Here is a 979,086-nt window from a genome sequence, read left to right on the forward strand (position 1 = left end):
GAAGGCAATGTCACAAGCACATAGCAAAAACAAAAGAAGACTGCTGGGACATGTTTCTACTGCAATTAGACAAAGCAAGGAATGATTGCTAGAAAAGTACCACTTACAATTCTCCTTGTGGCTTCCCCTACCCTTGGCAAAAAGCTCAGGTTAGCAATTTCCTGAGTTTCAACAGTCCTACCTGCAGAATTTGAATAGTTATCAAACTTAATTCAGGAAGCGTATTTCCTCCTGTCCCCCATCTCTGACAGAGGGGCTTTGCCTCAAGCAAAGCTCCCAAATTTCCAGCCCCAGAAAACTGTGTCCCCTCCTCCCAGGGCCCTATTAGCATCTTTCCTTTGCTTTTATAAAATAACAAATCGATTCAGTATATTCTTGAACCATTACCATTATCCTAAAATGTTTTATTTTGTTAAAAAGTCGGATTGGTTTTAAACACAAAAGAATCAGGAGGCATCTTCTCTAACGAGAGATTAGCGGTCTACTCTTGGATTACTTCGATACTTCCAACGTGATCCTCGAGTCCCACGCGGAGCATTTTACAATATTCTACGGATTAAATCAGAGAAGCGGCGCTGCCTTAAACCGAACAGCTAAGGCGCTTTTCCTATCTCTATGGCAACGACGCAGCTCGACTGTGCCCCCTAGCGTTAATTGTCCATTATTATTTTTTCTGCAGTTGTCGGCTCAGAGCGAAGCAGTTGTGAGAGCGCGACTGGCATGCGGTTAGATCCCACAGGGACGGCAGAAGGCGCTCGCTGACTATTTTTTGCACTGGTTTTTATTATCCTTTAGATAGATAGATAGATAGATAGATAGATAGATAGATAGATAGATAGATAGATAGATAGATAGATAGATAGATAGATAGATAGATGGATAGATGATAGACAGACAGACATTGCTGCTGTTGTGTTCCCAGCATTTTAAGATAACATTTTTTATTATCGATTAAGAAGAAAAATAGGCATTGCGTTCAGCCTGACATTTATATATGCGAAACTGCAACAATTCGTAATATTTGCTTCTGTGGGAAACAACCCCACTTTAACCCTACTTGCTGTTAGAAAAATGCATCAAGTCTAGCAACTATCAATGTTATGTTGCAAAGTTGAATCACATTTTTTTCCAGAGATATCAAACATAAATGAAACCAAATATCTGTAGCCCAGAAGCAGCAAATGATTGTACTATGAAATTTGGATTTATTTATTTTTTTAAAAAGCCAGTTCGATTCATTTAAAAGTGCAAGATCCTAGAGATACTGATGCAGAAAAGTTGTTATTAGTATTGAAATTTTGATGTGTTTGTTTTTGGTTGTTTATATTGTGTGTGTGTGTGTTTCTTGCTTTTTTTGTGTGTATTATGCTTCTTTTTGTACTGTGTGTTAAAATCTTTGGAAATTTAATAAATATTAATTTTTTTTAAAAAAAGTGCAAGATCCAATGTGCAGAAAGAAGCATCTATCTGAGTTCCAGCCAAAATGATAAAAATGACATTACAAAAAACAAGAAGCAAGACATCACCAAACAAAGACTAATATTTCAACTGCAAAGTTTGCAGTTCATCTTGGGCTTCAAGAGCAACTGTAGAGTATATAGGTCAGTGCTGATGGTTCAAAAGGAAAGCACCCTTCTCTCTGAATCCACTTTCAAAGTTCCACCCCCCACGCATACATTCACCCCCCCCACGCATGCGCGACCACCCTTACACATGTGCCCCGTGTCCCCTGCGCATGCACCTTGCCCCCCCAGCGCCCTGTTTTGGCTTCCAGGTGGTGCAGGAGGCTTTCCAGGCCCAAAACGGGTCAAATGGGGCCATGCGAGCCCCCCCCCATGCCCCGTTTTGGGCCTGGAAAGCCGCCTGCACCAACATGGAAGACAAAATGTGCTGGTGCGCAGCGCAAGGCCTCCCATGCCCCATTTTAGGCCTGGAAAACCTCCTGCAACAACTTGCACCCCTGCGCATGTGCCCCTCCCCTCTGCGCATGTGTGCGTGCGTCCCACACATCCGCCCCCCCCCCGCACATGTGTGGCAGAGACCCGAAGACCAGCTAGCGCACACACACACATGCATGGTGGAGCTGGTCTGGGGCAATGGCTGGCGTTCCCACGGAGAGGGCTCTACAGGTTTGCCATCATGGTCTTAGGGTATCTACCATGGATTAAGCAGTTTACAGCTCATTAAAGCACCATTCACCAGTCTAATGGCAGAAAATTACTGTATACCAGTAGAAAATTTCCTTCACCCTGCCTCACCTATCAGTATCCTGCCTCTGAATTGTGAGTGTCCTTATTTACCATGAACAGGGCAAGTTAAGGAGAGTAATTAATAGATTCTCCTATTTTCTCCCCCCCTCTCCCCCCACTATCTTCTTCCACCAGAAATCACTGCCAGCAGAAAAATATGCAGCAATCATTCCTTATCTGGCAGAGGGTAGGATTGGGAAGCAATCCTAGTTTGGATAGATTGTTCACCCAGCTGGTTTAGCTATCTTCAAATGTTATTCCAGACTTGCAGAAACTCCTAATAACTGACTATAGACACTAGGAGAGATGGCAGAATAAAAGGCCTAACTTCTCTTCCTCCTTCTATCTCCTAAACTGCTTTGTCCCCCAGCTACTATCAGTGCAACTGCCCCTGAGTATCCATCAACTCATAAGCTATTTTAAGCAGCTTTAGTATAATTTTGAAAAGGCAAGAAGAAACCCAAATTCCACAATAGCCCACCACTGAGAGACAGGGTGGAGTGATTGCACCATGAAGCATTAGAGGGAAAGCTGTCTCTCTTTTGCTTCATTCCAAGGCCTCATCACTTAATCAAGGACTATTTGAGGTGATCTAGATTTCTGGGCTATAAAATCAACTTGGCAATCTGGCAAATACTGGGCAGATCCCAGTTTTTAAAAAATTGAATTTTCCTCCTGCTCAGAGATGAATAGTTCTGAGGAAATTGCACAAAAACTAGGGGGAAACGGTGTTAAGAGTACACCATACAACTCCTAGAGTTAAGGGTACAACTGGATTATAAATCTGGAACAGTTATGGAAATTTTAAGCTATGTCAGATAAAAAATGACGGCGAAGTCATGAGAATATGGCAAAAAACATAAGAGGTTGCAGTTCCATGTTGGTACTATGGTTAGCTGTAAGTGAAGAAAGGTCCCTTTACAGACTTAAAATGGTCCCTCTTAGACTTAAATTTTTGTATCTAAATTTCCACAGAAAAAAAAAGGGACCACCTTGTTTCATCTTGACCATTCATTTTGTACTTATAATGCTGCTGACAGGGAGCAGTTACAGAAAACAGAACCAATAGAAGCTTCAATGAAGAAAACATCCAGTTCAAAACACCAATATCATTGCCAATACTCATGTCAAAGTACAGAGTTACAACCACAGGAGAGCAGAAGTTCTAGACTGAGGAAAGTTAAATATTATTTAAATGACATTTTTTAAAATGAAGTTTGCCAAAGTAGCATATACGGTATTTAAAAAGTTTTAAAATGCTCAAAGCCATGACAGCAGCACATTAATACTAGGAACTTTAGAACATTCATAATAAGTCAACCAACTAAAATCAACTCGTTCAAAAGACTAATTCGAAGAGACGTTTAAAATCTCATCTACAAAGCCAAACATTCATTTTAAGACAGGAAATTCAATAAGTAATTGGCCACCTTTGAAAAGGTATAATTGTGCTCATCGGTCCAATTGCTGCAAGTCAGACCCACATCACACGTTTGAGCTTTGGTAAGAAATGTAGATTGAAGGAAGGATGTGCAAATACAAGACATCTTAGATGTTGGGGAAAGTTTTATAGAGAAATACAGGAGAATGCTAGCGTTGTTAGCAAAGGCTGAAAGGAAAGCTAAAAGTGTGTAAATGAAAAACTGATGTTATAGAAGTGGAGAAGTATGTATTTCAGAACCTTGTCAGTATAATTATTTATTTAATCACCTTTATTATTTTTATAAACAACTCAAGATGGCAAACCTATCTAACACTCCTCCTCTTATTTTCCCCACAATGACCTCCCTGTGAGCTGGTTAGGCTGAGAGAGAGTAATTGACCCAAAGTCACTTAGCCAACTTTCTTGGCTAAGAAGGGAACTAGAACTCAAGGTCTCCATCTTTCTAGCCCGGTGCCTTAACCACTAGACCAAAATTGCTGGAAATAATTTAACAAATTTTAGGATTAAACTTTGTAATTTTCACAATTGCAGCAAATTGAAATGAATATGATGTCAATTAGACTACCCCCACAACTCTGTTACTGAATTGATTAGCAGTGATAAATGTGATGTATTTGTTTCATTAGAACTGTTATCTTGATGAACCTATTTCTTCTTTATGTCTATGGAGATTCTCAATCATCCAGGTCATGGTTGTCCTCAAGGTGCTTTTTTTCAAGAGACAACTGGACTTTCTTGTTTTCTTTGAAGATGTTTCAGTTCTCATCCAAGAAGCTTCTTCAGCTCTGAAGCCATTTCTTCTTTAGAAAAGTTTCCCTTAAAAATAATAAGTCTTAGAAAAGAAAGACAGCCACCTTCTTCAAAAATAGTCTTCATGTGTTGAAAATGTAGCATCCTGAAAACAACAAGGAAAATAAAGGTAAACAATTATGAGAGCTGGTTATATGTGCAACCTAGAGATACAGTAAGAGGTTGCTCTGTTTAGTTTAAATTGAAGCAGTTAAAGTGCTGTGTTGTTTCTTTGATTGTGTCCCATGATGTCACTGTTATATTATTGGTATCCTGCAGGATAATCCACTTGACAGGCCTCTGTGAGGTCATTGCCTGTGTGACCACTGATAACATTTCAACAAGATGAGTTGTTCTCTTCTAATTCTTCTCCACTGAACTGTGTTTTCTTTTTCATCTCTTTCCAAGCAAGCCTACCAAGCCAAATGGCAGGTTGAGCCATGTTTTCTATTTATTTTAACTATGCTATTCCAAAGAAGTTAGGTTTCATTATCGTTTAAATTCAAAACTGGTGTGATTTTTGCTTCTGAACCTGTGCAATCATAAATATACAAATACAAAGTATTCCTAATGTAGCTTATTTAATAATGCACACTTAATTATTGCAACACAGAAAAAAAACTATAGTCAAGAAGGGGGACTTTAAAAGAAAGTAGGAGAAAGACCAAAAGAAAACAGAAGAAAAATAAGAGAACCTCTGGTATTATTTTCATAGTATAAAAATCTAAAGGGCATATAAAATGTACTTCTGATCAGGAAATTCTTTTTTTCTCTCCAGTGTCAGGTATATATGTGAAATGTGGGTCCTACTGAACACCAGAGTCTATGGTTTGAAGACAGCTATTGACAACTGATGCAACTGGGTCCCTTAGGAATATCAAAGTTGGCCACTGAGGGTAGAAGATTGGTGTTGGAACATATCCAGATGGAATAAATAAGAAAACACAGGTAAAATAAATTCTTCATGTTCTTAAATTATTCCAGATTGGCATTTCTCTGTGAACAATATAATAGAAGTTATATTATGCATCCTCTTATGAAAGGCCGCTACATTTTACTTTTGTGATAATATTGGCAATTTCTATTTCTTAACCACAATTAAAATATGTTCAGTGTTTTTATTTTACCACTCCTTATTAACAGCATACTCATGTCTTACTTTCTGATATTTTCTGGTAGTACAATATTCGTGTATTTCTTTCTTCAGATCTGAGATCAGTTTTATATTTAACTTATCATATAAACTAGATCTTTCAGTACCTTTCAATACTGTTGACCACAGTTTTCTTCTAGACCAGTTGGGAAGCATGGTGTCCAGGGGTTTTGCACGTTTCATAGTGGGCAGGTTTCAGAAGGTGGTTGTTGTGGGTGGAGGGAGATCAGACCCCTGACCACTTCATGATGAAATACTTCAGGGTTGAGACCATTTTCCTATCCTGTTTAACGTCTACATAAAACTTCTAGGAGAAGTCATTTGCCAGTTTGGGGTAAAATCTCATCATGGTGGCATAGTGGTTAGAATGCAGTATTGCAGGCTAACTCTGCTTACTGCCAGAATCTGTTTTTAACTTATTTATATATTATCATTACTAAGGATTAAGTAGTGAGCTACTCAAATATTGGGATAATACTAAATTTCTGTGGGTGACAAAAATCAAAGGTAATTGTGAAGGTCATCAGATTGATCTTTTAAACTGGATAAATTACAACTAATGTCAAATATTGTGCAATTTAATTAAGAAGCACATCACCATTTTTTTCCATATACATTGATTGAGTCTGAGCTATCTGTAACTGAGAAAAAGATCTTGCAATCACGGTTTCTACTTCTTTGAAGACATCAATTCAATCAATGGCAGCTGAAAAAGGGCAAATTACATGCTAGGGATTGAAAATAGAACATCAGAAATTGTAATCCCCTTTATGCAGCTCTGTATATATCTACAAATGTACTTTATATAATTCTGGTATATTTGAAAAAAGTACAGAAGAAGGTCATCAAAATTATTGGGGGTGTGGGGAGGTGTGAAAGGGCGTTGCATCCTCTCATTAAAAAAGCTAGAACATTTAGGACTGTTTTGCTTGAAGAAAAGTCTCCTGAGGACAGAAGGCATGACTGAGGGGTATAATATTACTTGTGGCAGGGAGGAAGTCTTTCTCCCTGTCTCAGAACACTGTGCCCAATGAAGCTGTCTGGAAGAAGTTTTAGAATAGGTAACAGTAAGCATTTCTTTACATAGAATATATTAACCTGTGAAATTCATTACCACAAAATGTGATACTTGCAATTAATTTGAATTGCTTAAAAGGGAATAGGATAGATTCGCGTAAGACAATAGCAAGAGCACTTAGACTTACATACAATCCCATAGTGCTTCACAGCACTCTCTGGGAAGTTTCAATGTCAGCACTTTGCCATCAACAATCTGGGTCCTCATTTTATCTACCTCGGAAGAATGGAAATCTAGGTCAGCTTTGAGCCCTGTCAGGGTCAAACTCCAGGCTGTGGGCTGAGTTTGCCTGCAATACTACATTGTAACCACTGTGTCATCAAGGCTCTTTGACATGTCAAGAATTAGTCTTGTTGGCAATCTCATCCCTGCAAATTCCAGATTCAAAGGAACAAAGACAAGAGAGAGGGAATATTTCCTACGTGCAAGGTCCTCAAAGCATCCAGTTGGCCACTCTGGAGAAAAAGATGGGTTTGGCCTGATCGAAGAGGCCTATTCATATTTTTTAGCCATTCAAATAAAATATATTGTAGTAGCTCCAAGTATGGAAATACATCAGAAATATTTTAAGTATGGCCTAGTCATCATAAAATATATATTGCCCTTGGTTTCATAAAATTAAGCAATTGATTTTCTTCCATTAAATATTGTTTTAATTTGAATTTCAGTGTGACATATCCTTTTATGGAAATGCAGTCCATTTTTTGTGGATCAAGGCCTGAGGAGAAGCTAGTCAAGGCCAGCCGCGATATGTATGACTGTGTCTACATTTTTGTTTCTTCTACCAACACTGCAATCCGAATGCTCAACCAATTTCTTGGAAGTAAATTAGCCATAATTACAGTACGGGAAAACCTTAGCATCAAGGAAAATCTTCAGCTTCTACAGAGTGGTCTGAAAGAGATGCAGATGCTAATAGAGTTGAAAGACAAAGATTTCCAGGAAAAAATTGGAGTTCCTTTGTATTCTCAACTTATTCTGCCAACCCTTTCCACTAATGAAAAAATCAGGCTTGTAAAAGATATATATTCTCAATACAATGGTGTTTTTGAAAATATCTGTGGTCCCATTTGTGCTGTTATAATTAAGCATGGTAATCTGCCTGAAATGCTTGAGATTGCTATTCGGAATGTAGTGAGTACGCCAGTGCTCTCTCTTCAAGTGAGTGAACTTCTCATGACCAAAGAAGAAATTGCTAACGCACTTCCAGACTCCAATCCCTGTTCATCTCAAACTTCACCACCAGTCAAAAAGAAAACCCACAGTTTTTCTGTTGTGCCCAGTTCTTTTTCACTTACTAAATTCATGCGGATAATTCATTGTAAACAAAAATCTAAGGATTCAGTTCAGTTGGCTGCAGAAATCATGGCAGAAACTGTTCAGACTTTGAAACCATCTTGTGAACATTTCCAAAGATCTATTAAGATGGCTGAAGAGTATGTCACATTGATCATTGACAGAAGGCAATAAACCAGAAGAAAATTGCTCAGCTTTTAGAAATATACTTCAGTTTACCCAGCAAGAAAGTTGCAAATAAAAAAAGAGAAAACTTCTGATTGCAGTATTTGTATTCCCATCTACAGTTCGATTATGTTAATATTTTTTATATAATATCAGTGTCAACAAAGGCATATGTATATGGTTTGGCTGCTATTCAAAATTCCCCTTAATAACTTTGAAGAGTTTTTTTATCAATTCCCTTTAAATGGCCTTATCCTCCTTTACTAATTCTTCCCTGTGCTGCTACTTCTCTTCTACTGCTTAATTATTTTTATTGTATATTTGTGGTCTTCATTTCTTCATGACATTTCCTTTTTTCTCCTTTTAATAATTATCCTCATTTTTCAATTCCACTTAATTCAACCTTACTCTATCTGTCTGTCTGTCTGTCTGTCTGTCTATCTATCTATCTATCTATCTATCTATCTATCTATCTATCTATCTCTCTATCTCTCTATCTCTCTATCTAAATGGCTCTGTTTGTGTGTGTGTGTGTGTGTGTGTGTGTGTGTGTGTGTGTTCCAGCATAACTCTGGAACGCCTCGAGCAATTTCAACCAAACTTGGTACACAGATGACTTACTCTCTGGAAAAAAAATACCGTGGGGGTAAGACACAGTGGTGGGATTGAAAAATTTAACAGCTGGCATGGCCATGGGGGCGTGGTCTACTCTGCCTCCTGCACCACGGCGGAGGGGGGCGTTTTTGCCCTCCCGAGGTTCCAGAGGCTTTCCTTGAGCCTCCAGGAGGGTGAACATCCTCCCCTGGACACCAGAGGCCCTCCAGAGGCTGGAAACAGCCCCATTTCTGGACTTCCAGTACTTCCGGTAGGCCCGTTTTTCACCCTCTGAGGATCCAGAGGCTTTCCTTGAGCCTCCAGGAGGGTGAAAATGGCCTCCCTGGGCACCAGAGGCCCTCCAGAGGCCGGAAACAGGCCCGTTTCTGGACTTCCGGTAGGCCCATTTTTCACCCTCCCAGAGTCTCCATGTGGACCATGCACTTACCTCAACAAAAACGGACCACGTGGAGACTCCTGGGAGGGGCGGGGCGGGGTGGGTGGGATCAGCCAGTCCTTGGAACAACCAATTTGGCAAACCAGATTAAAATTAACATCCAGTACTCCCAAACTGGCCTGAACTGGCTGAATCCCACCCCTGATAAGACACTCCTAACACTCCTCAGGGTGTGTGTTCTGTTAAGATACAGCCTGTTGTGCCTTAAAATGGCTTCTACTGTACTGCCTTAAAATGGCTTCTACTGTACACCACAGTAGAGTTGCCATGGTAACGGCTTCACAGTACTCCACAAGGGGGCTCCCTCTGGTAAGGGGGAAAATCCAACATTAGAAATTATGTTTGGTCCGGACATTTTCAACAAGGCTTTGATTATTCCTGAGGACAAATGTATGGCCATGATCAATAAAACATTACTGCAACTCGACCTGCCTGCACCACTACAAGACCGACACAATGTACTTCACGCAGATTACATACAAGAAAAGAACTACAACGTTGAACAGCTTAGTGCATATAGCATGGACGAGAAGCCATTTCTAAATCAAGATCAGAAAAAAGCATACCAAATGATCATGGATCAGCTAGCAAAACAACAAGGTGGTATCATTTTACTTGATGCTTCTGGGGGCACAGGGAAAACATTTTAACTAATTTAATTCTCACTGAAATCAGGGCTCAGGGAGAAGTTGCTCTTGCCATCACCTCTTCCTGAAGTCAAGACATGTAAATTAAATGAATGCACCATGGCTCACATGAAAGCTCTCGAGGCCCTTAACATCACTATGAGAGGACAACTTTATGTTGCTTGCTCAAGGATGGGTTCACCCGTGAATTTATTTATTCTTGCTCCTGGAGGTGAAACTAAAAATGTTGTTTATAATCAAGTTTTTAAATGAATCTTATAGTGAATTTGTGAAACATTTTACTTTATAATTTACTTTATAACTGTACCTATACTTTTTAGAGGCCTGTAAATAAAATTACTTTGATTTGACACTATATATATAATTCATTCCTTTTCCTGTCTAATACAGGATTGGGATAAATAAATGCCCGGGCAACATCAGGTTATCAGCTAGTTATAAATAATAATTTGACAAAGGAAGTCCACTTAACCTCTTCTTCCTTCTCACTCCATGTTTTTTTTTCCAAAATACACATACTCAGTATCTTGATTCCATAGCATTTGTTTTTGCCTGGGAATTCCCATCGTTCCCATATATTTGAATTGTCTGACAAATAATTCCCTCTCCAGTTGTAGCCAGAATAGAAGTAAATATCACAGCAACAAGACACAAAATGAAAACTGATTTTACTCTTCAAAGCAAGTTCAAGTGAATGATTCAAGAAGATAGGCTGAATCCTTTTTGTTCATCTCTCCTTGGTAAACCCCAATTTTGGTATGTACCATATGTGTATATGAGCAAAATCAGGATGGGCCCCTAGCTGACTCACAAAAATTGAATGTGGGCATTCAGTTTCTTGCATCTGATTGCTTAGGACAAACCTAGACAAATGGCATATTTATATATTTGTATCTTTCTCATTTTTGTGTTTATACCATAGACCGTTCAAATATTTAAGCATAGGGTAGGAACATAGCTGTAGAAGTTTTTGAATGGAAGAGATTGTATGATAGGGTTATTTGTGTTTCAAAAGTAATTTGGAAATATGTTCTGGGACTTCTATTAAGACAGAAAAACAACAGGCTGCTTTAATGAATAGCAGTAAGATGTTAAATCTAGAACTTGAAAACAAACACAGAAAAAAACCCTCAGATGCTAGGTTGATGTGAAATACAAGAAAGCTACTCCAGAAGATTTTGTTTCATGGGCAATTTTTTCAGGAAAGAAACAATTGTTTAAGAAATATAGTCTTTGGTCTTTTAGTCTTAACAAGTACACCAGAACTTGGAGTTCAGGAAAAAATAGTTGTGGTTAGGAGGTAACTAGCAGATACATTTCTAATTCAACCCAATGAAGAGAGGATTTATTGGCAGTTGGCTACAACATTCCCTACCAATAATTGAAGTTGCTGAATTTGTTTTCATAAAAACCTACAGCACATTAAACTAAGGAAAGCTTCATTATAGCAAAATCTTCCTCCCCTCCTTTTCCTATCAATATATAACTCATCTCATTTAAATCCTTCTTACTCCTTTATGCCAGTTGTATTTCCATGAGAATTTTTTTAATTTATTTTTATTTATTTAAATTTGATTTATATGCCGCCCTTCTCCGGAGACTCAGGGCGGCTTACAATGCGTTAAGCAATAGCCTTCATACTTTTGTATATTTATACAAAGTCAGCTTATTGCCCCCACAAACTGGGTCCTCATTTAACCTACCTTAGAAAGGATGGAAGGCTGAGTCAACCTTGAGCCTGGTGAGATTCAAACTTACAGTAATTGGAGACAGCTGGTGTTAATCACAATGCTTTTAGTCTGCTAAGCTATCAGGCCCGGTATTATTCTCTACTTTATTTATTTTCTCTATTTTATTCTCTACTTATTGGTCATTGCTCAAGGTTGTTTTTCACCAACTTCCAACTGTGTTTCATTAAGGGAAATTGATAAATTGGATGGATGAAGACAAACTATTAGAAATGTAATTGAGTTAAGTGGTTCTTCCTCATTAATCTGTTGTCCTTATTTCAGTGTATTTTAAAGCAGATGCTTGTTGCAATCCTATGCAGTGTTTCCTAGTGGGTATTCTGCTGGACGTAATTCTTAATAAACATCTGTGTACTGGGCAGGTCAAAGATACCACATGATTAAGAACATTCCGCCCTGAGTCTTCGGGGAGGGGTGGCATATAAATTGAATTAATTAAATTAAATTCTAGATGCTTTCCCCCCCCATATACTTAGATGAGTGCAATAACTATGACCACATATCTTCTAAATTAAAAATATTAAGAAGAATATTTTAAATTAAATCCATATTTCAGCATCCTTCCTTAGTCGTTAAATGAAATAATCATATGTTGTCAGCAAAATAGCAGTAATAAAGAGAACAAAAAACCAAAACAAGCTTTTACATTTGCATCACTATATTCTAGGTCCTAGTCAGGAACATGTTTAATTCCATTAATCCCAGCATAGTTGAGGAATATGTTTCTTTGAAATGCTTGCATTGTACATGAGAATTTTCTATTTTTTTTTTATTTCAAATGCTTCTGTGACCAGGACAAAAACATAAGTGTGCATTGATAATTGATATAAAAATGTATGAATTGATATAAGAAAAACCTTGTCAACAATACCCTCCACCGTTATAGAAATTCCTTCTATCACATCGCAGTTTGAAATGTGAGAACATTTAGCATAGCATCTCTTTATAGAATTACAAATTTTACCATTAGATTGCCCCAGAAGTGACCCTCAACTTCCAATTACCTTAATAAATTTTTGCCTTCCCTTTCCATGAAATGTCACTCCTGTTTCAAGAAATACTGGAATTTATAGAATTACTAACAAGGTCTGCTAGAAATTAGTTGGTTCTCAGATAATAAGTTGGTCCAGTGGTGAAATGTAAAATTTGTTACTATCGGTTCTGAGGGCGTGGCTTGGTGGGGGGGTTAATGTGACTGGGTGGGCATGGCCAACTTTTTTTTTTTTACTTTTAAAAGCATTTTTTCTACAACCTTAAGAGGTTGCAGAAAAAATGCTTTTAAAAGCCTCTGGCCATCAGGCAACTCAGCTGGGATCATCAGAGGCTTTTAAAAGCATTTTTTCTACTACCTCTTTGGCCGAAGAGATTGCAGAAAAAATGCTTTTAAAAGCCTCTGACGATCCCAGCTGAGCCGCACAATCATCAGAAACTTTTTTTTTCACTTTTAAAGCGTTTTTTCAGCTGAAGAGGTTGTAGAAAAAATGCTTTTAAAAGTAAAAAAACCAGCCTCTGATGATCGCGCAGCTCAGCTGGGCATGAGTGGGGGCACAGGGATTTTTGCTACCCGTTCTCCGAACCACCCGCCGCAATTACTAGCAGATCGGGCAATCCGGTCCGAACCGGAAGCATTTGACCTCTGAGTTGGTCCTACTAATTTCTTGCCATTAAAGCAAATATGCTGCTGTTAGTGAAATAGAAACAAGATGCTATTTTTGTTTTTCTTAAGCTGCCCTGCACCAGTCACTCTTTGTCCTTGCAGATGTCCCAGTTGGATGAGAAATGACTATATTCAGATGCTCCCAAAGTAATGGCGATATGCTGTAGGAAATCCCACTATTTCAGAGTAGTAGTTACAGGGTGCATAATGTTCACACTGTTCTTGCTTCATCTCCATCGGGGACTTGAACATTTCGTAGTACCTGAAGAAAAGGGACAAGATCAGAGGAAGAAGCAGCAATACTGTGAAACTACGTTGGAGGCTTGACTTCATAGGCTTGCACTGTATCCCTTCCTTAAATCTTAATGTGAATGATGCCATTTCCTTTAAAATGAGGTAAGCCAATCTTTCTATATTTGTGCCATCTCATTTTGCTGAGCAGGCTGGGAGAAGAGATCAGGCAGGAACCTGTTAAGCCTTTATACATTTCCCCATTAGTGTAGCATCATGAATCCAGCTCCTGGGTTATCCCAATTCCAGGCTTCCCAATTTATTTAGTTATATTCAGAGATAAACTATTGATGGGTAGATCACCTGCTGCCACTAAATGGGTTTTAGTAATAAACACATTACTGCGTTTGTTTTGCCCGTATTTGCCAATAATTTACAAAGAAATTATTGTAATATATGCAATTTTATCTCAGTAACTGTTTCTTAAAAACAATAACACCTTTAACTTAGAATGTTATTCCATGGAGAAACAAAGGAGAGTTTAACTTTATTCCTGCCAATCATTTTTACTTTTAAACTACAACAACTCTCTATTAGATTTTAGCCACATATTTATAAGCATGTAACTAAAGTTAGTATAGATGGGGAATCAGCTTGAGAGTAAGTTATAGGTTTTGGGTTTTTTTTAAAAAAAGTTGATGGATGAGAGCCTTAATGGGTCTTTATTATACCTGGAGTTGGGCTTAAATAAGTTTAATTTATGTTTTAATAAATTTCAAAACAATACCTTAAAATTAGCCACCAAATTTATGGTCAAGGAAAAGAAATTTAAGAGAAATTCTTCAAGAACTCCGCAGGGAGTTGACATAGTACCACTGCTGAAAAAGCCTAATGGGGCAAAAATGTACTGGCTGTCTTCTTCTGGGAAAATGTGAGAAGTTGAGGATTTTGGAATTACTGGAGAGAGATTTGCACAGTAAAAAATAAAATATTCCCACACAGCCTTCAATGCTTCCGAATTAAGTAAGTGCAAGAACACAGAACTCTTACCTAGGAGAATTGCTTCAAAATTATTTTCTCCTTTGAAATAATTTCTAAAGCAAATTTTCTTTCAGCAAATTGAAAATTGGCAGAAAAAAAATCTTTTCCTGGTAACAATTAACACCAATTTGCAGTTTATTTTTTCTTAACTCTCTAAGGCTGATTCAGTGTTATGATGCCACTGAGAAAATGATTGAATACTATAAGGTGGAAAAAGAAATCCATGTAAATTAGAACAAACAGGGATTAGGAACAGAATGGCCAGAGAATTAGTGGTTAGCCCAAAAGTAGAACCTTGAGATCCCAAAAATAAGAGAACCCAGGTAAGCCTAAGTGATGGATATTGGAGGAAGAACATGAGTTTCTGTAACTTGGGCAAAAGTGAAGAGCAAAATATGCAGATCAAAACTGCAAAAGGAGTGGTATTCATCCCCAGAACCATGGCAGAAACAAGATGTTACAATGCTACAGGAGATACAGGATCATAGCACTCTAGATCTGAGTGGCTAGAACAGCCATGGGAAGGAACATGAGGTTTGTTGGTTGATGAAAAGAACCTTAATCCTTAATTTACTTAATAAAAGAAGCAAGTTTTTTATTGGCATCATTGTGAGCCATTTCAGTAGTACCAGAAGCCAGAATATGTATAACTTTCTCCAGCAATTACAGAGACAAAACCATAGCATATGATAATCATAACATTTAAACATTCTTGCCCTTTATTTATTTCATACATTCAGCACCTTCATGAGACTGTAATAGCTGTATGCCATCTGCTAAAATGAATGCAATGTGTCAACTTGCATTTATACCGCTACACGCCAAATAAGCACTTCTGAAATACTACATCAGTTACACTGGATATCACCTTAAAAAGCACTTTCTCCTCCCTGCAATAATATTTAAATTAGCCTTGTTAAAGCGAAGAAAAATTGACTGGCATTTCAATGCTTTTCATAATCTTTGCATTCCTCTTTTCTGAGTTACATTGATAATGAATAATTACACATCTCTGCATTACCTTTCAGAATATGGGTAAGCCCTCTTCTGTCTTCTCATAAAGGTATTTGCTTTTTCCTGGCCAATTTTAATCCCTGTTGTAAATAAAATACATTTAAAAAATGAGAAAACAGCCTTAAATGCAAAAGCACAAAATAATTTCTGAAGTTAGAATTCCTATCATGCTCTAGTTTGGGGTAGCAAACCTGTAGACCTAGAAATTCCAGTTGCTTTTTGTGCGAGGACACACAGCCAGTGGCAAAAACCGTCTGCCCAATTGTACCTTTTTGGACCCATCCTTACCCACCTTTTAGAAAAGTGCTACATAAATAACACATTGGCATTTGCAGGCAATAGCAGATAAATGTCAGCAGTAGCCAGGGTATCAGGAGTGGTGCAACCAGCAGCATGGCAACTAGAAGAGTGAGCTGTGGCCGCAACAACAGGGCAATGGCATCTGGGCAAGATTGTTGCTGATAAGACATTCAAGGAAGCCAAGATACTACCATCCAAACCTCTCAGGTGAGTCAGAGCAGTGGCATTTAGGAGGTCTGTATTAGGTCAGAGGGCCAGCTATGCTCCAATGAAGCTGGGACATCCACAATCATATGGAGTATGCTGACAACAAAGGCCCAGATGATGGACATCCACAATGGCACTGTAAGCCTAACCCACGTCACAAGTTTGTTGTTGTGGGGAAACCAGGAGGAGGAAAGTGCATTGGACATGTTTGCCACCTTTTGTAAAATATGTTATTTGTAAAAACACGGCAGGATAGATAGATAGATAGCAAGAAAGCAAGCCCAGAATGCTGCCAAGAACAGCAGCTGAAGAGGGACTTGTTGGCACAAAGCAAAGCACAGAAAAAAAGAATTGCTGATCTCTCAAGGCTTCTACCCAGGAGCAAAGTCTAACATCATTATCCCTTAGAAGCTCAGAGCAGCAATGAGAAATCTGCCTGAATCTCTCCCAATAATAGAGCCAACATATCAAGAACCAGGTAAGTGACTTTGGACAGAGTTGTGTGGTGTGGGAAACAGTTGTATGTGGCCATGTAAAGAACCATAAAGGATATTAGACTATAGGAATAGGACAATGAAAGATAGTAGTCTTGTATCAAGCTAGGGCATACAAAAAGAAATAGAAAAGGAACACAGAAGCATAGCATAAATAAAAAAATAAAAATAAAACACTAGAGAAAACAAATTATTGACACAAGTGATAGGATACTAAAAATTAAATGCTAAGTAGAGTGGGAAATAAGGAACAAACAAGGTGAACACAAGTGTAAATTTTTGCACTTTGTAAATGTTTGATAATTAAAAATTCTTGTTTACAGGAATTGTCTCACCTTCTATTTAATTTGGAACCTCCTCTAAACTGAAGGTATAAAACCATGAGTTCCCTTTTTCTAGCTTGCTGCTGAAAACTAAAGATAGATTCCTGTCTGTTTGAAGTAGGAAGCAGGTGAAAGCTACAGTTTAAACTGTAAAATAGAAGTAGCAATTAAAAAATAAAACTCCTCAAACATCTCCAATACAACTCTGCTTACATGAATGTTGTGGTCCTTAGCTCCCCTCAGAGTACAAAGTATGTTCCTCTGCAAGCAAACATTAGGGTTGCCAAAGCCTGCCTCAGATGGAGTGTTTGGTCACAGGACATTGACTGAAAGAAAGCCCTGTTGTTCTGATCAAAACCCCAACTTCTCACAGTCCAACTATCTATCCAGGGATATGATTATGATAGAATACCATTTCTACATTCAGGAAGCAGGAATTATCTGAAAACCTATGAAGAATTTATTAGTATGATAAATAGCTTCAAGACTGATTGTTTGGTGACCAGACCAGTACGCTCCCATAGAGAGGGGCTCCTCCGGGTGTCGTCGGCCAAACAATGTCGACTGGCGGCCCCCAGGGGGAGAGCCTTCTCTGTGGGGGCACCCGCCATCTGGAACGAGCTCCCCCCGGAGATACGGAGGATCCTGGACCTGCGCGCTTTCCACCGTGCCATCAAAATATTTCTTTTCCAGCAGACCGGCCTGGCCTAACCTCTCTTTTAAACTTTTTTAAAAATTTTAAAATTTTAAAATTTTAAATTTGTCTTATGAATTTGAGGTGTTTTAAATTTCATTTTCCAGGCCAATTATTTAATTGTATTTTAATGGTTTTTTAACATTTGTATTATATGTATTTTATTTGGCTGTTCACCGCCCTGAGTCCTTCGGGAGTAGGGCGGTATACAAATTCAATTAATAATAATAATAATAATAATAATAATAATAATAATAATAATAATAATAATATGGAGCTTCTACAATGTCCAGATATAAAGGATTGTCAAGTGGTAGTGATTTAAGGGCTCAATATGACCCATTTATTGGGTAACATCATGTCTTCTCCAAAAGGAAATGTGGTTCTGTCTAGCAGTCATAATTGTGAAAATATTCCCTGAACCAGAGAATTCAAAAATTACACTAACATGCCATGTCATATTAGTGCACAGTGTTGCGCACTGTCCTCAACTTACCACTATTCATTTAATGACCGTTCAAAGTTACAGTGGCACTGAAAAATGTGATTTACAATCAGCCCCCCACTTAGAATCAACATAGCATCCCCACAGCACATGATCTAAATCTGGTTGCTTGACATTCGGCATGTATTTACAATGGTGCAATGTCCTGAGGTCATGCAATCACCATTTAGGACAGTGTTTCTCAACCTTGGAAGCTTGAAGATGGGTGGACTTCAACTCCCAGAATCCCCCAGCCAGCAGCGCTGGCTGGGGGATTCTGGGAGTTGAAGTCCACCCATCTTCAAGCTACCAAGGTTGAGAAACACTGATTTAGGACCTTCTGACAAGCAAAGACAATGGGAAAATCCATATTTGCTTAAAGACCATATGATTCACTTAACAATTGCAGTGGTTCTCTTAACCATTGCAAAAAAAGATTCTAAAATTGGGAGCAACTCACGTAACAATAGCCTTGTTTAACAATGGAAAATCGGGACTCAATTGTGGTGAGGAGGACTCCCTATATCTTGTGTCATACATGAAATATCAGGAATCATTGAGTATTACAGATAAATGTCTAATATTCTGAATAGTCAATGAATTGCTGAGACCTTTCAATAGAAAAAAAAATGCCAGGGGTATTTTGGAGGAGAAAAATCATTTAAAATGTGTTGAATGGCCAAAGAAAATATATGCCAGACACATCTTTTTTTTTTCTTTTTAAAGATGGAGACGTCTTGTGAGACCTTGTATGATAGCTTTAGATCTGCCTTCATCAAATAGTATTTGAGGAAGCAACTCTAATCCACAAAGTTTATGCTACAATAAATCAGGTAGGTGCCAGGAGAGTTATTTTTCTGCAACAGACCATCAGATTGATTTGGCCACCACGTTCTGAGAACTTTTCTTAGTTTTTGCCAGACTATCTGGCAAGAATATTCCTATGTGTCTAGCCAATAGGACATTTATTCATCAGGGGACTAATAGGCAAACTGAGTTTGTGCCAGGTCTCTTTTAACACCTAAAAGAGATGTGTGTTAAGTTAGCTACCAGGGACCACAAAGTTTCTCCATGTTATTTGGCTCTCTGAAAATTCAAAAATTACAAACAGTAGTAATATTTGACACCATAATTGGTCTACACATGGAAAATCAAGGAACCCTTAACTTTCCCCCATCTAGTTCAAGGGGTTGCTAACATATTGGAAGAAGGGAAACCTTCTTCCCCCAACTGAGTTCCAGGCAGCTGCATTGTCACCCCTTTCCCAATAAGTTTCCAGTATCTTTTCTAAAGAGGTGGATAAAAACCAGATATCAAATGAACAATAAATAAACAAATATATACAGAGATGCTTATCTATCTATCTATCTATCTATCTATCTATCTATCTATCTATCTATCTATCTATCATCTCTATCTTCTACCCATACACACACCAGATCTATTAGGATCTGTAATGGGGAATTACTTATCTTCACCCAAAACGTTGGATGAAGCTTTAAAAAAAGATAACATAGTATGAAATATCTGCTATAACTCAGAGACTTTGTATCCCCACTCATTTAGGCACAATATACAAAACACAAGAATACTTGTTTTTACAGTAAGAAGTATTTATTGGCCAATCAGTGTTTAAACAATTTTTAAATGATTTTAAAAAAAAGACTCAGAAAAACTTTTAGTAGTTTACTAAAATAAGCCTATTTGTGTAAGTTATATGAGATGCTAGCTTTCTTCTGTATTCCAAATTTTAAAGCTGAAGAATTATGAAAAAAAACATGAAAAAGAAATTATTTTCTTTTATACATTGCCACAAAAATTCTATTCAATCTATCAAACAAACACATTTTTTAAAATTTTCTCTATTTTAAAATCTCAGAAAGAAGGGATTTGGATATAAATTCATTGTGAATATTATCTTGACACTAAATAATCTGAACATATTGTTCTTTTATCTCATACATAAGAGAAAGAGACTGCTCAAATGTTGATGGGCTGTATGTTCATTCATCATTTGTACTGAGGTGTCTGTATCGCTTTTCTTAAGTCAAGGCTTCTTTCAGACTTATTGGAGCAGATCTCATATTAAGGATCCAACTGCTAATATCTAGATACATATGGAGAAATACTGTAAGTCTGAGGCATGTCACAGAATTGGAGAAGATCACAGCCTATATGTCATATTCCCTTACCTCCTTCACAACAGCAGGGGACTGTCAGCAGTAAGGCAAACAGCAGAAGCATCAGGAGATTCATCGTATTCTCCTTTTCCTAATAATTTTTCTCTGTTGCTTGAGCTTCTTTTGAAAGGTCCAGTAACTTCTTACAAGCTTTTGCCTTTCAGCCACCGCTTATATTCTGTGACTACATACAACAGGCCCACAGCCAAGACATCTCTGGTCCTCTCTTTCTTGAGTCCTGGTTCTAATTCAAAATTTTTCATTGGACTAAAAAGCCCACATCTGGTTCTAGCAGTCATTTGCACATTTGCCTTAAGCCAAAAGCTCCTGTCATTTTCAAAGAATTTCAAGGACTCCCACAAATGTATTTCAAACAAAAAGCAAATGACAAACTTGTTGCTGGAAAATAACAATTCATTCCAAATGGGCGGAAGATAAATAGTTGAAGATCCAAAGCTTCCTGGGGTTCGTGGGATATAAGAAAGTTTGCAGTAACAAAATGTTCAATCCCTTTACATGGGATTACAATGCCCTCTACATGGGGCTGCCCTTGGGGTGTACCCGGAGGCTCCAACTGGTTCAGAATGCGGCTGCGTGAGTAGTTACGGGTGCGTCTCGCTACTCCCATATAACACCACTATTGCCCGAGCTGCACTGGTTGCCGGTGGTCCTCCGGGTCCGCTTCAAGGTGCTGGTACTCACCTATAAAGCCCTTCATGGCACAGGCCCGGGGTATTTGCAGGATCACCTCCTACTGGCCTCCCACCGCCCAGTGCGCATACATAAGGCTGCCCTTCTCCGAGTCCCCTCAGCTAGACAGTGTCGGCTAGCAGTCCCCAGAATGAGGGCATTCTCTGTGGCCGCACCGACCCTCTGGAATGGGTTGCCCACCAAGCTCCGGATGGCCCCCGACCTCCGCACCTTCCGTGCCGATGTAAAGACATGGCTCTTCCACCAACTTCCCTGATCTGCCGCGGATTTTAACTTGGGGACTTGGGGATTTTAAATTGGTTTTAATATTATTTAATTTTCACTTATTGTCGGGTTGTTCTATTGCTGTGAGCCGCCCCGAGTCCTACGGGAGAAGAGCGGCATATAAATTTGATTAAAATAAATTGTAATTGTAAAAAAGAGAGAGGGGGGGGGAGAAGTGAGAAGCATATAGAAAATAATCTGGAAATACCTTCAGAGCTGCCATTACCTCATGAGCCTAGGAGTCTGCTATTCTAAGCCAAGCCTTTGCTTCCTTCAGCTCAACAGAGGAAACCATGGAGAAAATCTTACAGCAGCATGGTTTGTTTGTATAATATGATACACCAAAAAGCCCAAGTACACAGCATCATTTTATATACACAACTTTGGTCATCTTTAATTTTGTTAAGTGTAACTCTTAACCAAGTTCAACTCCACTAATTTGCTCTTACAGAAAACAAATGTGGAACTTGCCTTAGGATTGGAAATGCTGATTTCCCTACATTAAAAACTGTGGCTTTTTTAGGGTGGCAGAAATGTTAACATAAGACTCTGGTTAAAGGCGCACAAGCAGCATCAGTTGGGTAGATGGCAGAAAGTGCATGCTCCTCTGATATTCAGATTTGGATGTTGTTTGGATATTGCCTAAGTATCATGATGCACTGGGATTTAACTCAACTGCTAAGCATTACAGTGCACCTGTATTAGCTAGACTGTTCAAGAAGGCACATTAATGAAACTGAAGAGAATGCTTTATATTTTTAAAAAAACGGTAGATATACTTTTAAGTCCACTGAAACTGATTCACAAGCAGGGATGTAGAGAGTTGGCAGCTTTAATGTTCTAATCTTCTTTTTAAAAGTACAATCATATTTATTACTCTAGAGATAAAAATAAAAAACCTTAGCACTATTCTCCAAAGTTAGTTTTATATGCAATAAAAATGCATTCCAGCCTTGAATGGAAAAAATTGCTGTAGTTAACATTTCCTTGGAAATGATCACATATAATGCAACCAATTCCAATATTGTGGTGTTTTTTTTAACTAATTCAGGATGTCTAACCTTTGTTCTTTCAGTGACTCTTTTTTTGGACAGTAGACACTGTAAGAATATAATCTGAAACAATAAGCAGATCCACAGTTTTTCCTTGGCTCATCGACAGTACACCTATTCACCACTTCTTGCATGTCGAAATGGATGATACATCTTCATCCCACTCCCAATCTATTAAAAATACACTATGAAAATACACCCAGTGCCTGTGTTTTCCAGCTTTGTTTCAAAACTAATGTTTTCTAATGTTGCCTTTCAGAGTGAAAGGGTCTCCAGCAGTTTATTTTATTCCAGTAGTTGCTCTGGCTCCAGTTGGCTGCAGGATGTTGCATATCCCTTTTCTTCCAGGGACTGGTTGAACATAGCAATGAAAGAATACCTATTCCCTCTTGTTTTGATTGTAGTAGCATCTGAATTACAATGGCACTACAGAACCATCAAAGGAAAAAATAAATAAAAAGTGCATATGTTAGAAAAAGGAGATAAGGCTGGAGGGGAGAGGGAAAACATTTATGTGAACATCTGGGAAATCAAGGGATTATTTGATTGTGCCATCAAATTGATGTTGACTCTTAGCAACCACATAGATTAATTTTTCTCCAGGACCGAAGGAAGGAAGGAAGGAAAGAAGAAAGAAAGAAAGAAAGAAAGAAAGAAAGAAAGAAAGAAAGAAAGAAAGAAAGAAAGAAAGAAAGAAAGAAGAAAGATACTAAATGATACAATATATTTCAGTAAAATTATTCTCATTCATGCATGGCTGAGAAGGGCAAGAAGTAAGATCTATCTTACTATCTATCTATCTATCTTAATCTATCAAGTCTTACATAAACTGCATTGAGCACCCAGTCTGTTGCTAACCCACTGCCACCCAGCCAGAAATTTCTGAAGTTGATTTAAGAAACAGATTGGAACAGATAGGAGAGAAGCAATCTAAACTACAATGTGGATTGCTCAGAGATGGTTAACTGGTTGACTGTTGGGTAAAATATTTTTCCTAAGAAATGTTATATGGCTCAGACAGCTTTTCCAAAATTTTATCAGAACATGGTTTTTTAAAAATTGCTTATAGTTTTAACACTTCAAGAAAAGGAAAAATAAGGTGAACAAGAATAATTTTACTGAAATATATTGTATCATTTAGTATTATTTAGTATTATTGGGAGTGGGGAGTCACCATACTATATCGTTGGTAAGGATTAGGAAACCAAGAACGGTTTGAGGGGTCCTGAGAGTTGGAGATCTTTTTCAAATAGTTCCAATTAGAAAGCTTCTATGAAGTATGTGCTTCTGCGTAGCTTCCAGTTCAGAAGAAACAGAGAAAATATTGAGAATTTTCTGAAAGAGCTAAGGAAGAGGACAAGTCAAGAGCCTTGGTAGTACAGTGGTCTAAGGCAACCTGTTATTAAGCTGGTTATTAAGTCCAGCTGCCTGCAATTACTGCAGGTTCGAATCTCGCCAAGGCTCAAGGTTGACTCAGCCTTCCATCCTTTCTAAGGTAGGTGAAATGAGGACCCAGTTTGTGGGGGCAATAAGCTGACTTTGTATAAATATACAAAAGGATGAAGGCTATTGCTGAGCACATTGTAAGCCGCCCTGAGTCTTCGGAGAAGGGCGGCATATAAATCAAATTTTAAAAAAAAGTTTCCTTTTGGAAATCTGAGATGAGAGAGATCATATTGGTGTGTTCTGTAGTTTTATTTAGATTCACATAAGTAAAAATAAAAACATAATTGAAAAGACAGTTTTTCACAGCTGTTATATAAAGGAAACCAACCCTAAAACTAAGAACTTAACTATAACACAGGGTGGCGCTATTTGCATTATACATTTAACTATATAATGGATTCCACTTGATAAAAAGCATCCACAAAAGAGGCCTAAAACAAGATGGAGCAATGACATCAGCAAGTATTGTGGGCCCGATTTACAAAAGAAAGCTTAACTGTATTGGTTGGAAACGTGGAAGAGGCCTTCATCCTTTGGTGGATAGACAATGGCTACAATGATGCTGATGCTGATGATATTTTACTAAATCATCAATTAAAACCATTATCATCTTTACTGTAGGTGTGGCAGCACATAATCACACTAATTGGTTCCAAACCAAATGTTTTGAGGAATACAGTTTTCACCTATCTCCTTCATGGTATCTTTGATATTCCAGGAATACTTGCACCAGAAGAGTATTGACAAGGCTTCCTTCCATCACTAGCATTTCTTCATTTTATCTGGCACAAGCATTGGACTTGGCTTAGATTGGTGTTTTGATTTAATTTGATTTGGTTTGATGAGTGCCACCCATCTCATCTCATGCTGGATGGGGAGTCCCAAATGTAAGTTTATAAAGCACTGGCTTAAATGGGGCACCCACTCAGAATTTGGGGCTGCCAGGATTCTGCCTGTAATGAGCTAATTTCTCCCTTTTGTCCCATAACTGATGAGAAAGGGCTTAGAAGAACTAGCAAAGATAGTTTAACACAAAATATATTGTTAAGGATATTGTTGTGTTACCAACCAGCAGAGTAAGTGCACAGAGAAACGGTACTGAGAGCAATGAATACAATACATACAAACTGGTTTAACAAAGCTTTTACTTTGTAGTGAAAAACAATTGCATAGTCTTTTAGTCAATCCAAGTCTTTAGCCATTCAAATCAATCCAAAGTTACAGATATCTTCTTACCAGACAAACAGCAATTCAACGCTGGTAACAAATCACGATGGTAGCATATCCATCCACGTCAAGCAGCAAGTCAAGCAATGATGAGAGCAGGTCCAACAATGACTATAGCTTGGCTTCCTTCTTATATACAGTTTACACTAGTAATTATCCACTTAAGATAAGTGAAGTCAGCAGTGCAATGACTCATCAGTACAATTATGATAATTGCAGTCAGCATTCAGTCAGCAGTCATTAGTCATTACAATGACTCAGCAGTACAATTACTCAGCATTACATTTAAAGTTACAGAATACATTTAAAGTTATAGAACACATATATTGCCTGGACAACTTGTTAGGTTTACACCATATCCTAACATATATATATATTGAACTGAAACTGATCCTTACCGTTGATCAGCAAATTGTGTAAAATCCAACCAATGGCCCTCAAGAATTACAAATAATTTTAATCCAGCCCCACTGGTGTTGGGTTCCAAATCATAATGTGTTTACTTTTGTGTCAGCCAATTTTGTGAACCCAGACACAATTGAGTCTTACTTGAGTCTAAAGAATTGAGAATAATTAAGTAAAACAAATCATTGATTCATGAATTGTACTAAGTCATAATTCATAATAATCTTATTCATCTGAACAGTTTAGCCTCCTGTGTGAAGGCACCTATTTTAGTTGGCCAGCAATGGTTTATAAATTAGCACAATTTATGTTAGGCAAACCAAAGCTAAAGTAAGTTGTGAAATCATATGAACCAGCCAATGAGGCCTGATGATATTTTGGAACAATTCTTCATTTCCTGTTGATAAATTCACATTCCTAAAATTCAATTATTTTGAAACAATTTGCAGATCATACAACTATAAACATTTTAGTTTCTTTGTTACTTTGGGCTTTGAGTAGTTTTTCCAAGAAGACATAAGGATTTTAACAAATTTTTTCATGTTGAGAAATGTTCTATTAAGTGTTGGATTTCAGTACATTCAACAATAACAGCATTAATAACAGCTCAGCATTTGCTGGCTCAAGGAATCTTTGGCCACTTTAGAAAAGTTTGTTCAGCTAATCGCTTAATCTTACCCAACTATTAAGGCTGATGGATTGGATAGAACCCTGTATGGAACTGAGCACAGAGATGAGAAAATGCTGGGCATTTGGGGTTTCCAGTCATCTTGAGACAAAAATTGAAGGGTTTCCCAGGCTGATGCTTTCCAGATGTGTTAGGCTGCAATTCCCATATTTCTCAGATAGGGTAGCAGGTTAAAGAAAGCCACTCTGGTATATTATAATCCACAAACATGTATACAAGACATGCATACAACATCTTTCACATTTTGCAACATATTTAATTCCCTAAATCCGGGTTGGTGAACCTATGGCACACGTGCCGGAAGTGGCACGCAGAGCCATGTCGCCCGGCATGCGTGGCATCGCCCATTTTTCTTACGGGTTTCCAGGGCACGCATGCGCACCAGCCAACTAGTCTGCTGGTTACTGGTGCGCATGCGTGTGCAACGATCAGCTGGCCTTAATGTCTTAGTGTGCGTGAGCACCGGCCATGCTGTCATTGCCCACATGCAGCCTTGGGACTCCGCCCTTTGCCAGCCAGGAATGCCGCCACCAGTCGCTCCTGTGCACCCGGCTGCCTGTCTGCCTCGTCACCGCCACCATGAGGAAAGACCCCGAAGTTGCGCTGCCTGCAATCCACGTGGTCTGCCGCAGGGGGAGGCCAGGTATGGCTGGCTGGACGCTGCCTGGAGCTGAGCTCGAGGCTGGCAGGAGGAAGAACGTTGCCTCTTAGCCAGCTCGAACTGCTGCCATAGCCTGCCGCCATCCCCTCTCCCCTGCCAGCTCCTCCTGCCACTGCCAGGGAAGCGGCTGTGCGAGAACCGCTGCTGCCAAGGGCGAGGGGGCGGTGGTGGCAAGGATGGGCAGTCGGGTCTTCCCTGTCTCCCCGCCCAAGCAGACTTCTAGCATAGCCCCAGGCCTGCAGAGGGAGGGAGGGAGGGAGGGAGGGAAGCCCCCACCTGCTGCTCCTGCCACCGCCACCTCCTTGCCCCCAGAAAGAGCAATTGTTATGCTGCCGCTTCACCGGCAGCACCAGGAGTAACTGCCGGGGCAGAGAGGGCGGGGGCAGGCTGTGGTGGCAGGCCGTTCTCGCTGGGTAACAGACAGGCTGCTCCTGGAGCAGGCAGGGGAAGGAGAAGCCACCAGCGGGGAGGCAAGCTGCCCCAGGAGGACTGGAGGAGAGCGCAGCTCCTCACTCATGGAGATCCACTGCTGGGGAAATGGTCACGGAAAGCGGTAAGAAATGTGCGAGCCAGGAAGCGGTCATGCTCCCTGGCAGGAGAGGGTTGCACGTTCACTCCAGCAAAGATTTGTGCAACCCTCTCTGGCCAGGGAGCATGACCGCTTCCTGGTCAGCGCACCTCTTACTGAAGCAAACTGCAGCGCTATTATGCAGGGCTCCAAGTGGCTGGAGAAGCGGCAGAAATAGCAGTCAGGGCTGGGCTTTCAGTGGGTAAGCAACGCTGCCTCTTCCGTGGGCAACTTTGGAGAGGGCGGGAGCAGGCTGTGCAAGCAGCCTGTCTCTTAGCTGGCGAGAATGGCTACAGCCTGCCCCCAGCCTCTGTCTCCAAAGTTCCTCACAGCAGAGGCAGCGTTGCTTACCTGCTGAAAGCCCGGGTATAATGAAGTGCTTTGCCAAGGAAAGCAGAGTCTCTTGGGCGAGTGGGAGGCGAGATCTGGCATCGCAGGCATGGGAGACTGACAGCCTTGCAAGCCCATTCTCTCTTGGCTGCTTGGAGAAAACAGCAGAAAGCAGAGGATGAGGAAGTTGGGAAGCCATTAAATGGGATTGAGGGAAGGGAGGGAATGGATAATTCAAGCAGTATATTGGTCTTTCCATACAACGGAAGGAGCAGCAGACTGGGGCTTCAATCCCTTCCCCCAGAGGTCTGGGCCATGCCAGAAGCCCACTCAGGTGGGGAGACAGGGAAGGCCTGGACCGCCTATCCTTGCTGTTTGGACTCCCCCCCATTCCTCCCTCTTCTCCTCCTTGAGTTGGAGCCTCGCGGTGTGGCCGAGATTGAGAAGGGGTGGGATAGAAGCTGCACGGATCCCGCGGCACCGCATGTGTTCCCTGTGCTGCAATGATGAAGTGCTTTGCCAAGGAAAGCTGAGTCTCAGGCTTCTCCTGGAGTAGCAAGGAGAAGGAGAAGCTGCCAGCGGGGAGGCGAGTTGCCCCAGGAGGACTGGAGGAGAGCGCAGCTTCTCACTCATGGAGATCTACCGGTTGGGAAGTGGGCGTGGTAAGAGGTGCGCTGACCAGGAAGCGGTCATGCTCCCTGGCCAGAGAGGGTTGCACAAACCTTTGCTGGAGTGAACGTGCAACCCTCTCCAGCCAGGGAGCATGACCGCTTCCTGGCTCGCGCATTTCTTACCGCTTTCCGCAACCATTTCCCCAGCAGTGGATCTCCATGAGTGAGGAGCTGCGTTCTCCTCCAGTCCTCCTGAGGCAGTATGAGAACCACTCTTGCTAGGGGCAAGGGGGTGGCGGTGGCAGGAGCAGCAGGCCGGGGCTTTCCTCCGGAGGCCTGGGGCTATACCAGAAGTCTTATCGGGTGGGGAGACAGGGAAGCCCTAGACTGCCCTCAAAATAACGACTTTCCAGGCCCAAAACGGGGTGGAGGAGTGCCCGAAGTGCATGTGCAGGGCGCGCATGCGCAATGTGGGGCACATGTGCGGGGGGTCATGTGCGCATGCCCATGTGGGAGGGTTCGCATTGTGTTATGGGTCCTGGCACGCACACGAGCTGTTGCGCGCACACATACACACTTCCAGCACGCAACGAGAAAAAGGTTCGCCATCACTGCCCTAAATGATATTATCTTTTAAAGAAAAGGAAATTGATTTGTGAAACTTGAAAAATGAATTCCAAATATTCTAATAATTTTTCTAATCTTGTTCTATTTCAATTTGTTTATCCTCATTTAACCCATTACCAACATTGGGCAAAAAAAGAGTATTGATGAGATAGTTAGCATTAGAGTTAGCTATCACTGGCATATTGGTAGTCTCTTCACCAAAACTCTGGACAAACTACCTCAACAGTTTTATGCATAAGTATGTATGTGAAGCAATAGAGAAGATAAGGTAGGATGCTATGAGGATACTATAAGTCAAAAATATTCCATCAGCATCAGTTTCTAGGTTGGTCAAAGAAGAGAGAAATAGTCCTTCCATTTGGAAGTATGGGCCCCCATACTTTCGAAAAGCCTAGCTATATACCCCAGTACCAAATGTTTCTACGAGGCCAAGAAATTGATCAGGATTGCATTTCCTCAATCTAATTTTCAGCACAGGTCATCTCGGTATTATACCTTAGAAGATATCCCAAACTTTGTCTAAAAGAGCAGTCCCCCATCTTTTTTTGGCATGAAGGACTGTTTTCATGGAAGACAATTTTTCCATGGACCCCTGGTCCATTTTGCTTGCTCACCCACCAATCACCTCCAGATGTGTAGCCCAGTTCTTAACAGGCCATGGACCAGTATTGATCTGTGGTCCAGGGCAGTGGTGGGTTGCTTCCGGTTCTGTCCAGTTCTATAGAACCAGTAGTAAAATTGGTGGGAGGCTCCACCACCCACCCGGATGCTATAAATGACGATCTGTGCGCACGTCCCCATTGTAAACCAGTAGTAAAGGTAAGTATAACTCACCCCTGGTCCAGGGGTGGAGGACCCTTGATTTAAACATACCTAATACACCTCTCTTCTCTCTGTCATGTCCTCCCAATACATATCAAATCAGTACTGAGCCTGGATAGCTGAGCAGACTAATGCATTGTAATTTAACTCCAGCTGTCTGCAATTAGTAAGTTCGAATCTTGCCAGGCTCAAGGTTGACTCAGCCTTCCATCCTTTCTAAGGTAGGTAAATTGAGGTCCCAGTTTGTGGGGGCAATAAGCTGACTTTGTATAAAATATACAAAAGTATGAAGGCTATTGCTTAACGCATTGTAAGCCGCCCTGAGTCTCCGGAGAAGGGCGGCATATAAATCAAATTTAAAAAAAAAACAAACTTCCATCTAGCATTAAATCCTTGAAAATATCAGCAACTGACCTTCCATTAAAAAGCAAGACTCTTGGACTGAGTCTCCACCTTCACTTCCACCTCCCTTAGGTTACAATCTGAAAGGAAGTGAGGTCCATCAAAAGCCTACCTCTTTCTCCAGCAATACTCAGACAATAGTCTCTCATTGTAGCCACTCCATCAGTTAATGTAGTATTTCCTTTCAGACTATTCCCCATTTCACACACTTCTATATGTTATTTTTTCCCCCAAAGGATTCCCAACGATATTAGGTGACATTAAGAGAAGAGGACGTAGTATGTTATGGGAATATCAAAAGATATTTAATTTAAAACAGGTTCATATACAGGTTTAAACTAGTTGTACTCAGTAATGCATGTTATAGGAACCCCCTAAATACAATTAACTTTCTACTTTATATATTCAGTCTTCGAGGAAAAGTACTAGAGACAAAGAGATGCTGAGTACAGAACTTGCAGCGAAGGTGAACTATGTATAGTCTGAAAACGATTCACATTTATAGTGTCTGAAACAGGCAGAAGTCAAAAAGACCAATTGTGCATCATAATATTGTGATGCAAGCTGTACCCTTAATGCTTGCATGTGATATCACATATTAAAAGGACTGGAGTTTGCATTGTGACATGTCATCGTTTTCCCATTTCTGTCTCCTTGCATACAGCCATGATCAAAAGTAGCACTTCACACTGTTCGGGAACAGAGCTGATATGATATTCATTAAAAAGTATATTTGAAGGTACATAAAATACAAACAGTATTTTGAAGATCTCAAAAAGAGTACTAACTCAAGGCTATGCCTTGACTGTGTTGGGTAGATTTTCCTAAGGGCAGGAAACCAAAAACAGAAGAAAGTTGTTACATTTGTACTGCTACGAATTCTGATGACATGGACAGAAATCATGCTTCACAGTATTTTCCTACTGTGTCAGTTAGTTCAGATTTAGGGTGCTGTATCCACCAGATTCAAATAAGTTTATCCAGAAGGTCTGTTGAACATCTTAATTAAATTGATTTTCAGAGCACAGAATATTCTAGTCTGTTCCTTAAGACCAAAATGGAACCTAAAGTGAAGTTAGATGGAAAGGGACCAAAATACATGTGGACAGAGAAACAAGAAGTTGGATTTCTCTTGTAATATAATCTTCCTGTGGAATCATTTTAGTAGGTGGAGATGGCTCATGTAGACAAGGGATGAGGAACCAATGGCCATCTATATGTTGCTGAATTACAAATGATAGCATTCCTCATTGTTGGCCATGCATACTATAGGTTCCCTGCTCCTGATGTAGTTCACAAGTTTTGAAAAGTTTTGAATATATGCTTCTTTGCTGACACGGTATATTCACAGTGCAGAACTGTAATCCCCTTATGGAATTGGCATCATGCCCTTTTTACAGCTGCTTTTCTTCTGATAAGTCCGTGAAGATTGCTGAAAGATCTCAGTTCATGTTGCATACATACCATACATTTTTCAAAAGATATACTAGTGCCATATCATCATACAAGGATTTAATGATTTCTCTGAGGGCAAAGTATAAAAATATTTTGCTCCAAATGTATTCAACAACTGTATTGCTGGAATGTTGGCCACAACACAACCCATATTCTATTCATAATATTTACATCAATTGCAAATCTTCTAATCTCTTCTATTGGTGCCAAATACATGGTATGTTATGATAGTATGTGGACAGATTGCAGTTGCTTTTCATGTCAACCATTAGCCAGTCTGCATGAGCTATCTTATAATAATAATATGCTTTTTCATATTATTAGATATTTACAGAACAGTCTGCACAAAACATTTTGAATAAGTATGTTTTATTAAGTGCTGCAAAACCCTACCTGCTTATGAACAGTTTCTGCCAGTCCTACCAATGATGAATGAGCAGTTTGATAAAATTTGGCATTTAGCCTTCATGGCTAGCTTTACAGTTTGTACACACACTTTGCATGATGAAAAGCAATGTCCTAAAAAATGGATTCTCTGAACTTCATTCTTATTCTGCATCAGCCTTCTAAGGAATGCAGTGAATAAATAGTATATTGTTCTACCATAATGGACCCCACCCCCCAGCTTTATGTTTCACCCCCTGGGGAGGATACACATAAATTTATCAGTGGCTCCCCAGATACCTTGTAATGTCTCAAACTCAAACTATATCAACTAGAGAGAAGTATGATAAAAGTGGAGTCAAATCAGTGGTGGGTTGCCCCCGGTTCGGACCGGTTCTATAGAACCAGTAGTAAAACCATTGGGAGGCTCCACCTACCGACCTCAATGTCATCAGGAAGCTTCTGCACATGTGAGCACGTGCACGTGGCCCCATTGCGAACCAGTAGTAAAGGTAAGTAGAACCCACCCCTGAGTCAAATATGTGGATAACGTCTGTGAACCTTTGATTAAAGCTTAACTTCTATCCTCAAGACTTAACACCACTGATTCTTCACAACAATCTTCAATCCATGTGGATCAAGGTTATTGAATCTAATCTTTTAAATCTAGGCTACTCTGCTTCCTTAGTTTTTAAAATGGAATACGATCAGGTGAAACAAGGAAAGGATAAAGTATCTGTTTAATTCATACTTGTAGGTGGATTGTCGGGTTTTTTGACAAATAGGAAGCAACAAGTGAAGCTAGGGAAATTTACATCTACTGGGCAAATGACCACAGGCACTCCTCAGTGTATGTGCTCAGTGTGCACACTTTCCATTGCTCTTCTCTCTATATACGAATGACTGCACCTCGATGGGAACTCTCTGTTAAAGTTTGCAGACAATACAACAGTCATTGGCTTCATTCGAGATGGTGATGAGTCTCCATATAGACGGGAGGTTGAACAACTGGCCCTGTGGAACAACCATAACAATCTGGAGCTGAACATGCTTAAAACTGTAGCTATGAGAATGGATTTTAGGAGGCACTCCTTTATTTTACTACCTCTTACTATATTCGACAGCACAATATCAGCAATAGAGTCCTTCAGGTTTCGGGGTTCTATAATTTCCCAGGACTTGAAATGGACACTTAACATTAAAACCATCAGTGAAAAGATACAACAAAGAATGTTCTTCCTGCATCACTTCAGGAAGTTCAGACTGCCCCAGCAGCTGTTGATACCGTTTTATTGAGTCTGTCATTTGTACTTCTGTAACTGTCTGGTAAGAAACAGGACAGGTACAGATTCCAACGGATAGTTAAGACTACAGAAAGAAGAATTACAACCAGTCTGCCTTCCTTAGAAGACCTGTATATTGTGTGGGGCAGAAGGAGGGCTGAAAAGATATCTGCAGACCCATCACATCTGGGACATAAACTGTTTCAATTCCTCCCCTTGGGATGGCACTATAGGACATTGCAGGGTTAGGGTTAGGGTTAGGGTTAGGGTTAGGGTTAGGGTTAGGGTTAGGGTTAGGGAGACATGGGGAGTTTTTTCCCTTGGGCCATCACTCTGCTGAACACATAATTTCACAGTGCTGTCTAATGTCATATTACCCATTTAATATGACTGTAATATTATTATTTATCCTTCTATTATCTTCTTTACTCCCCCCTCTTATTGGTATTTGTAGAAATGTTTTTCTTCATTGCTCCTTTTATGGGCACATCAGAACCAGATTCATACTACCTGTTTAGTAAATATTGTAGCTGCCCAGATTTTACCTATGCGCAGATGCTGCTTGTAAACTATTTGTTACAGCACATGTTGTGCAGCAGCACAGAAGAGCCATCACACCCCGATGAGCCAATCTTCCACGATGCATTCTTTGTAACTAGTGGTATAATTCATTTAAATTTTAGATATCACTTTGTTGACACCAATAGTTTTAGATACCAATTTTACATGTTATAGTATTTAATATATTATTAGTTTTTTCATTATAATTTAATATAGGCTGCATCTTATAAATGTAGTTATATAGACCTCACTTATAGATGTTAGTTGGATTTTTTACAAATATATTTTAACACCTATCTTAAACTTTATTTTATCACTTATACTAGTCTATGATCGCAGTATAGTGGTTATAGTGGTCTCTGACCAAAATCAGTTCAACTTTCCTTCAGAGTTGAATTGAAGGAAAGAATTCAGATTGTAGTGGACAGTATATATTACCTAATGACATGACTGACTCCAGTTTTGGTGCTGTACCCATTTCTTTAACGCTAATAAACATACCACATCAGCATGCTATGATATAATTGAATGTGTCCCTGGGTGTTTTATGTAATCTTAACGATGGGGGATGACTAATCTTATTGCTTGATTTGGAATATGAAACAAACAACATTATGTCTCTTCGGTCATACGCATCTGGATACTTTCAAGAACTAATGGATTTAATTTCAGGGGGCTGCCTTTTAATACCATACTGAAAGCTAAGGGCTCTTAAACACTAGACCTACTGAAGTGCCTGGATGAAGTTGTAAAAATCAGTACCTATTAGTATTAGTGTATAATAGGATCAGCAACTTTTCAGGATAGACAAATAATAATAAAAATCTAGAATTCCTAAAACTGCAGGGACCAGTCAAAGCAGTTGTCAGGAATCAACACCAACTCAAAGGCATAGCCAAAAAACAAAACAATTTCACCAGAGATCATCAATCCTGTGAGATTTTGACAATCTTGTCCCATTCTAAATCCTTGCACAGTCTCATGTAAGAACCACAAAAGAAGAAGATTTGGTTATCTTTTGAGATTTCATCTACTTTTACACTTTAAAAAATATATTTAAAATTTAGAGACTGTCCTAGATATAGGGCATCATGAGGATACAGTGCTGTTGACTCCTTTATTTCATTCATAAATATTCTAAAGTTACAACCAACACAAAGTATTTTATTAGATATATTAAATTCTAAGGAAGTGTGTACAAATATGCACTTTCATGTCTGACAAAATAGCACACAAAAAATATATTATGAATAAACCATAATGTTTATTTCATAAGAAAACCTCTGCCCAACCATCATTACATCAGCATTGTGCTAATTAACAGATACTAGAAATCACTGGCTACAAAAGAATGAAGCGACAGGTGGAATAATATGCAGTTAAGAAGCAACAATACATTTCAAAGGTGTCACTCTTTGTAACTACAAAATCCAGGCTCTAGGCACTGGGAATATAATGTCTTCACTCTCCTCTTCTCTGCCCAAAGAACCGTTTGTAGGCAGCAAGGTAGCCGTGGCGCATAGCGTAACGTTCACATGGATTATAATCTTCACATTCCTCCCGCTGAAGTTCCTGGGTAGTCTTCCTGCGCTCTCGGATCCTGTCAACATAAGCAGGAGAAGATTATGAAAGAGAAGATTGGGGGCAGGGTGGAGGGAATTACCTGTGAACCTTTGGTAAGCTATTAAGTACCATCTTACTCTACTTTTCTTCCTGTGCCATGTTTTAAATGACTTCCAGTTCTGTTCCACATATTTTGCCATAGAAAGTCTTTGAATAATCTTTTCAGGATTCTCAAATAGCGCAGATGTTTCCCAAAGTAACAGCTAAAATCTCTGTGAGTAGAATCTACCCATTAAAAACAAACTTGTGAATTTGCTTTAGAGCAAGGGGAGAAATCCATGCTCTCTAAACGTTGAAGCCATGAACCCCACCTAAATAGCCAACAGCCAGGATAGCCTGATATTCAACAACATCTGGAAGGTGTCAAATTTTCCATGTCTAAATTAGAATTGAGTGGGTAGTCACAGCCAATAAGTTACATCAAAGACAGTCTGTGTGTCTTCTGGAACTCTTAAGTTGTCAACATCTGACAGAAAACCAGAGAAGAAGGTATCTATGGGAACAAATCTTTCCCAATTGTGTGAGATGACCATAGCATTGACCTCCGTCAAGCCAAAATAAAATAAATAGTGTTGATCTCCATTAAAAAAAAAATTAAAAAATGTATAGCCTCTAACCAGCAATTGGCTGTCTAGACCTTAGGTCATTTCCCCTCAGGAGAATTTTCTAGAATCATCTTACTATTTTTGTGCCAAAATATCAGTAATCAGGACAGGCTTTTTATCACTTTAATAGTGGCTGGGGGATATGGTTAAAAAGCTGTATGAAGAAATGGCACTAGGGAGAAGAGGGCTAAATGCAATGATGAGAAATAATAGGATTATTGGGAAATTGCAGAACTGATTGACTATGCCAACCTGTGACACACACATCCTCTCCCCAAACATTGTACATTGCAGTTGTTGTACCTTGGCTGTTAGTGATTCTCAGCTATGCACAGGATACATGGGTATCAAAAATAAACCTTTCTGGATATTTTCTTCCTATGATTTGTTCCAAATGCAAGTCAGCATTTTTTGAGGAAGAAAGGCTTTTCCTCAAAGCAAGTCTTATATAATCTCTTATCTTTCAGATAATTTGAGTTCAGCTCCCATAATTGATTTGGACAGTAAAAGTTGGGAACCAGCAGCAAGACACCAGGATGATGAACTTTCCCATTGGTTCTGAATGATCCTGAAGTCTGATGAAGCATACCTTTCCTGCCAATAATAGTTTCTCCTGTTCTCTGGTTGGGGTCTCATAAAGATGTTGGCATACCTTCTGTTAAGGAAAGGACCTGATGGGAAAGAGATAAATAGTTAATAATTGCTGATACATATCATAATCATAATATATGAATCAAAAGATGTGTCGTCCCCCTCCATCCTGTGCTCATGTCCTTTTGACATTGGTTTCCCCATATGAGATAGCCAGACCTATTATTTTGTTCTGTTCAATGCAGGCCTTCTGTTATTAATAAAAACGAATGGCTTTTCTGTTGCATAATTTTCCATGGGAGCTTCCAACTCATTCACCCCACCTACACAAAGTATCTGAGAGAGGATTGTTTATTTTAGTGCAAATCCTGTTACATAAGAATGCAAGAGTCCAGATGAATGAGAGCAAGGATCTATCTAGTCCAACTTTTTGATACCTTGGGAAGCCAATAAACAGAACACAAGGACAAGAAAACCTTTCAATTTTTGACCCAGCATTTGAGTGTTATCCACTACGCATATAAACTAGCTGTTGTGTTTTGGGTTTTTTTTTTTCTCAGTAATTTGCTATCTCCAGAATGTGAAAGCACAATTATTTATTTATTTTTCATATTTCTTAACCTCCCATCTCTCCCAGATTACTTTTTTACATTTTCATCTCCAACTTTTTGAAATAGTTCCAGTATTTAAGGCATTTCAGTAACAATTAGAGCTCTCTCCAGTCTCATGGAGAGATCAGCAATCACCAGTCTATTATGACAACAGGGTGAAAGACTTTTGATTAAACTAATGGTAGTAAGATTCTGAATGAGAATATTGACAAATAAATTGCTTTGGGATCTAAACTGAATTTACTACAGTACCATTTACTGTATTTCATGGCAAGCTTAAAAGAAACAGAAAATCAGGAAGAAGCCAGTTGCAAAAGAGGCCAGAATTTTTAATAGAATAGTGTTGTTGTATAGTTGACGCCATAGAACTTAGAAGAAAAATGTGTCTTCTGTTTTCCTTTCACCTTCAGTAGCCCTTCCTCATTGCCTAAAGGAAAAATTGGGAATCAGGGATCCCCAATCATCTTCCATTCTTAACTATTATTTGTGCAGACAAAGGTAGAGAATGATTGCTTTGTACCTCCCTTGGCACAGAAAAATCCACTTTTCAGCTTAAAGAAGGGATTCCAGGGGACAAAAAAGCGTTTGGGGGAAGAAAACCACCCCTTAATCTAATTCAGTTTTACCATAATATTAATTTGTTCCAAGGAGGTGACTGGGAGGCCAATGGATTGTTAAACTTGCGAGGTCCCTAAGTCATCCTAAAGATTGGTGTGTAATTTTAAAAACTGAAAATAAGTTTTATGTTGCTGTAAAAGTAGCTTCCTTTATGGATAAAAATGAGGTGTGGATCTAAAGAGGTTTACAAAAGTTTAGCTGATTTTCAACAAAGATCTCTTTTTTTTTACCCTTTGACAAAGTTGCTTGTAAAAATATATTGCAGGTTGAATATTTTTGTTATATGATTAAAACATCACCATTTTAAAAATATTCTCCCTGTTCATAATTCTTACAATGAATCTACCTTCCCCACATCTCCTAATGGATATGAATTGAATAGTCCAATCTTAAAAATGCTTCCTTGAATACAGTCCTGAGAGAACTGTGAGAACTCTGTATATTATTTTCCGTCTTTACAACTAGGCCTTTTTTCAGGCATAGATAAGGAGGGCTTCGTGAAGTGTTTTCCCATTGGGGATGACAGGTCAGACTTGGCTTTCACTGTGTGGACTGGAAAAGCTATTTTCTTTATTTTATTTCTTGCCACCCTTTCTATGACAGATGTTATTCTTAGCTTGTTCTCTAACACAATGTTTAGTGATGTTAACTTGCAAACACTTGACTCCCTGAGAGTATCACAAGCTTGGATGATAAGAGAACAGTTGTACCCAAATGGGAAAACAAAGCATAGGGGAATCTGAGCAGGCTGTTTGGATAGACTGAAGTCGGGCGAACCAGTAGTGGCGGCAGTGGGAGGCTCCGCCCACCCACCCGGATGTCATCACGGACGCTTCTGTGTATGCGCACAAGCGCTGCGCACAAGCGAAGCGAGCACGCGCACATCTGCGCTCAGAGTTCCAAACCAGTAGCAAAGGTAAGTGGAAACCACTACTGCCATATACCATAATTTCTTACTTGTAAATTCATGTGATTCGATGCTCTCGTGAGACTCTGTAAGAAAATAGAGAGAAAGTGGCTTATTCAATCACAACACTATAAGAATGCAAACATTTAAACCAGGCTAGTGAGCCAGATCAAAAATCTTTTTAGTCTCCAAAATCTGTTTCTAAAGATGTTTAATTAACATATCCTCTCAGGTTAGTCAATACAGAAGTTTCATTCCCAGCTTTGGGCAATTAATAGATTGAGTCACTTGTACAATCAACTATTATTTTTTAAATCTATTTATATTAGTGGAAGGTGTAATAACATAAATACAGGTACAATTAATTTATCAATCATGCATTGATAAAGCGTTCTATAGTGTGTAATTGTGACATGATATTGGAGTCATAAGAACATCTGAATTTGGCTCATAATTAAGACGTATTAGCATATACATATAGTCCACTAAAAAGCAAACTCATGCTTTAATTTACCTACAAGGCCTAAAAGGTTAGCTTCTATTTTGGGGTTCCTAAATATATACAATTACATTAAAAGATTACAGTATCTTTTTTCAGATAGTTCAAATGGAAAAATGTTTTACGAATTACATTATTTTTATAAAATGCACCATCATTCCAAGAATAAATATACCCTGATAACACAAACCAAGTACTATTATTTCCACATTAGGCAATTTTATAAAATCTTGTCCAGCATTAATAAAGCATCAAGAACGTGGTAGGCATGAAAGACACCAAAAAAGGTAATGTTGCCCAAACTGAAATCAATCATATCTAATTATTACTCATAGCTTGACCATTTTACAGAATTTTATGCATCATGTTTCATATCAGGTTAGATCATGTTATTCTTGTGGCACAAGAATAATGGGTGAAGGGAGACACTCTACATTAGCAACAAAAGGTCAACAGAGCAAAACATATTTTAGCAAGATAAATATAAACCACTTGAAAGAACTTGTATTTCTTTAGACACTGCAGGTAAGTGGAGCCAACAACCAAAAAATTACATTGTCTAATAAAAACCTATTCATTAGTATCTAAAATTATCTAAATATCTACCTATTTAATTGATATCTCTTTATTGGATATTCTGGCCATCTCTAAAACTTCAGAAGGACACATTTGAAATATCTCTGCAGGATAGGTTTTTCTTCAAACACTGTATTACTAGAATATGCTTATCAATCTCTCCAAATTAAAATCTAGGACTCTCTTCATCAGCTGAAATTCAGCTAAACCAAAAAAAACCCCACACCTTATGTATTTTCTGCAAATTGCATTCTGCAATCTTACAAGCATACAGTTTATAAATTGAACTGCTTCTTAGTAAAACAATTAACTTGGCTGAAAACACACATGGGTTACTAGAGAATAAGGGACAGAATGGGATGGTTGTAGTAAATGGACAGACAACAACTGAGCACACTAGACAGGAAGTATCTAGCCTGAAGTACTGAAAACAGAGTGCTAAGAAAGAAAGATACAACATAGAGATAATAGCAGTAAAGAGAAAATAAAATTAGATGAGAATGTGTGCAGAATATCAACTTTCTATAATAGACTACTGCTACCCCAAACCCCAAAAATAAGTATTGGGAGACTTAAGACTCACTTACCATAGCAGAAAGCTGTCACCATGAGAACAGCCAAGAGTGCAAGAATGATGAGGGTCCGCATTTTTACGTCTATCTCTTGATTTCTGCTCTTGCCTTACTCTCTGTCTGTATGGAATCTGGCCCCAAGCTCCAAGCAAGCTGCAAAATTTAATGCACAATTAAATGTGTATGTTTAAAAGCAGCAGTGGGAAAATAAGAGTCAGCTGAATGGTGTGCCTGACACTTGGTCTCTCAAAGGCTGTTATAAAATATGTTCCTAAAGAATTTAATCATCCTCTAGTGGGAGTGGGCTTCTTTTCTTTCCCTCCCTTTCTAAAGTGGGAGGGCTTCACATTTCAAATGAAGGTGAGATATTAACTCTGCATGTTCAAAAATATTGGATATGGGATAGAATTCCAGAGTTTAACCCAGGCCCATGGGGACAGGATTAGTTTTCTCCAAAAGAGAATGCTTAATTTTCTGAGTCAGAAGGTCACAACTGAAGGCTCCAAGGCCTTGTCTCTCCTGTGAAGACCTAGAAAGCAGTCCACGGAAGAAATCCCTCCCCCCAAGATTGCTATCATATTATAATGTAACATTACAGAAGCTGAATATTATTAAATGCATGACTGAAGAATAACCATATAACTTAATACATTTCAGTGTAAATGTAGATGAAATCAAATCAAGTTTATATTTTTGCCCAAGTTTATATTTTTGCCCTGGTCCAATTTACCACTTTTTGGAATACTTCCTTCAACAAATCAGACAAAATGCCAGACAAAGCCCTACATCAAGAAACTATTGTGGACTGCTGATTTTTCCTGTCCTTGCCACTTTTCATTAGTAACTGTTTTCCTTAGTTGACCCCCTCCAGAAATGTGGGATTGCAGTTCCCCCAATCCCAAGGAACATATTTCCATACATTCGTTCTCTCAAAATTAATAGGGTTTACCATATCATCTTGTTACTTTCAACTGTTGACTTTTCTTCATACTTTTCTAAACCTCATTTATCTATTAAGTCAATCAAGCAGGGTTTGGAATATGCCCAAGAAGGCAAATGAAGCACTTTTTAATATTATAAGGCTTTTACAACAAGGGATCTGGCACAATAAAAACATTGATGAACACCAACAACTGATTAAGAATAGGCTCAGTTGACTCACTGAGGCAGATTGGAAGCTACATCCAGTACTGCCCCACCTCTTTTATTTTTATATAATAACAACTTAATTTCTCATTGTCCCCAAAGTGAATCTTAAAATTTCAATGTCTTCCATTTTATATTGTTATGTAATCACTAAATTGATAAACTTATATCTTCTCCCCAACACTACTGGCAGTGTGGAGGCCAAAAGAAAATTCCCCTCCCTCTAGGAAAATTAGTTCCTAAGAAAAAGTTTTACTGTAATGTTCAGTCTAATAGATTTGTTTTATGTTCTGAGGAGGTTTGTTTGTGTGTCTGTGTGTGTGCAGTCAGTCAAGGATGTGACTTTCCATTTTAGTAAGTCCAAACAGTTTTACTATATCTTGCAGAGCCAATCTAAATATCACAAAAGCAACCATTACTGTTGTTCATATAATGTATTCAAAATACAAGTGCAGGGAGGGATCTTCTTTTGGTAACAAAGAGGGTTCACTTAAGGGCACAAATCCTTTCTGCTTTTCATTTGCTGGCTAAAACATAAACATTTATTTTAGCTTCTTTTCCATCCTAAAAAAAATTCCATAGGTGAAAAGCCATCACAGGTCCAGGGCTCCATATCTTAGAGGCAGGTTCTACTCTGTACAGTCTCTGTAGCAACAAAGCTTTTCTCTACTATGCAACCAAAGTCTTTAATAATTAAAGGAACAAAAGTAATGGGAGATAAAAAGATGGCAAGCAAAATGGGACTAGAAATCCGAGGAGGAGATACACTGGGGAGTGTGTAGTGCTGCAGATTATGTGTACATAGAAATAAACAGACTGCTATGGAAGATGTGGATTATACTACAGAGGGAAAGGTTTAGCACCAGAGATCTTGGTTGGGCAGAATTACTATGCAACAGAATATCTTTCTTTTGTTCATTATGCCATCATGGTTTGTGAACCAGGATCTCTGACTGATTTCCTTTTTAAAAACCAGAGAAAAGCATCAAGGTTTGTTTTTGCAATCAGAGTCCTGATATATTTCAGGGGGAAAAATTAGAATTCCGGTCCACACTTCATAGTAAATAAATTATTCAGGGAATGTTATGATTTCTTTAATTGCTATCTTTGGTAAGACAAGCCAGTGGCTTGCCACACTATAAAAATATGACCAATAATGAGTCATACAGATTTCTGCAATAAGCACAATCAAATAGCGTTTAACCATTTGCTAAATCTTGATTCCTGGCATCAATTCAAAATCATAGTTTCTCAATCCCTTGCCTAACCAAAATCTTAATGATTTTGTAGACAGTGAGACACTATAACAGAACTATCAGAAGAAAGGTTTCTACATAAGGTGAATATGGCATCATGTCTCCATCATATTAATAATGAATTTTCAACCAGGTTTCAGTCACTTGTACTTCTACCCATTTCTATTTCTGGTTTCCTATTTGTGAGGAGTTTCACATCATCTTGGTTCTTGCAACCCTCTTCCAACAAAGATCATCTGCTGTAGCATTTTGCCAAGCCACTGTTATTTCACAGCTCTTTAAAAATGCAATAAAAGCGACTTGGCAGCTACTTCCTCATAATCATTATTGTGAGTAGTAGTGAGGTATGCAATATAAAATAAATTCATGAATAGAGCTGGACTAGGCATTCCCTGCCCAGAGTTTGTTAGGAGTAGGGCAGCCTAGAAAAGCTGTAAAATAAAAGAGCAAGGAAATGAAACAACAGGCCAATTGTGCCTTAATTAGCTAGAAAGTATTCTCAGAGTTTTCAAAGTCAGTGGCAACGAAGGCTTCCAAACTGTGTGTGCATAAAAACGAATGTGTGCATATGTCCAGAATACTGTATAACATATCCATATGCAATATGCTTTTCCCCAAATGGCATTCCTTCAAGGCCATTTTCCCCCTTGAGATGACTAGGGATGTGTATGAAGAAAGGTGTACAGAATTCCGGTATCAGGGATTCTGGATACATAACATCCAAAATTCCTAATAAATAAGAATAGAAGAATATTGCTTATCTTTTCCCCAAACTATTAAAAATTTCAAACCACTTATAAAATCACACTGTGACCAGAAATCTCTTGCTTGCTTGCTGAGCAACTCAGACAGCCAACCAGAGGATCATGGTAGCCATTAGTCCATGATACCCTACGGTCCTCTAAGTTTCTGCAGCGGAAATGGTGGGGGGGGGAGAAACAGAGGCAAACAGAGTTATTGGAAGAGTGCTGAATGGGAAAATTCAGGAGGCTCAGCATGGTGGAGGGTTCTTTGCAAACAGGAGAGTTATTCAGATCTTTGCTTTCAGAGGAAGCTATCAGGACATGCTTGGAGAGAAAATAGTGGCTCACCACAACACCATCTGTGGTTTATCTGATCTTTTCTTCCTCTCAGATTGTCCATCCATCCATCCATCCATCCATGCATCCATCCATCCATCCATTATCATGCTTACTGTGAAATGTATAGAAATATGGATGGGCTTTTAAACACCATATTTTTATTTTAAGCATCTTTCTCACAGCATGCCTAATACTTCTCAAAGCAAATAATGTAAAGTTTACTAAAGCAGGATAAATTTTCAGAGAAAAATCTGTTTTGATCCACATGGGCTTGTATCATCATTTTCATTGACTTTGATAAGCAATGCTTTGGGATTGTATTGGTTCTGGTTTATAATTATTATTATTTACAAAATTCTTTGCCAAATGATACTATTTTCAAGTTTGACTCATAATTAATGGAATTATATCTTAATAGTGTTCATTAAAATTAACTGGCTAATTATAGGCAACTTACTATGTTGCTAAAATCAGAGGTTAAAGATGATTTGGGAAATATGGAATATCCAGCAACATTTTAATGCAAATTTAATTTTATGTTCTTTTTAAAAAGTGAAGAACATTTTATGTGCTAATATTAAACCATTTTAAGTAAGTTATATAACTTACCTTCTTTCTTGCTGCTGAATTACACTTCTCATCCAACCTACTCAGCATGCTTCAAATATTAGGTATCCTGGGAATTGTAGTTTAGCTACAATATTAGAGTCATATGTTCCTTATCCCAATTCTAAGCAATATATCATTTAATTCTGAGGCTCAAATAAAAGCCAGGAAATTTTATTTGAAAATGAAAAGTTGTACTATCACAGAGATCATGTAACTATGCACATTTAAAACATTCAGATCCACTCTCATTTCATATCATTTTCTCTCCTATTACAATTATAAACCAATATTTCTAGTATTAATTCCAGCACTTATTTTCACTAACAATCCTGCATTTTAAAAGAGCAAAGGGGAGTCCTTTGGAATTTATCCTGTTAAAATTATTCATGATCACAAATATTGTGCTATATACACCTTTTTCTTTCTTTGTTGCTATTGCATTTGCAATTGACTGGTGCACAGATGTTAGGCTCTGCATACTCACTGTAATATAATGATCTGTGCTGTCTTCTGTTATGTAGGGCTTTTTCTGATGTGGCAGGTTCTCTTCTCCCAATATTCCTAGACTCCACTGGTAAAGTGGAGACCTTTTTATTTATGATAAGTGACCCCTCCCTCCCATTCTCCATGCAGCCTCCTCCTTCAGACTGCCACCCTCTTTCTGAATATTTCCATCCCTCACTCAGGAAATCAGAAACCTCAGGAAATGAAACCAGGAGAGTGAGTGGGTGGGACAACAGATGCTAGTAGCTGATGGGAGTCAAAGCCACATCTTGGGGGCAGTGTGGCTGCATCTAAACTACACAGGGTCCTTGAATAGAGTCTTGAAAGCAAATCACACTTTTATACAGGAACTCTCTGATAGCTGTGGTACTCATTCTAGCCTTCAGTAATCATGCTCTGAAGCACAGTAGTCCTTTAAATACTTAGAGCTTAACTTGAGTCCTGGAGAGGGAGGAAAAAAATAGGAGCGGGAAAAAAAAAGTCTGAGTTTCTGCTTTTCCCAACCTGATTTCTCCACCTAAAAAGAGATGTTCAGGATGGAATTAGAAAATGTGGAATCATGTATTTGAACTGAGTGGGAGTTTGGCATCCGTAGGAAGCAACTTCTAAATTAGTTGCAGATGAATTAATGTTTAAAGAAATCCATTACGCATGTAATGACAGAATGAACAATCCATGACATTTGGACAAGCATAACAAATGGAACAATTGGACTCCTCATCCAAATATCATTAAAAAGAAAGGGGAAAAATCTTCTCTCTATGCTCAGAGTTAAATGTCTGAGCTCGTGGAAAGAAACCACCTGGCTAGATATTTAAAAGTACACCTGGAGGCTATTTTCAATCTAATAGCATTTTTATATTAGTAATAAACAGCCTTCGGATGTATTTGTTCAATATAACAAATATTGAACCAATCAAAACTTTGGCATGTGTACTTTCTTTTCATAAGAAGAACATCCAGACCATGTTTTGCCTTACTTCTGAATGGGTACCAATTTGGACACATTAGATGTTTCCCAGAGGTTTGCATAGGCTACCTGGTGCCCATCAAATTAAAATAAAAAGGAAATTTGTATCCTGATTTGTTCACAATAAATGTTTAAAAATTACTGATTTCTTTTTTTAAAATAATTATTAAGTTTCAGTGAAAAATAAAGTACAAAAAAAAGTGGTTAGGGAATGGGGAGGTTAAAGAAAAGGCAAAGTCAAGAGTGCAAGGGGAAATAAAAAGGAAAGGGGGAAAAAAACTTCCAACTTTCTTTAGTGGAGATACAAATGTAAAATACGTTAACTTCTCACTCTAAAATCACCAAAAATACACAGCGTTTCTATAATCATAAACAGTTCTAATCATCAAATTCCAAAATTAAATTTTCATTTTCTTTCTGTTTCTAGCAAGAAATCCAGAAGTGATTTCTAAGTAAAAACAAAGTTAGCCAAAGTCTTTTCTTTAATTAGAATGGTCAATCTCTGATTAATCCCAGCCATCTCAGCCAATTCTATTAGCTTCATCATCCATTCTTCCATTGTAGGAATTTGTAAGTCCTTTTATCTCTGTGCATACCAGAGTCTCACTGCCATCCTCAAGCATAGAAACAAAGTTCCATATTTCCTTCAATCTTTTTAACCATCAAACCTTGAGGAAAAATCTTTGGGTTCAATTGAATATTTAATTTAAGAATTCTCTGGATTAAAATACATATCTGATGCCAGTATTTTTTAGTTTTGTACATGTCCAGAGTATGGAAAAACTCAATGAATAGTGCAAGATAGGAAGATGTGAAGAGACCTGGCCAACAAAATCACCATAAATTGGACTTGACTGAATGGATAACATCATCGTCACATGTCCACCAAAATGGTAAAAATTACCTTCCCATTGATTGCATTTCCAAAATCTATTTGGCACTCCCCTTACACATGTTTGATAGTTTATCAGACATTAAATACCAACAGTACATCATTTTAAAAAGAATCTCTTCCAAATTATACCCAATTATATATCCAGACTTTTTGCCCATTTCATAAAGTTAAGTCTTTAACATATTCATCTTCTATATTCATTTTCAGTGAAAGCTTATACATCTTAGCAATAACATGCTTATTATTGGTATACAGAATCAATTCAAAGACAGTACATGTAAATCTCAGTGTCAACCACAAGCAGAATGCTCCAAATGTCTTCTTCTGGACACCATCATTTAAGGAGGATGAAGGTAAGGTCCTTCGATGAATGGTACTGGAAATATTTAGCCCAGGATAAGGAAGACTAAGAGGGGGCATGGTGGCACTTTTTAGGGCTAGCCTTACATTCAACTGAAACCTTAGCTGAACCAGGTAGCAAATGACAGCAGTGTAACAGTAATAGCAAGTACTGGAAAATAGAGCTTGCTTTTAACTTGCTTTTAACTCTAAACTATCAACTATTTTACAATTTAATGGCAAGGGTTAATATCAAAGTAAGATTCAACTGCAGTCCAATTGATTTCTGCACATGCTACTGCAGGGATGATACCATCTTGCCATTTGCATTATGCAACAATTCTTTGGCAGACCTATTCTTCAAATATCTGAAGGATTGTTATCAAAGGAGTTCCACATAACAAGCAAGCTTCCCCTTTTTTAAAAAAAAAATGATTTATATGCCGCCCTTCTCCGGAGGCTCATGGAAGGCTGAGTCAACCTTGAGCCTGGTGAGATTCGAATTTATAGTAATTGCAGACAGCTGGTGTTAATCACAATGCTATCAGTCTGCTGAGCCACCAGCCTTTGTGCTCTGCCATAATTTTACTGCATCATACAAGTATCTTTATTACTGAACTGAGAGGTGGGAAGGATGAAAAGGCCACCGGCTGACCAGAAAGTGGAAAAATCAGGGCTACAAACAGGGCTTCTACTTTCTTTCTCTGTCCTCCCTTGATTGCACAATAGTGAGGGGAGGACCACAAATGACTGCATAGGAATTGTGAAAAAGCTGCTCCTCTAATTACACCCAAACATAGGGATGATGGGAAGAGAATACAATGGTCTGATTTCCAGAGAATCTCAGAATGTAGAACAGAGGATAGATTCCCTTCAATAGACAATTGCCCACCACAGAGCTCTAGATGAAGTATTGTAAAACTGTTTTTGCAGTGGCTCCTCTGTAGCAAGAATTAAGTTTCCCATGCCCAACCTCTGTTGTATGGCATTGTATGGATATAAGAGTATGACACAGATTTCAGATAGACACAGCCTTATGCAGGAAAATAATCTTAGGAAAGTTAAAATTAAATTTGTTTCTCTCATGTTTCAGAAGATAGGCTTAGAACAAAAGGGTGTAAATTATGGCAGGATTATATTTGGTTGACAATTAGAAGAAATGTTTTGATGACACAGCAGTATTACAAAGAAATGAATTATCTTAAAGAAAATCCCATATAGGGACAAGATACAGGAGAAATTCAACAGTAAATAAACTAGATGACCCAAAAAAACAACTTTATCTATTATTGAGAGCTGGTTTGGTCTAGTGGTTAAGGCACCAGGCTAGAAAACAGGTGATCTTATGTTCAAATCCCATTTTAGCCATGAAAGCCAGCTGGGTGATCATGGGCCAGTAATTCTCTTAGTCCAGTCTAACTCACAGGGTTGCTGTTGTTGTGAGGAAGATAGGAAGAGAAGGTGTGTTGAATATGTTCGCCACCTTGAGTTATTTGTAAAAATAATAAAGGTAGGATACAAAATAAATAAATTATACACTTATTCTTTTTTACAATAGACGCTCACAGGTAGAACAAAGTCTGAGACTCAAACTCACAGATAAATGATCCATTTAGGAAAGCATCCCCAGTTCTTAGTTTCCATTAGGACATGAATCTGGTAGGAATACAAACCAAGAGCAGATGAGGGACTTGTCATCCAAGAGAAAGCATGTAACTACCCTGTTTTCCCCAAAATAAGACATCCCCTGATAATAAGCCCAATTGGGCTTTTGAGCACATGGCAATAAGGCAAAGCACTTATTTCAGGGTTCAAAAAAATATAAGACGGTCTTATTTTCGGGAAAACATGGGTATAAATTCTTTTCTTAGCTTCCCTTCAATTACTCTTCATAGTCCTCTTCTGGTTTAATGAAGCTATTATTTCTACAGTCTGGGAATGAAGGAAGGCAGGCTGGAAAGGGGGTTTATTATTTTTTTTATAAAATCTCTCTATGTTATTTTTATACTTTTAACATTTGATGAGTACTCTGACAAGGGTCACATGTAACTAATCAGATGCTCTAAATGCAAGAAGAACTAGGTGAAAATTCAAATTGGAACATGAATCAGAAGTCTTTTGCATTTTTCCTTTCATCCCCTTGTTTAACCTAATGACATGACTCCTTCTCTGCAGCCAGATGTGATTTAAACAACTTTCCTGTCCAGATCTGAGCGATAAGAACTGCATTGGACTGCCTGACACGCTATGCCAGAAAAAATAAACCTGTCTTTCATCTTTCTTACAAAACAGCTCTATTGGCAGCCTTAGGCCAAAGCCCTGCCTGAGATCCAAAACCTTCATATGTTTCTTATAAAGTATTGGATTTGATCCATGCTTATGAAACAAACATCTCCATGAGACATCATAAAAATATTCCCTTGCATTTTCTACTTTAAAACTAAACTCTCTTTTTATTTTTGTTAAAATGCTTTCTTGCTCTTGTCTTATATTCCAAAGAACATCAGACTATGTTGGTCTCACCAAAAGTGTAACAGCAGCATCTGAAAAGATTTGCATATATGTACAGACAGAGATGTATATTTATCTACCATACTGGAGAAAGAATATGTATGTTTCTGCCTTTTCATCTGCTGCTGGGTGCCTCTTGTTGTCAGGAAATTCCTAGACCCAATGCTCCCTTTTGGTTTTCTCTCATTAAACCATTCTTTAGAAGAAAACTTTTTTATATAATTTATTAAAGGTTACATAGTGCAGATAAAACTGATACAAAGTATTAAAAAGGTGCAAAGAAAAAAACTAAAATGAGAAAGAAACAAAATAAATAACTTCCCCCTTCATCCCAGCAACTATAAATAATTTTAACATCTTATCACTGTCTGTGAGGTTCTTGGTGCTCTCTCAGCTTGGTTGCTTTCCTGCAGATGTTTCATTATCAAACTAGATAACATCATCAGTGCTAGAAAGGAATGGGGTTTCCTTTCATTTTATACATTAATAGCTTGCCCTGTCAGTGTTAGTGAGAGTGGTCTTGGGGGTAATTTAAAGTCATAGCCATTAAATTAAAGTAGTATAGGTTTAGCTTGGCAAGATTCTGTCTATACAGTGTAAGCAAATAAAGAACTGAAGTTTGGCTGGATTGTGTTGTCATTCTTGGGATCTGCAATCTTAAACACTCAAGGAGCCATTTGGACCCATTTCCCACAGAAAAGAAGACACCGGAAGCCACAAAACCCTTCCCGTGCCTGACTATTTCTTGAGCAGCCACAAAAATAGCATATGTAGTTGAATTAAACATTCTGTTTTCTTCTGAAACTTTTCTTTTCTTAGATTTATCCATGGTTGGCCTATCCGGGGTTGAAAAGCTCAATAAATCTCATGCCGGTGGGTGTCACACATTGGTGGTTGTGACGCATATTTTGAGTGACAGGAAGCTGCAGCAGAAGGGTGAAAGAGCCACATGCGGCTACAGAGCCGCAGGTTGCTGATCCCTGGACTAAGCCTAAAATGGAATCCCTCAACTCCCAGCTGCTCATCACAAAAACATTGGTTCCTGCTGTCTGTTCACAAAATGCCACTGTCCAGAATATGTTTGAGTGAGCTCATGGTTTCTCATTTTGTTGACTCAGATCTTGCATCCAGCCACAATTTCACCCATAATATCTCGGCTTCTTTGTAGATGTCTTCAGTTCGCCATGTCCTCATTGGAAGTCCTAAACCTAGAAGAAGACTTTTAGACAAGTTCATACATCTAAATATAAAATATCAGGGCTGGAGACAAGAATGGGATGGTGAAAAACAATCTCCAAAGAAGACAGTGGCCACTGCTTTAAAATCAACTTTTAGTATTTCTAACGAGGAAACATCATGTAAATGAGGTCAACAAAAGCTTAACTTGATTTGAAAGAAACTTCATCAGACTAAGCTATAATGTGCGGTATTAGTTTGGTTATTGTTTAAAATCAATCATTAAGTTTTATAATATTTTGCAACATATTATGTAAACCTAGTCAAGTATAATATGTATGATATGGTCTTCCTACCATTTCCTCTATTTTTTTTCTTTTTTCAGAAAATTTGCTAAGGAAAAAATGCTTTAAAAAAGTAGTTGCCAATGTCTTTTTATTAGCAGGACATGACTCATTTGTCTGAAATTAGCCTTAGAAGGCGGGAACTTTCCAGAGAGAACAATTTCAAACAAAGGTTTTCCACTTATAGCCTTTCAAAATACAAATTGCAGACACAAAGGTTGAACCTTAGTTGAAGATAATATAAGCAAACCCATATTTCATCAGTATATCAAACTATTGATCTTGGAAAGAACATTAGATGGAATAAGTACTTCTAGTCCCTTCACCTGACAAATGGAATTAATTTATATCAGTTTAAAATCAGATGCATGCTTAGGCATGAAAGCAGAATGTACCACATTTGGAATATGTGGTGATGATGAATGTATTTACTATGTAGGGTGCTTTAGGGTAGTCATATCTTTCTACAGATCAAGAATATAGAACAGAAGGTGGGGTAATATAATCCATAAAATGCACTTAATCAATTCTGCATTTTTTTTAAGTGTGAGAAGCATAACATCCCTGGGTCCTGAATTTCGGTTAACTTATCTTCCTATGTATTACTGCAGATGATAATAAAAATTAAAACTCTAAACAAAGTGTTTGGTTATTTTCTTCAGACAACTATTTTTGCTTGCCATGCAACAAATAATTCTTATTTGTATTCAATTTACTAATCCTCATTAGAGCTCCCACATCTGGGTTGCAAAAGTCCAGACTACTGATTTTCTGTATCTGTTTGCCTCCATCTAATGGCCATCCAAATGCTTAAAGCCTACATGTGGTAGCCTTACTGTAACAAAAATTCTGACAATGTGGCAAAGATAAGTCATATGACTGTTTGGTATAGTGATTAAGGACTATGGCTTAGGTCCAAATCTATCTTTAACTATGGAAATTCAGTGGATAACATTTGGCCAGTTACTGTCTCTCAGCCTAACTTCTTTCACAGGGTTGCTGTTGTGGGTTTAAAATAAAGTAAGATCCACTTGCAAGAATTCCTTAAACTGGTGAAGGAACAGAGGATACATAAGTAATATATGCACACATATTGCCAAATAGTGGTTTAAAGCTGTGAGCAGTTTTAATTTGTAGCAGTAGCATTGTATCTGTGGATGGAGAAACAGCATTTCAAGGCAATGAATGCTGCTTCAGAAATAGCAGCATACTTCTTCTCACGTTTGAAAGGACAGCCTGTGCTCTTCCTGGACAGAGTTCCTGGAAGTCCATCAAAACATCATGATAGAACAGTTGAAAGAGCCCAAATGCTGGATTGAGTTTGGAAGGCAATAGAAGTTTGTCACCATAAGGAAAACAGAGAAATGCCAGCAATTGGCTGACAGGTCTCAGTGCTCAGCAGTTGCCAGAAAGGGACATTGTGATTAGCTGATAATTCTGTTTTCTCAAGTGTATAAACATTCCAGTGTAGGTAGCATATTGATCTCCAGATAAATCTGAACATAGTCAATACATCCAGAACAGACTTGATTCTGGATTCTAGGTAGATTCTAGCTAAAAATGGGGGTTGGGGGGTTGGGACTGAATCATCTGGAAGAGCTACTGTATATCTGGGAAGACTCTGTCATTCACTAATTACAGTATGTCAACAGCCAACTGCTACTTTGCACCAATTCTGAAAATTACAAAGAAAGGTGAAAAGTGGGAAAAAGAACTGTTGGGTTTCAATTTCATTACATATAGAAGGGCACCACAATCCCTCAATGACAGAAGAAATGAGCTACATAAGTGGCTTCATTCTAGCATGCATTAAAGATTCTTATCTAACAGTGCTATGCTCTGTTGAGCTTCTAAGTAGCTTTTGTTCAGGTAAGCTGTGAATCCTGAGTAATATGACAAGTTGGCAGACAAGTTGTATATGTGCCCTGAGCAATATATGCACCCTGTTTATATATCCTTAAGCTAGCCAGCTGCCTTCAGGTAGGGAGCAGCCAGCCAATGGTTGAAGGCAGACTCAACAGCCTGTCTGGCCAACTTCTAAATGAGGGAGGGTAGTGCTTTTTCTATTTGCTTTAGGCAGCAAAACACTTTTTTTTAGCCTAAGCCATGAAGAGGAAAACAAGCAAGAACAAGCCATCAGCTGCCTGAGGTAGAGCAGCAAATTCACATCTTCTGACTTGCCCAGCTTCAGGGCAAAGTAACCAAGGCCACCCAAGCTCTGGCAGCTAAGACGGAACATTTCAAGTTTATTTCTCTCCTCCCTCCCTGATGGTAAGAATGTATTGGTATATAACAAGTAACAGTTTGTTGTCTTTCCATGGCACCCCAAAACTGATAACGCTCACTTAGGGCACACCCAGATGACCAGTTTGTTATCTTCCAGTCCACAAGGCACAAAGTATGGCAGCACAAAATTGTTCTGTTTACATAGCTGATTTCTACCCTATTATGGACCCTGGTCACTGCCTCATCAATGAAGCTGATAAGTGATATTGTTCTACCACTTTGCTATGGGGCAAATTAAGGTACAATGATTGATGGTTTTTCTAGGGCTGGAAAAATATCTAGCAATTGCTCTATCTACCAATTGCTCTCCTTAATATCGCTAGAGAGTGAGGCTGGGAGAAGTGAAAATTGGTAGACAGCTGGAGCACTGCAAAGGGATGGGATGGCAGAAGCTTAACCGGCTTCACTCAATAACATAACCAACTGTGAGTTCATGGCCTTTGGCCTGAACTACTCTGCAAAGCAAACCTGTCAGTCAAGGATCACTCTGGAGGATAATGCAAGCTCAAGTGTCTGCACCACCCTACTGTGTAAATGATCAGCAATGTGAAATGCTGAACGGCACGGGCCCTTCGATCTGCTACATCCCATTAAATGATCTGATGGTCAGTTGGAGCACTTCTTTCTAATCAGCCGGTGTAGGAAAAAAACTGCTTTTAGAGCCCCATCTTTCTCTCTGGCAAAAGCAACCAAAAATCCAAAGAAAAATATGCATTCATTTCTTCTTTTTCTTTGTTCCCATCTGAGTTTGTTATCTCTGACTTCCTTGTTCCTTTTTTATTTTGTGTGGTTTTCTTGTTTTTAACATTTTTAATCATTTGTGAACTACCTACGATCACTAAGAGTTGAACAGCATATAAATGTTATTATTATTATTATTATTATTATTATTATTATTATTATTATTATTCATTAGATTTATATGCCCTTCATCCAAAATGGTATTCAAAATATGTAGGAAATTTTTGATTTTTCCTTTAATAGACTGAGAGCATTTTGTCTCATCTAGATTAAGAATCAATGTACTTTCTTCAATACAGGATATTATTGATATCAGATACCTCTTTTCAAACTTTCTTGGATAAATCTGTCATTCCCAGAACAAGCATGTAGATTTAAGAATATCTGAATGAAGGGAATTAAATTTAAAGGAATGTAAAAATTGCAAATTTTTTAGATGTTGGGAAAAAAGTGGCTTCTCATTGATTTATATCTCAACCACAGGAAAAAGACATTGCACAAAAAGCATTTCTTGCTACTCTTTACAAGATAGCCAGCATCCTTTTCAAGAAAAAGACACCTATAATAGTGATGGGTTTCAAAAATTTTTACTACCAGTTCTGTGGGCGTGGCTTGGGGGGTGTTGTGTGGCTTGGTGGGTGTGGCAGGGAAAGGATACTGTAAAATCTCCATTCCCTCCCCACTCCAGGGAAAGTTTACTGCAAAATCCCCATTTCCTCCCGATCAGCTGGGACTTGGGAAGCAGAGAATAGATGAGGGCGGGGCCAGTCAGAATTTTTACTACCAGTTCTCTGAACTACTCAAAATTTCCACTACCAGTTCTCCAGAACTGGTCAGAACCTGCTGAAACCCACCTCTGACCTATAGCAACTCTCCTTTATGTACAGAAATTTCCAGAATTCTTTTCCAGCCTCTTCAGATACGGCCAAGAAACATTCCCATTTGCTACCCTGAGCTGCCAGGGAGTTTCTGTGTCTCATCTGAATTAGTAGGAAGGAAAAGGAAAACTCACAAGGCAGCTACAGCTTTTTCTTTGTTGCAAGAATGTCACAAGTGTGGTACATCAAGGGTCAGATTTGAGGAATTTTTTAAAATTGTTCCCAGGTCATTTTTGCTTCACGGAACAAAACATCCAGTGCCACTGCTGAGCCTTTTATGATCTTAATCTCTATTGCAGAATTTCTCAGCCTGGGTGACTTTAAAATGACAACTCAACTCCTCAAATTCCTCAGCCAGTTTACCACTGTACTAAACCGCACAATGATATCGACATTGACACTGACTAGATTGATCCTCTGTTAATCAGCCACATTAAATGTGAGATTATCAAGATGAAAAGACAATCAGATTGGTCTTTTCTAACCAGGCTTGTACCATTACAGCTGAAAAAAGGCAGTCCTGTGATTTGAATATATAACAGGATTTGTGCATGCTGCATTGACATGATTTGCGAGTCACACTTGCATCAATGCCCTTTTGCATAAAGTATATTCTGTATGCAATTGGCCTCACCCTGTAGTGAGTATGTTCAGAAAAGAATCCCAGATGATACTGATTTTTTCTAATGTATTCCTTGAACAGGAAAGGTTATATGCATCCCAGTCCCAGAAAAGTTTCCAGATTGCTTAACCTTTAAGTTCCATGGTCGACAGAAAAAAAATCACAGGCATGTCAAAACAAGGCATGGATCTTATTTATCAGCGAATACTGACATGTATGCAGAATGAGGGTGAAATTATGCCACCCTGAGGCCAAGTAAGAAAGGATGGAAAGAAAACAACGTTTCTCAGCTTCTGCTCTGCTTTTTATCTGCTCATACAGATTTCGGTAATATTTTGGCTTCACTTTTCCCCCCATCTTCTTAGCTCATTCAGCAATAAGGTATGAAAATTGTTTGCCAGATGCTCCTGAAAAAATGTAACCCAGGGAGTGACAAGAATTTGTACTATTTCTTTTCTGGGTTGCTGATTATGAAATAATTCTTATCTCCTTTTGATTCCTTGCACTTGGGAATGGGGAACTATAGGTAGTCCTTGATTTACAGTCGTTTGTGTAGTTCAAAGTTACCATAGCACTGAAAAAAGTGAGCTATGATTGTTTTTTACACCTACAACCATTGCAGCATCCCCATGGTCACATGATCAAAATTCAGATGCTTGGAAACTGATTCATATGTTTGACGGCTGCAATGTATTGGGGTCATGTGATCACCTTCTGCAACTTTCTCAGAAGCAAAGACATTGGGGAAGCCAGATTCACTTAACAACCCTGTTACTAATTTAACAACTACAGTGATTCACTTATCTGTGGCAAAAATAGAGACCTTCAAGTTTCTAGGTTCTATCATATCTCAAGACTGAAAATGGACACCTAAAATCAAAAATGTCATCAAAAAAGCACAACAAAGAATGTTCTTTTTGCGCCAAGTCAGACTGCCCAAAGAGCTGCTAATACAGTTCTACAAAGGAATTATTGAGTCTGTCATCTGCACCTCTATAACTGTCTGGTTTGGCTCTGCAACCAAACAAGACAGACACAGACTTCAGATAATTAGAACTGCAGAAAAAACAATTGCTACCAACCTGCCTTCCATTGAGGACCTGTATACTGCACGAGTCAAAAAGAGGGCTGAGAAAATATCTACAGACCCCTCACATCCTGGACATAAATTGTTTCAACTTCTACTCTCAAAATGACGCTATAGGGCCATGATGGCGAATTTATGGCTCGCGTCCACAGGTGGCACACAGAGCCCTCTCTGTGGGCACGTGAGCAGTCGCCCCACAGCATGCCTCCCGCCAGCCAGCTAATTTTTGGATCTCTGCCGTGGGGAGGGGCAGGGGCAGGGGCACATATGCGGGGAGCCGAGGCGGGGCGCATGCAGGAGATGCTGGAGGATGTGCGGGAGGCAGGGCGCCGGGGGCAGGGTGTATATCTGAGTGTACATGCCTCCTGAAATGTATTTTGGATTAGAACAGTCTTTCAGAAAAAGGAATCAAGGTCTGAAAAGAAAAGAATTTGTACACACAATCTAAAACTCTTCAACTAAATCAATAGGAGAACATACAATTTTTATTTATAATAATAAATGTATTTACAGCCAAAGGATCCATGTAGGAAATTACAAATATAATCTAAAGTTTGGCATTAGATAAAACAGTTTAACAAAAAATGAGAAACACTACATGTTATGTATTTTATATAGCCGTGATGGCGAACCTATGGCATGCGGAGCCATATTGGTGGGCACACGAGCATTGCCCTAGCTCAGCTGCAGCGCACATGAGCGTGCAGGCCAACTGATTTTCAGGCCTTCCGGGCACACTAGAAGTTGGCAAACGGGCCGTTTCCGGCCTCCAGAGGGCCTCCAGGGGGGTGGGGAAGGCTGTTTTCACTCCTAGAAAGCACAGGGTGGTTGCACGTGCATGCGTGGGGAGGTGGGGCGCATTGAATTGTGGGTGTGGGCACGCACGTGTGTGACCCCCCCGCGCTCCCACTGCTTTTGGCACGTGATGGCAAAAAGGTTATCCATCACTGGTATATAATGTATAGTTTTCAGTTGAAGTTCTCATTCTAGCCCTCTGTTGGAGCGGGAAAATACTCTCTCCTAATTGGTTGTTTGGCTGATCAGTTTCATATAAAAGGAGCTGTGTCAGCCAGGGAGTCGTCGTTGCCTCACATGCAATATTGACTAAAGAACTGTTATAAATCACTCCACCCAGAACATAACACTACAGAAAACATCTAAAACTCTAGCTTATTGAGATGTTATCAAAGACCTTGTTTTTATAGCTATAGTTAAAAATCTGTTGCCTCTATAATTATAGGAATTTCATTTGAGAGCAAAATTTTAACATACTGAGAAATATCTCTTCTTGTCCTGATTTTAAAATAGACCAGATAATACCCTGCCAAAACTCTTGTAAAATTCACAGCACAATGAAGTACTGTTTCAAGTACTTATTTTTTGAAATACTGTTTCAAGATGAATACCACAAAGGGGACAATATCTTTGACAGATAGGGATCTTTTGAAATCTATCATGTACCATTTTTTAAGATTTATTGTGTCCTGCCTTTATTATTTTTATAAATAACAACTCAAGGAGGTAAATATACTTAATACTTCTTCCTCTTCCTATTTTCCTCACAACAAAACCTGTGTGAGGTAGGTTAAGCTTAAAGAGAGTAACTGGCTTTCTTGGCTATGGCAAGACTAGAACTCAAAGTCTCCTGATTTCCAGCCTGGTGTTTTAACCCCTAGACCAAACTGGCACTATTTATCTATTTGATGGCTTTTGATCTTTGATTATTTAATCTGGCTTTTGGAAAGGCTCTTCTGTATTTAATTACATGTGAAATAAAGATAAATATGGAGCTGAACAATATATTTGCAATTCCAAAAGTAGATAAGACGGCAATTTGGTTGCAATATCAGCACCTGATTGAGTGCCAGTGTTAATTTTTATTTATTATTTGTTCTCTTTTATTAAGGAATCTTCATGCTTCACTTAATATCCTTTGTACTAATAAATGTTAGATTTTATATTTTCAAAAATATGCATCAACATTGCTTACTTGTTTCCAAACCTCCTGAAAATGTTTTACCGAGCCAGTTTTCAGCATCTCTATCCTTTCTCATATTCTATAAATAAGTGTAGACTATATGACTTCAGCAGCATCATTTGGTTATTTGTTATTGGGTTTTTTTAACCAACTTATCTGATTGAGATTTCTGGGAAATCTGGAAGTTTCCATACTTTATCTTGCTCTTTGAGTTGCTAAGCAGCTGGCTTCAAAATAGTTCTTGGATAAGAAGTTATCCAGAAATCTGAGAACCGTAGACTAGATTGGAAAATTGAAAAACAAGAAGAAGGCAAGGGTGAACCATTTCTGATTTATTGCCAAGAAAAAAAATGTGTTCCTGTAATCATTAGGAGCTCAATTCCAAGGAGTCTTTATATTAATAGCATAGTCTAATACAGAATAAACACAACAAACTTTGCTTACTTAAACTAATTTAAAATTAAGGGACTTGTATTTTCAGATAGTAAAGCCAAAATGAGGACTTCATGATTACTCTGAACTTCCTAAAGATATCTGTGCTAATGGGACAGTTTGTTCTGTGAATAAAAAATATTTTATCACCTCTTTTGGCTAGGATGTAGCAGCAACTGAATTTGCCTTCTAATCTTTTAATGTATACAGATAACACTGTATACATTGGTGTTAGAAAATACATGTCAATAGAACAATGGAAAATGTATGGTGATGAGTTGCATCCCCTAATAAGGCTGTCACTCCAATAATAATCAATAAGTCATATTTTAATATTATGCTGTAACTTAACTGCAAACCAGCATGGGGAAACATTGGAAATGCTTCATTAAAGAGAGGCCCAAGTGGGACAAATACAGTATATGAGGTCTTTCATTGATAATGGTTTGAGGTCCTAGAAATCAAGTGATGCATTGGTGGCTATATTTGAAAGCATGAACAGGACAAAACAAAAACTAAATTTAATATAATTTAAATTTCTTGTACTTATCTATTCCTAGAATTTAATAATTTCTCCCTTCTATAACATTAAAAGTTACAGTTCACTAACAATTTTGAGCTATAATCACAAAACTGTTTTGTTTGGTCTTATTCCTAGATTCAAGCTATTATGCCAACCCAGAAATCTACTCAGTTTCCAAGACCAACAATTGGGTCAGTTGTTCATTAAACTACTTTCTCCCAGTTAGAGTTGTAAAAACTAGAAATCCAAATACTTCTAATCCACTGGCCTTCCACTGCCAGTTAAGAAAAGAGGCCCTAGGTAAAAAGCAGCTGAAATTTTGTAGTCATGCCATTACATAATGTATTACAAAGGCTAAAGAGCCATAGAAATGTTTCCTAAACATTGACTGGTTGCAGCTTTCAAACTATTCTCACTACTCCCAGAGGTGTTTTTTCAAAAGGCAACTGGTCTTCCTTTGTTTTTCCTTGAAGATGGTTCACTTCTCATCCAAGAAGCTTTTTCAGTTCTGACTGTCAGAATAGAAGCTTCTTGAATGAGAAATGAAATGTCTTCAAGGAAAAATAAAGAAAGTCCAGTTGTCTTTTGAAAAAGCACCTTTGGGACAACCATGACCTAGGTGACCGAGAATCTCCATAGACATTCTCACTACTGGCTGCCTGGCTGATTTGGAAGGGTGTGTTGATAAAATGAAAGCCTACTTGTACTCTCTGGCACAAAAGCTTGTAGGATACCAGGCAGGACTATTTCCCAAAATTGTAATCTTTGAGGCAGTCTACATTATTGTGTGCTTCTAGAGCCAACATAAAGGCATTTACACTGAGTAAATAGCTATGGGTTAAGCATATTGTGTGTTTGTGTGTGTGTGGTCTTAGATTAATTTTTGAAACTGTACCCAAGCTCTGCAGTTCGATATTATGCACCCTTATATAAGAATATTTTATTCCCTATAGAGTTAAGATCAGAAATATTGAGAAAATACTTAACAGATAGGAATATACATTTGTATGGTTGCTGCTGCAGTACTTTAAAACGACCTGTTGCATCACCAATGCCAGCTGTGTTTGCACAAAAGGTGGGGGTGGAAAGGTGGAAAACAACAAGAAGTTGTGGTCCTGCTATTTGACAGCAAACCAAAACAAGTGAGTCAAAAGATATATACGGAAATAAGGCAGGTTGAATTTTATGAGCAACTTCCTCCAAGTCTGGCATCAACATTGCTCATTCTCAGCAGGGTTCAGTTAGGCAGAGCATATACTTCATGTTGTATTATGCATAAATATGTGCTTATTTTGAAAAGCACACAGCTGGATTAAAATGTAAAATTGGATTAGATTTGCCTGTTTCCAGGCAAATTTTTCCATTTTTGTGTTTTCAAATGTTTAAGAAAACATGAGCTCCTCAAATACGTTTATAGTCATCAGCATTGCATTCTGTATTTGTAACTGATTTAGTGAAGAAATAATGTGTTGGATATTTTAAACCGAGGTAGTTTTAAACTATAGGCTAAAGCAAAAATATAAATCAAGTTGATAATATGAACCAGCTGGTTTCTGTGAGAATTTGTGGCAGAATGGGGACAGAGAGCAACAAATATAGCAACTTCAGTCCACCTGTTTTTTCCATCCTTTGCACTGCATATTAAATATAAGGGGAACACTTTCCTTTGCAGATCTAAATTGACATTTATAGCTTATAGAGCATGTCATCTAACATGTCTTTGGTCTTGCTACTTTCAAACTGCTCAGTAGGAAAGCCCCCTTTCTTCTAATCTGCAGATCCTGCCCACTGGGCATTTGAACTTTTTACAAGGTACTAAACTAGCAAAAATCCGTTAATTCTCTCTCCATGAAAATAAAACAATTTGGTTTTTCCTCTCCCTTTTAACTGTTAATCCATGTATTCGTATGGAGCTACTTTGTTTGCTTGCAAAAGGGAAGAAAAGAAAAGCCTTCTGAGAGGCTGTTGATGGAGAAGGAAAATAAATAATTATAACATGTAAACAAATACCTGTGGATGGAGCAGCAGTGGGGCAATACAGTATATGAAACCTTCCTGGAGAAGCCTTCCTAAATAGCAACAAATATGATATGGCAGCAGCAAGAAAGCTGCATTCAGAAGCCCTCCCAAACCTGATGGTATTGCTTTACGCTCAATACAAAAATCTTTCTGTACCATTTAGAGAGATCAGTGAAAAGTAATGAATTCACACATACCAATATATGGCTGCTCCATGAATGAGGAAGTAGATGCAATACTTTTACAGGTCCGGGAAGAAAAAATTGATTGCATATCTGTAACCTTCAGGTTACAGATGGAAATAAAATTCTGAAGCTCTGTACAGACATGGGGAGATATGGTTTTAAGGATGGCCAATAGGATCAGACCCATTTGAACATAAGGGGGAATGATTTTTCCATAGGGCTGCACCAGAGGTGGGTTTCAGCAGGTTCTGACCAGTTCTGGACAACCAATAGAGGAAATTTTGAGTAGTTCGGAGAACCGGTAATAAAAATTCTTACTGGCCCCGCCCCCATCTATTCTCTGCCTCCCAAGTCCCAGCTTATTGGGAGGAAAAGGGGATTTTGCAGTAACCTTCCCTGGAGTGGGGTGGGAATGGAGATTTTACAGTATCCTTCTCCTGCCACGCCCACCAAGCCATGCCCACCAATCCATGCCATGCCCACCAAGCCACACCCACAGAACCGGTAGTAAAAAAAATTGAAACCCACCACTGGACTGCACTCCAACTGTGAAGGCAGATGGGCAATTTTAGACCCCCTCTACAAAATAATGTCATCTGGCAGGACTCATGTAAAGAGCATTATGGTGGTTCAAATGGAAATGAGTGATTGTGGACAGGACTCCTTTATCTGGGTACAAATACAATTGGTGCTTAAGGTGGATCTATGCAAAACTCTTCCCTTCAGCAGCAGCCAAAAATTCAAGAAAACCCCTAAATAGCATACCAGTCCAGTCTGAGGGAGTGCAGTCCCATTCAGAATTAAAGGAGGAGATTCCTCTGAATAAGGCATCATGAAGTCGACAGCCACCTGATCTTTTCTATGCTTGTCTACAAATGCTAACAATTTGTATGATCATTTAAACATTCGTTTGGAAATTCTGTTTTGTATACTAAAAGGGTATGTGTTTGGAAGTATCTACATATAAGTATCTATGAATGATGTATATATCCATATAAAATGGCAAGTATGTATGCTAGAGTTATCAAAACTAGGCTGCAGAAATCTGGATGACCTGCATATGGGAGTAATGATATCGAGTTTTCTGTATCTCTTTGTTACTGTCTCACGAACATCTGGATTTTTGCAGCCCTAATGTATACCATAGGAACTTCCCTCAAAAGATTTTCAATGTATCTCCTGTGCTCATGATTTATAAGTTCAAAATTTTTAAAGATGTAGATTAAATGAGGGCTGAAGTGAAATGCATAATATCTAAGAGAGAGGAAGGATTATAAAATTGTAATTATCTGTTGAAGAGAAAGTCAGCAGTCATTATTTTTCATAACTTTAGTTTCCTTCCTTCCATTCATTTTTTATTTTCAATAAATGCAAATAAATAAATAAATAAATAAAGACTGCATGAGTCAAACTGCTAAGACACAATGGGAGTTTAATCTGCCGATCTTAAAGGCAACCAGTTACGGAATATCACCTTATGGATTTTGTTAAGATTTATGACAGATTGGAATCTTTATCTTGAAATGTTAATCCCCCAAAACATTCACAGCACGCAAGTCTTAAGGCATAATAACATTACATGGTCTGGACTCTAAATTTGTTTTTCAGTCACGGTAAATTCTCTGACACGGCATTAATGCATTTAAGGGGAAAAAAAGCATGGGTTGAGATTTGACTTTTACCACTAGAAATAGAAGCTCTCTTTTTCTCAGTTTGGGGTTTTGGATGTTCTGATTTATTAAAGCAGAGGAGGGAAAAGATTAAATACAGTTTATATTAAACAGCATACACCCACATTTTTTAGAACAGGGTAAGTTTTCAAAATATTGAGCTTCCAGGACATATGACTAATATCAACTGATATTTTTCAGTGCTTTCATTAGGAGATCATTTCCTCCCAAGTTTGGTTCAAGAAAACACATTGGAGGGTTCTTTTAATAAATCTAATAAAGTTTGTGTGCGTACCATTGGGGTACCATTCAGAGGTGACATTTATGACTTACTCTGAATGGCCCCTTCATACTCTATTATGACATGATTTAGGGAAGAGTATGATGGCAGATTTCTATATGGTTTCTTGGAAGGCTAGAATTGTGTATATCTTTGACATGCACACTTATATATTTGCCAGAAATGTTAGTCCTGTTTTCTTTTTATTATTTTAGGTTGTTTTTGCTTTTAAAGGAAGGTATGCCTTTATGGATTATGTGTCATCAAGTTGGTATCCACTAAAAAATAGATTTTCTCCATGACAATTTGTCCCTAACCTGGTCCTTCAGGTTTTCCAAAAGTGATGATTATCCTCTTCTTCTCTAGATATTTGCATAATATGCCTGAAGTAAGATCATTTGAACCTGGTTATTTGGGCCTCAAGTGAAAATTCTGTATTACTCTGTTTTATGATCTGTTTGTTTCTTTTTCTTAGCTATTGATGGTATTCTCAGGAATTTTCTCCCTCAAAGTTCAAAAGTGTCAATCTGTATTGTATCCTGCTTCTTTAAAGTCCCACTTTTGCTTCTACTATATCACAAAGAATATCACTGTCTGTTTTTCATATGCATAGAAACATCATGGCCCCTGAATATCTTTTTCAAGAACTTTATGGCTACTCTACCACATTCTAGTCTGTGGCTTATTTCTTGACTGCTTGTTCCATTACTGATCTGCAAGTCAGTGTTGACTCCTGATTACTCCTTGGATTAGTCCCTGTAATTTTCATGGCAACATTTTTGGGAGTGAATTGACCTTGCCTCCTTCCTTAGGCTGTGAGAGAGTGACTGGCTGAAGATTACAAGGCTGTTTTATGCCTTAAGTAGAATTCACAGCTTAATGGTTCCTAGATTGATGTTGTAACTACTACACCAAACTGGCTGGTGGTTGATCCTAAAAGGCAGAAGCTATCTATCACTTCAATATCTCTGTTGCCACTTCTAAGGCTGGTTTTTGTGCCTATTATCATTAGTTTGGTCTTCTTTATATTAATTTTAGTCCTGTTTCTTTACTGGGCTCCTTGACTTATTTCTAGAATTTGCAGATCCTTTGCATTTTTTGACTATCGGTGTAGTGTTATCAGCATAATGCAAATTATTGATGTTTCTTCTATTAATTTTAAACCACATCCCTCTTCTTTCAATCCAGCTTTCCTTCATTAATTAATTAACTATATGGGCTGAATAAATAAGAGGAGAGTATGCAGCTTGTCACATTCCTTTTTCAGTCTACAGCCATGTTCTGTTCATACTGTGACTTCTTGACCTGTAGATTTAAGTGTCCCATGAGGGCAATGTGATCTTCTAGGATTCCCATTTTTCTAAGCACTTTTCACAGCTTGATATAATCAACACAATCAAACACTTTTCTCTTTTCTACTGAGTCCTTTTTTATATTCTTTGGCTTTCCCAACTATCCCGCATGCGTCAGCAATAATATCTTCTGTTGCTCTGCCTTTTTTTAAAGCCAGTTTGAACTTCTGACATCCCCTTTTCTGTGTAGAGCTCTAATCTGTATTGCATGATCCTAAGAATTAGTATGTGAGCATGTAAAAATAAGTTTACCAAGTGACAGTTTGCATACACTGTTAAATCTCCTTTTCCTATATTGGAATTTGACTCCTTCCAGTCTGTTGGCTATTGTGTCATTCCTCAGATTTGCTGTCATAGCTTGATTAAAATCTTTACTGCCTCTTGGCTTTGTTGCTTGCCATGCTTCTGTGGATATTCCATCAGTTCCTGTAGCCTTCATATTTGGTAATGACTGGAGAATTAATCTAACTTCATCCTCTAGTACTAGAGGTTCTTGTAAGTAGGGAATATTTTTGGAACTATATCAAATATTGACAAATATTGATATTGATATCAAGTATTTCAGTATACTCCTTTTCCAAAGCACCAGAGGGCAGAACAAGAAATAATGGATGGAAACTAATCAAGGAGAGAAGCAACCTGGAATTAAGGATAAACTTCCTAACAGTGAGGACAATTAACCGGTGGAATAGCTTGCTTCAGACGTTGTGGGTGCTTCATTACTGGGGGTTTTTAAGAAGAAACTGGACAGTCACTTGTCCAAAATGGTATAGGATCTCCTGCTTAAACGGGGGTGGACTAGAAGACCTCCAAGATCCCTTACAGCTTTATCCTGATGAAATTAGTTAGTATTTGTCCATTGATATCCTTCAGTATACCAATTCAAGGTTGGAAACTTCTTCTGAGTTCCGATATCTTTGGAAGGCTTTCTTTGTTTTTCTATTATATCTTCTATGTCAGTGATGGCTAACCTTTTTGCCATCGCATGCCAGGAGAGGGGGGGCGGGAGAAGGTCACGCATGCACATGCCCATGTGCATGCGCACGCAACCCCCCCTCCGCTCCTGGCATATGATGGCCTGGTAGGCCCGTTTTTCTTTCTTACCTGGTTCCAGATCCTCTCTATTTATCTGGGAAGGGCGAAAACAGCCTTTCTCACTCTCTCGGAGGCTCTCCAAAGGCCTGAAACGGCCCATTTCCCAACTCCCGGTGGGACAGGAAGTGACATTTTTTGCTGTCCCCAGCCTCCAGAACCTCTCTAGGAGACTCTAGGAGCCCCTCTAGGAGTCTCTGGAGGCTGGGGACAGCAAAAAAGTCACTTCCTGTCCCACTGGGAGTCAGGAAATGGGCCCTTTCAGCCTCCGTAGGCTGTTTTTGCCCTTCCCAGATAAATAGAGAGGATCTGGAGACAGGTAAGAAAGAAAAACAGGCCTTCCCCACCCCCCCAGGCCCTCCAGAGGTAGGAAACAGCCTGTTTCCCTACTTCTGGTGGGCCCAGAAGGCCCAAAAATCAGCTGGCCAGTGTGCGCATGCGCCCCAGAGGTGAGCTGGCATGCCCACTAATATGGCTCCACGTGCCATCTGTGGCACACGTGCCATAGGTTCGCCATCACAGTTCTATGTCTTTACACATGTTATTGTAATACTACTACTTGTTTCTTCTAACTGGCCTCAGAAACTCATTGTTAAGAATAGAATAGAATAGAATAGAATAGAATAGAATAGAATAGAATAGAATAGAATAGAATAGAATAGAATAGAATAGAATAGAATAGAATAGAATAGAACAGAACAGAACAGAACAGAACAGAATAATAGAGTTGGAAGGGACCTTGGAGGTCTTCTAGTCCAACCCTCTGCTTAGGCAGGAAACCCTACACCACTTCAGACAAATGGTTATCCAACATCTTCTTAAAAACTTCCAGTGTTGGAGCATTCCAACAAAGTATCTTCTTGAGATTTTTGTCTTTCTCGGCTTTGGTTTCTATTCCCTTCTTAACAATTACTATGGTTTGTTCAGACATCAGTTTGATTTCTTCTGTTTTTCATTTTTAGTATTTTCTTTTCACTTTAATGCTTGATAGCATCTTTAAATTCAACCCACCATTCCTCTCATTCTCTATTAATGAGGTTAAGGACATCAAAGTGATTCATGATGTTCTCCTTGAAAGGGTAGGCATATGCTCAAGATCATATTGTGGAAACTGGTTGGCTTTCTTCTGCTTTAGCTTAACTTGGAATTTGCATATAAGCAGTTCATGACCTGTTCCATAATCAGCATCTGGTCATGTCTTTGATGTTATAACTGAGTTCCTCTATCTTGTTTTAGCAATAATGTAGTCAATTAGATATCTATCTACCCAGTACAATCACCATTTTGGTTGTTTGAAGACAGTGTTAGCAATGAGTGCAACACTAGAGTGGCTGAAATTGATAAGTCATTCTCCTGCTTCATTTTGGTTTCCTACACTACATAGTCCAACATTTTTCTCCTTAATATTTCCAGTCACCATTCACAAGTGGCATATGTTGTTTGCATATTATGCCAATTTTAGATTGAACCTGGTCGTAAAACTCATCCACCTCCATCTGCATCAGTGGTCCCAATTCACTGAGATGTCAATTTGTAGTCATTTTACTTCATCTTTCATCGTGTTGGATTTTCCTGCATTCCTACATCTTATATTCCATATTCCCATTGAGTTTGTCTTTGCAACTTTATATTTTTCCCCTTTATTTATTTATTTATTTTTATTTGTTTGTATGTCAACAAGTACAAGGAAACAAGTATCAGTATAGACATAGACATGGACACATGAAAAAAATGGCACAAATAAATGGATATAAATAGGCAAAATATAGCCATAAACACATAAAATTATTACATATAAATGGGGATAGTAGGACAGGGATGGTAGGCAGGCTGGTGCACTTATGCACGCCTCCTTAAGGACCTCTTAAGAAACGTGTAAGGTCCATGGTAGACAGTTTAAGGTAAAAGGTATGGGGGTTAGAGAAACTAACAACAGGTTCAGGTAGAGTGTTCCAGACATTTACTACTCTATTGTTGAAGTCGTATTTTCTGCAATCAAGATTACAGCAAATTACATTTAGTTTGTATCTATTAATAGCCCTTGTGTTATTGTGGTTGAAGTTAAAGAAGTCATTAACAGGTAGGACGAGTGGTGGGATTCAATCTTTTTAACAACTGGTTCTGTGGGTGTGGCTTAGTTGGGGGTGTGGCTTGATGGTCATGTGACTGGCTGGGCATAGCTAGCTGGTCATGTGACTGGGTGGGAGTGACTAGCTGGTCATGTGACCGGGTGGGCGTGGCTATGTGCATAGGGACTACTCAGAGGGCTGAAAAAAGTCATTTCTGACTGGTCCTTGCACTTTTGACCGGTCCTCACACACACAAAAAAAACCCTGAACCGTTTGTTAAATTGCTGGCTCGCCCACCCCTCACCCACCACTATTTATTGGCAATAAATAGTGGTGCAATGGGGCGGGGCAAGGGGCGGGGCAAGCCAGCAATTTAACAAACGGTTCGGCCGAAATGCCTAGATCTGGCAGAATCCCACCACTGGGTAGGACATTAAGGTAAATAATCTTGTGTACTAAGCTTAGGTCGGAACGTAGACGGCGTAGTTCAAGGTTATCCAGGCCTAAAATTTCAAGCCTGGTGGTATAAGGAATTTCATTGTGAGCAGAGGAGTTTAGTACTCTTCTTGTAAAATACATCTGGACTCTCTAATGTATTAATGTCCGAAATACAGTGTGGGTTCCAGGCAGGTGAGCAGTATTCAAGGATAGGTCTGGCAAAAGTTTTGTATGCCCTAGTTAGAAGTATAGCGTTACCAGAGAGAAAACTTCGTAAAATAAGGTTGATAGCTCGTAATGCCTTTTTAGCAATGTTGTTACAGTGAGCTCTGGGGATTAGATCTTTTGAAATGAGTACTCCTAGGTCCTTGACAGAGTGTGGGTCATCTTTTAGATCATTTCCACCCAGCTTGTTCTGACTTTTATTGCCAATGTGCAGGACTGAGCATTTGTTAGCAGAGATTTGGAGTTGCCAATTGTTTGACCATTCAGATACATGTAAAGTAGTAGAATTGTCTGTGGTGTTAAATAGTTTTACATTGTCGGCAAAGAGGATGCAGCTGCTTGTAATATGACCACAAAAGTCATTAATATAAAGCAGAAAGAGTGTTGGTCCTAGAACGCTGCCTTGGGAAACACCACTGTTAACTGGTGCAGGGTTAATGGAACATCATCAACATGTTGTCCAAAAGACTTTAACTTAGCCACATCATTAGTACTCCAAAATATTCTCAGCTCTTCCTCAGAAGGATTTTGAGTGCCATCTACCTGAGGAATCCTCATGTGGCACTATATTGCCAGCTATTTTATGTTTTCTATCCAGGTGGTTTTCTTGGTAAAAATATAGTAGTGGTTTACTATTGCCTTATTCCATACAAGCAAATAAACAAATGTTGTGTCTCACAGTGGGTTCCTCCTGTCACAAAACGTCTTCAAAAAGGAGAAGCGTGGGATGATGAGGCTTTGGCATTTAACCAAAGTGACCCCATGCACAAGCTAATGCATTAGGAAACACTCTCTTGAGTCTACGTCACTTTTTCCCTTAAAAATAATTGCTATGTAGCTAAGGTTTTATTTTTACTTGCTGGTGCAGAATAAGGATCTGTTATAGAGCAGCATAATGACACTTAGGAAATGTTTCTTCCTGTATCTCTGTGAGATTCTGGATGTCACTGAATGTCCCCAAGAACATGTCAATATTGCATCTTTTATGCTTTATGTTTATGTTACTTGTTTCATTTTTATATTCAACAATTATCCCTTGCTCACAATTCATTTTCAAGTAATTTAGTTAATGTTCATGCATCCTTGAGTTAATAGAGTAGTAGAATATACTACCTTTTGTTTTAGTACAGTTTCCAGAATTATCAGTGAATCAATCAATCACTTTTTTGACATAAGAAAATAATCATGAACAATCATTCAATTTATTCAATGTCCTTTTTATTACTCATCAACTGAAAACCACTAGAACATGGGACATTTTAGAATAGTTTTCAATGGCAACTAAAGTAGTGGCCAAAATTGTGGAAACTTTTTGGGAAAAGTGTATTTTCTAAAACTAACTAATAACACCACTTTTTTGGGGGGGAGTAGTACCATAAAATTTATTTATTTATTTGTTTATTTGTTTATTTATTTATTTAATTTGATTTGTATGCCACCCTATCTCCATAGGACTCAGGGTGGCTCACAACAATTATATATATATATATAGTTTTATATATATATATATATATATATATATATATATATATATATATATATATATAGTTATAGTTATAGTTATAGTTATAGTTATAGTTATAGTTATAGTTATAGTTATAGTTATATATATAGTTAGATATAGTTAGATATAGTTAGATATAGTTATATATAGTTATATATAGTTATATAGTTATATATAGTTATATAGTTATATATATAGTTATATATATAGTTATATATATAGTTATATATAAATTATATAACAATGGAAAGATAATTTAATCAAGAATGTAATGCAATAACTTTTATGAAGGATTTGCTATTAGAATAGCAGTTAAAGTATAAAGAAGAAAAGTGAAACACGTAAAAAAACCAAGATATACAAAAATTATCACATCCGTTAATACTTAGTTGGGTACCTTTAGCATGAATTGCCATGGAGTGAACCAAGTTCTGCAGCTGTTATAATGCGAAACCAAGATTGAATGATTGCTTCTATTAACTGGGTTTTATTGCTGGGTCACTTCTGACTAACAAGTTTCTTTAGTCAGCTCCATAGATTTTCAATTGGGTTAAGGTCTCGGCTATTCCCAGGCCATTCCAGCAGTGGAATATGATTATCTTGAAATTCCAAAAAAAAAAAGTGGTGTTATTAGCCATCAAACCTCAAAAATACACTTTTCCCAAAAGGTTCCACAATTTTGGCCGCTACTGTATAATGTATAAACCTGCAAATGTAAAGATTTTCAAAATCCAAGATATGGACAGAAACAATCCAGCATGCTTTCCCTCTGGACATAAGCATTCTCTTCTTGTTGCAATCATGAAATCTAGAGTGACAGATCAATGTATATTTCAGCCAACATTTCTCCTATTGAGGAGACAGCAACTTCCTTTTTGACTTCTATTTCTTAAGAGGTTGTTAACAGTTTCAGGGCAAATGACTCAGGTTTGATTCGAATTCTAAAATTCTGTTTAGAAATCTCACATCATAAGAACCATATCTATAGGGATTTATAGTCTAGTATATTTCAGAATCATAAATGGTGGCTAGTCTTGGACACTGGAAAAGCAAAAGAACCAGTCTGTTTATTAATAAATGTAAGTAGAATTATCTAAATGAGATTACAGGGACCATATTCTAGTTTTCTAAGAAACACTAGGAACATTAGTAAAGATTGACTTATATCTGCAAAATTAGATGCAAACACATTTCATCAGGCATAAGAATAAATTTCTATTTCCAGCTTTCAGGGGTTCTTGTTGGACTGTAAGATCTTCCCTTGAACAAGATGAAAACTAAAATGCATAGAAAATTATAATTCTTTGCTGCCATCTTGGTGTTTGGTTTGTTTCAAAGTCCAGATCCAGTAGTCCTTGTGTTCAGATATTTGGGGGCTGGATTTTGGATCTCCTGCAAGTCATAAGTAAATTGTTCCTGTTGATTGTACCAAAAATTAGACAAATTAAAAAATAATGCAAGTTAAATCAGGTATGCACTGTACAGCTCTTACTTTTTTTTTCTATGCATGGAAATTTTAATAAGCAAATTCCTTAAAACAGAGCATTTCTCTTTTTTCAGTCTCATCCAGAAGCCTGAAAAAAGGTTAGGTTCCTTTGACAAATAACAGAGAGATGCTATGCTTGCACAACATCTTCATCACTTATCTGATTTTTGAAGGATGCAAAGCCCAAGTGCCTAGACATGTTGATTCCATATCTCAAAAATGCAGTTTTGAAATTCTTAAGGAAGTCACTATCTTCTAGCTGAAATCTTCATAACCATTCCAGTAGCTGAAGGACATCTGAGGACATCATATTATAGGTTTCAATGTTTTAGTATTAGTTGGGTATGACAACTGTGGGAGGATTGGGGCCTTCTTAGAAAGATTGTGGTTCAAGGGTTTACTGTTTGAGATGTGTTTATCTATACAAAAAATAAGGGGGATTAAATTTACCAGTGTGCAGAACAAGCTTCTTTAAAAAGTTGTCTATAATTATCAGTGTAGACGTGCAAAACAGTACTGTGTATAATTCTTCTTCCAAGGACATAAGCATAGCCACAAGACCCTGTTACCTTCTGTTTTATTTTTCCACTAGTTTGCATGTGTAAAAGTTATTTTCATTATTACATGTGAGAGGCTGATTGGTGAAGCTGTTCTACCCCCTTCTTTTGTTAGGATGTAGCTCTTCTCTGCTCCTTACACGGTACTTTTGGCCAAGCCATTTCCCTATTTATAAATATTGCAAGTATTTCAGGCAACTCTGAAATATTTAAGATTCTTTCAACACCTAGTGCTCAAATCAAGGAAACAATTTTAGCTTCAATGTGGAGACACCATTATATTAGTGAAAGAATTCACCACACTGTTGGATTAATTTTGCATACACTTTTTGGCCCTTTTTTTCAGGTGATTGTGGTTGAACTGGGTTTGAAATTTTTCCAGGGAAAGGAAAAATTCTTTAACAATTTCTTAAGAGTAGGATTCCCTATAGCACCACTGCTGAAGGAATTTAGTTAAATGAATTCCTTCTTAATCTCTTTCATGGGATTTAATGGACATGAAGAAAGGATTATACAGTAAAAGTCAGGCCATTCAAACATAGCCTTCAACTACCTGATAACAAATAATGTAGAACAGGGCTGTCAAACTCATGGCCTGTGGGCCAGATGCATCGTGCACTGGCCACACCCATGCCAGGGGGGGAAAAGTCACGATATGTCACATGACAATGCCGTGATGACACGGGTTTGACACCCCTGATGTAGAAGAACTCACAATCCATCATAAAAATTTCTCCTTTGATAGAATTTCTAAAGCAAATTTCCTTTCCTCTAATTCAGTGGTTCTCAACCTGTGGGTCGCGACCCCTTTGGGGGTCGAACGATCCTTTCACAGGGGTCGCCTAAGACCATCAGAAAACACATATTTTCAATGGGTTTAGGAATAATTTTATGGTTGGGGGTCACCACAACATGAGGAATTGTATTAAAGGGTTGTGGCATTAGGAAGGTTGAGAACCACTGCTCTAATTGAATGATAATTTGTAGGGAAAAGAAGGAGCATCATTTATCTGCAAAATGCTATTCTGCAGGAACACGAAGACTTCAGTTGCATGGTAATATGTGTCGTGTGAAAGCCTAACTTGTAATAGCAGGCATCATAGCAACCCTAATATTAATTTGGCTTTAATCAAGTCACATCTGAAAGGCATTGGGGGAAGTGATCAATTTAAACAGAACAGCCAATCCAACACCAATATACACAATATAGCTCTCTGTATGAGCCCTCCATCTGTCTCTGTAGTTCTTTTGAAAGTTGACTTACTACTTTTTAAATAAACTTAAAACTGATGTGAAAATTGTACTATTGGAATCAAAACTTTCTGAGTGTGGAGTATTTTAAACACTAGATCCATGCAAAAAGCAGGGGGGAAATCCTGCCAGATCAAAATTACTATTGCTTCCCCATGAGGAGAAGAGTTATTTTATTACTCTTCAAAAACTGAGCCTTGGAAATCTTTACTGTTTTGTTACTCAAAATTCTACTAATAGATCCTGATCAATCTCCCAATCAATCTTGGTGCTTATTAGTAAGTTATTACAGTAGAAACAAATAACACCCATTGGTTAAAAGATGGAGATATTTTCTATCTTTTATTTATTCATTTGGGAACCAGATTTGCATGTGGTGTGTGTGACAGTGCATGCAACTGATATGTGTGCCTATGTGTATTGCTGGGTGTTTTTCAGATTGGATGCTCAGCATATTACAAGAGATTTGCTTTGGCAGGTCTCAGGATTGAACAATCCAATCCTCAACTGTACCATTTTGATTCATGCAGCTCTGGCAAAATAGCATGATTTTGGTTTAACAATTCTGGTGTGTTAATTAGTTCAAATAAGAGTAGAAAAGTGAAGTTTTGGGATGAAAAACATTAACAAGAGATAAAAATGAGACACCAAATGCATAAAAGATTACTTTTGTGATCCCTCATTTTCTTTTTTTCATCCTAGAACTTCATATGGTAAGACAGAGATTTCCTAAAGAACCATTTTCCTTATCTGGATTATTACCATACATTGATTTTGGAAACTTCAGGCTTAAAAGATGGTGACTTGAAGAAGATAAAGAAAAAAAACCCTGTTTTTTATTCTCAGCTCTGCTCTTTGGACCAATCTCACACAGGAGCTGTTTTGTGATTTCTGCATTTGGCCATTCTTAAAGCTGAACACTTTTCAAAGAGACGGTGTGGTGACTGTTTGATGGCAGTAGCAAACATTCGGGCTAGAAAGGGCTAACCATTCATGAGGGAAGCACCTTGGCACAGCTTCAATGGAATGAATCAATGTAAAGGAACAGAACTGGCTACTTAATGTGCCCATGACAAATTTTTCTGGCAAAGGGCTTTCCCTTAACAACAAAACATTTTTTAAAAAGGTGCTTTTATGGGACTCTGATTTCCTTTGTTCTAAGAGCAATGTATGAAAATAACAACACCTCCTTTCATGGTGGATATGAGAGAACAAAAACCTGTTACCCATTTTTTATTTTTCTATTTAATATTTTTAATTATATCTTCAACTTTTTCATTCTGATAATGAAAAGGTTCTCAATGGCCTTCCTTATGTTAGCCTTTTTTCATATTTCTCATCCCCACATTCTTTATCTTTTGTACTTCATATTCATTTGGTTGAAATGTCTTTCTTTGATTCATTTATTTCATGTTAACTCGGAAAAAGGCTTTAAAGATTCCTCATCATGAAAAGTTTCCATAAAAGTTCCTCATTTTCTTAAAAAGGAGACTGCTGAACCTACACCTATTCCCCAATAATTTTAGGACATTTTAAACAGTTTGTGAGAAGGACAATTTCCCGTCATATAGGCATATTAATTGATTCTGCTGCTATCACAGTCCAGAGACGTTTATGACATAAAGCAAAATCTGAAAAATTTCCTTATCAGAGGCAAATAAAATTGAGATACAAGATATGCAGAAATCCTTGTTCAATCTATATTCAATACTGTGTAAACAGCTATGGTCTGTTTCTACCATTCCATATGAACATTTCTCCAATATAGTATGTATTCCTTGAATAGGACTTTTGTTTAATATACAAACTCACAACTTTATTTATTCAGCCATATAATATAATTTATTCAGAGTATAATGCAAAAAGTATGTAATGTCTCCAAAATTAAAATGAACAAACACAGGGTTTGAGAATGAGTTAACACTTGTCTGGAAATTGATTCCAGATCTAAATGACAACCTCATAGAGAGAAGACATTTTTCTAGGTTGCTGTTGATTACAGTAATTGCAGTTGTCATATTTCTGTTATGGAGCTGAAAAAAATTCAGAGTTCCTCTCTGAAAAGGTTGTCCTCTGGTTTAGACGTTTTTTTCTGAAACAAAGCAGAATAAAGAGAAACACATCATATCATGAAGGGAAATATATGTAGCTTAACAAAAAGAGTTAAGCTTAAGCCCTTCTGCCTCCAATTTATTTTTCAATTTTAGCTCAGTGTCATTTGCACAAATCAGAAACATGTAACCCTAAAAATAAAACTACCTTACCACAAAAATGAATTCCTGATCACTTCTTGTAGCTTAATGGCAAAACAGATGTTATGTATTTCAAAAGCCCTAGATTCAGTTTCTATTATTACCAGGTAGGATTGGGAAAGTCTCATCTCTAAAAACTTGTAGAACTTTATCCACTATTCTTCATTAGCTGGACCAATGGCCTCCTTCAGGAACAAAGCATTTTCCTCATTTCTTGAGTAATACATAAATGGGATATTGAAACTCAGTTCTAATACTTTAAAACGGGGGTCCCCAGGACCCGGGCCATGGTAGGCAGCAGCCCATTTGGAACTGGGTTGTGTAAGTGGAGCTGTGCACATGAAATGGAGTTGAGCACACACACCTGCCACTTACACAGAACCATTTCCTCTCTCCCCCCACCCACCCACCCCCAGCCACGCTGTGCCTTAACCCTAACCCTAACCCTAACCCTAACCCTAACCCTGCTGGTACTCAATTACCATATCATAATCACTCAGTTATATATTCCTTGATAAAAAGCAATTTCTTCCATTGTCTTCATGATGTTGTTCTCATCTCTAAGTGTTCAGATATTAAAGTAGTTCCCCCTCCCCCTTTATTTCAATACCATCTAACAACAGATGGCAGGTAAGTAAAATCTGGTATGTTTTGCCACTTATTCAAGGAGAATGTATTCAGCTGAAGAAAAGTGGGTATGAGCTTGTCCAGCTGCCATTCTGTAACTTAAAGAGTTATATATACTGGCATGTGCAATCTCAAAAAAACACAAAGAATCGAACAGTGATAGACAAAGCAGACTCAGGAAAACAGAGCCTTGAAATCAGACCCTCCCCATTTCTTCTCATTGGTGGGTGTTTTTCTTGCTAGCTGGTATAAAATGAGGATGGAGGACGACACAGCCAGAGGATTAAACTAGTTACTTTGCATAACAAAAGTGTTATGCAAAAAATTAGGATAACATCATTGGCAATGGTGGCAAACACAGATGGAACAGAGTGTGGCAACAGGAACTGTATATTGCATGCCAATATTGTTTTCTGACAACTGAAAAATTTGTGGAGAACAGTACTTTTGTTTAATAATGGAGAAAGGTCCTAAGGTGTTTAATTAGCAGTTTGTGGCCCTTTTTGGCTAATAGCCTAAGAATCTGTGCAATGACTGCATTCAAATGACACATGTCATCTGATGTGCTGAACTACTAGTACTCATGAATTAACTGTCAGGATCCAAAAGCAGGTTTGAAAAGAACAAGCTAGTTATTGCTCAAAGACTAAGTATTTTACAAAAGTCTTTAAAGAAAAGACTTTAAATATAGATATCTTAAAGCAGGTGGGTCTCTAAGTGTTCCTGTTGTTTATAATAGAGACATTGTAATAGAAATGTGCAATATATGTATTTTTCCTCTAACAGAACACAGTTCCTTGGTGGGAGACACTGGTAGGCAACCTGGTAATTTGGGGAACAGAGAGCATCAGGGCTTTTGACAACACATTGTATGCCATTTCTGATTACCAGTATTTACATTACAAGAATGGGTCTTCCTTTTTAACAACATCACTAAGGTTTATAATTAATTCTTAAGATTGCTTCTGTCAAAGAAGTGAATCAATTTTATGCCTATTAATTCCCAAACCTTACCCAAGGTCTGAAGTATCTGTACACACAAAGTTTACCACAGTTCTCTATTTTTCCATGAGTCTAAAGCTTCCTTTCTCTAATCCCTAGAAACACATAAATAAACATAAACCCAGAATTTCCAGTGGTTGGAAAAACAAATTGTGCAAAGGAGAAAACATAAGACACTGAATGTAATCATTCAAACTAGTCCAATTTGTATTACCTATTCCAATTCTAGAGTTTCAGGTTTAAAGATTAATAACTAATAGAACATTTCTAAATGTTATGGAATTGCACAGCTTTTCAAAAGGAGAAAGTTCTTTGGTAAGACATTAGCTAAATGAAATAACATTTTCATGTTAACATCTTTCTGAGGAAAAGCATGAACTCCAAATACACTTAGAAACACTAGGTTGGACAAAGCTGATAGGGGATAGGAAGAAATGTTTTGAAACCCTACAGTTTTTTTCAGACATAAACTTGGAAATGATGTTGACAGGGAGAGAAAAGCTAGCACCAAATTTCCAGGATGATGTCAAGGAAACAGCAAGCTGTTGACTAGTCAAGGAATCATGTGTGCAAAAACTCATTCTCACTTCATACTCACTTCTTCCTTTCTCTCCAAGAAGGCATTACAAAAATCAGTTATTCTCTCCACAGAGACTTCATCCAGAAGCAGCACATCCTGCTCCTCATCTGCAGTGTAGTAGGCAGCCAGGGCAGGTAGCTGGGACTTCTTTAAGTGGAAATAAGACAGAACCCGATCATTACCCTCGATGCTGATGTCCACCAGGATAAATAGAGCCTTCAAAGAAAGAACAAAAACATAATTTTAAAAAGTTCATGGAGCAAATAAATATAACACATATTTATAATGATGAGGAATTAAAGGATGATAAGGTTTCGCCAGAGTTGTCTTTGTAAATCCAATCTTTAAGGCTTCTAAATTTATCCAAACAAGTGTAAACCGGTTGGTTTAAACTACTGTTTTGTGCCACACAGGCCTCTTAGCTTCCCTGTTCATTCTATTTAAATACAGTTTTACTACTCTTTCAACAGCATGAAGACTATATTAAAACTGTAACCATTTTGGATCCTGGCAATAAAGCAAAGTGATGCCTCCCGCATCCCAAACCAAACTGACCATGGAAGACTGTGCTAATAATGAGAGAGTGCTCCTATATTAAATGATTATGGAATCACCAGTATATTTTCCAAGGGCCAAGTAGTATTTAGGAAAATAACTTAAACAGAAATAACAAACATTTCATCCTCATAAATCCAGAAAAACTGATTTAGTGTCCTCAGTGCCCTGTTCATTTGGCAAGATTCATGGACAAGAGTGCCATTATTCTTGGAAGAAATTCTAAAGGTAGCTGAATTTTCAAAGGCCCTGGAAAAAGGTAGATGGAGCACTAGTTCTACTGACTTCTCCAAATTCTTTTCTGCAATTAAAGGGTGCCCCAGATACTATATAATAGAAAAGCTAAAGAAATAGAAACTGCAAAATATACCCTGAAGGTGCTATAAAATATGCAATATTTTTACAGCCGCAGTTAACTACCAATATTAAACAAAAATGATCCAATTAACTTTTCTTTCTGCTGACAAAATAATTATCATTGTAGCATGGTGCCAGTAAATGGGTGGTATAATAAATATTGAGCCTTCTTCATTTCATCAGCTTTCCTCTAGAGAATGTATGTGAATGGAGCATATGTTCCAAATCCGTGTTTACAAAAATTTGGTTTCTGTTTGCTAACCTAGTTTTAAGTCTCACACACATACACACACACACATATATTGAAAATACAAAGAATCTTATAATTTGAATTAATAATATGAAATTATAGAGGGAAAGAAAAGATTAAAAAATCTTAGGTGATTTTTCTAATCAGAAATGTGCATGGAGTTGGGTCCTTCCAACTCCATGTATTTATTATATATAAAATTAAAAGTTTGTTGTGTCATTCTTAATTTGAGCAGGGAAGTTGTGGGGTTTTGTGCAGTATCACACTCATGCTTAATCATCCTGCTTTCCCCATTTGTATTTTAATATATGAAATATTATGTAAACAGAACTAGCACTTCGAAAAAATCTTTTGTGACATTGAAAAGGAATATTTCAGACTTACCTTGCCTTGAAAGGCTACTGCTGCTTCACGGTACTTGTTAATCCTCTCAGTATGTAGTGGGGAAGTCTTGTCACTGAACAGAAGAAGATGGGTCTGAACTGCACTATCAAAGAGGCCGACTGCAATCTGTCATGATTAACAGAACAGATGAAGTAATATGTTGATTAGAGAATGTAAGCATTAATCTTCACATGTTCCAAAAAACCCTCAGCCATGAGATAAATTTATAGTCAAGGGTTGGAAGAGAATGCGTTGAAGGGCTAGAGAAACAACAAAGGAAGATGATGCTCAATAGCACAGGTAGGCATTATAGAAGTCACAAACACCTGTTTTGGTATATACAAAGCTTCACTTTTTTTTACTGTCCTTTAAATCACATTTACTTTTTTTAAAGTGGGAAATTGATATATTCTAGTTGACCTGAAACTGTAAATAGAAAATTAAAATGGTGACTTTCTTTTTAAATCATTTGCTAGTGGCATTGCTGACATAAACACAATTTCCAAATGATGTATTTAAGGCTATTGAACCAAGATATAGGCCTGGTTTCAAGGAAATAAATATGGAGAGGAGGAAAGTATGACTAATGTTGGCACATCTTCTACTGAGTAATCTGTATACCTCATCCCCTATATTTGTACAGCAAACATGATTGATAAAATGACATGAAAGAAGTTATGTCAAAGGCTAAATCTCCAACCTAGGGCTTGCTGCAATCCACACCAGAAGTGGCAAATTTTCTTTAATGTTCATTTTAATGTTGATTTTTGTGTTTGACATGGTTGTTGCTGTTGTACATCTAAATACTTATTTGGAGATTTCCACCCCACCCTTCATTTCACCTCACTTTACTTTACTTTAATACCTCAGTACTCATCCTTACTTGGTTCCAGGAGGCGCAAAGAGTACCAAAAACAAGGACTTCCAAACCATTTTTTCCATAAGGAATAATGTAATGAGTCACAAAACAGCTGACACTGACATATTCTAGCTTGTGTGTTGAGTACCAAATAAATGATGAGTACCAGGACAAAATTTTCATGTCAAAATGCATTGGATACCAAATTTGATGAATTTCAAAACAGTTGAATACCAAGGGCCACTGTACTTTAATTTAATTTACTTTATTTTACCTTACCTTACTTTACTTTACTTTACCTTGCAATTCAATAGAAGGAAGTTTCACTGAGTTCAGTGCTTCATTTTTTCAGTTGCAGTCTTCTTTGTTTCTTACTTATTTAAATATTTAAATAACTTGAAATTTCATGTCCCAGTAATTTTTAATAAATGGATTGTTTACTTTCATCATGAATTTAATTAAATTGGCTGTATGGCATAGTGTGCTCTTCTAAGTCAGAACAGAGTGAAAGCAAACCTGCTGAAAATACTGAAATGGCCACATATGTATTCTCTCTAATATTACAATGATTAAATTATAAAAACATAGCAGAAACCTGGAAAACATCATCTGGAACTGGAAGCCACAAAGCTGGGGCAGGTTGGAAGAGAACACTAAAAGAAGGCACACATCACCTGGGGGTGGCATGATGGAGCAGCACACACTAGGTCTCTGTGAGCATCCTCCAATCCCCTGGCATTTACTGCATAGTCTCTAGGTGGTAGACAATTTGTCATCTGACTTTTCCTTTCCCCTTTCTCCCCCTGACACTTCCTGGACTGCAGCTGCTGCTCCCACAAGCCAAACAGAGAACTGGAGAGTCTGCAGCTGACCTGCTGCTCCTTCATGTGCCTCATAGAACCACAGTGAGAGAAAGACCTCTATGTCAGACCTTGCCAGCTTTTCCATTAAAAAAGAGGAATATGTGAGAGGATTCCAGAATTAATAAGAAAAGGTCAGTGAGTGCACTTCTTGAAGAACCTTCCAGCTCTGACCACTGGGACTCTACGTTGTGGGAGGTCCAGAATATTCTGGCCTTCAGTTTCAAAGCTCCATTTCTCTTTCCATGAAAATAGCTAGACTACAAAACTCAAGAAAAGACCAAGTCAGACATGGGCAATGTTCTGACTATTAACCCACAACAGGGACAAAAAAGAAATCTCAGCAAGAGATGTATTCCTCACAGGCACAGTTCAAATGCAAATATCTATTATAAACCTTAAATTACACCTGTGCAACTTTTTCCAGAGCAAGGACTGCAACTTGCTTTTGAAAAGCATTGCTTGCAGGTCATATTTCAAAAAGAAGACATTAGGGCAAGAAGCAAAAGAAAATACAATGTTTATATTTATGTTTACATTTAATCACAATTAAATATACTTAATGCAGTTATTTCTCTTTTTTAGAATTACAATTGGTGCTCAACTGCTTTGAAATTCATTAACTTTGATATTCAAGGCATTTTGACATGAACATTTTGTCCCAGTACTAATCATTTGGTACCCAATGCACAAGCTAGAACTTGTCAGTATCAGCTGCCTGGTGACTCACTACATTATCCTTATGGAAAAAAATTGTTTGCTACTCATCATTTTTGGTACTCATTACGCCTACAAAAACCAATTAACAATGAGTACCAAGGTACCACTGTATAAATCATTAATTTTGGAGGTCTCTGGAAGCCACATGCAACCTAACTCTGGGGTCAACCTAACTCTGAGGTTTGCCCTTTCTGCTCACATGACATGCACCAAGCATATGCCAATGTGAATTATTTAGGGTAACAGATAATCTGACATTAAAACTTTCCTCCTAATATATCAATTCTTTTCCTTATAAGAATAAATTAAACCTATTATTATAAACTAAACCGAAATCATTATAAACTCAGCAGTCAAATCAACTGTACTAGTTAGGTTGTAGAAAAATTCCTTTGTTACCATGGGGTTGTACTCAGTCACCCAACGGAGTTCATTCATCCGGACAAAGCGACTCAACTTTGCAACATCAACTTTGTTACCGTCTTGGATTTCCAAATCTTGCCTTTTGTTATCCACCTGAAGTAAAGCAAATAATCTTGCTATCACCACTGCACTTCAGCCACTGTTCTTTAAAACACTTGCAGAAAGCCTCTCTCCAAACAAATTTCTTATTCCATTCATTTCATTTCCCATCAATGCTTTTGCTTAAGATTTTCATAGTACTGACTATCCTAGAAAATTAAAACAATAGTCTTCGCTTTTTTGATTTAGCTAGAGAAATAGTTAACATAAATTTCTGAACTATTAGCAGTTGAATTAAACCATCCTGGATTCTAAAAAACAAGGTGGATTATTAAGTGTTTGTGGGGCTTTAGGAATGAGATCTTAAAAAAAAAACAAACCTAATTTCTACTTTTTGCAAAAGTTCATCTGCTAATTGCATTACTTCTAAGCTTAATAAACACTGGCAAAAGCATATATGGATTTCCTGGAAACATTGTGCAAGCAAGAACCCTCTCCAATAAATACAGGCATTTTTCCAGAAGATCAAGGAAAAATATTCAGACTCCAAAAACTCCATTTTGGGGAACAGATCTTCCACTAACATTTTCCGGGATCTTGTTGACAGTCCCTTAACAGACAGGCAAGTAAAACAGCAAATTCCAGAGGATTAAGTCAGTACTCAGTTAAATTTCCTTATTGATATATGCATGGCTCTATAGAGTATAAGTGAATGATTTGCACCAGAGAGGGAGGGAGAGGGAGATCCTGGGTAATGCACATCTCTGTATTCTGTTATATCCACCAAGCAAATGTGTTTTTTCCCCAGAAATATCTGTCCCAGTCTTTTTTATATATAGAAAGTCTTTTGACTTTGTTATTACTATATGCCTTAAAATATCTATGCAGCCATTAATGTCAATTATTCTTTGACTGGTGGGAAGAAACTAAACCAAAAGTAACTCATAGAAAATAAGGAGTGTTAAACTGGTACAAAACAAATGAGAGCCAGAACACATAAACTCTTGAGATACTCTTCCAGTGACCATCGGAGTCAATGGAAAAAGCATTTACTAGAGCAGCGGTTCTCAACCTGGGGGTCGCGACCCCTTTGGGGGTCGAACGGCCATTTCACAGGGGTCACCAAAGCCCTCTCTCCCCCCACCCCATGCTTTCATTCACCCTCACTCTCTGCCTCTGTTGGATCGCCGGCTGTTTGCTTACCCCGCCCCTACCAATCTATTGCTGCCTCCTGAGTCCCAGCTGATGGCTAGAGGGAAAAAAACTGTTTAAATTCTTGCCGCGGGGCTTCAAAGGGCCACCCTACAGCTGATCAGTGTTAAAAGAAAACAAATGAGTAGACCGGTGCCTGCAAAAATAAAAAAAACAGCCCCTTTCAGCTTCAGGATAGGTTAATTAGTACAAATTGATTAGATCAGCCTCGACTCTCAGCTGATTTGCTCTCAGCTGTTTTGCGGAGGGCTCTGTTGCTAGCTGCAAAAAAATCTCGAGCAGATTTTTTTTCCCCTAGCTATGCTGAAAAAACAAAACTGAAAGTAAAGCAGGGTCTTTGCTGCAACGTGACAAAATGAGGCAGAGAGAGATTTCTTTTTCTTTTTCCTCACCAAAAAAAGGTAGGTGCAAAACTGCAAATAATGGGAAATTTAGGGCAAAAAAGGAGGTTCAAGATTTTAAAACACAAAAGAAAAAAAGCTCTATTTAACTAGGGAATTGTAATAATTGAGATACTATTAATTGTATATTGTGTTGAAAGCAGAAATGGTTAAGTTGTGGTTTGGATGAATATATGGGGGAAATTATTTGGTTTATTATTATTGGTAAATATAATTAATTGATTTGTAAGAAATTGGATTGTATGGAAATAATTGGAATATTCATGTTCATATTGATTAATCTACAAAAAAGATAGTTATATAACTAATTGATTTATATTAAAATGTTGAATTTGTATTAAACAACTGTATTACATAATTACATAATTAACCAATGTGAGGATGGATATAAAAATAGATGACAATGCGAAGGGGTATAATATAGAATAGAAGGGAAAAATTGAATTTGATTAAGATTAGAGATGAGGATGAAGGCTAATATTTTTTTTAAAAAAAAATAGATGAGGAATAAATATGGCAAAAAGGAAATATAGAAATTGTAAATTTAATTGAAATGACTAAACACTGTTTGTGAACCGGCCAAATACTCTGTTCAAAGAAAATACATTGTATGTTTATATGTGTGTTTCTAATTACTGCTATTTATTCATATTTGTTCTCTTTTATTCTTTAAAGTTTAACAATTCATTCTTTATCTTAATATCTTTATATTTGTTTGGGGTTGGCTTTCTTCCCTTTCATCTTTTTTATTGTACAGCAATCTTTCTTCTCAAACCTACCACCTCTGTCTTTTCTTTCTTACTTACTTTCTCTTCCCCCCCCCTCTTCTTCTTCTCCCTACTTCCTCTTTGTCCTTATCCTCCTCTCTTTCTCCCTCTCTTACCTTCACTCCTATTCTAATTTCCCTTCCCTTCCTTCATCCCTCTCTATTGTTGTATCCTTTTATGCATATGGACTACTCAGAGGGCTGAAAAAGTTATTTTTGACTGGTCCTCGCACTTTTGACCAGTCCTCAAACTTACGACTGTCCTCACATTTTATGTTTTTGCCCTATCTTGTCACCATGGTGAAGAGAAGCAGTTGTGAAATGAGTGACATGGTTGTTAAGAATGCTACAATGGGCATAAATGATGACCAGTCATAAGTGTGAAGACTGGTCAAAAGTGCGAGGACCTATCAAAAATCACTTTTTTCAGCCTTCTGGGTAGTCCTTTTGTGCGCATGGACTACTCAGAGGGCTGAAAAAGTTATTTTTGACTGGTCCTCACACTTTTGACCAGTTCTCGAATTTACGACTGTCCTCACATTTTACATTTTTTGCCCTATCTTATCACCATGGTGAAAAGAAGCAGTTGTGAAATGAGTAACATGGTTGTTAAGAATGCTGCACGGGCATAAATGTGAGGATGGTCATAAGTGTGAGGACCAGTCAAAAGTGCGAAGACCTGTCAGAAATGACTTTTTTCAGTCCTCTTAGTAGTCCCTATATACATAGCCATGGCCACCCAGTCACATGACCAGCTAGCCACGCCCCCCCAGTCACATGACCTCCAAGCCACGCCCACAGAACCAGTAGTAAAAAAAATTAGAATCCACCCCTGGTTGGAGGTCACCACAACATGAGGAACTGTATTAAAGGGTCGCGGCATTAGGAAGGTTGAGAACCACTGTACTAGAGACTACAGACTCTGTAAAAACAAATCAGCCCTATTCCAATGCTGTACATATTTTGTTGTTGCATAAAGAATCTCCTATATCAGAGAAACAACATATATATGTATGTTCAAGCAGACCTTCTTCATGAAATTATTTGGGGAGGGTAGGTAACTCATCCAATGCCATTGGATTAGGCCTGGATTAGTGTGGTTAGTTTTTGATTGCAAAACTCTGATAGTTCCATGTCATCTTAATATATCCAGAAACCCCAAAGAATGTCAAGTATTGAACATAAACCCATCAAAAATATTTAATAATCTACCCAGCTATTCCCAGTTTAATATAGCACTGTAATTCCTGTTGCCTTCAGTTTACATGTTAGCCTTGAAGATGTAGTCCAATACAGCAGTTAGCTAGTTAGTTATACCCTCCATCTCTACATAACAAGGGAAGTCCTCATTTAGTGACTGCACTTGAGATCCATTATTAAGCACAATAGTCACTAAGCAGAAAATCATGCAACCGTAATGGACTTACCACATCATTTCCTATTTGGTCATTAAGTGAGCCATCTCAAGGCTGTGACTTATAATTTTACTTCCATATTTATCTGCTTGTCACAAGTCATTTGGGAAGTACACAAATGTCAATCATGAGATTCGAGGATGCTACAACAGTCATAAATGCATTTTTGTTGTGAAGTGCCTAAATGACAATCATGTGATTGTGAGACACTACAACCATCATGTATGTAAGGATTGATTGCAAGCTATTATTATTATTATTATTATTATTATTATTATTATTATTATTATTATTATTTACTTTATTCATGAAACATGAAACTCAGTCAACTGAACATATAAAAATGCATCACAAATACCACTGACTGGCGTTGATGGTTGATACGGGTTGCTGCCAGCATCCTAGGTATCAACCAAGTATCTTCTTAAAGTTGTTTATTTATTATTTACTTTATTCATTAAACATGAAACTCAGTCAACTGAACATTCAAAAATGCATCACAAATACTATTGACTGGTGCTAATGGTTGATACGGGTTGCATCCTAGATATCAACCAAGTCATTATTCATCATCAACCTATTATTATTGTTGTTGTTGTTGCTGCTGCTGTTGCTGCTGCTGTTGTTAATTATTAATTATTAATGTAAATTCAGATGGTTAGGAACAAAGCAATCAGAAAGCAAGGACTAATTGTAATAGACTGGGGTGAGCAGATCCTCTTCAATAGTGGAAGGGGAAAAGAGGCCTTCAAGTGAATCTTGATTCCTGGCAATTACTGTACATGGATAGGTCCATGCAGTGTTCTTAGCAACAATTTTGGAAGTGACTCGCCACTGTTTTTTTCCTTAGGCTGAGAGAAAGTGTCTGGCCCAATGTCACCCAGCTGGCCCATTCCAGCATCTTAACTAGTATGCCACATTGAATGTCAATAAAAGTATTAATTGGATGTCTAATGGGAATGGATTTTTTAAATGAAGCAGATACATTCTGTGGTAGTTTAAGATGTTAAAAAGACATCATACTAACTGTCCAAGGAAACCTGCTACCAGTATCTCTACTCAAAGTAACTTAAAGAATTTTCTGTACAAATCAGTCAACTGCAAGTTCAACTTAGTAAGTGGGGACTGTATTTGTAATGCCTACCCTGTTCCTCAATAAGGACATTGTTAGTTTAGCTACCTCTCAAGAAGGAAAAAAAAATCTTCCTGACCATACTTAATTTGCAGACATGATTTATTTTTGGTCTCTACCTCTTAATATTAAGGTTAAAAACAAGAAAAAAAATCAAGATTTATAATAGAGAAACAAAATAAGGTGAAGGTCCTAAAACACAGATGTCAAACTCGATCACATCACGTGATGAATCGCGATGTATAGTGATGTTTTTTGTCTTTGTGGAGCCAGGGTGGGCGTGGCCTGCACGTGACGCATCCGGCCCATGGGCCACCAGTTTGACACCCCTGCCCCAAAATATACAAATGGAAAAATACCATTATAAATCATATTAGATAATACCGTTTCCCCCAAAATAAGACATCCCCTGATAATAAGCCCAATTGGGCTTTTGAGCGCATGGCAATAAGGCCAAGCGCTTATTTCAGGGTTCAAAAAAATATAAGACAGGGTTTTATTTTGGGGGAAACACGGTAAATATGCATAGCTATCAAGTAGGTATATGCAAATGTTTCATGGTGAAAACTCTGGAATCCAACCCAACCAGACATATACCGATTTTCAGTTCAACTGCCTCAATATTTTTTCCAATATTGTTGGAATGGTCTATTTTGAGGCTGAAATGTTGATACTAAAGTCAGAATAATGTTGGAACACTTCTGATAAAGCAGAAGCAGCCAGTTGGAATAGGACTTTTTAGAACTGGGTCATTCCAACCACAAAATCTTTTAAAGCAGTAACAGACAGTGCCAGCTGGTGTCTTTTCAGATTGCAGAAAAGCAACTGATTTACTTAATGCTTCTGCATGTTTAGACATACATAGATATGTAAATACAGAAGCAATCCATGCCAAACCTATCAAAAAAGATGTTTTATAATATAGAAGTATGCTAGAATACTAGTGCAATAAATAACTAAATGTTATATTAGCACTGTAATTCAGCCAATCATTCAACAATCTTACTATTTCTCTCCCTTTCACATTTCAAATTCTGAAGGAGAACATTTGGGGGAAAAAAGGTATCATATGCTACTTTGGGTTTCATGGGCCCAAGTTGGATAAAGCAGCTCATTTATTTCTTCATAAAGTATATAATGCCCATACAGTTTGTACAATTCTCCTGGGCTGAAACTAAACACAAATTCTCCAAGGTAAAATGGGGATGCATGGATTTTGGGGCAGCAAGCATATTACAGAGAATAAGCACAGCAGAAATGCTACTATTTAACTGGGGGGGGGAATATAAATTATCCAAATTTATAAAAATGTATACTGATTAATATCATTTGATCTTGCTTTTTTTAAATGCTGGAGTCATTCCAAAATCTTCCACTGACTTTGAGGAGAGAAGTTCTTTTTTAAAAAAAGAAGGATCCCCGTTGGATAACTTTCCTATGCAATATATTCATAATTTGTTTCTACTGCTCCTTGAACTATCACTTCATACCTCTATCTCTGCCTTCATCCAGATGATGTTTTAATGAGGTAATTGCTTTGCCATATTTGTAGTATCTTAAACCAGACTCAACAATGCTGTTATCCTTTAGCTGTACGCTCCCATTTTCCTAATGCATCATTTGCCATTTTTTCCTACCAAGGAGGAGGAAAGTATGGGATAGTTATAGAATATTTTGATTGCTTGCACTTTAAGAGTTTTCCCCCTGGAAACTTGTTTGATAATTGCTATTTAGGTAAATGAAGAGTTCATACCAAATATGTTCAGTCCTGCTTTTATCCCATAAGTCCTTGTGGCAGGAGAATACTGGTAAATTTTTGTTCTGTAAATAGTGCCTGCTCAATTGATAATATTGTTGTTTTTAACATTTGCTCTACTTCATTGTACAGTTTACTTGTTTTGTATTTGAGCTCTCTAGTTCTAGATAGCATAGTACTCAAAAGGTTTTGTTTTTCAGCTACTTGTTATAGTGTCTAATGCTACTTTGGGGACTTGATTGGCCCATAGACATCCAGCTGGTGTCCATGCAAAAGGGAGGACTAGAACATGGACTTCCCTAGTCTTAGCCCAGCATTCTAACCATTATGTCATGCTGGCTTTCATTCCCTACTGACAAGATATAAACCATCAATATTGAGAAGGCATGTTCCATGGTTAAGAGGATATAACAACAAGTTTTGTAATGAAGCATCTTGTGGTTTGGGCAACTCTTCACTCAGCTTCATCACTTTACCTTTGAGGACTGCCTGAGCAGGATGCTCAACAGTCCATTAAGTTTTTGAATTCATACAGCACAACTGAATCTAAGGGAAGTAAGATAAATCAAAAGTTGTCCTAATATAGTTTGGGGTTAAAACTAATTTGTTCTTACTCCAAAGTTGGTTGGGTTAGTAAGCTGCAAAACACTATCCTTGCGACTGACTCACTTAAGCTTGTTTTATGAACCAAACTTTAGAATACCATAGATTCCTACATACCATAAATATGGCTGAAGAAAAGTCCCTGCTTATACCTATTAGCTGTAGCATTTAGATATTATTCAAGGAAGAAGCAGAACTGCAAAACAAAACCTACCATACGAAAGAGGGAGATGGTATTTTGGGTGATATTATAATGAGAAAGAACTTGAGAACTGGTGCAGATTCCAAATGGTACATCTGGTATATGTTTTACCATGGTAAGGAACTCTAAGACTTCTGGTTTTTCTAAATCCTGAAAAAATAATGAACAAATTGAGAAAGATTTTGTGACACTATGATGTACATAGAAATTGGTTTTTGTCCCCAGAGCTATTCCATTCATAGTTCTAGGAACAGGAAAGGGTATAAAAATTCTCTTAGAGCTTTTTCCGCAGTGCAATTTTACCATCATGGAGCAGATCCCACTTCAGAAATTTAACTTAATGCATTATTTAAATAAAGGTTTATCTGCCACTATCATTCAATACTGAAGCTTCCAGAGCAACAAGCAAATTAGACAAAAGTATATTTGAGGCTTTGCCAATTTTTTAATTTATTTTAGGTACAAAGATAGATGAGGAGGATGAAAATACAGGAGAAAGAGGGGGGAAAGAGAGAGGGAGAAAGTGGGGGGGGGAGATAAAAAGAAAACAATGAAAGAAAATGTCCCTGCATCCTGCATCACATCAAAGTTACCCTGATTATTGCCAATTAGACAATCTGTGTCCCCTTGGGTCATCATTCCAGAGATACTTTATTATCAGATTCCTCCATGCCTTCAACAGTAGCAGAGCTTCTAATGTACTGCCTTCACTGGAAAATTTCTTTACAATTCAGGGAAATTTTTAGACATGTAGCTGTCTTGAAAATAGCCTATGTTGAGCTATATAGCACAGTCAAACATCTGCAGTTTACCACAGGAAATGTTTTGTGATCATTTTTATGTCATAAAATGTTTTATCAAATTTACAAAATTTCAACTCTCCAGGAGCCATGGGTCCAGAATTTTGGATACATTCTGTAAGTTAGTCGTTTGATATACCTTGGTTCAAAAAGTATTGCCTTATGATGCACCATTTCACCCAGTTAAAGGTTACAAAGTTTAAATTTTGTGTGTGTGTGTGTGTGTGCGCGTGCGTGCGTGCGTGCACATATACACACACAGAGCTTGCAGGGAATGGTGTAAAGAGTCATCAACCTGCAACAGCCTTCCCAATATGGGGTTCTTCAGAGGGCCAGTTAGGAGACAAGAGAGTTACAAGCCAGCTCTTGACTGTACTTGTAAAAAAGGTTGCCCTATGGCAGCAAACAGGTCATCTGTGATGACTCAAATGTTGGTGAATTAGAACTCCCAGCATCTTCTTTACTAGTGATTGTTATGGTAGAATTTGGCAATTGTAGTTCAATAATGTCTAAACAGCTACAGTTTCCCTACAGCTATTCTTTTATAGAGATGTAGTGGGAGGAAAAAGGTAGAAAAAACAAAAAGAGGACAGGAATATGAAGGTGATACAGAGGAAAGGCAAAATGGTGAGGACCAGAATTTTTTTTAAAAAAAATATAACATACAATGAAAGCAAGACATATTCTAAATGAAAATTATAATTCACTAAGAATTTCTTCCAATTTGACTGTCTTTTACACTTAGCAGAAATTTAAGGGGAGAATGCTGACATCTGGTGGCTATTTTCACAGACTCGGTTGAAGATGCATTTTAAGATCATTTAAAATATACAAAACCTCAGAAAGGTCTTTTATGTTTATAATTTTTTGCAATCTTTAATAATAATGAATCAGCATGATTTAGAGAGTTAAAAGTGGTATATTGGTTTATTACAAAGTGTTTATTGTTGCTGTTGTATTTTTATTCTTGGAGAGAAGCATTCTTGGAATATTTTATCACTAGTGTCAACAATATTTAGCTATGTTCAGATATAATATCCTTGGTACAGGAAAGGGAATTCCTGTTCCCCTCAAATAGCAAAATGTTTTAGACTATCTTTATGGAAAGTTTAAAAATGCCCTTTTAAAACCATAGTAGAAAAGTATCTAATTTTTGTAGGTAGGTACATTTTTGTAGGTAGAATTTACATGGGCCTTCCTTAACTTCACACCTGTTTGATAAATTGGACTATAATTCTCATAATTCCCGAACAATGTGGATCAAGATTGTGAGTTGTAGATCAATCATGTTTAATAGGACTTATTGATGCCCTTTGAGGAGAGACCCTTTGTAGCTCTGGCAGCTGCAGGAAAGTATCATGTGCTCAGCTGGCTCTGATTATGAGAAACAACCTTCAGAAAACATGTTGAGAAAATAGACAAACATATTATGTGCCCTTGAGGTTAATTTGGCACTGATTCAATAACGCAGCCGTCCCTAACCTGATGCCCTCCACATGTTTTTGACCCAGCACATCCTGGAGGGTAGCAGGTTTGAAAATACGGCTGTCATGATTTTTAACTCAGATTTGTCTTGTGTCCCTGTAATAGGCAGATTAATCTTTCCTGGATTAGTTGATATCTCAGTATTTTATAACATGCTAATTATACCTTTCCAACTTCCCACAATAAATTCCTCAATTAACAAAAAGTTGTTAGTTTAAAAAACTTCTATGGCATTTTTTAAAACCCTTTAAAATAGTATAGCATAGAGAAATAATATAAAACATTAATAAACTGTTTTCAAAACAATGTTAAAGTAGCAAGGACTGTTTAAAAGTTTGAATTAAAAAGACAATCTTGATTCTTTTTGAGAGCAATGAGGAAAAAGTATTTTCTGTGGGATTGAAAAGTGAAATTGGCCACAAGAAAGATGGTCCCCTAGGTCAGTGTTTCTCAACCCAGCAAGTTTAAGATGCATATTCTTCAATATATTATATATTATTATAGGAGACTTATAATATATGCAAAATAAACTATCTCTGGGGGGTGATACGGTATGCTAAATATGGTTCCCTTAAATATAGTTTATGAAATCAAACACATTTTTCATAGTTGACACAATGTGCTAAGCTATAAATCATAGGTAATAAGCATAATGCCTAGGTTCCACAAGTACTAAGCCCAAAGCAGGCAAACCATAGTGCACTTTCTGTAAAACCAATCACTCGGTATCTTGTTGCATTTCAACAGACCTCAAAGAATCCAACAACTGCCACCTCAGCTCCATCAATGAAGGCTGCTGTACTTGGGACATCTTCCAGAAGCACAGGCTTCCTTTCCTCTTTGATAGTATCTGGAGGTAATAGAAGGAAGGTACTGTTTAGCCAGCATCTTTTTATGGCCAATTTCTACCGATTGTCATAAAGATCCGCTTTGAATTTTCATATTAGCAAATCTTCACCTGGACAAATAGTTCTTTCACATTTTGACTTTAAACAATGCCTGGGAATAACATAAAAAAATGTCCTTTCCTGGTTTTGGTGCCAACCTGCCATGAAGCAAGATCTGTTGTAGCATGGAGCATTCTTGGATGAGGTACCTAATGTTTAAAATTCCACTTCTCAAGTAAGGCCTAACGCCACCTGATTTTTCAGATGGGGAAATCTGCTTGTTCCATTTGATTTTTAAGCGATAGATGGAGCTAAAGGATGACTAACTGCATTTAGGCTTCAAGTCTTATTCATGACAGATGTATTTCCTCTTAGTGTTTCTTTTCTGCAGCTGAATTTTATTCTTCTTTGTGATTATTTTTTTCAAATAAAAACCTAACTAAAGCATGAATTGCTTTACTATGATCCATGGCTTTATTTCCCATCATGAAGAATTGAGACTGCTGTTTGAGTGATGTCATAATACACAGGAATTTGGAATGAAATAAGTAGCAATTTGGTTTACGGTGATCCCAGTTGATTATCCCGATGAAGGGGACCAGTCTGTGCTGCAATCTCTCTTTTCAAGGTTTCCTAGGAAAATCATGAATCTGATTGTCCCTGAGTTTTTCCTAAACCATTTTGGGTATTGAGAATTGTGTTCTAGCTAGGAGTTGAGCATGCTGCCTACTAAAACAGCATCACCACAATACCCCTCAGAAGGATTACTCTTCCTTAATCCAAACTACACTAGTGTAGCCGTGCTTACTGCCAAGTGATGAGGGCAGGAATCCAGTACCTTTGAAGAGTACCAGTTTCTGAAAGCTGATTTAAATGTTGCTCTCCTTGTCTATTGATATATTTCTTGGTCTGTTCATTATCCCTTTTTCTAAATTTGAGACAGGCTTTCTTACCTTCAGATGAAGAGTTTTTCTCTCCAGATCCAAAAAGGAGCACACCACTGAGGAAAACTAAAAGAAACGTATGCAAGAGGGAGTTTTCCATTGCTCTGACTTCTTTTCTGCTTCTCAGTTCTTCTGTTTCAGGCAGAAAAAACACCTTTGAGAACTGTCACTTAATCAGACGTGACAGCTCCAAAACTTGTGGGAGTGAAACAGTTGGGAATGGCCACCTGTACCTTTTTTTCTTCTGATAAGAAACTAGTGGGGATATGAACTCCCAAGTATTTCTCTGATGTGATAAATCTAATTATTCTATTGTAAGACAAGCTCCATTTTCACAGCTTAGCAAATAAAAAACAAAATATTGAAGTTTAGGTAAGTTAACATAGACAGAACTCTGCTTATTTCTGTACAACCAGGCTAGCATTACAACAGTTTTTAAGAGTTCGTTTAATTTTTTAAAAATCACTATAGATTTTGAATTGATTAAATCTTCATATTGTCATGAATTCCAACCCCCTCCTTGGTGTCTGATGAGACACAGAGGAAAGAGAAAGAGAAAAAAACCTTCCCAGAGAAGTTTGCATAGAAAGAGATACTAGCATGTTGTCAAACACCTTTGAAACTAGATAGCAATATTTTAATTATAAAAATTAAATCGCCAATTTCATTACATACATATTTTCAATTGAAACAAATATTTTCAATTGGTTAAATATTGCAGTTCTATTTTCATAGATGTTATTTGTACTTGTTTGTTGGCCTTTACTAATATCACCCAGAAATCTTATGGACTGAAATTTAGAGTCTGAAAAATCTTTTTTCTGAAAATTTGTTTTGTGGCTGTTTCATTTAACCTCTCTTATCTCATGCACATTTTGCCTGCACCACCTCCTACCGTTGTATTTTAGGTTTCTATGAAATGAGCAGTGCTTTCTCTTACAGAACCCAAGTAATTTCTGCCTATTACACAGAATAGCATTTGTAAAGGGAACATTCTTCAAGTTATTTGCTTATTCATTTTGTCCCTTAATGCTGTGATTCTGAATGTAGCCTTAAATCATCAACTAGTTCTTGTTTCACCCCATCCCATTTCCTGATTTTGCAGGCCTCCCAGACACAGCTAAGATCAAACTTCAAAATCCAGAGCAAATTGTTTTTGTGGCAAAACAGTTTATATTTTAGAGGCGAGACTGTGACACAGAAGCATTAGCCTTCTGCAAAGAAAACTTCCAACCAAACATTTCAGCCCTACAGGTTCAGAGTCATCATTGGCCATTTTAAAAAAGGGTGCTCCCCCGAGCAATATGTACTGCCTACACCTATCTTTAGCAAAAGAATAAAAATAGACCCATATGCTGGTGACAAACCATATTCTTCCTCTGTACAATCAATCTACTTCTCATGATACCCTGAGAGTGATCCAGTGGCAATGCCCATTATGTTCTCTACAATCCTAATCATTAAGTGTTCTGCTTATGCCTTAAACTGTTAAAATGATGCAAGAAGACTAAAGTGCCTGGATCTGGGGGCAGGAGAGATGTGAGGCAAGAACTGAAGTTTGATATCCCTAGTGTGTAAAGGGAAAAATACTTAAATCTATATATTGTAAGAAACACAAGAAGCTCACTCTGAAGCAAAGGACAAAATTGGCTTTATTTTCAAAGACACTGCTATAGTTACAGGCCAGGTCAGGAATCATATCCTATATTACTAGACAAGGCAACTCCAAATGCAATTCTGGGAACCAAATTTAAACAAGACACTATCCGCTGACAGAACTTTTCATATAAGGCAGGGGGGAAAGAGAAATTCCAAAGCCAACTCTCTTTCAGTCAACTGATGTGCCATGATAGCAATAGGTTTAAGTTGGTGACTATGTATCTTCTGACCAAAGGCACTTCAAGAATTGATCCTGTGCAACCAGAGAAATGTTTTGTCCCTGTTGATTTTTGTGAGATTATTTTTAAGGTAGCAGGAGGAGAAACAGAATCTCTCCAATAGCCTATACTGGCTAAATTTCTTTTGACAATAAAAGGGTTGGGTTATGTGGAAGAAGCATGGCATGCATGTGCCAGCAACTGACACATTTGGAATAAGCACAAGCAGCAGAAGAAGGAAAAAGAGAAAACTGGGTAAAATTCATTCTGTCCATTCCTTTTTAATAGCCAAGTTCCATTCCCAGGTGAGATGGTTGTGCTTATCATCATCAGTGAAGAGAGACTTATTGCAGTAGTTTCCTCGGGCCACCAGGCCCTTTGGTGCTTCCTCAATAGGTGTCATGAATTCATACTCTTCTGGCCGTGGCCCATAGCTGCCCACCATGAATACAGCCTTATCCACTAGGAGAGAACAAGCCACAGAAAGACAATGCATCAGAAGGTAGGACAAAAATAGAATGGAACACAAAACACAAATGATTTTAAAATGCAATACAAACATTTAATATAATAATGATTGCAGTTTTCCATCGCCTGGATTGAATTCAGATTATATCATCCTTTAGTAGATTTATCAGCAGTTGCTACTGCAACTAATGCTCAGAAACCATCCCAGAAAGGAATTTGGAACAAACGTTAATTAATTTATATGATAGAAAAGTTAATTTAATTTAGATAGTTAATTTCTCTATATGATAGAAAATAACAACAATAGCATCCTCCAAACTTCCAAAATACAGTTTATAAAAAATGCCCCAAATCCTCCAAGATTATTAAATGTTTCCATATTTCAGTGTTCTCACATAGGTTTTCAACCTTCCTTAATTTCCCTAGCAATCAGATCATCGTTTCTTCAGAATGTCATTAAAACTTGACAGTTTCAAAGGGTCATGAGAATGGACTTGCTGTGAGTGGAGAATTTCTGGTTTTGAGAATCTGTTTTCTGCTTGATTATTTCTTTGGCGTGAAGGTTTATTAAAACAGTTTTACATTTTTTCTTTTATGTGATTTTTTTTTTGTTGATACAATTTATTGTTTTAAATCTTATTGTAAGCTATCTAAGCCTCTTAACAGATTTTTCTGAAGCTTGTATACAGGGAGGGAAGGAACGAGGGAGGGAGGGAGGGAAGACGGACTTGGGGCAATTAAAATTAGGATAGAAGAGACAGCCCAAGTTAGCTCAAGTCCTCTGATGTTATACATATAAGAGAATTTTCTCTCTGGTGTCTGAGCATACCATATAAATATCTATAAATAAGGGGGGTTTCAGGCATCTAGCTATATGCCCAGTGTTTACCATGCAAATAGAAATATCAACAGAATAATTTCTGCTCCTGTGGATTGCGGTCTCTGTATTACAGTTTAGAGGCAAAGGCTTTCTGCCATATTTGCACTGTACAAAAAGGGAAAGGACTGCTTTATCTACAAAGTGTGAAAGGTGAGTTATGCAGCGCAACCACATCAAGGTGATTTTTGAAAGAACATGCAAGCAAGGCTATGTTTATAGCAGTATCATCTACAGATATTGAAGAGAAGAAAAAAATGATTTCACATATTCACCTTTCACTCCTTTCCGGTAAGTGTTCTGGAGATATTTCAAACCAGATACAATCTCTTTGTTTACCTGCAAGAGAAAAACTGCCCATTGAGTGGGGTAATTCAGTTCAAATTATCAATACCCTTACTTTGGGATATGGTAGGGAGAAAACACCATTCTGTAACTAAACTAAACAATTTATTCATTTATTTTTTCAGTTTATGAGGCTCCTGTGATTAGGAGTCTAATCATCAAAACCTAAATTGAAGGTAAGTTTAACAGCCCAAATCTTCATACACTCAACCATAGTAGTTCAATTTAAGATTCCTCACAGCAGCTTGAATAAGTCATATCAGATCTTCAGCTAGTTTTTATGTTGTGCCAACAAATGAAACTGCCACTATCTCTTTATGAGACATTTAGAATTTGAATTAATGTAAGCATCAGTGGAAATGAAACGCTAAATCCAGCACAATTACTAGCTATGTTTGTCCAATTCTGGTTTGCTCTTCTTTAAGAGGAGGAGGAAATAAAGCAGTTTTCAGCAATGTAGCCTATCAGTGTGACCACTTCTGCATTTTGCCCAGATGACACTTTCCGTTAAGGGGCCATTTTACATTATAATGATCAAATAAAGTTTAGGAAAAGGGGAAATTTCTGAACAAATTTTTAAAGACCAGCAATTGGATATATTTAGGATTAAATATATTTGGGGGGAAAAAACCTAATATATTTTGGGACAATACACTTCTTAATGATATTTGTTGCTGATGCACTGTTCTGAAATATAGTAATAGATCTGTAACCTAAACAATGATAAATATTAAGCTAAAACAATAAAAGCCAATTTAAGAAAAGTAATTGAGTTCATGTTTCTTTTTTCTGCTTCTAATTAAGTTGGACAAGGAAAAAAATAAAAACTTTTTATCCGTTTTGTTGTATCATAATGTAAGAATAATGTATAGTTTCATTTAAATTTATTTTGTCTTTAGTAGAATACAAATAATTAGTCCAGTAAAAAGAATTAAAGAATACAAGATTCACTGGAAATACTTTCCTTTCTGCCTGTAGACAATGCAAATTTCTTATTTTGGTTAATGCTTTATTATTTAAATTGACAGCTGTGACATTTATGAACCAGCAATGTACACATTTGCACTACAAGAGGCTGTAGTGAAGATATGCAGAATGGAATAGAATCCAGCTCCAGAAAATTTCTACAGGAAAGTCACTTACTTTGAAGTGGATCTTGACTCTATATTCAGCTCCTTCTTTTAATACAAAGGTGTCTTTCTTCAGAGCCTCAAGGTCCCCTGGAACAGGGAAAATGCCTTAATCAATCAGGTTAAAAGATGTGGAAGAAAACAGCTTTCTTCCCATGGATTCATTTGATTGCTGTATATTGGAGTACCATCTATATATATGCATAAGCAGTGATGTGCTAATACACATTTAATGAAAGGCTCTGCTGACTCCATTGCTACCACGCAGCTAGTTACCAAATAGCTGATAGGCGCGCTAGGCGTGGTAGCTCAGCTCTGCTCTCAATCAGCTGGCAAAATTTCAGAAAATCAGCTCTTACAGCTCTAGCACTTTGTTGTGTATAAACATATCTGGGTTGCAAACATGTTAGTATTGTGCTTGTTTTAACCAGCATGTGGCAGTTTAAAAATAAACAAACAATCAAGAAAATAAATTCTCTCAAAGAATTCTAGAAATTACATGAAAAGAGGAGGCGGTTTCTTAGTTCTATCTCCCTACTCTTCCACTGCAACATAATGTTTTTCCAAGGAAACAGAAGCCACCCTTTTATGTTTAATGTATTAAATATGTTGTTTAGATGTACCAAATAAGCATGCAGTAAGTATCTTGCCAATGAACATGAAATGTGAAAGTGCATGCATTAATAAACCAGAAATGTCTGTGCTGTGAATTTGTGCATATGAGCACACTTACATCATTCCAATTAACTAAAAAAACCTATTCACTGGAATCATTCATGCATAGCTATCAAAATGCATATTTATGTAAGTAAAAGCTAGAAGCATTTTCACACAGATTGTATAATGCATTTATCAACAATCCATTTGTGGACTTGCTTCCCCTGGAGATTTCAGCTACAGAGGAAGCATCTGTGCTTTGCTAAGCCATGACTTCCTCTCTTATCAAGCAAGAACCCATATAAGGCAAACTGTGACTATTTCTTGCTGATGTTAAACTCCTGGGAACACAGACTGTTACTTAAGTATGCAGAAGAAATTATTGCACTGGTGCTGTGCCAACAATGAAGAAATCTAAGCAGGCAGCCTTCTGGCTGTACTTGGAACACACTAAAAACTTGATCTGTGAGAAGATTGACTATATCCACTACCACTATATTTTAGTTATTTAGTTCATTTAAATTATGTATTCTCTCAACATACAACTCAGGACAGTGTATAAGTAAAACAACAATAATGCTATAAAATATTTATTAGGCCAGAGGCAATTAAACAATCAAAGATAAACTCTCCAGACAGATTCACAAAACCACCTAATTCAGTGCCTGGAAGAAAAGCTAGATCTTCAAAAGGCAGGAAGGATCAGAGCTATCCAGTTTTCATAACATTAGAGATATGGAGCATGTCAACTCTGTTAGAGCTCATCAGAAAAGGCAGAGATAATCAGAGACAAGTGGTTCCACAAATGACTAGGCCCCATTCCATTAAGAGCTTTACCAGTGTTAACCAGCACATTGAGATTTGTCCAGAAGCCAATTGACAACCAATGCAGGTCAAAAAATAACAGCATAATGTAGGTATACAAAGATGAGCCCGTAATTATCCATGCCATTACATTCTGGACCAACTGTTACCTTCAGAGTGGATTTCAAGGGCAGCCATACACACTAATCCAAAGAAGAGGTGATGAAGGCATGAGTGACTATGAGCTGGAAAATATAGATTTCTGCAAAGGGCCTCTCAATCATGATTTCCACCTTCCACCCAAATCAATCATGATTTCCACCTTCTCTTAGAGGTTCCTAGCCTGAACACTGGGTCTGCCTGGCAGAAAGCAACCCAATTCAGAACTAAAAGTGGAAGATCTCCAGGTTCATCAGGCCTCAAAATCTTCAACCACATGGACTTGTTTAGGATTAAGATTGAATCTGTTCCTCCCCATACAGACCCCAGAACCTCCAGACATTGAGTCAATGACTTGAAAATATTGCATGAGCAACTAGAGGCTAAGAAGTGTAATTTAATATCATACGTATATGGGCAGTACCTAACCCTATGCCAAAGGATGACATAACCCTCATGGAAAATGTCATACAGGAGCAGGGAGAGAATTGAGCCATGAAGCACCTCATCCCAAACAGAGATGGAATTCTTCCCCCACCCCCCACCCCCCACATCAACACTAACTGGAACTGGCCCTGGAGGATGGAGGGAAATCATTGCATAATAGTTTTTCTCCCAATCCCAGCCCTCTGAGCCAGTCTAGAATTATACTTTGATCCATAATGCCAAAGCTGCTGAGAAATTAGGGATAGCCAGAATGGATGCACCATCCCCACCATGCCCATTCTGGTCTCACCATAGGTCATCCACAAGCAACCCAGGGCTAATCCAGACAGAAAGGTGATCCATTTCTTCCTCTGAAGTTGCAGTCAAATACCTACTCCCCAAGCTCACCAAAGAAGATTTGGAAATAGGTCAAAAAATACCCAACACTGTAAAGCAATAATTTTTTGAGGAAGGGCAGATTATTGTTTCCTTAAGAGCAGAGGGACAACCCCTCTCTCAAGTATTAATCACCCTGAACCCAGCCATATGACATCTCCCAAGAAACTTTGACAAGAATAGATCTAATATGCATGTGGTTGCACTAAGAGCTCCAAGAACCCTGTCCTCTTCGGATTAACAGGTTCAAACTCTTTTGCCATTTTATCCTCCAGAGTTCCTCTGAAAACCTGGTGACCCTCCAGGATTCATGTACAGAGAGAGGCCACGTGTACACATAAAAACCAATCCAATGCTGAAGCCATCCTCTCATTCCAAGAGGAGACTGTTGAATTGGGTATCAGAGCCTTAAGAAGTTCTCCAAGCATTGTCTAAAACCCAGTGAGGTCCATCAGATGCCTGAGGTAGACCAGTGGGTTTTGGAGAGTGCCTGGAGAAGTTCCTAAGGTGGCCTTGAGCTCCTAAACCACTTCAGTCTCTGCAACCAGGGAAGTTAGAGCGCAGTCTTCCAGTACCATAGATTTAGAAAATTCCAAACCCAGTCAAAGCAACACAGCCACAACAAAGCCACAACACAGGAAAGAGGCTGGCAACAGCAATAGCAATAACACTTACACTTATATACCGCTTCACAGTGCTTTACAGACCTCTCTAAGCAGTTTACAGAGTCAGCATATTGCCCCCAACAATTTGGGTCCTCATTTTACCCACCTCGGAAGGATGGAAGGCTGAGTCAACCTTGAGCCTGGTGAGATTTGAACGGCCAAATTGCAGGCAGCCGGCAGTCAGGAGAAGTAGCCTGCAGTACTGCATTCTAGCCACTGTGCCACTCATTGCCAGCAGCAATCCCATCTGTTCTCTGGAACCCAGCTACACAAACAGGGTTTCACATCTAGTCGTCTGTGGAAAACTACTTCTGAAAGCCACAAGAGATTTCCAGACAGCAGTATCCATCCTCCTATCCCTACCTAGGAGATATAGCCAGTGCCACACCCCAGGCCCAATTGATAATATTTCTAAGAGCCCCATTCTCACCCACTAAGTCTCAGTAATACACAGCAGGTTGGCTCTCAGAAGAGCCTTCATTTCAGGCAGACCTGGCATTAAGCTGCTATAGCTTAAGCTAAGGACTATTGAGCACGTAATATCCAGGCATGGGAGCTAAGCCAAGAAGGCTAAAAAGCAACATTGGTACTAGCCACTAAGTGAACTTTCCCAGAGAGTGGTCCACCCTGCTTCAAGTTGTTCAAACCTTTATTGTCAACGCACAACATGTGTACAATGAGATTGGCTGAGCCTCCCTTAGTGCACCCCCCCAACACAATACATCTCAATAACTCAGTTAAAGAAAGAAAATCCCTAACTCAGTAAATCATACTAACAAACACACAATCCTCTATACATATATGTACATAACACTACATTATAATATATTGCGCCAATATGAGCATGTTGCACGTTGCACGGATAAAAGCTGTTCTTCAGCCTGTTCGTACGACTGGCTATGCTTCTATATCTCCTGCCCGATGGTAGGAGAATAAAGAGGTGCTGACCAGGGTGTGAGTCATCCCTGAAGATTTTCCTCACTCTTCTAAGGCAGCTACCTTATCTCCCTCTACCCTTTCCTACTGAGATGTTGCTGTCTGCACCCACACTCCAATCAAGTCAGCATAATCCAAACCTTCTCTCTTTTTCCCAGTATATGACCTCATCCCATCCAACAACGATGTGTCATCAACTAATTCCAACTAATCCCATTCTAGCTGGTCAACCAACATAGACGCAACACCCATTATAGAATTCTAAAGTTAGAAAGAGCCACGAAAATGCAGCTTTAGAATCTCTAACAGATGGCCATCCAGCCTCTACTTAGATACCTCCTACACTTTGTTAGTTCTTTTTAAATTTTACTTTTAAATCTTTTTTTAAAAATAGGAAATAACTCATGGTGGCCAGAGGAAATAAGAATATTAGGACATTAGATAGGTTAAAAGTCAGAAATCCCCTGTTCAAAATCTCTCCTACCTGAAATCTCAGCAAACAGGCAATAAGCTGTTTCTAAGATTCATCGCACTCTGCTCCCAACCCATCTGCAACTGACATAAATGCTTAAAACACCTTCCTTATAAGGAAAAAATGGAAGAATTAGTGTTTTTAATTAGTTGTGAGGAAATGCATACAGAGGCATCTGCTAGAAGTTTATATAATTACATAAACTAGACAAACAGAAAGGCTTACTTTTCTCTCGTAATTAGACCAACATAATTAAACTGGTTGATAATGGATTCAAGTCACTGCCACAAGAGTTGTTCCCTCTTGATGATTTATGGCATTGGACTAATTGATTTTCTGAAATTCACAAGTTCAGTTTTGGACTATTTTTAGACAGTAGTTTAAGGGGAAGAATGATACAGGCCAGGAGGCTACCCACTCCTACTCCTACCTTAAATTCTTTCCCTCCAACTGTCCAAGAACCTCACATTCCTTCACGTTACATAACTGAATCAACAGTTGACCTTAAGTAGTCTTCCAGAAGGATGAGGACTGAGTTGCACTATCTAATACCCTGTTTCCCCCAAAATAAGACATCCCCTGATAATAAGCCCAATCGGGCTTTTGAGCGCATGGCAATAAGGCCAAGCGCTTATTTCAGGGTTCAAAAAAATATAAGGCAGGGTCTTATTTTGGGGGAAATACGGTACCTCAGAGGTTATCCATCCTAATCCTACTTAACTCAACATTCACAAAATCAACTTCAAAATGAAGCAAGGCCTAGGAATTCCATTCAACCTGCTATATAATAAGGAGAGAATGTTTCCTACCAGTGAGGTCCATGGTGATTGGTCCTGGAGCAGTGTCACATACAAGAGTAAGTCGAGTGACGGTCACATTCGGAAGTGTTGGGTCTGTGGTGTCAGGAAAAGGATAAAAGGTTTATTAACCAAACATTGAGAAACCTGAGGTGCTTCCTTTTTTTTAATGCAAAATTTATCTTCCTACAGCCTTCATGTGCACAGGAAATTAGCATGTCACTTAATAGCTAATATAAACCTTTTTTCTGACATATTATTAGTTTCAGTCATGCAGGGAAATTCAATCCGATCTCACTGTTCCCACTCACACCCTCCGTAGAGGGACAGTAACATTACCTCTCTTCTAATTTGTTTCTTTAATAAATTTACAAAGCTGTCTTATCTCTGGCTAACAATTAAAACAGAATAAAAGCACAACCAATAATTAAAAACATAAATAATATGACACAGCATAAAATAGCTGCCAAGAATAATCAAATACCTTCCAAGAATAAATGTAATAAAATATGTAGCAGTCAATATAACCAAAAGGTTATATTAATTACATGAATTATCTTTGTTGAAATATATACCAGGGGCAGTAAATTAATGCTTCAGGTTTTGTTGCTAACTTCAAATATTAATAATATAAATACGCCTCAACTAATTCCTTCATATGCTAAGAAATACACCAATAAGTGTCTGCCTAGTACTGTTGTCAACTTGACTGGAAACTTTACTTCAGAACTTGGCTAGAAGACTCTCTCAGCATTGCTGATTTGATCCTTTTAAACTATGTTCTGGTTCCTATGCTGAATAGCAAAATCCTCCACCCAGCTAGGAGGACAGAAATAGACTTGCATACTGAAAATAGAATCCATGTCACCCAGTGCTGAAATCCAATTTTTTTACTACCGGTTCTGTGAACGTGGCTTGATGGGCATGGTGTGGCTTGGTGGACGTGGCAGGGGAAGGATACTGCAAAATCCCCATTCCCTCCCCGCTCCTGGGGGAAGGATATTGCAAAATCTCCATTCCCACCCCACTCTGGGGCCAGCCAGAGGTGGTATTTGCCGGTTCTCCGAACTACTCAAAATTTCCGCTACTGGTTTTCCAGAACCTGTCAGAACCTGTTGAATAGCACCCCTGATGTCACCTTAAAAGTAACACTGAAAGTTGATCTTCAATTATGGTAAAATATTCTCAGATCAACATAATACAGTCACCTGGAGTCGCTTTACCAGTGAGATGGCAACACAGAAATTAAATAAATAAATAATCACTTCTCTTTCATTTTTAGGATCAAATTTAATGTTCTCCATCACTGACAATATTAATTTCATCACACAGCAAATACAAATACTGCCTTCTTTTTCTACCCCAAAACATGATTCTTCCAAAGGACCTTTTTCCAGCTGTACCTGCAACCACTGGTACCTCCCCCAGCAAAGACTTCTTGTACTTTGCAAGGCTTTCATCATCTTTGTCCAGCTCCTGTAATTCCTGAAGTGTCTTTTGAGGTGGAGGCTTGTAGTTTAGTTTACCATCTAGCTCATCGTCATCTTCTTCCACATGTACCTCAGGGTCTTTCTCAGTCATGACTGTTGGCTACAGGAAAAAAAAAAGTCAGTTACTGTAAGGACACTAAGTAAGGTACTGATTACAACATTTGTAAATCCTTGGCTTCCTACAATAAAGAGAACAATTGTGGGAGTGAAGGTCACAGGCACAGCCATTTAAATACTTTTATAAGCAAAAGGATCAAAGACATTTAACCTGGCAATAGATATTTTGTCAAATTCAGTTATCCAGTAGCTGGACTGCTTTTTTCTGTAAAGGAGAGATGCCATTTCTAGATAGAAGGATATAATCGCTCTTAACTAATAGACCAAAAAGAGCCCCTTCGCTGAATATTCTTCTCACTTGTAATTTGCTCATCCCAGATTCATGACATTGGCTGTATAAAAGAACACGAACTGACCCCCAGAATTTGTCAATCATTCCAGCTCTCAAACACTTTAATGGTGGGGGAGATAGCAAAAAAGAAAGCACCTGATCTGGCCACTGAAACAGCCACTGATATTCCTGTCTTCCCAAAATAGATGTAATCAATAACTACAGCAAGATAATTTTTAAACGATATCCTCTCTCTTTCTGTTTACACACACATGCATACATGCACACATATATGTAAAATGCTATACATGCTGAGTTCTCTTAACAAAGCCAATATGAGCTATAAAATATAACCATTTTAAGAGGTGTGGACTCTAATTCCCAGAATTCCCTAGCCAGCATTTTCCAGGTTGAGAAATACTATACTAGATTCACGCATCAAGGTCAGCTCATAAGGTAAGACTCCCTCTAACCTCTGGACCCTCATCACCAGCTCTTTCTCTTTACCATTCACACCAACATATATCAATAGAAACAGCAGCAGAATCTCGCTGCTGTAAAAGCTTGATAATATTTCTTGACATCCATATTTCTGCTACAGTAACCCTGCTCTCTGTGAAAGTACAGATTCTGGAATATGAGCTATTCACCCTCATCTTGCACAGCAAACCTGAATGCATACTGAGGCACCTTTCCCAATCTGGTATCTGCAGATGTGTAGAATTTCAATTCCTATATTCCTGGAATTTCATATTGGCTGAGAACTCTGGAGAAGGATGCTAATGTGAGTTTGTACTGATATACTTCCCACAATATACTCACCTTCTATGACATAAATCTAAACAGAGTCATACATGAGGATTCACCTTGTGTGTAACAACCGAGAGCTGTAATTAACAAGCCAAACATTTACAGGCTAAGGACTGCAACTAGACTCAGTCACATTTTTAAAATATATGCTGGTATGCTGGGCTTGAAGTTCTTGAGCACAAAAATAAGTACGTAACCTTATTATTTGTATCCGTAACAAAATACTTCACACTGATTCCACAATGACCAGCAAATCCTCCAACTAAAGAACCTCTTTGTGTCACGTTGACAAAGACAAATAGACCTTCAGAAGCCATAGCAGCCACATTACTACGCAATAGTTATTTCAAATCTTCATTGACATGACAGCAATAGAAATAAATTGAATAGTTCATGCAATACCATACAGAGATTTACATCAAAAGCAGACAATGAAGGAAAATACCTGAATGGAGCTTATTAACAATTTTTTTTAAGCTGATCAGTCCAACTGCATAAATATCATGTAATTTCCCAACTGCACAACATTTAAAATAGCTGTTGTCTGTGTGGTGACCAGGTCCCCTTCTTATGCAGGAAGGAAACATGTGCCTTGTTCCTATGACAACCCATGCCCTGGCTACAGACTCCAAGGATCTACCACATTCTGTAACACTGAAACTTCTCTGAAATTGGGGGAAGCAAGACAAAATTCAGTAAGCAACATGCTCAAGAAGGACTTAAAATGAAACTCCCTTTTTAGCACCAGAAGAATCAGTCTGCTGTTAGGTTCTTGGCCAAGGAAGGATAAACAAAATACACAGTAAAGAACATAAAAAGCAGAGTAGAAAATTATTGCTAATCCATGGCACACAGTATCATGTTGCTCTTGTTTTTAATCTGAGTTCTTGAACAACTACAATGGAAGAGACATATGAACATCAAGAACAGATGTTCTGTTCTAATATCCCCCAACCTCACACATTCCAGATGCATCAGGGTTGCCAAAATTCATGTGTGCTATGATAAAGAATGGCATAAATTTTTGCTAACCTTTCATGCCCTAGCATGGATAACAGAAATAATAAATAAAGGCACAATATGGCAGGCAGCCTATTTTGCTCAGAAGAACAAAATATATTTATTTGAATTTGAATTTGCGCAAGCAGTGGGCGCGCATGTGCGTGAAACCATCCCACCCCAGTGATGAAATCCAAAATTTTTTACTACCAGTTCTGTGGATGTGGCTTGGTGGGCGTGGTGTGGCTTGGTGGGCATGGCTTGGTGGGCAAAGGATACTGCAAAATCTCCATTCCCACCCCACTCCAGGGGAAGGATACTGCAAAGTCTCCATTCCCACCCCACTCCAGGGGAAGGATATTGCAAAATCTCCATTCCCACCCCACTCTGGGGCCAACCAGAGGTGATATTTGCCAATTCTCCGAACTACTCAAAATTTCCACTACCGATTCTCCAGAACCTGTCAGAACCTGCTGGATTTCACCCCTGCCTTCCCCCCACTCCCTCCCACCGGCTGCTGCCAGTCAGCAAACCTTTTGGCTCTATTGCAGTGGTCTCCAACCTTTCTGGCTTTACAATCCAGGGTTGGGACCCCCTGCTCTATTGGATGCTTGGATGTGGATATTTTTCAGTGCAGATCATAACTTGCTAGTTTAATGCAAGGGTTATTCATGAACCATACTAAGAAGTTGGTTTATCTGAATCCTTAATTTGTCATATTCGAGCAATACAAACTAACTAATCTAAGCTAGAAGTAAAATTCTCAAACCTGCAGGTAAATACAAATTCAGCAAACTACAGGATGCTGAAAGTTGTAATTCAATAGCAACCGTTTGGACCTCAGATTCTTTACCTGCATATGATAGTAGCTAACTTAGCATAAGACTTCAACCATTATAATCCTCCAGCTTCACCTTAAATGAACATCACAGCAATAAGATACTTTTTTTTTCATTCAAATAGGCCTAATATGGCGTTATGGCTTGCTCAACATCACAGAATGATGCCTAGCCAGGTTCTGAAGAACCTGTTCTGGTCTCATAAAAATATAAATCTGAGATCTCACATAGGTCAATTTTTCATTACAGTCCGAAGTCAGTTTATTAAAAAATCATTTTTTAATTGTAAGAACAAGATAAAAGGATTGACTCGTGGTTCAGAAGATATGCAAATGAAGTTCCTGTTAATCTGAAGCAGATACTCACTGAAGAGAGAGAGGAGATTGTGCAATGATAGATAGTCAATATAATGTAAAAAATGACAAGAAATATTAAGAAATTAATTGTGCCTCAGATAATGCAGATAGCTGCTGACCCCCCAGTGATCTCATTTCAATTATGGAGGATTTTGGGACAGCTGGTACAAACAGGGTACCCTGGGATCTCTTTGGGTCAGACTGTATCCAAGCATGGCTAAGTACCAATAGGGTTTAGGATTTAAGTTATGATATGGATTGTTCATAGCCAATTATTATGAAGGAAACAATATCTTAAATTAGAAAGCCTGGAGTAACATGCAAGCTAATTAGCATTTGGAAACTAAAGAGTAAACAAAGATAAACCTGAAAGTTTATAGATTTTCAGTAACTGTTGGTTACAAAAATTATTTTGAATTATTTTAAATTATTTAGGACATGACAAAAATCTAAATTACAAGTAAAAATATATGCATATGTTTAAATACTATGAAACTTTAACTGCAGATAAATTATTCACAAGTTACTTTTCTGCCTTTTAGTTTTATTTTAAAATGTTTTATACAAATAAGCAAATATTTTCTTTCTTTCACATATTATTTCATTGTATTTGCTACATATCTGTTGTAGTGGTTCTGTGTTTATACCCTGTATTTTAAATTCTGTACATAATATCACTGTGCTTTGATGTTCCCAGATTTTTTTAAAAAATCTAGAACAGTTACTGCAAAAAAGGAGGAGCATGGAGCTAAACAGGAAGCAGTTTCACAGGTAACAGTTTCTCAAAAGGGTGAATTCATCCTTTCCCTTTAATTAGAATTCCATAAATTAAAAGCACAACAAAAGAACAGTGAAATTCTCATTCTTCTTGTCATTGCTATATAATTAGCAATATTATGTAAAAAGAACTACCCTATGTCCCAGAAATGCCATTTTACACCTCTGCTACTTATCTGATTTAGGACTCATCAAGCAATTATTGTATCTAGAAAGCTCTTGAAGGTTTCTATTTATGTAAAGTATCAGGTTGCTTAATACAAGAATATATTTTAGTATTATTTCCTGTGCACCCAGCCATTAATGCACTTGCTTATTATCTACAAAGCATATGCAAATTCTGGAGCTGATAAAATTACTTCTTCCTGCCAGGAAACTAGACCACATCTTGCATATGTCAGCAGTACTTTTTAAAATAAGGAACATAATCTTTCCAGGTGAGATACTTGGGTTATGGGACTTTTCATTAGCAGGTTGATGAGCTTTTATAATCATCCTTTGGTCTAAACTAGAGCCCTACCACTTCCTACCTCTGTTAAGAGCTTCCCGATTATGCTTTTCTTGCATTTCTGTTTTAAATACTACATTCTGGAATTCATTAAGCCAAGAGGAGGGAAACAAGAATTTATATAAATTAATTAAATATATATGGCGTTTCTCTTGACCAATTATTCTTAATGGTGAATATCTAAATTCCTCATTCTGTATTGTGAGGACCTTGGATAGAATACATGTTCTTAGAAGAGTTACAAATCAATCCAAAATCCACATACTTGTCCTGTAACTAACATCTGTGAACTGTTAGGAGTCAGCACATCTCCTAAGCTACAGAAGTTAAAATGTTCCACAGAAGACAGTGTCTTTACTGTCAGTCAATAAGGCCAGTTAAGGAGCTTGCACCATCACCTTCCTCCTGATTACATGCTCTTAAGCTTACTATGTCATCAGAGCTTATATTAGTTGCCATGTGGAGCTTCTCAGACATAGAATTAATCACTGTTGGCGGTCATAAATTATGGTACACCTTATCCAAAACTGCAATTGCTTCAGATTTGGTTATCACTGTATGCCAGGCATGAAGGGAAGGAAAGATGAGAAGGCAGCAGGCACTTGCTAACCAGACATGTTGGTTAAGAATACCATAGGAAGTCAGCCGCACCCTTAACCCTTTGCAGCCAACAAGCAGCCACTGCTTCCTGCCTGAAATTGAGCTAAGAATGGGCAATAAATTGTCAAGTTTCTCAGCCCCTATAACTCTAGGTTATTTGTTCTGGTGCTTCCTGGGACCTAGGTGACTGCAGGATTAATGGCAGTTGCGGTCCCAAATACCCAAAGGTCACCAGGCCACCTAACATTACCCACGCTAACGTTTACTGAATATCTATAAAATAATAGGGGTGGGGGAGAAGAAACATTCAGTCTATAGGTATGACGGAACAGGATGCGCAATGGATTTTACCGCGGGCAAGGATTGCCCCTTTTCCCTCCCCTCACCCTCAAATTGTGGAGCGGGCAAAATTCCTCAGTTTTTTGCAGCAAAGACGCCAAGCAGAACCTCTTGCAATCTTCCTTCGGCCGTCTCTCCAAGAAGTGACCCACCCACCCCCCACGCAGCGGATTGTGCTGAAGCTTTCCCTGCATTGCAGAGCCATCGCCCTGAAGACGCTGCTCCTCCTAACCTCCCCCCTCCCCTTTGCTCTAGATTAGAGCCACCTTTTCTGCTCTGTTTCCCCGGTTTAAGGGAACCCTTCCAGGGGGTCTTCAAGAGCCTCTCCCCATCGGCAGCGCTGGGCCGCCCCGCTTTTCGCTTTCTTCTCCCACTTGCCCTGCTCGCACTTACTTACTTGCTGGCGGCTGCGTCCGGGGTTCCTTTCTGTCTCAGCGTTTGGCAGTTAAAAGCAGGAAGGAAGTTGGTTAAAAAAAAAATAATAATCATTTGCAAAAAATCCGACTCGAAGAGGAAGCTGTGGCGTTGCTGGTTCTTTTATCGCGCAGAGTTTATTTAGAGCCCCTCTGTTCTGGGCACACATACACACAAAATACAATAAAGCATAAAAGATGATTAGCTGTATGTGTGAACTCCTTAAATATCCTCGCTTGTGGTCCTTAGGAATTCGTGCGTTATTTCCTCTTGCTTATATGTATGCATTTCTCCGATATGTAGATCTTGGAAACTGTCCAAGCAATGATAGGTGCCTTGGATGATATTCATGTTTGGCTGTGATGTTACCGAGGTTTCTAAAGGACGCTATTTCTGGGGAGAGAGTAGTTACTAGAGTAGGAAAAAAAATCACAGGGCTCATTTTCCACCCTCTCCATTTAAAAAGCCAGCTAGTGTTTCATTTTTATGCTATCTGAATGTTCTGCCTTGTCTATAATCACACACTTGAATCAGAAGCGTTAGGTATTTGGGGAGGAGAGCTTTTTTTTTAAATTAAATCCTAAGGTAATAGGAAAATTATTTTATTTGTATATGTATCTATATGCAGCCTACTGTCAGGTTCATGAATTTGTTTTGCAAAAATCTATAGAATCTTAACTATTTTATTTCAGCAATGCCCAGTCATGTGTGCTTTCATTCTGAATAAAATTTGAAAGCAGGAAAATTATTGCTGAAGGACCTGCTAAATACATCGCCAAAAAGTAAATCTATTAATTGCAGTGAGACAGAAACTTTTCATTGAGATCAATTGACACCAGAAATTCCATATACAGGTGAGTCCAACTTTTTTCCTTAAGAAAGAAAAATGGACATCTGTAATGCTGTACAGTTTAACAATCTGGGTTTTGATTCATAAGTCCTATTTCTTGGATCTTATTGAGAAGAATAAATTTATCATGTACAGATTACAGCCATGATGGAATACTTCCATTTCTTGACTGAAACAAATTTAGATTGTTTTTTATCGTATCAGTATTAAAGTAATGTTTCTACCCCAAGCCAATAGCATCCAATGGCAGCCAAGAAATGTATAAACTTAAGATTTGTCACCCATGCTGAAACAGAAATCAGGGGAGCAGCAGTGTGTGATAGCAGAGCTGGGCCTAATGGCTGCTTCAAGCTAATGTGGACATGCCCTTCCCCTCAGGTTCCTAGTCAGCCTCATCTGCCAACATTCTCTTGTCTCCTAACAGAGATGGACACAGCAAGCTCAGGCCAATGGTCTGTCATAATGTGCATTAGCAATTGATTGCTCAACCAGCAGTACTGCACATGCTCTAGTTCTGTGGCCCCAAGTGGTTAGCTCAAGGCGGAAACAGTGCAATAAAAGAATGTGGAAACCAGCATTTGTTGCATATAGGATGTGGATGGAGGATCCTAAATAGCCTTTTAACTCAATTCCTTTATTTCTCTAATCTTTTGGGGGGTTATGATGGCTTGGAACTTAAGCACCTAGAGATGAGTTACAGAACTCTACAGCCAGAATCTTTCCATTCCTGCCAAAGCACTGTGATGGGAAGATTTTCCCCATTCATTGTTCATACATAGAAGAGGGAAGACAACAAAGCAGAGGGAATCAAACAATTGCTTTGCTTATCATAGGCTGCACATACCAAACCAAGACAAAACCATTCAATAGCGAGCCCAAAATTCATTAACAGGCAAGGTGTTGCTAATAGGCACAGCAAATTTCATATGCATATGCATATAATTTTTGGTTGACTCAATGAGGGATGGATAACATTCAGAAGTCTCTCCTTTTTTTAATTGATATATTCAAACAAAAATAAGGGCACGATTATAATATTTCTGGTTTTCCAGCCTCCTGAACAGTAAAAACATCTGTAGTGGCCTTTGAGTCTGTTGGTGTGGATTCACAGCATTCATTATTTGGTTTCATCTATGAATTAAAGTGAATAGATGTACAGTAAGAGACACCAGGGCTCTTGCATATTTAATATCTTCTGCTATAGAGAAGATATTTCAGTTAGTGTAGGTTATCATACAAGCTTTTCTATAAAGAGAATTTATAAAATTTAAAGGTGCAGCAGACAATGATAGCCTAAAAACAGACTTTTAAAAGTAACTTCAAAGAATTATGACTGTTATTAATGTAAATTCCTTGACCTTGAAAAAATTAGTTATGCAGTTGTTTTGGAATGTTAACAATTTCCCCCCAAAAAAGCCTCAAGTTCATAGGCAATTTCATGGTCATTCTCAATTTCAAAAATAGCCAATATTATATGTGTAGTTTTTACACTTGCCAAATGAGACTTTGGTGGTATGTCTATCTTTTCATCACTAGAATAACTCTCTGGAAACTAAACAGAAGTGAACTAAATTTGGTGTGGAGAAGAGAAATTGGCAAAGGAAAAATCAAGTTCAAATATGGGGAGAATCAGCAAGTCTGCAGAGGGGAAATGGGGCAGAGCTTGTTGCTGATTCCTTCATTCTAAGCCCCTTCCTTCCCACTCACATGACCCAGAATGGAGCTATTTATTATTAAGAGGTCGGAAGACTTCCAGAAGTCATACCCTAACACTTTTCTTCCTCGTTTGCAAAACACTTGTTTCTAATGTTAACTATTATGATTGCCTCACATTGAGATTTCTCTTGAGTTCTTTGAAATGTAGTTCATTTTCAGTTGATATGCATCAGTGTGCAAGCTTCTCTTATTGCTAGTTTCCTGTTGGCAAACTGTACAAATGATTTGTAAAATACAACAAGCCTATTCAACTCTTGGGAGGTCTTTTTGAATACATGTACATTTAATCCACATTAAAAGCCATACAAGAATCCCTTATGTATGTCTTTTGAAAGGCAATTGGTGTTTCAAATTGTTTTCTAGTCACTTAGCAGTTGATAACTATGTATCTTATTTAATTACCAGTTTAATAGTATTCAATACTTAGGATATAGCAGGAATTGTGTCCAAATGAAGATTGGTACAGTGATGAAATTGGTGCTAATACATGTATAATAGATACATGCTTAAATAAACCCATATAAAACAATAAAGACTTTTGAATACATTCCTGTTAGCTACATTTTACATGTAGCTCATTTAATAATTTGATAAATTGCTTTATTATTTCAAGACTGCTGGGCTATCTTGCTCAGTTTAATTTTTCCTGAATGCTCACAATGCATTGAACTACATCTGAACCCTAATATACATTTCCTTTATGGTTTAGTGAGTCATGCAAACTTTTAAAAAGGATTAATTCAATAAACAACAGTTCATTTCACAATGAGTTAGCAAATTGACAAACACCAACAACGTATCAATCTATAATATTCTTTGTACATTATGGGATGCACACAGGATGGTGTGACCTTTTTAACAAATAATGATTTATCCAGTATACGAACCATGATACTGACTCTGGTCTGCAGACTTTAAGAAAAAAGATGGTTTTAGCTTTACTCTAAAATGTTTCAAATAAAATATCCAAGTTCAACAACGTATTTTTCTCAGTCATGCACTGTAGATCTGGCAATTGAAAGAGGAGTCATCTACCAAGAAGTCTCTCCCAAACATCTAACTTAATTACTTTTGGCTAACTGAAAAACAAGATATTGTAACAGAATTTTTGTTACAGAGGAAGCTGTTCTATTTTGGTGACAATCTTTGATTTCACCTCTTAATTGCAGATGTTTAGCCTCTGATTCATGCCAATGCAAAGCAGCTGCTTAATTCATGTCCCTAATTTAAAACTCAGTAAAATTCATAAGGTAAGTGACTATCCTTGAGTATGCTGATTAATTTACCCAACAAAGATTTTGGTGAGCATCCTTTTTGAAAAGTTGTTTGGTTCATTGAATGAAAAGCATTATGGAGGGTAAGAATCACACTGCAGTCTTTTACCTCTCTAAATAAAGTGGAAAGATCTATTGATTTTAATAGAACATACTTTCAAATAGACATATATAGAACTTCAATTTATTATCTTTTCTTGCTGTATACAGTATTTTAATCTTATTCTCTTCCTATTAAATCTTGTATGGAAAATATTTCTTGTTTCTTAATTCCTTCATATTGCTTCAGTAATTTCCTTTCAATTCTTTGCATTTTAAAATTATTTTGAATACTATGTTATCTTAAAATTTAGTGCCTGTAATTGCAATATGAGGTTTGCATTTTCTTCTAATTTGAATTACTGGCCAGTAAAACTCATGTACATTGTCTTCGTAAAATACATTAATAAACAAAACTGGGACGAAGATTGATAAATAAAGAAGACAAATATGGAATACATAGCATTATAAATTATGTTGATTTGTTAAGACTATTTTTATTAATGAACATTTTTAGATTTTACAACTTCAGTAAGAAACAATAGGTACTTTTTAAAAAAAAAATGTCATGTGTACCATGTGTGTTTACCATGTGAGCTACTCAGACTGCTACCTGGAGAAAACTCTGGGTATGGGAACAACCATCTAACTAAGTAAAACTCAGATTTTGAACAACAACTATTTTAAGCTTCCTTTCTCCCATATAATTAATCATCAGCAAGCTCCTTGTCTTGCAAACTGCCATTTTATTACAGCAGATTTCAGCTTCTGTATAAATCAATCTAACCTACATTATTATCTAAAAATACTGGTAACATGCTGCTGTTGCTAGTATTAAATGCCAGACTGGTATATAATAAGAATCCTACATCCATGATTTGATAGCGTGGTTAAGGCCAACTTGGCATGGATAAATGAAATATGGTTGGGCATAGAGGGAGATGGTAATATGAAGCTTTACATCTCTACCCTGGGCTGGTGCCTGGTGAGGTCTTTTCCAAGTTATCTGGAGGGAGGAGAGGTTTAGATGGGAAAGAACAAGCTTTGATCAACCAATGGAGGACCTAGTAACTGTGGATTTTAGGGCATTCCCCCAGAATGTGAAGACTTCCACTCAAAGGAGATTGTTTCCCCTAATTTAACTGGTACACAATTTAGGATTTTTCTTCAATTCCCACCTTCTGATTGAAGGGCAGGTGGTAGCCATGGCTAAAGGGCCTTGGAATAAGTCCATTATGTACCTGAATTGCACCTACTTCCTGGATCTGCATTCGGATGGTTACAATCTGCTGGCCTTCTCCAAATAAATATCTGATGTTTCCACAGCTTTGACTTATGCTCAGTTGTACCCTCTCCTGGACTGGGGGCCTTGCTAATGGTCACTCAAGCCCTCTAGACCTCCAGGTTGAACAATTGCAACATGCCATGCATGTGGCTGCCTTAAAGAGTGTTTGGGAGCTTCAGCTGGTGCAGAATGCAGCAGTGCAAGCAGTTAATGGCAATATACTGTATGACACCACTATTCCATGAACTGCATTGGCTTTCTGCTGGGGGCAATCGCAAGTGCTGGTAGTACCTTTAAAATCCTTCAGGGCTAAAGACTGGGTAACTATGAGACCATTTCTCTCCAATTGTTTTTACCTGTCCCATCTGGTCCAGCAGGCAGAGCATGTTCCGGGTGCCATTAGCTAAGGAATGTCAGCTGGCAGGGCTTAAAATGAGGGCCCTTTCTGCAATGATGCCCACCCTGTTTAACACCATTCCTTTTGAGATTAGGTTAGTCCTGGCCCTGCTGACTTTTCAGAAGGCCCTAAAAATTTGGTTTTCTGCCTAACAGAGGCCCAGGGGTGGGACAGAGCCCATCTCTTGACTTTGTTCATAGTTATTTTATGAAGCTCAGCTGCCATGTGTTTTTATTTTATATTATGTATTTTATTTATTTTCATCTATTTTATTGGAGCCTGTATGAGTCACATATGTGAGACACATGATTATATAAATTAAATAATTCCCCTTCCAACTCAAATGTTCTGATGAGTTTATCAGTTATCTATCAGGGATGCTTTAAATTCCTGGATAGAACAGGATGAACTAAATCCACCTTTTCAAATGAAAAATTCCATGAGCTTGATTTTAGTTTCAGTCATCAGAACGTATTAGGCTGTCCCTGAAGAAAGCAAATTTGTAGGTGGTAAAAGACAATAACTGTGTAATTTCTTAATAATTGAAACAGACTCTTACAGTACATATCTGCCAATATCATGGTCTTAATAATTGTTTTGGTCACACAGCAGTGAGACACTTCCAGTGCTTGCTATATACAAGCACACACTTACAAAGAAACTGCAATTTCTTCATCCTCCATAAATGCTATAAATATTAGGTTGACTCTCAAAAATGTAACTAATGAAGAGGGAAGAAATGATAGCCAGAATTTATATCACAGAAAAGTTAATTTTGTCCTTGCTGCTTAGCTTGAACAAAATGGCTTATAGACTGTTTGAATATTGTTAAATTCTTTATTACAGTGAAATTTGACAAAGATAAAATAAAACTGGAAGATATTTTGCAAATAACAGCCCACTCCTACCTCAGGTGAAGTCTACACTGGCTTCCAGATTCTTCCTGGGTGCAATTCAAGGTGTAGGTCATCACCTTTAAAGTCCTGTATATGGCACAGGGCCAAGCTATCTGCAGGATTGCCTTTCCCTAAGGACACCTATCTGTCCTATCAGACCAGATATAGTGGGCATACTCCTAGTCCCTTCCCCTAAATATTGCCATCTGATGAGAGCTAGGAAGCATGCCTTTTCTGTGGAAACCCTTGCCCTGTAAAACACTCTTGCCCCCTAAAATTTGGCAGCGTCTACTCTCCTAGCCTTCCTTAAAGCTTTGAAGACCTGGCTTTTTCCCCAGGTGCTGGAATAAGATAGAATAATTGCATATTGGAAGGTTGACATGGCTCCAGATCTTTGTTGTTTTTCTGTTTGATATGTTGTCTTAACTTTTAATTGAGAGATGCCCAGAATTAGTTAGAAGATGGGTGGCTATGTTATTTATTCTAAATAAATAAATCTCAAATACAGCTTGCAAATTTTCTTTAAACTGGACTATTCGACAAATAGGCATGAAAAAAATGATGAGAAAATCAATCAAAGCTAACACAGATCAAACAATCCAAGCAAGGAATTTGAATGTTAGTCCTAATATAGTCCACCTGAAAGGATTCAAAAGTTAATCCTTTAGTGTATGGGGGGGGGGGTTCAGTCCAGTGCCTAAGAAAAGAAAAGTATGGTAGGTGTTGTAACATGCATATTAGTAGCTCAGTATATGTAGCAGTTTTAGTCACGTCGCTCACCTTTTGGATGTGGAACATATTATTTGACAATAGGAAAACTCTCTAACACGTAAGCATGTATTTTTCTCTAAATGGTTCTTAGATATGATTTTCCATTAGTTTTGTTGTTTGCTTTTGCTCTTTTAGCCAAATAAAAACTTTCCTCAATCTTGTGGTTCTTTAGAAAGCTAAACAGCAACACTTGAAATGATCAAGAGCTGGTCAAAATAATTATTAATGTCATTGTTACAGCTTTTTATTTCTTTAGTTATTACGCTTTTGAAAAACTGTGTCTTTCGGGCAGCCTATGAAGATTTTAAAATTCCCAAATGTCTTGGGCTTTGAAATATAAGTTCTCTCAAGGTTTTTCCATTGTGTAGCTTTATGACTCCTGGCTAAAAACTGGTGGGAAATGAATCCAGCTTAAAAATTGCCTTTCATTTTCAGCCCGTTTCTCTACTCCAATTATAATGATCACCCACTATTGTCTCTGGACCAGCTGACCACAGTTGATGATACCTGATTCTTTATCCCTCCTACCCATGCCAGGAGAGCAAATAACAATTGCTTTCTTTTCTGTCCTTTCCATAGATAGAACATTTGTATGCACGCCTTTAGGTGACTCCCCTTCATCCCTGTCTACTCTAGGGCATCTACAAATAGACCCATAAAAAGAAAATATCAGCCTTTTATTATTTTTTTGGTACAGTACTTGAGTTAAAAGAGGAAGCTAGCAAAACCCTTGTTAATTTCAAGGAAGAAATGTATGAACTTGTGGAAAAAAATTCAGAAACTCACTCGTCAAATCAGTTTTGAAGTCTAAATTTCAAGAAACATGTGGCACAAATCATACTACATTGGGCAAGCATAAGCCTTGCATCTGATGTAGTAATTTGGGAATACTTTAAAAAGACATAAGCTTCCATAGTTAAGTAGCAGTTGCTCTTTCCCTTATGGACTTTTTCATGAAAATGGATAAAAATGAACTGGTGATTTCTGAATTTACCATGGCTGTGTATGGGAAGAAAGGAACTATATTATGTAATTTATGTAATTACATAATTTATGAAGAAGTGATATCACCTATAACTGCTGTAAAGAAGTTTGGAAATCCCTTCTTTAAGTATTTTTTTCTTTTTCTTTGCTCTATTGTTTTCAACACTTTTTATCTTTCCTATGTTTCTTCTAATTTTTTTTTCATGTTTATCTTTATTTCTTTAATAAAAATTATGTAAGAAAATAATACCAGTTGATCTTTCCATGAACCAGCAAAATGTTCCTATTGAATTGGGGGGCTGGATGAGCAGTTTTTACAAGGCAATAAATAAAAAAAGATCAGAAGTATCTGTAAAGTGTTTTTTCTAGCCTTGTTAAATCTATTAGCCCAAGCATCTATTTTGCCTTTCCTAAGGGATCAGAGATTAAAGCTGAAAAAGGAATGGATCAGGAAGAAACTAAATCCAATTAATATAGAAGCATTCCTGTTTACAAGTCAACAAATAGGAGGAAAGAAGGACAGAGATTAACATAGAAGTAGGTTGCCATCTGATAGCATCATGATAAGAACCTTCTAGGGACAGATTAAACTAGATAAAATTAGCCATCAACGCAAACAAGATGGATTGACTCCTATGCTAAACAAGGATATGTCAGAGGCAATTACATTGAGTTTCATGTTGAGAAGGGCAGAGAAAAGTGGGAAAGAAAGAACATCATTTGCACAGTAGTCTTTGTTTTACTTCACTGCTATTGCCTACACTGATTTGGTCATCATAGGATTACTTTTCCCAAGAACTGTGAGCAATTTTATTAGAAGAATCACTTTGGACATTTCTTGAGTAAGGTAAGATAGTAAATAATTTTTTGGTTAAGACATTGAGAGAAAAAAATCCAAACATAAATTGGTAGGCAAGTGGAGAAAATGTTCAGTTAGTGTTAGGCACCGGATGTATTACTGCAATGTTGAACTCCTAAATAATTTATTTGAAGTATATAAAAAAAGTGTAGTCTGATTTGATGAAAGCCATCTAGAAACAAATTCATTGACTTATAATTACGCAAGGTCATTATAGAGAACTCATTGATGTTTCTGGTTTTAGTAGGATATGATTGTTATATGACTTGAAGTAGAATGTGAGAACCTTTTGTTAAGGATGAAGTTTTTTCTTACCCACTGTTTTTCATGTGAAGACAAGCAAAATAAGTTCACTTTAATTGTTCCCATTTTTTGCCATTTCTTTAAACAGCATGTTCACATACAAAGAAAAAATTGTGTAGATCTTGAGATCAGTTTGTGCTTATACAATTGGTCCTATAAAGGCAGTCAGGAAATCAGGAGTTTAACCAAATTTCTGCTATAAATGTCACTGTCAGCCTGGTTAATGATTTCTCCTCACCCTCCTGTTTGCAAGAATTACATATTCCTTAAATCAGGAATGGGTTCTTAAAGCAAAATATAATATATAACTAAAATGTTCCTGGGAGGAAAAGTAATTGCTAGTCCAACACGCAACAATGATCCAATGTCTATTTACTCACACAAATATGCATACATATTTACACTCACACTGCTTTTAATGGGACTTCCAAAGAAAATATAATATTACTTCCTGATTAAATCCCCATTGAATTCAATATAACTTTTTTCTGAGTGAACAAACTTAGAATTTTATACAAATGATATGTCTACATGCAAAATGTAATTCCAAATATGGCTCTTCAGCTTATAGTTATAGGAGATGTAAACCTAAATTGTATGAAGTTTGCTGCATTTTCATGGTATTACTTTGGCCTATGTATTGATAAAATCTATGCTGTGTCAATCAAAATACACAAATGGGTATGGAGATTATATGTTGAAATAAATGCTCTCACTTGACAAACAATTGCTAGAATATCTGATTTGTCCAACTGTGACACTCTTCTTCTTCCCCTTCTACATGTCAGTTAATAAGAAGAAGAAAAAGAAGAAGAAAAAATAAACATGGGAAGATAAAATATTACATGGCCAGTACATTAAAAAATTAGTTAGTTAGTTAGTTTACTTTATTGTCATTGCCTTCTTCAGCGTACATTATAATTATAAAAATAAAATGCAAACACACATCCTTCACATTCTATACAAGTGAATTGAAAACCAATTTTGCATTAATATTGCACTATACAGTAGAATTCAGTATAGTTACTGCCCTGGGATAGAAGCTGTTTTTCAGCCTATTTGTCCTTGTTTTTATTATCCTGTACCATCTGCCAGATGGTAATTGTTCAAAAAAAGGGTGCCCAGGATGAGATGGATCTTTAAGAATGTTTTGAACTTTCTTAAGGCAGCTCTTCCAAAGAGGGGAGAGGGCAAGCAATGATCCTCTGGGCAATGATATTAACCCTCTGGAGTGCTGTCTTATCTGCCACTGTGCAATTGGCAAACCAGGCTAAATAAATAGCAATTAGCTGGCAAAGCAGATAATAACAAGACCTGGCTATGGTTTAGAGTAGGAAAGTTGAAGAAAGAGAAAGAGGGACCAATTCTGGTGGGCAAAGACCAAACATTAAGAACAAATGCATACAAAACCAGAATTGAGAAGACAGCAACAGAGAGAAAGTACCACTTTTGGATAGAAGCTGAAGAAACCAAACCACCTGGTTAGCTGCTGCAAGAAGATTACACAGACTGACCATAAAACAACAAGTAGCAACAATAGTGCATTGGGAGAGCTGCCAGAAATATTATTTGCCTACAAGCAACAACTGGTGGGACCATAAAATATAGAAAGTAATAGAAACTGAAGAAGCTAAAGTCCTCTTGGACTTTAGAATTCAAACAGACAAGCACTTGCTGCATAACACACCAGACTTAACTATTGTCAATAAGAATGACAAAATAAAGTCTGGATAGTGGATGCAGCAGTACCTGAAGACAGCAGAATAGATGAGAAAGAACTAGAAAAGATATCAAAATACAAAGATCTGCAAATGGAAATAGAATGACTGTGGCAAAAAAACAAAACAAAGGCAGTATCAATAGTAATAGGCACCTTGGGTACAATCCCAAAACTGGAGCATTATTTGAATACTGTTGGCACTGACAAAACAACCATTGGTCCATTGCAAAAGGCAATTGGAACAACTTACATTCTGCCACAATAACTTTAGCACCATAAAACATCAGTATCTGCCTATCTCAAGCCCTTGAAAAGGATTTGATAGTTTGCCAAATTGAACCTAAACATCTGGCTGAGTGTGTGATGAACCAATAATATGCTATTAAATATATATGCAAACGAATTCCCACCATGTGAAAGACCTAGCTACTAAGATGTGCCCCTGTGGTTTTGTAGATGTAATTTTTATTTATGAATATTATCAGTGCTCTGAATGATGATTTTTTTTTAATTGATCATGTGAAAAGAACTCAAGACTTTATTAAGAATATACTGTTATGGTCTGATAATAAGCATTCATTTTTTTAAAAAAATAGCACTCCCTCTCATATTTGTAGTCTATGTTTTTATTTGGCTGTACACCGCCCTGAGTCCTCAGGGAGAAGGGCGGTATATAAATTTGATATAAAATAAAATAAAATAAAAAATATCTCTATGAGTACATGCAAAAAACAAATAAGAAGTATAGAAGTCAAAATACTTATAAGGACCAGAAATTAGCAGCGTGTGACTTTCCATATATGAGAGAGAAAAAGTTAAAGTCAAGCACTGGTCTTATTCTGATGTGAAATAATAAAAGAATCAGATATGGAGGAAGAGGATGGGATTAAATTCATGTAAGCATAAAACCTGTAGATTGCATAGGAACAGATTGTTATCTGAGCTAAAGAACTCTAATTAGTACATTTATCTGTATTTAGTAAATAGACTTACATAAATTCACTGAAGATAATTTAAACCCATTGCAGCATTATTTTATGAGAATGTTTTTAAATATTGAAAAAATAAATTGGAGATGAAAAAGATAAATAGATATAACTTCTCTTTTTGTCTGAATGTATTTCTTTTGAATGTATTTCTTTTGTATCTTTCTTTTGAATGTATTTCTATGACCACATTCATCACCATGGCATAAGCTATCCATATTGGATATCCATATTGACTGCTCTAAAATTTTAACCATTTTTTAATTCAGGGGTCATTTTATCACTGATAAAGAAGAAATACAGATGTATACATGAAACCAAAAAAAAAAGGAAAACCAAATCCTCTGTTTCAAGTGGGTGGGAGGAAAGAGAGAAATAGCATTATGTAACAGTATTAATTAGTCTATCTAGCTTGAAGTGCATAATGACTCTGGACTAGTTAGAATTTTCAATCTTTGTGGCATCAAGTGTTATATAAGACCCTCTCCTCTACATTATAAACGACATTATTTTCTCTTTTAGAAAGAAGAATCTGAAAAAGCCAAGTATCTCACTGTAACTCAAGATGTCTGATAATGCTGCAGCTGCTAACCTGAATGCAAAAGAGTCAACAGGGCCAACTACCCCACGCAAGGGGCCTCCTAAATTCAAGCAAAGACAAACAAGACAATTCAAGAGCAAGCCTCCTAAGAAAGGAGTAAAAGGGTAGGCGTTATTATCCATAAATCAAATGATTACGTATCTGAAGATTCTGCAACAGCCTTCTCCAACTTGTTCCTTCCAGAAGACTTAATTTGTAGCTTTCTTAACTCTCAACTGGTCTAGTCATTGGCTTTTTCAAAGACTTCAGGGCTGTCTGGCATCTTGATAATGTCCAATTACACTTAGTAGAGTATAAGAATTTAGTAATAACAATTACTAGAGGCATGAACCTAATATTCTCCATTCTCCACTATAAATGATCCTGTACATACCTCCTTAGAAGTAAGGTTTTTGAGTCCAGTGGAAGTTTCAGATAAATATGAATAGCACTAAAAATACACATTCTTAGTAGGACGGGGAATATGCATGTAAATGAATATATTTGTGTGAGAATGTGTGGGTGTGTATTCTTCCTTCATTTACTGCTGCCATTAATTCTTTCTTCATCTTCTTTGTGTTAATTCTCATTTTTAAGTGAATATATATATAGATAATACATAGAAAGTATACTATATTTCAAACCATAATATAAGTTACTAGTGCTGCAGCTACCTTGGTGTAATCTTAATGAAGTGCAAGGGAATAAGCCCCATGATACATAATGGGATTTATTTCTAAGCATGTATACATAGGATTGTATTGTAAATGGAATAGATAAGTGTACTGTAGTTGGTAAGAGCTAGTCAACATAGTACCCCTTTCAGAACTAAAGATATAATATTCTTGGACTACTTATAAAATGGAATGATGAAATTTTCTGAACTATCAAATTGAATAACTACTGTACTTGCCAAAACCAGTACCTCTATGAATATTGGTTTACATATTAAATGTGTACATATATAATTATATTTAAATGGGACATATTTCTGTTTGATTATTTTATATTTTAGGCCTTAGATAAGACACCTGTGATATGTGCATAGATGTCTATGTTAATAAAGTCAATCAGGGTGGCATGATGTCAGAAATATTTTCAAAGGGCTACAAGAATTGTGTTTATTTGCTTTGGTCTTTGGTTTTTTTTTAATTGAAATAGCATTTTCTATTCTGTTCTGTTATTTCCTAAGGCAGGCAACTTGGGACACTGAAAGTTCACTAGACATTTTAAGGAAGCTTTCATTCCTCTGACCTAAACCATTAGCATATAATTTATTTCAAGAAATAGATTACATCTTAATTTACATTGTCCTTCTATTTGTCCAGACAATCTATATTTTAGATCAGAACACTGAATGGCAAAACATGATAATTCAAATGTAACACAGTAACGAAAACCACATTCAAGTCCTAGAGTTGAAAGAGTTCTTACATATTCATTTTTTGTCATTTTGCTCTTAGATTAGGAAAAAAGTATTGTTGTATATATATTTTTCTCCCACCCTCCCTACCTCTCATTCATCTTCTTTCTCTGCTTTCTTTGTTCAAAGTTTTGGAGATGATATTCCAGGAATGGAAGGACTTGGAACAGGTAAATAATATAGGAAAATTGTGTTATTAAATATTCTGACTATTTAATACAGAGAATAATGACTTGGTTCATTCACCTAATTAATCTCCTACATATAATTAGTAAATTTTGCACCAGGAATCTTTATGAGAAATTAACCAGTTGGCTAGTGCAGGTCACTGTATAGGCCAGAAACAAACTGGCAGTTTGATCAATCCTTTATCAATGTACATGTCACCTCTTTGAAAAGTCTCTGATTTAAAAACAGTATTTCACTCAATTCTTATTTATACCATTATCAGCACATATATGGAATACTGCAGTGCACTATACATAGGCTGTTTTTCCAGTCAGAAGATACAAAATGTTGTAGTCTATTTCCTATAGGTACTAATGCCCAATAGTGTATTAAACTTGTGCTTAAGGCCTAGATTGGATGTCAATAAGCTTCTGAATGCAATTTAAAACACTAGTTTTGACATATGTAACCTTCTAAATTTGGCATCAATGCATCTGCGGTATCACTTTCTTGAGAATCTATCCACACAATATAATCTAAATTATTAAGGATTTTGTTAAATTTCATGTTCTTCATGTTCTTCTTGTTCTTCAATGTATCTCGTTCTTTATTTCATTTGAAATCTAGACTACCCTTTCTAGAATCATACATGTAGTTCACTTATTTCAAATTCTGGCTACAGTGTTTTAATCGATGGTCTCAAATCCTTTGGGGAGCTTTCCATTATTCTAGAAGCTACTGAATCTGATTTAATATATTATGAAATCACAGTGCAAAATTTCATCACACATAGTTTTGAAAAAATTAAAATGTAACCAAGGTATATATTCCACACTGTTTACCTGAAAGTACAACACTCACCTATTAAGGAGGTGATCGATCTGGAAGAGTTTTTATTTCAGCCAATTATAACCTGCCTTACTGGCAAGCTTTTTGTTTGACCAGATTAATGTTCTCAGTCCATATTAATGAAAGGGAAATAAAATAAAAGCCTGATGAAAGTTTGTTTATCCACACTTGCTAGGAAAAACCGAGACCTTTATGTATGTATTCTAAATGGCCTAATAGTGCACAAAGTTAATGATATTCCTTTATTTAATAATTTGGTAGGGCAATAAAGGAGAACACTTGTTTTACTGCATTTGTCTGTGGAAAAAATTTGGGGAGCTGTATCAGTTGTTACAAATAAATAAATAAATTATTATAATGAGTCACTAAGACCTGATTATTGGTACCATATTTGGTATACTATCAGATGAGATATATACAATGCAAAAATTGGCATAATTCACTAGAGCTGGATTTATGACTCTAACAGAACATCTGCATACTACAAAAAGATTTTTGTAGTATAAAAAGATAGGATACAGAAATGCCTTTAGCTATTTTTCCTAATTGCCTTCTTTTATGAGACACCATAATAAAAAAAGAAATACCGTAGCTGATATCTACAAAAAGAAAATAAATGGACTTGTAATTGGCAAATAATTTATAATGGTTTTAGAAATGAAATTTCAGACCAGAAATAAAACAAAATAGCCATCAATTCCTAATCTGACTGATAGCATGTGTTAGATTAAGGGCTGCTTCCTTGCATTTCATATCCTCCATTTTCTGTGTAAATGTACACTTTAAAGTCACTTTAAAAAAATCAATCCGAGATGAAGCCTATAAAAAATCTAGAGAAGAAACGGTGATCTATAATGAAAAAGAAATTATAATTTTAAAACAGATACCCCGAAGAGTAAGAAATCACTCTGAAAAAATGCTTAAGAAGAAATTACACTCTTTTTGTGTATATGTTGTATAAATGTTTGTTGTGTATATGTTATGTATGTCTTTTTTAATATTTATATTCAATAAAAATTTATAAAAAAAATAAATAAAGTCACTTTAGAAATGTCTTCCAAGAGAACAGCTAAATTCTTCTTGAATGCTATTACTGTTTGCCACAAAATTGATTAGTTTTCCTTGTTTAGAAAGTTATAGATCCTCAGAGCACAATTTTAAGACTGTCATTTTCTGATTGCACAATATTGAGTAAAAGTCAGTGATAATTCACAAATTTATATTCATTTATTCATATCAATCATCCAAGAACTATCATTTCAGTAGCCAACAATTTTAATTACATTTGAATTAAGTCTCTTACTGATCTTTCTTCTAATAATTGACAATTTGTTTTAGTAAGTAAATTAGCTTAGAGCAATCTTTTGCTTTACTTGTTATATAATACTCCATTTTATTTTTATTTTTATTGTGTTGAAGTTATACTGTTTTAGTCACAGACTATAATAATTAAGTTAACTACATTTTAAGAAAAAATGTTAACATGAGATGTTTTGCATGAAGTTTCAACTCACAGATACCCTTCTTATATGACCTTGTTATAGTTTGATCAGTTGCAGAAATTTCTTTGTCTCATTTGCAGATATCACTGTGATCTGCCCCTGGGAAGCTTTCAGCCATCTGGAACTTCATGAATTGGCACAGTTTGGAATAATATAATCAACAAAAATTCCTGCTTGGCTCTGATGGCATCTGAAGCTCCTATCTTCGTTACATACAATTCTCGTTTTCATCCTTCCATCTAACATTTTACACAACAGATGGTTTTGTAAATAAGGGTCAGCTTTCACCAAAGGGTGAAACTTTGGTTTTGGATTCATTTTTCAGAAAATTATGAAAGTCTCCTGAAGTATTCACCTGGTTAATCAGCTATGAACCTCGAAAGCTTCTGTTTCCTATGAAATAGCTTGCATTTCTTTCTAAAATAAAATTGTTAATATCTAGAATTTTGTAATCTAGAATTCCTCAAGCATGGATTCATATTTCCTAATTTTGTACATTTTGTGTTTATATATTGTGTATATGTACATATACATATACACAATCCTTGACCTGAACCCATGAATTAAACTCCCCCATGCATGTAGGCAAATTTGATATGCTAATCTCATAATCACTCCCTTGTGCTGTTGTATCACCAAGTATAGGTGGAAATTTCCAAAGAATTATAAAACTTGTTTTATAATTATAAAACAGGTTTTATTTTGGAAAAAGAATTTGTAACTGTTCTATGAATCACAGCACCAGAAAAAAAACAAGGGCTTGATAATACTGTAAAATTATTGGCCTGATTTAGACATAATATGGTTTGGTTTTGCCTTAGTTTTTCTTGTGAAAGGGGATTTCTGGCAAGTTATATATGTGTGCTATGTAAACACATTCTTGCTTTCATGAATGGAATATTTCAAAGAGAACTAGTTCAACTATTAAGAAAACTGAAGTGGCCACTTCGGGCTTCAGATATTGGAGGACACAGAGTGGCAGTAATTTAGATTACACAATCTGTCCTACTTACCTTAACTTTCCTTTTATCTTTAGTATAGAAGAGGCAACCTGCATTTAAGTGAGAGTCAGCTGATAGTTTAGTCAGTTTTTGTAGATTGAATGGTAGTGGGATAGGGACCCATCTTAATTTTTCCTGATTTCAAAATCATCCTGATGCTTCCATTTATAAATTAAACTAACTAGTTTCAGATATCATGAATTAAAAATGAATTAATAGTTTTCTGCACTTTTTCATTCCATAATAGGATGAATTTTCAGTAAAAACTAAGCTTCTTTCAAAAATATCTAGTTTTCCAGTAAAGACTATAACTTTCATAGCTATTTTATGAATAATGTTTTCCAATACTTGATTTTAGAGATAAAATCTTTTTGCCCTTTCAATAGTGATGAAATAGTGATGACCACTTAAGTTTCCTTACTTTACCACACCTATTCAGCATGAAATACAATTTTGCATGGTTCTGATTTATGGGTATGTTTTCCCTCCTTATACAGCTCAAGAAAACTTTATTGTGAACCAGCTAAGCTGTACTGTAGCACATAGATTCCAATGGTTTCAAGTTTTTTATTGGTGCTTCCAGACACAGCATTTACTCTCAAATGGCTGATTATATTCACATGTTTTGGTGGATCTATAATCTATTGTTTTTAACTCTCCATTATTTGTACATCTTCTTCCATCTTTTTCCTTGCCAGAAAATGTCATTAAGAAAAGGAAAAGCAGAATAGTGGTGCAGTGCCTTTTTATTGATAGTATAAGACCTATCCATTTGGACACTCCATTTATTTATGGAAGAATAATTATTACCCACCGTTTCCTTTAGTTTATCTTTGATATCTCATAGCTGCTTATATTATTACTGCTGTTGCTTATCAACTCCACTTTCCCCTTGCTATAGTGGTACACAATTCCAGTAAATATTACTATTTATCTGATGATGATTATATATTCCCCCAATTCTATTCTACCACTAAGTCTTACTGTGTTATTGTTTTTTTTATATTTCGTTGAACTCACTTGGAATAGGCCCAGAAAATTTTAGGATGAATCTTTGCCTTAGGGGCAAAGTTGAAAATGTTGCTGATTTAGAACTCCCAGAATCCCTCACCATCATCTATGCTGATAGAAGCTCTGGGGAGTTGCACTTTAGCAATATTTGAAGGACAGCAAGTTCATATATATCTTATTTTATTAATGAAAACAAATAAAGGGTGAATCAGAAGAAAGAGCCAGCCAATCCTCTATATCTTATATGCTGGATCTGGAAACGCTCTGCTGTCCTATTAGTAAGGTGACCAATTTTTTTACAATGAGAAGGAGGACACATGTGTGTGTGCCGTGTCATGTTTCGGTAAGAAGCAAACAAAGCCACTTGCGCACGGCACACTCTTGCGCACAGCGCACTCTCTCAAAACAATTCTCCTGTGCGGAGTGCATGCGTCTCATAATCGCGTCTTGCCGCACTGTACTGAGCCTTGATGAATCGTCATGTCAAATACAAATACGTCACATCACACGCAACGGATCGGCTTGGCATCGATCGAATATGGAGATTTACAGATTAGTCTTCAAATATCGAAAAGGAGGGCATGTAGGAGGACACTTTTTGAGAGAGGAAGAACTTACAAAAGAAGGACTGTCCTCCCTAAAGGAGGACGATTGGTCACCTTACTATTAGCAGCATGGCCACAAAATTCTGTAACCATTGAACTGACAGATTTCTGTATAGTGTAGGAGTTCATCTTAAATGTCTTCTATACGATATTATATTTTACTGTCTCATATTTTGGGGTTATTCATTTTTCCCTTTTACTATTGATTTTGATTAGTACCTTTTAAAGAAGGATAGGGGTTGTCAGAGACTATTTTATTTACTTATTTATTCATCAAATTTCTACACTGTTCATCTCATCTAAGTTTACAAATAGCAAGCCATTAATTTGCATCTGAACATGCATCCGTGATTCAGCTACTAATTGGCTTCTAGGTAAAATTTTCTTGCATTTTTAATTTTTTTTTTTCTAATTATACTTTTAATTCTGTTTTCCCCTGAAATTCCTGGTTTCTCTGCTCCATGAATCCCCTATTTCCTAATACATTTTTATATTGCAACCCAGACACACATTGAAATGAATTGGAAATAAATCACATATGTTGGAAAATGGAGTTTTTTCACATAAATGTGTTTAGGATTATAATTTAAATCATATTTCTCTGCAAAAAAAAATAATAAATAAAATCCCTTTCTTAATTCTTGTTCTCAATTACCTAAGAAGTAATAGTGTCTCAGTCATGGCTTCATCTTCTAATATTTATAAATTATTTAAGAATCTAAATATGCCTTCATTCTTTTACTATAAACCTGTTTTTAAAATTGTAGTAATACTTGGATTGAATTCTCTTTTTAAAACTGATACATGCTTCATATCAATATCATTCCTCATGTAAAGTAATTAATTCACAAAAGATAGTTCGGATAGGAATGAAGGGGAGTGGAGTCAGAAATCTGGCTGCAGGTATCCTAACATATATAGTAGGTGTTTAATATGCTTTACCATTAACTTCCATTACAAGCATCTTATGAAAGCTCACTCAGAAATTTGACACAATTTCAACAGAGATCTTCCAAATGAATCAATGAATGCTATCCTATTTATCTATTAGTGTATATAAAATGGATATCAAATCACAAGTTCAGTATAAACCAATATGAGTATTTGTACACAAAGAGATACAATGCATTGTCAGGCTCCCTGGAGTATCTTATTCCATTAGTATAAGTGTATCACCATGGAAACCACCAGTGTTAATGTAAATAATTTATAAAACTTCATCCTTAACTTCTTTTGTATTGTATATATATTATCCAACAGTATGTACGCTAAAGAACTACTGAAATTGTTTTCAGCCTTCCTAAATTTGAGTTCTCTGGACATGCTTGACTACATTTCCCATAATTCAGTGGTTATTATGAGAATAATAATTCAACGTATCTAGAGAATGCCAGAAAAAAAAGAAATATATATTATAATGGCACAGGCAAAAATATCTTCACTGAGCTGGTCCCTGAACTATATCCTATGATAAGAAAGCAATACGTCATCGACAATGCATCCTAAACTGACATCAAGTCACAAATTCTGCTAGATTCCAAGAGACAGAATCATTCAGAATCACAAATGAGCAAATTAAACACTTGTGTTTGCATAGGGAACCAAAGTGTGTATTTGGTTTTACTGTTTATATATGATCAATGTTAAAGCTGTGCAATTAATGATTACATTTTAATAATCTTATATAAATTGAATGTGAACTTGTAAGCAACTATTCTCAAAATGTTCATGAGCAGAATAAGACAGCTCCCATTTCTTTTCATTTACTGAAAGCCATGGATTACTGATTCACATTTCCCATGGATTGTCTTCTGCCCATGGAAGGGAAGCTTGGTAAATTCTAAATTTCGTAATTTGTATTTATTCCTTTGGCAGGCTATGTATAAGAACAAGCTGCAAAGATCTTTAAAAACACTTTTCCAATGATACATAAAAATATGATTTATACTATTATAACTCATTTGTATTATTTATTCATTTGCTAATTTTTTCTTATCCATGCTTCTCATGCCACATTTACATTTTTGAATCATAAGCATTAAATCTTTGTTCTTTTCAATGATGCATACTAATGCTTTAGAAACATGATGCCAGGTTTGCTACAGTAAGCAATCAAATCACAAAGCTGAATTTAACATTATTTGTTAAAGATATTTACTATATTTCAAGAATTAGGATTCTTTCAGTCACAATCTTATTCCTATTCAATTTAGCCAATTTTAAAAATGGGATGTAAAATTATAAGCACATAAAAAGACAACAGCAGAAACAGCAGCAAATTTACTCAACGGTTCTATGCTTAGCAACATTTCCATTTAATCAAATCCCTTGCTCTTCCCAAATCTATTTCAGTGTTTACTTTCTATGTTTACACAAACAATGGAAAATGACAGTTTGTGGGCTGGTTCAAATTTCTTACATATTCCAAAAAATATGTCACATGTGATGTACTTTATACCTATATAATTGACAGTACAATTGGCAGTGCAGAAATGCTAAATGCTTCCAAAGTCAGAACCAAAATACATATATACACAAATTTTTTTCTCTCCCATAAATTTTCTGTCAATGTACCTGTTCAAATATAAAAGCATGGTAGGCTCTGTATTTGTACAGGTAGCCGATTATGTCAGTGTGCAGAAATGTGGACAACTACTACAGGCAGAAGTTGCAAGCCCTCTGCTTTTCACTGCATGGGGATTCAGAGCTGAGATGAACTTTCGTCAACCTCTGCCGGATCTTTCCAGGATAGGAAGGCTGGGAGGGGAAACTCACAATCTTCACAAGGCTACCATGCAGGTAAGCGCATTTTTCGGCAATCTTTCCCCCTTTTTGTGCTTCTCACCAACTCTCTCTCTCTCTCTCAATAAGTAGCAGAGTTGCGAACAGGGCGAAGTGCAACCAAAGAGTGTAAGCCAGTTAAGAAAAAGATAAGTCAAATATTTCCCACTTTTCTCCTTCGAGTCCTACGCCCGCTTTCGAGGGGAAAGCGGAGGCAACTTATTTCTGGCCTCTCCTGCCGCGAAAGCGGGGCTGCCTTTCCAAATCAAGGCGCCTCCCGGGAGAAGGAGCGGAAAAGGCGAACGATTCTAGGAAAGAACCGGCTCGCTCGGAGTCGCTATAGCAACGCTCTCCTCGTTGGAATTCACGGCCGCCGCCGCCGCCGCCATCACAGGCCACGAGAGGGTGCCGAGGCCACGCCCTGGCAGCGCAGCGGTTTGACATTGCTGCGGGCTGGATGCTGAGGTCGAAACTGAAATTTAGCCATGCGGGGTTAGGGATTCCTCTTCTTTGCCCGGCACTCGGGAATCAGCAGTCACGCGTTGTACAAAGGTGAGGGAAGAGAACACAGTGGAAGTGTGCATCGCTGAGCTTAAATGATTCTAAGTGTGCGGGAGGTAACGGAAAAGCATCGCAGGCACTGAAATGATATAGGGCAGTGTTTCTCCACCTTGGCAACTTTGAAGATGTGTGGACTTCAATTCCCAGAATTCCCCAGCCAGCACTTGCTGGCTGGGGAATTCTGGGAGTTGAAGTCCACACATCTTCAAAGTTGCCAAGGTGGAGAAACACTGGTATAGGGTCTCTTGCTTGAGTAGGGGGCTGGACTAGAAGACTTCCAAGGTCCCTTCCAGCTCTATTCTGAAATGAATTGAAAATTGGATTGGATTCCAACCCCCCAACCCCCCCACCCCACGTTAAGGCGACAGCTTTATGGAGCCAAAGCAGATTGTCGACTAATAGCATGCAAGATTTTGAATTCTTCATAATGCAAGTGAGATGGGGAGGGAGGATCTGATTGATGGATTATGATCTGACATAATTTCCAGACTCATCTACTGAATCTTGAGCCATATAATCTTCCACGTTCAACCAAATAGGACTTGCGATGCCTTCAAGTTGCACTTTGGACTTTCTCTAGGGCTCCTGAAATAATTACAGTGCACAGTTCTTGACCTGCTTCAAAATGCCGCATTTTGATGTAATAAATGCATCTGTTTAATTGGATCAGTCTCCATCCAGGATAAACTACCTAGAAATTATTTAACTAGTGTTTCTGCAGAGTTGATGATTTATTAAAGAGGAAAACTTTAGAGCAGTGTTGCTCAGTCTTGCAACTTTAAATGTGAACTTTCAACTCCCAGAATTTTCTGGAGAACTCTGGGAGTTGAAGTCCACATATCTTAAAGTTACTTAGATTGAGAAACATTTCCTTAAAGTATGCATCTGCATATTGCTTTCGATAGAAAAGAATATTCGTAGCTCACGTTTGAATTGTGATGACCTTGGTGCCCCTCTGAGCTTGGTTATTTTCCTGCAGATGTTTCATTACCCAACTAGGAACTACTAACTGATAAACAGGCTAACAGTAAACAAAAGTCTAATGAAGGAACCATCAAGAACACTTCCACCAACACTGACAGGGCAAGCCACTAGTATATAAATAGAGAAAATCCCACTCCCTTCTAGCACTGAAAATGTTACCTTTTTGGGTAATGAAAGAAAACAACCAAGCTCAAGAGAGCAATAATTAAAACCACATATTGTTTTAATGTGCACTAGGAACAGATTTGCAATCTATGCTGACTTTTTAGCTTGAATCACAGCTTTTATCAGCTACCACAAGCTGAGAAATTAAACTAAGAATTATATTTCAGATGGGAGAATTATATACCTATCCTTGTGCCAAAATACTTTTTTTTTCCAAGCAGAATAATTGCTTGCAGATACAATCATGTATTTTAGGCTGAAAAACACAGCTCTTTAAAGCTGGAATGCTCTTTTAAAAAGTACCCACCTTTCTCAGATGCTTCTCTGCCTGCCTTCTTCTAATTGTAGCTTAAGCAAAGTCCATCTTTAAAGTACCCAAGACTCTGTTGGGCTTAGCTGTCACAGGGCCTTTCCCAAAATTGCACCTACATTAAAACAACAACCTTTTTTGTCTTGTCTTTATGACAGTGTCTTTATTTCACCCTCAACCAGTATAAATATATGAGGTAAACACAAGACGAGCAGCCCTAAGTTCTTAGACTTTCTAGTCAATTGCACCTTCAATGGATAGTTATTCTTGATTTATGTTTTGCTGTTGAAGGATAACATTACGGGGAGGCAACGGAAATTACTAGCTTTTTCTTTACAAATATAGTTAGAAGTTAAGTTTTTATAGCATTATATAGTAGATTTTAAGAAATTTTACCAGACAGCAAAATTGGTACAGAAGAGGCAGTCACTGTGTCATACTTTCTGTTTCTATGGATACGTTTTAGTACACCTCACATGGCATAAAATAATAATTTAATAATAATAATTTATTACCTGTATGCACTGGCTGACTCCCAGCAACTCTGAGCAATTTACAAATTATTTAAAACATTAAAAATAAGAAAACAAAAAGTGTAAAGATGGCAGGATGACAAAAAGATAAAGATAAATTATAATTAAAACACGGTCAAATGAGACCTCAATCAATAAATGAAAAATGTGGAGAGATATTTATCCTTTCCTCAATTATAAACCCATTAATATAGTAATAATGAAATACTTAAATAAAATGAGAATATTACATAGGTGTCAGGGGAAACGTATATGATTTTAAGGATAGAACTGAGACTATAAGTGCAAGTGACTGAAAATTATTAATATTTTTGGTGGGGAGTATTGCAGATAACTCATAAGGAGTTACAAGATTACAAGATTGTTCATGGGGCTATCTAGATATTTATGCAAAATATTTAGGTTGATACAAAATAAGACAGCTAGAATACCAAGTGGAATTGTGTGTTATCATGGTAATGACAGTACATATTTTACTTATTGGTTCCCAGTTTTCTTCCAGTATAATTATGTCATGGGGCTGCACTATGTGGAAGAACATCTGCAACATGTATTCCTTTTTAAGTCCTGAGATCATAGAGTAAGGCCCTACTCCCAGTGTTTTAGGTGCCTATTCGGGTGGGTCATTTGAAGTAGGTACTCCAAGATAAGAAGTACTGTTTCCAGAAGTGTCCATGTAGCTACCTGTTGAGTTACTGTTTCACCCTAGAGCTTTTTAATTTCCTAGAAATTCGTCTGAAATATAGTGCTTTTAATTAGTCTGTTTCAGTGGTATTTTAATGGTTGTTCTTTAAACTGTACTTTTAGTCTTTGATTTTTAATCTTTTATTTGTGTTTTTACAGTATGTTATACTGCTATACTGAAAGCTTTCAATAGCTTGACTAACATGTTTTTAGAAATATTAACAAAGGAAGCTGTATATTTACAGTGTTCAATATAATAGATTTTGATTATGTTTCAGTCTGTGGAGGAAAAATAAAGGGCCTGGTTTCAGAAGATTATGTCCGAAGATTCAAATAAGGACAAGCAGTACATAGAACAATTAACCAGTGAAAATTACAACTCAGTATGTTTAACCTTTAGTTTTGTATATTCTTCTAACATTTAATTAATTAATTACTGGGCTTGTATGCACTTCAAACATAGCTGATTCTAAGCTATATAGTCCATTTATTTGTTAAAGGGAATATACAGTAGATAACTATTCCTCTCCTATTTGCATATTTCCTCATACACATTTAAATTGTATTTGCCTAGGCAGTAGATACCATAACAATTATTTAAAATGTACAGTGTGCACTTCCTTGCGTTATCTGTGCAGTATTTTCTCCACATTACATTTTTTTACATCCAATATTTTTTTAAAAAATGTGCCGTTTATAAAATCCAAACCTGCTAATCCCAAAATTGTACTGCCTCTTACAGAAATGTATTACATTTAAACTATTATAGAATATCTGTAGCCATTCTCCTATCAAATGCCACATATCCAGACACAGAATAGTTATCCATAAATAATTAACACATTTCCTTGTACTTAATAACTTTAGTAGAAAATAGAATGTATTCATATATAATTAATTCTTTACTACCATCATTTTTATGGTATCTCCATCAATGTCTCAAGGCAGCTCATGTTCTAATAGAAAGAACGAAATAATAAAGCAATGATCTAACAATCACAATACAAATGTATAAAAATATATTTCTGTCATTCCTTAGCAGACCAGACCTGAGCACTTGTTTGGAATCTTCTATTCCAAATACTAAACAAGACAGGATCATCTTTATAGCCTCATTAATAGGCCATAATGTCAATAGTCTTCTTCAGCCCAAGTGATAAAATGTTCCAGGGGAAGGAGCTGGCACTGAGAAGGTCTGCTTCTAGACCAGGAGCATCAAACTTGCGTTATCACAGCAGCGTCATGTGATGTATCAGGACTTTTCTCCTTCGCAAAACTGGGCGTGGCCAGCGTGTGATGCATCTGGCCCATGGGCCACAAGTTTCACAGCCCTATTCTAGACCTTCAACCTCCTGACATCTAAGAAAATAACCTCAACAAGTCCTCTCAGCCTGTTCGTACCAGATGGGCAAAATCTACCAGATATGCAAAATCAAATACAGTACTTCAGAGGCAGAAATCTTAATTCATAGTAATCTTGCCTTACCAAATAATATAAGGTGTTGAATTACAGTTCCTCCCCCTCCCACACCTATGAGATGCTGAGAATACTGTGATATGAATTGTAATCTATTGTATACAACTAAAAGATATGCATAGTTTTGCTTAAGTGCCGTATTACTCTCTGCTTTGACCTCTAGCAATCCATGTTGTGTTCTTTACCAAATGTACACTGGGATTAACCCAGGGGTGCTATTCAGCAGGTTCTGACAGGTTCTGGAGAACTGGTAGTGGAAATTTTGAGTAGTTCAGAGAACTGGCAAATACTACCTTTGGCTGGCCCCAGAGTGGGGTGGGAATGGAGTTTTTTTTTTTAATTTGATTTATATGCCGCCCTTCTCCGGAGACTCAGGGCGGTTTACAGTGCATTAAGCAATAGCCTTCATACTTTTGTATATTTTATACAAAGTCAGCTTATTGCCCCCACAAACTGGGTCCTCAATTTACCTACCTTAGAAAGGATGGAAGGCTGAGTCAACCTTGAGCCTGGCAAGATTCGAACTTACTTTAATTGCAGACAGCTGGTGTTAAATTACAGTGTCTTGTCCGCAGAGCTATCCAGCTCCTTTTGCAATATCCTTCCCCCAGGAGTGGGGAAGGAATGGGAATTTTGCAGTTTCCTTCCCCTGGGGTGGGGTGGAAATGGAGATTTTGCAGTATTCTTCCCCTGCCACACCCACCAAGCCATCCCCACAGAACCGGTAGTAAAAGAATTTGAATTCCACAACTGGATTAATCTGTATTTATTTATTTAGAAAACTTATTATAGAAACCTCTATAACTGTCTGGTTTGGTTCTGTAACCCAACAAGACAGATACAGACTTCAGAGGATAATTAGAACTGCAGAAAAAACAATTACTACTAACCTGCCTTCCATTGAGGACCTGTATACTGCACGAATCAAAAAGAGGGCTGTGAAAATATTTACAGACCCCTTGTATCCTGGACATAAATTGTTTCAACTCCTACCCTCAAAACAACACTATAGAGCACTGCACACCATAACAACTAGACACAAGAACAGTTTTTTCCCAAACGTCATCACTCTGCTAAACAAATAATTCCCTCAATACTGTCAAACTATTCACTAAGTCTGCATTACTATTACTATTAATCTCATCATTCCTATCACCCATCTCCTCCCACTTATGACTGTATGACTGTAACTTGTTGCTTGTATCCTTATGATTTATATTGATTGTTTCCTAGTATGATTTGATTGCTTATTGTACCCTATGACTATCATTAAGTGTTGTACCTTATGATTCTTGTGAATGTATCTCTTCTTTTTATGTACACTGAGAGCATATGCACCAAAGACAAATACTTTGTGTGTCCAATCACACTTGGCCAATAAAGAATTCTATCTTCTATCTATCTATCTTATATGACCACTTTATACATGATAATCCCAGGCAGCTCACAATAATACTCAATAGATATATAGCTAATAGAGCAATACATTTCTATAAGAGTCCCACAACATATTTATATGCCACAACATCCAAACAACTTTACATTTATAACTAGAATAGCTGGTCTCACTTCCATCCTAGCCCAATGCCTGGGAAAAGAACCAAATCTTCACTGCTGTCTAGAAAGCTAATAAGGTGGGAGCCCTCTGAATCTCAAAGGGGAGATTTTTCAAAAGGGTTGGGACTAACATGAAAACATGTCTGAAATCCCACCAGATGGCAACATTTAAGAGAAAGGACTGGAGCACATTCACCTTATTTGATGCCATAGGACAGGTCATCCTGATAGATCAAGATGCCTAATAATATGCACATTTTCCATATTGTATTCCAAAGATCTGAATCTATTTTTCTTTTTACCTCATTTTTTTTAGTTTTGTCCTACAAAATTAATAATTAAGCATGAATTTTCTATTAATAGTTATTTTTACCAAATAACTATTAAATAATAGTTATTGCTAATTTTCATTTTGCAGGAAAGAATCACATTTTCTCTTTTATTTTATTTGTATTTTAGGATGAGGATTCCTTTATCCCATACGTAGCAGAAGATCTTGAGCAGTGTGCATTTGTTGCAGGTCTGAATAGTTCTATTTCTTGCAAATTGAGGGAACATATACAGTATATGGGTAATATTAAAAATGAATTGCCATGTAGCTGTAACAAAAGGTTGGCATACATAATGCCTTCTAAATATATTGGAACACATCTGAAGAAATTGTGTTCACTTTTTTGTTGATGAATTATCTCTTATACTAAGAAATAACATCCTGAAAAACATACCTATATGCTCATCATAACTAGAATTTTAATTAGGAATTAAGAAAGTGTAATCTACATAAGTTAAAACCACAAGATGATAAGAAAATATATCTAATTCTAGTTTACACAACAATATTTACTGTCTTGCCATACTTTTCAACCCTTACAAGGTATTCTTGTTTTGACCATGTCCATCCTCTTCTTCATGCATTGCCTTTTCTTCATTAAATTTCTTCCCTCTCAGTTTTTCAGGAAGTTATCAACCCCATTTAATTATGAAAGTCCTTGGTCGTCCCCTTCTCTTAACTCATTAACTCTGTAAATATTTGTTTTCTAACTTGGTTTATTCTCTCTTTATGACCAAACTATCTCAGCATAATTATTTCATACTCGTTACGTATTCATTTAGCTTCCATTCACCCCTGAGTCTATCTGTTGTTGTTTTATTATTTATACTTGTTAAGTACACCGTTCCTATTGCATTTTTCTGACATATCTAATTTCCAGTGGACTGGGAGTGGAAGTTTGTTCTACTTCATTCAGCAAGCATTTATTCCTTGCAAAAAACCATGTACCGGTAATTCCTGCTTTCTTCCAGCATTTGTACATCTTCAGACTTCCCCAATTGTTTTTTTACCTTAATCAAACATTTCAGCAAGGTGTACACATTCATCTATTTCGTCTAGTTTTAGCCATTTATGTAGCATATGGAACCATTTACTACATTTTCCCTGACAAAAACTAATTACAATAGTCTTTGATACATTTAATTTTCAGAATTAAATGTCTTGTTATAAATTGATATCATCCAAGTTCTGAAAAACATAATATCATCTGCATTAAGAGATACATGTATATTCACATTTCCAACCAATACACCTCTAATGTGTCAGACTCCAAAAGTCAAGAAAGGCACACACAAGTTCTTCCAAGCAGTTTCTTTTAGCATTCTCCTCCTATAGACAGAAATCTTGCCAAATTAAAGCAGACTACTTGCACCATTAAAATATACGCTGAAAACTCCTAGGGAGGAATTGTTTTAATTCTCTCTCTCCCACAAAAACTTAGTTTTCTTTTGCTCCTCTGGAATGCACTCCCTCCCTCGTGGGAATCTGGGCTACATTCCACCACAAATGTCACCAAAAGCATTCTGTTTATATTTGTTTATAAATAGATTAAAAACTATCATGTATCACACTCACTATATTCAGTTACCTTCACCTCCATTGTTACACAAAACATTCCAAAATTCAACCTTATTATTATCACATATTTTATTTGAGTAAATACATGCACAATTAATTTCCTTTCTCACATTGCTACATTTCTCAGTGACTTGCTGAAAAATAAAAAACATGGCTTGTACACACACCCCGTCCCCCATAAAATGTTCTTTCCAACATTCCATCATTTCAGTTTATCACTTTTAATTCCATTCACTCTGCTCATGGTTCCTAATTTAAGATTTCTTTTCCATACTTCAATTTTGATTTAATTTCCATCAGAATAGTTCTAAATTTTCTATGCCCCTTCATTTTACCTATTTTTGTTCTTTTTATTGCATTCTTAGCAATCTTTTTTTCTGTACACTATAAATATGTTTCTACCATCCAGTATAATTCCATCATATGCTTTGCCTGTTTCATCATTCTGTCAGGTTTCCTTTTTCATACTTCCCATAGAACACTGTGGAAGAATAACTCCACAATCTTCTATAGCACTCTGTAACATTTTTTTTCATTCTTTTTTAACTTTTCACAGTTTCTTAGTACACTTTCATTCATTCTGTTGGGAGATTAATCTATATTCTAATAGCTTTTCATACTTTCATGTTTTATTCCTGTCGTTTCCACTTTTTTCCTTCAAATTCATTTTTCTCAAGTTCTTGGCACTACCAAAACTGGTCTGTTCCACATTCAGAACTATTCTTGTTTGGATCTTTAAATGTTCCAAATAATAGTAAAAAAAATCTGCATTAGATTCATTTATTCATGTTACATTGCAGAATATTTTCTCCTAGTTGTATTGATTCAGAATGTTGCAAATCAGTCATCTTTATTTTTCCATTGCCACTGGGCAATTCTTGCCAAACTATGGATTCTTTCAAATATACCCCCATCAAACTAGATTATACCGTATAAATGTCTAACCCTTCACTCAAAGTCAAATCTTATAAATTCTGCATTTGTTTTGTGGAACAGTTTCTGTTGCTATTTTGGCTAATTTGCCGCTTTTGCAAAGTTTGCAGTATGCCACAGTCATAAATAATATTTTTATTTGGGATATAGAGATGACAAGATTCTTGATTTGTTTGAGCAATATAATTCCAAGATTAAAAAACTCTTAAAACTAACAAAAGAAGAATTTATTACTGTTTAAGATCAGATCCTAAAAATCAAATGCAGTCTGCCACAACATCACAGTGAATAACTTACTTCTTTTGTCAGATATGAATGTAGAGGAGGTTTATAGCATTTAACAATCATATAAGTGATTTCGGGGCACTTAAGTTTTAGGAAAAAGATTTAAATTCTATTAATCAGATCAATTTATTTCTACTTATTCATAAGTCTATGTATTAAGTGCTGGGTTAAGTGTGAGAACACAATTCTTTGAAAAATTTGTATTTCAGAAAAATGGGTAGTTGTTTAAATCTACTACCCATGATTGCAGAGGGAAGAGTATTGAAGCATCAAGCTCAAAATTGATCAGTGATCAACACATGCACATATTTGTCTTACAGATTCTTTTTGTGATCAACTTTTGCCACGGACCACACAGATTTTATTGGAATATAACTCTGGAAAATGGGTGCCACGACTTCGTGAACCACGAGATTTATATGGCCTTTCTTCTACAGGAGATCTGCACTTAGTACGCTGGCCACATCAGTATGAAGTTATCAGAGAAAAAATTAAGCATATTGGTAAATAATAATTTAACCTTTTCTAATGTGACGTGTATTGATAGGTCACAAAGAAATAATATTCCCAATAAAGCACTTTCTGACTTGCTGCAACCACTTACTGTAAATATTTTTTCTTGATTCATCACTTTGCATTGATGCAGTTAATTCATCTTTCAAATTTAAATGTAAAGAAATGCAAAACTCCCTTATAGGAGATTGGACATATTAAAAGAAATGAACAATTTTAAGAATTGACTATTCAACTACATCAAGCCTAAAGATTCTCAAAAATTGTATATATTTTTCTTGTCAGCGGAGCAATCCCATCTCGGTTACAGTTCTATAGTGGTTGGAAGAGGATAGGATTGCAATTGTGCCAATTTGGATAATCCAATGATATATTAATGAATGTGTTTTTGCTCTGTGATTTGATCAACTTAACATTTATTTGAATTAATTTGCAATGGCAGTGAAACACTGAAGTTAGACATGCGGATGGGTTTAAAGCATTGCAGTAGATAACAACAGAGATTTCATGATGACACAAGCATTTTCTGTGATCACCAACTCTAATTTCCAAGCTCTGAGGACTTTTTAAAGAGTGAAGCATTTGCTCCAAAGGATGACAGAGATAAGGAGAGACATCCAGAGAGACAGAATGTAATGCCATGGTTTTTGCCTTATGATCTCAGGCAGCAGGCCTCCTCTACAAAGGGAACTGACCTTGGCAAAATAGAATACTATATGAATACTTTGTTTTGGATATATTCTTTTAATTTAATTTCAGATACAGCAAGTGGGGGAAATCAAAATTAATTTAATACTCTTAAGATGACAAGCCTGATCTTTTATTTTGAAGACTTGTCTGCTTTTGTGAATCTCCATTTTTGATTATAGATAGACTACAGCTAGTAGTTTTTAGCCAACCTTGATAACTGATCTTGAGAAGCTACAAAAAGCCAGAATCTGTTGAATATTTTGATTGTGAACACCAGGAAATTTCACAACTGTAGATGGGGAAATTTTCTACATTGAAGCAATTAGTGGCACATTGGTTCCTTATTATTGCCAACTAAACAATATGAAAATGTCTATCTACTTACTAGAAATTGTATTGGAAAGAAATTTCTATTTGTTTCAGGTTGTATAGGACTTTAGCAAAAAGAATTGTGCAGGATTTTTTTTCTGCTAGTCTTGAGTTCCTGTGATGACACGTTCTGGCAAAAGCAGTCTTCTGCTATTTAAAATAAAATTGAATAACTTGAAGGTAGGATACATAGACCTACAAATTGTGGCAAACCTCACATATAACAAAGGAAGCATGTATATAAATTTTTATGCTAACATATTTTTATTGAAATGAAGTCACTCATTTCAATAAAGCTCTTGTGGCATGATAGAATATTCTACCAGTACAAATACACTTGATTTTTTAACTAGTCACCCTCTTCCTATATCTTTTTTTCTTTTTACGGCCTTGTAATCCCTTGATTCTGAATAGAGTCAGGGCGGCTCACCTGGTTCCTATAATTAGTTTTATAAATTTTCTTCCTATTCCTAATAAAGTGTCAACATTGATGTTACTGTATAACTAGTTAACAATATAAGGAAGAATCTTACCTAATTTAAGAATTTTATCATAACTGCTCACTAAAATTCTGTGGCTCAGGTTATAAAGTATATTTCCATTTTTGTAGCACAAGAAGAAACACAGTTCTTGAATAGTTGATTAAAAAGTGGTGTTAATTTAATAAAACATAACAAAAATTTTAAAGGAAAAAAGAAAATATAACAATGAAATGTAAATGTTCTGTACAAAATTTTATACAAGTATATAATTACTATATATTTTAATATATAATTACTATATTTTGTTATGGTTTTAAAAATTTCTACAGATTCTGTTAAAAAATCTGAACGGGAATATAATTAAAATAATTGATTAACATATATTAAAGCTACTTATAAAATGCAGATGAAAGTAATAATGAAACCATAATAAAAAGTAAATACAACAAGGTCGTAGTTGCAGAGCTGTACACACCCGTGTTTCCCTGAAAATAAGACTGGGTCTTATTTTCTTTTGGGCCCCAAAATAAGTATTAGGGCTTATTTAGGTGTCTTTTTCCACCCCACCCTCCCCATGTACAGGAGGCCCACTTCTACTTGCTCGTGGTGAGGCAGGAGGCTGCGTGGTATGCTAGTGCCGCTGCCGCCGTGAGGCAAAGAGGTGGAGCTGGCCCATGTGACCAGCACCACCTTACCTCAGGGTTCCCGCAGCCAGGCCACCCACACCCCGACACCTGTCTTGCTTTGTGATGGGGGCTCCAGCAGCCTCGTCCAGCAGAACCCCATGTGGCCACTGGCCCACTTCTTCTGCTTGCTCGTGGCCACAACAGACCAGAAGGCTGAGCAGCATGCCAGTACCATGGCCACAAGGTGTGGTGGGGGGCTGGAACTGCCCCATGCACCCCACACCAACTTTCCTCAGGGCCCCTGTAGCCAGGCCATGCACACCCTGACACCTGCCTCTCGGCCATGGCACCAGCACACCACTCAGCCTCCTGCTTTGTTGCAGACACAAGCAAGCAGAAGAATTAGGCCGGCGGCCATGTGGGCTCCTGCTGCACATGGCTGCTGGTGCTGCCGCTGTGAGGCAGGTATCAGGGCATGGATGCCCTGGCTGAGGGGGCCCTGAGGTAAGCCAGTGCTGGGCACTTGGGGCAGCTCGATCACCCCCCATCTTGCCTCGTGGCCATTGCACCACGCGCAACCAGACGGAATGGGTGGGCAGCCAGCTGCGCAGGTTCTTAAGTAGGGTTTATTTTGGGGGTAGGGCTTGCTAGGTCTCATTTTCGGGATAGGCCTTATTTTTGGGAAACAGGATTTTAGTTCTTTGGATTCCAAGAATAGTATAGGAGTGGTTATCTACTGCAGAAAAGAAATAATAAAATAGCGGCTACTGCACATATTTCAGCGTTGAAGGCTTATGTTTGAATTATTGGCAATACTAAGAATCTCACTATGGAGCAAAAATTACCAATTTATTTTATGTTTTTGAAAAGATAAAATGAAGGGCCATCAATATGTCTTTTTTTAAATAGTTGTTATTAAGCATTTTTCACCTTTAAAAACAGAAATAACAGAAATAACAATAAAAAACAAGACAAACATAACAATGTATCGTATTTTTACAGCCTTCCGCGTCAGCAGCATCAATATGTCTTTTTTATTTTAAAAAAAACTAAGCTAATCATCTTCTTATAAGCAGGAATAAAAATATACTGTCCTTTGCACCTGAAAATATGTTTTTGTTTTTTAACACATCATTTTAAAGCTATTTTCTTTCTTTTTCTTTCCAGAATGGATTCCATCTCATCCGGAGCCTCTCTATAATCCCACAGGTTTAGAGATCGAGCCTCCGTGTCTAGATCCAGGGGAAGGTGCTGTCGTGTATTTAGCAGATGAAGGTTTGACCAGATTTTATTGAAAACACACATATAACTTAATTATTTACATCTTTCTTGTACAAAGTAATTTTAAAATAGAATTCTACATGCAAATTCTAATACAAAAGACAAAAAAAAAAGCTCTAGAATTTAGAATCCTAAATTTTAGCAGCATAATCTTTGTAACACTAAATGTACAATTCACAGCATTTTCCATAATCCACGCCACAATTCTTTTGAAGTATATCAGTTTTCATAAATTAATTTTATTTCTGCCAGAATTGGTTCTTTTCTTTGGTTATCCTTTTAGTTAATGTACCAGATTATTAATTTTAAAAAGATGTAATTGTGCCAAGTAATAGGATCAGTGTTTTTGAAGATAATTCATACCCTGTTATCTCCTTAAATCCGATCAGAACTGTGGCTCTATTCCCTTTCCTTCCCTCCTCTCCCTTCTCTTCATCTCCCCCTTCCCATTTTTAAGCATCCTCAGGATAATGCTCTTATATATGTCTCTTGGCTGCATTTACCTTTCTGTCATTGTTCTTATTGCTGCTCTGAACTGATTTTAAATTTTAGATTTTTGAAGGATGAGAGAATAAAAGAGTAATGATGAAGATATGCCTTACACAATTATGGCTAAGGATGCTAATCAGTTTGATAAACAACCACATTCTGCTTTAATCATTCAAATATTTTGTTTTTAAGCACTTGGCTTGAATAGAAAAATTGCATTTTCAGTTGAATGCAGTGAAATATCTCCTTAGCTTTTCCTGTCTGTCTTCTACTTCCCCTTGAATTACTGTATGTCTAGAGCCCAATTTCTTGAAGTTCTTTTTTTTTTCCTTGCAGGACCTTTATTAATCTAGAAGGCTTTCCTTGTCATCATATTTCCAACTAATACAGTCCTGAGATTTCTTATGCCAAATGGGCCCACAATATTTGCTGATGTCGTCAAGCCATCTTGTTTTAGGTCTTTTTCGTGGATAATTTTTATCAAAGTGGAAGCCATTTTATGACTGCCTTGATCCACCTGGCATCAGTTCTTCTTGCTATGTGATCAGTCCATTGCAATTTGTGATTTCCATTGCAATTCTTTTACTCTCTGGATGATACCACATCAGGGGTGAAATGCTCCCAGTTCGGACCAGATCGCCAATCCGATAGCGATGGAGGCGGGTGGTTCGGAGAACCGGTAGCAAAAATCCCTGCCCTCCCATGCCCAGCTGAGCCGCACGATTATCGGAGGCTTTTTTTCTTTTAAATGCCTCTGATGATCCAAGCTGAGTTGCCTGATCATCAGAGGCATTTAAAAGAAAAAAAGCCTCTGCTGATCAGGCAACTCAGCTAGGATCAGCAGAGCCTTTTGAAAGCATTTTTTTTACAACCTCTTCGCCGAAGAGGTTGTAGAAAAAATGGTTTTAAAAGTTAAAAAAAATTGGCCACGCCCACCCAGTCACATTACCCCACCATCACCAAGCCACGCCCACAGAACCGGTAGTAACAAATTTTAGATTTCACCACTGTACTACATACTTTCATTTGTTCTTTAATCCATGTGAAGGTCTTTCTATCTTGTCTTGTAATGCCAAGCATGTATCTTTTCATGGTTCTTTGCACCACTTGTAGCTTTTGTATCAATTGTCAGGTTAGTGTCCATGTTTCACTGGCATATGTTAGAGCAGGTAGCACACACTGATTGAAAACTTTTCTCTTCAGGAATAGGGGAAGGTTGTTCTTGAAAACTATGCTTAGCTTGTTGAATGTCTGCCGACTACATTTAACTTGCCATTCAATTTCCTTTATTGTATCACCTTCTATTGAGATTCATATATGTAGTGGTCTACACTACATTAGACCAATGTAGTGGTCTAATTCTTCTCCAGATATAATTTTTTTTTCTTTCTTTGGTGAATTTATTAAACATAACCTGGCTCTTTTTCAACTTTATTTTAAGTCAGATGGTTTTCCTGCTTCATGCAGCTCTTGTTATGTGTGTTTGTAGCTCTTCTGGGTCTTTTGAGAAGAGAACAACATCATCTGCAAATCTTAAGTTATTTAAATAGGAGCCATTGATTTTTATTCCATCTTTTTCCCAGTCTAGTTTGCGAAATACTTCTTCAAAGGCAGGCTGAGAAAAGGATAGGTGATGTTGTATCGCCATGTCGTTCTATGTTGGTTTCCACTTTAAAATCATTAAGGGAAATTGTTGCCATTGTTTTTTCATATATTGATTGTAGTAATTTTATGTAAGCAATGTCTTGGTTGAGCAATGCATTAATTATTGCTTGCTGAAATACTGATGGTTTTTTGTAGTCAATGATATATTAAGAAAATGTTTCTTTAACAATAATTTGCAACTGAAGATTAAGTATATTCTGTTCCCCTCAACAGCCAATAAGGACCCCAACTTTAGATATTCTCGAATAGGGGGAAGTTTCCCTTCAAAGCAAGTGCTTCCTCAATCATGGAATGACTGGGATAATACTTTGATCTTTGAAGCACGATTTGAAAGTGGAAATCTGCAAAAAGTGGTCAAAATGTAAGTTGCTTCCCACTTTTCTTTTAATTTGCAAAATAGTCCATTTTCTGAGGCATTAAGATAATCCCTGGTAGACCTTGAATTTAGACAGCATGAAATGAGATGCAAAGTCTAGTTCACTGTTTTAAGAAAATAGTCATTATTAATAAATTTTACTTCATATTTTCTTCAATGATCTTTGCTGATTTCCTGGCTGTGACAAATGAAGCAAAAATTATACCTGCAATCCAGTAGTGGGTTACAAATCCTGGCGCTACCGGTTTGCTATCAGTAGCATGCGGGCATGCACACTTGCTTCGGGAGCGCACGGCGCTTCTGCACATGTGCAGAGTGTTTTTGATGATGTCTGGGTGGGTGGGCAGAGCCTCCCGCCGCCGCCACTAACGGTTTGCCCGAATCGGGGTGAACTGGGAGCAACCACCACTGCTGCAATCTAGATATGCATTTATAAGTTGTAAGTTGAGGTAGTCTTCAACTTATAACAGTTCATTTAGTGACCATTCAAAGTTACAGCAGCACTGGAAAAAGTGACTTATGACCATTTTTCACACTTATAACCATTGTAGCATTCCCATGGTCACATGATCAAAATTCAGATGCTTGGCAACTGGTTCATACTTATGACCGTTGCTATGTCCCAAGGTCACGTGACCACCTTTTACAACCTTCTGACAAGCAAAGTCAATGGGGAAGCCAGATTCATTTAACAACTATGGCAAGAAAGGTCGTAAAATCAGGCAAAACTCATTTAACAAATGCAATACAATACAATACAAACAATAGAAATTGCTTAATAATAGAAATTTTGGGCTCAATTCTGGTTGTAAGTTGAGGACTATCTGTATTTTAGATTTTTTTATTTCATATTTTATATTTTTATCTCTTGTGCTTTTTAATCAAAATGTGATGTGAATCATTTGTGTTAGCTGGTATGCTTGTTTTCCTCTGTAAAGCCCTTCATGGCATAAGATCTAGCCAGCTGAAGCACTATAATTTCTGCTCATACTGTATGGTTTGACAGGCATATTTTGTGCCTTCTGCCTATTACACCTGTTATACTGCACCCTCGTCTTTCTCCACTTTTCTCTCTGCATTCACTCTCGCAACAGTTTAAGGGAATGACAGACACCCCGTTTCTTTCCTCTTTGAACTTGACTGCATCCATCCATAACTGTAAAAGACAGACTAGATCCATCAACTGCATCCATCCATAACTGTAAAAAACAGACTAGAAATAAAAATTAAGATAAGCAAGAAAATGGTAAGAGAACACCTGTCTGACCTTGATGAATATAAATCACCGGGACCTGATGGATTACATCCCAGAGTTCTGAAAGAGCTAGTAGATGTTATCTCAGAACCACTGTATCATATGTTTAAAAAATCTTGGAGCACTGGGGAACTACCAGAGGATTGGAAAAGAGCTGATGTGGTTCCCATCTTCAAAAAAGGGGGAAAAAAGAGACCCAGGAAACTACAGACCAATCAGCCTAACATCAATACCTGGGAAGATACTGGGGGGAAAAAACAGATCTGTAAACATCTAGAAACAAATAAAGTTATAACTAGTAGCCAGGTTTGTTAAAAACAGATTATGCCAAACCAATCTTGACAGATTTGAACAATGGGCCCTATCCAACAAAATTAAATTTAATGTGGAGAAAAGCAAAGTTTTATACCTAGGCCAAAAAAACCAAAGGTACAAGTACAGATTAGGAGAAACCTAGCTCCAAAACAGTAACTGTGAGAGGGACCTTGGAGTCTTAGTGGATGATCACTTAAACATGAATCAGCAGTGTGCAGCAGCAGCCAAAAAAGCTAATACAATCCTTGGTTGTATAAACAGAGGCATAGAATCAAAAATCACGCCAAGTATTAGTACCACTTTATAAAGCCTTGGTAAGACCACATTTGGAATACTGCATCCAGTTTCGGTCACCAGATCACAAAAAATATGTTGAGACTTGGAAAAAGTGCAAAGTAGAGAAACTTAAGATGATTAAAGGCCTGCAGGCTAAAACATAGAACAATTGGAGGGTTTGGGTTTGGCTAGTCTAGAGAAAAGAAGGACTAGGGAGGATATGACAGCAGTATTCCAATATTTGAGAGGCTGCCACAAAGAAGAGGGGGTCAATTTATTTTCCAAAGCACTAGAGGGCAGGACAAGAAACTATGGATGGAAACTAATCAAGGAGAGAAGCAACCTGGAATTGAGGAAAAACTTCCTAACAGTTAGGACAATTAACCAATGGGACGGCTTGCCTTCAGACATGGGTGCTTCATCACTGGAGGTTTTTAAGAAGAAACTGGACAGTGACTTGTCTGAAATGGTATAGGATCTCCTGCTTGAGCAGGGAGCTGGACTAGAAGCCTTCCTAGGTTCCTTTCAGCTCTATTCTGATTCTGACTCATCCAGTAATTGCTTTGGCAAAGTCAGTATGAGCAATTCATTCATCTACACATGAGAATGCAATCCATTACAGCCCCCCCCAACCTTCCTCACCCCCTATATACTGCTCTTATTTAAGTAAAAAATAAGTTTCCCCACGATTATTATTCAGGGGGGAGGGGGTACCCTACTACAACCCTTCATAATATCAACATTTCTCCCAGTCTGATCCCACAAACTCCAGTTCAGCCATCAGACCCTCTTCAATTCTGTATTTTCTCCTCCCAACAAACAAATCCGTTACCTTAGATTTTGAGTGACCTGTAAAATGAATTCTTATCCACTTCTCCTTGCTTCTATTTCTGGAGTACAGGGAACTGCCCACCTAATTCCTTGACTACAGTTACTCCCTTTACTGAATGTCTTCCTGTAAGTAACCAAGGAGTTGCCAATGCCGAACATAAATGTCAGATTCTAAGAAGACCTTTTAAGAGCTTTGGGAATCAGCTGATGTGCATGCAGTAAAATGTTGGCAATGGTAGCAGCAGCAATTCACAAACAGCCCCACTAGACTCCAAATTGCATTAATAACATCAGCAATCTTTTTTCTTCTCTAAGACCACCGCTGGCACAGTTTCAAACAAAGGATTGTCCTTTTGAATCTCTTCAGTCACTTTATACTGCATGCCCTCATACAAGCCGCCTTGCTGGATGTTCTTCTACATCCAGTTTCCCTTCCTTATTCTTTTTTTCCATTTCTTCATCTCCAGAATCTGCTCTCCATACTCCTCGTTTCTGCATGGACCCTTTCATTTTTCTTGCCTTTACGTTCTCTGCATTTATAATTGCCCAATCTGCTTTCTTCCACAAAATTTTCTTATCTCTGTTTCAGTCCAAACCATTTTATTAATTGTATTCGATTACTTTAAGCTTTATCATGAGCAGCTTAGTTTTAAAAATATTTTTCTTCTGCAATAGGGGACTTATTGAGCTGTTAAAATGTCAGTTCCTTTGATAGTGACTGCCAATCAGTCTATTTATATACTTTATAAGACAAAGACTTAGTTGTCAGGAAAATAATGTTGTTTTCTCAAGTACAGTATAATAGTTTTCCTCCTCCTATTTTCCCCACAACAAGCTTGTGAGGTGGGTTGGTCTGAGAAAAAGTGACTGGCCTACTATCACCCAGCTGACTTTCATGGCTAAGGCAGGACTTGAATTCACAGTCTCTTGTTTTCTAGCCTGATGCCTTAGTCACTAGACCAAACTCACTTATGGAACCATGTAGATCTGTAAATCACATTTGGAGGGTACAAAATAAAAAACTGTTATTTTTCAAGTACACTGTTAAAATGATATCTACCCTGGATTTCCACATGTATCCAAATTCTAATATTAAAGCAATTTCTAGACATTTGTTATATAATAGAATTAAAAATGCCATTCCTGGGAAATTTAATGCACACTTATGTATGGTTTTACATCTGTAGCCTGTTTTACTTCCAATAAATGCAAAATCAGCAAACTTGATTTTCTTTTTCCATTTATCCTGATATCTCTGCAAAGTAGATTAATCTGATACATTGCAATGGGTCCCAGATTACTAATGAATTTTGTACCTCAATACCACTCAATTTGTTTGTAACTCGGTATTAATGTTAGTGTTTATTTTTAAATGTTAAAATATGTCCATAAAAAAGTTCCATTCAAAGCTGATATCAATAATTGATATTAGGATCTCTAAATATAATCTCAGATAAATTTGGCTTTAAGAAAATATGTGTTGTTAACAGGCATGAAGGAAATATGAATGGTCAAATATGAATAAATGACACAACATAAATTACATTCTATGTATAATTTATATTAAAAACATTTTTCTCCTTTTTCCCTTGCTAGTAATGATTTTGAATACCAGTTGACACTGCGTACTGATCTCTACACAAACAAGCACACCCAATGGTACTACTTCCAGGTTACCAACACCCAAGCAGGAATGCCTTATCGATTCACCATTGTGAACTTCACCAAGCCAACAAGCTTGTACAATCGTGGCATGCGCCCATTATTATATTCAGAAGCAGAAGCAAAGATCCACAAGGTGGGGTGGCAAAGGACAGGAGATCAAATCAAGTATTATAAAAACAATTTCAGCAATGATGGGCACCAATATTTTTCATTGACATGGACTTTCCAGTTTCCACATGACAGGGATACTTGCTATTTTGCCCACTGCTATCCATACACTTACAGCAACCTGCAAGACTACTTGTCAGCCATCGCCAGAGACCCAAGGCGCTCCAAATTCTGCAAAATCCGTATATTATGTCATTCTCTGGCTAGGAATATAGTCTATATTTTAACTATTACCAATCCCTTGCAAGATTTTAATAAGGAAAAATGCAAGTCAGCAGTCATTTTGACAGCAAGGGTGCATCCTGGTGAAACAAACAGTTCATGGATGATGAAGGGCTTTCTGGATTACCTTCTGGGGGATTCAGATAATGCCCAATTGCTCCGAGACACTTTTATTTTTAAAGTGGTACCGATGTTGAATCCAGATGGTGTGATTGTGGGCAATTATCGCTGCTCTTTAGCCGGCAAGGACTTGAATCGCAATTATAGATCAGATCTTAAAGACTCTTTCCCTTCTATTTGGTATACCCGCAGCATGATCAAAAGGTAAAAAGGTAACACAATCACTTCTATCTGCTTAATACATTTATTCTCTGTTTAATATTAGTTCACTGTTAATGAATGCATGATTTTATTATCCAACTTGTTCCACTTTATTTATTTTTAGTTCAGAAGATTACTGGGTTTTTCTATATACTACTTTAATTTTTATTGTAACTATTCTTTTTTTGTAATTGACATGTGAAATGAAAAGATCAATTTCCGGAGGGGAAGAAAAGAATAGGTACTATATATAACAATAAAAGTCATACTCTGTATTTTAATTAAGTTATATAAAATGATAAAGCCCATACATATGATTTAATTTTAAAATATTAACCTACTATGGAGAGAGCATTTTAATATTGTATATTTAATATTTCCCAAAATTAAGGGAGATGGGACAAGGAGATGAAGCTGAATCTCCAGTGTATTCAATGGAATAGCTTCTATTGAAACTGGATCACTACTAGTGGCTGTCATGCCTTCATATAATGGGTAACTTAAAATCTAAGCTATCTAACGTAAACAAAAACCCCAATCAGAGTACCTAAGTTTCAATAACCAAAGCTCTCATAATGTGATCTTGTCTCTTGTAACAGAATAATGGAAGAGCGAAATGTTCTTCTATACTGTGACCTTCATGGTCATAGCAGGAAAGAAAATGTCTTCATGTATGGCTGTGAAAAAAAAGAACAAGATGAAAGGGCATGCTTACTCCAGCGCATTTTTCCTTTCATTATGAGCAAAAGTTGTCCAGATAAAGTAAGCCAACTTTGAATATTATATCTCAGATAATTAATCAAAACTGGAATCCCTTTGCATGTTCGTTTGATATTATACTGTAATGATCGTAAACTCAGAATCAGTCTGTCCCTCACTCTAATAAATATCAGATATATCATGTTAACTATTAATTCTATTAAGATATAAATGCATATTTATTTTCAGGTTTGGCTTGGCACAATACTTAGTCTTTGAGTGTACTGTACTGGGCGGTAGTAGGATAAGGAGAAAAACTATTTAAAATTTAATAAATTAAACACCATCATTGTATATTCCAGGTATTTAATAATTTTTTTATTTTATTTTTATTTATTTTATTTCATCAAGCATGTATTTTATGACAGATACAAGTGTAAACATAATTATAAATACATGAAAAGTATACGAATAAAAGAAAACATTAGGACAGGGACGGTAGGCACGCTGCTGCACTTATGCCAACTTTTATACCAACTTTTGAACAAATATGTTCAACATTTGAACAATGTGCCCAAACCTTTGAGTAGAACTTTAGGTTGTGCATGTCTATACTAACGACAGTTTCCTAGATCTACCTCTAGAAGTTTGATCAGATTTTTGCAATTGCAGTGGGATTTTTAGTTCATATAAAACAATAATTACTGCAACTGTACATTATTTTCTCCCATAACTTAAAACCATTTTATTGTGGCTATGCTCTGCTGTTCACATTATTTTTATGCGTTACTCCAGTTTTTTATACAGGATTATACAGGAGCAGAATGTCACATCATATATTTCCCTTTTTTTCTTTCAGAAATGATGTGAATTATGCAAAGGAACCACATGAATTGATAGTTTGATGTTATAGCTTGCATGTTGAAGGGAGAGCATTATCTCATGTCTGCATATCTGCTCTGTAATGAATAATTTGTCTCTTTAGCAGGAATTGCTAAACTTTATTTCATTTCTTATCCTATTAAGTTCTCATTCCAAGATTGCAATTTTAAAATGCAGAAAGGCAAAGAAGGAACAGGTCGAGTAGCTATGTGGAAAATGGGTGTCAACAACAGCTATACCTTGGAAGTAACCTTCTGTGGCTCTAAACTGGGTAAAGGAATATTACTCCAGAATTAATAATTAATGCATTCAATAACATTGTAGAGATAATTGCTAAATAAAGATAATATAATCAATTCCTGGTGTTCAGATAGACATGTTCACTCTTGGCAAACCATGAAAGTGGTGTTGCCTTCTTTGAATATTTTTTTTTCTTAAATTGCCAACCTAGACTCTACTAAGCTGTTCGAATCTTCCTCAAAACTGGCTAGGTTGAAATTAGCTGTTTACAAAAGTGTCTTAGAATTTCATTTAACTAAAGAAAAAGTAGTTATGAATATCAATTATCACAGATGAGCAACTATGTTTCAATTACTATATGCTACTTTTAGCCGTATGGGTAAAATGGGGAAGCTAGCAGTTCCTAACAAAATTCCTAATTGCCAGAAAGTTTGGAGTAGAGTTTTGAGGTAACCATCGTGCCAAACAAACAATGTAAAGACACTTTAAAATATAGCTAATTCTTCAAGGATAGTTTCAGCACTTTGTATAGTTTGTACAAATTCAGCCATCCATCAATGATTTATAAAATGTATAAGAATGCTTTCATAAGAATTTTACTTGATAAATTCGTAAAACAGTAGTCAGAATTCAGTTTTCTTATATTCTCCAGAGCAGGGGTACTTAAATCTGGCTCGTGGAGGAGAATTAAAATGCTGATCTGGCCCTCGAAGAAATCCAGTTTGACACCCCTACTCCAGAGTATATAAAATTATTGCTGGACAATTCTTTTTTCCAATATGGTTTCCCTTTTGTATTATAGGAAATAGAAATGCTACCCACTTCAGTACTAAAGATTTGGAGTCCATTGGATACAATTTCTGTGATTCATTATTGGCATTTTGTACTGAAAAGAAAAGCAAGGTAATACAGAGGAACATTTTTTTCCATACAGAACTGAATAATAATAGGCACTGACTTTCACTGCTGACCCTGTGATCTTTCCTAGTACAATGAATGCCTGAAAGAATTGGAGGAACTAATAAAACAGGATGATCCAGCTGCCTCTTTCAATGATACAGGAGACAGAGGAGATTCTAGGTAAATGGATTGTTTCTCCAAAAATATTTCTACCCGTATTAAAAAGTGAAATCATTAGCTATGATGTGTTTCCCAGTTCTGTTATCTGATAAGGTAATTATGTAGTTGAGTATCTTATTGTTCACAATCCTGTAAATCAAAACAACATACTTGTTTTCTTTTGCAGTTCAGACAGTTCGGACTCTAATGAGTTTACTGATAAAACAGAAGCCCAGGTATAGTAAAATTATCATTCAACTATTAACATCACTTTTATACTTGAAATGTATTTTCTTGGCATTTAATATAGAGATAAACAAGATGGTTGGGATATATCAAAACATTATAATCTCCCCTCATTTAATTTAGAAACAATGTCAAAATAAAGTATATGAGACAAAGTGTGTGTTAAAAATAATTTCAAACATTTATATACTTCCTACATCCCTAGGATTGAAGCTGAAAGATATCAGTGATTTGATTTGCCTTGTTTGATTATTAATTATTGGCATAAGATTAAGAATTCTATGTTATCATTCTTTTTTTTTTTGCAAAACAATGTAAGGGAAAGCAATACTTAAGATAAACTGTTGCATGATAAACTATGATAAACAATTGCATTGACCTAATTTGACAAAAAAAAATTATGTTCAACCATAATGACACTAAATTCGATAAACCAGTTTCCAAATCCAAGCTAAGAGAAATCTTTTGATCTTCACAAAAGGCACAGATGATAATTCCCATTCTTCTAACATGGAAGTAGCCATAACTGAATAAATTACCTTTTAAAAATATCTTTAAAATGAAGGGACCTTTTAAAGGCCTTGGAAAGCCATAAAGAACAATAGGATCTGAAAAGATCCATTGGTGAAATGCAGCTTCCATATTGTCTCTTTGGCCTGGTATAACAGAATAACAAAGTTGGAAGGGACCCACTGCTCAACAGGAACTCTATACCATTTCAGACAAATATTTGTCCAATCTCTTCTTTAAAAGTATCACACAGGAAAATAGATATTTTAGTTATGGCAGACAGACTCTCTGAGCAAGTTACAAGTAGCTAATTTACTGTACATTAGACTTTACTCCAGATACCTTGCTATCCAGCAACAAGTTTGTCTTTTGAAAGGCACTGCTATCATTTCAATTGAGAGATTGAGAAGAAGAAATATCTGCTGCGGGCCAGTAATCATTGTTATTATCCCATATTATGCACCCATTTCATGTTAGTTGCAAACAGGCCAGAATACAAATTTAGTAAGAGGAAAGTAGCTGCAGAAGCCAAGAAAAAGAGATTCCCAAGTGCCAGTAAAAATGATTTTATTAAAGCCGAATGCATATCAGAAATATAATCCTTTCTCAAGGATACTCTAAAAGCATAAACATTGTCAGAAGGAATAGGCATTCTGTTAATTAGTGAGTAAATGAAACACAAAGTTCACTTTGTACTTTAAAGAGGGAAGATATATCAAGCTCTGGGTCTATGTACATAGTTATGTATTGATAGACACTCTTGGGAAGGAACAGAAGGGAGCAGTCAGTAACAAGCAAGCCCTGTCCTAACGAGTGTTGCAAAGAAAGAGCAGGTCTTATCACAAATGTCTGCTACACACAGAGGGAGCTGATGAAGTAGGCAAACCGCATCTCTCCTAACTGCAGTAATAAAATCAGAAAAGTTGGGTGATCAACCTTATTAGCAAAAGCAATGGAAAACCTATAAAAGTAGTCATTGGTGACAGAAGCAGCAATAAATAAGTTAGCAGATCCTGACTCCTTTTCCTGCCTTAAATCAACCTGTGCTAGTGCCCTTTTAAAAGTGCATTTGACTCATTAGAAAGCATAATGTCAGTCATTTGCAATGAGATGACACTGCAGTAATCAGATGCCCAATTTCTTCTAGAAGCAAAACCAAACTACCCAATACCATGGAGGCAGGTGCCAAAAACCAAAGCAAAAGAGGGCATACCTCAAGTCTAAAACAGTCATTAGAAACTAGGCAGATCCCAACTCTTGCTCATATCAGCCACCTTTGAAAAATGGATTGAGAAAAGAGTGAAAACACAACATTGAGTTGCTTCAGTTATGGGTGGATATGAGAGCATTGAAAAAACTTACCTGGGCATGTCAGAATAATTATAACAATTTGGAAATTGTAGGAGTTGACAGAGACGTGTCATATTTCTTATAACCTTTGTATTTGCCTTTAAATATTTTGGAGAGAGTGAGGGATGGTTTAGTTTAATAATTAAAATAGACAAGTAAATATTCTACTATCTTTATCTTTAATCCTGTTAAGCTTAACTAATTTAATTTTCTCTTTCTTGGCAGACAAAATCAAAGAAAAAATATTTGAAAGTAAAGAAGGAAAGAAGTTTTGTTTTGGAATCCTCAGGAAGAAGATATTCTAAACATTTACAAGAACCAGTGGTAGATTATAATTATTGTATAGTAACTACTCAGTACAGTTTGTTGATTCTTAACAGATGTTCACTACATACCAGTTATGCTATTTCCTTTTGGGATAAGAAATGTTATGTAGAAAAGAAGTAAGAAATAATAAGGCAAAAAAAGAAATCTTGAAATAAGGAAAAGTAAAGAAAAAGTGCAGAACATCATTTACTATAACTTTCCCTATCTTCCATCAAAGCACTGTTGCTTCCACTAGATCTGTTTTCTTTTTCATAAATGTATTCTTTAAATTTCTCATGTCTCTTTTTTTAAAGATCTCCTCAGTTCAACCGCAGCTCTCTTGGTCTTTTTAAATGTTTATTATTTTTTCCCCTACATAATATAGATATTCGCATTTCTGTATTATATTTAAAAATGGAAAGAAATTGGAAGAATAAACAATATGTGCTGTAGTTTAAAAAAAACTATAAGATTGGTTCAGACTATATATTAGCCCAGTAAATGAACCATTTCATGAAGATATATTAGTGCTGTTGTTGGGACTATGCTTTTGTTATTTCGCCTACAAAATTCTCTCCATCATAACATCAGAAGAGGTCTTAATCAGGGGCAATTTACCTTACAGAATATTTAAGAAAAAACATACTTAGAAAATTAAATACAATATTTTCCTATTATGGGATATACAGTAATTCAGAAAGATTGTATCCTGAGTGTTTTGTTGTTCTGTGGAAATAGAATTAGAAAAGAAACATAAAATCTTGAAAATCTGGAAACAGTTCTATAATATCTTGAGTGATTGTTCCTTGTAGTGATTACCTTGTAGTGATTAGTTTTTTCTTATTTAGAATGAATCCAAAAAACCAGAAGACACTTCTCACAGAATTTCCAAGACTCAAGAACAAATAATTAAAAATGTAAATATTTTATTGTATCATTAAATTCTAATATAAAACTCAGTGATTTGGTACAGTGATCTGGTACTGATTCTACAGAAAATAATGAATAATTGACTTAAAGGAAACCTTACGTTTACAATAAGTCATCCTAGCTAGTCACATTTGTTTATTTTATTTTGCTGCACATATCTGTCCATGCATAACAATATCAAATGAAAACTTATTTTCATTGATTTTTTTCTGAAATGTTTTCAACTGTCCTTCAAGAGTTAGACCAATGAGAAATATAACTGGTAATTTATCCAACCATCATTGTGACAGCATGACCATAATGAGGTAACCTTGACATAATTTCAGAACTGCCTGAGTAATTTTATGAAGTTTCTACAAGTCACTAATACAGAAATGAACTATTTCTGAATAAGTTAATTACTGTTAGGAGAAATGCTGTGTATATTTTTATAATTATAAAATACAGATTCTTCACTGCAGCTAAAGCAGTGGTAGGTTGCCCCTGGTTCGCACTGGTTCTATAGAACTGGTAGTAAAACCAGCAGGAGGCTCCGCCCACTGACTTCAATGTCATCAAAACGCTTCTGCACATGTGCAGAAGCTTCTGCGCATGTGCAGAAGAGTGCAAGTGAAGTGAGTAAGTGCACAAGGCCCCACTGCGAACCGGTAGTAAAGGTAAGTATAACCCACCCCTGAGCTAAAGACATTACCATTGACGATGTAGATGTGCATCTTTTTCCATATCAACATTACAATGTTCCTATCTACTGAACTTGTTTGATGCCACTTCCAATGCAGTGGAACACTTATCAAGACACACAATTACAACTGAATAAGAATTGCTTATCATAAACTAGCCTTCCCTAGTGGGTGCTTTCCAGCTGTGTTTGATTGTAATTTCATAGTTTCCAACAAACATGGCATGTAGGTACAATTTATAGATGTTGTAGTCTAAATTTCTGGAGGCATTAGTTTTAAATCTTGACAGTCAATTACCCCAAAAGCAAGATTCTCACAGAAGTCTCTTTAATCAGATTTATTGAAATGGAAAAGGGATTAAATTACAAAAATCTCAACAACTGGATTGTTTTCATTTTCAGAATTCATTTTATTTCCCAGACTTCTAAGGCAGAAATCTCCGTCTCTTAACTACGGCCTCTAAGTGAACTGGCACAAAGGCATTTTTAAAAAAAAAAAATTGTAAGAGAAGAATATCCAGGTGTCCAAAAGGGAATCTGTTTGAGGCACTGAACATAACATTACATCCAGATTGAATATTGTCTGTCATATGTAAAGTAATTTTTTTACCTCAAGCTTTCTTTCTGTTATCAAGGTATGTGTTTAGTTCTGTTACATTAAGTATATTTGTTACCCATTTATTTTTCTCCACAGGCCCAGGTTTTTCAGAAATTAAAACTGATGGAATTACAAAACGTGGAAAGAGAAAAATATGAAATTACCAAGCAGAATGTAGAGACTTTTTCTAGAACAACAAATGCAAAAAAGGTTTGGCTGTCATCTTAGTAGAATAAATTTTGCAACATAAATAAGAGAATGCTGACTTTTTTTTCTACATACTTTTAAATCTTATTGCTATACAGTTGCCATTTGCAAATATATTCATGCAGTGCATCATTTAAATTATTGCTGATGCTTAAATATATATTTAAATTACTGAAATGGAATTATATTGTAGAGCCATTTCTGCATTTCCCATTTCTTGCTTTTCCCATTCCTGACATCATAAATGAAGTTGCTATAGGAATTGTCTAGTGTGTGTGTGTGTGTGTGTGTGCGCGCGCGCATGCGTGCAAATGTTGCATTTCTGTTAATTGGAATAGTACCTTTATTGTTCCTCTCTACAAAGATAAAAATAAAAAAGATTAAATGCAAAAACTAGGGGGTCACATTGGTAAGTATGGGAATGCTGAAAGCTTGGGATAACCATATAAGGAATGGCTAAGGTGACTTAAATGGGATTGGTTGTGGGTTTGAATGTATATGTTTGTGGATGATGGCTAACAGTCTGAATCATTTGCAGTGAATATTGATTATATGGTTCTGAAACTTAATGTATCAAATTAGTAGATTTAACAGCAATTGCAAGTTATACATAGTGAAAAGCAGATATGAATAATATGAATATATGTTGCTTTATAGAATTTCACTAATATGTAAACTAAAGTTGAGGAACTAAGTGGAGAACTGTAAAGATGTGCAAACACTGGTAGAAGACACTGCTACAATAGTATACTGGCTATTGCAAGGAAATATAGTATGTACCTAGCATATAGGCAGTTGTGTGTTTTATTGCAAGTAATGTTGTCCACAATACTGCAAAAGAAGGTGACATTTTTATGCTTCTGCCTGTTTTGTTACACAAAATGAAAGCTGGTTATGGTGGGAAGAAAAGTAAATTGAATGCATTGGAAATGAAGTATTTAACATGTAGGTATGGTAAAAACAGAAGAGATGAGTTCAAGAAAGATGGGAGCTAAGTGAATTAATGTGGATCTCATTCAAAAATGACCAATGTGCAAAAAGTGTGTTCAGGTAATTTGATCATATACCAACCATGTATGACAATCAAATTGCAAAACAAATATATAAAGAAGAGTGACTTTATGGAGGACTTTACAAGAATAGAGAGATCTGATGGCATTGCTGTAAACTAGACTTAGTGTATACTGTTGTTATAAACGAGATTTGGCTTTTTTCCCCTTTGCTCATGCCTTATGGTCGTTTGCCTTAATATTTCCTACTCCTTTTCTATTCTTTTCTATTATTGTTCTTCATTCCAAAAGAGCGTGGTATGTGCATGCGCATGTACTATTTTTATAATTTTGTGTCTGATTAAATTATGTCTGATTAAAAATAAAATAGATGTGTTTATGCTTTAAAATGTTGACTTTACATGCAGAAAGAATATTTCATCTATAAGCATTCCCTTCTTTAAACCAGTCTTCCTCAGTCTGGTACCCTTCAAATGCATTAGTCTTCACTTTCTTTCATTCTCTCAATTTAGACTACAGCATCTACCTACATAATTCATTGGAATTATGACCAAATGTAATGAGGAAAGATGCAGCAGTATTTAGCATACCCAGACTACTTCTAGTCTGTGCCATAAAACTATTTATCACATATTTTAATTAGTCTTTACATACAAAGAAAGAAATGAGGGAGTTCAGAAATATGGAAGAATAGTAATCATACATTTGTCTCTGTTTTCTCTAATAGTTAAAGACTTTAGCAGGGGTTCATGAATTGTTTAAAGAAACTAGTTCCATTTTAAAAAGTAAACCAGATCAAATGGCTTTCCCCTCTAAAAAAGGTAAGAACATTTTTATCAGCTTGTACATTTTGTTAGTTAAATGGTGCACTATAACTAGGGTATGTTCTACATTTTATATAATCTTCCCAGTCCTGTATAATGTCCTTATAACTTCCATGGTCTGTTTTAGCTATGAAGTAGCAAGTACCTGCACTAGTGACCAACTTTCCCCTTAAAAATTATTAAAGATTAGATTAAAGTGACTTAGGTTAGATGACTGGAGTAGAAGTGTGATGAATAAAATAAAATGCATACATGAAATAATTATATTTTGAGGGACGGAGTTCCACTGGTAGTTACAACTGAATGAATGAGTGAGTGTAAGTCAAGCATATTAAAAATAACATCTATAATAAACTGTTTACTCATTTTATGACATTAAACATTACAACATTAAAAATTCAAAATACAAACCAGGAATTGTTAAATGCCAATTTTAAAAAATGATTTTTAAAATCTTTTTAGAGCCCTATCTTGCTTGCAGATTTAATGCTACTGTGAGAGGACAGAGGAAAATGTATTTTGGTGATAAAATATCTGTAAGATATTTGATCATGTGCTCTAACACTATACTTGCATTGGACAATTTAAAAAAAAATAGCATGGAAGGAGCTGGTCTTTCATTCCCTTTGGATATTTGACTCTCTCTTTAAATTCCCATCCAACATAATTGCAAGCAAAGATTACAGAAGAACTGGAATTTATTCTCAGATTAGATATTTCTTCCAGAATCTGAACAAAGACATCTTATATTTTATATTGTTCACTTAGTACATCTACTGGACATTTTCTGTGTTCCCAATTGTGTATTTTAATAGGAAATTAAGTGTGGAAACTTTATGTAAAAAAAATACATGATTCTTCCAACCTGCCATATAATTTCCTGATAAACTCATGGTGCATATAGACATGCTAGACATTCCCGATACATTCCAGTTCTATAAAACACAAGATGAGCATGTCTTCAGGTCTGTAATTTCATTTATTCTTTAGTGAGCCTTAGTGTGAGTATCAGTGGTGGGATTCTGCCGGTTCTAGGCGGTTCGGCCGAACCATTTGTTAAATTGCTGGCTCGCCCTGCCCCTTGCCCCGCCCCTCCGCTCCACTGGGCGATGGGTGGGTGAGCCAGCAATTTAACAAATGGTTCGGTGTTTTTTTATAATTTTATTGGCCTCGCAGCTGCCGCGGGGCTTCAAAGAGCCGCCCTACAGCTGATCAGTGTTAAAAGAAAAGAAATGAGTAGACCGACGCCTGCAAAAATAAATGGGTAGACCCAGTGGTGGGATTCTACTTCGGTAGAACTGGTTGTTAAGTAGTTAAGTAGTTAAGCCAGTGGTTGCCAAAGTGGGCGGTACCGCCCCTGGGGGGCGGTGGAATGCCTTAGGGGGCAGTAAGAGGCAAGGGGGGTGGCAGGAGGGGCTAAATGGCAAGGAGGGTGGCCTCCACCCTTTGCCCTGTGCCTCGCAGCACTTACCTCCTTGGAAGCAAACAGCAAGAAAAAACAGCCGCTTCAGCATCGGTTAATTAGCACAAGTTGATTAGATCGGCCTCCCGCTCTCAGCTGATTTGCTGTCAGGTGTTTTGTCAGGGCTCTATTGCGCTCTGCAAAGAGTGCTCGAGCAGATTTTTTTTCCCCCTAGCCTAGCTATGCTGAAAAAGCGAAACCGAAACTAAAGCAGGGTCTTTGCTGCAACGTGACAAAATGAGGCAGAAAGAGATTTCTTTTCTTTTTCCTCACCAAAAAAGGTAGGTGCAAACAATGGGAAATTTAGGGCAAAAGAGGAGAGTTCAAGATTTTAAAACAAAAGAAAAAAAGCTCTATTTAACTAGGGAATTGTAATTGAGATACTATTAATTGTATATTGTGTTGAAAGCAGAAATGGTTAAATTGTGGTTTGGAGGAATATATGGGGGAAATTATTTGGTTTATTATTATTGGTAAATATAATTAATTGATTTGTAAGAAATTGGATTGCATGAAAATAATTGGAATATTCATGTTCATATTGATTAATATACAAAAAAGATAGTTATATAACTAATTGATTTCTATTAAAATATTGAATTTGTATTAAACAACTGTAATATTACATAATTAACCAATGTGAAGATGGATATAAAAATAGATGACAATGGGAAGGGGTATAATCTCAAGGTTGACTCAGCCTTCCATCCTTCCGAGGTAGGTAAAATGAGGACCCGGATTGTGGGGGCAATAAGCTGACTTTGTATAAAATAGAACACTGCTTAGGGGGGGGGCAAAACCAAAGTATGAAGGCTATTGCTTAAAAGCATTGTAAGCCGCCCTGAGTCTCCAGAGAAGGGCAGCATATAAATCAAATCAAACCAATAATATAAAATAGGGAAAAATTGAATTTGATTAAGATTAGAGATGAGGATGAAGGGTAATATTGGTTTTTTAAAAAAATAGATGAGGAATAAATATGGCAAAAAGGAAATATAGAAATTGTAAATTTAATTGAAATGACTAAACACTGTTTAAATTTGTGAACTGGCCAAATACTCTGTTCAAAGAAAATACATTGTATGTTTGTATGTGTGTTTCTAATCATTGCTATTTATTCATATTTGTTCTCTTTTATTCTTTAAAGTTTAACAATTCATTCTTTATCTTAATATCTTTATATTTGTTTGGGGTTGGCTTTCTTCCCTTTCATCTTTTTTATTGTACAGCAATCTTTCTCCTCAAACCTACCACCTCTCTCTTTTCTTTCCTTCTTACTTTCTCTTCCTCTTCTCTTCTTCTCCTCCCCACTTCCTCTTCCTTTCTCCTTCTCCTCCTCTCTTCCTTCCTCTCTTACCCTCACTCCTACTCTAATTTCCCTTCCCTTCTTTCATCCCTCTCTATTGCTGTATCCTTTTATGCATATGGACTACTCAGAGGGCTGAAAAAGTTATTTTTGACTGGTCCTCGCACTTTTGACCAGTCCTCGAACTTACGACTGTCCTAACATTTTATGTTTTTGCCCTATCTTGTCACCATGGTGAAGAGAAGCAGTTGTGAAATGAGTGACACGGTTGTTAAGAATGCTACAATGGGCATAAATGATGACCAGTCATAAGTGTGAAGACCGGTCAAAAGTGCAAGGACCTGTCAGAAATGACTTTTTTCAGCCTTCTGGGTAGTCCTTTTGTGCATATGGACTATTCAGAGGGCTGAAAAAGTTATTTTTGATTGGTCCTCACACTTTTGACCAGTCTTTGAACTTATGACTGTCCTCATATTTTACGTTTTTGCTCTATCTTGTCACCATGATGAAGAGAAGCAGTTGTGAAATGAGTGACACGGTTGTTAAGAATGCCGCAACGAGCATAAATGTGAAGATGGTCATAAGTGCGAGGACCGGTCATAAGTGCGAGGACCAGTCAGAAATGACTTTTTTCAGCTCTGAGTAGTCCCTATGCAGATAGCCACGCCCACCCGGTCACATGACCAGCTAGCCACGCCCACCCAGTCACATGACCAGCTAGCCACGCCCACCCAGTCACATGACCACCAAGCCACACCCCCAACTAAGCCACGCCCACAGAACCAGTTGTTAAAAAAATTGAATCCCACCACTGGTGAGTATGTATGTATGCATCTACCACTTTCTTGAACTTTTTATATTTTATACAATAGACTCTTTTTCAGAAAAATGTACTATAAGAAAATATTTTAAAAATTAGGATTAGGGTTATTTCTGGTCCCATAGATATTTCACCAAGGTGTATGCATTTTAGAGAGAGTTAGAATGTGAAACCTTGAATCTAAAATTCTGTTAAATCACAAAATCTATCATATGTCTTAGGCTAATCAGTTACCCATCTTAGATTATTGAACTGCCACATCAGTCCTTACTTTTCCTCTTTTTACTATATCATAACTAACTCTCAAATTATTTTGTTAAATGTTGATTGTCTTTGCATTCAAATATGGAAATTATTATTACAAAATTTTTAAACTGTGTGTGTGTGTGTGTGTGTATACCCTGTTTCCCCGAAAATAAGACATCCCCTGATAATAAGACCAATTTGGCTTTTGAGCACATGCACTAAAATTAGGCTTCCCCCCGAAAATAATCCCTCTCCAAAAATATTTAAATGCAGAGCTGGAAATCAGGTAAGACGGCAAGAGGAGCCCCATCTTGCTCCATGCACCCCAAAATAATAAGACCTCCCCGAAAATAAGGCCAAGCTCTTATTTCGGGGTTCAAAAAAATATAAGAGGGTCTTATTTTTGGGAAAACATGGTATTTATTATTTATTATTTATTTATTATAAAAATATTTATTATAAAAATAATAAATTATATTATGTTACAGCACAGTGCTGTTCACATGTATACAGTATACTTTGAGATGAGGAGAATGGGAAGGAGCAATGCAAGGATAGTAAGCAAACACATAAGCCTATTGCTTGTGTTTATTTATTTATCAAAATAAGCCATTTTTTTCATAGGTATACTAATTAACATTAATTATGTGAACTTATATAAGAACTATCCCAGATATCTCTGTTTATCTCTTGGAAAGCAAAGCAAAATAGACATACTTTTAAACAAACTTTTCTGGAGGATTTATATTTTATGTGTATCATCATCATTATCTATTAAATTTATATGGAGCCCAACTCTGGGCCATTACCAAATTTTATGGTACTTTAAAAGCTAACGGATAACAAATACCTTATCATATACAGTAAACCTTAATAAACTATGGTATAATTCAGACGCATGAAGTTATGTTTGAGGGAGTGTAAACTGGGAAAGGTTGAGGATACTTACTGATTGCTGCGCATAAACAACCCAGCAAGATAAACACTATCATATAATAAAGGATACATCCACTGGTCTCTGTCATATATCCTACTCTATAAGCATTAGTCACCTTTGCCAGTGAACAAGGTGGCATTTTGTTCATTTATCTATGTTTTATCAATACAGATCAAAGCAACAGCCATAGGCTTCTGTGATGATGAGGAAAGGAATAAAATATGTCTAATGACATCCCAACACAAACTTCGTGAATCATATTTTTCCTCCAATATTGGGATACAAGTACAAGAGATAGGATAGCATTTTTTATCATCATGAATGTCTATGGCCACAATAAATCTGTTACTGTATCACCTTTCATATCTTTAATTTCTTTTTCTCAGATGCTATACCGAATGTGCCAAGTAAATATACTCTTCAGTATCTGAGTCATTATTTCCCTGAGCAAGGATTAAGTGAGTTTATTTATAAGTATGATTAAGATAGAAATGCATGTATAAACAGTACATTTACAGGCAGCACAGTATAGTGAAATTATGATTATGAAATACATATTTGTAGCCAAGCTGTTTCAACAGTGCTTGTTCCCAGGCCTACTCAAAGTTTGCAAGAATACATTCTTTAATTCTGCATTTTATTACAGTGGAAGTGGACTATGCTTCTTGATTTCCATAGGCAAATTAAGAATTAGATTCCAGTGTGACAAATTGATACTATAAAAAAACTACTGAAGAGTAAATACTGTTACAGAATGTAAACAGAACATAAATGTTCAAATGAAATCTAATCCCTAAAATGCTGACACTAAAATGTTCCTAACAGTGTTTGGGGTAAAAATTATCTTGTCTAAGGGTGGAAGTGGAATGTGGTGTGAAAGAAGTGGAAAGTGTTAAGTGTTTGATACAATTTCTATGGGCCAAAGACAGACTTACAAAATCAAGTTGACATTTGCCATAATTCTTTTTGCAAATTTGCAATTCTTGATAAAATAATTACTCTTCCAGGTTTTACGATTATGAGGGAAAACTAAAAACAAAATATGATTATAGTAGTAGTGTTTTACAAAATAAATTCATTAATGTGATTTGCATTTTTCTTAATTTTCAAGCTTAGTTACATATGTTAGTAAACTTAATTGTATATAAATGTGCACACATTCAGCATTTTGTAGTTAATAAGATTGTGTGTGTGTGTATACATACACACAGTATGAGAGAGCAAATCTAGGCACTTAAGAGCTAGCTAGATTCCTTAACGATATTTGATACAGTCAATTTTTATCATGTCAAGATTGTATTACAGTACTATGTCTGGATTTGGTCTTTTATTTAAACAGATTTTGGATGGGACTTATCCCACCCTTTTAAGCACGTTGTTTCCCAGAGACTTTTCCTACCTCCCACTGCCCATAACCAAGTGGGCAATACACCAAAGAAAAATAGTGCACTTCTGGGTTGCCGACTTCCTAGAGTGGAAAATATGAAGAGGGAAGTAAGCATCCATCAAAAAAGTTAAGTATTGTAGCACAATATTATGAGATGGGGGAGGGGGAGGCAATACATAGTAAGAAGTGATCAACCATGCAGATATAGTAAATATATGGTAATTTCCTTTCATAGACAAATGTGATGGGAATTATAGACAGTTTTAGAAGCCTTCTGTAACCTGACAACCTTCAGTTGTGTTAGGGTAGGGGTGTCAAACTGGCAGCCCACGAGCCAGATGCATCATGTGGAGGCCACGCCCACCCCAGTTCTGTGAAGGGAAAAAAGTTGCAATATATCACATGATGGCAATGTGACGCTGCAACTTTGACACCAATGTGTTAGGGCTATGACTCTGTTTACTGGTTCTCAGGACACCCAAAAGGTGACAGACTGGGAAGACTAAGTCATTTTACTCAAAATCATGTATATATTAGAAAAAATGTAGATATTAGGAACCATCAAACATCATAGAGGTGCTTAGAAATTTTCTCATTTTTATCTAGACCAGTGGTGTCAAACTCAAGGCCCGGGAAATGCTTAGATCTGGCCACGAGGCCAGCCTGGAAACAGCAAAGGAGCAGCCCACAGGGCCTCTGCTAGTTAAAATGGAGCTTGGGTGGGCTGCATGTTTTCACTGGCAGAGGGCTATCAAAACAAACTAAAAACAAAACAAAAGGAGAAATGTTTTCCCTTTTGCATTTGAGCATCCAAGAAGGGACAGGAAAGGAGAAAGGAGAAGAGGAAAGACAGAAAAAGAAGGAAATATTGGAAGAGAGCAAGGAAGGAAAAAGAAGGGAAGAAGGGAAGGAAAAAGAAAAGAGAATGAAGAGGGAAAGAAAAAGAAGGGAAGGAAGGAACGAATGAACAAACGAACAAAGATTATAATGAGAGTGAGGGTGGGTCTCAGGACCACCACAGGTGCCCCCAACACAAGTTCTGTGTCACACCCACCATGGCCATGGCCACGCCCCACGCTCCCCCCCCGCCTGGCCCTCCGAGATCAAACACAACCCTGATGCAGCCTCAATGAAATCGAGTTTGACACCCCAATCTAGACATCTATCCAATAAAGTGTGCTAAATTACAACTTGCCCAAGCCCCAGTATAGAGTTTAATGGCAAAATGGAGGTTTGAATTTTCATCTTATTTCATCAAATATAAGAGGCTTAACAGCAAAATCATTGCCAGTTGTTAATAACTGGCAATGGTTAGGGTTGGAGTTACACCATACAAAAACAAAAGGTTATCCTTTCTTGAATAGTACATACTATATCATTCTAGAATAGTTAAATATACATGACCTCAAGTACAAAAACAAATGTGCTTAATTTCTTGAGTTCTTCAACAATAATCTAAAATATCACAACAATAATTTTGATGTTCATAATTTTTGTGAGTCATGTTTTCATAAATTCTATATTTTTATATAATCATAGAGTTGGAAGGAACTATTTAGGCCAAATCCAATTTTGTTTTGTTATAAATCATTAATAAATCAAAATGATTTTTTTAATGATAGAAGCTAAAATTTTGTGTTAAAAGTTGATTTACAATATCTTGAAAATATTTAAAACAAGAGGCCATGCCATCTGCTTAATTTTAAGTGTCCAAATGAACGAACATAAGCAGAATTAATTTCTTGTACAAAAACTACATTAGTAATCGAAAATATTAATGTGGTTCTCTACTAGGGAAGAGAATAATGAGAAAGGGTTAAATTCCATGTAATAAATAAGGACCTTTATTTTTAATTATGCCGTATGTCATCTTTGTATCTCTTATTTGTAGCATCTCTCATACAACTGGACAATCACCCAAGGTAGGAAAACTGTGTATTTGTTATTAGCGATTTCTGAAAGCCTCATATTAAACCTTAGGAAAAATCTCACAGAATCTAATTTAATTTAATATGGATCAGTATAAGACTGCACATGTGCTTTATAAATTATTTTCTCTAATCTTTATTTTAATTAATATTTTTAAATCTTACAATAAATTTTACATTGCAAGTTTGGGTACAAGTACTATTTAGTGGATTTACTCTAAAGTTCACTCTAATTAACTGAGCAATAAAGTTCATATAACTTATATTAGAAGTAATTATTAAAGAAAATCTGCAAAGGGTAAAACATCATTCTAAGATAATTTCTTCTCTTTCATATTAAAGGTTGGAGTGCTCTCTTCTGGGATAAAGCTTGCCATGACACTTACATATAATCTAAAGAGAGAGAAGAACACTTCTTATTTTAGAAATGATATTTTATTAGTGCAGATATAAGCAGTAGGTTATTCAGAAGTCATAATTTCACATTTTAAATGGATTGTAGCCCAAGTGGTAATATCTAGATCTTAATTTATTCAGCATTTTAATAAGTTTTATGATTCTGCCTCAACAGTAAGTTTTCTAACCCGAAAAATACTGAATGCTATAAAGTCATATTACTGTTTATCAATACTTTAAGAATCCACTTATTTAAAGTGAATTATGGAAAAATTGCTTACAAAAAATAGAAAAGAAACATTTGCCAGGAGTTCCTGAAAGCTCAGAAACAAGTCAAAATTTTCATATCCAAATATAGCATAAATGCAAGCATAAGTACTATTTCACAAAATTGTTGAGTTGACTGTACTGTATATTTCAGAAGTCACAATATTTTTGAAGTGTATCCTTTTTGTATAAGATCTAAGAATTGGTTCATTTTGCATGTTATTTTCTTCTGAGTTTTGAGATGCTTAATCTTAATCTGTTTCAGCCCTTTATATCTGTCTCAGCCAGAAGCAGAAAATCACTCTGAAAGGGGCTGTGTCACACTACAGTTAGAAGAAAAAGAACTACAAAATATTGCTCTAGCTCAAGAAATCCATTTAAATGCTCCATATAACAAAGCTGCAACCTGGAGATTAGAAAAGTATCAAGCTGGAAAGACCAATAGTTGCAGAGAGAAGGCATCTCCAGATATCAAAGGTTTTTTCTCATATTGGAAATTAAATCTTTACCAATTACAATGGGTTTTATACTCTCATCAAAATTTCTAAAATATATTGACTAGTTTACTTGTATATTAAAAGGGGCTGGACCTTATAGTCTTTGAAGTCTCGATGAGCAACTTGTTACATAAAATATTTTAGTCGATTCATTATCTTTCTTAGGAAAAGGAACATTAACTTTAACTTGAGGATTTCTTAATTGATGAAGAATATTCTGATAAATTAATCAACTACAGAATCAATAATAGCAAAAAGTAGAACAGTAAAACATATTTGGATCACATATGCTCATGAGCAGCCATTTTAACCTGCCTGTCAAGCTGCCAAATCAGAGAGATAAAGCAAATTTTAGGGTTGGGTGGGTTACCATTTGTTACAAAAATAAAATGTTTTTCACATTGTATTTTCTCTTTCTCATTTATTCCTTCTCAGAGGAGAGGAATAACTGGAAATAATGCTTGAACTACAAATTTGTATTCTGGTGGGAAAAGCTAGTGTTTAGAAGCTGAAGAACGTTTAATAAAATATAATTTCCAAAGCTACTTAATGAAATGTACATCCAGTACTGCTCAAAAGAGGATATGGAGAATGAATTAGCCTCACATACATAAACCATATATATATACATAATGCCTTCTGTGAAAAGACTGATACAGAGTATCAGTTAAATTTAACAATATTTAAAATGTATTTTTTTTATTGAAAAAGTTTTTCAAATACAAATTTTCCCCCTTTTTTCCCCCCTCCTCCCTAACTCCCCCTCCCCTCCCCTCCCCCTGTGGCTTCTACAAAATAAAACCCAAATTCATAACAGATTATATAATACTTTACCATCCCTTTGCTCCACCCCCCATACACTGACCCTTTCTTTCTAATAATATTATTATATCCCCCTTATACTATACATTTCAAGATAACATTCAACTATAACATTATATAATAACTCCTAATTTAGCATAATAATATTATATCCCCCAGTTTAGCAATTTCTACTCATAATCTACCCTTTTCCTCCTCCCCCATACATATATCTCTTAATTCAAATCTTTTATATATATTAATATAACATTTCAAAGCAATCTTCAACTATAAAACTATATAATAAATCCTAATTTGACATTTATTCAACTCATAGTCTGCCCATTTCCTCCACCCCCATACATATATCTCTTAACTCAAATCTTTTACATGTATTCATATCTAAACATAATATCCCTTTTCTTAAACTAAACAATCAATAAGCTAACCTATCTCCACCCACTTTCCTACAGGACTACCATACATAATAATTTTTAATATCTTTATTCTTCTGCCCACACCACTAAGAAGTATTCCCTTAAAATAAAATCCTCAAATGACTTTAAGCTTGTAATCCATATGATATCTTCTGTAATGTCTTTCAGATGGATTGTTAACTCCATCACCCATGTTAGGGTAACATCACATCCTAATTCCAACAGTATGTTCGGTATCTTCAATTACCATCTGCCCCCATCAATAGTAGATGTCTTCATATATATAAAAAAACCACCCGAGTGACTTTATATTTGTATTCCATATAGTGTCTTATTGTAATGTCTTTCATCTAAATTATTAATTCCAACCACCGTAATAGGGTAACAACCAGATCTTCTGCGTGCCCCAATCCCATAACTCTCTTGCCTTGTAGCTCAGCATAAACATAATACATTTATCAAAGAATCCAAAATAGATAGTTCCAATCCATTCAGTTTAAGGCCATTTTCACATCCCAAAAGTACAGCACTACAGAGGTCTGTCACTCTCCTCAAGATAATATAAACCAATACTTTGCCTCAGCTATATTTTCATGTATTCAGTCATCTCTTAGATAACTGGCATTACACTGTTGTTTAGTCTAAAAGTTTTTATTTTTGTAGGACCTGCTTCTTTTCTTGACTTTTTGTGGGTTAGATCTCCATCCTGGTTTCCTTTCTATAAGTTGTATATCAACTGTTTGGTTTCCATGCTGATCTATAACTTGATCTTGTTGGTTTTGCTTTTGTGGCTTAAATCTCCATTCTGGTTTCTTTCCTATGAGTTGTGTATCAACTCATTGATTTCCATGCTGGTCTGTAACTTGATAAGTCATCACATTAGAATCCAAAGCCGCCTCTCTTGTATTTATAAATAGTCCAGCTGAGACCTCTGAAGGAGAATCCAGAAGCGGCTCATCTACAAAGACCTCTGTAACTTGTTGTTTTTCCATTACTTCCACCTCCATCTGCTTATCCTGAATTTCTATTTCTTGTTGATTTTGCTTTTCTTTATTCCACTCATATATTATACATGGAGTTGTTGAACCCATTTTGAAAATCTTGTAGTAAAATTCTTCCGCTTTTTCAACAGTATTTAGTTGATATCTTTCTCCTTGATATCTCAATATTATACCAACTGGAGCATCCCACCTGAATGAGATGTTTTGTTTCTTTAGCTCAGTCACCAAAAATCCAAATTTCTTTCTCTTTTAACATCTTGGGCGGCAACTCTTTATATATCCAGATCTTTCTTCCATTCAGTTGTAGAGTAGAATTAAAGGATTTTTGCACAATATCATTTCTTATTCCTTTATCTGTAAAGTAAATCACCACATCTCTAGGCAACTGCCTTTGCTTTGCAATTCAAGAATTTACTCTATAGGCCTTGTCAATCTTACAAGATACCTCAGGATGAACCTTTAAAATCCCAGCCAGAACTTCAGCAGATATTTTTCTTAAATCATCTCTATTATTTTCCTGTAACCCTCTCATTCTAACCGCAAATTCCGTGAGCCTGTATTGCATCATTGTAACTTCTTTTTCAATCCCTTGTTTTATATTTTCTGCATTGTAAGTCTCGTGATCAGCTTCCTTCTTAGACTTTACTTCTGAGCTATTATCTTGAATATTTATCAAATCATTTTCAATTCTTTGTATTTTATTATCCATATTATAAATCTTATCATTAACTTCCTCCATTTTAGACTCTAATAACTTGATATTTTTATCCATCTTTATAACTATTTCTGAAAAAGCATTAGTCACTGTTACAATCTTTCGTTGCAAATTATCATATTTTAGTTGTATCAATTCTTTAATTTCCTGCCTAAATTTTTCAAGATTCTGGTTCACAATCTCATCATATCTTGCCATCTCCTCCAGAACAAATTCTTTTAGGTTAAAGCCATTCTTCTGAGTCTGCAAGTTCGAAACTTGTTCACATAGTTTGTAAATGGGGGAAACCCCACCCCCCGCTGCTAGTTTGTCTGGCTTTGTTAGTTTTGACGCCATCCTGCCACACAGACAAACTCTTTTTAAAGAAAGAAAACTTCTCTCCAAACAAAGTCAATATCAAATCTCCAAGAGGAAAGAAACATAAAATAGAAATTTTTCTTCTCAATTCTAGCCAGCACTGTTTATTCTGCTACTTTGTAGCTTGTTAAATTATTCAGACAGAAGGACTTCTTCTTCTCAAGCCTCAGCGGTCGCCATTTTAAACTTTTTTTTTCCTTCACTTTTAAAATCGCTTATAAATCATTAAAAATACTTGCGATTTAGGGTCCCAAGTCCAGATCTCATCCTCTTTAATTAAACAATCTGTTGATTTTCATTGAAAGGCTTGGTCTCGTCGCCTGGCTCTGCAAAAAGCAGAGTTCTCCCGAAGCCTGGACAGCGGCGAAGAAAATAGGGAGCCTCATCCTGCTTCGTCCCCAAGAGTAAAACAAAAACTCTGGAGACTTCGCAGAGGGCTCTACCTGCCCTCGCCTGCTCTATCTCACATTTCCTTATGGAAATGGAGTTTTTCGAGCCGCCTTTCAGCTGTGAAGGCGGCTCTTTACGGGCGACGGGGCTGGTGGTCCCAAGGGACCATCTGACAGCGACGGAAGCCAAACCGGAAGCCAATATTTAAAATGTATTTTTAATAATTCACATTGTTATATCATTACTTATTTTAAAGTAAGATTTTGAAATATGCTTTTGATGTTGAGTGAACCGCTTCTGTGGTAGTGCAACTAGTTCTTATATTTCCTCACAAAACTGTAGAGTGGACGTCTGAAAATAGATTACAATGGAAGTCAGTTTTTAAGACTTAAATATATATTGAGTTGAGATTTTAGAATCCCATTTTTAATTATTAATTTATTATACTTTTATATCACCTTCTATTTGGGTTGTGCATGAAAGAATTTTGGGAAAAACACATTGGAGTTTTCAGTGGAACTCTCTGCTATGTGGTTCATTAAATTATGAAACTAAACAAGCTGAACTTGCAAACTGTACAGCCTTCCTTCCTTCCTTCCTTCCTTCCTTCCTTCCTTCCTTCCTTCCTTCCTTCCTTCCTTCCTTCCTTCCTTCCCATCCAACTTAAATAACAGGGTTGGTAGCAAGAATATACAAACAATATAATGACAGAACAAAAAATACAATTTAAAACAATCATAATACATTAGAAGAGTTGAGGCATCATACTTAATCCCCAAAATGTGTGTATCAGAATCCAATAGCAGCCTGGCCCTAATGCCTGAAGGAAAAGCCAGGTCTTCTGGCTTTCTGGAAGGTTGGGGTCATGTGGATTTCGAGGTGGATGTTCCATAGCACAGGTATCACTACAGAGAAGATATGTCTCTTGTCTTGGGTTCCAGAATATAGTTTCAAATAAGAAGCCTGAAGCACACAGCACTATTGGATGTAGTGGGATGGACAAAAACTACTGGAGACAGGTGATCCTCAATTAAGATGGCCCTATAGGGTTTTAAAGGTATAACCAGTACTTTGAATTGCACCTGGAAGCCTACTGGAAACCAGTGGGGGCCATGCAACAGTTGTGTCATAGTGATGAACCTAATGCATCCAGTACTGGCCATTGCTGCACTCTGGACCATTTGAAACTTCCAAATGCTTTTCAAGGGCTGCCCCATGCAGAGTATGCTGAAATCCAAATGGGAAGTGACTAAGGCATGATTGACTACAAGAAGAGCCTCCTAATCCAGGAACAGGTAAAACTTGCATACATGATGGATTTGTTGAAAGGTCAAGGTCACAGATTTCACACCAATTCTGTCTGGGGGAGAGATATCCCAAACAGAGTTATCAACTGAAAAGCTTTACTTCGAAAGAATTAAAAATTAATCTGGGACAGAATAATAGTTGGCTGAAATCCTTTGCTGAAGTTTAAAATGGGAAGCAAAAAAAAATCCCTCAGCAATGACATGTCACTTCCATATTACTGCCAAATAAACTTATTTACTTTCCTTCCTTCCTTTCCTCCCTCTTTCTCTCAGACATGCACACATTCTCTGCAGAGCACAGAATCCTTTTATTCATAAGAGACGGGGATTTGGGAAAATTTTAAAATATCAGCTTGAATTATCATAAATGAACATAATTATTTATGACACAAAGGCCAACTTGAAATACATTTTTTCCTAATTGAGTATAAGAAGATAAATGCTCACATGACTACAAGATCTGAAAGAAGGATACTGCGGGGTGGGAGATTATTTTTCTTCTGTAGGATAGGCTAAAGTGAATTTATTAATATGTCACAGAAAAAAATCATGTAAAGGGGGTTAAGACTAAATTGTTGAATTGTAGGTTAAATTGATCTTTGGAAAGATTGTCTCAAATTTACTTGTTTTTCATTACAGCTTTCCTTGAGACACAAAAAAGTACTTTACCTGGAACCAAAGAGAAAGTAAAGGGATTGTCACCATCAAGGAATGCTAAAACTAACAAAATTGGTGGCGGGAACTGCGAAGAAGGTCTTAAACTGAACAGGTCTTCTATTAATCAAGATTTACTGCTCTCCCTTCCTTTGATGTCTGAAGAAAAATACAGTCAACCCACCGAAAAATATTTGAGGAGTGAACGACATCTAAAATCCTTGGGCCGACACCGGTAAGTAAAATGTAGCATCTATTCAGTCTGACTTAATGCTTCCATCCAAAATTGTTTTGTGATTTCTGTTTTTAATGAGAAAATCAAGTTTGTGTAACAAAACAGAAGTACAATTCCAGATCAAGAAATACTTCACTGAAACACTTCACTTTAAATAATTTAAAGTATTTAAGAGATACTTTAAATTATTTTGCAAATAATATAAAGAAGCATTCTGAATAAAGAATGTGGTCACAGGAAGAAAAATATACTTAGCCTTATATATATTTAGCCTTATATAAATATATTTAGCCTTATATATAACATTTTGTACTTTTTCAAAATAAGCAGCTTCCAGTTATCTATTGTTTTACATCCTGATTCACTGATTCTTAAAAAAACATGGCCTCTGTTCTGGTGGGCAGCCTGGATTATCAACAAGCTTGTTATGAACCATATATATATAACTAGCTGAATACTCATACTCCACTACAAAACTATGTGATCGGCCTTGATAAATCAACACTTACAGAAAACTAATGAGTAGTTACGATTGGCTCTCCTCTCCCCTTCTCTCCCGCAGCCTTGCCCCACAGAAGCCTCCCCTATCCTATCCCCTTCTCTCCCTCAGCCTTGCCCCACAAAAGCCTCCCCTATCCTATCCCCTGCTTGCTGCTGTGAAAGTAAAATTGAAACTGAAACTCCTCTCCTCTGCTTCTGTTTTGCATTTGGAACAGATTTCTTTTCAGGTGGGGAGGGGGAGTAAAACTCCTTAGCATCAGAGCATGTTAATAATAATATCGGAAATACTAATGCTCTGATGGTCATTTGGAAAAATCCTTTCTTAGTGAGCACCTAGAAGCCAAGAGGAACATATGTGGCAAAATTCAAGCTTGTAGGCTTTACAGTTCTGGGGATTTTGTGATGATGCGTGAGTGGTATGTTGCTTTTATATATATATAGATTAGCAAAACAATTTTAAGATATAGCTGTTTAAAATTACTTTGTTTTGCTTATTTGTGCAGACCACGCCTGGCTACTTTACTGACTACAAAAGGGCCCAACAAAACAATTTTAGTGAAACATTCTGAAGACGATGAAACATCCAGGTCTCTATTACAAAACAGGCCAAAAATGCCATCAAGAAATCTGCTTTGCCAGAGTGAAAGCAAATTTTTTCCTAAGAGATGTAAAAGTGACAGACCTTCAGTGCAAGATCTTCCAAACACAACTGAGAGGATTTCTTTTCATGCGTAACTTGAGATGCAGTTTCTTTTGTACCATTTCAGACTACCCAGCAGTGATATCATCCAAGCATACTGCTTTATCTCTTTAGACATCATACTGGGAAGATGTTGCATGCAGAGCAGTTGCACTTTCTCAAGATTGGAATATTGGATACAAACTAGAACATCTGGGAGGGAGGTGGCTGTGAATAATATAAAGAAAACTAAAATATGATCTGATTTATTTATTTATTTTTATTGTTAGCCAATTGCACAGGGAAGCAAGTTGAATCATTTCATTTCTAAATATAATATTTCAAGAAAATGATCTGGAAAAAAATGAGATGGGAATTGGATTTCTCAGTGCTGAATCATATTAAACACTAGTAGGATTTTCATTCCATAAGGTGTTGAACCTAAAAAGCAAAAAACTATAAACTTGAATGGTTTCTCTTTGGGGTTTGTCTTAAGAATGTAATAGAGGAAATAAGGTCACTTTTCCAATTTGGGGTGCTGTCATTAACTCCATGTTTCTTACGAAGAGGCAAAATATACATCGCTGTATATAAATGTCTTGGACAATCCTTATAATTAACTATTTCCAATTTCCAATGAACTCCAGCTTAATTATGTCAAATCTACAAATAACTGCCATGTGACCAATTTTGTATTGGAAGACACCAGTTTTTGCTGATCTGTGGCAAATTCCAAATATCAGTAATTATGTGTACCTGCCAGCTGATGGATCCAGTGAACTGAAATCCCATCCAAGAAAACTTATGTTCTAATACATATAGTTGCTTTTAAATCACATTCTTAATTTTTGTCACTTGCTAAGGCAATGCTGATGATAATGTTATCCATTCAGTCAAGTCCGACTCTTGGCGATTCTATGGGCCAGGTCTCTCTACATCTTCCAATCTTGCACTATTTTCTTGAGTTGTTCTATGTTGTGGCTGGTGTCATGTTCGATGGTATCCAACCACTGTTATTTGGCAGCTTGGTTTTCTTTTTACTGCTAAATCTTCCAAACAATTGCTATCACCAATGAACATGTTAAGGCCGTGATGGTGAACCTATGGCACGTGTGCCACAGGGGGCATGCAGAGCCCTCTGTGCGGGCACACAAATCGTCGCCCGAGCTCAACTCCACCGTGCATGCGCACGCACCTCCCGCCAGCCAGCTATTCTCTGCTGTGCATGCAGGGATAAATGCACGCATGCACAGGGTGGTCACACGTGCATACGAAGGGGGCAGGGCACACATGGGGTCACACACACATTGCATTATGGGATATAAGTGCAGGGAGATCTACTAGGCCCAAAACAGGGCGCAGGGGGGTGACGCACCTCCCTCTGCGGCCCATTTTTGCTCCCAGGAGAGGCAGGGAGGCCTACTAGACTCAAAACGGGACACAGGTGTGTGGTGCGGCCCCCCGCGGCCCGTTTTTGCTCTCAGGAGGCTGCAGGGAAGCCTACTAGGCCCAAAATGGAGCACGGGGGGTCACATGCGCATGACTTTTTTAGATAAGATAGGAGGGAAAATCAAAATTAAATGTATCTCATTTCCATTTCTATACCCACACACAACACTCAAAGTGAACTTGCTCATATTCAGATATAAGAGTATAAAGAACACTAAGATTTCATCTTAGCAGGTGGCTTCTACGCTGGGTAGACATTATACCTGTAACAAGAAAGGAGTCCTTGCTTACTGGCCACTTGTTCAGAGACTATTCAGTTACCCAAAGTGCTGAAAAAGATTTCCAACCAGTTGTCAAAGTTGTCCCCATGGTCACATGATCACCATTTGCAATCTTCACAGCAGGCTTTGGAAAAACAAAGTCAGTGGGGAAGCCAGCACGAAAATACAAGCTGCAGTCCAGTGACATGCTTAACAACTGCAGCTGGAACTGGTGTCCTATAATCATAATTATCACATGATGTTTCACTCTATGATCTGTCACTTAGCCAAGGAGTTGCCAGCTCCACTTGTAAATGAGGACCAGCTGTACAGATAAATTAGGCTGCATGAATGGATCACTTTTAGATTTTAGTAAGCTTTTTCGGATCTTATGTGAAAAGATCCTGAGCAATAAGACAGCAATGAAATATTCGCCTATGAAAGCATTAAAAAAAAATTTGCTTGTTCAAATTGGGCTACTTAAGAAGAAAAACCCTGATAAGCCAAGCAACAAAATCCCAACCCTGCAAAAACAAAAAAACAGGAAGGAAGCCCACAATTACAACAGAGTTATAATAATAACTGCCTAGAAACAATGTACCTTATGCATTTTGTGGCTTGTGTCACATTGATGCATATGTGCACGAAGGCACAACACTTTTTCATGAAGGTTTTTGCTCTCTGGCTATTGGCGTTTGCAGGCAGGTGGCTTGTTCTGCTTCTAAGAGGAAATCTTTTAAGACAGAGGTCTTCAAACTTGGCAGCTTTGAGACTTGTGGACTTCAACTCCCAGAATTCTCCAGCCAGCTATGCTGGCTGGAGAATTCTGGGAGTTGAAGTCCACAAGTCTCAAAGCTGCCAAGTTTGAAGACCTCTGTTTTAAGAAGCGCGGTGTGTTAGGAGCGATTGCGCAACGCACCCCAATCGCTACCATCTCTCTCCTGGAAAGAGCGTGGAAATACCGGAGTGCCTTACTTAGCGGGGCCATTTTAAAAAGACCGGGTTTCTCCATTGGAACAACTTTTGAGATTCGTGAACGTCAACTTGATACGGGCTGAGGAACGTTGGGAGTGGAAGCTCGCAGTCTTAAAATCGCTGAGGTCGAGAAGCGCTGGCCGAGACCTCCGCCCTACGACAAATGATTTCTGCTATCCTCTCTCTATTTACAGAAACGCTTATTAGGCCAGCTCTGAAATTTGGAGTCGTTGGGCCTTTTGTTTCGCGAAAGCCAGGAAGGCCGAAACAAAAGCGCCTAAAAACAGGGGTGGGCAATTGTGGCTCTTTTACAACCTGTGGACTTCAACTCCCAGAATTCCTGAGACAGCCAAGCTGTCTCAGGAATTCTGGGAGTTGAAGTCCACAGGTTGTAAAAGAACCAATCTTGACATTTCTGCTTTGTCACCGAGCTTTCGCGCTCTAACGACGTATTTCTCACAATTACAACATTCATAATTCTGTGAGCTTTACAGAGGCGTGCCTAAACTGCGACGTGATTATTTAAAAAGCAGAAACACAAGAAAATGTCAAACAGTACTTTCTGAAAGATGACTGGATTCCCGTGAGGGGAGGGGGGGGGAATGCAAGAAAACAACCACGAGACAACAGACACACACACACACACCCTCTGGTAGGAAAGCACCCGATTGCGGAGAAACGAACACAAACGAAACCGAAAGGGAAATCGGCTGACTTTAGCACGTGATCCGAAAAGTAAAAACAGACCGAGCAGTAAACAAGACTGAAAGTGAGAGAGCCTGAGCTCTAAGCAGGATCCCTTCCAGCAGTGGGACTTGAATGCCTGTGGATTCGCCGGCAAGTATTCTAACCTTTTTAAAATTATTACTACTCCTGGCTACTACTTTAAGCGTTCACGAGGTGTAGGGCCATTGTAATACGGAATTAAGAGCTAGGCAAGAGCACTCTTTAATTCTTCTCGGTTATTTTGCAATGGTCTTGGAATATTTGGCAGCCCCTGTTTTCGACCTCGCCTCCTGACTGGGCCGAGAGAACGGAGGCCCCTGCGGGTTTGCCAATTGAATTGGCTTCAACGGCGGGCACCCCAAACGAAAGCAAGCGGTCTGGGTGCCCCCCCCCTTTCTTTCTTTCTTTCTTTCTTTCTTCTGGTGCTAAGTCAGAAGATCGCGAACGAGGTCTTTAACCCAGCCTTCCTCATCCTAATGCTCCGCGGTTGGGATAGATTGCACGTTGCCTGCGATTTTGAATATGTTCATCCTACTTTTCAAACGGTAGATTTGTTTCTCTTTTAGTGCATATGAATGAACTTGCATTTTTAATGCAGGCTTAGTTCACCTTTAGATCTTATCCTCAACCTAAAGAGCATTCTTTGCCTACTGAATTTGAAGGACAAGGGTGTAGTAAGTATTGTACACATGCTTCTTCTACCTTGTAAAGGAAGCATGTCTTTAGTCAATATCCAAATATAAGACCCACCATGAATCACAGGAGAAGAAAGCCAATGATTATGTTCTGATTTGCTTCAGCTGCTCCTGGTGTAAGGGACCTATTGCCTATGAAACTGGAGGTAAGATATAACTACATATTGTTAGAACTATTATCTAGGAACTTGTATAATTCCCCCTTTAAAATGTTAACTAGGCTAGGAGCTAGACTTGGTCTTTGAAAGTTCTGTTGGAAGCATCTCCAAGCAAATTAAAAACATTCAAATTCATTCCATTTCTACAGTATGAAATTCTTTTTATCATTTACACCAGGGGTCTCCAAACTTGGCCACTTTAAGACTTGTGGACTTCAACTCCCAGAATTCCTCAGCCAGCTGAGCTCAGCCAGTTCAGCCAGCTGAGGAATTCCACAAGTCCACAAGTCTTAAAGTGGCCAAGTTTGGAGACCCCTGATTTACACATTACAATTTGTAATAACTTTTGGAAATCTCAGTGGCTGCACCCAAACCTTTCCAGGAGTGTGAATGATCTTGTGTTTGATGTATATCTACCAACTGTAGATTGTAAACCATCATGTATGGCTTGATATTGTGTGAACTAGGCAATTGTAATTTATTAAAAACACTGTTGATAATAGAAACGTGGTTAGCATCACATTGTTATAACATTGTATAAAACTGGTCCCTAAGACAGTTGGGAAGTATGTGAGAAAGTGGAGACATAGTTCCTAGAAGCCAACCTGTTTACTTTCTTCTGCTAGGTATTCAGGTGAAAAATGCAGCTGAAGATCCAAAAAACCATTGTTGAATTCATTAAAGGGTTAAGAGAGACAACCTACAGTTCCTGCCTCTTGTACCTGAGTCATTTCTCCCTTGCTATTGGTTATAATGCTTTGCTATTATATGCCCTTGTCTTGGAAGCTGGGAATATCGTCAATCTTCCCACCAAAAGAATTGGCTTCTACAATTTCTGTTTGTGGAATCAGAAAGGAGAACTGGATTGCCTTATGATCGAAGAAATAGAGAAACTGGGAATCAGCAAGGTTGCACTGGTGCTATCAAGACTCTGTGTATATATCAGCCCGGTTTTGTGTCTCTTCAGTGCCAGTACAATCATGCAGCAGGCCCTGTGTTTCAGAGACAGAGATGGGTGGAAACTGGCTCAGATTCTTCTGTCCGTTAGCAGTGTGAGTTTGCCTGTTGGTCTCATTTTGTTTATCTTTCCCAGTCAGAAATGGATTCAAGTCTCTGAACTCAGTGAGGGATTTGCAGCCCTATGTGGAGCTTACGTTTTACTTCTCCACCACCTGCTCATAATTACCTTGCAAAGTACAGACACTCTTCATAAGAGACCTCTCACTGCTGCCAAGAGACTTCCATGAGTTTTTGTTCAATTGACACACTGAACTGCAAAATAGACTACAAGAATTTGTCATGCAACACCATCCTCTGTTTATTTATGGTTCAGTGAACTGAGCGTGAACCCAGAAAATTGAGTTCAATAAATCTTAGTTGGATATGGAATAATTTGTGTGACAAATGTGAGGCAACATCTGAATCTAACACACACTGTAGTGAGTTGAGTGGCGGAGAATGCTTTCCAACATAAGTGAACTGGAAGGGAGGTAACACTCTTAACACATACACTTAATGCATAGCTTCCCCTATTTCAAAGGCTGGAAGATCAACTAAAGTGCTCTCAAGAGGAACCACACCTAGATTTAAGAATGTACTAAGTTTGAGAAAAGGATTAAGGTAAAAAGGAGTAAAGCATTAAAGCTCCATAAAATCCTCCCACAAACTGTTTTTAGTCTTCTATTTTTGGAGCATAGTCCTTGCCATACGAAGCATGGTATGGCCTATAAACTCAGAGAGGGAGAGGGAGCGGGAGAGAGAGAGAGAGGGAGAGAAAGAGAGAATTTCCATTGCTGAAAACGATTATTAGTTGAATCCTACCACATAACTGAAGACTTATTCAGTCTCCACAAGTATTATAGGTATATCTCTCTTAATATTTGGTTATTGTGCAAATAATATTTGGTTATTGTGCAAATAAAATGGTGGTAAGATTATCTACATACCAATGTATAGCCGTTAAGCCTTAAATGGGAAATGTTTCTTTCCCCAGGGTTCTAATTGTATGTGAAAAATGCTGAGCTTTCGATTAAAACTGAATTATTTGTATTTTTATATTAGTATATGCTAAGTCCATCTTTCTGTCAACTGACTTTCTGATAGAAACAAAATAATTCGTAAATAAAACAATCTTAATTATTAATAGATATGTCAGAGTTGCATTTGTAAATAGCAATAGCATTTAGACTTACATACCGCTTCATAGGGCTTTACAGCCCTCTCTAAGTGGTTTAGAGAGTCAGCATATTGCCCACAACAATCTGGGTCCTCATTTTACCGACTGAGTCAATCTTGAGCCTGATGAGATTCGAACTGCCAAATTACAGGCAGCCGGCAGTCAGAAGTAGCCTACAGTACTGCATTCTAACCACTGCGCCACCACGGCAGCATGTCAAGGACATTTTTTTCTATATAGCATTTTTATATCTTTCCCGGTCTGACAGACATTAACACAATACTTTTTTTAAAAAGAACCACATGTCCCAGATCCGTGGTTTAAAGTTACCACATGAGTAATAAATGCATTGAGATAAATTCTTGGTTCTTAGTCATAACCTGGCTAATTGTCAAATGATCTGAACATTAGTGGAGAAGAGACACTTATTTAATGAAGACAAATGAAGAACCTGATCCAAAAATGCACATCTTTAGGGTACTTGAGCACTTTAGCAGATTTTTTCCCTATTATTGTATTAAATTCTTGCATCATAGGAATTTAATCATAAATTAAAATATAGGTAATTCTCATTTCCTGACCACTCATTCAGCTACTATTCAAAGTTGCAATGGTGCTAAAAGAGGGGAACTTAAAACTGGTCCTCATAGTTCTGGCTATCACAATGCCTCCATGATCACATGATCACAATTCAGGTGCTTGGCAGCCACCTTGCACTTACAATGGCTGTAAGCATCACAGGGCCACATGATCACCATTTGCAACCACCCATGCGAGCTCCCCACAAGCAGCCAATGAGGAAGCCGCCTACCCAGGTTGTGTGGCTCCTGGTGTTTTCTGTGGGAAACAGGTAACTCTGTCTCTTTCTCTCTCTCTCTCGCCTCTCATCTCTCTCTCTCTAATCTGTCTCTTTTCTCTCTCATCTCTCTTTCCCGTCTGTCTGTCTGTCTCTCTTTTGTGTGTGTGTGTGTTTTCCCTCTTGAACCATTTCCAAAAACAGGCAAGGGTTGGTTGGTTTTTTTGCTGATGTTTTTTCTTCTTTGGGTGCTTTTTACCATGATTTAAATCAAGAGTAATTTCAGGTTCCCAGATAAATGAAGCTCTTTTGTATCCCTGCTGTAGCTCTCTGTCATCTGAACTGGCTGGCCCTACCCCGCCCCTCACCCTCCCCTCCCCTCCCTGCCTGGCCTGAGAAGGTAAGGACGACAGCGGGAGATGGAGACTCACTCCATGTTCCAGAGCAGGAGCGAAGCGCCCCTGTATTTACCTCATCTCGCAAGGTGCTTCTTCCAGCCCTTGTTGGTGCTGTGCACACCTTGGTCATTCAGGGAGTCAGACGACTTGCTGTCCGCCCCGAGACACTGCCCAGCCCAGCTGTGGCCGATGCTCTGCATCGTAATGAGCTCCAGGATGAGGAGGCGGTAACGTCTCCCCCATTGTGAAGTGCACTAAATTTAACTGTGCTGTGTAAGGCGCTGCGAGAGCAGTGGGCAGGCCATGGGGGTGGTGAGAGCAGCAGCGTTGGACGCAGCCAGGTTGGGCCAGGCCAGTGTCTCAGGGCAGAGAGCAAGTCGCGCATCTCCCCAAGCGACCGAGGTGTGCACAACACCAACAAGGACTGGAAAAAGCACCCACGAGATGAGGCAAATACAGGGGCACTTCATTCCTGCTCTGGAATATGGAGCGAGTCTCCATCTCCCGCAGTCTTTATCTTCCCAGACCAGGCAAGGAGTGACTGGGAAGGGGGGGGCAGGGAGGGGCCAGCCAGTGGTGGGTTCAGCTGACAGGGAGCCATAGCAAGGAGAGGAAAGAGCCACATGCGGCTCCGGAGCCGCAAGTTGCTGACACCCGCACAGTCATTTGCATTCCTGAAGCCTTTTTCTACCAGAAATCTCATACTTTGTAGCATGTGCCCACAACACCCCCTCCCTGGCACCAGGTCCCTTGTGCACCCTGCCTCATCCAGCAGAAGTCACACACTCACACCACAGCAGCCACTTGTTCAACTGTTGGCCTGTTTGCAAGTTACCTGGGACTTCCCAGTGACTTTGTTGAAAACTGACAATAAGTTGTGAGGGCCTCAACAACAGCAAAGGGGACTGTTAGGATTGCCATCACCAAGCGATGCAGTCATGTGTTGTTGCATTTTATGACTGCATTACTTAGCGCTGGAAATTCCAGTCCTAATTACTGTTGTTAAGCAAGAACTACCTGTTTACAAAATGTAACAGAACTAAAGATTGCATATTTTGCTTCTGGGAGCCCAAAATTAGAGAAATAATTCTCTGAGTCAGGAATCAATTAAGTCAGATACTTCAGGAAGCTGGAACACTACTTTTTCTATGACTGGATTCACACAATTTGCTAAGCCAAAATGTTTGCTTGTTTGTAAGTATAAACTTACAAACTAGTAAAACCTTAGGCACATATACACTGAACTGTTATTAAACAAACTGTAGCTCTTAATTTAGTATGAAAATGACCAGTGTAAAGAGAAGTCAGAACTACTTTCATTTATTCTTTAAATACAAAATTCAAGTCTTCAAAGTCAAGCAAAACAAAAGTGCTTATCAAACCAGGGAACCCAGCAGGATATTCCTCCATTCTTTCCCCAATGCATCCCATTAAATCTCCAATTATAAAAATAGATTTCCAAAGTCTCTCCTCCTGATCAGTTTATTTCATGAAGTCCTACCATTGTGATTTTCCATTACTTCACCTCTGGCATACAAGCCACCACTATCCTAGCTGTATCTCCTATTTATCAATTTAAAAAACCTAGATGTTACTTATAAATGTTAAAATTATGTAAAGAAAATCTCCCTGACATATTTTAAGGCATCATCATCTTCCTCCAGTTTGGTCTCCTCACTGCTACTTAAAGAAGCTGACTGATCTGGAGGTGTGGATGGTACAGGAGGATCCTTGGCAATGTTGAGAGCAGTCCTTGGAAGATGACCATCTATCAATTCCTGTTGACACTCTTGAACCTTATCTTCTGATGAAATCTCATCAACTTCTATAGTCTTGCAATTCTAAAAAGGAAGCAATCATATTTTCTTTCATTTTGGGATGAAGCCACAAGTTTCTCTTTGTGCTCTCTAAATCAGGATAAGTGAGATGCTCAATGCCTGCTCAATGATTGTAGAATATCTACAATCATGCCTGGTTGATAAATATATAAAGATGGTCAAAAGAAATGTGCCCAAGTGTCCTTGAACTTATCAGTGAGTTTGATCACCCAGTACAATTGGCTGTATTTAGGCCCAATTCTTTTTTCCAATTCTCAGAGAGCAAGATGTTCAGGCAAAATTAACTGAAATATGGAAAAAGGAAGAAGCTGCCACCTGGGCAACATCTTTACATTGCTCACCTCAGCTAAAATACAAAGAGCCATATCGACCAACTCTGCTTCATTCATACAATATACAGTTTCAGTCCTACAAAAGAAAATCATATTGTAAAGTATGTACAGTAAAAAGGAAGACCAACCCTCCCTTCAGTAAATATCAATTTATAGACAATCAGCAGATATCAGAAAATGCACATTAAATCTTGTCAAATTCTCTGTAGCCTTATTCAGTATATCTTATTTATTTCAGTCTAACTATATATATTTTAGCCCTGGTGTCAGGAAAAATAGCAAAGACCAACTCATACATCAATCAATTTAAAAAAAAAAAAAAAAAGCATTAAAACAGTAACAAAATAAAAATAAAACCTGACAAAATAATATATTACAATTAGTGGTAATTACCAGCGGGCAGTTACTGTCTACCTAATGTTGCATACATTATAACAAAATTTGGCGAAATTCAAAGAAACTACTTCATACTCAACTGATAACAGCAGTTGTAGATAAGAGTTCAGTTTGTCCACAGGGCAACCATCTCAAATATTTTAAAGCTCTTTCCTATATCTCAAACAGCTCTTCGCCGTAATCTCCCTTTAATTTTGGGTAATCTGTCTTCCACAATCACTGTACTGTATAACAAAATTGTGGCTGTTGTTTAAAAATGTTTCCTACTCTTCAAACTGTAAAGGGAAAGTTTTTTAACATTTAATCCTAATTTAACCTCAACTGAATCTAAAATATTTATTTATTTATTTCATGTATTTATATGCCGCCCTTCTCCAGAAGGACTCAGGGCGGTGAACACAAGTTAAAAACATGTACAACAAAATCCCATTTTAAACCAAATTAACTAATAAATAATACATAATAAAACCCAGAATCAGAGTCGGCCTATTTGCTTGAACAGCCAAGTCTTCAGGTCCCGACGGAAGGAGCGGAGATCAGGAGCTGTCCAGAGCTCAGTAGGCAACTCATTCCAGAGGGTGGGAGCACCCACAGAGAACACCCTATCTCTGGGCGCCACCAGACGACATTGGCTCGCCGTCGGAACCCTGAGGAGAGCAGCCCTATGTGAGCAAACAGGACGGTGAGAGGCAGGCAGAAGGCCCTGCAAATATCCCGGACCTAAGTCATGTAGGGCCTTATATAAAATATAAGTCAAACTTTCAAGATCACCCAGTACAATTGGCTGTATTTAGGCCCAGAGTTTAGCTATTTAGGATGACATATTCTGTAAACAGTAAAACCATAGCAAATACCTTTTTAATTAGTCACAAACTGATTCCATGGACTATATTGGATGTGTGTGAGTATACATGTGCGTGACTATTTAAGGATATAAAAAACAAAAAGATAAAGCTGAAATCAAAGAATGTGATAGTTCTACAATTCTGGAAAAAATCTATTGATGTAACCACTAAGGGTCCACACTGATTGGATGTCCCCTAGTCTATCAACAGTTCTACACACACATCACACCACACACACACCCAACCCTCCTCCCAATTTGGCGTTTGAGGGTAGAAAAGGAAGTTTTAGAACAACCCATTCTTCTCTGATTTTTAAGAAACAGGTAGGCAGCAAACCTTGCTAAAGCTGTCTTTTTTTTTCTCTTTGACCTCATTTTTGCCCATTCTTCTGGTTCAGCTATATTCTTGGTCATCCATGCTGGGAGGATCCTCTTCTTTGCTGCCTCAGGGGAACTCATTTCTGTTAATTCAAGAAGAAAGAGAACAATTTGTGCAACAAGAACACTTGAAATTAAACTTTAGCAATTGAATTAAGGGTTCCATGCAGCCTACTGTTCCTCTCCAAGACAATGTTTACAAATATCTCAGTCATTTGGTGGTAACCATAGGCAATAACTGAACTGGCAGCAAACAGAGCAATTGAAACTACTTTTGGTGTGTCAATCAAAAAACAAACTGGCTCATCTTTGCCATAGCTGACCAGCTAACCCTTTATTTTATAAATATATTAAAAAATAAATAAAACTATGCAATTACATTCAGAGTCACCAGAGATTGTGGGGAGGAAAGTTAAGTATCGTCCACTCCATTTGTGTTCCCTTTTCAATAACTTGCAGGGACAAGCATATATGTAGAAAAAATAACAGATGGAGCTCGACAGTTTAAAATATTCTAAATAAAGGGCAGGTACTGAAGTTTTTATGTTGCTTCAATTTGCTCCCACTCAGCCCTCCCCCCCCTCCAATGTTCATCCCTGGACCAAAAGGTTTTCTGCTTCTGGCTTCTACACAACAAGCTCCCGAGTCTCTTGCATTAAGAGTTAAGGAGGCAATCTTTATAACTCAGAGGTCTTCAAACTTGGCAGTTTTAAGACTTGTGGACTTCAACTCCCAGAATTCTCCAGCCAAGTCTTAAAGCTGCCAAGTTTGAAGACCTCTGCTATAACTCCTTACCTGTAACAATCTGAATTTGGGGATTTATAGACACTTGTGGGACATACACTTCCTAAATTGGGACAAATCCACCCAGTGTTGGAACTTGTCCAATAATAAGGGCCTCTCCACTCTCTCCCATGGTATTATGCTGCAAATCTAAATAGAAAGGGGAAAAAAAGTGGGAGTTCTGGATGAGAACCAGCATTAAATTGTTCAGGCATCGAATATTTCAGAGATTTACCGACATCACTAATCACAACAGGCAATGTTAACTCGTTTGCATTATGTACTCGGGAGCCATAACGACCAGGCACAAGAATGATACAAAGCCCCCACCACAAAATTACCACTGGTGCACATATAAAAAAGAAAAGGCACGAATAGTGCTGTGCACTTAATTCAACCTATATTAGTCAGGTTCACTATGCTCCGTGACCGCTTCTTCTTCCCAAACCACCACACAAGACCGCAGGCTGAATCCAATTGCTCCCGGTTCCTCGGGCGAGAAGCTGTGCAGTTATTCTTTTAAATATCTCAAGCTGGGATCCGTAAGACCCAATAAAGCCCAGTTTTTAAAAGAAAAAAGACCGCCCTGCGAGTGAAGATGCTTCGCGTCGCTTGGATAGAATGGAAAGCCGGAGCAAGGGCGGGGGCTTTCCTCGAAAAGTGCTCATAGAAGGGGGGGGAGAGAAAAACAACCCCCCCCCATCGCACCTCCAAACACAAAGCAACGGCATAAACAACCTTTCTGCTGGCAGCCGGGGAGGGGGGGAGGGAGGGGCGGAGGGATGAGCAGCGCCGGAAACGAGGATTGACTCCGTCACGTGAGTTGCACAACAGGAACTCCTGGGACTTGAATTTTAAGGAGACACCCGGAAGCAGAATGAGACGTGTGTTGCGTCCACTAGATTACGCAGGGGTCTCCAACCTTGGCCGCTTTAAGACCTGTGGACTTCAATTCCCAGAATTCCTCAGCCAGCAAAGTTGAGCAAAGCTGGCTGAGGAATTCTGGGAATTAAAGTCCACATGTCTTAAAGCGGCCAAGGTTGGAGACCCCTGGATTAAAGCTCTTCGCCAGAAGGGAAAAAAATGATCAAAACCAGGTGTTTTTTTTTCAAACTCGGCACCTTTAAGATGTGTGGACTTCAATTCCCCAAATCCCCTCAAGGGAGGGGATACCTTAAAGATACAGTTTGAAAACTCACTGATCCAAATATCTTGTGGTAACCCCCCACTCCTCCCTCCTTTGAATAATTGCCAGTTCCTTTAGTATCATTTTTATAGGTTGATCTCGGAAATGTCCACATTTCTCATTTATCACAATTAGGTACTTTTTAAGGTGATAAAAAGGGTTTTTAGGTGGAGTTTTTAAATATACTTGATTTTTTCCTCTAAGAAATCTGACACACATTTATTCTTCCCCTTAATTTCCTATGCTGTTTACACAAGATATTGAAATATACAATATCTGTACAGGTAATCCTCAATTTACAACAGTTCATTTAGTGACCGTTCAAAGTTACAACGGCAATGAAAAAGGTGACATGTTCACTCTTACGATCTTTGCAGCATCCCCATGATCATGTGTTAAAATTTCAGATGCTTGACAAGTGGTTCATACTCATGACCATTGCTATGTCCCAAGGTCATGTGATCACCTTTTGTGACCTTCTGGCAAGCAATGTCAATGGAAAGCTGGATTCCCTTAACAACCAGGTTACTAACTTATCAACTGCAGTGATTCACTTAACAACTGTAACAAGAAAGGTCGTAAAATGGGGCAAAACTCACTTAACAAATGTTTCACTTAGCAACATAAATTTTGGGGTCAATTGTGGTTGTAACTCAAGGACTACCTGTATTTTAGACTAGGGTTTTGTTTTAATGAAATTAACGTAGTTAGTTCATGATTTGGTGTGCAATGTCAAGCCATTAATAAACCTTAATTGTTAACCATAAAACTTGTCATAGGAATGCAGCCACATTTGAACTCCACATATTAGTTTCTATTTACAGGAATGCTTAAGTATGGAAATTGCATATCCAACTCAGATTTCAAACTGTTGCAGTGTGGGTTGCTGCCATTTGAAATTCTATCTGCTCAATGCTTTTCCTCTAGTGAAAAAGACCTTACCAATAATGACAATATTCAGCTTTAAGAGGATCATTCTGGGCTCCCCTCCCCCACTTTTTAATCGGTCTATATTGCACTTCCATAAGCATGCTATGGTTGCAACGGTGCCATTTCATCTATCTCCACCCTAACAAAAATAGAATGACCCTAAATTATTATAGGCTGTAGACCTGAACTTTTCTCCATTTCTTTTAACCATCTTCAGTACTAGCCAAACCACATTTATTTTTTTATAAGACACCTTATGCTTGGAATTCTGTTGTATTCAACCTGTTACAGCTGAAGGCCATAGCTGTGCCTCCTTAGATGTATTTCTGAGTGTAACTGCATTTGGTGAACTCAGGCTGATGACCAAGAATACTATTCACATTATAAGTACACCTAAAAAATTATGGATTGACATAAAAACAATTCCAAGGTATCATATGCTGGTGTGTGTTTCATTGTGTACAGCATATTCTTATCCTCTCCAAACATGCAAATTTCTAGAAATATAGAAGAAAGCAAACGAGAGTTCTATAAAACTCTCGGCTTGCTTGCTTTCGTAACAGAACTTAATTACGATGAACTGATTAGTAATGAACAAATGCCATTTCATAACATTTTACTATCATATGCTTTTTGTAGTCTATATCAATGTCCAAAACTCAAAAGGAAAATAAACACTATGAATGATATAATATTTTTTTCTTCTAGAAGCATAGCACGGAATGTTCTTCAAACAATCAAAGCAACATAATGTAAAGGCAATCAAGTTTTCTTCTAGTACAAATGCAGTCAATACTGTTAGAGTTTTGAACAAGACTTCCCACTCCATCTCCCACCTGCTACATCCACAACAAATCTGTACTCCATTTTGGGACTAACCCAGAGAATTATGGCTCTATGCTAATGAAGACCAAGGGGAAAAATGGGTTGATCCTTACTGAAAGAAACTTGATGATCGGGGAATGTTTAATATTTGTTGAAATGAACTGTTAGAATGTACTCTTCTAAGTGGCAGTAGTTTGGCAATTAAACTTAACTCCTAATTTAAAAAGAGATGATGACATTAAGACAAATGATTAAACCTTCCCTCCCTACAAAAGTTTGAATATAATAGTTAATACTGATCATTCATTCTTCTGTAAAAAAAAAATTGTTCACATCTTGGAGCACAGTTTCATTTAAGACTTCTGTGCAAGTAGAGTAGTTAGTTTGATCTTCCCATCCATGGATGCAGTGAGGCAGGTCCCACAGTCCATGGCTGTGCACCAGTCCACAGTGACCACCGGAGCCCTATGTCCTCCAAGGGAAAGACAGCTCTCTAGTGCTTTGTCATTGCTATTTAGCTGAAATAGAGAAAAGATAAATCAAAGATTAGCAAGGTTTTATGGTAGAAACCACTTACCAATCTGGAATCTAAAATTCTAGGACAACTCTGGTCCTTTAAAAAAATTAGAATATTACCCTGGACTTTAAGCCATAGAGCAGAGCTAAGACAAATAATGCCAGAATGATTATTAAAGTACAATATATACTAATGTCAACACAGGCTACGTGGATCATAAAATAGACCAAAATTTCATCACTCTATTTCTCAAAATATGCTGCATTTACTCTGTCTCCACTCATGAGTTTCCCAGACACTTTAACTTTAACAAGATATATGACCATAGGAAAGACCTATCTGATGTAGTTAGCTGTTTTCAATATCTATCCAGATGGCTACAAGAACCCTTCTGACCTTCTTTGGTAAATTCCACCCAGAGGCACTGTATGTAGTCAGATTAACATATAATACTACATTTCAATGTGGCTACTTGGCTTTGGCTTAGACATGTGATTTCTAAACCATTTATGCTTTTGCAAGTTATGCAAGTCCATCAGATTGATGCTTATTCATAAATCATAGCTGAAGGCCTGGTTTAGAATGAAAAAAATCAGTTCTTGTTAGAGACAGCATGTAATTATCTTAACCGATAGCTAATACCTTGTAGATAACACCTCCAGTGGAAGAACAGGTTAACATGTAGTTTCCTTCAGAATCAAATGCAAAGAGCCTTCCACGTGGAAATTGGACTTGTTTGTATCCGCTATAGCCAGACAACACGAAGGGCCCAGTGGCATCTTTAGGGAGACTAAATTCAGAAATTTTGCATCCGCTTTTATGGATATTCCATTGAATAAACTACAATGGTAGAACAGATCCCAGTAAGATATACAATACACATGCATTCTTTACTTTGCAATAGCACCTACAGATACAGAGAAAAAAAATCACTGATACCAGAAGAAACATAACCAATGGGGTTCCTACAAATTAGGACATCTGCTAGTTTTCAAAATGATTTATAGATTCACTGGATTAACAGCTTTCAGATGAAACTTCTAAAGATACAGAGGGTTGCATCGTCTTTTCCAGATAAGGTGACGTTCATCAGATATAGTTACCAGCTATTTTGAGGGCCAAATATATCTCCAAAGAAAGACATATAAATACTGATATAAATAAATGTGTTGCTGTCATATATGTCAGTTTGGCCACAATTTTTTAAAACCTACCTTTCCATCTTCACCTATGCTGTAAACAGCATTCTCGTCATAGCTGAATTCAACAGAATAAACCTCTCCATCGTGGGCCTTCCAGCTCATAGCACACTCATGCTGCTGCATATCTGGAAGACAGAAAGGAAAAAAGTGCAGATGGATTACCTTTACAGGCTTCTAAGTCATTTTTTGAACTTGGTGTCTCTCTTGCCAGCCCTGTTGATATTCTGACAAGAAACACTTGTGCTGGCTGGTATTATAACAGGATGATTTCTCTAGAGGAAGGAAACAATAAAGGAGGAAAATAATTATCTTTATAACAGTTACAATGGTGTTCAACATGACTAATTCCACTAACCCTCCATCTCCATTTTATGGCTATAGATGTTCTGAAGCTTGGAAGACAGCAATTTGGTAACCTCCATTGATTTTGGGCACAATATGTATTTGTGGATTTCATCACTGGCTTTGTTTTGGGAGAAAATGGGAGTTAGAACTTCATTCTTGGGGGAGTGGGGGAAAGAAATGGTCCTCAACCCTAATTGAAGCTACGTGCAGCAACAACAACAAAAAGACAAATTTTGAAATGTTAACAATCTCTACCAAAACACAAACAATTGTTAGTTCTGTTTATTCCAGTATGAGGTATGAAAGCAGAGAGAAAAGAGTGAGCCAATTTGATCTAGTGGTTAAAGCACCAGTCTAGAAAGCAGGAGGCTGTGAATTCAAGTCCCACCTTAGCTATGAAAGCTAGCTGGGTAACCTTGGGCCAATCACTCTCTCTCAGCCCAATTCACCTCACAGGATGTTGTCAGGAGGAAAATAGGAGGAAGAAGGTGTGCTGGATATGTTTACTGCCTTGAATCATTTGTAAAAATAATAAAGGTGGGATACAAATAAATAACTACCAAGTCTAACATGGAACCTGATATAGAGACCCTCACCCAATGTTATACATATACAGAATAATAACAACCTCTCTGAATGTTGTATCCTAGCTGAGAATTATAGGCAAAATATACATAAAGTGCACTGCATTCTATGTATTAAAATGGGGGAATCTAATAAAAAGTAAAGGATTAAATGAGAATAACATAACTGGTTAACTTTTGTCAGTGTACCAGCCTTTGGCCCATTTTCCTATTCCTGCTCCACAACAAAGTGTCTGCTCAGTAACTGAAAATCCTAGGACCTACAGAATTTAAAATGGGGGGGGGGGGGGAAAGGAACAAAGCCATTTACCAAAGAGGCGAATTATGCCATCTGCTGCTCCAGTGACCAGGAGATTCCCATTATGGTTGAAGGCTGTGCAGTTTATAGCAATGGGCTCCGGTTCAAGAGAAAATTGGAGCTGAAACAGCAAACAAAAAATAGGGAACACAGAATATAAATTGTTTGTTCTTTCCCAAAGGAGCAGTTACTCTGAGATATCCATCTGAGAATCAGGTTGAAATGAGATAGGCGGCAAATAATTCAAGTAAGTAAGTAAGTAAATAAATAAATAAATCATCCAGTTGTTCAACCAAACTTACATCTGAGATTTTTCATCTCCCACTGTATTCTGTAAATACTAAATGGACACAAGGAGCTTTTCATATACTAACCTATTTTTCCTGAAAGCAGAAACCAGCTATTTATAAAATGAAAAAAATCCCACCAAGAGAAGTCTAAATATAACTTCAGATTAGAGAGGAAGGCTATCCTCCTGCAGATTCGTTGGAGGAGACATACTTTTCTTTAACATGTTTTCTTTGTCGTTAAAAGTGGTTCAGCTTAGAATGATTCAGTGCTTACTACAACTGTATCTTTTCCAGGAAGGATGTAAGCCCTGTGTCATTCAAACTGAACAAAAGTATATCTGGCCACAACAGCCAACACAGCTGCCTGCAATTTACTGCTGGTTCGAATCTCTCCAAGGCTCAAGGTTGACTCAGCCTTCCATCCTTTCTAAGGTAGGTGAAATGAGGACCCAGTTTGTGGGGGCAATAAGTTGACTTTGTATAAATATACAAAAGTATGAAGGCTATTGCTTAACACATTGTAAGCCGCCCTGAGTCTCCAGAGAAGGGCGGCATATAAATCAAATTAAAAAAAACAAAAAACAAAACTAGGCATCCTTGAGTAACATTGAATCTAGAAGGTGACAGTAAGCAAACATAAATTGGTCAACTTAGCATTAGCTCACATCAACATTAAAGTTGCTGTGATGACAATTATTCAAACGCTTTAAGCAACCATAATATTAAGGAGAAACATATGAAGGATCTGTTAAAAACATTAGTTAAGTACCTTCTTTTTTTGAGCTACAGATTAAGAAAACTTTATTTTTATCAAACAAGCTCAAGGGTGGGGGAAAAACACATACTATACCTGCTGCTTCATAGTTTTGGTATCCCACAAAAGCAATTTTCCAGGAACTTGATTGATGCCCTTTCCTCCAGAATCTGATGTAGCATAATCTAGCTGATTGACAAGGCCAGATGCTGCAGCTGAACAGACAAAGGAAGCACCACTTGGACTACATGCAAGGGACAAGATCCTAAAATAAAGAGACACAAAATTTACTGTGGCTTTCCACATAGATAGTCCAGAGAACCAAGAGGGACACCAATTACTCTTGGCGCTGATCAGAATTCTACATTGTCTTTTTTTGTAACTCAAAAACATGCATTTATACTCACTAATACTCACTAATACTATCTTCTTCATTGTCTCCTCCTCCAATCTCCGAAGATCTCTTAAATAAATGTAAATGAGTAAGAACAGCTATGGGTGACTATGACCAAATATCTGCAGAATAAAGGCTGTGTTTCAGCTCATGCTGCACATCTACAAGAAGCCCAGGAAAATCCTTCCCTTCCCTTCCCTCTGCAAGTTGGCTTAGCCTGTGCCTGACCATCGCACCACCCTAGAATTCTGACGATATAACAGCATTGTACTTCATCCTTCCTCTTTAACTTGGGTGCTTTTCTTACAACCCAAAATGGAGAAGGAGGTTTGTCCCACTTACCAGAAGTGGTAAGTAAAATTATTAAAATCTTATGTGACTTTTATGTCACAGAATTTTCTGATGCAGAGAAGTCACAGTATCTAAAACACCCCAAATACAGCATTAACAACTCCTCCCCGAGACTTTTGAAATGGCACAGAAGTGACAGAAGCAAAGCCAAAAATACACTCATGATTTCAATAAAGAAGAATATTTGTAGCTCAAAGTTGAAATGAGGGGTCCTTGTTGCTTTCTTGGTTGTTTTCTAACAGATGTTTCATTACCCAGCTAGGTAACATCATCAAACTTTACCCTAGGTTGGCTGCAAGAAAACAGACAAATTCAAGAGAGCACTAAGGACTCCATAGCCATGATTCCAATTCACAAATAAGCAATCAGCTTAAGCAATAATCAATATGTCGTGGAGAAATAAATGCAGATCTCAAATAGATGCCACAAATACTGTCCTTATTCTTCACAAAAATCATCATCACTCGAGATGAAATATAAAGGCTAAAGATCAGGCTTATACCTGGGCATATCTTCATCAATGCTAATTTCACAAAGATTCTTCTTGGCTTCAGTGTCATAGAGACGAACAGTACCAACTCCACTGCCAAGCAACAACTTCAAAGAAGCAACAGAGGAAAAACAGAGATGAAGGATACGATTGGTATTCCTCTGAAAATTAAGAAATTCTCTCTCTCTCCCTCCCTCTCTCTCTCTCTCTCTCTCTCTCTCTCTCTCTCTCTGTGTGTGTGTGTGTGTGTGTGTGTGTGTTGGTGGTTTTATTATTCAGTTTTGGCCATCTACAGCTTGCTAGATAGTATGCCTTCTTAAAGTTGGGTTACATATATTTTTAAAGAGGCCTGAAAGAAAGCAATGCTGTGACTTGGAGGCTAGGGCAAGACCAGATCCTAGCATAGTAAATAAATAAATCAAACCTTGTCTTTGTTCTAATCAATTCTTCTTTAACTAATCTTGTCCACAACCTAACCTGCAACTGTGAGATACTTCCTGATAAAAAGGAAATTACCATTGTCTGAAGGGTAGCCTTTTAAAATCTTGCAAACATAAGGAAAATGGGAGAAATTCAAGGAGGGAGGGAGGGAGGGAGGGAGGGAGGGAGGGAGGGAGGGAGGGAAGGAAGGAAGGAAGGAAGGAAGGAAGGAAGGAAGGAAGGAAGGAATCTGAGTATTTCCGGATTCTCCTGGTATATTATTGTAAGGCTGTAAGCCATCTAGAGTCACCTCCAGGAAAGACAGGCAGCATATTAAGTTTAATAAAATAAATAAAAAATTATTGCAGACTTTCCCCTGTTCTTGTATGCAAGGTATTTTTATTCCAAGAATTCTATAATAGCTCCTATGGTAATCTTATTAACTATATATTTAACACAAGGCCTCTTATTTATTATTTATGTTTTTATTATTTATTTATTTATTTATTTTATTTATTATGTCTTATCAATGTTATTGTAATTTGTTTGATTGCTGTGAGGTGCCCATGGTGGTTGCCATGTAAACTTAATTTATTATTATTATTATGGATGGTCACATAGTCAGCAAGATATTTAAAGAGGATTTGCATTTTTATCCACCTGAGTCCTTCCCAAATAAGCAAATGTTGTTTGATGGTGTGAAAGGTCTCACAGGATGTAAAGCTGCCTTTTGAAATTGATGGGGATTTTGTCAATGCCAATGGTGTTTAAGTGGCGCTCCAGATGTTTGGGAATTATTATTATAGAATCAATTTAATGATTTGAGATGGCACACATTTAAAATAAATCACAGCATCAGCCAAGGAATATAAACAAGCTGTAAGAAACGATCAATTGGATAATCAAAATAGTTTTTAGCCACCGAATATTCCCAGTTCAGAGATCCTTATGCAGAGATCCTTATGCAGAAGAAACACAAAATTGCTCAGCAACAATGAGCTGATACCTGTTAAACTGATGGAAGACATTGGAAGAATGCTTGTTGACCTAATATCCAAGCTACAATCTTTTAGTTTCACTTTCTGAATTTGTTTTCCAGAAAGCACCCAACACATAAAATTTGGATTCTGCAACATTTTTCTATTAATTTTGCATAACCCTAGTAGCTTCATCAGTGGACATGAAGATTATGCATGTCTACTGCGATGCCCTAAAACCGTAAGTGTCATCAGAGCCAGGTATCTTAAGGTACTTTATGCCTAGGAACATCCAAGCAAAAAGGAAGATAGCTTTAGTACAACTTCAATATGGTTCCCTCCTCATGCACTGGACTAAAAATCATCCCTGGCCAAAATTGTAGTCCCAGTAATTCACCCACCCACCCACCGCACAGCTACTCACCAGCCTGTCCCGTTTGGTTGCCCATTCCAGAGAAAGCAGTGGAGACTTGGAAATTGAAGATGCTTTCGTCTGCATGATAGGATTGAAAGACCACACCTTGATGACTCCATCCACATCTAAACTGGCCACTCTTCGGCCAGAGCAATCCACCCTGCGCACAGAAAGAAGATATGCTTTTGCATTGAGTAAGTTCACAAAGATTTGGATTCCACTCTACTGAGATGATATTGACAAATATGACATTCAGTTTTCTAATCATTAGCCAATTCTTACCGGCAATGCATGATGGACGAGTGGTGTTCTCCATATTCCTCTTGACTCAGAACAATGAAGGGCTGCTCATGCCTGATGCCTCCAGCATCCATGCCAGTTCCAAATATTTTTGTCTGGTTTTCCAATTGTTCAGCATGAAGCTCAGGGAATGGCTCTGTTTCAATGGCAGTAATCTCTACTTTCTTCTCAGCAGTCTGTCCCTAAAAAGACACAGCCAGCTAGGGAAATCAATTAAAGTATTCAAACCTGTCTTGCCCTAAGGTAGGTTTTAGGGAACTAAGGCTACAGATTTGTATCCTATCAGCAACAACACAAATATTATTGTGAAAGTTACATAGGGCTGGTTATACACATTTTATGGTGGAGATGTAAAAAAAAAAAATCAAAGGTAAATTGTATCACATGACTTTGCTGTATCTTCTGATTAAATATTCATTTTTATTAAGGATTCAAATTTCAAATGTGTAAATATATTATTATATTACATTTACATTTCTAAAAATTTAGAAATAATCTATTTAGGATCCATCATGCTTGGATGGTAACAAAAGTTATTAAGTGTCTTAGGAAAGATACATATATATCAGGGACCAAAAAACTGGCTAGATTAAATGTGTGCACTCTCACTTTTCAAAATATTTCCTTAGCGATACAATAAAAGGATTGGACAATATGTTTGCCTGTGGTCAAGATTTAATTTGTTTAAAAAAAATAGGTATTATTTATTTCACTTTCCTTTTTGTACTTTATATGTTTTCTGCTTCTTTTCTATTCTATTAAACCATTTTTAAAAAATAAAAAGCAGTAAATATTAAATGGAGGAAAAAATGGCTAAATATTAAATACTCTTCTATAAAGTATATTGCCATTCCTAAAATGTAAACTTTCTAAACAGCAAATACAGCAAATGGTCCCATGCAGCCTTTAGGGAAACAGAAACGGGAACTTGCAAAAAAAATCACTTCTGCATAATGTTAGCTCCATGTCACAGAAGCATAATGATTTTAATCAGTAATCACATAGATTGCGATCATGTTGCATCCTCATATTTATGTTTGTATACAACTGTAGTCTGAAAAGATTCCCAATAGTGTACACTATAACAATGTGGACAGACAAATCAGCATCTCCCAGAGACATGAATAGTCTATAGACATTTCTACCCTTTTTCAATATGTCCTTACCATCTATTTTGTTTTTAGAATATGATTTTATACTATAGAATATTTTGCATATCTACAAATCTTACCAACAGTACCCTGGACAATGAATTCTTAATGCAACAATTGCCAAACAGAACATATTTTGTTGGTTTAGAGAAGGTGATTACTGCCAAATTGAACTTGACATTCAGACACAGTTCTCTAAATTAATAGCATTAAGCAGGATTAGGCAGGAATATTTAGTATTTGCCACTTCCTCACTGAAAAATGGAACCACTGAACAATTTTGACACAAACAGAAGATAACATACTGTACAAAAAGAGGAAAAATATAAAGCACAAGCAGACACATTTTTTTCAACCATCACTCACCAAACAAAAATGAACCAATTAACCTTTTTTGTTGAAACAGTTAAAAATCAGAAAACAGAGGGCAAGATTAAAGGAACAGTTTTCAATATGAAAGAAACCAGGCTCTGAGTTCCACATTAAAAAATATTCTACACAAGGATATTTAATTTAGGTTGAGGAAACCAAGGCTTCTTCCAATATTGTAATACTCTCTGAGGATTATAACAGCAAGAATAAAAAAGTCCAAAAAAAGTATTTGGCACTTTTGTTTGGTTGATAAAGCTAATTCATTTCATATGTACATGCACACACAAACACATTCAGCAACAAATTCAAAAGTTAAGAATTGATTCTTAACAGGAACCTTAATTTCCTGAAGAGAGATCTCAGAGATCCAACAAAAAGCAAACAAACACAAAAAACTAAAAACTAATGAGACAAGTTTAGAATTACAAACATTTAGGAAAAAGATTGAGAACACCAAGTATCATAATGTTGTAATCTACACTGAAAATATTGTCAAGATTCTAATTGCCCAAATTAACAAAATATTGAAGGGCAATGGAGAAACTATATTCTAAGTTTATTTCTAAGGGTTCAATTTGAAGGACATTTTGTTTCTAAAATCTGTGCTGCTAAAACATCCTCTCTGTACATGTACCATGTCTTAGTAACATGTTATTTGCCATTAGAAAGGTAACTGTAAAAAAAGACATCATAGCCCACAGTCAGTTCTAATAGAAGAGGCAACTGATAGCAACTTTCTACCATTCTAAAAATAAATAACTGAGGGCTTATCAGAATCCACAAGAAGTGTTCATATAAAATGCAATTATATTTTCTGACTCACATATCACATTGCATCTTTTGGTCTTTCGTAATCAAAAATTTTAAAGAGGGGAAACTGCTGCTTATCTCTTTTCTATCAAGTTTCAAAAGCTGAGAAGGCTTGCACAACTTCTTCCCCTACGTAATATTGCAGAACAAATAGGCAACTGACTAGTCATAAGGCAAAAGGCCCACATAAACTTCTGCTGCTCAAACAATTTTAGGGAAAATTGTTTGGGATATTTGTCCCTTTTGTGATTCATAAGAGAATATCAGCTGGCCGAAGAAATAACACTGATGCTTCACTTCCCCAGTTCAAATAGGTGACTCATTTATAAAAAAAAACAAACCAAACAAACAAGTAACTGCTCAGAAGCCAAGGGTCGTTTTTCCTTACACCAATCAGCTGATTATGAGCAGAAAGCCACATAATTCACTTTACTCAGAAATACTCAGGAAAAGGAAAACTTGCCCTATCCACACAAGACACTAGCTGCACTACCTGGAAAGTTATTTTAGTTCCAAACTCTTTCTTTTCCTTTCCGTGATCCTGTAAACGTCTCTGATTCTGTTGTATTGAGGTAGGCTCCATGGAAACCACACCACTGACATGACTTTTTGATTCCTTGCTTCCAATTGCTGCCTCTTTCCCTCTGGGCACCTAGAAAACAAAGGGAAGATTTGACATGTTTTTATTCTCCAAAGCCCCATGCTAACTAAATTAATAGTTCAGGTACAAAACAGAATAGCAGATACAGAAACATTACTGTATTGTGTACTCTGATTCTTACATATCACACAGGGAGAGAAACCACAATTATTTCTCCTCACCTGATGGTTTGGCAGCTCTTTTTTGCTTCCCTGTGTGGTTCCTGTCTGTGCTGAGGTGGCTGCTGTTGGCTGAGTTGCTCTTGCAGGGCCCTTCTTGCTCTGAGGTAGCAAGGAAGACAGAAATCCTCCTCGGGCCTGTAGAGAATGTGCAGTGCTTCTCTGGCTGCATATCAAGTCACTAAATGAGATGCAGGGAGTAGTGGTAGGGAGGCAAATTAATGGTGGTGAACCCTAAATCTCCATAACTGACAGAAATCCCGCTTTCCAAAAGAATTTTCATTTATGTCACACAATGTTCATTTTCAGACAAAGTCCTGAACTAGACTTCTCCAACCTGCCTTGTTCAGAAATATTATAGGGTTCCAATTTTCAGGTTTCCTACTCTTGCATAGCCAGCTAGCTGACAATTTATAACAATATAATCCCAAAATTCTTCAAGGCACCCAGTTGGGGATGCTTTCTTACATGAAGTGTATTTAACAACTCATGAAGATTTTTTTGTAAAAAAGGGATACCTAACCATCAGTTCTACAAGAACGTGGAACGCCACAGAGAGGGAGAAGATGCAAGACAAGCAATAATTTTCAAATGTCTCCTTATCTTTCTCTTCCATAGTACTGGTATCTATTTATGTCTCTAGGAAAGCTGACTATGTAAATCATGCAAACACTTCTAAAAGGTCCAAGATTTCTCTGGGTAATCTAATTGACTGGCCTCTCACATACACTCACAGCTCTGAGTCTCCCAGATGGTCCATGTTAACTACATATGAAGGAAGCTTATGTTGAAGCATCAAATCCTCCTCCTGCTCCTGTAGTTCCTCTTTTTTTATATGGGAGTATTCTGCTTGTAAAGCAAACAACTAGAAAAAAATGGGAGAAAAAATAAAAAATTGAATTGCTTTCCCTCTGAATGAATGCAAGCCATAGATATGGAAATTAATTGGTCATTAATTTCAAAACAGCAATTATATTAGCACAACTTATTAGGCAGGAATCTTAGTTTATCAAACTACATCATGAATGGGCAGCATGCAGAAGCATGCTTGCAAGCCACAAAGAAACATTTTTATATGACTCACTCAAGCATTTCAGGATAGTCCAACATACATTGCTTGAAATTTGGTTTATAAATCCTGACTTGTTTGATTCTTAATTCAAGTTCATATTATGAAGAACTATTCTTGCATGGTTTTTCTAACTACATATAGTGAAAGATTGAACAATATATTTCAGTGCCAGAACTGGGACACAAATCTTAATATACAGGTGCCAGTCTTACCTTTTGACAAAGGATTTCATTTTTTTCTTGCAGAACATTGTTCCGCTGACATTCTGCCTCGAAGTTCAGAATCACTGGCATAGGTAACAAAGGTTAAGGATAAAGAAACTTAAGCTATTTACAGGTCTCTTCCCTTTGCATATGCACCAAACTTTTAAGTACTTTCTAAGAACTTTAAATTTTTTGGGAAATAACTTTGCCTTCCCTGATGCTGTTCTTGCCCTATGAAATATTACACACATACCCAGGTCCAACATTAAAAACTTGACTTTGTGAGTCCTTTTGTGCCAGGGCAATATGTGATCCCACTTGAATGCTATAATTTATAACAAGAATATCTTTCCCAGTAAACCACACAGCTATTTCTGAAGTTTAGCCAAAATTACATTTAGTTGGGTTTCTAGCATACAGTTCTAGCATGGCAGAGTGATGAATGATTATTTGAATGATGAGAGAATATTTTAATTCATTAGTTATAGAAGCAGTTGTGCTAGAATGCAAAGATGATTCCTACTGCCCTCATAAAATAATTATTACTTTCTAATGAAAAAGAAGTGAAAGAAAACGCACACAGAAAAGCAGTTGATTCAGGCTTACAATATTCTTCCATATGGAAAAGGATATGCATGCACTGAAATAAAACACTGAGAAAGTTATGTAGAGAAACAATGAAAATATCTATCCACCGACGGGAAAAATACATGGCAAAGTTAGGGTTTGCATCTGGATTTGGGATAAAAGGCAAAACAAACCAGTCCTTCCATTCAGTCTGATTTTGAAGTTCAGAGGCTTGCTTGAGAAAGAATTCCTGTATCTTATCATTTCTGTTTGCCTAAAATGTACAAAAAAGAGCTTCAGATATCACTTTTTTCCCCACAGCAGCAGCTGTTCAATCTTCAGCAGCTGAAAATCCAATTTTACAGCTCTCTAACAGAATAACAAGAATATATTTCCCACTAAACCATGCAGATATTTTCTGGAGAATTGTGTCAATCGTGTTTTGACAGAATGCAGGTAGTCCTTGACATGCAATCACAATTGAGCCCAAAATTTATGTGAGACAACTATGTGAGTTTTGCCTCATTTTACAACCTTTCTTACCACAGTTGTTAAGTGAATCCCTGCAGTTGTTAAGTTAATCACATAGTTGCTAAATGAATCTGGTTTCCCCATTGACTTTGCTTGTTAGAGGGTCACAAAAGGTGATCATACAATCTTGGGCCACTGCAACTGTCATAAATATGAGTCCGTTGCCAAGCATCTGAATTTTGATCACACGGCCACGGGGCTGCTGCAACCGTCATAAGTGTGAAAAATGGTCATGTCACTTTTTTCAGTGCCTTTGTAACTTCGAACAGTCATTAAATGAACTGTTGTAAATCAAGGACTACCTGTAACTATTTTTAACTATCCTTATTCTGAAGACTTATTAAGTCGATACAAACCTGCACAGCATGAATGAGATAATAGCGGTATAAACTGATTTTCAGCTTGTTCACTGTAGGCCGATACATATCTTCCAGTCGACTGAAAAGGCGTCTGTCAAGATAACTCCAGTACTCCCGAAGGGCAGCTAGATCATAGTTGTGAACATACTGCAGAAGCTGGTCCACTATCTTGTCCACCTAATTAGAAACCCACCAAAGTAAGTTATGTAACCAATAACTTCAGCCATCAAGAAAAATCACAGCAATAATTAGAGGGTACAATTATCTGTCACAGGATAAAGGAGAGAAGGAAAAAATCAAAATCATGTATCTTGACCATGATTTTCCATGCAAATGCTTGCCTCCTTTATAGAAACAAGATTCAAATATATATATAATTAAAGTACATTTGACAGGATTTAATAGTCCACGGAAGGACAATAATCCATATTAAAGGGGAAGTATAGTAGTACATGTGGGGCTGTCTCTGTTACCCAATTTCACGTGGGCAATTTTTCCCGATTTCCCTACTTCCTCTCCAAAAATATTGAGGGTCTGACAGTTAGCCTGGCTAAGGACAAAATTTTATGAAACACATGTGCAACATTAAATAAATGGTTAATGGAGACTAACATCCCTTGGTTAGCTCCTTTCTATTTAAGTTTTTGATGATTCCTATCCAATATATTAGCCTACTCAAAAACCAAGACAATTGTCCTGAGAATCTACAATAAAGATTACTTCCAATTTCTTTGTTCCAGGATGAAATATAACCATGCAGTAGTATAAACAATGCAACTGAAAAGATGTCTCTCCAATTCCAAATGAAGCAAATATTTGAGGTAACAAGATACAATGGGAACATATCTGGGGTCCAGGATGCAGTTCTTAAAATGTTTGAAGAACTCCTAGCAATCTGAAATCTTTATAGCAATAGACCTGAGAGTCACATAGCATTTGCCTAATTGTTTTAACTTTGAAAAAATCAATGGCAAATGGCAAGTAACTGGTACAGGTATTAAGTACAGGTAGGGAAGCTTAGAATAGTTCTGGAATGACTTTGGTTACTAACTGGAACAATCCTTATTTGCTCCCTTCAAACACTGAAAAGTACCTCTAAATTCCACCTATCTTTAACTCTATTATTGAGAAGACCATAACTTTTGTTTTGGTATACAGGTAGTCTTTGACTTACAACCATTCGTTTAATGGCCACTTAAAGTTACAACAACACTGAAAATGGTGGCTTACGACAAGCTGTTTGTCTTACAACTGCAGCAGCATCCCATGATCATGGTCACATGATCAAAATTCAAGTGCTTGGCAACCAGTATGTATTTATAACATTTGCACAATCCCAGGGTCACATGATCACCATTTGAGACTTTCCCAGCTGGCTCCCAATAAGCAATGTCAATAGGTGAAGCTGGAGTCACTTAATGGCCACGTGATTTGCTTGACAACCATAGGAAAAAAGGTTGTAAAACTGGATGCACTTAACTATTGCCTTGCTTGGCAATGGAAATTTTGGTTCTAATTGTTATTGTAAGTCAAACACTATCTGTAATTTATAGCCAATTTTTCTTCTTTATAATCCTCTGTCTCAAATCAATTTCAGCTATAAAGGGAATTCAGGTTACTGGCCTGTGAATAGAGTAATATACAGGTATTGTCTGCTAAAACCAACAGAAATAGGAAAGAATAGGTCATTTCAAAAGGAACTTGAAACAGAACATATAAAGAAAAACGAGGGAATATAGAAACATTTATTATAATATGTACAGTAACTTTCCAAACAAGAGTTGCATCTAGCCTTCAAATGTTGGGTCAAGATGCTGCAATCCAAATTATTAGTTAGTAGGATCAGGAGAAAAATATTTTATTTCATTTACTTTTGCCATTCTAGATTACTTTATGTTTCATAAGTTTCCCCTTCTACCATATTTTAAAAATTACAATTTGGTAACAAGTGTTCTGCATATTGATGAAGAGCTGGCTGGGACAATAAGGTCGGAGTCCAGGAATTGAAGAGACCAATAGGTACGTACAGTTATGAGTTGGGTGTATGGTTTTTCTTAATTTTATTTTATTATTTCATTCTTTTTTCTCATATTGGTTTTATTGTTTGTATTTTTAGTCATTGTTGTTAACCAACCAGAGTTGTGGGCCACAAGGTAGATAGCTATACAGAGCTTTTAAACAAAATAATTTTAAAATATCTATCATGACTGCACCCTGGCTTTAAAAGCCTTTATTTCAGAAATTACATGGATTCCTTGAGGCTCCCGATTATGTATCTCTGTCCGATGAACTATTAAATCGACTTAATAGCTGTTAAAACTTTTTTATATGAGATATGTGCTAATTGTTTTATTTTGCATGAGATATGTGCTAATTGTTTTATTTTGATTGATAATCTATTGGGCAGATTCAATAATGGAAAAATATGTTTTATATATAAGGGAAATGTCAGCATCTAAACCTAAACTAGATGCCGGAGCGATAATCCACGATGCCTGTGGACTATCGCAGTCACTGACTCAGTTTTGAAAGGGATGCACTCTACACATGCTCTTCGTCTCCCCGTTCGCTGGGAAGACTGGTTCTAAAGAAGAGCTGCAAGGGACTGGTTGCCTTCTAACTAACGTATCGGAAGCAAATCCCAAAATCATTTCAAACCAGCCCCTGCTGAAAGGCAGGCCCGTCCAGCCAGAAACCCCTGTTCCGGCAAAGCCGCTCAGAATTCCGGAGCACAACAATGCTTTCCCTGTTCCTGTTTTTGGCGGCGGCAAGTCAGCATGAAAAGGCAGACCGGGGAAGGGGCGTTCTGCCTGGACTAAATGCCCTCCCCATCACCTAAGCCTCCTCAACCCACCCCAGGCCTTTCCTCCCTGCCATCCTCACCCGGAAGCCTTTCTCCTTGTCTGCCTTGATCTCCGCATCTAGTTGTTTCAGCGTGGCCGTGAAGCCACGGAACAGCAAGTATTCCCGCACCAATTCGTCAACACGCTCCGCCGCAGCCGCCATCGCGCCCCCGGCTCGCCGACAAGACGAAGAGACGCCCGGAGTTCCATGCGCCGCCCTACGCTCGCTCGCTGCCCCAATCCTCCTCCTCGCTCCGCCCCTGGGTGGTGTTTTTTTTTCCCTTCGCCCCCCCCAACTTTTTTTTTATTACAAATGAATATTGACATGTGTTTACAACTTGTGATTTTTGTTTTGCTTAGAAAACTGGGTCTGAGCCTTAAAGCATTGATATCCTCCAAAGACGTTCGTTCCTTTGACTGATTGCTGGTTGAAATGTTAATTTATATTGCTAGTCCATGTATGCCATATGCTAAATAAATAAATCCTTTGAGAATTGGCAGCGCCGTTTAGTAAAGAAAATTCATGATTTTGGCACAACCCTCCGTATTACAGGTTTTAAAGAACCTAGATGTCTCTTTACTAGCTTACCTAAATTATGAATTTCCCTTAGCACACACAGAGTATGCAAATAATAAATCCTTCATGTGGATGGAACCACCAATTTTATTTGTCCTGTACATTAATGCTGTTAATCCTGTTATATATATACCGTGTTTCCCCGAAAATAAGACCCTGTCTTATATTTTTTTGAACCCTGAAATAAGCGCTTGGCCTTATTGCCATGCTTTCAAAAGCCCGATTGGTCTTATTATCAGGGGGATATCTTATTTTGGGGAAAACAGGGTATATATTAACATGCACATGCAAGGCCTTTTTAAAGCAATTGCCCCAGAGAAGGGGTTGGGGATTATTCTTTGCATCTCAATATTGACAATGGATTAATATTTTTCATTCAAAACAACAAAACTAAATTATAAAATATAATAAGAAATAATTCACTTGTTTTCCCTCTCATTACTGGACTATTGATGTAACTGACACAAACCAGTGGACAAAAAAGGAATAGGATGCAGCAAAAAATTGGGCATGATACTTTCAGCTTTCAACTTCTGGGCTTCTCAATCTTAAAAAGGTTCTGGTATTGCTATGTGAATATATTAACATCTAAATCAAGTTTTTAACAGAGCAGACTTCAGGATTTATTGGATTATGGTTACAAAAAGCTGCTGTAGACCATGTTCTCCATCCAGTTAAGGAGGACTTATGGAAATGGAAAATGAACCATCAGTACAATTTCAAGAGAGGTAGTCATATTGTACATATACTGATGAACATAGCTCAACATTAAGTTAATTACAGAGTTTCAATCTATAACATATCTATAACAACCAGTCATTAGTTTGTTACCGGCACCAGGGTTTCAAGTCAATTCCTCTGGCTAGAGCAAAATTTATCCTACCCTTAAATTGAAATTCTTCTTTAAAAAAAAGAACTCTTAAATAATGGCATTATTATAAGTGTTCTTAGAATCTGTATGCTAAATTCAAAACTTTCAGTACCTCTTTAAAAAATGAACTACCATCACTTGGGGAAGATATAAGTATGGTGTATTTATCCAGACTATTAGTAATTTGTCGTAGGCAAATTTGTTAAAGAAATAGGTGAGAGTAAAAGTAAATGCCTGCTTCAATCTGAGAACTGGATATGTTTTTAGGCACCTGATATTTATATGAAATAGATTATCAGTTGCTTTGGTACTACAAGCAAGTAGATCCAGATTAAATTAAATACGGAGAGCGCAACAGCCTTATTTGATAATCTGTACAGTACACACTGCAAACACCGTCCTAGAAATCTCCAGGAGCTTAAAAGTACGATGTGAAAACAACCCCATATCCTAATATATACCTAATATATAATAAACAATACTCAAATCAGAACTGTTTCTTTTCCAGGACTCTGAAATCCCCACTTTCTCTGAACTACTCGCTTCGCCTCGTCTTATCTTTCCCGCGTTTTTGTTACCATTTCCGGCATCGCTTCGGTCAGAATCTCTTGCTTAACATTCGCGTCTTCCTATTGGCAGTTGGCGAATTCTCCTGCGATGTGATTGGTCATGTTATGCGCCGCTAAATTAATGCTATGGTGAGAGCGGGTGCAGGATGATAGGTGGGCGAGTGGAATGTCTGCAAGGTGGAATGAGCGGTAGGGCTTTTGGGGGTAACGAAGGAGTCACGTAACCCTGAAAAGTGTAGCTTTTGTCTCTCGTATTCCAGGGTCGAGTCTGTAAAGACGTCCCGCGTGGAGTGAGGAACTGGGAGCGTAACGTGGGGAAAGCATTGCACTCCTAAGGAAGGTTAGTCAGGCACGTTAGAAAAAGATGGTGAAAAGAAAGGGAGTGTCTACAGAAGGGGACGGGACAACCCCGGAGAATAGCTGTAAGCAGACGGTGGTAGATACATAGAGTAGCTGATTGGCTGTATAGTTGATAGAAAAAGTAGTACGTTTCAACCTCTTTTATCTTTTGAAGTCAGGTGGGACAATGTTACTTGTAGTTTGAAAATTCTGGGAAAAACAAGCTGAGAAAATGATAAACGCTGCTATTTCAAATACCAGAGATATTCACGGAATGCAATGTCAGTCCTTCTGACAGTCCTTCCAACTTGTCTATGCAGTAGCAGTAACGCTCTGGGATTCAAGAGAAGAAAATTTAGCTCTTTTGCATGCAAAGTCTGTGGCTGACCAAATATATAAGCTATTAACCCCCCACTTTTTAAAATGCCCAAAACACATATATAGTCAGAAACAAGGAATATTTCTCTTTCAATAAGACGACATCAGTGAGAGAAAGAAAAAAGGAATGGACCCAACTGAAACTGCAAGGTGTTTTCTGTTGCCAACCAAATTACAATTGGAAGCCCATTAGCAAGAGAGGAACACTGCTGTATTGCCTTATTTCAATGCTGAAAGTAATATTTTGCTATTTTAACTAGTAGCCATAAATAGCTTTATTATCACATCCTGTGCTAAGCACATTGAGCTACAAGCATATTCCACAGTTTTTGGAGTCTGAATAAATAGCCTTATTCTCCATTAATTTATCTAAATCATCTTTACATCATTCATTTGAACTAATATTCAATATATATTCATTGAATATGTAAGGAGGAGGATTTTTGTAGTCTTCCTCACTGGAGTAAATAATTTCTGTTAAAGAATTTATATGCAGAGATACAGAGAGAAGCCTTAAAGTATAAAGGGACCTAATTCTGAAATACCATCTATGTACTTTTCAAGTTTCAATATCTCTCTTTTCATAAATAATAAAAGTATTACATGCATTTCAAATTGGCAGAACTAGGAGACATATACAGTGTTCCCACTTTTATTGTATTAAAAATGATATACATTTATTACTGTATATAATAAGGCACTTCTGACATTTTCATATGGACAAGTCCTATTCATAGTTGAACAGATAGGCCATATTTACATAAAAGAATTGCAGGTATAAATTTTGTGAGGTCAAATAAAGATAAATTTGAGAATTAAGGAAAAACATTGACCAGCTCTATCTGGTTTTCTTCTAAGAGCTCACTGGTTTCATATTGTAATAAGACATGACCAACATTTCTCCATATAAATTGATAGCAAACCATAAACTGATTCACTGTATAGTTGTAAGCAAATTAACTTAGACCTGAATATGTCTCTCTGTCTCTCAGTTCCATCAGATTTCCACCTCAGGCATACAGAATTGCTGTCAAATGTGTTGAACAGAAATTTCATGTAGGACTATAGGCTTCAGGCTGGGACCATTTGTTTTCACATTTTACTTCAACAGCAAACATATTTCTTGTTACCTCTGGGTCAACAGTATATCCTGAGAGCAGGATTATCATGATTAGAATGAAGCCTAGGTTTGCCTATATTCAAATCCATTTACTGAGTTATATTATCCAATTAATGTCTATTTGCCTAATTTTTCTAATGAAATTGTGTGTATAAATTCTGGTGTGTCATCTTGAGCCTGCTAACAGAAATACTGAATTTAAATACAATTTCATTCAAAGACAGCAGCAGATGTTCCTTTACCGTGTCATGCTATAGATGGAAGTTTATATGGTGAATGTTTCTTCATAAAAATAATGAAAATTTAATAAATAATAATTTAACTAATAGTACTATGAATAATAATTCTTTAAAGCATTGGAGTCAATATTATTTGGCATTAAGATATGACAAGTGAAATGAAAAAATATTAAGATGGGGTAAAGGTCAGCACTTTAACCTTTATAACAGTGAAAATGTTGAACATGCATATTATTATTATTATTTAATTATTATAATTTATTTTATATACCGCCCTTCTCCCGAAGGACTCGGGGCTGTGAACAGCCAGCAGATAAAATACAGAAAATACAAAAATTAAAACAATATTAAAAACCAATTAAATTAATTTGACCCACAGTTAAAACACCCCCATATTAAAAAACCGATAATTTAGCAATTTAAAATTAAAACAATTTTAAAAATATGGTCAGGTCAGCCCAGCTTGATGAAACAAAAACATCTTTAAGGCACGGTGGAAAGTGCACAGATCCGGGATCCGCCGTATCTCCGGGGGCAACTCGTTCCAGAGGGTCTTCCCCTGGGGGCCGCCAGCCGACATTGTTTGGCCGACGGAACCCTGAGGAGCCCCTCTCTGTGGGAGTGTACTGGTCGGTGGGAGGCTACTGGCGGCAGAAGGCGGTCTCGTAAATACCCGGACCCTAAGCCATGGAGCGCTCTAAAGGTGGTAACCAATACCTTGAAGCGCACCCGGAAGACCACTGGGAGCCAGTGCAGCTCGTGCAGGAGAGGTGTTACATGGAAGCGTCGAGTTGCGCCCATCACCACCCGCGTGGCTGCATTCTGGACCAGTTGGAGCCTCCGGGTGTTCCTCAAGGGAGCCCCATGTAGACAGCATTACAGTAGTCCAAGCGGGACGTGACGAGGGCATGAGTGACCGTGTGTAAGGCATCCCAATCCAGAAAGGGACGCAACTGGTGGATCAGGCGAACCTGATAAAAAGCCCCCCTGACCACGGCCGTCATATGCTCTTCCAAAGACAGCCGTGTATCCAGGAGGACACCCAAGTTGCGAGCCTCTCTGGGGGGGCCAATGACTCGCCCTCAAAAGTCAGCGATGGTACCAATTGACTGTATCGGGATGCCGGAAGCCACAGCCACTTGGTCTTCGACAGGTTGAGCCTGAGCCTGTTTCTCCCCATCCAGATCCGCACGGCCTCCAGGCACCGGAACATCACATCAAGGGCATCGTTGGGGTGGTCCGGGGTGGAGATGTACAGCTGAATATCATCAGCGTACAGATGACACTTCACCCCGAAACCACGGATGATCTCACCCAGCGGCTTCATATAAATGTTGAACAGAAGGGGCGAGAGAACCGACGCTTGCAGCACCCCACACACAAGGCGCCTCGAGGTCGATCTCTGCCCCCCTGTCAACACAAACTGTGACCGGTCGGAGAGGAAGGAGGAGAACCACCGCAACACGGTGCCCCCTATCCTCAACCCCTCCAGTCGGCGCAGCATGATACCATGGTCGATGGTATCAAAAGCCGCCGAGAGATCTAATAGGACCAGGACAGATGAACAACCCCTGTCCCGAGCCCTCTAGAGATCATCCACCAATGCGACCAATGCCGTTTCCGTGCTGTGCCCAGGCCTGAAACCCGCCTGGAAGGGATCTAGATAAACCATTTCCTCCAGGAACCGGGGAAACTGTCGCACCACCACACTCTCAACAACCTTCGCCACAAAGCAAAGGTTGGAGACAGGATGATAATTTGCTAATACAGCCAGGTCCAGGGAAGACTTCTTGAGGAGGGGCCTCACCACCGCCTCCTTCAAGACATATATTTTCATCTATTTTTGGCCATCTTATTTGTCCTTATTGCATAAATATAAGCAATTAAAATGAATTTTGATCTTATTCACTCATAATGATGGGATAACATTAATACAGTAAGAAACAATAGGCTTCACATTATGCATGTTTAACTCAGGTATTATCTTTCAGCTTTTGATGGAGATATCTGGAGACTGCAGCACCCCATATGCCAGAGTGACTCCTAAATACCATACTCGTCTGCAAGGGATAGAGCCACAAGTGGGCAAAAGACGCTTATCTCAGGCACGTCATAGAGCTACTTTGGCAGGACTGTTCAACAGCTTACGAGAAACTGTATTTTCGCAGCAAGAAAATTCTGTCTCAAAGGTACAGGAATAAGTATGCAAATCTCTAAACATGGAAAAAAAATACAATAAGAATAATACTTAGTAATAAATAGTAATAAATATTCTTGCTGTATTTATATGTTGTTACAATTGCTGTTTTTAAATTTTATTTCTGAAATTAAAGCCGTCATGGAAGTTTGATTTAGTGCTTGTTCCAATTTTGTCTGTAAATGTAGGGATTTGTCCTCTGGGTGCTAGAATTATATCTCTGAGTAAGAGCAGGCAGCCTTTTTAATAAAGAAGTCAATACCATGAGAGTGTGCCAACTCACAAAAAACCTGCCATGACACATAGCAATCCATTTATTTTTAAATTATTTTTTATTTATTAAATTCATTTGCCACCCATCTCATTTCAAAACAACTCTGGGATTTACCACTACTAACTAGCCATTTAGCTAAAGGAATCCCAAAGTTTCAGTGTCAAACTGCAAATAAATAATATTACAAATAAATGCTTTGCTTTATTTTGTAACATGCTTGCTTCTTATTTTACTTAGTAAAATAATCTTTCTTAAAGTCAGATATCAGCATGTTGGTGGACACCAAGAGTCCTTCTTTTGGCTTAGAGCTTTGAGCGAGCAAGGTGTGATGTAGAATGTGATATGGAAATAAGGATTTATAAATTGGTTTCTTTCTGGTCAATGACATTTTGGTATTATCTTAATTTATAAGTCTGTTTCATACTATTTCATTTTAAAAATGAAAGACTGATTTAACCAGTGCTCTTAACACAATAAAAAACATGTTAGGAAAACAAATATATACCCAGGCATAAATATACATTTTAATCTATTGTTGAGATTATTGAGGTATGTGCAAAGTCAAAGCAAAAACTTCAGCCTGTGAAAAATAGCTACTTCAGAGAACTCACCTCTATACTGAAAGAATAATTAAGGTTTAATGAAGACACTATTTTTTTCTGATAAAAGTATCTTCCCATAGAATTAGATTTCCTGGAAAAATTAAATACATATTAAAGCAGCTCAGGCCTTTTCTACAGGTATGCTATAAATACAGAGAGTCCTTGGCTTATAACAGTTCAATTAACTGTTTGAAGTTACAACGGCACAGAAAAAAGGACATGACCATTTTTCGCACTTATGACCTTTGTAGCATCTCCACGATCACATGATCAAAATTCAGACACTTGGCAGCTGGTTCATACTTATGACCATTGTTGTGTCCCAGGGTCATTAGATCCTCTTTTACAACCTTCTGACAAGCAAATCAATGAGGAAGCCAGATTCACTTAACAACCATGTTACTAATTTATCAACTGCAGGGATTCACAGGGACACTTAACAACAGTTGTCAAGAAAGGTTGTAAAATGGGGCAGAACTCAATTAACAAATGTCTCACTTAACAACAGAAAGTTTGGGCTCAATTGTGGTCATGAATCGAGGACTACCTGTAGTCTATCCTCTCAAGCTGTTTTCAAGGTTCTTGCTTCTCAAGTGGTAATCTCCTTCCTGATTGACTTATTTAGTGTAGGTGGATGACAATACAGGTAGTCCTTAACTTGCAACCATTTGTGAATGTTCCACATTACAATGGCATTGAAAAAAGTGAATTATGGCCATTTTTCAATTTACAGCTATTGCAGCATCCCCACAGTCAGGTGATCAAAATGTGCACACTTGGCAACTGGCATGTATTTATGAGGGTTGCAGTTGATCACTTTTACAATCTTCTGACAAGCAAAGTCAATAGGGAAGCCAGATTCACTTAACAACCATTGCTAACATTACAGTGATTCACTTAACTGTGGCAAGAAAGTTCATAAAATGGACAAAAGACTGTACATTTAAATATGTTGATAAAAAATAAAAATAAAAAACTTTGCCAAATAAAATAAAATAAAATAAAATGGGGCAAAACTCACTTAGCAACAGAAATTTTGGGCTCAATTGTGTCGTAATTTGAGGACTACCTGCACGGATTGCCATAAGATATTTTACTCTTTCCCCACATGGATTTTGATTGCATGTTTCATGCTTTTCATATGGAAGATCCTTTAATGCCATGATATTATCACATGTTATTTGATATATGGAAAATATGAATCCAGACCACAATAATCGGTCAATATAATCTGAAAACCTGTACAGCAGCACTGGTTTCCCTCTTTTAACTTTTTTTTTTCTTTTCTCCTCATAACTTGATATATTAAATTCTTTCAGAGTAGCCCTCCAGATCCCCAACTGACTGTAGCCAATGTGAAGGACTATTGGGAGCTGTAATTTAGCAGTTTCCATAGGCCATGAGTTCCCCATCAGACAGGAGCAATAGGTTGACTAGGGTGTTATTCAGGGTGATGTTTATCACCTATAAATCCCTTCATGGTATAGGACCTGGTTATTTGAGAGACTGAAAAAAGCTACAGAAAGCTCTCTCTCTCTGATAGCTATTTGCCTGCTCAGTAGGATTGGGTAGAGTGGACATGCTCCAAGTCCTTTTAATTAAATGTTGTCACCTGTTGGGCTTAGGAAGCATGCCTTCTCTGACATGAGGTCTGTCCACTGGAACACCTTGCCCTCAGACATCTGTACAGCTCTCCCTTGCAGTTATTCTATATTTCTTTCAAAATTTTGTTGTTTCTTACCTTTGGGATGGAAACCATTCAGAACTGTTTAGAAGTTGGCCTCGAAATCCAGTTAATTAATTAGCTAACCAATTAAATGAACACATGAATATTAGCCTGTTCAGAATGCATACGAGTAGCTCTTTGGGTTTTTTTGTTTGTTTAGTCTCAGGTCTTATGCCAAGCTAAGAATTATATCCTGGAACTGGAGCAAACTTTGGAAAATCTGTTGAAGATGAAAGGTACTATATGGAAGTGCTTGCTAAATCTTTTTCCTCTGCTACGTCCTTGTTTCTTCTTTTAAAAAATTAGATTAGTGGCAAAGTTATAGAATCAGTATAAGGCTGGAACATAAGAAGATGAAACTTTTCCATCTCATATTTACTAGCACAAGAGATCATTATGAAGGAAATCCCAACAATAGAAGGTGGGGAGGATGTGCTTAATCTCTTAAGTGTTTTCATGTAGATTTCTTTCCATGTTTGATATTCAGTGAGCATTCATAAAAGTGAAAGACTCTTTGACTTGATCTCACTGTGGGGAGCTTTACAGACATACCTATTGAGTTTTTCTTGGCAGCATTATGAAAGTGATTTGGCACTACTTTCTTCCAGAAATACCTTGAATTCCTGATCTAGTTCTCTCAAGACCTGGCTTTGTCATCAGGCTTGGGGGTCTCGGACAGATAAAATCTTGAGGCTGCTCCATTGCTGATTGAATCTCGTGTGTGTGCTTATATGACTGACATACTTTTTATACTTTTTTTCCACATGGCCAGAGCCCTTTCTTGTGACATGGCTGGCCATATAAATTAAATAAATTAATCTATGGCCTTGAGATTTTTTGGGTGGTCTCCTACCCAAATACTAATCTGAAGAACCCTGTTTAGTCTTTTTTGGATCAACTAAAATTAAATAGGTGCTGAACTTAATATAAATGTATATTTAACCAAGCCAAAAAAAGGAAGCATCAAAATATCTGTTCAGAGGAATGGACAATTCTGGAGGGCAATGTCATTCACTCAGTCAGTCAGTCAGTCAGTCTATTTCTATCACAGCCTATCTCAGTCAATGACTCTGAGCAGCTTGCAATTAAAAAATATTTTACAATTAAAATACTAAAAACATTTAAAAACTATCCTATATTTGTTATCTGTAGCTGTTATCCTATATTTGTTAAAATGTTCCCCATTTAACAAATATACTGTAGGATCAGACACATGTTTCTCTTCTTTTATATGATTCAAATCCAGACAATATTATAAGGTGGCAAAATTTGTCTTTGTCAAAATCTGTGCTTATCAAGAAAGGAAGGGTGATATAAAAGTTGATCTATAGATTAAGTCCAATTTTGCTGCTCTGTTTTAAATCTTACATTTTTTGTGCATTTTGTTGTTTGTTGTGTGTTTTTTTTTTATTTGATTTATATCCCGCCTTTCAGAGACTCAGGGCGGCTTACAGTGCGTTAAGCAATAGCCTTCATACTTTTGTATATTTTTATACAAAGTCAGCTTATTGCCCCCACAAACTGGGTCCTCAATTTACCTACCTTAGAAAGGATGGAAGGCTGAGTCAACCTTGAGCCTGGCAAGATTCGAACTTACTTTAATTGCAGACAGCTGGTGTTAAATTACAGTGCCTTGTCTGCAGAGCTATCCAGGCTCCTATCCAGGTTTGTTGATGTGTTTGTAATGGTTTCTTTTTATATTCCTAGTTTTGGGCTGAAATAAAATATCTATTTCTCCCATTGTCAAATAAGTTTTATTAAATACAACTGTATTGTTATATTTGGATGAGAGAACTCTATTCACTTCCTTTTTCCATTATGACATTCAATTCATTGCTCATCTCATCATTTTCCAGCCTAATTTTCTAATTCTTCAAGCTGCTATTTATGAGTGATTTGTTTATCTATTCAAGCATCACACGCTGTGATTGGCTTTTGCCAATCATCTGTTACTAGGTGGTCTTAGCTGAAAATATGGGGAACTGAAACTTCTTCAGAGAACATCTGTGCTCCATCAATGAGCTATAGCCCCTCCGAAAATAGAGCTAGGTGAACTATCATTATCCATAGAACTTTCTGTCTTGTTGCTTATATAATGTTTGTTGCCATTATATTATCTGTTTTCGTTTTCTTGTATCGGTTGAAATTATAAGTTTGGATTATTTTATTGACAGATACTTCATGTACTGTATATTGTTTGGGCAGCAACACAATATTAATATCAATAGAGATAACAGTACAAATAACCAATAATAAAGATAATAATCTGTTTTTTAAAAACATTTTCCTACAATACTTTCTTCAAATGCATTTGATTATATTCAAATTTCAAAATATCCCTATTAGTAACAGATGTTCTTTCTGTTGCCAACAGAAGTTTTAAATCTGGAAGACGGCAATCCATCCAGTTTGGAAGATGTAAAGGAGGAATATGTCAAGATGTATTTCAACAATCATAGGTTACAAAATTTAAACTTTCTGAAAGCATCCCTTTTAAATTTCCCAAATAAGCCTGTAATTATTCAGAAAATAATTACATTCCTATCCTATGAAATTTGCATGGACTTGCAATCTTTACTGAGTTGCAGAAACAACAAGGAAAATTAGTGTGAAATAGAGATTTTGAAAGTGGGATTTTTAACACGATGAATCTTAATCCCACTTTTTTATCCTTGTTTCTCTTTATTCTCTTTGTTTATATTGCTTCCCCATATGGTTTCTGTAGCCTAGTGTATTTCTTGAAGAATAATTAATGCCAAACAAAATTTGTTGACTTCCCAATACATGTTCATGACAAAAAAAAATGGATTTCGGTAATCCCTCCATTTATTTTGTAGGATCGTACACTCTTCAGATGTTTTGAGTCAAAATGGCACCACGGTCTGGTACGTGATCCAAGAACATGAGAAACCAATTGTAGAAGAAGATGTAAGTCAAAGGCTAACACAGTCATCAACTACCTCTTCTCCTGATCTCATGGAGTTTGAACGGTACATGAAGAAATATGATATTTCTCCTTTTGAATTGATTCAACTAATAAAGTTATATAGGGTTAAACTGCTCGAGTTAGTCTATATCTGAATGAATGAAGACATTTAATAGTTTTTAGTAACTGCAGGATAGAAGAAAGAAAGTGGATGTTACATTTCACATCACAGCCTTTAAATAATGGAAGAATATTGTCCTATAAGAAATTACCTTATATTTTGTTTCTTGTGTAGCAGGGGAAGAGTACACCGACTGCACAATTGCACCGATCAGTGCAATATAGTATATTTTGTCTGTAGCTATAGTATAGCTTAGTGAAAAGGTTCATTTGTGTCACGTTATTCAAGAATCCTGGTCAACAAAGTGACATTTGCTTTAATTTTTTATATATAAAAGTTTTAATTCAGAATAAAAACAAATAAGAACCAATATTGAAGGGAAAAAGAGAAAAAAATGAGGGAAGAAAAAAAGCAGAAACAAATGTGCAGAAATCAAAGAAAAGAAAGATGCAACAATAGCTCCAAATAAGCTGGAAATAAGTGCTTATTGATACAAATTGCAAATCACTACTTAACCTGAACTGCTTCTGAAAAACACATGTTCTGTTTCTGCTGTTCTTAAATGTACCTATCACATAGTATGACCCTGTGTACCTATTACATGGCATAGTATGTTTTACAGCAAGCTACTTTTTTCTGAGAAGTAGGGGCAGCATTGTAAGAATAACTATGGAATATGACCAGCAGGTGGTGCAAATGTATTTCAGTTACACAACGTGAGGCATTTCTTAAATAACCTATCTATTTTTTCAGAGATGGCAAAAATCAGTACAAGGTTTTGTTTTTTAATACATGACCTATAAAATTATTTTGTGATTTCTTGTCTCATTCCTTCCCTCTTACAATGATAGTTTCAAAGCAATTATGATCACCGTTTTTATAATAATGCAAATTATTCATATTCTTCAAGATTTTAGTGTGAATTTGCTTGTATTTAATTTCTAATTCTACCGTTAGTCTCCTGATTAATGTAAGAAATTAATTCCTGTTTTTTTTAGGTTAAACTTAATCAAATAAACTCAAATGCCATCCTACAAATCATAATTAGCTTAATAATATAACAGAAAGCAAAGTAAGAATCATGTCAGAAAGTTCATATAAAAGGAGTTCATATAAAAGGAATTCCTTTACCTCATTTGGTAAAGGTCCATTAACTCAAAGATCTTATCTTCAATTTTCAGATGATTTTGTGTACATATATATATATGTATATATATGTGTGTGTGTGTGTATATGTGTGTATATATGTATATATATATGACCAAACAGTCCATCCATCGTGATGTTGGTCAGTCTTTTCTTTTTCTTTTCCATTTGTTCTTCAAGTGAGAACTGTGGATTGTACTATTATGCATTTATTTGTTTTCCCAGCTATCCATGGTATTATTAAGTTTTTTCCAATATCAGAAGCACCAATATTTTTTATTCTGGGTCAGTACAAATTTGGCATACATAAGAGTATCACAAGAAAAACTATTGTCATTATAATTCTAATCTTTATAGGTCATAGTAAATGTAAACGTTGGGGAAGAAGGAGGCCTCTGAATATCATTTCCAGACTTTCATTGTTGCCTTGTCAGGTGCCACTTACTGTAATATATTTCTAGTTGTTTTACTGTTAGTAGTTAATCCCAAAAAACAGAAGCTATCTACCACTTCAATTTTATTGTCAATTGGTAGCTGTGTTGTCATTAGTTTGGTCATTTTTTTGTATTTAATCTTAGTCTATTATCATTTGCTTTTGGGTTGGCCAAGTGAGAGTTTCAAGGTTATGTGCCAGTACCTGGAGGCTGTCTGTGTTTGGATGGGGAAGAACCATCTCCAAATCAGGTCTACAAAGACTGAATGGGGGTGGGGTGGGGATCTTTGAGCAGCCCAGATCTTGAATATTCTATCTATGACCTTGGCTGGATTAGATGTAATTGTATGTGACAGGCAGGGAAAAGAGATGCATCCTAGGGAACAATCAGACACGAGAGCAAAAAAACCCTTAGTTAATTAGAGAAAGAAACAAGGAGGACCCACCCTAAGTGATCAGGCTGCAAAATGATCGTGGAAGATTTGTGCTTTCAGATTTGCAAGATTCTGTTAGTGTAGCCTTACAATAAAGTAGAATTAGTTTATGAGGTCATGTTTCCTGACTGGTTTTTCTGACAGAACTGACAAATGGTAAGCAATTTGGGGATATTCCTGAAGTCACAGCTTCTGTTAGCCTTTTCCTAGATCAGGGCCTCTTCAGACAATCACCTATTCTCACAATTTAACTGCAATATATTCTACGTTGGGATGCCCTTAAAGGCCACCCAAAAGTTTCAGTTGGTACAGAATGCAGTGGTGTAGGCAGTGCTAGTCATACCTTGTTATGCCATGCAACACTTCTGCTTTGTGTGCTGCACTGCTTGCCAGTTTACTTCTGGCTGTGATTCATTGTGCTGGTCACTATCTATAAAACCCTACCTAGCATAAGGTCTGATAACTTGAGGGAGTGCTTGCTACCCATAGTATCTGCCCAGTTGATTTGATCTGGCTTGGTTGGCTTTCTCTGTTTAGCGTGTTTTTTAAACAAGACCATCTGTTGGGATCCAGAAGCATGACTCCTCCATAGCAATGCCCACCTTCTGGGATATGATTCCTCTCAAGATCCAAACAGACTACACCCTGATGATGTTTCAAAGGGCCTTGAAGCTCTAGGCCTTTAGCAAGGATGAATGAAGCTTCGTTGCATTATGTGGGTTTGTTTCCTTCTGTTCCTGTCTGGTTCTTGTCACATTTACCATTTTCACTGTTCATTTGTATCTCTTGTCTTTCTCTTGTTTTTAATGTTTCATTTGAATACCCCCTCCAAAGCTTCTGGGAGTCTAGTGGCATATAAATGTAATAAATTATTATTATCCCCATTGTTGTACTGTGCTCCTTTATCATCATTACTAAATGTTGCAGATCATTTACATTTTCAGCTATCAGTTTGAAATACTTTAGAATTTTATGAAAAATAAATGCTGGCAGTTCTGGATTTTATTTTGGATATATTCATTTTGTGAGGTCTCATCATAATTACATTATATTCCGTATAAATCGTGGTTGTAAGGTATGTGTGTTTAACATTTTGAGTTTGATTTTATGTGGCAAGCTGGTTGTTTCCATGAATAGCAAATATAAAAAATGGCATACAAACTTTGTGTTTAAAACAGGAACTCAATTTACAGCAAGAGTTATCTTGATTTTCTCCTTCCATGAAATGTTTTAGAAAGCAACCTCTTGAATGTCGATTATGATAAAAGCAGACAGTACCATTTTCTTGTCCTTTTATTCCTTTGCTGCGGAACATTAGCAACAGATAATGTTAACATAGAATATTAAGTAGTTTAATTAAGGATGTGATTATTGGGTAACAATTTTCTGCAGATATTGCCTTGTCAGGCACCCTAGATAGAAAATTAATTTTCCAAATTATTTGATCATTATCATCAGTTTTGTTCTCTTACACTTTATTTTCTGTAGTTAAGCTATTAAGTTCTGTGCCCTTGCAATTATTTTAGAACTGCAGTTGAAGTAGCGATCTTCTTTGTCAAGCCTCTAGTATTTGTGACCTCTAGTATTTGGGTTGAAACATTGAAGATAATTGATTATTAATCAACATATAGGCATATTCATTTTATACTATCTTTTTCCCATTATGTAAGCCACCCAGAGTCGCTGTGACAGTGAAATAGGCGGCATATAAATTTAATAAATATCAGAGTAGTCACTTCAGTATAGTGCAGGTTATTTCTTCAATTTTAAAACTGCACACATCTTCTAATGCAGCGTCTCTCATTATATTTTCAGATAAGGAGATAATATACTGTATAGCCTTATCTTATTCTTTTGCCAACTAGAGCCAGTCTGTTTCATAATTTTCTGTGGCATCCTGATCTGTGCATAAATTTTGCATGAGGATAGTGAGATGTTCTGTCAATCCCATTTTTCTAAAGACAATTAACAGGTTGATATGGTTGACACAGTCAAAAGTCTTCTATAGTCAATGAACTGTACATTGTGGGGGTATTCTTTATTCTTCTTTTTCTAAAATACATCTACAATAATATCTCCCTCTTCTAAAACCAATTTGAACAACTGAGTAAGGCTCTAATTCGTGTTGGATGATCCTAAGTTTTATTTTGCTAGCATATCAAATTACAGTTACTTATTGTGTAGCAGTTGTACAATCTCTTAAGGATCTTTTATTTGGTACTGATATGTAGCCTGATATCTTCCTACCAGTTGGCCATTGTGTTCGCCACATTTCTAGCATAGTTCAATTAGAACTTTTACTGATTCTTCTTCATTGCTTGCCATATTTTTGAAGATATTCCATCAATTCTTATGGCTTTCCTACTTAGTAATAAGAGTGTTGATTTAACTTGGTATTCTAGTATTAAAAGGTTATGTAAGTAGGGAATATCTTCTAAGCTGTGTTGGATGTTGACATCTGTACTGTACAGAATTTCAACATACTCCTTCCTTATATGTTTGATTTCTTTGAATCTGTCAGTTGACATCTGTAGTAAATCAATTAGACGTTAGACCCTCTTTCTAGTTTAATAAATCTTTTGGAAGACTTTCTTTGGTTTTCCATGTCTGTTTCCATCTTTGATGTCTTTATAAATATTATAATACTATTCCTTCTCTAGGCCATGGAAATTTTTAATTAGAGCCTTCCAGAAAGTTTTGTCTTTCTTGGTTGTTGCCTTCTCTTTTCAACAATTTCTACTGTCGGTTTCAACATCCAGTTCGGTTTCTTCTATTTCTTAATCATAGACATTCTCTTTTCACACTTTTTATTAACAACTTATTTGATGTCATTCCACAGTTCCTCTGGCTCCCATCAATAAGGTTCAGGACTTCAAAGTTCTCCTTGAAAATGGTGGGTATACAGTGCTCCATATTGTATTGTAGAAACTGGTTGGTTTTCTTCTGTTTTAGCCCTGTCTTAGAACTTGCACATGAGCAAAGAGTCTTATATTAACCACACCTTTGTTGTCGTAACTGAACTCTTTCATCTATTTATGCCAATAGTGTAGCAAATATTTGATCTGGTGATGTTCCCTAGGCCATATAGTCCAACTAAATGTCCTCCTTACTGTTTCCAGCTTTAGAATTCCACTTTTCAATCATAAGCAGCCTATTCTGTCAATTTCAGATAGAATTTGACCATAAAATTTGTCAACTTCTTCTGTATCAGTAGTTGGGCCAAAATTAGAATAACCCTCATACTAGAGAGTTCATGAAATCTATTTACCTGCATTGTATCAAAGTATTGTCTTTGTACACTCTTAATGACAATAAAAACAATGGCATTCGTTTTTCATGTTCTGAGCAGCAAACGGTATGATCTTTTGAATGAATGTGCCCAATTCCGATTCATTTCAATTCACTGATGCCCCACTGTGTAGTCTGCTTATTGCTCTGTGCCTGTTAGATGCCATCCAGAAGATATTATGAGAGATGTCTCCTTTCCTGTTTCATTCCAGATACTTGTATTTTTACAAGCAGACTGTAGACTTGCTGGTTGATAATGCAGTTGTAAGCCCAGAAGAAGTTATGCTCCCTGTGGTCTCCACAGCTGTTTCCCATCTGTGGCAGGGACTCCCAGAAGACAGGAAGGACAGTGTTTTGCAGTACTGTAGTCAAAGACAGAATTTCATCTCTGAGATCAAGACAGCTTCTCAAGAACCTGCCTGTACTAATGAGAGCAGTGTGAGGGACAGTGGAACCAATAGTCAGGAAGCCAGCGGTTCAGTAGCATCCACACCGGAGGAGGTGAGAATTGGTGTCTTCTACGATTATAGTTGAACAGTTAGTTAAGTGTATAGTTCTAACATTTAAAATTGCTGAGTCTCTGTATTTCTTCAGTAATAAAAGGGAGGACAGTATAATCATTAATAAAAACACTAGGAAATACTATGGCTAAATTAGCAATACGTATAGATCTTGACAATGTTCAGAAATTGTTCAAAAAATAGCTCCAATTTTTTAAAAAAGGATTCCTCTAAATAAAAGTGTAGCCAAAATAACCTATATAATATAATAATCTTAATTACAGCACAATCACATTTGGTATTTTCAGAATGTAAGCTCATGCCACGTCATTGCTTTATTCATCACTTAGCTCATATTAGTGATAACCAAAACATGTTGTTAGGTTCCAGATGAGATATGTGATTGGTAGATTAGGTGGAAAAACTACAAAGCCTCCTTTATCAACTAGTATTTATGTGGGTTTCTCCACTAAATCCATGGTAGATAATAGGCATTGGGGAAGGATATGATTATTTTTAATTCAATAGGTTCCAGAGAAACTAATTCCTGTCCTAATGTCTTAAGCCCTAAGATGTTTTGACAGTGCCTTTTCCTGTTACACTAGCAAAGCAGCACTTGTGGGGTTTCACTATAAACAGCAGTTTCAGAAAAAGAACAACATCTAATAAGGAGGCTGAGAGTAATTTAGTTATTCCCTTACACTGTTAGATTATTCTTGGACAATCTTAATTACAACCAAGCTCAGTGAGAACATAAAATAGAGATTAATAAATTGTAGCCTCCTTAATAATTAGAAATCATTCTAAAATATAAACCATAAAAATAAATGGTCTTGGCTAAAAGAGTTATTAACTGTTTTTTTAAACTTGGGTGCTGAAAAATTAGTGGATAACAAATATGCACTCCAACCAGTTTCATCTTAGAATAACCAAGTGCCGCACTCCTTACTTATTTAGGAATCACTAGAATAAATGCTAATCAACAGCAGGAATTTAAAAAGAGATTTCTTGGATGATGCTTTTGGATGTAATGTCCAGAATGCTTTCTCTTTCAGATCCTCTTTGAAGATGCTTTTGATGTGGCCACTAGTTTCCTTGATAGAAATGAAGTACAAGAAATATCCAGTCAAAGGTAATGGTTTTAACTAGATAAATTGCTGCGTTGTTATATCAGGCAGACTAGAAGAGAAAGAACAGTAACAAGTTACTTTTCTGGAACAATAATACAGTAATTAGTGCCTAAAGCATTTGCCTGTTTACCTATCAGGTTGAAATTCAAGCACTGTCTAATCAAGTGACCATAAGTGAGAGAATGATACATAAGGGCCTGGTGGCTCAGCAGACTGATAGCATTGTGATTAACACCAGCTGTCTGCAATTACTGTAAGTTCGAATCTCACCAGGCTCAAGGTTGACTCAGTTTTCCATCCTTTCTAAGGTAGGTAAATTGAGGACCCAGTTTGTGGGGGCAATAAGCTGACTTTGTATAAATATACAAAAGTATGAAGGCTATTGCTTAACGCATTGTAAGCTGCCCTGAGTCTCCAGAGAAGGGCGGCATATAAATCAAATTTTAAAAAAAAAAAAATCTAGGAGATGTGTTTTTATAGAATGGGGCTAATGTGAAAGTTATAATTTTATAGAATTGGTTTGGAAACAAGTAGTGTGACTAACTAAAAAACGGGCAGCCTTTTGCAAAATACTGTAAGTGTTCACTGACTTCCTCTTAAATGTCATTGTTGAGGTGCAAGAATAGATGTTTCTTATGAGACCATAACTAGCCCAAGATCACCAGTACAGTGATGGGTTGCCCCCAGTTCGGACCTGTTCTATAGAACCGGTAGTAAAACCGGCAGGAGGCTCTGCCCACCAACCCTGACGTCATCAGAAGCCTCTTTGCATGCGCAGAAGAGCGCACGCATAAAGAAACTGAGCATACGCGCACGGCCCCATTGCAAACCGGTAGAACTCCCCCCGCACCAGTACTATGTTTGGTATGTAAAAGTTCAGTGCTTTGGACATATACAAGCAGTACACACAAGGGGCTCTGATTTGGAGAATATTGCATTACTGGGATAGAGATGACAGGAAGAACTACAGTGGAAAAAGATGCACTAAAGGGAAGAAGGAGATTTGGAATCTTTAACTAGGTCAGAATAATTATTTGTCCCTATATGTCTGGGCTATTCATTGCCTTGGTCAACTTCAGGCCATATTCACATAGTCTCCTTACCCTGCCACAATCACTTCCTGGTCCCAGTTGTCATGTTCTTATACTTTTGCCTGTTTTTCAAGGCAGCCTATAGCTAGGGTACCTGTAAGAGGTTTTCTGGTGTTCTATTGTAGAAGTTATGCTATGTAATATTCTGCCTCAAAGACTCTACATGCAGACAATATATGGCACATGAATGCTCATGGGGAAGGCAGCCTAAAATCACATGTTCCAGCTGGTTCCACAAGTTTCCTTTGTGGCGCTGTGGTTAGAATAAAGTATTGCAGACTGATTCTGCCCACTGCCAGGGGTTCAGTCCTGACTGGCTCAAGGTTGACTTAGCCTACCATCCTTCCAAGGTCGGTAAAATGAGGACCCAAATTGTTGGGAGCAATACGATGACTCTGTAAACTGCTTAGAGAGGCTATAAAGCACTGTGAAATGGTATATAAGTCTAAGTGCTATTGCTAGTGGTATTGCTATTTCCTATGCTATTTCCTCTCTGCCCCTCAGTCCTCTTTTTGCTGTGAAGGTAATTAATCCTCCAGCTCCAACAACCAGTTTTTATTTCCTTTAATGGATAAACTGCTTGACCAGTTGCCGACATCCCCCAACGGTGTTGGAGTGTCAAAGGTGAGCTGATATACAGAGGTTATCCTTATGAATATCGATTTGATTATCCTTATGAAGAGACAAAAAGCCACAAATTACTGAGCTAGCAACATGTTGATTGTGGCTTTTGTCTGCCATCAGTTGTGAACTCTGCCATGGCAGGCTGAGGGAGCAGTGATGCAGACCTGCTCAGGTGGCACCACAAAGGAACTCTTTGGGAGCAGCCCAATTTCAGGAGTCAGTTTTCCATTAGTACTGGCACCGCAATGAAAGCAAAACTAGAAAACTGTGTGAATTTCCTTTCAGTCAAACCTGTAATCATACAGGCCTTTATATGCATTTTCTTAAGGCAAAGGCTTGCTTTCTCTTCCACACAATTGATGGGGAACCTCAATATAGATTATTTTGTTTGCAGCTCAGCATTCACAGTCTGTGCTTCAGATAGTCAAGAGGATAACCATCGTCTCTACTTGCAGATCATCAGCTTCTTGAAAAACCTGTTTTTTGCTAGCACACAACCATCACAGGTAGGATTTTGCAACGTGCTTGAAACAAGCTTTGTTAGGACCATTTCTTATGTTGTGGAAGAAGTACAAGCTGTCACAAAGACATTGAAGCAGTTGGGAAAAGTTGAAAGTGACTAATTCACAGTGATGATAAATCACTTTAAATCTACTTTCAGAGTCCCATAATTATGTCATTTCTCAGCTACTCATGTGGTAACCATTTTCAACCGAAACTGCCCTTGAGTTAGGATTAGGTTTGGAAATTACATGTATGTGGCTATGCAGTTTTCTTGGCAATAGTAATGAAATGATTTACTATCATTTTCTGGGATTTCCCCCACCCCCACCCCCCCACTTTAGCCTACAACCTTGAAATCTCCTGGTAATCTCTCACCCAAGTACTAACCACCATCAAACCTGCTTATCTTCCAAACCTAAAAAACATCAGCCACATTCTTTCATCATCTACAGCAACATTTATTTTTTTCTCAGTATTCCTTTCTCAGTAAATTGAGACCTTTCTTAAATCTCTGGAGAACTGTAGCATAATTAAACTGAGCATTTGAGGGGAAATGGGGTTTCCTTAAGTAGCATAAAAAGCTGAAATTTGCTTGTAGTTGTTTAAGATCATGTCACATATGTATTTCATTGATAAAATACTCAATCCCTGGATCTTTTAAGGCAGGGCTGTCAAACTCCCAGCCCGCAGGCCTGATGCGTCATGCGCTGGCCATGCCCACACCTAGTTTAGCGAAGGGGAAAAAAGTCCCGATACATCATGTGACGCTACTGTGACAACGTGAATTTGACACCCCTGTTTTAAGGCACCCTGTTCATGTGGAAAACCACAAGAAATGAAGGGAAGCAAAATTGTGTAAATGAAGGTATTTAGTAAGGGGAAAAAGTAGAGGTACAATAGTGTGGTTTACAGCAATTGGCACTTGATGCCTAAATATGTGGCCATTTGATTAGGTCTTATGGTCCTCTGACACACCTGGGACTCCTAAGATGACATTATTTAAGGAAGGGATCCTGTATGTGTGCATTTTATTCAAGTTGTGGAATGGATAGATATTTTTTGGGAACAGACATCCCACAAACTACCCAATCCTATGTCCTAAAAAGGCTTCATAGGTGATAATCAGGCACTCTGAACTGCAACCAAAAACTTATTGGAAACCATGCAGCTGGTAAGGCAGAAATATCACATGACCACAATAAACTTATATCTACCCATGGTACTGCATTCTGAATCATTTATGATTTCTGGGTGGTCTTCAAAGGCAGCTTCACGTAGAGCAGTAATGAGCAATTATTAGCAATAAATAGAGAGTGTAGGAGCACAAAGTAAACACAATTTTATTTATAAAAAACAAATGGTACAGCAATATTATTTAATTTCTTGTCTCTTTTACCTAAAAAAATTAATCAGTGCTATTTCTAACCAAGTGAATTTACCCCCCATAATAACTCTGAGCTTCATATCCAATAAGTGTGTTTAATATTGCCAGACTCTTACATACTTTAAATACCATTTTGTTCATTAATAATCTGCTGAAGTATTTTTATTTTGCACAGCTAAAAGCTAGTTATCCAGGACCAACACCTGTTTTCTCTCTTTTAAATGTAATTTATTATCATATGCAAATAAATTGCTTTTCTCTGTCTGTGTCTGATTGCTATCAAATGCTACCTAATTTCTACCTTCCCATAAGAATTATGTAGATAGATTTCAAAACAGGGTGAATCACAAAATAACCACCTATTTTGCTTGTGCCCTCTAGTTTCAGGATCGAGCATTTCGTCTTCCTTTAATGAGGTGGAAGAGAAATACCACAATAAAGGGATGGCCTTCACACTTCTAGATTTTTTTACAGCTTTTCTAGATTCTTGATGCAAAACATTTGGCACACATTTTGTTAATGTTGAAACAAGAAATCTAAACAGCTCATTTCACTGGCATACTCTCTGTAAGACAATTCTAATGTTTCACAGATTTGAAACATATTGGGTAAATGTAATGGTTAATCTTATTATTTTATTATTTCTTACCATCTGGAACATTCAGAAAATGATTTAGAGCATAATTTTTGGATAATGAAAAAAAGGTAACTGTCATGAAGAGTCACAGATTTATAAAATCAGAAATGGCATGAAAAGTATTAAAGCAGGTACGTTAACTTTCAAAGTGAAATTGACCTAGCTTTTCATTTTTAAAAAATATAAATTTCTTTATCCACATACTAATGTGCAATTAGTGTTAAGTATAGGTAATGATTTTCATGAAGGCTGGCTGTGGTATTTGATAAGCATGTATTTTAGAACCCAGTTGGAGCTTCTTGTTTTGTACAAACATAACTAACTGGAGTGGGGAGAGCAAATCCATTCATAAATATGTTGAAAATTAATACTGATTTATTACATTCATTAAGTCAGTATTAGCTCACACTGAATACTGAATATAAAGGTAGATCTTCTCCAGGATAATCTGTCCCTAGACTGGTCCTTTACACCATTACTTCTCTAGGAAATTAATGTAGAAAGTTTTTTTAAAAAAAAACAAAAATAGAACAAGATTTGTGTATCTGTTGGATTAAATTTATGAACTTCCAAAGGTATTGGCTAATAGATACTAGATTGAATGGATATTTAGGGTGCTTCCACATCATTGCTTATTATATGTTATGTTGGGTTTGACTTTGGCTTGACTGTTCTCACAATATTGATTGAGGAAATTGATATGTTCGTTGTCTGTGTTTCTTTTAATCTCTGGGAAACTACAAATTTTTGGTAATCGTTTTATTAGTGGGGAAACGTGCCTTACTCAGCCATGGGTTTAAGGCAAGACAGCCATTAATCTTCTTTGTATCATCCCAAAGTTCTACATCTTATTCCTAGACCTTTTCTCTAGCTGTATATTCTGTTTGGGACGTATCTTTTCCTTGTTCCAATTAAAGTTGTAGAAACATGCAACATTCTCATAACTATTGGGCAAAGTGACTGATTTCAAATTTGCCAACATGCTATTTCCTTTTGTGTGTAGCAAGGGTGTGGGAATTTGTATTGCTCCATGACTAATAAAAATGTTCTTTAAAGTCTCTTTTTGTTAGATGTAGGGGAAGCACTAATCAGCTTGTGGGACTCTCTTTGTGTTCTCAGTGTTTTAAGACTGAAAGATTTGAAGTTATTTGTGCTTAGTTTCAAACTGATTTATGAGGAATGACAATGTGGGTGCTGTGGAAATGCTCATACTGTAAGCCTGTAAATTAAAATAATGCCTATAATGGTTTAGGTGGAATAAATGATGCATATCAATCTAATTTTATGTAATCTGCTTGTAAAAGAATGTGAGACTGTTGAGCAATTTTATTATGGTGGCATCCCACAAAGTGATATATCCTGATATGCTGGCATTGCAGCTCCTCAATTACCAATTAGTTTGTAGAGAATAACATCTGCATTATGGAAAAACAATTAAAAATCTTTCCAGATCCTAGTATGGAAACATGAATTTAAAGAGGAGAAGAATAGCACCCGAGGAAGGGGAATTGCTTAGGAGAATGATTTTAAAAAATCAACTAATAAATCTCCAATGCAGGAAATTCCAGTCAGTGACCTGCAGGTGCTTCCTATTCTAATTCCTACTATCTCTATCCCATGCAGCTTATTTATAGGTTGCCATACAACCCTAGGTTATGAACCTTATCCAAAATTAATCACCTACAAATTTTTCTTGATATCAGATGAAATGTAGATGTTTCTATTGTTTAAAAAAGTATATTGAATCAAAATCAATCCAGTAGTTTGTTTGAGAGGAGCTAATATATCGTACTTTATTACAACAGATAGTTTGCAACTTACCCTATCTTACTCCTCATCTGTTCCTTCTGAATTTGACAGTGTTGTGGTGATAAACTAAGCTTGATGGATGGCAATAAATGTTTATGTATATGTTTCACCACAAATCTTACAAGCTCAGTAAACACATGTGATCATATTAATCAATATCTTTAGTACCATGTTTCCCCGAAAATAAGACAGGGTCCTATTTTCTTTTGACCCCCGAAATATGGCCTTGGTCTTATCTTCTTATCTCTGAAGTGGGATAGGCATGGCCGGTTCTTGCCCGCAGCATTGCCAGTGAGGATTGGTTCACAAAAAACCCCCCGAAGTTCTTGTCGGCAAATCAGGTGCAAAGGAGAACTCACCACAGGGAGCGAGAAGAGCCAAGTGACAGCTTCCCAGCGGGTCTTAATGAAACCCTGCAAGAAAGGTGGCCACACCCAGAGGACTTGAAACAAGGAGCGACCGGACCCCTCCTCTACTTTGGAACACTTAGGGTGTCAGGGCAGCTTCTCTCCTCCACCCCCGGGATGCTGCTGGGGCTCCTCTCAGTCTGGCTGCTGAGCTGTTAGATCAGCTTGTGCCACAGCTATTTCGACGGCCCGCTTTATCTAGAGATGTCCAACGGGATGTTGCATCATTATTTCGTGCCCGCCAACTTGAAATCACTGGGGGAACTGGAAAACAAGGTTTGGCAGGGAATGCTGGTGCATCCACGGGCCCTCCTCAAGAAGACGCTGACCATCTTGGCCGGCCTGCGAGACAAGTACAAGCTGCTTGCGCTCACCATCTAGAGCCACGGCACCCGCCTCAGCCACCTCAAGATAGAGTATCTCAAGGACTGAGCGGGAGCGGGTGCCTCACTGGGCTCCGAGGGACCGTCTTTTTTCCGCTCCCCCACTCAGTGGCCGGCCATGCTGGTGGGACACTTGCCGGCCACGCTTCCTCATGGACAGACAGACTTTCCTCCATCGCATGCCGACCAGGCATGGCAGGAGCTGGAAGTCAGGCAAGACACGCATCTCGTTTCTCCGCCGTGTTTTACCTGACTTCCAGCTCCTGCCATGCCCGGCAAGGGAGGGGGGAGAAGAGATGGCACGGGGAGCCCCATCTCGCTCCATGCATCTCACTTCTCCGCTGCCTCCCCTCCCACCTGCCATTCCCTCTCACCGGCTGAGATCGGCAAGCCAGATTCGGGGAGCTGAACGTGCTGCCATCGCCCGGGAGGAGAAGAACGTCAGAAATGGGCGCTCTCGCAGCAGCACCTCCTCTCTCTCTTCTTCTCCCGAGTGGTAGTGGTGCGTCTGGCTCACCGAATCTGGCCTGCTGATCTCGGGCGGCAGCGGCTTTGATATTCCCCTTTCCTTTCCTCCCTGCACATGTGTCTAAGTATTGGGGAGGCTTATTTTCAGGGAAGGGCTTATTTTAGCGGATGCGCTCAAAAGCCCAATTGGGCTTATTATCGGGACATGTCTTAGTTTCGGGGAAACATGGTATCTTTTCTAAATTCTTTTAAAATATTTTTAGAATGCTAATATATGAGTTTCCCATTAACTGAGTTCTAGAAATCTGAACACTGCACTTAGCAAAACAAAAAGCAAAAACCAGAAATTACATCAGATACCAAGAGCCATATTCAAAAGAAAGTGCCTAAGAAAATCAGTTCTCTGTAAGTTTGACTGTGTTTGTGTATTTGCTTTCTGATCCATAAATCAAAACTTCTGCAACAGGGAGAAGTTGGTTTTTCAAACTAAACTTTCTTTAACGTTCTTACTAAATATTCTTTCTTTAATTTTCACCTATTTAAAAAATACACTTTTGGATTAGAGCTGCTCTCTAATGTGAGGTACAGAGTTAGACTGGGATTTTGTGTTCAAAATAGTATTTGGATAACTTTTTTTATCATGTTATTATTGCGCAATGTTTTTTCTACATCTTGATTTAAATTTAGTAAACTTGACTTGCTGTATTTTTGAGCTATGAGATAGCCAGCTCACTTGGTAAGGAAACCAGCTGAAGGGACAGCATTCACATCCATAAATCAGCAGACTCTGATTAGCATCCGTCACAATGTCATGCTGCATTTATGTAAAAACACAAGTAAGCTCAGTATATTGAGAATCTGGCTGCCAAAAAATTGTTCTGTAGGTCATTTAAACTTGCTATGGGATGTTTATTCATTAATTCCCAAAATAGTCCAGCTCCTAACAGAACTTTAATTATTCTTCTCCTCACCTTTATTTTTGGCAGGAAGAAATTCTTCAGTTAGACTACGAGACTGTGATGTTGAGATGCACGGAGACATTTGATGATGATTTGTAACTGAACATGTTTGCATTAAGTGCAGAAATTTAGCTGCTGTTTAACATTTTCCCACTTTCCTTAAAAAAGGAAAAAGAAGCATTACCACGGGAGTTGTTACTACAATTTTTCATCATACATCATGTTACAAACAGTTCTGTTTATGTTGGCTTTGCAGTTTCTCAGCAGTTATTTTACGTGTATCAAAGTTTAATATTCATAAAGTTCTTTTTTAAATATATGTCTTCAGTGTTGCCAAGTGTCAAGTCACAGTCTTCTCACATCTTATAGTTAAAGTTAAAAACTAAGGGCAAACTACTTGTGATACCAATTGTTTCATTAATGAAAACAGCTTTCTCTCAAGCTGGTGCCTTTAGATATGTTAGAACACATTCCCAGAATTTCCGGCAAGCAAGGCCCCAGATTACTGAAAGTCCCTTTAAAATTTAGATGCTTTCTGTACTTGTGCCATCATCTCAAGGAAAAATCACAATAAAACCAGTGTAGTATAATGGTTAAAATACTGGAATAGGGCCAGGATAATGCAGTACCCTTATCAACTGCTGTTCCATGCAACAGTTAAAGCACCTGGTCAAATTGTATCTTTCAGTTAATCACTAGGTGGAGAATACAGATACAATCTGCACAAAACTGAAGCTAAATCAAAACTGAAGCTAAATGAAGAAGCTTCTTGCATGAGAAGCAAAACATTTTCAAAGAAAAGAAAAGAAAATTCTTTCAGAAAAAGCACCCTTGGGACAACCATGACCCAAATGATTGAGAATCTCCATAGACAAAAAAATTAAAACACATCTTTCTGAACATTTGAAAACATAATGCAAATAGGCTTCAAGACCCTGGGAAAGAGAGTGGTGATTTGAAAAATATTATAAATGCTAAATTTCTGTACATTCTTCCTTTATCAAGAAAAAGGCAAAAACACCACTAACCCATCTCCACCCTAACAAACTTAAAATATAAATTGGGTACTAAAGTCAGTGTACTCCGTTGCTAAATTTTCTGTAACCTAATTCCTTTTTTTCAATGAATCTAACTATGCCTGCCTATGAAAACCTTGCTTTTTGGTTATAAACTAAGAGACAATCACCAATCACTTTTTATGTGCAACTATTTGCACTTAATAGAGAAGGTATCCACATCAGAGCTTCCCTTGTACAGCAATGATCTGCATGGAAGAGTTACTGTAAGGAAAACTCATCTCCAAACCCTTGTCCAAAGTATGAACTTCAGTAAGCCTGAAAAGTTTTGCAACAAACGTTGAACTGTCTGGTTACACAATCACACAAGATGCATTTGGAAAAAAGGGAGTGAAGCATGTGAAGAAATGGACACCTTGCTAACCATGAAGCACAGAGGTCTCTTATATTTTCAGGTTAGATGGCAATCAGTGGCACATGCAATATTGTGCAGGTGGAATGAAGAATGGTTTCAACTATATATAAACATCTAGAAGTTAATGTCAGAAAAGAAACTGAAACGGGACCACCTATCTTGGCAAGGCAATCTAAACTACCTCCAAATTAATTATGAAGCATGTACAGGAAAGAAAGCTAAACATTCTGGTATGGCTTTCACAGTCTTCAGAATTAAATATCGACAATGAGGGACCTGAGAATATTTGTGAACTAGAGGAGTTATGCAAGAAAGAATGAGGAAAATTTCCAAAAGCAGGAATGGAAAGATTCTTAACTGGTTAGAGCAGGGCTGTCAAACTCCCGGCCCGCGGGCCAGATGCGTCACACACTGGCCACAGCCATGGCCGGTTTAGCGGAGGGGGGAGTCCCAATATCTGACGCCACCATGACGACTTGAGTTTGACACCCCTTGGTTAGAGGAAATGTTGGGAGGCTATTTATGCAAAATGTGGAATTAAAAAAGTACTAACTGAAAAAAGTATTCAAAATTATCCCATATTCAGTTTCCTTACTTTGAGTCTATAAACAGCTACACATATTTACTAAGTATGTATGTATGTATGTAGAAGAAAATATTTGTAGCTCAGAGTTGAACTGGGGCACCCTTGATACCTTCGTAGTTTTCTTGCAGGCTATTCATTACCAAATTAGGTAACATACCTCATGCAATGGTCATGTTATCTAGTGAGGATGTTACCTAGTTTAGTAGTGAAATGTCTGCAAGAAAACTACCAAGATGTTGTGTTTAACTTCGTAGCACGTAAAGGCTGTGTCAACTTCCATTCATGTGGAGATTCACCAAAAACCACTATTTAGCTAGAGGGTGCCTAAATCTTTTCTTGCACTTGTAAGGAAGTTCCCTGGAGAACTTTATGCTAGTTGTCAACTCTCTGGATTCTTATGGGGCAAAATTGGAGACAGGAATGCATGTGTAGCATCCTAAGCTTCTGGAAAAAGTTGGGATGTAAATCTAACAGGTAAATAGTAAGTAATACAACTGTATTCTGGATAAAGAATATGGCAATTTATTAAACTTTTTTCAGATGTCAAGGATGGACATTTCTAGAATAGGTCCAAAATACAGTAGTCTGGTAATTCGTTGTCTCTATAGTACTTTTTTATAGCTTCTGTAAATAAACTGGAGAAGGGTATCTATTACTTGCAATCATGCAGTAGTGTTATGCTGCAAGGAAAGAAAGCAATTAAGGGCAGCTATTAACAATCTTCCCTTATTCAGCAGAGTTATCATTATATGGATATTTTTAGAAGTGAGACAGTACCATCTGAAACTGTTATGCGTAAATGATAATTTATTCAGTTATTAATGATATTCAATCCTAACAAATATATCACCAGTGTATTTGTTTCTGTTCTATTCTTCCAAATTATGATATACTCAAGACAGTTTACAAAGCTGCCACAATACTGAAAAATGATTAAACCTATTACTTAGCCCTAGATATAAAAAGGGGGGTTACAATCTCACATATGCTGAATGCCATATAAAATACAGCTTCTGATAGCTTTTCTGAACTAGTTTCTGAATTTCCCATCTGCATGTTTCTTCTTCATTTGGAGCATGCTAATCAATTATAGAAAACGGAAGGTAAGTGAAAGCCAGTTTCTCTGGAGAGATTAGTGGAGACACTAATTTACCAGATACTTTGGAATACAGTTTTGTCATATTAAAAATTAAGACTGGTCACACCCGCTCATTGACCCAGGAAATCTGCCAGAGTGACTCCATTACAAATTGATACTAAACTAGCCAGAACTAGCCAAATTTCCTGCTACTGAAATCATTTGTCTTGTTTCTCTATACAGAATAATTATTTCAACCATTGAACCATTAGTTCAACCAAAGAATTACTTCAAGATTTGAAATGTTAGGCTCAGCTGCCAATTGCTTGCCAGCCTGCAGATCAGCAAGTCCTTTTGCTTTTAGTTAGAGCCTTCTTGCCAAATTTAAGTTAGTGATGATGCTACAAGTACAGAAGGTGGCATTCATTTTAAGCACGTTCTGGATTAGACTAGATCAGATCAGATCAGATTAGATTAGATCTGGATCCACCACAAGAATGACACAAATGTTCTTTTGCAATAACCCCATGCAGCTCTAAGCTCTGGATTCAAAAGACTCATGGGATTCTATTAAAGTGAACTAATGGGATTTTAGGTTTCATTCCAATGTTGTTAATCATGAAAGGGACACAACAACTGTTGTGCATGTGTCTAGCTACTTTGATTTATTCCAAATATCTATGCAAACTATTCAGATATATATGCGAGAGCTATGATGAGAAGCAGTGTTTGAAGGCTTCCATTCATATTTACTAATAACCATGTAGAGAGAGAAGGATGCAATTGCTAGGTTGAGAAGTAGTGTATGTAACTTATCCTTTTGCTTAATTCAGAGTAATGATACTCAAAGTGTAAAACCAGTATTAAATCTGAAATGAACACTGAAGAGTGCACATACAGGTCTGAAAAAAAGGAAATACAACATAGAAATAGAAATAGAATATTTTATTTGGCCACATGTGATTAGACACATTTAACCATATAACAGGAAACTGAAATGGGCAGAAAGGACCTGATTTGGCCCTTCTATAATGCCCTATGATTAATCAGATGAAAATCCCTTTTTTCAGAATTTTAGAAAATATTGATTTGCAATGCAAACCCTAAATGTAATATGATGCAAACAAACGAACAAGTCATCAGTGCAAATCCTCCCGAAATCAGAACATAGGAAATAACTGTCAGCATGAAATAGGGCTTATTAGTAAACCAAAATGGCCTACCCCCAAGGGAATGATCAAAAGCATTTCCTCATGCATATCATATTACTAATATTTTTCTTTCGGTACAGTTTAAAATAAGGCACAACATTATACAAACATATATTTATCTGGGTAAAGTACAGATAGCCCTCAACTTATGATTGGTCACTTAGCAAATGTTTGACGTTACAAGGGACACCCCCCCCCAAAAAAAAGGTACATATGACCCAGATTCAAAATTCTGATGGCCACCCCACCTCCACCCCCCACAATCACATGGATTCATTTTGGGTGCTTGGCAATCAGCCCTGATTTATGGCCATATGCAGCATCATGTGACAATTTACATTTTTACTATCTTCCAGAGCTTTTATAAACTTAACCATTCTGATGATTAAAAAAATAGGGGGACACCAAAAGTACAAAGCATGCAAACTTAGGGTTTGATCAATTGTATCCAATCAGTTCAGCTGAGATAAAGTTTGAGGCTGTATTTATTGAAACCTTAGCCTGATGCTTTAGGAATAGAACAGGAACAGGAATTGAATTGAATTGAATTGAATTGAATTGAATTGAATTGAATTCTTTATTGGCCAAGTGTGATTGGACACACGAGGAATTAGTCTTTGGTACATATGCTGTCAGTGTACATAGAAGGAGAAAAAAGAAAAAATACATTCATCAAGAATCATAAGATGCAACACTTAGTGATAGTCATAGGTTACTAATAAGCAATCAAATCATACTAGGAAACAGAACAACATAAATCGTAAAAATACAAGCAATCATAAGTGGGAGGAGAGAGGTAATAGGAAGGATGAGAAGAAGAATAGTAATACAGTCTTAATAAATAGTTTGACAGTGGTGTGGGAATTAGTTGTTTAGCAGAGTGATGGCATTCAGGAAAAAACTGTCCTTTTGTCTAGTTGTTCTGGTGTGCAGAGTCCTCTCTGTGGACATGTGCATCAGCCAACTGCTCTCTTCTGGGATGTGGCGTGTACATGTGCACCGGCCAGCTGGCATGAAGACCAGCTGTCTGGTGTGCATGTGCACGCCAGAACCCAGAAGAGAGCAGCTGGCCGGTGCCCATGTGCGCCAGACCAGCTGTCACGCCATGCACGTGATGGAACCCGGAAAAACAGCTGGCCACCGCGTGCATGTGCACCGGCCAGCTGCTCTCTTTTGGGTTCCGGAGCTCCAGCGCTCCGGTGCACATGCTCTAGTTTTGGCACTCAGTGCTGAAAAGTTTAGCCATCACTGGGGTAGAAGTTGAAACAATTAATGTCCAGGATGTAAGGAGTCTGTAGATATTTTCTCAGCCCTCTTTTTGACTCGTGCAGTATACAGGTCCTCAATGGAAGGCAATGGTAGCAATTGTTTTTTCTGCAGTTCTAATTATCCTCTGAAGTCTGTGTCTGTCTTGTTGGGTTGCAGAACCAAACCAGACAGTTATAGAGGTGCAGATGACAGACTCAATAATTCCTCTGTAGAACTGAATCAGCGGCTCTTTGGGCAGTTTGAGCTTTCTGAGTTGGCGCAGAAAGAACATTCTTTGTTGTGCTTTGATGATGTTTTTGATGTTAGGTGTCCATTTAAAGTCTTGAGATATGATAGAACCTAGAAACGTGAAGATCTCTACTGTTGATACTGTGTTGTCTAGTATTGTAAGAGGTGGAGAATAGGAGGGTTTCTCTTAAAATCTATCACCATTTCTATGGTTTTCAGTGTGTTTATTTCAAGATTGTTCCGGTTGCACAAGGCTAGTTGAGTCATCTTCCCAAGATTTTCTGGGCAACACTTTTCCATCATGGAAAAAAAAAAATCTTTCTCATGACCCACACCTGTACTTTCCACTCCTTAACTAAATGATTTTCTTCTTTTTTTAACTTCTATTGTTAAAGTAAATGATTTTCTGAAATGATTCTATAAAGAAATTGACATTCAGGATTCTGAATGGGCAGTCAGAGGCAGAGGGTAGATGGGAGAGAAAATAATGGAACTGTTTTTTGGACATTAGTCTTGAGCCACACACAACTCAAGGGCTACGAAACCCACAAAAAGGAAGATGATTTTTCAGAAGCTTAGGGAACCGGGGTTTCCCCCCCCCCTTTCTGCTGCAGATTTAAACTTTTGTGTTAATATCATTATCAGAGTTCCTTTCAAAATCAACTTTGTTACTCTTCTGTTCCTTTGCACCTTGGGTAGCCAGCGGCTTAGGGCACACTGGAAGATATTTAAACCAGTTAGCAACACAGAATTTGGAACCTATTCCAAATGGAAGATCATAGATGTGCAGGTTATTCACAGCGCCATCAGACTCTTCATTATAATCTTTTCTCCAAGCGAGGAGTCCTCGTTCTTCTTGGCTTCCTGCAAAACAGAAGTAACATGGTGAATAGCAAGGCCCCTCAACCAAGTTATATTATGGTTAGGAAAGTATTTGCTGTTACTGGTAAATACCAGTACTAGTATCAGAAATACTAGTATCAGAATGTGTGATTTTGGAAAAGCCCACACAAAAGGTCAGGGAAAGTAGACAGAAAATTTGACCATCTACCCACCCCAATTCTGTAGCAGAAGGAATTTTCCTTGTACTCTTTCTCCTCAGTACAATAGTTTCTGCTCCCAACTATTCAGATAATTTAGGATACACGCAGTATTGCTTTGAGGAAAGTAATAATTTGCACCACTTTTCTCCAACATGATAGATTATCTGGCACTCCTTCAACTAGCTGACCACATGTTACCACAATTAGGAAGGGAGCTTCTATGCAAAAGCATCTGATTAGGAGGCTTCTAGTATTGGGGGGGGGAGGACGACAGCGTGCAACATCTAACAGCTGCAAGCCTACCTGTCCTTCAGGATGAGAAGATTACAATAAATATTTCCCATAATGTACTTGATCAGTGATAACAAGATTATAAGTGACAGAAATATGTTTCTCACATTTTTTCTTTCCAAAATATGTAACATGAGACATGCACAAATCCACAAGACCAGTTCTAAATAGAAATATCTGTGATCCCACTCAACAATGCAACACTCCTGCTTTCCTCAGGTGACAACACCAAGAACACTAAGTGGTTTTACCAAGTGGGTAAGGCCAAATCACAGGATTCTTTCCTAAGGAATTGGAATGAATATTCCTGTAGGCGCTGACTCTGTGCTCAGGGTGTATGCATGAATGTAATTATTTATTTTATTTTATTTTATTTAAATTTGTATACCGCCCTTCTCCTAGTGGACTTATATCATTTACATTGCACCAAGTTCTGACACGGCTGGGTAGCATCTCAGTCTTATCTTCAGGGGCAGCAATTAGAAAAGTATAAATGGTTTTCTATTTTTATGTCAGATAGTACTGAACTGCTTGTGGAAAATGTTTTGTACTGTTCCTGATAATGGGATCTAGCCAGTTCCAAAACTAAGCATTTTACACAAAACAAAAATTAAATTCTGCATAATTTCTCTGACTTTACTTACAATTAAATAAAATTTTAATTAAGCTCTGTTGTGTTTTAAAGCAAGTGGCCATATAAATCTCTCAAATAAAATAACTAAATTAATATTTGGTGGGGTGATTGTTGCTTACTTTTTTATTACTTCTCCCATTTAAACATCATAATCTCTTGGCAACTTTTACAAGTGGCGTATCATTGAGGGGGACCACTAGGTAGCCCTGGAGTAAGAAATTTTGTATCCATAGACAAATTCTCAAAATGCAAGTGTAGCCTTTACTCTTACTGCTGCACTACAACCATAGATGCTATCATAAATTCAACGAAGATGAACCATGATCAATAATTACCTGGAATAGTGTTATCAAGAAAAAAGCCCAGGAATCCGCCAACAAACATGCCAGTAGTTAGCAGTACCTGGATCACTTGGTCTAGCTGTACAGTTCCTAGAAAGAGAATCCATTGCGTATCAGAGCAAATCACAACCTCCTAATCCTTTCCTAATCCTTGGGAAGTAAGGCGAGTCATTTGAAATGTTCTTTTTTCTTTCAATAATCAGGCCATGGCATTTACTTTACACTAAAAATATTTGTAGTCCATGTGGAATGCTCATTTTGTTTCTGTCTTCTACACAGAAACCCTGGTATGAGTACTTCCCAAATTACTGCATAAATGTACCCCTGTGATAAACAAACAAGGAATATAAGAGTGTAGGATTCAGTTTTGCAATTTCACCTCAATAGATCGTTGACTTCAGCATCGTGACTGGGACGCTTTCTGAAGGACTCAATTTTCAATACTCCAATTCCTTAATTAGCTCTCATCCAGCAACTGGTAATTTGATTGCTATGCTTCAACCAGTTGCTGATTCAGTCCTTCAATGCATCCTTTTTATGTTAATGATCTACTAGATTTATCTAACAGGAAATCATCCAAGTCTGAGCAATGCTTTAGAATGCTGTATTGTACAAGATATGTGCAACAATCTAATTATAGTACTCAGTAAATTACCCAAAATGTTGTCACGAAGGTTCAATTGTAGCTGTAGTTTTGCAACTTGAATTCACTGAAGCCAAATTTCAGATCTGATACATACTGGCAGTTCAAATATATAGAGTGTATATATTTCCCAAAGAAAGTTGAATAATATCATACAGTAGAATAAATAAATAAAGGATGTATAAATCAGAGCTGGAAAACCTTAAACTATGTTAGATGCTGATAGTATCACTTAATATTCCGCATATTTAGCTAGACTAGCTGGGATTTACAATATTAGTAATAGCCTCCTCACTTCTGAACTAAATCATAGCATTTGCAGTCATATTCTACTCATTATATAAGCCACATTAAACAATATTTTTGCATATCCAAAATATCTTTTAGAATAAATAGACAAGCATGGTAGAGTAAGAAACCTACAGTGTAGAAGACTAATATATGATAATACCTCCCCATTTTTGTTGTACTTCTAATTATTGCTCTGACTTAAACCTTACTTTAGATGAAAGGCGACAATAAAAGCTGTAATCCTATGTACCTGTTTTTAGTTTTTCTGCATTATTCTCCACCCAGTGTGGAATGGTCAAGCCAGCAAATATAGAAAAGCCAAAGATGAATATGTTTCTTGAAGAATTCATGTCTGTGTACTGACCAAGAGATATAATTGAAAGAAAAGATATTAACTTACGCCAATGATTTTACATGTAAACAGAACAGCATTATTATATCATACTAGGTACTCTGAGCCTTACCTAGCCAAACTTTGATTCTCCCAGTATTACTCAGGGTTAGCATTGATTGATACTAAGAAGGGAAACCTGCTGGAAATTCCCAGGTTGTTGACTAGATTGAGAAGTTATGAAAAGTCTCCTTGAAAAAGATACAGGTAGTCCTCGATTTACAACCTCAATTGAGACCAAAATTGCTAAGTAAGATGGTTGTTAAATGAGTTTTGCACATTTTCCGATCTGTCTTGCCACAGTTGTTAAGTGATTCACAGCAGTTGTTAAGTTAGTAATACGGTTGTTAAGTAAATCTGGCTTCCCCATTGACTTTGCTTATCAGAAGGTCACAAAAGGTGATCATATGACCCCAAGGACACTGCAATCATCATAAATACTTGTCAGTTGCCAAGCATCTGAATTTTGGTCATGTGACCATGGGGATGCTGCAACAGTCATGAGTGTGACACAAAGTCATAAATCTCCTTTTTCACTGCTGTTGTAACTTCAAATAGTTACTAAAAGAATGGTGTTAAGTTGAGGACTCTCTGTAGTAGCAAATCAGTTCCATAATGCTGCCAAGAAAAAAATGCATGAATGCTGTTTCCTGGAGTCTAATTCAATTCAAGGACACTTTTGCTTAACTTTACATACTCAGAGTGCAACAGGACAAGTTCCTGAGCCCAAGAACATAGATTTTAAATCTAACACTGGGGAAGAAAGAGCCAGGAGAGACAGAAGTAAAGAAGAGAAGCAACATAGGCTTTAGTAAAGCCTATATTGTAAATGAAGCATATATTGTAAATATTCTCTTCTACTAGTAAAGCATACTTATAGTAAAGCATATGACAGGACATAAGAATTTGGAAGCTAAAGTAAAGGCTTCATAGGAAAGACTGAAAAAGAGAGGTAGTTGATAGTCCCACAATAAAATAGGAAAAGAGAAGGGTTGGGGGGGGTGTTAGGAGAGAAGACCTTCAGACAGGAAGGATGGTAGGAGTGAATAGTTGTGGAGAAGAACTGATTCTAATGACACTTTCTAAAACAACTAAAGGAATAAAATACCCAATGCAAAAAAATGGATGTCAATACATGTAAATGAATCAGATTGTTACAATAATATTACAATAATAATATTACAATATTACAATAAACACTTTTTTTCTAGATCCAATTCCATTCAAGGTTTGCTTCCAGGTCAGTTCAAAGTGTTGGTTATTATTTTTAAAGTCCTATATGACATAGGGCCAGGTTACCTAAGGAATCATCCCATCCCCATCACCTCAGCCCATCTCACCTGGTCAGGTGGAAAGGTATTTTATAGATCCATCAGTTAAAGAATTTTGACTGGTGGGGTCCAGGAAGAGGACATTCTCTGCCATTGTCCTTGTCCTATGGAATACCTTTCCTCCAGAGGTGAAGCAGCCCCGGCCCCCAGCCTCTTGAAGAAGTCTGAAGCCCTGACTGCCAATTCGCTTGGGGCTCACTAAGCAGCATGCAACCTTGAGGGTCTTGAGGTTTGATGGCCATGTCCCCGCCTTTTAATTTCTAACTTATTTTATTATTGTTTTAGCTGCATCTTTTATTGATATATTGTATTTTTATATGGTCTTTATGTTTCCTAATTTCATACTGCTCAGAATCACTCTGAGCGAGAGTCTGGTATCTAAATTCAACAAATAAATTGGACTAAATTCTTATATGTGGGTAGATTCTCAATACAAGATTCCTACAGGTCAATACAACTAGAATTAGCATGGCCTTATAAAAGCACATAAAACATAACAAAAAGAATCAATTGAACGTATTAACAAACTGAAAATTGGTGGTGATCATCCTTTTAATTTGGCACATGGAAATACCAAATGATATTAAGCACATCTCAATTTGGAAATCATCGTACAAGAAATTTGCCCATGGCTCTGGCTTATCCATGCAAAATTATCCTAGTGTTGTGGTCCGCCAGCAGTCTGCGGAGCTGGCAGCAGAGTCGGACAGTGAGGAGGCAGGGGAGGACAATGGGCCAGTCCTGGAGTCAGGGGAAGGCCTGGACGAGGGCTCTGTATCGGAGGCAGAGATGGGGCCAGGGCCATCTGGGAGTGATGCGCGGACTCGAGCCTCCAGAGGTGGATAACAGAGAGGCAGAGGAACAGGAGGAGCCTGTTCCTAGTGCACGCGTGCAAAGAGCTGCCAGAAGGTAAGAGCAGCTAAAGCAAAAAGGACGATTTGGGAGTAAGGCCAGGAAATTATTGGTCCCTCCCAGAAGGCTTAAAAGAGCAGCAATGGCTCTTGGGATCTTTGTAGGAAAGCAACGTTGCTACATTTGTTTCTTGTCAGCATCTCTTGCTTCTAAACTTTTGCCAAGAAAAGTCTTTGGCAGAGTGCCAAAGAAGACAAAGGTTGGTGATAAAGCCGAAGAACTGTTTTTTTAAAAAAAGTTTTATTCTTTTATTAATACACATTATGATAAACACATAACATACAACATATAAATATATTCTCTTTTTAACAAGCGGTTCTTCATAAGCCGAAGAACTATTTATGAAGAATTTGTTTTGGACTTAATTTGGACTAAGCTGAGAATGAAGTAATTCTCAGCTGTTCTAATAAAATAAGTTTGTTTAGGACTGATTGTGTCTGGTAATAACTACTTGGGCCTACGTCACAACACCTAGAGAAAAATCCACCTACCTGTAAATTAGAAACCCCCACAGCCGTGATGATACCAAACATCACAAGAAACATTCCTCCGATGATGGGTGTTGGAATGCTGGCAAACACAGCCCCAATCTTGCCAAACATGCCAGTCAAAAGCAGAACAAGGCCCCCAGCTACAATGACCATTCTACTACCTACCTGTGGAGAGAGAGAGAAAGTAATTACAAGCAACAAAAAGAGGAGAAACCTGATCTGTGACAATTATCAACTTTGATAGGATTAGAAGTAAAATTTCAAAATTCTTTAGCTGAGTCAAATATCCTTTACCTGATAGTATGTCCATTTAACAATTATCAAGCTAAAGGTGTCCCCTTAAAATCATTTTAAATAGTTATTGTAAAACATACCAAATAATGCTATTTTTGTAAGAGAGCAATACAATACACTTCTAAAATATAATATAATGGATCATATTATGATACAGTTAGCATTAATATGTAAAGCTATAATATAACTAGGAATACTGATATGTTATTGCAATTTATTAAAAAATGGAAAGTAAATCCTCTGAGTGCTAAGATCAATTTAAAGCTCCAACTTGCTCAGAGAATGTCTAAATCCCTTCACCAAGTGTTTGTTATTTTTAAAATCTGGAAGCTTATCAAACTCTGTGGTGTGCTTTGAATATAGGAGAGCAGAAGGGCATGTTTGTAATCGGTTGCTATTTTTAGAAGGCTGAAGAAGCACCCACTTTCGTCCTCAACTGTTGTGTGTCAGCCAGAATCACGCTTTTATGAAATAGGTGGCCACATAAATATGATGCGCATATTTTAGTTAAAACTATACCAAAACAGCGTTGTTGGTTTCTGAGTTTATAAAACTCAGGATTCCCTTTGCAGTGACCTTCCTTGCAGCGTGCAAAACCAGAAGAATATTAGGGAATTTAAATCATGGTCTCAGATCAGATACAAAAATGTCAATGCCTTATAACTGAAGCATATGCATCCTAAAAATGCCCCCAAGTTATCTCCAGAGCAGAAAATGCACAGGCTTTTCTTCAATTATTCCTGGTCACACATGGCCACTTTTGGTTTTGATCATTCAGAATCAGACTTACCCGAGTGATCCCCAAAGCTCCAACGTTTTCACTGTAAGAAGTGGTACCATTTCCTGTTCCCCAGGCTCCAGCCAGAAGGCAGCCAATCCCTTCTACTCCAATTCCACGATTGATTGCGTGCTTGGGAGGGGGTGGAGCACCAGACAAACGAGCACAGGCATAGTAATCTCCCACTGACTCCACCATGGAGGAGATCACTCCAGCTATGATGCCAAATACACCAGCCAAACTAATTGTGGGCACTCCCCACTGGCCTAAATAGAAGAAACAAGCATGCTAAAATTGAAGATCTGAAACTGGTAAATTTACCTGCAAAATTTTGATTTACAAAATTCAGAAAAGCTGTCTTGTAAAATCTTATATCAATATTGTACCCTAGTCTCATGTATGTTCATGCATTTAAATAAAAAGATAAGAGATCGTTCCAACAGTTTATCTAAATACTTTTTGGAAAAACTCTATAAATCATCACAATCATATTTTTGAACGCCCAAAGCAAAGGCAGATCCAGAAAGATATTAGAAAAGTGGTGGAGTCCCTTTGTTTTTTATTTGCTTCTGCACTGGGATTTTTCATTGTTCAGGTTGCTTACTTAGAGTAAGTAGTACTGATCAAAAATTACTCCCAAGGAATTCAGACTTTTAAAAAGGCCAAACAGCTTGGACATAAGTGATGAAGAAATTGGATAAAATGGGGAGCTCCAGATCTAATGGGCCACAATATAAACACATTTTTGCATAGAAGAAACTGAGAATTTCTTCCATTATTTTTTTTTTGCTATGCTAAACAGGAAAGAGCATCAGCATAGGAATACCTGGGTAAGGAAATCGAAACCAGGGTGCCTTGCTTATGACATCACCTTTGCTGTCAGTCCGAGCTAAATAACCATAAGTTCTTGTATCTGAAGGGAGAACGTTGGTGATGGTCAGTACAAAACATAATAGCCACGTAATTGTGAGAGCAAACAGCACCTATGTAGTTACAAATGACAAGGAATCTTTGTTAGTACAAAACATAATAGCCACATAATTGTGAGAGGTAATAAAGGAATCTATCTGTTAGCAGGTAATTTAGACTTCAAAGCAGGAAGTTCAATGGAAAGTACATAAAGGCACATATTATACTTCAGAGGTGCATTAAAATATGTAATTATCACACATAATTCTTCTCATTTATTCCTTTAAGTTATGTCAAATTTACAGTAGAGCCATTGAAATTGTCCCAAAAATGCTTCTTCAAGAGGCAACTGGACTTTCTGCTTTTTCTTTGAAGACGTTTCGCTTCTCATCCAAGAAGCTTCTTTAGCTCTGAGATGTACTTGATTAGTCAAATATCATTAGAGTTTACTCACTGGAAAGATCTGGAAGAGGTAGATCTTGGAGAAATGGCATTTTTTGCTTTTTTTGTAAGATGGTAGTGGAACAGGCACATTTTTCAGATACTGAGAGAATAAAACTATGAAGAAAATCGTTCTAAAGAGAAAAGGGGTTTCCATTAATAACATTCTGATTCAGAAATCAATGTAATACCTTTACAATTAATAATTTCATTGCTGATGTTTGCAAATATTAACGTATCAAATACTTAGTTAAAAACAGAACATCCATTGTCTACATAACGGACTTTCTTTATTTAGTTCATCTTTCTCGTAATATGCACAATATGATGGAATATAGTCCAGAGCCACAGGAGGGGGGGGGGCTCTTTCCCAGGGAGTAAAGAGACAACATAGCTTGGAATTATTAGTATGCAAGAAAAGGATGTAGTCATACCCAGCCCTCCACATATCTAATAGTTATTGCAAATAAGTGCTTTAGATCGGCAAGATTCCTGTCTATAGGAGAGCAACAAAAAAGAAACTATTCTGAAGCAACTCCTCCTGTCAGTCTTGATTCCTTGGTTCCATTGATTTTGCCAGATTAAAGCATTTATCCGTAATAACTATCTGCACTGGAGACAAATTCCTTGCCCAAATAAAGTACTCTATATACCTGGGATGGCGAACCTATGGCACGCATGCTGGAAGTGGCACACAGAGCCATCTCTCCGGGCATGCGAGCCATCACTCATTGCTCTTCTAGGTTCTGGCGCACTGGCCAGCTGGTCTTCATGTGCACGGGAGCGCCGGAAACCAGAAGAGCAGCCACCTGGTGCACATGCACACGCCCGGCAACTGCTCTTCCAGTTTCCAGCATGCACATGTGCTCCGGCCACCTGGTCTTCCAGTTTCTGGTTCTTATGCATACGCAAAGACCAACTGGCTGGAGTGCATGCACATTCTGGAAACCGGAAGATCATCTTCCCGGTGTGCGCATGCACTCCAGGCAGCTGCTCTTCTGGTTTCCGGCACGCACATGCTCCCATTTTGGCACTCGGTGCTGAAAAGGTTCGCCAACACTGCTTTATACCCTGTGAACTGTTGGGGGGGAAGGGGTTTCACCTTCACCCTTTTCCTGTATATCAAAGATTCCAAGCTATTGTCTCCTTGCTCCCTGGGGAAAGAGCCCTTTCCTTCTTGTAATTCTGGACTGCATTCTACCTCACATTTATTTAGCACATTAGATGTATAAACATACAAAAGCTAAGAAGTTTCTTTTTTAATTAATCCGTAAAAGAAAAAGAAAAAAAGCATTATATTCTCAGTTTACATTACATCATTTTGGTCATTAAAGGAACACAAAACTTACATGGCTGCTATCCCCCAGTGTTCTCCAGCATCTTTTCCTGCAGAGCTAAAGAGAGGCAGCGCCACCAAAGCTATGGTTGGAGCAATAGTCAGAGGGCCAATGAACCGCATCAGGAATCCAATGAGACCCGAAAAGCCAACAAAAATTTGGAAGCAAGATGCTACCATAATTGCTCCCTGCAACTGAAACAACAAAGGCTGTAAATGATTTTTATTCCAATGGAAATCCTTGTATTTAAGTTGCAAGAGGTGATGTGTGATTGGCAGTGGTTGGTAGTTGATCAGGAGATAGTTAATGGAATTGGACGTCATTTTAGTAATCCTAGAAAACTTGCCATATGCTTTATATTTAGTAGGAAAACTAATTGATTGCTTTTATTAATTTGTCTTCTGAATGGTTAACAAATACTGGAAAGAAAATATCTTTTTGATAATGTTTCTGATTTGGAAGAAATTAAAGTTAAAGATAGAAAGCACAAAGTGGAAGCAGTGAGTTCCATTTTGTTCATGATCCATAAATATTTCTTGGGGCCATGATAGATCCTCTTAAACTTAAGAGAAGGGCAACCATCATGTCACTTTTATTTGACAGGCTGCTGTTCTGGAGGACATTTAGCTACTATTCTCAACAGCATTTAGGAAACCTAAAAATTAATAACAGTTAATTCATCCTGAAAGAAAATAAAATCTTCTCTCCATGAAGTTGATCAAAAACTATTCTAAAGGCAAAGTGACGTCACTCTCCTACTAACATGTCTTTTGAAGAAAGAGAAGTTACACAGTTTTGTCAGGTGTGCCACAAAAACAAAAAAATTCCACAAAATAATACATTTATACAAATACCCTCAGAGGATTACCTCTCTCATTCGAACCTGCCATAACTCAATGAAATTTGGGGAAGTAGGATCCACCATACTGGCATTATTGGTCCAATCAGGGCACTTCCAGTAGGGCAAACTGAGCATGGCTAGTGAAGGAGTTAAAAATGCAAAGGTTCCTCCTTGTAGAATAGGTAGCCTGTAATGAGGAGAGAGATGGAAATGGAGCAATGCATACAAAATACATCATCTACTTGTATACACACTAGATGGCACTGCAGTTTACTCACACAATTTAGTATGAGTCTGTTTTCCAAAGGCTTGCTAGAATAACCAGGTTTTGACAGTCTAGGAAGATCGTAAGGAAATAGGTTACCCTTACCTCTGACAGCAAACTGTTCTGAGAAGGGCATTCCTGTATATAATTACTATTCTATTCCCCCCCCTTCCATTAAACAACTCAATAGGAGTTCAATCAGCATGCAGTGGGTGGTTATAATCAATTTAGATTCAGAAAAGAGAGTTTTGAAGATACCAGGCCTCAAGCCATGTAAGGATTTACAGGCAATAACCAGGACCTTGAAATGTACTTGGAACCAGATAAGTTGCCAATGCAACCTCACATTATTGGTGTTATGAGACAAAACTGTCTGTCTTCCTTTATCAGTTTATTAGTTTATTGGTTTGTTACTTCATCTTACGCACCATTCCATTTCCTAAGATTCCGAGGGGTACCCATTTATGCCCCACCATTGCATTCTGTATCCATTGAAGTTTCCAAATGCTCTTCAAGGGCAGCTCCTTTCACAGCATGTTGCAGTAGTTCAAATGAGAAACTATGGAAGCACAATGATGTGAGTAGGGCTCCTCAGTGTAGGAATGGGTGCAATTGAAACACAACAAGAAGCTTTGCAAAAGTCCTCCTAGCCGTGTGTGCCACTTGCTTTTTGAGCAGGAGCTCTGAAACCAATCTTGGACAACCTGTCCATTTCACCTCACCCTCTTCCTTTGTCCCAAGATGGTAGGTTGGAAACTGGATGGAAATTGTCCAAAATGGTCAGGTGCAGCAATGGCCTCTTGAGGAAGAATGTACCACTGGGCCCTTAAATTATGTCAACATCCAAAATACCCTGTTTCCCCAAAATAAGACATCCCCTGAGCTTTTGAGCACATGGCAATAAGGCCAAGCGCTTATTTCAGGGTTCAAAAAAATATAAGACAGGGTCTTATTTTCAGGGAAACATGGTAGCTTAGAGGATATTCTATACTTATAAGAACCTCTAGCACTAATTGCTGAAGTTAGGCCAACTTTGATGATTACCAAGACAGAATGCTACAGGAATTGTCAAAATATCTGTGAAAATATGGGGAGGAACAGAAGAAGGATCAATAAAGATTTAAAGGTAGTAAGTAAAGGTAAAACTAAGCTATGCCAGCAAATCTGGAGAAAAACAAAGTGGCCAACGGATTCGAAGAGATCAGTCTATATGCCAACACACAAAAAAGGAACACTTAATAGAGTCTATGAACTATGATTACAATATCCTTAATTTCACATATTAGAAAATAATGCTTAGGCTCATCCAGGGCAAATTAGAGTTCCATGTGGAAAATGAAATGTCAGATGTTCAAGATAGCTTTAGAAAAGAATGACAGTATCATAGGGTTGGAAGGGACTTTGGAGGTCTTCTAGTCCAATACCCTGCCCATAGAAGGAGCCCTTTCCATCCAGGACAAATGGTTGTCCAATCTTTTCTTAAAAACCTCCAGCAATAGAACCCTCACAACTCCAGGAGGCAAGCTGTTCCACTGACTAATTGTTCTGTCAGGAAAATTCTCCTTAGCTCCAGGTTGAATCGCCCTCTGACAAGTTTCCAAGCCATTGCTTCTTGTTCTGCCTTCAGGTGCTTTGGAGAATAAACCAAACCCTTCTTCCTTATGACAGCCTTTAAAGTATTGGAACACGGCTATTATGTAAGCCTTCTCTTTGTTAGACTAAACATTCCTACCAGTAGTTCCCTTAGCCATTTATCATATGGTTTAGCCTCCAGACCCCTTATCATCCTTGTTGCTCTTCCCTGAAAAAAATGGATATCAGCATATTTTTTGTATCATGGTAACTAGAACTGGATGCAGTAATCCAAGCATAACCTTACTAGTGCAATATAGAAGGGTACTATCACTTTTCACAATCTTGATGCTATCCACCTGTTGATGCAGCCTAGGACTGCATTGGTTTTTTTGGCAGCTGCAGCACATGCTGGCTCATACTTAAGCGGTGGTCCATTTGGACATCTCTGTCATACACACAGGTTCTACGGTTGAGCCAGGTACTGCCAATTCTGTACCTGTATGTGTGGTTTTTCATGCCTAAGTGCAGGACCTTACTTTTCTCACCACTGAACTGCATTTTGTTGGATAGGGCCCAATATTTAAGTCTGTCAAGACCTTTCTGAATCTTGACTCTGTCTTCCAAAATGTTAGTAACTCTGCCCAACTTAGTGTCATCCACAAATTGGATGAGCACCCTTTCAATATCCTCATCTAGATCATTTATGAAGATATTGAAGAGTATTGGCCCAAGACAGAACCATAAGGTATCCTACTGCATGATACACTCCATATAGATGTAGTTCCATTGAGGACTGCATACTGATTATCATAGAGAAAATCTATCTGCAACTAGTCCTCACTAAATGATTGGTTACTTAGTGACCATTTGACATCCCAACAGACCTCCAAAAAGGTACTTATGACCCAATTTTGTAGTTTTGATGATCTCATACACACACACCTGCAGTCATATACTGTATTTTTCGGAGTATATGACACACTTTTTTCCCTCCTAAAAGAGGCTGAAAATTTGGGTACATTTTATACTCCGAATGTAACCCCACCCACACACAGGCCCCCATCCTTTGGCCTCTACGCATCCTCTTCCTGGCTGCAGAGATTGCCACCGACAAGGGCTTGTGTTTTTGGGCTCCGTGCGTCGCATTTTCAGCCTCCAAACACTCCATCTGAGAGCTCTTTCAGCCCTTAGAGGCTGAAAATGGAACACAAAGTGCCCAAAATGGCTACCTAGAACAGCTGCTGCCTTCTCTTACCCCTTCTGCGCTTCACCTGCTTTAGTCACTGGAGCGCCCTCCGACAATCAGCTGTGCTTTTGAAGCTGTTTTTCAGCCCCAACGTGGCACTTGCGAGTGAAGTGATGTGATTTGTCTCAGGGGTGAAATCTAAAAATTTTCGCTACCGGTTCTGTGGCCGTGGCTTGATTAGTGGGTGGGGCTTGTTGATCAGGTGACTGGGTGGGCGTGGCTTGTTGGTGAGGTGGGCATGGCCAAGTCAACATCACTTCTTTGCCCTTTTTTAACCTACAAAACACAACACAACACAACTGGCTCACCCATAATGTAAAAGCAGAGGCAAAATGGCTCCTGCAACAAGCAGGAACGTCACACAGCCACAAAAAGTCCAAAAAAACCAACTTTCACACTTTACACACACAAAATTCCACATACAGTTTTGTGAGATTTTGTGTGTTTTAGTTAGAGTGAAACACTACAGAAATACACAAAATCTCACAAAGCTGCACAAATATTATTTTATTTTATTTTTATATAAAAGCAGCTAAATTTAAAACTTCCTAAACTTTAAATGGCAAGGTCTAAAAAAAGAACAACTAAAAAAAACCCCAATTAACTATTTTTTTTAAAGCTCCCAAAGGAGAAAAAAACTTACAGGCAGGCAGGCAGGCAGGCAGGCAGGCAGGCAGATAGAGCTGCTCACTGATGAGCTTGATTGCAGGCAGGGAGATTCAGTTGTTTGCTGATGCAATGGATTGCAGGGATTACAGCAAGCGAAGCAAGGCAGGCGTGCGAACATAAGCAAGCTGGAGGCTGGGGGGAAGGGATTTTTGCTATTGGTTCTCTGAACTGCCCGCCGCCATCGCTACCTACTCGCCCGAACCGGGAGGATTTCACCCCTGCTTTGCCTGCTTTTCTAATTGCTGCTCCCTCCAACGATCATCTGTGCTTTAGAAGCTGTTTTTTAGCCCCAACCAGCCCCAACCTCAAAACCAGAGAGCAAACTAATGTGCTGAAGCTGACCAGGCTAAGGATGCTAGCCAGATGAATACCTGGTAGGCAGATTTTTTTTTTCCTATTTTCCTCCCCAAAAACTAAGGTGCGTCTTGTACTCCGGTGTGTCTTATACTCCAAAAAATACGGGTAATTGCATTTTGGGTACTTAGCAATTCGCTTCCATTTACAGTCATTTGCAGTGTTCTGCAGTCACCAAGAAAAAAATGACCAAGATTTTTGTGATTTTTTTTACAGGTTTCCAGGATGTACTTCTGGTTTCTAGCAAAAAAATGCCCATTGTGTTTGATGGATTTAGTTAATACCGTGGTGTTTGCTTAATGAACAGTGCACGAAAGATTGTAAACTTGGGTGTGGTCACATGGTGGCTCATTTATTGACTGCCACAAACGTCTGGGTTCAACTACAGTTAATGCACCAACCTTCTCCTTTTAGTATTTTTTCCTGAAATAGTTGTTACTAAGGCTAAATGTTATATCACACAAACATTTACATAAAAAAACCTCAAGAAAATAAATAAATTTTAAGGATTTTTTTTCTTTAAATAGACTAACATGTGAAGAGTTTAACCATCCTCTTTCTTCTCTGAAGCACAAGATCTATTTCTTAGGGCAAGTTGGAAAAACATAGCCTTGTTAGACTTGGTTAAATAACAGGACTAAAGTACACTGTGTACTTTAGTGTACTTTAGAGTCAAGCTGAAATAAAACTTGTAAATTTGCTCCACAACACAAAAAGCTCATTTTTTCTTCCTTCCAAGAAGTCTTTTGATCTTAGTTCTCAAAGAATATTCTGCAGAAATAAGGACATCATTGGAATGTGAAGTATATTCAAGTACTCTCTGTTTTTTATGCCCCGGGAGACACATTGTGCTATCATACAGTGCAGAGGTGGGTTTCAGCAGGTTCTGAAAAGTTCTGGAGAACCGGTAGCGGAAATTTTGAATAGTTCAGAGAACCGGTAATAAAAATTCTGACTAGCCCTGCCCACATCTATTCTCTGCCTCCCAAGTCCAAGTTGAACGGGAGGAAATGGGGATTTTGCAGTATCCTTCCCCTGGATTGGGGAGGGAATGGAGATTTTACAGTCTCCTTCCCCTGCAGTGGAGTGAGAATGGAGATTTTATAGTATCCTTCCTCTGCCACGCCCACTAAGCCATGCCCACTGAGCCACACCCACAGAACCGGTAGTAAAATTTTTTGAAACCCACCACTGATACTGTGACAAGAAGAGAACACGGATCTCTCACAGAGGGATATGTAGGCTATGTAATTAAACTGGAATGTTGTCATGAACATGTCCAGCAGTCCCACACTGAATGGGCTCACAAAGCACACTGATCTGGAGTCTGTAATGCAGTTCCATAGATCCCTGCCCAGTACTTCAGATGTTGCAAAAAAACCTGCAGCAAAGACATACAAGGGCCTCTAAACACTACATGTAAGGAAAAGTTTTTACATACCAGATCCATATACTAAGGATAAGTGCCTGCCCATGCAGATTTTTCTAAATGCTCCTTTATCCCACATTGTTTTCTTGTACTCTTTTTTTTTTTTTACTTCTCCAACAATGAATTGCTTGAATACATAAGTTCTCTTAACGATGTCGATCACTTCTCCTTCATGGTTTCAGAATTTAAAGGGTTGATTAATATAAAACTTTGAACATTTTTTTGATTTTATAAATCAGGACTCAGTCATTCTATTTTAAGAAATGCATTGAATCTTAAGGCATTTATTAGAATCTTCCAACTCACAGAAAACTAAACAAGTAAGTATTAGGCAATATCAGATTACATCTGGGGCATTCATTAAAATGTCCCGGGTGTGGAGGAAATAGGATTCCTGAAAATATTAGCATTTTCATCTGTTCTCTTTCACTTCACAGTACGGTGTTGCTATTTTCTCAGGAGATTGAGAGAACTGTAGAACAAAATAGTTTTAGCACAACAGAATTCCTCTTTATTTGTAAGTTTATGTCATAGCTTCATAATCTGCTGTAGATCAACTAAAACTGCATTTCACAGTAAAAGCCACAGCTTGGACTTTCACTGATATTAAAAAGAATTCCAATAAGTATTTTACTGATTACCAACAGAGATTAAGGCAGTGGTGGGATTCAGCCAGTTCTCACCACTTCAGGAGAACCGGTTGTTAACTTTCTGAGCAGTTTGGCAAACTGGTTGTTGGAAGAAATCATTAGGGCAGAGAACCAGTTGTTAAATTACTTGAATCCCACCACTGGATTACTTTACAACGGAACTATTAGCTCATCTGTCGTGGAGGTTCTGTAGACAGTAACCTTATCCACTTACAAATGCACCAAACAGACGAGCCAGAGGAGTTTAAAACAAACTAGTTTAATAAAACAAACAAAACAAAATCTACAAAAGAATATCAGTAGTCATCTCCCTTTCAGCAATGTTCATTCAGCTCTTTTGGAGTCGCTCCATGCGGTTGGAGCGCGGGTCTTCCTTCCTCAGAAGGAGGCTTCAGTGACTTCAGCTCTTTGTCTCTGACCCAGGCAAGATGCTAATCGCTAGGTAGTTTTCCCGCTGGAGAGCAGTTCCTTATATACTGAGTGAGTGTCAGTTTCAAAGCCCGGGAAACTCAAAGTCAATAGCTACGCGCTGATTGGCCCATTCAAACCAGAAGCCAATCAATAGGCCCAGCAAACCATGAGAGAAGTTTTCTCTCACATCATCCAACAGGATTGCTTTTTGCATACTTAATTCCCACTCAGACTTCCGGTTTTCCAATATGTAGGTCACTTATTATACCAACACATGAAAGAAAATACATTTAAAAGTGCAAACTTCACCAAGAAAAAAAATGAATTTACAACAGCAATATTTATCCTTAGAGAGAAAATCCCTCATTTTTACCTCAAGGTTTTGGCACTGTGCTTTAAGTGCAGCAGGAGAATCACCGTTACATATCTGGAGTGTGATCACTATTCATGAGTCAGACCCATGATGATCTGGGATAGGCCCATGGCCCTACAGTGGTCATGAACTCCTGGGCTGCTTCTGAGGCCGAAGGGATGCCAATGGAAGTCCCTCAGAACCATTAAGTTGTGGACTGCCCTGAGACAGTCTCCAGGAGCTTAGGCAGAGAGGTTGCCATGCAGTAGAGAGGCTGTACGCTAGCAACAATTCCAATTGAACCGATAAACCCAACTTCATTACTATTTTATATAGATATATATATCAAATTTATATTTTGCTGATAAAGAAATAAAGGGAGACTAGTATAGATCTATTTCAAGCTTTTTAGTTCTCATCAGCGAGCCATACCCTTACTTGGATTCGAACTTCGGCTGCCTGCATGTTAGGCAGTTGTATTAACCACTGAGACACAAGTTCTCCTCCCTTCATCAGCTTGAGCCAGGGGAAAGATTAATTGTTTACCAAGACACCTGGTCTATCCCAACATGTGAGAGGGGGCATTCTACTCCCTTTCGCCTTTCAGCTCCAATCCAGGAGCCCTCAAGCAGTCGCATTCACTCCTGCGAGCTCCAGAACTTAAAAGTTTAAAATTTTAAAATAATTAAAATTTTATTTTACTAAGCTTTCATCAGCCATCTGCTGACATCGTCAGAGTATTAAACTACCATTACGGAGATCTCTGCCTTTATATGCCATTAATCAATTTGGCCCTTGCGCGTGTAATAGGCCCTTTCAGCTGTCTCCCACTTGTAATCAGCTGTGTTGTTTTTGCTGTTGTCATGCTGGATGATGGAGGCTTAATTCCTACTGTTTCCTCCCTCCTAGCTTGCTTATCAGTGGGGGATGATGTTAGCCTGTCAACCATTGTGATTTGCTGCCTTGTCCTTGACCTCGTGGTCGGCCAGGTTTGTTTCTCATTAAACCGATCTGTTACAGTTTGAGATAGCCCTGTCAGGTTGCTCTGTGTTTGGTCAGGACTAACTATGCCTTCACAGGCTGAGTCTGCATGCTCAGAGGTGAGGGGTGGGTGCTTTTGGTTTCTGCTCATTGATGGAAAGCCGTCTCTGCTCCTCCTGCAGGGTCTTTCCTGGTGTCTCAAAGCCTGATAGGCCAGTGGCAGTTCAATATGCCTGTTGATGGAATTGTTATTGGAGAACCAGGCTTCTTTTAGTAGGCGTCCTCCTTTAGTCCTATCATGGGTAATAACCTCAGCTTCTTGAAAATCAAATGTGTGGTTGTGCTCCTTCATATGCGTCCAGATCTGGGAGCGCTGTTCCTTGTGTCGGACAGCCAGTTCGTGTTCATGTACTCTGGTCTGTAACTGCTTGGCCGTTTCCCTTACGTAATTGCTTGCACAATTACTACAGTTGATGCGGTAAACTATTGAAGATGTATTGAAGCTTAGTAAAATAAAATTTTAATTATTTTAAAATTTTAAATTTTTAAGTTCTGGAGCTTGCAGGATATCTGCTTCTTTCTTTACTAATATACCTGAAACTCATATTTTTAGAATAGTTTGTAATATATATATGCATACACACACATAGTCTGCATTACTATTACTACTACTATTAATCTTTTTTTTTTTTTAATTTGATTTATATGCCGCCCTTCTCTGGAGACTCAGGGCAGCTTACAATGCGTTAAGCAATAGCCTTCATTCTTTTGTATATTTTATACAAAGTCAGCTTATTGCCCCCACAAACTGGGTCCTCATTTCACCTACCTTAGAAAGGATGGAAGGCTGAGTCAACCTTGAGCCTTGGAGAGATTCGAACTAGCAGAAATTGCAGGCAGCTGTGTTAATGACAGGGTGCACTAAACCACTGTACTATCAAGGCTCTTCATTGTTTTTCATTCATCTTTTCATTGTTTCTATCACCCGTCTCCTTCTACTTATGACTGCATGACTGTAACTTTGTAGCTTGTATTCTTACGATTTATATTGATCGTTTCCTAGTATGATTTGATTGCTTATTTCTACCCTAGGACTATCATTAAGTATTGTACCTTATGATTCTCAATGAATGTATCTTGTCTTCTTATGTACTCTGAGAGCATATGCACCAAAGACAAATTCCTTGTGTGTCCAATCACAAAGAATTCTATTCTATTCTATTCTATTCTATTCTATTCTATTCTATTCTATTCTATTCTATTCTATTCTATTCTATTCTTCAGAAATCGGGTCTCAATATTTTCTCTTTCATATTTTTCTTCAAATGCACAGATTGAATTAATGGTCAGGCCCTGAAGGGTTAATTCCTTTCGGAGATGGACCCTGAAGGAAATGGCAATAGCAATAGCACTTAGACTTATATACCACTTCATCATGTGTTACAGCATTCTCTAAGCAATTTACAAAAGCCAGTTTATTGCCCCCAACAATTTGGGTCCTCATTTTACCGACCTTGGAAAGATGGAAGGCTGAGACAACTTTGAGCTAGTGAGAATTGAGTTCCTGGCAGTGAGCTGAATTAGCCTGCAATACTGCAATCTAACCACTGCCCCACTATACATTCATATGCAAATCTAGACTTCCAAATCAAGATCAATCTAAACAGGGATGTCAAACTCCATTTCATTGAGGATTGCATCAGGGTTGTGTTTGACCTTGGGGGGCTGGGGTGGGCATGGCCAGGGTGGATATGGCCAGCTCAACATCACTTGTGTCGGGGATGCTCTGCCAGTGAAAATGGGTTCCCAAACTCCATTTTGGCTGCAACGGCCTTCTGCAACCCTCTGCCAGCAAAAACGGAGCTTGGAGTGCCGCACGCAGCCCTCGCAAGCTCTGTTTTTGGCTGTGATGGCCTCTTGCAACCCTCTGCCAGCAAAAATGGAGCTTGGGAGTGCTGCACGCAGCTCTCACAAGCTCCATTTTTGGCTGTGATGGCCTCCTGCAACCCTCTGCCAGCAAAAACAGAGCTTGGGAGTGCCGCACACAGCCCTCCCGCCTCCATTTTTGCTGGCAGAGGGACTGCGGGCAGGAGCATCAATGTTTCCAGGGCAGCCCCATGGGCCAGATCTAAACACCCCGTGGGCCAGATCCTGCCCCCGGGCCTTGAGTTTGACACCCCTGCTCTAAAGCAAAATATGAAGGTATATGTTTGAAATCCCATTTACCACTTATCAAAGTTTATCTCAGCTCTCTCTGAGGAGATAAGATAAGATAAGATAAGCTTTATTATCATTTTTTACTGCACACTGGCACACATTAAAAATATTCCACACCCTTTTATTATTTGGCCATCAAGAAGTTTGTTTTCTCTGTATGACCTGAATGATTGAGAAACCGAATGTGAGACGCTTATATTGATAACATTTTCAAAATGCATTTATTTATTTAAAACATTTTGTAGCTGCCCATTTTATAGCCAAGTCTGAGGGGTTCCCAATCAAAAGTAAAAACAACATAAAAATTACAGTAGAGCTATAGAACTAAACATACTAAAAATTAAAAACAACAAAAACCTGGCACCAAGTCAATAATTCTTATCTCAGTGCCTGGGGGAAAAGATCTTCAAAGTTGTGGAAGGCTAGGCTGGTAGAGGCCTGCCAAACTTCAGGGGGCAGAGTGTTCCGTAGCTCAGGGACTGCCATGGAAAACATGTGCTTTCTAGTTCCCATCAAGTGACAATATGTAGGGGAAGGGACTATGAGTGTGCCTATCCTATCTGACCTGGAGGATGGGTAGATTCTTTAGGGAGAGGCAGTCCCACAGGTAAGCTGGTACTATGCCATATGCAGCTTTAAAGGTGATGACTAGCACCTCGAATTGTACCCAGAAAGAAACTAGTTTGCACAAACAAAATTATGTTACCCCAATGCTGGACAGTCCTAGGATCATCTAAGAAGACTATACTGTAGGTACCTTGATTCAAAATTGTTGCAGTATAATGCATCATTTGGGATAACTTGAGGATATAAACAGACAAACAGATAACACAAAAAAGAATTTTAGTAGTATGTGAATTGAAAGTCTCTCCTAATTGTTGGGTGGTGTTCACCAACTTTGTTCCTCATTCTACAGCAGAGGCCAAGCCTCTTGTAAAATACCATATATTCTTTGCAGCTAAGTAAGCACTTGGCAAAACAGATTTAATTTAGTAGCTGTGGAAGTGGTTTGCAATTTCTAGCAGAATCAAAGGGGTTATTGTGAAACTGAAAATCTCCTGAGAGAGTGAGGAAGGGAAAGGAGTCTTAAATAAATTAGAATCTTTATTCTAAACAAAGGGCATTTGTTGCCCAGTTCTGAAAGTTTCATTGTTGGGTAGAGAAAAAACTGTTTCAGAGAATTACTCTGCTGTGTTTCTTCTCTTTCACTCTCAAAAAAAATAAAGATGCATACAGAGCAACACATGTCCCTTTCAAAAAAGTCTCATGATACTCTCTAAAAGTTGTCCAAAGGGAACTCTGAAGCTGCTTCATTTTGGCTAACCGATCTGCTCTAATACTACTTGTCAAACTCCTAATATTTCATTTGAATTTGCCTTTCCTTGACTGAACTGCTCTTCCTCTATAGGCATGTTTTTTTTCTCCCAAGACAGCCAACTATTTTGTTTTTCAATATAGAATCCTTCAAAGCATTTTATATCAAGAGCATTTATGACTCAGTTTACTGAGTGTCAGCCCTGAAGCCATTTCAGGAGCATCTTCAGGGCTGCCACAGCAAGGCCGGGTAGAGCTGTGGGAACATGAGGGGGGAGGTAGAGATAGCTGGGGGATGTGGAACCAAAATAGCATTCTTTCCCATGGGAGCCAAGGACGCTTTACCAGGTATTGGAAGGGCATGGACCAAAGCCAGCCAGAGTTGGGATTGCGACCTGATTGGACCATGTGATGGCCTGGGGGCAAGAACTTTGGGTTTTGATTTGGATGGGGAAAACCCTGGGTCCTTCAGAGTCGGGTTTTCATCAGCTGTGCCAATATGACATCCCAAATAAAATTATGTATCAGGGAATGTAAATTTAATAGCTGTAAACTGATGGAAAGTTGTAAGCGGAAGTAACTGAAAGCTGATGCAATGGGAGTGAGGAAGCAGGGTTGCTGCCACTTTAAGAAGCTGCGTAAAAAGCTGCCTATATAAGGGAAGCCATTAGGGGGCATCTCCCTTCTCCTCATGTTCTCTCTCTTCGTGTATCTCATTGCTCTCCGTGTCTAAAGGCTCTGTGTGCTGTATTTTGCTCCTGGATTTATCTCATAATATTAGTTATGCTGCCTAAACTCTGACATTATGCTTTGAGGAAACGCCCTCAGAGTTTTAATTGCTTTGGGGTTGTTACTTGGAACTCTGATATTGAGATTACATTGATATTTTTGTAGTAGATGCTTGATATGAAATTGCTCAAGCTGGGCTGGCTTGAGTTAAATTTTAAATTGATTTTAAATTGGGTTGTTTTAATTTACAGCCAAAATATTTAATTATTTTAATACTGTTTTTTAAATTTTGTATGCTCTGTTTTTTACTTTGGCTGTTCACCGCCCTGAGTCCCATTTGGAGAAGGCGGTATAGAAATGGAAACAAACAAACAAACAAACAAACAAATAAATAAATAAATAAATAAATAAATAAATAAGATATATCAAAGAATCTATAGAGTTGAAAATATACGTAGTCTTGACTTATGATCAGTTACTTAGTGACCATCTGAAGTTACCACCCCAAAAGGTACTTATCGGGGTAAAATGCTCTGAAGTCTGCTACCGGTTCGCATCACTACTGGTTCACTGCGTGTGCGCATGTGTGGTGCATGCCAAACAAGCGCTTTTCACGCAGGTGCAACACAGGCACTACTGCGCAGGTCTGAAAAAGGAGGATTAAGAAGCCTTTTCTAAGGTAAGTAGAACAGCGAGGGGGAGAACAGCTGTGCTGAGCGATTTAGATTTGCTAGAAAGCAGGATTTCCTGCTTTCTAGCAAATATAAATTGTGTGGCACAGCTGATTGTCGGAAATACCAGTTCGTCTGAACCAGTAGCATTTTTTTTACTATCGGTTTGCTTGAACCGGTAGCTTTTATTACTACTGATTTGGGCGAACTGGTCCAAACCGATAGCATTTCACTCTGGTACTTATGATCCAGATTCAAAATTCCAATGGAAGGCTCCCTCCATAGTCACTTGATTGCATTTTGGGTGCTCGAATTTATGGCCATTTGCCACATCCCATGGTCATATTGCCACAATTTAAGACATTTTTTTTTGTTGGAAATTAGTGTTTATTTTCAGTTTCCAGCGAAAAACTCCCATTGTGGATGATGAGTTTGTTTAATGATCACGGTGTTCACTTAATGACTTCTGCAAAAAAGGTTGTAAAATCAGGTCAGTCACGTGGATGCCTTGGCTCATGGCCATCATGATGTACAACAGTAATGCTGGGTTTCATTATTGTCATAAATCAAGGACTACCTTTAGCCATTTAGGCCTTTGAGTCTAATCCCAGTTTTGTGCATACTGCATATCCAAATTAAAGTTCTATCTCTAACCTTTTATTTCAATGCAGCTACAGTATATAATTTTCTGATTTGTTAGCTAGAGTCAAGACACTGAGATAGAACTTTTTGCTTCATTTGGCACAGCAAGATTTAGGAAGATCTCCATAATAGCATCCAAGCAGAAGTCCAGATTATTTATTTCAAAGTATTCCTCAATTAAATGAACTGGAAACGTCTCCTCAATCCCAAGAGCCTATTCATCTCAGGTATAAATACATAGTTTAGTTAGGCTGTCTGCACTGATTTTGTTTAGAACTGTGTGAGTGATTGTTGCCTTCCATTCTTTTCTTTTGATTCTAGTTCCCAGTAAATTTTGTGGTTGTATCTACAGATTTAGTTTCATTCATTTAAAAAAGGAAATTTTCATTAAAAATTTATTCGCAGATGGTTGCCCAGCTGCCCTTATGTTTCTTAAGTTTGTTTTTGCTTTTCGCTACAAGGTCCAAAGTACTTTCCTTTATATTTTCCTAAGGCTGGACTGAAGGCAGAAACTCATGCTAGAATGACTAAAACCGAATCATCCAGATGAACTAAGGCGTGTCAGGATTTTCAGCCTGATTTGGACTCTATTTAACTCACCTGATCCTATATATTTCTTTGTTTTTATTTTTAAAAAGTTCATTTAATCTGGAGAAAAGGCATTTGAGAAGAAGACAGCTCAGGGCTTTAAACTGGAATAGTTCTTAACCTGGATTATAATCTGGAACAAATTTTCCTGCAGAAAATCTCTCCTTCACTCCCAATTCATTATTTATTCTGTATTGCAAACAAAAAAAATCACTCCCAAATCATTATTTATTCTGTATTGCAAACAAACAAAAAAATCACTCCAAAATCATTATTTATTCTGTATTGCAAACAAAAATGTGTGTTTGTGGATATGTGTGATTTTTATTGCAGAAAAATTAAGCCTGGAAAGGTGATCCATATAAAGCACGTCTCAGATTAATGAGCTAAATTTTTCATCCAAAAAAATAAAAGACCAGGTTATGCATGTCCTTTAACACTCAAGAGGCAAATATAAGGAAGGTTATATGTCAAAGAAATAGGGTGGATCATTTTGGAATACAAGTAGCCACTGCATTCCAACAGCACATGTTTAAATTCCCTCCATGATCATATGAATGGATAAATGGACCTTAACGTTCTTCTAAACTGGTGACATTCCTTGTAAGGTCATGTAAGGAAGAAGATAAAACCCTACCTCTGCTTTAAAATTCCTCATCGTTATATTGCTTTAAGAGCCCCATATAAGATTTTGTTAATTCCTATTGGAAACAGTGGATAAAAAGTTTCTATAATAATAATAATAATAATAATAATAATAATAATAATAATAATAATAATAATAATAATAATAATAATATAACAACAACAACAACAACAACAAAACCTTATTGTCATTGTACGTGTATACACAGTATACCCATACAACGAAATTCACTTAACACCCAAAGACCAGGTCCAACACACATAACAATCCCCAAACATACTCCCACCCATCACAATTCCCCACCCTTAAACCACCCAAACATCCACACAACAGACCAAGTAATTTAAATAAGTATTGTTAAAAATATGCCACTTAGCAGAAATATATCTTAATATTGTGCTATCCAGCCCCACAACTGGCCCCAAAGTATACCAGTGCAGTCAATGGTATTGAAAGCCACCAAGAGAGCAAGGATTGTATACACTACCTTCATCCCTCCCTTGTCAGAGATTATCTACAAACGCAACCAGTGCTGTTTTTGTCCTTGAAAATGTGACTCTGGGTGACATACAATCACAATCACAATTAGAACAATATAACAATCTTAATGTCTATGGAGATTCTCAGTCATCCAGGTCATGGAAATGACTAAAAATGAAAGCATAAAAAAAATCCAAGATAGGAGGAGAATAACAATCACCCAACATCATATAACCACCATGCAGGCTTCCAAACATCCTCAAAAGTTGCTAGGAAAACCAGATTTTAAGGACTTTCTTGAATGCTAAAAGAAATGGGATTAACCTCACCTTGGGGGTGGGGTGGAAATGAAGTTCTAGACCCGTGATGGCAAATCTATGGCATGCGTGCCCGAAGTGGCACGTGGAGCCATGTCGCTTGGCATGCCAGCCGTTGCCCCAGCCCAGCTCCACCATGCATGCGAGCGCACCTCCCACCGGCCAGCTGGTCTTCAGGTCTCTGCCACGCATGCATGGGAGGGTGGAGGGCATGCATGGGGGGCACTCAGATTGTATTTTGGAGTTCGTACATGCGCACAGCCCCCCCCCTGCACCCCATTTTGGACCTGAAAGGCCTCCTGCACCAACCTGGAAGCCAAAACGGGGCATGGGAGTGTTGTACGAGACCCCCCTGCACCTTGTTTTGGGCCTGGAAAGCCTCCTGCACCAACCTGGAAACCAAAACGGGGGGGCGAGGTGCATGCACGGGGGGGCACTTGCATTGCATTTTGGGGGCCGGGCACGCACACATGCGTTCACACGTGCATGTGCGTGCTTTGGGCAGTTGGCACCAAAAAGGTTAACCATCACTGTTCTAGTAAGAGTCAGAGCAGAAAAGGCACAATTTCTGGGTCCCGCCAGATGGAATTCCTTAACAGGTGGGACCTGCGCATGCCCTTCCTGCTGAATCTGATGGGATGGGTAGATGTAATCAAAAAGAGACATCATGCTGTAGATATATATGACTACCTTACTCCAAAGATAACTTGAAGAAGAGTGCAGATCCCTGAGACGAAAAATATGGTGCTGATCAGGTGACTTTGTGTCAGAGTGTCATGCTCCAGACAAAGTGATTTGGAAAGGATGAGAGGAATTGCGACGAGACCTCCAAGTGCAGTCAGGTAATGCTAAGAAACAGAGAAGAGGGAAGAAATGCAATTAAGAGAAAAAGAGTCCTGCTTACCAATTGTAATGGTGAGTGCATAAAACAATACTTTTTGTGTGGTGGTGCCTATATTATAAAAGACCATCTTAAAATATTATAAGCTCCTCCCCTTTTAAGCCTCAGATATGGTACCACCAAACTTTTGATGTGATTTTTTTTTTAAAAAAAAATTCTTTGTACTTTAGCCTGTTCTTGTTTTTATGATCAAATTTACTGTTTAAATTAGTTTACTGCTTTTGCAAGTCTCAGTGCATTTCACTATAAAGGAAAGTGAAGTTTAAATGCCTACAATTAGAAAAAAAAAATAGAAGAGAAAACTTAAACTATCATAGAACCCAAGGCCACAGTGATAGCTAGCATTCATTCTGCTGACCTTCCTTTTCTATTAAATTTCCTCAATTTGACAAATCTATGTGTTGTTGCAGTAACTGATGACAATGAAATCAGGAAATACCAGAAATCCTATTTGCAGAGAGATCAAAATTCACATTTTTGTATCTCCATTTCCCATCCAAACTATGCAATGGACTGAATGGTCTGTGACTTTTGGGTGGCATCTGTCTTATCTTATCAAAGGACAGAACTGACCATCTGCCAGAAGTCCTCTGACCATATAAAAACTAACTCAAATAAATTTTAGCTAAGAAACTGATACCGTATTTCAACTCAAATGGCAGAAAGTACTTTGAAGGATGATGGGATTTCTCATATAAGATTTTGAATCACATGTAGATGTCAAACTATTAATTATACCGTACAAAAGATTCCCTAGACTAGCATGGTACTTTGCATTAGGTTAAATTCTGAAGTATCTCCCAACTGGAAGGTGATTCCTTGCAGAAATCTCTACATTGTGGATTTTGAGTTTATGAGCAGCTTTGTGAGCTTTTGAGCAGCTCACAAGGAATTAAGTTTAAACTAGGCCATACTGTGAAACAATAGATGTTTTTCTTTTCATGTACATTCCTGTGAATTGCTTCATAAGTTATTCGTAGCATTTAAATTAGGTAATCACTTGTGGAGTCCTTGGTGGAACCTCTATTTGATTTTTGAAATATATTTACCCAGTTGAAACAATACATTTACCCAGTTGAAACCAGAATTGATTTAATTCCTTTGATAAGTTGAATTGCTTACATTTAATCTATCCAAACAATTTAGTGCATTTTAGTATGATTCCTTCTCCATAAGTACACATTCTAAACCTGCTTAGGGTGTGATTAGCTATATGGGTGATGACTAGTAGCACTCTATCTCCAGAATGAGGAAGGTGTAGAATGGTAGAAACTCTCATCATGAATCCCCTATGTCCCAGTTTCAGTTTTCACACTCAGGTTAGTGTGAAGAAGTGACTTATAACCAAAAACTGCTTCTTCAAAGAACTGGCTAATAATGCTTTGCCAGTATGCTGGATCTAGTAACATTTTCTACGTAAACAAGACGAGACAGGTGAAGTATTGTCAAAGACCTCAGGCGATAGAAAGAGAGAACAGAAATCCCTATGGTCAGTTATGCAAGCCATGGCAGTTGCGTTGTCATACTTCATTGACTTAGACAAAACTAGGAATTAATTTCTCTTCTGATGAAGATACACGGTCAAAAAGAAGGGGACAACAATAAATTAGAAGCAGCCTCAGAAATACAAAAATATTTATTTTCTAAAATTTATTCATTAAATGTATAAGTTGCCCAGCTTACTCTTGAAGTGACTGATAGGATTTTGCACTAAGTTGACAGGAAAATCTCTGCTGCTATAAATTTAATACTTTGTAAAGACAAATAAAAGACTCCCAGGTTCTTTTATTTATTTATGTTTATATTTAAATATTTGGGGTAGAGGTTAAAGGCTGTGGACTGGAAACCAGGAGACCATGAGTTTTAGTCCCATCTCCAGCATGATGCCAGCTGGGTGACTTTGAACTAGTCCTTTATCTCAGCCCTAGGAAAAGGAAAATGGCAATCCACTCCTGAAAATCTTGCCAAGAAAACTGCAGGAAAGATGATAGATAGATAGATAGATAGATAGATAGATAGATAGATAGATAGATAGATAGATAGATAGATATGATAGATAGATAGATAGATAGATAGATAGATAGATAGATAGATAAATAGATGATAGATAGATAGATAGATAGATGATAGATAGATAGATAGATAGATAGATAGATATGATAGATAGATAGATAGATAGATAGATAAATAGATGATAGATAGATAGATAGATAGATAGATGATAGATAGATAGATAGATAGATATGATAGATAGATAGATAGATAGATAGATAGATAAATAGATGATAGATAGATAGATAGATAGATAGATAGATAGATAGATAGATAAATAGATGATAGATAGATAGATAGATAGATAGATAGATAGATAGATAGATATGAGAGATAGATAGATAGATAGATAGATAGATAAATAGATGATAGATAGATAGATGATAGATAGATAGATAGATAGATAGATAGATAGATAGATAGATTATTGATAGATGAGAGAAAGAGAGATTATAGTAGGCAGCAGGCAGACACAGTCTGTCTGCCTGACAGACATCCTTATATTGTGTTAGCTGACTCACATTTTTATTCACCTTTTTGCACAACATACCCCTGCCAAGAATTCCCAGCTAACTTGTTCTTTGAAGATTTACCTGAATTCCCAGGAAGATGCAAAGATGCCATGGAGGTATATCTGTGACAGTGTATGCCAGTTTGTTACCACCTTGCCTGCTGAAGTCTTCTGGTTTTTCTTCATAGTCTAGAACTGTAGCACCATCTTCAGTGAAGTTACAATGTTTACCATCATCAGTCTGCAGAAACAATGAATCTTCTCATACCAAGAGAATATATGCAGCTCAGGGTTCAACTGACACTAACCAAGTGCTTCATTACCACATTAACAAACCAACCTCCCACAAGAGGAGCTGTATATAAACAGTATTACAACGAACACAAACCCACTATAGCAACCCAGAACATCAGGAAGAGGAACAGACCATCTATACAACATCTTCCAATAAAATGGATACCCGGGCAACTTTATCAAAAAATGCCTGACCATTCAAACAACTACCAGACAACTAATATAAGCTTTAAAAAAGATAACACTATCATACATCAAAAACATTTTGAAAACAACTAATACAAAGACACAACAGCACTGTAGCACACACACCAACTAAAGCCCTCCAAAACATCTTAAGGAAATCAAAAGACAAGGAAAAGAAAAAAGAAAAATTGGGCGTCATCTACAACATAGAGTGTAAAGTCTGTAACAGCCACTATGTAGACAGACAGGCAGAAGACTAGCAGGGCATATCCATGAACACCAACTAGCAGTCAGAAGACAAGATGAAAACTCCTTACCCTCTTAACACATGAGTAGACGCAACAACAATTTTAACTGGGAAACTGAGAGTATCCTGGACCAAGACAAATCAAAACTGTTAGAGAATTCCTGGGAGCTTAGCATTCCAATAAATCAGCTATCAATAGACACATAGAAATGAACCACATTGACAGATAATGTAAAAGAGACAACAAAAATTTAAGGAGAAAATAAAAATGAAGGAAATAATTAAATTCAGAGAACTACAAATTTCAAAATATAACTAAATGGCTATAAATGTATTACATAAATGGCATGCAGGAGTAGGAGAAGGAAGAAAGAAAGAACGTGCAAAAGGCTTTAAAACTGTTTCAAGATTTTTTTTATGAGAAATTGTATTTTTAAAAAACTCCAAACATATAATGTGAGAGAAATTGTAACATTATATTTGTCACAGTTTGTTCTATTTTAGGTAGACTGTGAATAGCAAGAAATAATACATTATCTTTTTCTAAAAACCGAGAAGGAAATTACAATATCTGATTCATAGTGAATTAATAACCTGACAAAAATAGGAGGAAGGACACATATTAAAATGAATACCAGTCCTTTCTCCTACTTTTTTCCAGACTAAAAAAAGGGAAATACAAGCAGTAAATGTTACAGCTTAGATCTGAATGTGCCAAATGCCGTTCTGTTAGATCTCAGGAGGAAAAGCATACTTTTTACAATAAACCGATCGAGTGATGGCATATGACACCAACTATTGCCCACATCATTCTTGCTCTTTATTTTATGTGATTGAAACTCTTTTATATAGTTATTTAATTTAAAATGAAAATATAAACTTACAATAAAAGTGGGATTGTCTACTCCATTTGCTTCTTTTTCTGCGTGGGTCATCTCCATTTCATGGGACGTCCTTGAATAAAGCAGAGAAAAAGCGGAGATAAGGCACCAATCAAACCTCATGTTTGGCACCCTGAACAACAACGAGTTTCAGGAATCCAAATTTCATTTCCAGGCATTCATGTGAGAGTAACTATAGAGTAATTCCTGCTTCCCCAGCCTGCTGAAATCATTTACTCATGTTCAGCTCAATTATACAGCAACATAAGGCTTTGAAAATGTTTTATTAAAAGATTATCCTGCTTGAGCAATAATGGATCTGTAACTGAAAGGAGGATTCTTTCTGACAATATCATGGATTTCCAATAGCAGATCTATTGAGCATTCTTTTCCTATACAAAAAATAATGTTTCGTACTGAATAGCAAAATTTGTCTGCTTCTTAGACTATATAGAATAGAATAGAATAGAATTTTTTATTGGCCAAGTGTGATTGGACACACAAGGAATTTGTCTTGGTGCATACACTCTCAGTGTACATAAAAGAAAAGATCCATTCTTATACAAAAAGATATATGTTATTATTACATGTAGTCCTTGATTTACAACCATTTTTAGTGACTGTTCAAAATTACTATGGTACTGAAAAAAGATGATTCACAACCAGTCCTCGCATTACATCCATTCTACCATTCCCTTGATCACAGGATCAGAGTTTGGATGCTTGACAACAGAGATGTATTAGTGATGGTGGTAGCATCTCAGGGTCACAGGATTGCCGTTTGAGAACTTCCCAGACAGCTTCTGACAAGGACTTTGTCAATGCAGGAAACTGATAAGCTTAATGACCGTGATGTGATTCATTTCACAGCTGCAGTGATTCATTTAACAACTGTGGCAGAAAAGGTCATAAAATTAGGCCCAACTCATTTGTTTAACAACAGAAATTCTGGTTCCGATTGTGGTTGTAACTTGAGAACTACCTGTACAACTATGATGATTATTTTAAAAAGCACATTTGCTTAAATGAAAAAAAGGAAAGAAGTGTTAAAACTTGCTTCCTTAATTAAATCATATCTTTGCTGTACTAGAAATAATATTATATTATCAGGCAGTAAAGCTTCATTTTTACTGTTAATGCCTTTTTATTGGCCTTCTATATGCTTATTAAATACTAATCTCTTTCTTCCTCCATACCAAAAACCATATCAATCCAAGTCTGTTTTACCAATTAAAAATATATACCTATGGATATAATGAGTAATGTAGTTGTAATTGTAATGTAATGATTTTAATGTAAATGTAATTGTAATTGTACTATTTTGTTCTGAGGTTTTAACAATGCAAATGAATGTTTTATAGATAAATTAGAAGTAATTGTATTAGATGAATGGAAGAAAGTGTTATTTTAATTCATTTATTAAATTTATTTGCACCCCATCTCACCATAGGGTTACTCTGGGCAGCTTAAAACAGTAAAATGTAAAATTATAACAATTGAAAATTTAAAACATAGTATAAAACAATGAAAATAAAAAACAATGAAAGTACAGCAATATGAATTAAAAGATGGTGAAGAGGGTCTGCTATTAGTCAATAACCACCTCCATGTGGTGCTCTCTTTTCTGACCCAATACTGTGTCGATATTTAGGACTAGAATTCCTATCAATAGCTATAGTGATTAAAATTTAGGCCAAACACATTCATAAGGAGCTAAATTGGAAACTCAATACACATTACATTAATCCTGCAAATATTTTTTTTCTCCAAACTCTAATAGTTGACTGTAGACTTCCAAAGATCCAAAAGCTCTCTATAACAATCAAAATCAAGCTATCTGATACCCTCCAGATGCTTTTGTCTTTACCACCTGTCAGTCCCCAATCTGCATGGACCAAAATAAGCAACTGTCATGGGCCAAAACACCTGGATAGCACAAGATTACTGGAACCTAATATAAAGTAGTGTTAGATTTGTTCAATAATATAAAAAATCAGAATTCTGCACTTAAAAAGCTCTCACCTGTGTTCTGAAACAAGTTAAACATAGTTTTGGCTAATAATGACAGGGATACTAAATCTTATATATAGCAATTGAAAGCATATTCAGCTAGTCACCTTTCTGATGTTTAACCACAGTTATGAAGACTCTACCTTGTGTATGAATCCACAATCACTTCTTCCATCTGCAAAGTTAAATATCACTCCTTCCCTGTTTTTACAGGTTTATGGCAAGACTTCAGTACACATTTTCTTTAAGCACACTATTCATTAACCATGAATAATTCACTGTGTAACAAACATTTTTGATCAATAATTCTCTCAAGGATGGTATATTGTGTCTCTACAATTATTAATGGAATTCCCTGCCTGGAATTACTGTCTTGCCATTTTGCTCTGCATTAACTCAAGAACTTCTTTTTAGTTACTGTGTTCAGGCATCACATTAATCATGGGTTATTGTAACACAAACTAGCTTAGCTTCTCCCACCACTCCAGCACAGCTGCATATCAAAATTATTTGCTTGCCACTGGTTGTACCTTGCTATTCATTTCATGTACAGCCAGCAAACTGATTACTTGAAAAATAGAGATGATGTAAAAAACAGAGATTGTAGATTGTACAATAGATTGTAAGAACGGAATTAAGTAATGAATGTTGCCTAGAGGCAGAAACCAACAACAGATCAAATAATTTTGCACCTGAAGTCTTACCCAAGTAATCAATAGTCAAACCAGCCAGACAAGTTGTAAGCCCCAGCAGTAGCAATCTCAGAATAAATACTCCACTCAGATATTTATATTATATAACTGCTATTTGCCATTATTTCTGAGAAAAATCACAGAAGATGAACAGAAGAAAAAGCAGGAAAAGGAAAGGATGAGTAAGAGAGTGAATTCAGTTTGTGTACTTTGACCACATGGCCATGTCACCCCAGTTTATTATGAGGAAACCAAAAAGGGCATCCCATGGTTCTAAGGTTCTAAGAAGATGATAATCACGTAAGACGATATGAGATTCAGTAGTTTCACTTCCAGACCTTTTTAGACCTATCTTTTAAAACCTGGGCAACTTGAGATACAGAGATTTCATGCTATTCTCAAAAACAGCAATAAAGACTGGAAGTTTGGGAGGTTGAATCCCTCATGACTGGAAGTTTAGGAAAAGAAGTGCTAGACAATGACAGTTCATCTCCATAACAAGGCCATTTATTTTGGACTACTACTGATTTCTCTGATAGATTATGAAAATTACTTCTACTGATAGTACTACTGGATAGTTTTAGGAGAAAATCTGTCTTAGAAAGAAATGAATAGAATATAAACAGAATTTTAATTTTCTATTATTTTAAGGATTTGTTAATTTTATTTTTATGGTTTATGTGAAACCATCATTTATGTCAGGTACATTGAGTACATTTCTAGAAGTAGTACATCAAGCAATCTTAATATGAAGATAATAATAATCAATACCCTGGCTATTACATATTGGCAAATATGTATATATAAAGATCTGTGTTTTTATTTATTTAATGTATTTATTAGTTTGTCAAACTAATGACAAGTATGAAGCAGGTATGAATATGAACATGGACATGAACGAGGGAAATGAATACAAATAAATGGGGACAGAAGGACAGGGACGGTAGGCATGCTGGTACACTTATACATGCCCCCTTTACGGACCACTTAGGAATGGGGTGAGATCCACGGTAGACAGTTTAAGGTTGAAGCTGTGAGGGTTTGAGGATGTAATAATGGAGTCGGGTAGAGCATTCCAGGCATTGACCACTCTGTTGCTGAAGTCTTATTTTCTGCAATCGAATTTGGAGCGATTTATCTTGAGTCTGTATTGATTGTTTACCTGTGTATTATTGAGGTTGAAGCTGAAGTAGTCATTGATAGGTAAGATGTTGTAGCAGACAATTTTGTGAACTATGCTTAGATCAGACCACAGGCAGCACAGTTCCAGATTGTCCAAGCCCAAAATTTCAAGTCTGGTGGCATAAGGGATTCTATTGTGAGTAGAGGAGTGGAGTACTCTTCTTGTGAAATACCTCTGGACCCGCTCAATTGTATTAACCTCTGATACACAGTGTGGATTCCAGGCAGATGAGCTGTATTCGAGAATTGGTCTGGCAAAGGTTTTGTATGCCCTAGTTAGCAATAGAGTGTTACCAGAGAAGAAGCTTCTCAAAATTAGGTTAACAATTCTTAATGCCTTTTTGGCAATGCTGTTACAGTGAGCAACAGTTCTCTGATAAGCAACAGACCTTGAGCTTTTCAGTTATTTTCCAGTTATTGAGAAAGCAATTACAATACTTAAAAGAAACCATTACAACATCCCTGTGGAAGATGAAGAAGCCACAAGTGGCCAATATAATTATAACTAAGTAATTTATTGGGCCTTGCCCAATAGTTACCAACTGATAATTGCTTGGTTATGGATGAAGGTCCACTTAATCTCAAAGTACGTGGTTGGCTTACCATTTTCTTACCAAAGGAAAAGAAAAAAAATAGTCATAATATTGATACAATGAGAAAATTATGGGTGCAATCTTGAGTGAAGTGACAAAATGTGTCTAGGGAACATTAGGAAAAATCACAACATAGAAAACACAAAGGAAGAGAGTGTATGAAAAATAACAAGTTTCTAATACGATGGGAATGGACACTTGTAACGGCTCTTGGGAGTATTAAAATTAGTTTCCTTATCTAAGACTAGCCTGTAGAGCAGGGGTCTCCAAACTTGGGAACTTTAAGACTTCTGGACTTAAACTCCCAGAATTTCTCAGCCAGCCATGCTTCAGCCAAGAAGCCATGTTGGTTGAGGAATTCTGGGAGTTGAAGTCCACAAATCTTTTTTTTTTAAATATACTTTATTGAATTTTTCCATAATAAAAAGAAAATATACAATCTCTATCTCCTTCAGAGGTACAGTGTTTATACAATTTGGTGAATCATACGTTAAATAAACTTCATCCTTGGCTATACAATATTCTATGCATTATAACTCGAATTCGAATACAAAACAGGTCATATCCTAAAATCATGTTTTTATCTTGTTCTTCAACCAATTATACCAGTTTCCCCATACTTCATAATATTTAGATTTTCCTCATTATTTAACTCACTCGTCAATTTTGCCATTTCTGCGCACTCTAGGATTTTGTTTATTAATATTTCTTCTGAGGGTATAGATTTATTTTTCCAGTATTTCGCAAAGGCTAGTCTAGCCGCGGTTGTAATCTGGATTATGAGTTGCGTTTTGTTGTTATTAAGGCCATCTTCAGTTATACCCAGGAGGAAGGATTCTGGGGCTAGGACTATCTCCTGTCCCGTTATTTCACAGAGCCAGTGTCGAATTTTTGACCAAAACTTTTTGGTCTCAGGACAGGTCCACCATAGATGATAGAAGGTGCCGACCGTTTTTCCACATTTCCAACATGTGGCTGAGAGATTTGGAAACATTTTCGCTAACCTAGCCAGGGCTAGGTACCACCTGTGTAGCATTTTATAATAGTTTTCTCTAAATGTTGCCGATTTCGTTAATTTATAGTTCCTATTCCAGGCCATCTCCCAGTCGTTAAAATTTAGTCTATATCCCAGGTTTTTTTCCCAAATATTTAGCTGATTTTTTGCTATGATCTCTGCCCTATCCTCATCTAATAGGAAGTTATAGATTTTTGTTAGCATTTTCTTGTCTATTCTTCAAATAATTTTATCAAAATTTCCATATTTAGCTTCTATACCAAATTTGTCTCTATCTTTTTGGAATCTTGAATTAATCTGTAGATAGTTCCACCAATCCAAGTTGAAACCCTGGTCCCTCAATAAATCCAGAGGTTTGAGCTTCCCTTCTTCATCAAGAATGTCCTTATATGTGCCCAATTTATAATCGTCTCTCCTGTTTGGGGCCGCCAACGCTTCCATAATAGAAAGCCAGTTGGGTACCTTAGTATAAATCCTCTGTCTAATTTCCTTCCATGTGCGAATAAGAGTCTCCCTAATTTTGTGTTTATGAAAGTAGGATTTTTTCTTGTTCTTTGTATCCCACAGGTGAGCATGCCATCCTTCTAGAAGGTCGTGTCCTTCTAATGTCAAGATTCTCCTATCTTGTAGCTTGATCCACTCCTTGATCCAAATTATTTTCGCCGCCTTTTGATATATTTCCCAATCAGGGAGCCCAAATCCTCCCAAATTTCTTTTGCCTTGGAGTATCTTAAAGGAGATCCTCGATTTCTTACCCTCCCATAGAAAGTTTCTAATGTGTTTATTCAGGTCCAGAAAGAATTTTTTATCTAAGGTTATTGGGATGTTTTGAGATAGGAACAGAATTTTAGGTAAGATGTTCATTTTAATCGCTGCTATTTTACCAATCAGCGACAATTTTAGCCTTTTCCATCTTTCAAGGTCTTGATATATTTTCTGCCGTAGGGGGATATAATTATCATCTTTTAGTGAGGAGAATCTCGCAGTAATCCATATTCCCAAATATTTTATTTTCTTAACTGCCTGGAGGCCTAATAAGTCTTCCAATTCCTTCTTTTGTGGATCTGTCATGTTTTTCACTATTATTTTAGTTTTTTTCCTATTCAGTTTAAGGCCCGCCACTTCTCCATAATCCTGTATTTCCTGCATTAGTTTTAAACTGGTTTCTAATGGATCTTCTATTATGAGGGCTACGTCGTCTGCAAAAGCTTGGGTTTTGAATGTTTCCTTCCTGATCTTTAATCCTTTAATTTCTTTATTGGCTCTAATCTTTCTAAGTAGCACCTCTAACGCCAAAATATAAAGTAGGGGGGATAGGGGGCATCCCTGCCTCACTCCTTTTTGGATCTGAAATACCTGAGTTTTGTCTCCATTCACTAATATGTTTGCCCTCTGTTTGTGATAGATATTCTCGATCATCTTCCTAAAATTGGTCCCGAATCCCATTAGGTCAATTTGATTAATCATAAAAGTCCAATTCAAATTGTCGAACGCCTTTTGGGCATTGACAAACATTAGGGCCAGCTGTTTTTCAGGATGTTGTTCATAAAATTCTATGGTGTTCAAAACAATTCTCAAGTTGTCTCTGATCTGTCTCCCTGGTAGAAAACCGTTTTGATCTTTGTGGATCCACCGATTTAAAAAAATTTTAAGCCTCTCTGCAATTATATTCATGAACAGTTTGTAATCTGCAATGAGATAGGTCTATAATTAGATATCTGCTTCGGGTCGGCACCTTCTTTCAGTATGAGCATCAAATACGCTTCCCTCCAAGTATCTGGAATTGTTATACCAGCTAGGGCCTCATTAAGTATTTCTAGTAATTCTAATTTCAGGGCTTCATCAAATCTTTGATATATTTCCCCAGGGAGACCATCTGGGCCTGGGGTTTTGTTCTTCTTTATTTTAGAGAGGGCAGTTTTTAATTCCTCTATAGTGATCTTTTCGTTCAACATTTCCTTTTCTTCTTCAGTGATTAGAGGTAAGCTGGCTTCCAACAAATACTGTTCTACCTTGTTTGACTCAATTCCTTCGTTTTTGTATAGGCATTCGTAGAATTTTCTTATGCTTTCTAATTTATCTTCTTCCTTCGTCAGAAGGTTACCCTGAGAGTCTTCTAGTACTAGAAGTCCACAAATCTTAAAGTTCCCAAGTTTGGAGACCTGTGCTGTAGAGTGTGCTCTGATCAAGTAAAACTGCTGATCATAAATATCTTGGCCTTTTACATTTTAGTGGCAACTATTCCCTGATGTAGCAAATATTGGTAGTCGTGTAAAAAAAGAATAATACTTAATTATTATGAAAGTTTATGAAACTTGTAAGGTGGAACTTGGTTTAACCTAGGTAAAGATAATCAGAATAATGACCGTAGCAGTCATGAAAAATGGTGAGGAGCCTTTCCTTGTTTGAGAAAGGTACATAGAATACTAAAATAGTCCAAGTCAATACATCACTAATTCAATGGTTGTTCATGTATATTTAATGAAACATCACCAAAGAAACTGGAGATACAATTTAGTTACTAACAGAAGGCAACTATGCATTATTAGCTATATATTTTTATTTTAAAACTTGTGCTAAGCTTTCGTCGGCCCCTACCGACTTTGTCAGAGTATAAAATCCCCATTGAGGAGCTGCTTGCTTTTATGTAATGCTGATCAATTTAGTCATTGTGCGCATAACAGGCCCACACCCTTGCGTTCCCCCTGTAATTAACTTTTTTTCTGCCTTAGTCATGCTAACAGATGACGATGCACTTCCCCCTGCCTCCTTCCCATTGTGTGTTGCCTCTTTCTCTCCCTGGGTGGTAACGCAGGGTTATCAGGCATGGCTTTGAAGGTATTTCTCCCGGCTCTCTCTCCCTCATTGTTATGCCTTTCCCATTTAGGCATACACGTTGCCTCCCATGATCTTGTGATGGATCTGCGTTGTTCTTCCTTACCCCCCCTATCTTCCTCATTCTGCTGTTTCCCTAACCTACTCTCTTGCCTTCTATCAGGGTTTATCACACCTTCATTGGGCCACTCTCCATGCCTAAAGGAGGAAATTTGTCCCCGATCTCCATTCAATCTTAGTGATCGGTCCTCCTTAAGTCTTTCCTGGTGCCGTAAAGCCTGGTATGCCGGTGGTATGTCAATATGTCTATTGAGGGAGTTGTTGTTAGAGAACCAGGCTTCTTTCAGGAGGCGCCCTCCTTTTGTTTCGTCGTGGGCAATGACTTCGGTCTCTTGGAAGTTGAACTCGTGACCATGATCTTCCATATGCATCCAAATCTGGGAGCGCTGTTCCTTACGTCTGACCGCTAGTTTGTGCACATGCACCCTCGTTTTCAGTCATTTTGATGTTTCTCCTATGTAAGGACCTGCGCAATTGCTGCAATTAATACGGTAGATTATTGAGGAAGTCTCCTCCTTTGGCAAAGCTTCTTTCGGGCGCATTACTCTCTTCCTCAGTGTTTGGTCAGGTCTGTGTGCCACTTTAACCCCATGTGGTGCAAGGAAGAACAACACAGACCCATCACAAGATCATGAGCAAAATAAATGGGTTTAAAGGAGGCAACGTGTATGCCTAAATGGGAAAGGCATAACAATGAGGGAGAGAGAGCCGGGAGAAATACCTTCAAAGCAATGCCTGATAACCCTGCATTACCCACCCCCCCCAGGGAGAGAAAGAGGCAACACACAATGGGGAACGAGGCAGGGGGAAGTGCATCGTCATCTGTTAGCATGACTAAAGCAGAAAAAAAGTTAATTTCAGGGGGAACGCAAGGGTGTGGGCCTGTTACGCGCGCAATGACTAAATTGATCAGCATTACATAAAAGCAAGCAGCTCCTCAATGGGGATTTTATACTCTGACGAAGTCGGTAGGGGCCGACGAAAGCTTAGCACAAGTTTTAAAATAAAAATTTTTAAACTTTTAAACGTTCCGGAGATCGTGATGTCTATCGTCTCTTCTATAACTATACCTGGAACTCGCATTTTTAGGACAATTCTTTATATATATATATGTTTTCTCAGGTTTTCGCGGGTGTTTGTATGTAGGTCTTTGGTTATTGGGGTCTTCTCCCACGTAAAATTGGAAGTGTCTTGGCGACGTTTCGACGAAGTCTCATTCGTCATCTTCAGGCTGGTGTTCTCGGCTTCGTGCTTCCAGGAGCAATGTGAGATTGCAGCTGTCTCTTCCTTTTAACTGCTAGTGGGGGTGTGAGCTGATTGGGTGGGGGCTTGGTTGTGCTCAGCTTAGTCTGAGTTGCAGGGGGATTTGAGCTGGTGAGCTGCGTTGTTGTTGTTTGGCTTCGTGTTTGTGGCCGTGTGAGCTCTTCATGGTGGGTGTCAGTCTGCTTCATGTATGGATTGGAGGGGTTTAAAGTGGCTAATGATGCAGCTGCGGTCTGGCTTCTGGTCCTTGGTCGTGGCTCATTATCAGTGTGGGTTTGAGTCTGCTTTCTGCGTGGGTGTGTGGTGGTGACATCCTGTGTGGCTCTCGTGAGTGTGGGTCTGGTGTCATTCGTCGTGTTAGGGACTCATTTGTCAATAAGGGCGGGTTTCCAAATGGCTGGTAGGCGGGAGGTATCGTCTCGTTTGTTCATGCTGTGTGGGCGTTTTTCTATCTCGATGGCTTCTCTGATTATTCTTCTTTGAACACTTTAACAACAGAATAATCCCCAATAACCAAAGACCTACATATATATATATATATATATATATATATATATGTATATATATATATATATATATATATATATATATGTATATATATATGTATATATATATATATATATATATATATATATATATATATATATATATATATGTTTTCTCAGGTTTTCGCAGGTGTTTGTATGTAGGTCTTTGGTTATTCGGGTCTTCTTCCACGTAAAATTGGAAGTGTCTTGGCGACGTTTCGACGAAGTCTCATTCGTCATCTTCAGGCTGGTGTTCTCGGCTTCGTGCTTCCAGGAGCAATGTGAGATCGCAGCTGTCTCTTCCTTTTAACTGCTAGTGGGGGTGTGTTCTGATTGGGTGGAGGTGTGTTCTGATTGGTTAGGGGCTTGGCTGTGCTCTGATTGGCTGGGGGTGTTTTCTGTTTGGGTGGGGGCTTGGTTGTGCTCAGCTTAGTCTGAGTTGCAGGGGGATTTGAGCTGGTGAGCTGCGTTGTTGTTGTTTGGCTTCGTGTTTGTGGCCGTGCGAGCTCTTCATGGTGGGTGTCAGTCTGCTTCATGTATGGATTGGAGGGGTTTAAAGTGGCTAATGATGCAGCTGCGGTCTGGCTTCTGGTCCTTGGTCGTGGCTCATTATCAGTGTGGGTTTGAGTCTGCTTTCTGCGTGGATGTGTGGTGGTGACATCAGGTGTGGCACTCGTGAGTGTGGGTCTGGTGTCATTTGTCGTGTTAGGGATTCGTTTGTCAATGAGGGCGGGTTTCCAAATGGCTGGTAGGCGGGAGGTATCGTCTCGTTTGTTCATGCTGTGTGGGCGTTTTTCTATCTCGATGGCTTCTCTGATTATTCTGTTGTTAAAGTGTTCAGTTTTGGCAATAGTTCTGGTCTTTTTAAAGTCAATATCATGTCCTGTGGCTTTAAGGTGTTGGACCAGGGAAGAAGTTGGTTCCTCTTTTCTGACTGAGTTCTTGTGTTCTTCTATGCGTGCACTTATTCGTCTGTTGGTTTGTCCGATGTATGTGGTGGGGCAGGTGGTGCATGGGATTTCATATACTCCTTGATTTTCTAACTCAATTTTGTCTTTGGGGTTCCTTAGGATGGTGGATATTTTTCGGTTTGTGCAGAATGCTGTCTTGATGTTATGTTTGTGGAGGATTTTGCTTATTCTGTCTGTGGTGCCTTTTATGTATGGGAGGAGGGCCTTGCCATTTTCTTGTTCTCTGTCTTGGATTTTAGTGGGGGTTTCTTTTTGGATTAGGTTGGTGATCTTATTTCTTTGGAATCCATTGCATGTGAGTACGTTAGTGAGGGTGTGTAGTTCGGTTTTTATATGTTGTTCGTCAGCTAAGCGTTTTGTTCTGGAAATGAGTGTCTTGGCTACAGAGTTGATCTGTGCAGGGTGGTGGTGTGAGAGTGCGTGCAGATAGCGGTTTGTGTGTGTTTTCTTCTGGTAGATAGTGTGTCCTAGGGAGCCATTGGATTTTCTGTAGACTAAGACATCCAGGAAGGGAAGTTGGTTGTTCACTTCTGTTTCCATGGTGAACTGTATTTTGGAGTGTAGGCTGTTGAGGTGTGTGAGGAAGTTGTCCAGTTTTTCTTTCCCATGTGGCCAGATTATGAAGGTGTCGTCCACATATCTGAGCCAGAGTTTGGGTTTGTGATCGGATTTTTCTAGAGCTTGGGTTTCAGGACACACTATCTACCAGAAGAAAACACAGGGCACATGTGCCCCCCCCCGGAAATGAACTTTCTGTTTCCAGCATGCATGTGTGCATGACAATCAGATGGCGAGCACACATACTCACGAAGGAAAATGGAAGAACAGCTCTTCCAGTTTCTGGCACTGCCAAACGCAAAAAGGCCAGATGATCATTGTGTGTGCCAGAAACCCAGAAGAGGAATGGGCGATACCATGCATGCCAGGCGACATGGCTCCGCATGTGACTTCGGGCACATGTGCCATAGGTTCGCTATCACGGATCTAGGCAATTATTAAATCGTATGACACAAAAATCCCTACAATTGACTTCCGGTTTGACGTCGTGGCAAGACAGTCGGGGAAATAGTGGGCTCTGATGAGCCCCATGAAAATCTCGGCTACCGAACTGCCGCTGATAGGTCTTCGGACCGGAACCGTCCTGCAGGGATGGGGATGGAAGAGAGGCGCCTCGGATGACCAGAGTAACAGGCAAGTTCCTTGGAGGTCGGAGGGAGCTCTCTGTGAGTCGGCGGTGGGGGGCGGCAACCATGGTGGCTGCCACGAAGCTGGGACAAACCAGGCAAGTGATGTGCAGGAGGAAAGCGGAAAAGAGTGATGCCTTTTGAAGCTGGGTGAGTTACAACCAACCCAGGCTTGAAACAACGTTTGGAATAATCACTTTTTATTTTGTAAGACCCCTAGCCTTAAATCAGCGGCTGTGGAGCTAAGGGGCATAGAAGATCTTAAGATGAAATTTTTAAAAGAAAAGAAAAAGACCCGATTGAAAAATGATATTTGAATAGACTAAATTTGAAAAATAAACATTGAGACTTGGTTCAAAATTGAACAATTTTAAATTTGAATTAGACTTTTAAAGAAAAGAAGATAAAGAAGAATTATTATTTTTAAAACACAGAAGACGGAGAGAATTGGGCTGGAATGTTATATAATTGAAACAAAATGGCGATTTGCATGACTAAAGGAAATTGTGGATTGTAGAGGGACACCTTCTGGTTTAAAAAGAAACATTGTAACTGGCTTCTTGTTTGGGAACATTGTGAATATTTCAGATAACAACCGTGGGACTTTGGAGATGGAGCTGTTTTTTCTTTGTCTGCAGACGATTTGACTTCGTTGAAAAAAAAGGGAAAGTATGATGGAACTCTTATAATTGGACTAATTGGCGCAGGAACAAAAGAAGTTAAATGGCGCAGGAACAAAAGAAGAAAATTGATGTGATTTGTTTGAAATAGAAGTAGGAAAAAGAACTAAATTGATATATGGAGAATTAAATTGTGAACATTGAAACTGAAATGGAATATATGTTATAGACAAGGAAATGAGGAATGATATACACATGGATGAATATTAACAAGTAATGTATTGATGGATGGTAAAGTTAAAAAAAACGGTGATTATGCTAGGATAAGCAGCAAACTAAGGTGATTGTGCTGGGATAGACAGCAAAACATAGAGAATTATACTGGATAGAACAGTAAAATATAAAGAAAATTATGCTGGGTTTGACAGCAAAACAAGATGATTATACTGGGTATAACAGTAAAGATAAAAATAATTATGCAGGGATTGACAGCAAAAATGATGATTATACTGGGAATAACAGTAAAACCTAAGAAGACTATGCTGTGATTAACAGCCAAAAGAGGATGATTAAGAGGAAAATTATATATTGGGATAAACTTTTAGAAACAAAGATGACCATGCTGGAATCGATACTAATAATGAAATGATTATGTTGTGATTAAAAGGGTTAAGATGAGATAAAAAGTAAAATGAAGATGATAAATGCTAACAGTTAAAATACTACGTAAATATTTTGTTGATTTATGTCTTTAAGATATATCCATTCATGTTAAAAGGAAAAGAAATTGAAATGATATTGAATTAAGGATTTTAAGATTAGTGCAATGAGTTTTAAGAATTTTTTCTTTTTTCAGATAGAATTTATGGCAATAATGTTAGAGAAAATTGTTGTGTTATTTGAAAACTAAGATTTGTGGTGAAATAATAGAAGGTAATTGATTTGTGTAAAATGATATAAGTTAGGAATTTTTTTCTTTTTTTCTTTTTTTATGGTAATTAGCAGGGATTCGGGAAAAGCTTTTGTTAAAGAGGAATTAGTAATTGTACCTACTTATGATCGGATCAATGGCTCGTTCTGAAAAGATTTTTGTATGTTTATATTTTGGGTTTTTTTTAATTTGTTAAAAAAAATCCCTACAATTACTTTTTATGAAATTCTGCTGGTAATGAATCCATTTCATGATAAGACCTTAATGTTTGAAGATAATAAAGACTTAGATTTGCATTTTGCCTAGACAATGAAAAGTGATATTTAACACCAAACCTATATTTTCAATAGTTTTAGATTATATTTTATTCAAAACCAACAAGAATGTTTCAGACTGGACTCCACTGTGTTTATACAAAACTATGTTCATAACAGCAGACTTCAATAAATTGATATTTTATTGAAGATGCAATATGATTACGGTAATGCTACATTTAAATGCATATTTGTACAGTGATACAGTTTTTCCATTTTTGAAAGAAAGTTGTTACATGCAGTCTCCTAAGTGTGAGACAGGCTTTAACATTTTCAGTTATGCATACTCTTTTTAAGTATGTTCTTGCTGTATGGAAATTGACACTTGGAGGACAGTAGATCGACATTCCCTATTAATTACTAAAAGATTTATTCTTTAGCAATAGAAGGATAACTATGCTGTAGACCTGCTCAGTGGTCTACAGAAAACAATAAAATCTAACCTTCAAATACAGTTTGACTAAAATAAAATACAATGTATATTTGTTTAACAGCTGTTTCACATGTATTACTTTTAGTAAAGTTATGATTCACTACATTGTCAAACTTATGCAAAGCCTCCATCACACTATACTTTGATTTCACACTTCTAAAGAACTAATAAATCACTGTTGTTGTAGAGATTAATATTCAATATGTCAATTTCTGTCAAACACTACAAAAGCACATTTCAATAAAAAGGTGGCACAGATCTTTCCAGAAACCTTAGGTAATAGGGTTTCTGTGGAAACCCTATTAACCCTAGCACATATGGTTATCCTTCCAGCTATTCAGTTCAGGGTTCTTGGGTTTATTTTGGCAGCTGTCTTTCAATAACTATCAGACTGAGGCCTTTCACTGAAAGGAAGTATATGTGCATATATGATTTGTATTCCACCTTTTGTATAAGAACATACGGTATTTACATACATCTATTTTCCCTCATAATAACAGCCCTTTGAGGTAAGTTGACCAAAAGAGACTGCCTGCCCCAGTCACCCAGTGAATTTTTGTGTGAACTATAATCTGGATCTCCTGCTCCTACTAATCTAATTACTAAACTATATTTGCACACACACACTCCTTAGAGAAATTCAGCTCATATTTTATCCTCGCTACAAGAAATATGTAAGATAGTGGAACAAAAGAAAATGATTGTAAAACTATATAAATGACTACAGAAAAACTAGAATAATCAAAACTATATAAATGACTACAGCCAAACTAGAATAATCAAAACCAGACAGACAGACCTAGAATAAATTTATGCTAGTTCAGCTGCCTAAACCATCAATCCAATTGTATAACTTACTGATGATGAGCTTCAGACCATTTAAAATTCTTTGCTTTCTGTATTAAAACTGTTGCTCCAATACCACTAAAGTCAGCTTGTATGGTATGGACAGGGAGAAAATAACTGGAAAAAAAGTTAAAGTTTAACCAATTCTACTGATTTTATTGCATTCTGATCATGATTATGAAGAAGAAAGATTATTTTATATAATAAGATAACATAAGAAATTACCAATGATAAAAAGAGCAGATTGTGTAATAATTCGAGTCAAATTAATGTTAACAAGCAAAAATGAACACTAGAATGATAATAGCAATGTATCAGCAATGAGACAAAATGCAAAGGTTAAAACTGAAGAACTAGAGTTACACCCTGGAAGTAATAAGATAACATTTCATCACCTATCTATGAAAATAAGATTGGCATGGCTTGCATGTTCTTTTATAGACTAGCGATGAAAAGAAGCCCCATTTAGAGCACAACCCAAGGCCACATGCCCAGCCCTCAAATTTATCTTTGGTAAATTTCAAAGGTTTCAAATAGCACCTTTCAAATAATGGCCAAGTTTCAGGTGCTGGGCAGCAGAGTTCTGCAGTTATTTATATCTCTGGCCCCTTCCTCGGTTTTGTTTATTCTTAACAGTGAATGGAAGATGATCCCCAACTCACACATTATTATTTAGAGGAAAAAGACCTTTTGTCCTGCTATTTCTACTTTTTTTCAGTGTGGCCAGATGGCATGACGTTGAAAGGTCAAGTAAAGCCTTGGATTGGATAAATTGCACACCTTTGCTTTAAAGTAGTCTTCAGAATGTTCAACCTTATATTTACTGGCTAAAACCACAAATCTTGAAAAGTATGTGGTCAATGTATAGAAAAACATTACTTCATTTGGAACATCAGCGATTCTTAAGCTTGGTGAGGTCATCATTCATGGGCACTATTTGGGTCAGCCCACAATGGTTGTTAATCTGGGTTAAAGCATGACATCAGCCACAGGTGTGAGCTTTGACTGCCTTGACAGAATCATAGTAGTGAAGAGGTCCTAGAAATCATTAAATCCCTCACTCAGGGCAGAAAAACTTCAATTTCTTATTTATATGTTCATTTTTACTTCTGATTCAATGGGTGAAGTTTATAAACATCCTTCAGTTTCAGTTTGTTGTGGCATTTACCTAATATAGTAGATAAGATCTGACCTGTGTTTCTTGTTCAAATATTTAGATGGATATATACATTTCACCACCTAAACACTAGTTGGAGAGTCAACAGAAACTTCCCACCTCATAATTTGTGATTTCAGTTCTGTGTGGCTGTCAGGAATTAATGTATAAAGGAAAAGAAACAGGTGAAGTGCAGGATCTAAAACTTGTGAGAACACTAATTATTTTGTTCTATTCTATTTATGAATATATTTTTATTCCAGCAACTTTAAGGTGAAATATGCTGCATTTCAGGCAATATTTTGACTAGCACTAAATAAATCCAGTTGCTGCAAAATAAGCTTTGAAGTCGAGTATTTTAATCTCTTGAATTTAGGAGACAGTGATTATATTCAGCACCTATTCTTATGTCTTGAACATGTTGCTTTGGGGAGGGGGTGTAATCAGGACTTTTAACATCAGCGTCATCTTGTATCTTCAACCAGCCATTTCTTAGAAAGCAGCAGGAAACCCAGGTTCTATATCCATGATGGCGAACCTAAGGCACATGTGCCACAGGTGGCACACGGAGCCATATCGGTGGGAACGTGAGCATTGCCCTAGCTCAGCTTTGCTGCACATGCGCGCACTGGCCAACTAATTTGCCCAACTCCTGGGCCCACCGGGCCATCGTGTGCCAAAAGCAGGGGGATCGCGGGGGGGGGCGTGCACACATGGGGGGGCGGGGTGCATTGAATTATGGGTGCAGACACACGCATGCGCAACCACCCCCCTGCACTCCCCTTGCTTTTGGCACACGACAGCAAAAAGGTTAGCCATCACTGTTCTATATAGTGCATTCATACTTCCTATTTGGCAGTTTAAGATTGCCAGCAAACAACTGAATAAGAGTACCATAATGTCCCATTGATTTCCAGATAGAAGCTAATGTTGCTTTAAGACTTTGTTAGGAGGACAAACATGTTTAAAATCCCAGTGTTTATCCTTCTGGTAACATTACCGTAGTGGCTCAGTAGTTAGAACACAGTATTGTAGGCTAATTTTGCTGACTGCTGACTGCCAGTAGTTCGGTATTTGAGTCTCACCAGCTCAAGGTTGACTCGGCCTTTCATCCTTCCAAGGTCGGTAAAATGAGGACCCAGATTGTTGGAGGCAATACACTGACTCTGAAAACTGCTTAGAGAGGGCTGTAAAGCACAATGAAGCCATATATAAATCTAAATGCTATTGGTATTGATATTACAGGTAGTCCTCGACTTATAACAGTTCATTTAGTGACCGTTCAAAGTTACAACAGCACTGAAAAAGTGACTTATGACAGTTTTTCACATTTATGATAATTGCAGCATTGTGTGATCAAAATTCAGATGCTTGGCAACTGGTTTGTACTTATGATGGTGCAATATCCCAGAGTCATATGATCAGCTTTCGCAACCTTCTGACAAGCAATGGGGAAGCCAGATTCACTTAACAACCATGTTACTCACTTAACAAATGCATCGATTCACTTAAGAACTGTGGCAAGAAAGATCATAAAATGGGCAAACTCACTTAACAAATGTTTCACTTAGGAACAGAAATGTTGAGCTCAACTGTGGCCATAACTCAAGGACTACCTGTATTATCCCAAAGGTGCTTTTTCAAGAGGCAACTGGACTTTCTGGTTTTTCTTTGAAGATATTTTGGTTCTCATCCAAAAAAATGTCTTCGGCTCTGACTAGATGGTGAGGAATGGAAGGATTTATACTCTTGCAGACAACTAGTCATTTGCATTCTTTTATCGAGTCATTAAGATCACCTGGAGGTTTATCTGTGTCATCAGGGCCATCTGAGTGGTGCAAATGTTGTGGAGCTTCCTTGGAACTGTTGAAAGGACTGTGTTGTAGTCAACAGTTCCAAGAAGTCTAGCTACTGAAATATTGTCATCCCCGCTATAGAGCTGATCTTCGAGTTCTCAACTGACTTTCCAAGCCAATGTAACAGGCTCTATAAAACCCCTACTTCTTGGCTAACCAGAACAACAACTTGTTGCATGAAGTAACAATGTTCCTTGTTTGACCCATTTTGTTTTTCTATCTTTGCCTCATTATATAAATATAAACAAGTCTAATCAGTGCCTCTCCTTCATTAGTCAGAGAAGTCCATGTTTAAAAAGGAAGTGTCTATAAATTTGGGGAAAATCCAGGATTGACTGACGTATAAACGGATGTTCAGAACATTCTGAGGAGAATTTTTCTGAGCTATATTTAAACCAAGTCTTCTAAAAACAGGTTAATTTAATTCAATTCAGTTTATTACAATCATAGACCAGAGACCAAAACAAATAAAAACACTCAGTAAATATACAATTAAAAATTCTAATATAAAATATTAAATAACAACTAAAATCTATGATAAAATGCAATCTGTCAATTATACATGGTCTAACTATATTAAAATTACAATCCATAAAATGTGTGGCCCGTTGTCAGTTTAATACTAAAAGGGAAAGGAATAAGCAGTGCAAAGAGTTTGCCACATTTCTTATATAACATAATTATGGTGGATTCCGACGAATCCCCACTGCTGCTGTGCAGAATCTAGCCACCTGCACTGCTGTTATGGATTGTTCATCCTTAAGCAGCCACTGGAGATAAGCAGTGTCGGAATGGCCAGGATACCTAGCAATTATTGGGAGAATATGTTTTTTCCTAATCTCTGTGTAAAAGGAATATCGAAAGATTATGTGACCCACAGTCTTCACCTCTCCTGAGCCACAGGAACAGAGTCTTTCAGTCAATAGTATCTTTTTATACTTGCCATACAGGGCAGCCAATGGAAACGCATGGCACTGTGCGAGCGAAAATGCTTTCTGATGGTTTGCTGACTCCAACTGGCTAAAATAGCTGACAGGAGTGACAACATATCTAATGGCGTCTGAAGCCAGAAACAGCAGAGCTTTCCCTAAGTCGGTTTGTCTTTTGGTGTCCTCTACCCTTTGTCGCAAGGTTTGTTTTGCTTGGTAAAAGTGTTGAACATTGGATAATAAAGTTTCCTATTTCAGAACAAATTGTATTAATAATAAAATAAATCAAAGAAATCTCAAATGGTATTTATTTATTTATTTATTCAATTTGTATGCCGCCTTTCTCCGAAGACTCAATTATTATAATCTCTGTCATAAACCATTACATTAATCACTCTTTCTGCTGAATAACCTCTTCCTCTGCCTGAGCTCTTTCCAGAAGATCAATTTTCAATAGTGGAATTGCCCCCAATTCCCCTGGCACCATTGTTTCTGCATCTTTTAGATTGCAGCCTATGCCACATATCTGCTGCCTTCTTTTATAAATAAATATATTTTTATAAATAAAAATGAAAATGCTAAAAAAAAATGAGAGCAGAAACACATAAGTAACTCTAAAGATGCAATGTGAAAACTATTTTACAGCTGCAAATGGTAATTTAAAAGAATCTATGTTCCAGTAATTAATTACTGAAGTTCATTGATCAATATGCTGCTAATCTGGACAAAAATTCTCTTTTTCCTATCTTTTCTTTATCTTCAACAATATGCAGGTTTAATCATTAAAGCAACTATACAAATATACTGAGCTCTGATTAATAATTTCCTCCAATGTGCATCTTCCTGGAAAATAGTACATAATCAGAAGAGACATATAGCACAGAGAAGGCAACACAATTTTGAAATTGGGAAGAGAATAAAAAAGGGAAGCATTTTAGCGCAATGTAATTTGAACCAAAAAGTTCAGAATAGCCTACAATTCAACTCTGAGGTAATCTAATAGAAATCTAGTAAAAAAAATGTCTTTCAGATGTGTGTCTACTTGCTTCCGAACTTTGCTTATTTTTATGTATCATTTATGTAGACAACTTGGTTGAAGTCTTTAGGATCCATAGTCTAATAAGAAATTAAACTTCTTATGGTAATGCTAAACTCTGTTCTTCCTACTTAACTGGACAATTACATTTTATATCTGAAACAGTAATACCGTATTTTCCGGCGTATAAGACGACTGGGCGTATAAGATGACCTCCGACTTTTCCTGTTAAAATATAGGGTTTGGGCTATACTCGCCATATAAGACTACCCCTTTCCAACGCACACCAAATAAAAATTAAAAAACATCAACTGGCTCACCCACAATGTAAAAGCAGCTGTGCTAGACCCAAAATGGCCCCTGCAACAAGCAGGAACCTCACACAGCCACAAAAAGCCCCAAAACCCAACTTTCACACTGTACACACACAAAATTCCACATACAGCTTTGTGAGATTTTGTGTGTTTTAGTTAGAGTGAAACACTACAAAAACACACTAAATCTCAGAAAGCTGCACAAATATTATTTTATTTTATTTTATTTTTATTTTTATATGAAAGCTAAATTTAAAACTTCCTAAACTTTAAATGGCTAGGTCTAAAAAGAACAACTAAAAAAAACCCCAATTAACTTTTTTTTTTAAAGATCCCAAAAGGGAAAAAAACTTACCCAATAGAACAGGTGTCTCCAACCTTGGCAACTTTAAGACTTGTAGACTTCAACTCCCAGAATTCCTCAGCCAGCTTTGTTTTGCTGGCTGAGGAATTCTGGGAGTTGAAGTCCACAACTCCCTGTCTGCTTGATTGCAGGCAGGGAGTTGCTTGCTGATGGAATGGATTCAGGCAAGCGAAGCAAGGCAAGTGTTGCGACTAGCAGCTAAGGTAAGCAAGCTGGAGGGGGAAAACTTTTTTCCTTCTCCATGGCTCTGGCGATCCCAGCGGAGTTGCCTGATTAGCAGATCGTCAGAGCTTGGATCGCCAGAGCCATGTGAAAGGAGAAAAGTTTTTCCCTTCTCCATGGCTCTGGCGATCCCAGCTGAGTTGCCTTATTAGCAGATCGTCAGAGCTTGGATCATCAGGGCCATGTGAAAGGAGAAAAGATTTTTCCTTCTCCATGGCTCTGGCGATCCCAGCTGAGAACAGGGTGTAAATAGACACGGTATATTTGCCCTATAGCTGAACCATGAAAGTACATGTCAAGCAAATTTAACTAACTATAATACCACAGCATTTTCTTTTTGCTTGGGTATACCTGATTCCATATAATATATAATAATCAATTAAAAATCAGCAAATTACCTCATGTAGCTAGCACATATAATTGTCAGATTATTGAGTAAAAAGATCAGTATCTTTTAAAGTTAAAAATTACAGGATCCTTTGAAGTTTTCCAAAGAATTATAATTATTGTTGGATCAAAAGTGTTTGGTAAAAGGTAGGCACGGAGTTTTTGAAAATGTGGTATATATAAAAAGTCAGGAATAAATAGATTCAAATTCTGCTTGTGCAATACAAGTTTCTCAATTATAAATAGCAGTTTATTACTGAGTCTATCTATTCCCTTTCATCTTCCCCAATTCTTGAATTAGCAATTTGTTGCAACCATCTATTTTCAAAGTAATCAACAACGTAACATGGATGATGAAATGTGAATAGTTCTTTGGAGGTAGAGCTGGCCATCACATGCCTATATGTGAAGAATTGTGAACAGATATATGTTTTTTAATAAGAGTATGATTTCTATTATTCTGGACAAAGGTATCCTATTTCACAGATGTTGAAAATAAACTTCTGGATTTATTCAAACCATATACTACTTTGTGTAAAGTTGATGTTTAACTTGTTAGCTCTAAGTTTCATTCTTTGAGGAGGAACATTCACAGTTTTCATCCATGTTTCTCAATTTATTGAACTTTACCATTATGAATTCTCAACAATCATGTTTTGGAAGCTTGTAAATCGAACTAACAAAAACATAAGCAATAATCTGGGTGAAAGATAAGATTTGAAAATTAGAAAGGCAAGAGGGCAATGAGCAGTGGTGGGTTCTACCAGTTCGCCCCGGATTGGGCAAACTGGTAGCGGCGGCAGCGGGAGGGTCCGCCCACCTGCCTGGACACTTTTGCCCATATGCATAAGTGTCGCATGCACACGTGAGCGCGTGCACACCCATGAGCGAACCAGTAGCGACGGGTAATGAGAGCAGAAAATTGATGTCTCACCATCACAATGTAATCTTATAAACCTCTTAACCATTTCTTTGTTCAGCTTCAAAATCTATCCCAATTTTATATCCCAAATGTTGCTATATTCTTATCTCTTTCTTTTCTTGATTCCTAAACATAGTATGTAACATAGTATGTAAGTATGTAATCTACAAAACACAAAATACACTGCAATAGACTACCCTTTTAATAACAAAAATGAATTTGTTTGTTCAGTTTTAAAAGAAATATTTTAACAGCCAAGTATATTGTGAAAGATTTTGAATGAAGTTGCTTTTTCCTGATGGTTTGATGACTTGTCAAGAAAGAAGAATTTAAAGAAAAATGTATAATGGGCATAACCTGAGGCAAAGTTTTCCTTAGTAGCAAATGTTGAAAAATACTTCCAATTTTAATTAGTTTACGACTAATTCATGTAGTGCAGTATACTTTTCCACTTAGTGTAGTTGTTAAAGTATCTTCTATTTCAAATGCCAAAAAAATTAATTCAGAATAAAAATTTAGACACTGCTCAAAATTTTACTACACCGAGCAAAACATAGGGTCCATGCCTTCCAAATTATGTTGCATATTAGTTCTTATAAAGATTGAATCTTAACAATTGATGAATTTCTTCTATAATTCTACAGATAAGATGAAAAGTTTCCAAGATCCAAACCTACTCTATTACTTATGCTGACTATATACCAGTTTAGTTTTTTTTAACACATTTAGCAAGTCATCTTATCATTCACCATATCTGAAGATATTATTTCCTGCCATTTAGATCAGACTATATTGTTAAGTCAGCATTATGGTAAAAAAAAAAAAAGAATTAAAGAAACATTTTGACACTTAGTTGCAATATAGTAATAATGCATCAGAAACTACCGGTACCTACCTTTTCTTAGTGTAAAATTAGTTTCATTGTTCAGGTTTTATCTATAATTCTATAGATTTAATTATCACAATGGACACTGTTTCTAAGCTATATCTCTACCTTTTAGGCAACAACTTCAAACACTAAACAACCATTGATTGTTGTTTGCTTTCACATTTGATCAATTAGATTGCCAATTTTGTAGCAACAGGAGTCTATTTTCCAGAGGGCTTTTTGGTTTCTATTTTTAAAAAAATATTTAATGTTCTATTTAAGGAAGTTAAGAAGTGGTACCTTAGCTCTTCAGTCCAACTCTACTTTTGCCCCCAAGATACTGTAGATGTCACAGAGCCAGTTGCTTTCTTTCAGGTTGAACAGCTTCTTAGAGTCACCGAATGCTGAGCTGGAGCACAAGAATAAATTGAAGAGCTGCCAGGATGTCAAAACCAGGTGATCTGTACGTGGGTGTAGATGGCACCAAGACAATAAAGGAGAGAGCTTTAAACTGATGTTAAATAATTACATATTCCACCTTGTTTATTATTAGAATGGACTGGTGTAGATTTATATATGTTCTACCCTGAATAAAATAAATATGCTTTTCCTTATATATCAATGAAAACAATGTTCCCCAAATTGGTGCTTTCCAGGCACGTAGTATCTAGAATTCCTACTCAGCAGAATGAGCACGTAGTCCTAAAACATCTGGAAGATGGCAAGGTGTGGAAAGTTACACTAGATGCAGGGTAGAGGATTCCACAAATTTAAAGCCAAGTTGCTACTAAAGCAAAATGGAAACAACCATCATCATTAATATATTTTGTTGAATTCAATATGTAATCCATCACACGCTGAATTTTTCGTTATTCTAATGCTGAGAGCAATTCACAGGTTTGAGACACTGCTAACATACCTGGACAAAACTGTGAAATCAAAAGAATGTTGAACTGTATTGCCATTTTGCAATTTTAGGTAATCCCTCTTCTTACAATTTACTTAGAAGTTAATTTAAAAACCTGGTCAGGTTTTTTATTACCTTAAATTGATTTGCCTATAACTTGCTTATAAGTTCCCAAAAAATTACATGCTATTTTCACACCAGTGTTAGCCAAGTTTTAACCCACATTATAAATTTATTATGTAAATATATCATATTCTGCAGCAACATCCATGCCTTGAGACATTTATCCAAGAAAATTTAGTAAAAATAGAAATAGAAAAAAAAACACTTCCAAAGGGATTTAGGGACAGAAGGCCTGGCACATGTCTGGACTTGGTTTATTCATTCAGTACTGCCTGCTTATCTAAAATTTTCTCACAGACCCATTCAAAGATCTTTCCTAGGTTCGTTGCCCTACAATATCTTCAACAATAGATGGTAAATATTGAATCTTGGATCTTTTGGCATATTAGGTTTTTTCTTTAATTGACATCCAAAGCACAGACATGAATTACTCTCAACATTTTAACCAATAGCTCAAGCAAAAAACCCCACAACAAATAAAAAAGTAAAATTTTAAGAGTTAAACATAAAAATCTCAAATGATAAGATTTTATCAGATTTCTCTATGATTTTATGACTTTTCAATCATTTTATTTGGGGGATTGGTGTGTGATGTGAAATATTTGCAGTATTTGTGTGTTGTGGGGATGCAAGTACGAAAGGCTAGGATTCGCACCATGCTTATTTTGTCTTTTTGCATCACTGCAAAATCCCTATTTTTATTATATGAACACAGCCTGTTAGCATAATATGTTCAGGCATGTAATAGTTTTTGTCCTTTATGAATTAATCTAGCCTCTCCTTGTCCCAAAGGTGTTTTTTCAAGAGGCAACTGGACTTTCTGGTTTTTCTCAGTCATCCAGGTCATGGTTGTCCCAAAGATGCTTTTTCAAGAAGCAATTGGCAGTTGGACTTTCTGGTTTTTTCTTTGAAGACGTTTCGCTTCTTGGATGAGAAGCGAAACGTCTTCAAAGAAAAAACCAGAAAGTCCAACTGCCTCTTGAAAAAGCACCTTTGGGACAACCATGACCTGGATGACTGAGAATCTCCATAGACATCTAGCCTCTCCTTATTCTCAACTTATTTACTTATACAATTTATACCCATCTCACAATATATTAATACTAGCCAGCAAACAATTAAAACCAAAGCGAAAACACTATAAACCACAAAGAGATACAACAAAACGAACTTAAACATAGTGTGAGGTTGTTGTGAAATTGCTTACTCCCCAGTATATTGGTTTGTTATCTTAAATTGGGGCCAAATTAATATATATCCTTTTAATTGTTTTTTTAATGTTTTTATTGTATGTTTTTATCTGGCTGTACACCACCCTGAGTCCCTCGAGAGAAGGTGCGGTATATAAATTCAAAATAAAATAAAATAAAATAAAATAAATATTCTTGGAAATGCCTTGACAAGAATAGATATTTTATTGCAGAGAACAATTAATCCAACGATCAGAGAAGATTTGTCAACTGTAGATTATAACAGTCAAAACTTGCTTCAGGATTTAAATCTTGAGTTTTTTCCTTCTATGCTTCAGGATTTAAATCTTGAGTTTTTTCCTTCTGCCTTTCTAAATCAAGGGATAATTCACTGTTTGTTTTTTTAAGACCATGAAGGCAAGTGGGATTTCTTGATATTTAGAAGGTTGAGAATTCAATCCTATGTAGCGGCAGATATTTCTCTCCTAGGGCACAAAGAAAAAATAACTGCTGTGAACCCCACGTGGCGTCAGGAAGGGCAACGAGTAAATGCTCAGATCCATCTAGTTGTCCCGACTCTACTCCAAATTTAGGGATTACAAGATCGTAAAAAGGGAGGATTTTTTAATGGTTCATTTATGTCCGGCAACTCCGTATTTCTGTGCTTCACTCAGTTTACCATGTGTTAATTTAACCAGAGTATGGTATGCTCTTGATCAACATATCAATTCTTTCACAATACTTTCCTTCTTACCCTTTCTATATTGTTGTTTCCTTTCACAATACTTGGTAGCTCCCCCGCCTTAAGTTATTTTCCCTCTTAAATAAAAACAGCGATAGAAATTTGTGGACACCTTGGTTTCCATCAAGCTTCAGTATACATGTTTCTTGTCCACGTGTGATTTCATTTTGTTTATATAAATAGTATTATATGAACTCTGGAAACTTGAATTTTCTAGAAAGGATATGAGATGTTGTAAATGGAAAGAAAATTATTAGATAAGAATATTTGGCTCTGCACTCATGGAATTGGATTTGAACCAGGATTGTGTTCAGTATTGTTCATCTAGTTTCACTTAATTAGATAAGACCTTTTTGTTTTCTCTGTTTTGCTAACATACCAAACTAATTATGAACTGCCCTAATGCTACCATGCTACCACATTTCCTTATTAAAATTAAAATGAGCGTACTCAACTGGCTATTCCACTTTCCTAAGCAAGTTACATTTTTCCTTTTCTTTCTAAGAATATTTACATGAAATTGTTACGACAACATTATATAAATTCTTCAAGTATTGGTATTTCGAAGCCCCTCTCACTGAACTAAATCCAGAGTCAAATATTTTATAATGCTTAAAATGACTAAAACAGGAATCCATTAAAAGTTTGGAAGGTGTAAACTTTCTGGACCTTAATTCTAGAAGAACAAATCTTGTATTTATTTAGTTGAACTGAAAGGTTTTAGAAAAAAATGTGTCACATAATCCAACCAGTCTTTTAAATCTAAAATCAGTAACAACTTGTGTCACCCAATGTTAGCTATAATAGTGTGATCTGGTGATCTCTGAACATGTGATAGGTCTCAATCCAGGTTGTGTACTGTAGCACCGGAAACAATTTTAAAAAAACAAAAGTTGTTGTTAGACATTTGAATAATCTATGAAAACTGCCTCCACTCTTTCTGATGCTTTCTGGTTATCATAAGTGGCTTAACTTCAAACCATTCCCTGGAAAAGTAGCTTATTTTCCAGTCTATATGAACAACAATAACAACAGGAAAAAAGCAAGCTATCCTTCTAGATAGGTGAACTGGCTTATACATACGTTTTTTATACTTCATTTAACAATTCAAGTCTCTCATTTGGCAGAAGATCATTTGACAGAAAAATTACCTCTCTTATTGGCAGATTTGTTATTTTTTTTTTGTTTTTTTTTGTTTTTATTAAATTTGTATACCGTCCTACTCCCGAAGGACTCAGGGCGGTGAACAGCCATAAAATAAAACATATAAATACAAAATTTAAAATAGAGATAAAACAGATTAAATAAATTTGGCTGAACCATATTTAAAACCCCAATAATTTAAAACCAAATTTAAAATTCCCATTTAAAAGAGGAAAAGTTTAAGTCAGGCTGGCTTGCTGGAATAGGAACGTCTTAAGCGTGCGACGGAAGGTACGCAGATCCGGAATCCTCCGTATCTCAGGGGGGAGCTCGTTCCAGATAGTAGGTGCCCCCACAGAGAAGGCTCTCCCCCTGGGGGCCGCCAGTCGACATTGGCCAACGGCACCCAGAGGAGCCCCTCTCTATGGGAGCGTACTGGTCGGTGGGAGGCTATTGGTGGTAGCAGGCGGTCCCGTAAATAACCAGGTCCTAAGCCATGGAGCGCTCTAAAGGTGATGACCAAAACCTTGAAGCGCACTCGGAAGACCACCGGGAGCCAGTGCAGCTCGCGCAGGAGAGGCATTACATGGGAGCGCCACGTCGCTCCCATCACCACCTGCGCGGCCGCACTCATTTATTCTCTTCTGAGCTCCTTTAAGTTGTGTTGCCTGAGAGACAGAATATTGAGTGAATTTGAACAAAGCAGTGACACTTTTAAAGGACACAATTTAAAAGACTATTCCATCCATGACCCTAATGGGATCCATTTACAATAGTAAGATTAATAAATTAACAGTAGGCACCAGTGTCGGAAACACTGACCTAATAACTACGAATTGCTCAAATCTAAATTTTCAAAGTCAAGACAATTTCCTATTGATACTGTTGTAGGTTGTAAGTCTATAAAATTTTAGTTGGGAGCTGGATTTATCTTAAATAGTATAAAGGAAAGAACTGATGCAATTATCTTGGATGCAAAATCCATACTTAGTATTTTAAATCTAGCTTCCAAACACAGATGGCTGAGCTTAGGGTCTGAAGGAATTTGCTAATTGTCCTGTGATCACTGAAACATGCTTAATTTCCACTTCAATGAATAAATACAAAATAAAAAATAATAATTTATTACTGATAAAAGAATCTTTTCTTATTTCATCTCAGATACTTCCTTAAGCTTAACAGATTTTATCATTGAAATTGAAGCATTAGAAGAATATTTGGCATGAGAATGGAAATTCAAACCTTTAAATTTTTTGCAGGTTTAGGTTTTCTTTCTTTACTTTAAAATGGAACTTGGTTGGAGGAAGTAAGTTTGATTACATTCAATTTATTTCTCTTCATTTCACGCTATTAATGATGGGGTGTCATAGAAGCATACCTATTAAGTAACATATAATATTACTGAAATTTATGACTTTGACATTCTTCCTTGTAGTTGATGGGAAACAAAACACTTTTATTTTCCATTGTTTCTCCAATGGTTTGCAACGCCTCTCATTACTAATGTTCTTTATTATATCCCAAGGAGGACATGATGAAGAAACTTCTTTTTTAGGAGGGTTGCAAAATTCAGACAACCAGTTAAATTAGTTAAGCCTCCCTTAAGATTTATATTACATTTTGGAGAGTTCCCTGCATCAAATTAGTCAGGAAACAGAGAGCTCATTTTTTAAAAAATATAATTTTAGTCAAAGGAAACTCTGAAAGCCAAAAAAATGGCAACAAAGATATATGCCCCAAAGGACGCAGTGTATGGATATATTTTGCCCACTGCTTCCAATGTTTTCTAAACTGAGCTCTGTTAAATCAAGGATTTCCTTCATCTTGATAAGCCAATTGACTTATTGCTTTGCCTTTTGTTTTCTCTTTAGTGGTAATATTCAATGTATCTTACAATGATTTTCCCCCCCCAGTTTAAATGTTTTTGTTGTAGGTTATCTATCACACCCTTCATAAATTGGCAAGCAAATTGCTTAAGTAATGCTGCCTCCTGCAGGTCAAAAAATAAAATGGGAAATATTCTCACAAATACGAAAGAACTGATTTCTTATGACAATATTGGCTAGAAAAAAAATCATTCAAATAATTTATTAATCCAATTTTGCATTATGAAACAGTATGTATGTCTAAATTATTTAGTCAAAATGATAAAGTGAAAAGGGATAATTAATGGTGCCATTATTGGAAATGAAAAAGAAAAATTATAGAAATGGCATAAACCAAAGAGCAGGTTACAGTACAATTGTCTGCCATAGATCTCCCAAAATAGATCTATTTAAAAGGTCAGGCTACTTCAGACTGTCATTTTTTTCATTATAATGTTTAAATTTTTGTATGTGCTCTTCTATTTTAGGTATTTCCAGCACTTTATGGAAAAAAATGCTGAATTAGTAAAGAAGAGCATTTGAATTGCAGTGTGATCATCTGTACTATAGAAAATTCATTCTTAAACCAGTCTTCCACACATTAAATACACAAAGTTCTTCTGCTGTAATTCGATACACAAAATATCCATATTCTTTGTCTTTTTTACTCTTAGCCAAATCCTTCTGGTGACAGCACCAAATGTTTCTTGCAAAACTTCAGAAGATTGGGAGAGACAAAATCTACCTGTATCTAAAGGAAAAGTTCACCACTTTTGATGTATCACCCATATTAACAAGATCAACATGTGAAGTCAATTAAAAATGGTATTTTAATAATATCAGCATATTTTTTAGCACTCTGTTAAATGGAACACCTACTGTCCAGCATAACGTGTAAGATCCTGTCTCGGCTTGTCGTTCGTTCAGAACTGCGATAGGAAATAATCACCAGTAACGCACAGAGAATCAGGGTTTACTTTGGCAATGATAAGCTTGCAGTCAAAAGTAAAGTACAAGTCGGTGTTTTGGTTCAAAGTCAGCGGTGGGTGTAATCACACCACAGCGCTATTTAACAAAAACTCAGCCCCTTAAACATACATCCGGTGATTATGAATCAAGCACCCCCCCACTCCCTTAACAGTAACAGCTGCGAGCACCAGAGCAGCGAGGACAGCAGAATCAGAGAGGCCCGGCAACGTCATCAATCATCACCCTGAATGCTGCTATCCAGGAACTGTTTGTGTGTTCGCTGCGGCTGCTTATCTCCACTCCTTCGTCTCCCACACCCCCCATCGATGGCGAGCTCCGGTAGGACTCGACAGGTGGCCCCCCCTACCAGGAGCTCACCTATAAATAGAAAGCATACAAATGTTAGTCACTGTTACGATCCTGCATTAGGTTTGTCTGGGTATTTCCGATGGAACCGTTGTATCAATCGGGCAGCGTGAACATCGGGTGCTGCCACCCACGAGGCCTGTGTTACAGGGTATCCTTTCCACCGCACAAGATATTGTAACATCCCCCTATGAACCCTGGAGTCCAATATTCGGTCTATCTCATATTGGTTGGTATGCACGGGACCTGGTGGAGTAGTCGAGGTACCTGGCCTTTCTATTGTCACCGGTTTCACCAAACTGCTATGGAATACGGGATGTGTCCTACTGAACAGAGGGGGAAGTTTAAGAGCTACGGTTACGGGATTGATGACTTGTGTTATGGGAAATGGTCCTATATATTTAGGTCCTAATTTTTTACTGGGCAGTCGGAGTTTAAGGTATTTCGTAGATAAGTATACTTTGTCTCCTATCCGGAATGGTTTTGGATCAGCTCTTTTCTTGTCTGCATATTTTTTGTACTCATCTGCTGCCTTTTGTAATGCTGTTTTTACACTTGGCCATACATGACTAATTTTATCGGCCCAACCGCGTGGCGTGTCACCGTCTGTCATAGGGGGATCTAACTCTGGAATGGCTGAAAACTCTCGGCCATATATTACTTGGAAAGGGGAGAACCCAGTACTGTGGTGGGGTATGTTGTTATATGCCACTTCGGCGAAAGGCAGGAGTCCTGACCAATTCGTCTGCTGGTACGAAACGTAGCATCTGATATATCTTTCGACCATGGCATTGGCCCGTTCAGCCGCCCCATTAGTGCTCGGGTGGAATGCTGAACTTAACCCTTGAGAGGACCCAATTAAACAGACAAATCGTCTCCAAAACTTAGAGGTGAATTGAACACCGCGGTCGGATATAATCCTCTTAGGTGCTCCATGGAGACGATAGATATGTTGCAAAAAGAGTTCGGTTAATTGTCGCGCGGATGGTATGCTTTTACATGGCACAAAGTGGGCCTGTTTCGAAAACAGATCTACCACCATCCAAATTACAGTGTGGCCATGGCTAAGGGGGAGATCGACTATGAAATCCATAGCGATCTCTTCCCAAGGCCTGCTAGGATTCGCGACTGTCTGTAATAGTCCTAACGGTCGTCCAGACCAGGGTTTGGTGGTTGCACAGGTACGTAAGTGACCATCTACTTCTGTAAGTCTTAATAGGGTTTGGGAAGGTGCAATTAGAGGTTCTATCACTTCCTCTCGCTTGCTATTATACTGTGGCATCCGGGACAGCGCATCAGCCAGGAAGTTTTTCCCAGCAGGAACATACCGCAACCGGAAAGAGAAACGCTGAAAATATCGTGCCCACCTTATTTGTTTGGGAGATAGTCGCCTGGGCGTTTGTAAGGCTTCTAAGTTTTTATGGTCCGTCCATACTTCAAAAGGATGAGACGCCCCCTCCAAGAGATGTCGCCATGTCATCAACGCCCAACGGACCGCGAAGGCCTCTTTTTCCCAGATCGCCCATGCCCGCTCTGTCGTGGTTAACTTTTTAGACGTATAGGCACAAGGTTGTAACCCTCCCTGCTGTGTTCTTTGTAGGAGTACTGCTCCTACAGCCACGTCGCTAGCATCTGCCTGGACTACGAATGCCTGCGTTGGGTCTGGATGCTTGAGTACTGGTTCTTGAGCAAAGAATGTTTTTAACTGCTCGAAAGCCATTTGACACACTGACGACCACGTCAACGCTTGTCCCGGCTTTGGTTTAGCCATGGCCGGTTTGGTCCGTAACAGATCCGTTAGTGGTAGGGCTATTTCAGCAAATCTGGGAATGAACTGCCGATAGAAGTTTGCAAAGCCTAGAAAGCTCTGTAATTGCTTTCTGGTTCTAGGGGCCTGCCATTCAAGCACTGCCTGGACTTTTCTGGGATCCATCTCTACCCCGCTCTCTGATATTCTATAGCCTAGATAATCTATCCTCTTTTTGTGAAACTCACATTTGGATAGTTTCACGTACAGCCTAGCAGCTAATAATTTGTCTAAGACCTGTCGGACCAGAGATATATGTTCCTCTTCAGTTTGCGTGTAGATTAAGATGTCATCCAAATATACAAGGACACCCCTGTACAGATGTTCATGCAGCACTTCATTGATGAACTGCATAAACACCGCAGGGGCGCCCTGTAGTCCGAACAGCATGACCTGGAACTGATAGCTTCCCAAGGGACAATTGAATGTTGTTTTCCACTCATCCCCTGGTTTGATTCGTATCCTATAATACGCTTCGCGTAGGTCGAGTTTCGTAAAGATACGACCGGTGGCTAGGGCAGCTAACAGGTCCTTCATTAAGGGAAGTGGATAGAGGGGCTCCACACACACTGCATTGAGACTTCTGAAGTCAACGCATAAGCGTAAACCCCCATCTTTCTTCCCACGAAACAGGACAGGGGCAGCCCTCTTTGATCGACTAGGTGTGATAAAACCCCAGGCCAAGTTCTTGTCTATATATTTTCGTAATTCTTTTAGTTCGGGTTGTGTCATTGAATACATCCGGGGCTTGGGTAGCTTCGCCCTGGGTATTAACTCAATACTGCAATCCGTAGGCCGGTGAGGGGGCAGGGTCTCACATTCCTCCTCACTAAAGACTCTAGCGAGATCCCTATACACATTAGGATTCGTCGTGTCTGCTGGTGGGCTCTCTGCTTCTATTCCCCCTGCTGGCTCCTTTTCCTCCTTGGTAGGGGGAGGTCCCAACGGTAATCGAAGTTTGCGAAAACCCCCTTCCCACCATATCGCAGGAGCCCACTTGTCCAACCATGCTAATCCTAAAATCACTGGTTCTAACATTTTCTCCACTATAATAAACCGAATAGTTTCGGTGTGCTCCCCAATATCGAGGTGCACCTTTTCTGTTATATGAGTCACTGGTGCCCCTCCCAGCAATGAACCATCCATTTGTTCAAAGGTAATAGGGGTTCTCAACCGCACAACCCGCAGCCCAAGTTCGTCAACTATTGCCCTACGAATTAAACAACGAGTACACCCTGAATCAATCAATGCCTCATATCGGCGTCCAGTGGTTGCCCGTGGGTTTCGGAGTACGACTGGTACCACAAAAGGTCGGATGGGGTCGCTCACCATCGGGTCGTGTGGGTCCTCATCGTCGTCATCACTATCCCCAGCCACAATCGGGAATTTTTCCGCCACCACTTTCTTAGTATCTGTAGCCAGGGGATCCCTCTCCATACAGGATGTTCGAGTCATTTGGGACCGTTCGGATGTTGGTCGGCCTCTGCCTCTCAACACAGCTCTAGGAGGGGGGGTTTTGGTCCGAGTTGCGGGGCATGGGATGAGGACAATCGGCTGCTCGATGACCAAGGTGATTACATCTGAAGCAACAAAACGCAGGCCGCTGGATCCTTTCCCCCAAGCCGGAGCCAGCATTCGGTTTAGTCTCCTTGGGTGTTTGTGTGCGTTCTGCTGGTCGTTTTCCTTGACTTGCAACCCCTTCACCCCGAATACGGAATTCTCGGAGACCGATGTCCAATCTGATGGCTGCCTTGTACCACACACTCAACTTGGGGGGCAAGCCCCGGTACACGCAGGCTTGCCGTAAATCACGGTCTAGTCCTTTATGGAATTGGTGCACCAGAAGACGTGCTGGCCACCCCACCAACCGAGCCGCAATCTTTCGGAACTCCTGTACATATTCCTTTGCTGGTACGCCCCGTTGCTTAAGCGCAAACAAATCCCCCTCTGCAACCTGGGCGCTTGTTTCGTCTTCAAATCTGGGACGAAGAGCCTCCAGAAATCATCCCATGTCCACGAGTTCCCTTGCATGTTTAGCATGGAGGCCTGCCACCCACTCAGCCGCTTCTCCCGTCAGGACCCCCGTAACAGCAACCACCATAGCCCACTGGGAGGGATACCACTGTCCATATTGGTCCATATGGCTTATCACTTGGCTTAAGAAAAGAGCCACTCGTTCAGGGCTTCCGTCAAAGGAAGTCTGCAGGGCAGGCGGTCCCCAAATGGCCTGCGGGACCCACAGCCCCGGCGGGGCCCCCAGAGGCCAAGGCATGGGGCCTGGGGTCCTCGCTGCTCCAGTCGCTGTCCTGTCCTGCCTAGGTCGGTCCCTCGTCGCCCCGCAACCCCCAACAGGTAAGCCCCCTGCCAATTGCGTTGGTTGGGGCTCAGGACCAGCTCCAAGGTCTCCCAACGAGGCGCCTTGGTCTTGTTCTGGAGCGGGTTGGTCCATGGATCGTCTAGAGGTCCACTCCATCCTCAATTTAGGGCTTGTGAGCTGGAATTGGGTCTCCGAAGCGGTCACCCCTGTATCCTGCCAAGAAGAACCTGGAGGCTCCAGCCCTGCAACCCAGGGCTGCCAGGATGGGGCGTCACGAAATCCAGATTCCCCAAAACGCTCACGTAGCATATCCATGGTGCTGGGACCGGATGAGGCAGGATACTCCCAATCCCCTTCATCCTCCTCAGTCCATCGTCTTTCCCTCCAGCCCTGGAAAGACGCTCCCAAGCGAGGGGGCGTTGGCATTCGCGGCCCGAGGAGAACAGAGCTGTGCCACCAATCCCCCGTCCGAGCCCGTTGTCCTGGAAAACTCTCCTCCTCCGGTCGGGGCGGGGCGCTCTTGGTTTGCTTGACTTTTGTTTTCACTGCCAACTATTCCACACTCTCCTTCACCTCCTCTATCAGTGGTTCCTCCCTCTCCACATCTCCACCACACTCCTGCTCTTCCAAGGCCGTCCCTTCTGCCATATCCCCCTTTGCTGCAAAGCCACAGGGACTCCTCACCTCTTGCGAAAAGGAACCAAGCGCTGACTTTCTCTCGGCTTGTCGTTCGTTCAGAACTGCGATAGGAAATAATCACCAGTAATGCACAGAGAATCAGGGTTTACTTTGGCAATGATAAGCTTGCAGTCAAAAGTAAAGTACAAGTCGGTGTTTTGGTTCAAAGTCAGCGCTGGGTGTAATCACACCACAGCGCTATTTAACAAAAACTCAGCCCCTTAAACATACATCCGGTGATTATGAATCAAGCACCCCCCCACTCCCTTAACAGTAACAGCTGCGAGCACCAGAGCAGCGAGGACAGCAGAATCAGAGAGGCCCGGCAACGTCATCAATCATCACCCTGAATGCTGCTATCCAGGAACTGTTTGTGTGTTCACTGCGGCTGCTTATCTCCACTCCTTCGTCTCCCACGCCCTCCATCGATGGCGAGCTCCGGTAGGACTCGACATCCTGTCTCTCTTTGCTCAATTTAAGAACATAAACCCTACAGGTAGTCCTCTACTTATGGCATTTGTTTAGCAGCTTTCAAAATTATGATGGCGCTGAAAAAAATGACTTACATATTTATGATCATCACAGAGTTCCTGCAATCACATGATCGTGATTTGGATGCTTGGCATCCAGTGATGACATTAATAACTGCAATGATGTACAACCAAAATTCTGTGCTTAATTGTGGTTGTTACTGGAGGACCACTGCACTGTGGGTTATTTCTTGATTAGCCATACACACTACAGGAAGTTTTTGACTTACAACCACAGTTGGGACAGAAATGTCCATCAGTAAATGATGATGTTATTAGGTGTGTTGTGTCCAATTTTCCAAACTTTTGCCATGGTTGTTCCCTCATTGACTCTGCTCATCAGAAGCCCCTTGGGAAATTTGCAAATGGCAACCAGTATGTACCGGTATTTATGACAGTTGCAGCATTCTGCCATGTGATTTTATGTTGGTTATTGACCAGCATATGTACCATTAAAACTGTAAAATTTTGCAACCCTTACATATGAAACTACGTATGCCTACAGACTATGAAAATTTTATGGAAGAATAAAATTCCTAATAATATAGAAATAAGCAATGTAAAACTAAAATCTACAAAAGCTACAAGATGTTTTGATATTAATCATAGGAACTACTGTACTTTTCGGAGTATAAGATGCACTTCCCCTCGCCTGCAAAAGAGGGTGGAAATGTTGGTGCGTCTTGTACACCGAATACTGCCATTTTTGGCCTCCCGAAGCCCCGACCCGCGCATCCCGCGCAAATGGGGCACACAGAGGGTTTGGGAGGCTTGCAGAGGGCTCCTGGGGGCCAGGGAGGGCAAAACCTTTTTCCTTGATTACTTCTTCGAAATCTTGGTGCATCTTATACATCGGTGCATCTTATAGTCCAAAAATATGGTATATGTATTGTTAATGCATAATAATTATTAGAACTCTTTTAAATAAGAGGAAAGAACCTTAACTGGCTAAACAGGATTATCTAATGAATGCAAGTTACAGAACATAATTTAAGAAAATCATATATCATGTGGAACAAACAGATGAATGTTTGTTGAACATTGTTGGACAAAAGCTGTCTAGTATAAGAAGAAACAATCCTTAGATTTATTATTTTTTCTAGGTACAGAGCCTTTTTTTTAATCTAATAATTACTTCCTGATGTACTAACATCTTTCATAAAACATTTGTTGGTATGATATTACAATCTTAATTAGTAAATTAAGAGATAGTAATGCATTCTTCTTCTTTTTAAAGTTCATTGAATTCAATTAAATATTTTTTTAAATGTAGGAATACGACCAAGCAAAAGAAGGGCAAAGGAGAAATTATTGATTTTTCTAGTATAGGTTGTGTTTCATAACTGAAACTGTTTAAAAATATTTTTACCATCTTTGAATATGTGCAATCAAATTGTTGTTGACTGGTAATTTGGTTCTTCAACTCCTTCTATGTCATAGGAATTAATATAGAGGGTTTAAAAAAGGACTCCTAGAACAAAATTTGGACAATGGACTGTGCTTATGGACTTCTAGGGAATCTATTTGCCTGCTGGCTATTAGATGCTAACATTGGATGGCTATTAGGGCACTTCACATTTACAATGGCTATTGGCTATCCTCTTTTTCTTTCCATCTTTTTAACATTATGGGTTGTCAGTGGAACTGGGACTTTGCATTTTTATTTTTATTTTTGTGCCTTCAAGTCAGTCTTGACTCATTGTGACTACTTGGCTAAGTCCCTGCACTTATCTTGGCAAGATTTTCAGAAGTGGTTTGCCACTGCCTTCTTCCTAGAACCGAGTCCAACATTAAAGTGCAAAAACTTCAACTTCCAGTGGAGACAGGGTGAACTAAATATGCCCATGACAGAGAGGAGACAACAACTGCAACGAAGACCAAAGAGACTTTAATGATTGACTTATTTGTGTTATTCTTTGGCTTTCTCACTTACCCAGCATGCATCAGCAATAACACCTCTTGCTCCTTGGCTTTTTCTAAAGTCAGGTTGAATATCTGGCATCTCCCTTTCCATGCCAGCATTTCCCAATGATACATTGGATAATCCTAAACATTATTTTTCTAACATGTGAAATTAAGAACCTTGTGCAATAGTTTGCAGATCCTGTAAAGACTCCTTTCTTTGGTATTAATATGTAGACTGACCTCTTCCAATCAGTTGGCCATTATATAATTCTCCACATTTCTTAGCATAATTTGCTTAGAATCTTTACTGATTCTTTTGTTGTTTTCATACTTCTGTAGATATTCCAACAATTCTTGCAGTCTTTTTCAATTTGTAGTTTTTAGAACATTTTCCTTCGTTTCTTATTTTTGTAATCATTTCATTTTAGTAAAATTCCATAACAATCCACATTCTGGTGTTAATTTTTCTAATGTTTATTTTTGTAGTTTTACAAAATGCATTTTTGAAAGCAGCTTTTGTCCCTGTTATGTGGCTTTTGTAGTTTTTTTCTTCAGTGTATGCATTTGTGTGTTCTTGCTCTTAATTCACATTTCTCATTTAAAAACTATTTTCCAGAGAGTATTGAAACTCTAGTCATACTCCACCATCGGCCATATCAGTTATGGATAATGTGAAATAGAAAACAGCTTGGCACATAAATTTAGGAAATGCAAAGAGATAAGTTAACTTTAAAGGATAATGCAGAGTTACCAATTTCTAATGAATATTATTTCAGATTGTGTAAGATATATGCATCACAAAAATTACTTAGACTTAATTATTTTACACAAAGAAAAAGTTGGCATGAATATTACTAAAACTATTTCCTGGAAATAATATGAATGGTCATAGGAATGATCTACCCTTGTGTACAAATATATTGCAGTTACTACTTCTAGCAAATCGTCTGGCACTGACTTTATGTCTGAGACATAGGAAATGAGCATATGAGTAAAATACTTTATTTGCCTTTTCATCAAGCAAAGGTTCAATATATTTTATATAGGCTGCACCTTGCACAAAAGCATTAATGAATTTCTTATCATCATCCCCAAATACTCTAAACTTCACCTGTATTCTTAATTCTTTTAACTGTTCCATATTATCCCCATATTATAATTAGGTAGAGACTGAAGTACAGCAATTTGGTTAAAGAATGAATTCATAACTAGAGCCCAATCTCAGAGGAGCAGGTAGATATTAAAGATGATAGAGTTTTGAGCTCCATGTCCTCTTCCCCACCCACTTTTCTTGATCATTATTGCTGTTTATTTTTAACATAAGGTTTGATTGAACATAAGATTTAATTGAAAGATTAACAATAGCAAAATGCCCAAAAAAATCCCCAACATGGCAGAGGAACAAGGCATACATGGATGAGTCAAGATGGCTGAGACAACAATTTGTTCAGTGAAAAGAGGTTAAAGGCAATTGCCCCTTTGGAAGATGCAATACCTGAAAGCTACCCTTAAAAAACTTGGAAGTTGTCTCAACAGGAAATTTACTTAAACAACTAAATAACTAGTAGAGGATCTGGATAAATCAACCACTTTAAATTGAATGGGCTTGGCAGGTATGTTTGAACAAGTTAATAAACAACTAAGCATTGTCTTTTCAAGTTTAAGAAATAACTCAGACTGTAAGAAAAAGCATGTGAACTTGCTGTGAAAAATGAGCTTGATATTGGAAAAGTTCACAAATATATCAATGACATTAAAATGTATTTGGCTGACCTATAGGACTGGGACAGGATAGATAATTTCAGAGTTAGAGGAATTAGGGAAAATACAGCAAATAGCTAATTTATCTCAAAAAGTTTCCAGATTTGAAGATTTGTTCCTAAATTCAACAAAATCCAAAAACCAAGAAATATATTAATAAAATTTTAAATGATCTGGTGAAAAAAAAATCCACAGAAATTTTGCAGAGCTAATAGGTAAATTGAAACAAAGATATAGTGTTAGTTTTCCATGACATTAGTCTTACCATAGTACAAGCTTCAAAACTCTGAGAGAATATTTATTAAAAAGAGAAAGAAGGTATAAATACTAGTTTTCAAGCTAATACTTCAACCCCAAGGAATAGATTTATACATTCCAGAAATGAAGTTTTCAAATGCCTTCATAGAGAATACAGAATAAACTTTAATGTTTAAGAAACTCTTATAACTCTATAGAAGATTTGACAAGAGGGTCTTTTAGCATTTGGACTCATAAAACAGTTGCTGGTTATAATTTACATGTTTGATAATGTTTCATATTAGCTAGGAAGAAAGACAAAATACAGAGAATTGTTTAAAAGTTGTAAAGACAAGGCTAGCTGGAAAGGGAGGAGATGGAAGTTCAACAATCCTCTAAATTAGACTAGTGAGAAGATCTAACAGGTTGGGAAGATGAGGGGTGGGGGGAGTAAAGAAGAGAACTAGGGATGGGTGAGGGAAAACAGTGTGGGAGCAAAAAGGATAATTAGTATGAAAAGTCATAATAACCTCACAAATTTAATTATTGCTATTTTGTAAGAATAGTAAGCAAGACAAGGATAGGTTCTTTAAATGCTGGAGGCTAGGTGTCCCAATTAAAGAACTAGAATCAGTTAATATTTAAGATCCTTCAATCTATAGGTTACAGAAAATATATACATCAGAAAAAAATTAAAGATTTTAGAACCAAGTCAACAAAGATAACCATCTCATTTTATGCTAATGTAGACATTATATAGAAAAGATTCAAAAACATAAAGAGAAGATTGCTTTTTGTTAAAGGGAAATTTGATAGTAAAATTATAACCTGATCTCTACCTACATACCAAGTCAGAGTCAATCAAGTTTATACAAAAATTTATGAAAGCCTTAAATAAATTTGGCTATTATTTGGTTCTATGGACTAATTTAAATATTGATGCGGGTGCAATAGTTGATTGAACAAATAATCAGGAAAATAGAAGATAATTTTTAGCATCTAAAGATTTGCAGAATTTGATATAACTGCATGAACGTACCGATATCTCTAGCACAAAGCATCCACTCACAAAGGGCTTTTACCTATTATTCAAAGAGATACCAATCCCATTTGAGGATAGACTATACGTGGGCCTTAATTATTTTTTGAATAAATTTATCCAAATAGAGATAATCCAATATATAAGAGGTGAAAATACAATGTAAATAAGCAGAATAAAAAGAAATCAACATAATGAATGTACTATTTATTTGTATCCTGTCTGCATTATTTTTACAAATAATTCAAGGCAGCGAACATATACAACACATCTTCCTCCTATTATTTTCCCCACAATCCTGTGAGGAGAATGACTGGCCCAAAGTAACGCAGCTGCCTTTCATGGCTAAGGTGGGACTAGAACTCATGGTCTCCCACATTCCAGCCGGGTGCCCTAACCACTAACCAAATTGGGTCTTCTGGTATTATCTTCAGAATGTAAATATATGTGGATAAAATTCAGACCTAATTAATATATACACCTAAACATTAAGAAAGGGAAAAGGCTTGATATTTAGAAACTGGCATAATTATTAGCTCATTTTTTTATACTTAAATCAATTTGACAATAAAAACTCAAGATTATTGGAAAATAAGCTTCCAAAAGGTAAAGGAGAGGGTTATATAAAGGCAATAAATGATCAATAATAAAAATCTTATTTAAAAGTTTATTTATTTATCAAGCTTGTATGCCACCCAACTCACTGAAGGCAACTCTAGTTTGCAAACTAGTACTTCTAAAAACCTTGTTACAGAATTTCTGGTGCTGTGAACTTAGACTCATTTTTACAATTAGAAGTTACAGTTTTTTAAAAAAACATTGAAAGTAGAAAATTCCCAGGTTCTAACAGATGAGTTCTATAAGGCATTTAAAAATATTAAATGAGAATTTTTGTCATTAAGGTAATTTTCTTCTCTCATCCTAGTGCAATTCTAAAATATCTTTAATTCCTAAATCACACAACGATTCATTAGAATTATCTTCTTACAGACTTATCTTTCTCCATATTTATCATAAATAATATACTAAACTACTAGCCAAACTTCTCAATTTAATTATGGGAGAAATTATGCAGCCTAACCAATCAGACTTCATTCCAAAAAGAAATATATCTAGCCCCACCAGAAAACTGTTATTATTAACTCTTAATATTAAAATTAATGTTTCTCTATCAGTATGCTCATTAAAGATATTTAAAGCAACTGACTGTACAGAAAGCACTATTTTTAAAACAAACTTTAAGTCTGCCAATTACTTTTTCCACACAATAGATCAGATTTATAATATAATCAATGCCCAATAAAGAATTAAGAAGTATGAATCAGAAAATAATTTCAAGAACTACCAAGCATGGCTATCAATTATCCTAGCAATCATTAATTCTTGTTATAGAAATACAGTAATAGTTTTTATAGCAATAAAGAAATTACAGATATAAATTTGATTTTTAGTAATGCAAATAAATATATTAGTATAGAATTTGAAAATTAGGGATGGTAGCAAAATTTCAAAATCACAACTGAGTTATTAAAGAAAATTCTTCCAAAATTTTCCTAAAGTACGAGGATAGCTAATAATTTAAATATAGTAGTGGGTTTAGATTTAGGAATTAATATAACTATATTATAATATCTATTATTTATATATTATAATTATATTATAATTAATATAATCAAAAACATTAAGAAACTGTTTAATAATAATTTCATCTCAATGTATCAGAAGATAAAACAAAAAATGAAAATCAGGAATAAGAAAGATTTAAATATTTTGATTGAACTGAGGCAGTTAAAATGATAAAACTTTACTTTTTCAAAAATGTCAAACTGCCTCAATAGGTACTTGACAAAATGTTAACACTTTGGGAAAGAAAAATTAAGCTTCTTTGTTTAATACTAGAAAAATTAAGAATAGAAATGTCACATAAGGACTCAGACACAAGGAGACTGAAGAATTCCGTTTTAATTTTTTTTAAAATAAGGCAGCATATTTCAGTTATATTGTTCCCTTCATAATGGAAAACTCAACAAGACATAGGTGCTGCTAGAAAACATTAAAGAGATTAATAAATGTTTTTCTTCCAGAAGACTTTATAATAGGTAATATAAGTAATGTATTTACATATTACGAGAGCCAGTTTGGTGTTAGTTAAGGCACCAGAATAGAAGCTGGGAAATTATTGAGTTCTTAGGCATAAAGCCAGCTGGCCACCTTAGGCCAGTCACTCTTTCTCAGCCCTAGGAAGGAGGCAATGGCAAACCATTTCCAAAAATCTTGAGAAAACTGCAGGGACTAGTCCAGGTAGTCACCAGGAGCCAAGTTCACTTGAAGTTACACACATGTACTCAAGTTCACAAAGCTACACTTCAATTTTGGGAGGAAATATGCAACTTTGATAGAGGCATCTTTACTGGGACATCTAATATTCTTTAATCAGGACATGTCAACCTAAAAGAAGCCTTGAAAAAAGCTCAAATTGCAATAGGGTATGAGACTTCAACAGTAATAAGACACAAAGTAGATGTGTTTGAGTTACACTTAAGTCCCCATCTATCCTGGCCAACAGAGCCCCAACTTATTTTTTTAATAAGAAGGCTATAAAGGACTCAGCATCTCACTGTTTAATTATGAAAAATTAGCAATTAATTGCTCATTCCAAACCAAAAGAAAAATGTAAATAATTTATGGAATGTTAGAACTGAAGGCGGGTGAGATCCTGTAGGTTTAAAAAGACGCAATGTCACTAACTCACACGTTTTGTTACTTACAAGCCTAAGTGCACCAACATAAGCTATTTAAACTCTGTGCAGTGAATGCATCAATATGAAACCCATAAAATGGTACTATAAATCTGGTTTCCTGCAGTGGCACAAAAGAGTAACTCACCTCTTCATTGGGAGAATCCAAATTTTTATTCTGAGCAATAATAGTTTTCACCTTGAAGGTTTTTTATTGAATATTCTAATACAGAATATACAGGTAGTCCTCAACCTACAATTGAGCCCAAAATTTCTGTTACTAAATGAGACAGTTGAGTTTTGCCCCATTTTATGAACTTTCTTGTCACAGTTGCTAAGTGAATCACTGCAGTTGTTAAATTAGTAACAAAGCAGTTAAGTGAATCTGGCTTCCCCATTGACTTTATTCCTCAGGTGGTCTCGAAAGGTGATCACATGACCCCAGGACACTGCAACTGTCATAAATTTGAGTCAGTTGCTAAGCGCCTGAATTTTGATTACCTGAACAAGGAAATGTTGCAATGATTGTGTGAAAAATGGTCACAGGTCACTTTTTTCAGCACTGTTGTAACTTAAAACTGTCACTAAACAAATTGTTGAAAGTCGATGATTACTTGTACGGCCAATACTCTATGTGATGCCAAATTTTATTAAATTTCAGAATCAACTCAATAATTTGCTATTGTATAACTGCCTATGTGGGATGATCTTCAAGTGATTTGAACTATGGTTTATTTAGCCTAGGAAGCCTAATCTAGCCTAGGATGAAATTATGTTTCTATATATGCTATCCTAGTACTTCTTCGTTTGGTAAAGGGCAATGGCATACCAGAACTAAAAAGTCCCACTAACAGCTTCATGGAGGAAGGATTGAACAATTTCCACAATTTCTAACTAACAACCAGTAACAATAGCTTCCAACTTCTTGCTATGCTCCCAACTTTATATTCTGACGAATTCTTTAAAATCAGCATTTGCTGATTCAGATGTAACAGAAAACTGATTTCAGAAATTGACAGCTTTGTATAGAGTGCACGAAGTACATGAAGCTGGAAAGATAAGATAGTTCAGATACAACTTGTTCCTAGGATGGTATTGCATAGATTTATCAGACTAAAAATATAACTGAGGCAAGCCTTTATGGTTCAACTTCTTGATTATCTACAATAGGGAACAGTACACACTGATATGTAGCAGAAAAAAAAGGCAAATACCACTATTTGTTCTCTGAAGGAAAGTCATTTCTGTCAGGAAATGCAAATTTTGGATGCAAATTTCTTGCTTTCTTTATATTTCTGTAACTCCTGTATTTGTGTGAAGTTGACAAGAATCACAAACGTACTTTTCAGCTTGCAAAACTCCTTCCCTGGATAAAAAGTTTTCTTAACACACTGAATCATTTTCATTTCTAAAATATGAGATCTGATTAAGCTAGTGCAGTGTTTCTTAACCTTGGCCGCTTTAAGAGGGATGGACTTCAACTCGTAGAATTCTCCAGCCAGAGAAACACTGAGGTACTAAATATGATCTTTAAATATATTAAGTCAAATCATGATGTTTAAAATGAAGGTACAAATTCAATAAGGCATGACCATTAGGAATATCTTACAAAATACCAGTTATAATCTAATAAGACAGTCTGGTCTGTTTAAATTAAAAATTCTTGACTTTAAAAGCAAAGGAGAAAGAATTGTCAGGGAGGGTGGCATAACATTTATTTGAGAAAGTAAAAATGAGACATGACATAAAAATATAAATAATGGTGTTAAGGTAAGGACATCAAATGCTCCATGGGGAGTACACAGCCTCAAGAATTTTTTTGGAAATGTTATCACAGAAATTGATATACATAAAACAGAAAAAAAAGAGAGAGAATTCACAAAAGGTTGTCATCAAGTTTTCTGTTTTATTTAAGATTTTAGTTTTAATTCTGAAGAAAGAGGTACATTTCCTTGTTTTTAGTTTTAGCGTCAGGTTATAACCATGTTTAATTTTATGTTTCTTTTTTCCCCCCGTCTTTCAATACTGCACAAACGTCCAGAAACTACAAGGTTAAGTAAAAGCTGCAGGCAGAGGTCGTCAAAGGTTGCGCTCCCGATGATGGTCTTGTGGCCCCAATGCAGTGCTATCTCAGAGTGTCTTAATCAGGTGATTTAAAAAAAAAGAGACTGACAAGAAGACAGAAAGATTGAAGTGAATATCACTCGTGTTTCAGCTGCTTATAATTATATTATGTATATGCTAGGTATTAAATCTGTGATATTTTTAAAACATTATATTTATTTGAAATCTAAAGCCAAAACTTTTAAAAATTCCCTCTGTTAAATCATTTCTTACCAACATGTCAGTTATTTCTACAGGCAAATTGTCTTTCACCTACTTTATGCCAAAACGTTACTGACAAAACTGTCCCACCCTTCAAGAGAAAAAAGAAAAAAAAAAGTATTTCCCTGTATAATCAACTCACAGAATGCAACACGAATGTTAGGCCACTGCTTTTCCTCAATATATTTCTACACTGGATTCTGAATTTTGTATTATTGTCTTCTATTGTCAACATGACATTTTCCTGCTACGCTAAAATAATTATGTGCAAAAGATTTATGAAAATATTATGCACTTTGATTTCTCTCGCTTAGTGTGTTTAAAGAAATAGTTTTTAAACAGTGTATTTCAAACACTGACTCAGCAAAACTTAAGAAAAAAAGATAATAGTTATGACCCTGTGATTGCATTGCATTTGGAAGCTGGTTGGGAAAGATTTTTGACCAGGAACCAGATTCTTCAGAAAGAAAAATATGAAAGAGGGGCCATAGGTGGGTACAGGAAGTTTGGGAGGAGCAATTCCTGCATTTCTAATGTTTTTGTACTTTTCCTAATGACGATCCAACGCTGAGCTCTGTAGTAAATCTGTGGGGGGTTTACTGGGGGGTCTGAAAGCTGTCTGAAAGCCTGGGGGAGGAGAGTGGAAACTGGCAGGGTTTGAAGGAGGGGAATAGGGGTTCCAACTGGCTCTGTGCAATGGAATTTGTGTACTGAAGGGGTTACTGTGGGGGGTCTGTGTTGGGGCAGCACTGGGGCCATCCATCTCTGTGAGAGCCTGAAGAGACTTTAGCCAATGCGGTGGATTGTCGTCTTGAAGAGAGTCTAAACTGTTTCCAGTGGAGGCTGGGATACCTAGGAAGAAGAGAAACACAGGAGGAGACATAGGTTACACAAAGCAAGCAAGAACTACATATATGAAGTAGGACAGTGCAATTTAACCAATAGCAAGATCAGAAAAATAATTGTTGGCTTGCAGAAATGAAATGAGTATGAATACAGTTTTTCAAACACAATTGAAGCTGAGTTTTCCTGGGGAGCTTTTGTCCCTTAAGATGATTTTTCACACTGCCCAAACATTTTTCCGTAATAACATACAATTATTTCCTTTTCTACCTTTCCAAATCGTAATTAACCATTACAAGGAAAACAGCCTTATAAAGAGAGCTTTATAAATAGTGGAGTATGTCCCTTTTTAATGAAAAAACTAATCCAGTTAAAATCCAGTAGCATAGGAACTATATTGCACAGAAAAGCATGCCATCATGTTGATGTGGAAACCGACAGAAACCTCAGATATGCTAAGAAAGACGCCAGGCATGCAAAAGAAAATACTGTGGGGTATTAATGTTCATTTGTTCTAAGATTTCTGGGCCTCTTGAAAGTTGGTAGATGGAAGCTGGAAGAGACCACCGCATTTTTTTCCAAAAAAGGTATATTGATTAATTTGTGCCAAATATGCACTTGATCATTGTCAATGGAGCTGAATGAGCGAGAAATCGTTACCTGTGATGATTGCGGGGTCCATCCAGCTCCCAGGGCTGTCCCAATTCAGGCTGTCGGTTGTGGCAGTGTTGGACGTTGGTACACTGTGGTTGGCGTTGGAGGGGGAAGTAGCATTGGGCAGTCCACCAAAGTTGATGTTAATGTTCGGTAGAAGTGCCCTTAGCCCGTCCTGCCATTCCTTCATATTTAAACTCTCTACAGAACTGTTGTTGTCTGGGAGATTTATCAACAAAAAAAGAAAAAAGAAAATGAAAGATAGAAAATAAAAAGCTGAAGTTAGAAACAGATGCTGTTTTTAGTGAAAGATGGTGGCTCTCTAAGCATTTACAACTGTTTTTCTATCAAAAGAATGGGACGATGATAAAGATGAAGCTTCAGTGTTGAGCTGCTGTAGAATATAGAATTATTTAAACATCTAATGGCAAAAAAACTAAATGTTTCCCTACTAAATCTGGGCAGAAAGTCAATGGTTAAACAAAAGAATGAATCTTCCATTACTAGCAAGGAAAAAAATCACATCTTTTATATGAAAGCAGTCTTACTTATTGATAAATTTGTCTGCTTTGCTGAATGGTAGGGGTATTTAACAGTTTCCTACACAAAGATGATACAAGCAAGATTATAGAATCCTCACCAGAATTACAGCTATAAAACCTTACCAAATCTACCTTTTTTTAAAAAAAGAAAAGGTACTAAATACTGAAAGTGAGAACAGCCTGCTTTGTCTAAAAGAATGAAGAGAGAAGGACATTCTAACATTTTAAAGAAAGAATTAACAATCTCTAAAGTGGAAGACCAAATGCATTATCATACTAATCTGCAAAGCTGCACTAAGTCTATTTTTTAAGGAAGACAAATTTAGTGGCTATTTTAACAATAAAAGGAAACTTCCAACAATTTGATTTTTAATCTCTGAACTTCTCTCAAATATACAATTTAGAAAATACCCCATCAGACGTGGCAACAATCACTTGATTAGGTAGTATTGTATTTAAAATGGATTTGCCATAGTTATAGGAAAAATAGTTTTCAACAGTAATCAAACTAATGGAATATCTACATCTTAAGGAAGTATGCCCTCTTTCGGGGAAATCCCATAGGTATTCTTAGGGGACAAACCTCAAATGGTTTTTAATTGGGATTTTAAATTTTATGGATTTGGGGTTTTAAATTGGGTAGCCAGTGATTTAATTCTTTTAATTATCTTAACTTTTGCATTTGTATGTTTTTTAATTTTGGCTGTTCACCGCCCTGAGTCCCTTCTGGGAGAAGGGCGGTATACAAATTAAATTAATAACAATAATAATAATAAAAATATTCAAGAGTCATGTAGCTAGCCAGTGACTACCAAAATGTTTCATATATAGAACCTAAACAATGTGCTTTATTGTGTCCTTCACAAAACAAAATATAATCCTTCTATTTTGACCATAGATTCAGGGACTAATTCAATAAGTTTGTGTTCAACATATTCAATATAAACCTGAGTTATGTAATTCCACTCATTGCATTTCAAAAGTACAGACCAAAAGGACTAGAAAAGAAGGAGATCAGATTAGCGCTGCAGAATGATTTCTGATTCAGTTTACATATCCATGTATAAATTGTCCTTAACATTTCTTCTTTGACAGGAGGAAACTGAATTACTTAAGATGTCTTCAATTAAGATTTGTACCAATAGCCAGCTCAAAATACTTCTGAATCTTTATCACAAAACCATACAGTTATACTACATCTAGTATTTTGCAGTAAGTCATTGCTATTAAACATCTGAATACAAAAAATATTGCTGTTACCAATACATACATGATTAGTTTGATAGCTGAAGCTTTTTCAAGCTGACTAAACCTTCTCAAGAATTATTGAAAAAATTCAAGATACGTTGGTAAAAAGATCCTATAATGCAGATGTCTACTCTTCAATACTAGCTAGATACATCTGCAACTCTTTCCTGTACTCTTCTTCTTTTTTTTGTCTTATTATAAATTGAGAGGTGGGGAAAAGAATTGGAAATTTCACTTAAATCCAGAAATTATAACCGATATTTTAAATTATAATTTGTTCAGTTTAATTCTAAATAATTATGACTTATATTATCTGGAATATTTTATTTACTGACATACACAATGTTTAATATGCTTTTGTTTACAAATATTTTGTATTAATATTATTAATATTCCTTTTAATTTTCAGTCATAAAAAAGGTACTTATGAAACCCAACTAATTTGAAGTCAATATTGTTCTTAAAAATTAGTTCTTTCAAGTGTTGTTCATTTCTCCTTAGTACTTCGAAAATTAGAAAGACCTCCCTTTAATGCTGTGCTTCAACAGCATTAAAAAAGGAGAATTTAAAAAAAAAATCATTGTCATTATTTGTAGCCTATGACCAAACTTCCCTCATCTAGTAGATAAAAAACTGTAATGTTAGGAAGGAGATCTGTATTAAAAACATTTTATAATTATTACTGAGCATACACAATATTCAAAGGTTTTTGAGAAAAAAATGTCAGTGGGTCAGAAGTCAGTATGTTTGGATTCTTTGGTACTTCATATATATTTATTAGGATTGTAATTATTTCTGGAAACTCTAAAGATCTCTTGATAAAAGTATACTCTCGTCCACAGCTAATAATACAATTGTGTAATAGTTATTTGCTGTATTCACTAATTAAAAAGCTGTTCTTGACTTATAGTAGTATGTTTAGCGTATCCAAAAATAGTAGAAATAATATATGTCTAGTCTTAAATCTTTTTAAAGAAACTGTTAATTGTTAAGACACACTTGAAACAAATAAACAGTGAATCTACTGACAATAATTGGGCTATTATTACCATACTGGAAATTGAAGGTGTTATATCTACAGTTAAGTAGCAATATAACATTTTCTTTGTAAATAGAAAAGTGGAGACAAGAAAAGCACTTCAATGGAAAAACTGTTTGTCAACTCGCAAAGCATCCCTGGCCTGCTCTCGAGTTGCCATAGGCAGGAACTTTGCAACCGCAGCGAGGTAGCATGTCAGTCAAAACAAAAGCACATTCCATCCATATCTTGTCAAGGCTGTCTCCGCGGTTACCCACAGTGGCTGGAGGGGAGTGATCTCATTGGAGAATGTGACTGATGACACACCTTTGGGGAGGGGGGAAAACAGGGTCAGAGCCAGAACGAAAATTAAGTGGGGTCAGAGTTGGCTTCACTTGGAACATGCAAACATGAAGCTCCTAATAAATACCTAGATTTCTTTTGAAGCTTGGCTCGAGGATCATGATTTAATTAGGGCATCAGTCGGAACCCTGACAGCAAGCCAACTCTCTCAAAACTAATCAAAATAACCGGGACTCCTGAGTCCAGGGCTCTCCAGTCACTTTCCGACCTCTGGGCTGCATGGAGAGAAATTCAGGCTACCATGGCAGAAGGCAGACTATCCGAAGAGAGCCTGCTCTAGGCGACCCAGACAGAGGCAGAACTTGCCTCCACCCAGAGACTTCTAGGACTCAGCAGCCCAATCGGAACCGGAGTGCAGCCCTCCCTGACCATCAAAGCTGAGACGCTCACCCCAGCGACCAGAACAAAAAGGGATGAGTATTGGTGGAAAAAAATCCCTAAAGCAGCTGAGATTGAGTTCCCCTATCTTAGTGCCCAAGGCTGGGGAAAGTCCCTGAGCGAGCTAGAAAGAGTGGAATGGATGTAGCACTGGGCACAGGCCAGGCTCCCAAAGCCCCTGATGGAACCCTTGGGGAGATCCATAGAGCAGCTGAGGGAGGAATTTGACTGAGCCACACTTTGTGATGAGGGGCCATTGTGCCGCCCAAAAGAGGGGAATTGCAGTTGAGTCCTTTGAAGTGAGGAGACACAGACGGGAACACAGCCCCCCTTCTCCACCCACCAGAAGGAGAATGAGCCCGAGGCTGCAGCCAGTGCCTCCCCCACACAACAGGCAAGCTGCCCAGGGCAGGGGGACCCTCCCCTCTCTACAAACTAGAGCCGAGGAACACTGCCAGCCACACCAGTGCAGGCATACAGGGGCCAACATGAGGAGGAAGGAGCAGTGCTGAATGAGCCGCCCCGATTCAAAGGGAAATTCGATGGGGACTCAGATCAGCTGGCTCTATTCCTTGGCTGAGGTCCACCTAGAGAGCTATTTACACCTCTACTCATCCCACAGAGCCATGGTGAATACCATTGCCGAGGGGCTAGAGGGAGAAGCAATGGAATAGCTAGCAGCCCTCCACAAGAGGAGAGCCCCCCCAACTGCAAGATGTTGACAACTTCCTCTGACAACTAGAAGCAAGATTGGAGGAGGCAGAGGAGGATCTGTACGCAGAAGATGAGCTCCGAAACCTAAAGCAGAGAGGGCAACCCATTAAGGAACACATCTGTAAGTTCAGGAGAGTCGGGGGGGGGGCTTCCCCCTTTGCCAGAGCGGCTGTTAGTTCATTTTTTCAGAACAAGCCTGTATAAGCAAATTGCCCAAGTAACCGCCTATCAGGACATCCTGAACCGACTCTCTGAGCAGTTCCGAGTAGCCATAAAAGTCGATGGCAGATTGCACACCAATAACATGAAAAAGCAACCGGACACCAAGGAGAGAGGACAACCAGACCAGAGACCATCTGGCTGATGTGAGGCAACAGCACCACAGCCGGCCCCAAAACCAACTCTCCAACGAAGCCAGCTGAAAAGTTACAGATGCGGAGGGATAGGCCACATTGCATCAGCATGCATGACCCCAGCCCCGAAACCAAAGCCAGAGCCACCACCCAGGGTACAACCAGAACGAGGCCCCAGGCGTGCCACCGACATGTCCTAAAAAGCCCTCCAGGCCATAGAGGTCCCTCCCCACCCAGCTGAAGGGGGGGAAACTCCAGCCAACAACAACCAGTCGCCGGATTCCTATGGCAGCAAGGATGAAGGTGAAAATGACCCAATGGTGAGTGAACCGATCTACCCTTTCGTCCTCCCAATACGCCTCACAGCCCCCAAAATAGGAACCCAGGGGACTTTTCAAGCCCTAATAGACTCAGGCTGCACTAGATGCTTGATCAACCTAACCACGGTCCTGAAACTGGGGATTAGAGCGAAAAGACTGGCCACTCGATCAGGTTTGAACAGATCAATGGGTCCCTATTGGGGGGAGCCTATGCCACCCACCTGACCGAACCAGTGAAGCTAGAGCTAGCGAATCACTGGGAAGCAATTCGATTCATAATAGCCCCCAAAATGACAGACACGGTCATACTGGGATTCTTCTGGCTAGACAAGTGGGGCCCAACCATCTGGTGGCAAGGGCAACCGAATGTTGAGGATAGAGATGGACCCAGCCAAAGTACAAGCCGTCCTAGGCTGGCAGCCCCCTTACACCCGCAGATAGCTTCAAAGCTTCCTTAGACAGGCAATTCATCCCCTCCTTTGCTAAGATTGCTAAACCCATGACAGACCTCCTAAAGACAGGGGGCCCAGGGATGAAGCCCCCCCTAGGTCTCCCTACAGTGGGACCTAACCTGCCAAAAGGCATTCGAAACACTAAAAGAACTTTTTGCAAAGGAACTAGTGCAGAAGCATCCTGACCCTGAACAACCCTGCATTATCCAAGCAGACGCCAGTGATGTGGCAGTGGGAGCAGTGCTACTCCAAGGAAATAGAAAACTACAGCCCTGCGCCTAACCTCCCACAAACTCATGGACACAGAGAGGCGATGGGCCGCATTGGAAAAAGAGTCTTTTGTGGTAAGATGAACACTGCTAACCTGGTGCCACCTGCTGCAAGGGGGGCAGAGACCATTCGAAATCTGGACTGTAATAGACTTAGACTTATTCTCCAAGCAGGCACATTTCATACCCTGCAGCGGACTACCCTCAGCCCACCAGCTAGCCAAACTGTTCCTGAAGCACATCTACTGCCTGCATGGATTGCCACGAAGAATTATCTCAGACAGAGGGTTCCAGTTCACGGTTAGGTTCTGGATGGAGTTCCTGCGGTCCATTGGGTCATCCCAGGACCTTAGTTTGGCGTTTCATACGAGCACCAATGGGGGGGCAGAGAGTCTGAATGCCATGGTAGAACAGTACCTAATGTGTTACGTGAACTGTCAGCAGTCCAATTGACGGACCTCCTGCCTTTCGCTGAGGTCACGTACAATAATGCTGTTCACAGTAGCACGGGACTAACTCAGTTCAAAGTAGTGAGCAGCATGGACTTCATCCCAATGCCAGAATATCCAAGGGGTCCCCCTTCCTCAGTCAGCTTGACAGACTGGCTGTCAATGCTGAAAGCAACCTGGGAGAATGTCAAGGGCCTCAGCGTGTCACGTTATTGGCCTCCACATGGCCCGTTTTAGACCTGTTCCAGGCTGCGAGGATCGCCACAGCACATCATCGCTGATTGCCGCCTCTGCATGTCACATTTTTGACATCCGCACGCCCGTTTTGGCCTCCATGTATCACGTTTTCAACCAGTTCTAGGTGGCGGGGATTCCCAGGCCGAAAACGTGATGCACGGAGGCCAAAAACGCAATGCGCAGAAGCCAAAAATGCAATCCATGGAGGCTGAAAACGTGACGTGAGGAGGCAGCGATCAGTGGCGATGTGCTGTGGCAATCCCGGCAGCCTGGAATGGGTCTAAAATGGAGTGTGCGGAAGCTGAAAATGTGATGCACGGAGGCCAAAAATGTGATGCACGGAGGCGGCGATGGGCTGTGGCGATCACCGTAGCCTGGAACAGCTGATTGGCAGTATTCCGGGAGGCCGATCCAACCACCTATCAACTGCTCGTGCTGCGATAATGTGCTGAAGCTGACCAGGCTGTTTGCTGCAAGGACACTAGCCAGATGAATACCAATGGATGCTGGTAGGCGGAGGGGCTTTTTTCTTGTTTTCCTCCCCAAAAACTAATGTGCATCTTATACTCTGGAACATCTTATGGTCCGAAAAATACAGTACTTGAGGTTGAAACTCCCCAATAAGAAACTGGGACCAAAGTTCATGGGGCCATTCCCCATAGTGAACCCAGTCACAGTGCAATTAAAATTGCCCTGACTGCTAGGGAAGATACACCCGGTATTTCATAGCAGCCTCTTAAAACCTGTGGTTGGATCGACCCTGAAGCCATTACCCTGTGAGGCCCCGGACCATGAGATTATAGGAGGCCAAACCCATTCTGAGGTGCAACAAATCCTCGACTCGAGGTGGCACAGGAGACAGCTCCAATACCTAATCCAGTGGAAGGGCTACCCCTTATCAGAGGTGTCTTGGGTAAAGAGTAGGAACATTCAGGCTGACTGCCTCATAGCTAAATTCCACGCAGACAACTCAAACAAGCTTGGGGGGATGGGAATCGCAACCCTAAATCTATAACTGTACTCAAATTGTCTTTGCTTTGCACAGGTCGCCTTCAAGATGTGAGGGGAGCCGAATGTCAACTCGCAAAGCATTCCTGGCCTGCTCTCAAGTTGCCATAGGCAGGGAGAATGGGAAAACAAACTTTGCAGCCATAGCGAGGCAGCACATCAGCCAAAACAAAAGCACATTCCAGCCATATCTCTGTCAAGGCCGTCTCTGCGGTTACCCACAATGGTCAGAGGGGAGTGATCTCTACAACCCGCGAAATTGCTTCGTTGGAGAATGTGACTGATGACACACCTTGGGGGAAGGGGGGAAACAGGGTCGGAGCCGGAATGTAAATTAAGTGGGGTCAGATTTGGCTTCACTTGGAATGTGCCGACATGAAGCTCCTAATAAATAACTGGATTTCTTTTGAAGCTTGGTTTGAGGCTCATGATTTAATTAGGACATCAGTCAGAGCCTTGACACTGTTTTTAATAGGAAGCAAACGAGTAACAAAAATGTAAACATAGCTAATGTTTTGCTATATTTTAAACTGAACATGCTACATAAGAAATGCATATTTTAAAAATGGAAAAAGTATCAGTATACTAGAATAAGATTATGAAATCATTTGTTAAATATCATTGAGCTTTTGTAGAACAAAAACAGTTCTACAAACTTTTAAGAAATTGGTTTAGTAAATTATCATTAGTAGAAACATTTATATTTATTTTATATGAACAACCTATGCTAACAATTTGACAAGCATGAAGCATTAGATTTCCTTTACATTTCTACAAAAACCTTGCAAACAATCTGCACTGAAATACTAAATCTGCCAAAATTAAATACAACATAGCTCAATTTTTGACACGCTAGCTAAATCCAAATAAGGCTTTCTTTCAGACATGCTGAGAATGGTAGTGTTAATAAAGTGAATTTACCATGGGAATATTTTCCTACATGTTATTAACGAAAGGCTAGTAAAATCGACAAGCAAACTAATTCTTATGACAGATGAATTCATAACAAGTAATGTTTCAGGGTTGTTCTATAAATGTTCTATAAACATTAAAATAAAAGAATTAGATTTTAATACCTTCATTCTATATTATTGAAATTATAAGATACAGGTGCAATTAAGGTAATAAATCCCTTTAAAGCCCTGATCACAGTAATCATGGTAGTCCTTGATTTACAACCACAGCTGAACCCACAATTCTATTAAGTGAATTTTGCCTCATTTTATGATCTTTCTTGCCACAGATGTTAAGTGAATCACTGCAGTTCTTCAGTTAATTGAATCTGGCTTCCCTATTGCTTGTCAGAAAGTCACATGACCCTGGGAACCTGTAATCCTTATAAATAAATACATGCCAGTTACCAAGTGTCCAAATTTTGATCATGTGACAATGGGGATGTGGTTGTGAGTGTGAAAAACAGTTTTAGTCACTTTTTCAGGACCTTTGTAACTTTGAATGGTCACTAAATAAATGGTTGTAAGTCGAGAACTACTTGTATCCTTGATCCTTTGAATCAAAAAGAAAAAGTGAAAAAAACTAAACATTTCCTAAAAACATTTCTTATTGTGGCATCAGTTTATGCTTGATTAAAAAACTGAACAAGTTATTCCTTTTTTGGCAACTAGATATAACATTTAAACATTCAAGCTTTGATACACTACAAGGGCATAATTATACAGTTATCTCAGCAACAATATAGAATATAACAACTACATATGGTACATTTCACCGAAAGAGGGGGGAGGGGGATTAAACATCTATGTATGCAAATATATTTCTATATAAATGTACCAGAAAAGACATTTTAATTGAAGCATATTGATCTTCATAATGGAAGATTGTGTACCAGAGTTGATTAGCTGACATTAATTCTAAATTCACTTAGAGATTATTCTGGGCATAACTGATTTATTACTTGAAAACTTTTCTTTATTAACCATATGTGATAGAACACAGCTCCTAAGGACCAGTTTAATGATCTGCAAATCTAGATTATGCATGTAGACTCCTAATTCAGACTTCCCTCCAAACAAGAGGGGAGGGAAAATCCTACATAAAACTAGGTTTCAGAGAGAAAAGTCCAGTTTGTATGTATAAAATTCTTTCTTCACAAGGAACATTTTATGATCAATCATCAAACATTTGTGCCAACAATCTAGTGATGTGACCCAAGCATTATCATTATGATTATATATATTATATTAATTATATTATATTACATTGATTGTACGTTATACATACATCAGACATACATCAGACACTCAGAATAGCCATTTTCTCTAGCAACATATTGGAACAGTTGGGCAAGATGAGCAAAAACAAATCTCAGCATTGAGTACCTTCAATGAGGTAATTACTATTTTAATCCCTTCAATTACTTTAATTTAGTATCATACAGAAGGTGCCTACAACAGAATACAATGGTGAAAATTAAATGGATAGTCCATTACATAAACCAAGTGATTCTTTAACCATTATGTATTTCACCATTTTTCAGAAGAGAGTTTTCTATAGTCAAAGGTTGCACATGCGTGTTTCTTTCTTTCTTTCTGCTCAATACATAAAGAGCTTCAAATTATTGTTATAAGCAACCAAACTGTCACATAAACTTCCTTCTGTGTCTGAGGGAATCTGCTTGCTTAAATTCCAGTTAAAACTTAGGATATTTCCTTTTGGTGAGATGAACAGCTATATAAACTTGATTAATAAATAATGAATAAATATTTTAGTATTCTTGACTACTTAATGTGTTGCTTTATGGCAGATTGGGCAATTTATAATCTGAAACCCTCAGAATAGCTTGCAATTGCTATACACGTGAACACAGCAGCTCGAATCAACCCATTATAGGACGGAAATAACCTCATGATGATTATAGACTGTAGTTTACCAAGGTGGATTAGTGCCATTTGATAACCAGATATTTTTTAAAAAATTTCCAGTCTAGACTGAGAACAGGCTCCAAATCACGCATCCAACCAGCTTCTGCAATTACAGAAGGACTAGCACCTGAGTCTCCCTGCTCCTAATCCAGTGATCTAGTCACCACTCTGTACTGATTATGTGTATATTATATTCATATATGTATATACACACATACAACCTTAAACTAACCCCAAAGAATGCAACGTTTTGCCCAGCACAACAGACACAACCTCTCTTCAGCTGCCAGATTGATTTTTTTTTTTAACTGCAGACCCTATGATGAAAAAGACTGCCTATAACTTGATTTCCTTATAAATTGCAATGGCATACAAAATTTAAAAGTGTCTTTTGGTAGATTTATTTGCCAATGTGTAAGATTAGCAAGACTATACATGTTATAAAATTATGTTACGTTAGTACTACTATAGCAAAATCTGGGATTAATATTTTTAATTTATTCTTGTATGTTGCCATAAATCAATACAATTCTTGGCATATTTTAATATCAAGTTCAAAATTGTCTTCAATAATGCAGTTTGTAGGAGTTCATTTTATTTTCTCTCTTTGTAGCTTTCAGAGTACTCTGGAACTATAAATGTACAATTACCAACTCCACCACTCATCTGTAGTTAGTCAAGCCAACCTCTACAAAAGAGGAAAACACAATCCATCAGCCATGAAAACATTCAGACATTCTCCCTTCTCTTGTGAAAACAAGAGTCTCCCAGAAAGTAGAAAAACATTTTCAACCTATACATGATCTAAGCAAATGATATGTAATGATTTTATATTTTTGTAATATTTCATCATTACATGGGGAAGAGTTTCAGAATATTAAAAATATGTTAATTATTTTCACAGTATTTCTTAAAGGACATTTCATAATCTAATTTTTACTTTTTTAAACTCTTAGTGAAAAACATATATTAGAAAGAAATGCTTTAACATATTATCTGATTTTTTCCAATCCATTCTGCTAATGAGATGGAACTAAGGTTAAATTAAGAGATCTAATAACTAAATCTAATAACATGGGGGTTCTTGTAGACTCAACTCCTATTCAAAGAGCAGATGGCACTCATGGCTAATAGGATGTTCACACAGCTTCATATTGTGCACCAGTGGCTTCTTGTTCCTAGATCAGGAGGTTCTGCTCAGTCACTCATGCCCTGGTAACCTCCCAAATGGATTATAGCAATGAGTTTTACGTGGAGCTCCCCTTGAAGAATATCCAGAAGCTTCAGCTAGTACAGAATACAGTGACTTGGAAACTCATGTGTGCCCATGGAATGGAATATGTTACATCTTTGCTCTGTGAGCTGCATTTAGTTACCAGTTTTCTTCCAGGTCCAATTTAAAGTGCTGGTTTTCAACTTTACAGCTCCTAATGGCATGGGGTTTGGTTATTTGAGGGACTGCTTCTTCTCAATTACATAATTCTCATCAGATCCAGCAAAGGGGTACATTGCAAGTCCTGTCTACTAAAGAGCTACATCTTGTAGGATGCCGGACATGGAACTGCTCTTGCATGGCGCTTACCTTATGGAACATCATTCTCCTGAGGTTAGACTGGCTTCATCCCTGTTAACTTTTCACAAGTTCTCCAAGATTTAGCTGTGCCATTAGGTTCAGTGGCCCCAAGGGAATGGTGAGTTGTTGAGCTGGTCTCGCTGTTGTTAATATCTGTGACTCTCTCCTTGACTTTTAAAAGTTGTAATAATTATTTTATTGTTTTTATATTTTTTATGATGACTGGAGGTCATGTTTTGTCAGATGAGTAGCTATATAAATATGATGAATATAATTACTCACTAAACGAGCAAGGACAATGATCTTTTTGTCCTTGCTCTTTGAATAAAATTTTGAAATACTGCTTATTCTCTTGGCATATACTAAATAATGACAAAAATACCTTCCAATATTCATAACAATTAAATCAATTGAAGATGATTCAGCACCTAATGACTTCACAGGCTAATTAATTGAACTGATCTGAAAACGTAATTGTTTTAAATTTTATATACGTTCTAAAAATGCAGTCTATATCTTTTCCTGAACGCTCAAAAAAGTATGCATGTGTTACGATGAGCAAGAAAAATGCATTTTTCATAAAAGTGATGATTCCTGATTAATTTCAACTGAGGTTTCCTGATAACTTGATGTAAATACGGTCTATATTCCCTGCCAGCAGGCTTGCCTGCCTAACTAACTAGCTAACTGGCTGGCCACCCAATTTTATTAGCCAATCTCTCCAGAAGGTCTTTGTGGCATACAAAAGCAAACATAGGAGAAAGAAAAACATAATAAGGACAATAAACTCTAAACAATATTCAACTGGCAATGTGCTGCCGAAGGACAAAATCATAGATTATGCTGTCCCAGATAAAAGTTTAATTTTCTGAGTCATAGTGAGAGATACGTCATCTCACAGCACTATCTAGCACACAGTTTGTGCAATTAGACCATAAGCAGAGTTATCTGTACGAGTGAAAAATACATGAACTGGTTCTTAACAGGTCTTACAAAATGTTCTAGAAAAAATTCTGCAGAGATGATGACAATTTTAAAGTGCTAAGATTTTTTTAAATTAAGCAGAACTGCAATAGAGGAAAGATAACAAAGGATCAGTTAATCATGCTGAATGCAATTATTTATATTCTTTATTATTCTTATAGCACCAATGTTGTTATCTAGTTGGGTAATGAAACATCTGCAAGAAAACAACCAAACTCAGAGCGTACCAAAGATCCCACCACTATTATCTGTTTTATATACAATTGTCAACATGATAATAATATTTGTTGAGACTCTAGAAAGAGTGCAGAGAAAAGCAACGAAGATGATTAGAGGACGAGAGGCTAAAACATATGAAGAACGGATGCAGGAGTTGGTTATGTTTAGTTTAATGAAAAAACAACTAGGGTGACATGATAGCAATTCCAATATTTAAGGGGCTGCCACAAAGAGGAGGTCAATCTATTCTCCAAAGCACCTGAAATCAGAACAAGAAGTAATGGATGGAAATCAATCAAGGAGAGAACCAACCTAGAATTAAGGGGAAATTATCTGACTTAGGACAATTAATCAGTGGAATGGCTTGCCTTCAGAAGTTGTGGGTCCTCCATCACTGAAGGTTTTAAAGAAGAGACTGGACAACAATTTGTCTGAAATGGGTATACAGTCTCCTGCTTGAGCAGGGGGTTGAACTAGAATGACTATCTGTTACAGGTAGCACTCAGCTTACAACAGTTCATTTAATCGCCATCTGAAGCTACAATGGCACTGAAAAAAAGTGACTCATGACCATTTTGCACTCTTACAATGGTTGCAGAATTCCCTTGGACATATGATCAAAATTCAGATGCTTAGCAATTGACTCATATTTATGATGGTTGCACTGTCCTAGGGTCATGTAATCATCTTTTGCGATCTTCTGACAAGCAAAGTCAATGGGAAAGCCAGATTCACTTAACAAGTATGCCCAACAACCCACCCTCTGCTAGAGAGAAGTTCCCTGAGGATGAGCTCCAGCATGAGTCCAAAAGCTTGGAAGACTAAACCTCTGGTCCCAATGACCAACCCAGATTGGATCCTGCAATTTATTTATCTGATATGTTTCATTTAAAGTGTCACTTCCCAATACATTAATTCAGAGATTCCATGTTAACTTTACTGGAAAATCATACTACTGTAGATTTGTTTTTCTTTAGTTTTAGTAGGATTTGTACAATCATTACCTTTGTATCAGGCACACTTTGAGCTGAAGGAAATGACTGGTCCAAATGACAGAGAAAGGATCAAAATCTACCAATACTACTTGTAATGTCAAGGCATCTGGATTCCATATTTAACAAAATGTGGAAGGTTTCAATTATAGCACTAATTTGAGCATTTCCAGTTAGAAGCATTTCATCCTGGAGAGCTGATGAAAATGTTTTTCAGTCTTTATTTCACAGACATAAATAACTAAAGCGAGAAAAAAGCACAGCATTAAAAAAGTTGCTGCCATAAATGCACCAGCAATATAAGGCTAATACGTAATATTTTCCAAGTACATCAAAACAGTGCTTAGAGGCCTCTATCCTTCCTGCATTTTGAAAAAGCTTTTTTTAAAAAATATCTTAAGCATTTTTTAAAAAGTGTCCTTCAGGATTCCCAATTTCCATTTTCATCCCAAGGTCATTTACCAAATATAAAACCATGAACAATTTCATCACAGATGTACATAAAAGCATCTCAGAATTTCAAGATATTTTGATATTAAAACATTTTTGAACTATTGCTGTGAACATGCAACAAACAGCGATGGCTCTTTTTGACATTCTTAGTGCATTGATAATTTGCATTCATTTTCCTACTGAACTGTTCAGACACCTAACAAAACGGTTATTTCCCAGGCAGTCTTTGAATTCTCTATTTGAATAAAGTGATAAGGACCTAAATGGTAAAAGACATCAACATCTAAAATGATCAAGAAAATTGCTGTTTGTATTCTTCAGATGTGGAGTGAGAATTAAGGATGTCAATCCAATATATATGAATGGCACCAAAGTTAGTATATGCATGTATACAAACATATATATTAGTGCTATCTATCTGTATCAACTTTGTGTTTTAAAGCCTAGCATGAATCTGAGGGCAAGTATTAAAGGCAAGTATTCCAAGAGCTACAGAAAAAAAGATCATGGAGATTTTTTAAAATCAAACACTCTTTGCAATATGAAGCTGGAGCTTAATATGGTGAAGGAAATGCTTTATCTATATGAGGCCTAAATCTAAATGAGGCCTAACTTCAATATTTTTCATTCCCTCCAGCAGTACTTGCTAATATCAAAGAAAGCAAAGCTGAACATTATGAGGCTTGGGAGAAACATTACTGTATGTTTAATTCTATTGTACATTTTTGTGATAAAGATGTAAGACATTTTGACCTTACTCTAATTATAAGGATGCTACTAAACAAAACCTTGGTGCTTTCTTTATTAAACTAAATCACACAACTAAAAACAGAAATATTCTTTAAAAATCATCCAAACATCACCAAGATAAGATTAACATATCACTTAAACGTCATATAAAAATTGGCTTTGTTTAGCAATTCACCTAGCACAGCTTATATTAATGCAATTGTAGGTTCCCACTGCAAGACACTAAAATCAACAATTTTAGTATTTAATACCCTCAAATGCCATGATCTGCAAACTCAGGTAAAATGAGTTCTTTAATGTAAACCATATCCACTACAAAGATGTGAGATACCCATGATCTAAAAATAGCTAATGTTTGACGTAAAAGAAGAGTGTGGGAGATATATTGGAAGCTGGTGTTCCCCAGGGCAAGAATGTTGGCTATATCAATAATTAATCCACCTAGCACTAAGTATGAAAAATACAAAGCAAGGTATTCATTAACCTGTGGATAAAGCAGGAGAAAGAAGCACCAGGTATAATCTGTAGAGAATATAAGAAGAAACTTCATTCTCATTTGGAGAGAGGACAATCAACTGTCAAAAATAAAAAGTATCTTTAATCTAGTGTCAATAAGAATTCTTAACAAGCTGGGCTGAATATGAACCAGCTAAAGGAAAGAACCTTGACACAATGTAAGGGATGTGGTCAAGATTTTGTTTTGTCTATTGTGTCTCCTTGCAGTTTTTGTGTTTCTCCTGATTCGAACTGAATGATTTGATATGTGTTTTATTATTTGTAAATTCTAAAGGCTATACTCTGTAGGCAAGTATGAGCAGGCAGCTTTAGTTCATTCAAAAACAAACAAAATAAATTAAAAATATTCATCTTTTGGATACTATAAATAACATTTAGAGCTTGTGCAGGTACTGGCATTTAACTGTGTTGTCAACCTGCTAAATGAACTTTAATATTTCTATTGATATGTAAATTTTCCAGAGCAATAAGTCTTATTAACATTTAGAGCCACATGCATCAATTGGCCACCAAATGATCCAGCAAATAAATTCTTGCCCTAAGGATGAATGGTAGAAAATGAGTAAATAAATGTGTGTTGGCTCTTGAACTGGAATTTTGCCTGTACTGGGCAATGTTTGAATGCTGGTTTTTGAAATTGTAAAAACATTAATGAAATTATATACTTTAAAAAGTACTGTACTATAATTTTACATATTTATATAACACATAGTCAAAATCCCCTGCCTAGACAAAATAAGCAGATGAATATGCAAGTCTGATGCTTTACTCTGGCAAGCTTCTCTGTTTAAATGACGACACTACATAATGTTCAGCATTATGTCAATGTAGTATCTAATACACCGCAGACCCTGAATATCTAATTATTACACTAGGCAACATAATTGCTTTCTGACAGTTAAGATAGTGCCCCTCTTTTAGAGTCAGTCATGATAAAGAAGTAATGAATTACATGTTCCCCAATATCTGCAAACATTCAAGCCTGAACGTAGCTAATAGCTAAATAGACATACTGTATCCCAGGCTCAATGAGAAGTAAGAGCTAAGGAAATATTAATGATTTATCCAACTTATATAATTACAGCTGCTGAAGATTACAGTATGGATTTGAGTTATTGCTTTTTCTCTCCTACTTACATTTGTTGCAGAAGCCAAACCAAGGTCCAGAATGTCATGGATTCTTGGGCAAGTAAAGGAAGATTTAAAAGAAGACAAGTGTTCCCTTTGGAAAATCCCAGTTGCATAAAATATATTTTCAGGCATTGCTCAAAGCATGGATTGAAAACATCAAGCTCCTCCTCAAAAACAAATTACTTCTGAGTGAATTTGAAACAGAATTATGTACTAATGATGAACATGTTATTGCTAAATTGTATAAACTTTTGTTGAAATATGAGACAAGAAAAACAAATGATAAAATAGGACAAGTAGGACATATGCGATTGAAAGGATTGAAATTTACATTATGTTCCAGTCGTAAAGAGAATTTTTATAAAATTTATTTTGATAAAATAATATATCATTGATATCTGTCATCTATAATATATAAAGGTATTTTGAGTAGCTGGAAATCACATTAAGGGACATTCTATCTTGTTTGGTAGACATATTAAAAAACCCAAAACAAATATGTGAATTAATTCAGAAGATTCACAAATATGTGAATTAATTCAGAAGATTTTAGGATTCAGAATTTGCAAAGATGGCTAAATTAACTGCTTTGATCAGAGAAAAAACAGTATTTACGTTTATGGTTGCCTGGAAACCCTTTGAAGACTTTTCCATGAAACAGAAAAAAAATGCAACTATGATTTGTGGCTTTGAGGATTAGAAAAGAAATCAGATAATAAAAAAGTTGAGGTTCTTTTGTGATTACAGTGTTAAGAGATACAGCAGCATAGATTTCTAATACGTGTTTTGGAAATTTGTGTGAAATACAAGAATGCTACATTTTACTTCTGAATATTGTGTGAAGTACAAAACTGCCAGCTTTCAGTTCTGAACATTGCTAAAAGGTCTGTTTAGTTACCATGCAGATAAGCGATTGATTATGTCCCATCAATTTTGTGTCAGCTCTTAGCCATCAGATAGTTTTTTTTCATGTCCCTAAACAGGCTATCAGGTATGCAGACAGGTTTGGCAATAGTATTAAAACGGAGGAAAAAAATCTGATCTTGCTAGACCACTGCAGAAATATTTTGATCATATAGTACTTTTATTTAGCTTTACAAAAAAATTTCACAGGAGAACTGGAGAAAAATAGATGTCTTGGAAATAAAATGGGCAAAGAAAGAAAAAAGACAGGAAAGAAAAAGGAAACCCACAGATTAATTAAGTAGGAGAACAATTGCTCAAAGTGAAAAAATATACTGTTTATGTAGATTCAATCCTAAGAGTGACAAATCTGGAACTGTATGAACCAACAAAACCATATACGTAAAGTACACATTACTAAAAGTTAAATCAATAAAACCTAAAGTGCTGTTAAGAAGCACTTAACTGCCAGCTGCCTGCAATTATTGCAAGTTCAAATCTCACCAGGCTCAAGGTTGACTCAGCCTTCCATCCTTCCGAGGTAGGTAAAATGAGGACCCGGATTGTGGGGGCAATAAGCTGACTTTGTATAAAAAGAACACCGCTTGGGGGGGCCAAAAAAGCCCTACTACGCAGGTATATACAAAAGTATGAAGGCTATTGCTTAACGCATTGTAAGCTGCCCTGAGACTTCGGAGAAGGGCGGCATATAAATAGAACTAATAAATAAATCGAACCAATAACTTATGGTAATTATTGAGTTATTTTTTATTACTGTTCAAAACTGCTTAAAAACTTTTTTAGCTGAGGTATGACTACTGTGTAAAAAGAGTAGTAAAGCATTCTAGGAGCTCATATAGTCTGTAAGAATTTTTTAAAAATCCTCTATATTGCAAATGTGTTGTTCCTATAGAAAAAAAGCTACTTTCAATATAATAAATTTTCCCAGATAGTAAATGAATTGTTACAAAAGATGAACTATAGGTCTCATGCTCCTTAATATGAACTTGATGAAGCATGTATTAGCAAGTGAACATAGCAGGTCACAGAGTTGTCACAGAGTCACGCTAGATATATTATGAAATGTAACATTAGATTTTTATGGTGAACCTGAATTAGAACTAGTGATGAAATTGCCCTTAAAAAGACAGAATTAAATAGTCTACTGTCCAATTAATCATAGTTTCACCCTTTCTAGTGGAAATCAGCATAAATCCAAGGAGAATAAATTCTCTGGTGAACAAAAACACCCATGTCTAACCTGGAATAAATGTGTTCGAACATACATTAATGGCATTAAATTACAGTAGATTATACTAGATCAGAATGGCACTTTTTCCTCATCCTTTTTTCAAAGAATCAAATCTATTATGGCAAAATCGTCACTTTAACTGGAATCTAAGATTGTATAATCTTGACGTAAGCCTTTAAATTCGTAACATAAAGTTTACATTCTACAAGCAAAAGAGAATCTTTTTCTCTTCTTGGTTAAAATGAATAGGAACAGTTCTTAATGAACAATAGTGAAAATAGTGAATTTCAATTCTTTGCTTGCCTATTTTTTAAAAAACCTGCATCTCTAACACTTTCCACTAGGGGAATAACAAAGAGATTGAAATACTTTTTAAATGTAAGTGATTTGTATCGATTTAATCACATTTTATTGGCTTTTTTAAAACAATAAAACACAAATTAAGGAATGAATGCACAAATAAAAGAAGTCTGGAGTACTCCAGACAGGAACAAAGAACATCAAATTATTGAAATGCTAGAATACACCCTGATTCAGAAGTGGATACAACTCTAACAACTTCAAGGCTGACAGTCATCTCCCAATTATATCTTATATAATACAAAACATATAGCACTGTAGAAAACAATTACATGTAGTTTATTTTGGGAAAGATTAAACGTGTGGGAAAACCACATATATATCGTACCTGTATATTTGGGCAGGTGGCAAATGAAAGTATGGTTGTACAATGGATATAAAAATGCAGTTTTAAAATACAGAGTACATGTAAATTTATGTTGCTAAATGGATTTAGAATTATCCAAGCTTCTTAAATATAATACTTTTATTTTGAGGAACAATGGTTTAATAAATTCTGTAGATCCAAATGAGAATCAATGAATATATAGAATATTGCCCCATAAGAATACCTTTCTCCTAACTTTGCCTTTAATATTAATGGAAGTGAGATATATCCGAGCTCAGGATTGAATATACCAGTGGTGACATTGAGACACAGCCTATTCCACTCAAGCTGGTGTTTATTTTTTGGTACAGTCCTTCTTCCTAAATCATATTTCATTAGGACAGGGTTCTCATTAAAATCAGCAATCACTCTGTAATCATGAATCTTTTCTTTTTAATGTTTATACAGACTCTGGATACTGGAATAAAATACAGTAGATATAAAAAGTCTACACACCCCATTAAAATACCATGTCCTTGAGATGTACATTTTTAAAAATCAAGATAAATCACTTCAGAATTTTCTCCCACAATTCAATTGAAAAATAATCTTTCAGGGGGAAAATGAGAAAGTTACAATAATGTGGTTGTAGTAGTTTGCATATCCTCTTATAAGTAGGGATGTGAGTGTGTTCAGAATTAACTAATCATATTAAAAATTATATTAAATAGTAGTTAGTACATACCTGCCACCAGTTAAAGTGACTCTGATCAAACCCACAAAAAGTTCAGTTGTTCTAGTTGTAAGAGTTTTGTGACATTTTCTCAGCTGCCTCTTATAGCGATAGCTGTGGTCTGCAAAGAGCTTACAAAGGTTGCTTTGTAAACTCTTTGTTGGAACATATCAGTCAGGAGAAGGGTACAAAAAATTTCCAAGGCATTGGATGTACCATGGAACACAGTGAAGACAGTCATCGACAAGTGGGGCAAACATGGCATAACAGTGACATTACCAAGAACTGGACGTTTCTCCAAAATTGATGAAAAAACAAGGAGAAAACTGATCTGACAGACTGCCAAGAAGCCTATGGTAGCATTAAAGGAGTTGCAGGGATTTCTGGTGAGTATTGGTTATATACTACATGTAACAACAGTGTCCCGGATTCTTCATATGTCTGAGCTGTGGTGTAGGGTGACAAGATGAAACCTTTTCTTACAAAGAAAAACATCCAAGCCCAGCTACATTTCCAAAACCTACATCCAGTCTGACAAAAGCATGTATGAAAATGTGTTATTGTTTGGAGAGACCAGGGTTGAATTTTTTGGCCATAATTCCCAAAGGTATATTTGGTGCAAAAAACATTGTGCATCACCAAAAGTACATCATACCCACAATGAAGCACAATAGTGGCAACATTATGCTTGGGGCTGCTTTTCTTCAGCTGGAACTGGGGCTTTAATCAAGGTGGAGAGAATTATGAATACTTCCAAGTATCAATCAATTTTGGCACAAAACATTCTGGCCTCTGCTAAAATGTTGAAGGTGAAGAGGAATTTCATCTTTCAACACAACAATGACCCAACGCTTACCTCCAAATCAACAAAAGGATGGCTTCACCAGAAGATCAAAGTTCTGGAAGTTTTACCAGTCAGAGCCCAGACCTGAATCCAATTGAAAACCTGTGGGGTGACCCGAAGAGGGCTGTGTACAGGAGATGCCCTTGTAATCTGATAGATTTGGAGCACTTTTTCAAGGATTTTGCCCTGTACTTTGGCAAAGATTACCAAGGCAAGATACGCCATGCTGATAGGCTCTTGCCCAAAAAGACTAAATGCTGTCATAAAATCAAAAGGTGCTTCAACAATGTATTAGTTTAAGGGCATCTTAAACTAATCTTTATAAAACCATGTTGTTGTAAGGTTTTATTGCTATTTTCCCCCTTAAAAGATTTCAGCTTGTTTTTCAATTGAATTGGACAGTTTATATATTATATGTGGAAAAAATTCTGAAGTGATTTATTGTGGTGTGATTTTTGTTTTATAGCTCAAAAACCCTGGCATGTGTGTATAGATGTTTTATATGCACTGTAGATATTGATTTTTAAAATGAGGCGGGCTAAAACCTGAAATTAAAGTACCAAAGAACTTGTAGACCAGGGTTGTCAAACTGGATTTCTTCAAGGGCCGGATCAGCATTGTAGTTCTCCTCACGGGCCGTCTGGGGTGGGTGGGTGGGGGTGGGCTTTTGGCCGTCAGAGTGCTTCAGGGGGCCATCCAAGCTGAAAACAGGGCGCAGGGGGCACACATGGCTCCCTGCGCCCTGTTTTGGCTGCCAGAGGTACCGCGGGCCAGTCCTTTGCTATTTTCAGACTGGCACTGCGGGCCAGTTTTAAGTACCCCTTTTGTAGACAAAGCAAGTGAAGACAAAGATATTTGAAAATTGAAACTTTTTAATGTTTCAATTATTAATAAAATGATATCAAGTAAAAATGTTAGTTTTCCTAGTTATTTTAAAATATTTATAAGAAAACCAAGAGTTTCATGATAGTTTAGAAAAATAAAATGTTATCTCCAAGTCATATTACTCCTAAGTGAGAATGCGATTGCTATGCACAAAATATTTTTTTAAAAAAAGCAACATTATGAATTATGATTTCCCAAATTTTGTTCTGAATTCAACAAAATTATGATTTGCCAATCATACTTCTTCGTGTATGTTAACTAGAATGTGCTCTACTTTCAACATTTTCACTGCAATTTGGAATGTAATAGATATACAAATAAAAATCTAGATAGTTAATTTTCTGGTTAAATGTCAAACTGAACAGTATAGACATTATATACCGTAATTACATTCATAAAGCATTTGGTACCAGTTGTTTCTGCCATCTCAACAATATTAGATCTCATTGTTCAGATGCTGAAAGTGGTAAATGATATGACTACTGATTTGCTATTATGTTCTCCAGGTATAATGAGTAGGCCAGGGCAAATGTTTAGATGTTGAAATATATCTCAAACTATAAATAAAAATCAATTCTATAGCATTACTAAGAAGTCAAGGCAAATTATAAAACTTAAAATATTAATTATTGGACATGGAATACTCCACTTTTCTTATAAAGCTCATAATTAGAAGGCTAAATTCAAATTTAATATTTCTCTTCAGAAATGTAAAAAAAACATGTTCCCAGTATGCCAGTTATACCACTCTTCAGTAACAAACATCAAGTCATGGGCTGGAAGGCAGACCTTCTCAGTAGTACCCACCACACTATGGAACATGCTTAATTAACCCAGCAGTAGAGTTAGTTCTAAGCCTCCTTGTATTCTGGAAAATCCTGATCATCATTTCATTTTAATACGAGTTTCACTTAAGAGTGCAATTGCAGGTGACCTTCTGACTGTATTTTGTGGACTTTAATGTTTTAATAGGCTTGATGAAAACAATTTTCTCCAAGTTATGCACCACCTAGAATCTTTCTAATTGGGGTGGTCTACCAAATATTATAAATAAATAAATAAACAAACAAACAAACAAACAAACAATTTTCCCCTCCCATTCTTTCTTATTATCCTGATTTAGAAAAGCTGAAGATATGACTCAAATGTATTGCCTGACTCAAGGCACTTACCTGCTATGGGAATCCCTCCTAGACCTGTGCTGTGTTGAGGTGGGAGATTTAAGTCCAAGAAATTACTATTTGAAGAAGGATTTGCTGTGTGGTTCAAGTGCATGATGTTATTGCGAGGGAAGGCCATCCAAGGATAGCGAGTTGCTTGGCCTGGAAAACTGAAGGAATTATAAACTGCTCGATGCTGTTGAAATTGTGGGAACCTCTGTGGCAAGACGGAAAATGTGCTATTGAGAGAATTGGCATTTGCGGGTGTAGCAGGATGCAGAAATCCAGATCCTGACCCTTTGGCAGTTGTAGTGTGTGAGGAAGGATTCTGAAGAGATGTTGGTGAGAGAGACGGTTGATCTTGAACTGACAGTTCCTTCTCAATCAGGTCTGCTAAGGCTTTGCGGGTGATATCAAAGGGATCAAATCCCAAGTCATCTTCTTGCTGTTTGGATGAACCAAATCCAAATGCTGCCTGCCAGTCTGTAGAGGAGGATACTGGGATGGTTTCTGAGGAGAGGAGAGATAAATGCCTTCTCAATCCACCTATATCAAACTATTTACAAGTTTTTTATTTATTTTCTTACCCTCATCCCTGTTGTGCATGAAAATCTTTACATTTGGATTCAAAGAAGTGTTTCTTTTTGTAACTCCCCAAAATGAAGAGAACTTTAGCATTTTTGTCATTTGCATAACTATAACATATTTAGTACAAAAACATACTTATTAATTTCCATTGACACTAGCAGGACTTAGTTTATGGTATATAGAATTATATTTGTAACATATTTAGAAACAAATGCAAGGCTAAACGGAGAGCAGGAAGATGGCTGTACAGGTAGTCAATTAACTAGCATTTGTTCAGCAACCATTCCAAGTCACAATGGAACTGTAAAGGGGGGCTTTATTTGGGTGCTCAACAACTGGCTCACAACTATGATGTCACCGAGTCCTATGGTCACGATCATCATTTCTGACTTTCACTGCTGGTCAATGGGGAACCCGACAGGAGGATGCAAATGGTGATAACATAATGTGGGATGTTACAACAGTGTAGGATTTCTTGATGATGGCAATTGGGACAGCCAGAATTGCCATGATAAATGTCATGCTTTATGGTCACGTCGCTTATTGATGACATTCCTGGTCCCAATTACCATCAATAAGCAAGGACAATCTCTATTTCCTGTCACATATAGGATAAATAAACTACTACTTCATGTTATGTATAAAACATTCTAAAACTAAATTACATAGCAAATAAATCACCATAGGTGTTTCAGTTCTGATTAGTTATGTAAATATATTATATTTAATGAGATTAAAACAGAGTCTTTAAAGAATATACAGCTTACTGTTATATAAGACACAGTCCACTTCATTAAATGCAACTTGACTATGATCTACCAAAGTTTAAATGGTAATAAATTGGCAAGTCTTTATTGTGAGATGAGACTTTTTATTATTTTCATGATAAAACACAAATACCTTAAATTTGTTAAAATATTTTTTTTTAAATTTCAGCCTCTAATGAACTACTGTATTAGGGGGTGAATTTTCAAAAAAGGAACATTCTGAAGTCAGCTGTATCAGCTGAGGTTGTACAGGCAGTCCTCGACTTACAACAATTGAGCCCAAAAATTTATGTTGCTAAGCAAGACAGTTAAGTGAATTTTGCTCCGTTTTATGACCTTTCTTGCCACAGTTAAGTGAATCACTGCAGTTAAGTTAGTGACAGTTTTTAAGTGAATATGGCTTCCCCATTGATTTTGCTTGTCAGAAGATCACAAAAGGTGATCACATGACCCCAGATACTGCAACCATAAGGGTCAGTTGCCAAGTGGCCAAATTTTGCTCACATGACCATGGGGATGCTGCAATGGTCATAAGCGTGAAAAAAGCCATAATTCACTTCTTTTTAGTGCCACTGTAACTTTAAACCATTACTAAACAATTGGTTGTAAGTCAAGGGCTGCGCTATTACGCGCGCAGACGCACACAATGAGAAAAAGGTTCGCCATCACTGCTCTAGGCTAATAAATGTATGCATCAATTTGTGTTGTTCATATAGAACAGGGGTGTCAAACTGACGGCCGATAGGCTTGATGCATCATGCGCAAGCCAGGCCCACCCTGGCTCCGCAAAGGCAAAATACGTCGTGATATGTCATGATATGTCACATGATATAATCCAATTTGACATCTGTAATATAGAAGCATGATTCCTCAGAGATTTATATTTAAATATATTAATGCCAGGTAACAAAGCCTATGATATATAAATTAAGTAAACCACTGTAATTATAACGAAAATATTCTAATTAATCCTGATGTTAAATTATACTGCATTCATATGTATAATTTCATATGTTAAATTTTATTTTAAGAAAGTATCTGTTAATATAAGATACAATGTTCATTTCTTTAATAAAGTTTATCATTACCCACACAGAAAATCTTTACATGGCTTTTAATAAGTAATCATGATTTACTTTAGAAGTGAAAATAAGCCAAACTACTATTTCAAATTACAATGTGCAAATATTTATTAATAATTATTCTTATACTACATATTATAATTATTTATTTATCATATTTAGAAAACAAACCCAATCTCCCTCTATATTACCTGATGTGAAGAGACTCTGTGGTTCTGGTGCCATTGGCCAGTCACTGGACGTCTGTGGGGAGCTGGGAAATGGTGGGAGTCCACTTGGAATTGGGTTGGGATGCCGAAAGTTGTCTGAGAAGAGGGACTGTGACTCTGTTACAGCTCCTTCAAATGGAGAACGTGCACTGTGATTGGATGAATTGATTGGGATGACTGAATTGGATTTTGATAAACCAGGAGGTGGTGATGGTGTGTCGCTATTTGATATCTGAGAGGAAAAGGTCAGGCAAAATAAGATTCAGTTTTGTAAACTATGCTACAACCGTAAAATAAAAATTTTTTAGAGAGGATTTATTTATTTATTTATTTGTTTGTTTATTTATCAAATTTATATGCTGCCCTTCTCCCGTAGGACTCGGGGCAGCTCACAAAATAAAAAACAACACAACAATCCAAGTGCTAAAATTGGATAATGTTATCAGCATACTAGATAACCCATGACCCATTGGATCATTGTTTCAGATATATTACTTAAACAGAGAAACGGAATGACCATGGGTGGGCAAAACAAAAACAAAACAAAACAAAACAAGTGACTTCCAACTTCCTGCCAGCTTCCTCATTGACTTTTTTTGGGAAATGGGCAGGGAGTATTGGAAATGCACAAATGCAGTCACAACTTTGCCAACTTTCAATACCACAGAAAGGTCCTGGGTTTTGGATGTATTCTGTAAATTAGTCCATTTGAGGTATATAAATTCAAAAAGTTTTCTATGATGCACGGTTTTGCCCAATTGAAGGTTACAAACATTCAAACAGACCCAAGAATTTCAGTAGTATATAGATATTTTTAAATCATTTCTAAAAATTTGGCAGCTGAGCAAAAAAAATCTACTGTATTTATTCTAAGTTTAAATTAAAGACATATATTTTTACATACAGCAGGTCTCTCTTTGTCACATATTAGTTATAATTACAAAAATATGTAGCTAACAAAATTCAGAAGCACTTGTTAGAATCTTACCTGTTGTAAGTTGTCACAATTTCCTATACTGAGAGAATCTGATGGCTTGTCAATAGAGCTAGAGAAAAGAAACAATACTTAAGCAAATGGAAAATGATACAAAATCAGTTTAATGAAGTAAATTACAGGAAGTAATTAAAACCTTTTACTACTTTAAAGAGAACTTTGTATTGTTTATTAGTAACTATTTTATGTATCTATTTGCATATTTGCTTTACTTTTGAATTTCATTAACTTTACTTAATGAAAAATTCAATTAGAAATATCCTGAGTTAAACTGCATAAAGTTAACAGAGTAACAGAGTTGGAAGGGACCTTGAAGGTCTTCTAATCCAACCCCCTGCTCAGGCAGGAAGCCCTATACCATTTCTGACAAATGGTTGTCCGATCTCTTCTTAAAAACTTCCAATGTTGGAGCATTCACAACTTCTGGAGGCAAATTGTTCCATTAATTAATTGTTCTGTCAGGAAATTTCTTAGTTCTAGGTTGCTTCTCTCCTTAATTAGTTTCCATCCATTGCTTCTTGTCCTGTTTCATTATTTAAACCTTATGTGCAATCAATTCCAGTTGTAATTATTAGAATAGAAATTTATTTGCAAGTATTTTTTTAATGTGACCTACAGATTAAATCAGGAATGGAATGACCCAGGTTGTAATCCCCTCTCAATCACATAAACTGTCAGGGTGACATTGGGCTAGTAATTGTCTGTCAGCCCAGTCTACCTCAAATTTTGTTTGGGAAAAGTAGTTGTCTTATGCTGTCTTGAACTCTTGAATCTAAGGTGAGATATCAGTCCAGTAAATAAATGAATGGAAAAGCTCTCAATGTGATTTTCAGATTGATAAATGAGATAACACTGGATTTCAGACTGATGGTTTATGTGTCAAGAGATTCTGGTATTAATATTAAATGTATACCAAACTAGTATACTAGTTTGGAAGAGGCAGGAGGAATTGAAATTAATCCAAGTCTCTTTGAATCGTTTATTTTAACAGAAAAGTTATATTTTTTATGTGATGTCTCTTTATAGCAATTCTAGCCCCATGGTAGCACAATGGTTAGAATGCAGTATTGCAGATTAACTCTGCAATACTAGAAGTTCAATCCTGACAGGCTGAAGGTTGACTCAGCCTTCCATCCTTCTGAGATCAGTAAAACGGGGACCCAGATTGTTCAGAGCAATATATTGACAATGCAAACCACTGTAAATCACTGTGGAGCAGTATATAAATCTAAGTGCTATTGCTATTTGGAACACTGGAGTAATCTGAGCATCTTAAAACTGCCATTCACAAATTTACTCCACAGGTAAATTAACTTGAAAAACCACTGTAACAGAAAAAACAAGGGAAGATCAATACAATACATGGATGATGCTGTGATTCATAAAAATAGGGAAAGAGTGGCTTGAACGAGTTACAGTAATGTAGGTCAAATGCAGATAGTGAATCAAGCACTATAAAGAATCAAGCGAGCAAAAAAGATTATGTAGGTACACATGCTGGATGTGTGTTTTTAACTGGAATTAAGCTATACCTATCTGCCTGTATAGAGCTCTTCCACTAATCCAAATAAATTTATCAGGAAACACATTCATTGTCATGGCTGTTCAGCAGAAGAATACTACATAGCCTACTACATCATTGATTTGGTAGAAGCTATAGATAAGAGATACAATACTGAACATCACTGGTTAGACATATTGTATTAAAGTTAATAAATTAACATGTAATTGTTAATTAACGTTAATAAATTAAGATTAAAATAAAACTAGGTGGTTTTGTGACTTGAAGATGGAATGCATCTCTATCACAAAGTTGCATAAATGCCTTCAAATATAACTTCATTCAAAAAATACCTTAGTCAGAAATATTGATTTTAATCTGTGATATGAATAGTGGAAAAAAGGAATTTGACACCCCAAAATTGAATTTAACATTTCCAACAATAGGTAAAGGAGTACTTGAATTCTGAAGTGCTTCTCTGATAAGGGCAGTGGTACGACAACCTAAATACTAACACATTTTTAATCCAAACATAATAAAAGCATTGAAAATATTGTAATGTTTGATAGAACATGTTAAAATAAGTACAAATCTACCCTAGTCTGTAAAGGCCTAATTTGGTGTAAATTCTGTGATTTCTCTCACCTTCCAGGTTCAAAGAAAATTACTTAAATCTGAGTCCTTAATTTAAAAAATTATCTTGCCAATCCTAACAAGTGATATATTATAAGCAATGAAATAAAGCTGGCAAAAGTTACAGCTGTCTTCACATTGTAACATCAACTGCAGTAATGATTACTAGAACCTAATTTAAGCCACAAGTACAATTAAAATCATCCAGGTAATTCAGGTAAATAGTAAATTTTCCATAAAGTAACAAATTAGTTACTAACAATACAGATTTCCTTAAATCTTATTGAGGATAGAACGATCTTATGGGTAATAGTCATAATCTGGAAAAGTAGATGGAGAACTTTAACCAAGACAATGGTCAGAAAAGTGAAATCTGTGTCTGGGACAGAAAAGTAATTTGAGAAAGTGTCTCAGACATGACCTCCCTAGTTCTCATAAAAATAAAGGGAAAATGGGGGAAATGCACTCAAATTTATAAGATTCTATTACTATAACCTTATAATAAAAGTAGTATTATCATTCATAACTCTGGTGTCCTAGTCTTTGTCTGAAGGGCAGACAAAAGAAGTCTTGGAATGTTCTGCTTTAACCCTGTATTTGAATACAGTACTGTACTATACTATTCTCTCTTAAACAAGCAAGCATTTAAATAAACACATTTTAAATGTCCATATTTTTAAAACTGTAACAAAGCTCCCCTCTTTTATCCCTTATTTATTCAAACAAGATAGTGATCCAAACACATACCAGTACCAATATAATCCAGAACATGTTACTTTCATTTTGTTGTTTACTGATTTGTACACAATTCACTGGAGGAAAAAGTATTTTTAATATACACAGTCTATGGAGATTCTCAATCATCCAGATCATGATTGTCACAAAGGTGCTTTTCAAAAAGCAACTGGACTTTGTTTTTTTCTTTGAAAACACCTCTCATCCAAGAACTGAATTTGGTGAACTGAAGAAACATATTGGATGAGAAGAGAAACATTTTCAAGAAAAAAAACGAAGAAAGACCAGTTGCCTATTGAAAAGCACGTTTGGACATTGTTATATGAGCTTTTCAGATTAGTTATTAGAAGAATAAAGAGAGAATAAAGGGAGTTGAACTAGAACTAAGTTAATACTTGGAAAAAATAGATAAAATAGATTTTCCTCTAAAGCAGTGGTCCCCAACCTTCCTAGCCCAAGGGACTAGTTTCGGGGGGCGGGGCGGGGCGGGGCGGGATGGTTTCATGCACAACCTAGTTCTTGTGCATGCAAAGATGAAGCTTTGCTTGCTCACCCACCGCTTGCGTGGCCCAGTTCCTAACAAGTCATGGACCAGTACTGGTCTGTGGCCCAGAGGTTGGGGATCCCTGCTCTAAAAAACTAAATTATGAAGACCTCAATTCTTGTGCTGGAATGTATCCTATGCAATTGATGATACAATATATCTCTGCAACGATCACTGCAACAACACATAACAATGGTAACATTTAAAATCCTATGGTCTAATAAAACGATTAAAAGAGAAAAGTAACAATAAAACTATAATTTAATCATCACACAGTGCAATATATAAAATCTGGATGGAAAACAATCAGATCAATATTCACTATTAATATTTTGAAGAATGGCATTAGCTATTTCATAGATGAAAATGATATGGTCAATATTAAACTTTATAAATTCTTTATAAAGAATATGCGAAGCTAGTAAGACGAAGGAACAGCAAAAACTATTAATTAGTAGAACAAAAAACCTCAACATTCAAATTGTCTTTCTTGAAATTGATCCAATTGTCACAAAAGTGGTTTTAGTACTTTTAAAATATAATATAAATCCTAATTACTGGCAAAACATCCTAATGCGAGACATAAAACTATTCTTTCCACTCCTGACATGTTTTTTAAAAAATTCTTTAAAAATTGTTTTATGCCACCCAGAATTGCCTGCAGTGAGATGGGCAATAATATAAATTTTACTAACAAACCAACAAATGATTCTAACACTATGAGTTTTGATATTCAAATTAAAAATAACTTTAAACTAAGAAAACTGTTAGATGATTTTGTGTTTGTAATAATAAAAACAAAAATATTTTATTTTTAAAGTGAAAATATTTAAATGAAGCACTGAACCTAGGCACCCCTCAGAAATATAAAATAACTTCGTAAATTATTCTCACAATAAAGTCTAATCTTAAATCTACAACAGTTTATATTTCAAAAAGTGTCTTAATGCTCTAAGCCTATATATCCCAAGCCTATGCTTTCACTGAATCTAGTTAGGGCAACAAAAGTCATTACTCTCCCAGCTGTGCAATTCACTTAACAACCATGGTGATTCACTCAATGATCATAGTAAAACTGGTTGTAAAATCTGGTCTGGTCACATGATGACTTGCTAACTGCATCACACTTAGCAACCAAAATTCTGGTCCCAACTGTGGTCATAAACTGGGGAATATCAATAGTATTTATTTTCAAGTGCATTTATTTATAATTAAAAAAGTGGCTTAAGTGCATAAGTCAGTGGAGAAGGTATATTACTCCAGCGGTTCAAGTCCTACCACTGTGTGATGGAGTGAGTTCCCTTGCATCAGCTGCCTAGCACCTACCTAGCACCGTGATGACGAACCTATGGCACGCGTGCCAGAAGTGGCATACAGACCCATCTCTCCGGACACGCCAGCAGTCACCTGTTGCTCTTCTGGGTTTCGGCGTGCACATGCACGCCGGCCAACTGGTCTTCACATGCGCAGGAGCCCTGAAACCAGAAGAGCAGCTCCCTGGTGCACATGCGTGCACCGAGAAGCTGAGCTTCTGGTTTCTAGCGCACATATGCGCACCGGCCAGCTGATCTTTGTGCATGCATGCGCACCAGAAACCGGAAGACCAGGTGACTGGTGTGCATGCGCACACCAGAAACTGGAAGCTCAGCTTCCCAGCGCACCAGGGAACTGCTGTTTCGGTTTCCAGCGCATGTGCGCTGGGGAGCTGCTCTTCCAGTTTCCGGCGCTCCCCCGTGCACGAAAAGGGTTGCCAACATTGACCTAGTAGTTCAAAAGCATGTAAATGCAAGTAAATAAATAGGTATCACTTAGGTGGGAAGATGTTTCACTGTATGCTTTGTGCTGCGGCGTGATGCTGACCATATGATCATAGAAATATCTTTGGACAGCTCTGGCTCAATGGTTTAAAAAAAACAGAGATGAGCCACGCCTCCTAAAGTCAGCTACAACTAGTGGAATAAAATCCACAGGGACTCCTTTATCTTTACTTTTTATTTAAAATAAAATAGCATTTCACTACCTAATTTTAGTGACCTTTTTGGAACCTGATTATTCCAAACTTAACTGGCAAAAAGAAAGACAAAAGGTAACTTGGAAATTTATTTCATATACAGGAGTAAACTGGAAGAGATATAAAAAAGTATATATTACATTTCTGTTATTTAACACTTTCTAAACATGTTTAAACTCAATTGGAGCAGATTGTATTTTTCAGTTACTCAAGATTTAATGTTGAAATTTATTCCATCATATAATCATGAAAAAGTTGGATTTTTGCTGATATTTGGAGGGGGGCTGAGGAGGCCACACTGAAACCTTTGATAGGTTTACATGCAATCTTGACATCTGAAACTACAATCCCGATTTAGATGAAATGCTGGATATCTATCAAAATATATTTTTTATTTCTCAAGCCAAAAGCATTAACAGAAAAACTTGGTCATTTTTCTTTCCATTTCCTTCCATAACCTAGATCCGTGATGGCAAACCTCTGGCACATGTGCCAGAGGTGGCACACAGCACCCTCTCTGATGGCACGTGAGCCATCACCCTAGTTCAGCTCTGCTGCGCATGTGCACGCCTCCCGCCGACCAGCTGATCTTCGGGTCTCTGCTGTGCATGTGTGGGGTGCGTGCAGGGTACTGCACGTGCTTGCATGTGGCACGCAGGCATGCGCAGGGGCATGCACACATTACATTTTGGGGGTTCAGGCATGCGCGCGCATTCGGAAAAGGTTAGCCATCCCTGACCAAGATAATACAATGGGAGGATAGGAAGAAGGAAAAGCCTCATTTTATATATGGCTGTGAAGTTCCTGCTCAGCTGAAATTGCATTTAATCTTTAAAATATTTTCAGTATATTTCCTATGCTTATACCTGAAATAAATTAACAGTCACAAACCATTACTACACTATTTTATAACCCATTTTAGTAGATATCTATTCATTTACAATTAATACAATATAAAATAGACTACTTGCTTCTAGGTAGGACATTAAAAGAACATAAAATGCTTTGTCAAATGAAGAGTGGTGTCACGGATATATTCTTCTACAGGAATGGTGCATCCTGAAGTGTTCAAATATCATCATAGATATGAAGCATTCATTCAATGCAAGAGTAACTATTGAAATAAAAGGCACTTCATTTGTTCATCTATTACTACTAACGTAATTGAGCAATTTGTGTATTGGACCTCATATTATTTGTTTCCTTATTACACAGTATTACTGCAACATGAAATATACAAATTGAGCTACATCAATGTACTTTACAATATGCACTTTTAATCCAATATATAAAAACCTGTACAAAATATTTGTGATGCCAGAGATTTCTAAAATACCAATTAGAAATCTAGAAACTTTTAGGAATGGGAAAAGTTAATGCAACTCAGTACAGTGCCATATTTGTGTAATACTAATATAATAATAGTGAATATTTTTATTTTTACATTTGGTTCAAAATATTTAAACCACTTAAGTAAAGGTCACCAGAAATCAGAGTTCTTACGCTGCAATACAAGTTTGTTGTTGAACTGTGATATTATCCTTTCCTAGAATGCTGATGTCAATGATTGTTTAAAAATGTTTCATCTCATTTGCAACCCTTACCTTTATACAGGCATCTACTGAAAAGCTGCTCATTGAATAATGAACAGTTTTTTTCATCCACATTAGGATTAAGAATCAACTGGGGCAACCATATTTATTTATAATTTTATCAGCATTTGAATTCAGCTCTCCAGACAGAGGCTGGAAAAAAATCATCCCTCCACAACAGTGAGAGAGAAAGAAAACTAACTGAAGTATAAAAGGCAGCACAATTACCCGAAATCTGAATCTGGACCATCTGGAGTCATGTGTTCTGGGTCTGTACCATTTTCTAAAATAGGAGGCGTTTTCCTGTGTTCCATTGTTAAGCCGTTGACTGATTTACTTGAACTCTGTAATGATGGCCAGGCATCTTTGTTATTACTGTTGGGTCTGGAAAGAGGTGAAAGTAAAAGAGAGTTCAAGTTATAGAGAAAATCTTAAAACTGAAACAGTGGGGAAATTATTCCTTTCCTTAAATGATGCTGAGGAACAGGAAAATCTTTAACTCAAATTGTAGTGTCTGCATATAACACTGCAGAAGTAAAAGTGAGGAAGGGTTGCATTAGGTAAAATAGTTACATTTGTATTTGTGAATATGTAATGGTCCAGGCAAATCTGACCATCAAAATTTAGAATCCTGAGACTTCACATTGTTTTTTATTACTTCTTGAATATGGTTCATCTTCCATCTGATAAACTGTATGCCTACAGTCTCAACACGAATTTTCCCTGTGCCGGCTGCATACTTCTAAACTGTATTAGTTATTGTAAACCCCAGCTAACCTACCTTGCTCTTAACCCTTTCCCATCTTTTAATCCCCAATACTTTTACCAATAAGCACATCTAAATGAATTAGGCTCCTCTGGAATGGAAAAGGAATTAACAGTTTAAATAAAATTTATAACATCATCTTTAGATATTTAGATGATTTCCATAGGAATACATGAACTTCTGTTCATATTAAAAGAAACATGATTATAGCTGTTTTCTTCTGCTTGCTGATCCAGTAGTTTTTCCTTGTTACTTTTAGAAAGTGCTATTTGTATGAAAAAAATAAAAGATTTCAGAACCTTATACTACATGTTACGTATGTGTACAGGTAGTCTTCAACTTACAACATTTCATTTAGTGACTATTCAAAGTAACATGGCACTGAAAAAAGTGACCGTTTTTCACTTATGACCATTGCAACATCCCCATGGTCACGTGATCAAACTTCAGTTGCTTGGAAACTGACTCATATTTATGATGGTTGCAGTGTCCCGGGGTCATGTGATCACCTTTTGTAACCTTCTGACCAGCAGAATCAATTGGGAAGCCAGATTCACTTAACAACTGTGTTACTAACTTAACAACTGAAGTCATGCACTTAACAGCTGTGGCAAAAAAGGTTGTAAAATGGCGCAAAACTCACTTAACAAATGTTTCACTTAGCAGCATAAATTTTGGGCTCAATTATGATCGTAATCAAGGACTACCTGTATATGCTCCAGCATTGATTTATATAGAAAGTTCTGGATTCTCAAAATGGTTTAAAAGAAATCAATATGAATATGTATATATGCATTTTAAAACTATATAAGCTGGTAATGGAACAAAAAACTCTTTTACAGTTTTCCATTTTTGGGATCTATTCACTGTTTTTCTTCATTAGTGCCTTTATCCTCTCCAGCAATGGAAGAAGATAAAAACAGCACAAATGCTTCAGTTACGTTTTTCAAATGGAGAATGACAATCTCCCAAATTATTTATCAGTTATCCTAATCTCTGCTTAAAAATGCCCCGTGTTCAGAATAAATTGATACCTAAAAATCTGTTTTAGATTAATATATTTATAATTGATACTGCTGAAAGGTTTTAATAAAATGGGCTTCCTAAAAATACTTTAAACAGAAAGTAGGAATTTGACAGTTCCTACAGAAGAACAGGCAATTTCTGTAGTGACTTTTCCACAATATATACATATACATGTATCAAAAATCTTAATGAAATATTATTTGGCACTAATTACATTGGTATTTTGAGAAGAAGGCCATCTCTGCCCGCCACCTAATAGCGCTTCTTTTAGGAACAAAGATAAGTAAGTTAAAGAGCTAAACTCAGTTCTTTTTTTAAAAAAAATGCTACCAAGAACAGCTTACTAGTCTCTAGGGCTATGATGGTGAACCTATGGCACGCATGCCACTGGGCACGCCAGTTCAGCTCCGGCGCACATGCGCGTGCCCGCCAGCTGATTTTCGGGCCTTCTGGGACCACCAGAAGTAGGGAAACAGGCTGTTTCCTGCCTCCAGAAGGCCTGGGAAGTGGTGGGGAAGGCCCATTTTTCTTTCTCACCTGGCTCCAAAACTTCTCTATGCATCTGAGGAGGGCAAAAACAGCCTTCCCCACCCCCTCGGAGGCCCTCCGGAGACCTGAAATGATCTGTTTCCCAACTTCCAGTTGGACAGGAAGTGATGTTTTTTGCTGTCCCCAGCCTCCAGAGACTCCTAGAGAGGTTCTGGAGGCTGGGGACAGCAAAAAAGTCACTTCCTGTCCAACCGGAAGTTGGGAAACGGGCCGTTTCGGGCCTTCGAGGGGGTGGGGAAGGCTGTTTTCTCCCTCCCCAGACGTATCGAGAGTATCTGGGGCCAGGTGAGAAAGAAAAATGGGCCTACCAGGCCATCGCGTGCCAGGAGTGGGGGGGAGGGGGGTCACGCACTCATGCGCGGGACGGGGCGCATAGAATTATGGATGTGGGCACGCGCACGCGTGAACATCCCCCGTCCCGCCCACCTGGCACGCAATGGCAAAAAGGTTAGCCATCACTGCTCTAGGATTTATTTTGATTCACTTTCACGCTGCTTGCTTTCTTTTAAAGTCTGATAATAAAGACTTAAATGCTGGGTGGCATAAAAATTTATAAACTATATTTATAAATATAAAATCTATAAATTAAGAGAATATATCTTGGGTCAAATAAATATATCACATATGCTAGTTTGATGTCAGTCAATTCTACAAAAAGATTATGAAGCTTTAGATTCCTTCTTTGTTGCGACAGGCCACATCAGAATTTGTTGCCATTTCAGAATTCAATGCTGTTATTTCTCCTTTTCTTATAATCCAACTCATTTTGTGAGAAAATTGAATTTTAACCTCAGTTGATGTTTCCTTCGATATATATTTCTCTCTTGAGACAGATATTAAATAGAGTATAACTAGATAGAACATTATCCAAACAAGACACGCAAATTAAAAAGATCAAGCTGATTCTCCTGTTCACTTGAAATCAATCGCTTGGATTAAGAAGAAAAGTCTACACTGTACTTATTACAAATTTTGTTAATACGTTTTTAACTTTACAAAGATCTCATCAGCTTTCCTAAACGGAGGTTCCTTTAATTATTTCTCAAGATAATGCTGATCCTCTGAATCAACACGGGACAAAATGACAAAGAAATATAAGACCCTGCTATCTGAAAGTTTATTTGAAAAGTATTTTTACCAAGTCATTTAAAAAAAAGAACTTATTCTTGATCACCATCCAACCCTATCCAATCATTATACTATTATTTTGCTTTCTCTAAGATTAATTAAAAATGTATTTAACAAATGTTTTAACACAATACTTTCTAAGCATACAATTACCGTATTTTTTGGACTACAAGGCGCTCCGAAGTATAAGATGTACCTAGGTTTGGGGAGGAAAACAAGGGGAAAAAAATCTGCCTCTGCCTCTGTGAAATTTACCTCCTTGCAGCAAACAGCCTGATCAGCTTCAGCACAAGCAACTGATTGGCAGTTGGATTGGCCTCCCGGAATACTGCCTATTGGCTGTTCCAGGCTGCAGGGATCGCCACTATAGTCACCGCCCATCGCGGCTGCTGCCTATGGCTGCCTCACGCGCCCCGTTTTCGGCTTCGACGTGTTCTCTTTTTGGTCCATTCCAGGCGGTGGGGATCGCTGTTGCCACCATCTATCCCCGCCACCTGGAACGGGCCAAAAATGGGACATGCAGAGGCCGAAAATGGGACGTGTGGAGGCGGCGATAGGTGGCAGCAGCGATAGGCAGCAATGGCGGTGGTGATCCCCGCAGTCTGGAACAACCGATAGGCGGTATTCCGGGAGGCCAATCCAACTGCCAATCAGCTGCTTGTACTAAATCAGGCTGTCCTGAAGCTGACCAGTCTGTTTGCTGCTGGGAAGCAGAGGCCGGCGGGTGGGGGCTGGCGGGTGGGCGGTGCTTCGGCAACATTCGCTGTATAAGACATGCACAGACATTTCCACTCACTTTTGGGGGGGGGTGTCTTATACACCAAAAAATACGGTACTTGTTCCTAAATAACAATATACTCATGTTAAGATAGTCAGTGAAACTTTTAACTTGAGAAAACTACCCTAAAAAGTAAGAGACCCACAAACTGTTAAATAGCAGTACTATGTAAGCCACTTGAAGGACAGTTTGCAAAACCACCAAAATATTACTTTAAACTTGATTCCTGAAGTATTCCATCTACTTGAAGGCTCAGTACAATCACTTTGAAGGCATTCTCATGTCATCTGAACGTTTATGTGCATGTGCATGTAGAAAAGACACTTGACTAGGACTGACACCAAAGAAAAGTGCTGGTTGCAGCTGATACTATTGAAATAACATCTGCTGGAGAATTACCCTTAAGTGCATATGCTGAGAATTTCAGATAATGAACATTTGAATAGACTTCCTCTCAAGTACTAGAATCTAAAAATCACCAACATACTATAGCTCAAATACATAGAAGCACAATTCAAATTCTTACATTACCAAATGTAAGAAAATTTACATGAAAATTAATTTTATTTTTCAAAGGCTCTGTGGAAATATTACCTTCTTCTAAGTCTGACCAATTTGTTCAGTTTGCATTACCAAATTGAAGACCAGGTCTACTTCATAATAATAGTTTATAAAACATTTATTCAGAACATCAGTCAAAACGGAAATGAATTCGGATTATGCCCCAAAAACCTATCAGCATGGTTATGTCTGTGACATTCTATGTAAATGTATACATGCCTAACAGAAAGGCAATTTTCTGTTAAAAATTTTTAAATTTAATAAACATATGTACATATTGCAAATATTCCACACATCTACTGTATATAAAAGACAGAAGTAATGCAAAAAGAATAATTTTCCATCTATATTGATTTAAGAAGTTATGAAGTAAAATTGATCAAGAAGAAAAGGAGTTTTGATGAAAAACAAGAAAACTCTGGTAGAGAACCTGTACTTACACATCATACCTCTGTAGAGAAGTCACTTTGTTTTTGTTCTTGTCAACTACACTTGTGGACAACTGGAGAAAGTTGGGGTTTAATTTGTATAGTTCTTGGAGTAACTTCTGTTCATATTCTTGATGCTTGCCAGCCTGAAGTGAAAGAAAAGTCAGAAGTAAAAAAAAAAAAAAAACCTGATTAACTGAAGCATATACTTTATTCCATGACATACTAATATCTCCATACAATACTACTGCACAATATAAAGTCATTTTAAAATTTCCCAAATCAATATCTATTTTGGATAAGATAGTATAAGAGTGCCAAATCATTACAAATCATTGTCAGAAATGGAAAATCTGGTTTGTTATACAAAAAGTCTTTATTTTTTTAAGTAAGCAGAGTTGGGATTGACAATTCAGTCAATAAGTAAAGCATTCTCTAAGTGAAACCGTAACTATTTTATCATCTTATTTTTCCTTTCCTTTCCTTTCCACTCCTGCAAAGATTGTAAAAATGCAAGGACTGATTTCAAAATTACTTTCTCATAACTGTCATAACTGCAAATGGTAGCTAAATGAGGGCTACCTGCAAACTGAATTAGAGTTTTCTAGTATACTGAAATTTTAGTCCACTCCATGACATCTATAATTTAATAGTTTATGCTGATTTAATGGGAGTACTAATTTTAATTTGAAAAATAAGGTTTGCTATTCAAGTTTCAATTGATGTTAACTATTGCAAAGATCCTTACATAACCTTTGAAAAATGGATATATAACTTTTTTGCCCAATTAATGTGCTCTATCTATCCATTTCTAGCATAAAATATTTACATGTCAAATTTATTTTTCATCAATATATATTTTGATCAATACCTTTAAGACTCAAAAAAAATTCAGCTTTTAGGAAATTTTAATTTTGTAAAACAAACTACACAACAAAACCGTTGTTTCTCTCATGTGATTTGATTCAGATTTTATTGAGTTACTGATTTACTCCTAACTTGCCATACCTGGTTTGATCAGTTTTATGTTAGCAGAAAGCACTCATTTAATTTTGACAGTGAATTTATTGAAGTGTTGGAGAGATTTTGCCTTTCAGGGTCAACTGACAACAGCAAAATCTGTTTATTAGTAGATTATTAGTAAAAAAAATGGGGCAAGGAGGAGAGAACAGAATTTTTGGGCCATCACACAATTACATTTTAGTGATATTGTCCAAAATGTCACAATTTCAGGCCTCTCAAACAAAAGTATTACAAAACATTAATATTCTCATTCAAGTTATTGATAGTTTCAGCTAGACCTTTCACATTTCAGAAGATCTGATTATCTTTTTATTTATTTACAGGGACAGTGATTTGGATTCATTCCCATAAAGTTATTTACTGGTTCTGCTTAAAGCAGCTATATTATGTTGTGAGAATTATACTTATAGCCTTTAGTGCTTTATTGTGTTTAACAGCTCATTTTATAATTCTGCTTTATAGCTCGTTCTTTCTTAACCTTGATTCTAGGAAATCTGAAATATAGCAATTATGATTGGGGTGGTGGAGGTAAGCCATTTTGTCATATAGGATCAATCTTTGAAGAGAGGAGTGGGTTAGGACAAAAACATTAACCCTCAAAATACCTACCTGCATTTCTTCTTTTGTGAAACTGGCTGCTTCATCTCCTAATTCATGTAGGTACATACAGTCTGGCTTTGGACACTGCATGTTCTTCAGAAAATAACTGCAGTACTTTGTGGTTCCTAAAGATGCCTGATGAAAGATGTAGTGTGTCAACAATTTTCAAAGATAACAAACAATATATTGCAGAAGTAGACTTGCCTTCATAAGGAAAGAAGGAAATGTCATATCTGTTACTGTTTTGTTGAATAACTCAATGCAAAGCCAATTTCTCAGGGTTTTTTGTTCAATTATATCACCATTAATTTGTTTAATGTTAAATACCATTATGTCCATATATATGTTAAAGAAGAAAAACACTTTACATGGGCTATACTTACTTTCTTAGTGATAGGAGTTGCTGGTCCCAATAAGGTTGTTAAGTGAGTACTATCTGTACTGAGCTTACCAAGTATGCATGTTATTCTGAAGAATTTATTTATTTCTTCAATTTCTATAGCCCAACTCAACCAAGAGATTCTGAGCAGCTGTCTCGTTGATTCAATGGCTGTTACTCCCAGATAAATTATGAAAAAGATTTTTGGTTCTTGTCAATCATCAATCCTACAATAGTCTATTCCCATTTAAGTTGAGTTGGCATAAAAGTACATTCATCTCATCCCCAGTTCTCCAGTAAGCATCCACAATTAGACAGGAAATGGGAGGGATGAACAAAAGTCATTGTATCTAGAATGAAGATTCTGGAAAAATCTGTGCCTCAACAAGGCAAAAGCAATATGAATACCTTCTTTTCCTCACCTGAATCTTCAGACAACTGGTTCACAGTATTTTCAACTAGATAAATGCATCTTCCACCCATTAGTTTTGCCTTCAACAGTGCCTGTCTATCTGCCAAATGTAAGAGAACCCTTCCTTTGTCTTTCTGTTGGATAAATCTGGTAAATTCTTATACAGATGCAAATGCTAAAGTTATAAAATATTTGTTAACATTACCTTAAGTGTTCTTCCATCTACTACCACATTATTAACGCATTGTATAGCTCTGAGTGCATCTTCTGACCGGATATATGTTACATATGCACTTGCACTTGGACCCTAGATTTTTAAAAAAAATTACGTCAGATCCTTAAGTACTTAAAATTTTATGAAGTTGAAAGCCAAATGTAAAACTTAAGTAAAACTTAATTTATAAAATTAAGTCCAGATAAAGTTTTCCAAAATACTATTTACTTTAAAATTAGTAATAATTAGGACTGCAATGTATGATTAATGCACAATTAAACTCAATGTAAAAATAAAGCTTATTAACAAAGTTATTTTTATATGGAAAAAAATAATCTTAAATACTTATCAATATTCTTGCTGGCAAGAAATATCTTAAAAGCTATTTCTGCTTCATTACACAGATAAAAAATGTTTAAAATGTGACAAAATTGCAAATCTTAAGAATAAAATTAATTTCTTGTTTCAAGATCATTGCACATAGGTGTAAATGTATTCAACAGACCAAATCACCTAAAAATCATAAAAACAGTTTTTGGAAAAACAGTATTTTCTCAAAATTCACCTTTAGTTTTATGACTAAAGAGATATTTGAACTAGTAAATATCAGATTTGGGTGCTAGTATTACTACCTAATTTTTTATATACCGGTAATTTTGTAGGTCAGTCAGGAAAATGCCAACACTATAATTATCAAAAGTCTCTATTATGCAGTTGGATTTACTTGTTTCCTTAGGATTCTATTTGTTCTTTTAGCATTTAAAATCAATTGTTCAAAATAATGCAACTGTGCAGCACTTTCAATTCAAAGGGAATTAGGTATACCATGGCACTTCTTAAAGTTGCTGATTTTTGAAGGCTGCACAGTCCTACCAAGTAATACACTTCGATATAAAACTGAATCTGAATATTCAGATTAGCCATTAGCTTGCATTTCCTCAATATATTATTTTCTAGCTGAGAGGAAAATTAAAAACAACTACTTTCTTATTAGAAAATGTAAAATAAATTTAGTATATTAATGACTGTATTGACTAAACAATGGTGATTGTTCACACACTTCAATATGGAATATGAACATATGTATCGATACCAAATGATAATTCATTAACTGAGTCAAAATAAGTAGAATTCTGTAACTATTCTTATACAATGCCCATAATTTGAGAATCCTCTTAAATCATATTGTAGTAATCTAGGTTGTGTATTTGACTGCATTTTAGTTATTACATCACTAAGTAAAATATGAATAATGGTATACCAACACATAGCTCTTTACACTCCACAGAAATATTGAATTTACTTCTTTTCCTCAGAGGTATAGAACAATGTCTTTACCTGTGAGCCTGCGTATGATGTGCTGTTATTGATTACAACTTTGTGTATTTTACCAAATTTTCCAAAATATTCTGGCCTTTTCAAAACCTGTATTGAATAACATAACAAAAATAAATTTTATAATTGTAAGTTGTTAAAAACAATTACTTTATTAGAAAATGTAAAATGTAAAATAAATACCATTGTTTAAGATATATTTGAACTATTTGTATTTGAAAAACATCTTTTAAATTTGGCTTCCAGGAAAAATAAAATGATGTTAAGTATCAGGCAGCTCAACTTATAAAAAATACAATACATGGCTATTGTATTAAATACTTCAGAAAAGTCCAGAATAATAATCTTATTTGGCAACCTTAACATACTTGATACAATGCAAAATTCAGAATATATTCTCAGAATCTCAAATCTTAATAAATAAAATCTTGACTATATGTAGTAATATTGTTCACAACTTCCCATAATTTCAATAAAATATCAGTTCATACATAGATAGTAATAGTGTTTTCAGATTTACATATTCTTTCTTTCCTTTTCTTTATTTCTTGTTTTTGTTAATGTTTGTATTTGGACACTTCTTTTTTCATTCTATTTATAGACTGAAAACAATACCTTTTTAATAAGAGTACACTAGAGAAGTGAACAGTGTACTGCAAGAAACAGCTTACCTCTGGATCTGCTAGACGCTGGGATAAACCTACTACAAAAACAAGATTCTTCTGTACAACCCGTACACTGGCCAGATGCTTACGATTCTCTGATATCTTCTGTTTTCTCTCATTTTGTTTCTGCTTCTTTTCGTTTTTTATCCTCTGCAGCTCTTCTTGGGAGAGTGGTTTGTATACTGCTGGATCTTCTGGATATGGCTTTAAAAACAGGAATAAATATTTAAGAACTAATGCTGGAACTGACACTGCCTAAAAAGCTGCACAGAATGGAAAATCTTGCTGAGTGAAACAAACTTTGGAAGACGGTCCCTGATATTCAATAGGGACACGTAGTTAATAATATCTCCTATTTTCAGGAATCCTTATTTTATTACAATCTACTATAAACATCATCAAAACAGCATTAGAAGTGAGCAGAATTTTCTTTATGCCTAAATACACTAAATAGCACTTAGGCATAAGATGCACAAAGCATACTTATTTCTAAACAAGTAAAGTTATCAAGTAAATTAAATGCTACAATGATAGCATTTAGCAACCATGCCTATATTAAAAAGCCAGAAAGTTATGCTATCAGAGATTTCTAAGGAAAGTTAGATGTAGAATCATACATTTCTAAGGAATGTTAGATGTGTAGACTAAACCAGGAAATCTGAAGACAATCCTTAAGTAAACAATAGCAAACCATTTCTATACTATTACAAGAAAATTATTTATCAATGTAGTCACTAGGAATTAAGATTACTAAGTATATTAAATTAGCTTTTCAAAAAACTATAGGGCATTCTTGTTTGCCTACAGCAAGTAATAATTGACATTCTAATCAAATAATATAACTTGAAGAAATTCAATCAGTAGTGGCAGAATCATAAATGATAAGTGTAACTAAGCAAGGGATATTGTCCCAAGAGGTCCTTGCCAAAATGCTTGCTAATTTGCAGTTATATACTGTAGTATTTAAAGAAAGCATGGCACTGTTTCAATCTCATGAAACACAACATTTAGCCTTCTTTATCTATTAGTCATCCATAAAAAGTAACCCATTGTTAAGTATAAACAGCTCTGTCCTCAGAAGCATTCAAAGTCAATGCACCAGTCAAAGAGTTATCAGAATTGCCCTCCATTCCCCCGAGGCCTTTGGGATTACGAACAGTAGGGAATAAAACCCCTATCCCTGCTGCCCCTCTGGAATCGGCTGGATAGCCTGAATATCCAAGAGATGTTGTATGGCCAATTCCATGAGGAGCTCCTTCGTCTGGTCCTTTGACACAGGGCAACGGATGAAAAACCTTGGGGGTGTGCGGAAGAATTCCAGGGAGAGGCCCGACCTCACCATCTCCCTGACCCAGGCATCCGTGGTGATGTCCTCCCGTTGGCTGGCAAAGAAGGCCAGGCGATCTCTGATGGGAGGGTTGGACGAGCAGTCACCTCGAGTGCTGAAAGGGGCGACCCCTCCCACCTCAAAAGGACCTTTTGGGTGGGTACCTTTGCCCTTGCCTACGCTGCCTCTCCTGATGTTGTCCTTGTCTGGGAAGAAAGGGCCTTTGTAAACGCAGCATTCCGAATCAGCTATCCGGACCACTAAAGGACGAGGGGCAAAAATAAGGGGACGGACGTGAGTCTGCCCTCCAGGACATGGATGGCAGAATCTTGCGCTTGTCACTGGACTCAACTAGAATGGGATCCAGGCAGTCCCCAAACAATTTATCCCCAGGATATGGGGGTATGCCAGACTCCACTTCTTCCTGGCATCGGCTTGCCACTGGCATAGTTTAGGAGACGTCGGGTTGCCACGGACGAGCTGATGGACTTGGCCGTGAATCTCGCTGCATTCAGCAAAGCTAGGCTCATGAACACTGCCTTTTGTCACAATCCGAGTCTGGGAGCTTAGGGGCACGGTGGGGGTCCATGTGACTCAACCTACTGTCACACCCACCTTCGGCTCCGGTGGCTTTTCCAGGCTTCAAAATGACATGGCAGGCCTTCCTCGCGCCTCAAGGCTAGCGCTGTGGATCTATGCTCATGAGCGCTGCCTCGCCTGTGCTGCAATCAGGCATCTCCCAGGTAATCAGGCTGAAGGGGCATTGGACTTACCTGACACGCTCCTTCTCAGCGAGTTGGAAACATCAGCCAGGGATGGGTTAACTCCGTCTACCAATAGATGGGCTGAGTCTGCAATTTGCTTAGCCACGCCCGCCTGTAGCTCCCCAGTTTCTGACGAAGGCAATGATGCAGACAGGTGTGTGAATCTGTGAATAAAACACAAACATCCACGCCAGGGTCGCAGGACCGGATGCAAACCGGACGGGGTTGGCTGATGTTTCCAACTCGCTGAGAAGGAGCGTGCCAGGTAAGTCCAATGCCCCTTCTCCAGATCGGTTGGAAACATCATCCAGGAATGGGACATACCAAAGCTGGAAGTCCTATTGGGAGGGTGCTGTCCGGTCCAGATCGTCCTGCCCCGTAAAAATTGTCTGCAAAACCCTTCTGCCAAAGGCAGTGTCTGCTGAAGCGTAAGCATCTAACTTGTAATGGCGGATAAAAAGAGGGGGATGTCCAGGTAGCAGCCCTGGAGACTTCCACTAACAAGGCCTGCGTAGCCCAAGTGGCTGAGATAGCCACGCTTTGAGTAGAATGGACTGTAATTTGTCTAGAGACTGGCAACGCCACAGCCTCATACACCATGGCGATGCACACTCTGATCCATCTCCCTATAGTGGAGGATGTGACCTTAGACCCCATGAAACTGGGTTGGAAACAAATAGAGATTCCGTCTTCCTTATGGGAGCGGTTCTCTTCACATAGAGATGTAGAGCCCTCCGTACATCTAACGCGTGCCAGCGACATTCCAAGTGGTGGACTGGAGCAGGACAAAAATTGGGTAAAACTATTTCCTGCGCCCTGTGAAACCATGTATTAATCTTTGGTATAAAAGTGGAATCTAAACATAGTACCACTCTATCTGAGTGAAAAACACAGAGGTCTTGTCTAATGGATAGGGTGGCCAGCTCAGAAATGCGTCTGGCTGAAGTTATAGCCACCAGAAATACTACCTTATAAGATAATAGTCAAAGACTGGAATCCCTCAATGGCTCAAAGGGAGCCCACATAAGGAAATTCAAAACCTTAGTCAGGTTCCACATGGGGAATCTGTGCACTACTGGAGGTCGAAGATTTGTGGCACCCTGGAGAAACTGTCTAATCACCGGGTGCTGAGATAAAGTGTCCTTTGACCCACATGTCAAAACCGAAGGCAGGGCAGAAACCTGTCACCAAAGAGTATTGGGAGCCAAACCCCTATCTAACCCTTCCTGCAGGAAGTCCAAAATGTTAGCTATAGAAGTCCCAGTGGGAACCAACCCCTTCCATGTGCACCAAAGGCAAAAAGCCCGCCAGGTAGCATCGTAAATACGAGAAGTAGAGTCTCTACGAGAAGCCTGAATGGTCGTAATGACCCTAGAAGAAATATTTTCCCCACTCAACAGGCGCTGCTCAAGCGCCAGGCGGTTAGCTGGAACCACTGGGGGTCCGGGTGGATCAGCGCCCCCTGGCTGAGGGTCCCTTGTGCTGAGGGAGCCGCCAGGGCTGAGCCATTGACAGGTCCACTAGGTGTGCAAACCATGGCCACCTGGACCAATGCGGAGCTAGAAGAAGTAACTCCGCCTCCTCTTCAAGCATCTTCCTTATGACTCTGGGAACCAATGGAAGAGGAGGAAAAGCATACAACAGGCTGGGCGGCCATGGACTGCGAAGGGCATCCACTGCTTCTGCGGTCGGAGTTGGAAATCTGGTAAAAATTCTCGGGACCTTATGACTGTCCTGTGAAGCAAATAGGTCGACCATCGGAAGACCAAACTGGTCTGCAAGTAGTTGGAATAGGGACGGATGCAGGCGCCACTCTGAATGGTCGACTGAAGCCCGGCTGAGCCAGTCCGCCTGCACATTTGCTGCCCCTGTGATATGAGCTGCTCGCAGGGAAGGAAGATGGGCCTCCGCCCAAAGTCCTAATTGTTTGGCCTCGGCCATCAGTGTCTTGGACTGGGTGCCCCCTTAGCAGCCACACTGTCAGTCAAAATCAGAATGTCCTTGCCTACCACTATATCCTTGAGAGCTTGGTGGGCCAGGTGAATAGCTCGGAGCTCCAACCAATCTATGTTGTGAGTCAAATCTGTCTGCGTTGACTTTCCTTGGATCATGTGAGACCTAGGTGGGCACCCCAGCCCCAGAGGCTAGCGTCCATGGTGAGTACCAAGTGATGAGGTTCCCTGAATCTGCATCCCCTTAGTGATGGCCTTGGAATCCCACCAGCTGAGCGAGTGGAGAACCTCCAATGGCACCCGAACCTTATTTGGGAAGGTACTGGTGCCTGACCTTTGAAAGGGAAGTAAGAACCACTGCAGATCCCTGCTGTGGAGGCGAGCCCAAGGTGTGATAGCAATGGCTGAAACCATTTTCCCTAAGAGCTGAGAGAGCAAAAGAAGGGGAACTGTATGTTGCACCCTGACCTGTCGTGTCAACTCCCTCAGGCTAACCTGTCTGTCCTGGGAAAGAAAAACCCTAGACTCTACCATATCAATGACTGCCCCAAGATGGAGTAGCCTTGTGGAAGGTTCCAAGTAGCTTATGGCATGGTTGATAGAAAAGCCATGGTCCTGGAACACCTGCATAGTGGTAGCTAAGTCTCTCCATGCCAGAGCCTTCGACTGGACTGTATAAGAATATCATCCAGGTAGAATTGAACCCGTATTGGAAGGGTTTTAAGATAGCCAGCCAAAGCTGCCATCAATTTAGTGAAGACCCTGGGGGCAGACGACAGCCCGAAGAGTAAGGCCTGATACTGAAAATGTTTCCCCGCATAATGGAAGTGGAGATATTGTCTGAAATCTGGATGAATGGGGACATGGAGATAAACCTCTGTCAAATCCACGGAAGTAAGGAAGTCCCCCTCCCTAACGCTCTCCAAGATAGTCTGGAGAGATTGCATTTTAAACCATCTATAAATGACGTGACGGTTCAGGGACTTTAAGTCCAAAATGGGCCTCCATCCCCCTGAAGATTTTCTCACAACAAACAAACGGGAATAAAACCCTCGGCCGAATTGATCCTGGGGAACAGGTTGAATGGCCTGAATCTCTAAAAGATGACTGATGGCCGTTTCCATGATTAACCGCCTGGAGGGATCCCTGGACAAAGGACAACTAATAAACATACTAGAGGGACTGGATAAAAATTCCAGAACTAAACCCGGCCTTTCCCTACCTAATCCAACGATCAGTGGTGGTGACTTCCCACTGGCTGACAAACAGTGCCAACCTACCATCTTGTTGTGGCCCGTACGTGGCCTGTGCAGCTAGTAGCTGGTGTGGTACTGCGCCAGCAGCCTGTGCAGGTGGCACTCGAGTCAGACAATGAGGAGGCTGGAGAAGATGTGGTGCCAGAGGCGGGGATTCAGCCAGGGCCTTCAGAACCTCCAGAAGCTCCCTTAAGTGAAGAGGAAGAAGAGGAGGAGCCTCTTCTCGATGCACGGGCGCGCAGAGCTGCCAAAAGGCAGGAGTGGTTCCTCAGGAGGAGGTCTCCTCAAGAGTAAGGCTTGGGGCTAATTGGCCACTCCCTTACCCTATTTAAGGAAGGATGATGACTGAGGCAATTTGCAGGGAACAACTTCGTTCACTCTCCTTCGCGTCCTGATCTTAGTTCTCTTATCAGTTTCCTGCAAATTGCTTCTGGGCTTTCTGCCAACCATAGTAAGATTACGATTATTTATTCTTTGGATTCTTGTAGGCTGTTAAGAAAGTTAATTAACAGCCTTTATTTGAAAAAGACTGATTTAATTTAGTAAACTAAGGTTTGTACATACTTTGTGTGTGCTGCGTTCTTTGGGGTCCGTAGCTGGGGCAGAACATAAGGACCCTGTCTGGAGGAATACAAACCGGTCGGGAATCTGATCTATGGGCCAAGCTGGGCAAAACCTTGCGTTTATTCCTAGTTTCAACTAGAAGAGGCTCCAGGGCATCGCCAAACAATTTGTCCCCGTTATATGGGGCAGATGCCAATCTCCATTTGTTTCTGGCATCAGCTTGCCATTGTCTCAGCCAGATGAGATGCCTGGTTGTAATGGAAGAACCGATGGCCTTCGCCGCAAATCTGGAGGCATTCACGTGGCATCAGCAGAAAATTCAATAGCTGAAATTATCTTGTTAAGATCCTGTTGTGACCTAGTGTCCTCAGCTGGCAATCAGTGCTGCAGCTGTTTCAACCACAATAAAGAAGCTCTAGTAAAAAATGAGGCCGCTGACGAAGCTTTCACTGCCCATGCAGAAGCCAGATGGCCTTTGACCAGCGACTGTTCTGCTTTCTTATCCTCAGGTCGAAAAAGTTCCTCAGGAGGACCTGTAAGGACAGACTGAGAAGCCAGTGACACTACCGGACTATCAATAGAGGGAACTTGAAGAGCCGTAGAAAGGTTCACCCCCATATTGTAAAATCGCCTATCCAAACCACTTGGAGCAGGCCCTGATCAAGCAGGCCCTTAGCAGGCCCTAAAATCACCTATCCAAACCACTTGGAGCAGGCCCTGATCGAGGAGAGGCCCACTGCCTCTGCACAATATCCAGAAACATTTTGGGAGCTGGAACCCCCCCCCCATCTCAAAAGTGGGCTCCACGAATAAAGAGCCCATGGGATCCGAAGACACCCCCCCTCTCCCTTAGAAGGGCTTGACTGAGCCCCAATCCAGAAGAAATCTTGGCCTTATGAAGCAAGGATTTAAACATCTGGGGACAGAAAAGACCCAGAAAAGCTGGCTGGTCAGGCAAAAGGCCTTCATCATCAGATATATCAAAATCACGTTGAATCTCATCTCGAGAGAGATGCTTGACTGGAAGAAGGCTGTGAAGAAGCTAGATGTAATTCTTCCTCCTGTGCCCTGGGAGAGGCAGGAACCCTTGATCCTGCTCTTTGTTGGAGACCCTCAGTGATGCTTTGTTTAATGTCATTGGAAAGTAAAGCCCTCAACGAGGTCAGAATCTGATTCTCCAGAGACATCTCTTGTCTCAAGCCCGCAGTTGTGGGCATAAAGGTGGCCTCAACCGAGGAGCTCCCCTGCCTAACAGGTTGTTCATAAGTAACCACTTGTTCCTCTGCCATGCCAAACAGCAGATCTCTGTGGTCAGGCCGCTCCAGGGGAACAGCCATTGCTCCATCAGGAGTCCAAGTTGCTGCTGATGTTCCTTCAAGGGGATCATCCTGCTGGAGGAGAGCAGATGTAGCCTGAATAGAGGAGGACTGTTCCGGAATCTGAGGCATTTTAGTTTTTTTCTCTGCCTCCTGTTGAGCTTTCTGAATAGCTCTTTCCATTGCCTTATGCCTCCTTTCCTCATTCTTGGAAAGCTGCTTGGAAGGCTTCTTGGAAGAATGATGAGACTTCCTTTTAGAATGCAAAGCTTCTGAAGACCATTCCCTCTCTCCTCTGGTGCACGTATGTCACAGGGCTTCCCGCCATGTGGGTGTGGTGCCCTTTCCTGGCAGCCAGCATTTAAAATTTAATCAGGCTAATCTGGCCTAGAGGCCCAAATTGTTTCCTGGACGGTAACTACATTGTAAAGTACTCACTGCCCTGCAAAGATCACCAGAGATATTTCCCGAAGGCAGCATATCCGATTCCCAACGCTGCCCTCAGGTCTGGAAGAGAAGCGGCAAAAGCGGAGCCGTTTGCCACTCCCCACTGGCTCTCTGGCTTCCCAAATGAATGAAAAAAGCGCGGAATAGCTCTTCACGCTAAAAAACGGCTTACGCTGCAGAGCCGCCCTTGCCTCTGCTGCGATCCCACAGCCTGATAAACAAAAGGAGGGGTGAAAGCCTCCAATCCATGGGTCAGCGTTTCAGAGCTAGGATCGTGAGCGCTGCCCAAAGGATCTGGCAGCCGGCAGTCCTGTGCCGTCTCCGCAGCCCTCAGCGATTCAAGGCAAAGCCTTAGATGCTGGAATAAACAAACTTTCCTTTCTGTCTTCAATCTATGTAAAAGATAAGCCTAAAGGATTAACTTCAGAAAAACACACCTAGTCCAAAGATCAACTGAGCCTGAAACTGGGGAGCTACAGGAGGGTGTGGCTAAGCAAATTGCAGACTCAGTCAATCTATTGATAGATGGAGTTAACCCATTCCTAGCTGATGTTTCCAACCAATCTGGAGAAAAGGGGGGTGTTGAATCAAGCCCCAGGGTCAGCGGTTCGGAGTGAGGCTCGTGAGCGCTGCCCTGTCAGATCTGCCAGCTGGCAGTCTGATTGCTGCCCACGCGGCCTTCAGTGGGGTCGGGCTGAAAGCCCTTCACGCTGGGATAAGCTGAGCAGCTCGACCAGCCGAAACTGGGAGCCGCAGCCACAATGTAAATTTCTCTGGATTGTAGAATTTGTGTTGAAAGCATTCAGGAACGGATTAGCTAGAAAAAACACGTCTTGTCCAAGATAGATTGAGTCTAAAAGCTGGGGACATAGGCAGAGGAAGCTTGTCATCACAACTTTTAAGACTCAGTCCAATTAGCTGACAGACGGAGTTAACCCATTCCTGGATGCTATCTCCACCACTATGGAGAATAAAATTGTTTTTGTACTTTTTGCTTGCAAGAGACTAAACACTGTGGCATTCTAAAACAACCACAAAACAACCACACCAAATATTTCATGAACATCTATGTTACATCTGAAAATTTGTTTTTTCTTGAGAAAATTATTACTGTTAAACAAGGTAAGAATGAACTACAATAGTTTAAATAACAACATTTTATTATTGAAAAGAGTCCCAGTACTCTTGAAACTACAAATTTCCAATGGGTTAGACAATTTAATTCATACTGTGACAGCAGTGGAACTAATCATCATCCTTTCCTTAAACAGTAGATAGAATAATATATGGATATTAGCAATAGCACTTAGCACTTAGACTTATATACTGCTTCACAGTGCTTTACAGCCCTCTCTAAGCGGTTTACAGAGTCAGCATATTGCCCCCAACAATCTAGGTCCTCATTTTACCGAGCTCGGAAGGATGGAAGGCAGAGAGAGGGAGAGGGAGAGGGAGAGGGAGAGGGAGAGGGAGAGGGAGAGGGAGAGGGAGAGGGAGGGAGAGAGAGAGAGAGAGAGAGAGAGAGAGAGAGAGAGAGAGAGAGAGAGAGCGAGCTCTTTTAGGCAGACCTCAGAAAGGAGAGGTGTTTTCTCAACAAGTGACAGCACCTTGCAAAGTTCCCTGCTGGATTTCCTCTTGACCAAGGGTCCCTAACCCCTGCTCCGTGGAATGACACCAGGCTACAGTATGCCAGAAACTGGGCCATGAAACAAGCAAAGCCCCATCTGTGGGATGTAGGCAGAATGCAAATTCACACAACCATCCGATCTGCAGAAAAACCTGTCTCCATGGAACCGGTCCCTGGTGTCCAAAAGGTTGGGGGCCGTTGCTCTTGACTTTCGGGGAAAGACAGCAGAGAAGTTTGTAAATGGTAATCATATGATCTTTGGCAAGCTGCTGCAGTGTTTGGTGATGACTATAGGGATGATGATGGCCAGAACTGTTTTGCAGGCCTTATATCACTCTTTCCAAGACCATTGCACTTCTAGATCATTGTTAAATGAACAATAATAAGTCAAAGACTATCCATACATCAATGGAAATATTGCATTAGCCACAAATTACATTATGAGATAACTTTACGTTTATATAAAGCAATTGTATATTTTCATTTGTTTACCCTTTATCCATCGGCGTTTTTTTAGGAAGAAGCAACATTTCATTCTGAAATTGTTTTATCAAACAAAATATTTGTGATGAACTTGAGACAGATACCTTTCTACAAGCAGGACAAAGTCCATTCTCATCTGTGCGAATACGATGCCAACAGAAGCGACAGATCTGGTAACCACAGGTGCAAGGGAAGAAGTTTATGTCATCAATCTCCAGAGGCTCCATGCAAAGGGGGCATTCGACAGGGTCTTCCTTTGCATCTGGGCTGCGAGACATCTCTTCTCACAGAGCAGCAAAAAGTATGTAATAACTTAAGGGAGTAATAAGATCAGCACAGAAAAAAAATGAAGATATTCAAAGATCTGTAAAAGAAAAATAAAGATAAATGAATTAGTATTTAAGTATATACTGGGATGTAATCATTATTTTTATTCACTGCAATTATATAGCTTCATTATTTTCTGACAGAAGTACTTCATTATATAATTACCCAATCTCCTTACTTAATTTTGGATGTATCTCTTATAAGTTTTCAATTAACTGCTGGAAACAGCAACAGGTAAACCAAATATCATTGTTAAACCAACTCAAACTACATATTATCAACATGCCTTTCTACTGCTTATATATTGGCAATGTGGTTGTATTCTGTATCTTGATGATCACAGTAAGCTAGAAAAAGAGTAGAACTCTTTCCAGGTTTGAGACAGAAAGCCTAAAGGCAATGTTGCAGTGACCCTATTGTTTTGGCCCTCCACAACAGTCGCATTCACATGTGGCCCATTGGGAAAAGTAGTTGCGCATCCCTGTATTATGGGAAACTTCAATTGACTAAACAATGATAGATGGTAGAGATCAATATCCAGGAGCCCCTGGCCATGACATTTGGAAGACTGCAACTTGGAATGCAACAAGAATTAATGGTGATCTGTATGAATGAATGAATGAATGAATGAATGAATAAAAATCATTTCACACTAATCTGCTTTATGTGTTGATTGTCCCTCTTCCCTACAATCTAATCAATCCCATTTTTAAAAATTCTGTATTTTAGAGATACCATTTTACCATTTTGTTTTACAGAAACAAAAATGTTTGGTTTACTTAGATGAACCCAAATTGTTTGGTCTATAATTTTACATTCGGGCTACACCCAACATATAAATATATCTGGAAGGCTCTCCCAGATGTTTCTTATACTATCAAGTATTTGAAACTAAAATATACAACTCCAGGGTATGTTTAAATTAAATCCCCTTTTACATTAGCAACAGAAAAGTTCTATCAGAACCTGAAATATTAGTGATATTTACATTATATCTTCATCCAAGTTTCTCACATTAGGAGTATCAGCTTTAGTGGCATTCAACAAATCATCTTACAAATAGTTTGAGTTTATCTATGTATAGGTAACAATGTCATTTACTTATTAGGATGTACATTTTTAAGTGAAGATGGTTTTTTTTAATGTAAGAACAGGCAAGTTCTTACATAAGGTAAGTTAACAAGCAGAAATTTTCCTTATTACAAGCAAACATGATATCTATTATCTTAAAATTGTTTAAAACTATTATAGATTTATATTATGTATATATTAATATTTTCAGGCAAATTTGCAAAAAGTTCATGTTATCCCAATGAATGAATGAACTTAAATTGAACTAATTGGTCAAGTCTGTTAATTTTCTTAGTTTAAAAGAAACTCCAAATGATTCACATCAGTAAAATATTATGTAGTAGCACTTTTCATACTCCTTGTTTTCTGATTTCTATCACTTGAACATACTATGCTATCATAATTTTAGAAAACATCAATAATTTAAAATGAACCAAGAATTAAGTTTTGATTGCAATATTGCAATGAAACTTTAGAATATTTATATTCTATAGTGTAGTTTCATTCCCATTAATATGAAGCGATATAAATAATGGCAAACCTATGACAATATCCTTCCAGATTCTCAAAATGGATAGTATGTGAGACAAAGACCAATCTATATACATGAGCTGACTCTGGGCTTGTTGAGTATTATTTTTTCTCAAATGAGAAAGGAGTGCATTCTCTGTTTCAAAACTGCAATATAAAATTCAAGTTGCAAAATATTTTTCTATTTGTTTACCCTATTTTTACAGCCAATGCATAAGCATTTAAATAGTAATTTCTTTTAAATTATTATGCATTCTATTTTTCAGACAATGATATAAGAACACAGAGGAAAGAGCAAAAAAGAAGAATAGTGTACCAAGGAAACTAACAAATTAGAATTGAATTGAAGTGTTTCTATTGGACAGTTCAATTTTTCACAACTTGTTTTGCAATTCATGAAAAACGTTTATGATATATGCTGGTTCTCCTTCCTTTTTATTAACCATATATATGGTGGTAGATAAATAGGAAATAACTTCAAATCAAATCTATTCATAAGGTTTAGTATTGTCTATTAGGTCTGGCAGAGGTTCACTACAATATCGGATCGAAATTTTTCGTATAAGCTGCTAATCAATCCATGAAATAATGAAGATTATATCTTAAACATTCTGCATTCAAAATACAGACTCTACCACTCATCTCCCATCTAGTAAAGTAGAGATGATAGATAGATATAGATCAGTGGTGAAATCCAAAATTTTTTGCTACCGGTTCTGTGGGCATGGCTTGGTGGGCGTGGTGTGGCTTGGTGGGCGTGGCAGGGGAAGGATACTGTAAAATCTCCATTCTCACCCCACTCCAGGGGAAGGATACTGCAAAATCCCCATTCCCGCCCCACTCCTGGGGGAAGGATATTGCAAAAACTGCATTCCCACCCCACTTTGGAGCCAGCCAGAGGTGTATTTGCTGGTTCTCCGAACTGCTCAAAATTTCCGCTACCGGTTCTCCGGAACCTGTTGGATTTCACCCCGAGATAGATAGATAGATAGATAGATAGATAGATAGATAGATAGATATAATCTGATTGCCACATTGTTTTTGATTTGGTTATTAATATATTTTTAGTATTTTTAAATCACTTGAATTGTGGTAGAAAGGCAGGCTAGAAATGTAATACATTAAAAGGGTAGCAACACCTCACTCATCTTATCTGGATTCAAAATCCCAAAGAATTGGGCCTGTTAGCAATCTGCTGAGAAACCGTCAATGATTGGGGAGAAAATAAAACAGCCCAGAAGAAAGCAGCATAAAATTATTTCTATGTTGCTGTCAAGAAAATTACATGGAGTTACTAGGAATTAAATCATCTTAAACATTTATCTTTTAGAATATACAAACTATGTTTCTCAGAGTTCTTTATACTAGCATATGATCTAGTACATCAAACAATTAAATAAACCAGCCTATAATATCTACATATGTAAGGATACAATTTTATGTAATGACAGGTGATATCTAAAGTAGTCAACCATAATAGCAGTCTGAAACCATTAAGATGATTCTTTAAAATAAAACTTATTAAACATTTTAAAGAAAGAAAGCAAAAGACTACAAGGGTAGGTAAAGAAATAAAGTATCATAAAAATTATTTTTGTTCAATGTATCATTAATTACTTATACAACTACATTGAATCATTTTTGAAGAAAGAACTAAAAATCCCTATTCAGCTTGAAACTCATTTTAACCAAGCATAAACTGATACCTAAAATCTTGTTCAGAAAATCAGAAACTAAGTAAATTTACCTGATTTAATCTAACATTTAATATATTTAAGATTGCAATGGGAATTCAATTTTCAAATTTTGTTCCATTCTAATATAAACCATTTTCCAAATCTGTTAGGATATGTAGCACTGCTACCAAATGTAAAAATAATTACAACCTGATTATTACAGTTCTGAAATATTTTAGAAAATGAATTGCCCATGTTAGCAATCAAAACTAGACTAAAATACTAACAAAAGAACATCTTACACTAATTTTCTCAAAGCATTATATTGGGAGTAGATTGAATATTCTTTCACTGAAATTCCCATTGTTGCATCTCTACTATATTCAAATTCTACATCCATTTAATTATAGTCTTTGACATAGTCAGACTCTGACCAGATTCTGACTTAAACTAATAATTAATTGCATAACAATGCCTAATAAGAACCATGTTCTCTAACAGTTCACTAACCTTAACTGTTAGTGAAGTTGCGTATTAGGCACAAAAAAACATTAAGATTTCTAAAGAAACATGGAATAAGATAAAATAAACCCACACATAATCTATATATTGACTTGATTAGAGACTAAGGCACCTATAATTGTTTTAGTATAACTGAACTTCAATCCCAATCAGCATAATTACTAAAATACACGAAATTCTACATCCTGGACATGAAATGTGTTTCTGTTATTTACTGCATATTAACTGTCATTTTCACTAGTTCTAAAACAAAATTCCAAAATACCTTCACTAAATAGATGCTTCTCCAATAGCTAAAGAAAAAGCTGGTTAAAACCATTCATATGTTGTATAGAAGCAGTAAGAAGCAGCACCATGGACAGGGTATAGCAGAAAAATATCTTTTTTCTACTTTCTTAAGAAAAGTAGTAGGGTAGCTGAAGTACTTAGAACTGAATCAAGAGCTAGAAGAGATGTGAAAAGTCATGTCAGCACTTAGTGTAACTCACTGCCTGCTGCTTGGTCACGATCTTTTCTGTTGGGTTCCATAGCATTACCTTGTTATTCAATTTATAATATTTTAATCATTTTATGTTGCAAAAAATAAGAACATTTTAAATAAAATTCACATCCACAGCAAAGGAACAAGTTTATATATACAAATCTTTTAAGCTATTATTTTCTTAGAACAGCCATTCCTACCATCAACCTGCACTCATTCAGACAGATCATTTCTTCTGAAGTTCTCTCTTTAATACTATGTGTTATATATATACTGTTGGCTCTCCTGTAATTCTCTCCATATCCAATGGAGAAAAGGCTTAATTTAATTTGCACTCTCTTCTGTTCTGGCTAGATTAGAAGAAAATTTTCCAGGATAGAGAAGAATACAAAGTAAATTAAAGCACACATTTAAGCAAACCATTTATTTCATTTGGGTCATTAAGTCCAATCCTCTGCTCATTGCAGGAATCTAACAGAGCATCCCATACAGATTGCTATCTAGCCCCATATGAACACATCCAAAAGAGAGGAGCTTATGACTTTGCTGGGCAATTTGTTCCACTCAACCTAACACTCAATCACAATCTGCCTTCATGTATATGGAAGGGTAGTTGCTACAATGGCAGAATATATCTGCTAGGTTCCTTCCTGGAATCTTTATCCCCCTCCAGAGTTTTATCCTCCCTTTTATTAGGGTTCCAAGATCTGGACCAGGTCTGACAGGATTTCAAAGATGGTTACTCTGGCTCTTTCCAACCAGATCTAAAATGCGTTTTCGCGAGTTGACACGTACATTGCAAATGATATGCAAAATTGCAGAATCTTTCCTAGCATTTCCTGATGTAAGCCATAGCTAGGATTTTACCAGTATTTTAATAGGTTGTATTTTTTTATCACTTCCATGGTCATGAAATATCTTCATAAATTTTAAAGACAGAAATATACAGCATCTATATTCTAGCCTTCCATTTAACTTTGGAAACTTACCATTCCCATCTAGCCCAATTCAGATATTTATGAGCACAGATATGGATGGGGTAATTGCTTCTCTAGCAGCAAACTCCAGTTAGTGAGCCTTCTTGTTTCTTTTTTCTATATATATCTTTCATCTCTAGAGATAGAGATAAAATAGAAATATATTATCTCAACCTAAACCTTACAATGATGAAGATTGTTGGTCTTTTAAACCAACTTGTGGATGGACTAAACTGATGAAATGGTGAATTCCTTATTGCATTTCCCCTTCTATTAAACATTTTGGCCCGGATGCCTTCTTTGGCATTTGGGATAACTTCAATGCCCTCTTAAGACCATATATTTGCAACCTAATTCCTAGCTCTAAAATTAACTGTTTGTGATATCCAACAGCTAGAAATGTATCAAAATGTCCTGGTATTAAACATTTTGGGAAGATTTTACTCACTTGCATTTATTCCTAATGTCCTTCACATCACAATACCACCATCAGGACTGCAATGTGACTACCACAGACACACGTAACATACCTGTCAGATCTATTTTGGATCTTTACTCTCCCTCCTACTAATGTCTGAGGATCCAAATGTATCCCATATTACTCTGAATGGAGAAGATCCTCTCTCTTCTAAACTAGAACTCAGAACTCAGCTCTGCTTGTTCCTATGTACATTTAATCTGGATATTTTTTAGTATTTTATAGCTTTTTACTGTTTTTGTATTTTTAAATGTTTTTGTATTTTTAACAGTAATACTTTTTTTAATTGTGAGCTCCCCAGAATCATTGACTTAGATAGGTGGTCATAGAAATTGAATAAATTAATATTCTGGAAATTATTCAAGATGGAGCTTTCCCAGAGCATTTGATCATTAGTATGCTATTACGATCTGTTTATTATTTCTATCAGGGTTAAATTTACACCATTAGCATTTTGCTTTTATTCTATCATTGTTATAGTCGATGTTAACTCTTAAACTTATTGATTTATCGATTTATTTATTTTCTATATTTTCCCATTCCAATCCAATGATTGGGTAGTGGATAGGTTTAAAACAATTAAAACACTTAGAAACAGTACAAAAACAAGTATATACAAATGTATGCATCAAGAAAACTATAACTGTTACTATAGCCAAGGAAGAAGGCCCTTGATAACAATAGCCCACTTCATCCAGTGTCTTCTGAAGCTACCATGTGATCACTCCTTTTAAGAAAACTTGAAAACTGGACAAAAACTGTCCAGATTAGTTGGGCCAATTGATAGTCCCTTGACGAGGCACACCTCTTTAAGAGATGGCACAACGCTTCCTCTCTCAAAGAAGAATTAACTACAACCCTGACCCAATCATTCATTCCCTCCTATGCAGCCTTAGCAAGCCAGGAGGGACACGGATCTAAAACTTAAATGGATGAACTAACAGATGCAAGGGCCCTGTCCACTTCCTCAGGTTCAATGGCCTCAAACTCTCCCCAGATTATACAAACTCCCACAACCTCCACAGATTCTATCTTAGTTATATTCCACTTTATTATTTAGATGAATAACTCAAAGCAACTAACATACCTAATACTCCTTCCTTCCTTCAATTTTTTTCCATAACAACCACCTACTGAGGTGAGTTGGGCTGAGAGAGAGTGACTGGCCCAAAGTCACTCAGCCAGCTTTAATGCCTAAAGTAGAAATAAAACACATGATCTCCTGGTCTCTAGTCTGATGTTTTAACCACTTGACCAAACTGGCCCTCTCTAAAGACCAGAATCTAACACAGAGTGAATGCAAACAATTTTATGTACTAAACATGCCCCACATTCCTCACAACAACTCTGTAGATGAACCTCAGTATTACTCCCAAGGAGTGACCAAATCACAATAATAAAAAAAAAAAACACCGGGTCAGGTGTATTACCACTATTAAGTTACATGGATGACTTGGGATATGCTCTTGTAATGGTATCCATGAATTCTTTTACCCTGTGCAAATTAAAATCTATCAAGATATAAGCCCAGAGAACTCTATCACCAGCCCAGCCACAGAGTTAAGAAGGTAGCTATGCAGCATGGGGTCTGGTACAATAGCAACAATCCCAACTGATCTCACTTGGCGCCCAACTTAATAAACAGTATCCTACACTTGGCAATCTAAAGAGCAGGATCCATGCCATCTCCTCTATCCTGGGGTCTTGTCTGGTACCATACCAGACTTTTCCTCTTGTCCTAGCCAGTTCTTGATAATGTACTCCAGATCAGCCTTTTCATCAACAATTAAATCATGAATAAGGGTGGCTCGATCTGGCATTCACCAGCAGTAGCTGACAACCAAGGTCTTCAAATTTGCCATCTGTGGCTTGGGAGCAAGTTTAGAAGGTTGGAACGACACAATATACCAATTGCCCTGTGAGTGGCCCACCTTCTGTCTACCATCATATTTTCCCCTACCCATCAATATTGAAATATCATAACCTGCCCTCATTTCTTCAGAGCCCTCCAGCCTTCCCTGTCCATAGAGGTCCATATCCCAACCCACAGCCCATCACCTGACACAATCTATAACCAGTCAACTGAGGGAAACCCTAATACCAGGGGCACATCTGCATACCACTCAACACATCTGGACAATCAAGGATCCACATACCACTCTTCCAATGCCTCAGTCCTCTTGTTGAGGCACCTAATCATACAACCAAATGATTTAAAGCTTCTCCTTTCCAGCTCTCACTGTGAAGATAGACAGAATCAGTCACAATCAGAAACCCACCAAGTCTATTAAATCAAGTCTGATTCTCAATCCAGTCCTCTCAGTAAGATCTTCTTAAATCCCACTCACTATCATTAAATGAACTCATACAGAGGTGACTTTCTAAATGTCTTCCAACTCTAGCCCGACAGCGGTAAAATGGTTATCCAATTGCATGGAGGAAAGGAACTGCACTCACAAGGCCCTGTCAGCCACAGCCATCCCAATCCAGTATTGTATCTGCTACAATGAAAACTTAATCCCTCCCCCATGACTGTGATGAATAAGTAGACCACTTCTAATACCTGATAATTCCATCCAGCTCACTTTGTAGATCCATCTTCTTTGCAAAGTAATAGAACCTTCTTCATCATCAGTGCTGGCACCCTTCCTACTGCCATGTTACCAGTCTCTGCCAAACAACCGGAATGTGTCCTGTACAAAGCAGTAGATCCTTAACCCTGTAGCCCAATAATCCAGCCACCAGCGCCATTGCCTCCAACCTAACCACCACCATTGCTGACTCCAATCCCCCAAGACCAGCTCTCAATGTCCAAGTAAAGGAAAAGGCCTCTGAAGTCTCACATACTTTCCCAGGCACACTGACAGCCCAGGATAAAATATAAGCTGCATGAACCAGATGGTAAACCAGTTCTGATTGGCCTACTCAGGAGATGATCTTGAGAGGCTTTTCCACAATTCAATCAACGGCAGCAAATACCAACCATTCACAACATGCTAAATACCATCTTCCAGCAGCATCCATTCAGACCATGATGGGAAAAAAAACTTGTAAGATCTTATATAATCTTTAAAATATACTATAAAAATATAATATTACAAAATCTAAACATATTATTTTATATATCTCAATATTCATCTAATAATTATGTTTATAAATTTTTAAATAAAATATACAAAATATAAAATAATATAATTTTCAGAAATCCTACCAGTATAGTTATATCTTATATTAGCCAACAATGTTTTCTAATAAACCTGGTACATTTCATAGATTAAATTCTATTATGCAGAAAGCCTCATCCCTGAACTAGAATTATATTGCCCAAGATTGAAGGATCTAGTTGAAAAGACCAGATATCTACCAAAACCAAAGTCTCAGACCATTTAGCATCTTGAATAGAAACGTGCAGCGCATCCAAAACAGAACAGCAATGATATAGCCAGATCTTCTAGCTTCATTCACTATTCACTCTACATTGTCTTACTCTGCAAAAACCTAAATCAGAATTTAGTCAAATGTAATTGACTGTTAAAAGATAAAACTGTGTGAAGAAGGATTAAAACCAGCAAATAAATAAATCTCAAAAAAGGTACTCATTACCAATGTCGCTGTGAACATCTCAACATTTTGATTACAATCTATCACCCTTAACTATTACATCTACATACGTCTAACTTTTAAAATGTGAGAGATCAAACCAGGAAAGACATATCATGTTATTGCCTTTTATCAGTTCCTCCTGAGTACTTCAGTTTTAAACAAATGTAGTTCATAATCTTGTTTAAAAAATTTTCATAAATGAATACCATAAATTAAATTCCATATAGATGGAAATCCTCAGTAAAAACCAAATAATTTATTATCTCAATAATAATGTGGAGACCAGTAGTGCAATTACTCTACAGTAGGTCAAACTTCTCAATAAATTGTGTGAGTTTAGAAAGTATTCAATATTTTTCTTTGATTACTAATTTCCTAGACTGATTTACGCCATGAGCAGTGGTAAGATCCTGATAGGTAAAATTGATTTCCTATTTTTATACCATCTAAAGAAGATGTGGAAGTAGAGGAATTTATTATCAGCCAATTATTACTTAGGCATTGCTTTTTAAAAGAGTTTGAAGTTATAGCCATTTCATCTATTTAGGGTGGAAGACACCAACAAGTGGTTCTCTCTAAGACACTTAAGCAACCTGAAGAATTCAGAAACTCTTTACTGGATGTTAGTGGCTGGTGATTCCACTTTGATTCTACTCTTAATACTGACATTACTATTGATATAATTGCCTATCAGTGGTCTTATGTTATTACAGACCTTGAACGGTCTACTGGTTTGATGATGATGTTCGCCCATTGTTTTCGAAGAGGACCTTGACATATAACGAGTTGTGGGCTATCCATGGTGTGTCCACAGGTGGCTGATAAGGCCTATATGGATTCTTATGTTATTATATAAGGGTCTACTAGTTTAGTTAAACTTTGGATATAAAAATCAGCTGGGAGACAAGCTGGATCACAAGTGAGAAAAAGTTCATCAACACACTGAACGTGGATCATGGTATATATTATTGCATCCACTGCAGGGTAAGGGGAACTTTGTGCGTGAGGGCATGATGACTGCCGCTCGCGTGAGGAGAGTTTCTTGTGCAAGGGCAACTGGCTGCTGCTCGCACAAGGGGAGCTTCACACACACATGCTTGCCTGCCATCTGTGTGGCCAGGTTCCAAACATGCCATGGCCTGGGGGGGGGGGTTGGGGACCCCTGGCTTAAGAGGACAAGTTCTGTTCTGAAGGAGATGCAGTGGCTATAAATTTCCTAATGAAACAAAATTTAGAGCATGATACAAAGACTTATACAGGTAGTCCTCAACCTACAACCATTCTTTTAGTGACTGTACAGACTTACAATGTGCTGAAAAAAATATTTAGTACAGGTCTTCAGAATTGCAACCATGACAACAGCTTCCTTGCCTGATTAGGCATTTGCCAATCAGTTCGCATTTATGACAGTTGCAGTGACCCAGGTTTACACCTTGGTGATTTGTGATCTTCCCAGTCAGCTTCTGGCAAGCAAAGTGAATGAGGAAACTGGCAGGGAAAGTCTCAAGTTGCAGTCAGTGATTCGCTTAACAACTGCAGCAAAAAAAGGTTGTAAAATTGGGTGTGGTCATATGATGCAACACTTAACAATCACACTGCTTAATGCTGGAAGTTTCTGATCCCAATTGTGATAATAAATTGAAGACTACCTGTGTAGATTAGAATTGAATATTTAAGGGAGAACTTATACTGCCTCACTAAAAAAATATATAAACTTTTACAAAATAATAAATGTAAATGGACAATTACTCATTAAAGACTTATATGCTCTATTTTAAGCAAAATATCTGTAAGATAAATAAAATAAACTTCTACTATTCCTTTCAAAGTAAAGGAATAATTACATTCCGAGGAACTCCTAATGGAAAATCAAACAGATTCCTGACAAATATAGCACATGTCCCCCAAAATGTAGAGAAGGGAATTAGAGGGTCAGCCATACCAGTCTTAATTCTCACTAAGAGAGATTGGGGGGGGGGAGAGGGAGTGACCATGCAATATTGGAATTCAGAATTATGCAAGCACAAGGAATATAAAAAAGTATTGGGCTTTAAGAGAGCTGATTTCAATAAACTTACGAGAAAACTTGGGAAGGATTCCATGGATGAAAATCCTCAAGCGGAAAATAACCCAAGAAGCTTGGGAAACTTTGAAAAATGAGATAATAAAAACTCAGTCTAGCACAATTCCAATAAAGAAGAATAAAGAAGAGATCTGCACAAAGAACTCCCTGATAAACTGAAAGACAAAAAGGACAATATGTAAAGTGGAAAGAGGGACACATAACTAAAACAGAATATCAGCAAATAGCCAGAACCTGCAAAGATGAAGTCAGGAAAGCTAAAGCTGAAAATGAACTAAGGCTTGCGACATATGTCAAAAGTAACAAAAAAGCTTTTTTGTAAAAAATAAGAAAAAAGTCAAGGAAATGATTGGCCCGTTGATGGGACAAAATGGCAAGGTGGTGACCAACAGCAAGGAGAAAGCAGAATTCTTAATTCATTTTTTGCATCTGTCTTTACACAAAGGGAAAAAACAATCCAAGTAATTAAAAAAAACATACTGTAAAATGGAGATTAGGAATGCAAGTGAAAGTAAGCAAGAAAATGGTAAGCAAACACCTATCCACTCTAGACAAGTTCAAATCACCAGGACTAGATGGATTACACCCCAAGACTCTGAAGGAATTGGCAGAAGTGATCTCTGAACCACTGAACCATATCTTTCAAAGACCCTGGAGCATTGGGGAACTATCAGATGACTGGAAAGGTGCTTATGTGGTTCCCATCTTTAAAAAAAAGGGGGGGGGGTGGATCCAGGAAACTACAGCCTTATCATCCTGATATCAATACCTGAGAAGATTCTGGAAAAGGTATTCTATGAATACCTAGAGGCAAGCAAAATCATAACCAGAAGCCAGCATAGGTTTGTCAAAAACAGATCATGCCAGACAAATCTTATTGTGTTCTTTGACAATGTGACAAAATTGTGAAATGCTGTGGATATAATTTGCCTGAACTTCAGTAAAGCATTTGATAAAGTAGACCACAATCTGCTACTTGATAAGATAGAAAAATGTGGGTTAGACATCATCGACACTAGATGGATTCATAACTGGCTGACCAAGCACACTCAACATGTAGACTTTTAATGAAACTGCATCTACATGGAGAGAAGTACATGTAATCCTCAACCTACAGCAGTTCATTTAGTGACTGTTCAAAGTTACAATAGCACTGAACAAGCGTTAAGTGACTTATGACCGTTTTTCACACTTACGACCATTGCAGCATCCCTATAGTAATGTGATCAAAATCCAGATACTTGGCAACTTGTTCATATTTAGGATGGCTGCAGTGTCACGTGATCACCTATTGTGACCTTCTGATCTGCAAAAGTCAATGGGAAAGACAAATTCACTTAACCATGTTACTAACTTAACAACCGCAGTGACTCACATACCTTATTTCCCCAAAAATAAGATATCCCCTGATAATAAGCCCAATCAGGCTTTTGAGCATATGGCAATAAGGCCAAGTGTTTATTTCAGGGTTCAAAAAAATATAAGACAGGGTCTTATTTTTGGGGAAACACAGTAATAACTGTGGCAAGAAAGATTGCAAAATGGAGCAAAATTCACTTAACAACTCTCTTGCTTAGCAACAGAAGTTTTAGGCTCAATTGTAGTCATAAGTTGAGGACTACCAGTATGCAGTGGGGTACTTCAAGACTCTGTCTTAGGCCCAGTACTCTTCAATATCTTCATAAATGATTTAGACAAGGGGATAGAAGGGAAATTCATCAAAATTGCAGATAACACCAAGCTGGAAGAAGAGTCAATACTCCAGAAGATAGGCTCAAGATACAGAAGGATCTTGACAGACTTGAACACAAGGCCATATCTAACAAAATGAAATACAATAAGAATAATAAGTTTTACATTTAGGCAAAGAAAATGAAATGTACAAGTACAGATTAGGTGAAACCTGACTCAATAGCAATAACTGTGAGGAGGATCTTGGAATCCTAGTGGACAATCACTTAAATATGATCCAGTAGTATGCAGCAGCAGCAGCTAAAAAAGCCAATGCCATCCTAGGTTGCATAACAGAGGGATAGAATCAAGATCACATGAAGTATTAGTAATGCTTTATAAAGCCTTAGTAAGACCACACTTAGAATACTGCATCCAGTTTTAGTCACCATGTTATAAAAAAGATATAGAAACTCTAGAAAAGAGTGCAGAAAAGTGCAACAAAGATGATTAGGGGGCTGGAGGCTAAAATATAAGAACGGTTGCAGGAATTGGATTTGGTAGTTTCTTCTAGTGAAAAGAAGGACTAGGATGACATGATAGCAGCGTTCCAATATTTGAGGAGCTGCCACAAAGTAGAGGAGCTCAACCTATTTTCCAAAGTACCAGAAGGAAAGATAAGAAATAGTGAATAGAAACTAATCAAGGAGAGAAGCAACCTAGAAATAAGAAGGAATTTCCTGAAAATGTAAACAATTTACCAGTGGAATGGCTTGTCTTCAGAAGTTCTGAGTGCTCCATCACAAAAGTGTTTTAAGAAGAGATTGGAGAATCATTTGTCTGAAATAGTATAGGGTCTCCTGCTTGATCAGGGGTTGAACTAAAAGACCTCCAAAGTATCTTCCAATTCTGATTTTCTGTTATACTATAAATGATATGAAACAAATCTTAAATTCCAGTAGAATTTTCATAAGTAAAAAAGAAATGTGTCAAGTTACACATCAATCTATACATATTAAATATTTTAGGAAAATCACAAGTTAGCAGCAACACAACAAGTTAGCAGCAACAATCTACATATATTAAAGATTTTAGGAAAACTAATTTTATAGTAACAATCATAGATTTTTTTCCCTACTGAGTTCTGGTTAAGATGATTGTATGCCTATTTATTCTATTCTAAATTAATACCAGCACCTACAAAAGATAGCACTAAATCCTAAACTTTATAAATTATAAAAAACATCAGAAACTATATTGTAAAATTATGAAGATTTGATATTAGATATTTATAAATCTTCTAGTGCACTAATAAACCAATTAATTTAAGCATGAACTTTATAGTAAAAATTATAGTGTATTTTTCTATATCACTAATCATCAAAATAACTCATGTTATAGAGAAATTTTACTTGCCTTTCAACATCAAGTAATTCTATCAGACAGTAAAACTTTATAGCATATTCTAATTCTTCTTCAAAACCAAGCTGATTATGCAGTTCTCCAACCAACCAGATATCTCTATAATCTGTACCAGTTTAAAGTACAGGCCCTTTTTCTTCTGTCATTTATATTTTAAAAATTCACAAAAACATTTGCACAAGATTACCTGGCTTTTTTCTGCTAGAAAAAAACTTCTAAACGAAAAATTGAAAAAATACTTGATCTGATATGTGTGCATATATATGATCAGTAGAAAAATTTGAAAATCATTAAAATAATTTTAATACTTTATTTTTCAAGTAAAAAAGTAAAAATATCTACATAAAATCACACTCACACATATATAGTTAAAAGATGCATTAAAGTAGTTTTTTTTAATTAAATCACTGGGCACTTTAAATATGGTTCTGTGGCATATAAATAAAAAAAGAAAGACTTTTTTTAGCAGAGTATAAAGGCTCTGAGTTGTTTTAGGTATTTGAGTTTGTGTATTAGATACAAACTTTTTCATATTATTAAATCAATACATGATTTGATTATCAAGTCAGTTTCTGACAATGTATTCTTGTACATATCTACTAAGAATTTTCATGAGTTTAGTTCAAAATTTATAATTAATACTGTGACCTAGGACATTTAAATATAAGTTTTCCTGGAATTTAAAAAAAATGGGACTTTCTCTGTGAAAACACCAAGTAGTAATCCATAGGACATATTATATAGCGCTTACATCTTCTATGTATATATTTATAATTCCAGGGTTATTATAAAAGGAAATACATTTTGATACTATACTTTGGACTGTATCATAAATCATTTAAATAATTATAAAACAAATGGACAGCATTACAGAATATGGATACAGAATATGGATGATAAAGTCAGAATATGACTTTATCAAAAGCCCATTTACTTGAAATAATAAATCTTCAAAACCATCAAACTGTAATAGGTGTGACATTAGTAAGCTAGCTTTTAAATATGAAAATTCCACCTCTCATTCTTTTATTACAGTACGCATCATAGATAAAATATATGCCATTATAACTGACTTCTTTACTGACAAACTTGCTTAGCTTACCTTTACATTATCAGGAGAAACTCTCAGAGATTTGTTATATGGCAACATTAGAGAGCAAAATAGATGGCTGGCCCACAGCATCCCTTTAAAAGGAGACAAGGCAATCCAAAACTCTGAAGTGTGAAATCTCTTCTCTAACTGCTTAACTCAAGAATACCAAGAGACATAAAATGAAAGGAACTGGCTGCTGGGGAACACAAAAACCTATTAAGAAAATATGAGTTTTCCATCCAGGGAAACTCAAATGGTATATAAAAATAGTGTAAAAGAGGAAACACCCATACAGTTAACTGACACCCACAACCAAACACACGTGCTGCTACTGTGGAGACTGGAATTTCTTCCCATTTCTTTTCAACATATGGAAAGGTAGATTTTGGTTGGTTTTGTTTTGATTTGATTTTTTTTGCACCCCACCTCATCTGAAACCCAGCAAAGCATCAATCGCTTACAGCAGCAGGTCCGGCCACCTCTCACCTACTAAAGCTGGAAAACCCGAATAAGATGTCAAGCAGAGAAGCCCTGCACAGGTCTTTCCGCCTCCCTTTATTCCTGGCCCCCTCCTCACAAAGCCTGAGCCTGGGTTCCCAGGGTCAGTCGGATCTCCTCTCCGACCAGGAGATCTCCGGCTCAAGCAATGAAGCCCCAGAAGCCCCTTCCGCTGCCGGGCAGAGACTGTCGGCCCTCGCCGCTGGCATTGGCTCGCCGGCTCCCTTTGCCTTCCTCCTGCCTCTCCGCCCCAGAGAGACCAAGGAGCCATGGCAGGCAGAGGACCGAGAAAAGTTGAGGCCTTCGGGCTCCCGGAGAAGCCGCCTCCACGATCTCACAACTCGGGCTCCCCCAGCCCCTACTGCTCGCTCACTTACCCACCTCGTCGTCCCTGTTCCACAGCAACCGGGCTGTCTGGTGGCGGGGGCGGCAATACTCTTTCGGGCCCTGGTTCTTTTTGATGATAGCGGGGATAGAGGTCTCCACCGACGACCTTTATTTGAGAGACGGGTAATCTCTAGGCTCTGCGCGCTCCGCTGCCAGACCGGCCACCATCTTACATTAGGGTGAGACTGCCCGCCTGCCCCGGACGCTGCTTACTAGGCGCATGCGCACAAGCCACCCGAGCGTCTTGGTGCGGGGGAAGGAATAAGTATAAAGAAATGCGACGCAACCCGAGAGCATGATGGGACTAGTAGTTTTAGTGATCGCCTCCTTTTCTAAATTCGAAGGGTAGGTGTTGAGCCGCCAGCGAGACTGTTTTTTGTTTTTTTTTAGGTGTTAGTAATAATCGCCCGTTTAAAAAGTTGTTTTTCAACGAATCCTTTCATATAATTATACGGTACAATATAAATAGACGGGTGTCAACTCGGGTTTCGGTTAAATATGTCTGGATTTTGTTTCGAATCTTCACTTCGTTACCTCAATGTATTTTTTTAAAAAAACAAGTTTCACACATCACGCAAGGCTATGTCTTGTTTATGTAGTTTAAAAATAAAATTAGTACGGAATAAGTTAATGTTGGTGAAATTTGTACGTGCTGTATTCCAGGAAGTAGTTAGGAAATTGTTAGCGTTTTCTCCATTGAGCGCAGTGACATAACTGATACTTCTTTGTTGAACATATTTTAAATCCGTAATGTTAATTTATCTGTCACTACCGTAATTGCAACTCTTTCTGAGTGTCATCTGTATAGTTCAGTGTTATGTCATCTGTATAGTTCAGTCTACTGGTCTACTTTTCCTTTGGTTTCTGTTATTTTTGTTATTTTTTTTTAATACAGACAATTAAAAGACAAAACTCCAAGGGGAAAAAATGGAATTTTTACAAGAACAAACTAAACTAAATATTGCAACAATAATAGCCTTCTCCACTTGCACTAAGGTCTAAGATTTATAAACTTCTACCATCTATTTGCAACCAATTGACCTGTTATATAGTACATCTAGTTCTTGTAATAGTTAACAGTTTAATCAACAACAAAGTTAAACTTCAAAGCCCTTTGTTAACAATCTGGTGTAATTAACGTGTAAAAAGTCTACAGGTTTCTTATCTACTACAAAGCACCCCAATTGTTATCTCTAATCTGTCCAGGATCAAATACTCTCATTTGATTTTTAATAATGAAAACATTCCTTAGAATTTTAGTTACGAACTTCCCCAACAATTGCATCCCATTTCCTAGAGCTGTAAGTCTTTGTTGTAGGTGTCTCTGAAGCATCCATTGTTCAAAAGGACTCTGAAAACATAAGATTGATCTTGCCTAAAAAGTCCACTCCATCACTCATCAGTTCCATTATCTCTGAATTTTTTATATTTATCAATCTTTTCTGCCAAATCTGTAATGTTCAGACCAGGTTCTTTCTTCTTTGTGTAAGGTAGCAACAAATCAGATTCCAATTCATCAAACTGCAAATTAAGTCCCACTGTTATTTTCTGCTTTTGGGTATCATCCTGGGTTTGATTCAAAACCATTGTTAACCCATCAAATTTTTTATTTATATCTTCAAAAAAAGCTTAGAAAGCATTCTTTTTTCAAAGATTTTCCAGAAAGCTTTACCTCAGACATTTTGAAAAATATACTCTTCCTTCCAAGAACAAGAGAAACAGATATATTATGATAAAATATCCATAGAGAGAAGTTAAAATTTTATTCAGGGTCAAAAGTAATAAAAAGAAAAGGCATTTTTCCATGTTTCGTTTTTTTAAAAGCTGGTAAGAATAAAATCCTTATTATATAATCCAATGTAAGTGTAAGTCCAATTGAGTGATTTTCACTACTGGAGAATGAATTCTCACCGACAACTTTCTTATGAAAAGTAAAAGTATTTTATAGTTCAATGGTAAACAATGAGAGAACAAAGGAAAGATGTTAAATCCAGCAAGAGTTACAAGATAGATCAACAATCAACTAGTCTATTAAAATATACAAAAAATAGAGGAATTTTTAAAGTGCAGTTAAAACCAAGGCGTGTTTAAAAAAACAAAGCTGAAGGAAAAAGTCTCACCCTTCTGATCACTCCTTACTGAGAATTGCAATCTTCAAGATCTCTCTCCTCCAAAGCTGCACAATTGTTCAAAGTTCTTGGGTCTTTCGTAGTTACTTCCTTTCAATTCTAGGGAACAAAGCTGCCATAAAGCTTTGGCAGAAAAATCAGCTGTTCATTGACAGAGAAAAAAAATACCTGCTGCTCATTTGGGGGAAAGTTATTTTTCCTTTATGTTTTGTCCCTTTCAATTTCTTTTATTTTCAGATCTTTATTGCTTACTGCTTTTTTTCCTGCCTTTAATTTTTTCTTTGCACTGTGCATAATATTACTTGCTCGCAAGGGAATAACATAATGAAACTTGTTGTACAACTAATAAAGAAATCTGGTCATTCTTTCGAAGAAATTTCAATTCAGATCTTTTGCACCTCAAGAGTTCTCAAGCCTATTACATTTGTTATGTTTAATCTATCTGCACAACAAACATTTGTGGAAGAATAAAATGTGCTGAAGTTTTATACATTGACCTGAACACCCTTAAGAAAAGGTAGGATCTAAATGACGTATCTAAATATGAAGATAGACAATAATCAGGAATCGTACTATCCAGGTAAACAGTTGCCAATTGTAGTCGCACCACAATGAATATTACATGCTGGAAATATCAGGACTTAAAATCCCATATCTGGGAGGCTTTTGCCTTAATCTGTGAAACCTGCCGAGTGTTTAATAAAAAATTATTTCAGTTCTAATAATCTTAGTAGAACAATAAATAAAGAACTACGTTCTACCAGAAAATGCAGGCAGAAGAATGAATGGGCAGGATTGAAGCCTGAGATTAACAAAAATAAGGACTTTCCTTTGAATTAATTTAAATCTTTATAACCAGGTACACTGAATCTTTAGGCTGCAAAAAAAAAAAAAAAAAAAGATGATGGTTTGCTGAAAGCATGGATTTATTAAGAAAAATTATTGCAATTTGACTTCATTTTTTTATCAAGTGAGTTCAGCAGTATATCCGGTATACAGTACAATTTCTACAAATATACAGGGAGTTCTTGACTTACAACCACAGTTGAGACCAAAATTTCTGTTGCTAAAGCTAGACAGTTGATAAGTGAGTTTTGCCGCATGTTACAATCTTTCTTGCCAGTTGGTAAATGAATCACTGCAGTTATTAAGTTAGTAACACTAACATAATATTGGAAGAAATTGGAACTTAAAACTGACTTTAACGTTTTGTGAAAAAGGTAAAGTATTTGGAGGTGATTCTTATAGATGAAAGTCTTAAATTATATAAAAAGAACTAAGTTAAAATATGGAAGGAGATAAACTTGAATTTAAAACAGATGGCAAAAAGTAGAATTGTCATTGATGGGAAGAAGTTCAGTAATTAATGTACTACCTAGAAGGCTATTTTTATTACAGAGTATACTGATATTGATTAAAGATTCTTCTTGGCAGAAAAATATATCTAAATTCATTTGGCAAAATGAAAAAAACCATGAATTAAATACAAGCTCTTATAATATTCTAAAGAGAGAAGAGATCTGGGTTTGCCAGATCTTAGATTATACTATATTTGTTGTTTGGTATGATTAAAAGATTGGATAACTCTAAAAAAACTCAAGGTTGTTAGGCCTCGAAGGCTCTGATTTGAGATTTGGGTGGCATGCTTATTTGTGGCATGACAAAGTAAAAAATCATATTATTAGGCAATCTATTGGGCACGTACGCTGGAAATATAAAAGAAGACTGGCTGAAAGAGTGCCATTTTCGTTATCACCTCATGAAGCACTACATAGAACAGAGATGTTATTGTGATGTAAATGGATGACATACTGGGATTTATTGGTATTTCAAAAAGAAGGACCAAAGATAAAGACAAGAAAACAATTAGCAATTTATTTGTGATTGGTTTAATTATTATAGAATTTTTGAAAGATTTAAACGTGTTTAAAAAAAGTTTTGTTTTCACAGGCATTAAATCTGAATTGGATATGAATTTATGTTTTGGAGATAGCTACTTGGTTGCAAAAGTATATGAAATGTTACTCAAAATGAATCTGGAAGACATATGTCAAAAATTGTATGGTAAAATGGGCAAAAAATTTAGAGATACCATAACCATAGATAAATCGGAGAATATATGGACTAATGGATTAAAAGTTACTTTGAATTATAGTTTGAAAGAAAATAAAATGATGTATCATTGGTATTTGACTCCAGATAGATTAGCAAAAATGCATAGAGGAACTTCTAACAAATGGTGGAAATATATATTTTTTGGAGTATAAGACGCACTTTTTCCCCCCTAAAAGAGGGTGAAACTTTTTTTTTTTAAATTTGATTTATATGCCGCCCTTCTCCGGAGACTCAGGGCGGCTTACAATGCGTTAAGCAATAACCTTCATTCTTTTGTATATTTTATACAAAGTCAGCTTACTGCCCCCACAAACTGGGTCCTCATTTCACCTACCTTAGAAAGGATGGAAGGCTGAGTCAACCTTGAGCCTTGGAGAGATTCGAACCAGCAGAAATTGCAGGCAGCTGTGTTAATAACAGGGTGCACTAAACCACTGTACTATCAAGGCTCTTTGGGTGTGTCTAATACGCTGAATGTAGCCCCACCCACCCACCGGCCCCCACCCTTTGGCCTCTGCCTCCCAGCAATTTGCCTCCTTGCAGCAAACAGCCCGTTTCAGTTTCAGCTTCAGCACAGCCTGATTAGCACAAGCAGCTGATTGTCACCATCAGTTGTTTCAGGCTGCAGGGATTGCCATTACCTATTGCTGCCTTTGCACGCCCCATTTTTGGCCTCTGCTGTTTGCTGCAAGGAGGCAAATTGCTGGGAGGCAGAGGCAGATTTTTTTTCTTGTTTTCCTCTCCAAAAAAGGTAGGTGCGTCTTATAGTCCAGAGCATCTTATACGGTAATCAAAATCCAGGTATATTTTATCATATGTGGTGGTCTTTCAAGTATGTGAAAACATTCTGAATAAACCTAATGATAATGCAGAAAATATCTGAGATACAAAAATTAATGAAAGCTTTTCTTTTAGGTATTATGGATCAATAAAAAAACAGTTTGGGACGTTATTTCTTTATATGTTGATGGCTGTGAGGACTGTATTTGTTAAGCACTGGAAAGGAAAAGAGATGCCGATTGAATGGATTTTAAAATTGACTGAATTAGCAGACATGGCAAAACTGCTTTGATTAGAAGCAATGGACTAGACAGCTTTATAAGAGACCGGAAGCCGTTTGTGGACATTCTATGAATTAAATACAATAACAGATGATTAACAGAGGGTTTTGAAGACTAGTGTCATATTCAGGCTAATCTGTTAACTGTTCTTTTTTTTACTTTATATATATTATGGTTAGATGCTATGTCAATTTGATTATTAGAGATCTCGTCATCTGAAATATTTGTTTATATATTTTTCTTGCTAAATAAGGATGAGAAAGCTTAGAATTATTTGCAGACCCATTATGTAAGGGGAGGATAATTTATCAGGGTTTTTAAATTTTCTTTTTGGCATCCAACTGGGGTGGAGGTGTTTGTATGTTCAATGTTAGATTTATTTGATGTTCGCTTCATTTTTTACTTCTTTGTACATAATTTTTTTGTTGTTACTGTTGGATGTTTGTTTTTCTGTTTTCTGTTTTGTTTTGTTGATAAAATACATATAAACATATCAACTCATGTTTTATATAATATTCATTCTTTTTTCTTGATAGCATTAGTAAAATCGAACAGAACGGTGCAATACATACAAAATAAAATCACACTGAATTAAACGGAATATACTTTTGCCTAGCTTCACAGAAGATCGCAGTGTGAAACTTCATACAGTACAGCACTGTAATTTGGAAACCTTTTTAAACTTGTTTTGCGTGAAAAAGGCAGTGCTATAATCTGCTTCATTTAAACAGAACTTTTTAATTACCTGAAAGAGAGGTAAGAACTTTTCTCATCCTTCGCTCCTCTAGCCTGCCTCGGCAAGCTCCAACTACAACTCCTAGCAAACATTGCTTCCGGAACCTTTGAGGGAGCTGCTAAGGACAGCTTGGCGATTCTTCCATTTGTAGACAGATTCATTGAACCAAGTTTTGGTATCTTACCCACTACATGCGGAGAAAGTGGTGGTTGTCACCCTCAGTGGGTTGGAAACTGTTGCTGCATGAGCAGCGGCATTGCCAGGATAGGAAGAGATACTTCTAGTTTGGTGAAACTCGGTTTTGTACTCTTGGCGTCCTCATCGGCAGGTTGTAATTCTGTTGCTTAGTCTCTTTGACTATCACATTAAAATCGGTTAAGGCGAGGTAGGTGAGGTGAGTTGCTCATCTGCTACTGTTTTAAGATGTACAAAATGTAGATCAGGTGAGGAAATCTGGACATCTGGCATACAGACTTCTCTCACACATCTGTGGGAACTCAGCCCTAACACACAGCAAGGGGAGAGCTGGAGTAAGGAACAACTTCCTTGACAACAAATATGAAATTTCCTACTCCCCGTGTAATGATGTTTTTGGGGATGGGTGGGAAGAGATCTAGGAGATTGTGCATTATATTGATTAGTTTTGTTATATTTAAACGTGAATGAAATCTCATCATTCACATTACATGTTATTACATAGTTTGAATGTAAGATTTTAAAAGCACCAAACAAGGATATTCTAATAGCAGCATAAATTTGTTGTCTGAATAAGCAGATGGAATATCCTCAATAAAATGCTGCTATGAAGTTCTCCCGTTTAGTCTTTCAGATGCTCCCTCTTTTCCGTTCTCCGTCTCTAATTTCCTTAGAATTATATTGTTTCTCTCCACTATCCCATTACTGGATGTTTCAGAGAATATCTCCACTTCATCAGATTATTTTCGATCCTTTTGATAACCATTTGTGTGAGCAATTTTAATCAAATGTGTTGGAAGAATTTGAGGGATTGAGTCATTGTCAATAGGCAATTTACTTTCATGCAACATGGCTATTACAGTGGTATCCTTTTGGATCAAATTTATTTCGTATATGTTGTTCTGAAAGACTTGCTATTTTTTGTAGATAATCATGTTCTTAAGTATATAACTGTGATTTTGAAATAAACTAAAGGATAACAAAAATAAATGGCTTATTTCATTTTTATGATTCTAGACTGCTTTCTGTTACAAGCATGGAAGAAAATGCAAGACTAATCTGAATTCTTATTTCTTTGTTTGAATAAACAGATTTAAATGTGAATAATTCTACAACATAAGACGCGCATGTGTGTGTATAGCAGATTCCTGCTTATCGTGAATTTTGTATTTGTGAATTTGCCTACTCAAATTTATTTGCAACCGCAAATCAATACTTGTGGTGCTTTCATCCTCATGCAGAGCAGTGGAAAATTTGAATCTCCTGATAGGCATGTTTCCAGTTGAGGTTTCAATATTTGCTACTGTTTATGGTGATTGTATAGAATGGAACTACTGCAAATACTGCAAATAAGAAAACTATGTTGTTACCTACTACCTACACACAGAGATATGTACATCTAGTTTTTATAAGTAGTTTCACTTTCTCTCTTTTGCGTATTATTTTAAAATAAGTTTTGAACAGTTCCCAGTGCAATCCTTTCACACCAATATTGGCTGCTTAAATTGACCAGTGATATCCTAGTTCTAATTAAATGCAGAAGTCTTTCTCCTGCATATCTTTCATATGACAGGTTTGACTGGTGTTATAGTGAAGGACCCATTTAGTTGAAAACTATTCTTTTTGCAGATACCCTGTTTTCTGCAATTCCCTGATAATAAACCCAATCGGGGTTTTTGAGTGCATGGCAATAAGGCCAAGCGCTTATTTCAGGGTAAAAAAAAAAATAAGATAGGGTCTTATTTTTGGGGAAACATGGTATTTTTCAGGGCAGTGACCAAACAATCACATCCCACTATCCTAATTTTTCAGAAGTTCAACACTTAACCTATGTAAGCACAAAACATTGATATTATTTGTGTTATTGCAATTCTTTAAGTCTCATTTCCTGTATCTTGCACATCTGCATTATTTGACTTACAAATTTTATTAAGTGTTTTGAAAGCCACTCTATCAAGAAATAATGTTAAAATTGAATATAGATGGTAAGCTTCAAATCATCAGCGGGCATTTTAACTCTTCTTTTGCTAAATGGCTACGCAGAATCAATTTGTAAGAATACATATATACATCCTAGAATTACAGTGTTCAGTAATTTATTCCAGTCTCAAGGACTGAATTTAGTAATGAGCATCAATGAAAAAAAATCTGCCAAAAGAAGAACAGATATATGGTATATGTAGAAGTAATTTAACAGAATCCAGTCTTAAAACAATAGAAAGATCAGAATCCAATTATATCCGGTATAAAATAGCAAGTATCGCACAGAATTTGTCAGAAAAATGATAAGAATTATTGTCAACTCTTAGTAATTTTATATTTTATATAAGAAGTATCAAAAATTTGATGCATAATATAAAAATTCTAAATACATTTAAATAACATCAAGGGATAACAAGCAAAAAAAGTGGCAAATTTAATACCAATAGAGATCATTGCTTTTAGTCCAAATTCCTTTCTTTGAAAAGCAGGGAAAAACTCTAGTTGTATAGTTACCAGCTAGATTTTAAACTTATTCATTTTTCTACCAACTTTCTACCAACTTTTATTACACAATATTAGAAAGCAAAACATTGCATCTCAGCGGTAATCATAACAGAAAACTAACACCAAGAATAGAAAAGTCCTGCACAAACACAAAATTGCAGCATCATGAAAACTTTTTTTGATAATATGTTGGAACTATTTTAATATTCTTAATTTCTATCACAGTGCAACAAAAATGGTCTAAGCCTGTTTCATACTTAACATGTGACAAATGGGGGTTTCTTCCATATAAAGTTCTTTTGTTGAAAAAGAGCTATAGCAACATGTAGAGGTAAGTGTGTGTGTTTAGGTAAAATGTTGTCTTCTCAATGGAACATCCCTGGAGGCCATCTGTCTTTCTGAAGTATTTATGCTAAAAACAATAATGGTTGTATTTATTTATTTATTTGTCATATTTCTATGCTGCCCACTCTCCGAGGACTCTGGGCGGCTTACACCAAAGACAGTATACTAAATAGCATATTGCCCCCTAACAATCTGGGTCCTCATTTTATCCACCTCGGAAGGATGGAAGGCTGAGTCAACCTTGAGCCGGTGAGATTTGATCTGCTGATCTGCTGAACTAGCAGTCAGCTGAAGTAGCTGCAGTACTGCACCACCTCAGCTCTTTTTTTCCCCCCAACATAGAAAGATAAGTTTTCTTTGTTGTCTGGATAAAGCAGAATTTCTGACTGTAATATGGAGTCCTTGCTGAGTTTGGTTGTTTGCTTGCAAACATTACTTTACCCAACTAGGTATCATCTGATAATACCAATGCTACTACTTGGGTAATGAAAAGTGTGCAAACAACAAAGCTCAGAGAACACCAAGGAGTCTACAGCTCATCCCTGAGCTACACATATTCTCTTCTATTTTAACTGTAATTCTGGCAGAAAAGCAGCTGATTCATTTTACCCAGTGGTTGCGGCCCTTCCAAATGATGATTTGTTATAAAACTGAGAAGAGGCAACTTGATCATTGTCCAAGCTATACCACATTTTTACTATAACCTGTCTGAATTTAAAAAACAAGCAGCCCTTCCATCCTTTGGAAAAAAATTAAGTAGTGCTTTTTTAGTATCAGTCCTTTTTAACATTTATTTTCATAATGAAGTGTAGCAGCATGAGGTCAATCCTTCAGAATATTTTTTCTTTGCACTTTTTTAATTTAGAGGATCTTCTCTTCTCTTTTCTTTTTCTTTTCAGCTAACATACCATTCCCAGGCGCTTATAACCTGATCTGGTGGATAAAAGCATCAGGATTATTACAGTAATGTTCTAGAGTTACGATGCATAGTTATTCCATTTTGATGACAATCCACTAGGCACACTCATTTATTTACTATATCTCGATCAGATTGATTTAATATAAAGCAGAAATGGGAAAAAAAGTTACCATTCTGCAACTGTTGATCAAGGCATCTCTTGGCTTTTTCTGTGTAAACTGTCCATCTTTACCTTCAGTTAACTGTTAGTCCACCAGGATAGGAGACCCAGGCCGGGTTCACTGATAGATCCCTTAATGAAAAATTGTAACAACATTTGAATTAATATGCGTTAAATATATTTTGAGTTGACACTTGCTCTCCAGGCCTATACCTTTGTAACTTTTCAAAAAGTAGCATAAATATCTACTAATACTTAGGTTCTAGACCATACATATTTTGTACAGTCATAAACAAAAATCTAATGCCTAACTTTACATTGTATGAATGCAAAACATTTGACAAAACTATATTGTTCAGCTCCATATTTAAGCTATACCTTCACATTCTACTCTCTTTCCCTCCATTCTAGGAAGCAAGCATTAACTACATGGGTACAAAATGTTTTGTTTTTAGCCATTTTGAACATAAAACACCTTCCCCCAATTGCAGAATTGCAACTTGATTGCAGAATAGGAATGGTAGATTCACAGTGGAAACAGGATGTTCTCCAGATAGTTCAAAATGAAACGTTTTACACATCGTTATAAAAGCAACTACAATTGGAAATTCTTCTCTCCCCATGACTCATTAAATAAAATTAGAGCTATTTATACTTGAAGGGAAGATCACCAGGAAATCTCAAGTCGTAGACAATACTAGGTGTGTGTGAGCGTCTGTGGATATTCCAGAGGAAAGCAATGTGTATTGCTGCCACCAAAACTATATGGATGGTTTACCAGGCATTAAACTTGATTTGATATAGTCTTTCCCTTTTATTTCTCTATTTCGGTATTGGTAAAGCTCTTCATTTTAAAAGGTTCCAAAGAAAAGTACATACCACAATAGTATAGGGTGCTTCTTTCTTCTGTGTCTCCTCAGTGCCACTAGATGTGGAAGGCTCTACAGAGCTTGGGCCTGTTGGGGATGTATCAATGAAATTTTCATCTACCACACGGAAACGAATTTCTTCTCCCATATCCATGTACAGGTCATGAGCTCCTTCTTCAGTCTCATATTCCCAAACCCATACCTGTTCCGTTTCATCACTGGGTACATGAAAATGTTAAGGCAACGTGACAAAAAAAGCAAAGAATTGTTCTCTAATATCCTATAGGGTAGGACATGGAGTAATGGTTTTAGATGCAGAAGGATAGATTTTGGTTGAGTGTTAAGAAGTTTTAATAGGACTGATAAGCATAGGAGATGGAGGACTCACATTCACTAGATGTTTTCAAACAAGACTAGGCAATCATATTTTCCTGTGGATTCCAGATTTAATAAATTAGTATCAATGGTTTAAATAGTCTATCTGTAAATTTTATGATATTAAGGTACTCCATTAAGACATATAATATGAAAAAAAGTATTTTGTTAATGTCCCTAAATTCATCTCTACTGCATTTTTACCAGGATAATTCTTGCTGATTTTACTAAGGCTGAGGCTTGAAATAAAATATTTTCTAACGAAGTAAACAGACTTTAAAAAAATTAAACAGAAATAAGCTTGATCTGAAAAGTTTTGTCATTATTAATTTGGTTGGTCACACATTAAACCAGATGTTCAGACTGGATTTGGCATTTTTATCCACCTATCAAGTCCTTCCCAAGGGCCTGGAAAAGGCAGATATTGTTTGATGGTGTTTAAGTTATTATTTCTGGATGTAAGCTGTTCCAAATAAAGCTGGTTTTTGCAATTGATTAATGGTGACTTTTTAATGCCGATGGCGTTCAAGTGGTGTTCTAGTTGTTTTGCAGTCGTACTCTAAATGCCGATTATGTTTGATACTATCTTTGCCTTCTTTTGCCATAGTCATTTTACTTCTATTTACAGGTCTTTGAATTTGTGATTTTTTTCCCCAGTTCTTCCTATTACTGCCTATTATTATTCTATTGGATGTACTGTTTTATAGAGCTACTTGAAGGATACAATTTGGCAGGCTGTTGTAGAGATTCTGGAGGAATGAGTATGTCATCAAAGAACCCAAGAGAAACTGTGGAAAGATCAATTAATGAAGTAGCCACTTAAATACAACATAATAGCACCTGCTTAAGCCTTAGATTGCCCAATAATGTATGTGAGAAAAAAAGACAACACTCCTCTAAAAATAATATTGCAACATTCAAACTAATCAGCTCTGGACAAATTCAAGAATACTACTTAAATACAGATAGTCCTCATCTTACAACCACAATTGAGCCCAACATTTCTGTTGCTAAGCAAAACATTTGTTAAGTGAATTTTACCTTTTTTATGAACATTCTTTTTCTGAATGAACATTGTTAAGTGAATCGCTGCAGTTATTAAGTTAGTAACATGGTTGTTAAGTAAATCTGGTTTCCCCATTGACTTTGATTGTCAGAATTTTGCAAAATTCTGTCCCATGATCACATGACCCTGGGACACTGCAACCATCATAAATATGAGTCATTTGCTAAGCATCTTAATTTTGATCACATGGCATGGGGATGCTGCAACAGTCGTGTGAAAAACCGTCATGTCACTTTTTCCATTGTCAAACAGTCACTAAATGAACTGTTGTAAGTCAGAGACTGCCTATATCTAGTTAAAATTGCTCAGCTCTAACTTTTAAAGTGCATTTACAAAATAAAACTATATATCAATAAGCACACCACTAATTATATAATCTTCATGTAATCTTCTCAACATTATACTTAAGGTTATAGTGACTACAGGTGCTTGCCACTTCTCAAAGGACAAGATTAAAAAGACATATCTTTATAATTTTACACAAAACCCAATAAAACACTATCAAAAAATACAGCAAATATGTTGGTAACTGCTTTCTGATCCAATAAATAGATGTCAGTTTGATTCTGCTATCCCCCAAGTTTCTACATACTGGAAATTATTAGACTGATTTTAAATGACAGAAATAAAATTACTGAAACAGCGGATAAGAAATTAATCAATTAGGCAGGAATCAATTAGTTCCAGATTTGTTTTCATACAAGAAATTCATCAAATTTTGCTTACCTTGGTTACACACAACATACTTCCCACTATTTTTTATTACTTTCCGCTACATCTTTGAAAAAATATCTTTGTAGTAACTATCATCATTTTAAATAATTAAAAAAAATAACTTACCATGTACACCTTCAAGACTGCAGCCTTTTATCTCTCCGACCAGAATTTCATCCAAAAATGGATGAAATACAACATATCTAAAATGTACTAAAAAAACAGCAAACATCATAAATCTGAACAACTCAAGCTTACCTATTATTTATTTTTATTACATACTGCAGTTAGCTAATTTAAACGGTTTAATAACAGTTAAATGTAACAGGTTTGAATGTGCTAAAGTGTTTAACAGTCATTAAACTAAATTTGTTCTAATCCACTGATATTGATCCATTGATGTTGTTACACTATTGTGCAAACTTTTCCATGTCATAGATGCATTTTGTAATTTCTATAGTTTCTTTTTTCCTTTTAAAAAATTAAAGTAATTAAAACTAAAACCAAATTAAAAGATTAAATTAAAACATAGATCTAATATATGAATCAATATCTTTCTTACTGTATTATGAATAAAGGAACTGGCACTGCAAGATAGAACTGACATAGTCATATGACATTGCAGACATTTCTTTCTTTTTTTTTTTTTTATAAGTGTTTTATTATAAGAAGTTATAATAATACAATTTTTTCTCCATCCGGTTACATAGTATGGAAAAAGAAATAAATGCAAATTACGTATTAAGCATAAGTGAGTAATTTTTTTCAGACCAGATACATAGTAGTGCATAGCAATAAATAAAGAAGAAGTGGAGAGTTGTGTTCTCATATCATTTAGGTCATATATATATATATCTATGATAATCTTCTACTATACATTATTGAATACATAGATTTTTGTCTCCTACTCATCCGAGTATCCTCTCCTTGCCATCTTATCTTTCCTACCGTCCTCTCTACATCTTCTCTTACTATTCCGTTTTACTATTTCTTGTTCTGGTCTTTTCCCTTTTTATTTCAATTTCCTCTTCTCTAGCCACCCGTACCACTTGTCCCATACGCTGTAATAGTCCGAATCATCTCTGTCGTTAATTTCTAATGTTAATTTATTCATCTCGGCACACTCCATTATTTTGCCGATTACTCGACATTGCAGACATTTCTTTTGTAAATTGAAAACTAACCTATTAAATGCCCTTTTTAAAATGCATATTTGTATTAGAATAGTAAAATTAGCTTCATTAGCAAGCTGAATGTCTACAGCATGTGCCAATTTGTTCATGATTTCTCAAACATCAATATCTGCCTTAATAATGATATATAACAGTGATGGCAAACCTATGGCACGCGTGCCACAGGTGGCTTGCAGAGCCTCTCTGCAGGCATGCGAGTGTCGCCCCAGCTCAGCTCTGCCGTGCATGCGTGCGCACCTCCTGCCGGCCAGCTGGTTTTCGGGCATGCACGGGGCATATATGGGACACGTGCGTGTATGCATGGGGAGAGCATGCAGGGGACGGGGTGTATGCGGGGTGTTGCATATGCATTGCATTATAAGTGCGCACACGCACTTTTAGCACTCAGTGCCGAAAAGGTTAGCCATCACTGCTATATAACATATCGTATTTAATCATAAGCTAATTCACTATCATACTAAGTTAACAAAAATTGAACTAGGATATATCGCAGGAGGACAAACCATTAATTCTCTAGAATGGAACATATCATAAATACTTTTATTTTATATTAAGGAAAAATGCTACTAAGAATAAAGTGGAGTTAAATATTTTTAATTAAATACTGAGTCTTGTGGTTCTCAGTTTCTCCATAAATCTGAAGAGGTCAAACATAGATATAGTTGTCAAACCTTTTGTGTGTGATGCACCATCTCCTGGAAATATGTAGGAATCCTCCAGTTTTGTAATGTCATATAGACAGATACAGAGGCCAACATTATATACAACCTGAATATAATAGAATGAGGAAGAAATGGGAGAGGCCCAGAGAGCAACAAATTGCAATTATTAGAAAGTTCATGTAAGCATATGTTCAAAAGAAAAGCTACATAACTGAGTCTAACTTATGAAGTCATTATGTCATTTATATTTCCAAACATCTCAGCCAGGTGATTCCGAGAAGTGTACAAGAATTAAAAACAAACAAACAAAACCATGATAAACAATCCCTGGAACCAGAGATGAATAGAAACATGAATAACCAATCCTATTTTCCTTCAGTCCCTTTTATGATGAACTGCAAATAATTTCTATAGTACTACTATGTATTAACAGTACTAGAAATGTACTAAACAAACTGATGAAAATTTGGAGGCCGTTTTTCAGTTTTCTAATTGAGGAACATACTTTTTAATGTCCTCTAGTGTTCAAACTGTTATCGCTGATCACTGTTGCTTGCAGCTTATGGGAATTGTAACTTAAAATAAGGATACCACAAGCTTGCCCATCCCTATTCCAGTAATTAACAACTGAGTTTCATAGGTTCTTCAAAATTCACAATTCTATTATGGCGTAAGTTGCCATATACTATAGTTTATTTCATCAAATATATGAATTATCCTGAGACAGAAATATGCATTAATAGTTTGATGAGGCATTTAGAATGAATTTGTTTGAACTTCTAATAATTACCTTATTGGCCAACTTCTTATTTAACTCTTCAGTGATTGCATCATTAAGCTTTCTTTCAAACTGCCATGGAGGAATTCGCACTGTATCTGTCATTTCTACTAACACAAACATGGTGGCCAGCAAAAGCACTATACCTAGATCTAAAAAAAAGAAAAGAACCGTAAGGCCTTTAGGAAAATAATGAGCATGTTTATTACCTCAACTACAGTTCTACTATTTGTGAGCTTTGATGGCACTTTTATCCCTTGTTGGATCAATAAAGTGTTTATATTTTTTCTCACACTGGTCACAATGGCATTTTCTCAAATCAATACTAGCTCAATATAATTAAGGAAAATGGTGCATTTCCAGAAGTCTAGTTGTGGTTTCATCAAGAGAATTGCCACCACTGGATTTCTGCTTATTTTAATACAATAGGGAACACCATTCAGCAGAACACTTGAAAGGAATTGCCTCAATGAGTAGCAGTTATATTCTGCTAATCATATATAGAACCCAACCCCATTTAGAAATTAGTTGTGATATTAAGATTGCCAGCTAATTGTTTTTAATAACTGACAAAACTTCCAATATATGTCTTCGCAAAAATCAAGAAGAAAGCATAAAACAGAGCAGTATAATTATGAAAAATAGTTCCAAAGTGAGAAAAATTAGATTTCAAAAATTAAAAAGACTTGGGAAAATACCTATTTGCAAAACTGCAAAATATGCAGGATAATTTTACTGTCCATCTACTTAGACCATTTTTAAAAAACAAAAAGCATTTATAACATACCGTGATAGTAAAAAAAAATAACATTAATTCAATTAAAGCCTATTTATATGGGAAGCAGTACAAACATCAATAAAAAAGGTTACTTAAACTGACAAACGTATCATCCCCTTTAAAGCACCGAGGCACAGTATCAGAGTATAAAGAAACATTTTCTCAAGATGAGTTTGCTCTCAAATGGTAGAGCGAAAAGTTATTGAGATTGAGAAATGCTGTTTTAGATCATTTGCAATGTCCTGCAATGTTAGAGCGCTGAAGCAGGGGAACTTAAGTTCAAGTTGTCCCAAAGATGCTTTTTCATAAGGCAACGGCGGTTTCTTGTTTTTCTTTGAAGATGTTTTGCTTCTCAGCTTCTTCAGCTCATCAGCTCTTTTTTAAGAAGAGGTTGGACAATCATTTGTCTGAATGGTTACAGGGTTTCCTGCCTGAGCGGGGGTGGGGGGTTGGACTAGAACTGGTGGTCCGTGAGAAAATTTTGGTGGTCCGCAGAAAAATTATTTGCATTTTTAATTTTGCACTAAATTGCACTAAATTCTACTTATCTTTTTAAAAAAAATCATATTAGTGGTCCGCAGGATTTAAAATTATGAATTTAGTGGTCCCTGAGGTCCAAAAGATTGGTGATCCCTGGACTAGAAGACCTCCAAGGTCCCTTCCAACTCTGCTATTCCACGCTATTTGAGAGCTGAAGAAGCTTCTTGGATGAGACGCGAAACGTCTTCAAGGAAAAACAAGGAAGTCCAGCTGCCCCTTGAAACAGCACCTTTGGGACAAGCATGACCTGGATGGCTGAGAATCTCCATAGACATTAAGTTCAAGTTTTTGCTCGTACGTAACACGTGGTAACGTGGATGCCGTTGCGTGCAGGACAATCTTTCACTCAATCTTACCCCACAGATTCCCCAGAAGATCGAGGAGCTCAGGCAGAGGAGAAGAGAGAAGCCACGGTCAGCGGCTCCGGCGGCTCCCTCGTTCCTCCTGGTCTCCACTCATCCCCATCGTCCTATCCGATCCCCGGGGCAACAATTTCTTCTGGGTCGCTGATTCTCTTCCACCACAATGGGAGTAGAGCTGGGTAGTTCCACAGACGACCTTTAGGCGAAAGACAGCCAACCTCCAAACTATCGACCATCAGTTGCAAGCCAGCATCTTCTGCTAAAGCGTGCCCAGCCCAGCATGCCCCGGAAGCTGTTCCCAAAGTGAATACGCACAAGCCACCAGCGAGTTGGCGTAACGGAAAGAAAAGACAGGAAGCAAAGCCACGCAGTCCGAGGAGTCCGCCCCCAGTAGGTGTACTCCAGTAGTTTGGGGAAATGGTTTGGGAAATTAGGAGATCCCCCTGTCTATACAGAATTTCTAACGTTTGTAAACCTCGCTTCATGAAGCGATGATTATATATATATTTTCGGTATGATTGGATAATTATCAGCCTGCTTTTGTTTGAAATGCGTTCAGATTTAAATGGATTGGATTCTACATTGGATAATATCAGCCTGCTTTTGTTTGAAAATACGTTCAGATTTAAAGGCATTGGATTCTACATTGGATAATATCAGCCTGAATTTGTTAGAAAATACGTTCAGATTTAAAGGCATTGGATTCTACATTGGATAATATCAGCCTGAGTTTGTTAGAAAATACGTTCAGATTTAAATTCTCTTTACACCCATGTATTCTGGTACGTTAAACTGATGTATAAAAATCCTAAAACAATGTCTAAAACATTGCCCCCCAAAAAAGAGACAAATCTCACGGGAACTGTGACAAGATGTTTCAATAACGTTGGTGAGCTTTCATCAGTGCAATTCTATTTAATCTTGTTCATTGAGGTATAGAATGTGTGCGAGGGAGAAACTTACCTGTTACATTAACTATTTAAAGGAAAGATAGGCTATAATTTGCTAATCCAGGGGTCTCCATTCCAACCTTGGCCACTTTAAGCCTGGCGGACTTCAACTCCCAGAATTCCCCAGCCAGCTTTGCTGGTTGGGGAATTCTGGGAGTTGAAGTCCGCCAGGCTTAAAGTGGCCAAGGTTGGAATAGAGACCCCAGTGCTAATCAATCTCTTGTTGATTTCTGATGTACAAAATATATATTTTTTATATAATCGACTTTCTTATCCATACTTTTGAACAAAATGCCATATTTTGTGGAGCAATCCGCATCATCGTTTCAGCCAACGAATGAGATTTGCCCCCCCCATCCCCCACCGCTACGTTGCAAGGCTCGTTCAATTTCCCGCGCTTCTATATCAACGTTGGGCCGAACTACAATTCCCAGCATTCGTTACTTCTAGGGCCTGATTTATTTATTTTTTCTTAATTGTTGGGCATGTGGCTATCACTCTACTGCTAAAAAAAATTTTTTTTAAAAAAAAAATGTCGATTTTTATTTAACGAGCCAAAGGGACCATCCGCTAACCGTGCTGTGGAAGCAAGCAGGAGGTGGAATTATTCTTGCACCCTCAATTGGTGTGTCGGAAGATTAATAGCGCTACCGGGCAATCTCAGAGGTTGCCCCGTGTGGAGTTCTGGGCCTTCGGGCAGGAGGAGCGCGGGCCTCGCGTGAGGGAGCGTCCAAGATGTCGGCGCCGTTGGCGGTAATTTCAGGTAGGGAGGCTCGAGGGCGAGAGGAGAAACGGTGGTTTGGTTTCGGGCGTCTTTTTTTTCCCTTGAAGGCGGTACAAGTCGCGCCCGGTTTCTCCCTCATTTATGGGAAACTATTGAATCATTTTAAGGCGACCTTCCTTCGAGATGAATGGGTTTCACTCCTTTTTTTTTTTTTTTTGTTTTGCTTCGCGCAATTTTTTTTAACTTAGCGGCTCAAAAAGTGAGTAGAACAGCTGCTTCCAGGAAGATTTACGGGCTTGCTGCTTTCCTTGCACTTCGTCTTGGATCTAAACTGTTTACGGCACCGGAAAAAAATAATCCCTTGGATCTAGCAAGAGCCGCCGATTTTACACCGAACTTGGTGCGGCTCCCAATCCAAAAAAAATAAAATAAAAATCAAATTTATCTAAATCAATATGTTTTGACTAATGCGGCGGAGAAAGTGGGGAAAGCTACTCTCTAATAACACAGTACCTGAAAAACCAACATAAAACAATATAAATAATGGCGACCGAGAGCAGATCTAGAGTTCTTTTTTTTTTTAAAGAGGTTCTTCTGTGATGAAAATTCGAATTCTTAAACGTTCTTTGAAGGTTCAGAGGAAATCTGAATTATTGTCCTTAGGTTATTTTGATTGTCAGCGGAACAGTGGTTTTTTTTCCTTGCCACAATGCAGGTAGTCCTTGACTTACAACAGTTCATTTAGTTTCCGTTCAAAATCACAGTGGCACTGAAAAAGTGACTTACGACCATTTTCCCCACTTACGACCACTGCAGCATCCCCATGGTCATGTGATCAAAATTCAAACGCTTGGCAACTGTCTTCATTTATGACAGTTGCAGTGTCCCAGGGTCATGTGATCACATTTTGCGACCACCTGATAAGCAAAATCAATAGGGAAGCCATTCACTTAACAACCATGTTACTAACTTAATAACTGTAGTAATTCACTTAACAAGTGTGGCAAGAAAGTTTGTAAAATGGGGCAAAATTCATTTAACAACTGTCTCACGTAGTAACGTAAGTTTTGGGCTCAATTGTGGTCATAAATCAAGGACTACGTATCTATACATCCTGTCTTGGACATCAGAGAACATAGGCACTTTTTTATGAGTGGAGTCAATATTTTCATTTGTCTTTGTGTGTGCAATTTTGGAATGATAAAATGTGTAAGGGCTAACATCCTTGAGCTTTGTAGAATTGTAAACCATCATTTGAGACCTTAACTCACACAAATCCTTTGTGTCTGATTTTTCCCTCACCCAATTTTGGAATGTGACAGTCAATATGTCTGTAGCCAAGTGTTCTCAGGCTGATAGAAGTTCATAATCCACCTCTGAGGCAGAGTAGAGAAAACACTATTGACAAATAATCATAATATTGGGAAGGTGCCACCCTGATTTCACTGCAATATTGGGGTGGTGTTAAGAGCTGTGCTTGGCCACTGCTTTTTTCTGGTTCTCACTTCAAAGATATGTTCAGAAAAGAGCATGAAGCAAGTAAGGAATAACATTCTATATGTCACTTATTGTTGCTTCATAGATAGAGAAGGAATGCAAACCGAAAACAGCAAGACTAAGAGAGGATAGTGTTTGGCTTTTGATGTTGTTTATTTTAGTGTTACTAAACTAGATTGTTATTTTGTTATGAATTAGTATGGCAATTGGGGACTATGGCTTTTTTAATCTCTTCAGTTCTTAATTCAGGTTGTAGAGGTGTTTTATGTGTTGGTTATTTTCTTTATGGGAAATAGTTTGGCATAATATCTGCAAACACGTGCAAATCCCAGTGAAATGCCTGGGATCTTCACTGATGATAGTAATTTATGAGTTTTGTGCTACTTAAAATTCTGTATCCTATTTTTTTTTTGTTAGAAAACAACATGTGAAATAATTTGAAATTTAAGTTGCGCTCTACATGGGGCTACCTTTGAAAAGTATTTGGAAGCTACAACATGTTCAGAATGCAGCAGTGCAGATAGTTTTGGAGGCCCCTCTGGTGGTACATGTAACACTATACTGGTTGCCAGTTTTCTTCTGGGTCCAATTCAAGACGATGATCATTACCTTTAAGTCATTTTATGGCATGGGCCCAAGATATCTCAGGAGCTGTCTCACCTCAGTGGGACTAGCCCGTCCCATTCTCCACTTAGGATCCTATCTGCCAAAGAATTTCAGTTGGCAGGGTCTAGAAGAAGAGCCTTTTCTGCTGTGATCCCTACTCTCTAGAACACTCCTAGCCTTCCAAAGGAGCATTAAAACTTGCTCTGTCAGCTGGCCTGGACCCCCAATAAGATGCTTGGTGGCCCACAGGGTAGAGAGAATATCCCCACCCCATGTCGTTTGTCCTCTTGGGTTTTAGTTTCTTATTTGTCTTAATTTTAATCATTTTGTTTTCTTTTACATTTTTATCATATTGTAAGCCATCCACAGTCACTGTAACAGTGAGATGGCTGGCATCTAAATTCAATAAATAAATACAAATACATCAGCTGACAATTCCCAGGCACTTTGGAAATTTTCTTTTGGTGTAGAAGATTGTGTGGTGGATATGAGCTATCAATAACACAATGAAATTTGTATGCAGGTGGTCTTCAGTTAACTGCTAAAATTGGTCTCAGTTGATGTAATTAAGCAAATCCTGCACCATTATTAAGTGTGAGGTCACATGATCACCATTTGCAACCTGCTCGATACCCCATTAACTTTACTTGTGGAAACCAGCAGCTAAGGTCACCCAGATCATGGTCACCTAACTGCCAGGAAGCTGCCACAGCTGGAACTTTGAGGGCTGATCTTAAATGCCACTGATTCAATTCTGTCCTAAGTGAACGATCGGTGAACAAATGCTCAATAAGTGAGGACCACCTAAATTTCATATGAACATACCATCCTTTAATGCTTCAGTTACTGGTTTGTGAAGCATGAACTATTCTGTTGTGTTTATCAATGGTAAGAAAAGCCAAGACAATAATATATAGGCAATCCTCACTTAAAAATCACAATTGGGACTGGCTACTCCGTTGCTCAGTGATACAATCATTAAGCAAGACATCATCTGACCACAAATTATAATTTTACTGCTGGCTTTCTCATCGACTCTGCTTTTTGGCAGCTGGCTATGAACGCACAAATGTTAGTGGTGACTGTGGGATGCTGTGATGGGCGTTTACAAGTTGCAAATCATCCAAAATTAATTACATGTCCGTGGGGGCATTGCAATGTTCATAAGTGTGAGAACTGGTAGTAAAGTTCCTTTTTCAGCATCTTTGTAACTTTAAATGGTCATTAAACAGGGCAGTTGTTAAGCAAGAACTATCTGTAATCTCATTTAAGATGTGGCTATTTATGACAAAAGCAATTATTATCACTTATCGTTACTGTTGTTGCTACCGGTATCTATGGGGCAGCTGAACTCTTGCTACTGCCATCACTTATAATTAATGTAATTTAAATGTTTTTTGTAAGTGTTGTATAATGTAGCAATGTTTTATCGTAATTTTATTTAATTGCAACATGTATTATTTTCAGCTGCCAGTTTGTGGGGGCCATACAAAGACATTTGGCAGGCAGTGGTTAATGCTATATGGAAAAGGCAATCTGAAGCAATACATCTTCTTGACCAGATTTTAAAGAAACACAAAGCTGATTTTATATCACTCTTCAGAAATCCGGTAAACAAACTTTTATTTTATTAGCAGGTGTGTAAAAAAAGAGTTATGTAGGCATTATTCTTGTTCCTTAAAGTATTTTTTGTATTTTACTTGAATTAAAATTTTATATAATGATGTCAGAATGAAGTATTTTAATAATATTGCAGACATTTACATCACAAACTGATATTAGATAAGGAGAAGGGATTTTTGGTAGTATTTTTAAAGAAGAATGTAATTGCCCAGTGCAGTCAAGTTAAACGGGAAATGACAGATCACTTGAGAAAAATAGATTAGGCCAATAACTAAAATAATGATTTCTGTGCTAAGAAAATAGCTGAATGACCTGTTGAAAAGCAAAATGCTGTCCTATAATTGAGAAGATGGGGCCTGTACATATTGATATCCATCACCCATCATGATGATGGGTTAGGTTAGCAAAGTTAATCTTAGTTATGCCACATTCAGCATTCCCTGTTAATGACAAAGATATTGGCCAGTTTTTGGCACATTTTGGATAGTATGTTTAAGTGTGAGCAAAGATAAGTTTTACTCTAAATATACCTGTATATTTTATGGAAACTGAGATATCTAATCTAGATACTACCTTGCAAAACAGTATGCAGTTCTATATTTTCCATCAAATAAGGCATATGTGTTAGGTACACATAGTCAGGATATTTTATATACGTGTTAACCAATAATCCATACTTCACAGAGCATGGTGAGTAGAGACCTAAAAACAATCCAAAATTAAGTACACATTATTACAATATAGTACAGGGGTGTCAAACTCAAGGCCCGAGGGCCGGATCTGGCCTATGGGGTACTTAGATCTGGCCCGCGGGGCTACCCTGGAAACAGCGAAGGACTGGTCTATGGTGCTTCTGCCAGTGTAAATGGACTCCCAAGCTACGTTTTCACTGGCAGAAGTTTGTAGGAGGCCATGGCAGCTGAAAACTGAGCTCGGGAGCCTGTTTCTCTGGCAGAGCACTCAGGCCACCACAGGCACCCCCAACACGAGTGACATTGAACTGGCCACGCCCACCCCGGCTCCCAGAGGTCAAACACAACCCTGATGCGGCCCTCAATGAAATCGAGTTTGATACCCCTGATATAGTACAATGTACAATCACAGTCAATCTAAATCAGTTATAGATTGTTTTACTGTATGAAAGATGTTGGAAATGTGAAATATATTGGAGTCTGATCAGTGATTTAAAATATTTCATGCACATTTGCAGAATTCATTCATGGGCAGAATTTTAAGGGAGATACTGAAATGGTCTACTTTTCTACCAAATTTTCAAATTACCCAACCACATTCTGATGCATTCCAGAAGAAAAGTAGACTAATTCAGCATTCTCGTAGAACATTTTATCCATAAAATAGTGCGTTTTGTATTTCCTAGTACAATACTTTGCAGCTGTATTTTACTAAAAAAATTTTCAATGTATCTTTGAGAATAATTAAGCATTTTTTAAAAATTATTTTGCAGCCGAAGAATGCCCAACAGCATGAAAAAGTTCAGAAAGCAAATACGGAGGGAGTTGCTATCCAAGGCCAACAGGGAACCCGATTGTTACCAGAACAGCTCATCAAAGAGGCCTTTATTCTGAGTGATCTTTTTGATATTGGAGAATTGGCAGCTGTTGAACTTCTCCTGGCTGGTAATGTGATGAGACCCAACTGTCACTTCTTTTATTTTCTGATTCTGTTCAGAATTCCTATAAATGCCAAATGCTCAAGCATATCAAGCATCTTGTTCCAGGTACTTTCCTATGCTGAGATGCAGTGCTTGCTAGGAATAATGGTTTTTTCTGCAAAAGTAGTAACCTAATCCAGCAACCGTGGATTAGAAAATTCCTGAGCAAGACACGGCTAGTATCTCTTTTTTTTAATAACTAGAGAGAGAGATGTTTTAAAACTTTACTAACATCTAAACATATAAAAGTATTTAATATTTAATGCTTACACTTGTTTCAGTACAGTGTTTAAAATTGTGTCTGCCCATGCTTTTATTGTATGTACATTATGCATTTTCATATATGATTTTCAAATATTGCAAACTTGCCCTGAGAAAATGTTGTTTTGAAGGGCAGCATATAATTTTTTCAAATGAAAATAAATACATATGGGTTATGTTATATTATATGTCCAGCTTTAAGTATAGTTAAATATTAACTAGGTATCCAGAAGGAATTGTTGGTTGTATTTGACTCATTGTACTAGTAAAATAAGCTAGGAAGGCTGAGAAGATCCTAGAATATGCATAAAAACTTTTAGATTGAAAAATATTCCCATATAACTTTCTTACCAAAAGCCAGTTACTATTTATTTTATATATTTATACAATTACTTGCTCATGGCAACTGAAGGTGGCTTACAGGATGTAAAAACACAATATAATATTAAAATCATGTGTTTTAATAACAATTTTAAATAATATGTTGCTTTGAAAAGTAGTGACTTATTTTTTTGTGTGTCTTTAAGCCTTAAAAGCATTTATTTTTAGCTTACTAAGAGCAACTTGAAAGTACATGTATAGTGACTAGTGAAATAGTAGAGAAAGGCTACTAACTATAGTGAAATAGAGCTAGGATACAGGAATGTTTTACTGTGTAACCTACATGCTCTATTACTGACCTATAATGGTATTGTGAAGTGCTTAGTTGTCACACTTCCAGTTTTGATGGAGAAATTGGTTGTTCTTTCTAATTTTTTTCTGTAGGAATTGGAAAAAAATACCATGATGCAGAGTCAGTTTATACATGGCAGAGAAGAGGGCTGCCCCTTAGTTACTGTTTTTAGAATATTAATAATGGGAACAAAATTGGAGAGGACTGAGTCAGAGGTGAACATGAGCATTTTATTAAGGAATATTCCATATATTCTGCTCCCCATCCCTATTATTTGAAACTGGGTACAGGAGAAATAAGAAAATGAAAAGCATCAGAACTGTGACCTCATATGTGACTGCAACTTTATTTTCCTTTTTAGGAGAACATCAGCAGCCTCGTTTTCCAGGTCTCACTAGGGGTTTAGTAGCTGTTCTCTTATACTGGGATGGAAAGCGATGCATTGCAAATTCATTGAGAACACTTATCCAGTCTCGACGAGGCAAGACATGGACACTGGAGCTCAGGTCTGTCTTCAGCAAAAACCTTAGATGTTAGCAGCGTATTTATTTTGAACTTGGATATTCAAAGCCTGATTTTTGCAATCGAAGGGAAAATTGCATCTATTTTATATAGTATGCATATAGTATTACGTAGTTATATAGTATATTATGTATTGTTTTGATCTTTTTGTCTTCCTCAATAGTCTTTATTTTGACATCTCCATTTTGGCTCTATTGTGTCTAGTCTATACACGCAGGAGGCTAATGAGTTAAAAAAGGCTGAGGTAGTACAGCAGTTTACATCATTTTTAAACTATGTGAAGGATACCCAGTTTGAATATTTTTCCATGTGAATTTTCCAACTTTTATCACTTAAAAAGATATATGTGTTCTCTTGAAAGCCTAATATTGTTGGTATAACTTAATTTCTAATGTTCTACAGTACTGAGGAACATTCAGCAGCATGCCAAAATAAAGTGAGTTATGACACAACTGTCTCTTTCAATTGCAGTCCTGAGTTGGTGTCTATAACAACACAGTTTACAGATGAATTGATGGAGCAGGGTTTAACTCATAAAATTCTGACTTTGGTATCTCAAATTGATGTGAACGCTGAATTTGAAAAATTACAGAAAGAGCGAGGCCTGGGTAGTGAGAAACATCGCAAAGAGGTAATTAATTTTAAAATACTTATAATACTTTTAATATCAGAATACAATTAGAAAAGTAGCATTAGTTTCAAAATCATTTTTTTTAATTTCAAGCAGTATCAGGTAACCACATTAACATAAATCCAAGATACATGTAAATAGAAAAAAAGATACAAATTAAAAAAAGATCTATGTGCACCAAGAGATGGCTACTACACATGTGAAAATTTATTATAATAAAGAGTTTACTAAAGTATAACCTATTCCTATTAAGGTAAACCGAATAATGCAACCAAATTTGATAAAATTGTGGTTCCTGCTTCTGAAGTCTCATTAATTTAATATTAATAGTTAATCTTTGTATCTCTGTTTTTATGATGCTTACAAGCTGCTTGACAGTGAGATGGGTGGCATATAAATTTAATAAACAAATGTGGTTTTTTCCCCCTAATGTGGCAATTGAAAAGGTCTTTCTAATTCACAATTGTTATGTTATCTAGAATTTTCCAATATCACACAATGATTGCTTTGCTAAAATTAAATAGGTAACAGTAATCAGTTCTTCATTTTTAAAGAACTTATGGTTTGGCCTGTAAATAAATGCAAGAAGCCTAACTCTGGAGAGCATTCAATTCTTTGTTTAGTGATATTTATCTCTCCCAAAAAAATTAGCCAAAAGAGTGTAATTTTATCATGGTTCTTTTTTTTTTTTTTTTTTGACAACTTCTCCAGTATTTGGAAGAATAATTTATATACTCTGTGTGTGTGTGTGTGTGTGTGTGTGTGTGTGTGTGTGACACAAACCAACACCAATTTGAAATTAATTCAATGGTTATAAATTGAATACTAAAATCTGTGGTAATTTATATTGTTATAAATTGTTATCGAGTGACATGACTGCATGGAAGATTCTAGCCAGTTGTCTCTTGCTCTTATAATACGAATGTATGTGTATATACCATACAGATATAATGTTTTAAATATATATTGTACTGTAGATGCAACCCATATATGGTATACTAAATTGCAAATTAGTGTTATACGTTTGAACTTGAATTCTCATACTTCAGTCCCATTGTTATTCTATTAAGACAAAATATGATACTGCTTTCAATTCCTGACGATTTTTACCATGCAATTTTATTGAAAGTGTCACAGAAATGGTTTAGCATTGCTTTCTTCCAATTCCCACCAGTAGCCCTGTAATACCCCGGCAATTTCCTTAATTTTAGTCAAAGCCTTTCTTGCTTAGCCTCAGAGATCAGCCTAAGTCACAACAATTTTGGCTTAGCAGTGAACTGGTCTCTTGCTGATCCTGTTGCTCCTTTCTCTGCTATTATGTGTTAAATGCATCTTTGTTAGTTCAGTTATAGAATGGCACATTATAAAATTGCATGTTTTCAAATGTAATAATTGTATACCTATGCAATTGTAATAATATTTTATTTTGAACTAGGTTGCTGATCTTATCAAGGAGTGTCGGCAGGCATTGTCTGAAAGCTTGTTTGTTTGGACTTGCCAGTCATCACTAAGTCGTGATGATATTTTAATCCTTATTAGTTATTTGGAGAAAATAACTGTAGAAGCTGATGGGTCATTGGACAGAGTAAACTTGGCACTACTTTTGGCTGTTCTGTATAGTTTTGATGTCAGCTTTCTGGAACAAATCACTGAAGATCGAGACGGTAATATTTTCCATTTTAATTGGTACTGAAAGATGTGCCATTCATACATCATTAATTTATAATTAAATGTCTTAATAAATAAAATATTAATTGCTCACATATTTATCTTAGTTGCTATATTCCTACGAGTCTGTGGTAGGTTTTTTTAAAAAAAGGATAGTTTCTCAGATATGGGAAGAATCTTCAGCAACTTTTGCATACTGAAATGATTACTTCCTAACAAGACTAGAGCAGACTATAGCAAGATTTAATGAGATATAACTCACTTAACAAATGTCTCATTTAGCAACAGAATCTCTGGACTCAATTGTGGTCGTAAGTAAAAAACTACCTGTACTCTGAATTCCATAATTTGGGGTAAAGAATGTCATTACTTCTACCAGAAGAATATTAGCTTGAATAAATTAACACAAAAACAATAGGGAAGATGGGGGATGCTTTTGATTTTTATTACATACATATAAAACTGCCTAAAGTCTTCTGAAAAATAAACATAATCTAAACTGGAAGAATTTATGATCAAATGTTTCATTAGTCAATTAACTTTACAGCGAACTTTTCTTTGGCAGAGAACTGCACTCTAAATTTCAAAGAAGTATAATACTAAATAAGAGCTATGCATTTATTCATAAAACTCCCATTTGTGTTAAAACGGAAATCCAGTGTACATTTTATTTTATCTCTGAATTTAACTTTTTACTGGTTGTGCTTCTGTACCACACTAAGCCATAATGTGATTTGCATGCTTGAGCGCAGTCATGATACACATTGAACATTGTGTATCCATGATCTAATATGGTATAAAATTAGACAAATCAAGTATTTTTTTTAAATTTTCAATGGAATTGGACCATTTCATTGGTAGATACTTTTTATTGTTGCTCTAGAACTGATGCGCCAGTTGCCGCTACTAACAGAGAGACAGTATATAGCAGCAATCCATACACGCCTTCAGGAATCTCGGCCTTGGAAACTACCAGGACTTCAAGCTACTGTTAGGTTAGCTTGGGCGCTAACTTTGCGTGGAATTTCACACTTCTCTGATGTGACAGGTAAATTTGATTAAAAGTGGTATTTAGTCAAGGAACTCAATTCCACTCCCCTACCTTCATTTCAATGAAGGAAGCAGATCTGCACACATTCCACTGATTAAAATGGCAGCGCTAACTGATAATTCCTATGAATTATAATGTGTTATGATGTGTTATGACATGCTTCTGTTCTTTCTTCTTTGCAGCATTTGCGGAATTCACTGAAGCTGATGAAGCAATGGCAGAGTTAGCAATTGCAGACAATGTTTTTCTATTCCTCACTGAATCTGTAGTGAGAGCAGAAAACTTTTATCAGGAAGAATTTTACATCCGTAGAATCCACAACCTTATCACAGATTTCCTTACCCTCATGCCAATGAAAGTAAGTTTCATGGGAGAGAGCTAAGTTAGACTTATCTTGAATATAAATAGATCAAATATTTCAGTGTAATTTCTTTACACAGATTTGAAAAACATTTTCATGGTCTAAACGTCTAAACGTTTTAGAAAAGATTCAAAACAGAAAAAAATGATGTTTTAAAAATAAACATGTGGAATGAGACATGTCCTTCAAACAATATTCAGGCATAACAATTTATCTGTTATTTGACTATTCATCTTAATATAGGCTTAATTAAAAAGAAAAAAATCTATAACTTTTATTGAAGGTGTCTTTTCCAAATATATTAAAATACTTTAAACATTTTTCTTCATCTCTATTTCTTATATAACTAGTCAGAATTTAAGTTCTTTGGAATAACTCAAATTGTTATATTTTATTAATCTATAGTTATAAATGGTCCTCATTTAATGATTATCGGTTCATTGACTCTTTACAACATTCCTCTTACAATCACTGGAGTGTCTTCAATGGAACCTCCTTGGAACACCCATTTTCACATGGATTTAGGTGACCCTGAGGGCACAGATAAACTCCCAAGTGGCCTTAATGACACTCAAAGAGAGTGCTAATAACCAGATGACTGCAAGAAATATAAATCCTTCCATTCCCCATTCCATTCAGTCAGAACTGAAGAAGCTTCTTGGATGAGAATCAAAATGTCTTCAAGGAAAAAACAAGGAAGTCCACTTGTCTTTTTAAAAAGCTCCTTTGGGACAATCTTTTGGATTATATATAAAATATTTCAGAGATAGAATATTGATTTCAATGGGAGTTATAATTGTATGATTAATTTTCTACATTTTCCACATGTAGAATAGTGTCAGAAGTTTTGTCTTGCCTTATTTATATATAGGGTATGTTAAATGTTCATATATTAATGTGTTTTTTACATACTGACAGATACGAATCTCTTTAAAGGGCTCTGGATAAGTGTTAAAGGTTATTGTTCTTACGGCTCAATATTATTTCTGGGTTGGGATACTAATTGTAGGGACCCAGTGATTGGATCAAAATGCTGGACTCAGACAGGCCTTAAGCTAATCAAGCAGGATAGTTCTCATGTTTAGTTAAAAAAATACTCTTTCCTTTTGTTCATTTATTCTGTCCAAGTTTAAAATGTTAATGGTGGTAAACTATACAGATTTTTTTTTCTTTATTTGCTTGACCAATTGTATAGGTGAAACAACTGAGAAACCGTGCTGATGAAGATGCTCGTATGATTCATATGAGTATACAGATGGGTAATGAACCACCTATATCTGTTAGAAGGGATTTAGAACATCTGATGCTTTTAGTAAGTTAATGTTCTTGTTTTTAATAGTACTTGTTCTTTTAAAAAAAAAACACAGCAAATGTTTATGTTAAAATTTATTTAAAAATTTATTTTTAACTACATATATTTATGTATATATTATGTATATATAAATATGTATGTTTATATAAATCACTTTTTTATTAACCTAATTTCCTCAGGGCACAACATTTTAAGAATAAAGAAAGCAACAGAAGTAGGTCTTGTAACTAAACCATGTTTTTTTAATTTGTTTCTGGAAAAATTGGTCTGCCCTCTCACCTAGAATTTAAACCTCAGAGCAGACAAAATACCTGATTTCTTTGTTCTTCAGTAAGCAAATCTGTACAAATATTGCCTTGCATTTTTTGCCATAAAATAGTTTATGTAGCTGTGTCTATGAAGTTCTGCTTTAAACAAGTTTATGAATGTGGGCTTGAGGGTCTACAGCAGCGTTTCTCAATTTCAAGATGTGTAAATTTCAGCTCCCAAAAATCGCCAGCCAATAGTAATTCGTAGTTTTTGTGGCTTTTATTTTTACTATAACCTTTAATAAATTTATTGTAAAAAAGTTTGGGAAACACTACTTCACACCAAGCACTACTATTGCTGTGCTTGGTGTGAAGTCTAACTATGCTTTCCATTCCTATGATTACTTTAGGGAAGAAGAAATTGTTTTATGAACAGCAAAGGGCTTGTTTTTCTTGCTATATATATAGACTACTTTCTTTGGAAGCAAAGTAACATAAGAGGGCTTAATCTCCCCTTTATTTCTTAAAATGAGTTTTCTATATTGGCTTACGGAGAAATGATATGCAATTACTTCTCATTAAGCCAACACATTTTTCGATTGGCTCCTGTTTCTTGGGATATATTTTCTTGGCATAAAACGAATGTGTTATACATAGCCAAAAGAATGGCAATGGAGGGAGATATCTTTCTCGCTTTCTGTTGTATGCTTTTCTTTAGTTTTCCTAGTTTCTCTCATTATCCTTCTCTTTCCTGCCTTTCTCGGTATTGGCCTGTAGAATATATGAATGTAAGTTTATCCCTTAAAATATAGTCTATTTTATAAGTTGTGTTAAGCAAATAATAATTTACCTTTATCATAATTGCTCAATAAAATCTGAAAAGATTCCACAGATTTTTAATAATATACCTTTATCATAATTGCTCATTAACATCTGAAAAGATTCACAGATTTTAAAAGAGCATATAACTTAAATTTAAGTGATCATGCATATGAATTAGGTTAAATTCCTCGGTGTGGTCACATGACATTATGCTTTATAATTGCATTGTTTAGCAACAGAAATTCCAACCCTAATTGCTGTTAACTAAGGACTACCTGTACATTTGCTGAAATACTTTTTTTTTTTAATTTTTCTTCCTTTACAGATTGCTGAGTTATACAAGAAAGATCCCTTTAATCTGGAATTTGCTCTTGAATATTGGTGTCCTTCAGACTCTCTGCAGAGCTCCACTATCATAGGATCATATCTTGGGATAGCCCATCAAAGACCACCTCAGCGTCAGGTTAGAAAAATGACTTTTTCATTTGGAATGCCTGTGATTTGAAGTGCCTTCATTTAATTTAGATAGTTTTCTTGAAACATCTTTGTTGACTGTGTCCAGTATTAAAGGAAGAGTCCTGTTGAGAAGAAGTTATTGCACTCCACCTCCTTTTATTGAAATTAGAGTGGATTGCTAACCCCCTTTTCCCACCCCCTCTGTAAATACCAGTGTCTAAGTTTCAGGATTTTCTTAAAGTGTACTGTATTTTTCAGAGTATAAGATGCTTTGGCGTATAAGATGCACATTAGTTTTTAGGGAGGAAAACAAGAAAAAAAAATTCTGCCTCTGGCTACCAGCATCCATCAGTATTCATCTGGCTAGCGTCCTTGCAGCAAACAGCCTGGTTAGCTTCAACGTGTTATTGCAGCCTGATTTAGCATGAATAGCTGATTGGTGGTTGGATTGGCCTCCTGAAATACTGCCAATCAGCTTTCCAGGCTATGGGAATTGCCAGAGGCCATCGCCGCCTCTATGCGTCACGTTTTTGGCCTCTGCTCATCGCTTTTTCGGCCTCCGCACACCCTGTTTTAGACCCGTTCCAGGCTGCAGGGATCGCCACAGCACATCGCTGCCAATTGCCATCTTTGCACGTTGTGTTTTTGGTCTCCACGCATTACATTTTTGGCCTCCGCATGTCGCATTTCTGGCCTGTTCCAGGCAGCAGGGCATGCAGAGGCCGAAAACGCGACATGCGAAGGCGAAAAATGGCCAAAGGATGGGGGCCTGTGGGTGGGTGGGTCTTAGGTTCAGTTCAGTGTATAAGATGCACCACAATTTTCACTCACTTTTAGGGGAGAAGTGTGTCTTATATTCCAAAAAGTACAGTAGTTATAAAGATTATCTAAAATATTACATAAATGCTTGTAGATTTAGTTTTGCTTACTGTTTTAAAAATAAAATACAACCCAATCTCCAATATAAGTTCAGACCTTTTTTGAGTTTGAGAGAGATAAATGCATACTTAGTATAATCATCTGTATAGTAATCAGAAATATTCAGTGGAAGAGCCATCTTTTAAACCCCTGCTGAGTAGGCACTTGACCTGGTGTAGAGTATATGTGGGTGAGTGGAGACAAAAATACTAGAACTGTATATTTATTATTATTTAGTACACCCCCATCTATCACTTTTCAAGAGTTTTTGAGGGAAACATGAAAGTTTTTGATGCTGTAGATCTACTTCTGGTACACCATTCATTTATTGACATATTATTTATATTCCCATTCCTGCTGCATTTTTGAGGCACTGACAGAGGAAGTTTCTGTTGCATTCTATAGCAGGGGTGTTAAACTTTATTTCATTGAGGGCCGCATCTGGGTTATTGCAACTTTCACAGGAGGCTTCCAACAAAGAGAGTCAGTGGGGGGGGGGGAGTGGATTTGCTTACTGATTTGATTTACTTAATGACCAAAGTAACTTGCTTAACAGCCGTTGCAAAAAGTCATAAAATTATGGGTGATTCACTTACCAACTACATCACTTAACAATGAAAAAGTTGGTCCCAATTGTGGTCATTAGTTAAGGACTACCTGTATGTGGTAACCAGAGATATTTCAAAACAAATGTCAAGATTTTGTTTGGGTAGGTATTTCTACTTAGATGAATCTTTGTTTATATTGCAGGTTGTTTTATCAAAATTCGTTAGACAAATGGGAGACCTGCTTCCTTCCACAATTTATATTCCTTATCTGAAAATGCTCCAGGGATTGGCCAATGGACCCCGCTGTTCTCATTATTGCTTTACTTTGCTAAAGGGTAATGGTAGTACTCATGGTAAGAAATATAGCACCACATAGGCTGAATGTTTTGATGTCTTATTTCCATTCACTGTAAACACACATAAGCATAATCCTAAGAACAAGTGTCTTCAGGGAAATAATTGTTGTAAACGCTTAGATTGAAGCTTTTCATATTTACAGGTAATCCTCGACCTAACAGAAGTTCATTTGGCACTGAAAAAACCTGACCTGACCATTTTTCACAGTTACAACCTTTGCAGCATCCCCATGATCATGTGATCAAAATTCAGATGCTGGTAACTGGTTCATATTTATGACGGTTGCTGTGTCCCATGTGATCACTTTTTATGACTTTTCTGACAAGCAAAATTGTTGAATGACCACACACAGAAAGGTTGAGGATATATGTGGTATTTATTGCTTTTACAGAGTGACATTATGTAGTTACTTTCAGCCACAGAGTACTTGTCAGCATGCTATTGGCTCACAAAAGTCTTCCAAGCAACTAAAATCATAAGATCCTTGGTTAACCTTTACTGCTTGCTTGAGCACTTATAATGTTTATCTATAGTTAAAGTCTAACATATATCCCACTTCCTCTTCTCTTGCTCCTCTTATCTATAGATTTATAGTAAATGTTTTCCTACTGTCATTTCCTAGTCTGCTGCTGTGCACGTAACTTTCCTTATCTGAGGTTTGCCGTCCAAGATAGGAAAATTCCTGCACGTATGATTTTCCTACACAAAATCAATGGCGAAACCAGATTCACTTAACAACCGGGTTACTAATTTAACAACTGCAGTGGTTCATTTAACAAGTGTGGCAAGAAAGGTTGTAAAATGAGGCAAAGCTCACTTAACTTTGCTTAGCAACAGAAATTTTGGGCCCAATTGTGGATGTAAGTCGGGGGCTATTTGTATTATGTTATCACCCTTTGTATTGCCTATTCATAAGACATTTCAAGTTAATGTTTAGCGTATCTAATAAAGTGTTAATTAGGTGAAAATTCTATGCATTTTTAATTAGTATTTTATAGAACATGTTGCTTAAATGAAAGAACCAAATAGATAAAAGTTTAAAGGTACATATGCTATCCTTGATCTTTACAGTCTTTATTTTCTTTCATTAACTCACATTTTTATGGGGAGATCATCATTAAAATCCTTGTTTGTAGTATAATTCCTGAAAGATTGATACTTCATAAAAAGTTTGATTTTTTAAATAATTGGTAAACCAAACATTTTTTCTCTCTCTGTTTTATATGATTTCTGGCTTTTTGCACATAAGATCCAAAACGGGATAATTAGCTCACTTTTAATTATACATTTGCTAATTTTGTTCATATATAATGTCAGTGAACGGGGAGCAGCTTGTAGTGGAGTAGAGAAGAATGATGATAGCTGTTTGCTTTGAGATACTATGGACTCAACTCCATTGAACAAAAAGATAATTTTTGAAAACCTGCTGATTTTCAATTGTCGGTGATTGGTTGCTGTTTATTAAGTACCGCTGAGGACAAATCAGTTTTCCAGGGAGCTAGTCTAGAGTGGACAAGGAGAACTAACAGACTTTGGACAGGGAGAATCAGTAATAACTAATAATAAATATAAGAGAACAATTACTCAGCTAATCTGGGAGTCTGAGATGGGAACAAGGAGGAATAAATCTCTTTCCATTTGTAGTACCTTAAGAAATAGAAGTGAGTATGAATAAATCTGCCATTCTTATTTGCATTCTTTGTGTTCCTCTTTGAAAATAAGCTGACACATATTTGCAGCATTGTAGCAATGAGTGGTAACTAACAATAGAAGTAAAAAAATAAAAATAAACTGAACAGTAAAGGCCCTAAAGCAGGAGATGATAAAGGAAGTCTTTTTAAGGAAAAGAATCAAACAAGGAAGCAATCTCCTAGTTATTTGGGGAGCTTTAATATGCAGTCCTCCCTTAGAATGGGTTGCTTAGCTTGGGTCTAAATTATTTTAGTCACCCAATGAAATTGAGTTTAGGGAAATGTTTTTTCCACCTGTAATTTATTTAATATAATCTACATTATGAAGTTTTTTTCATTCAGCTGAAAACATCCAAGGAGCAGGTGGAAGTCCTGTCTCTTGGGAGCACTTCTTCCACTCCTTGATGCTGTACCATGAACATTTACGTAAAGATTTGCCAAGTGCAGAGAGCATTCAGTATCGTCATCTTCCTCTCAGAGGCATCACACAGAAAGAACAGGATGGATTAATTGCCTTTCTGCAGCTTACTAAGACAATTGTGAAATGGGTAGGTAGTTACTTGACATATGAAGAAATTCAGTTGCTACTTTATTGAATAGTTGCTGACATATTTGGTCCCAGAAGTAAATGCAAAAGGAGCTAAGAGGTGGCCATAGATTTAGTTTAACTGAAGGTAAATTTGGTGAAGAATAATGTGCGAGAAAAATAATGTGTAAGACAATGTTACAATTCACAATGTTACAATGGACATTGTAGCTGACAAGACTTAATCTTATGTATATCATTAAACATCAATGATAGTTTTTCTTAATTTTTCAGAGTGAAAATGCCCGATTGGCTCTCTGTGAACATCCTCAGTGGACACCAGTAGTTATTATTCTGGGACTTCTGCAATGCAGTATACATCCAATTTTGAAAGCAGAATTATTAGAAACTCTCTCGGCCTTTGGAAAATCTCCAGAAATTGCTGCTTCACTATGGCAGTCATTGGAATACACACAGGTATCTTGTCAGGGGAAGTTTATCTCTGCTCGGTACTTGTCCAACTTAATTTATGTTTTCTAATTTGGAAAATTGGTCTGCAGAATAAGAAAATGTATTGAGCAAAACTTGAGTTCCTGAATGCCCTTCCAACTTTAGTATGTTGTTTTCCTTTATATTATAAATTCCTGCTAGTATATGGGAAGTAAATGATAGAAAGACAAAATATCTGACTGTATAGAAGAAATAAAAAGGATTTTTACGTATTTAGTGGGAAACCTTTTAAACTCAAAATTCTGTTAACAAAATATATACTTAGTAAACACAAAAAAAGTATAAAAAGAAGAGTGCAGGTATTTTAATTTTGGTGCAGGACCTGTCACTAATGGTTTGTACAATTAACAGTAGTTCATTCTTTTAATATTGTATTATTTTGCTAATAATGACAAACATTTCATTTCTCTCCCATTTATTTTGGAAGATATTGCAGACTGTAAGAACTCCAGGCCAAAGGCAAGTCATTGGTATCGAGGTAAATTGTCTGCACTTAGTCATTCTATTTTTGATGAATATTTGATTATATAACAGACAGTTGTTATCTTTCAGTATCTTGATGTTGGGAAATACCCACAGGCAGGGGGTATCAATCATAGATTTAGCCTTGAATTCTTGCACAGTTGCAAGAGGGCCAGGACTGACACTGAGACACACATATACATACACATTGGTTCTTAGAGCTGTATAGAACCTTACCTGTTCACAGGCTTAGGCTGGCAATATGTGGCAATTCCTGTGTAATAGGAATAAAGTAGTAACTTGAACCTTTCACATGAGGATCTGGTTGCTTGTGCCTGACACTTGAAAATATACTGCTTTTTTAAACAAAATCACAAAAAAACAACATAAATCTATCAAAAATACATTATATCATTAACTAGAGTCTCAATTTAGTTTAAAATCTAGGATCAATAATTGATCTGCGCAGATTTAAATCTTCCTTATTTTCTGGATACAAAGGGATGAACTTGCAAGTATGAAAATAGTGATACTCAAATTGCAGCTACGTCCTTTTGTAATTATTTTATTTATTTATTTGGAAATTTTGTATTGCCGCCAAATTGAAAAAAAGATACAGAGGAGTTGAATACATAGATACAGAGGAGTAGCTTCTGATGTTCTTTACAGCAGTTATAAATACAATTATAAATTACCTCTTTAAAGTTACAACATGTTTTTCTTATTTCTATAATATATAATCTATCCTACTTAATCACCAAAACCCTAAATCAAGTTTATTTTGTCTGTTTTCCTCAAAAAGTCCATAGAGGTTTTTAGTCAGAAATAAACAGAAATGTTACTTTTTCTCTAATCAAAGAAGCCAACTTAGCCATCTTCAGTGACTTCCATCATCTTCACCAACTATTCCTTTATTATAGGGTTTGCTGACTCTTTTTATCTTTGTGCCTACAATAATCTGATTTTAATTAATTAAAAATATAATTCACATATAAATATAATATAATTCACATTAATTTTGACTTTGCTCTATCCCAGGGAACCATGCCACCCAAATCTCAGGTCATGTGCTCTTAATTCCAAATCTTCTATTTCTAGCACACCAGCTGTTTCATCTTCAAACAGTCACTAAATGAGTGGTTGTAAATTGAGAACTACCTGTAGGTTCAACAGTCCCTTGTTCACAGTGGAACAGCATTTGTAGATTCTTTGAATGACAATAAATTATCTGTCTATTAGATTAAACATTATAGACTGAAATTGTAAATTGGTTTGGGTTTTTTGATGAAGGGCCCTTGAGAAAACTGGAAGAAGCATTTGCATGAACTTATTTAAGAGAGGTAAATGAGATGGTGTGTTGCCATTGTGTTTAAAAAATAACATGTTTGGAATTTGACTTATGTTTTTGGAAGGTTGAATTGAATGAAGTAGAATCCCGGTGTGAGGAATATCCTTTAACTCGTGCTTTCTGCCAGCTCATCAGTACCCTGGTAGAGAGTTCATTTCCTTCTAATCTGGGTGCTGGGCTGCGCCCACCAGGATTTGAGCCGTACCTTCACTTTCTGAGAGAATCTATATTTCTTCGATTTCGGACCAGGGCCTACCGGAGAGCTGCTGAAAAGGTAAACATTGCTTTTTGTAAGGTATATTGCTGCAAATCTATGCAAATTTGTCTTTGTAACATCTTTATTTTAATTATGTAATAGTTCTGTAATCTTATTCTTTTGAAAAATCCTATGGCAATAGTAATAACAATAAACAATGCACAGGTACAGTATATGTGGTACCTTGCTCAATAGTAGTAACTATGAGAGGGATATTGGAGTCCTACTGGACAACCATCTAAATATGAGCCAGCAGTGTGCAGCAGCTGCCAAAAAAGCCAACACAGTTCTAGGCTGCATAAACAGAGGGTTAGAATCAAGAACACGTGAAGTGTTGATACACTTTATAATGCCTTGGTAAGGCCACACTTGGAATACTGCATCCAGTTTTGGTCGCCATGATGTAAAAATGTTGAGACTCTAGAAGGAGTACAGAAGACACAAAGATGATTAGGGGACTGGAGACTAAAACATATAAAGAACGGTTGCTGGAATTGGGTATGTCTGGTTTAATGAAAAGAAGGACTAGGGGAGACATGATAGCAGTGTTTGAATAGCTCAGGGGCTGCCACAAAGAAGAGGGAATCAAGCTATTCTCCAAAGCACCTGAGGGTAGGACAAGAAGCAAGGGTGGAAATTAATCAAGGAGAGAAGCAACTTAAAACTAAGGAGAAATTTCCTGACAATTAGAACAATTAATCAGTGGAACAACTTGCCTTCAGAAGTTGTGAATGCTCCAAAACTGGAAGTTTTAAAGAAGATGTTGGATTACCATTTGTCTGAAGTGGTGCAGGATTTCCTGCCTAAGCAGAGGGTTGGACTAGAATACCTCCAAAGTCCCTTCCAACTCTGTTATTCTATTCTATTCTAAACTAAGCTACCATGGTATTATAAGGGACATTCATGTATTGATTTGATTTGCTCTGTGTGACCTCCCACTCAACATGTAGCTGTGGATGGTGAACAGCAAATTTAAACAATAATGGAATCATTTTTTTAAAAAGCCATTATAGAGTTATAAAATCTGTGGTTTCTCAGACCTTGTATTGAAAGTCAAAACTCAGAATATGTTCTGCAGTAGGACTGAAAGGTTGTTATTGCAAATGCTGGGAAATTACTGCTAAACTTTCTAGATATTTTACTGATCTGATTCAACACACTGTTTCAACTTTTAAACTGGAAACTAAAGTTTGAGACTTCCATTTGTTTTTAGCTTGTACAGCAAACTAATTGCTCCTTTCCCATGTGTATACATTGAAATCTATATTATTTAAACATTGTAATTTTTGTTACATCTTTGTGACCTAAAATTCACATCATATATGGAAGTTCAAGACTTTTTTCTCTAAATGCAATCCTATACCAGCTAATCTGAAAAAAATGTGCTATTGGGATTTATTTGCACAATAATAAACTGAAGAAATTAATATGTACAATGTTACTGGATTTCATTTTTATAGAATGTGAGTATTGGCCAATGTATGTAGTGGGGCTTGTTTCATTTCTTGTTTCTTATTGGCAGTTGGTTGAATTGAAATTTTTTTTCAATATTTCTTTCAGTGTAACAAGTCTTATATCAGGAAATGTCTCATTAAGCTCCTTCTGTCAGGATAAAAATATAACTTTATAACTATAACTTTAAAAAATCAAATTAATGATATTTTGTACATGGCTTTTTGACAGTGGGAAGTAGCTGAAGTAGTTCTGGAGGTCTTTTATAAATTGCTGAGTGACTATGAACCCCAGCTTGAAGATTTTGTGGACCAATATGTGGACTTGCAAGGTATGCTGTTTGCTGATCTCTGTTTACCTAGTGTTAGTCTTTTGCTGGGAAAGAAAGCCAACAAAATCTCACGGAGTTTTTTTTTTCTGATCTGTTGACGACTGCTAATTATATTCTAAATGCTTCTCAAAATAGAAGCAGGAATATTTATAGTTCAATGAGATTTCCATGCACAATGTTACAGTAGGGAATGGTGTAGATGCTTACATGTAGAAATGTGAAGAAGAATTGAGCTGCAGTGGCATTTTTAATACTGTAAGAGTGTTAAAAAATCATTTTCTGCAATGAAAATTTTAAGAGAGACTTAGAAGTAGAATGGGAAGAGGAGGGACGCAGTGAAAAAGGAAAGCCTTTTAAAATAAGGCTAAATATCTGGAGATGGAATAAGTGATCCCAAGAAAGATTATATGGTTCATATAAAGATGGGAATTCAGTTTTTTGCTTTAGCTCACTTGATTTAAGAAGAGAAAAGGGGGCAATTTAGAGAAAAGGCAAGGTTTCAAGAATAGATGAAAGAATTTAGTGGGAAAATAGGGATTTTGTACTTGTTTGAATAGTTTACATGGAAAAAAGGGAAGGAGAAAATAAAAATGACAGTGATTAGATTTACATTTATTCTGGTAAATTGCAATCTCAGAAATAACACATAAATGTACATTTCATTTTCTAGGAGAGGAAGTAATAGCTTATAAACCACCTGGATTTAACCTGATGTATCATCTGTTGAATGAATCACCAATGTTGGAATTGTGTCTTAGCTTGTTGGAAGAAGGAGTTAAACAACTGGATACCTATGCACCTTTCCCTGGTAAGTTGCAAGTTTCTCTTTAATTAAGTTATCGAAATATCTACTTGACTCTAATAAAGGCTGTTGGGTTAGGGTTAGGGGGGGAAAACTGATGACTTAAAACTGGCAGTTCTTGAAGGATTTTTTGTTTCTGTTGCCTCCATCAATGTACTTGTGTAAATTCACTGTGAATTATTCCCATTTCCCCACTGGGGGAATCATGAATGTGTGATTTGTTTGATTTTTTTTCTCTTCTTTAGGAAAAAAGCATTTGGAGAAGGCTGTACAGTATTGTCTTGGGCTGCTCAATCTAACTTTACAGAAAGAGAACCTTTTCATGGACTTCTTAAGAGAAAGCCATCTCTCTCTCATTGTTACCTCACTAGAACAGCTTCTGCAAGGAATCAACCCTCGGACTAAAAAAGCTGATCATGTAGTAAATATTGCCAGGTAAGTCCCAAAAATTTAGAAAGGCTGCTGTGCCTTTAGAAATACTGTGTTTTTACTCAGAGCATGATATCTTTTTCCACTCATAGCATGAGTGTTTACAAAAATTCCATTAACAGCTGACTTCTTAGAAATAGAATACTGTCCCTCTTTTCATCTACAGTAATTTATAGGATTGAGCTGTATATTTGTCAAGAACATTTCTGAACAATTTCTATTTATATGGTGAATAATATTATATTTTAATTTAATTTGATGTTATAATCTGGGCATGTGGCCTGAAGAAATTGGGATTTAAGAAACAATTGAATTAGGAGATAAAGATTTGAATAAAGATATACTTATGTATGCCAGGTACATTGCAAAAAATACAGGTATAGGATTTCTCTGACAATCTATTCAACATTTCTGAATGAGTTTATACACCCAGACCAGAATGGATTTCTACCTAAGAGACAAATTAAATTAAATTAAAAATAAGATGAGGATTATTTGGAATACATTGGAATACTATGAAGCACATCCTGAAAACCAAAGGCGCTGATCTTATTAGATGCACAGAAAGCATTTGACAATGTAAACTGACAATTTATGTTACTACAATTAAAGTATATGGTATTTGGAGAAAGATTTACTAATATGATCAAGGAGATATATTCCAAACAGACTGTAAAAGTGATTGTAGCAGAGAATGGCAGAGAATTTCAATATTAAAAAAGACACAAGATGTCCATTGTCGCCATTACTATTTATTTTGAGATTGGAAGTGCTAAATAGAAATATTAGACATGATATAGAAATAAAAGGGATGGAAATAGAAAAAGAAAAATATAAATTGCAGGCATTTGCAGATGACCTAGTATTTATCATAGAAGAACCACAAGAAACTGGACCCAAACCAATAAGGAAAATAAAAGGTTACTAAGAGAAAGAGAAAATTAAATACTAGTTTAAAACCTAGTATTAAAACCTTACAGATAAACAGAAAAAAGATCTAATGAAGAAGATAGATATCCAGATAGTGAAGAAAATTAAATTTTTGGGAATTCAACTATCAGCGAGAAGTGCAACTATAAAAGAAGATAATTACTCTAAATTAATACAAATTAAACTAGACCTGGAGAAGTGAAAAACCTGCAACTATCACTGGTAGGAAGAATAGCTACCATTAAAATGAACATTTTGCCGAGATTACTATACTTGTTCCAAACAATTCCAATAAAGTTGGAAAAAAATAATTTGAGGAACTAAATAGATTATAGAATGACAAATAACATCATAACTATGTAGTATGATGGACTGCAGAGCCAGCGCAATGTGTAACTTTCACACTGGTGCAATAGGACTGGATATTTTGTTAATATGATTTATTGGGTTAGGGATTTTCTATCTTCACTGTGAGTTGTATTGTGTTGGAGGAAGGGGTGCACTGCTCAAGCAATCTCATTGTACATATGTTCAATCTCATTGCACATACGTTGTGCACTGACAATAAAGATTTGAATTGAGATTAATGTCAAAATTCATTTGGCAAGGGAAAAAAGCAAGAATAAGTTTGAAATTGCTACAAGATTCTAAAAACAGAGGAGGTTTTGGGTTGCCAGATTGGAAGTTAGATTACCAGGCATCTGCACTTATGTGGCTGAAAGAATATATAAATCTGAGATATAGACGATTATTTATTTTGGAGGGACATGACTTGCAACTGGGGTGGCATGCTTTCCTATGGTATGGGAAAAATAAAATAAATAGATACTTCCAAGGACACTATATTTGAAATGCATTATGGTTAGTATGTCCAAAAATTAGAGAAAAACACTATTGGAAAATACTAGTCTGGCTATCCACGATGGAGGCACTGATACATCTGAATGTGGTTAACATGGAAAAAAATCATAAGATGTAAAGACATTCTGAATGAGAAAGGGGAACTTAAAAGTAAACAGGAATTGAATAGTCAAGGAATTGATTTAGCATGGTGGCCCCATGTACAAATAGAATCGAGTTACGAGAAAGATGTTAAAACATATGTTTTTTATAAAGAACCTACAGAATTAAATCAGATCCTAACAGGAACAGATGAAAAACTAATTTAAAAAATTACAACTATCTACTGAGCATTAGAACAGAAGAAGAAGAAGTAAAGGAAACAATGATAGTGTGGGCTAATAACTTTGGCTACTCAATAGAATTAGATAAATGGCAAAAGGTATGGGAGAGGAATTACAAATTAACAATGTCAACTGCATATAAAGAAAACTTATATAAAATGTTTTATAGATGGCACTTTCCACCAGCAAGACTAGCTAAGATGTTCAAGAATATGTCTTCAAAGTGTTGGAAATGTAACCAGACACTGGGCTCGTATTACCACATGTGGACGTGCCCAAAGACAAAAAAATATTGGACAAAAATACACTCTTGAATAAAAATAATGATAAAGGAACACATAGACTTAAAACCAGAAATATTTCTGTTGGATATCATAACCAGAAAAATATAATAAAGGGAATATGTACTTAATGATACATGTCTTAATAGCAGCTAGAATTGTATTTGCACAACACTGGAAGAACATAGAGATCCCTACAGAAGAAAATGTAATTAAAAAATTCTAGAATGTGCAGAAATGGACAGATTAACATATTAAAGACAGGGAAGACACTGAATATTTCTTAATATGGAATTGGCTCTATCAATGGTAATCGAGCAGAAACAGAAGTTAGATTAAAAAAAACACAAGAGAATGTCTAATTTTGTAAAAATTGTTTACTAAATGGATAAGTTAGCATATTGTCACTATATGTTTATTATCAATGTAATGATGAGACATTATATGATGACTACTAATGTTATGAATGTAATTGTTATGATGATGATGATGATTACTCAAAATAACTATACCTAGACAACACACTGTTTATATAGACATTGAACTTTTCGCTCTTTCTATAAATAAATAAAACATGAGTTGCCACCACTACTTCTCTATAATGTTGTATTTTAAAGGTACCTTTATCATGGTAATACCAATCCTGAACTGGCTTTTGAAAGTTCCAAGATCCTTTGTTGCATTTCTTGCAATTCTAACATTCAGGTCAAACTGATTGGAGACTTCACGCAAGACCAGGTAATTGCAATTAATTTTTTTAAGCAAGAAAAAAGGGAATGGTTACCCAATTATCAGAAAATGATTTAATAGTGATGTGCAAATGTTCAGGGCTTGAAACATTCGATGAGTGGAACAGCTGGTTTGTGCTAGCCTGTTCTCAGACCAAATGCCATGTTTTGCAACTTTTGATCTATATGTGGAATGGTGGATCTATTTTGCTTGGATACAGACTGAACCATGATTATTCCAAGCAAACATTTTTTTGGTGGCTGGGAGGAAGCAGGAAAAACCTAGGACTGGATCTTTCCTTTGTGATGCCATGTAAGGACATAAGTGAGTAGCAGAGGGTGAGGGCAAGAGACAATGATGGACAGATGGGGGATTTGTAGTGTGGCACATAAGGCATGAGGAGGGAAGGGAGGTTATGATGCACCCCAGCCTTTCTCTAGTCACCCCATAAAATTATTTGGAGAATTCCTCACATGTTTATTTCAATTGAAGCCTGGAGCAACTAAAATATTCTAGGTTTTGTTTCTACTGAAACATGGCGGATCTGAAATGATGTAGCAGAACTTTTGTAATGTATGGTTGGCTTTGAATTTAAGCATATTTCTCATTTTTTGTGTACCGCTATTTCTAGGTTTGTATATATTTTTGTTTATATATCAGTAAAACATCTATTAATCTTATTATCTTGCTTTTTAAAACTTTTAATTACAAATCTAGAGTATCAGTCAGAAACTAATGGCTGGATTTGTGGAGTGTTTGGACAATGAAACTGCAGAAGAAATCATTAATCCTGATGAAGGTATGAAAGTTGTTCATTTTATTTTAATTTTTTATTTTCAAAAATGAAAATTTTGAGTTTATTTGCAATGTTATTCTTTTAATTTCAGAAGATAGAATAATGATGAAAGATTGCATTTTGAAGTCTGTACCATTTAAAATTTTAGTTCTTATAATTTTCAACAAAATTATAGCTAGCCTGCCAAAAGGCTGCCAAAAAATTACATTTAAAAAGTAATTTCACAATATATATTTGTGTTCTGCTTCCCATAACTTATATTTATAGATGAAGTGATGATTATACAGTTATTTCATAAACAAATTGATACCTTCTGAAATACTTTTAACAATAGCTTTCATACTTGTGTTTCTTTTTGTCCAGTTGAGAAATTTGCAGGTGGTCGTAAATTAGATTAATAAAAAATACATGTGAATTGACTGCATGCTTTCTGGATAATCCCCTTTTAATATAAATGTTTGTGCTTGATTCTAAGAATTTGAAGTTGAAAGGAAGCAAGCACCGATATTCCATGAAACGAGGATTAATATTCTGAACCTTCTCATTGCCTCTCTGGAATGCAAGCCACCCAATCTTGCTCTGTATCTTCTTGGTTATGAATTCAGGAAGCCTGTCAGCACTACAAATCTGCAAGATCCAGGTACCCAACTGAAAGTGCTCTGATGATATAGAGAAAGAGGGGGAAGTGGCTAGCTACCATCTGGAAAAAAAAACACACTTGGATGGTGATATTTTATTTTATTTTAATTTCCAATATAGCATAATATTAATATGGTACACAGAATAAATGTTAAATGTTTTACATGTTAAAATCAGTGCATTGTGGAAAATGCATCTATATAAAAACTCTGCAAATCTGGGTACTATTGGGGTCCCATCATATCCCATTTGTAATAAAATACAACAAAGTAATTTTATAAAAGCAAACTTTGCAACTTTAGATAGTATAGTAAAAAGTACACTAAAATTTCAAACAGAATGAAATTTGTTTTTTATTTTCCATGTGAATTGCCTTATTATGCTTTATACACTGTTTATCTAAACAAGTGTCTTAAATCTTTAAGGTGTGTTGGGTTGCCCTCGCACTTGCCTTCATGCTATTTTGAACATATTAGAGAATGGTACTGGAACAAGGTCTGATCCCACAGCAGTTCGGGAATCTCCACATCTAGCAGAGTTATGTTATCAGGTATGAAAGAAATTTTGAATAAATTTCAAATTAATATATACAACCAATCAGTTTTCAGTGTTTTTTGTAGTTTTATTGTGCTATTTTGATTCTTAAAATAATTTTCTTTTAAATAATTATATTTCTGAATCCTTCACTTTATAGTATTGCTGCCTAAGCTGATTTTTACAAATAAGAGCTGTTACATATAAATCATTTAAATCACTGAAGGCAGTTGTAATACTGCATTATTAATAATTCAGCTATGTTTTTTTAACCTAATATTCTTTGTAAAATTTTAAAAAGAGTGCATGTTTTTTGTGTTTATACCCAAACGCACATGATGTGGTTTTTTTTATTATTATTATTATTAACAGGTGATCTATCAGTTATGTGCGTGCTCAGACACATCAGGACCAACAATGAGATATTTGAGAACTAGCCAGGATTTCTTATTCTCTCAACTGCAACACTTGCCTTTTTGTGTCAAAGGTAACACTTGAAATGCACTCGTAATTGGATGTACTTTATTCTAATTGCTTTGAAACATTTATTGTTTAATTCTAAATTGAAATACTTATAATAAAAACTGTTTTTATTTCAGAATATTAGAAATCTTGTCTTGGAAGGAAGGGAAATACTTTCCCCTTCTTTTGTGGCACTTCATTCATCCTATCCTTTCTTTTTTGCTTCTTTTCCATCTCAGCATTGGGAAAGAATGTGTCAGGAAGCATGACCATTGAGTCATCTCATTTTGGGAGCGTTTACAGTTAACTGGACCGTATTGCAATATGACTGTTCTCAAACATTCTAAGCTAAAGTTTCAAAGCATGTCAGAGTTTTCCCAGTGTGTGTATTTTACTGTGTGTGCTGTTTCTGTCTGTCACTTCTACTCAGAACATGAGATTCCTGCCTTGAATCAGATGTCATGGTTAATGAAAACTGCATCTATAGAATTGCGAGTTACTTCACTGAACCGCCAGCGTTCTCACACACAGAGACTGTTGCAGCTCCTTCTCGATGATGTCCCAGTTAGATCTTATTTAGGTAAATGGAATTTGGCCCTAAGACTATTATATCTAAAGGCCATTTTTTTCTTTTTGGAATTCGTTGTCACTTTCATATCCAGTTGTTAATAACTTTTACCATAACAGTTTCTAGTTCTTCTCATAGAGAGCTTAATGTTATGATTTTAGGAGTGAGGGAAGCAAGTATTACTTAAATAATGGAGACATTGGTTTAGCCAAAGTTGACATATTATTAACAATCAAAGTTTATTCCGTAAAACACATTGTTCTTGCCTATTAACAGAATACATAGCTTTTATTGTTCATTTCTCTCAGTGTAAAATTAGGATTGGGTGGAGTGTATTGCTATCAATATGTTACAAATTTATGTTAGTGTAAGCGAAGTACCTCTCTTCAAAGTATTAAAGTTTGCATCTTTCAGTTTGTGCAGCTGCTTCAAAGTGCGCAGACATTTTGTATTTTATTGCTTTAAATTTATTCTGCGATAAAATTGGGTGGCTTATGAATTAATTTTAATTTTTAAAATTTAATTTTCTTAGCTGATGGTGAAGGAGGGATAGAAGATGATAGTCGCTCTGTCACTGGATTCCTTCACTTTGACACTGCTTCCAAGGGTAAGTTATTTGTGAAGACCTACTTTACAGATTGTAATTAAAAATATAGTGATTATTATGTTGACTGCTGTAATAAACCTTTTGCAGCTTTCATGCCTAAAACAGACTAGAATTCAGTCTCCTGGTTTCTATCCTAGTGCCTTCCCAACCTTTTCTATGCCCCACACTCTTACAAAATGATTGATTACTGTTCTCACCCACTTCAAAAGTAATTGTGACTCATGACCCATCGCCAAGGGATACAATCCACTCTTTGTCACACCCTGCCATCTCACACCCCCTGGTTGAGAACTGGTTCTCTCTTTTTTGCCTGCCTGATTATTATAATCAGAACATTCAGAAATTGTTGGAAAAACCATAATATACTTCAATTTATAAATGATAAATATATTTCTGTATAGTTATAGAATACATCATTTTTTGGCTTCTGGCATACATATGTTGTGATGCTTATGCACTGTATAATAGGAAGCAACTTAATACATTACAAAGAAATGAGTGGGCATAATCCAGAAATTAATAAATCATTTGAAGTTTTGGGATTTTTCCCTTTTGTTATTTTCCTAAAATATTATGTTGTAGGAGGAGAAGAGGCAGAGTGGGAAGGGAGGAGGAATTAAGCAAGTCATCAGCCTAGAGTTGTTACATTCCCACAAACGTCTAAGTCCAACCCCTCTTGAATTCCATTGAATTTTATCTTCTGCCAATTTAGCAATGAACGTTAGTTGACTAGAATCTTGTGTAAAGGTTTAGCAATAAATCTTCTGGACTGCCACTTAAACTTTTGTCCTGCTTCTTTGTGCCTGACAGTAATGTTCAGTATGACTAGCTCCAAGAGCATAAAACTTTTAACAAATGCTAACACACTTACAGTTCAATTTTGTGCATTGTAATTACCTTTTGGATTGGAGCTAAACTGTTTCAGAATTTGAATGTAAGTATACAGTGGTGTCTCTGTCTGATGATGGAGCTTTATTATTCTTTTGGGATATAGATATAAATAGAAATAAAATGTAGAATTATAATAAATAGAAAAAATTAAATCATAAAGTTTGTCATTTATATTTTTTGAATTCAGCTGAATTCTTTTTTGTCTGATTTCCAGAAATTTCTAAATTGATTTCTAATATCTTCAGTGCATAGGAAAATCTTGAGCATCCTTGATTCAATTGACTTCAGTCAAGAGATCCCAGAGCCCTTGCAACTAGATTTTTTTGACCGTGCTCAAATAGAAGAGGTCATTGCTAACTGTGAGAATAGGACTGCACATGGGCCAATTATCTGCAATGTGAAGGTCAGTAAGTTTTGAGAAATGTTGGGGTTGTACAAAAATATGGAAACACACTTTAAGAGCTTGATCCACGAGAGAAAGAGAAAGAGAGAGACGCTCTTTTAAAGTTATAGTCAGCTTCTTCATATATTGAACTGAGTATTTATTTTTTTACTTAGCGTATGGCAGATACATGGACTTACAGTAGTTCAAATGTTAATGTCCACCCAGCCATTCAAGGATAGGATGCTATGATGAAAAAAATCAGACATTGAGCTGGTATAAGCTCTGGATGGACATTCGGACACAATGTGGTGGATATTTTGTCGAGAAGCACCACAGTCACACTGAGGGGTAGAGACAATATCCCACTTCTTCCACACCTGTTTTGTTTATCTGTTGCCATGTATTTAGAGAGCCAGGAGTTCTACAAAGATGTTTGGCTGCCAGCTGTCATTAACTACCAATTCTTCAATGTAGTCTGGCTGCCAGTTACTGCTAGTCGTTTGGTTCACACTACCGTGCTATCCAGAGTGCACCACAAGGAGAACTAGCATCACACCCCATTGAACTGAGTGTTATAAACTGACATTTCATGATGGGTATTGTATTTTTCATGGGTAGCTTCATTAAAGTGTATCATTTTATCTAGGATGAAAGTAAAAATGGACAGAAGTAAAAAATCAATGAAAGGGTGAAAATGCTCCTCATGGTATTTAGTATTGTTACTGTGCATTAGACATGAGCCTTGTCTTTCCTCAATCCTAGCATCTTCACAAAGTTCTGATTGCTGAAGTTAATGCCTTGCAAGGAATGGCAGCCCTGGGACAGAGGCCTTTACTTATGGAGGTAAAGAAATGAAATAACTAGAATGTCTTCATTTTGAAAAAGATTATCAGGATATATTATTATTTGCTTTAGTAAATATTTTATATAATGCTTACCAAATTGGAAGTGATTATAAGCATGTGGTACTGCTAGAATCCCAGTTTTATTATTACTTTTAGAAAATGGGAATTTAAATATATCTAAGATTGTAATTGACAGGGATGTATCCAGTGTTGTCTTCTTTTTTAAAAATTTTTTGCAGGTAGTCCTTCACATATGACCATCATGGAGGTGGTTGTAAGTAAAGGACTACCCGTATTAAGCTTTAATAACAATACTGAAAAAAATCAAATTAAACTCAAAAAGAAGAGAAAGTAAAAGAGGAATAAATGATATACAGAGAAAAAAGAAAGGATGATTTCAGATAATTTCTAAAAGTGGTTAGAAAGTGAGTGAATGAGTTCAGTGTCCTTTAAAACACTTTGCTGCAGTTGAGAGCATTATGGTTCTCTTCATCTCCCAGAACTCAAATCCACAAGAAAGGTCTGTCCTGTAGTCTCTTCATGAGGAACAAGTGTCCGGAGCACAAGTTAATCATCTCCTATCATCTCCTTATCCAGTGAGGTTCTGTTAGATCAGTCTGCTCAACGGTGCTTAGGTCTTAGTTGTGGTTGTCTAATTTGGAGATGCCTTAGTTCACCATTCCTCACCTGAAAGCCCCTTCCAGTTTTTTCTATGAATTCTCACCATCAAACATTTTGATGGTGTTTAAAAGGAAATTCCATGAAAATAATATCAATTCCTTTTATGCAACTTGTTTTCAAAATCCCCAAAATATTTCTGACATGAATATTCCCTGCTTGGTTGTAAACTGATATCATAATAGTATAACTTGATTAATTGTTATTTGTTATTATTAGTGAATATTTTTTTCTATTGACTTCCAGGAAATCAATACAATTCTTCAGTATGTTGTGGAAAGGAACAAGCTTCTTCAGTGTCTGTATGCAAAGAAACATGCTCTGGAGTCCTGGAGGCAGCTGGTTGAAATCATATTAACTGCCTGCCCACAGGATCTCATACAATCTGAAGATAGACAGCTTATTATCCGCGATCTATTGCAAGATTTACATGATAAGGTAAACTATAAAGATATATTGCTACATTATGTTGTTTAAAAGGAGATTCTTCTAAAATTAAATTATAAAATACGGAGTAAGGAAAGGAGGAATATATCAGAGACAATTTAATAGCAGCTTGAGACTCATTTGTTTTAGGTGTCATATTCTAGTTACTGTCAATCACATCTGGAAAGATGATAGAAACCATGTCACTTATATGACTTAAGACCATTATTTTTTTTTTCTTTCCATAAGATTTTGAATGATGATGCAGCTCAAGAGTTAATGCCTGTTGTGGCAGGAGCTGTGTTCACTTTGACTGCTCACCTAAGCCAGTCTGTGCGAACAGAACAAAAGGAGCCATTTGCTATCCCTATGCCTGGACGTTCCCAATTTGTCCTAATGTTGGATGGTTCTTTTGCTACATCACCTGCTTCTGAAGACTTGGCAGTGGGATTTGCCTCCATTGGAGACTCTTCTTTACATATCATATTGAAAAAAATTCTGGATTTTATTCTGAAGACCGGTGAATACATAAATCACTTATTAGAAAGGAATTCCATAAATGCCAATATGGAATTGAACGTATTTTCATTTTGTTTCATTAAATTAAAAATGATACTTAAACTGGGTTTGCACATCTTATTTAACAGTTAGAGCCATAAGCAGTAGAAGATACACGTGGGTTGTACTGACAAAAATAGAGGACAGTGGTTGTATTTTTATAATATTTTCTATTTTAATTTTTGCTAAGAATGGAACAATTTGATTATTCTTGCTTCAGCTTTTATGGAAAAATAGCTGTTTTCATTGCAAAGTTAGCATTGTACATATAACTGAAGACATGCATTTGTATAATGCTACATGCATTGGCTTCTCTCTTTCTCTCTGAATAGGTGGTGGGTTCCAGCGAGTGAGGACACACTTGTATGGATCATTGCTCTATTATCTGCAGATTGCTCAACGACCAGATGAACCAGATATCCTAGAAGCAGGTAAAATACAATCTAATTATAGAAAATACGACATTCTACACAGTTGCATATACAGTCCATCTCTACAGAATAAGCATTATTGTATTCTGTAGAATTATTATTCTACTATAAACATTAGTAGTGGTGATAGGAAGTTCTTAAATTTCTTAAAACGACTTTCAGGTCTAAAGTTCGACATTCCAGTGAGTATCTGTTTTCCACCAGCATTAATACTGTGAAGTTTTCAATTATCTGTTCTTGGGCCTAAGTTCTCAATGCCTTTTGCACAAAGAGATCTCATTTGAAAAGCTAAGCAGACTTGGGCTTGGTTACTACTTCTTTAGGAAACTTCTAGAAGATAATAGGACTATATAGGAAAAGTTACCAAATTTTAAACGTTCCCAGAAAAAAATTGGTAAAATATGAAATCACCAGGAATCAAATCTGGCTCAAAGCAACTTTACTCTTGTATGTTTTCTCACCGCTAAGGTATTATCCTTCTACAGTATATATTTTTTGCAAAATACAATTTATGATACAGTTTAAAGAGAAAAAAGGTTATTTTTAACACTCTTTGATCTATTTTACAGCCAAAAAGTCCATGTGGGAGTGTTTAACAGCTCCTGAAGATGGTTTCAGTAAACTGCAGAGAGAAAACATGGCTATTATTGAAAGCTATGGTTCTGCCCTAATGGAAGTAGTCTGCAGAGATGCCTGTGATGGACATGAGATAGGACGGGTAAATAAAATTAGACCTATTAATTTTGAACAGACTTAAATCTTTGGGGATGGGCAATTACGTTGCAATAGTCAAAATGCTATGTATATTATAATAACAAATGATTACGTTGAACCCTCAATACATAGTATTTAGGTAGGTTGGTTTTTATACAGTTGTGTTATAAAGGTATAAAATGCACTAATATATAACCTACAAACTGCATTTATTATAATTTAAAATTGATGAGAGCAATTCAAGTTTAAAGATACAAATCAAATCTTTCTAAGCAGAGACTCTGCATTCTTGTAAAGTAATTTAATCTCTCTTTGTTTTTTTAGATGCTAGCACTAGCATTACTGGACCGTATCGTCTCTATAGATAAACAGCACCAGTGGTTATTATATCTCTCCAACAGTGGCTACTTAAAAGTGCTGGTTGACAGCCTGGCAGATGATGATCTCAAGTTGCAAAGTTTACTCATACCACAGCCTCCTTTGCTTAAAGCGCTGTATACCTATGAGTCAAAAATGGTGAGATTCTGTGCAAATTCTGCTTCTGTTGTACTCCAGCCTAAAGCAACCAGTCAGCATTTAGCACTAACACGTAACTCTTGCTATGTCACAAAAATTTCACTGTTTAAATCTCTGTATACACAGTGTCCATATCTGAATGCTCTCTATCTGTTAGCTAGACTAGAAGAACTTTCTATTTCATCTCTAAAGCATATTTTTATAAAATCATTGTTGAAAACAGTTAAAGCCCTGAAGTCTAATCTGTTCTACCACTTCACGTGAGGTTTCTCTTTCTGCTTTGCAATACAAGCTTATTCATTTAAAAGAAGCAAATCATAGCATACTGACCAGGGTGGGTTCTACTTACCTTTACTACTGGTTTGCAGTGGGGCTGTGCACGCGCTCGCTTCGCTCGCTCAAGTGCTCTTCTGCGCATGCGCAGAAGCATTTTGGTGACATCGGGGTCGGTGGGCAGAGCCTCCCACCGGTTTTATTACCGGTTCCATAGAACCAGTGCGAACTGGGGGCAACCCACCATTGATACTTACTATCTAGCATTCCCACAGCCTTCCCAATTAATTCTCTTAAATTACAACAATAAAAGCTAATAGAAACTATAAATAAAAAAAGAATTAAAAGGGAAAAAATATAAGGTGCAAGAAAAAAAAAGTAGAAAAGAAAAATAAGAGTATAGAAAGAAATACACACATACATACACACAACCCTCCTTCCTGTCAGCAAGTATAAACAATTTTAATAATTTAGCACCTTCTTTTAAAATATAGCAAATGATCTCTTCTTCCCATATCTCATCTCTTATCTATAAACAAATCCTTAAAACCTCATCAGTCCTAATTCAGCAAGGTTCATTAGAGATAACATATCTATTTGAACCTTCATCAAATAAACCAACTTTATATTCCTCCCTTTTATTCTAATCCATTCAAATAATATCCTTCTTTGTCCTTTCTGACAAAATTCTTCAATTTTGCAACCTCTTTTGCAAATCCCGTATAGGAGAATTATCTAGATCACTCTTGGTTTGTTATTTGTATATCTCTTTCAGTTACTAGGATATCAGACAGTTTCTTTTGCATGCCCAATGTGACATGTTTTTCCATTTTTCATAGCATGTCATTTTTAAATTCACTTTCAAAACAGTTCCTTTTACATAACATCTTTTAAATACAGACTGTCTACAGAGGCAGATAAGTCTTAAAATTAACTTCTGAGTTGATTGTTCAAAACTATCCTTTAGTATGTTCAATATAAAATATTTTGGTTCATTCATATTTGTAATTTTAGTTTGAGTCTTTTTCTCCTTTAATTGTAATTTTTAGTTCCCTTTAGTGTCCAATTATTAAAATTCTATTTTCTTATGATTTTAAGTAATTCAAAGTAATTCAAAACAAAAGCATTTTCCCACAGGAAGGTTTCTTTATAATTAATTCCAAAATCTTATGTCAAATTTATCTTGACCTGTTTGTGTCTGTTTAGCAAGTCTGATTGTGACTTGCTAAAATCAATATTTGAATTACTGTTTTGCCGACACAACATCACTCAATGCAGTCTCTTTCTGCAGGGAAGAAGGAGGGATGACCTAAGGAGTGAGATTTAGGAGATGAGCCTTCAACTACTTGCTATATATTCTGATTATTAGATCCTTGTTCCAGTTGCTAACAAATAAAATATTTACTTTTTTTTTCTCAAGGCCTTCTTGACCAAAGTAGCAAAAATACAACAAGGAGCACTAGAGTTATTGAGATCTGGAGTAATAGTGAAACTTGCACAGTTTCAGGTATATGATATGCGGCCAGAAATAGATCAACAAGGGTAAGTTTATACACCAAATTTCCAAAATAACCTCCTGGTTAGGATAAAGCAATGTTTTTTTGTGTTATATGTTTATAGTGCATGTTTTGATTAGAATTGAAATTATTTCACTTACTGGTAAACTTGTACATTTGTTTTAAAAATATAAGGTTTGATAGTTTTATAAACAGTAACTGGTTACATTAATCTATGTTTCGTTAATTTTTTTAATTTTTAATTTTAATTGTTTATTATTTTACAAAGATTTGTGTATATTGCAGCCGCCTGGGTTGTGGGCTGAGAAATCATCTATGTAAATCAAATAAATAAATCTAAGGTTTCATTCACTTTAATGTTAAATCAAAGCTGAATTTTGTTGGGGTTTTTTTGTTTGTTTTCCGGCCAGTTATTAAATAAATGTATCCATCTATCTAAATCATTACCTCCACTTAAATCTCAGAACAAATAGTAATGCCAAATGATCCTTTCCCAACCATCTGTGCTAGATGGCTCATACTAGAACTACTAATGAATAGTCTCCAGCAGACGTTTTATTGTTGGTCACCTGTCTTACAAAAATCTTGCCAGACTGAATACATTCCCTTGGAATCAGTCTGATGAGGCTTCAGGGATTCTGATAGGCCACTACACTTTCTGCAGTGCAAGGACTCTAAATCCCCCCCACCCTTTTTAAGACCTCTCTCCAATCTAGCTGCAGATTCCACTACAATTAAGGTTGTTACTGAAGGATTATCTGGATTTATATCATGTATAAACCAAGCTAGTACTAAGCTAGATAAGTGTTCTGTGAGTATACAGAGATACCTTTTGTATTTTATAATTGTAAAATGTGTATTGTAGTGAATTTTCAAGGTTTTTTTTTAAGATAACCAGATTATTGGTTTCCTTTTTGCTTCTTCTTTTAAGAATATTTGGTATGCGAGATCCTCCAGTCTTCATTCCTGCTCCTGTAGAGCGTTATCACCAGATTCTTTTGCCTGCTCTCCAGCTTTGCCAAATCATCCTTACTTCTAGCATGGCACAACATGCTCAGGCTGCCAGACAGGTAAGATGATAGAAACTTCTGGTAGCAATGGCTGTTCATTTCAATTATTCTTGAAGTTAGATACTATTGGATACTGGATATCATTCTCTTATTTCCAGCTCCCTGAATTAATTACACTTTAACTTTACTTTCCCCCCTCTCCCTCCTTTGCTCCCTCCCCCCTCTCTCTCTCCCCTCCCTCCCTCCCTCTTTCTCTCATAGGTTTTGCAGTTCCTAATATCCCATTCAGATGCTGTCCAAGCAATCTTGCGGTGTCAAGAAGTTAGTGTGGGAGCCTTGCAAGAATTGGCATTACTTACTGGAATAATCAGCAAAGCTGCTTTACCAGGCAAGATATTTTTTGTTTTTGATACAATACAACACACTGTCTTTTACTGGAATAACACTAAATGTGTATAAAATATATTATAAAAATGTTTCATTTGTATAGAGCAGGAAGAGAAAGTTCATGGAAGCTTTTCATAGTTCATGTAATAGACCCGTGATGGCGAACCTATGCCACGCGTGCCAGAGGTGGCACGCAGAGTCCTCTGTGGGCACATGCACCATCACCAGCGCGTCGAAACCCGGAACGGCAGCTGGCCACCACATGCATGTGCACCGGCCAGCTGCTGTCTTCCGGGTTCCAGCATGCTCCAGTTTTGGCACTTGGTGCCAAAAAGGTTAACCATCACTGTAATAGACGTTACAGTCTTGCATTCTAATATGACTTTTAGACTCACATGTTTATTATATTCTTTCAGAGAGTGAATCAATCCATCAAAATCACTATGTGTATTTTGAGAAGTTAGAATGCTAAACTATTTTATTTATGCAGTTCAGCAGAATCTGCTTATTAGAAAAGCTCCTAAAATGGATGCTGGTAGCTTTATTTCTTGATAGACCGACATTGTGCAAAAGAAGTTTAAGTGTATTGTATTTATTGAATGAAACTTGGCTAAGGGTAATTTCATATATTCCAAGGATGTTATGTCCAGAGATCCAACCAAACGTTATTAAGGATCAAAGACAAAAGACAAAAAAAAAAGACCAACAATACAAAAAATATAATAAAAGAATTTTTTAAAATTGCAAGACAATCCTGAAACAATTAACAACTAAAAATTAATATGATCCTACTAAATAAAGTGATTTATGAGTGATTACTACAGCCTAACAGAGGATGCCCTTTTAAAAAACAATTTGAATCTATTATGTAGTGTTGTTTCATTAGGTGTGCTGGGTGACTTTGATCTTGATTTCAATGAAGGAATGCAGATTGAATTACAAGGACATATAGGGCGATTTCAGGTAAATTTCTGTAATTATAGCAATTGCTTTTTTTTTTAGTACTTGCAACCACTTGAATCATCAATTCTAAGAAGCTTATGATAAAATAAGTGTTATACCCATTTTTATAGGCTATGTAAATATTTCTTGTCTATCCATCTTGTTTTTTGACAAAAGAATAAATGTTATAATTTAGCTGAGATTTACCATAAAAGTAAACATATTTCCTATGCTGTTCCAAAAACAAAATTAGTTGTGGCATAATATTTATATACAACAAATAGTTTTGCAGAATGAACTTTAGGGCATAAAAGGTGTGCAGAAACAAGGAACATAAAGGGTCCAATTACCTACTCAATTAGGGAGTAGAATTTTGTTAGGGTTAGGGAGGCAAATAAAGTCTGATACTTTCAGGAACAAAATGTTTAATTGCAAATTTTCAGAACAGATAAATCATTGAGAAAAATGGAAAAGGCAAGAATTTTAATTTAATATTGTCAGTTATGCAGAATATGATTTTATATCTTAAACACAACATATTGAATTTTTGTACAATTAATGGTAAACATCTGGAGAACAGAATTAATCATTGGTTTATTTTCATTTGTTTTTAGCGCCAGTGCTTAGGCCTACTCACACGGTTTGGTAGTTCAGAGAGACTGCGCCAATTCAAGTTGCAAGATGATCACACAGATGCGGATAGAGTGAACAAGAGAGATGATATTGAACTAGCCATGCAACAGGTGAGCCATTCAGTGAAATTTGGTATATAAAATTGAGAAACTAGGTGATATAGTGGCTGAGGTGATGTACTAGGATTAAGAAGACCCAGGTTCTAGTTCAGTATTGGAGAACCTTTTCAGCATGGAGTGCCGAAATGGGTGCGCGCGGGGGAGCACCAGAAAACGGAAGAGCAGCTCCCCAGTGTGCATGCTCACTCTGGGGAGCTGCTCTTTGGTTTCCAGCACTACCGCACACGCAAAGACCAGCTGGCCAGAAGAGCAACAGGCAATGGCTGGCACGCCCAGAGAGATGGCTCTAATCTCCTTCTGGCACGTGTGCCATAGGTTCACCATCACGGTTCTAGTTCATTTTCTGCTGCAAAGCTCCCAAAGGGACTTAGTCAATTCCTCTCTCTTGGGTCAATCAACCCAATTTACTTCACAAGGTTATTGTTGCGGGGATTGTGAAGGAGTACTATGCCCACCACTTTGGCCTCCTGTACAAAAGGCTGGTTATAAATAAAATGAAGAAACAAAGGCTGTTATTGCAACATTTTCAATTTTTTTTTATTTTCTGTGCCTTATTCATAGCAGTCATTGTATTTTAAAAAAAAACCTTTACATCTATATCTGTAGATCTGTGCCAATGTGATGGAATATTGCCAGCTGCTTATGGTACAGTGTGCCCCTACTTTTGAACACACAGTTTGCCTGTTCACTCCCAGCCTTTCTGAGTCCACCAATCGAGATGGATCTCGGCAGGGTAGGTTTACTTGGGTAACTTAAAAATGCATTCTAGATATTATAGTTAACAATTCTTCCCATATTCTCATGTACTAAGAATGTTCTTTATGTCATGTTTATAAGCCTGCTTTTACATTTGGGAGGTCAAGATTAATGCAGAACCTAGACATTCTGTGCCACAGAGGCTGTTTTAGTTTGTAAAAGCACTAGTTCAGCAATATACTGAATTGTCATGGTTATTAAGTTTGATAGTAAGATTATCTTCCATATAATATGTCATACCATATACATCTGTGTGACTTTGCTCTCAATGTTTCCATATGTAGCATACTTTATTACTTATTGTCTATATGCTTGTATTCTACATGTGGTTGGGCAATATCAAATACATGACATTGGAAGCCACACTTTTGTAATAAATTTACTCTTTAGTCCTTATTTTAGATTAAGTTTGTTTTTCATTTAATGGAATCCAACTTTATGGCAAATGTCCTTTGCTTTAACTTGGATTATTACCTCTTTTAGATACACAAGCACCAGTGATTCCATATTGGCGATTGCCTGGCCTGGGTATTATTGTCTATCTTTTAAAACAAAGCGCTAATGACTTCTTCAGTTACTATGATAGTCATCGTCAGAATGTTAGCAAGTTGCAAAATGTGGAACAGCTACCACCAGAAGAGATAAAAGAGGTAACCTTCCTGTATCCTTCTCTTGCTTTCGCTATTTCCGCTAAGTTTATCCTTTGATTGTTGCATGTAACATTTTATATAACAGTAATTACAACAATCAGTGAAGGGGATATTAACAAGGTGTATCAGTACAATGGAGAGGGGTGGTATTTACTACCTCTTTTTAGATCTGTATTGTAATAATATAAGTTCTGAATAAGAAAGCTAAATACTTTTGCTTTTCTTAGTAGAATAAACATACTTTTAAGTTTTTCTGTTCTTAATAAATCTTTAGAGATTATCAAGTTATTCAGTGACTGATATCCTAGACATGCCAAATGTATTAAAGTTGCTATACAAGTAATATTCCAGAGTTTCCAATTGTAAAATTTCTCTTGAAACTTATTTTTTATTTGGAATAATATGTGTGTTTATATGAAAAGTTGGTTTTGTAGAGCTTGAAGCTTGTATAGTGCTTACCTACACAATATTACATGTTGATATGTCTTTGTTTCTTTCCATAGTTGTGCCAGTCTGTTATTCTAGCTGGAGTAGACAAAATTTCTACTACCCAAAAGTATATTTTAGCAAAGCGACGTTTAGTGAAGCTGATCAACAATCGAGCCAAACTGCTTTCTCTGTGTTGCTGTATCCTTTTATCATTGTGTGGAAACTCATTTATTTTTTAGAGCAAACTTCAGAGATCATCTTTTAAAACTTAGGAACAAAATTAAGAATTTAACAATCATACATGGTGAAAAGTGACTTCCTCCACTGCTATCCAACTTAAATGTTTAATTTTTTAAAACAACCTTGCAAATCTGAACATTTTGTGATTTTAAATAAGTTAGTCTTTGTTCCAGAGACTGTAATCAGATGTTATCGTTTTTTAAATATCAAAAATCTGCATAACCATTGATCTAACATTACAATTTATAACCTTTAAAATTAATTAAGAAAATGAGACAGTCTCTTTTGTGAGAGACTGTTTAATTCTATTAGATGATGAAATTTTAAATGCAGCAGAACCTCTGGGAAGATATTTTCTTTAAGAGGCATTACATGCATTTTGGGATTATGATTATTGTTAGGAATATTAATTGAACTGTCTAAATGTAATTAACTTGCTTAATAATGTTTGAGAAATCAATAAAAATAATTTAAACTGCAACCAGAGAATCTGGTTTTGCTTAAAAATGATAGTATCATCTATATGTATTCTGGAAGAAATGATTAAAATGTGGGGATGAAACAGGTGCTTATTTGTCACTAACTAGCAAAAGTTATGATTAGCTGTTGCTTTATTTTCTTATATACATGCCCAAGAATATGTAAATGTAAACTCCTTTACTAGATATGTTTGCAGATATTATAGAAACCTGTCTTTTTATTCTTTGGCGGCATCTTGAACACTATCTACTACACTGTACACCTGCAGATTCCCAAGCTTCTCTTTTGGCTCCCAGGACTCAGTCAAGGAGCAGAAGATTACAAGGTAATTTTCCTTAAATTTATTTAAATTCCTACATTATGTTATCCCTTGAAGTTTAATCATCAGATTGTGCAACTGTTTATAATCAATTAGGGTTGGAGACGTTTTAATGGATTCTATTACAACAAAACTAAAACATTGGTTTAAACAGTTTGTGATTAATTAGATGAATGAATCATGCTTATAAAGCTCCCATTCCAGGGAAGGTTGCAATTGAAACAGAAGTTGTAACTTACCCCTCGGTAAGGGTTTCCATTTCTTCCTCCAGCAGGAAGCATGAATCCAGAACCCCCAGAATGCAATCCTGTTGTCATGAGGAAGCATAACCCTTCTAGAATAAAATATGAATTTACTCTGGAGTTCAATTTCTAAATCCCACCTCTTGATTTTGCTGAAAATAAGCCTAAAGTTTGTTTCTTCCATCCAGTCAGTTCCTAACAGCCTCCAGGCATTGGGATATAACTTTCATTTACAATTCCTTATTAGCTTAAGGTGGAGATGTATAGTTCGGTACCATCAACATGGTACCTCATACTGTGCTAATAGATTATTAGATGCATGTAGAGATCGAAAAGTAAAGGAGATGGCTGAGCCCTGTGGAACCCACAACTCACGTCCTACACTGTTCAGTGGAATACCATGACCAATGGTATAAAAGGCCCTCAAGATGTTGAGAAGATCATACTCAACATCTCTATCCAAATCATCTTACAATCATCTACATGTAAGTTGTAGTCTTACCTGATTATTGTAATTATTATTATAATTACTTTTATAATTATAATTAATATTTTTATAATTGTAATTAGTATTATAATTGTAATTATTATTGTAATTAATACAAGCCGGAAAGAGGGCTGAGAAAGTATCTACAGACCCCTTACATTCTGGACATAAAGTATTTCAATTCCCACCCTCAGGATGCCACTGCAGGGCACTGCATGTGAAAACACCTTGACACAAAGAGTTTTTCCCCCTGCCATCACTCTGCTAAACACCTAATTCCCACAGCACTGTCTTATGCCTAAGGATATTTACCCATGTAGTTGGGCTGTATTGCTATTATCCTTCTCATCTTTCCTATTACCTTCTATTATTATCTTACGATTTATCACATTGTTGTTTGTATGTACACAGAGCTTACGCAGTGGAGACAAATTTCTTGAGTGTCCAATCATACTTGGCCAATAAAGAATCTTCTCTTCTCTTCTCTGAAAGGGATTCAGACAATCCTTTTCAACTACAGTGTTCTGTAATTGCTGCCCTACCACTTCCCTAAGGTTAAAAGTCCTCCAAAACATCTGAATGGAGTTGGCTCCTTTAAGGAGACGCAGTTGGTATAAGGATCTCAGATTTTCTCAGCCTCTCTATTATATGTACTAGAACAAATGTATCAATTGATAAAATATTTAATTTTTGTTTCCGTGTATAGATATTATGCAACTCTTAAATAACTTTACATTGTATATTTTTAAAGCTTGCTTTGGATATAACTCGTAATTTTTAATTCCTACATTCCTTTAATTCAGAAACTAACTTCGATGTAACAAGTGGATTGAGCAGAGTAAGCCAACTTGATATAGATCAGGTAGGATCTTTCAAAGGTTTTTCTTTATAAATAGTGGGCTTGACGCTCTTGTAACTTATTAAGTGATTATTGGTCCTTAAAAATAAAAGTTTTGATTAGTTCACTGCTACTTAACTTTGAAATTATTCATTCTGAATGGTCAAAAAATACACAACAATCCAGCATGCTAAATATTGCTTCTAGAACCATACTTCTTGTGGATTATGAATGATATTAGTAATAAAGGATTGTGGAAGGGTTGGTCTCTGAGTCAGTTTTTGACACATAGTGACTGCTTGGACTAGTCTGGGCAGTTTTCTTGACAAGTTTTTTTTGGAAATGGTTTGCCACTGCCACTTTCTTAGAACTGAGAGAGAGAAGAGGACCACGGTTACCCAACTAACCTAAACTCTAGAACTTAATCTCCCAGTTTAACCACTACTCCAATTTGGCTCTGTAATAAAATTAATTATTCAACAGTATTTGCTTTTTTTTCCTCTTCTCCTTTACATTTTTCTATTATAATATTAACTTTAAAGAAAAGCAGAAGCAAATATCGGAATTCTTCTTTTCATTTGTTTTCAATCAATTAACAAAATGTAAACCAACAAAAAGAAAGCATGCCTTGCCTTTTTTCTTTGCAAATTTTACATTATTAAAGAAAAAGCATATTAGCTTTAAAATAAAATAATATAATGCTTGTAATTAGTGCTGAAGAGTTGGGTTTTTTACATAAACTTGAGTAATTTGTATTAATATTATTTGTGTTTATCATTTTTCATATACAAGAACAGAAATTTAGGGATATTTAAGTTTCTTGGGGGCATCCCTTTATCATCTTTCTCTTTCCAATCAAAATTTTAAAACTTCAAAATAATAATATTGTAATAGGCATCCAATTGTTACAATGTTATAATATCACAATTGGATTTTCAGTCCCTTTTACTTTTTTAACAAGGACATGTTAAATCTAGGCATGGCATGACTCATAAATCTGTATGTTTACTTTTTAGATTTTAAAAAGCAAGGTTCGGTATGCTTCAAATAGGACCCATTTATATAGACCACTGAATCTAAATTAACAATGCATTAAAGGAGGATTTAATAAATAAAGATTATCTTTGTTTTGTTGTTGTTGTTTCTTTTTAGCTTCAGCTAGAGGCAATCAATAATTTTGGAGAATCCCTTCAGAAGAAACTTCTAGATATAGAAGGACTGTATTCTAAGGTGCGGTCACGCTATACTTTCATTCAAGCACTTGTTAGACGTATCCGTGGCCTGCTAAGAATATCAAGAGGATGAAGAATAATGTTTGTTCATTATTGATGTTTTTTGTACAAGTAACATTTTATAAATTATGGTGAAATTATTTTAATATGTTTCATTACAAGAATGAATAATTTTTGTGTGTTCCTGCCATTCATTATTACCTAAGTCAAAAAATAAACTTTTTTAAACAACCACATTTGTGTACAAGGTTAATTACTTAGAAAAGGAAATAGGGTATAATTCACAAGAATAAAAATTCTGGTATCAGTATATCAGTGTAAACACTGGCCATATTATTATTTTTTTTTAACTATGGCAACCCATGTGAAATTATGTGTGTGTAAAATAATTTGTCTGCAGGTACCGTAGTCCTCAACCTACAACAGTTCATTTAGTGACTGAAGTTACAACAGCACTGAAAAAAGTAACTTATGATTGTTTTTTACACTGACTGTTGCAGCATCTCCATAGTTGTGTGATCAAATTTCAGATGCTTGGCAAGTGGCTGATATTTATGACTGTTGCAATATCTTGGAGTTATGTCATCACTTTTGCGACTTTTCAAGCAAAGTCAATGGGGAAGCCAGATTCACTTAACCTTGTTACTAACTTAACAGCTGCATTGATTCACTGAACAACTGTGGCAAGAAAGGTCATAAAATGGGGCAAAATTCATTTAACAAATGTCTCATTTAACAACAGAAATGTTGGTCTCAATTGTGATCGTAAGTCGACGACTATCTAAAGAATTGTTGGAAAAATAGTTTCCTCTTATAGCAATAGTCCCCCCCCCCATTCTACTTGCTGCAAAAAGCAAATTGAAATTATGAGGCTATAAAAAGTATCCTGAATAAAATCTAGATTTTCTAAGGAGAGTGCTTCCTTTTATAATGCATTTGTTTCAACAATGCTATTTCTTAAAAACATTAAGTACCACCTTTAGAAAAAGTGAAATGCAACCAACATGTCATTGTATGAATATTGAACTACGCTGGAAAATCCCAGAATAATTACATTTTGCAGTCTTGTTGCAATTTCCTTCATAGATGTACCTGGAGATTTTCCACTTCGATATGCTGCTGCGCCATCGCGCTTCATTCTTAAACTATGCGGGATGAAACATCGAGTTTAGCAATAAATAGCTAGGACACTGCAGACCCTCAACTGTAGCACTCTTTCTAACTAAAAACATAGAAATACCATCAATGCTGTTTGGATAACTTAGAAGTGCGTCGCTTGCGGTCAGACCTAGGTATTGCATACAAAATTATACGTAGTAATGCTTTACCTGTAAATGACTTTTTCTGTTTTAATTGCAATAATACGTGCACGAACAACCGCTTTACACTCAATGTAAATCGTTCTAAATTTGACTGTAAAAAATATGATTTCTGTAATTGTCAGAGTTGTCAAAGTCTGGAATGCTCTACCTCAGTGTTTCTCAACCTTGGTAGCTTGAAGATGGGTGGACTTCAACTCCCAGAATCCCCCAGCCAGCGCTGCTGCGTCCACCCATCTTCAAGCTACCAAGGTTGAGAAACACTACCTGATTCAGTTGTCTCAGCTACAAATTTTCACAGTTTCAGTCACAAATTGACTTCGTGGACCTTACCTCATAACTTAAATGGTCAGCAGAGGGGGTTAACTAAGGTGCCTGTCGTCCCTGTCATTGTATTTTTTTTCTTTTATTCTTGTTCTCATTTTTGTTTGACAAATTCTAATATATAAATAAATAAAATTTATTTATTTAAATAAAAGAGCCTTTGTAGTACAGTGGTCTAAAGCACCCTATTATTAAGAACAGCTGCCTGCAATTACTGCAGGTTCGAATCTCGCCAAGGCTCAAGGTTGACTCAGCCTTCCATCCTTTCTAAGGTGGGTAAATTGAGGACCCAGTTGTGGGGGCAATAAGCTGAGTTTGTATAAATATACAAAAGGATGAAGGCTATTGCTGAGCACATTGTAAGCCGCCCTGAGTCTCCGGAGAAGGGCGGCATATAAATCAAATTCAAAAAAACAAAACTGAAAACGCTTCCCGCAACGCCCGCCCGCCGCTTCCTTCCTATCACCGCTTTCGCTCAGCACCACGTGATCCCGGAACTCGAATAGCCCCGCCTCTATCGCCGCCCACCAGCCAAATTCGTCCAATGGGGAAGCCGAGAGAGGTTCTGTCGCTCCGCTTTTGACCGAGCAGATTCGTCGTTTCGTCCTCAGTCGCGGCGACGCCGGTTCGTGTCGAAAATTCTGTTCTTGGTTTGGTCATCATGTTAAGCAGCTGGTGCGCATCGCGGGAGCGACTCAAGCAAGCAGGAGGCGACGTGGAACCTGCTCCTCGCCGACTTCCGGGTGAACGCCGCCGCCGGCAGCAGCAGCAGAGGAGGAGGAGGAGGAGGAGGACTGCCGGGAAGCTGAGCGGCAAACAGCCCGGGAAACCTTGACCGCCATGGGTGAGGGAAGGGAGAAAAGCAGGGCTTGGCTTGAGCGAGGGCTGAGGTGGCGGCCCGAAAATGGAGCGCTTTGGCGAGCGGGGGCGGGGCGGGCGGGGAAGGTTCCGTGAAGAGTTTTTCCCTCATGGCGTGAGACTCCGGGCCTCCGAGGCGCCCTTGTGGTTCTGGGCTATTTTGGGGGGCTATCGAGCGGTTGAATTCGCTCGCCTGGGAGTTTCCTGGAGGGAAAACTCGGCGTCTCGGTCGGTGTGGTAGAATTTCCTTCACGGAGTCAAAGGCGAGAGAAAACTGCGCAGATCCTCCGAGGGAGCGTGAAAAGAGACGCAACTTTTGACGCCTTCGAACCGGCTCCCCTCCCCCCTTTTTCTCTTCCCTCGTTCTCACGCGCTCTTCCCCCTCATCACCCCGTTACTCTCAGAGCCGTCGGAGGGTAGCAGATAAAATTTCCTCTGCTCGGAGACGGTAACGTGCCCAAGCTCGTGATGTCCAATTTCCCATTCACAAGCTTTACCTGAAGGCATAAGGATAGGCCACCCGCGGGGACATCCATATGCGACTGAGCTATAAATTTCAGCTGTCTGATGAGGATGGCAAACAAACTTTTGGACGAAAATTAGGGGGCACCACAGCCATTCCCCACTCCTTGCCTCTAGAACAGTGTTTCTTCAACTTTTTATCCTCAGGAACACCCCCCCCCTTCCCAATTTTTAAAATTATGGAGGACTCCAAAATAGGTTTAGTTTGTGTGGCCTATGTTTGTTGTTATTTATCATATTCAAAGTTAAAAACATGCATTCGTGAAACATTTATTGAATCATGTAAAAATAATAGCATCAATCCTGTTGGATGTTAACAAATATTTTTCATAAAAAAAGCCTTGTATTTTAAAATGAGAAAAATGACATTGTTTTAATGTCATCTGACATTAATGTTTAATGTCAGATATTGAAGGTTTTAATAAAACTTTCAATATCTGGCAAATAATTTTGATGTTGTGGACCTATAAGATGGTCTTCCGGGACCCTGGGGGATCCTTGGATTTGCAATTGGAGAAATTCAGCCAATCCTTCCTTGTGCTATGCTAAGACATTTCAAAGAAGAGACTAGTAAGTGGGTGCCTGCCACAACTTTGGAATTTAAAATTGCAAGATCAGTTCTTCCTGTTTCTCTTGGTTTAGGGAGTGTAGAATTGGTCTTAATAAATGATGTAAACTTCAGTTTTTTCTGTTATCTCCCTCAGCAGGGTTTCAGAAAGTTTAGCAGTACTTATTTGATCTTTTCTGAGCTTGGAAGCAAGCAGGATCAGACCTGGTTAGTACTTGGATCTGACAACATCAGGGAATCCTAACTAGGTTGGGAAAATTTAAAAAGGAACATGCAGCTGTGAAATCATGAAACTAATTTGAAAAGTGAAATTTTTCATTGAAAGATGTTTGGAAATTAGGAAATTGCATTCACAAAAATACAAAACAATGTGTATTAATGCAGAAATTTAACTTTTAAGATTACTAAGACTTGCTTTTTTATTGCATATGTGTATTTATTTTAAAAAAACACATTTATTAAAAAGGACAGAAGCAAGAAAAATGGTTAACATAAGCAGATGTCTTAGAAGTAAAATGTATTTCTCAGGAAAGCTTTAAATATTAATTTGGAACAGTCTGATATTGTAATACATTTCTAATAATGCTTGTTTCTTTTTCTTTCTTTCTTTTTTGTAGGTGGCTTTTTTTCAACTATCTTTTCCAGTTTGTTTGGTACACGGGAGATGAGAATTTTAATTTTGGGGTTAGATGGAGCAGGAAAGACCACAATTCTATACAGGTTACAAGTTGGTGAAGTTGTAACTACCATTCCTAGTGAGTGTTCTTTCCCCCTAAATGAAATATGATTCATAGCATTTAATGCAATATTCTTATCTCTGATACATCTATTAATTGAAGTGTCTTAAAATCTTAAGGCTACTTCACTTTCCTTTTATCATATAGGTTGCACAAAAATGTAAATATTTAATTTACTAAATATTACTAAAGGAAATTTTATAACATCTGAACAGAACAAATACTCTATGTATAGGGTAATTTTTTCCTCCTATAAGGAAATCAGGATTTTCCAATACTGGCTTTTCAGCTGTAGAATGAATTTATTTCCTTGTCGGATTTATATGCCATTGGAATCAATGAAGACTGAATAATGTACATTTCAGATATCTATAAATCAGGTTAAACAATAATAAAATTACAATACAAAAATCATAGTACATTCATATGTAAATTCTGGGAACAATAGTTACGTACTAGTATTTTATACAGTTTTTGCAAAACATTTACATTAATGAAATATTTCAAAACCAGGCAACAACATAAAACCTCCAGCCAAGTTTGAAAGGCTTTCTAAAAACTGCTAGGATAGGAACCATTGAATTTTCAGTGGATGCCATTTTAGAAAAAGAAAGCAATATTTGAATTGAGTTTCTTTCATGAGATCTGCTGATGACATTACCCGTCTGAAGGGATATGGAGAGAGCCTACATTATAATTTCATGAGATGAGAAGATATAGTTGGGAATAAGCAAGCAATTGTATGAAAACAATAGTATGTATGAAAGCACTTAGACACAGTTTCTGTCTGCTCATTGAGTAGGAATCATAAGTCAAGAAGGACCCCTAAATTCTGTATGGGACAACATAACCTAAAAAAGAAATCTGCCTAGAATTGGATGGCTCTTCTGCAACTACAGCTCTTCTCATCTATCCTGCCCAAATAGGGAAGGGTGTAGGTTATTCAATATTTATTATTTTCATTTATAGTCTCCCGTCTCATTTATATGCATCTTGACTTACAAAAAATTAAAACAACAGAACAATAGAAAAGTTTAAAAACAATATAAAAATCATATTGAAATCAATAAAATTTATAAAATTCACACTTGAGGTAATCCCATCCACCAATAACCCTCACTACTTAAGGACAGAGTATAGAGTGCCTCTTTCAGAGAGACAGCAGTCTCTATAAGGATACAATTACCTAGTCCAGCTTCTTGTCATCTCAAAGGCTTTCATCAACCAGTAATGGCAGTGAATCATGACTACAGACTACAGAGTTGAAACCCCCAAATCATATCTATTTCCTCAGGATTTACAAGTTCAACTTCATTCAAGATAATTAATAGTTGTGGTTGTGGTTTGCTCACCTGGTTAGGCCCTGCCCAGATAGAAGTGATTTTATCCTGCAGATGTCTTAAAAATTCTTCACACAGTCCATCCTTTCCTAATAAAGTCCAAGGCACTTTTAGAAAGAGTTATATAGACACAGTGAACGACATATTGTGTTATGGCTATATTTTTAATAATATGGGTATTCCTTGATTTATAACCACAACTGAGCGCAACATTTCTGTTGCTAAGCAAGACAGCTGTGAGTTTTGCCCCAGTTTATGACTTTTCTTGCCACAGTTAAGTGAAGTTAGCAACATGTTAAGTGAATCTAGCTTCCCAATTGACTGCTTGTTAGAAGCTCACAAAAGGTGATAACATGACACTGCAACCATCATAAATACATGCCAGTTGTCAAGCATCCAAATTTTCACCATGTGACCATGCATGGTAATTTCAAATGGTCAGTAAACAAATGGTTGTAAATCAAGGATTACCTGTACTGAATATTATTCAGTAATAATGAATTTATTTGGAAATTAGAAAATCATGCAATATTTACCATATTCAAACCAAATACATTTGTATATCAGTTATTTTTAATGTGCTAGTTAAATTTTGTTTTCTCTTTTAGCAATTGGTTTTAATGTTGAAACAGTCACCTACAAGAATCTAAAGTTTCAAGTCTGGGACTTAGGAGGACAGACTAGCATCAGGTAAAACGGTTCTGAAACCACAACAAATCTAAATATTTCACTGAGTGTTATGATATTTTCATAGTTTACAAGAAAATGTCTTTATATATCAGAAAACAATTCTTTGGATTAGGCTTTCACACAGAGATTAAGCAGTGAATAGTTGTATCAGTTTCTACAGAGTTTGCCATTACAGTTAAGAAAAATATTTTTAGGCTGTAAAATACATTTAAAGAACATTCTGAAATTTCAAGTTCCTTTTGAAGAAACTGAAGGTGCTAGTTGTTCAGTTGTAGATGAAGGAGCCTGGGGGGAAACGTTTTATAAGCTTTTGGATATCTGTGACTTTGATATCAATAGATAAGCTTTGTTTTAAAACTCAAAACTTACAAAGCTTTGATTTTACAACTACTAAGAAACACTTTTGAAAGCTATGAATTCTCTGATACAATTTACATATTTGTTTTCTTCTCTAGACCATATTGGCGATGTTACTATTCCAATACTGATGCAGTTATCTATGTAGTAGACAGCTGTGATAGAGACAGAATTGGAATTTCAAAATCTGAGCTTGTTGCCATGTTGGAGGTATGAAGTAATAAAATGGCTCTGGATACTGCATTTAAAATTAGGCTCATAATTATGAAAAGGTGTCTTACCCTGATGCTATTCCTGTTTCTTCATTTTCAAGTAAAAATGCTTTTTTGTTACTAATCCAGGCATCATTTTAGTTCACCCTTTAGATGAGCTTAATTTGTTTATTCTTTTGAAGGCTTTGGATTTATATATATTAATATCTGCTAATCTGTGATTCGGTATCAACAGTATAATGCCCAATTATATCTTTCAACTCTGGGCCAGCCAATTGAGGCTATTGAGATTTTGTCCTAAGGCCTGCAGTCTGTGAGTTAGGATTGGGAGGTACCATCTCTCATTCAGTCCCATCAAGATATAGTAACGGTTAGTGTTTTGACCACCCAGATCTGGGAATATTCCAATTTTGACTTTTGATAGTGTGGTACTTCTCCATTCAATGGTAGTACAGAGTTTAGGAGTCTTCCTGTCCTCACAGCTCCTGCTTAATGAACAGGTGGTAGCTGTGCAAAGACCTTTGCTCTGCTTCATTTGGTGCACCAGTTGCACATAGATTTGGTTGTTCTTCAGTTACATGCCCGGGTCACATCATGCCTTAACTACTGCAATGTGCTCTATATGGAGGTGCCCTTGAAGGCAATACAGAAGCTTCAGCTGGTCCAGAATGCAGTGGCGCAGGCAGTGATGGACATGCCTCAGTATGCCCATGTAGCACTGGTTGCCAGTTTGCTTCTGGATGTGATTTAAAGTGTTGGTTGCTACCTATAACAACCTACATAACAGAGCTGTGTTTACTTGAGGAACTTCTTGTCTTCTGTAGTATTTTCCGAACCAGTTCAATTTGGCAGAGTTGGCGCGATTTAGTTCCATCAATTAAACAATGCCTTCTTTTGGAACCCCAGAAGTGCATGTCAAGAGGGAATGCAGTTTCCACTGAGACTTGAATAATCCCAACCTTGTTGGTATTTTGAAGGGCCCAGAAGGCATGGTCTTAAATCCAGACCTTTGATGAGGACAATTGACTTCCTCTTCCTTGTTCCCATCAGGGTTTGTTTTTGTTCTTTTAGTTTGTGCATAACAGTGGTCTGTTTACTTGAGGAACTTCTTATCTTCTGTAGTATTTTCCCAGCCAGTTCAATTTGGCAGAGTTGGTGCGATCTAGTTCCATCGATTAAACAATGCCTTCTTTGGGAACCCCGGAAGTGCATGTCAAGAGGGAATGCAATTTCCACCAAGATTTGAATAATCCCCACCTGCCCCAGAAGGCATGGCCCTAAATCCAGACTTTTGATGAGGACAATTGACTTCCTCTTCCTTGTTCCCATCAGGGTTTATTTTTCCTGTCATATCTGTTCTTTCATTTTGTACTATTTTTGTGTTTTTGTGTTTCTTGTTTTTAAACGTTTTGTAAACTGCCCAGAATCACTGGGGGTTTGGGCATATAAATGTAATAATAATTATTCACTTGATGAATCATGCAAGAGGAAAAAAATAGAAATGTTGGTAATGTGATTTTCTGTTCTCTGAGGCTAGCAGGGATCATCTCAACAGCTATAGATTCTAAGGGGAGTGGGAGGGGAGATGAATAAGAGGTCAATTTAAGATTTATAATTTGCGAATTACTGCGTATCATGGACATAGCAGGGCTGATAAGAGACCCTTTCCTTTGTTGCTGAAAATGCTGTTGCATGCCAGTTTATTTTGGTGGAACTAAGTCTTTGTCCAATCACACTTGAAGCTAGTAAGAGTCACCTTTTTGGCCTAAACTCTAGTGAGTTCCTCTTCAAACACCTTGGATTATTTCAACCAAATAAACTCTATACAGGCTTTCAGGACTACTGTACAGGTAGTCCTCGACTTATAACCATTTGCTTAGTGACCAATTGAAGTTACAATGGCACTCCAAAAAGTGACTTATGAATGTTTTTCACACTTTACTGTTGTAGAATCCCCAATGTCATGTGATCAAAGTTCAGATATTTGGCAACCAATTCGTATTTATGATGATTGCAGTATACTGGAGTCATGTGATCAGCTTTTGCAGTCTTCTGATAAGTATAGTCAATGCAGAAGCCAGATTCACTTAACAACTGGGTTACTAACTTAACAACTGTGGTGATTCACTTAACAACTGTAGCAAGAAAAGTCATAAAATGGGGCAAAACTCAATTAAGAACTCTCTCACTTAGCAACAAAAATTTTGGGCTCAATTGTAGTCATAAGTCAAGGACTACCTGTACTAGCATTCTGTTAAATAGCAGGTGGTAAGATTTCATTGCCTGACAGAGGCTAGTATTCACAAATTTCTTTTCTGATTACAGAGACAGTACTTTCTCCATGCAGAAATAAGATGATGGGCTTCAGAAAGTTCTGTGGAAGTCATTCAGTGTTGAAATAAATGTCTAGATGCTTGTTAAGTCACTTGAGATTCAGTTGGGTGCTACCTTAATTCTTTGGGGGCCAAAAAATAAATGAAATTGATCCAGAATTTTTTTTGTTCAATGTGAAAATGCAAGAAATTTGTCTTTTAGATGTTGGGCAAATTGCAGGGTATATCCCAGATAACTCAGTAGAAGTCTGCATTACACAGCGAAGGAGAGACAGTCCAGTGTTGCTATCTATCAAAAGAAAATGTTAATTCTTTTACTAAATCTAACCCAGATTGACTAACCTGTGGATTTAGACATCCCCACTCATTATTTAACTGTCTCTTGTCACCCTGTGATTAAGTGCTCCATGGTGGAAGCATAATTTTGTACTGAAAATCTAATATAATCTTTTGACTGCTTTTTTAGGAAGAAGAATTAAAGAAAGCCATTTTAGTGGTATTTGCAAATAAACAAGATATGGAACAAGCCATGACTCCTACGGAAATGGCAAATGCACTTGGACTCCCAGCTCTAAAAGACAGAAAATGGCAGATATTCAAAACATCTGCAACAAAAGGCACTGGACTTGATGAGGCTATGGAGTGGTAACTATTGTTGTTCTGGCTCCCTTAGAAGATTACTTATTAGGACTGAAAAGGGAAAAGGAAAAGCTAATTAAGAGCACATGGGGGTTGGCAGTGCTCATGTAGTACCTATCAGCAGTTCCTTGAAGTAGTCTAATCTGAATCCATGATCACAGTAGGAGAGACTGACTAACTTTGAAGTAGCATATTGAGTTTATAAAGAAACTTACAAAAGAAGCCACATCTCATTTAAGGAGATGCCAACAATACCTGCTGAAGCACATTCCAAACCACTTTTCCCTCTTTGAATTTGGATCTCTGAACAGTCCTAGTGCATATTATAGAAACCCAGAGTACATAAAGATGAATTTATTACTTTATTTTTAAAACATTTGATCTTTAAATTTCAAAACAATTCTATTTTTTTTTCCAGGCTGGTTGAGACCTTGAAGAGCAGACAGTGAAACAGACGAAGTTTTCTTCATTGGTTATGTGAATAAATGCAATGCTGTAAATAGGATTGACAGATTATCTTTTGAAAAAAATGGTGTTCCTGTGCAATCATTCTGAAAGTTTGCATACTATATATACTTCATATCTTGCGTAAGTTACGTAACATCAATTTTTATGATACTCTACTGAATATTGGCTAGAAAAATTGGAATAAATCTTTATTTTAAGTGTCTGAAACGATTTAACACTAATAAATATTTAACTGTCTACATTTTTGTCTCATGCTAGTTATATATAAGGAATCCCCATTTGAAGGTGAATTAGGGCACATTTTTTGTGTAACCTGTTTCTAAAAGTCAGGAATATTGGGTGAAAATTTATGTGGGCTTTTCAAAATTGTTAAACCATCATATTATACTTGCCCTGTTCTTTCAGGGAAATTTGTAAGTAAAAAAATCACCTTGATCCTTATTCAGGTAGTCCTCGATTTACGGCTACAATTAAGTCCAAAATTTATGTTGTTAAGTGAGACATTTGTTAAGTGAATTTTGTCCTATTTTATGATTTTCCTTGCCGCAGTTAAGTGAATCATTGCAATTCATTTAAGTTAGTAACCTGGTTGTTAAGTGAATCTGGCTTCCCCATTGACTTTCCTTGTCAGAAAGTCGCAAAAGGGGATCCCATGACCTTGGGAGAAAGAAACGGTCATAAATATGAGTCAGTTGCCAAGCATCTGAATTTTGATCACATGATCATGGGGATGCTACAAAGGTCATAACTGAAAAATGGTCATAAGTCACATTTTTCAGTGTCATAACTTTGAATGGTCACTAAATGAACTGGACTCAAGGACTAATTTAATTTAATTTAATTTATCGAATTTCTATGCCGCCCAACTCCCAAGGGACTACCTGTATTTCCTTTTGTTAAATAGTATGTTGCAGAGATATGGGAATGTCTCCCTAGCATTTTCACAGAGAGAAATTAGATGATTCTATCAAGTACCCCCTTCATTATACTGAATAACACAGGAATAGAAACCCCTTTCATGGTGTCACAAGTGTTATTAAAAGAAAAGTAAAATGTCCTAAAAATGTTATAGTTTTTTTATAAAGTGTGTCAATAGTTCAGTTTAAAATAAAAAGCCAAGTTCATAAATCATATTAAAGCAAAAAGGAACTTGTTTTCAACTTAATACCAGTGGCACCTGCAGGGTGCATGACCCATGTACAAATGAGATAGCTTGCCTCCCAACACTGCCACTCCTATCTTACCTGTTTTGGCATGCACAGTAAATTCTGCTACTCAGTGCAATGTTTGAATTTCACCATTGGTGGCTTGTTCAACAAACCATGACTTAGCAAACTATGGACTGAATCTGACATAGTAACTCTAAGCTTAAAATCAGAGAATCCAGCATATGCAAATGTTTTCTATAATGTTGAAAGAACTGGTACAGTACACAAATTAAAGAAATGTAGCTGATATTCAAGTGGAAAAATATAATATTTCACTAATATGCTGTTTGAAAGAGGTAGCCTTCTCATCAAAATAAATTTGATGGAAAGAAATTAAGCCAGTTTCACAATGAGAGATTTTGATTATGAAAAAACTAATGTCATGCTTGCTGGTACGAAATAAACTCTTAATGCTACAAGTAAATCTACCAAAATAACTTTAGCACAGTTATGAATAGAGTGTTTTAATCAAGTTTAATTAAAAAAAAAAACACATTTACCACAAGCTGTACATTAATGTACAATAATCTCTGGACAACTGAAATGGCTGAGAACTCACTATCCTTAATCACAAGTTTTCTCACTGAAATGATTGAAGATTTTACAGATTTCTCAATATTACCACCAATTGAACAGGATTTACAAAGAATAAAAATTATAAATAAATATTTAGTAAGACCTGTAGGTATTTCTTTCTGAAAACAAAAGTATGGTTTCCTGAAACAAATCTCAAACTTTAAAAGACGATGATGTGATAGCCTCTGCTATATACTGCCTTTTAAACCATAGAAATACAAATTCTTAGTTGATAAAAGCTGTTGAATCTATTGTTCTTATTTTGTTAAAATCACATAAAATGTTTTCTGCCTTTTAAGCAAACATGAAAAGATTAAATGTTTTGTATAAAAAGGTATGTGATAAGAGTTTTACTCAACCATTGCCAAATCTTTTAATGCATGGCTTCTTTGTTTTTTGGCTTTGTAACCAGGCCGTAGAAATTCTATTTTTCTCTTCTTTGCTTCAATTTTATTCTTATGCCTCTTTAACTTCCTCCTGGCAGCAATCTCAGGATTAGCAACAGCCTATTGGAAAACAAAGAATCATAATATTTTGACAGTCCCATTTCCTCCACACCTTCTGAAATTGCCTGGTTTTAATAAAACCTCTTGTGACAAATGAGATGGTCATTTTTTCAAGCAAATGCAGGTGAAAAATGAAGTAGACACTAACCTGTAGGGCTCTCTGCTTCTTTCGTTTAGCTCTCCTCTGACTGGCTTGTTTTTGCACAAAAGCAAATGAAATTGAAAAGTCCTCCAATCCAACTAATTTCTTCAGTAGTTCTATGATTTCTTGGGAAAGATTCTTTAGAGTTGGATCTGGCAAGGATATGATTTTCATTACTTAAAATCTGAGGATAGAAACTGAAGTATGCTATATATTGTTCAATCTTCTGCATAATTGTCCAGGTGTAGTATACTCTACAAAGTCCCATAAAATAATATTCAAATGAAGGCTATTCAGAAATCAGCATTAGTATTTAATTTTCACACCAAAAATATTATTTGAAATATACTTTTTTAAAAAGCCATCACTTTTTATAGGAGAAAACAGGCTCTTTTCATCCTCAGCCACCTCTTTTGGTATAGATTAAGTGCAGTTTGCCAAGCCATCTGAATACCAAGAGACTGATTACCAAATCATCAATTTTCGATAAAAGTTCAGCTTAAGTAAATCTTAGAACCTGGATACACTAAACTGCAATTAACTTGGGCGAAAGAGACCTTTCTTATCTCTGCCTGACAGCTGTGCAAGAAGAGTAAAAAGGAAAGAGGTGACTTTACAGTGAGAGCAGAAAATAATTAACTCAAGCAAGGTGGCTAACCTGAGGCTCCTCGCATAACATTAAGCCAGTAATGCTTGATTAAAGCCAAATATTTAGTACAGAAATAGATGCATGGGAAACAGCACTGATAGTTTTAGGTTTTGACCCACCAAGCTATTTATATATACCAAGTTTTTGCCAGATACTTGCTTAATCCCTTACTGCAGAATGCAGCCAAACTATCTGAATCCAAGAGCTTGCAATTGTAGTCAACTATTAGGCTGTTACAAGGGGCAAGTGAATATATAAAGCAGTCTTTACTGACACACTGTTTTCCAGATACGTTGGATCTCAAGTTTCATAATTCTTATGCAATCTGACTGATAAGATGCCAAGGAATTTTGGGTTTCAATATCCAATACATGAAGGGGATACAAGAAGAGGTTGAGTCAAGCTTTCGGAGCATAGCAGATTAGTTTTGCATCCTGATACCTAGATGAACCATTTGCCGTATCTCCATAAGACAGTTTAAAAGTACACAGAAAATACTGTGTCTCACACCAATTGCCATGTTTAAAAACCTCTTCATCGAGTTACTTTATATGCATTGTAGAGATGAGAGACACACAATCACTTCACTATATAAGACCCAGAATGGAATATTGACATTTAAAAGAGCAGTAGCTGCAAAGAAACAGAGAACCTCAATAAGAAATCAATCTTTTAGACCAAAAGCAATATATGTAAAGTTGTTGACTCCAAAAAGCATAATTACCTTTTAAAAAAATCAAAATTACAAGTAGAAAAGTTTCATATGATCTTATTTTTTAAAAAAATAGATTTAGCAATCCTACAAGTTTTAAAATTTAGTAATTTATTAAATTTTAAGAAAATTATGTTAATGAGCACCATTTAAAACTGTTGCAGGTGTTGCCAAACCTCCTGCTTGCTCCATTTTAAGCATTAATAATAGATCCATTCTACTGGAAAAAAACTGAAAGCTTCCTAGGTGTTTTAAAATATGGAAAGTATAAAATAAATGTTTTTATGCCAACTACCTGAGTGCAAATTCCCTTACCTTGTTCTGCATACGTGCTACTCAGTTCTCTATATAGAGGGGCTATGATTGTTGGAAGATACGGTTTTACCTTCTCTTTCCCAAGGTCAACTGCAATAGCACCAAGAAACTTAAAGATGCAGGTTCTCTGAAGAGGCAAGCACATTTGGTCAACAGATTAGCCCACAAAGCAATAGAACCACCCAAAGATGTTAACTATTAGTGGCAAGGTAGTACTTTCTCAGTGAAACTAAACATTTTCCAGCAGTTCTGACAACAGTTTGATTTGCTCAATATCTAATGTTAAGCCTAATTTGATCCTGCTTCCTCTTCTGTGCCTCTACAGCCCTATTCTCCAAACCTTTCATTTTTGTATCCCTTCTTACAATGCCTGGCAAGGCCAAATGCACTCTAGGTAGCATTTCTTAGCACTCCGTAGACCATACCCCTCGAATGCAACTGCAGAACCCAGCAGTCATCTGAAGAAAAAGGGGGGAAAAGAGGTCCTTTTCCCTTTTCCACATTTGCAGGGTGAAAACCCAAATGGTTTCTTTCAGTTTAACTTTGAGATGAGCATTACATGGGCAACCTTGTTCATATTTTAGTACAATTACTAATAGAGTCTCTGTGCCCCAGGTTTTATTAAGTAGGTAATGAAAAAAGCAAGACTTCTTGGATTGGAACAGGTTTCAAAAACCAAAACAAAATAACAGTATAACTTGAGCAAAAGCAGCAAAGAGAATTGAAGCGAGGATCTTTTGCTCATTTAAATTCTGCTCTTCCTATGAAGCTAAGGACAACAACTGATGCTGGATGCCTTCTTGCCCTGAACTGGAAAAATGCTGCTCCCACTTGCATGTCCATTTATGAAAGTCTCCAGCTGCCCTGGTTTTTTTTAATCATTTGCGCTTGTGAACTGTAAAAGTCACTGATACCTTGACAGTATTTTCTGAGCTGAAGGTGTTATTTGCAGAAGACAAACTAACCTTTAAAGAATCTTTGGGTGAATGAGCAGCTTCTCTTGTTGCCATGACTAGGAGTTTCTTCATTACCCACAACAAACTGGCTGGACTGCTCTTTTCTTTTGCCTCCATACCCGAAACCTCTTTCTCATCTTCACTTCCTAAGTCACCCTGATCTTCAGTTTCCCAAACCACATCCTCACCAATCTCTTTGCCATCTTCTGGAGTAGGAGCCAGAAGATACAGTACTTTGGATACAAACAGTAAATTCTTTATAACCTTCAACACAAAGAGAAAACAAAAGAAAGATATCCAAATGACTTATAAAACGTTTGCAAAAGTTTTAGGGCAGTTTCTCAATGAACTGTTTTTCAGCTACTTGATTAAACTTCTTGTTTTATGACTTCTAAGCTAGTGTTTTTCAACATATTGTCTGGGGTATTCTGGGAGTTGAATCCACATATCTTAGAGTTGCTGAGGCTGAGAAACACTCCTTTAAGCCTAGTGCAAAAGCGAAAGATTTAGCATGGTTATCATGCCATTTGAAGCTACACACACACAAACTATTACCGATGGGTAGTGATCTCTGTTTCTATCTTGCAGAAACCAAAGTATCACTCTTGCCTAAGGAACTAGCATTTCTACAGAAGGGGTTGGAACAATAATTCCTGACATGTAGAACAGTCTAAATTCCTTATATATTGAATGCCTCAGATAACAGAATAATTGATTAATAAAAATGGCTGTAGGAGAAAAAAAGCCAAAACAGAGAAAATAATTCAGATTACAAACATCCCATTAAAAAGGTTATTTCTTTCTGCTTGAGACTAAACATATCTGGAGTGCAGTCAGGCCCAGGAACTTGTGACTGCCTTTTGAATGGCATAAAATCTGGCTATCATTTATTAATCTTTCTGATCTTGAACTCTTACACCTGTTTCAACTATGTGTTCTTTCAGCAAATGCATTATAAATACAACAAAGTTCTACTTAATAATTTACCTGTTCTCCAAGGCTGTCACTGAGAAATTTGGATTTCAGCTGATGGCAGAAAGCTAAAGCAAGTGTTTTCATCTGTAAAGGAACATGCAAGGCAAGATAATATGATGTACCTGGTGCTAAATTTGGATATAAGTAAATCACTCTCCCCAAAGAAGCAACAAATACAACAAAAAGAATAAGCTCTAGCACTGATGATCTTTAACTAATGAAACCAATAAATTATATTGAAATTAATATTAATTTCTGCTCCATCCACCAACTGGAATAGGAATAGCACTTAAAATTATACACCACTTCATAGTACTTTATAGCCCTATCTAAGCGGTTTACAGGGTCAGCATATTTTCCCCAATAATCTGGGCCCTCATTGTACCAAACTCAGAAGGGTGGAAGGCTGAATCTTGAGCAGGTGAGAATTGAACTGCTGGCAGTCGGTAGAATTAGCCTGCAGTACTGGATTCTAACCACTGCGCTACCATGGCTTAGAATATGCAGCAATGTAAGTAAGATAGTAAGGTAACCTTTTCACTAAGTTCCTCTATTAAGAAAATTGTTGCTGATGGCTCATGTGTCACTTGTTTCTTTTCTGTTTTTCTTTTACTCCATTTATTAACAAGTTCTTCTGGCTTGTGAGAAGCAAACAGCAGGCCAAAAATCTGAGCAGAAGTCAGCCACACCCAGCTGTGTGGGTACCATAAATGGGACTGGACATGACCTTAAAAACGGGTGGAAAAAGACATCACTTGAATTATTTATATGCAGGAACATAAAACACGGTTATGCATTACACACTTTTTAAAATGCACAGTCTTCATAATAAACATGCCAGGCACCAAAGTTTCTTTTTGCAGGAATGTAATGTTGAGAGCCAGTTTGGTGTACTGGTTAAGATCTCAGACTAGAAACCATGAATTCTAGTCCCATTTTAGGCACAAAGCCAACTGGCTGACTTGGGCCAATCACTTTCTCTCAGCCCTACAGAGAAGGCATTGCAAGCCACTGCTGGAAAACCTTCAGACACTTGTCCAGGCTGTCTCTGAGAAATGGACACAACTGAATGGAAGAAAACAATGTTACTACTAACCCCAAATGTTGATCAGAATCTCATGGTGTTTGTTTAATTGAATAATGTTGCACTCATTGATTAGTTTAACAAGCAAAGTTAGGAAGCTGAAGAGCAATCTGTCTGCCAGCTTTTCGTCAGTCTCTTCTTTAACCTTAAAGAAAAAGTGAACGTGGAAGATAACAAATGATATTCTGCAGAAACAATAGTGTTCAAGTAATTAATACATCCCTTACTAGTCTTCATAGCCTGGTTTAGGTTGCTGCCTACTGATAATACTAATATCATACTGCAAATTCAACTGCAAATGGGAACAATGAGTCTATAATCTGAAACACAACTGAGCAGAAACAACACAAACACTTTTCTGATAAGGTTCCAATTTCAATTTGAAATTGAAATTTGCAAAGGATTTCCTAGCCAAAGGAACACAAAGAATGGATGATCATCACATCTGTTTACATAGAAGTCACCATAAACTGCATAATTTGGCTTCCTAATAATTTTTCTTTCTTTTATCCAGAAAGTTCCATAACAGTTTCCTTCCCTCTGTTGTTATGGATATAGGGAAAGAGTAGGAAACTTTTCCCAATTAAGATCATGCTATCTCTAAACTGAATCTTTATAGATAATCACCTTAATTATGAAATCCATGGTCCATTCTGAAAATATCTATGTACTAATATGTCATGTATTACCCTGGCATCTTTCATCTGCATCACAAATGGATACGCCATGATTGCTGGCAAAGCTAACACATGTCAGATTTTACAGCACTGAAAATGGAGTTCTTATAGCTCAAGGCCTATATTCAACATTTCTTAATAGTTTGCCACAACAATCAAAAATAATACAGAAACTCAACCATTCATTTCCTTCATACCCACTGAGGAAGACTATTCACCTGTAGCCTAAACAGCTTATAGAAGCTCTTTTCTCCTATTTTACTTTCCCCTATCCTCCTTATTAACAGCTACAATATATTATCTCTTAAAACTGTTTCAATAAGGCCCTTTTACACTTCTTGGAAAAATGACATGTTTCTGCCACAAATAATTTGATAGATTTCTTTCATGAACCTGCCTTCTTATAAAATAATGAAGCATTTTGTCTCATTTAGGTGTTGGGTCAATATTCTCAGCTTTTCAATTTCCCAGAAATATTATTGCTGATTAAAATTCTTACTTCTTCAAAATTTGAGGGATGAATTTCTCTCTCGATAACAGGGAGAATAGTTCCAAGTCTTTTCTCAAATTCAATTTTTTCAGCTTCAACAAATGCTCCACAGGCTTGAGCAGCTAATCTCTTCTGTACACTCTATCAATAAAGACAAACTCTCATAAATAAGACATCTTGCAAAAAAAAACAAAAAAAAAACAACCTAGACAAACTAGTACTATTTGTCACGTCTTTGTGGCGAGGAAAGTAAATAAATCAATTTGTGTGAAGGAAGGAAGAGCATCAATTTTGTTCACCCAACAAAATCTAGAAAAGAAGGGTTTTCTGAATCCCTATCCCTAAAGAATACCAACTACGTATATAGAAGATGGTAGGATTTCTCTGTTATTGCCCACCCCTTCTCTGGAATGGCATCCTAACCCTGCCTAACTCCAAAGATCAAATGATCCCTAGTGTTTTGGGGTTTTTAATTAAAACCTGACCAACAAGATTCTGAAGTCTAAGAATTGATCCCTCCCTGTCGGGTAAGGTTTGTATGGTTAGTGTCATCCTTGAGCTAAGGTTCTTATTACTTATTGTTATTACTGTTTATTGTATTATGGTTTGCTGTGTTTTATTTTCATTGTAATATCCAAAGTGGTAGGTAAGCCACTCAGAATGAGTTTTGACTGAAACAGCATGTAAACACAACTGAATTCCAATGTATTTCCTCGTTACAAATAACAAATTTAACAGTTCCTACTGTGAGAACTGCTGCTGACCTATACAGCCATGATAAGAAATAACAGTCAGAACTCAGCCTGTTTAAAAATATGATTTAAATTTAATTTAAAAATATTGTCACTTCTTGAAATCAATGTGTCACATGGTGCAAACGGTATAACCCCCTAGTCTACCTGTAGATAAATGAATCCTTTACATGCAAGGAGGCCCAAACTGTTAAGTGTGTCTCCCTTACCAACAACATGCTCAACCATAATTCTGAGTGGAGATTTTAATCCCACAAGAAAATGAATGCTAAATGCCATGTAATAAAATAAGTGTTCTACAAGAAAGTTCTACAAAGAAAATTCAGTTGGTTATAATTTTTCTTTGAATAAAAGTTAAGACACTTGACATTCCCTTAATTTTATTCATGCCAATTAACAGATTAATTGCCAATGACAACCTACACTTCTGCCCCATATACTACCTTTTTACTTGTAAACCACGAAGCAACCAGGGAAAACATCAGGTCTCGGTTTGCAGAACTAATTTTGCTGAGAAGATTTTTGATTGCCAGTGCCGCCATCCTCTTGCACTTTGCTGAATCATCATTTACTATCATCATACATAATGGGACAAAGAATAGGCCACAAAACTCATGCAATAAGCCCTGCAGAAATAAAGTAGGAATCATACAGGTTGCAAATCTCTAAAATGACAGTTTTCCCCTGTAAACCACAATCAAAATACAGCCACTCCTTGTTTAGCGGATACCTCACTTAGCAACTGTTCACAAATACAAAAAATGATCATCATCATTTTCTCACCAATGCACGCATTTAAATTTCTGCACACAACAACAATGTATGCCAGTGTGAGAGTAAGCTATACAAGTTGTCTTTAAATGAGACAACAACCCCCAGTGATCTTTGCAGCATCTGTCTCTCTCTGTGGCCATTTTGCTTTCAGTCCCCTAATCATCTTTGTTGCTCTTCTCTGCACTCTTTCTAGAGTCTCCACATCTTTTTTACATCATGGTGACCAAAACTGGATGCAGTATTCCAAGTGTGGCCTTACCAAGGCATTATAAAATGGTACTTACACTTCATGTGATCTTGATTCTATCCCTGTTTATGCAGCCTAGAACTGTGTTGGCTTTTTTGGCAGCTGCTGCACACTGCTGGCTCATATCTAAATGGTTGTCCACTAGGACTCCAAGATTCCTCTCACAGTTACTACTATTGAGCAAGGTACCACATATACTGTACCTGTGCATTTTGTTTTTCTTGCCTAAATATAGAACCTTACTTTTTTCATCATTGAATTTTGTTTTGTTAGATAGCGCCCAATGTTTAAAAAAAACATTAGAGCAGAGTTCCTCACGCTTTCTGGGTTGGCGGCCTGGAGGGGGGAGGAGCAGGTGCCTTTACGCACGAATGTGTACGTGCAAACGGGGCCACCACTAGCACCCATGCAACACTCGCTAGCACACCCACCCACACAGGCCAGCCACTCATGCAGCCCGGTGGCCAAGAGGCCACAGCCTGGTAATGGGCTGTGACCCACAGGTTGGGGACCCCTGAATTAGAGGGTATTGTATCTGTGAGATAACTGCACAATACCTGAGGGAACGTTTCAAAGAGATAAGCAATCATTTCCAAAGCAGACTCTCTTCCCGTCTCATATTCATAACTAGAGTGAAAACAATTAACAGGGTATAGTTAATACTTCCAAAATTGCCAAGATTTTTGCCCAAACAGCATAATGCCTGTGACATTCAATTAGATTTATTCTTACATTCGTGTTTAGAAGCCCCAGATATATAAAACATTAAGCAATATATTCTGATCATACAATCTGCCTATGACACTATTAGATGTGCAGGGTGCTTTTGCTCCTTTAATAGCGAAGAGAGGAAATAAATACACATATATATGACAATCTTTCATTCATAATAAAATGGGAGACAGACTGCTAGCAGCTCTTCCATCATCTCTTTTCAGCTGTTCAGCATAACAAGCTCTTTGCCAGAACCAAATTACCTGGTATATATTTTTTTTAATGGACAGGATATCTAAGCTAAAAACAGAGCTATGCAAATGTCTACCTACTACATAAAGTTTTATTTAATAGACACATCCATGGCTTAGAAAATTCAAGCATTAATAGAAATTTGGCAATCTAAAGGCCATAGGCCAATTTCACAGCTTTCAGGAGGCTCCATATTCAGTCCTTGGCATCTTCTGATAAAGCGGGGCTGGAGAACAATGCCCTTTTATGACTTGTGGACTTTAGCTCCCAGAATTCCTGAGCCAGCCATGTTGGCTCAGGAATTCTGGGAGCTAAAGTCCACAAGTCATAATGGGACCATCGTTCCCCACCCCTGAGATAAAGAAATGAGAGAAAAGTTGATGAGAGATGCGGTAATAGACAGAACAAACTTGGCTGGAAAATAAATAAGACCTACTGCAGGATTTTGTTTAGAACATATGCTTTTTCTCTGGGAAAACCAGAGAACAATTACAAAATAATCATTTAAACGAAACAACAGAGCAAATATGTATTTATGCTCTCATGGTTTCATTTGAGAATTATATCCACATTACTTACTTAAGCTGGGCAAGAATACACTCCAGGTTGGGTTTTAACTTTTTCCCAAGGGGATAATCAATTATGTATTTCAGGTAAATCTGGGGGAAGAAACGAACAAGGAAAAATAATACTAATATAAATGATTTAAGTATATTCTCCAATTTACAGAGAGGACAACTATCCAAGTGTTAGCAAGCGGAAAATCTTCATGAGTTAATTTCATTAATTTAAATTTAGCAGCCAAAATAATCACTAGCCAATATTGAAAAATGTAATGTAAACACACACACACATACACATTTTTAAAAATTGGGGACAGTGGCAAGGGAATTTATAAAACAGTTGGTGTACAAATATGGAAGCAAAAAAAGAATGTTTATATGATTCTAGTCAAAGCACATTAAGAGTCTACATCCCACAGTGGGTAAACTTTCCATCTTAAGTGTGGTCCTTTCTACTGCTAGCAAATACCAATCAATAAGCCTGTTAAGGGTTAGTTTAGCTCTCTCACCTCAGATGACCATTATCTCTGATTTAATAAAATTATTTAAAATATCTTAGTGCTTCTAAGAAAATAATTATGATAATGAAAAGGATGTTTTTAACATGTCTACAAACCTGTCTACATTGAATTCGAACTTGCTCGCTTTGGCCTGTAACGGCAAAATCTGCAACCTTCTGCATGACACCTTCGATTTCTGGAACTATCAATTTTCTAGATAAAATAGCCTTTTAAAAAACAAAGACAATAATGTATAAATATGAGTCAGGGTGAAGTTGTTCTAATCTATCAAAAGCAACTTACAATAGAATTTTCCTTTCTTTGCCCTGAGGATACAAAAACATCACACGCCAGAAACCCAACGATTTAACCAATCTGAGCACAAGGCAACCCTTGAGATATCCAATCGGCAGAATCAAAATTATTTTATGTCCAACCAGCCACTTTGGAAGTTGTCATCTCTTCTGATCTTCAGTCAGATGGGCAAGACTGGAATTCTGCTCACCTGATGAACAGCAGCTTATTTTCAAAGTGCTGGTGGCTTAGAACTATCCTGCTTGCTAAGATGCAATACAACAAGATGATGAATAATAATGTGCCACAGGAGAAATAGCTAAGCTGAAGATATGATAGGCTGATGACTCATAGTTCAAAAACTTTAGGTCAGTATCAAGAGGAGACACTTACACCTGGCTTCCAATTCCAGGCTGGCTGATTTCAAGAGAGGATTTTCAATTCTCACCAAAAAAAAAAATACAAAATAAGTCATTCAATTTTCAAGCAATAATTCTTAAATGACACTGTGTTACGTTACTACCTTTAAGAGGCCAAAAGCAGTGGTTTGTCGTAATGAGTCATAAATATCTTCTTCAGCATATCCGAGCAAAATTTGCAGTTGTTTATCTGTAATCTGACTCTTTGTATTCCTCACCAGCAGACTTACACACTGCAAATTAAAATTTTGTGTTAAAAACTTAATTATATGCTAATCTACCAAATAAAAAATTTCTTATCTTACTCTATAGATGTGCAAAAACATCATTTTTTCCATGAAGATTACAGTCTTAAACAAAATTAAATAGGGACTAAGCCTCCATTATTGTTTTTAAAATTAGTAGGGTCTTTTCTCTCTGATGAATTAGACCCACGTAATCCTTTTCTGAGAAGAGATGAAGCTATACCTTTTGAACTTTTTGTTTTCTGCAGCTCAACACTCTTTTTTAATTAGGCATGTTTTTAATTTAACATTAAAATGGTACGCTGTGATTTAAATTCAATTCTTTGAATGTTCAAAAACATACAACAGGCAAATCCGCAGATATGAGGGTACATATAATAAAAATGATAAGTATTAGTGATAGGCAAGTTTTTGAATGATTTCCTTGTTTTGCTGTTAAGGACAGATGCAAATGGAAATGGAAACAATTCCCACGACCCTGAAACTGGGTCAGATTATTACAAAACACTTCCGTCCCGCCCAGTTTCATTTATCTCCAAATGAGGCACCTGTATAGTTCTTTTTTTCTGCAGACACTGCTGTGTACAGTAGGTTCTACAATGAATTATCACTTTGGACAAAATGCTAGAAAACTGCTACTGAGATTTCTGCATGCACAAGAGTCTCCTCCCCCAAATCACCAATCTAAGTACACTTCAGTACAATTTACTAACATAACAATTTACAAATTCCAAGGAGGCAGCGATACCTTCTTTACCACACAGGTAATATCATAACACTGGCATAAAACCCATCCAAGATCAACACAGAACTGTTCCTTTGGTTAAGACTTACTTTGAAACAATTGACAACCAAATGAAAATTCTGCCCTTTAACTGTGCCTTGTTTAGCAAAATCCTTCAATAGGAGGAACAGCTGTGTCGTTAATTGTTCCAAATTATTATCTATTGCAGGTAGAGGAAACTTTAAAACCCAGAGAAATGATTGGAGAGCACCAGTGATCACCTGGAAAGAAAATAACAAGTATGATTTATATGGCTCCCTGAAATCTTGGTAGGAATCAGAAGTCTATTAAGGTTATTGAGCTTTTAAAAATCTAAAATTACATGTTTTCCACAAATGATCTCTTGCACCAAACATTAGTATCATGTAGGCCACCTATGTATCACCTAAGCTAACACCACATGGGCCACTACTGCTGAATCAATAGCTTACTATTACAATCAAAAGGTTACTATACAGATTATAAAAAAACAGACAAAATAATCAATTGGTATATAATCTAGAAACTAAAAGGGGAAGCAAACTTCTACCAAAGCAAACCACCTTTAATTTTGCTAACCTTCTGGCTAACATGGAATATACTATGTACTATGTACATGTACTATGTACTAGAGCAGGGGTCTCCAACCCCCAGGCCGTCGCCCATTACTGGGCTATTGCCTATTCGGAACTGAGCCCTGTGAGCAGTAGGCCGGTGCACACACACGCAACTCAACTTGTGTGTGGCAGGCCTGTGCGTCTACACATGTGTGTGCAGCTCATCTTACACAGGTCAAGCTGCACATGCATGGACTTGTGCACATGCCAGTCCACCGCTTGGGCACCCCCCACCCAGCCACCAAGCTGCAAAGGTTAGGGACCGCTGTAGTAGAGTCCAACTCTTGATAAACTTCTAATCCACTGAAACTACAGTCAGATAACAACTTTTAGAAATCGTTGGAGGCTTTGGGGGCTGTTTGTAGCCCTAGGGTCTTCAGTTATGTATCTCTATTTTGAAGTCCTCTCTGCAACTGTAAAATCCAGATATTTGCATTTAAATAGAAAAACTTGAAGTAAATTTATTTTTCTTCATTTGTTTGATTTCTGTAGCCACCCATTTTAACAACTGACTATAGACAGCATACATCATAAAATGTAGAAACAAATTCAAAACAATCAAAACAATGGAAAATAAATATATATGAACACTGAGTGGTACTATTGCCATGGACACAGTTAAGAAACAGGACCTTAACCCAATCAGGATCCCAGGTCCACTAATACAACTAAGTCTTCTCAGGCTTATGAAAGGCCAACAGGATCATTCTAATCTCTAAAGGGAGAAATGCAAAACTCTTGATTTTCTGTACTGTCATCTAAGCAGCGAATATGCATTTTCCCAATTCTATTACTTATCAAAGAGAGCTTTGTTCTAGGGTTGATCTCCGTAATCTTGTCTGCAGTGCTATAAAGTTGTAACATGTTGCTAAACATCATACCTTAATATCTGTGGACTGAAGGCAGCTGATAAGCAGTTGTACAAATGGATCCATCATTTCTAAAACATGCTCATCTGAAGAATTTATTTTAGATCTCTTCAAACTCATGTGCAGCAGCTGTACATAATAAAGAAGTATTAGGAGGCCTTTAATCTAAAATATCAAGTGACTTATTCAGACACAATGGTAATCGCAGAAGTTATTTAACATAGTAGGATATTACAGTGATACTTTAGAGAAGCAGCACATTAACAGGGGAGACTGCAAACATGAAAAAGACTGAAGGCAGAAAAGAAATGGATGGAGAGAGATATATTCCTTCTTTCAAGTCTGTTTTACTGTAATGCTGCTCAGGAGTTTCCTCAAAAACAGCTTTGTATTGTGTATTTACTACAAATAACAAATCTTTATAGTTTGGCTCAGTTAAAGCAGAATGATGCAAGTTACAGATCCCAATCTCTTAGTGACTTCCAAAGCTTTCATTTCAATTTTGTTCTGCTAATAATATAGAGCTCAGCAGTTAAGATGCTTATCGGCTGGAAAGCCAGGAGCCCAGGTTCGAAACCCAAGCTCCATGTGATGGGGTGAGCTCCTGCCCTCACCCCAGCTCCTGCCAACCTAGCAATTTGAAAGCATACAAATGCACATAGATAAATTGGTATCACTTTGGTGGGAAGGTAACAACATGCCTTGACATCATGCTGGCCACATGACTGCAGAAATATCTTCAGACAGCACTGGCTCAATGGCCTTGAAATGGAGATGAGCACACACAAACGCTGCCCAAAGGCAATGAGTAGCACAGTAAAATCTGCAGGGTGTCCTATGCTCATAATATATACATTCGAATAGAATGACAAGTCGTGATTTACAATTATCCTAGAAAGAAAAACTCAGGATGATCCTTCCATCATGTGAAGGATGGAAAGGGAATACAGTGTTACACACACTGATAGTTTTCTCAAAACTGAGGGGATCCTGTCCCTTCAACTCTTTATTCTGTCAAGTGACCCATCTCTAACATACAGGAAGAAACTAGAGCTATGAAGTTATTTCAACAATTTAAAAAGTGGATTATGAGGTTTGATCTGGTTTGTTCATAGTGTTCCTGCACCTGAAACATAAAGGATTGGATTCACTTCATTAGAGAGACTACACATTTTAAAACAGAAAAAAAAAACCCCAATAAAAAAGGGAGAACGAGGGGAGATGCCTAGCACTTCTTACCCGGAGCCCTGACTCAACCAAGACATGCATGTTAGTCTTGCTGCTCACAGGCGCTTTTTGACCTCCTCGAATGGGAGTCGGTGGCAGAAGGAGGCAACTCTCTGGTTGCAAACGAGGATCTGGAGGAACTGCAGCTTTCATTCTAAAAAGTTGTTGAAGAAGAAAACAAAAACGAGAATTTTGGTCTCAACAGACAGTTCTTCTAATCAAAATAAAGGCAAAAAAAGGAGAGGAAACCAAAACCAGACATTTAGAATGAACTGATATACTTCAAAGGTACACCCAGTTATTTAATGAAGCCATTCCTTCTTCAGAGTTTGGAAAAGATCAGTGATATAATACCAATCTCAAAAGATTGCTGTGTGCGTTGAACGGCCCTCATTAGAGGAAGAGGAAAAAAACCTCAAAGAAGGAATCAAATGCTGGTTAAAATAAATTATGGCTTCACTAGAAACAAAAGAACGGCAAGTAAACAAATGGGAAAATCCAAAACGGTAGGCATTGCAGAAACACAGAACCAGAGGTTACGGACTTCTTTGCATTTATGGTAATCATAGGGCTGCTTATAAATATTTGTGCTTCTGTGCGTTTATAAGACTTAGACATTCAGGTATAGATTTTCTATTAGAATTTTGTATGCAGTAATAACATTTATTGGCAAGCAAATAAAAGGGGGAATCAAACTAAATTTAGCTTTCTATAATTGTATTCCTCCTAAACTTACTTTGCTTTTTCTGTTAGCAATGGTAGATTTTCACTAATCAAACCATGGCTGAGCAGAAGAACAGTCTCTGCAGTCATGGCCTTGTTCACTATCAGTCCAGACACAATTCGTCGTAACGTTTCATGCACCTTTCGAGACAGTTTTAGGCTGGTTGTATTCTCCAAAACCTGCAGGACAACATTACAGTACAGCAATCACCTTACAAAGCAAATCCTGGAACAGAAATCTTTTTAGAATGACACTTTCAACACTCAGAACTCCCCCTTTCTGCAGCCGAAGCATGTTCTGAAACAGGGGTCTCCAATCTTGGCAACTTTAAGCCTGGCGGACTTCAACTCCCAGAATTCCCCAGCCAGCAAAAGCTCTGAATCGCCTAACAGATCCTCTGTTTCGGATTTGGATCCTCTGAATACCCTATCAGACTGCAAAGTCATCTTACAGTAAGGTGCGCAATCTGAAGCGTCAGAACATTAACTTCTTTTGTGCTTCTCAGAGCCCCTGATCAATGTTACTGAAAGTCCACTGCTTTTTTCCCAGTATTGTCCCAGATAAAGGAAAATTGTAAATTAAGTCAGAGTGAGGCTTTATAGAGAAAACCAAAAACCACAACCAAATTCTCTTCTCCCCCCCACCCACCCCCCAAAAGGAAGAAATTACTGTCTGGCAATGTCCATGACATGTCCTTTGCCTTGTTCTTTGACTCTTCCTAAAATATTAAACACCACTAGTCCCAGAAGTTTATTCATTTTTGCCTTAAACATATAAATGAGATTAACTGGTAAGCCACGTTCTTCTCAGCCAAAACTGGCACAGGAAGGACTAATATATCTGAAAAATTCCTGTAGAGTTATATTTATTTGTTTATACATAAAATGAATACAACATTTTTCATTACAACACGTATACACATATGCCCCACAATGTCCCTAGCAGGACTAATTAGCAAAAAAAAAAAAAAAAAAAAATGACCACCCCCAACGATGCCCTTGAAGTGATGTTCCGGTGTCTGGAGGCCGTGCGGATCTGGATGGGGAGGAACAGGCTCAGGCTCAACCCATCCAAGACCGAGTAGCTGTGGTTTCCGATGTCCTGATATAGTCAGTTGATGCCATCACTAACTATTGGGGGCAAATTGCTGGCCCCCATGGAGAGGGCTCGCAACTTGGGTGTCCTCCTGGATTCACAGCTGTCTTTAGAAGAGCACTTGACGGCCGTGACTGGGAGGATTTTTCATCAGGTTCGCCTGATTCGCCAGTTGCGTCCCTTTCTGGATCGGGACTCCCTACACACAGTCACTCATGCCCTTGTCACCTCCCGCCTGGACTATTGCAACGCTCTCTACATGGGGCTCCCCTTGAGGAGCACCCGGAGGCTCCAACTGGCGCAGAGTGCGGCCGCGCGGGTGGTTATGGGAGCAACATGGTGCTCCCATGTGACACCTCTCCTGCGTGAGCTGCACTGGTTTCCGGTAGTCTTCCGGGTGCACTTCAAGGTTTTGGTCACCACCTTTAGAGCGCTCCAGGGCTTAGGACCTGGTTATTTACGGGACCGCCTACTACCACAAACAGCCTCCCACCGGCCGGTACACTCTCATAGAGAGGGGCTCCTCCGGGTGCCGTCAGCCAAACAATGTCGACTGGTGGCCCCCAGGGGGAGGGCCTTCTCTATGGGGCCACCCACTATTCTCTGTGGGGGCACCCACTGTGAGGGCCTTCTCTGTGGGGGCACCCACTATCTGGAACTATCTGGAATGAGCTCCCCCCAGAGATACGGAGGATCCCGGATCTGCGCACTTTCCGCCGTGCTCTTAAGACCCTCCTATTCCAGCAAGCCGGCCTGGTCTAATTTTCTCCCGTTTTAAAATTCTGTTTTAAATTATTGGGATTTTTAATTGTCTCGGGCTAAATTATTTAATCTGGTTTTAATTATGTTTCTAACTTTTGTATCTATGTATTTTATTTTGTGCCTGTTCACCGCCCTGAGTCCTTCGGGAGTAGGGCGGTATATAAATTTAATAAAAAACAAAAAACAAAAACAAAAAACAATTTTTATGACCAGGGATTATATTTGGGACCAGAGCATTAATACAACGTGATAGAGGTGGGTCAGGTTTTACAGTATTTTCTTCTCTTAAGCCATTGTTAAACTTGCTTTAGCCATTATGTTATAGCTTCTTGTATCAAAATGGTGAAAAGTTTTTGAAAGAGTGGTCAAAGAGGATCCTGGAATCGAGGGCCAAGGAAAAGATGTTACATGCAGCTCTGGGACTACAATTTACTCACTCTGCCTAGGTATGTCGCTCACTAGAAAAATAGAGTTACTGTATTCAGACACATTCCAGTATGAAGTCCCAATACACTACGCCAATTTTATCTTCATACCTCTTTTAATGGAAGAATAAGCTTAATCACTTGGTTTTTTCCTACATATTTGGCAAGGATTTCATAAGAATCGTAACTTTTGCTTCTACGAGCTTCCATAACTTTGGAAACGATGCCTTTTACTTCTTTTTCTTCAGCAATTTCCCCAAACAATTCACGGTGGAAAATCTTTACAAGAGATACAAGACGAACAAGAATACTTTAGCAACAGATAATAATGAAATAGTTATAGCTGTTTCTATAGTTTTTAGTATAACTTTCCAGACAGCAGTCTCTTTACTTCATTGATGCACAAATTTTGTGGCACCATAAAGATTAATCACAAAAGTCTTATGGAGGGGAAGAAGTCTTAGGGAGAGGAAGAAACCCTAAGAAATACATCAGAAATACAATACCATAAACAAATGCTTCTTCCACTTAAAAAAAATAATAAAAGCAAACCATAATGCTTTGTCCAATTCATAAACAAAGCAATGCAATGTCCTCTCAGAGTGAATGTCAACCTAATGTCTTTTTATGCATCACATATCAACATGGATCATGTATCTGAATATTATGAAAGCCCAGCTAAAGATCAAACAGCTTTTTCTTCCTTTAAGAAAACAGCTCATGAACTGGGTTTCTTCAGAGAGCTAGAATTTTAACCTTGGCGTTACCCAACAAAACATTTTCCCTGTGCAAGAGTTAAGTTAAAGACCTGGTGAAATAAACTCATCTTGCATTTAATTTTTTTCATATGCTGTAAACACGTACTTCCATCAACAGTTCTATGCATGGATCCAAATCACCAACTTTAAGTCGCTCGTTGGCAAGACTCTTCAGCAAGAGGTGGACAGTGAAAGTTAACACATGGACCTATATATTTAGGAGAGATCATTATATTGGATAAATGAAAAGAGAACCACCAAATATTATAATTATATTATATTATATTATAAAAATATTATAAAAATATAAGTCAAAATGCTACAATGTACTGTATCTTTCCACAATTTTTCTACGGTTATCTAGCAGATCAGTCTTCAAGGTAATATCTTGTAGTCCTCAAATTTTCGAAATAACTTTCTAATGTTATTTCTAATATTTCTAAGAGTTCTTTTTTTAACCTTAAGCAGTCTCTGCAACTAACCCAATATCACGTGATACGCTTAATTAGGAGAAAATCCAGACATTCTTGCATATAGTTTTGCAAATACAGTCTGTTACTCTCTACAATAATTATGGATTGGTAATAAAAAGCAGAATGAAAAAGGAATTCCAGCATCCTCCTCAAATCTATTATGCTTCCTCCTTACCTGGTAACCAGTGACAAGGATTGACACCATCTCTTTTAAGACATATTGCAAGTATTGTGGCCCCAAAGCCTCTATTATTTTCATCAAGGTGTTACGTGCAACATCCCGGATTTCCTGTGCTCTATTCCTCAGAAGAGAGCAGACTTTCAGAAGAATTCTGGAAACAAAGAGAGACTACAGTTACCTAAAGATGCCAAATAGAAAAATACAAAACACCACTGGGAGAAGCTTCATTTCAACGTACTGTAAACAAAATTTTAATACTATGTTGCCATGCTTTGTCTCCAAAGATTTATATGGTGATATTAATGGAGGTTGAAAAGATTTTTATATGTGGATGATTTATGGATTATAGATGTAGATTATAAATATAATATTTACCCTGGCAAATTCTCCTCCATAGCATCCTGAGGAAGGGATTGCATTAGCTTGACCATTGCAAAAGCTATTGGCACTTGTACTACCTCTTCATCATTGACAATCTTGGATTTCACCATCTTGTGCTGTTCATCTCTTTTCACCTGTAGGTATCAAAACAGATATTCCTCAGGAACCATTTTATTATAAGATGCATTTTACATCTTTCTTCACGCTGGGAAAGAAATTTATATTCAATCTACCGTAGTGTATAAGTTAAATCTGCCTCCCCTGGATGGGCTTGACCGCAATTCCAATCATGCCCTAGCTAGGAGAAGTATTAAGTATTAACTAAGGGCATTTTAGATCTAAACCTTCTTTCAATCATATAAATCTCTATATCTTTTGCACTCTGGCCTTTCTTGCACTATTATTCTGAAATAAAGGTAGGAGAAATCTCCATAAGGCTAACTTAAGTGCCTCAGAGAGAGAAAAGAAGGAAACGTTAAAATATACCTTTGCAATAAGACACCTGTGCAATTTGGGCAATATATTGCGAGTCACTGTTTCCTGAATATGTTTAATCAGACACTCCAACTCTTCCTTATTCCTGGGCAGGAATGAAGGTGGTTTTGTAACTTTCTGGAAATTCTCGTCTTCTTCATTAGCAGGCTGATCAGACCTAGATTCGGCATATTCTTTCTGTTCATTGACACAGGACTGTTCTTCGCTGGTCTTTTGGCCTTCTTCTTCTCCATCATTAAGTTCTATCTCCATGGTTTCATTCTCTACTTCAGGATTGATATCCACAGAGTCTACATAAGTTACATAAAATGAATGAAATCACTATGGCATTAATTAATTAAGATACCCTTTTGGAATAAGACAAAGATATAAAAACCGTAACAAAATACTTTAGGATATTAATAAAAAAATGTAAAAGGCATCATAATTTATTTCAAGCAGAACAGATTCCCATGGGCCAAGGTACCCTCAATCAGATTAAGGAATTAAAAAACTTACCTTCCTTTTCAATAATTGAAAGCTGCTTTTCAAGAGTTTCATGGTCAAAATGAAAAGCCTCCAGCACCATTACTAGCACGCTTTCAAGTTAAAAAAAGAAAGAAAGAAAGGAAGAAATACATTTGAGTTCCAAGTTTCCAACTTTATCAAACAGTTTACAAAACTGTTTACAAAAATTGAGCCACTATTGTCCTGGTGAAAATATGTCTGAATTAATAGATGAATCTATGGAATAAATATATGTACAGCAATATAGTATAAATAACAGCTTTATAATCTTAAAGAAATTGAGAGTTAACTATAATGTAATAACACTTTTAAAAATCCTTTGGGATAACTATGACTTGGATGATTGAGAATCTACATAGACACTTTTAAAAAAATATCAGTATAAGAGCAGAATAGTTTCCAAACTTCAAAATCATTCATATTTGTTTAGAGGCCCATAGCATCCAATGGCATTTATTTTTATTTAATGCAAATCAGAGGTGGGTTTCAGCAGGTTCTGACCAGTTCTGGAGAACCGGTAGCGGAAATTTTGAGTAGTTTGGAGAACCGGTAATATAAATTCTGACTGGCCCCACCCCTATCTATTCTCTGCCTCCCAAGTTCCAGCTGATCGGGAGGAAATGGGGATTTTGCAGTAAACTTCCCCTGGATTGGGGACAGAATGGAGATTTTACAGTATCCTTCCCCGGCCATGGCCTCCAAGCCATGCCACGCCCACCAAGCCACAGAACCGGTAGTAAAAAGATTTGAAACCCACCACTGATGCAAATGGTTATAATTTTAATCTTACAACTGGCATTTAATGTACCTGACACCAAGTTTTTGATTGATCTGTCCAGTCTGCAATACGTGGATGAAATGTTTCAAATGGTAGAGATAAGCTGACCAAGAAAGATGTCTGCATACAGCTCCCACCATCTCAACTGATGCAGTTACCATGTTTTCATACTAAGGAAAGAATATTATCAGGAAGATTAAACGACAGAACATGTTCAACATCAAGTCATTTCTCTAGCTTTTCTTTTTTAATATAAAAACAAGTCTATAGTCCCCTTACCTGGATCAAGATCACTTCAGAAGGTAGGCAGCAGGAAGCAATCTTTCTGAACATGCCCCTTATCTCCATCCCCCATTATATGTGTGAAGCTTCAACACAACAAATTCTCCATAAGAGCTGTGGATTCTACTAAAGATAGTAGAGCCAATTCAATTCTTTTGCTTTATGAAAAGTTACATAAAGATCAGATGTGTTGATAGAGTAAATCCTTCTCATGGCAATGAAGCAGAAGTAGTTTCACCCATTTTATGTTCAAAAGCTTACCTTAAGCATTTTCTCATTGAAAATGGTAGTGGTTGCATAAGGCATAATATAATTTTGAAGAGTTTTAGAACTCAGTATGGTTTTGCCTTCCACTAACTGCTTAGCTAGTTTCATCAGAGCTCGTGCCCTTCTGTGAATCTGAAAGAATATAAAAATTATATTAGAACTTGGTTGAGAGATCTTAGCCCACCAAGCATTTGAATAATAAACCAGATGTTTTATATCAATTGCAGATATTTTATATCAATAGAAAAAAGGAAATAAGCGCTATCAGTTGTTGAGGCTATCACTATCAGATAACTCATATGGTGCTTTAAAAGAATCAGTTAAAGCATTTCCTTTTACCTGAATATGCTTCATATTTTCAAAGAAGTCCATCTCTGGATCATGATAATCAGTCAGCTGGACCAAGTCATGAAACTCTGGATGTTCTGAAAATGCTCGAATCAAGTTTGATAGCAATGATGTGTAATCCTGTTGAATGCACTGAAACCGCAAAGAAAATATAAGTATTTTACTTTTACATCTGACATTCTAAACTGTAGTCTATAGCAATCTGTTTGAATTTTCCCTTTTAACTGCTATCCTAGGCAATTGTGACCATTTCTAAATACCAGACATTTATTATACTAAAACTAGACTTTGAAGCAATAACAGAAGTAGATAATCTATATAAATATTAGTTTGTTAAATTTATTTGCCATCCATCTCGCTGATGGGCTACTCTGGATGGCCATAGTAGAACCTTAAACTAATAGTAATAATAGTAGGCTAATAGTAGTACCTTAAACACATTATGATTGACAAAGTCTATCTGTTTCCAGCAAAACAGGTTTTTGCATCCAGGATAATCTATGCAAGTGTCCCAAAGTGTACCCAATTTAACTCATTTAACATATTTGATATTTCCCATATTCAGCTCACCATGGGCTATAAGGAATGGCCAAGAAAAATAGGAGTCGTGATGGAAACAGATAATGGGATATTTATATATATCTATTGCAAGCCTTTAGTAATTTGAGGATAACTCATATTAATTCAAGCATAAATAACTAAATAAAAGTCATGTTAAAAATAGAGCTGGGATGGAAAAAAAGTCCTCCAAATTACTTTTATTTTAATAAAAGTGAGATCTGCAGACACAGATTTTCAATTCATCCAGATTTTTATAACACAAAGCCCAGGAGTGCTAGGCTCTTCACCTCAATCTTGCTCTTTAGCCCTTTTCTCAAAGAATCTAGAAGTGTATGCTGAATAATTTCCTTGAATTCATCCTCTGTATGCTCAAGTTCAGAAAATCTTTGAATAATGGCAGTCAAGCAGAGAACAGCATTGTCACTTAAAGCCATTTCCTCTAACTGCAAAAGAAAAGGATCAGGACACATGCAATTATAATCATATTAATCCTATAAATTGGAGAAACAGTTAAAACTATGCACTAAAATAAACATAAACCAGATCCCTAATGATAGTTCAAACCAGCTATAAAGTGATTAAAATTCCAAGTAATCTTCATTAGCAGCAAGATATGACTAAAACTGTATAAATTCACTGCAAACCTTTTATAGGCTTCTTTTTTCCCCAGAAAGAAAATAGAGTTTTGTTACTATATGGCTGGCAATCACAGCCCATAAACTTCTCATTCAGAAATTCATGCTGAGGGAATGCATGCTTTCCCTATCACCCAACCATCTCCTATTACAGTTCATTATTTCCCCTTGTGTCACAGGAAAGTCAAGATGTTGCACAGATAAAAGGCAGAAGAGAGGAAGAAATTAGCAAGAATCCAAAGGAAATGTTTTGCAGGACCAGGCTCCTTTAGCTTGCCTCCATTTCTAACTATTTTGACTATTTCCACCTCCTACTATATTTCTCTACACGAGATCATTTAAAGGCCCCTGGTACTTAAAAATGCTTTTGCGAGAATGCAGATGGCATCCACATAGCTATAGGCACAACTTTATAGAAATGATACTGGCACAGCTTTTTAGAAAGAAAACCAGATTAGAAAATGGAATGTGATTTGGAGTGTGCATGGCATACCTTAAAACAGTTGCTGTATCCTGAATAAAAGAGCATTTGCTTTAATTAAATTAGAGAAATTTTTAAATCAAAGTTAAAGTACAGTTGGCATCAATTTCATTCAGTTGGCTTTGCAAGAAACTGAAAGAAAGACTTTCAAGGATACCATGGCTGGTAAGTAGATGTATTGTAGAAGAGTTAACAAAGCCATAACAAAAAAAAAATACAGCAACTGCTATGTATCTGTAAGGAAATAGATATACTGAAATACTAGAATTAGTAGAAACTTGTTATTTGTTTCCTGCAACATATATATATATGTATGATACTGTATATGATGTCTTTGTATACCTGCATGCTGTAAATATTTGTTTCCTGTGACACAGACATATATATTATGCCCTTTGTAGTTATAACACAAACATACCACATTGACTAACTTCCCGGACTGTTATTGGGGTCTGTTGTGAAGTATCTGGCATTTCTCAAACTATATGTTCTACCTTTTGATCAGAGCCTTATCTCTTCCCTCCCCCCTGCCCGGAATGTATCAGACTGGAGATGCTAACACTCAATCTGTGTTCAGTTCCGTTCTCTTCACGCCAAGGGATCAAGTGGTCAATTGTAAGAACAAAGGAAAGAAGTAATGATGCTCATTAAGAGGCTCTATCCTGTTCCAGGGGATACACAAATCAACTTCCAGGGGATACACAAATCAAAGATGCTAGAATTTGAGGTTTATGATGTTCCTAAACAATATAAAAGGGACTCACATTCCCTCTCGTTTGTAGCTCTTACCTGCATGTATCTTGTATATGTTTGGAACAGCTAACCATTTGAGCTTGATCAAGATTAAATGCTGTTATTCAAGCCTCTGTTTAAGTTTCTTGTTTGGCATTTATGAGCTTAAACATATTATTATTGGACCTTACATATCAAATGAAACCTGAATAATTTATTGTGGAAACAAGATTAAAAGTTTTGGGTAACACCAACAATTTCCACTCATTTCTTTTGTTGCTGTTGCTGTTGTTTTAACAGATTCATTTGTTGTTAACAGGACATATGAGACTTTACTCTCACAACTAGAGTGACACATGACAAGCAAGAGAAAGTATGCAAATATTGATTTTTTAAAACTTCATTCAATTGTAAATAAGATAAACAACAATATAAAATGAATATATTTCTAAGAGCCCAATCATAAAGCAAGCTCAGATATTTTCCATATTAATGGGACTCACCTGTATAGTGTAGAAACAGTTATGCATTACCGGGATAAGGTAGTTGACATCTATTTTGTTCATCCCTTTGATATGAGAAATGATGTCCTGGAATGCTGACAAACGGACATCAAAGTTGATCTCATCAAGATGGTGCGGACTGAAAGCATTCAGCTAAGACAAACAAAATGTCTAATCAAGATAAAAATCAAATTGAATTTTTTAAAAAATTAAGCAAATGAGGAATACCGCTACATACCTTGACAGTTTCTGTGATATATTTTATATTACTTTCCAAATGAGATAATGTCTGTTAAAAAAGATTGAAAGTCATTAAAAGACAAAAATTAATGAATAACATAACTTACATTTATTTCATACATTAATTTTTAGGCTGTTTTTAACTTCATAGAAGATAAAAATAGAGCAGCTAAAACTAAATGTATATAGACCATCAGTATGTAAATACACTACACCTTTGTTGCAATTTGATTAAGATTGCATTTGTTTGATCAATATTTGGAGAAATATAGTCCAAAACACCTTAAATATATCAAATTACCTATCTATGACCAGAGATTTTTAATAGAAGCTATCAGAAAAGCCTCTTCCTCCAACTACAGGTAATACTCAACTTACATCCGTAATTGAGTCTGGAATTAGAGTTATATGTCATGTCAGTTGTTAAGTGAGTCATCGTGTGATCATGGTCAATTTTACAACTTTTGCCAGTGGTTCTTAAGCAAATGAGGCAGTCTTAAGCAAATCCGTTGTCTGCAACTGGAAATAAATAGCAATAGCACTTAGGCTTATATACCACTTCATAGTGCTTTATAGCCCTCTCTAAGTGATTTAAAGAGTCAGCATATTGCTCCCAATAATCTGGGTCCTCATAAATGTCAGTTTCCAGCAAAAAAAAGTCCTAAACTGCATAACTGCAGGCCGCTGCAACAGCCATAAATGTGTGCCAGTTACAAAATGACACAGTACTGACTGCTTGGAGAGGCGCCAGCCCTCAGAACTTTGAATCCAGGTTGTAAGTAGCCCTGGGAGGTCTGTTATAACTTCAAACAATGACGGGTCATAAATCAAGGACTACTTGTACTGTTTTTTATGGCAAATAGATAGAAAAGGATAATACTTAAAAAGGACTTATAAAGGAGTCAAGATTAGCCTCTACTGTGGAACAAAGCAACTCAACACTCTGGATCATAATGTAATAAGAATATTTTTTTTAAAAAATAAGCATTTATATACAGTAATACCTCAAAAACCCCACAAAGTGCTTGACGAGACAACTTGTTCTGAATAACAGAAAACAGCTTTGCCAAAGGTTTAAGGAAGCTTGCTGGAGTTAAGCAATGTTTCAGTAGATTTTGTACTGTCTCCAGAATGTCAATCTCTGTATCCTAAAAGAAACAGGTACAGGAAAAGGATTACAGGAATGCTAGTTTATTGCTTAAGGTGTAATAACAGAATCATAAAAGCCTGTCAGAATATCCTAGTGCCACTGCTTATACTGAAAAGACTCAAGGTAGCATAATCTTGAGTTTCTTTCTCATGTCTTCTCCCTTTGCAGGACTAAATTATCTCTTATTTGCCTTATTGATTCTTGTATAACTTCTTCCTGAAGATTATCCATACATTCCTCTACGTCAAGGATGTCAAACTGGCGGCCCGCGTGCTGGATGCATCATGCGCAGGCCACGCCCACCCCAGCTCTGCAAATGGGGAAAATGTCACAAAACGTCGCATGATGGCAATGTGACACCACGAGTTTGACACCCCCGTGCTCTACATAAATACACTGCAAAGGACTACAATTGACTAGATTACTAAAGTACCTTTATGTGCTCTTCTGCGAATTTTAGAGATACCAAGTAAATTTTGGTTGAATAAACTACAGCAATCAAGGTGCCATCACAAAATGAAGTACCTATCAAGAAGTCTAAATATTGAAGCTCCATCAAACTATCACAAATCAGTAAATATTTTCAACTTTATATTGTAAATAAACTTAGTATTGTTTTTTGTAGCTAGTCAAACAGGACGATCCTAATAGTGGATTTTATTGGCAGAAGGGGAAAAAGTCATCCAGTCTCCAATAGAAAATTCCTTCTATTTCTTTTTATTATCATGTTAACTATGTGACATTCCTGAGTATATTATTTTCTTTTATGCATATTCACAATAAAATTGGAGTAAGAACTTCCCAGTTAAGGGTCGTGATATTTCAAGATAAAAAAAAGTAAACTAAAATTCTTGATTAGGTTTTTGTCAGGTGCCGACATTCTGAATTTTAAATCAAAAGCACAATTTAAAAGATTAAGTTAATGAACAAAAGTCATTTCTGGACTTCTTCACTTCTCAATAATTTTGCTCAATAAGAGTAAAATTATTGGTTTTGAGGAAAACAATTGTAATTTATCTTGCAACTTTTGGGGAAGTCCTTTAAACAAGGAGTAAAAAGAATGGAAGGAAGGATCAATTTGGGAGGCTTCACATTTTCCCTGTATGCTTATACAAGTGCTATTATGTGGATCCCTGCAAACGTTTATGACAAACTTAATGTAAGCTGGTCATCCATGAAGGCAAATGAAGATTTCTTTTTTCTTATGCCAAGATCAGATTTTCTTTTGTTCCCATTTTTTGCATAACTCAGGCAGGGCTGGTTTAGCAAATAACACCAAAATAGGTCTTTTATAAAGCCTTGGTGCTGATTTGGAAAATTGTATTTACGTTTTCAAAGATTTAAAGATGATGACTTCAGAAGTAGATGGGGGGGCTAAGAAATGACTTACAGTAAATTAACAAGATGTTCAAGAGGGCATTCTGCCCTCTACATTTGTATTTAGAAATTTCTATTTTATAATGCAAAAATATGTTACCTAAATACATAGATGGGTATACAACACATTTGATTCATTCCGAATCTAACTGAAGTGGCTATAGCTCAGGCTTCCATATTGTTCCCTCTGCTTCATCCACTATTTTTCATATCCTACTGAGCTTCATTCTTTGTTGTAGCTGTTACATAGCCCAGTTACCTTTCAGTGTCAGCCTGAATGCATGTAAAGTCCGTAAGTGCAAAAACATTTAAAATGTCATCACAAAAATAATCTAATCTGAAAGAAAATATTATTTTCCATACACTTTGTTGTAAACATACCTGCGTAATGTTGGTCTGTTGAACGAAAGGGAGCAGGAGGCCAATCAGAATAGAACTCTGGTTCTTATCCTTTATAAACTTGCTAATCCTAAAGACAACAGAAAATACACAGAAAGACAACAGAAATTACGTTATATCACAATGTAATGTTTCAGATGACTAAATTAAAAGCCAAGCTTTTTTAATATGCAGCCTTGAAGTTTTGAACTTCGGCGTAGAAAGAACATGTCATTGCATTCACAGAAATCTGAGAGATGTAGAGGAAGAAAGCAATTTTTTGCATCTCTTCTGAGTGAAAATGGAACAATTATCAAAGTCATCTACTTTCTTGCCTTTTGAGAGATTAGGATGAGATTGCTTCTATGGTTTTCTCTTAATGCTTTTCCCACCAAAGAAAAAGAGCTATTTCTTCACCACCACTTCTACAGCATTAAAAATCTCTGTAAATATGTACTATTAGAAAAGATAAGAAACCACTTACTTTGAAAGAATGTTGAGTTCTTTGCTGAGTTGTGCATTATACTTTTTTTTCTTTATCCTATCTACGCTGATCATAGTTTTGTTGAGATACTGAAGAATTGAAGGGACGTGGGGGAGAACTAGCTTTGTCCCCATACTAGGAACATCTAAAATGAAAATGAAGAATATGGCCAAAGTGAAAAACCAAGCCTTTTTTCCCCACACAGAAAACACAAATCCTTACAAAACAGCCTAGTAAGAGTGTTGTTTCAACTTTTTCAACTTCAGGCGCTGGCCTGAAGACATGGCTGTTCCAGCAGACTCCCTGATCATTCTACGAGGTTTTAAATTTGGGGATTTTAATTTTAGATTGGTTTTAGATTTTATTGTTATTGTTTTTTTTATTTATGTGAGCCACCCCGAGTCCTTTGGGAGAAGGGCGGCATATAAATTTTAATAATAAACTAAATAATAAATAAACTTTGTTATTATTTTTATTTATATACATTATGGTGATGATGAACAATACATTTTTAAAAAATATTTAAATTCAGAAACTTTGCACGGCAACAAAATCTTGCATATACTCCCATTTTTGAGTCATTTAATTTTTTTTGGTCATTTTTGGCTATCAAAAAGATCATGTAATTGTACCAAACATTGAAAAGGTGGCTGATTTCAGGTGTAAGTCTTAAAAGCTGGCAACTCTGACTACTTTTTCAATCTGTGCCTCATTTTGAAGAGAGGCCCATATTAGGCAACTCTTCTGAAAGAGTTCATTCCAAGCTGAAAAGGTATTTCCTGTAATCACCACACTTCTGACTTCGAATTGCAGGAAGGCAAGTGAAGGCTACTTCAATGCAAAGGCTGAATATTGTGGGTCTGGACAACTCTTTAAGCATCCTAAGATAAGACCATGAAGTGTCCTTCAGGTTGTTTACATATTCTGTGTAAAACAGCTTTGAATAAAAGTATATACAGGTAGTCCTCAATTTACAACAGTTCATTTAGTGACCGTTCAAAGTTACAACGGCAGTGAAAAAAGTGACTTTATGATCATTTTTCACATTTATGACCGTCCCAAAGATGCTTTTTCAAGAGACAACTGGACTTTGTTTTTCTTTGAAGATGTTTCGCTTCTCATCCAAGAAGCTTCTTCATCTCTTGAAAAAGCATCTTTGGGACAACCATGACCTGGATGGCTGAGAATCTCCATAGACACACTTATGACCATTGCAGCATCCCCGTGATGTGATTTACATTCGAATGTTTGGACAACTGGTTCATATTTATGACAGTGTCCCAGGGTCACGTGATCACTTTTTGCAGCCTTCTAACAAGCAAAGTCAATGGAGAAGCCATATTCTAAGTTACTATTAGTAAGTAATGTTACTAACTTAACAATTGAAGTGATTCACTTACCTTCTGTGGCAAGAAAGGTCATCAAATGGGACCAAAAAAATTCACTTAACATATTTCTCACTTAGCAACATAAATTTTGGGCTCAATTGTGGTCATAAATTGAAGACTACCTGTACTTTGTACGTACTTCTATAAAGCTCAAATATAATATACTGAAGTCATTTTCATTTACAAATTAACACTCTGTCTTATCATCACCTGAATCTTGTCTTTTTAAAAGTTGCTTAGAACTTAGCACTTTCACTGAGAGTTTGGGTCCCAATGATAGCTGGACTGCCAATTATATAGTTTTAATATTATGTGCCTTTGACTTTTTTTATAGATTTTCCTTGTTTTTCTGAACTTCTTCTGCCCTATGGAAATGGACAGTAATGTAATAAACAAAAAGTGCCATCCAATTGAGACCTATACATTCCTACCTCCTGCTATTTCTTCAACTTCAATAAAGATGCAGTCGGTCACTGTCAAGCTGCTAAACTGGTCATTAGGTTCAAAGTCAGGAATATTGAGAAGATTGTCAATCACATCCATCACAGTACTAGCTGTTCCCTCTCCCAGAGCCTTGGCTGAGAGCACGGCAGATACATTTGATAATATGTCATATTCTGGATGCCCTGGCTTCTGCTTAGCTAGCAAAATGAAATACCTAAAAGCAAAGTAAGAAGGGGGAAAGGGAATTTTAAGAAATAAATTATATGGGATTCAAAACTGAGAAAAAAAGACAAGTTTTTCATACTTCTGGTGCTTCAATTTCTTTTACTATAAAAACATTTATTACCATTTCCAGATATTAACAATGAACAAAAAGCATGAAATCCCCTGAATACTTGCTACCATATTCCAAACTATGACTGGAGTTCAGGAACAGACTATTCTACGAACATACACACTAGCTTTGGAGATGAAAATATAACTGAGTTGAGTACGATTCTATCTGTAGGATTAAAAACACTTGAGAAGTTCAATAGATAGAACTCCTGCTATAATAAGACATGGTTCGTACATTGTATTAAGACCAGGGGCGGGTTTAAAAATCTGTCACTACCAGTTCGCTTGTGGGTGCACACGCACTTGCGCATGCGTGTGACACTTCTGCACATGAGCAGAAGAGTCCAGGCAGATGGGCAGAGCCTCCCGCCGCTGCCACTACCGGTTTGCCCGATCCAGTGCGAACCGGTAGCAACCCACCCCTGATTAAGAGATACTGTATTTTTCAGACTATAGGACACTCTGGACTATAAAACACACCTAGCATTTGGGGAGGAAAACAAGAAAAAAAAATCTGCCTCTGCCTCTGCCTCCCAGCATCCATCTGGTATTCATCTGGCCCGTTTGCCACCACAACCTATTCGCCATCGCCGGCAGTTTGCTGCCGCCGCAGCCCATTCACCGCTGCTACCCATTCACCACGGCCCATTTGCCGTCATTGCCATTTGCTACGGCTCATTCGCCGCCACCACAGCCAGTTCGCCACCACTGCCACAGCCCATTCTAAAACAGCTGATCGGCACCGCACCAACTCCCCTCCCCCCCGCCGCAATATTCACTGTATAAAACACACAGACTTTCCACATTTGGGGGGAGACTTTTCCACATTTGGGTGGAGAGGGAAAGTGTGTCTTATACTCCAGAAAATACGGTAATTAAATAATCATATTTTGCCTTTTTGGTTGTACAAAACCAGCCACTGACACTTTTTTTTTTTTTTTTAAATTTGATTTATATGCCACCCTTCTCCGGAGACTCAGGGCGGCTTACAATGTGCTCAGCAATAGCCTTCATCCTTTTGTATATTTATACAAAGTCATCTTATTGCCCCCACAACTGGGTCCTCAATTTACCTACCTTAGAAAGGATGGAAGGCTGAGTCAACCTTGAGCCTTGGCGAGATTCGAACCTGCAGTAATTGCAGGCAGCTGGTCTTAATAACCAGCTTAATAACAGGGTGCCTTAGACCACTGTACTACCAAGGCTCTTGGCCTTGGTAGTACAGTGTAAATCATTGTTTGGGTGCAATGCAAGAAATCACTTGATTTAAAAAGATTGGAACTGAGAAACGTCGGAAGCTGCAGTGACTTCTCCTATAAGCCTCTCTGAATCACAAGCTTGTAATTTACTCTTGTTCACAGCTCCAGGAAAAGAAAAGCAGACAGGGAAAAGAAGAGGACAAAAAGGACGCTATATTTTGGCAGGACACATATTTGCAATACATGGTTCTAACCCTGTTTTGTCTGATCCCAGTATTACAGTTATCCTAACTATTTTGTTTCTACATAAAGAGCACAGGCAGACAACTAAAGCTCCCCATCTGTGACTGACATGCAATATTTCTGTCAGCCCAATGAGCCATGTGAATAATAAGTGCTAATGGGGGGGTTGTAGTCTGTGACTAATGCAGATGACAAAGAGTTCTAAAACCATAATTGCATGTTAACCTGCAGGGCAATAAACCTTCTGGATTTAAAGCTTTTAAATAATATAGATAGTACAGTCTATAATAATTATTGGACAGTTTTGTTTTTTGTTTTGCTAAAAACAAATAGCTTACCTGGGGTTTTTGCTCCAGATATGAATAATTTTGAGTAAAGGAGTAGGAGAATACTGGCTCTCAGAAGCCAGCCTAGTGATCTGGGGGGGGAAAAACAAAAACAAAAAAAAAAACAATGCAGGAAGATAAAATCAGGAACCCTTAACAAGTATATCATAGGACAGCTATTCAGAATAGAAGAAGCAAGATTATTTGCATCTGAAAGAACAATGAACTATCTGGGCTCACATGCTGTACTATGCCAGTGGTTCCTTTCATCTTGACGTAGCACAACATATGAATCTAGTATGAATGCAACCAATATTTGCTGCAATGCCTTTTGCACCAGAATAGCAAAAGCTGCTTCCATTGACCTCAAGCACAAAAATACTTTGAAGAGTCCAACCCAATGCCTGTTACCGTCAGGCATTGTCTTCAGTTCACCAAGTGAGAGGGGCCTGCTGGTAATTTTAAAGAATAGTCTCTAAGTCCCAGGATCCTAGCTCCAGAGAAAGGTGGATATCACATACCATTTCTGGCTAAATTACAGAAATTTTCCTTCCAGCCTGAGCTAACAAGAAGAAATTTCATATTATTTATATTTAAATATTATACAATATCACATAACTATTATAAATATGGTTTATTTCATCTTTGTTGGTAGAAGTTGGCCTGACTTAAGAGGAAGAAGGTGAATTTATGAACTTCAGATTCCATTCCTACTCCACCGGGACTTAGCCAGTAGCTTCATCTATTATGGAGGCCAATGGTACAAATGAAAATAAGGGAGGATGGAACTCTGAAAACAATAACCTTTGTCCAATAACTCTGGCTAATTTCTGCAATTTTTACATTTCTCAGTTGCAAATGTAGCGTCGTATTTGCTGGTCTATGTCACAGTGATGAAAATTCAGCCAATATTTATTGAACCATATGTTCAATTGATGTGGACACCAATCTCAAGTTACTGACCCTGAGCAGCTAACAACATTAAAAATATAAAAGGAGAAAAGCAAAACAACGTATCTACAACAGTAGCCAGGGTAAAACAGCTCCATCAATAACAATTAATACAGCCAAAGCACGGGCTCAACCCCACCTCTTGACCCTCAGACACCTGACAGATCGATAACATTTTAAGTAAAATATAAGCCATGAAAATGTGGACTATCTAAGGGGGATATAACGAAGTGAGATGCTTTATTTTAATATATTATTTTCCTTTTGCCCCAAATTTTACTCTTCTCCCAGAAGATATATGCCAACCTTGGAATCACTTACTGAAAGGAGCAGCCTTACCTGGGGCCACACCACTGCACAGAACACAGCATCAATCTCTTCTCCGCTAAAGCTGTACATTTCAAAGTCAGAGAAAAAGTCTGCTATAAGCTTAAGTCCAAGGCGTCTTAAGTTTTTCAGCTGGTTGATAAATCTGAGTTGAATCTGTAAAAGAAACTGTGATGGTTTTTTCTTTTCTTAAGCAAAACGTTTTCAGAAAATTGCATTTTTTATTCATGTACTGGATCAAAATATTTAAAATTCATTATTAGACATTATTAGCATGCATTATCCACATATTATACCTACTTAAATATGATGATACTTTGGGAAATAGCTTTTTAGATATTTTACTAGTTACACCTTGGGTAACTGCATATTATTTTTTCTCTATAACCTTCTTACTATGGAAATTGTAACTTCTATAATATGTGAGAGATAAAGTCAACACAAAATTCTGTAACACAAGTTAAGAACTTGAATAGCGGAAAAAGAAACTGTAAGCACCATAGCCACAAAAACATTCAGAATGGCAAGCTTTAGGAAATTGTAAAGCTAAGTTTATTTATAACCATACAAAGTTAAAGTTTAACACAAATGGGAACGTTTGTCTGCAATGTATGATTAACACATTCAGAAAACTACCAAGTGAAGTACAATTAGGGCTCTCACAGACTTTAAGTATCTTTTAGCTCTTCAATAGATAATGAAATGTTAAATTCAGTTTAACAAATGACAATGGTGAAAGTATTTTTGGGGTTACTGAATTACAGATTTCAATTTCAGTGTTACTGAGTAACTTTATGCAAAAGTTCACCAGTAATTATCTTGCTAAAAAGATCAGCCTTTTCCCAGTTTAACCAGTTGCCTCATAAAGGTCAGAGCCTGAAAATACGTTTGAGAATCTAACAATGTAACTATTTTCCCCATATCTAAGGATTAGGATTATTGCTCTATGCTGGTTAGCGTATGGAAACTCTATGTTAGACCATAATAAAGATTTGGTTTGATTTTGGTAAAACAGAGGAGAGCTATCAAGACAATTGAATTAAATTTGACAAGCAAATTTAGTGTACTATTATGTAGCACTGAAGTAGTATACTTCATTTAGCCTAGCATGACTCTCTCTGCCAAAAATACACAAGACTGTAACAGGTTACTAATACTATCAATAATCTTTTGTTGATACTATATATGTAAAATATACACCCTGCACATTTTGTTTTAAATTTAGAAACCTAAACCAAATGTTTAATTTTCTAAAAAAAACCTGAAATGCATCCTTGCAAGTCATACTAATATTCAGTAAGCATTAATCTTTATTACTTTAATTCAAGTAGCCTAAATGTAGTAGCCTAAACACCAAATTAACATTCCTTTCTTAATTCTAAAAGGAGCCTTGGTAGTACAGTGGTTTAATGCACCCTGTTATTAACACAGCTGCCTGCAATTTCTGCAGGTTTGAATCTTACCAGGCTCAAGGTCGACTCAGCCTTCCATCCTTTCTAAGGTAGGTTAAATGAAGACCCAGTTTGTGGGGGCAATAAGCTGACTTTGTATAAATATACAAAAGTATGAAGGCTATTGCTTAACGCATTATAAGCCGCCCTGAGTCTCCGGAGAAGGGCAGCATATAAATCAAATTTAAAAAAAAAAATTAATTACACCAAGATTTTTTTTTAACTCTCACATGTCAGCTTAAGTATGCAGCAGCTCTCACCTTTTCTCTTTGCTGAAGAATGTGTGATACTGTTGCTGTCATGCAAAGTAAAATCTGTAAAATCTCAGGCAGGTTCTGGCTGATTAGATGTCCCAGGTTTTTTAGTACTACTTCCAAGCTGTTGAAAAGGCTATGCTGACGGCCTAACGGGAGGACTTGAGATAAATCCAAATCTCGCACAGCTTGAAGCACTGCAGAGTGGCACTGTCCTTTAAAACAGAGAGAAAACATAAAAGAGGAAAGAAGAGAATAATGAATGTATATAGATAAACATTCTACAGAATGGGGATACTGTTCAATATTTTGTATGTGTAAATCTAGATTCAAGATTTGGTCACAATAGTAGAAATTGGCAAATTAAGAATGGTTGTGCTTTAGCTACAAAACAATGCTCAATTTGGGGAATCAAATTTTAAAGTGATATTTAAAAATGACGGAAAACAACTCTAACTAATACAGAAGGAGAAGGCTGTATGTACATACAGTACATGTTAGTCTCAGTTAAATCAATTTTTAATTTCAAAAACAGTATGTTTAGAATTCTAACACAGGATGAATGTTCATATTTTCAAAGTGCAACTGTTATTACACATTAATCAAGACCTATGAGATGTGATGACTGAGTTCAGTAAATAAAGGCTTAATATTAGGTATACGCAAAATCTCCGGTTCCACTAGATCAGGGGTGTCAAACTCACGTTTGCTGTCATGTGTCATATCGCGACTTTTTCCCCTTCACTAAAACAGGAATGGACATGGCCAGCATGTGATGCATCCAGCCCGTGGGCCGCGAGCTTGACACCCCTGCATTTGATAATGCTGATCCAGCATTAATCTCCAGAATTAGAAAGGTTTACTTTCCCATAATCAACTGCTCAATCAATTTCCTTAATATAATATTATTAAGTCAACTTTCTCATCTGCTTCATTATCATTGCTGCACATGGTGTGCTCATGCTCATCAATTTACATTGAAGAAAGTTGGGCTCAACACAAAATGACGTAGGACATAATTGTCCTAAACAGGCAGGTTCATGTTTCAAGATTCTGATCAGTCAGCCACAACCTCCTTTAGAATATTAGGGGCCTCATGTAGGCAACACCAAAGCCATGTAATCCTTGATCACCGGTTGCAGTTCACGACAATTCAACATAATTCTCAACCACTGTTACCACTGGCTTTATCTGTCATCACTCCTGTACTTATGACACGGCTGCTGAAAGGCCACTTAACTCTTAAGAGTATTAGCATTCCGGTAAGAAGACTGAAAATCAACTTTAGAGCACTCTCAGAGCAATTGCCCACTTGACTAAAAGCTTTCATTCTTGCCCCACAAGAATTAGCATTAGAGGTTTGATGGTTCATGACAGAGCCCATCAAAGTCATCATATTCTGAAGTCTTGACCACCCTAACAAATAAAACCAGCAGGCTAAAATCCAAGAGACTGTGAGCTCTACTTCCGTCTTAGACATGAAAGTTGGCTGGGTAACTTTGGGCCAGCCACTCTCTCTCAGCCCAACTCACCTCACAGGGTTGTGGTGTGGAAAATAGGAGGAGGAAAGAGTATGTTTGAGTTATTTATAAAAATAAGAAAAGTGGGATAAAATATCTAAAGAAAAATGCAGGAAAATGGGTAAGAGACTTAGGGGTGGGGAAGGAAAAGGAAATGGAAGGGAAGCTGCTTTTTCTCCATCGCTATTAACCGGAGTGAAAGTGATTGCAGTCATAAGAATGCGGTATTAACTGCAGCTACCAGGTCACCAGTCACATGGAAAATGCCATGTTCTGCTTTAAATGTTAAGGAATCATGCATGTCATCCAATGCTCCACTTCCCACTCATTCATCTAATTAATTTCTTTATACATTTTTTAAACCATCTCAATCTTGAAATATTCCAGGCGGTATAAGAGAACAATAGCAATGAGCCAATGCAATAATGCATGCATTGAAATAAAATAATATTATTTTGCCATATATATTCAACATTCTGAAGCTACCGGCCATCCTCAATCTTCAATGGGCAATGTTGACAGTAGAGACACTTCCCATATGGTTTTGTGTTATGTTTATTTCTACAAGCTTCAGTCCCCTTTAACATGTTGACAGCTCCATTATATCTGCCAACACTTTTTTTTCCTCTGCAAAACATACCATTATTGAAATGTCTCACAGGCTCAAAGAGCAGATCCAAAAACACCCTTATCTCTTCAGACAAAGAGCCTGCCAGGAATCTCAAAACAATAGCCATACGGGTCCCTGCCGATGATTTCCCTTGTGTTTTGCTTCCAGTTTTGTTTTTCATCCGTCCATACAGAATCCTTCAAGGGGTAAAAAGAAATCATGTTAGCTTTTCAGAAGCAATAGGTCCATAGGCAAAAGGCTCTTTATGTGCTAGTCCTAGCAGAAATTCCCAGCATGCCACAAACCGCAATAATCATCACAAATCAAAGAGGCAGTTTGGTGCAGTGATTAAGTGCTGGTTTAGAAACTGGGACACAATGAGTTTTAGTCCTCTTTTAGGCATGGAAGCTGGTGGGATCATTGGATAGTCACTCCTCTCAGCCCAATCCACCTCACAGGGTTTTTGTTGTGGGGAAAACCGTAGTAATAAATATCTTGAGATATAAAAGATAAAGATGCTGTCTGATCAACGATTATAATGAATGTTATTACAAAATAATTCACAACTGAAAGTTCATTCTTCCATCCATACTTACTAGAACTTATTTCATTCTTTGTCCACATTTATTTTATTTATTGATAATTTTATATTCTACAGTCTGGGCTGCATCTCTCCAAGCTTGACTGATATTGGAAAGCTAAGCAGGATCAGGCATGAAACTTTGACAGGACATCACCAGGAAACCTCAGGATTACAGACTACTGGAATGTTGAAAATAACCCTTTCTATATTGTTGTCATAAAATTATGGGCCAAGTTTGATTCAAATAACCCTAGATTTAATTAAACCCCTTTTTACATGTATATGGTAAACAGTTTTGCCTCCATTTTATTTTTACAATATCTCTGAAATATGTTAAGAGTAGAAAGTAGTAAATAGTTCAAAGTAAACTTCATGACTTAATGGTATTCACAGATAGCCTTTTTTTCCAATCCCAAATCAGCAATATAACTCTTTTACCACATTTGGTCTTCACCGGTATCTACCATCAAGCCCACAGTTGGGAAATCTGTCCTTTGTTTGATTAGAAATAAAGCTAGGTTTTATAATTTAAGAGAAAAGCCACTTTTTAAAAAATAAGTTGTGGTTGTAGTTTTATACAAGAACATGAGTTAAGTTAACAAGTTTATTACAAAGATAGTATGTTTACAGTAAAATCTGGACAATGGATCAGAATTTCCATCTTCTCTGTGAGGTAGGAGGTAATATTTCATTTTTAAACATACATCACAGCATGTATTGTCTGGTAAACTGTGCAGGTAGAAATTTAAAATATTACACTCTTAAGGAGTAAAAATACACATTGCCTAAAGCAATAAAAAGTAAAACAGTATTTATATTAACATATAAAAGTCCCTTACCTCATCAAAACAGGAATAAGTTCTGGTCGGTGCTCTGGTTTTACTATACTGCTTTCTTCAGAAATACTAAAATGAACTATTTCTTCTTTAAAACTCTTGTCTTCCAATAGCCGATATAAATTCTCTCTGTAGGTACATAACACAACTTAAACAAAGATTCTTTACATAATTTATTAAAATACAAGATCACAAACTTTTTAGTACTTGAGAAGATACACGTGAGAGATGCTTATTCAATCAATGACCAGCAAAATTCACAAAATATATAACATGAAAGTAAAATCAAATGCACTGGATAAAATACCAACACAACAAGGAGCCTCTATTCATTTTTAGTATGTTCTATCTATCTATCTGTCTCATTTTTAAATCGCTCATCTCCCTCACACTCTATAATAAACCTGTAACATAAACTAGTGTAATGATACAGTGTATGTCATTAAACCAGGCAAGTATTCATCTAAAATATTACAGTCCAAGAAATAAAAATGCACATCATCTAAAGCAATAGAAAGTAACACAATTACAGAATCTACAGTATATATTAAGTCTGAAGCTATATTTGTGAGTGTATGATCATATATAATTCAATGCAGACAAGCAGACATTATCTCTTACTTATAGGGCAGAAGATGTGGATGCTTGTAAGTCATGATACAATCAAGAGCTACTTTTTGTACATTTTGGTCTTGGTGGGTCAGCAGCTGAAAATAATGTTTTAAAACAAACCAGGGTTAAAACAGAGCTGTGTTATAGTAGCGTATTACAATCAATTCTCTTTCACAATTTACACTGTCCTTTTACTGAAGAGAATCCATAGAGCATAGTAATTATGCAAACAGCAAAATCCACAAGCAGGGAATGCTTTTGCCATTTTAACAATTGTTCTTATACCTAGAGTCCATGAACTTCAAAAATGTGCACCACTGTAAAAATCTGAAACACATATGTGCTCTCTTATAAGACCATTGGTCTTCTAATAATAATACAGCTCCCAACGACCGGTAAGATCCCAGAGAGTTGGTCTCCTCCGGGTCCCATCAGCTAAACAATGTCGGCTGGCGGGCCCACGGGGGAGGGCCTCCTCTGTGGCTGCCCCGGCTCTCTGGAACCAATTACCTCCTGAGGTCCGGACCGCCCCCACCCTATTGGCCTTCTGGAAAGCGATGAAGACCTGGCTTTTTTGGCAGGCCTGGGGCCGTTGATCTCGCTGCTGCAATCTTGCGAGACCCGGCCATGAATGGAGTATATGGGTTTTTAATTTTTTTTTTAAAACAACTTTTATGGTATATTGTTCGCATTATTTTTTGTTGTAAACCGCCCAGAGTCCCCAGGGAGTTGGGCAGCATAGAAATGCGACAAATAAATAAATAAACAAACAAACAAACAAACAAACAAACAAATAAATAAATATCATATCATCTAGACTCTTAATATCTATCTCTAAATTGTGGTAATGCTTCATATTTCCAACAAGGAATTTGAGAAAGGTAGTTCTAATTACTATAAAATGTTTTACATTCTATTATTGAACTCTACTGTAAAAATTGCACATTAAAAAGAATGATCCTCAAAACAGGAATCTCCAAGAATCAGCTCCTTGTCAAAAAGCATAATCAGCTATTATAATCTAAAAACATTTATGCAATCCCCATACTATCTCGCTTAAATTCTTACTTCTATAAGGCTTTTCCTTTCCCCCAAAAATTCATCATATACTTCAGCATTCCCCAATCTTTCTGGCTTTGATGACTGGCAGGAGGTGAGGGGATGGTTCCGCGCAAGTGGCGGGTGAATGTTCCATTTGTGCCTGCGTGTGCTCACCATTCACACAAATGGAGCTGTGCATGTGCACATAATCATCCCTTCCAGTTCCAAACAGACCACAGCCCGGTACTGGGTCACACCCCGCAGCTTGGGGACCCCTGATATACTTAACAAAACTCAATTCCTCTTCGACTATTTGACTTGCTGGGATAGGAGACAGCAAGCCTAGATCTTGCAGCTGATTTTTCTTAATAAATTGAAGGCTGATTTAAGCTATTCCTCACTACTATCATAATAATTCTACCACCAGCCAAGAAAGATCATAACAGAGCTCAGAAATTATTACTTTCTAATGTGAACTTCACAATTCAGTTGATCATGTGAATACATTTTGTTTTACTTTTTTCCCTTTTTATTTTTCTCTATCTTATGTTTGCTTTACTTTTATTTATTTGTTAAGCAACTAATTGCTTGAGAATAATTTAGTCACTTTCATGCTGGCTAGTAATTCTGGAAGTGGCATTCTCAAGTTTCTCTGGAGACATCAGGTTGGGAACAAATTCTGAAACAAAAAACTTTCCCAAATTATTTCCAAGCTGTAAGATAATAAATACGCATGTGTATTAAATCATTTTAATCATTTTTTAAAAATTAATCATTTTTAAAAATTCTTTACCTGAACATATATTTCATTCAATTTGGGTTCTAAATATAAAGCACGGGGATTTGAAAACTGAGTGAAAACTTGTAAGTGACTGATAAGCTGCCTGAAAAACAAAACAGAACAGACCAACTGTCAGTAAAAAAAACACCCAAAAACAACATTTGACTTTTGAGATGGAAACATTTTAAAACTACAAACCAATTTATCAAATGCTTTCTTTTAAATGTTCTTATGTACTTAAGTTTACATAGCTCTTTGCAAAGATCACTGGGTTATTTTATTGAATCTAGTATTGACTGATAGCCTGTCTTGGTTCAGATATTATGAACAGGAACAAGCCAGGACTGCACATGTGATTTCAGATGCCTTTGCTTCCATTCTGTGTTAGCTACATTTATGTCACCCAAACCCCATTAACGCTATCCTTAGCTAGTGATTAACAATAACAAAAAAGCCAATTCCATACAGCTTGAAATCTACTTCCATTAATCATATTAAGAATAAGACAGACTAGTTTATCTGGGTTTGGATGTTATGCTAAGCTGTAGAAAACTAAACACCTTTTTATCAACTAAAAACAGAAAATTCCAGTCTCATATTTCTTCCAGAGAAGGTAACACTAATGCATTTAATTTGGAAAAATCCAGAGGATCAATTTGTTGGTTAGACACTTCTAGCCCCTCATGACCCAAATAATATCATTATGCCATTGTTATTTATCGCTACTTGCTTCTTTGAGTTTTTGAAGCAGACTTTTGGAAAAAGTTATTAGAATTAAAAAACCAATTCTCACATCAGTACTGAACTGAGGGTCTTTGCTCTCTGAACTTGGTTGCTTTCTTGTAGACATTTCATTACACAAACTAGGTAAAATCATCAGTGATAGTAAGCAATGTGGTTTGCTCTCAAGTTTATATTCTAGTGGCTTGACTCTCAACTTCCCAAAACAGCGCCTTCAAACCATCAGTCGATACTATAGATGAGGACAAAATCATAGTCCCATTTGATATCACAGCCCTTTTCACGCCTACAGATCCAGACTTAGCCAAAGAATCTATGACCACATTGTTCCAAAGCACACCTGACTTAACCAAATACACAAAGGATCTCATAATATTGGGTGTTTTAATCTTCGTGTATTTGGTTAGATCAGATGTGTTATGGAGCAATGTGGTCATACATTCTTTCTCTGCCTAACCACATACTTCCAATTTGATGGACAAATTTACCAACAAATTAAAGTACACCTATGTGATCACCGCTTTCAGGCCTTTTAGCGGAGGTTGTTATGCAGTGTCTAGAAGCTACAGCACTTCCACAAATACAACCCAAATATGCTTCAGATATGTAGACACCTTCACCATAATAAAAAGGGGCCAATTAAAGAATATCCATAGAACCTCAACAACATCTATAAAGGAATCTAGTTTACCAGAGAAGAAGAAAACAAGTCACTCCCCTTCCTGGACATTCTGATCAGCAGAGATTATAATGGCAAACTGGAAACACAAGTGTATAGAACAACCACCCACAACAAGTGCTTCACTACCAAAGCAGCAAGCTAACCTCCCACAAGAGAAACTGTGTTTTGGAACTTTGTTTAGACAAGCACAAACTCACTGCAGTAACCTTGAACAGCAGAAAAAGGAAACAGAGCATCTATGCAACATATTCCAACAAAATGGATATCCACACAACTTTATCAAAAAGTGCCTACACTCAACCCAATACAGCACAACCAAATCAAGCCCTTAAAAGAGTAATGTTGCCATACATCAAGAACATCTCAGAAACCACCAACAGATTATCACAATCACATGGAATTCACGTAGTACACAAGTCAACTTAAAGTAAACAAAAAAACAAAAAAACCTAGCAGCCCCAAAAGAAAAAACGGGGGTCATCTACAACAGGGGTCCCAAACCCCCGGGGCCTTGAGCCATTCAGATCTAGATCACGGAAGTGATTAGCAGACGTGAGTACGAATCCCCACTTCCACGAGCAGCGGGCAAGTGCATGCACTTGTGCAGAACCATCCCCTCTCCCCACCCACTGTCCACTTGTTTTGGAAAATTATGAACTTTACAGATAACAGCCGTGAGAACTTTGTCTGCAAGTGGCTTGACTTTGGGCGGGGGAGGGGGGAAAGGAATACAATGGAACTTTTAAAATCGAAATAATATTAACTCAAAAAGAATAAAATGGCGCAGGAAATTAGAGAAATGATTAAATCGATGTACTTGTCATGGAAAATGGAAATAAGAGAAATAACTACAATGTTACACGGAGGATTAAAATCTGAGAGCACAAAAGCTGAGATGGAGCATACGCAAGCGGACAAGAAAATGAAGATGGAGAAGCAAGACATAGAGGCTGAAAATAAAGAAGATAAAGACAATGTGATTAAATATGAAGAAGTAACTGAACATGTAGATAGTAATAATAATAAGGAGGTTTTTAGAGATTACATTGGGATTAACAATGAAAAAAATAAAGAGGATGGAAAGAGACAAATAAGGAAGGGAGGATGGAACAGAAAGAATATAAAGAACTTAAATGATTACACTGGGATTTACAGTGAAAAGATAAAAAAGAGAGAAAAAGGGTGGAAAATAACAGGAAATATAGGGCAAAATAGAAGAGTTCAGGACTTTGAAATACAAAATGATAATACTGGGATAAATAGTGGGATAAACAGTGGTGAAACAAAAAAAAGAGAAAAGAGAGGGGGAACAACGGGAAATATAGGGCAAAACAGGAGAAATCAGGATTTTAAGGCACAAAAGGAAAAAAGGGGAAAGAAAAGGGGAAAAATAAAAAGGAAAAGGGAAAAAAGGAAAGAAATGAAAGAGGAATATGATGTATATGACTAGAATTGAAATATGAATTGTAGTAAGAAATAATGTTAAATCATATGATGGTGAAAATGAATTGAAAAATAATTGGAATAATAATTGAAATGTTTTTAATGGTTTACGGTGGTGTGTGTACCAACGATTAAGTGATGATTTGGAATAATACAGGGGGAAAGCTATATAATTAGAGGATAATAGTTAAGAATATTTTTAAATTCAACAAAGGTTTTTTTTCTTCTGGTTCATATATAAATGAAAAATATATCTATATAATCAATTGATTTATATTAAAATGTTGGATTGTATTAGTTAAGGAAATGTATGTTATAAAATAAGTGAGTTTATTATTAATATAAGAATTAAATAACTGTAACACCACATAATTAATTAATTTGATGATGGCTATAAAAATTAGCTGATAATAGGAAGGAGTTTAATATAGAATAGAAGGGAAAATGGAATTTGGTCAAAATTAGAGATGAAAATGAAGGGTAATATTGGTACAAAATAGATGAAAATAAATGTTATGGCAAAAAAGGAGGTATAGAAATTGTAATTTTAGTTGAAAGGACTAAAAATTGTTTAAATTTGTTAACCGGCTGAATACTTTGTTCAGCAAAAATACATTGTATGTTTGTGTGTGTGTTTGTGTAAAAAATAAAAAAAAACTTTACAAAAAAAAAAAGGAAGTGATTAGCGGACGTGACTACGAATCCCCACTTGCACGAGCAGCGGGCAAGTGCATGCACTTTTCATGACTGTTTCACGATTTCTTGACTACAGTAAATTTTTAAGCTTAAAATGATAAAATTGACCACTATTTCAATTCTGCTGAAATTTCATGGGGTTGGTCTTGCCTGCTGAAATAATCTTAATTTTTTAAATATTGAACAATAACTTGTTTTTGTTGCCTTTTTCACCTTCAAAACTGTTCCTTAAATGTTCTCACTTTTTCAATCCAAACTATATTTCTTCTAGTCCAAATTTCTTTTGATATATTCTGCATTTAAGCTAAATAAATAAGAGGACAGTATACAATGTTTGCATACATCTTTCCAAATTTTGAATTATTTAATTGCAACATATTCCATTCTGCTGCTTCCTACTTATCATACACATGTGGAACACCCAGGTTTTTAAAGAGTTATCCACAAACATAAGCAATTTACATAGTCAGTAAGTGAACTCCTTTCACTTTGTCTCTGATTCATCACTGGAATCCCATGTTACAGTAAATCATGGGCTTGATTAACAAATCAACATGAACCTGAATTGTGAGCCTAATCAACATATGACTAAAATGTTCTATTACATATTCTAATGACTGGAGAAAGAGAAAGAAAGAATTAAGAAACTATGCAAGGCATGTTACAATTGAATAACAAGAACCACAGGCTAAATTATATTTAAATGCAAATTTTCTTACAAGTTTTGAAGAAAACCCTTATCATTTTCATTGCAGTTAAGACAAACATACTTTGTTGCCGCCCTTCTTGTTTTCTTTTTTGGCATCTCTTCAGTCATTTGGCCTTCAGAAGTTTGCTTCTCTTCTTCAAAGTCATGTGACTCATCCTCAGTTGTGTCTTGAAGATCCATTTTCTCTGGAAGATCTTTTACATCCTCACTACAACTGCTTTTCTTTCTAAGGTCTTGCACTGGGGCTATTTGTGAATCAGCAGGATAATACTCATTGCTGTAATAAAACAAAATAGAGGAGTTGGTCTTCCTGTCTATCTTTTTTCAATTTATTCTAGTAACTTATTTGTGCCTCAGTAAATAATAGCCCTGTTGTGTCACTGTTACTCTCTGTGGCCCTACCTCTCCCTCTGTTTTAATGTCTCTGTTATGCACACAAGTGTCAGGCAGACTCTTTACTTTTCCTATTGATATTGTACTTCAAGGAAGACCAACTAGGAAACAAAGCTATAATAAACTACTTTTATTATAGTGTTAGTAACAGAATCTTACACAATTGAATGCACCTCCGCCAGCCCCCCACCTTTATCTACATGAAAACTGAGGAGGATCAGGTCTGAGGCATTTTCTCAAAACTGCATTTCTGCTTTGGACTTAGATTTTATTTGCCTAATCAATGTCTTGGTTGCAGCTTTTGCTACTGCTCCTAAAAGTTATTCTCACAGCCCACTACACACCATGGTCTGTTTGTCATGAGTGCTTGGAGCAGGGGAAGCAGCAAGTACAGTCAGACGTCCTTGTTGATAAGTCATAATATGAATTATTCCATCATATGCTTATATTTTTTTAAGAGTAACCAAGTACTTCCAACAGTGTCTGTGAAACATGTATATACAACATTTCTTCCATAAAAATCCTCACTTACTTAATAAATCTTAGTAGAAGTGGAGAAAGTTCTCTTGACCTGGATTCTACCCTGTATGCAAATCTTGACATTGCTTTCCAAAGGAGAAACCTAAAGTTTGTATGATCCATTCTCTCGTAACAGCATGTCTGACATTTCAATTGCTCATCATACACAGCTCTGACATGATGCTGATAGATTTCCTCACTTCCAACATCCGTAACAGTTTTTGGTTCTTCTTCTAGCTCATTACGTAGCTCTTTTTCTATGGAAAAATCACCAAAATGAGCATTAAATCCAAAATAAACATCTTTTTAGTCATGCCAGCTAACCTATTATTGCAAATTTACAGAAAATCTATTTATAGTCCAGGTTAATAAAGAATTTTTAAAAACTTAACATTTAAGAGTTCCACTTTAGTGAATACTGTTCAATCACTGGGGTTCTGCAGCAGGCCCAGAAAATTGGGTACTTCCAGAAATTGAGGCCTCCTATCAATAAAAAATAATTGTTTTGTGTTCTTTGAGAGAAAAAATAAAAAATAAAATTGCAAGTAACAATTCCAGATCACTGCAAGCATGCCTGTTTTGCCACTGGAACCTGAGAGAGAGGGGGGGGGTAGGGGAGAAAATTCCTGAAGAATACGAAGTCAGGCACTATTCGATTAGTTAACAAGCAGCTTTAGCCTTGTCTCCATCATTATTAAATCTTTTATATGACAATGTCTTACCAGCATAGGATACAGCTTTTTCCAAATGTTCATAATAAACTTTCCAGAATAGTTTGTTTTCCATTTCATCTGCATGGGACCTAATTTAAAAAGGGATTTTATTTTTGAAAAAAAAAAGATAACTGAACAAATCAACTATTAACTACCATAGGCATGTCTTATTTTCTTCACAGAAAATAAACTATTTTGCAATGTTCTTTCCTTAATTTATGGGGCTTTATTCCTATTGTATCACAGTCCAAAATCATTTTGCTGTATTTTTGAAAAACAGAAGCATAAGAAATCTGATAAATATATCTAACTTGCTCATATCATTCCATAATCTGATTTGTTCCAAAACTGCAAAGTAGTTGAACACGAGAAAGATGGTACTGAAATATTCAGGAAATGGTGCTTCATTAAGTCACAAAGAGAAGGGAAAAAAGCCACCATGTTGGGATTATTTCTTAATTCTTTTCTCTTTGAAAAGTTTCTGCTTGTTCAGTTTTCTTTTGCACAGTGAACTGATTTTTTTCTTTTTATTTGTGGTCATTCTTCAGCATGTGCTTAAATTTCAGTGCCAAATGTTTTAGTTCGGCCAGCTACTTCTGAGAGATATGGTACTTATTGCTCACAGCACAAACACAGATCAAGAACTCATTTTAAGATTTATGCAACATCTTGTGCAACTGGGATTTCAGCTCTTTCCTCATCTCCACTCATGGAAAAGCTCTCTGGATTCAGCCTGCTCGATGTTTGTCATATGTGAGCGAGAAAGGACAGCCATTCCACCCAGAAACTCAATTACAGAGAGGGATGAGGAACTTGGTTCTCTACTCTTTGATTGTGCAAGAAGTCCTTAAACTGCACTGCTGCAAACATGAAACTGCACTCCTTCACTTCTCAAACATCTGCTCATTAAGAAAATTTCCTTCCCACAAATGTTTGGCATCATTCATTTTCTCCCGGACTCAAGATGAACAAAAGACTTTGAGGTCACATTCTAATTAATGTCTATGGGTGGAACCAACATAATTCTATAGGACTAAATTCATTTATGAAACAAAACAGTTTAGAACTGTTTTGTTTTGTTAGAACTGTTTAAAACAGGTAGAACTGCAGTGTGTAGATGCGGCAAAAAAACCAAAGTAACGAGGAATGCAATTCTGCAATAGTATCTTCATGATGAATGTGAAAGCTACGATTTTAAGTTAACTCAAGCATTATATACTATCTATTCATATCATATGAATCATATGATTCATAGTATATAAATCATCTATTACATTTAAAAAAAACTCTACCAGATGCCAGAAAATAGTAAGCTGAAAATTAAGAAGTCATATTTCTCATAGGCTGAACAATGTTAATTATCCCCTCCTTCAAAAGAACGGCACATTCAACAGTCTCACCAGAAATAAGACATTTACTTCTTTAGCACATTAAACTAACTCTCCATAATTCACAGGTTTATGATACAATTGATTTTTGTCCTTATTTATAACTACGTAACTTTAGAACTATATTTGCTTTTCTTTCAATTCAAAGTGACATGCACTACATTCTTTCCTACAACAATTCCCACAACAAAAGTTGGGCTTAGAGGGACTGATCCCACATCACCCAGTGAGCTCCCATGGCTTAGGCCTGAGCTGAATCTGAATCCTTAACCACGATACCCAATTTGCTCTTTTCCTTGAAAAAACAAAGACTTACCTTATAAGCTCAATCACAGGTTCCCACAGTGGACTAAAGTTGATATAAAGCATTCCCAATAAATATCGAAGAGGCACCTGGAATAACACGCTAAAATGTTTGATGACCTCTTTCAAAATCACCACTATTACATATTTAACAAGATCATTGGCCTACAAAGATATTCTTCTTAAATACCGTCAGTATATTAGTATCCAATGCGTTAATTTTGTGAATTTCCTTAAATTCTAATAAGAATTAGCATAATAGTGGACTTTCCTGAAATCTTGGACTACATATATTATATCCTCTTTTATTAGGTACACATGTAGTCATTCTTGTATCAACAGCTGTTTTCTTAGAAGTTAATTCTTAATCAAATTTTGGATGACATGCCAGCTCATACTAAACCGCTTGACCAGTAACATACTGTGGTTATGGACTGTGATTAATGGCTCTTTCTCTCATCACAAAGGATGTTTCTTTCCAGCTAGTACAGTAACTGAAGCCACAATACCACCAAGTGCTCCATGTAAATGTGGTCTGTGTTAAAAAGGGAAAATGCACTGAATCCCTCTTCAGCCTAGTATTGCAGTATTGTATGCAAACATCTGACAATTTGACAGTCATTTGGTTAAGAAAATAAAAATAGTATTTCAGACTTACCAGAAAGATAAGCTACTATAATTAAATAAAGATAAATGTTTTTGCTTTAAAAACAACAGAATAATTGCCCTTGATTTGAAACCTAATTGCTAACATAAATTAATCATTAGCTGATACCTCCACATAAGCACAAATTTATTTGATCAGAAAATAAAAATAAAGATGGCTATGATTTCTATATACCATGGAAATCCTGGATCTTCACCACTGGTGTGAATTGATTTTGTTTCTCATCACTTTATTAAAGCTATTATGATAATATACAAAAACTGCATGATCTGCTGGTAGGAAAATGCAATTATGCTAAGACTTTTCACAAAGGACACTTTTTTACCTCCTGCAAAGCTCCCTCGGGGATCATGGAGCACACCAAATCATGTCTCAGCTTACTCAGGTAGAGCAGCTTCTCACGATAATCATTGATATTTGCTGGCACAAGTTCAGCTTGAAGCAACATACCAAATAACCCCACATCCTTAGCAAAAAAAGAAAAAAAAATGCATGAGAAAGTTTCTTCAAAACCAAATGCATTCATAGCTTATTTAGCAGAAAGTTTCCTAATCGTTGCTAGAAATCAACTGATAATCCACTATGTCAAAAAACATTCGGTGAAAAGAAATTTAGTGCATGAATATGAATAACATCAAATATAACATCAAAAAAACCCCATCACCTCACTGGTGGGCTGCAAATTTTTTAACAACCGGTTCTCTGCCCTAATGACTGGCTGGGTGGGCGTGGCCAACTCAATGTCACTTATGTCGAGGGACGTTTCACCTCGCCTGCCCTCTCATGACTTTAGGGATTCTGCAACGGTTGTAAGTGTGAAAAATGGTCATAAGTCACTTTTTTCAGTGCCATTGAAATTTTGAATGGTCACTAAATGAACTGTTGTAAATCAAGGATTACCTGTACAAAAATACAAAAAGCTTCTTTGCTTCAAGAAAGGTGCCCTAAATACTAGTCATTAGATGAGAAATGGGGGAACACACACTGAAGATCAATGAGTCACAGCCATCATGGAAACCTAAACCATTCTGTCTGAATACCTTCCTTTTTGTCAGCAATACCTGCAACCTGGAGTTACAAATCAGGCAGGTTGCCAGAGCACATAGAGAAATTAAAATAGTTAAAATACAAGGATAACAATCAGCAGCCAAGTTACTCTTGCTCATAAAGTGAAACCCTTTAGCAGAGAGGTCATTTAAGCTCTCCAGAAAGTGGGTGGGCATATTTGGGCTACAAAATGCTGAGCTAAAGAGACATATTAACAAATTAACATCTTGAGTGAAGGCTAATCCCATTCTGCCTTTGTTCAGACCTTGCTGCAGGGAATTTTTGCCTATGAATATAGCTATCTATCTCTTAAGTGCTGACATCTTCTGTGGGCTATTAAGGAAGGTGGGGGCTGCTTTCTCTCTCTAAGAAAACATGTTTCTCCATTTCTCATTCAGGGAAATATATTCTTCCTTTTTAATACTGTGTTTCCCCGAAAATAAGACCCTGTCTTATATTTTTTTGAACCCTGAAATAAGTGCTTGGCCTTACTGCCATGCTTAAAGCTTAAGCCAATTGGGCTTATTATCAGGGGATGTCTTATTTTGGGGGAAACAGGGTATTTCTCAAAATATTTCATTCTTCTAAGAGAGGGATGGGTGCTAACTTTCTACAATCGGTGCCATGTTACTATGCTATATTATCATGAGAGAAAACTAAAACAATCCACTTATTATCAGTGAGCAATCATGTGCCTTGCCCACTCCGAAGCAATGCCAGAGACTCCTGTCCCAAAAGTGCTTTTTCAAGAGGCAACTGGACTTTCTGGAAACTAAGAAAGTCCAGTTGCCTCTTGAAAAAAGCACCTTTGGGACAACCATGACATGGATGACTGAAGAATCCCCATAGACAAGAGACTCCTGTGCTCAGAGAACTGACAAAGCATAGTTTCCCACCCAGGAGAAGCAATCATTAGATCCATTTGCACCACTTAAAGATACCAGCTGGTCTCACTCACCCCACAAGATAACCTTAGGTAATCATCCAGATTTAAGGAAAGATCACATGCCCCCAGAAAGGCAGTAAAAAAATCGGACAGAATGCCAAGCCTGTCAGCCATTTCTTCTATGGCTATGCCAATCCTTCTGTAAATAGCTGTTCCAGCTGTGTTGGAAGTATACTCCAAAAAGCTTAAAACAACCCTTTAACAATCTTTAAGAAAGTCAAGCCCCAGGAATAAAAGTACCACAAAAAACTCGGGGGGAGGGGGAGCACTCCGGACAAGCTCAGTCTACAGACAGAAAGTCTGGGCATAAGGTTTACAATGTAACAAGCTTAACCCAGAGGCAGTTTCTGAAAACACTTAAAGCAGCACGGCAATTAAGATAAGGATTAGGCTAGAAATACAGGCATACCAGAATGTTTCCTTCCTGCCTCCCTTGCAGGATTAGCCCTGTAAAGTGGGAAAAGATTTCTTCCAACAACCAGTTCTCCGAACTGCTCAGGAAATTAACTTCTCCCAAACCAGTGCATACCGGTAGCAGCCCATCTCTGCATCACCCTAAACTTAAACCAGAGCTCTTCCTAGCAATTCATTATTGGTTTAAATCAAGGGTGGTATTCACTTGCCTTCGCTACCGGTTCGCAAATGTGAGCGCATGCCTCCTCCACACATGCGCAAAGCCTTCTGCGCATGTGCAGAGGGTCAAAAACAGAACATGATGACGTCCGGACGGGTGGGCGGAGTCTCCCGCCGCCACCGCTACCGGATTGCACTATCCGGATAGAGCCAGCTGAATTTCACCACTGGTTTAAATGAAAAAAAAAGAAAAAGAAATTCTACTAATCTATAAAATATTTTGCAGGAATCAAACCTTCACCAAGTGCAAGTTCTAAATGCACCAAAAATAATGGCCTACCAACATTCAGAAATATAAGTTAGAGAACACTACTAGACCTATGCTATGGTTTATCTATCACTGCAATTTTAGCAGTTTTAGGAACACTGGAGAAGCCTCTTTCCGCATGAATGCTGTACCATTTGTTGCACTAAATTACTATTTGAACCATTACCTGAGTTCCTGTTGAAAGCAAGTCATCAAAACGACTTAAAATCCGTATGGTTAGCAGTCGCACCTGTTCCAAAGATATCATGCTTCATTAATTCATTTAATAATATATAAGCCAGCAATAGATAACCTATGTCTCCAAATATTTTTCGCTTCGTCTTCCATGAGCTTTTGCCAATCTCACTAAAGTTAGTAATTTTTTAAACTCCAAATTACTTGGATAGGAATAGTGTATTCCAAATACAATACATATATTTCTTCCCTGTTACCTATCATACTTAAATAGGGGTTTTTTTTGCCGACAAGTGATCTATGGTCACACCTTTCAGACTAATAATTTAATTTATATCAAAATCTGTTACATCAGATGTAGACAATATAAGGAAGTAAAAAAATGAATATCCATTTCTGTATTTTTAAAAAATTGCAATATATTACTATCATGGAAAAAAGTAGTACAATTACAAATTCTGACTTCTTGGAGAAAATATCAAGCTGATAATTTATGTTTAAGGTAAAATGGGTGAAATCATATTTTAATAGGAATTCATGTTCTACCATCCCATCTTCTATTCACCCCTCAAATTGAGTTTCTTGCAAATAGCTATCCTTAAGATCCGTGAATGTGATTATAGAGATTTAAATATCCTCCAATGTTTGTTCTGTATCCTGATTTATTTCTTTTGAGTTATTGCCAAAGACCATTCTTGTTCATCTGGGTAGTGACAGAAGGGATTCAACACAAAGTATTATATATGTAACACTAATTGACATGAGGGTGAGAACACATTAGATGCCACCAGACTGCTGATTGCAGTTTTACTGCACCTTCAGCAGCAGTGACTCTTTGTGAAGCAGGAAAGAGTGGAAAAGATATATATATATGTTGGGGATCAGCTTACTTTAGGTACACTGGAAGAAATATTGAATTGCAATTTAGAAAATAATTCCATCAGAGTCTCTTTAGACAAGTGTTCGTGATAACCACACAATGCTAATCTTGTAAAATAGAGATCAGCCAACAGTAAGGCAGATGGTTCTGAGGGAAATGTCCTAAGGAAAAAGAAAACAGAAATCAAGATACATTTTAAAAACATGAGTTTTACTTTATTGTACTTTGTTATTGTCTTAACTCAACCCCAGGCTTTCTATAAAAATCATCTTACATTCTTAGTGGTATGGAAAAAAGGATGGCTAGACAGTGCCATTTGTGCAGTGAACATGAATTTGGGCAAACTGTGGGAGAAAATGGAAGACAGGGTGGCCTGGCATGTTATGATCCATAATATTGTGAAGAGTTGGTCATGACTTAGTGACTAAAAACAACAGAGCTGGGGATAGGGAGGAAAAAGGAAAACAAGTAAAGGTACATGGACATTAACTGGCCAGTTTTAATGGAAGGGGCCAAACGAGATGTCAAGCTGGCTCTAGCACCCTCTAAGCACAGAATCTTGTTCTTCAAAGAGCAGTTTAGTATGATAGTCTCCAAGAAGATGGAGGATAAATTCAATCCAGTTGTTAGCAATAAGCAAATACAGCAGTTCTGCTGTCTGCTTTCAAATATTTAAGTTCTTCTCCTGCATTACTTCATTTTAATCCTTACAATACCTTTACACAGTTATGGTATGTTTTATCTCTCATATTGCAAATTTAAATGACAGCACAACATGGTTGCTTTAATGCCATCTATTAAATTTATGCCAGGGTAAAACTGCACTTTATTATTTGCATCTTAGTCTTATATCATTTTACCACACTGGTTCTCAGGTTATCAATAACCTATAAAGAACCCATGTCTTATAGAACAATTGTTTTATCTGTTGCTAATGATGTTGATTACTCCCTCACTAACATGCACATCAGTGACAGATATGATGGCAATGACAATCAAACCTAAGCACAATTGATTACAAAATTAAAATAAAGCTCATGCAGCAGCAAGCTGTATGAATCCCATTACAGGATTTGATATAAGCCTCCTGAATTTTGCTCCATATCATTTTTACCTAAAACTTTAAGCTTATGGGAACTGAAATCCTTAAATACACAGATGCAATTTTTCCCAGCACAGCTATATTTCCAACGACCCTTTACAATAATTGGAATTTCTACCATGAAGTATTTTTTTCCAGTAGTCTGAAAAACTGTCTGTGATTATTAACCTTGGGAAATTTCTACAGGGAAAGAAAAAGTCCTATTTCTGCTGTATAATATGGAATAAACACCAATTGTGTCTTTTACACATTCCATGTAAAAAAGAAGTTTCAACAGATGTTAAACTCTAGGTCCAGCAATAAACATGTAAATATTAAACACAGTACAAGTAGTCCTTGGCTTATACCCATTTTTTCAGCGACCATTCAAAGTCAGAGGACTTCTGAAAAAAATCCAGCCAATGCAGCATCTCCATAAGCATCGCTGCAATTATGATTGCAATGGCAGCTGCAGGAAGCCATGGTCACATGATTGCTATTTGCGACCTTCCCAATTTCCCACAAGAAAACTGAATAGGAAAACCAGCAAGAAAGGCCACAAGTCACTCTGCTAATTCCCTCCCACTTTTTTTCTTGGTTGCACCATCCCCTGACTCATGCAAAACTTCACAGGCTCTCCCCCAGCTTCCTATGACTCACATACACCCTGCACAGGCCCTCCTATGCTCTTCCCTGGCCTCTTCAACCCCATGTAGCATCCCGGTGCCCATTACCTTGGACTTCCACCTCTTCCCACTTAATCACTCACACATCTTGGGGTTATAGCAGCAACTGGGACTGTCCGGGATTGCAATCATTAAGCAATGCAGCCACATGACATAGTGCTTTATGACTTCATCATGTAGCAGCAACAATCCCCGCCCAACTGTTGTCATATCCCAAGGATTACCTTTCATTTCTAATCAATATATATATTTCCTTGTCTCAGAAACTTCAACCTAGTTTTGGGTAACAATATAGAATAAAATAGGCTAACTTCAGTTAGAGTTGCCATTTCATAGGGAAATGTTTTCCTATTATACATACATCAATAAAGTCTTTACACGTTCCACTGGTAACATATCTAAAATTTCCAAGGATTCCACTAAACTAAGAAGCGTGCTCACAGCTTGACAAGCCACAAACAAGTTTCCTGAGAAAATGAAAAACAAATTGTGTTTTAGTCCATATGCCCATTTCAGAAATACTTTAAAAGTTATAAAAATAAAATATTATTTCAACTTCTTACAAAACATGCACACCACCTGTAAAATATGTATAATTTTATATAAACTTACAGAAAAGATGGATAAATATGAAAAAATATTAACTAAATTTCATAAGGTAAATTAAATGCACAGCAAAAGTCTAACATATTGCTTAGATATGCACCAAGTAAGTATGATTATCAAAGATCTGGATACTGGTTTGAATAAAAAAAGCTGAAGCCTATCATATACAGAGAATAAGTACCAGATTAGGAAAGATTTCTTTCTCTTTCAATATATTTCATGCAAACATCTGCACATCAGTAATGTAGATGTATCTTTCTAGTATGTATCTTCCACAAAACAATAATGCACTTAAACAACCTTAGTGTAATAATGCAATCTGTATCAGAAGTTCCCATCATCATCATCATAAGTATCAGAGTACCGCACAACAGAAATAAGTCGCTATAAGAACAAAGCTTTTTCTCATATAATCTTGTCCCTGTGTTGTTATTTATTTATCTCAATTGATTAATGCTGTATTAAAAGCAAAGCATTAAAGCATTAAAACAGCAGATTAGGCCAATCAAGCAAATAAAAATGTTTTAAAATAGAATTGCCAAACTTTTTATAGCCAAGAGGCACATTTGGAATTTTGAGAGCATTTTTATCAGTACTTCAAAAATGACTGTCATCATGGTGAGGCTGATCACAAATTATCCATCTATTAGAAGGCAAATTAAAGCATTGGGCTGCAGCCCCCAAATGTTTTTCTAAGAACGATTCTGGGATTCATGCAGGACCAAAATGCACAGTTGGAAATGCAGGCTGTACTTGAGGTTAATGATTACCCTTGAGCAAGCTGGCTACCCATTCATTTTTTAAAAAAATTAAAAAATAGAAAAATTAAATACAGTATGGGAGGGAACGGGATGGTGCCAAGAAACATGTTGGCAACCGCTGTTACCTCCAGGGATCATGCTGGAAAGGCGAAGTCTTTTAAAAATCTGGACAAATAAGGGAGTGTCAATCCAGCAGCAGTCAAAATTAACCACATTTCTACAAAGGAGGGGGAGGGAGCGGAAAGAGTATAGATCATATTTATTTTTACTTGACATTTACAAAGAAAGAACAGGTAAATCTAAAGAGCTAACCTTTGCAGAAATCTCCTTTGTCAAGGCCAGCAAAGAGACTCTCAGAGAACCTTGTAAACACTGGTGTAATTTTTTCTTTCACAAGTGGCCTGTCAAACATATAAATGCAATCATAAGTTACAATTTTACTGAAGGCTAAGAACTGTGGTTTTATTTTATTCTCCAATGTATCTCAAATCATGAAAAAAAAAATAGAAGTAGTGAATTCTAATTAAGGAGAGAAAATTAGAGAAAATTAGAAGAGGGAGAATTTGTAATGTCAGATGTATCTGGTTCTCTTTACATGCAACTCCAAATTAAGATGTCTATCTTGCAAAATTAGTGGGTCTTTGGAAATAACACATTTGAAAAAAAGAAAGAAATCCAAGTCTCTATTTTCTATTAAAGTTGCTAATTTGTTAATACGATTGTTAGCATGACTGCAAACAGCTTCTGAGTAATAATAGAGGAAACAAGGGATCAATAATAAATCCAGGAAATGTGCTCAGGTATCATTGACAATACTGCAACTGTTGGATTTCTAAATAGTCATTTAACCAGCAAAGTATTTGGGGTAATTTTACTATTTCTAACTTCCTAGTTCTGGTTGATGTTGTTCTAGAAAGCAGAAGAATACGTCCCGAGATCTACACGTCAATTATAATACATGTACTCCAGTATGTGGAAAGAAGTAAAAAATAAGCCAAGCTGATTTATAGTTGCCTTATATGTGGAAGAACTACAAGGGCTGCCCAGGATTGTGAAATATCAGCTGTGTTTCTGCTTGTGGAGAATCTGATGCAAGACAGAATATGATCAAGCACAGTCTTCTCTTCTTTTTCTCCCATCTTCTTACTTCTCAAATATCTTCTACTCAGCCTAAAATAAAATTGAATGGATACTATAGCAGTTACATGAAATTGTTTGCACTATGTTATTTCAAAGTTATCAGATTTTAGAGATTATGCTTTCCACCTATGCACTAGCCACTTGCCCAACAAAGATCTCTCACATACATACATACATACATACATACATACATACATACATACTATTAACACAAAAGAACAGATTAGGTTCCTACACTTTGGGAACTTTTAATTTTTGTTATTTTTCTTTATTATAAAAATTTTGATCTGGTTCATAGATCACTATTTGTTTTTTTTATTTACTGTGATATACAAACTCATACTAAGTAATAGTTAAAAATGAACCAAGCCAATATGCTTATTGGGTATGACCAGACCAGTTTAGTCTAGTGGTTAAAGCACCAGGCTAGAAACCAGGAAATTGTTTTAATTTCGCTACTGGGATGAAAGCTGGTTAGGTGACTTTGGGTCAATCACTCTTCTCAACTCAATTTACCTCAAGAGTTTTTGTTGTGGGAAAAATGGAAGGAGGAAGGAGTGTTAGGTATGTTTGCTGCCTTGAGTTATTTGTACAAAATAATAAAGGCAGGATTTAAGGAAATCTAAAAACCAACAACTGCTTTGGGTTTCAACAGAAAGTTAATTTGCATAGTTCTCCTTTCATTATGGAGTTGAATCAGACATGAACTTGCACTCTTGATTCTTAAAGGGTAATATCTGAACTAGAAAGCAGCAACACAACCTGAGAAATATTATAAATGAATTAATTACTCATAAAAGTTGGTCCTAGTTAGCAACTGCCTTGTTTAACAACCATTCACAGTTACGATTAAAAAAAAAGCAACTTTATGACCACTCCTTGCATTTACAACCTTTGGAAATCTGTGAAGCAAAGGAAAACTGAAGTAAAACAGTAAATCCAATTGTGGTTTCACTTGCAATCACCTCAATTGATCCCAACTGGTGCCTGTCGCAAATGTGGTTGCTAAATAAGGCATTTTAAAATATGAAATTATGACATTGACCCAACACTAAAGATGAATGCATTGACACAATCAATAGTGTTTAAATACTTAAAGGGCCAGATTAACTCTTTATCACTGGCTTAGAATAGCCCTGGCAACAGAGGTCTTCCACTTCAAATTGGGTTAATAGAAATCAATGAATTTTAGTACTGATAGAACTGCAGCAAGACGATGATTCAATTAAAGTCCCTCCTGTTTTAAATGTAGTAATTGCAAAACAACTAAACCAAAATGGGAGTTAAAGAATCTTTATCTGGGTGTTAAAACAGATCATTTGCTTGACTATCTAAGTTTACTTAACAAGTTCTGAGGAACATCATTTGTATAATTCCAGATAAGGTTAAGACATACATACCCTTTAGCTGATTCTGCAAAAACAAGAGGATACTTCTCATATGCCATTGATCCAACAGAGGGAGGTTCTGCTTTCTTTAGGATAAGTCTAGAGAGAACTGCTAAGGCTACTTGCTGGACCACAGCATCATCGCTGTAGATGCAGTGCTCAATGTATTCAAGGAGGCTGGGAAGAAATTGCTGAAAAGGACAAGACAGTACAGGTAGTCCTCGACTTACAACAGTTCATTTAGTGACCGTTCGAAGTTACAACGGCACTGAAAAAAGTGACTTATGACCATTGCAGCATCCCCATTGTCATATGATAAAAATGTAGATACTTGGCAACTGACTTATATTTATGATAGTTGCAATGTCCAGGGGTCACGTGATCACCTTTTGTGACCTTCTGACAAGCAAAGTCAATGGGGAAGCCAGATTCTTTTAACAACTGTTACTAAGTTAACAATTGCAGTGATTTGCTTAACAAGCGTGACAAGAAATGCCGTAAAATGGGGCTTAACCAATATCTCACTTAACAACATAAAGTTTGGCCTCAACTGTAGTCCAAAGTCAAGTCAAGGACTACCTGTACAAGATTTTTCAAGCTAGGACATAGATACATCAGAATCAGGAAGCCAATTTTCCATATAAACATAGAATTTAGTCTTATTTAATTCAAGCGGCTTACAAAGGGTATGCTATAATCCTCTAAACCAGGGGCAGCATTTTTTTTTTAATCTGGGGTTTATACTGTCTATGGAAATGCCCATGTGTGTGCCATTATTTTAAATCTTCAAGAACCCTTAGGGGTGGATTTGGGGAGATGTATAGAAAACAGATATGCTCTTCCAATGGCTTCAAAACAATTTCCCCCCCACCATTTTAGCTGTCAGAGAGTGAAGGGGGAAAAAATCACAGTCATAAATGGCTGTTGTGCTGCTATATTAGTAATGCATTTTACAGGGAATCTGGGAGTGGCAAAAACATACCTGGAAGGCTACAGGTTGCCCATCATGCCTTATGTGAAGGATGCAATATGTGGGCATCTAACGTGTGCTTTCTTCCCTATTTTCTATCATTTATTTATTTACATTAAAAGTTTACACCGGCTGTTTCCTAGCAACCCTAATCAGGCAGCTGCATTTGTCATCTTCTTCAATCAAATCTTTCAGGGTCTTAAAAGCGAATTCAGGGAAGTGGCATTACTTAGCCATACCCTACTGGTTTCTAAATGCAAATATAGGGAGAAGCTAATAAGAAATTCAAAGGCTACAAAACAGACTGAACAATTTAAACAAAAAACCAGGAAAGCTCTGATGGTAAATTATTCTGTTGTCAAGAAACATATCAGCAAAGTTTCCAGGAATCAAACGTGACTCAGAGGAAACTATTTGATTAAAAATAGTTAAATGAACTACCTTAGCTATTAAAAGCAATTCTACATTTCAATGTAAAAACAAAATTAAATTAGTCTGTCTCTTAGGGATACATTTATAACTTCTATATCCATCTCTAGCATTCTTAACCTAATTGCAAATCTGCATGGGTTGCATATTTCATACTCCTCCTCCCACTCTCCCCCTTCATAACACTTTATACTGCTGTTTCCGTGATGTACTGTTTCACGATAAATGTCCATCTAAACTTTTGTACCCTATGAAATGATGTTCTCTCCTCTAAAGAGACAGACGCAAGGCTTAAATTGTAGATCTGAGAAAATTTACTAAACTTCCTAAGATGTAAAGGTAAAAGTAAAGGTTCCCCTCGCACATATGTGCTAGTCGTTCTCGACTCTAGGGGGTGGTGCTCATCTCCGTTTCAAAGCCAAAGAACCAGAGCGTCCAAAGATGTCTCCGAGGTCATGTGGCTGGCATGACTAAACGCCAAAGGCGCACAGAACACTGTTACCTTCCTACCAAAGGTGGTCCCTATTTTTCTATTTGCATTTTTTATGTGCCTTCGAACTGCTAGGTTGGCAGTTATTATTCAGGCTATTGAATATTTAAAAAATTGAGTTCACTCTAAGAGCAGCTAAATATATAAACTGGGCATGGGAATTCTGCAATTCATCTCCCACTGAGCTACATGCTCCACAAGGTGTCATGGTAAGCACTACAGGTAGTCCTTGACTTACAACCATTCGCTCAGTGATGGTTCAAAGTTACGATGGCACTGAAAAAAACAACTTATAACCAGTTTTCACACTTACAACTGTTGCAGCATCCCAAGGGCCACATGATTAAAATTTGGGTACTTGCCAACTGTCATATATTTATGACAGTTGCACTGTCCCGGCCTCATGTAATCACCATTTGTAACCTTCCCAGCTGGCTTCCAATAAGCAAAGGCAATGGGGGAAGCCAGTTTCACTTAATAAACTCATGATTCACTTAACAACTGCAAGGATTCGCTTAACAACTATGAAAAAGATATTGTAAAATGGCGCACCGTTCCTTTAACTGTCTTGCTTAGCAACAGAAATTTTGGGCTCTATTGTAGTCGTAAGACAAGGGCTACTTGAATCCCTCAGCCTCATCCTATCTGCAATGTGAGATAACCGTGGCATTACTTTTTCAACAGCCCAGGGCTTACTGGAATAATGGAGTGCATAAACCTGAAGTGCTCTTATTACTCACTTCTGTGAATGTTTACATACGCTGCATAAAACAAAACATGCTAATGTTAATTAAGTTCATGCATTATATTTAAACAAGATTTTCAAGAATCTAGCAACTATTAATTTGATAGTTGTGAGCTGTGCAAGTTTCGTATCCAGGATATTCTTCTGAGATTCTGGATCTGGCATAAACCAATTATTTTATTTTTATTATTAACTGAAACACAAAGAATAGAATAAATATAAAGCTATCTCAGAACAAATAAATACAGCCCTAGGCACTGGATTCTCTTAGCCAATGGCAGTTAGATTTTGCAGACTATAAACACTATAGGCATTTCTTGAGCTTCTTTCCACATAATCCCCGCATTAATTAAAACATGGGTGGGCAACCTGTGCTGAATTAGAACTCTCTGCATTTGACATTGTTGGAGATGACTGCTTGGACTGAAACTCAATAATATACAGAGATGCTTGTATTGTTTCCCCACAGGTGAAAAGGTGCTGAAACGGTTACCTACCTTTTCAAATTGTTTCATCAGAAACATCGCTTTAGAAAAATTCAAAACAGAATACCATTCAAATCCGCCTCTGAAAACCTATTAAAAAGAAAAACAAAGGACCGGTCCAGATTCAATATGACTTTTCCAAAGGACTCTCAAACTGATTCTGCAAAGTTTGCCCAAAGATAATTATGTCACAAAAGTTAACACTGATTGACGAGGGGCATCTTTTCAGTATTAACTGTATTCATATATACAAGCATCATCACAGATCATGCTAAAAAATGGCTGAAACGAATCTGACATGTCAATATGCAAAAACTGTGCTCTGTCTTCAGCTCTTGCCCTCCCTTACATATTCAGGCACTGTTTCGAGAAGCCCAACTAAAAGAAAACTAAAACATTTAGCTAAGTAAATGTAAAACATTTACAAATTTAAAATTTAAATTAAAAAATAAAAACATTTAGAGGAATAATTCTCTTAAGCCATGAACTGCAGATTTAATATTTGGCCAGCCCCTTGGCAAAAATCTTCCTATTGCTATAAAATCTAGCATTTTATTTAATCTGATATTTCCTCCACTGCACCTTGAAATGGCACAATATTTTGCTGTTGTTGAAATGCTTTTATGCATTTCATTTCTGCTATATTGACTGTGGTCTTTTATTTAAAATGTAACCTCCCATAAATATGCAAAAAAATGTTGTGCAGGAAAAATTCGTAGACCAAAAAGTAGAATTGTTACTGTCCTCTTGTTCCATTTTCCAATGAGTTTTTTATCATTGACATTTCAGTTTTGTACCCATTTATTCTTTTCCATATATATAAGGGCAGTTTTTTCAGTGAAAGTTAGTTATGGTTAACAAATGGTTGATATATATAGTAACTTTCCTTTTGTGGGTGATACACTTTACATTTGATGAAATAGATTATGATCCATGAACAATTATAATAAATTTCTTAATCCTTAAGGTACCATAAAACTCAAATTCCTTAAATAACACATATCATGCATTTCCCTCCAGTCAATACACATATAGGTCATTTCCGTTGCTGAGGATAAATTAGACTTGTCATTTATTATCAGAAATATTTAGATCTATTCCAGAAAAATGCAAAGCAAACATTACAGTACTATGGGCATATGTTCATTAGATCTTTTACCGAAGTTTACATATTAATTTTAACTTAGTACCTTATTACCTTTTCAACAATTTCTTTCACCACAGAATCAGACAATAAGATATTCTCATGAAGAAGCAAAACAGAAATAACTTTAAGCAGGGAATCACAACAAGGCACTGTGAGATCAGATGTATCTATTATTTTTGTTAAAGTCTGGAATAGAAAACAAATAATGATTTTCAAAATTCTAAGACATTCAGGCAAAATAACAATATGCTTCAATTAATATTATTGTTTCTCTCATTATTTCACATATACAACAGTACACAGAAAGAATCCTCACAATGTGAAAATGTAAACAAAATACTGTTAATATTCCTTTATACCAAAAGGTGTCTATAAAACACTTTTTCTCAGAAAGTTTTCAGCAGGTGGGCTGAATATGGAGACTAAAAAAGAATGACACATTTAAAAAGATAATCTAATTGCATTTAAGATTTAGAAACACATTATGTGAGTTTGGCACATTGCCTACATTTCTTTCAATGAAATCTTTTGTTCTAATGGCAATTCATTCTAGTATATATGGTGACTAATTTTAGTGAGAATTAAAATGTTTCTTTGCTTTCTTTCCAAAATGTGGGTCTTTTAACATTTCTTTCTGAAGCCATTTTTGTTATTTGTTCATCTAAAAATGTTGTCTTATCTGACACCTTATTCAGTGTTTTATTCTATCACACTGTGAGCTGTGCCTATCTCTCAATCTCTCTATTGTCATGTTCCTCTCAGCTGCTTCTTCCTTCTGAAGCAATATTGCCAATATTGCACAACAGTATAGTAAGAGAGTCAGTGAGGCATAAGAAAAAAGAATTACACATTCCGGCAGAGAGAAGTTCCCTGAGGATGAGCTCCAGCACCAGTCTGAAAGCTCAGATGACTAAACCTCTAGTCCTGGTAACTGAACCAGATTGGATCCTGCAACATTAACCTGGGACACGTATTTTTGCTTTCATTCATAAAAGAGAATCTATCTAGGAATCTTTTTCAGATTGTATAAAATGATTAGTAAGATTTATTCTTCAGAATATTCTTCAGGTTAATGTCATATATCATTAGATATAATCTTTTGACACAACCTATACAGCAGTTAAGTCATACTGCTTACCTGCCTTTCCCAACCTAGTGCTGGTTAAATATATTCAGATGACAATCATTAATATTCCCAGAATTGTCATTTCAGTTCAGAAATGCCCCCAAGAGCATCAGATTAAAGAGGTTTTCCTCATAACAAACCCACATGACCTGCTCCAATTTAAAAAAAAAAAAAGGTTAACCTTACCGTACAAACTTCTTCAGGTTGTGAAATTTTTGAGCCATATGCATACTCTACTATGATTAAGTAGACCTGCAATAATCTTTCCATTTGTTCAGAAGCTTCACAACAGTTGTCCTTGGTTACCTTTTCTTGCAACGTAAAAACTGATTCCTGATTTTTTTTTTTTTTGACAAAAATAGTTTAATTCAAAATGTGGATTAATAAAAATAAGACAGAAGATACATTAAGATTAATGAGATTCAGTGTTTATAACTTTTGTGTTTTTGTCTTCTTCCTTATTTCAGAGATAACTATAGCAGTGGACAGCCACTCATTTCTACACGGGCATATGATACCAATAAAGAACCAGTCTTGGTAAGTACAATAATTTTGTTTGTCTCTTTGTTTATCTCTGGGACTCTTCCACATGACTCCAAAGCTGAACTATAAAGATTTCAACTCATACAGTAGCTCCAATATGTGCCACTCAAAAAGATTAATAACAATATACTTATGGAGTCTGGCTCATCACTGGTGTCATCAAAGCAGCATTATAGATGAGATTGATTCTGCCCTGCTATTCGCACCGCACTGCTTTATAACACTTAAATGAGGCTGATGTGAAAGCAATATTGGACAAAGTATTATTTTCACACAACTTTTGGATGAATCTGTAAACAGAATATATCGACATAGTTGTTTGTGACTACAGGTAGTCCTCAACTTATGATCACAAATAGCCCAAAATTTATGTTGCTAAGTGAAACATTTGTTAAGTGAGTTTTGCCCCATCTTACAACCTTTCTTGCTACCATTATTAAATGAATCACTGTAGTTGTTAGGTTAACAACACGGTTGTTAAGTGAATCTGGTTTTCCCACTTTGTCAGAAAATTACAAAAGTTTATCCCATGACCCCGGGTCATAAATACGAACCACGTACCAAGTATCCAAATTTTGATCATGGGGAAGCTGCGATGGTCTTAAGTGTAAAAAATGGTCATGTTACTTTTTTCAGTGCTGTTATAACTTTGAACTGTCGCTAAATGAACGGTTGTAAATCAAGGACTACCTGTACATCTGCTGTATTTTTTCATCAGTTCAGCTTTCAGAACAGTTTTCCCCAAACATAAGTCTATAGTAATTGGAACAACTACTCTTATATATCACAGGGAGGACAACCATTTTGGGATGGCTTATATCAGCGGTTCTCAACCTGGGGGTCGCGACCCCTTTGGGGGTCGAACGGCCATTTCACAGGGGTCGCCAAAGCCCTCTCTCGCCCCCCCCCCACGCCTTCACTCACCCTCACTCTCTGCTCTGTTGGATCGCCAGCCATTCGCTTACCCCGCCCACTCCCAATCTATTGCTGCCTCCTGAGTCCCAGCTGATGGCTAGAGGAAAAAAAACTATTTAAATTCTTGCCGCGGGGCTTCAAAGGGCCGCCCTATAGCCAGTGGTGGGATTCTGCCGGTTCTAGGGGGTTCGGCCGAACTGTTTGTTAAATTGCTGGCTCGCCCCGCCCCTTGCCCCGCACCACTATTTATTGTCAATAAATAGTGGTGGACGAGGGACGGGCAAGCCAGCAATTTAACAAATGGTTCGGTGTTTTTTTGTAATTTTATTGGCCCACGGAGCTTCAGCATAGGCTAATTAGCCCTTGATTAGATCGGCTCCAGACTCTCAGCTGATTTGCTCTCAGCTGTTTTGCTCAGGGCTCTGCTGCTTGCTGGAGCAGATTTTTTTTCCCCTAGCTATGCTGAAAAACGAAACTGAAAGTAAAGCAGGCTGTTGGCTTTGCTGTTGCTGCAAGGTTGGAAAATTAGGCGGGCAGATTTCTTTTCTTTTTCCTCACCAAAAAAGGTAGGTGCAAACAATGGGAAATTTAGGGAAAAAGGGGAGAGTTCAAGTTTTTAAACACAAAAGAAAAAAAGCTCTATTTAACTAGGGAATTGTAATAATTGAGATACTATTAATTGTATATTGTGTTGAAAGCAGAAATGGTTAAGTTGTGGTTTGGAGGAATATATGGGGGAAATTATTTGGTTTATTATTATTGGTAAATATAATTAATTGATTTGTAAGAAATTGGATTGCATGGAAATAATTGGAATATTCATGTTCATATTGATTAATATACAAAAAAGGTAGTTATATAACTAATTGATTTATATTAAAATGTTGAATTTATATTAAACAACTGTAATATTACATAATTAACCAATGTGACGATGGATATAAAAATAGATGACAATGGGAAGGGATATAATATAGAATAGAAGGGAAAAATTGAATTTGATTAAGATTAGAGATGAGGATGAAGGGTAATATTGGTTTTTTACAAAAATAGATGAGGAATAAATATGGCAAAAAGGAAATATAGAAATTGTAAATTTAATTGAAATGACTAAACACTGTTTAAATTTGTGAACCGGCCAAATACTCTGTTCAAAGAAAATATATTGTATGTTTGTATGTGTGTTTCTAATTATTGTTATTTATTCATATTTGTTCTATTTTATTCTTTAAAGTTTAACAATTCATTCTTTATCTTAATATCTTTATATTTGTTTGGGGTTGGCTTTCTTCCCTTTCATCTTTTTTATTGTACAGCAATCTTTCTCCTCAAACCTACCACCTCTCTCTTTTCTTTCCTTCTTACTTTCTCTTCCTCCCCCTCTTCTTCTCCTCCCTACTTCCTCTTCCTTTCTCCTCCTCTCTTCCTCCCTCTCTTACCCTCCCTCCTACTCTAATTTCCCTTCCCTTCCTTCATCCCTCTCTATTACTGTATCCTTTTATGCATATGGACTACTCAGAGGGCTGAAAAAGTTATTTTTGACTGGTCCTCGCACTTTTGACCAGTCCTCGAACTTACGACTGTCCTCACATTTTACATTTTTGCCCTATCTTGTCACATGGTGAAGAGAAGCAGTTGTGAAATGAGTGACACGGTTGTTAAGAATGCTACAATGGGCATAAATGATGATCAGTCATAAATGCGAAGACCGGTCAAAAGTGCGAGGACCTGTCAGAAATCACTTTTTTCAGCCCTCTGGATAGTCCTTTTGTGCACATGGACTACTCAGAGGGCTGAAAAAGTTATTTTTGACTGGTCCTCGCACTTTTGACCAGATCTAGAATTTACGACTGTCCTCACATTTTACGTTTTTTGCCCTACCTTATCACCATGGTGAAAAGAAGCAGTTGTGAAATGAGTGACATGGTTGTTAAGAATGCTGCACGGGCATAAATGTGAGGATGGTCATAAGTGTGAGGACCAGTCAAAAGTGCAAGGACCTGTCAGAAATGACTTTTTTCAGCCCTCTGAGTAGTCCCTATACACATAGCCACGCCCACCCGGTCACACGACCAGCTAGCCACCCCCACCCAGTCACATGACCTCCAAGCCATGCCCACAAAATAAGCCACGCCCACAGAACCGGTAGTAAAAAAATTTAGAACCCACCCTGGTTGGGGGTCACCACAACATGAGGAACTGTATTAAAGGGTTGCGGCATTAGGAAGGTTGAGAACCACTGGCTTATATTGAGTACTCCACTGTTTGCTGGAATACAAAATAATACTTGATCCTTGCTAGGTCAACATAAAATACTTTTCCTAAGTTTTTCATTATGTAATCTTATCACTAATATTAGGCTGAGAGTTGGGACTTCTCTTTGTATTTCAATCGTCTTCAACTCACCTGCAAACATTTGAAAAAGATATCAAAATGTTCCCTATAGATGAATCTAGCAGCTGATTGTGCCATATGTTTGCAAACTTCTCCAATGGAAACCCAAGGGAGTATAACCTCTGTTTCTGTAACTGGTCCCATCTTCTTCAAAATTAACAGTATGGCCTGCAAAAAGAATCTCAGATATATGAGGGCTATTTTCTAAATAAAAATTTTAAACAGTTATTGTCAATAACCTCTACAGTAATTGGTTATTCTATGTGAAATGATCATTATGGAATACAGAAATCAGAAATCAAAAAGTTAAGAGATATAATTCTTCCTTCCATAGCCATGATTTCTGTCCAATTCAGTATTTCAACTAATCAAAGGATAATAATTCAATATTGGATCAAATGTCTAAAAAGTTTCCTTTCAGTCTATGGGAGAAACGAGCAATCTACCACACTCACTCAATAGCTGAAAAATTTTCTCATATGACCAGATTATGGTAATATAGTGCCAATCTAAGAGAATATTTGTAGCTCAGAGTTGAAATGAGGGATACTTGGTGCTCTCTGAGCTTAATTGTTTCCTTGCAGACGTGTCATTACTCAAACTTGGTAACATCATTAGTGTACTAATACAGGTAGTCCTTGACTTACAACAGTTCATTTAGTGACCATTCAATGTTACAATGGCATTGAAAAATGGGACTTATGACCGTTTTTCGTATTTACAACCTTAGCAGCATCCCCATGATCATGTGACTAAAATTCAGATGCTTGGCAACTGGTTCATATTTATGAGGGTTGCAGTGTCCCAAGGTCATGTGATCACCTTTTGAGACTTTGACAAGCAAAGTCAATGGAGAAGCCAGATTCACTTAACCAGATTACTAATTTATCAACTAGAGAGATTCACTTAAAAACTATGGCAAGAAGTTATAAAATGGGGCACAACCCACTTAATAAATGTCTCACTTAATAACAGAAATGTTGGGCTCAATTGTGATCATAAGTCAAGGATTACCTGTAATTAAGTTCAGAGAGCATCAAGAACCCCTTATGGCAGGGGTGTCAAACTCAAGGCCTGCAGGCCAGATTCAGTCCACGAGGTGCTTAGATCTGGCCCACGGGGCCACCCTGGAAACAATGAGGGACCGGCCTGCAATGCCTCTGCCAGTGAAAACGGAGCTCGAGAGGGCCGCTCCATTTTCGCTGGCAGAGGGTTGCAGGAGGCAATCGCAGTCAGAAACGGAGCTCGGCAGCCTGTTTTCACTGGCAGAGTGCTTGGGCCGCCACAGCCCCCCCCGACATGAGTGACGTCAAGCTGGCTACGCCCACCCTGGCCATACACATCCCGCCCCGAGGTCAAACACAACCCTGATGAAGCCCTCAATGAAATCGAGTTTGACAACCCTGCTTTATGGTAATGTGATTTTTGTCCTTTACAAAATATAAAACAGGTATGTTAACTTCTGATGGATACATATTTTACTAAAATATATATTTTTAAGACCTTTCAAAATTGAATTCCACCATTGGCATTTACTTTCAGCCTACCCATTGACCAAGTAATAAGCAAAACATTCTTAAATAGTAGTTAATGGTGTTTAAAAGGTAAACAATCCAAATCTAAGATAACCTAAATATAGCAGATCAGATACTCTATTATTTAATGTATGGTATATCATACATGGAGTAGCATTATCTATTAACATTTCACCTAGATTAGTAAAACACAATAAAATATAAATGTTAAAAAAATCTATGTTCAAATACAATGTCTAGGCCCGTGATGGCGAACCTATGGCAAGCGTGCCACAGGTGGCACGCAACGCTTTCTCTGTGGGCACACAAGCCATCGTCCCAGTTCAGCTCCACCGCGCATGCATGCGCACCTCCCACTGGCCAAGTGGTCTTCGGGCACATGCGCATGCATGGGGCTGCACACACATTGCCTTTTGGGGGTTCCGGCCCGCTTGCTTTGGGCACTCAATCCGGAAAAGTTTAGCCATCACTAGTCTAGGCCATGAAGCGCAGCACTATCTATATTTTAAAAATCAGATTCTGGACAGGTATTTGCCTCTGTTTACGGACAGACACAGTGTGATCATAATTATAGATCTTCTATAAATTAGGTTATATTTGTTCCATGCACCAATAATTATTTACCTTTTCTGCACAGGAATGGAACATGTTTCTAACCCCTTTGCACATCTCAAAAATTAATTGTCCCACACCTTCCACTTTCTCTGGATGCTCTCCCAAATCAAGGAACATAAGGTTTAAAAGGGCATTTTTGTCAGAAACCTGTGAGACAAAATTGAAGAATGAAAATGTAGTGTTCCACTATTACACTCAAAATTTAGTTAATTCCCAGTGATACTCTTGACTTCTCCACCTGAAATTCTCAACACTGTAGTGCCATTTTACTTAAACTTAATTGGAATAAGTACGTGGACGAACACCATAGCCTATTAGTATTACTATTATAGAAAGATTTCAAATTATAATTGGCTGCCTGACAGTATGTTTATTATTACTAACATTTTACTGTCCTGTTAATATTATTGCTTGCTATTTTATTGATTTTATATTTTAATTGAATGTTACAGTTATTTGGTTTTATTTACACTTTAAACTACCATGAGTTGGTTTATGTCATCAACATATTAATATGATAAATATTTTATTTTCAATAAAATTCTTTCATTTCATAATGAAAAATATTTCATTAGTTGTTTTATTAGGTATCTCATTCTTTTTCTCAGGAATTCAGACCAATTTGGGATTTCAACAGCCTATCAAGTAGATCAAACAGAGCAACTAATTCATGTTTTCCTTGCAATGTAGTCCCTGATGGGAAGAGAAAAAAAGGTAAGTGGCCAGCTGTTCAGCAAGATTTTAAATAAAGCTACCCTTGTTCTAAGCACTCATGATAATCATGCTGCAGAAATGTGCATGTGGGAAAGTTAGTTGACCTGGCGTGTCAACTCAAATCACATTAACAGCACTTTACCAAATAACATTTAATTATTTGGTAGAAAAAGTAGATAAAGAATCCACAATCGCTTACAGGAACAAAATATGAACAGTTCCTGTAACAGGCTATTACTACACCGAGGACAAATAAAACTTATCTCCTACACACAAAATAATTACTGGCTCTTTACATATTGTGGTCAGAAAAAAGGAGGCATAGAAATTTGAACGCTGATTGCATAAATAAATCTTGTATCTGATAAAAGTTGTATACATCACTGAAATTCTATTGTTATAGCTTCTTAGCTTTACAGCCATAAAAACATATCACGTTTCTGGAATCTTGATTGCCTATTTAATCATGAGAATCCTGCCATGACAAACCTGATGCCTTTTTTTGGTCATACTATGTGTAAATTATTAATGTTGTTGTTGTTGTTGCATTATTACCCAGTAAAAGTTACAGCCTTCTGTGTTATATTTCTTTGTTTTTAGTGAGTTGGTTTATTCAGTAATATATGTAGAAAACTGGAAGGTCCTTATGAATGTCACCAGCTAAAAATATTCTTAGGCTTAATAGTATTTTGGCAAAAACTAAGTTAGTGTGCTATTTATATTATTGATAAGAAAAGAAAAACCTTGAAAAACTCACACAATTATATGGTTTTCCAAATGTCCATCTGTGTTCTTCAGAAAAAAACATTCAACACTATCATAAAATGTTATGTTTTCCTTCTTGCCCTGTTCCCCATCCATTTCTATTGTTGTTTATTACAGTCATTCATTGCCTTAAGATCACTATAGTTGCAATTACTATAATAATAACAATCATACCTATTGATTCTTGCTATCAAGGTCAGATGTATAAGCACAAGCCAAACTTGCACATCACAAACTGAAACAAAATTTCTTATGCTAGATGATTAAACTGAGACAAGAATCTCGAATTAATACAGAGCAATGCCCATAATTTACCACACTTCCCATTTAATAGTTCATAGTAGAAAATTGAAAAATTCTGACCTCATGCAGTAGTTTAATTCAAGAGTTAGAAATCCTTGGTTCAAATCGAACTGCAGGCATGAAGACAACTGGCTCAGATATAGTTCTTCCTCTCCCAGTTCTCTAATAGTTTCCCCCCCAAAATACGACCCACCTTGAGAATAAGCCCTAGTGAAGGGGGTGGGCGTGGCCAGCACAGGAGGTAACCTTTCCCTTCCCCAGTCACCTCATGGCTGCTGGGCCCCTTAATCACAGCCCGTGGATCAGCTGATCCAGCAAGGGCTGGAAGTTCTGTCTCTCCGGGCACCTGGAGATGTTTCTGGTGCAGCCAAGGGCCCCTCTCTTTCGCAGCTCACCTTGTGGCTATGGAGCAAGTGGCGAGCACAGTTTGCGCTCCGCCAGGCCTGGATCTCGGGTGTTGTTCAGGCTGCTGCTACGATGAAGCAGAAAGTCATGTGGCCCGTCAGAATCGACTCCTCCCCCTCATCTATACCCAGCTGTTGGGCCTGCTGCACCTGCTGCTGCTGCCCTTGCAAGGGGCTCTTTGCCCTCCTGGCTGTCTTGCTCTCAGCAGCCCTCCTGGGCTGCTCCTGCCTTGCATGAGGCAATTCAGCCCAGATCTACAACCTCCGGAGCACCTCCTCCATCACTGGCCTGGCAGGATCCCCACCAGCAGTCATGCTGCCCTGAGTGAGCTCCATGGCAGCTCTGCAGCAGGACGAAGGAGGGAGGGGGAGATTGCCCCTTCTTCCTATGCATCCCAAAACCCCACCTTCCCTGGCCACTCTTGCTGGAACAAGACATGCAACTCAGTTTTACCTGTGGAGGCCTCCCAGTGCAATGCTCTGCCGTAGCTTTGGAGCAAATGTCCCCCTTGCAGGATTACAAGGCTAGAGGCTTTGAAGCCGCGGAGGGAGCAGTTTGGATGTGCATCTGCAAGGCTCCCCTTTGAACCATGCTTGCCACCTTCTCCAAGGCCACAAAGTGAGCTGCGGAAGAGAGGGGCCCTTGGCTGTGAGGTTGCCTAATGCCATGGGGAGGGCTGGGGCTAGCAAGAGCGTGCCGGAAACATATCCAGGCGCCCAAAGAGACAGAACTCCCAGCCGTCGCTGGATCACCTGATCTGTGGGCCGCAATTAAGGGGCCCAGCAGCCATGAGGTGACCATGCTCGCGGCCTCCTGAACCTCAAAAAAATTAAGACACCCCCAAAAAGAAGCACTAGCCATTTTTGGGGGGAGAGGTGAAAAGAAAATAAGACCCAGTCATATTTTCAGGGAAACACAGTATATAAACTGGACATATCTTGGGAAGTTGCAAGTATTATATAACTGTTGTGGCCCACCAGCAGCCTGCGCGGATCGTGGCTGATCCCTACAATGAGGAGGCTGGTGTGGGGTCACGCCAGCAGCCGGCGCAGCCAGCGCTCATGTCGGACAGTGAGGAGGCTGAAGAGGATGTGGTGCCAGAGGCAAAGACCTCAGCCTGGGCCTTCAGAACCTCCAGAAGCTCCTTCAAATGGAGAGAGCGAAGTGGAGGAGCCTCTCCTCAATGCTCGAGCACGCAGGGCTGCCAAAAGGCAGGAGTGGCTACTCAGGAGGAGGAGGTCTCCTCGAGAGTAAGGATTGAGGATAATTGGCCACTCCCTTAGCCTATTTAAGTCGCACGCAGTTAGTAATTTCTTGCTGGAAACAACTTGTAATTATCATCAGAGCATTTTTTGAAAAGTCTTATCGTATCTGTTCTGGGCTGGTTGCCAACCTTTGTCGGACTTTGGTTTATTCTTGCTACTTAATAAATTTGATAAGGACCGTTGGTGTGTGTCAATATCCTCGGGAATCCGGAGCTGGGGCACAACAATAATATACATGCATATTGGGAGAGAAGAACTACTCTTAATACTGTGACTTCCATATTATACTTTGAGAATTGATATTACTGCATAGTTATCTAATGAACCCTTGACTAAAACAGGATTATAGCTTCTAACATGTATTATTAAGAAAAGATTATCATTCATGGTAGAGTATATGCTCTTCATGAAACAAAAATAGATGTCAGTGCCAAAGGGATCCCTGGCAACTGTTTCCATTGACTTAAATACCAGGGCCAGCTGGTCTCAAGGAAAACTATCCCTTTCCCATTCATTCTTCCCAGTATTGCTCCCCCTATCCAATACAACACCTACCTTCCTCATCAGGAAGGTGAAGCTTTCTGCTGCAAAGTTTCTGATGTGCTGTTTGCGATGAGCCAGAAGGGTACTGTACAATCTGTAAACACAATATTTTCATGTACAAAAAAAAGAATGAAAAGTAGCCAGGTCAACTGATTCTTCCAGCAACATTTTGCAAACTCACCAATCTAATTCAGGATAGGTCATATTTTGTTATATGTACAAACAGAACACATACACCAAAGTAGGTTAGCTCATAAGAATGGGGAAAAATTGACAAAGTTCACTTAGGCAGGGAAGAAACTGGTGACACAAATTGCAATGGTTGTTCCTAAGTAGTTCCATGGAAGCACAAGAGTGGGGTGATCAGAAGATTAAAGAAAAATACATTCCTGTTACTATATTCCTATCAACACACACACACATACACAAGAATGTAACAGAACAGTAATTAGTTATTCATTCATTATACTGGACATTTTTACAACCTAATATCATACACACATAAGATATTAAACAAATACAGGTATGAAAGGCAAATGGAACAATTGATGACTAAATAAATAGTAATCTATTAAATCTAAAATGGTTTAAATATCCGCACCAAAGTATTGAGTTTTCTGTCAGGAATAGTTAGATTTTGCTCTCAGCACATAATTGTACCAGGTTGCAGGTATATTTCCTTTACCTTCGATGGACACCCAATTCCTTACCAAAACCACATTCTGTGCCTGCCTGAAATCATAATTCTGAACATGTGAATATTTCTATATTAGATATTAAAGGTTTTCATTCAAAACAGTTTCCCAAGTAGTTTACAATATGATATTTATATGATTAATGTGACAAAATTTTCCTCTTGGGATAGGGTTCTGGTCCATTGTGCATTCTGTTTAAAATTAATAAGTGTTAGAAGAATTTTTATGGCTTGTACCAATCATTGATTTAAGTTTATTTAGTTTTATGGAAAGGTAGTTTATATAGCAGTTAGGGGCTGGACTGGAAAACAGAGTCTATGTATTCTAGTTCTCTCTTAGGCAGAAGAACTGGTTGAATGTCTTTGGGTCAGACATTTTCTCAACACAATGCATCTCCCAGGGTTGTTGTTATGGAAAAAATAGAAGGAGCAAGCATTAGTACACCATCTTGAGTTCTATAAAATGAAGGAGATATGTATGTTTAATCAATGTTATTGCATAGATATTCTTCCAAAGTTATTTTTTAAGATATGTATTTGCTTTTGCATGTGGTGAAAGGTTCTAGTACACTAAGGACTTTGGTTAAAATTAATGACATAAGAATTAGGAGACGTGTTTAAGATTACTGACAGACCCTGATATACGTTACGGTTGAGATTTTCTTCTAGAACTAGATTTACATTGAGTTATGGAGTTAGGGTTCTAGTTCATTAAGGACTTTGGCTAAAATTAACGTGACAATAATTATTAGGGTGCATCTTAAGCTTAGGGTAGACTAATATGCATATATATTACTATTAGTATTTCCAGGGCTAGTTGTATAGCATATATTTTGCATGGTCAGTAAAATGAATTAAGGATTAGCACTCAGATGATGGGAGTTAATAAAACTTGTATACAAAAATCCTCTATAGTATTTTTGATCAAAATGCTTACCCGTAAATGTTGGTCATGTCCTTCACCATAAGCCTCCATAAGTATTTGTATAGGTAGGAAAGTGATGTAAAGGCCCATTCTAACAACTCTGTGTCCTGAGTTTCTAACAGACTTGTAATGCAGAGAAAAAAATCTTGAAAATGTGGATAAAAATCTGTCTGAAGATCACGGGCCAGCTGAACCACCAAACTAGATTAAAAAACACATAGCAGAATTATGACTTCATTTGCACGCTGTATTAAGCTATAGTTTGTTTAACTGAGTACCCCTTAATTGGATAGGCTCACACAATATGTTCAGCTAAAAACTATGGTTTTCAATTATAGTAAGTTGCATGGGGTACGAAATCAGAATGAAACAAATAACTTTATGACATAGTTCAATGTGTGAACACAGCCTGTAACAAACATATATATTCAACAATAATTATAAATAGCCCTGAAAATTTTTGCTGGCCTATTGTGTGCTTAGAGTGCAATGTATTTATATAATGTATTCTTATAGCTGAAACATTCCTCAGCTACAGTTTTGAGAAGCAGATATAATTTGTATTATTGCTCCACTATTAAATAGTCAGTTGATTATATTATGCATATGTATGAAGTATTTAATCTGCAGTATAGTACTTTTTCCAATCTGTTACCCTTTTGATCCATTGGACCAATTTCTATCATCATTTGGTCATAAACATCTATAGAGATTATATCTGCTGATATCCAATACAGCTGGAAAACATCAGACTGGAGAGGACTATTCTACATTAAAATGTGGTGTAGGGCCTACGTGAATTATGTGATTCATACTGACTGGTTACACATTGTACTGTAATTGATTTTACCTCATACTCTAAACCAAAAGTAAAGAGGTCACATTATAGGTTAATGCATTGTGTGAAACCAATCAAAGTGTTGTAAATAAAACAGAAACAATCATTAGGATTAAAAAAAATTAAAGGCACTCAGTACCACAGAATCATACTCTTTTTATTTACAGATAAAAATACCCGCATTCTTGTCTTGTGTCTGAAGAAAATGTATATCTGATGACAACATATACTTACTCCAAAAGGGGTTGAAATGCAAGACTGTTTTTCACTTGCAGGTGGGTTTTCAAGCTTTTTACAATATTATTCTGATAGTATACTATTTGATTGAAAGACTGGCATTTGTTGACTACCTGTCTGTAGAATGTCACTATGTAAAAGAAATAAAAAATAAAAATTAGGGAAAAAATTAGGGGAAAAACTGAGAAAGCAAAGTAATTAGTAATAGTTATAAATAATTCAAAGGATGATACTTTTTTGTCAGGGCTAAGGGACTAAGGGCTAAAGCTCTTGTTATATACACTCAAGAGGATGAGTCAAGAAGAATTAACAAGGGTAACTTCTTCATTCTTCCTACTTCTTATACAGAACACATCAGAAATCTTCCAATTTTAAAAATTAAAAATAAGTAATTCATTCTCTCTCGCTCTCTCTTAATAATTGTGGCAAGAAAGGTCGTAAAATGGAGCAAAACTCATTTAACAAATGTTTCACATAGCAACAAAAATTTTGGCCTCAATTGTGGTTGTAAGTTGAGCACTACATGTACTACTATATTGGTACCAGGAGATGATGATCCTGCACAAATGCAATAGATATTATAATCCTGTCTAAAATGCTTGCTAATAAATGTTGTTAGAAAAGTTATTTAGACTGTAATAATCCTATATGGTTTATATTTGCATTATGTGTCACTAACAAGAAACATTTCAGTTATTTAGATATTTATCAATTTACAGACAGAGAAATACATTGTTTTGGCAGGCTACTTCTACACAATATCTATCTATATTTAATCTAATGTTAAAACTGTGCAAAACCTGCTTGGTGTTCAATATATATATATATACATATAGGAAAATATGGTTTATTTGATACAACAACCTGACACAAGAGTTGAATGCAATGATTTCAATAAGAAAAAAAAAGTAGTAGAGAGAAGTTGCATTGCATTTTTAAAATATCCACTCTTGCTCAAAAATCTAAATGGATGAATTAAGCAATGTTGTAGCAAGTTCTAGAGTTAAATTAAGTGAAGGAACCAACAAAGTAATAGTGTTTTTGGTATATTACTGTCCATCCAATCTAAGAGGAGATGTGGATAATGTGGAAATTACTTAAAATTTGTTATGTAGCCAAACATAATCCTTCCAGAAAATTCCTGGCTGTCTTACAAGACAACTCTGTTTTTATAGAGGGAGGAGGAAAGCATAGAAAAACTATTTTTGACTTGATGCTAACCAAAAACTGAAGACTTAGTTTAGAAACTGAAAGTAGCAGAAACAATGGGATAAAGTAACCATGTATTACTGAATTTGTTATTGTAAATACTTGGATTTCTGAGTGAAATGCAATATAAAAAAATTTTTTGGGGGAAAAAGAGTATACCAAAATGCCATGTCAGATTCAGCTCTCTCCATTTCTCAAGTCCTTCATGGAAATAGGTGTCAACCTCCTAACAAAATCAAGCATATACATTAATCAGTAGACATACATATTATTTTTCAAAGTATAAGGCATACAAACAATATTTTCTATGGTAGATCGATATTTTGTGGTATATAACAAAAAAAACCCTAAAATATTCCAGTGGTTATTATCTTGCATATATAACTTGAAATGATTTGCCAATGAATTACAAAAAGAACTGAAAATCCTAGTAAATCAATGACGATGGCAATATTTTATAATCCAATAGTAATGATTTGACGGTAGAAAGCCAAGTGCCAATTTTTGTTACAGTAAGATATTAATTTCCTTCTATTGCTTGTTTTCACTGTTTTACTACCAAGAAAGAAAGAGTGAGAAGAAAAGAGTAGAGAAAAATAGGAACATTAGGAAGAGACTTTCTACAGTTAATGTAAATTGTCACTAAAATTAATAACAGTATTTTACAGCCAGATCTTTCATTACACTACATGAAATCGTAAACATGTCAGCATTATATAAGATAATGGGATATGTATGTAAATTTTCCTTCATTTTTAAAAAAATTGTTTCTTCTTTTTAAAACTAAACAATCGTATTCAGAAGCTGATTTTGACATGTTGCAGATCTGCCTAAAATAGGCAGATCTAAATGCATCTATATTATAATTACTGCTGAATTGAAAACAATAGTGTTTATCATAGCATTTAAGAGTAAATAATGAGAATCCATTCAATAAATTTTCTCAATTCAAGGTACATAGCCATGACAACAATTCTTCCATGATGCCATAATTTATATATATATATTTTATGCACATGCGCACGCACACTTGTAATTTGAGATGTGGTACAATGAGGCCCATATGTGTTTCTGCCATAGTTCCTCTTCTGTACAGGGGAGCTACAGAACTTCTTTAATGTATACGTCAAACTTTCTAAACAGTGGCACTCAAGGCAACTAATTGCATCATGGGAATAATATAAGAATGTACCAAAAAGGGATAGTAATCTTGTTACCAGACTTGGAGAGAGGGAGGACAATGATATCAGCTGAGATGAAAGAATCCTAAAGGGCAGCTATTTCAGCAAGTAAACAAAATAAGACAGAGAACTGTTCCTATCACTAAGGAATATGATATATGGCAATATTCTCACAAAGACAATATGATTTTAAGACTGTTGGTCTTACCTCAGCATAGCTTCCTGTTCTATCAATGCGATGTATAATGTCAATGTTTACATTGCTTAAACGTTCTGAAAAAGTGAGGAACTACAAGAAAAACAGAGAAGATACTCTGGCTGAATATCAGTAATTCATGAAATCACATTGTAAAAAAAATACTTTGTCAAATCTGATGCCACTGCATCTTTAAAATATTTTTCTTATAATGGCATGCTTGAAAACACATGGCCTATACATACACTATAACTTTCTGATATTGACACATGTCAATATGAATTAGTCCTTTTTTGCACTTAACCACATGTTCCACATTCTGGATAATAATTAATAGTAATAGTATGCTTTAAGCCTAAAATAGTGACAGTTGGCTGAAAAACTTGCTCCAGTCCCCAAATAGGAGCCTTCCCAATCTAGTACTGTAAATTGTTGTCTGGACGAATTTGCTCATTTCACCCAATTGTAGATGATTCCTCTGTTAAACTAAACATTATTATAATGTATATGCAACTGGATGGGCAACCAGAATGGACATTATTTTCATTCGCAAACTAACGATTTAGATAGTCTTTAGTATCACTAAAGACAGCTATTAATTTCATAATTCTAAAATGAAAATAGATGTCACAATTTCAGGTCTAACTCAATAACGTATCCAGGATTAAATTAACAGCAACGCATCTATTAATTCTCCTTTGCGGTAAATCAAATATTAAATTGATCTGGCACCCGTGTCTCACCCGATGCGTGTTCTCAGTCTTATGAGCTGACGATTTGGTCTTCATGTGTTCGACAATTTAAACAACAACAAAGAAGGTATTTTGGGAGACGATGACGGTAAACTAAGCAAGAGATCTTGCAAAAAACGATGTATCCGACACCCGTACAAACATGCGCCTCTTCAGCTCCAGGAGGCTACCATCTTGATTGAGGGATTCTGGGATACGGCCATCATGTGACACGTAAGCCGGAAAACAGAAAAGTGGAAGGAAAACTCGGCGCGGTGATGTCATTTTACAAATCTTTCTGGGTCTCTGGGACAGATAATCCGAAGGAGTTTGTGCCTTTTAATAATTTTTGTCAGTTGAAAAAAGCATTACTAGACTCCTAATTTTTGTCGCTATAACTTAAATACGGCTCTTCTTCTGTAGAGACTGGTCTCCGTGTGCATTGCTCGGCTGCGAGAGAGCGTGCTTGGGAAATAAAGCAGAAGGCTGAACCTAATCCAATAAGATAAAACCAAGTAACTGGTGGGTGGATTCTGAGTTAGAGCCATAGATAGGGGGTCCCTGGAAGTCCAAACAGTCTAATATAAATAAATAATTGGACAAACGATCAAACACTATAATGGGAATCTTGTACTATTGATATCTGATTGATGTCAGTGATGAGTTTGGGGCTAGGAGTTGCCGTGGTTTTTGCAAGTACGTTTGTTTCTAAGATAATACTGAAAGATCTACAGTCCAATAGATTTACAGTAATTAAAGCTATAATTAAGTCTTGACCTTGGGGACAAAAGCAGGTTAACTACTGTTCTGAAAATAAAGTTGTAGGCTGGCAAGGAAGTATTTAGATCAAGATTATGTGTGTGCCTATTTGCATATTTTATTTATTTATTAGTTTATATCCCACCTCTATTCACCTTTCTTTTGTACAACTCAAGGAAGTGGATATAATGCTCCTTTCCTCCTCTTACAAAAACTTTGTGGGGTTGGGCTGGGCTGAGGGAGAGCTACTGACTCAAAGTCATCTACTCAGCTTCTGTGCCTGAGGGAGGACCATAACTCACAGTCTCTCTGTTTTTAGTCTAGGACTTTTTAACTGCTGTTAACATATTTTTACATTACAATGTATTAGACTTTCTCACAATAAAAAAGTTAATGTATTTGACATCTGGATACCTGACAACATCATGATTTCAATTAGTTTAAACTGCAGATATATTAATAAAAGTTTTAAATAGAAGTAATAGTAAAGCATGGAATGTTGGTGTAGGAGGAGAAGAAAAACAATGCAGTTTGTCAAACTAAATCTGCCATTTTTGTGACACCAAGATAAGCAGAGATATTAACCATTAGTATGCTTTTCTGTAACTACTATATACCGTACTACTAAAAGAAAATTAGTAATTCTGTAAAAGTAGGAAGTATAATTAAATTCTTGTGTGATTTTTTTTGTACTTCTTTACATAAATTCAGTATAACAACAAAATGTTTAGAAGCCAATATAATGCCACACAATGGGACAATTTTTTTAAAAAAGGCCACGCTCTATCTTACTTGTGAAATAGTATCGGTGAAATAGAGCTCAAGAAGCCATTATCAGAAAGTGAGAGAAGCATATCAACATCTTATCAGATAGTTGGCATATCAAACTTTGAGAACCAGAAAAGAAACTGTAAAAAACAAATCTTAGAAGACCAAAAGGAACCATGATCACAAATGCAATAATGAGGGCAAAATATTTATTTTTCAATATAGCTTTGCAATTAGCAGAACACTGTGTTCATAAGTCACTGAAAGAGTCTAGCTGCTTTATTACCTTAGGATAGGGGTGTCAAACTTGTGTCATCATGGCAGCGTCACGTGACATATCAGGACTTTTCCCCCCCTTCGCTAAACGGTATGATGCATACGGCCCATGGGCCGTAAGTTTGGCAGCTCTGCTTTAGGACCTTAGGGAAAATAGGGAAAGGAGTCCTATTGAATGGTGTGTACTTGTTTTCCCCTTAGCTATTCAAAATTAGCTTGTCTAAGATGCCCAGTCACTGTCATCTGTGAATACTTCATCAAATTAAGTGGGAGGAACTTGAGTCTGTGCACAAAGAGTGAAAAAAAGCAGTACTTGGTTAAAAGTGGAACTAATAAAGCCATAGGAGTAATTAGATAATTTTATAATTAGCAATAGCAATAGCACAGACTTAGATGCTGCTCCACAGTGTTTTGCAGTACTCTCTGAGTGGTTTACAACGTCAGCATATTGCCTCCAACAATCTGGGTCCTCATTTTACCAACCTTGGAAAAATGGAAGGCTGCGTCAACCTTGAGCCAGTCAGGATTGAATTCCTGGGCAGAGTTAGTTTGCATTCTAACTACTGCACCACCACAAGTCCACCATTCTAACCACTGTGCCGCCATAATTAACACACTGAAGTGGGTCTATTAAGGATGATGTGCCAGATTTTCCTCTATGTTCTCCTGTTCTTACACATAACATGATGTAGTAAGGTATCAGGTTTTAAAGAAAGTCTCTAAGCTTTTCATTTCCTTCCCCAGTTCCCTCTGGCTATTTTTCAGAGCTTTTTTCTCGTCTTCTGAGGCAGCCTAGTTCAAGAGTATTATCTTTTTTTTTAACTGAGTCATCCTTCTGTAGTATGGAAAGTCTGGTGTAAGAGCTGGTACTGTCTTATAAAGCTTTTGCTAGCTAATAGGCAAGACATATAAACTATATATGTTCTTAAGTAGAACTTTTAGTAGTATACTATATAACTTTCAAGTCCTTCCCAAGGCCTTTTCAGTTTGGATCTGATTCCTGAAGAAAGAATATTGGCTATCACTACCCAGGAAAACTTTGCTGTTGTTTGTTGTTGCTTTTGATAAAATGGAGCTCCACTAGCTGAAGATTTTATATTTTATATTATGTTCTGTATTCAATTCCTCAACGTACTTGGCTGAACTCACTGATATCTATGGAGATTCTCAATCATTCAGGTCATGGTGGTCCCAAAGTTGCTTTTATAAAAGGCAACTGGTCTTTCTTTGTTTTTGCTTGAAGACATTTCACTTCTCATCCAAGAAGCTTCTTCAGTTCTGAATGAATGGTGGAGAATGGAAGGATTTATATTCTTTGCAGTCATCTGGTTATTAGCACTCTGAGAGTCATTGAGACGTTTGTTTCCTTTATCTCATCGGGCTGAACTGCACGCTCCATGTTGATTGCTGCTATTGCCTTCACGCCCCAATCCCTAAAGCTGCTCATTCAAACCAGCAGCAAGCAGGAGGCTGCTGCAACACCGCCCAGGTCGGGACCAAATGAGGCCTGCAAGGACGCTGGCTTTGTAGCAGAAAAGCAGCAGTCTTTTACTCAGATGCTGGCAAAGCTGTTATCCTTAGATCCAGGGGTGAGATGCTCTGAAGTCTGCTACTGGTTCGCTGCGTGCATTCATGCGCACCAAATGCGCCAAACGCATGCTTCGTGCGCACTAAACACTGAAAAAGGAGGCTTAAGAAGCCTTTTCTAAGGTAAGTAGAACAGCAAGGGGGGAAAACAGCTGTGTTGCGCAATTTAGATTCACTAGAAAGGAGGATTTCCTGCTTTCTAGCGAATATAAATCATGCGGCACAGCTGATCATCGGAAATACTGGTTCATCTGAACCAGTAACATTTTTTTACTACTGGTTCGCCTGAACCGGTAGCTTTTATTATTACTGGTTCAGGCAAACCAGTCCGAACTGGTAGCATTTCACCCCTGCTTAGATCTCACATTCTTACAGGTTCACCAGCATCTGAGTGAAAGACTGCTGCTTTTCTGCCACGTGAGTCAGCCTTCTCTGGAACTCTGGAAATCTTCAAAAGGTAAGTGAGTGATCGGAAATGGGGTGGGGAGGAGCAAATGGAATCTGTGAGGCTAGCAAAACAGGCCCGGTGCCTTGGTGGGGCAGAGTGGGGGAGGAATAGGCATGGGGCATGTTGCAGAGTCTCTATGATCAGTCATAAGGGTGAACAACCGCTGTGGTGTTCCAACATACATAACTTCGGGATCATGTAGTAAGTACTTTTGGGGTTGCAATTTTGAATGGTCGCTAAGTGAAATGTCGTAGCTCAAGGAATATCTGTACTATCATCCTGGTTCCCAAGAAACCTTCAATCAAGGAGCTGAATGACTACAGACCAGTTGCTCTGGCATCTGTATGTCAGGTTCCGAATCAGGATGAGAAAATAAATCGCAGACAATAGGGTGGATATTGTTCTAAAGTTTTATCTTCCTAAATTTGGCATGCTCTGACAATCACCCAGTGCAATTACAGTGAAATATTGTCAGCTCTAACCTTATTGTGCTTTTCCTTTCCATTTTAAACGTAGCACGGCCCACCCCTTTACTCCTCCCCCAGATTCCACTCCAAATCCCTGTGCTGATTGGAGGGCTCCAGCTGCCTTCCTCTGGCCAGTAATTCAGTGCAATTAGTCCTGGTTCGTTGGGGCCATTCTGATTGGGATAGGTCTGGTAAGCCTCTGTTAATGCTGGCTAACGCAGCCAGCACCTCATCCATGCAAGTGCAGTCCTATCCGCCCTCAGCTGGAGGCCCTGTGAAAGCTGAAAGAAGAGGATTCAACTGTCTGTATGCAGGAGGAGGCAAGTGATGGGAAGGCAAGATATACGGGCAGGAACATGGGGCTACATACTCTGTCTACCTCGGTTCCCACCGGAATAACAGCCCCGACGATGTGGGCTGACACTTAGTTATGAAAACCTTTGAAAGGTTAGTGTTGGCCCACCTGAAAATCATCATGGATCCACTGCTGGACCCCTTGCAGTTTGCCTGTGCAAATAAATCATCAGATTATGCTATTAATATGATGCTACGCTACATCTTGCACCATTTTGAATCCTCAATGTCCTATGCAAGGCCTTTTTGTAGACTTCAGCTTGGCATTCAATACCATCATCCTAGAAATTCTCCATTCTAAACTAACTCAGCTAGCTGTGCCTGTCCACACTTGTAGGTGGATTATAAGCTTTCTGACAGATAGAAAGCAGCAAGTTAAAATATTAGGCAGGAATCAGGTGTGGCTTGGTGTGAACAAAGACGTGGAGTCCAGGTTATCTCTCTTAACACAAAAGCACATTTATTCAGCTGAACAAAGGTGGGTCCTCCCGTAAATTGGAAAAACCCTGAATGCAGTTTGAAGCAAGTATATATAGATTTCTTATTTTTACTTGGTTACATAAGGAAATAAGCACACAGTGAATAAGATAGAGACGTTATAAAAAATGCTCATGTATACCTTCTGCTGTTTGAATCACATATTTAACCCACAGGCCAGTAGTGGGTTCCACTTACCTTTGCTACTGGTTTGGAATTGTGAGCATGTGTGTGTGCACGCTTGCTTCGCTCACGTGCAGCACTTCTGCACATGTGCAGAGCGTCCATAATGACATCCGGGCAGGTGGGCGGAGCCTCCCACCGCCACCACTACCGGTTCACTTGAACCGGGGCAAACTGGTAGAAACCCACCATTGCCACAGGCTTATGGTTTCTTATGGAACTTTCCATATCTCTAAAAGCCAGTAAGACCTGACCTTTAATTCTGCCATTTCAACATAAGAACTTTTTGACCCATTACCAGAATTATCAAAATCCTGATCAACAAAGTTAGATAAAATCATATTGAATACTTGTTCAACAGCCCCTACCCACCCACCCCCCGGGTTGTGTGCTGTCTCTCTCCATTACTTTTTTCTCTATATATCAATGACTACATCTCAAAGGATCCCTCAGTTAAAATATTGAAGTTTGTAGATATCATCGGTCTCATTCAAGATGGTGATGAGTCTGCATATAGATGGGAGGTTGAACAACTGGCCCTGTGGTACAGTTGGAACAATCTGGAGCTGAACACACTTAAACTATAGAGATGAAAATGGATTTTAGGAGGAGCCTTCCTATTCTACCACCTCTTACAATATTAGACAATACAGTAGAAAGCTTCAGATTTCTGGGTTCTATAATCTCCCAGGACTTGAAATGGACACTTACAATAATATTAGAACCATCGTTAAAAAGGCACAACAAAGAATGTTCTTCCTGCATCAACTCAGAAAGTTCAGACTGTCCCAGTAGCTGTTGATACAATTTTACAAAGGAATTATTGAGCCTGTCATTTGTACTTCTATGACTGTCTGGTTTGGTACAGCAACCAAACAGGACAGGTACAGACTTCAACAGATAGTTAGGACTGCAGGAAAAATAATTGTAACTAGCCTGCCTTCCATTGAGGACCTGTATACTGCATGGGTCAGAAAGAGGGCTGAGAAAATATCTACAGACCCCTCACATCCTGGACACAAACTGTTTCAACTTCTCCCCTTAGAACGCCTCTACAGGGCATGTCAAAACAACTTGACACAAAGACAGTTTTTCCCCTTGTGCCAGCACTCTGCTGAACACCTAATTACCACAGTACTGCCTTATGGCTAATGATATTTACCCATATGGTGTGGCTATATTATTATTCTTTTATTCATTAAAGATGAAACTCTTAAAATGTACAATGTTCCGAGTAGCACATTTTTTTACAGTTCCACTGGTGTTATTGCAGGAAGCTGCAATTTCTTGATGTATTTTGTAAAATTCTTGGACATGGTACCAAGTGCCCCAATGACAATGGGTATCACAGTTACATGTTTCATACATAATTGCGTAGTCGATGGTCAGGTCATGATATTTTGTGATTTTTTTCCAGTTCTTTTTCTTAGACTCTGGCATCTCCTGGTAGAGCAATATCAATAAATTGTATGCCTTGGTTTTCGACAACTGTGATATCTGGCATGTTGTGTTCCAAATGACGATCCGTCTGTATTCGAAAGTCCCACAAGATCTTCACCTTCTCATTTTCAACAACTTTTTCCACTTTATGTTTCCATGACTTTTCGGATACAGGTAAGTCGTATTTTTTACATAATGACTAGTGAATTAATTTAGCAACTTGGTTATGTCTAGCTTTGTAATCAGTTTGCACGATTTTGCTACACTCACATATTAAATGTAAAACAGTTTCAACTTTGTCCTGGCAATGTTGGCAGTTTGGATTGTCAGTGGATTTTTGTATCTTTGCTTTCATGGCATTAGTTTGTAGTGCTTATCTTGAGCAGCCAGTATTAATTAAACCTTCTGTTTCCTTCTTGATGGTTCCCATCTTAAGCCATGCTTATGTCAAGTTGTTATTGCATTTTCCTTTAATGTTTTTCAGGTGCCGTCCATGCAAAGCTTTGGTTTTCCATCCATTTAATCTGTCATCCAGCTGTTTTTCCTTATATTCTGTCTTTGTTTCTGTTGTTTATATGTTTTCTGTTTTCACAGGCTGCAGCAATTTTTCTGTACTTTGGTTCATTCAAACTTCATTTTTCTTCTTCTACAGTTTGATGGCTTTGCAGTAGCCCTCTGCCTCCTATTCTTCTTGACAAGTACAACCTGTCGATGTCACTTTGTGGCTGTAAAGCATGATACATATTCAGAAGTTTACACATTTTCCAGTCCAGGTTTTCCAGTTCAGCCACAGTCCAGTTGATGATTCCAGCTGGGTAGCGTATCACTGTAACTGCCCATGTATTAATGGCTTTAATTATGTTTCCAGCATTCAGTTTTGATTTTAATATTTTTGCAGACCCTCCTGTTGTATTCCTTTTGCATTTGACTTTTCCATTCAAGATGTTATCTGCTTCCAATATGCCTAGGTATTTGTAAACATCATCCTTTGCTAATGCTTTCACAATGCTTCCATTTCCCAGTTCTATTCCTTCTATTTTTTTCCATTTTTCCTCATTGCATGTATAGCATAGCACATTTTTCAAGTCCAAAGTTCATTCTGATATTGCTACTGAACAGTTGAACTGTGTTGAGTATTGATTTAAGTTCAGTGGGGCTTTTTGCATATAGTTTTAAGTCATCCGTGTATAGTAGATGGTTTATCTTGCCATGTTGCCTTGAGATTTGGTATCCCAGTTTTGTGTTTGTAGGATTATTGTTGGTGGAATTAATGCAATGTTGAACAGTAGTGGCGAAAGTGAATCCCCTTGGAAGATTCCTCGTCTGATGTTGACTTCACCAATGTTCACCAATTTGCTGTTAGAACTGTTTTCCATTTTTGCATATTTGCTTTAAAATATGTACAAATATTTTTGCTGATTCCAAAGTTTTCCAGACAGGCGTTAATCCAGCTGTGGGGTGATGAGTCAAATGCTTCTTGTAATCTATCCATGCCATATTTAAATTCATTATTCTTCGTTTTGCATTTTTTAGTTCCATTTTGTCAATAAGCAGCTGATCTTTTGTTCCTCTTGATTTTTTATTGTTTCCTTTTTGTTCTACCAGATACAAACTGTTTTCCATCAGATGATTGAATACTGAATTTCCCAGTATTCTTGTAAAATGTTTGAATGTTGTTAGCAGACAAGTGATTGGGTGGTAGTTACTTGGTTCTCTACTCTTTTCTGGATCTTTCATTATCAAGTATGTTCAACCATCTGTTAACCATTCTTCGCTTGTTGCATTTTGAAGCATTTCATCAAACTGAGTGGCCATGCGGTGATGGAGGCTGGTCAGGTGTTTTAGCCAGTATCCATGCAGTTCGTCCAGGCCAGGTGCACTCCAGTTCTTGACCTTTTTTACTTGTTTTGCAACCATATCAGTTGTTATTACAATATTCTCTATTTTGTTTCGTGTTGCTTGTTTTTGAATATCTTTGATCCAGGAAGCAGTTTTGTCATGTTCCACTGGGTTTTCCCACAGTTGTTTCCAAAAGTTCAAAGTTTTTTCTTTACATGGGTGAATTTGACTTTGGACTCGACTTTCATCAAGTGACCTGTAGAAGAGGTGTTGGTTTCTTCTAAATTGGGCATCTTCAGGATATTGTTTTATTCATCCTTCGTATCTTTCTGAGGAAGATAGGAAACCTCCCCTCAGGATGCCTCTATAGGGCATGCCAAAACAACTTGACACAAAGACAGTTTTTACCCTCATGCCAGCACTCTGCTGAACACCTAATTATCGCAGTACTGCCTTATGGCTAATAATACTTTCCCATATGGTATGGCTATTATTATTGTTGTTGTTGCTGTTGTTATTATTATTGTTATTATTATATATTTTATTCATTAAACATGAAACTCAGTCAACTGAACATTTAAAAATGTATCACAAACATCATTGACTGGCGCTGATGGTTGATACGGGTTGCTGCCAGCATTCTAGGTATCAACCAAGTATCTTAAAATGTACGATGTTCCAAGTAGTGCAGTTTTTTGTAATTCTGCTGGTGTTATTGCAGGAAGCTGCAATTTCTTGATGTATTAGTATTATTATTAATAATGTTGTTATTATTATTTTCTACTACCTTCTCCTATTGGTATTTTATATTACCTTTTTGTTTGTATGTACATTTATATATACACAGTTTATATATACACTGATTATATTACCTTGTTGCTTGTATGTACAGATAGTTCTCGAATTATGAATGTAATGGAGCCTGCCCATTCCATTCGTAATCCAAGGATTCGTGGGAGTGAATCTCATACCTTGAACAGGATCACTCCCTCCTTTTGCCCATGCCTTCGCTAAGCGAATGTGAGGCTCGTTAAGTGCACAAGGTATTTCAGGGTGGGGAAGGCCAAGAGGGGGACTACTGATGGAGCAGGTCACTTGCCTAAGACCACCCAAGGCCTCCCCTGAACCATTGAAATATCTCATGCTCGCCACAATTGCTTTCTCCCCCAACGTGCTGCGCCAGGTCACTTACCTTGTGAAGATCTAGCAAGCAGTCTCCTCTCAGCCACATGTGCCCTCTGCAGTTTTATTCGGGCCTCCGCAGGCCTCACCTGGCCCATTGCAGGCCAAAATGGAGCTTCCAGGGGGACAGATCGCTAAGGGAATGCTCATAACCTGGGATTACCTGTACACTAAGAGGGTCAAGCACTGTGGAAATTAGTAGATTCAGGCAGTTTAATGAGTATAAAGATTTATTGCAAACTTAAGCTTTCTACAAGATTCTCAGCTACTAAAAGTCAAAACAAAATGGCGCTACATAAGGGTCAAAGGAATTAAAAGTGGGTTGGACTTAGATATCCTATGGGTGTGCAGGGACTCATGACTGATGACACATTTGACCTCTCCCTCAGGCTTAGTCTGGTCATTTCCTATATTGAGCTTATGCACTAGAGACAAATTCCTTGTATGTCCAATTACATTTGGCCAATATTCTATTCTGTTGTGTTCTATTTTCTATTAAACGTTAACATTTCATATTAGTTGCCTTGTCCATGAATATTATATCTTGCCATTAAAATTATTAATTTGCTTTGTTCAATAAACTTATTTCAGCTTCTATCACCCTTATGTTTTATTGCCTTCCAATGTACAAACTTCCCCATTTTATAGTGTCAAATTACATGCAGGGAGAGGAGCAAAGGAAAAAAGAGCATCAACAAATTTTGCAAGTATAATACTACTAAATCAGATCTTAGTTAAGGCTAACTCTTCAAATGTAATTTGTGTAAACAGACTTCTTATATTTTAAAAAAAACATTGTAAAGCAACAATTCAAGGAAATCAGAAATCATAAGGAATCAGATAGTTCAAAAAAAAACAATTGATTTCCTTTTATTTTAAACACCTTTGATTCTAATTTCTGCTTTTATAAAGTAACTTAGTTATGGAGAAAAGTTAAATAGACACAATACTGGGAGTGACTATAACTGTCTTAATGTAATCACAGAAAAGCAATAATTTAAGGAGAAAGCAAGAACTAATTTGACATCAAGAGTTGGCAACTGAGGACAATCATCAACCTCAGATTAACAACAAAAGGAATTAAGAGAACTGATCTCTATAATTATCTTCTTTGTCACCTCTCTCAGTCACCTTTCTCAGCTCTTAAATTAACCTATAGTTAGCAATCTGGTTAAATCATAAATCTGTTTTTGTAAAATTAGAAACCTTAAGCAAACAAGAGAACAGTTTGAAAGCCAAAAGGATAAAGTACAAATATGTGTAACTGATCTCTTGCCATTAAGGTTTAAGCAGCATTTGAACAGAACTGGATGTGAATTTCAGCTCTTTGCTGAACTGAACACTAATTATAATTTTGTTGATATTCATAAGGACTTTCTAATTTTCTACATATACCAGTATTACTGAATACATTTTAAAAACCAACTCATTAAAAACAAAGAAATATATAACACAAAAGACTGTAACTTTTACTGGGTATTTATAAGAATAATATACATAGTGTATGACAACAAAAACAGTGTGACATCAGGTTTTTCCTAAAAGGATTCTCGGGAAGCAATTAAGTGGGCAATCAAGAATCCAGAAACTTGTGATAATTCAATTCTTATGGCAGTAAAGCTAAGAAGCTACAACAACAAACTCTTGATGACTTACACAGCTTTGTACAGAAGATTTATTTATACAATCAGCGTTCAAATTTCTATGCCTTTTTTCTGACCACAATATGTAAAGAGCCAGAAGTAATTATTTTGTGTTCAGGAGATACAGTTTTTATTTGTTCTTGTTCTAGTAACGGCCTGTTCTAATATGGTTTTCTTTCACTCATGTGAGAACTAACTTTCACAAGAGATCGTTGTCTAAAGGTTTATAAATACTCAGCCCCATAGATCTAAGCAAAACAGTTTGGCTTTAATACAGATTAATTTTACTTATTAGTAGACCATGTTTACATCTATCAGACATCATAAAGTTGGAGGTAATTCATTTTAGCAAAGGATCGCGCAGAATCCTCCAGCACTGCACATCAGGGAATACAAGTATATGTATTTGTCATTCTGGGATGGTTGCATAGTTCCATTTATATTTCTGCAAATGTAATGCTCTGGCTAGGGGGCACTCAAATAGCAAAGCACAGAACAGGAAGTTGGCTCAACCAATCAGCACATAGGACATGCACCTCCACACAGTTGAAATTTGGGAGGTGTGTGTGTTGAAGGTCTGCAGCCTATGCTTACCAAACAACCCCTACATGCAATTGCCGGCAACTCTATATCAAGCTTAAGTTCATATGTCATTCTAAACATTGTTCAGAATTGTTTATTAACTAAACCATAATTGGCTGAATTTATATGTTTAACATACTTTATAACCTCATCAGTTCATATATATAATTTGATTTATATGCCACTCTTCTCCGGAGACTCAGGGCAGCTTACAATGCGTTAAGCCAGTGGTTCTCAACCTTTCTAATGCCGTGACCCATTAATACAGTTCCTCATTTTGTGGTGACCCCCAATCAAGGGTGGGTTCTAAAATTTTTTACTATTGGTTCTGTGGGTGTGGCTTATTTTGTGGGCATGGCTTGGGGGTCATGTGACTGGGTGGGTGTGCCTAGCTGGTCATGTGACCGGGTGGCCATGGCTATGTGTATAGGGACTACTCAGAGAGCTGAAAAAAGTCATTTCTGACAGATCCTCGCACTTTTGACTGGTCCTCACACTTATGACCATCCTCACATTTATGCCCGTGCAGCATTCTTAACAACCATGTCAGTCATTTCACAACTGCTTCTCTTCACCATGGTGATAAGATAGGGCAAAAAACGTAAAATGTGAGGACAGTCGTAAATTCGAGGACTGGTCAAAAGTGCGAGGACCAGTCAAAAATAACTTTTTCAGCCCTCTGAGTAGTCCATGTGCACAAAAGGACTATCCAGAGGGCTGAAAAAAGTGAATTATGACAGGTCCTCGCACTTTTGACCAGTCTTCGCACTTATGACTGGTCATCATGCCCATTGTAGCATTCTTAACAACCGTGTCACTCATTTCACAACTGCTTCTCTTCACCATGGTGACAAGATAGGACAAAAACGTAAAATGTGAGGACAGTCGTAAGTTCAAGGACTAGTCAAAAGTGCGAGGACCAGTCAAAAATAATTTTTTCAGCCCTCTGAGTAGTCCATATGCATAAAAGCATACAGCAATAGAGAGGGATGAAGGAAGGGAAGGGAAATTAGAGTAGGAGTGAGGGTAAGAGAGGGAGGAAGAGAGGAGGAGAAGAAGAAAGGAAGAGGAAGTAGGAAGGAGAGGAAGAGGGGGGGAAGAGAAAGTAAGAAGGAAAGAAAAGAGAGAGGTGGTAAGTTTGAGGAGAAAGATTGTTGTACAATAAAAAAGATGAAAGGGAAGAAAACCAACCCCAAACAAATATAAAGATATTAAGATAAAGAATGAATTGTTAAACTTTAAAGAATAAAAGAGAATAAATATGAATAAATAGCAATAATTAGAAATACACATACAAACATACAATGTATTTTCTTTGATCAGAGTATTTGGCCGGTTCACAAATTTAAACAGTGTTTAGTCATTTCAATTAAATTTACAATTTCTGTATTTTCTTTTTGCCATATTTATTCCTCATCTATTTTTTAAAAAAACCAATATTACCCTTCATCCTTATCTCTAATCTTAATCAAATTCAATTTTTCCCTTCTATTCTATATTATACCCCTTCCCATTGTCATCTATTTTTATATCCATCCATTATGTAATTATGTAATACAGTTGTTTAATACAAATTCAACATTTTAATATAAATCAATTAGTTATAAAACTATCTTTTTTGTATATCAATCAATATGAACGTGAATATTCCAATTATTTCCATGCAATCCAATTTCTTACAAATCAATTAATTATATTTACCAATAATAATAAATCAAATAATTTCCCCCATATATTCCTCCAAACCACAACTTAACCATTTCTGCTTTCAACACAATATACAATTAATAGTATCTCAATTATTACAATTCCCTATTTAAATAGAGCTTTTTTTCTTTTGTGTTTTAAAATCTTGAACCTCCTCTTTTGCCCTAAATTTCCCATTGTTTGCAGTTTTGCATCTACCTTTTTTGGTGAGGAAAAAGAAAAAGAAAAATCTCTCTGCCTCATTTTGTCACGTTGCAACAAAGACCCGGCTTTACTTTCAGTTTCGTTTTTTCAGCATAGCTAGGGGAAAAGAAATCTGCTCCTCTCTTTGCAGCTAGCAACAGAGCCCTCCGCAAAAGAGTCCGGAGGCTGATCAAGTCTACTTATGGTAATTAACCTATGCTGAAGCTGAAATGGGCTGTTTTTTTCTATTTTTGCAGGCACCAGTCTTCTCATTTGTTTTCTTTTAACACTGATCAGATGTAGGGTGGCCCTTTGAAGCCCCGCAGCAAGAATTTAAATGGTTTGTTTCCCTCTAGCCATCAGCTGGGACTCAGGAGGCAGCAATAGATTGGGAGTGGGCGGGGTAAGCGACCTGCGACCAGCGATCCAACAGAGGCAGAGGGTGAGGGTGAGTGAAGGCGTGGGGGGGGGGCGAGAGAGGGCTTTGGCGACCCCTGTGAAATGGCCATTCTACCCTCAAAGGGGTTGAGAACCACTGCGTTAAGCAATAGCCTTCATACTTTTTGTATATTTATACAAACTCAGCTTATTGCCCCCACAATCTGGTCCTCATTTTACCTACCTTAGAAAGGATGGAAGGCTGAGTCAACCTTGAGCCTGGTGAGATTTGAATTTACAGTAATTGCAGACAGCTTGATGTTAATAATAGTGCTTTAGTCTGCTGCGCCACCAGGCTCCTATATTGCCAACCAAATCATATTAAAAATGTATCAACCTTGCCTTGCAAATATTAGCTTGGGTGAGTGTAATATAAAGAATAATTCACAAATATTCTACCTGGTTCTAGAGAAACCGGGGAAAGGTGATTCATTCCTGCATTGGTATAAGAGTAGGAAATGGTGGAATCAATTTATCAGCAGAGATTAAATAGCAAACACACAAACGAACACCTTTTGAGACCAAAGATGGTATCAGTCAGACAGTTTAAATGAATAAATTAATGGAAGCTATGGATACTTGGCAGTATGCTTAATCCACCGGCAAGACTGGGTCCTGGTTCTCAGGATATTACATTACAACGTGTTGTCCGGATGAAAGAATCCAACACTTGAATAATAAGAGATAGTAGCTGGGCGGGAGCAGGGATGACTATGGCACTCCACGCCCTCAGGTCACCACTTGTATTCCACAGTTGAGAAAGTCTTCCTGGTCTGGACCGGTTAGGGCTGTTCTCTCTTTCCCTCCCCTTTCGATGCTCGGAACGATGACACTACTCCGGTACTGAACCCGGGGATAAAAAGGAGCCTATCCATTAAGTGCCTCCTCCTCAAGGCACTAGAGAGAGGAGCTCGCTCAGTAGGTTTGGTTTCCAATCGCGTCAAAGACAGCAGGCGGGAAAGGCGTCAGGCATCAACACCGGCATTACTTATTGTTGGGCGCCCGCCGAGCAAGGGACGAGGGACGAGCGCCAGCCAGTGGAACCCGTCCAGAAAGGAGCAGCTTCGTCCCGAAGGAGAACAGCAGCAGTTTCTGAAGTTGTGCGAAGCGAAGGTTGCCGGTGAAGCGGCCGTCTCCTCCGCAGAGCGCGCCGAGTTTTGCCGGGCTTTGTGACAAGTCAAAGCGCGCTCTGAGCGAGGAAGCGAAGCCGGCGGTCCAGAGCGCCACTGAGGCGCACGGAGCTCAGCCATGGTCACCTGCAGACAAATCGGAGGGTTCTCCGTTTGGGACTATGTGGTCTTCGGGATCATGCTGTTTATCTCCGCGGCCATCGGTGTCTACTACGCCTTCGCGGGCGGTGGCCAGAGGAGCCGCGAAGCCTTCTTGATGGGGGGCCGCAGCATGTCAGCCCTTCCCGTGGCGCTCTCCTTAACGGCCAGCTTCATGTCGGCCGTGACGGTACTAGGCACCCCTGCCGAAATCTACCGCTTCGGGAGCATGTTTAGCCTCTTCGCCATCGCCTACGCGTTGATGGCGGTTATAAGCGCGGAGATCTTCCTGCCCGTCTTCTACCGCCTGAAAATCACCAGCACCTACGAGGTAGGGAGGGAGGGAGCGATCGGCTAGCCTTACCTCCGCTCATACTTGCTTTCTGGAGAGGCACTCGCCCGTTTCTCCTTGGCTGCGGACTATTGTTTTATCCACATCCTAGTAATTGTACACATAAACAATTACTGTCCTATTGTTTTCCCCATTCCATCACTCATTTTCAACTAGGAGGTGTCAGTTGGAAAGAGTTGAAAACGCTCTGCAGCTCGTCCTATAGACTTGGACTCTGCTGATGAATCTCCCATTACCATGTGATCCCAGCAGGCATGAAAATAATGTCAAGTAGTTTCAACAACTTGATAGGTGGATGTCAACTCCTAGAATTCCTCAACCAGCATGCATCCACACATCTTAAAAGTTGCACACTTTAAACATTGCTAGCGTTGGTTTAGAGAGCACAGAACAGCTTCTGGCAAATGAGTCTGCTTCCTTGTCATATAGCCCCCTAGACTGAAGTGATTGTTTCATTTTATGAAATGGAATTATGTGTGACTCAACACACAAGTCTTACTGGATAATAATAATTGTGAAACCTTGTAGTAGATGCAACAAAACAATTATGTATAGAATAAAGCTTGATGAGGAATGTAGATTTATATAAACAGTATAGAATGATAAAGGTGGGCAGAACAAAACAAGATTAAAGAGTTAGACAACTCTAAAGTAATAATTCTTCAGGAAAATGTTAATTCTTTCTTCAAAGTTACACAAATGTTATAAAAGATTTGTTTGTTACAGTACCTAGAAATGCGGTTTAATAAACAGCTGCGTCTGTGTGGAACAGGACTCTTCATTATACTAACGGTAGGAAAATTAATTTTATACTTTTCTTAATTATGAGATTTCTAAAGTGAATTGACTCAGCCTGCCATCTTTCGAAGGTTGGCAAAATGAGGACCCAGATTGTTGGGGGCAATATGCTCATATTATAAACTGCCCAGAGAGCATTAGTAAAGCACTATGGGGCCGTATATAAGTCTAAGTGCTATTGTTATTGTTATAGCTAAATTTTAATATTTAATAGCTCTGCAGTAGATTACATAACTAAGAAGTTTAATGTAGTGTAAATAATAGTGTAAAATGAAGTTGATTTTTAAAAACAGATATGAAGTTATGAACTATATTGTTTTATATGGACTAAACTGAAGTACGAAGTAAAGAAAACCTCCATTCCCCAATGACAAAAAGTGTTTGATTGCTTATTTAAGTTGTAATAGATGTTTAAATAAATATACTAAAAAGTTTTGACTAAACATTTTGAACAGGAAAATGTTTTACTGATATTTACAAACTTCTTTATTTCCTGTAAAGTGGTATATTTACCATTTAGTTCTTTCGTTGGAATATACCTTGGATTCAAATCTAAAATAATTTAAGGGTGTCTTCAGTCATCTTCTACTCCATTAAATTTTTCATTATCCTAAAAATTCTCTGGCACACCGGAGAATTAACTTGTTTCTTTATTTAATTGATCAAATTTATAGGTCACCCATCTCACTTTATAAGTGACTCTGAGTTGCTTACAAGTAATTACTGTTACTGTTACTTTGCCTGTTCCAGACAATAATGTTCTGCATTTTATCATGATTATGATAGCTTCTTATTTATTGATTCTAAAAATGAAAACTATTCTTATTTTATTGGTATTTTATATAAATATTATTGAAACCTATCACTTTTATCAACATGTCCGTCTGCCTTATATTGTTTGGATTTCATTCACCATGCAATTCAGCACTGTACTGTTTCCAAAGAGTTCTTGGAAGGCCAAGATGAGCAATCTGCATTGTTTGTTTATTTTTCAGGTACTTTACACTGGAATTGTCATTTATGCTCCAGCCTTAGCTTTATATCAAGGTAACTAAAAAAATAAAATAAAATTAATGCAGAACAATTTTGAGATTTTTTTGACTATCTGTTAATTCTGAACACATTTATATAACTCAAGTTGCAATATCAGAACAGTAGGTATAATAATGTTGAAAAGTGATATAACTAAATTATGTTACTCAGCTGTAAATAGCTTAGGTTTAATCAATTCTAAATATTAAATAAAGATTCACATGCATTATAAAAGTATTAGAGGTAATCCTCGACTTATGACCACAATTGATCCCAACATTTCTGTTGCTCAGCAAGACAGTTGTCAAGTGAGTTTTACAACTTTTCTTGCCACAGTTGTTAAGTGAGTTGCTGCAGTAGTTAAATTAGTAACACAGTTATAAAATGAATCTGGCTTCCCCATTGACTTTGCTTGTCAGAAGGTTGCTAAAGATGATCACATGACCCTGGGACACTGTAACATCATAAATATGAACCAGTTTCCAAGGGTCTGAATTTTGATGATATGATTATGGGAATGCTACAACGGTCATATAAAAAATGGTCATAAATCATTTTTTTCAATGCCATTGTGACTTCGAACAGTCCACTAAACGAATGGTTGTAAATTGAGAACTACCTGTACAATTAATTCTTTAAAAAATGTGATCAATTCACAATTAATCTTGTGGGTTATATTTGCAATACAATGCATATTTCTGTTATGATTTTCATTCTTATTTTTTTCACAAAAACCTAAATATTTATATTCTACATTACTTTTATAATAGCCTTCAATAATATATATATAATAAATATGTATATACCAGTGGTGGGTTGCCCCCGGTTCGGACTGGTTCTATAGAACTGGTAGTAAACTGGCGGGAGGCTCTGCCCACTGACCCTGACATCATCACAACGATCTACGTATGTGCAGAAGTGAGTGCGCGCGCGCGATCCCGTTACAAGCTGGTAGTAAAGGTAAGTAAAACCCACCCCTGGTATATACATATCAATCTTGCAACAAGAAAATGATTAGACTCACTCTTTAGTTGAGTTTTACTTTTGTTTGCAGATTTAGATTATCTGCATTATTCCAGGAGAGTTTTCTATTCAAGAACATATTGGAATCTCAAATCAGTTAATTTTTAAAATTATGTTGAATATGCTTTGAATTAATCATTTTTGGATTAATCATTTTCTGCTATTTTTATTTTTAAAAAATATTTTGTACTTTTTCTTCTCTAGTTACAGGAATTGATTTATGGGGTGCAGTTATTGGAACAGGAATAGTCTGTACTTTCTACTGCACATTGGTAAGTCTGCAATTATTTTGAAAATTGCTAAAACCGCAAAGCTTAAACACTTAATTGAACAAATTCATTACTGTATATTCTATTATTTTAAGTACAGATAGTCCTCAACTTACAATCACAATTGAGCCCAACATTTCTGTTGCTAAATGAGACATTTGTTAAGTGAATTTTGCTCCATTTTATTATCTTTTTTGCCATAATTGTTAAGTGAATCACTGCAGTTGTTAAGTTAATAAGACGATTGTTGGTGCCTTTGTAACTTTGAACAGTCACTAAATGAACAGTTGTAAGTCAAGGACTACCTGTTACCTGCATTAAGTGAAGATATTTGTATGACATACACTGAATGTCTTAGACTCCAATGACTATTATATTTCTCTTAATATTAGTTAGTTGCCTTGTATTTTAATCTATGTCTTTTCTTATCTATCCAGGGTGGACTAAAAGCAGTGATTTGGACAGATGTTTTTCAAGCTTCAATCATGATTGCTGGATTTTTATCTGTGATTATACGTGGTGTGATAGTACAAAAGGGGTTTGGAAATATAATAAATGATGCGTATGATGGAAGAAGATTAACATTCTGGGAGTAAGTATTTAATTTATTTGAGCTGGAGAAGAAACTTTCAAATATATATTATTTGTTATGTAGTTAATTTGAACCATTTATATCAAACAAATGATATTTTCCAGTAATAGATATAGAATAAGGCTGATTCTATATCTACTGATTAGAATGCTTAAATTATTGGATTAGGATCAGGAAGATCTCATTAATGAAAAATCACTGTGTGACATTGAATTACTCACTTTTTCTCTGCTCAAACTTTTTCATAAAGTTATAATGGGAGAGATGAAATAAAAAGAGATCTCCAAGTAAATTGCTTTGATGGGAAGGCAGGATATAAGTCAAATAAATGAGAGGGAGAGAGAGAAGGGTGGGGGGGTGGAACAAGTACAGATTTAAAAAGACTTTCATAAAGTAAAAAGCTTACTTACCTATTGTAGGATGTGTCTCCCACATGCTTTTGTTTGTTGGAAGAATCCAAAATAGTACACACATAGATAATAAAGAAGACTACAATACTGTAGGTCACAAAAGATGGAAAAAAACAGATTGGATGTCCAATTTTGTGTGAGCTTAAACATTTTTAATACAATGTTAGAATTTATTCATAAGAAATCTTTGCATCTTCAGTGACAAAATTAATAATGATGTACATGGAGGCTCAAGTTATTACTCGTAATGAAGCTTGTCCATTAGGGTCAGAGGTTGGAATAAATATTAAATGATCTGCCTCAAGTAACGATCAACCATCCCTGTTCTACCCAAGGTATTCATTAATCAAATGTATGGGTCATTAAGTGGAGCAAGGGGTGCCTCAGGGGTGGGGCAGATCCTGGGAGGCCTAGTGCAGGCACAAGCCATCTGCCTTGGGACTCCCAAGGCCTCTCTTACCCCCTGAGATATCTCAGCCCCTTGGGAGGCTCCCACCCTTGCCTCACTGCACAGTTGACTGTCCTGCTAGCGACAAACAATGGAGAAGAAAAACGCTGGACATGCCTGCCTTTCCTGGTTCTGCCACTGTCCCTTCTCCTGACAAAATGCCCCTGCCTTTCTGGAGCAAAAAAGGACCAGTTCCCTAACCTTTTAGAGCTTTCTGCCCTATCAGCTGGCCATTAGGAGACTGCAAATTTCACCTGGCTTTTTCTAGCCTTAGGAAATCAGATTAGAGGAACAGAGGAAAGGAAGCAAGCAAGCAAAGAAACTCTTAGAGTCTAGCTGGGTCCTACAAGCAATCAGACAAACAGCTAAAAGCTTTGTAGGGATCTCGCTTCTGTCTCATAGATGGCTATACTTTCTGAGCTGACTATTTTTGCTCAAGGCAAAAAGCTGCAGAAAGAGTTTCTTTGCTTGCTTGCTTGCTTCCTTTCCTCTACTCTTCAGCCTGGAATCAAGGTAAGCTTCTCAAAAAGGGATAGAAATTGGAAGGCAGACAAGTTTAGTTTTAGCACTGGGAGGAGTGGAGAAAGATTAACAACTCTGTCCCTTCTAGCTTTTTTTTGTGTGTGTGCTTTATTTATTGAAAAAATAAAGAAGAGGAGAGGAACCCCCTTTCTGGAGGAGAGAGGGGGTTAAAGTAAGGGAAAGGTTTTGGGAAGCTTGGCCTGAAGCTGCTACCTTAGCATGCAGGGTCTGGTTACCCAAAGACTAGCAAGTGCCAGGAGAAGTTTGCAGTCTCCCAATGGCCAGCTGACCAGGGCAGAAAGCTCCAAAGGCAGTGTCATTTTCTGCAAGGAATTGTCAGAGCTCTGAAAATGACAGCTGCTTCCATTAGGCATTGGGAGTAGGCCCAAGAACTGCAGAGTCATATCATGGCAGGAGGGAGGGAAGGGAGACAGATGGTGAGGTGCTGCAGCGTTCCCAGGGTCGGTCATAAGGGTGAATGACCGGGGGCACTGGAGCCATCATAACTTTAAAACAGAGTGGTTTGAAGTATGTGTTATAATTTTGAACATTTGTTAATTGACCTTTTGTATCGGGAGAACTACCTCTATATGATAAGTTTTTAAAATTGTTCCATGCTCTCAATACCTCTACTTAATATTTAACATTTCTTAATATGTTTTAAAATTAAGCTTGAGAAATATTCATTGAAAGAAAACATAAAGCAGTGTTTAATAGACATATGATTAGTTAGCTAATACTATAAAATGCATTTTTATTCAATATAGCTTCAATCCTAATCCTTTGCAAAGGCATACATTCTGGACAATTGTTATAGGTGGGACTTTTACCTGGCTTGGTATATATGCAGTAAATCAGTCTCAAGTTCAGCGATATCTTGCCTGCAAAAACAGATTTCAAGCAAAATTGTAAGTTAATGTTCTGTTTGTTTGCTCAAGGATTTTAATTTAAATTGCATTCTCAACATCAGTGTCCAATAATGATACAACCTGAATACTTATAATGTAGTATGCATTATAGCCTTTTTTAAATGCAAAACTTTAGTAACAATGAATTTAGCATTACATATGACATTCCGTTGAAGGGCATAAACCATAACTATAATGATCAATTATCAAATTATTTATTACCAATATTATTAAAATCTCAAACAGGTATGGAACTTTGATTTTGTAAACTCTGTCTGATTTATTACCCATTTATGTATGTGTAAAGAATGTCCTTATGAAGGGCATAATTAACTGTTGACATAGACATTGGAGATTAAATATCCAATCTGTGTTTTAAGCAAAGAACTAATTTTGCTGTTCAAGAGATCTGCTGACAGGGTGATAACAATTAAAAAAGAGCAGCATTTGCATGGTGTTTGGAAATTAGTTCTAGCAGATTATATTCCTTACTTCTTGGCAACTGTATTTTAAATTTTCAAAATGACCTAAAGACAGTCCAAAATAATATGTCATACTGTCCAATATGATGCACATTCTTGTGTGTCCAATCACACTTGGCCAATAAAAAATTCTATTCTATTCGATTATTCATTTATTTGTCTCCATATTTTTCTAACATCTTACACTTGGGGTACGTTTACAATAATAAGAATATTACAATGTTTTAAATCCTTATAAAAATAATTAAACACCAGGAAGAGTTGTTTTAATTCATGTGGGGAAAACCTCCTGAAATCCTGGCAAGTCAGATAATGATTTTTACATGTATGTAACTGTTTACATTTACTGGAATATTTGCACAACTTTTTAAGCCAAATAAACCAGTACGTTCCTATCTAACAGAGACTTTTTCTTTTCCTGCCAAAGAAGAAATGAATGCAGGTACAATACAATGCAATGTGTACTTATATAATGCTAAAAAAATTATGATATTTCTATACAAAGTAAAAAAAACCCTCTTGTTTGTTTCCTCATAGATCTCTTTATTTAAACCTTGTGGGACTCTGGATAATTCTTTCATGTGCAGTGTTATGTGGATTAGTAATGTACTCTATTTTTAAGGACTGTGACCCATGGACAGCAAAATGTGTGGAAGCACCAGACCAGGTTTAGTATTAAAACATTCTTAATTAATGCTAAATAAACATCAGGGCTATCATTTTCAATTTGCTTTTGGGATATGATTTAATTACAGGCAGTTACTAGGAGCAATTATAAGAAACCCTTTTTGAAGGAAAAGTTAAAGAATTAATAACATTACATTTTTGGATAATGTCTCCCAAAAGATGCCATGCATAATTGAGGAATTATGTTGTATTTTTATGCCAATTTTGAACCACGAATTTACCTTACATTTAAAAAAAAGCAGTTTGAAAGATTATTTTACACATACTTTTAGCACGTAAAAGTATTTATCTTTTATTGTAAGTGAGGCAGAAGAATGTAAGAGAAAAACCACACATAAAAATAAAAGTATAAAATATACGTGATATTTGCATTTTTCAGCTCATGCCTTATCTGGTATTGGAAATTCTACAAGAGTTTCCAGGAATGACAGGCCTTTTTGTTGCTTGTGCTTATAGTGGAACTTTAAGGTAAGTCAATTCAAAATTCAGTAGACAGAGAAGTTGGGGAGGTTTCAATGGAATCAAATGACAAATAGCAACATTATAACAAATGCAGTGGCATACCCATTGAACTCAAGGAGTCTTATTTCTTAACAAAGATGTATGGTTGTATTTGAATGGGATTTCCAAGTAAACAGATGTATATATTTTCCCCTTAAAACCATCTATACAGCCACTCATCCCAGTTCTGCATATAGGATTATGTAGCACAGCTTCACTGTTTATACAATTATTTTAAGTGATGCAGATATTAATTCATCTAAATGTGAGCTGAGAGCACGTATTTTATTAGTATGTTAGATTGAACGTGTAACTGTATTTTATGGGAATACTATTGCTCTTTGTCTTAAAATGTTTTAACTAACAACTTTTAGTAACAATAATATTAGTAAATAAAAAGAAAAGCGAACGTAGGAAAATTTTGCAGAGAAATGAAAGTCACTGGATTGGTACATTATGCTAAACCAAAATGTGCTTTTTTTTTTAGCATAATCCATTGTGGTTTATTCTAATCATGGCTTATTATAACATACAGTATGTTATAATAGGTCAATAATTTTTTTATTATAGAGACTGGTTTCTTTAAGGTTTCATTAGGAATGTCTTTGAACAGAATGGAGAGTGTTTAAATTATGGGCTTTTTTTCTAAATAATAGATAAAACTATTTGAAAAACTAATGTCCTTTAATTATTGTAGTAGCTGCTTAACTTTAACAGCAGAAATAATAAGCACTATAGTAACTATTTGATTGCAAATGAAATACACCTTTAAATTGATATGAAATTACATGATTTCTATTTTACCCGCCTTAGTACAGTGTCCTCTAGCATCAATGCTTTAGCTGCTGTGACTGTAGAGGACCTCATTAAACCTTATTTCACGTTAACTGAAATTAAATTGTCTTGGATTTCTATGGGAATGAGTAAGTATACATTAATATTTATTTTAAATTTAAGTTATCTTAAGGAGAATAGTGTTTAATTGGTTTTTAAAATGGTTTATTAAATATTAAAATTTACAATTACTATTTTTAATATATATTAGCTATTATTTTGTAGTGATTTATATAAGCTAAATGGCTATATGCTTAAAGAAAAAGTCTGTATGGTGAAAAAAGCATATTATTATGATTGGTTGCACAGTCAGCCAAATTTGACATTGTTATTATTGTTGTTATTGCTGTTGTTATTGTTGACAAACTGTTATTTGACCTCTTTGTGTGCATCATCCACATAGGTTTATTTTATGGTGCTGTGTGCATTGCTATGGCTGCTTTGGCATCAGTTCTAGGAGGATTATTACAGGTATCTTTAATAATTTCTTTGTCAAGAAATCTCTCTGGAAAGCAAAGCAACCCTTATTCCTTTCAATGGATTCTTCTTTTTTATACTTTGGACTTACTTTAATTGTAGTATTAGCATTGAATGAACCTCAATAGTGTAAGTCAGTGCAGTCAATAATCTTCATTGAAGAGGCCTTCATCCTGCAGTGAATTGATTCAGCATGAGCACAGGATAAGTGCCGTGTAAGAGTGCAGCACAAACATGTGATGTGTCAATAAGACATTTACAAATAAAAGTCAGTAAAAATCAACCAAAAGTCAGCATAAAATTATTCGTTTTTCTTTCTTCTTTCCTTTTCCTTTGTTTGTGTCTGTCTGTGTTTATATGCATTATTGTTTTAAAAGCTATTTTAAGGTGAAGCAAATGATGCAGAGAAAATATAAAGGAAGGGAATAGTTTCCTCATAGGTCATTTCTGCTTTCTAAGGCATGTTCCTTTCAATTATATTTACCTCTAGTTTGAAAAATCAGAACCTAACCAATTCATCATGGGCAATTTGAAGTGGGGAAATGATTTGCAAGGAAAGCAGAGGTGGGTTTCAGCAGGTTCTGACCAGTTCTGGAGAACCAGTAGTGGAAATTTTGAATAGTTCGGAGAACCGATAGTAAACATTCTAGCTGGCTCCGTCCCCATCTATTCTCTGCCTCCTGAGTCCCAGCTGATTGGGAGAAAATGGGAATTTTGCAGTAACCTTCCCCTGGATTGGGGAGGGAATGGAGATTTTGCAGTATCCTTCCCCACCAAGCCACGCCCACCAAGCCATGCCATGCCCACCAAGCCACACCCACAGAACCAGTAGTAAAATTTTTTGAAACCCACCACTGAGGGAAAGGATTAACTATACCTTCTCATCACCCTTTCCTATTACTAATTGTGCAGTATCTTAATATATAGTGTTTCCTATTTGTAAGTTAATATACTATTGCCTATCTGGTGTCCTACACATGTGCTGGAGAGGATCACAGTTTCCTAAATGCCTACCTACAGCGTATTTGTTAATAGCCATGCTGGCTGAACATTCTTGAGTCCCAACATATCTGCAAGACATCGATTAGGAAATATTCTAACAAATAACCACTATTGTGGTTCTGATTTTTTTCCCAGCAGAAATGGATAAGTATATTGTAAATAAATATTGTCTTTTCATTTTAACATGAAATGAAAATAAAGCTATTTAGCACTGTTTGTAGTTTTTAATCTTTCAAATGTATAATTTAATGTTTTCCTTAGGCAGCATTGACCATTTTTGGCATGATTGGTGGGCCTCTCCTAGGACTCTTTTCCTTGGGAATCCTTTTTCCATTTGTCAATGCTATGGTAAGAAAATCTTCTGTTTACTATTTATTTAATTATTGCCCCATCTTCTTATTCAAGACATTCCTCAGTCTCCTTGCAAAAAACAAATTAGTCAAATGTATTTGAAGCTATTAAATGTATTGATTCAAACCATGGTGAATTGCAAGGATTTTGGTAAACTTTAGCTTTCTTTTAGTTTTGGTTACTGTAGAGGCATAATGTTTATCTCAGAAATAATATCAACAGGATGACTTGGAGATACTTCTCTTTCTGGAGTTCTAAATTATATTAAAAAGTTCTGTGGCTGCTTTAAGTTAGGAAAGTAGTATACACAATCCTAAATAACTAATGTAACATCTGTTACATTACTAAAAGTACAATGTTCAGAAATTACAGTGGGATTTCTTCCTTTCACCTGTACTTTTCTTTTAAATGTGATCAGATTCTATTTCTTGTTTTATAGGGTGCATTTATAGGTCTCATCTGTGGATTTTTTCTGACTCTTTGGGTTGGAATTGGATCTCAGATTTATAAACCGCCGTCATTAAGGACCCTGCCATTAACTCTTTCAGTTACAGGCTGTAACATCAGCAGCCTAAGCACAGATGTTTATGCAATGGCTTCCACAGAGCTGCCAGCTTTCACCACTAAAATTAGTGAGAGGTATATGCCAAATTTATTAACCATCCACTTAATATGTAACATTTAATTATGCCAGGCACAGTAAGTCTTTTATTTCTAACTAATGTTGTTATTTTTTGCATAGTAGGATTTGAGACCCACTCAAGTATTCATTTTTCTGTTCATGTTTACGGGATACCGTAACACTTTGCACATCACATGCAGAGAATGTGATAATTGTTCATTTCCATTCCTATTGATTGTGTGAAGCCATTATTTGTTTAACCATGATTCACTAAGCCACAATTGCTTATGTTATGTTATATATTTGCCATTAAATATGATTGCCACATTTCCATGACTGAATATATTACACACAGTCAAAATCAAATAAACTAATATGTTTAATATGTTAGGTAAACCTGGCCACCATAGTGTCTCTCTTGCAGAGAAACATCATGTTCTAAAGACCTGAAGTCAAATCTTTAGTTACGGTAGATATAATTAGAACAAATCTGGGATTATGTTTTTATTGTGACTGCTTTTAATCTATGTATCATATTCAGATACAGAGAAGAAAAGCACCTACTTTGCTTTGGTTTTTCCTTAGCTTGAAAGTCTAGACTCACTTTTGAGTAATCTGTGACTGTAATCAACAGCGTGCACAAGAGTGGCCAAAGTCAAGCAGAATGACAAAAGGAACTTTATGCTGTTGCAATGAAACCTCTGCCTGCTTTGTGCATACACAATACTGTTGCGGGCACAAGACTGTTTTCTTTGTATGAATGAAGACAGCAAGAGCTTCTCATTATGACTGCATTACTGCTTTGCTAAACTGTTTTAAATATTTACATTTAATATAACATTGTCATTGTGAGATTTCATATGAATTGTGGAAGTACATCAAAAAATTCTATTTTTGCCCCTCTAGACCCGTCCTGGCAGATTCTTTGTATTCCTTATCCTATCTGTATTTAAGCCCACTTGGAACTCTGGTTACAGTTGGTGTGGGAATAGTCATTAGCCTTTTGACAGGTAATTAATGATTCCTCTATTTTTGCTTTTATTCCAGTATAGATTTATTTCTAGAAGACCATAATGCAAACCCTGCTCTACATAAAATCATATCTAACTTTATAATATCAAGATGTAAGGATTAGGTTTCTGCTTTGAAATTGCATCAATACCTGGATTTTTAGAATCCAAAAATTAAATATCCATTGGGAATTGAGTTTTAATTTTTGGTTTATTTATAATATTAATCTTTTAATTTACATTTTTCCCTTCTTCTATAATAAAAGTCTGTCCATATTTCAGAGCCTAGGCAAATAAAGTATCTTATTCATTAAAATAATATACATTGATTTAGAACAATTGGATTTCTTATTGCACAACAATTTCTTTTATTACTAAAGCCTATACACAGGAATCTTCTGACTGATGGTTTGCACCTGGGTGAGAGTAGATAAAGTTCAATAGCATTCAAGGCAGGGGTGAAATGCTCCCGGTTCGGACCGGATCACCCGATCCGGTAGCGATGGCGGTGGGTGGTTCGGAGAACCGGTAGCAAAAATCTCTGCGCCCCCCCCATGCCCAGCTGAACCGTGCGATCATCAGATGCTGTTTTTTTTATTTTTAAAAGCATTTTTTCTACAACCTCTTCGTCTGAAAAAAAATGCTTTTAAAAGTAAAAAAGAAGCCTCTGATGATCGCGCGGCTCAGCTGGGATCGTCAGAGGCTTTTCAAAGCATTTTTTCTGCAACCTCCTCAGCCAAAGAGGTTGTAGAAAAAAAAATGCCTTTAAAAGCCTCTGGCGATCCCAGCTGACTTGCCTGATCGTCAGAGGCTTCTAAAAGCATTTTTTTCTGCAACCTCTTAAGGTTGTAGAAAAAAATGCTTTTAAAAGTAAAAAAAAAAAAGTTGGCAACGCCCACCCAGTCACATACCCCACCACCAAGCCATGCCCACAGAACCAGTAGTAACAAATTTTAGATTTCACCCCTGATTCAAGGGAAGTTGTGTCCTCATGTGTCTACTAGGGCAGACTTCCCCACTTTTCCAGTTTTGTTCACCAGCGGGGGGGAGGGGGGATAGTTCTGTGTGAGCGCATGTGCTCGCCTGCTGCCTGTGCAAGTCGGGATGCATGCCCGCAGTCGCTCACCACCTCCATGACCCAGTTCCAAACCAGGGGCGGGGTTCAAAACCAGTCGCTACCGATTCACTCGTGGATTCACATGTGGGTGTGCATGCGCAGAAGCGTCCAGGCAGGTAGGCAGAGCCTCCCACCGCCACTACCGGTTCACCCGATCCGGGGCGAACCAGTAGCAACCCACCATTGTTACAAACAGCTTAAGGCCCAGTAGTGGGACATGCCCCAGGGTGGTGGGGAGGACTGCACTAGGGATTCCCTGCTTGACTCTTCTTTCTGGCTCAGTCAGTCTCTCTCCAACATGGAGGTTGCTTGAATAACATCTGATTCAGATGATTGATGACTGCATACAAATGTACTGTGATGTAAATTGTGCTCATTTCCTACACAATTTGAATTTGTTATTTGTACATCTTTAAACAATTTAGAGCTAGAACATCTAAAGAATGATTGCTGTCCTGTAAATTCCTGCTTTTTTAGATTATGTGGAGGAGTCTTTTCCAACCTATTACCTTCCGTGTGTTATAGACTATTCCCAGAATTTCCAGTCTGGCTGTGGTGTAACATAGGTTGGAGAAGACTGATTTAGGAAGTGTTTGATAGACTTTGGCCAATCTCTCTCTGTCTGTCTCTTTCTATTTTTCTTCCTCTGCTCATCCTACCTCACAGGGTTATTGTTGTGGGGAAAATAGGAGGAGGAAGAAGTATTAGGTATGTTCATCACTTTAAATTATTTATAAAAATAATAAAGGTAGGATTTTAAAAACATCTAAATAAATAAATAAACCTCTAAACATCCCAGTTCACACGGTTCTTCTATGTCAAAAAGCATGACCTTTTATCTTACGCTTGCACTATTTTATATGAAGTTTCTTATTATTACCTTGATGTCTTTATAGATTCAATGATTTAACTCAACTTGGATATGTTTAACTGAAGTAAATAGGTAGGATATAGATTTGTAATAATGAATAAATAAACTGTACAATTCAAGAAACATTGTTTATTTATTCATTTATCAAATTTACATACTGATCATCTCTCTGAAGTGATTCTGGGCAGTTTACAAATAAAGCCATACAACCATATAAAAAAGACATACGCAAAAACCAAGTTAAAAACAGAAGTAAAAACAAGTTAGAAAAATTAGAAAGTGATTACACACCATCTCATGCCACCTCATGTTAATACTAGTGTTACTGTTTTACATAAATAATGATTTAATTATACAGATTCTAAACTGTGTGAATGTATTTTAACTAACCACATAAATGCTTTTCAGGAGGACTTAAGCAGAATGTGGACAAAATATTCTTACTCAAAAAAGAGGATCTTTTTTGTAATTTCTCACGTGGTAAATTGAAACAAGTATGTATACATTATTTTATTTGACTCCAGACAGATAAGGATTGCAAAGAAACAAAAAGTCCAAAAATGACAGAGGGGTCCACACTACAGTATATAAGAAGAGGGATCTATTAGATCAGCGGTTCTCAACCTGGGGGTCGCGACCCCTTTCGGGGTCGAACGGCCATTTCACAGGGGTTGCCAAAGCCCTCTCTCGCCACCCCCATGCCTTCACTCACCCTCACCCTCTGCCTCTGTTGGATCGCCTGGTCGCCGTTCGCTTACCCCGCCCACTCCCAATCTATTGCTGCCTCCGGAGTCCCAGCTGGTGGCTAGAGGGAAAAAAAACTTTAAATTCTTGCTGCGGGGCTTCAAAGAGCTAGCTGCAAAGAGGTAAATTCCTGGAGCAATTTTTTTCCCCCTACCTATGCTGAAAAGCGAAATTGAAACTAAGGAAGGGTCTTTGTTGCAACGTGACAAAATGAGGCAGAGAGATTTCTTTTTCTTTTTCCTCACCAAAAAAGGTAAGTGCAAAACTGCAAATAATGGGAAATTTAGGGCAAGAGGAGGTTCAAGATTTTAAAACAAAAAGAAAAAAAGCTCTATTTAACTAGGGAATTGTAATAATTGAGATACTATTAATTGTATATTGTGTTGAAAGCAGAAATGGTTGTGGTTTGGAGGAATATATGGGGGAAGTTATTTGGTTTATTATTATTGGTAAATATAATTAATTGATTTGTAAGAAATTGGATTGCATGGAAATAATTGGAATATTCATGTTCATATTGATTAATATACAAAAAAGATAGTTATATAACTAATTGATTTATATTAAAATGTTGAATTTGTATTAAACAACTGTATTACATAATTAACCAATGTGAGGATGGATATAAAAATAGATGACAATGCGAAGGGGTATAATATAGAATAGAAGGGAAAAATTGAATTTGATTAAGATTAGAAATGAGGATGAAGGGTAATATTGGTTTTTTAAAAAAATAGATGAGGAATAAATATGGTAAAAAGGAAATAAAGAAATTGTAAATTTAATTGAAATGACTAAATACTGTGTTGGAAGAAATATCCTTCTGGGTTCTGCTCCAAGTGGGGAAAAAGACACTGGAAACATGGAGACTGCTTGGAAAGATGTTTTAATGGTGGACAGGATCACATGGCTTGATGGGGCCCATTGTGTTAGTTTCTGTTGCTATTGTGTTGCAAATGTCCTTTGACAAAGGATTGACTTTCTGCCTCTGGCCCATTAACAAAGGGTGGGGGGCAGGAAGGTGGGAGCTGCTTTGTCTGTAAAATATGCTTCTCCATTTCTCATCCAGGGAAATATAATATTCTGCCTTTTTAATATTTCCCAAAATATTTCATTCTTCTAGGAAAGGGGTGGGTGCTAACCTCCTACAACTGTTTAAATTTGTGAACCGGCCAAATACTCTGTTCAAAGAAAATATGTTGTATGTTTGTATGTGTGTTTCTAATTATTGCTATTTATTCCTATTTGTTCTCTTTTATTCTTTAAAGTTTAACAATTCATTCTTTATCTTAATATCTTTATATTTGTTTGGGGTTGGCTTTCTTCCCTTTCATCTTTTTTATTGTACAGCAATCTTTCTCCTCAAACCTACCACCTCTGTCTTTTCTTTCTTACTTACTTTCTCTTCCCCCCCTCTTCTTCTTCTCCCTACTTCCTCTTCCTTTCTCCTTCTCCTCTTCTCTTCCTCCCTCTCTTACCTTCACTCCTATTCTAATTTCCCTTCCCTTCCTTCATCCCTCTCTATTGCTGTATCCTTTTATGCATATGGACTACTCAGAAGGCTGAAAAAGTTATTTTTGACTGGTCCTCGCACTTTTGACCAGTCCTCGAACTTACGACTGTCCTCACAATTTATGTTTTTGCCCTATCTTGTCACCATGGTGAAGAGAAGCAGTTGTGAAATGAGTGACACGGTTGTTAAGAATGGTACAATGGGCATAAATGATGACCAGTCATAACTGCAAAGACCGGTCAAAAATGTGGGGACCTGCCAGAAATCACATTTTTCAGCCCTCTGGGTAGTCCTTTTGTGCACAGGGACTACTCAAGAGGGCTGAAAAAGTTATTTTTGACTGGTCCTCGCACTTTTGACCAGTCCTTGAATTTACGACTGTCCTCACATTTTACGTTTTTTGCCCTATCTTATCACCATGGTGAAGAGAAGCAGTTGTGAAATGACTGACATGGTTGTTAAGAATGCTGCACAGGCATAAATGTGAGGATGGTCATAAGTGTGAGGACCAGTCAAAAGTGCGAGGACCTATCAGAAATGACTTTTTTCAGCCCTCTGAGTAGTCCCTATACACATAGCCATGGCCACCCGGTCACATGACCAGCTAGCCACGCCCACAAAATAAGCCATGCCCACAGAACCGGTAGTAAAAAAAAATTAGAACCCACCCCTGGTTGGGGGTCACCACAACATGAGGAACTGTATTAAAGGGTCGCAGCATTAGGAAGATTGAGAACCACTGTATTAGATACTCCAACTTCAATCCATTTAGTGCTTGAAGTGCTTTGAACAAACCAGTGTTTTGAATTGAGCACAGAAACAGTACACCTACTGACACACTCCAGTCACATAATTGGATAGATTTGTCCCCTAATTAGTCAGATAATCATTATATTTGATTAAATTAAGTTTTCATATTATCTTCAAAGATAGGTCCAAGTACAATCCATTGCAGAGGTCTAAATTATTATGATTTATTTCTATGATATGGTTTTGCTGTTATCAGTTCTTTTTGCCCTCAATATTTACTCCATCAATATTACTCTTGATTGTTATCTGAATAAATAATTGGCTACTGTCAGAATGACATTGAGTCATGAAATATGTGTAATAGGGATATACATATTATAAATGATATTGGTCACAATTTTCTTTGAACAGCCAACTATGTACTTTAATCTCACCACAGAAAAGATTTAATGTCTTTATGAAGACATTTCATATGCTACATATAATTCAGATATTATGAAACAGTATTTTAAATATTAGATAAATTCTGCAGCTTTAAATAGTCACCCCACTTTTGCCTTTCTATATAACTTTATAGTTCCAAGAAGCAGTAGATTAATAAATTTGTTTAAATTTGTACCGAATCTAGCATATAAATAGTAAATTTTATATGTTGATAACCTGTGGGAAAGTAAATTTGATCATTATTATACTTTTCTGGCTATGAAATATTATTATATAAAAAAAGAAAATCAGTATTGAAGAAGTTCTCAATCTTAAAAGTACCTAATTCTTAACTAGCTTTTGTTATAGTGCTGAAGGCACTAAGGATATAACAGAAGAGACCTTTATCAGATTCTGCTACTATAGTGATTTCCAAGGAGGAAGGTCAAAATCTGCAAAATGGAAGGTATAATATCATGATCTAAACTCTATCTCTTTTGTACATGCACTGACATTGCATGCAAGTACAAAAATGGTAGGGCTTTGATTTTTCACATCATACCCACCATTTTCCAGATATTAATACTCTTACCTGGATGGACAAATCTGGCAAGTGGAAATTTTTATTACATTCTCTGCTATATATGAGCACTAAAAAGCCGTCCCAGAAATTATTCCACTCAAGAGATCCACAGTTTGTCAAAATGTTAGATGATCAAAGCCTGGCTCCATGAGTTAGGCTATAGACATTTTTGCACAGTGCTTTCTTTTACAAACAGAAATCTTTTTTATAACATTGTCTAAACCAACCAAAAGTCAGAAACAACTCTTTTTAGGCACTATATCTTAAAAATGAAACTCTTGATTAACTTATAACTTATAAAAATTTATTTACAATAAAATTGATTCTGAAAAGCTGAAATAATTTGCAATTATATTATTAATTACCATTTCTTTATTGGTTATCTTTTATTAACTATGTGAAAAATTTAGCATTCCTATCTGAAAGCTAACATTAGTGAGGGAATTGTTTATACATAACTTTATTCAAGGAAAGACTTTTCAGTTCCTTTTGGAAATCTTGTCCCTTCTAAACTTCCAAAAGAATGGTGTTCCAAAGAAAGGGGTGGGGGTGGGCATTGGAATTTTGTATTTTTCTTGGTAAGATACTAGCTTTCAGTTTATCATATCTCAATTAGGACCCTGTTTCAAAATTTATTTGAAATTTGTTTATTTATTGAACAAATTTATATGGCTGCCCCAACTCACATAGAGTAATTCTGGGCTGCTTAAAAAATTAAAAATCCATAGCACAGAAACCCACGCCATCCTACCTCCACCTCCCCACCAACTTGATAATAACCAAGAAGTAGGGCCTATCTTTGAGATATTTAGGATTTAGACTTTTTGTTGGTATCTGTATCTAGGTTTTTGGTTTCAGTACAGAAATTGAAAGCCTATGAGGATGCTCCATTTGTCTTATTTACACTTGGCAGCAGATAAGCAGATATGTTAAATAGAAAGAACAGACTGTTTTCACCGACCACCTGATAGAATAAATACACATTGCAATAATCTAATGCTGCAATTGTCAATGAATGACATGATCAAATGTTGTTTTTCACTAGCCAATGCAGCTAATGTATTGACCCAAGCAGGTAAATATTATCCTGGACCACCACTATGATTTGGGCATTTAAGAAGAATGCTGGAACCTTCTCAAAACTATCTGATCATTCAGGGGATTATTAAGAAATAAAAAGCACAATTCCCCAAATCTCTAAATTATTTTTAAATTCTGTTTTGTTTATGATTAAATATAAACTCTCATGAGCACCTCATTTTATTTTTTATTTACTTGTATCCTGCTTTTATTACTTTTTTTTACAAGTAATTCAAGGGAAGCGAACATATCCAACACATCTTTCTCCTGCTCTTATCCCCACAGCAACAAACCTGTGATGTAAGTTGGGCTGAGAGAGACTGATTAGCCCAAAGTCACCCAACTGTCTTTCATGGCGAAGGCAGGATGAGAGCTCATGGTCTTCCACTTTCTAGCCTGGTACCTTAACCAAACTGTTTATTCATAAGGTGTGGCACACTGGTCATTTTTAAGTATCATTGAGGAACTAAGTAATTTTGTAATATAAGGAGCGCCAGTTTGGTCTAGTGGTTAAGGTGCTGGCCTAGAATTCATGAGATGGTGATTTCTAGTCCTATTTTAGGCATGAAAGCTAACTGGACTATCCAACCCACCTCATAAGGTTGTTGTTGTGGAGAAAATAGAAGAAGGCAGGAGGATTAGGTATGTTCACTGCCTTGAATTATTTATATAAAAAAATAAAGGTAGGGTAAAAATCTAATAAATAAATAATTGGTCCCTTCTTGAGTACAATTCAGTATCATGCTATTAATCCTTAAATCCCTGCATGGTTTGATACCCAGATAGCTATAAGAGTTTTTCTTCTCCACCAGGAACCTCTTCCCCAGGATAATTTGCCTGGTATAATATTACTATTATTTTGTCACTAAGCAAAATCACATCTATTTACTGAGCTGTTACATTTATTATTACATTTATTGTTCTTTATTACATTTATTCTAAACATATATTTTGTTTTCCAGGAAGATAAAAAAGTTTTGAATTGCACACCATGCAATGAAGGAACTGACAATCCAGCCTTCAATCATATTGAAATGACGACAGACAGTAAAAGCGGAAATGATAGTTATTTGTGAAAATGTTGGATACTTTGCTAAAGTTGGCAGCTATTTCAAATGTATTAACATGGAATACAACTAAAAGTTTTGGTCATGAGAATACATTAGAAATTTCATCCTAACCCGAACTTTTGCCCATCTATATTTTAACTTCATCCCATATTGGCTGGGACAATGTTAAAGAATACATTATGCAAAAGGTAACTGCAAAAATATGGAAACAATAATATATCTAACATTCTGATTTCAGAAGATATGTGAAGCTCATTTTGGAAATTAATACCTGTCACACAATTGTGTGCAAAATGAAAACTATGTTATGAATATTTTTTTATTATTTCATTGGCTGTTGGCTATAATCTGTGTATTTGGGATTAAGATCAAATAACTCAATGAGACTTTACTTCTGACATGACAATTGCATTGCCATGCTTATTTTCCAAAAGCTTCATTTATTTGTCTTTAGCATCACCCAGGTGGTTACACATTTCTTCATGCTCTGATTTTTGCATGTTAACATGGATAATTGCCCATGTGTAGATCTCATGTGGAACTTTATTCTCCTGGATCCTTTATGGTCAGTGTACTAAAATCGCAGAAAGGCAGGTATATTGATGGTTACATATAAATTTCCCTATTTCAAATGTCTTTCTTACAGCATCTATCACAGTGCAGTAAGAGCGTTTATGTTATCAGATTAAAACTAAAAACATAGCCCTGCAATTCTTTCAATTGATTTTGCATCCTAATGCAAATTTGTGAGAGATGGTCCAGTGTGAATTATTCAATAGAGATCAGAATGTAATCCTACAAGTTTACTCAGAAATAAGTCCTTTTATATTAAAAGAGAAATGTTTTTATTGCAATCCCAAACTTCTTGGTGCTTCTCAAGTTAGCTGTACCTTTTTATTTAAAATCTTAAAAACTTTTAAAACTTTTTTTTTTTAAAAAAAAACTGGAAAGCAGCAAAGCTACCATCCTCCTTTTCTTTGCCAAAGAATAGATCTTACAACTCCATGGACTCAGAACACTGAAGAAAAAAAAATGTGGTACAAGTCAAAGATTGGAGCTTTTGGGCTAAAATTGGGAAAGGGACTTTAAAATGCCAATGAGAGTTTGGGAATTCATAGTATTTGTATGATAGAATAATGAGGTACATGGCTGTGAATCTCTGGAAGACTGATTATCTGTGTATGTAATAAAGACTAAAGGTTTGTGAGCTAACCAGAAGAATAAGAATATTTTTTAAGGAATGAGGGGGTGGGGGTTAGCTCGTAACTCTATATGCGTATATTTGGAAGAAAAATTACTTGGGTATGACCTGTCTATGGAAAATCAATTAATTAATTTCAGAATAATGTATTTAAAGTTATTTTGAGAGCAGGATATCCTTTCTATGAAATAAGTCTTTTCTTAGAAAATAAAACTAAATTGGGAAAAAAACCTGTTCTTGACTATTAATCTCAACAGTATGGCTTTTTATTTTTGAGCAAGCAATTTGTGATGGTTTCTCCAAAACGTCTTAAAAAATATCCAGATATAGCCAAGTGTCTTAATATAAATATATATATTGAAGAGCCCAATTTAATCTATTAAAGGGATTTATAATCTACTATCCTGAATTTTAGAATATAAAGTTTAAAAATCACATATTTCCCTTTCAGACTTTCATGAAATATGTTGCTGAATTTGAATACTTCAGCTTCAAGAAACCTGGCTAAATAACAGCTTTTTTAATAAGTAGATATAGATGTTTGCAGCAGTTCCCGGAGCAGGATGAGACAGATTATGTGGTAGCTTAATGTCAGGCAAAAGCAATCAGAATAACTCTGGTCAAAGTAATTTAATGTTGTTCTCCTAATTACAAGAATCTTGCTAGACTAACTGCATTTTCTTGAGAACAGGAGATAAAGGTTTCAGGAGTCTGGCCTCTTCCTCCCATGAAGCGACTGTAAACTAGCCAGCCTCTTTACTCCCTCCTCCATTCTACCTAGGGATTCCACCACACCTAAGCATACAGATTTCAACTGACCTATGTTCAAGCATTATAGTTAGACCCAGTGGGGTGCTTGCTATACAACATCTGTGCAGTTAAAACTTCATAATGTATTACTAATGGTCAAATTCTACTCTCTATCTGGCTCAAAACAGGTTCCAATTAAACAGCTTATGGGCCAAACTTGAAACATACAAAAGTACCTTTATGCTTAATAATCCCTGTTTATGTAAATTTCGGATAACTTAAAAACATTGGTTTGGGTTAGCGATGAGACACTTTTTATTCAGTTCCATCAATACCTACAAACTAATTATAATTTCCTATGTATCAACCCAGTAATCTAAATATTCAAAAGTGGATTGCAAGATTGTGTTTATTATAGTTAGCCAACTACATTTATATCTTTTGAATGGATCTATCAGCAATGATTTCTCAGACAAATTGTCCCACTGGGTTGGCTCAAGACTTTCCTTAATTGATTAGACTTTAATCTTATCAAATTCAATAACTTGTATAAAATCTTTTTCTACTTAATTGGCCTGACAGAGATCATCTTCTGGTATCACTATTATAAAACTTTTCAACAACTGTTTTCTAGATACACAATCTACTCCAGTTTTGGAAATGGACTGTCAAATGGACTCAGCAATTCAATGAACAAACTTTTCAGCTGCTTCTGTCTGGAACAGCACTGTAATTTTATAGTTAAAAAGAAGTCTGGGAATTCTCTTCTGCACTCACCCAACTGAATTAGTTATTTTAGCCAATGTTCTCCATCTAGACAGCAAGGAAAAGAAAAAAAAATGAGAACAAGGTTTATCTTTCTGAGCCCTGGTTTAACATGGAATGGTTTCAGACCAAAAATAAACTGAGTAGAAAATCAAATTATATAGAGAACCCAGCTGAACGCTCAGCAATTGATAACAGCATTTCAAGCCAGAAATCCCATTATATTCTTGTGCCTAATAGCTTTTTATCCAATTGATACGTCACTTTCATTTTCCCACCTCTTCTTACCTGAATCTGCATGGGAGGACAACTTTACAGCATCGTCTTCACAATAAGAATCTCCTAAATTTGAGTCAAATGTAAATGCTAACCTGCTCCCTTATTAGGCTCCAGTTTTAAGTGCTGAAATAAAAATACTTATAAATCAGCTAAAGTCTGGTAAATCTCCAGGCAATGACTTTATTATTCCTGAAACATTACACAATAATTTGGAATAATGGGCCCCAGTTTTTGTTTCCCTATTTATCTATATTGATTGCACTGTGTAAATCCCAAAAGACTAAAGGTTAGCCTTAATGTAGTGCACATTTATATAAAGGGCACCCAAGATCTGTATAATTAGCCTTATTGGCCTTTCAACTATAATAAGCAGGCTCTATAGCAGACACTTAAGACAATAAATTAGTTGACTAAATCAACCTATAGCATATATTGTCAGATGAGCAAACAGGCTTTAGGAGCAGGCATTCTATCTATGGACATGCCCTTATATTTAACACCTGACTGAAACAATGCACATATAAAGCAGGTTCAATATTATATGCTTCATGTATTGATTTTAGGTCCATATTTGATCTAGTTTCCAGAGCACGGCTATGGATTAAGTTTATGAATTGTAATAGAATGTGCATCTGCAGGAGTAGTAGGGGAGAGTTTTGGCAGCACATAAGTCTCCCAAAAAGAGACCCAAATTAAGAGACTATGCAGTCCTAGATTGGATGTTGGAGGGAGGAAAGGATTCAATATAGCCTAGAATCTCTCAGGATATGCCTAGTAGGTTAGAAAGTTATAGCTTTAGTTTGGCAAAATTTTGTCCATTAGGTGTAAGCAAATGGATTTTGTCCATTATGCGTAAGCAGGTGTAAAGGATTGGGCTCAACTGGACTTCACAGTGTCATCTCTGGACTTGGGCCTGATATGAATACTGCCATTGACAGACGGTTATTATTGCTTATGTGAACTCTTTATAAGAATTCTAGAATCTAAGTTTGATGTAGTATGCAAAGGCAGCATACTAATGAGATTCCAACGACAGAGGAATGAGGCAGGGATGTATTTTAGCCTCCTTGCTGTTTAATCTGTACGTAAGTCCACGTATGGCAAAAAAAAAAAAAAATCAATTAGACTATCAACCTCCAAAACTAACAAACAAAAACACATATTGCAACTTTGTTGTATGCAGATGACATGGTACTTCTATCTTAAATGTTGTTGTTGATGATGTTATCCATTCAGTCCTGTCTGATTCGTGGCAATTCTATAGGCTAGCTTCTTCCACATCTTCTGATCTGGCACTAATTGAGTTTTTCTATGCTTTGGCTGGCGTCATCTAGCCACCATGTTCTTTGATGGCCTGGTTTTCTTTTGCCAATAGTTTTTCCAAGCCTAATTGCTTTCCCCAGTGAATTCCCCATAGGACATGGCCAAAATAAGCAAAATGCAGTTTAATGATTTTTATCTTCTAATGACATGTCTGGAGTTATATGTTTCAGTACTTTCACGATAGTCCCTGTGCTGCCCAAGGAATATGCAGGAGCCTTCTCTAGCACCAAAGCTCAAATGAGTCATTTTTTTTTCCTATCCCGCTTTTTAGAGTCCAGCTTTCACAACCATAGGGTAGCTATGGGGAACACAAAGTATTGATTAACCTACATTTAGTTGCCAGGTTGATATCCTTGCTTTTTCATATTTGATTCATGTTCATTTCTGCTATGCGATCCAGTGCAATCAGATATTTTATTTCTGGGCTGGATTCACCACTTTGAGCTATCTGCAATACTAGGAAAGTGAATTTTTCTATGCATTCTATCTGTTCACCGTCAATTTCTATTTTGTTTCCATTCCTTGCAGTGATCATGAGCTTGGTCTTTTTGAAGTTCAGAAACAGATCAAAATTCTCACTTTCTTTCTTGATCAGATGTTCCATGTCTTTCTGTTTCTGAGAGTTGTATCATCAGCATATTCAACACTGTTAATGTTTCTTCCACCAATCTTTACTCTGTTTTTTGATTCTCAAGATCTAACTTAACTCATTATCATTTTGGGATACAAGTTGAATAAGAAAGGGGAGAGAATGTAACCTTGCTGCACACCTTTATCTTAAACCAAACCGGTGTCTCAATATAGTGTTTGCACAGTGACCTCCTGATTTGTGTACAGTGATTGCACCAACTTGACAAGATGCATTGGTACCTTCAGGACTTAGAGAACTCTCCATAGCTTCACATGATCAACACAAATGAAGTTTCTTATAGTTGATGAAGCACATGTAAATGATCTTTGTTATTCACAGTTTTTTTCCATTATCCAGCACAGATACGCAATATGGTCGCAGGTGCCACGACAACCCCCCCTTTGGAAGCTGGCTTGGACATCTGGTAATTCTTTTGATGATTGGTGCTAGACATTGTTGAATCATTTTAAGCAGAATCTTGCTGAAGTGAGGGATGAAAGCAATTGTGTGATAATTGGAACAATCTTTAGCGTCACCCTTTTTTGGCAGTGGAAGAAGCATTTGTGAGACAGATATTCTTTGGAGCTGAAAGGTATTTCCAGATCACACTTTAAGTATCAGAAAATTTGCCTGGTTCACAACTCCCTCCAAAAATTGGCTATTTTGCAAAGTTTGGGCAAAGGAAAAAAGGTATAAAGAAAAAAAATAACACAAATCTCAAACACACCATGGGAAAGTGTTAGGTAGAAAAGTCTGTTCAGCTCAGTTGGGAATAGGGGATGAAAAAAGAGCAATCTGAAAAAGAGAACAGCTGGGCACCAGAAAAACCCGACCTAGGAGGGCATGCTTACAACCAACGGGAGGAAAAGCGCACGGAAGTGGAAAAACAGCCCCGCGCGCCGTTCTCCAAGCTCTGCGAGCGCTTCTAAGCAACGGGGCGCGGAGGCCTAGCCTGGACGGTTGGCAGCACGTGTCTTCCCCGGCGCGCGGCTAGGAGGGCTTGCGTTGTGTTAGGCTGAGGAAGGAAAGCAGCCCTTCAGGTTGGCGAGCCACCGACCTTAGACCACCCGGGAGGTGCTTTTCTTGCGGCCGCTGTTTCTCAAGGGAAGATTCTGTGCCACCTCTTCCTTCTATTTAGCCCCGGATATTGCTAGCCCTCGAGTGGGCCGAATTATCATGCCGGCGACTCGCTCTCAGCCCGATCTTGGCCCTGACGTAGTCAATCAACGTTTCACCACCCTGGACTATGTCATCTTTTCAACAATGTTGCTTTTGTCGGCTATAGTCGGCGTATTCTACGCCTTCGAGGGAGTCCTAAAAAATCACAAGGACTTTCTGATGGCGGGTCACAACCTAAGTTTTTTGCCTGTGGCATTTTCCCTCGCGACCAGCTTCATGTCGGCCTCGACAGTGCTGGGAACTCCGGCCGAAGTCTACCGCTTCGGAAGTGTTTTTCTCCTCTTTGCTTTCTCGTACGCCATCGTGGTGGTGATCAGCGCAGAGGTGTTCCTACCCGTCTTTTATCGCCTGAGACTCACAAGCGTTTACGAGGTCGGCAGAGTAGCCCTACTCCTACGCCGTGGCAAGCTAAAATTTACCGCACACGTTATTACGTCATAACTATAGACTTTCTAGTTTAATATTAAAACCTTTCCAGTATTTTGCTGGAGCTGGACTTGTAGATTAAGATTTCGCTTGGATAATGAGATGGGATGGGCGGCATATAAACTTAATAAATACAGATTTCTGTTTTTTTCTCAAGCTGAGTTTGCAAGATAAATGGGTTTGTCTATCTAATTTTCATATTGAAATTGCACGGAGACCCAACCGGAAAGGTTTTAATTTCTGAATCTTTCTTGGATTTCAGCCAGTGGTTTATTTTAAATTTACAAATAGTGAAATGCAAAATGTTTCGGAACTCCTCCATCTAAATTCCTATTTCTTTGAGAGGTCCATCTGTTGATCATTGGAGCAAGTCCTATGTCAATTGCTATTAGCAATTGCCATTTGTAAAGTATATACGTACAATATATATTTTTCATTGATAATTTAAACCTCTCCGTGCTTTTTTCAATTCTATTAAAAATCCATTAACCAACCATTGGCACAATATATGGTTAACTAAATTAACTAATTAGTTAATTCACTAGTTAATCTAATAAATTAACAACAATGGTAAAAAATAAACTTGTTTCCAGTTATCTAAAGCTGAAATTAATTTAAAATGAAACCAGGTTTCTTGGAACTCAGTGGAATTTATTATATTGCAAAAATAATACCTTAGAATAATTTAATTTTCTGGCTTCTCTTAAAATAAGTGCTTTAATTTTTGTTCCAAAAGCATAATTTATCAAGATTCCCTAAAAAAAAGATGTCTTTTAAAATGGGAGCAGTATGGATATATTATTGATTTCCTTCTCCCAATTGTGTCCTTGTTTAGTTTTTTAGTCATCTCTGTTTATGGGAATAAAATGCAATCTTTTCACATGGCTCCCCATTCTAAAGAAACTAATATTTGATTCTAACCCATACCAGCCTTTGGAATATAGGAGTGGAATAATCTATTTAGACCCCTAAGTAAATATACTACTAAGGACAATAATCCCAAATAAAGTATTTCAGGAAGATGGCTAGCTGGCCTCCACTTGAACCATATCCAGTGAAAGGAGCACTGCACAAACTTTTTCACTCTTTCAATTGGAATCTTCCTGTAATTTAAATTTGTTTTTATGTCTTGCACTATGAAATGAAAGAGAACAGATCTTAATTTTCTCATTCACCCTTTAGAGTAGCATATTCTCCACTTTTATCAAGTATGATGTCCAGAAGGACATGCTACTCAAAGTGGGATCTGATCATAGCAGAATAAAATGGGATGATAATTATGTGCCACAATTTGGAAAGTATATTTTTTGTTGGTGATCTTAAAATTGTTTTTGCCTTTTTTCTGGATTCATGGTACACTGTAGTCATTTTCTGCTTATAATCATTATTCCAATATATTTTTTATAAGTACCAAAACCAAGGTAAGTATCACCCTTCCTCAAGATACCTCCATTGTAATCTGCAACTATTCAGAAAATATTTGATACTTCACAAGCAAATTCCTTTTTTTCCTCTGATTATTCACTGATAAATTTGTGGTATTTCTTATGTTGGCTTTCTTGTTAAAATTTGGGCATTAGAACTTCTTTGCTCTTTTCCTTTTGTACACTGCATTTTTCTGTACACATTTATTTTGTTTTAATAACTTACCTCTCTTGCAGTACTTGGAGCTTCGGTATAACAAGTATATGCGTATTCTTGGAACAATGATGTTTATAATACTAACGGCAAGTAGAAGCACAAAATGTTATTGATTATCTTTAAATCTTATTTAAAGTATTATAAACAGTAGTTTTTAAATGCAGTGTTATTTATTTACAGATAATATATAGATTTGGTATTATAAATGATATGCCCCTAGTTTAAAACTAAATTGGCTTTTAATGAGAATTTATAAAGGGTCATATTTATAAGAAAAGGCAGGTTCCATATATAATCTCTCATATATAAAAAGTATGGAAATGGGGCACTAAAGGTATATTGAAACTATGGTAATAATTATTCTAGTACTATTGGTTCTTAATAATAAGAACTTGTTCTTAAGTCATCATATAAGCTGGTTTCTTCTTTTACTTGATCTGAAGTAAAGATCACCCTATTGTAACTCTTTGGGTACAGAGAATTTACTATAAGAAATCAGGTGTAAAAATAACAGTTGCTTAATGAAAAATACAAAGGTGTAATGGGGTCTTACAGTCTGGTTTTTCTTCTCATCTTGAATTAATATTGTACTGGTCAAAACTAATTTTTATTACAGTAAATTTACATAATAATTATTGGTTCATATTATATTCAGTATAAACTAAGATAAAAAATATTTATGAGGATACTTATATGCTCATGCTTCTTTCTTTCTGTTATTTCTCCAGATATTATACACCAGCATTGTTATATATTCTCCATCACTGGCTTTGAATAAAGGTACTGTGAACATTTATATCCACACTAGGATCTAATGTTCTAACACAGAAAAAGCTGCATAACCTAGAGATACAACTTTATTGAGCTTGGAACAAAAAAAAAAGATGACTATGTAAACAAAACATAGTAGCAAAAAATAATTACTGCAGGAAAAGTCAGAATGTGTCTAATTCACATCCACAGACCTACTTTTGATTTATTATAAAAAAACTTGTTGAGAGAAAAGTTTCCAATTAGTTCATTGTTTTATTGAATTTTATGTAAATTAATTATTCAGATTTTCTTTATTACTTAGAGAACTTTTATGGCTGCCTACTTCATTTAATAAAACAAGGTGACTCACAGCAATCCATAAATTCATAAAATTAACTTTATGTGAAATGTCCATCAGTTATGTGAAAAAAATTGTTGTTTTGTGATCAATTTCCCCCGTCCTGCAATACTGTTATATAATTTTATATTAAAATCTATTTATGGATTTCTGCATTTCAAGTTTTACATTACATGTAGTCCACAATGTTCAGTGACCATTTGAAGATACAAAAGTGCTGAATGAGTAGTAATTTCAACCAGATCTCAAAACTCTGGCCATCAAGTAATCACCATTTGTTGGCTTCCCACAAGCAAATCCAATGGAGAAGCTGATAGCAAGACACTCCCACACTTTTTCTCTTGAAGATTTCTACAAAGGAGTATGAGATCCCAGGAATCTCATATTTTGTAGTATGCACTCAGGCAGAAACAACCTCTTCCCCCTCCCAGCTACACTCATGTTTTATAGTAACACCTGTTCATAGCATGCATGCACTTGTATGATTCTGCAACAGCCTTTCCCCAGTCCACATGTACTTGTTCCTCTCAGCAGCATCCCCTCCATTACCTGTTCACAGTTGCATTGGGGAAGCATCATCTTCTCCCCAGCCTGCACACACTCACAGCTTACAGCGGTACCCTCTCCCACTCTGCAAGCACTTGCTCCTTGCCACAGCACTGTCTCTCCAGCATCCCTTTGTCTCTTCTCACTCTAATAAGTTCCCTGCTTGTGAGCCACTCAGAACTTGCAACTTTCTACTGGTTTCCCCATTGTCTTTGTTTATGGGAAGTTTGCAGGAAGTCGGAAGTCACATTCATGTGAGGTCCTCACTTAATAACTTGGGATCCTTGTTTAATGATGACAATAAGCACTGCAGGGATTGCTTTTGTTAAGCAAATACGGTCGTGTGCCATCACACTTTACAAACGCATTGCTTAGTGACAGTCTCTCAAAATAACGAATAAAAGTCTTATGGGAAGGTGGACCGAAGATAAATTTGCCTTTCATTCATACAGCAAAGTCTATGCTTGAGAGAAAGATGTGTACTCAGCTGAGACACTAACTGCCTACCTATGGTTTTCTATTAACTAAGAGGTTTTCAATCTATGTATGCACTTCATACATTATAATTTATGGTTTTTCTTATGTGTGTCTGGTTTATCTTTCCTTTAATTAATTTAAATATATTTCTTCTATACTATCCTAGAAATATTTCAAAACTATCTTTTTTTTTCAGTTGCAGGATTTCGGTTGTGGGGATCAGTAATAGCAACAGGATTAATCTGCACCTTCTGCTGCTCAGTAGTATGTTAAAAATCTCTCTAATTCACATTTTCTAAATTATTAGTAAAACAATCCAAGTCTATGGAGATTCTCAGTCATCCAGGTCATGATTGTCCCAAAGGTGCTTTTTTCAAGAGGCAACTGGACTTTCTGGTTTTTTTTGAAGACGTTTCACTTCTCATCCAAGAAGCTTCTTCAGCTCTGACTGGATGGTGGGAAATGGAAGCATTTATACTCCTTGCAGACAGCTGGTCATTTGTATTCTTTTAGCAGATCGTTAATAGACCTATTTTTAATAAGGTACCGTATATGATGTCGTATCCCTCCTCCTCTGTTGAGACAGGGCTGTTCAATTTTGACATAAATGGCCTCTTTAGCCCCTCTTTCAAACCAGCGATCCTCTCTGTCCAAAATATGGAATTTGTTGTCTTCAAAAGAGTGGCCTGTGTCTTTTAAATGCAGATGGACTGCTGAATCTAGTCCTGATATGTTTGTTCTCCTATGTTGTGCCATGCATTTATAAACCACTTCATAAATGCATGGCACAACATAGGAGAACAAACACTGCTTTTAAGGGCCTGAACTTTTCATCATGTAATCATTTCTGTATTATATAAAAACCAATCTATATACAAATATTTTTCTGTATTAATATTGTAATATAACGTAATTAGAGAAAAAAGGCCTCCAAAAGAGTATCATGAATACAGGAGCTTGTCATTGTTTTCAGAAAAAGAAGCTGGTATTATTTAGAATATGAATATTAATTTATTCAGTTGAAACAAATCTGAATACTAGCATGTTCCGTGTTTCCCCGAAAATAAGACCATGTCTTATATTTTTTTGAACCCTGAAATAAGCGCTTGGCCTTATTGCCATGCACTCAAAAGCCCATAAAATAAGCAAAAGTCTTATTTTGGGGGAAACAGGGTAAATGAAAGCTCAACTTTTTAAAATTTTCTTTTATAAAGGCAAATTGATGTATACATGATCTACAGTATGCCAATACTTTTATATTTAGTGGGTAGTTTGTGCAAAGATCAGATTTCATATGCATGTTTATATAAGCAGAACATATATTTTACTATAGGTTATATCTCTTGTTTCCAACTAGGGTGGCCTAAAGGCAGTAGTCTGGGCAGATGTTTTCCAATATATACTGATGATAATTGGTCTGGGAGTAGTATTTGCAAGGGCTGTGATCATTAAAGGAGGATTTGGCCCTATTCTACATGATGCTTACCAGGGAGGAAGATTAAACATTTGGGAGTAAGTATTCTTTTGCATGGAAACTAATAAAAATGCAACGTTTTATTAAAAATATTAAAAGTTTTTTAAAGTTTATGAATTTGTATTTGAACTAGTGGACAAATGATATGAATCTTACTCATTTTAAAATAGCAAATTAACAAACTAAATAATAATAATAATAATAATAATAATAATAATAATAATAATGATATTTGTGATACATTTTTAAATGTTCAGTTGGCTGAGTTTCATGTTTAATGAAATAATAATAATAATAATAATAATAATAATAATAATAGTATGATTGATAGATTAACAACAGATTCTACTTTACCCTCACCCTGCCCCTGCCCTTTCCATCTGTAATTGGATCATAGCATTTGCTCGTATTAATTTATTTATGTTTTTAGGATATCTATACTGTATATATTTTTTATGATTATACTGTAAGCCATCCAGAGTTGCCCTGTGGTAAGGGCTTGTCTCTTCACCTAAATCTTCTATATATGAATGCTAGATTAAATTAGAGAGTGGTCTTTCTTAGTGATAACTGTTTGTATTAAAAGAAATAGAAGATATTCTTGAATAACAACTCAGGAAGAAGAGTTTCTATCTTATTTAGACTATCTGTATATGAGCAATAAAAAATACATTGAGTGTTTTGAAAAGGAGGCTTAGTTATCAAGGTTAAGTATTTTTATTATCCTAGTAAGTTTATAAAGATTGACCAGGAATTTTTGTTGGACTGTATGAACCATAGCAACAGGATTCTTTTCTTTTGAAATTTAGAAAGTAAAATGTCTAAAAAATGTTAGCAGTAATGCCAAAGCTGTAATTAATTGTACAAAAATTCTAAATCCTTGCCACTGCCCTTTAATGATGAGATGTGACTGACTCAGGTGATACTCACAGTATGTTGACATAACAAGTATATCCTGTGAAATGCCACAGTCACTATTTCAAGGATTTATAGGTAGTCCCTCAGAGAAAACTTTCTCCCCGAATAGTTTTCAGATCTGTACTGTGTCTTGTGTGCTAAGTTCAGAAATTAGTCTTCTCTACAGCCTTTTCCAGAAAGCCATAAGATATATTTTTGCCAATGCATAGTCCTTCACCTTTCCCGTTTGAGCCAAGTAATATTTTCTCCAACTTGCAACTGCGAGAGAGAAAAAATGGCAACTATTTGGAGTTCCACACCTATCTTTGGGGAACAGAGAATTTTGTACTATTGTAATACGTTATAGGCAAAATAGAAGCTTGTGATAGATGATTGTATTGGTTTGATAGCATGAGAAGTGTCACTTGTAAGACTGACTTTTTAAATTATTTATAGTTTCTATATTTATACTGGGGGAAAAATGAATTTTTATTGTTCAATAGTCCTTTTTTTTTGACTAAATTCTCAAGTTCTTTCAGTGACAATATTTAAATTATTTTCTTAAATTTTCTACGAAGCTTTAACCCGAATCCTTTGAAAAGGCACACTGTGTGGACTGTTGTGATTGGTGGCACTTTTACTTGGGCTGGAATGTATGTAACAAATCAAAGTCAAGTTCAACGATATTTTGCTTGCAGATCACAATGGGATGCCAAATGGTAAGTCTACATATTGTAAATGCATTGTTCCAATCCAAACATCCTTGTAATAGGATGTGTGTGTGTGTGTGTGTGTATGTGTGGTGGTTGGATAGCTTAGTGGTTAGAACACTGCCTTTGATGTGGGATACCAGGGTTCAAATCCCTTACCACTAGGTGTCCTTGGACAAAACCCAAACGCTTCACCTTCCTACCTAGAACCTAGAATTGATGGACTGCTGCTACAATAGTAGATCTAATGAGAGAGGATATATAGCAATAGCACTTAACTTATATACTACTTTACAGTGTTTTACAGCCCTCTCTAAGCGGTTTACAGAGCATATTGCCCTCAACAATTTTGGGTCCTCATTTTATCCACCTCAGAAGGATGGAAGGTTGAGTCAACTTTGAGCCTGGTAAGATTTGAACTGCCAAATTTCAGGCAGCCGACAGTCAGCAGAAGTAGCCTGCAGTGCTGCACTTTAACCACTGTGCCACCATGGCTGTATGAAACATGTGGGAACTATGGATGCACAGAAGACCTGTATCCACATACCATCTGAGAAACAGCTAGTTACACAAAGCTTTAATATAGTGAAGAGGAAGCTGTTCTCACAACTTGAGATAGATCCATTACACATTACATCCCATACTCAAGAAGACCTGGAAAAACAACTGGATGTGCAGCCAATCCCTGAAGCTGGGATGTCACTACCACCCTCTCCATTACAGAGCACAACAGCTGATAGGAGACATAAAGATCATGGATAAACTAGCTGCAATCAATCCTCGAGACTGATTGCCAAGGCTCACTGAGAAGTAGTATCGGATAGTATTCTAAAAGAGGCTGTTCTGCATAGGCTTGAACTGCACAGCTAGATAACCACAAGGGCTGAATATGGATATATGTTCAAGAATGGAACTACCATCAGTTACTGTCTGTACATGGATGAGTAAAACTCCATCTGTGCATGCATGGGATCCAGGCAGCACACAAAACCACCCGTCCCCATCGTCCGCAGAAAAATCACCGTCCATGGAACTGATCCCTGGAGCCCAAAAGTTTGAGGGCTGCTAACCTAACAGACATATAGCCCTAAACCCACAGTCACATGGAAACCATGAGGATGAAGCAAGGAAAACAGTAACATCCAAGTATCACCAAAGGATCAGACAGGTTTTGAAGAGCCAGTTGTATGGGAAGAACAACTGTCAACATGTACATCCTACCAATCATCAGATACCCTGCTGGTATAGTAAGCTGGCCAAAGAAGTACATAATAATTTAAAACTATAAAAGGAAAGCACTAATACTTCATATTTTGCTCAATGTAAAAGTATTACAGCATATAAATGTGGCATACTTCTATGATAGTGTAATTTTAGAAAGAAAATTTTCTAATCTTCCAAACATTTATTCAATTTTATTATAGTGCTCTATATCTGAATCTTGTGGGCCTCTGGATAGTTCTGATTTTTGCATCACTGGATGGATTATCAATGTATTCAATATATAAAGATTGTGATCCATTGACATCCGGAATTGTATCAGCCCCAGATCAGGTTTAGTATTTGGTACAAGTGAAATAATTGTCATTTGGATTTGTTGTATCTTTTCTTTGCATCTCCCATGTAAATAATTTATGGTCATATTATTTTGGAAAAATTAAAATGTTTATACCAAAAATGTACTATTTTATTAGAAATAGATGTAAATCCATGAAGGAAGAGAATGATGTATTCTGGAGTGGGGAGAAACTTAAAATATATGTATTTTGTGAAAAGGGAAAGGGAAAGGGGAAGGAAGGAAGGAAGGAAGGAAAGAAGGAAGGAAGGAAGGAAGGAAGGAAGGAAGGAAGGAAAAAGAAAGAAAAAAAGAAAGAAGAAAGAAAGAAAGAAAGATAGATAGATAGATAGATAGATAGATAGATAGATAGATAGATAGATAGATCCAATCTAGGTCAGTCATTGGGACCAGAGGTTTACTCTTCCTCTGAGAAATACCTCTGGTCCTGGTGACCGACCCAGATTGGATTTTATAACATTATCCTGGGACATGTATATTTGCTTCATTTGTGAAGTGTTTTTAAATGTATCTGATGCAATATAACAACTACTGTTAACATGAATGATGGCTTCTCTCTGTTTGGTAGCTAAAATAAATTAAAGTTTGTTTAAGACTCTGTTTCAGCATTGTATGAATATCTATATATCTTACTTCTTGGAACTAGGTTTCAAATTAACATTGATTTACCTTTGGTCTGAAATTTGAAACTATTCTTTTATACATGCATTTTGCTTTTTGAATAGCAGGGAATAATGGTGACTAGGATGTTTCAGATTAGTTATATCTGATATGTACCTAATATAAATATATGTACTGGATATCAAGGATCTTCTCACTATCATTTGTACCTTAATGAATTTATAGATTTTTTTTCTCAGCTACTTTGGAAGACTATTCAGAATTTCGCTTGCACAAAATACCTTGATGTATTTTCTTTCAGCAGCTGTGCAAGGGAATATGTACTAACTATCCTAGTTAGTTCATTGACTAACTATTAATTTTTAAGGCAAACAATTTAAAATGTTTATGGGTCCAATTTTTGATTTTAGTCAGAGGAATACAAATTTTCCTGATCTTATGCTGGTAGGAACAAACCCATTTTTTTAAAAAAACAAAGAGAATAAAATATATAGATGTAATTTTCCCCTTTGTCACAACAAATATAAACAATTTTAAAAACTTATCACTTTATCTTAAAAAATATCTTCATCCCATATCACATCTCTTATTTATAGACAAATCTTTAAAACCTTGATATTCAGTCACGGTAAGCACAGTTCATTAAAGATTAACAGAAATAATAACATCTATTTTAATCTTTATCAAATAAACCAACTTTATATTTCTTCCCTTTATTTTTTAACAATTTTAGTCTTTAATCCCTTCAAATATTGTCCTACAGTACACCTTTATTTCTTTTCTTTTTTTCTTGTTCCTTTTTATCAAGTTTTTCAAAATTTTTAACAGGTCTCCTTTATAAGTCTAATAGAAGAAAATTATCCCAATCATTCTCCAAGTTTGTTATTTGCATGTCTCTTTTATTTCATTTCATTTATTTCATTTATTCGAATTTCTATACCGCCCTTCTCCTTTCGGACTCAGGGCGGTGAACAGCCAGATAAAAAACATCTATACAAACATCACAGTTAAAACTAAAGTTAAAATAATTTATAAATTTGGCCCATAATTTAAAACTTGTCAATTAAAATAAATATTAAAATTTTAAAACTAACCCTAAAATCAGGACAGACCGGCTATCTGAAAAAAATGAGTTTTTAGGGCCCGACGAAAAATCCGGAGATCGGAGATCACTCGTATCTCTGGGGGTAGATTGTTCCATAGGGTAGGTGCCACCACAGAGAAGGCTCTCCTCCTGGGGGTCGTCAGCCGGCATTGTCTGGCCGACGGCACCCTGAGGAGGCCCTCTCTGTGGGAGCGAATCGGCCGGTGGGAGGCTATTGGTGGCAGAAGGCGGTCCCGTAAGTACCCTGGCCCTAAGCCATGGAGCGCTTTAAAGGTGATCACCAACACCTTGAAGCGCACCCAGAAGTCCACCGGAAGCCAATGCAGCTCGCGCAGGAGAGGAGTCACATGGGAGCACCCCATCGCTCCCATAATCCCCCGCGCAGCCGCATTCTGCACCAGTTGGAGCCTCCGGGTGCACCCCAAGGGGAGCCCCATGTAGAGAGCGTTACAATAGTCCAGACGAGAAGTGACGAGTGCTTGAGTGACCGTGCGTAGGGAGTCCCGGTCCAGAAAGGGGCGCAACTGTCGTATCAGGCGAACCTGACAAAAAGCCCCCCTGGCCACGGCTGTCATATGCCCTTCTAAGGACAGCCGCGCATCCAGGAGGACACCCAAGTTGCGGGCCCTCTCCGTGGGGGCCAGTGATTCGCCCCCAAAACCAGCGATGGCGTCAGCTGGCTATACCGGGACGCCGGCAGCCACAGCCACTTGGTCTTGGAAGGGTTGAGTCGAAGCCTGTTTCTCCCCATCCAGACCCGCACGGCCTCCAGGCACTGGGACATCACTTCCAAGGCATCATTTTAATTATTAAGAGAGCATTATTAAGGATTTGTGGATAAATTTTCCTTTTTTGATTAGTGGATAAATTTTCCTTTTTTGATTAGTGGATAAATTTTTCTTTAAAATATAAATTACACTCCATTTTTTAATATCAGGATACTGCTAATATTAAATACTGCTTTCCCAATTTTTGTCGAGGTCAACCTATATAAAAAGGAGCATAATATATGTAGATTAACAACTAGAGAATAATACAAGTTTGTGTAAATCATAATTATTGAGTTCTCAGATTACATGACTGAAATTAAATATATTTCAATTTTGATTTTCAACTATAGAGTGTAAAGAGCAAAATAAAAATACATGTTTAACATTTGTTCATTATAATTTTTTTAGCTCATGCCATATTTTGTCCTGGATATTCTGGAAGATTATCCAGGTGTACCAGGACTTTTTGTGGCTGGAATTTACAGTGCTTCATTAAGGTAAGCTTTAAGTATCACCTTATAAATCCTTACTGCTAAATTAGTTTTTACTGTGATAAGTTAGTGTAACTTTGGTTGTTAAATGAATGGTTTTAAGTCAAAGACAATCTGTATTATAAAACAAAATTTATTAAAAATGTAGTATCTTTTAAAAGTAAGAATAAATCCCGCAATCTCACCATTAACAGTATCATCACAGACATCAGCATTAAATGTGGAAAATGTTATAAAAAAGAAGGTACTGTACATTCTATTTATTAAGAAATCAGGGATGGCCAACTTTATTTACAGCTCTAAAGTCTTGAATTAATCTCTAGGAAGGGGGATTAGAATCAGGTTTCCTCACCAGGGATTAGGGATTTAAATTCATATCTCTTTTTCCAATAATGATTGAGTAACAGGATGAATGCCTTTTACTGCCGCTGTGTTCAGGGCATACTGAGACAGTAATGAAATATGAGTCTTTAAATGAATCTAGATTGTATCAGCTGATTTAATCAACCAAAATCTGACTTTATATGATCTATAATTCTTTAGGAGTACAATGTAAAAGCAGGTCTGGCAAAACATTGTCTTTAGAATAGTAAACTTTAATAGAGTTCATTTTATCAGCTTTTACTTCCAGCATTGCTGTCACCCAATTATGATCCTCAATGTATGGAATGTCCATGAAGGCACTTTCAAAAGTGCAGTGTAATGTATAAGTGAGATAGCTTGGTTATTATTAAACTTCATACATTTTTTTTGTTATTGCTGGATTTTTTGACAGTCTTTCTATGGTTTTAATGTTTCAGTAATAATGGTAATAGTTTTAAGTATTTACCGGTATTTATAAAATGCCATTGTATAATTTATATACAAGGTCTCCATCCAAAAAACTAACAACTAAATCAGTTCCTAGCAAGAAAGAATGGATATTAGGTAAAGGCCCCAAGTTACTGGCACATGTTCAATTTCTCTGTGGAAAATTGGAGTGTCAGAAATTCCAGAAGCAAAATGAATAGCAGTAGTGAGAGGATTGCTTGGAAATTCCTTTACCACTGGGCATCAGTGGTGGATTGCTACCGGTTCAGTCCGGATCTTGTGAACTGGTAGTAACAGCGGCGGGAAGCTCCGCCCACCCACCCGGATATCATCACAGACGCTCTGCGCATGCACAGAAGCTTCTGCGCACATGCACGCTCCTGTTGCGAACTGGTTGCAAAGATAAGTGGAACCCACCCCTGCTGGGCGTGACGAATCAGCTATAGCAGAGGCCCTCAACCTTTTGGACACCAGGGACTGGTTCTGTGGAGAGAGATTTTTTCGTGGACCCAAAGGAGCATGGTTTCACATGCTGCGTGCATCCTGTGGATGGGGCTTTGCTTGTTTGTGCGGCCCAGTTACTGGCATGCTATGGACCAGTACTGGTCCATGGACCGTGTGTTGGGGACCCCTCAGCTACAATATCAACTAAAAAGCATTTTCATTTATTTCTAAAGCAATGTGATTAGATAAACCATTCCATTAGGACCTTTTTCTGTATTACAATTTGGGGATAGCCCTATGCTTGCAATCATGCCAGTGTAGAAAGGAGATTAATGACAGGAATAACAATCTGCTGAAGCAGAGAAGGATAGAGGCCAATCTGGCATGGGGACTTCCAATTTCACCCACTTCCAATTTCAATTTCAACTTCTAATTTCACCCTCAGCAAAAATAAGCTCCAGATTTCTAGGGCTAACATCTCCTGCCTTGATTCCTATTGCACTACTTTGAGCATTGCTTATTTTAATCTATCCTGGCTGCTAACATTCTGGGATCCTTCTTTCCCTCCTTTGTATGTATGTTCAGTTTGATACAATTGCATAACTGTTTCAGCTAACAACTCATTCATTTTTTTTTCTATTGCCAGACCTTTATGGTTTCTGATTCTTACTTGTGGCAAAAATCCATACACAAAGTATTTGCTGAAACCATGTGCTACTACTTTCTAGACTATTTGGACTGAGTATTTGATAAAGGTTTGAATGAGACTGTTATATTAATCTCCTGGGTGCTTGTCCTCTATTTAGAAGTATGCAAAGATTTTAAACCAATTTAGTTTAACTGTGTATAAAGTCTTAACAGATACCAGTAAATTAATTTTAGTTTGTAATAAAGCAGCTTCGGTGACAGGGCTTTGTGCTGGCCAGACTATCCACAGTATTCTCAGAAGTCTTTTCCAACATCAAAGTTCAAAAACATTAATACTCTTCCTATCCTGCTTCTTCAAAGTCCAAAATTTGTGACTGTGTCACAAGGAATACTGTTCCTTGCACAAATCTGATCTTTCTATGCATAGACAAAGCATTTTAATATACACTGCTCAAAAAAATAAAGGGAACACAAGCAGAAGACATCCGAGATCTGAATGAATGAAATAGCCTTATTAAATACTTTGTTCATTACATACAGTAGTTTTGTGTTTCCTTTAGTTGTTTGAGCAGTGTATAAACTACTGTATGTAAAGAACAAAGTATTTAATAAGGCTATTTCATTCATTCAGATCTTGGATGTCTTCTGCTTGTGTTCCCTATATTTTTTTGAGCAGTAATATTTTAAAGTAGCATTAAGCCATCTTGACTTTTTTAGTTTTGTTTTCCTTCATTTGTGTCACAGGGTTGTCTTATGTTCTAAAAATGTAAAGAAATTTAATATTCAGTGATATTATTACTGAAACATTTACTTGCTAACATATTTAATAAAAATGAAATTTAGGAGTGATCAATTTAAACAGTGGAAAATAATGATATATTGGAACTATAAATAAAGTTATATCAGATTTTATTTTTGTTTTAAGCCCTCTAACTCGGAGGCCACTTCTGTCATTCAAAGGCCAAATATTATAATGTGCAACTGTTATGTAAATGTTTAAATAAATATTGGGGTACATGTAATATTACATGAGTAGTTTTCCATTGAGCAGTGCCTTTTGTGGGGTGCAATAATGTGGAAAAAATACTGTTTTCATTATGAAAGTTGTTTCATTGCTAGATGCACATCATTGCGTGCAATCATTAACTGCTGAAACACTTACTGACTTTTAATAATGTTCAAGTTCTTTACACATTTTTTCATGGATAAACCCAACTGAATTGCATTAGGAATACAATCTTGGGAAAGGATTTCTTAAATTTTACTCAGACTGAAAGGCAAGGTAAGCTACTGTTCTATGTTAATCATTCCATATATATATTGAATTAGTTCTGAATGGAATGCCAACTTGGTAAGGAAGCTGTTTATAGGTTTTCTTACTATATGTTCTATCAAACTGTCTTATTTTAAACTAGTCAGAACTTTTAAATAAAACATATATTCTAAATAAGTGAGATATACATTGAAATGGAAGCCTCTTTCTCCACCCAGAAGAAATTAATTAGCCCTCCAAAAGGAATATAATAAAGGAAAACCCATAGAAATAGCAATAAAATATTTCTTTGTATGTATACGTAATCAGATCAAGAAAACATAACAACAATAAAATTACCATCAACCCATCAGCTCTGTCACCATAACATAGACACAGAAATATAATCACAAATATTATTTTTCCATATTTAAACAATTTATTTTAAAGAGTTGAAAGTCATGGTGAAATAACAGAAAGGCATTCCTTAAAAAGCAGTTCTAATCATGAGACTTTAGTTCAGGCATATACTTTCTAGGGTAGTGTCACTTACTACACTTATTTGCTAACATAATCAACTGATCAACAATCCAGTGCAGATAACAAAAGCTGAGAGTTGGTTTGGATTGTAGTAGGATATAAATGAAATAAATAATAGGTCTGTATTTTGCTGCTTCTCAGATTAACTTTATTTTTCTTCTCATTATTGCATTTTTTAATATTTGTGAAATAATAATCAATGCAGGTTAAACATTAACAATGCTTCATTTTATATTTTTTTAGTTCAGTGTCTACCAGCATCAATGCATTAGCAACTGTAACCTTAGAAGATTTTATTAAACCTTATTTTACACTGTCTGAAGAAAAGTTATCATATATTGCCATGGGAATGAGTAAGTTTACCTTTGGTTTTCTGCTTTGAAAATTTATATGTAAATGCTGTAGAATCTTACTAAGAATAGTTTCTATGATGATTTCTTCCCTTTTTAATATGTTGATGATTTGTCATTAAAAAGTATAGGTAGCTCTGAAGACTCTATGCAAAGCATTTGAAGGCTACAGAGGACCCTGAATTTCCAAATTGTGCACCACTGATTTATTTATTTTTAAGTATGTTAGTATGCTAAATTACCATAACAAAACACAGTCTACATTGCTCAGTCAAGGCAAGACGCAATTACTGCTAGATAAACTCTTTCTGGCTTGCAAAGATAGCCTTTGCTGGCTTTCTAACTGTGTTTTGCATCCCTCGGTGTGCCTGTCAGCAGCTGCAGAAAAAGGCAAAAGTAAGTAGACCCAGTTGTAGTGTGGGGCAGGGAAACGGCTCCCAAGCATGAGAGGCCATGGCCTGGGCCTCCTGGTCTATGGCAGGTTTCCACTTGCTGGTGGGCTCAGTATCTGGCTGAAGCCTCCTGGCCTGTGACAGGTTTTCACATTCCAGTAGGTGCCAGGGCTTCCAGGGTCGGGGAGGCACCCTGCATGATTACTTACTACCACAACTGAGAGAGCTGGGATTGCAATTGTTGAGCAAAGCAGTCACATGTCATTTCACTGAACCATCACTTTGCTTAAAGACCAAGAGTTTAGGCTGAATTGTGGCTGTACGTTGAGGACTACCTGTGTAAGTGTAAACCCTCTGCGAGTCATATTGTTCCCCCCTCAGGCCTAGAAATCCTAAATATACTCAAGCAGTCATATATTTGCCTCCAAATGACAATTTCAGGGAATGGAAACAGGTGTCTCCTGCCAGGCAACTCTTTTATTTGTTTTTGTTTTTTTATTATGTGGCGGTAGTTATTGCAAAATTTTAGAGGCATAATATTGTGTGCCTGTTAATATTGGTTCCTTTTATATAATATTATTATAATGTAATGTAATGTAATGCAATATAACATTGTATATAATAACACAAAACAATATATACTAATAATGGTATCTTTGGTGACTTGTTTATGACAATGCATGGACTAAAAGAGGTTTGAATTAGCAGATTGTCTTTTGGAATTAAAGTTTGTGGATTCCTTACAGAATTGAGACCAGGGGATTTCCCCCCCCCCTCATTATATTATGATAATATAATATAATCTTTCTGATTCCAGCAATCTTTCTGATTCCAGCAATCATTGGCATGAGGTTGATTATTAAGGCTTTATTTTTAAAATGGTTGTAGACACGAATAAGTATGGGGACAATGATGAGCAAAGACTTGTTTAATGTAATGCCAGGGACCAGCTATGGCCATCCCTTCATGGTTAATTTTTAAAGAAGTTAGTTAAACGTAGAAACTATCAGAGATAGATTTTAAATCTTGGGCCATTTCTGCACCTGCATCTCCAAATAATATCTATCTTGTAACCTCTTAACTGTAAGAGCTTTTAAAAAATCAACATGTTTCATATGGACTACTGGATAGATCTTTATAGGACTAAATCAATGTCTAACAACTGGTAGTTTGATTTTTTCCCCTTTGCCAAGAGAACATTTTTATTGATTATTCTGGAAGCAGCTCTTAAAGTAAATTCTCTGCTTAATAGTGTAAAATAGTTTTTATAAATCATATAAACTTCATATAACTTTATCCATATAGGTCTATTATTTGGTATAGCATGTCTATCCATGGCTGCATTAATATCTGTTATGGGTGCTTTATTACAGGTAAGACTTAATGGCTTCTTACATTAATCTAAAATAAGTTTATATTTAATATGTATTTTCAAAAAAATAATGTTAGTAATAGTTTGTAGTGCAGGCGTTAGCCAGGGGTTCCATTTTCCCAGTGCAGATTTTTGTGTAATTTCATTTCTTAGGTTCTTCCATGAATTAGTAATTTATGTTTCATAATTTCTACCAATGAATGATATACATGTTGTCCTCAACTTGCAACCACACCCAAAATTTATGTTACTAAGTGAAAAATTTGTTGAGTGAGTTTTTGCCTCATTTTACGACTTTTCTTGCCACATTTGTTAAGTGAATCACTGCAGTGGTGAAATTAGTAACACAGTTGTTAAATGTATCTGGTTTCCCCGTTGACTTTGCTTGTGAAAAGATCACAAAAGGTAATCACGTGACCCCGGGATATTGTAACTGTCATAAATGTGAGTCAGTTTCCAAGCATCCAAATGTAAATCACGTGACCATGGGAATACTGCAATGGTTGTAAATGTGAAAAACGGTCATAAGTCACTTTTTTCAGGGCCGTTGTAACTTTGAATGGTTACTAAATGAACTGTTGTACTGTAAGTCGAAGACTACCTATATTAAAAGAGAGCCTTTGATGAAGAAAACTCATAAAAAAAATTTAAAGTCTATGTTTCTTATCAACATGCTTTTTGATATTCCTGTACAATTTTGAAAAGTTCCCCCATGATTTGTTCTCCTGATTTCAGTAGACCTTTCTTAGCCATTTTAGTCTGGAACCATCCCAATGGCTTCACTTTATTGGGTATAGCTTCCTTCAGGATTCCCATTATATGTAGAAGAAATCAATGCTTATTTTCTGTGTTTACAAAAAGTTTATAATTTTCTTTTGTTTCTTTCAGGCTGCATTCAGTGTTTTTGAATTAATTGGAGGACCTTTGTTAGGAATATATTCTTTGGGCATCCTATTTCCTTTTGCAAATTCTAAAGTAAGTGTTAATAACATATCCTATTGTCATTAAATAAGAGTATAAAAATCTAATAATATATATATATATAAATGTACAGATTACAGAACATTACTCTATGCCCCAAACAACCCAAGAAACTCAAAGACTGTAATAATATTCTGCTTAATTTAAAATACTTTTTTTTTTTTGCTAGATGTAAACATTTCTAGAAGCAAGGCATAGTTGGTGAAAATCAGGTTGAAGTTTTTTTCCCTTTTTTCAGGACCAGAGTCTAGATTGCCAAGAGTGAATAATTAGAAGCCTGCTGGCACAATTTCTTTGAAGTAGTAGACCAACCCAAATATGGGATATGTATATATAACATTTCAAACAACATGTATTACTTCTTTCATATTTCCATGGCTTAGAAGATCTTGTAATGAAGCTTCCTGGAAAAAAATCAATTTTGCCTGTAGAGTGACAAATTTAAACATGCAATTTTTTAACTATCAATGTTTTTATTCAATATTAATATCACATTACCATTGCCATAAGGATACTTGACTATAGCAAAATGAAGTCCCACATGCTGGTGAAGAATTCTCCAGGAATAAATAGATTGGATAAAAACCAATATAATAGCAATACTGGTTAAATAAACACATTTATTTATTAGATCAAGCCTATTTACTCTGCAGTTAAAAGCAGGTTTCTAGTACAAAGGACCATGTATTCCTAGGCATATGCATAGATCTTGTGCCTTTACAGGTTTCTTTCTTGTATATCAATAGATGTGAGGGTCTACAGCACTTCCTCCATTGTAACAAAAGGGAACTCTGTAATTGCAGGACATAACTGGATTGAGGGCAAAACCCATGCCTGAATAGGTAATATTAGCTTCCAGTTATAAAATTAGAGGTATCACTTCTCTTAATGTTGTATATACTTTTCTGTTTCTCAGGGTGCATTCTCAGGTTTTATTTGTGGATTTTGTGTAATAATGTGGATTGGAATTGGTGCTCAGAAATACCCACCTGGACCTCACAGGACAGTACCATTACCTCTTTCAATTGCAGGCTGTCAAAGATCCAATGACAGTGCATTTGTATCAATGATTGTTACTAGTCCTTCACCAGCTCCTTCAAGGTAGGCCCAAGAAATAAATCGAGATGAAGTATCTTTGGATGTTTCACACATATACTTAATAATTGTTTGGTACTGTATGTACTGCATACATATGTGTATTTTTTAAGAACATGTGTTCATTTCTTGGATTTATATTCTGGCTTTTATTCTGGAGTACGAAACAGCATACATATCACTCTCTCCTCTTTATTTTTCCCAAAATGACCTAAACACTGGTCCCAAGTCCCAAGTGAGTTTCTGTGATTGGAGTTCTGAGTGTTACAGCATGCTTGAGCCAGTGGTGAGAGGTTGAAGAGCCTCCCTGGAAGAAAGTCATTGGATGTGTGCCAAGATCATGTTTTCTTTTTTAAAGAAAAGCAGGTGATTTAGCACATGACCAAGAGTACAGTATGTAGGCAGAAAAGGGGAAAATGCTAGAAGACATCTATAGTGCCATATGTATATGTCTTGAGTGTAGATATCAAAAGAGCCAAGAAGAGCAGAGAAATGAGGGGTGGTATTTCAGATACTGCAGCTCAGGCTACTGAAAAGGATGTTATCTAGTTAATGTGGAGTGGAGTGGAGCCTGCCAAACATAGAGATTCTGCCCCTCAGGTGGGGAGGAAACCAGGAGGAAAATCCTGGCATTGTTTGTGAAAATGTGGGAAGACATAGAGGACTGATTTTATTCTGACTATGGAGAGTCAGATGCTGGAAAATTGTACATTGTGAGTTAAAAGTTTTCTTAGACAGCAAGACATCCAGAGGAAAACTCCCAGATGTTCCAGTATCTGTAATTGAGATGAGGGGAAGAATAAGCCAAAATAAAGCACAATAGGAGACTTGAGAGGGAGGAAAATTAAACAGGCTAAGAGTTGATTTCTTAGCTTCTTAATGTCCGGAATAAAATTCCTCATTTGTGTAAGTACTGGCTGTGTATTTATATTAGTTGCTATCCTGACTGACTCTCAGTAAGGGTAAGCAGAGGAAACCTCTTAATACATGGCAGTGTAATTTCTGTATCAGAGGTCATTTTCATTTATACCAGTCATGTACTTAATTGCTGAACTGGGAGGATATACATAACATATAATAGTGTTTATCCTGTTAATCTCTTTTGAAATGTTCCCATTCTGGAAATTTTGATTTCTATGCCTAATCTGCCATAGGAACAATATCGTTACCATATATCTTTTTGTATCTACTTGAGCCCTGTTACTACTTTCTTTGGCCCTTGGAAAACTTTTGCTTACCTATCTCCTTAATATGGAAGAATACAGAAAGGCTCTTGATCTAAATATTTGCCACCATTTGCTCTGCTATAAATTAGCAGTGAGTCTTCTCATATCGTGCTTGAGATTGAAAGTTATGTATCAGGGATTAGGATTAACAATATAATATATAACAATATAATATAATATAGCCAGTCTAGACTCAACACCAGAAATTCTATCAAAAGGAGAAGGTGAAATCAGAAATTGGAAACTTAAAGAAACAAACTGAAGATAAATTTATTGGAGTCCAAACACCAAGGTAAAGAGCACAGCTGAAAGAACAATCCAAAAATTTAAAAACAGAATATCAAAATATCACAAGAGGAGTCAGGTTTATGACATTTTCAGCATTGACTGCATATTGACCTAAATAATTTATAGTTTGATTTTTCAGCACTTCTCCATTTCTGATGATTTCAGATTAGTGTTTCTCAGAAATTCACTTATATTTCATAATATTGAATGTGGAGGCCACTATGTGTCTTTCCAACATGCAGCTTCCTGCATTTGCGAGATTTCCGGAGAGGACCAGAATCTTCTTGTCGATAATCTTTGGGCTGGACAAAATGGGAAATGACTTTATTACCAAGTGTTATTTGATAAACCAATATTTCATGAGCCTGCCACTCTGCAGAGAATTTATTAAACGTATATCTCCCTATGTAGGTATATGGATTCATAAACAGTATGTTCGTATCAGCCTGCTAGAAAATCTAGAATTATACCAGCTTGTTACATGATTGCAACTGTTAATATTCACCCAAGATTGCAATCTGAATCTTTGGATCAAACAGAGATGATTTTTTTTTTGGCAAAGAGCTCTCTTATTAATATGTCCTAATGCTTTTATTTATTTATAACTTTTATATAGGTGCCCACCTTATGGGCAACTCACCATCAAGAAGATAATTAGCTTATCTCTCAACCAGGTGAGGGTTGGTTCTTTTTAAACCAATGATTCTTCAAGTCTTCATTGGGAATTCATCCAACTCTCTGGGTTCTGTAGGATATCTTTTGCCTTCAGGTATGACCTGCTGCATTGATCATATAGCACAATGTAAACAGAATAGGAGTGATTTTTCTTTGTTAAAATGGGTTCTATCGAAAATGTTCAGTTCTGGGTAGGGAAGCCACATTAATATATTTATTAAACCTAAAGCAGTTTAAATTTGTAGTCTGTTTTAAGTGATCTCTAATCAACAGAACAGGAAATACTAAACTTTTTTTTCTTTCAGATCATATTTTCAAGAGAACTGGTATTCAGTGTCATATCTATATTTCAGCACATTAGGTGCTTTGATTACATTTATTGTGGGAACAATTATAAGTTTATTAACAGGTAATTCTATCTAATTTATATTTATGGAAATTCACATCCAGTTTCTTAAAAATTATCTTGCAATCTTTAGTGATATTTGTATTATATCAATTATTTTATACATTGCTTTTTTTTTTATTGAAAAAGTTTTACAAATACAGATTTTTCCCCCCTTCCCCCCCTTCCCCTCCCTAACCCTCCCTTACCCTCCCCTACCCCCATGACTTCCCCAGGGTGAAATCCAAATCCAAATCACATTATATAATACTTTACCGCCCATCTACTCTACCCCCTGTGTACTATACATTTCTTCCTAACATACAACTATTCTACCCCATATATACTATACATTTCTACACAACGTTCAGCTAAAAGTTATCTGGTACATCCTGGTTTAATATTTATTCTGCATGATCCATCCATTTCTCCACTCCCATACATAGATCTCTTGGGTCTGGTCTTTTAAATATGCTGAAATCTTCGCCAAAGAACCGGCCACCTTCAGAGTCCATTCTTCGATAGTGAACATAACATCCCTTTCCCAATATTAACCAATCAATAACCTAGCTGCTATCACCATATACAATATCAATTTTATTTCACCCAGTAAAAAATCCTTAACTATACCCAATAAAAACAATTGAGGAAAAAAAATGGAGTTTTTTCCTCAAAACATACATAACCCACCAAATTTTTATCCAAAAAGCCTTCGCTTTATATGATAATATGTAACATCCAAACAATCACCTCAGATTAATCCCTTCTTCCAACAGTATATTTAATGTCTTTAATTACCATCTGCCCCCATCATTGAAGAACACTTCTATATATAAAAACCCACCGAGTGACTTTATATTTATATTCCGTATGATATAACCAAAAACCAACCACAACGGTCGTCTTTGTGTTTTCTTCTATAATATCTTTCATCTGAATTGTTAATTCCATGAATCGTGTTAGGGTAACAACCAGATCGTCTGCAAATGCCCTTGTTCTGTATTCTTCTTGCCTTATAGCTATTCCCTTCAACGCACTCATAATCCATCTTTCTCAAAGTTTATAATAGAAAGTTTCAATTCACTCGATCACAGGCCTTCTCCACATCCAAAAACACCAGCACTGCAGGGATCTGTTTATTCCTCTCAAAATAGTCCAATAAATCTGTAATTTGCCTCACATTATCTTTCATATATCTGCCTTCTATAAGTCCTGCTTAATCATAATGAGTCACCTCTTAGATAACTGGCATTAATCTGTTGGCTAATACTTTTGCAAAAATTTTATAATCCGTATTCAAGAGAGATATTAGTCTAAAATTTTCTGATTTTGTAGAACCTGCTTCCTCTTAAGGGAGTATTTTACCCCCTTGATATATTCGGCTTGGCTCCTCCCATGGCTTCGAGTTTATGTGTTTTTTCCCTTGACTCCTTCTTGTATAATGGCTTACCTCTGCTGTTGTTGTTTTTCTAGAATTTGTTTGTAGGCTGAAAGAGTTATACGCTGATCTTTAGCTTTATAGCCCCCTGTGGCTCCTTGTGTTTCCATTGCCTCCATCTCCATCTGCTTTCGCTGCAGTTCAATCTCTTGTTCAAATTGCTTTTCTGTATCACCCTTCTGTATTCCTAACACTGAAGATATACGTGGGGATGTTGGACCAATTTTTAAAACATTGAGGTAAAATTCTTCCGCTTTTTCAAAAGTATTTAGTCGATCTCTCTCTCCTTGATACCTCAATATTATGCCAACTGGAGCATCCCATCTAAATGGAATTTGTTGCTTCTTTAATTCAGTCACCAAAAATCCAAAATCCTTTCTGTCTCTTAACATCTTAGGCGGAAGCTCTTTATAAATCCCAATCTGCCTTCCATCCACTTGTAAGGTAGAAACAAAAGACTTTTGCAAGATGTCATTTCTTATTCTTCTAACTATAAAGTAGATCACCACATCTCTAGGCAATTGCCTTTCCCTTGCCACCCACGAATTCACTCTGTAAACCTTGTCAATCTTACGCAAAATCTCTTCAGGGCTAACCTTTAGCATCACAGCCAAGGCATCAGCACAAACCCTTCTCAGATCCTCTCTGTTATTTTCCTTTATGCCTCTCAATCTTACAGCAAGCTCCATAAATCTAAATTGCATCATTGTCACTTCATTTTCGATCCTTTGCGTTTTATTGTCCACATTATTATAAATTTTATAATCAACTTCCTTCATTTTGGATTCTACTTCTGAATTAAGTTCTTCCACTTTTTTGTCAATCTGGACAACTACTTCTGAGAAACCAGTCAAAACTGTCAGTATATCTTGCTTCACCTTATCATACTTTTCTTGAACCACCTCCTTAATTTCCTGTTGAGATTTTTTAAACTTCTGATCCATAATTTCATCTTGTTTCATCAGAGCCACAACAATAAATTCCTTCAAATCTTCAGAACCAGTCTCCTTTATCTGGCTCTGTGTCTGCAAGCTGGAAGGCTGTTCTTGTAACTTATGAGTGGGGGAGCCCCCCTCTACAGCTTTAGTGTCTGGCGTTATTTGCTTTGAAGCCATTCTGCCACGTAGTCTAGCTTTTTCTAAAAAAGGAAGTCTTCCCTCCCTTTTCACCACCACAAAATCCTCTCAAAGATTTCCCCAACTTTAATCAATTAAGGGAAAAAGAATAGATCAAAATCTCTTTAAAAAGGATTTTTCCGTTTTCTTCTAGCCAGCACTGTTACTTTAAATACTTTGTAGCGTATTGAAACAATCATGCAAATCCACTTTTGCTTTCAGCTTTTCCTAGCGCTGAAGCCGGACGCCATTTTAACAAACTTTCACTCTTTCTCCATTCTTTAGATTCAATCACAGGGCTAGTACAAATACTTGCAGTTTTAAGTTTCAGGTCCAGAGTCCACCCTGTTTATTTTGATAGTTCTCTTTACTTTCGCTGATAAAGTTGGTTGCGTCGTCTAGCTCTGCAAAATGCAGAGTTGTCCCTGGGGTCCGGAGCCTCGGTGAGCTGAATAGGGAGCCTCATCCTGCTTCCTCCCCAGAAGCAAAAAAGGCAATCTGGGGACTTCGCAGGGGGCTCTACCTGATCTCGCCGGCTCTCCTCATGGTTCTTGTGGAACTCGGAGTTTTTCGAGCCGCCTCTCAGCTGTAGAGGCGGCTCTTTACGGACGACGGGGCTGGCGGTCTTGAGGAGACTGTCTAGCAACGACGACGGCGCCAACCGGAAGTCGTGTGTTACAATTCTTATGTAGTATAAAAAGCTATTTATCAATTTTCTTGGCTAAGATGCAAATTAGTAATTGCTGACTTACTTGATTTATAAATCAACTTTAAGTAGAAGCATGTACTTAAGATGGCTAACAATGTTAAAATAAAAAGTTTAAACTAATTTTTAAAAAAATTTAAACAATTAAAAGCCCAATGAAACTTTTTTCCTTTTTTCCACATTCATTTCTTCAAAAGTCCACTTTTGGCATTAGCAGATGTGTGACAGACTATTATCTGCTAATGCCAAGATAGTATGTTTGGCAACTGGAAACAGATCCCAGGGGTAAAGTGTCTCTTTATTTTGTATGGCATTACTTCCAAAAACATTTCCAACTTTAATTTTTGTTTCAGCATCTTATGTTTGGAATGTTTAAATGATACAAAGCTCATCGTATCAGTGCTTAAAGTGCAGAATTTTGGTTTATATTATTAAACTTTCTTTTAGGAGGTTTAAATAAAGAAGTAGACCACAGACTTCTGTTTACAAAAAAGGATTTTATGGTGAATATTCAATACTGGAAAGACAAATTTGTAAGTATAGTTTAAGAGTGCTATTGACTTACCTATTTCCAGTTAGATAATATGCTAATAGAATATTTGTAGCTTTAAATTTCAAAGATTCATATTAGATGTCTAGGAGAAATTTGAATTTATAGGGCAGTTCAGTATCTTTTTTCCAAGTATTAATTATCAGTGACTGGGTAACATTTACTAAATATATAGGTGTCAGATTCAAGATGTTTATCTAAACTATATCACTTTACTGAACTTCATGATCAGATCACAAGGCAATTTAAATAATCTTTTTACAATTAGATCACAATGAATTAGAGCAAGTGGTGTTTAGGTATTCTTCAACCTTACTTGTTTCAGTGGAATTTAAGAGTATATATTAATAGAGCTGTGCAGATTTGATTTCAGTAAGATGATTTGAAGAACAAAGGAATGAAAACATAGCAATTAACAGCAACAAATAGCAGTAGATGTCACATTTTCCCCCCTAGTATCACAGGGTGCTTTTGCAGAGTTCAGCCTCTGCTCAAGAAAAGCATAGCACCTGCTTTAAAAAGTTCCAGAAAAGTACTACATTTCTGGGTTTATATACCTTGATACATTAATCTGAAATGCTACATATTCCATCCTTTGATATTTTAAAGGCTAAAACCTTATTGGAGTTCTATAAGTCCTTGAAGAATTGGCTTTTCATTTGAGCATTGGGCTTCATTGTAATGATGGAAGTTGTACAATGAAGTTGGTCTCAGTTACTTTACATCTGTTTCCTGCTATTTTTTTCCTTGTCAATTTTGCGGTTTTAGTATTATATTAGTATTGATCAGAACCTCAGTTTGTAAAATGGGCGGCCACATAAATCAAATTGATAAAGAATGTGGCCTTGGTAAAGGAACAAAGGTGCCTTGGTAAAGGAACAAATGTTCCTTTGAATAGAATAGAATAGAATTCTTTATTGGCCAAGTGTGATTGGACACACAAGGAATTTGTCTTTGGTGTATATGCTCTCAGTGTACATAAAGAAAAAATAAAATACATTTGTCAAGAATCATAAGATACAACACTTAGTGATAGTCATAGGATACTAATAAGCAATCAAATCATACTAGGAAACAATAAAAACAATATCAGTTGTAAAGATACAAGCAACATGGATATAGCCACAAGTAGGAAGAGATAGGTAATAGGAAGGATGAGAAGAAGAATAGTAATACAGTCTTAGTAAATAATTTGACAGTGTTGTGGGAATTAATTGTTTAGCAGAGTAATGGCATTTGGGAAAAAACTGTCCTTGGGTCTAGTTGTTCTGGTGTGCAGTGCCCTATAGCATCGTTTTGAGGGTAGAAGTTGAAACAATTTATATCCAGGATGTGAGAGGTCTGTAGATATTTTCACAGCCCTCTTTTTGACTCATGCAGTGTACAGGTCCTCAATGGAAGGCAGGTTGGTGGCAATTGTTTTTTCTGCAGTTCTAACTACCCGTTAAAGTCTGTGTCTGTCTTGTTTGGTTGCAGTGCCAAACCAGACAGTTATAGAGGTGCAGATGACAGACTCAATAATTCCTCTGTAGACCTGAATCAGCAGCTCTTTATAAAGATTATGTTGTTTTTAATTTTAGTCTCTTTTTAAAAATTATGTTGTTTTTAATTTGTATTACATTTGCAGTCAGCAAAACAGGTTGCTCCTGAACAAGGCTGATTCAGAGGACAAAACAGAAAAGAAGAGCATTTCTATAAAAAAAACTTCTGTAAACGAAACCCATGGAATACAGTAATGTAGAGCATATAGCAATCTCTGGTTTTTATTCAGTGATATTTGAAGTGGAAAAACTTTTTTATTTTTCAATAATTATTGAAATTATTTTGGTTATGTTATTACCCGAATATCAAAGCATAAGCATGTTTTGATAAACTAAATTCTATAGAAATGCAAAAACGTTTATTATAAAAGTTAAAAGTTTAATATATAACATTCCATTATTTTTTGAAGAACATTAAATTTGTTTTATTTATGCTTTTATGTAAAATAGTTAATGCTTTGATGAATTCTAAATTTTGAACATAATTTTTACAGTAAATATTGTTAAGTAACAAAATATTCACAGTATAACTCACAAAAAGAACTTGTCCTAGTGTATGTGGGTATTTTGTGTGGTTTTTCTGTTTTTCATCTCTTTTCCAAATAAGCGTTGTAATTTACAATGCATAAAACACATCCCACTGACTATTATGTAGCAGAACTATATGATGGAGTTTTTATTTTTAATGAAAAGCTATTAAAGGAAGTTGCAAATGGGTTTGGAAGACTAGTAGGTTGAAATTAAAATCTTTACCATTCTGCCCATATGCACAAAATAATTTTTTAGATTAGTGCCTTCTCAGATGAAAATTGATGCATGTCTTTCAACTGTCCTTATTAAGAATAAGCAAAAAGCCAGTGTAAATATACTTGGTTTATGTCTAGATTATGGTTTTTAAACTGTTTTCCATGGAACACTGAATTCCACAAGAACTTGCGCCTATTTTGTGAGAAATTAAGAACAAAATTCATCAGGAGTGTCCATAACAATTTTCCCAAGGTACAGCAGAAAAGATGGGACATCAACTGAAGTTCTTCCTCTTGATAAAGGTTTTGGGATTTGTTCATATATTTTACTAACAGGTTCCTCAACCTGGAAAAAAGTTTGAAAATATCCTCTCCCTGGTCCATTTAATTCAGATTTTGCAATATCTGCAATTTCCAATGCACATTTTCTTGAAATACCAAAAATAATGAAAACCGAGTAACATTTTCATTTGTTTTTCATTTCTAACAAATTAATAGATACTTAGGAACCCTTTCCACTTTTTTGAGAAAGCCCTCAATATTTTGGAGTATTAATAATAATAAATAAGAGGAACTTTGTAACATTCCACTATTGTATTACAAACAACTAGACCAGTGTAAAATAAAAGTAATGAAGATGCAGTTAGAGGGCAAATGGCCCTTTTGGAGGACTGGTTACTTTGGATTAGTGTCTTCAGTGGGTAAGCATCAGAGATCCCATTCATTCTTCTCTACTAGGTTTGTGGAGTTTGTTTCAGAGAACTTGTATCCTGTGCCTGAGCCATTTCCTCCCTACCTCCACCCCACTTCCCGAGGAACTTTTCTTTGCAGGGCAACACTTCCCTAATAAGTGCTAATGGCTAGTTAACAAGCTATACACTGTGACCTTAATTAGTTGTTTCCTACAAGCTGCCATTGCTGCCTGAAATTAATAAGATCCCTGCCTTGACCTTCATAAGCTAATAGCTGATGGGTTTTGCCTCGCAAGTGTTTACTAGGCAAATAACCAGCCTTATCACTTTCTTTTCATGTGAATTCCATATTACGCACCTTACTCACTTGTTATTTCTTCTTTTCCAATAAATGTAAACACAATTTCCTTCCTGTTAATCACGTCAGCGCTGGGGTGAGCAGTCCAAAGGGCAGGGAAATGTCACTGGACCGGAACACTTCAAAGTAGTAACTCACAGTTAACCATTTTACTTTGAGATGAACTAATCACCTGGGAGAAAGCTTCTTCAAGATCTTTTTACTGCTTGAGAATAGAAAAGGCGTTGGTCCTACCATGAACGCCTCTTCTCCAATGCTGCGGAATGGTCCAGAAGTGGGTTGATACAGTGCAATCTGCCCTGAGACTGAATCATAATTTTGCTAGCCACACCACCACTCATGTCCGTTGGGCCCAGTTTTCGGCAAAGACAAGCCTTGAAGAAAAACTCAGCCAAAAGTTAGTAATGACCAGCTCCAGGCCCACGGAGCTGGGTAGGGCTGGACCATTCCGCAGCATTGGAGAAGAGGCGTTCACAGTAGGACCAACGCCCTTTCTCCCAATGGACTGCGGAATGGTCCAGAAGTGGGATATACCAAAGTCTGGCTGTCCTAAGGGCGGGATGCCATGGGGACTGGAGCCCCTGGGGCCAAATGAACTTGCTGAAGGACTCTCCTTCCAAAGGACGCTTCCGCTGAAGCATGTACATCCAATTTATAATGCCTTATAAAAGGCGAAGGAATCCAGGTGGCCGCCCTGCAAATCTCTAGGGATGCTTGTGTGGCCCAAGCAGCGGTGGTACTGCCCCTTGTGTCAAATGCACAGTAATGCGCTTGGGAACTGGCAATAACTGAATTTCGTATGCCCGGGCGATACACGCCCTGATCCAGCGACCAATAGCGGGAGAGGACACCTTGATGCCCAGTGATGTCGGCTGGAAGGAGACAAAGAGAGCCTCAGACTTCCTGGTGGGCGCAGTTCATTTGATATAGGTCTTGAGGGCCCGTCGAACATCCAAGGTATGCCAAGCTTTTTCCAAGGCATGGGAAGGCCGAGGACAGAAGTTAGGCAATATGATCTCCTGTGCTCTATGGAACCAGGAATTCACCTTGGGAATGAACGAGGGGTCAAGTTGCAAGATGACCTTGTTCGAATGGAATACACAAAGGTTGGCCCTCACAGAAAGGGCTACCAGTTCAGAAATATGCTATGCCAATGTGATGGCCACCAGGAATGCCACCTTAAGGGTGAGGAATCAGAGGCTCGCCGTCTTAGGGGCTCAAAAGGTGGTCCAGTGAGTGCCTTCAGAACTCTGGGCAAGTCCCAGGTAGGATAACGGTGAACAACCAGAGGACGGATGTTACTTTCACCCCGCAGGAATCTGCGGATGATTGGATGGTGTACCAGCGGCTCCCTGTCTGCAGTTGACAAGACGGTGAAAGGGGCCCGCTACCTGCCTTCTGATGGTGTTGTGTGCTAGCCCTTTGTTGAGGCCCTCCTGCAGGAAATCAAGCACCTGTGAAACGGAAGCTGAGACAGGGTTAAATTGGTGCTGTGTGCACCACGTAGTAAATACCTTTCATGTTGAATTGTAAATCCGGATAGTGGACTGCTTCCTGTCCACCTGAATGGTCCTAATGACCTTGTCCAAAAGGTTTTCCTTCGTCAAGAGGATCCCTTCAAGTGCCAGGCAATCAGCTGGAGCCACTGAGGCTCCGGATGGAGCAGGACCCCCTAGCTGAGAGAGATCCTCTCTGGAGGAATCCTCCAAGGCCTCGACACAGACAGACTGAGTAAGTCCGCGAACCACGGCCTCCAGGGCCAGTAAGGGGCCACCAGAATGACTTCTGCACCTTCCGCGATGATCTTGCAAATCACTCCCGGTACCAGGGGGAGGGGCAGGAAGGTGTAAAGGAGGCTGGGAGGCCAAGTGCAGCAGAGGGCATTGGTCACTTCCGCCCCCTTGGTCGGAAACCTCGTGATGTAGCGAAGGAGATATGCATTCAGACATGAGGCAAAGAGGTCCACTAGCGGTCGACCGAATTGGATTCAGATGTCCCGAAAGATGTCAGGGTGGAGACGCCACTCGGCGTTGTCCACCGTAGTACTGCTCAGGAAGTCTGCCTGAGTGTTTGTTTTGCCGGCGATGTGTTCTGCCTTGAGGGAACATACATTGGTTTCTGCCCACTTGCTCATTTTTGACTGCCTACTTTTGAGTGCTGCTGTGGTACGCATGATCCAAACAGAGGGAATTGGGGGGGAGCAAAAGTGCTTTGCTCCAATAAGCCAGAACCCACTCCGCAGCTGACAGCCACAAGGAGATCGGGCAGATAAGAACGCTTTGTAATGGCCGCTGCCTAAATGGGTGGTGCGGCGAGCCCGGAGTCAAACGACTGATCCGCAATGGCGGAAAAAAGGTGTGAAAGCTGCCGAGAGGAAATCGGGTGGTGCGAAGACGTCTCGTTTCCAATGGCTGTGCCTGCTGATGCTGAGGCCGAAGTCAGTTCAGTCGGCATCTAGGAACCGCCATGGCCGCAATCTGCAGGAGAACCATCAAAGCCTCCCTGCATAAGAGGATGACTGGCGGCGAAGCCGCCAGTTGGCTGTGGCGGCGGTCCGGGCTGCTCTAAATGTTCGGTGGCACTGTCAGCAAAGCTGAACCTGCCAGCACAAGACTCCAATCGGGCAATGAAACAGGGAAAAACCTGATCCGTAAGACTGTCCAGAATGTCCAGAAGTGGATTGAAGCAGGAGCAACGATGCAAACATGTCTCTGTCAGATGACTGAATCAAAAACTGGGCCCAACGGACATGAGTGGGGGCGTGGCCAGCAAAATTATGACTCAGGTCTCTGGGCAGATTGCACTGTATCAACCCACTTCCTGACCATTCCGCAGTCCATTGGGAGAAAGGGATGAATCCCACTAGAAACATTTTCAGCTAGATAAAGACTAAAAGACTGAAGACTGGATATCTTTTCAGTCATCCTGCATAGCAAAATCGTAGGATCATATAATTAATAAAATACAATTTAGAAAAGGAATAGTAAACAATATATACCATTCTTATAAATAGTACATAAACAAGGAAATTAATAGGAGAAAAATAAAGTACCATAAATCTGTCAATAACTATTGCAATTAAGTTTTTTAAAAAATCACCAAAAGAGAAACTACACTAACAAAGCCTGGAAGATTCACAGTGGAAAGACATGCTGGAATGACCACCAGATTACAGGAAAACACTGCAGTTTTGTGCTCACTTAGGGAATTTTTTAAGGTGTCAGAGAATGGGTACCTGATAATTATTCTAATTTTGGGAGCAACTGATTTCTTAATATAATGTGGATTTAAATGAGTAATATGTTTTAAAAGACAAAATCATAACAGACTTTCATAAAATATGTTTTTTATTCTTTGAAAAATAAACACAAAAGCAAAAATTTAATTCATAACATGTTTTAAAATTTATTATATAACTGTAGGAATGCTAAATATAGCTTTATGATTAATGGTATTCTATAAGTGTGCAAAACTGATTTTTATGTTATTTTTTGGTATTTACAAATAAACAATATATACAGTACATATTCATCAATGATATATAGCATTTTCTTTAAAAATCGCAATGCAAACAGTATGTCTAATGTACATAACAGTAAAAAAATACTACTATGATACCGTTTTCCCCAAAATAAGACATCCCCTGATAATAAGTCCAATCCAGTTTTTGAGTGCATGGCAATAAAGCCAAGTGCTTATTTCAGGGTTCAAAAAAATATAAGACAGGGTCTTATTTACTGGGAAACACGGTATGCTTTTAATCAGTGATAATGTTATACATATTTCTATTTACAAACTCAAAAATGTCAGATGAAACAACACAGAAAAGAGCAATCAGGCTGAAAAATGATCCAGGGTGTATACATTAGGTTTGTTTGTTTGTTTGTATGTTAGACTTTTTTTTCTAGATTCAAAAGCAATCATATGCAGGCTGCCTCATTATTCCAAATAATAAACTACTTGAAATGTTTTGCCCCATTTGCTGTTTTAAAATTGCCCATGAATTGACATTGCATCATTTCCACTTTCCTGAAGTGTCCTGAAGACAGGGTTCTTAAGGAAATACAAAAAGGAAAAGAATATAGGTCTGCTACTTGCAGATATGAACAACACAATATCCAAACATTATTTTAGATTGCCAGAATACTGCATGGTATCCCTAATTTAAATGAAGTGAATCTTGAATATGTAAAACTTGTCCTCAGGCTTGAGCAACATCTATATGGAAAAAAAACAGTTGCTCTTTCTTTTTCCGGGAGCTTCCATTCACAGAATCTCTTTGTTTGTTAAACAATTAAAAAAAAAAAAATCCTCCCCAGCCCTACACAGCATAAACAAAAATCAGCTGAGCTCTCATTAAAACTTTTATGTGTTAATAGTTTTTCTTTCCATCTTCCAGTTAAATGATTAGGGTGCATATGCCTTTTCTATATTAAATGTATTACTTAAATGTAACTAATCCTGAATCCTTAAACTTGTACTATGATTGTAATATGATTACTAGAATGCTAAAAAATAAGTTTCAATTTAATTTAAAACTAGATAGTTAATGAAATATATATTTCTCTAATTTTTTTCTTCTAGGGTTTTTTTTTTTTGGCAGCCTAGGAGACATAATCAGATTGCAAATAAGTATCATGGAGGTAGGTATCAGATACTACTGAGTATGCATGCCATTCCCTTCTTCCTCTCTATCTTTGGAAGAGGAGGTCCACGCATACACAGCAAACAGGGAGAGTTGGTCATATTTCCAGACCCAAAACATATTGGCAGAAAGATGACATATATGTCAAAGAAAGAGAAGAGAGATGCTAATATCTATACAGTATCCTGGAGCCACATGAAGTAATGTTAATGAAAATCCATCCTTGAAATATTAAAGAATCCACTTCCTCTGGAAGAAGCACAACTACTCTTTAAAAGATTTTAAACGGCTACCTGTGTGCCTGCATTTCCAGCAGAAGTGTGGCCTGGGCATGCACATGTGATGAACAGGCAGCCAATAAAAAGTCTTCAAAGTACAGGTACTTCTTGTTTAGTAATCACAATTGGCACCAGCCAATCAGTAGTTAAGCGCAAAGCAGTTCTTAAGCGAAACTACAACATTGCTTATGTTTCAGCATTGCTGTGCTTTACAGACCTGCAAACGTCATAAATGCAAGGACTGGTCGTAAAGTTACTTTTTCCATTATAACTTTGGATAGTTGCTAAATGAGGCATTCTCTTAAAAAAAAAAAGGATTACCTTTAGTATGCTTACCCTTTTGCAGAATAGAGTCACTTTAATGCTTCTGAAAAATATATTGCTAAATCCTATCCATAGCTGGATATAAGTATGTTATATTGTATCCTTTAATGAAAATACACTAACTGTGGAAAATGTGCAGGTTACTGATTTGTGTTCAGTACCCCTGTTCAATGTCCTCATAAATTACTCCTCTGAACTTCTGATTTATTTGAAAAATTACAGTCTACTGGAGAATTTACTTTACACCTGTATTTAGGTGTAAATATTAGTTATGGCCATTCCTTATGGTAAGATTTTCCATTTTTCTTCTTCTCCTTTTGTTCTTTTTGGAGGCGCTCAAGTTCGGCTTCATACATCATTTCCTGAATCAGATATTTTTCTCTTCTCATACGATCCCTTAGATCTTTAGGAAGATCTGGGATTAAATAGGAAATCAAGTGTTTTATGCAAAACACAAGGTGCTGTAAAGAAAGTTTTAACAGCAAGTGAGTTTACTAGCATAATAACCTGAACACTTATACAGTAATATTTATTATTAATAAACGTAATGGGAAAAATACAGTTGTCTCCACACAGTCTTTATATTTCTGTATTTCCTTTTTTTAAAGAATCAGTTCATTTCTATTAACATCCTCACATCTCAAAGAACTACTGGTATCTATTCAGATAGCAATGTTAATTGCTAACTGTACTTATTAGTGTCAATTTATTTAGTTCACTACAATAGAAATATGAGGAGGAAACAATCCAGATACATTTAAGAATTTTTTTTTATTTTAGTACTAATTAAATTAAATTTTAATACATTTACATTTAGTGAATTATCTGTGCATCCATGGTACTATGAGCCATCCTAGATACAAACAGCAGCTATTTTGAATTAATAGATTCACATAGGAAGATCTTATACTGTGAATGTATATGAATAGTGTTGTGAAAAAAACATTTCAGCAACCTTTCAATAGATATTGGAAGAGAAAAAAATTGAGCACGGAAACCAGAATTTATTATACAGGGTCAGCCTACCCAGTGTTAATAGTATCAGCATTTTAAGTTTTACGTTTGGAAGGCTGCAAAACTGAAACTTACCTCAAAAACAATAATAAATGCCAATCGTGCAGCTAAGACGTGCCAGAACTGTAGCGTGTAACCATAGGGCACTGGAGAATGAGGGGGATCACGATAGTCTCTGTACCTGAAAGGACAAGCGAAAAAAAGATAAATTTTGTCTATTGAAATGCAAAACGTCTACTGAATGTATATCAACACTACTATGATAAGTCTGTCTTGAAGCCTTTGTTCAACATTAAGCCCATTAATAATTGAAATTAAAGGTATTGAAAGATTATGGAAATTCCCAATATACTGAGCTTCTAGACAAACAACAAGATGATTTAAACCATTTATGTTTGCATAATGTTGTTTGCCATTAAAGAGAACAGTATGACAGTTGTAAATAACTGGGTAGGTAATAATTTGAAGAATGGCATACCAATTTTATCTTGTTACTGACATCCCATTCCACTGAGTATCTTTGTGTGGGACACATGAAATGATTAGGGAGAAAGGGGACACTTGCCAAACTAGTGAGACCAGTCAGATTAACCATCGCAATCAATGGGTTATGACATCATATGTCACAGGTTGCCACATTTATCTACATAAATATCTGATTTTTAGCTTATTATGTGTGCTTCTTACCTATTTCTTGTGTTTCCATCCCTTTTCTATCTATATCTTCTTCATCTTTTGGTATTAAAATTCAAACACAGCTTCTGCATTACGTTTAAGTGCTGTTATATTTTCATAACAGATTTAATGTGACTACAGATAGTCCTCAGGTTACAATGGCAATTGGAACTGGGAACTCCATCAGTAAGCAACATGGTTGTAAAGTATGACATCACATGATCATGCCATTTAGTGATGCCAATTCTGGCAGTTCCAGTTGCCACTGTTAAATGAAAACCATATGGATTGTTAAATGGGGGGCTCCTATGATTGACTGCAATGGTATGGTAGAATGTCTTTGGGAGAATAGGCAAAATGATGCTGTCTAGGGAACAGTCAGATAAGAGACAGCATAGCCCATAGCTGCATAATGGGCAGAGAAAGGCTCAGGAAGGACCTTTCTTAAGGTGATGGAGGGAGAACTGTAGTTTCACACTTATAGAATTCTGTTAATACAATTTTACAATAAAGTAGAAATAGCCTATGTTTCTTGTTGGGTCTACCTGGTAAGACTGACATTGTGACTTCTGACTTCCTGCTGGCGTTTCCATTGTCTTTGCTTGTGGGAAGCCAGCAGGGAATGTTGGAAATTGTGCTCATGTGACCAGCGGGACACTGCAAAACCGGAGTTCTGAGGACCTATCCTAGATCTCCCTTATTCAATGCCAATGAAACTTTGAGCAGTCACTGAATGAATAGTCATAATCTTAACTACCTGTACAAATCACATCTTAAAGGTCTTAAATGGTCTACATAGCTACTAATGTCTCATATCTGTGGGAGGATGTCAGAACAGGCAAGGTGGTGAGGCTCTACCAGTTTGTATATGATTCAGTGTCATGCACAGGGTTTTTTATCATGCTACAGCTACCTTGCCAGTTTGTCCCTCCCTGTGGATGTTAGTGGATAATGTTCTAGCTTTTTCTATAATAAAATGGTATCCAGTCAGCATCTTAGTCCTTTGCTTCATATGCACTATATTGGATAAATTAGTATTTTTACCATCCTAAATTGCTGATGGAAGTTGTGATGGAGACCTAAGAATAACTCAGGAAAACCCTGATTTGATTTCATACGGCATAAAACACTTTTATTTTACTTAAGCAAGCATTTAAAGTTTTCTATTTCTGAAAATGGATTTTTGTAGCTACTATTGCTTTAGGTCAGGGGTGTCAAACTGGCAGCCCGTGGGCTGGATGTGTCATACACAGGCCACGCCCATCCCAGCTCTGCGAAGGGAGGAAACGTCGCAAAACGTCAAATGACAGCAATTTGACACCTGTGCTTTAGGTCAATGTTAATTTTTTTAAAAAAAAGATGTATACTGTTTTGAATAAAAATAATGATGGTAAAGCAGTAAAAATTCTGATAAACATGCAGCATTTTCACATATATTTCTTTACCTGCAATATTTTAAAGATGCATCAGAAAGCTCACTTCCATTTGATGATGGCTCTGAACGATGTTCAAAATCAGACACCAAAAATAGTGATAAACTTGCATTAACATAGCCAACCATACACCTAGAAAGAAAGAATGGTTTTACTCAGAAGTCAGCCTTCTTACACCAGATTCTAAGATAATAAGTACTCACAAAAACTCAGGTCCATATTACTTAGATTATTTGCTAACAATGAACATCCTAGGAAGAGCTGTTGGATTTAATTCTGGATTGATGAAAATAATACAGAAATTATCTGCCAAGTTTCTGATCATTTACAATTGGGAAAATAAGAGTAAACATATCTTCCAAAGCATTAGATTGGTTATTTGTATGTTGAAATAAATATACACCGAGGATTTTATTATCTGGAAAAAACACAAAATTGTTCAGTTTTTTTAAGGGCTTAGAGGTTTTTTATTCGTAACTTCAAGAGAAAAATACTGATTCTTAATCAAAATATTTGTTCTGCAATCACGTTATATAAAATTATTTAAAAAGAAATCCCAGTCAATGGAGAACTGCACATGAGATTCTAGTTAGTAATGCAGTAAATGAATACACTTAATTTTGGTCACTGACCAATTTTTAGTTAATTTATTTTTAATACTGAGCCAAAGGGCTATAAGGAAAAGATACTTTTTTTCACAGTTGGAATGAAGAACAATCTTAATAAAATTAAAAAATACAGAATATCCACTGGGCTCAATGAAATCTTAATCAAGGCTAACTTAGATTATATTGATTTCAGTTGAAATGAATGGGATGAATTGAATAGGATACACAGAATACAGTAGGGATCCAACCATTTTTATGTTACTATATTCTTCCTAATAATACTTTTTATTTTCAAACTATTAAAATAGATCTTAGTTAAATATTTATTTGTGAATATGCTGAATATATACTTCTCTCATGCTCATTTTTTTTTTGTATTTTCAACTTCAATTGGCTCGAGACAGGTATGAATTTTTTAAACTTCAAATCAGTTTACTAATCCTAGGAAAAAAATAACATATAATAATGAAATGTCATTAAAGACAAATGACAATAGTGTAGAATTGCCTTGTCTTAGAATTACCTTCATTTGTCCTCAGATATAGCATAGGATCACATCATTAGCTACATGAGACTTCATTACTTCCAAGATTTTTTTTAAAAAATGCCATTCCACCCCTAGGTAAAGCCCCTTTCTGCACTGAAATGGAATGATACAAATAACTCAAGCTCTGGAGAGCCCATCATAGGAAGAGGGGCAGCTTAGAATTCATCAAAGCTTTTGCCAGTGATTGGTTGACAGCTACAACTGGAATGGAGTTCAAGCACTTTCTACTGGTCACTATGATGGATTAAATAAATAACTTTATTGGCTTTCTTATAAAACGTGTTGTTTAATCTGCTACATTTCTTCCAGTTCTCACTGCTGTTCTCAATACTAGCATTTTAAGATGAAAAACTTCATATAATGCAGCTTCAAAATGTTTTTCCTCAGAAAAAGCAATGCAGCTATCCATTGCTAGAAAGGATAATCAATAGTTCAGCTCCTTACATTCAGCTTTACAGGAAATTTTTTTTATAGAAATTAAAGCAAGAGAATATAGGCTTTTCCTCTGTAATTAAGTGCCAAATCCTTGACTCATTAATGAATGAGCAGAAATGCATACCCAAAATTATAACTTTGTGTCTTTTATCCTATGACAAAGCTGCAATAACATCCAAATATATTCACTCGAGAAAATTTTGGAAATAGCTTTCTGTATAACAGGAATGCAAAATATAATACATCTAAATGGTTAATGAAACAAATGCTGCCTAGCTTATTCTGATTCATCATATAGATATGTGAGGTTTATTTCATAAAAAAGAAATATCAAAATAGAAATAATAGATCTTATTGGTGTCACAGAGGAAGATTGTTTTATGTGGTGGTGTTATTTAATATTTTAAAAAGTAGTTATCTTTAATATGACAATCATGTTCAATAATCTTAAACCAAAGTTATTTGCTTAGTTATTGGCTTCAGAATACTTGTTCTTTCTAAAAAGCTTTGTGGCCTGCTTTCCCATAAATAGCTAATAAAAGCTGGTTGTATTGGTGGTTTAGTCTCCTTCAAATTATTTTTATTATTTTTGCAGTGGAATCAAACCGCAGAATAATTTGGATGCAAAGAAGAAGCTTAACAATGATATTTCTCTTTAAATATCTCATTAAAAAGTTCATAGTCCTACTGAATGAAATCTTAGACATGTTGTTATGAGGTTCTAAAACTGAAACTGCAAAAGATATTTGTATTATTTTGTAGCATATTTCTTAAAAAATTACTTTTGTCCGGCCTCTCCTTGACCTGCACATGGTCCATATTTGTAAGCATAAACAAGCCGTGGGATAAAATCTGAAGTCACAGCAATAACAAATGCATTTGTGATGACAGAAAGAATTCCAATGCCTTCAAGAATTCCATACCAGATTCCTAACAAAAGAAAAGAGGCATGTCAGTTTTAGCTTCTGAAATTATTAGCTAAATTGTAGCATTTATGCACTACTTTAATCAACATTATTTATGGCCCAGTTCTAGTTAGGTCTACCAGACTGCCTACAAAATGTCAATACCAAAGATTTCCCCATTAGATGTTTTTTCAAATGAATGTAAAAGATCAGAATCTGGTAGTACCCATTGATGAATCTTACAAGTTTTTGAAATGTGTTAGTTGGAAAAGGTGCTCCCAGGCTCCTTTTAATGTTTGCCACCATAGATTTAGTTGGTTATTCTCCTATGGTGTCTATAAATGAATTAACACTAAAAGCTTGCCACCCTGAGTCTGATATCTACAATTCTTTTTTTGATTTTTTTTTCCTGATGTGAAAATGAGTGAAAATTGTCTCAGAAATAAGCCATTCGGTGAACGCTATTTCTGGAAATTGCAGCTAGGGGGATATATGTATGTTTGAGTCAGTGGTGGGTTTCAAATTTTTTTACTACCAGTTCTATGGGTGTGGCTTGGTGGGCATGGCATGGCTTGGTGGGCGTGGCAGGGGAAGGATACTGCAAAATCCCCATTTCCTCCCAATCAGCTGGGAATGGGAGGCGGAGAATAGATGGGGGCGGGGCCAGTCAGAATTTTTACTACTGGTTCTCCGAACTACTCAAAATTTCCAGTACCGGTTCACCAGAACTGGTCAGAACCTGCTGAAACCCACCTCTGGTTTGAGTAATCTATATTGTTAAAGAAATGCTTTGTACCAGTAATGAGCTGGCACATTTGGATTATGGCTCTACTTATTGTCCAAGTAATTACTAGCAGTTGATCTTGGCTGATCTTGAAACAAAACTAAATAAGATTAGACCCTGTCAGTTCTTGGATGAGACAGGATCTGATAGGTTAGTCTGAAAAATATCCCAGATGAAGACTAGATGGTCTTAGATTATAAATTTCAACTTCAATTTGCACCAACACTTTACACCCATTAAAGATTGTTTACCAATATCTTTTGCTTTGGAAGCTAATGGCCGTCTCCACTGGGTGACAAATTTATATGCATCAAGGCGTATTTCAATGATATTGTTCAATAAAGCCAGAAGTGGAGCAAGTGGAAAAGCTGCTACAAATATAGTTGTGAATCCAAACTGGAGGACTGAGAAGGAAAATGAGAGAAGGAATGTCATATTTAGCCACGTATATTTTATGTGTATTGTATATTATCAAAGGCCAGTAAAAGTGTACACTAAAAAATAAATTCAGAATAAGGGTCGAATACGATTTCTATATAGAAAAACATTTCTTCTGCAACCCACAACATTAAATACTAACAATGGCAGATTCATAAGATATTCTTTCTGTACAGAGTGGAATATCTAGACAGTATATCCCAGAATAAACAGTATATCTACAGATTTGCAGACTACATTGCTGCTTAAAATGGCAAGATACAAATCAAAATGTACAATGTTTTATCATCTCCAAAATAATGAAAAGAATCTAAGCTTCTAGATTAAATCAGTTTCTTTCCAGTACCTCTTTATCAATGCTACAGTTTGAAATGCTAGAAGGCATAGTATCTACTCTTAGAGTCAACATGCCTGGTTAACCTAATTTCATTTACACTTAGGTCAGTGATGCCTGAGAATTTATATCAAAATGCCACAAGAGATGTTTTTGCTGAAAAATGGCTATCTCTCTGAAAATAATTTTACAAGCTTACAATGGATGTAACATTGTCCTGGAAGTTTTTTTTTTTAAAAAAAATACATTATTATATCGGATCATGAGTAATATATAAAAACACCAGAATCAGGCAACAAAGAAAAAATTGTTCATACTCATTTCGAGGTATTCATCAAAGAGTCCATAGGCATTCAAAGGCAGCAAGTTATAGTCTTTTTCCCATTGTGGTAAAGTTGTTTTTTGCTGTGAACCATACTCTTGCCGCAGTCTTCGTCTGGTCCACCAGTTCTGAATTATCCTGCATATGTGAATATTATTTTTACATATTTTTCAGATCACTTAAATTTCAATTTTTTATTTTTGCCCTACATTTGGATTTTTTTAATAGAGGTACTCATTTTCACACAATTCCAAGAAAAATAGCCACATAACAAAAACATAATTAAAATAAGCAACTTAAAGTATAAAATAAAAATTGGAATAACCAATGTACTAATCTGATTGCCAAAAATGCAAAGTTCCCGTGTGGCGGATCTAGCTGTGAGTGTCTGAAGCTGAACTTCTTCTCAGCAAGATGGCACTTTGGTCCTTAGCTCCTATCGAAAACACTGGTGGGATGCTGAAAATTCCTCTGGGTGGAATAAGAACATATCCACGCCGTGGGCATATAGTTTAAGAGACCTCTATAACTCATCACTGTTGGAACTTCATCAAAATGAGCAGTGTTTAAGACTTAGAGCTATCCTGGAGGATCCAGATGAAGACATCCAGAAAAAGGTGACCCATGCTCTAGCTGATTTCTTTGCTTGGCAAGTAGATTACAAAAAAAAAAAAAAATCCATATATGACAAAATATATAGAATTAACACTTTCCAAGAGATTCGTTGGTGCATTTTTTAAAGGAAAGTAACAAGAGAACAAATCCTCCAATGCCATTTCAAATCCAAATTGAAGCTCAACAATGTAGAGGTAATTATTTTGAAAGAAATTCTTATTAGAATCCTATGTATAAGAAAAGACTTTCCTAACTGAAATATTAAAACCACTCATTTTGTTGGGAAAAGTTAGAATACATAGATTTTACCTTCCAACAAAACAGATTTAGACTAAATATTATGCAAAAGGCCAGAGAATTTCTAGAGAAATACAAAAATGAATTACAACAGACCCAGAAAGGCACTGAGGAGCGAATATCCAAACAAATTGAGAGACAAGTTAAGTATATAACCAGCATGAAATAAGAAAAAAAGGTGAGGGCTATGGACACAGATTTTTCAAAAACAGTTCATTAACTATAATAAAATGCTTACTCTGGAACATAAATGGCGCCAACTCCCCCCCAAAAAGGAGGGAAAAAAACCTATTTCACCACCTTAAAAAAAGGCTATAATGTGTCTTCAGGAAACATATATTAGAAATAAAGATGTAAAATACTTAATTTACAAAAATGTATATGAATTTAGCTCAGCAGAATCAAACATGGCAGTGTTCTATACATTGCCCAATAAAAACCATAATAACAACTGTTCAGGATGGTAAATATGTAAGGGTAGAAACAGAACTAGATGGCCAAAAAACCTGTGTGCTGGGAATTTATGTCCTGAACAATAGAAATACTTTCTACAAACATGATGGACCTAGTGTTAAATCTACCATACCAAAGTTGGTTTCTGATAGGCGACTGGAATGCTATGGTGTTTTCACAACTGGATAGAATATCTGAAAAAATAATCAAAACTACCCAAGGAAAATTGTCAAAGTGCTTCTTGCAGAAAATTTAACATTAGTCAATATCTACAGATAAAAAAATGATAATTCTAGGGAATACACCATTTTTTCACCAATCATTTTCAAAATAGACATAAGAATTTCAAAAAAATTAGTTATTCTAGCCTCAAAAGCTTTCTTTGATCACAATCCAGTTGAATTGACTTTAAGAAAGAAATCAGCAAACTTTAGATGGAAATGAAACTTTATTACAGAAAGAGTGAATAGTAAAGATGTCAAAGAGAAATTAACAGAATTGTTTGACAAAAACCTAAACAAAGGAATAGACAAAAAAGAGTATGGGATGGAAGCCAATTGAAAAAGAAAGCCCAGGAAAAATCTGGGAGATCTTACGAGAAATTAAAAGTAAAGAAGAATTAAAGAAATCAATATAAACATTCTAAACCAAACTTATTATCTATGTGTTTAAATAATTAGGGAATAAATTGAACACCCTTAAACAAAATAACTTTGAACATGCAAATAAACCAAGAAGGTGTTTGGCCTATATATTAGGGAATGAAAAAAAAAAGATGATTTTGAAAGGAGGATGACGCAGTATAACAAATAATTTGGCAATACAGAAACCTTTGATTATTACTATTCCAATTTATATAAAGCAGGGGTTCCCAACCCTGGGGCTGTGACCCACTACTGAGCTATACCCCGTAGCCTATTTGCAACTGGACCGTGCGAGTGATGGGCTGGCACACGCATAACTCGATGCACACAAGTGGCAGGCTGGACCGCACGTGCAAGTTGAGCTGCACACATGCCAGCCCACCGCTTGCGCAGCCCGGTTCCCTTCTCCCCCTCCCCCCAGCTGGGCCACCAAGCTTCAAAGGTTAGGGACCACTGATATAAAGGATCTGACATCTCTTCACAATAAATAGAATGTTATCTACAAAAGCAGAATGAACAGGTTACATTGCCCAGGAGGTATCTGTCAGCAACTATTCTGTACATGTTACAATAAGCAAGCATTAATATGTATATTTTTAAAAAGCACATACGTACGGGTAGCCTAATTCCATGAAGTTGTTCCAAGTCTGCTTTAGCACCATTATAATACCCATCTGCATACAGAGATCAATAAGGCATCCACTAGGGTGGCACTGCAGAAGAAGCAGGCAGCAAGGGAACAAAGAGAAGTTTAAGCCATGCTGACTGGGAATTATTGGAAGGAAACACCAGCATTCATACTGAGGAATACTGGGAATACACATTTCACTCAGCCTTGTATGTATCCTTATCGTATCATTATTATGTACATCATTCAAACACTTTCTTTTACCTTGCTGTTTAAAATTGCACCAGGGTATTTACGGAAGAAGAATTTACATACTGCTGTTTAAATTTATGCATAAGTGCTTATGCTAGGTTGGGCAATTCATAACCAATAGAGGGTTTTTTTGAATCAAAGAGGCTAGGATATGAGCTTTGGTCCCTGGGAATATCAGTTTAAGGTGATGTCTTGCATTGGCATTAATAACAGAAGCTACAAGGATTGAAGTGGGAAATCAAGGAAATCAGTTTTTATTTGTATGACCAATTGGCTGTAAAGTTTGAAAACCTTCCCAGACCTATTAATGATTAGCTGTGCATTTTCACCTGCTAGGAAAATGATTTCTGCAGAATGGGCAATGAAGTCTTCAGACTGGTCAGTCTGGGAGTGGTCAAAACCTAAGCTTTACTGACATCTGCCTGCTGCCATGGACAATACAAAGCCAGAAAAAGCTTGAACAGTAGCTGTCAGTCAAATGTAGTTAAACTGGATTATTTTCTGAACAACTGTGTACAGTTATTGGATTTAAACTGCAGTGTATCCTTTTATTACAATTCCACATGCATTTATATAGAAGTAGGCCACATTAACTCAATAGCAATTACTTCCAATAAATTGCACCGTTAATTACTTCACACATTATTTTTAGTACATTAGATATATTTTAGATACTATAAAATATGATATACTTCCAGATACTTCTGCATAACTTATTTCAACCCTAGAATGTATGCATGGAAACTTTGTACAATATGCTTCAATATTAATATAAAACACTTACTTCTTCTAGTCTCCATCTGTTTATCAGTCTGAGGTAGGCACCAGGGTGACCTGTAAACCTTCAATATAGGAGAGGTCATCATCTCTTTGCAGGTACGTTTTTGATCAAAACAATAGGAATGTAAGAGGAGAAGATCAAAGACGAGAGGCACAATTGTATTTTTCCAAGGAAAAGGGCATTAAATTTGCATTTAGTATTTAGTACTTAGTATTTGAATGTACAATGTACCAATTGTTTTTTAACAATATTTTTGTGGTTTATATAAGAATCTAGATCAGGGGTGTCAAACTCGATTTCATTAAGGGCCGTATCAGGGTTGTGTTTGACCTCAGGGGGCTGGCTGGGTGTGGCCAGGTGGGCATGGGCGTGGCCAGCTCAACGTCACTCATGTTGGGGGCACCTGTGGTGGCCCAGGTGCGGCTGGGGGGGATCCACTTTTGCTAGCAGTTTGTTTTGCTAGCACTCTACTAGCAAAAATGGAGCTGGGGGGGGGGCTGTTCACCCCCTTGGGCTCCATTTTTGGCTGTGACGGCCTCCTGCAGCCCTCTGTCAGTGAAAACAGAGCCTGGGGGGAGCTGCATGTGGCCCTCCCAAGCTCTGTTTTTGCGGGCGGAGGCGCCATGGGCCGGTCCTTTGCTATTTCCAGGGCGGCATTGTGGGCCAGATCTAAACACCCCATGAGTCAGATCCGGTTCGTGGGCCTTGAGTTTGACATCTCTTATTTTATTTTTCCTATCTGTGTAAAAACAAGATGTTCGCTAACAATAATAATTTTGTTCTTGGTTTTGATTCATAGATAACTGTTTCAGCTTAGCCATATCAAAATATTCATGATAAAGCACATACTGATCTTTCAAACAAAAGATACATTTGATATTTTTCAGGTGTTGGTAAACATCCCCAAAACATTTTATTAAAAAAGTGAAACATTCCAAATGATTATTTGATGCGTTGATGTATTAAAAGACAATAGGGTCTTCACAGTTGCAGTACACTGCTGACTCATACTTAAGCAGTGGTCCACTCAGACACCTAGATATATCTTTTCATTCACCTATTTTTTTTTTAATTTGATTTATATGCCGTCCTTCTCCGGAGACTCAGGGCGGCTTACAATGTGCTAAGCAATAGCGCCACCTATTTGTGGAGTTAGTTTGCAACATAATATTTAAACTGCTGGTAGAGAACTTATCTAGTGTAGAATAGCCTCAGCACACTTGGAATAAATCTGGGCTTCAGTTATGCTTGTGACATATTGTCCCAAATATAGGTAGTTCTTGGGTTATGATGGCAAGTAGGACTGGAATTTCCATCATTAAGTGATGCCATTATAAAGCATAATATCATATGACCACATTACTTAGCAATCACAGTCCTTGCAATCCTAGTTGTTGCCATAACTCAAAAACTGCATGGGTTATTAAGCGTAGACTGTCATGTGGTAAGATGGGAAATCAGGCAAGCAGGATGGCAGGTGAGAGCTAAGGTCAAGTAGGACGGTGCTTTGGGAGAGCACTACAGAGTGTGGGAGGGTATCAGAGGCAGGCACTACAGAACGTGCATGACCGGGGAGACAGGCAGGTGTGGTACAGATTATAGGGAGGTGGGTACCATGGGAAAGTGCTATAGAGCACTTGAGGTATAAACCTCAAATGGACTAATTTATAGAATGAGTCCAAAATCTGGGACCCATGATTCATGTGGAATTAAAATTTGGTAAATTTTTTAAAATGCAGTATGACATTATGACATAAAACTACCTTGTAACAGTTATGACATAATAGAAAATGTCATAAAAGATTCACTGTGCTGATGTTTGACTGTGCTATACATCCCAACATGGGCTATTATCAGTATGAAATGAATGTATCCCAACTTTTCCATTGAAGGCAGTGCATTAGAAGCTCTGCCATTGTTGAAGGCACTGAGGAATCTGGTAAGGAAATATCTCTGAAATGATGACCCCAGGAGTTTTAGATTGCCTAGTATTTATTAAAGATGGGGAAAAAAATCGATGGAAAGATTTAGGTTTTGCACATGATGGCAATACATACTGGTAATATGTATGCAAGAAATTTATGTTTATTAAAAGAAGCTAAAATGGCTGTTTATAATATACCTTTTCATCCACCACATTACAAGAAAGCTGTATGAGGAGAAATTTAAAAGGAAGACCAATGCAGTGGGAAAGATTTAATCAAGAAATATTTAGTAAATTTAGAACAGATAGTGTCAAGAATGAATAGATGCTTAATGAATGTGGACTGAATACTGAAAAATGGGTGATATTGTGGAATACAAAAATGGTATATGATTTATTTTTATTAAATTTATATGTTGCTCATCTCACTGTTGAACAATTCTAGGCAGATGTGATGGAAGTAAAACATGCATGGCAATAATTGAAATGCTTAATTAATGACTGAACAGAGTAAGATAATATTTCTTTCTTGTTTAACATTTTTATGGATACAGTATAAAAGAAGGTTGTTGAAAGGGCTTGGTTTTATATAGAGAATGAATTATTAAATCACACAAAGAAGATTGAATGGGTTGATAGTAAGAAGAAGATAGACAAAGTGGTTTTGGATGGAACCAAGCTGTGAAATTTAAATAACAAAAGTCAATGGATGAGTTAATGGATGGACATAGTGAAAGAAAGATGGAATTTATTGAAAGATATAGTGAATGGGGGTGGGAATATTTCCCCTATGTTCTACCTTTCATTACTCTTCCTTACTGCTTTTCTGCACTTGCTGTAACATTACTTAACCACAAAGGAATAGCATGTTCTTATGTAAGTGGTATTACAGATAAAAATACAGAAGGTATTAGACAATGTGACTCCCTAAAAGTGTCTTTAGTGATCACAGTTAATCTACATTTATGAACTTTCGAGGGACATACTGTATTCTACTACTTAAGGCATACTTAACATGAATTCAAAACAAACAACAATTTTACAGAGGCAGATATCATATTATTTAATCTTACCTTCCAAGGAAAAATGCTATATAAAAAGTAGAACTGTTCAGATTAACAAACTGAAAAAGAAACATTTTCAAAGTGAAGCTGTTTTCCCACTCAGATTCAGTACGAGGCTGCTCTGTAATGAAAAAAAAATGGAAATTGTAATCTTTATTGAAATTTGAATGCTGGATTTGGGGAAACTGCATGCACCCTACAAGTCTAGAAATGTCCCGGTAAACTTAGTTACAGATCTTGCTTATAATGCAGCCCATATTCAGGGAAAGTCTAGTTTCTGAGACAGTACTTCTCAACCTTGGCAATGTTAAGATATGTGGACTTCAACTTCCAGAATTCTCCAGCCAGAAAAGCTGGCTGGAGAATTCTTAGTATTGAACTCACACAACTTAACATTGCCATGATTGAGAAACACTGCAGGATAAGTAGTATACATAGTGCAGGCAGACAGTATCCACCAGCAGGAACTTGCAGGTTCTGCCTGCTCTCTATACAGAAAGTTTCTTGTTTTCAGTTTTCCCGTTGGAGATGCTTGTAACTGAACAGAGAGATCTGAACCTGGAACCATTCCTGGCCTTTAAAAGTGCGAAAAATGCATGAACTCAATGGACATCAAATGGGATGTGAGTGGATTGACTCATATAGTATTCTCAGCAGCTCAATTGTATTTAGGACCCAAAGAGGCCAACTTTAAATTTTCTGTTATTTTGTGGAGAGAAAAATATGATGATGTGGGAGGAACTGATGTCCAATAGGACTTTCATATACTTGGCCATATGATCTAATTTTAGAAAATAGGAGCTAGTACAAATGTTAGTTGCAACTACAGTAGGTACAGTAGCTGTAAGAAAAGCTACCCGTACTAAGGATCCTATCTGAGTCAGTCATTGGGACCAAAGGTTTATTCTTCTAAGCTTCTGGGCTTGTGCTGCAGCCCATCCTCAGGAAACTTCTCTCTCTCCAGAGTATGTGCATTGGGCTATTCTATGCATTTTATTTTATATGGTACCTGGTTGTGTGTAGCTTTTAGTTGTTAATTAGTGTTGATGGCTGGCTATTAAGTCGTTGATTTTTATTTCCTTGTGTCCCTCGCTCCTATGTACTTGATAAATTGGTGGTAAATCTGATTGCATCCTCCAACATTATCCTAGGCCATGTAGATTTCCCTTCATTCGCAAAACTACCAAGGTTATAAACATTCTACTCAGATGACTTGTTACAGAGTTCTAACAAATGAACATTGTTTTACAGAAAGAAGGTCTGGTCCCACATGGTATCTTTTGCATTTGGTCCTTTTGTACCAAAGTCTGACAGAACACATTCTAAAATGCTGGGCAATAGGTTTCAAAGGGAGTTGTTTGGAGAACTTTCCTTCCTACTGCATATTAATAGTGCCTGAAAAAACAACACTAAAACATCTTAAAGATGCTAGTTGAAAAATTCAAGCACTTAGTTAGGCAAGGCATGCCACATAAACACTTGGTTGTAAACAAACTCTGAGAAATAAAGCAGCACGTGTATTGTTTAATGTAGTGAAGGGGAAAATTCAATCTGAAATCAAAGACCTTTTTTTGACATAGCAAAAACAACTCCAGCTTTTTACAAAGTCTGTCTCACACTGATGGTTCTTAAATAGATTGGACAAGTTTAGAACTAGAACTAACAGTCCATTTTATGCTGTTTAGGACAAGTAACATCAGTTACAGTTCAATCTAATCATGCGAATAGAATTTTTGTGCAAAAAATTTAATACATATGCACAGTAGTGGGCTACAACCAGTTTAACAACTGGTTCTATGAGTGTGAGCTTCACGCCCGCCCACAGGCTTCGCACGTGTGTGTGCCTAATGCACTTGCACGCAGTGTTCAAAATACAGCAATTTGAAGCTCAGCTGCTTACCTTCTAAGGCAGCTTTCTAAGGCAGCCTTCTAAGGTAAGGAGAACAGCCGAGGCACGGAAATCAGCTGTGCTGTGCAAATCAGCTGAGCCAGAAAGAAGGAAATATAGGACAGGATAGGGCGGGTGCGGGTGGGCGGGGCCAGCTGATCATCTGAACTACCGGTTCTCCCAAAGCAGTCCAAACCGGCAGCAGCCCACCACTGCATATGCAACTGTATCACATAGGGATTCAACTAGTTACCTCTTTTGCTTAGTATTGTCTATTATACAAGGAATTGTTCCAGGTCTTATTTCACTGCATCCTTGCTCTGTAGGATGGAAGACCGGATGAATGGGAAAACTGGCATATAGAAAAGTAAGTTGATTTGTGGAAACATGAACACATACAAATACACATAAATACATACAGTGACACAGAGAAACAAATAATACAGCATACTGTTAGCTCCATTCATGCAGGAAATGAAGGTGCATGATAACCATGAAACATATTACTTCATTTTCATTACTTACCTAAGTTTGTCAGAAAAAGAGCAACCTTTTCATGCAACTGCAAAAAATGAAAAACAGCATATAATTTTAATGTAATATATAAATCAGATTTGACGAACATTATGTGCTTACTACCTTCATTCCTTATTTCTCTATTCTAGCAGTGATAATGACAGCTTTAGAGGCAAAATCTTACTGACCTTTCTTTTAAAAATGCCTACTGAGTTAGTTTAGAGCATTTTGAATCTCACCGAGTTTGGATATTCAATATTGGTTTGCATTTGTAAAAATCTATATTTCGAATCAAATAAGACAGTGCTTTGGGAAAGGTACATTTGAGATGAATTATTTATGTTTATATTTATTATAAATGCAAATAAGCATTTTGTTTTAAAGTTAAAACTCTAATCATTGGAGGAAAAGCAGGAATAGAAAAGAAGGGCAATTTATTCCTGTTCAAATATTACTATGGCCTTGGTGTGAGAAGAAACAGTGTTTTCATCCAAAAATATGTAAATGCACTAAATTTTTCAATTTAGCAGACAGATTATAAAAGGGCCCATTTTTCCATATTTGTTTCTCCAAGTAATTTAGCATTTATCTAATATTTATACTATAAAGAAAGTCTATGCAGTCACTAGGAGTTGACACCAATTTGATGGCATATAATCAATAATGTATTTATTAGATTCACATAGGATTTGTACTGCTAGTATCTAATTTTTTACATACTTTAAAAAAATATGGCATTGTTCACTTTTCAGCAATGGGACTGCTTTTGATTAAGATACTTTATCTATTTTATTATAAATTGTGCTTAAAAAATCAAAGTGAAGAACACTATTTTTCCAAAATATATTTCCAAACCAAGTTAAATGGAACGGTGGGCTCTATTTTTATATTTTAAACGATTTTCAACCATTACTCTATCTTTAGTGAAATATTTAATAATGTCTCAATTTTTTAAATAAAATGAGCAGCGGAAGTTTTTTTTCACATTGTAAAAATGCTGAAGTCTTATTCTATTGATCTATCTGTCTGTCTATCTGTCTATCTATCTTATTTGCATTTATAATAAATACAAAACATCAAGTCTCAAATATATCTTTCTCAAAGCACTGTCTCAGTTATTTTGAAATATAGATTTGTACAAATGCAAACCAATATTGAATAGGCAAAATCAGCAGGATTCAAAATGCTCTAACTAGCTCTGTAGGCATTTTAAAAAGAAAGTCAATAAGATTTTGCCTCTAAAACTGTTTCTATATCTATCAATCCATCCATCCATGTCATACTCTGTTCTACCTCCAGGAGCTTCCCAAAATTAAATATGTAATTATTGTTGAGATATTCCTCTTGAATTTCTCAAATTCTTACTGTGCCTTTGACACGTTTGATCTATTCAATCTGCAACTTAATTTTGCTATTGTTTATTTTTAAATGTTCACAGTGGATCTCTGTTATGCCAGAAATATGCAGGAAAAGCAATATTGATATAATCAGTGTAATCCTGTATGTGTATGTGCATTTATAAAACATTTTATGATTCATTTAAAATAATTTTATATCAATAATCTTTTTAAATATAAACAAACTTTGGCTAAACCACCATATACTACAAGTTGTGCTATAGTTCTGATAAGGCTATTTCTTATTACAGAAATCTGAGTACAACTAAGAAACTACCTAAACACAGATTGAAATTAATCAAGGTATGAAGAAATTTCCTTACAACATTCAGCAGCATGATGATGCAAAAATTGATGCATACTGCAGTCCCAGTTGTTGCAACCTGAGAGTTATTCTTGATTAAAGCCCATTTAAAGGCAGCAAAAGTGCTGACAGTCACAACACGATATATAACAATGCCAAAAACAGCGGCGATCACCACACAGATCTAAAGAAAGAGGTGATAGAAAGAACATACAGTATAGCTTACGAGTACAGTAGCTCTCAACAACTAAATAATAAATCCAAGTAAGTAATCTATAAATGTATTCTGATTTTCTTAAATGGGACATGTGTGGGGGTTTATCCCTTATCCCAGACCACCCCTTGATGTGATGTCTCGCTGCCTGGAGGCCGTGCGGGTCTGAATGGGGAGGAACAGGCTCAGACTCAACCCTTCCAAGACCGAGTGGCTGTGGCTTCTGGCGTCCCGATATAGTCAGCAGGTGTCATCGCTGACTATTGGGGGTGAATCTTTGCCCCCCACAGAGAGGGCTCGCAATCTGGGTGTCCTCCTGGATGCACGGCTGTCTTTAGAAGAACATATGACGGCCGTGGCCAGGGGGGCCTTTTATCAGGTTCGCCTGATTTGCCAATTGCAGCCCTTTCTGGACCAGGACGCCTTGCGCACGGTCACTCACGCCCTTGTCACCTTCCGGCTGGACTATTGTAATGCTCTCTACATGGGGCTCCCCTTGAAGAACACTCGGAGGCTCCAGCTGGTCCAGAATGCGGCCGCGCGGGTGGTTATGGGCGCAAACCGTTGTGCCCACGTGACATCCCTCCTGTGCGAGCTGCACTGGCTCCCAGTGGTCTTCCGGGTGCGATTCAAGGTGTTGGTCACCACCTTTAAAGCGCTCCATGGCATGGGACCCGGGTACCTTCTAGACCGACTTCTGCCACTAATAGCCTCCCACCAGCCAGTTCGCTCCCACAGAGAGGGTCTCCTCAGAGTGCCATCGGCCAAGTTATGTCGGCTGACGACACCCAGGGAGAGGGCCTTCTCTGTGGGAGCCTCAGCCCTGTGGAATGAACTGCCCCCGGAAATACGTAAGATCTCCAACCTCCGGGTATTTCGTTGTGCACTCAAGACCCTGTTGTTCCGCCAGGCTGGGCTATCAACATAACAATTTTAAATTGGGTTTTAAATTCCTGGGGTTTTAAATTGAGCCAAATTCATTTAATAATTTTAAATTATTTTAATTGATGTTGTCTTGTGTTTTTAATAGGCTGTACACCACCCTGAGTCCTTCGGGAGAAGGGCGGTATAGAAATAAAATTATTTATTTATTTATTTATTTTTTTAATTTCCTTCCTCATTTTAATGTGATCTTTTCCTATTATTAGTGTCACAGCAAGAAATAATGTTCAAGGGCTCAAGTGTCAGATTAACAGGGTCAATTATGCAATTTAATTTTCTGAAGATAAAATTCAATGCTTGGAGGACTTTGTGTTTTGTGAGTTTTCACTTCTCAGTGAACTTACTTAACCTTGCATCATATCCAAGGGCTGGCAGTTTTCTCTAGTTTTTTCTGAAGGATTCAGTTAGGCTGAGATTCAGAGAAGCAATTAAACTAATAGTTTGTTAATTGCTGCTCTGATTAAAAGAGATAAAGAAATTTGCTTAATTGCTCTACTGAAGTGAGATTTGATTACAAGAGCAGAACCTATTATGATGAACCGTTTCTCACAGAAAAGTCAATTAACACTTATCTGCAATAGTAAAAAAAAAACCCAACAAGTCTTAGAAGAGAATTGAGAGAAGGAAGTAATGACCATTACCATAAATATGGATATACAATTCTTGGAGTAGTCTCAGTATAGAATAATTATGGAATGCTTTGGGACCTATAGATATTGAAGCACTTATTTGATAGATACTATTGAAAATAAAGGAGATAATCAATAAAAGAAAGGAGATGATAATTTACTGACTTTCACTTGTAAATAGATAAGAAGCAAGCAAGCAACAGTCAAATAAAAGCAGGCTAATAGCTGCTTTAATAATCCCTCAACTTTTGAAAAGTGCTTAGTTCTTATACAACAGTAACAACATAGTAACATTCAATTCCCTGTACTGTAAAATAAATGCTGGCTCCATTATTTTTAATACTAAATGACCCCTATAAAATGAAGTTCAGCTGTTTGAAACAGATATTTTCAATATTTGAAGAATACATTTCAACAAATAATAAGTTTTAAATTAAACATTTCATTAACCTTGAATCAAATAGCAATAACACTTAGACTTATATACCGCTTCATAGTGCTTTACAGCCCTAAGCGGTTTACAGAGTCAGCATATTGCCCCCAAAATCTGGGTCCTCATTTTACCGACCTCGGAAGGACGGAAGGCTGAGTCAACCTTGAGCCTGGTGAGATTCGATCTGCCAAACTGCTGGCAGCCAGTGATCAACAGAAGTAGCCTGCAGTACTGCACTCTAACTACTGCGCCACCGTGGCTCTTATGCTAAAGAATCAGTTTCAGGCTATCAATTATTTTTATTACATAGCTAAAGTTAAGCTCATATAAATAACAGTCAAAATAAAAACTATAAAATAATAGTTTATTGTTTTGAAATTTAAAGTTACTGTAGGCATACGTTTTCTTCTACTTCACATAAGCACATTCAAGAGCAAGGAGACCTCTGTACCATAACCACTACAATCACCTTATGCTGCAGTGGTATCTGCAGGAAGCTATGATGACACTGTACAAAGTCAGCACAACCCCCCACCCCCAGCCCTCAGCAAGGAGGCTTTCTTATGAACAAATCATACACTTCTCTCCATTACCAGGAAAACACTCCAGGCAGTCCCTCCAATATTTAAGTTTTATGAATGAGATACTTTTGTCTCTATTGAGAAAACTGGAGCTTTCCATTCATTATCCATTTACATATGTATTTTACAGAAAACCAGACAGCTCCATTCATAAACAAAATGCCTTCAGTTACAGCTCCCAGAGAAGGCTGAAGCTGATGGGGTTAAAAGCAGAAAAACAGACTCCTAAAATCTACATTCCCTATCCAGCTCCAAGAACAGGGCATGACTGCCCAGCCACAATGGGAGGCAGGCAACAATAATTAGAATACTAAAAGGGCATACTCAAGCATAGGTCAAAGTACATTGCACAAGAACAGGCATCTTAATCACAAAGCCCCATAGAATACCCACCTTCTCTCAACCCCATTTTGTCAGTCACCCCAGAAATATGTTGCTGTTACTAGTTTCTGGCTATCAAATAAACAGATACTTACTTTCCTGCAACCTGCCTCCTTTTTATTTCCACCGTCTTTCTCTTGGTTTGGAACCGGACCGGATTTTACTTCCAGCAACACCAAATGATATGCATGTCATAATGTCATGGCATGAATGCTGTTATTATTTGTATCAGGTACCCTGACACAAAACCATAATCATTATGTCATTATGTCATTATTCATGTGTTTTCATTTATTCCAACCTATCCCACCCTGCCCCTCATCCCAGTCAACACTCATTCATATAAGTGTTCAGAGGTAAACTGATAGTCAGTTTACAGAATACATAATTCTACTCTTAAGAAAAAGTAGATCTGAATTTTGCATTCAATATTAGCTTGAATTGTGGAGAAGTCTTTAATTTTTTTAAAAAAGATATAAATCTATAGTGTGTATGCTTGGAGGGGAAACATATCACACAATAACTTGAATTAATCTGCACTAATATTAGATAGGAACACTTTCCTTTGCTAGATTTCCCTTGTTGGAGCTTTTTTAAAAAACATGCTAGAGTTTTGTTTTATTTTCATTGTTTAAATTGATCACTCCTGAATTTCATTTTTATTAAATATATTAGCAAGTAAATGTTTCAGTAATAATATCACTGAATATTAAATTTCTTTATATTTTTAGAACATAAGACAACCCTGTGACACAAATGAAGAAAAACAAAACTAAAAAAGTCAAGATGGCTTAATGCTACTTTAAAATATATACTGCTCAAAAAAATAAAGGGAACACAAGCAGAAGACATCCGAGATCTGAATGAATGAAATAGCCTTATTAAATACTTTGTTCTTTATATACAGTAGTTTATACACTGCTCAAACAACTAAAGGAAACACAAAACTACCGTATGTAACGAACAAAGTATTTAATAAGGCTATTTCATTCATTCAGATCTCGGATGTCTTCTGCTTGTGTTCCCTTTATTTTTTTGAGCAGTGTATATGATCTCCATTTTGCTGATGTTTTAAAATCTAGTTTTCAGGAAAAACAAAATTAAAAAATTTCAAACCATAAAAAATATTCCAGATGCAGAAACAATCATTCTGCTGCATTTATCTGCAAATGCTTGATAAGGCTCTGGTTTTCCAGATATAGGATTCACTCTCTCTTTCTTGGAATACTTGGCTTCAAACTGGGGGCGTACTTCTTCCTAAAGAATACAAAAGTTAAAGAAAGAATTAGATATAATTGTGTAGAGAGCTTAAGCTTTTAGTAATTTTATGAAGCTTTTATTAATACATTACATTCCAGTAGGCCAAGATGTTAAAAATATTTAAAAGCATTGCTAAGGAACTAATAAAATACTACTGTAATCCTTCAGAGAGGGATAGAGATATCTTTACAAAGCTAAAGGATTATTTTAGTTTTTGACAGGATTATTTTAGTTTCCTGTACAGTACAGGAAAATTCTTCAAAGTTCAGGAAAATTACTGTTTCTTCCCTCATTTCCTTTCACTATAAAAACATAACAATAGGAGGTCAATTATCATATTTTAACTAAGTATCTTGCAGCAATGCCAAAGAATTAATGTGGTTGGGACAGCATCAAGAGAATCAAAAATCACAAAAGGACCCTTTGTGAGCTGTCCTCAGCTGTCTGGCCTGCTTGATCTCATAAGATAAACATCTTGGCCCTACTGCTACTTTTTGCCATTAACTCATTAATTGCACTCACTCCTTTCAATGGCATCTTTCACTCAAAAGCTGCTCTTATTACGGGAACTGATTCTGAGGTGGTGCTTTGCTTGATTCTGTAATAGCAGTGACCTTAGATGGCCTAAGATAACACTGATGTTTGGTGTTTGCCTCTGGGCAAATTAACATATTGGCAATTACTGCTATAAACAGAATGCTGACCTGGTTCTTATGTGGGGATAGAAGGGTTCAGTATTTCTTTTATACGTGCTTATTATACCAAAATAATTCCAAATGAACACATAATTTAGTTTTACACATCCCTTTTACACATCCCCATATCTAAAAACCAAACAACTGACACATTGTGTAATTAGGTCCTTATTTTCTTGGAAAAAAATGTATGATTTGCTGCCAGTTTTCTCCAAATTAGAACTATAGAATAGTTGATCACTATACCATTATATGAGTTTCTTCTCTGCAAGAAGTGGTTGTAAGATTCCTTAACATTGCTTGGCCTTTTTTTTTTTACAGTTGCCCATCATTTTCTGTTCACTGTTTCACATTGGTCAGACTGTTGACTGATTTGTGTCTTCTGCAAGACAGTGACTCAGCTAAAATGACATAGACTAGAATAGCTAAAAGAGATACCAGGAAACAAACTAAGCTCTATGTGACAGGCAATCATCTTCAGTATTTTCTGTTTATATTATAACCGAGTCAGTTAATAGCACATTAATATTAGTTAGAATTGTGACATATTATCCATACAAACCTCCTCTTCTTCCCAGTCAATTAAGTCCCAGTCATAAGCAATTACTGCTCGTCTTCTTTTCCAAAATTCCAAAAAAACAGTGGCTACCGCAGAAAAATAGAAGGAAAATGTATCTGGTCATATTATTGAATGAGAATTTGCAAGATAGCTCTGTATTCCCCCCTGCAACCAGAAAATGTGTATGTGTGTGTGTATGTGTGTGTGTGTGTGTGTGTGTGTGTGTGTGTGTGTGTATACATATATACATGTTTTTATATATATAACAATATATATATAACAATTCTTCTGATAAATGTGATTACAATGTTTTAAGAAAATAGCAAGTCTGGTGTAGTGTATAATGGAAAAATCACAGAAAGAAGGATGCTTTATTAACTTCTCAGCAATAGTATTTTAGTGCCCCTTATTCTTGGAAATGTAGGAAATGAACAATAAATGAAGGTATTTCATCTAATTTACTCTGTGGGCATGGCTAGTAGTGATAATCCTTCATATTTCAGAAAGGAAATATTTTCACTAAAAAAAAGTCTGCATTTTTTCTGATTATTTTTTCTCTGCAGTCCTGACCAGATCTAGGTAAGAATGAATCTAGCCCATTTTCAGTCAATCTTTTTTTGTTGGCTACTATTCTCACACCAAATTTGGTGCTGTTCAGAGAGCTATTCTGCCAATAGCTCAGATCTGTAGACAGACAAATATAGTATTGAGCCCCTTCATATAATTGCAATAGCAATAGCACTTAGACTTATATATCGCTTCACAGCCCTCTCTATGCGGTTTATAGAGTCAGTATATTGCCCCCAACAATCTGGGTCCTCATTTTACTGATCTCGGAAGGCTAGAAGGCTGAGTCAACCTTGAGCTGATGAGAATCAAACTGCTGGCAGTCAGCAGAATTAGCCCGCAATACTGTATTCTAACCACTGGCACCACCACAGCTCTAATCTCAACGTTTTGTTCGGTTGAAAAGAATGGGAAGAAAAGTTTATGGAATACTATATATAATTTGATATAATATTGTATCACCTAGGACTGTGATGGCAAACCTATGGCATGCGTGCTGGAAGTGGCACACAGAACCATCTCTCCGGGTATGCGAGTCATCACCAGTTGCTCTTCCGGATTCCAGCACGCTGGCCAGCTGGTCTTCACGCATGTAGAAGCACCGGAAACTGGAAGAGCAGCCGCCTGGTGAGCATGCATGCGCCGGGAAGATGAACTTCTAGTTTCCAGCGCACGCATGTGCACCAGCCAGCTGGTCTTCGTGTGTGTACGTGTGCCAGAAACGGGAAGACCAGGTGGCCGGTGTGCATGCATGTGCCGGAAACCAGAAGATCATCTTCCCGGCCAGGCAGCTGCTCTTCTGGTTTCCGGCATTCGCGCATGTGCGCGTGCCCGTTTCAGCACTCAGTGCCAAAAAGGTTCACCAACACTGACCTACGAATTCTTTAGCAGAGATTCAAGTTGAAAGGATCCTGAAAATAAAGCATGAAATTCGATTGTATTTGATATAAGGAATACATAAATAGAAATATACAAATTAGTCAAAATTTGGTCAGTGTTGGTGTAACACGTTTCCACATACTATTTTGTTTTCTGTCAATTTTATTTTGCACTTAAAAAGTATGAGAAAGGAGAAGAAGAAAAATACTATAGATTGCTATTCATGTTTCCTCTTAAAATATGGTGCTTTGTTTAAAACTTTTTCTAATGTGTCAACAAATGTTTTCATTTTCAATAGCAATAGCACTTGGACTTATATACTGCTTTACAGCCCTGTCTATGCAGGTTACAGAGTCAGCATATTGCCCCCAACAATCTGGGTCTTCATTTTACCGACCTCGGAAGGATGGAAGGCTGAGTCAACCTTGAGCCGGTGAGACCCGAACTGCCAAACTGCTGGCAGCTGATGATCAGCAGAAGTAGCCTGAAGTACTGCATTCTAACCACTGTGATACTGCAGCTCTTACCAACAAATCTATTTTAGATACATATTTCTAACATGTTTTTAATACAACAATTTAGGTGGAGAATGATAATTGATAATGTATTCTGTTCAATGTTGCCAATCTGCTTTAGGATACAATCAGAAAAGATCATCTCTTTCCGATCTCTAGTTTAATTATCTGGGATAATTCAATTATGTCCCTTAATAACAGAAGAAACCTACAGTTATCTTGTTGTGCTATACTGACTTCAGGGGAACAAATGGTGAACTGAAAAGCTGATTAGCTCCATGAAAAGCTAATGATGGTAGTGAAATGAAGAACCAGTGAGTAGAACAGTTCTTCATAGATCTGTGTGGTCAGCCCGGATCCTTCTGATCATCTGAAGAGCCTAAAGACCTGGCTTTGCCAGTTGGCTTGGAGCTCCAATGGGGGAATATCACAGTGGATGGGGTGGATCAATTAACAATAGATACCACCTTCACCCCATCCTCCTCCCACCCTCCCCATCTTTTAACTGGGCCACTAAGTTCTGGATTTTATACAAGGTTATTTATGTTTTTAGCTTATATAGTGGTTTTTTTAATGATTGTAAGCAGTTACTTCGAGGTAAGATGGGTGGCCTATAAATTTTATAAACAAATAGATAAAATAAATGAATAATTCTGCTCTGCACAAGACGAGAACTTGAGAACACCTACAAGCGCTTCAGACACTTTCTTTTCTGAGGAGACTGCAAGACTCTGGTAGGTTTAGAGCCCTGTGAAATGAGCAAAAGCCAAAGGCACTGTGGTCAGTGCCTTTGACAGTTTATTGGATTTGCATCAGGGGTGAAATCCACTTACCTTCGTTACCGGTTTGGGAATTGGACTGTGCGGAAGTGAACATGCACCTCTTCTGCACATGCGCAGAGGGTAAAAAACCGGTACGTAGTGACGTTCCAGTGGGTGGGCAGAGCCTCCTGCCGTCAGCGCTACCAATTCAGCGAGCCGGATAGAACCGGGCGGATTTCACCGCTGATTTGCATACTTCCTTTTCTAATCACTTTTGGAAATTGCTTGTTAATTGTTTTTCAACTATCTATTAGGGATGCTTTGATATTTATTTATTTATTTATTTATTTATTTATTTATTTATTTATTTATTATACAAAGTCAGTGTCAAGTTTCCGAAAGATGCCCTAATTAATTCATGAGCCATGATCCAAACTTCAAAGGAAATATATTCATTTATTAAGAGCACCATTCCGGCAATACAAGCAGTAAGGACTGATCCTACGTAGATTTACGTTCCCCTATGACCCTGTCTCTCCCCTCCTCTCTGGCCATGTCATAAATCACATTCTCCAATTAACCACTTTGGCTGGCTGTGAAACCTAACACCCTCCTGATTGTGGTGAGAAAGAATGTATGGAATTCACTTCAGTTCTCCCTCCCTCCTGCTCATGGCAACTTGAAAGCTTTGCAAGTGGACAGTCACCTTATTGCCCCCACAAACCAGGTCCTCATTTTACCTACCTCGAAAGGATGGAAGGCTGAGTCAACCTTGAGCCTGGTGAGATTTGAACTTGCAGTAATTGCAGGCAGTTGATGTTACTTAACAGCAGTTTAGTCTGCTGCGCCACCAAGGCTCATAGTTTGAGTTTGAGGAAACCAAGTTCCTTCAATCCAAATAGCAAATGAAGTTTTAAATACAAATTTAAGGACTAATTATTTTTATGGAATAAACAGCAAAAGGGTGATTAAATTTTTGATTTTTAGAAAGCTACAGACAAACTAAGGGTATGAAAAAATTTGAAATAAGATTTTGGAATTAATTATAAAGAAGCCTCCATGTGGGAAACACTTTTGTTTTAATTTCTTTTAAAAAATATGATAAGATTAATGTCTTTCTGCCATATACTGTTCCTATTTAGTTTGCAAATATGAGAGCAGATAAAAATAGAAGCGTTCACTTTTAAAGGACAGAACAGAGGAGTAGAAGTACTCCAAGAATTCCATATCATTGATCTAAGTCTGCTGAAGTTAAGCATATCCTCCATGTAGTTATTTTAAACAAAATTATATTGATATTATTCCCTTATCATCACTTACCCCATACTGCCATGAAAACAGCAAAAAAAACAGTTGCTCCATTGTCAAAAAGATGTGTTACCTGGAGAAAAATATTTTTAACTTAAATTCATTTTTTTTTTTAAATTCACATTGGTTTGTGATTTCTAAACTAGACATAGTCTAAATCAATTTTTATTTCTACCCCTACCTTGGGCTCAGCCTGGTCATCGCCTACATTTTCTATGTACTGGTAAGTGAACTTCTATAAAGAATAGTAAATAAATAAACCTTACTGAAGTTTAAAGCTAAATATTATTAATTTTATTGGAAGGAATTGTTATATAATTTTTCATAGTTCTAAAATGTTTTCACTAGATTCTACTTGTGTGGTTCTCAGAAGAGGATCTTTGCTAATGAGATTAACACCATTCTACCCAACAGGTTGTTTCTTAAAATGTCCAATTTAGGTATAAATCAGAGGATTTGTTTGTGGATAAAGGATTTCTGACAGACAGGCCACAGTCAGTAAGGATGGGATCTCACCATTCCTCTACTCTGATACTAAGCACAGGAGCCCCCCAGGGTTGTGTGCTAAGCCCTTTCCTTTATTCCTTGTATACACATGACTGCACCCCATTGTATAACACCAACACAATTATTAAATTTGCAGATGACACGACAGTGGTGGGGCTCATTAATAAGAACAATGAGTCTGCTTATAGAAAGGAAGTACAAGGGCTGACATTGTGGTGTAAAGAAAATAATCTTACACTTAACACCAAAAAAAACTAAAGAACTTATAATTGACTTCAGGAGGAAGAGAGATGTACATTTATCATTGTACATAAATGGAGAGGAGGTGGAGAGGGTTGGTAGTTTTAAATTTCTGGGCATTTCTATCTCGGAGGACCTCTCATGGACTATGAATGTTAACATGCTTGTGAAGAAGGCACAGAAGAGGCTGTCAGGTTTTGTTGCTATCTTAAATAAACTTCATTCTCAAACGCAAAGTCTCTAATGAATCTCTTTTATTTAAGGATAGAAAAAACGACATGCCTGAACTCTGTTGCAGCCAAGATTGGCACCTCCTTCCAAACCCCTCCCTTTCCGTCCTTCAACCCCAATGTCTCATTGGCCACCATGCAGATCCATCTCTTCGTCCCATGCACTTTCTTTTCACAGGAATTTCACCCCTCCCTCTGTTTCCCAAGTAACACTATCTGCTGAAGAGCCAGGAACTAGGTGAAAGTTCATCCCAGCATTAAAGCAGGTCTTTCTGTGTCCTTCATGATTTCATGTCAGCGCTGAAAGAGATCATAATTTGGAATGCTGACAGAGGCTGTACTTCCTGAGAATACTCAGGAAGATAAATCTATCTCAGCATCTACTTCTGTCCTACTATCGCAGCACCATTGAGAGTGTCCTGACATACAGCATTCTTGCATGGAATGGGAGCAGCTCTGTAGCGAACAAAAATGCTCTACAGAGAATCATCAAAACTGCCCAGAATATCATTAGGCTCCAGCTACCAGCCCTGGACGACATCATTGAATCTCACTGTTTGAGGAAGTTGCACAACATTCTCAGAGACTCTTCCCATCCTGCTTACAATCTTTTTGGACTGTTGCCTTCTGGCAGAAGATACAGAACAATTAAAACTTGGACCACATGTTTTCTAAATAGTTTTTATCCCAGAGCTATAATTGCACTCAACAATGAACTAAAGGGCCACCATCAGTGAGCTGTTGGACAGCATTACTTGGTCTGTTGTGTGGATGTTTGGATGGTTTAGGGGTGGGGAATTTGTGGTGGGTGGGAGTGTGTTTGGGGATTGTTATGTGTGTTGGACCTGGTCTTTGGGTGTTAAGTGAATTTCGTTGTATGGGTATACTGTGCATACACATACAATGACAAGGACTATTTTGTAGGACAATGCAGGTAAAAAATGGGCTTCACAGCACATGAAGGCTCAAATGTAGCATCTGTCTGAAACTCCTTAAAGCAGCTGTATCTTTCCCAGGATCCTGGGGCATATACAAAGTGTTGCATTTAAACTCTCACAAACTGTGAATTATATTTTCCAAATTATTTCTTAAGTGCAGCACAACTCCTAGTCCCTGTTCAACAATTGCCTTCAAAACCTCACTGAAAGGTTTTAACGGTTTATGAAAAGTCATAAACAGAATCCCTAATCTCTGTCAAGAGGCTCTTGACTTTCAATAATAAAGGCAATATAAAACAGTAATAATTTTATGCAACTTTTAATATAATATAGTGACCTAGAGACCATAAGAATTGGACCATAAGAAAGGCTGAGCACCAAAGAATTGAGGCCTTTGAACTATAGTGCTGGAGAAGACTCCTGCGAATCCTTTGGACTGTAAGCCGATCAAACTGGTCAATTCTAGAGGAGATCAACCTGACTGCTCTTTCGAAGGCCAGATCCTGAAGATGAAATTGATATACTTTGGTCACCTAGTGAGAAGGAAGGACTCACTGGAGAAGAGCCTAATGCTGAGAAAGATTGAGGGCAAAAGAAGAAGGGGACGACAGAGAATGAGGTGGCTAGATGGAGTCCCTGAAGCAGTAGGCGTGAGCTTAAATGGACTCCAGAGGATGGTAGAGGACAGGAAGACCTGGAGGAACGTTGTCCATGGGATCACGATGGGTCGGACACGACTTCACAACTAACAACAACAAAGTGACCTACAGACATTAAAAACTTGCTGTTCTCTCCTTATTCCTCACTCATTACATTTATCTATCAGCAAATCCTTTTAAAAAAACTAAGTATGCTTAATATTTTAATACCTTAAGAAGCAAGCTCTTTGAAGTTGTTGCTTTCAACTCTAGACTTAAATATCTAGCATTTTTAAATGCAATGTCTTTATTTTGAATACACACACACACACACATACACACACACACACACACCATACATACATACACATAGATAAAACTATTAGTAGAAAAAGAAAAGCAGCATTTATTTGTACCTTGGCATAAATGCAGCTATCTGACAACCTCATGAAGGGACAATATTTATCACAAATTGGGCACATAATAATCTCTGTAGCCTGGCAGATTTCTTTACTGTAAAAGAGAAGAGATAATGATTATTAACCCAAGTTGTAACTATTTTGTTTTACTTTAAAAAAAAAACTCCCAATATTTAGACACTAGTGGAAAGGTGGCTTTTTTCTGTAATAACTGCACCAATAAAATGTTTTCTTTTTGGCTTAAAATTAATTTAAAGAAAACATCAATCAATAGTTCAGGACATTAAATTCAACACGTGTACAATTTTTCTCCACATTTATGTACCAATTCCCATCTGTGCATGTTACACAACACTTGATACTGTTCCCTCATTGACTAGTTTCCATAAATATATATTTATTTTGTAGAACCCTGAGATGCTTCCTTATGCCGCAGGCAGGAATAAGGGGGAAACATTTTCTGGGTATGTGTGCTTGCTGTATCTTTAAATTTTCTGCCTTCTTTATTGTGACAAGAAGCACTTGGCAATTAGGAACCCTGACAGCACTGATGTTAAATTTTGCTCCCCAATCGTTCTTTTTTGTGTTTCATTGAAATTATTGTAATAAATTCTCCTGGGATGGTTAACTGTTTCGTTATTTAGAACTTTTCAGACTACATTAGCCTATATTAAACATCTTTGGTGTTTCATCCCAGTACAAGTGGCACTTTGGAAGGCCATAGTTTGTAACAAATATATGCATCTTTGCAAGTCAGAGCAGGACAAAACTCTTATTTTACCAAAAAATTCTGCATACAGAATAAATAAATCAAGACAATGAAACAAATGAATCAATCTATACTATTGTAATGCATTTTGATTGCTGACTGACAAGGAATTAACCATTTACAGAATATTTACAGAATATTATGGAAAATATTTTCCCCATTTTGACTGATAATCATTTTGGCTGATAAAGGAAGAACCTAAATCAATTAAAGCATCTGAGAAAATGATAGAGTATGGGAAGATAGAAGTAGGATAAAGGAACACAGACAAAGAGTAAGATGAGCAGAGTATGAGAGAAAAAAATCTGATTAATTTTCTTAATCATATTATTTACCGTATCTTTCAGAGTATAAGACACACCTTTTTCCCCCCTAAAAGGGGGTGAAAATTTAGGTGCGTCTTATACACCGAATGTAGCCCCGCCCACCCACTGGCCCCCACCCTTTGGCCTCTGCCTCGCAGCAGTTACCTCCTTGCAAGCAAAACGGCAAGAAAAAACAGCTCCTTTCAGCTTCAGCACAACCTAATAAGCACAAATTGATTCCATCGGCCTCCCGACTCTCAGCTGATTTGCTCTCAGCTGTTTTGTGCAGGGCTCTGCTGCTTGCTGCAAAGAGGTAAATTGCTGGAGCAGTTTTTTTTTCCTTGTGCTAATCAAGCTATACTGAAAATGAAAATGAAAGTAAAGCAGGCTGTTTGCTGTTTGCTGTTTGCTGCAACGAGGCAAAATTGCTCAGAGGCAGAGGGAGATTTCTTTTTCTTCTTTTCCTCACCAAAAAAGGTAGGTGTGTCTTATACTCCGGTGGGTCTTCTACTCCAAAAAATATGGTAAATTTGGAACAGAAATAGCTGTCTAGTTTTTTTTAAACAGAACATATGGACTCTATGATCAAACTCATGAACTTAAATCAATAAATCAGTATCCAATCTGGGATGGTCACTGGGACCAGAAGTTTTGTCTTCCAAGCTTTCAGATTTGTGCTGGAGCCCATCTTCAGTAAATTTCCCTCTAGTTTGATCTAGAGAGAGAAGTTTCCTGAAGATGGGCTTCAGCACGAGTCCAAAAGCTCGGAAGACAAAACCTCTGGTCCCAGTGACTGACCCAGATTGGATCCTGTAACATTATCCTAGGACGTGTATATTCACCTTCATTCGCAATAAATCAGTTTTTGAGTGGCAGAATGATTCAGTGATTATTGTACAGTATTGAATTGGATTATGACCTGTTAAACAAATAATAGGATTTTTCTGATATAAAGATAGCAAGGTTTGTCAGCAGATGCAAAATACTGTATGGTTGGCCGTTGAAAGTAATTTAGGATTCATTTGTATAGCAAGAAAAAAGAGGAAATTTCCATATTGCAGGAACGTAACAGCAATATATAATAGGTTAGAAAGGGGAAGTGAGGTAAATACAGATTATTAAAAGAAATCATACGAAGAGAAAAATAAATGTATCTCAGAATGTCAAGACTTTTAGTAACACTACCACCTTCCAGACTACTCATAAGCATATTCTCTACCACCTTTTGTGCCAAAAGAAAAATTAGACATAATATAATAATATAATAATTTAATTTAAAAAATAAAAAGTAACAATTAATATAATTATTTTAGAGATAAGCATGTTGACTTCACCTGACTTGGCAGTAGTTCAATGTGGCTACTCCATATAAAAAGACAAACAGTCCAATGAAGGCAGCTGGAAAGAGCATTCCTGTATACCAGCCTAACCAGGCAAAATATAAACCAATTTTTTCACCAAAATACCGTCTGTTCAAAAATACAAAAACAAATAATTTTATTAACATTTTTGAAGTAGAATTTATTAGTGGTTCTAAATATAAAATAATCCAGAAATGTATGGATTTCCCATATATGAATAAGATCATATGTTCACATCTTTTCACCCTTATTTTTTTTTAAATAATGTTATATTGATGCAGATGCATATATCAATGCAGATAAGCAATACTGAATATCACATTATCACGTGTTTCAAAAACTGATTATCGCTCTTCAGATTACTCCTTATACACAATTAGACCAATAGTCCTGCCTCTTCATTCATTTAACCTTGTTAGAGATATTTGCTATTAATTTTGACAGATTGAGTTTTGCCACAAAGTATTAAAAACGAAGAACAATTCGTTTCATGAGATAATTTCAATTTCCATGAGAGTTTTGGCAAAACTGCTTCTCAGTTTTTCACCCAGGATCTTTAGAATTAATTTACACAGCAAAATTGATTATATAAAATAAGATTTCTATGGCTATAGAAGACCCTTTCAATCTCAATATTATTCCAGATTGATTTTATAGTGTTATTGCATCCTACTACTTGCCTTGTCAGAATTTGCCATTTTATGGCATGTGATTTCAGAAATTTAACTAGATCCTAGATGTAGAAACCCTGAGAATCCACAAATAAGCCTCTGCAGAGCTGGATGCAGTGGATACGGCCAAAGTGTCCTTGGGCTGCTTTTTTCACTTGGTTAGCCCTGGTAGAATTATTTAGTAGTAGAAAGATCATTTTAACCAGTTAGCAAATAAATATACAAAGGGAAACAAGTAAAATTTCTCCCAAAAGGCTGGAAGAAGATCTCCATTCCATATAAATATTCCTTCTATATATTTAATTGAACATGCATTGGTTCCTGTGCTTCTGCTGTAAACCCACTGTTTGAAATTCTTCATTCCACTAACATAGTAGGTGCTAAAGGCTTTCAGGAATCATTTCTCATATTCCTCTCTTAGTGCCACAGTTCTCACAAGAACAACATCTGTCAGAGGAGGCCTTCCTAAATGGAGTTTACCATGTTAACTATCACTTCGATAAATCAGAAAAACATATTACACCATTTTGACATATTACACCATTTTGATATGACGTTAATATGCAGATATAACACTTGTTTCATTCCCAGAGAAAGCAGCAATAGGACATATTTTTCAGTTTGTCAGTGAAAAAGTAACAGGGCAGGTTAGTCTCCTGGCACTCACAAGAGTTCTTGAGAATTTCAAATAGATATTGTGAATCGCCTCAAATAAAATCTCACAATATATTTCAGTATTTTAGGTTACCTATACATTCCCAATACAAATGGATTTTTTTTAAAAAAATTACCGTATAAGATCCAAAGGTTGGTATTTATACCAAGCTCCCCATGAGGCCCAGCATTCATAAAGTAGATGCCTGTGGTTTTCTGCCCCATGACTTCTTATGGAATTTTTACTTTTGTAACTACCCTAAAAAACAAGTAAATAAAGAAGAATTAGTTAATAGATATTTATAAATATCCATGAATATTTTAGAGTATTAAATTCATAAATATAGATTTAGCATCTTATCACTGAAATTATCTGTTATCATTGAAATTATGATTAGCTTGTGATCTATACCATCTCAGAAACTTAAGAATGAAGCTATACATCTGTATACAATTTGAGAATAAATCTTACTGAACACAATGGAGCTCATGCTTGAGTAGACTTCATATTTCAAAGAAGCAACCATAATTTTTGAAATTTGCTTTGTAAGAATGGAGGTCTTTAGTTCCAGATCTTAACTCAGTGTAAAAATAAGTGCAGTGTTCATAATGAAAGACTGGATTTGATATTTTGTAGTAAAGCTATACATATTATAAAGTTAATCAAAAAGAGAAAATACTACAGTTAGTTACATATGTATAGAAACCTTTTTCCAAACTTCTATTTTTCTTAAAATATGTAATTTTGCCCAATAATTACAGGTAAGTCTTTGTCTTATGACCACAATTGAGCCCAAAATTTATGTTGCTAAGTGAGATATTTGTTAAGTGAATTTTACCCCATTTTAAGACCTTTCTTGCCACAGTTGTTAACAGTTGTTAAGTTATTAACATAGTTGTTAAATGAACCTGACTTCCTCATTGATTTGCTTGTCAGAAAATCACAAAAGGTGATCACATGGTCCCAGGACACTGCAACCATCATAAATATGAGTCAGTTGATAAGCTTCTGAATTTTGATCACGTGACATGGGGATACTGCAATTGTCATAAGTGTGAAAAATGGCCATAAGTTGTTTTCTTCAGTACTGTTGTAATTTTGAACCATCACAAAATGAACTATGTACGTTGAGGACTACCTGTATACAAAATTAAGCTAGGTTCACACAGAATGGCTGTCTTGCATGTGCAGTGTTATACCTATCCTAGACAAAAATGTGGAAGGCCTGATGATTGGGAATGATTGTATATTGAGTTGTTAATTGTTGTTATTGATTATAAATCTTGTACTTGCTGGATTTATTTCTTCTGTAATGTCAGTTAGGCAAGCATCAGAATAACCTATTCATATGTCTTTAATTTCATCAGGAGAAAAGCACTTGAAGAATATATATTGGTAAATTCATTATTTGATTATAAAGGTTCTCATTTCTGTGGGAACACAAGTTGTGAAGAAGATATTCGACAACCATTTATCTGAAATGATATAGGGCAGTGATGGCTAACCTTTTTGCCATCGCGTGCCAAATATAGGAGGAGTGAGGGATGGTCGCGCATGTGCGTGCCCACACCCATAATTCTATGCGCCCTGCTCCCCCATGCATGCGCGCGACCCCCCCCATGCTCCCCCCGCTTTTGGCATGTGATATGGTGGACCCGGTAGGCCTGTTTTTCACCCACCCCAGGCTTCGGAGGCTTTCTAGAAGCCTGGGGAGGGTGCAAACAGCCTTCTCCACCCCCCCCCCGGAGGCCCTCTGGAGGCTGGAAACAGTCCGTTTGCTGACTTCCGGTGGGCCCAGAAGGCTCGAAAATAAACTGGCCAGCGTGCGCATGCGTGCTGGAGCTGAACTAGGGCAACGCTCGCGTGCCCACCAATATGGCTCCACATGCCACCTGTGACACGCGTGCCATAGGTTCACCATCATGGATATAGGGTTTCCTGCCTGAGCAGGGGGTTGAATTAGAAGAACTCCAGGGTCCCTTCCAACTCTGTTATTCTGTTATTTGGACGTAATACCATTCCCCTGAAATTTCCACAGATGATCCTGAATTTATACCTTTTCATTCCATCATTCATTGTTTTTGACTTAAAAAGCTGTAGGTCACCTTTTATGAACATTATCTTCAGACATATTTTCTTAAATATGAATTTATACATCAAACCTTTAAATTACTCTGTCTTTGACTTTTTTTTGTCATTATTTGTTGTGAATTCAAAGGCATAACTTTCTAAAAAAGAATCTGAAATTGCATTTTGTTTCATTTGCCAAATGAGATGACTTAAATGGACTGTCCCCTTAATACAGTGAAAATCAGAATTAATGGTCCAACAATAATGGTGGGAAGTAATTGGATTTAAAAAAATTAAAAGAAGGAATACCTCATGAAGAGGAAATGCAGCTTCATAGGAACCATTAGTAAGCAACCGATTGAGACCTAGAAATAGAAATATTTAACATATAACAGAAAAAGCTGGAATGAATATAATATATAGCATCCAGCATTAATCTAGAGTCAGATGTTCTTAAATTGAATGAATCAATCAATCTAATATGACTGTGCATTCAGAGTGGGCAGTAGGTGTAAGCATGAAAAGACACAACTTACAAATGGTACACACACATTTTAGTATTTTTTTCTGAAAGTTATTATTGAATTAAAAGGTACAAAAAGGAACAATTTTGGTAGCTAATAATTTTATCAAGAAATATACTAGTATCAATAGTCCTCAACTTACAAACACAATTGAGCACAAAATTTCTGCTAAGACATTTATTAAGTGAGTTTTGCCTGATTTTACAGCCATTCTGGCCACAGTTATTAAGTGAATCACTGCAGTTGATAAATTAGTAACCCGGTTGTTAAATGAATCTGGCTTCCGCATTGACTTTGCTTGTCAGAAGGTCGCAAAATGGGATCATCTGACCTTGGGACATAGCAATGGCCATAAATATGAACCAGTTGCCAAGCATCTGAATTTTGATCATATGATCATGGGGATGCTACAAAGGTTGTAACTGAAAAATGGTCATAAGTCACTTTTTTCAGTGCTGTTGTAACTTTGAATGGTCAACAAATGAATTGTTGTAAGTTGAAGACTACCTGTTCTGTTGCTTCTTTTAACTCTATTCTATATAATAGGAAATGTTGAAATGGAGTAAGATTTGCAGAAATCCCATGCTTACCGATTTTATTTTTTCCTTCTTCATATTTCACTCTTTGTAAAATATGATGAACAATTCTACTTCTTATAGCATTGTTAAAAAATGTGTCCTTATTGTGAATGATAAAGCTGTTTTGAAAATACAAGCAAGAAAATACAATTATTGTTTCTGACAACTGAAATAGTCTCACTAATATTTCTGAGATACAACAGTAAAACAAAAAAAATATATAAATAAATGAATCTTCTATAAAAGTTCTAATGAACTGCACTATTTCTAGAAATATTTTAAATAAAGTCTATTGCTTATTAGAGTTTGTAGGATATATAGTCACAAAGAACTAAATCAGCTTCAGTGATATTCTTTGTAAAATGAAAGGATCATACCAATTTATTTGTGGATGAAGCAAACGATGAGTTCCTTTTTATGCTAACCAAATTGGCCACTGAATCTTAAATCAATACCAAACTTGAATGAAAAAGTATCATGTGATTCCTTACCAGATATGACAAGTCAACATTAAGGCTGTGCTTAGAATACAAAGGTAAAAAGGTGTTCCAAAATACAGGAAAAGCTGCAGCTGTTTTAAGAAATTGTATCCTACATATACTGAAATACCTTTTAGCCTTCAAATCCAAAATGCCTCACACCAGTTAGTATATAACCAGTGGTTGGTTTCAAAAAATTTTGCTACTGATTCAGGGGGGCATGTGACTGAGTGGGCATGAGTGATGTCAAATTGGCCACGCATACTCAGTCACACGACTCCACCTAGCCATGCCCAGAGGAAAAGGTAGGAAAATTTTTGGAATTTCCACCTATCTACCCCCGCCCTCCCTTCGCCAGTTGCCTGTTTTCCCTCCTTTAGCGGCCCTGGCCCTAGCCACACTTCCTCCCCCACCACCGGCTCTTTGTTCGGACTGCTTACCTTCCGTAGCCGCTGGTCCAGAGTCCGGAAGGCAAGCTGACCGGAGTTTTCGGCGGCCCCCCAGCAGCCGCTGCTGCTGGAAAGTGGCTGACAAAGGTCGCAGGCCGCCGAAAAGTACCGGAGGTCGCGGAAAAAGCTGCTGCCATCGCCATGTTCTTCGTGCATGCACATCCCATTGGACTTGCAAGGTAATGGGATACGTGTGTGCGAAGAATATGGTGGCAACAAACATGGCGGGCAGGATGAGTGAACGGTGACCGGGGGACCGGTTTGGGGGCGTGGCCAGCCAGCTATTGCTACTGGTTCGGCGACCTTGGCCAAATTTCCGCCAACGATTCGTTCGAATTGGTGCGAACTGGCTGATACCAACTCTGTATATAACCAAATGTACCTGCAAGCTTTGGAAACAACTGAAATGCCTAGCACAAGACAAGTGAATTATGGGAGGACAACTGGATAATGTAACCTGGGATTACAAAATGTCATTTTATTCACTTTTTGGACACATTCCTTTTTAAAAATATTGAATACTAGAAATACAATATTTTCATTTGTTATACGGTAGACTAAGATAGTGGTCGTTTAGATATCTGAAAGTGCTCTCAATGTGACATAAAAAAGCAGAATAGATGTGCAGTACATGGTCATATAAAGAATAGCTTTGAATGCAGCTGGCAGTAAATCAGCCAATTAATTAATTTTGATTTATCTAGATTGGAAATGTTCTAGATGAAAAACCACAGATTTGGGTCAAATGTACTGATTTCCTGTAAGAAAATTTAGGCAGGACATTTTTATCTACTGCAAGACATGCAAAGATAGATTGAGCCTGCTTTACTTTGCTATAATTCTTTCAGAACACTAAGATACACGGCATTATATCAAATAAAAATAGCCAGTTTTAAAAATATCACCCATGTACTATATGGACCAGAAAGGTGTTTAACTAATTTTCTTTTTGCATTTTGGTGGTAATGGTTAATACAGAATTCAACATGAAATTTCCAAAGATAAGATAATTCAAAATTTATTTTCATATTAAAACATCTATTTTCTTTCAATACAATTGAATACAATTAATTCAAGTACAATTTTTTTCATTTTCCATTTATGTACCTCCTAAATATTGGTAAAATAATAATGATGCCATCTCTGGGCAAATGTAAGTTTCTGAGGCTGATGGTGAACTTGATCCTTGATCTCTATAGGCCTAGACTAAAATCCCAACCACTGTACTACACTAATTCTCCAACTTTTTATTTTTATTTTTATTTTAATGTTTCTATAAAATGAAATAAGATCTACATCTTGATCAAGTTAAGGACCTCTTTATGTCTGAAAACTGTTCCTTTGATAGATGTAATGGAAATCCATAGATGCATTTGTTATTACTGTTAAATTGTTATATAAAATGCTTTGTAAAATATAGATTTGAATTATGAACTACCGGTATATGCAGAAGATTATAAGCATTTAAGTAGATCAGCAATCGCAGCTTTTTTATTTTGATATTTTGGTCTTTATTTCATAATTGATGTATTGATATTATATTTTATGCTGCATAGGGTATATTTTATATGGAGAAGTTGGATCAAAGTGTAAGGAAACAAACAGACTAAATACATTGCTAGCCTAGTGTTTTTATTTAGCTATTATGCACCCAGCGAATACTTAGATAGTAAAGTATAAGTGGACTTTTTAAGTATATGTTAAGGAGGATTTAGAATTCAGCATTTGAAAAATTCTCAAGCATTATATCCCATTTTTCACGTAAATATAAATATTTCCCCTTTCACATTTGCCTTTTTAAATAAAACTCACTGATGAATCCTTTGTTGACTGAATGGAGCCGTGTAGCAGTCATTTTCTTCCAAATCTGGCAGCCTTTCCTTGTCCAAACTCATTGGCTTTCTAGGTAACCATCCTCGAAACCTGCTTAATTGCTTCTCAATTCTGCAGGAGATGAAAGGGAAGGCAAACTTAACATTTAAGTGGAAATAAGCACTTTCTATACATAAACATTTTATGGATGCAAGGGATATAAAATGCAATAATTTTCCAGACATTAATCATAATTAATCTGGGCAATTAACTGTGTCATGACTAAACAGTCTATACCTGTGTGTGTATATACAATCTATATATAAAATAACTGTCAATCTAGCTTGTTTCATAATAGGTAGCATGGAGATAAATCTCTTAGAATCACATCTTTGCTTTGATAAAGATTTTGAGAACGAAAAGCAAAGGAATGAAGCATTTAGATTTCTCTTCCTTTTAAATGTCTCAGTTCAAAAAGCAATTAAGAGCTCTAAAGACTGTAGCAAATAAGAAAAGATGCTATGGCAATCTAGTGCTTTATCCACTAATTTTTAGCACAACATTTCAATATGGACCATTTATTAGCAGTTTTATTTTCAAAAGGTTTAACTCTTTGATTAAAAATTTAATCTTATCTGAAAAACTGCATAAAATACAATAAAAACTTCCTAGAATCATTATGAAAGGTTCTGGCAGCAGAACTTTAGGGCAATGATTTCGCTGCCATTTTCTTCCTACTCATATGTCACAAAGAGAACTTTTTAAAAAGCACTGCTATTATAGTTTGTTTCAAAAGTACTTGTTTTGGTCTAGCTAGGTAATTACGAAAAGCTAATCAGGATAATGTCTGGTAAGTGTTTGGATAAGAAATTGAGAATAATAGGCTAGTCTAGGAAAGAAAATGTGGAAGAAAACAATCCCAAATCACTTCCAAGAAAACTTCCTGGATGTATCAATACAGACACCAAGTACTGAGTTTTATCATGCACACTGGTTTTCCATTCCCAATCCCAAAACTCTGAGTTTGTTTTTTAATAAAAGCAAAACAGTTACCAGGAGAATAATCAGTCGCTACATATTGTATCGTTCAATCAAGATTGTGACTGTACAAATAGTATACATAGGCAACATGAACTACATGGCTTGGGATCGGGTTACCTGAAGGACCATCTTTTTCCAAGAGTCTCTACCCATTCAATTTGGTCCTGAAGATCCCACCAGAGTGTTGGCTGACAGGGATCAGAAGATGGACCTTTTCTTTTGTAGACCCTGCTCAGCCAAATATTCTCCCTTTGGAGATTAGAATGGCCCCAGCCCTGTTGGCCTTCTGCAAGGCCTTAAAAACTTTGCTGCGTAACCGGGGTCTGTCGCTCTGAATTTGTTAAGGGCCCCATTTCTTGGCTTTACTGTTAATTGATTAATTATCTCAGTTGTTATATATATTTAGTTTTGGATTGTTTTTATTGGTTTTAAATGTTTTATTGTTTTAGAACTATAAGTCACCCAGAGTCACTTGGTTGAGAAGGATAACTATAGAAAATAAATAAATAGCCAATGTTAATATTTGTTTTCTTGTTACATTGCACTGAAAAGTAATGGCATTAATATAAATGGCATATGATCTGGTGAAAGGTGAAAAAAACAAACAAAAAAATCTAGAACATACTTGTGGCTGTCTGAATTCATTCCTAGCTGAAATGTCCTATCTTTATTCTTATTTATCAATGTTTTGTAGGATATTTCATATTATTAGTTGGAGAAAGTGACTTATGATAAGGACTGCAGTTTCCTGGGGTCATGTGGTCACTATTTGTGATTTTCCCAACTGGGTTCCAACAAGCAAAATTAATGAGGAAAGATAGATTTGCCTAACAACCACATGATTGCTTAACATTATCAAAAAGTCATAAAATAGGGTGCAGTCATATGATGATTCACTTAAAGACCACATCGCTTAGTGATGAAAATTCCTGAAACAGATCAAACCAGAGTTCTCATTTTAGACAGAAATGACCAAGTTCAAATTATCCTATTTTGAATACATTATGCTGAGGCTTAGCTTCCTGGAGAAGGTTCTAAGGATCTTGAGAGAGGAGGAAGTAAAGAAAAAAAGAGACTAACCTAGTGGTGGGTTTCAAATTTTTTTACTACCGGTTCTGTGGGTGTGGCTTGGTGGGCGTGGCATGGCTTGGTGGGCATGGCTTGGTGGGTGTGGATACTGTAAAATCTTCATTCCCACCCCACTCCAGGGGAAGGTTACTGCAAAATCCCCATTTCCTCCCGACTTGTGAGGCAGAGAATAGATGGGGGCGGGGTCAGTCAGAATTTTTACTACCGGTTCTCTGAACTACTCAAAATTTCCACTACCGGTTCTCCAGAACTGGTCAGAACCTTCTGAAACCCACCTCTGGACTAACCAGTGGCAAGATGGATAGACTCAGTTACAGTAGTATTGAGTGCACAAGGTTTTTTAAATTGGGTTTTGATAGGGGTTTTAAAATGATCTTAGTTGGATGTTTTAAATTTGGCCGAATGATTGAATTATTTTAATAAGCTTTTAATTTTTGTTGTACATTGTTTTTACCATGGCTGTTCACCGCCCTGAGTCCCTCGGGAGAAGGGCAGGTATACAAATATAATAAACTAAACTAAACTAAACTAAACTGAACTAATGGAAGACCTGAAAGACCATGCTGGGGGCAGTTCATCATGGAGAAAAGTTACTAAGAGCTGACACTGACTTGTGGCATATAATCAAGCAAGCAAGCAAGCAATTAATACCTTATCTTTCCAGACTTTAATTTCTATTGGAAACCCAATTTACTCTAAAAAAATCATTAAAATGCTAATTTCATGAATAGTGTCATATACCATTTCTCTTCAAAGAAATACACCCAGGGGAGTTGCCATTTGATTGGAGCAGTTACTTTGGATTTGACACCAAAAAGCCACTTCAATGAATGCAGGAGGATGAACATAGCCCCTTCCTGCCACTTCATAAAGAATCCATCCCTTAACTGGGATTATACAGCACTGGGAAGCCTTCATAGCCTTGTTATAGACCTTTAAGTTAATGAAGTGGTATATAAATATTATCACCATATTTGAGAAATAAGTGATGATGCCTGGAAGAGCTCAATTAAAATTATAATTACTGCTTTTATGGAAACCACAGTTTAGGTTTTTCTTCTGTGATTTAACTTTTTGATTAAACTGAATTCCCAAAAAACAAAACAAAACCCACTAACTTGTTCAGGATCTTGTAACGTCGATGCAGGTAATAGATTTTTCTCCTGGAAGAACAGCAAAAATGAAGCCAGTCGAGAAGAAAACCCATCGTCAGTTACAGTATGAACTAGCAAGGAAGGAAAGGAGATTGAAGATAGAATCCTGTAAGAAGTGAAGAAGAAACTAAAAAGAGATTAACAATTAGAACCATCAAAAACATCCTTAACCTCTCTCTCACTTTCTCTGTATGTGTGTATACATTCATGTATGTTCATTACTTTCTTTTTTTCAATTAAGTCATGCACCTTGAAGCATTTTTTGTTCAATAAATCATGAACCTGAAATGAAATAAAATGCTAAGCTTTTATACTGATAATAAAATGCTTTAAATATGAGAATATAAAATAAAATTGTTCTAGTTATACATGCAATACATGATCAGGTGATGTTGGTGCTAGTGATGCAGTTTTGAAAAGATTATATTCATGCACAATGATACTGAGGCATTTAGTATGTGTTTTCCCTACCAATTTTATATATCTGTGATGTGAGTATGAGATTCTATTAGTTAGAATGGCTTTTGCATTCTCCATTAGTAATGTGATGTAAGAAATTCATGGGACAATGCTACTAATTCAAATTAGCATTAGGTATATGTCTTGCAGAGATAGGATCATCCTATCAAATGGGTAAATGTTTGTTGCCGTGGATGCATTTTGGAGTTATAGCTGAAAGATGATGAAAAAGTGCACTGATACATTTATTAAAAACAAAAATAAATTCCAGTGGAAGAATCATTCAGGAAAATAAAGTCATTTAAAAACATTTCTGTTATGAACCAGCAACCATCTATATCTCATACAAGTTTTGTCTCTTGCATTATTACTAGTAATAGTTCTGAAACTACTGGAGTTAAAGATCTACAGTGTGGCAATACAGTTTTTTATTTCAGTGTTGATTATTGTATCTGTACATATGTGTATATATGTGTATGCATGTATACCTATGAACACTGTGTATACACAGCCACTCCTCATTAAACTATCTTACTCATGTGACTGTGATCACAAATATGATTGTAATAAATGGTATAACAAAATTCATTTTTCAACAATGTGTGCGTTTACAACTAAAGTTTGTGTATCTGACAACAATACATGCTGGAGTCTCTCCCTCCCTCTCTCTCCGTCACATGTTCACTTAGCAACCATTTTAATTAAGGACATGATCTTTGGAATGAAATGCAGTCACTAAACAAGAAGCGGAGGTATATACATTCAGTTTAATATTCTATGCATGGAAAATGATTGGCAATTGCTTTTCTGGTACAAACAGTTAGGAGAGCTCAGCAGCATAACAATTGTCCAATGGTAGCCTGCAATCCAGATAAACACCTTGCATGTCAAAGGATCTCAGCTTCTCCAGGATATTCATAAACTGATCTAGAGTAAAGCTGAACAGGCTAGAAACAGAATGGATATGCCCCCAAACAACTGCCATTACAAATTCTTTCTAGGTGTATTGGGATTAAAGTTATCATCTTCTTTTACTCTAAGTTTATTGGCAGCTATAGTCCAACACATTTAGGCTGCATAGCTAGACTGAAGAGAGTTGCTTTAGGAACACAGTGAAAGAACTTCTCTGATCCTGTTGCTGAGGTGATATGGAATTCTGCTCAATTAAGATTTAATTTAAAATAAAAGCAGAACTATAAAATTGATAATGGTCTTACTATATTAACAATAAGTCTTAAGCTTCAAAAAAATTACCTCACAGCTTTAAGGGAAGTATTATTAAGAAAATTGAGATGAAATTTTTCATAGGGCTTAAGGATTATTGTATTTTGAAGTCTATAAGAACATTACATGCTTAACTTAGCTAAGAATTTGGTTATTAGAAGTAGAAATGTCTTTCCCTTTCTGGATGTCAGAATTGCCGATGGAAAGGAAAAGCTGCATAATTCATTTATGAAATTCACTACAGTAATATGAGATGACAGCTACTTCAGTAGGTCCTATGCAGGAGAACAATTTGCAGAACAAAACCAATTGGAGGACAAGATTGAACAGAGAGGTCTCATATTTGTTGGGCCTGTTCAATTTGAATACATTACTTGGCTTTTCTAATCTGGTGTTGTATCATAAAGATCTTATCATTTGGGGAATTTGGTAGAACTAAGGGAACAGTGTCCCATAGTGACCATATATGCCCATATTCATGAATATATGCACCATCATTCAGCAACGGAATTATCAAGAAAAAAAGCAGTAGAAAATGAACATCACTTTCATATTCCTTTCATAAATTTTCCAAAGCATATTCTGCATTCTTTTCAGATCATTTCCCTTTTTGTTAAAGAATGCTGGAAACAGAATGCTAGCCATAAAGAATTTGGGTCAGCATTAAATTTATAGACATACACACTTTATTACCCAAACTTTTTTAGAATTAAGTTTAGAGCTTACAATGAAAATTCAGTCAATGCTGAAATCATTAGAGTTTTAATTCCAACCTCGTATATTTACAGAAGGGAGTTAAAATTTTAAAAATCATGTCTTTGCAATTAACTCTGCATATTAATACCTATTTAGAACATAATTAGATCAGAAAATTCTACATAGTAAGAATTTAATTTTTATTTATGTAGAGTATCCTTTGTAAAATTTAGATTAATCAAATGTCTTTTAGAACAGTCATATAAGTCTAAGATGAACTAAGATGAACTAAGTTACGTGTTATGTTATGTTACTATTAACCACTTTATGCTAATGTAACATATGCCTAATGCAACTTGAAATACCACATTTCTAACAATATGATATAGGAAACAATTTTAGTCAATTACAATTCTTTTAATATATTCAATTTTAGAAAAAATATACAGTTAAATATATCAAATTATGATATATTGTTAATTGTGGATTATCACATTTTAACAATTCTTCTTCAATAAACAATAAATATTTAATTTCTCCCATATGAATTCTTGAATGTTTAGGTGAACTTTGTTTCTAATAATGCAAGTTACATCATAGCTGATCATAGCCGCTAAATATGCCACATGGTTCTGACAGACTGGCACTTGAAAGTTTGTTTCCTTTCACTGGCTGCAAAGAAGTCCCTTTAAAAAACAGAGGGCATGATTTGGCCTCTAGTAATGAAGGGGCTAAAGGATAGAATGCCCCATGAAATTAGCGGCACTGCAGAACATATCATGTTAAGTCAAAGTCAAAACTGAATCAAAATTGCAGCTGAACCATAATTATTTCAACTGAATCATAATCACATCAACTTCATGTTCATGTTAAATTCTCCACGATTATAATTAAACCTACCTGAACGGCATTCTTACATTCATAAGTTCTGCAAATTTTCCCAGGACTTCCCAAGGGGCATGCAACTTCACAAAGATGATATCACTGTTTGACAAAGATGACTGCAACAGATAAAAGATAATAAGTTAAATTCCTACATGTAAAAAATGTAAATTTTTATTTTAAAACCTCTGCAAACCTTGGGAATCTCCCAATTCTTCTGATGCTTTTTTCTCGTGGGTAATACCATTTTAGCTTACAAAATACCATTTTGTCCTACTAATAGGACAAATTATTCTGAAGCACAAGGAAACATCTGAACAGGGAAAAGTTCTGTTTTAGTGCAGAAACTATTTAAAAAGTAGGAATGTGATGACTAAAAAAATTAAACAGGATATTTTGAAAGTATCCCTCAAAATAAACTGAATGAAAAAAATTGATATGTTGTTTAAAAATCACAGATTATTTGAAAAATTACTCTCAAATATTTTCTTAATATAAATGGTTAAGTAGTTAAGAGTGTAGAAAGCCAAAAAATATGAATCATCATTTAAGACCCAAGATGAATCTACTTCAAGTGTTTCATTCACAGACTCATTAAGGAAATGTATGAAAATCCCATTCAGAACTGCGTTTCTGCAAGGTTAGAGATGCAAGTTGTAGAATACTGAAGAGCTTGTGATGATGCTTGTAAATCAGTTTTAGCATAGTAAAAATATTTTTGTGCTTTCCAACTTGTGAATTCACATTTCTTTCATAACTTGATTGCAGAATACTATTGAAATTATTACATATTCAATATGTCTGTGATGGAAGTTTGTATGAAATATCTTTTAAAGGTGCTTCATAAAACATCGAGTCCACTAACTCTTAGGCATACTGGCTTCCTTTGCATTTGCTCCAAGTCTCCTAACTGGAACAAGAAAAACTGATTGAAATTATAATTGCTTTTCAACTGATCAGATTTACTATTGAATTATCTAGTTATCATGCAGTTATAGGAATATTCATGTTTGTTAAGTGCAATGCCATAAGCCTTACACACATTTTTTATAAAGCAAAACACAAAACCATAAAGTTAGTGTTCATTGATTCAGTATAAAGTGCGTATTACCTACATGAACAACATAGGTATTGGTTTTGTGTTAGTGTTCTTTTTATAGTACTGTACATTAAATTCATGCAAGCTCTAGCCAGAAAGAGACTCAAGCATTAACTACACTTCTTTCTAATGTATTTTAATTCATACTGTATTTATGAAGACCACAAATAGACAAGTGTGGTCAGCATATTTTAGAGGCTTTAATGGAAGACAGATGAGGAATTAGACCCTTTCCAAGAAGGCAACAATCTAAACCAGGTTGTTGTATACAGCATATTGCAGCTTCAAAGCAGTCTTTAAAGAAAGATTCAGACTTTTAAAAAACAAGAAGCTTTAATTTCTGGAAAACAGCCAAAGGGAGATTAAAATATTGATTTTGGAAAATTAAGGGGCTCGATGGACTTGAAAGAATATTTCCTGTGGGTGCTTAAAAATATATAAGACAATACATGGTCTTTGAAATCAGTTTTAAGAAACCCTTCTACGAGAAAGTTTTGTTGTTTGGAAAATAAACAAGATGATAAGAAGAGAATGGAAGGCTGGCTATAGGGAACCAAAAGAGCAAAGGATTACTCTTGAAGGAAGACAGGCCATTTATTACAATGGATGAACACTATTTGATTATTATTATTTTTTAAAAAGGCTGTTTGGGAACAATGCACTGAATGCACTAAGTTACTTTCAAGATTGTTTAATATTATAGCAGGGAATATAGAAGAACAACAGATTTTATTGGATAAACAGAAATTGAGACTGCTTTCAATGTAGATTTTTTAAAAACCCTGGATTATAAAAGTGATACAGAAAAAGATGTGGTACAAATATAGAATCATAGGGCTGGAAGGAACCTCAGAGGTCCTCTAGTCCAACCTCATAACAGCTTTCGTCTTAAAACATAAAGTATGATTCTTGAGAAAATTTACAAAGGCTGATCCTGAATATAACTTTATGTTGATTTGTTTCTGTTGCATATCAGATTTTATGTCATGTTATTATATTCAGTTTCAAAAATGTAGCTTTTCAAACCTCATTTTGGATCAAGTTTTAGATCAAATCCGGAAGCCACTGTATTAGACTGAGATGAATCAGGTCATTGCCTAAATCACTAGATTGTATTTAATCAATTATGTAGGTCAATGGACATTTTAGGAACCCTCTTGAAATCAGCTGTAAATTATAAATTGCAATGAAATACTCTTGCTTCCAGACCCCCTACCTCTTTCTCCATCTGAAGTCCTTCTGCTCTAATATTTCTTTCAAATACTTCTCTTTTCTCTGCTTGCAAGTTAGATTTTCTGTACACCAAGATATAATCAATGCGACATTTTCCATCTCTGAAGTATAGTCCACTGGATTTATTTTTTTCTGGAATATCCTGTAAAGGCAGTCAGTACAGTTGTCAAATAAAAACCCCAACAAAACGACTAGTGGCTTTAACAATTTTGATTAGAAAAGGATTCAGAACAAAATATCTGAAAACTACTACAGAACATATAAATATTCATAGCATAGCATAGCATAGCATAGCATAGCACAGCACAACACAGCACAACATAGCAAAATGACATAACATTGAAATAAGATTTATTAAACCTCATAAAAATTTTCCATATAATGTCATACATAGTTATGATCACCATATAGTTGCTCTCCTATTGCAGTTATTTTCTGAGTGTGCCTATTACATGTTTTCAAAATTTCATATTATTTGTCCCAGTGAATGCTCTGACAGATCTTTCTTTAAAATAACTTGGATCCACTATAATTCAATTTTTAACTATTAATGAGTTGCACTCTTCCAAAAGAAGCTGATCCAGAACCTGTGGATTCTTTGGAATTATGACTCTTGCTGGAATAGAAGATAGAAACTATGGTCTGTACAGGAACACTTGGAATGCTTGATACAACTGTTTCTAAAAGAAGATGCCCTTGTAACTGTCACTCATACCCTGATCATCAAACATTCGTAATGTGCTTTACTTGGGGTTGCCTTTGAAAGAAAAGACTGCCTTACTTGGGAACTACAACTGATCCAAAATACTACAGCCTGGCTTTGGAAGTAGGCTTCCAGATACATTTTGAAGCGCTAGTCACTGCCTACAAAACTTTTTATGTCTTTCGTCATTGATCTGTATGGGATCCCTTCCTCTGAATAGAATCTTCCAAGTGGCATATTCTATTTAGGAACATTTATTAATTGTTCCTTCTGCATAGATACATTAGGAGATGGTAATACAGAGGCAAGTTCATCTGTAATCCTTTGAAATTCTTTTTCCATGAAGATACAATGGCTCCCTCCATATTTGTTTCAGAAAGAAGTAAATATTATTTTTTATCACGTCTTCAAAACATAAAATGAATGCTGGATGTTATGGCTTTCATGACTGGAGGTGATTATTCTATATTTGTTATTTTATTTTTAGTAGGCTGCATATAAATAGTTTTAAATAAATAAATAATTTGTCATTCCATGTACTGTTTTAATATGCTTGTTTGACTTTCTGTCACTCATATGACAAAGCAAATGTTTATTTTCCACACAAGAATGAGCTATGCTGTTAGGGGAATCCAGGGGTATAATTTTGCAAAATAATCTGCAAAATACAAGAATGATGAAAACACTGTGATTTTATAGTATATTGAACACACAGCTCTATATGGAAAGTAAATTGAGAAGTAGCTCAGAGCCACCTAAAGGAAATCCATAAATAATATTTGTATGAAAATGTCTTACCTCTTCAATAGATTCCAATCTGCTAGTATCATCTGAAGTACTAGTCAAGTTTCCATGGTGAAGCAAAGACTCATCATCTTTGGAAGGGTTTGTTATTTCTTCTAATTCATCAAAAATAATATTGACATCCTTAGCTACTAAAAAGCAATGACAAAGAATTAAAACATTAGTGCTTTAAATAATAAAAAGTCAAAAATTTTTTCAAAATTGGCATGGATGAGCTCAGCACATCTAGTAGGAACAAGATCAGTCTGGCCTCTGCAATAATTATATAATGTAAAATAATTATGTAATGTGTATCTATTATAACAGAATTTATTTATTTAGCGTATGGCATCTACAGAAGTCATGCAATCACTGATATACAAATACTGGTATAAGTTTAAATGAAGCATCAGCAAGGTATGTATGTGTATGTATGTATATATGTGTGTGTGTGTATATATATATCTTTTATACCACATACCATAAAATGCATATGTATACACACACATTATATACAAATACATACATATACACACACATACACACACACACACTACAATATATAAGATAAAATATTACCGTAAATTAATATAAAACCATAATAAAATCACCATAATATGGCACCATATAATTGCAGTGAGATAGATGTTATAATTCAATATCTAAGGAAGCTAACCATCTAACTGTTTTTGGTGTGGCTGCAATGAGATCATCCAGGTGCCTAGAAATTTCCTGAGGGGACATTCTATAACTATATGTATTATCTTTGTTCTGGTGCATCACAAACACACTGCAGGTTCAGATTATAACAGATCATGGTATATGAACAAGCAAAGCATCTTCTAAGTGGCAGTGATTCATACATACATGTTCTGTGTTTTGACCTACAGTACAGTTTTTAAATTCATGATAAATATTAGCAGCCATTTAACTTCTTAATATTTGACTGGAATTCCAATGTCTATTATTCATTTTTATATCCACTCTACAGAATCTAATTATTTTCCAAGTCCTATGAGACGTAAAACTATTTTCTTAAGAAAACTTTAAAGCTGTACCCCAAAATATTGTCTAAGTTTTATATTTGGCTAAGAAATACCTTCTATTGACTCGGTTTAAATGATGTAATAATATTTCAATTTATTTTTCATTCATGAAAGAAACAAAAAACAAGCAAATACCGGTAAATGATCAATATCTTATTTGTATTATCAAGTTGAGTTTGCTACATTTGTAAATCTTTTCATTCCCATCTCCTGGTAATCTGCTTCAAATTTATTAATGCGTATGAAATAACTGCAATAAAAGTGCCAGCTTGGAGTATATGTACTGTATTTGTACAAACACCATTAGTTTAGAAAAGTGAAAAATTAGCCTTGTATAGAGACAGAGACATATATTGTAGTCACACACATATACTATAGATACATAAAATATATACCTTATGTATATACAGAATACAGACATACACACACACACACACACACACACACACACACACACACACACACCCCTACAGATGGAATATAATTCTAATGAATAAAAGTCAGGTCTAGTCCTTTTATTCACATTCAGGGATGTATATCTACTGGAATTCATGTGCCAGTATCAGGTAAATATTTAGTCCCGAGGACTATTCTATTTTTGAAAATGACTGTATTATAATGTAAAGGATTTTCTTTTTGCATTGTTAAACAATAGCTATAGCAATAAGAACATAATAATGGTATAAACAGAAAAGAACAAATGTCTTTTGAAATTATATAAAAATAATAAATAATTAACAGTGAACATAAATAAATATCACAAAATTAAAAGGAAAGAGAGTAGAAAATGCATACTATAGGTAATTGATCAAATGACTCATAAATCCTCTTCATAATCGTTTCTTGACAAACTAGCATACTATTTCACTTCACCACTGTGTATTAAGGATCTGTGTATTAAGGATCCATAGTTAGATATCTTGGTAACTTGGAAATATAGGAAGAGATGTATGTTTCTTTGCTAATCAACAATCTAAGGTCAAGCTGATAATTTTTTGAATTTCAAAGCAAAAGCCAAGCCGCGTGAGTTAATGTTTCAAGTTTTTTGTTTTGGCTCCCATAGCAACCCTTTATGGAATGTTCTCTGAGGGGAGTCAATGTATAGGAAGCAAACTTTTTTGTTGTAGTAACTGCATTTTAAGATCAGGATAGACTATTTGTACCATTTTTAATATAGTTTTTATTGCTTTTAAAATAATAGCAGAAAAAGGAAAAACAAAGGGATTATTATATAGAGAACTGTAATTATTATTGTAATGACATTATGCGCTATATTTTTATTTTTACTGTTGTATTTTTCTTCATTTTTAATTACTTGTTCTGTATTTTTTTTATAATGTATGCATCTTTTCATTTTGTTAGTTTACCATTTTTAAAACATCTTGCCACTTTACCAATAAACTATTCAAGTTTATTCTACTTGAGCTCAGGAAAAATGGGAATTATACAGATCCTATGAAGTTGCCTGAGGACTGGCATGGCAATCTGGGAAGGCTTGATCCATAGGTAATGGCTTGTTTCAACGACAATTTTTTTAGATAAACTATAAGGGCTGAATTCAGATATAATACTTAACCGTAAGAAAGCAAACTACATTATGAGTTAGTGTGACATCCAATAATGGCTTCGTGTTGAGGCAATACAGAATAAGCAGAGATATATATTTAATGAATTTCTCTTTAAGATGAAGACTTCCAACAATTAAGTATAATAAATAACTATATTATTCATAACAGCAGAAGAAGTAGTTTATATTGAAGAGTAAATGTCTTTAGTACACATGCATCATGGTGTAATGGACTCTATAGCTATAATAAAGAAAGCTTTAACAAAATAAATGTTACTTGTTTCTTGTCTACTAAGAAAAAGTTTAATAACAGCAGCCTATAGCATAAAAATCTGGTCCCTGTTTTCTAGAACCATGCAATAACATTAGGAAGATATAAAGAAGGTAACAAAATAATCTCTACAACCCTCACCTTATGAAAGAAAGCAAAAATGTCTCAGTTTAATACTTTACTTTAAAATATATTGAGACGAAGTATATACTACGGCATTTTCCTTCATCATGCTAGAAGTCAGTTTACTCAAATTCATTGGCAGCAAGTTCAATAGAAACAAAATGAAATATTATTTAACAGGATGCGTAACTGATGCATTGAATCCACTGATACCGAAATCAGTAATGGCTATTAGCTTGAATATCAATAACATCACGAAAAAGATTATCTATCAACAGTTATAACGATGTTGACCAATTGAAACTAAGCTGTTGGCATTTGTTCTGCCCCAGCTACGGACCCCAAAGAACGCAGCACACACAAACTCTATACAAAACTCATTTTACTAAAATAACTTAGTCTTTATCATTCAAAGGCTGTTAACGAACTGTCTTAACAGCCTACCAGAATTCTAAGATAAGGTAATCACAGTCTTACTAGAGTTGGCAGAAAGCCCAGAAGCAATTTTGCAGACAGGAAGAAGAGTGAACTAAAGTTGTTCTCTACAGCTTGTTGCAAGCGGCGTTCCTTCTTAAATAGGCTAAGGGAGTGGCCAATTAGGCCCAAGCCTTACTCTCAAGGAGACTTCCTCCTGAGGAGCCACTCCTGCCTTTTGGCAGTTAAGCGCCCGTGCATTGAGAAGAGGCTCCTCCTCTTCGTCCTCTTCACTTAAAGGAGCTTCTGGAGGTTCTGAAGGCCCTGGCTGAATCCCTGCCTCTGGCACCACATCTTCTACAGCCTCCTCACTGTCCGACTCGAGCGCCAGCTGCACAGGCTGCTGACGCAGCACCACACCAGCCTCGTTGTCGGAATCAGCTACAATCTGCACAGGCCGCTGACGGGCCACAACAGCATTATGGAAGTGGACAGGATCTCTTGAAGCCTGTTCCCAACCTCTACCTACTATGGAAATCATTATGCTGTAGCTTCAAAAGGCCTGGATCAAGTAGATTACCTGGATCCCTTTCATCAGGTTTTAGACCTAGGCACAGCATTGGCTACATTTGTTAATGACCTGTGAAGGGACCTGGATGGATGTGATGTGCCAGTTGAGCCCATTTCCGGATGGGGAAACCCTGCTGACAGTCATTCATGCCTTTGTCACCTCACAATTGGATCACTGCAATATAAGGAGCTGCCCTTGATGACCACTTGGAAACTTCAGCATGGATAATTAAGGGCATAATCCAATGGGTCCATGTGATATCTCTATTTTGTGAACTGCAGTGATTACCAGTCCACTTTCTGGATCCAATTCTAGGTGTTGGTTCCATGAAGCAGAGCCAAGCTACTCATCTACTTCCATCTACTCATTTACTTCCAATTATTTCTTTTCATCCAGTAAGAATGGATAAGGTTGGCATGTTCCATTCCTTAGGCAATACCATCTCTGTGAAGCAGGAGACATGCCTTCTTTATTGTCCTAGTGGCCTTTTGAACAACATTCCTCTGAGATTTGTCTGGTTCTGAGACGGCCTGCTTACCTTTCAGAAGCTATTAAAGTTATGACTACTTTTCAAGCATTGGTTCTGGTAAAGGTCTGACTCAGTGGAAGTTTTTTTTCACACGTGTTTCCAGTTTAGTTTATGGTTTTATGCTTAGACGATAAGGAGGAAGGCCTGTCACTTATATTGACATTTTTTTAAAAAAAAATTGATTTATATGCCGCCCTTCTCCGGAGATTCAGGGCGGCTTATAATGTGCTCAGCAATATTTCAATTATCTTACATTTCAAGTATCTTACTTCTAGAAGTCTTTTCCAGACATTCATTTTTTATCAAACTTAAATATAAGAAGCAACCTTCAATTCTCGTAATTATAACCACTCTAGCTCATTTTTTGAATCACATATATGAACACATATTATATAATTAAGATTCACAAAATAACTTACTTTCTTGTATTGCATTAAGAATCTCTGAAAAGTCCACATGTGTCTTCTGAGCATCAGGCCTTATTGGTATTGGTGTTTCCAGCTCACAACCATGACATTGCTCTCTTCTATCTAAAGAAATTGAAGAGAATTAGGGGGAGTTTGCAACAATTTAGTAGTGACTGCAACAGCAATGAATGGAAAAGATACCATAGCAGCAACTATTGTGTATTTATTTTTGCGTATATAATAGTGCAGGGAAATATCAGTCAAACAAACACTCCCAGCAGCATACATGAATCAAAACAACATGTGAAATTAAGTCATGATACAAATATCATGATTATCAACTTGTGTCATAATATATTTTGTTGGAATTTCTTTAAAGTAATTACACACATGTTATTATTTGCCTTCCTTACCTCTCCATAGACATTTGTTCTCACCGGCTACTTAGAAAGTGACAATATATTTGACTAACTCAGGAGTCAAATGCTACCTGTTTGCTCCGGTTCGGGAAAACCGGTAGTGATAAAAACTACCAGTTCGGGTGAACTGGTAGTAAAAAAAACCCTGCCGATTCGGTTGAACTGGCAGTTTATAAAGGTACCGGTTCGCCCGAAGTTAGCTACAGCTTTGGGCGAACCGGTAGTTAAAAAAAACTACTGTTTCCTCCAAACCGGTATTTCCGATGATCAGCTGTGCAGTCTGTTTCAGAAAGAAGTAAATATTATTTTTTATCATGTCTTCAAAACATAAAATGAATGCTGGATGTTATGGCTTTCATGATTGGAGGTGATTATTCTATATTTGTTATTATTTTTAGTAGGCTGCATATAAATAGTTTTAAATAAATAAATAATTTGTCATTTCATGTATTGTTTTAATATGCTTGTTTGACTTTCTGTCACTCATATGACAAAGCAAATGTTTATTTTCCACACAAGAATGAGCTATGCTGTTAGGGGAATCCAGGGGTGTAATTTTGCAAAATAATCTGCAAAATACAGGAATGATGAAAACACTGTGATTTTATAGTATATTGAACACACAGCTCTATATGGAAAGTAAATTGAGAAGTAGCTCAGAGCCACCTAAAGGAAATCCATAAATAATATTTGTATGAAAATGTCTTACCTCTTCAATAGATTCTGCTTTCTAGCAAAGCTAAATCACGCGCCATAGCTGATCCCCCCCCCTTGCTGTTCTACTTACCTTCCCAAGCCTCCTTTTGGCATGTACTGCGCGTGCGTGTGCACGCAGCACATACCAAAAAGAGGCTTGGGAAGGTAAGTAGAACAGTGGGGGTGGGGGATCAGCTGTGCAGAAGTTTAGCTTTGCTAGAAAGCAGGAAATCCTACTTTCTAGCAAAGCTAAATTGCACGCCACAGCTGACCCTCCCTCGCTTCTACTTATCTTTCCAAGTCTCCTTTTGGCGTGCACTGCACATGCAGCACGCATTTGGTGCACAGTGTGCATGCGCGGCCAGCGAACCAATAGCAAACCGGTTAGGATCTCACCACTGGACTAACTGCATTTGCAAATTAAATCGCTGTTCCAAAGCACATCCCTTTAGCCAGGGAATATTGTTTAGCTTTTCTTTGCCAAAAGTATACAAAATGTAGCATTACAATATACAGTATGGAAATTATTTTGAACCAGTAAAAATTGTACTACTTAACAAAATTTTACAAAACATAACAGAGGCTAAATTATCAATTTTCCAAAATTTATTATTGATAAATCATCTTTTCACATGTGCAGTTTTAATAATTTATGTTAAAAGGAGTTATTTCTGCACATATACTGCAATACCAAATAAATGTAATCAGGATCGAAATTAGTCATAAATATATTGCCCGCCAAAGCTCTGGAAACTGAAGACTGATATATTCCTAATATATAGTTGTAGCAGAGAAGAGCTAGCATCAACAAGGTGTCTGTGTGTATGATATATAATGATACAAGCATAATGATGTCATCACACAAAAACTGCTATGCATACTTTGCAAGTATGTCATAATGATGTTTGTGTGATGACAACATTATATGCGTCTGATAATTTTGCCTTCTTTGGATCTATGAATACTGCTTGCAAAGAAGTGAGGTGTCTTGGTCATCATCACACTATCAAGCTTGCCAAATTCATCCCTGGATCTCCAGACATTACTAGAAGTTGTGTAACTCTAGTGCTAATTTAACATTGAAATAATAGCAAGCAGAAGAAGAAAGACAATAAAGAAAGGTAAGTTGCAATATTACATGAGGCTGAGATCCACATACAAAACTGGCACTTATTTGTTCAAACAAAGATAAAGGGACAAAGAATGGGGACACATAGCTGTAAAGTCAGCACTGCAGATAAGTAAACTATGCTGGCATAACTGCACTCTAATTTCCTTGCCAATGCTATCTATCTGATTCCGGTTTTCTGATTTTTTTTAGTACAAGTCTAAATCTTAGGATCAATCAGACAAAATCTGTATTTTGTTCTCCTTGTTTCTATGAGAACTTTAAACCTTCTTTAAAGTTTAAATGACAAAAAAAACCCTTCCTGATGACAAAAAAAACCTTCTAACTTCCTCTCCTTCCCAGTCCCCCCCCCTCTCCCATTGGAGGAGGGCAGGAGCTTAGAAATATAATGTAAGACTCTTTGTGTTCTGATAGATCACTCATTTAAGAGTCAAGAATTAACTTGAAGGCTCCTGGATCTTCTACCTTTCTGCCTTTACAGTGAGACTAGGTGAGTGAAACTGAAAGTATAAGGGTTCCAGATTCAGAGAAGCTTTTCAGAAGTTTAGAATTCTTATTTTAAACATAAATCATAATAAAGCTTTGGCACTGGCATTTTATATTCTCTACATTAAGTGATCTATATTCCATGAAGCATTATGAGAATTCATTTTGTTATTGCAAAATTCTGTATAATTAGGTTTATAAATTGTATCACAAATACAATTTATACTAATGTATTAATACTTGTATAAAATGTACAAGTGCACTGGGAAATTAAGACAAACTAATACAGTCAAAAGTGGACCGTCACCCCCTTCCACTAGCAGTATGTATAAATATAATACCAAGCCCAACATTAGGTCTACCAAATTAAGTTTGCAAAAATATGCTCAGCTACTAGGGATAGCAGAAAAATGTGGCCCCAACAGTCAAGTATAATAAATAATTATAAATTATAACAATGAACTATGATTCATAATTTCCTTAGGATAAGTAGCAGAAAAATTTTAGCACGAAAAATACTGAGGGTTAAATGTCTTTCCACCTGTCCAATGTTCTACTGGACTCCATATCTACAATAACAAAACTAAAAAAGAGAGAAATTTAGTTATGTACTGTATTTCTTGTGTATTAAGAAAATAAAGCAAATAAAAACAGCCTATGAAATTAAAAAATGATTTTAGCTCTAGTAACCATTTTTCTAGAATGATGTCCCAGCATTAGGAAGAGACAAACATGGTAACAAAAAAATAATTTAACTCCTACTTTATAAAAGAAAACAAAAAGTGTCTCAGTTTAGCAAGAGAAATATTGGACATATATTTAATTTATATTGGAAATATAAATTAAAAACACCCTGAGAAAGGATGTATATTTTTTTCTTCATCATGCTAGAAATTATTTTGTTCAATTAAATTGATTTGCAGGAGTTTCAAAAGAAACGAAAGAAAGTATTATTTCACAGATTGTGTAATTGATATATTGAATTTATTGATACTGGAGTCACTACTGGTAATAGCCATTAGTTCAGATTGTAGTAAAATCATAAAACAGATGTACATCAACAGCTATGACAATAATGGCTGCTTGAAATTTAATATTTGAGTATTAAGTGCAAGCAGATACATAGGATGAGAGGCAGCTATCACTTTCATTGTTATTGTGCTTGTAAGACATTAGTCTTACAAGCACAGTACAAGTTACTGTGCTTCTAAGACATTAGGGCTTTCTAAAAGAAAACTATAGTTAATATAATGCAGTTGCTAAATAGATTAATTTATGTTCTTTTAATTTATCCTGAAAAATTAATAAATTATTTTTGTATAATTTCCACTGCAAGAAATACTCATTATTCATAAACAGTTTATGATAACAATGCAATTGCTACTGAAAAATGAAAAAGAAAGAATTTTTGATCTGACTCAGTTACAAAATGATGTAACTCAGTCACATTCATATTTTATTATTAGTTATTAGCAATTGTTATGAGCAGTTCTATTTGTTGGGGGTATTCAAAACATGCTGTCCTTTAATAATTTTTACTTTTTAGAAGTGTTGCATTATAGTATTATCGCTGTTTTGCATATGATGTGGTCATAGGATGAAAAATAGTTAATTGCTAAAAACAAAGAAATGTACTTTTTTCAGTGAGATAAACTATAGCAATATTTTGAACAGGCATTCCATCCAAATGCTGAATCCAAATGTTTTCCACACTGAAACTAGCATACATTCCATATTTAGATGCACAACTAAAATATGCTTCCTGATAACTGCATACTTGACTTTCCAGCATTCTTACAGCAATGTTTATTCCCAGCCAAACTTTCAACACAGTTGAAAATGCACATTTTGCCAAATGGGCTAAATAAGGCAACATTTCTGTTTCTTGCCTTTTTCTTTCTCCTTTACAGTTCATACCAGCAACATATCTCCTAGCAATTGAAGAGGTGGATTATCTCCAGGTCTTTAACCCCCATTACCTCTATGCAAGATTTGGGCAATGGGAATGCTGCCTACATTCTTAAGTTAAATATCTTTCACATTTGATGTTTCAAATCATAATTGTGATAGAGGAGAATATTTGTACCTCAGCATTGAAATGAAGGGTTCTTGGTAGTCTCAAAGCTTGGTTGTTTTCTTGTAGATGTTTCATTATCCAAACTAGGTAATATCATCAGTGCAATAATTTGGTAATGAAATATCAGCAAGAAAACAGAGAGCACCAAAACTTCTCAATCATAATAGCATCATGGAATATGTCAAAGTTGGATGAAATCAGCAGACAAAGCTGACCTTTCTTCCAGGTTTGATTTAAGTATGTTCAAGGTCTTTTCAATAAACCTATTGAGTTTAAGAGCTTTCCCCCTCTCCTTATCCCTTATGTTATGGGCACCATTATGAAAATGTCATAGAAAATAAAAGATTTCCAGTTGTAACATATAGCTCTGAAAGCTGGACCATCCAAAGGCTGAATTTTTTTTAAAAAAATGCCTTTGGACTATGGTACTGTAGAAAACAGTTGAGAATACATTGGACAAAAAGTGTGAATAACTGAATATTAAATGAAGTAAAACCAGACTAATTAATAGAAATACTAATTATGAAGCTAAAATGTATACATTTAGGGAACCTAGTGTGCAGGAAAGTAAGAGTCATTGGAGAAGATTCTTGGGAAAATCCAGGGCAGTTGAAAAAGAGATTCATAGAATATTATCAATGATGACCAAAGCACAAATGTAAAAGAGCTCAAAGAAGTAGTTACTGACAAACAATCCTTGCAAAATGATGCTCATCGGGTTATTATGAGTCAGAAACAACCGAACAATGGCAAATGTATAATTGGTAAAAATGTCAAAAGAATCTGTATAAAAGGGTTATGGGAAATTCAAATTTGGTATAAAGGGAGTATTTTTCCCCTAACCCTTATACATTTTAGGATGGGTTGAGACTACATGCATGATGGTGACCCCCAGGGGGAGGGCCTTCTCTGTGGGGGCTCCCACCCTCTGGAATCAACTGCCCCCAGAGATAAGGAGAATCCAAGACCTTCGTGCCTTCCGCCGTGCCCTTAAAACTTTCCTTTTCCAACAAGCCAGGCTGGCCTAACAAATCCTTTTAAATGATTTTAAATTTGTCTGTCTTTTTAAATTTTGGGCCAAATTGAGTTATTTCCTTTTAATCTGTTCTTAATTTATGTATTATGTATTATGTATTTATGTGTTTTTACTTGGCTGTACATCGCCCTGAGTCCCTAGGGAGAAGGGCGGTATATAAATTTGAAGTAAAATTAAAAATAAATAAATAAATGATAAAGGTGAAATCATAGGCCATTATTTAGACAGACAACTTAGAACATGTCAGAAAGATAAGGGCAATGACATTTATTGTCTTTCTTCCACTGAAGCCAAAATCACAGAAAATGTAATATAAATATTATATAGGTAACGTATAGGAAGTAAATAGTAGCAAAAGAATTAAACATTCAGCATTTCTATACAAATATCAGGAAAAATTCCAGGAAGAAAGAAATTATTATTATTTCCTATAATTATGACTAGAAACTACCATTTACGAAACAAAACTTTCTCACTATCCCTTCCTATCCCTCATGTCAATCCATGATGATTCAGAAGGTCACAAATTTGATCTAACTGGGACAACAGTTGTAAGTAACCCAGGCAAAATCAAGGAGAGAGAGAATTCCTTGAAGCCTGGTTTTCCACCAATAATTCAATAAACAGGCACATTGACATCAACCCAGTCTACCAATTGCTGAGAACGAAAGAACTGCATCAACCATGATCCCAAAGGTAGCATTTAAAAAATGAACAGGCACTCCACTAACACAACAACAAAATTATAACCCATCGTCTCAAAAGAAATCGGTCCACGTCTCAGATGAACCCAGTTAAACAACTCTAATTCTAATCTGCATCATACAGACAGTACTTAACTTTAGCCCAGCAACAACAGCCAGCCAGCCAATCAAACAGTCCGAAATCAGATCATGACTCAGAAATATCCGAACAAACAACATTCAGACTAATTTGCATCTCATAAAAAGGTATTTAAAGACCTGAATTCTAACGGACGAGCACAATTCAAAACACATTGACAATGTCTCCTCAAATGGTGATGAAACATCTGCAACCAAATTGCCAAGCTCAGCTCAAACCAACAGCCTAATTACCAAGCCAAGCTACTAATATTCAAACACATTTCAAAACTTCCTTATGTCTAGCCTCTTCCTCCCAGTTTGGTACTGATGATAAATGGAATGTTTAGAAATAAATGTGCCAGTTATTGGAAACAGGTTTATGAGATTTCAGGAGGTTTCAGATTTAGATTTAACTGATTTTGGACAAAGCTCATTTTGATTCAGAAATTTGTTGGATGAATGCAAAACATACTTCTAGAAAATACCACATGCTTCATAAGTAAAAGTAGCTAGAACCACTGTCCTCTTCACAAATTTAGAAATTTATAAATACTGGAACTATGATTTTAATACTTAAAAACAATTTTTAAAACTTAGCCTCATTTATAGTTCTAATTCATTGCCCGCTGTTGTGGAATCATGTCCTTTAATATCTTTAATCATTTTGAAACTTTAGATTAAATCACACTATCAGCCCTTTCTAGGCCAAATGGCAACGTATAAATGCCGTTAATGTTTTTATGCCTCTTGGCTACATCTTCAATTGGCTCTGCATGCCTGGTAGTCATCAGTCAACTGGACAATAATCACAGAGTGAAGTGATATAACAAAGATAGGCAATGTTCTTTACTTATTTGAACTTATATAGACACATTTGGGTATATCAGGATATAATTTAAGTTATTCCTACATAGATATAAAACACTAGACTGAGATGACTCTCTAACAACTGCACAACAATTGGATGCTTATGAATATTTTGAGTGTCAGTAATTTGAAAGTGATCTTGAAAGAAAAAAATAAAAATAAATGCTCTTGCTGCTCAAGAGCTCAGAATTGCCAGAATGGCCAGAAAGCCCAATGATATTTCAAAAAAAGATTCCCAGCAGCTACTGTTGTCCTCATTGGTGTGAAAATCCTTTTGATGCATGTTTGAAGTACATGTTGCCTGAGTAATAAGCAATTATAATCTATCAATTAGATTAATGTGAATTTATCTCTATATTTCAAACATAATATACAGATAAACTTACAATTATCTAATTTGTTTGTATTCAGAGAAGAAATATAGCTACTATATAGTATTTTTCGGAGTATAATACGCACCTTTTGCCTCCCCTAAAAGAGGCTGAAAATTTGGGTGCTTCTTATACTCCAAATGTAGCTTTTTCGAAGCCCTAACGAGGTGCTAATGCGGTGCTAGCGAGTGAAGCGATTTTCCCAGCTTTGCCTGCTCCCTCAACTCTCCTCTGTGCTTTAACGAGGCGCTAGCAAGTGAAGCGATCTCCATGCTTTGCTCCGACTCTCAGCTGTTCTTTAGAACAGGAGTCATCAACTTTTCAGATCTCAGGGACCACTAAATTCCTAATTTTAAATCCCGCGGACCACTAATATGATTTTTTTAAAAAGATAAATAGCATTTAGTGCAATATAAAAAATGCAAATAATTTTTCTGTGGACCACCAAAATTTTCTCGCAGACCACCAGTGGTCTACAGACCACTGGTTGGTGACCATTGCTGTAGAAGCTTTTTTTCAGCCCTAACTAGGCGCTAGCCGAGTGAAGCGATTTCCCCGTGCTTTACCTGCTTTTCTCATTGCTGCTTCCTCTCAACTGTGCCTTAGAAGCTGTTTTTTATCCTCAAGCAGGGGATAAATAACCAACAAACTAATGTGCTGAAGCTGACCAGACTAAGGACACCAGCCAGATGAATACCTGGTAGGCAGATTTTTTTTTCCTATTTTCTCCCCAAATACTAAGCTGTGTCTTATACTCCGGTGTGTCTTATACTCCGAAAAATATGGTATTTTGGCATGGCTTTTTTAAAATACAAAAGTGGGCATAACAATACTGGATGACAATAATAGAGTATCTTAGAAACAAAATCTCAGTTTCTCTAAGATCTCCCAACCATCTCTGTTCCTGCTTTCCTTATCAATCATTATGACAATTGCAAATAACTGTAGTTTTATCTATTAACTAATCTAGAGATTAATTCTATGGAGGTTGATAGATATTCTAAACACAGTATTTCACAGCAGGGATAATTTTTGTAAAGCTGTTAGGAAAACAAAAGAACTAAATACCTGTGTGATGAGAAATTGGTGATGTAACAAATCCAGAAGAGGAAGCTTCCATGTTTATTGAGTTTCTAACTTGTGGAAATGAAGAATGCCTAACCACAGATGGATGTAGCCAATTATTTGCTGTACTTCTCCTGTGGTAGACCTGTGTACAATTTTCAGCCCCATGAATACACAAGCTTTTACCTACCAAAAAGGAAAAGAGAAAAGTTTATAGGAGGCAAACTTTGAACAACTAGTACAAATTTTGGTGTAGAATCTGAAATGAAAAATTGAAAGAAATGTCTAAATTTTATGCTAATCTGGATTCATAATTTAAATCTGAACATTTCCCAGTTTTGAGAATTATTGTTGCAATATACTGTATTAAGTAGGTATACTTAAGTATCACCTTGTTATGAAGGCTCTTAAGGTACTTGCAGATTAATAGCTCCTAATAGTACCAAGTAATGTGCTCTCTTCAGTATGAAAAAAAGGGGATGGGAAACTGGCAAAATAACAATAGAGTTTATTTGCTGCTAATAAAATTCTCACATCTATACAAATATTAAAGATACAAGAACCTGTCTTTTTATATCTTATGATTACTCTCTTAGTGATTTTAAAAGATGGTAGAGGAATAGTTTATCTATATTAGAGGAAAGGTCCTGAAAAGGAGCAGATGAACTTCATTAATAACTTTCTGTTTTACCTTCAAAACTAAATCACTGTGTCAGTGTATTTACTCTCCTTATTTATAACCATAGTTATCAAATCAAATTTATTGTAATAATTAAAAAATCAATATATATATATGTATCCCTTCCTTCCTCTCCAATTCTTTGATTTCAAAATGTTTTCCTGAATAAAATTAAGTTCTAGCTTATTGATACAATTAGAAATTTATATTATATTAATTATATTATTTATTCTATTTATATATCCTATTTATATTCATACACACATACATATTTTAAAAAGATTGATTTGAATAGCCAATGAAAATGTCACTTCTTTAAAAAGAACAGCATCACAGTAGTTACAGAGGTGATCTTAGCTTTTCTTTCCTAATGCTAATGCTTTGAGGAAAAATGTCAAACTATTCTGATTGTATAGTGGAAAATAATTTACAATATTTCTTAAGGGAATGACGAATCTATAGATGTAAATTAAAAATGGAATTTATGCTTCCATTCACTTTTTATATCAGTCCTTCCCAAAGTAAAGATGCTAGATGTCTTTGACTATAAATCCCATTATTCCCACTAAATCTCTATGGGTTGGGGAAGCTGGTACTAGCAAACTGGTAACAATAGAATCATAGCCTTCAGTTAAAATATTTGCACTGGTTAATCTGAGCCAAACTGAGCATTTTGGAAATTATAACAAAACTGGTTCTAATATATTGCTGCCTACAACTAGGGAATTAATAGAAAATATCTGGCTTCATATATTTGGCCTGGGCTCATTTGGTCCACAGAGGAGTTAGAAACTTAGCATCTACGTAAGTGCTTTTCTTTGAAATAACGACAAGCCGATAGATATTGCTTGAGATTTAAAAAAACTTTTAAAAGTTTTTAAAAAACTTGAACAAAGACCTCTTAAGGCACAAATTCAACAGTAATGGAATAAAAGGATAGGTGTTTTTGTGAACTGGCAATTACTAAGAAAACAGGATGGAATGGAGAAATTAATGGGTAATGACTAAAGAAGGTGAGGGGGAAGGGCTAGTGTTTTTTAAATTTGTACACAGATTATCTTGTTTTAGGGCTGAATGGTAACCAACAGAGATATACAGACCTAAAAAAAATTCAAAAATTACCAATCAAAAATTTTAGAGAACTGAAACAGCTCCCTTATAAAGAAAGATTACAGCAATCAAGGCTCTTTAGTTTGAAACAAAGAAGGGTAATAGGAGATATGGTAAGAGATATATAAAACATCAATCCCCCTCCCCTTTCCATTCAATTGTGTCGAATTCTTGGAGACTGCCTGGACTGGTCCCTGCAGGAACATGAATACTAGTCAGATTAAATATCTAATAATGCTGGTAGCTGTTTACTACAGTACCTTCTAAATTATACATAACCTGTCTTAAATACTGATTGACATTGGAAGAATTTTAGTGTCCTTTAGTCCGGGCTTCCTAATGCATACAAATGTCCTTTGTGTAACACAAAATGCTGGACCAGATAGGGCTGTGGCCTGATCCAACAGGGCACCATTTACATTCTTGCTTTTCTATACTAACTTTAACATCTGTGTAGATTTTTAAATGCCATGCTATCTTTATCATCTTCAAAACATAAATAAATCTTTGTAAGCCCAAGGAGCTTCCCTTTTTTAAAAATAAAAACAAATGCTTTAACTAAAAGTCTGTAGAGATTCTCAGTCATCCAGGTCAAGATTGTCCCAAAGGTGCTTTTTCAGGAGGCAACTGGACTTTCTTATTTTTTCTTTGAAGACGTTTCGCTGAAGCTTCTTCAGCCCTGACAGGATAATAGAGAATGGGAGGATTTATATTCCTTGCAGACAGCTGGTCATTTGCATCCTTTTCGAGGGTCATTGAAGGTTGGGGGTTTATCTGTGCCCTCAGTTGGAGGGCACTTGGAGGTTTATCTGTGCCCTCAGGGTCACCTGAGTAGTGCTCCTGGTTCCTGTAGTCTGCAATTTTTTCTGATGAGAAGCGAAACGTCTTCAAAGAAAAAAACAAGAAGTCCAGCTGCCTCCTGAAAAAGCACCTTTGGGACAAATGCTTTAACTACATGCAATTCCTGCATAGACTGGACGTTGGTCTTACCTGCTACATCCGTTCTCGCTATGGAGGAAATGGCAGTCAGATTGGGAATGACACCTCTATGCAGCATAGGACCGAGTCTGCTAAATTTGCATGGCTCCGCCCTCCTGGCCCAGTGTTTCGGTGAAGGCGCTATCGCAGACCGACGTGTCTTCCTGTAACGAGAGAATTAATAGCCACCCACCCCGTCAACCCGTCCGGGCCGGACCCAGAAGGGTGGGGCTGACTGTCGTTTCCTCCATAGCGAGAATGGATGTATCAGGTAAGACCAACGTCCATTCTCCGCATAGGAGAGAAACGGCAGTCAGATTGGGGACATACCAAAGCTGAATGTCCTCCAGGGCGGGAGAGCTCCGGCCCGGAATAGTCAAGGTTGGTGTACCACCTGCAAAACTCGACGGCCGAAGGCAGCGTCCGCTGATGCAAATGAGTCCACCCGGTAGTGGCGGATGAAAGGAGTGAGGGCCGTCCAAGTGGCCGCCCGGCAGACTTCTTCCAAGGACACCCGGGTGGCCCAGGCCGCAGACATGGCTGCACTCTGAGCTGAGTGCGCCGTTATTTGTGGAGACACCGGGCCACAAAGTTGTTGGAACGCTGTAGCAATGGTGGCCCTAACCCAGTGTCCCAGGGTGGGGCCTGTGACCCGTGTGCCGATAGAATCTGCTTGGAAAGATATGAAGAAAGCTTCCATTTTACGAAAGGGACTCGTCCTGGAGATGTAAATCCTAATGGCTCTACGTACATCAAGAGTGTGCCAGGAGCGCTCTAGTCTGTGAACGGGGCGAGGGCAAAAATCCAGAAGAACCAGCTCCTGCGCCCGGTGGAAGATTGAGTTCACCTTAGGTAAAAAGGCTGGGTCGAGGCGGAGGACGACCCTGTCAGTATGGAAGATACACAGATCCTGGCAGATGGAGAGAGCCGGCAGCTCCAATATACGACGAGCCGAGATGATTGCAATTAGGAAAGACACCTTGAAGGACAAGAAGCACAGGGAAACCTGACAAAGAGGTTCGAAAGGCGCCGCTGTAAGGGCCCGTAGGACTTTGTTCAAGTTCCAAGTCGGAAACCGGTGGACAACCGGCGGTCTCAGATTTGTCACCCCTCGAAGGAAACTGCGGAGGAAAGGATGTCGGGCAAGCGAGTCCATGGAGCTGCAGGACAACACCGTCGAGATAGCTGTTCTGTCCCTGTCTCACACACGCACACCAGCAGTCGACCAAGAGTTAAAATAAACCAGCAGACAAGAATTTCCTTTAATAACAGAATTGGCAGCAACCCAATGGCTGCTTGCCAAAAGTTTTTACTTACAAAGGGAGGTTTATCTCCTCCGAAAACATCAAAGTAAGTCCACAAAAGCCAAAGAATAGTCCAGTCCAGTCCAAGAATCAATCCAAGCAGAGCATATAACAAAGTTCCAGAAATGCAGAATGACTTGCTAGCTTTCAGTTTTGTCCGTCACAAAGCCTGAATGGCCACCACACCCCCTTTTATCCCCTGTGGGGTGTGGTCCAGTGACTCAGCTTAATCTCTGGCATGCCTCCTTCTCTGCTGCGCGCGCTTGTCTTTCCGACTCTGTCGGGGATTCAGCCAAGACTTATCTCCGTCGCTGTCTAACTGCGGCTGCTCGGAAGTGCCTGGCTCCTGGCCTATCTCTTCTCCTTCGGAAGACACCTGAGGCATTGCCAGAGAGGAGGGTCCTGGAGAGGGAGGCCTTGCCAACTCCTCTCCTTCACTTTTGGAGTCTTCTCCCTCCAATAAGATGGGCTCGGGGGTCGGAGTCACAACAATAGCTGCCAACTGGCGATGCAGAGTGTTAGGGGCCAGGCCCACATCAAAACCCTCCTGAAGGAAGGTAAGTACGTTAGCTACCGAAGCAACGAACGGATCAATATTGGCCCGGCCGCACCAGGCCGAGAAGGAAGCCCAAGTGGCCTCGTAGATCTGTCAAGTCGAGGGACGGCGAGCTGCTTGCATAGTTGAAATGACCCAGGCTGGGATACAGGCCGCTGTTAGAAGGCTCCGCTCAGCCACTAAGCGGTTAATTGGAGGCTCAAGGGGTCCGGATGGTGAAGGGCGCCCTGAGTAAGAACCAGCCAATGGGCTGCCACTGATAGGGTTTTCAGGTCCGCGTACCACGACTGCCGGGGCCCGTGAGGGGCCAGAAGAATGAGTTCCGCCCTCTCGTCCAGCATCTTCCGAATGCATTTGGTGATCAGAGGAAGGGGGGGAAGGCGTAGAGAAGGCCGGGGGGCAGGGGCTGCGCAAGGCGTTCGTGGCTTCTGCCCTGGGATCCGGGTACCTGGAGAAGTACCGGGGTACATGGTGATTGGCCGAAGAGGCAAATAAGTCAACCAAGGGAGTCCCAAAGCGGTCCACAATCGCCTGAAAGAGAGGCTGCTGGAGGCTCCATTCGCCCTGGTCCACCCAGTGACGGCTGAGGGCATCCACCTGGATGTTCAAGGCCCCGGAAATGTAGTCCGCTTTGATGGAGCGCAGATGTTGCTCGGCCCATAGACCCAGGCACAGGGACTCCGAAAGAAGCAGCCGCGAGTGGGTTCCCCCGAATTTGTTGATGTGGGCCTTTGTGGACACATTGTCCGTGAGGACAAGGATATCCTTCCCCTCCACCAGAGTCTGGAACTGAAGGAGGGCCAACCTGACGGCTCGTAGCTCCAGGAAATTGATGTTGTTCTGATGTTCCTGAGTCGACCAAAGGCCCTGAGCCATATGATGGTCGAGGTGTGGACCCCAGCTGGGCAGGCTGGCGTCCATGACCAGGGACAGGCGAGGAGGCTCCCGAAAATAGGCGCCCCGAGTTATGGCATACGACTATAACACCACTGGAAAGACGCAGAGACTTGGGGCGTCAGCCGAAGGCGAACCAGCGACGAACCCTGACCGGCCCGTTGGCGCGGGAGCAGAAACCACTGGAGCTGCCTGCTATGCAAGCGAGACCAAGGTACTATTCCGAAAGTGGACACCATCTTCCCCAACAGACGGGATAATTTCAGGGCAGAGACTGAACCTTCCGACCTACACTGAGAGGCCAGAGCCCTAATGCTATCCTGACGATCAGGAGAGAGGGATACCATTGAAGAGATGGTGTCAATGGCTGCCCCCAAATGCATAATGCAGGGACCCGGGGCAAGGTGACTCTTAGCCCAATTTATAGAAAAACCGTGACTCTGCAAAAGGGAGAGAACTGTAGACAAGTCCCGGTGGGCATCCGGGAGGGAAGGAGAGAGGACCAAAATATCATCTAAATAAAATTGTAGACGGACGGGAAGAGTCCGGATATGTCCAATTAGGGCGGCCATAACCTTGGTAAATACCCTACGGGCTGAGGAGAGGCCGAAGGGCAAAGCCCGGTACTGGTTATGCTCGCCTAGGAAACTGAATCGGAGGTACTGGCGGTGGGGGCAGGCTATGGGGATGTGGAGAAAAGCCTCTGTTAGATCTATGGAGGATAGAAAATCCCCCGGACGCACACACTCGAGGATGGTGAACAGAGTGTGCATCTTGAACCGTCGATAGATTATGTAACGGTTCAAGGCTTTTAAGTCAAGAATGGCCCGCCATCCCCCCGAGGCTTTCCTGACAACGAATAGACAGGAATAGAACTCCAGGCCCCGTTGCCCCCGGGGCACCCGTTGGATTGCCCTGATATCCAACAGGTGGGAGATGGCTGAAACGATCAGTTCCCTCTTGATCCTGTCCCGAGAGACTGGACAGGCAAGGAAAACGGATGGGGGGAGGGAGGGAGTGGAATTCTAAATAAAGCCCTGATCTGATGGTGGACAAAATCCAGGCATCAGAAGTAGACGCTTCCCACTGGTGGAAGAAGAGGGACAGGCGGCCCCCAATGGGAGGGTCCGCGTGGGGACTAGCGGGATCTCCTTGGGAAATGCCCCTTCCCTCCCCGGAACGAGCGTTTGGAGAGGAACTTGCCCCCCTGTCTGACCTGGGAATCCGGGTGTTGGGGCCTGGATGGAAAGGGACGTTGGTATCGTGGCTGATAAGTACCAGACTCGGGAGCTCGAAAGGACTGGAACCGAGGCAGAGCGGAGAAGCGGGAATCAGATCGCCTGGTGACGGAGGGAAGAATCTTGCGACGGTCTCGTCTCGACGAGTAGAGGTTCCAGGGGAGGACCAAAGAGACGTCCGGAGGTATAAGGAGTGGATGCCAGTTGCCATTTGCTGCGCAGATCAGCATTCCAGTTCCTAAGCCAGAGGAGGCGGCGAGAAGTAACACTGGAGCCAAGGGCTTTAGCCGCAAACCTGGTGGCGTTCAATGTCGCATCTGCCGAGCATTCAAGGGCTGCAGAAATTTTGTTCAAGTCCTGACGAGATCGAGACTCAGAAGGAGAGATACGGTCCTGAAGTTGTTTGAGCCAGAGGAGGGCAGCCCTATTAAAGAAGGACGCCGAAGTTGAGGACCTGATGGCCCACGCAGCCGCTTGATGACCCTTGAGCAACGTTTTCTCAGCTCGCCTATCTTCCAGGCGAAGAGATTCCTCCGGAGGGCCAGTAGTATGGGAAGAGTTGCAAAGGGCCACAATAGGAGGATCCACAGATGGAGGTTGGAGGATATCTGAAAGAGCGGGTGCAGAATTGTAAAGACGTTTGTCAAGCCCGTTGGGGCTGGGTCCTGCCCCCGGGATAGCCCACTGACGGTGAAGCACATCCAGAAACAGCTTGGGAGCAGGAATGGTCTCTGGGTCAACGGTGGGCTCTGCAAAAATGGCAGAAGCAGGATCCGAAGAGGTGGTCGATGTAGGATCAGCGGCAACAGTTCCTAAATGAGCAGTCGCTATGGCTTTATGCAGTAAGGAACGAAAGACTTGAGGCCGAAAAAGGCCAATAAATGGAGGTTGGTCAGGGACCAGACCCTCATCGTCAGAGAGAGCTGAGTCTGGCACCTCATCGGCCTCGGAAACAGAGGCCTGGTCAGCTGAAACTGGGGAATCCGCGAGGTCCTGCACAGATATGGAATCCTCCATTTGCGCAGGTACGATTACATTCCTGAGATCTGGAATATACTCTCTCAGGATTAGACTATGACTCCATTCATTTATTGTTAGCTATCTTGAAAAGTAAAATTGATTCAAAAATTGGGGAAATGAATACCGTATATACCATAATTTTCCAGAGGCTGGGTAGAAGACATCGAAGCACACTTATACTCTGAAATTTTAAATTAAAATACTTTCAGAGAATTTTTCAGTTTCTCCCATTTTCAACAACCAAATTTTATTATCTGAATTTGCATTTGTCAGCATTTCCAACTTATAAGTTATATTTCCAACTTATGAGTTAACTTATAAGCATTATTATTCTCCTGTACAATTATTTAGTCTACTAATAAAATAATTTGTAAATAAATCTAGCAGGATTTCCTATTTTTCCAATCTCAGAGAATATTGTTATATTTTACAGACGTTGCCCATTCATAGCAATGTTGTCCATAAATGTTATTTTGCCCCTTTTACATATTGAAATCTTGTCAAAATTATACTCAGATAAGTTAGTTTCTAAAAATATCTTAAACAGTAAATATTATTTAAGTTATGTTTAGTTTTGTAACCCGTAGAGTCCTGTTTGAGCACACCCCCAAATTTCAGTTGTACAATAGTCTTATCATCACAACAACAATAATCATAATAGCTACTCTGAGGAAAAAAATTCATGAAAATTGTAGTGTAAACTCTAGAATATGTTTGCTACATAAAAGCAAAGTTAAAGAATTTAACTTTTCTAAAAAGAAATTTGGTCTCCAAATCAAGTCTTTTAGCTCCTCCCCCACAAATAATTTTGTTAGTCATTTATCTCTAGTACCAGCATTTATCACTGAGGACTTCCGAGTAATATTAATAGGCTTTGGGAAACAAACACAAAAAACGGATGGGAAATAATGGGAAATGCCTTTGTCTACAATGTTCAGTAACAGCTGTTTCAAAGTTGCTTCTTTAGTTCCCCTCCAAAAACCTTCACTAGCAGTAACAAGTTGTATTTATTTTTTGATATGGTCAAACTTTCCCAGTTGAACAGGTATTTGGGACCCATGTCAACTTTTGCTGAAAGAAATGAGTGTACAACAGTTTAAGCATTAGATGCTGGGGTGCGGGTGGAGGCTATAATTGAAAATCTGGCCTCTGTACCTCCAAAATCATTATAAGGAGCCTAGTAAAGAGTTTCTAGATATTGTCCAGAAATGTTTCATCTTTGACATTAAGGAAGAACAAAGCAGACGTATTAACACAGGGTTCAGATGTACTTCCCCAATATTTTTACAGTACTTAGAACCAAAAGGTTACTGAATTAACCTTCAGTATTAAATATAGAACTCAGTTTATGTTCAAATTTAACACAATCAGAAGCAAACCGTAATATCAGAAATAAGATTTTATATTTGCTTCATACTGAAGGCTATCAAATTAAAACAGTAATCTCATAAGAAACATAGCATTTCAGCTTGTTTAAGACCATTGAAAGTAACTAGATTTTGGCTAAAATTCAGTCAATTAAGCAAAAAAAAATCTTGGCTCCTTAAATCATAAAGATTTAAAAAACAGATGCCATTTGCAAAATTGTCATTATACAAGATGATGCCAAGATTCTATAACAGCAGTTGATTTTCTTCATAATTTATTCAAAAGTTTATATCATTAATTTTTATTATATTGCATTATATGCAATATATATCCTCTAAGGATTTATTTCAGTTGAAGCATTTCCAATCAGATATTGGATAAAAATTCTGCATTTATGAAATAAGTAAAGAGTTTAGTTTCCATAACATGCATGTGTGCTTTTGGGTCACAATTAAGTCTCATATGTTCAGTGGGAATTACAAATAATCTTGAACAGGATTGAAGTGCTAGGTCTTATGCATATTAGTTCTGTACTCCATTTTTTTTTTTTTTCCAAAATCACTTAACATTTTAAGCAAAGGTTTAGAATTACCTGATATTATACCCAAGTATCCAAAATAAATCATTTCGTATTATGCCAAACTTATATGAACATCCACTTAATCAAAAGAGTTGTGTAATTATTTGGAAAAGATACTGCAATATTGTATACTGTTCTCCCCAATTACACTATGGATGAAGAAAGAGGAAAAAGTGACATTATAAGTTAACATTACATTAGTACCTCAAGGAATTTTTTGTTCAGAGACCAGTACAAAGGACTAAAATAAATAAGTATTTATGATGCTATTGGGCTGCACTAAATCTGTGGAATAGAACTTCTAGAAGCTGATTTCTTTAAAAGAATTTGAATTTTGTCATCCTTACACTCAGGATGCAAAAACAGTATTTTTGCATTTCTATAATACTTACAATTTGCCTTAATTCAAATACTGTAAAATAATCATGGAGACTAGGGGTAGGTTCTACTTACCTTTACTACTGATTCGCAACAGGAGCACTTGCGCGCGCTCGTACTTCCATGCATGTGCAGAAACTTCTGCACATGCGCAGATCGTACTTAAAGAAGTCCGGCGGGTGGGCAGAGCTTCCCGCCTCTTTTACTACTGGTTTTCAAGAACCGGACAGAACTGGGAGCAACCCACCACTGATGGAGATCAAAGTACCGATTAAAAGAACCTATATTGATCACAAATAATAAACACTAAAAATGCATATATTAGCTGCTAGCAATATTTTATAAAACAAGTAATTTAACAAGTATTTAAAATTTTTAGCGCTAAGCCTATCAGAAATATTTGAGCTGATTTCCTGACTTTCTGTCTCCAAAATCAAAACACATAGCTGCTGTTGCTACATATGCTAAGGGCCTGATTATTTTGATACCACAACTATTTGTTTTCCAAGAAAAATACCTACGTATGTTCACTGAAGATGCAAACAGACTAGAATTGTTGGCTACATCCTTAATTTCCATGCTGCATTTGTGTCATATTGGGCTGAATGCATCTGCATGGATTTGACCTTTGGGAATACGGCCAAAGAAGAGAGGTTATTTGCAAAACCTTAATCCTGTATGTTTTATTGAATAATTGCAATCTCCAATACCAAACTACGTTCCTCTTGGGCATCCCACAATTTTTTCTTCCGCAAAGAAATGTAAGCCAACTCTCTGAAATTCACACTTGATTCACTTTCTCTTTTGCTGATGCCTACACTGCTTGTTGATTGAAAAAGTCACATAAACATAAGTAGTTATGTTTCCTTATTTGGATAATAAATAGCAGCCTTCCCTCTCACTATACATCTCAACTAGTATTATAAAAACTTACATCTATGATCTAAATCAGGGCTGTCAAACTCGCAGCCCGTGGGCTGGATACGTCACACACTGGCCATGCCCATGCCGGGTTTGGCGAAGAGGGAAAAAGTTGCAATACATCACATGGTGCCATCGTGATGATGCAAGTTTGACACCCGTGATCTAAACTAAAACCTTTAAAAAGTTTTGTTTTTCATCTTTCTTAGACGAAGCCCCAATATTATTATTTGAGTTGATTGACTTCTGATAATTATGGACCAGCAGTATTTCAATCCCTCCAAATGAAAAAAATTGCATAATTAGGTATTTCCTCAAAACTCTTTTGCAGGAATGGACAACACACATGTAGCTAATGGGCTGCATGTGGCCACCAAGATCAATTTTTACAGTCACAAACTCTCTATGGAGAATCCCTTGGGCCAGTCACTTTCTCTCAGCCCTGGAAGGAGGCAATGGCAAACCACTTTTAAAAACCTTGCCAAGAAAACTGCAGAGACTTGTACAGCAGTCTCTGAAAATCAGTTAGAATTGAATGGAAGAAAGAAATATATAATATACAAAAACTATATAGGGTTGGACACAAGTTCGAATGTTTTCTCTTAAAAATAAGTCCAAATGTGGAAAAGCCTTTCACCCAAATACCCATGCATACGTCTTTGACATTTGGTAGATAAATGTCATTAGGGTCTAATAAATATCAGCCTTTTATGAATTTATTATGATGGCCAATAGGAGATGAAAACTTTCATTTCCAAATCTTACTTTGTATGTATGGTGAATCAAGCTGAATTGGACTGATCTGACAGAGCCTGAAGATATGTTTATAATGTCATTTCAGTTCAAAAAAGCAAACAGTTTAGTTTGAAAATGCATACTGCTGTTAAAGTGCAAAAATAATTGCTTATACTAAAATACCACTAAAGCTTTATCTATGAAGACAACATCAACACAAATCCCACAATTATTACAAGGGCATTTTAAGCGTGTTCACTTAAAAAGCAAGCCCCACAAGGATCAATTGGTTGTTCTTCAGTGTCTTTAGAATTCTGATTCTAAACTATGAACCAATATAAATTGATTTTTAAAGTAAAACTTGACATTATGCTATTTATTTACAGTGATTTCAATTTGCTCACTGAATGTAAAATATAGTTTTTTAATTATTTCTGTAGCAACAATCTGTGCAGTCTTCAGGCAACTTGCAGAAAGAATTAACACCATGCTGTGCAGCAAAGCACTACCTCATGTGCTGCGAGAGCTAAAACCTACAGTAGGTCCTCTGAAGCTGTCTGTCAATTAAAAGCACTGATACCAATAAATATTTAAATAATACTATTATAGTAACCCCCATTGTTTTTGCTTTTCCTTTCATATTTAATGAAGGCTTATCTCTCAGTGAGCACTGCTACTGATATGGTGTCTGTTATCAGCATGAATTATCATCTCCCTGAGTTTAGCGACTGGACTAGTGTTTTTCTGCCATTGTCAAACAGAGCATTAATCTCTGTGATGGATGTTGTCTTTTTACTTTTTGCATTTCCAATATAAAAATAAAGCTACAATACCATTGCAGGGCAGGTTTTATGAAATAAATGCTCTATCCTCATGTCTCACACATTTTTCTAGAGCTCCTGATGGAAGCAGAACCTTAACTGCTTGCTGCTGCTGCTGTTGCTGGATTAAGATCCTATTTCTTCTAGCCTCACTAGCTACCACTTTTCTGTTTTAATTCACTGGGCAAAGGTGGCCTTAAGGAAGAAGCTTAAAAGAGGAAGAACTACCACTTTCATTGACATTTGCCATTTTATTCTAGCTTGTAGCTCCTAAAACAACTTAGTGATCAGTCTCCTAACATAGTAAAACCAAAGAGTACAAAAACCTGGAGTTGGATTAACATATAGAGATCTAGTTGATCAACATTTTTCTAGAATATAATGTGTACAATACATACGGAATGAAAGATCTACAGAACTCCATGTGTTGTTGATATTTTTTCATCTTTCTTAACTGATGGTCAGATATGATGGGGCTCAAGAGAATTGGAGTCCAATAATAACTGATTAATAATAATAATTATTATTATTGTTCCTTTTCTCCAGCTTCATTCCCACCACTTAAAGCATATAAAACTATATATTAAGTAGCATTATATTTCTAGAGGCTAGCATTTGAACACTTAAATAATTAAATAAATAATATATACTCAAAGAGCTAGAGTTGGGATAACAATGTAGCACATAATACTAGCTTGTGTCTAGTACAAGTAGTCTTCGATTTAAAACCACAATTGAGTCCAAAATTTCTGTTAAGTGAGTCAGTCATTTAGTCAATTTTGTCCCATTTTATGACCTTTCTTGCCACAATTATTAAGTGAATTTATGCAGTTCTTAAATTAGTAACTTGGTTGTTAAGTGAATCTGGCTTCCCCATTGACTTTACTTGTCAGAAGATTACAAAAAGTGATCACATGATCCCCCAGACACTGCAACCATTATAAATATGAGTTAGTTGCCAAGCATCTGAATTTTGATCATGTGACCATGCAATGATCGTATGAAAAATGGTCATAACTGACAATTTTTTCAGTGTTGTTGTAACTTTGAACAGCAACTGAAAATGAACTGTTGTAAGTTGAGGATTGCCTGCACAACTAGACAAAAGCTAGTACTGAACTAGCTGAAGAGTTGTAATGCCCATTTTTATTTTTTTGTTGCTTTGTTGATTAATTATATGAGCTGCCCATAGTCACAAATGTGAGATGAATGACTATACCAATCAAATAAGTAGTGAGTGAAGAGCTGGATTTATTCAACTGTGCCCATAATAACAATGAACTCCATTTCACAAAACTGAAAAGGAATCACTGTTCATGTTCTTTTTTCAATCCACTCATCTGCCTGACCTGCCAAAGCTTTCTTTTATTTGACGACTCTTCTCCAATCTGATGCCCTTATTGCATTTTGGGTCACAGTTCCCATAATCTCTAGTCAGCATGACCCATGTTGTTTAGGGTTAATAAGAATCATAGTTTAACTCATAGATGAATTGTACAGGAGAAGGCTTTGTTGTATTGAAATGTAACAAAGGAAGAATCCTCATGGTAACTGTTAAAAATAGAAACAAGGAGTTTCTTGCTTATATACGTATTGCTGCTGTTATACTTATTAGCTGGTCACTACATGCAATAGGAAGAGAACATATCACAGTAAACAGTTTTCTGTCTTTCAATAAATTATATGATAAATCATTTTGATTATATAAAAATAATTTTATTGCTTTTGACAGGATGCTTTGTTTGATCTTGACAATCTCCTGCAGGTGTTTCTCTAACTCAATAGTATTTTAATAAAAGTTATACAAAATAGGCTCTGTAGATGAAATTTTATCTGCTACCATTTTAAGATATCATGTTGATGGGTTATACTAAGTTTCTCTGGGTTTCAGTAATGGAATAAAAATATAGTGATACAGAGCAATCCTTTGAGTATAGCATAAAATAGACATAGTTCACCTGAGCAAAACACAATTTCCATCCCATGCACTAACTGTGAAGTACATAAACACATTTCTTGTTGGGACATATAAGAACTATTCATTTTGTTAGTATTCTGACAAATAAATACACTGAAAATAATACTTTCACACTATACCTAGTGTAAGTTGGCGATACACTAAAATTCTACTAATCCTATTAACAAACTCCAAAGGCTGTTTTATCTACAATTTAGGAATTGTATTTTAGATCCCTATAGTTTAAAATTTGATTTTTCTGAAGTACATGCACGCTTAAATTTGCCACAGCAGAGGAAGTTCCCATTTTTGTTTTACAAAATTGTTACATGCCTTGCTTACCCCCCTTTCTACATTAATGTTAAAATTATTACTGCAATTCAGATTTTAAAACATCTCTAATCCCATTTTTCAAGCAACAATCTTTTTCTGAAGAAAGGTTCTTAAAAATAAAACAATCTTATAGTAAGACTAATAAAACATGTTGCTTCAATGTACATTTGTATCCCATTTACAATTATTCAACAGAATAATTGTAAATTATTCAACAGAAAATGATTTCCCATTTTACCTGGAATGACTATGTACCGTATGCATGACACCAGGATCAACTTAACCATAACTTTTTCAACTCAACCATAAAAAAAATCAGGAAGAAGGCAGGGGCAAACCCCTTTTGTAGTTGAGCCAAGAACATGACTTGGATTATGAATATGGTAACCACTAGTTGATGCTAATTAGGAAGTACTTACTTTTTTTTTTTTTTAATTTGATTTATATGCCGCCCTTCTCCGGAGACTCAGGGCGGCTTACAATGCGTTAAGCAATAGCCTTCATACTTTTGTATATTTTATACAAAGTCAGCTTATTGCCCCCACAAACTGGGTCCTCATTTAACCTACCTTAGAAAGGATGGAAGGCTGAATCAACCTTGAGCCTGGTAAGATTCGAACCTGCAGAAATTGCAGGCAGCTGTGTTAATAACAGGGTGCATTAAACCACTGTACTACCAAGGCTCTTTTTTACTTTTTTTTTTTTCTTTTACTTTTACCATACAGAACAGTGTAGCTACTGAGTCTCCACAGCACAAATCCAAGAGATCACTAAATGGCAGCAAAGAGTTGGTGTTTTCTGTCCCTTTGATGTCATTTAGTGATTGTCTAAATGTCTGCAACCCAAATCTTGCAACTCTGCCCTCAAGCCTCCAGAGAAAGGAGGGAATCAAACATAGGTAAAATATGGGCAGGCATTTCTTTTCCTAAGTGTGATGTATGCTATCCAAGCTGGCAACTGTGGTCCTCTGTGAAGCAGCCAGTACAATGTGACCCTCAATTGCCCTGGAGCCAATTATGCTGGTGGAAGAATGATTCATATGAAAAACAATAAATACTTTTGACAGAAAGCACATGGATTTCTACCAACATATCTTTGATCCAAGTACTATACATTAAATTCATAATACCTGAAATAAAGTCCTAGTTTTTATTTTGTGGCACTTTGAGGGTTTATTATTGTTTATGATAAATGATCTCATTGAAATTGTTAATACATAGTGGAAAAATATTGTGATATATGATTTCATAGTAAATTATGTACATTTTTTTTTTAAACAGGAAACAAGAAGGAAAATGTGAGGATTTACTATTCCAAAAAACTGCTGTTCTGTACTGTATAATGATTCAGTTCTGCTTTTTACTAAACACTCCTGATATTCAAGTTAAAGTTGCACTAACTGACAAAAGTAGGGTCAAAACAATTACATTCTCCATTATGTACCCTGTTCTTTCTTCATGAAGAGCTGCAACACATTTCAACTTTTCAGATTAAAAACAAAACAACCGCACGATTACAAATCTACACAATCTACTGGATCAAATAGCTTTCCTTTCTAATATTGACTTCACCCTTCACTCACACAAACACACACACACACACACGTCCATTCAATGTCTGTTAAGTCCCCCCCCCCCCGATATTTGTACTTAGTAGTGCAGCCGCGTTAAGGAACTGTCTTTAATGACAGGGACCAAGTGCCGATGAGAACACGTGTGTGTGTGTGTGTGTGTTTGTGTGTGTGTGCGCGCATATCTGTCTCACCCTCCCCACTTCTTAATGTCCTGGAATTACGCGAGTTGCTTTCCTTCCCTGTTCTTTGCAGCCCGAGGATATTTTGCTCTGGGGAATGGACTGTAATCCGGCATACAGAAACCAGCAGTAACATCCCCCTCCGCTCCGCAAACACACCATTTTATTTCCGCGGGATTTCTCTGTATTGTTCCAGCACAGCAAACCGGCGCTTGTTCCATGCCTCCTCCGTCAAGGACAAAAAGGATTTCGGGCAAGGGGCTTCGGCGGGGTTGCGAGGATCAAAATCAGAAGAGTCAACTGCATTGACTTCAATCAAAGCACCTGAAGAAAATGGGCCAGCAAAGGAAGGGCGCGAGGCTTAAGTGATCCGGAGGGGTGAGAGCGAGGAGGAGGAAGAGGAGGGAAGGGAGGTAGAGCTAGAGAGCACTGCAGCAAATACACCTCCATCTATGCACACCCGCCACTTACCACACGAATCGGAACAGCGGAGGGGAAAAAAAGCAGTTTAGGAAAAGGAGGCGTCCTTTAGAAAGGCGATCTTAACGGGACGAGATTCAGGCAAAGCTCCGGCAAATAGTCATCTGGAGGACAAGAGGCAAAGCGAAGGAGGCGCGAAGCGAGACTCACAAACACACACACACACATGCACAAACACACACCGCGCGGCAACAGGGAAGCCTTTCCACTATCTACCAAACCTGTCAGCGGCGATTCGCGGTGCGGCAGTGGCCAACGTTGGGCGCAGGGCTCTGCCCCTGGAGCACTGCAGCTAAACGCAGGCAATTGGGTCCTCCCTCGCCGGGACACACGCCGAAGCTCCGCGGTGGGGATTCTCGCTTTGCCCTGCCGCCTTCCTAAGCTCGCGACTATTTGCGCGCGCCTGCGTTTGTCTATGTGTGTGTGAATGTGTGTGTTTAGTGTAGGGGAGAGGCGGAGGCGCGCGCCCCTCTGTGGAGCGGGGGGAAAAGTGGCGGAAACGACCCCGCCAGCATTAGGCTTCTTGCTCGACCGGCCGTTGCCAAGAGTGCTGGCAGCCCGGCACTGAGGCGACCACACCTTTCCCAGGCTGGGGTCGGAAGACTGCTGGCCTCCCGAAGGCGTTCGCTGGCTGCCCGCTGGCCCTGCTATCTGAGGAGGGGATCCGAAGCCCCCGCGGTCCGAATGATTTGGTGTCAACCGCACTATTTCTCCCCTACGCGGCAGTCATCCCGGAGTCACGGAGAGGACGAGGTGTTACAGGCAGAAAAGCAGAATGAGCACGTTTAAATATCTTACAGAAAATAAATACACGTCTTGCAGTAGGGCCGTTAGGCTTTGTTTTTTTTCTTTTTGCCCTGCAAATACTGTACAAGTCCCTGCAATCACATCACAACCAGAGATCCAGGGTCATAACAAACTAGGCATCCTTCAGCCCGGATGCAATATGCATGCATGCATTTTCAACTGAATTCATCCAGAAAGCCTGGATTCGGTTTAATTCTTATTTTGTACACCATGGAAACTAAAATGAGAATATGGCTTACACATTTGCATGCAAAATAAAATTATTTTTACTGGAGAAATAAGAAAAGTGTATATGTCTTGAATGGAAGTATATGGGTACCATTAAAAAATAGACTTGTTTTTTTTTAAGTTATCTGATACTTTAAAAAATTATATAACTATAACTACAATCTTGCTTCTCAACTGTAAGGTAAAAGGTTAGAATTTCAGATTCCGAATAACTTTTTACAATATAATAGCATATTTCACTCACTTAAAAATAAACTTAATAATATTAGCAAAAGTACCTGGATTTAAATCTAAAATAGAATGTTTTGACACATGAAACATAGTTTCCATATTGCTGCAGGTGCAATTCGTAAAATAGTGATTTATCCGTTTCAAAGGCTAATGGAATAATTTTGCAATCAGAGATCTGACACTTAAGAAAATATATTTTAAAATATATCTTGAACTAATTCAAGAGGGGAGAGCAGACCTGGCGGGCCTTACAGAGACCTGGTTGGGCCATGAAGGGGGAGTCCTCGTGGTAGAGATGTGCCCACCAGGTTTCCGCGCATTCCATCAGGCAAGGGCTTACGGTAGGGGTGGAGGAGTGGCAGTTATTATAAAGGAGAGTCTTGATCCTAGGGAAGCCACTGTTCCTCAGACAGCCGGATGTGAGTCCCTCCTCGTGAAGTGGGGCCATGGGTTACAGATGGGCCTGCTGATTACGTACCTGGCTCCCTGCCATGTAGCAGCAGCCCTGCCTGATCTCAATGTAATAGCCGGGGTGGCGGTTGAGACTCCTAGGATTCTTGTCATGGGAGATTTCAATCTGCCATCCATCAGTGAAACATCTGAGGTAGCTCCAGAGTTCATGGCTTCCATGACGGCCATGGACCTGACCCAGTTAGTTCATGGCCCTACTCACACGGGAGGACACACTCTGGACTTGATTTTTGTATCTGACCAGTGGTTGAATGGCCTAGATATAGGGGATATAGTCATCGAACCCTTGTCATGGTCAGACCATTCTCTCCTTAGGCTTGACTTTCTGTCTGCTACACCCCACCGTAGGGAGGTGGAACTAATTAAATGGTTCCGCCCCAGGTGCCTGATGGATCTGACAGATTCCAGATGGAGTTTGGGCCATTTCCTGAGACTCTAGCTCACAACTCGATTGAAGACCTGGCGGCAACCTGGGATAGGATGGCCGCTGGTGCCTTGGATCGGGTTGTGCCTTTGCGGCATCTGACCCGGCGTCGAAATTGCCCGGCTCCGTGGTTTTCCAAGGAGTTGAGAGAAATGAAATGCGGGAAAAGACGCTTAGAGAGTAGTTGGAAGCCAGTCGTTCTGAATCTGACCGAACACTAGTGAGGTCATATATTAAGACCTATTTAGTGGCAATAGCAGCGGCAAAATATAACTATTTTTCCGCTATTATTGCATCAGCAGATAATCGCCCAGCCGCCTTGTTTAGGGTGACCCGCTCCCTCCTCCATCTGGGAGCACGGGAAGACCCCTTGCAAGGTTGAGCTGAGGATTTTGCACAATATCTACACGATAAAATCGCTCAAATTCGGGAAGACTTGGACTCTGACTGGGTAAGTTCAGACAAAGTGATGGAGGCGAGTCTTGAGGATGTTATTTGGGATGAGTTTGACCCTGTGACCCCTGAAGACGTGGACAGGTTACTGGGGAAGTTGAACGCAACCACATGTTTATTGGACCTGTGTCCCTCCTGGTTGGTACTGGTTTCCCGAGAGGTTACACGAGGCTGGCTCCAGAGGATTATAAACGCTTCTCTGTGTGAGGGTTTCTTGCCTTCCGCCTTGAAAGAGGTGGTGGTGAGGCCCATCCTCAAGAAGCCCTCTCTGGACCCAGCTATTCTAGCAAACTACCGTCCTGTCTCCAACCTTCACTTTGTGGCAAAGGTTGTTGAGAGTGTGGTGGCACAGCAACTCCCGCAGTACCTGGATGAAACTGTCTACTTAGATCCGTTCCAGTCCGGCTTCAGGCCTGGTTACAGCACTGAAATGGCATTGGTCGCATTGGTTGATGATCTCTGGAGAGCTCGAGATAGGGGTTGCACCTCTATCCTGGTTCTATTAGATCTCTCAGCGGCTTTTGACATCATTGACCATGGTATCTTGCTGCGCCGGCTGGAGGGGCTAGGAGTGGGAGGCACCGTTCTACGGTAGTTCTCTTCCTATCTCTCTGACCGGTCGCAGTCTGTGTTGACAGAAGGGCAGAGGTTGACTTCAAGACACCTTATTTGTGGGGTGCCGCAGGGGTCGGTCCTCTCACCTCTTCTGTTCAACATTTATGTGAAGCCGCTGGGGGAGCTCATCCGTGTTTTTGGGGTGCAGTGCCATCTTTACGCTGATGATACCCAGCTGTACATCTCCACCCCAGACCACCCCAATGATACCCCTGCAGTGAAGTACCGGTGCCTCGAAGCCGTGCAGATCTGGATGGGGAGAAACAGGCTCCGACTCAACCCTTCCAAGACCGAGTGGCTGTGGCTGCCGGCATCCCGATATAGCCAGCTGATACCATCGCTGACTATTGGTGGTGAGTCATTGGCCCCAACGGAGAGGGCTTGCAATTTAGGTGTTCTCCTGGACACGCGGCTGTCTTTAGAAGAGCATATGACAGCCGTGGCCAGGGGAGCTTTCTATCAGGTTCACCTGATTCGCCAGTTGCAACCCTTTCTAGATCGGGACTTCTTATGCACAGTCACTCATGCCCTCATCACTTCTCGTCTGGGCTACTGTAATGCTCTCTACATGGGGCTCCCCTTGAGGTGCACACGGAGGCTCCAACTGGTCCAGAATGCAGCTGCGCGGGTGATATTGGGAGCGACATGGCGCTCACATGTAACACCTCTCCTACGTGAGCTACACTGGCTCCCGGTGGTCTTCCAAGCGCACTTCAAGGTGTTGGTTCTTACCTTTAAAGTGCTCCATGGCTTAGGATCTGGGGTACCTATGAGACCACCTTCTGCAACCAATAACCTCCCACCAACCAGCACACTCCCAGAGGGTGGGCCTCCTCAGGGTGCTGTCACTAAAGCAATGTCGACTGGTGGTTCCCAGAGAAAGAGCCTTTTCTGTGGGGGCACCTACCCTTTTGAACAGGTTACCCCCAGGGATACGAATGATCCCAGATCTTCGTACTTTCCGTCGTGCACTTAAGACCTTTCTATTTCACCAAGCCGGGCTGGCATAAATCTCTTCTAATTGTTCTAAATCTTTATGCTGAAGATTCTTAACCAATGAACCAAATTGGCTTAATCATCTTATATTCACATTTTATATGTATGTTATTTTAACTGTTCACCGCCCTGAGTCCTTCGGGAGTAGGGCGGTATAAAAATTAAATAAGTAAATAAATAAATAAATATTTGTAATATTTCAGTAAAAAATCTGAAATTATTCTTACCTTCAGGTCAAAGCCTAGAGACGACACAGTGAAATCCAATTGAGTTCAGTCCTTTATTTGCTTACATCTGGACAAAATTTTGTCAAATAAAAGCTTTCTACGCTACTAGATATTTCGTGAGAGATTCTAGGTTTGTCTACCCTGAATTTCTTTCCCTGTTCCCACCTCCAGATTGGGACTGCACAATCTCTAAATTTGGACCTCTCTCTCTAGGAAAAGCTATTGTGTTGCCAAAAGTCTCTCCCTCTGCTCCTGCAGCTGCATATTCCATCATATTCACATGCAAAAGTAATTAAAATACATAATTTATAAATAAGTGCATGCAGGAAAAGCTAAGATAGATCAATATTCATAATACACATATTCTGGAAATACGCATATTCTTGACTTTTGCTAGAATCAGTTTACTTACTTGGTTGCCTTTAAGTAATAATTCTATTTTTAAAAATCACTTATATGCATAACTGCAAGATTTCAGGGTAACAATTTGAAATACATTGATTTAGATTAATAGTATGCTAGCTCTCTTAGATGGCCATAATGTAGTTATGTAGTTAAGTTAAGATAGAAGGTCCTACTCCACTGTTGAACACTTACAGAAACTTTCATAAATATAAATGTCCCATAATAGTATTTTTACTCCTGATAAGTAGTAGATTACAAAATAAAAAGTTGCAGAGTAGGATAGGGAGCATAGACACCATGGCTATGATAAATCCTTTCTAAACCAGATTTATAATCAATATTTGTTTATTTTGTCTTTGTTTTCATATTAGCATTCCTAGAAAAAGTGCTGAATGCAAACATCATAATATCTAATGAAGCCTAATTTCTGTGCCTTTCCCAATCCATTCTGTTTGTTGTAACTTTCTGAGATTTCCAGAAATCTTTTGATGTTCAACAATTTCTCACTTAATGATAATGTTAAAGTCCCACTTTCCTAAACAGTCACTTTGAGATCTGCTTTAAGTGTCCTGGGAAGTTGAAACACTGTGATATTACTTTATTACTTTTAAGATGCCTGGGAAAGCCAAGGGAAATCATCAAAACTATCAAAAAGCGAAAGTTAGAATGTTTTGGACATGTGATGCAACACCCAGAAAAATACACATACTTCACTTAATTCTCCAAGAAAAGATTGAAGGCAAATGAGGTCCAGGCAGAAGAAGAACATCATGGCTTCAAAATCTAAGGAACTGGTTTGGACAAAACTCAACAGCACTTTTTCGTGCGGCTGTTGATAAAAATAGGATCGTCAACATGATTACCAACGTCCGATGATGGATATGGTACAAGAAGAAGAAGATTACTTTATCCTTGTTTTGAGTCATGATACCAATTTGTGTCCATTAACTATTTTATGCAAGGTTTGCACCATTTGTTCTACATGTAATGCAGAGGAACATTCCTGGCAAATTATTGAAAATGTCGCAAAAGCTTATGCCTTTTAAGAAAATTTGTTATTTGGGAACAGTGCTATCAAGTTCTTGATAGAAACAGTGACAGAAAAAATAATGATTGAATGCCACTATGTCATTTTATAAATAATGTTGGAGTTTCCTATATAGAAGAATTCTTATGCCATGCAAATAATGAGCAAATGCATAATTGATTGTTATATCTGCACATATATAGATCCAGAAACAAGAAAGATCCCATACAAATTGTACAGATGTATCTCCATAGCCTCCAGTATATGATAATGTTTGAATGCTATTAAGTATGGTATAAACTCATCCCTTTGTAGTAGACTATGTAATAACCTTTTTAAAAGTTGAATGTAATGCTTACTTTAAATATGCTGCCTTATTAGTTTAGTTTAGTTTAGTTTAGTTTAGTTTAGTTTAGTTTAGTTTAGTTTAGTTTAGTTTAGTTTAGTTTAGTTTACTGGATTTATATACCGCCCTACTCCCGAAGGACTCAGGGCGGTGAACAGCCACAAGATAAAAACACATAAATACAAAAATTAAAAACAGAATAAAACTGAATTAAACAATTTGGCCGAAGACAGATTTAAAACACCCCAATAAATTAAAAATGAATTAAAATTTGCATTTTAAAAAAGGAAAAAAGGGAAAAATTAGGCCAGGCCAGCCTGATGGAATAAAGTATCAGTCTTAATTACATAAATTCATTTTAAAGCAAGAGGCAGCTTTTTTTCAGACATGATAATTTGGCAATTAAGAAATTGAAAATAAAATTATTTTGTTCAGGGCTTAAGCACAGAAATGCTGGTGTGCCTGAAGTTAATCACTAAGAGATTCATCACATCTGAAAAGACCTTTAAGAATGATAGTTCCCAAAAGTATATTAAAACATCTCAGAGGATATTTAGCTATTTGTACGACTGCATTTTAGACCAGTTCTAGTTCCAGATGGTCTTCAAGGGCATATGTTGCAATAGTCTAATTGGGAGGTGCACAAGAATGAGAGGTCATGGGCAGGTCCTCCTAGTCCTGGAACTAAAACTCATTGCTTAAGTTAAAGCGTGTTCTTCCCCATTCAGATTCAACAGCTTCTGAGCATTGGAAAAAACATCTTAGGAATAGGGTTGAGCTAAGGATAGTAGCTCACATGTAAATGTTCAAAATAGAAAAGAGTAGCTCAGGGTTGAAACATTGAGATCTTGGTATTCACTAAACTTGATTTTTTATCTTGAAAACATTTATTTATATTAGTTAAGATCATCAGTGCTCTGATAGGCAAGAATGGGATTTGCTGCCTTTTATGTATGACAGATTATTCTACCCATCTTGGTAGGGATTGTAGTTTATGGTACTTGTTTATGATTCACCTACCTGAATCAATTAGTTGTATTGGTTAATCTAAGATTGTTTCTGACTGTTGTGTTGGGTTTTACTTATCTATGTATTGTTTTCTAGGTATGTGATAAGGGAAGATGTGTCCCAGAATGTTTTCTTCAGTCTTGGCCTTTGCTTGCTTTTTTTTTTTTAAATTATAATTAAGTTTATTTCTATATATCTGTTGATGGTTGATCTATCAGAACACCAGACTTCTAGAAGTTCTCTTGCATTAACATTGTAATGGCCAGATAGTTCTGTCAGAAACTACACCAGCATTTCATGTTGTTTTAGCGATAAATTGCATCAATTAATTTGTATATGAAGTAAATTAGAAAAGAAACCAATACAGTTTTATTTATTATACAGAACCTACAAAAGGCTAGTAAACAGGACAGGCATCCCTTCTAATCCATGAAACTTTTCTAGATTTGCCTCAGCTTCATCAGAGGATAAGGAACTGGACGGGCCTACTGGGGTCAAATCAGGTACAGAACCATTCTACAAGCATCTTAGGATCTAAACCAGTATAAAAGCTATTAAAGGAAGGTTAAAATAGGAAAATCAATGAATCCATTAATGGTTTTTCTCCTTAATATTGTTCATATTATTGAAATCAAATGAAAGCTGCTTCTTCCATAAGTACATATAGAAAATGAGTCCAAATATTGGCTGGGTGAAGACTGAACAATTGCATTTGAAAGCTATTTTAGTATAGTGCAACAACTAATACAAATAGAAAAAGTCCTGACTGAGCCACATAATTAGCATTTCCAGTATTTTTTTTAAATAAATGGATTCTTTTCCTTTATTATAAATGGCATGAAAAATTAATTACCTATGAAAGTCAGGGAAGGGCAATGATCAGTGGTCTGAGTTATATCCTAGGTATAGCACTTGAAAAAATATTAATCTTGAGAAGGGGGAAATATGATAACTATAGGAGGGGAAATGCAGCAATGGCGATTTGTGATATTTTTTTTACAGCATTACCTTGATGATTTAGCAGTTAGATCTGAAAAGGAGGAAGCAAGAGCAAAAGGGGAGAAAGGGAGGAAAAGAAACAATGCGAGTTTGGGAGAAGAGGAACAAAGAAATTGAAAATGAAGGAAACTGGTACTAGCAATTGATTTTCCTGCCTAGGGGATTTACAAGAGGACTGGCTGGTAAGAACAAAGATGGTACATTCCAGAAACTTTTTGCAGTTAAGCTTCTCATTAGGACTGGGCAAAGAGGGAGAAAAGATTGCAAAAAGCCTTGATTTATAGGCTTCCTTCCAATATTGTTTTTCTCTCCTGTAATAAAGTTAATAGGAGAAAGCCTGTTAATTTTTCTCCTTTACAACTCAGAACAATAAGCTGTACTAAATACTGGAGATTAGTATTGTAAAGGTACCAGCTAAATGAAAGAGACAAGATGGACTCTGTTGATTGGTTAACACAACAATATCCTTAACAGACTCATTCCTACACTATGAGATATGAAAAGGAAAGAACATTGACCTTAGCGTTCTTATAATTCTGGCAATAATGCTCTTCAGCCGAAAGATGTCACCCAGAAGAAGGTCAAGACTGATTTTCTGTCATTGCAAAGTGGAGTTATATAGTAATGGATTTATATTACAGGAAGGTAGATTCTAATTTAATTTTGGAAAGAATACCTAATAGTAAGAGGAGTTTGATAATGGAATCAATTATCCATAGAAGTGATGGCCTCCCATTTCCAGCTTATATTCAAGTGTTGGTGAACAGTCATCTATCTTAGAAATTTTAATTTGGATTCCTGCATGAAACAAGAAAATGGACTTGATAATCTAATGTTTAGTCATTTATTCATAATTAAAACATTTATTTGGGAATTTTTGCATTTACCATAGTTACTTCATATTTTCATTAGTTGTTCTAATAAGAAATAATAAGCTAACAGGTTGAATGCTATAATCATCAAACTCAGAACTTGTCTCAACAAATCTTAGCACCTTCACAAAACTTATCTGGTAAGATGAAATCTGCCCATAGATATATATCCTTTGTTCCCTTTAAAGACAGAAAATACTAGGGGGTCAGGCTTATTTCTCTTGTGGCTGCACAACGTCTCAAGGCTAGTTCCCCACTTAATGCCGCCTCTTTGTCTGGCTGGGAGTTTCCCAACATCTGGTTCCTTTTGGTTTAGGATAATTGTTTCTTTAAATGAAAATTCATAAATAAAAGAAGCTTGGTTTGATTAAGTGTCTGTTTAGAATCAATTATTCTTCTACTGCAGTGGGCTGTATTTTCACATTTTATGATATACTTATTCTTTAAACACATACAAGAATAAGATACAGGACCTGACAGAGCACTCTACTAATGCATACAAATTTCATTTCAATATCTTTTAAAAAGTTTTTGCAAAACCTGACAACTAAGTACTAATAACAGAATTTCAAGAGAGAAAGGCTTCTAGAAAAGTATTTTTATCCTTTTTCTCCATTATGCACTGCCTTGATCACGAACTCATATCTGGCTTTGTTTGCTTTTCTATCTGAATCATGAAGCTCTTCCTGCTTGATAACTTTCATTCTCCATTATTCCGCTTGTTTTTACTTTCTCTTTGATATTGACAATACCTCAAAATTATCTTAACCAACCATTGTCCAGTCCTTGTAAAACTCTCACTTTCCAATAATGATCACCCTACAATTTATTTGGTCAATTTTCATGTAGGATACAATTTAGGAAGTGGTTCTGATCAATGATGTGCAATCTTTTGTGCATCAAGAACCATGCTTGTTCTTTAGCGGCATGTTATTGAGTGCAATTAAATATCACTAATTATTCCTGGTTTTTTAATAATTTTCTCCTTCTGTAATACAAATAACAATTTTAGGTTATTTCTTGGAGAGACCTAGGAGACTATGCACAAAATTTTAAAGTTCATAAATGAGGTATCAGATTATGTACTTATTCTATATACTTTAAGCCAAGAACCCAATGCCAACATAAAAGCTAAGATCCCTTTCCCCAAATCCTTTTACCTGTGAGGTTTTCATTAAGCGAATCCTCACTGCTGCTGTCACTGTAAGAAGGCACTGGAGTGACAGAAAGTGAAGCTGGACAGGACAAAGGAGCAGATAAGTTGGCCTGTGGGACATAATACTGACATGTGCCAGCCTCTTCATAGAAAGGGAAAGGGAGAGGATGGAAAGCTTGAGAGCAGGGATTTTTCCAATGAGAAAGTCCAATTGAGAACTGGCCAGAAGCATCAAAACCTGAAAATAAGCAAGGTATGTATTAATATAGGAAGAGCCTTACTGGATAAACAGGCATATTTGACAGAATAGCAGATTTGGGGATCGGGAAGAATTCACCACTCTCTACTGTTTAGAGAGAGATTCATTTAGAGATGTATTTATTTGTGTATTATTATTTGTATTGTGTATTATTATCATTAATACACAATATTATTATTATTATTATTATTATTATTATTATTATTATTTATTTATTTATTTATTTATTTTTACAAATAAATCAAGGTTTATTTATAAAAATAACTCAGGAGCCTGAGTGGCGTAGGAGGCTAATGCCTCCTACTAAGGCAGCATTTAACATCCAGCTGCCTGCAATTACTGCGAGTTCAATTCTCACCAGGCTCAAGGTCGACTCAGCCTTCCATCCTTTCTAAGGTGGGTAAAATGAGGACCCGGTTTGTGGGGCAATAAGCTGACTTTGTATAAAACATGCAAAAGTATGAAGGCTATTGCTTAACGCATTGTAAGCTGCCCTGAGTCTCCGGAGAAGGGCGGCATATAAAAATATTTTTTTTAAAAAAAGGTGGCAAACATATCTAATATTCTTCCTTCTCCTATTTTACCCACAATAACAGCTCTGTGAAGTGAGTTGGGCTGAGAGAAAGTGTGTGGCCCAAGGTCACCCAGCTGGCTTTCATGGATAAAGCAACATCAGAACTCACTTAAACACAAGATCAAACTGGCTCTAATAAACCAGCTAGCTAGCTAACTATTTGGTCTTATTTAAAATTGTTTATTTGTCCTTAGAAATGCATAGTGGATATGTCCCTTTTCTATGTTCACTTCTAGATTTGCTCCAGAATAAAAGAAAATAAGAGAAATTTTTGCTGAGTGAACAGAAATCTGCACATGACATTAAATACAGCCTGGAGCATCTTTATATGTGTGCCTAGAACTGATTTTTTTTTAAGACAGTCACATTTACAATAATTCAGTTTGAAACCAGTTATGCAAAGCAATTTCAGACTGTATAAAACTCATGACCTATTATGCAAATATGTGTTCAGAGTCTAAAAAAACAATAGAATCTTGTTTCCTACAGACCTGAAGATTAGGTTTTGGAATTCCCTTTCAATGTGTAAATAATTTTTTCAACAGTTCTAACAAGCTGGTTATAAAAATAGTTCTAATTCTAATTGTGATATTGTCACCAAAATAAATCTTTAGTAGTATATATAGAAACTTGGCTATTTGGCTCCTATATACATGGTCCTCAATTTATGATTGGCTGCCTAATGACCATCCCACACACACCTCCACAGAACTACTCACAACCCAGATTTGAAGTTCTGACAGCTGGGTCCCACACACAGTCATATGATTACATTTATGACTGTTTATAGCATGCCAGGGTCATATGACTGTAATTTAGGATGGGTTTTTTTGCCAGAAACTGGCATTTACTTCCAATTTCCAGCAAAAAAAACCATTGCTGAAGGTGGATTTGTTTAATAACCACTGTGTTCACTCTACAACTGCCACATTTGCTTAATGAACACCACAAAAAAGATAATAAAACCGGGCACAATCACACAGTGACCCACTTAATGACCAGAACAATTTAAATCCACAATTCCAGTCTCAGCTATGGTCATAAGTTGAAGACTACCTCTAGTGCAAACACAGGCAGGAGTAGTTATGATTGTTGTAAAATGAACAGAATAAAACTCTTTATAAAAGAGAAAATTCAATAAGGTGATTTAAGCATCCAGTTCTTAAAGATTTGAGATTAAATATACTTATTTATAGAGTTTTGATTAGATACTTCCTCAAACTTTATTATAACAAATATAAAGCAACCTTCTGTCTCAGGTTCTCCTAGAAGCTCTTTCTTCAAACTGCTTGATTGCAAAAAATATTTGCTGACTCTACTGTTCTCCCAATCACCTAAACCACCCATGTTTTATTTCTTAAGGGTCTTTTTATATCACATTGGAATATTTTCACCTTCTTGAAATTTGTATGGAACCTTTATCGATTGACAGTTTTGTGCTGGTTTTCTAGACAGAGAAGCATGCCTCAATTTTTGGCTAATTCCTATTTACAGGTATTGGTCATATAAGACATTTGACCAGTGGTGCCAAAGATCTTAAACTTGATATTAACTCACTAAATTTCCACAGTATTAAAACAAAAGACTTCTGAATCTCTGCAAGGGGCAACATGGGCTGTTTGAGCCAAGGATATCTATTGCTTATCTACATGAACCACATCACCAGTCAGAATCACTGATCTCACAATCAACACAAATTGTAATGCATTATGTGTCTGGTCCCTATTTAAATCCAAAATACCTTATTCAGTTGTTTAATGACTTTTCTTGAGCTACAGTCATCTTTTCATAGCAATTGTTGACTTTAAAAATTGCAACTGTTCTAGGCTTAATATGGGAAATCAAATCCAAGCTTCGGAATAAAAGTTACAGCTCTCCAAATTCATTTATCTATTTATCTCCTTTATACAATTTTTATAGAATATTAAGCACATATTTTTTGTCGCAAAGCTTGTGGATAACATTGTTACAATATCTACTGTAAATTAGTAGAATCACAAGTGTCAACATTAATTTTTCTATAAACTAAAAGGAAAACAAAGGGTATCCAATTTCTTACCTACTGTAATTTGGCTGATGCAACTATGGTAGCTGGTTCCAACAGAAAGACTACTGCTGCCATGAGAAATATTATTATCTAAAATAAAAATGCAGGAGAATATATATATACAACACAATGGTTGCAACTAAAACTTTGTGAGTATTAGAGTCTTAAGCATTTCTACAAATCCTCTTTGGGCTGCACATTTAGACACTACAATAAAGAGGAAATGCATATGTGTATGTATATATATATATATATATATATATATATATATATATATATATATGCAAATATATAATTTTTCTGTACTTAATATATTTATCACAGAATGTTAGGCTACTCTATTCTTTAAACAGCAATACTTTCTCCTTTAAATAATGGAATTATGATTATGACAATTCAACTTATATGGTATGTGTTTGGATATGCGTGGATGCCTGCTATCTGCTTTGATATGAAGGTTCTGGTTTGGACTAATGCATTTCAATCATTTCTTTAATTAATTATACTGCTGACTAATTTGTTCAGAAATCCATTTGTGAAAGGGAAATACTTTAAAATGTAGGGATCAAACTCAACTTTTGCTATAATTAGTCTCTATTTCTTTTTACTGATTATTAGCTATTTGCTTTTCTACTGCTGAGAATCTCATCTTAAATAGCATTTTGTGGATCTAGCACTCATAAATAGTATACCAACATTTATATGCCAGAAAGAAAAATAGCAATTAATAAAACCTTGATTTGTGGAGATGCTGCTCTTCCTTTACTATGCAATAGATACATATACTTTCCAATTCTTCCAAATGATCACTGGTGGTATTTTTAGTCTGGCATTAATGGCACTAATGTTTATAAATGATTATTTTTGACAGATCAAGTGATACCCCAATGTTTTAAATGGCAGCAGATAAAATGTTTGCTGTAAATTTTAAGATGAACTTTTAACAGTACTAATAGAGAAACCAAAATAGCAGCATGAGCCCCAAACACACATTTGCAAAACGTTCCTACGTGTATTTACTCAGAAATAAATTCAGTTCTATCCAAAACTACTTCTGTCTTAATATGTATAAAAATTCAGGCTACATTATTCTTTCTGGAATTCTCATACTCAGTTCTAGCATTTCACTGCATCTGAAACCAAAACTGTAAAAATTGTCTTAAAAGTACAATGAAGCATTTTCTCTTCAGCCAACAAAGGTGAGTCTATCTTAGACATCCAATGGCTGCATTCACACAACATGCTTACCTCATAGTTAGCAAAACATTTAATTTCCTATTTTAACCTAATTTTCTGTGGTCGCTTTACACAGAGAACTCACAGTAAACTGGGCACATGAACATGCTAGGCTAAAATGTGACTGGCTTGATAGTAATGTGCCATGTTTCATATGAACATAGTCATACAGTCTTGAGTAAATAAAAAGACAGCAAGGTGATTTTCCATAATGCTGCTTTTTCCTACTGAAGCAAGGAACCTGGAAACCTAATACTTCGTTGCACACAGACTAAGATATCATAATGATCCCATATTTTTATACATTATATATATATATATATATATATATATATATATATATATATATATATATATATATATATATATATACATATACACATATACACATATATATATGTAATAGTAAGAGATGTTTTACCGTATTCAGTCAGGGAGGCCATTCTGCTGCCTTTCTCGATGGTGTTATTGACGGGGGTACAAAATATAGTCACATCTTTCAGTGATGTTTGCAGTTCTGCTTTCTGAATAGTTCCCATTTTGCAGCAGATCTGATTCCTTGTGCATCAGCTTGGTTAAAGTCTTCTCTGCAAGTTCCCCTCTGCTTCTGAAAGTGGCAATGTGCAGAGGGCCCACATTCCAAGCCAAGCTCAATGGTATTGCCCCCCCTGGAGCTGGAAGTTGTTCTTCCTCCAGCATGCTAGCTAACACATGGGCTGATTTTCTTCCACATGCTGCTTCTGCTGCTGTTCCGAAACCAACACTAGGGTGGATTCATTTTTGTATTGTTCTTCGGAATGCTCAGAAATAGCAGGCTTTTAGCTGTTTCAGCTGCATAGATATATGAAGGACAATTAGGAAAGAAAGGTAATCCTTAAGCAATATTCCCAATGTAAAATTCCCCCTTCGACCATTTTTTATAGACAGAATAAAAACACACTTGAGCAACAAATCCAGCACAAAGCTCTGCGAGCCAAATAAGGTGGTTTCTTGTCTAGGTAAGGGCATGTTGTATTAAATCATGGTTTATTGAAATGTGGATCATGGAATAAATGCCTAGGTTTATCGAACATGCTAATCTATAAACCATGGCTTATAAATCACAATTAGTAAGGTCACATAACACACTAAGCCAAAACTTAACAAGCTGCAGTATACTGTGGTTTAGCATAAAGTGTGAATTCAGCCATAGTATTACTGTGTCCAATCTTTTTCCTACGCAAAAAGAAAATGATGATGCCGTGGATTAGAAACAAGATTTGTTTGCAAGATGGTCGCTACGGAGTTTCCATGTAGAGCTCTCTATTGTGAACATAGGTTTTCACAAAGATTAGAAGTGGCAGGGTAGTTTTATCAGAACAAAGGTTAATCAAGGAAAAAGATCTACCCTAACTAAAGGAATAAGATATTTATGTGTTCATTTATTTTTAAGGTATTCAAAGTGCTGGCTTAAGGAGATTCCTTATTTTTGAAAAGTTTATTTAACCATTTATATGCTAATCTTCAGCATTCAGAGTTCTCATTTACAGCTTCAAAAGAAACCATCAAAGTACAAATGCAAGCAAATAAGGCAAAAAATCCCCCTGAAAAAATGAAAAATAAAAATGGCAACTTACTGTATATGACTATTATTAACAGCTCTGATACATTATTTACAGAAGGCTGCTTTTCAAAGTCCTAGTAATATCATAGCCATCTACAATATAATGATATGAATAATGATACTGTCCTAAGTAGAATGCTGAATGAGACAAGCAATAGCAAATGGATTCTTTGCTGCTATGTATAACCTGCAATATTTCAATATTGTTTGCATAACTGTCTACTTAGATCCGTTCCAGTCCGGCTTCAGGACTGGTTACAGTACTGAAACGGCATTGGTCGCATTGGTTGATGATCTCTGGAGAGCTCGAGATAGGGGTTGCTCCTCTATCCTGGTTTTATTAGATCTCTCAGCGGCTTTTGACACCATTGACCATGGTATCTTGCTGCACCGGCTGGAGGGGCTAGGAGTGGGAGGCACTGTTCTATGGTGGTTCTCTTCCTATCTCTCTGACCGGTCGCAGTCTGTGTTGGAAGGAGGGCAGAGGTCGACTTCAAGACACCTTATTTGTGGGGTGCCTCAGGGGTCGGTCCTCTCACCTCTTCTGTTCAACATTTATGTGAAGCTGCTGGGTGAGCTAATCCGTGGTTTTGGGGTGCAGTGCCATCTTTACGCTGATGATACTCAGCTGTACATCTCCACCCCAGACCACCCCAATGATGCCCTTGCAGTGATGTCCCGGTAACTCGAAGCCATGCGGATTTGGATGGGGAGAAACAGGCTCCGATTCAACCCTTCCAAGACCGAGTGGCTGTGGCTGCCGGTGTTCCGATATAGCCAGCTGATACCATCGCAGACTATTGGGGGCGAGTCATTGGCCCCCACGGAAAGAGCTCACAACTTAGGTGTCCTCCTGGACACGGGGCTGTCTTTAGAACAGCATATGACAGCCGTGGCCAGGGGAGCTTTCTATCAGGTTCGCATGATTCGCCAGTTGCAACCCTTTCTAGATCGGGACTTCTTACGCACAGTCACTCATGCCCTCATCACTTCCCGTCTGGACTACTGTAATGCTCTCTACATGGGGCTCCCCTTGAGGTGCACGCGGAGGCTCCAACTGGTCCAGAATGCAGCTGCGCAGGTGATATTGGGAGCGACATGGCGCTCACATATAACACCTCTCCTACGCGAGCTGCACTGGCTCCCGGTGGTCTTCCGAGTGAGCTTCAAGCTGTTGGTTCTTACCTTTAAAGTGTTCCATGGCTTAGGACCTGGGTACCTACGAGACCACCTTCTGCAACCAATAACCTCCCACCAACAGCACGCTCCCACAGGGCGGGCCTCCTCAGGGTGCCGTCACTAAAGCAATGTCGACTGGTGATTCCCAGAGAAAGAGCCTTTTCTGTGGGGGCACCTACCCTTTGGAACAGGTTACCCCCAGGGATACGAATGATCCCAGATCTTCGTACTTTCCGTCGTGCACTTAAGACCTTTCTGTTTCACCAAGCCAGGCTGGCATAAATCTCTTCTAATTGTTCTAAATCTTTATGCTGAAGATTCTTAACCGATGAACCAAATTAGCTTAATCATCTTATATTCACATTTTATATGTATGTTATTTTAACTATTCACCGCCCTGAGTCTTTCGGGAGAAGGGCGGTATAAAAATTAAATAAATAAATAAATAAATAAATAAAATAAATAATGTACTCAGAAAAAAGTACTCATCCTTAGATGGCTACTATTCTAAGCAATTTTGCAACGGGAGATTCCACAGATCCCTGAAACTCTAAATTATACCTTGGGCAAGTTTAATATACTCTGAACTATGGTTATTTATTTCAGTCAACCATTCCAATCACATCTGATGCAACCATACATGCTTACTTTCAAATACAGTAAAAATATTTTCCTACAGTGGTTCTTAACTAGAAAATGAGATTTCTAATCATAAATGCTTATTTATGAATTTTTTTAGTAAAGGAGATTTTTCATTGGCCAAACATTAAACATACTGACCTCAGTTTTATCTAGCTTAAACTTCTGTTTTATTATACATCAAAACAGACATTGCCATGAGCATGAAGGAAATGTTTCACTTCTATTATGTTAACATAAAGGTTGAAACATCCATGTGGAGGAAATAGTCAACTGTGCATGACAATTGTGAGCATGACCAAATGATCAAAAGCCAATTCCCTTTTGCTTGTGTGTGATACATTTTAAAAGGGGTCAGACCAGTGGTGAAATCCAAATTTTTGTACTACCGGTTCTGTGGGCGTGGCTTGGTGGGCGTGGCTGGGGAAAGATACTGCGAAATCTCCTTTCCCATCCAACTCCAGGGGAAGGATACTGCGAAATCTCCATTCCCACTCCACTCCAGGGAAAGGATACTGCAAAATCTCTATTCCCACCCCACTCTGGGGTCAGTCAGAGGTGGCATTTGCCGGTTCTCCGAACTGCTCAAAATTTCCGCTACCAGTTCTCCAGAACCTGTTCATCCTTGGGTCAGATCTTTGATCTTCTGGTTATGCTTGTCAGTTTGACACTCTTGACCAACTTATGCATGTCCATGAATAAAGGTATAGTCTTCCACAACTCAAATCTGACTCCCACTATTTGGATTTGGACTTGGACATGTTCTCTGGTTGTGTTGCTTTCATGCCATGCCCTGGGTCATCACAGTTCTCTTGCAACAATATAGAAGCAGCAACTAGTTTTTATCTCACTTGGATCAGCTAAATTCAGCTAAAGCTGGCTAAGTGCTGTCTCAACTGTTTGGACCACTGTAGCCAGTGAGTACTCCTTTTCCCCAAGAATTGGGAAAAGGTAACTATGAATATTTCAGTCCCAAACTGGGACTCAGCAAAACACAATACATCTTTGTTTGGTGTAGTTTGCTTTAATTAAAAAACAAACAAACTCTGGAAAGCTTTAAAAGAAATTGGGGCATGAAGAAGTGTATCTAATGAAGTGAACAGAAAAAGTATAATCCCAGAAAATTTTGGAAACAAGTCAACAAGATGAATTTTCTCCCCCCACTATACATCTTCTTCATTTTGGGTGAATAAATAGGTCACAGATGTTTCAGCACTCCACATAGACATGCATTCTGTTCTGAAATAGAAAAGGGATGAAAAATATTTCACTTAGATACATTTAATATAATAAAAAAATACCAAAGCTCTTTTCGGGTACAGCATGGCTGTATACATCTACAATGGACATTCAAGGAGGATGTTTTATTAGTTCATTTTTATAGCCATTATCCAGTAGTCTAATTTTCTAAACAAAAAAATGTCTTTTTCCATAGCTCCTCCTTGGTCCTCTACACAATCACATTCATTGATATGATTCCTTTTGCCTCAAGGAGCAGCCTGTTGCGATCAGAACAAACCACCTAACAATAGCTGGTCTTGAATTAAAGGCCTGGAAAGCCAGCCTAAGAGGGGAACCAAGGAAAATCAACCTTTATTCTTGGCTTAGAGAAGCAGTGTTCCCTCCTTTTCCAAGTAGCTCTAAAAGATAATTTCTAAAAGGAAAGATAGAATAAAAATAAAATAAAAAATGATCTGAATATATGAGACTTTCACAAGCAGAAATCCACACATGGAGCATACAGTATCTATTGGAGGGAAGAAAATCTTCACTGCTTGCATTTTGTCCCTTTGCCCCTGAATATCTACTCAAGAGGAGATCTGAGTGGCTCCAGTCTGATCATGGGGACCGTGATTCAAAGTTGAAGATGGCAACCACAACAGTGCACTCAGAGCTCCATCTTTTTAATGTGTACTGATTGTATTGAATAGTTTTATGATGAACAAAGTGTAGTCATGTTTTACTGCATTTTTATTACAACTTAGAGGAGATAGTTTAAATTTTTAGGTATTTTTAAAACACCTTCAGTACCAGGGAGGGATGTTAGTTCTAAATATTCATAATTACTTTTTACCAATTTTTTGGAGAAAAGAAGTATTATTGGGTACAATAGCCAAATTTTCTAAGTGTAAGACATTAGTGGCTTCATGCAACACTAGTTGCTAGAAAAAAGTTATTGATAAGGAACAGAATGGAATTACAGAAATCATGCAGCACAAAAGATAAAACAGTTCTTCCTTATATACAACAGTGTGGAAGATACGGCACGGAAGTTTAGTGGCAAGCACCTCTTTTGCTCATGCTTATAGATTATATTACAGTTTGATTAGATTATTAGATTATAATAGTTATATCATGCAGTTTGAAAGCATGTAAAAAATGCAAGTAGAAAAATAGGGACCACCTTTGGTGGGAAAGTAACAATGTTCTGTGCGCCTTTGGCGTATAGTCATGCTGGCCACATGACCACAGAGACATCTTCAGACAACGCTGGCTCTTTGGCTTTGAAACGGAGATGAGCACCGTCCCCTAGAGTTGGGAACGACTAGCACATATGTGTGAGGGGAACCTTTACCTTTACCTTATATATTATATTAGTTAAATCCATTTCTTTCCCATTCTGCTTATATTAGTGAAATAGTTAAATTATTATTTTTAAATGATACATAGGAAGCTTGGCTTAAGGTAGATGTATGATTTATATGTTTTCTTGCTATTTGGTAAAACATTGCTTAGGTTTAAGATATACATGTTTAAGTTATATAATTTGTAGTAATACATTCCTTATTATCCTTCTGAGAGGCATAACGGGACATAAAGGAACCATTAATATTCTGTTTCATTTAATAAAATCCCTGAATTTTTTCCTCAGTTTCTCCTTTGAAGCTGAATTAAACTTACTACCTTGCTAAGGCAAAACAATCTGTAATAAAAAGTAGTCACCTAGACTGACACTTAAGCTGAACATATGTTCTTCTTGGCTCACCTTTTCCTGATAAGCTGCATGATTACCCATGCTACATCATCATTCTTATCTGAGCAGACAGATCAGCGTCTACTAAAGACTTTTCAGTCTCACTCATATTTTGAGATCAGTTATTAAATTGCCATTGTTGGTAAAATTTAATGAATCAAAAAGTTGACGTTACATTCCTGATATCAGCCATGAATATTATCAAATATTTTATTCATGGAAATTCTAGTCTGCATTCCAGCAAAATAAATGTAACATTCATATTGTTTTTTACATGGCACTCTCAAAGTTAATACAAGGACTCTTTGAAGTAGCAAAAATGCTGATAATTTATTTTTTAAAAAATGCTGTGGGTGCAATGCTGTTTTGACACCGGTAATAAGTACTTTTCAGGTATTACAAAGGTTTTAGTTCTGTAATGTGTACGCATAATTTATGATGCCCTTATTTCAATGCTAGACTCAGCAGAACAGAGCTCCATTAGACATACTATTCATCAGAATAACACTTGGTAATAATTATATTTTTCCAGCGGCCATCACAGGGACCAATACAGAATGATTCATAGCGTTTTTTCTACAGAAAGATTATTGCATCATTCTGGCTAAATTGGTAGGAACAACTTGAACCCTATCAAATAGACCGATTTGTAATAAAACATTATATGGACAGATAAAATGAAATTGATCTTTGCTTATTAAATTATTAAAATATTAAAATATTTAGTACCTATTTTTTAAAATCTCCAAGATAGTTTGCAAAGCATCAATAGCTAGAAAATGTACAAATAATATAAAACAGATTCATCATATAGGGTGTAAACCTGGAATTTACTCAAGATAACTTCAGTGTAAAACTCCTAAAGAGAATGTTGATGACTCTGGCCAAATGGTCAGACATGTTGCTTTGTTTGGAAGATGCCTCTCAAAGGATTATTCTGCTTACAAAGTAGGTGCTTTGGGGCAGAAAAGGGTTCCAGTTTCTCTTCATTCAAATAAATCAGGTTTAAATTGTTTAAAGTTGTTTTTACTGTTTTTCATTTTATTTTCTTAGATAACTGCATTCTTCAAGATGGGATTAGATAATTGCTGGCCTCAAAGTGTTGCTAAATTACAGCTCCAAGCATTTATCCTCAGTGGCTATACTCGAACTGCAAGAAATGCAACAATTCTAAGTCTGTTGGTTGTCCAACGTTAGCATAGCCTGTAACCATAGGTAGTCCTTGACTTACAACAGTTCATTTAGTGACCATTCAAAGTTAGCACTGAAAAAAGTGGTTTATGACCATTTTTTACACTTAATACCGTTGCAGCGTTCCCATGGACACATGATCAAAATTCAGAAGCTTGGCAACTGGCATATATTTATGACTGAGATCATGTGACCACCTTTTGCGACCTTCTGACAAGCAAAATCAATGGGTAAACCATATTCATTTAACAACCATGGTACTGACTTAACAAATGCAGGGATTCATTTAACAACTGTGGCAAGAAAGGTTGTAAAATGGGGCAAAACTCACTTAACAACTATCTTGCTTAACAACAGAAATTTAGGGCTCAATTGTGGTCATAAATCAGGTATCATCTGTACTATGCAGTTGTTAGAAAATGTAACTTTTCCTACACTTACTTTTAAATAGGAATAAGAGAAGACAACATAAAGAGTGGCTCATGAACTACTTACTTGTTCTTACTAAGCAATGTCAGGGTGTTTCTTTCTTTTTACATTATTTTTATTATTCTGAATAATAATTGTAACAGTAGAAGTAAGAGTTGCAGCTGAAGTTAGACTTCTTAGTAAAATGTTTTGCTCTAATAGGCTTCACCTTGCCAACAATATACAAGTTCTTTTTAAAAAAAGTAAGGAAAGCATGCAAAATATGACTTCTAGAATTCTTCCCAATTGTTTCATCACTCTAGTGTTGTCCACTAGAGGTCCCCAGACTAACAAGAAGTTGTCATTTTACTTAAAAAAAACTTTTCAAGCACATAAAGTAAGTAAACAAATTGGATATTTAGTGAGCAAGAAACAGATGACAGCAGAGTTCATTACTAGTTTTGCAATGTTACTGTTATTATTTAGGTAGTATCTGAATGTTTAAGCAATATGTCATGGGCTGTGTATGAATGAAGAAGGTATGAAAATATTTAACGTCAAGAAAAATCTTTCAAATTGCAAGATCAGAACATAGTTATGTTCACATGCTAAATTAAAATTTAATGCACTGAGCACATGGAAGCATATAACTTTTAGAGCACTCAGTGAACTGAAGCAAGCACCACAGAGTAGGGATAAGTGAAAGGTGCCAGGGCCTTTCTATGGGCAATATCTGTATTAAGCCAACTAAAGGATTTTTAATGCACACTTTTGCATCCCTAAGAATTCATTTTCGGTCAAGATAGTAGACTGAAAAAGGGCTTAGAGGTTTTTTTTAAAAAATCTTAACTTTAGTAGTAAATTTAGTGGTAACTAATATCAGAGTAGACCAAAAGGGCAAAGAAGCAAGGTGCAGAAAACTATATCACCAACTATTATTAATTGCCCAGATAAAACTATTAAAAACCCAAGACTGACAATATTTTAATTAGTGGTCTCTACTACTAATAATAATGGTTGTCAAATCTGGGTGGGAAAAAGAGAGAATGAATTTCAATTAAATAGTCATATTAAATATTTAAACTGGGGTCAGGATAAGCTGATAATTAGGAAACAAATATACCAAAATGGCAAAGGGCCCATTTTGCTGATTGTATTCCAAGTCTCAAAAAGGAAGCACAAGCTTTTGTTACATCTTTACTCATATTTTCTCATATAAATATGCAGAAAGTTTCATTGCTGCAACTCAAAAAAGCATTAGCTAAAAAGTGATACTGAAATTACATCAGGAGATTTAAAATAAGAGTTGATGATCCACCTGTCAGATGCTAGGTGGCATTGGGTATTCTGGAAGTAACACCTAACGTAGTAATCATAGAAGTATATTAGAGATATTGTACAACTTCAGGAGAGCAAAATCATAGAAGTGAAAAAAAATAATCAATAAGAATTCAGAATGTGCCAATCGCTGCCTTGTTAAATAAGCTACGATAATTGGAGACAAATATCCTGGCCCTAGGCAATGGAGGTTTCACACACACACGCAGACATCTATCTGTATCTATATCTACAGAATATCTTTATACCCATACATATATACTGGTACATAATATACCTTTTGCCTGTAAATTCACTACTAAGCAGTGGAGTTTATGAAGTTATTAACTAATTAATGCCTATTGTGGCTTTATAAAGGATTGCTATATTTTAAAATAACTTGTTGAGTTGAGTTGAGCAGGCAATTTCTTTGGAAAAATCATTGAACCCCAAACCTGATTTCTATTCCATATATAGTAGCATCCTACAGATAATCCAGTAGTCCCCTCCTGTTCATGTACAGAATCTGCTTCCTTCCATGTTTTGCAAGAACTACAGTAACAACAGTTATTTTGCAAGAACTACTATAGTTCTCTCCAAGAAAACAAGCAAGCCCAGAAAGCACTAAGGACCCTTCATTTCAACCCTGAACTACAAATATTCTCCTTTATTGGAACTACAGTATAGTTAACCAAGAAAGTCATCACACTGTGGTTTCTAACCACCATGTCATATCATGACTTGGAGCAGAGGTGGGTTTCAGCTGGTTCTGACCAGTTCTGGAGAACTGGTAGCGGAAATTTTGAGGAGTTCGGAGAACCGGTAGTAAAAATTCTGACTGGCCCTGCCCCCATCTATTCTCTGTCTCCCAAGTCCCAGCTGATCAGGAGGAAATGGAAATTTTGCAGTAACCTTCCCTTGGATTGGGGAGGGAATGGAGATTTTACAGTATCCTTCCCCTGGAGTGGAGTGGGAATGGAGATTTTACAGTATCCTTCCCTTGCTATGCCCACCAAGCCACGCCCACCAAGCCATGCCACGCCCACCAAGCCACACCTACAGAACCAGTAGTAAAAAAAATTTGAAACCCACCTCTGACTTGGAGGCTATTCCTTTTAATGTTAGAACCAGCAGATTACTATGGTTTCCCAATTAGCAAGAGTGACACTAGATCACCTATAATTTGAAGATAACTGGAAATAAGAAATCAAAATACAATATAAACTAACATAAAATAATCCTCAGAATTTAAAAACAATGAGAGACTGGAACAATAGAAATAATAAGAGAAGCAACTGAGGCCAACAAATAGTACTTCATTCGAAAGTCTTACCTTTCATATATCTCCCTGTTAAATTTGAAGTCTATGTCCTCAAATAGGCTATAATATCAATTTTTGGAGAACTTTCAATCTATATCCAATAAGACAGTACAGATCAGATGCGAGAATTTGGGATGTGTTGCAATAAGAATACAGCAAGCTGTGACTTGGGATCTTTATAGCTCTGATTCATTTTTTTCTTAGCTGTAGATGCAGCTCAGGAGATACAACTGCTCTAAAGAAAACTTATACTGAACAGAGGGTAAATCTGCTGTCTGATGTCTTATTCCATCAGTGCCATAATGTGTATTCTGGGGCAACTGGATCAATTAAGCTTCTTCAGTAAAACCATAGTTAAATAAATGTCTCTTAATGCAAAGCACAGCCTTGTTTCTTCACAGAGGGTTTCTTAGAATTAGAAAATTTAAATAATGATACATTAATGCATTCTCACCACTAGATGGGACATGTTCTCTAGCTTTACATTTCTACTTTGGTTATTTTTCTAATTTTTGTAATCACAATTATTCATTTATATTATTACTCTAACTTCTATATTCACTGATAGCTTAAAATATAACATTTTAGAGCATGAATGGGGAATGAATAGGAAAATTTTGCATGAGGGAGAATGGTGATAAGCGAAGTCAAAGCTGCAAGTAAACTGAATTGTACTGAGCTGTATGGAAAAATGGGGTCAGCTGAAGACCGAAAATAGGATAAGTTCAAGCTGCCCAAAAGGCGATAACACATAACTGAATACTGAAGCCTCTAAGAAAATGGCCTGTGGCCTGTGAGCTAAAGAATTTGCAAAAGGTCACAAAAGGCTTGTGAAATAAAGAACAGCTGGAAGAGTCCCAGGGTGAGCTAAGCTGAGTGACACCAAGAAAAGATTTTGAGATTACAGGTATAGACAACCATTGAAGGTCTGTACATATCAACAGCTAAAGCACTTGAGGTCATGTATACTCTAACCATGGGGGAAATGCTTGATAATCTGAGGGAAGAATTATTCTGCTACATCAGGGCTGTCAAACTCATAGCCCACGGGCTGGATTCGTCACGTGCTGGCCATGCCTACACCCGGTTTAGCGAAGGGGGAAAAAAGTCCTGATATGTCATATGATGCCGCCATGACAACATAAATTTGACACCCTTGTGCTATATAATTGTGTGTGAGGTTTAAGAGAACATTGTTATAAATTGTATCTTTAATAACTTTAGATTTTCTAAATTTTGGGATTGGTCTGATCCTTGAATTATTCAATAGCCCGCTTTTGTAATCGTGCAGTGCAAGACTGATATTCTGGTCTGTGTAGGCTGATAGATAATTCTTTTAAGTAGAATTGTGTCTTATTTATTTGACATGTATAGCCACCTATATTGTAACAACCCTTTGTGGCACATCAAACAGTAAAAGTACCAACCATCAATATAAAACTCAACAAAAAACCATGGCACCTGGGGCAGCACTCTCCCATACATCCAAACACTATCTTATTGGGCTCCAACCACATCCTACTTCAGCCTTTGTGGGGAAAAACCTGTTCTTTGAGGCATTCCAGAAGAGATGAAAGTAGGGGCTTGCCAAGGTTCTTGGAGAAAGGTGCTCCACAAGGCAGGGGCAGCTACAGGAAAGGCGCACTTCCTAGGTCCTGCAATCTAATTTAAGGGAAGAGACCTGAAACATGCCATCCTATCTGACCCGGTCGGATGGGCAGACATCCTCAGGGAGAGGCAGTCCTGCAAGTAGCCCGATCCCATGCTATTTAGGGATTTAAAGATCATAACCAGCACTTTGAATTGACCCATTAAGAAACTGGAAGACAGTGCAATTTGTCCATCAGCAGCGTAACATGGACAAAATGTGGGGTGCCCATAAAGCTGTGCATTGCCACAATCTGGACAGGCTGTAGTTGCTGAATGATCTTCAAATGGAGGCTCTTGTAGAGCACATTGGAGTAATATAACAGTGAATGACCAGGGTATGAGTGACAGTGAGCAAGCCCTTCCTATATTCATTTTGTGCATAACAATTATGTGCATTACGTTGGTCGTATTTACTTGGCTAGCTCTTCTTCATGAGACAATAAATTTCCCATGGGCAAAGATTTTGAACCATCACAGAGAAAAATAAAAGCTTCAGAGGAATGAGATTTAGATAAAAATGTCACATAAATTATTTCACAACTTCATAAAGTTTATTTCTCAACACAATGGACATTCATTTAGAAGATAGGATAGGGATGAAAACAAGTCTGATAGGAATTGAAAATGCTGTTTCAGAAGAGACTCGGTCTTCTTAAAGGTAAAATGTTTATTGAAAGATTTTGATGAGATTTATATAAAGTAGCAATTCTACATATTAAAGTTTTTTTTAATGGAAACATTTTACCATCCAAATGATATTCCTGGATTCATAGTATTTTGGTAGAATACTTGTCCAAATCTAACTTAGTGGATATTTGGCAGTCTACTAATCTTTTTTAAATGAGAATATAGTTTGCTTTTTCCACACGTAAGAATTGCTCTAGGCTAGTTTTTTTCCCCTCTGCTAATTCATTCTTTGATATCTAAAGTTAATGCTTTGATGTAGATGTTATTACAATTTCAGACCATGCTTCTGTGAAACATACAGCTTTTTAAATGGCTCTTTAATGTGTCTTTGTTGAATGATACAAATTGTATAAAGCAGAGAGCAATGCCTTGGTATGATTACTGCTAAAAATTTTATTTATTCATCCATTTTTATTTTAACCCTCTTAGGGTTAAACTCTGGGAGGCAAACAAATAAGAACGAAGAATTACATTAAAGCAAATATTAACTAAAACCACATCATGAAGGCTCAGTAAAAACACAAACTGTTAGAAACTCCCCATACACAACTAACATCCCACCATCAATTTCTGGTGGAAAAGCCAGATTTTCATGGCCTTGCAAAAGGCCAATAAAGTAGGAGCCACTCATATTTCAGGGTGAAGGCTAATTCACATGGCAGGTATCATAAAGAGAAGGCATGTTATGGGGGACCAGCTAGATAGTGTTATCTGGAGTACATCTACTCTACCAGAACATTGATATGTAATTGAATTACCACAATGCAAAAAAGAAAGTAAAACAATTAGTATTGTTCAGATCCATTGCTGAATTGATATAAATGTTTGGTATTTGCAAAAAACGAATTCAACAAGTACCAACATATATTTTCATACTTTGCACAAAGCAACAATATTGTGGAAAGGGAGTAAAATCTATTATTAATTTTCAGGTTTAAAACAAATTAGTAAAATAATATTGTGCCTTCTATTTAGGGCACACAGTGGAATGCGTCATTAAACAAAAGATTAGTTAAGATTTTCTTTTGCACTAAATAGTTTTACCATATTGATATCAGGACTTAGTTTTTAATTCACTTTTAAAAATCTGTTATTACAAAAAAACTATAAAACTGGTGAATAGTTTCCATTGGTTTTGTTAAAAAGTATATTGAACGTTTGTGTCGTACATTGCTAGAGTTGCATGGTAAACCTTTTTCAATGAGTCCCTGCCTTTCAAATTTTAACGAGCTATCACAGATATTCTAAATATAGCACGATGTTCTAATGACAGTGCCTCCAACCCACAATAGATTTACACAGGGCTGTCAAATTTCTAACAATATCAGACAATAGCACAAAATAGGCAAGATCCAGTGCTATAATAATTTGATAACCTTTTCTTGGAAATGTATGAAGTCTATAAGTTAACGTTATAAATTGCTTCAAAGTTTTATATTTAGGATTGATAAAACGCATGCAATCTCTAAGAGTGAATATTAACCATATGCTCTCTTCTTTGTTAAATTTATAAAGAGTTATGCCCTAAGATGCCCTGTTCTTTTCTTCTACTTTGCCTTTAGAATAACTTGGTTGCATAATCAGAAATTCTAAAAATATTAAGGCAATCACAGTGGACTTTGATGTAATGGGTAAGATGCTAGGCTAGAAATCATATAAATATGAATTCTAGTCCCCCCCCGCCGCCCCTTGGGCATGAGAGTTGGCAAGATAGCTTTTGACCAGAAACTCTCTTCCATACTTGAAAGTAGACTAGGAGTTGGATTTTCCTGTTCAACTCCTTAATTACTACACCAGACTGACTGGCTGTGTATATCTGCATGTGTGTATAAATCTTATGTAATCATTTGGAACTCGTTATTTCCCTTCAGAGACTTTGGACGCAGAACTCATTTGTAGCAGAGAAATTTCAACTTGTTTAGCTGTAACACAACAAAGGAAGGATAACTTGCCAACCATTTGAACCATGGTAGCAGAGTGGTTAGAATGCAGCATTGCAGGCTAATTTTGCTGACTGCTGGCAGTTCGATTCTCACCAGCTCAAGGTTGACTCAGCCTTCCATCTTTCCGAGATGGGTAAAATGAGGACCCAAATAGTTGAGGGCACTATGCTGACATTGTAAACCGTTTAGAGAGGGCTGTAAAGCACTATGATGCAGTATATAACTCTAAGTGCTACTGTTATTTGTAGCAATTCATTGATTATATATGTGGGGCAAGGAGGTGGTTGCTGGAGTAATCTATATATGTAAAAGCAAAATACCACTGACGCATCATCACAAAATCTTCAGAATCGTAAAACCTATAAACTTGAAATTTGTCACGTATGTTCCTCTTGGCTTCTAGGTGCTCACTAAGAAAGGATTTTTCAAAATGACCATCAAAGCATTAGTATTTCCTATATTATTATTAACACGCTCTGATGCTAAGTTCTACTCCCCCTCCCCACCTGTAAAGAAATCTGTTCCAAATGCAAAACACAAGCAGAGGAGTTTCAATTTTAATTTCACAGCAGTAAGCAAGGGAAAGGATAGGATAGGCTTCTGTGGGGTAAGGCTGAGGGAGATAAGGGGATAGGATAGGGGAGGCTTCTGTGGGGCAAGCCTGAGGGAGAGAAGGGGAAAGGCTGATTGTAACTACTCATTGATTTTCAAGTTGTGTCAATTTATCAAGCCTGATCACATAGTTTCATAGCAGAGCACGGGTATTCAGCTAGTAAGAAATATTTTTACAATTGTTCTCTTTACAACATTTTTTACAATTACGTAAAATATATTCTTAGAAATGATTTAAGTTCTTCTGGCTTGTCCCAAGATGGCGGCGGTCGGCTGAGCTCCGTGAGGAGATGGAGAGGTTGCTGGTGTCAGGGGTCTTCGGGAGCTGCTTTAACAATCTCCGGCTCCAGTCCCAATGAGGGGAATGCCCACCCTGCCTGCTGAGGGCTTTTTCGCCCTCCGGAATATCAGGGCAGGGCGGGACGCGCTGTTTGAAGCCGCCGCGGGAGATGGGGCGGCGGCCTGCTAAAAACAGCTGTTTCTGGCTTGTCAGTGCCGGGAGGAGTGGAAGCCGGAGCGTTTCGGCGGCGGGCGGCATTACTATGCGGCGGCGGCGGCTTGGAGGTGCCCTTCATCCCCTCGCCCCTCACGGATCTCTGGGACGCTCTTCGGACGTTTTTCGGGGGTCCTGGAGGTGCCATGGGGAGCCCAGGGTGCCGGTTACGAGCCGGCCGTGGCGGTGGTGGCGGCGCTGGCGCCGGCGGAAGGCAATGGCAGCCACGGATCATCCAGCTGTGGAAAGAACTTGTAGCAGGTGGATGGGGGAATACGGACAGCCTTGCCTTGCCCTCAGGATTACCATCTGCTCTTTTTTGAGCCTTGACCCCTGTTATCCGGGGTTTGTTTGTCATCAGAGCTGAGACTGGGGATTTGGGGAGTTTTGGGACAGGAGAGGCGGGAGGCTGACCAGGGCTCTATTGGTCGCCTCGGGTGGCTTTCTCTCCCCCCCTTCTTCCCTCAGGTATGTGTGGGTGTTGGCCTTTGATGGCCACCCACCCTGGACTTGGACTGGGCTTTTTGTCTGCTATCCCTACTTTCGCCCCAGAGAAGAACTTGTGCCTGTGGGATTATCAACATTGTTTCTAATAACTTTACAAATTGCTGGCTTCTTGTGCGACCCCAAACTGGAGGAGAACTGGGCAAAATGGTGTGCAGGTGCTGAGGGGGCTGTTTGTCATCCGCCAGATGAAAGGATGGACTATTGTGACTTTATTGTCGGTGTCATCTGCCCCAGTCACTGTGAGAGGGTGACTGGGATAATTATCCTCCAGACGTGGGGGGATGTCACTGGCCCCTTTCACTGTCGTGAGAGGGCAGTGAACCAGCTCCTGATATGAAGATCTACTTTGACCCAGTATTATTGGATGATCTGGTGAAGCCCTGACCAATTGACTCTCCATCTCTGTTTTTGTGCGATGTTTACGGCTGCTGACCTGCTTGCGCTGCGAGACTCCCCCCTCTCGCAGGTTTGGCCCTCCTCACTATCGAGGGCCTACCTTGATGACGGATTTTGGAATCCCGAGAGGTGGCATGCGGCGAGGAGGGGGTTGTGGGGTTTTTTAGGGAAATTTTTAGATAAGGTTTTAAAGGTTTCTGGGAGGGGGGTGGGTTCGGTGGGTTTGGGGGAGAACCTGTCGGGGAGGAGGCCAGAGCCGGCTGAAGAGCACGGCACTAGAGATGCGGGAACCGGGGTCAAGGTGGGGGTTAGAGCTTGTGTTATGGATGGTCATTACATCAGTACTGTGGGTGGGAGGGGCAGATATGGCGGGAGCAGGGGGCCACATCAGGTTGTGGGAGCACGCGCCCGCTGGCTCCAAGCGGTGGCGCGCTCCGGCCTCCAATGCTCCTCTCGTTCCCCAGGTTGCACAGACCCTCAGGCCCTGGGCCTTCGGCTGATGCTGTGCAACGCCCGGTCCGTGGTAAATAAAGCCCCCCTCATTTGTGATCTTGTTCAGGAGGGGGGAGCGGACCTGGCGGGTATTACGGAGACCTGGTTGGGCCAGGAGGGGGGGTTCCCCTCGTTGAGATGTGCCCACCCGGTTTCCGCGCATTCCATCAGCCGAGGACACAGGGGAGGGGCGGGGGGGTGGCGGTTGTCATTAGAGAAGGTCTTGGTCCGAGGGAGGTCACTGTTCCTCAGACGGCTGGTTGTGAGTCCCTCCTTGTGAAGTGGGGTCATGGGGTGCAGATGGGTGTGCTGGTTACGTACCTGGCTCCCTGCCACGTGACGGCAGCCCTGCCCGAGCTGCTCAACGTTATAGCCGCGGTGGCGGTTGACACCCCCAGGCTTATGGTCATGGGGGATTTTAACCTGCCATCCGTCGGTGAGGCGTCTGAGGTGGCTCGGGAGTTCATGGCTTCCATGACGGCCATGGACCTGACCCAGTTAGTTCATGGCCCTACTCACACGGGGGGAAACACGCTAGACCTGGTTTTTGTCTCTGGTCAGTGGTTGAGTGATCTTGAGATAGGGGATATAGTGATCGAGCCCTTGTCATGGTCAGATCACTCCCTCCTTCACTTTGACCTTCGAACCGCTGCACCCCGCTGCAGGGAGGCGGAACCACTGAGGTGGTACCGCCCCAGGCGCCTGATGGATCCTGATAGGTTCCAGACGGAGCTTGGGCCATTTCCTGAGGCTCTGGCACACGGCTCGACTGAGGAGCTGGTGGCCGCCTGGGATAGGGCGGCCGCTGGAGCTTTGGATCGGGTCGTGCCTTTGCGGCCTCTGACCCGGCGTCAATCTCGCCTGGCTCCTTGGTTCACCGAGGAGCTGAGGGAGATGAAGCGCCGGAAAAGACGCCTGGAGAGTGGTTGGAGGGCCAGCCATTCTGAATCTGACCGAACACTGGTAAGGTCTCATATTAGGACCTACCTGGTGGCGATAAAAATGGCGAAGTATAACTATTTTGCCACTCTTATTGCATCATCAGATAATTGCCTGGCTGCCCTGTTTAGGGTGACCCGCTCCCTGCTCCACCAGGAAGCGCGGGAGGACCCCTTGGAGGGTAGAGCCGAGGATTTTGTACAGTATCTGTATGACAAAATCGCTCAGATTCGGGAACATCTGGACTCTGACTGGGTAGATTCAGCGGGGAGGACAGAGGCAGGTCTTGTGAGTATTATCTGGGAAGAGTTTGATTCTGTGACGCCCGAAGACGTGGACAGGATACTGGGCAGACTGAGCGCAGCCACATGTTTACTGGACCCGTGTCCCTCCTGGTTGGTGCTGGCCTCTCGGGAGGTTACACGAGGTTGGCTCCAGGGGATTATAAATGCTTCCTTGAGTGAGGGTGTCTTCCCTGCCACCTTGAAAGAGGCGGTGGTGAGGCCTCTCCTCAAGAAACCTTCCCTGGACCCGGCAGTGTTGGCAAATTATCGTCCAGTCTCCAACCTTCGCTTCATTGCGAAGGTTGTTGAGAGTGTGGTAGCGCAACAGCTCCCCCAGTACCTGGATGAATCGTCGTATCTGGATCCGTTTCAGTCGGGCTTCAGGCCTGGGTACAGCACGGAAACGGCATTGGTCGCGTTGGTTGATGATCTCTGGAGGGCTCGGGACAGGGGTTGTTCCTCTGTCCTGGTCCTATTAGACCTCTCAGCGGCTTTTGATACCATCGACCATGGTATCATGCTGCACCGGCTAGAGGAGTTAGGGGTGGGGGGCACCGTCCTACGGTGGTTCTCCTTTCTCTCTGACCGGTCGCAGTCTGTGTTGACAAGGGGGCAGAGGTCGACCCCGAGGCCCCTTGTATGTGGGGTGCCACAAGGGTCGGTCCTCTCGCCCCTTCTGTTCAACATTTATGTGAAGCCGCTGGGTGAGATCATCCGTGGTTTCGGGGTGAAGTACCACCAGTACGCTGACGATACTCAGCTGTACATCTCCACCCCGGACCACCCCAATGATGCCCTTGAAGTGATGTCCCGGTGCCTGGAGGCCGTGCGGATCTGGATGGGGAGAAACAGACTCAGGCTCAACCCATCCAAGACCGAGTGGCTGTGGTTTCCGACATCCCGATATAGTCAGTTGGCGCCATCACTGACTATTGGGGGCGAGTCATTGCCCCCCACGGAGAGGGCTCGCAACTTGGGTGTCCTCCTGGACTCACGGCTGTCTTTAGAAGAGCATATGACGGCCGTGGCCAGGGGGACTTTTTATCAGGTCCGCCTGATTCGCCAGTTGCGTCCCTTTCTGGATCGGGACTCGTTAAATACGGTCACTCATGCTCTTGTCACTTCCCGCTTGGACTACTGCAATGCTCTCTACATGGGGCTCCCCTTGAGGAGCACCCGGAGGCTCCAGCTGGTCCAGAATGCGGCCGCGCGGGTGGTTATGGGAGCGACGTGGCGCTCCCATGTGACCCCCCTCCTGCGCGAGCTGCACTGGCTCCCGGTGGTCTTCCGGGTGCGCTTCAAGGTTTTGGTTACCACCTTTAGAGCGCTCCATGGCATCGGACCGGGTTATCTACGAGACCGCCTTCTGCTACCAATAGCCTCTCACCGACCAGTACGCTCCCATAGAGAGGGGCTCCTCAGGGTGCCGTCGGCCAAACAGTGTCGACTGGTGGCCCCCAGGGGGAGAGCCTTCTCTGTGGGGGCACCTACCATCTGGAACGAGCTCCCCCCAGAGATACGGAAGATCCCGGACCTGCGCACGTTTCGCCGTGCTCTCAAAACTTTTCTATTTCAGCAAGCTGGCCTGGCCTAACTCCCCTCTTTTAAATTCTTAAATTTTAAATTTTTTAATTCGTGATTTTATAAATTGGGTGTTTTAATCTGTGTTTCGGCCGAAATATTTAATAATTTTAAGGGATTTTTAATATTTGTATTGTCTGTATTTTATCTTGGCTGTTCACCGCCCTGAGTCCTTCGGGAGTAGGGCGGTATAGAAATTTGATTAATAAATAAATTAATAAATAAATAAGTTTGAAGCTGATTCTATTGAATGTATATTTTTATTTCATTGGTTTACCACAATAAAATATCTGCAGATTAGGATCGGATGAGGACTGAGCAGTCAGGATATTTCTCGCTCCATCACTTGCAGAGTGGCCATTTGTTTTTCTTCTTTTTGCCTGACTGAATGTAGCTATTCCAACTCCTCTCCCATCTATTTTGTATATTCTACCACATTCAATGTCTACAATCCCAGCATCTCAGCTGGATTTTTCTGGATGGTAACTCTTTGACTGAAGACCAGTGTAAATACTCCAGTAGTAAGACATCCCTCTGGATTTTCTACTCTGGACAGATATTTAATAAAATTCTCAGTAATTATTTTCCTGTTCTGCTATAAAATACAAGGTTAGTACAGCAGGAGGGTCTCATTTCCCTCTCAGCTTCTCAAACTTGAAACTATATGCAGAGGGTCATAACCCAATCACACCCCAATTGATAGTCATTATATTGTAATGATTATTGTTCTGCTAGGACTAGAGAGAACCCATTTAGCTAAAAGTTTCATGTGTCAATTTTAGCCACTCAAATGAATGTCATGTGAATGAATTTGGTGATAACGTGCTCTTAGAATTCAAAACAGGTAAACATGCAGTTAAATCAAATATATTTTTAATTAGAAAAGGTAATGTGTTTCTAACATCATAAACAATTTATTCCTTTATTATGGCAATAGCTTTATCAGGAATGCAGACTGTTTTTGTTGTTTTCCGAATTCTTCAGTTCAAACTTTAACCTTGAACTACAGGTAGTCCTTGACTTATGACCATTTGAAGTTATGACGGTGCTGAAAAGAAGTGTCTTACAACCAGTCCTCATACTTATGAGACTGTCACAGTCCCTGCAGTCACATGATATCATTTGGGCACTTGGCAACCAACATGTATTTACGATAGTTTCAGTAACCCAAGGTCATGTGATCACCATTTGCAACCTTCCCAGTTGGATTCCAACAAGTAAGGTTGGTGAGGAAAGTTAAATTTGCTTAACAACCATGGCAAAAAAGATTGTAAAGTTGGTTGAGGTCATGTCATGACTTATTTAACTGCATCGTGGTGGAAGTTCTGGTCCCAATTGTAGTTGTTAAGTCCACCACAACCTGTACACTTCCATGGAAACATGCATGGTTTCTAAAATCAAATGTTTAGTTCCCAATTGAAGCCATATAGCTGTTTCACTTAATTCTGCTATAGCTTTTCAATGCTTATTTAGTAAACACAATAATTCTACAACCCCATATCTAGGATTTTTTTATATTTAGCATTGGGAGGGCAGAGAAAGAAATCAGGATAGTGTCTTCTCTGTTTTAAGAATACAGGGACCAACTGTAACCAGTTTTGAAATTGTTCAAACATAAACCTTAACGCCATGGCTCAGTGGCTAAGACGCTGAGCTTGTCGATCGAAAGGTTGTCAGTTCAGCAGTTCGAATCCCTAGTGCCGCGTAATGGGGTGAGTTCCCATTACTTGTCCCAGCTTCTGCCAACCTAGCAGTTCGAAAGCACATAAAAAATGCAAGTAGAAAAATAGGGACCACCTTTGGTGGGAAGGTAACAGTGTTCCGTGCGCCTTTAGTCATGCCGGCCACATGACCAAGGAGACGTCTTCAGACAGTGCTGGCTCTTCGGCTTTGAAACGGAGATGAGCACCGCCCCCTAGAGTCAGAAACAACTAGCACATATGTTAACCTTAACTGAAAGCAAAAATGTGTTGATATACTTTTCTTGTTATAACTTGTTATAATTTGAGACACTTTTTTCCCAAATCCATACATTATTGAAGTGCAAAAATGAATATTTAGAAATCCTTGTATTAGATACAAATTATTTTTGTATGTAACGCTATCCTATATCCAAAAGACATATGCAGCATGGGCACTGAAATGCCATTTTTTAATATGGTTGCTTTCAGGTAAGTAGCTATAAAATTACAATCTCAGAGTAGTCTGAGGATTGTATCTGAGGATATCTGTGTGATAAGCAAGTCTGGAAATATGGATATAAATTTTATATTGCCTAAGAATATCTGCCTGCATGTTTTTCTCTAAAATAAGAATATATACTAAAAAAATGTAACACTTGTCCATATGAATCTCAAGGAACCAGACACAATCTATTTTGAAAATGCAACTAGAGAAGAGCCAGGAAGTTTGCTTAATTAATTTTTTCAACTCTGGCCACAACCAATTCACAATTTTTTGTGGAGGCGTAGGGAGGAAAACATTTTCATACAATAACAATTTTAATTTGAGTTTCAACTACTAGCACTGAGCCAAGTAGCATTTTAACCCACAATGAAATTAAGAAGTTTTTCTTACTTCTTAGGGGAGGGGAACACAAATTTGTTTTAAAACTTGCTTCGAAACCCCACGACAAGTGCAACTGTGCTTAACAGCAGTATACACACATACATAGTGTATACCTGTCAGAGAATACACAATATTGAATGCAAACCTAAAACTAAAAAAGTACTTTTCCTTCAATGTTAGTTATTTATATTATAACTAAAATGATTAATGCAATAAGGAATATATTCTACAGCTAAAAATGAAATAGTGTGAAACATAAATATAAAAATTCCAAAGGCAGCTTATTTGAAAGGTTTTCAGTTGTGCTTATGAATATAACCCATTTTTGAAGCTATTCTCTCACTTTCTAAAGACAAGTAATTTCCTAGAAATAAACTGGGTGCTCTTCTTCTATAGAAAGATTGTCTGTCACATTTTAAGAGTGAAGCACTGTGCTGGCATAAATATTAGTCATTTCAGAAAAGCAAACATAAAAAGGTTACACAGTGCCAGTATCATCATTAAATTATAATTGAATGCATAATTTTGTTCATATAAGTGCAGTTGGTAATAGTAGCCCTGAACACAACCCATAATAATTAGAATACACATTTGAGCCATTTTTCAGTCTTTCCTGTAAAACAACTAACAAAGCACATAATCTGTGAAGGCACTAAAATTATTGTCCCTAAAGCCAAGAACTCTTGTAAAATGTTCTTAGTGTTCTCTGTGCACTGAAAGGTTAAATAAAATTTAGCATTATAGATATTTATTTGGAGTTATTCTTAACTCAAGGATATTTGACAATTGCTTTTCTACTTAGTAGTATGCACACACAACAGTAGTAAATACCAATTCTCATGCTGATGTTTGACCAAAGCCCTTACCAAAAACAAAGATTCATCAGAGTCAACAAATGACTGTATTATCAGAAGATATCATTTTTTTTCTGGGAGATGTAACTAATAATACAGCCAATTTGCTATGCTGTATTTCTCCTTGGAGATGGTAAACATCACCTTACAATTCATTAAGAAATATTTGCCACATGAAACTGAGCAATAAATAGCCTATTAGGAGCATCCTTATCATTTTAATATCAATGTGAGAAATAGATCCTAAAACATTTATAATTAAAGATTGTGATAAAGTGCCTATTTGTAATCAATCAACTATTGCACTTGTGGGGACTAGGAAACCTTTTAAACTCTCCTGTTCCAAGGCAGTTAGCATTCAAATTATTGTATTGTTATTTAATGTTAAGGTCCCAAGTATAAGGTGGCTATTAGAAAAACATGTTGCAATAATCAATTAAAATTCTTGGTACTTTACTTTCTTAGTTTCTTATTCCCAGTCACAACAAAGTAATTATCATCCTGTTTTGACTTTACTACGGCATCCTTTAACCTAATCTGTGTCCCTTTAGTTAGAACAGTTGCAGCTTTTCCTTTTAAAATGGGATCCTTAGTGGTTGAATCCAGGTCTTTATCATTCTTCTGGGAGACTTTGACCTGTGCCTGACTTTTGACGTTAGCCTTTACTGTCTTTTTCCTTGTCCCGTTTATGGTCGATGTTTGAGGAAGACGCACAATAGATAAGGGCATACGATCAGAATGTGTTGTTGCATCAGCTGTTCCCTGTATTTTCATCCTACTAGTTTGAACTGGTCTCTTCTTGGCAGAAGAATAATTATTAACAGATGAAAATGAATTTTTACTCTTTACATCTAGTGTAGATGTCTGCTCAGTTGTTTTATCATTTGTAAGAGAGGAATTAGAACTCAGCTGTTTGGGGCTAAGAGCAGTTTTCTGTTTGGTTTGCTTAGTTTCCAATTTACCTCTGTGCGAATAAAACTGTGTGGGTAATGTTTGACTACTATTTTGGGAAATTATTTTTGTAGGCATTGTAGATGATGTTTGAGGGCAAGATGGCTTAGACACATGTAAATTTCTGTTAATTGTCTTTGCTGATTTTGCTGAGGTTTTTGAAAGAGGCCTACATTTGGCTACATTTTTGAGCCCAGCTGCACTATCAGGAGAATCATGTTCTTCTAGACAGCCTTCTCTTGTAGTCGTTTCAGGCAACCTGGAAAGTTTATTGTTTGAACAACCTAGAGCAGAATGTTGTACAGTTGGAAAGTTTTGGGAACATGCAGGCTTGGTAGATGATGCAGTACATTTCTGAAGAGATGCTGATGGTGTTAAAGCAGTTCTCCCCTGAGCTGATGATGAGCATTTATTTACAGTTTGTCTATATTTTGAAACAGATGTGGGGTTATGAGAAGGTGGTGCTGGCTTTTTGGAAACCGGTTTTGATGCTTTGGGAAATGGCTGAACGTTATTTACTGATGAATCTTTTAATTTGGGCTGGTTTCGTGTCAACTGGTCTGTAGGTAAGGAATGCTTTGCTGCTTCTGAAGAAGAAAGAACTGTTGGTTGAGACGACTTACATACTGCCTGTTTCCTATTACCTACCTGAGGAGTTTTTGAAACAGAAACCATAGCAGAGTGCTTTGAACTTTGTTTATGGTAAGCATCAATGGCAGATATGGGATTCATGGGTGGAGGCTGTGGAGGTTTAGCAGATGAATCAGAAACCGTATCACCAGATGCACCTTTTTGAAATGACAAAATCTTTTGTTCCAACGTTGCAAACTGAAGCATTCGGCAAGGATCATATTTGAGAAGAAAACCTTGAAGAGTATCCCAGCCTCCACCAACACGTACCATTACATGTTTGCCATGTAACATCTAATAAAAAAGGAGATTAAAAAAATAGTTTGATTATAACTGATTGCACTTAAGCAATATAGGTATTGTATGAAATATTAAAATTAACATTCAGTTTTCCCATTTGCCACCAATCCCTAGAAAGCAATAGAAGTATTGTACACACGAACACCCTAAAAAAAAGTGCAGACAAAGAGATGCAGAGGAGTACAAGCTGCCCAGTATTATGGCAGCAAAGAGACAGAATGATTGCTGAAATATTCCCAAGCATCAGTAACAGTGGGACATTTTCAGATAGGCAATGAAACTAAGCAGATGATATCACTAAAGGTAATGCCAATTAAATTATATTGTCATATCTTGAAAAGTTTCCCACCCAATTAAGATTGATACTTAAGTGACCAAGCAAAATCACTGAAAACTTGTACTTACTCGAATGAATAGTATTTTGTCTCCCAATCTATAGCGCCCTTCAGACAAATACTCAATTGAAAATCTATGCGAGCAGCTACAAGGAGGATCTTCAGCAATATGCTTAACCTATAATGTACAAAAATTTTGTTACCTTCATATAATATATATTAAAACAACACTAAATATGAATTACAGTTTTTGGACCTGCCCCCAAGATGAAGTTCTGAGGCAGCAGAAATGTTTGTCTCCTGATGAGAGACAGCTGGTTTCACCATCAAAGCTGGCTCTTTGGCAGCATGCTCCCCGGCTATAAACGGGGACTACTAGGAATGACTCATCTTGACTCTTTGATGACTATGGACCTACCTGAGAAGAGGACCTAGAAGGTAACAATTCTACATGGAGTGGTCAGAGAGCTGAGTCTCTATCGTTTTTCCGTCCACTGTCTGCTTTTTTAAAACGGCTGGATTTTAACTGCACTTTTTAATTTTTTTAAATATCTACTTTTAAATGTTAATCTACTGTTGAATGCTGATTCAATTTACCCTCCTGCTAGATCTTAAAGTGGCTTTTTAATGTTCTTTTCATCTTTTTATTAGCTGCTGTCAAATTCTGTCTCTTCCGCATGGCTCTCTCCTGCAATAGGTCATGGTCTGACAACAAAATGGTTTCACCTTTCATGCTACTTCAGAGTTTATAAAACCATAAACTTAGTAATTGGTGGATCAGATGTAGTACCAACAAAATTCAACTAATTTGTTTTACTGTAATCTTGACCAACATTATAGCAATAGCACTTAGACTTACATACCACTTCATAGTGCTTTCTAAGCAGTTTACAGAGTCAGCATATTGCCCCTAACAATCTGCATCCTCATTTTACCAATCTCAGAAGGATGGAAGCTGAGTCAACCTTGAGCCGCTCAGAATCGAACTCCTGGAGTGAGCAGTGAGTTAGCCTGTAGTACTGCATTCTAACCACTGAGCCACCACAGCTCATTAATAGATAGATTTTTGATTGGAATGAGATTTGTAGACACTTGGGCTAGGTTCACATTTTATACTGAACATGGTTTGCCTGACTATGATTTGTAAAATAAATCAAAATTTGCTGTTTTTGTCTAAATGCTAAACTTTAATTACAGTTAATAAACCACAGTGACTTGGCTTGCATAATATGTTATTCCAAACTGAGCAAACCTGGACCATAGCATGATCTAGTCATTCAAAATATCTAGAAAGTTTACATAGTTCATCACTGTGGTTCTTGGGGTTACAGATTCCAGAAAGATTTAGATATAGCTTCATAGGCAGAAATATGCATGCTACTTACTGCTTCATGTAATTCTCCATGCTGACAGCACGATTTGTAGGAAACTATAGGGGCTACACTATCAGAGGACATCAACAAAGTTTCTTCCAATTCAATTTCCTTCTCTAACTTTACTAATACTGGTGGTTCAACTCCATGTCTATAAAAAGAAAAATGTATAAAATACTACATTTAGAATTTTAACAAAATTCTAAGACAATAACCATAGGGCGAGAGTGGCTATTACACTGAGTACTTTTGGGAATAAGGGTAGAACACAGGAATAAAACATCCTATTGTCCTATGGGTTACTGGCTTCTTCGGTAAAACCTGGTGCGCTGCTGTGGAACAGTGATAGTAGAGGTTCTTTCATTATCTCACCCAATGGCAAAGGAAGACTTCCTTTTCCACCTGTAGGTGGAAAATGCAAAATATCCTATGACACCTGGACTGCTTTGCTAGGGAATATAGGCTTATATCTGAATGGCTGTGTTTTCATAACACTCTTAACTTAAATGAGGTTTATCAATTAACCCAATTTTCAGAACATGAATACAAAACCGTGAACTAATCAAGCACCAGTTAAAATGCACTAGGTTAGTTTGTAGTACCATGTGTCTCATGAAATCAGCAAATCTCTGTTGCGAAAACTCTAAGAACCTTGGGGAGACTCACAATGCATTCGAAGCATCTTCTTGGAGAAAACAATGAATACATACCTTGATACAATGCGACCAATTTCCAGTAAGCAAAGGTACACTTGTCTTGGGTCTTTATGCAGAACTTTAAAAAAAATTAGTGCAAGTAAGGAAAAAAATAATAATTCAGTGAAACCTAGATAACTTGCCTACATTCAATGGCATGGATCAAAATTTGGAACACATGTAACTCATATGTAAATGTGTAAGTCTCTACCAGCAAGTTCTTTTCTAATCTACTCCTTGGTGTACTCTTGCTTGGCATCCAGACCTTTTTTTAGCTATCATTGATTTGGAAATCTACCAGTGCATTTATGTATGTATGTATGTATGTATGTATGTATGTATGTATGTATGTATGTATTTAAAACATTTATATAACTCCATCTTCTAAACTACTCTGGGAGGCTCCCAATCAAAGATTGAAACAACATATAAAAGACTATAAAACTATAAAAGCAAACACATTACAACATTAAAAACAAAAAAACCCTAATGCCAAGTCAAACTTCTAATGTGCAATCATCCAATCTTACTCCAGTGCTTGGGCGAAAGGGCTTTGAAAGGTATTCAAAGCTTTACGAAAGGAAAGATAGAAGGATAGAGGCCTGCCAAATCTCAGGGGGCAAAATATTCCATAGGGCAGGGGCTGCCATGGAAAAGGCATGTTTCCTAGCTCCCAATACTAACAGCGATCCAATTTTAAGTATGCATGGCATGAGGTTAGTGCTGGAGCCGTACTAGCACTCCCTTTGGGATTTGCTTGGGCAAACCATAAGACCATACTCTAAGGATTTTCCTTCCCTCTGTCCCTAGACAAACTGTCCACAAAGTTTCATTATGTATACCCAGTGGTGGGATTCAGCCAGTTTGCACCACTTTGGGAAAACCGAAGTTAACCAGTTGTTAACTTTCTGAGCAGTTTGGTGAATTGGTTGTTGGAAGAAATCATTAGGGCAGAGAACCGGTTGTTAAATTATCTGAATCCTACCCCTGTGTATGCCTCTCTTAGTTATGCCAAAGTGACCTGTGTCCTTTTCATATGTCTATCGCAGAATCTCCCAGCAATGAGAAGGAACAGAATCTAAGACATCTCCTGAAAAAAACTTCCCACAATATTCTGAAATATAAGCCAGCAGGGTTAGTTAAAGGCCTTGGTAACAAACCACAGTTCAAGAAGACATCCAATGATAAGGGCCATTGTTTACATTTACAATTTCCTATTGGGGTTGGGAGGAATGCTTAAAGCAGAAACCATGGGTATTGGCATAGTGGAACCAGTGTAATTGCCAGGGCCACCAGTTTACTATAAGTAGCCTGGCCGATTAAAGTTTTCCATGGAGGAAGAGGTAGGCTCTCCAATATCCCTCCTTGACTGGACATTTGGAAAGGCAGGTGGGGAATATAAATTCTTAGTATGAAGTTCTTCAGTAAAATAAGTCCTTTCCCAAACTGTCACCTTTTGAGGCAGAACAGAAAAGCGAGTCCCAAATGTGTTCTAACTTTTCCGTTTATCTGAAACCCTCTAGGAATTCCCAACCCTCACTTTAAGAAATCCTGCTTTATCCTATGTGATCTCTTCTTTCAAAAATTCTCAGCTACAAGGAAAAATGCATTCAGGATGTATAATAGAATAGATGCATATTATTCATAATTTTCATAGATATTTAGTGTACACAGTATAGAATTCTAAATGTGTAAAACAGAAGGCAGCATAATCTGGGCGATACAAGCAGAGGAATGCTTGAGACCTTCAGTTTGTGTTATAAACTTGGCATTATATATATATATAGTATTATAATGGCTGGATCAATTACCAGATTTATCTAAGAAATAAATATGGATATGGATGGTTACACTGAGAATCATCAATCATTTTTTTTCCAGAAGAGTCAAGCTTTCTTTTCCTTTCACCAAAAGGGCAGGAGCAATGAAGCAAGTTTGGACAGTTCACTTTTGAAAGCAGAATTATCAATACTTGTATTTCTTTAAAATAAATTTGATTAATCAGAACTTAAACAGGCTTGCTCCGTGAATGTTCCACTCTTGATTACTGTGAGAGTTTGGACAACCTGTGTCATATTAATATGGTCTAGCCCCTGTGATGAGGCACATCTCACCCAGCTCAATGTTTTGTACAAATTGCTTATAGCAGGTTTACAACTGCAAAGTGAGCTTAGCCTTTTTCTAAAAGTATAAAGATTCAATGGCACTTGTAACGATGAATGCAGTGAAACTCTTTTGAGACCCATATGCCCCCTACATGAATATTGTCTAGGCACAAACCCACTCTTTATTTCACCCCCACAAGCTTACAAAAGGGTCCTTGCAGATCTTTGCCAAGAACACACAAAGCATATATTCATGCCACAAAACCAGCTACTGTAATCAGTAACCACTTTCAAATATTTTGAATTATGTCCTTAAAACTGCAATATAATACAGGCTTGATGAACCTACACCCTGTTCCTTTATAGAAAAAAATAACTGAATGTAGATTAAAATATGCTGTGTAGGAGATATATGAATCCTATCATTCTTGGATGACATTGTATCTTATAAACCCTGTCCTGTTAATTACATTGAAAAACTGTTTACAAACTGAACATTGCCATACCTTTAACAATACTGAATAATATTTTTTAAATTTAAATACACCCACACCATGCAAAGCATACATAAAGAATACTCTTCAAAAAGGATATACAATACCAAAAATTTAAGAAGTGATTTTATATAGGCATAGGACTTACAGTTATGTCTATCTATTTTTAAAAGGGACAATGCTAAAAACCTAATTAGCAATACATCTCCAAGCTATTTTTCTTAATGAGCACTACAAGATTTTAGTCCATCTGTAAAAATTTGGTCTGGCAGCTGCTGGTTACAAGATCCAACCTGAAACAACAAGAGGTAAGCAGTCCAATCCTTGACGTGCAAACCCAACAACAGATTTTTTTTTAGGATGAGTAATAAACTGAGGGTAGCAGCATTAGGCATAGTTAACAGTTTGTATTTTTATACATACTGTTAACTTCTGCCAAGTTAGAAAGAAGTAAAAAAGGTAGAATCCAAGACTTGAAGCAAAAGATTAATTGTCAACAGATTATTAACTATTAACATTAAATTCTTCATCCAATGGCATTAATAAAGCCATTATCACATTAACATCTTCCAAAGATATCAGAATAACCTGATACAAATTCACGTTGCAAAAATCAGACAATCCCAACATTTTTTTTTTAAAAAAAACCTCTCAATTCTATTGGAAAGATATTGCAATTATTAAACTTGTCAAACTAAAATTTAAAACTCTTATAGTAACTTCTATTATCAGATAGTCCCCCCCAAAAAAGTTGTTTTAATATTTCAGACCATGAAATATTTTGCCGTTTAGTATTTGCATTACTACATGTTTTTAACAGAGTTTATTAAACATACAAAGATATTTTTCCAATGCAGAAGGATCTTATTCATGCAACCACCTCATCTTTTAAATTTAGAAGTGAATAATAGCCTATATAAGACATTAGTTTAATATAATTCAATGCAAAAAAACAAGTTACCTAAGCCTTCGGATTCAAAAAGATAAGTCTCATCCACGCCAATGCACCTACACCAATTCAAAAAGTTTGCTGTGTTATCTCTGGCAAAGAAAGATCCTGAAGGAGCATCTTTTTTACAGGGGACTTTTCTCAAAGGGAAATTCTGGAAAGTAATGTAGAAATTTTAACAGTAAACATTCCAAAACATTCACAGAAGCTTTTTCTAAAGTAGAACCAGTAAGGAAAGTGGGGAGGGGGTTCCTTCTTCCCCCCCCAAAAAAAGATTACATTTCAAAAGAAATTAATTTCAGCTGTATATAAATAAGCAATGGGGAAATTTGTTTAAAACAGGATTGCTGAGGACTCAGCTAAAAGGCAAAAAAAGCCACACACCAAACTTTGTGGCATTCACCTTTAGTTGTCAGAAAAAAGTAGATGACCCATTTACTTAGCTGAAAACATGGCTTGAAAGATACAAGAAGGGCAATAACATGTATCACATGAATATCCAGAACAAACCCTCCAGGTTATTTATATACAAAATACTACTTCAGTATTTTAAAATTAGAACAAATCTGTCAGCAGCTTGAACATATGATTCACATTTTTCTAATGAATTTCAAGTCATGTACAATTTTAATCAGCAGACTTTCATCTTCCAAATTACTTTTCCTTTTTCACAGAACCTAATCTGAGGCACAACTTTCATGTACCGGTATTCTGCACCATGTCAAGCCACTGTATGTATTATCCAAATAATATTTTATGTCTGTTTATAATTCTAAGTGCATCTAATTTGTGTAACATTTCCTCCAATTTTTCACTATAGCCGTGGTATACATTCAACGATTCTTTCAGCATCCTTTTATGACAGATCACCTGATACCCCAAGTTCAAAAGTCCTAAGTGCCAACATCTGTACCAGCTGTAACACTTCCTATTTTCAGAGCTCCTGCATTGTATTTCATGCTTACCAGAAATCTTTCTCAATAAATATCATCCTAAACCATCTGACTGTTTTATGTAGATTTCTCAAGCTCTGAAGAACACAAAATGTATTAAGTAACATTAAGCTATCCCTGGGCAAAATGTATGTGGCTCATTAAGGTGGGAATATGTCCATTTACACAACATATTAATCCAAAGCAAACCTAACCACTCACTGTTTTATGAGAACTGAACCAGATCAGTATTCCCAGAATTCTAGAAACGTAGGTGCAGGAGTTCTAATATTCTTGCTTTATTTCCGTTAGTTCACATGGGAAGTTGAGATACACAATTGTAGTAGGGAGTGAATGCAGTAGCATAAAGCAGAAGATGAATTCCAAGAATTGCTATCTGAATGCATTACTTGAACATAGGATAACATTAAAATTAAAGTAATTTTGGTATTAGGGTGAAATATTCAGCACACTTTTTTTTAATGCAAGAACATTATGACTACCTCCGCACATTTGAAAAAAAATAATGAACTGTCTAGTAATAGGATTTTTATGTTTAACATTCTTAACTATCTTCATTTGAAGAAAAGCAATGTACTATATTCATTTTAGAGGAAGACTAAATTCCTCCCTACTCAATAATTTATATTTAAAATATGGAAATAATCTTAGATTTGTTAAGCATAGATTAGTAGAGTATTTTTGCTAATGTTCCTTTAAAACTTACATGCAGGATTATCTTCCTTTTGGGTAAATACAAGCACATTTAATAGGAAAATCTTGCTCACATGACTTTTCATTAATTTAAAGAAAAGTTAATTGCTATTTTTTAAAAAAATGAACTTACTTTTAAATCATTTGAGTTACTTTTAACTATGTTCTGAATGATTCCAATCAAAATGCACAGCAGTACCCCGTTATCAAGTTCTTCCAATAAATGCTCTGCTTTAAGTTCAATACCTATAGAAGAGCCGTGATTTTCATTAGTACAGAACAGATAAAACTCAAACTGATAACTCAGATATAGTTAAGCATAGCTTCAACCTAAATCAACTGGAAAAATACTGTTTATTTATTTATTATTAAATTTACATGCTGACATCTCACTATTCAGAGCCTCTGTAACATTCCCTTTTATTGTGGTTTATCTGCAGTGGGATTGTGGCAATGTCCAAACTGATACTGAATGTCACAGATGTCACTCATAAAGCACATGATCCTATTGTATTTTAAAGTAATTACTGTATTTTTGGGGGGATAAGATGCACCTTTTCCCCCCCTAAAAGAGGGGAGCCTCTGAAAAAAGCCTCTGAAATGGAAGTTTCAGAGGCTGAAAAAAAAGCAAGGCGCAGAGTTCACAACCAACGAACCTGTTGCTAAAGTTCACCTTTGGGAACAGCTGATTGGGGGTATTCCGGGAGGCCGATCCACTCCCAATCAGCTTTTTTCTTATTTTCCTCCCCAAAAACTAAAGTCTTATACTCTGGTGCGTCTTATAGAATGAAAAATACGGTATTTATATCTCAAAGTGTACATTGGCCTGTAGTTTTAACTATACTAATTAGGAAAAATATTGAACCTCATACTAGTCAATGTTTCAAAAAACACACATGCCTTTTAAAACTGTTTAGGGTAAAGAGGTATTATGTACACTTAACAAATGACTAGACTTCTATAAAAGGAGAAACAGTAAAATTAGTGGTTTTAACTTCTAACAGCATGAACTCTAAATCTAGCTCTACCCCTATATCTTTTTCTATAGTAATTACATGGTTCTTGAAACAAACCCAATAAGCCAGATAGCCAGATAGCCAGATCCTCTTGCATAGGAATCAAAGTTGCCTCATGTCGGACAGATATCCATTGGTCATACAGTAAAACATCAGCCAGGCCAGGGCCATGCCTTGGAGTCAATGGACTGCGTGGACTAATAGGTAAATCATCTCCAAACCACACCTAAGGTACATATCAACAAGACTGATTACAATTTCAGCACTATGGAACAACTGATCATATTTGCAATCCATTATCAATGACTTTAAAAAATGGAAAGTTCATAATATGTTCCCCAAATGATTCACTATTATTTTGGAGCACTGTAGCTCTATTAAAAGCTGAATTTGGCTTGTATAATCCATCTAGATTACTCTGCAAAATACCAGTATTTTAAAAAACCAAATGTTTTGACAAAACAGGCATAAAATTCCATTAGAGTTGAACATTAAATCAATAGTCAGTTATGTTCTTTAGATATATATCAGAAAGAAGGAAAATATTTAATAGATATAGCTGTAATATTTTAGTTTGCCTACCTGAACTGTATGTTGCATGGTAGCTGGATGTTCCTAGGATTAGGAGGAAAAAAGATACTTTCAGCTAAAAGTGTCAAATTGTATTTTATTTTTCTTCATTTATCTGTAACATTGAAAAGACGGCCAACAGATCAACAAAAAGTAAACCAATCCAAAACTGGGACTTCAATATATTTCCAATACTGAATATATTTTTTTCAATTTTCATGCTCAGTATCTCCATAATCCTTATAACAACATTCCATGTTTTTAATATATCAAAAGTAGATTAACATCTTTAAACCATACTGGCAAATATGAGTAAAAAAATCAAATGGTGCATTCCAGTAGACAAGCCTAATTCATATATGTAAATATTCCCTTCCATTTTATATTTCTATCAGTGGGGTGACGGATGTCACAGAAAGATCATTCTCATATTTATTCCTACTCAATTGCTTGAGTTCCATAAATAAAATGATGTCAAATTACCGTACATGTCCTACTGTAAATTTGAAAATTAGATACCGAAAATCTAAGAGTCTATGCTTTCCATTGAAAATTATCAATTCTAACAATCTAGTTAAAGTTAATTAAAATGTTAGCATAGGAATAATTCTAAGTATATCAATATGAAATAACACCCAGTGCTTGCACATTTGTTTCCCATACATTTTAAACATTGTTTATATTTTTACATTTATTTCTGTTTTTTAAAAAATTATATAGTTGCCTCAAATGAAAAACATTTCCTCGACTATTGCCAAATAGAAAGAATTCAAACTGCAATTGAAATCTTAATTGTTACAAATTTCCATTGAAACATTTAAAGCATAGGAGACTTCAATTAATTGAATAATTAATACTGTATGGAAAAAAAATCTACATTGCAAACAGTTGTATTGGAATGCAAATCCTAGTGTATGACAGTATTTAGAACAAAAACCTCCATGTAGATTTCATTTTAAACTAATCTTCAGATCACATATTGAATTCACTTGCCTACCAATATTGCTAAAGTGGTAAATTTAAAGCTACATCAAAAATCTCAGTTCCAAGCCAGCTGGGAACACAGATCCTAAACAAATGCTACCATTTATTATTTGAACATAAGAAAGTCACGTCCTCCTGATATTTCTCTCCTTTATACTACACAAAAAAGACAGAAAGTAGAACAAGTCTTTACTAACTAATGTATTCAGCTTCCCACAGTGAGTACCAGGGAATAAAGTTCATTTACATAAAAAGCTCTTTGTCTTAACAGGCCAAAGCAAGGGGCTTCATTGACATTTTAGAAGGAAAAAAATATGGTGGCAACAGCTACCAAAAATACTGCTCTCATTAAACGATGGAACACTTACACATTTGAACAAGGTCCTTAACAAACCAACAGTAACAAAAAGACTGCCCAATATGCAAGGCAGCCTATCAGCTTGAACAAAGGAAAATATTCAAAAAAAGAACTATTAGAAGAATGTTCAGCATCTTCAGTTTTCAAGAATGTCACACAAAGCCTGCCTATTTTAGGGAAAAACTGCACACTTGAAAGAAAATGTCAGAAGATTTTTATATCAGCTCACTTCATAATATTACATCTGTCTTTGCAATCAGTTAAAATACAAGTATGAAGCTCACAAATTGATGACTAGAATTTTGCTTCTCACATTATAGACTTAGTAACTGAATTTACATACCAAGTTAAGCTGTGGACTGACTGATTTTTTATAGAATAAGCTAGTGTTTCAGGTTAAAATTCAATAGGCCAAAACAGAAATCTCATTACAGCTCATTATAGGTAGTCCTCAACTTACGAACATAATTGAGCCAAAATTTCTGTTGCTAAGAGAGGCCATTGTTAAGTGAGTTTTGTCCATTTTACAACCTTTTTTGCCACAGTTGTTAAGCAAATCACTCCAGTTGTTAGGTTATTACCATGGTTGTTAACTGAATCTGGCTTACCCATTGACTCTGCTTGTCAGAAGGTTGCAAAAGGATCACATAAACTTGGGACACTGCAACCATCATAAATATGAGTCAGTTGCCAAGTGTTTAATGTTGCAATGCTCATAAATGTGAAAAATGGTCAGAAGTCACTTTTTTCAGTGCTATTGTAGCTTTGAATGGTCATTTAACAAAAAGTTGTAAATCGAGGACTATCTGTACAGTGTGGCTTGCATTTTCTGGCTGAATGGGACCTTTTCTAAACTATGTTTCAGGGCTTAACTTGTTTGAATCTATCAAATTGTGGTTTATTCAATAAGTTTAACATTAGTTTAACATTAGTCTTTTGTATACAGCTTGTTTCAGTAATCATATTCTTTGTTTTTCAAATCAAGATTTGGAGGATTGGGAACAAATAAGAAGTGTGTATGGGCCTTTTCACTCTGGTTTTCTTTTCTTTTTTTTCCCTTTGGCCTTTAAAGGCTTGCAAATCACAGATTTATAGTTCAATAATCACAGGAAATTGTGGTTTAAGAAAACCAGGAAGTCTTCTATGGGAAAAAATAAGAAGAAAAAAAGATATACAAGTATTAAGTTTGTTCCTTTTTCTCTATCATAAAATGGTGAATTAGGAAGGTGATGTCTGAAATACAAAATACACCTCAGTTCATACATCATAGCCATTGTGATTTATAAATCATGGCTTATGATATTACATGAGAAGAAGGGTATATGGCTTGTTTAACAAATTCTAATTAAAATAAACCATGGGTTAAAATACATAAACCCAGTCATAATATAATCGTGTTCATATACTTGTGTGGAAATGCTACTGAATTCAATGGGCCAACTACAAAACAAGCAGGAACAGGAATGAGCTGCACGTGATAATTTCAGATAGTATACTACCTTGTAGTATTCAACTAAACCAGGGATCAGCAACCTTAAGCACTCAAAGAGCCACAAAGGTCCTAACTGGAAGCCCCCCATTCAATTCTGGAGCCAACTGGAAGTCCAGTTCCCCCACCATAGAGTCTCCTCCTAGCGCAGCTTCCTTTTTCCTCTACCTGTCCTAACCAAAAGCCCTATCAATTGTGGAGCCGACCAGCGACAGGGAGCCGTAGCAGTGGGATGAAAGAGCCACATATGGCTCCGGAGCCACCGGTTGCTGACCCCTGAACTAAACCTTTCGAATGCTATTTGAATATTACAAGAGATGCATATTAATTTCTGGTACAATTAAAATACTAGCAATAATCTTTCAGAACCAGGAAAAAAGATACTTTCTTCAGAGGAGTCCTTGTCTTAACAATTTTTTAAGAATAGTTAGAAAAAGGGAGAAGATATTTGGGCAGTTAACCCAACAAACTTAATTTTCCAAAGGACGCACGTCTTAATCTTCTGGAAATTGAGGAAAATCATTTTTTTAGGAATACATGGCTTTCAATATTTTGATTGTTCTTGTTGGACCCTTCCTGCTATTTTCACACTTTACTGTTTAGCCTTCAAATTGTAAACTGAAAGGATATTTTAAATTATTTGGGGTTCACATCTCTGAACCTGTAGGACTGAAGTGAAGTAGAGTTTTACAACCAAACAAAACAACTTCACTCATTTGCTGGGGACGCTGCAGCTGTAGTGAGGGATAAGTGCTTCACCCTCAGGTGAATTATTACAGAAATTATATGCATAATCACATATACAATTATGTATGTGATGTTAGTAACACGCCTTATAATTGCATCCCATTTTTAAGGGTAACATGTAAATCCATAATTAAAAAATAGTTTATTTAAACTTATATCCTACTGCAGTTTATGTTATCATCTCAGCAGTTTAGGATTACTTTATACCAGTAGGTTTCAAACTTCATCCATGCTGGCTGGGGAATTCTGGAAATTGAAGTTCACACATCTTAAAACTTGCCAATTTTGAAAAACACTTGTCTTACATTGTTGAAAAATTACTAGAAGACCATATAACCTTGAATTCACAACTTGCAAACTCCAAAATCAGCCAGGGTAAGGAACAACTTGCCACAGGCTGTTATACTATGTCACATCCTTTTCAATGTTTTTGAGTTTCAGTATTTTGAGTATTTATGCCCTTGGCAAAATGCGGTAAAAAGTCAGCATAGCTTCTATTTCAAGTTTTCCCCAAGTTTTGGTTCCCTGTCGGACTACAGTTCCCATTTTTCCACAAAATACCTGCCGGAATGAAGGCTGAGGTTGCAGAAAGCCGTTTCCTCCGGGCGAGAAAACTGCTGGTCAAGACTGCATGTGCGTCACTGCAACAGACAGCAAGAGCTGAATTGATTTTCTTCCCCTTTTCTGAGTAAATGGCCAGCACTTTTCCATAGCCCTATTTCAAAAGGAAGCAAGGAAACAGCATTAGCGCCTTGAGGTTTAAGGCAACCCATCCCCTTGTACGGCACAGGGAACTTAAGAGGCTCTAGGGAGCCATAAACAACCCACCAACCACGCTTCAGCCTAGCAGGTTGTGATCAGTCCCAAATCTGCTTGGGGGACCTACTGCGTTTCAGCCAAGAGACATCACACGTCAATCAAACCATCTGCTATCTACCGGGGAAACTTGGAGATACTTACGACGGGGAACTCCAGAGTCAGAACCCTCCACGCATCCTCCGCCTGGTTGTGGGGGAGGGGGGGGGGAGCACACGTGAGATTGCGGCAGCGGCAAGGGAATCCTCTCGAGCTCCAGCGCTCCCTGATTCATTCGGCCGCCTCCGCCCGCAACAGTTCGAAAGGCCCAATCAGCTGACGCGAGGCGGGGCCCAGGCCGGCGAGGCGGAGGCTGGGGCGAAAGGGGAGGGAGAGCGAGTTTTCCGGATGGGGGGGGTGGGTGCCTTGTGGCGGGCGTCCGTAGCGAAAGGCTGGGGTGGCGATGCTGGTGCTCGGGGAGGATTCGAACGGAGGGGATGCAGTGGTCGCGTGTGTGTGTGAGTGAATCCGGCGGTCGTATGTGTCAGGTGACAGTCGCCGCGGATTATTATCTGGACCAGGGGTCTCCAACCTTGGCAACTTTAAGACTTGTGGACTTTAACTCCCAGAATTCCTCAGCCAGCAAAGCTGGCTGAGGAATTCTGGGAGTTGAAGTCCACAAGTCTTAAAATTGCCAAGGTTGGAGACCCCTGGTCTGGACCGAGTGTTGGCATCTCCTCAGCTGAGAGGGAAGGCGGGGGACGTTCGGGGATTGGGACAGCGCTTGCTAAGGTTCTGCCTCTCTATTACAGCCTGCTTTGGATTTCACCCTCCTCTATGTTGTGTGTGTGTGTGAGGGTGATTAGAGCAGGGGTGAAATCAAATTTTTTCCCTACTGGTTCTGTGGGCGTGGCAGAGGAAGGATATTGCAAAATCTCCATTCCCACCCCACTCCAGGGGAAGGATATTGCAAAATCTCCATTCTCACCCCACTCTGGGGCCAGCCAGAGGTGGTATTTGCTGGTTCTCCGAACTACTTAAAATTTCCACTACTGGTTCTCCAGAACCTGTTAGAACCTTCTGGATTTCACTCCGGATTAGAGGTTGCAACACCCAGCAGCCCTAACTAAAAAAGTCAGTGTGGAGGCAGAGAAATGGATCAGAAGCACAATCAGAGAGGTTCCTTATCTCTCGGTATAAAACATGTGGCAACACAACCCTACATACATTTATGGCTGTTTGCCACAGAATAAACCGTAAGCTTGGTTAACAAATGCACTGATATGTCAGCATCAGTACAGGTAGTCCTCGATTTACAATCGCAATTGGGCCCAAAATTGTTAAATGAGACATTTGTTGGGTGATTTTGCTCCATTTTACAACCTTCCTTGCCACAGTTGTTAAATGAATCACTGCAGTTCATAAATTAGTAATCTGGTTGTTAAGTGAATTCATTGATATTGCTTGTCAGAAGATTGCAAAAGGGGATCACATGGGAGACACAGCAATGGTCATAAGTGTCTACGGAAATTCTCGTCATCCAGGTCATGGTTCTTCCAAAAGTGCTTTTTCAAGAGGCAACTGGACTTTCTTGTTTTTCTTTGAAGACATTTTGCTTCTCATCCAAGAAGAGCTGAAGAAGCTTCTTGGATGAGAAGCAAAATGTCTTCAAAGAAAAACAAAATCCAGTTGCCTCTTAAAAAAGCATCTTTGGGATAATTGTCATAAGTATGAACCAGTTGCCAAGCATTTGAATTTTGATCACACGATCATGGGGATGCTTCAAAGGTCGTAACTGTGAAAAATGGTCATAAGTCACTTTTTTCAGTGCTGTTGTAACTTTGAACAGTCACTAAATGACCTGTTGTAAGTTGAGGACTATTGTATTGTATGCTGTATCATTTATTGCCTAAATCAGGGGTGTCAAACTCAAGGCCCGGAGGCCAGATCCAGCTCACAGGGTACTTAGATCTGGCCAGCGGGGCTACCCTGGAAACAGCAAAGGACTGGCCCACGGTGCTTCTGCCAGTGAAAACGGGCTCCCGAGCTCCGTTTTTAGTTGCCACAGCCTCCTGTGGCCCTCCCAAGCTCCGTTTTCACTAGCAGAGGGTTGCAGGAGGCCGTGGCAGCCAAAAACAGAGCTCAGGAGCCTGTTTTCTCTGGCAGAGTGCTCGGGCCACCAGTGATACAAGTGACGGGCTGGCCACGCCCACCCTGCCCACTCCCCCCTGCCCCCCCCGCTGAGGTCAGACACAACCCTGATGCGGCCCTCAATGAAATCAAGTTTGACACCCCTGGCCTAGATCATTGTATTAAATTATTACATGGTGTTGGATTAGTTTGGTTGGGTTAGTTTGGTTGTGGACTCAAGTGTTGTGGTTTGTTAACTATGGTTCATACCATAGTTTAATGTTTAGTTTAGTTCTATATAGACAGGCACAGCCTACCTAGAACTCACTATCCTATTCTATATGGCGACCACTTTTGGACTTCTTTCTTTAGAAAGAGAGAATAAGTGGTTATTTTATATAGCTTTAGTTTTTCATTTAATTTTTATATTGTCTGTATGTTGTTTTTGTTTCAATTTAGAGTAAAGAGTTATTTTATTACAAATTTGTACTGAAAAAAGTCAAAAGTTGTTTTTGTATTTTTTTCCCTTTTCTCCCTTGATTCCCTCCACATTTCTTTTAATCTTTTTTTTTTGTTTTTGTTAATTTGTATTTTGTCTTTTTAAACTTAATAAAGTTGCTTTAAAAAAAATCTTTGGGGCTGAAACCAAACAATTCCATGACCTCTGCTCTGGTAAAGCTAACCCACCACAGGATTTAATTTAACATATAGTGGGGAAAAGTCATTGTAGTGTCTCAGCCCTAGTCTGCAGGTTCTCTAAATCTGTCCCATTGTGGGTTGGTTGAAAAGCATAAGCAAGCAACATGGCATGTGGACCAGCTTGGCCACTGTTATGAACCAGAAAAAAATATTTTTCAACACTGATGCTAACCATCCTCAGTACACACATTGTGTTATGTAAGTATTGAGTTACTTTATATAGGAGGAGAAAAACAAGTTTATTTTTACCCAGGCGAAGGAAAAGATTAGTGATAAAGAGAATCATTTAAAATAATCAGGATATATAATTTCCTGCACATACACGCCTTACTGATGAACAGCATGGATGCCTTTGAAATTTGCCGGTACTTGGGAAAGATTTAAACCTTTTTTCTAATATTTCCATAGTGTTTTTCTTCTATTTCCCTGCCAAATTACCTGCTTTCCTCCCCTTATCTCTATGTCGTTTCCCCCTTTTCTGTCATTCTCCATGCAGCTATTTCTTCTCCTTAATTCACATCCATTCTATTTCTTTGCTCCTTTGAAACCAGGGAAGGTAATGTGTGGTTCTTTTCTGTGTAGGAAATGATTAGCTTCTGCAGATGGAGAAGGAAGGTCCATTAAGTTTAGCAATGAGATTCCTCTTAAGGAATTTATTTGAGTCAATTTACATTAATTCAGTTAAAATGAAAGTAGTTATTTGTCCAGACCTTTCCATGCTTTGGAGTTTGGCTTGTGAAAGATGTACACATGTATGTATGCATACACATATGAATACGTAAGTGAGTCTCAAAGCAGAATATTTATGGGTGGGAGACTGGCTTCACTTAGAGTTGGTAGACCTAAATTAACAAGGTCGAGAAGTTGGGCACCATTTGAGTTGTCTGTGTTAATTTTTTGCCACATATTCATTTTGGGATCAGGTTAAATTTGATGCTGTCTTCCATTTAGTAAATAGTGTTATTAGTTTGGTTTAATAGGACATACAAGAAGGGGGCTGCAAAATTGGACCTTGGAGCTTTCTGCATCTCTTTGCTGATGTTTGTCTAGATTTGCATAGCCCAGATATGGCAGTGCTTGTTTAGGAATTTGGTTTTAAAGCCATGTTTAATAAGCCATAATTGGCACAGTATAGCACAGGTTAGTACGAAAAATGAAACATAATTGGATTCTGTATTTTTTATGGAATGGTGGATAGGTCTGAGCCTCTTCTTCAGAGAGATGGTCCTTATTTACTCATTTGATTTATCCCACATATAAAAATCACAAACATAGGTATGGAGCACTTGCTCCTTCGTTTTCTCTAGTAAGATAGTAAGATAATGCTGAACCCCTATATAACAGGTAATGTAAGCAGAATAAATATATTAAATCAGCTCAATCAGTGTTCAAAATTACCCTACCAGACGACTTCTGAATGCTGGAATAAAAATTGGAACAAAGATTTGAAAGATGGCTGACCCTAGCTGTCTAAACATCCTTCCCAGCCTTGATCCACATTAAGGAGAATGATTTGTGCATAGTTTTCCCATGAGATGGTGATATTGGGTAAGAAAGGAGGGAACCCACACGTTTGTCTTTAATACATCTTGTAAATAAGGACAGCAGCATTTGCCAATGTTGTATCTATAGCAGAATAGATAGTGTGTTTTATGCAGGTATAGTTTTCAATAGTTTAGGACTTATCAATTTATCAACTGATAAGTAGTGGTTTATAAAGAACAAAGATGAAAATAAAAACAAGAAATTGTAATATACTACTTTAATTTCAAAAGAAATAACAGGAACTTGCTTCAGGCAAATAGTTCACTTTTGTTTCAAGGAACTTAAGAACTATAGCAGATATTCTATGTAAACAGACACAAATGTAAACTTCAGTGAAAATGATTTACTATCAATTATTTTAAGTGCTTTAAGAAAATATTTACAATTCAAAAACACTGAATGAATACACTGATGTTATGGATTCAAGTTTGTTGTCCCAGCTAAGTTAGTTTATGATCCAGTAAAAACCAGGCTTATCACTGCACATCCCATATTTCGCAAAGAAGAGGTGTGAATTTGTGATTGTTAACTCTCCATGACATCAACATATCAGCATGATGGTGGTTAAAAGTCCGTAATTCTGTAAGGCGACCAAGAAGACAAGCAAAATGTTGAGGACTATCCATGTGATGAAGCTTGCAGAATGTTTGCAGAACTTCAAGCAGAGGCTCTTGAAGCCGTTCAACAGAGTCTCTATCCTTTATGTATTGCCGATCTGGTTTTAGTTTTCAAAGAAGATGGGGAAAAATAGTAAGCACTATTTCATATATGTAAATTATGAAGACCAAAGTCAAATTGCAAGTGAAATACAACATTTCTCTGTTCATAGGCTATTTTGTTCCCACGCAGAATTGCGTGTCTATAAAAACTTGCAGTGTTGTTGGGATTAGTTTTACTTATTAGTTTGCTTGATACTACAGATTGTTATAGAGAAGGTTGCACGCCCTGATCCTGAGATAATAGAAATAATTCAAAACCCTATTATTGCTAAAATATTTATCTCTGTTATGCAAATATAGCATAACAACTCTGGAATACTTTGCCTGCAGTAGAGCTGCTTCTTTCCCCTTAGAAAGGCACTCAAAACTTTTATTCTCATAGGCCTTTGGCTCACAGTATTGTGTTAAATATTGCTTCATATTTTGTTCTTAGTAGTAGTATTTTTCTACTTTTGCTTCTTGCCCATAATCTTAACAATGGTAGCAATAGACAAAATAAAAAAATAAATATGAGCATGTGTCTTAATTGGTTTTGTTATATTCTTCCTTCAAGGAACAAAGTTACAATTTTATCTCTATAAGATTTTAATATAAAAAACTATCCCGTGCCTACAAAAATCAGAGAATGATTTTTTTTCCCCCTTTCAAATCCTATTTCTATTTTCTTGGTTTCTGCCTTTGGAGATGGGTCAGGTTGGCCATTTTTAGGAACTGAGAAAAAACAGGTAGTCTTTGACTTATGACAACAATTGAGCCCAAAATTTCTGTTTCTAAGTAAGACAGTTGTTAAATTGAATTTTGTCTCATTTTATGACCTTCTTGTCACAGTTGTTGCCACAACTGTTAAGTAAATTACTGCAGTTATTAAGTTAGTAACACCGTTGTTAAGTGAATTTGGCTTCCCCATTGACTTTGCTGTCAAAAGGTCACAAAAGGGATACTGCAAGCATCATACTTAGGGATCATACACTTAGGGGAAAAGAAATCCTCTGGTAGAGTACAGTATTGGGGGTACAGTCAGTGTTAGAACAATAGAAGGAAAAGCTTTGGGTGTGCTCATAGCAGACAACTGCAAAATGAGCAAATAGTGTGGCCAGGCAGCTATTTTGACAAACAAAATTCTGGGATGCATCACTAGAGGGATCACCAGCAGGAAAAAGGAGCTCCTAATCCCACTATACAGGGCTTTAGTCAGACCCCATTTGGAATACTGTGTCCAATTTTGGAGACCTCACTTAAAAGAACATATTGATAAGATTGAGTAAGTTCAGAGATGGGCAATAAAAATCGTGCAAAGTCTGAGAAACAAAACATATCAGGATAGATTGGAGGAACTGATTATGTACAGCCTCAAGAACAGAAGGGAAAGTGGGGGCATTATTGAAACTTTTAAATATATTAAGGGTGTGAATAAAGTTCTAGAAGGCAGTATTTTCAATATTAAGGAAAAATCAAGAACATGGGGCATAACCTCAAACTGACAGGAGGGGAGTTCAAAAGTAATGTGAGAAAGTATTACTTTGCAGAAAAAGTAGTGGAAGCTTGAAAACAACTTCCAGTGGAGTAGAGGGTCTATCATCAGTAACTGAGTTTAAACATGCTTGTGATAAAATTAATAAATAAGAAAACAACCCCCCCCCCAAAGGCCAGGCTTCATGGGCCACTAGGTCTTTTTCTGCCATCCGTTTTATACGTATTTCTAAATACATGCTAGTTGCCAACTGAATTTTGATCACATGACCATGGGGATGCTGCAGCAGTCATAAGTCACTTTTTTCAGTGGTGGTTTTTTTTTTTTTTTTTTTTAAATTTGATTTATATGCCGCCCTTCTCCGGAGACTCAGGGCGGCTTACAGTGCGTTAAGCAATAGCCTTCATACTTTTGTATATTTTTTATACAAAGTCAGCTTATTGCCCCCACAAACTGGGTCCTCAATTTACCTACCTTAGAAAGGATGGAAGGCTGAGTCAACCTTGAGCCTGGCAAGATTCGAACTTACTTTAATTGCAGACAGCTGGTGTTAAATTACAGTGCCTTTGTCTGCAGAGCTATCCAGGCTCACTTTTTTGAATGGTTTTGAATGGTCACTAAACAAATGGTTCTAAGTCGAAGACTACCTGTAACACAAATGCCACTAAACTCATAGATTTCTTTTAGCTAGGACCCTTTCATTTTATGCTGCTAGTAATCATAAATTTGTACTCACTTTTACAAATATATCTACGTGTTTGAAATATTTGGCCATAACTGTCCATTCCAGGGAAAAATAAATGCTTAGATAGCTCCCTAGTATGGAGGCAAAGGGTTGAGTCTTCTACCTGCACTAGAACTCCAAATACCAACCCTGGAGGATGCAGTCTAACGTAACATGTAGTTTGTCATGTCTTTTGAATGTAAAACAGGTTACTTGAAACATTTAATGCAGAAATGTCTATGATTAAACAATTGCATGTGAACATTTGTAATCTTACAAAGAGTAGAATTTTACAGGTTTCTTTCCAATGCATTCCTTCTAGTACAGGGGTGTCAAACTCAAGGCCCGCAGACCAGATCCGGCCCGTGAAGTGCTTAGATCTGGCCCATGGAGCCGGCCTGGAGATAGTGAAGGACCGGCCCATGGTGCCTCTGCCAGTGAAAACAGGCTCCTGATCTCCATTTTTGGCTGGGACGGCCTCCTGCAACCCTCTGTCAGTGAAAATGGAGATCGGGAGCCCGTTTTCACTGGCAGAGCTGCCTGGCCATCACAGGTCCCTCCGACATGAGTTACGTCAAGCTGGCCATGCCCCGTGGCCACGCCTCTGGCCATGTCCCCCACCTCCCCGAGGTCAAATACAACCCTGATGTAGCCAGGGCCGTCAGTGAAATCAAGTTTGACACCCCTGTTCTAGTAAAATGCTAGAAGGAAATCTCATTCACAAAAGTATACATTTGGATTACATTTGGTATGAGGAGGGAAGCTGGTGAAAGATTGAATTTAAAAATGGGTCAGATCTGGGCAGGGGTGGATCGGGCTTCAAAAAGGGCCTGGTGCATCCCTGAAGGAGGTCTTGAGTAGCAGCTAGGAATACTGCTGAGTGCTCCATTCTAAGACCGTCTTCATTGCATGAACAGAAGAGGAGAGAGCATTTGGACTCTATTTCCCATGCCCATACATGTACATGTGGAGTGAGGCAAAGCGCACACATAGACAACAGATAGGCACTCACTCTAGAAATATTTGCCCAACATACTTTAATAATAGTTACTGTTTTTGTATAAGAAATTAGCATTCTCTGCCTCTTTCCTTTTTTCTTAAAATTTGGTAACATAATTCAGAATTGATTGTCTGGAATATGGTTTTTCAAACCGATGCACCCTAGGGATCTGTGGCCTGAACAAGTTTAAAAGACACTGTTCTAAAACAACTGAGAAAATTAATTACCTGGTGATAAGATAACAATTGCTGTAAGCAGAGCATATTCTTCTTGTGTCATCTTGAGTTCCCCAATACTTTTATAGAAATGGAACATAGGCGTTATGTATTCATCTGAGATACCTATAAGGCAATGGGGGAAAGTAGACTTATAATACAATTATGATGCAATCCCTGGTAATTAAAATTCAGACAATTCAACACCCAAATTATGCAAGAACAAAGATAGAAAGTACCGTATGAAAATTCTTTTACTTTAAAAAAAAACACCCTTCCTCTCTATTTCCATATCAGGTTTATTTCCCTTTGTTTTTATTTTTGTTTTTTATGGTTTCATTATAGGATGGCTATATGCTATTTTATTCACAAGAGGGCGCTATTTTCCTGTAATAACATAAACTAGCACAAATTCTGCAAATCTCATAAATAAATATCAGTTTAAAAATTCTATATGCCTTTAACGGAACTCAAACTGTAAAATAGATAAATACAGCACATTATTAATATTATTTGTTGTCACAATATCATTATACTGTCTACATTCTTCTATTAATCAGAAATGGGGAAACTACATCCCTGTTGCAGAATGTTAGCTCCCAATATCCTTTGCCATAGAGTAGACCATGCTGATCAAGGTTACTCGGAGTTTTAGGTAAACCACACATGGAAACTCCCTACTGTTGATCTGTTTGAAGAGTTGATTAGTACATGTTTAATCTGAATACAGTTGAAATGTCTTATCTATAGTGACCTATTCAATAGGATAGAAGTAGCACAATAGGGTTTTTGTTATTGTTGTCGCAATATCTTAAATATATTTTGGGGAGCTGAATCTTGTTTTGTAGTGTATACATAAGTATCCTACTATTGCGCTCCTTAATTTCCAAGAACCATACAGGTAGTAGAGAAACGTTTCATATGAAATTCCCAGGAAACAGTATGGGAAATTGGGCTCAAATCTAGATGTACAGGTTTAACTGGATGTTGAATCACTCTTGAGATCTATGGATTGCATAATATTTTCCTGCTACATAACTATCTTAAATTCATTTCAATATGTGAAATTTTAGGGAGGTTTATCTATATCTATTATATCTTTACCCATACAATAATAAATTGAAATAGCATAGTAAAACAAAGCCTAGAATATTTTTCTCATTGGTTAGAAAAAAATCAACAATAGTCTATGAAAATTTCTTGAACTTTTGACTAAGATCAAATATAGGTTTCCTATCTAAGAGGCACTTTTTGGTGATACTTTAAATAACCATTCTATGGTCATGGAAATCAGCTCATAATATGCTATAGGTATATTTCACTATTTTATTATGAGGAATAGCTGCTTTCCCACTAAAAAAGGGTGTTTATGAAAATAATAAATAACAAAGTACTAAATAGACTGGAAACATTTCATGCTGTGGCAATTAGAGAAGACAGATGTGAATGAGATCTCAAGGAACGTGTTGGAGCAATAGCAATAGCTAACTTCAAGATGAAGGAGTTTCCACTTCTTAAGTAAATATATAATGATAGCAATAGCACTTAGAGTTATATACAACTTCACAGTGCTTTACAACCCTCTCTAAGCGGTTTACAGAGTCAGCATATTGCCCCCAACAATCTGGGTCCTCATTTTACCAACCTCAGAAGGATGGAAGGCTGAGTCAACCTTGAGCCGGTAAGAATCAAACTGCAGAACTGCTGGCAGTCGGCAGTCAAGAGAATTAGTCTGCAATACTGTACAAAATATATGTGAATCAAGTGATAATTGTATTCCAAGTAGATTAGTTTCTACATTATTAATGGTGATTGGATTCATATTACACAAAGCCACAGTTTGGCTAAACATAGTTTATTAATAAACTATAATTGGCTGGGTTTAACATAATGTGGTAAATATTAAAACATGGTTTAAAAATATGGCAGTTGGGTTTAGACAGGCTATGCTAAAACCAAACAAATCATTCCACTTTACAGAAGTGTAAAATGTGAACACAGCCATTATTGCAGAGAGGAATATCTCCTCTGTAATATTTTATTATTCAATTTAGACATTCTAACTGATTCCTAACTGATACCGAGTGATTCACAATATAGTAAACAATAAAAACAAAATGCAAACCAAGTAAGCAAGTTGGGATCCAGTTATTCAGTAGAAAAAGGTAGACAAAAATACATTCAGCAAGTGACTCCATCCACCTTATCCCAAGGCCTGGGAGAACAGCCAGATCTTCAAGGACTTATGGAACATAATGAGTGCCATAAATATTTCAAGGAGAAATGTTGTTCCAGAAGACAGGCATGATGACAGAGAAAAATCACAATAGATGGTGCTGTTTAAATAAATGAATTCTGAGTCACCAGCTCTGCTGGCTTATACTAGCTGGGTAGAAACCAAGGGAGATAGGCAATCTCACAAATAATCTATGGTGAACCTATGGCACATGTTCCACAGGTGGCATGCAGAGCTGTTTCTGCGGGCATGCCAGCCGTCACCCCAGCCCAGTTCTACCGTGCATGTGCATGCGCCCTCACCAGCCAGCTGGTCTTTGGGTCTCTGCTGCACATGTGCGGGGTGCATGCAGGGGATGCATGTGCGCATGCATGGGGGTTCGAGGCACATGCATGGGGGGTGCAGATTGGTGCAGGAGGCTTTCCAGGTCCAAAACAAGCTGCCCGCGCCCTGTTTTGAGCCTGGAAAGCCTCCTGCACCAACCTGGAAGCTAAAACGGGGGCCATGCACACATGCGTGGCGGGTACTTGTATTGCATTTGGGGGGTTCAGGCAGTGGTGGGTTGCTACCGGTTTGCCCCGGATTGAGCGACCTGGTAGCGGCGGCAGCAGGAGGCTCTGCCCATTTGCCCGGACCCTTCTGTGCATGCGCAGAAGCGTTGCATGCAAGCACTCACACACCCACACACGAACCGGTAGCAACAGGTTTTGAAACCCACCCCTGGGTTCAGGGACACACGTGTCCATTTGCACACACACATACGCACACCTTGGGCACTCGGCACCAAAAAGATCATCACTGATCTAGACCTATTTTAGATAGGACTTTATTCGTGATAAAGGACTTTATTCGTAACTCATACCTGAGAGCCAGTGATGGGATTCAAATAATTTAATAACTGGTTCTCTGCCCTAATTATTTCTTCCAACAACCAGTTCACAAAACTGCTCAGAAAGTTAACAACCGGTTCTCCCGAAGTGGTGTGAATTGGCTGAATCCCACCACTGCCGAGAGCATATTACAAACCAGTGTAGCTCATGAGTAGAGACATCACATGAGCATATCAAAGCATGCTCATCACCAGTTGAAGTTTCTGAGATATTTTTAAAGGCCCCCTGTAGAGCAGCTGTGAGGTGAGTAGGACATCAGATCTAAAGGGCCTTCCGATCAAAGAAAGGGCACAGCTACCCCACAAAAGGAAGGCCTTTTGGTGACTTCTGCAACATACTCTGAGCAGGAGTTGTGAAGCACCTGAATTTTGAGAAAATGATTATGGGGTGCAGGAACAGCGGTAACTTCAGGCACAGGTCGTAAGTCCATTCAGAGCGTTATAACTTTGAATAATTGCTGAAGAAATAGTCATAAGTTGAGGACTCAATATTCTTTCTGTGTTTATTATTATTATTTTTAATGATTTTGATTTTCTTTTTCAGGTAAAACTTCCATCTAGAGGGAGTTTCCATTCTTGAAATGACTTGTGTTTTTCCATATGGGAAATTTTTTACTATGAACCAAGTAAAACACAATTTCTGAAAACTATTCTGATATTATTTTAGCAGCTTCATTGTTTAGCTGAATGGTAGATTCAATTTGTATTTGGTTACTGGTATAATTCAAAATTTATGTCTGTTTTCAGACTTGTGTTCTTTATTGTACATCCTATTTTAATTTCAGCAATAAGCATTGTTCAGCAGTAAGCATTCAGTTTATGTATTTATTATAGCTAGATGTTTAAATTAAAAGAAGAAAAACAGCTCTGAGGAAGGTGGTTTGGAGCTAATTAATTATAACTACGACAGCTGTTAATATGGATGAAGAGATCTTTCATCTGGATAGGCTTGAAGCTGCCAGTAGATATTAAATCAAAATGTAAATTAGTTCTTGTGTTACTGAGAAGTAAACACATATTAATTACTCATACTGTTTTACCTCATTCACAGTATCTTATCTATTCAAAGTATTTTCTTAATTCCAAATCTTTCATTAGAGGCTTATTTCAGCTTTTCTGAAAGCTTTCACTTATTGTATCAAGAAACTGTCCATTGCTACCAATATATGCCTGTCTAGTATGTGATTCAAGAAAGTATGTGATTCTGTTGGGAAAATTAAAAAACAATGAGTAGGTCACAGTATTTTCTGAACTGATTGTTTTTCATCTGTTTGTTTTTTTAAAAAAAATCTTGTTAATTCCCACCTTGGGGTTTTCCACCTGGCTTTTCTTTGCATTAGTTGTAGCTGTCCAGATTTTTCCAAATCCAAATAATTAATCCTTTTTTAAAATGTTTTTTATGACCTGTATGGGCTTTTGAAATTTTATGGAATAGATTTTAATATTGCTGTTTATGTATTGAAATCTTGCAAACTGCCTTGAAAGAGTTTGCAAGTGTAAACCAGGACAAAATCCAATAAATACAATTTCACTGCCAAATTATGGTTTTCAAACATCACATTTGCTTTGATTTTAAAACCAAATGCACCAAACTGTGTTGGACATTCTTTGCAACTAAAACGCATGATTATAAATGAGTATTCAGAGTTACCAAAGAAGTCATTTAAAATGCATTTACTAATGTTACATCTTTTTTTTGCCCATCCCCATGAGTTAGCTTGAGTTTTGTGAACGTTAATGAAAACTGATCAATAGCTATAGGCTATTGAAATAATAAGTCCATGAAATAAAGAGGAACTATTGGTACTGAACAAAAGCAGGTGAGAGTGTTGCTACTAGATAGAAACATTTTTTAATCTAATATTTATGTAGAAGAAGTCAGGACTATTTGTAAGATAGTGTTCCATCTCACAAGTTATTTGGCTGTTAGTCTTACTGCCGCCACTGTCACCACCATTATCCACAGAGTACTGGCTTAACAGAAGGATGCTAGGTAAGAAAGGTCACCACTAAGCTTCCTTGTCACATAGAAATTCAAAATGCCCGTCTGTCTATGAAGGGGAAAGCTGATAACTGTTAAGGGAATTCAGAAGCCTGGGAATCAACCTTGTGGCAGGTGACCAAAATATGAACATCTACTGGCATATTTATATTTTCAGCTTTTGTTGCTGCATTTCACATATGTGGACAATAGGAGCTATCTGACAACTTGACGTTCACTTTCACATAAAAATCATCTCAACAAAAGCCACAGAAATAATCCTCAAGATATTGTTTTTCTGTCAGCAGCAGTTTGTATTCGTTAGACATCTTAAATACATTTATTTAAGATGTATAGTATGCATTCATTAGAATGTGCAACTACATATTAAAACCCCTCAACCCTTAGCTATAATTCTTAAGAGAATTTCAACGACCTGTCTTCAAGAAAATATTAAGAACGAGATCTATAACACATTAACACAGAAAACGAATACTACTAAAACCATCTGATAGTAAAATGCCCTATGTTCAGTGGTGGGATTCAGCCAGTTCGCACCACTTCGGGAGAACCGGTTGTTAAATTCCTGAGCAGTTTGGTGAACTTGTTGTTGGAAGAAATCATTAGAGCAGAGAACCGGTTGTTAAATTAGTTGAATCCCACCACTGCCTATGTTCTATTAATTCTAATTTAATTCTAATACTATAGTTGCTAACAGAGTAGCACAGATTTATATCTTAGAGTCAGAAATACTAAGCAGTAATAGAACCTGTTCCCATATAAATGGGTATAAAATTGCAACCTAACTCCTAGATGTTTATCTTATAACCCCCATTCATGCCTAGATCATCTTTGAAAAAAGCAGCAAGAATTTTCCCTTCTTATCTCCCTCTGCAATTGTTCATTTTGTTTCTCAAACATGTACTTTCCAAATATGAAATCCAGAGCATAGACAATGGTTCAAATGATAAAAACTTATAATGGCTGACATACTTATGTATACTATAACTGTATTTAAATGATAACACATTTTGTATACAGAAAGCAGAGGTAGGTTTCAGCAGGTTCTGACCAGTTCTGGAGAACCAGTAGTGGAAATTTTGAGTACTTCGGAGAACCGGTAAATACCACCTCTGACTGACCCCGTCCCCATCTATTCTCTGCCTCCCGAGTCTCAGCTGATTGCAAGGAAATGGGGATTTTGCAGTAACCCTCCCCTGGAGTGGGGAAGGGAATGGAAATTTTACAGTATCCTTCCCCTGGAGTGGGGTGGGAATGGAGATTTTACAGTATCCTTCCCCTGCCATGCCCACCAAGCCACACCCACCAAGCCACACCCACAGAACTGGTAGTAAAATTTTTTGAAACCCACCACTGACAGAAAGGTGCTGTAAAAGTAGTAGTAATGGTAACCAAGCATATCTTGTGAGACCAACCATATTGTTATGGTCCGCCAGCAGCCCGTGGAGCTAGCAGTGGAGTTGGACAGTGAGGAGGCTGGGAAGGACCATGGGCCAGTCCTGGAGTCTGAGGAAGGCCCGGATGAGGGCTCTGTATCGGAGGCAGAGATGGGGCCAGGGCCATCTGGGAGTGATGCACGGACTCCAGAGCGTCCAGAGTCAGATAACAGAGAGGCAGAGAAACAGGAGGAGCCTGTTCCTAGTGCACACATGCGCAGAGCTGCCAGAAGGCAAGAGCAGCTAAAGCAAACAGGACGACTCGGGAGTAAGGCCAGGAGATGATTGGCCCCTCCCATAAGGTTTAAAAGAGCAGCAAAGGCTCTTGGGCTCTTTGTAGGAAAGCAACATTGCTAAATCTGTTTTCCAGTCGGCATCAGTGGTGGGTTGCCCCTGGTTTGCACCGGTTCTATAGAACTGGTAGTAAAACCGGCGGGAGGCTCCACCCACGAACCCCGACATCATCAAAACTCTTCTGTGCATGCGTAGAAGCTTCTACGCTTGCGCAGAAGCGTGTGCGCATGTGGCCCCACTGCAAACTGGTAGTAAAGGTAAGTAGTATCCCTGAACTAAAGTTCAGAAACAACAGCATCTGTTGTTTCTGAACTTCGTGGGGGTTTGCCAAGAAAGGTCTTTGGCAGGGTGCCAAAGAAGATAAAGGTTTGTGATAAGCCGAAGGACTTTTTCTGAAGGATTGTTTTAGAATTAATTTGGACTAAGCTGGGAATGAAGTAATTCTTAGCTGTTATAATAAAATACTTTTGTTTGAGATTAATTGTGTCCTGTAATGACTAAGTGAGCCTAGGTCACAACACATATAGTGAGTATCATACACATCAGTCATGACCAAATATATTTTAGATGAACTAATATCAGTTTTTCCACTCAATCTATACTTGTTTTATCATTGCCATTCATTTGGATGGGTGAGATTATTTTACTGAGCTTAATGAGAAATGACATATCCATTATTTGATCTTTTACATATCCCCAAATATTATAATAGAACAAATTTATTTTCAGTATTTGTGTTTTTATAATACAATTATAATTCCTTGATAGTCTTGAACTCCAGGCTGATTCCTACTGAATGCTTGAGAAGTTTGACATTCACAAAATGACTGATTTTTTGCTAAACTTTCCAAAGAACAGTTTCTTTTGCTGTTAATTAAGGACACCTACCACTGTTGCGGATTCTTTCTTCTAAGAGATCAACATGTCCTCTAGGAAGTTTCCTGTTAAAGATTTCAGCTGATCTAAGGAACATAGCTTCTACTGCTGAACCTTTCAACAAAGCAATTTGATCTTCATGATCCAGGATTTGAAAACCTGAAATATAACGTAAGAATATTAAACTAGCAGTCAGAAAAATGGTTGTTAGAGTGACAAAGATACACTGTAGGATAACTAAAATACATAGATAAATTACCTTTTTTAGCACAAAAAAGAAGCTATTTAATTATAAAGACATATTTGAAGGGTGTATTTGTTTCAGTTCCCAAGCCACCAAACAAGAATTCATCTAGTTTTTTTCATATGTACACATTTTCTTAATCTAATTTAAAATCACAAAGTGATTACTCTCAGCCTAATTAGCATATTACAAATTAACTTCCTGTTTGTGGGTTAGAAGAGAACTGATGTGTTATCAACTTTCAGTATTTAACTGGATACTTTCCAACTCTTTCATTCATTTTTTGTTCTTGCTTTTCCTTTGTTCTAATTAGCTTAATGAAAAGAGACTATGTAAAAGAACTTTATATATAATATTACATAAAAAATAAGGTATCATGTAGTAGGAAGGATTTTTATTTATCAAATTTAGGCACCACCCATTTCAGTCTAAGTTTTCAAATAAAGCTCTCCAAACATATATTAAAGGTGAATTATTAACATTGGCAATATTTTAATCAAGTCTGCTTTATAATTATAACAACTACGATCTGTGTTCTCTTTATAAAAGCATAGAGATAACTGATTAAAAATGTTCTAGCTTATATGCATTTATTTTTCTAGCCCCACACCAACTATATTTATTTATTTATTTATTTATTTATTTATTTATTTATTTATTTATCAAGCATATATAAAATAACAGGTAAAAGTATAAACATAACTTGAATACATGAAAAGAGTAAGTAAAAAGGAATATTAGGACAGGGACGGTAGGCACGCTGGTGCACTTATGCACGCCTCTTACAGACCTCTTAGGAATGGGGTGAGTTTAGACAGTTTAAGGTTAAAGTTTTGGGGGTTTGGGGAAGAAACCACAGAGTCAGGTAGTGTATTCCAGGCATTGACCACTCTGTTATTGAAGTCATATTTTCTGCAATCAAGTTTGGAGCGGTTTACCTTGAGTTTGTATCTATTTTTTGCTTGTGTATTGTTGTGGTTGAAGCTGAAGTAGTCATTGACAGGTAGGACATTGTGGCAGATAATTTTATGTACTACACTTAGGTCAGACCGAAGTCAGCGTAGTTCTAAGTTGTCTAAGCCCAAAATTTGAAGTCTGGTGGCATAAGGTATGTTATTGCGGGTAGAGGAGTGGAGGACTCTTCTCATAAAACTAGTCATAAATTGATATAGAAGAGAGCTGGATTAGTTGTGGTGGAGGCTTGGTCTATCAAGGTGAATGGAATATGTCTTCACCGATCCCCAAGGAAGCCTCCTTAGAGCCATGTTAATTTTCACTGCCCTGAAAAAATTATGAAGATATTATGATATCATATTTATAATATCTGCCATGCTTGGTCTAACTAGAGTTAAAATTTATATTTAAGCTAAATACCTATAACCTGATACTGCTTCACTTATTAGTAATTTAGAACAGTATAGCACTACGTTTACTGACCACATTTTATAATATCTACTGCTAATTGTTTCCATAGGTAATTTTGCTTTTTTCTTTTTTTATAGTAATTTTATTAAAAATTATCATTGCAACAATAAAAACTAACAAAGTAAAAAAAAGAAAAAGAAAAAATAGAAAGTAGACACTTTCTGAAAATAAAAGAATAAAAATATAATAATAAAAGCAGAAATATATGACTTCTCTCTTCATCAAAAGTATGCACAATTTTAATAACTTATTACCTTCTCTTAAGATACAACAAATCCTACCTTTTTTCCATATCTCATCTCGTATCTATAAATAAATCCTTAAAGCTATGTCATTTCAATCCAGATGTCATTAAAAGTCCATTAAGGGTTACCAGAGATAACAACATATTTATTTTAACCTTGATCAAATAAGCTATCTTTATATTCTTTCTTTTTACTTCTAACAATCTTGATCTTTAATCCCTTCAAATAATTCCTACAATAGAACCTGATTTCTTTCCATTTTTTTCATTTCTCCCTTTTCATAAAATTCTTACATCAAGAACCCTTTATAAATCCAATATAGGAAAGTAATCCAAGTCATTCTCTTGGTTCGTTATTTGCATAACTCTTTTAATTATTAGGTCACCAGCCTTTTGTATGTCCAGTGCAATATCTTCTTCTGTGTCATTCTTGTAGCCTGTCATATTTAAATCCACTTTCAAGTCAGTCTCACTATTGTCAAATAAAATTGGTTCCTCTTCCATAATATTTTTTAAAGACAATCTGACTATGTAGTTTCTTCTAATTGCTTCTAGTATCCAATTTTTAAAGTCTTTTTTTAAAGATGAATTCAAAACAATGGCATTTTCCCATGGGAAAAATTCTTATAATTAATTCCAAAAAATTATTTCAAATTTATCAGAATGATTTGTAATTCTCTAAAAGCAAAGGCTTAATCACTCTTTTGCTATATATCCCTTCCCTCCAATTTTTAAGGGCTTAAATTTAAGACATCATAGGAAGAAAATGCAGTTTTATATGATCAGAAGGAGAAATTGTGCGACCATTTTCTCCGCTGCAAAATTAGTACCCATAGACTCTTTATTTTTTTTATTTTTTTTTATTAAAAAGTTTTATCAAATATTACAACAATTTTTCCCCATCCCTCCTCTCCCCCTTCCCTCCTCCCCCCACCCCCCATCCCCCATCCCCCCTCTCCCTCCAACCCCCCTCCCCGCATCTCGGACTTCCCAGAGCAAATACAGGGTATAACATTTGACAAACATAAACATAAAATATGCTAACTTTCTGTAGGCTTTTAATTCCCTCTTGCTCTTTAACTCCTCTTTCAACTAACAAAACATAATTCAAAAATAAAAAGTTGGTTTCATTCATAAGCTATTTGAAGCTTTTTAGTCTGATATTTGTTTTGAATATAGTCAATCCATCTTCTCCATTCCGATATATATCTTTCATTTGAATGGTCCTTCAAATACGCTGAAATTTTGGCCATCTCTGCTAAATTCACTACTTTTAGTGTCCATTCTTCAATAGTAGGCAAGTCTTCCTTCTTCCAATACTGCGCCACCAAAAGTCTGGCTGCTGTTATTAAATTTAAAATCAACTTAGTCTTTATAACAGTACAATCTGTAATTATGCCTAACAAAAAGAACTGTGGAGTAAATTTTATCTTCTTTTTGAGAATATTTTGAATAATCCACCATATTTTTATCCAAAATGCCTTAATTTTTTTACATGTCCACCATATATGATAATATGTGGCATCATCCCATTCACATCTCCAACACTTAGGTTGCACGCTTGGATACATACAGGCTAGCTTTTTAGGATCCAGATGCCATCTATAAAACATTTTATAAAAATTCTCTCTTAAGTTTTGGGCTTGCATAAACTTCACATTTCTAACCCATATTTTTTCCCACGTTTCCATCATTATTGGTTCTTCAATATTTTGTGCCCACTTTATCATACAGTCCTTAACTAACTCCGTTTCTGAATCTATTTCTACCAATGCATTATACAACCTTTTTATATGCATTTGACTTTGATCTCTAATCTGTTTTACCAAGTTCTCCTCATTTTGCAAAATACCAATTTTCTGATCTTCTCTCCATCTAGCTTGCAACTGTACATATTGAAACCATGTTTGAATTATCCTTTCTTCTCTTAGTTGATTCAAAGATTTTAATTGTAGTATACCTTTTTCCTTGTTAAGAAGCTCTTTGTATGTAATCACATCTTGTTTTTGCTCTACACTTATATTCTCTATAGCGTGTCTGGGTATTGCCCACATTGGTAACTTCTCGTTTAATTTATACTTATACTTTTTCCAGACACGCAATAAAGCATTCCTTAATATATGACTTTTAAAAGTCTTATCCACTTTCTTATCATATAATAAATAAGCATGCCACCCGTAAACCAAATCATATCCCTCAATATTCAATATTCTTTCTTCTGTTGAGTTCATCCAATCACTCATTGCTGATAGGGCAGCTGCCTCATAATATAGTCTTAATTTGGGCATTTTGAGACCTCCTCTTTCACATATATCCTGCATTATTTTTTGTTTTATTCTCGGTCTCTTCCCTGCCCAGTCAAAATTATTAATACCCTTCTGCCATATCTTCAAATTTTCATCTTTTTAAAGTATTGGTATCATTTGAAAAAGAAACAAAAACTTAGGCAAAACATTCATTTTTACTGCTGCTATTCTTCCTAACAAGGATAATTGTAATTTTTTCCAATTTTCCATCTCTCTCTGTATTTTTTGCCACAACAGATCATAGTTATGCGTGAACAATTTCGCATTTGATGTCATAATATAAACCCCCAAATACTTAACTTTTTTTACTATTTCAAATCCTGGTAATCTTTCTAATTCATCTTTTTGATTTGTAGTCATGTTTTTAGTTATTATCTTCGTTTTCCCTGCATTTATTTTAAATCCAGATACTTGCCCATATTGCTTAATTATATCCATTAAACCTACAACTTACTGTAATGGTTGGATTAAAGTAACAACCAAATCGTCTGCGAATGCTTGTACTCTGTAATCATACTGCCTAATTTTAATTCCATTTATTTTGTCCGACCCACGGATCTTACTCAACAAAAATTCCAAAGTCAAGATGAACAATAATGGAGACAAGGGACAAGGGACATCCTTGTCTTGTTCCTTTTTCTATATTAAAAGTATCTGTTAAACTACCATTAATTATTATTTGCGCTGTTTGTTTCTGATATATTGCCTTAATAGATTGTGTAAAATATTCTCCAAACTGCATCTTTTCTATTATTTTCAATAAGAATTGCCAATTCAGTCGATCAAATGCTTTCTCTGCATCAAGAAATATCAGCGCCGCAGGGATTTGATTGTTCTTCCCAAATACTCCAATAGGTTAACAACTTGCCTTACATTACTCTTCATTTGTCTACCATTTATAAAACCAGTTTGATCATTATGAATCATTTGTTGCATGACTGTCATTAACCTATTTGCTAGTATTTTAGCAAAAATCTTATAATCTGTATTTAAAAGTGATATAGGCCTATAATTTTTTGGCTGAGTATGGTCTTGCTCCTCCTTTGGAATCAGAGAAATAAAAGCTGTCCTCCAGGATGGGGGTACATCTCCTCCAGATTGTATGTTGGTAAATAACTCTTTGAGTGGTCCCACCATTTCTAACTGCAAGTGTTTATAATAAGCAGCTGTCAAACCATCCGTCCCGGGGGCTTTACCCACTTTCAACTGCTTAATTGCAAACATAATCTCTTCGGAAGTTATTGGTTGATTTAAACCCTCCCTTTGCTCTCTTGTAATTATAGGAATATTCTCTTTCTGTAAATATCTATCTACATCTATACTTTGAATTTTATCACTAGCATACAACCTCGTATAAAATTCTAAAAATGCTTTTTTAATCATATTTTGCTGATAAACCTCTTTACCTTTATATTCTATTTTCTCTACGATCCATGACTTTTGTTTTTTCCTTAACAAATATGCTAACCATCTCCTTGGTTTATTAGCATTGCAAAAAGTATTATGTTTAGCATATTGCAAATTAGTTGCGACTTGATCTTCCATTAGCATATTAAATTGCCCTTGCAATAAGTTAATTGCCCCTTTTATTTTCTTGTCTGCTGGGTTCAATATCAAAGCTTGTTCTTTTTTTTTTAATTTCATCTTCTAAGTCCTTCCTTTTTTTCCCCTGTTTATGTCTATGTTTATTATTCAAATATATCAAAATACCTCTCATATATGCTTTACTTGCATCCCAAACCACTTCCATAGATGTACCCTTATGTATATTTATAGTTAAAAATTCTTTCATAAATTTTTTACATTCTTTTACATTTTCCTCATATCTAGACAGATTTTCATTTAACCTCCAAGACCTCTTAAATTCCATTCCATACTCTAGTTCCATCCAAACTGGACTATGATCCATTAAAACTCTTGGACAAATCTTCGTCTTCGTCACCCGAGAAAAAAGATCATTAGTAATTAATATGAAATCAATCCTAGAGAAAGATTGATGTCTATCAGAAAAAAAGGTAAAGTCTTTTTCTTCAGAGTTCCTCTCTCGCCAGATATCTCTCAACTCCATATCATCCATCATTTCAAAAAACGATTTTGGCAATCTAGCACGCGTTGAGATATTTTGCAAGAGCCCCTTCTTATCTTTTTTAGTGTCCAAAACTCCATTCCAATCACCCAATAAAATGCATGATTTGTAATCCCATTGTAGTAACTTGGAATGTAAAAGCTTATAAAAATTTTCCTGTTGTTGGTTCGGTGCATATACTCCAATTAAAAGTATTTTTTCTCCTTTTATTAAAAATTCAATTGCTATAAATCTTTCTTGATCATCTGCTTCAATTAATTTGGCAATTAAGTCTTTTTTTAAGTATATAACTATACCATTCTTCTTCTCAGGAGCAGATGCAACAAAATGTATACCTAACCTTGCATTTATTAAATATTTTTGATCTTTACTTCTAATATGAGTCTCTTGTAAACAGATAACATCATTTTTAAACTGTTTCAAATAATGAAATATTTTTCTCCTCTTTTGTGGTGAATTTAGGCCATTAACATTCCAAGTCAGAAATCTAATTGCCATTCTTGGGCCCCTGAAGCTTTTGGAGCATCTGCTGGAAATCTCCATGCATTTTGCTTTTTGGCCTTGCTCCTCCCACTGCTTCTGTTTTTGTAGTTTCTTGAATCATCTGAAGTTGCTGCACTCTTAATTCTTCTTGACACTTGGCTGCCGCTTGGGTCTGTCTTTGATCCTTAGGTTCTTCTATCTCCAAGGCTTCAACAGTAGTCGAAAGTTGTATTAAATCTTCTTGAGTAATCAAAGCTCCCCTTTGGGTCTGTACCAGCAATTCTTCCTTCTCCCCCTTTCTTGCCCCCTCTGCTTCCGTCTTCCTTCTAACTTCTGGGGACTGTGGGCATCCAGCCTTTAGTACATTGGTGTAAAAATCTCTTGCCTTCCACACTGAGTTAAGACGATATCTCTCTCCTGAATAGTTCACCACTAGTCCAGCTGGAACCTCCCATCTGTACTGTATCTGACGGTTTCTCAGTTCTTCCACCAGAAAGGCATAATCCCTTCTGGCTCTCAACATTTTGGGAGGGGGATTTCTTTCAGTATTAAAACCTCCTGCCCCTGCACTTGAAGTTTGTTTTTAAAAGTGACTTGTAGGATTTCATTACGTATTCTCCTTGTTGTAAAATAAGCTACAATGTCTCTTGGTAGATGTTTCTGTCTGGCAACCCATGAATTGACACGGTAAATTTTGTCAATTTGCCATTCAAGATTTGCTTTTTGATCTCCCATTATCTGTGCAAATGCTTCTGAAAGAATCTCTCTCAAATTCTCTTGCTTATTTTCTTTGAGGCCTCTTATTCTCAAAGCAAATTCCATATCTCTATATTGTATCATCACATCGGCCTCAACTCTTTCCATCTTATTCTGGACATCTCCCACTTTATTTTCCAAATTCTCATTAGACTGCTTAATTTCTTCCACTTTTTCATCTATTGCCTCAATATGGCCTGCCAGATCTTGGACTGCCATGATAATATCTTCTCTAATTTCCTGATTACATTTTTGAATGAACTCTTTAATTTGAGCCGTCTCCTCAGCAACATCTCGAATTTTATCCTCAAACACCGAAGTAATTTTTTTTTCTATAACAGAGGCTTGTGTTTTAAGGGCTTCCTGCAACATTTCAAGTGTTAATATTGGTGGTTCCGTTGGAACAGAGAGAGAGATTGCAATTTGGACATTTGAGCTGGTGAGCTCCCAGCACTTTTAGGAACAATAGTCTTTATTTGTTTTGAAGCCATTTTTAGTTTCCAATTTAAATTTATTCAGCAACCAGAACAACAAATCCACCAAATCCAGAGATTTCCAGTCTTTAAATGATATCAATCCTTTAAAAAAAAATAAAAAAAAATGCTATAGTCTTTTTAACTTTTAATCTTCTTTCTTTCTAAGCAAAAATCTCTAATTTTAGACCAGGGCTGCCAGCGCTAAATAAAACTTTCCTTTTTAACTTTTGCTTTCACGCCCCATTAAAGCTCAATCACCATCTTGGTTTCACTTTTAGTAAATCAGAAGGAAGTAATACACATTTGGAGTTAAAGTTTAGTACTTGCAAATCTGATCTCTCCTGAGTTTGCTCAGCCTGCTTCCGAATGATGTTTTATTCCAAGCGTTGTTTACAGGGGTGGTCGCGGCATCTTCTACTTAAAGCAGAAACGTCCCGGATCCGGAGCTCTGTCGGGCTTCCAGGGAGCTCTCACCCTTCGAACCCCAGAATTATTCCTGTGGCTTCTTGGGGAGCTCTACCTGCACCCGTGTGCTCTTTTCCTCCCCTTTTCCCGGGGAGAAAGTTTTCAAGCCTCTAGACAGCTGATTTGCGCTGTTCTAGCGGCTTTACGAGATCGCGGGGCTGGCGCTCACAAAAGGAGCGTCTTCGGCGCCTACGGTGCCACCGGAAGTCCCCCCATAGACTCTTTCTAATGAGAGGGCTGTATGAAGATCTTTATATGTGTAGGAGATGACTAGGCTGAGCCCTAGGGAGGTATCAAATGCATCATCAGTCATGAGTTCCCTTGTGCCCACAAAATATCTAAGTTCAGCCCTCCTTGAATTCCTTTCTATTCTTAACTTTCCTTGACCATTAGTAGCTCAGATTCTTGTAGAGGGCTTAAGCTTGCAATAAATCTTTATACTCATTTGAACTGCCTGAATCTCCTGATTTCCCAGCGCTTGATAATATGCTGTCAAATTAACAATAGATCTGGTGGGGCTCACTTAAGAATTTATGAGTTAATAAAAGATCACTGTAATTATATACAAGTAAAGAGTATAACAGATTTTTTTTTCCATCAATGAAAAACCTGGAATGAAGATGCTGAAATTTATTATTTGATTATTTCAATACATTGAGGCCTAAAATGAAACTCTTTACTCTAATTGCTATAATAACTTATATTACCTGCTGAACAATTTGCTATGCAACAGATCTTGTAGGTCAAAGGGTAAGGGCATGAATTATGGAGGGTGGAGGCTGACATAATTGATTTCTGTTTTCTAAAGAGGTTGGTCAAAGGTGACTCTAAGAGGGAATGAATGTTCTGGAGTGAAAGAGATGCTAGTATGATCAATTATATGCCATACGATATCCCCAATCTATTAAGCAGAAACATTGAATTTAAAGTGGTTGTCATCCTGAAGTTTATGTTCCTCCTCGGTATTTATAAAACCTATAAAACAACTTTCATCGGTTATTTAATTTTTAAATGTTATTAATATTATTGTTTTACTTTCTTTTTTTATTTTTTAAATATTTTATTAGGTGCTTTGAGTATTAATTAGATTAGAAGGATATAAAGGAATATAAAATAAAAAATTCTCTCTGATTAAAAATCAAATTTGACCAAATTTATTCAACATCTCATTACCTGGTAATCTTTTAGTGAACTCCACAAGCATTTTAACATGGCTAGTGGCCATTTCTGTTAAAACAAGGAAATTTTCTTCTGCACTGTAGTCCTCTTGTAACTGATAATCAAAACAAAATAATCATTAATTATAACTAGTGATAAAAAAATAGGAATCCTAGAAATGAGTTATTAATTTTTCTTTAACAACTATCTGAAATGTATAGGATTAAATATCAAATAGTTGAACAATTATTAAAGTATGAATGTTACAGAAAAATGATTATTTTAGACCACAATAAGAGAAAATAGATGAAGACAATATAGCAGTTTAAAAGTCTCATAATCCTATACACTGCAGATGGAAAATACAGGATGTTCCACATTCAACATTTTGTACAACAAATAAAAACTTTCTGTTCTGCTTGTTAGGAGATCTGAATCCAAATTCTGTGCTTTCACTTGATGCTTGACCAGACCAAATATAAATAGCAGTACTTCAGCTAGAGTGCCAAAATTCAGAAGATGCCCAAATAATGACAAGTTAAAAGGTTTTTTTTTCTTTTTAAACTTTGTCGCCACCTAATGGCCCTCTGAATTTTGTAGCCAATATGGTACAGTGGTGTCAAAATAACCATTAAAACCCCTACTGTTCATTGGCGTCATTTGCACACTACTTTAGGCCAAAAATATTGATCACTAAATCATTCTATGAGAGATAAGGCATGTATACTTACAAGCTTTTTGGTAACTTCAGGAGGAATCCGCTGTTTATTATAGGAATCCATTATATAACGAAGAAGATTTTGTTGTTCTGGGCTTAATTTTACTTTCTCCTATACTGGCAAAAAAATTAAACCGTAACTGAGCATGATTTTCTACTTCATACATAGATTTAACTACACACATTTGAGCATCTTTCCTGATTTCAATAATATAATGGAATCATTTACTTTTGCATTATAGGTAGCCCTCAATCCACCAATTGGAATTAGAATTTTCATCACTAAATGATACAGTCATAAAATGCAACAGCACATGACTACATTACTTGGCAATCACAATCCCAGCAGTCTCTGTTGTTATTGCAGCCCCAGGACCCTGCAGTTTGCTAAATGAGAAGAGGTTGGAGTCCCAGGCAAACAGTGCAGGGAGGAGGGTATGTTGGTGCTGTGGGGTGTCTGTGTGCTAGAGTACTACAAGTACAGGCAAGTAGGCAGGGTCCACAGATGGTTGATGGGTTTGCTGAGGCTGCAGGTAGACTTTACAAAATATAGATGGACTGGTAGGAGCCATGGGAAAGTGCTATAGAGAGTGGATCTGGTGGAGTGGTGCTACTGAGTATGAGATCCATAACAGGGTATTTGGGAAGAAAAAGTGGCAAAAGCAACTGATGGGTGCAACTTGCAACCTTCCCTGATATCTTCTCCATTGACTTTGCTTGTGGGAAGCCAGCAGGGAAGGTTGAAAATGATGATCAATAACTTCAAAATGCTGCAGTCACCATAGGTGTGAACCGGTTGCCAAGTGCCCAGATTGTGATCATGTGAACTTTGAAGACTAGTCATAAGTATCACACATTCAGTATAGTCAGAACTTTGAATGATCACTAAACGAGTGGTGATAGCTCAAGGACTATCTGTACACATGCAAAAATCAAACAATAAATACTTCTTTTCAATAATGACTTAGACATACATATTTTTTCAAGGGATTCAAGGCTATATCAAGCTAGTAATAATAATAATAATACATTGACTAGTCATTAGTCCACATCAGAATATAAAATGTAGAACAGAAGAGTAGTAAGATCATATGCTATACAAACTATGTGTATATGATGGGAACACCCTATTGCAACCAAGATAAAACTTGTCAGATCTGTAATTAATTAATTCATTGTGCCTTAGAGTCCTGGGGATTGCCTGGACTAGTCTTTACAATTTTATTGGCAAGATTTCAGAAGTGTTTTGCCATTGCCTGCTTTCTGAGGCTGAGAGAGAATGACTGGTTCAAGGTCATCCAGCTTATTTTGTGCCTAAGTCAGGACTAGAATTCATGGTCTCCCAATTTCTAGCCAGGCAGCTAAACCCCTACAGCGAAGTAGCCCCATTTGTTATTGCATCAATACTCTAGGTCAGTGGTTCTCACCTTTTCTTCATCACTGACCCTCTTAAATACTTTTTGACCCCCAAGACTTAACTCAAGATTTAAATCATAAGATTTCTTAAGCTTTCGTGGACCCCCAGTGGTCCACAGACCACAGGTTGAGAAACCCTGCTCTAGATGGTTCATATACCATTCTAAGCCATGGTTTGCTTAATCATGGTTTACTGAATAAATCACAATTGGCTAGTTTCATACCATGATCTATGTTAGAACTAGATAAACAATATTTTTGGAGTGATCATCACACTGAGTATATCATAGTATAAACTGATATACTCTCAAGGTCATCAATGACACTTTTTTCACATAAATAACATCTAAATTATATTTGTACAGTTACTGTATATGGTTTATTCCATCAAACAGAAGACTTACTTATTTGCATTATTTAAAGTTCACCTTTCTATAAGGTAGTAGAAATTTCCTTGTCAGAATTCTTATTCAGTCTTCCATACATACTAAATGTATCATACTATAGAACTACAGTAATTTTATTACCTTATACAATTTAGTTGTAGATGACACTTGCTTCAGGTCAGATCTCTCAGGATCTTCACTAATAGTCTCCTCTGGAGGCTGTAACGTGTTTTTTCTTAGTCGTTTTGACTTGCATTGGATTTCGGTTAACAAACCTGAATATGAGAAAATGAATACTTATAATTTGTACAATTGTCACTTATTCATGTTGATAATTCCAAAAGTAACAAATAAAGACTCAATGTGCAATTACAATCTCCTATACCATCTTTTTTTAAAATTAATTCACATGTTCAGGAAAACTTGTCCAGGGGTAGATGCAACTACATCCATTCCTAGACAAAGTTAGTTTGGCAACTAGGGTCATATGTCCCCAAATGCTGCTGGATGATTCTTCCTATCACTCTGAAGGAAAACAGGAGAAGAAAGATTTTGCTAATTTAATCATCTTCTTGTTCTATGAGAGTCCCTTCTCCCTGGGTACACCAGGTATGTGAGGTTATAGAGAGAAAGGCAAATCTATGTCCCCAGAAGTGTTTTTCATGATGCAGAGACCCAGGTTGAAATAGCTGGGTGGAAATCAAGAGCTCATTCGACATATTATATTAAAACTTAAATCAATTCCAAAAATACATTCTCAAAAAAATTAAAGAGATATTCACTTACTGACATTATTTCAACAAATTACCTGTTCTATTAATACTTGAAACATGGTGGTGGAAACAAAATTGTAAAGTTATTGCCAAAGCTGGATCTATGTCATTCCTCCCACCTATAACAATTGTTCAAAGGAATATAGCCAACTTCAGTCAACATATTTCTCTACTCAGAATATTAAAAATGTAATCTTACTATATCAGTTTAAGAAGATAAAATATTGTTGTCCAACAATACAGAAATGATGATGCAGGGCTATAGCAACCATAACAAATGGAATACTTTTGTGTGTGTGTATATATATAAATACATTTTTTTCACCTGGGAGAATGAATAAAAGAGACTAAATATTGTTGAGGAAGATATCTATGAAAATGCTTAATTCAGCAATGAATAGTTTTAATATCCTGTATATCATAAAATCATCCACCACAGAAATCAAACTTCCTCTAATACTGAAAGAAGAGGAAATTTAAGGGATTAAAATAACAATTCCACATAATATCTCCAAAGATTAAAATGGTATTTAGAATCACAACATAGGCACTAGACTTAGTGCTGACTGATTGTTTCAGCACTGAGCAAACTGGCATTCTCCAGATGTGTTTAATGTAAATCACATTATGAATACTACCAAAGGGTGACAGTTGCTTCATATGCTAGAGGAAAAAGACATTTTCATACATCCATGAATCAGAAAACACATGGTTATACATAAACCAGGGCCAGATAGCTTATTTCATGCATTCAGATGATGTCTCTTGTTCTAAATAACAGTACCAAACAGTACTGAACAGAACAGCAAATATCTGACAAATAGTTTTATTGTATTAGTTCCCCACCCCATTTTTTACTGTATTCTTTTATGTCTTTTACTGTATTACAAGAACAACCATATATCCTTCTAAGCCATTTAATAAAATCTCAGAATTATTTCCAATGACAAGCTTGTCTTTCCAACAAAGCATGAACCCAATTTGAGTGAGGATCACTTTCTACTTTTTGAGCTTAGAAACGTATCTCTAACTGCACAAAAACTTGATGTGTAATCACTAGATCATGATGATTCAGGAATGCACAAATAAAGTAATAAAAACCGTAAGATTGCCCCCTTTTTTGCAGCATAGCAACATTTTACAGGAATAATTGCAGTACTGTCTTATGAGTAAAGGCTCAAAGTCCAAGGCAATGTTAATTTCAAAGAGATCACTTTGCTTAAAGTCAATTTACAAAAAAGTTACAAGTTTAACTATCCGGCAAACCTTGAAGGTTGTTTTTAAACTAAAAATGAACAGCACCACTCCTTATTCGAAGGTAGTTACAACTTGCATGATGTCCTCATTCCTGTACTTTACAAGAATCTGCTTATGTTTAAATTATGAGTTATATGACTCTCATAGTAACAAAGTACAAGTTTCCATTTCAGAGAGAGATTTAAGTCACGGTGCCTTATTGCTGGCCTTTGCTTCACTCAAGACTATCTGAGAAAATGGCCAGCTGGTTTGAAAGTTTCCATTTCCTTGGGCAGCATTAGTTACATTGCCCTATTTTTTCCTGTTTATTTTATTATCAGATACTGAATTACTGACAGTACTGAAGATACACACATTCCTTCTTTCTCTGGGAACAACTTGACTTTATTTTTAAGAAAGCTTATTTTTATGGCAAGCTTACAGATTCATTGAGGGGGGTCTGATCACCGTGGCAGCCTCATTTGTTTGCCTGCTTGTCCACTGAGGGCAGAGAGGGCATATAGCAAGATCTTTGCTTTTAAACTGACAGCATGAGGGAGTCAATTATACTATAATTTTTTTCATTAATTCTGAAATGCTAATAGAGTCTATTGTTTTCTACAAAGCATAAGAGTTGATATAGCATCTAGTGATCAGATTGGGAGGCATATTAAAAATTCAGAGTAGATTAATTTCCGGTATGAACTTAAACTGGTTTGATACTGCAATTATGCTAAAATAACTGAAGCTATCAATAGGAAACACCCAACAGCTTGAATCCTATCCTTGCATATTTACAAAGCACAACACATGCCAAGAAAGTAAATTTTAATAAAATACAATTATAAGTCTAATGTTAGTTAAGTACAATACCCACAGTGAATGTGATCTTCATTTTTTTCCTAAATGGGTGAATGCAAAGACTATATAATCTTTTCCTAACTATCCATAGCTCCTATATTATATATTAAAAAAATGAAAATAGCTGTATACATACATTCTGCCAGCATTCCTACTGCTTTGCACTTTTGTAGACGGCACTTCTGACATTTTCTCCTCATATACATGTCCATCTCACAGTTTCCTCCATTTTTACACTTATATTCAGCATTTTTAGTGATACTCCTTCTGAAGAAACCTGATGATATATGCAGAATAATATTTCAGATTTAAAACCAATACTAAAATGATTATTATATGAATACCACTAACTTAAGATGCTTCTAGTTACACAAATAGATCACAGTAAAAGTTTCTAGGCTGAATTTCTAACAAGTATAAACGGTTAGTTCTAAAATATTGCATATTCTGTTATCCTCTAAGTAGGTTCATATGTCATGCTAAGTTACAGTCAACTTTTTTGTTAACCCATAAGCCATCATTTACCAACCACATAGGCTGAAGTACATATATGAAGTACCAGTCATGGTAGTTTATCATGCTATTTGAACCAAGTTGGCTTACATGTTGTACTGCATTGCAATGTAAATTTGTTGGCCTTGGCTTAGGGTGTTCTGTCATTCCAGTCACAATAACTTGTCATCTTTGGTACATAGTTCCAAACATGTGGTCCTGTCCGATTGGGGCTAAAAACTAAATAAATCCAGTTGCCTTTTGAAAAAAAAAAACCTTTGAACAACCATGACCTGGATGATTGAGAGTCTCCATAGACAAACCCCAACTAAGCAGTAGATTAATGTACTAAATAAGATTTATAGTTGAATCCATCATGTAAAGGCAGCAAAGAATTATCTCTATTCATTACTTAACATCCTTAACATCCTTACTTAACTTAGATTTATTTATCTTAACAAATCGATTATTATCAGATCATTCTGCTGTTACTTCTTTGACTATAACTAACTATTATTTTACAGTTTGTACAGTATACCATAGTTTGTTTTCTAATCCTTTTTAGATATTTTAGAACTCCCCCTCCCTTCCCCCCCTAATTAGTTGGGACTTTCTTTTTTTATTTTCTGATTTGTGACTGAATAAAAATTGATTAAATGATTGGTTGATTGCAAAGGCAGCATTTTCAATTTGAGCAAGGCTTTTGAAAACTAAATTTCCTTAAATACAATATTCTATACCATATATATAGGCTTCTAAATCCACAAAGATATCTTCTGGAGAAATATATTTTCACCCAGTTTAGAGTAGAATGCTTGCTACTCTGCTCTGATTTGTTACAGAGTGTTATTTCTAACAATGTTCCTATATATATGCATAGAACAATGTGATACTTGGAGCACAGATCTCTCAATCTTTCAATTGTGTGACCAATGGCGTAGATAGCTGTACCAGATTATTGCATGATATTAAATACAAAAGCTATTCCAGGTAAGGAAATTTTCTAGTCCTAGCAAAATAAATGCACTAGAAAGGAATTAATTATTTATTTATTTATTTATTTATTTATTTATTTATTTGTTTGTTTATTTATTTATTTATTTTATTCAATTTGTATACCGCCCTTCTCCTAGTGGACTCAGGGCGGTGCACAGCCAGAACTAAAACACATAACAATACAAAATTTAAAATTATTAAAAGAATTATATACTTTGGCCCAAATTTAAAACAATTCGAATTAAAACCCATTGACAGATTAAAAGCTAAACAACTAAGAAACTAAAAAAAGGGGGGGTTCACGCCAGCCCTGCTTGATGGAAAAGAAAAGTTTTCAGAGCACGGCAAAAGACCCGGAGATCCGATATCCTTCTTATCTCCAGGGGCAAATCGTTCCAGAGGGCGGGAGCTGCCACAGAGAAGGCCCTCCCCCTGGGGGTCGCCAGCCGACATTGCCTGGCTGATGGCACCCTGAGGAGTCCCTCTCTGTGGGAGCGTACTGGTCGGTGGGAGGCTATCGGCGGCAGAAGGCGGTCCCGCAAATACCCAGGTCCTATGCCATGGAGCACTTTAAAGGTGGTAACCAACACCTTGAAGCACACCCGGAAGACCACCGGAAGCCAATGCAGCTCACGCAGGAGAGGTGTCACATGGGAGCGACCCCTCGCTCCCATAATCCCCCGCGCGGCCACATTCTGCACCAGTTGGAGCCTCCGGGTACTCCTCAAGGGGAGCCCCATGTAGAGAGCATTGCAATAGTCCAGGCGGGAAATGACGAGTGCCTGAGTGACTGTGCGTAAGGAATCCCAAATCCCGAATTATAAGATCAATACACCTCCCCTGGTATTTGATTGCATTTCCAACATTTAGCAGGCATGTCTTTAAACATCTTTGCTAGCCTTGCTGGTGGCAAATGCCACCTGTAAAACATTTTATACAGGTTTTATTTGTAGGTAGTTCCCATTGTCAATTTATAATTCCTATCCCAAAGTTTTTGCCATTTATCTAATTCTATAATATATCCAAAGTTTTTTGCCCAAGCTACCATTGTTTCTTTCACTTGTTCATCTTCCCTTTTAAGACTTAATAAATAAGTCTTAGCTATATATTTTCTGTATTAATTTTTCATCCATTGCTAGTAGTCTCCAATCAAGTGTTGTTGGTAGAACTTTATAGAAACCATATATCTTTGCATCTTTCTCATATCTTGATTGCATTTGCAAATATGGCCACCATGCTAGTTCTACCCCTTGGTTTTGTAATTCCTGTTTAGTTTTCAGTTCCCCTTTCTCATTCAAAATATGTTATGTTTTTCCCCAAGTTTACAACATTTGGATGGATCAAGTGCTTCCATTGTTGAAAGCCTGACTGGTATTTTCATGTAATTTTTGTTTTAGCTTTTTCCCATACTAAGAGTAGAGCATTCCTTACATACAGTAGTGTCTTTGAAAATATCTATGTATTTTATTCTTTTTATACCATAAAAAGGCCTGCCCTCCCAATTGAAGATCATGTCCCTCCAGCAATAACAGTCTTCTATTTCTGAGATTTATCCATTCTTTCACCCAAGTTAATGCAGAAGCCTAGTAATAAAGCTTCCAATCCAGCAACCCAAAGCCCCCATTGTTTTTTTATTCTTGCCCTCCTGACTTGATAGTGAAGCAAACCTACTTCTGAAGCTTTTGTTAAACAGTTAATGATCTTGTCACATAGTTCCATCTGTTGACCTCTCTGTAATCATACAACCTTATTATAGTAATACTACTGACAGACATTTATGAATCTAAACAGTATTTCTCAACCTTGGCAACTTTAAGGTAAAATTTGTCCTACCTTTGCAGCCTTCACAAGTCAGGGCATTATAGTGGTACCCAGAGGCCTTGTCACCACAGACAACACACAGCTCTTTATCTTTCGTTCTTCCAGAGAGTAGATCCATCCGAGATTTCTTGGCTACAGGAATGTCTATCAGATCTGTCTCCTTGGTTTGTAAGTTATTAGAGGACATTTTTCCAAGTTCATACATTACAGGGGAGTGCCATTCTTCAGATTGTTGAGGATGAAGACTAAAACTTGAATAATAAGGTGGTAAAGTGATTGGAGGCTGCATTGGGCAAAAATGCATAGAGTTGTACTGTGAGTAGGATGACACATCGGTATCTTTCACTGCAGAAATCGTTGGATCCGGATGTAAACCTCAATAAGAACACAACATATATTTCTAAGTCAATCTTCTAAGAACAGTTATTTTCACTAAAAATAATCATTGTCATTTTTTCCTCTTGTACATGCTTCGAGAGTATATTAATGTTCAATCATTCTGAGCTGAGATTGTTCAGTGTGCTTCGGGTCTCATTATAGTGACACCTTAGATTAACAAATTTGTGATATGAGATGGATGCTTACTTCATTTAGACAGCCCCCTGATTTTATAGATTAAATGAGGGTGTTGCCCTTTATACTGAGTTTTTACTGAATATGGCAGGAGTTTTGTCAATTACATGATTTTACAGAGTATTCATATTGATGAAAATGACAGATATGAATTTAATAGAATTTTACATTAGTGGATACCCTCTCTCCTGAATGGTCTATTAAACCGAGATTCTACAGCCGGGGTCCCCAACCCCTGGTCCATGGACTGGCACTGGACTGTGCATGCCAGAAACGAGACTGCACAAACAAGCAAAGCCCCATCCGTGGGATGCAGGTAGCACATGAAACCACGCCCCCTCTGGTCTGTGGAAAACCCTCTCTCCACGGAACCAGTCCCTGGTGCCCAAAAGGTTGGGAGCCTCTGTTCCACTGTGATGGATCTACAACATACATTTTTTAAAAATAAATGCGTTTCTTTTTTCTCATTAACTTCGCTGGATGCTCATTCTTTTTAGGTTTGATTGGGTGTCTGTGGATATGTATATAAACTTTATGCAGGAAGATGTGTATGCCAGATGAGGGGATTATACACATATACAACACATATGCCAATTAGTGGTTGATTGTAGGGTTGTGGTAGGGGCTATGGAACAATTTCTATATTGCATATGAAATGTTTCCCCAGGATTCATAGGCTTGCTTTTCCATATAGAAGGCACTCTTTAAAAGTAGACGGGAAAGATGCAATGGAGATTGCTCTCTTGTCTCCTCCCTTCCCTAGGTGAGAGACTACTCAGCTTTCCAAAGAAAAGCCTCTCTCTTTCCCCGTCCCTCACCACTCCTATCCCAAAGATATTTACATAGTGGAATAAAAATGGTTGTGTGTCCATCTAGCTCTTGGTTCTAAATATTGAACTGCCAGTTGCTAAAACTATATGAGTACATTTGCTGACAAAATCATGTATAAATATTGCTAGACTCCAATGTAGGTGGCTTGTATTGTGTGAACAGAATCAATGAGTTTGAAATTATGATTAAATATTTCTAAGTCAACTCAATGCAAAAACAGTTGCTCTATTCATTTTTCAGTATAAATATTCATAGGAACCATTTTAAAAGTACAGTGCTGAAAATCTGAAATTACTACTTTCTTACAGTTGTTATTTTTCTTTTCAATGAAGGCTGCAATTTGATTCAACCAATAAAATATTTTGTTTTTACTAAATAATCAACGTTCTATCTCTGTCTTCCCTAAATTTATCTGACACTTTAAAAAGCCATTGAAACTAGTAGCTTTGCTAAATAAAACATTTCAATAGTCAATTATAAATCTTACATAGTGGCATTACAAGGGTTAACAAATGCAAATTCCTTCAAGCAATATCAAATCAGATTATTTCTATCTGATCTTGGTAGCCTTTTCCTCTGTTTTTCCTTTCCCAGATATCCTCACAAATTAACCCAGCCATATTTTAGACTAGAACGAAGACCAAAGCTGTATTTAGAATATAACCAGTATGTCATATAAACATTGGGTTATTTAAGCAAATTATGGTCAAATGAATGAGTAAATTTATTCTGAAAACACAATAAAGAAATGATACAATATTGTTTTTTTTAACAATTATCTTAAATTATTTTACTTTTTCTCCAGTACAGGTGGGAGGAGTTTTCAGAGGAGTAGGACTGAAGAAATATGAGGTTGGTGTTTGTCAGGATAGATGTATATTATATATGTAACTTTTTGTTACATCATTTGCGTTCATAAACAATACTTTTTGAATATAAACTATGGACTACAAAAGAAAGATTGACTGATTTCTAAAGAACCATTAAATGCTACTAGCTTATTAATTTTTTAAATAAGGTTATGTAACAAACACTAGTTTTATCTAGTTAGTAAGCGTCCTTGGTTATCCTTTTAAAATCAAATAAACATTGTAATAATGATAATACTATTAATCACAATATGGAGCATGATGGCTCAGTCGTTAATTATGCTGAATTTGTCAGCTGAAAAGCTGACAGCCTGGGTTCAAGATCCAAGTGCTGTGTAAGAGGGTGAGCTCCCCTTATTTGCCTCAGCTCCTACCCACCTAGCAGTTCAAAAGCATGCAAATGCAAGTAGATAAATAGGTACCACATAGGTGGGAAAGTAACAACATTCTGTGCGCCTCAGCATATAGTCATGCTGGCCATATGACCACAGTGTCTTCAGTGTCTTCAGACAATGATGATTCCCTTGGCTAAGAAACAGGGATGAGCACCGCCCCCTAGAGTCAGACATGACTGGAGAGAGGAAACCTTTTCCTTATTAATCACAATGTTATTCACAATTGGAATGTTGTATTATCAAATTATCAGAAGTTAATATACTTGAGTCTTAATATTATATTTCAATTTCTCAAACCAAATAGTCTACATGTTTTAGAGTATTTTCAACCTACCTATGCTGATTGGGGCAAGATGACAGCTGTAGTCTAATACATCTGGAGGATACCAGGAAGGAGAACATTGGTCTACCACAAATCAAAAACAAGAAGAACCAAAATCACCATATTAGAAATTATTGTGTTGAGTAAGAAAATGCTCACTAGGTAGTTCCAAACTGAATCAGTTATACATACAAAAAGAAATAATAGTATTTGGATGTCTTAGGTTGTAAACAGCAGTGTCTAGGCATGGTTTCACTATAACTGCTATAAAATGATCTTATCTAGTATTAAGAATAGCAAATGAGTAAATTGGCCTGATATCTTACCTTTTAAGAGCACACCAGTTTGACAATTTAAGTAGCGTTCCTGACAATTTTGTAATTTTGTAATATGGTTTTTCTTCTGCTTTCTTAATTTCCAAACCTCTAATCACAAATGATAAGTAAAACTTCCGCTGAGACCAGCCAAAGAAACAGTAGGGCAGAGGTTACACAGTTTACTGATTAACTTTATCATGAGAAATAAGTTGAGGAAATAGCTATGACAAGTGTCCAGCCCAAGTTGGTGAAATTTAGAAAAATTGCTCTCAGAAGAAGCATTCATAACTATAGGCTTGCCTGCTGTATTATTTCTTATGTATTTCTTGTTTTTTTAATGAATTATAAAAATACTGCTTAATAAAATAAGCCAATCAACCAATATAATTCACAATGGAAAAAAATTATATGAAAACTTATTCTATCCCTAAGACAAGGACATCTGAAACCATTACTGAAACTGCTGTGGGAAATGAACTGCTTCATCAAGATGCCTCATTGTAACAGCCAGCAAGTCAATATGACAGTATTGTAAATAGGTCGACTGCTTGATACCAAATTATATTTTCCTCTTGTATTTGCCAGAGTTGTTTCTAGAGAAGGACTGCTCTTTGCCTCATAGGGAAACACATGTTATTCTTTCCCCTCCCCCCAAGATAAGAGATCTATTGGGAGAATCACCTCCGTGTTAAAAATATAAATGACTTGATTCAAGCATGTTTATAAACAAGGGAATTCTGAAGGAGGTTGGAGGCTTTTCATCATGTCTCAAGTTGGCCAAATGCTTTATGCTGTTGCTGGCCATCAGTATATTCCAATCAGTTTTTTCTGCAATGCAGTCCTGCTACCAGCTGGGCTCCTCTCATTTCACTGGCCAATGGTTCTGAATCCAAGTTGAGTGATCTGCTGCCATGTGGGAATATACCACATTAGCTGCCTGCCACTGACAAAAGGTGAGGGAGAAATTAACTCCTACCAAAAAAAATCAGCGTTCAAAAAAACATGGTGAGGAATACTGAGGAGTTACTGATTACCATGGCAAAAATATCCAAATAAAATTATTACATTCATTATATAGCTTATTTGTTGTACACATATGTCCAAATAATGCTAACTATGTAATATATGAAAAAAAATCACTATTTACTCAAACTATTTTACTGTTCATTTTATAAAAAAACAGTTGTATACTGAAAGCAATACACACACACACACACACATATATATTATGTTAAATTTATATTTACTGACAAAGAAATAAAGGGAGACTAGTATAAATCTATTTCAAGCTATTTAGCTCTCATCATATATATATATAAGTGGATTGTATTTTATACACTCTCAGAAAATCTTTTCTATTCTAAAACCTGATGTCACCTGCTCATTGCTTGCAAAACCCATCTAGTCTTATCTTTTGGCTGAGTTGATGGGATGCCCTTATATGCTGACAGCTGAAAACAGAAAAGCTGTGACAGACAGACTAAAGGAAGTATTATGAGGAAGATGGAAAGATAAACAGCTGAGGGGAAGAGGCAGAGAGCAGGAATAAGTCAGACATTCAAAGAATGCAGAAGAATCGCAAAGGAAAAACAGTTAACACCCCCTCCCATCTTCTCCATCGTCAAGACTTCACTCCAGATCACCACATTCTTTCATCTATATTTTCAAACAAAACAAAACAAAACCTACACAAGAGTTTATGAATTTCTCACATGATATATACTTTGACTAAATGTAAATGTTGCTGAATGATGGGGAAAGACCTGATGGGGAAAGACATTTGGACAGAGCCAAGAAATAGAATTGGTTGAACCACAGAATTGATTGAAGAGAATACTTATGGTTCAAGGCTAAACTGAGGGTTACTTGGTACTCTCTGAGGTTGGTGGTTTTCCTTCAGATGTTTCATTGCCAAACTAGGTAACATTAACAAAATATTTGCAAGAAAACCACCAAGCTCAAAGACCATCAAGAACCATAGAATGGTTGAACAGCTGAGGAGTCTGAATTCTTGAATGTTCAGTAATTAGACTGTAATCTTTTTTACACTGAGCAAAGCACTGACTGATATTTGCTATCCAGGATTTCAGACAGGAACTTTTTAGTGAAGGACACTAGCTGGGATCTTTTTCTATACAGCAGGGGTGTCAAACTCGCGGCGTCATGTTGTTGTTACGTGATGTATCGCAACTTTCCCCCCCCCTTTGTTAATCTGGGTTGGGCATGGCTACCGCATGATGCATCCGGCCCACAGTCCATGAGTTTGACACACCTGCTATACAGTATATGTGTTCTCCTATTGCATTAATAGTGTGCTTTACCATTGAATTGCCTTTTTTTCTTTAATTTTATTTAGTTATTTACTGTGTTATTATTCATTCATTTTATAGCATCAACAAAAACTAACTGGGGCATTTCTAAAAATAGTCAATTAGTTAAAATTATAGAGAACTGTATTTTATTTATTTATTTATTTATTTATTTATTTATTTATTTATTTATTTATTTATTTATTTCCTTTACTATTTTTTACAGATAACTGAAGCTGGCAAATATATCCAACATACCAGTGGTGGGTTTCAATTATTTTTGCTACTGGTTCTGTGGGTGTGGCTTGGTGGGCGAGGCATGGCTTGGTGGGCGTGGCTTGGTGGGCGTGGCAGGGGAAGGATACCGTAAAATCTCCATTCCCACCCCACTCCAGGGGAAGGATACTGTAAAACTTCCATTCCCTCCCCAATCCAGGGGAAGGTTACTGCAAAATCCCCATTTCCTCCCAATCAGCTGGGACTTGGGAGGCAGAGAATAGATGGGGGTGGGGCCAGTCAGAATTTTTACTACCAGTTCTCCAAACTACTCAAAATTTCCGCTACCGGTTCTCCAGAACTGGTCAGAACCTGCTGAAACCCACCTCTGCAACATACCTTCCTCCTCCTATTTTCCTCACAGCAACCACCCTATGAGGTAGATTGGGTTGAGAGAGAGTGACTGGCCCAAGGTCACCCAGTTGGCTTTCATGGCTAAGATAGGACTAGATTGACTATCTCTTGCTTTCTAGCCTGGTGCCCTAACCACTAGACCAAACTGACTCTCTGTTAGCTTTCTTTCATTATAAATATTGTATTTCTATTAATGTAAGTTCTGATTTACCAAATAAATTAGGACCTTCAGAAAGAAAAAATCCATCTGGTGAAGATAGCTGGGGATGATTGATCAAGTTCATCTCTGATGCCATAGAATCTTTAATGTAAGATTTGCAAACAGCGATGAAACCTAATAAAAAAGAATATTATTAGTAAAAAAAATACAAAATACTGGGACTTGCTGATCAAGATTGAATGCTTATGGAAAAAGAAATTTATTGTTATAGCAATTGTGACTGGAGTCCTTGGACAATACTTAAAGCATATCTAGAAATATTAAATTTATCAGATGTTAATTTTACAAAAACAAAACAAAAGCCCACCACTCTGTTTGGAACTGCCTATATTCTTAATAATTCTTAGAACCTTGTTTAGGATTTGACAGCAAATAAAAACAAGCCTTATAGTCTTCCATGTGGATCATCCCATGTATGTAATACTACAGTGTGATTGTTTTCAGGCTAAGAGACTTCCCATTTTTAAAATAGATACACTTGCCTAAAACTCATGCTGGAAAGCATTACTGTCAGGACCCAAATTGTTGGGAGCAATATGCTGACTCTGTAAACCACTTAGAGAGGGCTGTAAAGCACCGTAAAGCGTCATATAAGTCTAACTGCTATTGCTATATTCATTAAGTCTTTGTCCATCCACAAGTCATATGCCATTATCCATGAAGGCATTCTCAGTTACTGCTATTGGGGGCAGTGTTGAAAGAGAGCTGTTTTAGATTATGATAGCCCCAAAATTAGGAATTTGGTAGCACTTTTTTGACACATTTTATTTAAAAATAATAACCTTTCAGGAGCTGTTGTTTACTTCATCAGAAGCTTAGTCCATATTGGTATAACATGCTTCAAATAGATTCATATTTTGGTGGAAATATTCCACATTTTGAACAAACTCATCTATTCATTTATTATTTATTAGCCTTCATCCATGGGCTACTGTATTTAAGGTGTCTCACTGTCAAACATCAAAGTATTGGAAAATACAAAGTTATTGGAATTGTTTTAGTGGACATTAAAATGTCTGAACTGATATAATCCAACATACTGTTCACAGGCTCTGTTCTGATAATATTTATCTGACATTTCCAGCATCATGTATATATACTAATATTATATTAATATTGTATTATTACATTCTATGTATTATAGAGAGCAATTCAATCATGTTTATACATTTTGATCAGATGACTAACTTTATCTCATTGTAAAGGCAGGGTAAACAATAAATTAGCAAATATTCTGAAAATAATTCCAAGTATTCATTATTTCCAAGATATATATTTATTGATGATCAAGTAAACTCTGTAAAATCAACTAGTCATTTCTACATAACCATAACATTTCCCTAGATGTTAGTGCTGCCATATTCAGGCCTTTTTCAATCTTGCATATTTAGCTGTATATGAATTACAATTCCAAAGCTTTTGCAATCTTGGAAAAAAAATCTGGGAAACCTCACAAATTTGAAGACGCATGATTTACAACATACCACTTTGGCCATGTACAGCTATTTTATATTAAAATTATCAAATTAAAATTTAAACTTGTATTATTATACAATTGTCTATTAATACTGTTTAGATAAAAGAATCTAATTTATTTGCATAATTATTTATTTCTATGCAAGCTTTCTATTACTTTCCTTGTATGAATCTTCATGGCTTTTGTGTAGGAAGTAAGGCCAAATTCTTATTTTGCATCCTGGTTTGTTTCATCACTATTAATCGAATTAATCTCACTTGGCTGGGTCCACAAATTATGCCAAACCAAAGCCAGATAAGCTACATTATGGCTTAATGTAATGTGTGAATTGAATCCATATATTTCAGTTTTGTTCATTGAAATTTATTGAAATCAATATTGTTAGAGTATGCAATCAAATTCATATTTTTATCTTTGGATAGAAATATTCATCAATTAAGCATTTGTATTAAAACATTTATTAGAAAAGGTTAAAAAAATGGCTATTGTACGTAAAGTGACTTTATATGTACTGAGCATTACAATCATTGCCTTCATTTGTGTTCTGATATTTTATTGCAGCCTCTATGTATGGTGGTGTGCTGTTGCCCATATTTTTAATTTTATTTTGAAGTAAGATAAACCCATGAGAAACGAATGAATAAAGAATGATACTCTCTTAGAGTATTTGTACATCCAATTAAATGTGTCCCTTTATCAACCAAAGTAATAGGACTGCCAGGTGTCAGGCCTATGTGATCATTATCAGATCAATGCCAGCCCAGAGATTCTATGAAAAATGTTTATACTAAGAAAGTAATGTAAAGACAAGTTTTATATTTCCTCTTAAAAGAGAAATAAAATCATACAATGAAGAGTAATGATGAGGTACTTAGTGGTATTAATGTCAAATTCTCACAAGAATTTTTTTAAATATTGGAGGAAAGAAAAAGGATTATCAGAACCACTGAATTGGAAGTGGCTGTTATAATAAAGAAAATTCATTTCACCTTTGTCAATAAAATTAATGCTAAAAAGAATACGGAAAGGTGATTTTGCATTGCACAAGATCCTATGCTTGTAAATCCGTAATAATAATTAATTTTTTCTGTTTTTTTTTTCTTTCATATTACACACCATGGCAATACTTCACATTTTTGGATCTGCAGCAGAAATATAAAACAAATATCAAATTTCATCAGGACACTTGCTAAATTTAATGAAAAATGATCATAAGCCAATTTGAAAGTTTATGAAATTATTAATTAATATTTAATCAATCATCAATATATTTCAACAATGGAAAAAACAGTGCTTTGGCAGCTAATCCCCACAGATTAATGCAAATTATAATTTTTTAAAATAGGAGTCCTTTATCACACACTAAATAAATAACAATGCCCTATTTTTCACTTTATTGCAAATTCTTGTACTAATTCATGTGTTAGTCAAAACTTCCAATAAGACAAAATGAATGAAATTGCAGAAAACAACGCACTCAAAATTATAAATTATCCAAACTACAAGCATTAAGCAACCTGTACCTGATATCATGTGTTCATAGAATCGGCGATTTTGCTTTGAATTGAAATTCCTAATGATTTTTCAGCAGGAACATTTTTGTTTTGATTTTCACTTTCACAGGATTGTTCAGTGAAAACATGACCACTTTAGCGGAGTTCTCCCCTCTCCATTGACTCAATTCTGCAGTAGACAAAGTTTACTCATTAACAGTACTTTCTTTTTATCTAAACAGGCTTGAAATACAGGAACTTTATAAACTGGATACAGCACAGTTCCTGGGCAGGATATGTTGCTTATCGTGATTGGTTGAAGATTCTTATTGGGCAGTAACTTAAAAGTATGTTGACAAATGCCAGTTTATGCTTCTTTGAATAAGACAACCAAAAGGTGTATGAGATCAAGGCCAAGTGGAATTCCAGGTATTGAAAACGGCAGGAAAGTGCCAGAAATAGCGCAGCTATGTTTATGCCTTTTTAACAACTATTTAATTGTAACTTAAATATTCTGAAAACAAGTTAATTATCATCACAGTGATAATCTGATCTCATCACCAGAAATGCCAATTAAAACTGCTACAATTCCCATCCACATAGCCACAGCTAAGAAATGTACACATTCATCTTGCACTGAGATTAAGAAAGATTTAGCCTAACAAATGTTAGGTGAATGTTTATGTACATTTATTTATTCTTGCAGAATTTATTTATTCTTTAAACTATTTCTGTATGAAATGTGTTATCAGAACATCATTTGGCTGAATTAAACCAAACACGGATTATTCCAAAACATAATTGCCAATTTACTTCAGATATCAAAAAAGATCTGTTATTGAGAACAAATCTTAATAGAGATCTACTTCCTCAGAAATCTATACAATTCACAATTTTATGAATGAAATCCACGAACAGACGCATACACCCTCTCACACACCTGTTAGCATATGAGGAGACAAGAATTATAGGGAAATTTAGCTTGATAACAGTAATGCCTGTTTCTTTCTGATACGTAAACTGATAAGATGGAATACATTGGAATAAAACTCAAAGAAATCAAAATTATATATCAAAATAACATTTTAAAATATATTTTGGCATCTATCATTCCTACCATTTTGAAACATCCCTCTATAATTTTAAATGTTGTCTGCTTTTACACCCTGTTCTATCCTTTTTTCATATGAATGCAGTTAGTCTGTTAAGTTTCAGATGAATTCCAAATCATAACATAGTATTATCTTTTAAAATAAATAGCTGTTTTATTTCAAATGGTGCCTACTATAAATTACTGATCCCATTACTCTCTTTCATTCCTTAGTCATTACATCTGATATCAGCTGCTTCTCAGAGTTTCTATGAGTTTCTCATCTCCCAATGCTGTACACATAATCAGAATGTACATTTGCAAGACATTTTGTTTGCAATCTAATCTATAATTTATGAATTATTATTAGGAATTAAATATGATAGTGGTAGTATGTCGTATGTGTTAAAAACTGAAAGGAAATATTGTGCAGAATGTTGGCTTGTTTTCAAGGATAAAACCGTTTATGACTTTCAAAAATAAGTGTAACATAAAATCTCTTTTAAACATTTACTGTATATGCTTATTTTATTCATTTAATCATTGACCTAACTATTGCTCCATCTCTTCAGTACTTAGGCCTTTAAAGTCAACAGATAATAATGTGAAATAAATAAAACCTTTGTCACCCACTGCTACATAAGATTTTACGTAACTCCCCTAAAAATAAGAAACCTTTGTACAGCCTGCCAGTAATATACATTGTATCGCAAAACAGGTAATCAAATTTAATTTGGAAAAACCATGCTGTTTACAGAAATTGGCTAGATATTCAAACCTCTTATGAAGGGAATTGTTTAAGTCTGTGTTTTATCATTGTTATTATTGTTGTCTATCACACAGTCGTCTACTTTTTATTTCCAGTTTTAATAGTTGTGTGATGTTATCTTTGTTTCTTTCTGTGCTGCTTAATTAATTTCAATACTATTTCTAATATTTTCTCTGGAGTATTCTAGTCCAGTGCCTTTATTTTATTATTTATTCATTTTCTATACCCGTTTCTTCAAAGTCATTTTATCAAGTATTCTCAACAGGCAAATCCACCCAAAGATCAATGGTGTTGCTAGTTTCATGGCTTGATGTTGTTACACTAACAATTACTTTTTAAAAACTTTTTTACATCAGTCTATAAGGAGACTGAAGGCATGTTATGAAAGTCACCTAGAAACAAAGAACTTCAAACCTTTGGTTCTAATATGAAGGCAGAATGATCCTACCATCACTGTATTTAATTTATAATGAAACAAAACTTAACAGTGGTTTTAGTGATACGGATTAGAATGGAATTTCCAGTGCTGCATATTTATTTATTTAAAAGCATTTATATACCGTATCTGTTCGTTTTAAAACCAACTCTTGATGGCTTACAACCCATAAAACAATATATACAATCATAAAACCAACTATATGACAAAAACAGAAAAACCATATGGCATATAGTCCCCAGGATCGGTCACTTCCTCTTGGAACAGAAGTGAATATTTCTGTTTTAGGGAGAGGAGAAATATTAAGACATGGATGTCTTAAGCATCTTAAATCTCCCTGTCAGGGAAATCAAGAGGTTGGATTTGTTGTACTTTGGCAGAGCTTCTAGGTCCATACCTCCCCGGAACACTGCATTATGAAGGACAGAACACAAGACCCTTTAGTCAAGGTTTATCTGGATGAAGGCCCTTATGAAGAAAAGAACATTCTGGTGCATAGAGAAGGTTAGTGATAGAACAGGAAATATATGAATCTTTGCTTCAGAGGAAATTGTTTTTGATACACAGAACAATATTTGGTCTCATTTGGTCTGAATGAAGGTATTTGACTTGACTGGTCTTTGTCTCATATAATTCAATCTCAAATTAATAAATTTGTGTGGGGGGGATGTATCCTTATGCACCTTAAACCACAGTGTGCTGTAAGTACTTGTAGTGGCTTTTAAACTGTGAATTTAACTCAGGTGATTGCAGTCTCCTTTATATTGATTTTTTTTAATGATCGATACATTATTTAGTATTTATATTATTGAGAGTATTGGGTTGCAGGATCCTGGGACACAGATATTTACCTTAGTTCGCGAAAGTACTGGGTATTTTACCTGGAATAAAGTGAGTACTGGAATTATTTGTTACATATTTAACAGTCAATTAAATTGAGATTTCAGTCATATTAACTGTGTTAGTGAGGAATTAAGAGCGGAGACTATTGAGGGGATATTCAAAATATATCTGGCCATGTTTCCTTCAGCATTTTAAAACCCCTTTTCATTTTGTTCACATACATTCTTTATTCCCTCCTCAGAGATCAGAAATTTTACCAGATAATATTTCATTCATGGATTGTTATAGACAATTTAACTGTCAGCATAGATCCTATATTTATATAGATATAAATATAAATACATATTTATATCTTTGTAACAGTATTAATTCTTGAATAATCTTTCTACAGTAAATAAACTGTATGTTCACATTGCAACTCAGCTGATTATTGCTTTGGCTTATCTCCATTATTTCCTCTTCAGAAGTCTGGAATAAGAAAGAACAAGCTTTGATTCTCTTATATTTGACATCCTTTCAGATATTTAATAATAATAATAATAATAATAATAATAATAATAATAATAATAATTTTATTTCTATACCACCCTTCTCCCGAAGGACTCAGGGCGGTGTACAGCCAATTTAAAAACACAAGACACAACAATAATTAAAAATTAAAATAATTAAATAGATTTGGCCGATTTAAAACCCTAAAAATTAAAATACCCCAATTTAAAATTATTATATTGACAGCCCTGCCTGGCGGAACAACAGGGTCTTCAGTGCGCAGCGGAACACCCGGAGGTCGGAGATCTTACGTATTTCCAGGGGCAGTTCATTTATTTATTTATTTATTTGTTTGTTTAAATTTCTATACCGCCCTTCTCCAAATAGGACTCAGGGCTGGGGCTCCCACAGAGAAGGCCCTCCCCCTGGGTGTCGCTAGCCAACATAACTTGGCTGATGGCACCCTGAGGAGACCCTCTCTGTGGGAACGGACTGGTCGGTGGGAGGCTATTGGTGGCAGAAGACGGTCTCGAAGGTACCCGGGTCCTATGCCATGGAGTGCTTTAAAGGTGGTAACCAACACCTTGAATCGCACCCGGAAGACCACTGGGAGCCAGTGTAGCTTGCGCAGGAGGGGCGTCACATGGGCACGAGTTGCGCCCATAACCACCCGCGCGGCCGCATTCTGGACCAGCTGGAGCCTCCGAGTGCTCTTCAAGGGGAGCCCCATGTAGAGAGCATTACAATAGTCCAGCCGGGAGGTGACAAGGGCATGAGTGACCGTGCGCAAGGTGTCCCGGTCCAGAAAGGGCTGCAACTGACGGATTAGGCGAACCTGATAAAAGCCCCCCCTGGCCACGGCCGTCATATGCTCTTCTAAAGACAGCCATGCGTCCAGGAGGACACCCAGATTGCGAGCCCTCTCTGTGGGGGGCAAAGATTCACCCCCAATAGTGGGTGAATAGTGGGTAGAATAGTGGGTAGAAACAGTGGATTACCTAGTTAGCTGCTGTAAGAAGATTGCACAAACTGATTACAAGCAGTCGCATGACTAAATAGCAATAATGGTGCATTGAAAGATCTGCAAAAGTACCACATGCCTACAAGCAAGAACTGGTGGGACATTAAAATAGAGAAAGTCATAGAAAATGAAAAAGCTAAAATGATCTGGGATTTTAAATTCAAAAATACAAGCACCTGTCACATAACACCCCAAACTTAACAATTGTCAATAAAAAAGACAAAAAAAGTCTGGATAGTGGATATGGCAGTACTTGGAGGCAACAGAATAGAAGAGAAAGAACTGGAGAAAATAAAAGACCTATAAATAGAAATAGAACAACTCTGGCAAAAGAAAGCAAAAGTAATACCAATAATAATAGGTACTTCGTTTGTAATCCCAAAACAATTGAAGCACCATTTGAACACCACTGATATTGACAAACTCATCCTCAGTCAATTGCAAAAGGCATTTTACATCCTGTGATGATACCTTTAACACCATCTGATTTCCACATCTCTCTATCCAAATCCTTGGGAAGGACTCAATAGGTGGATAAAAATTCCAAATTCAGTTGACTGTGTGATGAACCATAATATTCAAAACCAAGCTTTGGCTATCACTTTTATTTCGTAAGGATAATTATGAGATTTACATAGAATACAGCTTTTCTTGGAAGTAAAAACAATCTTGATGCTAGCAGTTTGTAGCACTGTTTATTTTAAAAAATATATAATAATTCCTTTTTAAAAAAACACAAAAGCATTTGAATCCTCTTAGGTACCTAGCCAAAAATTACTAATATGTTCCCTAGCTCCAGATAGGAGATGCAAGACTTAGAATGATATGTGACCGAGTGTCCCTACTGGATTTTATTTCTACTTCTCATTCAATCCTATGGACACTTGGAATCTATTCCTATTATCAGTTACTTCTCAGCTTTACAAAGATTGAGGTCAAGGTGAGCCTAGGTTATTTTGAAGATCAGGTTGAAAAAATATATAGACATGATTATATTTGAAAAAGTAGAATGCGAACTCAATATATTCTTTAGTGGAACATAAAGTGGAGAGGAAATTTATTGGGGTTGGGCAATAGTATGGGAACATTTTAAGTTTCCATTTGCTCAGGAACATTTGATCAGAGGGATTTGCTGTTATTTTGTGCTTGCTCAAAACAATTGTGTCAGCTTTGTCCTATTATTCCATGTTCAAAACCAGTTTAATGTGAACAGTGGGGAAGGGATAGTACTTTCCACTTCAATTTAGGGCAGCAAGCTATTTTGGAGATGCAGTGTTCAGCTATATAGCATACAGTTTTCTGCTACAGATGTCAGTCATTCACATTTGCCATTATAAATTACGGCTTTATATTTTTTTTAATGGTAGGGCTGGTCATAAAAAGCAGGATAGTTATGTAGTTAACTTCCTATTATTCATATCATTAACTCTCGGGTCCTTTTTAAGCTTAATTCTTATATACGATCTCTGCTGTCAGAGATATTCCAGTGCCAGTTTGAGAAGTCAATTATTCGTAGATAGAAGAAAGTGGGTATCTCAGTTTACCCGAGTCTTTTTTTCTTTTTCTTTTTCTTTTTCTTTTTCTTTTTCTTAGACCCTTACCACATTTGCAGACAGCAGGGAGGAAGGGGAGGAAAGAGATCTGGATCTTAGGAATGGGGCATAAAATCAGCATATTTCTGAAGGCTATGCGAGACTGGTATCATTAGCCTAGGATTCTGCTACAGGAATGGACTATAAGTCTGAAACTTATAGCATTATCTGAAACTAACAAATAACTTAATCTTCACATTTCTCAAGAAACAAATTCTGATACGTTCCAAAAATGATATAGAACATGTTTCAGAGTTTGGTTTGTATTTAGACACCTGTTCTCTCTATTTCAATTTTATATCCAGTTGTGACTTCTATATTTCCATTGTTGCTTTTTTTCTTGTTCTTCACTTGAGACAATAAACATTCATACTGCATGGTATTTTCTTCTTTCAGTCCAGTCAACTACCAACTATAACTGAATCCTGAATTGTACAATGTTTCCAAATTCTTAATGCTTTAGCCCCTATCCCCAACCTACTATTTTTAAGTCTTTCAAATTAATTTAATTGAACTCACAACCTTGACAACATTCCTTCTCCTCCAAATACACACTTCAGTCTCATCTTGTTTTTAATCTTTCATCTTGGAAGATAGCTCTTTATTGTTTCTCATTGATTGCTACTTTTATGTTGGCATAATCCACGTCTCTTCTATTTTCTCTCTAATTTCTCATGGCAATGGTGACTGTGCATTTGGGAAACAGCAATTCTATTCCAAATATTTAAAAAGAGCCTTGATAGTACAGTGGTCTACGCACCCTGTTATTAACACAGCTACCTGCAATTTACTGCTGGTTCGAATCTCTCCAAGGCTCAAGGTTGACTCAGCCTTCCATCCTTTCTAAGGTAGGTGAAATGAGGACCCAGTTTGTGGGGGCAATAAGCTGATTTTGTATAAAATATACAAAAGTATGAAGGCTATTGCTTAACGCATTGTAAGCCGCCCTGAGTCTCCGGAGAAGGGCGGCATATAAATCAAATTTAAAAAGAAAAAAAATATTTAGTATGAGGCAGTTTTGAATTAAGATATGCTATTTGATAAGACAGATGTTCAGTCTGATGAGAATAAATAGGTAAATGGCAATTTAAATGAGGCCTCATTTTAAAACAATATTATTAGAAAAGAAGTACATTCCTAAGGATGAAAAAATTACTTGGAACATTTGAGTTTAGCAAAAAGGTAACAGATGAAAATTACAGACAATTTATAAATTTATGTATGCTGTTGAGAGAGAATAGTGGAAAGTTTTCTCTCTCACTGAAAATACTAGAACCTGTGATTTTTCTATAAAACTGAAAGATGAAAGATTTCAGATAAATAAAATGAAGACTTCTTCACACAGTAGTACTCACTATTATACTACATACTGATGCAATGCTACTTTAATAAATTCTCCACTTTCTCAAAAAGTTTAAAATAATATCACAAAGCTAATTATGCTTTTTTCCTCCTACACCTGATAATAAGGCTTACTTATTATAAGGAAATAATGCTCTAGTTTTTATTAAAACATTTTTCAGAGTTTAAATGACTCAGTACATGATATTTAACATTTTTATTTTCTAATTATGATTGAAAACATATAACTCTACTTTTTCACTATCTATCCAGGATTTTTCTTGAAGAGAATGCACTTAATAACCATTTATTTTCAAACATTAACCTCAGAATCCACTAGAAATCACATAGCTTCTGATACATTTAATTTAAGTATTTCAGTGGAAAATATCTCTCAGTAAAAAACACTTTTAATATAATAAAAGTAGTTCCAGACAAGTTTCATTATCATCCGAAGGGCATTTCATTCCTTTCTGAGGAAAGTGAACTCTAATGCCTTCAGTATCAAAGACCCCTCCAAAAATTAGTGGTATCCCCAAAGTATGGAAGAATATATAATTAGGATGTTATATCTCTGTTGTCATGTTTTCCTATACCTTAAATATTGTTAAAACAGAACAATTAAACAACAGGGCTCTCAATAAAATACACAATGTAGCAGAATATCTTCACTTGCAATTTTACTGATAGTGATAGCAGGAAAACAAAATCATCAGGTTAGAAGTCATGCAACATGCTTCCTGGATACCTCTCACAGATTATGAGGAAAATTCTAAAACACCAAGTGTTTCAGGTGTATTGCATGTAAATCCATTATAAGAGCTATAACAATCAGCACATTATTTTTTAAACAATAAACTCCTGCAAATACATTGACTGCTTACATAATGTCAAGTGAATGGGAAAAATAATATGTATAAATCCTTTGAGAGAAAAGCAAAGGGCCCAAGAACACATTTGCTGTTTATACTGTATGAAGGGATAATTTAAAGCAACTGTTCCTTGGGGTCCCTGCTATTCATGTTTTTAGTTTGCAAGAAAATATATAAGATATGTATAAATATGTAATTCAGAAACAAAGAACACTATAAATTCCCAAAATGCTTGTTCCTCTCCCATGACTGAATTGTCAGTTATTACAGGTAGGTCTTGATTAGTGCTATGAAATGATTGCATTATTTGAATTCAAATAATTCTTGTATTATTAGATAATAAATAATAATAAAGTAATAAGTTTATGGAAAATATAACAACTGGTTCCAGCTCAATGGAAACAGGTAATGAAAAATGTTTAACATAATGTTTCATATGTATGTTGCTAAAACAGTACAGTAATGGATAAAAAATAATATACTTATAATTTGAATTTAGGGTTAACAAAAGTCACAGGGTAGTTACCGAAAGCAAAACAAAAACAAATTCTACTGCAGATTCAAGTATTCCAACATCTTTTCCTATTTTAGTATTGCTATGACGACCCTCATGTTATCTAAACTGAGAAGGCAACCTGACAAGAAAAACATTTTTTTTTGCTCCAATGCAAGTCTCTTCTTTCTTAAACTTGTGCTGTTTTCCTGTAATGGGAACTTCCTTTTCTCCATTTTCCACTCACAAAGATTAGCAACATCTAAAATTTGAACCACCTGTGCATGCACTCGCCTCATTTGCACATGCATTAGACTCACATTAAATGAATTTTGGGTAACATTAAATACAGCCTGGTATCAATTTACAGTCTATGCTAAATTGAATATTGCATTATTCGAACTTGCACAAATTGCAACCTCTCTGTATCTGTCCTGATTTGGTATCTACTTAAATATCATTTATCTAAGGGGTTATTTTTGTTCATGTTGGCTTCCCAGTTCATGAAGTACAGGATAAAATGACATACTTTAAATCTCATTTGACAAAAGTCTTTCCAATCAGGGCATGTAAGGACTGTACTTGGAAGAATGGTCTGAATTCCTCCTATTTTCAATGGCTGGCAAATAACTGATATATTTCAGGTGGATTTGGTATGGAAAAGATACGGTATAATGCAGGAACACAATGTTATTTGGGGGGGGAGAGTGTGAAACTTTGTCCCATTTGACCTTTGAGAGGAGATCTGAGGATACATGCAGACCATGGATGTAACCAGGGCAAAAAGTAAATGATTTAATTTATCTTAAATTAATATTAATTTAATATGTTTTAATCATGATCCCCTTTGATTACACTAAAAATTATAATTTAGTGACAATTTTTGGGTGGCTCAAAGGGTTACCTTCAGGATCTTGAAGAAGCTCAGGATTTTAGGTTTGCCTCAATGACTTCAACATAATTGAATGATTAATTATGCTAATGAGTTGATCTTCATTTATAGTTGTGCTTGGTTTATTTTTGTGTATAATTTGAGTTTGAGGTTGTAATGTCAGGTAGGATAATGGATAAATGTTTTAATAATAAACTTATAGATCTAAAATTGTGGACCAATGGCAAATATATTTTTATAGTATAACAGGTATATATTTTTGGAGATGATCTAAAATATATATCTCATTGCAACTGATTACATAAAGAGTTAATAGATGGCAAAAAAACCATACAGCAGGCTTTTAAAAGCTGCATCTAAACAACTACTGCAGGTATTCCTCATTTAATGACCACTCGTTCAGCAAGTGTATGACAGCACTGAAAGAGTTATTGTTATGACTGGATCTTGTATTTATGGCCATTGCAGCATCTCTATGGTCACATAATTGCAATTTTCAACCTTCCCTTTGGCATCCCACGAGCAAAGCCAATGTGAAGCTGGCAGGAACTTGGAAAGTTGTAATCATGTGAGGTCCTCACTTAATGGCCTGCATGGTCTTCATTTAACAACAGCAACTGGGATTGCTGGAATTGCAGCAGCAGTGTGGTCACATGATTTTTTAAATTATATGTCACTCAACAACAGTTTCCAGTCCCATTAACACTTTGCATTGTTAAAGGAGGATCACTATCTGTACAGTATAATTTCAACTTAAACACAGTGCATCCTCCATTGTATACCGTGTTTTCCCGAAAATAAGACCCTGTCTTATATTTTTCTGATCCCTGAAATAAGCGCTTGGCCTTATTGCCATGTGCTCAAAAGCCTGATTGGGCTTATTATGAGGGGATGTCTTATTTTGGGGGAAACAGGGTATTACTATGGAAATGAACTGAGTAGAAAATTCTGCTTATGAGATTTTTACATGGTTATAATATTTGAGTCGTGACTATGATTGCATTGCTGAAGTGTGGTGTATTAAAAATGTCATTAGTAGCAAAGCTCTCCGTATTAAACGACCATGGCTTTGCAAACCCAAGGGCTGATCAGAGACACTACACACATCAGATGTATTTCTATTAATCCATTTCCTGTAACACAAGCTGAAAATGACTATGTCTTACAGCCAATCATTTGGCAGGATTAGCCACAATATATAATAAATTCAGATAGAGCTTGCTTGTATACACTGATGGTAATGGTCACACAAACCATGAACACATTTACAATGACTCTTGAAAGTTTCCATTTTCATACTGATAAACAGTCTGTTCTTCGACATTGTGCCTCATTCCCTTTTCCTTCTGCAATTCTTTCCTTGGTGCTTCGTCATGCTGAACAGTGGCGCCATATGTTTTCTTTGTGTTAACAAAAGTATCATTGTTCAGTTCAGTCTCTTCAGCCAGTTCATCTTGTTCAAGTATTCCACATTTCTCTTCATTCAGACTTTCTGGATCAGCCCATTCCTGCTTCTCACCAGAAGCAAAGATAGCATAAAATACCACTCCACTATAGTGGACTAACGCAGCTATTAGAAAGACATTTTGCCATTCTTCACGAGTCTAAAGAAATGACATGGGACATATTTCATGTAGATTAAATTTGCATTCTATTTTTCCACCAAAAATAACATTTAAAAAGTTTAAATTTAAAATATATAAAGAAAACAGCAAAGCTGTAGTTAAAATATTAAAACTCAGGAACTAAAAACTCATCAAATAATATAATAAATAACATCACCTTAAAATAACTTGATTTTATTAGCAAGATCTCTTTGGAGCCAAATAAAACTATTTTTATCCCAAAAGAAAGCTTGGGCTACTTTAGCAGACAGAATCTAGGAGCATCAGCATAAAAGGCCCCTTTCTTTTGTAACTATCAACTATGGCTGTGATAGTGGAGGAGCCAACAGTCTTGAAGGCAAGAAAATGTTATATTTCAAACCACAAAAAACTTGGAGCTAATAACCAGCACTCTGAATTGAGAGAGACCTGTGGCGGTGCAGTGGTTAGAATGCAGAATTCCATCCTTCTGAACCTTCCATCTTTCTGAGGTTGGTAAAATGAGGACCCAGTTTGATGGGGGCAATATGCTGACCAGTGGTGGGTTTCAAATTTTTTTACTACTGGTTCTGTGGGTGTGGCTTGGTGGGTGTGGCATGGCTTGGTGGGCATGGCTCGGTGGGTGTGGCAAGGGAAGGATACTGTAAAATATTCATTCCCACCCCATTCCAGAGGAAGGTTACTGAAAAATCTCCATTTCCTCCTGATCAGCTGGGACTTGGAAAGCAGAGAATAGATGAGGGCAGGCCAGTTAGAATTTTTACTACCGGTTCTCTGAACTACTCAAAATTTCCGCTACTGGTTCTCCAGAACTGGTCAGAACCTGCTGAAACCCACCTCTGATGCTGACTCTGTAAACAGCTTAGAGAGGCCTGTAAAGCACTACGAAGCGGTGTATAATCTAAATCTAAGTGCTATTATTATCACTATCCTGGAGACAAACCAGTAACCAGTGAAGCTATTGTAACATAAGAGTCACTTTCTGTGACTAGTTAATAATGTAACCACATTTTGAATCAGCTGGAAATTGTGGAAACTTTTCAAAGAGAGCCCAGTGTAAAAATTATTTTTGCTGAAATAAAATCTCATATGCCCACCATGTTTTTCAAAATGACCAGGAATTGAAATTGGTGAAACTAATGATGGTTTAATAATAATAACTGACTGCCATGCATTTGGAAGTCATTTAGGGAAAAAATAAATCTGAACATCATTACCTTATGTTTTGTCATTGCACCAACAATGAGAGGGCAGACCATGCCTGACAATGTCCCAACTCCATTAGAAATGCCCATGAGAATGCTGGCATACCGAGGTGCAATATCCAAATGGTTGACGTTAAATCCTGTAACACAAAATATTACATCAACAGGGTGTATTCTGTCAGCATGAGAATGATTCAAGCAGCTGAAAACGCAACTGCTTCTTTTAGGCTGATCCAAGACTTCACTGTCCTCTGGAATTTAATTTAGTCCCTGAGAATTTCAAACCTGGTTACCAAATAAGGCATCAGAAAAAAGGGATTAAATACATTAGGGCTAATTGTGTTTATTAGATTTAATTTAATGTCAATGTAAAATTAATTAAAAATATTTGAGTTTGGGTCCAAGCCTCAGCTTATTTTCTTAAAGTGTGGACTATGTGCATAGCCCTGGTTTCTCAAAGAAGGAAAATGATAACTAAAGCATAGAGAAAAACCATTATTTTGAAAATAAAGCACTGAAAATATCATAACCTGTCATATTTCATAGACAATTCAAAGGTTTTAACTGTCAAGATGAAGTTATATTACTGATTTTGAATATTTTAAACACATAAATAATTAAACAAACATATTTAAGTAGTCAATCACTTACTACAGCATAATTGTGCTTTTTTTAAATTTTTATGAAGTAAAGGTTTCATTACAAATTAATCAGTTTAAAAAACCATTTAAGAATGTCAGAATAGCCTTTAATTAAAATTAAAAGTCAAGAGCCAAGATAATCGGCAGCCTAGGGATGAGGATACCTGGTATAGAAACAATAAATTGCAATAATAATCCTGTTGATATTAAAATACAATGTGTTTAACAGTTTATGTTTTACCTGAAATAGCAAATCCACTAAAGCCTACTGCTAAAACCAAGAATGAAATAGCCATGCCTCTCGTGTGAGAATATCCAACCACCAAAAGTAAAGTAGCTTCCATCCCAAAACCTGCAAAGGAAATGAATGGAGAAGGTTATTAATTCTTCAAAATACACCGCTTCAGGAAGTATCAAAACAATTTATTTATTTTTGATGTTGTTTTTATTTTATTTTTCTTTAAAATTAGTTCCAAACACTAAGTACATACAGATTGGTTTCTAATTTTCTCTGCTTTTATAAAAACGTCATACCTCTCATTCTCTGTCTCTGTGTGTGTGTGTGTGTGTCTCTCTTCCCCCTCTGTCTCTCTCTGTCTCTGTCTCTCTGTCTGTCTGTCTGTCTCTCTCTCTCTGCATATGTGCACATGTAGGTGTTCATGGGCATTGTCATTCTTGCATACATTGTTTGATATTTATAAATTGCTTAGATTTTGTAAGATTAAACTGACATAAAAGTCACAATAATTCCTTCCTCCCTCCCTCCCTCCCTCCCTCCCTCCACTCCTTCCTGCAGTCCCAACAGATTATCTCAGAAGGAATGAAACTTTTAGCAAAAAAAAAAAGTCTGTCCTCATGTCCTTATATATTTTGATAATTCAATCCTCCCTTTCAATGTACAATATACAAAATACTTCAGATTTTGCATTTATTTTTAAAATCAGCAAATCAGTCTGATAGTTAGGTAGTAACATATAAATCACATATAAGATCTAAGCATACCTCCACAATTCATGATTTTTCTGACAGCAGTAGTTGTTAAAATTCTGCTGCTGCGCAAGAAGTCAGCGAGTTGGCCTCCAATGGGTACAATAACAGTCATTACCATGTGCGGAACTGCAGACAAAAGGCCAACCTGGAAGTAAATAGATACAATGGAAATCACGAGACCAAAAGAAATGTTTTTTCTCTCAATATATGAAGTTAATTAAATGAATATTTGAGGAGCACATCATTCCTTAGCATAGGTGAATTTAGTATATTTTCCACTAGAGAATTGAGCTGACAAATTTCCATTTGTCATCAGCCACTACAAGTTATGGTGACATCTACCATAAAAGGAATTGTCAAAGTGATTGTTAAAAAAATAATAAAGGCTGCTCAATAGAAACAGCAGACAAAGGGGTGTAGCTCAGAAATCCTAACTAGCTACCATGCCCTCCTATGTCTCAGATATGGTTTTTCACCAACAAAGTAAATCTTAATTTTCCAACACAATTAACAGGTTTATATGAACATTTGCTATAGATAAAAATTAATGTCAAATATTGTACAGGCCTCAGTTTAACACTCAGTACTCAAACACCAACAGTTCAATTAAAAATACACAATGTTTGTATACATATACAATATGTTGGGAACAAACATCCAAAGAATTTAAGGACTGCCTCCAAAGACAGTTTATAATGCTGTTATGGAATGTACAAGTCATTAGATAACAAAACATTATTTGTATCAGTGGTGGTTGCTACCAGTTCGCCCTGGATCGGGTGAACCAGTAGCGCCGGTAGTGGGAGGCTCCGCCCACCCACCCGCCCGGATGCATGCGCAGAAGCGTCACGCACCCACGAGAGAACCAGTAGCGCCGGGTTTTGAAACTCGCCCCTGATTTGTATCATAGCACAATTGATATACAGGTTAGCTCTTTTCTCTCCCGTCAAACAGTCCTTGATTTTTATTATGTCATTTGTATGTTAAGCAGCTGGCACTGACTAACAGTGAGCTATATTAAGAGAAGATTCAAAAATGCCAATTTATTAGGCATAATCAAATGAAAATCATTGAGAACAATCAGCAATTTACCATCAGGCCTTTAGAGAAATTCCTTGGGTTTATATTTTTACCTTACTTATTGCAAATCCAAAGACTTCTTCAAAATAAGCAGGCTGACTTATGAGCAGCAAGTAGAAAGTCCAGCTTCTGCAAAAGTTTGCCACAACAATTGCATAAACCGGCATCGAAGTGAAAAACTGCTTCCAAGGGGTGCTAAATCTCTAGAAGAGAGAATGCCAAAGCTTTAGAATGATGGGAGGCTGTAGTTCACTTTAGTAATGTTAGGCATCAATTTAACATTCAATTTGTTATTTGGGTGAAAGTATTTTCATTGTAGAAAACAATATTTGAAAAACAAACATGAATAAGTAACCTCTCCTTTTGTTATCTACATAATGAAAAGGACAAGATTCTGCAGCAAGCAGCATCAATCCCACTCTGTTTAGCATGTCATTACCAGCCTGGGAATCCATGCTCAGCCCCTTTGTTGTTATCCTCAAGCAGACATTTGAAACGGCAGGCTGGGTGGCCTTAGATTTTGGCCCAGAGATGCAACTCTAATTCCACTACTAGCTGAAGGGCACGGGGAATTCTCCTCTAGCTTTTCTCCTTGGCTGACACTCCCCCGCCCATTCGCCATGGCAGTCAGCCATGGCCCCTCCGTCCCACATGCTTCGGCACAGCCCATTCGACGCGGAGTGTGGGGGACAGAGGGTCTGGGGCTGATTGGCTGGAGCGAATGGACGGGGGTGTGTCAGCCAAGGAGAAAAGCTAGAGGAGAATTCCCCCAAGGCAGAAGCCTGGCGGAGAAGCAGGCGCGGCCAAGGGTAGGAGGCAAAAAGTCCCATTCCACCTGAAACATCAGTAGTCCCTGAAATCACAATTGGTGGAGAAGAAGGCATCTGATAGAAGTATCCCCTTTAAGGCCTGCTTTATAGTACAGCCTTATGCATATTTGTGGAATTCAGATTTAATCCTTCTTAAAAATAAACTGAATTTAATGCTAAAATGCAAACTTGATCCAAACTTTCTTTTTATACAAGGAGCCAGAGAAAAAAATTAAAAGTCTTTATATTACAAGCTTAGAAACAAGAAAAGAAGCATTGTTTCCCAACCTGTTTGATTTATACCAGAGGTGTCAAACTCCAGGCCTGCGGGCCGAATCCGGTCCATAGAGTGCTTAAAACTGGCCCGCGGGGCCAGCCTGGAAATAGCAAAGGACCAGACCGTGGTGCCTCTAACAGCCAAAACAGGGCATGGGGGGGCCTTGCGGCTTCCCTGCACCCCATTTTCGGCCTGTGCGGCCTCCTGCAGACTCTGGCAGCCAAAACACCTCTGATTCAGGGATGAAATCCAGCAGGTTCTGACAGGTTCTGAAGAACTGGTAGCAGAAATTTTGAGTAGTTCAGAGAACCGGTAGCAGAAATTTTGAGTAGTTCGGAGAACTGGCAAATACCACCTCTGGCTGGCCCCAGAGTGGGGTGGGAATGGAGATTTTGCAATATCCTTCCCCCAGGACTGGGGAGAGAATGGGGATTTTGCAGTATCCTTCCCCTGGAGTGGGGTGGGAATGGAGATTTTGCAGTATCCTTCCCCTGACATGTCCACCAAGCCACACCACGCCCACCAAGCCATGCTCACAGAACCGGTGGTAAAAATATTTGACTTTCACCACTGCCCTGATTTATACCATATTATGATTTCAACAGCCCGAGATGAGAAATGGGAGACTGGAAACTGGATCTACATCTCTTTCTCTCTCCGTTTACAATTACATATTACGTTTTTGTTGCTGAATCTAAAAATCATATCAAGCAAAATCTGAAATCTAACAAAAGGCTTCAGGGTCAAAGCATAAAATAGGGTATTAAATCAACAAGCACAGAACAAGAGGCAACTGGACTTCCTTGTTAATCTCTGAAGATGTTTCACTTCTTATCCAAGAAGCTTCTTCACTTCAGAGCGAAACATCTTCAAAAAATAACAAGAAAGTCTAGTTGCCTCTTGAAAAAAGGGACAATCATGATCTGGATGACTGAGAATCTCCAGAGACAAAAAGCATAGAAGTTCAGTAGTAAGATTTTCTTGTGTTAGAACCTTCACAAACATTTAGTTACTGTAGTGATCTGACAAAATACAGATTTGTTGTTAATTGATGTCCCAAAGGTGTTTTTTCAAGAAGTAACTGGACTTGCTGGCTTTTCTTTGAAGATGTTTCGCTTCTCATCCAAGAAGCTTCTATGGCTCTTCAAGCTTCTTGGATGAGAAGCGAAATGTCTTCAAAGAAAAACCAGAAAGTCCAGTTGCCTCTTGAAAAAGCACCTTTGGGACAGCCATGATCTGGATGACTGAGAATCTCCATAGACATTTGTTAGTTGATGGTTTCTACAGTAATTTTGGACAATAAATCATTTCTAAAGAGAGGGAAAAACTATGAAGTGAAACTACAAGTAACTTACACTGGTATTGATTAAGTTGGCTCCGCCTATACTAGTTTCTATGTAAATTCTTTCCTCAGTGCTTATTGTTGGATGAACAGCTGGGCTCTCATATGCTTGCAGCAGCCAGAACATATACCAGGTTATCCCAAAAATTCCTTTAAATGTAGAATGAAACAGGATTTTGACAACAGTTAAAATATTGAAAAAATATTTGTCAGCATTATTTCAACATATATTACTTTATCTATAATATTTTTTCTTCACTGGGCAACTTACCATATGTATAGAAGACAGATGACCATCCTATATATTGCACCAATACACCTGCAAGTGGCATAGCAACTACTGCCCCAGCATAAGAACCTGCAACAAAAATCACATATGTATGAGTCAACAGTTGTGTTCCAACATACCTAACCCATTATATCACTAAAAATAAGTGGTCTGTTTGGAAAAACACTACATTGCTAACTAAAGTTTTATAAGCCCAGAGTTGCTTCAATAGTGAGATGGGCTGCTCATAAATTTAATAAATAAATGAATACACCCAATTTTGCAGTAAGAGAGATGAAAAATTTGTACAAAACTGTTGGAGTCATGGATTCTTATATTATGGAACACACTTGTTCCTGTTATTTTATTTATTTTATTTTATTTCAAATTTATATACCGCACCTTCTCTCGAAAGACTCAAGGCGGTGTACAGCCAGATAAAAACATACAATACAAACATTAAAAAACAATTAAAAGGATATATATTAATTTGGCCCCAGTTTAAGATAACAAACCAATTAAAAATTAAAAATATGTTAAAAAATATGTTAAGCCAGCCCGGCTTGCTGGAAAAAGAAGGTTTTAAGGGCACGGCGGAAGGCACCGAGGTCTTGGATTCTCCTTATCTCTGGGGGCAGCTGATTCCAGAGGGTAGGTGCCCCCACAGAGAAGGCCCTCCCCCTGGGGGTCACCAGCCTACATTGTTTGGCTGATGGCACCCCGAGGAGGCCCTCTCTGTGGGAGTGCACAGGTCGGTGGGAGATCATCGGTAGCAGCAGGCGGACTCGAAGATAACTACGTCCTATGCCATGGAGCGCTTTAAAGGTGGTAACCAACACCTTGAAGCGCACCCGGAAGACCACTGGGAGCCAGTGCAGTTCACGCAGGAGCGGTGTTATATGGGAGTGCCAGGCGGCTCCCGTGATTACCCGCGCGGCCGCATTCTGGACCAGTTGGAGCCTCCGGGTACTCCTCAAGGGGAGCCCCATGTAGAGAGCGTTGCAGTAGTCCAGGCGCGAGGTGACGAGGGCGTGAGTGACTGTGCACAGGGAATCCCGATCAAGAAAGAGCCGCAACTGGCGAATCAGGCGAACCTGACAAAAGGTCCCCCTGGCTAGAGCCATCAGATGTTCTTCCAAGGACAGCTGCATATCCAGGAGGACTCCCAGATTGTGTGCCCTTTCCGCGGGGGCTAAAGACTCGCCTCCGATAGTCAGTGATGGAGTCAACTGACTATATTGGGATGCCGGGAACCACAGCCACTCAGTCTTGGAAGGGTTGAGCTTGAGCCTGTTCCTCCCCATCCAGATCCGCACAGCCTCCAGGCACTGGGACATAACTTCAAGGGCATCGTTGGGGTGGTCTGGGGTGGAGATGTACAGCAGGGTGTCATCAGCGTACTGATGGTACTTCACCCCAAAGCCACGGATGATCTCACCCAGCGGCTTCACATAAATGTTGAACAGAAGGGGCGAGAGGACCGACCCCTGAGGCACTCCACATATAAGAGGCCTCGAGGTCGATCTCTGCCCCCCTGCCAACACAAACTGCAACCGGTCAGAGAGAAAGGAGGAGAACCACCGTAACACGGTGCCCCCCATCCCCAACTCTTCCAACCGGTGCAGCATGATACCATGGTCAATGGTATGAAAAGCCGCTGAGAGGTCTAACAGGGCTAGAACAGAGGAGCAACCCCTGTCCCGAGCCCTCCAAAGATCATCTACCAACGCGACCAATGCCATTTCCGTGCTGTGCCCAGGCCTGAAACCCGACTGGAACGGATCTAGATAAGACATTTCCTCCAGGAATTGTGGAAACTGTCGCGCGACCACACTCTCAACAACCTTTGCCACGAAGCGAAGGTTGGAGACAGGATGGTAGTTGGCCAATACTGCCGGGTCCAGGGAGGGCTTCTTGAGGAGAGGCCTCACCACCGCCTCTTTCAAGACTGTGGGGAAGTAACCCTCACTCAACGAAGCATTAATAATTCCCTGGAGCCAGCCTCGTGTAACCTCCTGGGAAGCCAGTACTAACCAGGAGGGACACGGATCCAGTAAACATGTGGCCGCACTAAGTCTCCCCAAAATCCTGTCCACGTCATCAGTGGTCACAGAGTCAAACTCTTCCCAGATAACATTCTCAAGACTATTCCTCGCCACCCTGCCCGAATCTACCCAGTCAGAGTCCAAATCTCCCCGGATCTGCGCGATTTTGTCATACAGATACTGTCCGAAATCCTCGGCCCTGCCTTCCAGGGGATCCTCCCGCGCTCCCGGATGGAGTAGGGAGCGGGTCACCCTGAACAGGGTGGCTGGACGATTCTCTGATGATGCAATAAGAGCAGAAAAGTAATTAAACTTTGCCACCTTTATTGCCACTAGGTAGGTCTTAATATGTGACCTTACCAGTGTTCGGTCAGATTCAGCGAGACTGGCCCTCCAACCACTCTCCAGGCGTCTTTTCTGGCGCTTCATCTCCCTCAGCTCCTCGGTATACCAAGGAGCCACGAGGGATCGGCACCGGGTCAGAGGCCGCAAAGGCACGACTTGATCCAAGGCCCCACCAGCCGCCCAATCCCAGGCAGCCACCAGGTCTTCGGCCGAGTCGTGTGCCAGATACTCAGGAAATGGCCCAAGCTCCATCTGGAACCTATCAGGATCCATCAGGCGCCTGGGGCGGACCTATCTAATTGGCTCCGCCTCCCTGCGGCGGGGTGTCGCAGTTCGAAGGTCCAGATGAAGGAGTGAGTGATCTGACCATGACAAGGGTTTCATGTCTATATCCCCTATAACAAGATCACTCAACCACTGGCCAGAGACAAAAATCAGTCTTGTTAGACAAGACTGCAGTTATTAGTATTGCTGAAATATAGATAACTGAGAATGCACTTTGAAATGCTACAATCCTTGTCTCCCAACATTAATCTAACATGACCTCAGATTTTAAAAAAATCTATCCTCATTGTTTGTTTCTTGACTTCATTCAATTTAGGTACCAAACCAGCCCGGGGCAACTCACAGTATAGCAAAACAAGATAAAAACACACAATACAAAACAGACAAATGGAATCTGTCTGTATACAAAAAACACATACAACTTGCATTGACCAACCCTAAAATTCCCAGGATTGTTGTTAGTCTGGGAAGTAATCATCATCATCATCATCATCATCATCATCATCATCATCCTGAGAAGAAAGCCACAGCAACCGAATTCCATATTGTTGTGAACGGTATAGGACCAGGGAATCTTAGAGCACACCTACTTGAACTAAACACTGGCTGTTCAGCTTGGGTGATGGGTGAATAAAGAGCACTATTCCTATTATGTGGAAGATTCCTTCCTAGTATGAGGTTCAACAGGAAGAAATTGAGGCAGACATTTTGGGAGGCTATTCCCTTTCTTTGAATTATCTGTTCCCTGATGCAAGGATTGCCCCTGCCACACCACCCCAATTCTTAGGGCCTGCCAGAGAATAATTAAGACTTGGCTTTTCCAAGAGCTCTTTGGTGATTAAGCAGTCAGAGGAAGATCTGTGCCAATATTGTTTCTCATTTTATCTGGTTTTATTGTTTTCCATCCTATTATTCTTTGTACTGTGCTTTGATACTGTACATGCCTAGAGCTTCTGGAGTGAGAACATTTATAAGTCTTATTAATAAAACAAAACTTCATAGTCATTTCCTGGAATCATCATTGCTCAAAGAACACTTTATTGGGCGAATGCTTTATTTGGAAATATACACATCTGCCCAGAAAAAGGACAAAAGGGTGTGGATGTGGTAAAATCCATCCTGAAATGCTAGAAGGGGTTCAGTGGAGGAATCTCAATAGTTTGTTTTCTGGTAAATGTGTATTTGTACACATATATGCACATAGATACACATACATACAAAAATACTGGCTGTGCCCATTATGTCTTCCATTATGAGAAGTGTTTATATATTACTCCCAAAATTTTAACTGTGCCTTTTGGTCCTGAAAACTGAGAATGCCTTTTCTACAATATTATAACATGAAAGAATAAGGACATTACTGCTGTAAATAGTATGATGTGATGATTTATAGGAAAATATGCTACTAGTAAATGGTTAAAAAAAATAAATGGCATTTGGATCTTATTGAGAGCTCATAAAGACAAGCCATGAAATTTTATTTTGGCATTTACCAGTGTTGCTAATTAATTATTCTGGTAGATGCGTAGACTCAGGTGTTCTTTTTTCCTCATTTGAAATTAGTTTATATTATTTAATAGACAGTTAACTTATGTATGAACTATTGGGCATCTTGAGAACATTGGAACTCTTCTTGGAATAATTCATTAGCAAACTAGTTCAAAATGTTTATCCAAATTGTACCTTAAAAGAAATTTTCCAACAATTCTTTTAAAACACTATTTGAATCGAATATAATAAATTGCTTAATGGTTTTTAGGTAATTGTACTGACTTCGATCAACATTCAACTTGTCTGGAAATAAATAAAAATTTTTAAAGAATAATAAATATTTGTTTAGGAAAGGCAGCCTAAACTCAGAAAAGGACTGAATTAATGATATCAATAAGTTATAGGATGGCTGTATAAGTAGGAATTAAGTTTGATTATTGATTAGTATATTCACACAACACATGGAATCATGAACTAGCCAACTACATTAGCTTAGCATTTGGTAGAGTGAATTGAGCCTTGCAGTTACAACTGGCCCTGTGATGCAGCAAAAACAACTTGGGGCTGAACATGCTTAAAACTGTAGAGGTGAGAGTGGATTTTAGGAGGAGCCTTCCTTTTCTACCACCTCTTACTATAGTATCAACAATACAGTCTTCAAGCTTTGGGTTCCATAATTTCCCAGGATTTGAAATGAATATCCATCATTAGAACCATCATTAAAAAAGCACAACAAAGAATATTCTTCCTGCATCAACTCAGGAAGTTCAGACTGCCCCAGGCAGGGGCTGTTGATTCAGTTTTACAGAGGAATTATTGAGTCAGTAATTTGTACTTCTTTAACTCTCTGATCTGGTACACCAACTAAACAGGTGACAGTACAGACTCAACAGATAGTTAGAGCTGCAGAAAAAACAATTGCAATTAGATTGCCTTCCATAGAAAATATGTATATTATATGGGACAGGAGAAGGGCTGAGAAAACATCTACAGATCCTTCACATTCTGGACATAAACTGTTCCAACTCATGCATGCTAAAACAACTAGACACAGGGACAGTTTTTTCCCTTGTGCCATCACACTACTGAACACCTACATCTCACAGTAGCGTTTAATCTATCTATCTATCTATCTATCTATCTATCTATCTATCTATCTATCTCTATCTCTATCTGTCTGTCTGTCTATCTCTCTATCTCTATCTATCTATCTATCTATCTATCTATCTATCTATCATCTACAGTATCTATCTATCTATCTCTACCTTTACCTCTCTATCTCTATCTCTATCTCTATCTCTATCTCTATCTCTATCATCTCTATATCTAGATCTAGGTCTCTCTCTCTCTCTCTCTCTCTCTCTCTCTCTCTCTCTCTCTCTCTCTCTCTCTATATATATATATATATATATATATATATATACATACACACACACACACACACACACACACCCCTATTGTATGGCTGTGGAATTACTATTCTTCTTCTTATCTTCTTTACTACCCACTCTTATTTGTTTTATGATTATTATTACTCTGTTGCTTTGCATGTACACTGAGAGCGTCAGCACAGAAGATAAATTCCTTGTATGTCTAATCCAAATAAACCTATTCTATTCTATTCTATTCTATTCTATTCTATTCTATTCTATTCTATTCTATTCTATTCTATTCTATTCTATTCTATTCCATTCCATTCCATTCCATTCCATTCCCTTCCCTTCCCTTCCCTTCCCTTCCCTTCCCTTCCCTTCCATTCATGTTTCTAAACCTCAAAAATTTACTTGAATATGCAGTACAACAAATAAATAAGTGGTATAAACAAAGTCACTATCTGGTTGATATGAGTAACTGGGTTTATGTTAAAGAACCAAAAATCTAAGCATTAAAAGAAAAAAAATTCTTATTGAAATTGCCATAGAGAAAGTAGAAATCATATGTGCAGAAATGTATCAATTTTACAACAGACACAAATAGCAATAATATATGTCCTTCAGATATTAAGAAAGTTTTTTTGGCAACTAAATCCTCAAATGAAAAATAAGTGAAAACCTCGAAATGGGTAAAAATCAAAGAAAAATACTATTTGAAAATACCAGTTTGGCTCTCCACGATGGAGGCACTAACATACCCAAATGTGATGGATATGGGAGAAATTGTAAGATACAAAGATATTTTAAATGAGAAGGGGGAATTGAAAAACAAACAGGAATTGAATAGCCAAGGGATAAATTTAGTATGGTGGCCGCATGTACAGATACAATCTAGATACTATAAAGATGTTAAAACTTTTTATAAAGAACCAACAGAATTGGATCAAATTTTAATAGTACCGGAGGAGAAACTGATTAAAAAATTCTATAATTATTTATTGACTACTAGAATGGAAGAGAAGCAAGTAAAAGAAACTATTATAGCATGGACTAAAATTTTTGGATATTCCATAGAATTGGACAAATGGCAAAAGTTGTGGGACAGAAACTATAATTTGACAACGTCCACTGCATATAAAGAAAACATATACAAAATGTTTTATAAATTGCACTTCTCTTCAGCAAGATTAGCTAGAATGTTTAAGAATATGTCTTCCAAGTATTAGAAGTGCAACCAAATCCCGGGCTCATATTTGGACATGTCCGAAAGCAAAAAAATACTGGATTAGATTACACACCTGGCTAGAAAAGATGATAAACGAACATATAGATCTAAAACAGAAAACATTTCTGTTGGGCATCATACCAGATAAATAAAGTAAAAGAAATGTATACTTAATAATACATGTGTTAACAGCAGCCAGAATCACGTTCGCACAACATTGGAAGGGCGAGGAAATCCCCACAGAAGAAAAGATAATAACAAAAATTTTAGAATGGGCAGAAATGAATAAACTAACATTTGAAATTAAAGAAAAGGAAGTCACTGAATATTTTGAGGTATGGGATCTGTTCTATTGATGGTTGGATGAGAGAAACAGGAGTTAGAACTTCAAAAACTACAAGAGAAAAAGTAATTTTATTATTATGTTACTGTAACTTATTAATTTTGATTAGTCTTAATAATTAATATTATGAGGGAAAAGCACTGTTATATTATGAGATTACTATTAGAGAATGCTATTATTGTTACTATGATGAATGTTACTTAAAACAATTGTAACCAGACAACACACTGTTTATATGGATTTTGAACATCTTGCCCTTTTTATTTATATTAATAAAAAATAAATAAAGAAAAGAAAAAGAAAAATAAGTGAATACCTATTGTTTTATAATCAGCATAGTATTTTTCATTAAACCCATCATGCAGGCATTTCCTTAAAACAAAAGAAGAAAAACCAACATACCACAAAATGAAATAGTTGCCAACCTGCTTCTTTCCATTGGAGGAGCCCATTTACTCCACATTCCATGGCATGCTGGATAAGTCACCCCCTAGCAAATTTTGCACAGCATTAAATTTTTGCATTTAAACTTTTCATTTGTGCTCACATTTTTATTACATGCAAGTAACTGGTCTTATTGTTTTAGACAGGAATCATCTGCAAAAGGAAGCCATCTCACTTAACACTAAGGGATTGACTTCAAATGTGTGTTCGTGTATATAAGTGCATTTGTACATACACATATGTATATAATACAGTACAGAAAGGAAATAATGATTCTCAGGGTAGAATTCTGTTTGAATTTTGATTCCTTTATTTGCAGCTTTTCTATCTGTATTTCCAGAGACATAAATATCACAGACCAATATCTGTGAAGCTATTTTATTAAATTCCTAAATAGACCAAATAAATCCTGCCCTAGGCATGAAGCTTTGTTTTAATAGATTTTAATAGTTTTAATAGATTTAAGAATGGAAAGGATTTGAAAGATCCAGTTACTTCAAATACTGATTTTCTTCAATGGGAACCTACTTGTTATTAGTTGAAGCTGAAACTATTAGTTGAAATTGCACTTCTCACCTTTTGGCATTCACATGGCTGAAAATTAAACTTCAATTCATTTTGTTTTTTGCAATTTTACAATAGTAGCATATTTCCAAAGGCTTCTGCCAGCTCAGATGCTTTAGTCAAAATGATGAAACCATTATTGTGTTGTTGTGAATGAGCTTCCCCTTCTGCATGTATGACATCACAATGAGTGTACAAGAGATGGCACTTGTATTGCTATGGTGTGAGGCTGCTTTCATCACTTGTTTCCCTCCGATCTTGATACCCATCATAGATGGATCTGCAAGTTCCCCTCCTGTTCTTTGTCACTAAGCTTTCAAATATCAACAAATAAGTATTAAAAGGTAACCAAGAGATTCAATTTTAACACAGTTGCAAAAAATTACTTGCCCTGGAATGATGCAAACATTATTTTAATGTTTGTATAGCTTACATGCAATTAATGAAAACTTAATAACTGGTGCAAATAAACATCCACATTGGTACTTACCTCCACAAGGCCTTGCAAAATTCTTACAAACATAACACACCCATAATGTACTCTGGCAGCTGCAGGAATGAACATGTTTAGAGTTGAAGTTAGGAAAATTGCTGCTCCAAACACCCTAAAAAAAGGAGAAATATAATTTTCCCCTATAATTTCATATTGCCATAATGCCATGATACTATATATTGAATTGAGAAAAGCTGGCCTAAACAAAAGTTCAAAATTATCCAGAGATCAATTTTTTAAAAAAGGACAAACTAAACTTTCATTGAAGACTTTATATTCTAGAATTGCACATAGCCAGCTGATATCATCTGAGCAATTTAGTTGAACACAGATTAAAATACATGATATTTGTAGTTATTTGTTTTGTGAACATTTTTATAAATGTTACTCTCAAAATGTCCAATATTAAAAACATTTAGTTCATACCTTTCTTTACTAAGTTCTTCTAAAATTAGCATCATTTTTATTTCAGAACACCAAGATAATCTGACAAGCTTCAATTAACATTAGCTATCAGAGAAACTACTGGTAGTTGTAGTTTCACAGTAATGAACTATTTTTATGCCTCATTATAGAATAGAATAGAATAGAATAGAATAGAATAGAATAGAATAGAATAGAATAGAATAGAATAGAATATTCTTTATTGGCCAAGTGTGATTGGACACACAAGGAATTTGACTCTGATGTATAACCTCTTAATGTACATACAAACAACAAAGTAATATAATCATAAAATACCATTAGTAGAAGGTAGTAGAAAAGATGAGAAGAATAATAGTAACACGGCCATATTACATGTAAATACACAAATGATTATACATTGTTTAAAATGTTGCATTCTAGAAAAGTAACACTATATTTATACATATTTATTACGTCATGTGTTTTTCTAAATTCTGTATTGCATTATAATATATGTGTATATTACCTGTTAGCTGCTAGTTTATTTGCAATGAAACCTCCTGGAATTTGTGTAACAATATAGCCCCAAAAAAACGATCCATGAATGAGTCCTACTACTTCTGGATCCCAGCTGAATTGAGCTTTCTACAAATAAAACAATATTAAATAGTAACACATAGCTAGCATCTTGATGTTTGTAAAATATGTTTTACTGCAAAATCCAGATATTGCAGTTATCATTAATCAATATTTGTCCTTTAAGAGCTTTAAAAATGAACTTATTTGATGGAAGGGGAAAATTTTGTCAGTTCTTTTTTATTAATTAAACTGTACTTAAGTTATACATAATATGCTTAGAGTATTAAATAAATTTGTTTAATTAATTAGTTAATCGGCTAGTATGAGAGCTAGTATGCTCTCACAATTTTTTTTTTTTACATCTGAGTGTTTGAAAGCTTTTGCTGATATACTTACTGCCCACAATCATATTTCAAAAACAAGAAAGAAAAATACCTGAGGCATTGTTATTGCAGCTATTCACCTAGCTGAATAATGCCTTTGCTCTAAATACAGGTATCTTCCCCAGTTATGCTACAGTTGTCCTTGATTTAGTGCATTTTTTGTTAATGTATTTTCATTCAGATTGTAATTTGCAGAATATTTCAAGGGCACCTTTCAACTGGAGACCAGTACATGTTACAATGAAGCACATATTGGTTTATTGACAGAACTTGCTTAGGCAAAACAAGCCTAAAAAGGTGGTGGGGTTACAGTCCCTCTTTACAGATTTATGTGCATTGGAATATATCCAGGTATTTTATTGGATATAACACGTCATGCACCTAGTGAAGACAGTGAAGCCTGTAAGGTGATATGTCAATACAATGGGCTTTTGAAAGAAGAAGGTGGCTGTTATTCCATGAATATAATTTCTTTCCAGGGTGTTACTTTCTTTCATTCTCCTTGTCTCCCAGTATCTTTTCCCATAGAATCATGACCTCTTGTCCTTCTAAATGTTTTGTGGCTGAACTAACAGTTTTAGTTTCCAGAGAAGATATAGCAGGATTAGGATTGTTTATTTTGGCCCAAGAATGCTTCAATTCAATGATATTGCTTTCGGTTTAAATTTCCATTTTTACAGTGCAGTAAGTGCTTTACGATGCTCTTTGTCCCATCTAGGACTATTTACTATCTGTCAGCCTGATCTACTTCACAGGGTTATTATAAAACCTGAGTATTGGCATATGAGGAGAAATGTGTGTGCCACCTTGAGTTCCTTGGAAGAAAAACAGGCTGTACATCTACTGAAAAATCACTATGGGAGTTAAAACATAATATTTCATAAATGCAACTAAACTTTTAATAGAAAGCTAGTTTGGTATAGTGGTGAAGGAATTAGGCTAGAAATTAGTCCCATTTTAGGTACAATACCTATTGGGGCAACCACTCTCTCTCTCAGCCCTAGAAGAAGGCAATAGCAAGCCAGCAGCTGCTGTGATCTAGAGGTAGAGCTCTTGCCTCACAATCAGGAGGTTGTGAGTTCGATCCTAGGTAGATGTAAGGTCTCCTGCTTGAGCAGGGGGCTGGACTAGATGACCTGCAAGGTCCCTTCCAACTCTGTTAATCTGTTAAACTTCTGAAAAGCTTTGCCAAGGAAACATCAGGGATTGTCCAGGCAGTTATCATGAGTCAATACTCACTGGGAGGCACACACGCTCTCACACACAGACAAGCTTTAATATCACTGTATCTCTCTATAGCACAAGTAGAAAACACTTTCTAGTAAGAGAAATAAACCTAGTACAATATATATCTTGTGAGCCAAAATTTCTGTCTGAGACTTTGGAGCACTGATTTATCTGAGTAGAACATTCTGTTCTATATCAATTACAAAGACCCTAATAATCTTATACTATCTGAACAGCTGCTAATGCCAGTGTTTATTGAAAAAAAAATTGAAAAGAAAATGAAGAAAATAAACTTTTTAATCTGATCTCTTCTAGAGTATTATGGTATTATTTTTTTGTGTTAAAATAATATATCCTTCTACCTACCTCAGTCTCTGGTTTTCCATTGATGTAGACTGTGTTGTTATTAACCATTTCCACAATAGCAACACCAAGATTGCATCTAATTCCAAAAGAAATGCAAAATCCCAGACCACTCATCATAGCAATAATATAGCGTTTAGGTAATCCACAGCAATAGCAATCAAATAAAGGCGGTTTGGTTGTTGCTTGCATAGGTCTTCCGTCTTCATTCAGCTCTATGGCATCTCTTTCACAGTTGGTTCCATCAATTTTTCTAAAGCCATGTAAAACAGAGGCAAGGTGTGTTCAGAGAAAAATATACTCTCAGAAGTTACTGATATGCACTTAAAATAACTAAATACTAAAGTGCTTTTGTTACATTCCCATATTAACTGTTCCTAATAAATTATGTTTAAATAGCATGGAAAGAAAGAAGGAGCCAAAGGGTTTATAGAGTACCAAATTTGCAATCTGATGCCCAAAATTACCAAAACTGTAAATCATTATCTCTGGATGGCCCATAGAATATTCTGGAAAGCTAATATAGTGACAGTAGCATTTCCAATGACGCAACCGCAAATCTAGTTTATCAAACCATCAGGCAGACAGTCATAGAATAAAACCTGCAGTGTTAGCAAGTGAGTCCTAAGAGTACCATTTATTTTATTTAAAAATGTGTTTGAATGTGATATTACTGAAAACATGGATTGGGAATCTGTTGTCTCCCCCCCACCCCCCACTGTTGCTGAACTACAAAAATCATACTCTTCTAAGCTTTGTTGTTCAGTAATAGCTTGAAGCTTTCCACCTCCATTTTAAATCGAAGGCTTGTATGATTGAGCATGGAGAATAAGATTCCAGAACAGAATCCGTTGCAGAACTTTATGTAGAGGTGCTTTGAAGAACTTGTAGAATAAAATGCAATATAAATCTCATTAGCAAGTCTATTATCAGAAGTATGTTTGATCTTCAGCTGTTTTAGGAACTCACGTATAACTTTGATGAGGATTGTATTCTCTATAACTCTCATTAAACTAATCAGATTTGGCTTTTTTTAAACCTGAAAATATACTATACTGTCAGAAAACCTGACAGTTCTTAAACAGTTAAAAGATGATCATGATGATGATGATAATGATGATGATGATGATAATGATGATGATGATGATGATGATGATGATGATGATGATAATAATAATAATCAGTGGGTGCAACAAAATTTCACAAACTGACTACCTATAACGCCATGACCGTGTTGCTAAGATCATTCACTGGAAATTGTGCCAGAAGTTTGGATTTGAGTACAGCAAAAACCACTGGGAACATCAGATTGAGAAAGTTTTAGAGAATGAGAAATTCAAGATCTTGTGGGACTTTAGGATTCAGACTGACAGGCACTTGGTCCACAACACACCTGACATAACAATAGTTGAAAAGAAAAAAGTATGGTTCATTGACATTGCAATACCTGGTGATGCACGAATTGAAGATAAGCAGCAAGAAAAAATCACCAAGTACCGGGATTTACAAATTGAAGTTGAGCAACTGTGGAAAAAGAAATTGTGTGTTGTCCCGATTGTAATTGGAGCCCTTGGAGCAATACCCAAAGGGCTACCCCGCTATTTAGAAATTCTAAAATTGCCGGACTTGAACATTTTGACTCTACAAAAAACCACCTTACTCGGAACAGCTTACATCCTCCGACGATACCTTAACAGTTCCTATGTCCTTGGTTAGGACTCGAGCTGCTGAGCTATTAACCAGCCTCAAAGGCTGTGAATCTCACTAAAGATTAACCAATAATAATAATAATAATAATAGCCTTTATTGTCATTGTACATCATGCATACAATGAAATTGCTGGAAAGAACTGTATTTCCTACATACCATAAAGAATTACACTAGTAACAATAGCTCAAATTAGAAGATATGCTTCGGTAAAATAATACTATAAATATGTATTTGTATTCTGAGCATCGTATGTGGTATCTTGGTTTTTGTACTGGATTATGTTTAACTATATTTTCTGCTCTTTTTATAAAAGTTTTCATATTGTTTTTCTTGTGAGCTGGCTTCCTAGATGCTTAGAATTATGTATTTAATATGGGTGGCCAAATAAATTTTCTAAATAAATAAACATTTTCTAAATAAATAAATAAGGAATGCAAAGCCATAAGAAGTTTCAGAGCCAAACCCAGGGGAGAGCTAGAAGGGCAAATAATGAAATGTGAGTTGTGCTATCAAAGCCCATGACTAAGGACACAAGTAAGGACATAAGTACAAGTGGTGTTTGCACTGTGATATCGCAATACACGTTTGTTAGTTTTTTTCATCATTTCCGTTTGTACCAGAAACTTTTCCGTTTGTACCAGAAACGTTTTTGATTTTCAAGAACAGATTGTGGTGCATGTTTCATACGGAGATTTTCCATTTTAGGGAAAGGAAGAGTGTATTCCTTTATAGTTTTTTATTACCAAAGGACAAAAACCTCTCATAACATGTGTATTTGTATGCTGTTTTCTATTTATTCCAGGAGAGTAAAATATATTAATCATTATATCTTTTTTACTTCTACTCATATTACTTATGTTTAAAGTAAAATAAAATACAATATCATCACCAGCAGTAATTCTTAAAATAATAAATGTCATCTGAAACAATTACAAGCTTTTTATCTGCTTTATATCCAAAGGAATTGGATATAAGAGAATGAATGGATATCCTTCCAAGCACAGTGTTATATGCATGGGCATTTAATGTAAATCCACACAGCATCATAAATAAAATAACAGAATAACAGAGTTGGAAAGGACCTTGGAGGTCTTCTAGTCCAACCTCCTCCTCAAGCAGAAGACCGTATACCATTTCATACAAGTAGTTGCCCAATCTCTTCTTAAAAGACTCCAGTGATGGAGCATCCAAAACCTATGAAGGCAAGCCATCCCACTGATTAATTGTTCTGTCAGGAAATTTCCCCTTATTTCTAGGTTGGTTCTCTCCTTGATTAAATTCTATCCTCTTCTTTGTAGCAGCCCCTTAATTATTGGAACACCGTTATGTTACCCCCTAGTCCTTCTCTTCATTAGACTAGACATACTCAATTCTTGCAACTGTCCTTCATATGTTTTACCTTCCAATCCCCTAATAATCTTTGTTACTCCTGTCTGCACTCTTTCTAGTTTTGACATCTTTTTAATATCATAGCGACCAAAACTGGATGTAATATTCCAAGTATGGTCTTACCAAGGTATTATAAAGTGATACTCACATGACCTTGATTCTATCTCTCTGTTATGCAGCCTAGGACTGTGCCAACTTTTTTGGCAGTTGCAACACACTGCTGGCTCATATTTGAGTGATTATCCATTAGGATTGTCCTAGATCACTCTCACAGTAACTGCTACTGAGCTAGGTACCAGCTATTCTATAACTACATTTCATCTTTCTTGCTTAAGCATAGAACCTTTCTTTTCTCACCATTAAATTTTATTTTGTTCGATTGGGCCCAGTGTTCAAGTCTCTTGAGATCCTTCTGGATCTTGAGCCTATCCTCTGGAGTTTTGGCTATTCCTGCCAACTTGGTTCCATCTGCAAATTTAATCTTCATCACACAAGGAACTTCTCAGCTTTAGAGGCCAGAATTTCCAGTCCTAATTGCCCTACCGGATATCTTTTCTACTGTTGTCTGCCAGTCAATGTTTAAGTTCAGTGTGTCCTTTAAGATAGGTTCAGTTTAAGTTTAAGTTTAAATTCAGTGTGTCCTTTATGATAGGTTCAGTTTAAAAGTAAAAGGCAGGAAGGGACAGAGAGGAAGGGACAGAATAAAATAAGTAAATCCCTGTGTGTGTGTGTGTGTGTGTGTGTGTGTGTGTGTGTGTGTGTGTGTTTATTTGTGTGTGTGTGTGTGTATGTATATAATTCTTATTGCTCTTTCAATCAATGTTTTAAAAGTTCAGTAAATAATATCCTGTTTTTACTACCCATATTAATCCAAAATGAAAAAAGGGTGATATGGATAAGGTAAAAGGATAGACTGATAAGAACAATACAAGAGAATGTTGAAAAACTCCAATTATAGGATATACTTCAGATAAACAGAATCATTCTAAAAAAAAGACTTGAGAAAGGACATTGCTACTGTTTTCTAATTTATATAGCAAAAAGGCTGCAAAACTGAATTTTGCAATTTAGTTTTAAATTTAAATTTATTTATTTATTTATTTATTTATTTATTTATTTATTTATTTATTTGGTAATTTTTTTTTACCAAAAGTCTACTTGTACTCATCAGTTTGAAATGTGAAAAGAGCCTTCTTTTATAAATTCTTGCTGTCAAATGGTGTCACTAGAAAATTTTACGTGATTGTTTTTCTTTTTTAAATAAATGCCTTTCTTCTTCTTTTTTAAAATCAGGTTTATGAGTCAAAATTAAGTTTCCAAGGGTTCAGAAGGACTCTCAATATCTGGTTGGGATGACATATAATATTGAGTCTATTACTCTGACAGTTTCTGTGGATTGTTTCCTACTGTGATATAGAGATTTCTTCTCAGCATACCTGTCACATTATTTAACAGAAGCATAGGAATCAGAGTTTCAACCCAGGCAGCTTGCAATCTAGTCCATGTTCAAAAAAGAAATGTTCTGTATGTCTAATTTCAGAGCCTTTCTTGTGGGGGATGCAGCTGTCCTATGCCACACTCATGGAAGCACTTCAATTAAAGATATTGTTCATTATTATTTGAAATTATCAGGCAGATCAACAGTTTTAATTCTAGCAGTAAAACTGTTTAAATATAATCCCAAAAGTAATTTTAGAAGTTTAGGTTTCCATACACAGAGTTGAAGTCAAGTTATTGGAAAGAGACTCAAAAGGACATTTTATTTATAAAACTCCCACAGTTCTAAAAATTATTGAGTACTTTTAATTTAGAAAGACAACTACAGCATGATTAATTTCTCATCAATACTGGGCAGTATCATTTATTTCATTTAATTATAAGAATTATAATCCATTCATGCAATATAGTGCACCAACAAATAATGTTGATATTTTGTAAATAATATTAAATAAACATTAGGTGCATGGTTTAAAAATATTGCCTGGTGGTTCGTCACTCATTACAGAGTTTACTGAATATTTTAGGCAAAGGTAATCTTTGTGTTAGATTGTTCTAGATGGTCTCATAGAGCAATGCTTCGTGTGTGGGTTTTTTTGTGGGGAGCAGCAAGTTGGAGAATCTATCTTATCTATCATATTTCTATTTTTACGTCCATAAGCAAAAGAATTTTTAAAAAAAGAACCAAGATGAAGATTTTGGCAAGCCGTTTGGCATTACAGTATCAACATTGTAACAATCCACCAGGATACAATGTAAATTGCAAAATGGATATATGGAAAATAATTCATATATATAAATTTCCTTATATATATGAATCTGAATGGAATTGAAATAGAATTTAGAAAATAATTCAGTAATAAAAATATTTCTATTTTTGCAAGAATGCCAAAAGGCTTGGGTCTCATCTATGCACAACTGAAATTATTTGTCGATATTTGTAGATATATCTTCATTTAAATGAGACAATAAATATCACACTCAAAGATGTGATATTTATCAACAATAGTAGTAAACTAAGATTTTGGAAAAATATGAAGAAATATCAGCTTTGGGCTAATTTGCAGGTGGCTTTTAAATTTTCATGAATTAAAAGTAATTTTCCCAGAAAATCTAGAAAAACATTTATTGTTGGTGCTCAAATTTAAAATGTCTCCCCCATTAAGCGTGCTTTGTCTCTTTATGACTCCACAATTCATCCATGTAGTTTTCTTAACCACATTGCAGAAATGGTTTGCCTTTGCTTTCGTCTGGGAGAAGTGGTTATTGTTATGACTTCACAATATAAACGCTCATTCTGCTATTTTTCTGGAGATCTCTCACACAAACCATTTAGCTTTTTGAAAAGAGCCAAGTCAAATGAATGCATGAATGTGTATATTACAGACAAAATAAGGAGATGAAGTAGTTTGTTCCTGATAAAGAAGGAAAGCATGGATTGAAATAGTTATTCAGGACAATGCAAAAAAAGCACAGATAAGTTGTTTTTCTGCAGTTATGGTAGTATCTGCAATTAATACTGTAACATAATTCTATGAATGTTTATATAGAGAAATGCCCTCTTTCCTTGAGAGATATTTAATTGTGGTTAAGCACATTTGATGGCAGTTTTGATTGTAGGTCAATTATATATAATAGTATTTTACGTTGTAACAATAATACATTACTCCTGTTTATGCTTTTGTAAAATATTGAAAAATTAACAGAAAATGTTTTGTTACAGGACAGCACATCAATGACATAACTGCTGCTTTCAGAAAATGAATAACAAAAAAACATGCCAATTAGGCATTGTAGGCATTTTTTTTCTTGTAAAAAGTTTACTGTTTGCATAAAAATTAGTTTCCATAGGAACTTAATAAAATATTCTTTTTTAACATACAAGACTTCTAACTTTTGTTATGACAATTTAACACTGTTCTTTTCTAAAATATATTATGAACTTTATACTTTAAAATATATTAGAATGATTAAGTAAAAAAGCATGTATTTTTATTCTAACAGAGTACAAAGGTAAACACATATTTGTGGATTTAAGAGTCTTTAAACACAATGAAGATGAAACATAATTGCTGTTCACAATCACAGCAGTGTAGCTAAAAATACTTCATGATTTTAGCTGTACTAATTTAAAACTACAAAAATAATTTTGTTTTATCAATAACATTAAGGATGCCTAAAATTATGTTTCCCCCTCCCCCGCCTGATTTAGTAGGACACACCTAATGAGTGATTGTCCTTACTTTCAGCTAAGATATATCCTTGTAAATCCTCTTTTAGTCATTTGTTCCTACATATTTCACTTATGTATTTTACTTCGTAATTTTACTATAATCTTTGTAGAAGTTAACAGTACATGAAACTGTTACCTTTGCAAGTGTCCTAGAGAGTCACTTACAGTATTCTTCACCTCTTCCTTCCCAGGCTTTAAAAGTCTCTCTTTTAATGAATTTAACACTTCAAAAGGCATCTTCTGTTCTTTCTTAGATAAATCCTTTTAGGTAAAATAGACTTGTCATCATCAATTTTTTTTCAATTCTAATAAGTCTTTTTTTTCCTGTTCTGTTCTTCTTCTTTTTTTTCTTTTCTTCCTTGAGAGAGTGATCTGGCAGGTATGTTAATCTTCCAAATAAAATAACCACACCGAAATTATCAGTAGATTCTCCCAAAGACTGTCAATAATTCAGTGTAAATTGCAGGAGGTCTGTTTTGCATCTCTTGTTATTCTGCAGTCTTCAAAGGAATAGACCTGAAAGTAATACTGGACCTGATGTTAAGCTTATGCGTCTGACTAAAGCACATTATAACATGCTGCTCATCCTCTTTCTAGGCTTTCTTCACACATGTGCTCAGTGATGCTATAGTAACGAACACAATACTGTCTCTCTGGCCATTTGAGCTTCTCCCTAGCAAACTTTATTAAACATTTATGCATTTTCTCTCCCAATTTCAAACCATGGCGTTTGCTCCTATTTTGCTCTCCATTTTCCTGCTGAACCCCAAATAACAATATTGCCTGACTCACAGAGAGACAGAGAGACAGACAGATGGACACACACACACACACCCTGATATTCCATTTGTAACTGATTAATATCTCCCTAATACAGAATCACAATATACTCTACAAATGGTATTGGATACAAATTAGGTCACACTGCAAGTTAGTGGAGAAGAAAGGAAGAAACTGATATTGAGTTGCATCGAAATTTAAGTGCTTCCAAACCGAGTTGGCATAAACAAACTGCTCAATTCTGTCGTCTTTGTAAAACAACACACACACACACACACACACACACACACTGATGTCAGACCTTCTCATTTTGTTTAAATAAGTGTGGGGATCCAATTATACCAGTTAACGTAATCTTAATGAAATGTGACTTTTGTAGATGTGTAGAAAATACAATGATTCAGATATTACAATAATATTGTACCAGAGGCCAAGTGTTCTCTTTGCAGGAGTAATTATAGCCGATAGTTAGAATTTATATTTATTATTGTGAATGTGGCAATTTGAATTGTATTACACATGGAGAAACGGAAAGCAGAAAATGAAGATATGTCAGGATAAGCACTGAGGCGGTTAATAAACTAAAACCTAGGACTCCATTTAATAGATAATTAGAAACTTTAAAGGAAGAGTATGATCCAGTAATACCATTGCAATCTCTTGTTTTCTTCTCCCAAACTACATTAAAAGCTTCTGAACAGTTTAGGTAACCTCTATAGTGGACCTGGTTAGTATTTGAATGGGAGATCACTATAGAAGCCCAGGCTGCAAATCTAAGCAAAGAAGAAACCCTCACACAAATCAATCTGTCCATCCATCCATCTATCCATCCGGGTCAAGACAACATTGCACCAAAAGAACACAAATGCAGTAAACAATGACTAAATCCACCACTATGTAGTTTTGTCCTGATATCTGATTTATTTATTTATTGTTCAACTTGTATGCCGTCTTTCTCTGAAGACTCAAGGCAGCTGATGTAATTAACATGCAGTTTTATATTGTGACATCATGGCACATACTTTGTTGTTCCACACTGAAGGATTTAACATGTTCCTTATAACAAATTATAAGAGCCAATTATAAAACTATTGCTGGAATATACTAAATCAGATACTCAAGAGTACAAGAAGTATGGAATAAGGAATTGAAATGTTCAATCTCTAAAAATCAAGGACAAACTATCTGGTTAATTACTTAAACATTTGGATAGTATAGACAGTAGTATTTTGTATATTATTAGTTGTCTTTTTTCCTATTGTTCTGCAGTTATATAAATGTTAACATTGATATCACTAATATATATGTGTAATTAGTGTTTATTTAATATATAAAGTATACGCTTCGGTGAGTGATTACATTCCTTTTTTCTTTTCAAACAAAATAAAATATAAAATACAGTGATGCATAGGCATTAATATAAAAACTAAGTAAAATTGTAACTATATGACGATTTAAAAATTTCAGCTCTAGAGAATAAATAAATTTACTAAAATTCTAATGCATTTGGAGTGTGCATTTGTTAATAGTTTACTAAATTTTGTAAAAAAAGCAAACATACTCCTGACCACAGGAACATCTAAGATAGGAGGAAGTAGCAGAAAAAAAATCTACCTGTAGTAATCATCCTCTTGTATGACTTGAACTTCAGTTTAATGAACTTCAAATCACAGATGATTTAGAACTTCAAAACATAGGTGATATGTATGTATCAGAGGTAGGTTTCAGCAGCTTCTGACCAGTTCTGGAGAACCGGTAGTTGAAATTTTAAGTAGTTCGGAGAACCGGTAGTAAAAATTCTGACTGGCCCCGCCCCCATCTATTTTCTGCCTCCCGAGTCCCGAGATCAGGAGGAAATGGAGATTTTGCAGTAACCTTCTCCTGGATTGGGTGGGAATGGACATTCTACAGTATTCTTCCCCTGCCATGCCCCCCAAGCCACACTCCCCAAGCCATGCTATCCCACCAAGCCACACCCACAGAACCGTTAGTAAAATTTTTTGAAACCCATCACTGGTATGTATGTATGTATGTATGTATGTATGTATGTATGTACCATGTTTCCCTGAAAATAAGACCCTGTCTTATATTTTTTTGAACCCTTAAATAAGTGCTTGGCCTTATTGCCATGCGCTCAAAAGCCCGATTAGGCTTATTATCAGGGGATGTCTTATTTTGGGGGAAACAGGGTATGTATGTATGTATGCATGTATGTATGTTATTATAGCTGCCCATTTCTCAAATGTGACTCTAGATAGCATTCAATAAAATAAATTAAAATAAAAGCAATTAAAGCAATTAAAACAACAGTTAAAGATATACAGTATATCAATAAAATGATAGGAGAATAGATGAGTATCTTACATACAGTGTAACCATCTCATAGGCTCCCTATTTTCTTGAGATCCCCAAACCTGTGTGAAAAACCATGTTTTGAGTGATTTCCAAAATGCCAGTAGCATTTATCCTTACCATTACCATTACCATATCCTTACCTAACCCTATCCATTAAAAATGGTGCATGTACTAGATCAGACTATTACTAAAATGCACACTAAAAAATGTACGCAGAGGGGGGAAATTACAATTAATTCAGCGTCTGAAAAAGGAATATTCGGCACTCTAAGTGAAGGTAGCCTTCATTTAGCTACTGCCTTGGACAGTGACTGTTTGCAGTTGGCACAATGATGAAAAAGTAACTTTGTATAAATTTTGTATAAACTTTGTATGATTATTCATATTGTCACAGCTGCTAGACTCTCCTATGCTAGATATTGGAAAGAGAAAAGAGGACCAACCGAGGAACAGATAGTCAATAAGATACTTGACTGCGCAGAAATGTGCAGATTAACGTATGTATTAAACGGAAAGGAGGATTCAAAATTTTATACGATCTGGGATTTGTAGTATAGGTGGTTGGAAATTAAATGCAAAAGTTAATACTCATGAGGAATAATGCACAACTATTAGTTAATCCTATATATTATTATACTTTAATTAAACAGTAATTAATTTCATGTATAAGAATTTTTGTACAAACTGTATAATTAATTAGATAATTGATTAGACACCGCACTTGTAAATATACAATATGACTACACGTTGCCGAACCGTATAGTTTGAATTTTAATATATTCTTAATTCAATAAAATTTCATTAAAAAAAGAAAAAGTAACTTTGTGACCAACATCTTTGGCAGCATCTCTCTCCCTCTCTCTCCCTCTCCCTCCCTCCCTCCCTCTCTCTCTCTCTCTCTCTCTTACATGTTTACATTACAATATGCATTGTCCTGTGTAAAATTGTAATCCTTGTAATTTTTCACTTAATTGCTTAATGATCTAGTTGCCTGTCCCAATTGAATTGGTAAGTGAGGATTACCTTTTCACCCATTTTAAGGGTGTTATAGAGTTGTCAGTATGAGGAAAATAGGAGGCAGGAATATTAGGTATATTTGCTGCCTTGAGCTGACCAATATATTCTCCCTCCCACTCTATCTGGATAAAGCTATGAGAATAAGAACAATATTTAAACAAACAAGTACCTACGACATTACACCTCAGACTTAACAATTGTCATTAAGAAAGAGAAAAATTGTGGATCGTGGGCTTTGCAGTACCTGGTAATAGAAAAATAGAAGAGAAAGAACTGGAGAAAATCACAAAACACAAAGACCTGCAAAAAGAAGTAGAATGACTATGGCAATAAAAAATATATTTGCAATTCCAAAACACTTGAACTACTCTATTGGCATTGAGAAAATCACCATCAGTCAATTGTAAAAGGTAGCTTTACTTGGAATTGCTTACATATACAGCAATACCTTTAAAGAACTTCAGCCTATCATAGTTCCATGGGAAGGACTCGATAAGTGGATAAAAGTGCCACATTCAGTCTAAACATCCAACCAGCTGTGCGAACAACCATAATAAAAATAATGAAAATTTTTGTCTTGAGGAAGGCTAGTTTGTTATCAGTTTCTTTATATGTATATAGCTCTTATTTTAGTTCTTCAACACAAATTCATACTCTATAAGTAAATTCTCCTTTTAAAAGCAGTGTTTCTGTGGATTCTGTTACATTCCTTATTTTACTTTAATAAAAAACTATTTCTGAAACCACCAACATATTTTGAAATGAACCTAGAATCTTTAAAAAGCCAAAGCTCAGCTAATGTTATTTTGTATTTTGGGAAAAAGTGGTATTAACCTAGTAAGGTCTGCTTTCTTGTGGTTCAAGTTTGAAACATCACATGACAAAAAAACATTTTCAAATTTCAACCATTGTCCTCAATATAAATGCTGCTGCTAAATTTATTAACTTTCTTTGACACTGCAGATTTCCGAGAGAATCTATGCAGCATCAGTGGTGTTGTAGACAATTATTCCAATAGTTTCTAAAACCTGCATCATTTTGCATTAGTGTCACTCAGCCCTTGAATCAATAATACCACCTTCTGGATTTTTTTAAATTTGCAGTCTCTGAAGACTGCTACACTATGGCTACCCAAATGCAAGGTATATTCTGATATTTGTTTGTCTTGCATAAACAATTATTATTCCATAATAAAAATAATTATTTCATTGCATCTGTCAAGAAAAATATATTGGTTATAATTTTTAATGGTTTAATAGTTTAAAAAAATCTGTTTGAAGGTGGGTTTATGGGTAAAAGTATTTTGTGTGTCAGTTTCTGTGTGTGTGGTTGTCTTGGTTCTTAATTTTATGTCACCTAAAATTACAACAGTGAGATGGGCTGTGTTATACAGTCAGGTCCAGAAATATTGGGACATCGACACAATTCTAACATCTTTGGCTCTATACACCACCACAATGGAGTTGGAATGAAACAAACACAATGTGCGTTAACTGCAGACTGTCAGCTTTAATTTGAGGGTATGTACATCCAACTCAGGTGAACGGTGTAGGACTTACAGAAGTTTGTATATGTGCCTCCCACTTGTTAAGGGACCAAAAGTAATGGGACAATTGGCTTCTCAGCTGTTCCATGGCCAGGTGTGTGATATTCCCTCATTACCCCAATTACAATGTGCAGATAAAAGGCCCAGAGTTCATTTCAAGTGTGCTATTTGCATTTGGAATCTGTTGCTGTCAACTCTCAAGATGAGATCCAAAGAGCTGTCACTATCAGTGAAGCAAGACATCATTACGCTGAAGAAACAAAACAAACCCATCAGAGAGATAGCAAGAACATTAGGCATGGTCAAAACAACTATTTGAAACATTCTCAAAAAGAAGGAATGCACCGGTGAGCTCAGCAACACCAAAAGACCTGGGAGACCATGGAAAACAAGTGTGGTGGATGACCGAAGAATTCTTTCCCTGGTGAAGAAAACACCCTTCACAATAGTTGGCCAGATCAAGAACACTCTCCAGGAGGTAGGTGTATGTGTGTCAAAGTCAACAATCAAGAGAAGACTTCACCAGAATGAATACAGAGGGTTCACCACAAGATGTAAACCATTGGTGAGCTTCAAAAACAGGAAGGCCAGATTAGAGTTTGCCAAACAACATCTAACAAAGCCTTCACAGTTCTGGAACAAGATCCTATGGACAGATGAGACCAAGATCAACTTGTACCAGAGTGATGGGAAGAGAAGAGTATGGAGAAGGAAAGGAATTGCTCATGATCCTAAGCATACCACCTCATCAGTGAAGCATGGTGGTGGTAGTGTCATGGCGTGGGCATGTATGGCTGCCAATGGAACTGGTTCTCTTGTATTTATTGATGATGTGACTGCTTACAAAAGCAGCAGGATGAATTCTGAAGTGTTTTGGGCAATATTATCTGCTCACATTCAGCCAAATGCTGCAGAACTCATTGGACGGCGCTTCACAGTGCAGATGGACAATGACCCAAAGCATACTGCAAAAGCAACCAAAGAGTTTTTGAACGGACAGAAGTGGAATGTTATGCAATGGCCAAGTCAAATCACCTGACCTGAATCCCATTGAGCATGCATTTCACTTGCTGAAGACAAAACTGAAGGGAAAATGCCCCAAGAACAAGCAGGAACTGAAGACAGTTGCAGTAGAGGCCTGGCAGAGCATCACCAGGGATGAAACCCAGCATCTGGTGATGTCTATGCATTACAGACTTCAGGCTGTGATTGACTGCAAAGGATTTGCAACCAAGTATTAAGAAGGGAAAGTTTTATTTATGATTATTATTCTGTCCCATTACTTTTGGTCCCTTAACAAGTGGGAGGCACATATGCAAACTGCTGTAAGTCCTACACCGTTCACCTGAGTTGGATGTACATACCCTCAAATTAAAGCTGACAGTCTGCAGTTAACCCACATTGTATTTGTTTCATTCCAACTCCATTGTGGTGGTGTATAGAGCCAAAGATGTTAAAATTGTGTCGATGTCCCAATATTTCTGGACCTGACTGTATATTTAATTAATGTAGATCTGTAACACAATTTATGAAATATATACAACATGTGTTTATTCAATTTATAGCCACTTTTATGTACAGAAGCTTAAAGGGATCCATCTGTCCATCCATTTCTCTCTCCCCTTCTCTCTCGCTTGCACTCTGATCTATCTCTACCTCTATTTCAAAATCATGCAGTAGTCTTCTCTGGCAGAGAATGAAGTAGAATATGTGTCTCACCAGTCCTGGTCTGTTAATTTAACTGCACCACTGATTCTGTGCCTGTATGAGTATATTACATTATGTTGCATATATGTTGTAATATTATATTATACATTATTACACATATTAATATATATGTTATATATGAATATAAACTCTATAAAGAAAACATAGATCAGGGGTAATTACTCCTCTTTTGCTTGCTGGTAGAACAGTGGTGGGTTTCAACTGGTGTAACAACCGGTTTGCTTCGCACAAGTCATTGCATTTCAGAACAGCTGAGCTGCGGCAATCCGCTCTGCCGCGCCTATCAGCTGGGCTAAAAATGAACGAATATAGTAGTTATAGCGCAGGGGCAGACAGGAGGGCCCAGCTGATGGTCGGAGCGAACCGATTCACTCTCAGCTCACCATCGGTGCTACCGGCTCATGCAAACCGGGGTGAACTGGTAGAAACCTACCACTGTGGCAGAAGAATAAATACATTTTTAGCAGGTTACTGTTTACTAAGTGAATTGCACTAGTTGCTGAGATGGGTTATGCAGAATTTAGTTGAGTTTATTTATCATATTTATGTACCACCTAACACATAAAAAGGTGACTCTGAGCAGTATACAATCAAATCATATGAACAATAGTTACAAAAATACTGTAAAATGAAAACATAAATACTATTTTAATTAATAAAATACAAACAAAAGATAGGGAGTGCATAGATATTACACACAATGTAGCCAGATGATTAAATTCCCTTTTCTGTCAAACCTCTTAAGCTTGGTGACATAACCAAGTTTTAAGGAACTTCTAGAAGGACATCAAGGAGGGGGAAGTGTCATATCTTGGGGACAAATGATGCTCCACAGGGGGAGGGCCATAGCAGAAAATGTCCGTCTCCTGGGTCCTGCCAAACAGTTCCTTAGCAGATGGGACCCAGAGTATGCCTCTTTTGAGATGTGTAGAAATAATCAGGAAGAGGCAATTATCAAAGTTGGCCCCATGTCATAAAGGACTTTAAAGTTCAAAATCAGCATTGTGAATCGGATCTGAAAGCAATTGGCAGCCAATGCAGCTTGCAGAGCAGAGGCATAATGTATGCCATTCTAGGCCACATATTGGTTGTGTTTCTATTTTTTTCTTAACTTCCCAGTTTATAACAAATGGTGGTAGGAAGGGCAAGATTTATTATTAAGAGTATTTCTATGCCACCACAATAAAAGAGATTGCAGGCTGTTTACACATACAAATACACATTAAAATACCCAAGGTAAGAATAAAGCAACTACAAAGAGAGTAGAAAAATAAAAAGCATACAAAGAAGAAATAAAATAAAAGTAGAGGTGGCAACATTCACATCGGGGGAAAGTCATCAAGAGCTTCCAAAAACCAATAAGGAGGGAACCAATCTGATCTACATGGGAAGGTTGTTCCATAGAGTGTTGGCCTTGCTACAGAAAATCAGGATGATTGCATCTTGCTTCAGACTTTCAACTCGCCCAAGGGCAAGATTTGCAGCAGTTTCACCCTGATAAATCCAACTGGTTGGGCTGATATTGTTCATATCTGCTTTAAATGTTCAATTGTTATTTAGCTGTGGCATCATCTTTTTTTAATGTTTAAATAACTTGATTAGGCATATATTTAGGTAGTTTGAAAGTTAAAACAAACTCTTATTCTAAATTTAGAATATTGAAATTAGTTTTTCTATAAACTGACACTGACACTGACAACATAATAGAATTAGTTTTCTGCCAGATTTTTTAAAGCGGGGTAACAATCATAAAACTCTATGCATGAAGAATAAATTATGGAGGATCCTGAAAAAAGTACAGTAAATCTCATTAGTTATATACAGTGAAGTTATATATACAGTGAAGATCAGTGAATCTTATTAGTTATATACAGATGCAACCAAAAGTACAGGTAGTCCTCAACTTACAACTCTTGGTTTAATGAGTGTTTAGTTACAATGGTACTTAAAGAAGTGACTTATGACCATTTTTTCAGGCTTACGACTGTTGCAGCATCCCTGTGGTCACATGATCAAAATTTGGACACTTGGGAACTGACTCTTATTTATGACAATTGCAGTGAACTGGGATCATGTGATCACCTTTTGCAACTTTTGACAAGCAAAGTCAATGGGGAAGCCAGAGTCACTGTTACCAATTTAATAACTGCAGCTGATATTATCATTTAACAGCTATTTTGCTTAGCAACAGAAATTTTGGGCTCAATTCTGGTCATAAATCAAGGACTACCTGTATTGATCTCTCAATTTTTCCTCCCTAAAAATTCCAATTTGCCATGAAATAAGTTGAAACTAACACAAGTAAATGGCACCCACCATTCTTTGATCCATAGACCATACAGCAGGCACTTTACTTTTGATGTATGACTTGAATGGAGTCATACATCAATGAAATGAAAATGGGAAGTATTTGCTGTATGGAATATGGAATAAAGAATATGTTAGTTTATATTTATTTCTTGGCAAATTGGGATTCTGTGGGGGAAAGAGGGATACCAATACATTTAGCCAAGTTGCTATAATTTATTATATTTTATCCCAACTTTATTACTTTATAAGTAACCCAATGCAGCAAACATATATAATACCCCTTCCTCCTATTTTCCCCACAAGAGTTAAACTGTAGAAATTATGAAAGGATCACTGGCCTGATACAATGAAATCCTTAGGAATAAGTTATTTGATCCTTATTTTGCATGACTCAAGGTGGCATACATAATGCTTCTCCTGTTTCCCCCCAACATTCCTGTAAGTGTTGTTGGGCAAAAGTTCATTTTCCACCAATACATTCATATTTTTAAAAATATTTTTCTAGGTCAGTTTTTCTCAATCTTAACAGCTTGAAGATATATGGAGTTGAACATCTTCAAATTGCTAAGGTTGAGAAACATTGCAACGTACTCATTCTGATGATATTTTATTTTCTTTGCTTTATGGAGGCATGGTTTTAAAATTAACTGGCATCACAAACAGCTGGCTACTAAATAAGATTTATTTTCTATTTACTAATTTAATTTACTAATAAAGTTCAAATGTTCTTTTCAATTAGAACATCTTCATAGCCAATTGTGTAAAACCTTTATTTTCCATCTAAACACGATCCATTCTCATTTGAAAAATCAAATATATGGAAAAAACACAAAACCTTTATTCCAATAAAGCGGTATCATTGACTATTTGAAAACTACAATTATTCATTCACAGTACAAAATGGTAGGAATTTCTTATAACCATCACTGTACATTTTACATATTTTAAGTTTTAACAGTTTTAATTTTGATATCAATATATTTGTTTCAAAGAACAGTAAAGGTTCAATAAATCAAAATAGAATTTCATGTTCCAAATATTTATCTCATACAAACCACAATGACACTAGAGTAATATCACTTTACACATAAGAATTTGAGTGCTGTATAATTTTAAACATAGAAATTAATGCTTAAATAAAAACTGAACAATTAACCATCAAATAATTTCAATCAGGCCTGAGTCCTCTGTCTGCCTCTCTCTATTTATATATAAAAACACATATAAGGAACCTGTATATTTTTAAGAAGTTGATTGAAATCCAAGAAAGTTTAGGAGTAATTTTAGACTAATAATTCCTATCTATTATATACAATGGTTTTGAGTTCAGGATAATGAATCACACAATGAAAGAATCCTTATATATTACACCAACAAAAGCTTAATCTTTTTAGGATTGCTAAATGTGTTTTGAAAATTATTTTTTAAAATCTTGTGCTGCACAAGCTCATTAATATTTAAAAAATATCCACAAAGTCAAATTGGAAGTATGCCATTGGAGTATTATTTTATTTTAAATATTGTATCTGCCTTTTGTTGGTTACATTAGACTGATGTAGCTAGAACATGAACAGGTTCAAGCAATTATTTTTTATATGGATCATCCCTATGGATAACTATAAGCCCGATGTCATACATCACTGTACAGAAATCAAATATCAGAAGCCTTCATTAAAGTATATATGTTATTTCGTAGATTTATTTCTTACTATAGTGTAAGACCAAAATATTGGATGTATTTTAAAAGAAGCTTGTTTATCCAACTCGAATCCAGATACACCTTCTGTGTTTAAAATAAAACACAGACAGAAGAAAAAATTGAATTTTATAATTTTAAGTTCAGAAAAACATGAGAATGGAAATGTTTACTTATTTTATCTGTTACTTTCTTAAATTTTGTTACTCTCTAACTTTTCTGAGCGAGGTCGGCATCCATTAGACTGGTCCTCTTCTTCTGCAGAGAAAAGATGATTTCTTTCCTTTCATACACATTTCACCTGGATTATTAACTAAGCAGACCTCAAGCTTTTTCTTATGGCTGTGGCTCAGTGGCCTATTTTATTCATAAATTTTAGCTCATGCCAGTAGACAAAACTTGATTCTACTTAATGAGATCAGAGTTAAAGTTGGTGTTATCTAAATATATTTTCCTTCCAAACTCCTGAAACCATTTTTAAAAGCACGTTTTTGCATTCTAAAAAAATTGAGATGAAAAAAATCACTTTATTCTGATTAATGAAATCATTTTTAAAAAGGAGAATTTATGAAGTATTTCCTGAAGAAAAATGCTTCTTGACTTTAAATGGCTTTTTAAATTCCATGCTTGTGTTAATATTCATTAAAGGTTGACAACATAATATCACTGATACAATCCAAGCATCCTCTTAAAATAGTAGCAGTTCATTTGTTTGACTCACTGTAAAAGAAAAAAGTAATCTGCTATAAAGGCAGCTGCATCTATTCACTTTTAAAAAGCCCCATAATAAATCATTGTATCTAAATTATTTTTAGACATAGACTCATAAAAGAAACTGAACAAATATTATTTTTTCAGCAAATCAGTGAAGTGTTCTCTTTGAAATTAAGGTAGTTTACTATTTTGGAAACATGTAAACTTTATTAAAGAGTTATAATAGCGAACTATTCATATGCCATATTTTTTTTGTGTCTTATGAAAACTAGTATAGTATTTGGTTATACAGTTATATGATATTGGCCATGTATAAAAATGCTTCAAGAATTTTTATACAACTGAGGCATGAAGGCTCCCTTCCCATTATTGTTTATATTCCATGTAGTCTTACATCAAATGAAATTTCCACTGTACAAACAAACAGTAAAACACTTGTATCATTAGTTACTATCAAAGCTTTGCAAGTTCCAGTGATACAACATTGGAATGCAAGTTTTTATTAGTGAGGTGAAGTTAAAGCAAACTTCACCTTTTCTATAGCTATCTTAAGAAATTCTGATTATATTATAAAAGCTAAATTTTTAACAAACAACAGCATTGTAAAGATATACTGGTATTTTACATTTTTTGTAAAAGTTTTTCATATATTATAGGAAACTTGTATCTTCAATATATTTACTTTTATCTTTTTTAAAAAATTGTTTTAATATTTGGGAAATCCTTCTAGGCCATAAATAAGAAATTTAAAGAAACCTGGAACTATACAAAGAACTGCATATCGAGCATTCATAATTTTTACACATGTGGCTAATTAAACATACCTCAACAAAATATTGACTGTACATAAATAGCACAAATGATTTTTTGTGATAAATAATATTATTACTGGTCCAAAGATACAAAATAAAAGTACTTGACAGAAAAATAAAGCAACTCCTCAAGATATATTTAACACCATTACTGTTTATAACTGAAAATATAATTTAAGAAAATACAATTCACATTCACAGCATAAGCACCTTTGGTTTCTTAAGCAGCAAATGGAAACAGTTTAATCAATGAAAGGTACTGAAAATAAAATGTTAGCTTTCTTTCCAACAAAAAGATTACACATCTTCTCAATATAATTTGCTACATTCCAAAGAATTGTGTATAATAGATCACCAATGTTCTGGAAAAGAAATAATAGAAGCGGGGGGGACTTCTCATTTCCCCTCTAAAGCAGAATTTACTATTGGTTTTTACTGAAAGCAAGCTTTTACATTGAGAACTATATTCAGATGAAAGTTGATTGTTTTCTCCAAGTTGATGTTAAGTTTATTCTTCTATATATTCTGACAGGGCCTCAATGAGAAAAAAAAACACATTTCAGTAAATAATATTGTCTTATTTAAAGCTCATCTACTTAAATCTGAAGAAACATAAAGGCTTCTGCCAATGGCAATCAAATCCGATTCCCTAACAAATATTTATCTGAAGATTTACTGCTTGCATTTTAAGTCAAGAAAAATTACCAACTTTGCTGCTCAATTGACTTCTGTTCATCAATATACAACTTATTATTTTAATGGTTGGATGTTAAGTATAATAAGCACGATAAAATTAACTAAGTTTTTTAGATAACATTTTTAAAGTTTATGCCAAAAATTTGGTGCTCTGGTTGGGCAGACTTTAGGTATTAAGAGGTAAATCAGAGCATTCATAGTTTGCAGTATTTTTCAATGTAAAAGATCGTTATTCTACAAATATTTTCAAAACGCTCTCTATTGGGGAAGAATGCTGTAGGGTAAATAATTGTGGTTTTTTTTACACCAATCTTAATACATTCAACCACAAGTCATCTTTATTTCTAACTAGATATCATATCAAATTCAGACAAAGCAAAATTCAAAAGCCAAGGTGTAGCACATACTTCAGATGCATATGCTAGACTCTGGATTGCTGATAAATCATTTGCTTGTATTTGTACAAATATACAGTAATTAGGATATCAAAAAGAAATGTAACAATTGGCCTGCTCTGCTGTACAACAGGTGATGTAGTATTTATAGGGTTATTGGATGACATATTTGTTGTTGGCTACACATGTTGACAATTCCAGTGAAATTAGCAGTAGTGAACAAATTCTGGCTTATGTAACGATTTCCATGCCAATTCCAGAAAGCTGAAATCCCACATTACTACCTAGTCTATCTCACTTAATGCACCCATTTTCAGGTCTTGTGCATTTGGAACAACCCAGTTTGCAACTGGATTTAAATTATCTGACTATATTTATCAGTAGAAGGTAGCAAGAACAACCAGCACATAAATGTCTACAATTGGTAGATATGCAGTCTTTATTTATTAATCATAACTCTGGATGCTCAGATTGATACAACCTGATTTAAAAACAATGAAATTAGGGGCAGAGGCTTGTAAATACTTAAGAAAAGTAAAACAGATAGACAAATGAAATATATTAGTCACTGTGGAAATATTTTTCTCATGTTCATTTCATTATATCAAATTTACCCAAATCAGCTTTTTAACAGGCATAAAACAATGTTAATCATCTTGCTCAGAATTAAAACTATTATCCAAAGAGGTCATTTAAGTCCTTGCTAGCTGAGCTGCTGTTTACCATGCTGTTCGTTGGTTGTGTAAAGTTCTGAGGATTAAAGAAAGGATTTCCCTGTAAGCCAAAGCCAGTTTGTCCCATTACATTCATCTGTGTTCCCAAAGGACAACTGTTGGTACCCTGAGGAGGTGCAAATTGATTAAGCCATTGGTTTGTTTTCTGTTGTGACAATTGATTCATACTAACTTTGGGTTTTTGAGGCCCAAATAGACTATCTAAAGCAGACATATCAGGTTGCCTGCTTTGCTGCACAGCTGGTGATGTAGTGTTCAAAGGGCTATAAGATGGCATGTTTGCTGTTGGCAACATATTCATGTTAGCCATTCCAGTGACACCAGTATTACCAAAGAAATTCTGGCTTGTGGTAGCAATCCCCATGCCAAATCCAGAGGGCTGAAACCCCATATTAGCATTTAGTCCATTTCTCTTAGTGTTTTCAACAGATGATGAAAATCCCATTCCAATACCCACTGAAGAAAAGCTACTTGAAGAAGGAACTTTAGGTTTGCTGATGGGTTGAGTGGTCAATGAAGCTATGTTATCTCTCAGAGTATCAGTCAAGTCCTTTGCCTAAAAATACAACAGCAGACAATTAAAATTATTTTACAGCAGCATCAATTGTTATCAGTTAAATTATAAACATCAGTGAAATGATTTTATTTTAAAAACTATAGACATAGTTCTTGACTTATGACTATAATTGAGCCTACAATTTCGATGGTAAGTTGTGATGGTCATAAAGCAGGTCATCACATGTCCACACCCAATTTTATAATTGCAGTGGTCTTTAGGAAAATATGGAGGTAACAAAGCAAACACATTGTTATGGAGCATTTTGTGCCAAAACCAGGAAGTAAAGACTGGTTTCTGTCAAAAATATCATAAATTGCAGTCAAATAATTCTTGGAAGCTGTAAATGAAGGTAAGTGCTGGCTGGTTACCAAGCATCCAAAATGTGGTCATGTGACCATGGGGGAAGGGGCGAACATCAGAACTATGAACCCAGTTATAGGTAGCTTTTTCAGGGTTTGTGGTAAATTTGACTACTCATTAAACAACTGGTCATATGTCGAGGTCTACCTGCATATTATATTGTGCAACACAAAGGCAGATTTACAACATCAGCATGTATAAGTGTTTCTTTAAGTAAATGTTTAGATGATATTACATTCCAACTGAATAAAACACCCCCTCCTCTGCTCTAGCATATTTCTTGGTCTAATGTTTTAAATGTGCTATACTTACACAATGTTTCGTTTTTACTATGTGCCTCTTGAACACAGTCTAAATAACTGTGTATGTTATAGTGTGGCTGCTACTGATAGCTAGAACTCATGAATTACTGTTGGGAAACTACGGGCTCCTCATCCATTGTCTGTAAAGAAGGCTAGTATTTATAACTTTTCTTGAGAAAAGATCACTTTACCAAATGTTTACATTAAGATTAGGTGGACAACAAAGAAGGACTTTACGATCTATCTCTACTTTTAGGGGAGTTTGCTGGTATCTCAATATCAGGTAAAATCACTTTCTGAGATGTTTAAACATACCTGCTGAATTGGCTTTCTTTAATTGCTACTAAGATTTTACTGCTTCTTCATTTTCACTTATTTGCAGTCCAATATATTTATGAAATCAATCATATCAATGGACCCATACCTGTTTCACTGGTGCAATAACTGCATGAGGCTGGGGTTTAAGCGGCTGTTGATTTTTCAGTTTTTGTGCTTGCTCCTGTTCCTTTGCTAACTTCTGCTTTTCTTCAAGTGTAAGTGACCCCTTCAAAAGAACACATTTGTTTACTTTTATTGCCTGAATTATTATAACAGATTATTGGGAATAACTTCCATTTTATATAAAAGTCTATGAAAATATGGATATAAGTAAACATGATAAACATGATAAAAAGAGCCTGAGTGGAGTAGGAGGCCAATGCCTCCTACTAAGGCAGCATTTAACATCCAGCTGCCTGCAATTACTGTGAGTTCAATTCTCACCAGGCTCAAGGTCGACTCAGCCTTCCATCCTTTCTAAGGTGGGTAAATTGAGGACCCAGTTTGTGGGGGCAATAAGCTGACTTTGTATAAAATATACAAAAGAATGAAGGCTATTGCTTAACGCATTGTAAGCCGCCCTGAGTCCCCAGAGAAGGGCGGCATATAAATCAAATTAAAAAAATAATAATATAAGAATCCCTGGTTACAGGTCTGACTAACAGATATCATTGTAATTTATTAGAATTATGAACGATGCCTTGTAATATAAAAAGCATTGTTTTCAAGTTTTGAAAATTCAGTTGCACTAGGATACCAGCTACATAAGGGCTTCTGTATAACTTCCACATGGCAGCTGAAATGTGAGCCTTTCCACAAAGATAAAAGGACACTGTCTCCCCCTTTCCCAGAGGAATCCCATTATCAAGTCAGCTGCTCTTAGCCAAGAACATTGAAACAGAAAAATATTTGCCCTCTACTGGAGATGGACATTATTTGTCTGATTTTTAAAAATTTGGGAGATTGGTGCTGTGTCTTTCTCTTTAGTGGGAGTAAGAGAAGTAGAAGAATTATGACAAGATAAAAAAGTCAATGGTCTCATTCGAGATGAGCCTGCATATAGATGGGAGGTTGAATAATTGATCCTGTGGTGCAGTTGGAACAATCCGGAGCTGAACATGCTTAAAACTATAGAGATGAGAGTGGGTTTTAGGAGGAGGGTTTCTATTCTACCACCTCTTACTATATTTTGATAGCATAGTATCAGCAGTAGAATCCTTCAAATTTTGGGGGTCTATAATCTCCCAGGATTTGAAATGGACATGCAACATTAGAACCATCATTAAAAAGGGACAACAAAGAATGTTCTTCCTGCATCACCTTAGGAAGTTCAAACTGTCCCAGGAGCTGTTGATACAGTTTTACTAAGGAATTATTGAGTCTGTCATTTTTACTCTATAACTGTCTGGTTTGGTACAGCAACTAAACAGGACAGGTACAGACTCTAACAGATAGTTAGGATTGCAGAAAGAACAACTGCAACAAGCTTGCCTTCCATAGAAGATATGTATATTGCATGGATCAGAAGGCCTGAGAAAATATCTAGACCTCTCACATCCTGGGCATAACTCCTTTCAACTCCTCCCCTCAGGACACTATTATAGGCAGTTCCCTCCCCTCCTCCTGCTATCACTCTGTTGAACACCTAATTTTAAATATAATTACAGTACCCATGTTGTATGGCTGTAGAATTACTATTATCCTTCTTATCTTCTTTACTACCCCCTCTTATTGGTATCATGATAATGATGATTATTATTCTATTGCTTTGCATCTACACTCAGAGCTTCTTCACTGGAGACAAATTTCTTGTGTGTCTAAGCACACTTGGCTAAGTATTTTATTGTATTATTTGTGTAAAATATTCTAATCTGTAAAAATACTAGCTTCTTCAGATCCGCTGTCTGAAAGAAACACTAAAAGACAACAACAGCTAGGCCTGGATATAATCCAACACTTTTCAAAGTGAGAATCCTCTGTGCTTTTCTACCTTTGGTGAGATGGAATGGCCGCTGGTTGGTAAAATGAATATGATGATTGATATATGGATAGAATCTGTTCTCATCTCTCCCTCTTCTACAAAAATATTTTAGTATTTTTATAGAGTATTTGTTTATCATTTAAAACCGAGTCAATGGCGTTAAACTTAACAAAATTATTTGCTATTTCAACAGAGCCAGACTGTTTCCAAAGGACATTCACTTTATGCTTGATTTACGCTTTCAGATTCTGACTGTCTTGAATAATAATCTCCCATCTGGAAGCCAGCCTACATATCTATCACACTATTTGCCTTAAGATAAGTGACACATTGCAAAGCATCAAAAATGTGCAATAAATAGTAAATTGATGACATGATACAAGATTATTAATCCTAACTTGCAAAGACTAGTATCAGTATTCTTAGGATAACTTTGGGTTATTGGTTGTTTGCATTTATAGCATATTGAAAAAATGGGCCAAAACTGCTCAGTACTTTTGTTAGGCCAGCAGGGAATGTGCACATAGAAGAGATACAACTTAGATCACAGAGTCTGCTCTTTTTCTATCTTATTAAAAAGATATTATGTGAAAGCTATGATTAACCAAAGCCATGATGGCACAGATCAGTGCACAGATCAGTATCAATAAGCCCATCTAGTAACAACTATGGTAAAGAAAGAACTGTAGTTTAGTATGTCAGAGAAGCAAATGGTAAAGAGAAGGGTAAAATGAAATATAAGATTAGCAAATGAAATGAAATAAAATTTGTATGATATTAATATAATAGTTCTGAATAATGGTAGTCTGATCTTGTTGAGCAGAGTTGATGAATATGTTCAAGGAAAGTATATACCCTGTTTCCTTGAAAATAAGACATTCCCTGATAATAAGCCCAGGGCTTTTGAGCACATGGCAATAAGTCCAAGCGCTTATTTCATGGTTCAAAAAAATATAAAACAGGATCTTATTTTCGGGGAAACACAGTATTTAGTTAAAGTTTACCCTGTAGACAATAAAATATGGATTCTTTCCCATCTCTTTGTTTTTGGTCATGTCTTTTATACTATAACTATTAGCCCTAGATCAGACTAGGAAACCAAAGTCATACTTTTATTAGGTTACAGTAACAAAATCTTGAAAATATGAATTCACCTCCTTCCCTCTTCCCTTTATCTTTGCTAGAACTAGGGAGAGCCTTGTCTAAGACACTTGTTTGGATCAAATCTTGTCCCAAACCAAATTGCTTTTATTTGATTGTCTTGGTAGTCCTCCTGTTCTTTTTGCCCATTACAATGACCCAATAACCAGAAACCATTTTGTTTTTTAAATTGATTTATACTCAATAGACTACAGTTACCATATACAGCAAAATCTTTATTTGACGGATCAATTCTGTCTTCCTGTCTTTCTAAAAACTCCAGGTTGTTTTGCATTAAGTTAAAACCCCATCAAATAAAAAATAAATAAATAAAGCAGGCCACATAACAACATTCAAAATTAAAACTTCAAACATTTAATAAAACAGCATTGTCTTAAAAGCTTTGCATAATTCTAAAAAGGAAGTGCCAGCCACACCTCATAAGACAAGGTATTCTGAAAAAATGGGAGCCACCACAGGGAAGAAGTGTGTGCAGGACCATATCCTCTGGAATTCCCTTATATATCAACCCCTAAGTTTTCTCTCCCTGACTGCACACAGATTGGTCCTTCCTAAAGTACCCTGGAGCTAAGACAAGTATAGAGTCCTGGTGGCTCAGTAGTTAGAATGCAGTATTGCAGGATAATTTTGCTCACAATCTGGAATTTGATCCTTATGGGTCAAGGCTTACTTAGACTTCCATCCTTCCGAGGTTGATAAAATAAGGACCCAGATGATTGGGGTAATATGCTGACATTGTAAACTGCTCATAGAGTGCTGAAAAGCACTATAGAGAAGTATATAAGTATTATTCCTATTGTTTTATAGATAAAAACCAGCACTGTGAACCATATTTGAAAACCTACTGGTAACTGCAATAATTGGGGAACTGGTAGTCTATTACAATAGCATTCTCATTTGCTAATATCCTAACTGATATAGTTGCAGTTTTTAACCTATATCAGTTTCCAGGTTGTTTTCAAAGGAGGACCCATGTAGGGCATTTTACAGTAGTCTAAAAGGAGATTAATAAAGGCTTTGTTTTCTGTTGCCAGAGTTTCATAATTCAGGTAGGTCGACAATTGCTGTTTCCTATGAAGTGATTGTCCATGGTTGATGACAGATCTTTTTAAAAAACCAAGAGCCTGTGATTTAGTTATCATGTTTAAAAATGGGGGCTGGGGATAAGGCAAGTCCATTGCTTTCAAATATCTGTTAAATTGAAAATTATATTATTCACAGCAATATATGTCATTTGTGTAATGATTCATACACTTGTTTAAATATTAGAATAAATTTAACTGTCTTATCCAGATTGCTTCAGATGCAATGGATTTGTCTATAATTTTAGGGAAATCTCCAGACAGTTTTGTCAGCTATATCTGAAATCATTTAAATGGAGACACGTTAAGTGAAGGTTTCATTGCAATTGTTTTCAGTAAATTTAAAAAAATGAGCATCATATATATCTCTTCTATGCATATTCTTTATAACATTGGACTGCTTGATCTTCCTGGCCTTATCTTATATCTCATTAAATATATATAATTTATATCACTGTATCTTATAACTCCTTAGTTTGCATTAAAACTATGAAGATAACACCCAAAATGAAGAATTCTATCTGACCAATCCATCATATTGAAATCTACCAGGGATTACAGACTCAATATGCATGCACACACACACCCCTCATTATTAAAGCTTACCTTTCTTTGATTTGTCATCAATCCATTCTCTTTACAATCAGGTCCGCTAGTTAACATTCCTATATTGCTAAACGTTTTGTCCACCTGTTTGAATTAAAACAAGATTAATTTTTTTTAAAAAACAGTTACTTGAAACCAGTATTATATTCATCTAATAAACCTAGTACCAGCTGGATGCCTATATTTCAATCACTCACTCTCAGCCCAAGTGATCTCACAGGGTTGTTATTGTAGGGAAAACAGGAGGAAGAAGGAATAATATGTATGTTTGCCACCTTGAGTTACATATATACATACATACACACAGATATATACATACATACACCTTACTTGATTGCCTGTACTGCTGACTTTTGATTCTTCAAGTGGTTTCATTTGATTAGTTATATCCAAAGATCTGTAAAAAGGTAATTATAATAACTTATAGTTTCAATCTCAAAAACAACCTAGAAATACATTCCAACAGAATGTAACAGAAATACATTCCAAATGTTATCATTACAAATTAAAAATAATTTGCTTTGAGTTTCTTTTTCAACATAACAATATTAGTAATTATATTATTGTATAGAGGTCACATCAGCCTCTATATCACAGGTTAAATCAAAGCACATAAATTCACAGGTTAAATCAAAGTAATAAAATAGAATTAACACAACGGGGTCACTGTACAATAGACCACAAACAAAGGATGGCTGGAAAAAAAATCAATATTCAACCCTCCTCAGCTCTTGTCTGCCACAGCAATTTAAAAATTCATCAAAGTTGATATAGTTTTTCTTTTCTATTTTGCATGCATGCTGGAACAATTAAAATTTTTCGTCCTTCTCTTACTACCATCAGTAAGATAACTATGCATGTGTATTATTTTTATCTTTTCTCTGCATGCAGAATAATTTTGGGGGGAACTCCGGAATGCCTCCTTTGTTCCCAATACCACATGTCTATACTCAAAACAATCTCTTAAAAATAATAAAATAATATTTTCACTAATGTTATTAAGTCACTTGCATTAATAAACTATAAAATGTTACCCCATTTAAATTATATGAAATGCATATAACAGAGTATAGATTCTTCCAATTTCTCCTGTTTTTCTCATTTAACTATATAACAGTATTGAATATAAATTGAAAACACATACCTATAGTGTATTCAAATTCTATGACAGACATCATGCTCAAGGTATCTTTTAATTTAAACACACCATTGGTTCAATTCACAGATTATACTAACCCATGGTTTGTTTTAACAATGCTGAAGTCATAACTCATACATAATACAAATCCATACATTTGTGTGGCTAGGTTTGCACACCAGCTCATGAACTCAAATCAAATGATTATTGTGGTTTAACATGTACTAGTCCAGCCATTATTGAGTGTGGTTTGGTGTAGAATACTAAATTCCTATCCAGGATGATGAAGATAAAGTTCATAGTCTGCTTATATGGAAAATCTATTCCAAACTGTTCAACTGTGAAGATGAATGGCAGTTAGCTAACTTTATAGGACTGTGAAGAAGTTAAGAAAAGTATCATAAACCTCCTTGCAGTAGAATATTAATAGCCAGCTAACCTATTAGTATATACTATTAATAAAGTTTATCTAGTTCTTTAGACAGAAAAACTTAAGAGAACCAGAAAATTACCTAACAAAGCAAAAAGATAATATGAATTCATTATGACAGCATGATGTTTCACATACTTACTTTTGTTGTTCCTGCATAACATGGATTTGTTCAAGTTTGGTCTTGTGTTCAGCTTCCAATTTATTTAACATCTCTTTTATGACTGAAATAAAGGAATTAAACTAGAAGAGAAATATATTTAACATGAAGAAATATGAAAAACACCAGTCTTCTAATATAGTATATGCACCAAGAGAAATCTAACAAATTAAAATGGGCACCACAAAACCATTATGTGAGGAGCACAGTGTGACATTCAGCAATCCTATGCACACTTAATTAGAAGATATGCTGAATTCAATGACTTTATTTATATACTTACTGCAAAGTATATGTAATATAAGAACATGTGCCTTACGGGCTTTTTTATATATATATATTTCATTAAATTTATAAGGACTGTAGTGATGTTAAAGGTGTGTTGAATAGTGAAATAAATGAATCTGTATTTTTTATAGATAGATGCTGCTATGTTGTTGGTTGAGAACCTGAATATGGTGAAAAAAGAAGTATGGGAATGAAAATTAATGTACCATAGAATGCTTCTTAAAGATGGGGAAATGGATAAAAGAGAAATATTAGGATATGCAAATGCTGGTAGAAAAAAATACTGCAAGGAATGAATGTTTATAAAAGAAGTTACCATTTCTGCATATAAGCCTGTACTTCTGTCCACTTTGTTATATGGAACTGAAGCTGGAAAAAAGAATGAGGATCAAATTGCAAAACAAAAGAGGAAGGAAACAAGAAAATAATGGTTGGATGGAATTGATAAGAATCTCAAAAAGAACTGAAAAAATTCAAGAAAAAAGTAACATACTAATTAAGGTATGGATGTCATAAAAACAAGAATGGTTTGCAAGGACAGAACTGTATAGAGTCATCACAAATGTTGGTACAAACTACTGTTCGACTTCCTTCTTTTTTTCTACTAACATCTCCCTCCAATTTCTTTTTTTTTTTACTATTTCTTTTTTTCCCTGCATTTTGCAAAACACTCCTTATCCTAAAAGGGAATAGGGTGATGGGTACACATGCATATATGTGTACACAACACTGCAGTATTAAGGTCTAAAATAGTACCATCTTAAAATAATACAAAATAACAAATGGCCTTGTGAAACTGTCCCCAAAGTACACTTAAATTATTTTCTGTACTTAACATGATCTATGCATGTAAATGTTTTATATTTATATATTTATAAATTTATATATTTCATGGGAAGGAAGAACATTCCGAATAGATTCTATAGAAAAAGCTCAAGACTTTGCCGACCAACACCTAGGATATGAAGGAGAACAGGAAAGCAGAGAAAGTAGAGAAGAACAAGAAATAATTCAAACACATTTGTACCCAATGTTTTTTTCTCTCAGTCTATGTGTATGTGTGGGTCTCAAGCAGCTCTTTTAACATTCCCCTAGACAATTGCCCCTTCCAAAAGCCCTCAGGCAAATAAATTTAATGCTATTACTCAATAATGGGATAAAACAGTTCAGTACACTTGGATCCTGAAACTTTATTAGTGATTTAAATATTAGGACATGGAAATGAAGTTTGCAGAAACTGATATATTTCTCGTCAAGTTTTCCATAAAAAGTGGATTTAAGTAAGGACAGGGATGGAGGCAAGGGTTTGTTGTTTTGTGATTAACAGTTCTAGTCTCTTGATCACAATAGATAATTTTTGTCAGTGATCACAACTTTGGAGGATATAAAGCAATATTTCACAGCCTTATTCCTATGCTTTGTGCTCTTTATAAGCTTTCTTTCACATGTTTGGAAAATGTTGGAAATCTAATCAGGTCACTGTACTTTCTGTAATATTGTTGCCAATTGAGCAAAAGCGAAATAAAGAAATAAAATAAATGAATGTTTTATTAATTAAAACGTTTGAATCCTCACATTATTTTACTGAAATTGTCCAGATTTATTTGCTAGCAATACACTTTTCATTCAAATCACCAACCCCCTCCAGTTTGCAGCTTCTTTTTTATAAACACCATTGTATTTGTATTTCCTTAGTGAGATCAAAATATATTCATGGGCATTTGCAGGGAGGGAACAAATGAATGCCATCCCATGATGGAGCCACTACAACTTAAGACACAGGTGTCAAACTCGCGTCGTCACGGTGGCGTCATGTGATGTATCGGGATTCCCCCCCGTTTGCTAAACCGGGCTTGGCCAGCGTACGACACATCCGGCCTGGGAGCCGCGAGTTTGACAGCCCTGACTTAAGATTTGCATCAGACATCAGCTTGCAAGTATACAAGGGCAATACTGATGTCACTGTATATTGTCTCTTTGGCATAATTGTACTTCATTGTAGAGACTATACATATTACCTATGCTGAAAGTTATTTTTATAATTTCCACCATCTCAAAAAACCAAAACAACTCAACTGGTGCAAGTTAAGTGTGAACTTTTCTTTAAAGAAGGCTCCAAATTGGAAAGTCTGCTCCTTCACCAAAAGAAATCATGGGATGAAATCAAAAGCAATTCAATCCCCTGTCTTTTGCAGAATTGCATTCAAAATAGCTTTAATGCAACATAGTGAAATATAAAATGAACATCTCATCTGTGACTCAAGTTTGGATTCTTTATGAATAACTCCAATATTACATTTTTATGCTGAAAACATATGATTGATCATCTCACCTGATTTAGATTAAGATTGTTCTCAATGCTAAGAGGAATCAGATGTGGGAGCACTTTTCCTGCAAGTTGTTCTTTTGTAATTCCCAGCTTTTTGTGACTAAATGTACATTTGTAAATGCCTGTTATGAAACATTAATGGTTAAGCTATTTATCTTGTTATAATGAATCACAATCATTATATTTTACTCTGAGCACAAGACTAATTTCAATTAAATGGAAACTTTCATTGCAGTTTATATATATAGTTGCATACAAACATATCAATAAACCCCAGTCAGTCTACATGCTTCAAAAGAAAAGAAACTGATATATAACATAAAGAACTATTAAAAAAAAAGAATGAGTGCATACCTATTATTTATCTGCAGTTGCTTACAAAATCAAATAATACTGTATTGAATATGACAAGAACAAAAATTTGGCACACTTCCAAATTAATCACATTAAAGTTGTTAATAAGGCCCCAAAAGATGGTGACTCACTTGCTACAATTACCTAGGTAAAGATGAATACTCTGACACTTTTAACGTCTCAGGTTGTGGGTGTCCTATTTATTTTCAGCCACCATGATCTCCTCTAGACATCTGTCTGCCTATTTGAGAATGAAGATAATTTATGTTTATAAAGCAGGGGAAATCTGTTAAAAAGAAATCTCTAAACACTTTCTGCTAGCCATTTCAGTTGCAAGAAGTGTTATTAAGAAACAGAAGCTACTGTAGTTATTGAAGTCAAGGCAAGGAAGACCAAGAAAAATCTCTGCTAGAGCTGTTCCCAAACTGGTAAGATCTAGAAAAATGGAACTCACAGATCACTATAAAAAAACAACTGAAAAGTTTGGCTAATTCTAGAGTAACTGACTAGAGCTTTTGCTTACATAACAAAGATCTATGTGTTCAAACAGATTTGTTAAAATTGGGACTTCCTATTTGGTGCTGGCATTCAGTAATTTAGTAGATTTAGATTATTCCAGGGGCTTTGAATTGTTTCAGTGCATTGTAAAATTGCCAATGTCAAAAATGACACTGGAGCCCAGTTTGCTAATTCTTCTGGGCCAGAGACTGGTTTCTTAAACTATCACTAAACTGAGTTCCGAAGTACAGTATTTGGCCATATCTCTGAGTCAGAATGTAGAGAAGTGTCTTTTGGAATAGCAAAGACTACAAAGTACTAGAATCCTTTGGGGTTTTATAATCAGTGAAGAAAATGAAGCTGGTAACAATCAATCATAAAGAACTTGCAGAAAAGTAAGACAAAGACTTTAACATGTACTTTGCAGTTCCCAGACTGGAATGTTACTGAAAATCTGCAAGGAAATAATCCATTGTATATAACAAGACCTTCCTGAACCAGTAGACGTCTTCAAGAAAGAGTGGAAAATCTTCCAGAAAGAAAAAATAGAAAGCTGGCTAGAGGGAATTTTGAAAGTTTTTCTGCCTGCCAAATGAGATATTACAAAATACTGACTGAAAGAGCAAAAAATGGTGGCAAAAAACCGGAAGGACCTTTTTATTAAAAGACATCAGATGATTTTGTGCACTGATTGATGTAGGATTTAAATCGTGGTGAAACAGAAAGTTTTGGGGGGGGGGGGTAGACTGGTTATGCTAATACAGGTTAAAAGTGAGACAGATACCCAGATAATTTTGAATCTGTAAACAACTGCATATAAACAGAAGATAGTATAAGACAGAGATTGGTGTTAGCTTCTGTTCATTCAGTGATTCATTGAAACTTAAATTTGAGCAGGGCTGACAAAACTGTTGCATGCAATTATAAATGTATAAACATGTTTTATATTTCTTTTAATTTGAGGGGATAGGGAAACAAGATGTTGAAGTTGATTATTTTTTCAACTAGATATAATAACATGTTCCTGGGTAGTTAATATATGTTGATACAGAGTTTGAACTTAAAAGAAAATATTGGGAAACTAAACAAGTTATATACCTCTGAGCCATATTATAAACATATTGTTTTTGAATCAGTACACCGAAAGTACTGTAGAGGAATTACAGTAAAGAACACAAAAAATAAAAAAGAATATTACCTAAGATTCCCATAAGGACTGCAGGTTCTTTGGAAGGAATTTGTTGCAAAAAAGGCAGAATATCATCAAGAACAAACCACTTATCCAAGTATTCCAAAATTTTTCCCAAGCAGACTAAGGAATTTACACGCACCTAATAAAAATATAAACAAATCCTCTGAACGTTTATCAAAGGTGATTTAGAATGAAATTTCATAAACAAGCTATTTAATAACTTAAAACCTACATATACTGTACATGGGATGCAATTCCTATATTTCCTTTCCAGACTTAAAACGGTGTGGGTTTATGTACAGAGACAACTTATTCTTACATGGGAAGTTTCAAAAACAATCTAATTTTAACAATCTGTTGCATGCAAAATATAATAAAAATTCTGCAGTATTTTTAAAAAATCAGACAGTCTACCTATTACCTAACATGAAGTAGGCAAATTCATTTGTTAATTAAATTGTCTTATTGTGGGGCTGTTCTAGGAGGTTACAAAAATAAAAAGGAAGAAATAAAGAGTGTAAACAAACTACAAGTAAAATAACAGAATAAATAAATAATGAAAAAACAAGAATTTATCAATGTAAGAAAAAAATGGATGGGTGGACAGAAGAGAGCAAGGGAGAGAAGTGGAGTCTGCCATCAAACCAGCAGCCATTTCAACAACAACAATAATAATGCTTATTTATAAAATGCATATGCTATACAGACCTTAATGGCTCAAGATGACTTACAAAAATACAAAACTGTGCTAAATTGGATTTAAATCCAAAGTGAAATGGATCATAACAATCAATTTCATTTAACAACTGCGGTAGCTGTAAAGCTGCTGTTTTGTTAATCAGCTTACCTAAATATACCATTTGATATCAGCTGATAGTTGTTAAAATTAGTCCAAATATAGTTTATTAAGCAGGGATCTCATCTCTGCTTTTTTAAAGTTTGGGAAATTCTGCCTGATGGGCAAAACATTAATAGTTTGGATGATCATTGATAGGATAGATCTTTGGAAATTTTTAGAAGCCAAGTCAGGATTCAATATGCAGGTAATGATGTGAACAAATATAAAAACAATATCCACTTTCTTCAAGAGACTAATTATGAAACTGACTCAGACAAATGTTATTAAATGGTACAGAAGACACATTAAGGTACAGCTCAGTGGTGAAATCTAAAATTTGTTACTACTGGTTCTGTGGTCGTGGCTTGGTGGCGGGGTAATGTGACTGGGTGGGCGTGACCATTTTTTTTTTTACTTTTAAAACCATTTTTTCTACAACCTCTTCGGCGAAGAGGTGATAAAAAAATGCTTTCAAAAGGCTCTGACGATTGCAGCTGAGTTGCCTGATCATCAGAGGATTTTTAAAAAACCCTCTGCCGATCAGGCAACTCAGCTGGGATCGTCAGAGCTTGGATCGTCAGAGGCATTTAAAAGAAAAAGTTTTTTTCTTTTAAATGGCTCTGACAATCCAAGCTGAGTTGCCTTGATTGGCAGAGGCTTTTTAAAAAACCTCTGACGATCAGGCAACTCAGCTTGGATTGTCAGAGCCATTTAAAAGAAAAAAAGCCTCTGATGATCGTGCAGCTCAGCTGGGCATGGAGGGGCAGGGATTTTTGCTACCAGTTCTCTGAACCACCCGCCTCCATCGCTACCGGATCGGGCGATCCGGTCTGAACCGGGAGTATTTCACCCCTGGTACAGCTTCAAGTGACATCTGAAGAAACATGAATTTAAGTAATTTTGTTCTTTAAGAACTATCATAATAAAGCTTAGACAAATCCTCATGCAGCCAAAAGTACTGAAGATCAAATCACCCAATAATTTTAAATAATTCCCTTGGATGATTTCCTGCAGATACAGTTAGGGATAAGACCAATGCCTCTGCTCCCTCAGTGCTACAAAATAAAGCTTATATGGATGCTACATTGTATTCAGAATAACAGAGTCAGAAGGGATCTGGGAGATCTTTTAGTCCAACTCCCTGCTCAAGCAGGAGACCTATATCATTTTAGACAAATGGTTGTCCAATCTCTTCTTAAAAACCTCCAGTGATGGAACTGTCTCACTACTATAACTACAATCATCCTAGAGCAGGGGTCCCCGGCCCCCAGTCACCGGGCGGTGGCATGCCAGAAACCATGCCCCATCCATGGGATGCAGGCAGCACATGAAACCAGACTCCCTCTGGTCTGCCAACCACTTCCAACCATGGAAGTGGTTGTGGTGCCCAAAAGCTTGGGGGCCAGTGTCCTAGAGGTCTGTTCTTGTTATTTCATCCCTTGTATCTTTTGTTATTAGTATACAAATGAGGTAGCAGATACTAAAAAGCCAGTGCACTAAGCACTTGGGAAATGTCCACTAAAACATGTCCAACTAGTACAACGGTATCCATCAACCTCTGGAATAGATTAATCTAATTTGATTCCAACACCAGGAGGAAGAAATATGTTGTCGTAGTCCATTAATATATCTTACCTATCCACTGAATTAGAATTACTAGTAATCAGGAAGTAAAATACAACCTAGATATCAGCTACTTAAAGCTTTTAATTTTAAATCAGTAGAGCAGCTGATGAATGAAATAGAGAAATGGATGTAAATTTAATAATATAATAATCAAGTAAAGATAAGTTTAAAGATAAATGGGAAAATTTAATTTATGATCAAACCTTAATCTTTCCTTAGAAAGGCATAGGACTCTACAGTTCAAATTTTGTAGGAAGTAACCATGTTCTGATAATTAATCACTTTAGCCCTGAGCAATGTTTGTGTGAAAAAGAAATTTAAATTTAGTCATTGAAATTGTTACATTGATAATTCCAGCAATCCTTAAATTGCTAAATTCTGCTTAACATTTTATACAGAATTTCCTCATATGTAGATATCTAATGCAATTTGAAAAAAATCTCAACATCTGTTTGTTTAATACATATCTGTGTATACCAATTCCAATATGTGAACATTCAGTGGAAATTGAAAAATTCAGGAATACAATAATATGGTTATGTGAAGGGTCCCTATGCTATTAGAAATTCTATATAATTGAGACTGCTTTGTATGGAGAATCTAAAACGTAGTTCTTTTTGGAAATGGGGGCATAATGATGTAAGGGTGAGACTAAGTAGTAAGCTCCCATTTCACTCTTCAAATATTAGCTATATACAATCAAAACAATTTTGGGCAAAAATACAAAAAAAAAAAAAAAACCCTACCCCCACTAGAAATCAAGTAATATTTTTCAAACTAAAAAAAAGCAAAATACAAACAATTATAAAGAAGTTTGTTTTAAAACTTACAGCAAGAGATGAAGTTTGTAAACATGCATTTTTAATTCTTGGTATCAATGAATTTTTCATTGACGGATAGTCTATAAGGTTGGCAAATGTGGGAATTATATTTAAACAGAGTTCCTGCAAATAAAAAGACCACAATCGTCATATAAAAATTGAATAAGGTTAGAGTTAACTTTTTAAAAAATGTAATTTTCAAGCCATTGTTTTTAATTTCTGTTCACACTAAATGATAAATATTTTAAGACAAAATTTATACCTAGGTCAAAGATAGGATGAAGGATGGAGTGTGGGAAGCACAGTTGTGTAAAACATTTTGAGGCTGGATCACTCTCACCTTACCCGAATCACAAACTTAATTTGGAGCTCTATTCATTCACAAAATAAGCTGGTACTGAAATGGGACCATTCCAATTGTGAATGTTCAGAATGACCTGCTTTTAAGCCAAATGCTTCCATTAAAGTTGTAACGGTATGCCCTGACTTTGGAATGCTTTTGTGAAACTAGAACAGAGAGCATTTGAAAGCCAGAATGATACATTTAGGATCAGAACTTTTTAACCTCGAAACATTTTATACACTTCTAGAGAAAAGAATATTTATTTGTTCATCCTTCCTTTTGACCTGAAAAACTATCAGTTCATATAGTTAACGTTGTAAGAAAAAGTGATATTCCAAAATTAAAGAAATGGAAAAATTAAAAATTTATCATACTGCTTTTTAAATATTTTTACTACTTTGTAAGACCTTGTTCTAAAGACTGATAGAAACAAATACAAGAAATAAAGATAGGATAACAGCATCTTTCAAAGATCGCAAATACATTTCAGTTATAACAAAAGTTGAACAAAATATATGATTGTCAGACCTGTATTTGAATTGATGGTGCTTCTAAGGCTCTATAAACCATTGGCAGAACACTGTTCTTTATTTCATCTGGAGGTGTTTTGGTTAGCAGTAGATCCATTTTTTGAAGAAATATCAAGAGAATCTGTTTATGAAATGTAAATTTTTAAAAATTACTTTCACTTATTTTGTTAATCAGACTAATATTTCAGAATAACTTTCAGTGTAACATTTGGTACCAATCTGTATTGAAATGTCAGTATATATAGCAAATATATTCACTTACCATGTTGCTAGCCTGGAAGCATGGAAAACAAGAACATCGATTTTAAAATAGAAATTACCAGTACGTACTTATTGGAATGTGGAGCAGAATGCAGTAAATCCACAAAATGCAATATACTAGACTTAGAAACTAAGTCTGCTCACCTGGCAGAAATCTATTCCAGGGAATTCCATCTAGGATTCTGAAATAAACTATGGCTGGAACTTTATAGACTGAATACATTTTTTGAAGGTACAACAGTTCTATCTTTTCTTTTCAGCATGTCAGTGTAATCTGACTTTAAGGCACACATTTTTGTCAATATTTAATGGGAAATACAAAATGTTCAATAAAGGAAACAAGACTAATGTTTAAGATATAAATGTACCTGGATTGGTTCCTGTTGTCTAAAGACAGGGCTGAGGTCAGGTAGAATTAGTTTAATGTATTCTTCTTTGGTACATTCCTCCGCAATGAGCAGAACATTAGGCAGAACAAAAGGTACCATGTCTGGATTTACAAATTCAGATGTTAAGCAAGGCAAAATTCTTTGCACTATAACACGCTGAAAGAAAATAGATACCTTACTTTTCAAAGATATAATAAGATTTTTATAATTAACCTTAAATATTACAAATAAAAATGCAGCATTTTCAAAAATAATTTTATAACTGGTGCATCCTAGAACTCTTTTTTGTAAAACATGTGAAACCAGCAACATTTATCAATCCCAAAAGGAAATCATTAGAATGCACATTTCGTTTACAATATACAGCATTGTGCAAGCATTTATTAAGATATTTGGAAGTTGCTAACCTTAGGTAGTTTTGGTAAAACTTTTGGCAGCCCTTTGAAAAACTGTGATTTTTGAAGATTATCCCTTTGGAATAAAGAATCAAAGTATTGTAATGTCATGGCCCCAACATCATCAAAGAATGGTATCTAAAAAAAGATAAGAAAGGATTATTTAGATGATAAATAGCTTATACATTTGGCTTATCAAAAGTACAATAGCATTTCATTTTAATTAAGATTAATAGGTTATTTTATGAATTGTCTTGAGTGTCTGGGAGTAGGACAGAATACAATTTAATAACAAATAAATGAAATAAAAATTAAAAAATGAAGATAAAAATCGAACATCAAACAGACATTTTTCTTGATGTATTTCGTAAGTATCACTTATTTCTAACAATCTACGGACAGTCTCTAAAAAGATATTCTGGCAAAAAAAAAAAGAAATTCTAGGGAATTACTGAGCACTAGCTCTGCTAATAAGAGAAATGTAATCACTTACATTTCCCATAATCCCATAAACCAGGGTATTTTAACAAAACATTTTAAAACTCTATATTTATTGTTTGTTATAACAATTGAAGACTTATGTTCTGCAGTTACTCACTTTAGTCATTTGGTCTGCATCTGGTCTGACTGCAGGAGTGACATTTAACAACAGTTTCACATGTTCACGGACATCGTCTGGGATGTTCTGAAGATTACTGGAATTCAACCGACTAAGCTGTACAGAACACATGCCATCCATCATTAACAACAACAAAAAAATTCCTGCCTGTAATATGTGTATTATATAAAAATCTTTCGGTTTAGAATTTTACCATATACATTTTCATGCTCACAAATCAAGTCTAATATCTGAAATCAGCCATTATAAATCAATACAGGCAGTCCTTGAGATACAACCATAATGGAGCCTGCCCATTACAGTTGCATGTCAGTGACCTTTAAGCAAAATAGCCCCACTAAACCATCCCACTCCTGGCAAATAAATGGGGAAGAAATGGAGGTAGTGATAGATTTTATTTTCCTGGGCTCCAAGATCAACAGAGATGGGGACTGCAGCCAAGAAATTAAAAGCTGCTTGCTCCTGGGGAGGAAAGCTATGGCAAATCTAGGCATATTAAAAAGCAGAGACTTCACCCTGCCAACAAAAGTGTGTATAGTCAAGGCTATGGTTTTCCCAGTTTGCAATGTATGGCTGTGAAAGTTGGACCATAAGAAAGGCTGAGCGCCAAAGAATTGAGGCCTTTGAACTCTGGTGCTGGAGAAGACTCCTGCGAGTCCCTTGGACTGCAAGGTGATCAAACCAGTCAGTCTTAGAGGAGATCAACCCTGATTGCTCTTTAGAAGGCCAGATCCTGAAGATGAAACTCAAATACTTTGGCCACCTAATGAGAAGGAAGGACTCACTGGAGAAGAGCCTAATGCTGGGAAAGATTGAGGGCAAAAGAAGAAGGGGACGACAGAGAATGAGGTGGCTGGATGGAGTCACTGAAGCAGCTGGTGTGAGCTTAAATAGACTACGGGGGATGGTAGAGGACAGGAAGGCCTGGAGGAACGTTGTCCATGGGGTCACGATGGGTCGGACAAAACTTCGCAACTAATAACAACAAACCATCCCACTCCCTTGTCTCCCTGATGCAGCTATTAAACAAAGCTGAAGGTGTTAAATGGAGCACATGGTGCCTCAGGTGGAGGAGATTCTGGGAGGCCTCTGCAGGCCCACGATCATCTGGTCCATACCTCCCATGGCTACCCAAACCCCCTGAAGCAACACATATTTGGCTTCTCATCCCATGGGGTTCCCACAGTCCTTCAGCGTTCTTCCCACCCAGCAAGCAAGCGAAATCAAGCCAGCTGGAACTTGCAAGCTTCCTGCGGCCTTCCCACCCAGCAAAGACGTGGAGATCGGGCTGAACAGGGTTTTCAATCTCCAACATGCAAGGGGAGATTAATCCATCCAGAGCTTGCAAACCTCAATTGAACAATGGGAGATCCGACCCAAGGACTCTTGTTTGCTCAGCAAGTGCAGGACTCTTGTTTGCTCAGCAGTGCCCAACTTACCTTTTTGTTTTTTGCACCTTCAGAAAGAGACACCTGGCCCAATATAGCATCAGTTTCTTACAACCCCAGACTCATGGCAAACTCCTGCTATTTTGCAACAGGTTCTATTCTCACAATACTTAGAGTTTTGTTTTAAGGAGGCTCCACTTTTTAAGGAGACTCCATTTGTTTGTGGAATTTATGAAGCCTCCTTAAAAAGGAACTCCTTACAGATTTGCAAGAATAACACCTGCTTTGCCAGGAGACTAAATCAGTAAGAAAGCTGATCCTTTATTGGGCTGGGTGCCTCTCTCAGAAGCTGCAAAAAAACCCAGAAAGGTGAGTATTGCTGGGCTGTGAAGCATGCTGACTCCTGAAAGTCCTTGAGTGGGAAGGAAGCTATCAAGCACCAGACAGCTGATCTCCTCTTGCTTGCTGAATGAGAAGGCCGCTAGTGATAGCTTGCAAGCTCCAGCTGACTTGCATCCACTTACAGCCAGACTGATTTCCCTTGGATGAATGAGTGGCTGAAGGAATCCAGTAGGGTGGATGAATGCTGCACCATCCCTGCTTTCAGCCATAAGGGCAAATGACTGCAAGAGTGCTGTAGCCATTGTAACTTTGAAACCAGGTTGTAAGTAACTTTTGGGGAGTCTGTTGTAATTTCAAAAGGTTGCTAAGCAACCAGTCATAAGTTGAGGACTACCTGTATTTGAAAATACGTATTAATAGATTTAAATGTACCTGATCCAGCTGTCTGCTGAAGCTTTTATATATATCTTGTTTGTTGACCTCAAAAATTGGCTTCCCATTATTAAATATAGCATATATAATTGCCCCTAGAGAATACATGTCACTAGCTGTTTCACAGCTTACTGAAAGGATGTATTCTGGTGCCAAATACTGAGGATTTGGAAGACACAAAGATGGTAAATTTGGATCCCATTCTTTAGAAGAGAATTTGAGCTGCAATAAGAAGTGTAATCAAGTCATATATTTTGAAACGATAAAATTTAAATCAAATTTACTCTAGCCAAGTAATATTAACATTCAAAAATACTACCTTAACTACTTATCTATATTTTTAATAGATATATTCCCATTTTAAGTGAAATTCATTTAATTGTTTGACACACATTTTTAATATTACGTGAAAAAAGCAAACCTTTTCTTCATAAGAACATATAACATATATAGTACTGTTTCCCCCAAAATAAGATATCCCCTGATAATAAGCCCAATCAGGCTTTTGAGCGCATGGCAGTAAGGCCAAGCACTTATTTCAGGGTTCAAAAAAATATAAGACAGGGTCTTATTTTCGGGGAAACACGGTAAATATACCATCATGCTTAATTTTAGGGTTGTTAGATACCTAATGGATGAGGGATAATAAGCTTCAACCATGGCAAGATCAAGTTGCTGGGAATTTTAAGGCCCCCTTACTCTGGGGATTTTCCATCCTTAACTCTGTATGGGGATGTATTTGAGAATCCTTTTGAACTCTCAGGTCCCACTTGAAGAACAAGTGACAGCCATGGCCAGTGGGGCTTTTGCACAGGTTTGCCTTGTACGTCAATTGTGGCCATTTCTGGATTAGAAGACCCTGCTTATAGTGACTCAAGCCTTACTCACTTCCCAACTGGATTATTGAATGCATTCTATATGCCTTTGAAAAATACACAGAAGCTGCAACTGGTCCAGGATGTAGTGGTGCAAGTAGTGTTTGGTATTTCCTGTTATGACTATAATACCAGTGTTCTATGAGCTGCCCTGGCAGAAGACTGCCATTATCTATAAAACCTCCATGGCACATGACAGGCAATCTGTAGGACTGTCTTCAATTTTTTTTTTGACTCACCAGATCTAGTAGACAGATAGTCAGATTTGCTCCATGTCCTATCAAACAATGCCATCTTGCAATAGTGGTGAATATCTGTGATCTTGTTGGACCCCGACTCTCTTAGCCTTTCACCAACCAATGAAAACCTGGCAGTTTCCCCAGGCATTTTGGGTAGATGAGTTGTTACTACTGATTGTGACTGAGGCTATTGTTTATCCTTGGGCACTAGGCAATTGTTTGCAGTAGGGTTTTGTGTTTTTATTTTATAAACTATCCAAGTCATTTTTGTGAGTTGGTGACTATATAAATAATATAAAATAAATAAATAATTCACTAGCCTGTCCTCCATAACCTCCTCAAAAATCCATAAAATCTTAATTTATACTAAAAAGTACAAACCACAAATCTTATACAAAATTATCTATGATAATATCATGTGTTTGTCTATCTGGTAAAGTAAAGGAACTATTGTGTATTGACACATTGTAAACTTTTAAAAATTTAAAATCAGCTAAGTATTAGACTCTTAGTTTTTCAGCTGGGCTTCATTTAAGAAAAATAACACATTAAGCAATTTATTACCTCTTGTTCAGATGGATTTATTGATTGAATGCAGAAGTCAAATCCCATAATTTTCCATGCACCACTTTTATTCAAAATTATGTTTTCAGGAGTAAGGTTGCCATGGACCATTTTCACGCTGCTGTGTAGAAATGACAAGCCTTCTGAAACCTGTTGGGAAGGACAAGTTATATTATTTATTTATTTATTTATTTATTATTTGGGCTTGTATGCCGCCCTCTCTCCAAAGGACTCAGGGCGGCTCACAACAATAAATACACAAATTCAATTATAAAATATAACAAATATAAGAACCCGTTAAAATCACATTTAAAATCCCTTCAGTCCAATCTGGCCAGGCCAAATAGCCATGTTTTAAGATCACGGCGGAAGGAGCGAAGGTCAGGAGCCACCCGGAGCTCCAGGGGGAGCCGATTCCACAGAGTAGGTGCACCCACAGAGAAGGCCCGCTCCCTGGGAGTCACCAGTCTACACTCTCTGGCCGACGGGACCCCATGTAGGGCTTTATAGGTAATTACCAGCACCTTGAATCTCACCCGGAGAGCAACCGGTAGCCAATGCAGGTCCTGCAGGAGGGGTGTAACATGAGAGTGTTGGGACACTACCCGCGCGGCCGCATTCTGCACCAGCTGAAGCCTCCGAATGGTCTTCAAGGGCAGCCCTATGTAGAGAGCATTGCAATAGTCGATCCGGGAGGTGACGAGCACATGAGTGACTGTGCGTAAGTCATCGCAGTTCAGGTAGGGGCACAACTGGCGCACCAGATGAATCTGTGCAAATGCCCCCCTGGTCACGGTCATTACATGATTGTCCAGAGTCAACCGTGAATCCAGGAGGACACCTAAATTGTGCGCCCTTTCTACAGGGGGCAACACCTCACCCCCTAAAGCCAACGATGGAATATTCTCCTGGAACCGAGATGCCGGTACCCACAGCCATTCCGTCTTGGCAGGGTTGAGCTGAAGCCTGTTCGTCCCCATCCAGAGCCGCACTGCTTCCAGGCACCAGGACATCACGTCGAGGGCATCACTGGGTTGATTCGGGGTGGATATAAAAAGTTGGGTATCATCAGCATACTGATGATACCTCACCCCGAAACCACGGATGATCTTCCCCAGCGGCTTCATATAGAGATTGAACAAAAGGGGAGAGAGGACCGACCCCTGAGGGACCCCATACGTAAGGGGCCTCGAGGCAGACCTCTGCCCCCCCGCCAACACCGACATTATCACATTCTTGTGATAATGTCTTTTCCCCCCAATTTTCTGAAACTTAATTATGATGGATTATATTTTTGCTTGCAACCACTATCTCAATACTCCACACAATGTAACCAAGACATACTCGCTCATCCAATCAATTGTAATTAGGTCTTTAAGCCCTTATTGGTGAGAAATTTTTGCACAATTTACACAAAAACAACAATTCTAGAACATAGACAGTAGCATGCAAATGACCAAGATATCTGAACAAGATAATCTCTTGAGGGGTTCCCAAAAATCTTTTAAGAACCGAAAGCAGCTGAGGACTGAAGTTTTTAACCCTCTAAAATGTGTGAATTCACTTGCAGATTATTTTACAACATGCAAGGAATTGATGTATAAATTTATTATAATTTTTATTATAAACAATACTTTTTATTGTTTTTTTCTTTCTGTAGAAGGAAAATAATGTGGACTAAGTGCCTCCTTTATATATGGAATACATTAAGGTGTTCGAAAATAGAGCACAGCATGCAAAATGTTACAAGATCCACTTCTTCAAATATGTTTACTTTCATATCTTTAGTCACAAAATGGTACTCCTGCCTCCAAGTGGTAAAATTAGAATTCATCTGCTCATTTATAGACACAAACACACAATTTTGAATGGATTACAATTATGATGCATCATAATTGATGTAAGTTATAAGTAAGTGTATACCTGAAGTAAGCCATATTTCGTTTCCACATCATACAAGTTATATTCTTTGATGTCAAATGGTAAGGGTGAAGGAAGATTCTCCCAGTTACCCAGTATATTAGCCAAACTTGCACTAACTGGTTCTGTACAAAATGCTAGACAATCTCTAAAAGAAAAAAAGAATAGTTTTACTAAACACTCCAAACATTCAATTTAAAAAAAGAGATAGGTATACTAATGCAGGTAGTTTATAGGTTGTATAGCATACTGGCATCTGGAAAATTCACAAGACGTTGTGATAAGTGAATATATTTCTTATATATTCTTAACAGCAAGTACCAAAATCCCAACTACATAAATCACCATTATTTTGCAAGAATAAACATCAGTTAAAATCCTTTAAAGCTTCTCAGAATTACTGGAAAAAGAAGAAAATGAAATTTCTGAATATTTTAAATAGATCCCTTTGATTTTTCCTTATAAGACTCTCTTGCATTCATAGAATGCAAACTGAATTAAATGCATGTATTTCATCACCCATTATACCCAGGGTATAAAATATTTGAAAAGTAATTAAAATATGTGTTTAAGTTGTAAACCCTTGCTTTATTTAGAAATCTATGTAAGTATTTGAAAAAGAATTCAGTTTTTTAAAAATTCTGTATGCTATACTGCACTTTGGTCGTCTATTTTCAAAATTCATCAGAATCCAATTATTAGACTGTTTTGACTTTGAATCTATTATTACTTTAGCATCAGAATTTTTTACCGGGATTCTTCTAGTGGATGCTGCACGGTTAGCAGCCGAGGATGTCGAAGTCTTGTCAACTGCTGAACTCCGCGTTTTAAGCAATCAATAATTTGATCCTTCTCAAATTTCTGATATTTATCCATAAGTTTTTTATCAAATACGAAGACTGCCACTTCCTAAACGTAAGATATACAAATGTAATTAATGAACCATTTATATTTTGTGTATCTTACTAAAGAAAACTACATTTAATACTTCACTTTAAAATAATTCTTCTTGATGCCTTTTAATTGAAAACAAGTCATTTCACCACTGTAAGAGAATTGCCATCTTGTACAGGTGGTCTTCGACTTACAACCACAATTGGGACTGGAACATCTGTTGCTAAGCAAGACAGTTATTATGAGTCGTGCTCAATTTTATAATTTCTTTTGACACAGTTAAACAAAACAATGCAGGTTTTTAAGTGAATCATGCAGTTGTTAAGTGAATCACATAGTTGTTAAGCAGATCTGACATTTGCCATTGACTTTGCTTGCTGGAAGTTGGTTAGGAAGGTCACAAATGGTAATGATGTGATCCTGGGATGCTGCAACCAGTAAATACACATTGATTGTCAACTGCCCAAATTTTGATCATGTGACCATGGGAATTCTGTGACAGTCATAAGTACAAGGACCAGTCATAAGTTCCCTTTTTCAGCACCATTTTAAGTTTGAATGGTCATTAAATGAATGGCTGTAAATTGAGGACAACCTATATACAAACCACACTTAAACTACTATATCTATTTAGAATTTTCAAGCTATGTCTTAAGTAAAAAAAATAAGCTTTATGTTCAGGCACCTGATAGTGTCATATTCTCTTTATATGTGACAGAAAGATTTTATTAAAAGTAGAGTTTTAACTCTATTACATAATGGTGCTGAAAAATTCACTGGAATATTAACACAGTAAGTACAATAGAACAATTTTCCTGATAAGTGACATTCAGCCAAATCTAGCAGAAGAAGAAAATAATAGAGTTAGGTCCTTGGAGGTCGTCTAGTTCAACCCCCTGCTCAAGCAGAAGACCCTATACCATTTCAGACAAATGGCTATACAATCTCTTCTTAAAAGTCCTTGAAGTATTTAAGTCTGTTCCTGGGATCACACTCATTATATAGCACAATCTTGGGAAAAGGCACATTTAAAGTGTCACTGACTACTGACTTGTGTACCTATGCATGCTTTGAAACACCTTTTCTTCGGATCCAATTACATAGCACTAAAATGTGAGAAAAAAAATCAGAAAATATACATATATGAATGATTGATATATAAAAGCATTTTCAAAGCTTTAATAAGGCTCAGAATACCTAGAAAGATTACCTAGAGAGATAATGAAAGAAGGAGTAGGGATAACATGATAGCAGTCATCCAATATTTAAGGGGCTATTACAAAGAAGAGACGGTCAACCTATTGTCCAAAGTACCTGAAGGCAGGACAAGAAGTAACAGAAAGAGATCCAACCTAGAACTAAGGAGAAATTTCCTGACAGTGCCAACAATTAATCAGTGGAATGGCTTGCCTTCAGAAATTGTGATGCTACATCACTGAAGATGGAGAGCATGGTGGTGAGAGCAACTGTGGTTGGAATGCGCTGTAGCTTTGTGCCATATTGCTGCAACTAGGTTTTGTGCTGTAGCTCAAAGGCTGCTTATTACAGCCCAGAATCACAAAGTGTCAAAAAACTGCCTTGTGCCATGCTACTGGCTCTGTAGGGTGGGGTGAGTTCCTGGGCATAGCAAGCAGCCCCAGAGCCATGCTATTCTGCTCCTATTTGCTATACACAAGAGTGTAACAGCCAAAAGGGCAGAGATGGGTGGGGGAAGATTGATGGCTGGGGAGAATTGGAGGCAGTCCCTTACCTTACTGAGACTCAGGGCTGGGAAGGACCAAGCCTGGAATGGTTGGAATCGGGATAGGTCTTTGGCTGATGACTGGTGGAATTTGCTTAAAGAGGGCAATTGGGATTGTCAGGATTGTAAGCAATGTGGTCACATGATGTCTTGCTTTACAACCATATTGCTTAGTGTTGGTCATAAATCAAGGAATCTGTGGTAGCATGTCTATGGAGATTTTCAATCATCCAAGTCTGGATGACCAAACTGATGGAATTGAAGAAGTTTCTTAGATGAGAAGCAAAATGTTTTCAAGGAAGTCCAGCTGCCATTTGAAAAGCACCTTTGGGACAACCTGTGGTAGCACCTACATCAGAGTCAATGTAAGTATAATCTATTCATAATTGTTTGATCATCTAGCACTACAGGAAACAGAATAAGATCTTTGTTACAACACCTGTCAGATACCTACTACTCCAACCTAAGAATTTCTCACACCTTCCTCATTCAATCAAAACAAGTCTACTAAATGCATAGACATACAGTCCTCCAAGTAACAAATTGCAGAAATAATAAAATCAATATAACAATTGTTTTATATTTGTTTATATTTGTTTCAGGTATCCATAGGCAGATCATATTATATGGTCTAAAAATAATTGAGGTGAAAAAGAAACAATAATTACAACTATTTAAAAGACACTAATCAAAATTAACACAATTAAATTTACCAAAAGCTTGGTAAATTAAATGAAAAAGGCCTTCATTATATCTTAGCAGTAACGGAGTAACTGATGGAAGATTGTATTATATAATTATAGTTCATCTTTTTTGGTAATAGAATGTACAACAAACCTAATAAGAACAACTGATGGACAGATTTATGCAAGAGATGCTCTTTAGATATAAAAGCCACATTGCAATTTATACATAGTAATCCACTCTTAAAACAGTTGGCCCAAAACTGTCCAGGTTAAATAATGTGAATATTTTTTTTAAATATTCACATTATTTATTTTAAAAGGGTAGAGCTAGAACAACAAAATAATTACTAATTAAAAATTACATATGACATGAAGTATCTTATTTATAAATCTATCAAACTCATACATAATCACTCTCACCTACCAGTATTTCTGACAACAACCCTAATTTGGACTGGAATTTCTATCACCAAGCGTAGCAGTCATTAGGTGATCATTTTGATAATGTGATCATGGGGGTATTGCAACAACTACATTATCACAGGATTAATGCAATAATCCCAGGTAAAGATATATTCAAGTTGTCTTATTGACATCTGAATACTCGATAGCAATGTAAGCACACACACGTCTGAGATAGTTTAGGATAGATTTCATACATCTAATTACAGATAGACAACCTCCTTAGATTGAAATCTAAGAAGTTATAGTATATTTAATTCTCTTTAGTTTTCTCGTAACTTTTAAATATTGAGACATTTTAGAAACCTAACAGAAACATATATGAACGTCACTTCCACAAATATTATAATGTTGAGCATAGTCAGCAACTTTTATTCTGCCATTGTAAACTACATACTCTCTTTTGAAATACCACTCTGATTATATAGATTTCTTTCTCAAAAAGCTTACCTGTTTTGTTGACTTTTTAAAGCCATTAAAAATTTTCCAAGCAAGTTTGTTGCCACCACTAGCAATGTGCCGACCAACATCAAATTCCCTGGTTACAGGATTTCCCATGACTGCACTTGTGACATCTGCAGTCACTTTTGTAACAGTGTTCTTCAATTTATTTAGCATCAACTCCATTGTTATGGCAATTCTGCAGTACGTTTACCTATAAAGGAAATTATTAAAATTGTTTTGGAAATTTTATTAATACAAATAGTAAAATATACATCATTTACTCACTAAATGTTACTCACTTTCATTATTTAAATGAAAGCTTGATGCCACAATAATAAAGAATTTTAACATTTTTGTATCCCTTTTTGAATTTGAACAATGACTTTTCTCTACACATTTTCCAATTTCTCAGCATCCTTCTTGTATTGTCATAACCAAAACTGGACACAGTATTCTAGATGTAGTCTGACCAGTGCAGCGTAGAAGAGAATGATCATTTCCTGTAATCTCAACATATATCCCTGTGATGCAGCCAACCATCACATTGGATCTTTTCACAACTGTCTCACACTGAAGAAGTACTCCCTATTCTACCTTGTAGTGTTGATATATTGACTTCAAATTTGCTAAAATACCAGTTGTCTAAAAAAATATTTAAAAATATTGAAGAGCACTGGGTCTAGAATAGAATTCTGAGATGTCCCATTGCATACTACTCTTCATATAGACACAGTCCCATTGATTATCTGCCATCAAGTCATTGGTGACTCTTAGTAACTTCATAATTTTCTCTATGATGAATACCTCCACTAAAGATTACATATTGGGTACAATTTATTATTATTATTATTATTATTATTATTATTATTATTATTATTATTAAATATACATCCATATTGTGTGTAGAGTTGGTTTTGGGTGTCATTCATATTAATCCAATTCGCAGTAACAATATTAATAATCTCTATCACATTTATCAAATTTAAGTAATCCTCATATTGTTTAAACATACATTTTAAAAAATGCCTAACATCTGTAAACTTCTAATCTATTATTTTTATTCATTCTATAAAAATTTATATTTTATTATTTCCCCTATCTAATTTTATTCCTGCCTCTTTCAGCTTACAATCAGGCTACTTTAATATTTAAATGGCAATTCCTTCTATCTGTCATCTCTTCTTCTGTTTAGAGCTTCAATTCTTATTCATTTTTTAATTCGCCTCCCACATTCCTCATCTTTGTCTTTATCTTCATCTATATCTTTCTTATTCAATCTAAACCTTTCTCCCAGTAGAATCTTATACTGCCACTTCTTCCAGATGTCTGCCCATGTCCCAATCTCCTTATCAAAGATATCTTCCTGTCTCTCCAGTTGTCGATTTGTCTTTTTATTTTCTTCGGTCTTTCTCTCTTTATCAGCTGGTTTGTCAGTCCTATTTTTTGCTCCAGGCCTTGATTTATTTGTTGATGTGCCCAATCCATCTGTTCTCTCCGCTCCTTTTGCTTATCATTTATCTGGTCTTCCTCTTCGTCGAGCTGTTGCTTCATTTGCTGGTTTTTCTGATCCATATTTTTTCCCTGTTCGTATTCAATTTGCTGGCTTGAATAATTCATTTCATCTAGACTTTCTGTTGCTTCCACCAGTTCATGGGCAGTTTGATCTTTGTTCATTATAAAATGTTTTCCATTTTCTCATCTATACCATCAATTGAATCCATAATATTTTGTAACAACAAAGCCATTTTATTAAAATGTCCTCTCATTTCCACAGCTTCAACTCCAGTCATAATAGCAATAAAAGTGAAATAAACAACAAAATCACAATCTAGTTCAGAAAGAGTCCAAATTTCCAATCATTAGTAAATGGGGCTCTCTTCTCAAATTTCCATGCTGCCTTTTTCCAGCAGGTATTTATGGATTTACTCAAAATCCATTTCTTTTAAAACAAAGTCAATTATTTAAATGAGCCAGTTCCAGTATTTACTCAATACTCTGATAGCCCAAGGTATTTTCCAAGTTCTTTAAGTCTGTTCTGTGGTTTTAGTCTTTTATTCTAGCTTTCCAGAGTCTCTTTTATAAAATGTCTTTCTTATTTCCACCTCTGGTAAGCATAAGGCAATAGTTAAAAGTGATAACCACCAAATATCAAATATTCCTTTCCTCGTCTGTAAATTTCCAGAAGTCTAGGAGTCGCTTTCCCCTTCATCAGTAGATGGCGCTTTCGGCTTACTTTTCAGCATAGATTTCTTAATCAAATCTCTTTTCTTTCGCCGCTTAAACAGTTATATTTTTAGAATCTCTTGTCTAGGATTTTTTTTTTTGTTTCCTTGGGGTAATTTTTAAAGAAACGAAAATTCATCTCACCCAGAAACAATCTCTGTTCATTGTTCTCTTTGCTCCTGCATTTTCTTAGGTGTTTTGGCTGTCCCCAGCTTCATGGCAGCCATGTTGATGGCCAGTGCTCCTCATCTTCGGATGAGGAGGATTTATCAAGCCAGGGAGGAGAGACGCGGCTCTCTTCAACCTGCAAGGTGCCCCCCTTTACTTCACCACCCCTACAGGGTGGCTATGGCTCCTTTTGGAGCCCTGTGACAGGGAGAGCACAGAGCAGGGCTGCAGAGCTCGTGGTCCTTGCCTCCAACACCACCAGAAGACAGCCGGAGGTCTACATATTGGGTACAATTGTTCCACCAGCTGCAAATCCATTTGGCAGAGGGACAATCCATCTCACAACATTTCATCGCATCAAGAAAGAGGCTGCATCAACTGTATCAAGTGTCTCACTGAAGTTTAGGTACAGTAATCTGCAGCATTCCCTTGGTATACTAATTACTTTGTAAAAAAAAAAAGTAAGATTGATGCTAAGCCAACAGATCTGTCATTTCTATTTTCCTTTTTTAAAAGTATGGAATAATAGCCTTTCTCTAATCTTCTGTTACTTCCCCTGCATTTTAGGAATACTCAAAAATTAGTCAATGATTCTGAGATTACAAATTACTTAATTTTAACTATAATATTCTCCTTACATCAGTACAAGAAATTATGCTTCTGGCAATCCAGCAACATTTGAACAGACAGTTCAATTATAAACAGATATGGATTAGATTATTTATAGGGCATCATATTTTGGATGGTTGAGATTGTATTTATGTATTTGATAATGGACTAGGGATGACATAATAGCAGTGTTCCAATATTTGAGGGGCTGCCACAAAGAAGAGGGGTGTCAAATCTATTTTCGAAAGCACCAGAAGGCAAGACAAGAAACAATGGATGGAAACTAATCAGAGAGAGAAGTAACCCAAAACTAAGAACAATTAACCAGTGGAATGGCTTGCCTTCAGAAGTTGTCGGTGCTTCATCACTGGAGGCTTCTAAGAAGAGACTGGACAACCATTTGTCTGAAATGGTATGGGGTCTCCTTCTTGAGCAGGGGGTTGAACTAGAAGACCTCCAAGGTAATTTCCAATTATATTATTCTATGTTCTGTATAATCTATTTCCTCCAATGTATACAAGCTTTTACTGTAATTTCATCATCAAATCTCAGCTATTTTAATCCCAGAATAAAAATATATACATTATATCAATTGTGAACTTTGCTTTCAAGAAACAGTATTTTCTTATCATATTTTCTACAGAAATGATAAACATGTCCTACACAGAACCATCTGTTTTGAGAATAAAATCATTGATAACATTTCTATTACATTCCATTTGTATTTAATAGAATACTGTCACCAGTTATGGGCTTTCTGATATTCAATTAGCTAACATTGAACTAAATGCTTAAATCATTCTTAGCATGGAAATGGAATGCTACTGCTTGGATACCAACATTGACTTGTGATGAGATGGATGGCAAACAAATTTAATAAATAACTAAATTTGATAAATGAATAAATATACATTCTCAAGAAATCAATTAACTGCATCCCTTTTTATAAGGTCTGCACATGGTACTGAAACAATATTGTTTGATGTTGCAGCTGACATATGGTGGGACATTGATGGGAATTTTTCACACTCTTAGTCCTGCTACATCTCACAGCAGCTAAAGACAGGACCATTTTATTATTTGGGTCACTTGAGAGAGTTGATTAAGGGCACTGTTTGGCAGTGGTTCTGTCCCTTGTTGAGGGGACAAACTTGTATGGTATTAGTGGAGGAAACTGAATCTTTGGGTAGTGTGATATGATGTACCTCCGGGTACAGTTTCTCCATTTCTTTTAAACACCTACATAAAGCTGTTGTGAGATCATCATTTTGGGATTTTATGTCATGATGATGATGATGAATCTCAATCCTAAACCAAACAGGAGATGCAGTCTTGACCGAGTGCGTACAGGCAGTGTATGTCAGCCCTACAAGGTAGACCAGGCCAAGAAACTGGTGCCACATAAACCTAAAACTACTTTCATTGAGATTAACTACCACAACAGAATTTTGCAAGTCTGAATATGCTTGTCCTCCTCCTCCTTTTACTTATTGTGTGAGTTAGGATGGTGCCTATCTAAGATGTTTTTTATACCCCTCCTCCTCCATCTGGCCTTCTGCAATATTTATTTGCTTGTTACTTTGGTAATAAATCTTCTTCGGTGGATGTTTTCTTTAATGTACGACTGAACGAAGTTGAACAGATTCATACTTAATCCTAACAAAATGAAACTGACTTTGTTACAAAGTTGTTCTATATTCATGATTGTTCCATTTACTGCTTTCAAAGATGTGGTAGTGCTGCCAAAGAGCAGACATGCAATCTGAGGATTCTCCTTGACATATGATTCCTGATAGAAGAGCAGGTGGAGGCTGCGGTCAGAAAGCCTGGTTATCTGACAACATTCACCTGATGATTAATATTTTGATGTAACAGAAATTGGAATCAGCTATATTAGTTTTGAAAAAATCTTTGATATTTTTCATATTACTTTTATGAAGAATGGCCTGCCCTAAAAGGTTATGGTTTTCCATCATATTTTTTTCACTATATTACAATTTTATATCTTCATGAAGCAGTTAAAGTTATTTTGAATTGATTTGTCTCAACTTATCAAATTTAATTTAATTTAATTTCCAATTTATATACCGCCCTTCTCCCTGAGGACTCAGGGCGGTGTACAGCCAAAATAAGAACATAGAATACAAATATTAAAAACAGTTAAAAATATGTATAAATTTGGCCCAGAAATTAAGAAATCACAAACCAATTAAAAGAATTTAAAAAATTTCTTCTTAAACCAGCCCAGCTTGCTGGAAAAGATGGGTTTTAAGGGCACGACGGAAGGCACTGAGGTCATGGATTCTCCTTATCTCAGGCAACTGATTCCAGAAGGTAGGAGCCCCCACAGAGAAGGCCCTCCCCCATTATATAAATGTTTTCCAACCTCAGCATCTTTAAGATGCGTGGACTTCAACTCCCAAATTCTCCTGTCAACAATTCCCAACCAGCTGACTGGGGAATTCTGTGGAATGAAAAACTGGAATACTATATCCACTTCTGGAGAATCAGTGATTCCAGTTGTTAAGAAACAAAAAAAATATGATTTAAAATGAAATTATTTCATCAGATGAAATAACTAGGCCCTTTAGGAGGTTTAAAATGGAAGAAAATGCAGTTTTATTGATTTCAACATGTCAGCAAAATTTTTGGGAAGAAACGTTATTAAGGATCTTAATGAGAAATGGAACTGTATTTCTGAAACATGGATTTTGTCATTTCAGACAGAACTTTGGCTATATTGAGGCTGGAAAAGAGGATAATTTTATGAAACTGTAAATAAGGATTTTAAGGAATACATCTATATATAAGACTGTTATCTATTTTGAAAAGCCTATATTCCAAAAATGAGAAGATGAAAATATATTTCTATGTGGTCTAGGTTAATTATTAGTTTAAGGACAAAATTAATTTTGCATTATTACCTATGTTTTGCCCCTTTTTAAGATTTTCTTTCTTTACAGCATAACCACTCTTTTCCTCATCTCTGCTTTTTTAATGTTTGTGCTGTACCTTTTTGTTATTTTACTATCTATGTGTGCTTTTTTTTTCTAGAGCCTTTGGACAGTTCTGGATGGACTACCAGCTGTGACTTTTCCAGATGAAAAGACAATGAGGTTAATGACTCTAACTCTTGTTGTCCCAAAGCTAGACAGTGGTAATTTGGTCTACGCGAAACTGCTTTTGAAAATGATCTATAATCTGCAGCTGATACAAAATGCAGCTGCTTCCCTATTAAACAGTATTTACTGATTTAATACGGGGGGAAAAAAACCCTCATCCTAGAAGTGCTGATTACTAGCAGGCTTTGGATTTGATTCAAAATCTATTAACTATGAAATCCTATATGATTTAATCTCTTGTAAATTTCAAACAATGTGTTCTGGTGAAATATACCTACTCAATGGGTGGGGCACTATGAGTATCCCTCTCCTGAGAGATTAAGGGGACAGGCGCCCATAAAATGGCTTTCCCAGTAGTACTATCCTCATTCTAGAATACAGTACATCTGCCTCCTGAGATCAGAATGTCACTTTCCCCTTTTGACATTTAGGAAAGAGTGAAAAAGCAAATCTGGGAATTATTGCTCTGCTTTTTTAAGCCTGGAAATAAGTATTTCGACTCCGTTATTTTCAATGTGAAGTTAACTAAATATACTTTTGACTGGAACATCAGTAGCATTTCGGATATGTGTTAAAGGCAGTAATTTCGATTTAACTGCTTCCATATCTCACAAAAAAAATACTTTTAGCAAGTTGTCAGAAAAAGTATGTGTTATGTTATGTTTTATGTTACAACACATAAAAAAGTAAAGAATTTAATTCTCTGTGAAGCAGTACTCTTCAAAACAGGGCAATCCCATTAAGTGTTTTGGCTTAGATTTCCCAAGCAAGTTTTCTCAGACGGTGCAATAAGTGGACAATTAAAACAGATGAAATATACTCAAGCCCATATTATTTTTATGCTCCGTTTGGCATTTCAATATACATGCAAACTTTTAAATATGCTGTAATATCATTTGCATTGTCCATTTTAAGAATAGATTAATCAACTATGGGATCACTTAAGAACAAAAGTGCTTCTATCGTTGGCATTTTTTGAGATGTCAGACTAAAAGTACGAATAGCAGCCGATTCTTTCGAATAAGTAAACGCCTAAAACAGATACGAGATTTTCACCGTGTAAGCAGAAGGTTGAAGCAGCCCTTCCTCTTAACCGGAAGAGCCTGTTAGCTTGCTTTTATTTCTCTTTTTTTCCGCCACGTCGCTCCCGACAGATCGAGAAAAACACCTTAGCAGAAAACACGGTGGAGAGGAATAACGTCACCCAACTCTCCCTGTCCCTGCCTGCCCAGATTACACCGTTCAGGCCCTCCTTGCCGTTCGGAGGGAGAAAAACGGGGCCCTTCCCCGCTCCAAGATTTTAAGGCCACTCGCCGCCCTCAACCCGGCTCACCTCTCCCTGAAGAAACGATCCAGCCCCACTGTGGGGCGTGGTTGACCAAGTGCAGACCAGGCTCGGCTACGCCATGGCGACCACCTCAGCCGCCCAAACCTGACCCGGCTGCTCCTTCCCCTCAGCTTCCGCCGCCTGCCTCGCTTGTTGTCACTGCGAGAGAAACAGGGGATGGGCTCAGGGCCGGAAGTTGTGGCGGAGGAAGCTCCGCCCACCGCTTGCGCCGCCAACGGTAGTTTCGGTGTCAGGGGAGCTTGACTGGTCTGTTCAGGTGGTCGGCTCTGGAGTGAGGCGGCCGGGGAGCCGCGGGTGGCTGTTATGGATGCGTTCCATTCCCCCAGGCGAGCGTTCCTCAGGAGTGCCTCAGCTGAAGCTTTCAGACCGAAGACGCTGCAACTTCCCTTTCGGTTTTGGCCTCTCCTTTGATCTCGAAGGCTGACTTCACCCGTTGCAATATAGGGCATAGTTTTAGCTTACTGTGTGGTGGCTTAGTACAGGGGTCTCCAACCTTGGCAACTTTAAGCCTGGCGGACTTCAACTCCCAGAATTCCCCAGCTAGCAAAAAATGCGAGTTATGATTTTCACACTTATGGCCATTGCCGCATCCTCATGGTCACGTGATCAGAATTCGGAAGCTTGGCAACTGGTTCATATTTATGACCCTTGCAGTGTCCCGGGAGTTATGTGATCACCTTTTGCAACCTTGTGACAAGCAAGATCAATGGGTAAGCCAGATTCACTTAACAAGCAGGTTACTAACTTAACAACTGCAGTGATTCACTTAACTGTGGCAAGAAAGGTCGTAAAATGGGGTGAAACTTAACTGTCTCGCTTAGCAACATAAATATTGCTTAGCAACATAAATATTGGGCTCAATTGTCGTAAGTTGAGACTACCAGTACTTTATTTAATAAACAGCAATGTATAAATTGTGGGCATCCAAAGGAACGGGGTGAGCAAATTATATATGCTTAATTACCTCATCACACACATTATCTGTTTACATACTGTATACACCATCATGAAATTACATAAACGTACTTTACAGAGTTATCATTACTCGTATCGGCTGCTGCCACTTGTTGCAGAAATTGCTGATACAAAACTGATTTATATATTCTCTGATTCTGAAGATCAGCATGAGAACTGATGTACTATAATAAGAGTTATGAGAAGATTCAGGTTTTGTGGATCATGGATGTAAAGTCCAAGATGCATAAACATCTTGGCATTTAAAAGACTTAACGGTTACTTCTCAATATAATCTTTTGTTTTAGTATTTTTGAGGAGACTGCTTATTTTAGCATGTACTGTAAGAAAGATTCCTGCTTCATCCTAGTGGTGACATTGACAACAAACAAGGTTACCATAGACTCAGATACTTTTTCAACCATAGCTGAATTACTCTACTGTCAAGTGCTCTAATCTGTAAGCAAGTTCTGAAGAAAGTAATGCTCCAGGTAAATTATTCCTGTTTCTCATGTGCATGCCTGAATCCTGGAAGGGATCACATGATCCATTTCATTTTAGATCTAATTAATTCCCTATAATTGTAGAATCTTGCTCCAAGAAATAATTTTGAAGACAAGGAATCATCGAATACAGTTGGATAGAAACAGCCTCTTCAAAAGACAGCATATTACCATTTCTTTTGAGGCTAGTGGCATTTCACCCTCCCTAAGAGAAAAAATTATCTCCTGACTCCCAGCGACATGCATCCACAACCACCCCAAGGAGCCAGGTTATACATATTTATTCCTATTATAAGTAAAATTCATGTATGAAAGACAGAATACTTGGTAGAGTACATCATAGAATATTGTTGGAACAAATATCCAATTGAAATAGATCAGGCATTGAAAATTTTGTCAATCCCCATCACAACTACTTTTCTATATTCAGATTTGAACTCACTTTGTAAAGGATTTGGAGAAATTATCACAAATTTATAGAACAGCAATGAGGGTTAGAACTATAATGAAGACTACAAATTAAATTCTATGAGGAGACATTAATGGAGCTAGATACTTACAACCTTGTGAAAGCTGAAGCACTACTGTATATTATAGCACTTTTCTATTGAACTCCATAGAAGAGGATATGGATTTAAGTTACAAAAAGATATATTTCAACTGAATGTTAGGAAAACCTTCCTCACAAGTAAAAACATGGTGGGGTCTGGAAAGTTGAGAGTTACTCTGTGATGTTTTCTAATCCAACCAGTACCCAACCTGTCCAATCTTTGCCTTTTGTTAATATGAAGGCTAGACGGTCTGAGAGAATTGAAACTGAATTAAGTTTCAATTGAATCAATCCCTACATTAAGGTCTAAACTCAATAACTTGAATGGCCCCTTCCAATTTTAATTCCTTGGAATATTTCTCTATTTGACACTGCAGTTTGTTACCTTTGTCTTCAGCTTAGTAGCTGCTGCCCTTTTCTTCCACCAGATCTAATAAAAAGGACTTCTGGATAAAATTACCCATTTATTAAATTGATCAAGATTAAATATTTTTTAAAAAATGAACTAGCTTTCTTACATTTGAGTTATACATCATTATCTTTCTAGAATCCAAAAAAGTTTCATATATACATAAAGTTTCATATGTACTGTACATTTAAAAATTTGTAAGTCATCTCTGCCACAAAATATTCTGATATATTAACACTTCCTTTAATTTCTAGTTATTTTCATTAGAATTCATATATTTATCATGAATTCAGTGATCAGTAATAACAATATATACAATACATTTGTATACTCATGTACACAAATAAGTATACACACATAATCAGTTCATAAATATTGGTTCTTCTAGGACACAGCACCATCTTACAACATATTGTCACTACAATGGACAATCTATACAACACTCATATGGAAGTAATCTATTTAAATATCAAATTTTTCTTCACATATGCTATGTCCATTTTCTTCATAGTCTTCTCTTGTTACTACCATATCTTCGAAATCATCATTTTCAGAAATCAACTTTCCACCTTCCCAGGAATAAGTAATAGGACTGAAAATAAATAAAACAGCCTTTTAAAAAGCAAGCTATATAAAATTATGAATTAATATTAGTTTACATTAACCATACTAGGAAACATTACTTATATAATGCATGTACAATGAATGTACTGAAGACCAAGTTGGTTATGATTAATTCAATTCCACAGGGGAAATGAATGGAATGATTACAAGTTATGCCTACCCATGTGAGGAGATAAAACCAGAAAATCAGAGCAAGCATATGAAATTGTGTACCTTGATGGAATATTTATTAAATGGATGGAGAAGTTTTAACTTACATATTTGCTTAGAAATGTCATGAACAAGACAAGGTTTGTAGTGAGGGATGAATCTTTGTTGGAAGAAACAAAAATGGATGTATGTGTGCTTTTTCCAACTTCATAAACTTTCAATGGCGTGGGAATGATTTATTTTAAATGTATTTGTGGGCTCCTCTTTATTGGAAAGGTGTGAGGTGCCTCAGATATTTTCTAATCTAACCTTTGCCCAAGACACAAATCCTTTTATCATCGTGGGCAAATGGCTATCCAAACTTTACCTTTTGTTAACATGAAGGCTAGACAGTCTGAGATAAATGAAACTGGATTGCTAAGTATGGTTTAAACTCAATAACTTGAATGGTACCTTCCAATTTTGATTCTTGGACTATTTCTGTATTAAAACATTTGACACTACAGTTTAATACCTTCGCCTTCAAAGACAAAGTGTCAAGTATAAATGAATACAAAGTGAGTCATCAATATGAAAGAAGTAGGTTGGGGGTCCTTGGTTTATTTACGAAATATCAATGAAGACGTAGTCACAATAGAAAAATAGGAACCTCTTGCCACAGGATGTAAGAACCGCCTTCTCTTAGTTTTCAGTAAAAGCCTTAAAACCTGGCTATGACAGCTAGCATAGAGTCCTGAAGGAGAAGCTATTGGTGGAGGTGGTTGGTGCATTAATAGAGAATTACCTCCATCTCTTCCCTTCAAAGCCTTGGTTTTTTTAAGCTTATTTTAGTTTTTGTAATGTTATTCTTTTATTTATAATTATCAGATGTTTATGTTTTATCTTGTCAACTCTCAAGAGTTGCCAATAGGACAGGAAGGCATATAGAAATGTAAGGAATAATTTCAGTTTTTCTTTCCTTTTCTATTATATTCTACTTTAATGTTTTGCCCACTACTTCTACTTCTTTTTTATAGGTAGCATAACACTGTTTACACCTAAAGGAATAATATGGTGAGTACATATATATATCTAGCCAACAATGCCAGAAAGAACCAGAATACATTCATTCCTAAATTATGGGCCTGGTGGCTCAGCAGACTGATAGCATTGCGATTAACACCAGCTGTCTGCAATTACTGTAAGTTCGAATCTCACCAGAGTCAAGGTTGACTCAGCCTTCCATCCTTTCTAAGGTAGGTAAATTGAGGACCCAGTTTGTGGGGGCAATAAGCTGACTTTGTATAAATATACAAAAGTATGAAGGCTATTGCTTAACACATTGTAAGCCGCCCTGAGTCTCCGGAAAAGGGCGGCATATAAATCAAATTTTTTTAAAAAAAATTAAAAAATTTAATATAAAAATTGAAAAATTATATTTTAAAATTAAACTCTATTTGTAAATTGAAGACTACTTACTTCTCTGGTAGTACAACTGAAACTTCATAATCTGTTGGAGTGAGGCATCGAACCTCAGAATAAACACGATCTCTAAAGCCAGGGAACAGAGAATTCCCACCTGTTAAAACAATATTCTTGAAGAAATGAGGCTGCATTTCTGTGGAAAAATCAGATTAATATAATTTAATATTCTAAATTAATTTGTTTGGTTTTATGGCAAAAGAAAAAGCAATTGCCAGTTTAAATTTGCCTCAGAGATAGAAATAATTCAGATTTGTCTTTTTAAAAGTCTTCAAAAAAGTCTTCAAAAAAAGTCTTCAAAAAAAAGAACACAAGTCATGGGTCAGGACGTGGATTCACCTCCCTGTATTAATCTCTGCACAAGAACTGGAGGTCGTCCATGACTTTGTGTACCTCAGCTCAACTATCTCTGACACTCTCTCTTTAGATACTGAGCTGAATAAACGTATTGGTAAAGCGGCCACCACATTTTCCAGACTTACAAAGAGAGTATGGCTTAATAAGAAGCTGATGGAACATACAAAGATCCAGGTCTATAGAGCCTGTGTTCTAAGCACACTCTGATACTGCAGTGAGTCTTGGACCCTCTACGCACGGCAGGAGAGAAAGTTGAACACCTTTCATATGCACTGTCTCCAATGAATTCTTGGCACCACCTGGCAGGACAAAGTTCCAAACAGCGCAGTCTTGGAACGTGCTGGAATTTCTAGCATGTATACACTATTGAAACAGCGACGTCTATGCTGGCTGGGGCATGTGAGAATAGATGGTCGGATTCCGAAAGATCTCCTGTATGGAGAATTAGTGCAGGGAAAGCGCCTCAGAGGGAGACCACAGCTGCAATATAAGGATATCTGCAAGAGGGACCTAAAGGCCCTGGGAATGGACATTAACAACTGGGAAACCTTGACCTCCGATCGTTCAGCTTGGAGGCTAAAGACGCAGCATGGCCTTCTCCAATTCGAAGAGACACTTGTTCGGCAGTCCCGGAACCAGCGAAATCTGGGGGCTGGGCAGGGGACAGAATGTATCTGCCCTCAGTGTGGAAGGGATTGCCACTCTCGAATTGGCCTTTTTAGTCACACTAGATGCTGTTTTAGGACCTCTTTCCAGAGCATGATACCATACTCTTGAGACTGAAGGACGCCAATGTCTTTTTAAAAAATAGTAATAACTGGGATTATTGCTGATATTATGGAATTCTGTAAGTGTAACAGGAACAGATATGGTCCTCCTGCTAAAAGGTCTTAACCTGAGCATAACTAATCCAGACGCCTGTCATTCCCTTAATAGCAGCCACCTGATAGAATTAAGACTGTGTTGTTAACCTGGAATAAATACATGAAGGCACTCCTACCATCATCTTAATATTTATGTATTTTACAAACATAATTGCTTATTTCCACAAAAGGCTAAAGCCTCTATTTCACAATACTTGATATCTTTAATTTACTTTTGTTCAGCATTCTTAATAGCGCAGAGGTAATGACAGCAATTTTACAATATCACATTAATACTAACAATAGTTTCCTATGTAATGTGTCATTATATTTTAACTAGATATTTAATCATTTTTAATGTTTTTATTAAATTTGATACCAGAGAAATCAGAACAGGAATTCTTGTATACCAGAAGCTATGTTTATAGAGTAAAATATATTGATTTCTAAATTTATCTACTGTAAATTTTATAGATGTAGTATCCTTAATATAAATGCAGGTAGTCTTAGGGCAGTGTTTCCCAAAGTGTGGTACGCGTACCCCCAGGGGTACAGTAAGAGTTTGGTGGGGGTACGCGTTGCACCAGAGTTTGGTGGGGATGACGTGGGAATATCCACTGCACCGTGCTTAGCTGCGCCCACAGAACAAGGAAAGAAATAGGCGCGTATCGCAGTTTTTACACGGGAACTGGGGCCATCGTACATCGTATCGCAACTCATTATGGCGGGAACTTCTGCACATCCTTCGCGCAGCTCGGGTTCGGCCATTTTTAAACTGCGGGAACATTAACAGTTGACGTTGAGCCGCGGAGCTGTTTAAACGCCGGAGAATTACAGTGTTATCTAAGTATTTCCCAAAGTGTGGTATGCGTACCCCCAGGGGCACCATATGTTTTTTATGAGGGGTACTCAGCGTTACGAAAATTATAGAAGGGGTACAGATATGTCAAAAGTTTGGGAAACACTGTCTTAGGGTTACGATGACAATTGGGACCGGAATTTCTGTAACTAAGCGATGCAGTCGAAAAGTGTGATGTCACATAACCACATAGCTTAGACCATTGACGTTGTTAAGTGAGGACTGCAGATCATTAAGTGAGAGCCTCCTTGCAACTTCCTGCCAGTTTCCAATAAGTAAAGTCAATAGGGAAGTTAGCAGAAAGTTGCAAGTCCCAGGTGGATCACAAGTAGGCTGACAGGTAACTGGTTACAGTGGGATACAGGAAAAATGCATGGGTGGCTGTCATGCAGTCTGAGGGATGGCTGCTGCCTAGTGGAGGAATGTGCACAAATGGCTGTTGAAGGTGGCATGAACATAGTAGGGACTGGCTGTGGCTGCAGCCAAGTGTGTGAGGACGCTTGAGTGATTGTCAAGGCATAGCACAAATATGGCAAGGCCAGGGTTGGCTGCTGTTGAATGAATCAGCAACCATTGTTGAATGTGGTGCTGCAGGGGGAAAACTGTGTGTGAGGGTGTGTTGATGGTGGTTGGGAGGAGTGTGTTCAGGTACCACAGTAAGGCTCCTCAGAAGAAAAAGCCACTGGAATGTGAATGACTTGCGATTTTTCCTGCAAGCTTCCCCATTGATTTGTGTGTGGGAACCCGATAGGGAAGGTCACAAATAGCAATCACGTGTTGTGGGATGCTGCAACTGTTGTAGTGTGAGCTGGTTACCAAGCATCCAGTTCATGACTGCATGATCATAGGGTTCCTGGGACAGTCAGAATCTTGAGGACCGGTTCAAAGTATTACTTTTTGGTGCCATTTTAACTTCAAACGGCCACTGAACGAGTGATCATTGATTGAGAACTACATGTAATTATTGCAAATATTAATATTAAAATAGTTGTAGACAATGAAGCCATTGCCTTTAAAACTGTAAGCTATTTAAGCAAAATAAAATGTTTTGTTGTGCAATATACTTCACGGATCCTTGAGAATGCAACACCATTTTAATAAATGTACCTTCTGGCAAATTCTGAATTGAATAAACAATGGCTTCTGGAATTCCCATTTCTTGAATGCCAATATCCGAAGGATGGAAGAGTATTTCTGGAACTGCAAATCGCTCATTTGTAAGACGAAGTATTTGTTCACCAGTTTTGTACTTTCCACTTAATACCATTTCTTCTCTTGGCTACATCAAACAATTATAAAACACATAGTGGTAAAGTCTATATTTTTCATTAAGTGTTATTCGAACATTATATTTAATATGCAAACACAACATATAACAAATTGACAAATGTTTGTCATTTACTTGCACACACTGAAAACTTTAAACACAGTTATAGTGATTTTATTACCTTACAAAATCCTTTTTTTATTGTGCTGAAGTCTGGTAAAACATAGTCCAACATCACTGTATTCTCTTCTTTTAACCTGGAACAGAATTCATTGAGAATGCATTAAGTAATTTCTTAAAGTTTCTCAAAACAATTTATTCCACAGCAATTTTTATATTTTAATATAATGTATAACTTGAATATTCTTGAAGAATGAAATGGGCTTTTAAAATAATTATTAGGTAAATGCTGGAGGTAGAAAAAATGTGTAGCACATCCTTGATCTTGAATATCATTATTTCTTCTATTTAAAATATTTTAGGTCACCTTTATGGGCAAAAATGTCTATTTAAAGTGGACTAGAAAATGACATCTCTCTTCTTCCATGGATCAGATCACAAACTGAAATCCTAATCAAAGGTCTTCTCAAAGATCTTTGTCTCTCCTTCCAGATTTGTATGATGGGGCACAGAAGATAAAATAATTCCATACATGCTCAAAAGAATATCTTTTTAATTACAAAAATGTCAGCCTAACTAGGTGGCATGCTTTTTTAGGATCAAGCCCTATAAATTTCTAAACTTTAATAAAATAAGCAACACTTAACTAATATATTTAAAAAGACCATACTTTGCAATCTCCATATCCTTGAAAAAGTCTTGTGAAACATAACATACATCTTCTTTCACTTGATTAATCACATGAGTTTCATCCATAACATGGAGCTGCCTAGAAAAATTACATGAAATTTTAAAAAAGTTATTTATTCTGTTTGCTTTGCCAGTTTATTTTAAGTGTTGAAGGAAATTTACTTAACTTTGTATTTCATAGTCCACTGCAAGATTATGGAAAAGAACATTTAATGTTCTACAAATTTAGGTATGCTACTAAATTTAATGTAAATTGAGGAATTAAAATCAGAATCATTACAGTAAGTTCTAGTTAAAAATTTGTTGGGCAACACTGCTAAACTTCATAGCTCCTTGAATCTGAAGGATATGGCATTTCCTTTCCAAGATTGCTCCAATGAGTTAATAGGTAGATAATCAGAGCTTGAAACAGTTTTAGAAGTCATCTGTTCCAATCTCCTGCTCAGGGCTGTATCTCCTTTCTTATAATTTTAACTATTGGTTTTGGTTTTGCTCTTAGGAACAGGAGAAAATAAGTCCCACATTTCCTTCTATGTAAGATCTTCATATATTTGAAGACTGCTATCTTTTTGGAAGACTAAACATAACCAGATAATTTAACTCCTTCTCAGGCTTGCTTTGCATACTCCCCCCCTGGATTTACTTTGCCACTGTCCATTTTTGATATGTAGTGACTACGTTTGAATAGAGTTTTGTAAATGGGACTTGATTTGTGCAGAATAGAACAACTACTCCCATGATCTGGACTTTTCTCCCATTTAATGTACATGCTATCCTTGTTAGCAAACAAATTGAGACTGGCAACTTGGTTATAAGTGATCACTAAGCAAAATCATTACTGTGCTAATGATCTTATTTCAGCTTTCCTTAACTTTATAGACCTGTGAAGGTCATAGTGTGAGATTGGTCATAAAGTTATTTTTTATCACCCTTGTAACCAGAATGGTTGCTACATGAGGCAGTTACTAAATGAGGACTATATACTTTAAGATAGCATTTGCCTTTTTAGTAACTGCACTGCATTCCTGGTTTATGTTTAACTAGTGGTTAATAACAACAACAGAAGAGAATCTTTGTCACATGTATTATGGCAAAGACAAGTCTCCTCCAACCTATATTTGTGCTGTACATTTTTTCCTACCAAGATGCAGAACTTTATACTTCTCCCTGTTAATTTCAATCTTATTAATTGAAGTCCACTTCTCAAGATTTTCTATATCTTTGGATATTTTCATTCAGTCAATTATCTATCTAACACCAAAATCACCTAGCCTATATTTTACTATTTCATTAAAGAGAATATCTTGAGACATTTTGTCAAAGTTTTGTTGAGGTCCAGATACATACAGTATGACCACAGTATCCCTCTGATTAATTTAAGTAGCAATTCTCCCAAAGATGATAAGCTTAATCTAACATGATTTGTTTGATGATGGGGTTCAATAGGGTACTTTTGTAGAGTCAAAATAAATGCTTTACCTGTAAGAGATTATTTCCTTTAAATGATTGGTTAAGAGTTTTCCTCCAACATTAATTCTGGAAATTAAAAACAAAGCTTGAAATTTTCATATATTTTTAAAATAAAATTTCTTTTTTTATGAATGCTTAAATGTTTTACCTTATTATTGCTTCTTTCTTCTTTTTACTTCTACAGTAAGGCACAATGTGTGTAAAAGAATATCCACTGTCCACAATAATACAACACAATTCTGATGGGTTATCTCGGAAATATCTATGGGCACTAAGAGCTCCAGCTGAAATATAATATGCCATATTATAGCTATTTTTATTAGCAGACTGACATCATAATTTTTAAATGTGTTGAATCAATGTCAGGATGAAGAGCACCATACATTTTCTGGACAGTGAACAATGTCACTCACCATTTACTCTGAGAACTGCTTGGAATTGGTATTCTTCAAATAATATTTCATTCATAGACTCTTGAATTGAGCTAAAGTTGAAATAAGGTTCTGTGATGATTATGTTAGTATCAACAAAATCTACCTGTAAAGGAAAACATTTTAAGAACTGGAAGTAGTTTTAAAATAAAACTTGAGACATAACAACTTTCTGATATTAATTCAAAATCCATATTAAAGCTATATTTTATTTTTAAATTGACCCACATAGTCCCACTAAGTTACTGTTCTGAGCAAGTTTTAGATTGTATCTAGGATTTTCCCAAAATTGCTGAATAAAATGAATGAACAACCCATTTTAAATATATTTTCCACAATAAATTAATATAATTTATCAACTGGCAGTCCATTTTCAATATTTAAGAATATCCATAATGATCAGTTGCATGTCTGGACACAGCACATTTGAAGCTTTAAAACAGATTGGCATCCACAGATTATCCAAATCAAAACGTATTTTCAATCATTATTATTGTAGCAAATGTTTTAAATACCATGATTAAATGCCTTTTGCAGCTGTCTTACTTCTATATTCAAGATAAAGAAAAATGCAAGTTACCTGATACATTTCTTTTCCAAAAAGATAATCCCATACTTGTCTCTGAACATCCCAATTAACCAAGTATCCCTATTTTTAAAAAAGAAAAAAATATGACACTTGCATAATTTTTCGGCCAATATTTGTTGGACATACTGTATTACTAAAAGAAATTAAAATGGAAATTCATTAAATTTTGATGAAAATGTAACTGCTCTTCCTTTGTTCATCTGAATGAACAACCATGTAGGATGAAGTTATAATTATTTTAAAAATTAAGTGGGAAAAATTATGTATATTGAGGCATATTTCTAGTTACCTTCTGAAAAGGGAGAATATAAAAAAGTCCAGACGGATCTTTAATTTCATCCAATTGGTTAGCTGTAAATGTTTTCAAACGAGCAGTCTTTGATCTGAACTGACAATTGGGAATGACACTGTGGGAAGGAGAAAAAAAAATCTAATGGGATTCCTAAATATGTATTTAAACAAGCTGTCATCTGTAAGTGAACAAAGCAAATAACAAAATATTGTCAATATCAAAACACTTTTCAAAGGAAAAGCTCTATTAAGTCAAATATTTCATTAGAGTTGGAAGCAGCAAACCAATGTCTGCAACCAAAAAGGGGCCTAAAACTCAATAAAGTTTCATATAGTTAAGTCAAATTTTCAGTTCAATATTTTTCAAGATTTCTCAAATCATTTACGCATATTTTCTGCAAAAAAAGCCTCATTTTACTCGCAGAAAAGCTATAAAAACACAAATGAAACTTAAAGGAGACTCAGGATTTAAAATACTATTAACTGTTATTTTGTGCACTACACATAGACAATTATCCAGAATCTAGTTGGAGGATTAGTTCCTGTGCATCAGAAGGCTCCAAATAAACTAAGTATGCTATGAGGTGTATTTGCGAAAATCGTTGATCCATCTGTAAATAAAAAACAGATTCTTCCAAATTCCACCAAATTGGTGGAAAACATTTTATAATGAACAACACAGTTCAATAAATGACGTTTTCATAGTTTAAAAAAAATCTGGGCGTTTGTTAAGGAACGTACAGTTTGGGAATGTTTCTCTCCATTCACGGGAGCAATACATCCTGATCCATCCCTATATGAAACATGTAAGAAACCCGATAGATTAATCGTAAATTGTCCTAAAACGATGTCTGTGAACACAGGCTTCCATTTTGTCCATAACTGTTTCGAGCGAAAAAACCAACCTCACCTGACATGAGCATGACTGTACCCGATCTTGGCATTATAAGCGCCGTTATCCAGCACGAGCGTCGCCATTTTTCTTTTATGTCTGGGTCCTTCGACTCCGCCCCATTGCCTAGGGAAAAAAAACTCCTAAAACCTCCGCATCAGGCGAGGAAATTTCTCTTCCCTGGTTGTAGGCTACCATTGCAATGTTCCCACGAATGGGAAAAGACCCATATAGATACGAAAATCGCCAAAAAGCTGAGATACAGGCATATAAAAATTATTATTCTAATTTATAGCCCTTCCGGGTTCATTGTTTTAGTTCCGGGGTGGAGGTGAAACTAGTCCATTTAAACAAGACGCGGTAATATATAAAGCGGTTCTTCATTCTTTATAATGTATGACTTACTAGGAGTAATGATTTTATTTTTTTAAAAAAGCTCGCACATTCAAAAACTCCAGGTCATTGCCATTACACTGGCATGAGAACAGGAGAATATAAAAGGGGTTTCTGCGAGCGACTTCTAACGAAATTTAAATCGGAATCAATCCTATCTTTACAATAACATCAATGCTTTGTAGATTGGCGGAGTTTGATTTTTTTTTCCAGCTCCGCAATTCCGAGTAAATATATATTTTATTACACAGAAAGGCTGGAGTGGTCAATTACTTGGGGCACGTTTTGGCAGGTTTGTTTTCCCCAAAAGTTAAAATATATTTCTCCATTACTCTTAGTATAAGGAACTCAGTTTACTACCTGATGTTTGTATTTATAAACAGCTACAAATAACCCATACAACGAAGTGTTTCACTCTACCCTATATTTCTCTATTTATACTCAGGTAAGAACAACACATTCCTATTTAAATTAGCTGCAATGAGCTTAAGCTATTCAACTGGATCACACATGTGAATCACCATGTGATGCACGTTGCAGATTTTAAAAAATATTTATAATTTTAAATTGTTTAATGGAAAGTCCCACTGGATTTTTTTAGAGCCTTGTAATAAACAACAATCCCTTTCCTTGATTATCTTCAATACAGGGAGACTAATATTGGATAGCTTCATGTTTGTAAGCTAACAACATGTAAAATAATATTATTGACTAAACTGGCTGAATTTCAGAAGGTGACTCTACTTATAAATCTCTACAATTAGAAAATCAAACTATAAAAACAGGAATACAGTAGAGGTGGATGCAGTAGAGGTAGATTATAACTTGGAAAATAAAACTGATTCTAGGAAAAGGTAGAATGAGTTATAAACAAATGAGAATAACATTCAAAACAGTAATTGTCTACAGAATTATAGACTTATTGCATCTTATTGCATTAAAAGAGGAAGGCACCCTTTTATTTTATTTATTTATTTTATTTTATTTCGAATTTATATACCGCACCTTCTCCCGAGGGACTCAGGGCGGTGTACAGCCAGATAAAAACATACAATACAAACATTAAAAAACAATTAAAAGGATATATATTAATTTGGCCCCAATTTAAGATAACAAACCAATTAAAAAATTTAAAAAATTTAATTTTAAATATTTAAAAATATGTTAAGCCAGCCCGGCTTGCTGAAAAAAGAAAGTTTTAAGGGCACGGCAGAAGGCACTGAAGTCTTGGATTCTCCTTATCTCTGGGGGCAGCTGATTCCAGAGGGTAGGTGCCCCCACAGAGAAGGCCCTCCCCCTGGGGGTCACCAGCCTACATTGTTTGGCTGATGGCACCCCGAGGAGGCCCTCTGTGGGAGCGCACAGGTCGGTGGGAGGTCATCGGTAGCAGCAGGCAGTCTCGAAGATAACTAGGTCCTATGCCATGGAGCGCTTTAAAGGTGGTAACCAACACCTTGAAGCGCACCCGGACGACCACTGGGAGCCAGTGCAGCTCACGCAGGAGTGTTATGTGGGAGCGCCAGGCGGCTCCTGTGATTACCTGCGCGGCCGCATTCTGGACCAGTTGGAGCCTCCGGGTGCTCCTCAAGGGTAGCCCCATGTAGAGAGCGTTGCAGTAGTCCAGTCGCGAGGTGACGAGGGCGTGAGTGACTGTGCACAGGGAATCCCGATCAAGAAAGGGCCGCAACTGGCGAATCAGGCGAACCTGACAGAAGGTCCCCCTGGCTACAGCCGTGAGATGTTCCTCCAAGGACAGGTGCATATCCAGGAGGACTCCCAGATTGTGCGCCCTCTCCGCGGGGGCCAAAGACTCGCCCCTGATAGTCAGTGAGGGAGTCAACTGACTATATCAGGATGCTGGGAACCACAGCCACTCAGTCTTGGAAGGGTTGAGCTTGAGCCTAATTTTAATACTAATTTATTGTGGAAAGTATATTTTAAACATTCATTTCATTCAGAAACTATAAGAAACTCCTATATTTTTAAGTCTCCCAAAACATTACAGAACTTGAAGCAGTTCTAATGAATTACTAGAATTGATCTGGCCTCAAAATATCTAGGTCTTTTTTGTGCATAATATTTTAAGACATTTTTGATTTGAAGAATATTGCTATGTCCTGAATCATCCCTCAGAATGGCGTTTTCTAGACTAGAGGAAGTTTCACCTGAGAGAAACAAAACATTCCAAACTTCTCCAAAATATTTGATCATTTTATTGATTCATTTTGTTATTTATTTTTCCTTCCTTCCTTCCTTTCTTCCTTCCTTCCTTCCTTCCTTCCTTCCTTCCTTTATAAAATTTATTGGCCGCCAAGGTAACTCTGGGTAACTTGAAATCTTAAAAGATAAAAATTGTATAAACTAAAACATAATACAAAAGCAAACACTGCAGCCCAATTAACGATGGGGAAGGCGAGAGCAGGATGGGGGTGGGTGGGATCTGTTGTTAATCTATGCTCCCCCATTAGAGCCCTTACTCTGTGGTGGCAAGATGTCCCAGAGGGCAGGTGCAGCAACAGAAGGCCTTTCTCCTAGACTCCACTAGCCAGAATACATGTCTTTCCTGCCAGCACAAGTGAGGCTGGTCAATCCCAGTAGGATGAGACAGTCCCTCAAGTGGCCAGGACCCATGCCATGAAGGGCTTTAAAGGTGATTACCAACATCTAGAAATGCAGCCAGAAGCGGACTGGCAACCAATGCAGCTCACAGAACAGTGGTGTTACATGGGCCATTATTTGGGCCCCAAGAACTGTCCATGCTGCTGCACTCTGCCCCAGCTGTAGCTTCTGAATGCTCTTCAAGGGTAGAGGTCTACCCCTATGTAGCACGCATTTCAACAGTCTAATTGTGAGATGAGTAGGGCCTGAAAAACATTTTGTTCATTGCTGCCTCAAGTCGAACTAATTTATTGAATCAATGAAGCAGCAGAAAACCTATATTATTGCTTTTTCTCCATTATCCATCTTTCTTGGGAATGATAGCCTGCATTCACAATAACTGTTTGGCAGACTGTTCCAAGAATGGCAGCCTACTTGCAGGACTAGGATTTTACAACTCCCCTGTCTGATGCAGCATCTTCACATGGGAGTGATGCAATCTTCGTCATATACAGATTTGACCCAGCTCCTCCTCACCATAGAAAAAAAGGGTTAGTCTTTTATTCAAAATGGGTAGGAAAATTCTGAAAAGAACAGAAGGAAGAAGCTATGAATAGGCTTTTAAAAACCTGAATGACAACTAGAGGGCAGCAAAGAAATATACAAACTCTCTTGTATTCTGCTATAACTCCTAAAGTTCTCTTCCAGAAAAAACACTATAATGAACAAAGCAAATTGTTCAGTTCTCATCTTTGACAAATGATTGTATCATTTTGAATGACAGGCATATTAAGATGAGAATCCTCTAAATTCTTGACTTATTTTATTGTTTGTTTTCAATATTTAAAAACTGCTGACTCAAAACTCTCAGCAGCTTACAAAACACTGAACGCATTTAAAACATTAAAATTGTGGGAAGAAATATCCATCTGGTTCAGTTCCAATCTGGGAGAAAGACACTGGAAACATGGAAGCTGATTGGAAAGATGGTTTATTGATGAAGCAGAACCACATAAGTTTATGGTTCTGGGCAGCTGACAAAATGGAGGTGAGAGTGGGGGGGGGCGTTATACCAGTGGTGAAATCTGAACCGGTTTGCTACTGGTTTGCTGGCCATGCATGCGTGCTATGCACGCGCATGCGCAATACACACCAAATCCGCTCTGTGCGCGCATGCACACTACACAGCAAAAGGAGGCTTGGAAAGGTAAGTCGAACAGCGAGCGGGGGAATCAGCTGTGGCGCGCGATTGTGGGAAACTTTTAAAAAACTTTTCTAAAGCATTTTTTACTAACGGTTCAGGCGAAGAGGTAGTAAAAAATGCTTTAAAAAGTAAAAAAAAAGGGTTTGATGATCACAGCTGTGCCGCATGATCGTGGGAACTGCTTTTTTTTCCTTTTTAAAGCATTTTTTTACTACCTATTCATCCGAACCTGTAGTAAAAAAATGCTTAAAAAGTAAAAAAAAAAAGTTCTGACGATCAGTTGAGCGATGTGCGTTGCTCAGCTGATCACTGGAACTTTTTTTTAATATTTTTTTACTACCGGTTTGGGCAAACCGGCCCAAACCGGTAGCATTTCACCCCTGGTTTATATCTTCTTTGGGCTTTGCACTTGAGCTTCCTGTTCCTGTGCAAGAATATGTATTCTATTGACTGTTGTCAGATTCATATGGGGTCTTGTAGGGGTTTATGTAGGGGTCATAGCTGGCTCTACAGGCAAAAAAAAAAAATGCAAATCCTAGGTATTTGAGGTAATTGTTTCAACTTTTGTTTGTTCCTTATCTGAGTTTCTGTCTTGGCCCAGTCTCTCTGAACGGATTACCCAATCTGCATTTCTAAAAGCTAGCCTGAGTTTCTGCTTGGGGCAGGGAAACTGGGATTGGTTTCTGAATAGGCTGGCCCAATCTTTTTTAATGGGTACAAAATATCTGCTGGGGGCTATTAAGAAAGACTTGGGGACTGCTTTCTGTCTCCAAGAGCATATTTCTCCATTTCTCCTTTACGGAAATACAATATTCTGCCTTTTTAATATTTCCCAAAATATTTCATTCTTCTAGGAGGGTGGGCGCTGACTTTCTACAAAATCAATAAAAATCATTATCATATTACATCTGAATCGATATAAAGCCACCTCACAATTCATAAAAGTAAGAATTAGTTTTAACCTCCGTCGAAATGCTCAGTTTTGATTGCTATAATAGAAGGCAACAATGAGATCTGGTGATTTCTATTTAATAATTAATAATAAATAATAATTTATTTAATAATAAACTATTTAAAAGGAGTAGAGCACCAGGTTTCTTACCTCCTTTCTGGTTTTATGCTATTGAGACAAAGAGCAATAATAATTCTGCAATAATAAATAAAACAGTTCTCTGCAGTTCTCAAATCACAAATTCTTTCCAGAGTGTTTAGGCATCATAGTTATAAAAGAGAATTCTATGATGCCTAAACACTCTGGAAAGAATTTGTGATTTGAGAGTTGCAGCTTAAGAGTTCCAATTTAAGTGATATTACATTTTATTAAAAAGGTAACAATTATCTGTCCTACATTTGTTTACGAGTGAGATGTAATTTCTATTTTTGTCTCTAATCTGATTTTAATTGTAACCGGTTAATACTGTACCTTAGAATAGAATAAATATTTATTAAAATGGAAGGTAGGAACTCTAATGTTCAAGCATAAGAGTTGAGTGCAATTGTATGGATCTTTTTTCTGATTTTCAATGGAAAAAGAACATTAAGATCACTTTGAATCTTATCCTTAGAGTGAACTGGTATGTTTTATAGCTAGTACAGTACTCTGGTTATGATTGATAAAATGATTGATTTTCTTCTGTATGGGGCAGCAATGTTGCAGAATTCAACATTACTGGAAATTAATTCATCATTCGCTTCGTGGCGAAGGTTGTTGAGAGTGTGGTCGCACGACAGTTCCCACAATTCCAGGAGGAAACGTCCTATCTGGATCCGTTCCAGTCGGGTTTCAGGCCTGGGCACAGCACGGAAACGGCATTGGTCGCGTTGGTTGATGATCTCTGGAGGGCTCGGGACAGGGGTTGCTCCTCTGTTCTGGTCCTATTAGACCTCTCAGCGGCTTTTGATACCATCGACCATGGTATCATGCTGCACCGGTTGGAAGAGTTGGGGATGGGAGGCACCGTGTTACGGTGGTTCTCCTCCTTTCTCTCCGACCGGTCGCAGTTTGTGTTGACGGGGGCAGAGGTCGACCTCGAGGCCTCTCATCTGTGGAGTGCCGCAAGGGTCGGTCCTCTCGTCCCTTCTGTTCAACATTTATGTGAAGCCGCTGGGCGAGATCATCAGTGGCTTTGGGGTGAGATACCACCGGTACGCTGATGACACCCAGCTGTACATCTCCACCCCAGGCCACCCCAGCGATGCCCTTGAAGTGATGGCCCAGTGCCTGGAGGCTGTACGGATCTGGATGGGGAGGAACAAGCTCAAGCTCAACCCTTCCAAGACTGAGTGGCTGTGGTTTCCGGCATCCCGATATAGTCAGCTGACTCCATCGCTGACTATCGGGGGCGAGTCTTTGGCCCCCGTGGAGAGGGCGCGCAATCTGGGTGTCCTCCTGGATACACAGCTGTCCTTGGAGGAACATCTGACGGCTGTTGCCAGGGGGACCTTTTGTCAGGTTCGCCTGATTCGCCAGTTGCGCCCCTTTCTTGATCGGGATTCCGTGCGCACAGTCACTCATGCCCTCGTCACCTCTCGCCTGGACTACTGCAATGCTCTCTACATGGGGCTCCCCTTGAGGAGCACCCGGAGGCTCCAACTGGTCCAGAATGCGGCCGCGCGGGTAATTATGGGAGCTGCATGGCGCTCCCGCATAACACCGCTCCTGCGCGAGCTGCACTGGCTCCCAGTGGTCTTCCGGGTGCGCTTCAAGGTGTTGGTTACCACCTTTAAAGCGCTCCATGGCATAGGACCTAGTTATCTTTGAGACCGCCTTCTGCCACCGACGACCTCCCATCGACCCGTGCGCTCCCAGAGAGGGCCTCTGCAATGCAGGCTGGTGACCCCCAGGGGGAGGGCCTTCTCTGTGGGGGCTCCCACCCTCTGGAATCAGCTGCCCCCAGAGATAAGGAGAATCCAAGACCTCCGTGCCTTCCGCCGTGCCCTTCAAACTTACCTTTTCCAGCAAGCCGGGCTGGCCTAACAAATCCTTTAAATGATTTTAAATTTGTTTGTCTTTTTAAATTTTGGGCGAAATTGAGATATTTCCTTTTAATCTGTTCTTAATGTATTTATTATGTGTTTTTATTTGGCTGTACACCGCCCTGAGACCCTAGGGAGAAGGGCGGTATATAAATTTGAAGTAAAATAAAAATAAAATAAAATAAATTCATTTGTAAAATGGGAACAAATTTTGAAATTAGTTGCAATTCCATTTTAACCTGAGCTTTTTTCTTCATCAAGTCAAAACTTTACTCAAAGCACATTGAATTGGCATTTAATATTACAGGTGCAAGGGTTTGATATACTTTTATTGAAAAAGATTTCTAATCCTCGCTGAAGAAAAATGGTTAAACTGTAGGAATATGCTTCAACCTAAAATGGCTTCATATCTTTAAATCTTATGTAGAATGAAATTGTGCTACATTCTGAATTTGGAGTCTAGAGTTTATATTTCAATGTGATATACATCCTACACATTATTTACGGTATCTTTTTAATATACTGTTTACAATATACAGCTTTTCCCCCCTCTTACTAGTTTCAATTGTGTTAAGCAGATATTTTTACAGTTCAGCTAAAATATCTCTGAGCCAAACATTGGGTATGAAATGTCTTATATTACCTTAAGTGGATGGTAAGAGAGTCAGTTTGTAACTAGGACACTATGCATTCTAGTTCCATCTTAGGTAACCAGCAGGATAACTTTGGGCCAGATGTTACTTTCACAAGTGTCTCTAGATGGCTCACAATATAATATTGCTTATCCTTTCAACCCTTCCTAATTATATTCTACTATCTTATAAACATGTATTTATAAAATAATAAATAAAAAATAAATAAAAATTTACTCTTTCCTGAAATTATAGCAATACCTTTGTAAAAGGTATATGTACTTTTTAGTTTAACAGGGCTAACTTCATTCAATTCTACTAATTTGTGTTTATTTTACATACATACATACATACATAAATACATACATACATACATACATATATAGTATAGTCCTGAATTCATTAAATATGGATTTAAATTCCAGTTTAAACATTTCCAGTGCAAATTTTATTAAGTGAGCTTCATGGCAGAATCAGTAATCATTTCATAAACTGAATATGTTCCTAAAGGTCAATGAAAGCATCAGAAATATATTTGCCAAATCTCCCTTTAAATTAGAATGCAAATTATTTGTATTTCTGTAATAGAAGTGTTCTGGTTTGAAATAAGATTAGTTTTTTTAAAAAAAAATTATTCTAGGCTTAGGATGCCCTAAAGAACATCTTTGTATTTTTGGCCATTGTTGAAAAGGTAGCTAAGTTTAACTATAAAATTTATATAGTCCTTGACTTATGACAATTGAGCCCAAAATTTCTGTTAAGTGAGTTTTGCCTCATTTTACGACTTGCCACTTGTTAAGTGAATCACAGCACTTGATAAGTTAGTAACCCGGTTGTTAAGTGAATCTGGTTCCCAATTGACTTTGCGTGCCAAAAGGTTGCAAAAGGTAATCACATGACCTTGGGACATAGCAATGATCATAAGTATGAACCAGTTGCCAAGCATCTGAATTTTGAACACCTGATCATGGGGAATGCTACAAAGCTTGTAACTGCGAAAACTGGTCATTTCACTTTTTTCAATTGTGCTTTGAACAGTCACTACACGAAGTGTTGTAAGTCGAAAACTATCTGTATTGAACGATCCACGTAGCGATGATAATTGTACGTTGTCCTTAAGAATCCTTTCCGATATTTTCAGTATTTTTGCTGACTAAGAGTACTTATATAGAGAAGCAACTCCGGTTTTAACTTCAGCGGCGCCTGTGCGTATGCAATTGTGAACAGGGTGAATCAGGATTGTGAATTCATTGAAGTCGCTGCAAGAAAGGCGCGCGAGACACAACTCCTCGCGCCACTGCTCGAAGCCAGGAGCGTCAGCCGAGAAAGGGGCGGCGCACCCACCGTCTCCGCGCCTCCCTTGTCCCCGCCCCAGTCAGCTCAGCCTGTCAGCTGGCTCTACTGCAACCAAGGTGGCGGCGGGGCCGGGAAGAGCGTGAGCGAAAGCGGCTGCGCTGCTTCTCTCGGGGATGGAGGAGTCCCGCGCGGGGATGGGCCAAGCAATCGCCTCCCTTTGCTTTCCCTGAAGAACCGGGCGACGAGCCGAAAACCATGGCGGGCATTATCAAAAAGCAGATCCTCAAGCACCTTTCCAGGTCGGTACCCTGGGCGCTTTTCCTCAGAAGGGGCGGATATCGGTGTTCTGCCCCCCCCCCCCAGTGCTTGGCAGGACGACTCGGCAACGGAACAAGCGGAAGGGGAGCATCCATTTTCTTCAGTCGCCAGGTTCAAAGTCCTGGGAAACGTCTGAAGGGGCCCTTCGGAGGTCGCTCTTCGCTCGTCTCTTGGTCGCTTTGCGAGTGCTGGAAAATAAAAACGCTGGGTTTGAATTCGCGGGGGCGAGAGCAATGGCGCTTGGTACCAGGCAGCTGAGGGGAGTAATCCTGGGGGCGGGGAAGATGCCTTTCCATAAAAGTACCCACCGGGGGCTTTTCTTGCCGCACTCTAGAAGGCCTTCGCGGCTCGTTCTACCGGTGCAGAGAGGAGGTCGAGATAAAGCTTGGTTGCCCGAGTTATGTACCCGTAACCTGTCAGTGCGACGGGGCGCCGCAATTGAACAGCTTGTCTCTAGAACACCGTGGGTCCAGGAAAGCGCACGGGGGAGAGTGGGTGGACCGTTAATTATACTTGACACGTTGTCCGTAGGAGGAGCGAGCGGCGACTTAGCTGATGTCACCGTGAATATTTTCTCTTAATGCCAGATTATGTTGAGATGACCGCTAGCTACCCTGTTGGAAAACGCGATGTGTTGTGATTCAGCACTGCCCGCCCTCCCTGCTCCCTTAGTTGTAGCTGAAAGGAGGAGAATTGCTGAGCAGTTTTTATAAATCTTTAACGCTGGCTAGGCGTTTGAAGCGATGATATTTATTAGATTTATGTGCCGTGCCGTGCCCTCCATCTCAGTGTTGGGGTTGACTGAACAATATCTCTTTACAGTAGTATAACACGGTTCAGAGGTGGGCATGATAGTGAGTGAGGTAATTTGATGCTGCTTTTCGAAATGCTAGGAACAGTGGGAGAGGGATGTACAATTATATATCTATATCTGCAAAACTAAAGAAATGTATTAATAAGAACTAAGTATTTTTACATTTGGTCAACTGATTTGTACTTTTGTCTTGGTTTGGGTTTTACAACAATTTTGTGACTGAAAAACTAAAGATGCAAGTTTTGAATATGCTGTTGGTGTAGAATAGAATCCTGTATATCTGCTTAAAAATAAACCTCATGGAATTCAGAGGGACTCTTCATTTATAAAAAGAATAGCTGGTAAAATTAGAGAAAACTGAGGAATGAGTGTGTGGCAAACATGGTAACAATGATCTATTTTACTGACAATAGTGAAATTATGTATATTAATAGCCAGTCAGTATTTTGATTGGTTCATATGAACTGAAGATCTGGAGAAAATAATGAAGTAGTTTTCTGACTGACTGGCAGTTTTTCCTGAATGCATCAGCTTTTTGATAAAGCAAAGTGAAATATCAATAAAAATTATATAAACAATAATGGTCAGGATTATTTCCTAAGCATACATGCCTTTGTTAGACTGAAGCAATTCCAAGATGATCAAATGTCTTTTTCCCATGAATTATGAGTTTGACTTGGTGTATTGTACACCCAGAGACACATAGCAAAAATAAATGCATTGTCCTTATTAATTTGTTTTCAACTTAAACTTTTAAAATGAGGTTCTTTTAAAATTAATCCAAAACAACAGTATTTTAAGAAGCATTTTTAATAAAAAGAAAACACTGAAAATTTGAAATACTTATATATAATTATGAAGAAGCTATTTTTTTACTGTGTTTAAGACAAAACTCTTTAAAATATTTGGCTTCTGTGTTTGTTTCAAATATTCCTTTATGTCGTGCACTTCATTGTCTTTGTCATTCTGACTGTGTTAGACTAGATCATATGAATTTAGTGGAGAATTCTGCATGATCCAAGGAACTGGATGTGATGATTTTTGTTCATTCTGGTTTTTTCCTGTGAACAATTATTTAAATAATAAAGTGAACACTGTTATAATGTTTTATGTTGCTTTACTAGCATGCAGGTTAAATGATGACCCATAATAAAAAGTAATCTGTGTTCTTATGCTAAGGGTTATGCAGATACTCTTATGTCATGATTTCCATAGTGAAATCAGGCAGTCCCAAAAATGATCTGACTACTGACCTTTAGGTTTCAAGGCAGTTACGGGAATTTTCATAAATTTACTTGACTCATAATAAGGTCAAAATGTCAGTTTCCCACACAACATATTCAGTACTCTTTCATTTAGAGTTAGCCTAACTATTGCCATCTTCAAAATCTCTTAATATTCAAGAATGATATCTAACTTGGCATTTTTTGAGTTAAATTCTCAGGCAAGCCTTATTTCCCCCGTTTTCACATTCTGATCCTTTTGTGCAGAATTCTGTAGTTTATGTAGCATTTAATTTTGAAATATGGAATTATTTTAATCTTTTCCATCAACATGCTCTACTTAAAAGTGTAGCAGTACAAATATGTATCTGCTCAAATATAACAGACATTCTATGTAAATTATTTTAATCCATGTCATCTACTTAGAATCACATTTGACATAAAGATTTGCAGTGATGGCCCCAGTTAAAGGAAAAGACAAGCATGCTCTTAAGTGACGGAATATAACTAAACTATTATTGAATTTCCCAAATTACTGTTCTGCAACTGTTCAAAATAGAAAAATGAAGAACTAAGAGGACTGATACAAAGATCTATGGAAGATGTTTATGTTTGATAATGTAAAATGAATATTTTAACACTTTTTGGAAGCATCTGTCATTCAGTGATTAAGAATTTTTATTATTTTTTTCTACTTAGATGTTGACAGAAGATCTGATAACATTTAATACAGAAAGTGCTTTTTGTTCAAATAACCCACTTGAATTACTGTATCTTATTTTCTTTTGGCCAATACAGCATGCAAACACATGCTATTTCTGTGTTGGCCAATACAGCATGCAAACACATGCTATTATGCAAAATGTAAACAATGAGTAATAAGTAGTGAGCAGAAGAAATTAAAGATGGGAATTAAAAGAAAAGGAAATTTAACCCAATATAGTTTCATGCAATACTGTTTACCATATCTGTTAATACTTTCTATCCTTGCAAACACTAGTTTTCACCATTCCCTCACTCAATCATGCAATTTTTTTGTTCATTAAACTTCTTACTTTGGTCATCTTAAAATCATATCAGTTCCATTCAAACATAAGGCGTGGTGGCATAATGGTTAGAATTCAGTACTGCAGGCTAATTCTGCTGACTGGTGTCTTCCAGCAGTTTGGCAGTTCATTTCTCACTGGCTCAAGGTTGACTCAGCCTTCCATACTTTCAAGGTCGGTAAAATGAGGACCCAGATTGTTGAAGGTAATATACTGACTCTGTATCAATAGCAGTAGCACTTAGATTTATATACTGCTTCACAGTGCTTTACAGCCCTCTCTAAGCGGTTTTACAGAGTCAGCATATTGCCCTCAACAATCTGACTCCTCATTTTACCAACCTCGGAAGGATGGAAGGCTGAGCTTGACACTTAAACTGCCAAACTGCTGCCAGCTTGCAGTCAGCAGAAGTAGCCTGCAGTACTGCATTCTAACCATTATGCCACCACGGCTTATGTTTGCACCACCATGGCTCAGTAAACTGCTTAAAGAGGGGTGTAAAGCACTGTGAAGTGGTATATAAGTCTAAGTGCTATTGCTATCTCTGTCTTCAGCTTTCTGTCTATCCTTTTTCAGATATTTGTTTTATTATTTGATCTTTATTGTAATAAAATAATAAAAAATAATTAAAAGATTTTCCGTGTGCAACAAAAAATAATGAATTAGTTGAAATGGTTTTGAAATGTATATCTGTTTAAAGTGCTAAAGTAAATGTTTAATAATCATCATAATATTTTCAATACTTTTTCAGAACACTTATTTATAGTATTCATTTATCTGTTTACATGAATTTTCAGTTCGGTAAATTATTTAGGGAAGTAACTTTGGTGTCTATGTTTATTTTTAGGTTCACCAAAAATCTATCACCTGATAAAATCAACTTGAGTACATTGAAAGGTGAAGGTCAGGTAACCAATATAGAGCTTGATGAAGAAGTACTTCAGAATATGCTAGACCTTCCCACTTGGCTTGCCATCAACAAAGTATTTTGTAATAAAGCTTCTATTAGAGTGAGTAAATTACTATTCCAGCTAAGGAATTTGGACAATTTTTATTCATGTTGTTCTTAAAATACTTTGAATCTAGTATTTGAAATAGTTTTAAATCTTTTTTAAGTTCAATAGGCTGTAATAAATGAAACTGTTTATGAAGCCTTCATGTCAGGTATGCCTCCTTTCAGTACTCAAGAAAGAAAAACCCTGACTCCATTTTCATAGAGAAAGGTACTTTTACTAAGTATGAACTGAATGCAACCAAAGAAAAGCAAGGCAATAGGCGCGAAAATCACATATAGAAAGCATCCTTAAAACCCTCCCCCCAATGGTCCAGTCCAGATTATCCAATCCACATTCCCTCAAGGTCATGTGGGGTGCAGCTTCCGATGGCTCCATCCTTCTGGTATGCCAGGACGGTTGACCTTGAGTGGTTATCAGCGCGTCTCCCAGCTGCAGAGAAACGCTGAGGAAAACTTTCTCCAATTTACTCCACCAGCTCACTTCCCCCCTCCCAAATATCTAGACAGATCCCCTCTCCCCCCATTACAATGGCAGCCGAGCAAGCAAGTAATATAAAGGCGGAGGCTGACACTTCAATTTTGAGGTAAAGTCCAGGATTCTTTCAAAAGAATCAAACTACATTCTTTCTACTTTTATCACATTTTTCTTCTTCTGTCTTTCTCTGGTAGCTTTTTATCTGCCATTTCCTTTCTCTGTCAGTCAATATGTCCACCATAGACACCAAACATTTATAGAAGGAGGGCATTTAGGGACTGGAAAATGAAGTCTGTAATAATAGAGATATTACTGCATAGAATAAAATGAAAGCCATTTTGGTCTAGTGCAGGGTTCCCCAACCTCCCAGCTGCGGCCCACTACTGGACTGCAGCCCATTCAGAACTGGTGTTACAGATTATTTGAAGAAAGAGCTAACTCTCCTGATGGATTTTTGAATCCATTTCCCCTCACAGATCCATGAATAATATGAATATCAGCAGGTATGAAACCCCAGAAATTAGCTGAAGAGGACTTTTCCCCGTTTTTGTCTGTATAGAATATGTTGTTCCCAGAGATCAGATTCCTTCCTTCCTTCCTTCCTTCCTTCCTTCCTTCCTTCCTTCCTTCCTTCCTATTTTATCCTGAAAAATGATAGAGATAATTTGATTTTGTTTTTATTGATGTAGACAAAATTATATGTTCCTTTTACCTCATGTTCTTTCTTTTCTGGAGGGAAAGTTCATTACTGCTTAAAATATTTTCTCTTGTATTTGTTTTCCATTACAGATACCATGGACAAAGTTGAAAACACATCCAATCTCTTTGGTGAGTTTTGAATACAGTCACTTCCTTTTGATTTTTAAAGTAAGATATATATATATAGCTTATCATTTTCTGGAAGTCACAAAAATAATTGAAAGAACATTTGTGTTACAATAGCACTCATGACCATTCATTCAGCAACTGTTCAAAGTTAATAGTGGTGCTGAACACATGGTGATTATGACTAGTCCTCACAGATCTGACTATCTCAGCACCCCCACCATTTGTGACCTTCCTGACCAGCCTCCCCAGAAAAGTAATGAAGCCAATAGGGAAGGTTGTAAGTCGATGAGGTTAGTGTCCCCCACCCTCGCACCCTCACCCAGTCTCTCTTTTCATGCTACACTGGCCATTTGTGCACAATTATGCACCTCCCCTGAGCCTTGCCATGCCTCTCTTGCATCCTAATACGTGCACCCCTTCATACTCATGTGCACCTCCTGAGACCTTGCTATACCTTGCTTGCACGCACACACGCACACACACACACACACACACACAGAGAGAGAGAGAGAGAGAGAGAGAGAGAGAGAGAGAGAGAGAGAGAACTTCATCCTGTTTCTCTTGCAACTTCACTCACCATCATGCACCCATGTATGCTTTCCCCAGCCCTCCTTGCATCTCCCTCATGTCCTCTGCATGCTTGCACATTCCCGTGCACCCTCCGTAAGCCTTTCCACATCGCCCTCACACTTTTGCACACTCACCACAAGCCTTGTTACATTGTCCCTGTAGCAAGGGACAGTTATTCAGTTACTGTTGTAAATTGAGGACTGCCTGTATAATTACACTAAGAAGGGAATTGTGGTCAAAATAGCCGAATAGCAGCAGTACAGATAGTCTTTACCATACAATCACAATTGGGACTGGAATTTCTGTCATTAAGTGATATGATTGTAAAATGCAACTACATTGCTTAATGATGGTAATGAAATTGCCACCATTAACTGAATCCCACAGTATTAGATGGGGCAACTTCCTTCTAGAATTCCACAACCAATTCAGTGGGGAAGCTGGCAAGAAATTGCAAATCCCAGGTGTCTTACAAGTAGGCTGACAAGCAGGTAAGTGACTGCTGCTGAGTGGGGGAAAGTGCAACAGGTTTCATGAGGGTGTTAGACTAGCACAGCAAGGTTCAGGAAAGGCATATAGGGATACAAGGGTGTGTGTGATGGTGTGAGGGAGGGCAATGGAGAGTGCACAAAGAATATGCGAGTGTCTAGTTTGGCATGAGTGCAGAGAGATCTGGGGAGGGTGTGCAGGCTGAGGAGACTTACACAGCAATTTGTAGCTTTCCCTGCTGGTTTCCCCACTGACTTTGCATGTGGGAGGCCAGATAAATTTTACATGAAGCTTCTCCTTTAGGATTTAAAATTACTTATTAATGCATGCAGTAGCTAAATTTTCTGTTGCTGAGATGAAAGTAAAACATAATTGGTTAAAGGCATTAATAAATGGTTGTTTTAAATACTACTTTTGGTTTGATACGTGTTACATGTTAACTTATAAATTGTTAGAGTGTGTATGTATATGTGTGTGTGTGTGTACACACACACACACACACACTATAGTAATATATATAAATACCAAGATCATCATCATGGGGGTACTAGAATGGGTGTAACTCCCAGGACTGGTTATAACCATCATTTGCTCAGAAATTATAAAAGTATATCTTTGCAATTGCAAATTTCTCCTTTTAGCTTGCTTCTTATTTACCTGTGGTATTTGATAATATTTGAGTTCTTCAATTTTAAGAGAGGAAGTTGAGCCTATGTGTTTGGGGAGGGTTTCTTTTTAAACTGTTGTCTGATAAATTGCTATATATTGCCTACTGAAATGTTATTTCTTAAAAATTAGAGTAGCAAAATGTAGTCTTATCACAGTATAGCTGCCAGATTGATGAAGAGTTTGACTGTACTTAGTAGCCTTAAAGTGTATGTTATGACAGACTCTCAATGACTATATACTGAATTAGGCTTTATTTAAGATGAACAATACAACACTATTTTGGTTCATGGACATTACCATTTTATGAATTTTTAGAAACCCAACTTTGTACCTGGTATTGCTATCAGAAATAAATTATTACAAGTGATAATATAACAGGACCCAGGGAACCATTGTGTATTTTAGTGTTTCCATTCTGTATGGTGTTGGCTGCATAGATGACATGCATGGAATGCACTTTGAAATGTATTTCAACTGTGGATATTTCTTTAACATATTTAATTTAACTGAAGTTAGTTTGCATACAATTATTAAAAACCTAGCAAATTACTACCATAGATGGACATAATATTGTATAAAATGGGTAAGATGGGCATAATATTGTATAAAATTTGCATGTTCATGATAAACAAGTTGAACAATTGCTGTAATTAGGTTTCTTTCTTAAAAAAATATTCGGTACAGTATTACATTTTTCTTGACAACCTGCAATATTTAGAGAGTTTTATGATATAAACTTTACCCAGCCATTATACATAAATAGATTAGGTAAATTGATTAAAAAATCAAAACAATTCAATTTGTATTTTTTTCCTGTATTTCTCAGTCATTGGATAAAGTAATAATGGAAATGAGTACATGTGACGAACCCCGTGCTCCTAATGGACCATCACCTATAGCAACTGCATCAGGACAAAGGTAAATTAAAGGCTGCATCAAAATTAACTAAGAAAAGATCAAAAACCAGATACACATGCAATAGTAAGTGTTCTTTATGTGATTGCTACACATGAAGAAAACTCCAGGGTGGAGATATTGTTGTCCTCCGAAAATAGTAAATATTTTTACTAGCTATCAGAACCATAAGGTATTTGAAAACCAATAGAATGACTGAAAGGACTGGGTATGGTTAGTTTGTGAAAGAGAAGACTGGGGGGGCCGAGGGATATGATAGTGGCCTACAAATAACTAAAAGACTATTCCGTGCAAGAGAAGACAGATTTATTCTCTGAAATAGAGTCATATCTTGTTACTTGACTGCTTTAAAACTCGTAGAATTTGGTAGTCAACTCATTTTGCCGCAAAATATTTGTCCCAGTACTTATCATTTATTTGGTACTTGATGCATAAACTAGAACGTGTCACTGTCTGCTGCCTTGCTACCCTTTCCAGATCCAGCATCCAGAGTTGCATGTTAACTCATGTGGTTTGTTTGGTACTCATAGTTTTTAGTACTTATCACACCTCCTGAAACCAATTAATGATGAGTAACAAGATACCACTGTAGAGAGGAATAAAACCAGGGGTGAAATGCTCCTGGTTTGGACCGGATCGCCTGATCCGGTAGCGATGGTGGCGGGTGGTTCGGAGAACCGGTAGCAAAATTCCCTGCCCCCCCCACCATGCCCAGCTGAGCCGCATGATCATCAGAGGCTTTTTTTTTAACTTTTCAAAGCATTTTTTTCTACAACCTCTTCCGAGGTTGCTTTTTTGCTTTTAAAAGTAAAAAAAAAAGCCTCTGATGATCGCGCAGCTCAGCTGGGATCATTAGAGGCTTTTCAAAGCATTTTTTTCTGCAACTCTTGGCCAAAGAGGTGGTAAAAAAATTGCTTTGAAAAGTCTCTGACGATCCCAGCTGAGTTCCCTGATCGGCAGAGAGGCTTTTCAAAGCATTAGAAAAAATGCTGTGAAAAGTTAAAAAAAAAAAAAAAAAGTTGGCCACGCCGATCCAGTCACATTACCTCCCCCCATCAAGCCACGCCCACAGAACCGGTAGTAACAAATTTTACATTTCACCCCTGAATAAAACCAAACTAAGACTGGAATTGAAAGATTCAGGCCAAATATTATAAGGAATTTCCTTACAGTAAGATCTTAATGGTGAAATAATCTGCTCAAAGCAGAAGTAGAGTAGTAGTGCTCTGCAGATCTAAGGGGGAAAAGTCTGCATTCCTTGAACCAAGCATATATTTTCCTTAGTTCACTCAGCAGTTATTAAATATAGCTGTGTGTAATTGGAAAAAACACTGTTGCTTTGAGAATGGTAGACAGATGGTATGTAAATAGGCCTATATATTCTCAAGCATCCTTTTGTTTTTTAACCTAAAGGGATGCCTGATCCTAGTATATGTCTTATTGTTGCAGGTTTTCAAATGGGAACTTGATGGCAACCTATCAGAGATAATTTAGATCATTCTAAGCAATGGCTGTGGTTTATTTAGAGTTCTGGTACAGGTAATCCTCAATTTACAACAGTTCATTTAGTGACCGTTATAAGTTACAACAGCACTGAAGAAAGTAACACAACCATTGCACCATCCCCATGGTCACATGATCAAAATTCTAACACTTTGCTACCGACTTACATTTATAACAGTTGCAGTGTCCTGCGGTCATGTGATCACCTTTTGTGGCCTTCTGACAAGCAAAGTCAACGGGGAAGCTACATTCACTTAACAACTGTGTTACCAACTTAGCAACTGCGTTGATTCACTTAACAGCTGTGGCAAGAAAAATCATAAAAACGGGCAAAATTCACTACACAAAATGTTTCACTTAGCAACCAATTGTGGTTGTAAGTTGAGGACTACCTGTATTTGAAACCCACACATCTAAAGGTTGGGAAGATTGGGAAACACTATTCTATAGGACTGCTAAACTGAGCAAGGAGTTAAACTGGATAACCTTTAAGGTCCCTTCCAATTCATACATGGCTTCTCTATATCCTTGATTACTTTGATCAATATAAAATGTCTGACACCAACTATGGCAGTGGTTATGTCTTCTGTTATTTGAACTTCTTATGTTGCTCTAAAGTATATAATCTTATTGATCCAGGAAATCAAAAATATAAACTGCCTTTATACAGCAAGCAATGAAAAACCCTTGTACTGTTCTAGTATAATATTTTCATGAAACACAAGAAAATGCAATTCACTATTTTAGTTATTGGACTCCTTTGAATTGGATTTTTTAGCAATCTTGAATCTGTTCTGGATTTTGTGAGGATCTGAACTCTTATCTACATCAGTACATATATTGTCTTCATTTTGACCAATTGCTAAAATGTTTCATTCATAAACACTGAAGTCTAATTTAAATCCCTGCATTTTATTTTGGCAGCGAATATGGTTTTGCTGAGAAAGTTGTAGAAGGCATATCTGTTTCTGTAAACTCCATTATAATCAGAATTGGAGCAAAAGCTTTTAATGCTTCATTTGAACTTTCTCAGTTGAGAATATATAGTGTAAATGCAAAGTGGGAACATGATGATCTAAGATTTACTCGATTACAAGAATCACAGCGTGGAGAGGTAAATCTTATTTTTTTTCTTTCCCCTCTTGTACAATGAGACTTTATTTTTCACATATCTATTTCACACATAGAAAAATAATTCTAGCAGAATCCACTTTCTTTATTTAGTATTATATAAATACTAACATTTAAATAATGTCTTTATAGTTTTATTTAGCAGCTATATGTTATCATAATTGACTTCTGGGATTTTTTAGGATTTGCCAGTTAGCCTATAACCCTGGTATTCCTGGTGACCTCCCTTTCAGCCCTTCTTAGCTTGTGAGCCTAACCAAAACTGATCAGTATTTTATATGGTTATTTTGATATTAAAATTATATTGTAGTGGCTAACCATTTTAAGTCAGTTGCTACCATTTATATATGAGCACAGCTTTGAATCATATACTTGCTACTAATTCAATTATCTCACGCCATTTGCAATTTGTGAAAAAACTTCTCATGTGGTTACAGTATAATTATGCTGTTCAAATTCCTGATTCAAGAGAGGACTATCATTTCTTGGTTTAAGAAATACTTTGCTTGTGAAATTATGCTTGTGAAAGCCTTTAATGGGGCTCGACAAGTATGTAGGAAACAAAATAAGTTGTAAACGGAATCTCAATGTCATAGAAATCAGGACTATAGGGCATCTAAATGTCTACATATAATATCCTCCATGGGTGGGATTTAGGGAAATTTGTTGATAATCTGGAGAAAATAGTAAACATGAAGACTGAATCTGTTGCAGCAAATCCAGGAGCCCAAACCTTTGGAGTCAGTGGGCTCATTTAGATTTGGAGCAGATTAGGGATACTAATTGTTTACCATTGTGGTGGTAAAACCATTCATCAAAGAAACTAATTGCAGTCCTCTACAAGAAACTTTGATCACAAGGCCAAAATGCCAAAAATAAATAAATAAATAAATTCAGGTTCTAAATAATTCTAAAGGAGAAAATGGAAACAACCTATTCCTGAAACGTTTCAAACTCTATTTCCTATCCTCATTCTTAATATTTCCATTAAAAAAAATGGGATGAAAAAAATTGAGCCACTCCATTTCCAGTGACATTGCTGTGCCATTTCAGCCGTGATTATGCATAGTGTCCATTTGGGGGTGTGAAGTTTTGTGTTGCCATTTTTGTTCAGGTGCATGCCCAGTCTTTTGATTAGGATGAATTACAGTTAAATAAACATACAAATTCTAGGTTTTCAGAAGATGAGGCTGAGTTGCAGCTCCTATACCCTCAAACATTGGTTATCATGATTTATCAGAATTCACCATTTTATTTTCTAAGATTCTCTGGGATATATGTGGGTTCCAGAGGCATTGCTGGAAATCCAGGTTATGCTGGAGATTACTGGATTGCTTTGAAACTTTGATTTCTGCTTTTGATAAAATAATCTTAAAAAGGATGAGCCAATTTTCTTGACAGGGGTCAAAGGCTATGTAAGCAGCACATTATTACTTTTGGTGCCACTATGGGAACATACTATACATTTAAATCCTGACATAAATTATTTTATTGAAGAAAATTAGGCTTAAGCATCTGGAATTGCAATGTTCAGATATATGCTCTTATAATCATAGATTTAAAAAAATTGGTAGGCACCTTAGAGGTCATCTGGTCCAAGCTACTGCTCATTGCAGAATACACTAGCATCTTTTTAAAATAATCATTCAATCTCTTTTTGAAAACTTCTAGTGAAAGAGAATTCACTGACTCTATTTGTCAGTCTATTTCACTGTATGATCAAACATCAAACTCCTGTATGATAATGTCTAGTCTGAACTTATTTTCTTGCAGTATTTACAAACTGATTCTGGTCCTGCTTTCTGGGGCAATAGCAAATAAGACTGCTCCCTGTTTTTTGTGACAACCTTGCAGACTACTGTTCTACTGTATTTCCCTCAGTTATATTTTCTACAGGTTAAATAGATCATTCTCACCAGGGTTTGGTTATCATCTTCCTATCCCTCTTCTGATTGTGCTAGAATATGGCACTGTACTTTTTGAATTCTGGGTCCCAGAACTGGACACAGTATTCCCAATAACCTTTGGCTAGAACAGAACAGAATGGATTATTACTTCCCATGATCTGTGGAGTTATTGGTGTTCTCTGAGCTCTCCCATGACCTAGACTCTTGTTTTGCATGGTTCATTCAATACTTCCTTTCAAGCTCAAATGAAGCCAATAATGAACACTCTTTGGGTGCAGTTGTTCAGCTGATGCTGAGTTCATGTATCAGTGTGTTCTGCCCCAGCTACGGACCCCAAAGAACGCAGCACACACAAAGTCTGTACAAACCTTAGTTTACTAAATTAAATCAGTCTTTTTCAAACAAAGGCTGTTAATTAACTTTCTTAACAGCCTACAAGAATTCAAAGAATAAATAATCGTAATCTTACTATGGTTGGCAGAAAGCCCAGAAGCAATTTGCAGGAAACTGATAAGAGAACTAAGATCAAGACGCGAAGGAGAGTGAACAAAGTTGTTCCCTGCAAATTGCCTCAGTCGTTGTCCTTTCTTAAATAGGCTAAGGGAGTAGCCAATTAGCCCCAAGCCTTACTCTTGAGGAGACCTCCTCCTGAGGAGCCACTCCTGCCTTTTGGCAGCTCTGTGCGCCCGTGCATTGAGAAGAGGCTCCTCCTCTTCTTCCTCTTCACTTATAGGAGCTTCTGCAGGTTCTGAAGGCCCTGGCTGAATCCCCGCCTCTGGCACCACATCTTCTCCAGCCTCCTCATTGTCTGACTTGAGTGCCAGCTGCACAGGCTGCTGGCGCAGCACCACACCAGCCTCCTCGCTGTTGGAATCAGCTACTAGCTACACAGGCCGCTGATGGGCCACAACACAGTGGTACCTTTTAGCCCATATTTTATCATTTATTAAGGAGAAAGTGTTGAAGGATTACATTTAAGGCTTTGCTAAGGTCTGGGTTTACTAAATCTCTGTTATTTCTGTGATCTACTAAGCTAATAATTCTGTCAAAGGAGATATGGTTAATCCGGCATGATTTGTTTGTGACAAACACATGCTGGTTCCTCCTAAATGCAGCTTACCTGCCTACAAATAGTCTGCTCAACAAGTTATTCAAGGATGTCTCCTACTATAGATATCAAACTGAGAAATCTGTTGTTTCCTACATCCCCTTCCTTCACATTTAGTGATGACATCTGCTTTTTTTCAATTTTCCGGAACCTCATCAGTTCTACAGGAATTTTCAAAGATTAATGAGAATAGTTCTATTATATCTTCTGCTAGTATGAAGGAATATAGAGCTGACTTTGAGGATAGGGAAGAAATGAGCCAGCTGTTGGGGAAGGATGGGGGGACGACTTTCAAAAAAAATTACACAGTCCAGAAAATGAGGGAAGCAGAGAAAGAAACTGAAAATTTATTTATCCATCCATCCAATTTCTATAGCCCACCCAACTCAACCTATGACTCATGGCAATTGTTTTTATTTTATTTGGTAAAGATGGCAAAGTGACAAATGTGGATAGGCTTTCATGATTTTATTATTCTATACTATAATAAAGAGCGTTCCTGGTGTGACTGTTTCATTATCTTATTTATTTGAAGGGCTATCAGCTAGTCCCTTCAGCACCACACAGTGTAATTTACCTCACACTAGAGACTTGAATTGCTTTAAATTAGTTAAGCTGTCATTTACCATATTCTGACATATGGATAAACAGTGAATTTGCATGTTTGCAAATTATATTATTCATCTTAATGAAATTAAAAGTGATTATGAAGAGCTTTGGAGCAATTTCTTTAAACTTTAGTAAGCACAAAATGATACATTTTGATGCAAATTTCACATATAGATTGATGGGATCAGAATTGTCTGAAACTAACCAAGAATAAAATTTGGTCATAGTGGATAATTTAGAGAAAATGGTGACTTGGCAACTATGAAAAAGTTAAAAGAGTATTAGGAATTTTGTGAAAAAGACTGAAAGTAAAACTGCCAATAATACACATTAGTACAACAGATCAAGATTAGCTAATGAAGTTGTTTGGAAGGAGATTAATAAAGATTAAAGAAAATATTTCTTCACTTGGTATATAATTAACCTGTGAAATTCATTACCACAATTTGTGATAATCGCTAAGATGGTTTTAAAAACTGGTTGGACAAGTCTCTTCATTGTTGAACAAAATTTGATGTTGAGTGGTAGAATGCTTTAGTTACAAGAATATTATAAGAGAGTAACATTCATGCTCACTGATTTCAAAGATTACAAACATACTTAGGTATGATCTAAATAGAAAAAAACGGTGTAGACAATTACTTTCTCATATGTATATGTGAATGATTGATGTTCAAAGATCTATCACACACAGTTTCAAATAAAAATATATTACCGTGTATTGTACCCTGCCACAATCATGCATAGGCTCTTCGCAACCTGCAACATAAAAGAAAAATAATAATAACCATTAAACTGTTACAAAATAAATCCAAAAGTCAAAATACACAAACCTACACATTACATTCTTAAACTTGCTTTTTGTTGACTTGATTTAGGATGTGATTTTTTTTCTTTTTAGTTATAAATAATAAATTTGAGTTTTTAATCTTAATGAATGAAAAGCAGCTATGCCTACTTTATATATACACAAAATACACATATATACACACACTTAGACAAACTCTACTTAATGTTTAATTAATTTATGTATGTTTTATTATAGGTGTTGACATTTAAAGAAATCAACTGGCAGATGATCAGAATAGAAGCAGATGCAATCCAAAGCTCTCAGCATGAAATCATGAGTGCTCCAGTTCGTCTGATTACCAACCAGTCCAAAATTAGAATCATACTTAAAAGAAGGGTAATTCTCAAACTGAGTTGAAATCAGTTTGATTTTTTTATTCAAATAAAAATAATGTTAATAATTAACATAAATAATGTTAATTTGATTTATGAGCATTTTAATAGCAGTGGATAAAATGTTATTAGAAAAGACCTAACAAGTCATATTTCTGGTCAATGTAGAAATCCACTGAACATTCTGTGGCAGATTTCCAGTTTCATATTATTATAGTAACTCTTCTCTGAAAACTTCACTAGTTTTTCTCTTTTAAGGTACATATATAAAACTGAATAAAGTACTCCAGTGACAGTCAGCCTAGTGCAGAGTACAGTGCAAATGTTACTTCCTGGATCAGTATGCTATTCTTCTGTTTATATGGCACACAGTTACAGTATATTGGCCTTTTTAACTACTTAACTGTACTGCTTCCTCAGGCTTAACTGGTGATTCCCTTTGATACTTTTCGAATGTTATATAAAAAGCTGCAAATTCTCTGGATCCTCTTCTCCACATTTATCCACCTTGTTCACAAGGATATTTTTTAAAAATTGGGTGAAACCCTTTGCTTGTTGCTTTTTTAACTTTCATTTTAGTCTAGAAGTAGATTGAAAAATCTCCTCATAATGAATATTGGGGAGAAAAGCAGTGAGAATCTTGCTTCTTTTTTCATTTCCAAGATTCTGTTTGGAGTCCCAATCCCTCTATTCAGATACTATGTTGGATCTCTGATCTGCCCTCAATCAAGTCTCTTTTTGAAGCACCCTGACCATTGATATTTATTTACTTAGCTAATGTATATGGACACCCATTTCATAGAATGGCATGATCCATGATGCAAAAGGTAAATGATATGTTCCGATTCTAAAATCCTGTTATAGCTGTGTACGCTTAACCTGACCTGAACACCTTGGGAAATAGCCAAGTCTTCAGAGTCTTAAAAAAAAGAATAGAGTTGGACTTTGGGGGATGCTGTCCCATAAGGCAGGTGCTGCCTTACTTTTCCTTTTGTAAGCACACCTTACTTTTTCTTTTGATGAAATGGAAGAAACTTCCTCAATTGACTTGTTAAAAAGCTGGCCTTATTTTTTTAAAAAAATGTCTTCAGTACAAGAAGCTAGTTCCTTCTATAAAGAAATTGGGGACAACCCAGTTCACCAGTCATCATCCCTGCTTTAACCATTTGACATTGGTTGGGCAAGGCTATTAATATCATTTAAAGCAGATTATAGCCTAAATTTTATATTTTACCTATTTTGTATTTATTTAGTAGATTGCTGTATGCATATTTCATTTTGTTAATTGATTATAAAGGAGAGATAAGTAAGGAATACTATTTTATTTCTGAATGAAACATTTTTTTGTAAAAATTCTAACCAAACTACACAAAATAATTCTTAAAGAAAACACCAGTGAACCTCCCAGTTGTTGGGATAGAATAAATAATAATTTAGATTTCAAACAGACAGGTAACTTCCACATAACATCCCAGACTTAACAACTACCAATAAGAAAGGCAAAAAAAAAAATCTGGATTGTGAATCTGGCAGTACCTGGCATACAGATAGAAGATAAAGAAATGGGGAAGAAAATACAAAGACCTGCAGATAGGAATAAAACAACTGTGGCAAAAAAGCAAAGGCAGTACCAATAATCATACACGCCTTGGGTGCAATTCCCAGACAACTGGAGCACCACTTGAACACCATTGGCTTTAACAAATTTACTATCAGTCAATAGCAGAAGGCAGCTTTACTCAGAACAGTTTACATCCTGCGACGATACCTCTAACAGCATGAAACATCCACATCTGCGTATCCCAGGTCCTTGGGAAAGACTCAATAGGCGGACAAAAATGCCAAATCGAGTATGAACATCTGGCTTACTGTATGACAACCACAACTACCAATAATAATAAGCTTACTGATTACTGGGGAGACCAAAGTAGTCTGCAAGAAAGACCAAATGAAGACCAGAAGGTTAGAAGGATTAGAAATGAATAAATCAAGAGAGTGAAGATGATATTCCAAACTCAGTAGAGGAAATACCATCAAGGCAATCAACACCTGGGCAATTCCAGTCATTAGGTACACAGCTGAAATAGTGGAGTGGAGTGAAGCAGAACTAAAGGCCCGGGATAGGAAAACCAGAAAAATAGTGTCAATGAATCATGCCCTTCATCCATGCATTGATGTTGAAAGACTCTATTTACCAAGGAAAATGGGTGAGTGTGGAATGTTACAAGTAAATAAGATGGTTGAAGAAGAAAAAATGGTATTGGAAGAATATCTGAAGGATAGTGAAGGAGATGCATTGAAGCTAGTATTCAAGGAAAGCCTAGTGAGTAAGATGCCCTACAAGAAGGACCAAATGAAGAACAGAGTGGAGGCATGGGAAGACAAAGCATTACATAGCCAGTACTTTAAAAATATAATGGGAAGCAGATAATACCCTATCAATGGCTAAGAGCAAGAAAGTTGAAGAAAGAGAGAGAAGGCTAATTCTGGCTGTACAAGACCAAGCCTTAAGAACAAATGCATGCAAAAGCCAGAATTGAGAGGATATCAGCAGATAGCAAATGCCACAGAAACTGAAGAAACAGTGGATCACCTAGTTAGCTGTTGCAAGAAGATCACACAGACTGACTATAAACAATCGCATGACAAAGTAGTAATAATGCTGCATTGGAAGATCTGCAAGAAATATAATTTGCCTGCAAGCAAGAACTGGCAGGACCATAAAATAAAGAAAGACATAGAAAATGAAGAAGCTAAATTGCTCTGGATCTTTAGCATTCAAATAAACAGGCACCTACTACATAACACTGCAGATTTAACAATTATTAATAAGAAAAACAAAGAAGTCTGGATAGTAGATGTGACAGCATCTGGAGACAGCAGAACAGAAGAGAAAGAACTGGAGAAGATAACAAAATACAAGACCTGTAAATAGAAGTGAAACAACTGTGGTAAAAGAAAGCAAAGATAGTGCAATAGCAATAGGTATCTTGGGTGCAATCCAGAATAATTTAGACACTTAAACACCATCGGCATTCACAAAATCACCATTAGTCAATTGCAAAAGCAGCTTTACTTGGAACACTTACATCCTGCTATGATACCTTTAACACATCAAATAATATCTGCCTATCCAAATCCCTTGGGAAGGACTCTATAGATCAGGGATGTCAAATTCAATTTCATTGAGGGCCGCATCAGGTCTTTGGTTGATCTCAGGGGGGCGGCCAGACATGGCTGACTGGGTGGGTGTGGCCAATTGGGTAGGCGTGGCCAGCTTGACACCACTTCCCAAACTGCTGGCATGTTTCCTTTTTGCATTGGGTAGACTGGGCTGAAGCTACGCTGACTGATCTTTCCTCTTCGTACTGGGTAGACCGGGCCAAAGGTATGTTGGCCTGATCTTTCCTCTTCACACTGGGTAGACCGGGCTGAAACTACGCTGGCCTGATCTTTCTTTTTCACACTGGGTAGACTGGGACAGCTCCATGGGCTGGATCTGATCACATTGCAGACTGGATGCAGGCTGTGGACCTTCAGTTTGACACCCCTGCTATAGATGGATAAAAATTCAAAATCCATCCTAAACATCTAGCTGACTACAACCACCACCACCACCAATTATAAGGCTTAAAATTCATGGGTGCCTATGGTGTTTATTCACTGTTTATTAAAGGACTTTCCGTGGAACAAAAATTCTAGTTTGTAAACTAAAGTCTTTTCATTTTGTTTAAAATTTCTCCCATTACCTTATATAAAATATAACTTCCAAACTGATATGGTTAACAGTATTTAAAATTCACTGGCAAAGAAAAAAATCAAGAATTGAATATTTATTCTTGTGGGTTGCCAAAGAAAGAGGTCTGGGTCTTTCAGATTTAAAATTGTATTTTGAAGCATGTTGTTTGGTCTGGATGAAGGAATGGGTGATCTAAAGAGTAAAGGATTATTGAACTTGGAAGGTAATAAACTAAAGTTTGGATGGCATGCCTATTTATGGTATAATAAACTTAAAATGAATGCAGATTTCAAGAATCATTTTGTGAAGTGTGCCATTTATAGAGTAAGAAATAAATGCAAAGAAAAGTTTTTCTTTAAAATACCTCTTTGGATGTAACCCCAAGAAGCCTTATTTAAAGGAAGAAGATGACAGTGATCTCTAATTGGTGGATTTAGAATGAAATAATGAAAATTCATTCAAAGTGAATCCTTTCCCAAATCAAAAGAAGACTTGGAGCTAGAAGATCGTACATGTCATTGGTTTACCTATTTGCAATTAAAAGAAAAATGTGGTTTTGAAGCTGCTAAAATGAATTTGAAATGTTCATCATTGGTACAAAGTATCATCTTAGAGCTAAGGTTTATAAAATCCAGTTACAGTTAAACCTGAAAATGAGTATTTTAACACTGTATGATTCAGTGGGCAAGAAATTTTGGTTATAATGTTAGCGCAATGGGAAAACGTGGACTAAAAGGCTGATATTCACATTGAATTATAATCTTAATGAGAGCTTCTGTAAAGTGATATACTGGTTATATTTGATGCCAGATAAACTATCGAAGATGTATAAGGATGTTTCAAATATTTGTTGGAAATGCAGCTGTAAGGAGGGTACTTTTTATCACATGTTGTGGACATGTTACATTTTGTAGACTTTCTAAATACAATAATAGATTGCTTATAGAGGGATTTGAAGTTTAACTTTGCTGTTCTTCTTCTTGTGCCATATCCGTCATTGGATGTTGGCGAACTTATTTTTATCAACAGCCCCACGAAAATGTGTTGTTGAGTTTTGTCCAAACCAGTTCCTTAGATTTTGAAGCCATGATGTTCTTCTGCCTGGACAACATTTGCCTTCAATCTTTTCTTGGAGGATTAAGTGAAGTATGCCGAATTTTTCTGAGTATCACATCACATGTCCAAAATATTCTAACTTTCACTTTTTTATGGTTTTGATGATTTCCCTTGGCTATCCCAGGTGGCTTATTACCTCTTCATTTCTGATTTGGTCAATCCAATTTATATGTAACAGCCACCTGTAAATCCACATTTCAAACTTTGCTGTTAACTATCTTTTTTATAAATAGTAGCTAGTTAACAGGCCAATTGGTAGCAAACAGATTTGCAGAAGTTTATAAATTGTGGGCCTGCTTTGCAACAGGGAAAAACTACATAATCTATTTATCAGTATTTGACTTTTTTTCCTTTGACAGTTAAAAGATTGCAATGTGGTGGCATCCAAACTAATTTTAATACTGGATGATTTACTGTGGGTTTTGACTGATTCCCAATTGAAAGCTATGGTACAATATGCTAAATCTCTTAGTGAAGCAATAGAGAAATCAGCTGAACAGAGAAAAAGCCTTGCTTCGGAACCTATGCAGGTAAGCCAATCGGGTATTTTATGTCTTAATATTATTGATACAAATTTGTTTAGAAAACTCTACACTATGTGCTTCTATGGGATTTCAAACATTAGGGTTTTTTTTCCAAAATTGGTAGCATCAATTTTAATTATTTAAGAAATAACATAACAAGGGTTAAATATTTTTTTAGTTTGCTGTGTAATATTCCTCTAAGAAGAACCAATTGTTATGAACATTTGTTATTAGAATAGACAGTGTAATAACTAGTATATCATAGTGGACAAAGTTAGAATTAAATTAGTTTTGTATATTTTAGTATTATTTTCTGCTTTGAATCTCTTCATAACTTAATTGCACTAGGTGGCAAAGACTTATTGGCCAGACTGTCATCTTGTAGTTATTCTTATTTTTCTTGTTCTTAATTTATTTTGTATTCATTATTCATATTGTATTTTATTGAAGTTGTATTTTAAACTGTCTAGCTTAAAAGCTGTCTGGAGTCAGCTGCCCAAATTGAATAAATTTAATTAAGTCAAATCAAATTAAATAAATTCTAGAAACATTTTGAATACTACTTTGAAAAAAATCTGTTTCACAAGATCTTGAATTTAAATTGCTGCATTTCAGCAGTGTCACCTTGTTGCTATTCAAATTAGTAGCAATAACTGTGCCAAATAACTTTGTAGATTAAAGTATAATTTATATTCTATTTGAAAGTATTATTTCATATAGAAGCATGATTTTATGTTATGGTGTTTCAGTGAAGTTTATGTTGTGCTTAAATTGTTTCAGAGTTCCACGTCAGCATATAATTCTCAGGAGATGGAAACTCAACAATCTTCAGCAGCTTCTGATCAAAATGATGCAATTGTAAGACTATTCAATGATTTTGATGTTAAGGAAACATCTTATCATCTAGCAATTTCTCATTTGGATCTGCATATCTGTGATGATATTTACACCAAAGAAAAGGGCAAGAGTTTTATTTATTATCTTTATGATTGACCAAAATCGTATGACTCTATGTTAAATTACTATATATTTCCAGTTTATTTTGCTTGTACAGTTTTAGGTCTTTGCACTAGTTCTTAAATATCAATTGGTGCATAGCAGTATCTTATTTGTTTATTAATCCAATTTAGATTTCTGCTATCTCCCTGAAGACAACTCTGAACAGAGCAAAACAAATGGATAAAACCACATATGAAACTACAAATATAAAAATCACTTTAAAAGCAAATATTATGAAAACAAAGAATCAAGTTTAGGCAAAGAGAAGATAAAAATAGTCATGGAGCTGTTTAAACATGTCTTTGTTCACTGGGAGTCCCTGTTCTGTCCCCAACCCCACGCGCACACACCAAACCAGCCGGCAAAATCCTTTTCCTTATGATAACGGAACTTGGCAACAACCTAGTGGCTGCCTGCCAAGAGTTTATTATTTACAAAGAGGAGAGATAACTTCTCCCCACTTCTGATACATCAAAGGAAAGCAGCTCAATAATTACGGAATTAAATCAAGTCCAGAGATACTCCAGCAAAGTCTTAAAGCAAAAGTCTGGCAATGCAGAATGGCGTGGAAGCTTTCAGCTTTGTTCGTCACAAGGTTTGACTGGCCGCCACGCTCCCTTTTATATCCTGTGGGATGTGTTCCAGTGACTCAGCCTAATCTCGGGCACGCCCTTTCTTCTGTTGCACGCGCTTATCTCTGCGACGCTGGCGTGGGTCCAGCCAAGACTCATTACCCTCATCACTGTCCATCTGTGGCTGCGTGGACGTGCTTGGCCCTGGTCCTATCTCTTGCCCTTCGGCGGACACCGAAGGCATTGCCAGAGAGGAGGGTCCTGGAGAGGGAGGCCTTGCAAACTCCTCCCCTTCACTCTTGGAGTCCTCTCCTGACAATGACACAGGCTCTGGTAACGGAGCCACAACAGTCCCAGGCCTCATACCAGATCCTGGTGGTCTTTTGGTATATCAAAAGGATTGGAAGCTAATCTAATGGTGGTGGTGGTGGGAGAGAATATCCCATATGATAGGTTGCATAGCTAAGAAGGCATGCCTCTTGGGATGAATAGAATAGGGTAGGGCAGGGCAGGGCAGGGCAGGGCAGGGCAAACAAAACACTTTATTTGGCCAAGTGTGATTACACACACAAAAGGCAGCTTTATTTGGAACAGCTTACATCCTGCGACTATATCTGTAACACCATCAAACATACACATCTGCCTATCCCAGATCCTCAGTAGGTAGACAAAAATGCCAAATCCAGTATGAACATCTGGTTGATTGTGTGACAAACAACAACAATAATAATAACACCAACAAGTGGGCATAGTAAAGATAAGAAGCATAATAATAATACTACATGGGTAAATATACATAGACATTACACATCACTATGAGAATTAGGTGATCAGCAGAATGATGTCCAAGGGGAAAATTGTCTCTGTGTCTAGTTGTTTTGGCCTGCAGTGATCTGTATCTCTGTCCTGAAGGGAGGAGTTGAAACATCATGTCCAGAATGTGAGGGGTCTGCAGATATCTTCTCAGCCGTCCTTCTGACCCGCACAATGTACAAGTCGTCTATGGAAGGCAGGCTGGTTGCAATTATTCTTTCTGCAGTCTTAACTATCCATTGGAGTCTATACCTGTCCTGTTTGTTTCCTTTACCAAACCAGGCAGTTGTAGAAGTACATATGACAAACTCAACTTTTATAGAGTTTCCTCTATAAAATTATCAACTTTTAGAGCATTATATAATACAAATAACTGCAGGTTTCAATTTAAATTGATGGAAAAGAAAAGATGCAGATTTATTCAAAGATATTTAATCAATGCTTCTGAAGTAGGTTGTGTCACTTAACAATTCTAGCTAAGTAGTTTACTTTTGCAAAAATTGAAAGGAAGAGATGCATATGCAAGGGAACCATTAATCCTGTGGCTGGCAATTCTAAAAATGCTGTTTTTTCTATTTTTCATAAATTGATAATTATAGTTCTAAGAATTACAGTTCTTAGAGAACAGGAGGACAACTTCAACAAGAATACATTTTCCCCCTCAATGCTCATCTATGGATATAGGCTAATAAGGGCTAGTGCCATAGAAATTGGGTATCTCCCTGTTAGTGATACTCAGGCTGTTCTTAATGCACTGTGTGTTATACCTTGTGTCACAGGTTCAGATTTGCTCTGAGAGTGGTGGTACTCAAATATTCTTAAATGTAAGGAATTTTCACAATTCTGGAAAAGTTAAACAAAAGAAAAGGCCACAATAGAAATTTACATAATCTTTTGTTTTCCTAAACAAAATTACAGTGCAGCAGATTTGAGAGCCACCAAGAAGAGACGCACGTTGCTTCAAATGAACCACAATACTTTCCTTCCAGATGAAATAAATATGAACGATGACATGTAATATTATTCATTGTATTATTTTACAGATGCAAACAGGCGTGTTTCAGGAGGTGCTATGCAGCTGTCCTTTAGTCAGTTAACTATAGACTACTATCCATTTCACAAAGCAGGTAAAAGTTGAATTCTGTTTTCTGGTTGCAAAACTGCTTGATCAGCACTTAATTTATCCACACTAAATCTTACATATAATACGTTATTGACCAAAGTGAATTGAGGATGCTGCAGATATGAAACTTTGCACAATAGGTTATATTGTATGTTATCCCAATTCAAAAAGATACGTAAATGTTTGGAAATAGTTATTTATAGTGTTCTGATAATTTCAGTTATTCTTAGCAGCTCTTAAAAACAGTCTTTCCCAATCTGTTGGCATCTAGATGTCTTCAGTCAATACACTCATCATCCCCAGCAGCAACTCCAAGGTTTCCAAGCTGGAAAGGATTTAAAAAGAATAATAAAAATCAGTAGGTTGAAAATAATTACTATAAAGAAAGGCTTTGATGTTTGGGCCTTTCTTGTTAAACAAGGGTAATTATGATGGAGTAGTGGCAGTTGTGGTCATTACAGTGGTGCATAAAATTATATATAGAACGGAGAAAATTCTATGGAGGATTTTTCCTCTCTAAATACTAGATATAAGTTATCCAATAGGGATATAAGGATAGGGATAAAGTTATCCAGCAAGAGAGTCATTTAAAAAAAGTATTTCTTTACACAACATGCACAGCTAATACTTGATTTATGACCACAGTTGGGACCAGAATCTTGGTCGCTGTTGAGCAAAGCGATCATTAAGTGAGGTGTCACATGACTGCTTCACTCATCGGCCACAATCCCAGCATTCCCGATAATGGTAGCTAAGTGACAAATGCTGGATTAGATGGATCTTTGAAATGATGCAGTAAGGCTTTTCTTAAATTCATTACATCTTCACAACCATAATACTGATGTTAGGCAATTACAAACTGGAATCTAAACAAATAATTTAAATAGTTTCAAATATTTTAAAATACATCAAATAATTATAAAAATATTATAAATGGATTTAAGTAGGTGCTTAAATTCCTTTTCATTTTTATTAAATATATGCAATTGTAGATGAGAGCTGCAGCCATTGGATGCATTACAGTGATGCTACAAAAACCAGAAGTGAATGGGCAGAAGAACTGCTTCAAGAGTTCAAAGGAAATGTTGAATTGCTTAAGCAGGCTGTGAAGGATCACAAATTAGATTCTCCAGTTAAATTCCCATTCCAGGAGTCTCCACAGCATATACAGATAGGTATTTAGGATTTTTCATTTACTTTTACAATCTGTTTGTGGACACAGGTCCTATTTATTTGATTTGATTTGATTAGAAACACCAATACATTTGCTTTGAATAAATTTGGCTGTCTTTCCTTATATTTTGGTAATCTTTATTCATACTATATTGTAGTCTCCCATGTAAGTATAAAATTAATTTGGGAGATTGATGCTTATAATATAAATAATATTTATTAGTGAAGATAAATAATGTATTAGGTTTCCAATCCTATATGAATTGTGCAATTAATGAGTCACTTTATACCGTTTCCTTTCATTGCCTTCTCTTATTGAAATTTTAGTTTATTTTAATTATTTTTACATTACCCGGCAACATGAATAGAGGGGATTTTAGAAGGTAGCCTAAACCATATGTGTTTTTATGCTTTTTGTTTCTTATAGGCAAGGATCAAATGTCAAAAGGAATTTCTAAGACTTTTGTGTCATCACAGCAGCCAAAGGAGAAATTGATGTCTAGCCCAGTGGTAGTTAGACTTGCCGATGTCAATATTTATCAGGTACATTTAAATAATGACTGCTACAACAAATTAATATTACTCTTCTTTTATGTCCCAAATTATGAGGTTCTTAATACAAGTGTTGACTTTCAATCAAAGTGTCACAGATTTTGCCAAACTAATTGTTGGCATAAAGGGATATTTTCTTATGTGAAACTATTTGTTAGTTTTTAATCTTATAATTGGCAGAAACAAATATTTGATCAGATTAAGTGGACATTCTGTCATCTGCCATTACTTTTGCCTTTCCAGTTTATAACCTATCAGAATGAAAATCAGGAACGATTTGCTGATTATTTTTTTTTATTTTTTTTCCCCATTGCAATTTAATTGGAGAATTGGCCCATTTCTTAAGTTTGATTTAGACTTGCCCACTACTGTTCATAGGCATTGATGCATACCTATGCTGGAGGGGGATGAGTATAGTTTGCAGATGATTGCAGATGGTCCGATGTACACACCATCCAAATCTCAATTATATATTGTATGGAGAGGCATATCTGCATCCTGATTGGCTGATCCAACATCCTATTGGGAGGCAGGGAGAAAGCAAGGCACACTGAAATAACAAAATAGAGGGTTTAAATGGAAATGCAACAGCTAGGCAACCATCTCCAAATGACAGGTGCATACATTCCCTGATGTGCAGTGTAGCAGAAGTCTGCTCCAGGCTCCATACAATGCTCAGCATGCCCCTTTGAAGATTTCTGAGGTCAGGAGAGGTTTTTTAAAAACAATATTATTACGATTAACTGTATCTTGAGCTTAAGTTATAATTATTTATATTCTAAACCACGTGTAGAACTTTTATGAATAATACATACCACTCCATATCTGGTTATAATAAGTAAGCAGTTCTTTACCGTATGTTTTTGTTGCATGATGAAAAGTATCACAGTTTATGCACAAAATAAGTATATTTTGGATTATCTTGTTTGAAGAGGTAACAGGTTAATTTTTCTGTTGTGCTATATATAAAGCTTATTAAACCACCCATCTTGGGATATAATAATCTGCTTCCAGAGGATATATCTGTTATAGGATTTAACTTTCTGGCATGAAATTTCTGTGGCTGATCTCAGAAGGAAGAAGAATCTTAAAAACATAGTTGTCCTGGGTAAACAGGACTGCACTTAGTCGATTCTTTTTAAACTGACTCATTCTTAATGATTGTATAATGTTTGCAAATTATAGTATTAGAAATTTGGATGTTAATATAAATATTTTCTATCTTTCTAGCTAATGCTTTAAATGGTTTCTAGAACCTTTGTATCTATTTCAGGCAATTTCATTTATTTTTCTCATTTTTCTTACTTGATTTGATTAAATATATAAAATGTATGATAAAACAGTAAGTTTAAATACATGTTAATTTATAGTACATATGGTACATACACAAATTATTAACATTAAGGTATTATATTTTGTATCATAATAACACATTTTTAAAACTCTGATTTTAACATCATTGGAACCAAACTAAGCAAAGGGCTTAGTTATACAACTGTTTAAAATTAAGAAATAATTATTGAAATGGTACAGCATATTAAGAATGACATTTCCTGGTATGCTGTCTACAAATCCAGTTCCATGCATCAAGGGTCATAAATGGCCACAAAAATGATGTATTTGTTTTTTGGAGGAGGGTTATTAAAATGAAAATCTGCTTCCTAATAACTGTGAAAAGTGACAGGTGAGAAGCTGTTCACATTCGTATTTCACAAAACTTAAATGCTGAATTTCTTATTTTCAGGTCTCTACAGCAGACCAGTGTCGCCGTTCTCCTAAAACTCTTATTTCTTGCAATAAAAAATCTCTGTATCTCCCACAAGAAATGCCAGCCATTCATATTGAATTCACTGAATACTACTATCCAGATGGCAAAGACTTTCCTAGTAAAATGTTTTCTTATCTTTTCCCCTTTGTTAAAATATTGTAGCTGTTTTGAAAGTAGAGTGGGTCCTCAGTTTAATGGATTCATATTTAGCAGCCTGAAGATACAGTGAATCATATTTCTATTTGGAAATCTCCTTCAAATAATGCCAATCCCTTTGAATCCAAAGTAGTCTGAATAAGACAGTTAAATTTTGTCATATTTTCTGCAGCAATATAACATAACAGAGATTATGTTTTTTTAAGTAATTATGTTGGTATATAAAAGATGAAAGTATTACTGAAATGTATTTGTTAATTACTTTCAAATTAACAGACATTTGGGAATAATGGATACTCCTACTTTCTACTCGAACCATTAAAATAAAGTTTCTCCTATATTCTCCTGAATAATTCACCACTAGTCCAGCTGGAACCTCCCATCTGTACTGTATCTGACGGTTTCTCAGTTCTTCCACCAGAAAGCCATAATCCCTTCTGGCTCTCAACATTTTGGGGGGGATTTCTTTCAGTATTAAAACCTCCTGCCCCCGCACTTGAAGCTTATTCTTAAAAGTGACTTGTAGGATTTCATTGAGTATTCTCCTTGTTGTGAAATAAACTACAATGTCTCTTGGTAGATGTTTCTGTCTGGCAACCCATGAATTGACATGGTAAATTTTGTCAATTTGCCATTCAAGATTTGCTTTTTGGTCTCCCATTATTTGTGCAAATGCTTCTGAAAAAATCTCTCTCAAATTCTCTTGCATATTTTCTTTGAGGCCTCTTATTCTCAAAGCAAATTCCATATCTTTATATTGTATCATTATCACATCGGCCTCTGCTCTTTCCATCTTATTCTGGACCTCCCCCATTTTATTTTCCAGGTTCTCATTAGACTACTTAATTTCTTCCACTTTTTCATCTATTGCTTCAATATGGCCTGCCAGACCTTGTACTGCCATGATAATATCTTCTCTAATTTCTTGATTTCGTTTTTGAATAATCTCTTTAATTTGTACTATCTCCTCAGCAACATCTCGAATTTTATCCTCAAACATTGAAGCAATTTTTTTTCTGTAACAGCGGCTTGTATTTTAAGAGCTTCCTACAACATTTCAAATGTTAATATTGGTGGTTCTGTTGGAACTGAGAGAGATTGCAATTTAGATGTTTGAGCTGGCGAGGTCCCAGCACTTTTAGTGACAATAGTCTTTACTTGTTTTGAAGCCATTTTTAGTTTCCAATTTGAATTTATTTAGCAGCCAGAACAACAAATCCACCAAATCCAAAAATTCCCAGTCTTTAAATAATATCAATCCTTTTTTTAAAAAAGTCACTGCTGTAGTCTTTTTCGCCTTTAATCTTTTTTTTTTTGAAGCAAAAATCTCTAATTTTGAACAGGGGTTACCAGCGCTAAACAAAACTTTCCTCTTTAACTTTCGCTTTCACGCCCCATTAAAGCTCAATTGCCATCTTGGTTTCACTTTCTCCCCTTAATGAGTCAGAAGGAATGAGTCAGATGGAGTTAAAGTTCAGTACTTGCAAATCTGATCTCTTCTGAGTTTGCTCAGCCTGCTTCCGAATGATGTTTATTCCAAGCGTTGTTTGCAGGGGTGGCTGCGGTGTCTTCTTCTGCTTAAAACAGAAACGTCCCGGATCCGGAGCTCTGTCGGGCTTCCAGGGAGCTCTCACCCTTCGAGCCCCAGAATTGTTCCTGGGGCTTCTTAGGGAGCTCTACCTGCACCCATCTGCTCTCTTCCCTTTTCCCGGGGAGAAAGTTTCCACTAGACAACTGATTTGCGCTGTTCTAGCGGCTTTACGAGATCGCGGGGCTGGCGCTCGCAGAAGGAGCGTCTTTGGCACCTGCAATGCCACCGGAAGTCCCCGTGTTTGCTTATTATTATTCATACCATAAAGAACAGTAAGTATTTAGGTGATAGCTCATTGTTGTAAAGGAAGTGTTGTGGCCTGCCAGCGGCCAGCAGAGCTGGGAGCAGATTCGGACAGTGAGGAGGTTGGGGAGGAACATGGGCCAGTCATGGAGTCTGGGGAAGGCTCGGACGAGGGCTCTGAGTCGGAGGTAGAGAGGGGGCCAAAGCCAGCTGGTAGTTTTTTGCTGTCTCCGGAGTCTGACATCAGCGAGGCAGAAGAACAGCGTCAGCCTGTTCCCAGGGTGCACATGTGCAGAGCTGCCAGAAGACAGGAACAGTTAAGAAAACAGGGTCAATTTGGGAGTAAGGCTTGTAGATGATTGGCCCCTCCCATAAGGCATAAGAGAAGCGAACGGGACATGAGCTTTTGCAGGAAGCAATTAGTTCATCTGGTCAGTAAAAGTTCTGGAAAAGCTGTTTGACTCTGTGCTAAGTTTGGTCTTGCCCTGCATTTGGCAATTAGTTCTCTGGTAGCATTCCAAGAGAGATAAGGTGAGTGTTTGTAAACACTCCTCTAATAGACTGTTTGAGAAGCATTTCGGACTGGGAATGACAATAATTCACAGCCATATCAATTAAAGAGGTTTGCCGGGACTAAGTTTGTGCTGTATACTTTCTAAGGAAGCCTAGGTCAGAACAGGAAGATTAGACTGCTCAGGAGAGCCTCAAGCTTTGCAGAAAAAAAGGTTTTAAGGACTGTCTTCCTGAATATAATAAAGTCAGAATGTGCTCAACATCACAAGATTTTTAACATCATTAAAGTGGATGGTAGAATAATTACAAAGGAACTGAAACTAGAATTGGAATGAATATCCTAAAAGGGATAATAGCTATATAAAAAGCTATGTATTGAAATTTTTTTGTTGTAAATTTCAATGGTGTTTGATTTTTTTTTCAAATCTCAATTCTACTATGGCAATTATCAAAATATTATTGGAGGGTAAGATCTAGTGCCACACTAAGGAAATCACTGCCATGCTAATAACATCACTGTTGTCCTTGTTGCCAATATTCTTCAAGCAGCTAGCTTATTATAGTCATAGTAACTCTACTTTTAAAACATTTTAATATAATAATTTTGTTTTCATTTCCTTTAGTTCCAAATGCAAACTTGTATATTCAACTAAATGCACTACAGTTGACTTTGGATGAAAGAAGTATTCTTTGGCTAAATCAATTTGTATTGGATATGAAACAGAGTCTCAGTCAGTTTATGGCCATGTACAAGTTAAATGACAATTCAAAATCAGAAGAACATGTTGATGTTCGAGTTGATGGATTAATGATAAAGGTACAGTTTGCAAAAGCATAACACAACATTACTAAGTGTTTCTTTCCTATATAGAATGATGCATGATAACAGTCCTTGTTTTGAAACTCTTTGAAACTGGAGCTGTTTTTAAATGACATCATGGACAATGTGCCAATGGTTGCCTTGGTTTCTAACTTTTATAGGACATTTGGACCTTTCATGTTTTTAAATTTTCAAATTTTTAACATAGCTGAAAGAACCTGCATGTTTTTGAATATATTTCTCAGTATAACACTGATACCATACAATATTTCCAATGCCTGTGATTGTATATTATAGATAACATTGATTATTAGCTTTTTATAAAAGGTTCTAACAGTTGTGGGAGAATACACAACATTTAAGAATATGTATTCTATGTTCATAAATTAATGGTAATTTATAAATTAGCGTCCACGCTATGGGTTGGAAGATTTAAACTTCCCCCACTCATACACAACTATGGGCAGCTTCTAAATATTAAAGCAGCAATATAAATGCTTGGGACAAACAAATCAAATAGGTGGACTGTTTGAACCTAAAAAGAATGACAGTATAATAGGCACATCAGAAAAAAATATTCAGAGATTCAATGATGTACCTGTAGTCGTGGAGATCAATTTATAAATAAATAGCATGTTGGGGATAGTAGTTGTTTGATAGTCAAGGGCATATGGACTCCTTGGGCATAGAAAACTTTAAAGGAATACATTTCTCTGCAGAATTACAGCAAGCTGAGATTTATTATTACTTTGATTTAAAACTTGACCAAAAATCATAAAACAGGGCAGGTTATAAGTAGTCAAAATATAATAATAAAAGGAGTAAGATGAAAAAGAAAAAAACATTTAAATAAATCAAAATACTTCTGCAAACAAAAAGCCCTTAACTAGTACTAAAAAAATGCAGTAATAGTAGCATTTATGTTTACATGAGAAGTTCCATAATTGGAGACTACAAGAGAGAGGACTTGCTGCTATGCAATGTATCCAAGCTATTTTAAAAAATACTTTCTGACCATATTAAACAAGGACTGGATATTATAGCTAGAGATGATCCTTCAACTATTTGAGATGGCTCAAGGTTTTAAAGATCGGCAGATCCAACATCTTTAGACTTAGGCCAGATCCACAGTTACTGTTTGCTCCATAATCAGTGTCATTCACCTTATCCTGAGTGCAAGAACAATCCTCCACCTAGTCCAAGCTTACTGCAAATACAGTCCCAACTTCCGTTTTGAAAAGTACTTCAGAAGTATTGTTTTACATTTGAAGCCATATTAAGCCATTTTGAGTATTTAATCAACTGTGCTTTATTCCTGTTTAGTGACATCTGCAACTCCAATTGCCTGTAGTGCTTGACTTGCCCATTGTCTCTGGTGGCTGATGATTTTTTCACAATGAGTTGCTATGGTCTTAGCTAGTCAGCTTCCCTTTTTTTTCTTTCTTCCAGTTGATTCAATGGCTCATAAACATCATGGAGTCTAATATATTCATTCCATTCCATTCTGTGGGCAACCTTATATTTCCTAGCCATCCTCTTCTTTCTTTCTTACATTGTGCTTACTGTTCTGCAATGATCCTTCCTCTCCCTTAATGTTCGAACAATATTATAAAATATCAGTGAATGGTACTTCCTTGCTTTCTTGAATTTCAGCTATCAGTTCTTTATTGACACAAAATTTCTACCCAGCACAGTGGAACAAAGGAACAATTTGTTCCCTGTGTTTTAACAATTGAAGCTATAGTGCAGTAACTTCGAAGGAGAAACATGGGAAAGATGTGTGAAGCCATTCATGTATGTAACATCTGTGAAACAAATGAACAGGAACTAGTAAAGTGGCAATATTTAAAAGGAGAAGGCAGGAACTTGTAACACCACCAACACAGGAGCCAGGTAGCAAGGGTTGCCTTTCCTATTTATAGCCAGACAACAAGGATTGCTTTCCCTTCTTGGATGGAAAGAGCAGATAGTGGAATGATCAATCAGATACTGTGGTATCACCATACCTCTCTTCTCTAGGCTGGAATTTTAAAATCCTGTTTTCAGGAACAGGTGAGAGAAGCAAGGGAGACAAGCAGGATAGGTTTCTAGGTAGAATTGCTCCTAAAGGAAATGAGTAGCCAATACAGTTCCTTCAGAATGGATATGTTATTCCATTTGACTACATTATTCATAGTACTAGCTGTTTTAGTCTGAACTAGCTGTAACTCACACATTATCTTTAAGGCTTTTTTTATATACTGCTTGTTAAAACTAAATAGTAAGTTATTAGAGTATAAACTACCATAGCAAGCCTTTTCCACCGTGGTCCCTGCTCTATGGAACATTGTCCCTTTGGAGGTTAGAATGGCGCTGGCCCCGTTAGCCTTTCATAAGGACCTAAAAACCTGGCTATGTTCCAGTGCCTAGGATGCTGAATGTATTAAGGCCCCATTTCCTGGCGGTCTTATTAAGTGGCCAAGTATCTTAGTTACTATGTGTATTTAATTTGGATGTTTCTGCTGGTTTTTATTGTTTTAAAATGTTTTTAGTATTTTAATACATTTTTGAACTTTAAGCCTCAAAGAGTCATTGACTGAGATAAGCAGCTATAGAAATTCAATGAATTAAATTTAATTAATTTAAAAAAATTAATTAGCTTGACTATTTTATTAAGTCCCAAGGCATTTCAGCCTTTATTAGCCATATATCCTAATTCTTCCTCAGGAAATTATTCTTTAATGTTGTGCAACAATACTCAATTAACAAACTCATCTTTTCCTTTGCATCATCAACTTGATATTCAATTATACTTTAGACTTAAGACCAAATCCACTACCAGCCATTGCAGACTGCTATTTTCCTCATTCTCTTGTTTAGCCGTTTCGGGGATTGTATAACCCACATTTTGGGGAGCTACATATATTAATAACTCTTATGTGTATTGATCAGATACTCCTTGGATAATTTACTTTTCTTTCTTGTTCCTAACATTTGAAGAATATTTATTCAATGAATTCTGTTTGATCCTCATATACGTTTACTTTTTTTATCATTGTAGCTCATCATTCCTTCTGAAAGGAAGCAAAAACATAAAGATGATCCATATGCAATTTCCATTCAAAGTTCTGAAATGATTGCTACAAATGCTAGACATTCAGCAAACTGTAGACACTCTGATTTGGAAGCAGCATTCCAAAACTTCAAAGACTCTACATTCTTCAGTAGAACCTTCACAGAGTTTCCCAAATCTTCTGATTGTTTTAATCTTTTACATCCCATTTTTCAAAGACATGCCCATGAACAAGATACAAAACTACACGATATCTATAAAGGTATTATTACTCCTCAACTGAATAAATGTGCACTTAAAACTTCAGCTGCATCAGATGTTTGGGCAGTGCATTTTTCTCAATTTTGGATGGACTATGAAGGAATGAAGAGTGGGAAAGGACGGCCGATAAGCTTTGTGGATTCATTCCCACTTACATTTTGGATTTGTCAACCTATGAGATGTGAACAGTCACACAAAGAGCCTTTTTGCAGTCAGGACTCTCTCAACATTCTGAAAAGTGAATCTTGTGACCTTGCTAATCGCCTGCAGCATAAAAAACGTCTGAAAGAGTATTATAGCACTGAGATGGAAGCCTTCCCCAGTGGTACTGAAAATTTGTGCTCCACTAAAAGCACTTCGGGATCTCAGTCAGCATATGTTGCAGACATTCATGTTTTACTTCATATTCAAAAACATGTAAGCATGCAGATAAATCATTACCAATATCTTTTCTTACTTTACCTACAAGAATCCCTTGCGTTACTCCTGGACAACTTGAGAAAGGATGTAGAGACTGTGACAGGGAATCCAGCAAAAGAGGCAAATGTCTGTATTGGGATCTTATTGAAAAGTGCTGACATAGCTTTGTTGCTTCATCCACTAGTGCAAGGAAGCATGTGCAACCCTCCTATTTTAGAACAAGGAGGTCCAGGGACATCAGATCTCTTACCCATGGAAAACAGAGAAGTTTATGAATCAGAAAGCAAGCTAGTTTCTACTTCTGCTACACAGATGAACAATTTAGATATTAATGTTGTAACCAACTCTGGGTCTCTGAATACTAATCTTAATCTTCTGATAGATCCAGTTTTAAAATCAAATAGTGACATGGATTTGCCAAGCGAAAGTTCGTTTTTGAATGATGCAGCAGAAAAACTTTGGAGGAAAATCAATGAAGAAAGTAATAGTGGGCTTTTCAGTCATAGTGATTCAGAAGAAATTTGTGAGTCACTAAGTGACAATTCCTTTCCTAGAGAATTGGCTGATATGTCAAATTGCAGAGAAGATCCTATCAAAATGCTGATAGGCAAGGAAGAAGAGAAAAGTGGTTTCTCAAATAACAAAAGTAAAGCAGAATGCTCAACTGTTAGAGTCATAGAAACTGAAACTGATTCTGTGGGACAGTCTGAGAAGTTTGAAAATGGCAAAGAAAAATTGAACACAGCAAAAATGCTTGCATTTCAGTCTTCATTAAGGTACAGAAAACATTCTACAAATTAACATGGTTTAGATCCGGGACTTAAGGTCAGTAGAGTAAAATTAGAGGGATTAAAGGTGTTCCAAATCTTTAGATTATTTGTTGATACTACGAAGCTGGAAATTGGCTCAAAATTTTAATGTGTTTTTTTTTAGTATATTTCATTGCATCTGTTCTGTACTGTAGTCATAATTTACCAAATTAATCACTTAAACCCTGTTTTCAATTCATTTCTTTTGGCAGCAGCTAGCATACCTATAAGAATGCTCCATGTAGTTCTGAATACAATATATTGGAACAATAATCAGTATGCAGTTGGAGCTGGAGAAAAGTCCCTTGTGGTTGAAATGAATCAGAAGGCATCATTGTTTTTTCATACTCCTATCTATTACATTCTTATGTTACAAATTCATTTATAAAATGGTGGTGGTTGTGAACATTGCATGGATTTCCTACAATACTTACTTTAGGAAATTTATGAAAAATGCAGTTGCCTGCTAGATAAAGGATTTTCTCTTTATCCGGGATCACTTGTCAGCTTAAAACAAAATCATAAATCTATCATCCCATAATATGTACATAGGCTGTTGGTGCTAACTAGTTACAGGATTGTAATATGACTACTGAATGCCAGTGTGAACATATTACTGGGTATAATTACTACTTGTGATTTCAGAATATATTTTCATAATATTTCTTTCAGAATATATTTTCATCAACATTTCTTTTAATTACGTATTTTAAAGGATTTTATTTTATTTTGTAATTTTTTTCTATCTTAAGTAATGATTTCCTAATATCTTTATATCAAAAAGTGGAAAGCCTAAGGAATCGTGCCAGTCCAATCTCCCTGCATTCTCTGTTTCTTATAAGAACATGAAGAAAAGTCCATCACAAGCCTCTTTGGATACCATTTCTACTGACAGTATCTTCTTTGAGGAGCACTACTTGGAAAGTGATGGAAGTGACAGCCAAAGTTTTTTTGAAAAAGGTGTTCAAACTTTCTGACACACTTTTGAATATAAACAATATTATCTCTTTTCTTCACAAGTACAACTAACTTTAGTTCGTGTTTTAACAAATATTTTATAGATTTCAGATGTATTGTTTTGGCCTACAGTACAATAAACAAATTACCATAATTAGATATATGATAATATGATATATTGATGGCTCTTTCATTTGTTTGATTGGTTTAATATATCACCAGAGAGTCTGAGTTTCAGATAACTGTCAATATGATTGTAAGCCTATAATTTGCAAAGTTATGGGTACTTGTTTATTTACTGTTACATTTTCAAAACTTAAAAACTTTAGAGAAGTTTTAGATAAAATGCAAGAAAGAATTCAAACAATCAGGTTTCTTTGTAGCTTTATAGCAGAAATCTGCATCCTATTGTGGTTAAATATTGTGCTGAATCTTCCTGTCTATTTGCAGTTTCCCTACCTATCAACTAACTAGATGATAATGTGATATCCTTTTTATGTCTCCATCTCAGCTTAAATAGCAAAATTTAATCAATTTAAATTATTTAAAATCAGTTTATTATATAGTTTGATGTGCAACTAGATTAAGATACCTTGAATGTTTGCATGTGAATATTCAATCTTTATTCACAAAACATCTCTTTTTTCATAATGTAAATATGCCAGCTCTCTTATCCAATAAACCGGTGGAAAATATACCTGATGAAGGCACAGAGAATGAGAATTATGGTGAATCATCTCCAGATGTCCTCAGTGCCAATTCAGAGTGTACTCAGGATGCTAGTGAAGAAATGGTAATGCTCCAAAAATAAAGAACACTTTTATATATCTAAACAACTCTTTGCAAAACTAAAATACTTTTTTTAATTGTAGGAGGGGGGGTGTTAATGCATAGTCTTGATATTAAAAAAAGGTGCTTGCCAAACAAAAATTCAATACAATTTACTACTTTACTGTTATCATAAAAGTTAAATAAACTTCTAATTTGTACCTCAGATTCTACTAGATGATTAGAGTTTCAAAATGCTTCAGTAACAAACAATAGAATAAAACGTTGCTAATCCCTAAAGAAGAGGAGGTGTAGGAATTAGCAGATTTAATTAGTTCACAAACAGTCCCCTGTCTTTTCTCCAGACAATATGGATATCTTTGGTTGGTAGAAGGGCTATTTGGAAAAATTGGCTTCTATGGGACAGTCCTATTCTTCAAGAGTTACAGTGGTGCTTTAAAGTTTGTGAAGCCTTTTGATTTTCAATGTTCCTGCATAAATATGCCTAAAATGTCATCTGTTGTCTACATATGTTCTAAAACTAGATAAAGAGAATACAATTAAAACAAAGAAATGAAAAACATTACATTTATTCATTTATTTATTGAGCAAAATAATCCAAAACTACATATTTGTATATGGCACAAGTATGTGAGCCTTTGCTTTTAATAACTGATGTGCCCTGCTTGAGCAACAATAACTGCAACTAAACATTTCTGATAACTTTTGATCAGTCTTACATATGGGCTTGGAGGAATTTTAGTTGATTCCTACGTATAGAACAACTTCAGTTTAAGGAGGTTGGTGGGCTTCCTCTTGTGGATTACCTACTTCAGGTCCTTCCACAACAACATTTCTATAGGATAAGGATAATTTTATTTCTAAACCGCCCCTCTCCCGAAGGACTCGGGGCGGTGTACAGCCAGGTAAAAACACAATACAAATATCACAATTTAAATTTAAAAAATATTAAAAGTATTACATTTAAGGCCAATTAACTAAAAAACCCAAAAATTTAAGAACTCCAAATTTAAAACTCAATTATGAAGCTAGCCCTGCCTGTTGGAAGAGCAGGGTCTTAAGAGCACAGCGGAAAACTATAGGGTTAAAGTCAGTCAGGACTCTGACTTGATCGTTTCAAAACATTAACTTTTTTCTACTTTAACTACCGGTAAAACTTGTATGTTTTGGGTCATTGTTAGGTAGTCAGCAGAACTGTCTAGGAGCCATATTTAAATTCTGGATTTCTATTACAGGTAATCGTTGATTTATTACCACAATTGAATCCAAAATTTCTGTTGCTAAGCAAGGCAGTTGTTAAAAGCAAGTTTGCCCCATTTTATGACCTTTCTTGCCACAGTTGTTAGGTGAATGACTGCAGTTGTTAAGTTAGTATTGCGGTTGTAAAGTGAATCTGGTTTCCCCATTGACTTCAGTTGTCAGAAGATCGCAAAAGGTGATCACATGACCCCAGGGCACTGCCACTGTCATAAATATGAGCCAGTTACCAAGGGTCTGAATTTGATCATATGACCATGGGGTTGCTGCAACGGTCGTAAGTGAGAAAAATGGCCCCAGCTCACTTTTTTCAGTGCTGTTGTAACTTCGAATGGTCACAGAACGAAAGGTTGTAAATCAAGGACTACCTGTACTAAATGGTTGCCTTGCCTAGCCTCTGTAAGCCTTTTTTTTTTTTTTTGCATCTGAAAACTTTCAGTTGCATTGATTCTGTTTGAGGTACTATATTGCCTGTAACAAATGTTTTATAGGAGATCATTAGGATGTATTACACATCTATACATAGATATATATTTGTAATTTGATGAAAATATAATTAGCATATTTGATTTAGCAAAGCATCTTTTCAGTATCTTGTAACTAGAAATATTAAAAATCCAAACAAATGTGAAATACAGACTATAGTGTTTGCTATTAGCATCTATAATACTTCTAACTTAGATCAGATATAAACAACTTTATTTAGAGCATACAGAACATTTTGAGATCAAAATGTTTTGTCTAAAAACCCAAAAAATTGTCTCAAGCTATTTCACCCATCCTGTAAAGTGTTTTGTTTCAAACTTGAAACATTTATGTAATGGTGGGAACAACACATGTTAAACTTGAAACAATTGTTTTTAACTCAAAATGAAGTATTTCAAGTTAGAAACATTTTGAATGTGAAACGTTTTGTACATCTCTGATTCACAGAGTGAGCAGCAAAACTTCCTAAAACTACTAAATTATGCAAAGTATTTGAAAAGAAAAAAACCTGTCTGAATCTTAAGAGATTATTTGCTTTTTGTTTTGTTGACAGATGTCAGTGGTAGTTTTTAAAATATTTGGTATTAATGGTGAAATCGACATCAGAGGTGAAGACACAGAAGTATGCCTTCAGATAAATCATGTTTTACCAAATCAACTGGGCAATATCAGTGTTCGACATTATCTCTGCAACCGAACAGCAGGTAAGAAATAACACAAAAGGGCACTAACAATATTTTCATTTTAATAACAGTATCTTGAACAACTGCTCTTTTTGTTAATGGATTATGAAAAATACATTATCGTGTTGGACACATATAGTTTAGAGACCTATAAATATGTATATGTACTTTAAAAAAAATATCTGAAAACTGACTGCTTTTTTTTAAACTTCAGAAATTGAAACTACCATTTATCTTGTTGAGCACTTGCATCAGCTATATATACTGTAGTTGATATTGTAAAATGCAAGTTATTTGTCATCATAGAACATGGGTGTCAAACACGTGGTGTCACATTGCCATCATATGACTTTTTTTACAGAGCTGGTGTGGGCATGGCCTGTGCGTGACACATCCGGACTGCAGGCCACCTGTTTGACACCCCTGCCTTAGAAAAAGGAAAAGAAGATTCCAAAACAGTAACAGATACAGAGTGCCCTGCCTTCCCAAAACAGACAAGACCTGTTTCCTCTATGCTGAAAAAAAATGCAGGGAAATTGATAGTACTTTTGCGGGCATTGATTGCCCCCCCCTCTCCCTCCCTCCCTCCCTCTTTCTGTACAAACACATACACACCGCCATTTGAAAGTACAGTACTTGCTACATTTTTTGTATTATAATCTTAAACTTCTTGTTGGGATTTACTGCTTTAATAATCTATATTGCAAAGAGGGAAGCTGGACAGTACTATTGTCAATACTTAATACTATTCAATACATCTTAACATCTTAACAGAAGAGATTCTGTGGAGTTTGTAATATTGGCATTGGGAGAAATGACTTTAGACAAATAAGAATGCATGAAAGTGTGAGAGGAAGAACATACTATACCTTGAATTTCTATAGGGATTAACTATTTCTATTTATAATGTAAAATTATGGAGGCAACCATTTATCAAAATATAGATCCCTTTATTTGGACTGCTTTCATATCATATTAAAAATAGGGTCTATAGAGATTCATTTAACAACCTATAAAGTTTAAACCTATAACCTAATTCCATATTTAATTTTATAACAGGTTCAGATCCTAAATGTGCACCTGGGCCAATTAAACCAACTCCTGAAGTAAGACTAAGATGGGAAAGTGGACCCAGTGCTTTAATACATTCATTGCAATCTGAAAAAACTGGGTTTCTACAATGTCATGTAGAAGATTTTAGTGCTGACTTCCTAACTTCTTCACTTATGAACATTCAGCGTTTCTTGGAAGACGAAATGCTTGCAGAAGTGATGCCTATGAATGTAAAAATTTCTAATACAAAAATCAACATAAAAGTAAGTCATTTTTAGTGAGCTTGATACTGTATTTGTTCAGAGTTTGTATACACTATATGAATAGCCTAACTCTTATAGAAACTATTTCTTTAAAAAATTACTTAATAATTCCCATAATTGAAACCAATATGTGCATATTTTTAAAAAGTATTGTTGGATATAAACTGACTTTCTCAAAATTGTATTGTATATGGAGTACACTTTCTCCAGATATATAGTACAATTGTGATTCAGTAATGAAGAGCTTTTTTCATCTGAGTGAATATTCCAAATAATGAACAATATCAGAACTTGACACCTGTGAAGATGAATTCACAGTAAGATGGCTAGAAAGTCAGGTGTCTATCTTCTCCTCTCAACTGTTCATTTTTTAAAGTGCATCTTCGTTTTAACATCACTTTTTGAATTTCTTTTTTTAAAATTTACATTGTAATTGTTAATTATCTCCTTGAATGCTGAACTATCCTAAATTCCCTTACTGTATTATAATTATTTATTATTGTTTATTTCTGGAGTTACAAAACACTTTTACTTTTTCTCCATGGAAGTCAATGGTACTCGGAAAGGTAAGGCCAACAATTTTGGCCTGCAGACACATTCTAGAGACAGGGAAGGTGAAAAACGGGCGCACAAACAGTCATTTTCGCCCATTTTTGGCCTGCAGAATGCTTCTGGAGGTGGGGGAGGTGAAAAATGAGACACAAAAATGCCCCAGGAGGTCAAAAATGGACTGTTTTTGCCCGTTTTTGGCCAACAAACGGGCTGTTTTGCCTGTTTTTGGCGTGCAGAGATGATCTGGATGTGGGGGACATGAAAAACAAGGCGCACAGATGCCCCGGGAGGCCAAAAACAGGCCCATTTTCTAGCTGCTAGATAATAGCTACTGTAACTAGCTAGACAGATACATATAGACATATCTATAGTAGATATATCTACTATATAGGCCAGTGATGGCTAACCTTTTCCAGACCGAGTGCCCAAAGTGCGCCTGAACCCCCAAAATGCAATGCACACAGCCCCCCCACATATGCAGCAGAGACCCAAAGACCAGCTGGCTGGCAGGAGGCATGGACGCATGTGTGGCTGAGCCAAGCTGGGGTGATGGCTCACGTGCCCACAGAGAGGGCGCTGTGTGCCACCTCTGGCACTCATGCCATAGGTCCGCCATCATGGATATAAGTCGTAGTATTAATATTATTTATCCTTTTTACTTACTTTACTTCCCCTTTTATTGGTAAAATTATTATTCTGCTGCTTTGCATGTACAAAGTGCTTCTGTACCAAATTCCTTGTGTGTCTAATCACACTTTTAATGTTCCTACATGATTACAAGTTCTTACTGACCTTGTCACCTGAAATTTACTTTATTGCCAGAAAATACTTCTGCATGCAGAATTTAGCCTTAGCACATGTTAACATTTTTTATATCTTTTATATTTTCTAGGATGATAGTCCTCGTGATAGTTTGTCTGCTCCTGAATCAGTTCCAGTAACTGTGTATATTGATCTGCTTAGGATACAGAGGAAAGATGATGGCTCATTTTACATTACAGGTAGAACTTTTCTTCCCTTCCCCATATTTAATACTAGCAACATTCAATGTAAATGTTCTGAAAAATTGATTAAAATCTGCAAGATTTTTCTAAATCTTAACATTTTCATAGTAGTAATAGATAGCAAGGGATGAGGAAAGCAAACAGAGCCATTTTTAAAGTTTCAAACCAAGTTCTATAAGTTCTGTGCATTTGTGATTCATTTTATATTTTTGGTTATTATTTTTTTAAAAGATGTATAATGAGAGTCAATCATTAAATATTTTAAAGTATTAAAATATACAGGAAGTCCTCGACTTATAAACACAAGCCCAAAATTTCTGTTGCTAATTTCTGAGACAGTTAAATCAGTTTTGCCCCCTTTTATACCTTACTTGCCACAGTTGATAAGTGAATCCCCACAGTTGTTAAGTTAGTAACATCGTTGTTAAGTAAAACTGGCTTCTCCATTGACTTTAATCAATCAATCAGAATAGAGCTGGAAGGGACCTTGGGGGTCTTCTAGTTCAACCCCCTGCTCAACTTTGGTTGTCAGAAGATCACAAAAGGTAATCACATGAACCCAGGTTAGTGCAACTGTCATAAACATGAACCAGTTGCTAAGCATCCCTATCTGTAGAGATAGTACTCACTTAAATCTACATAATTGGAAGCAGAATTTCCATTGCTAAGTGAAGCAGTTATTAGGCAAAGTATCAGGTATGCTGCAGTTCCAGTAGTCCAGTTGAAGTCATTAGGTGCACACTTCATATTTCTCCAGTCCTGAGTCCAGTATGAACAGTCAGCTCTGTCCCACTGCCACTTCCCCAGCCAGACCTGCAAGCTCCCTTTGGCGGGCAAAGCTCCACTGTCCTTCTGCACTTGGTGAGCACGTCCTGCAGCTGTGTACTCATTCAGTGGATTATGGCCACAGTGGGAGGAAGAAGACAGCAGAGGTCATCTGGAGATGAGGGGTGGTACAGGTAGATTGTGGCAGAGTGCAGGGCAGCGCAAAGGGCAGAATGGGGAAGAGATTGATGGGGAAGAAGTACGTGCTGCAGTCATAAATGTAGGCCGGTTGCCAAACAGCCAAATTTTGATCCCCTGCAACTGCCGTAATTTTGAGAACTATCAATAACTACCATTCATTCACTTTGAATAGTCACTAAACAAGTAGTTGTTAAGCGAGGATTACCTATAAATTTTAGCTTTTGTTTTATCCATACTGGGTTTCAAATAGGATATTCAATTGAATTGGAGACTGACTAAAAGTACAGAAAGTCATAATGAATATAAAGAACAAATTAAGAAGTGATCACCAAAGGATATTTGTGGTAATGATTTACCCCAAATCAAAATAGCTGAAAATCATTATTTACTGTTTGTTAATTTGAATCTCAATCTGGTTAGAAATAAGGCAAATCACATTCCTGAGGTAAAGCATTGTTATTGTACTTTCTCCTAACAACACATTTTAATGAGCGGAACAAAATCTCATTACTAAATATTTCATGTTTTTTCTGAACTTTTTAAATTATCTCTATTTAATAATAAAATTTGTTATGTTAAATGTATTAGCAATCTCAGTTAATGAATAACTGCTAGTTGCAAAAATAAGTATAGTTGTCTACTGATTACTTGTCCAAAATAATTTTCTACCTATGTTGCATGTTTATGCATTTCCTTGATATAATTCCCATTGCATAGCTGGACTTACTTTTAGAAATCAAATTAAGATTGCATTACATTAACCACTAATTTTTTTAAAATGCAGTTCCAGTTCCCATGTTTTTAGTCAACATCATTTGGCAAAGACAGCATTACTGAATCTGTTTTTTTCCTGTTTTTATTATATTACTGTAAATCTTAGTATATTATTATATTGTTTGGCATAATACTTGTACAGTATTAATTAAAATTGACATTTTATCACTTAGATAACTTAGAATATTTTTTATCTTTACTTTCTAATACTCTTTCAGTATTAATTACAATTTAGAATATTAGTCTTGCAAACATAAAATTTATTGACCTTTTCATACAAATTTAAATATGTCAGGAAAAAACGGCTGCGGATTACATCAAAGTATTTGTTATGTAATAAAGATTTTGATCTTGAGTTAGCTAGTTGGTATGGAAACCTCCACTGTAAAATTGCTTCATTCAAACATGTGTGCACACACACACACACACATCATGTTAATAAAAAGAAAAAAGTACAAACAAAAAACAATTTAACAAGAAAAATGCAAATAAGTCATTTAAAATAAGGAAAAAGAACTATTCGTTCTCCCAGAAGGCTGCAGAGTGGGTCAGGAGTGGGATGATCCAGTTGGTCTGGCCAGTCACTGAGTTGAATTGTTTTGGCCATGCCTCCTTGTGCCTCCGTCGCCTCCAGTTTTTATTCGACTCAGGGGATCTGACCAGACGGTTTTTTTCTGAGTCCTCTCACTCCTGACCATTGTTCAGGGTTATTTTCTACATTTACTCCTCAACTTCTACGATTTCAAGCAATCCTGCGCTGTGCGAGCTGGCCACTTCAATTCTAGGCTGAAAATGCCGTGACCGCCCGCTCTACAACTGATCGGCGCTAATGCTCCCAGTGCTTTACCGCTTGTGGAACAAGCGTCGGCCAGTCCCTCAGCCACTAACCGCAGGATCGCGTCGTCGGACATTCCACAGCTGCTAGCCGCAGAATCGCTTTGCTAGCAGCGCCATTATCGCGCCATTACCATCGCGCCAACGGCCACCATTTTAAAAACAGCGTTTCTTCAAAGTGCGAGCGCGAAGACAGTGGCACTCTTCACATCAATTGAGATCAACCCCAGGTAACAATCTATCGGGGGGTTTTCCTTTACAGTTGCGGGCGGCCATTGCGCCATTGTGAAACTGGGCGGCCAATTATTGCTTTTGTAGCGGCCCCTTTTGATGCCATAACGAGTACGATCCTTGTGGTATGGCCATTTTGGCCCATTTGAGATGGCCATTTTGATTGCACTTCTCCATGTCCGGTGGCCATTTTAACTGGGGCAAGAAAAAAAAATTTTTTGCTCCAGAACTCAGCGAAGGCCACATATCTGCTCTGCAATACAAACCTCAACGCTGTTATCTTCAGGCCCCTTTCTTTAGCCGCTTCTGGTGCGGGCATAGCCCAGATTTCTGGAAAAGCCGCCCATTACTCATCAAGAAGTACAGGCTATTGCCCACGTCCTTCATCTGCTCTGCTCCACTATGGTGAAACGGTCACCTGACAACAAGGCCGAGACTGCCTGCAAGGCAACCTCTAAGTCTGCTTCAGGCAGAAAATCTAATCACAGAACGAGCTCAAAGACCTCCAATGACGCCAAAGGGCATTGCAACAACAATTTTTACAAGCCGAGCAGGAGAGAGCTGAACATGAGGTCGACACCACAACGGCCCAATCTGGCTCTCAAGACCAGGATACCAATGATGACCTTGACCTCTCCGGGACTTTGTCCCCCGAGAGAACTGACCAGCAATGTGTTTGTTCTCCACCTTCCAAGGCCCAGCACAAAGGGGACCCCTTTACTTGTGCAATTACCCGTCAAGACCTTCACCTGCACAGAATTCTAACCCCTTGGACCTGCAGATTCTGCCTGAGGCGGTTCAACATTTAATTGCCAGAGCCATCTTGCATGGCATTGCAACGGGCATATGAGAACACCGCTCAGCTTGTGGTCTCAGAAAGCCTTCATTCACGGTGCACCCGAGTTTCACCTTCTGCCAGCCTCACTGGATCTCCTGAAAGGTCCACAACGAGATCAAAGGGCAGTGCTGACCTGGGCCTGGAAGATGAGCCACAGAGAGACACCGACCTCTCAGATGACAACGGTGCCCCTCCGGATATTCTGGCCTTCACAGGCCTATTTCCTCAAGAGCTGATCAAGTCACTATTACACAAAGCAAAAGTCACCTCAGGCCTCTTGGATCCTGCTACTGATCCTGCCTCAACCTCGACTGGCCATGGTATCTTCTCGGAACCAGTTACCGAACAACTTTTCATCCCGGCACCCAAATTATTCACAGACATGGTCCACAAACAGTGGTCCAATTCGGCATCTCTTTCAATGCCGAGCGGCACTGACTGTCGCAATTACAATATGGAACCTACGCTAGCTACCATTCTACACGTAGCTTCAGTGGATGGCCCTGTGGCTGCCCTTTCTTCCCCTTCCCCCTATCTCTCCAGAGACATATCTGAGGGCCTTAAGCCTGAGGACAGGAAATTTGACCTGTCCGTCAAGAAAGCGCACCAGGCCTCAGCCTGGGCTATACAGGCCGCTACTGTGGCCTCTTTCTTCATCCGCTCCTCCCTGTTATGGCTCCAACAGCTGCAAGCTCGTTTACCTGCCCAGGAGGTCCGAGTCCATCAGGACCTTAACAAAATCATTGCAGCTACTCAATTTGCCTCCGATGCCACGTTCAACACAGCCAAGTACGCCTCTCGAGCGATGGCATCATCAGTCACCTCGCGACTCCTATTATGGCTACATCAATGGCCAGCCGATCTAAAAGCCAAATGGCGTCTCGCTTCAGCCCCGTACACGGGGTCTAAATTGTTCAGTGACTTGAGTCTTTATTGGTCGAGGACAAGGATAGGAAGAAAGTTTTGCCTTCCGCCACTAGAAGGGCAGATCGCTGGGCAACCCGCTACTACCATAGTCAGCCTTCCTGCTTCTTCTCTCAGGAGAGCACTAGCCAACGCCCTTACTCTCAGGGCTCCTTTCGTCAGGACAGGGGTTCCTTTCGGGTCAAGCCAAAGTCATACAGCCCTAGTAACGGTCATTTTGTGGAACTGGCAACCACCAATTCCGTCGTCAGAAATGACTTACTCCTCAATGCCCCCATAGGAGGCAGGCTGACCCTCTTTGTAGACAGGTGGGCCCGTATTACGACCGACCAATGGGTCCTCCATACCATCGAATTCGGACTTCCATTGGAATTCTTTCCAGCCCCCCGAACCACTTCGTACCATGCCCTGTCTCCAACTCCCATTGCAAGCGCAGTCTCATGGAGCTTGCCATTCAACATCTCCTAGAGATCAAGGCTATGGAGGAGGTTCCTCCCGACCAATGGAGACAGGGATTTTACTCAGTCCTATTCGTGGTACCGAAACGCTCTGGGGGCTGGAGAGCAATATTCAACTTAAAATCATTGAATGCCCACCTTGTCTACAGGAGGTTCAAAATGAACACTCTGAAGTCCATCCTAGAGGGGATCAGGCCCGGAGACTTCCTAGCCTCCATAGACCTCTCTGAGGTGTACCTACACATCCCTATCTCACCGGCCCACCGGCGTTATCTCAGGTTCAGCTACGCGAGGCGACACCTTCAATATCGTGCCCTCCCATTCGGCCTGGCATCGGCCCCGCACAGCTTTACAAAGGTCTTAGTGGCTCTGGTGGCACATCTACGGTCCGTCCCGGTACGGCTCCAAGCCTACCTGGACGATATCTTAGTCCAGGCCCCCACCCTCCTAAGGGCGCAGGCCGATCTACAACTGACCAATAGCCAATTAGAACCCCGAACCCGCTTAACACACCTTGGGGCAATAATCGATACCCACGCGGGACAAGTATTCCTCTCTCACGAGAGGAGAGGCAATCTCAGGCTACTCATCCGTCAAATCCTCCTGGAGCCGACGATGACCAAACTCACCCTCTCAAAACTGTTAGGGAAACTGGCATCATGCATAAACATAGTGCCTTGGGCCCGACTCCATGCGCGCAATCTCCAATGGTTTCTGCTACTGGACCAACGAACCAAGACTGCTGCTTCCCAAACCAAGGTCAGGGTTCCTCTGTCAGTTCGCCAGTCATTGCACTGGTGCCTCTCTCCAGCCCTGGACAAGGGATGTGTATTCACAGACAATCAACCAATCGTCATTACAACAGATGCCAGCCTACAAGGGTGGGGAGCACACTTGAGCAGATAAGTAGCTCAGGGTCATTGGTCCTCCAAGGAAATGCAGTCCAGCATCAATCTGCTGGAGCTTCGAGCAATCTGCATGGCCCTTCTAACCTTCCAACAGACAATACAGGGGCACCATATTTTAATACTTACCGACAACGTTGCGGCGAAAGCCCACGTAAATCGCCAAGGAGGGACGAGGTCCAGGACACTGATGCAGGAAGCTCTCCAGGTCGGGCGGTGGGCAGAGGCCCACCTCATCTCTCTACGGGCAGACCACATCGCTGGCAAAGACAACCTCCAGGCGGACTTCCTCAGTCGGACCATGGTGGAACCGTCAGAGTGGTGTTTCCACCCCGATCTCTTCCAAGATATTTGTCTCTGGTTCGGACAACCTCAAGTGGATCTGTTCGCCTTGGCAGTGAACGCTCATCTTCCACGCTTCATCACTCACTTTTCATCTCCGGGAGCGGGGAACATGGATGCTCTCCGTTGCCCTGGCCACCGGGGCTAGGGGTGGAAGCACCAGTTCTTCCACCCCTAGCCTTAATCCCACAAGTGATACGCAAGATAATAACGGAGGAAGCGGAAGTCATTCTCATCGCCCCTCATTGGCCAAGGAGACCTTGGTTTTCGGACCTAGTGGCCCTTTCAATAGCACGTCCTTGGCGGTTCCCTCCAGAGAGGGTGTCTCTCAGCCAGGGGGCAGTCAACCACCCGGAGCCCCAGTGGCTCAACCTGACCGCCTGGCTCTTGAGGGGCTCCTCCTGAGGGAGGCGCTCTACTCCGAGGACATCATCCGAATCATGCAGGCAGACAGAAAGCAGTCCACCATCAGACTCTACAACATCACCTGGAAGGTATTTATCTCTTGGTGCTTTGCGCGCGAGATTAATTCCCTTTTAGCTTCTGTCCCGCAGGTCCTGGAGTTCCTCCATGATGGTTTCCGTAAAGGACTGGCACTCAACACGCTCAAACGCCATGTTGCTGCACTCTCCACTGTATTGTCACCTAGGGACAGAGCACCGCTGTCTCGTCACCCATCCATTCACAGGTTTTTATGTGGGGTCCGAAATCTCCATCCCACCGTAGTCCACCGGTATCCCACCTGGGACTTGCCATGGATACTAAAGGCCCTCACCAAACCACCATTCGAGCCTTTACGTACATCGAGCCTCAGGTACCTTTCTCTAAAGGTTGCCTTCTTGGTGGCCATTACTTCGGCCCGCCGCATTTCGGAACTGGCAGCCCTCTCCATCTGGCCTGACCTATGTATCATACACACGGACAGAGTTGTCCTCCGCTTGGACCCTTCCTTTGTTCCAAAAATTAACTCCCGATTCCAACGGGAACAGGAGATTATCCTTCCCAATTTCTGTCCCAGACCAGCTCATCCATTGGAACACAAATGGCACACTCTGGATGTCCGCAGAGCTATTAAGATCTACATCTCGCAGACTGCCCCTTCCAGGCGTTCTGAGGCTCTATTCGTATCATTTCAGCCCGCCTTGTTGGGATCTAAGGTATCCTCGGCCAGCATTGGCCACTGGATCCGGGCTTGTATTGCCCGGGCATATGAAACACAGTCTATTCCTCCACTGAGGCGTGTCACTGCTCTCTCAACTCGCAGTGCAGCTACCACCGCTGCTTGGGCCACGCAGGCCTTCCTCGAGGGCAGTTACCTGGACTACTCCTGTCCCATTTATTTATCCACACTATCGTTTGGATGTCTTCGCTTCTGCGGAGGCTTCTTTCGGCAGGAGAGTCCTCCAACAGGTACACCGGGCCTCGAGGCTTCCTAATTCGCAGGCTTCCCGTAGGGCTGACAAGCTTGGCTATGTCCCATTCCTGCGACCCACCCGCAGCCTTCTGGGAGAAGAGGCGTTGGACTTACCGTGAACGCCGTTTCTCTGGGGGCTGCGGAGTAGGTTAGCCCCTCCCGCCTGCGATTTTTTCCACGACTTCTTGCTAACTGTTGGCAGAGGCTGTCTTTTAGATCTGGATTCGTCAAACAAAACTGGACGCGATGGAGGCACGAGGAGGCGTGGCCAAAACAATTTGACTCAGTGACTGGCTAGACCAACTGGATCATCCCACTCCTGACCCACTCTGCAGCCCTCAGAGAAACGGCGTTCACGGTAAGTCCAACGCCTGGTTTCTTATTTCCCCTATTTTGTATATCTGCTATTTTAACAAATTTATTATTTTAAGCCCCTTTAGAAGCCAGACTGAAATCAATGATATTTTACATGCAGTTTGGTATATTATATCTATAGGAACCATTCTTGCTTAAATTTGGTTAAACTTTTATTATGTGCATATGCTGACTCTGTTAAAGTTTTAGATGTACACAAGATCAGATTCAGAGCCTGATTCAAGAGTTTAGAAGATGATTGCTTTAAATCAATTGAAAAGGCATATAGTCCAATTCAGCACTAAATATGAAGCAATTTTTGGCTTTTGATTTCCAGTGACTGTAAAGTGATAATCTAAAATTTTTGCAATGACAAAACCATCAAGTGGAATGAAGCTTGGCAGCTTTAAACCAATTAGTGAAGGAAAGTCATTGGCTTTTTTTTTTAAGTTTTAGTGCTAGATTTAATAAAAAGTATAAAATAGAGTAAGCAAAACATTACTATATACAAAATTGAGTATCTCTTATCCAAAGCGATGCAATTAAAATGTATGGTGACATTTTTTCTTGTAAGTAGAAGTTAGATTTTTCATTCGCATTGTTTCCCTCTTATTTCCATATTTTGAAAAATAGAAGCAACTTTTTTATTTTTTGCCAATACATAAATCAGCTTTTTTTTTGCAGACCACTGAAGTGTCAGAATACTCATAAACTCTTATTAGATAGCTTACAAATTATTGTAAATACCTAATTGGGGAATTTTAATTTGGTTCTATTAATTTCAGACCTAATTGTGTTTTGTCTTGAAAACCCAATAAATCCAGGTGGAACAGGCAAATTGATCAATTTGTCAAATGAATCTACATCATTAAAACACATTTGTATTTTCTTTGAGAATATATTCAAATAAAATGCACTGCGAATAATGTTCAGAAGTTTAAAATCATTTCAATGTAAAAATAGGTGATTCATCTGTTTAAGTCTATGAGAAGTAACAAGTCTGTTTAGATTGTCTATATTGTTAAGAAAAGGGTTGAGGGTTAGAATAAATTTTAAAAAGGTAGATTTTGGGGGGAACATTTCTTTCTTTTTAAAATAATATTTTTTGAAAAATAAGTTTGATCTGAGCTCTTGCTACTTGACTGATACTATGTTAATGTTATATACATTTAACAACAATATTGGTAAGAGAGCATTGAAAGTATTTTGTGCCATCTTCTATCAATTTCTGCTTGATATAGTTTATATTGATGTGATGCATTTTACTGAGTTATTGATATCAGTATCTTTGTATAATCCTCTTAATTCTCTGATTTATTTTAACAGATCACCAAACAGTTAGTAGTGATTCACCAAAGACACAAAGCAGAATAGGCAATCAGGATGCTGAAGCTAGTACGCACAAGAAAAAAAATCTTCAGTCCCGGTCCACACAAACATCTCCAGAAATTAACACTCCCCAAGAATTTATGACTTTACCCATAGTAATCAAAGAACAGGTAATGAAAAATCTACTATATTTTTTTCCTTCCTTCCTTCCTTCCTTCCTTCCTTCCTTCCTTCCTTCCTTCCTTCCTTCCTATAAAATTGGTTTTATAATGGCAGTTAAAGATTTTATATTGTAAAGGACAGCAAATTCTTTTGAAGAAAACTGGAAGACAAATTTGGTTTTCCACAAGTATTTTACAGAGTGTTGTGGAGGATACATTGTTTAGAGTATGAGGTTATAAATAATAAACAAAAAAACTTTTTTGTTACATAAAATGATGACCTCCTATTTATTGGAACAAAAGGTTTCATAAATTATAGCAGTCAAAGCAGTTTCAATATGAAACATCTTAAGGGAAATGTGTCCAGATAATCAGATGACAAGTATACTTTTATTATATGCATAATTGTAAATTATGTACACTTTAAGGAAATTAAATAATGAATGTAAATTAAAAACTTTAATAAACAGAAATTTATAGCTGGAAATTGACAAACATACTGTAGCCATTCATAATTGAAAATTACTAATATATAATTTAAATATCTGAGAAAGTACTGTACATAAATGTATGAAAAAGATGGATATAATTTTAATATGTCAGGTGAAATAGATTGTTTTTTTAAAATGCATTTACAGAAATTGTAAAAAATTAGGTTAATATGTAACACTAAATTACGAACCATGGCTCAAAGCAAAACAGTAGATTTATAACATATTTTTAAACCCTTGCAGTAGAATACTTTTTTTCCCAATACTAAGGTTAGTTCAATATGTTTTTGTGTTAACTAAAGTCATAACATAAACAGCGGTCAGCTGACAGTGCCTGCTGAACAGGTTTATGCATATGCAGTAAATGATTAAATGATTTCTGGTAAATCTATTCTACCCTTCACAAACCAGCTGATGTGACTTTTTTACATGTCTTACAAGTGGTTTTTTAATGTGTGTTAATATGTAGCACTATCAGAGTCTTCTGTTGTTAAATTAGTGAGGATAGATGAGTAGTTTACATCCAGTTATAAGTAATGCTAAAGGCCAGAATTGTATTGCAGAGTAGTAATCTTGAACTTAGTAGTAGTGTTGAACTTGAAGTTGTTATACAAATCTACATTTTATCAGTCTAGAGAATGAGGTTTTTTTTAAAAAAAAAATGCCATTAAAAAATGCTGTAAGTGTATTGCAAAGCACTGAAAAAGAAAACCAAAAAAGAAACAAACAAAAAACAAATGAAAAGCATAGAATTCTTTCATATAAAGTATACTTTGTTTATAAAGCTGTTTATAAAATCTTATCCAACTTAATTTGGCATTTTAAGATTAAAATTATTTATTTACTTATTTATTACAGCTTACAGAAGAAAATGAATGTCTAAAACAGGAATTAGCCAAAGCCAAGATGGCCCTTGCTGAAGCTCATTTGGAAAAAGATACCTTGCTTCACCATATTAAAAAAATGAATTATGAAAAATGTTAGCAGACCCTATACATTAATGTGAAAGAGGAAAGGACGCATTTTATATTATTTTTTGTTTATGGAACTGAACTCAGAACAACATTTCTGCAGAAAATGCACTTGTAAAAAGGGATAAGAAAAATTAGATTTTTTTTTCGTTTTAAACTCTCTTAAGTTGCAGTGATGTGAAGAAGAACAATTGCTATTATATATCATTAACTTGTGAAATAACTGGTAAATGAATAAAATATTCCTTTGTCACTGATAGGATAACTTCATCTTCATTTGTGAAGATAAAAAATCTTCATTACAACAAAAGGACTGTTCAAGAGATATTAAATTTGCACTACACATAAAACGATCCATTATGAAAATATGTAATAGTCATGCAGAAATAGTTCAGGCACCAACAGGATGTGCTTAAAGACTGGCACCTTCAAATCTTAAAATATATAACTACAGCATGGGAAAGGATAATATGGTGCTGTATGTTGGGAAAAATTGGAAATTGAACAATCAGTTGGACGATTTCTTATTAGCTCACAGAATAATAGGGTTGTTGAATCTCAGCTCTTTTTGAGGATCATTAGTCATTTTTTTTGCTTTGACAATGAATCTCAGCCATTCTTAAACTTTTACATTTTTAACAGTTGAATGTTCTTTTGTAAATTAACATCGCTGTATATTAAAAACAGTTATATAATTATTTGAATTTGTAACACTTTAACAAAATGTAAAGTTGCATTTTATATCACAGATTATGTGTAAAAATTAAACTTTAAATTTTCAGTTTAAAAATTTCTGTAAATAAGTAAAGTATACCAACCTGTGCAAAAGATTCTTAAATTTTTAAAATAATAACTAAATCCCTGATAGAACACATATCAGGATGATAACAGTATATAGGCTATTCAATGATCTTTCTCTATCATTATTTGAAGACATTGTAAGGGGTATGTATTTGCTATACTTGAACTGTAAAATAATTCAGGGAATGATTGATTTCTTTTTTAAAATAAAAATAAGAGACCAAACAATTAAAATCTGGTGACTGAGTTACCAAATTGGAAATAAAAAATAATAATTGGAACTGAAATTATTTTAATCAAAGTTTATCTGATGTAACTCATATTTACTGGATTAAAATAATTGAATTTTTTGCAAAAAGATGACAAATCAAGATCAAGTTATGTAAAACAATTATATATGCATTTATTTTAAAACATAATAGTCTTAATTTTATGAAGATCAGCATACTTTTCATCTCCTATTTCTTTCAATTGAAATTATCATTTATCTTTATTTCTTCCTAAATATTATCTCACTAGTTCTCTATGCTTTCTTCTGCCACTTTAATTAGTTTATCAGAAACAAAAGTTATATATCTCCAAATCTCCAAAATACTTGACTAAATAAATGCTTGTTAAATCCAATTGATTTAAATGATAAATTATTTTCCAGATTATTTTTGTACAGGTTATTTATGTATAGTCCATTTAAAAAGACTACACATAACTAACCACTATTTAAATCAGTATTAAGATTCACTTAGCTTTCTGCAGTTTTATTTCTAAGTAGGCATATGTAAAATTATATTACAAAATAAATATATACAGGTAGTCCTTGGTCAATGATAACAATTGGGACTAGAATTTCTAAGGTCAACTTATGTAGTCATAAAGAGTGTTGTGACCGTACCGCTTAGAGATAGCAGTTCTGGCAATTCCAGTTGCCAATGTTAAGCAAATTCCACAATGTCACATTGTTATTTGTGACTTGACGGCTTCCCCATTCACTGTGCTTGTAAGAAGCTAGCTAAGAAGCTGAGCAACCAGATCAAATGACATGACTGTGGGGACACTGCAGAGACTGGAACTTTGAGGATTGGTTGTAAGTACCATTTATTCAGCACCATTGTAAGACATGTAAGCACTGTAAGGTGGAAATTGCTTGAAATTCATACTGTTCTCTTATTTCATGCTTGTCATACTATGATATCATAGCAACGGTTTGGTAAAAAAATAATAGAATGTGGTTTTGCTTGTTTGAATTCACTGAACAAATCTAGTGCTGTAAGTCTGGCCTATGTAGACCAGACAGGAAACACAACCAGAACAACTAATTCTACTTTACTGTAAAGCTACATGAACAGAAACTTGTAAATCTGAAAGTACAATTCTCCCACTGTCACCTTTGTAGGCGAAGAACTTAGATTCCTTTTTGAGCTTCTTGCTCTTCCCACTTTAAAGCTGTGGGCTATATTGTCTCTTATCCAATTGTTCCCTAGGCAGCATCTCTTCACCCAGTCTCTCAAGATCTTTTCCACAGAACATTAGAAGCTACTATTTTATACACTTCGCAGTTCTTTATAAGAAAAAGATTTTTGAATTAACAATTTTTAAAGCACAGAATTGTCATTTTAAAGCAAAGAATATTTTCATTTTCTGATTCAGTTTTTTAAAAAATCAATTATTGGTGCTGTGAAAAATAATCCTTCAAATACTAAAATTAAAAATTGTATGAATAGATTCCTATGAATGAATTAAGGCCTCTTACTTCATGCTTCCCAATTGGTATGGAAGAAGTAGATTGGACTTTGCATGATCATATCATCTTTTTGTTATTTATTGCAACAGGTTTTCAGGTTTTAGTACATGCCTGAAAAAGAAATGTTGCTGCTGAAATGAATCGCATAATTAAAGCAGTATGTATTTAATGAGATTCTTAATGTGGCTGCATCTTTTTTCAACTTGTGTGAAAACCTAAAAAAGAGAAAGGTGTGTTTTAATAAATTGCCCAGTGGTCTGAAGCACATTCTATAAATTATTTTGAATTGTACATATTCTTATTTCACATTAAGTAAAACCTTATTTAGGAAACCACACACACATTTTTTCTGCTCCCATTCAGAATACACAGAAATTCATTATTTATATCCAAGTAACAAAGTTCATCTCTTCAGACCTATCGGATAAACACATGATGAGTATAACTCAAGCATGACTCAAATATCTATGGAAATTTTGCAATAAATAGATCAACAGGCCTTCTATAGCACATCAAATTCACAATATAATAAAACAGAATACCACTTATTAAAAGCCAATTCTGGATGGTATTTCCTTTCATAGGCCTTGCATGATGATCTATAAGTAGATATCGTTTAGTGGTCAACCACAGTTGCTTCAAGTTAAATCGTCTGTTAAGCAGCAGGAACAGCAGCACATCAGATTACAATGGATTGAATGGATCCAGATGTCAGTTCTGCACTAATCGTTCTTCAGTGCCCAAATTACAATGGAGGCTATGTTTGCAGTAATCTGCATAAGTTTTCTTGTATACATAGAGCCGTATTACATGTGAGAAAAATATCACAGCAATCTTTTAACTTGTATTAGGCAATTATTTGTGCTTCAATTTCAAGTAATAAAGTCAGATTAAAATTACCTACTGTAATTGCAAAATTGTGCTTACCACATTATTTGGGAAATGATTTTCTCTGCCATTGTGAGTCTTAAGATGATGGGATTTTTCTCTGCGTTAGGGTGAACCTATTTCTGTATATATGTCAATTAGGGCCAATAATGTGGATTCATTGGTTAAAACACTGAAAAGGAGGAACAGACTTTTCTTTTTTAAAAAATAGTGATAACAGATTTTACTTCGTATCTCAACTTTGATAAATGGCTTATTTAAAATGAAAACTGGAAATTGAATAGATTTGTTTATTTATTTGCATTCCGCTCTTATTCTGGGGAAACTGATCTTGACTTTGACCTTGATCAAGTCCATATCTGCACTTTAAAAATTAGTATACGACCTTATATCATCCAGAATACTTGCTTATCCTCCCTATAATATATGCCACTTTTATTAGCAATTCCACACTGCAGTAGAGATATACTGCCCTGATCTCTATGTAATATAACGGATTTAGAGTATATTTGACATCAGAACTATCAGTATACAAAAATGAGGGAACAAATATCTCTATTTCTATAGGTCATTGTATTATGATAATCTGATTTGTCAAGCAATTATAAAAAGTAGTTTCACTGCAAAGTATCAGAGAAGCAGAGATTTTAACTTCCTTAGGGATTAATGAAAAGCTAAGGCTATTTATCAGACAACACATTACAGCTATGCAAAGTATTTGAAAAGGGGTGTTTTGTGTAATTGAAAAATTTAAAGTTGTGCATCTTTCAGAACACTCTAATGCTTTAAAGTCTTTTCTTGCTCACTTCAAGGATATTTGTAGCTATTTCATTAGTGATTTCAGGGGATATACTATCTGTGTATGCTTGCACATGTGGAAACACCTAGAAAACACCTTTTAAAGGGTATGACTGTTTAAATGCTTCAAGAAAGAGTGCTTCACTTACAGAACACAATTTGTGAAGAAGCCTTTTCAAATATTTTGCAGAACCCTACTACATAACTAGTTAGAACAGGGGTATCAAACTCGCTGCCCATGGGCCAGATGTGTCACGTGCTGGTCTTGCCCCTGCCTGGTTTAGTGAAGAGGGGGAAAAGTCCCGATACATCACATGACGCCGCCATGACGACGTGAGTTTGACACCCCTGAGTTAGAATGTTTCTATCACATTTTATTATTTTAAGGTCACTAAGTATTTTCTTTCTTGGTACCTGCAAAATATTTCTAAAATATATTTATTTTTATCCCCACTTTATTATTTTTATAAATAATTCAAGATGGCAAACTATATCATATTCTTTCCTCCTCCTATTTTCCCCCACAACAATAAGCTTGTGAGGTAGGTTGGGCTAAGAGTGACTTGCCAAGGTCATCAGATGGATTTCACACCTAAGGCAGGATTAGATGATCCACAATAATGTCTATGCTTAAGTGCCAAAGTTGTTTCAGTAATGTAAATAAATCAGTTTCTGCATCAAAATATTCTATATACTTTTATAATGAAAAAGATAACATAGAAAATAGATCAACAAATTTTGGGGAGCAGGTAAGGACATTTGGAGTTTTTGAGAACATCTTAGTGGGCATTGTTAAAGTTTATTGAGAATAATTCATCAACCAAAGAATATTTTTCTTATCTATATTTGATATAATAGTGTTAATCCAGTGGCTGGCACAGTGGCGAGCATATAACAGTATCTTTGTTTGCTTTGAATATAACAACAGTAATGAAAGTAGAAAACAACTAAGACTTCATTTTTCTTAATGACCTTTTTTAAAAAGGTCCTGCCCTCACAGTCTTCTTTCCTAAGACCATTTTTGGTAATGAAGTTTTGCACAAGCTATTTAAATAAACTTTCCAGTATTAATCATGGTTTTACTTATAAAAATGTCATATCTAATGTACTTTAGTTACTGCATTTTTCTATGCACAGCTTCACACTTTCATCTATATAAATGTGAAAATAAATAAACTTCAGCTCTCTTTTTCAGGTCATTTCCAATAGATCAGTCAAGTATTAGAAAGTATCATTCTAATGTTTAAATGTCAAAAATCTCAGATTATATATTAATGCTAATCCTAACTTCAGTCTATGACATAATTCACTTGATCATATCATTTCAAATATTTCTCGGTAGCTAAATAACTTGTTAGCTCTACATCATCAGTATACATCACTCAGCAATAAAATAAATAAATAAAAACCAGTATAACTGCTGATTCAATTGTTTCCTAAATTTGAAATGGTGTATTCCAGAATTATTTGAATATATTTCAGTTATGGTAATATATCCAATAGCTCCTTTAGAATTGGTACTATTTACTCTTACTTCAGTTATAGCCAACTGAAGGAGGCGTTTACTCCTATAATGAGGAATCTATGAAATTGGTCCTGGGATTTGGTTATTTATATCCTACTTTCCTCTAAAAGCAAAAGGCAGGCTTCTGAGACAAGCCAATGGAACGTTGTCCTTTTTAATGTGCATCACACATGTTGCATGCACATAAAAATGGGGGTGGGCAAGTTTCAATTGTCTGATTTTGAATCCAATGACACACTGCTGCATACACTCCTGTGCTAGCAAATATATGAGGGTAGCATATTCAGTGATAGCCTATATTTTAGTTACAAAGTTTGAAGCCATTGATTTAATTTAATCATCAACTGTTAAGATAATACGGTAGTGGATTTAATAATAAATTAATTCAATTATATATAATAAAATAAGATCCCACAGTCTATCTTATATAATTAATGGTTTCGGTTTTTCAAAAGCCGGTTTAGCAATTCAAGCCACATACCAAATGACCATCAAATTGTTTCCAGTGAAATTGGTGTCAAGCTCACAAAAAAGAATTTAATTCCCAAACACTATACAGTTTTACTAGGCTTAGGTTCAACTCAACTGAAAACTTGTGACTTTACTAGGCTTAGGTTCAACTCAACTGAAAACTTGTGAAGCTCTGCAGTACAATAAAATCCAGTGTGGGGAAAAATAAATATGACAAACTTAGGGCTCTTCCCAACACATTCATTGGTATTCTTTTCTCCCATCCTTTAGAAACGTGGTCCTTCTGTTCTCCCTACCCAGGGATTCTGCTCCTGCTATCAAGGGAAAAAGAAGCCACCTTTTCCCCTTCCCTGCTACCTGCTTGCCTTCTCCTGTGGCTCAGATCCTTTGCTACCTCATACTGAGGAGCTATTTACCTCTGTGCTTGCTTCAGAGCGCTGCTGGTAATGGTGACCCTGGTGATAATGTGCTTTCCAGGAAGCGTGGAGGGAGGCAAAGGCACTCTGGTAGTCAAATCCTAAAATGGGTATGATGGCAAAAAGCCCCACAGCTGAATGAGAGAGGGTGATCCTGCAGTGAGTCAATTGGAAACCTGCAGGTGACTGACCTCCTTCAGGCTTTTCTTCCTCAACAGAGAGCATTTGTATAGAGAAGGGCTTAATCCATTTTCTACTGAAAAATATTAATTTCATATTTCATCTCTTGTTTGGCTTCACCCTGCCTCAGTGGCAGCCTGGCCTCGAAATGGAGGCTCCAGCCGGAGGACATGTCATCAAGGACTAGTAAGCAGCCCATCTCAAAGCAATAATTATTTAATGTATTCAAAAGAGTCATATTGATGAAACCTGGTGTTTAACATAAAGACAATTTAATGAACATTTTTGAAATAAAATTATTGTGGTTGATTATTGTGTAAAGTTCAAAGTATGAAGAATAATCCAGAAATGATGGAAGTCTATTGAAGAAAATAAGGAGAAGCCGACTAGTTCTATTTGTTAGCACCCTAACAACTCCTAAGAAGTATAAAATTAGCATCTTGTATGAGGTCAATCTGACATTTTGCTGTTGAAAGAATGAATTATCTGACATTTAACTGAACACAATATAGTTATGTTCAACTGCA

The 979,086-nt window shown here is 36.9% G+C and overlaps 27 protein-coding genes, 10 long non-coding RNA genes and 1 pseudogene across 84 annotated transcripts; 17 read left to right on the top strand and 21 right to left on the bottom strand.

Moving 5' to 3' along the window:
- Positions 1 to 728: 728 nt before the first annotated feature.
- On the top strand, positions 729 to 8,266 carry C7H12orf60 (chromosome 7 C12orf60 homolog). 4 transcript variants are annotated; one of them, XR_015728909.1, is made up of 4 exons: positions 729 to 1,601; positions 4,444 to 4,612; positions 5,261 to 5,430; positions 7,382 to 8,266. XR_015728909.1 is itself a non-coding variant. In XM_087873921.1 (2 exons), exon 2 carries the CDS (start codon positions 7,398 to 7,400, stop codon positions 8,181 to 8,183), a length of 786 nt encoding a protein of 261 aa, XP_087730047.1. In that variant the 5' UTR covers positions 5,335 to 5,430; positions 7,382 to 7,397; the 3' UTR covers positions 8,184 to 8,266. The 4 variants fall into 4 exon arrangements, 1 of the variants encoding a protein (XP_087730047.1); XR_015728910.1 differs by having other exon boundaries at positions 881 to 1,601; positions 4,364 to 4,612; XR_015728908.1 differs by lacking the exons at positions 729 to 1,601; positions 4,444 to 4,612 and adding an exon at positions 4,789 to 4,914.
- A 3,994-nt stretch (positions 8,267 to 12,260) lies between these two features.
- Positions 12,261 to 20,706, bottom strand: LOC117655551 (matrix Gla protein-like). The gene is made up of 3 exons (XM_034403115.3): positions 20,258 to 20,706; positions 15,571 to 15,643; positions 12,261 to 13,539 (listed from the first exon to the last, which is right to left on the bottom strand). Exons 1-3 carry the CDS (start codon positions 20,319 to 20,321, stop codon positions 13,410 to 13,412), a joined length of 267 nt encoding a protein of 88 aa, XP_034259006.1. The 5' UTR covers positions 20,322 to 20,706; the 3' UTR covers positions 12,261 to 13,409.
- A 14,280-nt stretch (positions 20,707 to 34,986) lies between these two features.
- MGP (matrix Gla protein) lies at positions 34,987 to 45,095 on the bottom strand. Its single transcript, XM_034403816.3, has 5 exons — positions 44,922 to 45,095; positions 40,360 to 40,497; positions 38,748 to 38,783; positions 36,560 to 36,641; positions 34,987 to 35,342 (listed from the first exon to the last, which is right to left on the bottom strand). The coding sequence occupies exons 2-5, from the start codon at positions 40,418 to 40,420 to the stop codon at positions 35,204 to 35,206; spliced, it is 318 nt and encodes a 105-aa protein (XP_034259707.1). The 5' UTR covers positions 40,421 to 40,497; positions 44,922 to 45,095; the 3' UTR covers positions 34,987 to 35,203.
- Positions 38,615 to 51,971, top strand: LOC117655932 (uncharacterized). Of its 2 annotated transcripts, none has more exons than XR_004588826.3 (3): positions 38,615 to 38,706; positions 47,014 to 47,159; positions 50,476 to 51,971. It is a non-coding gene; the product is annotated as an uncharacterized LOC117655932 (long non-coding RNA). The 2 variants fall into 2 exon arrangements; XR_009623228.2 differs by having other exon boundaries at positions 47,062 to 47,159.
- A 23,695-nt stretch (positions 51,972 to 75,666) lies between these two features.
- On the bottom strand, positions 75,667 to 93,920 carry ERP27 (endoplasmic reticulum protein 27). Its single transcript, XM_034402980.3, has 7 exons — positions 93,490 to 93,920; positions 93,281 to 93,381; positions 90,259 to 90,396; positions 82,697 to 82,813; positions 79,859 to 79,984; positions 78,331 to 78,528; positions 75,667 to 75,943 (listed from the first exon to the last, which is right to left on the bottom strand). Exons 1-7 carry the CDS (start codon positions 93,581 to 93,583, stop codon positions 75,896 to 75,898), a joined length of 822 nt encoding a protein of 273 aa, XP_034258871.2. The 5' UTR covers positions 93,584 to 93,920; the 3' UTR covers positions 75,667 to 75,895.
- Positions 93,921 to 95,996: 2,076 nt separating this feature from the next.
- Positions 95,997 to 152,518, bottom strand: ARHGDIB (Rho GDP dissociation inhibitor beta). Of its 5 annotated transcripts, none has more exons than XM_087873925.1 (6): positions 152,459 to 152,518; positions 105,775 to 105,961; positions 104,384 to 104,467; positions 99,073 to 99,149; positions 97,860 to 97,923; positions 95,997 to 96,701 (listed from the first exon to the last, which is right to left on the bottom strand). In XM_087873925.1, the coding sequence occupies exons 2-6, from the start codon at positions 105,950 to 105,952 to the stop codon at positions 96,502 to 96,504; spliced, it is 603 nt and encodes a 200-aa protein (XP_087730051.1). In that variant the 5' UTR covers positions 105,953 to 105,961; positions 152,459 to 152,518; the 3' UTR covers positions 95,997 to 96,501. The 5 variants fall into 5 exon arrangements, with proteins under 5 accessions (XP_087730051.1, XP_034259141.1, XP_034259142.1 ...); XM_034403250.2 differs by lacking the exon at positions 152,459 to 152,518 and adding an exon at positions 111,875 to 112,418; XM_034403251.2 differs by lacking the exon at positions 152,459 to 152,518 and adding an exon at positions 111,871 to 112,277.
- PDE6H (phosphodiesterase 6H) lies at positions 119,105 to 132,516 on the top strand. 2 transcript variants are annotated; one of them, XM_034403254.2, is made up of 4 exons: positions 119,105 to 119,177; positions 124,494 to 124,676; positions 126,104 to 126,144; positions 128,574 to 132,516. In XM_034403254.2, exons 2-4 carry the CDS (start codon positions 124,537 to 124,539, stop codon positions 128,648 to 128,650), a joined length of 258 nt encoding a protein of 85 aa, XP_034259145.1. In that variant the 5' UTR covers positions 119,105 to 119,177; positions 124,494 to 124,536; the 3' UTR covers positions 128,651 to 132,516. The 2 variants fall into 2 exon arrangements, with proteins under 2 accessions (XP_034259145.1, XP_034259144.1); XM_034403253.2 differs by lacking the exon at positions 119,105 to 119,177 and adding an exon at positions 120,811 to 120,950.
- On the top strand, positions 133,620 to 180,956 carry AGBL3 (AGBL carboxypeptidase 3). Of its 2 annotated transcripts, XM_034403248.3 has the most exons (22): positions 134,285 to 134,443; positions 137,407 to 137,511; positions 140,622 to 140,682; positions 143,610 to 143,792; positions 147,137 to 147,244; positions 149,618 to 149,765; positions 154,054 to 154,836; positions 155,433 to 155,595; positions 156,559 to 156,685; positions 157,457 to 157,557; positions 157,643 to 157,734; positions 157,901 to 157,949; positions 160,045 to 160,143; positions 160,974 to 161,042; positions 162,429 to 162,542; positions 164,277 to 164,370; positions 169,531 to 169,602; positions 170,484 to 170,657; positions 172,423 to 172,453; positions 173,388 to 173,599; positions 179,267 to 179,516; positions 180,521 to 180,956. In XM_034403248.3, the coding sequence occupies exons 2-22, from the start codon at positions 137,446 to 137,448 to the stop codon at positions 180,750 to 180,752; spliced, it is 3,228 nt and encodes a 1,075-aa protein (XP_034259139.1). In that variant the 5' UTR covers positions 134,285 to 134,443; positions 137,407 to 137,445; the 3' UTR covers positions 180,753 to 180,956. The 2 variants fall into 2 exon arrangements, with proteins under 2 accessions (XP_034259138.1, XP_034259139.1); XM_034403247.2 differs by lacking the exons at positions 134,285 to 134,443; positions 137,407 to 137,511 and adding an exon at positions 133,620 to 133,909.
- A 3,124-nt stretch (positions 180,957 to 184,080) lies between these two features.
- Positions 184,081 to 186,336, top strand: TMEM140 (transmembrane protein 140). Of its 2 annotated transcripts, none has more exons than XM_060694604.2 (2): positions 184,081 to 184,217; positions 185,586 to 186,336. In XM_060694604.2, the coding sequence occupies exon 2, from the start codon at positions 185,601 to 185,603 to the stop codon at positions 186,204 to 186,206; it is 606 nt and encodes a 201-aa protein (XP_060550587.2). In that variant the 5' UTR covers positions 184,081 to 184,217; positions 185,586 to 185,600; the 3' UTR covers positions 186,207 to 186,336. The 2 variants fall into 2 exon arrangements, with proteins under 2 accessions (XP_060550587.2, XP_087730053.1); XM_087873927.1 differs by lacking the exon at positions 184,081 to 184,217 and adding an exon at positions 184,866 to 184,947.
- Positions 186,337 to 189,633: 3,297 nt separating this feature from the next.
- CYREN (cell cycle regulator of NHEJ) lies at positions 189,634 to 193,843 on the bottom strand. Of its 4 annotated transcripts, none has more exons than XM_034402685.3 (5): positions 193,639 to 193,843; positions 192,913 to 193,050; positions 192,077 to 192,200; positions 190,509 to 190,575; positions 189,634 to 190,170 (listed from the first exon to the last, which is right to left on the bottom strand). In XM_034402685.3, exons 3-5 carry the CDS (start codon positions 192,196 to 192,198, stop codon positions 189,940 to 189,942), a joined length of 420 nt encoding a protein of 139 aa, XP_034258576.2. In that variant the 5' UTR covers positions 192,199 to 192,200; positions 192,913 to 193,050; positions 193,639 to 193,843; the 3' UTR covers positions 189,634 to 189,939. The 4 variants fall into 4 exon arrangements, with proteins under 4 accessions (XP_034258576.2, XP_034258577.2, XP_034258578.2 ...); XM_034402686.3 differs by having other exon boundaries at positions 193,609 to 193,700; XM_034402687.3 differs by lacking the exon at positions 192,913 to 193,050 and having other exon boundaries at positions 193,639 to 193,708.
- A 1,772-nt stretch (positions 193,844 to 195,615) lies between these two features.
- WDR91 (WD repeat domain 91) lies at positions 195,616 to 213,920 on the bottom strand. The gene is made up of 15 exons (XM_034403783.3): positions 211,946 to 213,920; positions 209,060 to 209,239; positions 208,239 to 208,446; positions 207,615 to 207,697; positions 207,065 to 207,195; positions 206,334 to 206,511; positions 206,005 to 206,163; positions 203,161 to 203,360; positions 202,888 to 203,038; positions 201,079 to 201,173; positions 199,928 to 200,096; positions 198,800 to 198,908; positions 197,573 to 197,685; positions 197,001 to 197,198; positions 195,616 to 196,359 (listed from the first exon to the last, which is right to left on the bottom strand). Exons 1-15 carry the CDS (start codon positions 212,066 to 212,068, stop codon positions 196,195 to 196,197), a joined length of 2,262 nt encoding a protein of 753 aa, XP_034259674.2. The 5' UTR covers positions 212,069 to 213,920; the 3' UTR covers positions 195,616 to 196,194.
- A 246-nt stretch (positions 213,921 to 214,166) lies between these two features.
- On the top strand, positions 214,167 to 301,182 carry STRA8 (stimulated by retinoic acid 8). 3 transcript variants are annotated; one of them, XM_087873942.1, is made up of 9 exons: positions 214,167 to 214,262; positions 217,990 to 218,187; positions 220,958 to 221,033; positions 223,172 to 223,256; positions 223,635 to 223,787; positions 229,358 to 229,646; positions 230,701 to 230,777; positions 232,885 to 232,996; positions 300,326 to 301,182. In XM_087873942.1, the coding sequence occupies exons 2-9, from the start codon at positions 217,996 to 217,998 to the stop codon at positions 300,356 to 300,358; spliced, it is 1,017 nt and encodes a 338-aa protein (XP_087730068.1). In that variant the 5' UTR covers positions 214,167 to 214,262; positions 217,990 to 217,995; the 3' UTR covers positions 300,359 to 301,182. The 3 variants fall into 3 exon arrangements, with proteins under 3 accessions (XP_087730068.1, XP_034259750.1, XP_087730067.1); XM_034403859.2 differs by lacking the exon at positions 300,326 to 301,182 and adding an exon at positions 239,069 to 239,373; XM_087873941.1 differs by lacking the exon at positions 300,326 to 301,182 and having other exon boundaries at positions 232,885 to 234,648.
- On the top strand, positions 237,349 to 237,752 carry LOC132712620 (fin bud initiation factor homolog; annotated as a pseudogene).
- Positions 243,067 to 300,388, bottom strand: LOC117655949 (solute carrier family 23 member 1-like). 3 transcript variants are annotated; one of them, XM_034403856.3, is made up of 13 exons: positions 300,251 to 300,388; positions 276,424 to 276,493; positions 274,895 to 275,053; positions 272,039 to 272,196; positions 255,840 to 255,999; positions 254,984 to 255,165; positions 253,648 to 253,768; positions 253,111 to 253,267; positions 252,297 to 252,550; positions 251,213 to 251,377; positions 248,338 to 248,446; positions 247,148 to 247,243; positions 243,067 to 245,708 (listed from the first exon to the last, which is right to left on the bottom strand). In XM_034403856.3, exons 2-13 carry the CDS (start codon positions 276,478 to 276,480, stop codon positions 245,461 to 245,463), a joined length of 1,866 nt encoding a protein of 621 aa, XP_034259747.2. In that variant the 5' UTR covers positions 276,481 to 276,493; positions 300,251 to 300,388; the 3' UTR covers positions 243,067 to 245,460. The 3 variants fall into 3 exon arrangements, with proteins under 3 accessions (XP_034259747.2, XP_087730066.1, XP_034259748.1); XM_087873940.1 differs by lacking the exon at positions 300,251 to 300,388 and having other exon boundaries at positions 276,424 to 276,543; XM_034403857.3 differs by lacking the exon at positions 274,895 to 275,053 and having other exon boundaries at positions 243,906 to 245,708.
- Positions 300,256 to 394,964, bottom strand: CNOT4 (CCR4-NOT transcription complex subunit 4). 17 transcript variants are annotated; one of them, XM_087873929.1, is made up of 13 exons: positions 394,455 to 394,964; positions 377,745 to 378,004; positions 367,911 to 368,108; positions 367,243 to 367,329; positions 365,896 to 365,997; positions 364,909 to 365,034; positions 363,298 to 363,422; positions 358,269 to 358,424; positions 351,019 to 351,076; positions 350,013 to 350,262; positions 347,397 to 347,894; positions 324,096 to 324,308; positions 322,154 to 323,444 (listed from the first exon to the last, which is right to left on the bottom strand). In XM_087873929.1, exons 2-13 carry the CDS (start codon positions 377,916 to 377,918, stop codon positions 323,143 to 323,145), a joined length of 2,289 nt encoding a protein of 762 aa, XP_087730055.1. In that variant the 5' UTR covers positions 377,919 to 378,004; positions 394,455 to 394,964; the 3' UTR covers positions 322,154 to 323,142. The 17 variants fall into 17 exon arrangements, with proteins under 17 accessions (XP_087730062.1, XP_087730055.1, XP_034258952.1 ...); XM_034403061.3 differs by having other exon boundaries at positions 363,289 to 363,422; XM_034403062.3 differs by having other exon boundaries at positions 394,451 to 394,706.
- Positions 394,965 to 402,604: 7,640 nt separating this feature from the next.
- Positions 402,605 to 412,265, bottom strand: POLR3H (RNA polymerase III subunit H). Of its 6 annotated transcripts, none has more exons than XR_015728912.1 (8): positions 411,939 to 412,249; positions 410,277 to 410,416; positions 409,496 to 409,592; positions 407,758 to 407,844; positions 406,576 to 406,639; positions 405,487 to 405,694; positions 404,618 to 404,739; positions 402,605 to 403,595 (listed from the first exon to the last, which is right to left on the bottom strand). XR_015728912.1 is itself a non-coding variant. In XM_034403073.3 (8 exons), the coding sequence occupies exons 2-7, from the start codon at positions 410,385 to 410,387 to the stop codon at positions 404,686 to 404,688; spliced, it is 621 nt and encodes a 206-aa protein (XP_034258964.1). In that variant the 5' UTR covers positions 410,388 to 410,416; positions 411,939 to 412,249; the 3' UTR covers positions 402,776 to 404,461; positions 404,680 to 404,685. The 6 variants fall into 6 exon arrangements, 4 of the variants coding, with proteins under 4 accessions (XP_034258964.1, XP_087730070.1, XP_087730069.1 ...); XR_015728911.1 differs by having other exon boundaries at positions 402,605 to 404,461; XM_034403073.3 differs by having other exon boundaries at positions 402,776 to 404,461; positions 404,680 to 404,739.
- A 781-nt stretch (positions 412,266 to 413,046) lies between these two features.
- NUP205 (nucleoporin 205) lies at positions 413,047 to 459,613 on the top strand. Of its 2 annotated transcripts, none has more exons than XM_034403377.3 (43): positions 413,047 to 413,657; positions 417,189 to 417,331; positions 418,810 to 418,981; positions 420,312 to 420,456; positions 420,944 to 421,103; positions 422,539 to 422,767; positions 423,655 to 423,819; positions 424,005 to 424,180; positions 425,379 to 425,495; positions 426,891 to 427,028; positions 428,690 to 428,840; positions 430,878 to 431,083; positions 431,356 to 431,538; positions 431,999 to 432,049; positions 433,446 to 433,655; positions 435,321 to 435,420; positions 436,091 to 436,228; positions 436,468 to 436,657; positions 439,664 to 439,784; positions 440,493 to 440,574; positions 441,047 to 441,211; positions 441,636 to 441,760; positions 442,117 to 442,231; positions 442,637 to 442,786; positions 443,307 to 443,381; positions 444,518 to 444,675; positions 445,420 to 445,500; positions 446,427 to 446,618; positions 446,856 to 447,126; positions 447,497 to 447,595; positions 448,165 to 448,313; positions 448,634 to 448,825; positions 450,519 to 450,640; positions 451,547 to 451,685; positions 451,887 to 452,013; positions 452,899 to 452,975; positions 453,569 to 453,697; positions 454,313 to 454,439; positions 454,946 to 455,112; positions 455,616 to 455,739; positions 456,458 to 456,586; positions 458,113 to 458,171; positions 459,300 to 459,613. In XM_034403377.3, exons 1-43 carry the CDS (start codon positions 413,630 to 413,632, stop codon positions 459,450 to 459,452), a joined length of 6,030 nt encoding a protein of 2,009 aa, XP_034259268.2. In that variant the 5' UTR covers positions 413,047 to 413,629; the 3' UTR covers positions 459,453 to 459,613. The 2 variants fall into 2 exon arrangements, with proteins under 2 accessions (XP_034259268.2, XP_087730077.1); XM_087873951.1 differs by lacking the exon at positions 413,047 to 413,657 and adding an exon at positions 413,665 to 413,877.
- A 1,970-nt stretch (positions 459,614 to 461,583) lies between these two features.
- ARL1 (ARF like GTPase 1) lies at positions 461,584 to 471,863 on the top strand. The gene is made up of 6 exons (XM_034403756.3): positions 461,584 to 461,866; positions 463,588 to 463,725; positions 465,656 to 465,737; positions 466,193 to 466,304; positions 469,106 to 469,284; positions 469,697 to 471,863. Exons 1-6 carry the CDS (start codon positions 461,863 to 461,865, stop codon positions 469,725 to 469,727), a joined length of 546 nt encoding a protein of 181 aa, XP_034259647.1. The 5' UTR covers positions 461,584 to 461,862; the 3' UTR covers positions 469,728 to 471,863.
- Positions 471,410 to 552,689, bottom strand: UTP20 (UTP20 small subunit processome component). Its single transcript, XM_034403173.3, has 62 exons — positions 552,468 to 552,689; positions 551,737 to 551,817; positions 550,507 to 550,573; positions 549,136 to 549,268; positions 548,076 to 548,264; positions 546,457 to 546,538; positions 542,459 to 542,596; positions 540,312 to 540,467; positions 536,634 to 536,780; positions 535,373 to 535,507; positions 534,187 to 534,264; positions 531,068 to 531,246; positions 529,542 to 529,697; positions 528,840 to 528,928; positions 527,522 to 527,627; positions 525,404 to 525,554; positions 524,506 to 524,568; positions 521,771 to 521,911; positions 520,792 to 520,868; positions 519,097 to 519,176; positions 518,388 to 518,631; positions 517,524 to 517,739; positions 513,204 to 513,294; positions 511,379 to 511,464; positions 510,761 to 510,886; positions 509,369 to 509,535; positions 507,215 to 507,423; positions 505,516 to 505,659; positions 504,238 to 504,317; positions 502,109 to 502,335; positions 500,290 to 500,434; positions 499,809 to 499,896; positions 497,905 to 498,048; positions 496,899 to 496,949; positions 496,661 to 496,813; positions 494,597 to 494,752; positions 493,740 to 493,880; positions 493,395 to 493,532; positions 492,882 to 493,021; positions 492,065 to 492,144; positions 491,558 to 491,856; positions 491,066 to 491,205; positions 490,685 to 490,841; positions 490,143 to 490,244; positions 489,390 to 489,557; positions 487,009 to 487,175; positions 486,285 to 486,426; positions 485,058 to 485,174; positions 483,631 to 483,801; positions 482,656 to 482,784; positions 481,955 to 482,065; positions 481,355 to 481,434; positions 480,367 to 480,436; positions 479,232 to 479,414; positions 478,046 to 478,177; positions 476,882 to 477,014; positions 476,319 to 476,512; positions 475,798 to 475,869; positions 474,820 to 475,074; positions 473,855 to 473,981; positions 472,185 to 472,330; positions 471,410 to 472,036 (listed from the first exon to the last, which is right to left on the bottom strand). The coding sequence occupies exons 1-62, from the start codon at positions 552,510 to 552,512 to the stop codon at positions 471,881 to 471,883; spliced, it is 8,370 nt and encodes a 2,789-aa protein (XP_034259064.1). The 5' UTR covers positions 552,513 to 552,689; the 3' UTR covers positions 471,410 to 471,880.
- A 5,895-nt stretch (positions 552,690 to 558,584) lies between these two features.
- Positions 558,585 to 562,832, top strand: LOC132712589 (uncharacterized). The gene is made up of 2 exons (XR_009623231.2): positions 558,585 to 559,388; positions 559,867 to 562,832. It is a non-coding gene; the product is annotated as an uncharacterized LOC132712589 (long non-coding RNA).
- A 3,461-nt stretch (positions 562,833 to 566,293) lies between these two features.
- On the top strand, positions 566,294 to 589,958 carry LOC117655578 (sodium-coupled monocarboxylate transporter 1-like). The gene is made up of 15 exons (XM_034403161.2): positions 566,294 to 568,387; positions 569,135 to 569,200; positions 570,202 to 570,253; positions 571,466 to 571,533; positions 571,968 to 572,122; positions 574,270 to 574,410; positions 575,430 to 575,559; positions 575,959 to 576,047; positions 576,894 to 577,003; positions 577,318 to 577,385; positions 578,655 to 578,741; positions 579,184 to 579,383; positions 580,273 to 580,376; positions 582,773 to 582,858; positions 588,420 to 589,958. The coding sequence occupies exons 1-15, from the start codon at positions 568,037 to 568,039 to the stop codon at positions 588,531 to 588,533; spliced, it is 1,821 nt and encodes a 606-aa protein (XP_034259052.2). The 5' UTR covers positions 566,294 to 568,036; the 3' UTR covers positions 588,534 to 589,958.
- A 22-nt stretch (positions 589,959 to 589,980) lies between these two features.
- LOC132712590 (uncharacterized) lies at positions 589,981 to 595,022 on the bottom strand. Its single transcript, XR_009623232.2, has 2 exons — positions 593,176 to 595,022; positions 589,981 to 591,291 (listed from the first exon to the last, which is right to left on the bottom strand). It is a non-coding gene; the product is annotated as an uncharacterized LOC132712590 (long non-coding RNA).
- LOC117655579 (sodium-coupled monocarboxylate transporter 1-like) lies at positions 594,463 to 623,696 on the top strand. The gene is made up of 15 exons (XM_034403162.3): positions 594,463 to 595,027; positions 596,743 to 596,808; positions 597,451 to 597,502; positions 599,053 to 599,120; positions 600,214 to 600,368; positions 601,806 to 601,946; positions 603,362 to 603,491; positions 606,418 to 606,506; positions 610,438 to 610,547; positions 612,242 to 612,309; positions 613,197 to 613,283; positions 614,206 to 614,390; positions 616,879 to 616,982; positions 620,665 to 620,750; positions 622,395 to 623,696. The coding sequence occupies exons 1-15, from the start codon at positions 594,653 to 594,655 to the stop codon at positions 622,425 to 622,427; spliced, it is 1,749 nt and encodes a 582-aa protein (XP_034259053.1). The 5' UTR covers positions 594,463 to 594,652; the 3' UTR covers positions 622,428 to 623,696.
- Positions 623,697 to 627,489: 3,793 nt separating this feature from the next.
- On the bottom strand, positions 627,490 to 711,707 carry ANO4 (anoctamin 4). Of its 5 annotated transcripts, none has more exons than XM_034403157.2 (27): positions 711,565 to 711,707; positions 694,243 to 694,425; positions 685,282 to 685,392; positions 680,357 to 680,493; positions 678,839 to 678,997; positions 676,542 to 676,642; positions 673,227 to 673,271; positions 669,979 to 670,110; positions 667,251 to 667,357; positions 666,446 to 666,501; positions 664,203 to 664,324; positions 662,714 to 662,848; positions 660,303 to 660,399; positions 657,346 to 657,406; positions 653,307 to 653,389; positions 651,906 to 652,046; positions 647,629 to 647,793; positions 645,918 to 645,954; positions 643,514 to 643,625; positions 640,520 to 640,577; positions 639,471 to 639,568; positions 636,842 to 636,984; positions 636,004 to 636,156; positions 634,846 to 634,993; positions 632,486 to 632,605; positions 630,441 to 630,546; positions 627,490 to 629,812 (listed from the first exon to the last, which is right to left on the bottom strand). In XM_034403157.2, the coding sequence occupies exons 2-27, from the start codon at positions 694,292 to 694,294 to the stop codon at positions 629,621 to 629,623; spliced, it is 2,871 nt and encodes a 956-aa protein (XP_034259048.1). In that variant the 5' UTR covers positions 694,295 to 694,425; positions 711,565 to 711,707; the 3' UTR covers positions 627,490 to 629,620. The 5 variants fall into 5 exon arrangements, with proteins under 5 accessions (XP_034259048.1, XP_034259050.1, XP_034259046.1 ...); XM_034403159.2 differs by having other exon boundaries at positions 673,227 to 673,368; XM_034403155.3 differs by lacking the exon at positions 711,565 to 711,707 and adding an exon at positions 711,335 to 711,449.
- LOC117655581 (uncharacterized) lies at positions 628,689 to 634,618 on the top strand. The gene is made up of 2 exons (XR_004588723.2): positions 628,689 to 628,747; positions 633,704 to 634,618. It is a non-coding gene; the product is annotated as an uncharacterized LOC117655581 (long non-coding RNA).
- LOC117655580 (uncharacterized) lies at positions 642,367 to 647,645 on the top strand. Its single transcript, XR_004588721.3, has 3 exons — positions 642,367 to 642,455; positions 645,719 to 645,759; positions 647,557 to 647,645. It is a non-coding gene; the product is annotated as an uncharacterized LOC117655580 (long non-coding RNA).
- Positions 687,418 to 706,612, top strand: LOC117655582 (uncharacterized). Its single transcript, XR_015728914.1, has 3 exons — positions 687,418 to 687,505; positions 693,805 to 693,874; positions 706,441 to 706,612. It is a non-coding gene; the product is annotated as an uncharacterized LOC117655582 (long non-coding RNA).
- Positions 711,708 to 718,930: 7,223 nt separating the features above from the next.
- On the bottom strand, positions 718,931 to 726,508 carry LOC148112805 (uncharacterized). Its single transcript, XM_087873954.1, has 3 exons — positions 726,146 to 726,508; positions 724,501 to 724,578; positions 718,931 to 721,846 (listed from the first exon to the last, which is right to left on the bottom strand). Exons 1-3 carry the CDS (start codon positions 726,261 to 726,263, stop codon positions 721,584 to 721,586), a joined length of 459 nt encoding a protein of 152 aa, XP_087730080.1. The 5' UTR covers positions 726,264 to 726,508; the 3' UTR covers positions 718,931 to 721,583.
- Positions 726,509 to 730,149: 3,641 nt separating this feature from the next.
- LOC117655583 (uncharacterized) lies at positions 730,150 to 733,955 on the bottom strand. Its single transcript, XR_004588725.2, has 2 exons — positions 733,806 to 733,955; positions 730,150 to 730,384 (listed from the first exon to the last, which is right to left on the bottom strand). It is a non-coding gene; the product is annotated as an uncharacterized LOC117655583 (long non-coding RNA).
- Positions 733,956 to 746,796: 12,841 nt separating this feature from the next.
- GAS2L3 (growth arrest specific 2 like 3) lies at positions 746,797 to 765,142 on the bottom strand. Its single transcript, XM_087873945.1, has 10 exons — positions 764,965 to 765,142; positions 764,566 to 764,719; positions 760,439 to 760,471; positions 759,914 to 760,082; positions 758,974 to 759,086; positions 757,207 to 757,348; positions 753,662 to 753,725; positions 752,964 to 753,102; positions 751,649 to 751,756; positions 746,797 to 751,237 (listed from the first exon to the last, which is right to left on the bottom strand). Exons 3-10 carry the CDS (start codon positions 760,454 to 760,456, stop codon positions 749,816 to 749,818), a joined length of 2,175 nt encoding a protein of 724 aa, XP_087730071.1. The 5' UTR covers positions 760,457 to 760,471; positions 764,566 to 764,719; positions 764,965 to 765,142; the 3' UTR covers positions 746,797 to 749,815.
- A 4,233-nt stretch (positions 765,143 to 769,375) lies between these two features.
- On the bottom strand, positions 769,376 to 809,026 carry NR1H4 (nuclear receptor subfamily 1 group H member 4). Its single transcript, XM_060694609.2, has 11 exons — positions 808,844 to 809,026; positions 805,835 to 805,957; positions 802,380 to 802,451; positions 799,390 to 799,752; positions 796,205 to 796,345; positions 793,340 to 793,473; positions 791,410 to 791,508; positions 790,694 to 790,793; positions 781,048 to 781,194; positions 773,315 to 773,428; positions 769,376 to 769,888 (listed from the first exon to the last, which is right to left on the bottom strand). The coding sequence occupies exons 1-11, from the start codon at positions 808,851 to 808,853 to the stop codon at positions 769,650 to 769,652; spliced, it is 1,542 nt and encodes a 513-aa protein (XP_060550592.2). The 5' UTR covers positions 808,854 to 809,026; the 3' UTR covers positions 769,376 to 769,649.
- A 7,724-nt stretch (positions 809,027 to 816,750) lies between these two features.
- On the bottom strand, positions 816,751 to 845,913 carry SLC17A8 (solute carrier family 17 member 8). The gene is made up of 12 exons (XM_034403122.2): positions 845,398 to 845,913; positions 838,436 to 838,685; positions 836,407 to 836,525; positions 835,473 to 835,587; positions 834,377 to 834,464; positions 826,871 to 826,957; positions 826,613 to 826,749; positions 824,225 to 824,374; positions 823,104 to 823,236; positions 822,343 to 822,453; positions 821,473 to 821,600; positions 816,751 to 820,255 (listed from the first exon to the last, which is right to left on the bottom strand). Exons 1-12 carry the CDS (start codon positions 845,496 to 845,498, stop codon positions 819,917 to 819,919), a joined length of 1,758 nt encoding a protein of 585 aa, XP_034259013.1. The 5' UTR covers positions 845,499 to 845,913; the 3' UTR covers positions 816,751 to 819,916.
- Positions 845,914 to 859,726: 13,813 nt separating this feature from the next.
- SCYL2 (SCY1 like pseudokinase 2) lies at positions 859,727 to 896,218 on the bottom strand. Of its 2 annotated transcripts, XM_034403381.3 has the most exons (19): positions 896,067 to 896,218; positions 888,618 to 888,822; positions 885,136 to 885,293; positions 884,388 to 884,532; positions 882,465 to 882,614; positions 880,787 to 881,008; positions 878,604 to 878,720; positions 878,018 to 878,143; positions 877,590 to 877,766; positions 877,223 to 877,234; positions 876,959 to 877,081; positions 876,097 to 876,210; positions 872,809 to 872,941; positions 870,762 to 870,880; positions 868,124 to 868,224; positions 866,744 to 866,810; positions 866,414 to 866,497; positions 861,690 to 861,809; positions 859,727 to 860,600 (listed from the first exon to the last, which is right to left on the bottom strand). In XM_034403381.3, the coding sequence occupies exons 2-19, from the start codon at positions 888,792 to 888,794 to the stop codon at positions 859,986 to 859,988; spliced, it is 2,760 nt and encodes a 919-aa protein (XP_034259272.1). In that variant the 5' UTR covers positions 888,795 to 888,822; positions 896,067 to 896,218; the 3' UTR covers positions 859,727 to 859,985. The 2 variants fall into 2 exon arrangements, with proteins under 2 accessions (XP_034259272.1, XP_034259273.1); XM_034403382.3 differs by lacking the exon at positions 877,223 to 877,234.
- A 36-nt stretch (positions 896,219 to 896,254) lies between these two features.
- LOC132712591 (uncharacterized) lies at positions 896,255 to 906,490 on the top strand. Its single transcript, XR_015728913.1, has 3 exons — positions 896,255 to 896,791; positions 900,288 to 900,324; positions 901,160 to 906,490. It is a non-coding gene; the product is annotated as an uncharacterized LOC132712591 (long non-coding RNA).
- Positions 898,540 to 908,883, bottom strand: ACTR6 (actin related protein 6). 2 transcript variants are annotated; one of them, XM_034403753.3, is made up of 11 exons: positions 908,580 to 908,883; positions 907,668 to 907,785; positions 907,370 to 907,438; positions 906,772 to 906,895; positions 906,507 to 906,642; positions 906,368 to 906,424; positions 904,869 to 904,967; positions 904,260 to 904,335; positions 903,919 to 904,090; positions 900,730 to 900,868; positions 898,540 to 899,089 (listed from the first exon to the last, which is right to left on the bottom strand). In XM_034403753.3, exons 1-11 carry the CDS (start codon positions 908,645 to 908,647, stop codon positions 898,960 to 898,962), a joined length of 1,188 nt encoding a protein of 395 aa, XP_034259644.1. In that variant the 5' UTR covers positions 908,648 to 908,883; the 3' UTR covers positions 898,540 to 898,959. The 2 variants fall into 2 exon arrangements, with proteins under 2 accessions (XP_034259644.1, XP_034259646.1); XM_034403755.3 differs by lacking the exon at positions 904,869 to 904,967 and having other exon boundaries at positions 908,580 to 908,880.
- An 8,650-nt stretch (positions 908,884 to 917,533) lies between these two features.
- Positions 917,534 to 972,532, top strand: BLTP3B (bridge-like lipid transfer protein family member 3B). 2 transcript variants are annotated; one of them, XM_034402921.3, is made up of 21 exons: positions 917,534 to 917,959; positions 921,909 to 922,071; positions 923,341 to 923,379; positions 925,934 to 926,025; positions 928,450 to 928,639; positions 933,326 to 933,466; positions 938,677 to 938,847; positions 939,622 to 939,802; positions 942,269 to 942,352; positions 943,341 to 943,523; positions 943,949 to 944,064; positions 945,818 to 945,959; positions 948,968 to 949,161; positions 952,205 to 953,673; positions 954,491 to 954,666; positions 955,329 to 955,456; positions 957,749 to 957,899; positions 958,938 to 959,194; positions 960,639 to 960,747; positions 970,117 to 970,289; positions 971,630 to 972,532. In XM_034402921.3, the coding sequence occupies exons 1-21, from the start codon at positions 917,916 to 917,918 to the stop codon at positions 971,753 to 971,755; spliced, it is 4,329 nt and encodes a 1,442-aa protein (XP_034258812.2). In that variant the 5' UTR covers positions 917,534 to 917,915; the 3' UTR covers positions 971,756 to 972,532. The 2 variants fall into 2 exon arrangements, with proteins under 2 accessions (XP_034258812.2, XP_087730081.1); XM_087873955.1 differs by lacking the exon at positions 928,450 to 928,639 and having other exon boundaries at positions 917,742 to 917,959.
- On the bottom strand, positions 917,944 to 918,427 carry LOC148112806 (uncharacterized). The gene is made up of 2 exons (XR_015728917.1): positions 918,287 to 918,427; positions 917,944 to 918,166 (listed from the first exon to the last, which is right to left on the bottom strand). It is a non-coding gene; the product is annotated as an uncharacterized LOC148112806 (long non-coding RNA).
- On the bottom strand, positions 940,217 to 945,649 carry LOC117655456 (uncharacterized). The gene is made up of 2 exons (XR_004588669.3): positions 944,466 to 945,649; positions 940,217 to 942,673 (listed from the first exon to the last, which is right to left on the bottom strand). It is a non-coding gene; the product is annotated as an uncharacterized LOC117655456 (long non-coding RNA).
- Positions 972,533 to 979,086: the final 6,554 nt, after the last annotated feature.

The sequence above is a fragment of the Pantherophis guttatus genome, chromosome 7 (genome assembly GCF_059756535.1).
Source record: "Pantherophis guttatus breed Tessera chromosome 7, ASM5975653v1, whole genome shotgun sequence".
Lineage (NCBI taxonomy): Eukaryota > Metazoa > Chordata > Lepidosauria > Squamata > Colubridae > Pantherophis > Pantherophis guttatus.

What these genes read in the sequence shown, in the direction of transcription:
- LOC117655579 (XM_034403162.3), top strand. Translation starts at nt 594,653, where the DNA reads ATGCCGGCGACTCGCTCTCAGCCCGATCTTGGCCCTGACGTAGTCAAT. An exon ending in TGATGTTTATAATACTAACG is followed by an intron (nt 596,809 to 597,450) that starts GCAAGTAGAAGC and finishes TTATTTCTCCAG; the next exon opens with ATATTATACACCAGCATTGT. An exon ending in AATTATAAGTTTATTAACAG is followed by an intron (nt 616,983 to 620,664) that starts GTAATTCTATCT and finishes ACTTTCTTTTAG; the next exon opens with GAGGTTTAAATAAAGAAGTA.
- LOC117655578 (XM_034403161.2), top strand. Translation starts at nt 568,037, where the DNA reads ATGGTCACCTGCAGACAAATCGGAGGGTTCTCCGTTTGGGACTATGTG. An exon ending in GCTTATAGTGGAACTTTAAG is followed by an intron (nt 576,048 to 576,893) that starts GTAAGTCAATTC and finishes TACCCGCCTTAG; the next exon opens with TACAGTGTCCTCTAGCATCA. An exon ending in ACCACTAAAATTAGTGAGAG is followed by an intron (nt 579,384 to 580,272) that starts GTATATGCCAAA and finishes TTGCCCCTCTAG; the next exon opens with ACCCGTCCTGGCAGATTCTT.
- ARHGDIB (XM_087873925.1), bottom strand. Translation starts at nt 105,952, where the DNA reads ATGACTGAGAAAGACCCTGAGGTACATGTGGAAGAAGATGACGATGAG. An exon ending in AATCACCATGGACCTCACTG is followed by an intron (nt 99,150 to 104,383) that starts GTAGGAAACATT and finishes TCCCTGTTCCAG; the next exon opens with GGGACCTTGAGGCTCTGAAG. An exon ending in GAGTCAAGATCCACTTCAAA is followed by an intron (nt 97,924 to 99,072) that starts GTAAGTGACTTT and finishes TTTCTCTTGCAG; the next exon opens with GTAAACAAAGAGATTGTATC.
- POLR3H (XM_087873944.1), bottom strand. Translation starts at nt 410,387, where the DNA reads ATGTTTGTGTTAGTAGAAATGACAGATACAGTGCGAATTCCTCCATGG. An exon ending in CAGTCTTGAAGGTGTACATG is followed by an intron (nt 406,640 to 407,757) that starts GTAAGTTATTTT and finishes ATCTTTCCACAG; the next exon opens with TTTCTCTTGGGTTCTTTGAT. An exon ending in AAGCACCCTATACTATTGTG is followed by an intron (nt 404,740 to 405,486) that starts GTATGTACTTTT and finishes TTTTTCATTAAG; the next exon opens with GGATCTATCAGTGAACCCGG.
- TMEM140 (XM_060694604.2), top strand. Translation starts at nt 185,601, where the DNA reads ATGCAGCTGAAGATCCAAAAAACCATTGTTGAATTCATTAAAGGGTTA.
- PDE6H (XM_034403254.2), top strand. Translation starts at nt 124,537, where the DNA reads ATGTCTGATAATGCTGCAGCTGCTAACCTGAATGCAAAAGAGTCAACA. An exon ending in CCTAAGAAAGGAGTAAAAGG is followed by an intron (nt 124,677 to 126,103) that starts GTAGGCGTTATT and finishes CTTTGTTCAAAG; the next exon opens with TTTTGGAGATGATATTCCAG. An exon ending in AATGGAAGGACTTGGAACAG is followed by an intron (nt 126,145 to 128,573) that starts GTAAATAATATA and finishes TCTCATTTGCAG; the next exon opens with ATATCACTGTGATCTGCCCC.
- LOC148112805 (XM_087873954.1), bottom strand. Translation starts at nt 726,263, where the DNA reads ATGGGAACTATTCAGAAAGCAGAACTGCAAACATCACTGAAAGATGTG. An exon ending in GGCCTCCCTGACTGAATACG is followed by an intron (nt 724,579 to 726,145) that starts GTAAAACATCTC and finishes TTTTTATTTTAG; the next exon opens with ATAATAATATTTCTCATGGC. An exon ending in CATCAGCCAAATTACAGTAG is followed by an intron (nt 721,847 to 724,500) that starts GTAAGAAATTGG and finishes GCTTATTTTCAG; the next exon opens with GTTTTGATGCTTCTGGCCAG.
- STRA8 (XM_087873941.1), top strand. Translation starts at nt 217,996, where the DNA reads ATGGAGATATCTGGAGACTGCAGCACCCCATATGCCAGAGTGACTCCT. An exon ending in AAGAAAATTCTGTCTCAAAG is followed by an intron (nt 218,188 to 220,957) that starts GTACAGGAATAA and finishes TTGTTTGTTTAG; the next exon opens with TCTCAGGTCTTATGCCAAGC. An exon ending in ATGTATTTCAACAATCATAG is followed by an intron (nt 223,257 to 223,634) that starts GTTACAAAATTT and finishes TTTATTTTGTAG; the next exon opens with GATCGTACACTCTTCAGATG.
- SLC17A8 (XM_034403122.2), bottom strand. Translation starts at nt 845,498, where the DNA reads ATGCCTTTTGAAGTGTTAAATTCATTAAAAGAGAGACTTTTAAAGCCT. An exon ending in TCTCTAGGACACTTGCAAAG is followed by an intron (nt 838,686 to 845,397) that starts GTAACAGTTTCA and finishes ACATGGCTTTAG; the next exon opens with AAAAATTGATGGAACCAACT. An exon ending in TAGTGGATTTGCTATTTCAG is followed by an intron (nt 821,601 to 822,342) that starts GTAAAACATAAA and finishes TTTGTGTTACAG; the next exon opens with GATTTAACGTCAACCATTTG.
- LOC117655949 (XM_087873940.1), bottom strand. Translation starts at nt 276,543, where the DNA reads ATGAGGTTTGATTGGTGCCTTATCTCCGCTTTTTCTCTGCTTTATTCA. An exon ending in GGCAGGTTCGAATGAGAGAG is followed by an intron (nt 255,166 to 255,839) that starts GTAATCCTCTGA and finishes TTGTTGTTTCAG; the next exon opens with TTGCAGGGAGCAATTATGGT. An exon ending in CACTGGGGGATAGCAGCCAT is followed by an intron (nt 253,769 to 254,983) that starts GTAAGTTTTGTG and finishes TTTTCTCTTTAG; the next exon opens with AACGATTTTCTTCATAGTTT.
- UTP20 (XM_034403173.3), bottom strand. Translation starts at nt 552,512, where the DNA reads ATGAAGACCAAATCGTCAGCTCATAAGACTGAGAACACGCATCGG. An exon ending in AACAGACCAACATTACGCAG is followed by an intron (nt 498,049 to 499,808) that starts GTATGTTTACAA and finishes TGTTTCTTTTAG; the next exon opens with GATACAGAGATTGACATTCT. An exon ending in CTGCTTTTGGCCTCTTAAAG is followed by an intron (nt 482,066 to 482,655) that starts GTAGTAACGTAA and finishes GTTTTTTAAAAG; the next exon opens with GCTATTTTATCTAGAAAATT.
- ANO4 (XM_034403157.2), bottom strand. Translation starts at nt 694,294, where the DNA reads ATGGAAGCTTCCTCTTCTGGATTTGTTACATCACCAATTTCTCATCAC. An exon ending in TTCCAAAGCAAAAGATATTG is followed by an intron (nt 634,994 to 636,003) that starts GTAAACAATCTT and finishes TTCTTTTGTTAG; the next exon opens with GAATCTGGTATGGAATTCTT. An exon ending in CAAGGAGAGGCCGGACAAAA is followed by an intron (nt 632,606 to 634,845) that starts GTAATTTTTTAA and finishes CTTTCTTTCTAG; the next exon opens with GTGTATGGTTGGCTATGTTA.
- MGP (XM_034403816.3), bottom strand. Translation starts at nt 40,420, where the DNA reads ATGCGGACCCTCATCATTCTTGCACTCTTGGCTGTTCTCATGGTGACA. An exon ending in CGAATCACATGAATTTACAA is followed by an intron (nt 36,642 to 38,747) that starts GTAAGAAATTAT and finishes CTTTCCCATCAG; the next exon opens with GTCCTTTCCTTAACAGAAGG. An exon ending in AACTATTATTGGCAGGAAAG is followed by an intron (nt 35,343 to 36,559) that starts GTATGCTTCATC and finishes TTATGTTGACAG; the next exon opens with GATCCGAGAGCGCAGGAAGA.
- CNOT4 (XM_034403061.3), bottom strand. Translation starts at nt 377,918, where the DNA reads ATGTCTCGCAGCCCAGATGCAAAGGAAGACCCTGTCGAATGCCCCCTT. An exon ending in AGCGTCTAGCAGATCCAGAG is followed by an intron (nt 367,330 to 367,910) that starts GTAAGCTGTTTC and finishes TATTCAATACAG; the next exon opens with GTTTTGAAAAGGCCAGAATA. An exon ending in AGGAGGGATTCCCATAGCAG is followed by an intron (nt 324,309 to 347,396) that starts GTAAGTGCCTTG and finishes TAAATCTCCCAG; the next exon opens with ACAACAACAGTTCTGTAGAG.
- ARL1 (XM_034403756.3), top strand. An exon ending in AGTTGTAACTACCATTCCTA is followed by an intron (nt 463,726 to 465,655) that starts GTGAGTGTTCTT and finishes TTTCTCTTTTAG; the next exon opens with CAATTGGTTTTAATGTTGAA. An exon ending in AGCTTGTTGCCATGTTGGAG is followed by an intron (nt 466,305 to 469,105) that starts GTATGAAGTAAT and finishes CTGCTTTTTTAG; the next exon opens with GAAGAAGAATTAAAGAAAGC.
- CYREN (XM_034402685.3), bottom strand. Translation starts at nt 192,198, where the DNA reads ATGAGTTCCCCTGAGGCAGCAAAGAAGAGGATCCTCCCAGCATGGATG. An exon ending in AAAAAGACAGCTTTAGCAAG is followed by an intron (nt 190,576 to 192,076) that starts GTTTGCTGCCTA and finishes TTTCTTTTGTAG; the next exon opens with GACTGAAACTGTATATTGTA. An exon ending in CTCTTTGTATTTTAGCTGAG is followed by an intron (nt 190,171 to 190,508) that starts GTGAGCAATGTA and finishes CTTCCTTTTTAG; the next exon opens with AATTGCAAGACTATAGAAGT.
- BLTP3B (XM_034402921.3), top strand. Translation starts at nt 917,916, where the DNA reads ATGGCGGGCATTATCAAAAAGCAGATCCTCAAGCACCTTTCCAG. An exon ending in ATCCTCAAGCACCTTTCCAG is followed by an intron (nt 917,960 to 921,908) that starts GTCGGTACCCTG and finishes GTTTATTTTTAG; the next exon opens with GTTCACCAAAAATCTATCAC. An exon ending in AAACACATCCAATCTCTTTG is followed by an intron (nt 923,380 to 925,933) that starts GTGAGTTTTGAA and finishes TGTATTTCTCAG; the next exon opens with TCATTGGATAAAGTAATAAT.
- NR1H4 (XM_060694609.2), bottom strand. An exon ending in TGAAGGTCCTAATTTATTTG is followed by an intron (nt 802,452 to 805,834) that starts GTAAATCAGAAC and finishes GATTTGTGGTAG; the next exon opens with ACCAATGTTCTCCTTCCTGG. An exon ending in AGAAAGAATCCGCAACAGTG is followed by an intron (nt 773,429 to 781,047) that starts GTAGGTGTCCTT and finishes ATTGCCTTATAG; the next exon opens with GTATCTCAGATGAATACATA.
- LOC117655551 (XM_034403115.3), bottom strand. Translation starts at nt 20,321, where the DNA reads ATGAATCTCCTGATGCTTCTGCTGTTTGCCTTACTGCTGACAGTCCCC. An exon ending in CCCCTGCTGTTGTGAAGGAG is followed by an intron (nt 15,644 to 20,257) that starts GTAAGGGAATAT and finishes TATTTACAACAG; the next exon opens with GGATTAAAATTGGCCAGGAA. An exon ending in GCTTACCCATATTCTGAAAG is followed by an intron (nt 13,540 to 15,570) that starts GTAATGCAGAGA and finishes CCTTTTCTTCAG; the next exon opens with GTACTACGAAATGTTCAAGT.
- SCYL2 (XM_034403381.3), bottom strand. Translation starts at nt 888,794, where the DNA reads ATGGAGTTGATGCTAAATAAATTGAAGAACACTGTTACAAAAGTGACT. An exon ending in CGAAATATGGCTTACTTCAG is followed by an intron (nt 882,615 to 884,387) that starts GTATACACTTAC and finishes CCTTCCCAACAG; the next exon opens with GTTTCAGAAGGCTTGTCATT. An exon ending in CACCATCAATTCAAATACAG is followed by an intron (nt 876,211 to 876,958) that starts GTCTGACAATCA and finishes TTTTATTTGCAG; the next exon opens with GAACTCTGTTTAAATATAAT.
- C7H12orf60 (XM_087873921.1), top strand. Translation starts at nt 7,398, where the DNA reads ATGGAAATGCAGTCCATTTTTTGTGGATCAAGGCCTGAGGAGAAGCTA.
- GAS2L3 (XM_087873945.1), bottom strand. An exon ending in TTTTGAATCCGAAGGCTTAG is followed by an intron (nt 753,726 to 757,206) that starts GTAACTTGTTTT and finishes TTTTTTTTAAAG; the next exon opens with TTCTGCATAAAGACCCAAGA. An exon ending in ACAAAATACTATTCATTCGA is followed by an intron (nt 751,238 to 751,648) that starts GTAAGTACAAGT and finishes CTTTTTTATTAG; the next exon opens with ATGTTACATGGCAAACATGT.
- AGBL3 (XM_034403247.2), top strand. Translation starts at nt 133,679, where the DNA reads ATGTACCTGTTCAAATATAAAAGCATGGTAGGCTCTGTATTTGTACAG. An exon ending in TTCACAAGGCTACCATGCAG is followed by an intron (nt 133,910 to 140,621) that starts GTAAGCGCATTT and finishes TTTGTATTTTAG; the next exon opens with GATGAGGATTCCTTTATCCC. An exon ending in GAACAACAAATGCAAAAAAG is followed by an intron (nt 162,543 to 164,276) that starts GTTTGGCTGTCA and finishes TTTCTCTAATAG; the next exon opens with TTAAAGACTTTAGCAGGGGT.
- ACTR6 (XM_034403753.3), bottom strand. Translation starts at nt 908,647, where the DNA reads ATGGCGACGCTCGTGCTGGATAACGGCGCTTATAATGCCAAGATCGGG. An exon ending in AAGGATATGGAGATTGCAAA is followed by an intron (nt 904,336 to 904,868) that starts GTATGGTCTTTT and finishes ATTCTGTTCCAG; the next exon opens with GTTAAAAGAAGAGAATACAG. An exon ending in TCAGTTGTACTACCAGAGAA is followed by an intron (nt 899,090 to 900,729) that starts GTAAGTAGTCTT and finishes ATTTATTTTCAG; the next exon opens with TCCTATTACTTATTCCTGGG.
- NUP205 (XM_034403377.3), top strand. Translation starts at nt 413,630, where the DNA reads ATGTCGGCGCCGTTGGCGGTAATTTCAG. An exon ending in TGTTGAACTTCTCCTGGCTG is followed by an intron (nt 418,982 to 420,311) that starts GTAATGTGATGA and finishes TTTCCTTTTTAG; the next exon opens with GAGAACATCAGCAGCCTCGT. An exon ending in ACATGGACACTGGAGCTCAG is followed by an intron (nt 420,457 to 420,943) that starts GTCTGTCTTCAG and finishes TTTCAATTGCAG; the next exon opens with TCCTGAGTTGGTGTCTATAA.
- ERP27 (XM_034402980.3), bottom strand. Translation starts at nt 93,583, where the DNA reads ATGGCAGGTTGGCACCAAAACCAGGAAAGGACATTTTTTTATGTTATT. An exon ending in TGAAAGAACTATTTGTCCAG is followed by an intron (nt 93,382 to 93,489) that starts GTGAAGATTTGC and finishes TATTACCTCCAG; the next exon opens with ATACTATCAAAGAGGAAAGG. An exon ending in TCTTGGAGAGAAAGGAAGAA is followed by an intron (nt 75,944 to 78,330) that starts GTGAGTATGAAG and finishes GCTTTGTTTCAG; the next exon opens with AAAAAAACGTCTAAACCAGA.
- WDR91 (XM_034403783.3), bottom strand. Translation starts at nt 212,068, where the DNA reads ATGGCGGCTGCGGCGGAGCGTGTTGACGAATTGGTGCGGGAATACTTG. An exon ending in TGTTTTATTTCAGTGCATGC is followed by an intron (nt 207,698 to 208,238) that starts ATATCCTTTTCC and finishes AACCTTTGTTAC; the next exon opens with CTATGCCAGTGATTCTGAAC. An exon ending in GCATAGGTGAAGATGGAAAG is followed by an intron (nt 197,199 to 197,572) that starts GTAGGTTTTAAA and finishes CTACCATTGTAG; the next exon opens with TTTATTCAATGGAATATCCA.